This window comes from Wyeomyia smithii, chromosome 1 (genome assembly GCF_029784165.1).
Source record: "Wyeomyia smithii strain HCP4-BCI-WySm-NY-G18 chromosome 1, ASM2978416v1, whole genome shotgun sequence".
Classification (NCBI taxonomy): Eukaryota; Metazoa; Arthropoda; class Insecta; order Diptera; family Culicidae; genus Wyeomyia; species Wyeomyia smithii.
The window spans coordinates 172776713-173751263 of record NC_073694.1 but is presented as its reverse complement, the minus strand read 5'-3'; the positions used below and the strand labels follow the sequence as shown (position 1 = coordinate 173751263).

General features: G+C 39.1%; 11 protein-coding genes and 1 pseudogene across 19 annotated transcripts; 8 read left to right on the top strand and 4 right to left on the bottom strand.

The window, feature by feature from the left end:
• Nucleotides 1–17440: 17440 nt before the first annotated feature.
• LOC129728053 (ecdysteroid-regulated 16 kDa protein) lies at nucleotides 17441–38450 on the top strand. 2 transcript variants are annotated; one of them, XM_055686436.1, is made up of 4 exons: nucleotides 17441–17581; nucleotides 37654–37787; nucleotides 37863–37979; nucleotides 38049–38450. In XM_055686436.1, exons 2-4 carry the CDS (start codon nucleotides 37703–37705, stop codon nucleotides 38330–38332), a joined length of 486 nt encoding a protein of 161 aa, XP_055542411.1. In that variant the 5' UTR covers nucleotides 17441–17581; nucleotides 37654–37702; the 3' UTR covers nucleotides 38333–38450. The 2 variants fall into 2 exon arrangements, with proteins under 2 accessions (XP_055542411.1, XP_055542403.1); XM_055686428.1 differs by lacking the exon at nucleotides 17441–17581 and adding an exon at nucleotides 28545–28859.
• A 59-nt stretch (nucleotides 38451–38509) lies between these two features.
• On the top strand, nucleotides 38510–39339 carry LOC129728045 (uncharacterized). Its single transcript, XM_055686415.1, has one exon. It carries the CDS (start codon nucleotides 38510–38512, stop codon nucleotides 39077–39079), a length of 570 nt encoding a protein of 189 aa, XP_055542390.1. The 3' UTR covers nucleotides 39080–39339.
• Nucleotides 39340–80217: 40878 nt separating this feature from the next.
• Nucleotides 80218–81155, top strand: LOC129728839 (uncharacterized). Its single transcript, XM_055687308.1, has 2 exons — nucleotides 80218–80442; nucleotides 80502–81155. The coding sequence occupies exons 1-2, from the start codon at nucleotides 80221–80223 to the stop codon at nucleotides 80838–80840; spliced, it is 561 nt and encodes a 186-aa protein (XP_055543283.1). The 5' UTR covers nucleotides 80218–80220; the 3' UTR covers nucleotides 80841–81155.
• Nucleotides 81156–83598: 2443 nt separating this feature from the next.
• LOC129728848 (uncharacterized) lies at nucleotides 83599–84297 on the top strand. The gene is made up of 2 exons (XM_055687316.1): nucleotides 83599–83824; nucleotides 83889–84297. Exons 1-2 carry the CDS (start codon nucleotides 83606–83608, stop codon nucleotides 84225–84227), a joined length of 558 nt encoding a protein of 185 aa, XP_055543291.1. The 5' UTR covers nucleotides 83599–83605; the 3' UTR covers nucleotides 84228–84297.
• A 6323-nt stretch (nucleotides 84298–90620) lies between these two features.
• Nucleotides 90621–91254, bottom strand: LOC129728052 (uncharacterized). Its single transcript, XM_055686462.1, has 2 exons — nucleotides 91093–91254; nucleotides 90621–91025 (listed from the first exon to the last, which is right to left on the bottom strand). Exons 1-2 carry the CDS (start codon nucleotides 91243–91245, stop codon nucleotides 90678–90680), a joined length of 501 nt encoding a protein of 166 aa, XP_055542437.1. The 5' UTR covers nucleotides 91246–91254; the 3' UTR covers nucleotides 90621–90677.
• A 5175-nt stretch (nucleotides 91255–96429) lies between these two features.
• Nucleotides 96430–97277, bottom strand: LOC129718542 (uncharacterized). Its single transcript, XM_055669414.1, has 2 exons — nucleotides 97048–97277; nucleotides 96430–96984 (listed from the first exon to the last, which is right to left on the bottom strand). The coding sequence occupies exons 1-2, from the start codon at nucleotides 97264–97266 to the stop codon at nucleotides 96643–96645; spliced, it is 561 nt and encodes a 186-aa protein (XP_055525389.1). The 5' UTR covers nucleotides 97267–97277; the 3' UTR covers nucleotides 96430–96642.
• A 1067-nt stretch (nucleotides 97278–98344) lies between these two features.
• On the top strand, nucleotides 98345–99182 carry LOC129732668 (PBAN-type neuropeptides-like). 2 transcript variants are annotated; one of them, XM_055693744.1, is made up of 2 exons: nucleotides 98345–98492; nucleotides 98553–99182. In XM_055693744.1, the coding sequence occupies exons 1-2, from the start codon at nucleotides 98406–98408 to the stop codon at nucleotides 98970–98972; spliced, it is 507 nt and encodes a 168-aa protein (XP_055549719.1). In that variant the 5' UTR covers nucleotides 98345–98405; the 3' UTR covers nucleotides 98973–99182. The 2 variants fall into 2 exon arrangements, with proteins under 2 accessions (XP_055549719.1, XP_055549729.1); XM_055693754.1 differs by having other exon boundaries at nucleotides 98350–98492; nucleotides 98559–99182.
• An 8488-nt stretch (nucleotides 99183–107670) lies between these two features.
• Nucleotides 107671–123225, top strand: LOC129717744 (intraflagellar transport protein 81 homolog). Its single transcript, XM_055667868.1, has 3 exons — nucleotides 107671–108101; nucleotides 108167–109367; nucleotides 122766–123225. Exons 1-3 carry the CDS (start codon nucleotides 107746–107748, stop codon nucleotides 123219–123221), a joined length of 2013 nt encoding a protein of 670 aa, XP_055523843.1. The 5' UTR covers nucleotides 107671–107745; the 3' UTR covers nucleotides 123222–123225.
• Nucleotides 116567–119194, top strand: LOC129717745 (uncharacterized). Its single transcript, XM_055667869.1, has 2 exons — nucleotides 116567–118783; nucleotides 119064–119194. Exon 1 carries the CDS (start codon nucleotides 116714–116716, stop codon nucleotides 118724–118726), a length of 2013 nt encoding a protein of 670 aa, XP_055523844.1. The 5' UTR covers nucleotides 116567–116713; the 3' UTR covers nucleotides 118727–118783; nucleotides 119064–119194.
• An 8-nt stretch (nucleotides 123226–123233) lies between the features above and the next one.
• On the bottom strand, nucleotides 123234–125612 carry LOC129717743 (protein asunder). Of its 2 annotated transcripts, XM_055667867.1 has the most exons (4): nucleotides 125487–125612; nucleotides 124879–125421; nucleotides 124373–124815; nucleotides 123234–124310 (listed from the first exon to the last, which is right to left on the bottom strand). In XM_055667867.1, the coding sequence occupies exons 2-4, from the start codon at nucleotides 125417–125419 to the stop codon at nucleotides 123291–123293; spliced, it is 2004 nt and encodes a 667-aa protein (XP_055523842.1). In that variant the 5' UTR covers nucleotides 125420–125421; nucleotides 125487–125612; the 3' UTR covers nucleotides 123234–123290. The 2 variants fall into 2 exon arrangements, with proteins under 2 accessions (XP_055523842.1, XP_055523841.1); XM_055667866.1 differs by having other exon boundaries at nucleotides 124879–125570.
• Nucleotides 125613–137265: 11653 nt separating this feature from the next.
• LOC129732015 (translational regulator orb2-like) lies at nucleotides 137266–952584 on the bottom strand. 6 transcript variants are annotated; one of them, XM_055692491.1, is made up of 11 exons: nucleotides 952109–952584; nucleotides 936941–939141; nucleotides 763764–763869; nucleotides 516990–517040; nucleotides 451232–451261; nucleotides 207420–207695; nucleotides 172653–172765; nucleotides 155657–155867; nucleotides 155479–155564; nucleotides 143298–143504; nucleotides 137266–143227 (listed from the first exon to the last, which is right to left on the bottom strand). In XM_055692491.1, exons 2-11 carry the CDS (start codon nucleotides 938564–938566, stop codon nucleotides 143111–143113), a joined length of 2823 nt encoding a protein of 940 aa, XP_055548466.1. In that variant the 5' UTR covers nucleotides 938567–939141; nucleotides 952109–952584; the 3' UTR covers nucleotides 137266–143110. The 6 variants fall into 6 exon arrangements, with proteins under 6 accessions (XP_055548466.1, XP_055548452.1, XP_055548442.1 ...); XM_055692477.1 differs by having other exon boundaries at nucleotides 952135–952584; XM_055692467.1 differs by having other exon boundaries at nucleotides 952185–952584.
• On the top strand, nucleotides 890141–890270 carry LOC129719228 (U4 spliceosomal RNA; annotated as a pseudogene).
• Nucleotides 952585–974551: the final 21967 nt, after the last annotated feature.

The following is a 974551-nucleotide window of genomic DNA, read 5'->3' as shown; positions in this document are numbered from 1 at the left end:
AACCCTCACCACAGGCACAGATACCACTTTCCCCGAGCCCAACACGACGGAGATGCGCGTCAAATCTATAGTGATTGGACATAAGCCGGGACATCACGCAAATGAAATCCCGACCTACATCCAACCCCTTGAACCACGGGTTCGTCGATACTTTGGGGATTATGGAATGTAACCACCTTCCCAATTCCCCTCTGGTCCAAGCATTTTGCCAACTGATGATCGTATTCTGACGTACAAGTGCGAAAAATTCATTAAAAGCAATTGGTCTTTCATAAATATCACCGTTTGTTGCGCCCACCTTAGCCAAAGAGTCCGCTTTCTCATTACCCGGTATCGAGCAGTGAGAAGGGACCCACGCTAAGGTAATCTGAGTAGATTTTTCGGATAAAGCACTCAGATGTTCCCGTATTTTACCCAGGAAATACGGAGAGTGCTTAACATCTTTCATCGATCGGAGAGCCTCAATGGAACTGAGACTGTCCGTAAAGATGAAATAATGGTCCGTGGGCATTTTTTCGATAATCCCTAGGGTGTACTGAATTGCAGCTAATTCTGCGACGTAAACAGAAGCAGGATTATCGAGCTTATGGGAGACGGTTAAATTGTTATTGAAAATACCGAAGCCAGTGGACCCATCAACAAGTGATCCGTCAGTGTAGAACATATTGTTGCAGTTGATGTTTCGATATTTATTGGAAAAAATTTTGGGGATCTGCTGCACGCGTAAATGATCCGGGATTCCACGAGTTTCTTCTATCATGGATGTATCGAAAAAACAGTAGAATCAGAAGTATTTGATAAGTCGACACGATTTGGAATATTCGAAGAAGGGTTAATATTTTGGGACATGTGATGGAAATACAATGTCATAAAACGGGTTTGAGAATTAAGTTCGATTAACCTTTCAAAATTTTCAATCACGGGACGGTTCAAGACCTCACATTTGATAAGAATACGAGAAGACAGGCTCTAAAAGCGGTTTTTCAATGGTAGTACTCCAGCTAAGACCTCCAAACTCATCGTATGGGTCGATTGCATGCAACCTAAGGCGATACGCAAACAACGATATTGTATTCGCTCCAGTTTAATCAGATGTGTGTTTGCTGCGGAGCGGAAGCAGAAACACCCGTATTCAATAACAGACAATATCGTTTTTTGGTAAAGCCTTATAAGGTCTCCTGGATGGGCTCCCCACCATTGTCCGGTTATTGTACGAAGAAAATTCACTCTTTGTTGACATTTTTTCATCAGATACCTAACGTGACAACCCCAGGTGCCTTTAGAGTCGAACCAGACACCAAGATATTTGTGTACCAAAACCTGAGAAATCGTTTTATCCATTAATTGTGTTTGAAGCTGAGCAGGTTCATGCTTCCTAGAAAAAACTACTATCTCAGTCTTCTCCGGAGAGAAGTCGATACCTAGCTGTAAAGTCCAAGCAGACAAATTGTCCAAGGTATCTTGCAATGGTCCTTGCAAATCGGCAGCTTTGGCTCCTGTAACAGAGATTACACTGTCGTCTGCAAGTTGTCTTATCGTGAATGAATTTGCCAGACATTCGTCGATGTCATTTACATAAAAGTTGTAAAGAAGGGGGCTTAAACATGAGCCCTGGGGAAGACCCATGTAGCTAATGCGAAAAGTTGCCAAATCGCCGTGCGTAAAATGCATGTGCTTTTCGGACAACAAATTGTGCAAAAAATTGTTTAAAATTGGAGAAAATCCTTGTCGGTGAAGTTTGCCCGAAAGAATGTCAATAGAAACGGAATCAAAAGCCCCCTTAATGTCCAAGAACGCAGACGCCATTTGTTCTTTGCGAGCATACGCCAGCTAATTATCTGTTGAAAGCAACGCAAGACAATCATTCGTCCCTTTGGCACGGCGGAAGCCAAATTGAGTATCCGATAGTAGGCCATTTGATTCGACCCAATGGTCTAAACGACGGAGTATCATTTTTTCCATCAATTTCCGGATACAGGATAGCATTGCAATCGGCCTATAAGAGTTGTGATCAGAAGCTGGTTTCCCTGGTTTTTAGATAGCGATCACCTTCACTTGCCTGGAGGCCTGCGGTACAATGTTTTGCTCCAGAAACTTATTGAACAAGTTCAACAAGCGCCTCTTGGCATTGCCGGGTAGATTCTTCAACAAGTTAAATTTGATTCTATCTAACCCAGGCGCGTTATTGTTACAGGACAGCAGGGCAACTGAAAATTCTGCCATTGTAAAAGGTGATTCTATCGCGTCGTGGCCCGGAGACGCATCACGAACAATATTTTGCTCAGGAACAGAGTCCGGACATACTTTCCTGGCAAAATCAAATATCCACCTACTTGAAGACTCCTCGCTTTCGTTGACCGTTACGCGATTCCGCATTCTTCGGGCTGTGTTCCAAAGAGTGCTCATCGATGTCTTCCTCGACGTCTCGTTCACGAACCGACGCCAATATCCGCGTTTCTTTGCTTTAGCCAAGCTTTTAAGCTTGGTATCAAGCTCCGAATACCGTAAATAGTCGCCAGGTATATCTCCCTTCTGGTAGGCCAAAAACGCGTCGGATCTTTGCGTGTAGACATCGGAGCACTCTTGGTCCCACCACGGAGTGGGAGGCCGTTCTTTAATCGTTACGCCGGGATATTTCTTCGTTTGGGCTTGCAACGCGGCGTCGAGAATCAAGCCCGCGAGGAGGTTGTATTCTTCAAGTGGTGGATGATGTTGAATCGAATCGACCGCTTTTGAAATCATTTCCTCGTATAACTTCCAATCGACATTCCGTGTGAGGTCATACGGAATGTCAACTGGTCGCATGCGAGTTGACCCGTTATTAATTGAAATAAGAATAGGCAAATGGTCGCTACCGTGAGGATCGAGGATTACCTTCCATGTGCAATCCAACCGTAGCGACGTCGAACATAAGGATAGATCCAAAGCGCTTGGGCGCGCTGGAAGTTTCGGGATACGTGTCATTTCGCCGTTGTTTAAAATAGTCATGTCGAAGTCATTGCAAAGGTTATAGATTAAAGAGGAGCGGTTATCATTGTAAGGGGAACCCCAAGCCACGCCATGAGAGTTGAAGTCTCCCAAAATCAAACGTGGCGAGGGAAGAAGTTCTATTAAATCAAAGAGCAGCCGTTGCCCAACCTGTGCTCTGGAAGGAATATATGTTGAGGCAATACAAAGCTCTTTACCTTGTATTGTCATTTGAAATGCGACAACTTCGATGCCTGGAATCGAGGGGAGGTTAATACTATAGAAGGAATAGCACTTTTTAATCCCTAAAAGTACTCCTCCATATGGGGTGCCTCGATCAAGGCGAATAATATTAAAATCATGGAAGTTGAGATCAATATTTGAAGTAAGCCAAGTTTCACAAAGGGAAAATGCATCGCATTTGTTTTTATTTATCAAAACTTTAAACGAATCAATTTTTGGTAAAATACTTCTACAATTCCACTGTAAGACAGAGATAGAATCCTTCATATACGCAGTTGAATTAGGCATCGAAGGATACAATCGCTGCAAGGAGGGGCCATTGGGCAGTCAACTGCTTCAAAAATGATCTAACTGTTGGGAGAAATGCTGTAAGAAAAATTTTAATTGGATCGGGTACATTGAAAGTTTCAAAAATTCAGTCCACAATGTCAGAAAATTTCACTAATCCAGAGTTTTGACTGGATGTGCAAAAGGAATAACTGGAGTTTTAGATGTTCCTGGCAGTGCTGGGAACTCCTTCTGGGACTTTAAATTTGCAAGCCCAGGAGGAGTTTGCTTCGGTTTTTCCGCAGCACTGTTTGGTTTGCTTGTAACTTTCATTTCACTTTGAGAAATCTTAGGACCTTTTCTGGGAAGTTTAGGAGAGGAAATATTTTTCTCTTTCTAGACTCCCCAGGATTGGCGTAAGATGTTCCCGCTGGTGAATCGTCAGAATCGGTTTCATCAGAGGACAACAGATCATAAGGGTTTGATGTAATGGGAGAAGTGGTAACGGTCTTCTTCAGCATCTCAGCGTAAGAACGCTTCGAACGCTTTTTGAGAGACCTCTTTATTTTATCCCTGCGCTGCATGTACACCGCACATGTCGAGTGCTCATGCTGACTCTCCCCACAGTGAATGCATTTTTCAGCATTTTTACTGCAGGAATCATCCGCATGATTCTCCCCACACTTGCCACAACGTGCCTTATTGCAGCAGTAGGCGGCGGTGTGGCCTAACTGCTTACAATTCAGGCAGTTCATGACGCGAGGCACATATAATCGCACAGGGAGACGAACCCGGTGGATCGAGACGTGGCTTAGTAGCGCTGACCCGGCGAACGTAACTCGAAACGAGTCTGACGGGGTGTATACTGTTTTGCCACCGATGATCGATGCTGACCGCAATTGCTTGAAGTCGAGCACCTTTACATCGGGACAGGTTTTGTTTTTAAAGCACCCTTTGGCACTTGCCAGTATACACTCGACGGACAGACTCGAATCGGTTATGAAACCGTCGATCTCCACGTCTCGTGCGGGTATGTAAACGCGATACTCGCGTGTGAAGAGCTCAGGGCAAGCTATATCGTTGGCCTCTTTCAGGTTACTGACCACGACACGGAGCTTGTTAGGCCGGACCTTGGAAATTTCGGTCACGCCCTTGTACTCCTTCGTCAGGTCTTTAGAAATCTGCAAGAGGTTCAACTGTTTCGATTTCGGTCCCGCCTTTGGCCGAAAATAGACAGTATAGCTGCCCTGGGCTCCGTCTGGGTAAAGCCTGGGGCGAGGGGGGACTGAAGAATGAACAGGGGAGGGGGTAAGAGAAGGGTCAGGGTCAGAGGGGTTCGGGGATGGTGGCGCGGGAGGCGAGGGATCTACATCCATCCCGCTAAGTCTAGCGCACTAGCGCCGACAAGAGCACGTACCTTTTTACTTCTCCCTTCCAGTAAGGTTGGTTGTCCGATCGTTCGAAGTTGCAGCCGTTACAGCCAGCAGCACCAATACAGCAGCACCAAACAGCCACCAGCAGCGAGCCAGGTGTGAGATCACTCCACACAGCGATACAACTCACTGTCACCTGATGGCTTCTTCTTTTTCCTCTTTTGTGTCTCGTCCACTGCTGTAGCACAATTCAGCCAGCAGCCAAATCGGCTTACGCACCAGCTGGTAGTCACGATGCGAAACAGTTGCACAAAGGCGCGACCTCGAACCCGGATTTATTTCACTCGACCAGGCAAACAATGCCAACACTTGTTCACACGTCTTTTGTTTAATATTCTATCGGAGCGATCACCGATCACACGTCCGATACTGATGCGTGTTCGGCACAGAATGTTGAATCTGATGTCTTATTTCTAAATAAACATTTTGTTGTTTCTAAAAAGGCTCATACGTAGATTCAATTGAATATTAGTATTGCATCAATAAATCATATTTTGATATTGAAAAAACTCTTGTATTGTTTCAGACAGTAAGAAAATTACGAGATCAAATATATTATTTGTTAGAATTACAAAAAAATACGGCTGCTTCAACAACAGCAATCAGTTTAAAACTGAAAATAATATTGTTGTTTCAAAAATACTATTTTTTAGCTATAATAAATATAAAGACTTGAAGTAAAAAGGTAGGTTTGTGATTTCTTTTTATTTTGCAAATAAATTAACATGAAATAAATCGCAACGCATTTATTATTTTTATAATATTACATTGCCTTAGATATAGCCTATCGTCTACCTTGTGCAAGTTTATTATGCATATTTCTATATTTTCTATGTTTGAAATGACTATTCTTTTGGATGTTTTATACACTTCAAAAGATTGAAAATGTTCATCAAAGTTACGCGAGTGAATACTGTAGCATATCATAACAAGATGCTCGTCGTTGTCGAGTATTGTATCTTCTAATTCGTAAATACTCGCCATATTATTTTGTCGGATGTAAAATATAGAGCCTTTTGCGAATTCGTAACCATTTTTCTTAAATTTATCAATATATTGTACAGAGTTAATATCAATTTTGTAATTTTTATTTAGAAGGCCACTATGCTCACATTTCAAACTCATGACCGATAGTTTGGACTGGGATAAATCAATTGATGTCGAAACAAAAGAATTATTAAAAACGTTGTAAGCAAACTTTAAACTAGCCTTAATTTCTAGTGATTTGCATAGATTAATCTTATTATTATTTACTCTGCTATATTGTTTGGCTTCCCGATGTTTTGCCTCTCCCCTCATTGTCCATTGATGACGAGGTGTACCTGAGCACATAATAAACGTTGCGTAATGTACAATGTTGTGATGTTTTGGCTTGAGTCTATCGTTGAGCAGGGTTATATATTGCGTGTGATGAATATTTACAAGTTCTTTTAGCAGGGATAAATGTTCTGGTAAAAATTCACGGAGCATTAAAATGTGGCATATTTTGAGTAACACGCAGAAATGTTTCCATACAACATCATCAACAGGCACCAATTTACCTATGATAAAAGGGAGAAACATAATAAGTGTTTTTACTTCACTTGCTGTCATTTTAAATTTGCATTTAGAAATATTGACATCTTTTATATCATCTGGAATGTTAGCTGAGTAGAGCTTTCCGAAAACGAATAAGTTCTTTCGGTAGTTCAAATCATCAAGTGTAAACATTTTTTTTAGTTTTGATAAAATAGTTAAGATAATGACCTAACCCATACACGCACACACCTTCCCAAAGGTCATGCATCAAATCGAAGTAAACATTGAAAGTTACATGAAAAGATGGGATTCGATTGAAAATACTGTTATCTTTTATGCCGCTCATCGATACTTCATCTCGCAAAAGATCTTCCTGGTAATTCTCTACGGTTCTGAAACTATCTTCGTATTCGACTGTATCGTTTTCTCTCTGTTCGTGGTTTCGTTTACACAACCTGCAGTAAAAATTGGCTCGCGCAGATTCTACCATATCTAGCATACCAGACAATCCTAAGTTGTCTCCAGTAATCAAACCTAACATAAAATAAACTGTTCATTCTGTGCCGAACACGCATCAGTATCGGACGTGTGATCGGTGATCGCTCCGATAGAATATAAAACAAAAGACGTGTGAACAAGTGTTGGCATTGTTTGCCTGGTCGAGTGAAATAAATCCGGGTTCGAGGTCGCGCCTTTGTGCAACTGTTTCGCATCGTGACTACCAGCTGGTGCGTAAGCCGATTTGGCTGCTGGCTGAATTGTGCTACAGCAGTGGACGAGACACAAAAGAGGAAAAAGAAGAAGCCATCAGGTGACAGTGAGTTGTATCGCTGTGTGGAGTGATCTCACACCTGGCTCGCTGCTGGTGGCTGTTTGGTGCTGCTGTATTGGTGCTGCTGGCTGTAACGGCTGCAACTTCGAACGATCGGACAACCAACCTTACTGGAAGGGAGAAGTAAAAAGGTACGTGCTCTTGTCGGCGCTAGTGCGCTAGACTTAGCGGGATGGATGTAGATCCCTCGCCTCCCGCGCCACCATCCCCGGACCCCTCTGACCCTGACCCTTCTCTTACCCCCTCCCCTGTTCATTCTTCAGTCCCCCCTCGCCCCAGGCTTTACCCAGACGGAGCCCAGGGCAGCTATACTGTCTATTTTCGGCCAAAGGCGGGACCGAAATCGAAACAGTTGAACCTCTTGCAGATTTCTAAAGACCTGACGAAGGAGTACAAGGGCGTGACCGAAATTTCCAAGGTCCGGCCTAACAAGCTCCGTGTCGTGGTCAGTAACCTGAAAGAGGCCAACGATATAGCTTGCCCTGAGCTCTTCACACGCGAGTATCGCGTTTACATACCCGCACGAGACGTGGAGATCGACGGTGTCATAGCCGATTCGAGTCTGTCCGTCGAGTGTATACTGGCAAGTGCCAAAGGGTGCTTTAAAAACAAAACCTGTCCCGATGTGAAGGTGCTCGACTGCAAGCAATTGCGGTCAGCATCGATCATCGGTGGCAAAACAGTATACACCCCGTCAGACTCGTTTCGAGTTACGTTCGCCGGGTCAGCGCTACCAAGCCACGTCTCGATCCACCGGGTTCGTCTCCCTGTGCGATTATATGTGCCTCGCGTCATGAACTGCCTGAATCGTAAGCAGTTAGGCCACACCGCCGCCTACTGCTGCAATAAGGCACGTTGTGGCAAGTGTGGGAAAATCATGCGTATGATTCCTGCAGTAAAAATGCTGAAAAATGCATTCACTGTGGGGAGAGTCAGCATGAGCACTCGACATGTGCGGTGTACATGCAGCGCAGGGATAAAATAAAGAGGTCTCTCAAAGAGCGTTCGAAGCGTTCTTACACTGAGATGCTGAAGAAGACCGTTACCACTTCTCCCATTACATCAAACCCTTTTGATCTGTTGTCCTCTGATTAAACCGATTCTGACGATTCACCAGCGGGAACATCTTACGCCAATCCTGGGGAGTCTAGAAAGAGAAAAATATTTCCTCTCCTAAACTTCCCAGAAAAGGTCCTAAGATTTCTCAAAGTGAAATGAAAGTTACAAACAAACCAAACAGTGCTGCGGAAAAACCGAAGCAAACTCCTCCTGGGCTTGCAAATTTAAAGTCCCAGAAGGAGTTCCCAGCACTGCCAGGAACATCTAAAACCCCAGTTGTTCCTTTTGCACTCCCAGTTGATGAAACAAACTCTGGATTAGTGAAATTTTCTGACATTGTGGACTGGATTTTTGAAACTTTCAATGTACCCGATCCAATTAAAATTTTTCTTACAGCATTTCTCCCAACAGTTAGATCATTTTTGAAGCAGTTGACTGCCCAATGGCCCCTCCTTGCAGCGATTGTATCCTTCGATGCCTAATTCAACTGCGTATATGAAGGATTCTATCTCTGTCTTACAGTGGAATTGTAGAAGTATTTTACCAAAAATTGATTCGTTTAAAGTTTTGATAAATAAAAACAAATACGCTGCATTTTCCCTTTGTGAAACTTGGCTTACTTCAAATATTGATCTCAACTTCCATGATTTTAATATTATTCGCCTTGATCGAGGCACCCCATATGGAGGAGTACTTTTAGGGATTAAAAAGTGCTATTCTTTCTATAGTATTAACCTCCCCTCGATTCCAGGCATCGAAGTTGTCGCATTTCAAATGACAATACAAGGTAAAGAGCTTTGTATTGCCTCAACATATATTCCTTCCAGAGCACAGGTTGGGCAACGGCTGCTCTTTGATTTAATAGAACTTCTTCCCTCGCCACGTTTGATTTTGGGAGACTTCAACTCTCATGGCGTGGCTTGGGGTTCCCCTTACAATGATAACCGCTCCTCTTTAATCTATAACCTTTGCAATGACTTCGACATGACTATTTTAAACAACGGCGAAATGACACGTATCCCGAAACTTCCAGCGCGCCCAAGCGCTTTGGATCTATCCTTATGTTCGACGTCGCTACGGTTGGATTGCACATGGAAGGTAATCCTCGATCCTCACGGTAGCGACCATTTGCCTATTCTTATTTCAATTAATAACGGGTCAACTCGCATGCGACCAGTTGACATTCCGTATGACCTCACACGGAATGTCGATTGGAAGTTATACGAGGAAATGATTTCAAAAGCGGTCGATTCGATTCAACATCATCCACCACTTGAAGAATACAACCTCCTCGCGGGCTTGATTCTCGACGCCGCGTTGCAAGCCCAAACGAAGAAATATCCCGGCGTAACGATTAAAGAACGGCCTTCCACTCCGTGGTGGGACCAAGAGTGCTCCGATGTCTACACGCAAAGATCCGACGCGTTTTTGGCCTACCAGAAGGGAGGTATACCTGGCGACTATTTACGGTATTCGGAGCTTGATACCAAGTTTAAAAGCTTGGCTAAAGCAAAGAAACGCGGATATTGGCGTCGGTTCGTGAACGAGACGTCGAGGGAGACATCGATGAGCACTCTTTGGAACACAGCCCGAAGAATGCGGAATCGCGTAACGGTCAACGAAAGCGAGGAGTCTTCAAGTAGGTGGATATTTGATTTTGCCAGGAAAGTATGTCCGGACTCTGTTCCTGAGCAAAATATTGTTCGTGATGCGTCTTCGGGCCACGACGCGATAGAATCACTTTTTACAATGGCAGAATTTTCAGTTGCCCTCCTGTCCTGTAACAATAACGCGCCTGGGTTAGATAGAATCAAATTCAACTTGTTGAAGAATCTACCCGGCAATGCCAAGAGGCGCTTGTTGAACTTGTTCAATAAGTTCCTGGAGCAAAACATTGTACCGCAGGATTGGAGGCATGTGAAGGTGATCGCCATCCAAAAACCAGGGAAACCAGCTTCTGATCACAACTCTTATAGGCCGATTGCAATGCTATCCTGTATCCGGAAATTGATGGAAAAAATGATACTCCGTCGTTTAGACCATTGGGTCGAATCGAATGGCCTACTATCGGATACTCAATTTGGCTTCCGCCGTGCCAAAGGGACGAATGATTGTCTTGCGTTGCTTTCAACAGATATTCAGCTGGCGTATGCTCGCAAAGAACAAATGGCGTCTGCGTTTTTGGACATTAAGGGGGCTTTTGATTCCGTTTCTATTGACATTCTTTCGGGTAAACTTCACCGACAAGGATTTTCTCCAATTTTGAACAATTTTTTGCACAATTTGTTGTCCGAAAAGCACATGCATTTTACGCACGGCGATTTGGCAACTTTTCGCATTGGCTACATGGGTCTTCCCCAGGGCTCATGTTTAAGCCCCCTCCTTTACAACTTTTATGTAAATGACATCGACGAATGTCTGGCATATTCATGCACGATAAGACAACTTGCAGACGACAGTTTAATCTCTGTTACAGGAGCCAAAGCTGCCGATTTGCAAGGACCATTGCAAGATACCTTGGACAATTTGTCTGCTTGGGCTTTACAGCTAGGTATCGAATTCTCTCCGGAGAAGACTGAGATAGTAGTTTTTTCTAGGAAGCATGAACCTGCTCAGCTTCAAACACAATTAATGGGTAAAACGATTTCTCAGGTTTTGGTACACAAATATCTTGGTGTCTGCTTCGACTCTAAAGGCACCTGGGGTTATCACGTGAGGTGTCTGATGAAAAAATGTCAACAAAGAGTGAATTTTCTTCGTACAATAACCGGACAATGGTGGGGAGCCCATCCAGGAGACCTTATAAGGCTTTACCAAAAAACGATATTATCTGTTATTGAATACGGGTGTTTCTGCTTCCGCTCCGCAGCAAACACACATCTGATCAAACTGGAGCGAATACAATATCGTTGTTTGCGAATCGCCTTAGGTTGCATGCAATCGACCCATACGATGAGTTTGGAGGTCTTAGCTGGAGTACTACCATTGAAAAACCGCTTTTGGAGCCTGTCTTCTCTTATTCTTATCAAATGTGAGGTCTTGAACCGTCCCGCGATTGAAAATTTTGAAAGGTTAATCGAACTTAATTTTCAAACCCGTTTTATGACATTGTATTTCAATCACATGTCCCAAAATATTAACCCTTCTTCGAATATTCCAAATCGTGTCGACTTATCAAATACTTCTGATTCTACTGTTTTTTTCGATACATCCATGATAGAAGAAACTCGTGGAATCCCGGATCATATACGCGTGCAGCAGATCCCCAAAATTTTTTCCAATAAATATCGAAACATCAACTGCAACAATATGTTCTACACTGACGGATCACTTCTTGATAGGTCCACTGGCTTCGGTATTTTCAATAACAATTTAACCGTCTCCCATAAGCTCGATAATCCTGCTTCTGTTTACGTCGCAGAATTGGCTGAAGCGGACACTTTGGCTAAGGTGGGCGCAGCAAACGGTGATATTTATGAAAGACCAATTGCTTTTAATGAATTTTTCGCACTTGTACGTCAGAATACGATCATCAGTTGGCAAAATGCTTGGACCAGAGGGGAATTGGGAAGGTGGTTACATTCCATAATCCCCAAAGTATCGACGAACCCGTGGTTCAAGTGGTTGGATGTAGGTCGGGATTTCATTTGCGTGATGTCCCGGCTTATGTCCAATCACTATAGATTTGACGCGCATCTCCGTCGTGTTGGGCTCGGGGAAAGTGGTATCTGTGCCTGTGGTGAGGGTTATCACGACATAGAGCATGTGGTTTGCTCATGCCCTGTACACCGTGACGCCAGGTCTAAATTAATAGCTTCCCTGCAGGCCGAAAGTAGGCAGCCGGCTGTTCGTGTTCGTGATGTCTTGGCGAGCCGTGACCTATCCTACATGTCCCTTATATACGTTTTCCTGAAATCCATCCACGCCCCAGTTTAATCCTATTCCCTTCCGCCTACATCCAACCAAACGACAAGAACACGTTAAGACCCCGGATCCGGAAACAGCAACTAGATCAGCACGGTACTCTCAGGTCCCGAGGGAGACAACCCAATATGCCAGTCCGTAATATCTTGGCCCAGCAGCGGAACATATTCAATATGCTGCTTACCTATGGCGATGGAAAACCATCAAACAACAAATCAGTGCTTTTAATGCAAAACATTCTAGCTTTAAGTTAGATTTAGTTTCAGCTCGTAGTCGGCAGCGAGGATAAAAAAATTGCTTTTAGTTATTAAGATACTTTAGAAAGTAAGCTACCAGATATAATTGGCGCCGTTAAACATAAAATTGTATTTGTGCCGTGTCAAATAAATTATAGATGAAGAAAAAAAAAAGACATCAGATTGTTAGAAATAAACTAATATGCTGGTAAGCCGTGAGACTAAAATAAATATTTTTGAATTAATCCAATATCTTTTCATATGTAAAATTTATTTCTCTGCGTGTGCGCATCGATAGCAGACAGATACATGTGCTTGGCAAAAGTAAACAAACATTGTCTCCGGTATTAGAAAGATTATTTCTATAAAATCAAGCATATTACCTGAAATTAGCTGCAACTCGTAAGTAATCAAACACGTAATTTAGTTGGAACAAATTTATTACTGTTTCTGCTTAAAAATCTGATAGGATTCGTTTCTGAAATGAGCTCCGAATCAACAAATCAACGATACCATCTGGAAGGAGACGAAAATGATTCTTCGTGTTTGAACGTAGAGTATTTAAATTCACCTGATGGAAGCATGGACTGCGATCCTCTTTGTGATCTGCTTGGTGGTGCTAAAGAGGTGGACTACGATCTAGATCTGGATTCGGAAAATTCGTGTAAAGAGGCTCCGGTAGCTGGTGGGAGTATTTCGCAAGATAAACTGCCCGATGATCTTTACGGATGCTGGTTGCTTGTTGCTGTTCGAGATTTCAAGGGACACTCTTCTGGGAGGGAAATCGGCAAGTGGGGTGTTGCAGGCAACACACCCGGAGAATTTCTTTATCAGTGCTGGCTGATTGCACAAACATTTCTGAAACGAGAAGTGATATTCAGATGCAACGAAAGGGGTGCGTGGGGTAAGGAAAATCCGCAGGAAAAAGATTTCGGATGATTTGCGTTGTTCTACGATAAAGCAAACCATCGATATTATCCCGTCGAAAAAGTAACAGCCAACATTTTACAGCATTGGGAGAAGAAAGAGATGCATTTATTTTTGCACATTTATTTCCTCTCCGTTAATAACAGAACTGTTTTTAAAACAGTAAAGGATGTTCTTCTGGAGCCTGAATCTAGGGACCGAGCTGGAGCCGCATCGAACAGAATAATGGACGATCTCGCAAAAAAAAACTGCGTAATAAGCATGGGAGCTCTTGGCAGGCTCAAGATATCGCTTGGATGATGTGAGCTAATACCATATACGCTGCCGAACCGTGTCGACGAGAAAGTTTAATCGAAGAGGTGCCTCCGGTACACTTAATTAAACTGTTTTCTGCCAAAGAACAACCGACAATCCGAGCGCTGAAACGAAGTTTTTCCATGGTCCATGGTGTGAACGCCGGTTACCATGACGAGGTTGTCTTCATTCGAGCATTTAGCGAAGTGCAGACAATTTTTCAAACTCTCGACTAAATTGGAGCAACTAAATCGGTGCATTTAAGCATTACAAATGCGCAACACTATGAGTGAATCATTTATTTCTGCAGCAGAGGAAGAGCTCCGTACGGAAGAGACCAGCTTTTCTGATCAGCTTGCAGCTCGTGTTGGAGAACAAGATGACGTTGATCATGGTTAAAATTGATCAATTATGATGTTCCTTTTAGATTGTTGTTTGAGTTTATGAGTATGATAAGTGATGTTGTTTAAACTTAATAAAAATAAAAGTTTTGTAAGCATTATGTGTTCATAATTTTATTCTCTCAAATGTACACTTTTCATCTTTTATCAGATAGTGTGTCGCGTCGTTTTTCCGAATTTTCTTCAAACCCAAGAAACTTTAAATCTCTTTCAATTTCAACAGTAGGGTCGAAACGTCCACCCTGAATATAACCACATTTTCGGAACAAATTTCCCATCGGATAGTCAGAGAATCGTTGCATGTTATCCGCTACACTCAAGGCCAAATCCTGATTTGAGCATTTGATGTAGGGTCTCCTAAGGTGCTGCTTAACGATGCCAAAAACAACCTCTATCGGATTGTAAAATGGACAATAAGCTGGTGAAAAATTGGGATTATACCTAGGGATCGCAGATAGTAAACGATCATGGGGTCGCAGGGTATGCGAGCGCCATTAAGTATCCAAATATAGTAGGTCCCAGGGTATTTTTTCACAGCCGTTGAATTGACAATGCATTTTTTGCAGCATTCAAAAATTTTGCTGCGGTTGAATGTACCTTCTGTGCTGAAGACCTCATGACCAATGAAGCATAGAAGGGATACTCTTGGTTTCCTTATAAACTCTCCTCGACAAATCCATCGTTCTCCTCGTACTCCGTAGCCATGTGTCCTCAATATCCTTTGATTATCACAACTAAACTCGTCAAGGAACACCAAGTTTTGATAATCCCACTTAATGTTTTGAAGCTCCTCGCAAAACCTCAAAACGTCGTCTGTCCGGATCTGAATAGCTCTACGCTCCAAAGCTTTCCAGGAAAGTCCCTCTTGATGCAGGATACGGCACACAGATGATGTTGATATGGGGATGCAAAAAGTTTTTTCGAATTCTTTCTTGACCTAGTCCAAGTAAAGAGTTGGTCCTCGGAGATAAAGTTGGACAAGCCAATGTCGTTTGTCCACTCTAATTTTTTTTGAGTCTCGAGCGTACTGCTTTCGAGAAAAGCACCCGCTTTCTTGGTAGTTGGAAATCCAGTTAGCAATAGTTGAGCTGTGCTTCCGGTAAATTACAGCAAGTTTTGCCTTAGACAAGCCCAAGAAGAAATAGCCGTAAAGAGCGTGGTACACGGTATTATTCGGAGCACGGTGTTTGTTAATTTCTTGAATAATATCCATGCTCAAAATACTTGGGAAATTGTTATCAAATTTATTAGTATTGTAGAATGTAGTTTTACCATATTTACTGAAAAGTCACTATTTGAGTTCAATAGTATTAGTAAGAGCGGAAAGTTAACTGTCATTCGAATTTCTTCTCAACTATCTAAGAATTTCTGCAAGGGAATACAATAAGGGATGTATTTGTTTTAACACGTTTTTCATGTTTTATTGCTAAACAATGAATTTAGAATGCTCCAAAATTGCATTATCACAGTGATTTTACTGGTGGTCACAAACCTTTTGTATGGTCAACAAAATAATGATCAGTTATGGTGAGAGATATAAAATTAAATATAAACATAAAATTTAACACTTTCACGGCTTTTGTGATGCAATGTATTATTCCCCAGAACTTTTACCGTCACCATCAGTAATACGCACCTCCCTGACACCGTAATCTCATTACCTATAGTGTGATAGTACCCCCATTATGGCGAACTCCTCGATGTTGAGCCCCAAACAACAATGGCCGCAAAGGGAAGACATCTGACGTGCTCTTCACTCCCATCCAGTGTTGCCTAATCTATCGATGTCGCTGTTTATAGCAGTGTGAAGCACAGCAGTGTAACATGCCATCTCATTCCCGCGTATACAAAAGAACAGGCTACGAACGTGTCAGTGAGGTGGTTATACAAGTCGAATAAAAAAGTTAGTCAACATTGCGCTTTGAGAAGAGATCTGGCACTTCTGACATGTGAAACCTAGTTGCCAAATTGGCGGTTTTTTCATCGCTTATCTCTTTCTCTCTGAGTATCTCTAGTTGCCATGAAGAAAAGTGATGAGCAGCGATGCCAGATTGGAAAACATGTCTTCAATTGGAAAATATTTAACCTGCAAAGACGACATACTTGTTTGTGAAGACAAATTGAAGACGTTTGAAAATATGTGATTGGGTGCGGGTAAGTGCAGAGGTGGCGACCTTTTTTTGGCTCGAAAATTTCCAATTTTCCATATGAAGACATATTTTTCACGAAACGTGAAAACGCGAATTCTCGTATGCAATTGTCAATTTATGTGTGATAACAAAAGCAAAAATATTTCCCTCCTTCACTTTCGCAAGTAATAACCAAACCAATATCAACAGAGTCGTCAGGGCCAATATAGGATCGCAAATCCTATCCACAGCAACGTCAAGCTTAAGAAACAAAGTAAATCAAACAACACGGCTCGTTTTTTATCGAAAAGTTATAATTTGTTTGGTCAAACAAAACGCACGACTCGCTCAAACATAATAAAGTCAATCAAGAAAATCGATAGAAGTAGATAGATCCTTTTGACATGTTATTTATTATAAAATACATATGTTACAAATTAATCCCAATTTGTAATATAAAGTCAGTTGAACATGTTTGAACGAGTCGTGCGTACATTTACATAGAAAATTTTGATGTTGAATACAACATGTTTAAACCTCCGGAATAGGTTTGAAAAGTTGATCTTTGGTTTGTAATATTTTTGAGGTTTTTTCGCTTTTTTTGAAGTTTTACCTGTTAGAATAAAAGATTGGAGGAAACATTGATAGAATTCATTATTAATAAAGGATCGTTATCAATAACCGTAGGGTTGTAGTATCTCTCTTGACATTACGTTCAAATCCCTAACAAGTCCAGATGATTTTCAACTTGGAAACAGTCCGTTATATTTTCACCAGCTGGTTGTGCTGTCTTTATATAACATCTTAAATCAAAGTCACTCAGAAATCATCATTATGCTGTTGCATTATTGTTGGCAGGAGATTGCAACACCCAGCGGACTTGTTGACCCTGACAAATCACCTGCGCTAAGCAACTCAGCACGAGCAGCTAGTTAGCATTCAGATTGACCCGATCATCATTCGACCGGACTGATCTTGGTGAGAAAAGGCGGTACCACGGAACTGGGCGGTGTGGTGGGTCACCGCTGTCTACTTAATGGACCACTGCTTTGCAGTTCAAAGTCACGGACTGCCGTCAAGCGGCAACGTCGTCACAAACAAAGACTTGTGTGTGCTTTCGAGCCCGAATGAATCCGAAGTTTAATTACTTCACGATGAAATAATTTACACCAATATCGCGGTTCTAGTGATCGATTTTTGCCAGTTCCGCGGGCACGAGCTCGGTCTAGCGTTTCGAACTTGAGCCACTAGACTTTCGTCTAATTTGGAAGTTAAGCAAACGAAACCGGACTGCGGTAGAGTGTTGTGCTGTGTGCGTTCGTTAGTCCGTACAAAGTGTACTGTTCTAGTTGTGAGTATCAGGAAGAAGACATAACGAGTTTGGAGTAATAATCGGTTACGTGTTTGGGATGTTAAGTACCTTCCTCGGTAAAAAAAAATGACCGTTAGGCACTATATCGCTGGGATCGTCGTAGATGGTGATATAAAAAATTAACGCTGCTCACTTAGTTTAGACGTGGACGAGAACAATTCCTGAATTCACGCATTGTGAACTAGTGTATATGATAAGTATGCAGAACGAGATTCAATGGAGAAGCACTTTAACTAACTTCATAGTTTCAAAACAAAATTTCTATATAAGATTCACTGTTTTGACGTCAACCTTTTTCTATTTCAAACGCCACATCCACGTGCAGATAAACAATTCGATTCTCGTGATGTCCATGTCGCACCCATGCACAAGAATGCAGTTCACGCGAGATAAGAATAGTTACCATGACGAAGCTTAGCGTAGTTTTGCATGTACTCAGGCATCACAATATCGATGATTGGTTGAGAAATTAATGTACCTACGTGATATTGTATCTGGCTCACATTGGAAAATATCTTTTATATATTCTTGGCAACTTAAACATGACTGTTTCATCAATACAACAAGTTTACTAGCCATACTTTTGTGCTACAATTAAGAGTAAGCCGGTCATTTTTCTTGCAAAATATTTATTTTTAGCACAGAAGATTGATGTTCGAAAAGAAACTACCTAAAAGAGTTTCAAAAGAGTTCTACTTTCTTATGGATTAGACTAATTCTTGCATAAAGTCTTTAAAATTTGATATCAATGCATTTAATTGATTGAGCTCTTGGTTATAACTAACTTTTAATTGAATTTAGGTATATCGATTTGAGAAAAAGGCTTAAGTAATCCTAGCCTTTTGAAATGTTAGCTTGACTAAACTTTCGAAAAAACAAAGTGTACAAAATTGCTCAGTTGAGTAAGACAAAATTCCATTGAACTTTGAAAAAGTGCTGCCAAAAAATGTCAAATATTTTTCGGAGAATCTATTGTATTGGCAATGTCGCAAATGTCGCGTCGGCTTTGCACACATCCCTTCTGTTATTTTTTGTTATATTCGCAACTTAAAAATTTTTTTTCAACGCGGGCTTACACTAATTCAAAACGCATCCCCCGCGTTTAAAAGCCCTTAGTATATTTGTTAGGCATGTTTTATGGTTATTGATTATGCGGGCACCTCTCCAATTGGAAATGATTTTCTCTTGCTGTGCTTGAAGTTGCCAGCTAAACATGAATAAAAATAGCAACAACTGATCATTCAAATTAATTGGAAAAGCAGCGGCTAGCCAATCATGGGCGCGCTTTCCGTACCCGATGTTTGTTATGACACGTTTAAACAGACTCGACGTTTTTGGTAAGTGACTTCACCTCTTTTAAAATTTTGTTTTGGCGTGTTGGCAACCAGTGAAATTTCATACCCATATCCTTAGAGACGTAGTTCAATGTAAAATGTTAAAAATTTCAAATAGGTATATATCTCGCGAACCTATTTAAAATCGATCATCAACCAACTTTGAAAATTTTTACTCAACATATTGAAAACGAAACGATATTTATTTGAGTGGATGCTCCTGAACAGTCTTTTGTCCAACTATTGTTTTACATTACTGTGATGAAAAGTAAACAAAATTTATTGCCTAGAGAAAAATATTTTAATTTTTTTTCTAACGTATCAATTTACGTTAGAATTACGAAAATAAAAACATCTCCTACCGCACGAAACGAAAGCTTGGAAATGTACCTTGCATACGCTTGCACCAATAAGCATAAAACAGAGATGAGGAGGAGAGTGCATTTTTCTACTATTAGTAAATGCTTCAAATGTAAACTCAATGGGAAACCCAAATAGTTACGTCACTTTTAGCCATTAACTCTGGACAGAGGAAGGCCAGTAGAGGGACGCGTGAAAGTATTAGTAAGTTTCCTCCTCACCTTTATTTTATGTTCATTGCGCTTGCACCATCATTTATGGACAAGTATAATAGCTAAATTAAGGTAACTTGGAGTAATTTGGACTCCCTAAGAAAAACTCCTGTTGTTTCGAAATCGGGGTTTCTATATTAGAAATGTAAAGTATCACAGTTTTGCCCCTTGCATGACTATTTAGATATTTGAGATAATCATTATTTGTCTAATTTCTTATTTCGCTCTGACAAACAGACAGCTTAGTAGTACAGTGGTAATTTTGTTTGGTTCATTGTTTGTTTTGTTTTTGTGAAATCTCTCGCAACATTTAACATATATTTTTGAGAAGGCTTTTATTGGAAATTATGTGAAGATTCATGGTGATTTTCCCGAGGTGCCTGAAAAATAATCTTTCTGTGTGTGTGTGTGTGGGTTTTTTTATATTATTATAGTAAGGAGGTGAAGCTTCAAAAGCCTGGCCAGTAGTTTGTTGTTGTTTCGTGGTTAGCCTGAGTGTACCCTTGTGTTACCCCCTGGCACGGTGTGGTGTCCGCCGAAGCGCTTCCCCACTAAACAGCTCCTTACTCTTCGTTTGCCTCGATTCCCCCGGGACCACTTTGAAGCAACTAGTTCAGGGGGGAGGCTGTGCGCTTGCACTTCTCGTTTGCTCGCATCTCTAGCTTACACCGCTAGCTTGCTGGCGAATTCTCCAGATTTTTCGCAACTCTATCATGATTTGTGATACTACACTGTTGACGACATTCCAAGTATTCTCGTCTTCACACATTTGTGCTACAATATTCTTGACATTGAGTGTTGAGATTTCCGCTCTTTCCGCTTCGAATCTTGGGCATTGAAAAACTACATGCTCCGGAGTTTCTTCAACATCCCCACATACCGCACAAAAAGGAGTCGTTGCATGCCCGAACCGATGCAGGTAGTGCCGGAAGTAAAAGTTCACCTCGCCATGTTTTCTGTTCATCCAGATCGAAAGATCCGGAATGAATCGGTGCGTCCAACGGCCCTTCACCGTCCATTGACTCTGGTCGTAGCATCTTTCGAACTCCTTTGGTGTTTCTTCGGTGGAAGCACTCGCTGTCCTCCGACAGGGTAATACCGATTGGCATCATCCCAGCTATGACACATACTGTCTCCGACGAAATTGTTCGGTACGCACTCGCGACTCGAATGGCCATGAGTCTGACCACACTGCACAGTCTCTTCTGCCCGCTGGGCCACCTTACAGTTGCTGACCAATAGCACCTCCGTTTTGTGATGTGCAATCTTCAGCTTAACTTCCTGCATCCAGTTTTCGTTCATTCCGATTGCCTCGGTAGCCAGCATTTCCACCTCTTCCAAAGACTCGCCTGTCACCGATAGCTCATTATCATCTGCAAAACCCACAAACACCACCCCTTGGGCAGCTTCAGGGTCAGCACTCCATCATATATCACGTTCCAAAGTGTTGGACCGAGAATTGAGCCTTTGCGGAGCTCCAGCTGTGATGTTTGTGATCTTCTGTCCATCGGCAGTATCGTAAACCAAGACCCGGTTCTGGAAGTAGCTACCTATAATTTTACACAGATAGTCTGGTACTCGCATTCTGTGTAGCGACTCGGCGATGGCCTCCCAGCTGGCGCTGTTGAAGGCGTTCTTGACGTCTATTGTAACTACAGCACAATAACGATTACCTCTCCGCTTTTGTTTTGCCCCTTTTTCGGCTATCTCAAGCACTGTACGGATAGCCTAATCCGAATTACATTTCCGACAGGCCTCGTTCGCCTTTTGTATACTGCGTCAGCCTGTTGGGAATAATCCTCTCCAAGGGCTTACCAGCTGTATCCAGCAGACAAATTAGCCTGTACGATGCTGGATCCCCTAGTGGCTTGCCCGGTTTCGGCAACAGCACTAACTTTTGCTTTTTCCATGTGGCCGGAAAGTGACCTTCCTCCAGAGACTTCTGCATTACAGTTCTGAACATGTCCGGAAATGCTTGGATAGCAGCTTTCAAAGCTATACCAGGAATCCAATCTGGATCAGGCGCTTTTTTTTTTTTTTCAGCTTGTTTGCCACATTCAAGAGCTCTTCATTGGAGACTTCCGGCCCATTGGCGTCACTACCATCTTTTTCATCGTAAGGTGTAGTCGGCCGAGTTACCAGGTTATGTGACGGGAAGAGTCCCTTAACGATCGTTTTCAACTTTTCTGGACTTTGGTCCATAGCTGTCATTGGCCCTTTGACCTTCGACATCACGATTCGATACGCTTCACCCCAAGGGTTAGCGTCAGCGTCCCGACATAGTTCCTTCCCAAGCAGCATTTGTAACATCTTCTTGAAAAAAGCAATAAAAAAGAAAGTGGCATTGTGATCTCACTGCAGTTACTGTGAAACATACTAGAATGCAAGAGAGAGAGGGAAAAGTCACATATATGACGCGGAACGACTTTTCAACTCCTCAAGACACAGTATTGTTACATAGTGGTTACCCAAGTAACACACAAAACATGTTAAAAACTAGATTACAACGAAAGTAGTCATATAAGTGTACTACAAGCGCAATTAAAATCTTGTGTTATTATATTGTGTTTGAAGTTGTTTTTCATCAGTAATACAACCGCATTTCGAAAACAAGCTCATTTTTTCTGGTTTTGGAGATGTTTTTAATAACATGAGTTCAAGAATAACAATCACTATCACTTGGTCTTTTCGCAAGACACTACACCATCTAATAACAACATTATGTACCTGTAGAATGCTTTTCCTTAGTACAACAGTCGTAGCATTCAACACTCAACTTAAAAATACTTGATCAAATTAATATTTAAATTATATGAACGATTTCTATATTTATTCGAAGCGGGTCAAAACGTGCCATCAAAAGATAAACAAAACGCTTGCCGTGTAACCAATATCACTTCAGTTTTTTGTTATTGTATATCTAACAACGTTTTCTAGTTTTGTTAGATTTTATATCCAGATAACGTTGAAACTATGCGAAAACAATTTTAAAATTCAAGCAAAAGAAACAACTCTTTTTGAAAGGTTGAATATTATTTTTTGTCATCAATTTATAATCAATTAAAACTTCCACTGATAAGGCTATTGTCGATCTAGTTGCACTGCGCCGACACAACACATTTGCGCATGCGCCGATTAACAGTTGTCATAGCAACAGATTTGCGCATTGCCGTATTAGTACTCGAGATGTATTTTGTCACTTAGTTCTATCAAGTTGGTTTGCTTTCATGCTGTTATCGGTACTTGTTCTATTAGCCTTCATGTTTTGCGCTTTTCTGATGATAGAGATGTCATGGAATAGGTAACGTCTATACCGACGTGTGTTACTTGGGTAGTGTAACTCCGAAGTCGAACAGTATCTTGTATCAATCATCCTTTGTTACAATCATGTTTACATGCAACTGATATGCGGAATAACAGAAAACTTGTCACATTGCCACTAGTCGACGACTTGTATGCAATTAACATATTTTGGAGGTTACATTGCAGATTTTATTCGAAGTTTGCTTGCTTAGCTTACCAAAAACATGGACAGCTCTACTTACCTCCCCCCCCTCCCCGTGGACAACTGCTCATAAATTTTTTTGTATGGACCCTGGTTGTATGGACATTACACATAACCCCCCCCCCACCCCAAACACTGACCACGTGGTATGTGGATGGCCCCTCTTGTGTTGGATGGCCAGTAAACAATTTTTTCACCACCCAGTTTGCCTGCATTGTATTGTACAGACAAAACGGCAGCGCTACTACGTTTCCAAACTCTTCGCGATGAAAACAAAACACAAAAAAACTAAGGGCAAGACGGACCATTGCTCATTCATACATGAAACTATTGATATTTAAACAAAATTAAAAATGCCAGTTAAATTCTAATAATTTCGATGGATTACATATTCAAGAAATGATCGAAATTATTTCACCCTCATAAGAGCAGCAAACTGGTGTAGTTTTCGCCGTGTCGAATTGAGACTATTGCGGCTTTAGATCTCTCAAAAGTTATAATTTTTAATGCTTTTAGAATGGTTTAATTGCTATTATTTCATGGAGAGTATTAGGGAATGTCGTATATTATGAATGTTGTTGGATAAATAATGTGTGTCTTGCCCTTGGTTTCCCTATGCGACCGCTTACAACAAGATGCATGGGCAGAAAAAGTTACTTCGTGACAAAATTTGTCAAGCTATTGTTACAGGATAATAAACTGGCAACATTTGAGATGCCGTTGTTTTAGTGAAACAAATTCGGACGATAAACAAGTGACAAAGAAACATGCTGAAGTTTAATAGTAGTTGTGACAGATAGTTGTAGCCGAATTGTGATTTCCGAATATAAAGTCAAATTTATTCTACTACCAACTGAAAGTTTCTGTACACCTTATCTTAAAAAGTTATGTTTATTTTTAAATTAGAAGACCATTGCAAATATTTGTTGAAAATTCAATTCTATTAAAACTGATATTTGTTATAGCAAAATTGAAGATCTAAGAGTAACATTATTATTTTTTTAAAGCAAAAAGATTTCCATAGAATGTTTTATTAAACATTTCAGTAACAATTCACATTGTAACCTCTTAAAAATGAAAATCCGGGTAAATAAACAAGGTTATTTATAAATGCGCGTTTATCAAAAAATCTGCGCAAAAAACGCGTAATCCGAAAATCCGCGCGAAAAAAGTATTAATTCGAAAACTCGCGTGAAAAATCGCGATAATCAAAAATCCGCGTTAAAAGCACCTGAAAAAACCTGAGAGTTTTCTCTCATTACGCTTCAATTAAATTGACTCGTTACTAGCGCTACTCTCAGATCTTTTGGTTTTCCTTTAATAAATCTGTGTGTTTGGTTCCACGAAAGATGTAGTCACTCTATTGACCGGCAGTATAAATTTGAGTGAGATGATAAAAATGGCGATTATTTTGAGCAAATGAAATAAAATTCTGCTTCATATAGAAATATCCTGCAACAATGTTTCCCAACAATAAAAGAGGGATTATCTAAAAAAATTTTCTGTTAATTACACTTTTAGATATATATGATTTGGTCCGGCATTGAAAAATATTTTAAACGAGCTTGTAGAATGGAGAATAAAAGTCATTGAGTTATTAAATGCCCTAGAATATTCGAGGTGCGTGCTTTTTACGTAAGCAAAATCATCAGTTTCGCCATGGATTTCAATTTACAAGGCAAAATCATGTATAAGCACAAAGAACCACTCACATTTATATGACATGGACATGCAGGTTAAATTTTGAAATATGTGGCGAGTAAAAGCTAGATAAATATGCCTGAGAAATTTGTTGAATCGAAACTTTAAATTGACCAAGAAAAGTTTCATGATATGAATCTGTTTCACTGCGATCGATATGTTACAAATCATGTTACCTAATGGTCGAACAGAAATATCATTAATAACAACTGGACTGGTCGCATATAGACTTCAAATTTGCGCTTTCCAGGTTACATAGTAGTAATGATGTTTGTTGCAGAGGCCGCACAGGATTTTTCTAATTTGTCGCATAATGCTTACTGACACTTAGATGTAATAAAATATGTTGCTTGGGTTGTAGCTGTTCATTTTGCTTAGCTTTATTTCTCGTTTGAATGCAGCCCTTGCCGCCTGGAACGCCCTTTGGCGCTCCTCTCGGTCTGCTGCGATGCTTGCTTCCTGGACGCGTCTCCTAGCCCGGAGACAACAAGCTCGGAGGGTGCTAAGTTGCTCGTTTCACCAATAAACTGGCCGACGTTTATTCCTCGGTTCCTGTTTTCTGGGCATGGCTGCATCATACGCCTTAGCCAATGCTTTCGTCAGCTCATCCGCATTCCTCAACAAAAAGGTCTTTATCAAAAACCTTCGTCTTCCACTTTCGTTCGCAAGATCTTGTCCTCTGTACTGCTACAGGGTTCTGTTAACCGATGCAGTACCGAATCGCCTGGTGATCGCTATGTGTATACCCCTCATACACTCTCCAGTTCATATTTGCCCTCAGCGACGGGTTGCAGAAGGTGACGTCGATAATAGATTCTCGTTCATCCCTACGAAAAGTGCTTACGGTGCCTTCATTACATAGTGAGACTTCTAACTTCGCCAGAGCTTCTAGCAAACTGTACCCTCTAGCGTTGGTACATCTGCTACCCCTTTCCAGGGCCTCAGCGTTGAAGTCTCTGCCGATAAAAACTGGTTTTCGCCCGATAACTTTCTCGGTTAGATCATCCAACATTTATTGGAACTGCTCCAAAGTCCATCTCGGTGGTGCATAGCAGCTACACAGAAGGATGCCGTTAATTTTGGCAATCAAGGAACCTTCATGTGAGCTTGAGATCACTTCTTCGATAGGGAATTTGCGCATAGCGTAAATCGCGGCCATTGCCGCTCTGTCCGCCACCCACTTGCCGTTTTCGCGAGGTACTCGATAAGGCTCTGCAATCATTGCAACATCGCATCCTGTTTCTGCTGCCGGCTGCCACAACAGTTGCTGTGCAGTGTCGCAATGATTGAGATTAATCTGCGTTATCTTCATTACTGCTGGTTTGCCTTTGCTTTCTTATACATAGGGCATTTGAAGCACCCCGTCACATGGCCATTGCCATCTTGCGATTTGCAGAGCAGGCATTTTGCTGGCTTTGAGCAGTCGCTCGCAAAATGCCTGTCCTCGCCACATTTCCTGCACAGTTTAGAGCTGTCAGGGCCTTCGCAGTTTCGAGCATGGCGACCAAAACCCATGCACCTAAAACAACGCTCCATTTTCTTAGTCACCCGGAGGGCGGCTTTAACCCTCTAGTGCCCAGTGCCGCCTTCAGGCGGTCTCCAGTTGAACCTCTAAAAAGCTTCAATCAATACTTCAAAATGTTTATAAAAATTCTTAGTGATTTTTTCGAAGTCTGTCTGAAAATTAACTTGGGCACTAGAGGGTTAAAGGGGCAAACGGACCACCCAACTTTGATCTTACCTTTTTCCAGCAATATATTCGCAGCTGTCCCACCGTACGCCTTTCTCAACCGGATCGCCATCGGATCGTCGGTAAGCAACTTGCATTGTTCCTTAACCGCTACCAACAGCTCGTCTACCGTTGTGATCTCGTCCAGATTTCTGCACTCGATCACAGTCTCCTGGAAAAGCGTCTTACGTTCGCTTCCTCACCAAGGGACTTCTTGATGAGCTGCTTGAAAGCCGAACTCTTCACCGCTGGGTCATTCTTCAGCTCAAAAATCATTTCACCCCTTTGAGTGCGCCTTGTCTTCACCACCTTTTCACCTTACTCCTATAATTCCGGATCCGCTCTCATTTTCCGGAGGAGGTCGGCATAAGTAATTCCTGCCTTCACTTCCACGATCAGAGGGTCGCCCTTGGACCGCTGCCTCATTCGTTTTTTCACTTCTTTTCTTCTTTCTTATTTTCTTCCTTCTTCTTTTCTTCAGTTTTTCCATCAGCTTTTTTTTTCTTCTCTGCCTTCTTCTCTTTTCTGCTCGTGATGGTCTTCCACTCTTTGCTTTCACCTTCCTCATGTCTTTGCTTATCATTGTCTTCTCTTATTTTCTTTGGAATTTCTTCTTTACCGGGCGTATCGCGGTTTTCCAACTCTTTCTTGGCCTTTTCTGCTCTCGTTTTCCAGGTTTGCTGTTCCCGCTCTACAGCTGGCATACCTGTCTTCAACCCAGTCACTAAAGATCTGATTACGTGATGCACATTATATTTCCCCTTGATGAATTCGTAGAGTTCCTCCACTTTACGTTTCATTACCCCTACTCCTGATCTACACTTTTGCATTTGTGTGGGTGTGTGTGTATGTGTGTGTATGTGTGTGTATGTGTGTATGTAAGTGTGTGTGTATGTGTGTGTGGGTGTGTGTGTGTATGTGAGTGAGTGTGTGTATGTGAGTGAGTGTGTGTATGTGAGTGAGTGTGTGTCCACATTATTGTGGTGTTACCTTTCTTTTTCGTTTGGCTCACAAAAGTCACAACATTCTCTCCGCTCATCTCTTTCTCTATTTTTTGCTAGTTTGCTATTATATTGAACCCTCATTAAGTAAAAACAAATTGGAGTGAATTCTGGTAAATTGTGTCAAGAACGGCACCACTGAATAGTTCATAAAATAACTGGTGTAACATTTTTTCAAAAATCTCGGTTCAACCTACGCAATTGAATTTTCGTACACAAAACATTCGAAATTTCGGTATAAATGTGAACAATCGAATTTCGGTACACAGTGTTGCTGATTTCTCTGTAAATTGAGATTAAATCGTGATTGCTTGGTAATGTGCATGCATTACTGTGCTCGAGAAAAATTTTAAGTGTGTGTGTATAATTAATTTAATCTTAGTAAATGGTAGCATGACTTCCCTAAGCAAAAATATCATCATAAAAATGTTATGAATGGAATGATCGTATGAAGCTTGTGATTAGTATGTAAAATAAATTGGAAACGTAATTACTGTGTGGGTTCTCAGAAGATGTACAAAGTGCAAATCATGATAAAGTGCGTTTGCTCCCCAGATTGTGGGCTACCCGCAGAACGCAGCGTTCAGGAAAGACACAAGCTTCGCGATTTTCTGACGTTCGATTCCTGCATTCGACCCAAAAAATATTAGTTTTCCATCCCTTGGAAACGGTCAAATTCCACACCAGGTACGAATAACGTCCGCCCAATATTTCTCGGATTTGATTTATCCCTTCCGCTCGAACAGGTAATCATTGGTGTCCCTTGCGCTATCGGGAATAAATCATTTTCGCAAGGCGAAGTCGGAACAGGCCAGTGTGTCGCATTTCCTTTTCCTCGCTCTTCTGCATCATCCACGTATTCTAAGCTTTTGTTGTAACCATTTTTTTCCCGTTTTTTTTTCTAATCGTCTATAGCAGTTTCCTCTTAGGGTAAGAGCTGCAGCTTAATGTAATGGGAAGATTTTTTTTTCCATTTAGTAATTAAGATTCTATACACGTCGTTTGGTGCGTCAGCAACCTCCGGGACACGTTATAGCCGACTCTACTGTGCACCGATCGCTTCTAGAGCTCGTACTACTTTATAAAAAAACTGCGCTTCGTACCGGCTGAATCGCTGCTAGCCCTAGCTAAGCGATGTTTGTATAAAATGAGCCGCACCCGAGGATCATGACTTCAGTCACCTCACGAATCGTCCAGAAGCTCGGTCGCGCACGTGGCGGAGAGTCCTAGCAGAGTGTGCTAAGCTGCCCCCGAAACCCGCTTGTGTTTGTCGGCAAAAAGTTGCAATTTCCCTCCCGAAGCCGTCGTCGCTGAAAGTGAAAGTTATTTATCAATCGTTTTTGTTTAGTAATTGTGTACTGAACGCTTCTTGCTGTGCAGCTTCCAGAGTGTTGGCAGTTGGTGTTTTCCGAAAGGTGAGAATCTAAATTATAGCGATTAGTCTAGTACTGAAAAAGGGTATAATGGTGGCGTTTAGAAAGTGCGATTGCTACACGAATCAAAGGGCAGTGCTTGCGGTGCGATTGATTTGTTTTCACCAGCGCTTGTTTGTGAAGCAGCGCCACTTGAATGACGACGTAAACCGAAGCTGCCTGCAACAAGTCAGTAATGAATCTCAATGCGGGCAACGCTAGAAACCTGTTTAGTAGTGCGAGAGAGATTGCCTAATTCGGTTTAGAATATTCATGTTTGGTTCCCTAGAATTGATGAAAACCCGGTCAATTGAAATTTCATTTTGCACAAAAGTTGCTTCACAGCTTGTCCGACAGCCAGTGATGATTTTCATGACAGGTTCCAGGCACTGGCGAGCAGACAAAGCCAGTCGTTGGCTGATAAGCAGTGAGTGAACAACACAAATTGATTAATAAGGTAGACACGCAAGCGATAATAATTCGCTCCCGGTAGAGATTCTACAATAGAGATGCTTGTTGCTTTGTGGTTTCCGTATTCGGCAAGCTTTTTATTGTTCGTACGCTAACCTCAAACTAACCGGTCTAGTATCGGATCATATTTTTTATCAGTATCTATCATTGTTAGTTGAAATTTAAAATCTTATCGGATTTATTTAGGGGAACTCGAATAAATATTGGGCTTGCTATTTCTAGAGTATTGCAAACACTTTCCACCGTGTTTCATTCGACTTAATTTAATATTAATTCTGTTGCGCACTGTCCAAAGCAGGACAGCCCTCGGTTCGGACTAAAATATGATGATTACGCCAGCGGTGTCGGTAGCGGTCGTCGCGAAACTTGTTATAATATCGCGATAAAAACTTTATCTGAGCAGCAGCAAAGCAGTTTCAATGATGTGCTTATAGTAGATGAGTAGCTAAATTGCTTATGGCAATTTAACGAGTTTGTTTGCGTTACAGTCAAACAAAGGACTTCAATACATAGTCAGTGCACTAGAGAGAACGTTGAGAAGCAAGACAACAAGCTTTAAATTGAAGTCGAGTGAAAACTTTGGCACCAGAAGTCAGAAGTCAAAAATAACTAATCATATTTATTATTTGAAAAGACTTTAATTTTAAATTACCACTTCACTAAAAGTAAAAAAAAAAAAAGATTAGTTAAAAATAACAAAATAAGGGAATATAGGTTTTTTCCGTTTCTGAATGTATTCCAGTTTTTCTCAATATTGTTATCATTTTCAGTTTATTGCGAACAATTCAATTCATTTTTTCAATGATTGTTGATTATGATATAAACTCATACACACTTAAAATTTATAACCACTGAGTGCTCGGTTAGAAAAATAATGACAGCTGTCACATTTTTTCGTAAATTTCGGTTCACCTAACTGAAGTTTCGGCACAAACTATCCGTTATCTTGGTAGTGATAGCTCGGTAATATTTTAGATTGAACCGAGATTTACGAAAAATATGACAGATGTCATTACTTTTTTACTCAAGCACTCAGTGGTGCCGTTCTCGGCAAAAGTTATCGAGTCCTGGCAATAAATTTTAAGTGTGTAGGGCAATACTAACCAACTAAACATGTTTCCCATGTACACGAACCAGGGTTGCAAATTTCCCCTGTCAAACTACGAATATCAGTTTCAACCAGGCCTTAGACGCGCCAATGCTTTTGCACTGGGTTGTATGTGACTTTTTTGTGATTCCATTCCCATTTCAAACCCACCGTGGTTCCAATATTTTGCTTGTTATTATTCGGTCATAAAAAATGGCGTCTTTTCATAGGCCTGGTTTCAACACGAACGAGCTGAAAGTGATAATTGCTCTCAGCTCCAATCAGTTGACAGTGATAACGCTGACTGATAGCATTCCTGTGATTTCGCACACGCTATGTTTCTCTAGCGATGTTTATGCGGTGTAGGATGGAGATGCTTACCTACCTCATCGACTTCATGCATTGGATTGGCTCAGATCAAATAATTTCATTATTAATAAACACGTATCATGTATTTCACTGACATAATTTTCACTGATAATTGACTCGGGTACACTCAATACCAATTTAAAGAGAGTGAGAGTGAAACTGCTGTTGTATCATTTTCATTTTTCTGTTTTGTTCAATTTGCAGTACGATTCTTTTAGCTTCCGTTTTCGAACTGGTGTAGGAATCCTCCACTGTTACAAAGTTTCGCGCTATGATACCGCATACCGCAGCAAACGAAGACGATTTGAAGGTCTCATATGCCTTGTAGACAAGAAGGGCCATAAAGACGAAGGATCTGAGCTAGTGAAGTTGGACAAAGAACCACCGTAAGATTCCTAATTTGGGATTATTGTACAGGACAATTGCGGGGCTAGCGCTACGATCCTACTGACACCAACAGTCTCTCCCGACCCGGGACTCGAACCTACAACGACTGGCTTATTAGGCCAGTATCGTACCTCAAGACCAGCTGGAAGATTATATCAATTCTGGTCTTTTTTGTATAGATCGATAAAGGTGCCGGCTACGTGCTCATGGTCAGTTGGGTAACAAAAAGAGGAAATGTTATTAATCGTTGTTGCCAGAGATTGAGATTATCTCTGCATCTCTAAAGACTGTTTCGGGAAGGAAGATTCTTCTGCCATCGTTGTATAGGTGACGGATCAACTTTGGTGATCCTCTTTATCGAGATTTGTTGGTTAATCCTGCCAAATATCGGCAATTATGATTATGTTCATTCAACTGTGTGGCATCCTTGACGGTTCACATCAAGCTTAGACGGTAACTATATACGTAAAGAGGCCGCTTCTGAGTTATATTTTAGTTAGCTTTGACGCTAGAGTATGTATTCTTTCACTAGGTTGAAGTGACAACTAAAATGAGCATGTAACATCGAGAGGAAAAGATTTTGATGTGAATATCCTGTATACCCAAAAGACATTTGCCACCAGGTTTTAAATAAAAGCTGAGATTATGCGAATAAAAAAATCTGGCAATAAACTGGCAACCAGACTTCGAAAACAATATCGCACGCTTGCCTGGGGGGCTAATGCGGTCTCGATCAACTAGATTAGTTGAGAGAATTCGTTATCGATATTGTTTTCGGCACATTTTGCATGTTGTAGGATAAGTACAACGATACACCGTGCCCCAGTGCTGAGTCGAGAAAATTTCCAGCTCGAAAAGATCCTCGACCTGATCGGGAATCGAACCCGATATCACAACCGTGTGGAAGAGCTAGCCGACCGACATCGCTAACCACAGAACCACGAGGACCACTAACCAGGCTTCGAAACGGTCAGCCTTTTGATTTGAACTCGCTTCCTTAGCGTGCGTCGCAGTAGATCATTTCATGGTGTCGTCACAAAAAAAGAAACAGAAAATGGTTTGACAGTGGTCGCGGATTTGTTTACGTGGACTTGAAAAAATTTCGGCTCGAGTGAAAATGCGAAGTTTGTTGTTAAAAACTGCTGTACTGCCTGCTAATAATGAAGAGAATTGCCCGATCTTGTTCGTTCCCGTATCAATCATTTTCACTCCTACCACCGAACGGTGAATGCAATATACATTCTTACACCTTGTAAACAAACCCATGAGAAATTTAAAAAAAGTGAGGTTGTTTTTTGCATGCAATGATCTGTAGGCTTTCGCTCGTTAATGTAAAACAACCGTCGCCTCTAAAACAAAGAAAAGGATCAAAGCGTCATCGATCATCGCGTATCAAAGAGATGCACACTGTCATTCATTTGGTGATGTTATTTTGGCCTATTTCTGTCTACTTCGCTCTATTTATGTTGAGAAATATTATTACAAGATCGATGATACAAATAATTTCCAAAATATCTGCACTCAACGTGTGTAATTCTCATTTCTAGAGAAAATACGTTTGAGGAAAAAAAAAACGTCGTGGTGGCGATACTCGTTTGATATGTTTGTTCAAGAACATAGCGTCAAAGGAAGAAGAAGACGATTATCGCAGTGAAAAGTGGTTCTGCCGTGATCATTTTGAAGCCTGCTGGCAACCATTTCTCGTGATAACATTTAATGTGACAAAAATTGCGAATCAAAGTGAAATCTGGTCCAGTGTCAAATATCTAGTGTATTTTGAGGTAAAAGCAAACAACGCCCTTTAGGCTTGCAGCAATACATTTACCAAGAAGTGTGGACTTAATATCAGCTCAGGTAGAGCTAAATAAACTACAACGTCTGGCACAGATAAACTACAATGTCTAGGCACAATGAGCACCCCACTGGGGCATAACGAACATCCACGGGGAATAAAGAGCATCCTTATAAAACATACTTTGAAGGTGTATATAAGTACAGCAAACGTGTCAACTTTTGTCGCGAGATGCCATGGTACTTGACGGCTTGTTTCTAGGATGTTCCGACGCGCCCTATTGTTGGCAATTCTGCCAACAGGACCTTTTTTGACCAATTCAGTCTTAAAGATTTTCTAATATATGCTCGCACCATCACTGTAAACAAACAATGACTATGGGAACAGACAAACTGACAAGTCTACTAAGATGAATTTAGGGCAAGTTTATATGGCACTTAACAAGACAACACATACTCCAGCATCTTCTGGTAGTGCATGAAGTAGTTGTAGATTCGGCCTTTATCTCCCGGAAAGTTCCTTCCGCGCTACGATGGCGAAATAGCGGGATTCGGGCTTATTCAGTAAAATATTGACGCCGCCCGGGAAACCGAGTATTATTCCAATCATTTCAGGATAAAACACACTGCAGACTATAGTTCAACTGTAAATTGAACTCGCAGTATTCTTTGAAAGTGTCGAATATAAGGCAAACTAGGATTTTTTTTTTCTTTCGAAAACCAGAGCATGTGCCATCGAACGGAATAAGTAATAATCGGACGGCGCAATATTTGGGAAGTTAGGCAGAAATGCCCATTTAATCGTTTCTGTGAAGGTTTTAACGACTTCAGCAGCATGCGGCCGAGCGTTGTCATGCAAAAAAAACACTTTTTCGTGTCTCTGCTCGTATTGTGGTCGTTTTTCACGCAGACTTGTCTTAAGGGGGGCCCTACTCTGAAGGTAGAAAATCAGGTGTTTAGGTTTAGAGTAAAGTGAAGTGTTCGGGTATTTTAGCTATTGATAAAGGTTTAGTCGTGGATGAAAATATAGTGAAAATTATGCTGTTGGCAGCGTTTTTCTCGAAACCATGTTTTTTTTCAACTGGTGGTAAGTTTTTCTCTGCATTTACTTAACCGATTTGGCTGAAAATTTTTTTAGAGTGTAAAAACCGATTGATATCAAATTTGTTACATACCCGTTTCTCGAAGCCTGAATTTTTTTAATTTTTCATGATTTTTCATAGTGATTTTTCATAAAAAATATTTGGAAAATTTTTGGAATTTTCATTTTCACATACCAAAAATTTTAGCCAAATCGGTTCATTAGATGCTGCGAAAAACTTACCACCAGTTAGGTACTGATTTTAAGGGGGAATCCACTTTCCAAGCAACAGCGTAATACTTACTATATTTGTATCCATGATGTGCCAAATACATATTCAAATATACCTTAATGACTAAATTACTCTAAACATCCAAAAAAAAAATCACGAAAAAATATTGTTTTTCGACCTTCCAGAGTAGGGTCCCCCCTAAATCGCATTAATTGAAATCGAAACTGTTCCCCAGCGATGGATTCGTTCGGTTCAAACAACTCATAGTAAATCTTCGCAGCGTGTATATTTGGCCGAGCCGACGACGTAGAAGTAAGACCAGGCAGTCCCCTTGACTTTATTTTCTTTGGGCTGCAGTAATAAATCTATTTTTTATCACTCGTCACGATGCGATGAAGAAACCCCTTCCTTTTGGCCGCTAGTGCAATTGTTCAAGGGCTTCTCTCAACGTCCCTTGGCATCAAATCATAAGGAACCCAAGTTCGCTGTTTTAAATCACTTTCAAAGCATGTAATTGTTTGGAAATGGCTTGGCGGGTAACTCCTAATACCGAAGCAAGCATGAATCCCTATCGAAAAATTCCTCGAATTCAGCGTCACCAAAAGTTTTTGGTTTTATTTCACACGGACAGTCTTCAACATCGAAATTCTTCGTAGGTAGAACAACAGCAACCTTGTAACCTGGTTAGGTTTGTGGACACCAATTTTCGGTTTCAAGATGCCATCATGGTTCTGGAAACAAAGTTGCATTTTCAATTTAAGGGTGCTTTCTCGCCGCGTGCCGATAGCTCGCTCTACAAGAACAATTTAGAGAAACGATATTTGACAAACTTGTAGTCCTTAAGTAGTACTACAAGTTTGTCGAATAGTGCAATACTCTAACTCTTATGCCTGAAGCGTGAGAGCCCATATTCCGTCAATGATCGCTGTGAAAATTATTATATTCAGCGCGAATATTGGCCTATTATCCCACTGAACATGGGCTTTCAAAATATGTACTTGTGAAGCGAGTTATCAGCGCGCGGCCAATTGAATTGAATGCACACCCAAAAAATTGAATATGCAACCTTGTCTGGAAACATATTAAAGAGATTAGCAGTGATAAATAATTATTCTCAACTAGAAATTCACGTTTTTTCTTTTTGAAGTTCATTCATTACATTATCAATAACAAATTAGGTTATTTCTCATGCGGCGAAAAAACGAATGCTCGGGCCTTTTCACATGCTGCATCAGATTTTGTAACAGTCGATTTGTCGACCTTCTTAGCTGCCTCATGCCAATTCGCCTTGAATTGCTGCGCGCTCCCGACTACTTTTTTTGATGACCCAGTACTGTTCGATCGGGCAAGGCTCCAGGGTGCTGGGTGGGTACTTATCCTTAGGCACGAATTGGAGGTTGTTGGCCGCATACCACTCCATGACCTTTTTGCCGTAGTGATATGATGTCAAATCCGGCCAAAACAGCAGGAGTCGGTTTTGGAGACACTCGTTGACCGGAACTTTCGTTGATGGTGCTGGTTGCTACAAAAATGCTGGTCTTTTCTTCACACGAGCATATCGCCTGCCAAATCAGATGTATCGGCTAGGGCAAGGGACACCAAAATTCACAGGAATGGTTGAATAGCTATAATCTTTTATTTTTTTTCCAGTTTGAGCTTTTGGAATGCACCTGTGTTGACCACTGTTATGCACTCAAAAACGCAGTGTTGCCGATCCGGCAGGTTTTTTGATATTGTGATAAAAACAAGAGAATAGTTATGCTTGAATATGTGCCTTTCTCAACGCCAGGAAATACATCTGATTATCTGCGTTTTATACTGGTAGTCGTAATACAGTCAGCTTTTTTACGCGCGGGATACGTTCTAAATTTGTGTGCAACCGCGTAAAAAAAACTAAATTGGGTAGAAAAATAACGTAGAAAATCGCCTCAAACCGTTTGAATTTTTCCTTAATATGATAATGGTCAGTATTTACACCAAAACGGAAAACGTGATTGCAACTAAACAGCAACCCGCGTAGAAACCTGACTGTAAATTAATATGAATAAAGGTTCCTGGTATACGACCAAAACACCAATTTTGCACGTAAACAACTGGGTAATTTACTACGACGGTTTGCGGCTACGTTCATTCATGAAAGTGTGATAGATTCATGATTAACAGTGCAATGAATATTGCGTCGCCGTGAATATGTGAACATGGAAGCGTTGTGAAAATTGGTTTGTTTCACAAAATTTAGGATAAATCTAGCTAAGTTGACTGAATTTCCAATGCTGGGCGATTCCATAAGAGCATGTAAGCGTGTTTTGTTTATTTTTTCAATGATTTCGGTAAAATTTGGTATTTAATCTGTGCATTCTTCGTGAATATCGGCTTAATTAGATGAATAATGGAACAAATAGCTTACTATTCCAAATCATCTGCATCAATTTATATGCGTCCCAGTGGCACACGACAAAAATCGTTGAAAAATAACAAGAAACGCAATAGACCTAGGTTGCTACCCTAAGGCGCACCAGGGAAAATTAATAGAACCGTAGGTCTCGGAATCTCTTAGCTTCACAGATCTATTTTTATTAGTAGAAGAACATGGTCAACGCGATCAAATGCTGCCTTGCATTTGTGATCCAAACTCCATACGTTTCAGAAGGAATTCCCCGCTCGTAGAGCAAAAGGTCGCACTGGATAAACAGTATATTTGTGACAACCCTTGAATGAAGTAAATCGACTCTTTGATTTTTTCAAACCGAAGTTTTCTCTATTGATTTCTTCTTCTATTGCGATTTAGGATCCGATCCTTAGAGAAGTCTTATGTGTTTTGATTCAAAGTTGCGGATTTAAACTTAAACGAGTATTAATTTACATTTATTCCACTCTTGCCTGATTTGAAACCATTGCCTTGTACATGTTGAAAATTTGTAACAAATGCAATAAAGAGCGTACTTCGCTTAATATTGTCATAAAGTCTGAATTGTCTAACAAGATAATCAGCATCTAGACGCTTGACGCAACTTACAGCAAAGCATTAGATACAGGATTATATCATACCTAGCCACTTCTAGTCTGAAGTGGGTGCGTAATACAAACATTATATTAATTAACGTGGAAACGCCGCTTATTTGTAAAGAATCATGCTGACTCGGAAACGGCAATTCATACAAGAACCGGTATTTCGATTGTTTACTTGTTCAACCGCTACCCAAAACACTCTCCTGATGTTTTCATAGTAGTTTGGCCGTGACATTGAGTGGTCGATAAAACTGGTATTTCAATTATCAATATTGAAAGTCACGGCTCATGATCCTCCCGAAGAAGCAGCCAGCAGCCTCACGCATAAAGACCGACCCCATAGTAAAGTTCCTCTCATTCATCTCCACAGAATCGTCTCGCATCGAGTCCCGTCCACAACAGCGTCGTTGGATTGAAGCATGAAGTCACTGTTCGTTGTGCTGCTGGCACTAAACTGCCTGTACCTGTATGCCACCGAGGCGACCGACGTGAACGCGTGTCCTTGTGAGTTGCTAAACTGAGCATCGAATCGAAAAGTAAACTAATTGCACTTTGTTGTTTTTCTTCACTCTACCACAGCCACCAAGAGCTTAGTTTCTGTCGCGGACAACACGATCGACATCAGCAACTGCACCAAGCCACCCTGCAAGCTGAAACGCAAAACCAAGGTTTCAATTAATCAAAAATTTACACCGAGTAAGCTTCGAATACACTCAGTCCCAAAACTAATACAGATTAAGTTTCAACATCCCTTACTGCTTACAGCTGAGGACATCAAAACCCTAACCACGACGGTGTACGCCCAGGTCCTGTCGCTGCCGCTGCCATTTGTCGGCGTGGACGGAACGGGTGCATGCGACTTCATCTACGCCGAGGACGGCGAAACCAAGTCCGGCTGTCCGCTGAAGGCTGGCGTCCCGGTTGTGTACAAGCGCGAGTTCCCGGTGCTGGAGATCTATCCGAAGATGAGCCTGGTGGTGCACTGGGAACTGCAGGGTCGTGGTTCCAAATCGATTACCTGTTTCGAGGTGCCCGCGAAAATCGTGTAGTGTCGCGATAAAATAAAGCAGTGAATAGCTAGGAGTAAGTGCGCAGTGCTGAGCCGGCAAGCTGTATTTTTTATGGGTATTAGAAGCTAAGCGAATAAAAATGGTGTGTTTGACATAAGTTTTCACTGATCAAGATGAATTGAATCACGCACGGTGGGTTGACAATTTTATTCAGTCATGAACTTGCTACCGGCGTTCATCAGCGTGTTTGGCGTTCTGCTCCTCTATCACTTTGTCAGCAGGAAACCGCCAGTGGAAATCACATTTGAACAGTTAGAACAATTGCTTGGCAGTGAGGTGATCAATTTCACGCAAGTTCGGTTGTTCCATGTGAACAATACTCTGACAACCCTCAACAGAACGTGGGAATTGCTGGAGGACTTGGATAACCACTGGATTATGACAACCATCCTACGAGATCGTCATGCTATTCAGGGTCCAATTTTGTTTCAATATGTTCGGATTTGTGACTATTTAAATAGTGAACAATACAGGGCTGACTGGAGAAAACTCGGCATGGAGAGCAATCATCCGCAACCTCCTCGCAGTAACGTCAAACTGTGTCCGTTTCCGAAGGGGCACTATCATTTGCGTAATTTACGGTTGAGCAGAAATCTTTATGGGGGGATTTTGGACAAAGGACAATATCAAATGGAAGTTTGTCCCTCCGAGAACGGAATCGTAAAGGTGGCCCTGGTTTTGAGTTTTAGCGTTAGGCAGGTTTCGCGTGGATACAGAATTTTCTAAAATTTTAAGCTTGTTCTTCTGAATAAATATACAAGGGAGTTGTTTCTTGTAACTTAACTATCTCATCACCTTACTATGAATAGTTTATATGGAATAAAAAGCTGTTGATGTTGATAATATAATTTAGACAGGTTGGGTGGTTGTGTGTAAAAGACTGTATGGTAGACTGGATAAAATGTTCTTAAGACTTAAGACTGTACGGTAGACTGGATAAAATGTTTCATAGTTACGGAAAAAAATAATAAACTAAAAATTATTGCCTCTTGACTTTCAATAGAAAAGCAATAATATTAATAGAAAAGCCACATCATTGAGTTAGTTGGCTTACCGCACTCATATTAAGTCAATACTCATACTCATTTTGTTCACTTACTACTCTGGGAAAATCGGGTAAAACCTTAAAATTGGTACTGTGTAAAGTGTATTTTTCATTCCGCGTCGAACACTCGACAGAAACGGACGTGCAAAGTGGTCGTTCTATTACAATCCGGTCCGTGTGTACGAATAGCCAAACAAAAGAGTGTATTATTCGCGCTAAAGGCCAACTAGATTGTGAGTTGTGTCGCTACGTTCTGTACCCGGCTCGCAACTTTGGCTGTATTGGTGCAAAATACCAGCTGCAGTTTTGATCTGTGCACAGTGAATAGATCTTTCGAGTTCAAGGCCATCAGTTGACAGTCGAGTCGTGTCGCTGTGCTGATCTCACACCCGGCTCACTGCTGGTGGCTGTATTGGTGCTGCTGTACTGGTGCTGCTGGCTGCTTTGGGTGCAGCTTCGAACGATCGGACAACCACTGCTGGAAGGAAGAAGTAAGTTCATTCTCCAGTCCCCCCTCGCCCCAGGCTTTACCCGGACGGATCTCAACAGGGCAGCTATACTGTTTATTTTCGTCCAAAGGCAGGAGTGAATTCAAAGCGATTAAACATACTGCAGATTTCTAAAGACCTGACGAAGGGGTACAAGGCCGTGACCGAAATTTCCAAGGTCCGACCTAACAAGCTCCGTGTCGTGGTCAGTGATCTGGCACAGGCCAATGCTATCGCTTGCTCTGAGCTCTTCACACGCGAGTATCGCGTTTACATACCCGCTCGAGACGTGGAGATCGACGGTGTCATAACCGATTCGAGTCTGTCTGTCGAGTGTATCCTAAAAAGCGCAACCGGTTGCTTCAAAAATACTGAAACACAGGCGAAGATTTTGGATTGTAAGCAATTGCGGTCCATGTCTCTCGTCGGCGGTAAAAAAGTTTACACTCCGTCAGACTCGTTTCGCGTTACGTTTGCCGGATCTGCACTCCCTAGCCACGTCTCGATCGATCGGGCTCGTCTGCCTGTGCGATTGTATGTACCCCGTGTTATGAATTGCACCAATTGCAAGCAGTTAGGCCACACAGCCGCCTACTGCTGCAATAAGGCACGATGTAGCAAGTGTGGGGAGACTCATGCGGAAGATTCTTGCAGTGTTAATGCTGAAAAATGTATTCACTGTGGGGAAAACCAGCATGAGCTCTCCACATGCCCGGTGTACATGCAACGCAGAGATAAAATCAAGCGGTCACTTAAGGAGCGTTCAAAGCGTTCTTATGCTGAGATGCTGAAGAAGACCGTGACCACTTCTACCATAACATCGAACCCCTTTGATCTGTTGTCCTCTGATGAAACCGATTCTGACGATTCATCAGCGGGAACATCTTATGCCAATCCTGGGGAGTCTAGGAAGAGGAAAAATGTTTCTTCTCCTAAACTTCCCCGTAAAGGTCCAAAGATTTCCCAAAGTGTAATGAAAAGTACGAACAAACCAAACAGTGCTGCGGAAAAACCGAAGCAAACTCCTCCTGGGCTTGCAAATTTAAAGTCCCAGAAGGAGTTCCCAGCACTGCCAGGAACATCTAAAACCCCAGTTGTTCCTTTTGCACATCCAGTTGATGAAACAAACTCTGGATTAGTGAAATTTTCTGACATTGTGGACTGGATTTTTGAAAATTTCAATGTACCCGATCCAATTAAAATTTTTTTTACAGCATTCCTCCCAACAGTTAGATCATTTTTGAAGCAGTTGACTGCCCAATGGCTTCTCCTTGCAGCGATTGTATCTTTCGATGCCTAATTCAACTGCGTATATGAAGGATTCTATCTCTGTCTTACAGTGGAATTGTAGAAGTATTTTACCAAAAATGGATTCGTTTAAAGTTTTGATAAATAAAAACAAATGCGATGCATTTTCCCTTTGTGAAACTTGGCTTACTTCAAATATTGATCTCAACTTCCATGATTTTAATATTATTCGCCTTGATCGGGACACCCCATATGGAGGAGTACTTTTAGGGATTAAAAAGTGCTATTCTTTCTATCGTATTAACCTCCCCTCGATTCCAGGCATCGAAGTTGTCGCATGTCAAATGACAATACAAGGTAAAGAGCTTTGTATTGCCTCAATATATATTCCTCCCAGAGCACAGGTTGGGCAACGGCTGCTCTTTGATTTAATAGAACTTCTTCCCTCGCCACGTTTGATTTTGGGAGACTTCAACTCTCATGGTGTGGCTTGGGGTTCTCCTTACAATGATAACCGCTCCTCTTTAATCTATAACCTTTGCGATGACTTCGACATGACTATTTTAAACAATGGTGAAATGACACGTTTCCCGAAACCTCCAGCGCGCCCAAGCGCTTTGGATCTATCCTTATGTTCGACGTCGCTACGGTTGGATTGCACATGGAAGGTAATCCTCGATCCTCACGGTAGCGACCATCTGCCTATTCTTATTTCAATTACAAACGGGTCAACTCGCATGCGACCAATTGACATTCCGTATGACCTCACACGGAATGTCGATTGGAAGTTATACGAGGAAATGATTTCAAAAGCGGTCGAGTCGATTCAACATCATCCACCACTTGAAGAATACAACCTCCTCGCGGGCTTGATTCTCGACGCCGCGTTGCAAGCCCAAACGAAGAAATATCCCGGCGTAACGATCAAAGAACGGCCTCCCACTCCGTGGTGGGACCAAGAGTGCTCCGATGTCTACACGCAAAGATCCGACGCGTTTTTGGCCTTCCAGAAGGGAGGTATACCTGGCGACTATTTACGGTATTCGGAGCTTGATACCAAGCCTAAAAGTTTGGCTAAAGCAAAGAAACGCGGATATTGGCGTCGGTTCGTGAACGAGACGTCGAGGGAGACATCGATGAGCACTCTTTGGAACACGTCGGTTCAAGTCGGTTCGTCGTTCGAGTCGGTGGATATTTGATTTTGCCAGGAAAGTATGTCCGGACTCTGTTCCTGAGCAAAACATTGTTCGCGATGCGTCTCCGGGCCACGACGCGATAGAATCACCTTTTACGATGGCAGAATTTTCAGTTGCCCTCCTGTCCTGTAACAATAACGCGCCTGGGTTAGATAGAATCAAATTCAACTTGTTGAAGAATCTACCCGGAAATGCCAAGAGGCGCTTGTTGAACTTGTTCAATTAGTTCCTGGAGCAAAACATTGTGACGCAGGATTGGAGGCAAGTGAAGGTGATCGCCATCCAAAAACCAGGGAAACCAGCTTCTGATCACAACTCTTATAGGCCGATTGCAATGCTATCCTGTATCCGGAAATTGATGGAAAAAATGATACTCCGTCGTTTAGACCATTGGGTCGAATCAAATGGTCTACTATCAGATACTCAATTTGGCTTCCGCCGTGCCAAAGGGACGAATGATTGTCTTTTCGGACGAATGATTGGCTTTTCGGAAAACAAATTGTGCAAAAAATTGTTCAAAATTGGAGAAAATCCTTGTCGGTGAAGTTTACCCGAAAGAATGTCAATAGAAACGGAATCAAAAGCCCCCTTAATGTCCAAGAGCGCAGACGCCATTTGTTCTTTGCGAGCATAGGCCAGCTGAATATCTGTTGAAAGCAACGCAAGACAATCATTCGTCCCTTTGGCACGGCGGAAGCCAAATTGAGTATCTGATAGTAGACCATTTGATTCGACCCAATGGTCTAAACGACGGAGTATCATTTTTTCCATCAATTTCCGGATACAGGATAGCATTGCAATCGGCCTATAAGAGTTGTGATCAGAAGCTGGTTTCCCTGGTTTTTGGATGGCGATCACCTTCACTTGCCTCCAATCCTGCGTCACAATGTTTTGCTCCAGGAACTAATTGAACAAGTTCAACAAGCGCCTCTTGGCATTTCCGGGTAGATTCTTCAACAAGTTGAATTTGATTCTATCTAACCCAGGCGCGTTATTGTTACAGGACAGGAGGGCAACTGAAAATTCTGCCATCGTAAAAGGTGATTCTATCGCGTCGTGGCCCGGAGACGCATCGCGAACAATGTTTTGCTCAGGAACAGAGTCCGGACATACTTTCCTGGCAAAATCAAATATCCACCGACTTGAACGACGAACCGACTTGAACCGACGTGTTCCAAAGAGTGCTCATCGATGTCTCCCTCGACGTCTCGTTCACGAACCGACGCCAATATCCGCGTTTCTTTGCTTTAGCCAAACTTTTAGGCTTGGTATCAAGCTCCGAATACCGTAAATAGTCGCCAGGTATACCTCCCTTCTGGAAGGCCAAAAACGCGTCGGATCTTTGCGTGTAGACATCGGAGCACTCTTGGTCCCACCACGGAGTGGGAGGCCGTTCTTTGATCGTTACGCCGGGATATTTCTTCGTCACGTGAGGTATCTGATGAAAAAATGTCAACAAAGAGTGAATTTTCTTCGTACAATAACCGGACAATGGTGGGGAGCCCACCCAGGAGACCTTATAAGGCTTTACCAAACAACGATATTGTCTGTCATAGAGTACGGGTGTTTCTGCTTCCGCTCCGCAGCAAACACACATTTGATCAAACTGGAGCGAATACAATATCGTTGTTTGCGTATCGCCTTGGGTTGCATGCAATCGACCCATACGATGAGTTTGGAGATCTTAGCTGGAGTACTACCATTGAGAAACCGCTTCTGGAGCCTGTCTTCTCGTATTCTAATCAAATGTGAGGTCTTGAACCGTCCCGTGGTTGAAAATTTTGAAAGGTTAATCGAACTTAATTCTCAAACCCGTTTTATGACATTGTATTTCAATCACATGTCCCAAAACATTAACCCTTCTTCGAATATTCCAAATCGTGTCGACTTATCAAATGCTTCTGATTCTACTGTGTTTTTCGATACATCCATGATTGAAGAAACTCGTGGAATCCCGGATCATTTACGCGTGCAGCAGATCCCTAAAATTTTTTCCAATAAATATCGAAACATCAACTGCGACAATATGTACTACACTGACGGATCACTTCTTGATGGGTCCACTGGCTTCGGTATCTTCAATAACAATTTAACCGTCTCCCATTAGCTCGATAATCCTGCTTCTGTTTACGTCGCAGAATTAGCTGCAATTCAGTACACCCTAGGGTTTATCGAAAAAATGCCCACGGACCATTATTTCATCTTTACGGACAGTCTCAGTTCCATTGAGGCTCTCCGATCGATGAAAGATGTTAAGCACTCTCCGTATTTCCTGGGGAAAATACGGGAACATCTGAGTGCTTTATCCGCAAAATCTACTCAGATTACCTTAGCGTGGGTCCCTTCTCACTGCTCGATACCGGGTAATGAGAAAGCGGACTCTTTGGCTAAGGTAGGCGCAACAAACGGTGATATTTATGAAAGACCAATTGCCTTTAATGAATTTTTCGCATTTGTACGACAGAAACGATCATCAGTTGGCAAAATTCTTGGACCAGAGGGGAATTGGGAAGGTGGTTACATTCCATAATCCCCAAAGTATCGACGAACCCGTGGTTCAAGGGGTTGGATGTAGGTCGGGATTTCATTTGCGTGATGTCCCGGCTTATGTCCAATCACTATAGATTTGACGCGCATCTCCGTCGTGTTGGGCTCGGGGAAAGTGGTATCTGTGCCTGTGGTGAAGGTTATCACGACATAGAGCACGTTGTTTGGTCATGCCCTGTACACCGTGACGCCAGGTCTAGATTAATAGCTTCCCTGCAGGCCGAAGGTAGGCAGCCGGCTGTTCCTGTTCGTGATGTCTTGGCGAGCCGTGACCTATCCTACATGTCCCTTATATACGTTTTCCTGAAATCCATCCACGCCCCAGTTTAGTCCTATCCCCTTCCGCCTACATCCAACCAAACGACAAGAACACGTTAAGACCCCGGATCCGGAAACAGCAATCAGACCCGCACGATACTCTCAAGGCCCGATGGAAACAACCCAATATGCCAGTCCGTAATATCTTGGCCCAGCAGCGGAACAAATTTAATATGCTGCTTACCTATGGCAATGAAAACCATCAAACAGCAAACCTGTACTTTTAATGCAAAATATTCTAGCTTTAAGTTAGATTTAGTTTCAGCTCTTGGTCGGCAGCGAGGATAAAAAATTTGCTTTTAGTTATTAAGATACTTTAGAAAGTAAGCTACCAGATATAATTGGCGCCGTTAAACATTGAATTGTATTTGTGCCGTGTCAAATAAACTATAGATGAAGAAAAAAAAAGTGTATTTTTCAAAATGTAAAAAATCTATTTTGGACACCATCTTGATCTATGAAACAAGAGGCACAGAAAAAAGCCGAAATGAGAAAAAGCTGAGCTATGAGAGAGCAAAAATTAAAACACGGATTCATCCACATAGTGGTATGTTTTGGCCTTTCTCAAAAGAAATATATTTTTGAAGTAGAATACTTCTCTCAGGAAGTTCGGCTACATAGGGATGTGAAATGAAAATCTAAAACCGAAAAAAGTGAAAAATATGTCCAATTTCAAATGCTAATAAATCGGTTAGTATTCGATGGATTTCCTTCGTTTTTGCAGCAATAGATTGGAAAATCTTCTAAGATTCTTCCCAAAATAAGATAATTGTAATTTTATTATTCACACTATTGTACTATTGAAAATAGTCAAGCCTTGTCAAAACGAAATATTCGACCTCTGATTGGTTGTTATATGCTTGCTTCCCAAGCACGGTCGACAGGATCATATACCTTGCAATTGAAAACATGCTATTTGGCCTATATAAGAGCCTGTTTCAGCCGGAGCCGCTCATAATAGTTCTAGACAGCGACAACAGCAGTCGTCCTTCCTTAGCAGCAGCACTAGCCCTGTGGTTGGTCACCACGTCTCAGGAGCAGCGCGGTTTTTCTCAGTGTGTGTCGCAAGACAGCCATTATTCCCCCCGTGTTGGGGCAGCATGATGATTGCCATCAGGAAATCCAATTTCGGAAATCAAAATGCCCTTTTTAAGGCAAATAAACAAGTCATTGAAAGTTAATAATTTTTGTCAACGCAAGCAAGCATTCTGTGTTGCATCCTAGCAATTCAAATTTGTCGCACCCGTCTAATTTACTGAATGTGAAATAGCTTCCACAGTGCATGTTGTCCGTGTATCTCAATTCCCCCGATGTTAGGGCAGCTCAAAGGTTGTAATTAGCAACCGCTTTTGAACCGCAACATGCTTTTTTCAAGGCAAATAAAGAAAAATTGAAGGTTAATAATTTTCTGGCATCAACACAAGCAGACATTCTGTGCGGGATGCAATCAAATTCTGTTGTAGTTGTCTAATTTTCACTTTATTTAGTAAACCCCCCACTGTAGGGGCAGCGCAAAGGCTGCGATCAGCATAACCGTCATTGAATAATTAACTGCCCTGTTAGTACGCATTCACAAAAGCAGTTAGTTCTACTATGCAGAGCTAATATGAAGTCGATTCAAGCAATCAGCATAAACAGAATTTCGTCGTCTCCCAGCTGCCAAGTTGCAACATGATGCAACACGCAACAGCGAGCAAACGAAATCGCTTGATGTTACAAACCGCAATAAGATACGGGTTAAAACCGTTGCGTGTGTGAGAGCACCATCGGTGTTTATTCGCTGGATACACTATCTACTGTCAACTGAACGCAATAATCTGCTTACATGCGACACGGGGACGGGAACATTTTCTTCAACCAAGCTGCACAACACGACACAAAACATGTTATTTTGTTGCTTCAATGAGAGTGCTATCGGTCCGGCTCGACAAGAAATCATTTTTGTGCATCCGTGCTACGAAACTGAGGAAAAACTTTAGAAACTGAAAAAAGAGGTGGAGCTTATCAAATGATCGCTCTGAGCCGGAATGAAGTCACACATATTTTTCAAGTTATATCATTCCACCACGTACGAAAAATAATTCATTCCTATTTTCATCCCTATATAAGAGCCTGTTTTAGTCGAAGCCGCTCATAATAGTTCTGAACAGCGACGACAGCAGTCCTCCCTTAGCAGCAGCGGGAGCGAGCAGTGGGTACCATCGATAGCGGATAGCGGCCACAACTGTGGCATGGCTGCGGATAAGCGTAGCAGTTTCAGCGGATCTCACCATCGATAGCAGCTGGGCCAGCAGATGCAGGTACAGCGGATACCAATGGCGGCCACAACTGTGGCATGGCTACGGATAGCGTTGCAGTTGCTCAGCAGTTGGGCCAGCGTATAGCGGCCACAACTGTGGCATGGCTATGCATAGCGTAGCTGTTGCAGCGGGTATATCAGCATCGATAGTAGCAGGGTCAGCTGATGCAACGACACTCCCTTCACTAAAATACTGTTTCAGTGTGGTAGCGGGAAGCATCAGCAGCAGGCTTGCATGAAGTGAATACATCAGCCAGCAACTTTCTCTAAGGCCTCTGCCATAGTAGACGCGAAAAGCGGCGCGAACCGATTCGCTCGGCCGTAGGTTAATGTACAGCTCTACTGATAGCTGTACATTAACCTACAGCCGAGCGAATCGGTTCGTGTCGCTTTTCGCGTCTATTATGGCAGAGGCCTAATGGGAAAGTTGTATCATTTTGTTCAGAAGAATATTATTGTCGGTAATATTACAGAGATGCGATTGCGTAAATCCGATTTTGAATTGAACAATTGTTCTTTTGAGAACAAATAAAACACTTATTTGAAGAGTTAATAGCTTTTGGTACCAATAGCAGTATAGTGACAGCCTCAGCGGTAGATGCAGATGCAGCCGGTACTTCCCTGAGGCCGATGTAAAGGTAAATGGGAGCAGCACGGCGAAACAGTTCGGGTTATGCTTAGACGCGCGTCATTTTTCGTTGTTGATATTCCCCACATGAAACGACGCGCTTTCGTATGATAGCGGTGGTATTAGCGGTAGATGCATTTGCCAACACTTCCTCCAGTGTAGCCGTGTCTAGTTTTCAATGTGAAAACACCTTTTTCATTGTGTTGACCGTGCGCCTTAGTCCTCACTATCAAGGTAACGCAGAGATGTAAGATAAACACTACATCCTATGATAAATTGAACAATTGTCCTTATAAGGACAACAAATGAATTAATGAAGATTTAATTTTGAATTAGAATACAGTCAGGTTTTTTTTTACGCGGTTTTTTTACGAGGTTTTTTTTACGCGGATTTTTGAATTAACGCGGTTTTTTTTTACGCGGATTTTTGAATTAATGCGGTTTTTTTACGCGGATTTTTGAATTAACGCGATTTTTTTTACGCGATACCGCGCTAATTCAAAAAAATTTTCACGAATTTCCGAATTAACGTGGGTTTGGAACCAGAAACGTTTAAGTGTTTATCTAGTAAAAGACTAAGTCCAAAAAATTCTCTCCGCCCACCGAAAGTTCCGGAATGACCGTCAAAGAGGACAATTAAATACTGTATTAAACACTGGTTCTAGAGTGTCTTGGGCTTTTTTCTAAAGCCCTTCTTGCTGGACTACTTTACGCGGATTTTTAAAAAAACGTGTTTTTTTTACGCGGATTTTTGAATTAACGCGGTTTTTTTTTACGCGGATTTTTGAATTAGCACGTTTTTTTACGCGGATTTTCGAAATAACGCGGTTTTTTTTACGAGGTACGTATCCCCCGCGTAAAAAACCTGACTGTACTTCTACTTATACATATTGGATAGTATCTGGTCATATTAGGCTAGTTTCCAGAAACCAGAAGCTACCATCTCAGCAATCAAAATGGCGTCTTGGGTCGATTTCTGGTTATCATTCCTGTTTCGATTAGGTATTCCACAATAGAATAGACCGAAGCAACCGACCGAACGAAGCGAACAATATCAACAAGACCAACTACGTTGCGAAGTTTAGCATTTTTATATTAGAAATATACAACAGTTGCGCTGTTGGGTGTTTAATAAATATTGTTTTGAGCAAAAAAGGGCTAGAGATTCTCAGACTGTAATTGCTTTTTCTGAAAGTCGAATGTGAGCGTTTTTCTAATTTAACAAAAAAAATAAAAAAAAATCACAAGAAGGTTGTATGCAAAGCCACGACCGCAAGGTTGAAGTAGAATACTTTTAAAAGAAAGATAACCCGGCTGCTTGCGTGTCAGTCATTTTTTATAGTAAATAAACGTTGACCGTTCATGGGCAGTATTGTAATTTCTTTTTGTCTGATATTTTGAATGAAGTTCATTGAATATTTTTAAATTTTGTGCAAATGAGAAGTTGAAGTGCTGCCGCATTGTAATATGCACATTTAAGACGACATCATTAAACGGGAACGGAACAAAGGCTACGGTTATGCAGAACGCGAATGCCGGCGCGATGCGATTCGCCTTAGCGTGGTGAAATGTACAGCTCTTTTTAAAGCGAAGTAGAGCTATACATTTCAACAGATTTCGTCTTGCCGAATCGCATCGCGCCGTTATTTGCGTTCTGCATGATCGTAGCCAAACACTAAGCGACGCAAACACGTAATAATAATCAGAGTATGCATGTAGATGAAGATAATTAACTTTGGATTATAGCGCAAAACGAGAAAATATTAACTCTTCAAATAATCGTTTGTGTTCTTCAAATTTAAGTTGTTCAATTTAATATCCGATGAAATGTTTGTTTATTATCTGATGAAGCTCTTATATAGGCCAAATGATGCATTCCCAATTTACTAGGTCCATAACTCTGCCGACCGTGCTTGGGAAAGCGCGGTATGACGACCAATCAGAGGTCGAATTTTGTGTTTTGACAAGGCTTAAGAGTTTTCAATAGTACAATAGTTCGAATGATAAAATTGCAATTTCATGCATTTGGTAGGAATCTTAGAAGATTTTCTAATCAAATGCTGCAAAAACGAAGGAAATCCATCGAAAACTAACCGATTTATTAGCATTTGAAATTTTTCTCACTTTTTTCAGTCATAGATTTTCATTTCACATCCCTATGTAGCCGAACTTCCAGAGAGAAGTACAGTCAGGTTTTTTACGCGGGGGATACGTACCTCGTAAAAAAAACCGCGTTATTTCGAAAATCCGCGTAAAAAAACGTGCTAATTCAAAAATCCGCGTAAAAAAAAACCGCGTTAATTCAAAAATCCGCGTAAAAAAAACACGTTTTTTTAAAAATCCGCGTAAAGTAGTCCAGCAAGAAGGGCTTTAGAAAAAAGCCCAAGACACTCTAGAACCAGTGTTTAATACAGTATTTAATTGTCCTCTTTGACGGTCATTCCGGAACTTTCGGTGGGCGGAGAGAATTTTTTGGACTAAGTCTTTTACTAGATAAACACTTAAACGTTTCTGGTTCCAAACCCACGTTAATTCGGAAATTCGTGAAAATTTTTTTGAATTAGCGCGGTATCGCGTAAAAAAAATCGCGTTAATTCAAAAATCCGCGTAAAAAAACCGCATTAATTCAAAAATCCGCGTAAAAAAAAACCGCGTTAATTCAAAAATCCGCGTAAAAAAACCTCGTAAAAAAACCGCGTAAAAAAAAACCTGACTGTATTCTAATTCAAAATTAAATCTTCATTAATTCATTTGTTGTCCTTATAAGGACAATTGTTCAATTTATCATAGGATGTAGTGTTTATCTTACATCTCTGCGTTACCTTGATAGTGAGGACTAAGGCGCACGGTCAACACAATGAGAAAGGTGTTTTCACATTGAAAACTAGACACGGCTACACTGGAGGAAGTGTTGGCAAATGCATCTACCGCTAATACCACCGCTATCATACGAAAGCGCGTCGTTTCATGTGGGGAATATCAACAACGAAAAATGACGCGCGTCTAAGCATAACCCGAACTGTTTCGCCGTGCTGCTCCCGTTTACCTTTACATCGGCCTCAGGGAAGTACCGGCTGCATCTGCATCTACCGCTGAGGCTGTCACTATACTGCTATTGGTACCAAAAGCTATTAACTCTTCAAATAAGTGTTTTATTTGTTCTCAAAAGAACAATTGTTCAATTCAAAATCGGATTTACGCAATCGCATCTCTGTAATATTACCGACGATAATATTCTTCTGAACAAAATGATACAACTTTCCCATTAGGCCTCTGCCATAATAGACGCGAAAAGCGACACGAACCGATTCGCTCGGCTGTAGGTTAATGTACAGCCATCAGTAGAGCTGTACATTAACCTACGGCCGAGCGAATCGGTTCGCGCCGCTTTTCGCGTCTACTATGGCATAGGCATTAAAGAAAGTTGCTGGCTGATGTATTCACTTCATGCAAGCCTGCTGCTGATGCTTCCCGCTACCACACTGAAACAGTATTTTAGTGAAGGGAGTGTCGTTGCATCAGCTGACCCTGCTACTATCGATGCTGATATACCCGCTGCAACAGCTACGCTATGCATAGCCATGCCACAGTTGTGGCCGCTATACGCTGGCCCAACTGCTGAGCAACTGCAACGCTATCCGTAGCCATGCCACAGTTGTGGCCGCCATTGGTATCCGCTGTACCTGCATCTGCTGGCCCAGCTGCTATCGATGGTGAGATCCGCTGAAACTGCTACGCTTATCCGCAGCCATGCCACAGTTGTGGCCGCTATCCGCTATCGATGGTACCCACTGCTCGCTCCCGCTGCTGCTAAGGGAGGACTGCTGTCGTCGCTGTTCAGAACTATTATGAGCGGCTTCGACTAAAACAGGCTCTTATATAGGGATGAAAATAGGAATGAATTATTTTTCGTACGTGGTGGAATGATATAACTTGAAAAATATGTGTGACTTCATTCCGGCTCAGAGCGATCATTTGATAAGCTCCACCTCTTTTTTCAGTTTCTAAAGTTTTTCCTCAGTTTCGTAGCACGGACGCACAAAAATGATTTCTTGTCGAGCCGGACCGATAGCACTCTCATTGAAGCAACAAAATAACATGTTTTGTGTCGTGTTGTGCAGCTTGGTTGAAGAAAATGTTCCCGTCCCTGTGTCGCATGTAAGCAGATTATTGCGTTCAGTTGACAGTAGATAGTGTATCCAGCGAATAAACACCGATGGTGCTCTCACACACGCAACGGTTTTAACCCGTATCTTATTGCGGTTTGTAACATCAAGCGATTTCGTTTGCTCGCTGTTGCGTGTTGCATCATGTTGCAACTTGGCAGCTGGGAGACGACGAAATTCTGTTTATGCTGATTGCTTGAATCGACTTCATATTAGCTCTGCATAGTCGAGCTAACTGCTTTTGTGAATGCGTACTAACAGGGCAGTTAATTATTCAATGTCGGTTATGCTGATCGCAGCCTTTGCGCTGCCCCTACAGTGGGGGGTTTACTAAATAAAGTGAAAATTAGACAACTACAACAGAATTTGATTGCATCCCGCACAGAATGTCTGCTTGTGTTGATGCCAGAAAATTATTAACCTTCAATTTTTCTTTATTTGCCTTGAAAAAAGCATGTTGCGGTTCAAAAGCGGTTGCTAATTACAACCTTTGAGCTGCCCTAACATCGGGGGAATTGAGATACACGGACAACATGCACTGTGGAAGCTATTTCACATTCAGTAAATTAGACGGGTGCGACAAATTTGAATTGCTAGGATGCAACACAGAATGCTTGCTTGCGTTGACAAAAATTATTAACTTTCAATGACTTGTTTATTTGCCTTAAAAAGGGCATTTTGATTTCCGAAATTGGATTTCCTGATGGCAATCATCATGCTGCCCCAACACGGGGGGAATAATGGCTGTCTTGCGACACACACTGAGAAAAACCGCGCTGCTCCTGAGACGTGGTGACCAACCACAGGGCTAGTGCTGCTGCTAAGGAAGGACGACTGCTGTTGTCGCTGTCTAGAACTATTATGAGCGGCTCCGGCTGAAACAGGCTCTTATATAGGCCAAATAGCATGTTTTCAATTGCAAGGTATATGATCCTGTCGACCGTGCTTGGGAAGCAAGCATATAACAACCAATCAGAGGTCGAATATTTCGTTTTGACAAGGCTTGACTATTTTCAATAGTACAATAGTGTGAATAATAAAATTACAATTATCTTATTTTGGGAAGAATCTTAGAAGATTTTCCAATCTATTGCTGCAAAAACGAAGGAAATCCATCGAATACTAACCGATTTATTAGCATTTGAAATTGGACATATTTTTCACTTTTTTCGGTTTTAGATTTTCATTTCACATCCCTATGTAGCCGAACTTCCTGAGAGAAGTATTCTACTTCAAAAAGTTATTCACCTTAAACTGATCGAATGTCTGACGAACGGCTCAACATTGAATTTTTCCAGCAACGCTGCTGCAGCATGCTGCTGTTGCAAACTCAACAACGTGATGAGAAACAGTTTCGCGTAGAATTAAGCTTGAAAGCGTGATTTTTTGCTCATAGTATCTTCGGAGAAAATGCTTAGAATATCAATCCCTATATTTTATAGTATTCGTTGTGTGATTCATACCCCTAAAAGTGAGAAATCAGCTTTCTAAACACCCCTACGTAGTGAAAAACATTTTCGTGTGGGATTAAGCTTGAAGGTATGATATTTTGCTCACGTTATCTTCATTATCGGAGAGCTTGCTTAAAATATTAATTATTAAGTTTTAATGTAGATTGATTACTCCCCCTAAAAGAGGGAAGTAAACTTTCTAAACACCCACCTCGTGTGACAACTTGGGTTCTGGTGCCAATTCAATAGATCATACCCTGGTGTCTTTCAGAAAGGAGTTTGGTAGATACATAGCTACAACTTGCGCAGATACATGGCCAGCAGGTCACTACGAACCAATGAGGTATACACAGGTGAGGAAGAAGAAGACATTCGTCTGTTCTAGTAGCGAAAAAAGGTAAACAGAAGCAAAAAAAACTTAAGAAGGCAAAACAACTTGAGAATGCTAAAGTCTTAGTAAAAGCTGATAACATACAGAAAAGCTCTACACTTTCTAACTTTGTAACAAAGGCAACGAAACGATTTTTCGAATTCATGAAAATCTCAACGGACTTTTTTAAAGAAAAACCTGAAAAATGGCAATCAAATAAACAATATCTGGAAGCACAAGAACGCGTGAAGGCAAATGCAGTAGTGAATGATTTTGCAGAAAGGGCCGTGAAGCTTGTCAGCGACTACAACAACAAAATAACAAAAGATCCCGATCAACAGAATTATTTGCTACAAGTTGTCGAATCCCACAGACAACAAAAGCCTCTGAAATATTGAAAGGTGATAACTTTTTTGTTGAATTTTTGTATATGTTTTAATCAATATAAATTGCAATAATTATCAGTAATAAAAAATTAAGTTGGAGCCAAAGATGTTCCCATTTACAAAAGACAGCGGTTTGCAATCAACACGGGGAGCTAAAGAAAAACTTTGAAAACCTACCCTTTTCCAGTTGTTTCGGATCTTTCAGCGGCCCACCTTGGTGTCCGCTCAACCAACATCCCGCCCAAAGATCAATACTCTCTTTTTCTCTTTTTCAATAGACTTCATTTACCGTGGTTCGTAGTGACCTGCTAGCCATGTATCTGCACAAATTGTAGCTATGTATCTACCAAACTCTTTTCTGAAAGACACCAGAGTCACACGACGTGGGTGTTTAGAAAGTTTACTTCCCTCTTCTAAGGGGAGTAATCAATCTACATTAAAACTTTATAATTAATATTTTAAGCAAGCTCTCCGATAATGAAGATAACGTGAGCAAAATATCATCAAGCTTAATCCCACACGAAAATGTTTCTCACTACGTAGGGGTGTTTAGAAAGCTGATTTCTCACTTTTAGGGGTATGAATCACACAACGAATACTATCAAAATATAGGGATTGATATTCTAAGCATTTTCTCCGAAGATACTATGAGCAAAAAATCACGCTTTCAAGCTTAATTCTACGCGAAACTGTTTCTCATCACGTTGTTGAGTTTGCAACAGCAGCATGCTGCAGCAGTGTTGCTGGAAAAATTCAATGTTGAGCCGTTCGTCAGACATTCGATCAGTTTAAGGTGAATAACTTTTTCTACAAAGTTTGTAGCGCCTTACAGTCTTCAGAAGAATTATTTCCAGGAAAATTTCCTACAAATATCATGTATTGGTATATTTTTAGGAGCCAACTGAAAATTTCTAGAGGATAAGTTTTAAAAAGGTGGATTTTCCCATATAAAATCGTATGGAAACTTTAAAAATCGGGCGCAAATCAGGGGTTCCACCGATCGATCTTAAAAGTTACACAGTTGTTACAGGACCCATAAGGAACACGAAAAGTGCATTGGAGCTAGTACTTATTTTTTGTCCCACCCTAATGAACATACTTTACTGCGAAAGTTACTTTTGTCAGTTTTTTTCACCCTAGAATGGAGTTTCAGTTATCGTACAAGCCACAGGAGCATTTTGAAGAACGAGCACAAGGTCTAGATTGAATTTTCGGCACACCAAGAACTTTGGTAAATTGCAATGCGCTTGAAATTATGACAACTTTGGTTCTACTTTTTCGATTCAGATAATAATTGAATTTTTATGAAAACTTTTTTTAAGAGTATCTATTTTCAATGCAAGCTAAATAACTTTTGTTATTCTTGTTTATACAAAATCAAATAAGAATACCGTTTCGTAAACCTCTTACCGTAAATAGCTTCAAAAAGTAATTGTTTTCGTTTGTTTAACCAAAACAGATCAAAGTGGTCCAAATCTTACAAAACACGAGCAATAAATGTAGCGATATGACTATCTACATATTAAAAAGTTAGCGATTAGCGAAAGTTCCGCTAATGTGGGTTTAGCGTTTAGCGATTATCGAGCTAAATTTTCCGGGTAGCGACTTAGCGATTAGCGTCGCTAAATTTTCGGTTAGCGGTGCCCACCACTGGAAACCACAATAATATTGTGCGAAGTTTGCACAACTCTTGATTACGTTTGAAAAAATATATAAATAAAATAAAATTCACCCGAAACGAATCAGATTGGGTGTAAGTTTCTACACCCTTGTCGAGCGATACTGATACAGCGATAGCTTGCAATCCAGTATCTCTCAGTATCTCTCAGTATCCAAAACTCGCTTTTTGATGGCGAACACAGTAGTCGTGTTATTGTGTGGTGATATAAAATTGTTAATTTGCGTGTGAAATAGTGAAGTGATTCACGATAGATATATTCTAACGTGTTTCGGTAGTGAATCCACACAAGGCTAAGTACAAGAACAGTTGCCTTAAGCAGCAAGTTCGCGTTAAAGTTTGATAAAATAAAATCCCCCCCGGCGCTTTCACAGCAGCGGTGGTGGCGATCGTTTTTTTCCTTGCCTCTGTCTCTCTTCTCTGCATGCTTGTTGGTGTAGCGTCCCGCGTTTAACCTGTATTGTGTCATGATTTGCTCCGGCTGTAGTTCGGCAATTGTATTATCAGATTTGCCGTTGAAATGTGTGGGCTTTAACTGTGCACGTTTGTTTCACTACAAGTGCACCGGGCTCACCAAGGCGACGGCAAAGATGATTACAGACAACGATAATCTTTGCTTCAAGTGTGATGAGTGTTTATCAAACCAGTGTTGTGGTGGGCAACATTTGACTCCGGACATGAAGCGTATCGAAGAAGAGATGCAGAAATTATCTTCTCTCTCTGACTCGGTCATTCAAATGCGGGATCAAATTGCGACCCAGATAAACAGCGCGATAAATATCGGTATGGAACAGTTGAGATCAAATGTAAAGGAGTCTCTTGAAAAATTATTATGTGAGAAATTTGAAAAATTGCATCATTCGGTTTTGCAATTGAATACAAATCAGAATATAGCTGCTATTAATAATGCTCGCTCGCGGATTGGGACGATTCCTTCTGAATCGGACCAAATCGGCAAAAAGCGTAGAATCGAATACGAAAATAATGACGATGTTTTTGACGACGGTGCAACTTTTGCGCAAGTTGTTAAAAGTCGCGGTAAAAACAATAAATCTAACTCAAGTAACAAAAGTAATACTAATATCGGATTCAAACCGGTTAAACCTAAGACTCGTCCGGTTATTGTGATTAAACCGAAAGAGTCCAAACAACCTTGCGAGGAAACTCGGAAGTTTTTGAAAACTAACTTAGATCCTAAAACACACAAAGTTAGTAATTTCAGGAACGGTAAAGATGGTTCCATTATTGTCGAATGCGCCGTTGGCGAAAATATTGATTTAGTGAAAAATGGCATTCAAAGCAATCTGGGTGAAAAATACAGTGCTGTTGTTCCCACGTCGGTGCCTAGATTGAAAGTAGTGGGCATGAGTGAGAATCTTTCTCCTGATGTTTTCATTGACTATTTGAAGAGTCAAATGATTGCATCACAATCAATGAGGTAAAAGTAGTTAATATGTACGAAAATCCACGCTTCACCTATAACAAGTATAGCGCGGTAATTGAAGTTGATTTAGAAACGTATAATAGTTTGTTATCTGCTAAGCAAGTAAATGTAGAGTTTGATCGGTGCTTAGTATTGCCCGCGATAAATGTGCTAAGATGCTTCAAATGTGGAGAATTTGGACACAAGAGCATGAATTGCAAAAATTGTGATGCATGCTCTAGGTGTAGCCAAAACCATAAGACATCTGAGTGTACATCTACTGTATTGAAATGCGTCAATTGTGTAAAAACGAATAAAGAGCGTAAAACTAATTTGGACGTCAACCATGCCGCTTTTAGTTCAGAGTGTTTAATTTATAAAAGACTATTCGAGCAAAAGAAAAGCAGCTTGCGTTTCAATAAATAGCAAACAAGTTCCAACGAGAATGTGAATAAGTTTGATTTTTTGTATTTTAATATTGCGGGGTTGACAACAAACTACGTTGCATTACGTCAGATTGTTGAAGATAAACGTCCACTTTTGGTGTTTTTATCAGAGACTCACATTGTCGATGATGAAGCATTTGAACAAAATAGTATTCCGGGATACAATGTTGCTGCTTGTTTATCACATTCTAGGCAAACTGGCGGTGTTGCTATTTATGTCAGAGAATCAGTTCAATTCCAGCTTTGTCACAACGAAGCTAAGGATGGTAACTGGTTCTTGGGCATTACAGTAGTTGGTGGCATGAAGGTGGGCAATTATGGTGTTTTGTATCATTCTCCTAATGCTAGTGACCGCCGTTTTCTTGAAATATTGGAAAACTGGCTTGATGAATTTCTTGATTTGGGTAAAATAAATATAGTGACGGGCGATTTTAATATTAACTGGCGAGATGATGCAAATTCGAATCATTTGAAGCGTTTAGTTGAGTCTTTCAATTTGAAACAAAGTGTAGATGAATATACGCGTATTTCCCAGCGGAGTAGAACTTTGATTGACCATGTTTATTGCAATTTTGATTCGATTCGTTCAGTTACGAATTCTGATATGAAAATAACCGATCATGAGACATTAGTAATTAATGTTCTAGAAAACTTGAATAATAATAATGATTCAATAAAATTGAAATGCTGGAGAAAATATTCGAAACAGGCTGTTTCGAACCTTGTTGAGAGAAGCTTGGGTTTTCCAATCGCGACCGGTAGTTTAGATGAATCTGCAGCTGTTCTTACTAACATTTTGAAGACGTGTACGAATCAATTAGTTGAACATAAATTTGTTTCGCTGAAAAACTCGAACAGCTGGTATAGTTTGGATCTTTTGCGCCTAAAGCGCAAGAGAGATAAACTGTACAAAAAGTTTTGTAGATCAAACAATCAGAATCATTGGATTGAGTACACGTTCGCGCGTAATAAATATTCACAAGCGATTAAAAAGAAGCGTTGTGAATATATCCAGAGAAAGATTGTTCAACATCAAAATAACAGCAAAGAGTTATGGAAAATTTTGAAATTTTTGTTGAAACCTAGTAATTGTAAACCGCGGTCCATAACTTTTGAAGGCACATTAGAACATTCAGAACAAATTATTGCATCTAGATTTAATGATTATTTTGTCAATAGTGTTTCATTGATCAATCAATCCATTGAATTGGTCGAGGAACCCGACGAAATAAAACAGCCGATTAACAGTAGTTGTACATTTGATGGTTTTCACCCAATCACGTTAGAAGAACTGAGAAAAATTTGTTTTTCATTAGGTAAAACGGCTGGAGTAGATAATGTAAATGCTAGAGTTATTCAAGATTGCTTCAATGTCATTGGTCACACTTTGCTGGACCTCATTAATGAATCGTTGCAAACAGGGCACGTGCCTTTGGTGTGGAAAGAATCGTTGGTTGTTCCGATTCAAAAGGTTGCTGGAACGATTAAAGCCGAAGAGTTTCGTCCCATCAACATGTTACACACATTAGAAAAGATATTAGAACTAGTTGTTAAAGGCCAGCTTCTAGAATATTTAAATAGTAACTCGTTGCTAATTCCGGAACAATCAGGCTACCGGGAAGGCCACTCATGTAAAAACCGCGTTAAACTTAGTACTAGCAAAATGGAAAGATAACTTAGAAAATAGAGACACAATATTTGCTGTTTTTTGGATCTAAAACGCGCTTTTGAGACAATTTCTAGGCCCTTATTGTTGAACACAATCAAGCGCTTTGGAATTTCGAGTACTGCATTCAGATGGTTTGAAAGCTACTTGTCTGACAGAACTCAACGGACTGTTTTTAATGATTCTATTTCTAGTCCCGTGGAGAATGATCTTGGAGTTCCACAGGGAAGTGTATTAGGGCCCCTTTTGTCCATTATGTATATAAATGACATGCGACGAGTTTTACGTTTTTGTGATATTAATCTTTTTGCCGATGACACCGTATTATTCATTGCAGCTAAGAACGTAGAAGGAGCCGTTTCACACTTGAACGAAGATTTACGTTCTCTAAGCAGATGGTTGAAGTATAAGCAATTGAAATTGAATATTGATAAAACTAAATTTATGATTTTCTCGCGCACCGTTGTAAATGATGATGTCTCTGTTTTGATTGATGATGAGGCAATTGGTCGCGTTCGGGAGATTAAATATCTTGGCGTGATTATTGATGACAATCTAAAGTTCAACGCTCACATTGACAATGTCATCAAGAAAATTGCCAAAAAGTATGGAATTCTATGCCGTCTGAAAAACGAATTAACGATTAGTAGTAAAATACAGCTATACAAGTCAATCATCTCTCCACATTTGGATTTTTGCCCTACTTTTTTATACTTAGCCAATAACACACAACTATTGAGGTTACAGCGTTTGCAGAATAGAATAATGCGTTTGATTTTAAATTGTGATAGATTAACTTCCTCTGTTTTCATGTTGGACGCTTTGCAATGGCTATCTGTGAAGCAGCGAGTTGTTTATTTGTCTATGGTGTTCATTTTTAAAATAATTAATGGTTTGCTACCTCAATATTTGAGTGATCGAATTGAAAGAGGAAGAGATTTTCATAGATATAACACTAGAACCGCGAATGAAATAAGAACACCTTTCTTTCTAACGAGAGCTTCACAAAATTCATTGTTTTATAAAGGTATAAATTTTCAATTCGATGCCAAGACATGTTAAACGTGCACCAACACTTGCGGAGTTCAAGAGACAATGTATTTCACACGTGAAAGTTTCTATTGTATAGAACGATACTAAGTTTTTCAAAATGATGTAGAGTTCACCTGACGAAGTTTGAACAAACGGATCTTAAATGACGAAGTTTTAACAAACGGATTTATTTTAGATGAACTATTTGTTTTGGTTTCTGTTCATATATTGATTGTTTTATTGAAGCTTGTAAATGACGAAGTTTTATACGAACGGATCTGATTGTGTTGTAAAATTTTATTTATATGTTTATATTAAATTGGACTTTTTTAAATTTATAACAACAAAACTACTGTGTTTGTCACGGTGATGATGATGGATTTTTTTTCTTTTCATTATTGTTGTTGTAGCTTTAAAAATAATAGAAAGAGACTACAAAAGCTTGAGCCTCGCGCGCGGTTTTCAGATATAAATGATTTCTTTTAGCAAATTAAAATTGTTATTTGAATGCTTAGAGAAAATCATGAAATAGTTGTGGTTGGTCTGGCTGAAGGTCATGAAAACCCTGTACTAGTTTTGTGTGCTCTATGAATCAAGTATACAGTTTTTGAAGAAGTTTATATCTGGAGGTAAAATCAGTTCCTTTTTTTTTTGTTTTGTATAACTGATTAAAATGTGATCACATTAATTATCTATAGATAAATCGTCCAGCTCAAACCTTTGTACGGGTATGTGGCGGGACCATCATCATCATCATCATCATCATCTTTACCGGCTGAAAGTTTAAATTCCTAAAACGGCCGGTTCCAGTCTGCAGCAGATCCTCGACAGTGAGAGTCGTCATCGCGCGAGCTAGAATGTACACGCGGTAGTCCAGCGTGAAAAGCTCAATCTGGTTTGCTTGCTTGAGACATGACACCAAAACAGGAAGTTTATTAGGGTGGACTTTGATCATCTCGATCACGGCTGAAAATCGTGTCAGGTCCCTACAAATTTGCATTGTATTCAATGCTTTTAATTTGGACCAGAGCCCCGGATATCCTTCTTGGTACTGCACCCGATGGATAAGGTCTTCTGGATCGGATGGAAAATCTATCGAGATTCCACCTCCAGAATCGGGGGAGTCGGTTTCTCTTTCGTTCATATTGGACGAGGGAATCAAATCCGCAATCCATAACAAAAATTTAAACCGGAGAAATAGAAAACAGAAAAGAAACTACCTTCAAAAGCCGCCTTTCTTCTTAAGAATGGTGCTTCTGCTGCTTATCATGATATCACGAAGACTTCCTCTTTTGCTTCTTCTTATTCAGAACAAGAGACGCGGTGGCTCGTGCTGTTCTGTTTATTTGACACAGACTTTGCAGCCAACTGTTTTAGTGTCCAAAGCGAGAGCATAGCGGGCAGCACCTTCTTGGGGAATTTGGTGTGCGAAATGAACTTCACCTCAAAGCTCACTTTCTTCTTAGCTAAGCTTAGCTTAGTTCTGACTGTACATATCAATGGTTGTTACTCCGTGATATGTCCGAGCCACTCAAGATGTACAATGAATCAACTGAAAGAACGACTAGGAGTGCTAATTCCTTCTCACTGTGCATTATTCAATGACCCGATTTTTTATAGACCAATAACGGCGCCGGTCACGTCCTTACAGTCAGGTGGGGATATCGTCGGTTTCGTGCAACACCGGCACAACTCAAAAGTCTTCCATGTTGCAGTCAAATGTTACCAAATATGATTAAATTTTATTCCACAAAGACTTGTTTCAAAATTCACAAAAAAAAACTGAGTTATAAGTCGATGTGTCTTTGAAAGTTTTTAACTTGCTCGTAGATTTCTTGGAGACGATAAAGGTAATTCTAAACGCCAACTTTTCAATCCCGTTTCTCTGGCGAGTGTCCAGTCGCTTCCAATACCATAATTGAAAATCACATAATGGATTCAAAAATGTTTTCATCCTACATTCCAAGAGGGTTGTGGAAACTACAGCTATTCATGTCAAAGGAGAACGTGTTAGACGAAATTATAGTGTTGCAGTTGAATATTTACGTCAAAGTGAGGCCCAAAGGAATATTTTATTAAATTCGTTACTATTATCAAATAAAACTGTACAGTTTTTGGAGTGATTGTTTCAAATGGTACCAATTGTTTGGTAAGAAATTGTATTGTAGAACTAACAATGCATGAATAAATAAAAGTTTCACACTAGTAGTAGTTGCGAAAATTCTCATAACTCTTATCTTCAAGCATCTATAATTCTGAAAAGAACCGATTCCATAATCTTCAGTATGAAATTCGTGCTACAGAACGCTGATGATCCCACCATCGCACTGTGGGGCAGAACCCAGAAAAGTCGCGACGAAACTAAAAAAACGAAATTTAGTTTTCATGCCTCATTTTATTTTCTACTTGCAGTAGACATATTATCGACTGGAAATCATGATAATTTACTTTGAAAAATAATTTAGAAAATGTGCTATAATATTGTGAAAGTGAGGATTTACAAGGCTTGTAAAATAAAAGAAAACAATTTCACAAATATTTTTTAGTAGGGCATGCAAATACTTAGAAATTAACTAGCTAACTCATATGACTCTCATAAAATAGAGTATAAACTAAAAGGTAATGTGATATTAAGACAGTTTTGTTGAAAATAGGTTCGAAGGAGGCATAGTATGTCAAACAAGTTTTTTTTGTAATTTTTCCTCATTTTCGGCAATATGAAAAACATAAAGTTCTACGTTGTTCTGCTATGACACTATTATTGTACTAAAATACAAGGTATTGTCTAGTACTAAACCAAAAATCAGCTGCTACTAGTTGCGACTTATCGAGTAATTCGAGTTTTCGCAACGATTGTTTTCATGTCAATTAATGTAAAAAATCGTTAATTAGCAGGGTCCGTATCGATGTTTTTCCTACAATAGGCTTTGCTAAATGCCGGTGTATGCAACACGACCATAATCGTGTTCGGGGGTCTTTCAAAACTGACGTCCAGTAGTATAAAGACCCCTCAGAAATAATTAATAGTTCTTGGAAACAGTTTGTTATTGGATGAACAGTGTCTTAAACAAAAGTAAGCGTTTAGTATCTATGCCAAATGGAATAAAATATAACAAAAAGAGCTCTTAGAAAGGGAACATGACCAACTAATCTTTAAATGAACAATGTTCCTATTTGAAAAATTTTGTCACAAACAATAACATTAAAATTATATTTTATATTGTTTCTCAAAAATGATGACACATCATAGGTTGGCAAAAAACTATACAGAGGTAATTACAAACTTCCAATAGTTCATTTCATGATGACTCTGAAATACGAATATATCTGAAATTGTAACATATGTACTTAAGTCCCAGCTATGATTCATTACTGAAATTTTGGGTTTATGAATAATGAAAAAAATTTTATCTCGCTAACGGTCCGTCCTACAGTTGTAATATGTTCGACAACTTTATGTCAATTGATGATATAAACAACTTTCCCGAAGCAACAAAATGGCTAGCACCATTTATTCAGAAGATAGATGTCAGCGCCATCTGTAGAAAAAAATTAATGCTGCCTGAATACATTTTTCAAAAAGATGTTTTTATGGTGAACAACATTGCCGAAGACATGAACACTGTGGAAACAACTGTTAAGGAGTTATGAGGTTTTGTCGCGCCAACGGACCAATTTGCCCCACTGTGCGGTTGCAGCCGTGTTGAGATCGAGGAAGAGGTTAGGGGTACGAATGAGGAACATCATGATCGCCAACTCCCTAAAGGTGAGCAAGGCACCGGGACCGGCTGGAAACCTAAACCTGCCAATCAGGCTGGCGTAAAAACGGCCCCCGTGCTGTTTCGGGCAGTCATGATGCAGAGGTGCCTGGATGACTGCCTCTTCCTGGAGAGGAGGAAGCGGCAGAATTTAGTCTTACTTCCAAAAGGTAGTAAACCGCCATGGGACCCATCGGCATACAGGCCTATCTGTCTGCTGGACACTGTGGGCAAGGTGCTCTAGAGGATATCCTTAACAGACTGATGAGGTAAACGGAGGGTTTAAACCAGGCAAGTACCAGGTTCGGTTTTCCGGGAGGGCACACTGGATGATATCCTATCCGTCACCAAGACGACGGAGGTAGTACTCCAGCACAAGAGAAGGGGCATGCACTTCAGGGGCATAGCGCTTGCGCTCAGGATTATCCTTGTACCGGTGTCAACATTCTGGAAATTCCTTCCAAAACCGAGTACTCGTTTACAACACGGAGGAAGGTCAGAAGTGCGTTCCAATTATCGCAGGTCTATCCTGGGACCGGTGTTGCGGAATGTCATGTATAACTAGGTGTTAAAACTCAATTTCTCTGAAGGAGTTCTACGGCTCAATTTCTCTGTAGCAGGTCTACGACGAGTCGATCGAGGACGAAGCTCACATTTAAGAGTCATGTCAACTATGCTTGCAAGAGGGCTTCAACGGCTATTGCAGCACTATCTCGAATAATGCCGAATAACTCAGAAGTGAATGGCAGCAAGCGTAAACTTCTTGCCAGCGTGGTGTCGCCCAGACTTAGGTATGGGGGCCCAGTGTGGTCCACAGTGCTAGGTATTAACAGTTGTTGTGATAAACTGGAAAGTACCTACAGGCTCATGTGGCTCGTGCGAGTGCGTTTCGAACAGTCTCATACGCTGTGGTGGGTATCGCTAACCTAAGCCTTAGCGGCGCTAATCGCTAACTCGCCAATTTCAAAAGTTAGCTCGCTAAACGATAAACCGACAAACACAATTTAGTGACTATACCGCTAATCACTAATCGCCAAATCACGACTTAAAGAAATACAAACGCTTGAGCCGTGTAGATTGTTCTCAGAGGCTTTTCTTTTTTTTCTAACGAGAATCATATAACTTTACCTGGCTACTAAACTGATGGGTGTGTCTTGCTCACAGGACTTCAGGTTGAAATATATTGACAGATTTATTATGATAATTGCTGCTTGAAAAACTGACCGAAACCGAAAAACAAAATAATTTCAGTTAACTAATGAATTTGTCGATTATCGAATTAGCGGTAAAAGTACACTCGAATTTTAACAAAGCTAACTAGATCGCTAAAAGTAGAAAAAGTTAGCTGAATCGCTAATCAGCTAACACAAGTTTAAATACGCTAGTTAGCGATTAGTGAATTGGCGGAACTGTGCCCACCACTGGTCATACGATGTAATCGGCGTTCTGTCCGGCATGGTGCCTATCAGTATAGCCATTAGGGAGACCAACGTGACACAAGGGGCATACCAGGTATCAGAAGATCATTATCGATGATCAGGAATGGTCCAATTCCACGAGAGGTAGATGGACGCACCGACTTATTGCGGTGGTATTCGGATAGGTCGGGAGGCGTCATGGAGAAGTTACCTTCCACCTGACACAGATCCCGTCAGAGCATGGTTGCTTCAAGCAGTATCTACACAGGTTCGGGCATGCGGGGTCCCCCATGTACCCCGAGTGCGTGGATGCGGGAGTGATTGCTGAGCATATCTTCTTCGTATGTCCTCGTTTTGCGCGTGCGCGGAGCGACATGATGGTAGTGAGCGGGCCAGACAGTACTCCGGACAACCCAGTTCACAGGATTTGGGGCGGTTCGCGCAGCTACCTCTCAAATAGTTCTAGAGTTGCAAAGCAGGGGTGGCATTGCGCGGCTCGATTCGAACGATTTTCGCTTTTTTCGAGTAGGTCACATACTGCCAGTTATGCTTTGAGCTTAAAAAAGGCTGTCATTGTCAATTGTCTTGCGGCTCATCTAACCCGCAAAGTCGAAAAAATAACGAAAAACAAAACATAACGCCCCCCAGCGATCGTTTAATTTTGATCGAGTTGCTCGAAACGAAATGCGCAATGTCACCCCAGGCGACAGGTTGACCACCGACACACCAGTGTTAACTAGTGTTAACTGCCAGTCTCGAAGTTAGTTAGCTTATTAGCTAAGAGACTTAATAGAACTAGGAGGTTGGACAGAGCATAAAAGCCGCTTCCTGAAGCAATACCTTGCGGTCGTCCCAAGGAGTGTTATGGGCTGGAGACTGGAGGGTTTTTAGTAGGTCAAACCTAAGTCAAACTCCACATTATCTGAGGTTGGTCTCTCAGGTGCAAAGCAAGTTGTTCCTCTACCTGAAATAAAAAAGGGCAGGATAGGTCTCGTTGTCTATCACAACCGCCACGTAGCGATTCACCGAGAAAATCGACTTGACCATCGTTATTCAGCCTCTGCTGCTGCGTGATTGCCTACAGCTCCGAGATCAGCGAACGGGACATTACTCAAACCCTCCCCCCCCCCCCCCCCAAAGCCATCCACGTGGTACGTGGATGGCCCCTAACCGAAAAGTAACAAAAATTATGACGGCCACACGCTTGTATGTGTTTCTGCAGGAAAACATACAGCCAAGAACAGCAATGCATGTGTTGGCAAAACTTCACTCGTTGCATTTGTATTTATGCAGCGATCATGTTCATTTCTGTCTCCTTATTCACACATAATAAGCCTCTCGCCCGTCAACCTCAAATGTCTAATCAGAAACACCACTGTTTCGTTCCCCAGTGTTTACTTGAAATGAAAATATCAGCTAGCTGGCATCCCGCCATGTTTCGAGGACTAACTTCTCAGCGTGTGTGTAAACAAGATAGCATATCACCGCCACTTTTCATACGCATAACATAGCATCTGTCAATGGGGCCCGCAAATCGCGGATCCGCTGCGATGTTAGCTGCGATGAAACAAAGCAAATAAGATAGAGATGCCAGCTAGCTGGAAAATATGCATTACTGTGAGCCCAGATTTGCGAATGTTGTTCGGGGTGGGCACGAGTTTTGTATCTTCAAACAGGTCCAGATGAGTTTCTATGAAGCACACATCGCATGTTTTAGATAGCTTGCATAAAGGCAAATGTTTGTGTTTTTCTCCGACGCAGTTTACAAATCGTGATGTGATTCCAAGACGCATTTGAAGTCTTTGAAATCATCAACGTTTGCATACTGTATGACGGGAAAAATGCTGCTTGGCAACTCTTGTCATGTTATTTCTTTATTCCGTATGCGTACAACAAACTAATACACGCACACCGCATGAATTGGAGATAGAAGGAACGGCTTAAGGTGAAATGGGACGGAATCCAAGCATCATTGCATCATTGTTGACACCACTACATCTTCACACTCATATGTGGTTGTATTGGTGTTGCCAGATTATTAGCTAATTTGTTCCCTCATCTACTGACTACTGCTGCTACCACCGAAAGTCAACGGCCGGCTTCGATCAGCTGTGCCGCAACGTTCTGTGGTGCTGCACAGCTTTTGAAAACTCACATTCAAAACAATTGCAAGGATAAAAAGGTAAACAAATGAAAAGGAATTTATCTCACCTTTACATTCGGCAGACTGATCAGAATATACCACATCGTTTGGGATATGTACAGGAACGTTAATAGATGATGAGGTTTCACAATCGTCGGAACTTGTAAGTTTTTGTTTTTTTTTTTTCGATTTATCTAACTGGTTGCTCCACGGATTTTCATATGTCCATGCCAAGGGATTCACAAGATTTCTCTTCATTTTTTTTGCGTTCTCGCGAGCAACCGCTGCTCTTCTTAGTTTAGTTAAACACGGCATGATGATCCAAAAACCACTAAAACCACACTTCACAAATGAGAACACTACTACTTCACATAACTCATTTCAAACTATATGCTCTAAATGCTCGCGCAGTGTGCTGACTTTGCTGCCAACACGGGCGCACAGTTTGACAGGTGCAAACGAGTTGAAAATAGAAAAAAGTAAAAAGGGTAATTTCGCGACGTGCTACACTTTAAAGGCAAGTTTTAGCCCATTTCGGTCGAGTTTTTGTGAAAATTAGATACGATCTCGATGATCATAAGTGTAAAGAGAAAAGTATACGTAGTTTGAGTGATTACGCGACTCGTACGTGCCGGTATTCGTGGAAAACATTCTAGTGGCTACCGGCGTGAGAATATAAACAATACCGGGAAAGAAAAAACAGCGGCGTGAAAAAAATCAAGATTAGAACGTTTTAAGGGTTTCACGCTAAAACCAAATGTGCAAATTTATTGAACTAGGTGCTCCGGTGCTGGGTTAGCATTTCGACAATAAAAATTGCAGGTTAGTCGTATAATTTATGATATTTATTAAGGCACTCTCGAAATGCATTAGTATGCAGGAGGAGGCCATCGCTCCTCCCATGCTTGAATTCGGTCCCCATTCACCTTAAGTTGCGATGACGGATTGTCTTGCCGTGAGTTAATGTACAGCTCTAAGTAGTGCTGGACATTAACCTGTGGCAAGGGGAATCGCCCTCGAAGCGCATGTACAACATATGCGACGGTGTTGTTTCTTGACTGGAGATGGATGGCATTTTTCGACAGAGAAAATTTTGCATGTGGTTTAAACGTCCATTATTAGATAGTCGTACCAAATACATAAGACATACGTAACACTCAGGAAGAAATCTTCCAAAAAAGTAGGTACAAAATAAACTACTCGAACGGTACTACACTCCGAATAAAATCACTGTTTGAGTAGTTTTTGAAGGCAGTGTACCTGCGCAGTCCTGCATTTGTCTCGTTCCTACTCGAAAAATGCTGCATTGATTTTGTAAATCACTTTTCGACAGTTCCTTATGGGATTTTCTTTGGGGCTTGATGAAGCCGATAAAAAGAAAATTCATTTTGTTCATTATTGGTCGAGCAGTTGGTCAGGACGAGGTACGGAGTACTATGGGGCAGGGTGTACCAGAAAAAAAACGCCAGTGTTACGTATGTCTTATGTATGTGGTCGTACTCTCGCAACACGTGCTAAATATGTGACAGTATGTGTTGTTACTTGACTGGAGATGAACTTTATTGCTTTTGAAGTAACAGATGTGTTACCTAAAGAGTCATTTCACGTTATTGCTAATTAAGAAATACGGAAAAACTTTGCGAGTAAATGTTGTAGACACCGGAACAGGCGTATCCGGCGTCCACAAAGTGTCGCACGGTGTCCGTTTTCGACGCGGTGAGGTACCGTTCTTTTAACGCGCACACTTCTGAACAGAGTAATTCACTGTTTTCGCCATCACGGTTAGAGTTCGACTGATAGAGCTGTCAATTTTTTTTCTGATGACTCATGGGTTACTATGATTGATGATTCATGGGTTGTTTCGTCAGTGCATGTGAAGATAAACCCATAGATAATCGGCAATGTTTGTCTATTTTTCAATGCAAACGTTGACATGTATTTATTAGCTCAAACAACACGACATTTCCAACACAGTTGACACTTATGGGCATAAACGATTAGAAACCGTTTACAGCCAAGTGAGGTGAGACATGCATTAACATTCAAAGCCCTCAATATTGGATATGTTTGTTAGCAAAATACAAATGTTGCTCTTCAGCACTGTCAAGAAAACTTAGGTTTTGCAATATTCTTAAACGCAAAAAGGCAATTTTCGTTTTTTTCTGTGCTTACTCCTTGCTAGAAACCAGATTTACAAAGTCTGGCAACGTTACTGCTACATCACTTCATCACTCCTTTTTACGTTGCACATGAAACAGCATTGAACGGCCCCTCCTCGCTTTGTTTACATTGTTTCTTAGCAGTCAGTGGGTGTACGTGTTACTTTTGCAACCGAGTGTTTTTTTCGGAAAAATAGCCTCGATCGTAACGTAATGCTGCAGTTGCCATATTCCGAGCTGGAAAACGGCATAAACACATAGTTCATGAGCTGTTCGATTGCAGATGTTTTGTATACCGTCCAAAAGATACATAGAGACCGGAAGTGTGAAAAAAAGATTTTGAGAGGAATGTCTGCCATGGTGCAGATCGTCAAGGGGCTTCTTAAGCGAAATCCTCAACGTAGTGACACTCAATTAAGATCTTGGTCAGATTCTGAAGGATAAACTTCAGACCAAGTCCTACAAGATCAAAGGGTTCAAGAGCTTCCGATGAGGCAGAAACAAGGAAGATTAGAAAATATTGTGTTTACCGACGTGAAATTCTTCACCGTTCAGCTGTTCAAGAACAAGCAGACCGACAGAGTTTGCGTGCATGCGTTCAAAAACCATCTTCCAAAAAGAAAATTAATTTTGTTTATATCGTTTTCGTTTTCAACACATTCACACGTATGTGTCAAAATAAAAAAAAAATGTGTCAAAATCGATTTGCTTTGATTATTGTTCTTCGCGTGTCAAACATCAGGTTGAGTTTTATTTATTTTATTTTGTTATTTTGTGATTTTTCAGTAAATTGGCAAATTTTTCGTACAGTAGCACAAACGCGATAAAAGACAATGGCGATAATAACCAAAACAAAAGTGACAGCTACCTTTGGTATTACGCACACCATTGCCACTGCTCGGGAACTGTTTTTTTTTTAGCTGCAAAGCGTAGTCCAGGACGGGATAGTCCTGCCGTAAAAACGAATTCGACAATAGTAATTAAGTAAAAAAAAAAATAAACTGTCAAAAGTAGCCACCAATCGGAAGCAACAAACAACTTTTCTCCTCTTATTTCTCAATAAATTCAATTTCATGCATGTCCACGTAAAGTTACAACTTTTATAGCTTATAACTCCAGAATTTATTAATAACTCATCATAACCACTTTGTTGTCAAACATGACACTGGTGATTGCGAATCTTAGAACGAGTGTGAATAACATACGCTACAGAACTCAGATGAAGTGTAGTTCACCACCAACCAACGATGGACATTCAACTGCAATTGGGCTTACTGCTTCTTGTGAGGGCTGTGATCGTGACTAACACTATAAAGCTCGATGTTATGTACGAAAGAATCGAACAGATAAGTGGACAGGATTACGCCGATAATAGTCGTCTGCGAGTTCGCAAATTCAACCGGACAGTTGCTGTTCTGGATGGATCTTTCGATATTTTTCAGCTTTTGGATAACAGTTATCGAGCAAGTTTCCAAGTTTAATTCAGCCTATATTGAGTATCATCTAAGCTTGCCTAATCCTCGCTTTCAGATAAGTCTTACAACAGCTTACAGCAGCCTTGGAAACAACCAGTTTATTCAGTACCCTATGAGGTTAGCCTCGCAAAGAATGTGCGACTTCATCAACACAACTTGGGCAGACTTTCATGTCTTCTATCAGAATAATACTGACTTACCACAGCCCGGCGAATGTCCAATCGCTCCCAAGCGGTACCATATTGAAAATCACATAATGGATTCAAGAATGTTTTCACCCTTCATTCCAAGGGGGTTGTGGAAACTACAGATAACCTTGTCAAAGGGAAATGTGTTTGACGAAAACCCTGTGTTGCAGTTGAATGTTTATGTCAAAGTTGAGCCTAAAGGAATATTTTATTAAGTTCGTTACTATTACCAAATAAAACTAAATATTTTTTGGAATGATCGTTTCAAACGGCACCAATTGTTCGGTAAGGAAGGTTAACTTTGTCGGTATTTTATTGAAATCACTTCTCTAGAAAATTCTCTTTGCTGCATCAATACCTGCAGTAATGGAAACGAAATAAGGTAAATGGCAATCTAAAATGATGCCAACTTATCACTATCATGAGAATAATCAATGCATTTTTTATGCTTCAAATCAGAATTGAAGGAGTAAATATATTTTTTTGTCCCTTATGACAGCAATAACAATTACTTGAACTACTGGGAGTTATTGAAGATATCGTAATTTTTATAAAATAAATGATGTTATATGCTGAAGCTGACCAAGCATGAGTTTTATTCGGTGAATATCAAACATTTTCGATGCCGAGAAGTTCCGCTAGAACCGTTCTGGGCGCCAATTTCAAATAATTTCGTTTAGTTTGCGGTTTGCAATGAAGCTACGAACAAAGGTTTTTCTGGTTCGAATATGTATGAAGAAGATTCGCTAATAAAAAAGAGTTTTATCCATTTATTTAGTATAAATTATTGTTCATATCGCTTTAACGTCTCAGCATTCACAAATGCACTTGAAGCGGAATACGTACCGAGTGGTTAGACACTATTACTGCTGGATGTGATATGTCCTTTGATTAACTGCACTACATCTGCTCGATTTTAATTACTTTTAATCTATCAGTTAAGTTGAAAAAATATTAAATCACTTAAACACTAAACCGAAACTTAAACAACGGGCATCACTTCTGCCTCGCGGAATAAAACTTAAGAGTTAACACCTAAACGAACCGCGGACTATCTATAACGACGTAGGCACCTGCCTCACGAGGGGTATCACTATAACGACTTCGGACTTCCTTGAAGTCCCAGCTTAAGTCTTCGCCGCTACTCCGGTCACTCCGGTTTTTCCCGCGGCGTCGTCTTCTCACGAGAGCGGGCCGCTCTTCCGTCTCTTTCCTCGCGAACGTGCCCGTGCACGGCTGATGCAATCGTTGTTGACTTTTTCGTAAATCCGCTCGGTTGCATGTTTTGATTAAACATCCGCGAATTGGAGTTTTTTGCTGTAAATATAAACTTAAAACATTCGAACTTGCGTTCGATTTAATAACTGAGGTATTGTTTTTGCCTCCATAATCAAAACAATACCTTCTTTGATTATGATCCACTTTTCATATTTTCATAACATGAGTGGTGGATGGAATTTCAAGTTTCAACACTTGCGATGTTGAAACAAATTGACAAGAGAAATGATTTCATCATCTTGTCCATGCATATTAATGACAAGTTTTTCCAAAGATGTTTTTTCCATTTAGGATTTTTCTTAATCCTTCTTTGGAAGAGAATGGAAATTAATTGTAACCGCCTAAAATCAGGTCGGCTCATAAAACCCCCACTGATCGAGTTTTTAATTAATGCAATTCATTAAAAACATGATGAAAGTATTTGGCATGGGTTACAAAAAAAAAAAATTTGAAGGAACCTGATTTTTGGATAATTTGGAAATGAAAGATCTTTTGCCTCTGTACCCTACTACTCTATTCCCTAGCTACTACTGTTCTATCCATACTATTCCGTACTCCTTCTCCTTCTCCTTTCCTGAGAGCCGTCCGCCCCCTTTCGTTCGCTCCTCTATCCACTCCTGTCTATCCTCCTTCCTTGGTATTATCCGTCCCATTAACACGAAGAATATTTGTTGTTTCAGGATCTTTCTTGGTTGACCTAAGTCCTGAATTCTGTTGAGATATATCCTAGATGTTACAGCTTTTAATCTTTATGCTCGGATATAACACCGATCATTTGTTGCACGTAGTCCTAAGACTTGATCTGGTGTTTCTCTACACTTATAATCCTGCCGATAAATTTGGGATTCTTCCTGTTCCCTGAAGACATAAACCCGTTTTCATCGATCCTGCTCTTCAGGTCTATCCCATTGCAAGTGGTGTAAAGTGTGTGTATATAATGACTTATCCGGCTTCTCCTAGCTGATAGAATAGTCTTATCTCCTTAAACATCTTTCTTGATTGATGATGAAAGACTGCTTTTCTCTTCCGTTTTATTCAACTGCTATATTAATTTCTGATTCAGTCAAATATATATTTACTGAATCCGTTCTAGATTCATCTCTCTCCATCCGTCTTTTATCTCCGCCGTCCGTTCGGTGAGTACTGATCCTTTTATCGTTCTCCTACTGTCTGACCCTAGTCTTAGTTCCTAACTTTATATCCCTATCTTTACGCTCTGAATATTTTAAATTGTATGTTACTTTACTTTTAATTTTAGTGTATTTTATTTATATTATAATAATTTTTTTTTTTTTTTTTTTTTTTTTTTTTTTTTTTTTTTTTTTTTTTTTTTTTTTATTCTCTACTCTCTCCTATTTTCAACTTCTTCCCAATTTGATACCTTTTTCATGTTTTCCCATTTAAGCATATATGTCTTTAATATTTATTAATAATGAAAACAATTTTAATTTTAATATTTCCATTTTCTTACTCAAAATATAGAGTCAAGAAAAATATTTTTCTCACAAATATATAATTTTGAGAATTCATGATAATTCACCCCTCTTGTCAATAATTAAGCCAAAAAATCTTATACCAAATTAAAAGTAAAAATATTGGAAATATGAAAGAAAAAAAAAAAAAACAGGTCTACAGCAATGCAAGTATTTAATACCGAAAAGGATAACCCAAAATTACACTTGCATTACCGTATAGCAGCAATCTACACTCACCATACTACCATACCATAGCGATAAAATTTCAGGAAATACTAGCGTTTAAATTCCGTCTACTATTTGTTTGGAAGGAGTATAGAGACACCGTAGTCCAACATCACACGGTCGTGTCTTGGATACGACCGGCCTACTACTTAACACTATAATTTGTTATTCAAAGAAATGTAACATTTTTTATACATTGAAAGAATACAAAAAAATGAAATTTAAATTAAATACGAAAAATAAGCCGATATATTTCAGCAGGTGCTTTGCTTCATAGAACCTAATACAGTCGCCGTTCGATAACTGCAAGACTTTTAACTGCAACGCTTTTTAACTGCAAGACCGATAACTGCAACAACTTTGCAGTTATCGGACCGCAATCCGTCAAATCTGATGTCAAAGTCATATTTGACATTGAAGTGGCAGATCTCGCGGGGGGATTCTAAATGCATTCGAAAATGAAAATTGTTGAATCTCTAGAAACATTTCAAAAGGTTTCTTTCATTTATCTCGATTTTTTTTCGATTTCGTTTACTTGTTGTCTCTTTATTCTAGATGGGAGATCATAGATCTTCACTATTAATCAATGAAGCAAAAGCACCATGTTATGTGGTTCACTTTCCGTAAGTATTATAAGAGGAAAAAAATATCCCTTGTGCATTGTTTGGCTAGCGTTAACTACTCATCGAGGTAGTGCATAGTAGATCACAAACAATACTTTGTGACCTAGCGTTATATAGACCATTTTACGAACTGACAGGTGTCACGGATCCTGCTGACATTGATGGTGCTTTTACTTGCGTTATGTCAGCGGTTCCGAGCTTTCTGTCAAAATTTCATTTATGAATTGAGTTCAGAAACGTCTCGTAAAATTGTCTATTGTAGTGATGAACTTTATCTTCGCCTACATATTGGTACATAACCAAGGCAGTTACTTGAACGCAATTAATTATAATGCGGAAATTTGAATATCAAATTCATTAATCGAACAGCTTGTCTATTTTAGTTTTCTGCTATTTTTTGCCACTATTTCATTAAAAAAAAAAAAAACATATCGACATCATTGAAAACAAAAATGGTGGTGACGGACCCCCCTCTAAATTTTGGCATGTGTCAAGTGTTGCAGTTATCGAACGGCATTCGATAACTGCAATGTAAACATGTTGCAGTTATCGAACGACGACTGTACTATGACATCAGTAGGTATTATTCACTATACTGCGCAGCATTTAGCGCTAACTGCTCCAAGCATAGAGTGACACTTCTAGATGCTATCTCGCCTTGTGCATGTTGTTCGTTATGAGAGCGAAATCATCAGGCGCCAAATGCGATGTAGGTACCTCGAAGAGATCAGGATAACACTTCAAAGTTGGCACGTGGCTGGTTGAGGCTGTCTGCGTGGCAATTGCGTTTTCCGTTCATATAAAAACCATACAAAAATATGTAAGTTACAGTATACAAAAAAAATCTCTCCAGCCCCTCTTCCAATTGACTTTTTTCTGTTGTTTTTCTAGTGAAAATCAGCTTAATATATTGAGCGTTCCTTCATGAGTTATCAATTTATAATAATTTATCATATTGCCATTGAAAATACGGCGTTTATATCTTTTCTTGAGATTTTATGTGATAAATTATGAAAAAGGGTGAAAAAATTACGCAAAAAAAGTTTAACCAGTCCCAAACGGATACTAAGATTCAAGCGTGTCATACAGAGTTTCAGATTCTGCAACTTTCTCGAATGTAAACATTATGTCTAGCTCTGGAAGTTCCAGTGCTCAAAATTCCAGTTTCGTGTTAAAAATTGAATGTTTTATGTTGCAAAATGCCCAAAAAGCACAAATTTCGATCAGCTAGATGCTTTATTACTTTACTTTAACTTTATAAACTTTATTACATGACAAAACTAGCAAAAGCTATTGTAATATTACCGATATTGTCCAGCTTCGGAAAGATCTAGCAACCGTATCTTCGTATCTTAAGCGATCGGAGCGTCCTGCAAAGATAATTGATCTAACCGTGAAGAAAGCGGAGCTGGACCGGGGGCTATCAGCTTCGAAAATTGCGAAACAGATTGAAAGTAAGTTTTCCATTCAGCTGACATCACAATTTGTACAGAATCGCCTTTATAAGACAACCGCCGGGCCGTTTACCTGATTGCCAGGTAAGGGATTCCATCCGGTCCCGGTGCCTTGCTCACCTTTAGGGAATTGGCGATTAAGATGAGTTCCTCATTCGTAACCCTTACCGCTCCCTCGATCTCGACCGCTGTTGTCGCTCATGGATTGAATGTTCAGCAGGTTGGCCGACCATTCTTGGTCTGTGTCAGAGATACTATGTTTTATGCGAGTAACATCGAACGATGTTCTATAATCTTGTTTTTAGAACGATACCTAATTCAGTCTACCTAGCAGTAGGAATGTTAGTTGCGCTAGAGTCAACAGATTTTTCAATTTACAGTAGTTTTCTAATTAAGACAATGAAGAGCATCCGAAAAGCTTACAGGGTGATCAATAAATTCGAATACAACTTTTTATCGTAGTATAGGTACGCACAATGTGCATTAGAGTAGATTGTCCAAAAAAAAACAAGTTTTTTTGTCTTCTATTTGAGGCACCAAACAATCCTAAATTTATTAGAAGTCGATAGATTTTTATGCTGCTTGGCGCATTGCTATCATTGTTTAGCTAATGTTTTGTTATTTTCATACAGAAAGTTTTTGAAAAACAAGCGGTTTTTAATAATTATTTTTTACTTTTTTCATCTTTTGTTAATTAAAAACAATTTAGGGTGTAATTTTTTTTCGGAAAGACACAACTATTATCTTTAACTTTGACGAAGACATCACACCGATCAAACTAACCATTCTGGTTCTAAAAATATTCGTTATCATCAATACCTTTTCTACATAGCTTTTATAAAATGAGTCGTGCTTAAACAAAATAATAATAATAGCACGAAATGTAAACATTCGGGAAAACATGCTGCAAGCGGTTTGATGATATGCTTTCTGCAAAGTATTTTACTGAACCTTGAAGAGATATTTTGGTGTGTAAGATTTGCGTACGAGAATCGGATCACTATCAGCTTTCTGCTTTCGTTATTAATTCTGCACGCTGTTGCTACGGAAGCCAAATCGGAACTAAAACTCATTGTTTAACTGGGGAAGCATTGTGATGAATTGAAAAAAAAAACATAGAACGTTCACATTATATAATTTTCAAGTCTAAAATAGAAATTAACCAGAAGCATAACCTCACCATCGTAAACCTTGCTCATAAAAGAGCTTACACGTCACAATCCCTGAGGCAGATACGGTGGAAACAAGTCAGCGTCAAGCAGCAGATTTTTCACGAAGTACTGCTTCGGCGCTAACGGGCACTCTCCAACCACCGGTAAATTAGTGTAATTCTCAAAGTATGGCTGATATAACCTCCAAGTTGTGTTGAAAAAATCGCACACTTTTTGCTGCGTTATTTTCAGTGGATACTGGGTGAACCTGCCAACAACAACGTGTTTTAGAAACAAGACTTGAGAAAATGTCATATTTTAATTGAATATTACATTTTTAGCTATTTCCATATAAGCGTTTTGCGAGTGATGAGGGATAAATAAAACAAAGATTTTTCACATCAATTCACAATTCATTTTTGTGGTTTTCCTGAGAAGACGATGAACAGCTCACGCCTTGGTTCAACTATTTGGTTTGCAACCATCAGCCACTAGGTAGCCAAATACGTTGGCTATCTAGTCTTCGATAACCGCCTTAATTGTAGTGGGACTACCAAGAACGATCAGTCTCAAGAGGCCAAGAATGTGTTCCCCGAAGACACTGAACTGAAAACGTTAAAATGCAGGCTTGTTACAATATTCTCAAAGACGAACCCAAGTTTAAAGAACTGCAATATTCGACGAGATTCATGAAACGAAAACGGAAGACGATTATCTACGCGATCAAATCTTGTTCGCTTACCTTCAAAGCCCTACTTGCAGCAGAAATTTCTCGATTATACTAAACCATCCTGAAAAATGTAACTGACGTTTGGCTTTAACCATCAAATCCATTAAGTCTTGTGGATAAAAAGTGGTTTGCCAAAGTAATCGCATACTGTACGTAAAGATTATCGAATTTCCATTTGTTGAATATTGAGTGCTTTTCACAACAAGTCTCATGGGAAACTAATAGCATGGGGTATTGAATCATTTACAAGGTGTCTGCGGTTTAAAACAACAAAATATACAACATCAGTGCGGAGAACGCAAAGTTGGTCTATATTAGTTGGTTCTTTTTAGGTTTCGCTGGTTAAATCTAATATAAAGTTGTTACAAAAATAGACCGCTGAAGATGCTCTAACAGGAACAAATGCTGCGTGTGAGTGTTTTTTGTCACAATTCAAATTGACAGATCGATGCCCCGTTATACTAGTTATACCACTTTCATAGGTTGTAAAAGGAGCCAGTTTTTGAATCAATTTTTGTTAGCAGTTCCCACTATGTGCAAACGGTAAGCTGATCTGTTGCAGCCAAGCGTCGGATGAAAACACACGAGATGAGTACCTGCTTGAATAACTTGATGATTTGATGATAATTTTTAACGTACGAGTTGCATGATGTACGGGAATATCGTTCTCCTATTTTTTTTCAATTTCGGTAAGTTCAATCAGTACAGAACCATGTTTAAGATTGAGAGTGCTGATGGATGTTCTTTGGCACTATCTTGTTTAACCAGGAAAATCATTCTAAATCAACTAAAAGTTGACTCCTCAAGCACCTATTCTTGACCTTTTTATAGATCTTTTTTTTTCTCGAATTTGTCATGAAACCCTCTACAAACAGCACCTTACTTTAAAAAGAAATAGTAGAGTTTCTATTTGAAGTATAACGCAAATGTCCACTTCTACATCGCTTTTGGTTCAAGAGTTTCTCAGCTGCTTCGAATGTTTTTTTGCTTTTATACGATTTAAACGTGCCTATAATTATTCCAGGGTGCATTAGAAATGCTTCAGTTGAATTAAAATTGTTCTGTTTTTTTTTTGGAATTTTGAGCAGTTTTATGGATTTTAACAAATCTATTGAAGTTTCAGTAAGGAATTCGAGGAATGCTAGCGGTTTTTAAAATTCTAAGAGCTCTAGGAGTTCTAAAGATCTAGGAAATTCTAAATATTTTTTTATTTTACAATAACATGAGACTTATCCTATTGGCGAAGAGTTAAAAATGTGCCGGAAAGTTGATGTTGTACCACTTGCAGCATGTTATGTAGGTTCAAATTTTAACACGATCTTCGAAGGCTTATCGCAAATTTTACGCAGTAGCAAAAACACGCTCCATTCCCTAGAACGGGAACAGTATTACAGCGCTCAGTGATGGACACTAGTCTGCGTTTGTTGGTTTTACTGGTGACTACGAAGTTTGTGGTGATGGCTTGGATAAAGTTTCCAATCGGTGCTATGTACGAACGAATCGAGCTGATCGACGGAGCAGACTTTCTTGACATCCGACACATTCGCGTACGCAAGTTTAACCGCACGGTTGCCGTTCTAGATGGAACCTTCGATCTTTTGAGGCAACTGGACGATAGATATGAGGCAAGTGTACAAACGGATCGCAACTTGAATGCAATTTCACTCGAGCATATCGTTTCCAGGTGTATGTTAGGGCAGCGTATAGCACCTTGGGCAACAACCAGTTTGTCCAATACCCAATGAGGTTGGCCTCGCAGAAAATATGTGAATTTTTTCGTACAACCTGGGCGGCGTACGAGTCGTATTACGAAGCTTGCTGCGACTTCCCGGCTCCCGACGAATGTCCCATCGTTCCGCAGACGTTCCACGTGAAGAACCATGTTCTCGATTCGGCGATGCTTCCACCGTACGTGCCGCGAGGGCTCTGGCGGTTGAGTATTTTCATGAAGAACACCGGCAACGGAGACATTTTATTGCACATTAATGTGTACGGCAAGATCGAAGCGACTGGTATATTTTGAGTATGCCGAAGAGTTTATTATTCCTATATCTGTCCTAAAATGTGTGCAAGTTGTCAAGCGATTCCATTTACTATATGACTTTGTATGGGTTCTGTTGCAAAAAGTATGCTCGGTGGCGTCACGTTACCTTTTCCGAAAATACCTCTATCTAAAACTGCTTTTTTTGCTGGTGATTGGTTCCGTTACATCCGCCCCCACCTAATCAAGCGAAAATCATCCAGAATCAAAGATTACTTGTGGAAACTACGGATATCGTCATCGAAGGGGAACGTGTATGACGGAACTACTGTGCTTCAGATAAATGCTTACATCAAAGTTGAGCCCAAGGGAATATTCTATTAAGTAAAGAATAAATTCTTTCAATGCATTCACATAGAAAATCAAAGAATCCCAATAACGTGGTTCAAACTTCCAATTGGAACTAATTTATTTGATAGAGAAGCTCGTTATTTACTCGTTCCCCGTTCACATCTTGTCCCCTAAAGGATTCTCTAAACACGAGGCAACAAAATAAGCAAAACTGTATTAGTATGAGAAAAAAAGTGCTAATCTCAATACAGAGCATTTCCAAAAAAATTCTCAGTTTTATGTTTTTTAATTGTTATTTAGATTTTGCTGAAACTTTCAATGAAGTTTCTATTAACAAATGATGCCACTTTGTTCTATTATCATTACTTTTGAAGCATTATTGTTTGAAAAGGGTAATGATGATAATAAATATTGTCAGAGTAAAAATCACAGGAGGGTTGTGTGCAAAGCCACGACCGCAAGGTTTAAGAAGAATACTTTTACAAGAATGATAACCCGGCTGCTTGCGTGTCAGTCATTTTGAAATCGGATTTGTTTCGTATATACCGCTTGTTAAGCACAGTATCAATAAATCGTAATAAACATCACACTGCAATGCATTTGCAGCAGCATCAAACCTCAGTTGTAGTTTATTAATGACCATTCATTATGCTCTTCCAAAAACATTTAGTAGCCTTGAAAAAGGCCGATTGTTGCAATTGCAATTTTCATTCAATTATTGCATAAATGCTTCATGGTCAAATATACTCGCTGCAACTGCTACGCTATTCCTAGCCATGCCACAGTTGTGGCCGCTATACGCTGCCATTGTAGGGATACCATCCGTCCTGATTTAGCAGGACATGTCCTGATTTTGGAGTCCTATTTGGGCGTCCTGATTTATTTTTTATATTATAGCATTTGTCCTGATTTTTTTAAGATATCTAATTTTGTTGTAAGGCAATGAGCAGAATTTTTGAAAATTGCTCAATAAGTGTTTTCGATTCCATGTCGCAACGCTCACTGCGATCGATTTTTTTTCATTGGTTGAAACTCAGTATAGTAATAAGAATTTTCGTTAATGCGTTTACTGTTACCATTGAGCATCTGGCATTTGTTAAGTTTAAGTTGAAACAGTTCACGTGTGTTAAATTTTTAAAGTATCTACTAATGCGTAACAATTCAAAGCGGTTTGATAAAAGTGGAGATACACTCATTTTTTCACTAGGTACTTTTCCACACGGATTTTCTAATAAACGGTTTTTTTTCACGTGGATTTTTAAATGGAAGGAATTTTGAATTACGCGTTTTTCCACGAGGTACATATCCCCGCGTAAATAAAAACTGAGTGTATTTTAAGTAAATAAAAGAGTGTTATATTGTATTTTAAAGGGTAAATCACATATTATGTGTTATATTTGCTCATACTTCGAAGAATAGAATGGCTTAGTCAAATTTGTGCCGAGAAAAGGTGTCCTGATTTCTAACTTCGACCAGATGGTATCCCTATGCCATTGGTATCCGCTGCCCCTGCATCAGCTGGCCCAGCTGCTATCGATGCTGAGATCCGCTGTAACTAGTGCGCTATTCATTGCTACGCCACAGCTGTGGCCGCTATTCGCTATGGCTGGTATCCACTGCTTTGCTACTGCTGCTTCTAAGGGATGACTGCTGTTGTCGCTGTCTAGAACTATTATGAGCAGCTTCGGCATATTTTCAATTGCAAGGTATATGATTCTGTCGACCGTGCTTGGGGAGCAATCATGCAACGACCAAGCAGAGTTCGAATTTTTCGTTTTGACAAGGCTTGACTATTTTCAATAGTACAATAGTTTGAATAATAAAATTACAATTATCTTCATTTGGGACGAATCTTAGAAGATTTTCCAATCTATTGCTGCAAGAACGAAGGAAATCCATCGAATACTAACCGATTTATTAGCATTTGAAATTGGACGTATTTTTCACTTTTTTCGGTTTTAGATTTTTATTTCACATCCCTATGTAGCCGAACTTCCTAAGAGAAGTATTCTACTTCAAAACCAATCGACCTCCGGTAAATTGCGCACTGTTAGGGGCCCCAAATAAAAAACAAAAAACTTGGTTCTGGTTGTGTGTTATGAATTTTATTTTTACATATAACGACCCTCCACTCTAATGCACATACTACGATAAAAAGTTGTATTCGAATTTATCGAACACCCTGTAATCTTTTGGACTGTTCTTTATTCTCCCAATTAGAAAACTACTGTAAATATAATAAATCTGTTGTCTCTAGTGAAACTTATACTGAACTAACTAAACTGAATTGTGTATCGTTGTTCTAAAAACAGAGCTATCGATAATCATTTGTTGTTACTCGCACAAAACATACCTTAGACTGTCGGTGATAAAGTTTATTGCCCGTTCACTAGCTGCATAAAATTACTGGTGGTGTCTTACGTCAAATCAGTTTTAGTGCAGAGATTGAACCAACTATGAACAACCGGCCGAAGTGTACTTTATTAATCCTTCTAGTGGTCACCGCAGCAGTAATTGTCTCTGCCAGCATTGATGTTATGTTCGAAAAAATCGAACAAGTTAATGGTACGCACATTTATGATCTCAGTAAAATCAGAGTGCGCAAGTTTAACCGGACAATTTGGGTGCTGGATGGTACCATGGATTTGCTAGTCGATGGAGACGACCGATATGAGGTCTGCTTCGTAAGTTCTATTGTCTTTCAAACAAACCATTGATCTTTTTCATCATTATTTTTAGATATCTGTCATCGCAGCCTACAGTTCTTTAGGCAACAACCAGTTCAACCAGTATCCGATGAAGATTGCCCCACATAGATTGTGCCAATTCTTCAGTACGACCTGGAGGGAATATTATTCGTACTTTAAGGATTGCACTAACTTCCCGGAAATCGGAGCATGTCCTGTAACCGCAAAGCAGTACTACGCGAAAAATCTTATACTGGATTCCAACATTTTTCCACCCTATCTGCCTCGAGGACTGTGGCGATCAAGTGTGATTATGAAAATGGTCGGCAATGAGGACATCGTAGCTCGCACGGATGTTTATTTCAAAGTTGAACCTAAGGGAGTGTTCTGATGTGTTTACTTGTACTGCTATAGAAGTTGAAAATGAATATTTTAAAACAATTTCTACTGGGAAAAGCATATCCACCTCCAGTAAAAAAATAGTGTTTTTCCAAAAAAAACAGCAGAAAATAAAAAACACGGTTAGTTGTTGTTCAGTTAGTTATTTATTCATATTCATGTGAAAACAAAACCAATTCAAGCGAGTTCAAAATAAAAAACAAATTCTCTTGCATATGAGACATGATGTTAAAAAAAGTTAGAATATAACGCAAAAAAACTAGTAGTCGAGGTGACTTTTACACGCTGAATGTGTGGAACCCTAACCACGTAAAGAACTGTTGTCACTGACAGTACTAATATATAAAATCTACATCCGCATTATCTATAACCCCACGCCCCGATCAGGAGTTGCTGACATCTTAGACCAACCAGGGAGCTATTGGAATTAGACGCTTTACCAGAAGAGACGGTCGTCGGATAGTCAATACCCCATTGACAACCATGGACGCCTATCCACCTTTTCTCATTGATTATGGATACATCCGGGTAAACACGAGGCCATATTACCCGTTCGCGATACTCGGTATTTCGGGCACACTCGCGTTAGATGTCAAGCTACAACGATTTGTGGTTAATATGCTGGTGACCACCTCCAAGAGGAAAATGCAGCATACCTAATGAAAATCAAACGATCGAGACGAAAAATAAAAATACTTCAGAAAAAAAAACCGGATGCAGACAGTGGCTTTAAACGGGACCATCGAGGACTTGGATGAACAAATAAATAATCGAAGAAAAAAGGCGGCGAAAAAGGATCACGGAAATAACGTTCTAAAGGGACTTGTGAACTCCATGCGAAAATCACAGCTCGACGGAGCACTCATCAAGGGAAACATAACACCAGGACAAGCCACACAACACTTAGTCGAAAATGAACAACGTAAAACCAAATTACTACCTACAAAAATCTGAAAAGGGTACTGAAAAAGGTACGCGAACAAGCGAACAACTAGTCCACTCCCAATTGGAACCCCTCTTCTACAAAGAACACACAGCAAGCACATCAAGTGCAAGATCCCCAAGACGCGCGTCGATGTAATGTACAACTCTATGGATTCCGGAGAGAAGATTTTTAGCGGAATTTTAGAAGAAAAGATGGATATCGGCGCAGTGGAAATTTGATAAAAAGTTAAATCTTTGAACCCTACCTTTGATGTATCGAACCTTTCAAATCATCTTCAGCACAGCTATCGCCGAGGTCGTGCAATATGCCCGACAGTTCCGGACCAGTAGCGGGAAATTACCCAGGGGTGGTGAGGGTCAGACACTGTGTTGCAGTTAGAATAAATATAAGTACCGCACACATGAAGCAGAGTAATGAATCACGCAGTAGACGAAGGAACACGCAATATGCAACCAAAAACCGCACTACTTTGAAGCAGTTGAAATTTGACAGCAACCCGCCGACAGTCTGACAGTCTCTCACTAAAGCGACGCTACTAAAAATGCCAAGGAGCAGGCAGCACGGCTTACAAGGAATCAAACGAACTCGAGGAATCAACAAACAGGAGACAGTCGATTCGATCGAGAATTTTGTTCTTTTCATGTGAGAAGTCGTCGGGTGTACATCGCGAACATCGCGAATCAATCGCGGACGGAATTACTTTTGGGTAAGGACAAATTGTAACTTCATATAGCGACGCCATATTAAAGCTATCGTCCTCGTTGCAGAAGAGCCGTGGAACGATCAAGCGCCAGCAACGGACAAAGTCCCGCTAAGGCATTCAAGAGAGAAAACCAAGAAAGTGCACAGGGCTTTTCTTTTTTCCTGTTCCTTTTCTACGGTGTTCCGATTTCGACGGCATCGGGTTCAAATGGACTGTTCGACAGTGGGCCAGCGGAAACGTGCAGGTCGGCACCTAGGACAGGATGTGACAAGAGAAACCAAAAATCACACGAAGTTTCGTCAAAGTGAAAGCCCTCTCTGATTGGTCGATTTTATTTTGCGCACTGTTGAGTTTTATTATCAGTCGGTATGGCCGTGCTACAAAAACTTTCGTCATTTTTGGTTTACACTGTTTCTGCATACCAAGTGGATGAACTGTGTTTCGTTCAACAACTTTTCGAAACATTTTCATACACCGGATCTGTGAAAATTAACATTCGAAATATTAATCATGTTGTTTAAACTACTTATCATGAACGATTGCAGATTCAATTCAAGGAAAGCAAGAGGAATAAGTTGAAATTATGACTAATTCAAATAAATCCAAAATATATCTTCAAATCAATTCAAGATTTATTGAGTAACTATTATCAAGTAACTAACTATAATAACCCAGTAACCCAGAATTGAAAAATACTAGGTATTAAAATTTCCTTTATTAAATATTTTTGACGAAACTGGCAAGCTTCGTGTTGAAAAATTAAAATGTTTTATGAGGGCTATTTTGAACGAAAAGAAGAATAACTGAAAGCCACTTGTCACGTCCTGTCCTAGGTCGGCACGAGAAAAACTGGTGCGGTGGCGGACTGGTGTTGCTGGACGGACGCGGTGACCGCGAAGACTGGGTGGCAATCAAGTGATCTAGATTAAAAAGTTGATAGGGAAAGAAAAGCATAGGAGAGTAGAGCGGGACGGGATGATGAAGGAAGGAAAATACATAGAAGTTGTTTAAGTAGATTTGTGGTCAATTTGCTTCAGTTTTGGGAATAGCCTTTTATGATGTGGATACCATATAAAAATATTCACAACAACTGGGCAGTAGACTCTTCACAAAAGCCACAAGTACCTGGAGGTATCTCCAACGGAGCAAGTAGTGCCGCCCCACCCATCAAAAATGGACTAACCCGCCCATTGGGCCGATGCTAGTAAGGTCCTAATTATGGCTACTGGTAGAGTAGAAAACGGACTTGAATCGGACTTTATTATAATACCACATCTCTTGGCTGGCACCGGCCTCGAGATCCCCTAGTCGTGTCATCCCCTATTTGCTCATAAGGCGCTATGGACCTACCTTAGCCATGACCTCACTGCTTCAAAATAGACTACCATGGGATGACAAAGGCGACTACTCTATTATGGACAAGGATAGCAGGTGGAAGAAGCACCCATTAAACTAAAAATGGATTCGAAGAACAAAAAACAAAGAGGGACTACCAAATCCCTTCGCACGAGGTGGCACCCATCGGTCTCCTCAGGAAAAATCTGATAAGGATGCAGCAAAACCAGATGGCTATCACGCCAGTTTTCACACCGGATACAACGATCGTTGGTCACTTTCTAGTCAAGGTCATCGAAATGAGCAGGGACAAGCGCCCTAGGGTAGCAGCGCTTTCCGAACAGCTCGATCATCAGCGATCACCACACCGGACTTGTGGGTCGGATTAAAGTCTCTGAAAAAGAGGTTCAGACCGATGCCCTCATTCGTCGCGATCTGCTACGGGGCAGGTCGGTGAGCGAGCGAGGCAGTCCCCGGGGGAAGCGGCCCCCGACAACGTGGAGAAGCTGTTGTACGAGCTAGCTTCGCAGGCTCAAAGGCCGGAACATCAACCGGGAAGACAGCGACTACGGGAAACCCATGGGTTACCGTAGTAAGAAAAGGGCACCAGGGAGGTAAATAGCGCCAAGACGGAGCGGCGGCAACGCGTCCACCAAAGGCAAAGAGCAGGTAGACCGCCCTCATACTCAAGACCGACGACTCTAAGTACTCTGAAGCCTTGAAGAAAATGAGAAGCGAATCCAGCTCAAGGATTTTGGGGCCGACGTGCGGATCTTCTTTTGACTTTTGAGCTCCGAAAGAATGCGAAGAACAAGGGCAGCCGAGCAGGTCCCTGGGGGTGCAAGGTTTGGGCACTTACCTCGGAGGTGACTCTCCAGCTTAAAAACCTGCATTAAATCACCGAGGGATGCGATGTTACACAAGCCCACATAGAGACCATAAAACGAAGGATTGCGGGAAGTCTCCCAAGTGCATAGTATGTTCCGGAAAACGAGACGCCACACACTTTATGGGAAACCCCAGGTACCCATGAACCTGAACCACAGCTCTACAGCTCAGCAGCTGCTATACGAAGCAGTCACTGAGTCGCTGTCGGACATCGCCATTGTATCGAACCCCTATCGCATCCCTCCCGATGCGGTAACTAGGTTGCGAATAAGTCTAATTTGGCCGCCGTATGGACGACAAGCAGGTTTCCGGATCAGGAGGTTGTTTCAACCTCAAACAAAGAGTACGCGGTTGCGAAGATGAACGGAATATTCTACTGCAGTTGCTATGCTCCGCCACGTTGATCTACCGAAAGGTTCACCCAGATGGTCAACCAGTTATCCATCGGGCTAAAGGGCCTAACGGCGTTGGTTGTGGCGGGTGACTTCAACGCTTGGGCTGTTGAGTGGGAAAGTCACTCCACGAACCAGAGGAGTCTGATCCTGTCGGAGGCTTTGACAAAGCTCAACTTAGATCTGCCAACGTTGGGATCAAATGTACATATATATATATATATATATATATATATATATATATATATATATATATATATATATATATATATATATATATATATATATATATATATATATATATATATATATATATATATATATATATATATATATATATATATATATATATATATATATTGTAGAAATAGTGCGAAGTCGATCATCGATGTGACGTTCTCCAGCCCAGGACTGATTACGAACGAAAACTAGACGATGGATACACCAATAACGATCACCTGTCAGTTTTGATGCCGAGGTATTCAGTGAGGAAATGAGAAGAGAGCGCGATGGAGGCAGTTGGCTCCGCCCGACTCTTGACCAACTAAACGCCATAATATCGCGGGCGTGCGACGCCACCATGCCTAGGACTCACCAACCTAGGAATGGGAAGGCACCGGTTTACTCGTGGACTGACGGACCTCTGCAATGCGTGCCGACGTGCAAGGAGGATGCAGCGTGCTCGAATAGATGCACAGAGGAGAGAGTGCCGTACATGATTCGGTTCTTCAAGATTGGTGCTAAAGAGTGCGATTAAGGCAAGCAAGAGAATCTGTTCCGATAGGCTATGTGCGTTCCAGTATCTCAGACACAAACCAGAGGTGGTCGGCCAATCTGCTGCACATTCAATCCGCGAGCGACAACAGTCATGTCGAGATCGAGGGAGAGGTATGGGTTACGAATGAGGAACTCATCGTAATCGTCAATTCCCAAAAGGTGAGCAAGGCACCGGGACCGGATGGAATCCCTTACCTGGCAATCAGGCTAGCGATAAAAACGGCCCCCGGGCTGTCTTATGAAGAAGATTCCGTACGACTTGGATATCAGCTGAATGGAAAACTTACTTTCAATCTGTTTCGCAGTCTTCGAAGCAGATAGTCCCCGACCCAGCTCCGCTTCCTCCACGATAGCTCTGTCAATTCGGACAGTTGTCTTTGGAGGACGCCCCGATCGCTTAGCTAGCGATCGCATCTTTTCGAAACTGGACAATAATATTACGGTGGCTTTTGCCAGTGATGTGATGCTCAATAATAACATTTCAGATTGTTTATCGATTGTAACGCTCATTAAATTAACCTGATTTTAACCAGAAAACCATAAAAAATGTCAGTTGCTAAGGGGGCTAGATTTTTGTTAACTGTAATTCACATATAAACCGAACAGAATAAATGCTTCGCAATACATAAGTTGTGACGTAGGCAGCTTCAACCAGCCAAGTGCCAACTTCGAAGTTTTATCGTGATCCCTTTAAGGTACCTACATTGTATTTGGCGCTTGATGATTTCGCTCTCAAAACGAACAACATGCACAAGGCAAGATATCATCTAAACGTGACACTCTATGCTGGGAGCATTAAGCGCAAAATGTTGCGCAGTACAATGAATAATATGGACAATACAGTATTAGGTTTTATGAAGCAAATTACCTGCTGAAATATATTGGCTTACTTCTCGTATTCAATCTAACTTTCAATTCTTTAGGTTCTTTCAAAAAAAGAAAAAAGGTTGAATTTATTTGAATAACATTTTACAGTGCTACATAGTAGGCCGGTGGTGTCCAAGACACGACTGTATGACGTTGAACTACGGTATTTCTATATTCCATCAAAACAAATAGTAGACGGAATTTTAACACTAGTATTTCCCGCAGTTTTATCTCACAGTGCTTTTCTAAATGCTGAGACGTTAAAGTGATATAAACAAAAATTTATACTAAATAAATGGATGAAACTATTTTTTATAAGCGCCTCCTTTTCACACACATTCGAACCAGAAAAACTTTCGAACCAGGAAAACTTATTTTCGTAGGACAGAAAATCCGGTTTTGAGATGCATCAAAGACTACAGTCTTTGATTTTATACTGATACGACTTTACTTATTTCGTTTCCATTGCTGCAGATATTGGTGCAGTATCTTTTAGAGATAACTATACAGTTTTATTTGGTTATAGTAACGAACTTAATAAAACGTTCCTTTGGGCTCAACTTTGACGTAAACATTCAACTGAAACACTGTAATTTCGTCCAACACGTTTCCCTTTGTCAGGGATATCTGTAGTTTCCAAAACCCTCTTGGCATGTAGGGTGAAAACATTCTTGAATCCATTATGTGATTCTCAATAAGGTACTGCTTGGGAGCGATTGGACATTCGCCGGGCTGTGGAAAGTCAGTATTATTCTGATAGAAGGCATGATAGTCTGTCCAGGTTGTATTCAAGAAGTCGCACATTCTTTGCGAGGCTAACCTCATTGGGTACTGAATGAACTGGTTATTTCCAAGGCTGCTGTAAGCTGTTGTAAGGCTTACCTGAAATCGAAGATTATGTTAACTTAGATGATATTCAATATAGGCTATATTAAACATGGCAACTTGCTTTGAAGTTATTATCCAAAGGCTGATGAACATCAAAAGATCCATCCAGAACAGCAACCGTTCGATTGAATTTGCGAACCCGTAGATGACTATAATCGGCATAGTCCTGTCCACTTATCTGTTCGATTCTATCGTACATTACATCGAACTTCATAGTGTTAGTCACGATCACAACCCTTGCAAGAAACAGTAGGCTCAATTGCAGTTGAATGTTCATCGTTGGTTGGCGGTGAACTACATTTAAACTGAGTTTCTGTAACGTGTTTTTTATATATTCTGAGATTCGCAATCACCACTGTCATGTTTGACAACGAAGTGATTATGTTGAGTTGTTAATAAATTGTTAAATCTCAGAATAAACTGGTTGGTGTTAATGCAATGTTTCATTTGAACTTTTCGCAAATAACTGAGCGACCAGATTCTATTAATTCTGATTTGTATGAAACTTCGTTGGTTCAGAAATTATTCCAGATCGAGTGGAAAACCTGTCATCTCTTCTAAACGACTCACACCTAGTTTAGCGGTGGCGGATAAAGCCCTCCTCCGTCTTCTCGTCCGATGTATTATATGACATTTTTTATATGAAATTATTGATTTGGTTAAATTTTGACCTAGGACTACGTCTTTGTTTTCTATACTAGATTACATTTTGTGGAATTGAAAATGAAACTGGCAAATGTTGCGTCAGATTTCAAACGCTTATAGCAAGCGAACTACTTGATGCATCTTAGTCATTTATATGTCGGTAGATAGATAAAATGTAAGACAATTTTCCTTGCTATTCCCTTGCTTTCCGAGCACGAATATCAATAACATGGACGGAATAAATTCCCTTGCCTACATATTCTGACTCAACAAAGTGTTTTGTTCCGTTTCTCTTTCTCGAAACTGCGTGGCCACGCCCTCATGGCAAAAATCTACGCTGAACTCGATACAAAAGACTGCGATAGCAAGTGGAGTATAGCTGTTAGAGGTACGCGACATTGAGAAACGAGAGCTGCATACGAGTCAACTTCCAGGCACTGCGGAACATGTTACCTTTATTTTGCATACGGCAGCAACAGTTACCATCGTACGCTGCAGAATATTTAGCTGGCACAGCTACTGGAGGGCACAGCGGAGAACAATTTATAGATTCAATATTCAATGCTACCGATGCACAGCACAGTGGGGCAAATTGGTCCGTTGGCGCGACAAAACCTCATAACTCCTTAACAGTTGTTTACACAGTGTTCATGTCTTCGGCAATGTTGTTCACCATAAAAACATCTTTTTGAAAAATGTATTCAGGCAGCATCAATTTTTTTCTACAGATGGCGCTGATATCTATCTTCTGAATAAATGGTGCTAGCCATTTTGTTGCTTCGGGAAAGTTGTTTATATCATCAATTGACATAAAGTTGTCGAACATATTACAACTGTAGGACGGACCGTTAGCGAGATAAAATTATTTTCATTATTCATAAACCCAAAATTTCAGTAATGAATCATAGCTGGGACTTAAGTACATATGTTACAATTTCAGATATATTCGAATTTCCGAGTCATCATGAAATGAATTATTGGAAGTTTGTAATTGCCTTTGAATAGTTTTTTGCCAACCTATGATGTGTCATCATTTTTGAGAAACAATATAAAATATAATTTTAATGTTATTGTTTGTGACAAAATTTTTCAAATAAGAACATTGTTCATTTAAAGATTAGTTGGTCATGTTCCCTTTCTAAGAGCTCTTTTTGTTATATTTTATTCCATTTGGCATAGATACTAAACGCTTATATTTGTTTAACCCGTAAAGACCCGGGACGGAACTTGTTTTTTTTTAAAATGCTCGTTCTCAGCACTGGAACGGCCGATTTGGGAAAACTTTGAATTTTATTCAAGGGGAATAATTGCTCTAAGTTTTGGTTAAGGTGACACCCCTCCGGACCCCTCCCCGTTTTTGTGAGACGCAAATATGTCTGTGTTTTTTTTCTAATTTTTGAAACAGATTGAGCAAACACTGGGAATTTTCATACGTATCAATTGCTCCATGTATCAAATCATGTCAGGTAGATGAAATATGGTATTTAAGAGTGAATTTTGGAGTTTCTAAATTATTTCAGTACAAAATCACAAATCTACGTGATTTTATAAAAATTCAAATAACACAACCGTTCTACAAATTTTAAGCTCTACATTTTTGAGTGTTGGCTCTACCCGTCACTTGCTGCCTAGCATTGTTTTCTACACTATAGCAAACCGACTGGTGATCACTGTTGGTGTAGCTTTCGTCTACCCTCCAGTTCGTGATCAGTCCTGGGCTGGAGAACGTCACATCGATGATCGACTTCGCACCATTTTTACTATATGCACATTTGGTCCCAACGTTGGCAGGTCTAAGTTGAGCTTCACCAAAGTCTCCAACTGGATCTGACCCCTCTGGTTCGTAGAGCGACTTCTCTTCTCAACAGCCCAAGCGTTGAATTTACTCGCCACAACCAACGGCGTTAGTAGTCAGTGACTGCTTGATATAGCAGTTGCTGAGCCACGTAGCAGTGGTTCAGGTTCAGTTGCGTTACCCTTATGTCCGTAGTTTCGCAGCCGGTTTACCGGTTAAGTTTAAATAGTAAAAATCAGTTCTTTTGTTGATATATTGTCCAATTAAAAAATTTCTCTAGGCTCTTATTTTGGCCATAGCGTTTCTTAATTGGCCACTCGCGGCTCCTATTTTGGCCAATTCGCGAAAAAGTTGAATTCACACGGATTTATTTTATAATTTGACTTTACCATGTAGATATATTTTATCAACAGAAAATCCTCGTTATTTAACTAACTAAAAGGCCAGCGTATCTTTTAATCAAAATAAATAATAATATTTTGTTCACACTTAGCTAGCAGTGCAAAGTACTTCGAGCTAGAATTTTATTTAAATTGAGTAGGATATTTAATAACACTGCCATCACACCATTGATCTATGTAAATTTTTCTTCTGTCATTTATCTTTATTAATAAGCTTCCGCTCTTTGCTTTTTTTTCACATAGAAACTTATTCGTATTATTTACCAACTATAGTTAATAGTCCGAAGCGTTAGTTTCGGTAGATACAACCGAGGTTACAATTTTGTAAATAATCTGAACAAATAGAGAACGGATATATTATACGGATCGGATGTATTATACGGAACGGATATATTACATCAAGTAGCGGTGCTGTAGTAATACAATCTTTCTTATCCAAAACCAGTTTTGTGTTTTCACGATTCTCATGCGATGTCTTATGACAACCCGAAAAACTTTGTGCATTCATGTTTTGCATCAATGTTTATACGTTACCATGGATTTGTTTACATGTGGCCAATATTAGGATTACGAATTATGGAATTGCTTTGATATGTGGCCAAGAATGGATCATTGATCGTTTTTGGAAGCTTTTGTTATTTTTGAAATTGCAGAGAAAAATCATATCATAATGCCTATTTTTTTATCCATGTGCTGTAATAAGTTATGCCTGATGCTGGTAACAAAATTTGCTATAGAAATATACAAACTTAAACAAGATTATGCTCTATCAAAAATAGCTTGCAAATTACCTAAACGTTAGACTGTACAGTTAACCTGGGAGAGTATAATTAGTTCCTTTATTGAAAGTAAAATACGCATATTTGTTTGCTACAGTAAGTAATGTATTTGTCGAATAATATCAGCAATCTCAATAGAAGACTTTGAAATAGGAGTAATTCAAGATACTTCTTCACAATTCACAATTATCAATTTTATTCTATCATGGCCAAAACCGGTGCTTCTACCCTATTCAAAAACCGGTTCTGAGTTGAAACCTGCAAGAAATCGAAAATACGTTCGATTTGTCAAATATTTGATGGAATAAAGTTTGAAGTGTTTATAAAAATTATTTTCAATTTTGAAAAATCTGTGAATCTGTAATTTTTGATAAAAATTTGTATATCTGTAACGTTACTCGACTCAAAAATCTGTAAAATACAGATAAATCTGTATATGTGGCACTCTTGCCCGCGGTGGCATACAGTTCTGCCGAACATATCCCACCCCAGACGGCAACAACTGGCGAGGCACTTCGTATTTTACTTCCCCCACGAAGGAAGTGAGCGCCAAGGTGAAGTTCACACGCCAAGTTCCCCAAGAAGGTGCTGCTGTGGCTGACAATCAGTGAGAAGGGGATGTCAAAGCCGCTTGGATCTCGCTTCGGACTGGCCGTAAACGGGAAAATTTTTAGTACGAAGTGCCTGCCGGAAGATGCGTCGTTAATTAAGAAATACCATAAGGGTGAAGACGCGGTGTCCTGGCCGGATCTGGTGTCGACCCAGTACTCGAAGCGATCGTTGGAGGAAATGGAGCGGCTGAATATCGATGTGATACTCAAGTCGGCAAACCCGTCCAACATCTACCAGCTGCGTCCCATCGAGATTTTCTGAGCAAAGGTGAAGTGTAAGATCTACTCCAACAATTTCGTCACGAAAACTGAGGCGGAGTTGATATATAAAATAAAGAAGAAACTTAAAAATATACCTACAAGCATGTTTTTGTTCCGGTAAACTGCCGAAAGGCCGCTCGCAAGGGTGTAGATTTTTTTTGCAAGTAGGCGAATATTTTATAAACGAATAATTTATAAAACTCAATTATTTGTCTTAGATTTAATCTGAAAAAAGTTCATTTTTTAATGCGTATGTTGTTCACCATTTCATCAATAATTTGTCCCTAAAAAATCGATTGTTTATCATTTAAGAACCCAACCGAAATTTTTTTGATCAATTGATGCTCAAAACTCGTAAATCTGATAAGAAATAGTTTAGATATAAGAACTTTTAAACTTAACCACGTTTTCGGTGGTTGCAATTTTGGATATTTGTTTTACTCGCATGCCCTCTTGTGTTACATATTCTCACGTCGAAAGCACCACTAAATTGATAAAATGTTATAACACCAAAGCGGCTTGACAGAGTAATAGGGTAACCGCTCCTATATACATCTCAGTAACTATATTCATCTCATCAATTTACCTTTTTGATCAATTTACCGTCAAATTTTACCATATTTTCAACGTAAAACTTTCAACAACTTGACCAAATCGAGAAGTAAATAGATTTACTTTAAAAAAATTGTAGAAATTTGACGGTAAATTGGACAAATGAGAGAAATAAGAAGAATATAGGTGCACCTGGTTGTTGAGATGAATAATGAAGCGATTACTCTATGATTTTGTTTTCAACTAAATTCTAGAGCATTGAGATATGCACTGAAAAATAAATTAGAGTTACAGCTCAACTATCTACAACTTAACCGAAGACATCATTCCAATCAAACTTAAATAAAACGATTTATTAGTGCTATTTTTAAGAAGGTCAAATCAAGAGATTTTGATGCTTAAGTCCTGTTTCCTGTTCTTTCTCAAGCTTCGAATATTTAGGGGCATATTATAAAATTGTTTGTCTGTCCGTTAACACAAACGGAAATCACATAATTGATCGTATTTTTCGTAAATCACCCTTTTAATAATGCTCAAATCGTTGAAGTTCGACAACTACCGAACGTTTCATTGAAAAATTCCTCTATCCGCCACCTTAAACAGTACTTCGACAACCAGCAAAACGGCTCCGGTATCGGTTGTCTGCATCAACAGACTCATCCGCCAAAGACCATGAGGCAAATATTTCGTAAACATTTTCGAATCAAGCACATGATTTTTCACGTACAGCTCCTTCGCCGTTATAGGACACTCTCCGATCTCCGGAAAATTGGTATCATCCTTGAAGTACTGATGGTAATCCCTCCAGGTCGTATTGAAGAACTCGCAAATTTTCTGCGGGGCGATTTTCATCGGGTACTGGTTGAACTGGTTGTTGCCCCGAGAACTGTAGGCCAACTTGACGGCCACCTGTGCAGTACAAAGACGTTAAACTGAGAGCGGTAAGTTTAGCTTAACTTACATCAAACTCACCAGAAACCGATCATCAGCATCCATCAGCAAATCGAAGGTCCCATCCAGCACAGAAACGGTCCGGTTGAATTTGCGTACCCGGATTCGCCGGAAGTCCATATATTCCGTTCCATTGATTTGCTCGATTTTTTCAAACTTTACGTCGAAATTGGCGATGGTGATATGCGTGACCCCTAAAAGGGCTACAACTAGCAGACCAATCTGGGTCCAGGTGGTCATTGCTGTTCAACTGAGGGTAGGTAAATCAAGCTGCGTTCCGAGCTGTTGGGCTTTTTGATTGCCGTGGCTAAATCTTGATAGACGTTATCGGCCTCATTGGACATGTTGCGTGATCGTTCGGATGTTGTAAACATACGGCAGTTCAACAAACTAGGAAGAACATTGTTCCGTGACATTGTTGCAAATGGATTTATGACGTGTAGCGTCAATTAAAAAAATTCTCATAATATATCTAACCTCAGATGGAAACTTGTGGGGAGCTTGTCCAAATATACTAAATTTACACTCGGTGAAAATATTCCACAATGTCAGCAGAAGATTGCAACGAAAGTCAGCAAAATAAATGTACCTGACGTGACATTGACATGTGGCGAAACAATTAAACCCATTTGATTTAGATTTCCCTCAAAGCATAGTGAATAAAACCTTCACAATGATTTTTTTTCGTACAATGCTATGCTTCGTAAAGAACTCATTGTGTAGGGATTTTAAATTTTCTGCAGATCAGACTTCTTCGGAATCAACAAATCGATCCCTAACTATTTCCAACTATCTCGAAAACCATCCAAAGGGGTTCTTTAAAAAGCAAACAACACCTTCTAACCTTTTCGGACTAAGTGTGTGACGTTATCGAATTAGTCGATCGAATCGATTGTTCCTTCAGGCGGCTCCCCGCTGAGTATGAAGGATTTTCCGGAGGAAACGTGTCAAAGCAGTAACGGCAGACGGTACTATTCCGATTCGAGCGTCGCCCTGTCGTCAGTGCGATTTTCACCACCGTAATCCGGCTGTTTATCTTTTCAGCTACTGCCAGGCACGTGTCCGAGTGACAGTGCAGTATTAAATTGAAATTAATGGATGTTTTTTAGTTTTTCCGTACGATTGGTCCACCCGCGAATTGACGGTTCTCGTCGGAATCGATACGGTTGCGTTTGTGTGGCCAGCTGTGAAACGCGTTTAGCATACGCTGCAGGGGCTATTGACGTATGCAGACACATGCGCTGACACCGGTTCGGCTTGATTTGCATATGGAGCCGATTCCGTTGGACAAACGGCACACTATAAAATCAAACGTCTCTCAACCGAAAGAAGAGTTACGATTTCACGCGTCGTTGAGGATAGTAACACTCACTTGTAGGATGTTTAAATTTTATTTCTTCTTCAATGTTGTGTGTATATACTTGGCTATCCGGAGTGCCCTAGCAGTTGAAATACCCGATCCAAATGTAGAAGTTTTTTCTTAGTTGCAAGTGACCAACAAAGTGCTAATTATAGTTACTTCGCAGGAGCAGAAGATGTCGAGTTACTTTTCTGCCGGGAGTCACGATGATGAAGCACCAGGCAAGCGAGCCACAGCTATGTGGTTTGGACCTCGACTAGGAAAACGGACTATCCCTCAGGAATTACAGGGCGATATGATGGATGAGATCGACAGTAATCCATTATTTTACATTGGCGAATCCCCATACCGCTTGGCATCGCAAATCGCTCAAGGATCTCCGTATGTAGTGCTACTGGCAACCAAGCAACCCTTGAGGTCCCAACCGATATACTATTCTCCCACGGCACCTCGTCTGGGACGACGTGACACGGGCGTGAATGAGAACTACTCGAGACCACCGTTTGCCCCCCGGCTAGGACGCAATCTACCAATGTCGCCCCGGTTGGGTCGCTCTTCTTCCGCAGCGGAAGATCTCGGATACTAAAACCTCCTCGCACCCCGTATTTTTACTGATCCTCTGCGTCGCTGCAGTAAGCCGTTCTTATTGGAGTTTTTTTTAAACGGCTGGAATCCGAATAAGGGCGGCCTACTGCGCTGTTGGTTGCTAGGAACCTTCGAGAGAAAGTATGTGACTCAAGCGTTTTAAATGACTGTGCTTAAAAAAATAAATTTGAATAGAAAGACTGACGCTTCACATGTATTTTTTTTATTAAACTGTGGCGAAGGAGTCGAAATCGAGCAAGTGTCAATATTATTTTTTTTAAACCGTTTTTTGCTTCAATATTTAAAAACACCAAAGTATCACAAATGTTCGGTGAAAATGTTGCGTGTTCTCAGGTTGACTGTGAGTGATCAGACTAGAAAATTTTCATTTTATTCGTTCGAGGTGTTTTGAATACTTCTGAAAAGTATATAAGTTATTACGTTAATGTTAAAGTTTTATTGACGCTTTAAATCGATTGATTCAGGATTGAGAGAACACATTTTGAACTATAATGTTGTTGGCGTTCCATGTTTATATTCTTTCATTTTGGGGTTTCTGCAACGGAGGTTTTTCGTCCGAAACATTTATACACCCAACTGATCTCCATTCATCGTTTTCTTAAGATAAAGTGAAACCGTTGGTGTTCGTTCTATGGAATATTTCTCAGTTTCAATAATTTTCAAGCGAAAAACACATGGAAATTATTTGTCAGCTGTTCGGATGAATTTTCGAACTTTTCCTATCATTTTCTGCACAGTACGAGTAGTATATAAACTTATTTGCCATCTTATTCCACCAGTTTTTCGTTTGAACCACAACGATATGGACGATAGATGTGTCCTCAGTTCGTGGTTCATTCGCTCTCTCCACGTTCCTTTTTCACCTCCAGTCTACCGAAGATGGTACGCAACAACTACCTCTTGAAGACCGTAAGGGCGCGTTCCTCCACAAGGATCGTTCATTTTTCTTTGCCGTATAGAACTAATCAGCTTCTTGTAGATGGTCAACTTGGTGCGGCGGCGAATTCTACTCGATCGGAGCGTTCTCCGGAGAATAAAGTATGCGTGATTTCCTGCCATAATGCGCCGATGAATATCTGTGCTGGTATTGTTGATAGGCAATTATCAGTGAGCCTAGCTACACTCTAGGTGGGAGGTTAGCATTACATTTTCTTAAACCTCTTTTTTTCATGTTTCATATGTCTTCTATGCAATAATCGGACTTTGCTTAAGGGCGCAAACACCCATAAATCCCGCCTGGTAGTGCCCTACAAACGGCTTTGCAAATTGTGATAGTCGACGGCAGATTATTCGGGAGAGTATCTCGTAGGCGGCGTTCAGCAGTGTGATTACCCGGTAATTGCTGAACCCCAGCTTGTCACTCTCTGTGTATATGAGACACACAATACCTTTCATCCACTCCTCCAGTACTCGTTTTTTCTCCCAAATCTTGGCAATGACCCAGTGCACGGCTCTAATCAGTGTATTTTAACAGCTTTCTGGTAATTTGGTACACTCCAGTAGTTTTGTTGTTTTTCAGCATCTCTTCCTTCACCTCCAGGAGATCGAAGACTGCAGTGCTACTTTTTAAACGGATATACTTGCTTGGGTTACATACGTTGCACCCACCAACTACTAAAGGGTCATTACACACGGTCTCCAAGAGAAAGCATTCAGCTCTTTCTACGCCTTTGGTTGTGACAGATCCTCGACAAGTTTCGAGAACAGAATTTGCAGACACATCATCTATTTATAGACTTTCAGGCGGCGTACGATACAGTGAAACGCAACGAGCTGTGATAAATTATGCTTGAACATGATTTTCCAACAAAACTTACGGGTGACAACTAAAAATTTTTAGATCAAGAAAAAAAAAACTAAAAATTTGGATTTTTTTTCTACAGCTGTCAAAAGAAATTGGAAGAACTTAAAGAAATACTGTTTAATTTCTCATCAAGATACATTCATTGTGAACTAACGAAAAATATTGTTCATTTGAGAAAGGTCTGTTACCGGCCTCCCGACGAAGTTTTCTTAACAAAAGCGTTATCAAGTCCGTTTTCCGAATGCAGCTCTTGATTCTACCGATCAACTGTTCGCAATTCGTTGATCTCCAGGTATTTTTGCACAGAAGAAACTAAAAATCCCAGAGAAATCTTCTATTGGACGATACTGCGGAGGATTCGTTGGGTTGCGTATTCGGAGTACAAGTGGAGTCGTGTGGTTGTTCAGAAACGTTTGTGTTTTTTTTTTTTTTTGACGTGCTGTGATGGTATTTTCTCTGGCCAAAACACATACTTTTCTTCTGTATTGTGTTTTGGAAGAAATGGAATCATTATGTTGTTCAAACATTCGATCTGGTATATACAGTTGGATCCCTATAAAATGACATTTTTATAACGACAAATCTCGCTATAGCGACATTTTCAAAGACCCCTCAGTTTTATACTAAAATTCTTCGCTTTATAACGACATTACGCTATTACGACCTTCCTCTATAACGGCATACCAAAACTCATATTTGTCATTCTGTATTGCGACAATAGCACAGTCAAATCTATACATATAACGACATTGCTAAATTTCTAACGACATTCTCAACCAATTATATATACGAATATATTATATATACGCGGTATATACGAAGGGGCGGCAGATGAGCGTGGTTGCAAGTGTTACGCAGCAACATTTTTCGCATACTGAGATCGTGACGTCACAACAACCAATTGAACACAGTTTAACATAGGAAAATGTATAGATTTTGTTTGAAATCATATGGAATGCATTATATTGTTGTACTATGATAATATCAGGAACAATATGTATCTCCCAGGTATTGTCATAGATTAACTAAACTAGCCCACCGTTGTTGTTTTTTTTTCTGTATGGACTTCTTCACTGCGACCAGAATCGTAGATCTATTGTGAGATATGCCCGGGTGTCTGCTGTATCCCGCACTTCTGTTAATAGCAATACCTCTATTGAGAAGTAGCATGCTTATTATTATTGTTCATCAGTGCTTGTGTGTTAATGTGATACTCTTCCTTACACGCTTACTGTTCTACTATGCCGATACTCGTTCCTCTTGCCAAATATCACCAATTATAATTCCCTGGAGAAGTTTCGTCGTGCGTCCTTCTGGGCCAGTTTTATTGATAAGAGGGACTTATTTTCTTTGTTAAGAGGAAGTCACGCAAAGGTATTTGTAGATTTCAGCGTAAAGGAAGGGTAACTGGTGGGGAGCGTGAGAATAAACCCATGCTTAAAAGTCCTTTTTGACATCGGATGGCCTGATTCTACTAAGATTCGAACCCACGACCATTCGCTTGACAAAGCGGACTCTGTAACCTTGCGGCTACGCAGCTCCCCCGTTAGAGAGATCTTCAAAATATTTTATCATATCAGTCGTCTTCCGAAGTGTCTTCAATTTCATAGGTGTAAATGCCCATTTCGGGGTTACTTTCCAAAACCGATCGAGCGATATAATTCATGGCGTACTCTACTCCAACTGATTCCTCAAGAGGCCGCTGGCTTGTAGCTCCACATGTCGTTCTCTTAATCACTTGGGGTGAGTTCTTCTGCGATTCCAGGTTTGTTAGAGAGCTCTTTATAATTTTCAAACAAAGCCGAAGGAGTGTATTTTTCAGCTGGTGCATCTGTCTTGTGTTGCCTTAAAAGCTCTGCTCCGTCCGTGATGATGGATTCACCGATAAAAGTGTGGAAATTGTTGGAACGGCTAAAACGTAAACAATTACTTTTGGACAGCTACGAATGATAAATTGATACTTTACTTTCCGATGCTAAAATGCGCCAGGAACCGACCTGGAACCTATGCTCGAAATCCTCCGCGCGAAAATATTGTGAACAAAAATAAAATATTGCGGGAAGATTTGGTACCCGACAGAACAAACGCCAGCGTTTCTCAATATCGGGATTTTTGGGAGGAGCACCGAAACACCACATGATTTACCTCCACACGATTGCATTCGCGTTTTTTGGTAACCGTACAACGTTAGAAACTCTGAAATAAGTACAATTAGTCGAAAATCCGCACTGAATGCCGAACATAAACTATTGTTGTGACGTCATAACTTTAAACCCGCCACCTCTGATAGCATATCGGTAACTTATCTGCCACTCCTTTGTAATAAACCTTATTGATTCTCGACGGGACCTTCTGTTCTACATATACAAAAATACTTCGTGTTATTGTGACAATTCGCTATAACGACAGTCCTTTGCAATGTCGCTATAAAGGGATTCGACCGTATTTTGATTGATAGCTAAACCTCTAGGCTTGGGCCATGATTTGACAAAAAAGAAAAAGTCCTTTTCTGTCCACTACTCTAACCGGTCTTCAACTACCTTCCTGGCGGATTATAGTTGAGGTTCGCAGGAAGCCATATAGAATAAAAACCGGAAGATTTTCGCTTTCAAAATGGTCAAAATTGTTGTGCAGTTCATAGCGAACTGTACAATGCACTTGCGGAATGCTCGTTGTTTGGACGCCATTTGAACTGAACTAACATGCATAAACACAACAAAAAAAAACTGGCACTGGCATAAAGAGGAAAGATAGAGTTTTCATATACACATTCTCATTCCTCTCTGAGCGTGTTTGTTGTGGAGTGAAAGAGCCCCAAAAAAATTCCAGATTTTCAGTCGTCACCCGTTAAATAAACTGACTGACTTGACGGTTTCACAACAAGCGTCAGGACAGCGGGCGAATTTTCGGACACGTTTGTAACGTTAGATGGTCTGATGCAAGATGACGAGGTCCCGAACTCGCTGTTCAACATAGCTTTAGAAGGTGCAATACAAAGGGCAGGTGTGCAAAGGAGCGGCACGGACGGTATTGATATAATTGGTGTTAATCGTAGAGCTGTTAGGGAGTCCTTTTCGGCTCTCAGAAGGTAAGCTGCGAAAATTGGACTCACCATAAACACTGCCAAAACAAAGTACATGGTAGCCAGCAGAGAGCGTGGTAGCCCTGCGGATGTTGATGCCGCGGTTGAAATGGATGGGGTGCCTTCGAATTGAATTTGTTTATCTTGGTACTCTCGTGACAATGAAACGAACCAAGCCGCGAGATGAAGAGACGGATTGCGACAGCGAATAGGGCTTGTTACGGATTTCGTGGCCAGCTCAGATTCCGTAGCCTACAGATCTGTACGAAATTTGTGCTTTATAGGACTCTGATCCTCCTTGTGGTGCTCTACGGATATGAATCGTGGACGTGGAAGGAGCCCGATCGACGAGCGATCTTCGGGTTTTTGAGCGTAGAATCGTACGATCAGTATTCGGAGGCAAACTAGAAAAGGCGCAGGCGCATGAATCACGAGCTGTACAAAGCATACAAATACGCTCCACCTGGTCTAACCACCTTTTTTGCGTTCATCTTAGTCTCAAACCAACCTGATTCGAAGTGAGAACCAATTTTGCAATCTCGTTGTTCGTCGTTCTCGTCATGTGCCCTGCCCAACGTATCCATCCTGATTTGGCCATTTTCTGGATGCTAGGTTCAACGCAGAATTGCGCGAGCTCATGGTTCATTCTTCGTCTCCACACTCCGTTCTCCTGCACACCACCAAAGATCATCGTACCCGTCGTTCGAAAACTCCGAGCACTCGCAGGTCTTCTTCAAGACATTGTCCACGTCTTATTCCCATAGAGAACAATCGGCGATTGGTACAAGATGCACTTTAGGCGGGGACTCAGACGATTCGACCATAGTTTTTTGTAGAGCCCATAGTAGACACGACTCTCGCTGATGATTCGCCTCGTAATAAGCCTCGGCTGTTGTGGTTCTTTGCTTCACATTTTAGTCTGGTGTACTGATCTGCCACCACCCCAAATGTCTTCCGAAAATGTCCATGTCATCCGCAAAACAGATTAATCGACCGGATTTAATGAAAATCGTGCTCCGCGTGTCTGTTCTCGCACGTCTCACAACATCTTCTAGCGCAACTTTGAACAGCAGGCAGGAAAGACTAGCAAACCTTGCCAAAGACCCCTGCGGTATCCGAATGGGTCGGATAGACCACCCGAAATCCTCACACAACACTGAACAAGCTCCATCGTAGCCTTTATCAGTCTGGTAAGCTTCCCGGGGAAGCCGTTCTTGTCGAGTATTCTCCATAGCTCTTCACGAATTATCGTGTCAGAAGCGGCTTTGAAGTCGATGAAAAGATGATGCGTACGGACTCTGTATTGGCAGCATTTTTGGAGGATCTGCCGAGTAAAGATTTAATCCGTTGTGGATCGACCCTCCATGAAGCCGGCCTGGTAACTTCCCACAAATATGTTGGTTAGTGGTGACAATCGCTGGAAAATTATTTGGGACATCACTTTGTAGGTGGCATTCAGGATAGTGATCGATCGATAGTTTTCACAATCTTGCTTGTCGCCTTTCTTGCAGATGAGACAAATAACCCCTTCTACTAGGCATTTGGTTTCCTAAATCTTGACAATCAGCCGATGCAGACAACTGGCCAACTTGTCCGGGCCTTGAGAAGCTCCGCTCTGGTACCATCCTTTCCAGCTACCTTGTTGTTCTTAAGCCATCGGATAGCATAATTAACTTCGCCTAACGATGGGGGTAGCACATCTTCGTTGTTCGCTGCACCGACAGAATCTCCTGCGTTGCTGTTCTGCTCTCCTGTCTGTACGCCATTCAGATGTTCATCGAAGTGCTGTCTCTACCGTTCGATCACCTCACGATCATCTGTCAAGATACCCCAATACTTATCCCTGCACATTTCGGATGGCGGAACAAAGCCTTTGCGGGATGCGTTGAATTTCTAATGGAACTTCGTTCTTTTCATCTAATACCTGCCGACATTTCTCGTCAAACCATTCGTTACGTCGACTCGGTGCTTCGCGCCCCAAGACGATCCCTGCTATACTTAGTAGAACCCAATTACTAGCTTCTGCATCCCACTCATCACTATAAAAGATGTGCCCAGCTCACGTGTGTCACCATATTGTCCGGCGGCTCATCTAACCCGCGAAATCGAAAAAACTACGAAAAAATTAACATAGCGTCCCCCAGCGATCATTTCTACAAAAAGTGCTTTGTCCCCTTGAAGTTGGCGCCTATGTCCATTATTGAAATAATGCCTTACATATGATCGGAACCAGGGTTGTTAATACGATAGATTATCGTCGATAATCGTTATCGCCGATACCAATAACGTCTGCAATCGTTATTGACGATGACTATAGCGTCTTCAAACATTAATGTTATCGGCGATGACGATAGTCACCAGACGTTTTGAGCTCAAAAATATTTGCTGTTGTGCCAGAGCAAGGCTAAATTTTGGTTGCTAAAGCTGGCTCGACAACCATCCAAATAACCGCACCAAGCGTTGTTATTTACTTTTGGAAAACAACAACCCACGAAAGGGAAAATTCTCGGATAGCAACGAGTTCATAAGTTTAGCAATGCAATAACAACGAGCCGCTCCGTTGCTATTGAACCAAAGGCTGCTTTGTTTGTGTTGCTATCCAAGACAGCAGCCGAAGTAAAATCAAATGGGGAATTCGTTTATCAGACTATCGCACGGTGACGTCATGCACCTGAGTTTAACAGCTACTGGTAATTTTGTTTACCTTTGGGTGATGCAGTTTTATTCTCAATTAGAGCAGATCATTTCAATTGTGATCAAAATGCCCTTTAAATGTTGTGCGTGAGGTACCAGTACACTAAGAACAATTATTAATTGAGCAGCATTTCCACGACGCGCACGATAGCACCATCAGAAAAAAGCACAAAGTCCAAAACGTAAGCAAAGTTGCCACTAATTGTCAGAAAAGAAAGGTTAAAGATATTCGGTGAGATAGTCTATGACGCTAATGTCTGAAAACAGTATCGTCATCGGCGTTTACGATAGGTTATCGATTAACAACCTTGATCGGAACAATTTACTATTTTCATTTTATTTAGATTTTCATGTCACATTTGCACCACTAATATCACATAAAATCCTAAACAAATTACGTTTATCGAAACAATCTATCTGTGTATTTCACAGAAATTCATAGTAAATCCAATTTGAATTTATTTAAATATATCGTTCATATAAAATTTGTATCATAATCGGAACAAAAAATGTATCATAATCGAACCAACCATTTTATTTAATAATAAAACTTTAAAGCTTAAACTTTAAAGCTAATGTTCCGCACAAGAAGTGTTTCTATATTAAACTGAGATGTCATAGAAGTATTTACTGAAAAATATACTGAATTTTTCGAATATTTAATTTTATTATCTGCTTGAAAACAGAACATGACAGCAATCGTACGGACGAGTTGTGCTCGAAAATGGATCATTTTTTAAAACAGTTTTACTAATAGTATTACTTAAAAAATTGCAATGAAGCTTTCTGAGCATTATCAGGAGAAGTTTTTCGATGAGACCGATAGATATTTGGAATAACTTTTCGGTATATAGTGAAGCAATCTCGCATATAAGAAAATGGTCTAAGAATGGCACATTTTCGGACAACACGCTATATAATTATGTGTACATATTTGAAATCAGCCAATCTGAGTTTAATATCGATGAATGTATAAACACTATAAACACATAAGCAACAGGTTGCTACGCAACGCATGCGCAAACTCTAGTTAACTCAAGACTGTGTTTTAATAACACCGCTGTTCCCGTTGCTAGGTAACTCTATCGCCAAACAGTGAAAAATCATTTTCTGAATCCACAAATTAAGATTTCTCATAAAGAAAACAATTTTTAACTTGAGCAAAACAAAAAAATGACGGAAGACCTAAAACTGATCGTCGTAGAGGTGAACAAACTGCTCGAAACCGACTACAATCTGATCACGTTCGATTCCTTGGCTGCAGAATCGTTACTGCAGGTACTAGTCGACGTGTTTCATGCCTTCGGTGTCATCGATAAGCTGGACGTGCGCGAAAATGATCCGGAAGACACGAACCTGCTCGTGATGGAGGCACTCCGCAAGATCCAATACCGACCGGCAGGTGAAATCGATGATCCCGGTGCGTTCCGCCGCGGTCTGGTCCGAGGGGAGAAAAAACTGGTCCATCCGATTTTGCGCTGGACATTCGACAACCGAGAGCGAGTGAAAAAGTCATCCTATCTGGCAAAGTATGATAACAACATGATCAATCAAAAATAAAAGATAGTATTGCAGACAATTTTTTTTTCCACAGGTTCTTGATTCCGTTAGACCTACCACCGGAAGCGATGTCCATGCCGGATCTGAGTAATTTGTGGGCACAGTATTTGCAAACTATGGATGATTTCAAGGACGCACATCGTGCGTACGAACAATCTGTGCAGGAGGGTGCCCAAACCCGCGAATTGCGCAGTGACATCGGTGCCATCGAAACCGAAATCGAGAACGTCAAAAAACGCATCGAACGTACCCAAGCTCGGTTGGACAAGGTACCCCAACAGGAGCTGCTACTGGAAGCAGCCAACAGCTTACGTATCGAGAAGGAACGTCAAAAGGAACTGCTTTCACAGATCGAAGAGCAAAAACAGGCTCTACATCGTGCCAACATGATACACGATCGTCTGCAGAAAGATCTTCACAATGCTAAGATGTCCGTTCAGGGAGCGACCGCTCAAAACTTGATGGAAAGCCTCATCGAAGAAACACAAGTTCTTGAGTTTATGGTTCAACAGAAGTTACCGCAGGAACTGGCACAGCGCAGATCGGAAGTGCAAACTCTACAGGAAGTGATCGATGAGCCGCAGATAACACGCAGTGATCTGCTCGAATTGCAGAACAAAGTCGACGAACTAAATCGTGAAATACAGAAACACGTTGAGGTTCGTATGGCCGAATACAATACCCAGAATGACACGCTAGGACCATTCCGACAGCAGGCTGCCATGGTTGCTCGAAACAAAGAAAGCGCAGCAGAGCAACTCGATCAAACGACAAAAGAACTTCGCGAAATTGATTCTCAGCTGCAGGACAAGCAACGCAAATTGCAGGAAACGATTGGGGAAGTGATCCTCCGTGGTGAGGAACTTAAACAGTTCGTGAATACGCTTCGTGCGAAAAGCAACGTCTACAAGCAGCAGCGAGCCGAGCTGGCTTCCGTCAAGGCGGAAGTGGCTGATTTAACGCAAACACTGGAAAATCTCAAATCCCAAGACCCGTCGCTATCGAACACTCTGTCGCAGGTTTCCGATGACGATTCGTCAATTTCGATGGCTGGCAGCCGACCGGATTCCCCGGGTATTGCATCCCGCGGTATGACGGAACTAACGCGGCTGGTAAGCGGCCTCCAACGGGCCGTCACCGCTGCTAGGGAACGTGTCACACCGCTGTCACAACAACTTCGTCCACTGAGGGAGCGAGTGATCGAACTGAAGGACGAAATGGATTCCAAAAAGCAGGTAAGTGTGCAGATCGCAAGTATTGGCACGTTTGTTATCCGGCGGTGTATGGAATGGTAGGCGGAGCACCGAGCTGCAGGAATAATAGCGAAGTAATGGGGAGCAGCAGGCAAGTGACATTTATCGCTGCCTTGCAGAGGGAAGATACACTAAATGCACGATCGTAAACATAATTACCACCTTCAACTGGAAAGCCTTAAAAACGATCATAATGGCGTACCTGCCAAGTTAGGAGAGGTAAAAAGGCTGTTTGTTTTCCCCGCTTGCGGTATTGTCGAAAAAAAAAACAGCAAAAAGGTGATTATTGAATAATGCGAAATTTTCGGCTGTAATTGATTGTTGTTTCACGCTTTCGTTTATGTGGCAACTGAAATACTACCTATCATGAAATGAACGTGCATTCTAATTAGGTGCTTTCTATAATCATGATCAAGCATGGAAATGTTCACTCACTAGCAATATTTCATGCAAATGTGTTCTTTGATTCATCAGGTATCGTCCAAGCCGGTGGCATCGGCCTTGTTTCCTGAAGCCGCCGTGAAAGGTAGTGGCGCTAGTCTCATTTATATTTTTGAAGGTTTGTTCATACAGCAATGTACGCGTTACGAGCGAAGCAGAATCAGCATAATATGTTGTAATATATTGCAGAATTGGATTAAAAAATAGTTTAAATATTTCATGTTATTTAGGGTAGAGCTAAACTAATTTATTAAAATATTTCATACACACAGTGAAAGTATAAATGGCAATGAATTTTAATTACCTGTGAACAAAATAAGCTTTGTAAGTTTTTTTCGTATTGTCGGTTCAAAACCACTGAATTTCCTAGCATGCATTTCAAGTTTTAGTTTTAAATGAAGCTCGATAGTTAGAGTGATTAGTATGTTACGATGGTTCATTAAAGCATAGGTTGATGAATTATATGACTTGACAGTTTTTCGAATATCTCAGTATGGTTCGAAAGTTTATTTAGTACTCTGGTCGTGAAGCTTTTTTAGTAACGTGAAATATTAAAATTTATACTTTGTCCAACCATTGTCCTGAATTCTTTGTCGGCGACTTTTGAAATTAATTGTATATATTTATGAGTAAATCTCTCTGATGTTGAAGTCAATTCAGCAGAACATTCTACACATTTCACCTTTTGTAATAAGTTTTTCTGAATTGTACTTGAATTTCTACCAATGTCACTGAGAATTAAATCATCATCTTCCATGCTCGATATTGTCGGCTGGCTAAATGTTACACTCGTATCTATTGATGCCGACACGTTAGCTTGGCTGCGTAAATTTAGAGTATCAAGTAAAAATTGAGCTTTACTTTCAACGTGTACCATTTTCATTTAATTGAAATCTTGACAGTTAGATACTGCAGAAGAACGGACATCGTTGTTGACTATCAACCTTTTGTAAGCTGCCTTGAACTGTTGAGCAGTGGAATTATTATTGTTTCCACCACGTGATTTCACCGCAGAAAAAAACATTTCTAAATGATCTTGACAAAACCGATAACCGTTTATGTTGTCTGATTCGCCGGTTCCATATACATATTTATCATGTAATGCTCTGAAGCTGTGGATGGCAACTAAGATGCCCAGAAATCCCGTCTTTTTAACTGTGTTTAACACTGGATACCAAATAATTTTTTCAGATTTCTTTTGTTCAATCAGAATCGATTGTATAAGTTTTTCAGCTTTTTCAAATAATTGATTGTATTCAATAAAATTTTCTTTACTCATAGGCTTTTTGAATCCTGTACTGTGAAGACTTTTACTGTTGAATACATCGAATATATCATTAATTATTCTTGTGAACCGTATAGTTTCTTCAGAATCTAGGAGAGTAACGTTATTTTGCCGCAACACATCCAAAGCATTTGCAGTCCTGTTGCTGAACAGCTCTGTTGCTAAATCAACTCTCATTTTTTCATTGGCAAAATTGACATGACGTTGCATAGATCGTTCAACAATGTATAGGCCATGGAGGTTCTGGATTTCATTTAACTTCTCGAAAAACTTCCATTCAATAAGGCCCTGCTTTGATTTGAATACACCTTTAGCACCAAGAGTATTCCTTATAAGCTTGACCATGTGACAAACATCCATGATTATAAATATTGGTTCATCTGTCGTTGGACGAGGCAAAAAGCTTTTAAGGTTATCTCAACTCTTCAGGTTAGCTCCCAATTTGTTCGCGAATGCAATATTAGTCGCAGTCCCATCCAAGGTAAGTGTAATTACTGTGACGATAATATCTGCTAAATAGGTTATTATGTTCGACACAAGTGAAGCCTTCTAATCCAAATCGAGGGAATCAATCAAGAAATATCCAACTGGTGTTTTCCACGATTTGTCAACTCCTGTAACCATGAAGAACAATGCTTCTTTAGCTATCAGATTTTTCTGGGAGATACCCAGCAAACTCGACTGTTCCACTAAATCTTTTCTTGATATCGTCCCATTCAACGTGGCGTCTAATCGCCACTTCATCCATTATCAGACTTACAAAAAAACGTTTTCCACCGATACAGGTTTCTTTAGCCATTGATTGAAGCACGGCCATAGCCTCGGAAGTGATTCCGGGATCACCTTCAATAGACGAATGCCATCTTATAATTGTTCTTTCGTGAGGAAGACGTCTACCAAATGACTGCTTTACAAAATCATACGCTCACGAAGAATAATAATGTAAAGTAACCAAAAAATTTTTTTACTACCTCGCTGTAGTGATGAATTCCTTGAAGATCTCGCATCAAAATGTCTGTATCACCCACCGACTATATATGAAGATTATTTAGTTGCCGTTAACGTTATGATATAATGTGCATACCGAACAAATGTATTTCGCTGCATCATTAGAGAGAACATTTGTTTCACGGGCTTTGTCAAGCACTTAATAATAACTTAGTATTTCAAGATTTTCTCTGTAATCAATTTAGTATAAGTATATTTTTACTGACACATTAACATTAACACTTATTATGTTGAGCATTACTTACGTTTCCGATATGGAAGTTCGATTGAACACGGATGAAATCGCTGCGCCATCAACTAGTGTCTGATTTCCAGCAACACTCAGTTCTTCTGGTCGGAAATGTTTACTGCAAATCCGTGCTTTAAATACTTCATTTTCTTGTATTTTCTGTCCAGTGAATATTTTTATTGAATAGATCCAAAGATGCAGTTGTAACGGATCTTTTGGGAATTTAAATGAGAACCAATTAATAAGACTGAAGAGCAATCTAACATGAAACTGAAAACACCTAGGGCAAGAAACACCACCGCTCGCAATCGGCAACGTTGTCTGCATTCCATAATAATACACCGCATTTTTTATTTCATCAAGTAAAGCCAGCAAAGCACTGTTGTTTATGTACAATCAATAAACCACCCGAAAAAAAAAATCACAGGAGGGTTTTGTGCAAAGCCACGACCGCAAGGTTGAAGTAGAATACTTTTACATAGCTCTACTTACGACTGTACATTAACCTACGGCCGGGCGAATCGGTTCGCGCCGCTTTTCGCGTTTAGCCTGGCAGAGGCCTAATGCGCACGGCCAACACAATAGAAAGGTGTTTTCACATTGAAAATTAGACACGGCTTTACTGGAGTAAGTGTTGGCAAATGCATCAACCGCTAATACCGCCGCTATCGTACGAAAGTCAGCCTGGCAGAGGCCTGAGACGTGGTGACCAACCACAGGGCAAGTGATTTGTTGAATTTGAAGGACGGTCCATCCAGTTCACCTTCCGACTAATGAATGTAGCTAGTTTTCCCAGAAACACTCTTTTATAGCCGAAGGGTGCTACGTAATAGGCCACGCCTTTCAGTTCAGGTTTACCATTTCCATTTGTGCATTTGATTTTTGTATCCAGCGAATAAACACCGATGGAGCTCTCACACACGCAACGGTTTTAACCCGTATCATATTGTTGTTTGTAACATCAAGCGATTTCGTTTGCTCGCTGTTGCGTGTTGCATCATGTTGCAACTTGGCAGCTGGGAGACGATGAAATTCTGTTTATGATGATTGATTGAATCGACTTCATATTAGCTCTGCATAGTCGAACTAACTGCTTTTGTGAATGCGTTCTAACAGGGCAGTTTATTATTCAATGTCGGTTATGCTGATCGCAGCCTTTGCGCTGCCCCTACAGTGGGGAGTTTACTAAATAAAGTGAAAATTAGACAACTACAACAGAATTTGATTGCATCCCGCACAGAATGTCTGCTTGTGTTAATGCCAGAAAATTATTAACCTTCAATTATTTTTTTATTTGCCTTGAAAAAAGCATTTTGCGGTACAAAATCGGTTACTGATTACAACTTTTGAGCTGCCCTAACATTTGGGGAATTAAGATACACGGACAACATGCACTGTGGAAGCTATTTCACATTCAGTAAATTAGACGGGTGCGACAGATTTAAATTGCTAGGATGCAACACAGAATACTTGCTTGCGTTGACAAAAATTATTAACTTTCAATGACTTGTTTATTTACCTTAGAAGGCATTTTGATTTCCAAAATTGGATTTCCTGATGGCAATCTTCATGCTGCCCCAACACGGGGGAATAATGGCAGTCTGGCGACACACGCTGAGAAAAACCGCGCTGCTCCTGAGACGTGGTGACTAACCACAGGGCTAGTGCTGCTGTTAAGGAAGGACAACTGCTGTTGTCGCTGTCTAGAACTATTATGAGCAGCTCCGGCTGAAACAGGCTCTTATATAGGCCAAATAGCATGTTTTCAATTGCAAGGTATATGATCCTGTCGACCGTGCTTGGGAAGCAATCATATAACGACCAATCAGAAATCGAATTTTTCGTTTTGACAAGGCTTGACAATAGTTCAATAGTACAATAGTGTGAATAATATAATTACAAATATCTTTTTTTGGTAAGAATCTTAGAAGATTTTTGGTTTTTTGTTCATCTAGAACGACATTTACTCGAGAATAAGTCTACCGACAAAATGGGACGTTTACTCTATTACACTTGTTTTTGGGCAAACCAACCAAAAAGTGGGTACCAGAAATGCTGGTACCAGAATCAATGAGTGGTAGATGGAAAATGTATGGGGTTTGACAGCCACAAGAGCCCCCTGGTGAAGCCAGCATTAGCTGGATCACTGGATCAGTTTTACATGTAATTTGACAGCTGATTCATCGAAACACGAAAAAAAGCAGTGTTCATACGTGCATACAGTATCAGTGTTCGGTGGCAGTGTGCTTTTGTATTGTTTTCGGGTGATGTATTTATTGCACGAAACGTCGAGTGCTTTGCTGGATGAAACAAAAAAAAAATGCATTGCATTATTTTAGAATGTAAACAACGTTTATTCTTGCCGATTGCGAACGGCGGTGTTTCTTGCAGGCAGCTGACATCGCGCGATGATTTAAGGAATAACATTTCAACGTACGTGTAAATGAGATAGCATATCAGCGCCACTTTCAAACATTTACAAAGCTAAGTTAATTTTTTTTTAAATAATTAAATTGATTCAAGCGCATAACTCTGTGCAATATATATTATGCTTCGCTCGTTGCGCTCACACTGCTGTGTGAACAAACCTTCAAAAACATAAATGAGACTAGCGCCACTGTCTTTCACGGCAGCTTCAGGAAACAAGGCCATTGCCACCGGGTTGCTGAAAGCCGAACAAAAAATATACACTAAAGTCGCTTTTTACGCGGGGGTTACGTGCCGCGTGAAAAACCGCGTAAATTCCGGGATCCGCGTAAAAAAACCGCGTAAATTCCGGAATCCGCGTAAAAAAACGCGTAAATTCCGGAATCCGCGTAAAAAAACCAGCGTTAATTCTGCATTCCGTGTGAAGGGAAACCGAAATCCGCGCAAAAAAAATATCGCGTAAATTCCGGAATCCGCGTAAATTCCGGAATCCGCGTAAAAAAACGACCTTAGTGCATAGAAGAAAATATCGATAAAATATCGATATCGGCGCGCATTATCGATTTTAATATCGATGCCGCTTTTAATATCGATAAAGCAAATATCGATATTCTATTTTTAATATCGACAACCCTACTTCAAGTCCGTCATACAAAGTTGTTCAGAATTTTGCTTATCAATCGAGTTATCGGCTTGCGGGAAAAATGAGCGTGAGCGATAATTTTCATCCTTGATCGCATGATTAAAGTGCTCGTTTTTGGAGTGAAACTAAGGCGGCCACGGAGAGGAAGATGAGAAACATTTTGTTTTCGTTACGTAACACTGATCTTACCTCTTCTCCTCCCCTAAGTAACAATTTGTAACGGTAATCAACAAATGTTTGAGTGCTGTACAATTTTCCAACTCCCAATCGCATGAAATAGATGCGGTTATTGGGCTTGGGCTTGGCTTTACAAATTTCGGAGCTTCATAAATCTACAATAGAATTTATAGAAATTTTGTCATAAAAAAATCGTACACCCGTCGTCGTTGTCTGCTGTTGTTTGCACTGCACTCTCTTTGATCTCCGAGCTGATTTGTGCAAGCTTCCAAACAACCTACACAGAAGAATCACTTCGTTAGAGAAAACATCTGCTCTAGGATTACCTAAATAAAAAGAATTGCTCTTCTACCTGATGCATTAAAAGCGGAAATCAAAGCAAAAATCTACCGAAGAACAATTTGTGAACCTTCAGTATAATTTAAAATTATTTTGTTTCTAGAAGACAAGTTACAACAATTTTGAAAATATCGTAATCTTCGCAATCTTGAACAAACGTAATCGTAAAGACATCGGTTTGTACGTTTTCCTTGAATTGATCACAGGCACCACACACGACACCTCACTATTTTGTCTCTTTTAGACATCCTTTGCCTACGTTCACACAATGACCCACTATGAACCCTAAGGAGAATTCTCAAAAAAAAAAAAAACCCACCCACTACAGTAGAAATTCCTCCGCACCGGCTGCCTCGATCCGTGCAGGAAGCCCAAAAGATAAAGCAAAAGCAACACAAAAAATCCCTTCAAAGCAGGTCGAAAAAGTAAATCCATCGATCTTTCTGCGCTAGCAAAGGAGACAATAAACTTTTCGGCAACATGTGTTTTCCGAAAAGCGACCCTCGCTTCAATACCTACGGTCTACTTTTTTTTCGTGCCACTTTGTGTCCCGTTTTCGGGCGTCCTTTTCGTTTCATCAGGACCCAGCGAGGAGCAGGTCAAAATCGATCTCAGTCAAATCTCTGCCGTCGCACGGTGCAGTTCTGTCAGCACCTGGCCCGTCATCGTGTTTCCCTTCAAAAACTTTACAGTGAAATTGTGTAACATGTGCTAAGTGAACCAAAGAAAGTCAATTTTGATTAAGTTCCTCATCCGCGAGTTAAAAAAAAAAACAAAAAATGAAGATCAAACGTGGTGAATTACCGAAAAAAATCAACCGATCATTGAAACGCATGGCAAAGTTGAACCTGTTGACGGTGCTGAACGAGAATGTCGCCAAACCGATACAAAAGTTCATCCGTAACGAGCTGGTTGAGGTGCACCGCAACAAGATCAAGGCCGAGTATCACTTTTGCTCGAATTACAGCTCCGCCGGGGGTTCGAAAACGCGTCAGAAACGAAAGACGAAGAGGACGATCAAGTGCATTGAGTTCTCCTGTAAGGAATACAGCCCAGACAAGCCAACGCTTCGCGATCAGCTGAAGCAGTTGACGATCAAGCATAACCCATCGGAAGAATTGGTGGGAGATCTGCTGACGATCATGCGGAGGAATGGGCTAGCGGTGCCGGAAAACACGCAAGACCTGCTGCAGAGCCACGACAGCTTCGACATTGTTGCGATGTCCGTCGGACGCTATCTCAACTTCGGTGTGAAACGTTCAATCACAAGCTATCTGCAAAAGTTTGTAGATGAAACCAATCACTGGTTCATGAAGATGCTGTTCATGGACTTGGCCTTCTACGTCGTAAAATCGGAAAAGGTTGAAGGCATCCAGCTGCCACAGTACATGATCATCTTGGGTAAACTCTCTATCCAGCTAGATGAACCGTTCGTCATTGGAATCTATCAGGGAGCCTTTCCAACGCCAACGATTGCGAACGAAATTCTGCGTCCGCTGGTCGACGAACTTAAAACGTTCGAAAACAGTCGCTTTGAGCTGGACGGTCGAACGTATGCACTCACCGTTCGAGCAGTTCTGTGTGATCCAATTGCCAATAGTTTAGTGACCTGCACGTCATTGCCGAACTCCCAGTTTGGCTGTAGTAAATGCAACCAGAAAGGCCAGCTGCAGTTCAACGAGGGCATCACCAGCTTTCCACCAAACGCAAATCTCGCCACTATGCGAACTGATGACGATTTCGTGTATTGTCTTCAAAATGGGCATCATGTGGGTGTACCCATCCTACGTGAGCTTAACCTAGAACTGAAATCACAGTTTGTGATCGACTACAAGTACGTCGTCTGCGAAGGAGTCATGAAGCGTCTTATGAACCTCTGGCTAACAGGGAAACTAGACTATCGACTGAACAAACAATCTGTACGTCGCATATCCGCTGAGCTGCTGTTGATGGGAAGAAGTTGTCCTCGCGAGTTTCGACAAAAACCGAAAGGCCTAGAGGAGCTCAAAGATTGGGATGCGTACGATTGGCGACAGTTTCTGCTGTACTATTCACCGATTGTACTGAAAAACTATTTACCACAAAAGTACTACATCCATTTTCTCTATCTGCATCTGGCTATTCGAATACTGATCAGCTCGGAGCTGTTCGTGGAGTGCACGACGTACGTAGCAGGTCAGCTGCTTAACACTTTTGTCGCTGATTATTCCGTCCTGTACGGATCGCACCTGATCGATTACAACGTTCACAACTTGTTGCACTTCGAAGAGGTTAATATGCGAGCGGGACCAATGTGCCGTATGAATGGATACATGTACGACCGCCAGATGGATGCCATCCTGAAGACGGTCAGTGGCAATTCGAACATTCGTCTGGAGGAGCTCGGAACCATAGTAGAGGACAACACCCGTGTGATTGTGGAAAACCGACTCAACGAATACCGCCAACGGTATCCCCGCCTGGAGCAATCCAACGAAGGGCCCGTCCTACTGATGAACGCAGACATCACTCTGACGACTTGTGAGCCGGATAACTACATTATCACGAAGGAAGGTGTGCTAATGATCGAGCATATCTATCGGAATGAACAGAACTCGGTGGAGGAAATCATGATAGCCGGGCGGCAGTTTAGTGATGTGACTGTCCTCTATCAGGCACCGGTTACGGAGCAGAAGCTGCTGCTTGTGGCCGGCTTGTCATCGGTTCGTGCCCTGCCAGCGAGCGAGGTACAGATGAAGGGTGTTAAAGTGGACACTTCCCGAGGAATATGCATACTGCCGCTGGTAGTGTAGGACGATGTCGGCTGGGGACTCTCTGGCAGATGTCCGATGTCACAGTTTTGTACAATTGTAAATATCTCGTAATTTATGTTTTGTTAAATAAATGTGATTAGCGAAATTTACTTTTGGTAAGCTTTGATTTTTTTTTTTCGTTTGCATCCGAATATATCAACTGCTAAAATCACTAAGTCGATGTTGATAAATTATAAATGATAGTGTAGTTTTGTTCTATGATAATTTTGATTGAATTATATCTTATTATACTTGCCATTTTCAAATCTGCATAGCATATGAATATCCGAAAAACCAATTTTATTTGAATAATCGAATGAATTCACACACTCTACAGGCTTTACCATAATTTATTACAATCCTTTCGTTATGAAAAAAGAAGAAAATCGGAGATGTTTGAGAAAGTCGTTTTTGCGTAATTTACGATTCTTTTTACCAAATATGATTCGGCATATTCTTCTCTCCTGAAAATAAAATAGAATGTATTGCAACTTCTAGCACGTTACTTTCTACTTACGCTGATAAAGTTCATCGTTGGCACTCTAAGATGAATTTCCAGTGGTATAATTTAAAGTTGACAAAACTAATTTTCTTAGACTTGAAGTCCCATTACCTAAGAGGCAAGGCTGGCAATAGGTCAGGAAAATCTGAAAATTATTAATTATCTCTCTTCTGTCCAAATTTTTGCGTTACATATTTTCGGAAACACCTAAAATATAAATTTTACACCTAATTGCGGTTTCAGTCTTGTATCTACGCTAAAGAAATTTGCTAAATAAACTTAAAAAAAGGAACCTGTTTTTTTTATGAAAACGCTACTGAAAGTTGGAAGTGTTGGCTGAAAACATCCACCAACATTTGAAAATATTTCAATATGCACGTCATACAAATGTTGTATCAACCTAATAGAAAATTCAACAGAAAGAGTCGTCAAAAGTCAATATACGTGCTGCGCAGTAGCAGCAGATTGTTTGTTATTGCAAATCCTAAAGAAAATATATTATTTTGGATGAGGAACTATGCCTTTTTCAGCATGTATACGTTCTTCGAGAAATAACTGTTTCACATGCAGTAATATAGAACTCATTACATTTTAACGAAATGGAATATTCCAGGTTATCCCAAAGGTACGAAACCTGCCTTCAATCAACGTGACATGAGAGTGGGTTTTTTTTATAATCCACCGGAAACCAAAACTGCATTGAATAGCAGATTATCCATATTTTTCATCAGCACCTGTGTAACGGAGGCTGAAGAGAAGCTTCTTGTCTGATATTGAAATCAGTAACAAAATTTATAGTTTAGTAAATTTCCCATCAGTCTGTCAATTAAATCGTTCAAAATTTGATCATTTCCTTCATCTGAAGACAGTTTATAGTAGAAGCACTGTACTTAAGACCGGTGACTGTGTTCTAATCTGCGAGTCGTAACGAACAAATATACACGCAGAAGTTGAATGGTGCTAAATCACATCAATATTGTGCGGAATCAGCACAACTGATGATTAAGATTGTATTTTTTAAGATTCTGATTATGTGTAAATAAAGGGGACAGAAATGAACGTGATCGTTGCATCAATACAAATGCAGCGAGTGAAGTCTCGATACACATGCATTGCGATTCTTGGTTGTATGCTCGCCGGCAGAAACACATACGAGCGTGTAGCCGTCATATATTTAGTTACTTTCCGTTTATTACACTTTGTGTATAAGGCGGGGTCATAGAACACAAAAAGTAATAAAATGTTGCTATAAAGTAACTAAATCTTCCTCGTTTCTGTTGGGTGTGTCAATTCAAAAAAAGGACAAAAATTGCCAATTTTTCCTGCGTTCACCTTCACTAACACTAACTAAACTTCTCATGCAGCATTAATCATAGTAATCCGTGAGTCAGCAGAAAAAATTTGACAGCTCTATTAAACTCTAACCGTGATGGCGGAAACAGTGAAGCTCCTCCGTTCCTCGCCGCGTCGAAAACGGACATCGCGCGGCAGTTCGTGAACACCGGATACGTCCGTTTCGGCATCTAAAGCACAGTAAAGTTTCTTATCCATAGATTTCTCACAGGCATCAAGTTCGAAAAAAAGATACAAAGGTCATATCAATTTTAAAAATCAAAAGACAAGATCTGTATATATATAAATGTTTGAGAAGTTACAACCTAGCAGAGCTACATAAAGGTGTGAAACATGCAAATATCTAGAGAGATTGTCGAAGTAATGAATTTGCTAACCCTGAAAATATAATTGTGGAGGCATGAGGATAGCTTTGGCAAAAAGTATAGCTTTAGTTTTCTGTGGAATAATGAATACAAAATTCGTATTCCACCATAACGATTTGTTCAAGTCGTGGTTCATTTCCCTAGCAACATCAGTAATGTCATATTAATGGTTAGTACAAAAGTAAACCTGAACGTCATCTGCGAATAAGTGAATCGAGCAATAATCTAAGCTAGTAGACAAATCATTAATGAAAAACGAAAATAAGAGTGAACCAAGAAGGGATACTTGTGGGACGTTAGATAAAATTGGCCAGATAAAAAGGTAGACAGAACTTGATTACAGAAAACAGCTTAGTATCCCACGGATAAGGTATGACTTAGATAACTTGATTGCTGTAGTACAGAAATCAAATGAAGATGATATTGATTTGAGTTTGTTACGAGAAACACGATCAAACGTTTTGGCGAAATCTTACTAACTTTACTTTTATGACGACAGATCGTTGAGATCCTATGCCGAATCCAGAATACATCTCCACAAAACCCGGTCTTGGGCTGCTCCTCTCCAGTATCCCCTTACACCCGCTGCTCTGGCATTCTCATCGACAGCACACATCCAGCGCGTGCAAGGTCTGCCTCGAAGTCGTCGGCCTCTATCCAGTTCTCTATTAAATATTATCTTTGCCGGTCGCTCATCCGCCATCCGTGCTACGAGGCCAACCTACTGTAACCTGCCATGTTTCATCAGCTTGACAATATCACTTCGTACAGCTCGTGATTCATGCGCCTGCGCCACACTCTATTCTCTAGCTACTTCCGAGTATTGGTCACAAAATTCCACGCTCGAAGACCCCAAGTGCTCGTCGATCGGCCTCCTTCCACGTCTTCGACTCATGTCCGTAGAGCGTCACCGGGAGGATCAGAGTCCTATAGAGCGCAAATTTCGTATGGATCTGTAGGTTACGGGACCTAAGCTGGCTACGCAATCCGTAATAAGCCCTATTCACTGCCGCCTACTACCTCGTTGTCACATATCACGAGAGTACCAGGATAAATAAAATCATCGACCGCTTCGAAAGTGTCCTCATCTATCTCTACCGCAACACCAATACCCACAGAGCTACCACGCTCTTTGCCAGCCACCTTTCGCAGTGTTTATGATGCCGTAGGCCTCCTCAACAGCTTTACGGTTAACATCAATTACATCAACGTCGTCCGCGAAGCCTAGAAGCATGTAGGACTTCGGGATGATGGTGCCGCTCCTCTGCACACCTGTCCTTCGTAGTGCACCTTCTAAAGCTCTGTTGAACAGCAAGTTCGAGAGCCCGTCAGCTTGCTTCAGACTATCTAACGTCACAAACGCGTCCGAAAATTCGCCCGCTGTCCTGACGCATGATGTGAAACCGTCAAGCTTCGCACGTAACAGTTTGATTAGTTTTGTTGGAAAAGCATGTTCAAGAATTATTTGCCACGGTTTGTTGCGTTTCACTGCGTCGTACGCCGCCTTAAAATCAATTAACAGATGCTATGTCTTCAAATTGTGTTCTTGAAACTCATCGATGATCTGCCTCGAAGTAAACTTATGGTCTGTTGTAGATCGTGCCACTCGAAAACCGCAAAGGTATACTCCAACAAAGGCTTCCTGCAACTGCCTCAGTCGCTGGAACAGGATACGGGAGAGAATTTTATAAGCGGAGTTGGGGAGGGGTTATGCCACGATAATTACTACAGTCGAGTTCTTCACGCAAAAATATTCTTAAAAGTGTGAACCAATCATCTGAAATCTAACCCTATTGTTTGACCTTTCCTTTCGTTACAGTCCTACGATGCGCTGATTGCAACACTGAACGCCGAATCGGCCGCCATGCAAAGCAATATAACGGAAGCGGAAAAGGCGATCAAAACCCTCGAACAGCAGTGGCAGGAGCTGCAGCTTGAACACGAACGCTCACAGTTGCTGTTGGAAAAAGCCAACGAAGAAATGGCCAATTTGGAACCATCTGGCGGTGAATCCGGAGTGAAGACACGTGCATCACTAAAAGAGACGCTGGCACAGCAAATCTTCGAGCAGGAAACCATCGGCAAACGACTACAGGAGGACAGGAGTTCCCTCCAGAGTGGTAAAGCACGGCGCCAACGCCAACAGGAAATGTGGAGCGACTTGCGAAAACTATTTGAGGTGAAGATTCGCTGCCTTCATGACAGCAAACAGCGCGGACCGGGCGGAACGCTTTCGGTTACCCGCGGTGGAGCGGAAACTTTCACATTACAATGAATGGTTCGAGTGTTTGTTCATTTAAATAAAATTGATTGGTTTTTCTCTTCATACACTAATTCATTTAACTTACTTCACGTCCGGTTGCCTACCCTGGGCGGCAGTTTCGTCTTTTACGCCGAAATTGGGATATAGTTTGGCCACCTGGCCGGGTGGTGTGCAAAGTCTACCGCTGAAATCAATTCGCTTCTGACTTTGAGCTCGCTCCGTCGAAGTAAGAATATCAAACAGTGACTTGGTTCCGCTGTTTGAAGTTTTCTTCGTCGATGATCGGCTGGAACTGGCAAGCAAACTGGTCACCGCACTATCATTCACCACCGACGACATAGAATGAGGCGGAGACATCGGTGAATCAGTTGTCGCCCGGATAACAGACGCTCTGTGAGCTTCTGCTGCCTCATCCTTGTCCTGTGCATCCAACGGATTCCTACTCCTGCAGTCCCGTATGCATTTGAGAACTGCTTTGTGTCCGGCTGAGATTCCACTATAACTAACAACTAGTTCCAACTCGGCCCACAATAACCGATACTGTTCCTCTCGTTTTGCTCCCTTCAGCCGGTGACCCATATTTGGCAAAGCCAACGATTCTTGTCGGGCTTCCAATGCCGCCAACTGATAGATCGATTTCTGACACTGTAGCACTTCATCTTCCGTCAGGTCCAATTTTTGCGTTAACACCAAGATCGCCTCAACAAACTGGCGTGCATTGTATAGGATCGTACTACCTAAAATCAACGGCCAATAACGGGAGCTTTTCGACAGCTTGGAGCGCATTTTAAGCAAATTTTCATCCGCGGTACGCTCGGGAACCGGTTTTAGTGGCACAATCCGATGCAATTGCATCAGTTGACCAAAATCGTTAATCCGATAGTCGGTAACGCGACCGCCACCACCCTCCGAAATGGACGGTGGATCTTCCAAACAACTACGAGCCGTATTGAGCGAATGAATGAAAATTTCCCCTCCGTGGGCCGATAGCAAATGACTGGTTAGCTTTCCACCGGATTTTTTCGGCATCTCCAGCAGTACCGAGCGGCCATTCAACAGGAAATTAATTAGACATGAGCTTGGCCGGGATGTGACGTCCACCTGAAAAAAAAGCAAGTTTAATTAGCTTGATTAGATCCGCTTTTTCTATATCCGTTGCTAACCGGTGTCACACGGCACTGTGCCAGACAGGGTTGCATTTCAGACGAACCACAACTTCTCGGTGTGCACCATTTTAGCGTGACGGTTTCGTAGTCCGCCCCGTCCTTGACGCTATGCGGCAAAACCAGTTCCGTGCCCAGGAACACCGAGTGGGCTTTACTTCCGTGAAAAATTTCCACGTCGTAGTTGGCACTGGAGCTTGCATTCTGTTCCTCCTTCATCGGAATACCGGTGACAGTCGTGCTGGCCAGATCGAAGTGCGGTAAAATAAGGTGCGTCAGCTTGTTGGAGATTTTATTTGCCTTGTTGGAGTGGATTTCCGATTTAAGGATTGGTGAAATGTCAATGAGACTCCTGTTGTTGACCATTGACTCCATGTTCGATGGAAACAGATTGATTATGACAAGGTGACACTGGTCGATGTTTAGGTACTCCTTGTGGCTGGCTGGAAACCAAAAAAAAAAGTATGCATTACTCAACGCGGAAATAGGGGTACAGAGTATCCAACCTGATATCGTGTTCTGCTGCACTAGTACGGTACGAAAAATATCCTCCAGACTCTTCATACTGGCATCATCCCGAGCGGAAGTGATACAAATCACTCGTCCCAGGTTGAACACCACCTGGTCATTGGTGCTAATTTGTTCCTTTTGAAAGTCGGTTGGCTCGGCAAGTGCCTCAATGGCAGCTCGCAGCCCATGGATAACCGAGTAATCGTTGGCCTGCGTTTGCCGCGGAGGGACGCCAACCATCGACATTGCGTTCATGACATGCGTCAAGCTTTGGGTGCTGATGTTCCATGTATTGACGATGTGGGCCGCCGTATCACTAACGACAAAACGTATCAATTTACCAGTCGGGAACAAGTCCCAGGCAATGCGACAATATTCCACCGATGCCTCGACCGCACACGTCCATAAACTCTTGCTAATGGGCGGAATGGGAATTTTGCTCTTTATAAACTCGCAATCGATCGGCGCTTCACACGAAATACCGAAGTACGGTGTGTGATCCAACACAAATACCGTCTTGTGGTTGAACTCGTTCATCGCTAAGCGGGAGGATATTAGAAATTAGATTGGGATTGAAGATTAGGTCATTAATTCTTCGTCACACCTAGCGTATCTGCAGAAGCGTACAAATTAAAACACAATTTTCTTCTGTTTGTTGATATTCCGATGATTTTATGACAGTTTGATGTTTACTAGCAATACTCAGAGGGAGAGATATGCGAAGATAGTGTTGTGAGCCAAACGAACATGTCAAAATTCGAGCCAAACGAACAAGAAAGGTAAACATTGAAAGGTATTGCAATAAGGTTCTATAATGAATATATTTATATTTACACGTTTTTGATGTTCTATTGCTAAAACATGAATTGAGAATGCTCCAAAGTTGCTTCATCACAGTGATTTTTAACTGGTGGTTCACAAACCCTTTGTATGGTCTACAGAATAACGATGAAAGTATATAAAATTAAACATAAACATAAGATTTAACACCTTCACGGTTTTTTGTGATGCACTTTATTATTCCCCAGGATTCCACCGTCACCATCAGCTATACGAGCCGAGTTTAAAAGTTAGTCAACATTGCGCTTTGAGAAGAGATCTGGCACCTCTGATATGTGAAACCTAGTTGCCCAATCAGCGGTTTTTTTCATCGCTTATCTCTCCCTCTGAGGATCTCTAATGTTTACCGGTGTAAGCCAATGTAAACAATACAAAGGTGCGGAGAAATGTAACAGATACAGGTGTATGACAAGTCGATGATATCTCGGCAGTAGAATACACTGGATCAAAACGTATTTTGTTTTGTAATGGAATAAAAACAATAAGATTACAGTGATCACCCGATTATATCTCACCCTGATGGTTTTTGGCGAGATAAAATAGGGAAAGTGATAAAATCGGGAATAAAATTTTATTTTTTTTATTGAAGATGTTAAATCAATAACTAAATACGTGAAATCAGCGATTTTAATTTTTTTTGGAAAATTTAACTGTACAAACATATGAAAAAAGCTGCAGTTGTTTTTTCATAAATCGATATATCTGAATAATGACAAAAGATAGAGAAAAGTTGTCAAGGGATGAATTTGAGAAAACTGTCTGAGCTTTAATTAAAAATAATTAAAAAATTCAATTTGAGATCCTGTACTGAAAAAAAAATTTTCAAAAACAAAAAGTGACTTTAAAAAAATCGATCATCACTATTTTTTTGAAAACATTTTCTTTAGATAGATAATTCAGTTGCCTAAAACTTTTCTGAACAAACTTAAAGGAATAAAAAAACCTAAAATAAATCGATGTAAAGTTGAAAATAAATTACAATGAAGTTTTTTATTCATTCATGTTTTTGTTTGAATTGGTTTTTGTAGCGCAGTACCATAAGCAAAATATTAGATGTTCTCACAACACTAAACTTTGCCGAAGACAGCATGCTGATATCTCTCACATATTGCAACCAGAAAAATCTTGAAATGTAAATAACGATTTTTAATGCCTTCTCATAGAAAATTTTATGTTGCTTGCAATATGTAAGAGATAGAAACATGATATCTTCTGTAAAGTTTCTTGTTTTGAGATCACCTAATACTTTGCCTAAGACACCAAGCGTCTATCTTTATCTAATGAAAAAGTAAATATTCTATCTCACTTTTAGGAGGATTGATCACCCAGCTTTCTACATCAAAAGATGCGTTTTCAAATATTTTGAAACTTCTCCGAACATATTATACGGTTATAATAAACATTTGTATCACTATTCAATTATTCGCACGATAACAGCAAAACGTAACATTGTGCATCGGTTGAATTTTGAATGTAAACTGCATCCAGAATGATACACAGAATTATGAAAAATATCTTAAATATTGAAGCGTAATAGAAAATCAGTTCACCCTGACATTTTTTTAATGAAATGTTTTATGATGATAAAATCGGGTACAGATATAACCGGGTGATAACTGTATCTTGTATTTCAGAATTTTCTGGCACTTAGAAGCTTTTTTGGTGATTTAGAGCTTAAATTGATATCATAGGGTTCATCCACATACCACGTGGACAGATTTTTAACGATTTTGACCCCCCCCCTCCCCCACCGTGGACAACTGCCATATAAATTCTAAAAAAATTGTATGGACCGTGGACACTATCCAAACCCCCCCCCCCCCCAGGAAGCTATCCACGTGGTATGTGGATGGCCCCATATTGAAAGTTGTTCCTGGTTTCCTGGCCTTTAAAAGCACTTTTCGGCGATTCTGACTTCAATATGGAATCATTTTCTATTTTGGCTATTTAAGACATTTAAAAGGGGGTTTTGGCCATTATAAGCTCATATTGGGACCATTTTCTGCTTAGGACTTTTTTTAAATTTGAAGGGGATTTTTGGCCATTCTGAGCTAAATTTGGATTCATTTTCTATTTTGGCTTTTTAGAACTTTAGAAGGGGTTTTTGGCCATCCTGAGCTCAATTTGCGATCATTGTCTTAATAGGCCTTTTATGGCCTTTAAAAGGCGTTTTCAGCCATTCTGAGTTCAATTTGGGATCAATTTCTCTTTAGGCCTTTTCTAGCCTTTATGAGGGGTTTTCGCCATTCTGAGCTCAATTTGGGATCATTTTCTCCTTAGGCGTTTTATAGCCTTTATAAGGGGTTTTCGCCATTCTACGCTTAATTTGGGATCATGTTCAATTTTGGCATTTTCTGGCCTTTAAAAGAGATTTTCGGCCATTCTGAGCTCAATTTGGGATCATTTTCTATTTTGGCTTTTCTGGCCTTTATAAGAGGTTTTCAGCCATTCTGTGCTTAATTTGGGATCATTTTCTTAATAGGCCTTTTCTGGCCTTTAGAAGGGGTTTTTGGCCATTCTGTGCTTAAATTGAGATCATTTTCTTTTTTAGCCTTTTCAGGACTTTAGAAGGGGTTTTGACCTAAGGGAAGATATCTGACTTCTTACTCTTCTTCCTCACCCACCTCGATGATTCCTGATGTTTTTTCATAAGTGATGCCATTCACTAGGAAAATACTTGAATGTTTTTAATGCTTTTTATCAGCGTTATGCACAATTACCCCTGCAGGCGATAGTTTTACCGTCTGGGGGTTACCGGAGAATCTGCATCTTTAATATCCTTAAAATCAAACGTTTTATCCATCAATGATTATGGTTCATTCATTGACCCATCTGAATTGTACTCTCCGCACAGCACAGGCAATATGCCTGGTATGTTCCAAACTTAAGCCAGAACGGACTTGAAAGTAGAAATAAGCTTACACTACACTATTTACTTCCGGCATTGAGCAGCGGTGCAGTTCTTATGCTTCACGCAAAACCGTAATAACTCCTTGCGCACTTTTAGATCTTTTGGTAATTGATATCAGTGATAATCCAAGTCGGATCACTTACAACACCCGTATTTGTACGCTTTGTACTTTATTTTAAATGCTAACTTAAAAATATTTTAGATTATAACAGGTGACATCATAAAAAACATAAATCAAAACAACGAAACATGTTGTTCAGCAACACTGCCAGCAAGCCTGATGATAAATTTTAACGCACACGGGGTTTTCAATTTCAACCAATCAGCGAGTGGTTTCCAAAGTGGATGCAAAACTATACCCAGTTGTCTCCCCTTAGGTTTTGACCATCCTTAGCTCAATTTAGGATCATTTTCAATTTTGGCCTTTTCCGGCCTTTAGAAGAGGTTTTCGGCCATTCTGAGCTCAATTTGGGATCATTTTCTATTTTGACCTTTTCAGAACTTTAGAAGGGGTTTTTGGCCATCTTGAGCTCAATTTGGGATCATTTTCAATTTTGGCCTTTTCTGGCCTTTGAAAGGTGTTTTCGCCATTCTGAGCTTAATTCGAGGTCATTTTCTATTTTGGTCTTTTCAGAAATTTTGAGGGGGTTTTTGGCCATCCTAAGCTCAATTTGGGATCATTTTCAATCATGGCATTTTCTGGCCTTTAAAAAAGGTTTTCGGCCATTCTGAGCTCAATTTGAGATCATTTTCAATATTGGCCTTTCCAGAACTCTAGAAGGGGTTTTTGGCCATCCTGAGCTCAATTCGGGATCATTTTTTATTTTGGATTTTTCTGGCATTTAGAAAAGCTTTTCAGCCATTCTGAGCTTAACTTGGGATCATTTTCTTTTTAGGCCTTTTCAGAACTTTAAAAGGCGTTTTCGGACATTCTGAGCTCAATTTGGGATCACTTTCTCTTTAGGCCTTTTCTGGCCTTTAGAAGGGGTTTTCTACCATTCTGAGCTCAATTTAGGATCATTTTCTATTTTGGCCTTTTCAGAACTTTAGAAAGGGTTTTTGGCCATCCTATGCTCAATTTGGGATCATTTTCAATTTTGGCCTTTTCTGGCCTTTAAAAGGCGTTTTCGACCATTTTGAGCTCAATTTGGGATCATTTTCTATTTTGGCCTTTTCAGAACTCTAGAAGGGGTTTTTGGCCATCCTGAGCTCAATTTGGGATCATTTTCAATTTTGGCCTTTTCTGGCCTTTAAACGGCGTTTTCGGCCATTTTGAGCTCAATTTGGGATCATTTTCTATTTTGGTCTTTTCTGGTCTTTAGAAGAGCTTTTTAGCCATTCCGAGCTTAATTTGGGACCATAGTCTATTTTGGGCTTTTCAGAACTTTTGAAGGGGTTTTGGCCATCCTGAGCTCAATTTGGGATCATTTTCCATTTTGGCCTTTTCTGGTCTTTAATAGGCCTTTTCGGCCTTTCTGAGCTCAATTTGGGATCATTTTCTATTTTGGCCTTTTCAGAACTCAGAACTCTAAAAAGGGTTTTTGGCCATCCCAACCTCAAATTGGGATCATTTTCAATTTTGGCCTTTCCTAGCCTTTAAAAGGCGTTTTCGGCCATTCTGAGCTCAATTTGGGATCATTTTCTATTTTGGCCTTTTCAGAACTTTAGAAGGGGTTTTTGGCCATCCTGAGCTCAATTTGGGATCATTTTCAATTTTGGTCTTTTCTGGTCTTTAAAGGCCTTTTCTGGCCATTCTAAGCTCAATTTGGGATCATTTTCTATTTTGGCCTTTTCAGAACTCTAGAAGGGGTTTTTGGCCATCCTGAGCTCAATTTGGGATCACGCCACCAAATATCGCAATTATTTGCAATTAATATCAGGATTATACGCGACTCGTCTGCCAACGCACACATCTTTTTTTTCTTTTTCTTTTTTTTTTCGTTCGATTCAAACGGTGATGGCCAAGCAAATAGGCCGTTTTTGAAGCTCTCTTGCTGACCGCTTGCTGAGGGTCTATACATTTACTTTTTTCTTGTTTTTGGTTAATGCATATCTGGTTGCTTCGTAACATTGTGTAGTCAGCTGAGATAAATCAATGAGAGATACGTTTCGGTAGTTGCATAATGACTTCATAAGCATATTTTCGAATATTTGAGTCTGTCTTGATTAGGTTATAGGTCCGGTATCCTCGCGTGCGCATTATTTTTGCGGTGTTACATCATCAACCGGAATGAGTTCGGATCGCGTTATGATTTCCGTAGAAGATATAATGAACTCGTACGCGCAATATTTGTTATTATGAACCCGGTATTAGAACTCAGCGCATCGTTTACCAAAACGAAACCTGCTGCAAACCTTTTGCTGCAAACCCTTTTCTCCAACATCCCAGTGATTTCTCGTGGAAGTGCAGAGGTGTTCTCGGCTTCCAATAAAGCGAGTATCACGTCAACAAATTCCCATACACATTCCTTCTTTGACCTGCATTCGGATGCGGCCGGCGCTGGTATTGCCTAATACAAAGATTAAGGTCACCAGTTTTTACACATTGAGGATGAATGTTAATCCCAAGCGTCATCCATTGGTTCTCTGTGTAATTACAGCTGATCTGGCAATAACGGAGTAGCAACCGCGGGCGGTCAATCATGCTCATGCTCATGCTCATCCTGAGCTCAATTTGGGATCATTTTCAATTTTGGTCTTTTCTGGTCTTTAAAAGGCCTTTTCGGCCATTCTAAGCTCAATTTGGGATCATTTTCTATTTTGGCCTTTTCAGAACTCTAGAAGGGGTTTTTGGCATTCTGAGCTCAATTTGGGATCATTTTCAATTTTGGCCTTTTCTGGTCTTTAATAGGCTTTTTCGGCAATTCTGAGCTCAATTTGAGATCATTTTCTATTTTGGCCTTTTCTGGCTTTTAAAAGGCGTTTTCGGCCATTCTGAGCTCAATTTGGGATCATTTTCTATTTTGGCCTTTTCAGAACTCTAGAAGGGGTTTTTGGCCATCCTGAGCTCAATTTGGGATCATTTTCAATTTTGGCTTTTTCTGGTCTTTAAAAGGCCTTTTCGGTCATTCTAAGCTCAATTTGGGATCATTTTCTATTTTGGCCTTTTCAGAACTCTAGAAGGGGTTTTTGACCATCCTATGCTCAATTTGGGATCATTTTCAATTTTGGCCTTTTCTGGTCTTTAAAAGGCTCAATTTGGGATCATTTTCAATTTTGGCCTTTTCAGAACTTTAGAAGGGGTTTTTGGCCATTCTGAGCTCAATTTGTAATCATTTTCTATTTAGGCCTTTTCTGGCCTTTAAACGGCGTTTTCGGCCATTTTGAGCTCAATTTGGGATCATTTTCAATTTTGGCCCTTTAACCGGCGTTTTCGGCCATTTTGAGCTCAATTTGGGATCATTTTCAATTTTGGCCTTTTCTGGCTTTTAAAAGGCGGTTTCGGCCATTCTGAGCTTAATTTGGGATCATTTTCTATTTTGGCCTTTTCAGAACTCTAGAAGGAGTTTTTGGCCATCCTGAGCTCAATTTAATTTTGGCCTGTAAAAGGCGTTTTCGGCCATTCTGAGCTTAATTTGGGATCATTTTATATTTTGGCCTTTTCTGGCCTTTAGAAGAGCTTTTCAGCTATCCTGAGCTTAATTTGGGATCATTTTCAATCTTGACCTTTTCTGGCTTTTAAAAGGCATTTTCGACCATTCTGAGCTTAATTTGGGATCACATTATTTTTAGGCGTTTTATAGTCTTTATAAGGGATTTTCGGCTATTCTGTGCTTAATTTGAGATTATTTTTTTAATAGGCCTTTTCTGGCCTTTAGAAGGGGTTTGTGGCCATTCTGAGCTCAATTTGGGATCATTTTCTATTTTGGCCTTTTCTGGCCTTTAAAAGGCGTTTTCGGCGATTCTGAGCTCAATTTGGGATCATTTTCAATTTTGGCCTTTTCAGAACTTTAGAAGGAGTTTTCGGCCATCCTGAGCCCAATTTAGGATCATTTTCAATTTGGGCCATTTCTGGCCATTAAAAGGCGTTTTCGGCCATTCTGAGCTTAATTTGGGATCATTTGCTATTTTGACCTTTTCAGAACTCTAGAAGGGGTTTTTGGCCATCCTCAGCTCATTTTCAATTTTGGCCTTTTCTGGCCTTTAAAAGGCGTTTTCGGCCATTCTGAGCTTAATTTGGGATCATTTTCTATTTTGGCCTTTTCTGGTCTTTAAGCGGCGTTTTCGGCTATTCTGAGCTCAATTTGGGATCATTTTCTATTTTGGCCTTTTCAGAACTCTAGAAGGGGTTTTTGGCCATCCTAAGCTCATTTTCAATTTTGGCTTTTTCTGGCCTTTACAAGGCGTTTTCGGCCATTCTTTGCTTAATTTGGGATCATTTTCTATTTTGGCCTTTTCTGGCCTTTAAAAGGCGTTTTCGGCCATTCTGAGCTCAATTTGGGATCATTTGCTATTTTGGCCTTCTCAGAACTCTAGAAGGGGTTTTTGGCCATCCTAAGCTCAATTTAGGATCATTTTCAATTTTAGCCTTTTCTGGTCTTTAAAAGGCGTTTTCAGCCATTCTGAGCTCAATTTGGGATCATTTCCAATTTTGGCCTTTTCTGGTCTTTAAAAGGCGTTTTCGGCTATTCTGAGCTCAATTTTGGATCGCTTTCTCTTTAGGCGTTTTATTGTCTTTATGAGAGGTTTTCGCCATTCTGAGCTCAATTTGGGATCATTTTGTCTTTAGGCGTTGTATAGCCTTTCGGCCATTTTTCGGCCATTCTGTGCTTAAATTGAGATCATTTTCTTTTTTAACCTCTTCTGGACTTAGAAGGGGTTTTGGCCATCCTGAGCTCAATTTGGAATCATTTTCTATTTCGGTCTTTTCTTGCCTTTATAAGAGGGTTTCGACCATTCTAAGCTCAATTTGGGATCATTTTATATTTTGGCCTTTTCTGGCCTTTAAAAGGGGTTTTCGTTCATTCTGAGCTTAATGCGGGTTCATTTTCGTTTTGGGCTTTTTCTGGCCTTTAGAAGCACTTTTCGGCGATTCGAATCCAGAATCTAGAAGATCACATTCCGTGCTTCCATGGAGTAAATTTGAATTTTTTTACTCTACCTGCGGGCACGGAAAATGGTTTTCGTCTTCTTTCCGACGGTGTTGGTGGTTCGGAGTTTAAAAACCGGTTTCTAAATGAATTTTTAAGCAGAAACAGCATGGAATTCATCCAACTGTTATATGTGTTTGATTATCCTCGAGCTGCTGCTGATTTTTGGTAATAGGTTTGATTTTATCGACTGAAACTTTCTAATACCGAAACATAATGCTTGTTTTTTTTCCATAAGCAACTGTCAATCGCGTCAAAGGCAATTGATGTGAAGATTTCGTCTGTGTGAGTAAGGAAAAGGATTAAGAAAAAATCCCTGTGCATGAATTTTATGCTGATATCTAAGAGGGTGTAAATTGAGTTTTAAAAAATAGCTTAATTCCCCGTTCACACTATAGGCACTATATATATAGACCTGCGAACTGAATCGTAGCGAGCCAAAACAACTGTCAAACGAGCGAGCCAAAATGAACATAATGAAAAATGTGTATCAATCAAATAACAACATAGAAAACCAGCGTTGCTAGGGTTGCTGCCTTCCACTCCGCAGGTCTATATATATAGTGTTTATAGTTCACACTACACCGCATATCATCTGATATCAGGCGATTCGTGCTATCAAGGCCATATCACCATCCGTATTACCTGATATCCCGAGCTGTCAACGGATATCACTTCGGCTGCATGCTATCGCGGATATCATGTTCGAAAACCAACAATAACCACATTTCAAGCAGTTGGCAACACGGCCAACAGACATTTGACGCAACCCTACAAATTTCGCACTTGGCGTTGCATGCGAGAAAAAGGGAAGGAAATATTTTTGCTATTTTCATCCCGCACATGTTGACAATTGCATATGAGAGTTCGCGTTGGTGCGAGCCGACTAACTGACATCTCTACCCTAATTCAATTTCTCTTGTTGTCTTGTTTTAGCTTTAACCTGTTTTTGTTTTCTTCTCTTTTCATTTACCAAAGCAAATGTCAAATCATATCAGCTTACTCTAATGTGAACGCTCGAGGTGATATCCGCTTCTTTTGAAGATAGTGATATTCTCACTTTGCAACGGATGAAGCAACGCAGATTTTTTTTCGAAGCAATCATTAATTAAAAATACGTTTTTCTTTATTATTCATTCTTTTTTGATTCCGTAAAAAATAGATAAAAAAATTAAACTACAATATAGGAATACAAGAGTTTTTTTCATTCTCTACGTTGAACTACTTTTGTTTTTTTTATTTATTTTTTCTGCTTTTTATTTCCCTTTTTTATTTGCTCACTTTAAAACTACTCAAAGACCTTTTTGTATGTTGTTTTTTTTTGAATATTTTTCGACATCGTTCCGTCTTACCAATTAAGAGTTGATTATACACTGGTTTTGCTTGCTGCTGCTGCTTGTTCTTTTTTTCTGTTTGCTAATTCCTAAAAAATAGTTCTACAAAATTCGCTACCCAAAATGGTACAAAAACATACTTGTTTTATTTCTTTTTGTCTTGATTTCGCTAATTATATATATTTTTGATATTTCAAAAGTAACAGTTTTACAGAGTGTGTCTGCGCCGGTATGTGTGACGGGGCGGGGTGTGAGTGTGTGTAGTTTCATTTATTTATACGTCAACGATTCACTGGCTTACTTTTCCGCCAGTAGAACGGTAGGGGAAAGGAATAACAACACTCCACGCGAAAAAATCCGACTCTAAAAACATAAACTCAACCGGCAATGAACATCGACAAGGAACATAAGTAATAGAAAAAAAGTATTGGTAACGTAACAGTATTATTATAAGCGTTCACTAAATTTAGCTAGAAAACTACCTGCTTGGACTAATACTATTCAGATTGATAACGACGATGACGACGACGGGGGGCGCGCGCCTCGTCCTTAGATAAACTAATTGTGGCTAATGTATTATCAAAGTGAATGTGTTTTCGGTCACGACATATTCATGTGTGTGTGTGTGTTTTCTGTGTATGTTCTATAAATGGCAGACGTTCGCTCCTCTCCTCTCCTAGATTGAGAGAAGACTCTCTAAGAAAACGAATCATACGATTAAATATATCTATCGCTATTTTTGGGGTGCAGCAGGAGGTCTTCTGCATTATTTTTTTGTTGTTGAGAGTTGGATTTTGGGCTTCAATGTTGCTTTCTTTTATCGTTATGCAAATGTTTAATGGTATAATTTATATTTTTTCATATATAATTTTAATTTTTAGATAATATTCTTGTCTCAAAAATTAGTTTTATTTTCTTTTTTTATTCTTTTTTTTTGCTTGCATATTCACCTCTGATTAAAAAATTCAGCTACTAGTATAAAAACATTCCATTCACCTAAAGTTTATTACTTTACTTTGTTTACTTCACTTTTATTTAAATATTTTTTTCGTCAAAATTTTATTACTTTTTTCTGTGAAAAAATTGTTCTAAAATTATAATAAAAATCTACTAAAAGTATCTCTTTTGTTATTTTTTGTTTTACTTCAGAACATTTTTTATTAATATATATATATACTTACTTCTTATCTATGTTCTCCACTCTTCTCTTCTCTTTCGTCAGCGGCTTTTTTTCTGTCGTTTTTTTTCTTCTGCTCTATGTTTGTCGAATAGCAAGTTGGATTTTGGAGTAGTTTTTGAAATTTTGATTTCCAGTGCTTCGCCGCAAACGCCGCCAATGGTGCAATGGTTCGACGCGCCGTGAAGAGGGAAAAGAGAATCACGGATTTTTTTTCTGGTGGATGTTTGCTGTCATTTTTAAATTTCTTTTTCGTATTAGTTTTTTCTGTTCTTGTTGTCAGCTATACGCTTAAGAAGTGTTCGCGTGTGTCTGTCTGTGAGTGAAATTTCACTAAATTTCAATTTGAATTTATTTTATACATTCAGAATCGATATTGCAGTGTTGGGTTTTTTCTTGTTTTGCCTTATTTGGTTACGTTTTTTTTTCTTACCTAGCTGCCGATATGAGATGCGTAGCTGTAAATTTTTCTTGCTCGTTCTTATAAGTAATTCTTTAACTTGCTATTAAACAGTGTTTTTAGTTATTAGATAACGGCGGTTATACAAAAAATAGAGAAACAATAGCAATAGTTAAACAATGAACGTCTTTTTTATTCGTTTTTTTGTCAGATTTTTCAGTTGGGCTTTAGCTTTACGTTTCAAGCATTACATTCACACGTATATTATTGGAAAATGTCGATTGAGTCTGCTGGTAAGTAGGGCTAAAACATTAAACACAGATGTTCAAACAAATTTCAGAAATATTGAATATACTGTAACGGAAATAAAGTATTCACAGAATTGTTTAACAAACACTTTAAACCTTAAGTTAACTGTTCTGTGTTGTATGCCAGGTCAAGTAATCTAAACAAAAATTAACAGGTTTATTTTTCCTTCTTATCGTGGCTCTCCATCTGAACATAAACTTTATGAATCTAGAAAGGCCCTCTTACCGCGGTCACATTTTTCCTCCAGCATTAAACATTTTCATTTATTTCAAAATGTGAATTCGTATGTGTATGAGAAAGAGGGATAGAAAGAGAGTATGGATTGTTTTATTTTCTGTTGTCTATTGCAAACTTTTACTAAATATCATCTGCGTTGTTCAAAAGTTTATTCTCAAAAACTTCATGTTTTTCATTACCATTTTTCGCTTTTCCATTGATTATGTTTTTGTTTAGAGTTTCGTTCATGTTATTTCCCAGAAAAATTAATGGTTTTAATATGAATATACATAAAAACTCCAAAAAAAAATGAAAAAAGAAATTATCAGTTTTTTTTACGAACGCGGGACTAGCATTGAGAGAAAATCGAAGATATGAAATCAATTGAAGTTTAAATACTGTTTCCAAGTTATAATGATTAGTTTTAGCATTAGTAACGAAATAAGATGCATGTACATTCCCTATTAGAAATATATGTAACTTTTTTCTACGTTGATGGGACATGCAGATCTTTAGAGTGTAACGTATTGAAGAAACAAACTGAAACGAGAACCATACCCTACACGCTACATCGTTTATTTGCTTTGTCTCAATCTTATGGATTACCGTTTATTTTCATTTTTTTTTGGTATATATGTGTGAAAGTTCTCTGCAGAAGTTTCGTTCATTCACGAACATGTTGAAATTTAAAGTGATTCTTTAGGTTGTATTTGTTTTTTTTTTCACACGGTTCCAGTTCACTATTCTAGGCTTCTGCTGCTAGACTGAACCGATTTCCTATAATTTCAGAGTAAAGGTTCGGTTATTTTCCAATGAACTGCTTCTTCTTGTTTTACTCCGTGACACATGCACCTAATCATTATTTTTTTATTATTATTATTTAACTATTTTTATTGATTTCTGTTAGCATGTTTTTTTTTGGTTTATTACGATAGATTTTACATACAAACAGTAGAAAAAAGAGTGTATAACTGTAACTTCCTACATTTTGTTACAAGATTTTTTTTTATTCGATTCCTACTGATCGTGCTTCAGAGAGAATAAATACGCTGTAGTCGCGAACTTTTCTTTCTTCAGTTTTCTTGTCACAAAAAACGACAGTGTACCTCACGAGTGGAACAGAATCGGAAAAACGAACGAACCATTTTTTTCCTCTCTCTTTTGGCTCAAAACTTCGATACCGAAACATAACGAAAATCGGCTGTCGATCTGTCAAAATCGAACCTCGATCGGATGATTTGTTTGGTTTTGTTTTTCTTAGAAAAATATATGCAGTTTGGTTGCCTCTTTCGCGCTCTCAATCCGCTCTCTGCTCAGGTACGAAAGCATTCGTTTTCGTTTGTGTTCGTGGTCTTCTCTTGAACTGCTGTTGTTGTTATTCTTTGTTGTTCGCCGATTTGCCGAAGAGTCGGTTTCGGTAGAAAGTACAAAACAAGCACGGTTAAAAAGTTAGAGGAATTCAATATATCTACTGATAGTGTTTTCATCATACTTTTGTTTTGTACTAGAAGAGTACGGAATACTATGCATTGCTATCTTTTTTTTTCTGGTTTTTAATTTGCTTTCTCGAAATATGCTTATTTTTTACTGTTGAATATGTGTGTGTGAGTCTTTTCCTAGCGTCTGTGGAATTCGAAGATCGATAAAAATATATATTTTTTTAACTCCTTTAACACGTTCGCGTTTGAAATAGCTACTTGGTGATGAACACATATCTAAAAATTCTTTCTAGGTTGGGAAAAATTGCTACCGGTATGTTGGTTTTGGGAAAAATATTACATTGTATTTGCTTGCTGCATTTTTTGTTGATGCTTTCCATGTTTTGTTACATGTGCGACTGTTGCCAGTCGGTCGGTTTGGTACCGAATCGAACCGCGTAATAATCGATAGCAAAACTATACTTTACTCTTTACTTGAGCGAAACCTTGAAACGCGAAACATCTCTTTGAGTTTATGTGCCATGTTTTTTTAGGTCGGAGATTGTGTGGCTGCTTCGGTTATGCTTTGTTCACACTTTAGTCTATATCATGTGATATCTCGTATCTTGATAACAGAACCCATACATTTAGTTTTTACGGAAAATTTGGTGTATGATATTTAATTTCAAGATAGGCGATATCACATGATATTCGCTGTAGCGTGAACGGATATTAGACTGTATTGAACAAGAATGAAATTAAATCAGTCGTTAATATTATTCAAACTATCTTCAAATCGCATAAATTGAACTGCACTTCAGGTTTCTGTTTTTTTCCATCGCCATTTTATTCTATAATCCTTACATTAATGGTTTACTGAAGTAAATACAAAAAAAAAAAAGATTTGTTAATTGGTTCAGCTAGAATCGTGAGGGTGGCATTGTTGTCTGATGTCTTTATTTACGAAGACTGTCTCTACATAAAAAATGAATAAGTCTTTTCTTCATGGAGGGAATTCTAAATAAAATCTTTTTCAGAAACACACTGCGTGAAAATCAGTTCTTCAAGCTCAATATTGAAGATAAAAAAATGCAATTGTCCATAAAACTGTAATAGGTCGGTGTGGAAAAGTTTAATAACCCGTTCAAATGTAAGTATATTGGTCAATTTATGAACTTCTAGTTGATTTTATTGAACACTAGTTAATCGTTAGTCATGCGTTATAATTGGTATAAGCACTGGCAGTTTTAAATCATCATTTACTTTGATGAAATACGTATCGAATCGAAACTGACGTAAACAGTGTCGCTACAAAGTACTAACAGTCATTATAGCGTTATGGTGCATACCAAACTGAGATTTTTCTGACAGCTCATTCTTGTATGCAATAACAGATATGTTATGAAAGCTAGTAGCTCGCTTACAAAACAACAATAAAAAATAATTATAAACTTTAAAACACAGTCCTTTCAAAAATGAACATTCTTCTGTCACTATTTCGATATTTTCCATGATTGTTCTTTCCAGGGAAAGCTTTCTATCCAACTGAATACCAGTTTTGCTCTCTTTATGCTCACCAAGTAGGCAAAAGTACAATGCGTATCCATTCGTTTGAAGCCGCAATTTTCGAAAATGTTACCATGAATTTATAGAATATTTAGTGAATTTTTCCCCTGTTTTAAATGAACTTTAAGTGTGTAAAGGGACCCACAGTATTCTAATGATTTCAAAAGGTTTTCGATTTGGATTCACAGCATACAAAATAGAGGGTCGAATGTGACGGACGCTAACGGAACAATGGATTCCTCACTAGTAACATTTACTAAATTGTACGACTAATTTGCAGCAAACCAAAGCAGACCACAAATGATATATAGAAGATATTATCCGAAGTCGTAAAAGGTCAAAAACTAGGCGTTTCATACTCAAAGTACATGACAGCATCCTCGCACGCGTTTTGTTTATCTGTTTGTTTGTATTTTTTCTTTTAGCTAGTAGTTGGAAGATTACGATTGCAAAATGGTTCCGTGTTTTTTCTTCTTCTTCTTCTGTTTGTTCTCAAATGGATAGAGTACGGTGAAAGCAAATACCAACACAGCTCTCGTTCTCCGTAAGCTAGTGAGCTTGGTTGTTTTGTTTTGAGTTTCCAGCGCGTCTTCTCTAACCGGTTCCGGATTGATATAAAAATAGAAATATTGACTATTCTCGTTAAAACATGCTTGCCTCTCATTTCTTTGTCAGATTTGTTTGTCTCAGTAAGTACGAGATTCGTTTACAATGATTTTATATTTGCATTAGCATTCGTTTATCTTCTCTATATGTTATTGTTAAATTGTTTATCTGATTTTTAGCAATATATATTGTTTGTGTGTGTGTCTATTTTTCTTTGAATATCCATTTATCTATCTAACCATCAACCAATAGAAAATCTACATTAAGCATAGAAAGCTTCTTCGGTTGATTAGTGGAATCTAGCATGTTTTACGCCTCACAATGTCCATTCGGGGATGGTTTAAGTAAAAAACTATGGAATACATTGTTGAACTAGAACTCGTTGGTACTCGCTGCCATCAGCGAGTAGAATTGCTGACGTCAACACGGTGGTTTTTAAAATAGAAAACAAAAACAACGCTAAAACAAAAACCACCCAAAAACCAAAAACAGAATTAGCCACGTGTCTACATTCGTTTTAGGTCCACTAGTCGTGTGATGGAGCCAATGTTTTCCTCTAATATATCGCAGATTTTGGTGGTCTTTGTCTAGTTTTTTTCCCTTTTGGTTTTCACTATCTAAAGTCTGATTTATGCGTATTGTATGGTTTATAACAAGTACTTTTCTATGAAAGAGTTAATCATCTCTCACCAGCCTAGAGTTTGCTGCAGATATCGCACTATCGTTGATAGTTTATTTTGTTAGCTGTCCCTATTTACAGGTGCAATCTATAAATCAAGATCGCTTCTTTAACTCAAAACATCAGTGATTAGTATTCGGTTTAGTAACCCAATCTGAAGGCTAACATTGCACATAATAACAGCGATTTGATACACAGTTAGGTAACAATAAAAAAGAAACAACAAAATTCAGCTAGGCATCTAAGAATTTGCTAATCCTCTCAAACAAAAATCGCATTATTTTGTTTGCTCAAGGGGTCATTCCGTGTATCAGTCGTGGATAAAACTGATTCAATTACATAAGAAGCGTGTTGCTGCAATCGTTACACATATAATATGGTAGGAATAATAATTAAGCGCATTTCTGCTGGGAGCATTTAGTACACGAGTGCAAAAAATACCTATCACAAAAATGGATTTCAATGGCTTGTTTTGATTTAATTTCTTCTTTGGTTCGACAACTGATGCGCGTCGGTTTACTTGTTCTCCCTTTAACTTATTTACAAAATTACAAAATTACCTCGTCTTTTATTTGAATGTTTGGTTGTCGGACTTCCAGTTCAGTAGTGTATTCACAGTACAGTTGTCACAGTGTATGTTGCCTTCAAGCTTTCTCATACCCAGCAGCTCTGTACAGTTTGCCGTAATACATAATCGATATTCTTATTCAATTTCGTACAAAGAGTTAACAAAAAAGCATTTCAATATAAAAAGTGTGAACGAATTATAAACAGTTTTCTCTGCTCCGACTTTAACCGACTTCATATTACACATCGTAGAAGATTGATTATTATCCAATGTTTTGTCAACTTCGAACCCCTCGGTTTCAACTAGTAATATAATACTTCATGTTTTCTCTTTAGCTAATATGATTCGGCGAAAGTTATAGTATCATAAAAAACACACACTTCCCTATCTTGCCTTTCTGCGGCTTTTGGTTTAATTTAACTATCTCTAATCGTCTATAAGTAGAATAGAAAATCGTACTAATTATGGTTACAAAAAATCGTCCCTCGGAAAACACGATCTAGTTCCCGATTGAGGCCCCACCGCCGGTGGCGGTTGCCGTCATCGAGAGGTGTTGTTGTTGCATCTTTCGTTGATGCTGCTTAATAATGTCTTCATGTTTTTTGCTGGCCGCCAGGGCCTGATCAATTGAACTACTGCAGCGAATCGAGGAAGGACTGCTGCTGCCACTGCTGGAGATGAGTCCCATACCACCACCCACGGTTCCGTTACTGTTTCCACAACCTCCCGAGCTGCCAGTGTTGTAGCGTGCTGGCGGAGGAGCGAGAAAACCTCCCGATGTCGAAGATGCACGGCTCAGGTGATGTCTCGGCTTGCTACCAATTCCGAGACCACTGTTGCCAGAGTTGTTGTTTGTCCAGGGAAAAGACGGTGGTGGAGGTACATAGTTAGAGGACCCGGATTGACCGAAACCGTGAAAGCTGGCACCGAGCGTGGAGCCGGTGGCAGTGCTGCCGGTCAACGATTGATGGTGATGGTGTTGGCCACCAGTGTGCTGTTGTTGTTGTTGGTGGTGGTGGTGACTATTGTGACTCGATCTCGTCGACGATGCGTTCCCGAAAGCAGTTTGTGCTGTCCTTCCCGCTGCAGTCGATATCGATCGTGGTGGCTGGCGTTAACACCAGCGGAAGGGCACTGCCCGGGGCCGATCCGCGCCCTCCTTAACGAGGGGCTTGTGATACTCGCGGCCGGAGCGCGAGTGAATATGGGCCCAGCAGTGTTCGCAATAATACTGGATATATAAATTACAAAAAATGTCATAAGAACTTTTACGAAAAAAAAACTCGGTAAACGGCACTCACCTGTAGACAGGTAACGTTGGCGCAAAAGAACGGTGCAAACTTGCCACCGCAACGCTGACCCTGGCACTCGTCACACATCTGATCGTCCAGAACGTAAGGTTTCACCTCAACTCGCTTGTCAATGTCACCATGCTGCAACTGCACGAACCGGGCGGAAATGGCCGCAATGTAGCTTTGCTGGTTCGAGAAAGCAACTCGACCAGCTCCCTATAAGGACACGTAATTATTATTATTATTGCCATTTTTTTTCAATTTTTCAGTACTATTTATGCCGTTTGTTATAAAATAATTATCCAATCATAATCTTGAATTATTTTCCATAATTATTTCAATTTAATCCCGCATTTGAACGTCTGTTTCTTTATTCTGTTAATCTAACAAGTTACCCTTTGTTCTAACAGTTCGGTTAATGTCGTCGCTGAGCTTTTTAAGAGATAACACTAACAGTGTTATTTGATATTAATTTTAGTAAGTGTCAACCTTCGATTGATACATGCTAAAATTCGACAGCCATCGTACGATTGATTTATTACTGGTTTGCGACAGTCCGTCGATGATGGCTGCAACTCGACGAACTTACTCCAAAAGATGGACAAACAGCCAGTCGGGTCAAAAGGTTATCGCGTCTGTATTTTGGGACGTGCACGGACTAACATACATCGACTCGTGAAATGGGAAACATTCAACAGCTTTTACTACATAGTGTTATTGGAGTGATAGAAAACGGTCTGCTGGTTCATCAAGATCACAAATCAATTTTCACTTCAGCTAAGCTGCTTGAAGGGAAATTTGAATTGCTCCTTCAAGGGTTTTCATGTCATCAGACCTAAGATAAGGCAAAGCTGCAAAGGATCAACATGCCGGTACCAATTTTCCGGGTTTTCTATCGATAGATTCGTTAGCGCAGGGACCATAATCCCTTGGTCTTTTTCACCTATATGTTTCCTCGAGGCACACCAGTTGTAGTCAGTAAGTGCTCGATTCCTTCGGGTTCCAGGTGTCCTGGAACGCAAAAGTGGTAAATGCAGCTCCATGGTCAGAGATGTCTGGCTTCTGAAAATGACTGTCTTTCCGTGACAGCAATTTTAAAATTAATCCGGCTCTCATTGTATTTCGTATTATTTCGTATTTATTATGGCATCGGCATAAGAAAAAAGAGAGAAGTGCGAGTCCAATATCATGGAAGACAGCCGCAGTAGATCGGAATGAGCTGTCGTGTGCAACATAAGGCAGCTTCGTCGCCTTGTGTGATCTTTAGTTGTATGTAAGCTCTAATGAATTGCTAATTCATGAGGCTGTTAGAGTAAAAGAGAGGATAGCCATCAGAGTAGTGTCGAACCGCAGTCATTTTCCGAAGCTTGCACTGGATTTCCTAAGATCGCTTTTTGGATAAAGACTGGAACGCGCAAATTTGGTCGACAAAAAATCGTTTCTTTCAGTCAAAATTCGTAATACAAAAATCTTCCTATTCTTATTTTGGTAGTTCAACTCACATATTTAAAGGAAAAAATGTCCGTTTATTATTTTGGTTTGCCAAATCCAAACTGCCGTGCCTTCCGCTTAACCCCTTTCAATAAATTTTGTACAGTGGTCTTATCGACCATATTCGTCTCCAAACGCCAGATAGATTTATTCTGCTGCTCGTTTTCGATAGATTTATTAGTTTTTTTGATATTCCGTTTGACCAAGTCCCAATACTGTTCGATAGGGCGGAAATCTGGGCTGTTAGGAGGGTTGTGGTCTTAGGGTACCACTACCACGTTGTTCGCATCGTACCACTCGATCGCCTTTTTCCCATAGTGGAAGCTTACCAAATCCGACCAGAACAGCACAGGCCTGTTATGTTACTCTAGGAATGGTAGCAGCCGATTTTCCAGGCTCTCCTGGACATAGATCTCTTGATTGACGGTTTCGTAGTGATGTAAATGCCGCTTTTTAGACCACACGTGCATATGGCCTGCCAGACGAGGTATTTTTTCGGGAACTTCGATAGTTTGATGGTTTTGAAAATTTATGCCACCTTTCCTTTTCCTGGTACGGAATAAAATTCCTGTCCCGGAAGCTGCTGGAAATCAACATTCACATAAGTTTCGTAACCCACGGTCGAACTTTGTAAGCAGATTACAGTTTTCCGGACTATCGCTTTGCCGAGGTGTTTTGTTAAAAAATCTGGGTTCGCCACCTTCACCGTCTTAAACGTCGACAACCCGGCTCGTTTCTTGGCCCGCTGCACATAAGTATGGGAGACAATGAGCTTGCCAGTGACGTACATGATGGAAAGGTTAGGATTCCGCATATAATTCGCTGCCACCTTTTTCATCGTCACTGCCACGTCTGAGTTACGATTGCCGTCGCTTCCAGGCTTCCTGGCGATCGACAGACGCTCACCGCACACTTTTAAAATATATGTTACGGTCGATTTGGCCACATCCAGCAATTTTGCCAATTTGAGGTGCGAGGACGTCGGATTCTCTTGCTGCGCGAGCAAAATTTTGACACGCTGTTCCTCTTGCTTGGACGCCATTTTGAAAACTGGGGAGCAACCGGTGAAAACTCATATTAGCAACCATTGTATATGCACTCAACTTTCAAATGCAACATTTCATGGTTTTTTGAATGCATTTTTCACAGAAATACACCAATTTGAAGTCGACCAATTTTTGCGCGTTCCAGTCTTTATCTAACTTCTGCAGGACTTCTTCGGTAAAAGCATCTACAAACGTGAAGAAGTAGCGATACTATTTTTTCGATGCTGTCAATGGTCCAAGATGGTCAACATAAAGGTTGGTTTTCATTGGGGATAGGTTGAAGTAGCCCTTCTTTTTTGCCAGCCTTTCTCGTTGCATGGAAAACAACTTTCTAACAATTCTGTCCAGTTTTGCTTCCAGATTGTCGATTTAATACTTTCGCTGTACGAGTTCTTTCATTTTTCTCGACCCGGAGTACCCCTGCAAAATGGAAAGACAACTTAGAGAATAGAGACACAATATTTGCTGTTTTTTTGGATCTAAAACGCGCTTTTGGACAATTTCTAGGCCCTTATTGTTGAACACAATCAAGCGCTTTGGAATTTCTAGTACTGCATTCAGATGGTTTGAAAGCTACTTGTCTGACAGAACTCAACGGACTGTTTTTAATGATTCGGTATCTAGTCCCGTGGAGAATGATCTTGGACACCGTATTATTCATTGCAGCTAGGAATGTAGAAGAAGCCGTTTCACACTTGAACGAAGATTTACGTTCTCTAAACAGATGGTTGAAGTATAAGCAATTGAAATTAAATATAGATAAAACTAAATATATGATTTTCTCGCGCACCGTTGTAAATGACGATGTCTCTGTTTTGATTGATGATGAGGCAATTGGTCGCGTTCGGGAGATTAAATATCTTAGCATGATTATTGATGACAACCTAAAGTTCAACGCTAACATTGACAATGTCATCAAGAAAATTGCCAAAAAGTATGGAATTCTATGCCGTTTGAAAAACGAATTAACGATTAGTAGTAAAATACAGCTATACAAGTCAATCATCTCTCCACATTTGGATTTTTGCCTTACCTTTTTGTTTTTGGCCAATAACACACAATTATTGAGGTTACAGCGTTTGCAGAATAGAATAATGCGTTTGATTTTAAATTGTGAAAGATTGACTTCCTCTGCTTTTATGTTGGACGCTTTGCAATGGTTATCCGTGAAGCAACGAATTGTTTATTTGTCTATGGTGTTCATTTTCAAAATAATTAATGGTTTGCTACCTCAATATATTTGTGTGATCGAATTGAAAGTGGAAGAGATTTTCATAGATATAACACTAGAAACGCGGATGAAATAAGAACACCTTTCTTTCTAACAAGAGCTTCACAAAATTCATTGTTTTATAAAGGTATAAATTTTTTCAATTCGATGCCAAGACATGTTGAACGTGCACCAACGCTTGCGGAGTTCAAGAGACAATGTATTTCACACGTGAAAGTTTCTGTTGTACAGAACGAAAATTAAAACTTTTATAAAATGACGAGAGTTTATCTGACGAAGTTTAAACAACGGAATTAATTTGGATGAACTATTTATTTTTGGAACCTATCTATTTATTTATTGTTTTATTGAAGCATGTAACTGACGAAGTTTTTACGAACGGATCTGATTGTGTTGTAAAATTTTATTCATATTTTATATTAGATCTTTTTTAATATGTAATGAATTAACAAAAACTACTGTGTTCGTCACGGTGGTGATGATGGATTTTTTCCTTTATATTGTTGTAGCTTTAAAAAATAATAGAGAGTGACTACATAAGTTTGAGCCTCGCGCGCGGAATTCAGATATAAATGGATTCTTTAACAATGCTCAGAGAAAAATCATGAAGTAGTTGTGGTTAGTCTGGCTGAAGGTCATGAAAACCCTGTGCTAGTTTTGTGTAGCTCTATAGCTCTTCACATTTTTACCGATGTGAATCAAGTTAACAGTTTTTGAAGAAGTTTATATCTGGGAGTAAAATCAGTTCGTTTTTTTTGTATAACTGATTTAAATGTGAATATATTAATTATCTATAGATAAATCGTCCAGCTCAAACCTTTGTAGGGGTATGTGGCGGGACCATCATCATCATCATCATCATCATCATCACCCCTATTTGTAAATCTGGCGGATGACAGAGTTTTGCATTACGCCGGGAATATCTCAGAGTTTACCACCCTCATGATGCTTGTACAGGATTTCGTGATCCAGAAAATAGTCACCATATCCACTCTTGCAATCGTTCTTAGTTTTTCGTCCGTTTGCTGATTTGCCTTCACTTACTCAATTACGTTGTTACGCAACAGGTGGATCGCCGGTGCCCGACTCAGCGTATCCAGGTGCTTCAATCGAACTCCAGGACGATGCTCGATAATGTAATCGTATTACACCAGGAGTGCCCATCTAGCGATTCTTGGTGCAATATCCTTCTTCTCCATCGTCATTTTTAATACAAAACAGTCGGTGACGATTTTAATCGGGATTCCCACCAAATAAATTCGGAATTTTGAGCAGCAACAATTGCAAGAACTTTGAGTTCGTAGTTTGGATAATTTTCTGCAGTAGGATCGCTCCGTATCCTGCTTTGCTAGCATCGATGTGAAGCTCTGTAGTAGCCTGGGAATGGTAAAATGCCAGAGCTGGTCGGGAACACACAATGTCTGCTTCAACTGCTCAACCGCACCTGATTCTGATCCTGCCGTAATCTCGTACCTCAAGTACTCGATCTGTCTTTTCAGAAAGTGACACTGTTGCCACTTGATCTTCAACCAGAGGTTATCAGCGGAAGGAGTTGCTGCAGAGTGTACTTGGAAAGTTGATAGATGAATCGGTAAACCAGTTGGAGTGGACCAGAACGAGTAGTGGAAGCACATCAGCGAAACAACGCGAGAAGTGATAGGAATGACAACGGGAACCACGCGTGGTGGGTGGGTTGATGCTGAATATCTAGAGGTGATAGAGGTAGAGATGAAAAGCCGAGCCTACGCCAACACGTTAGTAACAGTTAATCGTGTAACGCGTCAGATGCGGGAAGAATACCGGGAAGCAAGAGCTGAAAAAAAGAGGCTTCACCGTCGTAAGAAACGTGAGAACAACGATCGCGTCCTCATGGAGACGGCGAATTGCTTCACCAGGAACGAGGACACGAGGAGCTCCTATAGAACGGCGTTGGAAGCAACATTTTGCAATGGTGTTGAACGGTGAGGAAAGTAGGAGAGTCGTCGAGGAGAACAGGATAGAAATTGGGGAGGACGGACAAGCTGGGTACCCACCAACATTGGACGAGGTTGAAAATGCTTGCAAAGAGCTTAAAAACCATAAAGCTGCTGGGAAAGACGGCTTACCGGCCGAATTTTTCAAAGTCGGGAGCGAGCGGCTGTGCAGTTCGCCAGATTATTATTATAGTCTGAGGAACAACTACCTACGAACTGGTTGGAAGGACTCATATGCCCTATCTACAAAAAGGCATAACCCTCCTCAATTCCGCTTACAAAATTCTCTCCCGTATCCTGTTCCAGTGGCTGAGGCCGTTGCAGGAAACCTGTGTTGGAGAATACCAATGCGGTTTTCGAGCGGGATGATCTATAACGGACCAGATGTTCATCATGAGACAGATCCTCCATAAGTTTCGAAAACACAACTTGCAAACACGCCATCTTTTTATAGACTTCAAGGTGGCGTACGATAGAGTGGAACGCAACGAGCTGTGGCAAATAATGCTTGAACATGGTTTTCCAACGAAACAAATTAAGCTGTTACGTGCGACGCATGAAGGTTTTACATCAAGCATCAGGACAGTGGCCGAATTTCCGGACGCGTTTGTGACGTTAGATGGTCAGAAGCGAGGTGACGAGCTCTCGAACTTGGTGTTTAACATAGCTTTGAAGGGCAACACAAAGGTCAGGTGTGCAGAGGAGCGGCACTATCATCACGAAGTCTCATATGCCTACGGGCTTTGTGGACAACATTAATATAATTCATGTTAACCAGAGAGCTGTTGAGGAGGCCTTTAATGCTCTCAGAACAGATGCTGCGAGAATTGGACTCACCATAAACACTGCCAAAACGAAGTACATGGTAGCTGACAGAGAGCGTGGTAGTTCTGCGGTGGTGATGGATGGTGATACTTTCGAAGTGGTCGACGAATTTGTTTATCTTGGTATTAGTGACTGGTGACTGGTTGAAGAACTTATCCAAAAAAAATTAGTATCGCTCTAATACTCGTCATTCGAAAGCTTAAGCTGTCCCCTTTAAAATCCTGCCAAAATTGAAGTGTTCTATCGGGGGGTCTATAACAATTTGTTTTCGAACATATATTTGTAATTGAAAAGCTAGTGAAATGGAAATAAATAATATGTTTCAGAAATATAAAAAGTTATCAGGGTTCTCTGATCGTACTGGAATATTTAGGGTTGTATTTATTTATATAACAAAACAAAGCTTTACATAATATCAGATTTTTTGAAAAGCGTTAAGAGGGGTTGAAAAGACCCTCGAAAATTTGGAGTCGAAAATCAATTGAAAACAAATAAAATGTTGCGACTTTGATGACATTGATTTTGATTGATGATTGATTTGACTGATTTATTCAAAAATCGACATGGTAATTCTATCCTATGAAAAATATAAAATGCCGGTTGTTAAAAGTTGCTGTCGTGGTTTCGTTATAGGATATTTGCATTTTTCTTCAAAAAATGGTGATTATTACAGCTCTTTTCTGCTTGTCAACAAAACTGGACTCTTTATTTAAGCTATACGTTTTATAGAGCAAGAGCTTTCATTTGTTGTTATTAAAAAATGCGCCGTTTCAGGAACGACTGAGAAAATTTCATTATTCATACATGTTTTTAATCATTATTTAAACCCATTGTGCCAGGAGCGCAACTCCGTTTTGTATCGATGTCCCCCAATCGAGCTTAAATATCCAGGGTTTGTTCATCCATGCAATAATTTGTACATACATCAATGTCGTTTTCGTTTTCGCGGTGTAGCTACACTTTTTCCGTGCTATACTTTGCAGCTTCAAATAAAACATTTTCAGTGTCATTGCATTGGTATGCTTAATAATGGGATAGCTGTCAATTCGTTTTGTTTTGGTCATTATCGCCATCGTCATTTTGTCTCGTTTCAATTTCATATGTCCATCTCGCAAATGTGCTGAAAAAAAAAATTACCTGACACTTCACCACGTGGAACGAGAACCAAAACAAACCAGTTTTGACACATACGTGTGAATGTGTTGGTAACTTCCTACAGTACACTCTGCTTTTTTCGGGTGTTGTCAGGGACAGAAAAAGGGTAGTCCGAAAAGTCAAATAAAACATTTTCGGTGTCAAAAGTGTCGTTTGAGTGTAGCTACACCGCGAAAACGAAAACGACATAAGGTCGCTTTTTACGCGTTTTTTTTACGCGAGTTTTTTTTACGCGGCTTTTTTTACGCGGATTCCGGAATTTACGCGGTTTTTTTACGCGGGTTCCGGAATTTACGCGGTTTTTTTACGCGGCATGTATCCCTCGCGTAAAAAGCGACTTTAGTGTATAAGTTTTTTTGGGAAAGGAGTTAGTGGGGTGAAATGCAGAGCGGGATTCAAGTGGCCCGGGATAGAAATTTTCGTGGGGCCACTTTTCTCAAAAAAATTAGTTGAAATGATTTAACGCTTCGCTGGAAGGTGACGAGCAAAACAAAAAAAAAGGTCTCCAACCTGTATCCACGTCTGGCCTAAGACCAGGGAGGCCCCTTGTGTCGAAAGACCCGGGACATTTGCCCCCCTTCAATCCGGGCCTGGTGAATTGGCATTCTAAGCTCTAATGTCCAGGTGCTGCTAAAATCATAATGTTACTATAACTTTGAGTAAAATGCATCGATTTTTCTGCAATTCGGTATGCTTATTGTACCATTAGGAATGTTTGAAGTACTGGCTAGTAGAGACGGTCGGGTTTGGCTTTTTTCAAACCCGTACCCGACCTGTACCCGAATTTTTTTCGGTTGAAACCCGAACCCGAAACTTTTTTTTCCGATCAAACCCGAAAATCCCAACTGAAATTGAAACATACGAGGACTGACTTGTAAGACAAGCATCGTACCTCGAAACCAGCTGGGAGGTTATAGACTATAGCCTGCTATAGCCAGCATTTTAAATGTAGGTACAAAATAGAGTTGCGCTCCTTGTGCAACAGGTTCAAATGATGGCCTAAACCTTGTTATGAAAAAATCGATTTTTATAAACGGTGCACTTTTTGAATGCGTCCAATAAAAGTTTTTGAGTTGATTTATAAAAGTTGGTTTATAAAACGTATTGTTCAAATTTAAAACCTAGTTCTTATGACAAAAGAAAAAACATCCAACAATCACCACGTTTTTGAAGAAAAATGTAAATATCTAATTATGTAACCTCGACAGCAACTTTCAATAACCGACATTGTATATTTTTATAGGATAGAATTACCATATCAATTTTCAGAGAAATCGATTGAGCGTACAAAAAGTTATAGCTTTTTTTGTCTTTTCAGCAGTTTTTGGACTCAAAATTTTCGAGTCTTTTTTACCCCACAAATATTGTTTAATTATATGAAAAAAAAAAACAAAACTTGAAGGTTTCAACACTATCTGATCGGGCCCCCCAGCACCTAAATCCCTTGATAAGTATACAAAGTTCCCATTCCATCAGCATTTCAATTACAAAAAAATTTTTGAAAAAAATTGTTCTGGACCCGCCGATAGAACTTTTCAATTTTAGTAGCATATTAAAGAGCTTGAGCTTTCAAATGATGAGTATAAGAGCGACTAGTGATAATATTCAATAGAGAATTGGATAGAGGCAGACCTCGTACGTGCTGGATTTGTGCTGTCGTCGAGCTGAGGAGGCGTACTCTGGATTCGGCATAGAATCTCGACGATCTGTTGCCATAAAACAAAGGAGAAGGTAGCTTGTCGACTATTTTATAGTAATCCTTCTGGCAACCCTGCTCAGATACACAAGCTGTTCTACATGTTAAGTTCATGAAAAGTGTATTGAGAAGGTGGGTATTGGCAAATTTATATCGAAAAAGTGTTTTCATTAAAACTTCAAACCTAGCTTAGTGCATTGTTTATGACAATAGGGCGATAACTGTTATATACGGCGTATCACTATCACATACATCTCATCTTGCATGCATGTTATTCACTAAGTAGGTGTGTAGCCAAGTATGATGACAGTTCTACAAGGTATGCTACATTTTTGTCTATCCACGCACACAAATAAATCTCGTTATGAAAAATTTTGCGTTTTGTATGCAATTCAGAACATTTTTGGAAATTTCTCGTTTCATGTTGTTTTATATATGATTTTTTTTGTTGGAGAGTGAATCTCCAGTTGGAACACACTAGAAATTGATATTATTTAGATTTAGTGTGAAAAATTGCGACGATATGCAGAAATAAAATATATAAAAATGCTATATTTCTAATAGTTGGAGCATAATCTTAGTCATTGTCATAGCTCATGACTTTTATTACTGTATGAAACATAAGCGACTCTATTTAGAAGCGCTATTAGAGTACAAGAAAAAAACGAAAAGTGCAAAAAGGTTACCGGCAAATTGATGAAAAACAGCATATTTTACCTAAACCGCAGCATGTTTATGTATTCCCCGCAAATAAAATATGTTTCAACATTTTTCTATAACTTTTCAGGAAAGTATGTTTCATAAGTTTAGTTTAAAATGCAAAATCATTTCAAATTTTATACAAAATTGGAAAAAGTTCATAACGATCACTAAAACTAAGGCATCGACGTGAATAGCATACCTTTTGGAACTGTCATCTATACTTGGGGTGTGTAGTGATACGTTTGCTGATAATACAACTTACAGAGCGCTCAACTTAAGGCTCAAATACACACACGGCGTAATGACGCCTTCTCCATACAAAATGGAAGGCGGGTTAGCGATGCGTGGTGTGTGCATTTGGGCCTTTAGTAAATGTGATGATGGATACAACTCGTCTGTCATACATTGCGAGGCGCACTTTCCGAATAAAATGTAAACAAAAATTCACTAATTTCAATCGCTTTAACTAGCTTGTAGCAGTGATAACGATACCGGTTGTTTAAAGTTCTCGATGCCTGTCGCTCTGATATCTACGCTACAAGTATTCAGCCTCACAATGGGTCATGTGGTTGTGTGTGCAAGGGCCGATTTGAGATAGGGAAATATTAGAGATGATCAATGTGAATCTGACATACATCAAATCTGGAAATGAATTGATAGCTTCTTTTGTAGAAAACTCGTTGATTTGCCTGTTGTTCGATTATTCTTATTTTGCTCATATTTCTGTTTTGATCATAGACATTCTGGATGATGCCATTTGGAGGCCATTAACTAATAAATTTAGAAAATATACAAATTTTGACCTGAAAGTTAGTGTGCTTCCTATAAAAATACTGTTTCTTTTATTGATTTGGAATTTTTAAGCGCTAACTTCTACGTATTTTGTACCGTTTTTGAGTCATGGAGAAAAGAAACCCGTGTAAAAAAACCGTTATAGTAACCCTTAGTGTATTTCCTTTTTGCACATCCGTGATGTAACGACCCAATGGTTAAATTAATTATTGTATGGATATATAACAATGGTTGCGTAACTCCACAACTTCACTCTAGAGTAGTCCAACGTGGAGAAACGTGACAATCAGTCGGCTGAAAAGGTTATGGCGTATGTGTTCTGGAATGCGCTCGAACCGCCGACTGTCTTGCTATAACTACTAAAATGTCTGAGCAGAAGTCCACATATAAGGAGGTGGAGGAAAGAAACTAACCCCGCAAAGGGAATAGGGATAAATGTTCAAATACTGCCAAATATGTATAGTTTGTTGAACCAGTATTAATCAAATCCATACATTAAGGCCGTTTCACCCTAATGTCCAACGGCATTTTCAATTATAGATGGCGACTTCCGGTTTCAGAAAATCCCTTCCATATACAGGGATAATACCCTTCCATATACAGGGATATATGATCGATTTTTCGTGGATTTCCTGAAACCAGAAGTCGCCATCTATAATTGAAAATGCCGTTGGACATTAAGGCCAAACGGTATTGAATCCACGAATGGCCAAAGCAAAATGACGTTCAGAGACTAAATATTTTCGTGCGATGCCAGTTCTGCATTCAAAATGGTACCTTTCGTTTTTTGCAAAACTAAATAAAATATGGGAAAAAACTCAATATTGAAAAGAATGGAATCGACAATAAGTTTTTATTAGTTTACATGTCTACAAACTGCCAAGTTTATAACAAAACCGCACAAACAATTCTGCACAGTGAAAGCTCACCCAGTCGTTCAAAACCAGAAGCATTACTCAACAAATTGCTTATTGAGAAGTTTTTTTTGTGCAAAATTGTAAATTTACCAGATGCTATGGTTGAAAAGTTTTCATTTCTTTTTAATTTAGCTTTGTAGTCTTCAATCCTCCAGGCTCCCCAGTTTTTCAGTTATTCAAGATCAGAATTCATAAGGATTCCTAGTTTCTGTATTTTTGGTTCATTGCCTACTTTACAAAAACATAAAATGAAATCAAAAATAATTTCGTAAAGCATGTTTCTAGTATCCATCTTCGACTTAGCTACTGTATTGGTTGTAGAGCACTTTACATTAAAGTGCATTAACTGTAGCCTAACTTACCTTCGGATACTTCAACTCCGGGTCGGTGTCGATGCCGGCGTAGCAGACGCCTCCGTACAGACGATCCATAATCGTGGCAAGTTCATCTACAAGCGAGAGAACAAAAAAAAACAAGAAAGAACCATGTTTTAATCCGCTTCCCCACCGCTCTATGTCGCAACAAACGGAGAAAACTTACATGCTTTCAGTGGTCTCGGAACACCACCGACGAAGACGGTTTTGCGCGGGTCCAGTGGCATCGAGGCGTCGAGCACGTAGTCGGCGTCGGCCAGCCGCCAGGGGCGAATCTGCACTGCCTTGTTCTTGATAGTCGGCGAGGACACCGTTATGTAAAGCTTGTCGTCCTCCGGGTGGCACGTTTCGATTAGCTTCTGAACGCCACGCTCTTCCTGCAGGGACGAAACAAAAGAAAAAAAATACCACAACGAATGATTAAAATCCGATACAAGAACCGGTGAACCTGCGGCAAACCGCATTCGTTTGTTTCCCCGACTGTCATGACGGTGACCCAACTCAACATGCAACCAATTTCCTTTTTATTTATTTTTCTTTTCGCAAGCAAGGTGTTGAATGACAAAGTTTACCTCTTCAAAACACCTCTTGGAACGTTTCTGTTAGTTCCGTCTCTCGACACAACTCGCAAGTATTTCGCAAGGGTTTGTGCAGAAATAAGTGAACTTTCGCTTCAAGCTCGACACCCACTGCTGCACTGTGCTCCACACTACTTGTCAGACAATAAGTTCTAATGCAATTGTTATGTATGTGGTGAAAAATTGCATCATCGTTGAGTTTTCCGTTTTTTTTGTCGCGGGTTCTGTCAGTGAGCTAGCAGGTAAGGCATAGCGTACACAACTTTCAACACGACTGTAAGTAGAATAGTTTGCCTACCGTCATAGTTGCTGTAATCAGTGGAAGGAAACTTGCGAAAATGTTCTTTTGCTCGTTCCGTTCACAAGAGAGCAAGCAAAAAAAAAAGAGTTAATACTTGAACAAACCGGCGAAAATAGCGCGTTGCAGGCTGTATTTTTTTACAGGGATGTAAGCAGACCGAAAGTATGAGACAATAATCTTTTGCTGGAATTATTGTTCGCATTTGAACGGGTAATCTGAGAAAGTACCGAATGTTTCACGTACAAAACGATTGTTTTTAGTAATTCGCGTGGAATCGCATGAGAATTGGGTTGTTTAGCTATTCACGGATTTCCGATTTGTATATGTCATCTGAAAGAGTGTAATTTTCTGAGCAAAACGTGATTTATTAAAACTTGATATCATTATCCTACGATTTTTAAATGAAGAATAAAAATACGCTCTAAATCGCTACAATGACAGTTGGTATATGGGCGAACTGTCATTGTAACGATTCGAGTAGATTTCGAGCAGTTTTAGATCGTGATTAAAAATCACAGGAGGGTTGTGTGCAAAGCCACGACCGCGAGGATGAAGTAGAATACTTTTACAAGAAATAAAATCCGGCTGCTTGCGTGTCAGTCATTTTTTAATTTGTTCAATTCAATATCGGATAAGATCTTAGCGTTATCACTGACAGTGCGAATAAAGTATTCCTTGAGGTAAAATAAACAGTGAAAAGCTGATTTAACACTCAAAACTAGACAGCTTATGTGTTGTCAAAATGAGTCAACATTTTTAATTGAATGCATTTACTAGTGCCCGCTATCGCACAGAGACTGCATTTCACTAAAGTGCCTCACTGCATCAGCAGCTATGGATGCTAAACCCGCTGCAACTGCTACGCTATCCGTAGCCATGCCAATGTTTTAGCCGCTATACGCTGCTATTGGTATCCGCTGTCCCTGCATCAGCTGGCCCAGCTGCTATCGAGGCTGAGATCCGCCGAAACTAGTGCACTATCCATTGCTATGTCACAGCTGTGGCCGCTATCCGCCTGGTATCCACTGCACTGCTACTGCTGCTGCTAAGGGAAGACTGCTGTTGTCGCTGTCTAGAACTATTATAAGCAGCTTCGACTGAAACAGGCTCTTATATAGGGATGAAAAACCTATCGATAGTAGTAGGAAATCATCGAAAACTATCGATAGCCATTTCAGTCGATAATTCCCATCCTTACTCTTATACAGACAAATATCAAATTTAAAATGGCAAGGTCTATGATTCTGTCGACCGTGCTTGGGAAGCACTCATATTAACGACTAATCAGATCAGTCGAATTCTGCGCTTCAACAAGGATTGACCATTCTCAGTAATATTGTTGCTCGTCATGATTTGGACTTGATAATTTTTGAATTTCAATTATGCGGAAAATTATTTTTTATGCTGATAATGAAAGCTTTTTGGATGTTGTGCTCATGACTGAAGGAAAAGATAATTCAGCACGTTCTGAGACACGGAGATGAAGCCACATATATCTGTTCCAAATTTCTTGAACGTGTAAATTGATTTGAGAGAAAATATTAACTCTTCAATTAGGTTTTTATTTCATCCTGAAAAGGACAATTTGTTGTTTAATTCAATGTCTGATAAGATGCCGATCACATCTTTGCGTTATCACTGGCAGTGCGAATAAGGTATTCCTTGGGGGAAAATAAACACTGAGAAGCTTTCCAGAACGTTCTTTTCATTGGATGCATTTGCTAAAATGCCGCACTGCATCACCTGGCCCTGCTTATATTGATGCTGCGCTATCCCCGTTGCCACAGTAGTGGACGCTTCCGTTGCCATTGGTATCCGCTGCCCTGCATCACCTGGCCCTGCTATCGATGCTGAGACGCGCTCCGCTATTCATTGCCATACCACAGCTGTGGCCGTTATCCGCTGCATTGCTACTGCTGCTGCTAAGGGAGGACTGCTGTTGTTGCAGTCTAGAATTATAATGAGCGGCTTCGAGTGAAACAGGCTCTTATATAGGCCAAACAGCACATTTCAAATGGCAAGGTCTATGATTCTGTCGACCGTGCTTGGGAAGCAATCATATAACGACCGATCAGAGGCCGAAGTTTTCGTTTTGACAAGGCTTGACTATTTTCAATAGTACAATAGTTTGAAAAATAAATTAACAATTATCTGCATTTGGGAAGAATCTTAGGAGATTTTCCAAGCTATTGCTGCAACAACGAAGGAAATCCATCGAATACTAACCGATTTATTAGCATTTGAAATTGGACATATTTTTCACTTTTTCCGGTTTTAGATTTTCATTTCACATCCCTATGTAGCCGAACTTCCTGAGAGAAGTATTCTACTTCAAAAAAGCGAAGGACAACGATAGATTTTTTTTAAATCACGTTTTACTTAGAAAATTCAGATCTCTCAGATGATATAAAAAGCTGATATAGCTGAACAACCCAATTAAAAATAATCTTCTGCATGGGGTTCGTATGCGTATAGAGTAATCTGTGTGTGAAATGGACTCCCATACACAAGTAGAATTCCGTTCTCGTTTTCGTGCGAAAAACCGTGGAACCGCCAAGCATGTAATCCGATAGAATCATGTACCTCATGATATTATGATGAAAATGATAAAAATCATGAGCTATAAAAAGCACGTTCATGAACGCTACAACCGTTACACATACCTGTCAGTGTGTTTTGTTTGCAGCCGACGCAAAACACTATTCCATCAGAAATAAATTGAAAATGGTTGCAGAAAAGATGAAATGCTTTTTTTAACGGCATTACTTGATGGCTTGATGATCGCCGATTCAGTTCCAGCTGAAGATGATAAGAACAGTTTAAGGTGCAACTCCGTGCTTGAATTTCGTCTGTCTGATTTTTACAAGATAATTTTCTAGAAAATACGTGTGTGAAATTTTGATCGCTTTTTTCACCGCTGACACATGCATAAAGTAGTAATTCGAGTGCAATTTTATTAGGTGGAAGCTGAATTTTTTTTTATCCAAACCGTCAAGGGAAAAGAAACCTAACCGTAAAATTGTATGTAACAAAAAACCATCGAACAGTTTCACCATAAACTCGAAGCGCATTTGATATTACTCATTAGATACAAAAGTTGGTTTTAATTATTATGCAACCGTAACAGACCAAATGCAATCAAAATAATAAAAAAGCAGATCATCTCACAAGGTAGTTCTAGAAGTCGCTACAAAAACGAAAAACAGCATTAAAACCATTTTTGTTTCGGTAGAAGTTAAAAAGAATTATTGCACGCTACCGAAAAACACCATTAATTTCTAAAACAAACCCTTCAACCCTGCTAGCCCCACTTGAAGTCGAAAATAAAAAGAATCAGCCGAAAGGTGTGAAAAGTCTTGAAAACTGGAGTCGATAAATTTAGCTCAAGAACTTACAGGTAGCCAAACACTGGAACAATGGTATGAATTTCCGGCCCATTTGGTTCCACTCGGAGCTTGGGATGGATGACAGTGCTGCAGCTCCACCAGGTTCACAGCCAGAAGACAGGGAAAAACACAAAGCGGAAGTTTTGCCCGATATTAACTCACCGAATGAAAACTTGAACGCAGCGAGCGCTTGATGACTGTTTCACGGCGAGGGCTAGGCCGGTCCGGAGACCCGCAACGCACGTAAATCGCAACAGGAGAACAATAAACCTGCACGGCCTGGCAATTGAACCCGAATCAATCCGTTCGTGTTGCTCTTTTGTCCCAGGCCGTATCCGGCTCGAATACAAAAAGAAGAGCACTTTTATTGTTTTACTTCCCTGTGGGGACCTTCAGGTGAACGAGTGATCCTCCCAATCCGGAATCGAGGGTAGGGGGGAGGGGTGTTGTCTGTCGGAACGTTGCCCTGCAAACAGCGCACGTTTCGCAATAAAGGTTGCCTAGGAGTTGGGCGAATTAATTTAGTCATTTTCTTCGTGCACTTGCAAAATTTGGGCCCTTTATCCATCGGGCTGGTTGCGTAAAAAACGAGTAACAATTGGTACCATGCCAGAGCTAGGTTGGAAACGAAATCGAGCGTAGCCGACAGGTAGAATTAATTTTCTATTGAAGTGTGCACCATTGTTTGGCAAGAAGTAATCTACGATGGATTGTTAATTACTTTTTATAATGGACTGTTAATTTAACTTATCTCTAGCAGCACGTTCCCTCTAATATAAGGCAATATGTGCATTTATTTCTTTTTATAATTGGAAGAAGGTTGAAAGTATCTTGAAACAATCAGTTTTCGCTTAAAATATATATTTTGTCCGAGTTGGTCTCGAGGTACGATGCTGGCCTAACAAGCAAGTCGTCGTAGGTTCGAATCTCGGCTCGGGAGAGACTGTTAGTGTCAGTAGGATCGTAGCGCTAGCCCCGCAATTGTCCTGTACATTTAACAGTCGGTGGCGAAGTCTGTGTATAATAAACAGTTCCGAGTTCCGAATCGGAATGTAGCACCAAACCTTTGCTTATTTATGGTATATGGTATAATACAGTAACATGCGTTCGTTTAGACGCACCATGTTTTTCATAGATTTTTCTTTCAAAACTGTTTGGATTTTGAATGTCATCACTTATTTTTATTTGTTTTCATGATCTAAAACAAACAGCATCATTTCTTTAGAAAAAGAGCACTTGATAGAAATAAAAAAGCGAAAAATTAAAAATCAGCTGATGCATTCGTTTAGGCGCACCTTAAGTAAACGTAGTAAAAGCTTAAATTTTCTGAGTCAATCAATTGGCTAATAGTTTGTAGCTCCTCCCTTATTCCTAATAACTTCAAATACTATTCTGGGCATTGAATTGACAAAGTTATGGAGAGTATTTACAGAGATTTATTGCCAGCATGTACGTGAGCATGGTTTAAGGTCGTTTACTGTGTTGAACTGGCATCCATTGGCGTAAACTCTTGCAGCCAATATACCCCAGAGGCTCTCGATCGGGTTGCAATCCGAATTACATGTTGACCAATCAAATACGGTCATGTCTTTTTTCAGAAAACCATTCCTTGGTTTGTCGGGAAACATGAATAGAAGCGTTGTCTTGCTGAAATACAACAGGTTTTTCCATATGATCTCCTAGTATGAAACCAAAACGTCTTCCAGAAGCTCGCAGTAGTTGCTGGAATGCATTTTGGTGGTGATCCAGCAGATAGGAATCTCTTAGTCATAAGAAAATCCTCCCCATGCCATAACCGTTCCTCCACCAAAATTTCGCTTGGATCGAGTGACATTAAAATCCACCAGATCGTGCCACAGGAGCTACAAACTATTAGCCAATTGATTGACTCAGAAAATTTAAGCTTTTACTACGTTTACTTAAGGTGCGTCTAAACGAATGCATCAGCTTATTTTTAATTTTTCGCTTTTTTAATTCTAACAAGTGCACTTTTTTTAAATAAATGATGCTGTTTGTTTTAGTTCATGATAACAAATAAAAATAAGTGATGACATTCAAAATCCAAATAGTTTTGAAAGAAAAATCTATGAAAAACATGGTGCGTCTAAACGAACGCATGTCACTGTATTAACAGATTTTTTTTTATGGAAATAAAGTAGTAATGTTGTTTAGCCACTGGAATATTTCATCAAACTGCTATTTATAACACAATGTAATAATATGTGTTTTACTTATGTCATTGCCAATACTCAGAGGGAGAGATGGTCCACCTATGAATGTCGTGAACCAAACGAACTGTCAAAATCTGAGCCAAACGAACAAGAAAGATAACACCACATTGAGGGGTATTTCAATCAGGTACGAAAAGAGGACGTTTTAAATTTTATACGATTTTCTTGTTCTATTGCTAAACAATGAATTAATAATGCTCCAAACTTGCATTGTCAAAGTGGGAGGTTCACAAACCTTTTGTATGGTTAAAAACAATGATCTGGCACCTCTGACATGTGACACCCGGTTGCCAAATTGGTGGTTATTTTCATCTATCTCTCTGAGTATTTCTAATGATGACAAATGGGATTTTGACAGTCCAGGAAGGTAACTTTGCGGACTTGGATTTTTTCTCATAATCCCGATGTTTTCGGGATTATTCTTCTGCAATAAATATGTGCTAACAATAACTCGGTTTTCATGCATTTTTTATGAAATGAGTTAACATCTTAGTAAGAACTAAAAATATCGGCTTCCTCCTCCAAATTCTAACACCTTGGAAACAAACCTTCCCGGAACTGTCAAAAAGTGAGGTTAGGCCACCTCAGGCAACGATCTATAAAGCGACGTTGCAAGAAATTATGTAACATTGAAGATAACAGTGTTTGAAATATGTGAATTCATAAACATTTTATTGAAAATTATTATTATTATTATTATTATTATTATTTATCTGACACATGTATGGTCTAAATGATAAAATAAATCTAAGTTACAAACACAATTACACTAAACATCTTAAAATAGTTGTCGTCTACAAGAGAGCCGTCGTTTGAAGGCATCAATCGAAATCCCAAAGTCGAAAAGTTCGTAGACAGCATTGAATTGTGCGGCCATAAATCGAATTGGATTAAACAGCCCATAGTTCACTCTGCTTGGCTCGAGGTACAGGAAGTCTCTTGTGCGGAGTGGTCTCTCGGGTGCGTAAAGGTTCATCTGTTGTAGTATTGCAGGGCAGTCAATTTGTCCGGAAAGGATTTTAGCAACAAAAACGGCTTGACAGTAGCTCGTCGCTGCTCGAGTGTTTCAAGTCCTAGTAGCTTACATCGAGCTTCATACGAGGGTAAGTCTAACGGGTTGTTCCAGGGTAGCATGCGAAGTGCGTATCGAAGAAATTTTTTCTGGACAGACTCGATTCTAGCGATCCAGTTTGCTTGTGATGGGCACCAGACTACCGAGCAAGACTCGAGGATAGAGCGCACTAGCGAACAGTAGAGCGATCGAAGGCAGTAAGGATCCAGAAACTCATTAGCTATCTTAAAAATAAATCCCAGCTGACGATTAGCCTTTGAGATCATTTCATCAAAGTGTGGACGAAATGTTAGCGCACAATCAAGTTTTACACCAAGATCACGAATGTGAGCTACCCGTTGCAATGTATGATTAAGTATGGTGTAATCGAATAAGACTGGATTCAGCTTGCGGTGAAATGTTATTACGTTGCACTTCTGAACACCTAGTGTCAACAGATTCTTCGTGCACCATGCCTCAAATTCGTTGATCAAACGTTGTAGTTCCAGACAGTCGGATAAGGCTTTGATTACCGCGAATATTTTTACATCATCTGCGTAAAATAGGCGACACCTAGGTGGCAGTAAAGAGGATACTTCGTTAATGAACAGAGTGAAAAGCAGGGGACCTAAATTGCTTCCTTGTGGGACGCCGGAAAGATTCGTGAAATATTCTGACTCTTCCGAACCAATTTTCACGCAGAGATCTCGGTCCGTCAGGTATGATTTAAACCATTTTACGAGATCACCAGTAACCCCAAGTTTCTCTATCCTACTCAGTAGAATTCCGTGGTCGACTCGATTGAAAGCAGCTTTCAGGTCTGTGTAAACAGCGTCTACTTGTTCCCCGTCACCCAGACGGCTCAAACAAAAAGAGACAAATGAGTCAAATTCGCCTTCGAACCACCTTCGAACAAGCACAAAGTGACGTGATTCCGCGATAGTTTTCGATATTTCCTTTGTCTCCTTTTTTGTGTACTGGAAACATTATCGATTTCTTCCACATCGTTGGAAATGTTTTCTGCTGAAGGGAAAGATTCAGTATAATAACTAGAGGTCGAATAAGCGCAGCCATGCATTTTTTGAGAACGCAAGAGGGAATCCCGTCAGATCCAGCAGAACACGAATACTTCAGTTTTTTTATAGCTTTTTCAACTAGATGATCGGTCACGTGGAAGATATTCAACTGAAGGAGATCACGTGGAGTGTTTTCGATAGCAGCGTTTATCTGTGCGTCTGAAGCAATGACCGAATTAAACGTATCCTTGAAATGCGCAGCAAAAAGTTCGCATTTTTCGCGCGATGTGTTGGCCTCTTCGTCTTTTAAGAACATGCATACTGGTAAACCTTCCTCTTTTTTCTCAGAAGTCACAAATGACCAGAACAGTTTCGGGTTTTTACGAAGGCTTGCTTGCTTATGCAAGATATATCGTCGGTACAAGAAACGATTGTAGGAGCGGTAATTACTACTAGCCAAGCTGAACTGCTGTTTAGAGAGTGGGCAGCGTAGTCTACTGTAAGCACGTAAAGCAGAAGATCTCAGACGTTTCAAACGTCGCAAATGTGCATTGCCCCAAGGTGGCTTTCGAGGAGGTTGGCGGACAAGTACCGAGTCTGATATCAGTTGTTTCAAAATATGTGTGAAGTGATTGACCGCATCGTCAACATTTTTGAACAACTCTAGACGACGCCAATCGACACGCATAAGTGTCGCACTGAGGGACGCGAAATTAGCTCTACCAAAATCCAGGTTATTTTCGTCCAGAGTCTCAACGAATCAATGGGTGCGGAGGGCTGAACAGTAATTTCAATTGCGGGGTGATCAGCGTCAAGTGAAGTCAATGGCTCAGCAGCTTCCCGAACGCAGCAAACCGGGAACTTACATTCATTGACCAAAACTAAGTCAAGTAGGCGAGAGTTTCTGTTTGTAACATGATTGATCTGCACGAAGCCCTGCTGACTAAAACCATCCAGGAGAGATGCACAAGCAACAGATATACGAGACTTCAAGTTGTCAACTGTTGGTGGCGCATTCATCGGAAAGCTCCAAACTAAACCTGATTGATTATAATCACCAAATAACAATACCAGATCACATAGACTAAGGTTGAAGGTGATTGCTTCTACTGAACGTATGTAGTCCCTGATGCAAATTTGGTCACCTCTGCGGTTGGGAGGCAGATAAATGACGCCAACACTCAGTGATTGATGCGGTAGCTTCACTCTGATCCAAATCTGCTCGAGCTTGCTGACACAGCAATAAGTACGCCGCCGGCACGTGATTTGTTGCTGTTTTGTGAACTCCGGTCACAAAGAAATACTGAAAAATTCCCGCCAAACAATTGCGCTGAGTAGATTTTCTCATCTAGCCATGTTTCAGTCAGTACGATGATGTCGAATTCGGATTCAGCCACACCGATGAACACTTTGCCGATTTTAGTGCGTAATCCACGAACGTTTTGGTAATAAATCGATATACCATCCTTAATCGTACCACGTGCAGATGGCGCAGATGGTGGAAGAGTAACGCAACTGGAAGATGAAGCCTCCACAGAGAGTAAATCAATGTCAACGGTAGAATACTTGCCGGAGCTGGCATCCTGGAAGATCCCACCACTCATTCCGACCGCAGGATCGGGACGGCTATGTTGATCGCTGGCTGCAAGAGGCTCGACTGGGTCGGACGAATGGGGGACTTCCGTAAAGCTTTGCACATTGCGTCCCGATGTTGTAGATGACATCACGTTAAAGATGGTAGTAAGATCGCTGCTGACTCGTTCATGGTTGCTAGAATTCATCGTCAAATCAGGAAACGAAATCAGTTCACACGAATTACAATACTTGCCTGGTGAGGCGGATCGGAAAACCCCGTTCCCCCAACCGATAACAGGACCGAGACGACTAAGATGAGGGCTGGCTGCGATAGGCGCGACTGCATCGGAGGGGGGGGGGGGCGGCTTCCTTAAGGCTGAAAACATTGCGTCTCGGTGGCGGTTGGGCGTGGATTATGTCCTCACAGGGAGCTGTTGACGCGGTGTGCCATGTTCCGAATCCGAACGATTGCGAAATTTTATTGAACCGTAGTCTTCGAATTCACGAAACAATAATCCTTCTGGCCATGTTGACGATTCAAGTGCTTTAGATTTTACTGCGGGATCGATACCAATTTTGAAGGAGACAAAATTCATAGTACTTGTGTCCATTCCCCTGGGGACCAGCTTAACAACTGTAGGTTCGGTTGTGATTTCCAGATTGGCCTTAACCATAGATGTAACAGCATCGACAGAGACATCCGGGCGAATTCGAGATAGTTACAGCCAAAATTTTTGCTTCTCATCAGCGTAACTACTAGTAGGGACAGACACGATGCTCTCCCCTAAAGGTTTAGATCCTACCTGAGAGTCGCTGACGGCCCGGGCTGATCCATCAAGTCCGCGCAGACGCTTATTTGCTCGGCGTATCCCTGGCAAAGGCCAGTTTGGTGTTAATGCGGTTGTTGTTTTGGGGGCAAGCTGTTTACTTTCTTGTCGCAGTTCATCTATTGCACTTGTAAGCGACGAGAGCGGTGAAGTTTCATCGGCTCGACGAGACATCATGCGAAAGTGTGAATTTTCAAAGAGATCTGCGCATTCATCACACAAAAACGCATTCATCACACAAAAGCGATCAAAGTTCGACTTTTACAAATCCGAAAAATCACCCAAAGAATTTTTCCATGTGAACCCAGATCCGTTGTGGTACAGGTATTGAACCAGGGGGGATCTATCCACAAGCATCGTGTAACCAGCATATTTGGCAAGATTGCGTCTGTTTGTTTTTGTTCTTTTTGGTCATTAAGTTGATCGATGTGAAATATTATAGAATTGGAACGTTTTTATCAAAACTCGAGAAATCGCGGGAAACTTCTATGAATAATGCGTTGTGTAGTAATTTTTTTCCCATTATTGTTTATCGTCTTGGACCAACAAACGTCATGAACCAGAGTTGATCTACGATAACGCACACATATATGAAATTTGACAGCAGTGAACCCTAGCGGAGATCGGGTAACTAACCCCCGGTGTAAACTATGATCGTATGCTGACTGGGAAAGGGGTCATACGCGGCTTTGTCCCCATATTAGGGGCGGCGTACAACAGCGTCTGACCCGGAGCGGGCGGCGGAGCGGGCTACACCTAAGATGGCAGCCCCATCAGCAGAATGTAGGTATCGCGACCCTGGTAAGGTAGCATACCGAAACCTTTCATCAACCACGAACAACAAAATTAGAAATACGCAACGGATCAATCGGCAAAGACTTAGGCTACTAACACGGAAAAAGATTAAGGTAAACGATTGGAAAGTGGGTACTTGGAACGTCCGATCTCTCAATGAACCGGCGCGGGCTGGTTTGCTTGCTCGAGAACTACAGCGGCAGGGAGTCGACATCACAGCGATTCAGGAGGTTCGGTGGCCAAATTCCGGATAAAGGGAATTCCGTGCAGTAGACCCCATTGCACACACTTCTTTCAAGTACCACATCTACTACAGTGGCGGCAAAGCAGCGGAACGGATCGTCGGTTTCGTAGTACTGGTAAATCAGAAAACGAGTCATCCGGTGGAGCCCCGTAAATGACCATATATGCGTGTTGAAGATTAAGGGCAAACTCTTCAACTACAGTTTAATCAACACTTACGCACCGAAAACCGACAAATCCGATGAAATCAAAGATGGGTTCTATGACAAGCTTGAGCGAACCTATGACGGATGCCCAAAACACGACGTAAAAGTCGTCATCGGAGACGCAAACGCACAGGGTGGGAAGGAGAAATTCTTCTGTCCGATCATCGGACGGCATTGCTTTGCCTCTACTCGGCCAGAGCAATGGCCATATGTAGCTCCTGTTTCCCATGTTTGAATATTCGAAAACACACCTGGAGGCATCCAAATGGAGAAGCCTGCTTCCAGATCGATCACGTACTGATTGACGGTTGGCACTTTTCGGATGTTACCGATGTTAGGTCTTTGCGGGGACCAAACATTGAATCAGTCCATTATCTCATCGTTTGTAAGATCCGCACACGGTTGTCGAACATGCTGGAATCTCGCACAGGGAGGACGATGCGTTTCATCATACAGCGGTTGAAGGCTGATGGCTTGGCAGCAGAATACGCCAGAGAGCTGGATCAACGGATCTTAGAACAGCAGGAGGAAGGAGTGGAAGACATAAATGAGCTGTGGAGCAGTATCCTTGGCGCCAACGAAACGACTGCGAGAGAGGTGGTAGGTACGACGCGTGGAAGGCAGCGTAACGGCTGGTTTGATGCCGAGTGCCAGAGAGCGACAGATGAGAAGAACCGTACCAGGAGCCGCATGCTCAATGCGGCTACGCGTCTGAGCAGAGAGATATAGGGAGGCAAGAGTTGCCGAAAATAGAGTCCACCGTCGGAAGAAGCACGAGTGCGAGAAGCAGCTGCTGCTCGCCAGCGCAGAGGACAGCTATGCTAGAAACGACGTGCGGAGCTTCTATAGAACAGTCAACAGAGTCAGAAGCAAGAATTTCCTAGTGCCGGTCATGTGTAATGACAAGGGCGGCAACATGCTTATTGATAAAACGACGGTTGCAGCCAGGTAGAAGGATCATTTTCAGGCGCTATTGAACGGTGACGAGCCGGATGAGCAGAGCAGAACAGGATGATGAATGACGAACAAGCTGTGGAGCCACCAACACAGGAGGAGATGAAAAAGGCGATTAGTGAGCTGAGAAAGGCAAGGCCGCTGGGAAGGACGGAATCCCTGCCGAACTTCTGAAAGCGGGAAGCAAGAGGCTGTACTATGCTAACCACTAGATAATACTAAGGATCTGGGCGGATGAACAAATGCCGAACAACTGGTTGGAAGGCCTCATATGCCTTATCTATAGGGGTACTGGGGGTAAGCCCGGCACTGAGGGTAAGACCGTCACCCCTAGGATTTTACTAGAAAACGCTAATGAACTGTGTTTCGGAATATGTGAAGTGTTGTTATTTAATATTTTAGACATTTCAAGATGCATCGAAGCCACCGTGAAACGTCAAATGTCAAAATAATAAACAAAACATACGCTACTGCAGCTAATGCATAAAAGGATGTAATTTTTCGTGAGCGGAACTTCAGCTTTTATTCATTTAAAAAGACTAAAATAATTTTTCGTTGCTCTACAATTTATTGCCTGTATTGTTAGCCATCACAGGAATTCGATCTGAGGTAAATTGAAGCGATAAATTTGTAGAAATACTCTTTTTAAAAAAATGTGTGCTGTCGGGGTAACACCGTCACCCAGTGAGTGGGGTGAGCCCGACATGGTCTGAGGCTAGTTGAATGTTACTGACACATATTTCTCATCTATTACCGATGTCTCGCTGATAAATAAATAAATTAATCGACTAAGAACCATGCACTAAAGCTCTTCTGTGATTTATGAATGATTCCAAGGGTTATTGGAGGTGTCAAATGTACTGAATAAGTCACAAAACTGACGGCTTTACCGGTGGTATTTGAAAAATGCTCCGGTGTGGTCAATGTGATTCTGGCTTCAATGAAACTAGTTTATAATATGATTTAAAGTGCCACATGATAGCCTTGCCGAGTACCAAATTCATTCATTGTTCATACATAATGTTCACCGGAACTTGTTCCGGCAATCTGCCCAGAACCAGCTAACCGACAACAACCAAATTCAACAGTAACATACAGGAATGTAAGATCTCTCATTCGGCGGTTTCCGAATTCGAATTGGTTCAGTTAATTCGAGTTAATTCATGAACAAACTTAGGTGCCGGTGTTACCCCCAAGGGGTGCCGGTTTCACCCGCACTGATTTTTAAACGTCATTTTTACGTTAGTTTTAAAACTTCACTATTCCTTGTAAATTAACAGTTTGAAAGTACTGAAAACCTTCATATCTTGTAGAAAACAATCTGGGCAATGATTCTGTGAAAGAAATATAACAATATTCGCCATCAAGTGCTACTAAAGAATCATTTTCCTTAGGGGGCCGGGCTTACCCCCAGTACCCCTAAGAAGGGTCGTCGATTGAATCGTTGCAATTATCGAGGCATTACCAGGCTTGTTTTCGACAGGGGCGTTCAAATTTTTATCCTGCGACAGATCCTCGATAAGTTTCGGGAGTACAACTTGCAGACTCACCATCTGTTTGTAAATTTCAAGGCGGCATACGACTCAGTGAAAAGAAACGAGCTGTGGCAGATCATGCTGGAACACGGTTTCCCATCGCAACTAATTAAGCAGAGTCGTATGACGCTGGAGGGATCGAAATCATGCGTGCGACTAGCTGGCGAGACATCAGCCGCGTTCGTAACGTTAGATGGACTGAAGCGCTCTCTAATCACTGTTGCACACCGCCCTTGAAGGTGCGGTACGAAGAGCAAACGTGCACGGAATCTCACATGCTCCTTAATTTTGCGGACCACATTGATATCATCGGTATCGACCGTAGGGCCGTGGAGATCTTGGTACGTATGTGACATGTGACAACGATATGAGCCGTGAAGTGGAACGACGAGTTGCAGCTGCAAATAGGGCCTTTCACGGACAACGTAACCAGCTAAGGTCCCGCAGTTTGTAAACTCGCACAAAAATAGCGCTGCTTAGGACACTGTTACTCCCGGTGGCCCTTTACGGACATGATGCATGGACGCTGAAGGAAGCTGCTCGACGAGTGCTCGGAGTTTTCGAGCGTAAAGTTCTGCGATCGATACTTGGCGGTAAATTGGAAGATGGAGTGTGGCGCAAACGCATGAATCACGAGTTGTACCAAGTTTACAAACATGCTAATATAGTGAAGGTAATGCAGCGGGACAGGTTTCAGTGGGCTGGACATGAAACCACCAAAACTATCTTCATTAGAGAACCAGGAAGAGGCCGTCGACTCCGTGGTAGGCCTCGCACGCGGTGGAAGAAGATGCACGATCTGCTGGTGTACGAAGAGACTGGAAAACGGCTGCCCAAGACAGAAGAAGCTGGACATCTCTAATTCGTTCGGCCCTAGACCAGTGAACGGTTCGTTAGCCAACAAAGTAAAAGTAAGTAAGATTTTGAAACATGATTAATTTAGGCTAATTTAGGGATCACTTTAGTAAATAGATCACCTTAGATGGCATGATCTTTCTTCATTTTACGGTATAAGATTTGTGACTGGCGGTTTGGCATTATGGTTCATTATATTGCTGAGCACCTGCCTGCATAAGATTAGTTCTCTATAACTCCATTACCCCCCCCCCCCCCCCCTCTTGATGATAATAGAACAAGTCTGTCGGTAGAAGAACAAATACTCTATTGTGTTTTCATAAGTGGCTTCTAAGAATGTCTTTTTTCCTAATTTCGTTTCTAATTAGGAATAGTGACACTGGGAAATAATAAACTTTGTCAAATTTCACTAATTTTTTGGTAACAAAAGCGTTGAAAATATTAAAAGTTGCGTATTTTACTTATCTTTCTAACAAATGTATATTATTTTTTTATTGCGGGTTTGGGCACTCCTCGTCCCGGCTCTACTCTAAAAAAACCATCGGAATCAAAAATACATAATTAATTGCCAATGAAAATGGCAAAAACCGAATGTAAAGGCGATTTGGCTGTGGAATCTAAAATCATTACAGTCTAAAAAATAACTTCACCTTAACCCTTCGGGACACAGTGATTTAATTGGTATTGAGTAAATGGAAAGATGACTAGAACAAGATTCCTGATTTTTGCTGTTTCCAGCGGGCACGATTGTCGAACTAGCTTGTATACTGATAATTTGATGATGACGGCAAGGTGCCGAAAAGTAGAGGATTTTTTTTCAATATCCTTGTATAGTCCTGCCATCTAGTTTTCAATATCCCTGCACGGTGCAGCCATTTAATTTTGAATATCTTTATATAGTGTTGTTATCTAGTTTTCATTTCTATCTGGCGGATTCTGTACGATAAATCGATTTTGCTAATAACCAGTTTTAGGCACATACAAGTCATCAGATGGCAGCATCAAAGGTGTTGTGGGCAAAATGTATGAAAAAACTGGAAGTTAGGTATCTTGCTCAAGTCATCTTTGGTAAATGAGACGAAGAAGAGAGAGAGAGAGTGCCAAATAATAAAAAGTAGCTTTGTAATTCTTATCTATCTGGTCGCCATGACAGTATGAAATCAATCTGAATTGTATCGTATCAGCGCGTGGTTTGATGTCGGTTTCGCAGGGTAATCGCTCCCATATTCATCTTATCGCTCTCATTTGTCCATTTCATCGTCAAATTTTACTATCCTCTTTCGAAATAAAAGTAATTTTAATTTTAGCTGTTGTTTTTATCGACTGTTTGGCAGTTTAACTTAAAAAAATAGTAAAATTTTACTAATAAGACATATATATATATATATATATATATATATATATATATATATATATATATATATATATATATATATATATATATGTATATATATATATATATATATATATATATATATATATATATATATATATATATATATATATATATATATATATATATATATATATATATATATATATAGGAGCGATTCCTATATAAATCTACCGTTCGTGTTTTATACAAACGCCAGCGGCAGTTCAGACTTACCTGGAAGAGCAGGAATGCGTATCCTTTCGGTGGAAAGTACGACTTGGACTCGGCCTTGTGCGGCCAGTCGACAACGAGAGCCCCGTACTGGTTGAATGACGTGGTGATTTCCTCTGTAAGTGCCAAGAAAACAGAGAAGAAAAAAAGACATCAAAAATCAGTAGTGAGGACACCGGGTCCGAGATTCTATTTCTCAGTATACTGTCCCGATGGTTTTGAAGGACGTGCTTACACTTCCTGACCGGGAAAACAACCCCACTCCCTCCAAGACTTCTTCAAACACCTCAAAAAATAATGTTTTTCCCTGCATGACCCACCGAGAGAGTGCTGGGCGGAAAAAGGCAAAACAAAACGAGGCACAGGAAAATCTCATTTACCGGTGCTTCGAATGCTGCTGATGTTCCGCAAGGGAGACTGGATTGTAGCAGCTTTCGTTTCGTTATAAATAATGTAGATGCACACCGTCATCGGGGAGCGGAGCGGTGGTAGCAGCGAAGGTCCCAGTAGTGCACACGGGGCCAAGAATGAGGACTTTAGCAAGAAGCAACCGAAGCACTTGGCGGTGAAGAACGCAGGACGAAACATCATGGAAGCTTAAGCATTACACGGCTAGGCAGGCAGGCAGGCAGGCAAGCAAACGGAGGCAACAGACGATGATAAAAAATTTAGTCCAATTTAACTAGATTTGCTTCGTGATTTAACCGAGCGTGTTTTACATTCCTTAGCAGACGGGTTGTGTTCCCTGCTCGCGGCTCGAAGTCAGACAGGAGGACGCAAGAAAGAGGGGGAGGAGGTATCTAATGAAAATGATGAAGTCGAAGGGCTTCTCATTTTCTCCACCAGAGACACAGCACCGTACGACGGAGTGTGATAGCGAAAGGAAAGGTGCCTTATTTGGTGTACATGTTGAAACAACATGCGAACACTGGTAGGTATGCATATATGTGTATGTATATATGATGATTCGTCTAATAGGTGTAACGAGCCGAAAGCAATAAATCTGTTGATATAATAATATAAGTCAAACATGATGCTGTTCTCGCTTCGTTGCGGTAAGGCAACGGGTTCTCCTGACCGGATTCCGTTCTACCACAGATAACAGACATCCAAGCAAGCTAATCTTGCTTAATGTGTGAAAAGACGCAACGGCTTTTTAGCATGTCGCAATACGCAGTATGGTGGCGCTGCGAACACTTAGTGGTCAATGATTCGATAAAATCGATAGTTTTCCAGCACTAATCGTAATTATTGCAATAAAAAGGGTTGCCGTTTTTCAATGAAGAAATTTTGAGCAGTCGTAATTTGTACATAATCGACAATTTTATTTAATCCCAGTTTATATTTGCGATAAATTTGTTTGTTTTAGTGTTGATTAAAAAAAATGCACAAACTTCACAAAAACAGTGTTATATTGTTGCAAAAACAGCGACTCTATAATCTGTGAGAATTTTCATGCGCCTGGCAGCTTTGACTACAATCCAGTGCTGCCATCATTAAAGTCGCAAGTTGCAGCAAGATGTCGTTAGCATTCCAAACGAGTATGATTTTGAAATTTTACACGCGATTTCTGGAGTTTTTTGTTCTAGCTTGGATATCTGTTAGCTGTGGTTCTATTATGTGAAGCTTCTCGACTTGTCGGGGGTTTTCTTTGCGAGGAGTTACGCTTACGTCGCTATTTAATATACTTGTTAGTTGGTTAACGTGAATATTATACTCGTTCTTAGTAGTTGTCGATGTTCTGGTAACCGACTGAAGAAACCCAAAAGGTGCTCTCGAGGATCATTGAAGTTTCTACTGAATAAATTTCACGCAAACTCATCTATGGAGTAAAGGCCTAAACACAATGGATACGTTGCGGCTGCGTTTGCGGCAATTTTCCAGATAGCTCATACATTTTCTGTCAAATTAACGTCAACGCAACGCAAACGTATCCATTGTGGTTGGGCCTTAAGCAGCACCTTCACAGCTTTGCGAGACTGTTTAGTTTCTCAATAATAGGCGATTAAAATCAGTGTTCGAGGTACAGCTGGCGCTGTAGTCAAACAGGAAATGATGATTGGTGAGCAGGAATTTGAGCATCAAGATTTTGTTTGATTTTCCAACAGTCCAACATGCCTACCAGCTCCTGAAAGAACATAACCTCAAATTACAAACTAAACGGATCTCTCATATTTCATAATCCATATACATTTTGTCGACAGTAATCATTCGACGAAATGCTGCATAAAATTTCTTAGTACCAGTTGCATTGTTACTGAAGTCGAGAACATTATTTTGAGGCAAATATCGCTAGGGGCTAGACACCTTTATTTTTTATGAAAAATATTACACGATATTGGTTGATATCAGAGATGCCAGATGTTTTTGAAAAATGTCTGCAACTGCTCGAAAACCGGAAAAATGTGCTCGAAATCTGAAAATCATCTATCCGTGATCCGAAAAGATTTCGCTCGCGCAGACAAAAGTCTGTAAAAATCTGCACACATTTAAAAAAAACTGCGCAAATAAAGGGAGACTATAACAAAAATCTGCAGGAACCGTGGAAAACCTGTAAATATCTGCAAATCAATAAATATTTGCACACGGACTCCAAAAATCTGCGTTTTTCAGATAAATCTGCACGTTTGGTATCACTGGTTGATATATTTTGATATTTATCGTTTATTTGTCAATTGACATCTTTCCAATGATAATGTAACATCAATGAGCTATGAAATAGATAGAGAGATACCCAAAAATGAAACGATAAATACTTTGTGATTTTGAATATGGGAAATATTTCGCAATTTTCCGTAAAATGATCATTTTTTTTCACTTTATCGTGAGTATTTATATATGTTACAACTGAAATTACAGGTTTCATATTTTTAAAACCAGTGCTGGCATCCTTAGAACTTGAGAAATTGGTTGTTAAAGCTCTTCGAAAATCTTGAATATTAAAAACATTTTTTTGTCCTTGTTCCAAATTTCCTTATTTGGGGTAACTTTGATCAGTTTCAATTTCGAATAGTTTTGAAACCTTTTTGAACTAAAAATGTTAGATAATGCTTTGATAACATGTTTAGAGACGCTTCCCGGATTGAAATCACGTTCTCCTTCACTGCTTTTATGTACTACGAGGCATTTTCATACCATATGTAACTTTACCTTTCGATGATGAAAAACAAATGTTGGTCGCGAAAGCTGCCAGAAGTATTTTATAAGTCAGCAATCGTTGTAAAATGTTTGTGTTCAGAAGATGTATGTTGATCATATATGCAAGGCCTTTCCAACAACGGAAGTATCAGATGTTGTCTTGACTAGAGCATAAAACTGGACTTTCTTAACAAACAAATTAATTTTAAAATTTGATCATCGAAACAAACAAAAAATCAACCAATGGAATATTGTTCAGACCTCGAATGACATAAGACTAATATGTTATACTTAAAATTTAGCAAAAGTAATCACGGAGCAGTTTTATTTCAATTATTCATGAGAAGGGTAAAAGTAATCAATGTTACCCCGCTGCACAGTGGGGAATCGCTGGCCATCGACCCAAAAATGAAAATGCGAATTTCATTTCAGTTGTATTTTTCCTATAGTTGTATACTATTGAAGTGTCAGAATCCAAATTTTTAGAGCATTACGACAAAATTTGAATTTTCTATGATTTTTCAAAGTGTACTGAGTCAGCGTTTTTTAGCGTTTTTCTTGAAAAAAATGCAATGTTGCGAAATTTGCTGGAGCCTCAAGGGTAACTTGTATCTTGATGACGTCTATGGAAAAGTTGTCTGTGAAATAGTGGAGAATAAATCCACATGATTGGATAATGTATAATCTCATTGAAATACTCAAAAAAATTAAGCAGAATCAAAAAATTACGTATTTTTTTGCATAAAACAGCGTTTTAAGTTTAGACGGCAGGGTTTGACACTATTGCCACTAATTTTAAACGATAGCTTGGAAAAAATGCTTTCAAAAGCATCTAGTCCGATCCTGCGCAGAGTTGCGCAGAGTACCCTTCTTTCGAAGAGAAACAACAAGTGTTCGGTACATATCGGATTTTAAAAATGTAAATTTGAATTGCACACTGCAAACAGTCAACAGAAAAACGAATGGCTCGTATTAGTCTGATAATAACAGCGTTTTCAAACATGTTTCAGTATGATTAATCACACTGTTTTCATATCAACAAGTTTAACCCATCAATATTCCGATATTTAACGCAGTATTAAAAACTAATCATTGTTTATGTTTCGTATCACCAGCACTGAGTACCAAAATCATAATTCAAGTTTGTATCATACCAGTCACATATAAAAACAATCGTGTAAACACAAACCATGACATAATAACTCACCTGCTAATTTCTACAGAACAAATAGTGAATTATTATTTCTACGTTAGAAACTGCATTTTGAAAATTCTCCTTGAAGATATTAAAACTGTATTAAAAATGAACACAAAAATGAAGATAAAGGTGGAAGTGAATAAAAAGAAGAATGCGATAAAAAGACGCAATGTAATATAGTCACTTTGAAAAAAAAAACAAGTCAAAAGTAATTTTCATCACGAAGCATATTTTTCAATTGATATTTTTTCATTTTCTTAATAACTAAATAATATTTTTATGTTTTTTTATGGCATATAAAAGTCTTTCAAGTATCAAGCATTTTGTTCTCCAAAAAATTGAAACTGACGTAAAATTTTCCTCATATAAAATATATATAAAAAACATGAAAATTCCCTGGCGTCAAAAATACACATTTTCATGCAAAAATAACATCAAATTCGGACTCAGCGTCCCAAAATTATATACAAACCATATATTTTCCATGATTTGAAGACATTTTTTTGCTTGGCCAGCATTTGTATGGAGTCGCCCCACTGTGCGCTGATCAATGATACCCCGTTTTACGGATCAATAATGTCTTGCCTCTAGGTCTCCTGTGTGTATCAGCCTTGACTAGAAATTGAATATATCATCATTCTCTAGTTCTAAAGTTGAAATCCAGGAGTCACATGGTCTTCATTAGTTTTGTGGTACACTAATCAAACTAAGCGTAGAGCAAAACAGACTGGATGTTCGACGGAACACCTTCCTGGGCAATAGTGACACCCCTTCAAAATTTCCTAATTCTATGTGCGGATTGCCAACTGCAGATGGCGCGGGATGATTCTCGTTTTATTGTTATTTCAAGCGGCGCTCTCCGCCAATTCCAAAACTTCTGCAGTAAGATACTCCAGCACAGCCGTCAGGTCGACAGGGACTCCAGCACCAACGTGCATAGTTTCCATTATGCAGCAGACGATAAACTCGACCTACCACGAGTCTTTCTCTTGACTTTGTCACTACCAGATAATGCAATTAGTAAATTCGATTGAACGGAACAGTGATGTGACGATCAACAGAGCCGCTACTTGAATGATGAAAAAATTCGTGTGGTAGTTTTGCAACGCAGCGTAGATAATAGAATGAGGAAATATGAAAAAGAGGACGGACTGCACTGCACATTGTTTGGAGGTTTAACGACGTTGTGACGAACGTTGTGCGCGAAAGTACATTAGTTTTTCGTCACTTGTGATCAGCGAACATTTCGTTGAAAGCACAGAAAAACATAACCATAGGTGACAAGAAGAAAAAGAAGCCTCATGCTTAGGAAACCCTGTGCCAGTGCCAGTGAAGTTCAGACTCCTATACCTCTACTGTTGCCTCGAGAGCTAACCAAGTAAGATGTGTCCATCTTGGTGGATTTAAAATAAGGCCCTTGGTTCTTGCGAAAATTAATTTTGTTCTTGTTGCATTGGGTGAAATATTAGTCGACATTTCATACAAATTCTAGGGCTGTATACCTTGTAGTATTCTCGAAGCTAGCAGGTCACCAAATTCACAAAAAAATATCTGAAATCTGAGAGCTTGTTACTAACGCAACGGCTGGGTGAATCAGCGTGAAAACCTTCTGCTAGTAATAAACATGAATGTTTCCTGGAGGTTACCCGTAGGAGACCCGGGAGTGTGAGCACACTTTCGTAATTACAAAGTTCCCGTCGCTGATGAAAGCGGAGTTTTAAATATGAAAATTAATTCCTGCTTGGATGACTCTTCTGAAAAACAGAATACAATTCCACATTCCTCGGTAAACTGCATTCCACGATTTTTCTCGCAACGGGAAATCGAATCGCTTTTAAACAATGGGCTCCCTTCAATGTTTACGTATGCCGACAGGTCGTAAACAACCTAAGGTTCATTACGCAGCTGACCATTGTTTTCCCTTCGGCAGCCAATGGCCGGGTTCAGCCTACTGCTGGGGAACTGCATTCGGTTCGACCATGCATGGAATGTTATCCGAGTAGGGTCTCGGTGCAAACGTTTGCAATCCAACCTTCCGATTCGATACCTAGTCTCAATGAAGGTGATTCCAGTATAGGGAATCTATTAGTTAATTTGTGAAAACAAATAGTAAGCAGATAACTTTCCGCTTACTAGACTAAATCAGAACCGATTCGAAGGACCATAATCAGATCGCTACCAAAGTAGGCAATACGCACTAACAAACCCACCAACGGTGGGCGATATTGGCGACCCAGCTGGAACTCGGCGCATTGTTCTCTGCATAATGAAAATGGATAGCTTTATTAGTCTAGTCTCCGATTGCGAACAAAACTGCGGAAAGGAAAGGCATAACCGAAGTCAGCAGGGTAAACGTACCACCGTACTACTGTTCAACCCCTTCACATTCGGAAGCACGGCAGCCGGAAAATTTGAAAACTTTTCCAACGAGAATGGAGATGGTGCTTATTGGTTCGCAACAAATTTTGTTGCATATGATGTCATCATATCGCATATTATCCCGACATTTCAACTTATTCCCTTTTCAGTGGATATTATGACGTGACAGTGTACCTAGAGCATAGTACTGACCATAATCGTGCGCAAAATTTTCGTTTGGTGTTATTTCTGTTTTATTTTTTTTATTAATTTTACCATGTTAACGGGTGACTACTAAATTTTTTGTTTTTTTTCTACTGACGTCAAAATAAGGTAGATGTGCTTAAAAAATCCGATTTATTTCTGTTGAAGATATGTTCACTCGCAAAAAAAATTTTTTTTTCAAGTTTTTTTCTCTTCATCACTTTAGCCGATGTTTCAATACCTCGCTAATGAATTGTTGTTGAGGTTTGCAGTAAATTATACACAGTCGAATTCGGAAGACTTTCACTTTAAAAATGGTTTACCGTGAATTTTTTGCGGGAGGCTTCTTGTTTCGACGCCATTTTGAACAGTACTGAGTATGCATAAATAAACAAAAAAAAAGTGGCATAAAGAGGAGAGAGAACTAACATATACATACTCTCATTTTTTCTGAGCATGGTTGTTGTGGAGTAAGAGAGCTTCGAAAAAAATCTAAGATCTTATGTCTCCCGTTATAGCTGTGTTACTAACTCTGGTCTCAGCTTCAGTTAAGAAATTGTTTGATCGAATGAATGCTGCACAATTTAGACATTGATCAGCCGTTTCTTGATATTTTTCGTTAATTATCATGCTTTCTCAAGTGCCACTTCACCCTCAAGACCTTGTTGAGATTAAGACGATTCACTGTCTGATTAGTTTAGATTTTTCATCGGAGCTAACATACTTCGATCTTTTTTTGTCTCTCTATTTTGCCTGTCAATTCAGAAACTTTTCTTCAGTGGGCATCCTGATCGCGTTGCTGATGTGAAAGAACACATTTTATTTAATTTCTTTATTTCATTAATTTCTTAAAGTTTCCAAACAATAAAATGACAACTGTATCACACTATGTGCAATGTTTTCAATTGATTTGAAGTGACAGAAACGACTCGATACACCGGAAAAAGGAACCAACCATTTTCAGGTGGATAAACTTTTGCATGTCTACCTTTTTGTGAAAAACGTTTTCAAACGCAAAATAATTTCAAGAAGCAAAGCTGATAAATTGTAAAAACTTCTAACAGAGCACTGTGTAACTTAATGTTTACCCCTGAAAAATGTTGTAGATTTTGCAATGCATTTCAAAACACTGATACACTTCAATTATCTTCTGTTCACTACTCTCCAGTTAAAACCATTTTTCCCATTTCTGTAGGATTTTAAACTCTACAATCCAACTCCGTGCCCACGGCTATGACACCGACTATCCAGATTCCATACAGATTCTAAATCCAGGATTACGGTTGACCGGCTCAAAGCCAGTGCAATCGGCAGTAGTAGGTAGGCACGAAAAAAGAAAGAACTGAAATAATAATAATGATTGCAATGCATTACCTGTCGGCTTGGCCGCGTTAAACCGGAACATCTGCTCTTCTGTCGATATGCAAATCTGCCAACGCTACCTTGTTTCCTTCCACATTGCACGATAGCACAAGACCCTCTCGCGCCCTCATCAGCGTGTGGCAGCAATCCTCCCATCCTGACAGGGAACAAATAAGGTTTTTTTTTGTTTTGCCGCTCGCCTGTAACGAACGGAAATGCACCGTATCTAGGAGCGGTACGGACAGAGCGAACCGCTCTGTTGCATTTCGCCGAAGCAAATTCCAGTTGGTGTCGGCTTTGTCAGTACATTTATTTAGTGCCGCTGATGCAATATCTTAGCAAGCGGTACTTTTTGCCTGACTGTAGCAAAGCGGTTTATGAAACTGCTTGTCTGAACACTACTGACAATTTGCGTTGAGGTACGAGTTCTCGAATCTGTCAACATAGCCGTGCATACGGAGGAAAAGATTTTTTGGTTCTTACAAAATACACTATCGAATCGTGGTGTAAAAACTGAAAGTTCGCTTGAGTTTTGGTACAGTATTCAATGTTTAAATCCCTTCATAAAACGTTTCTTGAGCTACGAGAGAAATTTGAATTTACTCCCTTAAGATCGTTTTTGCCAGAGAGCGAGTTTACTTGTGCATCTCTAACGACTGTGACGGAAAGGAAGGTACTTTTATCTCCATGGTAAGTAGCGAATTTTTATACTTTCAGCCTTCCCTTCACGCCTAATTCTACTACTCTTCTTCATCAAGCATGGTTGATAAATCTTTGCCGTGTATGACTTTTTTTTAATTTATCATCACGGAGGGGTCAAGTGTGGCACTGCACAGTGTTTTATTTTGCCGTTTTCGTGCGATTAATTAAATAGCGTTTCAAATGTTGATTATACCCATAATGTATGTTCGGAGAAGTTTCAAGATATTGAAAAATACATCTTTAGATGTAAGAAGATGAGTGATCAATCTACTTAAAAGTGAGATAGAAAATTTATTTTTTTATCAGATTGAGATAGATGCATGGTGTCTCCGGCAAAATTTTAGGTGATCTCAAAACAATAAACTTTGTCGAAGACACCATGCGTCTATCTCTTATATGTTACGAGCAACAAAAAGTTTTCTATGAAGAGGTCCTGAAAATCACAATTTTCTTTATAACTCTTTTCTCAGATTTTTCCGAATTTTCAAATCTTCTACAAAGTTATCAGCCGTCCCAATATGCATGTTTATGCTGAACATTGTTATTTTTTATCTCCCAAAATGAAAAAGTTATTTGACATATTTCGATATTTTTGGGGATACTTTTACCTCAACCATCTCAAAATTACGCAATTTTACGCACGTGGCAGTTTCATACGATGAAATAACTATCCTTAGACTTTCAATTAAAGGTACACACTTTGGTATGTAAGAGTATGTAAGCAGCCTTTTCGCCTGTTTTTCAAAGCTATTCGGTGCCGATTTTTGTATACAAAAATTTAAAAATAAAGCAGTTTTGAGTTTCGTAAGAGGCCCCGACCGATCCTGAGCTAAACATGCATGCATGTTTGATGAGGTTACAAAGAAAGGAGAAAATGTTAGAAATATATCAACTTAAAATTGAGTTTTTTCTTATAATCAGTTATATACTCAGTATTGTAAGCGTGGATGCAAATAGTAGCATTTTTCAAATTCAATTTATTCTTCTTCCCCGATATCAAAAGGAGCGAGCAAAGATTTCGCGTCTTCCGAAAATGTTTTAAAGTAGATGATGGACGTGGATTTTGGAAAAGAACGTGATGCTTCGAAGCAGCTCTAATTGGAACAAGTGAGGACATGAAAATGCTCGCCTCGGTTTTTGTTCCATCATCATTCTCGAAGGTTTGGTTATACTCCGGATTCCCGGATGGATGGCAGATCCCATATTCCAACGTCATTTCCATATACAGAAACTCTGCATCCGTGAGATTGATTAATTTCCCTTCGTTCACCTCGATGATACGCTCGGATGTTAAGTCAAGTAAATGTTGCAGTTTGAGTTTAATCTCTGTTTCCGATATAACGACAAATTCATCCGCTGAATAGTAACTCTTTCTAGCAATTAGCAATCTATAGTTAGGGGGATAAATATTTGCATTTCGTTTTTTTTGCGCCTTACTGGGTATTGTTGTACTGCTAGACTGACAAATCGCTTTCCACCATGAGTGCCAGAGCTTCCACATCCGTATAGCTATAGATTGGGTGACTCTCTGCTCTACTCCAGGAATCCCTAATTCTGGTTAATCAAGAAGGAGTTGTTTGGGTAGCTTCATTAATCAGCTCAGCCGCATCCGTTTGCTTCGCTTCCCGAAGCTTCATTCCCGTCGCAAATGCCAGCTCATTTGACGGGTAGCGATTTGGAATGTCAATATACATATGCTTACAATACTGAATATATAAGTGAATGTAAGAAAACACTCAATTTTTAGTTAATCTATTTCTAACATTTTCTCCATTTTTTGTAACCTTATTAAAGCATGCATGCATGTTTAGCTCAGGATCGTCTGGGGCCACCTTCGAAACTCAAAACTGCTTTATTTTTTAATTTTTGTATGCAAAAATCGGCACCGAATAGCTTTGAAAAACAGGCGAAAAGGCTGCTTACATACTCTTACATAGCAAAGTGTGTTCCTTTAATTGAAAGTCTAAGGATAGTTATTTCATCGTATGAAACTGCCACGTGCGTAAAATTGCGTAATTTTAAGATGGTTGAGGTGGAAGTATCCCCAAAAATATCGAAATATGTCAAATAACTTTTTCATTTTGGGAGATAAAAAATAACAATGTTCAGCATAAACATGCATATTGGGATGACTGATAACTTTGTAGAAGGTTTGAAAATTCGGAAAAATCTGAGAAAAAAGTTATAAAGAAAATTGTGATTTTCAGGACCTCTTCATAGAAAACTTTATGTTGCTCGTAACATATAAGAGATAGACGCATGGTGTCTTCGACAAAGTTTATTGTTTTGAGATCACCTAAAATTTTGCCGAAGACACCATGCGTCTATCTCAATCTGTTAAAAAACTAAATTTTCTATCTCACTTTTTGGTGGATTGAGCACTCATATTCCTACATTTGAAGATGTATTTTTCAATATCTTGAAACTTCTCCGATCATACATTATGGGTATAATCAACATTTGAAACGCTATTTAATTAATCGCACGAAAACGGCAAAATAAAACATTGTGCACTAGGGGGATTCGAAGTCATGACCATTTGTTTGTCAAAGCAAATAGACCTGGAAATTAGTGAGCTAAAAATTTGGTTTTTGTAACCGGGGGAGGTCCTTATGACGGTTTGAGTACTCTCCCCCTCTCTGAAGGGTACAGAGAGTGTACAAGAAATGATGGTTTGGCAACCCATTCTCCTTTGGCACAGAGAGGTCTCTTACAAACCAAACACAAATTTGCTACATAACAAACGCGAACGGAACTATCATTGAAATTTGAGGATTTTAAAGTACAAAAATGTTTCTATAATAGTTTGACGCGACTCAATCCCCAGGACGGGGGAGGAGGGGAGGAATGTTTCATACGAACAAAAGCCAAATGACTACATAACTCGAGAATTAATGGAACAAATGGAACCAAAATTAAAAAGTGAAGATTTCAGTGTTCAAAGTATGTTTCAATAATGGTTTGACACTCCTCCCTGCTCTGGAAGAGGTTTCTTTCGTGTTGGGTACTTTCGTTACTGCGACCAATTTTTTCAAGTGTTTTGTGACATATTTCCCCTTTTTAATCTTGCTAAGTCAGGATAACGTATCACTATTGGAAGTGGTCGTTACAACCTGACCAATAGCATCAGTCCAGTCCGGTATTACATTTCGTATGAAGCGCACAACTGTACTGGGATTTGTTCTCCAGATTTCGGAGGGTTCCAGTAGCCCTCCCTAGAAGAACTTATGTCTTTTGATAAAAATTGCCGGACATCGGCATAACAGATGTCAGATATCTTCGAAGGTCAAAAATAAAATTCAATCGGTCCCTTACTTAAGTTTATTGAGATTGATATCTAGTTTAGGTCTTCAGTTACTCCAGCAGATGCCGCCTTATTTTAGCATGGTATTACAAAAAAAAAAAAAAAGAAAGGAAAATATGGTTTTCAGTATCGTAATAGCATTGCTATGTTTAACAATGGTTTGGTCACAGACTAACAGACATAACACTTCGAACAAATTTTCAATAAAATCATCGTTTGGATGATTGCAGTACTTTACGTTAGTAACACTAGCACCATCTGCTGTCGTGTTCGCGCTGCGTCATGTATTTCGACATCAGCGCCAGCGTTACTGCATGTGTCAAATGGGGAACTACAAAATATGTATGAGTTTGCATGACAACGCCCCAGACGACGTTTTCGCGCGATGGCTGTTATTCGATTGAAATTTTGAAATGAACGTTTTTTGCGGCGATGGAGCTAGGTTCCAGTGTTACGTCTGTTAGTCTGTGGTTTGGTTTTTGTTTATAATTTAAGGTTATGTTCTTACAGACTCATGGAGTGTTGGAGTTGATTTTTTTAGGTTAACCCCACTGTCTTAACCAAAAATAATAAAATTTGAATTTTCGAACTACACAAACTTATGATAAAGCACTGCAAATGGAATCTTGGGTAGGTAAAATATTTTTAGCAAATCGTCATCATCATTTTTACTGTAGCGCCAGCTGTCAGTCGAACAGTGATTTGTAATACTATATGATGTGGTAAGTTGCACTGAACAGGGGGGATCTATCTGTCAAAAATCGTGTAACCAACATATTCGGCAACATGGTGTTTGTTTTGGTTTTTGTTCCTTTTGGTCATGAAATTGATCGATGTGAAATATTATAGAATTGGAATGTTTTTTATCAAAACTCGAGAAACCGCGGAAAACTTTCATGAATGTTGTTTAGCTATTCACATTTTTCCCCCATTATTGTTCATAGTTACAAACATCATGGACCAACAAACGTCATGGACCAACAAACGTCATGGACCAGAGTTGATCTGCGATAACACACACATATATGAAATTTGACAGCAGTGAATCCCCTCTGGCACTGAAGTTTTATCGAATGACTGAACCGATTCACATTATCTGTTTTTCATTGAACCACCTTCAACCGCGCAGGAATTCCTTTTGATTTTTATTTTATATAAAAGGGGCTCCTTTATTCTTCTCAATGACCCTGAGAAGCAAAGAACACAAAACCAAGTGCACTGTAAAATTTAAGTATCCTTTTACCCAGCTCCTGCGGCAGTCTGAACCTGGAAAGCAAACTGAGCACCCACCTTTCATAAATCTGTTCCACATCGTGTGAGAGAACATCATAAAAACGAGTGCTGGAATCGTCGGCTAGTTGCTGGCTGCTCGGCCGGTTGACAGCCGAGAAAGGTGCCGTGCTTTTTCTCGTGTTCTGTTCCCCCTCTTACCACCCGAACCCGAAGCACACGGGAAAGAGAAAGATTGCCACCGTGTTCAACAACTGGAAGAAAAATTACACCCACTGAAACATTTTTCATCTCGCCTCTCGGTGTTTTCCAACTCCTCTTTAGGCAGAAAAAAAAATCAAGAATAAGCACACAATCAGTTCTCTATGTCTGAAAACCTCGGAAAAGGCAAGGGAAGCGCAAGTAAGTTAGTTTTTAAGTTGCTTGTCTTCTCGAGGACGCCCACCTAGGCGGGAGTCTACCCCACCTCCAATTAGGTTCCAATTTCTTGCGCTGTTCATTTCTTCACTTGAGCACAGCCGGAGTCTGCAGCCGTCCTGAGCCGTGATTACCGCTAAACAATGTGCAAAAATAATAGCACCGACAGCGAGTGACTCCCAGTCAGCGTTGCCACATTTTCATCTGTACTGGGAGCTGTAAAAATCTTTTTCATCTGTACTTTTTTTGGAAAAAATCTGTACCAAAATCTGTACCACTGGTCCACAATTATTATTTTGTAAATTGTTGAAAAAACAACTTCAACGATGTTTGTTCATTATTTCAAAAAAACTGTGACTGCATTGACTCTGTTAATATTAATTTTGAACTACTAGTTCGATTGTCAATAAAACTTTCGCACACTTAAGAATGGTTCTCGATCTTGGTAATGCAACACTACCGATATTTCGGATATTTTGTGCCAAAGTTCCAGTTAGGTTGAACCGAGATTCACGAAATCATGTAACAACTGCCAATTTTTTCAACCGAGTAGTGCCATTTTTACTGAGATTTGACAGTAAATTCTAAGTGTGTGGATTACAAGATCGCATTCATTGTATCGTTGCAGAGTCTATTAAAAAGTGGTGTCTAATCTTTTAAAACATTTAAAACATCTGTACTTATCTGTACTTCTCGAAAATCTGTAATCTGTACGGTACAGAATCTGTACCGAAAAAACCGAGAAAATCTGTACATTTCCAGATAAATCTGTACAGTTGGCAACAGTGCTCCCAATAATCACCGGCGCACTGTCGAACAGTCGGAGCAATCCACCTTCTTCATTAGCGGCAGGTCTTCGGGAGCTTGCTGGAATTGATTTTTTGGTGTTTATTCAAAATCGTGCGCTTAGGGCAGAGTGAAAGTAATTATGTCGTTCTTGGTTTTAGGGTTACCCTAGTGGCTGAATTCTACCTAGGCAACCAGCAAACCGTGAAGTTAGAGTTGGTGAAATTTTGTGTTTAAACATAGATTGTTCTTGGTTTGTGTCTTTTCGTTTGCCGACTTTCCAATATTTTAATTATGTTGCAACTTTACGTTCCAGAATGATTTTTAAAATGTGGTATTTGGTAATGTGGACAATCAACTCCGCAACTATTTCAAGTACCTTCAAACGTTTATCCAGAGTTCAAGCGCTGTAAATCCTCTCTACAGTATGCCCCATTGGATAAGCTCATGCCCGACACCACCTGCTAACAGTGAGTGTGATTATCATCGCAATGTCCTCGTCGTTAGTCGTTAGTTAGAAGCATGTCCAAATCTGGTTCCGGCTTTCTTCCACCGCGGAAACGGAAATGAATCAACCGCCGTCGGTCTGAAAAACTTCCTTTGATCATTAGCTTGGCTGGGAAGCTGTGCTAACAAGTAATTTGTCATCCACACCGTGTCAGGTCTAGCGCCATCGTCTACCAAAAAGTGGCACACCGAGAGCCTTTTGGATGTTTCCGCTATTGCGGCTGTCGATTGCCACCAGCTGGAAAAGGCTACTCGGAACTGTCCGGAAATGAAGCATATTACCAGTGGACATGATCTGGGGGGTGGGGGCCGCTTTCGTATAGTAACTATCGGGAGGACGAATTCTGACCTCGGTAGTGACAATATTGGTCCCAAAAAGGTATGTTTATGGAGCACTTTCTCATGCAGTTCAAAGTTTATTTAAAGAGTTCTATTTGATAGTTCATAGAACTGTACTAAGAAAACAGTTTTAAAATGTATATGAATTCAATCCTGTTAAATAAAGTCAAAGTTTAGAATACAGCAACAACTTTATCGTGCCGGGTCCCTGGCCATCGAGCAATGAACAAATCAGTTCAGATATATTCCACATAATAAGCTCCCTCTGGGCATCCTCAGCCAGACACTGTAAGCGTCCAACTAGGCTGTACAAGTCCAATGGAACAAAAAAACCGCTGACGCCCATAAAATAAAGGCACTTGTCACGAGTGTCGGTAGAGGCTGGTTGAGGGTGAACGAGAATGTCACTCCGTTGCACTGTCACAATTCTCAGTCCCATCTAGAGCAGGTTGGTCAACGATCATTAATTCATATTAGGACTATTCTTCTGCCTTTTGAAAGCTGCCATCTGGGACTTCAACGTCGCATCAGAACATGATAAAAACACGAATTACCTGAACTTTTTCACGCGCATACGGTTTGGTACTGAAAATTACTTATGTTATATTTAATTCTTTTTACGCAATATAATAGTGAGAGGCCCATAAAGCGATATAGAATAGCAGATTATTTGCCTTCTTAATACACTGGTTAGCGTAAAAACAGTTTAAGAGATGATTCACAAAAAAATACGAAAAATGGATCGCTTCCTAATCTTTTTTTACATTTCGTGAAAGGGAAATTGCCGAATGAAAGGAAAAGGCGAATGTTTGTGCGCACTTTTATCTTCATGTATATTTTCAAATTTTGGGTATGTTTTGTAAAGAAAATTCCGGTAGAAGTAATTGAAATCACTAGTGTTAGTATTCGGGACTTCGGGGCCATCCGTTCATCTTCGAAATATTTAAGCTTCTATTGGCGATTTAACGCAAAACTAAAAACGACCGTGCGAATTCTGGATTTGAACTTTCGAGTCAGGAAAATGATGATAGATTCAATTTTTAGCCAAGGCTAGTATACACAGGAGACTGTTTTTCATGCATTGTTTGCAGTGCCTTAGAATATCAATGTTTATTCATGAGTAGATGAGTTGAATTAATCTCAGTGTCAGCACATTTATTCTCTGATGCAACTCAGTAACCCATGTTCATTGCGACGCTGCATGAATATCGTTTCTCATATTCAATGACAGAACAGTGAAATGAATATCAAAGGCCTCGTAATGATATTCAAAGAAGCTTCGGTGATTATCAATCCAAGTAGTGCAAATCTGTTCAGACGCTGTACACTGCCCAGTACGGTATAAATGGTCGAATAAGGTTAATTTTGATTTTCACTATTTTGATATGATTTTCATTTTTGACGATCAAAATATCAACACGAGTGTTAAAGTTTATCTTGTCGGTGTTCATCGGTTGATTCGTATCATGAATATCAACGGTCGCATGGGTAGTATGATTATCAATATAAAGACGGCCTGAAAATCGCTGCTTTTGAATATCATGACAGTGAATATTCTCAGCACTGATTGTTTGTGTAAATCTTGATAGGTAAAACCATAGATAACTAGAACAGGATACCTGAATTCCAGTTTTTTCATACATATACACCTTTACAACAGGTAGTGCTGCCTTCTGATTACTTAAATGCGCATAAAACTGATTATTAGCAAAATCGATTTAACGTGTATAATCCGCCAGATGAAAATGAAAGCTAGATGGCAGCACCGTATAAGGATTTTGAAAATTAGATTGCTCACCATTAAAATTATAATACTACACATAACGGTTGCTTAAGTTCTATTATAATCAAATGAAATGGGAACGTACAGAGCAGCAAAATTTTGAAACCAGGTGTTCAATAATAATTCACCAGTTAACCCTTAATTAGCCCTCTCATCTGATAATATTGATCAAATCGGTTGTGTAGTTTCTGAGATAATGAAGTTTCGTGATTTTCACAATACGGTACATTACAGACGAAGTTACAGTTCAATTACAGTAAAATTCAATAGGGTGTTATGAGGCAGCTAGACCTTTCATTTGACACTAATTTTGTGAAAAGCGGTTCAGCCATCTCTGAGAAAAGTGAGTTAGTTTATGTGTTCTTCTGAATATGTTTCTTTTCATAGCTAGATTTCACATTTTTAAACATAACAGGCAAAGTAATAGTCCGATTGCAAAAAAAAATCAATAGGGTTTTATGGGGTAGTTAGACCTTTCATATGACACTGATTTTGTTGAAATCGGTCCAGCCATTTCTGAGAAACATGAGTGAAATTAAACAGTCTTCAAAAGACGTTTCTTTTCATAACTTTTGAACCACATGTTCAATCTATATAAAATTCAAAAGTTAAGGGTTTTTTAAAATAGCCCGTTCATTTGATACCATTTTATTGAAATCGGTTGTGTGGTTTCTGAGATATGGATGTTTCGTGATTTTTACATTTTTAAACAGAACCTCCAAACTAAAAATCCAATTACAATGAAATTCAATAGGGTCTTATGGGGCAACTAGACCTTTCATTTTCAATTGATTTCATGAAGATCGGTCCAGCCATCTCTGAGAAAATCGAGTGAGATTGGGAGAGATTGGTGGTCCCCGTGGCTCTGTGGTTAGCGATGTCGGTCGGCTAGCTCTCCCACACGGTTGTGATATCGGGTTCGATTCCCGATCGAGTCGAGGATCTTTTCGAGCTGGAAATTTTCTCGACTCAGCACTGGGGCACGGTGTATCGTTGTACTTATCCTACACATACAAAATGTGCCAAAAAACAATATCGATAACGAATTCTCTCTACTAATCTAGTTGATCGAGACCGCTATTAGCCCCAAGGCTAAGCGTGCGATATTGTTGTTGGGAGAGCGTTACATACACACACACTCATACACACACACACATACACACACACACACATACAGAAAATGCTCAGCTCGTCAAACTAAGTCGATTGATATTCGAGATTAGACCCTTTGGAGCACTTTTATACCTTTGGTTTTTCCAGTGATTGCTATACCTTTCTAAGAGAAAGGCAATAAGAGAAAGGCAAAACTTGGTTCTGGCTTTCTGCTATCAAGTTTCGTTTTTTCCATATAACGATTCCCCACCCTAATAGATATTCACACACGTATTCACAAACACTCTATACATACATACGCTGGATGACGTTGGCTTCTCAAACCAACTGGCGGTGCGAGTCTCTTTCAGTTTCGGGTTGTATTTACCCAACGATATCTGAATTGGATTACCGCTGGTGGGGTCCAACTCAGACCGAAGGGAAGCCGAACTGAAAGAGGTAGGAACTGCAGCTAACCACTACCACCATCGCTGTTTCCCGCTGCTGCTTCACGCCGCCTTTGCCCACTGCACTGCCATCGCTGCTTCTGTCCGGTGCTGCTGCCCGCTGCTAGTAAACTGATTTGCTTAAGGTGAAATAGTCTCTTATATAGCCCAAAGGGTGCATTCCCGGCTAACTAGGTACTCCATTCTGTCGTCCTTTAAGGGAAAGGCAGCAAGCGACATTTGCGTTTCGACAATGTTCAATAATTTTCAATAGTAAAATAGTTCGAGCAATCAGATTACAATTTTCTGCATTTAGACGGGTGCTTAAATAAAATCGGTTGGATACTGACTGAGTTTGAAACGTTTGAAATTGGACAATTTTCGTGACGCTCTCGATGTTTCCGGTTTTGAAATTTGATCTCTGTATTGAAGTTGGGTCCCTGTATATGTTGCCGTAAGACGTATTCTACGTCAGAAAATGCTCGATCTTTCCGTCGCAGGTAATTTGATGATGACGATGCCGTCATCATCAAACTACCTGTATACAAATTAGTTCGACTTTGGTTCACGTGCAGCGACACCCGTGTCCGCTGCATACTGCAAGATTCATGTATCTTGTTCTAGTTATTTTTGGTAAAAAGCTGCCTACAAATCATTATCATCATTTTCACTGCAGTGCCAGCTGTCAGTCGAACTGTCATTTTAATGGTCTATTGTTGATGTTTACATGCCTATGGCATTGTCAATCTTATTTAATATGTAGGCGACGCTGCAAATTTTTTGTTCATAGAAAGAGTAGAGATTGATTCACACAGAAAGTTTTGTTCCTTGTAACGATTTTCGGTTCTTTTTATAGAGGGTAACCTAGTTTATTATTCACGGAAAAATGTGTAAATTGACAGAGGAATCGTTCTTATTGATACGATTGCGTCATGTTATTTGATCTTAAGTGACAATGTTATTGTCCGTGGTAGGTAAAGGTGATGTGGCAACGTTTGGTGATAGATGTAATGGACATTTATCTCGACTGTCAGTTTTTTTTTCCTGAAAAGTTTCATACCTCTTCGTTCCATCGAACTATCGTATGACATTTCCCCTCCCTTCCGTCACGCTTACAAAGACCAAACAAACCTCAAGAGACTACAAACCGCTCACTGTCGCTGTTCAAGTTAAATCGAAACGATGAACGACGTATCAGGTTGTTTTTTCGTATACCTGTAGGGCATTGGGACTAAAGCCTGTAGTACACTCTTTGATCAAGCGTCAAATATTTGTCACTTTTTGACAGATAAAAAATTTGGTGAAAGATAATTATTTGTCACTCTCCAATTTTTACATGGGGCAAACACGGGTAAACAACAACCATGATGTCAAATAAATTTGACCATTATGTCAGAAGGTAAAATATTTGACCATTGGTCAAAGAGTGTAATACAGGCTTAAGAGAGCCACTGCAACCATATTGATCATATTGATTTTTTTTGTGGCAGAGTCGCGACGTTGCACAGTGCAACATTCCATAGACAAAAATCGAAAAAGTCAATTTCTCATTAAATCAATTCAATATACAGATGTACTTTATACATATTTGAGACCAACTGTAACGATTTCAACAACCGCGTAAGTCTTGCTACATGGCTATGAAGGGCATTTAATGTGAAGTAGTTTAAACTGTTTAAAAGACGTGTTATTTTTAAAAAAAATCTGTTTAGTTTTCAAATACATTTTTTTATATACTTTGTATGTTTTCAAGTGAATTTTTCAAGTGTAAAAAGAGTTTGACGCTTGAGACATTTTTGCGATTAAGTTTGTAACACTCAACGTTCATGCAAATGGTAGCTCTCATCAGTACTAAAAATAAATTTGTGTCACACCTATATAAGAAAAAAAAACTATAACAGCTGTTTAGTTTTTTGTTCTGCATTCTTATACATTCAACGCACTGTGCGTTGGGTGCCTGATCACCTCTGAACTTTGCATAATCTCTGTAATCAAAGTAACCCTCATGTGCTCTCCTAGCGAGCGAATCGACAGCCGCAGGCGAAAAATATTCCTGAACCTGAGTACTTAGTACAAGATGAGATGCTCATGTGCCGTTTTCCGCCCTGCTCCGTGTCATGCTGCGTCAGGAAGTCGAGAAGGATTCATGCACTCGGCTGCGTCGAAGATATCGGTCACACACACGCCACTCGTGTAATGGTTGGCTGGGCTGGGGATGGGTTATAGCAAAAACATCATATCAAGAAGACTGGGAATTCTGCCTGAAATCGAGTGACAGTTTTGGCAGCGCACTCTATTGATGCATGCGTGCAACTCGTGTGTGTGCTGGCGATGAGAATGCATACAATGTCTTCGTAGCAATGTAATTACCACAACTTTCATAACAAGCTTCCACCTCCACCGCTGTTTGATCGGACGCTTGCTGTTTGTATAGAATCGATCCAGAGATGCCAGTCTTCTTGATATGATGTTTTTGGTTTTAGGCAACATGCTGTGCAGCTTAGAGTGACGGGTGATTTTTTTCGACCCACATTCTACCGTTGCCGACTAGAGCGCTATCCTTTGACGGGTCGCTTCGGTTCTGATGACTATAATGATCTAGAATAGATGCAGCATCTGAACAATTCATTCGCTTTTGATGTGAGAAATATAATGAAAGCTAGTGTAGTGCCTTAGGTGCTGAAATGTTAAACGTCATACAGTCGGCCTTCCTCGGTCGTGTTATTAAACCTTCGTTGGTAAAATTGGTTTTTTTCCATCGCAAACATTAAGCCTTTTTCCTTTTGGTAGGCACTTGCACATATCCGGCTGTAAGCCTATTAGGGCACAACTGGAGAGGCCTTTCCCAGTCAGGGGTCCGTTTCAGTAATTTACCACTTTCTGTTATTGGCTGTGTTGTTATCTAGTGTTGTGCTTGATTGTATGAAATTTGTAGCAAAAAGCAGAGTGAAGCTCAGTTTTCGGTATGGTGTTGCATTATTGCATGCTGTGCTGTAACTTGCATGGTGCAACATCAATACAAATCCTCTTAACAATCATATCGTTGTTATGAGATTTGTAACTAGTTACGGTTGCCAGTCGAGAAATAATAAGCCTAATTGGAAATTTTAATAGCGAAAGGCGTAACAATCTCGGCTTAACTTAATTCCTGAGTATCTGATGAAACGAAATCTCGTTGTATGATTAAAACAGTTTACTCTGCTTGAGTAAAGCCAACTATTTCATCTCTTAACAAACAATAACATTCAGCAAAACCAGGAAAGCAAAGTGATGGGTGAACGATGTTAAGGGGTAGAGAGGGAAGTGCCCAAATTAATTTTTGAACGGACTTCGAAAAAATCACTATGAAGCTTTATAAACATTTATTAAGTTCTTATCGAAGCTTTTTAGAGGTTCAACTGAAGACCGTCTGGCACTGGGCAGAGGGTTAAAGCACAGGCAAAGGTCTGCAAAAATCTAAACATATTTTGAGAAGATCTACGCAAATACAAAGGGACTGAGATAAATATCTGCAGAAACCTAGAAAAACTGCTTCCGACACCTTTTAATTTACCAAACCGACAAAGTGTTGAAGTGAAACGTATGCAAAAATCCCAAACCACCAGCAGCACCAAGCTTACTAGCGGCGTAAAATACCCCGTTCTGGCACTGGGCATGTTGTTTCCAATTTGGGACATTCCGTGTGAGGGAGGATAATTTCCAATTTGTTTCGGGCATCGTTTTTCGCTACCAAATGAACAACCAATCTGACCGACTGGATAGCAGGGCACCCCGAGCACGATATTGAAGGTAGCAGGGAGAGTCTATAATTTAGACAGCAGAACATACAATCGTGCAGTAACGTATTCTGCAACCTAGGGACTCCCTCGAGTGACTACCAGTTTGTGGGTCAGGTCGGTATGTAGTCTCCAGTAATATGCAGATCCTGTAACGGTATCAGGTCCAATAGTCAATGGCATTGTAAACAATTTCCGTCGGTCTCTCCATAAAATTCTTTGGCCGATGAACAATGTACTGAGGGTCTTATCCTGCCGTACAAAACATAGACCAGCATACGTGCCACTTGCTATAGTTGTAAGTGAAAGATTTACTGTGCAGGAATGAAACGAAGTTCTTGTAAACGAAATGATTTGCTTTTACGAGCTGTTTGCTTAATGTATTAGTATCTCCTTGGGTTGTACGAGTGTGTGTATAAGTGGGTAAACGTCCAATGTAGATGTAGATCCCGTACAAAATGTTCATTCCAGCAGCAACCCAATTTAGCAGCCCGCCTTGACTGTTGGTTTCTTCGGACAGAGAAACTAATTTTTCGCAGTGGCAATGGACGGATTGGGAGAAGATTTAATAAGATCTATCGGCTCGCATGGTAAGGCGAGTTTTACAATTTACTGCCGGTTTCTGTTTCTCGTACTCTCGTATTGCTTAGAACAAAGTTATCATTTCCACCACTTATCGAGGTTAGAAGTCGTAACATTTACAATAACATTTTTTAGTGGTTACCATTTCAGTAATGTTTCTTGGTTTTCTAGTGTATATCAGGCTAGCATCGTTCTTATTCATAAGTTGTGCTAGAATTTATTTGTCTATGCTAAAACAAACATTCAAAATTAAATTTGTTCCAACTATGAATTTTCAGATACGACATCCGCATAGAGGCACGTTCTTATAAAAATGCAACTTTTGCGGTTCATCTGACATTGTTTTTATACAGCCCACAGGAAGGTGCTTGCAGGTGGTTTCCTCTATGCTCAAAACACCACCCGTTTGAACCAATTAATTCACCTGAAACAAGAGGCAAACGTTGGTGACCATAACCTGCCAGCCCTCTTGTGTTTGATTCCAAAAGCATCCTCACAGTCAAGTGGGGGGAAAAACCAATCGATATGATAATATTATACAATTGAAAAATATCATATTTCCGTTCCACTTCCCAATCGGCACTTATTGCTATGTGTAAACACCAATGGGCCAAGTGTTATCCAGTGCCGGGAAAAGGTCGAAAAGGCGAGTACCTACTTGTCCGTTTGCTAGAAAACGGAAGTGTCCGAAATGGGCCCATATTTGTACGATCGCACCCCACACACACACATCGAGACACCCATTGTTGAGAAAGCTGGCTAAAAGTCAACAGATGGCGAAGTAAGAACCCGGATGTCCTGCTGCTAGATGTTTTAATTGCTTATGGCAGGGTGGTTGTTTCAAGATTTATTTGGGGTAATTTTCGGAATTCTAAATCGTAAAACAAAAGATTTTTTCACAAGTTTCGAATGTTTTATGCTGAAAATGCTTTCCTGCGCTGTTAAACAATGCGAAATACTGTTTCGAATGGCATTTTCTCGTTGACCGAGATCTACGTCACAACCCAAAAGCACATGTTTTTTGCCTCTTTTTTGCTACTAATACAGACAAATGTCTTCCTTTTTCTTGCCTGTATAATAGACTGAGGTGTCACTATCCGGAAAAAAACTTTATAGCACAGAGCTAGAACCAATTGTTTTGTTCCATTTGGGGCAACAAACAATCCTAAATTATTCGGAAGTCGGTTGGTTTTGTCTCCGCTTGGCGCATTGCATTACAAATTTGTATGAAGATTTTTTGCATTTTCCATTATAGTCATTCTAACTCTTTAAGGTCGTTGGCAAAGTTGTTAGGTATTAAAAAGGATATTTTAACGAAATGTGTATTAACGTCGAACGGGACGGAATCCAAGCATGGGGGACCGATGGCTCCCTCCTGCATTCTACTGCATTTCGGGAATGTATATAATATATCGTTAATATTGTTAATTTTTTGACTAAACTGCAATTATTTATGTTAAACCGCTAAACCAGCATCAGAACCTAATTCAATCAGTTTGCGCGTTTCCCGTGAAACCTTTAAAACGTTTCAATCTTGCTTTTTTCACTTCACTATTTTTTATCTTCCGGTGTTGTTTATATTTCTACGCCGGCAACTACTAGAATATATTCCACAAGTACCGGTAAGTAAGAGTCGTGAAACCACCCAAACTTAGTGTACTTTTCTCTTTATGCTAATGAACATCGCGATCATAACTAATTTTGTGCGAAACGGACCGAAACTTGCCTCTGAAGTGTAGTGCCTCAAAAAATGCCGGTTTTTGTTTTTTCTAATTTCAAGTCAACTGCGTGTTTCAAGTTGAGCGCCAGTGTTGTCATCACTATTAGCAGTAGGCTGCACTAGCATATAAAAATGATCAAATTTATGATTTTGTTTAACTTTATGACAACAAAAAAATAAAAATTTGGTAACTATGCATGCTTGTCACTCTCCTCAGTATGTGGAAAGAGCGGATAAAAAATTCACCGCGCACTTCCCTTCCAGTATGTGCCTGCGTGTAGCAAATGCTTTCACCACACTGCTTCGTTCTCCACTCTAAAGTGTCTCAACCAACTTCAAGAGAGACAAACACACTTCCAGCTCACCCCACATCTGATAGAAACAAGAGGGGTGAATCACTCTTCAGAGAAAATGCAGAAGTACACCACAGTGTCCACTGGCGAGTAGTCTCGAAAGTGAAAAAAACCTACCGGGCAAAAGTGTAGTCCTCGTGTAGCTACACAGCGAAAACGAATTCGATCAGAGTAAACTCGACCGGCACGAGCAACGCAGTCTATTTTTTTTCTCCCAATCTCTTTTCCTCTTCTGTTATGCTCAAGAAACAAACTGTCAAACGCACCGCAGATAGCTCTGCTGTGTAATTATTGTGCGTGATGTCCATACGTGTGAGAAAGTACACCATAGTTCATTGTCTCGCAAAAGAGAGATTTCAGATTTCACCGCGGTGCTTTCAGGAAGCCCACCAGATAAAAATCGTCCGACGTTCTCTTATAGCATGTGCGTTGATTTGCTCTCTAGTGTGAGAGCAGTTGTTTTCGCAGTGCAAGATGTTGTCCTGCACTCTAGAGGATTGCTGAGGAGAAAAGACAAGCATGTAACTATGTACTGTTAACAATGATAAAATAATGCTTGGATTCCGTCCCGTTTAACCTTAACCCTCTAGTGCCCAAATTAATTTCTAAACGGACTTCGATAAAATCACTATAAACCATTATAAACACTTTTTGAGCTTTTCGGAACTTCGACTGAAGCTCGCTAAATGGCGGCATTGGGCACTAGAGGGCTAACAATGCATTACAAAGCATAAGCTCTTCTAGTGATTTTGAATACATGTGTATAAATCAAGCCTCAAACAATCGCTTTAGATTCGCTGACAATATTTCATTAAACCAAAATAATGTAATTTATTCTGTAAAATTTTGCTTAAGTCCGTTAAATCACCGCTGGTGTTTGAATCCTGGAATACTTCTAAATCACTGATTTCAGCTCTTGCTACATTTTATTAAAAACTGAAGTGTCCAATTCTTTCACTTTTTTCCGGATAATATTTGCTATACTATTACGCTGTTACAAATATTTGCTCAAAACGCTGTTTACTTGAACGGTAGCAAAGCCTCTTAGCACATTCAAACTTATTTGAAATTGCTCTCACCATTGATTAAAGAGTAGGATTCCGTGTAAGAATTTAGATTGATGAACTGGAATGTTATTTCATCATTTCCTAGTTTTCTATGGGTTTCAAAATTGTTTGTCAATTTACAGGTATATTTTTTTTATCAATTTAAGAATTCGCTCATTAACTAGCAAAGATCGACATTAGACGAAGCAAATAATCGCCTGATTTTTCGGTTTCTGAATGAAATAGCAAATAATAATAACAAAAAACTGGAGCAATTAACTCAATATTACAAGGCGAACAATTATTGAACGTCATTTCAAGCAAATATTTGCTTCGTGTAATGCCCACTTTACTGCCGTTCTACGCATAGTTGTCCCATGTTACTTTTGATCGATTTTCGTTTTTTATCACCAATCAGTCTATTTTCATTTTTGAAAAACTTTTATAAACAACATTGTTTGTTCCGAAAATCTTGAAAAACTATACCAAGTCTGTTTGTCCCATCGATGATTTTCTACACATATTTGTCTCACTAGATTTTTTTCTATTCTTATTCATCCCACTAACCACTAATTCCCATATTTACAACTTGGGAAGTGCTACAGAGTACTAAAGACTGCCTAACAACGTTTGGCTACATTACGGGTTTCAGAAAGTCGGTACCGAAAATCACTTTGCTTGATTATTTAAATGCGGTACGTTCATATCTTTGTTAGGGATACCTGAACCTTGTTTGCTGGTTTGTAATCTGAATGCTTTTCCTTTTCGAGCATATAGAAGATAAACGCTTCAGATTCATACTAATTGGAAGTTGTAAGAACTGTCTTTTGTGTGTAGCTAAAATGGTAAAAGTCCAACAACGTTGAAATATGATAGGAATGGGCAATCTAAAAAAACAATTCCTCTTTGTGAAGTCATCTGATACTTATTCAACTAACTAAACTTTCATCTCGACTATCATCACTTGCGTATAAAGACAACAAGATTAGCGTGATCATTTTCGTGAAAGATTAAACAGCCTGGTATCCCCAGTACGAACTTTGTATTGGAAAATATCGAATGCACGTGGTGGGACTGATATGCGTATCAATTACCTATTGGAAAGCAAATTTCTCGGCATTATTGCCCCAGTGGGTATTTTTATGGAAAAGAGTGTTAAATCGAAAAACCTTCAACTAGATTTATTGAAAACAGTCTATTGCAAGGTAAAACTGGTTAGAAACCCATAATTGCTTTGGTCACATTTACGCAATGCGTAAAAGTATTGTAAAACTTTAACATCGTTTTTCTCGTTGGCATGATTTGGAACATGGGACAAATATGCGTAGAACGGCAGTTTAGTGCTGCTATACAGTTTGGAGACGTCAGTTTCGTGTTTTGAGAGAGTATTTAGTTTTATTACACTATGCATAGGAAACTATAGTAAACTTTGCGGAATTTTTCAAGGGACTCGGGAATCCCGGGATCCCGGGAATCAATATTTCTGTTCCCGGTATCCGGGAATCCCGGGAAGAGGTATTTCCGGGGAAATCGTTCCCGGGATTGCAAACCCTAGTTGCACCTTGGGACCAACTTCATATAATTATTGAGGGGACAAGAGTCAAAGAATTTTAGAAACATAAAGCAAAGCAAAGCCTTGATGCTACATTCCAAACCGGAACTCGACCTTCTGTCTTACTATACACAGACTTTGCAGTCGACTGTTAAGTGTACAGGACAATTGCGGGGCTAGCGGCAGGATCCTACTGACACTAACAGTCTCTCCCGAGCCGGGACTCGAACATACGACGACTGGCTTGTTAGGCCAACATCGTACCTCGAGATCAGCTGTGAGCTTCTAAAAACATATCGCTAAAATTCCCGGCGAAACGTTTCAGGATTGATCTAAAGTGTGTGGAACGGAATGGCAGCTTTGATAGTAACCAACATAGATCACGATTTTGCACAATGGTGCGAGGTTGTGAAGTTTCAAAATCTATACATATAAAAATGGAGTTCTGTCTGTCTGTTTGTCTGTCTGATCAATATACACATGGAAATGACTGAGCCGATCAGCGTGAAAATTTGTATCCAGGGGTTTATGGAGCCAGAAAAGGTTTTTTTGACAGTTCGAGACCTTTTTTTACTTCTGGAACGGAGGGCTATCATACAAATGGAAAACAAATTCCTGCATAACACGAGAAATAATTAAGCAAATAGAACCGAATTTGACATAGAGATGTTTTAAGGGACCATCCATTAATGATGTTACGCAAAATTTTGGAAAAATTACCTCTCCCTTGTCTCAAATTGTCTCAATTTTCTTGACTCCTCCCCTTAATTACGGCACGTTTTTATACTCCCTTCCGCTTCTTTAATTATGATTGACATGGAAAAAAGAAATTAGATAAATATACATGTTTTTTCTGAATAAGAACGATTTTACTGAAAGAAAAACTGAAACTGAAAGGAAAAGAAGATCATAAAAGATAACTAGAAAAGGCGTTTAATCCTTAGTCCACGGATTCGTTCGATGGAGTCGCATATCGACGACATAGAAAGCAGAGGCAGTAACTGCAGCATCACTGCTGATTTCTGAAAGACCATCCATATTTAGTTCCTCTTCTTTAGTTAATTCGCAATCCAAATCTTCTCCACATGTTACAACAGCCAAGCATTCTTATTTTCTTATTTTCCCGAAAAAATCCAATATGGCGGTCAAATTAAATTTGGCGACCGCCAACTTCAATGCTTTCAAGAGAAAGCCATATCTTTCGTCTTTCCAGTGATGTGTAGGTTTGAGAAATTCTCTAAATAAATTCAGAGTAATTTTGGTGTTACAGTTCTTTATTAATTCAATATGGGCTTTCAAACAAATATAACTAGAATAACTTTCAGCAACTTTAGATAAATAATGAACAATTTTATCACCGCAGCTTTTTTCCCATCTCTCAACGCCCCACGATAAGGAATTACTCCGTCTGGGGATGGCTGAAAGGTAGTAGTAGGCCGAATCGTCACGTAAAATCAAAATTTTTTGCAAGTTGTTCACCGAAAATATCAATTAATATGATACATAACGATTAACGGTGATTACATTGTTTACCTCTTCACACTCATGATAGTTTTTGCAGTTTTTTCATTTAGATTGTTTCACATATATTTTACAATTGAAGTTTTACTTATAGTTTGTACTTTTGGTCGTTTTTTCATATTTGACATTTTTTTACCATGTTTAGCATATTTGGCAAATTTGGAATATTTCACATTGTCTCGTATTTGGCTTATTCGAAATCTATGACATAATTACTGTTTTTTGACATATATGACATATTTTATGTGTTTGACAAATATTTTACATATAAAATTTCATAATTGCGAAATTTAAAACTACTCGATTATCCGGAGTTTTGAAAAACATTTCGCTCCAGATAATCGAATCCTCCGGATAATCGAACCATTTTTAATTTTTTAATTTTTAATATCCCTTATTTAGAACAGCGAGTTTTCTATTATAGTATGTTGTACACATTACATGTGCCGACGAAATAAATTAAAAATGGTCTTTAGACTGTTTGTCGGCGTCTGTTATACATATATGTGTAACAATAAATTATGTTATATTGATTATCTCGAAAATGTAAAAACCAAATAAAATAAATCAAAACTACCATTAGGAAGATAGCTTTTGCTTCGAGAGATTAAAGGAAATATTTTCTAGAAAATATAATAGAATTTGATTTGATTTAGGTATTTATCTGTTTTATTATCTTAAATATTAAAAAGAATTGAGGTGTTGCATATACAGACCCTGTTCGATTTTGACAACACTTATGATTTTTTTTCTATTTTCTAAGTGACCTATAACGATCTAGATGCTCGATATGGCCACTAATGGGTTACTTTGCGGATTTCAAATCGTTATTGATTTCGCTTGATGAGTTTTGGTTCAGTAATCCAGGAGTATCCGGAACACCACCGAAACAGGCCAGCTTGTGGTTCTTAGTACTGCATTGATCATGGCCATTATATTACAGAAATATGTTCCGGTCATAAATTCGAAGCCGATTAACCAATAATGGTTGTCCTAATCGGCCACTTAAAACTATAATACCTTGCTTTTGGAGGTTGTTGTGTAAGAATTGGTTGAGGGAACGACGAGAAAACTGCTAAAAACGAACTACCTAAACAGAACGGGGCATTGTTGTTACAATTTTGAACAACCCCGAAACTCCCAATGACCCGGGAGACAAAAGTTTATTATAGAAATACAGAACAAAAAAAATACTCCGGATAATCGGGCCCCCGGATAATCGAGTCTCCGGATAATCGAGTCCGACCTGTATTTTCGTAAAATTGTTATATCTCGAGATTGACTCATATTACCTCGGGGTGATAAGTGTTTCTTGCTTGAAATTTTCCGAGAAATCCAATGAAATTAATAAATTAAAAAAAAAAATTAATCAAAATATGGCAACACTTCCGGTTGAAACTAATATTTTTTTAGATTTCTTCCTTTTTTCTCAAAAAACCCCTTTCAGTATATTTCTGGCGTCTTACGTCTATAAATTGTAAAACAAATAATTACAAAGTTTACAACTATTTTCGTAAACTGTTATATCTCGAGATTGACTCATTTTAGCTCGGAGTGATGAGTGTTTTTTACGTTAAATTTTCCGAGAAATACTTTTTGACTACATCTGTCTAAAAATGCATGTTTTTAAATACAAAAATAATCTATCTGGTAAAATCTTGCGGTCAACAATACTATTTTTTCTGCATTCCTTGCTTTGTTCTCTTCAAAAATCACCTATCAGTATTTTTGGGCGTCTTACGTCTATGAATTGTAGGAAATATTAAAAAGTAGTTTTGACAAAAAATGCGCTAACAACAAAGAGGGGGTCGTTCATAGGGGGTAACAAAGTAATTATCGCTTCCACTGATATTTTTTCCGAGGGGTAGCGTATCAGTTCAACACACAATGGAAATCGCCATCTTAGAATTTAAAATGGCGTCTTGGGTCGACTTTTCGCTTCTGTGAATCATTACGATTCCGGTAATACCTATCTTAAGTAGCATTTGACCACTTTTGGTATTTTGTATACATATTTATTTTGTATGGGAGCCCTCCTTTTCAGAAGAGAGAAATAGGGAAAGGTGTTGACCGACCATAAAAATATTTTTTGCTCCCAAAACCCTTTACATGCCAAATTTGGTTCAATTTACGTGATTAGTTTCTGAGTCGTGAAATTCGTGTTTCATTTCTTTTCCTTCTGGAAGAGGAATGGGTATCAAATTATCATGAAGATATTTTTTGCCTCCGAAAACTTCCACATGTCATATTTGGTTCCATTCGCTTGATTAGTTCTCGAGTTATGCAAAAAATTGTGTTTCATTTGAATGGTAGCTTTCCCTTCTAGAGGAGGGAGGGTTGTCAATCTACCTCAAAAATATTGTTTGCTCCCGTTAACCACCACACGCCAAATTTGGTTCTATGTGCTTGATTAGTTCTCGAATCATACAAATACAGGTCGGGGTCGATCATTCGGAATTTTAGACTCGATTATCCGGATTTTTTTTGTGTGTTCGTTATTAATTTTTATTCCGAGATTTTACCTTTCCCATCCCTTCTGGCATATTTGTTACCATTCATGTCACTTCCGGCATGTTTGGAGCATGTTCGAATCAAGTGAAAATAATCAATGTCAAATTTATGTTATTTTTGCTTCTCCAGATTTTACTCCTTTTCGCCTTAGCAATAATTTCTGGTTACACCACCGCATCATACAAGTAAAATAACGAAATCAAATATTTATTTAATGTGCGTTAATATTCTCAAATTTGAATATTTTTTCTGTGCTTCGATTATCCCGGAAACTCAATTATCTGGAATGATTTTTTTATATACCGGATAATCGAGTCCGACCTGTATTCGTGTTTCGTTTATTAGAGCAGAGAGGGGTCTCTAACTACCATAGAAATACTTTTTGCTTTTAAAAAAACATCCGCATGCCAAATCTGATTCCATTTGCTGGATAAGATCTCGAATTACACAGATATCTGAGTTTTGTTTGTATGGATGGATCCCTTCTGGAGTAGAGAAGGGTCTCATACTTCCATAGAAATGTTTCTTGCTTTTTGAAACGTCCACATGTCAAATTTGGTTTCATTAACTTGATTAGTTCTTGAGTTATGTAGAAATTCGTGTTTCATGTGCAGAAAAGCACTCCCTTTCAACGAAGGGATTGGTATCGAACCACCATTGAAAAATTTGTTGCTCCACATGCCAAATATGGTTTCATTTGTTTGATTAGTCCTCACGTTATGCAGAAATTTGTATGGACCCCTTCCCCACTTCCAGAGCAGGGCGGGGCGTCATATCATCATGGAAACATTTCTTGCTCCCAAAAACCTTAATCTGCTCAATTGGGGTTCATTTGCTCAGTAAGTTAGTTTCCTTTCGGGACTATGGAGGGGTCTCATACTATCATAGAAATATTTCTTGCTTCTTAAAATATCCACATGCCAAATGTGGTTCAATTTGCTTTAATAATTTTTGAGTTATGCAGATATTTGCGCTTCGTTTCTATGGGAGCCCTTCTTGCTTCTTAGAGACCATCCGTTGATGATGTCACGCATTTCGGATGGGAGGCGATTTCGATTATTGTGACATTTTGTGGCATATAGGGGAGGGGGGAGGGGCTGCTTGAGTGTGACATCACATTTCTACTCAAAACAAAAAAAAAATAAATAAATAAAAAAGCTTTACCACAGAGTTCAACTCAGCACTATTTATGATACTCATCTTTCATTCATAGTTTTACGATCCCTTTTTTTTGCTTAAGACTTGCTTGAGATAAAACAAATGACATTTTTTTACGTTTAAACAGCATAATGTTCGTGAGTTCTATTCCCAAGCAACAAAACTGGTTTTATCGCAGTATCATAGCGCTGTTTCTAACGTATTAGGCGCTATAAAACTTTGATAAAACCGAAATTGTTACCAGGGTTTTATTTAGTTTTTGTTTATGAATGACAGCCCAATTTCATTCATTTTTTAGTCTCACTCAATCCTACAAATATTGTGAAAAAACGCGAATAATCGACCCATATACCTTGATAACTCTTACGCTGTTTGAAAGCTTATGTTTTTTTACATACAATGTGGTGAAATCAGAAACGTAAGTCTAAAACAATAATTATATAAATATTGTTTTTTTTTGCTTATCTTACCTCACTAAAATTCATGGAATATAATTAGAAAGAAAATTAAAGGGTAATATTTTGCCTGTTTGCTAACTTTCATATCATTTTAGAGCAATTCTTAATTTCGTAGTATTTGAAAACACTTTAAAACATAAAATTAAGAATACTCCATGCATTTACACACGCAAAACAAATAATAATATTAATAGCATAAGTTCGCAGAAACATTTTTTTTTACAAAGAAATTGAAGAGCAAGGTTTCAAGAAATGTTCCCATCTATTTAATTTCTCACGCACTGTGAATATTTTTCTGTAATAAGGCCGTAACAAATTTTAATTTCATTTTATGTCACCCCCCCTTCAAAAATCTTGAATATTGGAAGGGGGAGAGAAAAAAGCTTAAACCGTTTTGTTCTTTTCATTGGTTTTCCGACAGCATAAATGCTTAATTTAGCAACAAACAAGTCAGGTGACAGCGAGAGTGTCATCGAAAGGCAAGCGAAATAAATACTAATAATAATAAAGTGTTATTTTTCAACATTTATTTGAATGCAAGTTACAAACGTCATAACTTGCACACAAACTTTGATCAAAGATATTTCTTTTTTTCGTCTCGGTGTTATTTATTTTTTGCCACCCCCTTTGCTAACTTTGATAACCTTGGACATAAAAAGAATGCGAAATTTAAATCAGCCTAACAAGTTAGATCTGACTGTAATAAATACTTTTTCAGCCAACTAGCTTTTGGGAAATGCAAAACAAATATGATTGACAGACTTTATTAAATACAAAATCAAGCAAATGCCTAATTTACGTTGCAGTGCAGTACAACCCTAAGCCATAGGACGGACGAGACGACCGACCACAACGAGGCCCCTAACTGGCAAACTGGAGGAAGCTGGACCGGATGTCTATTTTGATTACTCAATAAATATCGAACCGAGCAGAGGCGGAGATTTGCTTCTAATTTCCTGCTGCACTTGTCAGACTGTCATTCGGAACGGTAATTGCCGACTGCTGTGGGCTTACGTGCACCCCTGCCCTTCGCCGTTCAGCTCAGAAGCCATCTGCAGCCCAAAGAACACGTCTCAATCGTTTTAATATCTTTATACCTACGATTGCTGATGGTAATGTAATTTTCTAATTGTGTCAACGTTTGGATGATAAATTAATAACACACAATAGGGAAAGTCCGATTCAAGGGGTTTGACGTATGTATGTGAAAAATATTCTAAAACCTACCTTCGTCAATATCCGGCGGTAGTCCACCGACGAAAACCTTTCGCGAGAACCGTTCCGTCGACTCTGATCCGTTCGAGTGTGGTGACGAGCGGGCCGGCGATCCGAGACCGCCCAGCTGGTGGTGATGATGATGTTGGTTGTGGAGATGATGATGTTGCTGCTGCTGTTGATGATGGTGGTGGTGATGGTTGTTGGTATTTGCTCCGCCGAAACCACCTCCACCCCCACCAACGTCATCCGAAATGTGCTCGTCCAGTCCAGAAAAGAACGGTTTACCTGAAAATGAGAGGAAAAATAAAAAATCAGTCTTATGATAAAATTATAAAAAGAAATTACGCAAGCAGGAAATTGCACCTTTCGTTTTAGGGATTTTCAATGCTTGGAGGTATTCGACCAAGGAAAGTGTCGGTTGATTACTGACTGACATTTTAACTTGCAGATGAAAAACACGCGTCGTGGAGAAATAGGTTTCACTGTTAGCAAAAGCTACCACGAAATAAAATTTCACTTGGAAGCTCCGGTTTGACATGAAAAAATTTAAAATTCAACGCGTGCTATGATGATAACTCGGTTTCGTTGCCCTACCGTACCAATTTCGGCCGCCGATAGCCGCCGGTTTGCGGATTGATGCGTTGTATACTATCCACCACTAGGTGGCCACTGCTGTTGCTTTAGTTTTTTTTTTATACATGTATACCGAAAATCTGGTTCATTGCGGTACTGTCGGCGGAATTGAAAATTTCACAAGTTTTTTCATGCTTGGTTACACAGAATCATATCCATTCTGTATAGTTTCATATCAGAAAACTTCTTGCAAAAGTTTGATTAAAAAAAATTATTGCAGCGGTATTTTCAATTCTCTTTTCGATCTCCTTTTTGGAAAAACGTTACAAAGACTTTAAATCGAGCTTGAAATGTGCTTTTCATATATTCTTAGTAACCGTTTCACCCACTCAAAGGCATCCAAGAAACTCCAACCACTCACGTATGAAAAACCCGCCCTGCGACATACAAAGTAAGCATACACTTATGCAATGCAGCAGTCATTTGATGTTGATTGAAAAACCTGCGGCCGCCTACTTGCGTGCCGTGGTCCCTTTACCATTTCCGCTAATATAAAAATCACTATTTCACCAGTGCTCACTTCGTTTTAAATTCCATGACTGTGCCAGAAAGGGACCACTTTTCCCCATTAGAAGGCACGCGATTCGTTTTCTTGCAAAATAGTGATGCAGAGCGAACGTTGTTGCCTGCGAAGGTGGAGGTCTTTGTTGTAACCATTTCAATAAATACAAATTACAAGCAATAATTATGAAACCCATTCCGGCGAGGCTCGCCATTTAGCAAATAAATTAACTTTGCCTTCCGTCCTCTAAGTCCCTCCCACGCGGTCCCTTTTTGGTTGGTTTTAGTCTTCCTTATAGGGAGAGAGAGAGGAACGGGAGTTAAATTATCGATTGTGTTAATAGCATTCCACGATCGATTGCGCGGTCGCCACCGCCGCCGGGGGGGTTATTGAATGATTGTAATCACCAATTCCGGGGGGTTCGCTCTCTTACAGGGCTGAGATTTTCGCCGACCAGAGACGATGAGCGCCGGAGGCAATAAACAGTAAAACGATAAATTCGATGGCAAAGGTCTTAATCGGACCGTTAATGGGTCATTTGTCTTCGAACAGGAAGTTTTTGCTTCGGCGAATATCCTTTGAGCAAGCGTTTCGCTTCGATAGACAGTGCTTTGTTTCACTTTGAACCTGTTCTTTCCTTTTAATAACGATTCCGGATTCTTTTTCTTCCTATTGTACCATATATAAACTTTGTTTCAATGCTTTAATTTTCTCAACTAAGGTTAACGGAAATTGTCAGTCAGAAATATCAGTTTAATCTTGATTGTATTTTAAGCTTTATTTTACTTAATTACATTTTTTCGGAGGTTTTGTCCAATCTGGGTGATTTGTAATGTATGTCATGCATTTTGCTTGAAGACGTTTTCCTCTGGCTCTCTAGTTCGATTTTACTAATAACTACTAATGTCAGTGCTTTCAAAACAGCTGAAAAAGCTCAGTTCATGCGGGATAGGCCGTTTGCTGCGAGTGGCGTGTAGAAAGGTAAAAGGTGAAGAACTTTTATTTCATTTTATGCATTTTATGGGTTGAAGGTTCAGATTGTGCCATGAGCCAGAAATGTATTGAAAATAGTTAGCTTATCAGATTATCAGATTACTCAGTTAGTTATTTTCGAAAAAAAAGTTCAGCTCAGTTTAGTGCTGACTGTACATATCAATACGCTACTCCGTAATGGGTCTGAGCCACTGAAAATGCACAATGAAACAACTGAAAGAATGACAGGGAATGATTTCTCTTGGAACTGCATGAAACCAAATATATTAAATACCAATATAGTTCACTTACGTGAAATTATGAAGACAAATTGAAAATGACAGAAGCGTTAGTCACCTTTTCGACCGCTAGGTGCGCCACTTCTGATTTTGTTCTACACGACATGCGAAATAGAGCAACTTTTGACAATAATATTACCCTAATGGGTACACTGAAAAAAATTCACATTTTATTGTGAAGTGGACTCGGCCGAATATTTTATAATAATAAAGTTCGCCTATGCATAAGGCAATCCATGGGTGGTGTTCCACGGTTTGTACGTTTGTCGACCTCCGACAATATTTTGAGTTGTAAAATGGCGACTTCCGGTGACTGGGAATTTGCCGAAAATGACCAAATACCACCTAATATGGGTTATTTTTTCAACTAGAATGACGCTCAGAGGCCAGAAATTGTCTCGAAATGCCAGTTTGAAATCCAAGATTGCGACTTCCGGTTTTTGAAAAATCAGACAAAATTTTGAATCGTAAGATGGCGACTTCCAGTGATTGGAAAAAAGAGGAAAATGACCAAATACCACCAATATGGATGTTTCTTTAACTAGAATGACGCTCAGAGGCCTGAAATTGTCTCTGAATACCATTTTGAAATCCAAGATGGCGACTTCCGGTTTCTGAGAAACAGCGAGATATGACCAAATACCATCCAATATGGGTATTTCCGAAATCGTGATGATGCACTGAAACCACAAATCGACCTCAGACAACATTTTGAGTAGTAAAATGGCGACTTTTGGTGACTGGAAAACTGCCGAAAATGACCCAAAAACAACCAAATATGGGTGTTTCTTTAACCAGAATGATGCTCAGAGGCCAGAAATTGTCTCCAAATGCCATTTTGAAATCCAATATGGCGACTTCCGGTTCCTAAACAACAGTGGCAAAAGACCAAATAACACTCATTATGGGTATTTCCGGGATTGTTATGATGCACTGAAGCTACGAATCGACCTCAGATAACATTATGAATTGTAAAATGACGACTTCCGGTAAATGGGAAACTGCTGAAAATAACCAAATAACACCCAATATGGGTATTTCTTCAACCGGCCGATTTCCATCCAATATGAGATGTTTCGATACCAGAATGATACACAGGAGCTAGAATCGACCACAGACAACATTTTGAATTCTAAGATGGTGACTTCCGGTTTCTGTAGAACAGCCGAAAATGACTAAATAACACCTATCATTGGTGTTTCTTAAACCAGAATGACGCTCAGGGGCCAGAAATTTTCTCCAAAAAAAAATAACCTAAAGGGACCAAATACCACCCAATATGAGTGTTTCTTTAACCAGAATGATGCATGGAGCTAAAAATTGACCTCAGACACCATTTTGAATTGTAAGATGGCAACTTCTGGGAAACAGCCGAATACTACTGCATATGAATATTTCCGCAATCGAAATAATGTATAGAAGCCAAGCATTGACCCTGGACACCATAATGAATTCGAAGATGACCACTTTCAGTTTCTGGAAAACAACGAAAATAACTGAATACCACCTAACATGAGTGTTTTCGGAATATAGGTGATGTACTAAAGGCAAAAGTCGAGGATGTTGTCATTCCGATAAAACCAATAATTTCAAACGATATAAACAAATTGCAAGAAATCAATGAATTTGGAATATTTTTGTGTTTTGGAACACAAAAATAGGCGGGACGAAGTTTGCCGGGTCAGCTAGTAAATACATAAATATGCTGGTTAAAGCAAAGCTGCAAGTGATGAATATGAAGATTAGAACTCGAGAGCAAAAAATTCGGAGGGATGAAAAAAAAACAAAAAATACTTTCAAAACGAAGAAAACTAAACATTGAATAATAGTTTTTGCATAACAGTTGTTATCACTAATTATGTTTGTTTTGTTGAATATCTTTTATATATAATTTAATAAAGCTTTTAAACCAATTACAACATGATATGTATCCATACATGAATTGTAAAATTGATAGAACATTCAAGTGTTATCTAAGCTAAAAGTTGCACAACCACCATATACGACTATTGACAACCATTGTGCGGTTTCTCCTTTTATCTTTTTCACGAGGTAATTGAAATATTCATTTAATTGTACACATCGTGGCCTGATTATTGAGCTTGAGCTTGACGGCCGCACATTTCGTAGTTGCTTCCCTTGATGGATCTGAGCTAGTGAAGTTACACAGGGAACCACGTATATAGCAACTTGGGATTAGTTTACCATTTACACGTCGTGGCCTGATTATTTGAATATTTCTTCTTCGTGCCTCGATAAGCTACATCTATTATATTATCAATATTCAACTCCCGGAATTGCGTTAGTTTTACATACAAACAATATACGCACGAAATTTGCAACATATTTTTTTCTGTGAAAGTATGAAATTGAGTCAACTAAATCTAAAATTGAGTATATTCAGTTTCGTTTGTGAGAATGTCACACGCTCACAGAAATTCAACAACAATGCACAGTGATACAGTAAGGCAATGTAGGCGGACACGAGTTTTTCGATGCGATTTTGTGGTTTTAGAGTAAATTTTTTTTTTAAGAACTTGTTTCTTATATTTAGTCTATTTTTATGTGCAAATGAAAATTAGGGTGGTTCTGAAATCGACTAAATGAAAAAACTCACTTTTTATTTGCATAAATAAATGTATACATTCATCGGCACAGTTGTAGATCAACTAATTTTAAGCAACTTTCGGTATTTCTTTACAATATTTATACAATATTTGTTCTATCAAATGATACCAAAATATATTATTTTTGTTTGCCCTAAACGGAGACATCAATATATCAAAAGGGCCTATTTTTAAAATAGAAATAGTGAAAACTCTTCATCTGTATAATATATCGACAATGTTTTTTCGTCAAAATTGGCGTATTTTTGATTAAAGTTACCGAAGAAAACTTTGTTTTTAAATTTGAATTGAAAAAATAGAGCGAAAAGACTGTTTTTGGAAACCAAATTTCATGTCTACAAAAAAGTTTTTTTACAAAGTTACTTAGAATTAGTTGGTCTACAAGTTTGCCAAAGAATGTTTTATTTCGTTGATTTTAGGACCACCCTAATTTTCATTCGCACATGAATAGAGGACTATGTATAAGAAACAACTTTTTACAAAAACTATGGCTTTAAACCGCAAACTAAAATCGCAACGAAAAGCCTATGTCCGCCTAAATTGCCTTACTGTACCACTGTGCAATGAGTTTAGTTACCTTTTTCACCACAAGAGGGGGTGTTCCCTGTCTGTCTTCACGGGAATATATGGGAAATTCGAGAGTGAACTATATTGTTATTTTAAGATATTTGATGAAACCGACGATATGCATGGAATGTTAGAATGTCTTTGTCTTTGCTTTTTGGAGTTCGAGCAGAACTCTGCCTGGCTACACACGTTTGTCTTTATGTCATGGGCGCAACTACGGGAGGGCTAGGGGGGCTACAGCCAGTTCCCCAGACGTCTCATCACCCGCAAGTCTCTTTCGATCTGGTCGAGCCATCGTGCACGCTGCGCCCCCTAGTCCTGAACAGGGTTGCTGAAGAGAAGTGATTTCACAGGATCATCGTCCGGCATCCTTACGACGCGACCGGCCCACCGCAACCTATTGACTTTCGCCAGGTGTGCAACGGGGTTCTCTCCAAGCAGCGCGTGAAATTCATGGTTCATGCACTGTCGCCATTATTCGTCGTCCGTCCGCAGCACCCTCTGTTCGAAAACTCCAAGAGCGCTGAGGCCAGAAGCGTTGATGTATCGATTCCGTAGAGAAATACCGGTCGTATCAGGTACATCGTCAACTTTTTACTTCGTCGCACTAGACTCGATCGGAGTGGTCATGCCAATAACCCCACCACGATTGGTGCGTACGTTTGTATGTCTGAGAAAAAAAAGACCGTCGATGAGAACATGGTCAATTTAGTTTGTTGTACGTTGGTCGGGTGATCTCCAGGTGGTTTCGTGGATGTCTTTTTGAGGAAAGCAGGTTCTTCGGACTGCCAGTCAGCGGGAGGCTGCGAAGTTGACGAATCCCTGGCCGTTGTCGTTCGTCACGGTGTGCAGGCTGTGCGGGCTAATCACCGGCTTATATATATCTTCCCTACCGACCTGAGTGTTCATGTCCCAAATGACGATCTTGATGTCTCTACGCGAGCAGCTACCGTAGAGTTTCCCCAGCTGTGCGTAGAACGTTTCTTTCTCTGTATCGGGACGTCCTTCGTGAAGGCAGGAAGCATTGCGGATGGTGTAGTTGTAGAACCGGCCTTTTATTCTCAACAAACACAACGTGTCGCTGAACGCCTGCCACTTGATTGCACGACTTTGCATCCTGCCCAGCACTATAAAGCCGGTACCCAGCTCAATGTTTGTGCCACTACTCTGGTAAAATTGTGTCCTGCGGCCACAAATTCGCCATAATCTCACCCTTTGCGGTAAAGCTCCTGGAGCGCAACGATGCCGAACTGGTGGAGTTCTAGCTGATCCAGCAGGATCCGGTCGGCATCAGAGGCGTCAAGCGATCTACTGTTACATGTACCGTGCTTCTAATCGTCGGCCTTATTTCGTCACTAGATCATTGCGGGTAGTTCCGGTTCGTTTTCAATTCTTGATTGTTCGTAGTATGTTTATTTTAGCATGCTGCTTTACTAGGGCTGCGACACCTAGTCTTGCGACGGGGCCGCCGTCTTGTCTGTAGAGGCAAGACACCGCATTTCATAGTTCACCGTCCATTTCGGATCAGTCGCTGTTCGAGCCGCCCTTATCCTGGAAAACAGACGCTCAGACAAGCTGCTCTCTAAGGAGAACAACTACCGATTCCCTGTCAGCGACCAAGTTCGCACCGGTTCCTCAATCTTCTCTTGATTCCTCGTATTCCAGTCGGTTCCACGTGGAGTTAGGAATATGGCATTATGCCTTGGACCACACTGGATCTATTTTATGCCGACTAGCACGGGTGCACTGCTGATACGCACTGCCAAGCCGTTTACCAACCCCAGTTCTCCTCAATATCGAATCAGTGTCAGCTGAAAGAGGTGGTCAAGATATTCAATACCTTTTCGGAGATTTATTCCCGATTGAAGTGATTTTGTCTTCTGTTACGAAACTATTTTATGCGTTTTCAAATAGGCGCATTGTAACTCTTTTCTATTTTTTTAAATGAAATTGTATGAAAACAAGCCCCCCTAGAAATATTCCTTAGTTGCGCCCATGCTTTATGTGTAAGGGAAATGTCAGTTATCTATGTAAACAAGCGTAGAAAGATGAAAAAAAAAGAAACACTAGAAATGATGCAGATATTGCAAACAACACAGCGATATCTACTCATACTGTTAGTGTGGCAGGAGGATTTTCTCGAATGTCAATACAAGTACAAGTTTGAAATAACTTGTACTTAGCTTACTGAATCCATTGAATTCGTTGCATATTCACATAACCACTCCCCCGAAACACTTTACTTTTAGTAAAAAACGGGATGAAGAACAGGAGAGTTTCTGGCAGCACGGCCATTGGTAGGCGCGTTAAAAATTACTTCGTAATATTTTCGCGTAATTCGGGTGTATTCTGCTGGATTTATGGAAAAAGAGTCTGCAGTTTAAATTGACATTACAGTTCAAGTTTGTATTGTGTGAAGTTGGCATGAAAAAAGAACGATATCATGTGAAAATCGTCCGGCAAAATGTGTTTTATTTTTCTGTTTTTTTTTTTTTGTAAGCCAACATCCAACGAAGAAAAAAATGTCAAAATGTTACGTCATACAGTGGCAAGTGCTATAGTTAATGTTGAACGAAGGCGGAAGGAAAAGGGTCGAAGAACCTATGTAAAGCTAAGCATTCTGCTTTTATTCGTTCAATTATTGTTTCATATAACTAGCGCCAGTTCGAAAATATTGTTTCGATAAGAAAGCGCTAGAAAGATAATTCTAATTGGAAAATTTTGCTGTAACACCTGCATTGTTTGTCTGTAGGGATGTGCAAGTTGTTACGTGTTAATCGATATTTCGTCGATATATACACAGAACAAAAAATATTTTAATTTTAAAAGTGAAATAAATCTACAAGCAGTAAGTGTTACGTTTAGTTTTTGCGTTTCATGCGTCTCGGTTGAGCAGTGCACTGACGTCGGCAGTTATACTTCAAACACCCTGCCTGCGTTGTCAATTAGCCGTTTTGAAAATAATTGGACTATTTTTATTTGTTTATATTTTTGGTAGATGCCAATCTGGGTGCATTGCTTTCAATATGTCGAGATTTATTTTAGCGTGGTTTTGAGGAGTCGTTTTATTTGCTAAAGCTCTGCTTGAATAATCAGAATTGCCCCAATAGGTGAGAGCATTAAACCTTTGTACAAGCTGGCTCTCATAACACGGAACTGGTAGCATTAGAATATAATTCAGAAACTTATCGCGGCCTGACCGAACGGTTACAAACATTTGGCCCAGTTTTATACCCTTGTTTTATGATTTTTCTAGCTTTTGAACAAATATTGAAACACATAGACAATTTTTATTAATTATGTGAAAATATTGTTGGTTTAGCAACAAAGTTTTGATTGCGATTGCTTAAGCATTTTATCAATCAACTTAGAATTCTGTCTTGTTCGATATGCATATTGCATTTTTTAAATTTTTGAGCTATGAGTGCATGAAACTTTGCCAGTTTTTATACTCAGTAGGTATCTTAACTTTTTTCCAGTTGGTCTCGAGGTACGATGCTGGCCTAACAAGCCAGTCGTCGTAGGTTCGAGTCTCGGCTCGGGAGAGACTGTTAGTGTCAGTAGGATCGTAGCGCTAGCCCCGCAATTGTCCTGTACATCAAACAGTTGGCTGCGAAGTCTGTGTATAATAAACAGAAGGTCAAGTTCCGAATCGGAACGTAGCACCAAGGCTTTGCTTTGCTTTTAGGTATCTTAACTTAAATACAAAACAAAAGATTATCGGGGCGAAGCACCGTGTCCTCTCGCGTATGCGTCGGTGAGAGGGAATAAAGCGGTCGTACATAATGCTCCTGTGTAAACGTGTCTTCGGCCTTGGTGAGCTTTGCTCATCTAAGGATTATCGGTGTATTGTGATTTCTGGGATGTACCAAATCATTATTTCGGAGACTACGCTCGTCGGTTCTTTTTTAGCACATTACGATTCAGAGTTGGTTTCGTTCGTTCGATAAATATTGTAATTATTCATCGCGACAAAGACAAACCCTGCATGGATGCCAAATCTATTCCTGTTTTGCCGGTTCCCTTTTTTTCCTTTTTTTTTAATAAAGCGAGTGTTTTGGTTTTTTCGTCATACCAGTGGTCGGCACGCTCTTATTTGCTTTCGGAGAAGGCAGTTCAGTTTCGTGCGCGGTGATTTGACTGCGCTCAGTGTGACTATCTTAATACAGTGCTCTATCGGTTATTTGAGCTGGGACCAGTTGTTTTGGTAGTTTGCGTTCGGCGTGCGGTTGTTGCGTTTTACGAAATCCATTCGTTTCTAGGTAAATTTGAATTAAGTTCACGGCATCAAACGCTAAGTTTGGTGTGATACAGACTGTTAACGATTAATAGGTTGTCGAAGATAACTAGATCGTAGCGCAGTTCTATTTATATCTTCTCCTGGTGGCCGGTTGCCCAGAGACCGAGAAGTAACCATATCGTGCGCGAATTTGTGTAGAAAAGATCGCACCATCAACCTCGATGGATCCAGATCAATTCCTTTCCACTAACACTAATTCCTTGCTTTGATACTTGTGGATGATGCAGAGGATTCCTCGGTCTCTAGTAGCAACAAGTGTTAAACTAACACTCCCGATATCCCTTCCTCTATTGATCTGCATTGGGCGTGGCCAGCTTCGTTATTGACCAGTGAAAGAAAGATCACCAGGAATTGTACACTGAGAATGGCTTGCTAATCCTAGGCACCATTTTGACGGTTCTTTGTGCAATTTCAGCTGATTCTGGTCAATCGCGGGCAACACACGGGCGATCAAATATGCTATGCTATGCTATGCTCAAACAGGATGAAGAACACTCTAAATGCAAACTTTTTCACACGCGCACAGCGTTGGCCATGCTGCCAGAGCAATAATTGTTTTGAAGATAATTTATTGAGCCTTAGGCAAACAACTCACCTATGCGGCGTGATGAACAGAAGTCTAGTATTTATATTCTATTCATATTATAATTTTTTTTACATTGGACTGATCAAGCATACTGGTTTGAACAAGACAGAACAGGGGACCTTAAACGTCAATATTTTGCCTACCAATCATCAATTCATCACGACATCAATATTTCATTTCAAATGCTTACAAAACCTTTCTTATTCATTGAAAGTGCACTGAAAACCAATGTTGAGTTCTTGTTTTTTCCATCTAAAACGATATTTATTCGGAAATAAGTTTACCGACAATTTCAGACGTTTACTCTATTTCACTAGTTTTAGGGCAAACCAACCGAAAAGTGGGTACCAGAAACGCTGGTACCAGAGTCAATGAGGTAGATGGAAAATGTATGGAGTTTGACAGCCACACGAGCCCCTTGGGACAGAACAGTTTTTTTCGAGCAGCTTACTGTCTGCCTCGCAGCTCGCTTTTGACGGACTGCCAATTGGCACTTTCACATTGTTGACCAGGGAAACCAGATGTACAGATTTGTCTGCAAAACGCAGATTTTTAGAGTTCGTGTGCATATTTGCACTGATGCGCTGAGATTTGCAGATTTTCAATAGTTTCTGCAGATTTTTGTCAGAGTCTCCTTATATTTACGCAGATTTTCTCAAAATGTGTGCAGATTTTTGCAGACTTTCACCTGCGTAAGCGAAATTTTTTTCGAATCACGGATAGATATTTTTCAGATTTCAAGTAAATTTTTCTCGTTTTTTGAGCAGTTACAGACATTTTTTAAAAACTTCTGGCATCTCTGTTGTTGACTGACAAACACTCGACAGTGCGTGTGCGAAATCACATTTTACTGCGTAAAATGACATCGTGAGGTAATCATTCTTTTCTACAGGAAGAGGCAAGTTCAGCAATACATAATTGTATGTATGTTTGACTCTGGGTAAATAAAAAAATTTTAACCTGTTTTCTCCTCGAGAAAATTCTAAAGTTTGGTAAATCGGGACTTTTGTTTATTCTCGTTCAAGAATTAACAGGGTGACTCGAGAGTTTTCAAAATAAAATTTTCTAATTTTTACTGAAATATAACCTTAGTTTACCTGATATTTTTCAGCATTCAGCACAAAAAAGCGCAACGTAGATGAGCGCAACTCAGAAATTCCAGTAAAAAAGTACTCGATCGGATCGGAACAGTAGATGCTCCGTGTTAGCCTTTTATGCTGAATAACAAATCCATTTTAGCCGTTATGAGCCGTTCAAAAAAGAATTACGACCTGGTTAAATCTTTCTCAGTTGTCATCCTTGATTGCCCCAATCGAAAAATAAATTATCCGATATTCTAGGATTTTTCCAGGTTTATCAAGGTTTCCGCCACCCTGACTAAATAAACAACTTAACAATTCAAATTTGACATTTCTGTATGAAACTTGACATTTTAATTATTTTTGTAAAGTGTGACATTTGTGATATTTGAAGCGTAAGTTATATGTTTGCTGATATTGATATTCGACACTTATTGGCCCTGACACAAGTAAAAGAGATTTTTGAGGCTGTTTGCACCTACGCGAGTTCTCATATGCAATTGTCAATTTTGTGTGGAAAAAAAAGCAAAAATATTTCTTCCTTCACGTTCGCCAGTAAAAACCAAACCAATATCAACAGAGTCGTCAGGGCCAATGACATTGATGAAGAACAGGTAACGAAGTGGCAATGTATTTCCGAGTCAGCAAAAGGATGTCATATCAGAAAACTTTCATTGTATTGTGGTGCCAGCACTAATTTGAAGTCCGAAAGTAGGTTTTCCGACTTCCGAACTGTTTTTCGATTCTACAAACACACATGGAACAATAGACTTTTCATCTACGCTAGTATTAGTGGTCGATATCACTAATACAAGTTTTATTTTTGGTTGCAAATAATCAACACGCTGGTGGTAACAAAAAATTTCCTCCTGGCCCGAGCTTTTATTCAAGCTGTAAGCCGATTTTTAGTTTTATTTCATCTATTTTTCCACTAAAACTAAATTTGTTAAAACAGGTAACACTAATGAACTAGGATTCCTAAGTGAATTATTTTTCGAATCTGAATATCAGCTGATTTTTTGGTTGAAAACAAATCGATTTTATAAGGATACACGACTAAGCGTGTATTGGTGAGATCTGGCGTAGAAAGCTCTATTGCGTGTTCATACAACATGGACTGCGTAGAAGATTTCAATTTTTTTGTTTTTGTCAACACGACTGACAGCACTGTGGCGGCGGAGACAGGGTGCTCTTGTGGCTGTCAAACTCCATACATTTTCCATCTACCACTCATTGATTCTGGTACCAGCGTTTCTGGTACCAACTTTTTGGTTGGTTTGCCCTAAAACAAGTGAAATAGAGTAAACGTCCCATTTTGTTGGTAGACTTATTCTCGAGTAAATGTCGTTATAGATGGAAAAAACAAAAGCTCAACATTTGTTTTTAGTACAATGTGCACATTCAATGAATAAGATAAGTTTTGTAAGCATTTGAAATGAAATAGTACCGTCGTGATGAATTTATGATTGGTAGGCAAAATGTTGACGTTTATAGGCCCCTGGGCGGGGACGGTTGCAGTGTTGCGACAACAACAAAAATGAAAAACCTGGAAGTGAGCATGACTGCCAGTTTATTAGCGACGTTTTAAAAATTTACACAATAAATACACACAGCATAATTAGTTCATGCCATTGTAGGGTAGTTTGGGGTAATTTGTATCCCACCTAACATAAAAATCTCATGATTTGCTGTGATAGGTGCATCACAGTGCCAACAAAGGAAACATCGAAAGTTGATGTTGCTGTAAATTTAACGATCGTGCATGTATGGTTTTTGAAGACTTTCACAATGGTTTCGGTCTATTCAGCTAGGCAGTCGTGTTTGTCTAGTAAAAGGCTACATTTTGATAGAAGATTACGATAAGTTTAATCAAAAATAGTAGGGAAAATTGCGTTTTTGGAGAGGCGTCCTGTTTGGGGTAAAAGTTTTTTTGGGGTGATATGGTCAGGTGAGTTTGAAGTAAGGCTGACACAAATTTTAAATAGTTTTTATGTCCACGGTTGTCAAAGTTAGCTTAGGAAAGGGCAAAACATAAATAACACTGAGAAGAAAAAATTAGAATAACTTTCATAAAAAATTGTGTGCAAGTTACGACGTTTGCAACTTGCATGCAAAAGTGTGTTGAAAAATATCACATTATTATCATTGTTAATCATTTGGCTTGCCTTTCCACTGTCACTGGACTTGTTTTTTTGCTAATTTAAGCATATACGCTGTCGAAAAGTCAATAATATTAACAAAACGGCTTGAATTTTTTTCCTCCTCTCCCGATTTTCAACATTTTTGAAAGGGGAAGGGGTGACATAAAATGAAAATGAAATTTGTGACGGTCTGAATAAAGTAAACGGACAAACAAACGTCAATGTACAAAGGATTAACTGCAAAAAGTATTGTTGGCAATCTGGGATGAATTATCTGTTCACAAAGTATCGAAAGTGTTTTCAATCCCCCGATCCATGGTCCGTTACATAAAGGCCCAGTTATTTATTTCAAAATATCAAAGGGCACACATAATGACACACACACACTGATACACAAACATACACATACTTTGAAGAGGTGGAAATGCTGGCTACCGAGGTGGTCGAGAGATTAGAAAATTGGATGCAGGAAGTGAAGCTGAAGATTGCACATCACCAAACAGAGGTGTTATTGGTCAACAACTGTAAGGCTGTTGGAAAAAAACGGTTGATGGAGCTAAACCCAGAGGCTGGTTCGTCAACTGGCTCACGGTAGAGGATATACGAGAGAGAATACTTGCGAGAAGGGTATACAGGCGTACGAGTAACGGTCCATGCACTACCAGAGTAAACAATAAACGGCAAAAGTGGGACAAGCGTGAAAAACACTCCGACAAACTGCGTAAAGGTAAGGCGCGGAGTAGGGGCGAAGCGCTTATTCTCAAGACTGATGGTCCTAAGTCCGCTGAAGTCTTAAAGGTCATGAGAGGCAGCGCCGGCGGTTGATGTGGGTAGTATGGGTAGTAGTACCCCCTTCGGAAAAAATCCCTGTGGGTACTTACCCACACGGAATTATCGGACAAAACAAAAAAAAAAGTAATGTTTTCTATGTTTGAAACTCGAACTGGAACAAAGAACGGTACCCCGCAATCTACAATATCTTGACACGCAAAAAAGCCTGGTTTCAACGGTCGACGACTCTGAGCAATAAGAAACTCAAAAGGATGCTGAAAAGGGAGACCGAGGGAAAAGTGGCTACATCGCTGCGTGCGCTTGGTTGGGAGGTTGGTGCCCCCGAACGAACTGGAAAAATTACCTGGCGAACATGGATGGCAACGACTGGCAGGGCACGTAGGATGTGAGCCCTGAGCTGCAGTTCATTTGACACACCAAGTGCCCCAAGAAGGTGCTGCTGTAGCTGATAATCAGCGAGAAGAGAATGTCAATGCCGCTCTTCTTTCACTCCGGGCTGACCGTGAGCGAGGAAATTTATAATAATAAGTGCCTGCCAGAAGCTGCGTCGTTCATCAAGAAATACCATTAGGGCGAAACCGCGGTGTACTGGTTGGAACTGCCGTCGGCCCACTACTCGAAGCAATCGTTGGAGGAGATGGTGCGCACCCCAACTGCGCGTAAGATCTACTCCAACAATTTTGTCGCGGAAATAGAAAAATAAAACGTAGAATGAACCCAAAAACATGTCTACACGCATGTTTCCGTCCGCCATGGCGATTGTTCCAGTTAACTGCCCCACTCGGGAAAATAGTGTAATTCCGGCCCTGATAAGAGGTGATGCGAGCTGACTCAAAAACGTCGGCGCGGATGTTAGGGCAATCCGTTGGTCCCGTATCGGTGAGATGATTTTGCAACTCAAAGGAGACATAGGGAGATTACCGAAGAGTGCGACATTACACATGCCTTCGAAAAGCAGTGTTGAGTTGTGGTTACTACCGAGACCATCCGCCTCCGTTAGGGCCCAGCAGGGACCCAGTTAACCACCATAAAGCTTCCACTAGAGGAGGAAAACAACGCCCTTAAGATGGCCAGACTGAAGGTCGGCTGGATGGTATGCCCCTTGGGTACCTTACAACAGCCTGTTGTCTGTTTCAGGTGCTTTGAAAGAGGGTATAGATCTTGGTCATGCAAAGGACCCGACCGATCTAGGTTTTGCAGAAGATGCGGTGGTGCAGGCCATGTAGCCAGAGATTGCAAGAAGCCTCCCAAGTGTTTTATACAGGAAGATAAACACACAACGGGGGCCCCAAGTGTCCGGCAAGCAAGCCGGCCACTATACCGCAGGCGCGCGGGTGATTCAATTAAACCTGAACCACTGCTTTGCAGCACAGCAGCTGCTATACTAAGCAGCATGCGAGCCACAATTTCACATTCCGAAGTGACAAAATCTCCGAAACATTGATCGGTACTTGCGTGACGGATTTAATGGATGCCGTTACTATTCCAACTGCGTCATGCGGTGTAAAGGCCCAAGCACAATTGATCCGTTGTGGCTTTCGTCAACACAACGCAAACGTATCCATTGTGTTTAAGACTTAAGAAAACTATCATCAAATGACGTGATGTGGTACTAATTTCAAATGATACGCTGAAGAAAAGTGGCATGACATGTGTCAGTGTCTCCGTCAGTTGAGACATTTATCAGTTTCATTTGAATGACCCGATGAACACAATACGGGAAAGAAACCCGTAATTAAATCGGTTTCACAGCGAAACTGTTCATCGTGACTCGATGACAGCAGCCGGAAGGAATCGAATGAAAATGGAACTGCTCGAATCGAAACGAATGCTTGAAACATTCAGTTTCGAAAAAGGAGAGCCTTGGTTGCTAGAGAACATAACAAAAACATCTAACATTGTGCAAACTCGTGACATTTTATCCGATTTCAATATTCGTGACAATTTTAGTTGATTTTTGTTATTACTGCCTTTTTAGATTTTAGATTTTTTTTTTGACAAGCGACTGTCGATATTGCTCGCTAAGCTCAATCAACTAGGGATGTCATGTTGCTTGTTACTGTGGCTAAGCTCAAGGTAGCATTTTGTGACCACTACTTTTCTCACTGTTCATAAATGATGTAACTCGTAACGCTGAAGATGTTAAAACCTATTTGCTGATAGAATCCTAAGACAAGACGTGACAGCTGGTCACCGTTACATTCAACCAATTTGAACCGGCTGCTGATTGGCTGAATTCGATAACGCAATCGTCACGTAGAAAATACAACGAGGTTACTTTTCACTGTAAAGCAGTGATGCTGGAGAGTCATAATTTAGCTATTATAATTGTTCATAAATAATGATGCAAAAGTATGCAAGGTACATGATATTACCGAGTAATGTATTTCACATTATAACTTTAAAAATGCATTGATTAATCGTTAATTACTATTTCGGTTGAAGTCCAAGAAACTTAGAAAGAAAAAATTTGGGTACCAAGAAACTTAGGAATAAAAAATTTGATAATAGAAGTATGCTTTATTGAACATAAAATAATAAATAAGAATTGAGTATTATTCGCCTGTATATTGCAATTTTAATGTGTTTTATTTTCATTGACCTGCAGAAGTTGTTAAAAATAATCATTCTGGCATCAACGGTATGAAACGTTCAAAAAAATTTCGACGGGGATGACGGCCGTTACGAAAAGAAAAATAAGAAGCCAGCTGTCGCGTCTTGTCTTAGATAGAATCTATCGTCGACTGCTTGAGACTATGAAGTTACGTAAATTTGTTTGGTCAATAGTGAATATGTCAATTGGCATTTCAAAATGCACTGCTATCGGCTTCAGCTGCAAAAAACAGTCTTTGAATTTTGATATATTTGACATCTTTATCTGTGATTGTCTGTGATCTGTGATTGTGTGTATGTTTGTTTTTCATATTACAGAGCACCTTCCCGCAAAAAATAATAACAATCATCGCTCGATAACACCGCCTGGGGCGCTGTCTTGCAATCTCATACATATTTTATAGTTCCTAATGTGACAGATGGACGCACGCTAGCCCTGATGTCGAAATACAAGACGCAGCGCGAACACGGCAACAGATGGTGCCGTAAAGTACTGGTATCATCCTGAAAGATGATTTTAATGATTTGTTTGAAAAATATGAAAAAAGAACAAGGAAGAATCTTGAGAAAAAAAAAAAAAAAAAAAAAAAAAAAATATATATATATATATATATATATATATATATATATATATATATATATATATATATATATATATATATATATATATATATATATATATATTTATATATATATATATATATATATATATATATATATATATATATATATATATATATATATATATATATATATATATATATATATATATATATATATATATATATATATATATATATATATATATATATATATATATATATATATATATATATCAAAAAGTGAATAGAAAGTCATCACGAAACTATACAAATTCAGAAATCATCCAAAACGGAGAAAACAACTGTAAAATTGACGAGTAATAAAGCAATAATGAAAAAAAAGAAAATATCGAAACTTGGCCGTAGGGAATTGTTTTTTTTTGTTGATTTTTAATTCTGGTACTAATGGTGCGCGTATTCACGTTTGTTGGTATAATCGGAAAAGTGGAAATTTTGTTTGCGTTGAATTTAAGCATACTCGTGAGCGGTGATGTTTGTTTAGCAACAGTGATTATAAATATTGGTGGTAAATGGATTGCATATATTTAGACAATACAACATCGTCCATGAATGATGGCGAGATGAACCCACCGAACGGTCTGCGTATTTTCTGAAGAGTATTATTAACAGTGTGAATTTAAAAAGTAAAATTGGGTCTTCGAGTGGAGTTTCATTCAAACGCTTGATTGTTTGATTTGCGTTGCATGAGTGTATTTTCTGCAAGCTTAATTGTAATTTGTTGATAGAATCGTTCAGGCATAGAACAAAAGACGAAATTCAGATATTTCATAGATTGTTTTTGTTGAGCATTTTCGTTTTATCAAGTTTCTTGAATGTTCAGTAAACCCTGCTTTTTAGCTTTTTCATCAAATTCAATTCAGTCTAAATCTAATCATATTGATATGAGAAAAAAAAATCTAATCATAATTCACTCAAAGCTGTCGAGGATCCCGTAAAACTCGTGCTTCTCGCTCCAGGAATGACATCCAGTCTCATCGTGCTACAATCTCGCTCGTAGACATCTATTTGACGAGCCTAACAATAAGCTCAAAGTTAATAAGAAACACGTGTGATGAGCGGGAAATGATAAAAAAAGTTCTTGACGTATCTTCGGCTAAAGAAGTTCTAAGAAAGTAAACGATGACGTCCCAAAAAACGGATCCATTCTCGGTCCATTGAAATGTATCCAAAGCATGACTGACTGAGTGGCTGCTGTTGCTCGCTGTCTGTTTGATCCGAAGGTAAAAGTTGCTTTCCTTGACGGGCGAAACAGGAGTCGATTTAATTAAAATCCTTTTCGCTTCGCACTACTCTACTGTATAGTGGGGAACCTTTCCCGAGTGTGTTGTCTGGATGGGGCAGTTTTGGCTTCATGTTCTCAGCACCTCATCGAAGGTTCAATCGTCTAGCTCGTAACTTCGGCTAGCCTTAATTAAATCGTTACCTTTCGTCAGAGCGGACGGCACACGTGCGACCACCATTTCACATTTATAGCCCCCAAAAGGTAGACAACCCGACACACACATATTCGCGGTAGCATCATCACCATCATCATGATCATGATCATCACCATCATCAACAAAGTCGTTATAACCAACAGCGGACCGCAGAAACCGCCGCATTTTAGTGCAACGCGTTGCCCTCGCAGCCTCGCGGACCCATGCAGTTGATTAAATTATTCACTTTTCCTTCACCTCGGTTGCGTTGCTCGGTCAAGCTGGAATCCCACCGGTCATAGCAGTAATCGCTTATATTGCCTGTTATTATTACAGTCGGACACGGGAACGCAGAGAAGCGTTGGCTGAGCTTCCAGGACGATTAAGGGTGTAGTACGCGTGCATTCATTGCAGGCGAAAAGTGCGCAAATAAATAATAATAGCGAACGTGTGATTGTGTGTGTGTCAGGACGGGAATGTTAGTGATGAAAGAATGTAAATTTAATTTCCATTTGTTATACGGCTGGAATAGTTTGGTTGGGAATGAGTGCGGGAAAGCGTGCGGTTCTGGAAATGCAATGAATGTGCGCCGCTGGTGATACGTTCTGGGACGGGAATTCGGTCAACCGCAGCCGGCAAGGGTCAACGACGACGTGGCGTGGGCCCGGCTGGACTGCTTTTATTGACTTTTCGACGGTATTATCATAATTCTAAGTGACGTTGATGAGCACCGGGACCGACAGAAGGTGATGATATTCTGTTTCAACCTGCGCGAAAAAAACATCAATCCAATGTTGCGGTGACGAGTTAAATGGCTTACGAGGCCGCGGTTCGCAATTCATTTCGGAGGACGTGGGCAGCTTGACATCGATGTTACGACGGTTGCAGTAATAAATTGAAATTGAAGATATGAGCAAACGCCTCCCACCTTGAGAGGTGTGATAACTGACAGTTCCGAAAGCTACCACTTTTTTCGGACAGGTAGTAATAGAAAAGTTTATTGCTCTTTTTTTCCGGAACTGAAATTTCCTATAGCTGTCAGTTACAACGGATGAGAAAAGGTGTGATAAAAGGGCACCCATGAGTTTTTTCATACAAAGGCTTTAAGGTGAAAAGGGACTGAATCCTTGCATGAGAGCACCGAAAGCTTCCTAATGTACACTGACGCATCTAAGGAATGTTTCGTGAAATTCCGTAAACATTCGCTCAATCTGCAATTTTTCAATACCAAACTGCTAAACCAGCTCCAGAGCAATTAATATTTCCAATTTGCACATTTAGAAATGCTGTGAAACCTTTTCACGCCAGAATGTTTGCCACAAATTCATGTAACTCAAACTCTGTGTACTTTTTTTCACTGATAAATATCGCGATCGTGACTCGTTTCCGCGCAAATTCGATCCAAACGGTCTGAAACTTGCCTCAAAAGTGCAGCGCGTTGTAAAATTACAGTGTTTGCTTTTTTCTAGTGCCAACTCAACTGCGTTTGTCAAACTGTGTGCCAGTGTTGTCAGTGCCACTGCCACTAAGCAGGCGGAAACAAATTCTAACACCTTATAAACAAACCCGTGGGAAGTGTCAGAAAAGTGAGGTTATTTTTTGTGTGCAAGGATCTATACAGAGCAGATTGTTTGCAATTAGATGATGTGTTTTTAGTTGTGGAATAATACGCTTTCAGCGGTTTGATCGATATAATCGGTATAATCAAGAAAGTACAGCGGTTTCTCGCAAGAACGCGGAAGAATCTCAGTATTATTCGGCGCTAAGAAACCCTCTTTTAGAAAGGCAGGTAATCTGAAGAATTTTGGTGATTGATACTACAGAAGATTAATATAACCACAGACTAACAGACATAACTCTTTGAACAAATTTTCAATAAAATTCGGATGATACCAGTATTTAACGTTAGTAACACTAGCACCATCTGCTGTCGTCTATGTGCTGTGTCTTTTTCGACATCAGCGCTAGCGTATGCGTACCTATGTGTCAAATTGGGAACCATAAAATATGTATGAGATTGCATGATAGCGCCTCAGGTGGTGTATTGGCGATTGGAAATTTGAATTGATCGTTTCTTTGTGTGGCGATGGAGTTAGTCCTCAGTGTCTTTTAGTTCGTGATAACTCTATGTTTTAAATTTTTCAATAATTGCTTGTCACATTTTTTTCATTCTGGTTGTCTTCTTATTGTAATAAACACTCATATCTTTTGTTCATTTTCTGACTGTTTTTTAAAACAGAAATTGTTACTTTTTGGCCCTAGTCGTTTGAACTTTCGATCAATTTTGTAATATATATTCACGTCTATCTCAAATTAGAACGTTTTCTGTTCTTTTTTTGCACTTGTACGTCCGATTGTATGGTCACTTTTCTGTTTTTTGGCCAAGTAATAACTTGCAATCATTCAAAGTGTTTCATTTATTGATTTATCATGCTTATATTTTTGCTTATTAAAATAAACTTTTCATTTGAAACCATTGATTTGAAACATTTTTGAAATACTGTTTTGTCCAGTACTGTTATAGTTTCCTTAGTATTTTCTAGCAATCAATTCCCCGAGTGTCATTACTATCGCAATTTATATAAGACTAGAACGTTTCCAGCTGGTCTCGAGGTACGATGCTGGCCTAACAAGCCAGTCATCGTATGTTCGAGTTTCTGTTAGTGTCAGTAGGATCCTAGCGCTAGCCCCGCAACAGTCCTGTACACTTAACAGTCGGCTGCGAGGTCTGTGTATAGTAAAACAGAAGGTCGAGTTCCGATACGGAATGTAGCACCAAGGCTTCACTTTGCTTTTACGTTCCCGGTGTTGCGCGGCTTCCAAGGGTTCAAAATTAGAAATCGTTTCTTATATTTCACAGATTGTCATCAGGGACATGAATGCTCAGATTGGAAGGGAAGAAATGTTCAAACCGGCCTGCACACCGAGACGCAAGACAATGGCCAGAAATGCGTACCTACTTTCCCCGCAAAGACATCCACAAAGCACTTGGAGATCACCTGACCAACGTACAACTAATCAAATTAATCAAGTTCTCATCGACGGCTGGGTTTTCTCAGACATCACCAACGTACACAACAATCGTAGCGCGGATATTGACAAGGCTCCCTACTCAACCTGCTTGCGAATAAAACTGTTATTCGTGTGTCACGCGCAGCTTGGGACTCCCAGGCTTCGGAGGAAACGCGCAACAGCTCGAAAAGTACTAACGAGGACGACTAGTGCAAGTTTTTTACATAGCTCTTAGGGAGACCGCAGCGATGACACTAGAAGTGGAGACATGGATCGGCATAAACAACTGGTATGACCGGGAATGCGAGGCAAAGGTGAATGTCAATCCTCGAACCTGGGTAATATACCCGAGCAAGTCAATGAGGGAGAACAAGGCCAAGTACCTAGGGGCACGGACTGACATGGCCGGGATCCAAAGATGAGAGATGTCGATACCAGCAAGAGGATCGTGAGCAAGAGCAGCTCGAGTAGCTGTCTCGTGCCAGCGATACGCGAAAAGTCTATGAGGAGTCTCGCAGAGGCGGCTGCAAGCCGATACCAGTGAGGTGTTTGACCTTTTAAGTGCGCTGTGTTGGATCATTTACCAAAAGGGTGACAAGCTGGAGTGGCACAACTACCACGGAATCTTGCTTATCAATACCGCCCACAGAATACTCTCTCAGATCTTGTTTCGTAGTGTATCATCTTTAATCAGGAGGTTCGTGGACCAGTACCGTGAATACAGCGTGACCACATATCGCATCTTCATTGACTTCACTGAGGCCTATGATATACTTGAGCGAGAACAGCTATAACAACGGACTCCCGGATAAACTGACGATCTTGGTCCACGTTACCATGGCGTCAGTGGTTGGTGTTTCGAGGATACTCTCGAACCCATTTGAATCTTACAGATGGTTGAAATTAGATGATGGACTTCAGTGATTATCACAAGGTCAATTCAGCATTTCGGTTTCGCAGATGACTCTAGCATCAAAACACGATTGCGATGGTGGAGGTAATCTACGTTCGACTGAAAACCGAAACCAGACGAATCGGATTTGACACATGCACGTACACTAGCGCTGCTGTCACAATACGGGATGCTGCGCGAACACGACAGCAGATGGTGCTAGTATTACTTATGTAAGCTACTGTTGTTATCTGAACGATGAAATAATTGAAAATTTACTCGAAGTGTTATGTCTGTTAATTTGTGATGGTAGGGTGGTATCCGAGACGCGACATGGTCTACGTAGGACTGCAATAGTTTTTTATATTATTTTGAAAACTAAATTGCGTACATTTTGGTTATTTATTTATACCATATTAGATATTAGATACAGCAATTACGTAACGGTTCTAATACAGCTATTCCCCGTTTCAACGTAACTATTTTTTTCAATTCGTTACGATACATCGAATTTACGTTGTATCGGATTTCTTTATCCTAAATTCAACATGAAAGTGACTTTCATTTTTCGTTCAAACATTATTCACTATTTTAGAGTACCGCGCTTTTCATTATTTTCTTGCCTAAATTGATGATTTATTTGTCACAACAGAAATTATACCATAAAGTGTCATAAACCAGGAACATGTTTAATCCGAAAAAAATGTGTAACATGTTTAATCTGCTACCTAATGTTTGCTTTCGATTAGATTTCTGGTCATCCAAGCATTTGTAGATGCTCCGTAGTACAACAGAGATGATTAATACAAGATATTCCACTCTTGCAACGGACAAACAAGTCGCTGCTCGTGAACGAAAGCCGAACTAATTTGTATACTGGTAAATTGATGATGACGGCCAGGCTGCAAAAACGTCATCGAAATTCTTTTGATCCAAAAAACTTGGTTTTAGAGCCGTAGTGCCTTCAGCAATGTTGATCCATTAATTATTCTCCATTTTATTGAAGTTGTAGAAAATGAGCTTGAAACAAACAACTTTAAACTTTATAGAAGTTGTAATTTTTAGGGTTTGAAATCCCGCGAATGATTTCCCGGGAATTGCCTTTTCCCGGGATTCCCGGATCCCGGGAATAGGAATATTGATTCCCGGGATCCCGGGAATCCCGAGCTCCTCGGAAAATTTTACATACAATATTGCAATAAAACTAAATATCGTATCAAAACACGAAACTTACATCGTAGAAGTGTAGAGCAGCTTCATAGTGTGCATTATACGAAGCAAATATTTGTTTGAAACGACGATCAATATTTGCTTGCCGTGTAATATCAAATTATTTGCTTAATTTATTTGTCAAAAATACATGCTGTCTTATTTAGTAAACGATAAATTAAGAAATATTTTCTTCGTCTCATGTCTTTTTTTGCTAGTGAGTTTACTACTAAGCGGATAGTTGCTTGATTTTTTCTTTGTTTATTGTCAAAAAATTTTGAAACCTGTGAATTGATGAAAAAATTGAAACCCGTAAATCAATGCGACTCGAAATAAGTAAATTAATAAAACTAAGTCAGTGTAACTTGGGTCGTGGCCGCGATTTCACATTAATTACGAAGGCATTCAAATGCTCTAAAATCTGGCTGCCAAACACTCAGCTTTATCTTCAACAAACTAAAAGTATTGGACTCTTCAGTTTCTAATGAAATGTAGCAAGAGCTGGAATCGGTGATTAAGAAGTATTTAATGAATCAGACACCAGCGGCGATTCAGCGATCTTAAGCAAAGTTCTACAGAAGGGCACTACATTATTTGGGCCTAACGAAAAATTGTCAGTGGAACTGAGGCGATTGATAGACGATTGTTCATGAATTTCTGGAGTGAACTTGAATAATTTTTGTTTTTCAATTGATAGTTAAATTGTGAACGATTGTTTGAAACTTTTTATTAATAAACTTTATTTGAAATCTCATTTTTGCTAAGGACTTTTTCCATTCCCGGTTCCCGGGAATTCCCGGGAAATGAGATTTTTCATTCCCGTTTCCCGGGAAATCTATTCTCGGGAATATTGCAAACCCTAGTAATTTTGTGATTAATCCACTAAACAATGAGAAGTGAATTTTACTTTTTTCCATTTTTGCATATAAAAATTCACTTTGCTCTGGCAAAGATGTAGCACATTTTATAAGAAACAACTTCGTCAAACACACCATACTTCTATCTACCTACCATACTTCTATCTACCTATTTAAATGGATTTTTGTGGAGTTTTCTACAAATTGCCACTAAAAATCATTTTTTCCATATAACTTTCAGAAGTGATTTTCTAAAATTTTTCAATGTTCTACAATGTTGTTTGTGTGACGTCACACCCGCGCAGAAAATACCTTATGCTCCGTCACGCAGAATTTTGTGATACGGTACATTTTAGCTTAGTCCGAAAGACAGTAAACCTTCCGTTGAAAGAAATGAAAAACAGGTAGAGTGTAGAACCAGGACACGGCCGCCTGCCGTTGTCCCCTAAAACAAGATCATTTGTAAAGAAAGCAGGAAAGATCTTGAAGAAAGACCGCGAACGGTTCTGCTAAGCAAACGTTGGCGAAACATTTGGTTTCCTTGACAGAGGACCGCGTACGGCTCTGTCAACATACTAGGTATCAACAGATTATGCAATAGGCGGCAAAGAACTTCGCGCAGCCTTCTGCTGTGCTACAGGCAAACAAACTCGAATAAAATAAACAAGTTTTGTGTTGTAAACAAAACAGAAGTCGCCGGTTCAACGGTGTTGATGCTCTCGCATGCGTTCTATCGTACATGCGGTACTAGATTATAAGGTAAGAGCTTAAGGTAAATGGTAAACCGAGAGTGGAGAGAGCCTTTCTCTCTGAGTTACCTGTAGGGTACTATTTAAGCTTTTGTGTAAATAAAGTAAGTTTAATCTACCGCTCAAGTCTCGAGTTGTAATTCCGTGCCGACGGCACGTACAGGGTTTTCTGGAGAAAGTCCTGGTAGGCTATACCCAGGATATAGGTATACCTACACATGTGGTGACAGCGAAAGAAAAATAAACGCCAGTTCTGACTGAGTGGATATAAAGACCGGGTGGACTTAAAATTCAATTAGAAAATCGTGAGGGTACCAGTAAATTAAGTGAATGCGCAACTATTTTGTCGATGAGGTGCTGCGCATTGCGCGTTTTGTATTTTCATCATCCAGAACTGAACTAGAAAATCGTGAGGATAGTAGTACACACATTTGGTGACAGGTGGTTCAGGAAAAGAACCCTGCAAGGACATTCGTGGTTAACGCATTTGGTGACAAGAGGTCGTCCCACGCCAGGAACTGATTTTAATAAGTATCAAGTGAGCATTTTCTGTGTTTTGAACGGTTTGTTGAATGCGCATACGGTTTTCGGTTTTGTCGGTTTGATTAAACGGTGAACAATTACAGTGTTTTTGCAAGTAATTAATTCTAACTCCATCTTTCAATAAGTGTTAAAAGAACGGAAAAGACTAAAAGTGCCCTATTGTGTTTTTTATGTCTTAAATGAAGAAGACCAAAGAAAAAAAACCGGAACCAAATCTCGCAATTAGCCAGTTAATGATAACGGCCGGGGAAAAAAAAGAAACACATGCAGTAAGTGACTTATTAACACCTCTACGGCCTCTACATATTGGAATAGCCAGACAACTGTGAATTGTCGTATTAAGAAGGTGCCGAAGTTACGTAGTGGAAATTAAAGTAGAGATGTCCACGACAATGGCCGGCCCTATACCAAGGATATTCGGGTGAGAAGCACACAGTAAGAAAAATTTATGTTTAAATATTGCAGCTGAAATTTTGACGGAAGAGTATTTTTTTTGTATCGTTCGACGCAGTAAAATTTGTGAATTAACATCTATTGAATTTTTTTTTAAACTGATAGAACAAAAAATTACCAAATATAAAACCATTTAGGAGCTATTGACGATAGAAGAGAACGACGGAGAGATACACATTAGGAGACATAAATGACCTTGGAGACTACATTAGGCGAACTACAATCGTAACAATTCTTCAGTGGTTCGTAATAATAACGATTTACAGGTTATCACATCTACTTGGGTCGAGAGGCCAATTTGTATAAACAATCAATTCGCGCCGCTGCTGCGCGGTTGATTTTATTTCTCAAACGGCAAGCAATAAAACTCTCGGCACGACAAGTGCACGCAAACGATTTTCGTTCATTTGCCCAACAAAATAATTAAAGTGGCAGAGCGGGAAGCAAACGGGCGCTAGCAAATCGAATTTAAGAACGCAAACAGATACTCGCAGAGTTGCGCACATGGAACTCACCTTAATTATTCTAAGAGAGAGTTTTAGCACACGGGTGGCTACGTCATCGTTAGCAAATATAAAGGGGCAAAGTCGCATTTCATTAATGTCCAATCAAGAGCGTGAGAGCGGTAACTACGAATTGCGCGCTCACACGTTGCATACAAAAGTTAGTCAGTTGTACTAATTGTCGGGTACGCTGTCTCTGTTTATGAATTTTATTGCGATCAGCTGTGCCAGCCACGGCCAAGGTCGTATTTTGTAAGCATCAATTTTAATGGCCAATGGTAAGAACGTTTTGCTACCATACATGACTTAACAGTAGCGGTGAATTGCTAAGAGGGTAAAAAAATGGATACATCTATAAGCGCAGCTCGCGCAGCGATGGTGACATATCCACCGGTAGAGTAAATAGTAACCGACGGCAGAGATATATAATGTTGGAAGTTTACGTTAAAATATTATTCCATGAATAAGGAATGGCACCTTACGCCATCTTATGTAAACATTTACAATCTTTGATTAATTTAATTACACTAAATAGAAATGATTTTTTTTTTTAATCATCTAATTATTATGAAAACCTAAAGTTATTTATTTAATTAATAAAGATAAATGTTGAACCGTTGACACTAAATGGTTCGAAACTTGGTGTTCAGATTTTTTGATGGCGCGACGAAGAAATTAGAGTCGGTCACGCTACGTTATCACATCTGGTCAACAGACTCGTTAGTGATACCTAGGAAAAAGAGGAAGAAGGCTACATAAGCCTTTTATAGTCTTACAGTATTTATTCCGCAGTACCTTTTATTGTTTTTTAAGCAATATATATAAAATTTTGTATTAATAATGGAGTACACGTTTCCAAAAGCAGATGCCATGCAGTGCATCCCAGAATTTGATGGATCGCTAGACGGACTAGAAGCGTTCGTTTATCCTATCGAGCATTTTGCTCGGGAGATACCAGAAGGAGTATCACACGCTCCACTGGTTTATATTATTCTATTAAAACTGAAAGGCAGAGCTGCTGCCGCAATACATAGAATTAACGCAAATGCTTGGCCACAGGTAAAGCAGAATTTATCAAAGGAATTTGGGGATATTATACGCATCGAGGCAGTTATAAATCAAGTAGAAACATTGAAACAGGAAGCGAATGAGACCTTTCCTGATTATAAAAAGAGGATATTGAAAATTAAGGAGAAAATCGACTCCTACAAAACTAATTGTACGAAGTCATGCATGATAGTTAGTCTTCGATTACATTTTATGGCGGGTTTGTGTGACACCGCATTGAAAGAAGCTGCTCAAGGTAAACGAGCATTTAAGTTAGAAGAGCTGCTAGACGACTTAGAGGAATACTACCATGAGCGTAATCATATCTCGGAAATAGAAAATAGAATTCAGGGCCTAGAATTGGTCGAAAGTCAGCGCGATGCACTTAGACAATTTAATAGTAGCAGAAATATTTTTACAATTAATCACAAAGACGCTGATTATAGCAACAGCCGTCTTGGAAGAAATGAAGATTATAATTACAAAAATAGAGATAGAATAATTTACAAGCAAAACAATTATAACAATATATGTGGATCTAGCGACGATAATCGATCCAAATACAATTATCGCACAGCGCGATCATACCGACGGAGCCAAGGGAACTACGCCCATGGTTGGAAATATAATTATTATGGTCAAAATGGACCAACTGATAGAAGGTACAGGAATTCGTATACCCGGATGCCTCAGAAAATGCTTATGGTAGCCAACATTAATGAAAGAAGTAGTAATTTGCAAAAAGAAGGTATTTTGGATCCTGTTGCACAGGAATATCTTAACGAGGATTTAGCAGAAATTTGCGAAGATGTTGACTGGCGAAGATGTACCGATGAGCCCAGCAATATAGAAATAGGAGGATCGCATGCAATCACATAAGAGACAACAGTGCTTGTGTGGCTAAGCGAGTATATTACGATGTCAGAGGGCACTTAATGTTAACCCTACTGGCTAAGCAGAATGTCAAATTTACGTTGAACCTGATCTTAGATACAGGTGCATGTGCGAATATAATTAATGCACGCATTGTGAATCTTTTGAATGTACCGGTAAATACACAGGATGTAACCACTTTTGGAGTTATCGGCCAAGACATCGTGCGAACCTTCGGAACGGTTATCCTGGATTTAATAGTCGGGAACTTTTTGATTCCGGCAGAGTTTCACCTGATGAACGGTTTACCGGCGGACGGCATAATCGGGGTAGAATTTTTGAAAAAACACACCCTCCAGATAGGGAATAACTTCGACTATATTGTGTTTAAAAAACACGGCAATAGGGGTCCGGATAGTTTGGGCCCATGGAGCGTGCCTAGAGAGGAAGTCCTTAGTCGGCATGTGTTTTTAGCGGCCAGAAATAGAGTCATGGTGCAGAGCCAACTAAGAAACAACATCGTTAATGAGAATGCCACAGCCTGCGTGGAACCTAGAGAGGGTCCCAACATAGGGGGAGAAATACCCCGTACGTATGAGGGGCCGAAGGACACACCTCGTGACAGGGAAAATACGATAATGACCGAGTTAGATCTTAACTCTAGGCTAGATTATGACCTATTAGAACATAAACTAACACCAGAGTCAAAAGGAAATGCAAGAATTGAAAAACTACGGCAAGTGCTGAATTTGGCGCACTTGCCTGATAGAGAATTCAGGACAGTGAAGAATATGGTCGAAAGCTATGCGGATATTTTCTTTTTCGAGGGCGACAAGTTAACTACTACTGACGCCGCCGTACACACGATAGAAACTTCATCGGAGGTGCCTATTAATAAACGGCAATATAGATTTCCGGAGGCCACGAAACGACACATTAATAAAGAAATCGAGGAAATGAGGGTGCAGGGAATTATTAGGCCCAGCACTAGTCCCTGGAATGCACCGGTGTTATGTGTACCAAAAAAACCGGATGCTGACGGTAATAAAAGATACAGAATTGTGGTAGACTTTAGATCATTGAACGAAGTTACCAAGCCGTTTGTATACCCAATACCTCTTATAAATTAGATATTGGATAATGTTGAAGGAGCAAAATATTTCTCCTCAATTGATTTAAAATCGGGGTTCTATCAAGTCCCGATAGACCGCCGAGATGCGGCTAAAACGGCGTTTTCCACTCCCAAAGGCCACTTCGAATTTACACGAATGCCGATGGGGTTAAAGAACAGTTCCTCAACATTCCAAAAACTTATGAATACTGTTCTTTTTGAGATAGGGGACGTGAAAGCATTTGTCTACCTGGATGATATTATAGTTTTCGGTGACACTATCACTGACCATAATGATAGTTTGCGAAAAGTATTACAAGTCTTGCGTAAACATAACTTAAAAATAGAACCGTCTAAGTGTCAGTTTTTGAAAAAGGAACTGGAGTATTTGGGTCAGGTCGTTAATGAAGAAGGCATAAAACCCACCAATGCAAATATTAAGGCCATTCAAAACCTTAAGCCACCCACAAACGTAAAAGGTATAAGGTCATTTCTGGGAACAGTAAATTTTTACGGGAAGTTTGTCCCCAACATCGCGGAGAAGCGCAAGCCGCTGAATGATTTGTTGAAGAAAGACGCTAAATTTGTGTGGGGAAAAGAATGTCAGGAAGCGTTCGAATTGCTTAGAAACGCGCTGATTACAGAGCCAGTTTTAGTCCGGCCAGATTATCAAGACACTTTTGTTTTTACGACAGACGCTAGCAATTATGCTATTGGAGCCGTCCTGTCGAATGAAAAATCCATGCACCGGCCGATCGCATTCGCGAGTCGTGCACTTGTAGGTGCAGAGACCAGATATCATATCATAGAAAAGGAACTATTGGCGATTGTATGGGCCATAGAATATTTCAAACATTACATTTTTGGTCAAAAGTTTATCGTTTACACGGACCACAGACCACTTATAGCGATTTGAAGCTCAAAGAGACATCTCCAACGCTGACAAGATTGAGACTAAAGTTGCAGGGTTTGGAATGCAGCATCAGGTATAAACAGGGTAGCGAAAATATAGTCGCCGATTTTTTGTCACGTTTATCAGATGGGACGTGTCAGGGGCAAGAAAGTTCACCCCACAGGCAGATAGCCATGATTACGCGCCAGCAGAAACGCCTGCTAGAGCAGCAGAAGAACGCTTCGGATGATTTGAACGGCACAATACAAGATTTGAGTGCCATAGACATTGCGGACATCGCTGAGGACGAGGATGAGCAACAACTCGTCAACATTTCATATGATGACTTTTCACAGGCATTATCAAATGACCTGATACCAAGTGAGACGGTGGAAGTCTCGAAGCGAATATTGGACGAGAGGAATATCGAAGCTCGTCTTGTCATTTTGAACAGTCGGACGGCGTACAGAGAACTTCAGACACTGTATCAGCTGTCACAAGGATTGAAAGACTACGTAGAGGATGGTGTACTCAAATTTAAAGACAAGAAGGTAGGCGGTTTCATAGTAGACGGCAGCGAAAGTTCATTGATCGATTGCCGGAAATTTTTTTCACAATTTTTAGATAGCTTCAATAAGAGCCCCACGGCAGTAAAGGCAGCCGGGGTCATTCACCTAATATCATTCAGAAAAATCAAGCAGCAGGAAGTTCTGCAAATGATTCAGTTCCTAGCGGGTAAGCTAGAAAAACAAATAGTATTATATAATGCTAATAGCGAGCGTACAGTAATTGCGCCAGATCAAGTGGAAACAATTTTAAAGGAATTTCACGATGCACCCTTAGGAGGGCACGTAGGAGCGCGACGAATGCGCCAAAGAATTGGCACACTTTTTACGTGGGCTACGATGAAACGGGATATCGAGAACTACGTTCGGCAGTGTGATTCCTGCCAAAAGAACAAATTGGAAGATCAAACAAGATACCGATGCAGATCACCACAACCGCATCGGAGCCATTCGAGAAATTATACATGGATATAGTAGTGTTACCCGAATCCGACTTAGGAAATCGTTATGGTCTGGTCATGCAGGACGACCTAACTAGATATTTAACTGTCGCACCTATGGAAAACCAAGAAAGCCAGACGGTAGCGAGGACTTTTGTAGAGAATTATATTTGCAAATTCGGCGTACCGTTGGAGTTAGTTACAGATAACGGTGCGAATTTTGTAAGCACGCTCATGAAAGATGTGTGCAAAATTTTGAAAATTAAGAAAATAACGACGAGTCCGTACCACCCACAAGCAAATTTGGTGGAAAGATCTAATCGGGAGTTAAAAACTTACCTAAGGCAATTTATTGGCGGAAAACCGCACACGTGGGATAACTTACTCCCATTTTTTACGTTTCAGTATAATACTTCAGTAAACTCATCAACGGGGTACACCCCTTTCGAATTGTTGTATGGACGTACAGCACGCATCCCCACCTCCATTTACAAGCGGAATGGAGTGGACAATTTGACATATGAAACATATACACAAGAGATGAAAAAAATATTTTTTGACCTCCACGCGAACGCGAAGGCCAACCTAAAGGATTCAAAAGAAAAGCGCAAGCAAGTTTATGACAGAAAGGCAAATGAATGGCAGCCCATGTATGGCGATTTAGTTTTAGTGAAATCAGTCCCGACAGGATCAGGTCAAAAGCTCCAGAATATGTGGAGAGGACCTTATGAAGTAGTGGAATTCCCAAGTGAAATGACCACGGTAATCAAAAACGGAAACCGTTTAGAAAAAGTTCATAATAACCGGCTTAAGCGTTATTATGACTGAATATATGAACTTAAACTATGCTTTCAAGGTTAACGGACAGAATATATTTAATGAAATACGATATTGGATGGCATGAGTTATAATAGCAAGCACCTAAAACTGTATGAAAAAGTAAGGTAAAAGTAAAATAAAGGCGTGAAGAAATGGAATAAGTCGCCGAAAAAGATATACAGCCTTTGATGATATTAGTGGCATGGCATGACACAGTTGAAAAAATTCAAATACGAATGAAGGCGTGAGGGACGAGGAACCCCGCCGATAAAGGTTGAATAAACAAAAAGCTTGGGGAATTCAAATTACTAGAATGATCTGGATGGTTGTAATGGATAAAAAGAGTTGAAAAAATTTAGAACAGCATTTGTTTTCTTTTGTAAAATGCAAATGTTAACATGGGAAAGAAATTATAGTGAACAAAAGACCTCATGAAAACGTAGTTTGATAGCTATTGGCTTAATAGGAAAACGAAGAAGAAAATCGATGGATGCTGTATTGGGACATTTTTTTGCGATGGAGACAACAATAGTACTAGGAAAGACATTTGAAAAGAGGGCTGAACTTTCCAGACGTAAAGACTACTGACTTGAAGGGATTCGAACTATTCTTTCATTAGTTAAGGTTGTGTGAGTGTATACATCGGAAGTAATTAACCCGGAATGGTTGAGGTGAACGCTGACTGAAAGAGTAAACAAGGGAGTAATTAACCCAGAATGAGTGAGTGTGCGAGATTTTCCTTTTATTTCCTAACCTTCTTATCTTTCAGGAATCAGAGCGGGCGGTCGCACCTTCGGATGGAAGGGGGAGAGGAAATATGCAGACTACTGCATACCAGGAGAAGTGTAAGTAATGTGAGTATGACAGTAGCAAGAGACGATTCGAAAATTAAATAATTACAGATTCAGAAAGAGGCTCAAAAGATTAAAGAATAAAGCAGAAGAGAAAGTGACGAGACTTTTTAGTGCAAATAGAAAATGATATGAGGTGTTAAGAAGACGCCAGGTATTAGACGAACATTGTATATGAAGACAGAAGAAAACGATGGAAAGAATAATATATCATGTGGAAACAGATCTATTCTAATGAAAATGTTATTATGGAAAGGAAGAAAATATTTGAAGAGGAAGCAAGATGAAGAAAATATGTAACCAAAGCAAAGCTACTTAATAAAATTGATGTAAGTTATTTGAAGAACATTTGATGAAAATAAGTTAATAATGGGCCACAAGACAAGTTAAACTGATATTTTAACGCGGAAAGAAAAGCCTAATACAGATAAATGGAATTGATACGTGACGCAATGATTTTTAATGTAAAAAAAAAAGACATCAAATATCAAAGTTAGAGAGTGCATAATGAAAAAGAAGTAAACAATGCACAATTGAATGTTATATTTGTAAAATCAGATGAATCAAATACTGAAATACCGAATCAAATCTAATACAAATGATGTACAACTTAGTAGGGGGAAAAAACCGAATTATGTAATCCGAACAAGAAGAGAAATACGGACCTAGATTGTAAGTAGAAGCCTAGGGTAGATAATAGAATGTAGAATGTGTAGAATGAAGCCCGTACGCGAATGAACAGTAATTTTAAACAGCAAGTGGAAAAAGTAACAAAACGAAAAAAAGAATTGATGAAATAATGGCAAAAAAAATAATGCACCACTTGCTAAGTAGGGCAGCTAGCATCTAAGAATTGACAACGAGACGAGTTCCCGATCTTCGAAGACGACCGAGGTGATTACAACGGATGCTGAGATGGGGGCATACCATAATGCCCAGTATGACGCGAAAAGGGAAGCAGACGGTTGTGAGGGGAGTTGAACGGCGGGTGTCTATGGTCGAGATGGAGGTAAAGCCAAACGATATTACCAAGAGGAGACGAGCAGTATCCAGTTTTTGAAGAGGCCAGATGTGCAACAGAATTCAATCAATGCGGCTCATGGTCGAGCCAGAATCGAGACTTCAGCGCGAAGAAGAATACAGCAAACTACACAGCAAAGGGCGTAATAATTTGTTTCAAATATATATTACTCATTGAGAGTTATTGACTTCTACAAATGAGGATTCGAGGTCAAAGCCAAACAAGCAAAATGACGCTATAAAATTTTGCTCGTGTTTAATCAACTATGGTCTTTACGCACTACGCTATGAAAATGTGCACACATGCTAGCAGGTAATTGGACACCCCGCGCAGACAGTTAAAGATGATAAACCAAGTGACTGCATTATGCAACAGAGCCAGTGGCAATCGCAAATCTTTTCGCCACACGGCGCGTAACAATACTATTAGCCAAACAAAAAATACAGCCGATCTATGTCAAAGGGACACGGCTAACCCAACATTAAAGTTCAACAACACACTCTGAACAATCGTAAAACAAGCAGCTGAACTGCAGCCTTAAATTAAAGTGCAATGATAACCATTGAACTATTGAAAATAACCCGATGAAGCCTTAAAGATGAGTTCGCGAGGATGACATCACAAACAACCGATGAGAACCTCTACTGCCAGACGCACCCTCCCGTTTCAAACCCCCTGTAACCCGTCGCTTGAATCCGACAGCCAAGCAGCGGATATCTACAAGGCGCAGCGCACCAGGCGAGCGAACATTTGTCAATTTGTTATGAAGAAAATCCATGTCTGAAAACGTTAATTTATGTAGAAATGATATGTATCACTATTGTAATTAATTGAATTTTACGTGCAAAGGAAAGAAGGAATATCATGAAAACGAATATGTATATAGTAGCATAAAAACGCGAAAAATAATTGTTATGAAAAACACACCTAACGGCCGTCAGAACGGACCATGTGACCATCATCTCTTCTAGATAATGGCCAACTAGGCGGGGTGGCAGATGTGACGTCACACCCGCGCAGAAAATACCTTATGCTCCGTCACGCAGAATTTTGTGATACGGTACATTTTAGCTTAGTCCGAAAGACAGTAAACCTTCCGTTGAAAGAAATGAAAAACAGGTAGAGTGTAGAACCAGGACACGGCCGCCTGCCGTTGTCCCCTAAAACAAGATCATTTGTAAAGAAAGCAGGAAAGATCTTGAAGAAAGACCGCGAACGGTTCTGCTAAGCAAACGTTGGCGAAACATTTGGTTTCCTTGACAGAGGACCGCGTACGGCTCTGTCAACATACTAGGTATCAACAGATTATGCAAAAGGGGGCAAAGAACTTCGCGCAGCCTTCTGCTGTGCTACAGGCAAACAAACTCGAATAAAATAAACAAGTTTTGTGTTGTAAACAAAACAGAAGTCGCCGGTTCAACGGTGTTGATGCTCTCGCATGCGTTCTATCGTACATGCGGTACTAGATTATAAGGTAAGAGCTTAAGGTAAATGGTAAACCGAGAGTGGAGAGAGCCTTTCTCTCTGAGTTACCTGTAGGGTACTATTTAAGCTTTTGTGTAAATAAAGTAAGTTTAATCTACCGCTCAAGTCTCGAGTTGTAATTCCGTGCCGACGGCACGTACAGGGTTTTCTGGAGAAAGTCCTGGTAGGCTATACCCAGGATATAGGTATACCTACACATTTGTAATTACAAAACAAATAATTTCATTGAAAAAAGTTTATTTTTATCTCTCATATTTTTTTAAATACAATGCATTACTTTACTGACAGATATCTTCAAAATCTGCAAATATCTGCAGACTAAACCATTTCTATATTAATGTATAATTAAAACATCATTTAACCCAGATATAAGCATTTATCTCTCGCTGTTCCCTGTGTATATAGGTTAATTGCTCCATTATTCATCTCAATAGCTTGGGGCACCAACATTCATCTTATTTCTCTCATATGTCCAATTTACCATCAAATTTCTACAAATTTTTGAAAGTAAATCTATTTGCTTCTCGATTTTCTCAATTGGCTGAGAATTTTACATTGAAAATATGGGGAAATTTGACGATAAATTGATCAAAAAGGCGTGATTAGATGAATATAGGTACCGAGATAAATATAGGAGCGGTTACTCATCTGTAAGTAAATAAGTACATTATTTTAATAAAAATCTTTCCTAACTTTATAAGTATAATAGATAAAAATAAACTTTCTTCAGTAAACTCGTGTATTTTATGATAGTGAACAACTTTGTAGAGCATTGAAAAATTTTAGAAAATCACAATAAAAAGTTAAAATAAAAATTTTTTTCTGGGGTATTCTGAGAAAAACTTCACAATAGTTCATTTAAATTGGCAGATGGAAGTATAGGGTCTTTGACAAAGTATAAAATGTGCTATAACTTTGCCGAACAATGTAAATTTTTGTATGCGAACATGAGGAAAATAAAATTCGTTTCTCACTTTAAGGTAGATTAATCACAAAACTCTAATTTTCATAGAATGAAGAATAATTAACAAAACTACTTTGCTGAGGATATTATGGCTTCAAAATCTTTTTTTTTTGAGTAAAAAGTCATAAGTGTAATAATAATTATTTAAGTAGAAATTGTCAATAACAAAAGATGTGAGATGAAAATAAACTTTCTTTGAAGAAATTGTTTGTTTCATTGTAGCGAACAATATTGTAAAATATTGAAAAATTGTAGAACATCATTATAAAAAATTTAATTGAAAAAAAATAATTTTAGGGGTTATGTACAGAAAACTCCACAAAAGTCCATTTCTTCAACGAAGTTGTTTGTTATAAAATCTTCTATAACTTTGCCGAGCAAAGTGGATTTTCATATACCAAAATGATAAAAGTAAAATTCGTTTCTCACTGTTAAGTGGATTAATCACAAAATTGCAGCTTCTCTAATAAGGAGAATAATTAATGGAACAACTTTACTGAAGACACTGTGGCTCTAAAATCAATTTTTGGGTCAAAATAATTTCGATTACGTTTTTGCAGCTTTGGAAACAGTGTGAGGTGGTGAAAGCTGAAGTAATTTTTGTCTATATTTTTTGTTGTATGATGTATGTATGTGGGCGAAATGTATGAAAAAACTGGAAGTCAGGTATCTTGTTCTAGTCATCTTTGATGTACCAAAGTGTAGAGAACAAGGACGTATTCCAACGTGAAAAATCACTGCCGGAATAAAAATCTATTTTTTTACGGAAAATTAAAAACCTAATTTGCATTTCCGGCAAGCATATTCCATTCGAAAATCGGAAACCATAATTATTTTATTGTTCCGTTTTCAAGACAATCGTTACGCTAGATGAAAAATATTGGTAAATATAAAAGTCCGATCGTTTCCAAACTATAAACTCCGTTCAAGTGAATCACAAAACAAACAAACTGCTGTAAATTGCCCTTATTCGTGCAGTGGCTCGATACGGATTCATTTCCTATTAATTACTGTCAATTGTCAGCCAGTTTTGTACGGGTTAATAGCCGGTATCTCTCGTCGGTATGGAACTGAAACCCAACCAGAATCCTTTATCGGGCTCACGGAGTAGCTCTCGGGAAATAATGGGCTTCGGTTTTCCAGGGGAGATTCGAAATTGTCATCCACTGTGACAGATTTACATTTGAACAGCAGCCATAGCGCCCTATTTTTGGGCTGCCTCCTGGTTTTAGTTATATAACCGGCAAGAACCGACTTCGTACGACACTGCGACCTAATAGATTGATGATTCGAATGCACGTCAATCTGTACCCTGGGTTAGGCTGTTGTTGTTGTCAGGAGGACGTATAGCCAGGCGATCTGAAATGACACCCATTGTTGTAAATGGTTTTTGTCCTGGCCGTCACGAGTATGCCGAAGCATCAGATGTGTTCGGTTTCATGCTGCCGTCAAGAAGGGGGTTAGGAACAGGACCAGAGAGCGTCGGAAAGAATTGTGCCCCAGCTTCTTCAGTAAAGAGGGGCTCTTCAGAGAATAAAAGATGTGTGACAGAAGATAAATCATAACGTCGGTTGGTTCGGGTGCAAATAGACACATGGCTTAGAGTGAGAGATTGAATGGAAAGGACTATTGATTTACACGAGACTTTCGGTGCTTGGAGGAAGGGGGATATGGTTTCTATTGAATTGTGATAGAATGCTACCATGGATGCCAACTTCGTTATATTGATGTCTGTTGACACACTCGGCCTGATACAAACACGCACACACACACCCATACACACATACAAAAACCGGAGAGAAACACCGAGATTATTGTTTCGATAAATGCCAGTCGGATTCAATCGGTCGCTTATTACGTTTGTTCCGAAGGTCTTTGTGTAGGTTGCGGTACTGTCCAGCATCCAGCTATGACCGTAATCCAGTTCGATAAGTCCTGAAATCCCAGTATCCTCTTACACACAGTGTTCTGCTGAGTCCAACCGAGCTAAAAGTCCCACCGCAAGAAACGCAAATAGATTTATCCACACAAAAGGACGAACAGCATGGGACCCACCGACAGGCGCCAATTGCAGTCCCCACTGTGATGATGATGCGGTAAGATGAAGGGATTAAGCAGCGTCGGACGCTGGCAAGGCAGCATGCAGATGGTGAATTTGTGTCGCATGATTGTCCGTAGATAATACCTTGAGTGGACATTCCAGCAAGGCTCTAACTGTGCTGAGTGCGAGCAGGAAGATTTAAATATTCAGCGAAGTTCACTCCATCATCGATGGAAATCCAGTGATAATAACGTCGTTTCGCTGAAAAATTTATGTCTCCAATCGCACTTAGGGGCTCTCATGTCTAACGGTTTGTCCACCCTAACGATGGCAGCGGCTGATCTGGGTACCCGCAACGAAAAACACTTTTGCCTAACCCATTAGCATATCGTAACAGCGGTTAGAGCACCGGAAGATGAACCAAAAGGGCGTCACTTGTTAGCCCAATCACCATCATTATCATCACCATCAACATCGCCATTTGAGTCGACCTCCTTTCGTGCGGCGAAAAGTTTCCCTATCTCGGGGTCTGCAATCATAATTGGCGAACGGGTTTCCATTTTTTTTTCTTACAGGGAGGCTGCAGTTCAAACTGTCAACCATGATCCAATGGTTAATTTAAATTGCTGATTTTGTTGCCACCCATCCAGAGGAGGCAAAAGTGCTGCACTTTCGGGCGAAAAGACTTTTTGCTGGCTGGCCGAAATGTGCTAACAACTCCCCCTCCACCCTTCCCCCATTTACCGTAAGGACGACTACTACCCTCTCGGCCACAGCGTTTGTAAGTGCGTTTGCCCGATTGGACCCAGCGGAAATCTTTTAATTGCCACTACCGGGGGTAAATGCGAAAGTTTCAACTTTATGTGGGGGAGTTTTTTTGTGCGCTGCTCCGAGAGACAACAGTTGCATTTTAAATAATAACGAATCGGTTACGATGGTGGCCTCTCGGATTTAAATTGCGTACAGCTCTAATTACGTTGGGAGAAGTTTACATTTCTTTGCGGAAGTCCGGCGGCTTGCGAGGGCTGGGAAGTGGGGGAACTGAATATAAAATTAAATGTTAGTTTGTAAAACCTGTAATTAAATAGATAACGTCGGGTCGCGAAAGTTTCCGGTTGTACGAAGCAATTTTAATAAACGGAACCCCGATGGGAAGGTACTGGGGGAAGCGATATCGTTTATTTTTTGCCAGTTCTGTAGGAATATCGAAAACTTCAACATTATCGCAGAACTACTGGCCGAGAGTCGCCATATTCGATACATCACATTAATTCCATTACTTTGAAGGATTTCCCCTGCTTCGTACTATGTACTGCGTGATGAAGACTTTGATGTTCGATTCTCAAGTAAAGAGAACAGTTAACCGTAAGTGGTAATGCTCCCGATCAGGGTTGCCACATTTATTTCTGTATTTTTTCCGAAAATATCTGTATATCAGTATCACGGTCCAAAAAATCTGTATTAAAAATCTGTATCGAGCAAACTAAGAATGTTAGATGGAAAAATTTTTCCTTGCTGAAAATATTGAAACAAATCATCAGTGGTGGGCACCATTCTGCTAATTAGCAACGCTAATGTTCACTTAGCGATTTAGCGATTTCGTTTTTTTTGTGCTGGTTAGCGAAGTATGAGCGTCGCTAAAATTTTGGCCTTCGAAACGCTAATCGCTAATTCGCTAACTTTTGAGAGAAGCGGAAATAAAAACAATTCACAAAAACTGTGAGTTTCTGATGGCGTAAATAAAATGCTTCGAATGATTAGTATGTTCACTGCAAAAGTTACTTATGTTTCATTCAGACAACGTCCAATTGTCTTAATTGTCTAGCATTCCTATCTTTACGACACAGCTACAAGTCAATCTTTTTACCCTAGAATGGGGTTCCTGCAGCTACAGAAGCATTCTAAAGAACAAGTTCAATATGGTCTAGATTAAATTTTTTGCACACCAAAAACTTCTGTAAATCGCAATGCACTCGAAATTATGGTAACATCGGTTCCACTTTTTTGATACGGATAATAATTGATATACTAACTTAACTTTTTCCCCGAGGAAGCTACCAATCGGTGTCGAAACGTAGGACAAAATTAAATAGCTGTTTTCAAATTGCAAGACCGCTGAGCCGAAGAAAAAAAACCGATAACAATTGAGTTTTTATAAAAATATTCCTAAAAGTATTTATTTTACTTACAAGCAGAATCACTTTTGTTGCTTCTTTTTTTACAAAATCCTCAAGTATGAACACCGTTTTGTGAATTTTTTTACCTCTTATTGTAAATAGCACTCCAAAATAACCATTTTCGTTTTTTTTTATGAGCAATAAACATAGCCATATGACAATCTACGTATTAATAAGTTAGCGATTAACGAAGGTTCCGCTAATACGAGCTTAGCGTTTAGTGATTATCGAGCTAAATTTTTCAGTTAGCGGATTAGCGATTACCGTCGTTAATTTTTCAAGTAGCGGTGCCCACCACTGCAAATCATCATTCTTTGCTTCAACTTAATTTTTCTTGGTTGCAAATTTATAATTATGCGATAGTCAAATGAATTAACGGCACACGGTACTACCTTTTTTTCACGACGTGATGTTAATACATGTTTTTTTTTTTTTTGTTTTTAAATAGTTTATTTGACACGGCACGATACAATTTATGTTTAACTGAGCCAAGTACATTTTTTTTTAAATTCTAAATTAGCAGAAAAAAGAGGGAGGCCTTTTTTTTATTCTCGCGGCCGACTACGAGCTAGTGGGGATTTAAGGTGAGAGGAGGGGTGTTACAATTTTGTTTTTAACTATACGGAATGTATTCATTTGTACGTGGCTAACCAGTGATGTTCTATTTGAGCAGTTTTGGTCTGAGGTGTCTGCGTAAACATAGAGATGCCGAGTCTTCGTTTTAGTGTCTCCAGCCGGGTGTATCATTCTCTTTCAGTTTGTGACAGAAATTGTATTCTAGCAAATAGATAAAAGAAATCAAATTTTAATGCCAGCATTTTTTATAAACCCGTATAGCTGTGTCATGTACTGGAGATCACCGCTTCCCAGAATGTCTCTAACGGGTACATTCAGTTGTTTTCCTCTGGCCCGAAGGGAATCTATAAGCTCAGACCTAACACCACAGTATTCGGTACACGACCAAACAACATGCTCGATGTCAGGGTAGCCATCGCCACAAACGCAGTGATTACTGTCTACAAGCCCTATACGAAAGAGATGCGTGTTTAACGTATAGTGATTGGACATAGGTCTGGACATCACGCAAATGAAGTCCCGACCTACATCCAACCCCTTGAACCATGCTTTCGTCGATACCTTAGGAAAAATGGAATGTAGCCACCGTCCCAGTTCATCTGAGTTCCATGATGATTGCCAACTGTTGAGTGTTCTCTGACGCAAAATGCTATAAAATTCATCATAAGCAATTGGTCTTACATAAATATCGCCATCAATAGCACCCACCTTAGCTAAAGCGTCAGCATTTTCATTGCCCGGAATGGAACAATGAAAAGGGACCCACGCTAAGGTAACCCGGTAATTTTTATCTGTTAAAGCACTTAAAAACCGCCGTATTTTCCCCAGGAAATACGGGGTGTGCTTCACAGTCTTCATCGATCGCAGAGCCTCAATGGCACTGAGACTGTCTGTGAAGATGAAGTAGTGGTCTATGGGCAGGGTTTCGATGATCCCAAGAGAGTACTGAATGGCAGCCAGCTCTGCGACGTACACGGAAGCAGGAGCATCGAGTTTGTAGGAGGCGGTAAAATTTTCGTGGAAAACACTGAAGCCAGTGGACTCATCTAGATTAGATCCGTCAGTGTAAAACCCTTTATCATAACTAACATGTTTAAACTTATTTGAAAAATTTTTAGGGATCTCTTGGGGTCGCAATTGATCCGGGATACCAGAAATGTCTTGTTTCATGGTGGTGTCGAAGAATATAGCATTATTAGAAGTAGCTAAAAGTGCGACATTGGAGGAATCGTATGAAGAAGGATTAATATCTTGAGCCATATAGTCAAAATATAAAGTCATAAATCTGGATTGAGATTGAAGGTCGACCAACCTCTCGAAATTTTCAATTACTAATGGGTTCATAACTGTGCATCGAATTAGCAACCGGAAAGAGAGATTCCAAAAACGATGTTTCAACGGAAGAATACCCGCTAACACTTCAAGGCTCATCGTATGGGTCGACTGCATGCAACCCAAGGCAATACGCAAACAACGATATTGTATTCTCTCTAATTTTATAATGCGCGTGTTCGCGGCGGAGCGAAAGCAGAAACAGCCGTACTCAAGAACTGACAATATCGTTGTTTGGTATAACCTTAGAAGGTCTCCTGGGTGAGCACCCCACCAGGTTCCGGTAATCGTACGAAGAAAATTAATCCTCTGTTGGCATTTTTGTGTCAGATACCTAATATGACAAGCCCAGGTGCATTTAGAGTCGAACCAGACCCCGAGATATTTAGCGACTAAAACCTGAGAGATCGTTTTACCCGTTAGTAGGAGCTGCAGCTGAGCTGGGTTATGCTTCCTAGAAAAAACGACCAACTCAGTTTTCTCCGGAGAGAATTCGATACCCAGCTTAAGAGCCCATTCAGACAAATTGTCTAAGGTATCTTGCAATGGTCCTTGCAGATCGCTAGCCTCGCTACCAGTAATGGATACAACGCTATCGTCTGCAAGTTGCCTTAGCGTGCATTAATTTGCAAGACATTCATCGATGTCATTGACGTAAAAATTATATAAGAGAGGACTTAAACATGAACCCTGGGGAAGACCCATGTAACTAATTCGGGAAGTTGTCGAATCGCCATGTGAGAAATACATATGCTTTTCTGACAACAAATTGAGCAAAAAGTTATTCAAATTTGGTGAAAGTCCCTGCGAATGAAGTTTCACGCTTAAAACTTCTACAGAGACAGAGTAAAAAGCCCCCTTAATATCCATGAACGCAGAAGCCATTTGCTCTTTTCGAGCAAAGGCTAGTTGAATTTCAGTAGAAAGCAATGCTAGGCAATCGTTCGTCCCTTTGCCCCGGCGAAAGCCAAATTGAGTATCTGAAAGTAACCCGTTTGTTTCGACCCATTTGTCTAACCGTAAGAGGATCATTTTCTCCATTAATTTCCGGAGGCAAGAGAGCATCGCAATCGGCCTATATGAATTGTGATCAGAGGCAGGTTCCCCGGGTTTCCGAATAGCAATGACTTTTACCTCCCTCCAGTCATGCGGAACAATATTTATCTCAAGAAACTTGTTGAACAAATTCAACAAGCGTCTTTTTGCAGAGTCGGGTAGATTCTTCAACAGGTTGAACTTTATTCTATCTAACCCTGGAGCCTCATTTTTGCATGACAGGAGGGCCATTGAAAATTCCAACATCGAAAATGGAGGCTCTTCCGTAGTTACTAATAACGCGTCGCGAACGGTTTTCTGTTCCGGTACAGAGTCAGGACAGACCTTTTTGGCAAAATCGAGTATCCAGCGATCTGAATACTCCTCGCTTTCATTCGAAACGTCACGGTTCCGCATGCGCCTGGCGGTATCCCAAATAGTGCTCATCGCTGTTTCCCTCGACAACGCGTTTACGAACCGCCGCCAGTACCCGCGTTTTTTCGCCTTTACTAAGCTCTTCATCTGCCTGCTCAGTGCCTCGTACTTTCGAAGTAGGTTGACAGTGCCGTACTCCCGGTAGTCCTTATACGCCGCGGACCTTCGCACGTACAGCTCAGAGCACTCTTTGTCCCACCATTTGTTGGGAGGGCGCTGTCTAATCGTTACCCCGGGTATCGGTTTCGTCTGAGCTTGAGTCGCGGCGTCGATTATCAAGCCAGCTAAGAACGCGTATTCTTCCTCCGGAGGAAGTTCCTCGTGAGTCTCGATAGATTGCGCTATAATAGACTCATAACACTTCCAATCAATATTACGTGTAAGATCGTAGGAAATATTGATTGGGTTCGGGGGAGTTGAACCATTAGCAATTGATATAACGATTGGAAGATGATCACTACCGTGGGGATCGTTGATTACTTTCCACTGGCAATCTAACGCTAGTGATGTCGAGCAGAAGGATAGGTCAAGCACGCTTTCACGTGCTGGAGGATTAGGTACGCGTGTCGCTTCCCCAGTATTCAAAACTGTCATATTGAAGTCGTCGATCAAGTTACAGATTAAAGAAGATCGGTTGTCGTCGTACAGCGACCCCCATAGCGAACAGTGAGAGTTAAAATCTCCCAAAATCAAAAAAGGTGCGGGAAGCAATTCTGATATATCAAAGAGCAGGTTTTTGGTGCCCCAGGAAGCGGTGGGTACTCCTGGTTTGATTTGAAATTAAAACCGGGGGGTACTTGCTTCGGTTTTTCTTCACCGCTTCCTTTCTGTGTTGTCTTATTGGTCATTCCGCTAGGGGTTATCTTACGACCTTTGCGAGAAAGATTAGGAGAGTTGAGCATTCTCGTCTTCCTAGATCCCTCTGGCAAGGCATAAGAACACCCTTCGACGGGATCGTCAGATGTACCCTCATCGGTTGGCAAAAAGGAAAAGATGTTTCCTGTCGAGGGTGGCTCACTCTCTTAAGCATTTCTGCAAAAGAGCGCTTTGATCGTTCCTTAAGGGAACGCTTAACTTTTTCCTCGCGCTGTTTGTACGCGGGACACGCCGAAAGGTCATGCCGAGTTCCCTCGCAGTAAAGACACTTTTCAGTATCCTCACTGCAAGCGGTCTCAGCATGATTGCCTCCGCACTTGCTGCAGCGTGCCTTGTTGCAGCAGTAGGTGGCTGTATGACCTAACTGCTTGCAGTTTTGGCAATGCATAACGCGCGGTACAAACAGGCGTACAGGCAGACGAACCCTGTCCAAAGAGATGTAGTTCGGCAGTGCGGATCCGGCGAATGTTACACGGAAGGAATCCGAAGGGTGGAATTTCTTCTTCCCTTCTTCGATGGATACTGAATGTAATTGCTTGACATCCAGTATCTTTACAGCTTGAATCAGGGGGTTCTTGAAGCAGCCAACCCCGTGACGCAAAATGTCATCGACCGTGAGGCTTCCTTCGGTAACCACACCGTCGATCTCCACGTCCTTGACAGGGATGTACACGCGGAACTCCCTTGTAAAGAGCTCGTAGCTAGCAATTTCGTTTGCTTGCTTCAAGCTACTCATGACAACTCGCAGTTTGTTCGGCCTCACCTTCGTAATCTCGGTTACGGCCGAAAACTGTTTTGCCAGGTCCTTGCCTATTTGTATAATGTTAAGAGGCTTCTTCATGGGCCTGAAGTAAACTACGAACGGACCTTTCAAAGCATCTGGGTAAGCTTTCACCCGTGTTGCCGGTACCCTTGGTACGGGGCTAGGTAGCGGGGAAGGTAGAGGGGAATTGATGGGGGAGATCTCAATCTCTTCCCCATTTGTTTCCACATCCAGGAATAGTTGCACCTGCATGTCGTCCATTTTGCGGGAGCGTTACGCTCTACCGCACACAAACGATAAATATTCGAATGTGGGGGGTGGGGAGATCAAGTAGTTGATATTAAATTTTAAAAACAATTTTTCAAACTACAATGGATCAAAATAAAAAAAAGACAGTAATACTAATACTAATAACAATAGTAATAATAGTAATAATAATAATAATTATAACAATAATAATAATAATAACAATATAAATTATAATAATTATAATAATAACAATAATAATAATAATATTAATAATAATGATAAAAATTCTAAAGTGAATACTTCACCGAACGTCTAAGTCACGACCTCACGGCTGATAGTTGGATTAATCGAGTGTCTCCGCAGAACAAACAATGACGATCCAGCTTCGTGTTGTGACACAGTGGCCGTATCTTACACTCGACCTTGTAGATGCTACTTGTAGTTGACTTCCACTCGCTCGATCGTATGATGGTCCGTGCTGCTAGCGGGGTAACAGCGGTGCGGGAGAATTATTCTTGCTGATATATCAGCTGCGTATCAGATCACTGGCGGGGTAGCCTGCCCCTACCAGTGTGCAGAAGATGTTTCTGCCGATATATTGCAGGCTATTGTTATCGCACACAAGAACTAATCGAAAAAAAAAAAACACCCGTACGATAACTCGTGTATTGTTATTTTGCGAATCAAACGGAGATAAACAATTTGCGTCTAATCAAGACTAAAGCAAAACAACGAATCAGTACATGTTTTTGTTAAATTTATCTTTTAAAGTTTTCGTTAATTTAATATTACTAGCGCTTTTTTTGGACGGCAACGTAGCTTTTAGCTTTTAAAATTGAGCTTATTAGCTTAGTGCCCATGCACTTCCTGGCTATATACCTGTTGTAATTATATGTTGAAAATAGGCGTTTTACACAAGCCGAAGAATTTGAAATTATTAAAAATATACTCACGAATGATCTTAGTTAACGAAAATATAAATTCACCATCCCGCCTGGAGGTGTCCAACAACTCAGACTAAGTAATATGTTTCGAAGAAAGTTTGTTTCAAGCATGCGAAATTCGTTTCCAACCCTTGTCGGTCAGTTGGGGAATCGTCGAATCAAATCATTTGAACTTTTTAATTTCACAAATGTTTTAGGAATAATTAAACCTGTCGTTTATACAACAAAATCGGTGAAATCCCGGCAAATATTTCGAAACGTCAGTTTTTCCGCTTCGATACCAACATACGCAGCATCAGGTTTTTTGTCAAAAATTTGAAAATCTTTCAATGGAATTCAACGTTTTAAATTATTTTCAGTTCAATGGAATAACTAAAAAAAATCTGTAAAATCTGTATTTTTGGCAATATTCTGTAATTCTGTAATACAGATTCTGTATTGCTTTTTTAGTTCAAAAATCTGTAAAATACAGATAAATCTGTATATGTGGCATCCCTGCTCCCGATATGTGGTGCTCGCGTCACTGACAAACCAAGCACTGATATCGATAAAAAATCGATATGGCAGCATTTATGCGGTGCAACTGGGGCATCCCAAGACAGATGTCGATAGTGTTTTAACGTATTTTGATTCAAATTTTTACACACGATTTTCAATTTTTCGCGTAGAACTACGTCTCTCAAGAAGTTCGGCTACATACTTAGGGATATAAAATGAAAATCTAAAACCGGAAAAAGTGCAAAATATGTCCAATTTAAAATGTTAATAAATCGGTTACTTTACGAACTATTTCATTTTTGTCATATGACTTACATTTTAAGTTTAGTAAAGCGGGCAATGTATGCAGTTTGCGAGGATGCGAATATGAACGGGAATAGGAGGTGTGACTTTTAGGCTTAGAAAAAATTCACATTACCCGCTTCAATAAATAAATCGGTTAGTTTTTAATGTATTTCCTTCGTTCTTGCAGCAATAGATTGGAAAATCTTCCAAGATTCTTCACAAATGCAGAAAATTGTAATTTTATTATTCAAACTATTGAACTATTGAAAATTGTAAAGCCTTGTCAAAACGAAAAATTCGACCTCTGATTGGTCGTTATAAAATTGCTTCCCAAGCACAGTCGACAGAATTATAGACTTAGTAATTTGCTACTTGGCCTATATAAGAGCCTATTCCAGCCGAAACTGTTTATATTATTTCCAGACAGCGACAACAGCAGTACTTCCTTAGCAGCAACAAAAGTGCAGCGGAAACCAATATCAGCAGATAGCGGCCACAGCTGTGGCATGGCAACGGATAGCACAGCAGTTGCAGCGGATCTCAGCATCGATAGTAGCTGGGCCAGCTGATGCAGTGGGGCACTTCCTTTAGTGAAATGTTGTCTCTGTGCGATAGCGAGGACTAGTGAATGCATCCAATGAAAAGTTGCCTCATTTTGACAACACACCAACGTTCTGGAAAGTCTAATCTAGTTTTGAGTGTTGTGTGCATCAAGATCGGAATTTTATCGGAATTTTATCCGATATTAAATTAAACAGCAAATTGTCCTTTCCAGGATGAAATAAATACCTGAGTTAATATTTACTCCTAAATTAATTTACATCTTCAAATTTGGAACAGTTATAAAATTGACTTCACAACACTCAAACAGCTCTTATTATCTGCATTAAAATTAAGTTATCGCATAATCAAACCTTAACAATTGTAAAGCCCAATATAAGAAGCAACTATATTATTGAAATGGTCAATCCTCGTTGAAACGCAAATTTTGATTGACCTGATTGGCCGTTATATGATTGCTTTCCCAAGCACGGTCGACAGAATTTTATAGACTTAGTAATTAGGAATGTACTATTTGTTCTATGTAAGAGCCTGTTTCAGCCGAAACTGCTCATATTAGTTCTAGACAGCGACTACAACAATCCATAAGCGCAGTATGCAGTTCAAAAAGGAATTCATTTCCCTATCTCAATCCCATGTAAAATTCAGGCACTAAATCAGGCAATGAAATTATTCTAGTAGCTAGTACGCAGCTAAAAAGAAATCATAAGGGTAACTACATATGAAATTTAAAACCATTTTTGTAAAAATGCTATATCTCGAGATTGGCTCATATTACCTCGGGTTGATAGTTGTTTCTTACGTGAAATTTTCCAAGGAACACGATGAAATTATCAGATATAAAATAGAAATGGCTGCATTTGCCGAAAAATGTTAATTTAGTTTTCAAACACAAAAACAATCTATCTGGCAACACTTCCCGTCAAAAATTATACTTTTTTTAGATTCCTTGGTTTATTTTCTTTAAAAACCATCTATCAGTATTTTGCGGACGTCCTACATCTATGAATTGTAAGAAAAAGAAAAACGGAATTTTGAACAAAAATTGCCTGACTTTGTCACAAAGAGGGGGGTCCCACAGAGCGGGAGGTATTCCAATCGACACCAAAATTGGGAGTTTTTCATAGTGAACCTAGATGAATAATTCCCTCAACTGTGAGCCTAATCCGTGATGGTCGTGTCCAAGTTTATTCTTTTCCGTGGTCACTTCGTATGGAATGACCCATAAACAGAAATGGAAAACAAAGTTCACCTGCTGTGAACACTGCTGTCACCTGTTCTTGCACGGAATAATGAGCACTGACATTATTCAGGTACTGAAAGAGGAAAGAGTCAGGCAGTTGGTTGGTCGTCTCACACCCAGCAATGTCAGATTGGAAGACATTTAGCCTAAATTCTAAATATTTTTCACGTCATAGTTACCGGAAAAGTTACGTGAAAACGGCTTTTTTCATATCTGACAGGGAAACCGCAGACAATTGAGATGTTTGCTACGAAGCAAATATATGAGATTTTACAGCGATAGCATAGTCTTGGTTTGCACTCCAAAATTACAGGTTTTTGCGGATGCAGTGAATTATCAAACTTCTCTCAAGTTATTAACAACATTAACTTTGACCTTATTATAATATTAGATTTCAGGTTGCTGCGATGTTCACATAACACTTGTCGTTTATTTTAAGCTCTATCAGACATGCACTTTTCACCATTCTCCGTGTTGTTCTAGTAGGGTAAATTAACATATAGTGGATCCCCTCCCTATAGTGGCCCACCCGCCTGATTAATTCATTTTATGTGAAAACTCGAGTGATTTTTAAAAAAGTTCCATCGGGAAACATCCTGTCCAGCCAGTCTGCATCATAAGGTTAATAAAATAAAGAGATCCACTAAAAGTTAATTTACCCTATTCTTCTTGTTGTTTTGATCTGGTTCATTATGAAGCTATTATAAATCTTTCAAAAAAAAAATCTATTGAATTTTTATTATTCTCTCGAAAACAAAATAAAAATTTTCAGCAATTTATATGAAACATACGTATGCATTCAAAATAAATAAATGAAATCCCTGATCAATTTTAATATGAGGCAACAAACACGAAAAATGAATCCCGAATGCTCTGTACACAGTTATGGATAGATATTTTGAAGAACGATAAAAATGGTCAAATTTTTCATCAATAGATCAGATGAGCGACAGGTGCTACACTGGAATCTAGGAGAACCAATATATCGCCTGGAACTCCGGGCTCAATTATAATCGTTCACATGAACACTCGGTTCTAACCTAACACCGGCCATCATCTCGAGAAACCACCTATGACAATCAGTGCATAAAATGAGCGAAGTACGCGGATATTTTGAAAAAAAAAAAATAGAGTAAAATAAAATGAAATTTAATTTAATTAAATTAAACAAAAAAAAAAAACAAAATCCAGGACCGGTCGGGAACGGGTCGGGTGCCGGCAATTTCGGCGTTTTTTTCTTTCGGGTACGGGTAATTGGTGGAACAACTATTTTTCGGCTTCGGGTCGGGTACGGGTATTTTAAACAAACCAGACTTCGGGTTCGGGTCGGGTACGGGTTTGAAAATTCTCGATGAGTCGGGTACGGGTCGGGTACGGGTAGCAAATTTCCCATACCCGACCATCTCTAATACATAATAGACAGTTTTTCATGCGATATTTGCGTAAAATGGATGTTCTTGGCGTCAAAAAGAATACAGCTGGTTAGAAACTTTCAGCAGCATCTGGTTACCTGCGTTCTGTCAAGAAAATACATATGAAATTGCAATTATATAAGATCCGGTTTTGTTTCTAATTCAAGGTTATGTTTTTACAAGAGGTGGTAGGTACATAGCGTGTTGGAATTACATTCCCTTAGTTTAAATCTACCTTTTAGTGAAAAAATCACAATTTTTGATGTTTCCCGCTTCGTAAACTCGTGATAATTCACTGCAAATAGAATCTTGATATGTTAAAATGCTGCCTACAAATCATCTTCATCAGTTTTACTGCAGCGCCAGCTGTCAGTCGAACAGTCATTTTAATCGCCCATGCAGTTTACGAAGATGACACTACTATACTGCCGTAATATGACATTGTGACCTGAGAGAGAAGCTCCAGCTGGCTTTTTTTTCTCTGTATGCCTGAAGGGCACTGGGTACTGAAGTGCCACTGCGACATTCTTGCTGATTGTCTTTTGTGGCGGGCCCCGATTGCTGTGCACAGGTTACGGATTGCTCGTACTCATTGATGGAGTAGAACTATTTTGTTGTAAACCTGTACCCCAATTAGGTACAACATAGTTGATGAAACTAATGACCTGCTTGGGATTGGAGCTCCATGCTTGGTATGGAGTTAAAAGGTAACTTCCTGAGAAGTTGTACCTAGAGGAAGCAAGAGCTTCGCAAGAGCAAAGCAAATGCTCTGAACTCTCTGGTTCAGATTTGCAGAATCGGCAGGTGTCGTTCAACACTACGCCGATTTTCTTTAAATGATAATAAGCGGGACAGTGTCCGGTGAGGAGTCCCGTGATTATCCGTAGGTCACTACGATTCAGACTAAGTAGCTTTCTGGCGGTTCCAGGGTTCGGATAGATAAACTGTTAAGCTTGTCCACAACCCTGTGCCTGTTGCCATTGGGATACTATTTCTAGCTTTTCCCAAGTTAGTAGTTCGCTTTTGATAGCGGAAATGGACGTACCCAGAAACGGCTCGGGGCCAATAAACCGCTGAGCTGATCCCTGTCTTGCTAGGTAGTCAGCGTGTTCATTGCCTTCGACTCCGCAGTGTCCGGGCACCAAAAACAGAAAAACTGAATTCTGTCGGGAAAGTTCCCGTAGAGTTTCAATGCATTCCCAAACAAGTTTGGAAGCGCATTTGACGGACTTAAGTGCTAGTAGTGCTGCTTGACTGTCCGAGAATATACCGATTTTCGCATGTCTGTAGTTGCGTTGCAGACATATTTTTGCGCAGATATTTATGGCATATACCTTTGCTTGAAAAACGGAGGGCCATTTTCCCAGGGAAAACGTTTCCCTGATACCGGGTCCGTATATACCAGATCCCGTTAGGGATCCCATTTTCGAGCCGTCCGTATAAAAACTGACGATGCCAGGTGGAAGATTAGGCCCTCCATTGTTCCACATAGAGCGGTTTGTTTCAATCACTCTATATGGAATATCCATGTTGGTCCTAACGTCCATCCAGTCGGAGACTGTGGTTAATAGCGGAGTTAGTTTGAACTCCCTAAGTATGCGAAGGTGGCCGATTTGGTCCCCTTCAAGTATGGTTTTCCTCCTTTGCAACCTTAGAGCGCCAAGCTCTGCTTCCTTTTTCACATGAAGATGTAGAGGTAGTAGGCAAAGCATAGCTTCCATGGCTGCAGTTGGAGGTGTTCGCATAGCGCTGGTAACCGAAAGACATGCGAGTCTTTGAACTTTTTTGAGTTTGGCTTGCGCAATCACTTCGTTCACCTTAGGCCACCACACTAGGGCAGCATAGGTGATTCTTGGTAGGGCAATGGTCTTGTAAGACCAGAGTGCCAAGTCTGGTTTCAGTCCCCAGGTCTTACCGAACAGAGTTCTGCAGGCCCAGATCGCTGAGATTGCCTTCTTAGCGGCATGATCCAGTTGTGCAGACCAGTTCAGTTTTCTTGTCCAGAATAATTCCGAGATATTTGACTTCATTGCTGAAGCTCAGTCTAACTCCATTCAGTATTGGAGGAGTGATGGAGATCGTCCTTCGTCTGCCGAATGGAATTAGGACTGTTTTTAAGGGGTTAATGTTTAGACCCTCCTGTAAACACCATGACATGGTGGTATTCAGAGCCGTTTGCATTCGGCTCGACAGAGTTGCGTCATCTTTACCTCTGACGATGAGGACGATGTCATCGGCGTATCCAATGACCTCGTAACCAAGCTGTGAAAGCTTGTTGAGAAGTGCGTCGACAACTAGTGACCATAACAAGGGCGAGAGAACTCCTCCTTGCGGGCATCCCTTGATCACTGACATTGTTACAGACGACTCTCCCAAGGTTGCTGTGATCACTCTGCTAGAGAGCATTGCGTGTATCCAGTTCCTTGAAGTTTGGTCGATTCCCTTATGAGAAAGAGCCGTATCAATTGATGCAAAGGACGTGTTATCGAAGGCCCCTTCAATATCAAGAAAGGCACATAGCGCCGTCTCCTGATAACTCAGGGACTTTTCAATCAACGTCACTAAGCTGTGAAGAGCAGTTTCTGTTGACTTGCCGCTTTGATAGGCATATTGGTTCCTGTTCAGCGGGGAGTCTTTAAGAAACTCATCACGGATATATTTATCCATTATTTTCTCCATCAACTTGAGAAGCGATGAAGTCAGACTTATGGGTCTGAAAGTTTTAGGTAGGGTTTTGTCCTTTCTTCCAACTTTGGGGATAAACACTACCTTCACCTTCAGCCAGTTATCCGGAATATGGCCCAGAATAAAGCTGGCTCTGAAGAGGTTGATGAGTTCGGACATGATAACTGCGGCCGATTTTTGTAGAAAGATGGGTAGTATGCCGTCTGGACCAGGAGACATCATAGGGTCGAATGAGCTTAGAGCCCAACCTATTGAAGCTTCCGTGAACAGTCGACGGGCCAGCAGGATGGACTCCCGAGACGCCATATGTCTCGAATTGTCCTGCCGCGACCCATCACTATTCAGTTCTTCGGTCTCTGTCGATCCAGGAAAGTGGGTGTTTATCAGAACCTCCAGCGTTTCCTTGGTAGTGACAGTGAGGCATCCATCCTCTTTCCTCACCTGTCCTAAACCGTTGGTATGGTCTTTGGACATCGCCTTTTGGAGCCGCGTAGCTTCCGGCAAAGTTTGGATTCTTTCACAGAAACTAACTCTGGATTTCCGTTTAGCCTTGCGTAGCTCGGCGTTGTACTTAGTGAGGGACGCCCTGTAGTCGTCCCAGCCAGCTGGCTTTGTTTTAATGCTCACCAATGTCATCGTGAACCAGGCTAGAAATGTCATTGGGAACCGGTAGGCCTGATGAAATGAAATATGGAGAGTATCGTAGTCGATGTGAATTAATCCAGCATATATTTTTTCAAGATAATTTTTGAAATAAATATTTCTGAAAGATAAATTATTTCTGTTCTTTTTTTTCGTCTTGGTTTATTTGCAGTCTAATTTACTTGTAAATGTGCTCATTTTTTTGCTATGGTGATTTAAGCGTATTTACGAAACCTCGCACTTTATTAAAACCCTGCATATCAATATTTTAACCAACGTCGCTCAACCATAAGTTTAGAATTAAAATACTGTATAGTTTATTTTTAATTTAGGTAAGTAAATATGAACTTTCACTATGTAATCAATATTTACTGTTTTTTTTATTTATTATTTTAAATTGACGGTGAAGTTAATATCTCTCACATATATTGTAAAATATGTTGAAGTTTTCTTTAGTAAAATAATATATAACCATCTCTTAACATGATGTAGAAATTGGAATAAGCCCAAAGTAACAGCAATAATAATAATGACACCCACAGTATAAATGTAAAACTCATATAGGCGGGATCTTACTAGGCAATGATGGCACAGTTGATATCGGAAACAATCTGCTTAAACTTTTATTTTTACCTTGAAGGCACTGCTTAAAAGCTCTTGCATCAACCACCCAAAACAATAACACATTGCTGGTGCCTGTCACTGTGAAATTGAAATTCTTTTGTTCGTAAAATTTTTATGCCTGAAGAGCATTGCGCGGAAGCGACACATCGACTGGATTGGTTATTATTTTGAGCTGGTTAACGTGCGCTGCATACCTTCAATGCATTTGTCCGTTTCCAACCGCCTTTCACGTCGCTGAATTCTATCCACCGCTTTAAAAATAATAGATCAATCGAATGTCGATGAAAAATGTAGACAAATCCCATTGCATTTAATCTTAATTCACAGAAGATTATCAGAACTACTAAATCTTAATTGCACGGACGGAAACTGAATCCATGAATCTACTTTCGCTACATCAATAATATATTGTAATATTCAACCGATATGACAATCATCTCAAGTTTGAACATATTTTTGAATAATATCATCATCGAAACGAGAGACAAATGCGCACGCTGACTTGATTGAAATTATTGTGAGATATTTTTCTTACACAAAAACGAAAACGAAGTAGACGAAAACAAAATTGAGCTGTCATTGAGCTGGCGCTTCTCTCTCAGATTGTGACGTAGACCCAAGTGATCAGTTTTTCAGTAGGCCCAAAACCGAATGAATTTCTCGCCATTTTTGTATGAAATGGGTGTCAACGTCACCTTGTTTTTTTTTTTTTTCATTTTATGCAACGTACGAGTAAGTAACAACGAAAAGGAAGATACCAAAAGATAGTTCTTCAAGCAATGAACAAATTGGCATGAAAACCCATATTCGAAAAAATGGCTTTTCCGTCACTTTGTCATCTCACAGTATAGTTAAATGATGTTTATTGAATCTTTTCTTATACAGGGCCGGCGTTTTATGTGGGTACTATGGATAGTAGTACCCACTGGGAAAATATCCATGTGGGTACTTACCCACACGGAACTATCGGACAAAACCAAAAAAATAATGCAATGTTGCGAGCGACAGATTTTTCAATGGATATCGTTGAGTGAGAGGTAATAAATCTACAGATTTATGTACAGTTGTAAAGTTTCTAAGGGAAAAGGATTATTTTGTTGTTTAATTTACGATAGAGAATTTCATTTACTATAAAGTTCTAAATTTCATTTACGATAGCGTTCTTAAATTTCGTTTACTCGTAAAAATTTCCCATCCCAAATTTGAGCTCAATCGGAATTCGGTTTTTTTGATCGGTTTTTTTGATCGATGAAAGAAATGTTCGAGCTGGGAGTGTCTCTCGTGTGTTCTGGTGTAGCTCGAGTCTCCCAACGCAAAAGTTTCCATGTTCCTGAAATTTATTTTTTTTAACAATTTTTTTATGAAATAACATCAGAGCTCGATATTTCATGCATTTCTAAGAGATTTGCTATAAAAAAAATCGATTTCGGAAACTTCAAGAACTACTCTTGTGCATTTTTAGGTTAGTCAAAAATGTGAAACTTTCACGACTGTAAGTGAAACCTCATCAGAAGTCCGATTAAGCTCAAATTTTGGATGGAGACTTTTTTTGAGAAGACTAAATTGTTGAGCCCATGCGTTTACATTAAAAAATGCTCAACATGCCAATTTTTCATGGGTTTAGCTTCAAACGCACAGACGAAACTACCCATGCAGCATCAATCATAGTAACCCATGAGTCGGCAGAAAAACTCTAACCGTAATGGAGAAAACGCCGGTTCCGGTATCTACAACATCTTTGCACTGTTGGGCTACAATCAGAGCATCGAAAGAAAGACTGGTTCCGTACGGCCGACGACCCTGAGCGACAAGAAGCTTAAAAGAAAGCGGCAGTCCCGTCCATTGGTCTCGGAGCTGCAGGCGATGACCCAGTGTCAGCGGTTGAATAAGATGGTCGAGTCGATTTCCCGGCGAATCGCGACGTGATGGTGGACCTATCTTACCCTGGATGGCAACGACAGACAGGGCACTCCGTATTTTACTTCCCCCCGAAGGAAGTGAGCTCTGGGGTAAAATTCATTTCACACACCAAATTCCCAAAGAAGGTGCTGCCGTGGCTGACAATCAGAGAGAAGCTCCGTACTGGCCGTGAACGAGGAAGTTTATAGTACGAAGTGCCTGCCGGAAGTTGCGTCGTTCATTAAGAAACACCATAGGGGCGAAGACGAAGTGCTCTGGTCGAATCTGGAGTCGACTACTCGATGCAATCGTTGAAGGAGATGAAGCGGCTGAAAATCGATGCGGCACCCAGGTCGGCCAACCCACCCAACATTCCCCAGCTGCGTCCTATCCAGAGTCAAACCAGAAGCGTAAAACTTACTACAACAATTTTGACGTGAAATTCGAGGAGGAATTGATAAATAAAACGAAGCAAGAAATCAAAAACATGCCTACATGCATGTTTTCGTCCACCATGGCAAATGTTCTGGTAAACTCTCGGAAAGCCGCTCGCAAGGGCGTGGAATTGCTTTTGCAAGTGAGTCTATATAATTACCTTCCATCAAAAAAAAAAAAAAAAAAAAAAAAAAAAAAAAAAAAAAAAAAATAAAAAAAAAAAAAAAAAAAAAAAAAAAAAAATTACCTTCCATGAGAAATTCATTAAAATCAATTATCTGTCAGGGTTTTTACGTAGAACTACGTTTTTCTTTAGCTTACCACATAGGGATGTAAATAGGAAAACTATTAACGAAAAGGGGACGAAAAATGTCCCTTTTCAAATGCTTATAAATCGGTTTGTTTTCAACCGATTTCCTTGATTCTTGCAGCAATTGATTGGAAAATTATACACGCATCCACCCAAAAGTAGAAAAGTGTTGATTGATTTGGCGAACTATTGTACTATTGAAAATTGTCAAGCCTTGTTGAAACGAAAATTGCGTCCACTGATTGGTCGCTTGTTGCCTTTCCCTAAAAAGGTCGACAGAATAGTATAACTAGTTAGCCGCATCGTAGCGAATTGCGAAGGTAGCAGCAGCGGGTTGCGCCAGTAAACGAAGCACATTACCTCTCTAAGCAGCAGCGAGGTAGCACCAAACGTCTCGATATGTCAGTTAAGGGCTTTGGCCTTCTTCTCGCCATAAAGTTTTGCTTTATCTTGGCAACAACACATTCTGTGCTGAATCCAAGAAAACACAATCTGTCGCGGCCGTCTGATTTACTGAATGCGAAAACAGCTTTTACAGATTTTGAACAGCAAAATGCCTTTCTCAAGGCAAATTAACAGGTGTTTGAAGGTTAATAACTTTTTGGCCATAACACAAGCATTCGTGCGGGATCCTAGCAATCAAATGCTGTCACGATCAAAAAAATTACTTTATTTATTTACCTAATTCCCTCCCACTGTTGGGGCAGCAAAAAGCTGCGATCAGCATAACCGATTTTGAACAACAAACTGCCCTGTTCTTTTAGAACGCCTTAACAAAGGTGATTAATTCGACTTCACAGGAATAAATTGAAGTCGATTCAATCAATCAACATGAACAGAATTTCGTCGTCTCCCAGCTGCTCAGTTACAAGATGGTGCAACACGCAACAGCGAGCAAACGAAATCGCTTGATGTTACAAACCGCAACACGATACGGGTTAAAATTGTTACGTGTGTGAGAGCACCATCGGTGTTTATTCGCTGTATGCAAAAATAAAATGCGAATTGTGGAATAATTCGTCTAAAGAACATTAGAGAATGGTAAAATTTAACAGAAAGGCGTGGCCTATTTCGTACCGACCTTCGGCTGTAAAAGAGTGTTTCAGGTAAAACCAGCTACATTCATTAGTCGTAAGGTAAGCTGGCTGAACCGTCCACAACGTTGACAGCAGTAGCAGCAGATATCAGCACTCAGCAGTAACAGCGGATTAGAGCGGATAGCAGCGGCTTGCGCCATTGGCTACCCTTAAATAAAACAATTCACTTGCCCTGTGGTTGGCCACCATGTCTCAGGAGCAGCGCGGTTCTTCTCACTTCCCAGCGTGTGTCGTCAGACTGCCGTTATTGCCCCGCTATTGAGGCAGCATAAAGGTTGCCATCAGCAAGTCCAATTCTGAGCAGCAAAATGTCTTTCTCAAGACAAATAAACATGTATTTGAAGGTTGATAATTTTTTGACAACTCAAGCGAGCAATTTGTACTGGGTACTAGCAATTTGAATCTGTAGCGGCCGTTCAATTTACTGAATGTGAAACAGCTTTTACAGCTCGTGTTTTCAGTGTCATTATACCCCCACTGTTGAGGCAGCACAAAGCAAGCATTAGTAGACTTTATGACTCATTAATGAAACACTTACAACAATGCATTTGTTTATAGTCTGCATAGTTCTACGTCAGTTATGCGGTCGTGTCTTGGATACAACCTCCTGCTTTTTTTCCATCACTACGTATTTTGATACAAATTTTTACATACGATTCTCAAGTCTTTTATATGAAGATGGAGTTCCATCCTATCGATTGTGAAATAGTTATCGAAAAGAAGTATAAGTGCCAGAGGTTTATGTTGCTTAAGTATAAAGATCATAATTCTGTGGATTTCTCGTTATACGATCAATTTCCTGGCTAACCATGCACCGGAAATGCTTTTGCTGGGTCATACATCGTCGTAACGATGCACGGAAAATTAAATTAAAAAAGTTTTGCAATATCTCTCTTCAAAAAGTTTTTTTGTGCCCGGGATTCAACTACGCACAGACTTGTTTTTGGTATTCGTCGATACAACAAGCTGTCTTTGTAGGGAAAATATGCATAAAGGCGATTAGGATGATACTTTTGAAGGTATTAAAACAGACGAACAGAAACTATTAGTCGTTAAAAGAAGCTTTCAGAAGCGTGTTGTCCCGGAATAATAGTATCTCCCATCAACGAGCGAATGACACAAATTTCGTCAGCAAAAAAGTCATCCATCAAACGCAGCCAGAGGCCACGTTTCCGTGTTGCCATCACTTCGCGAATAGGTGGATTTTAATTCCACCCTGGCAAGTGATATATTACCCATTGGAAGGCCAGTTGCAATGTGCACTATTTAGTAAATTAAATTTAGCAGTGCAAACCAACACACAACAGGCAATTGGACCGGTCAGTTTCAAAACTAAAACCATAAACAAGTGGAAACGAGTATGTAATAAAACCACGAAAGTGGCTGTGAATGCTGCGGGGAGTAGTCGGATACGAACCCCCCCGAGATAGCAGCTAAAACTGTCAGATGAAATTTAGCGCACCAGGATATAACAAGTTTCGGCTCCCCGGGCTGCGCAGCGCGAATGAAAGTTGTATCCTTTCGGTGGAGTTTTTGCTCGCGCGAAGAGTCGATTTTTCACAACCTATTTCGAGCACACTTACCCCAGCGTTCCCTCGAAAACTCGGAATATTGAAAAACGGAACCGGAAGCGGAATGGCCACGATGATAGTGCTTCTAAGGGGGAATCGTTCGGGAAGCGTGTATAAAATGTCTGTACAATAACCAGATAGAGTAGTGATAACATTTTTCCTCGCTAAAACGCAGTCACTGCTTTGGCCTAAAAGCACACGGAGGCAACGACTCGGCTGGTCATTAGTAATAGCGTGCAGATGGCACTGGTGACCGAGAAGAGTAAAGTGGTTTAATAGGAACAATAAAAATTAAACCTGCCCGTGGTGGCGTTTCCCACCCGAACCGGACAAGATAAATTGGCCGGCCAAATTAGAGAATGTGAGGATGAGAGAAAAAAAAATGTAACTTTAGTTGGGAATTTTAATTGCGGTTTCTGTTTCCTCGGTTGTACATGGAAAGCTTCGCACTGGCTTTAGCAAACTACCAACTTAAATCTGGATACCCCTTTGCTGGGATGGTGTTGAACGGTGTTTATTTGGTAAAAATCTATAACCGAACTGGAAACCCATACACATTTCAGTTAGTATTTGTTCACACGATATGTGTACATCGATGTAATCCGGCGTAAAATAGAACGAAAACAAACTTCTCACACTGCTGGGGTGGAAATTTGCTTTGGACTCTGTTTGAGGTTAAGTTTAAGCTGACCCAACTAGCTGTGTTGTGCTTTTGACTGAGGAAATGAAAATTAATTAGAGCATACATAATATATCTCCCTTCGCTCGATTCGGAAGCGACGACTGACGACGACCTGTTCAAGGTGAGAACCTCAATTGCGTTACGACAATCATTGTCACGATGAACAATCACTGTCAGCTGTCAGGTGTATAAATCAATCGGCTATTCTTCGAAGAAACTCGAACGGAATTTAAAAGTTCGTTTCGTCTGACAGTTGGTAACAGGCCAACAATGGTGCCAGTATAAACGGTGCTCTATGCAGAAATGCGTTTTTGATAGGAATGCGCATTCGCATGGAATGTGTGCTACTACGGTGGAATTTTGCAGGTGGTATGATAAATTAGGAATTCATCTAGACAATTTTTGTCAGGAGCACGAGCGCTACGTTTGTGTTTCTTGCCAGGAGGAAGGAATAATTTATCACTTTAATGACAATCGCGTGTTTAATTACCCCGCTGCAGTGAGAGCGACATTAATTTGGCTCTCTGAATTGGTTATTGAGATAAATTTCCGGCACAAGCTAAGAAGAGAGGACACTCTGACGTTGATCAATGAATATTATGTGGTTGCCGAGAATAATTTTAAAGCCCGGCAATTGGACCTCACACTAACAACGTATGTACTAACATATGGCAATAAATTAGACTCCTATTATTCTCGCATTTCGCCAGGCCCGGAAAAGCTGTGTCTCCCGTATAATGCATCGACAGATTGACATATCGGGCCGCGACGCCGGTGCATTGCACAGGAACATACTCAGTCACACCCAATCCACACGGAAATCCGCGAACGTGACCTAAAATATTTGATTCACACATGCCATCACGCTGAACAACGGAGGGGTGCCAAAGCGCATCGAAATTTCTGTCGCACGTGATGCGCTGCGTGTCCTATTATATTGCTATTATTAATTTTTTCAACGAAAGTTTGCCTCCTCCTCGTTGTATCGATGGCAACCATTGGCACCACGCTACACCCGGTCGGGAAGATGGGCAGCATAGTAATTTAATTAAACTGCGATTGAATTTCTAATTATATTGCGGTGTTCGAAGCACAAACGGAGAGATTTTTCCCGAGCTCTGAGGGACGGAAAGACAAGCAAAATGTCATATAGATTGTACTAATTATAACCTCAAAAACATCACACCGTCGCCGGTGATGGTAGGTATTATAAGCAACACCGTACCTACCGACCTTACGTAGCTGTCGGGTGGTTCGCTAAGGAAATTTTCCTCGCGGCCATTAAAAAAAAACAAAATTATCTGCTCGTAAATTCTCAGAAGTTAAAACTCGTCGATGAACTTTTGCAAAATGCGCTTAATCTCATCGCAGAGTAGTGACTCTAATCACAGACAGGTGGCACAACAAGTATGCGACATCAACCCTATCTCTTTCCGACCGACGTTGCGCTAAGCTTTTTGCCAGTGCCCAACCTCCGCCGACACAGGATAAATGGCAGCATTCATCGTGGACATTCGGCCCGGCGGGAACAGGGATTCAATATCTACCTAGTGTAAATAGTTACTACAGGACGGTCCCTGCCTTCGTTGCTTCCTTTCTAGGACCAACAGTGCCCCAATCCCGGGCACTTTATTTGTGTTTCCATTACATGTAAATTCTAATTAACATTAGCATAATAAACCGATGAGTTAGAGCCGGTGGTCCCCCGGTTGTCTCCGGTGTTCCCCTTAGTGACTACCATGCGGCAACTTTTGAAGCTCCCGGCCCATGGAGGCTCAGAGTTTCGGTCGAAAAGGGAAAGTCGTACAGGCCGTGGAGTAATAAATACTACTGTACTGCGAACCGATATCACCTTAATGTAAAAGCTGTTAAGAGTCACTCTCTTGACCAGAAAATATTTTCCTTGCAGGAGGTATGGACTTTTTCATTGACAGATTTGATTTGACAGACAGGTAGATTTTTGTTCAATGCGCGAAAAGGTAAGCTTTCGTACACATCTTGAGTACTCTTTGGTAGAAAGTTCATTCTATATTTAGGCGTTCTGAGAAACATGGTTAACTTGCAGACTCCGAAGCAGCTTTATTGCAAACTCTTTGTTTGGCTGCCTGGATTTCACAGTTGCCAAACAGAAATGCCACATATAAACTTTTCCTACATCAAAAAGTTTTCGGCAAAAGATTTATCACAGAATAACACTGAAACCTTGCCCCATCACTACGAAAAGCGATCCTTTCAAGTTTCCAGTCGAATAACGGGGCACTGTCATAATCTCATGCATTTTTTGGTTCCCAATTTGACTCATGCACGTACGCAACACAAAAGTAGATAGTACTAATGTTACTTGCGTGAACTACTGTTTTCATCGGTTTGTTAATTAGTGTGACGTCTTCGGCAAAGTTGTTGGTAATAATTTTGCCTCTCGGAAAAAATATGCACCGTGTTTTTTTTATCAAAAATAAGTAAAAAATACTTATAGAAACCTAAATTAATCCACCTAGCGGTCAGACTCAGCCTTTCTCATTCAAACTTAATATTTGTAAAAATAAATTTACATGAATGCTTAAATCAAATAAAGGTATATTCACTCTTTGGGTTCTAAAATAATGATGTTGTTATTGAAGGATAAAATATGAAATTTGACGTAATGTTAGTGCTTAAGAAATAGCGAAATAAGAGAAATGACTCTTAATTTCGAACGATTTTAATCACGAGCGATACCAGGAACGTTCAAATAGTACGATACCACATCTTACTAGCCCGTTCATCTGATATCAATATTGTTCAAATCGGTTGTGTAGTTTCTGAGATACTGATGTTTCGCGATTTTCACATTTCGATACATTACAGACGAAGTTACAGTTCGATTACAACAAAATTCAATAGGGTGTTATGAGGCAGCTAGACCTTTCATTTGACACTAATTTTGTGGAAATCGGGTCAACCATCTCAGAGAAAAGCGAGTGAGTTTATGTAGTCTTCGGAATACGTTTCTTTTCATAGCTGGATTTCACATTTTTAAACATAACAGGCAAAGTAATAATCCGCTTGCAAAAAAAAAATCAATAGAGTCTTATGGGGCAACTAGATCTTCCATATGACACTGATTTTATAAAAATCGGTCCAGCCATCTGAGAAACATAAGTGAGATTAAATAGTCTCCAGAACACGTTTCTTCCCATAACTTCTGGAACACAAGTTCAATCTTCATCAAATTCAAAAGTTAAGGGTTTTTTAGGTAGCCCAATCATTTGAAATTAATTTTGTTCAAATCGGTTGTGTAGTTTCTGAGATATTGATGTTTCGTGATTTTTCCATTTTGAAACATAACCTCTAAACTAAAAATCCGATTACAAAGATACTCAATAAGGTCTTATGGGCCAACTATACCTTTCATTTTCAATTAATTTAATTGAAATCGGTTCTGCCATCTCTGAGAAAATCGAGTGAGATTGGGAGAGCGTTACACACACACATACACACACATACAGAAAATGCTCAGCTCGTCGAACTGAGTCGAGTGATATGTGTGAGTGACATTCGGCCCTTTTTAGGCCCTTTTTACCTTTAGTTTTTGCAGTGATTGCTATACCTTTCTAGGAGAAAGGCAAAAAGAAAGACTTTTAATATCGAACAATTTCATCACGAGCGATACCGGAAACGTTCAAATAGTACGATACCACATTCAAATTATTTTGAGCCCATATATATCGATCAAAGCAGGTATAGTTTTAAATAGTCTTTGAATTTCTTTTCGTTTCATAACTTTTAAACCACATATCAAGTTATAATGAAGTTAGTTATGCGTAACTTTAAGCGATAACTCGTTCGTATGACACTTGTTATGTTAAATAAGTCGTGTAATCTTTGAGATAATAGACTTTCGTTGTTATTACAATCTAATACATAACGGTTGCTTAAGTTCAATTATAATCGAATGAAATGGGAACGTATAAAGCAGCCGAATTATGAAACCACTTATTTAATCATAATTTATCAGTTAACCCTCAACTAGCCCGTTCATATGATATCAATATTGTTCAAATCGGTTGTGTAGTTTCTGAGATAGTGATGTTTCGCGATTTTCACATTTCGATACATTACAGACGAAGTTACAGTTCGATTACAACAAAATTCAATAGGGTGTTATGAGGCAGCTAGACCTTTCATTTGACACTAATTTTGTGGAAATCGGGTCAACCATCTCTGCGAAAAGTGAGCGAGTTTAAGTAGTCTTGAGAAATTTTACTTTTCATAGCAGGATTTCACATTTTTAAACATAACAGGCAAAGTAAAAGTCCGATTGCAAAAAAAAATCAATAGGGTCTTATGGGGCTACTAGACCTTCCATTTGACACCGATTTTATGAAAATCGGTCCAGCCATCTCGTAGAAACATGAGTGAGATTAAACAGTCTCCAGAACACGTTTCTTTCCATAACTTCTGAAACACAAGTTCAATCTTCATCAAATTCAAAAGTTAAGGGTTTTTTAGGTAGCCCGTTCATTTGAAATTAATTTTGTTCAAATCGGCTGCGTAGTTTCTGAGATATTGTTGTTTCGTGATTTTTACATTTTAATACATAACCTCTAAACTAGAAGTTCGATTATAATAAAATTCAATAGGGTCTTGTGGGGCAAATAGACCTTTCATTTGCAATTAGTTTCATTGAAATCGGTCCAGCAATCTCTGAGAAAATCGAGTGAGATTGGGAGAGCGTTACATACACACACACATACACACACACACACACACACACACACACACACATACAGAAAATGCTCAACTCGTCGAACTGAGTCGATTGATATACGAGATTCGACCTTCTGGAGCACTTTCCTACCTTTGGTTTTTGCAGTGATTGCTATACCTTTCTAGGAGAAAGGCAAAAAGGTCACATTTTAAAAATCTATTTTTTCATAAAAAACTGCAAAAAGATTAGCTAAACACTGATGGTTGTACCACAAACAAACAGACGTGCCACCTATCTTGAAATTTTGCTTAGCGGGCAATAATGCCGCCAGTGTCGCTATAAGCAAGCGTGTACCACAGACTAACAGACATAACACTTCGAACAAATTTTCAATAAAATCATCATTTGGATGATTCCAGTACTTTACATTAGTAACACTAGCACCATCTGCTGTCGTGTTCGCGCTGCGTCATGTATTTTGACATCAGCGCCAGCGTTACTGCATGTGTCAAATGGAGAACTGCAAAATATGTATGAGATTGCATGACAGCGCCCCAGACGACGTTTTCGCGCGATGATTGTTGTTCGATTGAAAATTTGAAATGAACGTTTTTTGTGGCGATGGAGCTAGGTTCCAGTGTTACGTCTGTTAGTCTGTGCTATTCTGTACAGTTTATATTTTTCTAGATGCTATAGCCTTAATACAACATTTCCATGGAATGAGTTTTTGCCATAATATTTCCCACAAAAAGTTACAGAACATTTTGACCAAAAATGACCAACTAGCCCCGCTCTACCCTACTGTCTTCAACTTTGTTTTTTTTTTTGCGAAAATTTGAACTTTTCTGTTCTCCATTTCTACCGTACAACCACAGACAAACAGACGTACCTCGAAATTTATTTTCGAGGATCAGAATAACGGTCAATTCAAATGAGTTTCAGTTTTGCGGAGTTTCACAAACAATGAAAGAAGTAACTCATAATTGCATGAAAAAATCGTGTTACTCTTTCAAACCTGACGAGAAGTATATGTTTAAATCTCTCTAATAGTTTGGTTGCGAACTAAATCAAAGACAATACGGATTAAATTGAGAACCGGAGCCAAATTCTAGATTCGCATCTGCAATCACAAGCACAAAACTATAGCTACATTAGTTTTTTTTTCTTTTTTTCGTTGAAAGCTTGCTTCCGCCGAAATTTTCATCAGGTAGAAGGCATTTGGCGATGCATTAGTGTACGTTATAGTTATTTTAGATCAATGTCTCAGCATTTATAGTGTGCAATAAAATATTAATCAAAATGACAATGCAATGGAGATAACTTTTTACCATATATATATATATATATATATATATATATATATATATATATATATATATATATATATATATATATATATATATATATATATATATATATATATATATATATATATATATATATATATATATATATATATATATATATATATGTTTTTTTTTTTTTTTTTTTTTTTCAATAAATGGTTTTACTAAACAATAATAAATGCTGTTTTCGCTTGGATTAAGTTTGCATCACAAAAGCCCTGTTCCTATAGATGAAGAAAAAAAAGCCCTGTTCCTGAAATTGCATTTACTTGGTTACTTGAATTCATTTATGATGTCCATATGACCAACCAGCCCCGCTAGTATGTGACCAACTAGCCCCTCACGTATTAAATATGAAAATTACTTGAAATATATGACAATAAAATTTTGGCAAAAATTTGCTTTATACAACTTAAAACTAACGGAAATGACTTTCATAATACGTTGAGCCATGTTCATTTCCATTTGGCTAACTTTGTTCAGAAAAAAAGTTTCAACTTGAAAACCGAGTAGAATTGATGGCCAATTTGGCACCAACCTGTATTTATTATACGTCTTAATTAAAACTGCACTTCATTCTGTGATTTAGTTTCTCTAGTTATCTACTACGTATCATCCGTATAACCCGATTTTTTTGATACGTAGATTCGAAGATATTCTCATTGACCAACTTACCCCGTAACCAACTAGCCCCGCTCTACCCTACTTTTGTAAAAAAACGCAAATGTATAATTACAAATTAAGGGGTAATATCTACCAAATGCTCAAACAAACAAGGGATTAAGCAACTCTTGGAGAATGGAAAACAAAGTTTATTGCTACTTTTTTTACAAAATGGCGGCTGTGCCGTGAATCGCTTTTTAAAAAAGTCGTGCCCGGCTCAACTTATAACCAAAACAAATTTTTTTTCATAATCTACATAAGTGTCGCTAGTGAAGTACACATGATTATATTTTTAGAACTTTTTTTCGCAAAATGGCAATGGTTTGAAAAAAAAATTCTTTTTCGCCAAAAAAAAATCGACTTTAATTGTTTATAACTTTTGTTGTTGTTAATAAATCGCCAAAATCGTGTGTACTTCACTAGATAATCTAATGAAAAAGTTACAGGTAAAATTTCAAGCCAACCGAATGTAAACTTTTTCAGTTCTACTACTCGCCGATTTTGAAAACATGGGTTTGAGAAAGACCCGTTTAAAGCTATAAATCTTAAAAGTCGCAATAATAAAGCAATAATAATTTTTTAACCTTCAGTCAGCTATCCCTGTGCCGTAATGTTGTCCTTCCTGGGCTTTATCATCCATTTTTTTTATCTGATCTAAGGCTGCGCCTACCCTCTTTCGCGGTATTAGACATGCGACGCTCAGTGACTTTGACGCGGTTGGTGTCTGATCCCACGCAAAACTCAAACTTGTCACTCATATTTAAGTACTTTTGAGTATAACTCACAGTTAAAAAGTATAAAAAAAAACTCAAACAAAGAACGTACACAACGAGAACGGCTGATCGACTAAACAAAGGGAAATTGTGAGTAAACACGTGCTGTAGAGACGCTGTAACGGTCGAAACTTGATGCAGTGACCTCTATACTTCAAATTCGAACACGAATTCAAACACGATCATAGGTAACTTCTACTAGTTTACAAAGCCTCGAAATTAAAATCATAAACGAGCATTGCCAAAATAAACGAAAAATGTTATTTTGGAGCATAAAAGTTGTTCGGTAAAAATTGATTTAAACGAATTTTGAGTTTAGATCAGTACTTGGGCGATGTAGATTTTGATTCTAGGATAGTTTTAGCATGATTTAAGCCAATAAAAAAATGACAAAAAACCAATTTTTTTTGGTGGATATTACCTCTTAAATATCTCAGAAAACACAACTTTGATGAATCGGATTTTTTTATTCGAAAACTGCACATTATAAGCTAACAAAAATATTTTACTGAAATTGGAGAAATTAAATTGAAAAATTAAAATTTGTCAAAATTCCAAAATTTGTTTTCTTAATTTTTCAACAGTGTATTTTTTTTTTTTGAAAGACAAAATTATTATCAACAACTTTGCCAAAGACACGATATTGATTAAATAGGTCGTTTAAAAGCTAAAAATGTTTTTTTTTCATCATTCATTCGCACTCGGCGCAGCGCAGCAGTCTCGACGTTCGACTTATGTCAGCATAAAATCTGGGACATCAAATTTTGGAATTATTTCTCGCAGTAATGTCTACAACTGTGCTGGACACGTTATACCAATCAAACCAAAGGTTCAGGTTTCATATTTTTCATTTTTCTGGAAAATTTTAAATTTTTTGTTTCTCATTTTGCCATGTTCTTACCATCATCGATGTTTAGCTGAGCTTTTGTAGTTTTGAAAAAAAAAAATTGATTTTTAAACCAGCTTATTATTTAACCCTCTAGTGCCCAATGCCGCCATTTGGCGGGCTTCAGTCGAAGTTCTGAAAAGCTTCAATAAATATTTAAAAGTGTTTATAATGGTTCATAGTGATTCTACCGAGACCCTTCTAGAAATTAACTTAGACACTAGTGGGTTAATTCATTTAAATATTTTATTATCAATTTTCAAACTATTCACATTTAAAAAAACTTTTTTCAGAGTATATGCTTTTTACAGAGAGAAAAAATTACCATCGATAATTTCGATAAAGACTTTACACCAATCAAACAAACTGTTTTAGTTGTAGTTAGATTACAAATAAGCAATACCTTTCCACATAGTATAGTATCAAAAACGAGACGTGATTCAAATAAATAACCAATAGCACAGAATGGCATCTTTTGCCCCTTAGAACCAAAGTTACAAACAAATAAAAAATAGTCAATAAAAAGGTTGCCCGTTTCTTGTGGAATTGCTCAGAGGTATGGGCGACTAAGATGACTGTTCGACTGACAGCTGGTGCTGCAGTGAAAATGATGATGATTATTTGTAGGCAGCATTTTAACCTATCAAGATTCTATTTGCAGTGAGTTATCACGAGTTTACGGAGCGGGAAACATTAAAAATTTAGATTTTTTCACTAAACGGTAGATTGAAACTAAGAAAATGCAAATCCAACACGCTATGTACCTACCAACTCCTGTAAAAACATAACCTCAAATTAGAAACAAAACCGGATCTCATACAATTGCATTTTCAAATGTATTTTCTTGACAGTAAGCAGTTTACTAGATGCTGCTGAAAGTTTCTAACCAGCAGTATTCTATTTGACGCCAAGAACATCCATTTTACGTAAATATCGCATGAAAAACACTCTACTATGTACATCAGCCTTGGCTAAAAATTGAATGTATCATCATTTTCTTAGTTCTAAAGTTCAAACCCAGAAGTCGCACGGTCGTTTTCAGTTTTGCGTTAAATCGCCAAATACTGGTACTAATCACAACACTGAATTGGATACATTGCCTTTTTGACCTGTACTACGCCATCTGCACGTGAATATTTACGATTCGTCATTTTTCTGTAAACTGCTGGCAAACGGATTCGACAAAATTATTAAAAAATCGAGGAATATACGGGTGTCCAAAAAGTTCGAATACAATTTTTCGTCGTCGTGTACCATGTACATTCCGGGTATTGGTATTAGTGTCAGTTTCAGCCTAATATAAAGGCTAAGCGACTTGCTGACATTTGTTGTTCGTTTACCGCGCACAATGAAAGAGTACCGCGACATCGTAATAAACTTGTTTGCGGCACGCTGGTGTTTTCTGATGGGAAACTAACAGAAAGTCCATATTATATTCTCTAACAGACGAAACATTGGAGCCTGGCTCCATCGCCACAAAAAACGATCATTTCAAATTTCCAATCGAATATCGTTTGGGATTCAGTCATGCAATCTCACGCATTTTGTGGTTCCCAATATGACACATAAAGCTACGCTAGCGCTGATGTCGAAACAAAAGACGCAGCACGGACCCGACAGCAGATGGTGCTAGTGTTGGTAGCATTCGAACATGATTTTATTACAAATTTGTTCGAAGTATTACGTCTGTTAGTGGTAAAAGTTTGTGTATCAAAAAACGATTGGTCAACGATAACGTTGATAACGGACTTTTAAAATCAATATGAAGAGAATCAATGAACAAAAGATTCAATGGTTAATCAATTAAGTGTTATTTCGGCAAACGTAAACCCGGCAAAGTTCATTTTTTACAAAACACTCTTCTTCTGTTATGACGTGGCAGCGGTGATGCAACATGCAATTCACGTGGAAAAAATTATGAGTGCATAAATTGTGATCAAAAAGTTTTGGGCAATTGCGTCCCAGTGTTGCGTGAGTTTGCCATTTTGGGTTGTAGCTTGTAAGATTTTTACGGTCTCCTAGTTTTAAGCTGATACTACTGTCGCAATCATAAATATGGTGCGAAGACTGCACTACATGGTGCTGGTATTATATTATGTGAAAAAAGAACAAAGGTGAGTCTGAATAACTCTTTTATAAACGATATGTTCCAAGTGTTTCTAGTTAGTTAGTGTATGCAACATTTTTGTGAAACACGGAAGCCACTCGAATAAATTGTGACCAATGGTTATCCCTCCGATATTTATATCCGCTTATTTGCTACTTGCATTCCTGCCCCTTTTAACTTGTTGTCTACTGACAGCAGTGCCACCATCATGTTATTGGTTGTAACCATCGACGCAATGGCCATGTACAAGGCACTTGAAAGTAAAAAAAAAAGACAAAAAACCATGCTGCGGTTTCAGGGACCTGTCTGGTTTTACGTTTCGAGTTTTGAGTTGGTTTTAACACAGACTAACAGACATAACACTTCGAACATATTTCCAATAAAATCATCGTTCGGATGATTCCAGTACTTTAAGTCGGTAACACTAGCACCATCTGCTGCCGTGTTCGCGCTGCGTCATGTATTTCGACATCAGCGCTAGCGTTACTGCATCTGTCAAATGGGGAACTACAAAATATGTATGAGATTGCATGACAGCGCCCCGGGCGGCGTTGTCGCGCGATGACTGTTATTCGATTAGAAATTTGAAATGATCGTTTTTTGTGGCGATGGAGCTAGGTTCCAGTGTTACGTCTGTTAGTCTGTGCTATAGCTTTTAGAATACAATAATGTTCAGCATGCATTTATATATCATCGAATTTCTACACAACTTTGTAGAAGACACAAAAAAGGTATCTTCCATAAAGACCGAATTATTTTTGAATAGCATATCTGGCAATGAAGACACTGAATAGCATTTCCATAGAATAATTGTGGTAATAGTTGGACTGTGCTCTAGGGATGTACAAACAGGATATTTTTTTCACATTTTTTGGAAATACTTCGGTACGTAGACCGTAAGCAACCTTTTTATGTATCCTACCTCTCCATCTGCCTTCTACACGTAACAGTTTTTTTGGATATGAAGAAAAAACTAATTTATGGAATTTGTCTAATGAGAAACATTATGTCTAAAAAACAAGAAAAGTTAGAAGGAAATTGTCTTCAGCAGTTATTTGTGACATCATTATCAAACTTCACCGAAAACAGTATTTCCCCAAAGTGCAAGACTAAAGAGTTAGATTTTGTGGCGCTACTAGCGGTGGATTTCCGGACTAACTTACTGTCATTTTTTAAGGTATTTTATATACTAAATTTCTTCTGAAGATAGTATATCAATACAACTTACGTGGAAACCAATCTAGTCTGTAGTTAGAAATTTCTACTTGTGGCATTGTTAATGACGTAACGTAAACATAAACAGAAATTCACTACCAAGTGATGCTATCGAAAATTAGGTACGATTCTGTAAACAACAGTGTTGCCAAAAAGTTAATTCTTTTGGTTAAAATAAATCGATGACCAGCGTTACTCCACACTGTGCGTCAAGGCAGCTTCCCATTAAGTGGGTAGCTTTATTGATTTTTTTTTACCCAAGCTGATTGTTCAGGCCAAGTGGGCGGCGTAGACCGAATGAGGGGTTAGATTCTCCACTGCTTTAATTAAATCTGCTCGTTAACACAGATTGTGTTGTACTTTGTGGGAAGATATTCCTTCGAAATCCGATTCGGTCAGTAGGGTTGGATAATTTGGCTTTTGTTTGGAGTGAACGAGATCGGTTGCAATTATTGAACGGTTAAGTTGAGCCACTGGAAGCATTTTAATTTGAAAGTTTCACGTTGAAGAGGATGGTTTCTAAGCAACCGATGAAACATGCAATTAATTAATGAGCATTATTCATCCTCGTGAAGCTCCGCTACAGACAGCTGTTCTTGTAAGCACAATATTGATCGAAAATTTCGGGTACTTTTTTGAACAGAAATACGTTTTAAATAACATGTACACTAGCGCCTCATAATGGGTTTATCGTTGCAACAAAATCACAGGTGTATGAGGTTGACGTAGTGTGGTATGAGACTGAACGAAGCAACATATAGTGCAGCCTTTTCACCGCGTCATTGATTTCGAAAAGCAACGCCAGTGTTAGTGCATATGTCAAACTGGAAAACTAAAGGAAAAACCTATAGCACAGAGAACAGACGTTCATCTTGTTTTCAAAAGATGTGTAAAAACATGCAACCGTCATTTAACAGTAAGTGGTAATGCTCCCGCTATGTGGCGCTCGTGTCGCTTAAAAACCAAGCACAGATATCGATAAAATATCGATACAGCGATATTTATGCAGTGCAACTGGGGCACCACAATACAGATGTCGTTAGTGTATTATTGTATTTGTGTTCAAATTTTTACACACGATTTTCAAATTTCTTTTTATGAACATGAATGTCTGTTCTCTGTGCCTATGGCATAACTGCGCTTCGAACGGTGACGATTGTTATTAGAATTGTTTTTTTTTGTGTTTTGTGTAGTGGTATGAGATGTGACCTTGATGCACCTTGCTAAATACTGCGTTCGGTGATTTTTCCTGCGATCCAGAGTTCATAGCGTAAGCATATTTAATCTCGTTAGCGGAAAGTTTACCTACAGTATTTATCACCATGACAGCTCTATCCGAAACCCCTCGAAGCTGACTCCGATGCTAAAAAGTGCATTAATCTACCGAACCGCTATCGGAATTGTACCGATCAATTGCATAATCCACTTTTTCTCCGCTCTGCTCTGTACGGGTGCGGGTGCCCGCACTTCATTGGAAATAGCTCATGTAAAGCGCTTTATCACTACTGTAGTCCAGGCGTACTGCATGTGGGACGATTATAGTCAACAAGATTAATGGTGCTCCGTCGCGCATTGCCCGTGAATGCACACGCACAACAAACCGGTGTGATTCGTAGCGATATCCTTTCACACACACCCAACGACACAAACACATAATAAAGGCGACAACGGGCGCACATTAGAGACACTATATCTATAGAAGTGCGAAGTATATGCTGCCGTAATCTCGCAGATTGACGTAAGCGCCAAAGTGGTCGATTTGTGTTTTTTGTGATTAAACGATAGAACACACCAGATCAGACCTATAGGCACCGAAATTTTATCAAAAGTGTAAAAAAAACGTCATTAATTCACGAAAACGAAATGACGTAACCGCCATTTCTACTCAACGTGACGTAAATCCAACCCAACCATTCAACGACTCAAGTACTCATCAAGAAAATTAAACCAAATTCAGCATGCAGAAGTTTTTGGGAGCAGGAAATCTTTCTATGGTGGTACGACACCTCTCGCTTCTCTGCAAGAGAAGGGTTCCGTGAAGGTAAAACACATATTCGAAACAATTTTTCCGGGAAGCAGCTTAAAATGATCGAAATGATACCCAGGAGTCAAGAATTGCCCTCAGAGACTATTTTGAATTCTAAGATGGTAACTTCTGTTTCTTAATAACGGACCAAAATGGCCCAATACCACCCCATATGAGAATTTCTGGAGCCAGAATGATACCCAGAGGCCAGAAATTAGGCCTTTTTTTGAAATCCAAGATGACGACTTCTGCTCACTGGAAAACATTCCAAAATTATCGAGTACCACTCAATATGGATATTTCCGTAATCATGATGATGCACAAAAGCGTTCAACCGACCTCAGAGACGACCGTGTTAATTTCCGTACACGGATTCAGCATAGCGGTGATGAAATCGAGGTAATTGACAAGTGCGTGCACGTAGGCTAACTGAGTATAATCAAGAATGACATTAGCAGAGAAATTCGTCGAGGTCCTATGGTAGGAAATCGTGCCTTTTTTTGGACTCCGCAGGACGCATTGCTCGAATGAAATTCGCCGCGGCACGAAGTTGACTATTTACAAAACTTTCATCATACTGTAGCTATGTAAATTCATTTCCGAAAAAGCATTCTCGAATCGCGACTATTTGCCTGATTATGAAAAAAAAATTGTTGAGCGACTTGTCGCATACTACGATGGATGTACGTCAATCGATTGTAGAAACAGTGAAAAAAAACGCTGTTTTTACAACAAAATGACGTTGGTAACATAACTTCAGTACTTCAGTACAGTTAATAAACCTCTTTGTACAAATCATACGTTCGGCAATGTTTTGTGATTATACTAATGCATTATGTACAGATCAGATTGTAGAAGTTCGTCCTAACAGTTATTATACAAACGATTTTGGGAAAAGCTTCGTACTGAAAATTTTACTCACTGTCGCATACGTCAGTCTGCGAGATTACGGCAGTATAGCAGCAAAACTGATGCCTTTGCCTGCCGGCGGAGAAATGGAGCTATTCCGTCGGATCATAACTCCTTATGGTATATTCTATTGCTTTTTCCAAGTTTTTTGTAGTCAAAGTTTGATAGCCCTAAATAAAATTGGAGTTTGAATTGGAAGAATGTTGATTATATTCTGACGTTTCACGGCTGCGGTGCCGTAAAACTTTTCATTCTAGCAACACTACACTTTCTGACATGTAGAGTCCACTTTGCAGCGGAAAAAAGTGATGACTCAACTCAATGAGAAATATAAAAGTGCGGAAGACGGAAACGTTCATCAGCAAAACATCAGTAGCTTTAAGCCTTAGACTTACAGACATAACACTTTAAATTTGAACAAATTTCCAATAAAATCATCGATTGCATGAAAACAGTAGCACAGACTAGTCTGTGACAGTAGTTAACGTAAATTCGCGCTGTGTCTTGTATTTCGACAGCAGCACTAGTATACGTGCATGTGTCAAATTGGACACCACAAAAACTGTATGAGATTTAATGATAGTGACACAAACGCTAATATTTGATTGGCAATATGAAATGATCGTTTTTTTTGTGGCGATGGAGTTAGCACAGACTAACAGACGTAACACTGGAACCTAGCTCCACAGACTAACAGACATAACACGTCGAACAAATTTTCAATAAAATCATCGTTTGGATGATTCCAGTACTTTACGTTAGTAACACTAGCACCATCTGCTGTGGTGTTCGCGCTGCGTCATGTATTTCGACATCAGCGCCAACGTTACTGCATGTGTGAAATGGAGAACCACAAAATATGTATGAGATTGCATGACAGCGCCCCAGACGACGTTCGCGATGACTGTTATTCGATTGAAAATTTGAAATGAACGTTTTTTGTGGCGACGGAGCTAGGTTTCAGTGTTACGTCTGTTAGTCTGTGCTAGCTCCATTGCCACAAAAAACGTTCATTTATAATTTTCCATCGAATAACAGTCATCGCGCGAAAACGTCGTCTGAGGCGCTGTCATGCAATCTCATACATATTTTGTAGTTCCCCATTTGTCACATGCAGTAACGTTGGCGCTGATGTCGAAATACATGACGCAGCACGAACACGAACGCAGATGGTGCTAGTGTTACTAACGTAAAGTACTGGAATCATCCAAACGATGATTTTATTGAAAATTTGTCTGACGTATTATGTCTGTTAGTCTGTGGAGTTAGGTTCCAGTGTTTTATTTGTTAGTCTGTGTTTAAGCCTTAAAAAGAAAATGGTTAGAACAACACGATTCGCTCCAAAGACATCGTTAAGGCAAATTTACACTGTTTTATGGAATTCAAGATTCAGTAGTGTCGAATTAAAATTGAAAAAAAGGGTAAAAAGGGTTGGGTAATAAATATGACCAAATTCTCTATTCTGTACCTTTCTACTCTCTCTGATATCAAGCGTTAGTAAATTGTATTCATTGATATCATCTTTAAACGGGCTGATACTAGATGGCAATAAGGAAATACACAAGTCAGGCAAAATAAAAATCACATGATTTATTTTTTAACTGTTCTCCGTCATCCTCTTAATGATCACATGGTTTAGGAGCGATTTCTTTTGTCAGGATTTTTTTGCGATTTCCAATTTCTCATACAAGAAATGTTGACAAAACAAATGTATAAATTTGTGACAAAAATATTTGCAATGTTACATAGCACAATTAATATCCTACAGTTTAAAAAATTGAAAAAATTTGCAAGCACTTCTTCAAGTACCTAGTCGGATAAGTTTGAACAAATTTCAAATAGTGCCAACGATGACAGTTTTGCTGTCATTTACTCCGCACGTCTATACTTAAAGTGTCTACACTGCGCACCTGTCATTGGAGACATGGTGTAGAAGAGCCGAGCAAGCCCAACCGTTGTTGGGCCGTTCAGTTGGTTCAGTTCCGACTGTGCAGGTGACGCAGTTAAGGGGACAAACTGGGATTTTATGAAATTGTTTCATAAATTTTATTTATATTACCCACACTCTTCCCCCCCTGTGCAGGATAACCCTCTTCCGGCCCGGTTCACTGTCTCGAACCCAGCCGGATATATCATCGCTCGAAGCTTAAACCGCGACAACGATCCGTTTGGTGGAAAGATTAATTACATTTACTTTCCAACAATTTAATTACATTGTGTGTTTCGGTATGGGCGTGTGTGTGCACGAGCAATCTGCTGCGCTAGCGTGGCACGGGTTTCTTCCGTTTCCGCTCGTCAGTCATGTTTTTATGAGCGAGTGGCACACTCTTTTCCGTTTTTCCTTCGCAGAATCTGCCGGAGAAAGCCCTAAAGCAAACAACGGGACAAAAGTTTTATTTGAAAATTCTTCACCAGCCAACGCTTCGCGCAGAGAAATTACTTTGCAGACAGCCCATAAATTTACCACCGTTTCTTACACCACGCGCCAAGAATAGTTTGCCCAGAATCTGGGTCGAGTTCGGTCGATTGTACGGCTCTACATAGTTGCACTCGTTCTTGCATACGTACACATACACCTAGGATATAGGTTTCTTAACACCGACCGATCGGCATTCGCCGGAAGTGTAAACAGGAAGTGCCACATGGTAAAGCAATTGACAACGGGCTGCTCCTGCCTGTGCCTGTGTGTACAATCTCACTGCACTTCAGTGAGCAAAGCAAATATGTTCAGCCCACACACACACGCACACATACAGAAACCGGTTCTCAGCTACTACCCCTCGGTAGTAATCCGTTGTTTACCGTTTCCGCTAGTGCTAAGTTCCTTTGGATCGAACTCATAATCGCACCAACGCACTGGCTTGTGACCCGGCCCAACAGTGCACAGCCTAGCATCTCGGTAGTTTTCCTTGTGGAGGTGTTGAGGTGTGAGAGGTAGTGCCACAATTGTTGCTCCACGCTCCAGTGCAGTTTGCAGTGAAACTTGGAACGATGGCGAGCGGAGGAGTAAACCCTTCGGTAACTTTGTTCTTGTTTCTTCTATTACGAAGTTTTTATAACTTTTTTTCTTGAGCTTTGGGGCCGTTTTCCCTTACTGTTTTCTTTTCAGCTGGAATCGATTTGATAATTTTAAAGTAATTATATTTACAAGGGTTAGTTTTTATTCGTATCGTTGTTGTTTACAGAAAATTAAGCTTTAGAAACGTATTCACGCTGTGTTTTGTGATTCGACAGCAGCGCTAGCGTAAGTGCAAATTTTAAATTATGAACTACTAACTGGGATTGGATGACAGCGTCCCAGACAGTGTTGTTGCGCGATCGTTATTTTGTTGCTATGAAGCCATGTCCCAGTGTTATGTTTGACAATATGTGCTTACTCTTTACTGTGCACTCAAAATAATTTTCACAATATAGTTACGTGAAATTTCTTGTACTTATTCATTTTCTGTCATTTTGCATGAATTATGTGACAAACATTACATCTACGTGAAAATCACATGCATACTATGTTTCATTACGAAGCAACGTCAAACCGCATGTCATTAGAAAAAGTACCACGTGAACTCATTGTGCGAAAATATATAGAAATCAAAATGGCGAAGCTGTTGCCTGATTCTGTCTCTGAACATAAAATCGAATTTTTCGATGGCTTGCCAATAAGTGAGCTTTTGAAAAACCATAAAAATTCAAACAGTTCAAAGGTCAAGGAGTTACCTGAATATAAACAGTTGCAGCTAACAGTAACTGTCGTTGGCAAATGTCGTAATATTTATCAGTTTTTATGTCGTTTAATTCATTTGCGAATTGACAATATGCATGACCGTGCGATTTATAATTCGATAATTTCTGAAAACTATGTTCTGTCTATTGAGAATTGGGGAAACCAAATTTAAAAATTATACGTTGTATCAAACGTAGTAGCTATCCATAGTTACCTAAATGCTTTTTATTTCTCCGGTAGTTAAATATTACCAGTGGTGGGCACCATTCCGCTAATTCGCTAATTCGCTAATAAGCGACGCTAAAATTCAGTTAGCGATTTAGCGGTTTCGCTAATTTTTGAGCTGGTTAGCGAAACTGTTAGCGTCGCTAAAATTTTGGCCTTCGAAACGCTAATCGCTAATTCGCTAAATTTTTGTAGAGAAGCGACAATAGAAATATTTAGAAAAACTGTGGATTGCTGATGGCGTACGTACATTGATTCGAAAGATGAACATACTTGACTGCGAAAGTTACTTTTGTCAGTTTTTTTACCCTAGAATGGAGTTCCAGTTATCGTACAAGCTACAGGAGCATTTTGAAGAACAAGCACACGGTCTAGATTGAATTTTCGGCACACCAAGAACTTTGGTAAATTGCAATGCGCATGAAATTATGACAACTTTGGTTCTACTTTTTCGATTCAGATAATATTTGAATTTTTATGAAAACATTCCTAAGAGTATCTATTTTCAATGCAAGCTCAAAAACTTTTGTTATTCTTGTTTTTACAAAATCAAATATGAATACCGTTTCGTGAACCTCTTATTGTAAATACTTAGCTTTAAAAAGTAATTGTTTTCGTTTGTTTAACCAAAAAAGATCAAAGTGGTCCAAATATTACAAAACACGAGGAATAAATATAGCGATATGACTATTTACATATCAAAAAGTTAGCGATTAGCGATTAGCGAATGTTCCGCTAATGTGGATTTAGCGTTTAGCGATTATCGAGCTAAATTTTCCGGTTAGCGGCTTAGCGATTATCGAGCTAAATTTTCCGGTTAGCGGCTTAGCGATTAGCGTCGCTAAATTTTCGTTTAGCGGTGCCCACCACTGAATATTACGTTAAACTCACATGAAATGCATATGTCTGCTGAATAAGATTCACAGGATAAATCATCTCATCAATTCATGATGAACTCAAATGACAATCACGTAAAATCTACGTGAAAATGACAGTGGAAAATATTCACATAATTTTTCCGGTAATCCGGTAAAGGAGTCTTAGAGCCGGGAAAGGTGACTATGTTAGGTCGAGATCCAGGAAGAGAGGGTTCCAATACGAATGAAACTATAAATTTCAGTACAAATCGAGAACCAATCAAGCAAATAGAACCAAATTTCGCATGTGGATGTTTTTTAAGGTAACAAATATATCCATATACACCCTCCCCTCTTTTGTAAGGGAGAGGTCCCGTAAAAATCAAACACAAATTTCTGCACGTCTCGAGAATTTATCAATTAAATAGAACTAAATTTGGCATGTTAAGGATTTTGAAGGCAATATTTTAATAGTGTTTCAATAGTGTCGTCTACGAAGAATTTGTTTGCATATTGTTACCGAGATGTTATAATCGAAAAAATCTGCTACGACGTTGAAGCTAGCTGACATGAACCGAATGGGGTCGTGTTGCCCATATGATGCAGTGCGATGCGATAACGAAAAAAGTTTCTTCGCCTGGAAGACCTTTTCGGAGCATACAGATTCAACTGCTGCAAAATTTCCGGAGCATCGGTTTCACCGGTTAAAATTTTGAAGACAATCGCAGCCTGTGTATTGAAACGTCTTTGCTGCATTGTTCCCACGCTTAACCCGAATCAGCCAAGAATTCCCTGTGAATATTTGACTTTTTTCAACTTTGGATACCTGCTGCGTCGATGTGATTTTCTCTGTCAAGCGGCATCTATTGAGGTTCATAAAAGCACTCCCAAATGATGAAAATGTCAATAAATTTCATTTCAAGTCGAAAAATGTACAATTTGTCAAATGATGTCATATGGCGTCATTGGGTTGATTCGGGTTAAAAGCTGGCAGCGTTTCGAGTACGCCGGTAGCTGCTGCGGGTCTCGCCACGGAAAAAACGTAAAGCATACCGTACAAATTTCCTTCGCACGGATTCAACTATTTCAATCCAGTTTGCGTTGAATGGACACCACACTACAGAGTTTGTTTCGAAACAGAGAGTAGTAAAATGATCGGAGACGGATCATGAAAATCCGAGGCTACCTTGAAAATAAAACCGAGTTGTCGGTTCGCCTTTGCTATGATCTCATTATAATGTGGCCTAAAGACAGAGCTGAAACGTAAATCTCGGACCTGGTTAACCCTTGTCAGAGAATGCCCAAGCACAGTAAAGCTGAACGTTTCCAAAACATTTTTCTTGTGGAACGAAATCACACAGCATTTCTGGATACTAACTGCCAACAGTTACAGTACCACTTTAGAAGAACGTCCACTAGTCGCTGCAGTTCGAGACAGACTGCGATATTTCTTATTGTCTTGAATAACTTGAATCTTCTGCAAAAAAAAAACATTCGACAATTTTCTGGCAACATTAGAGACGCGTCATTCATGTACAACACAAAGAGCAGTGGTCCTAAATTACTGCCCTGCGGAACGCCTGATGCATTTCAAAAATCGGCAGAATGTTGTGATCCAATCTTTACGTAGAGTGTGCGATTTTCCAAATAGGACCTAAGCCATTGCACCCGAGCAGGGACAATTCCAAGATTCTCCATTTTAGCGAGCAGGATTTTGACCGTAAAGTGTAGCGTACGTCCATTTGTCAACATGGAAACTGCATGAGATTACATGACAGCGCCCCAGACGGCTTCGTCACGCGATTGTCAATTAGAAATGATCGTTTTTCGTGAGGATAGAGTAAGGTTAGGTTAGGTTAGTTTTTGTTTTTGAATAATTTATGAGTCGTCACTACGGTGTTAACACATCGATTAATAACAAATATCAACATTTGGTTTTTAAAAAACGAAAACGGTTTCACATTATTTTGAAAAAAAAAGGGTTATGTTACGAAAAGGAGGGAGCTTGACATCCCTGCCATCGGCTGGTCTGGCAGATTTTCGCGGCGCGTTATTTCCGAAATTTCGGTTTTTTCGGTTATTTATATTAGTGGAATTGGTAGCATAGTGTAATGGAAGTTGCATACTAGCCTTACAGTTGGAAATAAGTGAGAAAGTGATCTGGTCTTTCGGATTTCCGCTGAACAACGTTCGAAGGGTTTCTGGCATATTGGTGCTTAATACGGAAGTAACTTCACGGTGGAATATATTTCACTATCACGCTCACTTCACTTTTTGAGACCTATTCTCGATTCCACCTCAAGTGACGTGACAAATAATACCTTCGTGAAGTGAGATTAACAGTGAAGTGAAATTGAGAATAGGGCAAGTGGAATGAGATTGTTCCCCATCTCAAAAATTTCTAAGTCCTTGTTCGGGAAAATGCTTGTTCTTTTCTGCGCAAGCCGCTCCGATGAAGCAGAATACGCGACGCAGAAAATTCGGAATGTTTTATCGAAGCGAGTGATTCGTTCACTGGTTACTTATCAACTGATTTTATTATAATTCGTGAGATCTAGTTTAGTATAGTGGATGTGTATTGAGGATGAGTGTGAGATATGAGATTGAGTTCATTTGAGTGGTTCAAAGTGCTGTGATAACAGGTTGTGTTAATTGTGTACTTAATCTAGTGCAGGTTAATAAGAATTATTTGAGTTAAATTTTGACGACATATGTATTCTAAAACATACTGGCCCCCGTTGAACGCTTCGTTTCAATTGATATCCGATCGTTGTGGCGCATCAAATGTTAAACCTCATCGGGGCTCGTGGGGAGAGCTGCAACTTCCGTGATCGCACGTTTATATTTTCTTATGGTCGTTTTCACCACGACCACTCTGATATGACCATCTCTTCCGGGAATTGTCTCGATGATACGCCCTAAAGGCCATTGAAGCGGTGGAGAGTTCTCTTTCAATAATACTAGTTGTCCCGGCTGCAGATCCGGTTGTGAACTCTTCCATTTGGAGCGCTGGTGTAATTTACTGACGTAATCCAGCGACCAACGCGTGAAATTTGTCCACCGAGAAGGCCCTTTGTCCCATAATACGACGAAAGTGATGTTTAAAGGACTTGATTCCAGCCTCCCAGAATCCGCCAAAATGCGGTGATCGAGCAGGGATAAACCGGAATTTGATTCCATTGTCAATGCAGTGGTGTCGCCATTGGTCTCCCTTCAATTGTTTGATAAGCTCATTTCGCGACTGTTGCTGCTCGCGGTCCGCTCCGACGAATGCGGTCGCGTATCGCAATGTATTTCAGTAATACGGCCACGATGCGCGACAAGACGTTTCACGGCGTTAATGCATGACGCTGAAGGAAAATCGGCAAAGATCGGCGTATTATCTGTGTAGCTGGTTTTGGGTGACACCGGAAGCAAGTAATACATTGACGAACTACCTTGCGCGCCAAATCACGTCCTCTTAACGGTTGACGCATTGTAGCGAGTAGCAATGTTGGGCCACCATGTAATGTTTTGAGGTGTATGGGACGATCCATTAATGATGTCACGCAAAATTTGGAAAAAATTAACTCCCCCCCTCCCCCTTGTCACAAGCTGTCACAACTTCCTTGACCCCCCCCCTTAATTACGTCACGTTTTTAAACCCTCCCACCCCCTTTTTTGGTAATAATTGATTGAAAATCGAGAAATTTGTTAGGAATGCATTTGTTTCTTAATAAAAACGATTTTACTGAAAGAAAAACTGAAACTAAAAGGAAAAGAAGATCATAGAAGATAACTAAAAAAGGTGTTTAGTTCTGAGACCAAGGATGCTGTTGATGGAGTCGCATATCGACGACATAGAAGCACAGAGAACAGACGTTCATCTTCTTTTCAAAAAATGTGTAAAAAATTGCAACCGTCATTTACCACTAAGTGGTAATGCTCCCACTATGTGGCGCTTTTGTCACTTACAAACCAAGCACTGATATCGATAAAATATCGATACAGCAATATTTATGCAGTGCAACTGGGGAACCACAAGACAGATGTCGTTAGTGTATTAAAGTATTTTGATTAAAATTTTTACACACGATTTTCAAATTTCTTTATATGAACATGAATGTCTGTTCTCTGTGATAGAAGGCCGATATAGTAACTGCAGCATCATTGCTGATTTTTGTAAGACCATCAATATTTAGTTCCTCTTCTTCAACCAATTTGCAATCCAAATCTTCTCCACATGTTACAATAGCCAAGTATTTTCATTTACGTTTTGTCACAATTTTGGAACGGATTGGATTGAGAGACACTAAAAATTAATGAAATTGCGCTGTCATTCATAAACGAACATACACGGTAAAACAGAATTAACGAAAATTATGCTTTTTAACGTGAAAAAAAATTGTCATTTATTTTATCTAAAGCAAATCTTAAGCCAAAAACAGAGATCGAACTATAAATGAATAATGCAAATATCATAAATTGTTCTGAGTTGAACTCTGTGATTAGGTATGTGACTTTTTTTTTTTTTTTGAGTTTAAATGTGATGTCACACTCAAGCTAACCCCCCCCTCCCCCTGTCACAAAATGTCACAATAATTGAAACCCCCTCCTCCCCCTAAACGCGTGACATCATTAATGGATGGTCCCTATTGTTCGTGCAATCAACAGGCTGAGTTTGTGTTTGGCTGGTAAGAGGATAGGGAAGCGAGTATCGAATGAAGCATTCGAGTAACGCAGACGACCCTCGATTCTTAATTGTCCAAATTCGTCCAAAAAAAGATTTAGGTTTAGAAGCTATGAGTTTATGCCAGAATTCACGATATTTGCTGATGGTTTATCTATAGTGAATCTTCTAACTTCCGCTGGAAAGGATGAACGCTGAGTGATGCGAATAAGAATTTTTAATGATTAATCAAACTCTTCTGGAGTTAACTGCCCTACCAACCATAGTTCCCTCGAAGCCCTACAGTTTTGTAGAATCTGTAGCAATAAGCAACGAATCTTAGCAACTTGGCGGGTTCGGAATAGCGCTGAAAGAGAATATTTTCATCCTGACTTACATGTAATGACACCACACATTGGGCTTATTCATAAGCTTGAAGGTTTTCTGGAAGTAACATCGGCTGGTCAGGCCAATAATCAATCGTGGAACGCAAAAAGTTGGGTCCATGCCACCATAAATCGTCCTTCACGATGAGGCTCGCCAGAGTGCCTCGGAAAATTCTATCAGCAGGGTTTAATTCGGTTGGGACGTGTTTCCACTCGAGGTCCTTGGTCAATCGTTGAATTTCAGCCACACGATGCGAAACAAAAACCTTCCACTTACTAGATTTCGATTTGATCCAGTGTAGCACGATCGTTGAGTCAGTCCACATGGTTGCAGATTCGGTGAACTGTGTCGTTTGTTTAAGCTTATCCACAAGCTGACTGCCAAGACGAGCTGCATTAAGCTCTAATCGTGGCACTGAATGGTGGTGAAAGGTGAGAAGGTGGCTTTGAGCTGTCGGAACTCTAATCAATACTGTGCTGTCATTGGTGGCCCATTTTTGCAACACGAATTTGGCATTCGCTAGTAGTTCAATCAATTGCTCACAAGTTTGTTGAAGGGTCTTGAAATCATTGTGACCCGTCAGAACATCATCGACGTATGTCCCTTGTCGAATGACAGGCACGGCCAAAGGATAACGTTCTCCATCCTCCAATGCTAATCGACTGAGAACTCGCGTAGCGTGAAACGGTGAGGCCGTATGTCACGGTTTTCAGTTGGTAGACTTGGATTGGCTCTACTGGATTTTACCTCCATAAAATTTGCTGGAACCGACAATCATGTGAATGAACCCAGATTTGTGGGAACATTTTTTCGACGTCAGCAGTCACAACAAAGCGTGGCTTACGGAAATTGATAACGGTCGAGTACAAAACAGGTTGAATTGTTGGACCAGCGACCAGAGCTTCGTTGATCGAGAGGTTGTTTGTTCCCCGGCATGACCTATCAGATACATCCCGAGTCTTCGTGGTTGTACTTTCTGGACGGTGAACAGCATGATGTGGGAGGAAAAACTGTGGACCGTTAACCGCGCACGGAATCACCTCCATATGCCCAAGTTCCTCATACTCCTGCATGAACTGCAAATATTCTTGACGGATGTTTTCATTGGCAGCCAACCTCTTTTCCATAGCGAGAAAACGACGGAGAGCGGGAGATTTTCTCTCAACGGAAGGCGGACTACAAAGCGACCATCATCGTCCCTCGACACGGTTTGACAAAAATTATTTTCGCAGAACTGCTCGTCCGCAGTATATGCCTTGTAGTTATCTAGGTCCTCCATTTCTCAATAACGTTCTAGTTGAGCGTTAAGAACCTCGTCTGAACAAAAAAAGCTCGACTGTACTGAAGTGTCTGTGAATTGCTCTTTTACCTTGCCGCAAACGATGAATCCAAGCACTGTTTTCTGAAGTAGGGGATATCCAGCATCTAAGCGAATTTGATCCTGATGCAGCAGTGAGTAGAACAACTCGGCACCGATTATTACATCAACCCCTTGGCTAACATTAAACTGAGGATCAGCTAATGGAAGGTGACGTGGGATCCGCTAACGGGTCACATCAATGTGTTGATTTGGTAAAGCGACAGTGAGTTTGGGCAAGACCAAACATTCGAGGCTAGACTCGAATCCTCCAAAGCGCGAAGCGATTGACAGCGTTAATCTGTAACGTAAATTAACTGTTGCCTGTCCAATCCCACTAACTGGAGAGTTAAGATTTTTAATCTTTATTTTTGCGTCATTTTTCACCCATGATGCGGGACGATATTAGGAACCGCGGGGTTCTTTGTTCTGAGCACTATAGATTAATTATGCTTTTAGTAACATATTAATAAAACAATGTATTTTCAGGCCGGTAGAAATCACTCGCTTATGCTTGTCAAAACACCATGGGACACTTGGCGCTTTTTAAGTGGCAGTGAAATCGAAATCTCTCCAAGTATTTTGCTCATTTGCCAAGAAAACAGCTATAAGATGCCTTCTTTACATGTTATTCTAACTTTCTAGTACCCAGGGCCGGATTTAGACACTGGGGCCCGAAGCAAATTTGTTTGTGAGGCCCTCTTTTCTTAAAAGATTTAGAGGTATCGTTCTGGAAGGTGACGAGCGAAAAAAAGGTCGCCCTGAGACTAGGGGGGCCCTTCAATCGGCAGGCCCGGGGCGTTTGCCCCCTTGGCCCCCCCTCAAATCCGGGCCTGCTAGTACCACAGACTAACAGACATAACACGTCGAACAAATTTTCAATAAAATCATCGTTTGGATGATTCCAGTACTTTACTTCAGTAACACTAGCACCATCTGTTGTCGTGTTCGCGCTGCATCATGTATTTCGACAACAGCGCCAGCGTTACTGCATGTGTCAAGAGGGCAGTGTTGGGCACGGCTAACCGAAAATTTAGCGACGCTAATCGCTAAGCCGCTAACCGGAAAATTTAGCTCAATAACGGCTAAACGCTAAACACCAAGCTCACATTAGCGGAACTTTCGCTTATCGCTAACTTATCAATATGTGAATAGTCATATCGCTTCACTTATAGCACGTGTTTTGTAAGATTTGGACCACTTTGATATTTTGTGGTAAAACAAACGAGAACAATTGTTTTTTAGAGCTATATCCTCTCAGGTACTTACTTTATAGCTTTCTGAATTTCGGTTGTTTCAAATGTTTTGAGCTCCTTCTTGATTTTTCTATCAAAAAATCGACGTTTGTTGCTCTGTAACCTTTATGGTAGACCGTTCGCTTAGAATTTGCTCAGAAAGTTTCAATAGACTGCAGCTGTTGCACATTTTGAGGATTGTATCCTTTCGGAATAAACCCGATATTGCCTTTGCTACAAATCCGTTAAAGTTGCATTAGCATAGTGTGACAATGCAAGGTCTGGCCAAAAACCTACTCTGTCATTTTTTCGGTACTTATATTCTGAGTTTTAAACCCATTTCATGGAGATACTTTTTAACCGTTTTTAGATCAATTTGATACTTATTGCCCAGCTCACGATATGATTTCACCGACCGACCAGGCGTTTCCGCTCTCAATTTTGCTCGAACACAGCTCTCTTGCAAAGAGCATTTTCGTCCGGAACCAGACTTTCTTTTACAGGTATTTCTATTCTCGAAGTGTTTGACAATAATGTATATAGATGTTTTTTTTTATATCCAAGATCTTTAAAATAGTGGAACACTTCACTTTTAGATGTTTCTTTATTTCGCTCACAGAAATTGAAAATCAATTCACCACGGTTTTCTTCCACGCCTTTTTCTCCACTAAGCGTCAATTGACAGAATCGACTGCTCGTGTTACCAGTTTTATAAAAGTGGATCTTCATTTTGTGGAACAGGATTTTTCGATTTGTGCACCACTTCGAAATCGTAGACCAATTTAAAAGTTGTTCGGATTTATTCCTCACATATTAATTTCAAGCGCATTGCAATTTACAAAAGTTCTTGGTGTGCCGAAAACTCAATCTAGAACTTAAGCTTGTTCTTCAAAATGCTCCTGTGGCTTGTACGATAACTGGAACTCCATTCTAGGGTAAAAAGACTGACAAAAGCAACTTTCGCAGTAAACTATATTCATTTGTGGAAGCAATTTACGTACGACAACAGCAATTCACAGTTTTTCTAAATAGTTCTATTGTCGCTTCTCTACAAAATTAAGCGAATTAGCGATTAGCGTTTCGAAGGACAAAATTTTAGCGACGCTAACAGTTTCGCTAACCAGCTCAAAAATTAGCAAAATCGCTAAACCGCTAACTGAATATAAGCGTCGCTAATTAACGATTAGCGAATTAGCGGAATGGTGCCCACCACTGCAAATGGGGAACTACAAAATATGTATGAGATTGCATGGCAGCGCCCCAGACGACGTTTTCGCGCGATGACTGTTATTCGACTGAAAATTTGATGTGAACGGTTTTTGTGGCGATGGAGCTAGGTTCCAGTGTTACGTCTGTTAATCTGTGCTAGTACCTAATTTCATTAAACGCAATCTATTTTTATTATTGTGTCTTACTACCATTTTTGATTTTTTGATTTTGACAACAGCTAAAAGTTAGGGTGCCAAGCGGAGTTACTAGTAAGTAGTCTTTCGATAAGTTTAAGGATTTTTCAAGCCTCAAATAATATCAATAAAATTTTGTTTTGACTCATTGTTATGAATTTTAAAATTTCCATACGACGATGAACCCCTTTAATACTCATTGCAAAGCAACGACATCTAGTTCTGATGTGAATGCAAAATCGATAGTTTTTACAATTCTTTAAAAGATGGTAATACACAAACAATTGGGTTATTTAGCTATATTAGTTTTTTATATCATCTGAAAGATATGCATTTTCTAAGTAAATGTGATTTGAAAATATTTTCGTTGTCCTTCGCTTTTTAAATCACGATTTAATACTGCTCGAAATCGCTACAATGACAGTTCGTCCATATACCAACTGTCATTGGAGCGATTTAGAGCGAATTTTTATTCTTCATTCAAAAATCGAAGGATAATGATATAAAGTTTTAAAAAATCTTGTTTTGCTCAGAAAATTACACTCTTTCAGATGATATATAAAAATCGGATTAGCTAGACAACCCAATTGCGCTCCTGGTGTAATTTATAAGTAGACATTAGCGGTGGTGTCTTATTGCACTGATCGAAGGCTTGATGAGTTGTAAATAAGAAAATGCTTGTTGGGTTATCAACGAGCTACTAGAGTTACGTTTGGTACTAACGTCAGTGATAACCTAAAGTTGGGGTTCAGAAAATCCGTGGAATCTTTTTGAGTTACACAATAAACTGCCATAGATGAGCATGAATGTCGATTTGTTTCGGGAGTCGTTAAGAAAATTTTCAAAGGAACATCGAAATGACATCGTCGACTGTTCAGCCGAATCTCAAAGAAGTAAGAAGTTGAGGGTTGCTGAATTTCATCGGATAAAACTCCTTAGCATGATTCGAATCTACATCCCGCGCTGCCGCGTAACGAGGAAGAAAGTCAAAAATAGCTGCTTCGTGGAAAGCGCTCCATTTGTTTGGTATTCTTGTAACAGGTATGTATAGAACGATATTTTTTTTTAATGAATTATGTGAACTGGTTTAAATATATTCTTTAATCGTAGCTAGAAATTAAAAGCATTATTGTATAGAATTCTATCAAATTAAAAATTGTTAAAGGTAGCCCCTAGCATAAAACTCAATCAAACTTGATCGAACAAATTTCAAATGCCAAAAATTGATTGAATTTGCTTATAGTGAGCAACCAAATAAACCGAATTGAAATGAGTCTTCACCTGGTGAGCTACAAAGAATAGATTTTAACCTGAAATGTTACTATTTGCGTTTACAAAGTAGCTTTGATTCATATTTTTTAGTTCAAAAATCATAATTCTAACTGAGCCATGTCAAATAGTTGTATCATAAAATGTTTCTACATTTTATCTGCATAACGACAAAGAGAAAATTGCATTATCTGGTGGTTATTAATTTAATGTAATTTTGCCACCCCAGTATAGCAGTAGTATCATTTTTAAACAGTGCTTTTTAGTGCTTTCTTGCGTATCTCTCTATCTCTACATCTCTATCAAAATTAAGATACTAGGTAAACTTGTAACCAATTTAAAATTGATACTTCCGACTAGGAAACTTTAAAATTATCAAACATATTGTACGCAAACTTCGAAAGCAGGTCAAATTCGAACCATGTTTTTTCAAATGTAAAATATCTTTCGGCAGGGCACCAGAAAAAAACAATCCGCAAAAGTAAATATGTTTGAAATTTCAACTTCTGTTTCGAACAGAATGTGCAGAAAAAGAAAACTCATCTGTTGCAGTGTTAAATAACAACTGGTAAGTTTTTCGGGTAAAATGCTAATCACTTCCCCAGGTTGTCAGCAGAACTTATGGTTTCTCCTTACCGTCACGTATGTCGATCAAAATCAGCTGTCGGAAGTTTCCATCGTTCACAGCTTTGGAGTAGTTTTAGCTCGAGTAATCCTCGTGTTTTTTAGTTTTCTATTTTTTTTGCTGCACCCCAAGTCGTTATCAACTTTCGAACGAACCAGCGCTCATGCCACTGACTGCAGCACCATCTGTGTGCGAGAATGAACACCAGTGTCCACGCGGCGGGTTATCCGATGGTTTTACACCATCATCGTTCTTCCGTAGCAGCAGCAGCCGTTGCAGCTTGGAACGGATTCCGTGTCTGGAAATTGGTTTAATAAGTTGTACGTGTCACGGATAATATTGCTGGGTGTTTCGGCCATCGGTGAAAAGTTTTGTATTTCCCTCTACCACCCGCCGGATAAAAAATAAATACGCAAAAAAAAAAAAAAAACAAAACTCTGACGTCTCACTTTTACACTCTCACAAACACAGACACAGACACACAAACAGGGTCGGTCCCGGTTTCCGTATTTCCGACAGACGAGAGAAGGGGTGAAAAAAAAAACTCCGACATACCGGGAAGTTATTTTTTCTGTGGCGAAAAGTTTTACCTTTTCCGTTTGGCTAACCGAACCCGAAGCTGGTTATCACACGGTCTCTCCCGGTTGTGTTTCCTTCGCGCTTCGCGAACGATGTAACGCGATACGTAGGTGGTAGCCAGAGGGGCACGGTTGGGGCGGTTTTTCGAATGATGGAGTGGCAAACTATTTTGGGCTACCGCCGGCGCTGAAGCGTAAAGCGATATTTACTGAGATATAACAGTCACGCGAGATGGAATCGTAAATTATGGATAAACCTTTGGTTCTTGTGCGACCGAAGGACGCTTCGGATTATGGGACCGGCCACCAGGCTAACCAAGAGTAGTTTGTTGTTACGTACCTGGAAAGAAAGGAAGAGAAGGGAAACTCGTTAGTTTGAGTTTGATACTGAATTATGAATATCTTTTAAGTAACTATGCGAGGTGTAAATTCTTTTGCCGTAAGCAATATTTTGATCAAACCATTGCGATTGCTTTCGATGCTGATATTCTCCTTTGTTCTTTTAAACAGCAAAACTTTGCAATCAGTTTTAATAAGATTATTACGAACCTTTTGTGCTACGAAAGCACCCTTCCGCCCAGCAAAAACGGCGCATCGACTGAAAGTGAAAGGCTAATGGCTTCTTCCAACAATGTTGACAGTAACGACAACGACGATGACGACGACGACGTTCGAATCGCCCACAAAAGGGACATCCTCCATCCGACAGACAAGCAGCTCAGGGAATGTGGAACTCATCAAAAAAGATTTAACTTTGCCTGTTTTATGGGCGAATGAAACCAGAGTAATAATCGTCCACAAAAAAAAATCATTTTTTGTACATAATCCTAACAGCACACTCTGCTCCGCCGCAAAACATGAGCCAGGCTGGAGTCGATTGGCTAAAAAGTAGGTCATATTCCGTCCGTTTCTCGATCACCAAGACGGAAATATGTGCAGGATACAAAGCGAAGAAAAAAAAAGAAGTAAAGACATCGGAAACAGACAGTGAAACGTGTGCCGGAATTGCCTTTAATTTGCTGTAGCGATGAGCGGGGCTGAAAAGAGAAAAGTATAAGCCGTATCCTGCGATGAACGTGACTCCGGATGGGAGTGGGTATCGGGAAATCTCGAAAGCGGGCGAGAAATTACAACTCTTCCCGGCGGTGCAGTGTACAGTGAATGGAAGCAATAAACATTTGATCGTTCCCATGATGATGAGCATCGTGCTTGCTTCCTTTTTTTTATTTCATTTAATGAAAATGGGCTGGTTCGCACGCGGCCAAGGTAATGTCGAATAGAAATACACGCTGTGGGGTGGGTGGCGAGAGCAGAACTAAGCCAGGAAGGGTTGATGATTTTTTTTATCGCCGCTCCAGCGAAAAATCGTTTGATATTACGACGGAAAAAATCCGTTTGTTCCATGGGAAGTCACATTAATTGCTCTATGAATGCCAATGAAATAAACATGTTTTACTAGAGATGCGCAGTTAAAGTGTACGAAAAATATTCGTAAATTATTTAATTTGAGCTTGTAAGTGCATTTTTCGGCTAAATGAACGGTCTTCACATGGAAACTTGTTAAAAGCTGAAGGACTTAAAGACAATACACCTTCTCGTAGCGAAAAAGTTAACCAAACTCATTGTTGTTGAAAATGTGTCAGCGTGTAACCGATATTCTTAAAAAGAAAATTGAAACTACTCAATTCTAGACTTAGTTTAGTAAGTGTTCTACTTACGAATTACAGGAACGACATACAGTGTTGGACATAAGTTAAGCAACTGGGTGGTACAACAGATAACTTTTATTCTTACTTGAAGTAGATTTGTGAATCGCGTTGTGAAAAGTTTCTTGGCAGCACTGTTCAAAAATAATAATAAAGTGCTTAAACTCGTACGACATGAATTAAGCAACTGGCAAATTTGGTAAACAAAGTGGTCGATACAGGTTATTACGTGGACAATTACTACTGTTTTACACTTCCTTACTTTGAAACTTGAGTTGATATTGTTTAATTTAGAAGTTTTCATTATTTGCTGAAGTATTGAGCATAGCGATCTATAGAAATGTCACGTAATGTGTACAGTAACGACTTGAAACCAAAAATAATTGAAATTAAAATCCAAATATTTAGCTGACATTGTCACAAAAGTCACCGAGCTCGATCGGTAACCAACTATTAAAAAAATAGTTTAGAACAATTTTGTGTAAATAAAGTTTAACTTTTGCAAACATACACCCCCTCCCCCCTCCCGCCCGTGACTTCAAAATCTTCGGGTAAGATATCCACGTCAGGTGGCAACCCTACTTGTCAGTTTACCTATTTCCAACCCTGGGAAGATAATCTTATTATGGCGTTGAGTTGATGCATGAATTTTAAATCATTTAAACCGCAGGTTTTTGTTTAAAATTTAATAATGATTGATCATTATGGTGTCGATGTGGTAGATGCATAACAATTACTAGAATTCAGTTTTTTGAAAAACCGAGAACAGACTCGCGCTGTTCGAAAAAAAAAGAGAGCAATGTCCCTAAAAGCGAGAAGTAAAATTGATATTGACAAATCAAGAAGACTGGGAACTCTGCCTGAGATCGAGCGACAGTTTTGGCAGCGCAGTCTTTTGAGTAAAAGTGGAACTGACTTGTATGCTGGCGATGCGAATGCAAGCCGAACGCACAGTCTGGATCACCACATACGCACACTCTGTCTTCGCAGTGATGTAATTACCAGCACTTTCATAGCACACTATCACCTTCAAAAGATGGAGTGCGCTGTTTGATTTGACGCTTGTCATTTGTATGGGATCGATCCAGAGCAGTCAATCTTCTTGATATGAAGTTTTTGTTATTAGGAAAATCGATTTATCGTGCATAATCCTCCAGATAAAAATCAAAACTAGATGACAGCACCGTATGAGAATATTGAAAACTAGATGGCAGGACCATATTGAAATAGTAGGAGAGTGGTATCCACCTAGACCATTAAAGCCATAAATGAAAAGATTCCCATCAAAATTCAGCCTAAGGGAGCCGAGAAATACACCAAATAAACAGAGAAGGGGAACGCAAACGCCTTTTTAATTCAGAAGAAATCGAAAGAAATACATATAATCACAAATTATGGCCCATATTACAGAAGACGAGGCTAGCGGCGAGCTACTCATCTGACCAATTTTGGTATCACAGGTCGGCTGGATTTTGGACGAGTAGCTCATCTGTCACTCAGCTGTCATCAGCCAAGTTTCACTCGCGTTCCCTAATACAAAATTTCGCTCGCCTCGTTTTCAGTTATTAGGGGCCAAACGTCAGAAAAAAAAACAATAGGGTAATCGCTCCTAAATTCATCTCAGTATCTGTATTTATCTCATCACGCCTTTTTGATAAATTTATCTTTAAATTCTACCATCAGTGCGTCTTGAACTGTCCTACAGATCAGACGTTTTTTCGGTTGCTTGTGGACTGGTCTTTGACTGCCTATAGCTTCAAAGTTTGTGTTTTGTCAGTGTGTCTTTTAAAGACTACCTGAAAGTTATTTCCCATCAGTCTTTCTCAAGACTACCTACTTTTGAATTTAACATTTGTTTTAACTTTTTTCGTATCACCTGAAATGGCTGGACGGAAAAAGAAACCTCGCATCGCTGCGGGGAGGAAAAGAGAGGCATCTCTTTCTGACACATCGAGTGTTTGTAGTGACAATCCTTTTGATATTTTGCCTGAGCAAGAAGCTGGTGAAATGGAAGTTATTAATAATGAAACTATACAAAATATAAAATCTTTAAAAAAGGAGAAAGTTCCACCTATTGTGGTAACTATTTCTTCTGAATTTAATATATTCAAAAAGGAACTTTCAACGTTTGTTTCTGACGTTAAAGTTACCTATCAAATTGGCCGTAGAGGTGAATGCCGCTTATTAGCCGACTCAGTAAAGGGTCGTGATCGTCTTGTTCAGTATTTAACTGACAAGATGTACAAATTTTTTACATATGACACCAAGAACACCAAGCCGTTCAAGGTTGTCTTGAAAGGTCTCACCAACGATCAAACCGTTGATGAGATCAAACTTACTTTAACAGAATTACTTGGCATAGCCCCTACCCAAGTAATTCTAATGAAACAAAAATCACGAGGTGAAAACAGTCAGAGAACTGGAATTTCCCTTGTTAATTATTTAATTCATTTTAACCGCAATGAGGTTAACAACTTAAAATTTTTTGAAAAAGCACATGCTTTGTATAATGTGCGTGTAAAGTGGGAAATTTATAGGAAGTATGGCGGAGGTGAAAAGCATATCACCCAATGCCGTACTTGCCAACGTTATGGCCATGGTTCCAAATTCTGTAACATGGACCAAAAATGTCTTAATTGTGGAGACTCTTCTCACAAAAAGGACACATGTCCTGTGAAAGAGAGTAAAAATTTTCGCTGTGCGAATTGTAACGGCAACCATATGTCAAATTTTTATCAATGCCCAGTCCGTTTAGCAATAGTTAAGGCAAGGCAAGGTAAACAAAATTCAATTTCTCAATTAAAACCAACTTCAAAACAAAATTCTCCAAGCGTACCAGTGACGCCTAGTTTACCTACTCCTTTGCATACCCGTTTAACTTATGCACAGGTTACAGGTAGTTCGAACATTATACCGCCTAGTGTTGGTAGTTCGAAAATGACCGTTAATATGGGTAAGCAAAACAGGCTAGAAAATAATTGTACACCTATCACTCCAGCTAATATTGCTGCCGAAAATATTTTTTCTAATGTCAACTGCCTGGGGCCTATTACGGCAGGTAAACTTTCTTTTTTGCAACAGGCAATGTTCGATCTTATGAACGCCATGTTGCAGGCAAAATCAATGTTTGAAGCCATTCAAATAGGCACAAATTTTACTATTAAAATTGTTTCTAATTTAAAATTTAGCAATGATTTTAAATAAAACAATTAAAATATTAAATTGGAATGCTCGCTCATTGAAGGCCAATGAGAATGAGCTTTTTAACTTTTTAACAGTAAATAATGTGCATATTGCAATTATTACTGAAACATTTTTGAAACCTAACATAAAATTAAAATATGATCCCAATTACGTGGTTCATAGATATGATAGGATTCAGGGTTCCGGCGGTGGAGTTGCAATTGTTATTCATCGCCGAATCAAACATCGTGCTCTTCCCCATCTTGAGACGAAAGTTATTGAAACTTTGGGAATTGAAGTTCAAACTGAACTTGGGATTTTATTTATTGCCGCAGCATATTTACCATTTCAATGCACACGCGAGCTCAAAAATTATTTTAAAGGTGATTTACAAAAACTCACCAGAAATCGTTCGAAATTTTTCATAATCGGCGATTTTAACGCTAAACATCGTTCATGGAATAATTCTCAAAGTAATTCCAATGGCAAAATTTTATTCAACGATTGTTCTTCGGGATACTATTCTATTTTGTCTCCGAATAGTCCTACATGCTTTTCTTCTGTAAGAAACCCTTCAACAATTGATTTGGTGCTTACAGATCAAAGTCATGTATGTAGTGATTTGATCACACATGCTGACTTTGATTCTGATCATCTTCCAATAACTTTTTCTTTATCACATGAATCAGTTTTAAACCCTATGAGCTCTGTTTTTAATTATAACAAGGCTAATTGGGAAAGATACAAAACTCATATTGAGAGAAATTTCAATAATGAGCTTGATTTGCAAAACGAAGTGAATATTGATTCCGCTTTGGACGCATTAAAATGTGCAATTGTTGATGCCAGGAATTATTCTGTTCCAAAGGCTCAAGTGAAATTTGATTCACCAATAATTGACGAAAATCTTCAACTTCTAATTCGTTTGAAAAATGTCCGCAGACGTCAATATCAACGTTCTCGTGACCCTGTTTTTAAAACTATTTATAAAGATTTACAGAAAGAGATTAAACATAGATTTACTCTTCTGAGAAATCAAAATTTTGAGACTAAAGTTGAAAAATTGAAACCATATTCAAAACCATTTTGGAAGCTGTCGAAGATTCTTAAGAAACCTTCAAAGCCTATTCCAGTTTTAAAAGATGGTGAACGTTTTCTTGTATCCAATGAACAAAAGGCTCAAAGACTTGCTCAGCAGTTTGAGAGTGTTCATAACTCAAATTTGAATTTTGTGAGTCCAATTGAAAATGAAGTCACACGTTAATTTGATTTAATTTCTTCCCAGAATTTTTTACCTGCAGAAATAATTGAAACTAACTTGAATGAGATTAAATCAATTATTAAAAATTTCAAAAATATGAAAGCACCTGGTGACGATGGAATCTTTAATATACTAATCAAACATCTCTCTGAGAGCACAATGGAATTTTTAGTAAAAATTTTCAATTGCTGCTTTAAAATTGCATATTTTCCCAAATTATGGAAAAATGCAAAAATAACTCCCATTTTAAAACCGGATAAGAACCCAGCTGAAGTTTCAAGTTATCGACCAATCAGTTTGCTTTCTTCAATAAGTAAACTGCTTGAGAGAATTATTCTTAACAGAATGATGTCACACATCAACGAAAATTCAATTTTTGCAAATGAACAGTTTGGATTTCGCCATGGGCATTCCACAACTCATCAATTGCTCAGAGTTACTAATATGATACGAGCTAACAAATCTGAAGGTTATTCCACTGGAGCTGCTCTTTTAGACATAGAAAAAGCATTCGACAGTGTTTGGCATAAAGGTTTGATTGCGAAATTGCAAACTTTTAATTTTCCAATTTTCCTAATCAAAATTTTAAAAATTATCTTACTGATCGAACTCTGCAGGTTGTCTATCAGAATTCAAAATCTGATAGATTTCCTGTCAGAGCAGGTGTACCTCAAGGTTCAGTCTTGGGTCCAGTCCTGTACAACATATTCACTTCAGATCTTCCTGATTTGCCTCCAGGATGCACAAAGTCATTGTTCTGCGATGACACAAGCATTTCCGTAAAAGGAAAAAGTCTTTGTGTCATATGCAGTCGATTGCAGAAAAGTTTAGATATTTTTTCTTCCTACTTGCAAAAGTGGAAAATCTCTCCCAATGCTTCTAAAACTCAAATGATAATTTTTCCGCATAAGCCTAGGGCTTCTTTCCTCAAGCCAAACAATAATCACGTTGTCAAGATGAATGGGGTTATTTTAAGTTGGTCCGACAAGGTTAAGTACTTGGGACTAATTTATGATAAAAAACTTATTTTCAAAGAGCACATTGAGAGTATACAAGCCAAGTGCATCAAATATACGAGATGTTTATATCCTCTCATTAACAGGAATTCTAAACTTTGTTTAAAGAACAAACTTTTGATTTACAAACAAATTTTTAGACCAGCAATGCTTTATGCTGTACCGATCTGGTCAAGTTGCTGTTCAACAAGGAAAAAAACGCTTCAAAGGATTCAGAATAAAATTCTGAAAATGATTTTGAAGCGTCCTCCTTGGTTTGGTACACTCGAATTACATAGACTTACTGGTGTTGAACCATTAGAAGCTATGTCAAATAAAATTATTAACAATTTTCGACAAAAATCGTTGCAATCCTCAATTGCTACGATAAGCTCTCTTTATAGCCAATAAGTTAGCAATTAAGTTAGTTGTAAGTTTACTTCCCCTTTTTCTGACAAGTAGGTTTAAATCCCTACGAATGATAAGTCCTAATTGCGAAAGCAAACAAATCCTAACAATTAAAATTACAAATTTCTAACAGTGTTGAGAAGTCACCATTTGTGATTGGACACACATACTCATTATTTACTAATATTTATCATAAATACTTAAGCTACTAACAAATCCCCCCTTTAAAAAAAAAAAAAAAAAAATTCTACCATATTTTCAACGTTAAGCCACATGAGAAAATCGAGAAGCAAATAGATTTACTTTAAAAAATTTGTAGAAATTCGACGGTAAATTGGACAAATGAGAGAAATAAGATGAATATAGGTGCACCAAGCTGTTGAGATGAATGATGGAGCGATTACCCTACAATAGATTTGAACATTCACTCTAAAATGATTTTGATTTCCGAAATAGTTGTAAACTGCTCAACAGCTGTAAACAAATAAGTGACAAGAAACAAAACGGATTCAATATGGCAGAAAGCTGGAACGCAGCATACTGATTGAAAATATTTTACCTAGAAAATTAAAAATATATGATTTGAATTGAGGAAAACAGGTAAATTAAAAAAAAAGGAGAACCCAAACAAATTGAGCTCAAATTCATCTTACGTCAGAAAAAGGCCAAAAACTACTATCAAAAATTATCCAGAATTAACGTCAAAAAATTCCAAAACGTCTCTAGAAACTGGTAAGAAAGCATGCAAAAGCGGGCATTCCACTACTCATCAATTGCTCATAGTTACTAATATGATACGAGCTAACAAATCTGAAGGTTGTTCAACTGGAGTTGCTCTTTTAGACATAGAAAAAGCATTCGACAATGTTTGGCATAAAGGTTTGATTGCGAAATTGCAAAGGGGCCATGTCCACGGTCCTTACAAAAAAAAAAAAGAATTTATATGGGCATTTGTCCACGGCGGGAGGAGGGGGCTAAGAATCGTCAAAACCTGTCCACGTGGTATGTGGATGGCCCCAAACTTTTAATTCTCCAATTTTCCTAATCAAAATTTTAAAAAATTATCTTACTGATCGAACTCTGCAGGTTGTCTATCAGAATTCAAAATCTGATAGATTTCCTGTCAGAGCAGGTGTACCTCAAGGTTCAGTCTTGGGTCCAGCCCTGTACAACATATTCACTCAGGATGCACAAAGTCATGCACAGGATGCCTCCAGGATGCACAAAGTCATTGTTCTGCGATGACACAAGCATTTCCGTAAATAGAAAAAGTCTTCGTGTCATATGCAGTCGATTGCAGAAAAGTTTAGATATTTTTTCTTCCTACTTGCAAAAGTGGAAAATCTCTCCCAATGCTTCTAAAACTCAAATGATAAGTTTTCCGCATAAGCCTAAGGCTTCTTTTCTCAAGCCAAACAATAATCACGTTGTCAAGATGAATGGGGTTATTTTAAGTTGGTCTGACAAGGTTAAGTACTTGGGACTATGCTTTATGCTGTACCGATCTGGTCAAGTTGCAGTTCAACAAGGAAGAAAACGCTCGAAAGGATTCAGAATAAAATTCTGAGAATGATTTTGAAGCGTTCTCCTTGGTTTGGTACACTTGAATTACATAGATTTACTGGCGTTGAACCATTAGAAGCTATGTCAAATCAAATTATTAACAATTTTCGACAAAAAACGTTGCAATCCTCAATTGCTACTATTACATAATTTCATACATATTTAGAGTACTTTGTGATAAGATCGTATGTACAAACGTAAACAAAACGAGTGAGAGTCATATCCCTTGTACTTCACAAGCACAAATAATCTCTCACTCGTCGTTTGATTACGTTCAGACATACGACCTTATCACAAATTACTCTAGACATTCTGTGGTTCCAAACTTTACACATGCACGTACGCTAGCGCTGCAGTCGGAATACAAGACGCAGCGCGAACACGGCAGCAGATGGTGCTAGTGTTACTTACGTAAAGAAGTGGTATCATCCGAATGAATTGGCCCTGACACAAGTAAAAGAGATTTTTAAGGCTGTTCGCACCTACGCGAATTCTCATATGCAATTGTCAATTCATGTGTGAAAACAAAAGCAAAAATATTCCCTTCCTTCACTTTCGCAAGCAAAAACCAAACCAATATCAACAGAGTCGTCAGGGCCAATTCAGTAAAAAATTGTTCAAAGTGTTAGCCTTGGTGCTACATTGCACTATCGAAACTTGATCTTCTGTATATTAGACACAAATTTCACAGCCAACAGGACAATTGCGAGGCTTGGCGTTAAGATCCTACTGACACTAACAGTCTTCCGCAAGCCCCGATTCGAATATATGACGACTGGAGGATCGTACCTCAAGACTAGTTGTGAAGATTTGATAGCATTGATCTGATTAGCCGGTAAATACTCCGAGTTCGCTATTATGCTATTATGGATGTCCTCCGTATGAATATTACAAAAATTCAAGTTGGTCCCGGTTTGGTTTTTTTTTTAATTTTCACTAAAATGACTTCGTGAGGAAAACTCCGCACGTACGACTATAAACACTTTTTTTCTTGAATCAAATCATGATATTCCGAGCAGGGTTGATATTTGTGGACACTCTTGAGTGAAAGTGAAAAAAAGCATCCATAAACGTTATTTTTTTACAATCCTTTCAGAGTTCTTCCTTCCCGCTTTTTGCATGGAAGTGAACTGTCAAAACACCTCATTATATTTCATGCGATGGAAGCAAGACAACAAAATCAGTTTATCAGTTAACGAAGATTGTCAAGGCATCGGTCAGTGTCAGTGAAAAAGTGTATCGGTGAGGTTTATATTGGTTGAGTGGACTGTTTTTGTTTCTTTTTCGCTTTGAAGTGAAGATCATTTGGATGGATTTGTCGTCAAATTTTATTCCGTAACCGTGAACGATGCGCGCGATCTATTTCATCTGAGTATAACAGCACGTTACTAGGACGAAAATCTAGTGTATGTGAAAGAGTGCTGCGATCATTGGAAGTGAAAATTGAAAATGATTGGCTGTAATTTTCGAAGAATTTTGCTGGGGAAAATGACTTTTATCAGCACTGATTCCGAAGGTAATCCTTTTATTTACACTCAATTTCCCAAACAAACTACTAATAACGTTCCCGTGGCTCTATCTTTTTATGATTCCATCGACGCTAATAAGCCAGCTTTCGGATTAAACTGTTATTGCGCAGGACCTCACCATGTGATTCGAATCGGCATGTTCTCCTCCCATGTATTCGTCTTCCGTCTTATTTCCGCTCAGTGAAGCCCGGAAATCTAAGCCACACAACGACCCGCAAGCGGTCCATTAACAAAACTGATCAAATACCTATCAATATTAATTAGTAATCCCATTTGCCGGAGGCAACCCGTAACGAATTAACGCAAACAAAGAGCAATCACCAGCCCCGGAGCGATCGGATGTCGACGGCTTACGGTCGCCGTGTCGGTCATCAACAAAAAAAGGGGGGGAAGGTGTAACAGTACAGCGTGCAGGTCGAGAGAAATAAACCTCTGCAGCAGTCGTCTTAGCTAATGGATGATGCGATGCGGTTCCGATGCGTATGTCTTATGTTTGTTCGCTCGGAATGACATTAATTGCCTCATGAAAGCTACCGGAATGATGGATTGGATTGCGTTCTCCGGATGAAGGACGCGCACCATGACGAAACCGGCTAGCATCGCTTGTCATTGCTAATTACGGATTTTTTTTCCCCTGAGAAACGTTACATCAGTGTCCTTAGCATTCCAATGCCTTTCTTATCGCATTAAAAAAAAAAGCAAATATATTAAAATACCTCATAAAACATCTCCTTCGCATAACAACAACATTTTCGTCCCTCGCCTAACGCACAGCGGAAGTATTTCGTAGTCATAAAAATAAAACTTCAAAATTATGTTCATTTCCATAATACTCGGTGCGGCGTGGAGTTGCACGTTGCATAACTCGCAGGCGATGGTGTGGCGTGTCGCCTTCCGACAGTTCGCGGCACCGGTAGAAGGCAGGCGGAAATATGTTTACCAACATTTCTATGCTAATAAGTTAACTTCCCAAACGGCTGCATCGAGTGCCGCACACGCTCAGCTACGACGCTCGCGAAGTATCACCCACATAATCATATTTTTTATTATGTTCACCTTTTCTTGGTGTGTGATGACGCTACACAGGATTTTCACGCCAGCGATTGCTTCCGAGCGGTCGGTCCGTGGCGTACGTGCTGGTTTATAATCTTCATCGCTAACGTTGTTGACGAGAAAGGCGAACCGTAGACACGTGCTTTCACGGGGGGAACATCGGAGGAAAGTTTGTTATTAAATATTGAAGTAAATAAGCATTCAAAATGGCGTTCATAAGCCGTTGCTCAAATCTGACACACTTGCAGTTCAACGATTTGCATTATGCTTTAAACGTGCATCGTCATCGGATTTTTCGCTTCTGCAGTAGCATTAGGATTAGGAGTATGTAGGAACATTTGCGCTCTCCCCGGTAGTGCCGTAAAATATTTATAAACTCGTAAACTGCTGTTCATAAATCGTCCAGATAGGGGAGCTACGCAGCCAACGGCCATATCTTCTGCAAAGTGTCATTTTATCGTCCACTGAAGAGCACCGCATCCGTTCCGTCTCGCTCCGTTCGGGGCGAATTACTGAAGTTTGGCCATAACCTCCCGGCAATGATGGCCATTCTACTCGAATTTTAAGTCTCTCTTAGACTCCATCAGCTAGGAGACCGTAAACCATTTGGTCCTAATCGGATGCGATGTTCCTGCTAAGCTCGCACAAGGCGCTTGGAGGGACCGAACGCAAACTAAACAATAAATTAACGTAATTAGCAAAAGAGATGCTAGCAAGTCCTGTTTGCTTATGGGAAGCCTCCGGCGGAAGCTAAGAAAGTGATTAGAAGAAGCAAACGCGTGATATTAAAGAAACAGGAGCGGTAGGGGAAGCGTCAGGCAGTTCAGAGTCCCCCGGAAGTGCGAGCGAACGAATGACAGCGAAAACCAACCGGAGAATTATCACATGCGGCGAAAGCTGGTTATGTATGGCTTATGTGCTAGTACGATCCGTGGGGTTTATGTTTCTCGAAGATAAGTATGAAAACGCAATAGTGAAATATAACGATTGCGAACAAAAGAAAGCCAAACTAGTTAGTTATGAAACCAAATCGTTAATATCTATATTTGCATGTGACAAAACGAATGTAAACGCGTGTGAGGTCGAAAATTATGATTACTCCCTTCCGTTGGATTCACAATTGCATCGGAACAACTAACCTTCCCTATCCCTACCTACGTTCACCTCGTTTCATCCATCGAATCTCAGCGGGGCACATCAGTAAATTGGCACAGCATTCTTAATTTACAAATTAATCCGTATTAATTTCCACGGTATGTGACAGACACGGATCTGGCCTACAAACATCCTCCTTTCCAGCCATTATACCGACGCAATTCGTATCACACAACCAGCCATACCCACATGTGTACGAGTTGCCGTTAAGCCGGGAGCTCGGAATATTTTGCATTTAGTAGGAACCGATCGGAGCCGGCCGTCATCGTCGTTCGTCGTCGCAATTCCTCCTCCATTCGCCGGGTAATACAAGTTTATTTAAATTGAATGTATGTATATGAATAAATTTCGGATAAAAACGAAAATATCGCAAATAATGATATGCTCGAGCTGATATAAAGAGGCCATACCAGTCCAATAAAGTCGTTATCCAGTGCGGATGGCAGTAGCAGAGTATTGAAAAAAATGGTTTCCTCCGCCGTTTGGATTCTGCTTCGGGACCACGTACACACGGATGTCACGGATAACGGCATATAAGCCCGGGGGAATTCTATTCCGCGAACCGTTTCAGTTTATTATGCTCATTAAACGGTTCGATAGACGATGCGGGATTGAAAACCGAAGCTCGGTTTGTGGAAACGCTTGGGTATGGACCTTTTCGGGGTGCAACTTGGTCACTAGTTAAATTTTATCACAGATGACTAGTACAAAATACCTGACTTGCAGTATGCAGCGGACACGATTGTCGCTGCGCGTGACCTAAAGTCGAACTAATTTGTATACTGGTAATTTGATGACCATTGTGGGCAACATGTATGAAAAAATGAATGTCAGTTATCTTGTTCTACTCATCTTTGATTTTATGCACGGTCGCCATGTATAATAAATAGTTTGTTTCGAATGGCGGACGAGCGGTTAAAATTAATCAACGAACATAATAATGGATCTCCAGAGATCGCATTGATCGTCATGTTTGCTCTCCTTCAGAAATTATGATAGGATGACGTAACAGCTAAATTCATATCCTTACGCTTCATATCAAAAAGGGCAGCGATAAGCAACAGTTAGCAAAGTATTAAATAATTACCAGTAACATTGTCTCGAAAACAAAACAACCATCGAAGTACTATCCTAATCTATCAGTACCAGACCGAAAATTGTTAGAGACAAGTTATTAGATTATTTTAGAATTTTTAAAAGCAATCGTAGAATTTTCAAGCTATGTCGTGAAATCGGATACACAGTAGGGCTCTTCATTTTAACTTCAATAAAAAATTATCCCAACAATTTTGATACTTCACAACCGACCCAACTGGTCTAGATTCAATTCTAGCCGACACCGGGAGATTTTCTGAGGCGAAAAATCTCTGGGATCACGCCTTCCATCGCATGAGGAAGTAAAGCCGTTGGCGCCGGTCCGTTAATAAACGGGTCGTGAGTTAAGGTCCTGGGTGTGGAGTCGCCTCCCTGGGCGTCGGTGATTGGCCACAACAGTGGCGGAACTAGACCGACGGAAAATAAGCGAGAATAAAAAAAAAAAAATTTGACACTAAACAAATTTATTAAAGCTTTCGTGAATAATCCACCTAGGAGAATTCATTTTTTAGGTCAGTGTCTTATATGGAAAGTTCACTCAAATCAAAAGTTTTATTACTACTTTTTCCAAGATTTTCTACGTATCCTAAAACCGATCGTTGTCTTACTTACACACTCCCCCAGGCACTTACTGGTCTCTGTCCCGACCCACTTAAGCCCCTCCAGTCTCCAGCCCTGGTCTTCCCGGAACTACGGTTAAGTATTACATCGGGGAGTGGCTTTTGTGCGTGATACGCCCTCTTTACTCTTGTAACCTCCTAGCTAACTACCTGGAGACTGGTAGTTAGCTACCACTGGCTTGTTGGTGGTTGACCCGCCACACACGTTGCGGCTCTAGGACAATCTGGGAGGCGGCTGCACAGGCCTCGTTCCAGATGTCCAGGTCGTCACACATTCTCCGGACAAGATTTTCCGGAGTAGTGCCAGGCCACAGCCTCACAGCCATCATGTCGCTCCTCGCTCTTACTAAACGGGGGCATACGAAGAAGACATGCTCAGCAGTCTCCACCTCCTCCACGCACTCGGGACACATGGGGGAACCCGCGTGTCCGAACCTGTGCAGATATTGCCTGAAGCAACCGTGGCCTGACAAGATCTGTGTCAGGTGAAAGTTCACTACACCATGTCGCCTCCCGACCCAGCTGGATATCTCCGGTATAAGTCGGTGCGTCCATCTGCCCTTTGTTGAGTTAGACCATTCCCGCTGTCAGCGGACCATCGAGAATGACCTTCTGGTACCTAATATGCCCCTTATGTCACGTTGGTCGAAACACTCTCTGTCCTCCTTGATGGCGATGCTGATAGGCATCATGCCGGACAAGACACAGACTGCATCGTATGACACCGTACAATACGCACTCGCAACTCTCAGGCACATGAGCCTGTCGGTACTTTCCAATTTACCGCGGTAACTGATAGTACCTAGCGCTTTGGACCACACTGGCCCTCCACACCTAAGTATGGACGAAACCACGCTGGCAAGAAGTCTTCGCTTGCTGCTATAAACCGCTGAGCTATTGCGCTGCAATAACCGATGAGGCCCTCTTACAGGCATAGTCAACGTGACTCCCGAACGTGAGCTTGTCATCCACCATAACCCCCAAGAGCTTCAAAGATTGCTTTTAGGTGATGGTGCAGTCTCCGACTCTGACCACCGCCTGTTGCTCCGATTGACGGTTGTTCACAGCCGTGACCTCCGTCTTATGATACGCGAGCTCCGAATTCCTGGAGCGCATCCAGTCCTCGACCTTGCGTATACAGTGGCGGCAACCAACTCAACCTCCTCGATCGACATGCCTTAGACCTCCAGCGTTATGTCGTTTGCAAAGCCGCAATCACAACCCCTACAGGGAAGAATAACCGTCGTAAAAATTGCAAGTTTTGGGTCCTTTCACTTCACAAGTAACAAGCGAACCCAGATAAACGAATTCATTAACGACTTCAAATCGGACCCTATCAACCTCGACTCCAGCACCGACTACCATGTACTTTGATTTGGCAGAGCTAATACTGAGTCCCATCCTCGCCGCTTTCCTCTCAAAAGGCCTGAAGGCCTGTATCAATGCCGTCGTAATGATTTTAATCTATAAATCCATAAATTCTTAAATTCTCAGATTCTTAAATCCCTCGATTCCCAAATTCTCAAATACTTTGAATCCCAAATCCCCAAATCCTAAGAATCAACATTTTCCTAAATTACAAATTAATGATATCTTGGAATATTCAACTCGTTCTCTAAATTTCTAAAATCATATAATTCTGAAATAAATTTCAAATATACCAGATTGCTTCCTTCAGCAAAGTTGTGGAAAAAATTTAAAGAAGAGCAATTACTGAATACTGCGATGTCCTATCTGTACGTTGGGCACGACGGAATAGAATTTTTTGTGGAGCACCCCTCCTTAAAATCGGTTTTTTTGTCTATAGTTTTGTCATTGCATAATCTTTCTTGCAATTTCGCTTCTTCAAGGAGATTTTCAGCCTTCGGCTGGTTCATCTGAATAAAAATTAGCAATCGAACAAATATATATGAATTTCACTCTTTACCTTAAAAAAGTGTTAAATTGGCTTCTCCAATTCGATAAATCTTCAATCAAGTATAATAATTTCAAAAATGTGTCCCTTAAATAACAGCACGACACACGAAAAAAAAGAATCGTACACATTGTTCACAGGATGTGACCGTGGGAAAAGCATACCTGCATAACAGGTATGGCTGCACTCGTAATTGACTGCCATTTGAAAGCTGACCTGTCGGTATTTTCCATTCGATCCACCCCCGCTCTCGATTGGTGCTTCGTACGGGAACCAGAAGTCGCCCATACGCGTCGTGCTACGGGAGCTGTTGTTAAAGTGTGCAACAGTGCTGAAAGATGCCAAGGGCAACCCCCTTGTGGTACCGGGTGTCACCATGCGACTAGTTTCTCCTTTTTACCCGGTTGACAACCCTATAGCCGGTACTAGGAACCTACTAAAACAACGTTTGACATTTTAAATCCCCAGCTTTGTGAGCTGTTGCGCGCACAGTCCTGGTCAAGGTAGTTTCTCCGAAGCAGTTCGAATCGAATAGTTTGTTGTGATACAACATGAACATTGTTTCACATGCTATTGTATCACACATCTATCGCTTCGTTGCACGTAAGCTCTCTAGTTGTCGTAATAAATTCAAATGTCAATTTATGTCATTTACTGTGTGATCAGTTACGACACAAAGTTCGATACTAAAATCAAATCCACTAGTCTATCTTTCACACTGTTATAATCAACGGAGAAGTACTTAAACAGGGTTGTGCTTCAAACTTGTACGTGAAACGCAATACCTTCATCATTAACTCGAATTGCACATGTCGGCTCAGCCCACTATACTAATACTACTATGTATTACTATTTCAAAGCTAAAGTGTAGTGTGGAAACCAACGGCGAACTGCCTAACGAGCGACGATGGCCTGTTACGGACGGCAAAGCTCATGCAACATTAACTGGGAAATATTTATATTTTAATACACCGTATTATAGTCGAGTTGCCTTTTACTTCCCTCTTCTCGGCTCGAGCCCGGTTCCAGTGGCGAAACAAAAGAAGGATGGTCTCTGGCATTTTCTCTTTTGGTATTATGGCTGGTTTGAAACTACCGACGGACGACTGCACGCTTGGCAGAAATAGAAAGGACACGTAAGAATCGGGAGAAAAATAAAAAGTAAAAACATAGCAGCAGCAAATGGCATTTATAAAGTGAAAGACATATTTTTATTTAGAACATATTTGCCTTTATCTCTCTGTTCGTATCTTCTTTGCGGCGCATTATTCGAAACCGGCCGGAAGCCGTTCATGGAATGGGCCCCCGACGACAGCGGGAGTTGGTTCGGTGGAACTCAACGATAAAGAAGATTACTTCTTGTTGGCTGCCTGGGCCGACTAACCGACCGACCTACCAGTTTTACCGAGCTAGCCGTAGGATGGCGCTGCCGGCGGCATGTAGGGAATGAAAGAAATTCGGGGCAGCACTGGGAGTAAGGTAGGGCTCTGAACTGTAGATGGCTTACTCGACCGACCGACCAACCGACCAAACCGGGGGAGTCTCTTTGGGTTTGTCGGATGGTGTGTTAAGAGATGTTTTGTATTTATTTGTTTGCGGAACGATTTTCGCAATCTTCAGCAGCGATTTGGGTGTTTTTTTTTTCTCAAAGAGGATTAATCGACGGCAACATCGCTGGCCGTTGGTGAAATGGTTTTTGTGCCGAGCAGGTAAATAGTGGTGGGTGGCTTTTGGGAAGCCGATTGGTAATTTCAAATTTATTCAACTAACCGCAACTCGATAAGAATATCAAGCACAGCTCCAATAGCATTAAAAAGCTTTCATTTGAAAATCCTATTAGATTGTATCTACGCATACACAAAGAGGTGATTTGCAACGTCTGTCGGATAGAAAATCGATATAGCGAGTGAAGCGCTGGAAACAAGACAGTGTTAACATTGTCGTTATTATCGCCACGCACTCGTGCTAAATTGTGGTTCATTCATGGCAGCGGTTCTCAACCTTTTTTTGTTCGCGTACTCCTTGGCGATATTTTTCATATCGATTGTTTATGTTTTCTCAGAGTGGGAGAGAGTAGTGGTAGATCATGTTGTGGTAGTCTTGTTTAGGTTTCAAATTGAACTATGGTTTGTTTGATTGCTACAGTCATGTTTTAAGAGCAAGATTGAAAAACAAATGGAGTATTTTAGAGAAAAATTGCTTTGTCCGCCATTACTGATTTTTCTTTCGCGTACCCCCTGAAGGCTTTCGAGTACCCCCTGGGGTACGCGTACCCCAGGTTTAGAACCGCTGACTCATGGTATTCGTTCTGTGATTCATAATCGTGTCCCGATCCGACCGAGTAAAGAGATATAAAGCGGTCGCTTGTATCACCTCGTGATAACGTCGTCGGATGTCGAAACTTCAATGATAATCATAAGTTATCGATAAAATATTCAATTCAATTGAGATTAAAACTCTCCATAGTTCCGTAGCTATTTGTTGGTACAGTCTCAGGATTTTCACTTCTGGTTTACTTATATCAGGTTGTTTTAAGGTTATTAAAGATTTAGGGGTATTTAAGGGTTTGGAAGTTCAAACTGCTCATGATTTTAAGATTTTATTTGATCCTAAGAATATTTTAGAATGTTGGGAATTCGGAATTTGTGATGCTAAGATTTAAGAAATTTAAAAAAAGTTTTCCAGTTAGGGGAATAGCCATTGGCGTCGCTAAATTTTTGATGAGCGATGCCCACCATGGACTGGGGAATGTTGAAATTGTGAGATTTGAAATTTGTATCTTTTTTGGGACTTTGATATCGATTTTCAGGAAGAATTTCAGGATTTATGTAACGAGGAATTTGAAGATTTTAGATGTTTTTCAGAGTAGAGGAATTTCCAGAACTCGGTGTGCAAGGATTTTTAGATTCAGGGTGATGAGTGTTCCAAATATTGAGACGTTAGAACTTTAGAAATTTGATAATTTTTAGATTGTGAATATGGTGGGGTATCGGCACTATTTTCGTCAGGGGGATAAACGATGTCCAAGATCGATAATTTCTTGCATGATTGTTTTTCATAATGCAGAGTACCTCTCTGCAAAATATTAGTTCTCCATGACTTCATTAAACCCCCGGATAATAATAGGTGAAAACTGACGATAATAAAGCCAGTACTCTATATAAAGATGGTAAAATTTCTTAATTTTTGATTTTTGGAATTTAATAATTTTATTATTTCAAGGATTTCAGGATTCTATGATTTCAATATTAGGGTAGTTAATGTTTAGGATTTCAAGATTTTTTGAACTCAGAATTTCAGGATTCAAGAAGATTCAAGATTCAAGAAAGGTATTACAATTCAGGGATTTAAGCATCTTTTGGAATTTTAGCAGCAGGATTTTAAGATTTCTGGATTTCGTGACTTAGGTAATCTAGAATTATGTGTCCTTAGGTTTTAATTTTTTTCTGATTTTTTAATATTCAGGATTTTAAGTCATTTCGGAATTTATGATCTCAACATTTTGGGATTGAAAGATTTTAGTATTTGTTCATTTGTTTATTTGTTCATCGTCTTCGTTCACATCGTACAGACTGGTTTGTCTTATGCTATATTTTAAATTCTATTCTTAAAACTATTTTTGGTCAAGTTAAAGTCAAATAAATCACAGACGTCATTGAATCCTCTCAGGCAGGAACTGAGCGGATTGTTATAACCATAGCTTGTCCTGTGCTCGGGTATGGGGATCATTGTCCAGTATCGCAACTGGCGCTGAGGAACATTTATTTGAATTAGCAGGAGAAGGTCTGAGCAGTCAATATTGTTCGTTAGGACGTCGAAAACAAACAATCGTTGCAGTTTTATTCGTCTTGTTGAGAGCAATTCCAGGTCAATCAAACGACATCGTTGCGAGTAGTCGGGCAGATGTACAGGGTCATTCCACGGTAGGTGATGAAGAGCAAAACGTAGAAACCATTTTTGAACTCGCTCAATGCGAATAACTTGGGAGGTATGGTACGGGGCCCATATGGGAGCAGCGTACTCCATTACATTGCGTACTAAAGCAAAGTATAGTGCCTTAAGCGCGTACACGTCAGTAAATTGTCAAGCATTGTGGCGAATGAATCAGAGGATTGAAAAAGCTATAGCGGTAATGGCGGAAATGTGTTGGTTAAAGCGGAGCTTGGAATCGATAATGACACCCGAGTCGCGGATAGACTACACACGGTATGACAGCGACTAAAAGTGATCACCTTGCATTTGTTGATGTTCACACGCATCATGTTCGCTTTGCACCAACGTGAAAGGATATCGCTGTCTTTTTGTAAGCAAATACAATCCAACAATTACCTAATTATTCGGAAAATTTTCAGGTCATCGACGAAAAGCAACTTTGCAGAAGAAATTCGTTGACACAAGTCGTTAATGAAAAGCACGAAAATCAGCGGTCCCAGTACACTTCCCTGTGGAACTCCAGACGGGATGTCGAACTTTCTAGAGCCGGTAGAGTTCACCTGGACGAATGCGCTTCTACCGGTCAAGTACGACATTAACCAGTCGGATATCCAATCGGGGAAGCCCATATACCTCAGCTTCTCAATTGTGAAGGTGTGCGGAACGGTATCGAATGCTTTTGAGAAGTCGATGTATACCGAGTCCACTTGATTTCGACATTCAATTTCCCGAAATAATACGCTGGTGTAGCATAGCAAGTTAGTTGTTGTGGAGCGACGAGTATTCAAGGATTGTAAGATTTTTGAATTAAGTTTTCTGGGACTCAACAATTTTAGGGTTTCGAAGATTTCAGGATTTCATAATTCTATGACTTCAAGACCAAAGTATGTTTTTATTCTCGCTTATTTTTCGTCGGTCTAGTTCAACCACCATTGTTGTGCCAATAACCGGCGCCCGGAGAGGCGACTCCACCCAGGACCCTAACTTGCGACCCGTTGATTAACGGACCGGCGCACAGTGCAGCGTCTTGTAGACAAAATTGAAAAATTACCTTTTATATTTCTTTATATAAAGCAGGCAGTGCTTATCATTCATGTTTGAAATATACTGCATGTGTATTAAAAGCCTCGTGAGACTACTAATACACCTGAAACAAGCTTATACTGCCAAATAGTTCTGACGCAACATGTGCGCAATGAATTTTCAGAAAAAAAAAATTCAGTTACCCTTGTGTTTCCTCAGTTCGTGGGTATTTTCATTGTGCTAACTAAACTGGGAACTGAAACAGTAAGTCAGTAAAAGGCGTTTGAGGATATAGCTTTGAGATTAATTGTTCTACGTACGGATATAAAAGTGTAATCGAAAGGCGTATTTTGTATTTAAAAAAAACGCATACAAAGTTCAATTGGACATTACAAAAATATGCACTAGATTCTCTTTTTACGCGATTGATACGTGCGCGCAAAAAAAGAATCGCGTAAAAAAACGCGTAATTTCGAACAAATCGCGTAAAAAAATCGCGTAATTTGGAGCATATCGCGTAAAAAAGATCGTTTCGTTACAAAACCTTTCGCCATGTGGTAAGTGTGTGTGTATGTGTGTATGTATGTCTGTGCATGTGTATGTTTGTGTGTGTTATACATATTGGCTCATAAACAATATTTCCCATGTCACACATCGCGTAATTTCGAGAAAATCGCGTAAAAAAAATCGCGTAAAATAAAATCACGTAAAAAAAAGTCGCGTAGAAACAGAATTCAGTGTATATCAAAATACCTGTTCGGACGAAAGATCTCTCACAGCAGTGATTATTATCTCGACAGCTCAAAGCTAAACAAAAATTAAATTTATTTTATAAATGAAGGAAAAGTATAAAGTATCGTACACCCAACGCAAACGGGGAACATTTTATTACTTTAGGGCAATTTTTTATTACTTATTGTGTCTTATGACTGCGCATTATACACAAAGAGTAAAAAACAAAAAGTAATAAAAATTATGACGGCCAAACGCTTGTATGTGTTTCTGGAGGAGAACATACAGCCAAGCACCGCAATGCATGTGTTAGCAAGACTTCTCTCGCTGCTTTTGTATCGATGCAACCAGACTTCCCGTGCACGCGCTTTTTTTTTTTTCAAGCGACGAGAGAAATCTTTCTCTCGCTCGTAGAATTTCCATGCATGTGCGACGAGACGAGACACGTCACATGCAATTTGCAGGTTGCTCTTTCGCTTCTCTTTCGGTTCGGATTGCGATGCGCAAGGCGATGTTTCATCGCACTACGAACTGAGCGAGACGCCCGTACTGTACATACTTGATATAGCTCGTGCGCTACAGCTCGTGAGACTTTCTCGTGTACACAGACTTCCTGTACACGCGCTGAAACGACGAGAGGTTTCTTTTCTTTTTTTATTCGGTAAGAGACTGCGGCGCACCACACGTTGTCTTATCGCTTTACGAACTGAGCGAGACGCCCGTACTGTACCTTAGTGAAACTGTATATTAGAGAAATGACAAAGCACTCACCGTTGAGGAAACTGTCAACATCAAAACGGGCGAGCTGTATAATTTTGCATTGCCGTTATCCGTTTTGATGTTGACAGTCGCCTTAACGGTGAGTGTCTCTGCGTCTCTCTGGTGTATAGGCTGCCTACCGTACCTACATACGATATATGCCGTCAGACCCTTCTGAAGGTGTATTAATCGGAAGAATTCATAAAACTATATTACTACGATCAGATTATCACGAACCTTCAGAACCTGATTTGCAATAGCTATACACTAAGGTCGTTTTTACGCGGTTTTTTTACGTGGAATCCGGAATTTACGCGGTATTTTTTTTCTTGCGGATTTCGGTTCCTCTTCACTCGGATTGCAAAATTTACGCGGTTTTTTTTTTACGCGGATTCCGGAATTTACGCGGCATGTATCCCCCGCATAAAAAGCGACTTTAGTGTACTCAATTCGAAAATTCTATCCAACACAACATGTACTAGAAAATATAAACAATTTCAATGGTTTTACTATTTTTAACTCCCGAAAAACTTATGTTGTAATTTCAAACCACATATTTTATCCTTAGAACTACAAAACAGAGTTCTATCATAAGATAGTCAATGACATCTAAACCGACGAAAGGAACACTTCTGTTAACCAACGTAACACTCTGCATCCGGTGCATTTTCGTACCGTTAGCATAATAAGTATAGTAACAAAACGTTCTTATTTCATGTTAACAAAAGTCGGATGAATTAATCATAGAATTTTGAATTGATAAATGAATGAACTAGGTTCTATCATTGATAATTCTAACGGTGCTTTGATGCATGCTGCTATAACACCGTAAATGAAAAAAACATAAAATCCCCTGCCTGTTTTCTTCTGCGCAAAATCAATTTCCTTCTCGCACCATTAGCGCAAAGCAACATGCGAGGCAAGCTCGCGAGACGAGCTCACGAGAATTTGCACGCAAGCTGTCTCAAGTACGCGACGCCCATGCACCGCACTCGTTAAGTTGAGAGACGAGATATCTTCGTGTACGTCGCAATAAAAATTCCCATGCGACGAGACATGGCTCGTACGAATGGTAAGTTTTCTCGCTCGCACGCTGCACACAGCACGAAGCGACTGAATGAGAAACGAGACTTGTAGCGCAAAGCACACTGTCTCTTCTTTGTGCGAGCGAGATTTCAGGAAGTCTGGATGCAACGATCAGGTTCATTTTTTCCCCTTTATCCACACATAATCAGAATCTAAACCGTCAACCTCAAATGTCTAATTAGAAACACTTTCGTTCCGTCCCCCAGTGTTTACTTGAAATGTAAATATGTAATTCTGTCTGAACAGAGTTGCCGAAGTTGCGAATATTGTTCTGGATGGGCACAAGTTTTGTATTCTCAAACAGGTCCGAATGAGTTTCCATGAACCAATGCGTATGTGTTTTAGATATCTTGCAGGAAAGCGAATGTTTTTGTTTTTCTCTAACGCAGTTTACAGATCGTGATGTCATTTCAAGACGCATTTCAAGTCCATGAAATCATCAACGTTTGCATACTCTATGACGGGGAAAATGCTGCTTGGCAGCTCTTGTCATATTTTTTCTCTACTCCGTATGCGAACTAATACACGCACACCGGATGAATTGGAGATTGAAGAAACTTGTAACATTTGCAACATATGCGACGGTGTGTGATTTTTTTTTTTTGCTTGAAATGGAAAGGGAGCAGTTTTCGACAGAAAAAATCTTACATGTGGTTGAAACGACCATTATTAGATAGTCGTACTCCCGTAACACGTGCTAAATATATGGCAGTATGTGTTGTTACTTGACTGGGGGAGAATTTTATTGCCTTTTGAGTAATAGGTTTGTTACCCAAAAGGCAATTTTGCGCTATTGCTTCTAAAGTAATAAGGAAAAGTTTTGCGTGTACAGTTACATTTGTCTTTCTAGGTATCAAAGATTTTCACTTTTAATTTGCCAAGAAAAAAGGAGGTTATAATAGAACGTTTTACGTTACCGGATGTTTTATCTATAATGACAGTTTCTGTCGCTCAAGGTTGCCATACAGCTGCCGTTGTGTCCTAATCGCAGCATTCTCCTCGCATTCTCAGGGTTGTGCGATTACCATACGAAACCACTATCACTATCCTTGAAACGGCAATAGCGGTTTCAGCTGCCTAAACTTGCATATTAACGTTTTTCTAGATAATGTTTTGACAGTTGAAAATGCACTAAGTTGTGAACAAAGGCATTCAGCATACTTTGATGTGTGACCATGTCTCTGTCAGAAGATACATCTTCTGACATATATTTGTACATGTATTTTCTGAAAATAAAATAAATATACACGCAAAACTTCTCCTTATTACTTTCGAAGCAATAGCGCAAAATTGCCTTTTAGGTAAGAAATCTATTACTAAAAAGGCAATAAAATTCTCCCCCAGTCAAGTAACAACAAAGTCATATATTTAGCACGTGTATCTAAAGTAGATCTAAATAATGTATAATTAAATGTTGTTCCTTATACATTAATTTGAATGATCTGGCGACAGTTTCCGATCAACAACCAACAATAAAGTGACAAATATCATCCAATTCGACTTGGAGAAGCGGTATGATACCCTGTGGCCAGAAATCATCTTCAGACGCCATTTTAAATTTCTAGACAGTAGCTTCCGGTTTCTACCAGTCTAAAAGGGACAAACATTACCCAATGTGAGTTTTTCAGTACCCGGGATGAAGCTCAGGGACCAGGAATCAACTTCATACTTTATTTTGAAATCCGAATTTGTGACACCTGTTTTCTTCAAATAAGTCGTGTAATCTTTGAAAGAAGAGATTTTCAATATTTTGACAATTTAACACATAATGGATAAAATAAAAGTCCGATTGCACTGGTCAACACAAGTGTTGCCCCGGAGGTCAAACTAAGAAAAAATGAAAAATTATAGCTTATCCTGTGAATTTTTTTCTTTCTAGGGCAACTATTATGAGCTTTAGAGCAGCATTTTTTTTTTTGATTTTGTCAACCAGTGTTATATTCAAATTAAATGGGTACCAATAAAGCAACTAAGCCTCCAATTTAAAACTAAGATTGTTGAAATCAGTGCTGCCATCTTTGGCAAAACGAGTGAATTTGAAAGTTTTCTGAACACGTTTCTTTTCATAACCTTCGAACTACATGTTCAATCATCATAAAATTCGTTATTTAGGGGTTTTGAGGACAGCCCGTTCATTTGGTACCTATTTTGTTCAAATCGGGTGTGTAGTTTCTGAGATAATGGAGTTTCATAACTTTTACATTTTGTTACATAACAGACAAAGTTACAGTCCGATTATAATAAAATTCAATAGTGTTTTATGTGGTCCCCGTGGCTCTGTTGTTAGCGATGTCGGTCGGCTAGCTCTCCCACACGGTTGTGATATCGGGTTCGATTCCCGATCGAGTCGAGGATCTTTTCGAGCTGAAAATTTTCTCGGCTCAGCACTGGGGCACGGTGTATCGTTGTACTTATCCTACACATACGAAATGTGCCAGAAACAATATCGATAACGAATTCTCTCAACTAATCTAGTTGATCGAGACCGATATTAGCCCCAAGGCTAAGCGTGCGATATTGTTTTATCAGGCAACTAGACCTTTCAATTGCAACCTATTTTGTGAAAATCGGTCCACCCATCTCTGAGCAACGTGAGTGAGTTTAAACAGTGTTTGAAACACGTTTCTTTGCATAACTTTTGAACTACATGCCCAATCATTATAAAATTATTTCACAAATGGTTCAAAATACAAGCCCGTTCTTTTGATACCAATGTTGTTCAAATCGGTTTTGTAGTTTCTGAGATAATGAAGTTTTGTGATTTTCACATTTTGATACAAAACCGCGAAACTAAAAATCTGATAACAATAAAATTCAATATGGTCCTATGGGGCAACTAGCCTTTCGTTTGCAATTAGTTTCATGAAAATCGGTCCAGCCATCTCTGAGAAAATCGAGTGAGATTGGGAGACCGTTACATATATACACACACACATACCCACACACACACACACACACACACACACACACACACACACACACACACACACACACACACACACATACAGAAAATGTTCAGCTCGTCGAACTAAGTCGATTGATATACGAGATTCGACCCTTTGGAGCACTTTTATACCTTTGGTTTTTTCAGTGATTGCTATACCTTTCTAGAAAGGCAAAAAATTCACACACCGTCGCATATGTATCATTGTCGGTGTATGTATGTTACAAGTTTCTTCAATCTCCAATTCACCCGGTGTGTGTGTATTAGTTCTCTCGTTGTATGCATACGGAGTAGAGAAAAAATATGACAAGAGCTATATTTTCCCAGTCATAGAGTATGCAAACGGTGATGATTTCAAAGACTTGAGATGCGTCTTAAAATGACATCACGATCGGTAAACTGCGTTAGAAAAAAACAAAAACATTCGCTTTCCTGCAAGATATCTAAAACACATACTCATTGGTTCATGGAAACTCATTCGGACCTGTTTGAAAATACAAAACTCGTGCCCATCCAGAATAACATTCGCAACTTCGGCAACTCTGTTCAGACAGAATTACATATTTACATTTCAAGTAAACACTGGGGGACGGAACGAAAGTGTTTCTAATTAGACATTCGAGATTGACGGTTGAGATTCTAATTATGTGTGGATGAAGGGGAAAAAATGAACCTGATCGTTGCATCAATACAAAAGCAGCAAGTGAAGTCTTGCTTACATATGCGGTGCTTGGCTGTATATTTTCCTGCAGAAACACATACAAGCGTGTGGCCGTCATAATTTTTGTTACTTTTTGGTTATTACTCTTTGTGTATAATGCACAGTCATAAGACACAATAGGTAATAAAAAATTGCCCTAAAGTAATAAAATATTTCCCGTTTGCGTTGGGTGTAGGGTAGGGACATATTCTAAGCAGGTTTAGGAACCGCCTGTGTATTCAGACGAAATACTGTTGTGAAATGTGTTGGATGAAATTCAAACAGTAATATATCAATCTGTTCTCTATCGTTTTCTCTGTCAGAACTTGTTTTCATATTGTAAAACTAAGTTAGCAAACTTTAACAACCATCAATTGAAGTTACCAATCGAGGGACACTATTTCAATCGCCCCGAACCTATTTTAAGCAGAATGGCTGCAATACAGGTCGATTTGTTTCGAACGAGTTTGTTCTTTCAAATTTCTTTGTGATTAACGGTATTTCTTATATTCGTAAGACAGCTAGACGATCAAACTTTTCGTTTCTATCATTGAAATTGCTGATATTGATCAAAATGCAGGAGTTTGAGGCCTGTTTTCTTCGACTGATTAAAGTAGGCGCTACTGCTTAAGCCGTTCCTTACCCTACATAACGAAAAAAAAATGTTTCAATTTTTTTTCAATTTTCGTTATAATTGCATTTGAGTCACTTTAATAATTATGAAATTGGAGAGTATATATAAACCGCAGTTTTCATTACTATGGGCATCTTTTACAGAATAACGAACGGTTTTTGGTATTAAATTAGAAAATTGGCTCTTGGAATCTTATAAGACTTTTATGCAAATAGGTTCTAAAGTTGATGAACAATTTTCCCTATCACATCAATGTGATTAGTCGACAAAATCATGTAGTTTTGATTTTTGTCCCGTCATATCATACACTCAACACACTGTGCGGCGCCAACGGCTTTACTTCCTCATGCGATGGAAGGCGTGATCCCAGAGATTTTTGGCCTCAGAAAATCTCCGGGTGTCGGCTAGGATTAAATCTAAACCAGTTTGGTTGGTTGTGAGTGAATGACGCCACCTCACAACCATCGACACCTATGTCCATTGTATGTTGGGATTCGAACCCAGACCACCAACGTGGGAATGTTACCAACTACGATAAGCCCCCCGCCTATAATATCTAAGGATTGTAAGATTTTTGAATTTAAGTTTTTCGGAATTCGACAGTTTTAAGGTTACGAGGATTTCAGGATTTTATAATTCTATGATTTTAAGACCAAAGTATTTGAATTTTATTATTGTAAGATTTTCTAATTTTAAGATGTTAAAATTTTGTCATATATACAAAAGATCTTTTTCCCACGAATTTCCAATAACTTTCCCAAGACCACAGATTAGTAAAGAAATCCACAAGAACCTTTTTCCGATATGTTTCCAAGAGAAACCAAAGCAAAGTATTGCTTTGTTTCCCATACACAAACCTTCTCTAAGATACCAACTAATTACCAAACACCTAAGATTCTCACAAGTCAAGCAAATCTATCCAACAGTTAAGGGGTTATATACCTTTTTAGTTTTCAAAAAACCGGAAAAAATTTTATTACATTATCTTCAAATACAACATGTTGAGAGCATTTCCACAAATTTTCATAAAGATCTGAGCAATAGGAAGAAAGTTAGAGCGATTTGCAACGCGCCTCGCCTCGGCCGCATAAGCTAAACTTGAAACTTTATACGCGATTATCTCGGAATAGTTTTTTCCGGAAAACGACTTTGCCGTGATCCTGATTGCGGGAAAACTACTGAACCGATTTCCTGCATCTTTTTTTTAAAAATTTTCGTTATAAAATTCGCCGGTCCTTGAACGATCGCTTTTTTAAACAACAGTTACAATTTGCCGCAAAAAAATTTTTAATGCAATTTTTTGCGTTCAAAACGTGAATTTTTTGGGAAAAACGTTCCCGTTTGCATAGAAAACAAAATACTCATAAAAGCGATCGTTCAAGGACCCGGCACACTTCTAAACTAGTGAAATAATATGAGTTTATTGAATTCAGTTGACCCGCTGGGTCTCTATCAGGATCACTGCAAGCCTCTGCAAAAAAATTGCGTTTCGGGGAAACGGCCATTACTCCAGTAATAATTGATATATCTCAAAATCAAATGTATTTTCTTGTTGTTGATAAAGTGTACTTTTAGAAAAATACCACTTCGATGCAATGAAAATGGTGCTATGCACTTAAAAATAAATTCAAACTTCCCCCATTTTTCTTGACCAAAAAGGTATATAACCCCTTAAGCTGGATTTGCTCTCAGCTAATAAATTGTTTTGAATTTCATAAGTTGCATAACCGGGCCAATGCACTTTCCAGTTGCATAAACCTGGAAAATGCTTGAGTATCCCATTACCTACACTGTATCCAGAATTATCCCAAGCCTGATGCGATGAGTGCACATGGCTAAAAGTATAAACAAATAAACATACATGCGCTTGTGGCGCACGCCTGCATGTTTGCATGTTATGTATTTTATTTGCCAATCGTGTCAGCGTCATCAAGTTAGCCCACGATTTGATGACGAGTAAATGAGGTAGTTATGCTTTCTCCCACTATTCTGTAGTACTAGAATTGAGAAGTGAAACGTAGCTATAAGAAACTAAATTGTAAACTTGAAGAAAATAATGAAGACACGCTCAATCGAACCACGAAAGTGATTTAGAACAGTTTAAACGGGTTTGAATCTATATAATTTATTGTTTAAAAATTGTGGAATTTGAGGATTTCATGATTTCGGAATAATATAGCTTTGGGGTTTATTATTTAAAGCATTCAATGGAATTAGAAATTTCGATGTTCCAAAATGTAAGAATCCAAAATTTTGAGAACTTTCGAGTTTTAGTATTAGTGAATATCAATGAGTTTATAATTTTAGGGTTTAAAAGATTACTGAATTTTAGATTTTTCGAATTCAATAACTTGAGGATTTCAAGTATTTCAAGACTTTAAGATTCTATGACCAATCTTTTAGATGTATTGAAGTATTTTAAGATCTTAAGGCTAAGGATTTAGGGATTCAAGGAATATGATATTTTAGGACCCCAATTTTAGGACAGAATTTGAAAATATTAAAACTCCGGGATTTTGACATTTTTAAAGATTCCAGGATTTCGGGACTTCGGCATCGTAGGATGTTGTGTCCTTAGATTCACTTTTAGATTATGGGATTTATTTTTTGTTCACAACATTTTTTAGACACGGCATAATACAAATTAATGGAACTTATGAGTTTATGGGATCTTATAATTTTGGGATTTTACAGATTCCTGGATTTTAGGATTTAAATATTTCAAGATGTTTTTTTTGAAGATAATGATTTCAGTTAAGTTATTTGAGATAGAGATAAGCAACTTTTTTCTTGAACAGACGAAGTGCTATATTTCCTCCGATCAACATGGTTTCATGCCTGGCCAATCCGTTTGTACAAACTTACTGGAATTCACGTCAACTTGCATTTCTAACATGGAGCAAAAGGTGCAAGTTGATGATATATACACTGATTTGAGAGCAGTATTTGACCGTATAGTCCACTACTTTTCCGGTGTTCCCCGGGGCAGCAATTTGGGACCTCTGTTGTTCATATTATTCTTCAACGACATCGTCTTACTGTTTGGAGTCGAGTGCAAATTAGTGGATGCTGATGATCTAAAGCTTATGATGATGCTAAGCTCACTTTCAACCACCATCACTCGGCTGTTGTTTCGAAAGCTTCACCTCAACTTGGGGTAATAACAAAAAGAAAGACTTCGGACATCATCTCCGCTTGAAAACGCTTTGTTGCTCGTTGGTAGATAACCAGCACTGGAATTGACTCCCCTAGAACGCTTTCTCTATTGAAATTTCGGGCTTCACACGAAGCGTTCGCCCTACTGGACTGCTGTAACGAAACTTTCATCGAATTACATTTGGGTGCTACGAACACATGACTGCCTGCATCCGTACCTTTTTCTGTTTTGGAATATGTATTTGAATTTGGAGAATCATCATTTATGTTCAAATGAGAACTAAATAATATCTTGCTTTCATAATTTTGACCGCACAATGTAGAATCAGATTTTTGTCAGTTGAATTAAATTAAAGGAATAAATGAATAAATAAAAAAAATTATTGAAATAATAAAATATAATACCACAGATAACAGATATCCAAGCTAGAAAAAAAAACTCCAGAAATCGTGTGTAAGATTTCAAATTCTTACTCGTTTGGAATGCTAACGACATCTTTCTGCAACTTACGACTTGAACCACTTTAGTGATGGCAGCGCTGGATTATAGTCAAAGCTGCCAGACGCATGGAAGTTCTCACAAATAGTAGAGTAGCTGTTTAACGATATAACACTGTTTTTGTGAGCTTTGTGTATTTTTTTCCATATCAACACTAAAACAAACAAATTTATCGCAAATATAAGCTGGGATTGAATAAAATTTCCGATTATGTACAAATTCCGACTGCTCAAAATTGCTACATTGAAAAACGGCAACGCTTCTTATCGCAATACTATCGATAAGAGCTGGAAAACAATCGATTTTATCGAATCATTGACCACTAAGTGCTCTTAGCGCCACCATACTGCGTATTGCGACATGCTAAAAAACCGTTGCGTCTTTTTACACCTGAAGCAAAATTAGCTTGGAGTAGATCGAAGTAAACCACGAACGCGAACGGACGCAATTTTTCGCTGTGTCACAATTTGCTCGTTGAATATACTTAAATTTATTGTTCTCGGATAGTGTTTCATAAATGTAATCGTAAACTGAATCAAATCAAAGGTAAAGTTGCTAGTCGAGCAAAAATCAGCCCGGAAATTGTGAATTCAGACTTCAAGTGACTAATAAGCAACTAACTGTGACAATTCTGGTCTATCAGCACCAGGAAAGAGGAAGAAAATTGTGTATGTTATGTAATGGTGTCGAGTTTAGTGCGCTGGACAAGGGTGCTTTTTGGTGCGGCCTCAATTTCAGCTGCAGTCAGGAGCCAGCTCAATTCAAGTGTTTGTTAGAAGTTGAGATCGGTTGTGAAACTTCCGCCTAATCAACCACAGTGTCGGTTAAATATTGTGTGAGAAAAAGTAAGGACAGGCAACAGCCTAAACTTATTCCCAATCTGATCCGGATGACATAGGTGAGAGCGTTCCTCTTATATTTTATTATATTTTTCTTTAAATGCTGGAGGATTCGATCATGGGATAGTGAACAAGCAGTCTATTCGTGTTCGCGTGCATTTAATATTTAGAAGTAGCCATTTTGGGATAAAATACATGGGGTCGAAACTAAACCACGGTTAGAAGTAGAGTTTAAATACCCGGATTCACGCGTATTGTTCTACACAAAATAGTGTTAGTGATAGAGACCCCCATTGGATCATAATTTGTTAACAGTGACTAAACAAAATAGCTAAAGTTGTTTTGGTAAACATGCACATGGATTATGAGAGTTTGAAATGTAAGTTTTGCTACTAACCAGAATCGATGCTAACTATTTTTCGGTTTTTCTAGCTTTTGAATAGTCGTTTTGAATATTATTTTATAATTATGGCTAGTTTGGCGTTTTGTTCGCAAATTTGAGACTACGTTTTGGCAAATATGTGTACCTGCATTTTTCAAATTATTAGGGCTTTGGATGCATGGAATTTCGCCAATTTTTGTATTTGAAAGGCGACTCTTGCGTAGACAAACAAAAGAAAATCGACGTGAAACGCCGCGTCCATACGCGTCCACATCGGTAGAAAGGAATAGAGCGGTCGTGCATGATGCTTCGGTTCTGCCTTAAAGTCAGGAAATCGCTTTTTTAGGAAAAGACGAATGTCGTTAGTCGACCTGTTAAGCAGAAAGCCATATCTCCGGGTGACCGAATATCTACCGTTATAATTTTCGGTAAAAAGAGGGTCCTTCACGAAGAAACGATAGAAGTGGCGAGACGTTAACGTGGACTCAACTCCAGTAGTTTTCGTAAAATCGTGTAGTCAGCTGAGATAAATCAGTGGGAGATACGTTTCGGTAGTTGTATAAGGACTTCATAAACAGATGTCCGAATGTCACTTCGATACCTTCCATGAGTTCGTGTTTTCTACAGATAGATTATCAACGCGATGTAGTTTTCGGTATAACCTCTTGGAGGAAACAATAGAAGTGTCGAGACGTTAACGTGGATAGAACTTTCGTAGCTCTCGTAACATTGTGTAGTCGGCTGAGATACACCAACGGGAGACTTTCTTCGGTAGTTGCATGATGATTTGTTGAGGGAATGTTCGAATATTTTAGTCTGTATTAATTTAATCGCAGTTCCGGTATTCTCGCGTGCCCTTTTTTCGGTGGTATATCAAACAGAACGAGTTCGAATCGCGTAATAATTTTCGCGGAGGGTAATATGAACTTGTAGGCGCGATATTTGCTATGAACCCGGTACCCGGATTCAGCGCATCGTTTACCAAAACGAAATCTGCTGCAAACCCTACCCTTTTCTCCAACATCCCAGTGATTTCTCGTGGAAGTGCAGAGGTGTTCTCGGCTTCCAATAAAGCGAGTATCATGTCAACATTCCCATACACACTCCTTCTTTGACCTGCATTCGGATGCGGCCGGCGCTGGTATTGCCTAACATAAAGATAAGATCACCAGTTTTTACACATTGAGGATGAATGTTAGTCCCAAACATCACCCATTGGTTCTCTGTGTAATTACAGCTGATCTGGCAATAACGGAGTAGCAACCGCGGGCGGTCAATCATGCTCATGCTCATGCTCATGAAGCAAAATTAGCTTGGATGTCTGTTATCTGTGATAATACTAAGATTTTGAGATTTCAGGTCGGTTATTTTTCCTGAGGATTTTGAGATTCGTATTTCGTATTTTTTCAACACGGATTTTAGTATTGCATGATATATTGCAGTATTTCAAAAATATTACAAAACACCCTGTACCATATTTTTCAATTCGCTTATTAATTGCTTTCCTAACTACATAAACTGTCCGTTCTGTTGAAAATACCTTTTTTCAATTTTCACTTTACAGAAAACTAACAAAAGTTACAAGTCGTTCTGCGACGTTTTGTTTTCTCCAAACACATAAGCTTTAAGCAGTAGTCACCAGCTTCATTCCCCATTCACTCCATGTAGTACCATCCCAGGAGTCCCCCGAGTTCGCGGCATAAAAAAATCAGAGCTCCTTGCTTTTTTCTTCCGCTCCATCGTCCGGCCGGGCGCTTCCATCCAACCACCCCAAACACAAGCGAATGTTTGCAATCGAATAAAAATGAATGTTCGCTTTTTGTCTGTCCGTCCCCTCGGGCACAGACCCTCCCGCAATTCCTTCTGCGCTACTTTACATGTGAAATGTCAACCAACCGGTACGGCATGCTTTGATCTGTGGACAGAAAGGCAGAGAGGGCGCTCTGTTGACTGGGACTACAGCATAAAATAAACAGCAACAGACCGTCGTTATAATGGCCGGATACCCTTCGATTGCCTACGGCAAATTGACCCACGACTCACATTCGTCCCCAAAGACAAACGGTTTCGTGAATTCGCTTCGTTGTTTCTTCCGCTGCCACTTTCTATTGAGATGTTTATTGTGTAGAATCACTTACCCATGCGTGAGTGGTTGTGTGTAACTTCTTTCGAAAACTGTCGAAATGTTAGTAAATTGCTGCACCACACACCACCGGAACTACTCTAATCAAGTGATTTCACGACCGCGGAAGGCCTTTGATCAACATCAAACAAAGCGTGGCTCGCGAGACTTGTCTGTGCTTCCGTGCTGAGGTGGACTCTAAGTTACTTTCTTGTGCAATTTCCGTTCTTATCGTCCGACCTCTTTCCCGTGCCATCATCACGATCTCGCAAGTCATCGCGAAAGTCATTAGAGTTAATACCCGCCTACTGCGCTTCCGCCTGGCAAAAGTCTTTGACAAAGACGACACCAGCATTTCGGTGGGAGGGAGGGGGTCTCATTTGAATAAATCATTTCGTTTGCCGCTTGCGTGTGCCACACTGCTCGGTTTAGGTTTTGTGGGTTCTCTAGTGTGTTTCTGTCTCCAACCGATTTTATTACTCCCAATTTACTGATAATCTACGAGGGGAATCGTTTCGAAGAAGGGAAGGTGTAGCATAGCTTTAGTAAATTACTGCCTGAGTGCACCGTGGCGCAGAACACGAAGTTCATTTCATTGCAAATGGGCGAAATTTCCATCGACTGTAATTGAATTAATTTATTTTCCGCTTTTCTTTTTTGTGGTTGTTTATTTAAAAACTTTTGTGAAGACGAAACCAGAAAATATTATCTGCTAACGGTGCGGGTTGGCTTTACACATATGGCGCTTTCGGCAGTCCTAATTTACATTCGCGTATTTTGTGTATTTTTGCGACAAAACAAGAGTGGAAAAAAGTGAAGGATCATAACAAACTCTCTGTCAACGGTAAAAAATCTCTTTAAGCTTTAACTTCTTTTCATGATTTACCGCTCGTTTTGTGTTTTTTTTTGTCGTTCGCGAAAAAAGGACTTTTCCCAGAACTTCTCCGGAGGGAGACCTGCTTTACTCGGAAACATCCTGCACGGTCGTAAAGCTTGACAGCGAGAGCGTAAAGCCTGTAGTACACTCTTTGTCTAATGGTCAAATATTTGACCTTCTGACATAATGGTCAAATTTATTTGACATCATGGTTGTTGTTTGCCAGTGTTTGCCCCATGTTAAAATTGGAGAGTGACAAATAATTATCTTTGACCAAATTTTTATCTGTCAAAAAGTGACAAATATTTGACGCTCGGTCAAAGAGTGTACTACAGGCTTAATAGTTAAGGTTTGGGTTTGGCATTGGAAATGCGAACCAAGAGAAAGAAAAGACCTTTCGCAGACGGATCGATGAACGGAACCGCACACACATACAAGCACGGTTTGCCGTTCGATGCCGTTTGTTTATTTTATGTTGCCAATCAACTTCCGAAAGTGAATTGATGGTTTTCTGGCGATTGCTGCGTTTACGGTCTGATCCGTTTCACTAGAGATGAAGAGTAATTTGGACCGGGCGCTGGGTACTGGTGCTGGTAAATCACCCCCGGTTGAGGTCAAAAGTGCACGAACTGTGCGTTTTTATGTGAGTTCAGATACAAACGATGGTTCCATTTTCGAGGCTCGGTATCCGGCAACGATGAATCAAATTTTCAGTAGACCAAATCGCAACAAGTTGTAACTTTCAGCGATGAAAAATGTGACCCGCGTAAATCATTCACAGAGTATCAATTACCCGATTTGAAAGTTTGTTTTCAACACCCTCTGGAATTCAGTTAAACACTACTTCGGTAATCGTTTTAGGTTTTATTCCCTTAACTGGCACGCAGCGAGGTTCGAGGTAGAGCGGAACCAGAAAAGCGTGTAAGACGTCCACATCCACCTGACAATCTATCCGTTTGACACTGACGTAGCACGCAACCCGGTAATTAAAGCTAAGCCGATCGCACGCACGCAGCATCCAGTCCAGAGAAGGGACGGAAGGTCACTAGAAGGGTTGTGTTGTTTACAAAACCGTAGTACCTCGTGGTTCCCTCAAGTTAAATTTCTTCTGCAAACGCCTCTGGGTATCTGGCAAGCTGTTACAATAATAAGCACTACGGGAAAGGTTTTTTTTATATCGCAGAGTGTCTCACTTTGTTTCTGTTTTTTTGTTTGTTATTGTTCACCCTCTGCCTTCGTGCCACCCTTTTGAGGCCCGAAGCCCTATGATGGCTGCCATGTACAGTGACGAGCATTAGCTTCATGTTTTCGTAGGGTGACAAGGTGTGAGAAGAGGCCCGGCGAGCGGGTGCAGTCGCGGTACAACAAGTACAGAAGAAAAGTTAGCGTAAGCTTCAGCAAATTGCGTGATCGGTTTCTGCCGCGGGCCGTTGACAAGTTCTCGGGTGGGGTTAAAAACGACGACGACGACGACGATGATGATGATGACGACGGTGTGCCCGTGAATTTTTTATGCCACACAAGAAGGGTACTCGAGCATTCACCTGGTTTGGAGCACGGGTCATGTTAAATCAGGTGAAATGGTGTTATTTATTTAAATGGATTTCTGTTTTGCGTCGTTGTCGGAAAAGGGAACTGTGTTTTAGGAGGCTTGATGATGTGAAAGTATGTACAGCTATATTGTTAACTTTAATTCCGGTTTCTGATGTTAGCTGAGATGTTTCGATGTTTTTGATTTGACGGGAGGATAAAATTTGAGTTGTGGAAAATCAAAAATATTTTGATACTATTATAACCAATATTTTTATGATTGGTGTAATGAATAATTATCATAATCGCCTTAAACTTGTAAGCGGAATTTTCCCTGTAAGAATTATTGCCAGTATTTTTGAAGTCAAACCCAAAATACCCCTTGCATACCTACCCTGCGTCTTTTTAGAGCATTTTTTGTACTGTTTCGGAACCAGTCAGTACAACGAATGTATGTTGTTCATAACGCATTGGGTGCTCTAGCGAATGTTCAATGTATTGGACGGCTCAAAATCAAAACACTTTTGAAGTATAAATCGGTGCTAGTATTGCCATCAGCGTTGCCATGTCAATTTTCCAAAAATCTGGAAAAAGCAAAAATAAAATCTGGAAAAAATTTGGCAGTCTGATTTTTTTCATACACTGAAAATATTTTTTCGTTATTCTCTGCACGCACATTTCGTAAACATGAAATTCGTATATTGTACAGCTTTTTTGCTGGATGTATAGAACATTCGTACTGCAAGTTATCGAATAGAATTGCAACTTACGCATAATTTGTCCAATTCACGAATGTACTTTCGTATGAACGTGGATAACAACGAGTAATTACTTGAAGGTGTTCTGTGATTTTTGATTTCGTATAAACAGAGCTGGTAGCCACATGGTTACAGAGTCCGCTATGATAAGCAGATGGTCGTGAGTTCCACTCCTTCTGTCTCACACTTGGTCCGAATCCGTTGCTTTTCCACGATGAGGTAGAGAATATTTATACGTTTCTGAAACAACTTCACTTTCGCATCGATAGAACCGCCGCGATACATATAACCTCCGCTCAGCTCAGGTTTCGTATTGAAATAAACCTTTCGTTACGTATACGAATATAAATCTGTAACAGTTTTGACAGTTCTGACGAAAGTACCTCCATATTTATTACGCATTGGTTTCGTTGCAGAAAATAATAAAAGGTTTTGTATATAAAACATACGTTTTCGTGGAATAAACTAAAATATATTTTCAGTGTATGCATTCGGTTCCACGTTACTGGCACCAGCGTCAGTGAATTCTGTTGCAACGAGGCTTGCTATTGGCTGTTTCGGTTGCTGACGGTGATTAGGGATGCACGAGCTTTTGATACGCACCAACTCGCGAAAGTAACCAGCGGATTTTTAAGCGCCCCAAAACTGATCGTTTACCCAAAACCGAAGTCTACCGAAACACTATGTTTTTGTGTGTATTATACATATTCTGATTTTGTTCTCTGTCAATGTATTCATTACGCAACTGTCGCGTTATCCTTTTGACACATTTGTTGTGCAAAGCCAGAGCATTTAATGTGCGTTTTGAGAGGACACATCGGTTGATGTAAGCTTGAACTTTTGCCTCTGTTGTGTTCGTTAACCTATTCCCTACTGTTTATAAATTTGGACATAATTATCTATGTTCCCAAATTAAAGAGGGGGTGAAAAATAAGATATTAAAAACTATCATGAAGTTGCACATTCCCATATTATTGGAACCTTTTATCAATCACCGTATTTTTAGCGTAGGACTTTGTCTTACTTTCTAAAAGAAAACACGGCTTTTCAGCTTCAAAGGTTGATCAAAACGCTACTATGTTTTATGTCCGACGTTTCGGCCTTGGAACTGGGCCTTCCTCAGGGGATCCACAAATTTATTAAAATAATTTTTTAAAAACATATGAAACATTTTTGAACCCTAACATTATTCATAGGTCATAGTGATGGCAATTTCGGTCACAGGTTTTTTCGAAACACTTTTTACTATGTCAAAGCCGACGTTTCAAGGATATTTTTCTTCGTCCTCAGGGCAACTATGATTAACAGTTTACAATTTACAAAAAAAAGTAACACGAGTTAAGTTATTACATACACAACTTGCCAACAAAACAAATGAGCTCTCGTCAAAAATTGGTGCATTGGAGGCTGTAAAACATGTAGAATATAAGTTAATTTGTGACTTTTTAAATTTAAAAGACCAACGGATGAGCTACACTTACACAGTATCTTCCAACACACATCACACACTATTAAAGCCGTCGAGAAATGCTGCGTCTAAAACGGAGAGAAATAATGTTGCAAGATAGGGATAGAGTATGCTAGAGACTGTAGTAGTCAGCATCAACTCTGAGAGATCAGTGCATCTTGAACTGTCCTACAGATCTGACGTGTTTTCGGTTGCTTGTGGACTGGTCTTTAACTGCATATAGCTTCAAAGATTGTGTTTTGCCAGTGCGTCTTTTAAAGGCTACCTGAAACTTCAGTCTTTGTCAAGACTACCTACTTTTTAATTTAACATTTGTTTTAACTTTTTTCGTATCCTGAAATGACAGGGCGAAAAAAGATACCACGCATCACCACGAGGAGAGCATTCTCTCTCGGACAACTCGAGTGTCTGCAGTGAAATTCCTTCTGATATTCTGCCTCAGCAAGAAGCTGGTGAAATGGAAGTTATTAGTAATGAAACTATACAAAATGTAAATTCATTCAAAAAGGAGAAAGTTCCACCTATTGTGGTAACTATTTCTTCTGAATTTAATATTTTCAAAAAGGAACTTTCATAGTTTTTTTTTCGAGGGGAGTTGGCAGTGGGCAGATTTACTCCCGTCACAAACAATGCTGATTGGTCGCCGGATTTTAATAATTAAGAATAAGAAGAAAGCTAAGTGTATAAAAGGAGTTGCCTCAACATGATATTTTCATTCAAAGTTAATACGTTGTACTATACATATCGGAATAAAAGTTTAAGATTATTCGCGTCTTTTCCTTCCTACTTAACGCTCCAAGCTGCAATGAATGGTCTTTTACAAGACCTGAAGAGTTTTGTTAATTTTCTGCGGTTAGAGCATTCTTCCTCTACTTAGGTCCACGCTATCGAAGGTAAGCATAAGGTCTAGGAGAGACCAATAATTGTAGGAAAATTGTAAACCTACTTGTCAAGAAAAAAAAGGAATTTAAAATTAAACCTTAATCTAATCTTACACCTATCTCACTGACTATAAAGTGAGCTTATCGTTGTAATTGAGGATTGCAACGTTTTTGTGTCGGAACTTATTGATAATTTGGTTTGACATATTTACTAATGTTTCCACATTAGAAAGCCTATGTAGTTCATTCGTGCTAAACCAGCGAAGGCGCTTCAAAATCATTTTCAGAAGTTTATTCTGAATTCTTTTTGGTTGTACATCAACTTGTCCAGATGGGGACTGCATATAACATTGCTGGTCTAAATATTTGTTTGTAAATTAACAGTTTATTTTTGAGACAAAGTCTAGAATTTCTGTTGATAAGAGGATAAAAACATTTTATATATTTATTGCACTTTGTTTGGATATTCTCAATGTGTTCCTTTAAAGTAAGATTTTTATCATAAATTAACCCTAAGACTTTAACTTGATCAGACCAATTTAGGATTGCACCGTTCATTTTGACAACATGATTATTAGTGGGTTTGAGAAAAGAAACTCTTGGTTTATGAGAAAAAAATAATTAGTTGTGTTTTTGATGCATTAGGAGAAATCTTCCTTTCTGCAAATACGAAGAAAATATATCTAGACTTTTTTGCAGCCTACTGCATATGACACGAAGGCTTTTTCCTTTTACGGATATGCTTGTATCGTCACAAGACAAAGATTTTGTGAAGAAAAAAAAAAAGACAAAGATTTCTCACATTCTGGTTCAAATCAGGAAGATCAGAAGTAAAAATATTATATAAGACTGGGCCCAAGATACTTCCTTGAGGTACACCAGCTCTAACAGGCAATCTATCAGATTTACTATTAAAATAGTTAACCTGAAGAGTGCGGTCTGTCAAGTAACTTTGTATCATTTTTGTGATGTAAAGAGGAAAACGGATATTGGGCATATCAGCTATCAAACCTTTATGCCAAACACTGTCGAATGCTTTTTCTATGTCTAGAAGAGCAGCTCCAGTGGAATTACCTTCAGATTTATTAGTACGAATCATGTTAGTTACTCTAAGTAACTGATGAGTAGTCGAATGCCCATGACGAAATCCAAACTTCTATTAAGAATTATTCTTTCAAAAAGTTTGCTTATAGAAAAGAGTAAACTAATTGGACGATAACTTGATGCTTCGGCTGGATTTTTTTCAGGTTTCTAAATTGGTGTAACTTTGGCATTTTTCCATTTTGAGGGGAAATATGTTAATTCAAAGCATCTGTTAAAAATTCTCACCAAGAAATTTGAAGAGCTTTCGGGAAGTCTTTTGAGGAGGATATAAAAAATCCCATCATCTCCTGGTGCTTTCATGTTTTTAAAGTTCTTGATTATAGTTCGTATTTCATTCAAGTTTGTTTCTAGTACCTCTTCAGGAAGAAATTCTTGAGTGGTCATTCATTTTCAATAGAACTCATTACGTTCAAATTAAAATTATGAATACTCTCGAACTGCTGAGCAGGTTTTTGCGCTTTTTGTTAATTCGTAAGAAATATGTTGTCACCATCTTTGAGGACTGGACTGGGCTGCCAGAAAGGTTTGGAATATGGTTTTAGTTGTTCAACTTCTCTCATGAAATTTTCATTTCCTAAGAGTGTGAATCTATGTTTGATTCCCGTTTGTAAATCTTTAAAAATAACTTTTAAAGCAGGATAACGAGATCTTTGATATTGACGTCTCCGTATGTTCTTCAAACGTGTAAGAAGTTGAAGTTCAGTGTCAATAATTGGTGTATTAAATTTCACTCTAGCCTTAGGAACTGATAAGTTCCGGGCATTGAGAATTAAACTGCAAATCATTTAATGCTCCGTCAATGTCAGCACTGTTTTGTAAAACAATATCACAATTCAAGCTTTCTTCGATCGTGGTACGATATCGATCCCAATTGGCCTTGTGATAATTAAACACAGACCTAGTGGAATTCAAAACAGTTTCGCGGGATATGGGAAAAGTTATAGGAAGATGATCAGAATCAAATTCAGCATGGGTTAATAAATCACTGCATGAATGACTTTGATTTGTTAATACCAAATCAATCGTGGATGGATTCCTGACAGAAGAAAAACATGTAGAGCCATTTGGAAATGAAACTAAGTAAAACCCAGTCGAGCAATCGTTAAACAATATTTTTCCATTGGAATTGCTTTGTGCATAATCCCACGATCGATGTTTTGCATTAAAATCACCAATGATAAAAAAGTTCTTGTAAATCCCCTTTAGAATGATTTTTTCTGCTCACCAGTGCTTAAAAAAAAGGTAAATACACAGCGGCTATAAATAAAATATCCAATACATGTTTCGATTTCAATTCCCAAACTTTCAATAACCTTCGTTCCAAGATGGGGCATAACACGATTTTTTAATCGACGGTGGATAACTATTGCAACTCCACCTTCGGCAACATCAATTCTATCGAACCTGTGAAAGGCTTTAAAAGCGTTCAGTCATAACTGCAATATGCACACCATGGACTGTTAAAAATTAAAAAATTAAAAAATTCACCTTCTTTCGCTTTTAAAAAGCGAGCATTCCAATTTAGAAAATTGACAGCAATATTTAAAGTCATTGCTGAATTTCAAATTTATAACAATATCAGTTGTAAATTAATTTTATATCTACTTGAACAGCGTCGTAGGTCGAGTTACAGTTCAACAGAGTGGACATTAACTGCAGCATGGATTGTTGTAGGTAGTCAATCTTCTCGGGAGTTGGACTACCTAAATCAACACTGGCTGACTTTTCAGTACGAAACATGGTTTGTTGCTGTCTGAATTTAAAATTTTACCTGAAAGGACACTAGCATATAAAATGCCTGGTGGTGCCTGAGCAGGATTAATTGTTTTTAATTTGTTGTTCTCTAAATTTGGAATATTACCTACAGACACACTAGCTACAGAAAATGCTGGTGATGCCTGAACAGTATTGTAAGTTTTTCGATTATCCACATGAATATTATTGACAACAAGTTGTTTTGAATACCTACGCTGTCTGGAAGAAATAATTTTTGACCTAACAGGACAATCGATGAAATTTGATTTGTGTTTACCCCCACAATTTATACATTTGAAACTACCAGTGCCCTCTTTCACAGGGCAGACTTTGTGTGAGAAGAGTCACCATTGCGTGAAATTATGGATGCCTCCATGTCTCTTAAAGTTTTCCTGCTTTATTCGCACATTGAATAAAACACGTGCTTTTTCTAAACATTTCAAATTGGGTACTTACTTTGGTACGGTCCAAATGTACCAAGTAATTTTCCTGGTGTTTTCCAGTATATTTTTAAATTTCGTGTTTGATTTACGTTTCATCAAAATTATTTGGTTGGGGGAAAATCAAGTAATTCCGTCAAACAGTCTTTAATTTCATCAATAGTTTGGTCATTAGAAAAACCTTTTAAAACAGCTTTAAACGGTCTCTCGTTTTTGGCATCATAAGTATAAAATATGTACATCTTTTCAGTCAAATACTGTAATAGCTATTTATGGCCTTCAAAAGATTCGGCCAAAATACGAATTTCGCCTCGGCGGCCAATTTGAAAATCCACTTTCAGATCAGAAAGAAATGATGAAAGTTCTGAACGAAAAGCTTAAAATTTGCAACTATCGCCACAATAGGTGGAACTTTAACTTTTTACATAGCGGCTTATTGAGCAGCTTCAAATTCTTGATCACCTAAAGAAGCAAAAATTTCAAACCTATTGCTTTCTGAATCACTCGGAGGAGAAGTCTGACGTTTTCTTGTAGCTTCATCAAAGCGAGCTTTTTTGGTTCGTCCTAGCATTTCAGGACAAATTCACTGTCACTTCACACAATTTTTGTCAACACAATTTCACACATTAAACACTCGTTAAACGTTAAAAACTGACGCGCTTTCAGTGAATTTACAAATATAAGACCTGTAACCACTGCACAATGGTCCAGAAACCAAATTTGGGGGGAAATTTGGTTCTAGAGCTCTATGGCAATGTTTTAGAGAAAAACTTTCTTCTACACAGTTGTTACACATGATAAAGCGCTTATTGAAAAATTATCAAAAATTAGGGTAACCAAAATTTTCGATTCAATCAGGTATCTAACTTTTTCATCTTTGTAGATAGATGAAAAACTTGTTCTACAATGTTATAGCTCCAATAATTCTAAGTAACTTTGTAAAAAAAGTTTTTCTCCACTTTAAAGACAACCGATTTATATTGAAAAAACACATGTTGTGCTCTAACTTTTTTATTTCAAATTTCACCTTAAAACTCTTTTTGGACGAGTTTTAGAGTTTTCAAGAGAAACAATTTGCAATGCTGACATTGTAAATATTTTAATTGTACTCAAAGTTATTAATGTTTTTCATAAAAAACATGCATTTTTCATTTGTTTGTCATTCTTTTTGGGGCAAACATAAAAAATTTCTCTTGGTCTCATTTTGAAGGGCATACTTAATTCCATAAATGGAGGAGTTTTCAAAAATATGTTAGTTTTTAAATTTGAGTAAATCCAATTTAAAAACATGACAAGAATTTCAATAATTTTATATATTACGGATATAAAAACAAGAAGATTTATTTTTCCTGGTATTTTTCCTTATAACTAGAAATAAGTACCTTCAATTTGATTCAAAAAGATTAAAAATCAACTGGTTCAAAAGTTATGATTTTTTTAAAATTAAATACATCGAACACAGTCGTTTTTTATGCTCACCCTATTTCGAAGTTGGTCACGCAAAGTGATTCAATTGTGCTCAAAATCGCAGGGATGTATCTATGTTGAAAGAAAAACAATCCCATAGTTTTTTGTTGGGTTATTAGGGGGACTAGCTCCGTAACAGGGTGACCATGAAAAACGGCTATATTCGATGTATTTTATTTAAAAAAAATTCATAACTTTTAAAACAGTTGATCAATTTTCGATCTTTCTGAATCAAATTGAATGTGATTTCTTCTAGTTGTAAGAAAAAATAACAGAAAAATTAATCTGCGTGCTTTTCTATGCGTAATATATAAAATTATTGAAATTTTCGTCATGTTTTTAAATTGAATTTACTCAAATTTGAAAAAATAACATATTTTTAAAAATTCCTCCATTTATAGAGTCAAGTATGCCCTTTGAAATGAGTACAAGAAATATTGTTTATGTTTGCCCCAAAAAGCATGACAAACAAATGAAAAACGCATGTTTTTTGATGAAAAACATTGATAACTTCGAGTAGAAATAACATATTTACGATATCAGAATTGTTTCTCTTAAAAAGCTCTAAAAGTCGTCCAAAGACAGTTTTAAGGTGAAACTTGAAATAAAGAAGTTAGAGCGCAAAATGTGTTTTTTTTTAATATAAATTGGTTGTTTTCAAAGATAGAGAAAAACTTTTTTTTCTATTAAGTTACTTAAAATTATTGGAACTGCAACATTGTAGAACAAGTTTTTCGTCTATAGAGCGGGGGCCTAGTGTGGTTGGTAACGTCTCCGCCATCCACGTTCGACGCCTGGGTTCGAATCCCACCGCCGACATAGGTGTCGATGGTTGTGAGGTGGCGTGATCCACTCACAACCAACCCAACTGGTCTAGATTCAATCCTAGCCGACACCGGGAGATTTACTGAGGCGAAAAATCTCTGGGATCACGCCTTCCATCGCATGAGGAAGTAAAGCCGTTGGCGCCGGTCCGTTAATAAACGGGTCATGAGTTAGGGTCCTGGGTGTGGAGTCGCCTCCCTGGGCGTCGGTGATTGGCCACAACAGTGGCGGGACTAGACCGACGGAAAATAAGCGAGAATAAAAAAAAAGTTTTTCATCTATCTACAAAGATAAAAAAGTTAGATACTTGATTGCATCGAAAATTTTGGTCACCCTGATTTTTGATAATTTTGCAATAAGCGCTTTATCATGTGTAATAACTTTGTAGAAGAAAGTTTTTCTCTAAAACATCGCTATAGAGCTCTAGACCCAAATTTCCCCTTAAATTTGGTTTCTGGACCATTGTGCACTTCGACATAGCGATCAAGAGACGCTCACTCACTGAAAGCTAAATTAGGAATGAATTAGTTAGCTAAGCTACAGGCCATTGCTAGTGATCTACATTACAAGTGATATTTTCTGATGCGGAAGCAAACGCAACTAAGGGAATGGAATAAATAACAAACAGGGCGGGGCTTCTCAGTTGCCAGTATGCGGGTACAAAACGAAAAAAGCTTACGCGCGAACAATTATTTCTTTTTGTGAGCTGGATCTGGAAACGTCGTAGCATTGCTATCTGCTGTTAGTGTGACGTCTCATGTTGCTGAGTTTGATCAGGCTTACAACTCTTTATTCAACCTCTAATTTACACTACATAAAGTTTAGCTGCTCCACTGCTACACTAAGTGGCAACAACAATTTCTTTCGAGGTTTGAACTTTTTGAGTTATAAAAGCTAGGGCGAACTGAAGAAATACGTCTGATACTTTTGAGGTTTGAACAGGTAATGAAAATCTTAATTAAACTTTTCAAACAAGTAACTAACCTAGCACCTACGTCGCTATGCTGTCGACTTTGTTGCTCCTCACACTCCTCCTCAACATTGGTCAGTTTGATGTCAATAGCCTCTCGTAATATTTAATTAATTTCTTTATTTTAATTACTTCCAAAGGCTTGGTTAATAGGTCTGCTTCCATCGAGTCCGTCGGGCAGTACTGAATGAATACAATACCATTTTCCACGAGATCCTTAATGAAACAATACTTCGTGTCAATGTGCTTTGATTTTCGGGTGGTCCTATCAGCAACGGTAAGAACAATAAAAATCTTATTATCTTCATTCACTATGATTGGTAACTGCAGCTTCTCGGCAAGATCGTCCATCAGTTTGCGGATCCATTGCAGTTCTTAAAGACATTAAGTGAGGACGATATATTCCGCTTCAATACTTGACAAAGAAACTACAATCTGCTTGCTGCATCTCCAGTTAATAAGTCCACCATGCAGCTTGAAGATGTAACCGGTATTTGATTTTCGGTCACCGACTTCACCAGCCCAATCAGCATCGGCAAAAGCTTCCATTCCTGTCTGCACTGTGCCTCTCAAGTACAGTTCATGATCGATAGATCTTCAGATAACGCAAAACTCTTTTAGCTTCATTCCAGTCGGCTTTAGTAGGTTTGGATGCTCGTCTTCCAAGGATGGAGGTTGCAATGGCCACGTCAGGTCTGGTATTGACAGCGATATATAAAAAAGCTCCTACTAAACTCTGGAACTGCTCATGGTCTTGGAGTGGTTCGCCATCCTCCTCCTTTTGTTGAATAAAGTTAGTTGCCATTGGGACCTTGGATACCTTCGCATTTGCCATTTTGAAACGTGAGAGCACTTTAGTAATGTAATTCTTCTGGTTCAAGACAAATTTTTCTTCGTTTTTTTTTGCACTCGAATTCCCAGGAAGAAACAAAATTCGCCCAGCTCTGTAAACTTGAACTCCGCTCGCATTGGTTTCACAAAATGATAATACTCTGATTCTGTTTTTACAACTACAATGACGTCATCCACATAAACTAGTTGATACATTGTTGAATTCTTTGTGCGACAAACGTATAGGCAAGGATCTGCATTTGACGGTTGAAATCAAAGTTTTTGAAAACATCATTGAATCTGCGATTCCAGACTCTTGCGGCTTGCTTAAGTCCGTAAAGACTGCGTCGCAATCGGCAAACGAAATTCGGGTTGATGTTCGTGAAGCCGGGAGGTTGCTTCATATAGATCTTCTCCTGAAGTTTCTTATATAAGTATGCTGTTTTTATGTCTATGTGATGAACCAGCATACGATCCCTGCTTGCTAAGGTCAAAACAGTCCGGAAAGATGCTTGTTTGACAACTGGAGCGAAGACTAGATCATAATCCGTGCCGAATTTTTGGGAAGATCCTTGTGCCACAAATCTTGCCTTGTATCTGGCCACTTGCCCGTTCTCATCTTCCTTCCGCTTGAAGACCCATTTTCATCCTATCGGCTTATGATTTGAAGGTAGATCGGTGGTTTCCCATGTGCCATTTTCTTTATGTGACGCCATTTCTTCTTCCTTTGCAGTCTTCCATTTGACATGCTCCGAACATGAAATAGCTTCAGCGTACGTCCTTGGCTCAGTTGATAAATCCACCGCAAGACGTATGGGGTCCGTATACCGTTCCGGAGGAACACCAATATTAGATCGAGTTGAACGTCGTGCTGTATCAGAAAATGTTGCATAATATCCCGGGTTTGGATCTCCACAATCACCACCGTCTTCAGCCTCGTAGAACTGCTCATTTTCTTCTTGTTGCTGAACATCTTCCATATCGGAAAAACGAACTGGAACTTCTCCAGAATCGTTCTCTTCCAGATCTTTCTCCATGGGCACATCTGATAATTTCTTGATTTCATCATCTAGTTCCAAGAATCGGACATCACGGCTAATGACTACTTTTCCTGTTTTCGTGTTCACCAATCTATAGGCTTTACTATCTGTTGCATATCCAACAAAGGTTAACTTTATCGCTTTTGGTTCGAACTTCGTGCGTTTTTGGGATGGCATCCAAACGTAAGCACTACAGCCAAATACCTTCAAATGTTTCATATCTGGCTTCCTGTCGAACCAAATTTCGAACGGTGTAACATCTACTGCCTCGGTTGGTGACCTGTTCTGTAAATATGCTGCTATATTTACAGCCTCCGCCCAATCTTGGCAATCCAGCGTCCAGAAGCATACATAGCGCCTTCTCGTTCAAGGTCCTATTCTTCCTTTCGGCTACACCGTTTTGTTACGAAGAATAGCCAGCCGTATATTCTGCCCGTAGAACCTCCGGATACTGCTGCTTGTATATTCTCCACCTCTGTCCGAACTATTGCCTTGGGTTTTTTTTGCCAAACTGGTTTTCCACAAAACGAACATATTCACATACTTTAGCTTCAACTTCGGATTTTTCCTTCAGGAAGTATACAGTGGTATATCTGCTATGGTCATCGATCACGGTTAAGTAGTATCTGCGGCCACCCATAGTCTTCGTCATCGGTCCTCTGACATCGCTGTGAACAATGTCCAGGATCTCCTCTGAAGTTTTCTGCGCCACTGCTGGAAATGCAGGCCGAGCCATTTTTTGCATCGACACAACACTCGCTCGTTAGCAGGATTCGACACTTTTTTATATTCAAGCCAGAAACCAGACTCTTTCGTTCAATTGTTTCAAAAAAATCCAGATCCCTGTTGTCGATTCTGCGGTGCCACACATATTGGTAGTTCAGATTGTGTCGTCGGTCAGCAACTATCAACGTACAAACCATCCATTCGATCACCCGTCGCAATCACTTCATTGTTAAATAGCAAACTGCATCTTTTCGTAACATGAACAGCACGAACTCCTTTCTTAGTAAGCTTAGTCACTGACACAAGATTTCCTTCTAGCTCGGGGGCGTAGTTCACGTCGGTTAAATTTATTTTCACTTGCTCCTCTTGGCCATCGAGACACTGAACCACGCAATCCCCGACACCGGCGATTTGAATCACTTCTCCATCGACCGTTAAAATTACCGGCCGAATGGATTCATCAAACCGTTGGAAATATTTACTATCGTTTGGGAGGTAGGACGTTGCGCCCGAGTCTATTATCCACGAATTCGTGATATCACTTCGATTCCGAACCATGAACGGAAGCTCACGTAGAACTAGAGCAACCTTCATAAGTTCTTTCATTTTGAATCCGGAGCTCTCCAACCTTGCGTAACGCTTCATTATTTCGTCCAGATACGCTTCCAGACTTTCACCAACTCGGTAGTTCTGGTTCGCAACCTGATACAAAAGGGGTTTCTTTTTGACCCAGCGATTTCTTGTTGTGATAATCCTTCAACGCTACCGTTACCGCTACCGCTACCGCTACCGCTAAGTCGTCTTGGCTGTGGCTTTGTCCTGGATGATGCTGTACTGGCTTTCCTCCAAAGTGAGTTGAATCGTTGCCATTGCTTTTTCATCCTCGTTTGTCCAAGTCTCCGTTACAAGATCCGGTGCTGTCCCTGGGTCTAAAAATTTCCAACATTGTTCCTTTCTCAGCAACGCTTGAATTGCAAACGACTAAGTTTTGCTAACAAATCACACCAGTGAGCGCAACTTTTTGTGTATTGCCATCTATTAAAGAATTGCTTAAACTATCGATTTTTTCATCCACACCAGAACTAGATGTCTTTGCTTGGCTAAGAGTATTAAAGCAGTTCATCGTCAGATGGAAATTTTAAAGCTTGATAGCAAAGAGCCAGAATAAAATTTTATTGCTTCCATTTGAGCCCTCAAAAATCCTACACTTATCGGAAGTTAATTACTGGTGACTCCGCTTATCGTATTGCATTTTATATTTGTAAGAAGTAGTTAATTTGCTTTTTGCAACCCCACGGGCTAGTAAGGGTAGTAAGACGCAATGGAGTTGTATAGGAAAACATGTATTTTATTAAAAATAGATTGCGTTTAATGGAAGTAAGTACCAGAAAGTTAGAATAAAATGTATAGAAGACATTTGTATGCTGTATTTTCGGTCAATGAGCAAAATACTCGAAGAAATTTCGATTTTACTACCACTGAAAAAGCGCCATCTCTTGCTATTCGACATTTTTCCAGGTGTCCCATTGGAATTGTTTAGCATCGGAATTCTTCCCCACTCTATTTTAGAAACTGGACAACTTGGCTTCTTGATTATCTGTTTGGTAAATGTCTGAGTTCTGCAATCCGCCTAGTGGTTTTGAACTGCTGGGCCCATAACCTGTTTGAGTTATATTTGAGCGAACTGAAGAAATACGTCTGATACCTTTGAGGTTTTAACAGGTAATGAAAATCTTTATTAAATTTTTTAAACAAGTAACTAACCTAGCACCTACGTCGCTATATTGCTATGTACTGCCGGTAACCGCAAGTCAGTCCCATCTGTAATTTTGCCAATTTTGAGTTAGCACGGATTTTGGCCTATCTTTGAGTGTATTTCCAGATGTACCGATAAAAAATAGTGGTTTGTTCAACAAAAGTTGAAATCAATACCAAGTCGAATTGTTCCTTTATGAAAAGTAACCGGAAGTCAGTCCCAGAGGAAAAATAAACGAAAGTCAGTCCCAATTAAAAAACCTAAATTAATCCACCTAGCGGTCAGACTCAGCCTTTCTCATTCAAACTTATTATTTGTGAAAATAGATTTACATGAGTGCTTAAATCCAATAAAAATACATTTACGCTTTGGTTTCTAAAATATTGATGTTGTAATTAAAGTATAAAATATGAAATTTGACGTAATGTTAGTGCTTAAGAATTAGCGAAATAAAAGAAATGACTCTTAATTTCGAACAATTTAATCACGAGCGATACCGGAAATGTTCAGATAGTACGAAACCACATTTAAATCATGTTGAGGCCATATATATTGATCAAAGCAGGTGAAGTGTTGAATAGTGTTTGAATTTCTTTTCTTTCTAAAACTTTTGAACAGCATATCAAATTGTTATGAAGCTTGCTATTTGTAAGTTTAGGGGAGCTGAGTAGCCGCAAGGTTACAGAGTCCGCTTTGTCAAGCAGATGGTCGTGGGTTCGAATCTCAGTAGAACCAGGCCATCTGATGTCAAAAAGGACTTAAACATGGGTTTATTCTCAGGCTTCCCAACCAGTTACCCTTCCTTTACGCTGAAATCTACAATACCTTTGCGTGACTTCCTCTTAACAAAAAAATAAGCGGTATTGCTATTAACAGAAGTGCGGGATACAGCAGACACCCGGGCATATCTCACAATAGATCTACGATTCTGGTCGCAGTGAGGAAGTTCATACAGAACAAAAAAATTGTAAGTTTGAGAAATGACTCGTTTGTATGACACTAGTTATTTTGAATTCAGTCGTGTAATTCTTGAGATAATAGACTTTCGTTGTTTTACAAATTAAAACATAACGATTGCTTTAGTTTGATTACAATCAAATGAAAAGGTTACGTATAGGGCAGCCAAACTTTGAAACCACGTGTTCAATCATAACTCATCAGTTAACCCTTAACTAGCCCGTTCATCTGCTATCAATATTGTTCAAATCTAAGATAATGAAGTTTCGTGATTTTCACATTTCGATACATTACAGACGAAGTTACCGTCTGATTACAGCAAAATTCAATAGGGTGTTATGAGGCAGCTAGACCTTCCATTTGATACGAATTCTGTGGAAATCGGGTCAACCATCTCTGAGAAAAGTGAGTGAGTCCAAGTAGTCTTCGGAAAATGTTTCTTTTAATAGCTGGATTTCAAATTTTTAAACATAACAGGCAAAGTAACAATCCGTTTGTAAAAAAAAATCATTAGGGTCTTATGGGGCAACAAGACCTTCCGTATTCCATATCAGTTGTGTAGTTTCTGAGATATTGATGTTTCGTGATTTTTACTTTTTGATACATAACCTCTAAACTAGAAATCAGATTACAATAAAATTCAATAGGGTCTTACAGGGCAACAAGACCTTTCATTTGCAATTAATTTCATTGAACTCGGTTCGGTCAGACGGTTCGGTCATCTCTGAGGAAAGTAAGTGCGAAAAAAGGTGCACATACACACGTACACACCCACACACAAACATATACACCTATACATGCTTATATGCAGAAAATGCTCGATTCGTCGAACTGAGTCGAGTAGTATATGACATTCAGCCATTTGGATCACTTTTCAACAGCTTTTAATTAGCCAGTGATCGTTAGGCGAAAGTCAATATGTTTACTTTCATTATGTGATTTCACATTTTTATGAACAACGGACAAAGTTACAATCCGATTGCAATGAAATTCAATAGCAACCTATGGGGCAACTAGACCTTTCATTTGACACTAATTTTGTGAAAATCAGTTCAGCCATCTCAGAGAAAAATGAGTGAGTTTAAAAAACCTCAGGACAACTTTTCTTTACATAACTTTTGAACCATATGTTCAATCATATCGAAATTCCAAAGTTAAGGGTTCTGGAGACAGCCCGATTATTTGAAACCAGTTTTATTGAAATCGCTTGTGTGGTTTCTGAGATATTGATGTTTCGTGATTTTTACATTTCGATACATAACCTCCAAACTAAAAATCCGATTACAATGAAATTCAATAGCAACCTATGGCGCAACTAGACCTTTCATTTGCAATTAATTTTATGAAAATCGGTTCAGCCATCTCTGTGCAAAGTGAGTGAGAAAAAAAAGTTGCACATACACACACACATACACACATACACACATACATACAGAAAATGCTCAGTTCGTCGGAAGGGGTCGAGTGGTATATGACATTCGGCCATTGGTCCACTTTATACCTTTGGTTTTTCCAGTGATTGCTATACCTTTCTAGGAGAAAGGCAAAAAACAAGCATAATACAATAAAATTGACGGGGAGGTGAGAAGAGAAGTTTGATATGACCGTTTATATGAAAAATAGTTATCTAGTAACAATTATCAATTGTTAGGATTATTTTTTAGTAATGAATTTATGTGCAGCAATTTCCTGCTAATACGAATTCAAGTCCATTTTTTTCTTCGTGGATATATCCGGAAAATCTTCAGTATCGAAAAAAACTTCCATCCGCATTCAGGGAATCGTTCTAAGATACCTTCAAATGTGATGCTCGAACCTCAAACGGATTTTGATCATCTTGACGTTTGTTGTCGGCTGAACCAACTGCAGTCCTGGATTCAATTTCTCGGTGATCCGAATCCTCACCGGACGAGCTTTTATCGGTTCCGTACATCATGAGATTTTCCAACGCCGAAATTTTTTGAACTGTTCCAATGGACATACACTTCCGAACTGCGAAGGGTTGGCGGATTTTCACGGCAAGGAATAACAACACGGACTAAAGCATCAACAAGACAATGTGACTGACTTCCGGTAATTTTTTCTCTCCGTTGTAGAATGTAACGGCGAGTCAGACACACTCAAGGTTTTTATCATGAAATCAATGATTTCAGTGGTTTTTACAACGTTATTATTGAAGGCTAGTATGCAAACTATATTTTAGCATGAATTATGTTAAAATAATTCATCTTAAATAAAGCATAACTGAGCGTGAACAAAATATCTTTCGAAGCTGTTTTCTCGATTTCATATTTTTACAGATGGGACTGCCTTGCGGTTACCGGCAGTGTAGCTTCAATGCATAACATCAATGTCGCTTTGATGCCATGCTGTCGACTATGTTGCTCTTCACCATGAAATAGTGAACATTATTTTTACATTCCTTCAGTGGCTGCATCAACTGCAACCCTCTCCAGAAGAGATAATGGGTAAACTGAAGTCAATCGATTTTCCGTGCGTTCATTTCAATTTCATTACTCAAATGCGTTTTGTGGGTTCTACCTCGCTACAACACCACGGTTTGTGTCTACTCATGAAGTCTGTGCCAGGCATGCTCGCACGTGATTGGTTCATCGTTCGTGGGAATTCAAGCTTGAAACTTTTCACCTGAACAAAGAAGTTATAATGATAACTGAAGTATGACAAAATTGTCCATCATTTCATCAATCCAACGACATATTATAAATTTTACCAACATAACAATAAAAATTACAGAATGACAAGAATATCAAAAAGTGCAAAAATGACCAAAATAACAAAGGTAATGAATAAATATTACAAACGATACAAAATTCAAATCAAAAGACGTTTTTTCAAGTTTTACAGCGCGTAATGAATTTCCCTCATTTCTTTCACCGGAATATTGGGAAATTTTTCAAGAAACATTCGCGAATGAGTCAAATATCAGAAATACCTTCAAGTCGTAAAATTAAAAAGTGCTACAACGTGGGTAGAGTCAAACATACTTTTCTTGCATTTAATTCTTCTATATCATAACCTTGTTGAACGAGAATAAAGTCCATTTTCTCACTATTCTTAGATTCTACTAGGACGCTCTTCGAATGACTCATTCAATATCACTCAGAAATGCATAAAACCTGCGTATGATTGTCCGAAAATTTGAAAGCAATTTGCTCCTACACTTCTTTATCGCTTTCGATAAACGAAACATCCATTGATAGCAAATTGTCGAACCGAGTCATTCGGAAGTCCTGGGAAAAATCTGCACCAAGCCAATGTTTTTTTCTGTTTTTTTTTTTCACTTTTCACCGGGAAAAAAGTGATTGATATTCAATCGATACACATCAATCGTCTCTAAAAGGGCCGCTTCTTCTGAGCTGTCAACCATTACAACCATTCAACCAAACACACACACACAGACTCTTGAACACCTACGGTGTTTTTTTCTTTTTTTTTCGGAAGATAGTTTACTGTCGAAAAGAAGGGACTCACACAGCCACAGGACGACGGACGAATCTCGCCGGAGTTGCTCGAGCGTTGCTAACTTTGTTGCCTCGTCAATCGCTGGTGTAATGGGATATTGATTTTCCGGTGGCCCGACGCTGGCTTTGCTCTTCTTCTGATTCTGCCTTTTTACGTTTGTCGATGACGTCGAAAGAAACTCTCGTCAGTAGACCAGGTCCCGGTCGAGACGTCCGCTAGATAGAGGAATAGGAGACCGAAGAAGGCCCCACAGGCGTTGTAGCGGAAAAACCGATGACGAACAAGCTTTTGCACTCGAAGATTGATTGTGTGTGGTTTGGGTGACAGGACAGGTGCTACGGGGGAAAATCGCTTTTCCCATTGTTTTCTGCGTTCCGCTAGAATGAGGCCTGTGCTGGAATTGAGCTTTCTAGTTAAGAATCTATTGGGATAATATCGTAACGCCAATATGCACTGTTATTGCTTGGTTCACTAAAGTCGATCTAATATTCTGTCTACCTTCATTCTAAGCTCCAGGTGTCATATTACGGCCGGCCTCTATTTTGTAGCAAGTAACAAAACATCTTCGAAGTGAAGGTTTTCTGCTAAGTCCGCCCGAAGCGGTTTGGTCTTCCTTGGTGGAGTCGTCATTCATCGGTCAGTCAGTCATTCCATTCGATGCTCCGTTGATGCGACTTATGCAATCGCGTACACATCAGCAGTGGATTATCCCCCAAAGTTGCTGACGCGCGAAAGTTTCCATGCAACTGACCGGATTAGGAGTGTGTCGCGAGCTCTATTCCACCCTTTTTGAGTAACTGCTGAATCGTCACCCTATTGAGGCCATTCTTCACCGCGCTTTTGCCCCGCTCTTCACCTCTAGCACCGGTGTGTCATCCGTTCGGAACGAAAAGTGAAACATTATAACCGAGCAAATATCCTCCGGTCATGTTTTGATTAGAAATGGTTTGCTCTTTGATGGGGCCGGTATCCAGCCACTGTCGTCGCCAGGGTGGGAAAATCATTCACACCCAAAAGCAACGAACTGTTTGCTGCTTGCTAGTGGAGAGGGAGGTGGTGGGAAGCAAGCTATGATTTCACTTCGGTTCAGCGGACACTTTCCTGATGCTGTTGGTGTGTATGCGTGCGTGTGCGTCCGCTAGCATAGGTATGTGAGGAAGGGATTTTCATCTGAAAAGATGAGGTCAAGCTTTGATAACGATAATGGATGTTATGGTCATAATCATCGGAGGACGTAAGATGGGGGTATTATCGTCGCATCTTCGTACTGCCATCCGGTGCTGCCAGCGCGTTCGGTAATACCGAAGATATTGCTGCCACGTATGGACAAGATTGGTCCTAACAATGAAAGCGTAGCGTGTTTGAACATGGCTTCAGGTTTCAAAACGAGAAAAGTTGGTTGGTTTGGTGCATCAACGACTTGACCAATGGAGTAGATTTCATTTTCCCGAGTTCGATTCGGTCTGCTCAGTTAGGAGTCGAAGCATCCTTTGTCATGATAAAATGAAAAAGATTTTTCGACGTTATCCACGAGTGATACCGGGTAAACTTTTATCGGTTGTGAAAATGGCATTTATTATTAGTACGGTTAGATAAACAATTCACGAGAAGCTTTTCACCTTTATCCTAGAAAGGTATAGAAATCCCTGTAAAAACCGAAGTTCTTAATTAGCCTCAGTTTACTCAGCTGTACATTTGCGGTATTCTTAGCATAATACGCTTATCCCGATTGATATTTTTTGTTCGCAGTATAGATTTTCAACAAACATTACTAAAGTTTCTACACGAAAAAAATAATCTTTGTATAACTTTTTATTGCTTAGGTAAACATTCATGAGATTTTGAGTAAAACTTGTTTAGAGTGTAATGTTTACATGTGCAAAATCTCGTCACCATCCTTCAAGTGGTTATCGGGAGTGCTTCCAAGCAAGAAGTGCTACGAGAAGTGCATAGGGTCACTTCTCTGCACGCCAACCCTCCGTATAGCACCCTCCAATGCGATGTTCAACAATAACGTTGACAGCCCGTCACTCTGCTTCAAACAATATAACATCAGGAAAGCTTCCAATATCCAACCGGTTACCTTAACGTACCTTGTGGAACCATCAAGGGTGGTACGAATTAGTTTAATCGGTTTTGTTGGGAAACCATGTTCGAGCATAATCCGCCATAACTCATTTCTCTTAATTGAATCGTACGCTGCTCTGAAGTCTATGAATACATGGCGAGTCCGCAAGGTGGAATCTATGTCCATCGCCACAAGAAACGATCATTTCGGATTTCCAATCGAATCGCTGCCATTGAGCAACAACATCCTCTGGGACGCTATTATGGATTCTCATTCATATTTACTGTAGGGTTTGCAATCCCGGGAACGATTTCCCGGGAATTGCCTTTTCCCGGGATTCCCGGATCCCGGGAATAGGAATATTGATTCCCGGGATCCCGGGATTCCCGAGCTCCTCGGAAAATTTTCCATACAATATTGCAATTAAACTAAATATCATATCAAAACACGAAACTTACGTCGTAGAAGTGTAGAGCAGCTTCATAGTGTGCATTATACGAAGCAAATATTAGCTTGAAACGACGATCAATATTTGCTTGCCGCGTAATATCAAATTATTTGCTTAATTTATTTGTCAAAAATATATGCTGTCTTATTCAGTAAACGAAAAATTAAGATATATTTTCTACGTCTCATGTCTTTTTTTGCTAGTGAGCTTACTACTAAGCGGATAGTTGCTTGATTTTTTCTTTGTTAATTGACAAAAAATTTTGAAACCTGTAAATTGATGAAAAAAATTGAAACCCGTAAATCAATGCGACCAGAAATAAATAAATTAATAAAACTCAGTCAGTGTAACTTGGGTCGTGGCCGCGATTTCACATTAATTACGAAAGGCATTCAAATGCTCTAAAATCTGGCTGCCAAACACTCAGCTTTATCTCCAACAAACTAAAAGTATTGGACTCTTCAGTTTCCAATGAAATGTAGCAAGAGCTGGAATCGGTGATTAAGAAGTATTTTAGGAATCAGACACCAGCGGTGATTCAGCGATCTTAAGCAAAGTTTTACAGAAGAGAACTACATTATCTGGGCCTAACGAAAAATTGTCAGCGGAACTGAGGCGATTGATAGACGATTGTTCATGAATTTCTGGAGTGAACTTGAGCAAATTTTGTTCTTCAATTGATAATTAAATTGTAAACGATTGTTTGAAACTTTTTATTAATAAACTTTATTTGAAATCTCATTTTTGCTAAGGATTTTTTCCTTTCCCGGTTCCCGGGAATTCCCGGGAAATGAGATTTTTTATTCCCGTTTCCCGGGAAATCTATTCTCGGGAATATTGCAAACCCTAATTTACTGGTTCCTAATTTGACACATGCACGAACGCTAGCGCTAATGTTGAAATACAAGACGCAACGCAAACACAGCAGTAGATGGTGCTAGTACTACTAACATACAGTTCTGATATCTATCGAACTATGATTCAGTTGAAAATTTGTATTGAATTAAGAACATTCAAAAGCTGTAATTCATTTCTGTGCCGATTTATTTAATTTTTTGACACTTTCTGTCAATTTTTAAGTGTTTCTATGTCAAATTTTACTTCATATTGATGAAAATGCAAGCTCTATTTGAGAAATTTCCGTAATCTTTTGGTATTACAGTAATCACCCAATTATATCACGCCATGAATTGCGCAATGAACATTGCATTAGAAATATGCACAACTCTCTGTTAAATGACATCATTAGAAAAAATAGATTTTGAATTTTTTAAATTAGAAAATTTATTTTTTTCATTAGATTGACAATGACGCGTAGTGTCTTTAGCAAAGTTCTAGGTGATTTCAAAACAAGAAACTCAGCCGAAGACATCATGTTTTTATGTATTACATATTACGAGCCACATAAAGTGTTCATGAAGAGGCACTTAAAACCGTTCGTTCTAACTTTTTTCCCCTGTTTTTTTCGCATTTTCAAACTTTTTACAAAGTTATCAGCCATCTTAAAATGCATGTTTTTGCTTATTACCCAGTGCAACAAAAACTAACTTTTTTCTGCCTTTTTATTTTTTTTTGTGTATTTTGATGCAAAACCAAATTTCCACGAGTTTGAACATATTTCAACTTAAGGGGCAACAATGGCGCCATTTTGAATTTTTGAGAAATCGGAAATTTTTGATGTTTTTGTTTTTACAATGATGATATTTTTGGTGTGTCTGTTTTGTATTAGTTGTACTAGTTTTTGAAAAAAAAAATGATAACTTTCTATATCTATAAATGCGAATGTCTGTCTGTTCCCTGTAAACACGAAAACTACAGAACTGATTACCGTGAAAATTTGTACATAAAAGTTCCCGAGTACGTGGAGTAATCCTAAAATATTAGTTTTGCTCTATCTCTTAAGCGTAGGCAAGGGGAGGTGAATTTTTGATTCATGAACGTGAAAACTTTCTCCCCGATAACCGTGCAAATTTATGTACAGATGTTTTTGAGTCTTGTAACCTGTGCGGTTGCTATTTCAGCATCGAGTGGAAAATTTACCTAATTATGTGTAACGCTGCAAGAGCGTGTACGCGTAAAAATAACCCTAATTTTGGGTACTGCTGCGGGAGAGTGTATAAGTGAAAATTACCTGCATTAGAACACTCCCGCAGCAGCGTGTACTCCACATGACAACTCTCACCATTTGTGCTGAATATCGTTCGCATAAGTTTGTTTATTTATATTGTCGCGTTAGATAGGTTCGATAATTTTTATGTCATGTTTGTAGATAAATTGTAAGGGTTTTTTTTCCCTGTATGGACTTCCTCACTGCGACCAGAATCGTAGATCTATTGTGAGATATGCCCGGGTGTCTGCTGTATCCCGCACTTCTGTTAATAGCAATACCGCTATTGAGAAGTGGCATGCTTGTTATTATTGTTCATCACAGTGCTTGTGTGTTAATGTGATACTCTTCCTTACACGCTTACTGTTCTACTATACCGATACTCGTTCCTCTTGCCAAATATCACCAATTATAATTCCCTGGAGAAGTTTCGTCGTGTGTCCTTCTGGGCCAGTTTTATTGATAAGAGGGACTTATTTTTTGTTAGGAGGAAGTCACGCAAAGGTATTGTAGATTTCAGCGTAAAGGAAGGGTAAACTGGTGGGGAGCCTGAGAATAACCCATGCTTAAGTCCTTTTTGACATCGGATGGCCTGGTTCTACTAAGATTCGAGCCCACGACCATCCGCTCGACAAAGCGGACTCTGCAACCTTGCGGCTACGCAGCTCCCCCGTAAGGGTTAGATAGGCCGGTATTTCCCTCTAGCTGTGAAAAAGTGGTGCTGAATTAAGTCTCGGCGGGTTTGTTGTGGTCGGCAGCCATCGCGGGATAGTCAGTTGAGCTTCGACCACGGTGAACATCAGACACGACGCGTATTGTTTTTATGCACGTTTACTGTTTATTTATTACAGTTTGTGTCTCGCGAAAAAGCGAAGGTTGTGCCGCTTTGTGTGTGTGGTCCAACGAAGGTTGTCCCGTTGGCTCGTGGATCGTGTGCTGCTGTTGTGTGTTGCTCGCCGGATTGGTAAGCAGTGTTCGCTACCCCGGCTAATCGACAAGGAGCGGAAAACCACCCCGCCGAAGTCTGCTGTAGAAACAGCATCCAACACATCAGCCCTGCCGAAGTTAGCTGCTGGAGCAGCCTGAACACCAACCACTCCAGGAGTGCTGCCACCACCGACAGCTAGAGGAAGAACGCGATGAGTTTTTGTTTTGTTTATTTTTATTGTTTTTCTTTAGTGTTCTAGCAAAAGTCCGAAATTCGATAGAGGTACACGCCGCCCTGTAAAATAGGGTCTGTCGGGCAAATAAAGCAGCTCAAAGAGTAGCCAACTGCCTTCTGCAGTTGGCGATATTAGTGTTTAAGGTACTAATAGTCTAAGATGTATTTTTGCAACGTTACTGTCCGGCTACCTTTCTGTATCTCAAAGGCGTTGTAAGGATGAGGTGGGGGGGGGGGGGACAATATCAAATTTTGATGATTTTAAAACTGCTGAACCGATCAGTATTACATTTAGTATATAGAATCTTAGGTAGCTGATGTATGTCAACGACTTTTAATTTTACCTATTTCATAAGCGTGACAAGGGAGGGGAAGCCAAAATTTGTTATTTGTAATCTCCTAAACACGAAACATGATCACCGTCCCAATTTGTATAAGTGTGTTCTCAAGTATGTTTCTATAGCAATGATTTATCTGTGTCTCAGTGGCATAGTAAGGAGGAGGATGTATTATATTTCATTTTTTGTCAGATGAATTGTTGTCATGTTGTAATCGATTATCATTTAGGGCAATGTATCATGATCGAACCAATTTAGACTATTTTCAAGGTACATCGCTTTTCATGTCACATTTTAACCATTTATATTACATGAAATCCTAAATGAAATACATATATCGGAAAAGTCTATCTGTCTAGTTTACAAAAAAAAACAATTTATTGCAAATCCGACGTAAATTCATTTAAATATATCGTTTTTCCTGATTATAGATTTTGTACCATGATCGGACCAGGGTGAATCATGATCGGACCAAAAAATGTTTCATAATCGGACCAAAAAATGTTTCATAATCGCATGCTGGGCTTTAATTGCATGGTGTTTGGTTTGGGCTTGATAAATTAGATTTTATCAATTTTATTCGTGACTCTTAAACTATTTTTGAACATATTTCATATTATTTCGATTATATTTGAGTTTCAAATACGGCAAGTTTGCCTATTCTATTTCTGGGTGTTTTTTTGGTTCCCGTTTCGTTTTACCGATATCTCACTCCATCAGTACAATTTTGAGAAACGATGTATGACAAACTTGTAGTCCCCAAATAGTACTACAATTTTGCCGAATACTGCAATGCTCCAAGTTTTATGCCTGAAGTGTGAGAGCCCGTATTCAGTGCGATATTCAGCCAATGTTACTTATCACAGGAGTTACTTCTCGGTGGAATATATATCATTTCCACGCTCACTTCACCTATTCCTATTCCCGATTTCATCTTAAGTGTGGTGACAAAAACTAGCTCCGTAAAGTGAGATTGACAGTGAAGTGAAAATGAAATAAGACAAGTGAAATGAGTTTCCCAGCACAAAAATATTTAAGTCTCAGAAAGTGGAGTTTTTCCGATTTTTTTATTCGATATAACACCAGATATATATATTCATTTGGCATACATTGACATTCGCACGGTGCTCCCACAGACCGTTATTATAAAAAAAATGCACCAAAGAATCTGAGTACACCATTCGATTCGTTATGACGTCCAGAATGTCTGGTCAAAATTTCAAAATTATCGTACGGTACATTTTTGAGTAATGCCCTTTTGAAGGTTGTAAAGTACAAAAAAGTGATATAAAAACGACGAAATACTTATTGTGAAGCACGTTTTTCAACCACCATTTTATGAAACAACTTCCAAAATAGTTTCTGCTCATTCCAAGGGTTATATTTCAAGACAATAACAATTGGCGGAAAGATTTATTTGAAAATCCCACAGTGCACAGTGGTCTAAACTCGTAAAATCGTGATCGTTCTAGATTTGACAGTGAAAAATTGATTTCATGTACTCCATGTTTTCAGCAAAATTGTTGATGATGATGATGATGATGGTCCAACCTCATACCCCTACATCGGTTTGAGCTGGTCGATTTATCTAAGTCAGATATTATATAGAGTCATACAATGTAACCAGTTGACAAATAAATAACGGACTGGTTATTAATACAGACCCTTCAAAAGAATACCAATAATTTGAAAATAAAAAAGCGATTTTCCAATAACATTGATCCAAGGCTCATCCAGAACGTTTCCAACCCGAAAATTATCTGGACTTGGTTAGGAATTGAACCTAACATTTAGGAGCGTTAACTAATCAGAATTACTTCTGGATAACGATCCAGAACTACGAGAGAGATCCTATGTTTCTATAATTCTCGATAACGAGCTGTACAGTCCACAGGCAAACCCAAGCCTATTCAATTTTTTCTCCCAACCCTTTGTACTAAATCGTAAAAACAGATAAATGTAGAAAATGAAAATAGCAGCATACATACTATTACAAACCAAAAAGCAACTTATCAACCCGACATGCTTTTTGTTCCAATTTGAGGGATTGAAACCTGATGTATTCAATATCCAGATTGTCTATGTCAGTCTTCGCGCGCGTGGCTCAAACATGTGTAGCCGACACTTTTTTTTAAACTCTACTTTTTAATACTAAATAACTATATTCAAACAAAAATCCATCATCATAAGTAAACATAATAACTAAATGTGCCCAATAAATAGGAAAAAACAAATTTAAATTTTACAATCTTCGTCATTAATTTACAAAAAATTCAATATAATCTGTCTACAAAACAGACTTTATACAAAGCCTTTTAAACTCAGCCATTGTTGCTGAACGTTTAACCTGTCTTGGCATTGTATTGAAAAAGCTAATTCCTTTGTACAACAGAGAGTTCTGTGATCTTCCGATTAAAAAATGTGGTGTTCTAGCGTAAATCGCGTTTCTAGTGTTGTACCTTTGAAAATCCCTTCCTCTATCAATTCGATCACACAAATAGCGAGGCAGCATGTTATTTAAAATTTTATATAGAAACACCATTGTCAAAAAATAAACTCTTTGCTTCACAGAAAGCCATTGCAATGCGTCCAGCATAAAACTCGAGGAAGTGTATCTATTACATCTTAATATTAATCGCATTACTTTATTTTGTAAGCGCTGCAGTCTCAACATTTGTGTATTATTTGCAAGAAATAGTATGGATGAACAAAAATCTATATGTGGTGAATGATTGACTTATAAAGACTAATTTTACTACTAACAGTCAATTCATTTTTCAAACGGCACAAGATACCGTATTTTTTCGCGATTTTCTTGATGACATTATCCATGTGAGACTTAAAAGTTAACTTGTCATCAACAATTACTCCAAGATACTTTATTTCATTCACGCGATCAATCTTCTCACCATCAATTACAATGTTTACGTCTGGTCTGGAGTTGGCAGAAGAAATAATCCAGTACTGTGTTTTACGAATATTTAATTTAAGCTGTTTATATTTTAACCAATTCGCCAGATAATGTAAATCTTGATTCAAAACTGCTACTATATCGTTTGGGTTTTTTGCTGCAATGAACAGAACAGTGTCATCGGCAAATAAATTTATATCGCAAAACCGTAAAACTCGCTTCATGTCATTAATATAAATTATGAACAAAATGGGCCCTAAAACACTTCCTTGTGGTACACCAAGTGTATTAGCCATGGAATCCTATTCAAAATCATTAAAACGACTCTTCTGAGTTCTAGCACACAAATAGCTTTCAAACCATTTGTATGCTGTCCCTAAGATACCAAAGCGCTCCAATGTTTGTAACAATAAGGGCCTAGAAATTGTTTCAAAAGCGCGTTTTAGATCCAAAAATACAGCAAGAATAGTTTCTTTAGCTTCGATTTTTTCTTTCCATTTTGCTAACACCAGATTTAATGCAGACTCACAAGAGTGCTCCTCTCGATAACCTGATTGCTCTGGGATTAGCAAATCATTACTATTTGAATAATCCATCAGCTGGCCTTTTACAACTAGTTCTAAAATTTCCTCTAATGTGTGCAACATATTAATGGGTCGGAACTCTTCGGCTTTATCCGTCCCATTAATCTTGGGGATAGGAACCACAAGCGATTCCTTCCAAACTTCAGGCACATGCCCCGTTCGCAACGATTCATTAATAAGGTCCAGCAGATCGTGTCCAATGACATGAAAGCAATCTTGTATTACTTTTGCGTTGACATTGTCGATACCAGCCGATCTCTCCAAAGAAAAACAAATATCTTTCAGCTCTGCAAAAGTAATTGGATAAAAACCATCAAAGCTACAGTTATTATGGATCGGCTGTATTATTTCGTCAGGCTCATTGACCAAATCAATACTTTGATTGATCGATTGAACACTGTTAACAAAATAACTGTTAAATTTATTTACAATTACTCGCGCCGATTGTTCTTCTAAGACATTAAAAGTAATGGATTGCGGGCAACAATCTTTACTTTTCATTAGTTTTTTTAAAATTTTCCATAACTGTTTGCTGTTATTTTGATGTTGATCAATCTTCCGCTGTAAATATTCACATCGTGCCTTTTCAAGGACCGTGATTACATGTTACGCGCCGCGGTGTACCTATTCCAATCATCAGTACTGTTACTTCTGTAAAACAACTTGTACTTCCTATCTCTTTTTCGTTTTAAACGCAGAAGATCTAAAGAGTACCAGCTGTTTGCATTATGCAAATTACCATGTTTTTCAAAAACTGAACTATTGGTACGTTCCTTCAGCGTGTTGGTAAGAACAGCTGCTTTATTGTCCAAATCACCAGCTATTGGTTGAAAATCCTAGCTTCTCGAAACAAGTCGAGACACTGCTTGCTTCGAACATCTATTCCAGCACTTTATCTTTACTTTATCATCACGGTTTTGGTCATTCTCAATAAAAACACTAATTGTCTCATGATCTGTAATTTTGTAATCGGCCTCTGTAAAAGAATGAACATTATCAAAATTAGAAAACACGTGATCTATTAATGTACGAGAATGTCTGGAAATTCTTGTATATTGACAAACCGTTTGTCTCAAATTGAAAAAATTTGCCAATTGCTTCAATTGATTCGAATTTGGTTCATTAAGCCAGTTGATATTAAAATCACCAGCAATAACGTTTAATTTATTCAAATCTTACACCAGTTATCTAAAAATTCCAAAAACCGCTGGTCACTTGAACTGGGGGAATGGTAAACAATTCCAAAATTTCCCATCGTCATGCCTTTTTCAACTGATATACCCAGGAACCTATTGTTTTCAACACATTCGTTTAACCGAGTGTTGAATTTATTAGATTCCTTGGCGTAAATAGCAACCCCTCCTGTATGTCTGGAGTGTGACAGGCAAAAAGCAACTTTATAACCCGGAATGTTAAATTGATCAAATGCATCAGCTTCAACTATATGAGTTTCAGCTAGCAACACTAACATCGGACGTGTTGTTTTCACAAGATATAATAATTGCGCCGCTGTAGATATAATAAGTCATTATACATAGTGTGCGTAAAGAGACCACTCTCTCAGTTGACAGAAATAAACTTCCACAGGACAGTGTGTGCAGTTTCATCGCGGCGTGCTGAGATGCGGGAACACAATAGTAGAGGGTGATTCGACATTGGTCTTAGGAAGAGTTACCCTTACCCAGTAGTTTAATTGGCCAAAACACCTTGCCGGAGACAACGGAGATTGCGGGTTCGAGTCCCGCCTGGACGAGGGTAATTTTTTTCTAATTCTAGTCACACCTTCTATTCCCGTTCATCTTCGCATTCCCGCGAAAATTGCCCGCTTCACTGTGTTATACTTATTATATTTGAAGCTTGAATTTACAAATTGCGCAATAACTTTGACATCATTAATACCGAGGTCATTATTTTGACTTTTTAACAAGTCAATAAAGACTTCGGGGGAATATTGATCACTCATTCCCACAATTTTCAACTTAGGCTTCGCGTTTGTAGGAATAACAGCATTATATTTTTCACCTAAATTGCTTTCAATATCCTTTTTCACGATCTCAATGTTATCCCCTATTGCACACTCAGCAATTAATCTGCTTTCCCGTTTCTAAAGTTTCTAATTTTATGTATTTTCGGATCTAAATTGTTTTTCAAAAAAATTCTAGTATCTTCACTAGATTGAGAGGACTCGACTGGTTTAATCACAATGACCCACTCGACCCCGCCAAAACGTTGCCGTATGTCAAAGCATTTTCAGAAATAAAAACCTCGTCATTTTGCTTAACCGCATCTTCTATTGGTTCGTCATGCTTATTCGAAATTATTTTTTTCTTGTTGGGAATAGAGTCCGACTCAGAGTGAATCGTTCTCTCAGTTCTAGACCTTTTTCTGCTCATTGCAGCATGTTTATCCCGATCATTATTGTTACCAATTAAATTCATTTTAAAATCATCCAGCTTCTTGGCAACATTGGCTTCAATGTTTGCCATACTCTCACGAAGAGAGTTGCTGATCGATTTTAAAATATTTTCAATTCCATTGGCAATCGCGCTGTTTATCTGAGTTTTGATTCCGCTTTGAGTATCTGTGAGCGACTGAGACAAAGATAACAATACACTCTTGATCTCCGTCAGCTCACTACTCATAGCATCATCTTTCCCGCCGTCTTCTTGGGCCGATAAACATTAAGCACATTTGAATACAATATTTTCATTATCGTTAACGACTTTCGCCGCTATTTTAGTGAGCGGCGTACAAACTCGATGAAATCGAGATTTGCACTTGCCCACACAAACTACGGGATCGTCGCCAACACGAACTAAATTACCACACTTTGCACAGTCCATACTAAACAAACAAACAACCGCCGGCCGGACTCGTCCAGCAGCAACGGCAAAGGCTGAAGGCAACGAACAATGGAAAAATATAACAATGAGTGTTTCAACCAGCAGCCGTAGCGTCTATGTGATATAGACGCGATGATCGGCGCTGACACAAAATAAATCAATAAAAAAACCAATAAATCGAAAGCATGCAAAGACACTTCCACTTATCCGTTAATATTTCCAATTTGGCCGTCGGATCACTAGCACTAGATCACCTAAAGCGTTTGATTTCACACAAAAAAAAGCGTTTTTATATAGACACTAGTGGTACACAAGCTACCATGTTCACCATACACCATTTTGTTTCATAGAACAAGGCCCAATTATTCTATGAAACAAAATTGTTTCATAGAACAAGGCCTTACATTTGGCGTTTTCAGTTTTTCGATCAATCCACCTAATAGTGAGATGAAAAAATTAATTTTTCTAATTTTCAATATATCAGATTACTTCCTTCAGCAAAGTTGTGGAAAATTTTAAAAGAAAAACAATTGCTGAATACTGTGATGTCCTATCTGTACGTTGGACACGACAAAATAGAGTTTTTTGTGGAACACCTCTCCTTAAAATCAGTTTCTTGTCTATAACTTTTTCTATGATTGTCAAAACAATAAATTTTATAAAGTTTTGAGAGAATATCAGTTGAATGAATAAAATCTTAGAACATTTTGCATTGTTTTGACCATTACAGACAAAATTATAGATAAAAAACTGATTTTAAGGAGGGGTGTTCCACAAAAAAAATCTATTTTGTCGTGTCCAACGTACAGATAGGACAACGCAGTATTTAGCAATTGTTTTTCTTTTAAAATTTTCCACAACTTTGCTGAAGGAAGCAATCAGATATATTGAAAATTCAAAAAAATATTTTTTTTATCTCACTGTTAGGTGGATTGATCGGAAAACTAAAAACGCCAAAAGTAAGGCCTTGTTCTATGAAACAATTTTGCTGAAGACATGGAGTACATGAAATCAATTTTTCACAGTCAAATCTAGGACGATCACGGTTTTTCGAGTTTAGACCACTGTGCACTGTGGGATTTTCAAATAAATCTTTCCGCCAATTGTTATTGAAATATAACCCTTGGAATGTGTAGAAACTATTTTGGAAGTTGTTTCATAAAATGGTGGTTGAAAAACGTGCTTCACAATAAGTATTTCGTCGTTTTTATATCACTTGTACTTTACAACCTTCAAAAGGGCATTACTCAAAAATGTACCGTACGATGATTTTGAAATTTTGACCAGACATTCTGGACGTCATAACGAATTGAACGGTGTACTCAGATTTGTTGGTGCATTTTTTTTTATAATAACGGTCTGTGGGAGCACCGTGATTTGGCATACAAAATATTTCGATATCGTACAGTTCATGAACGAAACGTTTAAACCCTACCACTAAACAAAATTCGAAGGTCAATTTTTTCCGTTTCTTGCATTAGCCGCAACTCAAAAATTGAGATGTCTCAAAGAGTCTTGTTACTGAAAAATAAATCCGATGTCTATATTATCATTAAATCACAAATCAATCGATTTTGAAACCTTTCTCATATTCGTGAAACTATTTCACCGTTCAAAATGGTCGTGAAAAAATTCCACGCAAAACGTCACTATTTCCGTTTTCATTTCAATGACATGACACTCATAATAACCTAGATTTCACAGCAGTTGTCACTTTGCGACGTTTTGTTAACCTACGTGAGTCCCATAATAGGATTGTATTCAATTCACTCTGATTTCACCGTGAACTCTCCCGTAATAAGCACCAAGATTCGCGGTGAATGGCATTATACATAATATATGAATTTCACAAACGTTTATTAACATTTAACTAACTCGAGCCAAATTTCCTAACTGAATTGTTAAAATAGTGTATGTTGCTGACATTATTCATTGAAAAATAATTGGTGTCCATTCTGTTAAAGCACTCAGAAGCTTTACTTTGTTTCATTTTTCCTTTGATTTTAAACCAACCGTTCTCTTAAAAACGTTATATTTTCATAACATTTCAATCTCTTCACGAAAGCACTATCTGTCATTTTTTCAAACTGATTTATATTTACCCTGTTTGAAGCATAATGGGCTGTTTGTAGTGATGTTTTAAACGGTTTCACGTTGATTTGCGAACCTTACGACGTTTTTGTGAGGTGTCATTGTATAAAAAATAAATGGTTACATTCTGTTCCAATGAATTAAACAATGAAATCCTTCATTGAGTATAAGCAAAGTTAAACGGTGATGTCTCAGAAGTACTCAGGCTGGTCCGATTATGGTTTAAAGCTGGTCCGATCATGATACAAAACAGGCCTTCGCGTTTCACCAAAAGTTCCAACTTTAAAGTTAATATTTCATATAAAAGTGTTCCTACATTGAATTTGGATGTTGAAGAAACATATTACTGGAAAATATACTGCAATCTTCAAATATTTGAGGCGAATTTTTCGTATTGCAAGTAGAGATCGTTCTCATTTCAATTTATGTAAGGGATTTTAAGCCCAAAAGGTATTTTCTCATGATATATATTGGTTTCCATCGGATTTTGCAACAATCGATTGGGAAATTTGTAATGTTATGACAAGAACTATTGAACTATTGAAAAGTATCGAGACATGTTTTGAGCTCAGATTTCCACCAATTAGAGATGAAAAAGGCCAATATGGGTATTTTCGGAATCAATGTTTTATCTAGAGACGGGAAATCAACCCAAGATATCAAAATGACTTTCTCCGGTTCCTGGAAAACATTCTAAACTAACTCAATACCACCCAATATAAATATTTCTCAAACCAGATGGGTACTAAGACCGGAAATCAAATCTAGACGCCATTTCGAAATCCAATGTGGCGATTTCCGGTTTCAGAAAATTACCAAATACCACCCATTATGGTTATTTGGAAACCAAAATGATACCCAGAGGCCGGAAATCGAGCTTAGACACTATTTTTGAAATCTAAAATGGCGATTTCCGGTTTTCAGCAAACAGCCTGAATTGACCGAATATTACCTAATATGGGTATTTTTGGAATCGAGATTATGCCCAGAGACATAAAATCAACTTTAGACACCTTTTTTAAATCCAAGACTTCCAGTTTCCGAAAATGAGCAAATTTCGTCCGCAGACGCCATTTTGAATTTCGAAGTGGCAACTTCCGGTTGAATTGAATTTACAAATTGCGCCAACCATTTTAAACACCAAAATGATGACTTCCGGTTTCCGAAAAACAACCTGTAATGACCGAACACCACCCAATATGGATATTTCTGTTATTGCAATGATGCCAAGAGATCTGAAATCAACTAAAGACGCAGTTTCGAAATCCAAAATGCTGGTTTCCAGTTTCCAGAAATCACTAAATACCATCCAAAATTGCTTTTTCCGTAATCAAGATAATGCACATAGGCCAAAAATCGATCACAGACGCCATTTTTTTATCCGAAGTAGTAACTTCCGGTTGTGGAAAATAAAACCAAGAATACTCATTTCGGAATCGAGATGATGCCCGGATACCGGAGAATAAATCCAGGTGCCACTTTGAAATCCAAGGTGGCGACTTAAGCCTTTCGGAAAAAAGCCTTCAATGGCCAAACACCACCCAATACGGTGTTTTTGAGACGAAAATGTTGCCCAGAGACCGGAAATCAAATCTTGTGTATTTGAGAGATATGCGGTTGTCGTCGTAAACTTAATGGCGCAGCAACGCGGGCCGTTAATCAGCTAGTTACTTATGATTACGAATTGAAATCATGGTTAAGTAATTTTCTCGAGTCGGATTTATCGGAGAAATCCTAGATTTCGAATCAAAACTAACGCAAAAAATAAAAAATTTCTAGAGCAATATCCTGTTTTGAATGACAGTTTCCAGTTAAACACACAAATAACCTGCGATCCACAAACAATAAAAGCGCTTCGCCATCATTCGCCGTTACAGAACCAGAAAAAAAGAGCCGGTATCGAAGCAGATGCGCCCGATCATCGTACCGTCTGGCCACTGTTTCATTCCCGGCCGCTTAAAACTAATTTGAACATCTCCATTGCGCCCATTTTCGCCCCTCGCGAAAGATAAACACAACACGAACTCAATCGCCGGCCGGATATACAATCACGCTGCCGGCAGCCGAGTTTTTGGCACCGTTCCCAGGTCAGTCACTGGTGGACTATCTTTCGGGGGGAGACCAAAACACATTGGCACAAGTACGACGTATATTAATGGGTCCCGGAGTGGACGCAACTCGGATGTTGGTTTGTACCTGGCTTTTTTTCCTATGCTCAATCCCAAAAATCCAGACCCAGAGATACGTTGCTGCTGGCAACGTTCACCGGGAACGCGGACTCTGCCGCGATGGTGTGAATTTATGTCGATCAAGATAAGTCACAACCGGGCCCGAGTAAAGAGCAAGCAACCTAGAGAGTACAAATCGACTTTTTCACCCGTTTGCTGTTGTTATTAGTATTCAGATCCCTAGTCCGGTCAGCGCTACTCGGACCGATATTTTCCGAACGGGTTGATTGATGATTTTATCTATTAATAAGGGGGCTCAGCGCTTTGACGGGCGAGCGTCCGTGCGGGGCTTGGTCGGCTTTGTCCTGACCGAATTGCTTCCACGGATTAACACACAGAGCCTCCATCAGTGATTGGAAAGTGTCGGATTGATATATAGCTTTCTAATAAACTTGTTTGTAGTGGCAGAAATGCCAACATAGGATTCTGTCGTCTCGCTCCCGGCCGGCCGATTGAAAGGCCAAGGATAAGCCGCTTTTTGCAAGCTGCAGCTCGGGTGAACCAGAAAAAGTCAGCATATTTTTTATATTGCCTTGTTCTTTTTTCTAGTCAGTGTCAGCTCAGGTGGATGACACCAATTTCACTCTTGAATCGGCTTTGGGTCATGGTATGTTATGTTGAAAAGTTATCGTTATTACATTTGTTGTAACTTTTTTCCTCCTACCCGTATAGTGTGAATTATAGGGTGTCTCCGTGAAAGTGATACACATATTTGAGTGCCTCTTTTTGCATCGGGAGTCCTAACCTGTTAATCAGCTGGAAGGAAGCTGCAACATCTAAATTTGAGCAGATTATTCGTGTACAAGACCATCAACAATTCGAGAAAACTGGTACAGTTGTTCCCAAGCATAAACCGGGGCAAAATGGCCACTGCTATTCATCGAAAGTATGAAAATTATTTCTACCTAATTTATTGGTTTGAATCCATTGGACATGCCACGAAAGCTGGGTGAAGTAAAACACATGACTTTGGACACTTTTAAGAAACGTTTGTTGAAAATTTGGAATGAAATGCCGATCGAAGTCGTCTGTGCGGATTGTGACAAGAGAAAGGCGTTCGCAGGCCGGGATCAAATGCAAAGGCGAAAGATTTTAATTTAACGGCTTCAACTGTAACTTTACTACACTACCATGAAAATAAAAAAGAACCAGAGCAGAAACATTCATATGTATCAATTTTATGGCATTGATAAATTGTATCACTTTCACGGTGACACCCTGTATATTTTTGAAAAACGTTAGATATAACACACAAGGATTTCACTGGCATGCTTGGATGCCTTTATACAATTATCGCTTGCATACTACTGTAGCCAAGACTTCCACGCCCGAATTGGGTGCTTCTACCCCAGTATCAAAATAGAAACCCTCTTAAAAATCAAATCAAGAAAGATTATCCTGACAGTGTGGCGTTGAATTTCTCCTGCTTTGTTTGATTTATTTCAGGCCGGTGCGTCGTTTTTTGGCAGGTCATTTTAAATTAGATTTCGCTTGGTTTTTCTTGTTTTTTTTTCTCAGCATAAATCCGCAGCAGCGCAAACGGCAAACGTATTTTTCCCGTCGTCACCAGGCGTGATGATGACTGACCGGTCGGTGGCTGGCACCTAGTGAGCCAGAGGAAAATGGCTCACAAAAAGAAAAAAAAAAGGAAATGCCGCATCAAAAATGTATGCCAGGCTTTTCTGTCAGCTTCCCAGCCCGAAAACGTCTGCAAACTGGGCCGAGGTCTTAGCAATGCTCTATCCTTTATTCAAGTGCTAGTGCGTCATAAGTTTTTGTTTCTCTTCGAGTGTGGCTCAGTAGTATTTTTTTTTTCTTTCGCTTCCTGTCAGGCTGCAAAAAAGCTCCTCAAATTTGCGCGCGGGTAGCCAAGAAAAACAAACCAAGAGAATGAGAAAATCGCTAAACAACAACAGTTGACCGAGTTCTAGTCCGAAGAAAAATAGCACTTTCAACACGCAACGGTTTTGTGTTGTTTTAAGAAATCCCACGCTAACACTCGAACAAACAGAAATACCTACTAGAAGAGCGCAATTTTAACTCTGCTCCAACTCGGTTCCCAGCCCGGACAAGAAAACAGACGCATCGGTCAAATATATTGTGTGGAAAGCCCGTTCGCGAAAATTGTTTCCAATCCGAGCAAATGTCCAAAACACAACACTGCCGGCGGTCTGCCTATATCACAGTTCGATTTAACGGGTTTTGGCAATTTCCGTTTTGTGCGCGTCAGGCAGCGTGTGTTGCAAACGGCAACGAAATAGCCTAGAGCGGCTCGACACCGAACACACCAAGGATTTGCAGCTCGTCGTTTTCATTTCATTCCAATTCACTTAGGAGAAGCTTTGGAGCATCGTTCAGGCTGGCCAACACCGGGCTATGGGTGCTCGCCATTGCCGTGCGTACAGGAGGGGTTTTTGGAAATTGTGAAATAACTATGCAATATAAGAGACAATAATGACAATAAGTACTATTTTAGTACTATAAATTTGAGATAAGTAAAACGCTTCTGATACAGAAATGCGAACAAGAGTGAAAAAATTATTACGTAATAAAAATGTAATTTTATTTAAAAAAAAAAGTTATCTAAAAATCAAATGGAACCAATGCACACAGGTCTGCCTCCAGCTGTAGCATGTGGTATAGACTATTAAAACGGTAGCTATTGGATTCATTAATTTAGGTAGGAGCTTGGCAAAGCAAACTGCAGCGTAGATCCGGACGGACCACAAATTTGTTATACAACTAGCAATTGGACTAATTTAACGAACTCAAATTACACGATTAGCGGCACCATAATAAGCAACACTGCTAATATTAGATCACGCACATGGACCCACGTTCAGTTGAATTTGTGTTCTCAGCACGGAACGATAGTCGCTTTGCAGACTGCGAACTCCCGGCACGGTATTAGGTATTTTGTTCTAACACAAGTGATGACCGTTGGGTGCTTAAAGGGGAAACTGTGTTGAAGCAACAAATGACCGACTTCGAGCCACCATTTCGAACTTTCAAAAACACGAGATCCGGAAATTGTTAATGCCTTCCTTGCGAAAATGCTATTTTATGTTTGCTTCATCACAACACGCCTAAAATAGCGTTTTCACAGGTGACGCATTGACTAAAACTATGTCTTGTGGCCTTTATAATTCGAACTGGTACACAATGCACAGTGGTCCACAAAAGATCAAAATAATGGTCGCAGTGGTCCAAATCTTCCAAATATCGGAAAAATATGCTGAAATGTGCTATATCTTTGTAAGGAAAAATCCTGGAGATGTGTGGCCTCCAACAAAAACGTGTATTTTGTATGCCCAAATGCTTTTTTAGAACTACGTTTTCTTGTAAAATGTCACTGACAGAAGCTAAGTACAAAAAACTAACTTTTAAGTAACTTTTACAGAATATACTCAGTAACTTCGGTCCCAATAAAGATAGAAATTTTGATTGTTCAGTAAAGTTTCATATTTTTGCACGTTCTAAAACTTTGCCGAATAAACCATTCCTCTATCTCTTAACACAAAAAAGTTAGTATTTTTGATATATGAAAACCTACTGTAACATATGCTCGCCATACTCTTATATGGGTAGATTGGGACAAATTGAACCTAGAGGAGTTTATAGTACTTCAGCTTAACTTCAAGGAAAAGTATTGACATCATGATTCCACTTACCCCTTTTTAACCTATACGTTTTTGAAGTTATCGAAAAAATAAGCTAAAATATGATATAACTTTCTAAGAAAAAGTCCTGGAGATATATGGTCTTTGACAAAAATGTGTGTTTTGTGTGCCCTAACAATTCCTCCAAACTACGTTTTCGTGTAAAATGCAACTAAAACAAGTTAAGTACAAAAAACTAACTTTTAAGTAAGGTCCATGTAGTATACTTTATAACTTTGTACCGAAAGAAGATAGGATTTTCATTTGTTCAACAAAGTTTTATATTTTTCAATCTTCTACAACATTGCTGAACAAACTATTATTCTATCTCTTGAAAAAAAGTTATTTTTTTTATTTTTAGTATAGTAAAACTTTCATACTTTTTGACAATTTGCGATTATGCGGGTCATTCATACAAACAATTGTTCCAAGTGCTTAAGTTTGAAGTTTGAAAACTTTGCTGAAGACACTTTGGTTCCATCTCTTGAAAATCGAATTTCTAAAAATTGGAAATTACCATATAACTTCTTTTGGTATGGTTTTCGAGGCTTGTCATATTCTAAACATTTTTTCATATTTAAAAAATACATTATTCTTCCAAACAAACCTTGAGCAAATTTTCAACTTTTTCTTAGGGTTTATGATATTTGTGACAAAATTGCACTTGTTTAAACTAAAATTTCTCGCAAAGCTGCAAAAACAACAAATACACTAAAAAATATGGGTTCGCCACAGAAGGCAGAATCACGAAAGGCAGAATCATGAAAGGCAGAACTCTATTTCCTTACACACAAGACAGAATATTTCAAAAGGCAGAATTTTGAAGGGTACGAAAGGCAGAATCAATGGTAGGAGAACCTGACTCACGATAGCCAAGTGCGTGATGGCAAATTGGTGCGAATCCTGGTCACGGTATCAAAGCTGCTACTCTACATTTATTATTTATTATTATTTGATAACCAGACATAATAACTGGTCACACAGAAATGACCAGTTTTTATGGGAGGTGCAAATCAAGCCTAATTATTAGATTTGAAACGCGCAAACTGGTTTGACTCAGGTCCTTAAGACTCTCACGGCATCGCGGAGAGTAATTTTTCGATGTTAGGTATAACTTACACTAGTCACAACGGCGTGTTGGTTATAATTAATATAAAACAATTCATGCGGCGAAGACGCATAATCGAGCGCAAGGAACCGAGGCGGCACAAAGCATACAAACAACTGATCTACTGGTTTTCTAGGATTATTCAAACAGGTTTTCTTTCCCTTAGTTAAGTCCGAACGAGCGGTAGCGAGTGAGGACAGCATACACTTGGATAATAGAGTCGGCCAAAGGCCGCGAATGTGTGTTGTTAAAAAGAAAACAGGCCATTTTTTGATTCTGCCATTCGTGATCATTGTGATTCTGCCGTTCGTTATTCTGCCTTATGAAATATTCTGCCTTTCGTAATTCTGCTTTTCGTGATTCTGCTTTTCGTGATACTGCCTTTCGTAGGAGACCCCTTTTATTCGCGTCCAATCGGTCAATTTAATAGCTACAAAATTCCCTGTACTTTTATGAATGGTCAAACACGCTGGTCAAGCAGAGCGAACGTAAAGGACCAATTCAGGAAGCTCATTTTAGGGGTCAGTCTCAAACTCGTCATATAGCACAAAAGAGGAGGGGGGGGGAGGGGTGGTTGCTCCAAGCTAATATGTCGTAAAGGTTCTCAATAAATATTACTTCCCTAAAAAATGACTGAAGTATGTCAAGTATATCTTATGTTTTCATTTCTGTAAAACCTTTTTGAAGTGTATTAGAACTTACACTTACCCTGTACTTTTCATAAATCCTTCGTTTTTTGTCAAAACTCACCAAAAATCGTTCTTACTCTTGAGTTTCTCTGCGGAATTACCTAAACCAAAATATCATTAGATAGGGGAAAGATAGAGCTTCTATTTGTAAACTTCAAAGTTGGTGGTCGCCATATTGAATTTTGCTGCCATATTGAGTTTTTTGCAGAAAAATCAATTATTGAGCATTTTGATTTTCTTTTAGCCACTCGAAAGTTTACGTTTTTTACATGAACATGTTATAATTAGAGATGCAGGTAGTCTAAACCCAAAGTTACATGTAAATTAACAAAACTTGTTTTGGTAAATTTTTACCTTACTGAATTCGCATGATATATTCCATATAATATCCTGAACCAACCGATTACAACGAAAAGTTTGGTAATTGTTACATAATTATTATACGGGCAATTTCATACGAAGTGACCACAAAAAAGCACCTAGAGGTAATATGAGCCATTTTTACGAAAATATATTATATATAAATAAAAATATATTATAAATTATTATATCTCGAGATTGGCTCAAATTAGTTTCTTAAGTAAAATTTTCTGTAAAAAACGATTAAACTATCAAATTCAAAATAAAATTAGTCGAATTGGCTGAAAAATGCAAATTTAGTTTTTATATACAAAAATAATCTATCTGGCAACACTTGCGGTCAGAAATAATTTTTTTTCTGGATTTCTTGGTTTATTTTCTTCAAAGGTCACCATTTCCCGGAGGCCTTACGTTTATAAGTTGTAAAAAAATAATTACGAAATATATAACTATTTTCGTAAAAATGTTATATCTCGAGATTGGCTCATATTACCTCGGAGTGATGAGCGTAGTAGATTATTCTTGTTTTTGAAAACTAAATTTGCATTTTTCGATTAATGTGCCCCTTTTTATTCTAAATTTGATAATTTTATCGTATTTCTCGAAAAATTTTACGTAAGAAAAATGTTTCAAATAAAAATGGCTGCATTTGTCGAAAAATGCAAATTTAGGTTTTAAATACAAAAATAATGTAGCTGGCAACACTTTCCGTCAAAAATAATATTTTTTCTGGATTTCTTGCTTTGTTTCCTTCAAGAACTACCTATCAGTATTTTTCGGACGTTTTACGTCTATGAATTGTAGAAAATAGAACAAAAGTGGCTTTGACAAAAAATTCGTTATCTTACAACAAAGAGGGGGTCCCACAGAGCGGGGGGTATTTCAATGGACACCAGAATAGGGATTTTCTAAAGTGACACTAGATGAATAATTCCCCCAACTTAGGCAAAATCTGTGATGGTCGTGTCCAAGTGGCATGTACACTTCGTATAGAATGAGCCATATAAATAAAAATTCTAAATAGTTCATGTTTTAGATGACATACATCTCTAATTTTAACATATAGTATAGGAAAAAGTTAAAGCTTTTGAATAGTGTAAGAGTTTTTTGGGTATGTGAGTAATCATTTGTTCAAAAATTAATTTTTCTAAAAAATTCAATATGGCGACCACTAATTGTGATGTTCGTAAAAGAAGTTCCTATCTTTACCCTCTCTATATTTTGGTTAGAGCAATTCCATTATTCATTTATTTATTTATCTCTTTAACGAGGCTTTAACCATGTGTTGGTCATTCGCCTCGGAGCAATTCTTTCAAGAAATTCAAGGGATAGCGATGTTGACGAAAAACGAAGGGTCCACAAAAAGTAATACTTTCCAGTTACCGAGGGGCACATCAACCTGATTTTCCAAAAAGGTGCGATACCTAGAAATTAATACTAATCAACATGGGCTTTTAAACAATCAAAAATTGAATAATTATTAACAACCTTATGTAGACAGTGGTCCGGTCTCAACGGGAATCATACAATTTTTTTTTATTCTCGCTTATTTTCCGTCGGTCTAGTTCCGCCACTCTTGTGGCCAATCACCGACGCTCAGGGAGGCGACTCCACACCCAGGACCCTAACTCACGACCCGTTTATTAACGGACCGGCGCCAACGGCTTTACTTCCTCATGCGATGGAAGGCGTGATCCCAGAGATTTTTCGCCTCAGAAAATCTCCCGGTGTCGGCTAGGATTGAATCTAGACCAGTTGGGTTGGTTGTGAGTGGATCACGCCACCCCACAACCATCGACACCAATGTCGGCGGTGGGATTCGAACCCAGGCGTCGAGCGTGGTTGGCGGAGACGTTACCAACTACACTAGGCCGCCGCTCAGTTCATTGGATATTCTCATAACACATTGAACTTTGAGAATATTGAAGACAGAGGGTACCTAACCTAAATCAATGACAAATGTCAAAAATGTAAAAATATGTCAAAATTTTAGTGAATTGTTTGTTTTTTTTTACCCTATATTTAGTTTTTTTGACGTAGAATTACGTCTTACGGTAACATATACAGGGGACCAGTTTCATTACAGGGATCCAATTTCAAAAACCAAAAACATCGAGAGTATCTGTTTTCGAAACTGAACAAATTCGTATCGACTACGTTAAGCTATTGCTGCAGATCACTACTGGCTGCTTAGTTCAATTACTTCCATTATTCCATGGGTAGTTGAATGAACACAAAACCGGATCGCAGGTGTTTTGTGTAAAAAAAAAGAACTCTCACCATCAACAAGCAATCCAGCGTGCGAAATATTTTCCACTTTATGTATTCTTTTCCATCTTTAGAAAATGGATATTCGCGCTTGGGTGCACTCTGGGAAGTACAACCGTCAATCACAATCCGCTTAGGCCGTGTAATTTATTCATGAGTTTTCCCGACAGAGCGCAGGCCTGTCTATTGGACGATTGGAATTGTATTGTATGTGTCTGTGCGGGATTTATCAAAACAATTTTCGCCTCGTTTCTCGGGAGCACGTCTCACCGAGTCTATCACCGATCGAATTTGGCACCTTCCCACCACATTCGGAAAATATTTATTTACGGAACGAGTGCGCCAGCAATATGCGCAAAGACCGCTCTGTTCCCCATTCCAGCTCGGTTACGATGTTTTGTAGTGAAAAGTCTCAACCGAAGCCTCGTTGTCGCGTTTGACAAACTAATTCCTCATCGGAAGCTGCCAGAGCACGACAGGTTAGTAAAACTTTTCCCATTCATTATTATCTCCGGTGCGATTTGGACTCTCTGCTGCTGCTGTGGCACGTTTCCTTTGCCCAGAGGATTTGTTGTCTGCTGCTAACTGTGAAAGTGGAAGAGTTATCCTTATTTACGCCAGGATTGCTCCCGCTGTCACTTTTGGTTCGCTTTTCCCCCTTAGCCTTAGGAAGGACTACATCTCTGTTCAGTTTGTGGAAGAGTTCCGAATTCGTGCTTCAGTCTGATTAAATTTGTCTGTCGAGTGCCGAGAAGCGATTGGTCGACTAGGGGCGCATCAGCCGAGCAAACCAATTACCAACTCCACCTCTCCCCCCCCTCCCTTACGAAAACGTATTCTTCCGGTAACTGGGAGAAAATATTCGTGTCGCCGACACCGGCGATTCGGTTTCACCCCTCCTGATGGATTTGCTTTTTAATGTTTTGAGGAAACTAATTTTGGAGATAGTTTATAATAGAATTGGGTTATCCGTCTGAAGACGACGACGGTAGAAAACTAGGAAATGGACGGAACAGATGTCACATCGAATTGGGCAACCTAATTGACAAACAATTAGCCCGTAACGACGGTAAGTTTAATTATTTCGAGCTTAATTTCAGCTGCAGTGCATTTGCCTGTCGTACGACAAAAGCGGTAGAATTATTGGAACCGAGCCGAAAAGCTTGCGTTCATTATACGGCATTCGTTCGCAAATTGCTCCCAGCATATGGAGAGCGAAATTCAATCTTTTGGAGCAAACATCTCCCGGTCGAATCCGCAGCGGAACGCCGTGTGCCATTACTTGCCGCATTAAGCGAAAATTCAATCTGCTCATAATCGTAAAGTGTTATGCGTGCTCTCGATGTACACATTCAGCTCAGCTCTCAATCAGACCGAATTTTCCCCCGAAAATTGTCTATGAAAGATGCTATCGCTGCTCCCGCAACCGTCTAGTAGTAGGAGTCGTTATTTTTTTCACGTTATCCGATTTTCGATCCGGCCGATCATCCTTCCCAGTCGTATTTCCGATCGGAAGGTAGGAGGAAACCGTGCGCGGTGCGGTGCCGTATCAAATGATCCATAAATACACATATATATTCATTCGAGAAGTGTTATCGCAGCCATTCTCTCCGCCCTTGGAGGCCCTCCAGTGTTCGCGTGATGTACCTCCTCCCACTTCCTACCCCAGGCTTCACGTTGAGCCTTCGTTTGCGCCGTACGGTGCTTTAATGCGAAAAACGATTACTGTCAGCAGTTGATGGAGAAATATGGATGCCCGTTATGGTGCGACGTTGTAGTACCTAATTCAATCCCTGGTTCCCATCGCTTCCCCCAGGTTCTATCCCCAGAGAAGCTCTTTCCGGCCGCCTAATGTTATTGCTCCGCTCGGATGTGATGTGAGCAGCGCAGCTCCTGTGGGTGTCCTCCCGGAGGGGGGAAGGGGGGGGGGACTGGTTGGGGTCATCAGGCTATCCGCATGCTGGGCTAAGAATGTTTTTATTTCGCATTTTTTTGCTGGTAGTTTTATCTCAACATGGGCAGGATTTTGATGGCGCTTTGTCATGCTGCCTGCTGCTATTTAAGCTGGTATTGCTTTGTTTGTTGACGATCCGCATCGATGTCCGTACTGGTTTCCTGGGTGTCTTCCTATTCAACATCAATAACGTATATGAAAACAGGGGAGGTTCTGCAGATGACTAGGTCGAATGAGAGGGCCAAGGTAGTGGATTGAAATGGGATCTGTCTGGGATAGGAGGGTGCTAATACAAAGCAAAGCGTAACCTAAGGCGCTCACTGCAATTCACTGTCGCATGCGACCTTTCTGACGATTCAGTCTAACAAGCTGTTAGACCACAACTTACCCCAGGCCACCTGGGTGCCGACACACCAATCGGTAAACAGCGAACTACGAATTTATAAGACAGGGCTATAGGAAAAACGAATTGAATCATTCGCTAGTGTCGTGATACTATCAAAGCTTCAAATGTTTTTTTTCTCAGGGTAAGTTTGTTTCTAAAATTTATTTGATTTTAATACCCCTTCTTTAATCTTATTCCGATCGGTTAGGTCGGTTTTGAGTTATAATTTTCCAAATATAACATCATTTCTAAAAATATCTTTTCGAAAAGTTCCCTCGTTCGGAATGAAACCTTGAGAACTATTGAAAAGCTCAACAAACTTTAATTTCACTTCGAAACAGTCGAGTCCTGCGTTCGCTTTTTAATCTTCAGAATTTCTCTCGGTTAAAGCCCGGTTAAATGCTCAAAAATTCCGAATCGGGAAAAAAAGCAATACAGAACTTTCACCACGTGAATAGAACCAGATTTTATTATTTTCAGCAAGCTTCGATATAGGTCTGCTTCGGCAGTACTTTTCTTTGGCAAGATTTTTTCATTAGGCTGTAGAAAAACATGCCGAAGCCAATCGCTGACAAAGTATTTTGATACCTTACTTATATATTTAATGTCTGTATGTCGAGGCGCTCTTATCTATTTATATAAAAAGCAAGTGTTGTATGTATTGGAAATGGGGAAGCACACCTGATGAAAAAGGAGAGGGTCTAAAATCATGATTTCTTGTGCATAATGAGAACTTTTCGCATGAATTCGATGATTTTCGAGCACTCGATCATGTCTTGAGGTCAGAAGATGCTTTTCGGAGACCGGTACATGATGTTCGGCGCCATTTTCAAATCCAAGAAGGCGACTTGGAACTCAACAAAAATGCATATTTCCGAAATCGGGTGACGTCCAAAGAATAAATATCGATGTCCGACGCTATATTCAAACTCAAGATGATGATTTCCGGTTTTTATGAAAGCTGGGTAATTTTGAAGCTAATTCTCAAATAATCACCAATATTGATATTTCTGGAGCAGACATGACACCAAGAAACAAAAAATTAATGTCTTGCGCCATTTTAAAATTTAATTCACGACTTCCGGTTTGTACCATAAAACCATATTGGTGTACTTAAAACCAGAACTACGCCCAGAAAATGCAACATGATGTAATTTCTAGGTAGGTACCAGAAAAAAAGCTAATATAAATAACAAATAATCCCTAATAATAACATTTTTAACACGACATAACTCCCTAAAAACCAAAATTGGTTTCCTATGATAATTTTTATAAATTAAATTATTCAATTATATATATTGTATGAAGTTTCTACAACTTTCATTATTTAAACACGTATAACGCAAATTTTTAGAAAACCTAACGATGGCAGCAGCCTTCTTACTGAGAGAATGGTGGTAGAGCTCTCCTCAACGACCTTACCGTCCTTAACAAGAGAACATCAACATTCTCTACATTTAAGAACATTTTTACTGTCATACCGAATTTATTTTTCAGGCGAAATGGCATGGCATGACAATCAGGTAAAAATTATGAATTTAATTGGAACACCAACCAGTCCTCAGTAACTTCTGAGCCACCATAACAACAAGAGTTATTATTAAATCCCGAACAAGATCGGGTACTCAGCTAGTGAGTAATATTATATAGGTATAGAGCTCATGTTGAGGCACATCCTTCAAATTTTGGGTCACTAAAAAAAGATATATTTGTGCAGTCACAAAATCAACCTTCGAATATCGTTTAGCGGTAGGGCTTAAAAGTTTCATCTCCTCGAAAAAAGTCCCCATGCAAAATTTCCGCTCGATCGGCATCGGGAACACATGCCTCAAGCGGTCAAAGTTTCACGAAAAATATCGATGGAAAAAAAGCACAGGTAGTAATACATGAAATTGTCGATGTCAAAAATTTTGTTTTCAATGCCATATGTCTTAGAAATGCGTGAAATGTCGAGATTTGGTGTTAACACGAAAAAAAAAAATTCTAAAAAATAAACATTCTGAGTCTTAGAATTTTTTTTGGTGCCAATGGCATATATATGGAAAAATCAACTTTAGAATTTCGTTTAGCGGTGGGGCTCAAAAGTTTCGTCTACCCTGTGCTCATGCCAAATTTTAGCTCGATCGGACATGCTTCAAAGCGGTCAAAGTTTCAACTTTTTCACCATTTTTACAAAATTATCAGACATCAAAAAATGCATGTTTCAGCAAAAAGTTATTATGTTTTATCTTTTAAAATAAACAAGCTGTTTACTATATTTTAATATTTTCAGCGATGATTGCACGTCAACCATCTCCAAATCACGCAATTATTCACAAGTGGCAGTTCCACTGTCAATTAAGATACAAACTTTCGTCTTTTAAAGTCCGAAGACAGCACCCTCGAATTATTTTTAGTAGTACCGTCTCACTTTTTTACGTCTTACGGCATCATATACAGGAGTCCAATTTCAATACAGGGATCCATTTCCGAAAACCGAAAACATCGAGAGCGTCACGAAAATTGTTCAATTTCAAACGTTTTAAACTCAGTCAGTTTCCAACCGATTTTCGTCATTTTTGCAGCAATCCATTCAAAAATCATCTAAACAAATGCAGAAAATTATAATCTGATTGTTCGAACTATTGTACTATTGAATATTTTTGAACCTTGTCGAAACGAAAATGTCGACCTTTGATTGGTAGCTTGCTGCCTTTCTCAAAAAAGGACGACAGAATGGAGTACCTTGTTGGCCGGGAATGCGCTCATTGGGCTATAAAAAGACTGCTTCTCCTCAAGCAAGCTCAGTTTACTAGCAGCGGCAGAGGGCAGTGGGCAAAGGCGGTGTGGAGCAGCAGCGGGCAACAGCGGCGGTGGTAGTGGTTAGCTGCAGTTCCTACCTTTTTCAGTTCGGCTTCCCTTCGATCTGAGTTAGATTCCACCAGCGGTAATCCAATTCTGATACCATTGGGTGAATACAGCCAGAAACTAAATGTTACTCACACTGCCAGGGTGGTTTGAGAAGCCACCATCATCCAGCGTGTATGTATATATAGTAGGGTGCCAGCCAAAATGGTCATCTCGAATTTCAAAAAAAAACCCTATACAAAATGTTCACCTGCTCGAAAAAACACCCTGTGCAAAATTTCAGCTCAATCGGACTTAAAATGGGGTGGCGCAAAGCGATTGAAGTTTTGCTTTTTTGAAAACCGAAAAATCACCCAAGAAATTTCGGTTTTCGGAAAATTTTTTTTGATGCCAAATGACTTAAAAACGCCTGAAACGTCGAGAATTGGTGTCATTTGAAATTTTTTTTTGCAAAAATTTACTCTCTGGGACTTAGTCGTTTTTTCAATTGTGGAAGGCTGAGTTCAAATTGATTAGAATTTATCTTTTGAAATTGATTACTAGTCTCTCGAAATAGCTTGTATAATGATATACACTTTAACTAGCATCGAATACATTATGTTTCATTAGGGTGGTTCATTTATTCGGCATAGGGTGGTTCATAATATTGTGAAAAATGAGTATAAAATAAAAAAGAGCACTTCGGTTCGTTTGATTGGTGTGACGTCTTCGACAAAGTTGTATATAATAATTCGGTCTTTCCAAAAAAATTACACTCAAAAAATTATTCGTTCAAAAGTTAGAAGAAAGATTGAAAATTAATTATTTAAAAGGGGTCATTGTTTAAAAACTTGATTTTTTTTATAAAACCTACGAAAGATTACCAAAACAATGAAACCAGTCCGTTCATATAGAAATCAAGAAAAATGAGTTATTATTTTTTGAAAAAAAAAATATTTTTTGAAAAATAAAATCATTTTCAATTATTTTTTTTAAAAGGCATATTTTTTTTTGGAAGGACAAAATATATTCTACAACTTTGCCGAAGACACTATGCCGTTTCGACTGTAGACATATTATTAATTTCCAATAGAGCACTCTATAAGGAATCAAGAATATTTCTACAGTCAAAACGGTTTATTTGATTGGCATAGTGTATCTGGCAAAGTTGTAAACGATAACTTCGTTCCTCCAAAAAAAATGTACCCTGTGAAAAAAAAAAAATTTAAGTAAAATTATAATTTTTTTCTGATTTCTCCATGGCCGGATTCGTTGTTCAGGAAAACTTTCGTAGTTTTTATAAAAAAAATCAGTTTCTTTAAATGGGCTGTTTTCGATAATTAATTAGTAATTTGTTTTTAGAGTGTTTTTTTTTTGAAAAACAAAACTATTATTTACAACTTTGCCGAAGATGTCACATCGCTCAAACGAACCGTGTAGGCTCTAAAAATTTTTGTAATGATCAATACCTATCCGAAATAGCATTTTCCAATAGCTTTTCAAAAATGAGTTGTGTTTCAATAAATTAAACCAATAGCACAAAATGGCATCTTTTGCCTATAAAAATGTCATTGCAAAGTTTCAGCCAATGGGCACGTTCACGTTCTGATGATGTAAACTTGACAGAAAATGTATGGTCGAACTGTCAAAACGACGCAAACCCAGAAACAACGAGTCAATTTTGTTGCGTATCTGATTGAGATCCCTATACTCTCATTATCACTGAATAACATCGATACAGTCTTTTGTCCTATTATATAAGTTGTGTGTTCAATCAAGTGTTGGCAAAGGACATTATTGTGGTAAATAAAACGAATAAATTGGCTGGTACAACATTTGAAAGACGAGTGCAAGTGTCTTAGAGAGTAGATTTTTCAAACAAAGTAATATAATATTCCATCAGTTTCCACCGTTTCATTTAAAAGTTTAAGACACTTGGAATCGAAAACATTTTTCAAATATTAAAATTCCATGTACCTCCAGTGTGTGATTTTGAAAATGACATGAAAGCATTCAACATTTTCCACGAGACACAATCTTATTTTTGGTTGAGATAATTATTTTTTTCGCACAGAGTAGTTTGATACATTTTGTAAATTTGTTTTGTGATATTTCGCCATTTTACCTATAAGTTTTCCAATTCAACATTGCCAACGACAATGATATAACAAATATTATATTTTCAGGAATTTTTCTATTGGTATTCAGTGAAAAGTGATTTTTTTCATTTTTACACAATATTATGAACCACCCTATGTCGAATAAATGAACCACCCTAATGAAAAATAATGTATTCGATGCAAGTTATAGTATATATCATTATACAAGCTATTTCAAGAGACTAGTGATCAATTTCAAAAGATAAATTCTAAACATTTTGAACTCCGCCTTCCACAGTTAAAAAAACGACTAAGTCCAAGAGAGTAAATTTTTGCAAAAAAAAAAAATAATTTCAAATGACACCAATTCTCGACGTTTCATGCGTTTTTAAGTCATTTGGCCTCAAAATTTTTTTTCGAAAACCGAAATTTCACGTACCCCCTCCCTTGGATGATTTTCGGTTTTCAAAAAAGCAAAACTTCAATCGCTTTGCGCCACCCCATTTTAAGTCCGATTGAGCTGAAATTTCGCACAGAGTGTTTTTTCAAGCAGGTGAACATTTTGCGCGAACATTTTGCGCGTGTGTGGCTCGCTATATAGCGTGCGTGGCTTGCGTGTGCATGTCTATAGCGTGTCTGTGCATATCTATAGCGTACGTGGCTTACCATGCCGTTAGTTGAATTTAATACTGACACAAATCAAAATTCATAGTTTCGAGAAAAACGCGTTTGAAAATTTGCGTAGAAAATTTCTTTTTTCATTTTCGTGAATAATTCGAATATTAAGACTTATTATTTTTATTGAACTTGTTTGAGTCTGTCATGTGCATGTAATAAGCTAGTTATATGGGTTGTAACCTCATTTTTCCGTCCTTTCAGAGATTTTTTAGATTCGTGCAATAAAGGCACATCTACTTATATTTTTGGAGTTTTTGTGAATTTCGAAATGGGGCTTTGTTAGATGAAACTTAACAGTATTTAACATCGTTTGCCATTTAAAACTCAAAACTGCAAAATTTTGAGTTGTACCAGTATTGAATTCAACTGACGATGTAGCGTGTGTGACTTGCTATATAGCGAGCGTGGCTTGTGTGTGCATGTGGCTTGTTATATAGCGTGCATGTCTATAGCGTGTGTGGCTTGCGTGTGCATTAGACTGGGACACGGTTATATGGGAAAAAAGCGATGGTGTTATTTTTTCGCTCCCATGCATTTTTCGTGTTCCTTATGGGTCCTATAACAACTGTGTAACTTTTCAGATCTATCGGTGAAACGCCCGATTTGCGCCCGTTTTTTAAAGGTTCCATACGATTTTATGTGGGAAAAACCACTTTTTCAAAACTTTTTCTATAGAGATGTCCAGTTGGCTTCTACAAATATATCAATACATGATATTTATAGGAAATTTTTCTGGGAAAAACTCTTCTGAAGACCGCAAGGTGCTACCTTGCTTGTGAAAAAAGATATTAACCCCAGACTGATTGAATATGTGACGAACCGCTCACCATTGAATTTTACTAGCAATACTGCTGCAGCTGTAAACATGAGCATTTTTCAAAAGGGGTTCATTAGATTTTTGGAACTGCCACTAAATGGTTCGATTTAAGCCAATTATGAAAGTGTGACTACGTCGACATTCGAAGATAGCAAATTCAAAAGGTTCGCCTTACGCTATTGGACAATAAACAATAAATAAAATTGTAAAAAAAATGGGAACGTATAGGGCAGCAAAACTTTAAAACCACGTGTTCAATCATAATTCATCAGTTAATCCTTAACTTACCCGTTCATCTGATATCAATATTGTTCAAATAGGTAATGTAGATTCTGAGATAATGAAGTTTCGTGATTTTCACATTTTGATACATTACAGACGAAGTTACAGTCCGATTACTGTGAAATTCAATAGGGTGTTACGAGGCAGCTAGATCTCTCATTTTACACTAATTCTGTGGAAATCGGTTCAGCCATCTCTGAAAAAAGTGGGTGAGGTCTAGTAGTCTTCGAAATATGTTCCTGTTTATAGCTGGATTTCACATTTTCAAACATAACAGGCAAAGTAATAGCACAGACTAACAGACATAACACTTCGAACAAATTTTCAATAAAATAATCATTTGGATGATTCCAGAACTTTACGTTAGTAAAACTAACACCATCTGCTGTCGTGTTCGCGCTGCGTCATGAATTTCGACATCAGCGCCAGCGTTACTGCATGCGTCAAATAGGGAACTATAAAATATGTATGGGATTGCACGACAGCGCCCCATACGACGTTTTCGCGCGATGACCGTTATTCGATTGAAAATTTGAAATGAACGTTTTTTGCGGCGATGGAGTTAGGTTCCAGTGTTACGTCTGTTAGTCTGTGGTAACAGTCCGATTGCAAAACAAATAAATAGGGTCTTTTGGGGTAACTAGACCTTCCATTTAACACTGATTTTATGAAAATCGGTTCAGCCATCACTGAGAAACATGAGTAAGAATAAACAGTCCTCAGGACGCGTTTCTTTTGAACCACAAGTTCAATCTTTATAAATATCAAAAGTTAAGGGTATTTAGGGTAGCCCGTTCATTTGAAACCATTTTGATACATAACCTCTAAGCTAAAAATCAGATTGCGATGAAATTTGATAGGGTCTTATGGGGCAACTAGACCTCTCATTTGCAATTAATTTCATGAAAATCGGTTCAGCCATCTTCGAGAAAAGTGAGTGAGAACAAAAATCTGCACATACACACACATACACACACACACACATACAGAAAATGCTCAGCTCGTCAAACTGAGTCGAGTGATATATGCCATGCGGCCCTTTGGAGCACTTTTATATCTTCGGTTTTGCAAGTGATTGCTAAACCTTTCTAGGAGAAAGGTAAAACAAATTTTTCATTTTCAAGCACTATGTGAGTCAAATGAAAAATAATCGAATGCTCTTGCATTGATGTTAACAGCAGGGATGCCACGTATGTAGATTTTTCTATAATTCAACAGAATAATACAGAATCTGTAATACAGAATTACAGAATATTGCCAAAAATGTAATGCCGAATGTAGAATTCGGGAAGCAATTTGCAAAGCAGTTCGATTTCACCGATCCTGTGGTAAAAACGGCAGCTCTAATTAATCCTAAAACGGTCGTGAAATTGAAAAATTCAAATGATTTGGTGATACCATTCCCTAAATTCATAACAGTAACTGACCGACAAGGGCTGGATAACGAATTTCGCACGCCGCACGTGGTTTACTAAGATCATTCATGAAAAATTTTCTAACTCTTCCTTGTTCTTCGGCATGTTTTCAAAAACTAAAAAACTCATTTTTAAAAGCTAAAAGCTACTTAGCAAACTAAGGAATAGCTCCAATAATAAATTAACGGATACTTTGAAACACAAATTTAGGAATAACAGCCGTTACAAATTATATTTTCATTTTATGTTGCCCCCTCCAAAAATGTTGAAATTTGGATGAGGAAGAAAAAAGTTCTAGCAGTTCCGTAATTATTATTGGTTTTACGACAGCGTATATGCAAAGGTTAGCAACAAACAAGTCCATTGACAGCGGAAGTGCCGTCAAAAGGCAAGATGAATGATTAATAATAATCATAAAGGGTTATTTTTTTCAACATCTATTTTTTAGTTAAAGTTACAAACGCTGTAACTTGTATACAAATTTTCATCAAAGTTATTTTTTTTCTTTTCGGTGTTACCTGTTTTTTTCCTTTCCCTTGGCTAACTTGGATCACCTTGAACATAAAAATAGTTCGAAGTTTGTATCAGTTTAGTTATCAATAATTAATTTTCTAATTATATATTTGAAACCAAGAAAAATGAAGCCAAAGCAAAAAAAAAAGGTGATTCGTTTCAATATATTCTGCAAGGAAAAGTTTTTCCGTCCAACGTTTTTAGTTTGCACGATGCAGATTTTTAATATAGATATTTTGGTCCGTGGTACAGGTTTACAGATATTTTCGAAAGAAAAAAATACAGAAATAAATGTGGCAACCCTGGTTGACAGCTGACGGGCATGAAAAGGAAAGAAATGAACTTCAATGGATGCACAAAGCTACTGTGCTGCGATAACACAAGCATTTCCGTAAAAGGAAAAAGCCTCCGTATCATTTGCCAACGGTTGTAGAAAAATTCTAGACAATTTCTATTGCTATTTGTCAAAATACAAAATGTTCCTCAATGCTTCTAAAACTCAATTGATAATTTTTCCTAATAAGCCTCGAGCTTCTTTTCTCAAACCAAACAACAATCACGTTACAAAGATGAATGGTGTTTTTTTTAAATTGGTATTACGAGGTTAAGTACTTGGAACTGATTCAGGATAAAAAAATTATTATCAAAGAGCACATTGAGAGTATTCTCTCAACAATATAAATTGTTAAAACTGTTTAAAAAATAAACATTTAATTTACAAACAAATTTTTAGACCTACAATACTTTATGCTGTACCGATCTGGTCAAGTTGTTGTTTAACAAGGAAGAAAATGCGTCAAAGGATTCAGAATAGAATTCTGAAAATGATTTTGAAGCGTCCTTCTTAATTTGGTACATTCGAACTACATAGACTTACTGGTGTTAGAATTCAACTAAAATTATTACAAATTTTCGACAAACACTAGTTTAATAAAAGAATTTCAATTGACGGCAAAGATTAACAGCGTCACTATCACCTGACGATTGTCGATTGACAAAATTCCATACAGTACTCCAAGCAAATAGAGGAAAGAGGGAGTTAAGAAAACCCCGACGATTAAAAACGTAGGACGCCGATAATAGCTTCACAACCCGATTAGCTACGCGGGGCCAGTGATCAACAGCAAAAAAATCTCATGCTTAGGAAAGTTCAGACATTAAAGCACTTTGAGGTAGATAGTTTTTTTTCTAATAGCTTCGTAGTGCCTTATAGTTTTCAGAAAAACCAGGAAAATTTCCTGCAAATATCATGTATCGATATATTTTTGGGAGCCAAACCGACATTTCTGGAGAACATGAGCTCATACAAGGAAAGTTGTTTTTCTGATCTTAGACTATTGAAATTTAATTCCTTCTTTTTTGAACCGATGCAAAAAGTAAAGATAAATCTCGAGCAAATACAAACCCAAAATTAATATTCAATCCCCATCCTCTCTTAACATGAAAAAATACTTGTTTCGACTATAATGACATCCATGGTAGTTTTATAATGCTTCTAACGATTCTAGCTTACCAGTGAAATTGAGCGGCTTGTCGACAAAATCAACAAACATTGTGACAATTTTTTTTAAATGATAATACATCATCAAAAGCATTTTGTCCAGATAATTGAAAATTTTCGATAGCGGCTTGTTTACCCGGTTCTATTACACACGAATTTAATTAGTGGAAGTAAAGCGGCTTTGACAAGTTTTTTTTGCTGCATCCGAGTACTCGCAACATTGTTTATTGCAGACTATATAAACTGTGCGATAATTAAAATGATCACGAGGTAATATTTTTTTATTCGTTCCGAACTGTTGTTGGTATCAGGACAGATTTGGTTTTTTTTATGCGTGGAACGAAAAAGTACCCGGCCATGTTTTTACCTCCAGCCTCAAAGCTGACCCGGCTTAGTTATTCCCAGCGACGTAAAATATTTCAACCATCAGCCAAGAGACAGAAACAAATTATTCTAGAACAGAAAAAAATCTTTACATTCCCAGACCAACGCTTATTGTTCCTGCGTTCTCCCTGTCACTGCCTCTGCAAATAAAATACACAGCAGCAGGGGATGAATTCGTTTTCCATGAACTTCCCCACTTCAGCCTGTGCTTTCATCCAAGGGTCATCCATTTATCTTCATAACCCCACTGTTTTTGGCCAAAGTCCACAGTTTGTGCAGAGCCTCTAAGCCTAGGGGTTTTTCTCTGCAGTTGAACTTCAAAGTTTTACTAGCCCTACAGGATAGGTCCAGTCCAGTTTTTGAACGGCCCGATTTTTTTTTTTGGTTTTTGTTTGAAGTTTGTCCCGCTCCCGCACCAAGGGGACACAGCAAAGCCAACGATTTATCGCCCAATAATCGCTACCGCCATCATCATGTCCGACAACCGAACCCCCCCCCCCTCACCCCCGCAGAAATGCTTGTAAAACATTTCCGACCAAAAGGAAAAAACCCTTACCTACCCGGTTTTCCTCGAATGCTTTGCTTTTCCGGGCTGGGAAACAGAGTATCGGCATAAATCAGAGCCTACTCATTTGATTATTTATTTACAGTTTATAACCGAGCCGGAAGGCGGTGTGGGAAGCGGTTTTTCGTTTTGTTCCTACATTGAGAAACGAGAAACGGTTAGCACCGGCTCGAAGAAGCAAAAATCACTACCCCCCATAGGCGAGTGTCGGTGTGGATGGAAAAAGTGCTGCAGCGTGTTTTCCGATTGCTAGCGCTCAATCAAATTTATGGAATGTCATTTTTTTTTTCCTCCGTCGATCTGTTGACTCGGCAGAACCGCAGAAGAATCGCGTGCGCAGGAAAAGTGTCGCTTCCGCTCGCGGCACCGCATTCGTGGGAGGAAAAAAATAAAAATGTAATAAAAGCAGAATTCTTCATTGTCGAATGTAATATTTCCGCTAATCAATCATGTATTGGCTCGGTAAGGATGGCAATTTTTGGGCCACGCTGCCACGTCTTCGGTTGATACTGGTTGCCGAAGGCTTCGTCTTTTCCCGGCTGGCAAAAGTGCACGGAAGGCACCAAAAATTCGATGTTATCTGGCACTTTCGGGCCCGGAGCTAGGACAGATTGTTGACGGCTAGCGGGGGCGGGGGAAGCAAAAGGAGGTTTTTTTCCCGTTTTACTACGGGTGTGAGCGGTTTCATTTTGATGCAAATTGGATTGAATTTTAGCCGTAGCTACTGCTGCTCGCTTTGCACAAACCATTATTGCTGGCAACAATGAGATTAGGTTTAGAGGGCGGATGGCTTTTTCTCTCTCTCTCTCTCTCTCTCTCTCTCTCTCTCCATTTGACGACCGGGCGAAATACAATCGGGGATGATGCTTTTTTCGGTTATTAAATCCAGTGCCGATCCTGACTGGCCTCCGGGGCTTTGACGGGGTTTTATAGGAAAGTGGATTATGATTGAGCGGAACGTTTCTTCCCCTTAGCAGCGGGATATGTATGGGTAGACCCAGAAATGCTAATGTTTTTGTATTCCTGTCAGTCTGTCCAAATTAAATGTTCGAATAATGAATGTTGGGATTGTAAACTAGAATTATACCAGCTGAAATGCTTTGGGTTTGTTTATTTGTAGAAATGTTTATATCTTAAATTTTTAATCATGTACTTTATCGTCTGATTATCTGCTATGGCCAACATACATTTTAATACATTTGAAACGGAATGCCTGGGTAAGTACGACCATTACTCCTTATTGTGACTAACAAAGGCAAAATTTGATACTTTATAACGACATAGTCTGATAGGCTGCATACGTGAACGGATTTCCGCATTACGATTGATATTCGATTAAAAATTACTGCTGGAAACTTTGTTGTTTCAATTCTAATACTTAAAGATTCGACTGGTGTGTCAAAAATCGAAAATATATCTTCGTCTCAACAGGTCCACTAATATGTGCTCCCGCGAATCTGGGCAAATTAGCAGCTTTGCAGATCAGTTTACTGATTTACTGCTAGAATCTACATAGAACTGATTGAAGGAAAAGTGCTTATTAAAATGCAATCAATACTCAACTAGCTAAAAGTAAACATTCATGTATTACGAACCACATAAACAACATAAACGGATATTCTCAGGGTGACAAATATCTCTGAAGAGTTTTGAAGTAGAATACTTCTCTCAGGAAGTTCGGCTACATAGGGATGTGAAATGAAAATCTAAAACCGAAAAAAGTGAAAAATATGTCCAATTTCAAATGCTAATAAATCGGTTAGTATTCGATGGATTTCCTTCGTTCTTGCAGCAATAGATTGGAAAATCTTCTAAGATTGCTCCCGAAAGAAGATAATTGTAATTTAATTATTTACACTATTTTACTATTGAAAATAGTCAAGCCCTATCAAAAGGAAAAATTCGACCTCTGATTGGTCGTTATATGATTGCTTCCCAAGCACGGTCGACAGAATCATATACCTTGCAATTGAAAACACGCTATTTGGCCTATATAAGAGCCTGTTTCAGCCGAAGCCGCTCAAAATAGTTCTAGATAGCGACAACAGCAGTTCAAGGCGAATAAACAAGTCATTGAAAGTTAATAATTTTTGACAACGCAAGCTAGCATTCTGTGTTGGATACTAGCAATTTAAGACTGTCGCGCCCGTCTAATTCACTGAATGTGAAATAGCTTCCACAGTGCATGTTGTTCGTGTATCTCAATTCCACCACTATTAGGGCAGCTCAAAATGCCTTTTTCAAGGCAAATAAACGTGTAATTGAAGGTTAATAATTTTCAAATTCTGTTGTAGTTGTCTAATTTTTACTTTATTTAGTAAACCCCCCACTATAAGGGCAGCGCGAAGGCTGCGATCAGCATAACCGACTTTGAATAACAAACTGCCCTGTTAGAACGCATTCACAAAAGCAGTTAGTTCGACTATGCAGAGCTAATATGAAGTCGATTCAATCAATCAGCATGAACAAAATTTCATCGTCTCCCAGCTGCCAAGTTGCAACATGATGCAACACGCAAAAGCGAGCAAACGTAATCGCTTGATATTACAAGCCGCAATACGTTTAGGGGTAAAATCGCTGCGTGTGTGAGAGCACCATCGGTGTTTATTCGCTGGATACAAAAATCAAATGCGAATTGTGGAATAATTCGTCTGAAGAACATTACAAAATGGTAAAACTGAACAGAAACGTTGATAGCAGTAGCAGCAGATATCAGCACTCAGCAGTAACAGAGGATAGCAGCGGGTTGCGCCTGTGGCTGCCTTCAAATTAAACAAATCACTTGCCCTGTAGTTGGTCACCACGTCTCAAGCCTCTGCCAGGCTGAACGCCAACGCGAGCGACCGGGCGAGATTTTTGCCGTACATCAGTTGGAAAAAAAGTTGGATCATTTTGTTCAGAAGAATATTACTGTCGGTAATATTACAGAGATGCGATTGCATTATATCCGATATGGAATTGAATAATTGTTGTTTTGAGGACAAATAAAACACTTAATTTGAAGAGTTAATAGCTTTGGGTACCAGTAGCAGTATGGTAACAGCCTCAGCGGTAGGTGCAGCCGGTACTTCCCTGAGGCCGATGTTATAAGGAGTAAATGGAAGCGGCACGGCGAAACAGTTCGGGTGTGCTTAGACGCGCGTCATTTTTCGTTGTTGATATTATTCCCCACATGAAACGACGCGCTTTCGTACGATAGCGGCGGTATAAGCGGTAGATGCATTTGCCAACCCTCACTACAGTAAAGCCGTGCCTAATTTTCAATGTGAAAACACCTTTCTGTTGTGTTGGCCGTCCGCATTAGCCAGGCTAAACGCGCATCTGCCAGGCTAAACGCGAAAAGCGGCGCGAACCGATTCGCCCGGCCGTAGGTTAATGTACAGTCGTAAGTAGAGCTGTGTAAAAGTATTCTACTTCAACCTTGCGGTCGTGGCTTTGCACACAACCCTCCTTTGATTTTTTAGTTTACATTTACGTAGTCCTACGTAAATAATGCTGTCGTAATTCATTCACAACCCTTTACTTTTTGATAATAATTTCCATGTTTTTTTTATTAAGTAAATAAAAATAATAATTTCGTTCCCTTTTGAATCGTGAAAAAGGCAACTTCTAGTTTTCAATGGGTTGAAAATTTGAAAAAAAGTTGATCGAATGATTAATATATGAAAACTTACTGAAATATATGCTCGCCGTACTCTAAAATGGGTGGATTGGGACAAATGAAACCTAGAGGAGTTTTCAGTACTTCAGCTTAACTTCAAGGACATCATGATTCCACTTGCCCCTCTTTAGCCTATACGTTCTTGAGGTTATCGAAAAAATAAGCTTAAATATGATATAACTTTGTAAGGAAAAGTCCTGGAGATATATGATCTTTGGCAAAAATGTGTGTTTGGTGTGCCCTAAAAATTCCTCCCAACTACACTTTCGTGTAAAATGCAACTAACAAAAGTTAAGTACAAAAAACTAACTTTGAAATAAGTTTTATGTAATATAGCTTATAACTTTGAACCGAAAAATAATAGGATTTTTATTTGTTCAACAAAGTTCCATATTATTGAATCTTCTACAACATTGCTGAATAAACTATTCTTCTATCTCTTAACACAAAAAAGTTATTTTTTTTAATTTTTGGTATAGTAAACTTTTTATATATTTTGACAATTTGCGTCTATTCATAACAACAAATGTTCTGAAGACACTATGAAACTAGGAAGAAGTTGGAAGGTGCTATGGAATTAAGTTCCACTTTTTGCCTTATTGGACCACTGTGCACCGGTAGCATGACTCCCATTAGTCACGTATAAAAGCAGGTATGCAGAAATTTTGACTTTCTTGTCTATCCGATCACTATTGCCAGAGGATGATTTACTGGGAACTGATGGACCAACAGAGGAAATTGGTGGACTGCACCCTGGTGATTGTAGATCACCTTCCACAGTGCTAACCAAAACCAACCGTCATTTTAAGGGAACCACATATTTTCAATTGAAGTAGTTAAAATGAGTTTTCCACATCTCAGGACTACACTGCCGTGAGATGACATTGTAACGTAGATCCATTTGATCAGTTTTTCAGCACGGCCCAAAAACAATGGAATTTATGCAACGTACGAATAAGTAACAGCGAACAGGAAGATGCCAAAAGATAGATCTTCGAATAATTCGAATAATAATTGTGGCAGACATATCACTAGTGATGGAAGTGATCGTCGTTGTCATGTTGCACCCTTTCTCCCCATTTGGCACTGAATTTTGTATGAAATTAATTAGCTCTTTAGGATTTGCAGACCAGACCTCGAAAGGCTCCAATGTTCTTTTTCCAAAGGCTCTTATCTCAAATGGCTCTAACGTCACTTTATCATCTCACGGAAGAACAGTACGCGAAAGTTTACTATCAAGGAACAGGATGCTATTTATTGTTAGGAACTGTTATTGTCATAGTAAGGAAGAACAGCGCTCGTGATTGGTTCGCAGTCATTTTACAAAACGAATAACGAGCAAAACGGCACAAAACTGGCACAACTCATAATTCATCGGGGAACTGCTCCATTATTCATCTCATCAAACCGTTATTCACGAAGCCTGCACGAATTCAACACCAAATTTTCACAAAATCATGGAACAAATAAACTAAATATGCTTACGTGCTCTTATGGAATCGTTCAGCATTGTATATTTAGTAAAACTAGCTAGATTTATCCTGAGTTTTGTAAAACAAACCATTTTTCACAACGCATCCATATCCAACTCAAAACTTGAATCACTGCTCAATTATTCATCTCATGACGCCCCTAGATTCAACACAATCCTAACTAACATGCTGAGAATCCTGAGTGAGAATTCCCAGGATTCCTATAACTCGGTGACGGAATCGTGAGAGGAATCGTTTCTGCGATACGTACATAACCTGTTCGAATCGCATACGAGAAACCTTTTCAAGAATCCTCAAAAATCCAAACAAATCGTGAAAGGAATCGTTTCTGCGATACGGACAGAATCTGTTCGAATTGCTTATGGAAAACCTCAAGAATCCAAATTTAGGAATCTCGGCGACTCGGCGACAGAATCGTGAGAGGAATCGTCCCTGCGATCCAAACAGAATATTTTCACGCGGTTTTTTACAAGGATATTTTTTACGCGGTATTTTGAATGAACGCGTATTATTAGGCGCATTTTTGAATCAACCATGTTTCTTTAACGTGGTTTTATACGAGGTACGTATTTCCAGCGTAAAAAACTGAGTGTATAGCGTAAAGCAGGTATTAGACGAAGCAAATATTTGACTGAGGAAAACGTGTCGTAATGTGCCTATCTCTTTTCCAGATGAAATTGAAGAATCTAACCAACATCATAAAGAATAATATACTCATCACGAGAGACGGTAAACTTGCACCCGTTTTGGATCAAATTGCGTTTCTGAGAAAGTTAGTTATTTCTTTCTCAGAGTGTACTACTTCCCAATTTAATCCTGTAACTTCGTAATTCTACTTCAGAAGCATACAAAACCTATGTCTAGAACTGATATTGACTAAACAATCGTGTAACTGATTGTTAACAAATGAAAATTTATTTCTCAAAAAGATTCTTTTTCAGCAGTCCACATAGGCACTGATGATGGTTATAAGTAATAACCGAAATATGTACTAAATTAAATGGAAACATTGCGTATTCTCAATATCTAGTTCTATTCTACTAAGACGCTCAATGTAAAATTTATTATATTTCAGTCAACCTAGATTCCCCTTCTTTGGCTTCCTCTGATCTAAACCTCAAATGATATGATTCAAAAAGACCAGAAATCAAATATATATAGGTTTCATCAAAGTAAACTGAACACTGCGACTGTACATTGACCTTGCGCGTCCTTCCAGCATCAAGCCGAAATTGTTTCAATCTATTGGAATGCGAACAAACTTCTTCGGATATGCGAAAAGAATTACAAATTTGAACAACTGATTCTAACGAGGACAGACTAATCGACATGACTGACGTCCCGGTTAGAATAAACTCATATATATGTTAGTCGGACCCATAGGTTTCGCATAGATTCCCTAGGATTTCTCACATTGGAATAAAGCGTCCGCGATAAGGAATCCTGACAAAAGAATCCTCAAGAATGCCTTGTATATGGGACTGGGATTCTTGAGTGAAAATCGTGTTATGAGAATTCTTCGGATACGAAACCTTTAACTTTAACCGTTTTGTGCTCGAAATTCCTATATCTGTTGTGATTTTCATTTGATTTCGATGGCACCAAAAGATCCAGTAACCTATCTATTTTCAAATTAGCGTCAGCGGTGCCCAAGAATTCTCTCATTCCCGGAAATCCGATGATCCGAAAACTGACGAATTTCATGACTATTTGGACAAAATCTAACAATTATTGGTTCAAGATACATAAAATTACTTTAACAGGGTATTTTGGTCTCTCCGAAATAGATTCCACTGGCGCTTCTAGTGACCATAGAAACATTAAATAGAACAAGGTCAAACACCATCCAATATTGGTATATTCGGAACCGGAATAACGTTCAGAGACTGTAAACCGACCCCTGATGTCAATTTGAATAGCAAGATGGCGACTTCCGGTTTCTATAAAACAACCTAAAAAAGCTGAATTTCACAGAATATGGGCCTAGACGCCATGTTGGATTCCAAAATAGCGACTTTCGGCTTCTGGAAAATAGGGGGCCGTCCACATTTAACGTGGACAACTTAGGGAAGAGGAAGGGTAGGTGGTACGCAAATTTCCACGGGCTAGAGGTCGGGAGGTAATGATAATAATGATAACCACGTAGACACGCTATTCTTCCCAACAAAATGGGAATCTGACAGAAGAAAATATTGGAATTTCTACTAATTCTCAAAATGTTCGGGTTTCGAAGTCCTTGTGAGCTACATTTGAGATAAATCTTCAGGACATGGAAAGGATCTTCAGACATGTTGAAAACCGCTCAAGAATTTCAAATGAAATAATATACATTTTTTTTCTCTCTCTTTGGCAGTGGTACTTCATAGTTGTTTTTATTTTTGGATAATTTAAAATTATTTTCCATAAACTTTGTTTTAACTCTTTGCTACATTTGCTACTAAACTGTGAGCTAAATTTAATATCAGTTTTGTCTCTAGTCTGATCTATCTATGAAACCAATTTTAGTTAGATTTGGAAACACTTTCCTGCTTTGCCCTTTTCTATCATTCAGAAGCATTTTTCATCAATTGTGCTCAATTTGAATCATTTAGTTTTGGCCTTTTGCTCTTGTTTGAATTCGAATCAAATTTAAGATAATTTGTTCGTTATTTGTTTGTTTTTTTTCTTTCCTGAATTCCAGGATCGTTCTCAAGCATTTTTAGATAATTAGGAATATTTTCAGACCTCATTCGCTTTTGGCGCCCGAATTTTTTGTGTTGCCAAAATTGAATAGTGCCATAAACGAACGGTTCTTTTTCATGATTTATTTTGACTTTTCAAGTGACTTATGCATATTAGACACTAGATATGACCACTAACGGACTGCTTTTTAGATTCCTGGTCTTTGAAGGCTTGTCACTTGATGGTTTTGGTTTAGTAATCTGGGAGTATTCGGAATTCAACCGAGACATCTTCATATCGGGCCAACGACTTACACACTCGATGAGACCACTCGAGTAGTTATAAGAATGCTACGGTTCTGAGCACTGCTTTGTTCATGGTCATAATATTATCGGAACATGTTATACATCCGGAACCGGTTGATCGATTCCTGCCATCCGCATCGGCATAGGTAGACCTTAAGAATACCTTCCTTTAGGTGGGTAAATAAAAAGTGTTGAGCTTAAAGTGATTACACTAGATTCTTTTTTTACGCGATTGGTGCGTTTGCGCAGAAAAAGAATCGCGTGAAAAAAGTCGCGTAATTTTTGAATTTTTTCAGTAAGTTATGTACTTTCAAAATAAGCGTTAGCGGTGCCCCGAAAGAATTTTCTCTGTTCCGGAAATCCGGTTTTCGGGGATATGTTTCGAAGCTAAGGAATTTTATGAATATTTAGACAGAATCTCACAATTATTTGTTCAATGTTTATAAAACTACTGCCACAGGTCATTTGTATGGTTTTGGGTATTTAGGTGATATGCACTCGAAATGGTCCTTCCGGAAAAGATTCCACAGTGACTCCTGGTGGCCATAGAAACAATTAAATAAAACAAGGTTAAATACCATCCAATATTGGTATATTCGGAACCGGGATGATGCTCCTAGACCGCAAAACGACCTCAGACGCCATATTCTGAAAAAGTGACTTTCAGACTCTGAGAAATATAAATATCTGGCCGAATACCTCCCAAAATAAGTATTTCCGAAATCGGAATAATGCCCAGAGACCGTAATTAGATTCCAGGTGACATTTTGGAATTCAAAATGGCGTCTGGGTCGTTCTCCGGTCTCTGGACATCATTACGCATGCGTAAATACTGATTTTGGGAGGTATTCGGCCAGATTTTGTTATTTTTCAGACACCGGAAGTCACCATTCGCGCATCATCCTGGTCCTGAAAATACTCATCTTGAATGATATTCAACCTTGTTTTATTTAATGGTTTCTATCGGCAATAGAAGCCCGTCTGGAATCTATTCCGAAAGGACCATTTTAAAGCCATATTACTTAAACACTCAAGAGCTAGCAAATGGCCTGTGGAAGAAATTTTAAGAACTTTGAACCATTAATTACAAGATTTTGTTCAAATATACATATAATTCCCCAGTTTCGGAATATATCCCTGACAAACCGGATATCCGGCTATGAGAGAATTTCTTTCGGGGCACTGCTAACGCTGATTTGAAAGCAGGTAAGTTACTGAATCTGTTGGTGCTTTAAGTAGCTAATCAAGTATCGAATGAAAATTGCAAAAGTTACAAGTACTTCAATTTGGGGCACCCAAGAACCCCGTCGAGCACATAACGGTTGAAGTGAAAGATTTCGTATCCAAAGAATTCTCCTAACACGATTCTCCTTCATGAATCCTAGCCCCATAGACAGGGCATTCCTGAGAATTCCTTTTCCAGAATTCCTCTTCAAGGATGCTTCACGATTTCAATGTGAGGAATCCTAGGGAATCCATGAGAATCTTATTTGTTCGTCCGGGTATTTTATTATGTTACATTATACGTTGAACGTTGAATTTGTCCTGTTTCTCCACTAGTCTTTTTATTAAGCCTCAATGGGATTCAAACCAATTTCGTTTTGTTTAAAGTTTAAAGAGCCTAATAAACGACAAAGAAAATACTTGGATAAAAAATCAGCATGTTTGATCAATTTACTACATACATAACTTCGATTTAAATGAATCGTAGATGGAATTCTTACATATCAGAAAAACGTTCACAAAAAATAGGATAATATTCTGAGGAACAATGAGGATTTTTTTTTACGTTTAAATATTGGTTTTTATTTAGATAAAATATTTACATAAATAGATTATTCTATTATTTGAAGGTTGAACCTTAGTTCATCTGCATCTATTATTCTACTATTGCAGTTATCAATGAATGAAATGTAACATGTTAATAGCTTTAGGATTATTGTTTTTCTATTTAACGAGAGATTTTCAAGTGTTGGCCTCTGGAGATCTTCACACCGAAAATTACGTCCAGTTTCGGTAGCTGTGTTCAAGTTTTGTTGTAATAATCCAAAGGCATCGCGTACTCTGGGGCAGGAAAAAAATTTGTGTTCGATAGCTTCGGTAACTGCAACAGCGCAGTATATGCATTGCCCGCCATCAGTGCGCCGTATTATGTTCAGCAGCTTTCGATGTGGAACTTTTTGGTTTACCCACATGTAAAGCGCACTACGTTGAGTAGGTAGTAGATCGCGATGGCCAATATTTTTCCACACACGACGCCAGTTGATTTCTGGGTTTTTCGTTTCCACTTTTGGTTTTTCTGTACGCTGAACGAAAAACCGATGGATGAGAGTAGTAGAGGGGGACTCACGGATTTGGAAGGGAAGGCTTGGATAGTTTTCAAGGATTTGCTTGAGGCAGGGGAGGTCCGTGTTTATGTTTTGTTGTGGAGAATTTGTTTGGGAGATATATGAATTATAGAAAGGAAGAGCTTCGATTTCATGTAGGTTGGTATAAACCACACCAAGAATTTTTATGTTGTTATCTGTACGGAGCCACGGCACTGCCAGAGAGTGTCTAATCAGGCCTACATCAATCGCTGTTGTTTTGTTTTCATTCAGGCGCGCTCCTGCTATTCGTTCAAATCGTCTGAACAAATCTCTCATCGAATCGAGTTGTGCAGTGCTAGTAGTAATTACACTGATGTCGTCAGCATAGGCTACAATTAGATCAGTTCCACTCACTTGTTCTAATCGGCATAAGAGAGGGTGCAGGTATAACACAAATAGGTGCATCGATAGTGGGTCTCCTTGACGGACCGATCGCTGGATTGGGAACGTTGTTGAGAGATGACCGTTTATTAGTAGGCGAGAAGAAGAGAGTGATGCGATGCGGGAGAGTAATTCTACCAGAGTAGTATTAAAACCCATCGATCGCATTGTGGTGAAGAGGAAACTTTGGTCTACACGATCAAACGCATGATCGAGGTCAAACGAAACCAACTTGCCTACTTGTCTGTTGGATTTCAGATGCGCTATTCTGTCCTCGATTGCAAGTGTGGCTTGAAAAATGTTCCGTCCGGCGTTGGAGCACTTTTGTGAGCGGGTCAGAATGTTGTGTGCCTGAAATACGTTTTCAAGACGCTGTTTCAGGATTCGCGAGAGGATTTTGTAATCCACGTTCACTAAGCTAATTGGCCTGTATGAGCGTGCTGTTTCTCCCCTATCACGCTTTTTGACCAATACTATCACTCCATCAACGAACTGTGCAGGGAAGTTTAATCTAATGGCATCGTTTTGAATTAGATTCAGTTGACGATGAATGATATCGAAGGTTCGCAAATAAAATTCTTTTGGGAGACTGTCAGGACCTGGGGATTTCCTGGATGCACTAGTGCGGATAGCAGTTAATATTTCGGTAGTTGTGATTTCATTCATGGTAGCTTCGTTCGCAGCATCTAACTCGGGGATGATTCTCTCGGAGTGGAAAGATTCAGTGCCTTTTTCTTGTGGTTGCTCACGAGCGTATAGCTCGGTGAAGTATTGGACCATATGATCGTGAAGAGCGTTGCCTTGAATTTCCTTATTTCTCTCATTTCTCAGCCTTTCGATGACAGTTCTTCGACGTGTTCGCTCACCCAGCTGATAGGTAGAGAGAGGTTCTCCTGCAATGTAGGTTTGGTTGATTTGGATAAACATCTCGGAGAAGCGTCGCTGGTGTGATAGCATCTCATCTTTCAATCGATTGATGGTGGTGAGCATAGCGGGGTTGTTTTGTTAGTTGTCATATGCTCGCCGTAATAGTCCGAAAAGACGTTGCTGTACGCGGTTAAAATTATCAAACGCAGTTTTTGATTTCCATCGAAAGAAGGAGCTTATCTTAGACTTTGCGTATGACAACCACCAATCCATCCACGACTGGTAATGCCGGCGTTGACGAGTCCAGTATTGCCATCGTATCTGAAATTCGGCAATGTTTTCTGCAGTGAGAAGATGGGGCCGAAGGGACCAGACACCTCGTCCATGAGCTCTCTCAGGGAGAGGGAGGCAGATCCTAGCGGTGACTGCTTAATGTTCCGAAAAGCGGCATCGTATTTTTTGGTTGTGCTTCTGTTCGTGTCACACTTGCTGCAGAAGATAACGGAGGCAAGCTAGTGTTTTCTGTTTGTCCAGTTGGTAAAGAGTTTCTGGATGTGTTTGGAATCAGCAGTCTATCTCGCACAGCTGATCGGTTTGGATGAGACTTGTTCAGTGGGGGTCTCGTAGGCACAGATTTATTTACAGATACAGTTTTTCCTTTTGCTACATTTGCGTAGGATTGATCTGCAGCAAGCTTCTGCACCAATAGTTTTTTGTTTTGCACGCATGGGATGCCAATGTGTACAAACTCATGGCAGTGTAGGCAAGTTTGCCTCTGTCCCTTGTAAGCTACCGCAGTTTCTTCGCCCTGAATCGTAACGAGAGAGGGAATGTTCTTCTTAACCACTACACGCGCGATACGAACACCAGTTTTAACACCACCGAAATCACTGTAGCGGTTGTCCCATAACAGGTCGCGAACGTTGATGACGTCACCATATTCTGCAAGGAAGGCGGCAATTTGTTCGTTGGAGACACCTTCGGGAACCTTCCATCGTAATTCGTAGCTTATAGGTCTTGTTGTCGATTACGAATTCGTGCTTGCCATCGTGTTCCTCTACGATCTGCTCTGCGAGGCTCAGAGCGATGACCTTAACGAAAGTACAGCCTAGCCGTTTGCTTGGCTGGAGTTGCAGCACATTTTCGCGCGTAAGACGGAGTTCTTTCGCAATAGATTTATGTATATAATCATGCATTAGATGCTTCGGAAACTGCGAGTATTCAACGCGAAATGTATTTTCGCGACGCGACATCGCACTAATTGTCGTTGTGGCAGCAGCAAAACGCGATACTTGGTTGTACGATTGGAAAAAAACCGATAGTGAACGTAGTAGAAGTAGTATGAAAGCTTCGTATCCCAAAAAAAAAATCAACTGATCAGTTCGGGAGTTCAGCGGTAACTGAGGATCAAAATGATCTAGAATGGCTATAAAATGTTATGAATGCGTAAGAAACTGTAACCATAAAAAACTAGTCCATTTAAATATATTTCAATCTTGAACCATTACTTATGACTCAGGAAAAAATAACGGATAGATGCTCATAATAAATGCTAGAATTGTTTAGAGGGACAAATCTTATTTCAGCAGATCCGTCGTTTTCTTATAAAAGGCCGCTGCTTCCGTGTCAGCGGCCGACTCGGACAGTGAAAACTCTTGTGTCCCGTTCCCAGATGACAGAGCAGTAACAATTAAATTCTTACTGACTTCAAAGCAAGTCTTACACTGAAAAAGCGAAAATCAATAAACTACAAGTTTGATAGTGAAAATTTTTAAAGAAATAAAAAAGAGGATTCTGCCTTCCTTTGGTTTTGTGGAGATTTAGACTCAAGCTTACCCGATAGTTAAACGATTATCCAAATTGATTTCAGTACTCACCTGAAAAGAAGAATAAACCACAATTAGTACGGTATAAAAAAGTAGGAGGGTGGTTATCAAGACACGACCGCATGACGTTGGACTACGGTATTCTTATATTCCATTAAAACAAATAATAGAGAGAATTGCAACTCTAGTATTTGCTGCAATTTTATCTAACAGTGCATTTCTGGATGCTGAGATGTTAAAACGTTATAAATAATAATATATACTAAAAGAATGGATATCTTTTATTTAATCGCTGTCATTTCATACATATTCGAATCAACCCTTTGTTTGCTGCACTACCAAGACGATCATTTAATTGAGCGAATTGGTAAAATTTTCCTATCTAAGCAAAAAGCAAACTTTACGAAACTATCTGAATTGGAGCCCAGAACCGAAAATTTTAAATTTGAAAATTGTTTGACATTTAATCGATAAAACTCATGCTAGGTTAGTTCCAGCCCAGCATATAACTTCATGTATTTGAAAAAAAAAAAAAAACGTTTGGTTCAATAACTCAATATAGCAAGAGCTCAATCACACGTTTTTCGGTAGTTGTTATCAAGGTTTGGGCGAGTGACAGGAAAATATCTTAACTTCTTCAGTTGTGATTTAGAGCATTTCTAATTGTTTTGTTATTTTTCACGATAGCGACAAGTTTGTTTCTTTCTCTGTGTGCGAGAAACAAAATCAAAACCGCGCACCGAGAAACAAAAACGAAAATTTAATGAACGCTCATTGAGAAAACTTGCAACTCTTTTTACCAATAATTTATGATACTCAAAAGAACCCGTTTTGATCTAAATCAAATTTCTAGTAAATAAGTGTTGATCATTCGTAGGTAGTAATTTTTCCTCGATGAATAAAGACTGGCTGAAGAAGTTAAAATCGATGCTGTAAAATCAAATTCACAACTGTGTTCGTTAAGACGTTTTAATATTTTCAATGACAATAATAATCTTCGATAAACACCCGCTATGGTTATTCACACACATGCTATAACTATCTAAACACGCGTTAAAACTATTCATACACACGCTGTAGCTATAGCTATCCATACACACGCTATTCCTTTCCATACATTCGATACAACTATCTATACACACGCATAAGCTATCCAACCATGTGCTATTACTATCCATACATACGCTATAACTAATCATTACACACGCAGCAGCTATCCACACACAAGCTATAACTATCCGTACACACGCTGAAGATATACACGCAATAGCCATAATATGCTACACATGCTAGTGTCTTACACACGCTATAGCTAGCCATACACACGCAACAGCGCCATCCCTATCATCGCAAATGTCATAGCAATACAGATGCACATACGCTATATGTGCACACTGCACACACACCCAACGTTTTCACCCAACGATATCTGAATTGGATTACCGCTGGTGGGGTCCAACTCAGATCGAAGGAGCACCGAACTGAATGAAGAAATGCAGCTTCCCACTACCTCCGCCGCTGCTGCCTGATACCACCGCTCTGGTTCTGCTGCAGCTCAGTTTGGCCGCTGGAATCAGCCACCGCTGCTGATTATACAAGACCGGCCTGGTGGCCTTTCACTTGTTAACTGATGACTGCTATGAGACGACACAGGCTATTATATAGCCCAAAGCAAAAATCCATCCGCGAGCAAACAAGAAGCGAGCTTGTGATTGGTTGAATGTGCACGACTTTTAACACAACTTTTAACTAGTTTAGTATCGAAAACATATTTAAATTATTATATGTCAATCTTGCGCAGTATTTCCCCTATCAATCAAGCCATTGGTGTTTAGAATCTGTTCAGTGGTAATGATAAAAGAAGCATTTTAAAACGGTGTTGAAACACCTGTTGCAGCTACCGAAAGCGAGCTCGTTATTGGTTGAAAGCTGTGAGACTGTTTACAAAGTCAGATCGGTTGTATCCGTTAGTGTCGACTGTGCATGTGAAGAGAGGTGGTGATTGGTTGCTCGGTATGATTTAGACAATCGATGTGATTTATCAATTTTTCAATAGTGTATCTCGAACAATAGGTTATTTTTGTTACATAAATTCAACCGAAGAATTTCTGATCGGTTGATGCCAAAACCTCGAAATTCTGAAAAGAAATGACTGATGTATAAGCGCTCAAAACCTGACCACTTTTCCCTGGTTTTCCCCGGTTGAATTACTAGATTTTCAAATTCAGGTGCCTAACTTCGATATAGACGTTAGTCCAACGTCAAAATAAACCAACGGTAGATTTTTAAATGGATGTCGGAACGATATTTTTCCGATATTCTCAGTAGCAAAAGGGATGGAATTCCACTAAGTAATATTCTGTACAGCAACCAATCAGTTTTTAATTCTGAGAACAACGAGTAATATCTGCAGTTTTGACCCTTCTGAATTCCTGCTTCTAAAAACATGTGATACTCAATCACAGCGGTGGTCAAATGCTTGCGTTTAGTAGATGTGACTGTGTGAGTAAGTTCAGTTCGATTCCTGGGAAGGACAAAATCTGTTCCAATCCCAGCTGCGTAACCTAGCATCACAAATCGAGGCGTGGGTCATCGTCAGGTGACTCGAAATAGCCTGGCAACCAAACACATCCGATTGGGTGGCTTTCCCAGCAGCTTTCGTCGTTCACCTGGGGGCGTTATGCTGTACGCTACAAAGACCAGGCTTTAGCTGGCTAATCTAGATTTGCATTGTCTTGTTCCAGCTGTGCCGGGCCGGAATTTCATCCACTTCCAATAAGTTCAGACAAACGTATCGTGTATGCCTGGGTGATAATCGCTTTGTCGTTTATTGGAGATGTCGGTTGCAAACATTCATTCCAGTAAAACATTGATTGAAAACCAAAATAGAAAACATTTTTTGATTAATTGAATTACATGAGTCTAGAAACCCCATAAGCAGTTTGTTTCACCACTCCGACTGCCAGCATTAGAAGAGATCAATTAGATTCCACGTGAATAGTGAATATTTTTACCCCAAACCGTTTCCCTTGTTCCGTGTTTTCCGATGCTATGGGTTCCGCCTCGATTCAAGGAAGAAACCGCAAACACGCAATCATTTTTTTTTTAATTTCTACAACAGCCGTACAGATAGTGATCGCGTGAGGTGGATAGTACCTAGTTTCCACTCGTTGTTCGAGACTTCATTAAACTTTGGCTTGATTCTGCTGGTGTTAGAATTACTACTTTAAAAATAATTGCAAGCACGAGATGTATATCCACAACAAACGTTTCTTACTGATTTTATTTTCATGATCAATAAACAAGCAAAGGAACTTCACAGTACTTGCGCTATTGAGTAACAAATTACCTTGAAAAGTTGCCTGACAGACTTCCTGGTTCGACTTTTGGACTTCCTGCCAAGGAATGAGAAATTAGGGCTTCGCGTGCTGCACCACTTTGCATAACCGGCTTGGCACTACGATAGGTAGCTAAGGTAGCTACTCTAAATCCTATTTTTCACCGCCTGCAGGCACATCACATCAGAGTGGCGGCACCGGCTGGCAGGGTATTTTCATTCCAATTAATTCTTAATTTGAGCTTGGCATCCTTCCGGCAGGCGCTTCTTCTCGCCTTGTGATGCTCCAATCCGTGTCACTAGCGCCGAAGCACAGCAATCAACTACGCGTTGCTGAATACCAAATTAATATCTGACACACACAGCAGATGACTTCTCGCGAAGCCCCTCCGCCAGTAAAGGGAATCGCTTGCAATGGTTTGGGTCTTCTCCGACAGGTAAGCAGTCTCCGGTCGGGTTTCAATTAAACGAAACTGTCAAATCCGTAACCTTTCGAAACCTGTGACCTTCTAAACACCTACGGACACAAGACGGCTTTCCGTCTGCCGAGGCTTAATTTTGGATGCAATTAGGAGCTCGATTCTTGAACGAAATCATTAAAGTAGAAGGAACAGATTTGACGTAAGAAAATTATTTCTATTTTTATGTAACATTGAGAACATTCAAATACCACGGAATAAGTTATATTGAAAGAGGGAATTTTCATTCCGAATATTTTTTATTTCCTTGAACATAAGATGTCTAACTTTAGAATTTGCACTGAACATTTCAGATTCTGGTATTTGCAATTTCAATTTTGGATCTTAAATTTTGGAATTTAGATTACAAACTTTAGATTTTAATTGTAGGATTTAGCCTTGAGACTCGAGATTTTAGACTTGAAGCTATAGACTTAAGACTTTAAGCTGGGAACTTAAAGTCTTTAGACTTTAGGCTTTAGACTTTAGACTTTGAAGTTTAGGATTTAGACATAACACTTCAGATTTTAGGCTTTGGACTTCATACTTTAAACTTAAACTTTGAAGTTTACACTTTAAGTTTTGAACTTTTGACTTTGGAATTCAGACTTCAGACGTTAGAATTTAGACTTTAGACTTAAGACCTACGGATTATAACTTAAAACTCTAGGGTTTAAACTTTGAACTCTAGAATTATGATTTCAGACATTGAACTTTCGACTGTAGACTTAAAATTTTATATATATTAATTTATTTTTAATAATTCTACTTTATACTTTATACTTTATACTTTATACTTTATACTTCATACTTTATACTTTATACTTTATATTTTATACTTTATACTTTATACTTTATACTTTATACTTTATACTTTATACTTTATACTTTATACTTTATACTTTATACTTTATACTTTATACTTTATACTTTATACTTTATACTTTATACTTTATACTTTATACTTTATACTTTATACTTTATACTTTATACTTTATACTTTATACTTTATACTTTATACTTTATACTTTATACTTTATACTTTATACTTTATACTTTATACTTTAAACTTTATACTTTATACTTTATACTTTATACTTTATACTTTATACTTTATACTTTATACTTTATACTTTATACTTTATACTTTATACTTTATACTTTATACTTTATACTTTATACTTTATACTTTATACTTTATACTTTATACTTTATACTTTATACTTTATACTTTATACTTTATACTTTATACTTTATACTTTATACTTTATACTTTATACTTTATACTTTATACTTTATACTTTATACTTTATACTTTATACTTTATACTTTATACTTTATACTTTATACTTTATACTTTATACTTTATACTTTATACTTTATACTTTATACTTTATACTTTATACTTTATACTTTATACTTTATACTTTATACTTTATACTTTATACTTTATACTTTATACTTTATACTTTATACTTTATACTTTATACTTTATACTTTATACTTTATACTTTATACTTTATACTTTATACATTATACTTTATACTTTATACATTATACTTTATACTTTATACTTTATACTTTATACTTTATACTTTATACTTTATACTTTATACTTTATACTTTATACTTTATACTTTATACTTTATACTTTATACTTTATACTTTATACTTTATACTTTATACTTTATACTTTATACTTTATACTTTATACTTTATACTTTATACTTTATACTTTATACTTTATACTTTATACTTTATACTTTATACTTTATACTTTATACTTTATACTTTATACTTTATACTGTATACTTTATACTTTATACTTTATACTTTATACTTTATACTTTATACTTTATACTTTATACTTTATACTTTATACTTTATACTTTATACTTTATACTTTATACTTTATACTTTATACTTTATACTTTATACTTTATACTTTATACTTTAAACTTTATACTTTATACTTTATACTTTATACTTTATACTTTATACTCTATACTTTATACTTAATACTTTATACTTTATTCTTTAATCTTTATACTTTATACTTTATACTTTATACTTTATACTTTATACTTTATACTTTATACTTTATACTTTATACTTTATACTTTATACTTTATACTTTATACTTTATACTTTATACTTTATACTTTATTCTTTATACTATATACTTTAAACTACATAATTTACACTTTTTACGGTTTATGTTTAATTTTAACTTTTAACTTTCAACCTTTAACTTTTGACTTCTTTATTTTTACTTTTTACTTTTTACCTTTAAATTTTTACTTTTGAGTTTTTAATTTTTCCTTCCATTTTAACTTTTACTTTTTACTTCCAACTTTTAACTTTTAACTTTTAACTTTTAACTTTTAACTTTCAAATTTTAACTTTTTACCTTTCACCTTTTAACTTTTAATTTTTAAATTTTAACTTTTAACTTTTAACTTTTAACTTTGAACTTTTAACTTTTAACTTTTAACTTTTAACTTTCAACTTTCAACTTTTAACTTTTAACTTTAAACTTTTAACTTTTTACTTTTAACTTTTAAATTTTAATTTTAAACTTTTTATTTTTTAATTTTTACTGTTTATCTTTTTTTTACTTTCTACTTTTTACTTTCACTTTTTACTTTTACCTTCTACTTTTTACTTTTCACTTTTGACTTTTGACTTTTGACTTTTCACTTTTTACTCTTTACTTTTTACTTTTTTTTTTTACTTTTTACTTTTTACTGTTTACTTTTTACTTTTTACTTTCACTTTTTACTTTTTACTTTTTACTTTTTACTTTTTACTTTTTACTTTTTACTTTTTACTTTTCACTTTTTACTTTTTACTTTTTACTTTTTACTTTTTACTTTTTACTTTTTACTTTTTACTTTTTACTTTTTACTTTTTACTTTTTACTTTTTACTTTTTACTTTTTACTTTTTACTTTTTACTTTTTACTTTTTACTTTTTTCTTTTTACTTTTTACTTTTTACTTTTTACTTTTTACTTTTTACTTTTTACTTTTTACTTTTTACTTTTTACTTTTTACTTTTTACTTTTTACTTTTTACTTTTTACTTTTTACTTTTTACTTTTTACTTTTTACTTTTTACTTTTTACTTTTTACTTTTTACTTTTTACTTTTTACTTTTTACTTTTTACTTTTTACTTTTTACTTTTTACTTTTTACTTTTTACGTTTTACTTTTTACTTTTTACTTTTTACTTTTTACTTTTTACTTTTTACTTTTTACTTTTTACTTTTTACTTTTTACTTTTTACTTTTTACTTTTTACTTTTTACTTTTTACTTTTTACTTTTTACTTTTTACTTTTTACTTTTTACTTTTTACTTTTAACTTTTTACTTCTTATTTTTTACTATAGAATTTATACTTCCTACTTTCAGATTTTAGATCCTAGATTTTAGATTTTAGATTTTAGATATTAGATTTTAGATTTTAGATTTTAGATTTTAGATTTTAGATTTTAAATTTTAGATTTTAGATTTTAGATTTCAGATTTTAGATTTTAGATTTTAGATTTTAGATTTTAGATTTTAGATATTAGATTTTAGATTTTAGATTTTAGATTTTAGATTTTAGATTTTAGATTTTAGATTTTAGATTTTAGATTTTAGATTTTAGATTTTAGATTTTAGATTTTAGATTTTAGATTTTAGATTTTAGATTTTAGATTTTAGATTTTAGATTTTAGATTTTAGATTTTAGATTTTAGATTTTAGATTTTAGATTTTAGATTTTAGATTTGAGATTTTAGATTTTAGATTTTAGATTTTAGATTTTAGATTTTAGATTTTAGATTTTAGATTTTAGATTTTAGATTTTAGATTTTAGATTTTAGATTTTAGATTTTAGATTTTAGATTTTAGATTTTAGATTTTAGATTTTAGATTTTAGATTTTAGATTTTAGATTTTAGATTTTAGATTTTAGATTTTAGATTTTAGATTTTAGATTTTAGATTTTAGATTTTAGATTTTAGATTTTAGATTTTAGATTTTAGATTTTAGATTTTAGATTTTAGATTTTAGATTTTAGATTTTAGATTTTAGATTTTAGATTTTAGATTTTAGATTTTAGATTTTAGAAGTAAAACTTTAATAGCCAGATACCGTGTCCGCCTCTAGTATCCATGTTTGCAAACCAAATTTCGCATACACACACACACATGCGAAAGCGAAACCGGCTAAATGTTTCAATAGATCGTTTTCGTTGATTGAAAAACTTTACCTCCAAAGTGAGGGGGTGCTGGAGAAATTCGAAACTCTCACTCACATTCGCTTTAGTTCTTCCGCAGTAGCAAAGCCGGTTGTCAGGTAGTGGGACATGAATTTTAAACGTTCGGAGTGTCATTAAAATTCTGAAAATTTCGCCACATCAGCAAAACGGGTCAACGCCGGACTACGGATCAGCAAATGGAAGCTGAGTGAAAATGGTCAACCCGACCCAACCGGTAGAGGAGTGAAAGATGGAGGGTAAAATTATTAATGAACAGTTTGCTTAGAAACGATGCTGAAAGTGGTAGAAAATTTCGAACACTCTGTAGCAAAATAAAATTGAGCCTCGAGTATCAACCTTATTTGGATGGTCATTTTCGGAGCATGGATAAGTGCTTCCTGGGTAGGGGGAGTGGGAGGGCAGACCATCGTACAAGGGAAATCCATCTGCATCATCTCGATTAGTTCCGTTTTAGGAAGTGGGGATGCCCTGTTTTCCAGCCGGCGGAGGTTGCTACCGTGCTGTGGTTGTATTTCGATTGATCCATACTCCATACTAGAGATGCCGTAAAAACGACCCTTTTTACCTAGCCTTTGGCTTTGCTTGCGGCTTCGCTGTTCGACATCCTCTTCAAAGTGAAAGATAAGCCAGTATTAGGAGCAGAATTTATGAGGTGAAAAGGGTCATCTTGTTAAGTACACCGAGTCACCTCTGAACTGAAGATACAGAAAGGGGAGGGTGTACCCAGCATTCGAACTTATCTTCGTTCTGATGAAATTGATTTCTTTTTGATCATTAATTTACATGTCTGTCATATCAATCCGGTTGGACGGATTTCGCGGGGTTCAGTTACAAAACCTCTTTGTTTGGATTCTATTTCGTTATTGAAGTAGAACGAAATGATTTATCATACCGATCATACCAGTAGACATTACTAGTTCGACTGGAGGTTCCACAACCAACCTACTGCAGAAGCGAAAATGGTAACTAAATCGTTCCATCAGCCCGATTGTTCCGAAAATCAATCCAAACAAGCGTTTTCTACAAAAGATTGATTTTTCTAAGCCCAGGCTAACGAAACGTGATAAAGGTTCCATTCAAAATGTGCTCTTTTGTTTGCACTCTTGCTTGAATGTTAAGTGCAGGGGTTCCAGAATAGGTGGAATCTTTTCAATCACTCATCACCGGAATACTCCCACCAAGGCTGGCAGCACTGTTCAGCGGGCTTCCGCTGCGAAATTTCTCCCTTCCGTTCAATTGGAATATTTTATCGTGACGATCATTATCATTAGGACCGAGCGGCACAAAACACACGCTCGCAGCAGCACAATCGTTCTTATCATGCCGCTAACACTTCCACTTCCTCCTCGTCCGCTTGCTTACTACTTGTTTAGGTATAATTTTCGTCCTACCGAAAGGACGACTTCTTTCCCAACAGGAGAAAGAAACATAAGCGATTCTGAATGGAGGCGAAAGTCGTGACGACGGTGATGATGACGATAGTGATGATGATGATTAAGGCCTCTTAGCATTCATTCTCTGGCTCTGGTTATATATTGACATTTGTTTTTGTTTAAGTTTTTCGCTCCGTTCTTGGTTAGTAATTCCGCGGGAGATGTACATTAATGGTAAGTTATCCCGATAGTCATTTCACAACGCTTGGAAACTACCTTCGCAGAGTTTTGTTACGTTGGGGTTGTTTTCATACCGAGAAATGTGTGTCGGACAACGAATTACAGATTAAAAATTGAAAAATGGGAATCAAAAATTAACAATTAATAGTCTCGTTTATCAACAGCAAAGTTTAAATGAGAAACGAATAAGAAAATTGGAAAGTGGAAATGTCAAAATGTCGAAACACTAAAAGCCAAAACAAAACAACTGACACAAATTGCCCTCTTTGATTGGCCGATTTTATTGACCGTACTGTTAAATTTTATTACCAGTGGGTACCAGAGCCTGACAAACTCATTTTCAATTGACAATCGTCGGTGGTAATAACGCTACCAAGAGTAGCGTGCAATCATGACATCATGGTATCTCTTTCTAATGTGATAGTGAAGAATTCTTTCTGCAACCATTACAAGTTAAATGGAATTTTTGCTGGACTTTTTTTGTATCTGTCTGGGGAACAGCGGACCGATGAGATTTGACATTTGATTGAGAAACATTTGTTTCATTGTCGAGCACTTTGTGCATCACATAGAGTTCTCCAGGCGCGTTTGTATTAGTGCGATGTATAGATCATTGCACGATGACGTCACAAAACAAGAAGAAGAAAGAGATTTGACAGTTGTCGCGGGTTTGTTTACATAGAAAAATTTTCGGCTCGAATAGAAAAGCGGAAGTTTCTTGTTAAAAATTGCGTTTCCAAGAATAAACCAAAAGATCACAGTAACGAATCGCATAGGCAGAGAGTTTTCCCATCTTTTTCGTACTCGTATCATTCAGTTTCACTCCGATCACATAAAAAGTGAATAGAACACCTTGTAAACAAACCCGTGGGAGGTGTCAGAAAAGTGAGGTTATTTCTCGTGTGCAATGGTGTATTCGATTTTTCTTTGTTAGCTGTGAGAATTTTCTGCCACCTGTGAGAACTGCCATCTAGAAGAGAGAATAAAGAACTACCGAGTTTGATTAACACTCTCATAAATTTCAATATACAGTGTAAAGTGACCGACACCGTGTCGTAGTGTTCGTGTGTTTTCGCTTGGAGAACTCTATGACAACTGCTCGATTTCTCTTGCATTGATTTTGACAGCCGAATGGCTCGAAAACAAAGACACCAGATGTGCAGAGTTATCTGTGAAACGCAGGTTTTTAGAGTCCGTGTGAAGACTCTTATTGATTTGCAAACTTTTATATTTGCGCAAACTTTTACAAAATGTGTGGTCGATGCGAAGCAAACAAAAAAGCCCTTCGGTGAACGTTCAGTAACTAGTCCTAGAGCAGCAATTCTAATACGGGAAAATTTAGCTTTTATTCCCGTTACTGAATTCATCAGTAATGACGTCGTGGCAATTCAAATGGAGGTTCCAACGACTCGAGGGATAACGGAGATCATCGTCGCTTCTGCCTATTTACCAGGAGATAACGTTGAGATTCCTCCCAAAGAAGTTGCCGCGCTTGTTCAACACTGCAAACTGAAAAACAAACAGCTCATCATAGGATGTGATGCGAATGCCCACCACACTGTCTGGGGTAGCAGTAACATCAATGTTAGAAGTGATTGTTTAATTCACTACTTGATTTCACATAATAAAAACATTTGTAATCAAAGTAATGATCCAACATTTGTTACCAGTATTAGACAAGAAGTTCTTGATCTAACGCTTTGCAGCTCAAAATTATCTGGTATGATTGAGAATTGGCATGTGTCAAAAGAACAATCATTATCGGATCATAAACAAATTTTGTTTAACTCCGTTTCAGGGGAACTGGTGACTGAAAGTTTCAGGGATCCAAGAAAAACAAATTGGAATAGCTATCATTCCACACTTTCAAACAAGAATTCTGTTTCAGTACACAACATCTCTTCCACCGAGCAGCTTGAAACTGTTTCTTCATCTGTTCTAACCAATATAATAGAAGCTTATGAAGAAAGTTGCCCGTTGAAACGGAAAACTTCTAGTAAGGACGTTTCTTGGTGGAACAATAAGCTTGAAAGGCTTAGAGAATCATCCAGAAGGCTTTTCAACAAGGCCAAAACTACCGGCAATTGGACAGAGTGTAAGAGCTGTCTAACAGAACACAATCGAGAGATCCGTAATCAAAGAGAAGGGATTGGAAGCTTACATGTGAGCAAGTTGGAAACCTGCCTGTTGTAGCTAGACTCCATAAGCCCTCTCTAAAGATCACACTAACGGACTTGGCCGCTTAAAGAACGAAAACGGTCAGTTCACAACAGATTCTCAGGAAACACTTAGTATCATGATGGATACACACTTCCCAGGCTCGACCCAATTGACTTCTGTAAACGCACAGGACTTCTATATAGCTCATCCTAGCTCAATTCATGACAAGGTTGAAGCTCAAGAATTAGCCAGTGTAATATTCACGACGTCAAGAGTTGAATGGGCAGTAGATTCCTTAAAGCCCTTTAAATCGCCAGGGCCAGATGGGATTTATCCAGTGCTTTTACAAAAAAGCAAGGATATTTTAGTCCCCTCTCTGGTGGAGATGTTCAGGGCTAGCATGGTACTAAGCTAGTGATGGGAAATATCGCCCAAAACGGACATCGATAACAATCGATAATTCCGGGGCTTCTATCGATATTATCGATAAATATCGATAATTTGACAGCTAACGTTTGCGGTAAAAAAAAAGTTTTCAGATGGTGATGAAAAAAAAACTATGACAGATAGTTGAGTTGGATAAATTTCCCATGGAAGGTTACCATGTTAGCTTCCTCACAAAAAAATATTACGTCCTTGCGTGCAGTCTTCCGGCAGTTAACCGGAACATTCGCCATGGCGGACGAAAACATGCGTGCAGCCATGTTTTTAAGCTCTTTCTTCGTTTTTTTTTATTAATTCCTCCTCCGTTTTCGCGACAAAATTTTTGGAATAGATCTTGCGCTTCAAGTTTGCCCAGAAATTCTCGATGGGAAGCAGGTGGAGGACAATGGGCAGATTCGCCGACTTCGGTACCACATCCTCAAACGATCGCTTCGAGTAGTTGATCGACGTCAAATCTGGCCAGGACACCGTATCTTCGCGTTTATGGTATTTCTTGATGAACGACGCAACTTCTGTCAGGCACTTCGTACTATAAATTTCCCCGTTCACGGCCAGCCCGGAGTGAAAGAAGAGCAACTTTGACATCCCTTTCTCGCTGATTGTCAGCCACAACCGCACCTTCTTGGGGAACTTGGTCTGTGAAATAAACTTTACCTCGGTGCTCACTTCCTTCGTGGGGGAGGTAAAATACGAAGAGCCCTGCTAGTCGTTGCCATCCAGGGTGAGATAGGTCTAGTCGTCCAATACCACTGCCGCGTCGCGATTCGCCGGGAAAATCGACTTGACCATCTTATCCAACCGCTGTCGCTGCGTCATTGCCTGCAGCTCCGAGACCAGTGGACGGGACTGCCGCTTCCTGCATGTATGTCCATGTTCTCCAGATGCTTTTTCACTGTTTTAGAGCATGCACCAACCTCTCGGCCAAGTGCACGCTGCGATTTAGCCACTTTTCCCTCGGTCTTCCTCTTCAGCATCTTTTGAAGCTTCTTGTCGCTCAGGGTCGTTGGCCGTCCGGAACCGGGCTTTCTTTCGATGCTCTGATCGTTGTCCAATAGTGTCAAGATGTTGTAGATGCCAGAACCGGCATACCCGGCGTCCACAAAGTGCCGCACGATGTACGTTTTTGACGCGGCGGGGTACCATTCTATGAACGCGCACACTTCTGAACGGAGTAGCTTCACTTTTTTCGCCATCACAGTTAGAGTTTGACTGATAGAGCTTTCAAATTTTTTTCGCTAACTCATGGGTTACTATGATTGATCATGCATGAGTAGTTTCGTCAGTGCCATCCATGAAAAATTGGCAATTTTTGCCTATTTTTTTACCGCAAACGTTATTCGACAAATGCAATTTTGCTATATAAATTTGTAAAAAACAGAAACAGTGAGGGCCCAAACAGAATGGATACGTTTGCGTTGCGTTGACGTCAATGTGACAGTGAATGTATGAGCTAACTATCAAATTGCCGCAAACGCATCTGCAACGTATCCATTGTGTTAAGGCCTTGAATGACAAATCTTACGATACTACAAATGAAAATTCAAACAACCGGACGAGTTAAACAGTTTGTTTTGGAAAATCTTCGGGTTTTACGCCGGGAATGCTTTCTACGGAGTAGTTTCAAGCCAAAGTTCACTTTGAAGGTTGTATAATAAGGGAAATAATTGAAGCAGGCAAAATTCTGTCAATTTTTAAACGTCCAAAACTTCACGAAAAATGAATCAATTCTGACAAAACAGGTTTCATTTTACTGGAAAACTGCCCTAGTTTCCCAGTAGTACTAGAGAACTGGACGTGACCAAGGGTCACTGGAAATGTTTCGGATTTCCGGAGTGTGTGCCAAAGTGTACATTTTTGCAACGCGTAGAACTTTTTCTGTTTCACTTAGGTTTATATGTTGTCAATAAATCAGAATTTATTTCGGGTTCATTGGTAGCCAAAGATTGAAAATTCGCCAAGGAATCATTGAGGTATGAATTTTTTAAGTATGGGTGTTGATTTTGGCGGCTTTTTCCCTGTTGGGTACTAGTTTTCTTTGAGCTTGCAGCACTCTAGCAGAATTCAATCGAACATTGTGGGTGTGTGGGTCTTATTAAACCAAGCAACTTTGCGAATTTGCGTTTGAAAATTTATCTGGATTAACATTTAAAAAAATCATTCTGTGCCGAACACGCATCAGTATCGGGCGTGTTTGGTGATCGCTCCGATAGAATATAAAACAAAAGACGTGTGAACAAGTGTTCGCATTGTTTGCCTGGTCGAGTGAAATAAATCCGGGTTCAAGGTCGCGCCTTTGTGCAACTGTTTCGCATCGTGACTGCCAGCTGGGGCGTAAGCCGATTTGGCTGCTGGCTGAATTGTGCTACAGCAGTGGACGAGACACAAAAGAGGAAAAAGAAGAAGCCATCAGTTGACAGTTGAGTTGTATCGCTGTGTGGAGTGATCTCACACCTGGCTCGCTGCTGGTGGCTGTTTGGTGCTGCTGTATTGGTGCTGCTGTATTGGTGCTGCTGTATTGGTGCTGCTGGCTGTAACGGCTGCAACTTCGAACGATCGGACAACCAACCTTACTGGAAGGGAGAAGTAAAAAGGTACGTGCTCTTGTCGGCGCTAGTGCGCTAGACTTAGCGGGATTGATGTAGATCCCTCGCCTCCCGCGCCACCATCCCCGAACCCCTCTGACCCTGACCCTTCTGTTACCCCCTCCTGTTCATTCTTCAGTCCCCCCTCGCCACAGGCTTTACCCAGACGGAGCCCAGGGCAGCTATACTGTCTATTTTCGGCCGAAGGCGGGACCGGAATCGAAACATTTGAACCTCTTGCAGATTTCTAAAGACCTGACGAAGGAGTACAAGGGCGTGACCGAAATTTCCAAGGTCCGGCCTAACAAGCTCCGTGTCGTGGTCAGTAACCTGAAAGAGGCCAACGATATAGCTTGCCCTGAGCTCTTCACACGCGAGTATCGCGTTTACATACCCGCACGAGACGTGGAGATCGACGGTGTCTTAACCGATTCGAGTCTGTCCGTCGAGTGTATATTGAAAAGTGCCAAAGGGTGCTTTAAGAACAAAACCTGTCCCGATGTAAAGGTGCTCGACTGCAAGCAATTGCGGTCAGCATCGATCATCGGTGGCAAAACAGTATACACTCCGTCAGACTCGTTTCGAGTTACGTTCGCCGGGTCAGCGCTACCAAGCCACGTCTCGATCCACCGGGTTCGTCTCCCTGTGCGATTATATGTGCCTCGCGTCATGAACTGCCTGAATTGTAAGCAGTTAGGCCACACCGCCGCCTACTGCTGCAATAAGGCACGTTGTGGCAAGTGTGGGGAGAATCATGCGGATGATTCCTGCAGTAGAAATGCTGAAAAATGCATTCACTGTGGGGAGAGTCAGCATGAGCTCTCGACATGTGCGGTGTACATGCAGCGCAGGGATAAAATAAAGAGGTCTCTCAAAGAGCGTTCGAAGCGTTCTTACGCTGAGATGCTGAAGAAGACCGTTACCACTTCTCCCATTACATCAAACCCTTTTGATCTGTTTTCCTCTGATGAAACCGATTCTGACGATTCACCAGCGGGAACATCTTACGCCAATCCTGGGGAGTCTAGAAAGAGGAAAAATATTTCCTCTCCTAAACTTCCCAGAAAAGGTCCTAAGATTTCTCAAAGTGAAATGAAAGTTACAAACAAACCAAACAGTGCTGCGGAAAAACCGAAGCAAACTCCTCCTGGGCTTGCAAATTTAAAGTCCCAGAAGGAGTTCCCAGCACTGCCAGGAACATCTAAAACCCCAGGTGTTCCTTTTGCACTCCCAGTTGATGAAAGAAACTCTGGATTAGTGAAATTTTCTGACATTGTGGACTGGATTTTTGAAACTTTCAATGTACCCGATCCAATTAAAAATTTTTCGTACAGCATTCCTCCCAACAGTTAGATCATTTTTGAAGCAGTTGACTGCCCAATGGCCCCTCCTTGCAGCGATTGTATCCTTCGATGCCTAATTCAACTGCGTATATGAAGGATTCTATCTCTGTCTTACAGTGGAATTGTAGAAGTATTTTACCAAAAATTGATTCGTTTAAAGTTTTGATAAATAAAAACAAATGCGATGCATTTTCTCTTTGTGAAACTTGGCCTACTTCAAATATTGATCTCAACTTCCATGATTTTAATATTATTCGCCTTGATCGAGACACCCCATATGGAGGAGTACTTTTAGGGATTAAAAAGTGCTATTCTTTCTATCGTATTAACCTCCCCTCGATTCCAGGCATCGAAGTTGTCGCATGTCAAATGACAATACAAGGTAAAGAGCTTTGTATTGCCTCAATATATATTCCTCCCAGAGCACAGGTTGGGCAACGGCTGCTCTTTGATTTAATAGAACTTCTTCCCTCGCCACGTTTGATTTTGGGAGACTTCAACTCTCATGGCGTGGCTTGGGGTTCCCCTTACAATGATAACCGCTCCTCTTTAGTCTATAACCTTTGCGATGACTTCGACATGACTATTTTAAACAACGGTGAAATGACACGTATCCCGAAACCTCCAGCGCGCCCAAGCGCTTTGGATCTATCCTTATGTTCGACGTCGCTACGGTTGGATTGCACATGGAAGGTAATCCTTGATCCTCACGGTAGCGACCATTTGCCTATTCTTATTTCAATTAATAACGGGTCAACTCGCATGCGACCAATTGACATTTCGTATGACCTCACACGGAATGTCGATTGGAAGTTATACGAGGAAATGATTTCAAAAGCGGTCGAGTCGATTCAACATCATCCACCACTTGAAGAATACAACCTCCTCGCGGGCTTGATTGTCGACGCCGCGTTGCAAGCCCAAACGCAGAAATATCCCGGCGTAACGATTAAAGAAAGGCCTCCCACTCCGTGGTGGGACCAAGAGTGCTCCGATGTCTACACGCAAAGATCCGACGCGTTTTTGGCCTACCAGAAGAGATGTATACCTGGCGACTATTTACGGTATTCGGAGCTTGATTCTAAGCTTGAAAGCTTGTCTAAAGCAAAGAAACGCGGATATTGGCGTCGGTTCGTGAACGAGACGTCGAGGGAGACATCGATGAGTACTCTTCGCAACACAGCCCGAAGAATGCGGAATCGCGTAACGGTCAACGAAAGCGAGGAGTCTTCAAGTAGGTGGATATTTGATTTTGCCAGGAAAGTATGTCCGGACTCTGTTCCTGAGCAAAACATTGTTCGCGATGCGTCTCCGGGCCACGACGCGATAGAATCACCTTTTACGATGGCAGAATTTTCAGTTGCCCTCTTGTCCTGTAACAATAACGCGCCTGGGTTAGATAGAATCAAATTCAACTTGTTGAAGAATCTACCCGGCAATACCAAGAGGTGCTTGTTGAACTTGTTCAATAAGTTCCTGGAGCAAAACATTGTACCGCGGGATTGGAGGCAAGTGAAGGTGATCGCAATCCAAAAACCAGGGAAACCAGCTTCTGATCACAACTCCTTTAGGCCGATTGCAATGCTATCCTGTATCCGTAAATTGATGGAAAAATGATACTCCGTTGTTTAGACCATTGGGTCGAATCAAATGGCCTACTATCGGATACTCAATTTGGCTTCCGCCGTGCCAAAGGGACGAATGATTGTCTTGCGCTGCTTTCAACAGATATTCAGCTGGCGTATGCTCGCAAAGAACAAATGGCGTCTGCGTTCTTGGACATTAAGGGGGCTTTTGATTCCGTTTCTATTGACATTCTTTCGGGCAAACTTCACCGACAAGGATTTTCTCCAATTTTGAACAATTTTTTGCACAATTTGTTGTCCGAAAAGCACATGCATTTTACGCACGGCGATTTGGAAACTTTTCGCATTAGCTACATGGGTCTTCCCCAGGGCTCATGTTTAAGCCCCCTTCTTTACAACTTTGATGTAAATGACATCGACGAATGTCTGGCAAATTCATGCACGATAAGACAACTTGCAGACGACAGTGTAATCTCTGTTACAGGAGCCAAAGCTGCCGATTTGCAAGGACCATTGCAAGATACCTTGGACAATTTGTCTGCTTGGGCTTTACAGCTAGGTATCGAATTCTCTCCGGAGAAGACTGAGATAGTAGTTTTTTCTAGGAAGCATGAACCTGCTCAGCTTCAAACACAATTAATGGGTAAAACGATTTCTGAGGTTTTGGTACACAAATATCTTGGTGTCTGGTTCGACTCTAAAGGCACCTGGGGTTGTCACGTGAGGTATCTGATGAAAAAATGTCAACAAAGAGTGAATTTTCTTCGTACAATAACCGGACAATGGTGGGGAACCCACCCAGGAGACCTTATAAGGCTTTACCAAACAACGATATTGTCTGTTATTGAATACGGGTGTTTCTGCTTCCGCTCCGCAGCAAACACACATCTGATCAAACTGGAGCGAATACAATATCGTAGTTTGCGTATCGCCTTAGGTTGCATGCAATCGACCCATACGATGAGTTTGGAGGTCTTAGCTGGAGTACTACCATTGAAAAACCGCTTCTGGAGCCTGTCTTCTCGTATTCTTATCAAATGTGAGGTCTTGAACCGTCCCGTGATTGAAAATTTTGAAAGGTTAATCGAACTTAATTCTCAAACCGGTTTTATGACATTGTATTTCAATCACATGTCCCAAAATATTAACCCTTCTTCGAATATTCCAAATCGTGCCGACTTATCAAATACTTCTGATTCTACTGTGTTTTTTGATACATCCATGATAGAAGAAACTCGTGGAATCCCGGATCATTTACGCGTGCAGCAGATCCCCAAATTTTTTTCCAATAAATATCGAAACATCAACTGCAACAATATGTACTACACTGACGGATCACTTCTTGACTGGCTTCGGTATTTTCAATAACAATTTAACCGTCTCCCATAAACTCGATAATCCTGCTTCTGTTTACGTCGCAGAATTAGCTGCAATTCAGTACACCCTAGGGATTATCGAAAAAATGCCCAAGGACCATTATTTCATCTTTACGGACAGTCTCAGTTTCATTGAGGCTCTTCGATCGATGAAAGAGCACTCTCCGTATTTCCTGGGGAAAATACGGGAACATCTGAGTGCTTTATCCGAAAAATCGTTCCAGATTACCTTAGCGTGGGTCCCTTCTCACTGCTCGATACCGGGCAATGAGAAAGCGGACTCTTTGGCTAAGGTGGGCGCAACAAACGGTGATATTTATGAAAGACCAATTGCCTTTAATGAATTTTTCGCACTTGTACGTCAGAATACGATCATCAGTTGGCAAAATGCTTGGACCAGAGGGGGATTGGGAAGGTGGTTACATTCCATAATCCCCAAAGTATCGACGAACCCGTGGTTCAAGGGGTTGGATGTAGGTCGGGATTTCATTTGCGTGATGTCCCGGCTTATGTCCAATCACTATAGATTTGACGCGCTCCTCCGTCGTGTTGGGCTCGGGGAAAGTGGTATCTGTGCCTGTGGTGAAGGTTATCACGACATAGAGCATGTGGTTTGGTCATGCCCTGTACACCGTGACGCCAGGTCTAAATTAATAGCTTCCCTGCAGGCCGAAAGTAGGCAGCCGGCTGTTCCTGTTCGTGATGTCTTGGCGAGCCGTGACCTATCCTACATGTCCCTTATATACGTTTTCCTGAAATCCATCCACGCCCCAGTTTAATCCTATTCCCTTCCGCCTACATCCAACCAAACGACAAGAACACGTTAAGACCCCGGATCCGGAAACAGCAATCAGACCCGCACGATACTCTCAGGTCCCGAGGGAGACAACCCAATATGCCAGTCCGTAATATCTTGGCCCAGCAGCGGAACATATTCAATATGCTGCTTACCTATGGCGATGGAAAACCATCAAACAACAAATCAGTGCTTTTAATGCAAAACATTCTAGCTTTAAGTTAGATTTAGTTTCAGCTCGTAGTCGGCAGCGAGGATAAAAAATTTGCTTTTAGTTATTAAGATACTTTAGAAAGTAAGCTACCAGATATAATTGGCGCCGTTAAACATTAAATTGTATTTGTGCCGTGTCAAATGAATTATAGATGAAGAAAAAAAAAAAACATTTAAAAAGGTCAGATTATTTTCACGCGGATTTTCTCTGAAAGGTTATTTATGCAGATTTTCAAATTAACGTGGTTTTTTACGCGAATTTTTCGAATTAAAGCGGCTTATCAAAAATAACATGGTTTTTTTCACGAGGCATGTATCCCCCGCTTAAGAAAACCTAACTGTATTTGAACCTTTTTCTTATGAATCAATATATCTTAGTAAAAATTATCTGAACTTTCCTTCAAAAATATAAAAAAATGAGTTAAAGATCCTACTCTGAAAAAAATATTATTTCAAAAACCAAAAAAAATATTTTAGAAAATATCGGTGATCTCAGATTTTTTTAAATGAAGTCTTTTAGATAGACAATTTAGTTGCCTAAAACGTTCTATGCGTAGCAAAAATGTACACTTTGACACACACTCTTGAAATCCGAAACACTTTCGGTGTAGGTTGGTCACACCAAGTTCCCAAGTAATACTAATATAACACTGTTTTCCAGTGAAAACAGGGGCGACTATCACTGATACCCATAGTGATGGAACGAACTGACAGTGCATAGGGTAAGGGCCCCTTAATTCGCCCTGACCCCATAATTCGCCCACCCACTATTCAACAAATTGTTTACGTGGTTTGTTATTGGATTATGCCAAAAAATAATTTATTTTCAATCTCAGCTATTTATTTTTTATGTTTAAACACGGTTCTAAGAGTTGACACTATGTTGCGAACAATAAAAAAAAACAGGTGGGCGAATTATGGGTACTCCGATAAAGTCGGCGAATTATGGGGTCGTTACCCTATAAAGTAACGTGGAGTATACCACAATATATCTAACTAATGGTTGCAGTGGTCATAGGCTCCTACAAGAGAAAAAAAAATAAAAAAACGTTCAGTAATCTACTATGTAAGCTACATCGACGACTGGAGCAAATTCACGGTTGCTTATACCATGTGTGTTAAGATATTTCAAGCTGTCAAGTACGGTGTTGGCATTTCGCGATTGGTGTGTGTTTGTTTTTTTAGTAGAAAATCTGTTACCAGACACCTTAGAAGATAACTCAGGATGTGGGGTCTCCAGACCGAATATTATACGTTCCCTGGAACTACTATTAGGTAATACGGTTCAATGATGGCAATTTTGGTCACGGGTTGCTTTAAAACAGGTTTTCGTAAAGTGGTGGGGGATAAATTTTGTCTCTAAATATATAATGAACTACAACAGTACACTAAAGTCGCTTTTTTGCGCAGGGTTTTTTACGCGGTTTTTTTACGCGGCTTTTTTACGCGGATTCCGGAATTCACGCTTTTTTTATGCGGATTCTGGAATGAACGCGGTTTTTTACGCGGGTTCCGAAATTTACGCGGTATTTTTTTTGCTCGGATTTCGGTTTCTCTTCACTCGGATTGCAGAATTAACGCAGGTTTTTTTACGCGGATTCCGGAGTTTACGCGGATTCCGGAAATTACGCTTTTTTTACGCGGATTCCGGAATTTACACGGTTTTTTTAGCGCGGCACGTATCTCCCGCGTAAAAAGCGACTTTAGTGTATCTTCAAACACACATCTTGTTGACAGAGATAATAGCATCCACCGTTAACCTACTCCTGCGGAAACCAAACTGGTTGCTTTCCCGGTCTTTGGCAAAAAGACCTATCTCTGTCGCTTTCACTTATCCGGAAATATGCAATCATCTAAGTATTTCTGCATGTCCGCCCTGAACAACCCGAGGGCTATTTTGATGACCATTTTAATGTCCACCTTCAGGATTCCGTCTAGTCCCGGCGCCTTGCTCACCTTCAACGAGTTTGCAATATCAAAGAGTTCCTCGTGCGCAAACTTTACCGCCTTCTTGACTTCTGCGCGGCTGTCGTCACACACAGTTTGTGGTGATTCAACAACCGGAGGCCAGAGACTTGGATAGTGGCGTGGAAATAGTCCATCAATGATCCTTGCTAACAACGCTGGTGACTGTTCACCCGGTGCCGACCCTCCTATTGTCTTGGCCATTAGGATCCTGTATGCGTCACCCCACGGATTCGTGTTGGCATCGCCTGTCAAAGCAGGCTCGTATGCTTATGCGACGCTCCGCTCTTTGCATGTCGGTACGCGCCCGCTACAATTCTTGCCTCGCACGAAGGCACGTACTGCGGTGGTCTGCTATCGCGTCATCCGTCGAAGCATCCAACAAGAGCGGCCCCTGGGTTCATACCCACTTGACAGCTCAAGCGCTGCAGACGACTGCGACAACCGACGGCGTTTTGCCCGGCAATTCCATTGACGCTTGGTCGACCATCTGGGTGAACCTTTCGATAGACCAACGCGGCGGAGCATAGCAACTGCAGTGGAATACTCCATCCACTATGGCAACTACGTACCCTTCATTCGAGGTAGACACAATTTCCTGCACCGGGAACCTGTCTGTCGTCCATATGACTGTCCTACCAGACTTGTCCGATACCCAGTTAACGTTTCCGTTTCCGATACGATGGCAATGTTAGATTGCGATTCACATGCTGCTGTGCCGCATAACAGTGGTTCAGGTTTAATTGGTTCGCCCTCACATCGGGCTCTTTGCACGACCAGGATCTGTGCCCATTCTCACAGCACCGACCAGCCGACCTTTAGTCTGGTTATCTTCAGGGCTTTGTTTCTCTCCTCTAATCTAAGCTTTTTGGTGGCTACCCGGGTCCCTGCTGGGTCCTTACGGAGGCGGATGGCCTCGGTGGTAACCACTACTCAACACCGCTTTTCGAAGGCTTGTGCAATGTCGCACCCTTCGGTAATCTCGTCAAGGTTCTTAAGCTGGAGAGTCACCTTCTGGCTGGGCGCCCGAATTTGCACGCTCTCGCTAAGCACATTCTGGGCTACCGTTTTATAGGTAGAGCCCTTTCTCTTTGCCTCTTTACGGATTTCCAGGATCATCTTGCCGGTACGGGACCGAAGGATTGCCCTGACATCCGCGCCGAGGTCTTGGAGCTGAGTATCGCCTCTCATGGCCTTTAAGACTTCAGCGTACTAAGATCCATCAGTCACTTTTCCCGCTCCTCGGCCCTCCTCAGCGTTTCAGCGAACTGCCTTATTGCATCGTTGACGTAGCTACATAAGACTCTGTATCAAAGTCTTTCGATATGTTGCTACATTCGTCCGTGAACTCCTCAAGTTAGACAGACTTCAATACCTTGGAGCGTATTCATCAGGCTTTCATCAGAGATACGCTCTTTCTTTGTTGCCATCGCTTGTGCCACGCTAGACTTACTCGTCTTTGCACTAACTTTACCGTCTCCGGTTGGTGTCGCGTTGGGCGTGCCAGCCTTCGCGCCAACTTTCCTTGCACCTAATGGTCTCTCCCCCCCAGTCGTTATCCCTGTCCATAGTGGAGTTGTCGCCTATGTGGCCCCATGGTGGCCTATACCGAAGCAGTGAGGTCATGGACAGAGTAGGTCGCTCATAACGCCTTATGGCACCCCCGACCGGCGTAAATTAGGAAAGGAAATATGGTCCTAAAACCAATTCCCACCATCTGATTCTTCACCTACCTGCTTTCTACCAGGCAATGAACGCGGAACGTACTGGAAAGCCTGATAGGTTTTACGGGACAAAGACCTCCGCTACCGTTTGCCACCACGCCGTTTCAAACCATTTCCACACGACTTTACAGAGAAAGCACGGTGCAGGTGCGAGCCCTACATCGCGGTATAGAACGTGCACCGACTCATATCCTTAACACGGCGACCAGTTGCCATAATTGGAGTCTTACTGGTATTGAATCCAATGGGCGGGCTAGTGCATTTGGGTGATGGGACAGTGTACGATACCCTATCACGCCCAAGACGTGCTCCCGCAGCCGGTCCGAGACTGTTTGATTGCTACCGGTGGACTCACACTAGGCATGCATGCCCTCGGTGGTCGCCAAGCGCCAACTCTTGGAGGTATGCAGCTCTGCCAACGCACCTGCACAAAACAGTGTGTCCGAGCGAATGAACCACACCCTGGAGGAAAGGGCCGGGGCTATGCTGTTTGCGTCAGGAGTGGACAGCAAGCTTTGATGTGAGGCCGTAGAAACTGCAGCAAACTATCTTGCGAGCAGTAGCAAGCCGAGTGCGATCATCGGAGGTACGACACGCTATGAATTTTTGGAGGGTAAAAACCTGATGTTTCGGTGATGAGAGCCTGGAGTAAATATATACCCCAAAAGCACCGGGAGAAGCTAGACAAGAAGGCATGGAAAGTAATTTTTCTAGGGTATCATTGCAATAGCTACTGAGTTTGGGACTCAAAGCGTGGCGGAATCATTGGCGCCAGAGATGTCATCGTCGACGTCTTTTCAAAAGGAGCAGCGAAAGACGTGATATGCATAAGGCTTTCAGTAAAGTCCGATAATAAATCGGATAAAGAGCAAGTGGAGGAATCGGCCGACTCCGAAGCAGGAGTTGAATCGTGGCAAAGACGGGGGAACTATGAAATGAACGATTCCATCGACAAATTCATGGATTGTGAAAAAAGCGTTAATGAATTTGACAGATTCACAGTGGTTAACCAATACATCGAAGACGAAGTATATGAGAAGAAGGGGTTCACGAGAAGACAGTGCTAACCTCCCACTTTGAGATCAAGTAGGTGGTGATGAAATCGAGGTGGTTGATGAGTTCGTGTATCTGGGCTCATTGGTAGCTGCTGACAACGATACCAGCAGAGAAATTTAACGGCGCATTATGGAAGGAAGTCGTGCATACTTTGGTCTCCGGAGGAAGCTCTGATCAAGTAATATTCGTCGCCGCATCAAGTTAGCCATCTACAAGACGTGGATCAGACCGGTAGTCCTGTACGGGCATGAGACATGGACTATGCTTCTGGTGTTGCGTACCATCTTCGGTGGACTGCAGATGAAGAACGGAGTGTGGAAAATGAAACACGAACCGCAGGAGCTACTTGGGGAGCTATCTATCGTCCACACCGCTAAGATTGGCAGGTTGCGGTGGGCTGGGCATGTTGTAAGGATTTCGGACGACAGCCCGTTAAAGATGGTTCTTGAAACCAATCCGTCAGGGGCGAGACGGAGAGGTGCATAGCGGGCAAGGTGGAACGATCAGGTGGAAGACGACCTGCGGACCCTACGCAGACTGCAGAGCATACCGTACTGGAAATAGAGGGCAGCGTTCGGAAGCGTGGCTTGGCAGAGAGACTACGAGATGGACTATGCTGCGTGGACTTCGAGCGCTATCAGCTACGTGGAGAACTATCCAGATTCACTAGTGGAGTTGCGAAAGCGTGTGGACTAGGACGAGAGTTGCCCGCAAGAAGAAAGCCCATGGGCAAATGGATCTTCAAAGTAAAAAGGGTGAAAGGGCCTGATGGTAATAAGGTCAGGTTTGTGGCCCGCGGCTTTACTCAGCGCGACGGTTACGACTGCGCTAATACGTATGTCCCAGTTACCAAAATGGACGGTGTAGCAAACCAGGTGCTTCTCAGCTCGAAGTGAAATGAACACTTCAAAAGAAGATTTTTATGGTTCCGAAAGTCTGACCTTAGTATCGAAGAACCTTGTGTGCCATCTCAACCGTTCCATGTACAGACAGAAGCAAACTTCGCGCACGTGGAACGAACGATGCCACCGGTTCGTACCAAACTGGGTTTCAAGAATGTTCCTAGTCCTCTGCTTTTATGACATTCTCATCGTTAAACGTGATGTGAAAGCGATCCCCGTGATCAAGAGCTGCTTCAAGAAGGAATTTGCCATTGCGGATCCTAAAGAGGAGAGCTACTTCCTTGGTATGCGTATCGAGTGAGACATCGAGAGGCGGTTCATGAGGATTTCGCATCGAGAATATTTGCATGGAGGATTGCGAACCAGTCTCCACAGTGTCCACACCAGTCGAGGTCCACCCGAAACTAAAGAAAGGAACTGGAGCGGAGAGAACTAATTAACACTGACGAATAAACACTGGGGCTACTTAAATCGCATCCTTCGCTATGTAAAGAAAACTCTTGATGTCAGTCTGGAGTTCCAAGGTAGCGAAGATAAAGCCAAGGTGGTTTTCTTGGATGTCGATTGAGGTGGTGAGTGATTACAATCTGCGAGTTTTTAAAAGCACAATGGCTTGGATAACGCGGAAGCAGCAAAAAGTCGCTTTGTCTTCGACTGGGGCCGAATTTGTGACGCTGTGCACAATCGCCTGAGGGAGGCATATGAATGCGAAGATTGTTAGGGGATCTCGGAGTTGTCATTGAACGATCCGTGCCATATTATGAAGACAACCGTTCCTGTATGTTAATGGCAGAAAAGCCAAGAGATAGTCGCCGCATGAAACACGTCGATACCAAATTTTACTTTAACTGGTGCAACGAAATGGTATCGTCATCGAGTATATCTCTTCAGAAAGACAGTCGGCGGATGCTATGTCGAAGGGGTTACCGTCAGTGGCCTTCAAGCGTCTCTTGAATTGGCGTTCAGGGTGAAACTGGAGGTTTAACCTTTTTTGACGCGTATTGTTGCGTTGCTCAATCCGAACAAACACGTTCAATACTTGTGCGTTATAATTTCCGTGTAATTGCTCTCTGGGTACTTACTAAAATCAGGCCATTCGATGTCAAAGCCTGGGTTAGCATGGGGCCACCAGTTATCCTTTCCTTACGCTGGAGTCTATATTACCTTTGCGTACCCAGCTAACAATTTGGTCCGTATATTTCAGTTGTTGTTGAAATATAAGTATCTTTGTACAATCTGATAAAGTTGTATAAAACTTTTTCTCACCCGTATTATGATTCTACTAAGATACTATACGAACTAAAATGCAGCAATGTAGCATGTACTGCGAATAAATTTTGCATTATATACAATCTAAAGTTACCACATAATAAAAAAACGTAAAATTGAGTAGCAACAATATATCTTTTTTTTTTTCAATGAGAAGTGCGCATACCATTTACTTATAATACAGTTCTTGGTATATATTAATAATTATTGGTTGGATGCGGCATTTTCCTTCATTCTATTTTACAAAGCTTCGTTGAGCCTCGAACTCCCAACGTTCCGATTACTGATCCTATTCCCTATCCTCAGAGTCATTTTACGATGCTGCGTGTCAACAAACTTAATCTAGTACTGTTGAACGCTTGAAATCGTATGAACCTGTGAATCGTATATAATGTCTCTTATTGTCTTCAATGTTGACCCAAATCTATTTATAGACACGGATATCAATACGTAACTCAATATTGCCTTATATAACAACAACAATATCGCACGCTAGCCTGGGGGGCTAATGCGGTCTCGATCAACTAGATTAGTTGAGAGAATTCGTTATCGATATTGTTTTCGGCACATTTTGCATGTTGCAGGATAAGTACAACGATACACCGTGCCCCAGTGCTGAGTCGAGAAAATTTCCAGCTCGAAAAGATCCTCGACCTGATCGGGAATCGAACCCGATATCACAACCGTGTGGGAGAGCTAGCCGACCGACATCGCTTACCACAGAACCACGAGGACCACATTGCCTTATTTACGAAGGAAAAATAACATGCGATGTGCATTGACCTTCTTTTCAACCGTTAAGCGATTCAAGCTACTGCAGTCAACAAACATTAAACAATTTCAAGGTGTTGCCCGTGTTTTTGTTAAAGTCGACTGTATGTGTCACTTTTTTGGTGATTTTTCTTTTAGTCAAAACTGCGTTCAAATTTAATACCCAATTCTATAAATCTTTCAGGAGCTAGATTTTAAAAAGTAGAGTTGCTGGAATAAAATTTTTGGATTGACTTTGACATAAAAATGGTATCCTTTGCTATTCAACGATTGCATGTTCCATAATAGACGATTTTGACTGTCACGAAAAAGTAAATTGTATGAAATTTATTATGCAATCCTTTTACAACTGTTACAGAAGTTTTCAAGGAATATCAATATTAACGTGGATCACACAAATTAGAAATCGTACAATTTTGCCCTGCAATTAAGTTTAGCACTGTAGACAATTCTACTGCGATGAAACGTAATTTTTTCTGTGCATTTAAACGAGGAACAATATGCAGTCATATATCACGGACAGCACGACCCATATATGACGAAAAATAACTTGAACTGGTTATAACATGAACTTTATACAATTTCAATTAAAGCGATTATACGATTTTATATTGCCATTTTTATACGATTTCTGGTTATCTGGGATAACTTCCTCTTAACAAAAATAAGTCCCTCTTATCAATAAAACTAACCAGAAGGACGCACGACGGAATTATAATTGGCGATATTTGGCAGGAAGAAGGAGGCTAAGTATAGTAGAGCCAATAGCGTGTAAAAGAAATGGTGAAATCACATTACACACAAGCACGGATAAACCAATAATAATAAGCATGCCACTTCTCAATAGCGGTATTGCTTATAATATAATTGCGGGATACAGCAGAAACACGGGCATATCTCACAATAGATCAACAATTCTGGTCGCAGTGAGGAAGTCCATATAGGAAAAATTCTTATCATTTTCCGTGTGAATGGCATCACTGCGAAAAATACAACAGTTATCGCCTCTGAGTGCGTCACTATCGCCTGTCGATTTTTAATTAAAAATGACTTTGTTGGCTTCGTTGATGGAATGTCAAACTGTCACCTTGTTAAACTGGAAATAATGTTAATCTTTTAACATGTCAGACTATTGAAATGTCAAACTGTTGAAATATTGAACTGTTAAAATAAAAAACTGATAAATAGTCAAACTTGTAAGCTAGCCTGAAATTTATAATATCTAGCCTGAAATTTATAATATCTATACATCTATCTAGAGACAAGTTTTTTTTTCTACAAAATCATTTAACTTTGCATACTCTAAATGCTGTACAGTAGGTAATACTCAATCCGTAATGTCGTATATTTGATAAATAAAATGAATTTCTAAACAACGACGATAATTGCGCTAATTTTAATATTTAAAGCTCAAGCTTGATAACATTTAAGAACAACATAAAACATAACTAACCAGCCTCACTTCTCATGCACATGTTGTGGGTTAATGTTGCTTGGAGCATGTTTACAAAATTACACATAACAACAGTACTGATAGTTTTATCAACCTGCTTCAATTTTTAATTCTGCATATATAATCTCTCAAATATGTTCAGTTGTTAATTTTGCGTTCAAACATCTATCCAAAAGATAAATTCCATTTAGATTTTTTGTGTAACCTTTCCGTTTCGGTGATAAATGGCGTCATTAGGGGCTTATTGTTTCACAAAAATACTCTTAATAGAAGGGTCGGCATAGACAAATGACCAGGAATATGTAACTTCCGCGAAGCTTTCGCGCATGCAATTACGATGATGAATGATAAATTAAATTAAATTCCTATCAAACTTTCTAAACACCACCACGACGTTCAGAAAAATAAAGAAAAAGTAATTAAGGTTTCCATAACGATCCATTAACTTTTGCATGTTGTTTTTTTTTTTTGGTTGTCGTAATTCGAAACCGGGTGGCGCTCTCACTGCAGACGCCTCGCTGACATACTAATTCCCCGAGGATGCTATGCAAAATGTGACGGAATTTGGCGCTCTTCGAATATTACCCTACGGGCAATAATTATCACAATCGGTTAGCACAGGAGAAGGAGGATCCTCCGACAGAGGCCAAGGAAGACAGTGCGATTATTCACGCTCCATCAATCAAACTCTGGGAATTTCGACGAGGCTCCGGCTTCTGCGGAGGAGAATTCACCCAGCACAGACGAGGAACGTTTTCCGATGATTACTCGGTTGGATTCGTTTGGATTGAATACAGAAGGACGATGAAGTCTTCGCTGTGAAATCGCATAGACTGCTCATTAAGCTTTTGAATTTTGGAATTCTCTGCATAGGTCGAAACAAGGAGAAGGACGTTGTTTCCGCCGCCGTCGTAAACGGGTGGGTAATTAATCAGTCGATAAAGCGCTGCTATCTGCTTGACGCTGGTGGATTTGATTGGGCGGTTCCGGGAGGAGTTTTCTTGATTGCCCGATCGAATGAAGATTGGCTAATTATCATTCGGTGCTGTTTTGATTTTCAAACGGGCGTTGATTTATTTTTAGTTATTCCAGTTGCGCGTCATTAAGTGTCGATTATGGTGCCAATTTTAGTTTTTTTTTGTGAGCTAGTAATACCTACGCAATTCAATCCTTCTCAAAGTTGCCTAATTGCTATCAGACGCAGTTGACGTTTGAACAACGCCGACGCAGCGTGAATTTTAAATTTAAAATTAACTCAGTCGTCTTTTTATTCGCCTTCCCCGAATTAAGAGCGTATCACAAAATTCACACGCGTTTGAAGTTCATCAAAGAATGAACACCTCCCCCCTTCATCTTGAATGGCTTTCACAGTTTCTCTCGACTGTGCTAAAGCCAACATTTCCGCAGGGTAGTGCCCTTATCACTCCATCAGGTGAAAGACGATCCATGTCGGTTTCACTTTCATCCCTTCATGCAAAAAAATAGAATATAAATTTTAGAAATCACACATTGCTCCACTTCACCTTCACTATAAATTATTCATATGTCAACCGGCGAAATGTCCTCTCTCCCTACTACCCCATCTTCAGCGGTTGCAGGTTCGATAAGAGCTGAACCATATTTATGTTGTGTATTGTTGTGTACACAACTTCTACCCACATCGACACGAGTCCCACTGACTTCTCGCCTCGCTCTATCGAGCATCTCCGAGGCAAAATGTTACGTTAAATATTTTACGGAGCACATACACATTTGCACACTCTTCTTTTGCAATCACTAAAGAAGCATCGTCATCATCCTCATCAACCCGGTGTTTTCTCAACTTTCAACCACCCACGTAAACAATGAATCTCCAAAAAACGTCTTCCGACAGGATGCGGTTGAGACGCGTAAACATATCTAGAAACACACATTTTTCACCAGCCGCTCAAGAACACCATCACCTCCCCCCTCTACTCCCCAGTTTCCGAAACCCACCGTTTCCTCAACAGTGCGATGCCAATTTCTTGATCGACAGTCGCCTTTTTTCCCGAATTCCCTGGTCTGGCCACAAACACCCACCCACTCACCTACACACGTCACACCGAGAATGGCAACTAAGCCTGCTCTTGTCTCTAGTAGGGAAAAGATTTTCATCCGACCGAAAGCGTTTCGAAGTTTATAGCTCTTTTCTATTGCTGCTGAGAGACTCCCAACAACAACAAAAAAAGGAGGAAACAATCGGGCTCTCCCACCGGCTAGCAATACCCACCCACAGCTGCCGATATCTTGCCGAAAGGCATTTCGAGAAATTACATTTGAGCAATCATAATTCCTTTCGACGGCGAAAGGGAAGACCGCTTGGAATTCGTATGTGAGCTCGGTGCTTGCAGATGGGTCGAATCAAAAGTGTCATCTCGAGGAAACTGAAAAGAAGGATGGTTCCGCGGGGTGGAGGGGAGGTTTCTCATGAATAGTCAAAGAATGGGGATTTCGTTCCCTTTTCCCTCTACTATTTGAATAATTGCTCTCGAACGCTCTCGACACGTAATCCCGGTGAATTGCGCTGCTTTCGACGACGGGTAGTTCTGTGACAGTCTTGCTGGGAAAATTGCTCGAAACAATGCGCGCGCGTTAGGGTGGAAATTTGTTTTGTTTTATTAGTGTGTCTGTCGGAATCCGACAACGTCAATTTAATTTGCCGCCTTTTTGGGGGGAAAAATTGCGTCTCCTGTTTGTTTAGCGGTATATACACAGTTAGATTCGCATTCGCAATTGTGATGCCTAATTACAGTTCTGGCAGCACTAATAGGCTTTGGTTCGCAACGGAATGTAATTAAAAGGACGCGTTCTCGGAAAATTATCGCTTTGATGTGTTCAATTTAATTTACAGCTACCCCGATGAAATTATGTGTAGCACCAAGTGCGGTGATTAGCGGGCTGAGATTGCGGTTGTTTAGAGTGAATATTTGGTACCCAAATCCAAAATCTTCAAATTTTATCACGAAGCATTAACTTACTTAAGTATTTGTAAAAAATAGCCATTAAGCTGCATTTGAATTGATTTTTGCTAATTGAAGTTTTATTATCAGTTTTTCTAATGCTAACGAGAATATTTGCATAGTTTAAACAACTGTGGCTAGGAACCGAACAGGGTTGAATGAATACATAATTATCTTGAAGGGTTTCTATGGAGAAAAATAAGTGCAGCGAAAGCGAAAAATAGTCCATCATCCAGTTTCTTGAGTTCTTGCTTTTCAGTTCAGCATTTTAACTGTTACAGTTTTACTATGCTGCTATGTAACTATTTTTACACTATTTATACAAATTACAAGAGTTTAAAAGCAGAAATGACTATATTTACAAAATCATAGAAATGAAAAAAAAAAAATTATCAAAAAAGGATATATGATAAAAATGACAAAAATTTTAAAAGTAAGCAGGACAGCTTGATTCGCTTTACTGCTATTGATTCACTTTGAAACTCAATATAATTTATCTTGCATTAAACATTGTTCTTCGCGTTTTTTTACTCTGCGAATGCGAATTGCAAATGCGAACTGCGAATACTTACCACAATAGATCAAAAAATGGTCGCAGTGGTTCAGTCTTCTACAAGGGAAAAAAACATTTTGACTCCAAACACATTTTTATCATTTATAAGCACTTGACTCAGGAAAAACCTTTAAAGTTAGATTTCTAGTTAGCACAGAAAAAAATTCTGACATATTAGTCAAATTTACTGAGCCGGGTGATTCGAAAAATGTTACCTATGACATATTTTGTCTAGAGTGCTTGTTTATAAGAGTGCGACACTGTCAAAAATGTAATGAGAATTGTCAGTGTCATTCCTGTTTAACTCGCGTGGAGGAAACAGGGGATATGTTCAGTGTAAGGCCTAAATCTAAGATGACATGTCTCACTCTTATGAACAGGCACTCTACTACAACCCATAGCAACATCTGTGCCAAGGTTCAACCAGATCAAAAATGGTCAATTAAAATGGTTGTCAGTTACTTAATGGAATTGCACAAATGACAAATGTAGGCAAAATAGAAAGAATCGGAATAAATTAAAACGCCAAAGAAGAAAAACTTCGATAGTCAGTGCCCAATTAAGCAATAAAAAACTGATGTTTATTGCTATTGCATTTGCATCTTTTGCGGTGGAAACAGCAGCACTGTTTGCCCACTCAGCCATGCAAACAAGTTTTCATGCAAGCCTTCGTTTTTTTAACTTATTTTAAAATGTAGAAAAGTACAATTTTTGAAGTTACAAAATCACAATTAACATGATAGATGTGACATACAGACATACATAACAGAGACAATCCACGCTACTTCGCAAATCGTTGCGATGCTGAAACATTGCACAACTGTTCCTTTTATAAAGAGATGTTTCAAGTATCAGTTCTTCATGTTGAGTTCATGTTTGAGTGCTGTATCAAGCCCGTTTGAAACACGCAAGGGACTGGTTTCTCCTGCCTCCTGTTCAACATTATGCTTGAAGAGTGTTATGAAACGTGCAGCAAGGTACGATATTCAATAAATCCAGCCAATTGATCTGCTTCGCCGACGACATAGACCTTGTCGGAAGGACGTTCCAGGCGGTTGCTGACAGTACACCAAGCTGAAAGGTGAAGCAGAACCGGTTGGATTGAAGGTGAATGCGCCGAAGACCATATATCTGCTAGCAGAAGGAACCGTTTCAGTTATAAATTGAATACTTATCTGGTCTGCATGCTCGTCTTTTCTCCTCAGAAAACCTCTAGAGTGCAGGAGAACATCTTGCACTGCGGAAACAACTGCCGTCACACTAAAGAGCAAATCAACACTCATGCTAGAAGAGAGCTACAAACGATTTTCATCTGTTGAGCTACCTGAACGCACTGCGGTGAAATCTGAAATCTCTCTCTTGCGAGACAATGAACTATGGTGTACTTTCTCACACGTGTGGACATCACGCACAATAATTACACTGCAGAGTTATCTGCGGTGCGTTTCACAGTTGGTTTCTTGAGCATGGCAAAAGAGGGAAAGAGATTGGGAGAAAAAAAAATAGACTGCGTTGCTCGTGCCGCTCGTGCCGGTCGAATTTACTCTGGTGGAATTCGTTTTCGCAGTGTAGCTACACGAGGACTACATTTTTGGCCGGTAGGCTTTTTTTCACCTTCCGGACTACTCGCCTGTGGACACTGTTGTGTACTTCTGCGTTTTTTCTGTAGAGTGATTCACCCCTCTTGTTTCTATCAGAGGTGGGGTGAGCTGGAAGTGTGTTTGTCTCTCAGTAAGCTGGTTGAGACTGGAGTGGAGAAAGAAGCAGTGTGGTGAAAGCATTTGCTACACGCAGGCACAAACTGGAAGGGAAGTGCGCGGTGATTTTTTTCTCCTCTCCTTTCACGTACTGAGGAGAATGACAAGTCTGAATATTTTTCTGCTACAGTTTAAAATGAAACCCCTGATAAATTGATGATTAATTTCTGCCGAAATCCGTTGGTCAAACTGAAGATTCGAACTTTGAAACCACTGGTAGGAGTCTAAAGCTTTGAAATTCATTAACCTTCGAAATTAAAATCGAAAAAATCTAAAGTGCAGAGAATTAGACAAAAATTTCCAATTTTCCATGGGTTTACCTTCACACGCACTAACGAAACTTCCCATGCAGCATCAATCATAGTAACCCATGAGTCAGCAGAAGAAAATCGACAGCTCTGTCAGTCGAGCTCTAATCGTGATGACGAAAACAGTGAAGCTACTCCGTTCAGAAGTATGCGCACTCCAAGAACGTTACCACGCCGCGTCGCAAACGGACATCGTGCGGTAGTTTGTGGACATCGGATACGCCTATTCCGGCATCTATAACAACTTGGCACTAATGGACAACAATCAGAGCATCGATAAAAAGCCCGATTTCGGACGGCTGACGACCCCGAGCGACAAGAAGCTCTAAAGGATGCTAAAGATGCGATGGACAAGTGCGTGCGCTTGACCGGGAGGTCGGTGCAACCAGTCAAACAATGAAAAAGTACTTGGCGAACATGGACTTACATGTCAGTGAGCGACAGTCCCGCCGAATGGTTCGGAGCTGCAAACAATGACGCAGCGGCAGCGACTGAAGAAGATGGTCAAGTCGCTTTTTCCGCCGAATCACGACGTGGCGGTGGTGATAGACGACGAGACCTATCTCACCCTGGATGGCAACGACTGGCAGGGCACTTCGTATTTTACTTTCACTACGAAGGAAGTGAGCCCCAAGGTGCAGTTCATTTTACACAACCAAGTTTCCCAAGAAAGTGCTGCTGTGGCCGACAGTTAGCGAGAAGGGGATGTCAAAGACGCTCTTTTTTCGCCCCAGGCTAGCCGTGAAATTTATAGTACGAAGGGCCTGTCGGGAGTTGCGTCGTTCATGAAGAGATACCATAAGGGCGAAGACGTGAGGTTCTGGCCTGATCTGGTCTGCACATTGCTCGAATTTCTGGGCAAACCTAAAGCGTAAGATCTACTACAACAATTTCGTCGCGAAAACTGAGAAGGAATTGATAAATAAAACGAAGTTTAAACGAAGTTCCAGTTCGGTACGGTGAATGTTTCGGTTAACGGCCGGAAGGCCACTCGCAAGGGCGCAGATTTATCAAAAAAAATTATAAAACTCAATTGGTGATTTAATGCAAAACTAACAACCGATATACACAGGAGGCTGTTTTTTGCGATATTTGCGTAAAATGAATGTTCTCGACTTCAATAACAATGCAGCTGGTTAGAAATTCTATGCAGCATCTAGTAAACTGATTACTGTCAGTAAAATATATAGGGAATACTAAATACATATACGAGCTCCGGTCTTGTTTTCAATTTGAGATTATGTTCTCACAGGTGCTGGAAGGTTCAATATCGCGAAGTGAGTTTTTTCAGGAATTTTGTTATGTTGTTTGTGCTGCCAAACTTTTACTTGATGTGTATCGTAGTGCCGTGAAGATTATTCAATGAAATAGCTGAATTAGCATATGGGATTGGCACCACGGTCGTTTGCAGCGGGTTTTTCTTAGTTTACTGCATCCGAAGTTGTCGCGTTTTGTCGTGATTTATAATACGTGGATGGTGTAATTCGTGTTGCAGTCATAGTTGAGAAGCCTTCGTTCAGAGTCCAGTGTGTTTAAAGGGTATTACGAATGAAAGGATTGATGAACACTGCTTTGAGAAGTGTAGAGTCAATCATGTATCGGCTCGTAAAAAAAAACTAATTTTAGTGGTGCAATTGAGAAACCGAATCCCGTGTGATAGAGGAAGTAAACATCAAAACGATGCGGCTAAAGATAAGTATAGTGAACATGCAGGAGGTAGTTTAAAAGTGATATTTTTGTTACTTTCAAAATTATTGTGGCATAGAAAGTGACAATTGGAACGAGCGTCGCTTGCTTTCCACATTAAGACTTGCATGAAAGCGTGTGTGCAGGTCCGAGTGGACAGACAGTGCTGCTGTTTCCACCGTAAATGGAGCAAATGTATTGCAAATAAATGTGTTTTTTGCTTATATTTTTTAATTTATGATTATTATTTTAAGTTCAGTTTTCCTATTATAGCAATTGCGTAGGCGACCGATTGACACATTATTTATTACAAGTTTAGCAATTTGTCATCAGATTTTAAGTAATATATTGGTACATACATAGGTTATACTTTGGTACGTATATATGGTAAGATTTATTCATTTTACTATTTAGCACTCCTCTTGTAAAATAAACACCTTCTAGAACCCGAAACTAAGAACACACACACACGCACACACACACGCACACACACACACAGACACACACATACACAGACACACACACGCACACACACATACACACACACGCACACACACATACACACACACGCACACACACACGCACACACACACGCACACACACACACACACACACACACACACACACACACACACTGGAGCTGGAAGGTATAAAGCGTGGGGGAATTGTATTGAAACCTACTGTCTGGTGAAAAAAATCTGAATCAGTAAGGTTGCACGCAACGCAAATTCGTGTTAACTCACTGCAAAAAGAAATAGGTAAAATGCTGTTGTAGTTTTTTTGACACCGTCCGAAAAAAAGTTCTTTTTTTAATGCAAACGTTGGATGAGCCCCACAAAATTTTATATCCAGTCTCCGGAGTGCCCGGCAAACGGAAATTCAAATCTCACAAAGCTTAAAATGCTAATCCTGCAGAAAAAAACCTAAATTAATCCACCTAGCGGTCAGACTCAGCCTTTCTCATTCAAACTTATTACTTGTAAAAATAGATTTACATGAATGCTTAAATCCAATAAATGTTTATCCACTCTTTGGGTTCTAAAATATTGATGTTGTAATTAAAGTATAAAATATGAAATTTGACGTTATGTTAGTAATTAAGAAATAGCGAAATAAAAGCAATGACTCTTAATTTCGAACAATTTAATCACGATCGATGCCGGGAACGTTCAGATAGTACGATACCACATTTAAATCATGTTGAGCCCATATATATTGATCGAAGCAGGTAAAGTGTTGAATAGTCTTTGAATTTCTTTTCTTTCTAAAACTTTTAAACAGCATATCAAATTGTTATGAAGTTTGTTATTTGTAAGTTTGAGAAATGACTCATTTGTATGACACTAGTTATGTTCAAATAAGTCGTGTAATACTTGAGATAGTAGACTTTCGTTGTTTTACAAATTAAAACATAACGCTTGCTTAAGTTTGATTACAATCAAATGAAAAGGTAACGTATGGGGCAGCCAAACTTTGAAACCACGTGTTCAATCATAATTCATCAGTTAACCCTTAACTAGCTCGTTCCTCTGATATCAATATTGTTCAAATCGGTTGTGTAGTTTCTAAGATAATGAAGTTTCTGATTTTCACATTTCGATACATTACAGACGAAGTTACAGTCCGATTACTGCAAAATTCAATAGGGTGTTATGAGGTAGGTAGACCTTTTATTCGATACTAATTCTGTGGAAATCGGGTCAACCATCTCTGAGAAATATGAGTGAGTCCAAGTAAGTTGTCTTGGAATATGTTTCTTTTCATAGCTGGATTTCACATTTTTGAATATAACAGGCAAAGTAATAATCCGTTTGTAAAAAAAAATCATTAGGGTCTTATGGGGCAACAAGACCTTTCATATGACACTAATTTTATAAAAATCGGGCCAGCCATCTCTGAGAAACATGAGTGAGATTAAACACTCTCCAGAACACGTTTCTTTCCATAACTTCTGAACCACATGTTCAATCTTCATAAAATTCAAAAGTTAAGGGTTTTTAGGTAGCCCGTTCATTTGAAACTAATTTTCAAATCAGATGTGTGGTTTCTGAGATATTGATGTTTCGTGATTTTTACACTTTGATACATAACCTCTAAACTAGAAATCAGATTACAATAAAATTCAATAGGGTCTTATTATTATTAACTAGACCTTTCATTTGCAATTAATTTCATTTAAATCTGTTCGGTCAGACCATCTCTGAGAATAGTGAGTGCGAAAAAAGGTGCACATACACACGTACACACCCACACACAAACATATACACCTATACATGCTTATATGCAGAAAATGCTCGATTCGTCTAACTGAGTCGAGTAGTATATGACATTCGGCCATTTGTATCACTTTTCTACCTTTTAATTAGCCAGTGATCGTTAGGAGATGGTCAATATTTTTACTTTCATTTTGTGATTTCACATTTTTATGAACAACGGACAAAGTTACAATCCGATTGCAATGAAATTCAATAACAACCTATGGGGCAACTAGACCTTTCATTTGACACTATTTTTGTGAAAATCGGTCCAGCCATCTCTGAGAAAAATGAGTGAGTTTAAACAATCTCAGGTTAACTTTTCTTTACATAACTTTTGAACCATATGTTCAATCATAACGAAATTTGAAAGTTAAGGGTTCTGGAGACAGCCCGATCATTTGAAACCAATTTTATTAAAATCGGTTGTGTGGTTTCTGAGATATTGATGTTTCGTGATTTTTACATTTTGATACATAACCTCTAAACTAAACATCCGATTACAATGAAATTCAATAGCAACCTATGGCGCAACTAGAGAAAAAAAAGTTGCACATACATACACACACACACATACACACACACACACACACACACACACACACACACACACACATACACACATACATACAGAAAATGCTCAGTTCGTCGAAAGGGGTCGAGTGGTATATGACATTCGGCCATTGGGACCACTTTTATAACTTTGGTTTTTCCAGTGATTGCTATCCCTTTCTAGGAGAAAGGCAAAACTGTGATTTCAATTGTAGTATACAAGAGAAGAGGAACCGAAAATAAATCCTATTCACATCAGAAACATCGATGCAAGTAGTCAGAATTACAAACAAAGAAACCAAAAATCAACATCCTCAACAACAATTGTATCAAAAAGATAGAGCGCCGAGAAATTTTACGAGAAGCTTAAGTTTTGAAAAATAATGAAAGGGCATCTTTTCGATGGGATTTTTCAATCGACTCTTTTTCATTTTTATTTTACACTCATTAGTTTAAGGAGTTTCGTAGCCTACTTCAACGCAACTCTTCTCGACGCACTTTTACACGCTAATCTAAAACCTTACTTTCCGCCCTAGTTGTGATGTAGGCGTCGTTTGAAAAGTTTTGCGCTATACGACGAAGCATCAACAGCACAAACTATTCGTGGTCACACGTCCTGAGTGCCTCTGTTCCAGTTGTGATAAAATAGTTTTGATTTTCTGCAATGGCAGTCGGAAACCGCCCGAAAGTCTGTACAGAAGAATGCACAGTGTGGCGCAAAAATGTTTGTACAGTTCAGAATTACCATTCCGTTGTTTCAAATTTTTTGATACGGACTAACATCGTCAATCTTTATCAGTATTTTATCAGGAGACTTAATAGAAAAGTTTCTTTTCACAATTCTTTAAAATATACTGTAGTTAAAACAGCGCGTGTAGGTGACCGCCAGACGACTTTTACGTAAACATCCGGCAGTTCTCCGCCCGAGCATTCTTTCAGCTCGCTTTTACTGTTCAGGCAGCAGAAAAAAAAAATTGAATTTACGACATTTAATGAACGCCATTGAGAAACAGCTAGCAAAAGACCATTCATTTCCGTCCGTACCTTGCTCACAAAACGCGGTGCACATTTTCCGCAAGCGGAATGAAAAGTTTGCCGGCATTCTCTCGCCAGAAGATACTGTCGCATAACCTACCGGAGCCGAATCTGTGCAGTCACAGGAAGAAGGCTGCCATAGAAATCCAGCTTTATAGAAATCACATGTGAGTTTATGAAGATGACATGGTGCCCGGAAAAAGGTCACACCAGAGACAATGGAAAACAGTTCCGTGGACCGAAAGTTTAATCATTAACAACTTGCTGCTAATTATAGTTTGATGAGTGCACGAGCTGCAGCCGGAAGCATTGTAGGCGATAGGAACGGTATCCTAAGCAGGTCCCACTGTCTCACTCGACCCGGTATTAGACGGTAAACTTACGCTCTGCCTACCAATGAGCTTGCCACGTTAAGCCGGAAGCCTTCTTCGGGAAATTTTTATTGGAATAGTTTTGTTATGAAGTGACACAAACTGGTTCTGCCTGACAATGAAAACCATGATGGCGAAAGTTTAGCTCTTGAGCGATAATTTGTATGACGCTCGTTAGTTAATTTGATCTACGGTAAAAAACTAATAACGAAACTGGCACTAAACTATGGCTTTTCTACTCGAACGACAACTTTTTAGCAAACAACACATCGGCAGAGTGCACAATCGAGAATGTGCGTTCCTTTAGTCAACATATTAGAGCGATAAGAGAGAGCTTTTTTGCTTCATCACAAACTCGTCGCTGTTTGCTTTCACGTTGGAAAAAGTCGTCACAATCAACGTTGACGTGAAATATTGACGCCATGCTCCTCCCAAGCCAAAACCAAAATTGCAATTGATGTGACAGGCGATGTCTGTCAGCATTTTCCTATTCTCTTTCTGTCGACGCTGATAACCCGGGCATCCTGGGTATGGCGTCTTTGGTGGACTTCTCAGGTACATCGCAATCAAGGCGAGCTGCTCTCTTCGCAGGTGTTTCGGTTTGCGATGTCACCTTCATTACTGCAAAGTTCACATTTATGTACCAATATATGAGGTAACAAGATATATAACTGAAGAGTAGAAATGTAAAAAAAAAAAAATAGTAGGAGGGTGGTATCCAAGACACGACCGCATAGTTGACGTAGGACTACAATAATTTTATATTTTTATTTTGAAGCTATGTTTGATTTTAAGCTCGTTTTACTTTTGTAGTTTGCTTGATTTATTTTAATCAATTTAAGCTCAACATCTTCCAAAAGGAAGATATTTTTGGTTCGGGTGGTAATATCAAGTATCTAGGTCGTCAGTCCAAATTCATCAAGAGACACCTCAAACGCCTTGGAACTAAAACTAGTTTATTGTTGACCATTTCTACGGTTAAGGTTGTCTTTCCCATTCAAATAGTCAAAAAAGTCATGAAAAAAGAACCGTTCATTATTGACATGGTTCGATCTTGGCAACAGAAAAAATTCTGGCGTGTTGCCAAAATCTAACGGGGTCTGTATTTTGATTATTTCTTTACAGCACTCTATCTTAGAAGAAAAAATATTCTGTTTAACATTCATAATGGTCCAGAAACCAAATTTCGGGGGAAATTTGGGTCTAGAGCTCTAAAGCAATGTTTTAGAGAAAAATTTTTTTTTACAAAGTTGCTTAAAATTATTGGAGCTATAAAATTGTAGAACAGGGATTTCTATCTACAAAAATAAAAAAGTTAGATAGTTGATAGCATCAAAAATTTTGGTCACCCTAATTTTTTATACTTTTTCAATTAGCGCTTTATCATATGTAACAACTTTGTACAAGAAAGTTTTTCTCTAAAATATTGCTATAGAGCTCTAGATCCAAATTTTCCCCCTAAATTTGGTTTCTTTTGGAAGAAGAAGAAGAAGAAGAAGAAGAAGACAATTCAAACGGCAATTCGATTGTGTTCCACGCCCCACTGTGTGTCAACAGCGGCAATGTAGTTTTCAATTGGCTTGACTGCACAAAAATGAATTTCGAGTTTTTCTGCACTGCTAGACGACAAGTAACCAGCGCTCTGTTCGTCATTGCTCGGCGCAGTACTGTTGCCTGTGCCATCATATTCTCCTTCAAGACATCAGTTTTATTATCATTAACCTATTCATTAACAGCAAAACGTAATACTGTCTGATAGTGGAGGTGGTTACGAACTTTCCGAAAAAGCTTCACCTTCAAGACATCAAAATAGTCTAGGCTCATGGAAGCTAACATTAATTGACCTATTGGGACGGGGAGATTCTGTCAAATGTTTTTTTTTGCCACTGCTATACAGGATATCACAGCAGGCAGTTGGTGTCTATTCATGAAGTCTGTGCCAGGCGTGCTCGCATATGATTGGTACATTGTTGGTGAAAATTCGACCTTGAAACTTTTATTCAATTTTCACTGTTTAACAATGAAGTGATAATGAAAATTGAAGAATCACAAAATTGTCCATCATTTTATCAATCCAACGACATATTGATTATTGTGATCCATCATGTGGTTACATCAGTATTAACGTTTGAAATCTTTCATTCCGACGTTACACCTTGGGTTTTATTTTTCGCAGAATGCATCTCGATATAGTGCGGTTAGACGTAGTCCTACGTCAAAAAATGCTACGCTAATTTGCCTTCTCCGGTCGGGTAGGTAACATCCGACTAACACTTACCGGGTATGAATTCGTGGAAATCGAGCTTTCCTGAAAGTGGAAAAAGAGAAAAAGAAAGACAATTAGAGGTGTGCTGGTTTCGTGGAATTGCTTAGTAGCGTTAGCGGGAATACAAGTTTCAGGTGATTCTTAATGTTTACTTCAAAAATTTAAGCTTAGGTTTTTGCTACAAGGGCTGGGTACCGCTAATCAAAAAATATGTAGTAGAAATATTCACACATCACTTCACATAGTCTACAAACTATTTGCTCTGAATGCTCGCGCACTATGCTGCTAACAGTATTGACAACACTGGTGCACAACCTGACACGCGCAGTCAAGCTGAAACTAGAAAACAAATGCAAAAACCACACACACTACACTTTATAGACAACTTTCAACCTTTTTCGACCGATTTTTTTTTTTGTGAAAACGAATCACGATTGCGAGGCTTATTAGTGTAAATATAGGAGCATACAAAATTTTAGCAATTAGGTGACACAGAAGTATTGATATTTGAGAGAAATATCTTAGTGGTCATCCATGTAAACTTCATTCGTTGTTTTGCTTCCGTCTTGATTAGACGCAAATTGTTTATCTCCGTTTGATTGATTCGCAAAATAACAATACACGAGTTATCGTACGGGTGTTTTTTTTTTCGATTGGTTCTTGTGTGCGATAACAATAGCCTGCAATATATCGGCAGAAACATCTTCTGCACACTGGTAGGGGCAGGCTACCCCGCCAGTGATCTGATACGCAGCTGATATATCAGCAAGAATAATTCTCCCGCACCGCTGTTACCCCGCTAGCAGCACGGACCATTATACGATCGAGCGAGTGGAAGTCAACTACAAGTGGCATCTACAAGGTCGAGTGTAAGATACGGCCACTGTGTCACAACACGAAGCTGGATCGTCATTGTTTGTTCTGCGGAGACACTCGATTAATCCAACTATCAGCCGTGAGGTCGTGACTTAGACGTTCGGTGAAGTATTCACTTTAGAATTTTTATCATTATTATTAATATTATTATTATTATTGTTATTATTATAATTATTATTATTATTATTGTTATAATTATTATTATTGTTATAATTATAATTATTATTATTACTATTATTACTATTGTTATTAGTATTAGTATTACTGTCTTTTTTTATTTTGATCCATTGTAGTTTGAAAAATTGTTTTTAAAATTTAATATCAGCTACTTGATCCCCCCACCCCCCCACATTCGAATATTTATCGTTTGTGTGCGGTAGAGCGTAACGCTCCCGCAAAATGGACGACATGCAGGTGCAACTATTCCTGGATGTGGAAACAAATGGGGAAGAGATTGAGATCTCCCCCATCAATTCCCCTCTACCTTCCCCGCGACCTAGTCCCGTACCAAGGGTACCGGCAACACGGGTGAAAGCTTACCCAGATGCTTCGAAAGGTCCGTTCGTAGTTTACTTTAGGCCCATAAAGAAGCCTCTTAAAATTATCCAAATAGGCAAGGACCTGGCAAAACAGTTTTCGGCCGTAACCGAGATTACGAAGGTGAGGCCGAACAAACTGCGAGTTGTCATGAGTAGTTTGAAGCAAGCAAACGAAATTGCTAGCTACGAGCTCTTTACAAGGGAGTACCGCGTGTACATCCCTTCCAAGGACGTGGAGATCGACGGTGTGGTTACCGAAGGAAGCCTCACGGTCGATGACATTTTGCGTCACGGGGTTGGCTGCTTCAAGAACCCCCTGATTCAAGATGTAAAGATACTGGATGTCAAGCAATTGCATTCAGTATCCATCGAAGAAAGGAAGAAGAAAATCCTCCCTTCGGATTCCTTCCGTGTAACATTCGCCGGATCCGCACTGCCGAACTACATCTCTTTGGACAGGGTTCGTCTGCCTGTACGCCTGTTTGTACCGCGGGTCATGCATTGCCAAAACTGCAAGCAGTGCGGAGGCAATCATGCTGAGACCGCTTGAAGTGAGGATACTGAAAAGTGTCTTTACTGCGAGGGAACTCGGCATGACCATTCGGCGTGTCCCGCGTACAAACAGGGCGAGGAAAAAATTAAGCGTTCCCTTAAGGAACGATCAAAGCGCTCTTTTGCAGAAATGCTTAAGAGGGCTGAGCCACCCTCGACAGGGTGTTCTTATGCCTTGCCAGAGGGATCTAGGAAGAGGAGAATGCTCAACTCTCCTAATCTTTCTCGCAAAGGTCGTAAAATAACCCCTAGCGGAATGACCAATAAGCCAACACAAAAAGGAAGCGGTGAAGAAAAACCGAAGCAAGTACCCCCCGGTTTTAATTTCAAATCAAACCAGGAGTACCCACCGCTTCCTGGGGCACCAAAAACCCCTCGTGCACCCATTTCTCGATCAGAAGACATAAAAGAAACAGGGTTCATAAAATTCTCTGATATTGTGGACTGGATATTTAAAACATTCAACATACCAGATCCCCTTCAAAACATTCTTCTTGCCCTTCTCCCTACAGTGAAAACCTATTTGAAGCAACTCACAGCAACTTGGCCCCTCATTACAGCTATCGTATCTTTCGATGACTAAAACGTCGAAAGAGGTTAGGAATTTTGTCACTGTGTTACAGTGGAACTGCAGAAGTATGATCCCCAAATTCGATTTATTTTCACATTTGATAAGCACATATAATTGTGATGCGTTCGCGCTCTGTGAAACTTTGCTCAATCCAAATGACCAACTTAATTTCCACGATTTTTAACATCATTCGTCGAGATCGAGACTCACACGGTGGAGGGGTACTTTTAGGGATCAAAAAGTGCTATTCTTTTTTCAGAATCGACCTCCCCTCGATCTCGAAAATTGAAGTTGTTGCAATTCAAACGAATATGAAAGGAAAAGACCTTTGCCTGGTTCGTTATATATTCCCCCATCCGCGCGGATTGAACAGAAGCTACTCCTTGATATAGCAGAATTGCTTCCCGCACCTTTTTCGATTTTGGGAGATTTAACTCTCACTGTTCGCTATGAGGTCGCTGTACGACGACAACCGATCTTCTTTAATCTGTAACTTGATCGACGACATGGGTGTTCAATATGACAGTTTTGAATGCTGGGGAAGCGACACGCGTACCTAATCCTCGAGCACGTGAAAGCGTGCTTGACCTATCCCTCTGCTCGACATCACTGGCGTTAGATTGCCAGTGGAAAGTAATCAACGATCCCCACGGTAGTGATCATCTTCCAATCGTTATATCAATTGCTAATGGTTCAACTCCCCCGAACCCAATCAATATTTCCTACGACCTTACACGTAATATTGATTGGAAGTGTTATGAGTCTATTATAGCGGAATCCATCGAGACTCACGAGGAACTTCCTCCGGAGGAAGAATACGCGTTCTTAGCTGGCTTGATAATCGACGCCGCGACTCAAGCTCAGACAAAACCGATACCCGGGGAAACGATTAGACAGCGCCCTCCCAACAAATGGTGGGACAAAGAGTGCTCTGAGCTGTACGCGCGAAGGTCCGCGGCGTATAAGGACTACCGGGAGTACGGCACTGTCAACCTGCTTCGAAAGTACGAGGCACTGGGCAGGCAGATGAAGAGCTTAGTAAAGGCGGGTACTGGCGGCGGTTCGTAAACGCGTTGTCGAGGGAAACAGCGATGAGCACTCTTTGGGATACCGCCAGGCGCATGCGAAACCGTGACGTTTCGAATGAAAGCGAGGAGTATTCAGATCGCTGGATACTCGATTTTGCCAAAAAGGTCTGGCCGGACTCTGTACCGGAACAGAAAACCTTTCGCGACGCGTTATTAGTAACTACGGAAGAGCCTCCATTTTCGATGTTGGAATTTTCAATGGCTCTCCTGTCGTGCAACAATAAGGCTCCAGGGTTAGATAGAATAAAATTCAACCTGTTGAAGAATCTACCCGACTCTGCTAAAAGACGCTTGTTGAATTTGTTCAACAAGTTTCTTGAGCTAAATATTGTTCCGCATGACTGGAGGGAGGGAAAAGTCATTGCTATTCGGAAACCCGGGAAACCTGCCTCTGATCACAATTCATATAGGCCGATTGCGATGCTCTCTTGCCTCCGGAAATTAATGGAGAAAATGATCCTCTTACGATTAGACAAATGGGTCGAAACAAACGGGTTACTTTCAGATACTCAATTTGGCTTTCGCCGGGGCAAAGGGACGAACGATTGCCTAGCGTTGCTTTCTACTGAAATTCAACTCGCCTTTGCTCGAAAAGAGGCTAGCGATCTGCAAGGACCATTGCAAGATACCTTAGACAATTTGTCTGAATGGGCTCTTAAGCTGGGTATCGAATTCTCTTCGGAGAAAACTGAGCTGGTCGTTTTTTCTAGGAAGCATAACCCAGCTCAGCTGCAGCTCCTACTAACGGGTAAAACGATCTCTCAGGTTTTAGTCGCTAAATATCTCGGGGTCTGGTTCGACTCTAAATGCACCTGGGCTTGTCATATTAGGTATCTGACACGAAAATGCCAACAGAGGATTAATTTTCTTCGTACGATTACCGGAACCTGGTGGGGAGCCCACCCAGGAGACCTTCTAAGGCTTTACCAAACAACGATATTGTCTGTAATTGAGTACGGGTGTTTCTGCTTCCGCTCCGCAGCAAACACACATTTGATCAAACTTGAACGAATACAGTATCGTTGTTTGCGTATTGCCTTGGGTTGCGTGCAGTCGACCCATACGATGAGACTTGAAGTGTTAGCGGGTATTCTTCCGTTGAAACATCGTTTTTGGAATCTCTCTTACCGGTTGCTAATTCGATGCACAGTTATGAACCCATTAGTAATTGAAAATTTCGAGAGGTTGGTCGACCTTCAATCTCAATCCAGATTTATGACTTTATATTTTGACTATATGGCTCAAGATATTAATCCTTCTTCATATGATTCCTCCAATGTCGCACTTTTAGATACTTCTTATAATGCTATATTCTTCGACACCACCATGAAACAAGACATTTCTGGTATCCCGGATCAATTGCGACCCCAAGAGATCCCTAAAATTTTTTCCAATAAGTTTAAACATGTTAGTTATGATAAAAGGTTTTACACTGACGGATCTAATCTAGATGAGTCTACTGGCTTCGGTGTTTTCCATGAAAATTTTACCGCCTCCTACAAATTCGATGCTCCTGCTTCCATGTACGTTGCAGAGCTTGCTGCCATTCAGTACTCTCTTGGGATCATCGAAACCCTGCCCATAGACCACTACTTCATCTTCACAGACAGTCTCAGTGCCATTGAAGCTCTGCGATCGATGAAGACTGTGAAGCACACCCCGTATTTCCTGGGGAAAATACGGCGGTTTTTAAGTGCTTTAACAGATAAAAATTACCGGGTTACCTTAGCGTGGGTCCCTTCTCATTGCTCCATTCCGGGCAATGAAAAGGCTGACGCTTTAGCTAAGGTGGGTGCTATTGATGGCGATATTTATGTAAGACCAATTGCTTATGATGAATTTTATAGCATTTTGCGTCAGAGAACACTCAACAGTTGGCAATCATCATGGAACTCAGATGAACTGGGACGGTGGCTACATTCCATTTTTCCTAAGGTATCGACGAAAGCATGGTTCAAGGGGTTGGATGTAGGTCGGGACTTCATTCGCGTGATGTCCAGACTTATGTCCAATCACTATACGTTAAACACGCATCTCTTTCGTATAGGGCTTGTAGACAGTAATCACTGCGTTTGTGGCGATGGCTACCATGACATCGAGCATGTTGTTTGGTCGTGTACCGAATACTGTGGTGTTAGGTCCGAGCTTATAGATTCCCTTCGGGCCCGAGGAAAACAACCGAACGTACCCGTTAGAGACATTCTGGGAAGCGGTGATCTCCAGTACATGACACAGCTATACGGGTTTATAAAAAATGCTGGCATTAAAATTTGATTTCTTTTATCTATTTGCTAGAATACAATTTCTGTCACAAACTGAAAGAGAATGATACACCCGGCTGGAGACACTAAAACGAAGACTCGACATCTCTATGTTTACGCAGACACCTCAGACCAAAACTGCTCAAATAGAACATCACTGGTTAGCCACGTACAAATGAATACATTCTGTATAGTTAAAAACAAAATTGTAACACCCCTCCTCTCACCTTAAATCCCCACTAGCTCGTAGTCGGCCGCGAGAATAAAAAAAAGGCCTCCCTCTTTTCCCTGCTAATTTAGAATTTAAAAAAAAAATGTACTTGGCTCAGTTAAACATAAATTGTATCGTGCCGTGTCAAATAAACTATTTAAAAAAAAACATGTAAACTTGTAATTGTAGTGTGAAAACTAAAAACTTAGTGGAGTTTTCGAGGCTTTGCGGTGAATTCAAAAATGCAATTTGATAATATGAGATACTTCAATGCTGTAGTAGCAGTGTTTTAGTAAATAATTGCAGGTAAGTCCAAAAATATTTCATTAAAAGCACTCCCGAAATATTTTAGTATGCGTAAGAAAACCATAATTTATCTAGATTTCGTTTATTTCGTAATGGTCTACTGGTTATCTGGTAAGAGATACCGAATACTTAAGGCAAATACTTTTTCAAACTATACTCTGGCATTCAATGCCGGATGAAGGGTGATTGAGTTGCTGCATTTTTTTCAATTCAGCGTCGCCTGATAGGGGTGCCTGGAGTAAAATACATCAGCTAACAAAGTCAGAGTTTATTCTTGTTAAAGCTTAGACACACAACCAATGTTATATACTGATCATAATATCAAAACCCTCATTTATTCGTTCAAACTCGCATCAGATACTAGAATATTCTAGAAAATGTATGACACAAATTTTTTAATTGAGTGTAATAATTTGGAAAAGTCACCAATCGTAGCAAAATGCACTCTTTCTAAAATGAAATGCGCCGCGACAAAGGGACAAGAGGACAATGAGATAACATAAACCACATCAAAGGGGCAGTATAAACTAAAATATTTGGATGGTAGAGGTCATTTTGTCATCTTATGGCAAATCGTAGCTATTCAACGGTCCATGACCGCCGATTGGGCTTCCGGACGTTGCTGGAAACGAAATGAAATGTAAGCAAAAAGTTTGTTTACAGAGTCTTTTTGCCCCGAGCTACGGGAAGCGCTATGCCCCGAACTTAACAACAGAATGTTTCTGGTAACTTAACGTCAATGCACACTAAAACTCACTAATATTTCATCAGAAATAGGTTGCTCGTCATTCATTCGATGCAATAACACTTTTCGCTGGTTCAAACAACAATTGGAGAGCTAGGAAAACCTAATTAAGCAGAGAAAAAACCTGACATTGCAGTGCTGCCAAATTCACAAATTATTATTCTATTATTAAAATGTTTCTCCATTGTAAATTGGGTACATGTTGTCTCAACGGTGCTTATTACCCCAGGTACCTCTATTTCGTGATGAACACAACTACGTCAAAGCAAGCGAGCGAGTGTGTAAAATGTCATAACACAGTATTCGTGTGCGTGTGTGCAAACTTTAAGGGTAAACAAATGTTATGAGTTAATAAAATTTGTTTCATCCAGAAGAAATAAAATCAATTAGTGCGAGTAGCTTGGATGCTACTGATTTCTCTGATTTCCGGAATAATGGAAGAGTTTCGTGGATCGTTTTTTTAGCATGAGCTTTATTAAAAGCATTGCAGCTCAGAATTCGTTAGTTATACACAAAAATTGACTGAGAATGAATGACAGGAAACTCATTATGCTTTACAAAATAAATTTACAAAAAAATTGTTCAACAGAAAAATATTAAAAATAAACACAGCATTTCAATTTACAAACAATATTCTGTTTCTTTTTTTTTTGTTCAAAGTAAGTAGTTGATACAAAGTGCAGGATAGAGAAATAATTTTTTTTTTTTTTTTTTTTTTTTTCTGGCAACCTTGCCCGTTTGTTATTGTGCTTATTTATTTTGACCGTGTTTTTTTTTGTTATTTCGATTGTTTTAAAGTTTTGATACTTGTACTAATCAGTCCGTGGTTTGTTGCAATATCGCTTTCTGGGAAGATAGTGGAGTCTAGTGCATTACCAGTATTCTGAGTGAACTTGATCGAAGTGAAAAGTGCTTTTGATCTGCATATACATCAGTTCTACCCTCCCCGCGCATTTCGTTTCCTCCTGAAGCGCCATCTGTGAACAAGCATACTAAGCTCAACAGATCCTCTGTATACATTCATTGCAAGCTACGTAACCCGCTAATAATTCGCCATCACTTATGCAATCTGCCGTACAAAAAGCTACTTCTGAGATGGAAAAAAGTTGCTACAAATGCTGTGAACCAATAAAGAATCTAAATATGATCAAGTGCTATTTGTGTGACTGTATTGCACACACAAAATGTATTGGTTGGATTCGAGCGAATCTGGATTTCGTCAATGGACAAACGAATTTGCTTTGGCTATGTAATGACTGTATGCATTCTGTAGAGAATTTGAAGGCTAATCATTCTTCTGACGCTGCCGTTGCTGCTATAACATCTGTTGCTGAGTCGATCACTTGTTGTATGAATGATGTTAAAAACGAACTTGGTCAAATTAACACATTCATCGGGTCGATTTCGGATAAACTGTTGGCGAATGTAGCACCGGCAATTCCGCTTTCCGTTCGCAGAAATAAACGCCCAAGGGTTGTCTCACCGAATGAAACTCCTAGAAGACCGAAAGTTTTATCAGATTTGATGGGTGGAACGAAATCGGTAGAAAATTGTTCCAACCTGGTGGCTATTGTTCCGCAACCAACAGAAAAATGTTGGATTTATCTCTCGCGCATTGCCCCTCATGTCACTGAGGATGAAATAACGGCGCTTATTAAAGAATGTGTGCCAGAGGCTCAGCCAGTAGTACGCAAGCTCGTGAAAAAAGATGCTGATATTAGGTCATTTGCGTTCATCTCCTTTAAAGTAGGCATTGAAATTGGGCTTAAAGACGCTGCGTTGGACGCAAAGAATTGGCCTAAAGGAATATATTTCCGCCTGTTTGAGGAACGTAACAGTTCGAAGGATTTTTGGGGACCAAATGCACCGAAATTTCCTCGCACGGTACATGGAATGCAACCGCCTGCTTCGAACAGTGCACACGCTACACCTCTGGCCTAATTGTGAGATCATCGTTGCATGCTTGTGCCCAGACAACGGTTATTCCAGCTAAATCATCGCTTGAAGACGTTTCGACTACAATCGACTTGACGGATTATACTGACGACCAATCTGTACTTTCTGGATCCTGCCCGGGACGCACCGAATTATGCAACTTGGAAGCCTCCGACCCGCTCAACACAGTCGCGCCACTGCAGCCTGCGCTCATCAGTCGTCCCGGTCCTGTGTTTGAGTATGGAGAAGGGGTCTTCCAGCTTGCTAGTGTTGGCAAGTATTCTACTGTATATAACAATTCAACACCTGATATCCCCGCACCTTCTAGACATTCACCGAGAAATCATTCCGACATCGTGACTAATCCTGGCCTACGGATATTCTACCAGAACGTCCGCGGTCTCCGGACAAAAATAGATGACTTTTTTGTGGCCGTTACCGATTGTGAGTACGACATAGTTGTATTGACTGAAACGTGGCTAGACGATCAGATTCATTCAGTACAGCTTTTTGGCAGCGCTTTCACCGTGTATCGATGCGATCGCAATCAGAGCAATAGTTCTAAGACGCGTGGTGGAGGAGTTTTGATTGCTGTGTCTAACCGTTTTAGTAGCTATTCTGACCCCGCTCCCGTTTGTAATACTCTCGAACAGTTGTGGGTATTAGTTACAATGCCGCTTTACAAAATCAGTGTCGGCGTTATCTATTTGCCTCCTGATCGCAGAGCCGATGTCACTGCTATTGAAAATCATGTCCAATCCATCGGATCTGTTTTGTCTCGTTTGAACCGGGACGATCCCGCATTGATATTTGGTGACTACAACCAGTCTGGTTTGATTTGGAGTTGTAGAAATGATAATATGCCAGTTATCGACTATATCCAGTCGCAGATCTCAGCTGGGAGCTCAGCCTTGTTAGATGGTTTCAGCCTAAACCATCTGTCTCAAATAAACTACGTGACTAATAGTAATGACCGTCTCCTTGATTTGGCCCTGACTAATAATGAAACATTGTGTGCACTTTCTGAGGCAGATGAGCCGCTAGTACCTCTAGACTTCAACCACCCTGCGCTGGCAATCACGGTCCAGCAATTAGTGCCCGTTGAATTTGAGAATTGTCCAACCGAACAAAATTTAGATTTTCGCAGAACTGACTTCGACCATTTGAGCTATTTAATTTCTCAAATCGACTGGCAATTTTTGGAAAGTGGAACCTCCCTCGATGATGCAATTGGGTATTTTAATGACACCATCAAGACTACACTTGTTCAGTGTGCTCCTGTTCGCCGGCCAGCACCTAAGCCTCCATGGTCTAACACTCGCTTGCGTCAACTGAAACGACAGCGGTCTTTGGCGCTACGCAAATATTGCAGAACACGTAACCCGTTAACGAAACAAACATTCAATCATGCTAGTAACTCCTATCGGATTTATAATCGCTACCTGTACAAACGGTATGCTCTTCGGATGCAGAGTTGTATCAGACGAAACCCCCGACGTTTTTGGTTGTTTGTTAACAGCAAAAGGAAAGAAGAAGGTCTACCGAAGAACATGTTTTTGAACAATCGTCAAGGAAACACGACATTCGAAAAGTGTGCTTTATTTGCTCAACATTTTCAGCAGATCTTCCGCTGCTCTACTGCTACAACTACAGAAATAGATTCAGCTTTAGATGGTATCCCCAGAGACGTCATTGACTTCAGCTCATTCACGGTTACCGACCGCCAAGTGGAAACTGCAATCGACAAAATGAATTCCTCTTTCGCTCCTGGGCCTGATGGCATTCCATCTTGCGTCCTGAAAAAATGTAAAGCTGTTTTCGTACGCCCACTATGCTTGCTATTTAACTTGTCGCTTCGACGATGTGTTTTTCCAACCAGTTGGAAAATATCGACCATGTTTCCGGTGCACAAAAAAGGTGACAAACGCAACGTGCAGAATTACAGAGGCATAACCTCTCTTTGCGCTTGTTCAAAAGTTTTTGAAATCGTTTTTTATGATGCACTTTTCGCTAGTTGTAAACACTATATCTCGATCGATCAGCATGGTTTTTATCCAAAACGCTCTACCGCTACTAACCTCGTTCAATTCACTGCAACGTGCCTGCAGAATATGACCGAAGGAGCCCAAATTGATGCGGTTTATACTGATTTGAAAGCTGCATTTGACTGCGTCGACCATGGTATCCTGCTCGCTAAGATGGAGAAACTTGGAATGGCCCCCGCTCTGGTACAATGGCTGAGGTCCTATTTGGTAAATCGTACACTCTACGTGAAGATTGGATCGCAACATTCTGCTCATTTTTCAAATGTATCAGGCGTTCCGCAGGGCAGTAATTTAGGACCACTGCTCTTTGCCTTGTACATAAACGATGTATCGTTAGTGTTGCCAGAAAATTGCCGAATGTTTTTTGCAGACGATGTAAAGTTGTTCAAGACAATAAGAAATATTTCAGACTGTCTCGAACTTCAGCGACTAGTCGACGTTTTTTTAAAGTGGTGCTCCATTAACCTGTTGACAGTTAGTATCCTGAAATGCTGTGTGATTTCGTTCCATAGGAAAAATGTTCCGGAAATGTTCAGCTATACTATGCTTGGTCAAACTCTGACAAGGGTTAACCAGGTCCGAGATTTGGGTGTTACGTTGGATTCAGCCCTGTCCTTCAGGCCACACTATAATGAGATCATAGCAAAGGCGAACCGACAACTCGGTTTTATTTTCAGGGTAGCCTCGGATTTTCATGATCCACTGTGCCTCCGATCATTATTCTACTCTCTGGTGCGATCTGTCCTTGAAACAAACTCCGTAGTGTGATGTCCATTCAACGCAAACTGGATTGCAAGAATTGAATCCGTGCAAAGGAAATTTGTACGGTACGATTTACGTTTTCTTCCGTGGCAAGACCCGCAGCAGCTACCGGCGTACTCGGATCGCTGCCAGCTTTTGGGCATGGAAACACTGCAGCAAAGACGTTTCGATACACAGGCTGTGTTTGTCTTCAAAATTTTAACCGGTGAAATCGACGCCCCGAAAATTCTGCAGCAGTTAAATTTGTATGCTCCGGAAAGGTCTTTAAGGCGGAGAAACTTTCTATCGCTACCGCATCGCACTGCATCATATGGGCAACACGACCCCGTTCGTTTCATGTCAGCTAGCTTCAACGTCGTAGCAGATTCATTCGATTTTAACATCTCAGTAACCACATTCAAACAAATTCTTCGTAGACGACAGGTTTAATTGTTTTTGAAGCGTGTTTCAATTGTTTTAAAAGTGTTTCTTATCGTTTGTTAATATTAATTAGCATTTAGTGAGTAATATATATTATCATTAAGACCACCAATGTGTCAGATGATTTAACAATAAATAACAAATAACAAATAAAAAGACAAAATTTGCATTACAGGTTATTAACCTTAATGAGTCGCAGACAGACGTCCGAGCTGATTTTCAAACATGTGCAAACATTTAAGTACTAGCAATTCGTAACCAGATAGCGTTACCAGTGACGCCAGCCTCGTTCACCAGTGAGAAATTTTTTATTGTAGCAATAAGGCGCTAGTGTACAAGTGAACGCAATTCTCTTTGAAAGTTTACACGGAATTTTCGATCAATATTGTTCCTGCTTGGACGTCTGTCTTTGGTTAAGTTTAAATGTTATTTTAATTTCAACATTTTTCAAAATATTTGTACAACAATCATTTTGAACGATTTAGAAAAACCATTTCAAATCAAAAAGTCCATAATGATTCATTTTCTTAATGCATCCGTTTTCAAATTATTCTTAATTTGGGTATTGAACATTAGAAAATAAATACTTTGGGTGTTGGGAGGCCCGGTGCAGATGCAGATATTTTCGTGAGGTTCTCTTTCCTTAAAACATTAGGAAGTACGAAAATTTAAAATTGTGACATTACTTAAAGATGGAAGTTGATGGGCAGAAAAAGGTCTTCCCATCTGTCCTGTCTGGCCCAGGATTAGGAGGGCCCCTCGAATCGGGGGCTCGGGACATTTGCCCCCGTTGAGCCCGCTCCCCTTAAATCAAGGCCTGTTAATAATACAATTAGATTGAATAGAATTTGATTTATTAACTTCAATTGAGTTATGGAGTAAAGCGGTAAATTTCGCTTCTAATTTTTTTCTTGGTTCTCTTTTTTTTTTTTTTAATGATTGTTAGCCTTTAAGAGAAACGTTGTTCAATTGCTTGAAGTCATTCGAAAATAAAGTGTAGGTAGAGTACCCACTTCAGCGTGGGTGGAACTAAATCCTAGTCGATTAATATATTATGTTAAGTTTAAATTTTATTTAGAATTTTAACTACAGATTTATGTAATTGTCCTTAAAAGGACGGTTCGTTTTAGTTCGAATTATGTCTTTTTTCCGATTTCTTCGGGAGCAGACTAGCTTTGATGTTCTGCAAAACACTTCCGTAGTGTTGCCGGATAAAAGCCCATTTAGTTAATCGTCATCGTGAATTATCAACAGCGGATGATTCTCGTTCTATTATTATCTCTTGGCAGTGTCCAATTCCAAAACATAGCCGCCAGATCGACAGATTTTCAAAACCAACGTGCAGAGTTCCCATAATTCCCTTTGATTTTGCCTCATTTGCCACGATCAGAAAATGTAACTAGCAAATTTTATTGGACCGAACAGCGATGTGACGAATGAACAACATTGCCACCTGTATGATGAGAAACTCCACGGCGTAGATGATAGAATGAGGAAATTGGAAAAATAGGACGGACTGCGTGAAGTACATTACTTTTTGTCATCTATATTCTAAAAGTAATGTTGAATTTTCTTACCTCACAAATTATCAAACGTATAACCCCAGTTCTACAATTATTTCAAGCAGTAAAAAGGTGGCGCACGGTGCTCCCACAGACCGTTAATATAAAACAAAAAGCACCAAAGAATCTGAGTACACCATTCGATACGCTATGACGTCCAGAATCTCTGGTCAAAATTTCAAAATCATCGTAAGGTTGGCTGCAATCGAATGAGCGGATGTTGCAACAATAACTATACAAACATATTATATTCTATATCACCGCCATCCTATTGAAAAAGTGATCGCATGGACAACGAAGACTCGATTTGTGCCTGCTGGCTTTTATACGTGACTACTGAGAGTTATACCTCCGGTGGGCGTGTCGTTGTGCACTTTAGCGAGCAAAACAACAACTCCGTCACAAAGTCAAACCGTTTGGATACTTCACTGTCGGCTGTAGTAATTGGTTGTTTAGTTTGATTTAGGCTGAGATTACGAGTTCGCCTGATATTTAAGTTCAACTTTGCTCTACATTTCTCAACAATAGTTAGCGTCACAAAATCTTAATTTTCCGCATTTTGGAAACTGACTGAGCTTTCAGTATTTGAAAGTGGACAATTTTCATGACACTCTCGGTGTTTTCGGTATTTCAATTTGCACCATTATGACGTAATTCTACCAACGTGCAGAGTTCCCATAATTCCCTTTGATTTTGCCTCATTTGCCACGTAATTCTACGTCAAAAGTTTAGGATGTAGAAGACGTAATTCTACATCAAAAACTTAGGACTTTAAAGTCAGTTTTAGTGTTTTTTTCATTTCAGCTTTTAAAAGAATAATCTAATTTCGAAGATACGACATGATTTTATTGGAAATTTCAAATCGTAAGGATCTTCGCGACTCTCTATCTAAATCCCTTCGTTTTTGAGATTTTTCCTCATTAAACACACAAACAAGCAAAATAAAATGTTACAATTTCGATCAAATTTGAACAATAGTTTCGTTTTGAAAAATTTCAGGCAACCTAAACTTAGGTTCTATTTCGTTTTGATTCATTACGACTCTTAAAAAATTTCAACGTGTAAAGCCTTATAAGGCATTTGACGATACGTGTTAGCAGGGCTGATAAAAATCATTTTCACGACCGAAATTCTGTAGAAATTACAACCCATCTGTTTCAATTTTCACTTCCAATGAACTCAGCGCCCTTTCAAACACACTAGAAATTCATCCTTGAAACCAGCTGTCACACCCCGATGAAATAATTCACGCGCATCGTTCACGGTCACGTAGTAAAATTTTCTGAAAATCTAAACAAATGATACTCAACATTCCTTTGGTTAAACGAAAATTACTTTATAAACGTGACGCTTGCTGTCGTTATCATAATGAAACGTTTAAATTTCTCTCGTGGCAGCACTTTTCTTATCCATCACTAGTCGCGTAATGCTACTATACAGTAGACAAACCCGTTTTTACTACATTACAGTACACAAAATGAAACTCAGAATAATAAATTTTCAGAAAATTGAAACAGTGAATATCGAACGAATACGCTTTCACTGCGCCTGACGAACGACTTGGCTCTCATTTTTTTACGAATACTAAAAAAAACGGAGGAAGAGAGAATGAATATTGCACGAAAGCAAAATAATTCTTTTGTGATGGTAGAAAAAAGCACTGACGTTTATGGTTGCTTCATTTCACTTTTGCTGACGCGCTGACTGTAACACTTATGAAGCCATTGCAGGACGTTTCCTGATTTTGAAGTCCTATTTGGGCGTCTTGATTTATTTTTTATAATTTATCATTTGTTCTGATTTCCTCAGATATTTAATTTTGTTGTGTGGCAATCAGCAGAATTTTCGAACATTGCTCAATAAGTGTTTCCGATTCCAGGTCGCAACGCTCACTGCGATCGAATTTTTTCCATTGATTGAATCTCAGTAGAGTAAGAAGAAGAATTTTTCACGCGTTGACCGTTATCATTGAAAAAATAAAAGTAAATAAAAGAGTATTATATTGTATTTTAAACGTGTTATATTTGCTCATACTTTGAAGACTTGAATGACTTAGTCAAATTTGTACCGAGATCTCAATTTCGAACTTCGACCAAATGGTATCCCTACGATTGATTTGCTTGAATATTATTTTTCTCATAAGGTTGGTACAAGCGGACAACCCCAAAGATGTTTGATTTGCACCGCCATCTCGGTGTCAGCCGAGAGTCGAGTAGTCTTAGCACGAATTTTAAGTAAGAGTTAATATTGTTACAATTAACCAACATTCTTGGCTGTGTAACTTTGAATGATCTTTTTTATCAAACGGTAGTGTCGCCTGGATGTCAGTAGAATTCCCATCAGGAATCTTTTCGCCAAATTTGACAACATTTCTTCTAGTCGGATAAAAATAACTTTTGTCACGGTACTGTGAAGTATAATATCAAGGGGTGAATCTCCCCTTTTCAACCCTCTGGTGCTGGTGTGTAATTTCCAGCTTGATCTAGCTTTGTAGGGTGCCGATAACAGAAAGAAGATATCGTACACACATTTCTTCACCACCCGCATTCCCTCTCCCGCTGAGAGCAATGTCATTAGTAAAGGTTTGCTGGCACTGTCGGCCGATTTCCATTTCCATCCTGTGTTAGAATGTGTCACACCGGGTTGATATTCGCAATATAGGTACTTGTTCACCCTTGGTATTTTAGAATGTCACAGTTGAGGGTAAAGAACTTGTGATGGGAAAAATTCTACGACGATGTCTGTTCTAATTTTGCTTCCAGTGGAAAAGATTACTGGAAAGCTTTTCACTCGCAGGTGCTCCAATCAGTCCTAATAGCCACCTCAGCTGACAATCGAACCTTTCCTATTTCAAACCAACCAAGTCCCTGTGCCAACAGCATCCTCACGGCGAAGTAAAACAGTAATAACATCGATCAATGTAGAGGATTTTACACAAAATTGAACTGAGATGACATAATCCAACTTCCAACACTCATGTTTATGGTCGACAAAATAAAACCAAACCTCAGAATCGTCTTATAACCCCCTCCACCTACTTGACCACCTACGCCGGAGAGTGCGAGAATGTGGACAGAAACATTGTAGCGACAACCTGACAGGGCTGACGGTGGGTTGAGAAACGAATTATCATCGAAATGAGGTAATCGATTGAATTTTACATCCTCGATGACCGTCCAGGAGTTGGTCCCAGCCAACGCGTCATTCTCTCAGTGGTAGTTTCTTCACTCCTGCTCCTTGACCGTCGTTTTTTTGATTGGTAGTGAAATACAGTCGTTAAAGTTTATTGCCACCACCTTCGTTCTCTCACTCTATTCGAACGGAATCTTATAACGGAAATAAATAATATTTATTGCTGTGTTAAATTGTTGTAGGCCGTTATCAGGAAGTGGCCAAGCGTCTGTCGTCGGTGTGACATAACCTCACTCCCCTACTCCGGCATGCCGGAGGAACAGCAATAGAAGTACTTTGTCGGAAAAATAATGGCCCTAAATCCCTGCTGTCTTGAAGGGATCGTAAAAAATGCTGGCGTTGAGAAGCGATTCTGTTGGAATCTTTTGCCAATCTACAACTATTCCCGATTGAAATGGTCGAACTGTTCCACTGTTGATTACAACGTACATCGCTAATGAAACATAACATCGACAGCAATACGTACCAACCTAATCCTGTGGATCGGAAAACTTCATCGCGGTCGTTTTTGTGCTCAAAAATAAATGCAAAATCTGTTGAAATAAATTAAAACTGACAACTGAACGATAAATCCCCACTCGAATTCAACTGTCAAAATGTTCAACCTCTCGTCCCTTTTCCCATTTTCCCATCCCATTGTTCCGCTCGTTACAATAGACAGGTGAATTCCTGGCCCACGGCACTAGGATCTTTTCCCTTTTCCCAGCTTAAATGTGGTTCCCCTGGACGAATAAACAATCTGAACTTCGCTTCCCATCGAAAATTTAAATTGTCAGTCAGCTTCACGAACATTTGCGAATTCGACTGAAGGGTGAACTCGTCTGTGCACACATACGCACGCACACATACACTTCCAGGCGGAATTCGGCTGTGCTAACGTTGCTGGTTTATTCGCGAGCAACGGGTGGAAAATAATTGAACGACTAGCGCTTCGTGATCCACGGTTGCTTCTGAATTTCGTTCGAGAACTAACGATTGCGTGCACACTCAGCTACAGATCGGTTTCGAACTGAGGCATCCGCCCCCCCACCAAGCGAGTTGATCGAAATGATAAGGGATCATCTCCCTGCTTTCGCGCCCTCGTTCAAATCACGTGCATTCCAGTGTTTGAAATCCGGGCTAAATAGACCAGGGGATAACAGAAGTCACCCACCTTCAGTAACTCGATTCCGTCGGTAATGATCCCTTCTCGTCGTCCTGCCAATCCCCGACTGCGGAAGCGGAGTCTGCTGGCAACTGGTGACGATTCAGTGTGAGAGATAAAATGAGATTTTACAATTATCGAGTGGGGTAAAACCGGGATGAAGGGAAACCCGTCAGCTGCTGGAAAAATAACAATCGTTTGGGCACGTATCGAAAACTGGCGAAACAACCAACCGAATCAGGTTCATCATTCACTTCGTCCCATCCTGGCGCGTGTGGCTAGAGCGGCTACTACTTACCACGAATGAATTCGGTGCCGTTCGGTGGGTCGTTCGATTTCGTTTCAATAGGAAACCAACGAGCGTCCAGGTGCATATTGAATTCTAATTTCGAGTACGAAGTACATAGTGGCTGGCAGAGAACGTGATAGTCCTACGGGCGTTGCACAGTGGTCCAATAAGACAAAAAATGGAACTTTAAGCGCCTTCCTTCTTCATCCTAGCTTAATCTTTAATATGCTATAACTTTGTAAGGAAAAGTACTGGAGATGTGTGATGTCTATGTGATGTACTAACTCTATCGTACGGCACCGTAAACCATAAATCAACAAAATCTAAATTAAATCATTAACCCGCGCAAATAAGTTCCGTTACACACCCAGCAGTGTTCAACTGAACGCCTTTTGGCTAAGCGTTACAGCACACTCGCTACCAGGCCTTGATAAGTATGCTGCAACGCTTAGTGCCCGATTTATACAGCACGAAAAATGCAGCGTTGCAATTTCTTCTATAACTTCCCTGAATAAACCTTAAACAATGAGTCTTAACACAAAAAAGTTATTTTTTGAATTTTTGGATTGATAAACTTTTACTAATTTTTGACAATTAGCGATTGTGCGGGTCATTCATGAAAGCAATTGTTCCGGAGTCACTATTAAGCTAAGATGAATGTGAACGGTGCTATGGAATTAAGTTCCACTTTTTGCCTAGACCACTGTACGGTGCACAGTGGTCGGAGGCCGGAAAAAACCTCGATTTTTCATGTCAATATTTTTGATGTTTTGCATTTTTTCGAAGATTCTCAAACTATGAATTACCTTTTCCCAAAGTTTCATGACAATCGGTCGAGATATTGATTTTTGGTCGCACTTTAATTGTTGGTATATGAGGTAATTTCGTTGATTTTCATGTTCGAAAATCACAATTTTTAGCCAAACTGCAAACACCTGTAACTCTCTTAGTCTCGATCCGATTTTGATTTTGTTATCAAAAGACCACGAAAGACTACGCAGGGGGGTGGAACGGTTAACGTGGTCTTTTCCTGGCTTATAATTTATTGTTGCCACCAAGTCAAGAATGAAGTTTTTTTTATATTTGTCTCCGAAATCTAGAATGTACTGAAGTTTTAATAATAAAAATGTAAACATTTAAGTGGGTTTATGGAAAAGACCACGTGGTTAAAGTCGCAAAGGGGGCGGGGGGAGGGGGGTATGAAAAGTGATCAAAATATGACCACGTAGTTTGGGAACGGCCCTTTAAAGGAGATCCCTGAGAAACTAAACACTAAAAAAAGCAGTTCCCCTATTAGAATTTTAAGCATGTTCGGAGCAAAAAAAAATTGATCATGAGAAAGGCTTTACGGCACTTTAGGTGCGCGAATTGCTATTTTCAACACATTTCTGACATCAGAAATGAGTTTATCGTTATCGTCAGCCTTTTGAGTATGATGTCATTTAAATGCTGTAGCGTATTCGACAAAGTTTTGCAGATCTTGAGATGCCCCTTATCTTTTGATGTAAATAAATTTTTGATCAATTCATCCAAAAGTTCGATAAAAATTTTATTTTTTTATTTACTTATCAAATAAAAACGAAGTCTTCAGTAAAGGTGTACCCAATTTTATGTAGAAAAACTCTGATAAAGACACTTTGGTTCTATCTCTTGAAAATCGACCACATACATGTAGTTTTATACACGGACATTTTTGAAGGTTCTAAAGATCGTAAAAAACCAAATAACTTTCTCTGATGTGACTTAAGAGGCCTACTAGACATTCATTCACATTCAAAAAATACATCATTCTGCCCAACATACCTTGGGCGAATTTTTAATTTTTTCACAGGGTTTGGGACATTTTAGATAAAAAAATGTACTTTTAAAACAAAATTTCTCGAAAAGCGGCTAAAAACTGCAAAAACAAAAATCTTTACTCGAAAGATGGGGACTAGTACTAGCTTCCTCAGGTGGTTTCAATAGTTTCTTGCAGTTTTTATAGGACTTGGGCGTGGATAAAAAAAAATTAATTGATTTTTCGGCGTTTTTGACGTAGGACTACGTCTAACCGCACTATATCGAGATACAAACTAAAACCAAAATGTAACGCCGCGAAAACTAAAACCAAAATGTAACGCCGGAATGAAAGATTTCAAACGGTTATACTGATGTTGTTCGATATCGACGAGTTCTCCGCCTGCACATCCCAATGTCCATCCGTTATCAAATCATCTTCGGCAAGCAACGAATTGCTATCGGCACTCAAGGGCACGATTAACACTCACTACGAGTTATCGGGTGCATAATCAAATGATATACGCTCGTAGCATGCGAGCCACGATCATCTTGAGTTAGTTGCTAATTGGATACGATTCGATACACTGGCACACAGCCCAGTCACCCAACACTCCCGCATCGGTCGAAAATGTATCTCGGTTTAAACTTTTAACGTAATTTCTGTTAGAGTAAGCCAAAACGAATAAATTTAAGTATGTGTTAAGTAAGTCTAAATAAAGTAGTTTGTGCATGCATATTTGCGGTCGAGTTCAAAGTAAAAGAAAATCCATTGGTAAATCCTTCCGTGCACGACAAATTCAGCGTGACGAGAGCCACGGGGCCCACGGGCACTGGATTAAAATTTAAGGCGCAGCAAGAAGCAAGATCGTTACTGTTCTCCCGAGTTCGAAACATGGTCCTTCGAACCGGATAGATGTCGAAAATTCCATCTATCTAAATCTGAGCCACGCTGCTTTGCGCCATTCGGCTTATCATGAAGAATTCGCCATTGCAATAGTGCAACACAAAGCTTATGGACGCCATTGCTTTTCTATCGCATATGCATTGAGCGGGATCGTCATTGACTTTGCTATTAAAAACGTATCATACAAAGCATTCAGAACGCCTCATCGACATTATTTCATCAATTCGGCATCGTTATTGCGTTTGGAAGATCGACTATTTGTAACAAGGAGAGATTTTACGCTATTGTGATCAACGTTGTGTGACATCAAGCAGTGCAGTACTGCGCCGATTCTCGACGGATTTCTGGACCAACGAAGCTGATTTTAATTATTAAAGGCAATACACTTGCCTTTAGCAGGTGATTAGTTTTCCTATTTTTTATATTTGTTTCGTCCGGTCTGCGCGGTCTGTCGTTTCTAGATCACTCGCAATGACGTCAACGTTGGAACGGAAGCTTCGTGGATTCAAGATCCGCAAGCGCAGCGCCATCACTTCATTTTCCACTATCACGAGCTTCGTCACTAACTTTGAAGAGGAGCGAGATGCTGTCGAAATTCCCGTACGATTGGAGAACCTCAACGCCCTCTGGATGGAGTTCAATAAAGTCCAAGCCGAGTTGGAGCTGCTAGTGAACGACGAAGAAGAACAGGAAAATTTGCTGAAAGAGCGAACTGAGGTGGAAAAGGCTTACTACCGCGCGAAAGGTATGCTGATGTTTCATAACCGGTCGCCAACCAACTCACAAGTAAATCAACCCCGATCTCAAGAGCCATCGCACCAAGCGCCGCAGGTCAAATTACCCGATATTAAGTTACCCATTTTCAGTGGAGAGTTTGAGAGCTGGCTCAACTTCCATGATTTGTTTGTGTCTCTTGTGCATACCTCAACGCACCTAACGACAATCCAGAAATTTTATTATTTACGCTCTTCGTTAGGCGGTGAGGCTCTTAAATTAATTCAAACAATACCCAGTCGCATGGAAAATGTTGATGGATCATTTTTCGAATCCGCGACGCTTCCAGCGAATTTATATCCAATCGCTTTTTGAATTCCCCTGCATGAAACGCGAGTCTGCCACTGAATTACACTCATTAATTGAACGCTTTGAGGCTAACGTTATAATTTTAAAGCAATTGGGGGAACATACCGAGCATTGGGACGCATTACTAATTCATCTGCTCAGCGCGCGTCTGGACCCAGTTACCAAGCGGGATTGGGAGGAACACTCGGAAGCAAACAAAAGCACCAAATTTCACCAGTTGACTGAATTCTTGCAAGCTCGAGTTAATGTCCTGCAGTCGGTCGTTAGCAAATCAGAACCCCAGTCACAAACTTCGTTTCCGAAAAAATATAGTAGGTTGCGAGCAGGAAATCATGGCGCGATACAAAAGGGTCCAAGGGGGTGTCTTGCTTGTTCTGGTCCACATTCTTTACATCAATGTGAAAGATTCCCGAAGATGCCTATCGAAGCAAAGGAAAACATAGTTCGCAGCAAACAACTCTGTAGAAACTGTTTGCGACAGGGCCATATGGCACGAAATTGTTCGTCGGAAAGCACCTGCCGTAATTGTCGGGGTCATCATCACACGTTAATTTGTACCAGTACAAGCCAACAATCGTTTCAAGGCAATGTTTTACACACTACTGGTTCACTGTCTCGTCCGCGTAATCCATCTAGCCAACGAAACGAAGAGTATGTGTCATCAGCGTCTGCGGTACAGCCTGGTACAACGAACAGTAGTATCCAAGAGGCATCTAGAAACAAAATTCTTCTAGCTACAGCTGTTATTCTACTAGTCGACGGCAGCGGAGGTGAATATCCAGTTCGAGCGTTATTGGACTCAGGAAGCGAGTGCAGTTTCATCACTGAAAGGGCAACCCAACGCATGAGCATCCGCCGCGAAAGGGTTAGCATTGCAATTGCGGGTATTGGACAATCCTCTACGCGAGTTCTGCATAAGATTCGTTCCACAATAAAATCACGTATAACGGATTTCGCCACCGCAATCGAACTACTCGTTCTCCCAAAAGTCACTGTGGATTTACCGTCCATGTCAGTTGATGTGACGTCATGGTCCCTTCCAACGAGAATACAGTTAGCCGATCCATCCTTTTATGATCCCGGCTCCATCGATGTAGTACTCGGAGCAGAAGTGTTTTTTGACCTATTCAAGGCTTCAGATCGAATTTCACTCGGAGATACTCTGCCTACGCTTGTTAATTCGGTGTTCGGATGGATCGTGTCCGGAAAAGTAAGCGAAGGCGCTCCTCGAAGTGCGTTTGTTTGTAACGTTGCAAGTACGGCGGATCTGCATAACGATATGAAACGTTTTTGGGCAATTGAAGACGAACCAACTACAGCGTACTCTCCAGAAGAGGCACTCTGTGAGAAAATTTTCTCCGAAACCGTCACTCGGGACTCTGACGGTCGCTATGTTGTACGATTATTTGGGTGATAATAGGCGTTCCGCCCTACATCGCTATCGACTTATCGAAAATCGTCTAGGTCGTGATCCTGGTTTAGCGACGGAGTATAGAAAATTCATGAACGAGTATTTTCAGCTTGGCCACATGGAGAGAATCGATGAAAACAACGCCTCCTCTCAACCCTTCTTCCTTCCTCATCATCCAGTGATTCGAGCGGAGAGCAGTACGACGAAGGTTCGCGTCGTATTTGATGCCTCCTGTAAGAGCGCAACAGGCCGGTCTCTAAATGACGTCATGCTTGTAGGGCCCACCGTGCAACAGGATTTGAGGTCCATAATCATTCGGTCTCGTTTACACCCAATAATGCTTATCGCCGACATTACCAAGATGTATCGGCAGATTCGTCTACACCCAGGAGACACACATCTGCAAAGGATCTTCTGGCGATCGACTCCGGACGAACCTATTGGTGTATACGAGCTCAAAACGGTTACCTACGGTACCGCTTCGGCACCATACTTGGCGACTCGAGTTATTTCGCAGCTGGCAACGGATGAAAAGTGCCACTATCCTTTGGCAGCAGAGGTGGCGTGCAAAGACTTTTATGTCGATGACCTTTTCACTGGTGCAAAAACGGTCAACGAAGCAATTGAGTTACGTAAACAAATGGAAGCAATGTTCAACTCGGCAGGCATGGAGTTACGAAAATGGGCAAGCAATGTTCCAGCTTCTCTTCAAGACGTTCCAGAGGAAAACCGTGCGATCAAGGATCTAGTGGACTTCGATAAGGATCAGTCAATAAAAACGTTGGGCTTACATTGGGAGCCTCAAACTGATCGGCTAAAGTATGTCATCCCGAACATAACGATCGACCGAGAATCTGCAGTTACCAAACGGAACACACTCTCTTCTATCGCCAAATTGTTCGATCCCTTGGGCCTAGTCGGTCCGGTCGTGTTGATAGCGAAGGTTTTCATGCAGGCGTTGTGGGGTCTTAAGAACAGCAACGACACACCCTACGATTGGGATCAAGAGTTACCTGAAACAATGAAGCAGCGTTGGTTTGCGTACGTATCCAAATTACCAAGCCTCAATGATCTGCGAATCAACCGGTTCGTCATTCTCTCGAACACTACTGCAATCGAGCTTCATTTTTTCTCGGATGCTTCCGAGACGGTATATGGAACCTGCGTTTACGTCAAATCAACGAATTCGTCGGGACAAACGAAAACTGCGTTACTCACTTCGCGTTCCAAGGTTGCTCCTCCAAAGCAAATAAGCATCCCTCGCCTCGAGCTTTGCGGTGCTCGTTTGGCAGCCGAGTTATATAGTAAGGTGTCCGATTCGCTTCGTATTGATGCTAGAATCCACTTCTGGGTTGATTCAACAATAGTACTGAGTTGGCTTCAGGCAAGACCGTTAACATGGACTACGTTTGTAGCAAACAGAGTGGCTACAATCCAGCGCTTAACTCAAAATTGTGAGTGGTATTTCGTTCCTGGGGTAGAAAATCCTGCAGACATCATATCCAGAGGGCTTCCTGCAGACGAACTAGCTTCCTGTAAGGTCTGGTGGGAAGGACCCACATGGCTTCGACAATCATCGGAGTTCTGGCCCACTTCGCCGTTGGAGACACCATCCAATCCCGAATGTTCGAGGGAAGTTCGAAAGACTGCTCATATAGCTACATCACAACCAGATTCTTCATTTATCGACGAGTATGTCGCTCTTTTCTCCAGTTATAGGCGCTTGGTGCGAACGACAGCGTATTGGAGACGACTTTTCACCGTCTTACGAACTCCAAGAGCTGAACGTAAAATGTTTGAACCACTTACGTTAAGTGAGCTGCAAGGTGCTGAATTTGCTCTCATTCGATGTGTGCAGCAGGCCGCCTTTCCAGAGGAATGGAGAACACTACATAAAAATGGAGTAATATCCACATCATCTCGTCTTCGCTGGTTCAACCCACATCTCGGAAAAGGTGATGTCATTCGCATCGGCGGTCGCCTTAGTCGGTCCGCGCAGTCATACGATTCGCAGCATCAAATTTTACTGCCACATTCGCACCTATTTTCAAAACTCGCTGTACGCAGCTATCATGAACGCCTTCTTCACGCAGCTGTTCAATTACTTACCAACACCATTCGGTTGCGATTCTGGATTTTGGGTGGCCGCAGTTTAGCTCGTCAAATAGTACAAACGTGCATTGTGTGCTTTCGGGCAAAACCAAAGTTGGTCGAGCAATTCATGGCGGAGTTACCTTCTGCGAGAGTAACAGCATCCAGGCCATTCTCCATAGTCGGGATTGATTTTTGGGGACCGATCTATCTCAAGCCTCGCCATCGTCGCGATTCTCCTCCTAAAGCCTACGTAGCAGTATTCATCTGTTTCGCTACCAAAGCGGTGCACTTGGAGTTAGTGGCAGACTTGAGCACGGTTAAATTCATGCATTTTCGTCGCTTTGTCTCTCGTCGGGGTTTATGTTCAGATGTTCATACCGACAACGGAAAAAACTTCGTAGGTGCCGCCAATGACCTACGACGTCTAATGCGATCTAATGAGTTCAAGCAAAGCATGGCTGATGAGTGTTCCAGCAACGGTATTCGATGGCACTTTAATCCACCAAGAGGCTCACATTTCGGTGGCTTGTGGGAAGCTGCCATACGTTCAGCTCAAAAACATTTTGTACGCGTCTTGGGTGAGCATAAACTGGCGTACGACGACATGCAAACGCTCCTAGCACAGATCGAGTGTTGCCTAAACTCGCGTCCACTTATCCAACTGACGGACGACCCATCGGACTTGCAGACACTAACGCCGGGTCACTTTTTAGTGGAGACGGCACTGAAAGCTGTTCCTGATTCAAATTATGAAAGTATTGCGTTCAATCGTCTACATATGTGGCAGCAGGTCCAAAAAATGTTGCAGCAAATTTGGAAACGCTGGCACATTGAATATTTGCATACGCTTCAGCCTCGAACAAGATGGTGTCGACCCCCGGTACAACTCCAAAAGAACCAACTAGTTATAATTCTTGATGAAAATCAACCTCCTCTGCGCTGGCCCACAGCGCGTATCCACGAGTTACACCCACGAGCGGATGGAGTAGTGCGAGTTGTCACGCTACAAACAGCCAACGGATTCGTCACTCGCCCCGTAGCGAAAATTTGCCTACTTCCAATACCAGCCAGGGAAGAATCATCATCCGAAACAAAACCAACTTCGTCAGCATTGCCACAGTAAGCATGAAGGCAGCATGGCTAAGGTTTCTCAGCGGAGATCAACCGAATCATCGCATCAGCAAAGGAGCGCGGTTCTCGCAGTGACGAGTCAACTAGTGCAAGATGTCACTCTACACTACAGATGGAAAAATTGAATACAAGGCCCTTAACCGACAGGGTCCAGGTGAGGACCTGTCCATTAACTTTTATTGTATGAAACCCTCTACCGGGTCTAAAATTTCTTTTCATGTCCATGAGCCGTACTTTGGAAGAGTTCATGCTACACGACTTCAAGACAGACTTCTTCGTCACGACTAGGATGGATTCAATAGCGACAGGATAACCAACGTAGAGCAACAGGGTCTAAGTTCCAGAAATGGTTATTTCTGCGGGCGCCAGGATGTTCGATATCGACGAGTTCTCCGCCTGCACATCCCAATGTCGGCAAGCAACGAATTGCTATCGGCACTCAAGGGCACGATTAACACTCACTACGAGTTATCGGGTGCATAATCAAATGATATACGCTCGTAGCATGCGAGCCACGATCATCTTGAGTTAGTTGCTAATTGGATACGATTCGATACACTGGCACACAGCCCAGTCACCCAACACTCCCGCATCGGTCGAAAATGTATCTCGGTTTTAACTGTTAACGTAATTTCTGTTAGAGTAAGCCAAAACGAATAAATTTAAGTATGTGTTAACGTGACGAGAGCCACGGGGCCCACGGGCACTGGATTAAAATTTAAGGCGCAGCAAGAAGCAAGATCGTTACTGTTCTCCCGAGTTCGAAACAGATGTAACCACATGATGGATCACAATAGTCAATATGTCGTTGGATTGATAAAATGATGGACAATTTTGTGATTCTTCAATCACTTCATTGTTAAACTTAAAATTGAATAAAAGTTTCAAGGGCGAATTTTCACCAACAATGTACCAATCATATGCGAGCATGCCTGGCACAGACTTCAAGAGTAGACACCAACTGCCTGCTGTAATATCCTGTATAGCAGTGGCAAAAATTTGACAGAATCTCCCCGTCCCAATAGGTCAACTAATGTTAGCTTCCATGAGCCTAGACTATGGTGAAGCTTTTTCGGAAAGTTCGTAACCACCTCCACCATCAGACAGTATTACGTTCTGTTGTTAATGAATATGTTAATGTTGATAAAACTGTTGTCTTGAAGGCGAATATGATGGCACAGGCAACAGTACTGCACCGAGCAATGTATGGACAGAGCGCTGGTTACTCGTCGTCTATCAGTGTAGGAAAAACTCGATATTCATTTGTGCAGTCAAGCCAAGTGAAAACTACATTGCCGCTGTTGACGCACAGTGGGCCGTGGAACACAATTGAATTGCCGTTTATATTGTCTTCTTCTTCTTCTTGTTTCGTATAGCAGCAAATATCAGAATTCCATATGATTTTTCGGGTGCCGCAAAATACGCTGCGCCGCCGGGACAACAAAATGCGTTGTTTATTTTTGAACTCTACAAACTGCTTTTCTCAGGTTCATTTAAATAGGGTAAATTACCAATTCTCGTCAGTCTATGTCGTTTGTTATGTTTTAAACTGTCATCCTTCTCTAGTAAGCTGCCTAATTTCATCTATTATATTTCTAGCATACTTTCCTACTTTTTATCTTATTGGAAAAAATAAGAAAAGACACAAAAAGTTCAACGGAGCTTCTAAATTTAACTGTAAAAAAGCCACTCTTACAGTTCCTTTTTGGAACTGTAAGAGTGGCTTTTCAGAATTTGGTTTAGTTCGTCAGTAGCAGAGAGAGAAAGAAAGCTTGTAAAACTATATTCGTTTCATTTAGTTTCATTGCTATGAATTGCAAATAAACGTTCTTCGTTATTCCGCCATTCAAAGTATAAGTAGAATTCTGACACCATAAGTTGTATGTGCAAATTAATAGTAGTGATGTCATATTTGTATTTTTGTATATGTATTTGCTGCGCTTGTGTACACACGATTGTCGAGGGATTGATATATGTTGTCGTTTACTGTTTGAGAACATAAGGGATCCAGATATTTGCGCAGTGCGCAACGTGTGCAGTGGCTCCATATTTACCGCAAAATATGTTTGTACTCTAAATCTGATTACTATATCTATTTGATTTATAAAGTAGTTTCTTTGTGTAGGAATATGCAGATAGCAATAAGAGTTTTTGCAACTCAATAAACATCAAAACATGGTTCCAGCAACATGCCGTGCTGTCTGCTGACGAAGTAAACCAACCAGTTGGATGTGTTGGATAAATTGAAGTTTTATTCATCCCGTGTCCTCCATTAATCGTAAGTGTTCGGAGTGCATGAGTTATTTGCTTTCGCGAGTGCGACGGAATTAAGGTTATTTGAGGGTGAACGAGTGTATATTTCTCGAGAAAATCGTAACCCAATATCGCTAGCGGCGAAGATGCGATTCTCCAATTTCATAATGATTAAATATACGGTTCAAAAGTTATGTAAAGAAATGTTTTCCAGAGGCTGTTTAAAGTCGTTTTTCTCAGAAATGGCTGAACTGATTTTCACAAAATTAGTCTCGAACGAAAGGTCTAGTTGTCTCATAGGTTGCTATTGATTTTCATTGTAATCGGCTGGTAACTTTGTCCGTTATTTATAGAAATGTGAAACTCACATTATAAAAGCAAATCTCATACCAAAGCTTGCCGAAACTCACTCACTTTTCTCAGAGATGGTTAGACCGATTTTCACGAAATCAGCTGCAAATGAAAGGTCAATGAATCTAACACCCCTTTGAATCTCATTGTAATCGGATTTTTAGTTTGGGCACCGTGTATCAAAATATGAATATAACGAAACTCCATTGTCTTATAAACTACCCAAACAATTTAAACAAAACTGGTGTCAAATGAACGGGCAGTCTGAAAGACTCTCGATTAAATATTAAACATGTGGTGCAAAAGGTTTTGAAAGAAACGTGTTCCGGAGGCTATAACTTTATCCGTTATGTATAAAAGAAGGAAATCACCTTTTGAAAAAAATAACATATTCCAAAGACTGCTTGAACTCACGAATTTCTTCAGAATGGTTGGACCGAATTTTAGAAATTAGTCCCTACTTAAAGTATTACTGTATATATATAACATCAATATTCTAGAACCCAAAGAGTGGATATACCTTCATTGGATTGTACTTGACAATTTAAGGATTTTTTTTCAGAAACCGAAAGCTGTAAAATTGGGTTTCAAAGTGGAGTATAGAGTACATTCCAACTTCCGAGCATTATCCCGGTTCCTGAGAAACATTGGGTAATGTTTATCCCTTTTAGGTTGTTTTCCATAAGTCGGAAGCTACTATCTAGAAATTTAAAATTGCGTTCCAAGTTGATTTCTGACCTCTGGGTATAACGTTCCCGCAATACTGATAATGGATGATATTTGGTCAGCCAACAGCACAACTTTACCGAAAATTTGAAACATAACATTTATAGACATATGAGCATACGTTAACACATATACATGCAAATACCATGAAATAGATATGTTTTAAAAGCATCACGCGAAAAATCCAGATGACTACTCCTGGTTACCGGAATACATCCTAAATGGCCAAGTTCTGCCTAATCTGGGTATTTCGATGGTGAAGATGCCGACTTTCAGTTTCTGGAAAACATCCAAAATTAACTAAATACCATCGCATATAAGAATGATGCCAAGAGACCTGAATACGACACCAGACGAACCAGAAGTCACCATCTAGAATTAGTAAACGGCGTCTGAAGTCGATTTCCGGTCTCATGGCGTCATTTGATTTTAAGATATACACATACCGGGGGGTACTCGACCATTCTGGGTTGTTTCCTAGAAACCGGAAGTCGACATCTTGGGATCCAAAATGACATCTGGGGTCGTTATCCAGTCTCTGGACATCATCTCGATTACGGAAATACACATATTGGAGGGTATTCGACCTTCTTAGGTTGCTTTCTAGAAATTGGAAGTCGCCATCTTAAAATTCAAAATGACGTCTGGCTTCTAGAAGCCCCTATCTATTGCGGAAGGACCATTTTGAAAGCATATCAACAAAACTATTAAAATGGTTGTAAGATTCCATTTACAAAATTATGAAACCATAACATTCCTCAGTTTAGGAGCACAACCGCATATCACTAGTTATTTTTGAGTAATTTCTGTACAAAAACATTGCTATTAAACACATTTTTTCATTACGGTTAATGGCACTTAGTGCGACCCGCGGTTTATGCGTACTTTTGCCCCACAATGAGTTTTCCAACTGGTTTGAGTTTTATGACAAACATCAAAATATTTCCGGCAAAACAAATTCACCCTACAAATCAATTTTACAGGAGTTTTTTGGGCTCTGTTGTTTTCGAGATCACAGTTCCCAAAACTAAGAAAGTTAGATCAAACGGCTCAATACACAACTTTTCTCATAGCTTCACCCCATTTAAACGGAATCTTATGTGTTTACTTGTGTGACTAACTGACGTTATAATACTGCATATTCATACAATGTTGCCAGTTTATTTTGCTCGTATGCTTCAAAAAGGCCAATGCGTACTTTTGCCCCTCACTACTCTATACAAACACAATAAGGTACAGTGGACTGGCGAGGTAGCATCGGATAGAGACTGACGACTTTTAGGCAGATTTCGCACTCGTAGGATATGTGCTGTCGACGAGGATGCCCATGTAGCGGGTGTAAGGACTGGAGAGGAGCAGCGTAGCACCGAATTTTTTGAAGACGTATTCTAGATTCAGTAATAAGGCTACCCAACCTAAACACTGCTCCTAAATAGGTAATGAGAATAGCTTATAGAATATGTATTAGAATGCTTTCAGTTGGGTTTAAAATGGTTTTAACAGTAATTCTAAAGCGATTATCGGAATAATTTTTTTTTGACTAGAAAAACTGTTAAAAGAATGCAATAAAATACTTAAATTGTTACTTGAGTTTGTTCACATGGTAAACATGGATTATTCTGCACGTCAAGAGAAAAACACTTCAACAGGATCAAAATGGAGTTTTAAATAATCATCCTACAGAACCAGCGATGATTATTTTTCACACATGCAGTGCCGGCTGCGGCCATTAAAGGCACCCTATCTTGACACCATAACGATTGCGACTCGGAAGGTTCGACAACGTAGAGGCATACATTTAACCTTTCCTGCTGGCACCGGGCGGGCAAACGAAGCTACCGAACTGAGTGAGGCTAATGATATGCTGCCCGTCACGGGAAAGCCTGTAGTAATTCCGTTCCTACGGATGTCACATTTGACATATTTCTCGCTGGCAGGCAGCCCACCCGTGGCTCTTCTAACGAAGTCGGCAGATAGTTTGTGCTATCCTTTCGCTGCTCGGTGCTTCTCTCCACGGGAGCGTGTAGCAACCTACGAGAGGACGCTGCGCGATGATTAATGTCCTCGTTCGTTTTGTGCCGCCAGTTTTGAACTGGTTTTGTTGGAGAAAGAAAAATCCACAATTACCATAAGTATTACACGTTTCCAGGATGTTCGTGGCGATCACATCTTTGCATTTATCACTGTTCCACTTCCCTTCCCAGCGGTTCCATTTATTTTCTTTCCACAAACAGAAAGCTCGAATCCATCAGCAAACTGTCGAAGAAGCCGATAGGTGACATCGGCGTGTACTTGCAACATTGCGTTTACCCCAGGGACGCCTTAGCCAGCAACCAATAACCCACGAATCATGGCCTTAAGTGATAGCCACCGCTCGGAACGAGACGCATATGAATTCTCCTGTCAACGCTGGCAAGAGAGTCCGGTCCCTTTACACCCACACGCGTCGTGACGCAGGAATAAAAATAAAGAGAAAACCAAAACAAGTCAGCACCAGTGGCACATTCGCGCAAATGTGGACATAAATTTCAATTGATTTATCACTCACCCCGCAATGAACCGCGACGCCGAATCACGACCAGAGGACCCACCGGGTCTGGAACTGTCGACGCCAGATTCCTAAATCATGTCAAATTATAACACTGTTTCGTGGTCTTTCTACCGGCGCTGCGTTGCGTGGGGACTGGTCTGTTGTGTTGGCACTTTTCCCGATCCTTCCGTCTGCTTTGCTGTGTCCTTTGCTTTTTCTTTCTTCGATCCAATGGGGGCGATGCGTGACACAAAAAGTAGCTTTGTGAGTTTTCAGCTGCCGGTGTCACGATGAATGGGTAAAGTTGGGCCCTCTCACAGTCTAATGGCAATCATACATACACACACACACACACACACCCACACTCCAGCCACCTTTCCCCTCGGGGGGACATCTGTTGCTGTCGGGAGGGATTTTCCCTGTTTGCACGCTGATTTTCTTCGGCGGCCGTCGTAGCCGTCGAACACAGCCTCAAATCAGATAACGTGCTTCCGCATTTCGGATGGTTTTCGTGGTGTCGGTTTCAAATTCGCTTCCGCTTATCAGTGGCAGGCATTGCTACTGCCATCCGGGGCAGTTTCACACTAGTTTGCGTTTACAGGTTTCACGGGCTCTTAATTCGCACCCTTTTGTTGCCGGGTGACATCGCGAACGGTAGCGCGTCTGTCGGAATTCTCAGATTGTAATCTCGGAGGAAAACGACCGAAATGACAACGGGCCCCGATAAACAAAGGGACGGTCGTTTGAATAAAACTTTTGGGCGAATGTCTTCTTCTAATGCTTTGCCGATGGTGGAAAATAACGGGAAAAGGCAAAAATAGGGCACGATCGACGCTTATAGGGGTTGATTTCGCTCGAAGGATTTTACTGAAGTTTACAGAAAATTTATTGAATACTGTAAATTTGGTAAAAACGGCGGGCGATCACATCTAAGTGAAGAGTAATCTGCATTGTACATGTGATGATCATAGTTGGGATTTAACTTTGAACAGCTTAAAATTGTAGAGATTGGCTAAAATCGAAATTGGATGCCCTATGTCGTTTACGAATCTATAATATTAGACCGAATTTTAGGAAAATCATTTTGTCAAACATTCGAATTGGAATATTGAAGGTTCTTTCAGCATTAATTAACCCTCTAGTGCCCAAATTAGTTTTTAAATAGACTTAACAACATTTAAACGGACTTGAATCACTATGAACCTTTATAAACATTTCTCAAATATTTATTGAAGCTTTTCAGAGGTTTAACCGAAGACCGTCTAGAGGCGGCACTAGGCACTAGAAGGTTAAGATTTGCTTGCTGCTTTTGTATGCGTTTCATTTTATTTTAGATTTGTTCAGTAGTACTAATATGTCCCTAACTATTCAACGAATAATAAACGGAATTTTTTTTTCGGGCCACTTAAGCCTTCACCAAATCCCTTAAGAAACTGTTAAATGAATGTTTACAACATTCATGCAGCGTGTTTCGAGTGAGCATGAAATAGCATTCAGTGCAGGGCCACGCAAGTACACCGATCTCATGAACTACTTACTCACTCATACTCTACGCCAGTAATTTTGTTTGTCATTTGAAATAAACCGATGAACACCAGACAGAAAAAAATCCGAGTGTTTGCGACAAAACGATTCTTGATTTAGTCGCCCGCTACCGGTCAGACGCTGTCATGAGCCGCCCCTAGCCTGGGAAACAGATGCTAAGAAAGGTTAGGCTTTCCTCTGAGGAGGTCTGCCCTCCATCTTTTTTCTCGGTCACCATTTACTTGGTGGCTGGGAAGGATGGTATGACCTACAATAGGATTTATGTTTTACCTGAAGTACATGAACTACTGATGGTACGCTTAGCCCAGTTATTTCCCAACCATACATCTCAAGTAACGCGTTTAATAAATGTTGGAGATTGAAAGAAAAAGAAACACGATCAACGGAATGTTTTTCTAAACATATTTGCACGAAAGTCTAAAAACTGCTGCAGCCAGCAATATGACCTCGCGATATTCGAAAAAAGGCTACCAGTCAGAGGTAGAAACATAGGCCATAGTCTTGGATCTGCAAATATCAATATTGGGGAGTATGTCAGCCTTTCTGCTACTGGTTCTGAAAACATCAACATCATAGAATATTTAGGAGTTTTTTCTTTTCAATTTCATCCAGCTTTAAGGCAAGCTCGCTATCTAGAACAAAAAAAAGCGTCGGATATTAATCTGGATGTCATTCCAATTTCGAAAATACCTAACCTGTTTTCTAAAGCCGGGTCTTCAGTCATGACAGATGGCTCATCTCTAGACTACTTTATCAATTAAGACACCCTTTCCTTCCAGGGATGTTCCTTTTCCCTAAAAGAACGTCTTTGGCCACTTCCTTTGTTTGAGTAACTTTCTTTTTTCAAATAGTGATGCCCATGTTTGCCAATCTTGGGTAGCCGTTCTCCAGTCTTTGCGAAAGCCAGCAACCTTCGTGTACGGGGTCTGTCCCGGAGTCTACGGCCCCTTCCTTGTTCTCTGCAAATTATAGTTTTGGCGGCTCTAACGTCAGGCAATTTGGCTACATGTTCAGCTAGCTGGCACCTGCCTCGTTTTATCACACTTACTATGTCAGAGTATTTGTAACACACTTAGTACAGCTCGGGATTCTTGTTGTTCGAAAACACGGAGCCCTAATCGATCAGCTGATTTAGCGTCAAAGACTCATGACCGTACAGGACAACCGGGAGGATCAGCGTTCTATAAAGCGCTAAGTTTGTGCGAGTCTGCAGACTACGGGACCTCAGTTGGCTGTATTGTCCGTAGACAGTTTTTTTTTTGCAGCTGCAGCTCGTCGTTTGACGCCATTTCTTTCCACGTTTGTTCTTCGTACTGCACCTTCAGGGGCCTTGTTGAACAAATGATTTGAAAACGCGTCCCCTTGGTTCAGTCATGAAAGTGACTAAATTCGTACACTCGATGTTGATTTCTCCAACGACATTCGAATCCGTTTCGTTGAAAAAAAAAAAAACGATTTCTAGCATTATCTGCCACAGCTCGTTTCGCTTGACTGAGACGTACGCTGCCTTGAAATTCACAAACAGCTGGTAAGTCTGCAGGTAATTTTCCCAAAAATTATCTAGGATCTGTCGCAGGGTAAAGATTGGATTTCTCGTGGAGCATCCTTCTCGAAAACCAGCTTGGTATGCACCGACAAAAAAAAATCATGCATAATGTTCACAGTAAATCTATGGTTTTCACACTCTCCCCCTGTTTTCTTGCGATCTATTGATCCAGTTCTCTAGCGAACTCAGATACGCCATCCGCTTTCGCATCGTCCTCTCTGTGCGAGATTTTAGCACGGCCATTACTCCGGCACAAAATTCATCAGCCCAGGGCCGACTGATGGAGACTGTGTTTACCAATGATTGGTCGAAAGAAGTCTTCTTTTCCGACTTGTGTATTTGCATCGCTAATAACGATCGCTCGAGCTTATCATAGAAGTCGTCCTCGACGTCATCGGGTTTTTTGTTAGTTGGTGCGTAATTGTTGATTAGGCTGTAGTTATACGGTCATCTACGGGCCTCCACGGGATGACTCTTTTCTTCTAGTTACTCAGCATTTCGAAACCGTGTGAATGAGTGAAACGTATGCCAAATTCGTAATCTATCTGACAATAAATGTCTTAAGAAATAATTGTGTTCTTGAGTTTCATCAGATTTTAATCACAGTTTGGAGCCTATTCATAAAATATCGGGTCGGTTCGTCGAACTCAAAGCGGTCTTCAACATCAGTGAAGATACGAATACACGCTGTAGAAGATTCATTATTTCGAAACGTGCCACGGTAGCAGATTGGTTGCAGCAACATCTTGATTTGAAGAGGTCCGCTCTGGATATGAAAATTGACCATTTGGAGCAGTCCGAGGTATCAATTTCTCCGTCTAAAAGTTTATCGGTATACACTTCAAGGTAAATTCCATTAGGTTTGTCGTAACCGTCAACCCAAGCATAAAGCCGTGTTGGGCAATTGCAATGTAGCTTTTGGTGACATCGAAAATAATTTTACCAATTACTATTATTTAAACATATCCGAAGCAGCTGCGAGGCTCGTAATTTCCGGATAGTTTAACCCGTAAAGACCCGGAACGGAACTTGTTTTTTGAAAATGCCCGTTCTCAGCACTGGAACGGCAGATTTGGGAAAACTTGGAATTTTGTTCAAGGGGAATAGTAGTTCTAAGTTTTGGTAAAAGTGCCACCCCTCTGGACCCCTCCCCGTTTTTGTGAGACGCAAATATGTCTGTGTTTTTTTTTCTAATTTTTCAAACAGATTGAGCAAACACTGGGAATTTTCATACGTATAAATTGCTCCATGTATCAAATCATGTCAGGTGGATGAAATATGGTATGTTAGAGTGAATTTTGGAGTTTCCAAATTATTTCAGTACAAAATCAAATTAATTTCTGTGTGGAATTTATTTTAAATTACCTAGCTTTTATTAATTATTCGATGATTTTTTTAACAGTAAAAAGCTTGAAAAACAGTAGCAAGTATTTATTATATGAGTTGAAGAAAACAGTACAACCATATTCAGGAAAAACATTTGGTGGGACGGATATGCGATTATTTTTAAGATGGGACAATTTGACCTCACTTTTTTTTTGACTTTTTCAAACAAAACATACTTTTTTGCTTCCTTATTCGATAATTGAGCAAGAAATAGATACAATCTGACATTCAACTCAAAAACGACGAAAATCCATATGGGACTGGCATGCGATTATAGGTAGTATAAACCTTTTCCAAATTGTATGTCAGTTGTATCATCTATTGCATTGTTCTAATAATTAAATAATATTTTCATGTATTAATTTAGCTAAAATAAATGAATAAAAAATATAAAGGTGAAAAATCATCCCCATCTGAATTAGCGTTATCCTCCTGATTAATATCCAGCCTATATTTTGCATCACCACAGAGCTCATTGGGTGGCTTGTCTCGCAAACTGCTGAAAACGGTGTAGTAAATTAACATTCAAAGCTGTTCTAGAAAACTTTTTCGTTTATGACAAATTCGCCCTGCAATCGCACTATGAACTGTCTGTTCGAATTTCATTTCAGGCAATGAAGATACTAAAAAGGACAAACGATCAAAGTGATTTCGTAGAGTGATTATGATTATATTTCATTCTATGCAGGTTTCGTCTGCTAGTTTTTGCTTTTTTGTGTTCTTGGTGTGTATTAAAATTAATGATTTTTTAACATTTTTTGGCAATAACTCGGTTTGTGTGGAAGCTATCTATTTTGTGTCTTCTACAAAGTTGTGTGTTTTAATGATATAAAACTACATGCCGAACATTGTTACCTTCTAAATATTACAGATTTTTGTATATTTGAAAAAAAAAAACAATTGAAAAAAAGTCTAATAAGAAACGTTATATATGCAAAACAAGAACTTTATAAGAACTTCATCTATAACTTTGCTGAAGACTCCATTTCACTAAAGTGTAAGGCTAAAAAATAAGATTTTGCAGCGCCACTAGCGGTTGTGTTTGGAAATTAAATTTTTTTGTCATGATTTGTGCCTTTTTTTATACTAAATATCTTCGGAAGATAGTATGTCAAGAAAACCATTATTTGGATAGCAAATGAATTAAGCTCACGTTTTTGAGCTCTCGTACCACTGTGCGCTGCCTGGTTTTCCCGAATCTTTTTGAGGTCTTGTCATCCGATGAGTCTGATTCTGAGTTTCCGGCACTTCCAGGAACATCAAAAAACCCAACTTTTTCTTCTTTCTCGTCCAAGATTCAGCCAGAATCTGGACTGCTGAAGTTTTCAGATATTGTGGTCTGGATTTTTGAAAATTTCAACATAACTGAACCTCTTAAAAGTCTTCTGCTGGCATTTCTAACAACAGTTAAAACGTTTTTGAAGCAGTTGACTGCTAAATGGCCCCTGCTTGCAGCGATCGTATCCTTCGATGGCTAAATCATCGGCTGAGATGAAGGATTCTATCTCTATTTTACAGTGGAATTGTAGAAGTATCATCCCCAAAATTGATTCATTTAAAGTGTTGCTTAATAAGCATAAATGCGATGCATTTTCCCTCACTTCAAATGTAGATCTTAACTTCCATGATTTTAATATAATCCGCCTTGACCGAGACACCCCTTACGGAGGAGTACTTCCAGGGATTAAAAAGTGCTATTCCTTCTATCGTATTAACCTCCCCTCGATTCCTAGGTAAAGAGCTTTGTATTGCCTCAATATATATATTTCCCCCAGAGCCAGGTTGGGCAACGGCTGCTCTTTGATTTAATAGAACTTCTTCCCTCGCCACGTTTGATTTTGGGAGACTTCAACTCTCATGGTGTGGCTTGGGGTTCCCCTTACAATGATAACCGCTCCTCTTTAATCTATAACCTTTGCGATGACTTCGACATGACAATATTAAACAACGGAGATATGACACGCGTTCCGAAACCTCCAGCGCGCCCCAGTGCTTTAGATTTATCTTTATGATCAACATCGCTATGGTTGGATTGCTTATGGAAGGTAGTCCTTGATCCCCACGGTAGCGATCATCTGCCTATTCCGATTTCAATTGATAATTGTTCAACTCGCACGTGATCAGTTGATATTCCGTATGACCTCACACGGAATATAGATTGGAAGTTATACGAGGAAATGATTTCAGAAGTTGTCGAGTCGATTCAACATCACCCACCACTTGAAGAATACAACCTCGAATACGTCTCCGGGTCACGACGCGATAGAATCACCTTTTACGATGGCAGAATTTTCAGTTGCCCTCTTGTCCTGTAACAATAACGCGCCTGGTTTTTTTTCCCCTTGTAGAAGACTGAACCACTGCGACCATTGTTTGATCTATTGTGGTATACTACGCGCCTGGGTTAGATAGAATTAAATTCAACTTGTTGAAGAATCTACCCGGCAATGCCAAGAGGCGCTTGTTGAACTTGTTCAATAAGTTCATGGAGCAAAACATTGTACCGCAGGATTGGAGGCAAGTGAAGATGATCGCCATCCAAAAATCAGGGAAACCAGCTTCTGATCACAACTCTAATAAAAACTGGAACGCGCAAAAATTGGTCGACAAAAAAATCGTTTCTTTCAGTCAAAACTCATTATACAAAAAACTTCATATGTTTATTTTGGTAGTTCAACTCACATATTTAAAGAAAAAAAAGTACGTTTATTATTTTTTGTTGTCAAATCCAAACTACCGTGCCTTCCGCTTAACCCCTTTCATTAAATTTTGCACAGTGGTCTTATCGACCTTATTCGTCGCCAAACGCCAGCTAGATTTTCTCTGCTGCTCATTTTCGGTGGATTTATATATTTTTTTTTTTTATTTCGTGTGACCAATTCTCAATACTGTTCGAAAGGGTGGAAATCTGGGGAACCACAACCACGTTGTTCGATTCGTACCACTCGATCGCCTTTTTCCCAGAGTGGCAGCTTGCTAAGTCCGACCAGAACAGCACAAGAATGTTATATTGCTCTAGGAATGGTAGCAGCCGATTTTCCAGGCACTTCTGGATGTAGATCTCATGATTGACGGTTTCGTAGTGATGGAAATGTCGCTTTTTAGACCACACGTGCATGTGGCCTGCCAGATGAAGAATTTTTTCGGGAATTTCGATAATTTGATGGTTTTGAAAATTTGGGCCACCTTCCCTTTTCCTGATACGTTATAAAATTCCTGTCCTGGAAGCTGCTCGAAATCAACCTTCACATAAGTTTCGTAACCCACGGTCGAACTTTATTAGCAGATTGCAGTTTTCCGGACCACCGCTTTGCCGAGGTGTTTTGATCGTAATCTGGGTTCGCCACCTTCACCGCGTTAAACGTCGACAACCCTGTTCGTTTCTTGGCCCGCTGCACATTAAAATGGGAGACAATGACCTTGCCAGTGACGTACTTCATAGAGAGGTTAGGATTCCGCCTATAATTCGCTTCCACCTTCTTCATCGTCACTGTCACGTCCGAATTACGATTGCCGCCGCTTCTAGGCTTCCAAACGGTCGACAGACGCTCCCTGAACATTTTGAAATATATTTTTTTTTTCAATCAAATTTTGAAATATATGTTATGGTCGATTTGGCCACATCCAGCAGTTTTGCCAATTTGGCGTGCGAGAGCGTCGGATTCTCTTGCTGTGCGAGCAAAATTTTGATACGCTGTTTCTCTTGCTTGGACGCCATTTTGAAAACTGGAGAGCAACCGGTGAAAAAACATTTCGTATTAGCTACATGGGTCTTCCCCTGGGCTTATTCTTAAGCCCCCTTCTTTACAATTTTGATGTGAATGACATTGACGCATGTATGGCAAATTTATGCACGATAAGACAACTTACAGACGACAGTGTGGTCTCTGTTACAGGAGCCAATGCTACCGATTTGCAAGGACCATTGCAAGATACCTTGGACAATTTGTCTGCTTGGGCTTTACAGCTAGGTATCGAATTCTCTCCGGAGAAGACTGAGATAGTAGTTTTTTCTAGGAGCGCGAGCCTGCTCAGCTCCACTTACAGTTAATGAGTGAAAAGATTTCTCAGGTTTTGGCATATAAATATCTTGGTGTCTGGTTCGACTGTAAAGGCACCTGGGGTGTCACTTCACTCTTTGTTGGCATTTTTTCATCAGATACCTAACTGATGAAAAAATGCCAACAAAGAGTGAATTTTCTTCGTACAATAACCGGATCATGGTTGCATGCAGTCAATTCATACGATAAGTTTGGAGGTCTTAGCTGGAGTTCTACCATTGAAACTTCGCTTCTGGAGCCTGTCTTTTCGTCTTTTATTAAATGTGAGGTCTTGAGCCGTCCTCCCAGCCAACAATTTGGTCCGTATATTTCAGTTGTTGTTGAGATATAAGCACCCTTGTACAATCTGATAAGGTTGTATATAACGTTCTATATGAGCTTATAAGTACCAAAGTGGAGGCAATAAACGTACCAAAATGGTTCACGCAGTTAAAGATATACAACTTTTTATTTCATTTTTTACAGTTCTATAACAATTACCTTTTGCATAAAATCTTAGGCATGAACAACTCTGTTTGCTACTTAGTACAATTTTCTATTGCCATAATTTAAGCGTACATACAATTCCGTTTCACCGGTATTATGATTCTACTACACCCAACAGAAACGGGGAAGATTTTGTTACTTCCGAGCAACATCTTATTACTTTGTGTGTTCTATGACCGCGCCTTAGACACAAGGTGTAATAACCAAAAAGTAACAAAATATATGACGGCTCACGCTTGTATGTGTTTCTGCCGGAGAACATACAACCAAGAACACAGCAATGCATGTGTATCGAGACTTCACTCGCTGCATTTGTATTGATGCAATTTTCAGGTTCATTTCTGTCTCCTTATTCACATATAATCAGAATCTCAACTGTCAACCTCAAATATCTAATTAGAAACACCACTTTTTCGTTCCCCAGTGTTTACTTGGAATGGAAATATGTAATACCATGTGATCAGAGTTGCCGGAGTTGCGAATGTTATTCTAGACGGGCACGAGTTTGTATCTTCAAACAAGTCCAAATGAGTTTCATGAACCAATGAGTGTGTGTTTTAAATAGCTTGCAAGAGAATGAAAGTTTGTGTTTTTCTCTATCGCAGTTTACAGATCATGATGTGATTTCAAGACGCATTTGAAGTCTTTGAAATCATCAACGTTTGCATACTGTATGTAAAATGCTGCTTGACAGCGCTTGTCATTTTTTTCTCTACTCCGTATGCATACACCGAGCGAACTAATACACGCATACCGGATGAGTTGGAGATAGATGAAAGTAAGATATAGACGGAAGTAAGAGAAGAAACATGTGCAACATATGCGACGGTGTGTGATTTTTCTTGACTTGAGATGGAGAGGGAGCATTTTTCGACAGAGAAAATTTTGCATGTGGTTGAAACGACCATTATTATATAGTCGTACTCTCGTAACACATGCGTAACACATTGTTACTTGCCTGGGGAAGAACTTCATTGCCTTTTTGAGTAATAGGTTTGTTACCTAAAGGGTAATTTTGCGCTATTGCTTTTGAAGTAATAAGGAAAAGTTTTGCGTGTACGATGCAGCAGCAGTGTATTACCTGTACTGCGAATAAGTTTTGTATTATATACAACCTAAATTTTCCAAACAATAAAAAACAAAAAATTGTGTAGCAGAAATTTCATTTGTATTTCTTTTTCAATGACAAGTACGCGTATCATTTGTTTAGTACAGTCTTTGGTATGTATTCATTATTACAGTTAGATGCGGCATTTTTCATTATTATATTTTACAAGGCTGTGCTCAGCCTCGAATCCCCAACGTTACGATCACTGCTCCTATTCTCTATCCTCAGAGTCATTTTACGATGCTACGTGTCATCGAATTTTATCTAGTACGGTTGAACGCCCTAAATCGTATGAGCCTGTAAATCGTATATAATGTCAGTTATTGTCTTCAATGTTGACCCAAATCTATTTATAGATTCTGGTGCAACATGTAACTCAATATTGCCTCATATACAAAGGAATAAGAACATGCGATCTGCATTGACCTTCTTTTCAACTGATAAGCGATTCAAGCAATTGCAATCAATAAACATTAAAAAATCTCAAGGCTCAAAAAGTCATCATGGTGTTGCCCATGTTTTGTTCAACCCAACTGTATGTGCCATTTTTTTTTTTTTTTTTTGATTAATTTTCATTCAGTCAAAACTGCGTTCGTGTTTAATACCTAATTCTTAAAACTTAGATTCTTCCTTTCCGGAACTAGATTTTAAAAACCAGAGTTGCTGAAAGGAACTTTTTAATTTGGATTTAATTTGCCATAAAAATGGTATCATTCTTCACTACTCAACGATTTCGTGTTTCATAATAGACGATTTTAACTGTCACGAAAAAGTAAATTGTATGATATTTATTATGCAATCCTCTTACAACTGCTATAGGAGCTTTCAAGGAATATCAATGTCAAGGTGGATCACATAAATTAGAGCTCATACGATTTTGCACTGCAAATAAACTTAGCATTGTAGACAACCCTACTGCGATGAAACCTGATTTTTTGTGTGCATTTATCCGAGGAACAATATGCAGTCATATATCACGGACTGTACGACCCAAATATGATGAAAAATGACTTGAACTGATTATAACATGAACTTTATACAATTTCAATTATAACTGGATGTTTATACTGGATGTGGATGTTTTGTATTGCCATTTATATACGATTTCTGGTTATCTGGACTGTAATTGAAAATTTTAAAAGGTTAATCGAACTTAATTCTCAAACCCGTTTTATGACATTGTATTTCAATCACTTGTCACAAAATATTAACCCTTCTTCGAATATTCCAAATCGTGTCAACATCAACTGCGACAATACGTTCTACACTGACGGATCACTTCTCGATGGGTCCACTGGCTTAAGTATCTTCAATAACAATTTAACCGTCTCCCATAAGCTCGATAATCCTGCTTCTGTTTACGTCGCAGAATTAGCTGCAATTCAGTACACCCTAGGGATTATCGAAAAAAAGCCCACGGACCATTATTTCATCATTACGGAAAGTCTCAGTTTCATTGAGGCTCTCCGATCGATGAAAGATGATAAGCACACTCCGTATTTCCTAGGGAAAATACGGGAACATCTGAGTGCTTTATCCGAAAAAACTTTTTAGATTACCTTAGTGTGGGTCCCTTCTCACTGTTCGATACCGGGCAAATTTGTACGTCAGTTGGCAAAATTCATGGACTAGAGGGGAACTAGGAAGGTGATTACATTCCATTATCCCCAAGGTATCGACGAACCCGTGATTCAAGGGACTGAATGTAGGTCGGGATTTCATTTGCGGCTTATGTCCAATCACTATAGATTTGACGCGCATCTCCGTCGTGTTGGGCTCGGGGAAAGTGATATTTGTGCCTGTGGTGAGGGTTATCACGACATAGAGCACGTTGTTTCCCACGTTGTTTACATGTCCCTTATATACGTTTTCCTGAAATCCATCCACGCCCCAGTTTAGTCCTATTCCCTGCCGCCTACATCCAACCAAACGACAAGAACACGTTGAGACGCCGGATCCGGAAACAGAAAACAGACCCGCACGATACTCTCAGGGCCCGAGGGAGACAACCCAACATGCCAATCCGTAATATCTTGGCTCTGCAGCGGAACATATTCAATATGCTGCTTACCTATGGCGATGGTAAACCATCAAACAACAAACATATGCTTTTAATGCAAAACATCCTAGCTTTAGGTTAGATTTAGTTTCAGCTCGTTGTCGGCTACGCGGATAAAAAATTTGCTTTTAGTTATTAAGATACTTTAGGAAGTAAGCTACCAGATATAATTGGTGCCGTTAAACATTAAGGCGACATCCATAAATTACGTAACGCAAAAAACTAAATTTTTGGACCCCCAGCCCCCCATATGTAACGAAACGTAACGCCAACACCCTACCCCCCTCCCCCCCCTATGAAAATTACGTAACGCTGTAGGGGGATTTGCTTGATGAAAATACTCGTTTTTGGAGAGTCTCTCCAGACATTTTTTGTCACGTAACGCTGAACTTACCTCCCCCCCTCCCATGTGTAACAAATCGTAACGCTCAAGGATACTCCCTCTCCCCCCTATGAGCGTTACGTAATTTATGGATGTCGTCTAATTTGTATTTGTGCCGTGTCAAATAAATTATAGATGAAAAAAAAATTATTTTCTTTAGCTCTTGTCGGTTTATTGTGTTGTATGAGGCTTTGAAATCGACGAAAACATGGTGTGTAGGTATTCTAAACTCGCGACACTTTTAGAGGATCTGTCGCAGTGAAGCCGGCCTGGTAACTTCCTACAAATCTGCTGGCTAATCGGAATAGGTATTGGAAGATGACCTGAAAAAATCCTGTGTAGGCGGTATTCAGGACTGTGAACGCCCGATAGTTCTCGCAGTCTAGTTTGTTGGCCTTCTTGTAGATGCACTATACTTTTTATCGACTGTTAGTTTACTCAGGGGAGTTTCTTTCGGCTTCGCAGTCTTTAAAATGTGAAAAGAAAACGATATTTTTCTCTTACACCGACGTTTCGAATAATATATATTCTTTATCAAGGCTCTACAAGTAAATTAAGATCAAAACGATTTTTAGAAACAAATACATAAATTATGCACATAACATCATTACCGAGAGGACCATTTTCCTGTGAAGTGGTTCTTCGGCTAGAGCATTAATTGTCAAAACAGAAAGTAATCATCCTAACAGAACATCCAAAAATACATTAAATTAGCTAAACATGATATCAAATACAATTCATGCTTCTTACATTATGCAAATTAAAAAAAAAAACAAATTAAAAGCTGTACACTTTAACGAAGCGGAACTCGTAGCACTCTCAATCATACTAAACCATTTTTTCCGTAACCAGCAACCTTGCATGCAAACTCTATTGCGCACAAGTTATGCTGTGTGACACTCGGTGGAAGCTGTCAGCGACCGTTGACGTTTGCTGTTGTTTATTTCTGTACTCCGCTTGACGTGTTGCATGATTGCTGTATATGTTGTGCTTAAGCCTTCAACATCACTGCGTTTGTTTACCGTATGATCGTTCGTGATAATGTGGCACATTTCCAACACGTTCAACGCTGTTTTTCACCTATGTTCATCCAGGATACACACCTCATTCAACTTGAATGAATGGTTCTCGTCGATGCTGTGTTGGAGTAAAGCAGTTTTTTCCCTCAGGTGATGTATTTTGGCAATAGTAGATGGGCTGGTGGCATGTTCGTTTGACTTGAGCTCATCCAGTTTTTTAATGTTTGACCGGTGGTTGCTGATTCTTGTTTTGAGATGCTGTGTAGTGAGTCCAACATAGCACGCATCGCAGTTGGCACAGGGAATTTTGTAAATGACGTTGCTACGATCTAATGTTGCGATCCTATCTTTGGTGTTCGTGAACAAATGGTTTATGGTGTGCTCATTACGTGTAGCGAGGGTAATTTCTGGGAAATCTATACGCAGTGATTTCTTTATGCGCGCCGTTAATCTGTCGATGTAGGGCATAGGTTTGTATGTTGTTGGCAATGTTTCTGCTGGGGCATCTTGTACGTTCTTCCTCATTAGTCTGTTCTTCAATCTATTTCGCAGCGATAAAGGATAGTGGTTGACCTTAAGATGTTCGTCTATGATGTCGTTGATCGCTTTTGGGGGGAGGTTTGTGCTGAGTTTTCGTACTCTCATGATAAAGTTGGCAACCACATTCATTTTCATATGCAACGGGTGACAAGAGAAAAAGTCCAGGAATCTACCCGAGGCCATGGGTTTGGAATACCATTCCGTTTTGATGGACTGGTCTGCTTTGCGGACTAGCACCATGTCGAGATATGGAATTCTACCTTTCTCTTCTCTTTCACACGTAAACTGTAGGTTGCTGTCATAGCTATTAAAAACATCTAGAACTTCTTCGACTTTGTCTGCGGGCACAGCAAGGATTAAGTCATCTACATATTTTTTCAAAAGTGGGAGCGGGAAATTCAACCGTTCTACCACTTCTTCAAGCAATAATTCCATAACTAAATCAGCTGCAGTTGGCGAGAAGGGATTCCCCATGGCGGTTCCAGAGATCTGTTTGAAGTACTGTCCACGAAATGAGAAGTAGCTACATTCCATGCAGAAATTTACAATTTCAATGAAAAAATCAAGGTTGATTTTCGTGTGTCGTTTGATTCTATCCCATTTGGTTATTATTGTGTGTATTACTAGACTCCTGGGTATGCAAGTGAATAGAGATACCACATCCAACGAAATAAGAATGTAGCTTGGTGGCAGTCGTACCGTATTAATGTACTCGCAGAAACTGAAAGAGTCTGTTACATTATACTCACACTCAATCGATGCTCGCACGATGCGTCGGTAATGATGTTATGTGCATAATTTATGTATTTGTTTCTAAAAATCGTTTTGATCTTAATTTACTTGTAGAGCCTTGATAAAGAATATATATTATTCGAAACGTCGGTGTAAGAGAAAAATATCGTTTTCTTTTCACATTTTAAAGACTGAGAAGCCGAAAGAAACTCCCCTTCTTGTAGATGGGGCAGATAACTGCTTCTTTCCACTTCTCCGGTAGGTGTTCTGTCTCCAGATCTAAATGATCAATTGGACGGGGCTCGTTTTTCTAAGTTCCTGTTTTAAGGGCTTCTTCAGGCTCACCCTCTTCTGGAAGCGCAGCCTCGAGGGATGACACGTACTGTGCTGTGACGTCGTTTTGCTTCAGTCGCGCGAGCTTATACCGTGGCGGGCGACAGTACCAGTACCAGTACCATCACTAGGTAGCGTTTCGAATCGATGTTAACACCTCGATGTGCTTTCACGTTGATAATTGTACAATCTGATGATTTTGTATATAACGTTCTATATGAGCTTATAAGTACCAAAGTGGAGGCAATATACGTACCAAAATGGTTCGCGCAGTTAAAGATATACAACTTTTTATTTCATTTTTAACAATTCTATAACAATTTCCTTTTGCATAAAATCTAATGTACGAACTACTCTTTTTGCTACTTTTTTACAATTTTCTATTGCCATAGTTTAAACATTAATACATTTTTTCGCCCGTATTATGATTTAGCTACGATGCTATACGAACGTAAAAGCAGCAATGTGTGTGTAACATGCACTGCGAATAATTTTTGCATTATATACATCCTCAAGTTTACAAATAATGAAAAACCTTAAATTGAGTAGCAAAACAATATCATTTATATTTTTTTTTTTAATTAGAAGTACACGCGTACAATTTTTTATTAATACAGTCATTGGTATAGGTATTAATTATTAGTTGGATGCGGCTTATTTCCTTAATATATTTTACAAAGCTTTGTTCAGCCTCGAACCCCCAACGTTCCGATCTCTGCTCCTATTCTCTATCCTCAGAGTCATTTTACGATGCTGCGTGTCAACGAGTTTGATCTAGTACTGTTGAACGCTTAAAATCGTATGAACCTGTTAATCGTATATAATGCCACTTATTGTCGTCAATGTTGACCCAAATCTATTTATAGACACTGTCGTCAATATGTTACTCAATATTGCCTTATATACGAAGGAATAATAACATGAGATTTGCATTGACATTCTTTTTAACTGTTAGGTGAATCAAGCAACTTTGAAAAATCTTTCAAGGCGTTGCCCGCGTTTTTGTGAAAGCCGACTGTATGTTCCACCTTTTTTTGACGATTTTTCTTTTAGTCAAAACTGTGTTCATGTTTAATATCCAACTCTTTTAATTAACAGGAAAAAGATTTTAAATACAAGAGTTGCTGAAAGGAAAATTTTGGGATTGAATTTGACATAAAAAGGATACCATTCTTCACTACTCAACAATTTCATTTTTCATAATAGACGATTTTGACTGTCACGAAAAAGTAAATCGTATAAAATTAATTATGCAATCTTCCCACAACTGTTACAGGAGTTTTCAAGGATTATGTCAACGTGGATCACGCGAACTAGGAATCCTACAATTTTGCACTGCAATTAAGCTTAGCACTGTAGAAAACTGTACTGCGATGAAACCTAATTTTTTCTGTGCATTTATACGAGGAATAACATGCAGTCATATATCACGGACTGTACGACCAGTATATGATAGAAAATAACTTGAACTTTATACAATTTCAATTAAAACTGGATGTTTATACGATTTCATATTTCCATTTTCATACGATTACTGGTTATCTGGGGACCATCAAAGGGTCATTGTTTAAAGTCCCGGGCACTATCAGGACTTCTGATTACCGCTTCCGTTTGTATTGATTCCAATAAACTCCCTTATGCGACCAACAGCTCCCTCGAGATCAAAAGGTACATGAAGACATCCTCTTTCGAGTACCGTAGAAGATCTATCCTGAACCAGAATCCAGAAAAAGAGGAAACGTTTAGTTCAGAAACTTGCCACCGATCTAAATATATCTGTTGAATCTGATGAAAAACTATTGTGGCTACACAATGCACAAAATGGTCGATTGTGGACAGTAGCGAGAGATATTATTTCGGAGTAACAAAAGAGTGTTCCTCGATTCCAGAGTGCAGTGATGACTTGGGGGGCAGTTTCACCGACAGGAACGTCAAAGCCAATGCTATTTAGGTATAAAACAGGGGTTAAGGAAAAAGTCAACGAAAACTCTTCAGAGATTAACACCTTGCGTTCCAGCAAGGTGGCGCACCAGCGTATATGACAAACTTGGTTCAAGACTGGGGTAGGACCAATTTGAAGGATTTTCTAGATAAAACTGAATGGCCGCCTAGCTCCAAGGATCTGAGTCCAATGGATTTTTTGTCTGACATAATGTTGACCTTTGCTGATTACAAGATCTGCAACTTGGAACAGTTCACGGTGATTATCCAGAAAATCTGGAATGGAATATACGTTTGAAGTTGGTAAAACTAACCAAGAACATCTGCTGTAGATGTTCACTATGGAAAGCAGTATAAAAAGTACTTTCAGTAATTAGTCCTGATGAATAAAATGTGTAATATTTATTTGTTATTATATAATTTGAAAGTTGTATCCAAATTTATTAAATACGCTGTAGAAAACGCGCGCCTCTGTTGTTTTTAAAGCAACTTAACACCGAATTCAAATGGAGACAAACATGAAACACAATCAGTCTTAAATTAAATTTAAATTAAGTTGTTAATCAAATAATCGAGGCTAATGAACTAACGTGCTTTCTTTTTTTTCTTAACCTGAGCCTTCTTTTTGTAAACAAAAATTTCAGGTTGAAATGTAATCAAACCAAATTATCCTTGGTTTTTGAATGCTCGTTTGGGACTCTGCTGGAGGAAAAAAAACGAGACTCATCAGCCTTATTTTTTAGCTCCCTGTCCGAAACAAGTTGACTTCCAACGCGCTAGTGAGGGCTTCCGCATAGGCATACGATGACACGTACAAAAACACACATCAACAAAGGGATTCCGTTGCCCCGTCGTTGTAGGGAGTTTCCACAAGTAATCATTGGCTGCTATTGTTCGCAACCATCGAACCGTGATTATTTCCACCTGAGGGAAGCAGAGAGATAGAGAGAGAGAGCCTTTTTTTCGGCCCTTTCCTTGTGTTTGAAAATTGATGCCACTGGCGTCATCGACCAGCGACCAGATCCAGCGGAACGCCGTGCGTGCCGTGAATCATTCCGAGCACGTGGTCGCAATAACAATTGAACATTGTCATCGGGTTGAGCTCTGCGGCGGCTCTTCTGTCTGATTTTCCCCAGCCCATGCTGGCGATGCTGGGTCGTCATCTTACCGGATGATATTCAGCGGCGTAGGACGACAGCCGGGTAAAGTGGTCGTAAATAAAGCTGACTTCGTATTAAGCGTAAATTTATTCTTAGTTCGTTATTTTTCATCTTGAGCTCCCGCAGGGCAAACTGCCATCATCGTTTCGTCCAGCTGGAGCCTGACTTTTTCCCGAGATAAAGATGTGAAGAGAAACCTTGAGCCTGATAAGTTTCAGAACTTTAGTAAACATCTTGAAATTTTGCAATATAACACAATGTTTATTTTAATTTTTTTAAGTGCTGTTTCCGCATTTCATTTTATTTGCTTGTAAATATAATTTATTTGGGCCCTGCACAGTTTTTTCAATTCCGTCACCAAAAGCTTTTATTTCTTCTGTTTTTGGGAGGCTTTAATACCTCTACTCTCCGTTTCATCGCGTTCTGAGCACGTCAGTCTGATGGAGTAGTACTCACATGCGTACACCGCTAAAATCACGGTGGTCAAACCTTCGCAGCACACCCAAACAATGGCGGAGCGCGTAAGGCACTGGGGAATAAAATTTACGATATTATCGTTCGTCGGTCGTTGGTGCCTGTTGAAAAAAAAAAAAAAAAACACCGGGAATATTAAGGAAGGCAGACTCGGCAAAGGATTGAATTCAGAAGAGCAAATTTCATTTGCGTGCCCCGAGTCGCTCCGACAAAAAGGTAGCAGCAACGCAAAAAAAAGGTCGATGGTTGAAAACCGATGCGAATGCGATCGCCTCATGCGTGAACACTACAAGCCGCACATGCAGATGGGAGTGAAACGAGCGCTCGGTCCTTTTGCCAGCCCCATCAACGCAAGAGGCAGGCAGTAAAAAGTGGAAACATACCGTACAGAGAAAAGAACACTTTTCCGGCTCCCATTCGGGTTGGGTCCGAAGTCCCATTTGGCAGGTGCTTAACCTCAGCGGGAGGATGGGCTTCGTAAATGGTAGTTTTTACAAGCGAACCTCTTTCTACCAGTTCGAGAGAATTGAAACAACAAACAGGAATGGGGTCGTAAAATATTTGAAAAAGGGTACACGCTTGAGCTGGTTAAAATTGATCTTTTGAAGGGGAACTAGAGCTCGAGGCGGGTGAAAAATAGCAATTGGATGAATTGTGCACGAAAATTGCTCGTTTCGGTAGCAATTAATTCTCGCCCCCAACGGTGCACGCAGATATTTAGTGCCGTAGTAACTCAGAGCCCCGTTGATGACCGCCCCATCTGTGGCGGACTGATAAATTGCCTTGACACACGCGTGTCCGTCATTTAGCATCCCACGCGAAGGGATCCACAATCATCACCCCGTCTTCCTTCCAAATCGACGAACACTTCATCATAAGCACACGGAACGTCACGACGTGTGTCACTCGGGCAAGCGAGGTGGAAGGCAATCATTTCCGATGTCAGGCTGGTTTTTGCTCTGTTTTACGTTTTTCTTCAGCTATATTCGTTGTTGGTCAACCCTTGTCATTTGTGGTCGACAGCAGATTTTACATAAATTGTGGAACCTTCAAATGATGGCTAAAATGCTGGGATGCGTAGAGGAATATCAAATGGGACTTTCAGAGGTTTCACATTCTTCGTCTTCTAATCAGCCCAATTTAGTTAGTCTTTTGTACGACTGTTTGCGATGCAGTCTGATCAAGCTTGCTAATACGAGATGAGCGAAAACCCAATCAGCGGGTAACACAAAAAACAGATCGAACCTCGTTCGGCAAGAGTTCACCCACCGGTCGATTCACTGCAGACCCCAATCATCGTCGGCCCGATGAAATCGTGTTTTTTTTCCTTTCTTTGTTCACTTCTTTAGAGTTACAAATCCAACTGCTGCCAGCTTCGAACAAGCTACGCAGTAATCGGGAGCAATCAGCAGCAGAAGCAGCGAGCGGCGAATTAATTTTTTCCATCCCATTAGGCGACCCGCGAGACGAAAATACGTAGCTCGAAAGGCCCGCCCACCGGGTGCGCAGGGAAAAGTCGCTCAGAACGCCATCATTATGCTTGAGTGAGAGATAGGTGGAAGAAAAGCAAATTTGCTCCACTGGGTGGAAGGAAGAAACCTTTGACATGGAAAACAAAATTGAATCGAATAAGCGCTTTCGGCCGTGACTATTTTGTGCTATAATAAGAATCAAAATTGCTTTGCAGAAGTAACGCGCATGTTCATTTGATATTCACTGTTTCAAATTTTCTGAAAATTTATTATGCTGAGTTTCATTGTGTGAACTGTAATGTAATAAACTGGGTTTGTGTACTGTACAATAGCACTACGCGACTAGTGATGGATAAGAAAAATGCTGCCCCGAACAAAAACTATATCGTTTCATTACGATAATGACAGCAAGTGTCACGTTGATAACGTCATTTTCGTTTTACCAAAGAAACGGTGAGCATGATTTGTTTGGATTTTCAGAAGATTTTATTGCGTGACGGTGAAGGATGCGCGCGAATTGTTTCATCGGAGTGTGACAGCTGGTTTCAAGGATGAAATTCTAGTGTGTTTGAAATTCATTGGAAGTGAACATTTTGACAGAATTCTGGTCGTGAAAATGATTTTTATCAACACCATGGTTACAGTAGATCGGCTCCAGTTAATTCAACCGTAAAGCATTGGGTTGTCATCATGAAACAATCAACGTAATCATACATTGTTGGATTAATTAGATGTTGATATCGAGGAAAAATGGCCGCATATGGCAAAAAAAAAATACTACAAGGTAAACAGCCCTAGGGTTGTATGAAATGGTGACGTTACAAAGGTTAAAGACTTCGTTTGTTCAGTGACTTACGTACTTTCATCGCAGCCTCTTCTTGAAAATTTTCAAAAATATATTTTACAACACTAGGAAGAATTTCGTTTACACTTGGCGATATCGTGCCCGAAGTATTTTTTCTATTTATTGGACAAGGCACAAGCGTATCGTTGTTGTTGAAGAAGCACTAAGATATTTAGTTTCATTACGAGATTAACTCTATTTCCACTAATCCAACAATACTTACGTTATCGTTTTGAATGGTTTTGTCTCATTTAACCCTGATTAAATTAGGTTTATTATATGAATCTTACTTTGGAAATAATTTTGAAGCTGTTACAACCCAGCAAACCAGAAATCGTATCAGGATGTTAATTCTAAGTCGCTCGAACATGCATGTCAAGTTCGAAATTACATAAGATGCAAAATTAAATTTATTTATATCATATGAAATTTAAATCCTATAAAACGCTATATTAGGTTATACATAAAACAAATTAGAGTGTCATATAACATTGTAAAATGCGTCATTTCAAAAAAATTAAATGAGGTCTTTTAAGATAGGCTGCGAAGCCATACAAAATCGCAAAAAAAATTTTTTACAATGTACGTATATGACCTCTAGATTTTACGAATTTATTTATTTATTTATTTTTCGTTTCGTCAATCAGAAGTAGACAATATACAATATTCTAATAGTCTAATACAATGTTACCGACAAACTATCTTTTTATTCAATAAGCGTTACGATTGCGTATTGAGCTAAAAAGTGTTTAAGTTCATGCCGAGACGTTATAAAGTCAATGGTTTCGCAGAATCGATTGTAAGTGGCCATCATACAATTCAAAAATCCGAATTTTGCATAATTTGTGCACATAGGCAATATTTCATGCATCTTATATGGTTATTTTGTATCAAATAAGGATTCACTTGACAGAGTTGAGTGCGAGTTATATAAACTGCTGGGTTGGTTCACTAATAGGGAAAAATAAGAGGATATGTTGAACAAAATTATCAAAAAGTCCCAACGAAAAATCGTAGCAATCAACAATTACAACAAAGTTGAAGTTTAAAAACATTCAGTTATGTTTTTTTGCTCGATAAGTGTTTTTTTTTTCATTTGCTAACCTGTTATTACATTCACAGTATTACGAAGACAGCTAATATACGTATATTATATTATATTATATTATATTATATTATATTATATTATATTATATTATATTATATTATATTATATTATATGAAAAAAAAAATCACAAGCATTCGCCGGCTTTACTCTTCTATACATTTGTATTGTAAGGAATTTACTCTTTCTATATTATTCCGGTCACGATTATTTAGTGAATATTGAGATTGAATGAAATAAAAATAACTTATAACTTATAATCGTTGCCAAACTGTTAAATTCTTGTTGTAATTTATGGTTTTAATGGTAACAATATTTATGAGATAAACTTTCAATCACTACCAGCAGCAGCATTTTCCTTGATTTCACGTAAATATCAGTCGTGTACCGCTGCAATGATAGACGACGAGAGTCCAGCGGTGCTCTGCTCCACATATCGTCAGTTGAATTCAATACTGGCACGACTCTAAATTTTGCAGTTTTGAGTTATTGATGGCAAACGATGCAAAATACTATAAAGTATCCTATCATAAAGACCCGTTTCAAAATTCACAATGATTCTAGAAATATTAGTAAATGTGCCTTTATTGCACAAATCTAAAATATCCCTATAATGACGGAAAAATGAGGTTACAACTCTTATAACTTGCTTATTTCATGCACATGATAGAGAGAATGATAATTCTTAACATTGGAATTTTGTTTCTCCGATGGTTGGTTATAATTTCGGCTGAGCAGTCTTGAATAAGTAGAACGATCTGGTTTTTTACTGTCCGACGTTTCGTCACTGATCAGTGACATCTTCAGGGGAAACTGTTGGTGTTTATTAGCGATTAGCGTCTGTTTTAATTCTTAAATTTGTTAACAATTGATAAGAGTTTATCTAGTTGTCTGTGGTTGAGTTGTCTGTGACTTACATAATTCTTGTTCGTTCCTTGTCTGGATGCTTTTTAGAGCTTATCGTCAACATTAATTGGGGCGATTTGGGGTACATTCTACAATATTGGTGTTCATAAAAGTCTATGGTACAATTTTTCTCTTATAAATATTTTAAACAAACTTACAAATCTCTTTGCTGTGGACCTATTGCGATGGCGGATGGTAACGTTATGGGGAGTAGATGGGATTCGTGGGGGTAGGAAATCTGTGTTACTTGTGATGAGATTCGAATGACAGGGACAGAGAAGGAACTAGTTGGCTGGTGCATTGGTATTCGGTATTGTAGAATGTACCCCGAATCGCCCCAATTAATGTTAACGATAAGCTCTAAAAAGCATCCAGACAAGGAACGAACAAGAATTATGTAAGTCACAGACAACTCAACCACAGACAACTAGATAAACTCTTATCAATTGTTAACAAATTTAAGAATTAAAACAGACACCAATCACCAATAAACACCAACAGTTTCCCCTGAAGATGTCACTGATCAGTGACGAAACGTCGGACAGTAAACAACCAGATCGTTCTACTTATTCAAGACTGCTCAGCCGAAATTATAACCAACCATCGTACAATTCCCAACAGTCGAACTCTTATACAACAATCGTGTTTTTCTCGTAACTATGAATTTTGAGTTGTACCAGTATTGAATTCAACTGACGATATGCTGTACGGTACTGTTGCTTCTACAAGCATGTTTTCTTTCAAGACATCAGTTTTTATTACACTCTAACAGCAATATTGCAAATTGTTAAAGAAGAAGGGTTGTTTCACACTTTCCGAAAAACCTTTACCTTCGAGACATCAAACTAGTCTAAGTTCATGGAAACAAACATAAATTGACCTATTGGGACAGGGAGACTCGTCATTTTTTTTTTTTGATATTGTTACAAGGAATATCACTGAATAGTTGGTGTCTATTCGTGTCGCCTGTGCTTAGAATGCTCGCATGTGATTGGTTCATTGTTCGCGTAAATTTTTTACCACTTAGTAATTAAATAATAGTGATGACTAGCGTGTTGCAAAATTGTCCAACATTTTATCTGTCCAACCGGGGACCTGAAGACAAGTGATTTTACCGTAACACAATATGGCGTCGTTTGTTTATATTAGTTAGGGGAGGTTGACCCTCTATTGTGATGTGGGAAATTCTAGAATATTATTAAATTAAATTAACTTCAAATTAAGATTTGGATACGGTAATAAATAAATTATTACCGGTATTCGAACCGGTGATGTCTTCGTCATCGAGCACATCAGACTCGGTGATGCCTGCAATCATCAAACTCGGAACTGCACTCGGCAATAATTTACGCTTGCCGTTCACTAAAAAAATCTTGTTCGCAGAGGTGCGAGAACAAATCCTTGCGCTTGTTTTACTCCCAGTAGCAGGCAGATTTGACAGTCCGGAAATGGAGAGGATTCGACTCCAAAGATGATTTCTCTTATGATCAGTTGGAAACCTTGAATGTCAATCTATTAGTAAGGCTTACATGTGATACAAGCTGTACTATTCACCTGTGTGTTGAAACTCCATGCAAAACGCATGTTACTATCACAGGATAATAATGAATAATGCACTTCATCTTTCACAACATCACACGATAAGCGGTACAATAACGGTATATTCGATAGAAAATTGCAACAAAATTAGCTTAAGAACCCGAAACATGAATAAACAAACTCGGAAATATGAAAATATAACCACGGTTACCAGTCTCCCCTACTCGTGAATGCGCGTGAAAAGAAACGTCAAGGAACTATTGGTTGGTTCAGTATGGCGGCGGTTCTTGTTACGCTCGCTTTATATGTAATCTGACAGCCACTTCTAGCCCCTGGTCCAACAACATACTGGCAATTGTTATCCATCATGTGGCAATGCTTTTATTATCGTTTGAAATCCGACGGATCAATTGCCCAGCTCTATTTCCAATTTTACAGAATACATCCCGATATAGAAAACAAAGACGTAGTCCCACGTCGAAAAATACTCTTCCACCAAGACACCGCTCCGGCTCATTCTACTCGCAATACGATCGACAATTTAAAGGAATTGAGCCTTTCCTTTACCTCTGTATTCGCCAGATTCAGCCCCAAGTGAATATTTCCTGTTTCCCCGGTAAAACATGTTATGCTCTGGCAAGTAAAATTTGTAAATAGTCGCAAAAAAAACTTTGAAGTATCTTTAACAGTGTGTCAAAACTTGGAATTATCAAAACAACAAAATACTTCAATGCATTTTAATATTGATGCGAAAGTTGTTTCAACTGTCAAAATTGTCAACATGTTCCCAAAATTATAACATAATGACTGTTGAAACTGTCGCAAGATGAAAGCAAAATTGTGAACAATCATCACGATTTGTCATAAAATTGTTATTGAATGGTCACAAAAAATGTAACATTATCATCATTAAAATGGTCACAAAACTTTTACAAATTGCAAATGTCATAAAACTGTAACAAAAATGTCCCAAATTGGACTAAATTACAAAACTGTTTCAAAAAAAAAAATGTCTTACAAATCGTCGCGTAACCGATTTTGGCCGAACAAATGGCCTTAATTGTATAGGAATGAAAGGATTGCAACACTAGTTTTGTAGTAGCTCTAATGCAGCTCAAACAGCAATGTATTTATTTTTTTATATTTTTTTATATTTATATATATGTATATATATTTTAATGTTTCTAACAGTGTATAATATGTTACCTACAGTTTAATAGTTTTCCTTATGTCAACAATCAATGACCGAATGAGCTTCCGCTACTCCAGACCGGCGCCTCATAGTTGAAGTTTCTGATCGGGCGTGTGGCGTACAGTCTAACCCCAGTGGTGTGATCATTAATCGTTATATTTATTGTGACAAATGAATATAAAGTAAAAAATATTTAAAAATATTTCTCCCCAATATATGTACGAAATTGTAGGCTGTCATTAAATTGTAACGAAAATGTCTGGAATTTTAACAAGTTTGTTACAGAATTGTCCCGAGCTTCCAAAAAATTTCCACGAAATTCTGAGAAAAATATCACGAAATTGATAACAATATTGTTTTTAAATTTTCACCAAACAGTTAAAAAACTATACCAAATTGTAAAAAATTGTCGCAAATGAACTTTTTCACAAAATTCTCACCAATTGTCAAAAAGTGCTCATTTACCAAGACAACGCTCCTGCTCATTTTGCTTGCGGTATGACAGATAAATCGAAGGAATTGGGCAACGATTTGGTTCCCGATCTTCCATATTGACCAGGTATAGCTTCGAGTGAATATTTCCTGTTTTCCGGTCCCAAACTGTTGGCAAGCAAATGAAAAAGTGGAGTAAGAAACAAACGTTTGCTTTGATGGATTTGACGCGCAACAAAACTGTCACAACTGTCACGAAGTTGTCGCAAAATTGCACAGAGGAGCAAGAAATTGTCTGAAAAACGTCATAAAACTATCTCAAATTATCACGAAATTGTTATGGAATCGTTGAAAAACTGATATAAAGTTTTCTCGCGAAAATGTCTAAAAATGTCCCAAAATTATTACAAAACTTTAACAAGTTATAAATTGTCATACAGTAATACCTCGATATAAGGCAATTTTATTTTTATTTTCGTTGCGTTATATCGAGTTACGTTATATCGAAGCAAAAAAAATTTTTTTTCAATTTATGCAAGAATGTTAATGGTCACTCAAATATGCGCGAAAACCTATTTTCCATAACCTATCAGTATTTTTAAACCTTTCTTATGCCCATTTAGAAATATTTTCAGAAGCAAAAAAATTTTTTTTCAATTGATACAAGAGGTCTTTCAAAGATGCGTGAAAACCTATTTCCCATCACCTATCAGTATTTTTAGACCATTCTCATGCCCATTTAGAACAATTTTCAACAAGCAAAACATTCTTCTTTAATTGATGCAAGACTGTTGGTGGTTACTCACAGATGCGCGAAAACCTTTTTCCCATCACCTATCAGTATTTTTAAACCTTTCTTATGCCCATTTAGAGAAAATTTCAACAAGAAAAAAAAATTCTTTTAAATTGATGCAAGAATGTGAATTGTTACTGAAGGATGCATAAAAATCTATTTCTTATCACCTATTAGTATTTTTAAACCTTCCTTATCCCCATTTTGGACAATTTTCGCATTGGTTTCATTGTTTTCAAAACTTACTACAAACATATTTTGAAGCAATTTGTGGCCCAAAAACAGTTGCTGTATCATTTATTTGCAATTTCGATACATTTTTAAAAGTTACGTTGTATCGAGGTAAAAGTTACGTTATATGCAGTTACGTTACATCGAGGTTACCTTATATCGAGGTTGCCTTATATCGAGGTATGACTGCATAACAAAACGACACAAATTGTCACGCTTTTTACACAAAATTGTCAGGAAATGATTGGAAAATTGTCAAAATCCTTACATTGTAGCAAAACTATACTAACTATTCGAAAGAATATCGAAATTATCACGAACTCGATACAGAAATCACACATAAATGTCACTAATTGTCACCAAACGGTTATGAAATTGTCAGAAAATTGCCTCAAAAATAGTCATGAAACCAAAAATTCACCATAGTCATAACATTTATTAATTATCACAGAATTATCGAGAAGTTGTCATTTGCAAATGTAAGTCTCACTCATAAACAGCATGCAACACCTCATGTTAGGTCCTCGTTGCTACCGATGTCACACACTGGAGTATTCTGCATTCGAGCTCGTTCTTTTTCGCTGTCTTCCACAAACGCGCGCATACTCTCTTACACGCGTGTACACCCCTACTCGGGATTACAACCAGTCGAAGACAATCGTCTCAAGGCGCATTGTGGATGCGAAGGGACAAGAAAAATTTAAATAGAGTAACGGACTACTTCGGTAGCGGTTTGATTCGACTGATTTTGAATTAGACTGCTGTAAAAGAAACTTACCAAAGCAGTCCGATACCCTACCCGTTCCAGTATGCGATACTTTACAGATTCTTCGTCTACTTTCGGCTATCGGTGCTGTCGGTGCACGAAGCAAAACCGGGTAAAGAAGAATCATTCTCGTTTTCAACCAAGTTTCTTCAAGCACTTCTTCTAGCCGAGCAATTTTAGGCGAGTACTCCTACTCGCAAGCACGAAGTTTACAGTCGCTGAGTAGCAAAACAGGAGAGTTTTTGCGTGCCAATGCAGCAACAGAAACTACTCAAGCGGGTACATTGAGAAGAAAGAGTGTCACGGAAGCGTGTGCGCAAAAGAGTTGAGAAGCGTAACATATGTCTCGTTCTTAAGCAGAAAGGAGGAGAAAGGTTTGTGACAAAACTACCACAATCCTAAATATTCTTAGAAAAATGTCTCAAATTATTACAAAATTGTTACAGAATTGTCACGAGTTTCCAAGCTTGTAATAAAACTCTAACAAAGACGTCACGAAGTCGATACAGGATCATCATGAAATTGTCACGGCATTGACGTAACAGTGAAACAAAATGGTCACAAAATTTTTATTGATTTTTTACATAATGGTTCAAAAGTGTCAAAAAACTGTTAAAAAATTGTACCACATTGTAAAAATTATCAATTTTTTCAGATGACAGTATCGCCACGAAGAAAAACGCACTTTTACCAAGACAACGCTCCAGCTCATTCTGCCTGCGGTACAATCGATAATTTAAAATATATCATTATGAATTCGTTGGAAAATTGACATGATTTTTTTTTTATGAAAGGGTCCAAACATTTTACGAAACTTTTACAACTTGTAAATCGACATAGAACTGGGATAAAAACGCAAAGAATTGTCATGAAAATAACATAGAATTATCACAAATATATCACAAAATTATTATAAAATTGTGAAACCTAAAAAAAATGGTTAATATTGTTGAAAATTATAAAAAATTATCAACAGTAAAAGATATCACAAATATGTAACAGAATTGTAGCATAGATGTCACGAATTGTCAAAAAATTGCTCCAAAATTGTCCCGAAATTTGAAAGTAAAATTTTTAATGCAATTTTATTTGTCAGTTAATTGTTACATAGTTATTAAGCAATTGTCACAAAATTGTCATTGAATTTCACACAACAATTCGACAATACTACAACAAAATTGTCAGAAAAGTTTAAAAAGGGTACAAAATTGTCGCAAACTTTTTCCACAAATTTGTACGGAAGCTGCAACAAAATTCTTAGAAAAATATCTCCAAATATTGTTTCCAAATTGTCACAGCATTGTCCAAGTTTTCAAAAAAACTATAACAGAACTCTAACAAAAATAATACAGAATTGGTTAAACATTTTCACAAATAATTACAAAATTTAAATCAAATCAAATTTTCACAGATTAATTTAAAAGTATTATAAAAATTGTCGAAATTTTTTTGCGCAAAATATTGACGACATTACAATAGCAAAATTTTCACAAAATTATCGAATTTGTTACGAAATAATCAACAGCCGCATATGACGAAGAAAAGTGCTCTTTCACCAAGTCAACGCTCCAGCTACAGTGACTACAAACTCTGATAATTTAAAGGAAATGGTGATGACATGTCAAAATATAGCACATATAAGTCACAAATATTATACATATTATAAGTTGTCATGTCTTGATGAAAACTACAAAAGATTACCTGGTTCTTGTTTCAATTTACAATATTGTAGACTCTGTACTAATTCATCAAATATCGACAAATCAAAAAAAAAATATTCACAATCAATTCAATTTCTAAAACGATTAAACAATATAGGCTTTTTTGTTAGAAAACTGTTCGATTTTGATAAAATATAATGACGCATAGCTTACACAACTAAAATAGTTCAATGTTGTTCAAACTTATCAAAGATAGGGTAAGGGAGGGTATTTTCGGCAGTGATTAAAATAGAATCTCAGCGGTTAGAAACAACCTACAAACCTAATTTTTTGCAGTTTGGTACATTAAGATGAGAAGAAGCATTATGCGAAAAATCAGCTACGTAGGTTGCTTCCAACTACTGAGATTCTATTTTATTCACTGCCAGAAATATTCTCTCCTACTTTATTAAAATTTAGAATGAATTTTGTAAAAATCCACATTTTCAAAAATATAACTGTACAGAACATGTAATCCAGAGCCCACAGCACAGCACATAAAAAAACAAAGTTTCTCACAACGAAATTTTGACGTAAGACTACGTCTCTCAGGAAGTTCCGCTACATAGGGGTGGAAAATGAAAATCTAAATACGGGAAAATGGGAAAAATACGTCCATTTTCAAATCCGTATGAGTCGCTTAGTTTTCAACGGAATTCCTTCGTTCTTGCAGCAATCGATTAGAAAATTATCGCTGCACCCGCCCAAATGCAGATAATGGTAATTTGATTACTATTAAAACTATTAAAACTATTAAAACTATTACCATTAAAAGTTGTCAAGCCGTTTTGAAACGCAAACTTCGACTACTGATTGGTGGCTTGATGCTTGTTTTCCCTAACACGATCGATAGAATATTACACCTAGTAAGATGGAAATGCACTCTTTGGACTATATGAGCCCCTATTTCTGATCAAACCAATCATTTTACTACTTGATGGTGGGAAGGACGGTCCCAACTTAGTAGCAGCTGGCATCAGTAGCAGGTAGCAACAACGGTGGGTTGTGGGTTCCATGCAAAGCCACGGCCGAAAGGTTGACTACATAAAGCTGTTTGTTACTATTAAACAATTAGAGCAAATTGCATTGAATTTCTTATGTCTTATTAGGGACAACAACAAAAAATAATATAATGGAAAAGTACACAATAATCCCCATTTTTACTAGTGCCAAAAGTGTGAGTGTTAGAGGAACCACAGTTTTTAGTATTATTTACAGGTCAGTTACCATTGAAAGCTTATATTAAATTAATGAATCATTAAATGTTGGACAGAGCTACAGATAATCCAACAGTTTTTCAAGTATTTTACTTATTATGGCGCACTTTTTCAGATAATAACTGTAGGAGAGGTCGGTTTATATGAAAGAGATGTTGAAATTCATCTTTTAGGCCGCGTGTGTGAGTATTTTCAAGAAATTAATAACATGGGACATCTTATCTCGCTGGTTTAATTTCAACTTGAGGCATTCTGTCCAAGTCAAAGCCCACTTCGTGATGAAATTCTGTCGGTCAATGAACGTAGCCAATCTCTTCGAATCGATACATTTTTTGTAATTTACGAAAGAAAAATTTAAATGCCACACTGCCTACTTAAATGATGAAATAAATAGTTTACAATGAACACTCATGATGCACGGTGGAAAAATTTTAAAAATGAAAAGAAATCGTCCGATCCAAGAAAATTTCGAAAAAGTTACTCTTCAAGTTTGTTGAATTTTTTTCTTATTTTTCGTTTTCTTCCTTTCCAACAATGTAGGTATTCTTCCCGCCACAGTTGTAGGTTCAAGTTGCCAACAGATTTCGAGTGGGTTCGGACGAGTGAAGCGGAACAGATTCGATAAAGACTTGTAAATAGGATAACACCAGCCCTCCCTGCTCCTTCTTCTTCTTCTCACTTTCCCCCCATCCAAGTCGAACAAACTTTCGCTCGGTTAACCCAAATCAAAGCCCGAAACGGTCTGGCGGAGGGTGCAACGTCATCGGCATCACTTTCAAAGGGTTCCCGGAGCAAGCGAGCAAAGCAGTTATTGCCATTTTGAAGTGCTGGCCAATTTGTTTGAAAGCACAACGCTGGAAGACGTGAGCCGAGTCTGAACCGAGGCGCCCCAAAAAAGGTAGTTAATATGCTAGCACAATAAAGATGCTTTTCCGGCATCAGAGCGTTGATTGGTCGGACGATATTCGACGATCGACGAACGAAGGGCAAAGTTTGTAAAAACAAGCAGAGAAAGGTTGCTTGAATTCGATGCACTTAGTCGGTTATTGGCGGCCTCAATCTGATTATGGTTTAACCCTTTCCTCGTGCACAGAAAGCCAAGAGAGGGGGCTGTGAGTTTAAGTCCTTGGTTTGAAAAAAAAGCCATTAAATTAGTCGGGGTTATGAATAAATTACCCGTCGCTTTCGATAGAGAGTTGCCCTTTCAAGCCACAAATTTGAGCTGAAAGTTTCAAAATCAAAACTGCTACCCACACACTCGATTACGTTCGGTATCTCCATTTACTGTGGTTCGTTAATTCGGCTGATCTCTAGTCAAAAAACAATTTAACTTGTTCAACATCCGCAAAATACGGACAGTGCGCAGTATCAGCATGCCCATTTATGCTTGATCATTATTTTTATCGTTACTGTTATGAGACCAGTTTTGCCCTTATCCCTTATCGCCCGGACCAATCGAGCGCTTTTCGGATCGGTGACTCCTCCGAAGGGAACGCTAAATTATAATATCTCAAAACCGACAGAGTTTTTCATGTTTCACCACGGCACAGGTGAGGCAGAGAACTTTTCCGCACCGTTGTTGTTGTTGTTGTTGGGAGTGCTAGTCCCACCGGCAATGGGGTGTAGTTTTTTATTGTTATGTTTATTGAAATCGACCGAGCGCCATTTCTACATGTCGCTATCGTCGCAGGTGCGATATTCAGCGGAAAAAAGAGCTTGCACAAAGGCTCTTGTGGTGAAAGGCGAACCAACAAAAACAACAAGAATACAGTTTGATTAAAATGGACAAACATCACAATGTGAAAATCGAATGTTTAGTGACTTTGCGATAAAACCACTCACCCCCAAATAAAATTTAAGCGCCATGACGATGATGATGATTGGAAGCAGAAAATCCACACCACACGAACAGGAGCAATACATTTACGAACTTTGCGGAACTTCGATTCCGGGCCGGTGGCAACGGATGGAAACGATTATTTCATCTCTTGAGGATAATATAACAAAAAAAAAAGAAAAAAAAAACAACTAACTCACTTACCGTGCAGCTGGGCTAGCGATTGAAGGGTGTTTGTGTTGCAGTTGAGAAATCCTGAAATAAAGCGGGAGAGAGAGAGAGAAAAACAAATTGAGCATTGGCTTATCTGTAGGGGTTTTCTTTTTGGTCGGTTGAATGGCTGCGAAGGGGTGCAATTTGGTTGTGGCAGTCAATTTTTTAGGATTGCGGGTGTAGCTTCTTGGGAATAATAAACTTGCAAACAGTTGAATCCGTTAAGCTGCATCAAAATGACGTGACAGAATGAACTCGAGAATTGCTACTGTAATACTATACTTATTGTAGATATGAATCCTTTCGGTTTCGGTAAAACTGTTTGCGTTAGGAAATGTATAACGATATTAAACGTTGAAACTTATTATATCATGAAGATCTTATACATTTTTACTCTCCAACTTATATTGTGCAGTGTGACATTTGAAACCTTTCTCTACTCAACTTACAGAATGTACTCCAGTTCAAGAAAGACGTAGCTCTACGTCAAAATGTAATGACTTAAGATCGGGCTTGTAAACGACCAACACTTTCATTTGATTTCGCTTCCTTAGTGTGTATAGCCATAGGCGTAAATTCAGAAAAACCGTCGTCTTTCACACAAAGGACAGGTAGCATTCTCGCTACCTTATTCATGTGGACTGGTGAAGTGCGTAGCGGAAGCCATTAGCCAGTTACATATGTTAAATAATGTTTTTCACTTTTTAGTATAAATTTTATAAACAAACAAAAGGAATACCTATGGGAAATCCGCTTTCTCGATTCCTACGTTAGTTTTTTTTTTCATGGTAAGGGAACATACTTAAATGACGTAGCTTATTTTCATGATTTTTGAGCCCCTCCTCCCCCCTCGTAGCATTTGGTCACAAAACCTAAGCCCTCCCCTGAAAAAAAAAAACGTAGCATTTGAATAAACCGCCCCCCCCCCCTACTCACCGCTTCTGAAAAAAACGTATAGAAATACTTGCAGTCAGGTGGGCGGTTTTCTATACGCGGAATTTTTTACGAGGTTTTTTCACGCGGATTTTTCAATTAACGCGGATTTTTGAATTAACGCGCTTTTTTTACGCGATACCGCACTAATTCAAAAACTTTTTCGCGAATTTTCGAATTAAAATTTTTCGCGAATTTTCTAAACGTTTAAGTGTTTATCTAGTAGAAGACTTAGTCCAAAAAAACACCCACCACCCTCCAAAAGATCCGGAATGACCGTCAAAGAGGACAATTTTAAATACTGGTTCTAGAGCGTCTCGGGTTTTTTTCTAAGCCCTTCTTGCTGGTTCACTTTACGCGGATTTTTGAATAACGCGGTTTTTTCGCAGATTTTCGAATTAAAGCAGTTTTTTTTACGAGGTACGTAATAAAAACCTAACTGTAGTAACATACATACAAAAATTACTTGAAAATAAAAACCGTGTCTGATTCAATTTATTTTGTGCAATGTTTTAGTATATTTTAAGAACACATTTTTCCTGCAAAAAAATTAGTCTTTAAAAAAAATGCTACGTCGATTTTACTACAACCCCCCCTCCCCCCTTGTCACAGCTTGTCATAAAATGATGATATCCTCCCTCCCCCCATAAATGCTACGTCATTTAAGTATGGTCCCTAAGCATATTCTGTTTTATGAAGGTGCACTCCTTCAAACTGTTTTTCATGTTTCTTAGTATGACCGTTACAAATTTTATTATTGTTTTATGTCACAAGGAATTGATAAGGTATTGCTCTCCTCAGATCTCTATTATGCGTAAAATATTTCATCTCGCACCTTGTTTTGCAAACACAGACATCAGCGGGAGCTTTTACTGGAGATAAAAAATGTAAGGCCGATCCACAATAAACCACTTTTAAACTTTAAGAAAGCGTACGATTTAGTTACACGCATTTATTTTTAATTGATGATTTTTCAAATATTTTTTTGTGTTGAACGGGATTTTAAATATACGTGAAACGTCGATATAGATAAAAATCCGGAAATTTGAGGCCCGTTTTCTGTATCTGAATAAAATAGGCGCCACTGCTTAAGCCACTTCTTACCCTAGTTATCCTCAAACTTGTCTCACTTTCATTTTTTGGAACGGGACCGTTCGGTTTTGAACTCTTGTTAGGATATAGAAATATAAATACAGCTGGGAATAATTAGGTGTATTCTTCGCTTGTGTTTGTTCGGTTCGGTACCTTTGGTGTGCTCTATCAAGTTTATCCGGCCATTTACCGTACCGTACCGCTGATCTTTTTGTTCTACCTTTTATTGACCAACCGACAGCCATTTAGGTAGAACATTATTTCTAGCGCTTTGGAGGAGATAAAAACAAGCAAAAAAAAAGTTTCTACTCTCAGTCCAGCGTCGCGCTCGATTCAATTGTCGTTAACAGACGGAAAACCCAAGTGCGCGTTGGTGTCTTTTTTTTTCGCTATTCTTCCGATAAAAAGCTCCAGCAGCAGGGGACAGAGAAAACGCAATCCGTATAATTATCAGCAGCTTTTTGTCTGCAACTGTCGTAGAGAGTATCTTTTATCTGGTCTGCTTGCGCGCTTATGGGAGTTTTGGTTTAATCCGACTTATGCTAATGGCCATTCATTAAGTTCGACTTCGTTTCTATCTGTAAAGGAGAAAGAAAAAGGCGAGAAGAGAGGGAAAACTTCGAAGCGGAGAAAGCTGGGATTGCACATGCTAGCTCATAATTAGGCTCTCCGGGGACTGGGGAGCGGCGAGGCCGCTCGACTTCTGGAAAGTTCATAAAAGTGATAAAAGTTTATCGGCTGTACCATCGGACCTGATCGGGAGCGCGCGCGCTTCTTCGGACAACGAAAGCACGCAGAATGTCAAATAACAACTCGAATGAGCACCCGAGGGAGAAAATGATGATGGACAGATTGGAAAACACTGGAAGGGGAAGCAAAGTCCAACTGCGTGGGACAAGAAAAGTTCTGCACCTGTGATAAAACAATCGGAGAGTACAATCGGTTTTGTGCTTTCCCCGGGGAGAAAGATTCGAGTTTTGAAAACGTATCAAGAACGGCGTCGGAAGACTGGGAACGAATTTTGTTGGAGAACTTAAACAGGGAAGTAATCAACAAACTTTTAGCAACGTTTCGATACTTGAATTGTCCCGGGTGGAATGCGACGTTCGAATCGAGTTCTAGCCTCGGTTGAATAGCCAATCTGGGCTTTTGTTCCGTTGAAGCTTTATTGAAATTGAAGATGTACACTGCAATCATGTTATATTATTCGAAAAAAATCACTGAATAAAATTCACTATAAATAGAAAATTTCGAATTTGTTACAAACAATATTCGATTCCTACGAAAATAATACATAAAACTCACCTTAACCACTGTCCACAATAGTTGAAATTTTCAGTAGTTCAGATGATGGTTGAATACTGAACGAAAAAGAAAAAAAAGTAGGCCTTTTTGATATTGCTGGAAGCTCCTTACTAGAATTCAGTTTAGACAATCCCAGAGGAGTTTGCTTCGGATTTTCCACAGCACTTTATGCTATCAGTCAATCAGATGAGACCTCTTTTGTACTTCTCTAGAAGTATAGGGGAAGGGAGTCTTTTTTTTCTTCCTAGAATTTTCGGGTTCAACAAAAGATTCCCGAACTTATAGGTCAGAAACATTTCAGACTCAGAGCCCGCTTGATCATCTCTTGCCGCTACTTGTACGCGGGGTATACGGACATTTCATGCGGAGTCTGCCCGCAATACGGGCACTTTTCAGCAGTTTCATCACAGGCGTCTTCCGCATTTACAGTAACCTTCTTTTTTGCCGCAGAACGCTTGCACTTGAGGCAATCCATTACCCATGGCACAAATAAGCGCACGGGTAAACGACCGCGTAGCTCGGCAGAGTAGACCCGGCGAAAGTCACGCGGAAAGAGTCTGATTGGGTGAAGCTCTTCAAACCTTGTCGAGCGACACTGAATGCAATCTCTTGCAATCCAGTATCCTCACCGGTTGATGGCTGGAATATTCGAAACGGCCTGTTCTAACTTTCAACAGGTCCTCGACTCGTTGAATACGCCGTCGATCTCAACTACGCGAGCTGGACAGGCTCGTAGCTACTGCGGGGAAAGGGGTCTAGTGGCTAAAATCGAACTTTAAAAATTTCAGTCTGATCGGACATATCGGACTCTACCCGATCCGATATCAAACATTAATCAAATAATTTTAATCTTTTGATCAAATTCCAAATTTAAGTTGACGGTTGAATCGCTCCATTCTCTAAGTTTTTCATTGACAAAAGAATTGCTTGATACATAAGCTCGATTTGGAACGCTGTTATTCATTCAAAGCATTTGTTGTTTCAGTGTAGAATTTTTAAAACAGTCTTCTGTACTCAGTTCCATTGTATTCCATTACTCGACCTTGCATTATTTCTGTTGCTGGTTTGATGATTTGCAAGTAATTTATTTAATACATTTTTACTGAATAATAAATCGCTCAAAACGCTTCGCGGATAGAAGATAATAAAGGACTTTTGCAAATACAGCACTTCTACTTTATCTGTCACTCAACAGTTTGCTATTTTTTTTTCTGACAGGAAATTTAAAAATAAGCCTGTGAAAAATAATGCATTTAGATCTAATACAAAAAAAAAACCTTTGCGAATAGCGTGAATGCTTTTACTGTTCGCCCTCTTCCGATAAGATATTGTATATTTTAACTACAATTAACTGATTACTTTAGGAAAAAATGTTCCAATTAATAAATTTTATCCACCCCTCCACGCAAAGTGAAGATTCTGAAGCTGAAATGTATACGTCAAAGCTAGTTTTGGTTGGGCCAGTTTACAATGATACATTTGTTATCACGACAGACGCTAACTAATATGCTGTTGGAGCCGTCTTGTCGAATAAAAAGTCGATGCACCGGCCGATCGCTATGCGAGTGTGGGAGCAGAAAAACGCCACCACAGTATAGAGAAAGAACTACTCTCGATTGTATGGGCCGTATTACGTTGCAGAGGACGAGGATGAACAGCGCCTCGTTAATATTTCGGTAGAGACAATTTTGAAACAATTTCACCCTTCACCCCCTTTGGAGTGCCAAAGATTTGGAACATTATTTACGTGAAACTCGATATCAGAAATTATGCGAAGCAGTGTGATTTCCACCAATAGATAAGATCGGAAAATCCAACAGGATTCCAATGCAGATCACCCCTACTGCGTCGGAACCTTCTAAAAAAAATTTTTTTTATTCTCGCTTATTTTCTGTCGGTCTAGTTCCGCCACTGTTGTTGTGCCAATCACCGACGCCCGGGGAGGCGACTCCACCCAGGACCCTAACCTACGACCCGTTGATTAACGGACCGGCGCCAATGGCTTTACTTCCTCATGCGATGGATGGCATGATCCCAGAAATTTTTCGCCTCAGAAAATCTCCCGGTGTCGGCTAGGATTAAATCTAGACCAGTTTGGGTTAGTTGTGAGTGGATCACGCCACCCCACAACCATCGACACCTATTTCGGCGTTGGGATTCGAACCCAGGCGTCGAGCGTGGTTAGCGGGGACATTACCAACCACGCTATACCCCGCCCCTTTTTGAAAAATTATATATGGACATAGTAGTTTTACCCGGATCCGACAGCGAGAACAAAAATAAACTAGTCCTGCAAGATGACTTGACTAGATAGATTAGTGCCGCACTAATGTCGAATCAAGAGAGCTACACAGTAGCTGAAACTTTTGTTGAAAACTATATATGTAAGTCTGGGGCACTGTTAGAATTAGTAACAAATAATATTACAAATTATGTGAGCCTACTCATGAGAGACGTCTGCAAGATTTTGAAAGCTAAAGAAATTACCACTAGCCCGCATCACCTACTAGCTAACCTGGTAGAGAGATCAAACTGCGAGTTCAAAACTTGCTTAAGATAATTCATTTGTGGTCAAACCGCACATGTGGGATAAATTACTTCCATATTGAACGTTTAAGTAAAATACTGCGGTTAACTCATCCGCGTGGTACATCGCTATCGAATTGTTGTACGGACGTACAGCACGCATTCCCACCTCCATTTACAATGGGAAGCAAAAACGCAAGCAAGAGTATGACAAAAAAGCAAATAACTGGCAGCCCATATGGGGTGTTTTAGTCTTAGTAAAATCAACCTCTAAAAAAAATGGGAACAGTTCAAAAAAATTTAATAAAAATCGACTCAAGCATAATTATTGCTAATTATATGAATATGAACTTTTCTAAGAGCAAGCCCACTAGTGGCTAAATTGAAGTTTCTAAAGCTAGTTTGGCAACTCCCCCCATAACGCGGCAACCGCACCGGGCGTTGTTATGTTGGTTTTTTCAATCTTCAAAAACAACCTAAGATGCGTTCGAAAGCGGCTTTGGAAATGGTCATTGGTATAGACCGTTGTTAAAACGCTGGATGGCACCTTCCTCCGTATGGCGGTCAATATTTGGCTATTTACTAGGCTGAGAGTCGCCCCGAATCTTTCCAAAAACCATTTTCTTAATCGCGTATAAGGAAATTTGTTTTGCGAAATCACTTTCTTCATCACCAGAATCAATCAAATAATCGAAAACAATTTACGCGGAACCGAGACAGCATGAAATACAGAATACAACTAATGACAGTTCGCCAGCTTTCATTAGAACAGTCATTTAAGTGCTACGTTCCATAGACAAAAATCAAAAAAGTTGATTTCTTATTGAACCGATTCTATATGCTGATATGTTTTATACATGTTTGAGACGTACTGTAATGATATTATTAACCTCGTAAGTTCATCCATACGATTATGAAACGCATCTACTGTGAAGTGGTTTCAACTATTCAAAAGATACGTTATTTATGAAAAATTCTCATAGTTTTCAAATTAATTTAATAAACTCTATATCTTTTCAAGTTAAAACCAATATGCCAACGGTAGAGGCATGTAACTACTACATTATACATGTTACTATTGAGACAAAACGTAGCGCATTTGGAAGTTAAAGGCTTCTTGGTCATGCTCCCTTATGCTTGAAGAAAAAAGACACTTTCGATTTAAAATCGATCGTCAAAAAAATACCCCAAAGCACCTCTCTGAATTTCACCTTTTCCCCTTATTTGGGATATCCTTCAAACTTTGGAAGTGATTCCCATTGCTCAAGTTTGCTCTTTCAACCGGAATTCGCGTTTTCGAATGATACCTCTGGAACCAAGAGTGGGCAGTTTATCGTACATATGTTTCTTATTTTTATATTTAAAACGTAATTTATGTGTAAAACACATAAAAGGTTCCTGGCTTAATGATGTCTGAATGTTTTGCAACAGTAAACCGTATATAAACATAATCAAAAGGGTATTAAATAAAAATAATAATAAAAACTAATTGAGATGGCGTTTAGGTCACATTTTCATCGCCTTAAAATTATTTGAATATGCTTTTCAAGCCTTTTATCTCGTAATGGATAATATTCTTGGAGAATTATCATTTTATGCCTATTTACAAAAAATGGCATTTGAGACATTTTTGCGATTACGTTTTTGACATTCGCCAATTATGCAAATAGTAGCTTCATCAGTACTAAACATTTTTCGTGTCACACCAATTGAAAAAAAACTAGAATAGCTGTTTTGATTTTTGTCCCGCGTTCCCATACATTCAACGCACTGTGCAACGTTGCGGGACGTGCCCAGTTTTACGGAATTACTTTAAATAAACATATAAGGATGAAAAAAATTTATGTACGCATAGGGATACCATCCGGTCAGAGGTAAAAATCAGGACATCTATTTTTTCGGCACAAATTTGATCCAAATTATTTTTATTCTGGTTCAAACTGGTGGTATGTGATTTGCACTTCAAAATGCTATTCGGTTGTTAATTTATTCAACATGTATCTCGAACGATCCAATTTTATCAAGCAACTTTGAAGTTTTAGGAATTTGTATGTCCCCAAGGAATTCAGCACACGCAAGCTGTTTAAAATTAAATATAAAAATTGTCAAATGTTTAACACTATTCACTTTACTCAGGCTTAACCAAAGAAATAATTTACGCAGTGAGCGTTGTGTGGTCAGGTATCGAAATTTATCAGAATTATTCACATTATTGAACATGTATCAAGATAGACAGGTTTGATATCTGATCTCCCAGATATTTCAATTCTGCATTATAGATTTTTCCAGATTTTGGGACCGATTACAAGAAACGAGGCGAGCAATTTGCCTCGCATAGAGTCACTGACGAGCAAAATGTTGTATTAGGAAACGCGACTGAAACTTGGCTGGTGACAGCTGAGTGGAGCAGTTTCGCAGACGAGCTACTCGTCCGAGATCCAGCCGACTCACCATCTGTTATATCTAAATTGGCCAGGCGAGTAACTCGCTGCTCACCTCGTCGACTGTAATAGGCCCCTTATTTCTTTAGCCCGCAAAACGGTCATCACTTCAAATTTTACAATTTTACCTCATCAAATGTTACTTTAAGAATATTATCGGAGAAAAATGTCCTTTTGGTTTTATTTTTACCAGCGACGAATTCGAACTGGCAACCAGAAATGAAAAACAAAAAATATTGGGCAATCTCTAACAATTTCTAATCTCAGGCAACATTCACGTTTCTGTTAAAAACTCACCGACTTGTGCCTTGAAATATGAGCTTGGTGATTGTAGATAATTGCATGTCCTATGAAAATCAGGAAAAATGCTAGAATATGAAAAATAAATCAGGACGCCCAAATATGATCTCAAAATCAGGACATGTCCTGCTAAATCAGGACGGATGGTATCCCTATGTACGCACAAGTAAAAAAATCTGCAAAAGAATTATGTTATCGATAACTTTGGAGAACGGAAACAAAGTTAAAACAAAGTTACGGGAAATGGAGGGAACATTTTATAAAGTAGAAAGAACGTAGATCATTCCGGAACAATTGACTGACGGATAAGTTGGTTATTACTAGATTCGCAAAAAATATGCGAAATACATCACAAACAAACATTTTGCCAACGCTGGCTAGTGACGGTCTTCAGAAATTGGCAACTGCCGGTGTGAAAAAGAAATAGTGGAATTGGTAATCCCCATTAGCAACGACCGGTACGAAAATCGGTTGCTATCCAAAATAGCAACTCAAATGGCAACTCATCGGTGCGCTTGCTCTAAGCAAGTTAACGGCAGAATATATTTGATGAACGCAAAAGCAGGATGGTGCGAAACCACAAACAATGTGTTTTATTAGCACATCTCCTGTACTATTTTGAAACCAGTACAACGGATGAGTGTTGTGCATAACGTTCAGTGTATTGGACGACTCAAAAGCATTACACTTTTGAAGTATTAACCGGTGCACAGTGTTTTAATTTGCTGATTTCGTGCGCAAAATTAAGAGCTTCTTCAAATTAGATATTAGTGACATAATTTATTCGGAACAGTTTCTATGTATTTTATTGTGCTTCTTTTAAAATGAACGATTTAGTGATTAATTCATCTAGAAGTGATTCGGAAAATTTATTTTTTCAGGACAGTGAGATAGACAGCTAGTGTCTTCAAAAGAGTTGTGGCAAGTGGTTGCTAGGCTTTGTCGAAGATGTCGAATTTCTATCTCTTATTTAAAGAAGATATAAAAAGTTTTAGTCCTCCCAGATGGTCTCGAGGTACGATACTGGCCTAACAAGCCAGCCGTCGTAGGTTCGAGTCTCGTCTCGGGAGAGACTGTTAGTGTCAGTAGGATCGTAGCGCTAGCCCCGCAACTGTCCTGTTCACTAAATAGTCGGCTGCGAAGTCTGTGTATAAATAAACAGAAGGTCAAGTTCCGAATCGAATGTAGCACCAAGGCTTTGCTTTGCCTCATAAAAAGTTTTATATGCAAAGTTCACTCAAATCATAATTTTAAATATAACTTTTTTCCTGGATTTTCTACATATTTTATACCTTCTGCAAAATTATTAGCCGAACAGAAATACACATTTTTGCTGAACATTTGATCTAGCTATGATTCAAAATAAAAAAGTTATTCAACCATTAACGGTTTTTCAAGGGTTAGTTTAATTTCAAATTACTCAGCCGTACGCAAAAACACACAGATAACTTTTTGATGTTCTGAAAGCACGTCTATTTTACTTTCAAAAGAATATAAAATCATTTGTCTAATAGAGTCTTTTCGATTGTTTCAATGAAAAAATTCTTTGCATGATAAATATAGCGTTTTACAATCTTCAGCAAAAATATAAATCCAATAAAAACGCATAATTTTTTTGAAGGTCATAAAAATATAGAAAATCATGGGAAAGAGATACAATGAAAAAAATGAATGTTTGGTCAAAGTTCAACACATTACGTCATCTAAAATCAATCAAAAATCGTATTAAAAACATATACGAAATATAAGAGTAGAAAAAGAAAATAACTGATTTTATCTCTTCTTAATGATGTGAAGCGATTCTGCTAAGACACTCGATTTTTTTTCCAATTTTTCCTAGTTATTTAAACTTTTTTTGTTTTATTTCTCCCGCGACTCATCCGAGAATTTTTGAAAATTATCAACAGTTTATTTATACCTTCGTTACAACAGCCGCTCATGTGGATTCCAGAAGCTTCATAAACTCTACAAGGAAATTTGAAACAACCGATGAAGAATACAGCAAAGATGACAATTAACTGTGACTAAAAAATCATATTTTTCATTATAACTTTTTCCCATGATTTTCTAAATTTTTTTGATCTTCTAAAAAATTACGCGATTTTATTGGATTTATATTTTTGCTGAAGATTGTAAAACGCTATATATAGAAATAACAAAGTTATTTGATAAAGTTAGAATTTTCATGCAAAAGATTTTTTTCGTTGAAACAATCGAAAAGGCTCTATTAGACAAATGATTTTATATTCTTTTGAAAGTAAAATAGACGTGCTTTCAGAACATCAAAAAGTTATCTGCGTATTTTTGCGTACAGCTGAGTAATTTGAAGTTAAACTAACCCTTGAAAAACCGTTAATGGTTGAATAACTTTTTTATTTTGAACCATAGCTAGATCAAATGTTCAGCAAAAATGTGTATTTCTGTTCGGCTAATAATTTTGTAGAAGGTATAAAATATGCAGAAGATCCAGGAAAAAAGTTATATTTAAAACTAAGATTTGAGTGAACTTTGCATATAAAACTTTTTATATTATTTTTTTAACATAAGAGATAAAAATCCGACACCCTCGACAAAGTTGCTAGTAAAACCATTTGCCACAACTTTTTCGAAGACATTAGTTGTCTATCTCACTGTCCTGAAAAAAATAAATTTTCCATATCACTTTAAGGTGAATTCATCACTAAATCGTACTTTCTTAAAAAAGCACAATAAAATACATAGAAACTTTTCCGAATAAAGTATATCACTAAAATCTAACTTGAAGAAGCTATTAACTTTGCGCACGAAATCAGCAAAATAAAACTCTGTGCGGTGCTAGTATTGCCATAATGATTTGAACTGGTATTGCTTACATTTTTCAGAATGCTGCCATCGTTAAGGCAGTGCAAGCAGTAATCAATACTTTCAATTATAATACTAATTACGGTGCTGAGTAGGGTAATGCAAATATGAACTGATCGATTCACTATCATGAATCCGGTCATTCAAGAACATCATCGAATCAAAAACAATTAAAAAGACATTGGGTTTGTTCAAAACATTTTGAACTGAACGGCAACTCTGGTTTCGTTCATATGTATTCGGTTCCATGTTACTGGCACCAGCGTCAGTAAATTCTGTTGCAAGTTACAACAAGGCTCGCTATTGGCTGTTTCGGTTGCTGACGGTGATTAGGAATGCACGAGCCTTTGATACGCACCGACTCGCGAAAGTAACCAGCGGTTTTTCGAGCGCCCCAGAACTGATCGTTTGCCCGAGACAGAAGTCTACCAAAACATCACGATTTTGTGTGTATTAAACATTCTGATTTCGATGTCTGTCAATGTATTCATTGCGCAACTGTTGCGTAATGATTTTGAACCATTTGTTGTGCAAAACCAGAGCATTTAATGTGCGTTTTGAGAGGATAAATTGGTTGATTAAAGCTTGAACTTTTGCGTGTAATCGATGATATTAGACGACATAAGTTATAATAGCATAAGCACATAAGAACCACCCGAGGAAGCGGAAAGAAACGCTTTCAAAAAGGAAAAAAGTATTGTCCAAGGAAAAGGCCACCAATAAATGAGCTGTCGTCGCAGTGAAGATGTTCAGACCAGAGCTCTACATTTTCGAGATAAAATAATAAAACTGAATATCTCGTACTGTCATTTCGATTCGAACAGTTTCGTTTTAACTTGATTCCATTCGGCTACTGTCATCGAATCACTTCTTTCTCTCTTTCCCGTCTGTTGTTCATCGGATCAAATGAAACCGATGACTATTCCAATAGACGGAGAGAGTGACGGAGGGAGATATTCTTTCCTTTTCTTCAGCGTCTCAATAAGGCAATTCACGGGTGACGTTTCACTGCTTGTACGTTTGTTATTGTTGCTGTTTGTCAAGCTACAAAACCAAAAACATGACCTTAACCGAAATCTTTTAATGTCGGCAATAATATCAAAAGTGATTTTTTATTGTTTCATTTAGGTTTGGCACAGCTGCCGATCAGATAACATTTGTTTTTCACGCTTTTGGATCCGGATTGCATCCAAGTTGCTACCGATCTAACATACATGAAGCTGTCATAAGTTGAAAACAAACTGAAATCAGCTGTTCGCAATTGTCGCGTGGATTGCCTTAATGAAATTAGCACCGCATCGCGTCGTTTGATGATAGTTTTCTAATGACGCAACCCGTAGTCAGAACGGCAATGGTAACCAATAAATACGTCACGCAAGTTCCGATCAATATTTACTCCTTCTTTCCTATATATGCGTGTTCTGTATGAAAGCCTCCTGTTTCCGCCAGCGGTCATCGTCATTTTCAATTGAGAGTGATGGCGAACATCTCCGCTTTCAATTGAAAAGCATTTGCATCAATTTCAAGCCCTTCAGTTGTCAAAATCAAAGCAAGAGCTTTTCGATTGGGTGTCATGTGAATCACGAAGTGCTCGAAAATGATACAAAAGCTTTTCAATTGAAAGCGACAGGTTAAAACGTCGCTGAAACGTGATAATTGTCAATTGAAAATGACTTTATGAGGCCCTGTTCAGACTACTATTTGGGAAAAAATGTCGTATTTTGTCAACAGATGGCAACAATTAAACATATCTTGTGTTATACTTATCGCGTCGGCTATTTAGAGACGACAATCTGTGCTACAAGTGTCGTTTTGACAGTGTTGTGATCATACGTTTCGCTTTCAAGTTATAGCGCGCCAAAGACGGAGTCCACCAAGCAAGAAATTCGTCATGTTTTACGTTTTTACTACCTGAGAGGTAAAAATGCAACGGAGGCGGTCAAAAAAATTTGTGAAGTTTATGGGCCCGATACCGTAACGATTCGCACAACACAGTGTTGGTTTGATCGATTTCGTTCTGGTGTAGTGGCTTCGAAGATACACCCCGTACTGATAGGCCAATCGTCATAGAAACCGATGAGATTGTAGAAATCATCCAAGTAGACCGGCATGTTAGCATTCGTTCGATTGGCCAGAAACTGGGTATAGACCATTAAACTGTTCGGAACCATTTGCAGAAGATTGGATTCCAAAATAAGCAGGATGTTTGGGTGCCACACGAATTGACGCAAAAAACCCTTTTCGACCGAATCAACGCCTGCGATGCACTGCTGGAACGGAACGAACTCGACCCATTTTTGCAGCGGAAGGTGACTGGTGATGAAAAGTGGATCACTTACGACAGCCTCAAGCGAAAAAAATCGTGGTCGAAGTGCGATGAACAGGCCCAAACCATCGCCAAGCCCGGATTAACGGCCAGGAAGGTTTTGCTGTGTGTTTGGTGGAATAGGAAGGAAATCATCCACTATGAGCTGCTCAACTATGGCCAGACCCTCAATTCGGTTCTCTATCGTGCGCAGCTCGACCGTTTGAAGCAAACGATTGACCATAAGCGGCCAAAATTGATCAACAGGAATGGTTTTGTTTTCCACCAGGACAACGCTCGGCCTCACACATCTTTGATGACCAGCCTGAAGCTACCGGAGCTCGGATGGGATGTCCTATCGCATCCACCGTATAGTCCGGAGCTGGCACTGAGTGATTACCATCTAATCCGGTCCACGCAAAACGCTCTTGGTGATACTAAGTTGGCCTCAAAAGAGGCTTGCGAAAGCAGGCTGTCTGAGTTTTTTGCAAATGAGGAGGGGGCTAATGAAATGGCCTTCTAAATGGCAACAAGTTTGCGAACAAAATGGCGCATATTGGACGTCAAAATTCGATCAGAAACACGACATTTTTCCCCAACCCAATATATCACGAGAATTATTTAAACACAAAATCCTGTGACGAAAAACCTACATGTGGACAAAAAATATTTTCCAGCTGAAGATAATTAGCATCACTTTAGAATAGCATTAACAGGAGCCGAATGTTGGCTAACAGAAAATGGATCGGATGCAATAAAAAGTAAAATAAGGGCGGAAAGAAGTACGGAAAGTCACCGTGAAAGATCTTTCAATGACAGGAGTCAAAAGGCGTGGCAGAGTTAAAAAAATGAAATAGCATGAAGAAAGTTGAATAGGTCGCCGAAAAAAATAAACAGCTTTTTAGTAACAAGCGTCAAAAGATGTGAGAGAATTAAAAAAATTGAAATGTTTGACGGAATGAGTCGAGAAGTTATGCAGCCTTCGGGACAATAGTCAAAAGGCTGTACACCCAAATAAAATACAAATAGGGTAGAAGCACCGGATTTCGCCATGATAGAATAAAATTGATAATTGTGAAAAACTATCTTATATTACTCCTAATTCGAAGTCTCCTATTGAACCTGCTGATACTATTCAACAAAACAATTACAAACTTGAGCAAATAAATATGCGCATTTTAGTTTTAATAAAGGAACTAACTATGCTAACTAACTATACGTTGTCTGCAACCAGAAGTACTCAGTTCAGTGGCAACAAAGCATGCACTCATAAATGAAACGAACGCGTTGATTGTCCCGTACCATGGTGAGTGACTCACGTATGAGAATCTTTTTTTCTCTTCGCACCATCTTCGCTTCGGACCCGATCAGATCAGTAGGGAAGACAGAAGTTTTTTTTTTCGTGGTAATCTCATCACTCAGAATATTCAGATGATTCGCATCATTCACTTCATTTGCATCGTTCGCACCGTTCGTACGATTTGCATCAGTCATATTCTTCAAGTCTTTTTTTTTTTTTGGGTGAACCGAAGCGATTAGCTTTCTTCAGCCAACAGTGCTGCGTAGTTGTAGTTTTTAAAAATAAAAAGAGTCTAGCAATGATGAACTGCCGCGCGTTAAAAACAAAGATTAAGGATGTTGTGGAGGAGAAGGCTGCTGCCACAGGGGCAATAAAATATTGATGCCTTATCGATGCTTTCAGTTTTGTTAAATTCAATTAAATTGCAGAAACCTTTAATCAGTTGACTTTAAGAAACATAAAAATAAAAACATACATTGAAAGAATGTCATTTTTCCTTTTCAAACATCTCGAACAATACGTGTGAACATCTAAACTAATTCCTTACACTATATTCCGCAATATTTATTCTGTCAAGAATACATCCCTTCTCAGATGTATCGAACACCCTATTCGATAAACAGAGAATTCGCTTGCCCACCCTAAGCGGCGACGTTTGTTTGGGTCTTGTACGAATCTATTCTTACCAAAACCGAAGGTGTTTTTTTCCTTTGTAAACGTCATTGGTCTTTCCCGACGCTTCGTTCGCTTCGTTAGATTCGTTCGCTTCAGCTGTAAGTCGAATTGATGGTGAGTAACTTTTTTTCGGGTGGCCGAATGTGGTAACTCAGTGAGATGCAATAGCAGGAAAAGAAGTAAAGGATAGAATACACCCAAACAGTTCATTAAGCACTGTTATACGCAATTAATGATGCGATAGGCTGCAGCTCTAGTACCAAGTCACTAGTGAGCAGCGACGATGATGAATCATGAATTATTGTGATAATCAGCAACTTTGGTTACCAGCATCAGGCACAACTTACTACAGCACATGGATAAAAAAAAGTAGACATTTTGGTGTGATTTTTCTCGGCAATATCAAAATTACCTACAGCTTCCAAAAACGTGCATTGATCCATTCTTGGCCACATATTAATGCAATTCCATGAATCATAATCCTGATATTGGCCATATGTAAACAAACGTATTGATGTTTATGCAAAACGTGAAATGTATGCAGTTTTTCGGGCTGATATTTTAATCGCATGAGATATGTGAAACTACAAAACTGGTTTGGGATTAGAAAGTCTCCGTTTGTTCAGTTTATTTACAAATCTGTAACTTCATTTGTATTTACCAAAACTAACGCTTCGGATTCTCAACTTTAACCTGACTATAATAAATGGCACTTGAGATACCGAAGTTGATGTTAGCAAATAATACGAAAATGTTTCTATGTGAAAAAAGAAAGAGCGGAAGCTTTTTATTGTAGATCAATGACAGACGAAAAATTAATATAAGTCAATGATGTGATGTCAGTGTTATTAAACATCCTACTAAGTGCAAACAAATTCTAACTGGAAGAACTTTGCCCTGCTAGCTATGTGTGAATATAATATCATTATTTAGTTTGATTATTATATATACTGGCCCTTTGGTTAGTTCAAAATTTCTGCTGGTAAAATATATCTATATGATAAAGTCAAAATATAAAATGAATTCGCGTGACTTCAACTTTTTTGCGAATTAGCCACAATAGGAAACTCAAGTGGCCAATTTAGAAATGCTAAGGCCAAAACAGGAGCCTAGAGAAGTTTTTTGATTGGAAAATTTGTAAACTCAAGTACAAAGGTATGTCAGTAGCAAACGATGGCTCAAAGATTAAAAGACTACATATTGAAATTTAGATTGAAAAAATTCAAAATTAAAACAGACAAGAGAGTAAAAAGAGTTTTGTTTTAGCAAATTAAGAAGCGAAAAACACGAACGCACAAATTATTGATATTTTTGTAAGTCAGATATAAATATACTCACAAAAAGTATTGTATGCTTTATTGAGGGAAGATATTCCAAACTGTGAGCTAAGCCAAAATATAAACGGGCATAGATTTAAGTAGAAGCATAGGACAGATAAAACAATATAAGTGAGCATCATTCCGCGTGAAAAGCTCACAAGCAGCTCGTTTGCCTGGTTGGACACCGAAACACCCGGCTGAAAACCGTCTCAGATCCCTACAAATTTGCATTGTGTTCAATGCCTTCGCTTTGGGCCGAAAAAACACAACCCCAGTCCCCGGTTTACGCTCTGCCTACTGCTTCACCCGATGGGTTGATTCCTGCGAGGCTCGATTTTTGACACTTGGAACCCTGTGTCCGGGGAGGCTAGACGGTGGAACGAGCGGGTTCGTCGGCGGTCATGCCCTCAACATCCATTTAGGATGCGTGAGCCACACACGCAGTATGTCGATCACGAACCGGTAGAAAATAAAACAAGAAAAACCGCTCGCCTTCACAATCAGTACACGAGTGCAGTGATGCCAATCACAGTCTCAAAGACTACCTATTTATTTTAAAACTGTTTTTGGACGACTTTTACTGCCCATAAATGCATAACAGCCCCATGTGAATTTTCATAACTTTTGATATAAACCTCAGAAACTTCTTTACACTACGTGTACTCTCGAAAAATCACAAGAAAAAGCTTTGTTTGTTGCTAAAAATGATGAAAGAAATATATATTTTGGTCAGTCCCATGTTACAAATAAACGCAAAACAGGCTAAGAGCTGAAAATAATTATAAGAAAATTATAGTAACTTTCATTTTAAGACCCATTGAAGGATTCTAATCGGAACAACAATAACCTTCTTGCATATAAAAGTATTCTCTCATATATATTTACCTCAGATGAATGCATGTTTTTAATATTTGTTTTTTTTTTTATTGAATCAATAGAAAGGAAAAAAATCAGTGCTTTACCTGGGTCTACTGCGTTTTACTCAGTTGTAAGTTTTTGGCAGTGTGACTCTTATGCGTTTATGGGCATGCGTTTATGGCTGACATCGTGACTATCTCAGTTCTACTCAAAGTTATTAACGTTTTTCATAAAAAATATGCGTTTTTCTTTGCTTTGTCATTCTTTTTGGGGCAAACAAAAAATATTTTTTGGTTTCAATTTAATGGGCTGGGACTTTTGGTTTCAATTAAATGGGACTCTATAAATTGAGAAATTTTTAGAAATATATTATTTTTTAAATTTGAGTAAATTTTATTTAAAAACATGACAAAAATTTCAATATTTTCATATATTATGCATATAAAAGCACACAGGTTTTTTTTTGGTATTTTTTCTTAAAACTAAAAGTAATTAAAGCAAAGCAAAGCAAAGCCTTGGTGCTACATTCCGTATCGGAACTCGACCTTCTGTTTATTATACACAGACTTCGCAGCCAGCTGTTGAGTGTACAGGACAATTGCGGGGCTAGCGCTACGATCCTACTGACACTAACAGTCTCTCCCGAGCCGAGGCTCGAACCTACGACGACTGGCTTGTTAGGCCAGCATCGTACCTCGAGACCAGCTGGGAGTAATTACTAAAAGTAATTACCTGGTTCAAAAGTTATGAATTTTTGAAAATAAAAAATATTGAATAAAGCCGTTTTTATTGTCACCCTATTTTGGAGCTAGTCCCCCTAACGTCCCAAAGAAAAAATGCGGGTTTGATTATTTTCAACGTAGATCCATCCCTGCAATTTTGGGCACAATTAAAGAACTTTGCGTGACCAATTCCGAAATAGGGTGACCATAAAAAATTACTGTATTATTTTCAAAAATTCATAACTTTTGAACCAGTTGATCGATTTTTTATCTTTTTTGATCAAATTAAAGGTAAATACTTCTAGTTTAAGAAAAACTACCAAAACAATAAAACTACGTGCTTTTATATGCACAATATATGAAAATATTGAAATTTTTGTCCTATTTTAAAATTGAATTTACTCAAATTTAATAAAGTAACATAATTCTAAAAGTTGTTGCGTATGATTTTGACAGCTCTGCTCTATGACACAGATGCTGCGCCTGGTGCTCAATAAAATGAGGAAAAAACCCATTTGCATTACATAAATTTATTTTGCCACCATCGGCCCATTGTTTTGACTGACAAGATCAATTTAAGGCTTTACCTTGCTCAGGCTCATAACCTGACGTACGACGACACCGGGTAGATTCCTCTCGTTTTCCTCATTCGCATTTCTGAGTTATGACGACCAAACTACTGTCCTGTTGGGCCAGCAACTTCCGCTGACTCCGCTTGCCGGCGATCTGCACCGTATCCGCTTTCCGAGCTTAGTTGTCGTCGATCCCACGTCGCCGCGCTGGGGTGCACCGAATGCCAGCAATTCCTTCCGCCTCTAATCTAGGTAATCACTGCTGTCGTTGAGCCGCCTCTGTGATCCTGCGATGTCTGGTTGCACCGATTCAGTGGGTACTTCCTCTGGTCGGTGGGCACCGTTTGTCAGTGCCCTACCTTCGTTGTCGAAAATCTCAGCGACCGTCTGTTTGTTGTCACACCTATGCCACCGGAACAGTTTCTGCTCTCCGCGTGTCCGTCTTCTGCCGTCGTGATTCTGTGTCGTCACCAACGTGCCAAAGTATCCGCTAAGCGATCTTTCCGTGAGCCTATTGTCACTTCCCCGACAACGCTTCTGCCGAAACCACGCGATGCTTTTCAGCGGGTGCACCAAATGAAGTCCGTGTGAGAAACAAAAGCCTTCACGTGGAAAGCTTTTCGATCTCAAGCTTGACGAAATGCTGCTCTTCTGGTGCTACTGATTTCTCCTATCGTGCATCAAGTTGTTGAATGCTGCATGTCAAACAATCATCGCACGTGTCTTCATTTTTACCTGTGACTCGGGCAATCACTGAATCCTTCCACTTCAACGTGGTTTGGTGATCGAGTAATCACACTTCGTTTCCAGTGCCGTGGGCAAAACTCACTATTAATGGGGAGAGACTTTTGATGGATCTACTGGTCCTTATTTGACCAAACTAGCAGAAATTATTCGGCGACTTTTACGAACACGACACTCTCGCTCACTGTTACTCGACGTAATGATCAAACGGAAGTGCGTTAAGCGTGAGCAGCAGACACGAATGGTGGTGTAGTGGCAAGAAAATTTCAGCGTCGGTGCTCATCTGCCAGCAAGTCATCGTCGCTGACTTCGTTTCTTTGCTCTTGCCTGTTGTGCACGTTTAACTATTTGAACTCGAAACGTAGATGTTGAGCTGACTTTTTCTGCTGCATGATCTGTCGAGGGGCTTAATAGATGGCGATGGCAAATAATAGTTGCCCGTCTCTGGTAATGCTTGTTTGCACTTACAAATGTGCGTAATTTTTTGTAACACAATAAACAAAATAATACTGAACGTAACAAAGTTTCTCCTTTTATAGAGTCAAATGTGCTCTTTAAATTGAAACCAAAAGATATTTTTTTATATTTGCCCCAAAAACAATGACAAACCAAAGAAAAACGCATATTTTTTAATAACTTTGAGTAGAAATGAGATATTAACGATGTCAGTATGACAAACTGTTTCACTTAAAAAGCCCTGAAAGTCGTTCAAAAACAGTTTCAAAATAAAAATTAAAATTAAAAAGTATGAGCGCAAAATGTGTTTTTCTATATAAATCGGATGTTTCCAAAGATAGAGATGTTTTTTTACAAAGTTACTTAAATTAACGGAGCTATACATTGTAGAACAACTTTTCCTTCTATCTTCAAAGATAATTTTCCCCGTAAATTTGGTTTCTGGGCCATTGTGCAATAGCCAATCTTTCACGAAGCTGTCGAAATTCTGCGGAATTTTGGAAATCCTCCACGAATTTGAAGTTATTTAAAATTGTCCAGTTTTGTTGAAAACTTTCCTTTATTTGACAAGTAGGTTTAAATCCCTACCAATGATAAGTCCTAATTGTGAAGCAAACATCTCCTAACAATTAAAATTACAAATTTCTAACAGTGTTGAGAAGTCACCATTTGTGATAGGACACACATACTCATTATTTAACTATATTCAATAACAAACCCCTTCTTAAAAAAAATAGTTCCAAATATCAAATCTGTTCGAAGTGGAAAAAAATTGAAACTCATTACTTCTCGAACTAAATTTCTATTTTTAACAACGGATTATACCCGTTAACACGCAAATTCACTAAGCAGACAGTATGTGAAAAGTAGGGAGAGCGAACAATAAGCGGACTGGAAATATGATACAGATTTGGAAAAATATACCGCATCCCGACGGGACTTGAACCCGCAATCTCCCTGTCTTCGGCATGGTGTTTTGACCAATTAAACTACAGGGGACGGTGGTACGGTTCCACAATCTATATCGTATCACATTCCACTGCCGACTTATTCTATTGCTCATCCCTAACTACACACACTGCTGTGCAAGCGTTATTTATAGACTGAAAGGAATGTCTCATCACACACAGAAGAGTCAGCTGGAGCTGAATAACTCTTATAGACCTGTGTGATCGAGACCAAAGTCAGCCTGTGTCGTGCTTGCAAGCAATGTTGCCAGTATGCCAGATAAATCTGGATTTTGCCAGATTTCTGTTTGCGCGCCAGACAAACAGATAAACCTCAGAATATGCCAGATATTTGAAAATGAGTCAGATTTTTGCCAGATTCAATCCGCGTCGTCTCGCAAAAAGGTCATCATTGCGAGATGGGCCGTGGTGGCCTTTACCTACCTACACTCGGCGAGCAAAAAAAAGGTCTACACTTTCAATTTTGTCGGGAGTTTGCTTTGAAACTGAGTGCCAGATTTTTACCAGACTTTTTATTTTCGTTTTGCCAGATTTTATTCAAAACTTAGTGGCAACGCTGCTTACAAGTGCGACACAACAACGGAAGGTACTCCGTACGGCTAAATTTTTCGAACTAAATTTCTATTTTTAACAACGGCTTTTAACCGGTGACACGCAAATTCAGTAAGCAGACAGTATGTGAACTTCATAACTTCTCCTCAAAAATTTTCCATGACAGTGCATCACACCCTAGGCCACTCAAAACCGTGTAAAAATCAATTGAAAGTACATTATCGAAAATTACCCCGATCCATAATCAAGCTAATAGAGAACCAATTAAAAACAGGCCACCAGATTATCGGCAAATCGTTACACTCCCTCGAGCCGGATGATATACACTAATAATGTTCGCTAATTATACTTCACAACCGGTGGCCCGGTGGAAAACTGATCCACTCTGGTGTGACCATCGGTCACCAAGCATCGAACGACCGGACCGAAGATCTTATCGGGACCGTGTTAGCTCATAAAATATTTAACCAACATCATCCAGTGCACCTGATGGGGCACTTTACACCATTTCCCGCCCATCGCGCTCGCCCAATTGCAGCGCATTCCACACCACACCGCGCATAATCAATTGGCAACTTCAACGATTCACTGAGTTGGAAAAAAAGTGCATTCTTTACTGTTCTGATTCCGACGTTGGTCATTGGCGATGGAATAAAATTAATTAATTACAGATTGTTTATTTGCCAAACAGTGACTGTTATTTGCAATATTTTACGCCACGTCAATTAAAGGTTGCATAACATTGGTTACTGCCCTGGAAGTGAGGGTGTATGTGCTTGGCGATGGAGAAAAATCAAAAGCAAACTTTACCCTACTTTCCGAACTTGACCGGTCGAGTAACGAATTGGGTAATGATTCGGTGTTTTTTTTTTTTCGTGGGTCAGAACAGGTAATCCAGAGATCAAGATTAATGAACCAGTCGTGATTACGCGCCTGTATTGTTTGGTTACCCCACAAGCTGAGTGTTAATTATTTGAGCACAAAAGCATCAATTTTCTCCGAAAAAGTGTGAGAAAAAAACCTCCACTAACCGATGTTCAACGTGTGAGGTAACCGCATGAAAGCAAACCCACTGGAAAATAGTTGACTTAGCATAATTATTTCTCAATTAATCGAATAGTTGGGGCACACAAATCACACCCAAAAGTATTATTCGATAAAAAATAGTCATTTGAATAAATTAAACCTAAATTGCTAGCATAAAGAGAAACGTAACCCTCGAGAGCATACACTTAATGAGGTTTATCGAGTGTTCCGCCGTTCAGCCGAATGCAAGGACGACACATTAACGAGCAGTATGTCAACATAACTAACTCGCGAAACATGCTCGGTAAGTAAAGCATAGCTTTTGGAACAAATTTACTAAAACCATTTGGTCCGGGTCTGAGAGCACGCGGAAAGCACAGCCAACCCAAAATATGGTAGCCATATTCAAGCCTTCAGACACGGAACGGATACACCCCATTTAACCTCTAGGTTCATGAATAGACTCCGGGACACATACCTACAGACACACATACACACGCACACAGACAAAACACAAACCAAACAAATCGAGCCGAGCCGCCTTCCGGCGGAGCTTCACCAACTTTCGTCGCATCGTGACTATATCATTCGGAGAAGTTTATGCATAAATAATTTATGGGAGTATTTTATATATATTCTATGTTTAATTTATGAGTTTAATTAAATTTTTAATCACCCAGACTAGCCGGTCGGTAGTAACGTGGATGCAGACTACGGAGCGGCAGCGACTGACCGGAAGGTGCCGTAAAACATTTTGCCGATATGAAATTCTCATTTTGCTATGTGGGGTTGGGACTCATGGAAGTTAAGTTGCTGCAATCATTCCGTGTCCGTCGTGTTCGGATGTTATGTACAAACGTGGCAAACAATGACCATTCGTCTGAGAATGGTTCGGTGCTGGGCTGGTGGTTTGGCTGGAGTCTTTTTGCCTAGAACGATTGACTTCATTTTATCTTCTCCAAACAAAGCCTCATCACGCACACATACAACAAATTAAAAATTATTTAGATAATGATCTTCAGATTGCTTTCTCTCTTGGGTAGCGTCGGGGAGCGGGAGGGAATAATTTTCGTCACTATCGCCACAGTTGATAACGGCCCCGACTCCAGTGTCAGTCGTTCGCTTCAGCCACAGAATGGATGACCCCAAAGAGTCATGGTTTCTTTTGAATGGGAAAAAGTAAGCCACCACAGACTGCTGCTGCTGCCGCCGCTGTATCGGAACGTTTGCGGGTGTTTATCACGACGATGACAACTAACTATTCCCATTAAGGATGGCAATCAGCAAATTGAAATCTTGGTTTGTCTATTTTGTAGCTTTGGTTCTGCCCCTAGCTGCTGGGTGAAAACAAACGGAGCGACTGGCGGCGGTTGTTTGCAGGGTATATAGAAGCGCATTTAAAGTTTGTGACGTTCCTAATTGAGACACGTTACGCTATAAGAGGCAAAAAACCACAATCGTATTCATGTTTCTTCTGTTAGATATTGATTTAGTTTTTTTTTTTTTAAAAAAAAAAAGTTACTCTTCTACACGATTTTGAAACGAAAAGATAAATCCTAATCAGATTAAGTCTGGTGTAATAAATTGCCGTGATTAGTTATTGATATCAAAACGAAAAGGTAATTTATCAATTAATTAATTTGACTTTATCATGAAATCTGTAAAAATAGGGCTCCTGATTGTCGCCTTATTGCATTCAATTGCTATTCTCATTCCCGAATCGCATAGAAGTATAACAACATTGCTGGGAGCGAATTGTACGCAAGGTTTCGAAAACGCGAGTGTAGTTTCATTTTCAAATCGTTATTTCAAAGGAAGTGACTAACATGACCATCAATACCAAAAATCGACGTAAAATACACGTGTCTTATAGTTTCCTTACAATATATATTGAATTTGTGCATTGATGGCTAAAATCTGCGCTTTTCTTCTAACCCTTATCAAATGAGCCTTGAAGCATTCTTACAACGAGACTCGCCCACCTTTCTTCCGCCTTGTTTTTATTTTTTCTTCAGTTGCGCCCCTTCAAATGCGCCTTTATTTTGAGAACAATGTTAATCCGCCCTTTACTGTCGCCTGTTTACGAAATATTTTGCAAATAAGCCCGTTATAAGCGGCTTAGTTCCAACGTATCTTTTGTTTTGGGTAAACTGTTTTTTCGCCCCTCACAAAAACTTGATTTAAATAATTTTATTGATTTATACAAAAGAAAGGATTCTTGCCATGAATTGTGTGAGTCTTTTAGAAACCAATGGGGTAATTAAGCGATTTGTTTACATTTTGTTAGTTGCGCCCTTATAAGTAAAAAAAAATAAAAACAAGGCGAAAGAAAGATGGGCGAATCTCGTTGTCAGAATGCTTTAAGGCTCATTTGAAAAGGGTTAGAAGAAAAGCGCAGATTTGAGCCATAAATGCACAAATTTAATGTAGTTTTGTTAGGAAACTATAAGACTGGTTAAATTCACATCGATTTTCGGTATTAATGTTAATGTTAGTCACTTCCTTTGCAATTACGATTCAAAAATGTACTAAATGTATGAAATGTTGCGTCAGATTTCAAACGATAATAGTAAGCGAACGACTTAATGCATCATAGTCATTTATATGTCGGTGGATAGATAAAATGTGTAACAATTGTTCGAAATAATGTTCAATATGTTGCTTTACTGCTTAATGGTGGAAAAAGGTGAACAGTTCCAAGGTCAAGCTTTCCCATACATTTCCCTCGTTATTGGCTTGCTTCCCGAGCACAGATAACAAAAACATGGACGAAATGAATTCCACTGCTTACATACTTTGTTTGTTTGTCTTTCTCTAAGCTGCGTGGCCACGCCCTAATGGCAAAAATCTACCCTGAACTCGATACAAAAGACTGCGTGAAGAAAATTCTGCTACAGTTTAGTTTGTTACACAATAGCGAGTGCAGTGCAGCTGTTAAAGGTACGCGACATTGAGAAACGAGAGCTGCATACGAGTCAACTTCCAGGCACTGCGGAACATGTTACGGCATACGGCAGCAACAGTTACCATCGTTCGCTGCAGGATATTTTGCTGGCACAGCTACTGGAGGGCACAGTGGAGAGCAAATTTTATTGTCCGCGGCCAAGAAAAATATTCAAAGCTACCTTTGGGTGATCATCGGCGTTCTGTTCGTTCTGCTGTTGTTCTGCACACGTGAAGATTATGGAATCGGTTCGGTTTCATTTTGCTCACGGCACGACAGGCGCATGATATTTTGAGGGAAACAGCGGAGAGTAAATTTTATGCGCGGTCAACAAAATATTCAATGCTATGCTATCATCAGAATTCTGTAGCACACATTTCGAGCTGAAGATTATGGAATCGGTTCTTTTCAGAACTATAAATACTTGAAGATGAGAGTTATGAAAATTTTCACAGCTTCTACTAGTGTGAAATGTTCATCTATTTCTCAATAATCATTTTTACAATAACGACCAGGGCGCACCAAAGATAAACAGTAGTGTTGCCTATGAACAGTTTATCACAACAAGGTAACAACAATATCGCACGCTTAGCCTCGGGGCTAATAGCGGTCTCGATCAACTAGATTAGTTGAGAGAATTCGTTATAGATATTGTTTTTGACACATTTTGCATGTGTAGGATAAGTACAACGATACACCGTGCCCCAGTGCTGAGTCGAGAAAATTTCCAGCTCGAAAAGATCCTCGACTCGATCGGGAATCGAACCCGATATCACAACCGTGTGGGAGAGCTAGCCGACCGACATCGCTAACCACAGAGCCACGGGGACCACAACAAGGTATAACCCTCATTTCAAGAATTTTCACTGCTAAATTGAGTGATTTTCCGATTCAATTGTATGTTTGTGCCCACTCGAACACCGTTATCAGTCAAACATTAGAAACGAAAATTAGTTAATCTAAGAACCAAAGTGATTTTCGCATCGAAAAGCAAAAACTTTGTTTTGATGCTTATGAAAATCACTCAGTAGTATCGAAGGTGTTTTGGTTTGTTTGTCTTTCTCCAAGCTGCGTGGCCACGCCCTAATGGCAAAAATCTACTCTGAACTCGATACAAAAGACTGCGTGTGAAAAAATTAGCTTCAGTTTAGTTTGTTACACAATAGCGAGTGCAGTGCAGCTGTTAAAGGTCTATGTATTGTTATTGTTATTGTTATTGTTATTGTTATTGTTATTGTTATTGTTATTGTTATTGTTATTGTTATTGTTATTGTTATTGTTATTGTTATTGTTATTGTTATTGTTATTGTTATTGTTATTGTTATTGTTATTGTTATTGTTATTGTTATTGTTATTGTTATTGTTATTGTTATTGTTATTGTTATTGTTATTGTTATTGTTATTGTTATTGTTATTGTTATTGTTATTGTTATTGTTATTGTTATTGTTATTGTTATTGTTATTGTTATTGTTATTGTTATTGTTATTGTTATTGTTATTGTTATTGTTATTGTTATTGTTATTGTTATTGTTATTGTTATTGTTATTGTTATTGTTATTGTTATTGTTATTGTTATTGTTATTGTTATTGTTATTGTTATTGTTATTGTTATTGTTATTGTTATTGTTATTGTTATTGTTATTGTTATTGTTATTGTTATTGTTATTGTTATTGTTATTGTTATTGTTATTGTTATTGTTATTGTTATTGTTATTGTTATTGTTATTGTTATTGTTATTGTTATTGTTATTGTTATTGTTATTGTTATTGTTATTGTTATTGTTATTGTTATTGTTATTGTTATTGTTATTGTTATTGTTATTGTTATTATTATTGTTATTGTTATTGTTATTGTTATTGTTATTGTTATTGTTATTGTTATTGTTATTGTTATTGTTATTGTTATTGTTATTGTTATTGTTATTGTTATTGTTATTGTTATTGTTATTGTTATTGTTATTGTTATTGTTATTGTTATTGTTATTGTTATTGTTATTGTTATTGTTATTAAGCGCCATGTTTTGTACATCAGATATTTGATTGTTTTATGTGCTTTTGAAATAAACTCATTTGATTTATTTTTTAATTTCACTGTACTGTTCTGCTTTGGTGTGTTGTCACTACTCAAAATATTTATTTATTTATTTCGTCAATCATATATGTAGACTAGTTACATTAATTTCTAAACTATACACAAACCTAAAAGAAATTAATCTTGTGTCCTCATCCTCAAGGACTTGAAATACTGTTTTAGTTTATACCGGGACATCGTAAAGCCAATGGCTTCGAAGTGTTGATTATAAGAATTCATCATACTAATTATAGGTCCATTTTTTGCGTATTCCGTACGATGATGGTTAAGAGCAAATAATCCACGGTGTCGAAGTTGGCGAATGGGTACATAAAAGTTCAATTTAAAAAAGTAGTACTGCTGAGATAACGTTCTGCCAAACGATATCGTTTACAAATTGAGCCATCGCGTACTCTCGCCGTTCTTTTAATGTTTGAATGTCAATCAACATGCAGCGAGCTTCGATGTGAGGTCCAACCTAGCTTACGGATAGCATATAGTAGAAATTGCTTTTGTACTTATTTTTTCATTGACAATTGCCTCAAAGAGTTTAGGAATGCAAGAGATAATAGCGACTCCACGATAATTACGTATGTCAGATTCCCGCCCAGATTTGAAAATAGGCACCAAAAATGAGCTTTTCCATATATTTGGGAAGACTCCAGTTTTCAACGACATATTGAACAACCAGAACAAAGGAAATGTAATGTTTGTGCTGTTTACTATCTGTTGCTGTTTGTTTCTGTGTTTGTCTATTGCATGCAAGATGCCAGCGAATGTAGCATTTAGTCCGTCTACGTCGGTACCAGGAATGGAAAAAAATCGTATCGCATAACAATCATTCGGGTATCATTTCTGAACTTGCTATTCATAAGCTTTTAATCCCAGCAGACCTTCGCTATTAAAAGTTACACATTCTCACGCATGCAGGAGACAACTTATAGCAAAAAATATATGGTAGCTTTCTTTGATGATTTTGTTCCAGTATTGCCTGATTTAGGTGGAGCGAGCAACATATAGCGAGTGTTTTACGAAAGAATCGTATACGATTGCACTCGAGCGATCGCAGCGATTCTTTCAAATGTAGGTTGCTTGCAGGCGTAATTCGGTTACTCCACGTCGTGCTTTCACCGTGATATACCGCGATGATTCTTAGTGATTTCAAATATCACATGCTAATGCACCATGCTACCATTTCCGTAAGCATTGATGATACCTATTTGCTCCGGCAAGCAAACAGTTAAACGCAATCTAACGTTCATTTGGATTCATAATTTTATATCACTGGCGATAATATCTCAAAGATTCTCGCGATACCGTTGAATACAAGTGAACTTGGATACCATTAATACTATTGTGTTTGAATCATTCAGTCTTCTTCTATAGTATTCGGAACTTTTAGAAGCAAAAAATTTCTATGGAAAACTTGTACGCGAGTGAAGATAATTGAACGATAGCTGATGAATCAAAGAACACATTTGCATGAAATATTGCTAGTGAGTGAAAATTCCCATGCTTGGTCGGTACGTTTGTTGACTGTGGATGTGTCGTTGTTAATCCATATCATCTCGAGCAAGCTCAGAGATGATTTACTGTTTGTGAAGTTCAATATTTTGGTTTCGGTAAGGTTGAACCGATGACACTCGTCGATACAGTGGGAGATGAGTGCTGTTTTCTCTCTGAGAGAACGTATTGCGGGATCGGTGTATGGAAGTCCTGAGTTCAACAGCTGATCGAGTTTGTTTATGTTGCTTGGTGGTTGGAGAGTCTGCTAGTTTGCATTCCTAGACCACGACACACACGTTGTAGCTCCAGGACTATCTGAGAGGCGGGTGCACAAAACGCACTCTAGTTGTCCTGCTCTTCGCACATCTTCTGAACTAAGTTGTCCGGAGTAGTGTCTGGACCGCTCACTGTCATCACGTCCCTCATCGCACTTACAAAACGAGGGCATATGAAGAAGACAGGCTTAACGGTCCCCTTCAAATCCACGCACTCGGAACACATGGGGGACCTCGCATGCCCGAACCTGTGTAGATATTGCCTGAAGCAGCCATGGCTTGATAAGATCTGTGTCAGGAGAAATTTCACTTTTCCATGGCGCCTCCTGATCCATCCGGATACCTCACGGATGAGTCGGTGCGTTCATCTACCCTTTGCCTATTTGGATCATTCCCGCTGTCTTTGATAATCGAGAATGACCTTCTGGTACCTTGTATGCCCCTTGTGCACGTTGATCGAAGCAGTCTGCGTAATGGCGATGCTGATAGGTATCATGTCGGACAAGACGCAAAATTGCGTTTTACGACACTGTACAATACGCACTCGCAACCCTCATGCACATGACCCTATAGGTGCTTTCTAGTTTACCATAACTATTAGTACCTAGTTCTTTGGAACTGATCAACCATACTTGAGTATGGACGAAACCACGCTACCATTCACTACTGAGCTATTCGACCTCATTCGAGATACTGCTGAAATGGCCGTTGAGGCCCTTTTGCTGAAATAGTTGACGTGGCTCTCGAACGTAAAACTTGTCGTCAACCATAACTCCAAAGAGTTTCAAAGATCACTTTGAGGTAATGGCGCAATCTCCGACTCTGACCACCGCCTGTTGCTCTGATATACGGTTAATCACAACCGTGACCTTCTTCTTATGGTGCGCTAGCTCCAGTTTTCTGGAGTGCAGTGCAGTATGCAGTGCGCAGGCGTAAACTCGACCTCCCCAATCAACGGTCTACGGTGAGACCTCCAGTGTTATGTCGTACGCAAAGATCCCTACAGAGAACCTAAGCTTCAACAGTCCGTCGTGCATGATATACCACAACAACAGACCCAGGATGAAACCTTGTGGCACTTCTGTGGTGATTGAGACGCACTTCTGACCCATGTTGTTAATTAGTACTCGATTCCGGAAGTAACTTTGATTTCGCAATAGCAAATGCCCCTTTCGTGGGCTGGACTGCTATCTCCGTCGTCTTGCTGACGGATCCAGCGTGGTTCTATATTTTCGAAAGCCCAGCAAACAGATGGGTCTGTATGCTGTTGGGTGCCCTGGCGGTTTCCAAGCCCTCGACCGATTCTTGTCAAACATTCAGACAATGAGATATAACCCATTAGTGAGCCTTTGTAATATTTATTTCATTCTACTTCAATACCATAATCGTACGCTCGCACCTTATGCCTAACTCCACTCATTGAAAGTTACTGTTTCTTCACTTTCTCCGAAACATCAAAGTTGTGCTGAACAGTGGAGAACAGTACTGCCGTGATATAACATTATGACGTACCTAATTGGGGTACAGGTTTACAACAAACAGTTCTACACCATCAATAAATACCAGCAATCCGTAACCTGTGCACAGCAATCGGGGCCAGCCATAAAAGACAATCAGAAAGACTGCCGCAGTGGCATTTCAGCACCCAGTGCCCTTCAGGCATACATTGGATAAAAAAAATGACGTACATCCATTTGATCAGGTTTTCAATACGGCCCAAAAACAAACGGGTTACTTGTCACTTTTGTATTAAAATGGTGCATACGTCATTTTGTTTTCTTGATTTTATGCAACGTACGAATAAGTAACAACTAAAAGAAAGATACCAAAAGATGGGTCTTCGAATAACGAATAAATTAGCATAAGAATCCCATATTTGAAAAAACTGCACTTTCGTATGTAGATGGTCTCTCCCGGTCCTTGGCTCTCCGAACGAAAGCCTTAGACAGATTCATCTTTTTGGCCACATCCGTGACCGAAACATTGCGCTTAAGCGCATCCACGACACGATGTTTGTGATCGTGATCACTAATAGAACATCCATTCTGACCGCATTTCTTCTTCCGTTTGATGCTCAGACTTGTGTAGAAACATTTAATCACACGAATCATCGTTAATTGTAAGATTCTGAGTTGTTTTCGATGTCCCAATGAAAGAGCTGGCGATTTTCCAGGTACTTACGCGAAGTCAATTTACGGTATTTATTTTTTTTGGCGATATTTCAATGCAAGAGTCTTGGGTTTACTTTGGTTGCCCGTAAAACCTGCCAGCAGACTTGTTATTCTGCTCAATATGTGGAAAAATCAGAGTGAATATTCACCACTCGCTTCTTGCCCAGCTGATCGCTGCGTATACCAATTTTTTGCGCCAAGCTTTTTCATTCTGTTTTGTGCTGTGTTTCTGCCGCTCACAGTTACGCTCAGTTGTTACTTACACCACCGCTGAGCTTACTCTAATTCCACGCCGGGTTCTCGACGTGGATTTGCAGATTTTTTTTCTTATTTCGTCTTCCATTTAGCATAAAGTTCTTTAAAGATGAAACCTTCAACACTAAGAGGTGAATAGTTTCCAAACAGAATTCAGATTTCGATTAATGCAACCTTCATCACGCATTTCGTTATTTTTTAGGGAACCAACCCTTTTCGTAGGTATGTGATACACGTGAACGGCACTGGCTGTTAGAAACATAAGTTAATGAACGGTAATTTCAATTCCAAATGCATGATTAGTTTGCACTGTTTATAATTGAGTAATACAATCCAAAAAAACAGTACTGAAACGGCATTTGGAGGAACCTGTTTTACATTCGTAATCTAATTTTCCTAAACATAATTTCCAACCAGTGAACCGTTTACTACTCATTTCGGCTACTCGTGCGCGATTGATTGCACCGTGAATTATCAGAAGCTGCAGGAAATAATAGCAATCCGTATATCAAATTGAATAATTTCCGCCTCCTCTCCCCGTGATGGGATATCGTGCGAATTTTGCGAAATGTTGTTTTCAGTCTTTTTTTCGTTGTTGGCTTGCATATTGCTTTCATTCATCCATCGGAGGCGAATTAGCTCGCTGAAATCAATTTCCATTTATTTGTTCGTTACTAGTACAACGTTTGGGCGGAAGTGCCGCTAATCGGTGGAATAATATTTTCCCGGATTTTTTTTTTTGGCTTTTTGCATAGCAACGTGTCTGCCAAGTTTGCAATTGGTTCCATTCTGCCGCTAATTAGTGCCTTCCGGTAACAAACAACGCTCGACTGGGCCGCCGATTCCAATGAAGGATTTCCCGAAACTGTTCGTTCGTAGTCGTAAATCTAGCCTGCAGAAGCAATTACCGCGAGCTAGCGTTGAAAATTATACCTCCTTCTTGCTCTGTTATTTTTGTTGTTACTCTGAAAGACACGAACCGTGCGTAACGCTGCTTGCGCTGCACGGAGGAGCTTTTAAAGTCGGAAGTTTTTAATGTGTTCCTTGGGAAATTCTCATTTTCAGGCATTCATTAACGCAGTGTAGCACTTTAGAAGCTTCGGTAGGATGGTACAGACTGCGAAGCAAGTTTGCACCAAAGTGGAAACATCTTCTTGATTTTTTGCCTTGAGAGCAGGCCTTCCTAACCCGAATATTTGCTAACAACTTTCCGTCGAGTCTAAACATAACCACCGTATTAAACTACTTGAATAAATTAAATCAGGTTGAATACAGAAGCACCCTCGTAAAACTTTTCTGTAACATCCTACGAGCGATCTGATAATTATCGTAGCATCACAACCACCCGCGCGGCAAAACTCATAATATCGAAAATGCCATCATCGGGCGAATGACGCAAATCCTTCAATTTGTTATGTCATAACATCATTAAAACAGCCAACCAATTCGAGAGTGTAAAAAGCCAAGTCTGTGAAAGTACGACAGTTCGACAATTGGAAGACCGGCACGAAAAACCAATTAGTTAACTTTCCCGTTTTCCTTGCCCACTAATAGTGCAACAGTCAATAATTTCAGCTAGGGTAAGAATTCAATCACAAATCTGCCCGTCTTCCGTTTACACCCCACAGCATGCACAGCCGACCCCGTCAGCAGCCAATTAGGCCAAGTCCAGCTTGGGAGAAGCGGAGATTTTTCCTTTGCTTCAGGTGGAAAAGACTTTGACTGCTGAACCGTACACACGACAGTAGTCCAACTTCCCACTTCTGAGCCCGACATTGGGAGTGATTAATTACCGTTTCACCCTTACTATTCGCTGCTGCCATAGTACTGTCAAGCTAGGAGGAGCAGGCAAAATAGAAGAGGGGAGGGAAAAACTTCACAAAACTAGAGAAACATTTCAAAAGGTCCTATCTGACATTGATGCTAATCAGAGAAAAATGAACTTGAAGTTTTGTAAATCTTTTTTAATTACCAATTCTAACAGAAACAAAATTTAATTACGTATATGATCTTTATTGTAGTGAAAGACCGTCGTCTTCACCTCCAGTGCCTTTTTTAACGTTTTTAACCTTTTTTTCAGGTTTTATTGATGTTTTTGTTACATAGGTCCTATGTTGTTTTCATTATCACATAGGACCTATCTAATAGGTCTTGTAGTTAAAATTGGTAACATATTGGACCTTTGATTCAATGACTACAAAGGCTCGACAAAAACCATTTTATTATTATGATCAACAATAATACGAAATGATTGTCATAGGATATTCGAATTCTAGATACATTTCCATAAAAATACTATCAATATTTTTTCATGGAGGTTTAATTTTTTAACGAGCATTATTCTTACATCAAATTCTTTTGTGTATCAAAATAGGAATCCATTAGCCACATGATGGCAGGTGATGTGAGTTTAGTCGTCGCTGAAAAGACCGTAGAAGATGAAGTAGGGGTCAAGAAGGAAAATGATAAATGGAAGCTCATACAAGAGGATTAGAGATGTATAAATATTTGAAATAGTTAAATGATTAAAAAAAAACAAAGAAACGGTAACAAAACAGTGAATGTTATATTTATTTATTAATATGAAATATCGTGAGAGAAAAAACAACGATGACGGCGAGAGATCAGTGCGTAGTTTCCAATGCCAAATTTCCATCTAAAATCATATTAAAAGTAATAATGTACTATCTAGTATATAACAATAAACAAGAATAAACTAGATTTACCAAATTCGTCTAGGTGTTGCGTAATTTACTATACTCGTGACTATATGAACAATCACAAGAACCAATCTTATGGAGGCAAGAAGGTGAACAGTTATATGTCCCTATACCGTCGTGCGGACAACCTCCATTAGTAGGACGGTAGTGACATGGCCGAGGTTGATACTGAGCCTCGAATGACGATTCACAATCTGAAATCGTATAGTTAGTTTCAATTTATAACTTTACATAAATTATGATATGTATTAAACTTTACCTTCCAAATCAGTTGATTGCATGGAGAGATCACATACTCTCATACTAAAACCGCGATAAAAAATTTTCATGCGATTTCTGGTCTTTGGACTTCGAAGACGCAAATCAATTCTCTCGGCGACATCTAGCAAAACAAAGTATCACAAATAACTTAAGTAATTCCGAAATAATTCTCCAACTTACCGAGCAACGACTGAAGCTTAGACGAAGATAACTTCATTTTTTCTCTTCTGCACTTCATTTCACTGATAAAGAATTTTAACAGGTTTTGCAACAGTTTAAAATGCGAGGTCCAATCTGTATCTGTCAAAGTTTTTGTTCGAATAACAGATTGGCCTACTAGTAGGTAAAAAGGTCCAAACAGAAAGCTGTGCGATATTGTGTTGCTTTTCAAATTGGACTTTTTTTCGGATACTATAATTTTTTTTTATAAAAATCAAAAACAATTTTTTTTTCACTAAGCTTAAAGACAAGAAGCTCTTCTAAATGAATACGCATAAATTGGGTTTTGTTTACAAATGTCAGATAGGACCTTTTGAAATGTTCCTCGAGAAAAGTGTCGCAAGTTTGCTGCTCGAAACAACGTCACAACGACCAACCGGTTTGGGTTGACAAAGATTGAAGCAGGTGTTCATTTGTTGTTTCGACCCTACTACCTGCCCACTACTGCTGACGGTTTCACGATGCGGAAACGGACGTTGAGAAATGGATTTTTGCTTCGTTTCGTTTCGTTCTACGGTGGAGTTGGTTCAAGAGCTTTTTTTTTTTTTTTTATAAGGGGGGATTTGTTAGTAGCTTAAGTATTTATGATAAATATTAGTAAATAATGAGTATGTGTGTCCAATCACAAATGGTGACTTCTCAACACTGTTAGAAATTTGTAATTTTAATTGTTAGGATTTGTTTGCTTTCGCAATTAGGACTTATCGTTCGTAGGGATTAAAACCTACTTGTCAGGAAAGGGGAAGTAAACTTACAACTAACTTAATTGCTAACTTATTGGCTATAAAGAGAGCTTATCGTAGCAATTGAGGATTGCAACGATTTTTGTCGAAAATTGTTAATAATTTTATTTGACATAGCTTCTAATGGTTCAACACCAGTAAGTCTATGTAATTCGAGTGTACCAAACCAAGGAGGACGCTTCAAAATCATTTTCAGAATATTATTCTGAATCCTTTGGAGCGTTTTCTTCCTTGTTGAACAGCAACTTGACCAGATCGGTACAGCATAAAGCATTGCTGGTCTAAAAATTTGTTTGTAAATCAAAAGTTTGTTCTTTAAACAAAGTTTAGAATTCCTGTTAATGAGAGGATATAAACATCTCGTATATTTGATGCACTTGGCTTGTACACTCTCAATGTGCTCTTTGAAAATAAGTTTTTTATCATAAATTAGTCCCAAGTACTTAACCTTGTCGGACCAACCTAAAATAACCCCATTCATCTTGACAACGTGATTATTGTTTGGCTTGAGGAAAGAAGCCCTAGGCTTATGCGGAAAAATTATCATTTGAGTTTTAGAAGCATTGGGAGAGATTTTCCACTTTTGCAAGTAGGAAGAAAAAATATCTAAACTTTTCTGCAATCGACTGCATATGACACGAAGACTTTTTCCTTTTACGGAAATGCTTGTGTCATCGCAGAACAATGACTTTGTGCATCCTGGAGGCAAATCAGGAAGATCTGAAGTGAATATGTTGTACAGGACTGGACCCAAGACTGAACCTTGAGGTACACCTGCTCTGACAGGAAATCTATCAGATTTTGAATTCTGATAGACAACCTGCAGAGTTCGATCAGTAAGATAATTTTTTAAAATTTTGATTAGGAAAATTGGGAAATTAAAAGTTTGCAATTTCGCAATGAAACCTTTATGCCAAACACTGTCGAATGCTTTTTCTATGTCTAAAAGAGCAGCTCCAGTGGAAAAACCTTCAGATTTGTTAGCTCGTATCATATTAGTAACTCTGAGCAATTGATGAGTTGTGGAATGCCCATGGCGAAATCCAAACTGTTCATTTGCAAAAATTGAATTTTCGTTGATGTGTGACATCATTCTGTTAAGAATAACTCTCTCAAACAGTTTACTTATTGAAGAAAGCAAACTGATTGGTCGATAACTTGAAACTTCAGCTGGGTTCTTATCCGGTTTTAAAATGGGAGTAATTTTTGCATTTTTCCATAATTTGGGAAAATATGCAATTTTGAAGCAGCAATTGAAAATTTTCACTAAAAAATCCATTGTGCTCTCAGGGAGATGTTTGATTAGTATATTAAAGATTCCATCGTCACCAGGTGCTTTCATATTTTTGAAATTTTTAATAATTGATTTAATCTCATTCAAGTTAGTTTCAATTATTTCTGCAGGTAAAAAATTCTGGGAAGAAATTAAATCGAATTGACGTGTGACTTCATTTTCAATTGGACTCACAAAATTCAAATTTGAGTTATGAACACTCTCAAACTGCTGAGCAAGTCTTTGAGCCTTTTGTTCATTGGATACAAGAAAACGTTCACCATCTTTTAAAACTGGAATAGGCTTTGAAGGTTTCTTAAGAATCTTCGACAGCTTCCAAAATGGTTTTGAATATGGTTTCAATTTTTCAACTTTGGTCTCAAAATTTTGATTTCTCAGAAGAGTAAATCTATGTTTAATCTCTTTCTGTAAATCTTTATAAATAGTTTTAAAAACAGGGTCACGAGAACGTTGATATTGACGTCTGCGGACATTTTTCAAACGAATTAGAAGTTGAAGATTTTCGTCAATTATTGGTGAATCAAATTTCACTTGAGCCTTTGGAACAGAATAATTCCTGGCATCAACAATTGCACATTTTAATGCTTCCAAAGCGGAATCAATATTCACTTCGTTTTGCAAATCAAGCTCATTATTGAAATTTCTCTCAATATAATTTTTGTATCTTTCCCAATTAGCTTTGTTATAATTAAAAACAGAGCTCATAGGGTTTAAAACTGATTCATGTGATAAAGAAAAAGTTATTGGAAGATGGTCAGAATCAAAGTCAGCATGTGTGATCAAATCACTACATACATGACTTTGATCTGTCAGCACCAAATCAATTGTTGAAGGGTTTCTTACAGAAGAAAAGCATGTAGGACTATTCGGAGACAAAATAGAATAGTATCCTGAAGAACAATCGTTGAATAAAATTTTGCCATTGGAATTGCTTTGAGAATTATTCCATGAACGATGTTTAGCGTTAAAATCGCCGATTATGAAAAATTTCGAACGATTTCTGGTGAGTTTTTGTAAATCACCTTTAAAATAATTTTTGAGCTCGCGTGTGCATTGAAATGGTAAATATGCTGCGGCAATAAATAAAATCCCAAGTTCAGTTTGAACTTCAATTCCCAAAGTTTCAATAACTTTCGTCTCAAGATGGGGAAGAGCACGATGTTTGATTCGGCGATGAATAACAATTGCAACTCCACCGCCGGAACCCTGAATCCTATCATATCTATGAACCACGTAATTGGGATCATATTTAAATTTTATGTTAGGTTTCAAAAATGTTTCAGTAATAATTGCAATATGCACATTATTTACTGTTAAAAAATTAAAAAGCTCATTCTCATTGGCCTTCAATGAGCGAGCATTCCAATTTAATATTTTAATTGTTTTATTTAAAATCATTGCTAAATTTTAAATTAGAAACAATTTTAATAGTAAAATTTGTGCCTATTTGAATGGCTTCAAACATTGATTTTGCCTGCAACATGGCGTTCATAAGATCGAATATTGCCTGTTGCAAAAAAGAAAGTTTACCTGCCATAATAGGCCCCAGGCAGTTGACATTAGAAAAAATATTTTCGGCAGCAATATTAGCTGGAGTAATAGGTGTACAATTATTTTCTAGCGTGTTTTGCTTACCCATATTAACGGTCATTTTCGAACTACCAACACTAGGCGGTATAATGTTCGAACTACCTGTAACCTGTGCATAAGTTAAACGGGTATGCAAAGGAGTAGGTAAACTATGCGTCACTGGTACGCTTGGAGAATTTTGTTTTGAAGTTGGTTTTAATTGAGAAATTGAATTTTGTTTACCTTGCCTTGCCTTAACAATTGCTAAACGGACTGGGCATTGATAAAAATTTGACATATGGTTGCCGTTACAATTCGCACAGCGAAAATTTTTACTCTCTTTCACAGGACATGTGTCCTTTTTGTGAGAAGAGTCTCCACAATTAAGACATTTTTGGTCCATGTTACAGAATTTGGAACCATGGCCATAACGTTGGCAAGTACGGCATTGGGTGATATGCTTTTCACCTCCGCCATACTTCCTATAAGTTTCCCACTTTACACGCACATTATACAAAGCATGTGCTTTTTCAAAAAATTTTAAGTTGTTAACCTCATTGCGGTTAAAATGAATTAAATAATTAACAAGGGAAATTCCAGTTCTCTGACTGTTTTCGCCTCGTGATTTTTGTTTCATTAGAATTACTTGGGTAGGGGCTATGCCAAGTAATTCTGTTAAAGTAAGTTTGATCTCATCAACGGTTTGATCGTTGGTGAGACCTTTCAAGACAACCTTGAACGGCTTGGCGTTCTTGGTGTCATATGTAAAAAATTTGTACATCTTGTCAGTTAAATACTGAACAAGACGATCACGACCCTTTACTGAGTCGGCTAATAAGCGGCATTCACCTCTACGGCCAATTTAATAGGTAACTTTAACGTCAGAAACAAACGTTGAAAGTTCCTTTTTGAATATATTAAATTCAGAAGAAATTGTTACCACAATAGGTGGAACTTTCTCCTTTTTTAAAGATTTTATATTTTGTATAGTTTCATTATTGGTAACTTCCATTTCACCAGCTTCTTGCTCAGGCAAAATATCAAAATGATTGTCACTACAGACACTCGATGTGTCAGAAAGAGATGCCTCTCTTTTCCTCCCCGCAGCGATGCGAGGTTTCTTTTTCCGTCCAGCCATTTCAGGTGATACGAAAAAAGTTAAAACAAATGTTAAATTCAAAAGTAGGTAGTCTTGAGAAAGACTGATGGGAAATAACTTTCAGGTAGTCTTTAAAAGACACACTGACAAAACACAAACTTTGAAGCTATAGGCAGTCAAAGACCAGTCCACAAGCAACCGAAAAAACGTCTGATCTGTAGGACAGTTCAAGACGCACTGTGGTTCAAGAGCTTGTTTTCGTTCCAAGAAGGGGTTGCGAAATTATGCAGCCAAAGTCTCTTTCTTTCTTTTTGTTTGATTAATTTTAAAGTCTCCATATAATGGGTTGCTTAGATCATTTTACTTCATTGATGGAAAGCTTATTCAACTATTGTTATCGTTTAGTTGAGACTATCGAGAAATGTAGAAAACAAACATATTTTACCTATTAGACAGTTCAAACAATATGAACTGATATGTGCCAAACTTGGGAACATTTTAAAATCTGTACAATTTATAATACAGTAATCACCCGATGATAACAGTACCCGATTTTGTCTGCCCCTGATTTTATCACCTTTTTCACCCGATTTTATCATCATTAACGTTTCATCCAAAAAATGTCTGTTAGAACTAATTTTCTATTTAGATTCAATATTTAAGTACTTTTGCACAACTCTGTGTAGAACAACATCATTCTGGATAAAGTTTTCATTGAAAACTCAACCATTACACAGTGTTTTATTTTGGTGTTTTTTCTATTAATTTTAATTGAATAGTGATTCAAATGTTAACTATAGCCATAACGTATATTTATAGATTTTTAAGCTAATCAACAACGCATCTTTTGATATAGAAAAATGGGTGATCAATTTACATAAAAGTTATATAGAATATTTACTTCTTCATTTCATTGAGATAGACGCATAGTGTCTTCAGCAAATTTCTTACATATTACGAACCATGTGAAGTTTTCTTTCAAAAGGCACTAAAAATCCAAATTTTCGTTCTAACTTTTTCCCAAATTTTTCCGAATTTTCGAACTTATTACAAAGTTATCAGCCATCAAAAAATGCATGTTTTTGCAAAAAAAAAAAAAAACATTGCGTATCATCTATTAAAATAACAAGCTATTTGCCATATTTTAATATTTTCAGGGTTAATTGCTAGTCCACCATTCGCAATTCTCGCAATTTTCCACAAGTGGCAGTTCCACTGTCAATTAAGATACAAACTTTCGTCTTTTAAAGTCAGTAGACAGCATCCTCGATTAATTTTTCAGTGCCAGTGCGACCAGAAACACCATCGCTATCCGGGAAACACACAAACCCAACAAACTTCAAAATTTTATTCCGGACATAACCTGAAAAGATGGCTACATCGTTTGGGGATGAAGAGAAGTGTTTGTATTGCGCCAAGAAGGAGGACGAATCGGAGGATGTAAATTGGGTCCAGTGCAGAGAATGTAAGTTATGGGCTCATTTCTCTTGTGCTGGTGTCGACCAGAAGATAGCCAAGGTCGATTGGTACTGCCCGCTGCGTGCACCGACCGGCAACCAGCTGAAAGTTCCGGAGACAAAAAAGAAATTTTCGAAGAAATCCGGATCAAACTTTTCTGGCTCAAATCACTCTTGGTCCGTCTCCGATTTGACCGAACAGCAGTCGGACGAAGAACAGAAGATGAGGAATGTTTTCGCGAAGCTGATGGAAGACCAGAAAAAACAACTTGTGAGGAAAAAGGCGTTGTTTCAGGAACAGTTGCTGCTAGAGCGCGAGATGCGTGAGGAGGAACTTCAATTCCAACGTAAAGTGGAAAAGTATGAACAGCAGAAGCTGGACGATCAACTCGCCGCCGAACGGAAATAACTGAAGAAGCGAGACGAAATCTGGAAACAAAGGGAGCAAAGTGCCCGATACGTCAACGCGCTGAAGGAGCAGGACGGCGTAGTCGGTGGTATTTCGGATGAACACGTCAGGCAAAATGTGAGACAATTACATGAGAGAGATACTTCGGGACTGACAAATGACTTTTGGGGAGCGTTTTCAAAAGGAAATTCGATGGAGGAGAATCGGGAAAAAAAGGTTCCCAGTCAGTTGAAGACGACGAGCATGTTAGTGTTGGAAGGGACAATGGAGAAGAAGCACACAGTGTACGCTCGTATAGAACCGCAAACTCTATGAATTTGGAAGAAGAAGGCGGACCGAGGCGCAGCATTGGACGGCTATCAAGTGACCAATTGGCAGCCCGGAAAGCAGTGTCACAGAGTCTTCCGAAATTCCGAGGAGAACCAGAGGTTTGGCCACTGTTCATCAGCAGTTCCGAGTTCACGACAGAAGCCTGCGGATACTCGAATCTCGAAAACCTAAAGCAGCTTCAAGACTGTCTGATGGGAGACGCGCTGGAAGCGGTAAGGATTCGGCTCGTGATACCGGATTCGGTTACGGATGTAATCATGGATCTTCGGAATCTGTTCGGCAAACCGGAGAAGCTGCTTAAGAAATTGCTGTCAAAAGTGAGGAGCGCACCATCACCGAAAGCGGACCGTTTGCCTTCATACACTTTGGGATAACGGTGAAGCAGTTGTGCGATCATTTGGAGGCCGCTCATCTGAACGACCAGCTGAACAACCCGATGTTGGTGCAGGAGCTAGTAGACAAGCTGCCTCCAAGCTATAAGCTGGATTGGGTTCGTTTCAAGCGAAACAAGGTGGACAGTCCTCCGAGGATGTTCACTAATTTCACCAACGAGATTGTATCTGATGTGTCCGAAGTAACAGAGTTCGATGCGTTGTCGATGAACGAACCAGTGCGATATGGGAAAGGTAACCCAAAAAAGAAGGAGTTCGTCCATGTTCATGATTCGGAGCCGAAGCGGAATGAAGGACTGCGATGCGAGAAAACTGGCAAGGCGTGCTGGATTTGTACGCGTTCGGGTCATCTCATCAAGTTCTGTGAAGAGTTTAGACGAATGAACGTTGCTGAGCGGTTAAGGGAGATCGGCAGGCAGAAACTATGCGAACTCTGCCCGAACAAGCACGGTAACGGGCGATGTTTTTCGAAGATCCGATGTTCGATCCGGAACTGTCGAGGAAACCATCATCCGCTGCTGCATCGTGTGGAAGAATCGGTCCAATTACAGAAAGCAAAGTGCGACGTAGTAAAAGACACGGGTTTTTCAGTGATCTTTCGCATGATGCAGGTGACGCTTCGCGTGGGCAATCGGCAGTACGATACTGTGGCGTTTTTAGACGAAGGGTCGTCCGCTACTCGGGTGGATGAAGAGGTCGCCAAGCGGCTGAGAGCAGAGGGCAATTTGGAGCCCCTGATCGTCACATGGACCGGAGATATCAATCGTTTCGAGAACGGTTCGAGAAAGGTGGAGCTGTTGATTTCGGAAAAGGGATCTCGGGAGAAGTTTCCGCTGCATAACACTAGAACGGTGTCGAAACTACAGCTCCAAAGACAGAATGTACGAGTTGCGGAGGTAGCGAAGCGGCAACAACACCTGGCTGGAGTTCCAGTGAAAGATCCAAAAGGGTTGCCAACAATTCTCCTCGGTTTAGACAACCTGTATCTGTTCGCGCCATTGGAGTCACGGGTTGGAAAGTCCAGCGATCCGATTGCAGTTCGTTCGAGACTCGGCTGGTTGATTTACGGCCCGGAGAGGCGTAAGACGCCTATCCATACCTACCTGAATTTGCACTCTGTATCAGCAGTGAGTAACCAGGAGTTACACGACATGATTCGAAAGCATTACGTGATGGACGAAGCGACGACGAAAAGAGTAGGCGATTGTTTTGAACCGGGACTGACGTGGCGAAACGACGAACGGAGCTTTCCCGACAGCTAGCTCGGGCAGTACGAAGGATGAAAGCCCTCGATCGAAAACTGGATAGAAATCCGGCCATGAAGCGGAATGTGTGCAAGCAGATTGAGGAGTACCAGCTTAAAGGCTACGCACATAAGATAACAACAGCAGAAGTCGTAGAAACACCAAGCTCGGCGGTGTGGTATTTGCCGATCAACATGGTGGTTAATCCAAAGAAGCCCGATAAAGTGCGTCTGGTTTGGGATGCAGCTGCTTCGGGTTAAGGCGTATCGCTGAACTCAGAGCTATTGAAGGGGCCCGATATGTTGGTGCCGCTCCCGAGAGTCGTCTGCGGTTTCCGGGAACGTCCGGTGGCGTTCGGAGGGGATATCCAGGAAATGTTTCACCAGATGGAAATTCGAAACCTGGATAAACAAGCACTTCGATTTACGTTCGGGACTGATAAAACCGGTGCACCACAAGTGTACGTTATGGACGTAGCCACTTTCGGTGCTACGTGTTCTCCGTATTCTGCGCAGTTCGTCAAGAAATTGAACGCTGAGAAATTCGCGGGAGAGTTGCCGGAAGCTTCGATGGCGATTATTATTACTACGTAGACGACTACTACGAGATTGTAGACACTGTTGAGCAGGCGATCCAGAGAGCTCTGGAGGTGAGATACATCCACTCACGTGGTGGTTTCCACATACGTAACTGGGTGTCGAATTCGACGAAGTTTTTGGAGGCACTAGGCGAGTGCAGTACAGACGAAGCAGTCCATTTTTCTCGGGATAAGGGAACAGAATACGAACGTGTCCTGGGGATCGTCTGGGAGCCGGTTGAAGACGTTTTCCGTTTCGCTACCGCGTCGAAGACAGAGTTCCAGATAGTTCTCGATAACGCAGTGTATCCAACGAAGCGAACAGTCCTCAGCTTTGTGATGGCACAACTCGACCCCATGGGTTTTCTCACTCCGATCACCGTGTGCGGCGAGATGCTCATGCAAGATCTCTGGCGTACCGGATGTGACTGGGATGCCAAAATTGATGAGATGTCGTTCAAGAGATGGCAGCGGTGGGTGCAGATGATGCGAAGTATCGAGTCGTTCAAGCTGCGTCGTAGTTATTTCGGGGAAGCCGGGTCAGATGAGCTTTCGAATTTGCAGGTACATGTGTTCGCTGATGCTAGCTAGACAGCGTACGGCTACGTAGCGTATTTTCGCGCTATCGTACGAGGAGAGGAGAAATGTGCGCTGGTTATGAGCCGGTCAAGAGTGGCTCCGTTGAAGCAACTGTCAATCCTGCGCCTGGAGCTTCTAGCTGCTGTCCTCAGAGCGCGACTAGCACAGACGATTATCGCGAGTCACAGCTTTAAGATTGAGCAAGTGGTTTATTGGCTCGACGAAAGTGTTGTACTGTCATGGATTCGTTCCGATCAGCGCCGATATAAGCAGTTCGTTGGGTTTCGGATTGGTGAAATACTGAGCCGAACGAAGATAACGGATTGGCGCTGGGTACCGACGCGATTCAACGTGGCCGATCAATTCACGAAGTGGGCCAAGGATACGAACATGCAGCCGAACAAGGACCTGCATTCTTATACAAGAGCGAGAGGGAGTGGCCTGTTTAAGAACTGCCACCGGCGCACACGACCGAGGAGCTACGCGTACATTTTTTGCTGCATGATGTGACGATACTAGACACTATAGTGGACGAATAGAGGTTTTCAAAATGGACGGTTCTTGTGCGCACGATGGCTTGCGTATTTCGCTTTGTGTCGAACTGCAAGAGAAAGGTTCAAGGGTTGGCGATCGGAGCGCTGCGAGCAACGGACGGACAGGCGGAGCGATAAAGGCAAGTTGCAGCGGTCCGTGCACCACTGCGGCAAAGTGAATATGAAAAAGCGGAACTGTTCCTGATGAAGATGGCGCTAGCAGATAGGTTCATCGACGAGCTGTCCGTGCTTAAGAAGAACAAAGACCGTCCGCCATGTCAATGGATGGCTATCGAGAAGTCCAGTCCGTTGTACAATCTGACGCCGTTGGTTGATGAAAATGGACTGATTCGAATGGAAGGTCGGGTCGAGAGGGCAGAGTTCCTTCTCTTTGATCTGCGATTTCCAGTGATCCTGCCAAGCGATCATAGGGTTACCAGGATGATTGTGCAACACTATCATGAGAGAAGCGGGCACGGCTATCGTCAAGAAATGAAGAGCGAGCTGAGGCAGCTGTATTACATTCCGCTCGTAGATGCGATTGTTCAAAAGGTGTCGTCGCTATGCGTGTAGTGCTGTGTCGCTGTCGTCCGCAAGTCCCACGAATGGTTCCACTGTTGGTGAAGAGACTCACGCCGTGTCTTCGGCCATTCAGCTACGTCGGCGTCGACTATCTGGGACCGTTCGATGTAACTGTAGGCCGCAGAACAGAAAAACGTTGGATCGCGCTGTTTACATGCCAGGTGACACGCGTAGTCCACTTAGAAGTGGCACATGGACTAACAACTCAGTCATGCTTGATGGCAATTCACCGATTCATCGGTCGCCGGGGCTGGCCATTCGAGTTTTTTTTCGATAACGGAACTAATCTGCGAGAAGCCAGCAAAGAAATTGTGGAAACTGTTCGGTGTATCGGAGACGACTGTGTAGATCAGCTGACGAATGCAAGGACGAAGTGGATATTTAACCCTCCGGCGGCACCGCACATGGGAGCTGTATAGGAGCGTCTCGTGCGTTCCGTGAAGGAAGTGTTGGTCGCTTTAGACGATAGAAGGCGGCTCACGGTAAGATTCTGCAAACTGCGACTATCAAGGCGGAGGATATAGTGAACTCACGGCCGCTCACCTATGTATCGCAGCAATCAAACGAAGGAGAGGCACTCACCCCGAACCATTTCCTGAAAGGTGCTTCACCGAATCAGCCTTGTGGAAGTTCACCGACGCCGCATCCTGCCGTGGCCCTTAGGGACGCTTTTCAGCGAAGCTTAGGCTTGTTTTAATATTATGTAAATTGCTTATATGTTGGCAGATATTTATACCTACAAACTACCAGTGAAATCTGAGAGACTAAAACCAATAACTGGTCGAGTGTGTATAAATTTCCTAAGGATATCGGCCATTTTACAATAAAATGAACATAACTCAAAAATGCCACCAACGATTTTTTCAAAGATTTACCCAGAGATGCAAAACATGATAACGAACAAACTGGAGTTCACCGTTTTGATGGCATTTTTGCCGTAGCTCAAAAACATCGCAGCAAAGTTCGTCAAGCTAGGCCCGAATAGGTTGGCTTTCTGTCTGAACCAGCTGATAGTCAGGATCTGATATACATAATAGTACCGTAGGAGTGTGAGAGTTTACAAAGTGCTCTCCCAGATCATCTTACGCCGTCTTTCGCCACTAGTAGGTTTGTGGGAAGTTATCAGGCCAGTTTAGTGGATGGACAATCGAAGACGGTCCAATTCTTTACGATGCGGCAAATCCTCCAAAGGCACCACTTATTCATCGATTTTAAGGCCGCTAACGATACTATCGACCGTATAGAGCTTTTAAAATTATGGACGAAAATGGTTTCCCCACGAAACTAAAAAGACTGATTAAAGGCTACGATGGATGATGTACAGTGCTGTATAATTATTTCGGTTATCAAGCCCGTTTGAAATACGCAAGCTACTTCGGCCAGGCGATGGTCTATATCATATGGGTCATGATCTTCCATAAATCCAGCCAGCTCATCAGCCTCGCTGACGATGTGAACCTTGTCGGAAGGTTGTTCCAGGCGGTTGCTGAACAGTACACCAAGCTATGTGAAGCCTTGGAACATTCTTCAGACGTGTTCTAATTGAAGTCGTGCCAACTGCTGACTCCATAACACCTTGAGGTCTGGTAAACTTCGCCGTCGTACCAACGCTTATAAGACTTGAAGTCCTCTATGGGCACAGGACACGAGCAACGCTCGAGGAGGACTCACATGCACTGGCCGTTCTTGAACGACGTGTGCTCAGGACCATCTTTGGCGGAGTATGTGAGGACGGCGTATGGAGGCGAACTATAATCCACGAGGTGGTGCAACTCTCCGGCGAACTCAGTATCCCGAAATAGCATAGCATAGCATAAACAGCTGCACAACTTTGTAGTTGGTGTTAGAAACAATACTCTGTTTACGAGAACAAATTACCTGCGTTCCTAAGCAACAACATGAAATTTGGGATCTAATTAAATGTTACTAAACAAAGTTCAGATGTCTCCAAGGAACTGTTACCGCCCTGGCCACGTCCTTGCAACTGTTAGGGAACGGAAAAGTAATGTTAGTCCAACATTTACTTAAGAGAACCGTAGAGAACTCCATGCTTGTCTTTTCCCCTCAGAAAACCTCTAGAGTGCAGGAGAACATCTTGCAATGCGGAAACTACTGCCGTCACACTAAAGAGCAAATCAATACGCTCATGCTAGAAGAGAGCGACAAACGATTTTTATCTGCTGAGCTACCTGAACCACTGCGGTAAAATCTGAAATCTCTCTCTTGCGAGACAATGAACTATGGTGTACTTTCTCACACGTGTGGACATCACGCACAATAATTACACTGCAGAGCTATCTACGGTGCGTTTCACTGTTGGTTTCTTGAGCATGGCAGAAGAGGAAAAGAGATTGGGAGAAAAAAAAAAGACTGCGTTGCTCGTGCCGGTCTAATTTACTCTGGTGGAATTCGTTTTCGCAGTGTAGCTACACGAGGACTACACTTTTGCCCGGTAGGTTTTTTTCACCTTCCGGACTACTCGCCAGTGGACACTGTTGTATACTTCTGCGTTTTCTCTGTAGAGTGATTCACCCCTCCTGTTTCCATCAGAAGTGGGGTGAGCTGGAAGTGTGTTTGTCTCTCTGTAAGCTGGTTGAGACACTTTGGAGTGGAGAAAGAAGCAGTGCGGTGAAAGCATTTGCTACACGCAGGCACATACTGTAAGGGAAGTGCGCGGTGAATTTTTTCTCCTCTCCTTTCACATACTGAGGAGAATGACAAGCATGGAGAACTCTACGTGCTCTCATAAATGTTACATGAGATGGGAAATTTTAATAGGAAAGGAAGACCCTGGGATACATCTGTTAAATGTTACGGGTCGATAGTTGATTATATTATAGATACCTATGAATTTTAAGATCTAATAAGAGCTGAGGCTTTTGCGATTTACCAATTTAGTTTAAATTGTATTTTATCAGTTGAATTTTCAGATTATTTATAAAGCAATTTTACTAAATTATGTTTTGAGGTTAGGGGTGAATGTATACATAGATAGTTTAGTCATACGCCTATTATTATCCACCGATTTGACATAATTGTCATTAGTAGCAAATAATCTTAAGACAGCCAGTCTAAAGGGGTTTTTCCACATCATATATTTCCATTACATCTAAACTGATAGTCGAATATTGTCAAATAAAACCCACGCGAACAAAGTCCAATGTTCTCCGAAATATAAACCTCTAAAAATTTCTGTTAAGTGACACATTCGTATGAACAAGAAATCCTCTGTATATTCACAAACATTCTAGTAAAAAATTAGTTTGTTTTCCTTCTACTCTCAACCGAAAATACATACAAAACAGATCTGTATGAATCTACCTCTACACATAGATCATCAAAGCAAAAAAAAATGCAACGCCGCCTACATGTCAAAAAACAATTATATAGTATGTCAACACAAACAACAAAAACAGAAAAAAAAATCTAAAAAAAACATCACTTTTCTCGCACAAAATCATATCGCACATATTCTATAGGAAGTATGGCGGAGGTGAAAAGCATATCACTCAATGCCGTACCTGCCAACGTTATGGCCATGGTTCCAAATTCTGTAACATGGACCAAAAATGTCTTAATTGTGGAGACTCTTCTCACAAAAAGGACACATGTCCTGTGAAAGAGAGTAAAAATTTTCGCTGTGCGAATTGTAACGGCAACCATATGTCAAATTTTTATCAATGCCCAGTCCGTTTAGCAATTGTTAAGGCAAGGCAAGGTAAACAAAATTCAATTTCTCAATTAAAACCAACTTCAAAACAAAATTCTCCAAGCGTACCAGTGACGCATAGTTTACCTACTCCTTTGCATACCCGTTTAACTTATGCACAGGTTACAGGTAGTTCGAACATTATACCGCCTAGTGTTGGTAGTTCGAAAATGACCGTTAATATGGGTAAGCAAAACACGCTAGAAAATAATTGTACACCTATCACTCCAGCTAATATTGCTACCGAAAATATTTTTTCTAATATCAACTGCCTGGGGCCTATTACGGCAGGTAAACTTTCTTTTTTGCAACAGGCAATGTTCGATCTTATGAACGCCATGTTGCAGGCAAAATCAATGTTTGAAGCCATTCAAATAGGCACAAATTTTACTATTAAAATTGTTTCTAATTTAAAATTTAGCAATGATTTTAAATAAAACAATTAAAATATTAAATTGGAATGCTCGCTCATTGAAGGCCAATGAGAATGAGCTTTTTAATTTTTTAAGAGTAAATAATGTGCATATTGCAATTATTACTGAAACATTTTTGAAACCTAACATAAAATTAAAATATGATCCCAAATACGTGGTTCATAGATATGATAGGATTCAGGGTTCCGGCGGTGGAGTTGCAATTGTTATTCATCGCCGAATCAAACATCGTGCTCTTCCCCATCTTGAGACGGAAGTTATTGAAACTTTGGGAATTGAAGTTCAAACTGAACTTGGGATTTTATTTATTGCCGCAGCATATTTACCATTTCAATGCACACGCGAGCTCAAAAATTATTTTAAAGGTGATTTACAAAAACTCACCAGAAATCGTTCGAAATTTTTCATAATCGGCGATTTTAACGCTAAACATCGTTCATGGAATAATTCTCAAAGTAATTCCAATGGCAAAATTTTATTCAATGATTGTTTTTCAGGATACTATTCTATTTTGTCTCCGAATAGTCCTACATGCTTTTCTTCTGTAAGAAACCCTTCAACAATTGATTTGGTGCTAACAGATCAAAGTCATGTATGTAGTGATTTGATCACACATGCTGACTTTGATTCTGACCATCTTCCAATAACTTTTTCTTTATCACATGAATCAGTTTTAAACCCTATGAGCTCTGTTTTTAATTATAACAAGGCTAATTGGGAAAGATACAAAACTCATATTGAGAGAAATTTCAATAATGAGCTTGATTTGCAAAACGAAGTGAATATTGATTCCGCTTTGGAAGCATTAAAATGTGCAATTGTTGATGCCAGGAATTATTCTGTTCCAAAGGCTCAAGTGAAATTTGATTCATCAATAATTGACGAAAATCTTCAACTTCTAATTCGTTTGAAAAATGTCCGCAGACGTCAATATCAACGTTCTCGTGACCCTGTTTTTAAAACTATTTATAAAGATTTACAGAAAGAGATTAAGCATAGATTTACTCTTCTGAGAAATCAAAATTTTGAGACTAAAGTTGAAAAATTGAAACCATATTCAAAACCATTTTGGAAGCTGTCGAAGATTCTTAAGAAACCTTCAAAGCCTATTCCAGTTTTAAAAGATGGTGAACGTTTTCTTGTATCCAATGAACAAAAGGCTCAAAGACTTGCTCAGCAGTTTGAGAGTGTTCATAACTCAAATTTGAATTTTGTGAGTCCAATTGAAAATGAAGTCACACGTCAATTTAATTTAATTTCTTCCCAGAATTTTTTACCTGCAGAAATAATTGAAACTAACTTGAATGAGATTAAATCAATTATTAAAAATTTCAAAAATATGAAAGCACCTGGTGACGATGGAATCTTTAATATACTAAATTTAAAATTTTCGCTGTGCGAATTGTAACGGCAACCATATGTCAAATTTTTATCAATGCCCAGTCCGTTTAGCAATTGTTAAGGCAAGGCAAGGTAAACAAAATTCAATTTCTCAATTAAAACCAACTTCAAAACAAAATTCTCCAAGCGTACCAGTGACGCATAGTTTACCTACTCCTTTGCATACCCGTTTAACTTATGCACAGGTTACAGGTAGTTCGAACATTATACCGCCTAGTGTTGGTAGTTCGAAAATGACCGTTAATATGGGTAAGCAAAACACGCTAGAAAATAATTGTACACCTATCACTCCAGCTAATATTGCTACCGAAAATATTTTTTCTAATATCAACTGCCTGGGGCCTATTACGGCAGGTAAACTTTCTTTTTTGCAACAGGCAATGTTCGATCTTATGAACGCCATGTTGCAGGCAAAATCAATGTTTGAAGCCATTCAAATAGGCACAAATTTTACTATTAAAATTGTTTCTAATTTAAAATTTAGCAATGATTTTAAATAAAACAATTAAAATATTAAATTGGAATGCTCGCTCATTGAAGGCCAATGAGAATGAGCTTTTTAATTTTTTAAGAGTAAATAATGTGCATATTGCAATTATTACTGAAACATTTTTGAAACCTAACATAAAATTAAAATATGATCCCAAATACGTGGTTCATAGATATGATAGGATTCAGGGTTCCGGCGGTGGAGTTGCAATTGTTATTCATCGCCGAATCAAACATCGTGCTCTTCCCCATCTTGAGACGGAAGTTATTGAAACTTTGGGAATTGAAGTTCAAACTGAACTTGGGATTTTATTTATTGCCGCAGCATATTTACCATTTCAATGCACACGCGAGCTCAAAAATTATTTTAAAGGTGATTTACAAAAACTCACCAGAAATCGTTCGAAATTTTTCATAATCGGCGATTTTAACGCTAAACATCGTTCATGGAATAATTCTCAAAGTAATTCCAATGGCAAAATTTTATTCAATGATTGTTTTTCAGGATACTATTCTATTTTGTCTCCGAATAGTCCTACATGCTTTTCTTCTGTAAGAAACCCTTCAACAATTGATTTGGTGCTAACAGATCAAAGTCATGTATGTAGTGATTTGATCACACATGCTGACTTTGATTCTGACCATCTTCCAATAACTTTTTCTTTATCACATGAATCAGTTTTAAACCCTATGAGCTCTGTTTTTAATTATAACAAGGCTAATTGGGAAAGATACAAAACTCATATTGAGAGAAATTTCAATAATGAGCTTGATTTGCAAAACGAAGTGAATATTGATTCCGCTTTGGAAGCATTAAAATGTGCAATTGTTGATGCCAGGAATTATTCTGTTCCAAAGGCTCAAGTGAAATTTGATTCATCAATAATTGACGAAAATCTTCAACTTCTAATTCGTTTGAAAAATGTCCGCAGACGTCAATATCAACGTTCTCGTGACCCTGTTTTTAAAACTATTTATAAAGATTTACAGAAAGAGATTAAGCATAGATTTACTCTTCTGAGAAATCAAAATTTTGAGACTAAAGTTGAAAAATTGAAACCATATTCAAAACCATTTTGGAAGCTGTCGAAGATTCTTAAGAAACCTTCAAAGCCTATTCCAGTTTTAAAAGATGGTGAACGTTTTCTTGTATCCAATGAACAAAAGGCTCAAAGACTTGCTCAGCAGTTTGAGAGTGTTCATAACTCAAATTTGAATTTTGTGAGTCCAATTGAAAATGAAGTCACACGTCAATTTAATTTAATTTCTTCCCAGAATTTTTTACCTGCAGAAATAATTGAAACTAACTTGAATGAGATTAAATCAATTATTAAAAATTTCAAAAATATGAAAGCACCTGGTGACGATGGAATCTTTAATATACTAATCAAACATCTCCCTGAGAGCACAATGGAATTTTTAGTGAAAATTTTCAATTGCTGCTTCAAAATTGCATATTTTCCCAAATTATGGAAAAATGCAAAAATTACTCCCATTTTAAAACCGGATAAGAACCCAGCTGAAGTTTCAAGTTTTCGACCAATCAGTTTGCTTTCTTCAATAAGTAAACTGTTTGAGAGAGTTATTCTTAACAGAATGATGTCACACATCAACGAAAATTCAATTTTTGCAAATGAACAGTTTGGATTTCGCCATGGGCATTCCACAACTCATCAATTGCTCAGAGTTACTAATATGATACGAGCTAACAAATCTGAAGGTTTTTCCACTGGAGCTGCTCTTTTAGACATAGAAAAAGCATTCGACAGTGTTTGGCATAAAGGTTTGATTGCGAAATTGCAAACTTTTAATTTTCCAATTTTCCTAATCAAAATTTTTAAAAATTATCTTACTGATCGAACTCTGCAGGTTGTCTATCAGAATTCAAAATCTGATAGATTTCCTGTCAGAGCAGGTGTACCTCAAGGTTCAGTCTTGGGTCCAGTCCTGTACAACATATTCACTTCAGATCTTCCTGATTTGCCTCCAGGATGCACAAAGTCATTGTTCTGCGATGACACAAGCATTTCCGTAAAAGGAAAAAGTCTTCGTGTCATATGCAGTCGATTGCAGAAAAGTTTAGATATTTTTTCTTCCTACTTGCAAAAGTGGAAAATCTCTCCCAATGCTTCTAAAACTCAAATGATAATTTTTCCGCATAAGCCTAGGGCTTCTTTCCTCAAGCCAAACAATAATCACGTTGTCAAGATGAATGGGGTTATTTTAAGTTGGTCCGACAAGGTTAAGTACTTGGGACTAATTTATGATAAAAAACTTATTTTCAAAGAGCACATTGAGAGTATACAAGCCAAGTGCATCAAATATACGAGATGTTTATATCCTCTCATTAACAGGAATTCTAAACTTTGTTTAAAGAACAAACTTTTGATTTACAAACAAATTTTTAGACCAGCAATGCTTTATGCTGTACCGATCTGGTCAAGTTGCTGTTCAACAAGGAAGAAAACGCTCCAAAGGATTCAGAATAAAATTCTGAAAATGATTTTGAAGCGTCCTCCTTGGTTTGGTACACTCGAATTACATAGACTTACTGGTGTTGAACCATTAGAAGCTATGTCAAATAAAATTATTAACAATTTTCGACAAAAATCGTTGCAATCCTCAATTGCTACGATAAGCTCTCTTTATAGCCAATAAGTTAGCAATTAAGTTAGTTGTAGGTTTACTTCCCCTTTCCTGACAAGTAGGTTTAAATCCCTACGAATGATAAGTCCTAATTGCGAAAGCAAACAAATCCTAACAATCAAAATTACAAATTTCTAACAGTGTTGAGAAGTCAGCATTCCGATAGTTCTGTTGTTTGGAACACCAACACTAGTAATTTTAGTAGATTTCACTATTTGTTTTCTCGCAAAACACACTTTAAAAGAAGAAATTACGTGGAGATGAAAGCGCGCACAAACAATCGGCCTAGTTGCCAGTTTCTCCTTTCCCGGCGAACTCAGTATCCCGAAATTCCTACAAGAAAGCAAGGGTACAGTCCCGCAAAATGGAGTTCGTCTTCGAGTCCTACCAGTACAAGACATAGAGGCGCACAACAAGCTAGAAGTTTGTGCCAAGTGGAGAAAGTGTAGGATGCTTAGTAAACAGGAGAACGCTGCTTTGGACCGAGTGCTTTGGCGTAACATTGTAACGCAGGTGAAATCCTGAGGGATGTTTCACCAGAAAGGCAGGTAAGTGAGTACGTCGATACTGGCACGGGACTAACGATTTGAAGTTATGACGTAGAGGAGAAGAGGAGACACTCGGAGGGTTCTCGGAAGTAGATTGAGATGCAAACGAATGTGTGGTTTTATCTTCGACAGAAGCTACGGCGTCTATTCGACGGCTTTGAAGAGTGGATCTCACAGTCGGTAGAGAATTTAGAAGACAACCAAAGTTGCCAGATGTTTCTCCAGAATAATGACAACACCCAGCATTTCAAGCATGTGAACACATTATGTTTGACATTTGACGAAGAAAGACGGAAGATATGTAAGCTGATATGCTGGCCAAACCACTAAGCCGGGTGAAGCTGGAGGATTAACGATTAAGAATTAGACTGACCACATACTGAGAATTGATCAGACCATCATATGTGATAAGCATCAAACAGACATACACCATTAGTTTTTCAACCATCATCAAGAGTAGACGTTTAACGTGAGTGCTTGATTTTTCAAACCTGTTATAAGCTTATAACATATTATTTTACAGTTTAGTGTTGCCATCTTCAAAGTTGAACTGTAACTCCAAAAGCTTGCTATCTATCGTAAGCCCCAGATGAAACTGCTTCATAAATATTGCACACTCAAGTGGAAACTTTCCAGAGACTTAACTTTCCAAGGAAAAAAAGAAACATAATCCCTGTTAAATCCATTAATAGGAAACCGGATCGAACGCTACGGATCAAGGCCAAACGCAATTTTCGCGCTGTAATAATGAAGCGCGCAAGCAGCCCCCGCTCTCTCCGAAGACCAAAACCGCACGCCGTTCGTTTATCCTGTAACGTTGCAGAATTTTAATCAAGTTTAATGACATCACTTTATCATTCAACTTTCGACAAACGGGAGGCTTCCAACCCGTCCCACTGCAGTTGACTTGCGAACGTCAGCACCAACCCCTCGTTTTCAACATGGTGTCTCGTGTAAGAGGAGAAAATTGAATCCCCAACCGCCCGACACCACCCAACATCGTCATTAGCGACAACCTTGCAGTAGATGCCAGTGGCGTTGCCACTGGTACTGGTAGCAGCGTTCCTCCCATCTCCGTCATTAAAGATTCATTTAATAATTGAAATTTAAGCATTAAACATCTATTTATTTATATTCAATTAGTCTTCTCTCTTGACACCGGAGTAACAAGATGTTCGTTAACTGGTGCTGGTGGTGGTAAAGGGTATGTGTGTTTATGTGCTGTGGGTTGAATAAACGCGACCCAGAAACGCGCGATTAGTAATGTGTCACCTGTCATTTACAGTTTACCAGTCCGCAATAAACCGAGTGAACGGACTTGATTCCGTTTGGAGGAAAATGTTAGGTGGAAAATTCCTGTGGTTGGAACAAACGAACTTGACGACAAAGTTGATGCCAGATTGACAGATGTGGTTTTACCGGTTAGCGATAGAAGTTTACAAGTTCGCAAGGCGGTCCTGTGATACTTGTCTGTCCGGCTCCGGCAGGGTTCCAGTCTGCTAAACAGACGCATGTTCTTCCCTACGTCACCGTTGTGTTGCTAAAATTGCTATCTCTCCGTCTTTGAATTCTGGCCTGAAAGTGAGCTGCTACAAATGGCTGCTACTTTATCATTGCATGGCGAGTAGCCGTTAGGCTTTCTGGTTCGGTCATTAATTAGCGTTGATTTATACCGCCCGCACCGATGAACTTACTATTTCCACAGTCTATTGGCTTCCATTAGTGCTACGAATGGTTGGCAATGATTAGAACAAGGATCGAATCTATCTCTAGCAGCGCAGACCTCCTGACACCGAACGGGATTTGTTTACAACGGGCCGTGTCGATCAACTTATTCCTTCGTCGTCCTCGACGACGTCATTGCAAAAGATAGAACACGGATACGGCAAATCTCGGTCATTTCCAAAACACGAAAAGCAGAAGGCGAAGGCAAAGTTTCCCAGGACCGGGCAAAGACAATACGCTGGCTGGCCGACCTCCTCCCACCCGCTTCTAATAGCAAACACAAAAAGGGCAAAGAAAATTATCCACAATCAATCAATTCAATAGGGGGTGTGTTGGGGAGGGCGGCCAATACAGGCGGGGCACAGTGGAATTCCCAATTTCGCTCGACTAGATGGTGGATCTGCAGAACCCAGCGAAATATCTTGGTCGTTTTACGTACAAAAATTGTTCCTGAGTAGACTTTAAAATATTGATTGGTAATATTTTAAAACTTTCAAATCCGTCAAAAACTTTTAGCTGACAACGAATTATTTAGTTCAGATTTGGAAAGAAAAAACATTACCAAAAAATTGCTCAGTGCAGGGATCGAATCCAGTCGCAGATCGAGCGACGACCGTCCTCGGGATGCGGTGATTTAATTTGCTTCTTTGTCGAATCTTTCCGATCGGCTGGGTTACGTGGCAGCGGGGAGAAAAGTCTGCTGCCGTTCGCAAATACCAGCGATCCCGACAGTTGTTCTCCGACCGTTCCGAGCTATTGTGTCCGTCCACGGGGACAAACGTCGTCGTTTGAGCTGAAGAAGGGGCGCTCGATGGAGCGTTAAAGAACAGGGGGACTAAGTAGGGCGTGGCGGGAATTCCATGGGGAGCGTCTTGCGACTGTGTCGGGATCTCAATGGCTCTTTTTCGATAAATTGAAGCATTAATGATTCACCAGTGCAGCTTGTCTGCCGGAAAGTTCGAGCACGAGCCAGCGGCAAACGACTTTGGCAGGCTGGCCACAATGGAGTGAGTGGGAAAAATATCTGCACAGATTACCAATCGTTTCGGATTATCTGTCCGTAGACCATTGCTCATTGTGAGAATAAGCGATTTTTTGTGGAGAAAAAGTTACTGTACGCAATGTACGGATCAGTAACTAAAGAAGTAAATTAAAGCCTTTGATCGCCCCGTTCACTCACTAACAATAACGCAACCTGAACCAAAGCAAATGGTTCGAACGAGATGTGAGACGATATTTTCGTTTGTTTTATCGACCAATTTCGGCTCGCTACTCAGCAACTGTCGCCATTATGAATTGGCATTCGTTCGTTTTTTTTTTCGTTGGTGAGAAATATCCATCAAAACCAAAAAAAAGTTCTTCTCAAATATAATGATTGACATAGGAGACAAAATGCAAGCCCGGGTTTTGGATTGATCATTTCCAATTGCAATTCGGAACGAAATTCTCCTGATAATTTTCTATTCTTCTCAGTATGGAAAATCGGATTTCAACCTATTAAACTTGCCGTTTTCATGTTCACTATACTGCCGGTACCCGCATAACTGTCCCATACTGATTTTTGTCACTTTTGAGTTATTATCGAGAATCGACTTAGTTGTTATCATATTTTCCGGAAAAAATCTGAAATTGATACTTTTGTATGGAGAAACATGGAAAAAATACCAAGTTGTTTTTGTCCCATATTGAAAGTACCCGCATTACAGTCCCACTGCATAGTGGTACATACTGAGAACATATAATCTTGCTCTAGATTAGTGTATATCGGATAACTTTAGGCATATAGAAAAATGTCATTCAATTAACTAGACTAATGTTGTTTTTCTGTAGTACAATCTACGTTGCCGGTGATACTGCCGGTTGCTGGTTGAATTTATATGGGATGGGACAAAATATACGAGTACTTTTGAAACGTACCCGCATATTTTGTCCCTTATTGTTTTTTTTTTTTCAGGTTATATAACGTAAAGCTAATTCCACCCACGATTTTTTGTTCTCAACGTTAAACTTGTGGTGCCATGAAACTGTGCTGGTCATTGGTTTTGGATGTAATAGCTGGAAAACAAAAAATTTACGGATAATATTAAATCGCCGTTTTCTCAACATGTTGTTTTTCGTTATGGGACAATTATCCGGGTACCGGCAGTATACTGCCCTTCCAATACATAAGGTTTGTGTAAAACATAGGACTACTATGATTGTAACGGCAGTATACAAATCGCTACCAAAATTTGTGAAAAACTATAGAGAACAATCAGAGCATTTACTTCCGTTGCGATATAAAGCAAACGCGCATCGCCTCGCTATAGTTTTATAAATTCAAGAGAAATAACAATAGGAGAATTGCGGATAAAATTACAAGGATGGTAAAATTAACACCGGTTTGAATCTCGACTACTTCGTTGAAAAATAGTACAAACTTCAATAGCGCCCTAAAAGCGTTAGAAATTGTTTAAGATAAACCTTTAAGCGCAGTATGCAGTTCAAAAGGGAATTCTTTTTCCTATCTCAATCCCATGTAAAATTCAGGCACTGAATCAGGCAATGAAATTTCTTCTGGTAGCTAGTACGCAGCTAAAAAGAAATCATAAACTGAAAGGGAAAACAAAGATCACTTGCTATGAACACTGCTGTGAAGCGAAATGTCACTTGTTCTTGCACGGAATAACGAGCACTAACAAAATACTGAGGTACTGGAAGAGTCAGACAGTTGGTTGGCTGTCTCACACCCAGCGATGCCAGATTGGAAGACATTTAGCCTACATTCAAAATATTTTTCATGTTATACTTACCGAAAAAGTTACGTGAATATTTCCCACTATCGTTTTCTAGTAGATTCTACGTGATTGTCATTTGAGTTCATCATGACCTGATGAGATGAATTATTCTTTGAAACTTATTCAGTAGATGCATGCATTTCATGTGAGTTTCACGTAGAATTCATCTACTGGTAAACGACGAATTTGCATACCTGAGTGATTTATTAAGCAACATATTTTGATAATTTCTAAAACCCACTTCCTAGCTCATAAAAATTAGAGAAATAAATAAAAATTGTACATTTTGTAAAACGTGATTGCTATCAGATATCACTTAGGTATGCAAATTCGTCAATTCATAAATGAATAAAACAACATAAAAAATGATAAATATTACGACATTCGCCGGCGATTGTTATCGTTCGCTGCAGCTGTTTTTGTTCAGGTAACTCTTCCACCTTTGAACTGAAGCTGTGTGAAACCTGTAAGCGCAAGTCTCGAGTTTATTAGGGTTTTTCGGAAATTCACTCATTAGCAAGCCATCCAGGAATTCTGTTTTATGTTCAGAATCAGACAACAGCTTCGCCATTTTGATTTCTGGTTATTTCCGTACAGATAATTCACGCGATACATCCAGTTTGAAGTTGTCAAGTTCACGCAGATGGTCCGTGATTAACCATGGTATGCATGAAATTTTCACGTAGATGTTATGTTTGTCACATAAATCATCCAAAATGACAGAAAATGAACAAGTATAGGAACTTTCACGTAACAATAACTTAAAAAATATTTTGAGTGTACGATGAGAACATTTTTGTGACGACAACGTGAAGACATTGGAAAAAACATTTAAAGACATTGAAAAATATGTGAACGACCCGAATTTTGCATTAGTGCATTAGTGGTGACCTTTTTTTTTGCTCGACAGTTTTCGATTTGCCGGAAAAGTTGTTCAACCTTCGGGCTTCAGGTGAGAAGACATATTTTCGCGAACCATGAAGACTTTTGAAAAAATATTTCCTGGCATCCCTGCTCTCACACCAGATCGCGGTAAACAAGTGTGTTCAAATGTACTACAAAAATAGCAAAAATCATGCGCTCACTGACGTCAGATATCGTTACTGTGAAGCATTCTCAGCTGTCAGAATTCCGTTTGGTAAAAAGGGCAAAATTTTGTGAACCTCCTTTCTTTTCAACTGCATACCAAGCTTTAGCCATGAAACAGTCAAACATCGAAAGTAATAAACAAAAACAAAAGCGACGTGCACGTTAGTGGTGGTGATGTTATTTTTGGCCTACAAGAAATAGCGTTTGTTTAAGTGCCACACAGTTTCTATAGGGGTTTTTGTGCAACTATGTACTCAGACTGCTTTGAATTGTTATTGTAACTATTTGAATGATTTTCTAAATTAATTAGGTAGCTGTCTCGGCAAACTTCGTTCCGCCCATTTTTTTCCTAATTTAAATGATTTCAAACACTCTAAATTGAATTCACCTACATTCAAAATTTTCAGGAACCGGAAGTCGCCATCTTAGAGTTCAATATAGTATCTGAGGTTGATTTTTGGCTTCTGTGCATCATCGCAATCACGGAAATACCCATAGTTGCCGGTATTTGGTCACTTTCAGCTGGTTTTTGGACCCCTCTCCCCCTTCTTCCAAAGTAGGTGGGGGTGTCGAACCATAATAGAAACATTTTTCACCCCCAAAAATTTTCACATGCCAAATTTAATTCCATTTACACGATTAGCTCTCGAGTTGTGCAGAAATGTGTGTTTCATTTGTGTGATATCCCTGTCTTTCTGAAGAGGGAGGGATGTCGGACTATCATGAAAATAATTTTCGCACCCCGATAACTTCTCATGCCAAATTTGGTTTCATTTACTCGATTAATCCTGGAGTCGTGTTTCATTTGTATGGAAATCTTCCTTTTCAAAGAAGGAAGGGGTGTCAAATCAACATCGAAAAACTTCTTACCCCCAAAACCTCTACATGCCAGATTTAGTTGCATTTACCTGATTAGTTTATGAGTTATACAGCAATTTGTGTGTACTTCTGCTGCAAAGGGAGGACTGCTGTTGTCGCTGTCTAGAACTAATATGAGCGGTTTCGGCTGAAACAGGCTCTTATATAGACCAAACAGCACATTTCAAACTACTAGGTCTATAATTCTGTCGACCGTGCTTGGGAAGCAATCATATAACGACCAATCAGACGTCGAATTTTCCGTTTTGACAAGGCTTGACAATTTTCAATAGTACAATAGTTCCTTTAATAAAATGACAACTTTCTGCGTTTAGGAGGATTCTTAAAAGATTTTCCAATCTATTTAGCAAGAACGAAGAAAATCCATCGAAAACCAACCGCTTTATTAGCATTTGAAATTGGTCATATTTTCCAATTATTCCGGTTTTAGATTTTCATTTTGCATCCCTATGTAGTCGAATATGTAGCCGAACTTCCTGAGAGACGTACTGCCCATAAAAGCATAACAGTCCCGTATGGCTTCTAGGCAAATTTAAGTTCATGCTATCAATGTATCTAATTTTGTTTAAATTTTCGTTTTCCTTGAAAAAATTTGAAGGTTTGTTCTTGAAAATGCTGGAAAAATACCTTGCTTGTTCCATATTGAAAAATAAAGACATACGAGTCCCATCCTAAGTATATTATCAATTATCTTTTAAAAAACAACAATTCACATGTTTTATCATTTGAAGAAAAGTGTTTACATAAAAAAATCATTGACTTAAATTAATTAAGACACAGTTCATGTTTGCATGGTTCAATTGAAAATACACTAGAGACATTAAAACTTATGTACACGTTCGAAGAAAATCGAAAGTTGAAAGGATGTTTTATTTGGAAACTGTTACCAGAAATCCCTCTTAGCATCTGGGATGAGTGGAATTGGAGTTTTCAGGAGTGTAACCTTAGGGTCTGCATCAATTCTTCGTGGACTCTTTAGAAATTTCATCGTAGACTCTATGTCGAACGAGCTGTGGTTTCTCAGCTGGAGTTGCTCTTTGGTAAATAACATGCACCGCAATCCGTTGAAACCAAATCGCTACATTGCAATTCGTATGGTTCAAAAATTTGGGATGACAGACACGATAAGAAATAATAATGATTGCCTTGGCCGTCTTAGGATGCGTGAAGACTGATATGGTTTGTATATAGTGAAAAAATAAAGGCAAATGAGCCTCATAGTTTATTTTCAAGCCTGGAATTCATACAAAAGTTCATAAAATCCATGAGAATATATAATGTTCCACCTCATTTTAGTTAAATCATAGTAATTTTCCTTAAATTCAAGATTAGACTTCATTTGCAATTTTCTCAGTTGTGTGAATTTCCATATGGGACTCTCATGCTTTTATGGACAGCATAGTTTTACGCCAAAAATGCTCATCGTTATTCTACGATTTTTAAATGAAGAATAAAAAACAGCTCGAAATGTTGTAAATGACAGTTGGCCGTGGCCGAATTTTCATTTAACACATACCAATCAGTTTTGTATTCTTCAATTAAAAATCGAAGCATAATGATAAACATTTTTTTAAAATCACGTTTTGCTCAGAAAATGTCCATCTTTCAGCTGATATATGAAAATTAGAAAACCGTGTAAAATTTTAGTACCCAATTGGCAAAGACTTGGCAAAACAGTTTTCGGATGTAACCGAAATTGCAAATTGCAAAGGTTAGACCGAACAAACTGCGAGTTTTTTTTAAAAGTTCCTCCGCGGCGAGCAGTAGAAGTCGTGCGCAAAGCCACCTATAACCAAAACAATTTTTTTTTCTCATTATCTACATAAGTGTCGCCAGTGAAGTACACATGATTATATTTTCAGAATTTTTCTTCGTAATATGGCAACGGTCAAAAAATTAATTTTCTACAAAAAATCGGCTTTAATTGTTTATAACTTTTGTTGTTGTTAATCAATCGCTTAAATCGTGTGTACTTCACTAGATAATCGAATGAAGGAGCTACAGTTCAAATTTCAAGTCAATCGGATGTAAACTTTTTAAGTTCTACTGTTCGCCGATTTTGAAAACATGGTTTTGAGAAAAACGCGATCAAAATTTCAAAATGCTATAAATCTTAGGAATCGCAATAATAAAGCCCCTTAATAATTTTTTTACCTTCAGTCAGCTATTCCTGCGCCGTAAAATTGTCATTCCTGGGCTTTATTTTCCTCTTATTCCTTTTTGTTATCTGATGTAAGGCTGCGCCTAGCCTCTTTCGCGATATCAAACATGCGATGCTCAGCGACTTTGACGCGGTTGGCGTCCGATCTCACGCAAAACTCAAACTTATCACTCACATTTAAGCACTTTTGAATAAAACTCACAGTTAAAACGTATAGAAAAACTCAAACAAAGAACGTACACAACGAGAATGGCTGATCGACTAAACAAAGGGAAATTGTGAGTAAACACGTGCTGTAGAGACGCTATAACGGTCGAAGCTTGATGCAGCGCCCTTTATACTTCAAATTTAAATCACTATAACGATCATGGGTAACTTCTGTTAGTTTACAAAGCCTCGAAATAAAAAGAAAAACGAACATCCTTAAAATAAAAATTGGTTTAAATGAATTTTGAGTATAGATCAGTACTTGGGCGATGTAGATTTTGTTCTAGGGTAGTTTTAGCATGATTTAAGCCAATGAAAAAAATGACAAGAAAAAAAAAATTTTTGGTAGATATTACCCCTTAATAGCCTAAAGCGGTTGCTTACTGCAAGTTCTTCACGAAAGACTATCGCGTGTAGTGATCTATCAAAGATGTGGAGATCGACGGTGTGGTTACCGTAGGGAACCTCACAGTAGGTATTATTTTGCGTCACGGGGTTGGCTGTTTTGAGAACTCCTTGATGCAAAATATAAAGATACTGGAATTAGGAAAGAAGAAAATCGAAGGCTGTGGAAAGTGAACCGAACAACGAATTCGGCTCTGCTTAAACGTTGCCGAGAAAGGATGAACGTGATTCGAAAGGATCAGAGTAAACGTTGTAGGGGAGCATACGATCCGCAGCTGAGCTGACAAGTTTGAGAGCAATCAAGGTAAGCCTCGGATTAGGATGTCACCATAACATATGATACTGATAACTAGGGATGGGCGATACTATCATCGATACCAGCGGTATTGATACTAGAGGTCGCGGTATCAAGTATTTTGGCATCGATACTTACCGCGAGAGATGAGTATCGGTATCGATACTTTCTAAATGATGATTTTGATTTTTGAAAAAAAAATTGCAGTTCCGATACCGATACTATCAAAGCATCGATAATCGATACTCCCTCAACCGTTACTTCGATACCTGGTATCGAAGTTCATTGAAGTATCGCGATACCAAAGTATCGATACTTTCGTCAGTATCGCCCATCCCTACTGATAACGATAGTACAGTCCATCTATGAAAAAGCTACCGTTATTACGTGCCTGTAAGCAACCTAACGGGACTCCAAAGCGAACCTAGACGCTAAAAGAAGGCGCTCGAAAGTTGTACGAAAAGGTCCTGACGAAGTACAAAGAAGGCTTGCTTATGGACGACGAAGTCCTCATCACTCGACTATTCTGAGAAACGACTGATTTCTTCATTCGTTTTTTTTTTTCAACTGACTCGACATTTCAACGAAATAAAAAAAATCGTTCGGAATAGGGTTAAAAATAACTCTACGATTGTAAATCACAAAATTGTAATGAGCTATGGAATGTCATATCCATGTAAATCGCGCTCCAATATGACGGGCCAAAAACGACCTAGTCTAACCGAAAAGTCCCAAAATCAGATATCACTACTCCCTTACTAACACGCAGAGAATCCTGAGTAAGAATCCCCAGAATACCTTTAACTCGGTGACGAAATCGTGAAAGGAATCGCAAACACGATCCGGAGGATTCGGAGGATGCTTATTCAAGAATCCTAGAGCCATATACAGGGCATTCCTGAGGATTCTTCTTTCAGGAATTCTTTTCAAGGACGCTAACGAATCCAATGTGAGAAATCCTAGAGAATCTATGCGAATCGTATGTGTTCGTCCGGGCTACCATCTAGCGGAAAACAACTGGAGGTATTTTTTTCGATGCCTCAACACTCAGACAACAAAGTAAGGGAATTTCAACCAAACTCTATAATCGGTTTTGGGAAAATTCATTATAAAAAAAAATTGGATCAAAAACTACTCCAACGTAGATCTACGGTTAGCATGTTCCGTAGTCAAACCAAATTCGAGATATTCCGGGCTCAAAGTGAAACAAGCTTCAGGCATTTTTGTAACAGAACATAAATACATCATCGGTTTGTCGACCACTATCGAGATAGGTTACGAAAGCACCAGCAAGTTTCCTCTAGTTGTTTCAAACTATTTTCGGCTGGATTTATCAATGGATCGCCTCGGATAGAAGAAGCTGTACAACCGAGCTCACCGTTGCAGCGTCAAAATATTTGACGTTTCATGAACCCTGGAGATCCAGCACGGGAAGTTGTTGCTACAGGAGCACCCAGGCAATGCTACTTGGAAAGCTGGAGACTAGAGAGTGATAGTGACCATCGGGTTGCAGTATGCTCTCATCACGCTTACAACGAAAGAAGGGTGGAAAAAAATCAAAATCATCATGAGAAGATAGCTCAATATTGAACAGCATTTCTTCATCATAGAATTGTTTGAATCTCGGTCAGAAGTCGGAGGATAAGAGTATTCCGATCCGACTTGAACACTGCTGTAAGAATCATGATCTACCTACATGTACTACCTCTATTCAGAGCTTTCCTATGGGACCAACTGCTCAAAGAAAAAGCAGACTACACTGAACCAAATTGCTTGTACATGAATATATAATTATTACTGTACTTTAGCTCCATAATAAAAAGCAAAGCAAAGTCTTGGTGCTATATTCCGATTCGGAACTCGACCTTCTGTTTATTATACACAGACTTCGCAGCCAACTGTTAAGTGTACAGAAAATTTGCGGGGCTAGCGCTACGATGCTACTGACACTAACAGTCTCTTCCGAGCCGAGACTCGAATCTAGAACAACTGGCTTGTTAGGCCAACATCGTACCTCGAGACCAGCTGGGAGGTAAAAAAAACCTCATATCTATTGTGCGTTATTTTAGAACTGATTGCACTGGTCAACACAGCTGCACACCAAAGGTCAAACCGGAAAAAATGAAAGATTATAGCTATTCAATTATTCCTGTTAATTTGATGTCCCTAGCCTTAAATGAGTTCATCGTTAACCTACGATTTTAATCTGAAGAATAAAAAAACTGCTCGAAATGTGTTAATTGGTCGTGGGCGAATTGTCGTTTAGCACATTTCGATCAGTTTTGTATTGTTCAATTAGAAATCGAAGGATATTGATGATAAATATTTTGTTTTAAATCACGTTTTGCTCAGAAAATTACACTCTTTGAGCTGGTACATAAAAATTAGAAAACCAAATAAAATTTCAGAACCCAATTGGCAAAGACTTAACAAAACAGTTTTCGGAATAGTTACCGTTAATACCCTGGAGCAAGCAAACGAGGTTACTTGCAGCGCGTTCTTCAATTTCACAGTAGGTGACATTTTGCGTCACGAGGTTGGCTGTTTTGAGAACTCCTTAATGCGAAATGTAAAGATACTGGATTGCAAGCAATTGCACTCAATATCCATAGAAGAAGAAAAAAAAAGTTAATCGAAAGCTGCGAAAAGTAAAACCAAACAACGAGGTCGGCTCTGCAGGTACTATTTAAGGATTCAGGATTGCAGACTGCGATTATTTGGTGCGTTGGCATTAAAGGTCGATATCTAGGTCGCAACGTGATTTAATATTTGTATATCATTAAAACACAGAACTTTGTAGAAGGCACAGAAAAAATAGCCTCTACACAGACCAAGTAATTGCCAAAAAATATGAACCGGTCTCCAAAACAAAAGAAGTTAGAAGAAAAATACCTTCAGCAAAGTTTTTCTTGACAACATAATCTTCAACTTTGCCATTTATTCTAAAGAGGAACCTAAAAGTTAGATTTTGCAGCGCCACTAGCGATAGAGTTTTGAATACTTCTTCTAAAGATGGTATGACAATAAAACCATTATTTGGAAATAAAAAAAAACTGCACGGTTTCGAGCTCTCGTACCAAACAAAACAATATCGCACGCTAGCCTGGGGGCTAATGCAGTCTCGATCAACTAGATTAGTTGAGAGAATTCGTTATCGATTTTGTTTTCGGCACATTTTGCTTGTTGTAGGATAAGTACAACGATACACCGTGCCCCAGTGCTGAGTCGAGAAAATTTCCAGCTCGAAAAGTTCCTCGACCTGATCGGGAATCGAACCCGATATCACAACCGTGTGGGAGAGCTAGCCGACCGACATCGCTAACCACAGAACTACGGGAACCACAGCTCTCGTACCAATGTGTACTGTTCAATGAAGAAATTGAAGGTTCGATTTTAATCCAATTGAATAACCACTACACCTTTTGTACGACTTTAAGTTTGTGAAAATTGGTCCAGCCTTCTTTGAGAAAAATGAGCGAGATTGGAGAGTGTTACATATCCACAACCGCGGTAACACACAGACAATAACATATGCTATGTGCTAAACAATTCTCACAACCTTAAAAAAGTAGCCCCAACTTGGCCACAATTCGACCATTCTAATTCCTGTAACCCTGTCAAACGGCGAGCCATCCGACAGTTGTACAACACAGACAGAGTGAAAGAGGCTAAAAGGTGGCCTCACTACGATAAGGGGTGTAAATTTTCATCAAATTCATTTACATAAGTTACGATGACGACGACGAGTGATTGCGCTCCGTCAGTCACGACCACGTCGACGGTGACAGCAACGACGACGCCGACGCCGCCGCGGACGGATTGCCGGCGGTCTCTGAAATTCATAATGCTATTAAATTTGTTTGGCTTGTTGCTTGATGGGTTGGTAACCGGTCGTGGGGATCCTGAGTGTAATAAAATAAATAAATATGCTAGTGCATTTGGGATCCCTTGCGTTATTTTTTTTTTTTTGCTTCTTTCCTTGGGTAACCTTCAAGCAGCTGGAGGGTGCTTTCGGTTTGAATTGGAAGCAAGCGGTAGAACGAACGATGGCTGGCTCGTTTTCAACATTTTTATGTAGATTTTTTCACTGAATTTATTTGATCCCTTGCGGAGCAATAGTCGAGTGACATATATTTTAGGCGACTTTTTTTTCGTGGAGTAAGTTAGCGTTGCTTCAGTATATAAGCGGATCAAAGCATGATTTATGTGTGTAATGTATTGAAGTGATTCTTGGTATAATGTTGTCAGCGTTACATGTAGAGCGATTTTTACTGACTGATATTTTTCGTTGAACATCAAAGCTTTCAAGTTCAAATTTGTTATGCAAACGAATCACTAGAGGAGATATGATACCTGCTAACTCTGAGCCATGAATTTGGAATTCGACTGGTTGAAACGAAAAGAAAAAACAGATTTTATTTCATCATAGTTCATTTCGAGAAAAATAACAAACGTGCATAAAACGAACAGAAAAACAACCGGCGAAACGGCATTGGATCGAGAAAACCTTGACTGAGAATACGCGTAACAGTTGTGATATCATTTACAGACGCCGGCATCAAGTATCGTTACCGACACGGCAGGGTCGCCATTTGATCGGCGGCTTCCACCCGCTGCGTGTATGTTAAGTGGCAGATATGCGATTCTTCCTCAACTGGACGGATTATTCGCGCGTACACAATGCTAATGAAACAGACATCATAAATCACACCGCGTACTGTTGCAAAACGAGATGGTTTCGGAAAGGTCGCCTCCCTCACAGTACTCAGCTCAGCTCAACTCGGCTTTCCAGTGATGTCGCACAACGCCAGGAAAAATTATGCAACCGGAACCGCACAATTATTCAGACATTATCTGCGACATTTCCACTTTCCGCCCAGATAGACTTGCACTCACACGTGTGCAAACACACACTCACACACATTAGACCGGTATCAGCTCTAATCGGCAAATGCCGAGAAGCAGCCCAGGTAAGACTTAATGTGCCAGCCTGGCAACGGCTGCTGTCATTAGAGTAACATTAGAGTCTTGACGGGATTATTCGATCCGGCAGTAAACCGTACACACGCTCTAATGATGCTGCTTTCGTTTTGCTCCGGAGCGTGGGTTGGAAGGCTGTTGAGGGATTTCACGTCCACTCGTCGCCGGTGGAGTTACTAATTTTTCCCCATATACGGCAATGCGCTTGGTATTGACTTGAAACTTTAAGTCAATCCTGTCCAGGAGCTACAGGCTGCGAAATACTCAGTAATTTTGTGAATTTAATGAAGAAAAGTGCTCAAAAATAATTTAAAGAATCAATTTAAGAACAAAAAACTTATATAACTCTTCATTTTATTTTTTATTAACTAAATATTAAGAACTTGTTGCTTGAAAATGTGACATGATGCTGTGATACTTATTTTATCAAAATATCAGCAATGTCTCACATTCCCTTCTCTGATAAATACCGTTTTATTCTTTTATACTGTGACCTCTATTCTGATTTCGATGATGAAAGCTCCCTTTTTTTTAAAATTCATTGTTTTGGAACCAGTTGATCAATTTTTGGATCTAATTTAAGGTGATTATTTCTAGTAAAAAAATACCGAGGAATCAAATATGTGTACTTTTAAAAGCAAAAATCATAAAATTATGATAATTTTTATTCTGTTTTCAAATTTAATTTACTAAAATAAAAAAAAACTTATTTTTAGAGACAGTAGTATGTGCCCTTCAAAATGAGACCAAGAGATTTATTTTCTGTATGAACTTTCTCACTGTGACCTGAATCGTTGATCGATTGTGAAATATGCTCGGGAGTCTGCTGTATTCCGCTCTTTTATTATTAGCAATACCGCTATTGAGTAGTGGCATGTTTATTTATCATCCGTACTTGTGTGTAACATAATTTTACCCATCCTTTCACATGTTTACTGTTCTACTATACCGAGGCTCGTTCTTCCTGCTAAATATTACCACTCATAAGTTACCTGGAGAAGTTTTCGTCGTGCGTCCTTCTGATCAGTTTTATTTCTAAAAGGGATTTTTTCTGCACCACCAAACGACAAGCAAATGAAAAGGGTTCAATTTTCATGAAAAACATCGAAAACTTTGAATAGAATAGAGATATTTATGAATTCAGCAATGTCAGTACAAATATTAAGAAGCTCTAAAGTCTAAGTCAAGCCAACTGTTCAAGGACAGTTTTGGACAGCGGACAGCGGTAGACTTTCCGTGTCGGTTTTCGGCTCAAATCATTTTATCATCAAATGATTGGACGGACGGTTCCTCCGTATTTTAAGTGTGAATATTTTTTTTCCCTGTGTGGGCTCATCACTGCGACCAGAGATTAGATCTATTGTGATATCGCCCAAGTGTTTTCTGAACTCCGCACTTCTTATTATTGGCAGTATCACTATTGAAGTAAGTGATATCATTCATATCCGTGCTTGTGTGTAAGTTTTACCTTTCCGTTTCAAGCTTACTACTCTACTATACCGAGCCTCTGTCCCTCCTAACAATATCGCCTAATTGAAATTCCCTGGAGAGAACTTTCATACGTTGCTCACACCAGTTTTATTATAACAGGGACTTATATTTTTGTTAGAAGGAGAGTCAACAGAGGTACTGTAGAATTCAGATTGAAGGAAAGGTACTCGGTGGGAAGCCTAAGAATAAACCCATGCTAAAGTCCTTTGGAAACCACCAAATGGCCTGATTCTACTTAGATTCGAGCCCACGACCATCCGCTTACCAAGCGGACTCTGTAACCTTGCGGCTACGAAGCTCCCGAAGTGTAAATATTAGAAGAGCTGTGTACAGAGCTATGTCCGCAAGCCTAACGTAGAACTACACAGAGCTGTTTTTTGGAATACTTGCATTGTTGCAATCGAAGTGATCGCGAATTTAGTGAATGAAATACGCTAAGATTACGATAAACTATCTTCTTAATGTTAATAACTTTTATCCAACACTATTTAGTAGTGTAAATCTCTGGAATTAATATGATGGCACTGAAAAGATTCAAAATTATCAAAAATATGATCATCATCCTGGGTCCCACAATACTCATATAAGCTGATATTTGGCCATCTTTGGCTATGTTTAAAAAGGATTATTTCAAGAGAGTTATTTTAACAATTGGGATTGATCACTCTCGAATACAACAACGCAGTTCTACGTCATCCTTGCGCTTGTGGTTTCATGCCTTGTTCAGACTACCCCGGAAATCACCTAATATCGCCAGATGATATCGGATATCACCTCGAGCCATCACATTAGAGTGAGCTGATATGATTCGACATTTGCTTTGGTAATTAAAAATAAAAGAAAACAAAAACAGGTCAAAACTAAAACAAGACAACAAGAGCAATGGGATTAGGATAGAGATGTCAGCTAGTTGGCTCGCACCAACGCGAACTCTCATATGCAATTGTCAAAATGTGCGGTATGAAAATAGCAAAAATATTGCCTTCCTTTCTTTTCTCGCATGCAACGCGAATTGCGAAATTCGTAGGGTTGCGTCAAATGTCTGTTGGCCGTTTTGCCAACTGCTGGAAATGTGGTTATTATTGGTTTTCGAACATGATATCCGCGATAGCATGTAGCCGTGGTGATATCCGTTGACAGCTCGATGATCCCATACCATCAGGTAATATGGAACCATTCCTCTATTTCTTAACACAAAAAAGTTCGTATTTTTGATATATGAAAATTAACTGTAATATATGTTCGCCGTACTCTAATATGGGAGGACTGAGACGAATGGAACCTAAAGGAGTTTATATTTCTTCAGCCTTGAAGGAAAAGTATTGACATCATGATTCCACTTGCCTCTTTTTAACCTATACGTTCTTGAAGTAATCGAAAAAATAAGCTTAAATATGATATAACTTTGTAAGGAAAGTCCTGGAGATGTATGATCTTTGGCAAAAATGTGTGTTTTGTGTGCCCTAACAATTCCTCCGAATTACACTTTCGTGTAAAATGTAACTAACAAAAGTTAAGTACAAAAAACTAACTTTTAAAAAAGTTCCATGTAATATACTTTATAACTATGTTACTTTTAGTACAGTAAACTTTTCATATTTTTTGACAATTTGCGATTATGCGGGTCATTCATACAAACAAGTGCTCCGATGACACTATTAAGCTAGGATGAAGTTGAAAGGCGCTATGGAATTAAGTTCCACTTTTTGCCTCATTGGACCACTGTGCATTGTTTTGATCTTTTGTGGTTTACCTAAACCCAGGACTAACTTATCGTTTGATATTTTCGCATTGAGAAGGCTTCTCTCAATGGAGACGCATGGTGGCCATGGTGGATATTGAAGAACAAAAGAAAATTATCTCCAAAATAAAAAATACACTTCCGTTAGAATTTGATATTGGATTTTCTGACGAATCCAAAACGATGTCAAACGAGGAAGGTGCACTAATTATCTTCACCTCGATGTCAGAGGACCCAAAATTGGAGGAATGGCTAAAAGTTAAAAGTTATCAAAAAGTCGAACTAAAGAACAACCCAACATATAATTTTAAGGATTTTTCTTCCTATAAAAAAATCCAATTATATTTTCTTTTTTTTTGCAACAGTGTTACTATTTTGTCTCTCAGTTATTTCCTAACAATTAAATTCATTACAGTAGCTTCATATTTTGAGAGATCATCGGAATAAAGAAGTGTCGCAATAAAACAAAGAATTTTTATGTTTATGAAACAGAAGGGACCACTGAGAAAGTGGCAATAGAGAAATTTGTCATTTTGAAAAAGTCGTTATAGAGCAAAATCATTTCAAATCGCCTGGAAATACGCGAAAATTTAATCGGCCATTTTTGATTTGAATGAAACTTTGCACACGTATTTGGCTTAGCAAACTGAGCATTTTTCACGGGTGGAGAGATTTTTTACGAATCAAAAATGCATCATAACAAAAATATACACTGTACAAAAAAAATTTTTTTTGACCAAAAAAATTAAAAATAAACATTATGAAATTTAACAATCGTTTTGTTGTCAAAGAATGAATTGTATATTTTTGATCAAGCATTCCAATGAACGTATGGTTTTTGCTGGAGAACCATGGACAAATTAAGAAAAACGTGTATTTTCTGTGTGCAAAGCTATGTCCTAATTATAATTTTTCGAGCTTAAATTAGAAATAACTTGAAAACCAATGCCTTTAGAATGTTTACTACCAAGAGCTTTTTGATTCAAAATGACTCTGTGCATCTTTTTAAATCATCAGAATACAAATATTTTGAAAAATGTTTGAATTAGAATTTTCATAAAATAATTAATCTACCATAAAAAATTATTTTTTAATTTTCCATCCTGGCCTTTCTTTTAAAAGTTGCGTATTAAGTCAAGTTTTTCTAAAAAACCAAATCAACTCTTTTTTTTTAATTGAAATTAAATTTTAATTTTTTATTTTTTTTGATAAAAAAAAATTTTTTTTTGTACAGTGTATATTTTTTTATGGTCCATTCTTAATTCCCTACAACTCATTCTCAGACAATTTTTCTATTCAACCAACGGTTTCTGGGCTACAATGCATCGAATAAAACCTATGTCAAAAGGCATACGCCCTTTTAGAATGTAACTCATGGGTGTAAAAAATCTCTCCATCTGTGAAAAATGTTCAGTTCACATCAAAAATGGTCGATATTCGACCATAGGTCATTTCGCGCGATCTTGCGCTATAGAGAGATTCAACTGTATATTATTTCCCAACATTTAATAACAATTAATTTTTCGCTCTCTTCATTGCATTTTTGTCGCTTCTATGTTTTAAATTATTTTATTCTACGGTAGTATCAAATTGAAAATAATTTTTTTCGATTTCTTCGTCATAATAGAAAGAACAAATATGAGAAGTAAACTAACAAAAAACATACGACGAGGAGGTTGATCTGGCAGCCCTGCTGCAAAAAAGGAAACATATTTTTGGCTTCGATAACAATCAAAACAATCTTAAAAATCATTTGTGTTGCAGTTCAGACATGCAAAATAAAAAAAGGTAAGAGTGAAAATGTCAAAATACACAAACGTTCATAACTTGTTTGTTTTTCACTTTACCATCACCAAATTTTGAGAGATAATAGATAGAAATTAGTTTTTTAAAGAAGATATGGTAGGAGGGTGGTATTCAAGACACGACCGCATGACGTTGACTACCGGTACGGTTTAGTAATGAAACTGATGGGGTGAAATGTTCGAACGGTACCTTTTATACCAAGCCTTCGTCAGTTAGTTGGAAAGAAGAAGGGGCTAAGTAGAAAATGGAATGACAAGGAACGTAAATAAGCATCGGAAACAGAAAGTGACAACAACAATTACAACAAAGACAGATCGATTGTATCCGTTAGTGTCGACTGTGCTTGGGAAGAGAGGTAGTGATTGGCTGTGCGGTATGATTTAGACAATCGATATTAATTACCAATTTTTCAATAGTGTATCTCAAATAAAAGTGTTTTTTGTTACATTTTACATTTTTGGATTTTTCAAAGTGAACCTTGATGAACAATTCCCTCAACTTTGAATCAAATCCGTGATGGTAAACTTTTTGTAAAATTGAATGGTTTTTAAACAGTATCCTAGAATAATTTTGTAGATTCGGTTGTTATTGAATAAATTTGGAGACGTCCAAATTTTATTTTTTCAGATTTCCAGTATGGCTGGGTGAACTGGCATGAAATCGCTCCATTGCTACTAGTGGCTTTGCTCTTCGGTGACACCTTCGTTTCCGGTTTTTTAGCTCCGCTAACGATGGCGTCCCGCACGCCACGAGAACGAATCGTATCTCGTTACCGCAATAAAACATGTGCAGGGTCGATTCAATTACTTGTGGGTAACCTGGTGCGCTACCTGGCGGTAAACTTTTTCAAAATTTATAAAGAAGATAAATTGAGGCTTATTGAAAGCGAGGGAAGAATATTGTTCGCTTAGAATGGTAATGTTGACAATGGTTTTCTGCAACACTGACACAGAGGAAGTATATTCTGCATGATGAATGAATTTATTGGACAAAATTCCATGCTGGAGAGTTCGGAGATTGCGGGTTCGAGTCCCGTCTGGATGAGGAAAGTTTTCTCTAAGTCTGAGCCACACCTTCTGTTTTCATTCATTTTCGTCATACTCGTTAAAAACGCATACATTGCCCGCTTTAAAAAAGCCTAAAATATAATCATAATAAAACAAGTGGATTTAATCCGTAAAGTGGTTTGTAGACTAAAAAGTCGGCTGCTAAGGCTGTGTATAAATAAACAGAAGGTCAAGTTCCGAATCGGAATGTAGCACCAAGGCTACCGCGAGTTATACTGTTGTTGTACACTTGAGCGATCCAAACAACAATAACAATCATTTTCTAAGTCAAAATGTCGGCTGTGCTGTGGAAGAAGTTTAGTTTGATTTAGACTAACTATTGGATTCTAAAGATCACGTTTATGCCTAATAAACTTTTCCTTCGCTAATAATGCAAAACGGATGAAGGTTTGGACGAAAAGTTATGCAAAATTTGATCTGCTGACATACTCCCAAATAAAATGGGAAATCAAGTTTTAAACTGGGAAAATTACCCAGTTTACCGGTTATCGCGTATCGCCCGGGAATCAAAAAATTACTAGTCCCGGGTGAACCTCTCCTTATTCGGTAATAATTATCAACAATTCTTTTCATCACGCTTGAATCTTGGTTTTCATTTCACAAAAAACTAATTGTCAGAAAAAAAAACATCGTTAGAACTTTGCGCGGGTGACAGCAGGAGGGCAGGAAGCTAGAAAGCTTCGAACAACATCGGACACTTTCAAATTACGTGGGTATATCTTACAAATAATTGTTCTGAAGGCATCGTTAAACTAGGATGAAGGCAAAAGATGCTAAGGAATCAAGTTCCAGTGTTTGCCCTTCTAGACCACAGTGCACTGCAGTGGAGCGGTCGCACCTCCAGCGATTTGCTGCTACAATTCTCATCGCGCATCATGTGCGCTGCTCACGAGCTCCTACACTACACTAGGCGATGCCGTTTGCTGGGAAATGCTGAACGGTGTCGGATAAAATTGATATCAACATGAATTTGAATATACGCTCGTCGTCGGTTATGCAGTTCCCCGCGCGTTCGAGGGGGGGAATGAAGATGTTAGCAGATAGACAGACGGACAGACAGACAGGCAAGCAGTTAGGTAAACTTCAACGGCTTCCGTCATGTGTGGCCGTCGATGTCACATCGCGTGCCGTCGACGCGAACGACAAAAGCGGATTCCGTGATGATGAAATTCCTACATGTAGGGTGGCTAGTCCTCCGTTTCCCGAAAGGTTGCATAGGGTGTGAGTGATTGGATTACTGCAGATATGTTTTTAGAATTAGTTTGCGAATGTTGCGAACTCCACTCGACTGGGCGCTCCATGTGTAATACTAAGTGGAGAAAAAGTTGTGTTTTTTTTTTGTTGTGGTTAAAAATATAAATTCCGAGGGTTGGGTTTTGTTTGTAGGCGAGCTCACAAAAGCTGGCGATTACATACTATGCTGTCAAATAAACCGCATTGTCTCTGCGAGCACTAACACCAGCTGGACGGGGATTTGATTCTTCGAGATAAAAGCCGTGCGTATCTAGTCGGCATACCGACAGTTACGTAGACATCAGACTCACTGTCGATGATTTTGGTGACGCAAGCTTTCTTGTGACAGCGCTGGGCTTTGTGGCGTGCGATGACAAACTAACAGAACGGCGTTTAGCGGTCATGTTCGCACACATGTGTTACTGTAACCTCCTCGTTTTCCCAAGGACCATTACCAGAAAGCTGAGTGAAGCAGAACAAAAGAGGAAAAATCTAAACATATAAAATGCAGCTCTGTCTGTCTGTCTGATTCATATAGGCTTGGAAACTACCGAACCGATCGGCGTGAAATTTTGTATATAGGGGTTTTAGGGGACGGGAAAGGTGACTAAGATAGTTCGAGACCCCTCCTCCTTCTGCAAAGGAGGGGTCCCATACAAATGAAACACAAATTTCTGCACATCTCGAAAACTAACCAAGCAAATGGAACCAAATTTGGCAAGTAGATGTTTTAAGGAGTAACAAATATGTCCATGTTGGTTCGACACCCTTCCCACCTCTGGAAGGGTGGGGTCCCATACAAATGAAACACAAATTTCTGCATATCTCGAGAACTAACCGAATAAATAGAACCAAATTTGGTAGGTAGATGTTTTTAGGGGTAACAAATATATCCATAATGGTTGGACACCCCTCCCTCTTCTACAAGGGAGGGGTCCCATACAAATGAAATACGAATTTCGCACAGCTCGAGAACCAATCAACCAAATACAACCAAATTTGGTATGTGAATGTTTTTAGAGGTAACAAGTATGTCCATAGTGGTTCGACTCCCCTCCCTTTTCTGTGGGGGAGGGGTTCATAACAAATGAAACACAAATTTCTGCTTATCTCGAGAACTAACCAACTAAATGTAACCAAATTTGGCAGGTGATGGTTTATAGGGGTAACAAACATAATGGTTTGACCCCTTTTCTTCTATAAGGGAGGAGTCCCACACAAATGAAACTCAAATTACGCACAGCTCGAGAACCAATCAAGCAAATATAACCAAATTTGGTGAATGTTTTTAGGTGTAGTAAACATGTCCATAATGTTTCGACACCCTTCCTTCTTCTGGCATGCCTCCAAATACCATTTCGAAATCCAAGATGGCGACTTCCGGTTTCTGAAAAACAGCGGCAAATGACCTTATACCACCCAACATGGGTATTTCCGGGATTGTTATGATGCACTGAAGCCACAAATCGACCTTAGACAACATTTTGAATTGTAAGGTGGTGACTTCCGGTGTCTGGAAAACAGCCGAAAATGACCAAATAACACCCAATATGAGTGTTTCTTCAACCGGATTGACGCTCATAGGCCAAAAATTGTCTTCTAATGCTAATGTGAAATCCAAGATGGCGACTTCCGGTTTCTGAAAATCAGCGGCAAATGACCAAATACCACCCAATACGGGTGTTTCCGGGATTGTTATGATGCACTGAAGCCACCAATCGACCTTAGACAACATTTCGAATTGTAAGATGGCGACTTCCGGTGTCTGGAAAACAGCCGAAAATGACCAAATAACACGCAATATGAGTGTTTCTTCAACCGGATTGACGTACGGAAGCCCGAAATTGTTTTGAAATCCAAGATGGCGTCTTCCGGTGTCCGGAAAACAGCCTAAAGTGACCAAATACCACCCAATATGAGTATCTCTGGAACGAGGATGAAGCTGAAAATTGCCCTCAGACACCATTATGAATTGTAAGATGGCAACTTCCGGTTTCTAAAAAACAGCCAAAAATGGCCGATTTCCATACAAAATGAGCATCTTCGGAACCAGAATGATACACAGGAGCTAGCATCGACCACAGACACCATTTTGAATTCGAAGATGGTGACATCCGGTTTCTGTAAAACAGTCGAAAATGACCAAATAACACGCAATATGGGTGTTTCTTAAACCAGAATGACGCTCAGGGGCCGGAAATTGTCTCCAAATGCCTTTTTAAATCCAAGATGGCGACCTACGGTTCCGGATCACCGGATCCAGAATGATGCAAGGAGCTATAAATTGACCTTAGACAACAGTTTAAATTGAAAAATGGCAACTTTTGGAAAACAGCCGAAAATAACGGAATACTACTACATATGGATAAGTCCGTAATCGAAATGATGTAAAGAAGCCAAGCATTGACCCTGGACATCATTTTGAATTAGAAGATGACCACTTTTAGTTCAGTTTCTGGAAAACAACGAAAATAACTGAAATGCACCCAATATATATCCGGAATAGAGGTCATGTACAAAAGCCAAAAGTTGAGGATGTTGCCATTCCGATAAAACCAATTATTTTTAAACGATATAATCCAATCGCAAGGAATCAATAAATTTGAAAAATTCAAAACTATTAAATTAAACACTAAAATACCCAAGTAACACACAAAACATGTTAGAAAATAATTCTCAATAACAGTAGTCGTATAAGAATACTATAAGCACATTCGGAAACTTGTGTTGTTATTTTCTTGCTCTGGAGATATTATTTAATATCATGAGTGTATTTCATAGATTAATAATCATAAACTGCCTTTGCTTGTCTTTGAGTTGTGTTCATGATGTTATCAAAACAGTACAGAAAACAACTTAAAATAGAACATTTGTGAGAAGTTGTTCTTCATCAGTAATTCAACCACACTTCGAAAACAAGCTCGTTTTTCTGGTTTTGGAGATGTTTTTCAATAACATGAGTTCACCAAACAAAAACTATGACATAAATGGCACTTGTCTTCAAGATGTTTTCCAGATGTTTTCGCTATTATAACAACTGTGTAAAAATGTCCAGCCGAGGCAGCCGCGCCAGATCAATATTACACGCCCAATAATAATATACGTACCTGTAAAGTGCTTTTCCTTTGGTTGGTCTTAGTATTCAGCAGCCAATGACTTGATCATATTGTAATCAAAATTATTTAAACGATTTTATTCAAACTCTTTGAGTTGGATCGAAATGCGCCATGAAAATGTAAACAAAACGTTTGCAGTGCAACCAATGTCACGCCAAATTTTGTTACCGTATATCTAACAATGTTTTCTAGTTTTGCTATATTTTATGTCTAGATAACGTTAAAACTATACGAAAACAATTTTAATACTTAAGCGACAGAAACAATTCATTTTGAAAGGTTGAACATTGTTTTTATCATCAATTTATAATTAATTAAAAGTGCCGCTGACGAACACAATTTCTTCGATCTAGCTGCACTGCGCGTAACAATACATTTGCGCAGGCGCTAGGTATGTAAATGTTGTCATAGCAACACAATTGCGCATGCGCGCTGGTATGGCGAATTCTGACCCACGAATGAGCGAGTTTTTTTATTCCACTAGGTCAGTGCAGATCAACCCAAGAAAAAAGAAACGACATTGCGATTTACTAGGCAAGTAAGAAAGAGATGCCAGATAGTTGTTTATGAGCTAAGCTAATGCGGTGTTGGGCTAAATTGAGACCCTTCGCAATTAAATGAATCAGCAACCATTCTGTAATGAATAATCTATTTTCCACTGATTTACAAACAGAAAACCGTATCCAATGAATGGCGCATGATTTTTTCAGAAGTAAAATGCAATGTTTCACCATGGAATTTGACGCGCACGTAGAACTTTGTATTAAAAGCGTCAAATAGTTGGTCTAATATTATTGTTTATTTTTCGGTGATTATTCGAAACGCCATATTCACTATTTTTTCCTTTGTAGTTTCTAATATCAAGAAGCGTTGTTCTACAAAATTTCTATTTTGAAGTTTTATGCTTGCGTCAACGATGTTTTTATTAGTTAGTAATTACAACTTGAAAATAACTTGCTTTCCATGTTTTTTTACCGCATTGGTACTCGAGATGTTTTTTTGCAGCTTCAGTCTAGCGAGTTGGCTTGCTTTCATGAAGTTATATAATACTTCATATAACACCAGTACTTGTTATAGTAGCCTTCGATTTTTGCGCTTTTCTGGTGATAGAGATGTCATGAAAAAGGTAATGTCAACTGAAATCTATAACCGAAGGTTGTGTTGGAGGAGTTATCTTAACTGTTCTATAACAACGTGTGTTACTTGGGTAGGCGGGACGAAGTTTGCCGGGTCAGCTAGTGACGGAATAAATCTCCCATTGATGCGATAAGAACTTGCCTGTTTGATGTCTTTGTTCCGCCAACTATTTCAATCCGAATAAGACAACAAACTCTTTCTCGTTGATGGTCATATTATCAACAAGGAATGTGAAGACGCAAATTCTTTCCCAATTCAGACCACTGTTTTAAATCTACCACATACCAAGAGTACCCCGCTTTTCACGTTCGTAAAATTAATGATAACGTGGGTGAAGTTAGTATTTTACGTAAGTTTTGACAATTCCAATATAAGTCACGTCCTCACGAGATTGATTAACGATTTTCAAATCCCGACTCGATGTAGCTTTCGTTCCAAAAATGTATTCACGTTTTGAATTCTACGATCAGAGAAATAAAATACATTACTCGATTGCTAATTATGATAATGTAATTTATGGATTCTTTCATTTTCTTGCAAGAAGTTTATTTCAACTATGTTCGTACCAATTTATGCTCTAATCGAAATGGCTCAATTGCACACGACAAATATTACTTATTCAGAGTAAAAATAATACGTTGGCACCTGGTGGTTTTCGTTAAGCACTCTCTTCATCTGCATTCAGTTCTAAACCGATGTTTTCTTCTGTTGTTTTTTGGTTATAGTACAACTTCCTGCCGAAAAACACGAAACATATTTGAAATGGAAAGTGTATTCCAAGCACTTCACCATATGACACCGGGTGCACGAATATTTCAACTCAAATAAATGCTGAAATCTTTTGAAAATTCACCAACAGATGCCACCGTTACGGGCCACAGAAAGGTAGCAAAGAACGAATTATCTTCTATCTGAAATTAAAATCTCAAACGATTCGAGGGCCCGATTTCTTCCGCAGCTGCTTCCCGCGAACTGAGGAGGGAAATGGGAAAGCGTTTTTTTACATAATTATCGCCCTCCCGAAGCGGGAGCGGCCCATTCGAACAACGACTCAGTCGCTAAATGCCTCCCACTTTAGGCAGCCAAATTACCATCGACATTAATTTTCGACACTGCTCCGGAATCGGAACCGAAACGAAGGGATTAGAAGGCATTCGGGATTGTGAAAGCACCGGTTTTTGCGAAACCTCAAACAGAAGATAATTCCGGCATAATTTAATTGTTCTACTGCTGTATCTGTGGCTTTGTCTGCATGCAGAGGGCTTAACAGTATTAAAGACTTGCAGCTTCTTCGTCCGTGCTACACTGTCAATCCTTTGATTCACGATTACACTGTTCGCTTGAGTAACACCAATCGCGGAGACAACACTCTGCTTCGTGGTTCGCTGGCTGCAATGGCAACGGCGGCGTCAAGGGTGCTAAGGTGTTAAGTGTTACGAAGTAATTAGCACCGGGGCAAAACCGGCGTCGGTCACTGAAGCAGATGATCGGTTTTAAACTTCTTTGTGACACGGCTGTTTCAGGGTGTTAGATTAATGAATAATGAATTGTGCTATTTCAAACCGAAGCATGAGTCGTTTTCTTTGATCTTTAGAAAAAATTCCATTCACCACTTTCTGTGTTAAATCTCATTAGCAAGAGAATCGCAATCTATTAGAAATTGTAAGTCGAGACTTGATTTGATTAATTTATTCAGAAGCTTCAGAGTGCAGCAAGCAGTTGGATCATACGACAACGAATGTCAAAATGATCAACATCCGTTTGAGGCTCGAGCATCGAAGATATCTTGGAACAATTCCCTAGGGAGGAAATCCAGCTGGATTCTGAAGGAAGTATTTTCGATATTGAAGGTTTTCCGGATAGAACCACGAGGAAGCGAACCTAGAAACAAATCCAATTAGAAGACTCTGCCAAGAGGAGGCGCCTGTTACATGCCATAAAGGCAATCAACTGTGATAAACGTCGACTAGAATGCGTGGACAAGTTCGGGAAGGATGACAGGATTCAGATCCATGGTCGATTCTGGAACTTGGACGCTTCTGGTCAAGCCGCATTTCTCCGAGAAACAGTAAATTTGGTTCCATTTACTTGGCGTGTCTAAGACCAATTAATTTTAAAGGAATCTGAAAAGCGGAAGAAGAACATATTCCACCTAATGGCCAATAAAATCAATCGGTGCCGGAAGTTCAGTCATATCAAACTTCATGCTTTTTTTTAATTGGGACTGACTTTCAGTTATTTTTTCTGTGGGACTGGCTTGCGGTTACTTTTCATAATGGAACAATTTGGCATGGTATTGATTTCCACTTATATTATATAAACCTTTATTTTTTAGCAGCACATCTGAGAATACACTCGAAGATAGGTCAAAATCCGATGCTAACTCAAAATTAACAAAATTATAGATGGGACTGACTTGCGGTTACTGGCAGTCTAGATTTGTTGACAATCGTTGTACTCTATTGGCCAAGTTTTTTTTTGCGACATTGATTCTTTGATGTAGAGGATGTTGCGAGTTGAAGTTTAGAAATCTTCCACTTGCGATGGGTTTCTTGTACCATTCAGTTCTTATCTGTTGATCTTTAGTTCAGATTAGTCGTAAATCAAGGAAAAGAACGCGCGTCAGTGATTTGTATGTGTGTATTGTGGTTATTGAAAGCGTCCAGAACATGCTGTATTTGTCGCCAGGGTCGACATCAATTGATCGTCGACATATCTTAGCGTGAAAGGGGGTGTGAAGTCCAGTGTTGGTAGAACGGAATCGAGCAGATTTTCCATCACTTAATCTGCTAGTGCTGGAAATAGTGGGTTGCCCATGTCTGTTCGAAAAATTTGTTGGAATAACTGATTGGAAAAAACTAGAGTTCACAAATTTTTGAACAGCCATGGGCAACCCAGTGTCTCCAGCACTTGCGGATTTAGTGATGGAAAATTTGCTCGATTACTTTCTACGAACATTGGACTTCAAACCCCCCTTAACGCTAAAAAACTTATAACTGAATTTATAAAATTTTTTGCTGGAAATTTCTTTTTCTTTGGAAAGGAAAGGAAAAGTGGCTAATTAACGCAATGCTAACACAAACCAAATAACGTCAAAAAGATGGAAAATTTTATGGAGATGAACTCTGTCAAAGACCGTATGACATTGAAAAACGTGATTTCAAGTTATTTGTGATTTACTGTGGCATAATAAGTTGCACTGCATGGGTGGAAACAGTTTAAACGTGATTTTTTATAAAGGAGGTTCATGTAGAGCTTCAAAAGCATGACCTAGGGGACAAACAATGATGCTGTTTTCACCGTGGAAGGTGCGAATGCAATGGAAATAGTTATCATTTTTTTCGATTTCATCATGGTCAAAAAAACATTTTCCCGTGAATCCAACCCCAAGCAACATACGTTGTTAAAGAATAGTTGACGTTACCTACTCCATGACAACACTATCACCAGAATAGCGCAAAAATTTAAGGCTACTAGAACAAGTACCAGTATCTGATGGAATGAAGTGGCAAAATACATTTCGAGTACTAATACGGCGCTGCGAAAAACTGTTGCTATGACAACTGATAACCAGCGCATGCGCAAATGTGTTGTTATGCGCAGTACAACTAGTTTGACAAACGTGGCAGTTTTAATTTTTTATACATTGATAATGGAAAAAAATATTCAATATTTCAAAATTAGTTGTTTCATTCGCTTGAATATTAAAATTGTTTTCGCATAGTTTCAACGTTATCTAAACATGAAATTTAACAAAACGAGAAAAAGTTGTTAAATATACGATGACAAAAATATGAGTGATTACAAAGCAAGCGTTACGTTTATCTTCTCGTAGCGCAGCGCATTTCGACCCGCCTTGAATATAGAAATCGTTCAAATAATTTAAATATTATTTGTTCAAGTAATTTAACGTTCAAGTAATTTAACGTTGACTTTTGTCCACAGGAATAGAACTTTACAGATACGTAGGATTGTTATTAAATAGCGTAATGTCTTACGAAAAGACATAGTTCTTGTTTGTTGAACTCATGTTATAAAAAAACATCTCCAAAACCAGAAAGACGAACTTGTTTTCGAATTGCAGTTGTGTTACTGAAGAAAACTACTTCAAACTCAATATTACACCACACGTTTTCAATTGCGCTTGTAGTACACTTATATGACTACTTTCATCGTGACTTTTTCTAACATGTTTTGTGTGTTACTTGGGACGAAGCTGTGGACTTGGTGAAATGATAGATTTTAGTATTTTTGATCAGATTTCACTGCTATGTTATTTCCTCCGTTATTTCCTCGAATCCAAAGTTTCGATTGATTTACCGGAAAATGTTTTTTTTTTGAAATTTCACTGTACCGCTATTGAGAAGTGGCATGCAACTTATCAACCCGATATGCCTTTTGTTTCAATTTCAGGGGTTTAACTCTGATGTACTCAGTATCCAGATTACCTATGTCAGTCTACGCACGCGTGGCTCAAACATGTGTAGTCAACTCATTTTTTAACTCTACTTTTTATTATAATTAACTACTTCCAAACAAAAATCCATCATCATCAATGATAACTTAGTGTACCTACCAAATAAATTTTAAAAAATACTTTAATATTACAATCTTTTTCACTAATTTACAGAAAATTCGTTGAAAAATAATTTAATTTTATTGAGGAACACCATTGTCAAAAAATATACTCGCTGCTTCACAGAAAGCCATTGCAACGCGTCCAGCATGAAACTTGAGGAAGTGTATCTATTACATCTTAATATTAATCGCATTACTTTATTTTGTAACCGCTGTAATCTCAATATTTGTATATTATATGCAAGGAATAAGATGGATGAGCAAAAGTCTATGTGTGGTGTAATGATTGATTTATACAACAAAATTTTACTACTAACAGTCAATTCATTTTTTTAAAGGCACAGAATACCGTATTTTTTGGCCATTTTTCTGATGACGTTATCAATGTGAGACTTTAAAGTTAACTTGTTATCATTGATTACTCCAAGATATTTTAATTCATTCACACGATCAATCGTCTCACCATTAATTGCAATATTTACGTCTGGTCTGGAGTTGGCAGAAGAAATAATCGAATATTTTGTTTTGCTAGTGTTGAGTTTAAGCTGTTTAAAATTAAACCAATTCGCCAAATAACGTAAATCTTGGTTTAAAAGGGTTTCAACATCATTTGGATTAAACAAAATATAAATTTACATCGCAAAACCGTAAAACTCGCTTCATGTCATTAATATAAATGGGCCCCAAAACACTTCCTTGCGGTACTCCCAGTGTATTAGCAATGGAAACAGATTCAGAATCATAAAAACGAGTCTTCTGAGTTCTAGCACACAAATGGCCTTCAAACCATTTGTATGCTGTCCCTACGATACCAAAGCGCTTCAATGTTTGCAACAATAAGGGCCTAGAAATTGTTTCAAAAGCGCGTTATAGATCCAGAAACACCGCAAAAATAGTTTCTCTAGCCTCGATTTCCTTTTTCCATTTTGCTAACACAAATTCAATGCAGACTCACAAGAGTGTCCCTCTCGATAACCTAATTGTTCTGGGATTAGCAAATCATTACTGGTCAAATAATGCATTAGCTGGCCTTTAACAATTAGTCCCAAAATTTTCTCTAATATGTGCAGTAAATTATTGGGGCGGAACTCTTCGGCTTTATCCGTCCCAGTAATTTGCCCTGTTTGTAGAGATTTGTTAACAATGTCCAGCAGGTCGTGTCCAATTACATGAAAGCAATCTTGTATTACTTTTGCGTTGATATCGTCGATACTAGCCGACCTCTCCCGAGAAAAACAAATATATCATTCAACTCTGCAAAAGTGATAGGATGAAAACCATCAAATCTACAGTTATTATGGATCGGCTGTATTATCTCGTCAGGTTCATTGACCACATCAATACTTTGATTGATCGATTGAACACTTTCAACGAAATAACTGTTAAATTTATTTGCAATTACTCGCGCGGAGTTTTTCTCAATATCATTTAAAGTTATGGACTGTGATAATGTATTATTACTTTTCATTATTTTTTTTTTTAATTTTCCATAACTCTTTGCTGTTATTTTGATGTTGATCGAACTTCCGTTGTATATATGCACATCTAACCTTTTTCAAGGTGCGTGAATATATGTTTCGCGCCGCGGTGTACCTGTTTCAATCATCGTTATCATTATTTCTACGAAATTCAAACGCACAAGATCTAAAGAGTACCAGCTGTTCGAATTTTGTAACTCAACAAATTTTTCAGAAACTAGATTCTTGGTAAACTCTCCCAGCGTTCTGGTTAGAACAGCGGCTTTATTTTCCAAATTTCCAGTTATTGGTAGAACATTCAAACTTCTTGAAAAAAGCTGAGACATGGCTTGTTTCGAATAACTTTTCCGGCACTTAATTTTTACTTTATCCTCTCGGTTTTGATCGTTTTCGTTTGAAATACAAATTGTCTCACGATCTGTTATTTTATAGTCGGCCTCTCTAAAGGAATGAACATTATCAAAATTTGAGAACCCATGATCAATCAAGGTCAGAGGGTGTCTGGAAATTCTTGTTAATTGAAAAAATGTTTGTCTTCAATTGAAAAAAAAAACGACAAATTGCTTTAATTGATTCGAATTCGATCCACCAATCCAATCAATATTGAAATCACCGCAATTACGTTTGATTTATTTAAATCAACAAAATTTTCCCACCAGTTATCTAAAATTTTCAAAAAACGCTTGTCACTTGAACTGGGGGAATGGTAGACTATTCCAACAGATTTGATAGCATGTTGAACTTTACCGATTCCTTGGCGTAAATAGCAACCCTTCTAGTATGTCTGGAATGTCAAAGGCAAAAAGTAACTTTATATCCCGGAATGCTATATTGATCAAATGCATCAGCTTCCACTATGTGAGTTTCAGCCAGCAATACTAACATTGGTCGTTTTGTTTCCACAAGATGCCGCAAAGCAACATAAATTGTGGATTAACCAGCAATATTAAGATAAACTATTTCTAATTTTCTCTCACATTGCATTTTTTTCAGCTGCTATTTTTTTTACTTGACATTTAACTGGATGTTTCGCGTCCAAGTTTATTTTTAACTTATTATTATGTTTCAAACAATTTACGCAATTATAATTAGTAGAAGCGCATTCCGATGATTGTGCTTTTGAGCATGTCTCAGGATTAACACACTCTGTGCTTTTAAGACCAAATTCGCCACATTTAAAGCAACGCAATATATTTATGGCCTCTCGTACAAAACACTTGTCCCACCCAATGCTTTCTTTTCCAGCATTCATTAGGCAGTTATAAGTGTCTTAATCAACTTCTATTATCACATTATACTTGTTATATTTGAGCGTGAATTTTCATATTCGGCAATAACCTTTACTTTTTTAAAGCCGATGCTATCATTCTGACTTTTAACAAGTCTATGAATTCATCGGAGAACTCTTACGGCGATAACTCATTCCCACAATTTTTAACTTAGGCTTCGCGATTGTGGGAACAACAGCATCATATCGTTCACCCAGGTTGCTTTAACTGTCTTTTTAATAACCTCAACATTATCCCCTATAATTATCGAGCCATTCTTACCGTTTCTAAAATTCCTAATTTTGTGGATTTTTGGATCTAAAGTTTTTTTCAAAAAAACATCTAGTATCTTCACTAGATTGAGAAGTCTCGACCAGTTTAATCACAGTGACCAGCCGAGCCAAATGTATTTTTTACTAGGTGGTTACAAGAGTACATTTGTAATGAAGTTTATATTGATGTCGTTGAAAAAATGCTTATATTTATTTACCTATTTGACATCTTAGATTTGATGTACCACAGAAATGGGCCAATTAGTTTTCGCGAGGCTGTTGGCAATAACATGCAAGATATATTTCTACGGTAGTTTGACACCCCCCTGCTCTATGAGGAATGTTTGTCATACAAATGAAACACGAATATCAGCATAGCTCGAGACCTAATCAAGCAAATGAAACTAAAATTGGCATGCTGGTGTTTTCGGGAGCTAGAAATATTTTTATGGTAGACAGACGCCCCCCTTATCTGGAAGGGAGGGCTCTCAAACAAATGAAGCACAAATTTATAAATTAATCGAGAGCTAATCAAGCAAATGGAAACAAATTTAGCATGTGAATGTTTCCGAAGGGCAAGAAATGTTATTATGATAATTCGACACTCATCCCTTTTCTGGAAGGGAGGGCTCCTATACAAATGAAACACTAATTTCTACGTAACTCGAGAAGTAATAAAGCAAATTAAACCATATTTGAAGAGTGAAAATATTAAAGTATAAGAAAAGTTCCTATTATGATTTGAAAACCTCCCTTCCATGGAGAGGTCGCACATAAATAAATCATATATTTCAATTCATTTTCCCGGAAAGCAGCTCAAAATGAACGGAATGAAGCCTGAAATCCAGCCCGGACACCATTTTGATTTCCAAAATGGCAACTTTCGGTTTCTGGAAAACAGCCCAAAATTACCGAATGTCACCTAATATCGATATTTTCAAAGCCAGAATGTTTCCAAGAGGCCCGAAATTATTTCAACATGCCATTTTGAATTCCAAGATGACGGCTTCCGGTTTCTGGGAAACACCCCCAAATGACCGAATACCGAGAAGACTGGCAACAAGGCCCGCTGAGTGTTGTGCGAGTTTTATCTCTACTTGAAGTTTTACTAATTTATGCTCTTTTCCCTCCAATATAATTAGTATATTCAGTGAGTTTCACAGTTACATAGTTGCTGGTTACCGGAACAGTGGAAAAAGAAGTGACTAGGAAATTTTAAGCAAGCTAAGTAACATTTTTTTCTCGAAATTTGTTGTTTGTTTTGGAGTCGGTTAATCGAGACGCACAAAAAACGACGACGACGAATAAAGTACGCTCGCAGTGCCGTCTGTTAGCGGATAGAAAAGCGAGACCGTAGAGGTGTACATAAAAAAGTTGCGCATACAATTCACTCATATTTTGCTTATAATTTTCACTCATATTATTGCGGGCGCGGCAATCCCATTTTACCACTTTACGAACGACTAAGGTAGGATACACGGTATTTGCTGTTCCATATTTTCTGTGAAAATATTATTCACGAATTGTAATCTGAGACGTCTCGTAAAATGGTTTCTGTTTCGCTCAACCTTTAAATTGTCGCATCACGATGCTCCGATTTATCCACTTTTTGCCGATAACGTTCGTGGTTGTGGTAGATGCGCGTCACGTTTTTATAATCCCCTCCCCTTTTTTGGTATTAATTGATTGAAAATTGAAAAATTTGTTGTGAACGCATTTTTTCTAAATAAAAACGATTCTACAAGATACCTGGCACACTTCTAAACTAATGAAATAATATGATTTTTTTTATTTCAGTTGATCTGCTGCGTCTCTATCGTAAACCTCTGCTAATAAAAGCGTTTCGGGAGAACGGACATTACTCGCCAAATAATTGGTATTTCTTATGAACAAACGTGTTTTGTTGTTGTTGAATAACTGAACTTTCTGGAAATTACTACTTTTATGCAATAGGAAGGGTGTGTGCTTTAAAAAATCCAAACTTTGCTCCTTTTCGTCGAGCAAAAAGGTATATAACCCCTTGAACTATATCTGATTGAGCTAAATTTTACACAGGGCATATTTATGGACCAATAAACAAAATGTGCATGATTGGTTCTTTGGATTCGATGATAAACTGTATTCCATACAGCCATTGTCACTTTAATATAGATGTATCAAATGAACTGAAAATCTGAAAATAATTATAAAGTTTATAAGATTCTCATATTGATTTAAGGCGAGGAATTACCACAATAATGGTCAAAAAATGGTCGCAGTGGTTCAGTCTTCTATAAAGGAAAAAAAGGCGAGAAAAAAATCTCATTGATGTTCGCAATTGTATTTTTTTTTTCGAAGTAGGATAAACTCGAAATTGCTTTTGGAAATGTCACAAATGTTGTAGAAAATCTCCCACTTGACAGTCGAATTCTGCTATCGTACTCGCCAAATTGCGCTCGTAATTGCAGCAACCCATTATCTGCGTTCTAGCAGACATCACTCCGAAACCGCGTTCCCATAATTCCAGGCAATTCGTTTTACCACGCTCGCCCACGAAATCAGTTCCAATTTTCCCCGGGCTCGAAACTAATTAGTGCAAAGCGTGGCTAACCAAACCAAAACAAAACTTCTCCAACATTTCCCCCAGCTTGTATGCTACCAACCAGTTAACACATAAACATCGATTATTGCGTACTGGTGCCCCCCACTGTATCCTCCCCTCTTTTTCTTTGATTCTAAACTATCTGTGGAGTTATCATACGAAATCCACCCACCTTTAGTCACCGTATCAGCGGCACTACTGTAGTTGTGGCAGTTGTTGCTGTTGTTACTGTTACTATTCGTTGGCCGCTCCGAGCGGAAGAACCGTGCATTCGCGAACAAACTGGTCAGCTCGGTAGCTGCCGGATCCGGTGGCAACGGTTTCTCGTATCCACCGTCCGCTGACCAATGCTGCCGATAACCCTCGTCATCGTCACAGGCGGCGGCAGGCTCAAATAACGCTCCCATGCGTTCACTTTGGTTGCTCCAGTCCGGACTGCGAAGCGGCTTACCGAAGCGTGAACCGCCGACAATATCCGCCGCCGGCGGCGTGAGCGGTGACGAACACTCGCTCGGCGGCAAAGAACCGTACGCGCGAAACATTTCCCCCTGATAAGGAACTTTAGGTTTGTCGGTTGACACACTTCACACTTTTGCCACTCTGCGGGGGAAAGGGGTTGCTTCAGTTGTGGTGTTTTACGAAATATATATATGTATATTGAAACAACTTTTGGATGGGTTGAAGTGGCGGCTGCGGTGTTATCTGCTGGAAGCTCAACTCTGGCAGTGATGCGCATAAATGCAGAACAGCACTAGCTTACTTACTCATTCATTCACTCGCTCACTAACTCACTCACTCTGAGCACGCTTACTCAGGTGTTTTCTGATAAGAGCAGCGTGCCACTACTGCGGTATGACACACTTTGCTATCGGAGACTTTACTGCACACCTGTAGTGAACCTTCAGACGATTGTCGGTCGGAGTCGCGCCATTTAAACCACTAGCATATTAAAATTGTGCCTAGATGTGATTACATATATCAGTGCGAACCTCGACCGATAATTTACTTCCGAGAGGAAGACTCCTCTTCTCGTTCACTGGCTGGTTTAACCGACGACGACGGCTGACTCGTTTCGCAACACGCGGTATTTACACACTCGATCAGACTCTTACTGGTGAGATCTGCCGGTACACCACCTGGAACGCTACTAGTTTTTAGACTAAATTGTCCCCGCGCTTTAGGCAAATCGTGAACTAAATAGTATGGAATTGCAAACACACCCATACAACGACGTAAATACTCACACGGCGGCCCGACCGATATGCGTGTCCGATTGCGCTGGCAAACAGAGTACTGCACTGCTCGACGCGACCAGGCAGCAAAACCCCATCCGATATCGCAGGGGCATCCGTCAGCCGGCCGCGTTTCAATTGTCAAGCAACGAACGACGGGTGCATCATATGATGATGATGGCGTTGGTGACGACGAAGACGACAGCGACAACGACGACGGCGCGGCGGCGGTGGCGGCAGCGATAATCGAGTGACACACACCGGAGAGCGGATCTGCAACTGGGACGTCACTTTATCGCTTCATTCACTGCTGCTGGCATTGTGGAGCGATGTTGTTGTGTCAGCGTCATCAAGCCTTGGGATCGCCGGTGTTCACCGATAGATCGCTGATAGAATGTTTACAGATTCCCGCTGCTAGTGGAAGGTTTGATTGATTTCCGTGCTACCCTACTGTCCGAGTGGCACGATCTTGGTTCCGTTCCAGTGAGTTGAAAGCATTAGGCGTATGAGGGGTCGGTTCTACATTACGTGCTCTTCGTTTATTACGTAAACATTTTTATCTTCTTTTATTACACAAACATTTATATCTACATTAACGAATCTATGAAGCAATGCTAAATCATCAACTTCGCTCTATATAATAATGCAATGCTAAATCATCAACTTCGCTCTATATAATAATTTCTTTATGCAAAGTTTCAGCCCCGTATGTCTTTTGTTTAGCACTGCATCTCTCTTCGCTTTCTGTGTTGGAGTTATCTTAGAAATCACTTTGAGAAATCATTGCTTTTGAACCGCTGCACACTGGGAAAAAATGGAACCAAATTTCCACTCATTAGAAGTCGCTGGGTTGGCAACCTGAAATATAGCTTTTTTATGTAAAATTGATCGATAAATCGATTGATGATATATTTATTTTGTACAGGGCACGGGAAAGGGTCTATATTACCAAAAATACGCAAAATTAGGGTGAAAAGGAGCAAAATAGACCATTTCCCTGCCCTACACAAAATAAAACTATCATCAATCGATTTGTTGACCAATTTTACATAAGAAGTCAAGTTACTAGTCAAGCGGCGATTATTTGGTGGAAAAACCGGAACCCACATTTCCATTAAATAATCGCAGCTGGGCTAACAACCTGAAACATAGCACTCTCTTATGTAAAATTGGTCAACAAATCGAATGGTGATGATTTCATTTCGAACAGGGCACGAAAAATGGTTTATTTTGCCCCTTTTCACCATATTTTTGCGTATTTTTGGAAATATAGACCCTTTCCCGTGCTCTGTACAAAATGAAAACATCATCAATCGATTTATCGACCAATTTTAGATAAGAAATGCAATTTTCCAGGTTGTCAGCTAAGCGGCTTCTAATTATTGGGAATTTGGGTTCATTTTTTCGTATTGTGCGCTGGACTGATTTCTAAATTTTGATATCAAATGAGAAACACTTATAATGAAATTTCTCGAAAGCCTCAAATGTGATTATATTGGTGCAACATGATTAAACAATACGTAATTGTCAGATTTTTTGCAGTTTCACTCGATTCTAATTCCTTATATTATTGAGTAAAAGCTAATTGATTGAAGCTTTCTGCTGAAGGAAATTACATTACATTTTTCTACACACAGGGTAAGAATATTACGGTTACTCCAATCATTAAAAGCATCAGGCAACTTTTGTAGTTTCAGAAAGTCTCCAAGGCAGGTTATAATCAAAAAGATTTGCTCATCGTCCGCGAATAAGAGCCGTGTTTAAATAGTGTAATAAATAGTGAGAGAAAAAGTGGACCAAGATTGCTTCCTTGCGGCACTTCAGAACAAATTGTAAATGGCTCAGAATGTAACGACCCAAGACTGACACATACAACTCTGTTAGTCAGGTATATCAGGTAATAAAACCATCTCACGAGCTCTCTTCGATTCGGAACTCGACCTTCTGTTTATTATACAAAGACTTCGCTACCAACTGTTAGATGAATAGGACAATTGCGATTCTACTGACACTAACAGTCTCTCCCGGAGCCGAGACTCGAACCTACGGCGATTGACTTTTAAGGCCAGTATCGTACCTCGAGACCAACTGGGAATAATATTTGAAAAAATACACCAAATGGTTTGATTCATATTTAAGTTTTGAAATGAACCCAAATTTTTGAAAACATAACCAAGAGAAAACCAGAAAATTTACGTTCAAACCGGAAAAATGAAAGATTATAGATATTCAACCATTCCTATGAATTTTGGGTCCACCAGCCATTACCAAACCGCGTCAACTTACGTGAGAGATCGCATTGTTGCGTGCCGGGTTCGGCTCTTTTTATTGTTATGTTCACGAGAAAACTCGTTCAAGTCTCTGAAAAAACGTTTGTGGCTAGGGACGCCAAAATTCACAGGAATAGTTGAATACCTATAATCTTTCATTTTTTCCGGTTTGAGCTTCTGAAGTGCACCTATGTTGACCAGTGTAATCAATTGCCGAAGTACGCGATTTATTTTTTCGAATGCAATAATAACATATCTGGCAAAACTATCGCCCAAAAAATGCAATTTTTTTTTTTTAAACCCAAAAAGAACATACTTGGCAACAGCTTTCGTATCATCCTCAAGCTCTCAGTGAGTCACATGAAAACTACTCGGAAGCTCTTGCTTTGATTTTGACAGTTGAAGGGCTAGAAACTGATACAAAAGCGTTTCAATTGAAAGTTGAGATTATCACCGTCACTCTCACATGACGATTCTCAATCGAAAATGACAATGAGGCCAACGGAGACAGGACGAAATATATGGACGAGGGAGAAAAGAAAACCGTGACGATATGAAACGGAGAACACCAAAACCAGTTTCCCAATCCGACGTGGTTACACAGCGCCAGTGATCAACAGCGAAAAAAATTCCAAAATATTGATCGGAATTTGCGTGACGTATTTATTGGATGCCATGGCCGTTTTAACTGCGACTTGCGGTATTAAAAAACTATCATCAAACGAAGCGATGCGTTGCTAGTTTCATTTGAGACGCTGAAATGAAAAAGACTCTCTTTCCGTCACTCTCTCTGTCAGTTGAAATATTCATCAGTTTCCTTCAAAACGATCCGGTGAACAACAGGCGGGAACGAGAGAAAGAAGTGTTTCGATGACAGTAGCCGGAAGGAATCAAGTGAAAATGAAACTGTTCGAATCGAAATGACAGCGCGGAATAATCAGTTTCATTGTTTTGTTTCGATGTTGATGTTGAACCCTGGTTGACAGTTGCCTTAACGGACAATGACATGTCATTTTTCTATGTGGAAAGAGCAGAGAGAATATTCAGCGCTCCCTCTGTTTTGTATTGTAATAAGAGTGTCTTGAATCACTCTAGTGAGAATTCACAGAAGTGCACCGCGGTGTGCACTGCTGAGATAAATTTGAAGAGCAACCCCACGTGACGGGCGGCTGGCTTTATTTTTTTTTCAGTTTCGAGATGCAAAGCAAACAACGTAATCTACCTTCCCTACCTGGATACTCCCTCCATTTTATATATTCTTAAGAGACACATGGTAAAAGCACCGCGGTGAGTTCTGTTGCGTAGTTATTGTAAAACTGCCTATAGTGGACCACTTAGTAGTATAGCTGAATATTTTGCAAGAATAAGTGTAAATATTTCTACTGAATTAAGTATTTCATTATGTATAAACATGAAGTAACATGTTTTCTATCTTTACTGCATGAAAAACAAAAAGATAATACCTCTATTTCCTTATTGTGAAACAAATAAATCATCACTGCAGTTTCCTTTAATGGGCCACCATTTCCTAATTTGGACCGCAACAATTTCCTAATTTGGGCCAGGTTTACTTGAAAAATTTTCCAATCCACTGTGTAACAGGTATTTCAGTTGTGAACAATTGCACCATGCCGCAGATTGCTTCGTATTATAAAGGACCATCTTTAGACCATGTGACCATTTTTTCCTCACTTCGTAGTCAATCCCCCAAATTATTTCTGAATATTTCGTCCGAACCTTGTAAGACGAAGATTTTTTAAGATGAATCATGCAGCTGTAGACTGTCACTGCCGCTCTTTCGAAATTGGGAATCCTTTACAATGCAGCTGGTTTTCCGTTTTCCTTTTCGTGGAAGTTCCTGCTTGCACGGAACATTACGGTGGATCGTGGAACCTTCCCTAATCGAAACACCACTTTTGATTGCTTGGAGACACTCAGTAACAGCTGCTTCAGTATATTTTTCACCAATTTTTTGGCGTTTTTCGCATTTTAGCTGCAACTTGTTACGATAACACGATCATAAGGTAAAATTACCCTAGATGGACCACGTCCTTTAGTAGACCATCGGTCAAAATAACTGAATTTTTGCGAAAACTTTAAGGGTTTCCTGAAAACTTCCATCGAGAAACATCTTATCCAGCTAATCTGCATCACAATCACGAGGAACTTTTGTACAATTCAATTTATATCAAAAAAATAAACAGTTTTTCGTCAAAGTGGTCCACCCAAGGTAGTTCTACCCTAACACATCTATGGTAACTATGATTCGCTGTGTTACTTTTTTACCATTAATTGGACCACTATTTTTTTTTCAAATTTTGAGGGTTTTTTTCTAGTGAAATTGATTTTTTATCTTTTAAAGACACTATTATTCTACCCGTTCATCAAAAATCTGGTAATTTTCGCTCGAAAAGTGTGATGTCAGTACAGTTTTTGGTAAAGCCATTTCTTATGGAAACGTTAACGAACCATGGCAAATCAGGCAGCTGTTATTAAAAGATATTTTTTACAGCTTTATTTACCCTCTAGTGCCCAAATTAATTTTTAGACGGACTTAGAAAAAATCACTATAAAGCCTTATAAACATTTTTAAGTCCTTATTGAAGCTTTTTAGAGGTTTGACTGAAGACCGTCTAAAGGCGGCACTGGGCACTAGAGGGTTAAGAATATTAAAGTAAACGTCTGTTGCAACATTTCTGGTGAATAACATTATTGACATTGTCAAAGGACCTATCAAAATAAGAATATTTCTCATGTGTAATTTGGTGTAAGAAGTTCAGGTGCACCACTAAAGGAAGTGGTCTATATTAGGCAGATCTACCCTATTTAGCGTAATGTACTTTCGTGTGAGAGCTCACTCATAGCATCTCTGCCTTTTTTTGAAAATTCATCTGTACTAACATACGAATAGGGTTGGAATTTTTTAACAAATCGATATATCTGAATAAAACCAACAGATAGAGAAAAGTTGTCAAGAGATGACTTTAACATAAGTATCTGAACTCTCATAGAAAAGTATTTGAAAAATGAATTAAAGATCCTACACCAAAAATATCGTTTTAAAAACAAAAAGTGATTTCATTACTACAAGGTATACAGCCCTAGGGTTGTATGAAATGGTGGCGTGGCACTAAACACTGTTATTACTGTAATTACAGTTGGAATTAATTCGTTTGTCCAGTGATTACCGTATTTTAATTCTTAGCTTCCCCTTCATATTTTCAGGAATATGTTTAATAACGCCCGAAAGAACTTTATTCACACTTGGTGATATTGTGCCTGTAATGTTTATTTTATGTGTAAACAACTTTTAACAAATACAATAAAGTTAAAGTTTTGCTTCACAAGCTTGTTTCATTTGCCAACAATTACATACACTGTATTACGAAGACAGCTAATATAAGTATATCATATAATTTGTAAAGTTGATACAAGCTGCGCTCTGGACCACATACACACTACGGTACTGTTGCTTTTACCAGCATGTTTCCTTTCAAGACATCAGTTTTTATTACGCTCTAACAGCAGGTTTAGAAATTGTTCAAGAAAAAGGGTTGTTTCAAACTTTTAGAAAACCCTTTACCTTCGAGACATCAAATTAGTCTAGGTTCATGGAAGCAAACCTAGATCGACCTATTGGGGCGGGGAGACTCTGCCGATTTTTTTTTATATTGATGCAGAGAATATCAGGTTGGGTCTATTCATGTCGTTTGTTGACACTGTTTATCGATTTTTACCGCTTCGCAACGAAAAAATAATGATAACTAGCGTATTACAAATTTGTTGAACATTTTATCTATCCAACAACATATTGGTTATTGTTATCCATCATGTGGTTAGGGGCCATCCACATACCACGTGGACAGATTTTTAACGATTATCTTTTATTCCCGGAAATCCGGGTTTCCGTGGCTTTGCTTCAAAAATTAGCAAGTTTAAAGTTTTATGATTTTTTTAAACAGAATCCTGGATCAAAGCTCAAAAAAATAGTTCTAAAGACCAATTTAAATATGCTTTAAAATGTTTCTTTCGGATTGCCCTAGAGCTTCTAGTGTCCATAGAAACAATGAAGAAAACACAAGGTCAAGTACGCCGAAAATACCATCATTTAATATAGTAGGTGTTCTGCCAACCTGGAGGATGCCCAGAAATCGGTAAATGGCCAAGACGCCGTTCCAAAATGGCGACTTTCGGTTCCTAGAAAACAACCTAACATGGTTATATACCTTCCAATATGTGTATTTTCATAATCGAGATCATGTCCAATGACTGGAAAACTTCCCCAGACACAATTTTAGATTCCAGAAGGCGACTTCCGGTTTCTCAAGTCCCCATCTTGAAGTTCAAAATGGCGTTAGGGATCGTTTTTAGATTGATTTTTGATCTCAGCATCAATTCGATTCCGAAAATATCCATATTCGGTGGTATTCGACAACTTTTCGAAAAACCTTTACCTTCGAGACATCAAATTAGTCTAGGTTCATGGAAGCAAATATAAATTGATCTGTTGGGACGGGGAAACTTTGTCTTTTTTTTCGATATTGATACAGAGAATATCACAGGGAATGGTTGGTGTCTATTCATGTTGTCTGTGCTAGGAATGCTCGCGTGTGATTGGGTCAGTGTTCGCGTAAATTTGTCCTTGACACTTTTCCTCGATTTTTACCGCTTTGTAATGAAAAATAATGATAACAAGCATATTACTCAATTGTAAAACATTTTATCTATCCAACAGTATACTGGTTATTGTTATACATCATGTGATTATGCTGTTATTATCGTTCGAAATCTGACGCAACATTTGGAAATGAAACTTTCCAATTTCACAGAATGCATACCAGTATAGAAAACAAAGACGTATTTCCACGTCATAATCAGTCCGACCTGAATTTTCCTAAAAAATATATGCAAAGTTGCTTAGGATGATAAGGATTACACACTCACAAAGTTTTTATCGAATTTCGAGAGGGTGCTGCCAGCCCTTCAGTTGAGTTGGTGCGAAATCTATATAGTCTTTCTAAAGCTAAGCTTTTCTTATTTTTTTACAACAATTCTTCCTATTCTTCAGTCGTTTTGTAGCATAAACAATTTTTTCATCTGCTTTTGGTTTTCCATTTGAGAAGCTTAAAAACTTAAAAATGAAATTTGTAGTTATACAAAATTATTAGGATGTCTTTTTCTATTTTTTCGCGGTGACAGGACAGGTGCAAAACCGTATTTTTAGTTTTCTAAATACAGAAGTGTTTGGCACTTGAATCCTAAAACCATGAAGAAAATAAAAACTTGAAAAAATTGTTTAATAAACTAAATTCCTTCTTACCAAATTTTCAATTTCTTTTTTTTTAATGGCCCACCACTACTCCCACACCAAAAAGCTCAAGTTGAGCCCCCTGGCAGTGGACTCATTCTAAAGTACAAACAAAGAAAAATGAAAATGAATGAAAAGAACAATAACGAATATTATATTAAAAGATCTATTGGTGTGTGTATTATACTGCCGTGAGATGACATTGTGACGTAGATCCAAGTGATCAGTTTTTCAGTACGGTCCAAAAACGAAAGAATTCTTCGTCACTTTTGTATGGAAATGTGTGCCAACGTCACTTTGTTTTTTTTTTGATTTTATGCAACGTACGAATAAGTAACAACGAAAAGGAAGATACCAAAAGATAGATCTTCGAATAATGAACAAATTGGCATGAAAAACTCATATTCGAGAAAGTGGCACTTACGTCACTTTGTCATCTCACGGCAGTATAGTGGTGAACTTTAGACAAAAAAATAACTGTAACAAAAACTAGAGATAACCAGTGGAACTGCGTTTCTTTAAAGGGATCCCTCGAATACATAGAAAAAATCAAGTTTATCTATATTATTTAATTTATACATTTATAGAGCACAATTTAAACAATGCTTCTGGCAGTTGATACGGCTGTTGATATTAAAAACGTACTGATTTTAGATTTGCAGTTTTGTCAAATATTGCAGATGTGAATGAATGCATCCATAATAAGATTTGAGGAGTGCATTACGAAGAACAAACGATTTTTACACGGTACATTAAGCCACAAAGTCGAGAAACTTTGCACTGCACGTGTTCTATGTGATCATTCCAAGATAGTGTAGAGTCTAATACCAGGCCCAAATATTTATAGCTTGTAACATTCTCGATATTGGTTTGTCCTACAGACGGATTCGTTTGTTGTGTGATTTTTTTCCTCGGGTGATGGAATGGCATATATTTGGTTATTCCCAAATTCAAAGATATAAGATTGATATCAAAGTATCGTATGAGAGTTGTCAAGTCATAATTTATGCTTGATATAATATCTGGAACATTCTTGTTAGGGTAGAAGATTGCTGTATCATCAGCAAACAACCTAGGTATTCCTAAAAGAGGCAGATTTCCTAGGTCGTTCGTGTAAATAATAAATAAAAGTGGGCCAATATTGCTACCTTGAGGAACACCAATATTAACCGTTTTTGTCGAACTTCGAGTGTCCTCAATAGCTACGAATTGTTGTCTGTTTGTTAGATAGCTTTTTATAATGTTGTTCGCCAGTCCACGGATTCCATATTACTCCAATTTTCGCAGAAGAAAATCGTGGTTCAGCGTATGTAAAACTTTCTTAAGGTCAATGAAGAGACCTCCGACAACGCATTTGTTTCCCAATTTTACCAATTGAAAAATCTACTAGTTCTACAATCGCTGTTGAGGTACTGCACCCTTTTCTAAAACCGTACTGAAATTTATATAAAATATCATGTTGATTTATGAAGTTTACTAGTCTATTCACTAGCATTTTTTCAAATATTTTGCTAAATATAGAAAGTATAGAAATAATATAAATACTTAAAAAATATGTCAAGTTATTCCTTGAATTTTTTGTCCGGCAACTAGAAGTTATTACATAACTTTTGGTAACAGTAGTTTTTGAGCTTTTTTCAAATTTCATCTTTTTCCTAAGAATAACCGTAATACAATGATATAAATTTTTTTCGACAGCATCTATTTCAGGGATATTTCAATTTTAGGTTTAGAAAAATTATTCCCTAAAATGCGCACTCTACGTTATTCATGATTTACAAGCAATAACTGTAGGTTCATCAACATGTGTGATTTATATTCCCCATTTGACAGCAAGAAAATTGAGTGAAATTTATAAGTAAAAAAAATATTTCATGGAAGCATTATAATTTGAAAAGAAAGAATTCAGTGTACAGCATAGTGTATATACCATCTGCTATCAGGATCGTATCATGATAACATTGATTTATAGACGAAGAAAAAACATCCAAAATTTTGGTAAATTCCGACTCAAAATCTAAATCTCGTGGTTTAGGAACGATCCCCTTAGTAGACTAGCAAGCGACAATATCGATTATACTACCCCCCGTGCACTAGCGGTGGACGATATAGTGCTTGCTACGTTTCGCTGTTTGTATTATTTTTTAGTGCGTTGTGATTTAATATTATTTTTACATTCTCGATCTGTGGTTTCTGTACTGTAGCGCTGATGCTACGAAGAGGAAGGATGGAGATAGGAAGCTACACTCTATCTATGCGCCACTCGGATGGGGCACGGTGTGAATTTCATTTGCCTGATTGTTTACCGATTACAGCAAAGCACGCAATTGAGCCGTCGTTTGACGATATAATTTGTTAAATGAGTTTTTGCAGGGTGGACGAGTTGCAATTATACTGTTTATATTGTTCGTTACCGCCGAAAGCCGGGCTTTAATTTTATTAAATTTGTCGTTGTCATTAATCGTCGGACTTGTAGCTACATCCTAACTAAGATCTGTTTCGATTTAAAATTTAATTTAAATATATTCAATGTCCAACAAGCTGCTTGAATTTGCAGTCTCTAAACATTTTATTTTCTTTCGATTTACTGAAACAACACACACTTCAAACGTAGTGAAAATTGACTGGAAAGCATCAGATTGTAAAAACACAGAAGCGTCAACTTTTCTCTGAATGCAAGGGTTTTCATTAGTAAAAAAGTTCACAACCAAGCTGAGCTGTTAATATCGTAGTTCTAGTAACATGATTATCTTAGTGATTTTAAGCTAATTGAAGTGATTTTAATATCACATGTCCTAAGTTGAATAAATTCCGCAGAGGTATTTGGTTCCAATAGAAATCAATGTTAATGTCCTCTTAATTTTCCACAGAATGTATCTCTGTAAAAGGAAAAGACACAGCCTCACGTAGAAAAAACTCTCGTATAAATTAAATTGCTACAAATGAAAATTGATTTAAATTTAAAAAAAAAATATCCCAACGACAGAAAACAAAAACAGCATGGTAAGCACAAAACAAAAACTATCGAAATCGCCAATCTGATAGCACACCGCTGATAAAATATGTAACAACTCCATCAAAATTAAAGAACTGTGCAAACAGTTTGGAATGGCTCGGATATTATATTTGTTTCTGGGAGTATGGCACAAATTAGAATACTTCACTAACGTTTAACTCCAGCCCGACATCGCTTGGTTTAATTCTGGTTAAAACATGGAACGAGATTTTATCGTTTGATTCCTGAAACTTGAACAAAATTTAAAAAATATGCGACTTGGTTCACAATTTCTGAAACCGCCCATATTAAAACTGTTACTCCCAAGCTCCTGGAACTTTCCACCGCGCGCTGACCGTATTTTTGTGCGATAACTTGAATTCACACCCGAACGCTAAACGAAAGAGCTCACAACGCCGTGGTGGTTTAGTGGTGTGACGTGAATACCTCAGAATCTGTTGCAAATCTGCGTCACCGCTGGCTACCATGCGAAGCCGGCGGCGGAGGCGCACATTGCACACAATTCCTCTCGTCATTTGTAAGCCTTAGAATGAGAAATGAGATCAAGGCTCCGGCTGGTGGGGGGGAGCTTAGTTTCTTTCCTGGATATTAGGATTGCGGTGGAATCGTTGCTGTAGGGTTTCCGTCGATTGTCGTACGAGGCGAGGGTGTCGAAGCGCACGTGACGATAACAAACCGTCGTCGCTACGCAGCCAGACTGGGAGCTGACGATGCACCCAAAGCTGGGGTGAACGTTTGGGATTTGTTTAAATGTGTTACATATTATCCGTAGAAATTTTCAAAAAATTATAGCGTTTGTAGTTGAAAAAAGTTTCACACGTTATTATTCGTTTGAAATACCTTATAGATAAAAAACGTCACTTATTCTGGGTGTACGAAAAGAGCAATGTAGTAGACAACAGCAAGCACAGACAAAAAAACCTAAATTAATCCACCTAGCGGTCAGACCCAGCCTTTCTCATTCAATTTTTTATTTGTAAAAATAGATTCACATGAACGCTTCAATCCAATAAATGTATATTCACTCTTTAGGTTCTAAAATATTGATGTTGTAATCTTTACATATAAAAATGCAGTCAAGTCTGTATGTCTGTCTGATTCATATAGGCCCGAAAACTACGGAACCGATCGACGTGAAAATTTGTATGTAGGGGTTTTTGGTGCCGATAAAGGTTCCTATGATAGTTTGAGACCCCTCCCTCTTCTGGAAGGGAGGGGTCCCATACAAATGAAACATAAATTTCTGCACAACTCAAGAACAAACCAAGCAAATGAAACCGAATTTGACATGTGGATGTTTTAAGGGGTAACTAATATGTCCATAATAGTTGGATGAAACACAAGTTTGTGCACATCTCGAGAACTAATCAACCAAATGGAACAAAATTTGGCAGGTAAATGTTTTTAGTGGTAACAAATATGTACAAAATGGTTTGAAACCCGACCATGGAAATGAAACACAAATTTCGCAAAGCTCAAGAACCAATCAAGAAAATACAACCAAATTTGGTATGTGAATATTTTTAGAGGTAACAAATATGTCCATAATCGACTTCAGACAACATTTTGGATTGTAAGATGGCGACTTCCGGTTTCTGAAAACAGCAGAAAATGGCCAAATACCACCCAATATGAGTTTTTCTTTAACCAGTATCCTAAATACCATTTTGAAATCCAAGATGGCGACTACCGGTTTGTGAAAAACAGCCTAAAATAAACAAAAACTATCCAATATGAGTATCTCTGGAACTAGAATGATGCAAGGAGCTAACAATTGACCTCAGGCACCATTTTGAATTGCTAAATGGCAACTTATAGGCAACAGTCGGAAATGACCGAATAATACTCAATATGGATATTTCCGTAAACGTGATGATGCATAGAATCCAAACATTGACCCTGGACACTATTTTAAATTAGAAGACGACCACTTTTAGTTTCTGGAAAACAATTAAAAATACCTACCAATATGGGTATTTCCGGTGTCAGATTGATGCCAGAAAGTCTGCTGATAATGACAGAATACCACCCAATATGAATATATTCAGAATTAAGGCGATGTACAGAAGCCAAAAGACGAGGATGTTGTCATTTCGATAAAACCAATCAAACGATTTGTTATTTGACTTTGCTCATATCCTATGGCCGATTCGTCGTGCATTTGCAGACTTCAAACAAACCGCAAGGAATCAATGAATTTGGAACGTTCAAATAGTACGATACCACATTTAAATTATGTTGAGGCCACATACATATATCGATCAAAGCAGGTATAGTTTTAAATAGTCTTTGAATATCTCTTCTTTCCATAACTTTTGAGCCACATATCAAATTGTTATGAAGTTTGTTATTTGTAAGTTTGAGAGATGACTCGTTCGTATGACACTAGTTATGTTCAAATAAGTCATGTAATCTTTGAGATAATAGACTTTCGTTGCTTAATTACAATTTAATACATAACGGTTGCTTAAGTTCGATTATAATCTAATGAAATGGGAACGTGTAGGGCAGCCAAACTTTGAAACCACGTGATCAATCATAATTCATCAGTAAACCCTCAACTAGCCCGCTCATCTGATAATAATAATCAAATCGGTTGTGTAGTTTCTGAGATAATGAAGTTTCGTAATTTTCACAAGTCGGCACATTACAAATGAAGTTACAGTTCGATTACAGTAAAATTCAATAGGGTCTTCTGAGGCAGCTAGACCATTCATTTGACACTAATTTTGTGGAAGTCGGGTCGGCCATCTATGAGAAAAGTGAGTGAGTCCAAGTAGTCTTCGGAATATGTTCCTTTGCATAGCTGGATTTCACAAGTTTGAACATAACAGGCAAAGTAATAGTCCGACTGCAAAACAAATCAATAGGGTCTTATGGGGCAATTAGACCTTCCATTTGACACTGATTTTATAAAAATCGGTACAGCCATCTCTGAGAAACATGAGTGAGATTAAACAGTCTTCAGAACACGTTTCTTTTCATGACTTTTGAACCACAAGTTCAATCTTTATGAAATTCAAAAGTTAAGGGTATTTTAGGTAGCCAGTTCATTTGAAATCAATTTTGTTCAAATCGGTTGTGTAGTTTTCGAGATAATGATGTTTCATGATTTTTACATTTTGATACATAACCTCTAAACTAAAAATCCGATTACAATGAAATTTGATAGGGTCCCATGTCCCAACGAGACCTTTCATTTGCAATTAATTTAATGGAAATCGGTCCAGCCATCTCTGAGAAAAGTGAGTGAGAATAAAAATCTGCACATACACACACACACACACACACACACACACACACACACACACACACACACACACACACACATGCACACACACACATACAGAAAATGCTCAGCTCGTCGAGCTGAGTCGAGTGACATATGCCATTCGGCCCTTTGGAGCACTTTTATACTTTCGGTTTTGCAAGTGATTGCTATACCTTTCTAGGAGAAAGGCAAAACATGGTCGTTTGTATTGGTAGGTAGGTACCTAAAAGTTATCGTAATTTAAACTAAATACTGAAACTACAGTGGCGCTTACTTAGTTGCGTTTGTTTTCACCTTGAAATTGGGTCTTATTGCCATGATAGGTCCGATAGTTTGTGTTGGTTGCTGTTCCGTTTGAAATAATCTGACTTACTGGAGAACTCACCTGCAAGTAAAAAAGAAACAAATGAAGCAAAATGTTAGTATACAGGTTTGGGCACCGCATAATCGATGAGTGGCTATCACTAAACAAAGCTTAGTGTATTTTATTGCTAATGTATGCAATCGAAAATAACATGAACCTAACATTTTACCTATTCATGATGAATGCGGTGTCTCGTCAACTACACTCAAGACAGCAGCCCCGCCACGAGACTAGCCATCGCCACCCTAGTAAGGTGGCATGGCAAAAAACACTTTTCTACGAATATTCAAGAAGAAGAAAGGAATCGGCAAGGACCTAGGCGACGAATAAAGGACTCCGATTTAAAGCTCGTGACAATAAACTGTAGATCGCTAAACATTCCGGATGGCGACAGGATCCTACCCCCATCACTTCAGTATCGTAGCGCTGCAGGAACTTTGCCAGAAAGGAGAAAAATGTACGGAGCATGTGTTGCTGCAGAACCCAGTACTACCTAAGGCGGCTTTATTGTATTGGTCAGGATGCAAAGTTGTGTGATAAAGTGGCAGACGATCAACGACCTGTGTATTGAGAATTACGCACAGCTGGAAGGCGGTTACGACAGCTGCACGCAGCGGGACATCAAGATCGTCATCGGGAATATAAACGCTCAACTCGGATGGGAAGACCTGTATAAACCGGTGATCGAACACGAAAGTCTGCCCACCGAGATGAACAACAACGGCCAAAGATGTGTAAACTTTGCAGCTTCCCGAGAATTGGTAATCCGAAGTACATTTCCCCTCGCAAGGTCATCCGCAAAGTCACTTGGAGATCGCCTGACCAACGAAAAACAACCCAAATTGATCATGAACCATGGATGGTTTTACTCGGACGTCCTACGGACCTACTCGGTTTATATGCGCTTAAAACTGTCGACTGTCTATCAGTCACACGGAGTCGATTCCCGCGGCTCAACATCAAACAGTTACCCGCAAGTCTACACACAACAGCTTGAAGCGGCACTGCTTCTTTTGAGGATGGCTGGATCATGATCCGCACAGCCATCAGGGAATCCGCGACGACGACACTAGCTATAAAGGCGCCGAGTGACAGAAACGACTGGAGAAAAGCCGGACCTGGGTAAATTACCTGAGGGTAAGGACGGGAGAGAACCTGGTCAAGTACAGAAAGGCAAGGAACGACATGACCACGATCCTGGGACGTAAAAAGCGCCAGCAGGAGGATCGTTACCATGAAAAGCTAGAAGAGCTATTCACTGCCAATGATACGCGAAAGTTCTGCGAAAAGATTTACCAATTCCGTAAAAGCTATGTGCCGCGAGCCGACGATGTGTAAGATCATCTCATCAATGACGATAGCGAGATGGTCAACAGGTGGAAGCAGCACTTTGATGAACACCTGAATGGCGATTTAACGAACAGAAGCGAAACTGGGACGAATTTGGAAGTGCCCGCAGTGGATAACCGAGTATCAGCCCCCGACCTCTACGACATTCAGTAGGAGATTGAGAGGCTGAAGAACAACAAAGCCGGTAGAGAAACACTTGCTAGAGCACTGCACTGGGTCATTTTTAGGACCTGGGAAGAGAACAAATTACCGGAAGAGTGGAAGGAGGGAGTTGTCTGCCCCATCTATAAAAAAGACGACGAAGCTTTGCGACGGTGGAGGAAACCTACACCAGGGTAAAAGTGGAAGCTAAGCGTACTGGACTGCTGATCAATGCGTCAAATACAAAGTATATGGAGGGAAGTGGCTCCGAAGACAACAATTTTAGCCTCCCACCCCGAATCATCCTAGACGGCGATGAGCTTGAGGTGGTAGATGAGCTCGTGTACTCAGAATCGCTGGTGACCGCTGACAACAACACCAGCAAGGAGATTCGGGGACGCATTCAAGCGGTAAATCGTGCCTATTTTGCACTTCTTAAGACGCTGAAATCTGTAGCTGTACAAAACACTAGTTAGATTGGTGGTCCTCTATGCGCTAGAGACGACAACACTGTTCTCTGGGGACACCGCGCCCTTGGAGTTCTTCGAACCATCTACGGTGGAGTACAAACTGAAAACGGAGAATGGCGTAGACGCTGCTAGGAGAGACACACCTGGTTAAAGTTAACAGATTGCGATGGGCCAGACACGTCGCAAGGATGCCGGCTGACAAACCAGTTAAAACTATTCGTTTCAGTAACCCCTTCGGCACCAGAAACAGAGGATCAGAGCGTGCACGATGGCTTGATTGGATTGAAAGTGGCCTACGAGTGATAAGACGCCTGGGGGCATGACGTAATAGAGCCCAGTAGCGAGTGGAATGGAGACAACTTCTTGATACAACACGAGCCACCCCTAGTATCACAAACTAGATTTTCATTAGGGTGGTTCATTTATTTTGCACTAGGGTGGTTCCGGAAACAATTAAAATGAAATTTTATTATTATTCAATAGAAAGCAACCAAAGTAGGAAACTTAGATCATTAACATTGCGTTACTCGCGCTATGCCTAGCAATATTTCAATATTAGGAAATTACAAATTGTTTTATGCAAAGGTTAGGTTTCTCTTTTCCTTTAAATATCATAAAATTCCATGATTATCTCAGTTGCCACCACCCTCACGGAAAATAGTTAGCCCATCTTAGTGGTAGATCAAGTATAACATGTCGAAAAGATGAATGAATATAAGCATTTTTCCTTCTAAACGGCTTCAAACTAAATTTTTAGTTTTCTTGGAACCACCCTAGTACAAAATAAATTAACCACCCTAATGAAAACCAAGCTTGAGATACCTGATGAATATTCAAATATTTACATCTGCTTTGGAACGAGTAGTGTGTCATTTTAACAGCCAGTTCTAGAATATTTTGATATTCAGCCTTTTGTTGTCTAGAAAACGGCTAAGTCCCAGAAAGTCTATTTCCGGTCAGAATTTTTTTTCGAGATAACATCAGATACCGACGTTTTATGCATTTTCAAAACATTCGGCATCCCAATTTCATGTACTCCCCCCTTGGTAGATTTTTGAGGGTCGAAAAATCACAACTTTGAGCGCTTTGAGGATCCCCTAAATCATGTCCGATTGAGCTGAAATTTTGCCTAGATGATTTTTTTTTGGGCCAATGAACAAAATACACATGTCAGGAAGCGGCAGTCCCTTTTACCACTTTCGAAGCTACAGGCAATGACACAGCGGCAGCGGTTGAATAAGATGGTCAAGTCGATTATTTGAGATCGTTTCGTAACTGTGATGTTTGCTTAAAATTGCAAATTCGGAGGGGGGACAGGTTGTCCAGCGTTACGTAATTTTAGGGGGGGGAGTCATATCGAACGTTACTTATCGTTACATAGGGGGGGATGGGGTCTGAAATCTAGGTTTTTAACGTTACGTAATTTGTATACGACGCCTAACTAGCAAAAAGCAGTCAATACTACCCTGAAGGTGGTCAGCTAAGGAGCACGCTTTAGCCAAGTTGCGTCTATCCTCCAACAGTTCTAACCTAAACAGCAAGCAACGACTTTCATAACAGAGTAAGTGGCGTGGATTTGCCCACCTGAGATGGCGCAAAGCGAAGCGGACGAATCTGCATTGAACAGCCTTAACGCGGATCTTCCCATCCTGATTATAGGGTGCTTAAACCACAGATGCATATTCCAATTACGGCCGAACAATTGCGCAATATATTGCTTTCAGGCAGTAAATGTTTTTAAACTTCTTGGCAAAGCGAAACAAGAATCCTGGCTGCGACGAGGCTTTCGAAACGATGTATGCAACATTATTAACAGTTCAGTTTGGTATCGAGCAAAATTCCCAGGTCTTCCACGGTCGATTCGCGCTTTAACTGTACACCTGCCTAAGCGTAGTTGAAATTAATGTTGGAGCTTCTGCGACTTCAAGTCATCGGCGTAGGAGAGTTTAGAGCACTTGAGTGTAAGGATGACATCGTTCATGTACAGCAAAAAAAGAAATGTTCCAAGAAGATTTCCCTGAGGAACACCGGACCAAACGGGAAAAGGTGAGGAAATGTGGTCACCGATTTTGACGGACATATTTCTTCCGGTTAGATACGACTCGAGCCATACAAGCAAATTATCATTCATGCCAAGTTTGTCAAATTTGGCTATGGCAATCTGGATATTCATTTTATCAAACGCCGCAGATAAATCGGTGTAGATAGCATCGACTTGCTGGCCATTTTCTAATTGACGAATTACAAACGATGTGAAGCAGGTTAAGTTAGTCGTTGTGGAACGTTTAGACATAAAAGCGTGCTGATCCGGTGATATACACTGCACATATCTCTGAGTCAGCATGCGCAGCACTGTCAACTCAAACAGCTTAGAGGTGGCACTCAACGCGGCTATTCCGCGATAATTCGAGTAGTGAGTAAAAGTTTTGCAAGTAATTGTAACGGTTATTATTAGATACTCGTGATCTAGCAGCATGTGCAAATTACATGACAGTAAGGGTTGTTACTCATCAGGAGAAGAATTTTATTATTTGCAAAGTAATAGATTTGTTACACGAAGGAAAACATTTTTTATTACTCTCCAAGTAATAAGTTAAAGTTCATTGAGCAGACAATGTGTGCAGTAAGGTAAGCGAAAAATAAGCGAACTGGAAATATTATACAGATTTGGAAAAATATACCGCATCCAGACGCGACTTGAACTCGCAATCCCCGGGTTCAATTTGGGAGATTGCCGGTTAAAGTCCCGTCGGGATGCGGTATATTTTTCCAAATCTGTATCATATTTCCAGTTCGCTTATTTTTCGCTTTCCCTACAGTACACATTGTCTGCTTAATGAACTTAAATGTTAACGGGTAAAAGGCGTTGTTAAAAATATAAATTCAGTTCGAATAATAAGTTAAACGTTTGCGTGGAGTTAAAGCATCTATTTGGCTGAGAAATAATACAGGTAGGTAGGATAGCATGGCAGGTATAATCGATTATATAGTTAATTTTACCAGAAAAACTACGCGTTGGTTTTATATCATGCTCTTAGCGATAATTTATAACAATAACCGAAAAAATCCTCAAAAATAAGTTCTGAGTGAAAATGATGAAATATTCTAACGTTTATAACTTTTTGTTTTTCATTTTACAATCACCAAATTTTGACAAATAGTAGTACCTAAATGTTGTCGTCTTTGATGTGAAAAAAAATCAATTTTGAAGTAGAATACTTCACTCAGGAAGGCTACATAGGGATGTGAAATGAAAATCTAAAACCAAAAAAAGTGGAAAATATGTCCAATTTCAAATGCTAATAAATCGGTTAGTATTCGATGGATTTCCTTCGTTCTTGCAGCAATAGATTGGGAAATCTTCTAAGATTCTTCCCAAAAGAAGATAATTGTAATTTTATTATTCACACTATTGTACTATTGAAAATAGTCAAGCCTTGTCAAAACGATTGATTGGTCGTTATATGATTGCTTCCCAAGCACGATCGACAGAATCATATACCATGCAATTTGAAACATGCTATTTGGCCTATATAAGAGCTAGTTTCAGCCGAAGCCGCTCGTAATAGTTCTAGACAGCGACAACAGCAGTCGTCCTCCCTTAGCAGCAGCACTAGCAGTGCAGTGGATACCAGCGATGGCAGAAAGCGGCCACAGCTGTGGCGTAGCAATGGATAGCGAACTAGTTGCAGCGGATTTCAGCATTGATAGCGGCTGATGCAGTGAAGCACTTTAGTGAAATGCAGTCTCTGTGCACTAGTAAATGCATTCAATAAAAATTGACTCATTTTGACAACACATGAGCCGTCTAGTTTTGAGTGTTATATCAGCAATTCATTGTTTACTTTATCACAAGGAATATTTTATTCGCCCTGTCAGTGATAACGCAAAGATGTGATCGGCATCTTATCCGATACTAAAATGAACAACAAATTGTCTTTATCAGGATGAAATAAAAACTTGATTGAAGAGTTAATATTTTCTAATGAGTTAAATCACATTTTTGAATTTGTAAAAGTTATAAATTTTACTTCATCTCCGTGTTTAAAAACCTAATGAACTATCTTTTCCTTCAGTCATGAGCACGACATCCGAAAAAATTTCATCTCAAAATTAAAAAATTGTCAAACCCCAACCATGATAAGTAACTTACTATATTATTGGAAATGGTCAATCCTTGTTGAAGCGCAAAATTCGATTTATCTGATTAGTCAACGTTTATTTACTAGAAAAAATGACTGACACGCAAGCAGCCGGGTTATCTTTCTTGTAAAAGTCTACTTCAACCGTGCGGTCGTGGCTTTGCACACAACCCTCCTGTTATTTAAAAAAAATTACTTTATAAGATACCGTCTGCCGGGGTGAGATTAAGCCACGGGGGTGAGATTGAGCCAAAACGGGAAATGTTTGTATGTTAAATTACTTGAGATTTCTAGAACCTAATACCTCAAATTCAATACTTTATTGAAAACGTGACATATTTATTCAGAACTTCAAATAAAATATAGATAGTATCAGTGAACTGTTTCACTTAAATAATGTTTCAAAGTACAGGGTGAAAAACATGCGCAAATAACGTTATCCAAAAATGTCCAAGGCAAACCAACCCGTTCAAGAAATCTCATCAACTTACTGCTCAGTCGGTACGTTAGGATGTCGTCTTGAATGTGTTGAGGAAATGTTATGCATTAAATCTGTGTTGGCTCAGAAAATAATGTTTTTCCAAACTGTACACTTTTCGAGCCCTTTTGGGGTGAGATTGTGCCAAGCTATGATGAACGGTACAACGTACGGAATTCATATTTACGACAAAATTATATCAGTATCAGTAAAACACTTGCATTGTTTACATAGGGTGTGTTGTCTAGCCAAGGTATTATTTGAAAGAAAGACTAAAAGCTTGAGAACAGTAAGCTAACAACTGTTAAATGGAAATTTACACTGACTGATATTACTTATGGAATGTAACAAAATTTTGTACACCGATTCTGTATTAACTGATGACTTTTTCAGCGAGAAAGGAGGGTTGTGGGTACGTTTCCAGCGGTTTTGAGATCTCCAATGGAATATACAGTGGTCAGTGACATATAATAATTGAAACGAAAAGTCTTCTCAGGCCTTATGTCCTAACGTTTGCTTAGAAAACTACCTGTAGACACCACTATGTGTATAGAGACTGTCTATAAGCCACGTTCTCATAATTGGTTACTCCAGATATTGATTTGATCCAGTCATACATTTTTCTACAATTCATGTGAAACGTAGTTTCTAGTCAACCCCCTACAGCCCCTTAATAGTCCACGTTGTTTATGGTAGACCCTATATTTATTGTTTTATCATGTTATTCATGTGAATTATTCGTTGATACACTACTGTTCATTTTTCAGGTATTAAAGTCAACTTTTTGTTTTTGGCACAATCTCACCCCATAAAAGGGGTGAGATTAGGCCAAAGTTCATTTAATTTTAGCTAAATTATAGTTTATTGTGACTTAACCATATTTGCAGCAGTCGTTAACTAAACATTTAAGTGTGCATTGAGGTGATTTGGATCAAACTTATTGCCTAAATGTGTACATTAAAAGCAAAGGAACAAAAATGTATCCTTATTTGGCACAATCTCACCCCGGCAGACGGTATTTTAGATTTTGTGACAATTTGGAATGTTTGGCCCAGCAAAAAAAAATTACGGTGATAATTTTTTTTGAATCGCAATTTTATTACAACTTACAACTTTGCTGAAGACACCATTTCAATCAAACAAGTCGTTTTTCTGATACACAATATTTCATTAATCAGTCACATTTTCGGATAGGCCCTTCTGAAACAGCAGTCGTGAGTCTACACGAAGAACTGATAGTGTAGAATGACCTTTTTATCAACTGGGAACAACTGTGCAAAGTTTCAGCGAAATCGGAAGGGACATCCTAAAATAATATTTATTTTTATTTATTTTCCTTGGAATGCCTCAAATACTGAAGACATGCACAAGAATCTGCGAGACGCACAGCTCTGAGTTGAGTAGATAGATGATCCCTGCTCGCATGGAACTGCCATACTCTGATGAAATATTTCATAAGCATTGTTCGGGGTCACGCAATAAAACTTGCCAAAAATCCAACTAAGTGAACATCATCGTTCCTTTGGTAAGGCGAAGATGGAAATCAAACAGCAAGCGTTATCAATATGAATCGCCCCAGAATAAATCCCAGAGCAAACTTACAGAAGACCATTTTTTTCAGGATAGTAATTCACTAGTAGCGTAACGCCACTGTCCAGTACACAGACAGAATTTACAAATATACAGCTCACACAATAAAGCACAGAGTAATGACTTAAAAGAAAATTTAGAACGGTAAAAATCAAAAAAATATTATTTCTTTATTTACGAATGTTGAAAGGACAACGGGAGAGAGGATGAACTAGCGTTCATGTTGGTTTTTTATCACTTTCATGCAAAAGCGCTGAAAAATATCAAACCTGGTGTGCTTCCAGTGAACCTAAACTGTATGTAATAAACACAAGCCGTGTATTCGACTAAATAAGGGCAAATTCCCAGTTCTGTAGCTCTATAGTGTTTCAAATCTCAGTAAAATACTACAAGGTATACAGTCCTAGGGTTGTATGAAATGGTGACTTGGGACTAAACCCTGTAATTAGAAGGATTTAGAAGGATTTTTAGTTGTTCTGTGATTTAGTATTATTTTATATGCAGACTCCCCATGAATTTCCCTTTTAGAAACATATTGAACAATACTCGAAAGAACTTCGATTACACTTAACGATATTGTGTAGTGTTTCTTTGTGCGAACAACATTTCTTTAACAAGGCACAAACGTTCCGTTGTTATTGAAGAAGCACCAAGAATTTCTCGCGATGCGTCTGAATCAGAATTAACTCTATTTCCTCATAAACCAAATATATTTACGTTATCATAATACATGATTTTGTCTTATTAAACTCTGATCAAATTAAATTTATCATACCAATCTTATTATAAAAATAATGTACTCAAGTCGGGCTTTTCAATCGCGGATATTTTAACAGTGTTTTGAGTGTGTCAATTAAAGAGAATTATTAAAAATTGGCTGCAAGTGATTAAAACTAATATATTGCAGCATCTTGTGTTAAGGTGTTTTTAAAATAGTTGCAGAAATGTGAGAGTTTTGAGTGAAAATAGTCTTTTAGAAGTGGTAGCCATGACGCGTAGCCCCAGCCCCAGCAAATGAAGGGAGTAACATGCAGCAGCTAAAGTAGTAGTTGTGATATATGCTTGAAACTAAATACCGCTGCTTGCTTCGGGATGATGGTCTGTTCGTCAGAATGTTTGCTTTTGGTGTTATGCTTTTGGTGTCAAGTCTATCGTATCGGAACAATTTTTCAATTCCCCCTCTTTGAGTTATCCAATTTTGAGTGAAGAGGCATTAGTGTTTGTGCAAAAAAGGCAAAAATATATGGAATTTTGGTTCAAGTTTGGTGTTAATGTTGTCTTGTGTTGGTGCCATAAAATGGTAATGAAACTGTTTACGGGACAATGAACTGTCGTTGCCACGGTGCATAGTGCAAATAGCTCGAACAGCAACGGTGGAAGTCGGTTGTAAGTCGGCAAATTGTCGTGTTAGTGAAATGTTGGTGTGTAGTAACGATCCTACCGGTGTTTAATCCTCCTTATATTAGTCCGTGCGACGCAGTGCGAATCGATACCGCGGTTCAAAGCAAAAGCGGTAATTTGAAGATAAGTATCGGTGGTGATGTTGGTGTTATTTTGTGTAAACATTATTGGAGAGCTGGTTTTTTACGTACAACTTGATGTTACAAATATAAATACCAGGCGATTATTATGGGTCTCTGTGTTGATCGCCTGCGGTAGTTGAGTTGTTGGTAGGATGCCTAATATGTTGCTCAAAGTTTGTTAAGTTTACGAAACAGGCGAAGTCGAAATGTTGTGTTGTGGAGTTGTGCTTTTTTGATTTTTCGAGCTTTTGAGCAGATGTTTTATATATTTATATACTATATCCTGATTATGACTAGTTTGGTATTAAAGCACCAAATTTGCGTTTATATTCTGGCGTCGTGCACATAGAATCGCGGTGATGGACAAGGAGAAAGTACTTTGTGAGCAAATTTAATGGTTTATGTTGATACACAAAAAATGTGCTATTTTGGCGGAGTTTTACCTGAGCGGCCTCATTTTTGTTTAACTAGGAGAGGTTTGTTTTCGGATCTTGAATAGTTTTTTTATATCTTTGGCTGAAATAATTAAATAAATTGAAAAATTATTCAATAAAAAAAAGCTAGTTTCCTAGAATCCTATGTTGTTATTATATTTTTACGATTCAAATAACTAAAACTTAGACATAGTTGTGTAGGTATTTTGTCAAGCTTCATTTCATGATTTTTAGGTTTTTAAGCAGATATTGATTTTCAAGTGACTGTTGAGTTTGACTTTCGATGATTGTTTAGTCAGCCTGAAATAATCATGATTGGTTTGTCTTGTAATTAATTTTAAGACTTTTGATTATTATGTACATCTACACCTGATGTTTGCACTTAATGTTTTAGATGCACCAAGCTTTGCCATTTTTCTATCTTTCCAAGTGCATCACATCCATTATAAGGTAATGAATAACTCAACTTAGTAATGAGCCAACATAACGCATAGTATACCTCGAATCCGTCATCTACCGCGGTTTTGCACGGTCAGGCTTCAAGTAGGGTTCTATCAGCCAAACATGTTCTCACCTTGAGAGCAATGATGTGGTTTGTGGAAGCTGGGAGTATGGTGCAGTGATAATACATGTAATCTTATGTTTCGCTTTTTCGATTTTTCTAGCTTTTGGGCTGTTTATGTTTTGTATACTATGTTCCAACAAGGACTAGGTCGGCATTTTGTTAACAAACTTAAGACTATATATTGGTCAATATGGAAATTTGCATTTTTAAATTATTTGTATGGCTTTGTATGCACGAAACTTTGCCAATTTTTCTATTTAATAGGCAACATTCGCATCGACAACTAAGAGAGAATCGGCGTGAAATGTCGTGTCCCCGAGTGTCTGCGTCGGTAGGAGGAAATAGAGAGGTCCTGCATAGTGCTTCGATGTAAACCGCGTTTTCGGCTCGGAAAAATTCTACTTATATGAACGTTTTCGGAATATAATGATTTCGACTGGTATAGCCAGATACTTGTTCATGTCTCACTGTGACTGTTTAACCGAAGATTTGGTCCGGCCGATAAATATCGCGATTAACGAAAACGCGATGTATACCTTCCAAAGAATCGCGTCGGCCGTCGGCGCTACATCGCGTGCGTAGTACGAAGAGGATCGCGACGTTTGGCAAGAAAAATAGTCATGATTAGTTTTCGTAATAAGCGCGCAACATTGTTATATTCTGTTTTTCAGGTGTGTTTTTCACGGGATCCTATCGTTTTTTTAGAGCAGACAAAGTGTGAACGAGAAACGTCGTTGATTGATCTGTTAGGAAGATAATGTCCGGTTGACCGAACGCCTAGAGACTCCACGTCGATATCTTCATGAGGTCGATAGGTCAACAACGCGCAATTGATTTCGGTGTAAAGAGGATCACCTTACGAGGAGATATCATATCATTTGAAATTGTTCCATTTGATCAAAGGTCCAGTACTCTTGCGTACGATTTATTGTTGCGGTGTTACATTGTCAAACTTGATAGGTTCGAATCGCATTATGAATACAGGGGCGGATATAATGAACCTGTTCGCGCGATACTTGTTCTAAAGAACCCGACACTCGAAACCAGCGCATCGTTTACCAAAATGAACCCTGCTGTGTACCTTGCCCTTTTTCCAACATCCCAGTGATTTCTTGTGGAAGTGCAGAGGTGTTCTCGGCTTCCAATAAGCGAGTATCACGTCAACATTTTCCTATACCAATTCCTTCTTTGACCTGCACTCGGACGCGGCCGGCGCTGGTATTGCCTATTATAAAGATTAAGGTCACCAGTTTTTACACATTGAGGATGCATGTTGGTCCCAAGCATCATCTTTTGGTTCTCTGTGTAATTACAGCTGATCTGGCAATAACGGAGTAGCAACCGCGGGCGGTCAATCATGCTCATGCTCATGCTCATGCTCAAATCTTATTATAAAAATAATTTCGAAGCCGTTACATAGGTTCACTCATAGGGAAACATAGGAAGATAAGTTGAACAAAATTATCAACAAGTTCTAGCGAAAAATCATAACAATCAACAATTACAAGGAAGTTAAAGTTCGAAATGATTAATTTCTGTTTTTTTGTTTAAAAGGTTCTTTTCATTTGCCAACAATTACATTCACTGCATTACGAAGACAGCTAATATACGTAAGAATATTATTTGTTAAGTTGAAAAAAAATTGATCATCTAACAATGTTTAAATGTGAAAAAAGATTCTGAATAGATCCTAGTGAATATACAAAATATTCAGAAGCATTCGCTGGCTCTTAAGCTTATATGAATTTGTTTCAGAAATCTATTCTTTCGATCACGGACATTTAGTGAATATCGAAGATAAAATGCAAAAAAAATCTTATGACCGTTGCAAAAATGCTCAATTCTTGTTGAGTAGTTTATATTTTTTAAGGTAATCATACTAATGAGATAACCTTTTAATCACTATCAATGCAGCAGCATTGCAGTTTTTCCTTGATTTCACGGAATAGAAGTCGTGTACCACTGCAATGATAGACGATGAGAGACCAGCGGTGCTCTGCTCCACATAATATGTATATTATACTGTACGGTATTTTTGCTTTTACCAGCATGTTTTCTTTCGAGACATCAGTTTTTATTATACTTTGACAGCAGGTTTAGAAATTGTTCAAGTAAAAGGCTTGTTTCAAAACTTTCCGAAAGATCTTTACCTTCGAGACTTCAAATAAGTCTAAGTTCATGGAAGCAAACTTAAATTGACCTGTTGGGACGGGGAACCTCTGTCCATTTTTTTTTATATTGATACAGAGCATATCACAGGGAATGGCTGGTGTCCATTCACATCGTCTGTGCTAGGAATGCTCGTGTGTGATTGGTCAATTGTTCGCGTGAATTTCCTTGTAACTTTTTATCAATTTTCACCGTTGAGCAGTGAAATAATAATAACGACTAGCGTATTATAAAATTGTTACACATTTTATCTATCCAACAATATATTGGTTATTGTTATCCATCATGTAGTTATGCTGTTATTACCGTTTGAAATCTGACGTAACATTTGCCAGTTGCGTTTCCTATTTTACAGAATGCATCCTGTATAGAAAACAAAGACGTAGTCCCACGTCAAAAACAATATATTGTCTATTGTTTCATATCATGAGAATTAATTTTAATAACTTTTCATCGGACCATTAAACCGACGGTTTCAATTATTGTTCTTTTTAGAATCCTCGTCAACGCTTAACATCGCTTCACAGATGCGTTCATGTTAGCTAAAAAAAAAACAAATCGCAAAACCTTTATGCGTTCCCCATTTTTTGCTATATACGCTTCATTTGAGATAAATTCAACAACCAATAATAAAAAAATGAATTAATGGAACGGCTTTACACGGCAATAATGAAATATAAAATAAATACTATTACAGACAACCACAAACGTTTCTAATATTATTTATTAGTCATCTACTTTGACAGGGATTGTCTTCGTCGTATATTTTGCATCACAATTAAGCAAAAATTATGATGAAGAAAGCCACTGAAATGGTGTAATACCACATTCTACTAAAGAGCTCGGTAAAAATGAAAAAAAAACGAAACTAATTCTGCCGGTATATAAGGCACGTACTCATTAGAATATCCCCATGAAAAGTTTGAACAAAAAAAAAACTGAAGACGTTCCTTGCCTCTTGTAAAAATCTTCGGTGTGGTCAAGCTTTAAACTTGATTTTCCAGAGCTTCTTTTATCCACAAACACTTGTGGTTTGCACATCAATTGATGAACCAATTTGTTCGATTACTTAGAAACTTGTGGTGTAGTTCCAAGCTGCAATTTCTATCACGGATTTATGTTTGCACCTCTCGTAAAAAGATTATTGAATTGTGCTCAACTAAATTTTGCGTCTGATGAGTTACTGCCAAAATGAAACATGTTCATCATTCGAAGCACTTCAAGCTGTTTATCAGCGATTCTCAGATTTAGTTGATCATTTTTCCCCTTTATAAATAAGCAATTACCGCTGCAAAGGCCAAACTGTACCGAAGCTCATCCACTAACTGAAAATTAGCGTCGCTAAACAGCAAACTAGCCACATGATCCCCACTATAGTAAGCTGCCACAATGGCAGCAAAATCGATGCGAAGGAAAACGGATTTACCCCTTGTTAATTGACCATTAACTGCACGCTAAGTAGGCTTCAAAGTTGTTAACAATGTAAAGTCCGGCTTTAAAAGTTCAACCGAACTCACTGCAGTGGCGAGCGTGAACCCCTGTCAACATGAAGGCAGAAATGTATCATTTTGCTTGCGAACTGGCGAAAAGCTGCCCAGCTTGACTAGCCAGCGCAGCGGAAAACTTTTCCATTGTACATTTTTTGCCCTATCGACTAACCAACCGAAGTGCGTGTCCTTTCCTCTCGGTCCTCGTTTGGAAAAAGGACACCCACAAACAATTGAAAAATACTCTGCCCGTCAGGCAGGCCCTTAAAACCGTAACCCCATCCGATGGGAAGCTCTACGGAAAATTGAACTAACCTAGCTTAGATCCAAGGCTGTCAGCTTGCTCCCGTGCAAATACCGCCCAGAACGGATCCCCCAGTTCTCTCGAAACGGGACGGCCAATGCATGAAAGCATCAAAGTAACCACATAGTTTCGAGTACGTGTATCTATCTCCATGTGTTTTTGTGTGTATGTGGGCCACACCGCGCCGACAGCGGCCAAAGGCAAAAATAGGAGGACTCTTGAGCTACTCTAAGTGTGCCCGGGGTATTCGGGGGAAAATGAAACAACGTGTTCGGATATTCGCAGCAAATTTTCTGCCTCAGCAAGAACAAAAGCACCACGATGAAGTGCAGCTCGGCTGCAAACGTTTGACATCCACAACGGTGCACGGTGCATAATGTGAGTACAGTAAAAGACGGAACAAGGGACCGAAACTACAAATTTCGAGATTCATGTGGGTCTGCATTTTGGCGGTTACAAACAATGGTGTTTTGTGGTGCTCTACGCCTTTGGCTAGTCGGAGGTATCCTAGAGCGCTCGCTAGCTGTCAGCCAGTAGGGTCAGTGAAATGTGTCCTCCCACGAACGTTTGGCTGGAACAATAATATTCACCATCAGCATCATTAAATTAAATGGGAGTGAACTAGCAGCTGTTAACCCTATTTCGGAACGAGACACACCAGCAACGTTGATGATTGCTGAAACCTTCTGCTGCCTTGTCCAGGTTGTAGAACTAACTGGCATCCTTCCATATTATGCCCAGTCTAAGCGGTCATTATAAAAATATTGACTTTAATTATTAGTCCTGGGTTATGGCAATTGTTTTACTTTGGGAAGACCATTAATCCCTTTAGCAAGTTAGTGCCAAGCCGGTATGTTCTTCGGACGAAACACGTGTACTTCCGTTGCGGTGCAGTACTGCGGTCAAGACATTGCAATGGGCACTCGCCTTGAACATGGACGCACATGCACACGCACGTGTATTTACTGCATTGGTATACAGTAGAGAGAGGGAGCCATATATTACTGAACTGAAGAAACATGATGAAGCTCAACCGCTCGGGTTACAGCTTACTGTTATAGCTGGTAACGTCGTCGACGGCGACCAGGACGACGTTGGAAACTATGGTTCAGTCTGGTCCTGCTAACAAACAGCCCAGGTGTGGGTAATAGAGTAAGCGAACGAACCGCACCCGGGGTAAGCAGTTCCAGAGAGGTGCGAATGGGTTACGTCAGCTATGCAGTGGTAAATTGTACAATATATTATATACACATTTCGAGAGCACAGAAGATGATGAAATATTCCACCACAGAGAGTAGAGATACTGTCCTAGCTAACTGTTTAGGAACAAGAAAAAAGGTTATGTCTGTTTTTTGAGTTTAAACTAGTGCGCCGTCTTTCAATTTAGCCTTTACTCAAAAAGTTAGGCTTACGTTTTGCAATTCAGATTATTGCTATCACTGGTTGTTATTCTATCTCAAAAATCATGCCCTACTGAAAAAAAGTTGCTTCACATAACTGGTAGAGCAGAGTAATTTGAGTTAGAATTAAATTCAAACTCAACAAATATTTTGTTGGACTGACAAAAAAATTTCGAACTCTTTTTCAACATCAACCTCGGAAACTTTGAAACATTGTAGACAAAAATTACACCTGATTTTTTATTACATGTCCTGTTGCAATCGATAATCGATCGTGCTGTAAGTAAACTGGGTGAAGTTTGGTTAGTTTTCTTGATGATGATACAATTACCATACTTACTCGATGAAATTAACAATGATTTTGTCGAGTAATGTTACAAGCTCAAATAGAAGCACACTAGATTCGTTTTTCACGCAGTTTTTACGCAGATATCCCAGAAAAGTTTGTGACAGATATTAATCCGAGTGACTCACAAGGAGTTAAAGTTATCTTCAATGAAACTGCAAATATCAATTCGTTGAAAAACTTCCAGCGCAGTCGAAGAACGGGCCTGCCGAGTAACCTTCTGCCAACGATTATCCCCTTTAACAGCTCACCCCGGTATGATACGTGGCTGTCACTCCCAAAAACAACAGCCAGCACAATCAACTGGAAAGGCAAGCCATCAGATCCAATCGGATGATAACATCAATTATGGTTCCTCCCGCAGCTGCTGGAACATTAATTACTCTTGCTAATTACGCGCGTCGAGTAAATTGTCCACCCACTCCATCCTTACCGCTGGAGCGAATTGTTGCACCACTACCAACACCACAGCAGCAAATGCATTTCCGTTCCGGCATCCCAGTACGTGAGCCTGCCATCCATCAGGCAAATGAGCGGCAAAGGCACTCCAGCAGTTGAGTGAATAATTACCTAAAACAGGTGGGAACTGTCAGAAGCGGAAAAAAATAAACACCGAATCCCCTCCCACAATCTATCGTACGCTCTCGGAGGAAATCAGCAAAAAGCTCTCTCGGGTGACATACTTTTCCGCCTGAATCCTCATCCGATTCAGTGAAAAAAGTTTCACGGATTTTTTTTTTTCGAAACTCTCCACGAATTGCATCAAACGCTGCTGGCCACGTGCAAGACACCCAAACCACTGAAAATTTATGCCGAACGTCATCTTCTCGCTTGCCTATCCTTGTACCAGTTCGACGCATGTGGGTGCCTGCTGCTGGGGTTAACGGTAACGGGGGCAGTTGGAGTGTAACCACCGAAGCCGGAGGGCTGTGTCATAATCATTGCATCAAGCCTTACCGAGACCCGCTATTGAATAGCAGCCGTCGACCGTGAGATGAGAAATCTTCATCCGCAGATAGAAAGGTACTTTTTAACTGACGACGACGACGGTTGGCTGCAGATGAGTGTGTCGGGAAGCTTAGCCTCGAATGCCATGAATGGCCACCTGAATGAATGTTGTGAAAGGAATAATGGCAACCGTGATGGCAGTAATTAAGGGTACCGGAAGAGAAAGATTCTCTTGAAGAAAGGGATGCATTTCAATGTTGGAGCAAGGATCGAGGATCGGGTGGATTCTATCGCCCTGTTACAAATGAAGCATTCTGCGGAAAACAAATTGTCAAGCTGGATTTCTTAATTGAAACTTTGTGCCCGGTTGCAATGCCGATTCGATGATATTAAATAGCCATGAGGACAGCACAGGAAGGACATCAATGACAAGCCTTTGAAGGATAGTCAAACAAATAGTTGATTGAATTAGTTTAAGTTTGTTTTGATCCATTTGTTCGATTTTGCCGCATTGGTATGAACCTCTCAAAGCTGGTCGTAGATTTCTCCATCAATTCTACTAGCATGGTTTCAACGAAAGATGTTCCGATAACATTCATGAAATGATTTGAAATTCCATTCCTGGAACCTAGATTGGAATATACCCTCAATCGAATTTTCAGTTGCTAATGAATTGGAGTTTATGGATTTGTAAGTGCACTCGGTATATACAGTCAAAATAATGAATTTACCAACAGAGGAAAACTAAATTATTGCAATCATTTGCAAATAACGTGAACTGAGAAGCACTATCTTTCTCTTTTCTCAAGCTCAAAACATGTTTACCATATAGGGTACGCAACCGACGAACTTTGTTTTCCCTGTAAATAGTAGTTTTCACAAAGCTGACAGATGACGATATGCAGATCACCAAATTCATGGTACTCAAATGATAGAGAAATGTTTATTCATTGGTCGATGCCATCCGTACCAGAAGAGTACCACGCATTCGATGTCTGCGATGGGGGGAGAGTTGTTTTCCTCACTAAGGTGCACCTGACCCAGAGCAGTTTAAACTTGCTTTACTTGTTTGGTTTTTTATCTCTTTTCTTTGTTGTAATCTAATTTCCTATATACTATATCCTATTTCTTATTTCCTTTTTTTCGTTTCCTATCTTCTATTTTTAATTTTCAATCTACAATATTAAATTTTTAATTTTCAAGTTTAAATTTTCAATGTTCAATTATCGAATTTCAGTTCTCTTTTTTGTATTTTTTATTTTATATTTTATATTTTCTATTTTCTATTTTCTATTTTCCATTTTCCATTTTCTATTTTCTCTTTTCTATTTTCTATTTTATATTTTCTATTTTCTATTTTCTATTTTCTATTTTTTCTATTTTTCTATTTTTTATTTTCTAATTTCTATTTTCTATTTTCTATTTTCTATTTTCTATTTTTTCTTTTCTATTTCCTATTTTCTATTTTCTATTTTCTATTTTCTATTTTATATTTTCTATTTTCTATTTTATAATTTCTATTTCTATTTTGTATTTTATATTTTATATTTTATATTTTATATTTTATATTTTATATTTTATATTTTCTATTTTCTATTTTCTATTTTCCATTTTCCATTTTCTATTTTCTATTTTCTATTTTCTATTTTATATTTTCTATTTTTTCTTTTCTATTTTCTATTTTCTATTTTCTATTTTCTATTTTTTATTTTCTATTTTCTATTTTCTATTTTCTATTTTCTATTTTCTATTTTCTATTTTCTATTTTCTATTTTCTATTTTCTATTTTCTATTTTCTATTTTCTATTTTCTATTTTCTATTTTTTATTTTTTATTTTCTATTTTCTATTTTCTATTTTTTTCTATTTTTCTATTTTTTATTTTCTATTTTCTATTTTCTATTTTCTATTTTTTCTTTTCTATTTTCTATTTTCTATTTTCTATTTTCTATTTTCTATTTTATATTTTCTATTTTCTATTTTCTATTTTCTATTTTCTATTTTCTATTTTCTATTTTCTATTTTCTATTTTCTATTTTCTATTTTCTAATTTCTATTTTTTATTTTCTATTTTCTATTTTCTATTTTCTATTTTCTATTTTCAATTTTCAATTTTCAATTTTCAATTTTCAATTTTCTTTTTTCTTTTTTCTATTTTCTATTTTCTATTTTCTATTTTCTATTTTCTATTTTCTATTTTCTATTTTCTTTTTTCTATTTTCTATTTTCTATTTTCTATTTTCTATTTTCTATTTTCTATTTTCTATTTTCTATTTTCTATTTTCTATTTTCTATTTTCTATTTTCTATTTTCTATTTTCTATTTTCTATTTTCTATCTTCTATTTTCCATTTTCTATTTTCTATTTTCTATTTTCTATTTTCTATTTTCTATTTTCTATTTTCTATTTTCTATTTTCTATTTCCTATTTTCTATTTTCTATTTTCTATTTTCTATTTTCTATTTTCTATTTTCTCTTTTCTCTTTTCTCTTTTCTCTTTTCTCTTTTCTATTTTCTATTTTCTATTTTCTATTTTCTATTTTCTATTTTCTATTTTCTATTTTCTATTTTCTATTTTCTATTTTCTATTTTCTATTTTCTATTTTCTATTTTCTATTTTCTATTTTCTATTTTCTATTTTCTATTTTCTAATTTCTATTTTCTATTTTCTATTTTCTATTTTCTATTTTCTATTTTCTATTTTCTATTTTCTATTTTCTATTTTCTATTTTCTATTTTCTATTTTCTATTTTCTATTTTCTATTTTCTATTTTCTATTTTCTATTTTCTATTTTCTATTTTCTATTTTCTATTTTCTTTTTTTTATTTTCTATTTTCTATTTTCTATTTTCTATTTTCTATTTTCTATTTTCTATTTTCTATTTTCTATTTTCTATTTTCTATTTTCTATTTTCTATTTTCTATTTTCTATTTTCTATTTTCTATTTTCTATTTTCTATTTTCTATTTTCTATTTTCTATTTTCTATTTTCTATTTTCTATTTTCTATTTTCTATTTTCTATTTTCTATTTTCTATTTTCTTTTTTCTATTTTCTATTTTCTATTTTCTATTTTCTATTTTCTATTTTCTATTTTCTATTTTCTATTTTTATTTTCTATTTTTTTATTTTCTATTTTCTATTTTCTTTTTGCTATTTTTTATTTTCTATTTTCTATTTTCTATTTTCAATTTTCTATTTTCTTTAGTTTTTACTTTTTTTTTAACTCTTCAGTTTTTACTTTTTATTTTTTACTTTTTACTTTTTAATTTTTACATTTTACTTTTTACTCTTTTCATTTTACTTTTACTTTTTACTTGTTACTTTTTACTTTTTACTTTTTACTTTTTACTTTTTACTTTTTACTTTTTACTTTTTACTTTTTACTTTTTACTTTTTACTTTTTACTTTTTACTTTTTACTTTTTACTTTTTACTTTTTACTTTTTACTTTTTACTTTTTACTTTTTACTTTTTACTTTTTACTTTTTACTTTTTACTTTTTACTTTTTACTTTTTACTTTTTACTTTTTACTTTTTACTTTTTACTTGTTACTTTTTACTTCTCACTTTTTACTTTTTACTTTTTACATTTTACTTTTAACTTTTTACTTTTCACTTTTTCCTTTTTACTTTTTACTCTTTACTTTTTACTTTTTACTCTTTACTTTTTACTTTTTACTTTTTACTTTTTACTTTTTACTTTTTACTTTTTACTTTTTACTTTTTACTTTTTACTTTTTACTTTTTACTTTTTACTTTTTACTTTTTACTTTTTACTTTTTACTTTTTACTTTTTACTTTTTACTTTTTACTTTTTACTTTTTACTTTTTACTTTTTACTTTTTACTTTTTACTTTTTACTTTTTACTTTTTACTTTTTACTTTTTACTTTTTACTTTTTACTTTTTACTTTTTACTTTTTACTTTTTACTTTTTACTTTTTACTTTTTACTTTTTACTTTTTACTTTTTACTTTTTACTTTTTACTTTTTACTCTTTACTTTTTACTTTTTACTTTTTACTTTTTACTTTTTACTTTTTACTTTTTACTTTTTACTTTTTACTTTTTACTTTTTACTTTTTACTCTTTACTTTTTACTTTTTACTTTATACTCTTTACTTTTAAACTTATTATTTTTTACTCTTTACTTTTTAGTTTCCTTAATTTTTTCTTTTTACTCTCTAATTTTCGCTTTTTACTTTTAATTTTCAGCCTTTTACTGTCTACCTTCTACCTGCTATAAGCCAGTTTCTACTATTTGTTACTTTTTACCTACTTTTTCAATATTTGCACTATGCAAAATAAATCTAGACTGTGCCAAACAAATGGAAATTGTTAAAAACTTCCTAATGTTCGTTCGATGACGTCTCATAAATTTAGCAACATTTTGCAACTGTTTCTGGTATATTTCCAGAATTACATCCGGAAGTTCGATACCTTTCGGCACTAAAAATTATTGCAAGACGCCAACTCAAAAAAAAAATTAACTGATAGTTGATGGATAATTTGATTCACTTACTTTTGATCGACTTGACGTGCTAAATAATCATCTTATAGGTTAGATGTTTAAAAAAATCATTGGCACATGGAAAGGTTGAATTTTTGCGTAGTTTCCCCTTAACATAAACTATGAATTCCAGACGATCGGGTTATGTTTCGTAATATTTTCGTTATCTAGCTTACCGATACTTTACACGAAGCACTCTCATGGGTTGGTATGCAGTATCAGCAATTCAAACAAACAAACAAACATCATCTAGCATCATCTAGTACACATACACACACACACCACTTGAAGGTCGTCAACAGAGGCTACCGTTCTACCTCAGCGCCAGGTAGTGAAGTTGAGCAACAATGTTATTTTTCAATTTCAACCGTCCTCCACAGTTGTATATTTCACCGATCGGTGTGCTTCTGTCAGAAGCGCTACGAGAGCTCTCTTATCCTGTTCAGTTTTCCACAGAATGAAATTTTCATTCAGATAACGTACATTCGCACAAACTGGAGCACCGAATTTAGCTGTTGCTTTTCGTTTTATCACGCCTCCTCTCCATCGGTTTTACAACTGGCGGAGGAGCCCAGAGGAATGCTGCTGCTGCTTCTCCCAAACTGGCGAACATTTTGTCCGTGCATATTTTCTCCACTAGGTCCATTGTACTTTTTATTTCGGGACTCGATTTGTTTTCTATCTATCTGCAGAGGACGAAAGAATTTTCCTACCCTTGCGAGGCTGGCCAGAACAGCAGCGACAGTGCTTTCGGTGTTATTTGGGTTCAAAAGAAAAGCTTTTTGCGAGCCAGGAAAAAAACAGCAGAATCATTATTCTAATGACTATAACGTTCATGTGGAATCGGTGCGAGATAAACAAAAAAATGTTGGGCTGAGGGACGAAACGTTCCACATCAAAAACGACTCCGATGTTTACCCAGTTTCGAATTTCCGCGAGAAGTGCTACACTTCTCCAATGGGACATCAATCGGATGATAGTCGAAATATGACATCCTTTCACGTGAATTGAAATGCTTTTCCAACAGTATTACGTTACGCTCAAACAAAATCGAAGAGTGAAACCGACTGGTGGAATTCACTAGGAGCCCTTAAAAATATTTTCCTAGCAGTTCCCAACACGAGAACACCCGAAACTGCACAACGATTGAGGTTGAGAAAATGTTTCAATAAATTCGCATAGCATGAAATTGGCTTTCAACTATGTTCTGGCTGCCGCAGAAACCCTCGTCACCGGGCTGGAGGCCCTGGATGGGTTCAGCAGATGGCGAGAATTCATTATCGAATTACCGTCACGTATCTCGACTGACCCACGGCTGCTCCCCGTAGGCTACGCTAGAGTTGGCTCGACAAACCAAGCAAATTCGTTTGACAGTTTTGCAAAAGTCCGTTAAATTGACTTCTGCCCTCCTGCTTGTTATGAATTCCCACAGGCCATACGCACAACCCTCCTCGCCTCTTGGACGGAACATTTGTCACCGTGTGCTGACAGGGGGAGATTTTTTTACTTTATCATTGCCACGCAAGGGTTCGACAGATATATCATATGCAGCGGAAGTGGCAATTTCCTGTCTGAGCTCAGGAGGAAAAGTAGAGGACTGGAGAAAAATGGCACTCTTTTCTTCTAACCATCTTAGGAAGAAGTGGAAATCGATAGGTTACTTCGTTACTACTAGTGATTGCATCCGTTGTACTTCATATAATGTAACACGGATACTGTGATTAGTCGTACCTTGTTCATTTGAAAAATTAAAATGGCGAGAGAGAGAGTTATCAGAAGTGAGTTCCAACTGCAAAAAAGTATCCAAAACAAAACAAGTTAAAGACATCAAAAGTTTAACAAAATAATAACAAACTGATGTCGTATGAAACACTAGTGGTGAATACATTGCACTAATTCGTGATTTAGCGACGCTAATGTTCAGTAAGTGGTTTGGCGATTTCAATAACTTACTGTTTTGCATAACTAAGATTTTAAACATTTCAACCATTTTTTAAAACTTGTTTACCTTGTTTACATTTGCAGTATTTTTTTAATTTGAATTTACAAACTTTCATCATTTATAGTACTTTTCATGTATTTATATTAATACTTTTTGTGAAGCATTTCTGAAATTTTCAGATTTTCGGCCTTGTCTCCTTTTTGGCAATACTAGCATACATATTGTCGATATCAAAGCAGAGAACAGTAGACGGTTAGAAAGGCTGGGGTACGTTCTTTAAAGATCACCCGTAAGTTTGGTTATAGTTTAGTTCATTTGGTTTTTCACCTCATTACGCCTTGGTGATTTTTCTAGCCAGCTGAACAAGGAAGTCAACAAATGTCAATCTACGTGGATGACAGTTCGAAAATTCGATGATGAACGACGATGAAATTTCGATGATAGTGTATTCGTATGCGAGCATCATAGCCCCTTCAGAAATTACCATTTCTGATAACTATTGATTGCTGTTCTCGTGGTGACAGACGTTGGCGGATGACGTTTCACTCCTCCCGATGTTTGTTATTTTTGTCGTGCAATAGAACGTGGTTTCGCCAGGTGGTACGCAATGCATCGAGATGAAAGCAGCGATGAAGTTGGTTGTTTTTTTTTGGTTCGGCATTCGGGCGACTTGCGGTTGGTGTAGATGTCTTGTTGGGCGGTGCGATTGGTAGCTGACAAATTTTGCTTACAAGACGAGTGTAGCTACCTTAAGCGGTGCGAAAATCACCTCCCGTGTTATTCCATTGGCTATTGGATGTATATTTTCAATCCTTGCGGTGTCGATCCTTCGTCCATTAGAAGAACCAGTTAACCTATTTGTATCGTAATAAGCTGGTCGCATCACTTCGTTCTCGGTTGTAAAGCGACAGAACATTCTAGATGCAATCGCTTCCATATGAACGGAAATTTCTTCTGTACTTGTTGCCATTTAGTGAAGGGATCTTCGAGTCAGCATCGGGAATAGATTCCAGTGCGGACTCGACCAAAAAATTACCGAGAGTAAGGACCTCGTTTTCAGTTCAATCGTCGTTTAAAAGCACAAGAGGACGTTAATTTAAGGTGAAATCTCATTGAATCCAAAAATGGCCGACTCCGAGTCACCACCTTGAATTTTCAAAAGCACAAGACTGGAAATACTCATCGCGTTCCCTATGAAAATTATATTTTATGTTTGCTTAAGGTGAAACGGGATTGTGGCCTTTTCCTATGCAATTTTGAGGTTAGAGTTCTTTTTACTCCTGTATTTTGATCGTAAAAAACTCGGCTTCCACTAAATAAACAGCACTCAAATTGCTACTTCAGGCATGCAACAGTTGTGAAAACAATTAATCAAAGTTTCATGTACGTAGTCTTCATAAATCCAGAAAAAATTAGATTGCGAAATTCGAGTTGATCGCGACCACGTCCCGTTTCACCTTAACCACAGCAAACATAAAATCGCATTTTCACAGGGAACACATTAACTATTTCTGAGACTTGTGCTTTCGAAAATTCGAAGTGGTGACTCGAAGTCGGTCATTTTTGGATTCAATGAGGTTTCACCCTAAACAGCATTCAATCTGCGACAGGAGTGTTTTCATGTCATCGAGAACAAGTTGAGGGGTACCGAGAAACCTAACAAAATGATTCTGCGCAGATTGAATGGCTGTCTTTGCTGGGTATAGTCACATAAAAATAAAATTTGGCCTTTCGTGATTCGGCCGATTAAAATTTCGGCCTTTCGTTAGTATTGATATAATTCGGCCGTTTGAGATTCGGCCGTTTGTGTTTCGGCCGTTTGTGTTTCGGCCGTTGGGAGTTATTTCCCAACGTCCACTGTGACAGCAATAGCAATCACAGCACTAGAAATAAGAAGAAGAATGGCTACCTCTCACAGGCCTTGGGTTGCAGATCCATCACTTGTTGTTGGCGGTGCATTTGGCGGCATTTGGCTCTGCTACTGAAGGGGGGCACGCGAGATTTTGCTGTTAGTTGCACCACTTTGATAGTGCCGTAAACGTCGACAGAGCGAAAATAGCAACTTGCCCCGTACGTACGTACGAAGACCGCCAGCGCTCGTTGATGGCCGTTGGTAATTCATTGTCCCAGCCCCACGTCTCACCAGCGTCATTTTTTAATGTCCACAGCTCTTGCATGTTTTATAGTCGACATTACTAGTCCAACTTGCCCAATTGGTTCGACAAGTCGAACAATTTTGGAAATAAAGTTTCTTTTGGTGCTAGCAATTTCTGCAGAATCGGGTGTTAGAGAGATACGGACCGGTAATAGTCAGTGGCAGGTACCCAATTTAGCCCAAGTGTCCTAATAATGCATTGGTCAGGAGAAAGATCCACTGACGGTCATAGAACCAGCTTATCAGGGAACACCTCACGAAAAACTGCAGATTCTTACTTTACTTTTTACTTTTATGGCGACAGATCGTTAAGATCCTATGTCGAATCCAGAATACGTCTCCACAAAACTCGGTCTTGGGCTGCTACTCTCCAGTCTCCCCTCACACCGCTGCTCTGGCATCCTCGTCGACAGCACACATCCAGCGTGTGCGCGGTCTGCCTCGAAGTCGTCGGCATCCGGTTCTCTGCTAAATATGATTTTTGCCGGTCGCTCATCCGCCATCCGTGCTACATGGCCAACCCACTGTAAACTGCCGTATTTCATCTGCTTGACAATATCACTTCGTACAGCTCGTGACTCATGCGCCTGCGCCACACCCCGTTCTCTAGTTTGCCTCCGAGCATTGATCGCAGGATTCTACGCTCGAAGACCCCAAGCGCTCGTCGATCGGCCTCCTTCCACATCCACGATTCATGTCCGTAGAGCGCCACCAGGAGGATCAGAGTCCTATAGAGCGCAAATTTCGTACGGATCTGTAGGCTACGGAACCTAAGCTGGCTACGCAATCCGTAATAAGCCCTATTCGCCGCCGCAATCCACCTCTTCACCTCGCGTTTTGGCAGTATTTATGGTGAGTCCAATTCTCGCAGCTTCCCTTTTGAGAGCCGTAAAGGCCTCCTCAACTGCTCTACGGTTAGCACTAATTATATCAATGTCGTCCGCAAAGCCCAAAAGCATGTGAGACTTAGTAATGATGGTGTCACTCCTCTGCATACCATCCAACGTCACAAACGCGTCCGAAAATTCGCCCGCTGTCCTGACGCATGATGTGAAACCGTCAAGGGTCGCACGTAACAGTTTAATTAGTTTTGTTGGGAGAGCATGTTATTCGCCAAAGCTCGTTGCGTTTCATTGTGTCGTACGCCGCCTCAAAATCTATGAACAGATCTGCAAGTTGTGTTCTCGAAACCTGTTGAGAATCTGGAAAACTGGTATTCTCCATTGGTATTCTCCAACAAAGGCTTCCTGCAACGGCCTCAGTCGCTGGAATAGGATACGGGAGAGAATTTTGTAAGCAGAATTGAGGAGGGTTATCCCTCTATAATTACTACAGTCGAGCCTATGTCCCTTCTGGTAGATAGGACATATAAGTTTTTCCAACCAGTCCGTAGGTAGTTGTTCCTCAGATCATACCCTTAGGATAATCTGATGAATTGCACCACACAGCCGCTCGCTGCCAACTTTGAAAAGTCCGGTCGGTAAGCCGTTCTTCCCAGCGGCTTTGTGGTTCTTTTGCTCTTTGCAAGCATTCTTCACCTCGTCCAATGTTGGTGGGTCCACAGCTTGTCCGTCCTCCCCAATTTCTATCCTGTTCCCCTCGACGACTCTCCTACCTTCCTCACTGTTCAACACCACTTCAAAATGTTGCTTCCAACGCCTGACCACCTGCGATTTATCGGTAATCAGGTTCCCCTCCCTGTCATTGCATATGGCAGGTACTGACACGGTTTGGTTCCTGATTCCATTGATCGTTCTATAGAAGCTCCTCGTGTCGTGCCTGGTGAAGCAATTCTCCGCCTCCACGAGGGCGCGATCGTAGTGCTCACGTTTCTTACGGCGATGAAGCCTTTTTTCGACAGCTCTTGTCTCCCGGTATTTCTCCCGCATCTGACGCGTTACACGATTAGCTGCTACTAACGTGTTGGCGTAGGCTCGGTTCTTCTCCTCCGTCACCTCTAGGCACTCAGCATCTAACCACCCACTACGCGTGGTTCCGGTTGTCATGCCTATCCCTGCAGGTTCATTGGAGCCAATTTACGTAGGACGAAACCTCCTCTGCTCCGGAAAATAGGTCATCCACATAGAAATCTTTGCGCTGGACGTGAGCAGCTTCAGAAAAATCGTGTTGTTCGTCGTCGGTCAGTTGTATTAGAACTCTTGTAGCCTGGAAAGGTGCGCAGGCTATGGGACAGCCTAGTAACCGTGTTCAGTTCGTACGTGTCCAGTGGTAAATCAGGTGAGTTTCTTCACAGAATTCCCAGCAATGCGGTGTCGCAGTCATCAACCAAGACCTGACGGAGCATCTGCTTGCATCAGCAACTAGCATGACACGATGAGCTCTGCTCCGAATGATAATGAACCTCATATCGTCTTGGACGGTAGGCCCATAAGTGCATCGTTCAGGTAAGGGCCTTCGCTTGTTTTCCACGACGCGAACTTTGGTGGTCGTGCTTTCTTCCCGGATGACAGCCTGACGCGGACGGTTCTAAATAAGCCGGAGATTCATAGTCGTCGACCGTTCTCATGTGTCCCAAGATGGCGTATTCGGTCATGAAGTCTAGATATTGTTTACGAAGGTGCGTATTTTGAGCCATTCGAGTTTCCATGTTTAGGAACATTTGGAATGCGGCGCGACGGTTGACGCCAAACCAGGCCATGATCCCAGGTTTTACGGGTAAGCGAACGGTGTATCGTCCTGGCTCGTTACGAGAGACGATTTTTCAGCAGTGAACTTCACAGGCGGTTTCCTCGACACAGTTGCATGAAGACGGGTTTTCCTCTTCAAAGGTCCAAAATCGTTCCATTACTTTGCGAATCTACAAGCTGGATCCCGGGCGGAATATTACAATAGGGTAAGTCTAATGTCAAACCGGATCCGGGATCCTAACGAACCACGTACCTAGGTGTCATGCTTAACCATAAGCTTAACTGGAACGACCATCTGGAGTACGCAATCTCAAAAGCCAACAATGCTCTTTGGGCTTGCAGCAATACATTTGGTAAGAAGTGGGGACTCAAAACAAGGATGATTCATTGGATTTACTTGGCTATAGTAAGACGCAGAGTAACATAGCTACACCGTCTGGTATGCTTATCAACTGGAGCGATGGCCAGCGACCTCTTTTATATTCTCTACCCTTGCATCAAAAAAGGTGCTGTCAGGCTCGAACGCCGTAAACTTTTAAGGTAGGGGATCTAATAAAACAATAATGTATGAAGATTGGATGGAATCCAAGACTAACTTTAATATTCTCTTCAAAGTGATAGAATCCTCTCGCAGCGAATGGGACGATTATTGGTGATAGGTGCCAACTGGAGAGCTTCCTCCAAAGCAAGACAATCTAAACTATTCGTTACACCTTGTAATAGAATCACCCGCAACCTGCTCAGTACGAATAAAGCTGATCTGAGTACGTTGAATAGTCTACTGACTGGACACTGTCCGAGTAGGTGCCACCTAAAAAAATAGGTTAACTGACAGATGACATATGTTGTTTCTGTGATTTTGAAGTTGAAACTTCGGAACACCTACTGTGCCAATGCGGCGAATTATTTCAGCCAAGACAGAGTTTTTTTTTTGGAAAAGGTGTTCCTACGCCTAACGAGGTGTGGTATGCTTAACTCACAAAGGTAATGAACTTTATCAAAGAGAAATGCAAGACCTAGGACGACTGTCACTGATACCCATAGTGATGGAACGAACTGACAGCGCATATATATCAACCAAGAGTATGCCACAATATACCTAACTAATGGTAGCAGTGGTCATAAGCTCCTACAAGAAAAAAAAATTCAGGCGGGACAGAACCAAGCATTCAACGATAGTGGACTAATTACAGACTCGTGATCGGATTTGTGGGAGAAGTGCAAACTTAGCGTTGACGGTAGCTTGGCCGATATGGGCAGAAGATAAGGACGGAAACCTATTTGCGATTGATTTTCACAGTTTTGAGAAATCTTTCCGACACAAAACAACACTCACTGCAAGAATCGAGTAGGGAGAAGTATACTAGTAAGTTTAGTTTAGGTAGCGGTGTAGCTGAGAATATCGTTAACAGTCGATGCTGCTGATGCTCGTGATTGGGTTTCGGAAGTGAGATTTACTGTTGACTTCGATGACGTTGTATGATATTGGCTCGCAGGTTCCGTGGAACGAAGTTGAGTATGGTTTACGGTTTTTACATTTGCGACACGACATGCAATTTTATGCAAATAAAATTCGTACCTAAAATAGCAAATATTTGCTTCGTCTAATGCATGCTTAACAGTTACAGGCGACGTGTGAGGCAGTTTCTACGTAGTTGTAGACGACAAATCTCTATTTCTTTTTTGCCTTTCTCCTAGAAAGGTATAGCAATCACTGGGAAAACCAAAGGTATAAAAGTGGTCCCAATGGCCAAATGTCATATACCACTCGATCTCTTTCGACGAACTGAGCATTTTCTGTATGTATGTATGTATGTGTGTATGTGTGTGTGTATGTGCAACTATTCTTTCTCACTCACTTTTCTCAGAGATGGCTCGACCGATTTTCATAAAGTTAATTGCAAATGAAAGGTCTAGTTGCGCCATAGGTTGCTATTGAATTTCATTGCAACCGGATTTTTAGTTTAGAGGTTATGTATCAAAATGTAAAAATCATGAAACATTGATATCTCAGAAACCACATAACCGATTTCAATAAAACTGGTTTCAAATGATCGGGCTGTCTCTAGAACTCTTAACTTTTAATTTCGTTATGATTGAACATATGGTTCAAAAGTTATGTAAATAAAAGTTATCCTTAGGTTGTTTATACTCACTCATTTTTCTCAGAGATGACTGAACCGATTTTTACAAAATTAGTGTCAAATGAAAGATCTAATTGCCCTATATGTTGCTATTGAATTTCATTGCAATCGGACTGTAACTTTGTCCGTTGTTCATAAAAATGTGAAATCACATAATGAAAGTAAACATATTGACTTTCGCCTAACGATCACTGGCTAATTAAGAGGTAGAAAAGTGATCCAAATGGCCGAATGGCATATACTACTTGACTCAATTCAACGAATCGAGCTTTTTCTGCATGTATGCATGTAAAGGTGTATGTGTTTGTGTGTGGGTGTGTACGTGTGTATGTGCACCTTTTATTCGCACTCACTTTTCTCAGAAATGGTCTGACCGATTCTTTCTACCTTGGTGTTAAATGAAGGGTCCGTTTAGGTTGCTATTGAATTTCATTGTAATTAAACTTTTAGTTTTGGCGCTGCGTCAGAATGTAAAAATCGCTCTTATATCTCAGAAGCTATGAACATGAAAATCACGAAACTTCAATATCTCAGAAACTACACAACCGATTTGAACAAAATTGGTTTCAAATGAACGGGCTACCTAAAAAACTCTTAACTTTTAAATTTTATGAAGATTAAACTTGTGGTTCAGAAGTTATGGAAAGAAACGTGTTCTGGAGACTATTTAATCTCACTCATGTTTCTCAGAGACGGCTGGACCGATTTTTATAAAATCAGAGTCATATGGAAGGTCTTGTCGCCCCATAAGACTCTAATGATTTTTTGACGTGGGATACGTCTTTGTTTACTATACTGGGATGCATTCTGTAAAATTGGGAATGAAACTGGCAAATGTTGCGTCAGATTTCAAACGTTAATATCAGCATACAGGATTACAATAACCAACATGTTGTTGGATAGATAAAATGTGTAACAATTTTTTAATATGAAAGTTATTACTCTAATTTCATTGTTAAGCGGTAAAATTGATAAAAAGTTTCAATGACAAATTTACGCGAATAATGAACCAATTACATGCGATCATTCCTAGCACAGACGTCGTGAATGGACACCATCCGTTCCCTGTTATATTCTCTGTATCAATATCGAAAAAAAATCTACAGAGTCTCCCCGTCCCACTAGGTCAATTTATTTTTGCTTCCATGTGCTTAGACTAATGTGATGTCTCGAAGGTAAAAGTTTTCCTAAAAGTTTGAAACAACCCCCATCCTTGAACATTTTCTAAACCTGCTTTCATCTACTATATAAAAATGGAATTCCGTAACGCTTGATCTTATTGATATTATTCCCTCTGTCTCTGTGGTGTACAGTAATCATCATGATTTAAAATCGTTCTAAATCAGAAAAATAAGCGGTGACATGAAGGTTTTTAAACCGGAAAATGTTCGCTGATGTTCAGGAAAGACATTTGGAGAAAAATAATTAGTATCTGATTACTACAATTTGAGATATTATTCACAAAACCATGTGAAACATGCAAAACTATGACTTTTTAAGCTGAATTTGCCTCTAAATCAAAATTCAAAGCGATGACATGTGATTCTTTTTCATTAAAATGTTTGTTACGTTCAGGAAAGACATTCGAGGAAAAATAGTTAGTATCTGATTACTAAAACTTGAGATATAATTCACAAAACTACGTAAAACATGCAAAATTGTAACTTTTTGTGCTAAATTTACCTCTAAACCAAAATTCAAAGCGATGACATGAGATCCTTTTTTCATCAAAATGTTTGTTAATGTTCAGGAAAGACATTTGAGAAAAAATAACACGTATCTTATTGCTAAAAGTTGAAATATTACTCAAAAAACTACATATGTTCGAAGCATTTTTGAAGATGATTTTCTGCATGCAAAGAAACACCTTAAAATACTCTCTTTGATTTTTTTTTTTGAAAAACATATAATACATGCAAAACTTTGACTTTTTAAGCATAAGCTCAAATCGCATCTAAATCAAAATTCAAAACGATGGCATGTGATTTTTCTTTCAATAGAATTTTCGTTGTTCCTTTAACACTTCCAAACATTTTTTTTGCAGATAAATCCATGTTTTGAATCAGTGCGAGTCGAGCATAAAAAATTTACATTTCTGATGTATTCGTAGATTTGTAAATAGTAACGCCTTACGGGATTCGATTTACTTTTCTACCTTTACCCAAACTAGATCTCGGAACATTTAGCTGGAGGAAAGGTCCCATTTCATTGGTTTGAACATAGATTAAGAGGCGACTTAAGCATTGAAAGTCATTTTTTTATTTTTTACATAGTTTTGTGGATTAAAGCACAATTGTTAGTTATAAGAAAACCTTCACTACTTCTCTACTACGTGTTCCTTGGACACCAACAAACATTTTCGTTTTGAAAAAAATCACAAGCATCTCTTTAGATTCCATTATAGAGGATAAATAAGCATGAATGGTCATGCTCAATTCTTCTTACTTACTTTAATTTCCTAAAAAGAGGTTTTACTGTAAACGATTGTCAAATAGCCCGAATATCACCCAGTATAGGTATATTGGAAACTGGGATGACTCCACACAACATTTTCCAAAAGGGCGGCTTCCGGCTTCAGAAAAATAACCAAAAGTGGTATTTGGCCAACCATTTCAATAATTCCGAAAGTGGAACTCCATACGTCGTTTGGAAATCCGATATGGCGACTTCCAGTTGATGTGTGTTCTGTTCTCAAAATTTTAAAGTATTTAAAGTGATGATGAACATATAGGATGTGAAATATTGTTCAAGTAAGTTGTGCTAAAGCAGTAATGAATTATAAAAAATGATTTTTAAATTTGAAACCTTTGATCCCGAGCATCGCCGGGAACGCCTAATAAAAACCCTAATAAAAACTGATGTCTTGAAAGAAAAAATGCTGGTAAAAGCAACAGTACCAGTAAAGTAATGAACCGCAGGTCTCTCGTCGTCTATGATTGCAGCCGTACTCTTCTATTCGTACATTTCAGCGGTACATTTCTACGCGTACTGCAGCGGTACTATTCGTATTGCAGTGGTACACTTTTCTTCATATATTTCTATTCGTGTGCAATCGAGGAAAAAACGCAATGCTGCTGATAATGGTTATCGAAACTTTATCTAATAAATATGATCACCATGAATTACTCAACAAGAATTGTAAATTTTTGCAACGGATATTTATTTAAATTTATCTTCGATATTCACTAAATAATCGTGACCGGATAGTATCGAAAGAGTATATTCCCAAATATACACATTTATAGAAATGATTGATTTAATCGGAGATAAATGAGACAAAACCAACGTGAGTATTATCCCGATCAGGTAACAAATCTTGATATTTTGTTACAAACTTTTTGCATCAACTTGTGCTCCAAACTTGGTCTCGTTAATAGTTAAAATATCAAAATTCCTATCAAAGTTACTTACTGATTATTATAAATTATAGCAAGTTCTGTAAGGTTTTCGGCAGAAAAGATTGGAAGTAGTTAGAATGTACAATATTTTGTCAATTGAATAACAAAATTTGTTTTAGATATGCTTTAAAAAATACACTTTCAAACATTCAAGTATATGATAACAGAATTTGATATAATTTTGTGCTTTTTATCATTCTGCCATATCAAGAATATTACAGGCTTTATTATTTCTATTAAATTCAGATATATTTGTGTTACCCGTTTGCTATAATCGTTTGATCGGGTATTTTGTTAATTGAATATCAAATTTTCTTATAAATATGCTTATAAAAAACACTCTTTTAAACATTAAAGTTCAAGTGTATGATAACAGAATTTGATATAATTCTGTATTTATCATCATTCTGGTATATCAAGAATATTACAGGCTTTGTTATTTCTATCAAGTTCAGATATATTTGCGAAGGCTGTTTGTTATAATCGTTTGATCGGAATTGGATTTGGTTTTTGAGAATATAGATTCAATTTTAACTTTGACGCATTACGAGAAATTCTCCGTGCTTCTTCTACAAGCACGATATGCTTGTGCCTTGTCAAATACATGTTGTTTGCACAAAAAAAACACTGCAGGCATAATATCGCCAAATATTAACGTTATTCTTTCGAGTGTTGTTGAATATATTTCAAAAATTGATTTCCAGGGAGGCGTACGTACAGTCACTGAGCAAACACATTGTTTCTGTCTGCGGATTCTGTATATTTTGTAACAAAAAATCCCCTAATTACAGTGTTTAGTCCCACGATACCATTTCATACAACCCTAGGGCTGTATACCTTGTAGTATTTTGCAAACGGATTATTACTTTGCCTGTTGTGTTTAAAAATGTGAAATCCAGCTATGAAAAGAAACATATTCCGAAGACTACTTGGACTCACTCACTTTTCTCAGAGATGGTTGACCCGATTTCCATAGAATTAGTATCAAATGAAAGGTCTAGCTGCCTCATAACACCCTATTGAATTTTGCTGTAATCGGACTGTAACTTCGTCTGTAATGTATCGAAATGTGAAAATCACGAAACTTCATTATCTTAGAAAACTACACAACCGATTTGAACAATCAAACTTAATCAAACTTAAGCAACCGTTATGTTTTAATTTGTAAAACAACGAAAGTCCATTATCTCAAGTATTACACGACTTATTTGAACATAACTAGTAACCTACAAACGAGTCATCTCTCAAACTTACAAATAACAAACTTCATAACAATTTGATATGCTGTTCAAAAGTTTTGGAAAGAAAAGAATTTCAAAGACTATTCAACACTATACTTGCTTTGATCAATATAAATGGTCTCAACATGATTTAAATGTGGTATCGTACTAACTGAACGTTCCCGGTATCGCTCGTGATTAAATTGTTCGAAATTAAGAGTCATTTCTTTTATTTCGCTATTTCTTAAACACTAACATTACGTCAAATTACATATTTTATACTCTAATTACAACATCAATATTTTAGAACCCAAAGAGTGAATATACCCCTATATTGGATTTCAGTTTGAATGAGAAAGGCTGAGTCCGACCGCTAGGTGGGTTAATTTAGATTTTCTTTCAACGGTCATTTTCGAAAAAGTAGGACACATGTAGAGCGGATGGTGGAGAACTGACTTACAATGTGGCAAGCAGCCGATACATACACACGCCATTTTCTTCAAGTGTCTGAAGAACGGTTACTCTCGTCTGACTACAGTTTGTTAGATCTTTGGACGAGTCACCGTCCTCTGACGATGAATATTCCTCCCAATCACGACGGATTATGACATGAACATTAGAATAAGAATCAGATAGCAAAACTCTGTTTTCTCTCCAAGTTACTGTAGCACCTTCACGTGTGACTCTAATTTTTCTACCTAGGCATGTAAATCTGCTGTCATCTCACGACTGTTTCAACCGTCGCTTGTTCTTATAATGCTCGTCCAGTAGATTCCATGCAACGGGATAGTTCAATGCTGTGATGGAAATCGTTGGAAACAGTTTGAGAACATCGCCGAAGAGCGAAGAGCGGAGATAATAAAATTTCTAAATATTAGAGAGCACCATAGAATGTTTAAACTTCGTAGAAACACCTCGCTAACTGCCATATGGCTCTGCTAGGCAAACTTCATCCATTCCCTTGATTTCTGTTCACATTTTTCCTCTACCTTTGAAACGCCTGGGAGAACTAGACTTTCTCTCACATAGAGTTAGCAACTAACTACATTGATCGTAGAGCATTTCAGTCACAGGGTTCATTTTCACACACAACCATAGCTTGCGAGGACTGAACAAATGTGTTCTCTCTCAGTTTAAGAGGGAGCAGTTTTCATTAGCTTCTCTGTTACTAAATGAGAAGTTGACCAAAGAACAAAACATGTAGATTTACATTGAAGCCAGATCCTAACAGACTTTAGGTTTCAGAACTCACCATGGGTGAGTATTCTGCAGAGCGTTCGATTTTATATCGTTTTTGCTGTACCCCAGAGCGATGAGAATCGTAACGCAATTCTGAGATGTTCACTGAGTAATACTTTTCACTTATCTTGCGTGTGCAGTTGATCTATTGACAAGAGTTTCACTGGGGGTTTCGTCAAACTAAGAGCGTTCAATCGCCAGAGAAAATATTACTCTGCAGCACTCTCTCTACAGTAGGTAGTGTGATGCACATAAAATGTAAGCTCACAGTTGTTAAGAGGGAAAAAAATTGTTTTCGTTTTAGGATCAAGATGAGCAAACGAAGCTTTATTGTTTTAACTATAACTTTTTTAGTGTTACAGTTGCGGAGACGATCGATTAACACTTTATTTATGGTTTTACCAGTTTTTATATATCATTTGAAAAAGCCGCCTTTTATGAGCAAAAGGTGATATTTAAAATCTGTTTATCGTTTTCCTTCGATATTTAAATGAAAAATGAAAAACTGCTCGAAAGGTCTTAGATGACGTTTCGCCCATGTACGGTATATGATAGAACTGTCATTTAAGGCATTTTGAGCAGTTTTTTATTGTTCATTTAAAAATAGAAGAAAAACGATAAACATTTTTTTAAATCACGTTTTGCTCAGTAAAATGCACTCTTCCAGCTGATATATAAAAATCAGAAAACCGTTTGAAACTTTAGGACCCCATTACACTTAGGATGTGTGCAAGTACACTCTGTGCTCCCCTATCATGAATTTGCTATCAATCAATGTCTAAAGCATCTTTTCTCGATGAACGAAAGAAATCTATATTATTTCCTGTTTTCAAAAAAGGTGATCGTGGGAACGAACCCAATTACCGTGGATTACATCCTCGTGTGTAGGTTCTAAGATTCTTGAACCTCTTGTCAACAAAGTTTTATTTAATGAGCTAAAAATCACATTTCGTGCGACCAACATGGATTTTTTGCTGGGAGCTCAACAGTTACTAACCTCACGGAATTAACGTCATTCTGATTAAGAAATGTGGAGAATGGAGCCCAAATAAACACCATATTCACAGATTTTAAAGCCGCGTTCGATAGCGTTGATCATAATTTGCTTCTTGCAAAGATTGAACGGATGGGAGTTGCGCCTAATTTCGTTAACTGGGTTGAATCACACTTGATAGACCGCCGATAGTCTGTAAAGATCGGAGTCGCTCAGTCTAACTATTGTACAAATCTCTCTGGTGTTCCACAGGGCAGCAACCTTGTTCCACTGCTTCTCTCTGTACTTCGACTTCAAAACCTTGTTGACATTTTCACTGAATGGTGTGGAATTAACGAGCTGGTCATCAGTACGAACAAATGCTCTGTAATCTCATTCACTCGTAGAAAAAAATTATTAGCTGGAGCTACGACATTGGAGGCGAGCAGGTAGAGAGTGTGTCTGTGATCAAAGATCTTGGAGTGCATCTCGATACGACGCTTTCTTTTAGAGAGCACTATTCCGCTGTGGTAGCAGAGGCTAATCTAGGGTTTAAAATCAGGATCTCAAAAGAATTTACAGGCCCCTATTCATTGTCTTCGTGCGCGGTATGCTGCTGTGGTATGGAGTCCGTATACTGATGTCTGGACATCACGGATTGAGGCAGTTCAATCACGTTTTGTACGTTATGCACTTAGGTTTCTTCCATGGAGCAAACCCAATGAACTGCCTCCCTATAAAAATCGTTGCCGTCTTCTGGGAATGGACACATTGAAAAGAAGGCGTGAACTAGAACGAGTATTATTCTTACAAAAACTGCAAACTGACAGTATTGGTTCAGATCGTATTCTAGCGCATGTTAATGTTAATGCTCCACCGCGTAATCTGAGAAGACGCACCGCATATGGTCAGAATGAACCTTTACGTCTAATGTGTTCTTTGTTTAACAATGTGTACACCTCATTTGACTTCTCTCTGAGTACAAATAGTTTTAGACAACGATTGTTGCGCACAAACGTATTTGTTTAGTTTAAGTCGTACTCATGTAGAGCCTGATATCAGCTGAATGTAAATAATAAATAATAATAATAATAATTTATTTATTACAAGATTGACACTTCGTCAACGAATGTTGAGCCCACAGTCTACAAGGCTGAAAATATACCTACGAAGAAATTAAGGAGGAAAAATTTTGGTAGGTCACTCTGAGGCTTCAGCGCAAACCAAGTAGCTCGACATGGAAGGAGAACTGACGAAAATGGCTCTTGAGATGGTGGATGTAAAGTGTTTTTTTTTTTTAAGCCCAAACAGTTCGGTGAAAACATGAATAAGTAGTCTGTTTGGAGACCGGCTAAGTAAGCAGTTGACGCCAGTACTGTTGTTATGAAGCCGGTTGAAGACTGAGTTACAGGGAGTCTTCAGTAAGCATTTGTACGAAACAGGTGTCTTTTAATTCAATAGTTGTTCGTTTTCATAGTTCTACTCAGAGTACGTGCGAGATTGAACATAAACCCTAAACCTTAGAAACTAAGTTAAAAAGTACTCCAGCGGGGTCAGATACTTGTGGAAACCATTGAATATTCAACCAAAGACGCGCGTTTTTCTTTTCTCCCTGCTAATCCATCTTTGGACAATCAAGGAACTCTTAATTCATTAGTTTATTGACTGTCGTCTAAATTGAAATAGGTAAGCTCAAACTCGTCAATCTAAGCTTATTTCAATGCAGGAAAACTAGCAACTAGAAAAAATTGATACGATAACAGCAGTAAACTTTGCCTCTGAGTTCTAGCTACCATGTAGAAAATAATCCAAAAACTATTATACACATCTAAGTTTTTGTATTCAAATCACTAGTCTGGATCTTTAGCATCCAAAATTCAATTTGAAATGATTTGTATCCACTGTTTCCCCGGAAAAAGTTCCACGGGAGCCTCCGAATGACTCTTGAAGATCGTTCGAATCCCGGTCGAAACTCGAACATCGCAAGACGGGAATGTTCAAACGTTTCGCATCGATGTATGCCGGAACAGTGCAACCAGTTGCTGGCTTCCACCTACCGAAACCAAAACCGAGAAGATAAAACCTTCGATTCCGGCGGCTGCCAGGATGTTCCTGCCAGTCGAGCAAATATCAGTGTATGGCCCTTCACTCCGGCTTACCGGCAGCCTGTTTCAGAATCCGTAATGCAAACGCGGCGCCACCAGCATCAGTTTCAAAACGAAACGCGAAACACCGAAAGCGAAAACCCGTGAGCTGAGCAAACACTGGTATTGGCAGTACCGTGGGTCCGTGACTAGAATAGGGTGGGGAAAAAGTGCTATTCCACTTTTTTTACCGGCACAACGGCAGGATTAGTTGTTCCATATGCGGCACTGACAGAGAGAGGTAGAGAGCACACAAAAAAAACAGTACGCTACAAGCACTTTCGAGTTGACAGTTTTTTTACCACCCCTTGAAAACCAAAAACCTCCAAGTCGACACAGCTGGAGTCTGGAACTCTTGCATCCTCCGGTGTCGCCTTCCCTTGCTCGCCTTGGTCAATGGATTCGTGTTTCCTTTAGTTTAGTAGGGTAGAACAAATATAGAGTGGACTCATTTTCGGAACAGAAACACTCTTATTCTAGTGGTTTGGAACTAGTTTTTTTTTGTGTGCGAATTCTTTGATATTTCAACAGAGCTTTCATGCAGGCCGCTGTTTGCTTAACCCGGTGCTAATGGACGTTTCTAATCGAAGTTGTAGTTTTAATGTAGAAGATGAAATTCGGGCCAAGATGAATCGAATAAAAACATTTTTCACGGGCCTGCTATGGAAGATCAATGCAGTCTATTAAAAACATACTATTTCATTTGATTCGATGCGCGTAAACTCTCGGGTTCATTAACACATGCTTCGAATCGTTGTCATAAAAATTGTAGTGTTTTTAATTACCCGCTCAAATATACTTACTCGGCTGACCAACGAGCGCGAGGCCGGAAAAGTTCTAGAAAAAAAAATCGACCACGAGTTCGCCCCTCGTTAGCGTTCTCGTTGCAGGTCCAGTTACGTACCAGCCTTCCCAGCGTGCGGCGGGTTTATAATGAACCCTGGATTGGCTGGTATCGCGTACCGAGATCGGTCAACGTGACCGAGAAAAAATCAGATCAAACCAATCCGCTTCTCCGCTCCCACTGCAACATCCCCAGGCAACAGCGGGACATTCGGCTCGAAAATGGAACATGAAAACCTCCACAACAACCGAAATCAATCACATCGGGCTCGGAAAAATTAATTTATTCATTAGCTGCATTTGTCGCATAACTGCTCGCGCAGCCCCTCGTGTAGTCCCCTCGCCCACCCATCGAAGAACGTAAAATAAGAGCGAAAACGAGGTTCTTTGGCAACCTTCAACGGACCGATTGGAATAAATTGAATGATTTCGAATTGAAATACGGGGTGCATTGCTGAACCTAACGGAGCAACGGTGTTTATTATTGGATTTTTATTTGTTTCTTTTCTTTATCAGGCAAATGTAGACTATAAATAATATTTCATTACAAGGTTTGTAGTGCAGAATTGTTGTCCATTCGCGATACTTCGACGCAGACTTATTATACTCTAAGAAAATATTTCATGCAAGAGATGGACAAATTGTTGTGAATAAAATATTTGATATTTCCTCACCGATTATTTTTCAACTCATAGCACATAAAACAAAAAATATTATAACTACCGATGATAATTTTCATAATGCCATCAACACAAATTGTCATCTGACACGGGCCATTATCCTAGCGCTTTGGTATAAATCCTGCCCCGGATCAACATCCGTTGATATTTATGTCTTTGTCACGCTCGTTAACACGCTAATATGATTTAATTTTATGAATTTCCGCTGCTACGAGATGAAGAAAACGGACGCCGAGAATCGTACATTCCGTAGCAGCATTCAATCGAAATGAGCTCTGGGAATCCGCTGACTTCCACGCTAACAACAATCAATACTAAGCTGAATTTATGTTCGAAAATCTCGACCGAACTATGTACTGGCAATCAACAAGGATCCTTTTTTCTGCGGGAAAAAAGAGAGGTCAGAGTTTACATTTCTCAGACAACACCCGGCAACGAGTCAATAAAGATCTTCCCCTCGCCAGCCCTGCGGTCGCATCAAGCTAATTCCGGTCGATCACTGAGAATGACCAGCACGGAATTTACAATTGTGGCAGCAGCCCATCCTCCAGCCGGACCCGGATGGAACGATCTGCTTATCACGGTAACCGAAAAAGTGAACCAACCCGGTCACGACAGCCACAGGAAATCACGTTCGGCAAACAGACGGGATCAACTTGTAGTAGCAGCTGCAGCAGTGCGGACCTTCCCCTGTCGGATTGCGTCGGTTAATTTCTCTCGGTATTGCGAAAAGTTCGGACGATATGATCCGGGTGGTTCATCAATTTTCATTAACCGTCTCGTTCGTGTTACTTGACATCTGTTGATTGTCGGTATCGAGGTCGGAAGGGTGCTGGAATGTTATCAGTCATTCCCAGCCTCAGTCACACAAAAGAATACCGGTGTCGAGAAACACGTTTAGCGTTTCGGTTTTTCGCTCACTCCTACCTACGATTACTAAATTAAATTAGACAGTAGATTTATTTTCCCGAGGATACGGTTTGAATCGTTGTCAGAGGTAAAAATCATATAGACGGTGCCAAATCAAATCATTCTGGGTTGGGACTGCGCATCCAGTGGGTAGATAATTATAACTCTCCGTTTCTCAGTGTGGGAAGTATTATCACTGTTACGCATCAATCCGATGTTCGACCCGACTTGATTCGGTTAGTCTCAATAGCCCCACAAAGGTAATCGAATTTACCGAAAATCAAATTACTGTCGCCGAACCGACAGTCGGTCGACGGTTGCGCCATCTTTCATTCACCCTCCTCGAGCAATCCATCTGTCCATCCGTTCGTCCGACCGGTACGTAACGGTCCATCCGATCTGTGCTTCTCAGCCCGAATGATATCGTGCGACACACGCACTCAAATGTGTTCCAGCTTACGTATATTATTTGTCCGTTTTGTGTCAACCCAAAGAGAACGGAAAAGATGACGACAGGCTCAGGCCCTAGCGGCGTCGCTCGTGCTAATATTGATTTTATGATAATTGAAATTCAACGTCAGCACTTGGCACTTGCTGACTGCTTCAACTGCTGGCTGCTACACCTTCCCCCTCCCCGACCAATCCAAGCAAATATGTTCGCACGGCGGAAACAAGTAGGAAACGTGTCTTCCGGTTATCTCGTTCGTACTCACCTTTTGCCTTAATCTAAGAACACTTCAACGAGCAAGCCAGCTTCTTGAGCGATTATCGCACCTTTCGAATCTGGCTGGAGAGTGTGGGAAGCCTTTGTCTGTCGGCATTTCGCCCGATGCTGACTTCTTGATAGGAGTAAGTGATTAACATGCACACTTAACCACGCCGTCAGCCAGCGGAATGGCCGGCAACCGGCCGGCCGGGAGAAATGGGGGCCGGTAGGAACAGTGGTTAATTGAACTTAATCCAGTGTCAATCTAGTGAACGATGGATGGGCTGCCATGGTGCAAAGTGAGCAATATCGGGCCGCTCGATAGGCACCAAGTGGTTAGGCTTTTAAGGTTAGCGACAGCGTTTGACTATCGTGATCAAGAATGCTAGTTCTCGGCGATATTTCACCATTTTGATTTTCTTGTGCTTGTGGTTTCTGTTTTCAAAATTTTAGATTTTTCACTGGTACGATTTTTCCATTTTCCAATTTCTAAATGTTTCAATCTAGAGCATTTTGAATTAGTTCTTCATGTTGGCTCAAAAGGGCATATCCAATCTATAATACTAATGAATAAAATATTCTACATATGAAAACTGATTGGAATGGTGTCTTCAGCAAAATTATATTAGCAAAGATAATGAAGTTATGGTTCCAGAAAAAAATTTACACATTGTAATTTTTTTCTTTTCTGTGCCAAAGTTTCCAAATTATCACAACATTTAAAATATCTCAGAGCGCACATTTATTTTTTTAAATTTTGAAGTTGAGGCTAAGTTATAAAAAACTGTTTGGGTTTTCTCATTTGTGTTATGTTTTCAGTAAAGTTGAAGATAATATGTTAGTCTTTCCAGAAAAAAGGCACACCGTAATAAAAAAAAAACACACTATTCTTGAAAAAAAGCTAAGAGAATAATAATTATTGAATCATCCCACGATTCCACTTGTAAAGATCTGAATTTATTCACAAATATCTATATTATCTTTCCAATATATTACGGAATCTCACCATAATAATGTAAAAAGATTCGATTTTTATAAAAAGCCAAACTTCATTTAAAATCCTATATATCTCTGTTTTCTATTTTCCTTTTTCTGTTTTCGGTTTTTTATTTTTCGTGTTTTTTTTTTTGTTTTCTGTTTTCTGCATAAAATTTAAATTTTTTTAATTTTTGTGTTTTTAGTTTTGTTGATCTTTTTTCATTTTTTTAATATTTTAGTTTTTAGGTTTTTGTTGTTTTTCTGTTTTTTTTTTTTCTTTTTTTATTTTTCTATTTCCTGTTTTCTTCTCTATTTTCTCTTTTATGTTTCCTCTTCTCCTTTCTGTCTTTTTTATTATCTATATTCTGTTTTCTAATCTCTGTTCCCTGCTTCTTTTTGTTTCTGTTTTTCTGTTCATTTGTTGATTTGTTTTTCTGCTTTTTTTGTTTTTCTTATTTTCTGTCCCCCTGTTTATTTTTGATTTTTTGGTTTATCAAATTTTTTGGTTGTTCTGTTTTTTTTTTGTTTTCTGTTATTCTCTTGGTTTTTTGATTTTCAGTTCACCTATTTCTTGTTTTTTTTTTCTGATAGATGTTTCCTCTTTTCTATTTTTACTACTTTTTTTTCTCTTTTCTCCTTTTTATTTCCTCTTTCCTAATTTCTCTTTCCTCTCTCCTCTTTCCTCTTTTCTCTTTTTTCTTTTTTCTTTTCTCTTTCCGTACTCCTCTTTCCTCTTTCCTCTTTCCTCTTTCCTCTTTCCTCTTTCCTCTTTCCTCTTTCCTCTTTCCTCTTTTCTCTTTCCTCTTTCCGCTTTCTTTTTTTCTACTGTCTGATTTCTGTTTTCAGTTATTTTTGTTGTTTGTTTTTATGTTTTTTGTTTATCCAATTTTCTGTTTCTGTTTTTGTGATTTATTTGGTTTTTTTTTTGTCCTGCATTTCTGTTTCTTTTTCTTGGTTTTCCGTTTTTTATTTCTTCTGTTTTAAGTGTTTCTTATATTCTTTTTCCAGTTTTCATTCTTCTTTTCATTCTCTTTTCTTATTTCTTTTTTTTTCTTATTTCTCTTTTCTCTTTTCTCTTTTCTCTTTTCCTTTATTCTATTTCTCTTTTCTCTTTTCTAATTTCTCATTTCTTCTTTCTCTTTTCGCTTTTTATTTTCACTTATCTCTTTACTTATTTGTCTTTTTTTCTGCACTTTGTTTTTTTTTTGCTTTCCTTTTTTTGTGTTTTTCTCTTTTTCTGGATTTCCATATCTCCGTTCTACTGTTCTTATGTTCTCTTTTCTTGTTTTTCTGATTTTCTGATTTTCTGTTTTACTGTTTTTTTTGTTTTTCTGTTCAACTTTTTATTGTCTTCTATTTTCCCTCTTCTTCCATCTTTCTTTTCTATTTTCTGTCTTCAGGTATCTGTTTTCTGTTTTTTTGTTTATCTAAATTTCTGTTTGTCTGTTTTTGCTGTTTTCCCATTTTACTTTCTCTTTACTCATTACTTTTTTCTCCTTTCTGTCATATGTTCTTTTCTTGGTTTTCCATTTTACTGTTTTTCTGTTTCCTGTTTTCTTTTGACTATTTTTTGTTTACTCTTTTCTGTTTTTTATTTTCTCTTTTCTCTTTCATCATTTCTCTCATATCTCATCTCTTTTCATTTCTCTTTTTTCCTCTATTGGGTTTTTCTGTTTCCTGTTATCTTTACTCTCTTTTTTCTGTTTCCTCTTGTTTCATCTCTTCTTTTTATTTTCTGTTTTCTGTTCACTTCATCTCACATTTGTTTCTGTTGACTTTTCTCTTTTCTCTTTTTTCTTTCTCTTTTCTATTTTCTCTTTTCTCTTTTCTCTTTTCTCTTTTTTTCTCTCTTTTCTCTTTTTTCTTTTCTCGTTTCTCTTTTCTCTTTTCTCTTTTCTCTTTTCTTTTTCCTCTTTTCTCTTTTCTCTTTTCTCTTTTCTCTTTTCTCTTGTATCTTTTGTCATTTCTCTGTTCCCTTTTTACTTTCTCTTTACTCATTACTTTTTTCTCCTTTCTGTCATATGTTTTTTCTTATTTTTCTGTTTGATTTTTTGTTTTTCTGGATTTATATTTTTCTGTTTAACTGTTCTTATGTTTCTGTTCTGTTTTATAGTTTTACTGTTTTTTGTTCCTTTTTTTATTTAATTTTTTCTTCTTTCTGTTCTTTGTTTTTCATTTTTTTTTTTTGCTTTCCGTTTTTCTGTTTATCTATTCCATCAATTTTTTGTTTTTCAAATTTTCCGTTTTTTCATGTCTTTATTTAGTTTTCCTATTGCTCCTTTTTTTGTTGTTATGTTTTTTTTTTTGTTTTTCTGTTCTTCTGTTTTCTTAATTTTAGTTTCCTGTTTTCGTGTTTTTCAGATTTTCTGTTAATGTTTTTTGTTTCCTTTTTCTTTTTTCTCTTTTCTCTTTTCTCTGTTCTCTTTTCTCTTTCTCTTTACTCATTACTCTTTGCTCTTTCTGTTCTTTTTTTATTGCTTTTTGCTTTTTTGTGTTTAATTTTTTTACTGGATGTTTATCTTTCTATTTCACTGTTCTTATGTCGTAGTTCTGTTTTTATTTTGTTTACTGTTTGTTTTTTCTGTTTCCTGTTTTATTTTCTATTTTTTCAATTTTTTTCTTTTTTCTGTTTCCTGTTTTTTTGTTTTCTTATTTTTCTGTGTCCCGTTTTTCTGTTTATTTATTTTATAAATTTTTTGTTTTTCCTATTTTCTGTTTTTTTTATTTGGTTTCCCCATTTTCCTTTTTTTTTTGTTGTTCTGTTTTTCTTTTGTTTTCTTGTTTTTCTGTTTTTTTTTATTTTGGTTTCCTGTTTTTCTCTCTTTCAGTTTTTCTGTTTTTGTTTCCTGTTTTCTTTTCCCTATTTTCTCTTTTCTCTTTACTCTTTTCTATTTCCTCTTTACCCTTTTGTCTTTTCTCTTTTCTACTGTCTGCTCTTTTTTTGTTTTATGTTTTTCCATTTCTCTTTTAATTTTTCGTTTTTCTAATTATCTGTTTCTCTGTTTTCTTTTTTTTGTTTTATTGTATTTTTGTTGTTCTGTATTTCTTGTTTTTTTCTTATTATTTTTGTTATTTAATTTTGGTTTTCTGTTTTCCTGATTTTCAGTTTTTCTGTTTCCTGTTTCCTTTTTTTTATTTTCTTCTTTTATTTCTCTCTCAGCTTTTTACTCTTTTCTCTTTTATTTTTTCTGTTCTCTGTTGTTCTTATTTTCCTGTTATCCTCTTTTGTGTTTTTCCGTTTTTCTGTTATTCTAGATTCTTTTTTTCAGTTTCTATTTTCCTATTTTTGTGTTTTTCTGTTTTTTTTTTGTTTTTTCTCTTTTCCTGTTTATCCGTTTCTGTGTTTCTATTTTGTCTATATTTCTGTTTCTCTGTTTTTCTGTTTTTCTATTTTTCTGTTTCTCTGTTTTTCTGTTTTTGTGTTTAATGTTTTTTTTGTTTTTTTGTTTTTCTGTTTTTGTGTTTTATGTTTATTTTGTTTTTCTGTTTTTCTAATTTTATAATTTTCTGTTTTCTGTTTTCGTGTTTTTTTGTTTTTCTGTTTTTCTGTTTTATGTTTCTTGTTTCCTGTTTTCTGTTTTCTGTTTTCTGTTTTCTGTTTTCTGTTTTCTGTTTTCTGTTTTCTGTTTTCTGTTTTCTGTTTTCTGTTTTCTGTTTTCTGTTTTCTGTTTTCTGTTTTCTGTTTTCTGTTTTCTGTTTTCTGTTTTCTGTTTTCTGTTTTCTGTTTTCTGTTTTCTGTTTTCTGTTTTCTGTTTTCTGTTTTCTGTTTTCTGTTTTCTGTTTTCTGTTTTCTGTTTTCTGTTTTCTGTTTTCTGTTTTCTGTTTTCTGTTTTCTGTTTTCTGTTTTCTGTTTTCTGTTTTCTGTTTTCTGTTTTCTGTTTTCTGTTTTCTGTATTCTGGTTCTTGCTAAACAAACAAAATACTGCTTCGTGATTTTGTATTTTGACCATAGAAACCAGAAATTAGAGAGCCATATTATTTTGACAGAAATCGGAACCAGTCGGAAGCAAATTTTCGAAAAAGAACACAAAACAAAATGAAGAAGAAGAAAAAAGGATGAAATATCAGGACCATGAAAAATAAATATAAACAGAAGTGAAAAAAATGAAAAAAATTTAAAAAAAAGTCAGATTTGGAGATTTGAAAATAAAATTATTCAAAAATATTCAAATTCTAAACATGAATAAGAAAGTGTTATTAAATAAATTAAAATATGAAAATTACTCTTCCTAACCGAAAAATAAAATTATAGAAAAAGAGAAAATTATTGCTTTAAACAATTCAACAAGAGAATCGTGAAATAGGGAGAAACAGAAAAAAAAAGATCGAAAATTAAAAGAATGAAAAAAAATAGAATAATTTAGAAAAGGGATATTTAAAAAACGAATATAAAAAAAACAAAATGTAGGATATAATAGAAATTGGAAATAGAAAAACAGAAAAATGAGAAAAACAGTAAAACCTAGTAAAACATTACTCCACAAAAAAGAAGACAAGAAAAATGGAATAATTTAAAATTGTAAAATGAAAACAAGAGAAAATGGAAGAAAAGAATATGAAAAATCTATTAATAGACAAAACAAGAAATAAAAAAAACCAAACGAAAAAGAAAAACTTAAAAACGTTTAAAAAATCTTGAAAACTAAAAAACCTTTTAAATTATTAGAAAAATTGGAATATTACAGAACAACATAAATAAATGACATTACCTTGTGCTCTCGGGTTCTATTCCCTTAGGGTTTTTGACTTCTCGGCGGTGCATCTTTTTCATTTACTGACTTCATTAATATCGAAATCTTGAACAGTTAGACTCTTTGATTTTTCAAAGTTTAGATTCAAATTTCCGATGTTGCGAGTTGATATATATATATTTTTTGAAGCCACATCGTTGTTTTTTATTTTTCTGATTTTCGTTTTCTACATCATTTTTCTGTATTTTATTTGTTTCTTATTTGAGGCTTTCTGTTTCCGCCTTTGTTTTCTGGTCAAAACTTATTTTGTGTTTTGACTGGAAAACAGAAAAAGAAAGCAGAAAAAAAATTTAAAAGAATTGAAATGACACAGAAAACTTCGTGGTTTTCAAAGAAAAACAGAAATCAAATTGAGAAGGAATTAGGACCACGTAAACGCAAATTTTGAAAAGCCTAAATATGCATGATTAGATTATAAAAAAAAAAAAAAAACAAAAAACATAAAATAAAAGTTATAAGTGAGAATTACAAAATTTAGGAATATTTTTTTTAAACAATGGGTCAGAAATAACAAATTCAGAAACATAAGAAAAAAAACGAAATGAGCAAATAATAATTCAAAATATTTCAACAGAAGAATCAATATGGTGAAATGACAAATGGCAAAATATAACAAATAAACATTAGAATTATAGTGAACATAAAAAGTGATATGAAAAAAATATTTCAACAATAACCTACGAAACGAAAAAATTATGAATAGAAAATAAGAGAGATGAAAGAAAACGAGAATGAGAAAATACGAAAAATAGAATAATACGAAAGTAGAAAAAATTGCAAAACGAAAAGACGGAAATGAAACGTAGAGAATGAGAGACAGAAAAAGGGAACAATATAATATTGCAAATTGAATTAATTTTAATATGTCAAATATATAAATAGCAAAAACAATAAATAAACAAAATTCAAAAAACATGAATAATGCAAAGTAATTATATGACAAGTAGGAAAACAATAAAACGGAAGCCAACAAAAGGAACAAAAAGATTTGAGTATGAAAATAAAATATGGCAATATACAGATGAAAAAAATATTAAAATATTAAAATAGCATGGAATTATGAAAATATCCAAAATAACCAAAAAGAGTAATAATTAATAAATGAATAAAAAACAGAAAAAAATATAGATCAAATTTAATAAAGGCAGCGAAACAGACATATAGAATAATGGAAAACAAGATCAGTAAGAAAAATTTAAAATAAATTGATGAATAAAAGAAGAATGAAAAAATAAGAATAGGAAAAAATACAAATACGAAAAAGTTCAATATTAGAAAACAATTAGATAATTCAAACAACAACAATAAAAAAATGGTAAACATCAAAAAATGAAAAAAAAAAGAACATAGATATGTACAAAAACTAAAAAAATAAAAATAAATGAGATTAGTAAATTACAAATGACGGGAAAATAAAAAAACATACAGGAAGAGGTAAAAAAGTTGCACGATACAGCAAAATAGAGTATTAAAAAATTTAACAGTAAAAAATTAGAAACACAGAAAAATTCAAGTGAACTAGAAAAAAAATTTGCAAAAAATCGTATATTTTTTATTACAGAATAACAGGAAAACCTTCCTGCTTTAAGGTACTTATATATCTTGCTTTTCACTACGAATTCTTCAAACGATTCTTGCATAAGAGAAGTGGCAAAAACTACGCAATACAAATCTGAAAATGATGTTATTCTATTAACATTCGAAATTGGTCTCCACAGATTTTTTTACCAATACCTTCTTCGTTGGCCAGAAAAACAAATTATTAACTGGAATCATTTCGTTGCAGGAGAGCGAAGAAAACAAATCAAAATTCGCATATCATGCACTTTATTCGCCGGGATTGCCACGATTATACGAGAGTCGTCGCTTGCAACACGAATGAATGAGATTTTAATGGAAACATTCCAGAACGGAAATCGATTGCCTCTTCCCAGGGCGGGAAACTTGGAATAGTTGAGTCCCATGCATTACAAATTTTACAGTGTGCTGTGTAAGGTAATTGAAAAAAAAAACGAAACAGTCAAACAATCTGGAAACATACCAGCTTGGTGATAAATTATTTGAACATGGCACGGCTCCGATAGGGTGGTTTTTGGGATAGGCAGCATTAATGTAGGTTGTTAAATACAAACATACTTTACCTTTTTTTTTAAATCCAAAATTTCGCTCGCTAGATGTGCTTACCTGAAATGAAAAAAAAAATGCAAATAATCGTTAGAATTGTCGGAATCCCTAGAGCGTAGGGCTCTGTTTACAACAGATGAAAATAAAAAAAGAAACAAAAACAGAACAAATTCAGTAACGGTTTCGCTGCTGTTGGAAGCCAGCTGCCAGTGGCAACAGCTGCGTGAATCACCACCAATCGGAACAGAGCACCGCAAAAAGTACCTATCAAAATCGCAATAAATCTCAACCATTTAAATTGGCTGCGGCCCACGCTGCTCTGTCCCACACGACCACAAATAGGTCATCAAACGGATACGCAGCCAGAGCTTACCAAATTCCAAATAATATTAAGCAAACCTCAGCCTTCCTTCCATCTGCTTCGGAAGGATTCAGCTGAACAATTCTCAAATAATAAATCGCGACGCCATCGTCACCAAGCGCACCGTCGTCATCGGCGTCGGTGTTGTCGAAAAGGATTTGCTCGCTGCAGTCGAAGAACAAAGGCGGACAAATTTAATCCCTCTTAAGATGATTAAATCATATTGGAACCGGGGAGCGCTTCCGCACACAGTAGGTGAAATTCGCCGGATGCGCAACGGTTAGAAGGGTCCGGAAGACGCTAATGCAAAGGAAATTTCAAGGGAAAACTGTTTGCTTTTGGCAGCAGGTGAGCAACGGTATGGGTATCCACGTCACCGCGTCGCCTTAGCGCTTGCGAGTTATAAGTTCTCGGCACGTTCAAGTCGGATATGAAAATCGCCCCGCAGGAGTTCGGGTTCTCGGTGCAGCCGTGAGAAATGGGTATTGGAAAATTAATTAGCGAGTAATTTGTATATAATAAAGTGCTTTATCGAACATTCTCCTTTGTTTGAAAGTTTCGCGAGTGGACTGCTGCAGAGTAGAGTAGAAATTAGGAATCTCTGCGATAAGCAAACATTCAACCAACCAAATTCAAACAAATGGGCCTATAAAGGAAGTAAGTCTGGACAGGTTCAATTCTTTGGACCGCACAAAATTAGGCCAGCTTGGGTGGAAAGTTTTCCTTGGGATAGCGAGTTTTGTTGTGTAGTGCGAGTGTTTTTTCCTTGGATCCCAGTGCACCAAATGTCTGTCCGTGTGTCTGTTTGTGAAAATGCTAGCCAAGCAGGATAAAAGACAGCTGTGTTGTTTCTATGGGAAGTACCACTTTTTAGTTCTCCCCTACTCTATTTTTCACACACACACACACCCCCTTTTCGTCTAGCGATATTTGGACCAACAGGCTGCTTCATACAACTCATCACCATGATACGTGTGTGCATTCATCGTCGCTTAACAGCAGCATCTCAAGGTTTGCTTTCCCACATCAGGTAGAAGGTACTCGTGCTGGAAATTAAACGGGTCACAAAGCACTTTGGAAAATTAAAACTGCAACGAAGTGTGCTAGTGATAGTTGAATGTACGAGAAGGAAGAGGGGAGGTGTAGCAGGAAGGTGTATTGTCGTTTTTTCGGTTTGAGATAAATGTGTTTTCTGCTCTACTAGAATGAAAGTAGAATGCTTCCCGAGCTTTGAGACAATTTTTCGGCTTGCAGCACTCACTATCTGCTCCAATAACATGAATCTAAAGCTCAAATATTGCAATCCTTTAGTCCAATTCATTCGTACATTCCGCAATTCTCCCATAGGTAAGCCACTTCCCGCGGGCAAATACTCTAAATTGATATCCATATCAAAGCTGGCACACATTCGTCTTCCATGCAGCAGCTTGAGCTGTTTTGCTCTCGACTCGAGCTGCCTTCGGTGCCGCTAACGAGCGTAGTAACCAATCGTATCATATAGAAAATACTCGAGCAGTTCGCTGCCTGCCATACTAGCAACCATCGGAAGCAACAACTGGCAGAGGGTGAAAAAAAAAGCGTCCGGAACATTCCGGAAATCGAAACACTAATCTCGTTTCGATATCTTTTTCCATCTTCGTAGTCACTGTGTGCACGTAGTGTACGCGAGACGGCGTTTCCGACTCGAGTGCCTACTATTTCCTGTAACCCTACCTACTACGGCAGAAGAAAGTAAAGAACGAGGCACCGAAGTTTATTGAGATTTATAGGAAATTGAATCGCTACTAGCCGTAGCGTGTGCCAGCAATGCCGCCCTGCAGACCATTGATGACCTTCATCACATCGTACCGTGCGGGATTGATTGAGTGATCAGCCTTCAGCTGGTTGGCCGGTTATTGGCTTACACTTCCGAGAGGTTTTTTTTCTTCTTGTTGCCCTCCCTCGTTTTTTTTCACATATCTTTCCGATCAACCTGTTCCACTTGCCGAAATGCGACCAGGCTCGAGTTGAATAGACTGAACTGAACTGATGCATGCTGAAATTGACCGTGAGATCTCCGTTTTGATGCTTCGTTTTGCGTTTTGGTACCGTCTCGGAAGCGATGCCAACCGTTGGTTGAGTGATTGGATGTTACTTAGAAAAGTCCTTGGTGCCGCACAGTGGGACGAAATCTAAAATAGTCGGACCTTGGTTTTTGTGACGAAACGCATGGTTTAAGCGTTTCGATGTCTTCTAGAAAGTTTCTCAGTTTTATGAGTACTTTATGTTGGCGGTAAATTTTGAAGTAGAATACTTCTCTCAGGAAGTTCGGCTACATAGGGATGTGAAATGAAAATCTAAAACCGAAAAATCGGTTAGTATTCGATGGATTTCCTTCGTTCTTGCAGCAATAGATTGGAAAATCTTCTAAGATTCTTCCCAAAATAGGATAATTGTAATTTTATTATTCACACTATTGTACTCTGATTGGTCGTTATATGCTTGCTTCCCAAGCACGGTCGACAGGATCATATACCTTGCAATTGAAAACATGCTATTTGGCCTATATAAGAGCCTGTTTCAGCCGGAGCCGCTCATAATAGTTCTAGACAGCGACAAGTCGTCCTTCCTTAGCAGCAGCACTAGCCCTGTGGTTGGTCACCACGTCTCAGGAGCAGCGCGGTTTTTCTCAGCGTGTGTCGCCAGACAGCCATTATTCCCCCCGTGTTGGGTCAGCATGGAGATTGCCATCAGGAAATCCAATTTTGGAAATCAAAATGCCTTTTTGAAGGCAAATAAACAAGTCATTGAAAGTTAATAATTTTTGTCAACGCAAGCAAGCATTCTATGTTGCATCCTAACAATTAAAATTTGTCGCACCCGTCTAATTTACTGAATGTGAAATAGCTTCCACAGTGCATGTTGTCCGTGTATCTTAATTCTCCCAATGTTAGGGCAGCTCAAAGGTTGTAATTAGCAACCGATTTTGAACCGCAACATGCTTTTTTCAAGGCAAATAAAAAAAAATTGAAGGTTAATAATTTTCTGGCATCAACACAAGCAGACATTCTGTGCGGGATGCAATCAAATTCTGTTGTAGTTGTCTAATTTTCACTTCATTTAGTAAACCCCCCCACTGTAGGGGCAGCGCAAAGGCTGCGATCAGCATAACCGACATTGAATAATAAACTGCCCTGTTAGTACGCATTCACAAAAGCAGTTAGTTCGACTATGCAGAGCTAATAAGAAGTCGATTCAATCAATCAGCATAAACAGAATTTCGTCGTCTCCCAGCTGCCAAGTTGCAACATGATGCAACATGATGCAACACGCAACAGCGAGCAAACGAAATCGCTTGATGTTACAAACCGCAATAAGATAGGGGTTAAAACCGTTGCGTGTGTGAGAGCACCATCGGTGTTTATTCGCTGGATACACTATCTACTGTCTACTGAACGCAATAATCTGCTTACATGCGACATGGGGACGGGAACATTTTCTTCAACCAAGCTACACAACACGACACAAAACATGTTAGGGGGATTCATGTCGAGCTCGTAAACAAATACCCAGCCGTAAAAATACTCACCTCCATTGACGAGTAATGGAAGATACGCAGTTTACGGCTCGGTATTCGTATACGAGCTCGATGTGAAGACCCCTGTTATTTTGTTGCCTCAATGAGAGTGCTATCGGTCCGGCTCGACAAGAAATCATTTTTGTGCATCCGAGCTACGAAACTGAGGAAAAACTTTAGAAACTGAAAAAAGAGGTGGAGCTTATCAAATGATCGCTCTGAACCAGAATGAAGTCACACATATTTTTCAAGTTATATCATTCCACCACGTACGTAAAATAATTCATTCCTATTTTCATCCCTATATAAGAGCCTGTTTTAGTCGAAGCCGCTCATAGTAGTTCTGAACAGCGACGACAGCAGTCCTCCCTTAGCAGCAGCGGGAGCGAGCAGTGGGTACCATCGATAGCGGATAGCGGCCACAACTGTGGCATGGCTGTGAATAAGCGTAGCAGTTTCAGCGGATCTCACCATCGATAGCAGCAGGGCCAGCAGATGCAGGTACAGCGGATACCAATGGCGGCCACAACTGTGGCATGGCTATGCATAGCGTAGCTGTTGCAGCGGGTATATCAGCATCGATAGTAGCAGGTTCAGCTGATGCAACGACACTCCCTTCACTAAAATGCTGTTTCAGTGTGGTAGCGGGAAGCACCAGCAGCAGGCTTGCATGAAGTGAATACATCAGCCAGCAACTTTCTCTAAGGCCTCTGCCATAGTAGACGCAAAAAGCGGCGCGAACCGATTCGCTCGGCCGTAGGTTGATGTACAGCTCTACTGATGACTGTACATTAACCTACAGCTGAGCGAATCGGTTCGCGTCTATTATGGCAGAGGCCTAATGGGACAGTTGTATCAGTTTGTTCAGAAGAATATTATTGTCGGTTATATTACAGAGATTCGATCGCGTAAATCCGATTTTTAATTGAACAATTGTTCTTTTAAGAACAAATGAAACACTTATTTGAAGAGTTAATAGCTTTTGGTACCAATAGCAGTATAGTGACAGCCTCAGCGGTAGATGCAGATGCAGCCGGTACTTCCCTGAGGCCGATGTAAAGGTAAATGGGAGCAGCACGGCGAAACAGTTCGGGTTATGCTGAGACGCGCGTCATTTTTCGTTGTTGATATTCCCCACATGAAACGACGCGCTTTCGTATGATATCGGTGGTATTAGCGGTAGATGCATTTGCCAACACTTCCTCCAGTAAAGCCGTGTCTAGTTTTCAATGTGAAACACCTTTCTCATTGTGTTGACCGTGCGCCTTAGTCCTCACTATCAAGGTAACACAGAGATGTAAGATAAAAACTACATCCTATGATAAATTGAACAATTGTCCATATAAGGACAACAAATGAATAAATGAAGATTTAATTTTGAATTAGAATACTTCTCTCAGGAAGTTCGACTACATAGGGATGTAAAATGAAAATCTAAAACTGAAAAAAGTGAGAAAAATTTCAAATGCTAATAAATCCGTTAGTTTTCGATGGATTTCCTTCGTTTTTGCAGCAATCGATTAGAAAATCTTCTAAGATTCCTACCAAATGCATGAAATTGCAATTTTATCATTCGAACTATTGTACTATTGAGAACTCTTAAGCCTTGTCAAAACAAAATTCGACCTCTGATTGGTCGTTATACCGCGCTTTCCCAAGCACGGTCGGCAGAGTTATGGACCTAGTAAATTGGGAATGCATCATTTGGCCTATATAAGAGCTTCATCAGATAATAAACAAACATTTCATCGGATATTAAATTGAACAACTGAAATTTGAAGAACACAAATGATTATTTGAAGGGTTAATATTTTCTCGTTTTGCGCTTTAATCCAAAGTTAATTATCTTCATCTACATGCATACTCTGACTATTATTACGTGTCTGCGTCGCTTAGTCTTTGGCTACGGTCATGCAGAACGCAAATAACGGCGCGATGCGATTCGGCAAGACGAAATCTGTTGAAATGTATAGCTCTACTGCGCCTTAAAAAGAGCTGTACATTTCACCACGGTAGGGCGAATCGCATCGCGCCGGCATTCGCGTTCTGCATAACCGAAGCCTTTGTTCCGTTCCCGTTTAATGATGTCGTATTAAATGTACATATTACAATTCGGCAGCACTTCAACTTCTCATTTGCACAAAATTTAAAAATATCCAATGAACTTCATTCAAAATATCAGACAAAAAGAAACTACAATACTGCCATTGAACGGTCAACGTTTATTTACTAGAAAAAATGACTGACACGCAAGCAGCCAGGTTATCTTTCTTGTAAAAGTATTCTACTTCAACCTTGCGGTCGTGGCTTTGCATACAACCTTCTTGTGATTTTTTTTTTGATTAAGGGGGTGTGTACACCAAAATAAAAAAAATAACTTTTTTATTTCTCGATGAACTTGGTAACTTGATTCCGACACATTGTAGAACTAGCTATTACGAGCAAGTTTGTTGAGCATTGGAAAATTCTATCTCTCAAACTGACAAATTTATAAGGTATTAAAGTAAAACACCCCCTTAAAATATGTTTTTTCGTGATAACGCTCTTATCTTAATTTTGCCATTGTTCAAGTGTTCTACAAAATTTAAACTAAGATTAATTGTTACATTTTTCAGAAGAAAGTGTATCGTTATCTCTTAATTTGGAGGAGTTATGTATGTTTTTGTACTTTTATGACACATTTTTTAAGAGAACATATCTTGCGGAAAGGCAGATGTTGGCAGCTACTTTCAGCTTCATTTTATTTGGATACTTATTCCCTCTAATTTTGTATATATATCGTACTGGAATCGAGGGGGATTGATAGTAATTTTTCTGAAATTGGGTTGCAACTTTTTTGGATTTTCATTGTTTTTCAATCAACTTTTTTTTTTAAATCGGGCAACCAGTGCCCGTAAATGAGTAAGCCATGGACGTTTTATGATTTGACAGGTTCTCGAAAATTTTAGCGAAGTGTTTAAATGTGTAATTTTAAAAAATCCGAATTGTTTGACGTTTGGTTTAAGTCAGATTCACTAGTGCAAAACGGAAATGTAATGAATTTTAATTTTTCATTAAAGATATTTCAAAGTTACACATTTCAACACTTCGCTAAAATTTCCGAGCACCTGTTAAATCATCAAACGTCCATGGATTACTCATTTACGGGCACTGGTTATCCGATTTTTAAAAAAAGTTGATTAAAAAATAATCGAAATCCAGAAAAGTGGCAACTTAATTTCTGAAAAATTACTATCAATCCCCTTCGATTCCAGTACGATATATATACACAATTGGAAGGAATAAGTATCCAAATAAAACGAAGCTGAAAGTAGCTGCCAACATCTGCCTTTCTGCAAGATATGTTCTCTTGAAAATTGTGTCATAAAAGTGCATAACTCCTCCAAATTAAGAGATAACGATACACTTTCTTCTAAAAAAATGTGACAATTAATCTTAGTTTTAAGTTTGTAGAACACTTGAACAATGGCAAAATTCAGATAAGAGCGTTATCACGAAAAAATATATTTTAAGGGGGTGGTTTACTTTAATACCTTATAAATTTGTCAATTCAAGAGCTAGAATTTTCCAGTGCTCTACAAACTTGCTCGTAATAGCTAGTTCTACAATGTGTCGGAATCAAGTTACCAAGTTCATCGAGAAATAAAAAAGTTATTTTTTTTTATTTTGATGTACACCCTCCTTAATCAAAAAAATGTCCTACTATTTTTGATTTCGTCCCACTGTGTGCCGTAGAAAAAAACACCTTATAATTGGCTATGTGTCGTCGTAACTAGCATAAAATCACTCCAAATCAAACCAATTAAAAAAACTAGAAAGAGCAATTTACAAGTGTGATAGACTTTGCCGACCAATTGAGGAAGAGATTTCAGAAATTTCATTTTAATTTTATAATTCAAGTCAATTTTTTTTCTTGGTTCTCTTCTTCGTACATCTATCCGCAAAATCTTGAGTATCGAAATAACTTCCATCAGAATCCAGGGAATCGTTCCAAGAAATCTCCAAAGGTGATGCTCGAACCTCAAATGGATTTGGATCATCTTGACATTTGTTGTCTGATGAACCAACTGCAGTCCCGGCTTCAGTTTCTTCTTCCGAGTCCTCACCGGATAAGCTTTCATCGGTTCCGTACATCATGAGATTTTCCAACGTCGACATTTCTTAAAAGGTTCTCATGGACACACACTTCCTAACAGCGAAGGATTGACAGTTTTCCACGGCAACGAATAACAACACGCACTATAGTTTCAACATGGCAATGTGACTAACTTGCGGTTACTTTTCTCTTCGGTGTAGAATATAACGGCAAGTCAGTCACACTCAAGGTTTTTATCATAAAATCAATTATATCAATGGTTTTTACAACGTAATTAGTGCAGGCTAGTATGCAAACTATTTTCTAGCATGAATATTGTCAAAATAATTCATCTTAAATAAGTGATAACTGAGCGTGAATGAAATATCTTTCGAAGCTGTTTTCTCGTTTTAACATTTTTACAGATGGGACTGACTTTCGGTTACCGGCAGTATAGTGAGGTAAAATGTTCGGAAAATATGCAACTCTGTAGAAAATACCGTACTGCATCAAATTTCAAACACTTAAGGTATGATGTAACCTTTGCGCTAAAAATCAACGAAAAATTTTCGAAAAAAATTTCGAACGAACTAATTCTCTCATCGATCGTAAAGGTTTAGCATGTTGTTTGTTTTAATTTTGTTGCAATTAAGTGCTATTAATATAGATACCCTCCCAGCTGGTCTCGAGGTATGATGTTGGCCTAACAAGCCAGTTGTCGTGGGTTCGAGTCTCGGCTCGGGAGAGACTGTTACTGTCAGTAGGATCGTAGCGCAGGCCCCGCAATTGTCCTGTACACTTAACAGTTCGCTGCGAAGTCTGTGTATGATAAACAAAAGGTCGAGTTCCGAATCAAAATGTTGCACCAAGGCTTTTTTTGCTTTTCTTAAATATAGATTTAAATAGATTTTGTATCTGAAAATAACGAGAATATGGAATTCGGCTTGGATTCAAATTCTGAGCATTTTAACGTAATCGCTAAGAGATAGATAGGCAAACCATCTGCATACTGACTGTCACTTTTTCCAACGCCTGCTTATTCCTTGGAAGTGACCCTATCCAGCTTTTTACGCACCATAATGGCGGGTGCTATAATGCGCGTTCGTATTTTGTGAACCTCTCGGCTTACGTCAGATTTGTGATTTCTGCAGTTTTGGCAACATTAATGTTGCCAGATTTATTGTTTTTCGTACGAAATACTTGAAGAGTCTAACTGACGTAAGCAGAGTTGTCAAAAGGGTAGGTAACATATTACGAATTGTTCATTATAGCGTCCGCCATTATGGCGCGTAAAAAGCTGGATAGTCAATGATGGTGATCGGCGACAAAATCGGCGATAAACATTCGATATTTTTCAGCGTGAGAGTCAAGTTCGTCTCTCAGTCGGTTCTAACATTTATCGTACGATATGCCAGTCCGAGTGAACCAATTCGGAGATTTGCTGAGATAATTCATTCTCTCTCAGAGATGGAATTTCTTATAGCTCTACAAACCGATGATTCACTCTTCGCTTATAGAATCCAAGTGTCAAAACAAAAGAGAAGAATCGCGAGACGATAATTATCGGAAAAGAGAGATTGCGATCGCTTGAACAATTATCCCCCTTTCTTTCTGGGTCGCAAGTGTTGACAGTAAAATAGATTTTTCATCGTTTAACAAAATGTTGCTTGCTGTTGTCATTGTCAACTCAATGTTACTTTTTTTTTTTTTTTCTTCACATAACATTTATTTGACACGGCACAAATACAATTTAATGTTTAACGGCGCCAATTATATCTGATGACTTAAAAACTAAAGCAAATTTTTTATCCTCGCTGCCGACTACGAGCTGAAATTAAGTCTAACTTAAAACTAGCATGGGATTTCCAATCAGTGTTTTGTTGTTCAATGGTCGTCTGATAATCGTCGAATGGCATGTATGGATTCGTTCTGCTGAGCCACGATGTCGTGAGTTGGGACAGAGGCTCGTAGTCCTTGGGTCCTGGTTCTATTGTGCGGGGTCTGGTTGCTGGTTTTGTGATTAAGGTTCAAACGTGTTCTTGTCGTTTTGTTGGGTGTAGACGGAGGGGAACGGGACTAGACTGGGGCGTGGATGGATTTCAGGAAAACGTATATAAGGGACATGTAGGATAGGTCACGGCTCGCCAAGACATCACGAACAGGAACAGCCGGCTGTCTACCCTCGGCCTGCAGGGAAGCTATTAATTTAGACCTGGCGTCACGGTGTACAGGGCATGACCAAACCACATGCTCTATGTCGTGATAACCTTCACCACAGGCACAGATACCACTTTCCCCGAGCCCAACACGACGGAGGAGCGCGTCAAATCTATAGTGATTGGACATAAGCCGGGACATCACGCAAATGAAATCCCGACCTACATCCAACCCCTTGAACCACGGGTTCGTCGATACTTTGGGGATTATGGAATGTAACCACCTTCCCAATTCCCCTCTGGTCCAAGCATTTTGCCAACTGATGATCGTATTCTGACGTACAAGTGCGAAAAATTCATTAAAGGCAATTGGTCTTTCATAAATATCACCGTTTGTTGCGCCCACCTTAGCCAAAGAGTCCGCTTTCTCATTACCCGGTATCGAGCAGTGAGAAGGGACCCACGCTAAGGTAATCTGAGTAGATTTTTCGGATAAAGCACTCAGATGTTCCCGTGTTTTCCCCAGGAAATACGGAGAGTGCTTAACATCTTTCATCGTTTGGAGAGCCTCAATGGAACTGAGACTGTCCGTAAAGATGAAATAATGGTCCGTGGGCATTTTTTCGATAATCCCTAGGGTGTACTGAATTGCAGCTAATTCTGCGACGTAAACAGAAGCAGGATTATCGAGCTTATGGGAGACGGTTAAATTGTTATTGAAGATACCGAAGCCAGTGGACCCATCAAGAAGTGATCCGTCAGTGTAGTACATATTGTCGCAGTTGATGTTTCGATATTTATTGGAAAAAATTTTAGGGATCTGCTGCACGCGTAAATAACCCGGGATTCCACGAGTTTCTTCTATCATGGATGTATCGAAAAACACAGTAGAATCAGAAGTATTTGATAAGTCGACACGATTTGGAATATTCGAAGAAGGGTTAATATTTTGGGACATGTGATTGAAATACAATGTCATAAAACGGGTTTGAGAATTAAGTTCGATTAACCTTTCAAAATTTTCAATCACGGGACGGTTCAAGACCTCACATTTGATTAGAATACGAGAAGACAGGCTCCAGAAGCGGTTTTTCAATGGTAGTACTCCAGCTAAAACCTCCAAACTCATCGTATGGGTCGACTGCATGCAACCTAAGGCGATACGCAAACAACGATATTGTATTCGCTCCAGTTTGATCAAATGTGTGTTTGCTGCGGAGCGGAAGCAGAAACACCCGTATTCAATAACAGACAATATCGTTGTTTGGTAAAGCCTTATAAGGTCTCCTGGATGGGCTCCCCACCATTGTCCGGTTATTGTACGAAGAAAATTCACTCTTTGTTGACATTTTTTCATCAGATACCTAACGTGACAACCCCAGGTGCCTTTAGAGTCGAACCAGACACCAAGATATTTGTGTACCAAAACCTGAGAAATCGTTTTACCCATTAATTGTGTTTGAAGCTGAGCAGGTTCATGCTTCCTAGAAAAAACTACTATCTCAGTCTTCTCCGGAGAGAATTCGATACCTAGCTGTAAAGCCCAAGCAGACAAATTGTCCAAGGTATCTTGCAATGGTCCTTGCAAATCGGCAGCTTTGGCTCCTGTAACAGAGATTACACTGTCGTCTGCAAGTTGTCTTATCGTGCATGAATTTGCCAGACATTCGTCGATGTCATTTACATAAAAGTTGTAAAGAAGGGGGCTTAAACATGAGCCCTGGGGAAGACCCATGTAGCTAATGCGAAAAGTTGCCAAATCGCCATGCGTAAAATGCATGTGCTTTTCGGACAACAAGTTGTGCAAAAAATTGTTCAAAATTGGAGAAAATCCTTGTCGGTGAAGTTTACCCGAAAGAATGTCAATAGAAACGGAATCAAAAGCCCCCTTAATGTCCAAGAACGCAGACGCCATTTGTTCTTTACGAGCATACGCCAGCTGAATATCTGTTGAAAGCAACGCAAGACAATCATTCGTCCCTTTGGCACGGCGGAAGCCAAATTGAGTTTCTGATAGTAGACCATTTGATTCGACCCAGTGGTCTAAACGACGGAGTATCATTTTTTCCATCAATTTCCGGATACAGGATAGCATTGCAATCGGCCTATAAGAGTTGTGATTAGAAGCTGGTTTCCCTGGTTTTTGGATGGCGATCACCTTCACTTGCCTCCAATCCTGCGGTACAATGTTTTGCTCCAGGAACTTATTGAACAAGTTCAACAAGCGCCTCTTGGCATTGCCGGGTAGATTCTTCAACAAGTTGAATTTGATTCTATCTAATCCAGGCGCGTTATTGTTACAGGACAGGAGGGCAACTGAAAGTTCTGCCATCGTAAAAGGTGATTCTATCGCGTCGTGGCCCGGAGACGCATCGCGAACAATATTTTGCTCAGGAACAGAGTCCGGACATACTTTCCTGGCAAAATCAAATATCCACCTACTTGAAGACTCCTCGCTTTCGTTGACCGTTACGCGATTCCGCATTCTTCGGGCTGTGTTCCAAAGAGTGCTCATCGATGTCTCCCTCGACGTCTCGTTCACGAACCGACGCCAATATCCACGTTTCTTTGCTTTAGCCAAGCTTTTAAGCTTGGTATCAAGCTCCGAATACCGTAAATAGTCGCCAGGTATACCTCCCGTCTGGTAGGCCTTAAACGCGTCGGATCTTTGCGTGTAGACATCGGAGCACTCTTGGTCCCACCACGGAGTGGGAGGCCGTTCTTTGATCGTTACGCCGGGATATTTCTTCGTTTGGGCTTGCAACGCGGCGTCGAGAATCAAGCCCGCGAGGAGGTTGTATTCTTCAAGTGGTGAATGATGTTGAATCGACTCGACCGCTTTTGAAATCATTTCCTCGTATAACTTCCAATCGACATTTCGTGTGAGGTCATACGGAATGTCAATTGGTCGCATGCGAGTTGACCCGTTAGTAATTGAAATAAGAATAGGCAGATGGTCGCTACCGTGAGGATCGAGGATTACCTTCCATGTGCAATCCAACCGTAGCGACGTCGAACATAAGGATAGATCCAAAGCGCTTGGGCGCGCTGGAGGTTTCGGGATACGTGTCATTTCACCGTTGTTTAAAATAGTCATGTCGAAGTCATCGCAAAGGTTATAGATTAAAGAGGAGCGGTTATCATTGTATGGGGAACCCCAAGCCACGCCATGAGAGTTGAAGTCTCCCAAAATCAAACGTGGCGAGGGAAGAAGTTCTATTAAATCAAAGAGCAGCCGTTGCCCAACCTGTGCTCTGGGGGGAATATATATTGAGGCAATACAAAGCTCTTTACCTTGTATTGTCATTTGACATGCGACAACTTCGATGCCTGGAATCGAGGGGAGGTTAATACGATAGAAAGAATAGCACTTTTTAATCCCTAAAAGTACTCCTCCATATGGGGTGTCTCGATCAAGGCGAATAATATTAAAATCATGGAAGTTGAGATCAATATTTGAAGTAAGCCAAGTTTCACAAAGGGAAAATGCATCGCATTTGTTTTTATTTATCAAAACTTTAAACGAATCAATTTTTGGTAAAATACTTCTACAATTCCACTGTAAGACAGAGATAGAATCCTTCATATACGCAGTTGAATTAGGCATCGAAGGATACAATCGCTGCAAGGAGAGGCCATTGGGCAGTCAACTGCTTCAAAAATGATCTAACTGTTGGGAGGAATGCTGTAAGAAAAATTTTAATTGGATCGGGTACATTGAAAGTTTCAAAAATCCAGTCCACAATGTCAGAAAATTTCACTAATCCAGAGTTTGTTTCATCAACTGGGAGTGTAAAAGGAGCAACTGGGGTTTTAGATGTTCCTGGCAGTGCTGGGAACTCCTTCTGGGACTTTAAATTTGCCAGCCCAGGAGGAGTTTGCTTCGGTTTTTCCGCAGCACTGTTTGGTTTGTTTGTAACCTTCATTTCACTTTGAGAAATCTTAGGACCTTTTCTGGGAAGTTTAGGAGAGGAAACACTTTTCCTCTTTCTAGACTCCCCAGGATTGGCGTAAGATGCTCCCGCTGGTGAATCGTCAGAATCGGTTTCCTCAGAGGGCAACAGATCGAAGGGGTTCGAAGTAACGGGAGAAGTGGTAACGGTCTTCTTCAGCATGTCAGCGTAGGAACGCTTTGAACGCTCTTTGAGAGACCGTTTTATTTTATCCCTGCGCTGCATGTACACCGCACATGTCGAGAGCTCATGCAGATTTTCTCCGCAGTGAATACACTTTTCAGCGTTAACACTGCAAGAATCTTCCGCATGAGACTCCCCACACTTGCCACAACGTGCCTTATTGCAGCAGTAGGCGGCTGTATGGCCTAACTGCTTGCAATTCAGGCAGTTCATGACGCGGGGCACGTAGAGCCTCACAGGGAGACGAACCCGGTGGATCGAGACGTGGCTTGGTAGTGCAGACCCGGCGAACGTAACTCGAAACGAGTCTGACGGAGTGTATACTGTTTTGCCACCGATGATCGATGCTGACCGCAATTGCTTGCAGTCGAGCACCTTTACTTCGGGACACGTTTTGTTCTTAAAGCACCCTTTGGCACTTTGCAGTATACACTCGACGGACAGACTCGAATCGGTTATGACACCGTCGATCTCCACGTCTCGTGCGGGTATGTAAACGCGATACTCGCGTGTGAAGAGCTCAGAGCAAGCTATATCGTTGGCCTCTTTCAGGTTACCGACCACGACACGGAGCTTGTTAGGCCGGACCTTGGAAATTTCGGTCACGCCCTTGTACTCCTTCGTCAGGTCTTTAGAAATCTGCAAGAGGTTCAACTTTTTCGATTTCGGTCCTGCCTTTGGCCGAAAATAAACAGTATAGCTGCCCTGGGCTCCGTCTGGGTAAAGCCTGGGGCGAGGGGGGACTGAAGAATGAACAGGGGAGGGGGTAACAGAAGGGTCAGGGTCAGAGGGGTTCGGGGATGGTGGCGCGGGAGGCGAGGGATCTACATCCATCGCGCTATGTTTAGCGCACTAGCGCTGACAAGAACACGTACCTTTTTATTTCTCCCTTCCAGTAAGGTTGGTTGTCCGATCGTTCGAAGTAGCAGCCGTTACAGCCAGCAGCACCAATACAGCAGCACCAAACAGCCACCAGCAGCGAGCCAGGTGTGAGATCACTCCACACAGCGATACGACTCGCTGACACTGATGGCTTCTTCTTTTTCCTCGTTTGTGTCTCGTCCACTGCTGTAGCACAATCCAGCCAGCAGCCAAATCGGCTTACGCACCAGCTGGCAGTCACGATGCGAAACAGTTGCACAAAGGAACGACCTTGAACCCGGATTTATTTCACTCGACCAGGCAAACAATGCCAACACTTGTTCACACGTCTTTTGTTTTATACTCTATCGGACCGATCACCAAACACGTCCAGTACTGATGCGTGTTCGGCACAGAATGGACTCAATGTTACTTTGTTCGTCGGTTTTATTTGCATCGAAGGTTTGTTCACTGATGTATGTTGACCGATATCGAAGTTTTTTTAAACAAGCAAAAACCTGCACACATTTTGGAAAAAATTCCGCAAATATAAATAGATTCGAAAAAGTTTGCAAGCTATGCAAAATATAACAACAAATATTTGCCATTTGAAAAAGACAAAATCGGCCACGGACTCTGAAAATCTGCATTTCACAGACAATTCTGTAAGTCTTGTTTTGTGCTGCCTTTAAGTTGGTCTAACGCTTGCAGTTTTTTCCCTTTCTGAGTTTCTGCGATACAATTTTACCATTATCGGGACACTCTCACTCACAAGGTGATTCAACCCAAAGATTTTCGTTCCACGGCTCGATCGGATCGGGAGACGATAATGAATTACCAATTGGAGCAAATGAAACAATCGAAACGAGCGACGATAATCTCGCATACAGTTAACAGGTTATGGAGTTCACGGAGTATTCTTTCGGCAATTTATTTGTCACATAGGTTTTCTTCTCGAGAGACGATACAAAACATCGCGTATTCTGCTTGGCCAGAATCCAATAGGATTCTCTCATGATAATTCTCTGATACATTACTGGGTGAAGGAAATACCAAGAAACAAAATGGTGTATAATAGGTTTGCGGTAAAAAAAAAGCACAAAAACTGCTGATTTTTCATGGGTTTACCTTCACACGCCCTGACGAAACTACCCATGCACCACCAATCATAGTCGAACTCTAAGCGTGATGGCGGAAACAGTGATACAGTGATCACCCGATTATATCTCACCCTGATGATTTTTGGCGTGATAAAATAGGGAAAGTGACAAGATCGGGAAAGTGATAAGATCGGGACATTTTTTTAAATTTTATTTTTTTTTATTGATGATGTTAAATCAATAACTAAAAACGTAAAATCAGCGATTTCAATTTTTTTAGAAAATGTATCTGTACAAACATATGAAAAAAGCTGCAGTTGTTTTTTCATAAATCGATATATCTGAATAATGACAAAAGATAGAGAAAATTTGTCAAGGGATAAATTTGAGAAAAACTGTCTGAGCTTTTATAAAAAATATTTAAAAAATTGAATTTGAGATCCTGTACTGAAAAAAAAATTTCAAAAACAAAAAGTGACAATAAAAAATCGATCATCACTATTTTTTTAAAACATTTTTTTAGATAGATAATTCAGTTGCCCAAAACTTTTCTGAAAAACCTAAAAATTTAAAAAAACCTGAAAAAATCGTTGTAAAGTTGCAAATAAATTACAATTGAGTTTTTCATTCGTTCAAGTTTTTGTTTGACTTGGTAAAATGAATTACTTGCTTTTTTGTAGCGCAGTACCATAAGCAAAATATTAGATGTTCTCACAACACTAAACTTTGTCGAAGACAGCATGCTGATATCTCTCACGAATTGCAACCAGAAAAATCTTAAAATGTAAATAACGATTTTTGATGCTTTCTCATAGAAAACTTTATGTTGCTTGCAATATGTAAGAGATAGAAACATGATGTCTTCTGTAAAGTTTCTTGTTTTGAGATCACCTAATACTTTGCCTAAGACACCAAGCGTCTATCTTTCATCACCCAGCTTTCTACATCAAAAGATGCGTTTTCAAATATTTTGAAACTCCTTCGAACATATTATACGGTTATAATAAACATTTGTATCACTATTCAATTATTCGCACGATAACAGCAAAATGTAACATTGTGCATCGGTTGAATTTTTAATGTAAACTGCATCCAGAATGATACACAGAATTATGAAAAATATCTTAAATATTGAAGCGTAATAGAAAATCAGTTCACCCTGACATTTTTTTAATGAAATGTTTTATGATGATAAAATCGGGTGAAAAATGTGATAAAATCGGGTACAAATATAATCGGGTGATTACTGTACAAACATAAGTACAAACAATAAACAGTGAACAGCTACTCTGTTCATAAATGTGCGTACCGAAAACGCCCGTTCCGGCATCTACAACATCTTGGCACTATTGGACAACAATTAGAGCATCCGACCGTGGGTAAAGAGGCTACATCGCTGCGGGCGTCTGGTGAACATGGGCATACATGTCAGAAAGCACAGAAGGCACTGGTTTCGGAGCTGCGGTAGCGCCTAAATAAGATGGTCTAGTCAATTTTCCCGGTAAATCGTGACGTGGCGATGGTGGAAGACGAAGCCTGTCTCACCCTGGGTGGTAACGACTGGCAGGGCACTTCGTATTTTACCTTCCCCATTAAGGAAGTGAGCACCGATATGAAGCTCATTTCACACACCAAGTTCCCCAAGAAGGCTGCTGTGGCTGACAATCAGCGAGAAGGAAATATCAAAGCCGCTCTTCTTTCGCTCCGGAGTGGCCGTGAACGGGGAAATTTATAGTACGAAGTGCCTGCCGGAAGTTACGTCGTTCATTAAGAAGTACCATCAGGCCGAAGATGCGGTGTTTTGGCCAGATCTGGCGTTGACCCACTACTCGAAGCGTTCGTTGGAGGAGATGGAGCGGCTGAATACGGTTGAGCTACCCAAGTTAGTGAACCCGCCCAAGTTAACATAATGACCATCCACGGGAAATTTATCAAACTCAGTTATCTGTCTTAGTTATTTTTTACCACTATCCGAAAAAGTCCATTTTTTATCGCAAACGGTATTACACTAGCTGCAATAATTTACTTTTTATTCCAAAGTGTTTGGAGTTTGAATCAACCGGTATAAGGTGTAAAAAAAAAATCCTGAAACAAAATTATGTTGAAAATTATAATTTGAGTGAATCTTTCGTGTAGAACTTTTATATATTTTCAAAATATGAGAGATAGAAATTTGTCATTTTCCAAAAAATTGCTAGCAAAAGCATCTGCTACACCTTTCTTAAGAACACTGACTGTTTATCTCACTATAAAAAAAAAAGTTATTCATATCTCTTTTGGTGGATTAATTGCTTTTAAAATACCTAAATAAAGGAATGAATTTTTAACTTCCTCGTTGATCATAATGACGCGAGACTGCAGAACGTCATCGATTAACGTGGTTGTATTTTCGAGCAGCTTTCTTTCAAACAAAGGCAGAGATGAGTCGAACCAGTCAAAAGCTGAAAGCCGCTCTTATAAATAAAATAAAATACAGAATGTAGTAACTGGTGTGGTATTACGTAGCCCTGTATAACACTCAAAGTACTTTGCAAAGTGATTTTATAACAGGATCCAGGAGTAAATCGACGCTTCACTCCAACGGCAATAAGCCGGATTCCGTACCGGACGATCATTACAATGCTTCGGTTAATACGTGAGCAACTCTACTAATTCCAGGACTTTCTTTTGCTGCTATTCGTTGGTTTAGAAAAAGTATTAGACGTTTGGATCGCACTCAGGCGAAGATGAGTCCCAGAGTAATTAGTCCATCTCGGCAGATTTCAGAGCATTCTCTTATCCGATCCTTTTTGCGTTATTACAGAGCAAGCCTGATTACTTCGTTCAGATCTTCAAGGCAGCAAATCTTAAAGTCTGCGTCGGAAGAACCAGATCAATGAAGATAAATACAAACATAAAGCAAAGCAAAGCCTTGGTGCTACATTCCGATTTGGAAGTCGACCTTCTGTTTATTATACACAGACTTCGCAGCCAACTGTTTGATGTACAGGACAATTGTGGGGCTAGCGCTACGATCCTACTGACACTAACAGTCTCTCCCGAGCCGAGACTCGAACCTACGACGACTGGCTTGTTAGGCCAGCATCGTACCTCGACATCAACTGAAAGATCCAAATGCGAACATACAAAGTACAAATCTTTCAATAATTAAGTACCCAGATAACGGTGGACTGAGATACCAAGAGTGAAACGCAGAGATTTCTTTGTGGGCCTAAGGAACATTTGGCGGTCAATTCAAATCTCTCTACAAACGAAAACTTGAATCTTCACCTCAAACGTCAAGTCCGTGTTATTGTACAGCTATGTAACGTGGTAAACATCTACATCATCCACACTTGGTGACTTAAAAACTGGATTTCTAACACGAAATGTAATCACCGTTACCATCAAAGGGCAATTGGCATTGAAATTCGGGATCGTTAGTTTATAAGCACACGACTGGAATCCACGAAGACAACGAAGAGAAATAGGCCCAGAGCCTCGTGGCGACGAAGCCTAGTAGTAGCTGAGGGAAATTTGAGTTTATTTTTTATGAAAACACATCTTTTTTGTGAGTTATTGGTGGTTCTCCAACGACAAGCATTGATTCATTGAAATTTATGATCAATATAACACAACTCGTTCTTTGGATGCAACAACGCCCTTTCAATATAAAAAAGCGTTCTCAATCTGGATTGAAAATCAACCTGAGCAATCACATCACACAATTCATGAATGTCGGCTGTTCATTCCAAAAACCAAAATTTTTATAGCTAGCTCATTCACGCGATAAATTTGAATTGTTTGAAGTTGATTAAAATCTGTTGGAATCCGCGTTAAACTCGATTACAAAATACCTCCTATTAATACAACGAATATTGCCAGGTCAGTAAAAAAAAGTACAAGTCTTAATCGGATCAACACAAAAAAACCTCTCCGATCCCCGTCTCTTCGTTTCGCGGAATTTCACAACCCCCTGCAGTGAGGTTCGCCATGTCGACGTCATAAACTCGAACCCGCCGACCCAAAACCCGCGTTTCCCCGCCCAGTGCGACAATTTAGAACCATTCTCATCGCGGTTAGCCATTTCTGTAGCTTTTCGCTCGACCGACCGAGATTTGTGGGACGTAAAAAAATCCACCCAGAAAAAATCCACCAGATCCACACTTTCGCTGCTACCACCTGTTTATTTTCCGATTTACGACTCTGTCTGTGCCTGGCCGAAACCCGGTACGGATGCTTTTTACTGTGGCGTTATTGTTTTATTTCCGCTGGTCTGTGCTGTTCTGAAATGAAGTCGAGTTTTGGCTTTATTTGTGCTGCCTAGTCGAGTGGGGCTTAAGAATTAAAATGGAGGAAATATGCAGCGAATCATCCCTAATACCCCTCACATGCAGGGAAGGCAGAAGCACCAATATTGTAATGTTTTAATCCGAACTGATTAATTTTCCTGGCACGAGCGAAAGTAGATAAATAAAATCAAATCAAGGTCATTTGGGAAAAGGCTAACCTGTCAACTTCCATGCCGCCTGATTCGCTCGAAATCTAACACTGTTTCAATGTCAATAATTGATTCTCTTCCATTATTAACGATGCCTCCGAAGCTGCTACCGAGCAGGACTGGCTTTCAGCCAATAGATCCGCTCGGCGAAAGCCAAGCCAATCCCTCCAACAGACGAACAGTCGGGTCCATTTTTTGCTCTTTCTATCTCTCTCTCTCTCTATCAAAGCCCCCCCCCCCCCCCATCGTTATCATCAAAGGAACAAACCAGAGCAAATTGAATGATCACTTTTCGTCACGAAGCTGCTGTCTCCAACGACGACGACAGGCCAAGTGAGTTCTGCAGTTAGCTAGATAACGAAAGAGACAAACAGTGCAGGCAGCGAAAAACGAGAGTGTGAAAAGCAAACAGAAAACCGGTCCTCGCCATGCTTTCTTCTTAGAATAACCTAAAAAAAAAAAACAACCTAAAAAAAAAGTTGAGTTCCACTTCGAACCGGAAAAAGTGGAAAAGTGGGAGAGGAAGAAAATGGGAGCAAAAGGGCCCATCGGGCGAAGCGTATGATTGGAAGGATATTTTCATGATTTAATAAATGACAACGACGAAGATGATGACGACGACGACAGCGAGATTACGGGAGACGGGGGAGCTCACCGCTCACTCGTACCCCATTTGTAACCATGACATGAGCACACAGCACTGAAGCCGGAAGTGCGGAATTGTAAAAGGAAATTTTTCCATGAATAAGTAAAAAACACCCCGGTCCCAGGGAAGCTGGAGCTTTTGCACAGTGTGCCCGGATAGCAGACGAGAACGTCCCGTACGCTGTCATCGTCGAAAGGATGTGTATGCAGATCTGAATGGAATCGATGGAGCTGCCAGAGCGAACGGAGTTGATGATGTGTTTTTATTTTATTTTATTTCTTTACCTTTCCTCTGGAAGGGTATAGCAGTCACTGTGAAATCGATGTTGGGTCGAGAACTGTATGACACTCGACTCAGTTCGACAAGTTGAACCATTCACTAGAAGTGAATGGGGAAATCTCATAATAACTCATTCCTAGGCTGCCAGAATCACTAAACAAAATAAATTGAATTGTTATAGAATTCTCTTGGAAAAAGTTCTAATATTGTTTGAATATAAAATCATTGACTTTTCCATGACAGATCTTCTTATTAGAGAAAAGTTAAAAATTATAGGTTTGAATGCTTACATTCATATTCACCGTAATCCGGAAACACCTGAATCGATTTCCACCAAAATCATCTGACGTGTTCCTCAAACAACGGCGGTTGTCATAAACGTATTGGAAGGGAGAGGTGTCTTGTTTGGTAAAGAAGTTACACTTTTTTGTGTATTACGAAACATTTTCGAATGAAGTAGATGAGCATGGGTGATCTTGGGTCCTCTGTCTTGTCTGTAGGTCGAGAATTTGTATCCAGAGATATTCGATTTTTTTTTTGACGTAGGACTACGTCTTACCGCACTATATCGAGATACATTCTGCGGAAAACTAAAACCAAGTTGTGACGCTGTAATGGAAGATTTCAAACGGTAATACTGGTGTAACCAGTGCCTTAGAATATCAATGTTTATTCATGAGTAGATGAATTGAATTAATCTCAATGACAGCACATTTATTCTTTGATGCAACTCAGTAACCTATGTTCATTGCGACGATGCATGAATATCGTTTCTCATATTCAATGACAGAACAGTGGAATGAATATCAACGGCCTCGTAATGATATTCAAAGAAGCTTCGGTGATTATCAATCCAAGTAGTGCAAATCTGTTCAGACGCTGTACACTGCCCAGTACAGTATAAATGGACGAATAAGGCTAATTTTGATTTTCACTATTTTGATGATTTTCATTTTTGACGATCAAAATATCAACACGAGTGGTAAAGTTTATCTTGTCGGTGTTCATCGGTTGTTTGGTATCATGAATATCAACGGTCGCATGGGTAGTATGATTATTAATATGAAGACGGCTGAAAATCGCTGCTTTTGAATATCATGACAGTGAATATTCTCAGCACTGGGTGTAACCACATGATGGATCACAATAATCAATATGTCGTTGGATTGATAAAATGATGGACAATTTTGTGATTCTTCAGTCATCATTATTGCTTCATTGTTAAACAGTGAAAATTGATGAAAAGTTTAAAGGTGAAATTTTCACGAGCAATGTACCAATCACATACGAGCACGCCTGACACAGACTTCATGAGTTGACACCAGCTGTCTGCTATGACAATCTCTATATCAGTGGCAAATAAAAACTGACAGGATCTCCCCGTCCCAATAGGTCAACTAATATTTTCTTCTATGATGTCTTGAAAATAAAGCTTTTTCGGAAAGTTCGTAACAACCTCCTCTATCAGACAATTAAACGATCTGCTGTTGGAATGTTATCAAAACTGATGTCTGGAAGGAAAACATGTTGGCACAAGCAACAGTACTGCACCGAGCCATGGTCGCAAGTCGTCAGTGCATTAGAACTCGATTTACATTTGTGTGCAGCCAACCCAAGTGAAAACTACATTGCCACTATCGACGTACAGTGGTGCGTGTTAGGCTAACGCGTAAATGTCGTGTTGTGATCTGGAAGACAATCGAATTGCCTTCTTCTTTTCTGTTGTATAGAAGCAAACATCAGAACGTTTCGTACACCACGCTGTACATGTACCACGATATTGGATGTTGCATCCAGTATGTGATTATAACTGAATGGATTTTGACCACCAATGTTTTGATCAAATGATGAAGGTTGCTGAAACTTGTGATATAATAGTTGACACATCATTGAGTAGTAAATTAGTAAAAAGTTTAGTTGAAACCAACTTTTTCCGGTTAAGTTTGGCAGCTTTTAACCAATCACAAGCTCGCTTTGTGTAGCAGCAACAGATGTTTTCTCATCGGTTTGAAGTGCTTATTGCATTATTAACCCGGAACAGATTTCAAACACCGATGTCTTGATCGACAGGTAAAATATTGCGAAAGATTGTAATATAATAATTAAAATATCTTTTCAACAAAAGTTGTGTTAGAAATCGTGCATATTCAACCAGCTTGCTTCCCCGTTGCTCATTTCGTTTTGGTTGTCGTGACGAGTAGATAGCATTTGATCTGCAACCGTTGTGATTTTCATATCCATGTTGTAAAGATAAAGACATCTTTCAAATTCTTGAAATTTGAAGCTGTGTTGGGTTGCTGCCTTGTTCAGATAAAATTCGTTGTTTATTTTTGAATTATACACTCTGTTTTTCTCAGATTTAGCCTATCTGAAAGACAATAGACGGTACTAAGTACTGCTTTAATCATGACTGTTACATTACCGAAACATGTTCCGGTCATATATCTAGAACCGTTTTACCGATTCCGGTCATTAATTTCGGCAACATAATGAACAAAATTCCTTTCTTTTGGCGGTCTTGAATTGGTTAAAAGAAAAAAAAACGTGGCCAAATCAACAGAGTCTGTCTGTCTGTCAGAGTCAGAGTCTCAAAATGATATATAAAACTTCGTAGTCCTAAGTCAACTATGCGGTAGTGTCTTGGACACCACCCTCTTACTTTTTTAATTCAAGATGGCAACTGCAGGCTCCAATATTGGTATTGGATAACACTGAAAAACCGAAAATTGATGAACAACCTCTTTTTAGCAGTTGCGCCTGCATGGACAGTCAATAACAAAAATCACATCGAAAACGGCTTCAATTCTACAAAAATGGCGATCTACGTCGACGTAGAAGCAATGGAAAAAATCGAGATAAAACCATCGCAGAAGCTCTCTACTGACAGCAAATGATGCGTTTGAACCAAGCGTTAAAAGGAGAATGGCCACAATACAAGAGAAGATACGGCAAAGTGAGTTTTCTGCACGAAAACGCTCGACCACATGTTGCTAACGTCTTCAAAACGTATCTAAAAATGCTGGAACCTGAGGGCCTACCTCACCCACTGTATTCTTCAGACATCGCTCTTTCTGATTACCTTCTCGATCAAGACAGATAATTTCGTTCTCTCAAGAAGATAACAAATTTAGTTTATTCATACATAGCGTCAGAAAACAAACAGTTTTTTTTCCGACACGGAACTTATGAGTCGCCAAAACGATGGGAGAAGAAAAATGTAACTATTTTTCCATAGTGAATTCCCGAATTATAAAAAACGACGGTGTTTAGTTTGTACACCTGACATTATTTCCAAATTCAAAAGGACGTCTTGCGGGTTCTGAAAATCTGCGAGAAAAGGTTTTTCAACCTACATGGATATTTACAAAATCATGATGATGGTACTTATTACGGGAGTCATTTCACGGTGAAATCAGAGTGAAGTGAAGTGAATACTGCAGTGTTCAGTTATGCAATTTCACACCGTTCATAACGCATAATACAGAATCGTTTTAAATCATGTAAATTTGTAGGTTAAGTAATATAAACTTAAAGCTTTGAATATAAATATGAATGCAAATTAACAATTGCATGTGGAAAAAAAGGCCACACGGAATATTACTTGGTTTTCAATACTCCATTTATGTGCATTTAAACAAATGTAATGTTTTTTTACTGTGTAGGTAGCACATGATTATAATATTAGAGATATGCTTGTAGGCATTGTGCTTTCAAAAGTTCTCAGCAGTAATACTCGTTCCCAAATAACCCGACCACCGAAATCTCACATACAAGCTCTTATTGGGCGATACCGTAGAATCGATATCTGAAAATCGATAACCTTGTCTCGTTTTTAAGGATGTGTAACGTTCGATGTCTTGGTTGTTAAATGGCTGGGAACGTGAGGCCCTATTGTGGTCATCCAGCTATGTCCAGTAACTCCTATCCTAACTTCCACGTGGAGCCGACCGAGATACGAGTAACCTTAGAGGAGGTCGGATAACCAACCTCCGGTGGAAACTATGGTCTTATGCTGACTGCGAAGGGGGATCGTGCGCGACTGTATCCCTACGTTAAGGGCGGCGTACAACAGCGTCTGCCTCGGAATGGGCGGCTGAATCACGAAACACGGTGTCTCGCCAGCTATATCTAAGAAGGCAACTCCCTTTCCGAAACTAGGCATCGCAGCGTGTTGAGAAATAAGGGCAAATTGTTCAACTACAGCCTAACAAATGTGTACACACCGACCAACGATAAACCCGATTAAGAGAAGGAGGTGTTCTATGAGCTTTTGAAAGACGTATAAGGAGTACCCGGGGCACTATATCAAGATCGTCATCGAGGATGCCAATGCGCAGGTCGGGAAGGAGAACTTCTTCCCTCCTTGATTGGTAGAGAAAGCCTCCACTCTACTACAAGCGACAACGGCCTGAAGCTTGTCAATTTCGCTGCAACCAGAGGTAGAGCCTGAATATACGTAAGCACACCTGGATGTACCCAAATGGAGAGGGCTGCTCTTAGATCGACCATGTTAGGATTTATGGTCGGCACTTTTCAGACGTTACAGACGTGAGGTCGTTTAGAGGACCAAACGTTGACTCGGATCATTATCTCGTGGTATCCGAGATTCGCGCCCGGTTGTCCAACGAGTAAATCCAGGACGACAAGGAGGAGATACAATTGAACATCCAGTCAATTGGAGAAGTGGCTACAGAGTACCTGAAGAAGGTTGATGAGCGGATCGAGGTTCACGTTGGAGGTAACCTGAATAAACAGTGAAAGCATATTCACTGTACATTCAGTACCAGGGCTCTACATTTTAGAAACAAAACAATGAAACTGATATACTCGCGCTGTCATTTCGATTCGAACAGTTTCATTTTCACTTGATTCCTTTCGCCTACTGTTAACGAATCACTTCTTTCCCCTTTTTCCCTCTTGCTTCTTTCGGATCATTTCAAATGAAACTAATGACTATTTCAATCGACGGAGAGAGTGACGGAGAGAAGACTCTTTCCTTTCCTTCAGCGTCTCAATCGAAATTAGTACCGCATCGCGTCGTTTGATGGTAGTTTTCTAATACCGCAAGCCGTAGTTAGAACGGCAATGGCATCAAATAAATACGTTACGCAAGTTCCGATCAATATATCCTTCCTCTTTCCTACATATATATATACTCTGTGTAAACGCCTTCTGTCTCCGTCAGCGCTCATTGTCATTTTTAATTGAGAATCGTCATTTGAGAGTGATGGTGATAATCTCCGCTTTCAATTGAAAAGTGTTTGTATCAATTTCAAGCCCTTCAGTTGTCAGAATCACAGCAAGAGATTTCGACTGGGTGTCATGTGACTCACGAAGTGCTCGAAAATGATACAAAAGCTTTTCAATTGAAAGCGACGGGTCAAAGCGTCACTATAACCTGATAATTGTCAATTGAAAATGACTTTGTCAGGCTCTGATCCGCACCACAGCAGGAGAAGTGTTGGGTACATCTGCAACAGTCACGTCCCATGAGTGGTTTGACACTGAGTGCCAGCGAGCGACAGAGGCTGTGACTCGTCAGAGTGTATGAAGATACCGGGAAGCTAGAGCCGCTGGAAAAAAGACGACATCGCCGGAAGAAACGACTGCGTTGGGAGCGTGTTCTTGCGGAGGCGGAAGATTGCTGCTCCAGGTACGATACGAGGAGCTTCTACAGAAAGATTAATGGAATCAGGAACCGAAACGTGTCAGCCTCTGTGATGTGCAACGATATGGAGGGGAACCTGATTACCGATAGAACGAAGGTGGCCAAGCGTTGGAAGGAACACTTTAGTGCGCTGTTGAATGGTGAAGCAAACAGCGAAAGGAGCAGGATGGTGATTGAGGATGATGGCGAAGCTGTGGACCCATCATCCAGAGACGAGGTAAATTAAACAGTGAAAGAGCTGAAGAACTGCAAGACAGCTGGTAAGGGCGGCATTCCAGTCGAACTTTTCAAAGCCGGAAGCGAACAGCTGTATCGTGCTTTACAGTCGCTTATGGCCAATCGCCTGCTTCAAACGGTCGAGCTGCTCACTATAGAGAACTGAATTGAGGGTCTGGTCATAGTTGAGCAGCTCATAGTGGATGATTCCCTTCCATTCCCACCAAACACACAGCAAAACCTTCCTGGCCGTCAATCCGGGCTTGGTGATGGCTTGGGCCGGTTCACCGCACTTCGACCACGATTTTTTTCACTTGACGTTGTCGTACGTGATCCACTTTTCATCACCAGTCACCATCTGCTTCAAAAATGGGTCGAGTTCGTTCTGCTTCAGCAATGCATCGCAGGCGTTGATTCGGTCTAAGAGATATTTTTGCGTCAACTCGTGTGACACCCAAACATCCGGCTTTTTTTTGGAATCCAATCTCCTGCAAATGATTCCAAACAGTTTTATGGTCTACACCCAGTTCCTGGCCAATCGAGCGAAGTTCTACTTGGATGATTTCCACAGTCAGGTAGTAAAAACGTAAAACATGACGCCTTTCTTGACATTTCTTGCTTGATGGCCTCCATTTTTGGCGCACTGTAACTTGAGACTGGAACGTACGACCACAACACTGTCAAAATGTCACTTGTAGCACAGATTGTTGTCTCTAAATAGCCGTATAGTATGACCCGATGCGATAAGTATAACACAAGATATGTTTAAGTGTTGCCATCTATTGACGTAATACGACATTTTTTTTTCCCCAACCCAAAATGTTAGACTTGGGCCGTTTCAGGATACCTTTATTGGCGAATACCAATGTGGTTTTCGAGAGAAACGCTCCAGTATGGATCAAATCTTCATCCTGCGACAGGTCCTCGATAAATTTCAAGAATTCAACTTGCAGACTCACCATCTGTTCATTGACTTTAGGGCAGCAAACGGTATTGTTAAGAGAAAGGTGTTATGGCGAATTATGCTTGAACATGGTTGCACAACAAAACAAATTGCGTCATGCGTCAGGATAGCCGGTGTCAGGATAGCCATCATGCGTCAGGATAGCCGGTGAGATATCAGACTCCTTCGTGACGTGAGAATGTTCAGGCAGGGAGACAGGCTGTCATCGCATTGGAGGATGCTATTCGGAAGGCTGGCGTGCAAAGAAGCGGCACCATCATTACGCAGTCTCACATGCTTCTAGGTTTTGCGGACGATATCGACATCCATGGTATCAACCGTAGAGCAGTGAAGAGGACCTCTCAAGAGGCCAAATACAAATCGGTGGATATAGTCAAGCGAATAAAACACGGTACGTTGCAGGGGGCTGGGCATGTAGCTAGAATGCCGGAAGAACGACCAGCGAAGACTATATTTAGCAGAATTCCCGACAGAGGCCGTCGACTTCGAGGTAGGCTCCGCAAGACTGAGTGACATGGCGACGTATTCTGGATTCGGTATACGCCAGAGGTAAACTTCGTTGATTCGGAAACCTATTTCGATGGTGTAGTAACTGTGAAGAACACAAAGTTGAAAACCTCCACAGAGTGAAAACAAAAATGTTAAGAAGAGTCGACGCAAGGCCAAGAGGCTCTTCATGACAGACAATTTACTTAGGGTTTGCAATATTCCCGAGAATAGATTTCCCGGGCAACGGGAATGAAAAATCTCATTTCTCGGGAATTCCCGGGAACCGGGAAAGGAAAAAAATCCTTAGCAAAAATGAGATTTCAAATAAAGTTTATCAATAAAAAGTTTCAAACAATCGTTTACAATTTAATTATCAATAGAGGAACAAAATTTATTCAAGTTCACTCCAGGAATTCTTGAACAATCGTTTATCAATCGCTTCAGTTCCGCTGACAATTTTTCGTTAGGCCCAAATAATGTAGTTCCCTTTTGTAAAAATTTGCTTAAGATCGCTGAATCACCGCTGGTGTCTGATTTCTAAAATACTTCTAAATCACCGATTCCAGCTCTTGCTACATTTCATTAGAAACTGAAGGGTCCATTACTTTTAGTTTGTTGAAGATAAAGCTGAGTGTTTGGCAGCCAGATTTTAGAGCATTCGAATGCCTTCGTAATTAATGTGAAATCGTGGACACGACCCAAGTTTCACTGATTGAGTTCTATTAATTTATTCATTTCTAGTCGCATTGATTTACGGGTTTCCATTTTTTTCATCAATTTACAGGTTTCAAAATTTTTTGTCAATAAACAAAGAAAAAATCAAGCAACTATCCGCTTAGTAGTAAGCTCACTAGCAAAAAAAGACATGAGACGAAGAAAATATTCCTTAATTTATCGTTCACTGAATAAGACAGATATTTGAAAAATAAATTAAGCAAATAATTTGATATTACACGGCAAGCAAATATTGATCGTTGTTTCAAGCAAATATTTTATTCGTATAATGCACACTATGAAGCTGCTCTACACTTCTACGACGTAAGTTTCGTGTTTTGATACGATATTTAGTTTTATTGCAATATTGGATGGAAAATTTTCCGAGGAGCTCGGGAATCCCGGGATCCCGGGAATCAATATTCCCGGGATTGCAAACCCTATATGCCACATTCCTGCAACCACTCCGAAGGAGCCAGTAAAAAGGCGGATGGAGGCGATCAAAGAGTAAAACCACTGGAATTGAAAACAATGCACAGCTAGAGCGCCTAGTGATATCCTTAGCCAGCTCAAAGATGGACTAATGCATAATGAAGTATCCCAAGTTAGGGTTTTCAAGGACCATGATGGAACCTCAAAGAGTCTATTCTAACCAAAGTCACTTATGAAACGAAGAAATGGTTTGAGCCCAGATTCAATAACTGCAGGTTCAAATCCTGGTTTATGGTAATAGAGTGCCACAACAAGGAAACTGCAGAATTATTGACAGGAGTAGTTGCAAGTATCAAACCGTGGAAAACAACTATATTGGCTCTGTCTGACTGAGAGTCATATCGACATTGCTACAGATGCTTGTAGGGTACTAAAGCGCAGGTCCATCAAAATTCAGTTTTGGCTTATCCTATCAGTAGAAGAAGCGTCAACGAAACAAATCGCTGTCTGGAAGTACAAACTGAGCTACAAATTCGGAATAACATATCCGCAAAAAATAGGACGGGTAAAATTTACCAAGTGCCATGTCCAAATCCATGGAAAATGTTGTAATTTATTTAGCTTCACAACCGAGTGATTTCAAAAATCAACGGAGACAGCCTGTTCAACTGAGGGCGAGCAAGAGGAACGATCGTGCAATGTGGGAGCTAATGAAGTCCTCGGGATCAAAATTAATCTCAAATAAATGACAAAAACATTGACACATCGTCCAAGTGGACTAGCATCATACAAAAGGGGATAGTGGAATCTTTTGTCGCAGGTTCACCGAAGAAAAAATCAATAAGGCTATTGTCTAAGAGCCATAGGTGAACAAAAATGAAGTCTTGGGATTTTCAATGATTGCGGTTAAGCTCCATCAAGATAATTCTGTGCTAGCACCAAGAGCAGCTATTTTGGTAAGTAGTAGCATTAACTTTATGGCAACTACAGAGTTCATTAGACGGGATATAGGTAGTTGCTGTACAGATGGAACGGTGTGGTCCTCGTGGTTCTGTGGTTAGCGATGTCGGTCGGCTAGCTCTCCTACACGGTTGTGTGATATCGGGTTCGATTCCCGATCGAGTCGAGGATCTTTTCGAGCTGGAAATTTTCTCGACTCAGCACTGGGGCACGGTGTATCGTTGTACTTATCCTACACATACAAAATGTGCCAGAAACAATATCGATACGAATTCTTTCAACTTATTCTAGTTGACCGAGACCGCTATAAGCCCAAAGCTAAGCGTGCGATATTGCTGTACAAGTGAAACGGTTTAACGACACGTGGAAAGCGGAAGAAATAGGAACTAGAGGAACCCCCTCCTAGGGAGGTACAAGAGTTCATAGCAAGTTGCAAGAGACAGCTTAAGCAGTTCATCGTCAGGTGTGACGCAAACGCTCCTCACACAATATGGGGAAGAACAACCTACCACAAAAAATCAGAATAAAATAATAATTGAAATCCTAAAAAAATCTCAAATTTTACTCATAACCAGAGATTCAAAAAATTATTTTCCATTGACAATTATCAGGTTATACTGCCGTTCTAAGCATAGTTGTCCCATGTTACTTTTGGTCGATTTTCGTTTTTTATCACCAATGAGTCTATTTTCATATAAATTTTTGGAAAACTCTCAAAAATAATATTGTTTGTTCCGAAAATCTTGAAACCTAGTCTGTTTGTCCCATCGATGATTTGCTACACATATTTGTCCCACTAGATTTTTTCTATTCTAATCCAACACACTAACTATTAATTCCCATATTTACAACTTGGGAAGTGCTACAGAGCACTTAAAACTTCTCCTTAGAACGTTTGGCTACATCACGGGTTTAAGGAATTCGGTACCGAAAATCTCTTTGCTTGATTATAAAAATGCGGTAGGAATACCTAAACCTTGTGTGCTAGTTTGTAATCTGAATGCCTTTCCTTTTCATAACAAGATAAACGCATGAGATTCATACTAATTGAAAGTTGTAAGAACTTCTTTTTTTGTGTATCCAAAATGTTGAAAGCCTAGTAACGTTCAAATATGATTGGAATGGGCAATCTAGAAAAACAATTCCACTTTGTAATTGTAAGACATCTGATACTTATTTAACCTCCATCTGGACTATCATGACTTGCGTATAAAGACAACACGATTATCGTGATCGTTTTCGTGAAAAATTAAACAGCCGTGTATCCCCTGTACGAACTTTGTATTGGAAAACATCGAATGCACGTGGTGGGACTGATATGCGTAGTAATTAGCTATTTGAAGCCAAATTTCTCGGCATTATTGTCCCAGTGGGTATTTTTATGGAAAGGAATGTTAAGTCGCAAAACATTCAACTAGATTTATTCAAAACAGTTTATTGCAAGGTCAAACTGGTTAGAAGCCCATAATTGCATTTGTCACATTAACGCAATGCTTAAAAGTATTGTAAAACTTTAACATCGTTTATCTCGTTTGCAAGATTTCGACCATGGGACGAAAATGCATAGAACGGCAGTATAGTGACGCTGTAACCCGTCGTTTTCAATTGAAAAACATTTGTTTTATTTTCGAGCACTTTGTGAATCAAATGAAAACTACCGTAAACTGGGGTGACTTTGCTCACTTTTTTGATTGTATCTCAAATATTTTCAGAATATACTGAAAACAATATTCTTTGATATTTTTAAAATAAGTAATGGCATGCATTGAAAAAGATTCAGTCAATACTTCAAAAGTTTAGCAACAATGTTGCTGTTTTTAAATATGCTCTAAAAATTTTACACCAATAATCATTCCGGGGTGACTTTGATCACTTCATTGTTTTGATGAATTTGGAGTAACACTTTGCTACTTTCACTAAATTGAACAGCCTTAAACGACTTAAACGAGTTTATAAATATGGAATGCAATTTGGGGGCCATTCACATTCTACGTGAATTCACATTCTACGTGGAGAATGTCCAAGATTCATACAAAATTTTTAGAATATATATGAATGATTGTTCACTGAGAGAGAAGGTGGTCTAAAATCGTCAAAAACTAGTCCACGAGGAATATGACTTATGAAATTGTCCAAATTTGCATGTTACTTCACGTCTTGGGTTTTTGTTAAGAAGAAATATGTAATATGCTGTGGAAAAAATTGGAACTCAACATTGCTTTCGAGAAAAACTTGCAAAAATAACAATAAAATGTATTGTTATAATATTTGTTCATCTTAAGAACTAATCTGGGAACAAAATAAAAACACTTTACGTATTGCAACTTGTTGTTTTGAATCTGCTTGAACCGATTGTTTGTATGCAACAAAAATCGCCAAAAATACACTTTATTTTAAAATAATATTTCAGCATGAAAAACACTCTTTGAATAGCAGGAAATGCATGAATAGTAGTAATGCGAACATATATCCACACAATCAGTGGAGATTACGACAAATCCCAAGTACTACGAGCGCTTTTTTACCACATTTTCAGAAAAGAGGTATAGTGATCAAAGTCACCCGGTGATCAAAGTCACCCCAGTTTACGGTACTCGAAACCTTTACCTTTGATTTTGACAACTGAAAGGCATGAAAAAGAATCAAAGGAATGAAATGAAATTGAAACTGTTCGAATCGTAATGCCTGCTTGTAAAATTCGGTTTCAATGTTGTGTTTCGAAAATGTAGAGTCTTGCTCTGGATCGTAGCGCTAGCTCCGCAATTGTCTTGTACACTTAACAGTCGGCTGCGAAGTCTGTGTAGAATAAACAGAAGGTCGAATTCCGAATCGGAATGTAGCACCAAGGCTTTGCTTTGCTTTGCTATGCAGGTTTACCTAGGTTTTATTCAGAGCAGTGTAACTCAGAAAGTTTTGGTTGTTTAGAAAAACTACCTGTGAATCAATTATAGGGAACGTATGGCACCTTGTTAAATATTACTTTTTATATTAAATTTGTATTATTCCAAAACTATTGGTGAGGAGATTTGGATTGAGATATGTAAGGATTTTTTCAGTTAGAGGTTATGTTTTATTTTACTTTATGAAGAGCATGCAGCAAATCCAATGGCAATTCAATTGTAGACGAATTGCGCATCGATTGATGTTAAAAACTTCCAATCTGATATAAATGCCTAAGATATACAGCGCTCAAAACCAAACCATTCCTTCCGTGGTTGTATTTTTAATTTCAATTATACTCTCGTTTCTTGCTGCGGGAAATAAAATATATAGAAAAAACTTGTTTCGACAGATGTGAACGAAATTAGCATCAAAATTATTAGCCCAACCCTCAACTGATGAACTTTATAATGATTCAAAAGCTGTTGAAAGCAAGAAAGCAAAGCTATGGTGCCTTAGTGTATCACCAAGGCTATTGAGAAAGGCCACATCACACCGCCAGGTGCATTAAATCATGTTTTTTTTATTCAGTGAGAAATCTACTTCAGTTTCCGATTCTCATTTCTATGTAGTGTGAAGCAGCTGCCCAAGGACAACCCCAAGTGGATCAGCACAATAAAAAAAACAATCCACAAAGTGTTTCGTTGAATTGATTTTCCGTTAATGGATCCGCCGTGAGCAGCAAAAATCAGCTGTTGTTCCTGATGAAATAAACGTCCTTGCTCAAGCCCGAGTTATATCGGTCGGGAGAAAAAAAAATCTGTGAAAATCGTGACAAAGACCACTAGAAAATGCAAATTAACAAGCTCTCATCCAAAATATTTATGCCAGTGACACCGTGCAGCAAAAGCAGTGCGCGGAGAATTTCAAACGCTATTTGCGAGTAGATTTTTTTTGTTAAAAAAAAAACAAAATTGATGCATTTCATTGCTTGCTCCATTCCGCGCGGGAGCGATCATTTATGCAAATGTCCGAAACAAGAGGCCTGCACTTGCCGGCTAAACGAAAATGTCCACTGCTATGTGTAGTCTTTTCAACCCGCTAAATCGGCGTTTGGTCGAAAAAGAAAAACAATGGTCTGTCATTCGGTGCGGAAGCATCATCCACAACCCGAGCGAACCTTCAACGGCAGTGGATTCGAGTGGAAAAGAAAGAAAATAATGGAAAAAAGCACTCATCTTTATCCAAGGTCGCGCACTTGCAACACGCTCAAGACCCGTATGCTAGAATCAGGCAGAGCCGCAGCATGAAGCATTGATAATTACGAACAAGTGTTCATCGTAGATTTTAAAAGTAGAATGGTGCTCCGGTGGATTTCGAACGTTAGCACTAACCTTCTGATGAAAGCTGTGTTGAAGAAAGTTTCCATCTAGAAGCACGCTCGTAATGGAAGAACATGAGAACCCGATGGGAACACTTTTGCCATAATTAGTTTAGAGTCATTTTGCTAGAGACGAAGCTTTCAATATGTCTGTAGGTTTAGCATGTAGACCTTACGAGTACAAAAACATTTCTGCAACTACCCAAGTCAATAAGAAACGGTTTTTTTACTAATTAGTTACACAATTGTTCATCGACAAAAGCATTCTGACATTTCTACATTTTTAACATTATTGACATTTTTTATCTTTTTTTTCTATTAACCTCTCCCTTGTCAATATTTTGCGCCAATGTAACTCATGGTGCTTGGCTCTCAAAATACCCCTTAAAAACATTCTCAAATCAGCGAAACGTGAAGGCAATATGATTCTCCTACATAACTTTGAGCATCTAGTTGGTTAACCAACCATTGATCGTTTTAAAAAATGTACAATAGAACAACTCAAAAGAATGGAATAAATTTTCCAACTCATCGTATCGATTCAATTAACAATCATCCACTGCTGAATGTACGGCGAATTTATTCCCCACAAAAGTTTATTCCTACGCCCCGTAAATCAACTTCGACTTATGTAAAATATATATTGCTTTGCTGATTTGTTTGCAGTCCGAAGACACCACCGGAAAAGAAAGCTGGGCTAAACTTTTGTGGCCCGTTCCATTCCATCTGCCGGTGAATGTATGTGTGCGTGTGCATGTGTGGTAGCAAACTTTGCATCCACCTGATTTTACCAGCGTTGTGGCGTTGGGAAAATAAAACACAATTTCCGTTTTCCTCCGTTGCTCACGATTAATCTACTCAACAGTTCGCCGTACACAAAAAAAAAAACACTCCATCAAGCAGCCAGGATGGGAGCGGAGTGGACGAGCGAATCGGGTGAAACTTTGTGAAGCATCCCAAACTGGATCAGGTACGAACTTGGGATAACGTGCTAACAGGGTCAGGAATTAGTTCTGCGCCGCTTGGCGCCGGAAGCAGGACGTACGCTTCTCAGTTGACTGGTGGATTAGAGTGAACAAGAGGAGTTGAGTCTGACTGAAAAAGTATGCAGTGCAAAAAAAAAGTTGTATAATTCGTTCGCATTGATGCGATTAATGGAAATATTTTCTGTCGGTTTTCAACAACGTTTAGGGTTACTTGGCAAGTCAGCACACATATCCATGCGCACAGACGAAGACGAATGATTACTTAGGCGCTCGATGCATGTTAGTAGCAGGTACTAAATAGCTACCGTTTGGTAGAAGTTAGTCAGCTGTTAGTCCTGAGATGCAGATGATTCGTCATCGAAATTCAAAAAACTCAGCACCACCCAGATTATGAACGGCTTCGCTTCGAGAATGATTATATACCGAGATGAAGTGAGAAATTAGTAACCTCCCACTTGTGGTTCGGAACGTGCAAAAGCACCGAGCGATGACGTTCATCAGTCATCGGCGGAATAGGAAATGTTGGCCAGGTAGAGAAGTTTATGGCTGCTGCACAAGCCGACGTTTTTTTTCTGCCTCGCATTCTCTCACCGCTCGTGACTCGGAAATGGCGCAGGGAAGACACTCTCAGATAAGTTAGTTTTACGAATTTGTCGGCACGTGATCGCGGTGTTAATGAAATGCTTTGCTTGCAGTGCGCGCGGAGTGTGGGCAAGCAGGCGTGACGGAATTCAACAGTCGGTTTCTGATGACTTCGTTTCGCAGGTTAGAATAACGCCGAAAAGTTAGTCTTCCGGAGAAAACCACCCGACATTCTTCCGGTTTGTTTTACCACTTACAGAGAACAGTACCGAAGCTTATATACAAAATATTTCAGCAAGTTCGAGTAAAAGATAAAAACCAATTCTTCTTCCAAAAGATAAATGGAAGTCACACCGAAATGTTTGAAAATAATCTTGGAAAATAATTATATCAAAGTATTGAAGTCTTTTGGGGGCAGCAATGAAACTAGCAACACTGCACCGGTTTGACAGGTCATTAAGTCAGCCGATCGAACGGAGTTTTGTTTGTAATTTAGATCACGCACATCGGAGAAATGGAGTAAGTTTAACTTTTTGTGGAGTTCTCGTGTTTTTGTTTTTCATAAATCGTTCCAAGCGGCAATGGTACTCGTTCATTTGCTTCCTTCTTTTGAACGCTTTTGTAGAGCTAATATTAGTGACCAACAGATCGGTCGCGTTTACGGTTGTGCTTGTTTTACTTTGTGAACTTGTTTCGTATTCTTTCGTAACTAATTGTCAAGATAACAAGGTTGAAAATTGTTTTTTTTTCTCTATAAGGTGAAAAATCCTTTATCTGGGCAAATCTATCCTTCCGTCGGCAGGATATTTTAGGAGAAATGGAAAAACTCGGCTTAAATCATAAATTCAGACAAAAAGCACGAAGTCCTTTTTGTCCATTATTTTGGCCTGTATTTCACTGGAAATTATCGTTATGGCTAGCCTAACGAGCCAGTCGTCGTAGGTTCGAGTCTTGGGCCGGGAGAGACTGTTAGTGTCAGTAGGATCGTAGCGCAAGCCCCACAATTGTCCTGTACACTAAACAGTTGGCTGGGTGTATAACAAGCAGAAGATCAAGTTCCGAATCGGAATGTAGCACCAAGGCTGCTATTTTTACTCATGTCTGCCACCAGTTGACCTCAGCGCGAACAAAATTTTCCTCCAGTCGCACATCGGTAATATGCAACACGCAACTCTTGCACTCCTGGTTACTGCTTTCATTCGACACGAGAACAATTTGATTGTCGTCCTTCCAAGCTGCATAATGGCATGATTCGCGTTATAACAGAATCGAAGTTGATTGTTCTACTGGAGTCAAGACCTTGCAACGCGTTGCTTCTATCCGAGATCTTGAAGTCGTCGTTCATAGTAAACTCAAGTTTGACGAGCACATATCTATCACAACCGCTAAGGCATTTGCAGCACTGGGATGTATTCGACGTACCACCAAAGACTTCAACGACATTAGTACCCTCGAGGCGCTGTTTTGCTCACTGGTTCTGAGCATCTTCGAGTATGCATGTGGTCGCCAGTTCATACAACGCATATTATTCGATTAGATAGAGTCCAGCGGTGCTTTATCCAATTTTCCCTTCGCCACTTGCCTTAGTCAGACACAGCCAACCTACTCAATTCTTAATGCCGCTGGCTGTAAACTTATCACCTTGGAGACGTTTAATTACAGACGTACTTATTTGTAGAGGTTTTTTGCGTTTGATCTGATTCAAGGGGAATCTTGACAGTACTTCATTATTATATAATGTGTAGTTTTATGTTCCTACTCGACAATTTCTCAAACGGTTTTGAAAAAAGTTGAATTCTGAGGAATTCTTGATCTTTTTATTGATCTATTTCTCTTGAATTTGTTATTGAACTCCCTACAACTAGCACGTCATTCTAAAGAGGAATGACAGAGCTTTCATTTGAAGTAGAACCAAATTGGCCACCGTCTTGGATCTCGCCGCCATCTTGAATTTTATCAGAAAAATGTGTTTTTAAGCAAGTTCGCAACCACCGATTTTAAATTTGACACCACCATTGGAAAGCTGAGAAAAAAATGTATGAGATACATTTAAAAAATTAGGTGAGCATTGAGTTTACCTTACCATTCAGATCACTTTTTGAAATCGAGCTTTAAACAGGTCAACGCATAATGCGTGGCCAATTTCATATCAACGCAATATGCTAAGCCGGTGATGTGTCTCTGTGTGTAGGGTATATTACTCAGTTGTTTGATTGTTGCCACTAACTTTCATTTCTATAAATAAAAAATTTTCACACTCCCCCGCTCCCCATTGCGCGTTACGTAGTTTGTGGGCAAGCTCTTCGACTACTTTGTTGCTAAAATAAAGTTTGGTTCCCTGTACGGAGGACAGTTTTCGCGTGTTTAGAAATGAAACAAATTAACGGAATATGTTGTTTTGTTTATTATTGTTATATACTCTTGTTTTCATTAAATTACTATCAACAAAGTTAGGAAATATATCCCAAGGTATGGTATGATAAAAGTTTATCCCGAGAAACCTGGACAAAGTTTGCTTCACTTGTATGCCAGCGTAAATTGAATGAGAGTTCAATCATCACTTTTTTGATTCCTAACTAATTTTCATCGACGGAAAGTGTACGTTTGCTACCAGCCGAAATTGAGCCAAATAATTAGAGTACATTCAGAAATAACGGTGCGTAAGTGCACTTACTACCCGTAAACTGGGAATACTGACAGCCCATATCATACGCATCAATCGCTTTGTGCCCAAGGAATCCATCAAATTGAACTTACCAAAGTGGTTTTCTTATTTTTCACTACTTTTAATAATTTAGACACCAAAATATCCTTTTCAAAGACCTGATGTAACCGGTGGGACGGTTTCAACGAGAAGTACTTAAAGGTTAGACCGAACAAACTGCGAGTTGTCGTGAATAGCTTAAAGCAAGCAAACACGATTGCTGGCTGCGAACTCTTTACGAGAGAGTATCGCGTGTGCATTCCTGCCAAGGATGTAAGATCGACGTTGTGGATACTATCAATAACATTTTGCGTCATGGGTGGGCTGTTTTAGGAACCTCGTGATGCAAAATGTAAAGATATTGGATTGCAAACAATTTCATTCAGTGTCGAACTAAGCGGGGAAGAATAAATTATCCCCCCCCCCCCAGATTCCTTTCGGGTAACCTTTTCTCGGACTGCATTGCAGAACTACGTCCTTTTAAACAGGGTTCGTCTGCCTATACGCCACTGCCAGAACTGTTAGCAGTTGGGTCATACAGCAACCTACTGCAGCAACAAGGCACACTGCAGTAAGTGCGAAAACAATCATGCTGAGGCCGCCTGCAACGAAGACACTGAAAAGTTTTTTTTATTACAGGGGCCCTCGGCATGTCCCGCGTACAAACAGCGCGAGGAGAAAATAAAGCGTTCCCTCACCGATGAGGGTACATCTGATGATCCCGTCGAAGGGGGTTCTTATGCCTGGCCAGAAGGATCTAGAAAGAGGAGAATGGTGAACTCTCCTAATCTTTCTCGCAAAGGTCGTAAGGTAACCCCTAGCGAAATGATGAAAAAAAGCCACATAAGAAGGAAGTGGTAAAGAAAAACCGAACCAGGTACCCCCCGGTTTTAATTTCAAATCAAACCAGGAGTACCTACCGCTTTTGGAGGCACCAAAAAAAGAAACAGGGTTTATAAAGTTCCCTGATATTGTGGACTGGATATTCAAAACTTTCAACATCCCCTCCCAAATATTCTTCTTGCCATTCTCCATACAGTGAAAACCTTTTCGAAGCAACTCGCACCCACATGGCTCCTCATTCCAGCTATCATATCTTCTGATGACTAATACGTTGAAAGAGGTTAGAAATTTTGTCACTGTATTACAAAGGAATTGCAGAAGTATCATCCCCATTTTCACATTCGATGAGCGCATACGATTGTGATGCGTTTGCGCTCTGTGAGACTTTTCTCAATTAAAATGACCAACTCAGGTTTCACGATTACAACATAATTCGTCGAGACCAAAACTCACACGGTGGAGGGGTACTCTTGAGTGTTACGAATCGTTACATAGGGGAGAAGTGCAGGTGAGATTAGCGTTACGTAGCAAAATACTACAAGGTATATAACTCTAGGGGTTGTATGAAATGGTGACGTGGGACTAAATGTATATATTATATGCTGCGATAAACTGTTCATAGGCAACACTACCATGGTCGTTATTGTAAAACTAAAGATATATGAATACATGAAAATTTTACACTAGTAGTAGTTGCGAAAATTCCATAATCTTCAGTTAGAAATTCGTGTTACGCAACGCTGATGATCGCAGCATCGGTAGCATTGAATATTTTGCTTGGCCGCGCATAATAAATTATGGTCCCCGCTGTGCCCTGCAGTAGCTGTGCCAGCTAAATATTCTGCTCTCGTTTCTCAATGTCGCGTACCTCTAACAGCTATACTCCACTCGCTATTGTGTGACAAACTAGACTGAAGCTAAATTTTCTACACGCATTCTTTTGCATCGAGTTCAACGTAGACTTTTGCCATTAGAGCGTGGCCACGCAGCTAAGAGAAAGAGAAACAAACCAAAATACTCTGTTGAGTCAAAATATGTAGTCCATGTTATTGTTATCCGTGCTCGGGAAGCAAGCCAAAAGCGAGAGAAATGAATGGGAAAGCTTGATCTTGGAACTTTCCACCTTTTTTCACCATTAGGCGTAGAAGCAACAATGTTAAACATTGTATCAAACGATTGTTACACATTTTATCTATCCACTGACATATGAATCACTAAGATGCATTAAGTCGTTCGCATGCTATAATCGTTTGAAATCTGCCGCAACATTTGCCAGTTTCATTTTCAATTTCACAAAATGTAATCTAGTATAGAAAACAAAGACGTATTCCTATGTCAAAATCTCTAGGGGCGCTATAATTTTACTTCAAGAACGAGCATTTTTAAAGCAAATACTTCTACTGCGTTACGCAATTTTCATGAGGGGGTAGGTGGTGGCTTTACGTTTTGTTACATATGGAAAGTGGGGGCAAACAATAGTTTTTTCGCGTTACATTATTAATGCCTTTGACATTTCATTAGTCATTAATAGCAAAATTGATCACAACGGCTGCAGGTAGTTCTTCATGGGCCTCCGTAGATTGATAAAATAGGAGAGTGGCCAAATGTTCACGTTTCATAAAATTTTTATGTTGTGATCAGTCCTTATCAAAAAAGCGATACCCTCTTGCATAAGGGGGAGGATCATGTGAAGTCAAATAGTAATTGTATCTTTCAGTACCGCTTATTTTCTTGATATTACATTCAACAAATTAATCAGTATTGTTGGAAAATTTGGGAAAAATTGACATGCTGCTGACATTTTACTTGGATTATAGTTTGACTACCACACATAGATATTAGCCAATCCATTAATGCTGTACCCATGATCAGGGCCGGATTTAGGTGCTGGGAGGCCCGGGGCAGATATTTTCGTGGGACCCTCTCTTTTCGTAAAAAAATTAAAGGTAAGAAAGAAAAATTTTAAATTTTGAAATGACTTACCGCTTCACGAAGGTGGCGAGCAAAAAAAGGTCTCCACTCTGTCTTCACGTCTGGCCCAGGACTACGGGGCCCCTTGTGTCGAAAAGCCCGGAACATTTTCCCCCTTTGCCTTCCCTCAAATATAATCACCCTTTGCTATATAATCACCGTTTTGAGCTCAGCTTTTATCCGATTCAAGTTCCGTTTTTTTAAAGACGAGTAAGAAGCTATTATATGGACAAACTCTTAAAATTATGATACTTGGCTTTGAAACAAAATGGCGTTGAAGAAACATTAAAAATATCCGATTACTCCAAAATTCAAAATGGCGCCATTGTTGTCCCTTAAAGTGAAGTGTGACGAAACTCGGAGAAATGTGTTTTTGCAGCAAAATACACAAACAAAAAGAATTGTTACACTTTGTAATCGAAGGCAATGTGTTTGCAGATTGTAGTTAAAAGAATTTATGAAGGACATTTTTTTGCAATTTTGATTTTTTAAGATGTTTATTACTCTACCCTTGTTTTCCTCGAGTCAAAAATTATTCACAATAGTTTCAGATAGAGAGTATACCAATCACCAATTCTACAAGCCTGTTTGTCCCAACCCTTGTAATTAGCCACGAGTTCATTGAAAGGTGGAAACCAGATAATAATATTCCTAAACAAGACAGTTTACAACTAAAAATAAGCATTTACAGGTTTTGAACCTGGTAGCTTTAATTTTTTTTTTACCAACGAATAGGATAGCCTGTAGAACTTGAAGACTAAACTCGGTTGATTAAATGAATAATTTAACGTTCTGATGATATACTTTTATTTTTTACCTCATTTCTCTAACGATACTTCTCATACCCCCACAATCTATTCTATTAGACCAAATTTTTGGTACTTTTTTATTAATACTATAGAATAACGGGCTTAACTATATGTCACCTAACATTCACAGCTGAAGGTCGTTTCAATTGTTCCACAGCGAAATGTGTTACTAGGGTAATTGTATTCTTACCCTAGGCAAAACGACCTTAACTAACTTCCCACGACGGGGGATGCCGCATAAATCCCCCTCGCGGCAGCCGAAAAAATAATCGAAATTTATCTTCCCATCAGCGTTGAGTGAATACCATCAGAGCAGCAAAAAAATACAGAACGGTGCAATACTATTTTTTCATCTCCCGCTCGGTTGTAATTCACCATTCACCGCGATTGCCTAAATTAAAGAATGTGCCGGTAAAGTAAATTTTAACAAATGGGATGCGTTTCATTTTCAAAATGGAAGCCCATCTCCGTGTTGTGCTGTTGGTGACGGAGACAGGTGAATAGACATTTGTCCTCGTCCTCGTCCTCGTCGTCGTCGTCGTCATCATCATCGTCGTTAAACTGATTGATGTTCCCTCCAGTGCCCGCTTTACTCACAACCCAGCTGGCCACCGTTGCTGAAGGACCGACGCGGGAGGCAGTTCAGGATTAGGGGCGTGAAGCGTGACATGATCATCATCATCATATTGTGTGGCACAGATGCCAAGGGGATAAGAAAATGGATTCCATTCCGGAAGGGGCTTATCAGTCTAGCAGGAGATTTGATAATCAATTTTGATGACAGTCCGCTGGCAGGGGAGAAATAGACAAATATATTGTTTGTCCTTCCACGCTCTTGCGAAAGGGCCTTGTTTGCAATTACGGGGATTTCCCGGAGAAGTCTCAAGAATCACCTGAAAAAATTCGGAATCAAGACTAGAATTGTATTCCATGGAAACTTTTCCTGGAACGACTTTCGACAAAATCTAATGTTCCAATGATCCGCTTGCAGTGTGCCCACCTAACTTTAACTTTATCATCCACGGTATAGCCGCCATCGGCTTGATGGCCGCTCGAAGTGGAAAACTTCTTCGCCGCACGCAATTTTGATAGCTGAATACGATTATTATCTTTGTCGCGTTTTTTTCTGCTTGGAGTTTTTAAAAGCCGATAAAAATCCCTCCCCTGTTCTGGTTCAACATTTTCTCCACCCTCCGAGCGTATCCGGAGCCGCATCGGGGGAAGGAACATATTGGAAGGAAAAAAAGTTGTGGAACGACTCATAGGCACCGGTCGGAATGAGTTCGAAAATTGAGTGGAGCGAAGCGCTGTCTGCTACCAATGATTGACTTTGGCAGAACTTTTATTAGCTTGGCTAGCCCGGGAAATGTGGCGCTGGTTGTTTGAAATGCTCCTCCGTGGGTGGACGAGGAAGCTGGAAATCAAAATGTTGACCAACCGGGTGCGATCGATTGGTGCATTTCATTTGGTGCTTGTTTTACAAAATCGAAACTTTTATACGGCAAGTTTTTACGCGCAAAATGGGAAGAAATGCAAATTCTTCTGAAACTTGGTTACGATACCACAATCGATTTTCATCATCAAATCAGTGTTATCTTAACCCTGGAAAGATAATCTTATGCTGGCTTTGAATTGATGCAAAAATGTCATATTATTTAAAATGCAGGCATTTTTCGAAATTTAATAAAGATTAAATATCAGAATTCAATTTTTTCGATAGAAAGAAAACGTTTTCGTAACGTCACTAACAGCGAGGAGTCAAATTGACGCAGACTATCTTTCGAGGGTTAATGCTATCAGGACCTTAAGAATGTTGATTCTGTTCGTTATATTTGAAACTCCTGCTTAATGTGAATGAATATGAATTTGCAATATTTATACCTCAGAACAAAAGAATGCTTTCGGAAACAAAATGTGTTTCCTGTTCTGGATATACCTAATCATTGCTAAAATGTGTTTCATTCGAAGTGCGGAGTAGTTCATTTCACGAACGGGTTGGGTAATTTTATTATAGTTGAATAGTTTATTACAGCTGCATCCTCTGACAAAGTCATAGCTTCAGTTTTTCGGGATGCGCGTGGGATAACTGTTTTTTTATCTATAACGAAACACAAATCGATCACAATACGAAACTAGACATGACATACCACTGCGCAAACTAAAACTAAACATCAGTAGATGAAAAACTAACATGATTTTTTTTTTTTTTTTTTTTTTTTGTTAGGGAATTAGGATTACGTTGTCCATTGATGTGAACTTTTGTAATATATCCCAGTCAATTGCTATACGTGTCCCTTTGCAAAATACAATGACCACTATTGTTGTGAGTGATCAGGCACCTGCACCGACACGCTCCCAGTCAGGTAAAATATGGTTTATGAAGCCAATCACCTTTCCAGGATTCAAAGACCAAATCTCTTTGGGCTGTAAGAAGCCACTGCCAAGAAGCCTTGATCTGCGTTTAAATAATGCACCACAACTGCAAAGCAGATGTTCCGATGTCTGGCGTTCCGTATTACAAAAGCGACAGATATCATCCTGAACCCGGCCAATGTTCTCTAAATGATATCTACTCGAACAGTGCCCCCTTACTAGGCCGACATATGTACAAAGAGCTCTTTTGTTGAGCTCTAGGAGCTTTTTTGAATGGTTTTCGTTTGGTGTTATAAATCTTTTGGATTGGGAACACTTTTTGACATCCAACCAATTAGTTGTCACTTTTTTTTCCTCCCAGCGTTTAAGCTCCATTTTCACTGCGCAGTTTGATATACCACAGAAAGGTTCTGGGCCGATAAACTGTGAGTGAGATCCTTGTTTTACAAGTTCGTCTGCCCTTTCATTCCCACCAATGCCACAATGTCCTGGAATCCAATACAAATTTACTGAGTTTGTTTGACACAGCTGTCGCAATGTGTGAATACATTCCCAGACAATCTTCGATGTGCATTTACAAGCATCAAGTGCTTTCAGCGCTGCTTGACTGTCAGAAAAAATACAAATATTTGCATGTTTGTATTTTCTAGTCAGACAAACATACGCACATTCAAGGATTGCAAAAATCTCTGCTTGAAACACTGTTGGCCAGTGTCCCATTGCCACTGAAATATTAATTCCAGGGCCAAAGATTCCTGCACCAGTTTTTGTACCTATTTTTGAGCCATCTGTGAAAAATATCGTTGAACCGGGACGGACATCAGAACCTCCGACTTCCCAGTCTGTACGCGACGTTTCGCATACCTTGTAGAGAATATCATGGTTATCCTGAGGTGCCATCCAGTCTCCATTCATGACATGATGGTGATCGACCGAGAAGTAAAATTAGATACCCTCGCAGTGCCGCCGTCATTCGCCGGCGGATAGACGAATTAGCCAATAAAGCTACCCTTGAAAAAGATGAGCAGATTCGAAGTGGTGTGCGACTGATAGACAAAAATTTGCGTAGAGCTAGAATAAGATGTCTTCATTTTTTCAAAAGGATATTTAATTACTCTTGGTCAAGAATGGGAAACGTTTTTAAAAAGAAGCCAATATCTTATACCGTTATTGATTAATGGAGAGAATAATTCCGCGTAAAAAAGTCTGTATACTCTTGAAAATATTTCTTCGAATATTCCTCAAAATATGTCTTTGAATTACATTACTATATCATGTAGCAAACAGAGATCCTTTGCATACTGCCTTTCCTACTAACACAATACAATTAATCCTGTAACATCTATGAAGTTAGTACGGGTACCCTGCACTTTTTAAGTATGTGCTCTCTTCCCTGGCGATTGTAGAGACGCAGCCAAATTTCCAATGAAAGACTGATTTTGCAGATCACCTGATGTGGAAGAAAGATACCAGTCCCAAGTTTCTTTCATGTGACAACAGATGATGTGTTCGTGACATTACTGTTATAGTATTTTTTCTAAGCTGATGGCACTCGGTATGAGAAGTAAGTGTTTTAAAAAGGAAGGGTGAAATTATATTACACAAAACCACGGATTAATAATAAGCATGCCACTTCTCAATAGCGGTATTGCTAACAATAAAAATGCGGGACACAGCAGACACCCGGGCATATTTCACAATAGATCAATAATTTGAGTTGCAGTGAGCTAGTCCATGCCAAAAATATGCGAAAGAATTCTACTTGTGAAGCATGGTTAAACCATTGCACAATGGTCCAGAAACCAAATTTAGGGGGAAATTTGGGTTTAGAGCTCTATAGCAACATTTTAGAGAAAAACTTTCTTTTACAAAGTTGTTACATATACTGAAGCGCTCATTGAAAAATTATCAAAAATCAGAGTGACCAACATTTTCGATGCAATCAAGTATCTAACTTTTTTATCTTTGTAGATAAAAGAAAAATTTGTTCTACAATGTTAAAGCTCCATTAATTTTAAGTAACTTTGTAAAAAAAAATTTTTCTCTATCTTTGAAAACAACCGATTTATATTGAAAAACATATTTTACGCTCTAACTTTTTTATTTCAAGTTTCCTCTCAAAACTGTCTTTGAACGACTTTTAGAGCTTTTTAAGAGAAACAATTTGCAATGCTGACATCGTAAATATCTCAATTTTACTCAAAGTTATTAATATTTTTCATCAAAAAATATGCGTTTTTCATTTGTATGTCATAATTTTTGGGGCGAACATAAAAAATATCTCTTGATCTCATTTTGAAGGGCATACTTGACTATATAAATGGAGGAAATTGTTATTTTTAAAATTTGAGTATATTCAATTTAAAAACAAGCCGAAAATTTCAATAATTTTATACATTATGCATATAAAAGCACCCAGATTTATTTTTTGGTATTTTTTCTTATAACTAGACGTAGTTACCTTTAATTTGACCCAAAAAGATCGAAACTCGATCAACTGGTTCAAGAGTTATGAATTTTTTTAAAATTAAATACATCGAACACAGTCGTTTTTTATGGTCACCCTATTTCGAAGTTGGTCACGCAAAGTGCTTCAATTGTGCTCAAAATCGCAGGGATGCATCTATGTTGAAAATAATCAAACCCTTATTGTTCCGTTGGGTTTTTAAGGGGACCAGCTCTGAAATAGGGTGACCATAAAAAACGGCTATATTCGATGTATTTTATTTAAAAAAAATTCATAACTTTTGAACCAGTTGATCGATTTTCGATCTTTTGGGTCAAATTAAAGGTAATTACGTCTAGTTATAAGAAAAAATACCAAAAAGTTAATCTGGGTGCTTATATATGCATAATGTATAAAATTATTGAAATTTTCGTCTTGTTTTTAAATTGAATTTACTCAAATTTAAACAATAACATATTTCTAAAAGTTCCTCCATTTATAGAGTCAAGTATGCCCTTCAAAATGAGACCAAGAGATATTTTTTATGTTTGCCCCAAAATGAATGACATACAAATGAAAAACGCATATCCTTTGATGAAAAATATTAACAACTTTGAGTAAAATTGAGATATTTACGATGTCAGCGTTGCAAATTGTTTTTCTTAAAAAGCTCTAAAAGTCGTTCGAAGACTGTTTTAAAATGAAACTTGAAATAAAAAGGTTAGAGCGTAATATATGTTTTTTCAATAAAAATCGGTTGTTTTCAAAGATAGAGAAAAACTTTTTTTACAAAGTTACTTAAAATGAATGGAGCTATAATATTTTAGAACAAATTTTTCTTCTATCTACAAAGATAAAAAAGTTAGATACTTGATTGCATCGAAAATGTTGGTCACTCTAATTTTTGATAATTTTTCAATGAGCGCTTCATCATATGTAACAACTTTGTAGAAGAAAGTTTTTCTCTAAAATGTTGCTATAGAGCTCTAGACCCAAATTTCCCCCTAAATTCGGTTTCTGGACCATTGTGCATTGCATCGTAATTCACTAATAAGTCGAGAGTTCCTCAAGGAAGTAACATGGGGCCCTTATTATTCGCTATGTTTTTGAAGGACGTGAAGCTGCTATTAGGAAGTGATGTTTGCAAAGAGGCGGCTTCAAATTTATTTCTATACTTCAAAACTAAACTTACGTTTTCGGTAAATGTAGCCATATCAATTGTGAATTTGATAATTTCATCGTATTTCTTACAAAATTTACGAAATAAGAAAAGCACACAAAACTAAATTACAACATAAGCGTACTGTTGCTACGTATGTTTCGACGTGTGACTTCGTCTTTGTTTTCTACACTGGGATGCATTCTGTAAAAATTTTTGAAAATTGAACTGGCAAATGTTTCGTGAAATTTCAAACGATGATGGATACCAATAACCAATATGTTGTTGGAAGTTGTGGGACAATTTTGTGATACGCTGATTATCATTATTATTTCATTACTGATAAAAAGTTACACGGACAAATTTACTGGAACAATGGACCAATCACATGCGCGCATTCCTAGCACAGACGACATGAATAGACACCAACCATTCCCCGTGATGTTCTCTGTATCAATATCAAAAAAAAAAAAAATATTGAAAGAGTCTCCCCTTCCCAACAGGTCGATTTATGTTTGCTTCCATGAACTAAGACTAATTTGATGTCTCAAAGGTAAAGGTTTTTCGAAAAGCTTGAAACAACCCTCTTTCTTGAACAATTTCTAAACCTGTTGTTAGAGCGTAATAAAAGCTGATGTCTCAAAATAAAACATGCTGGTGCAGAGCGCCGCTGGTTTTTCGTCGTCTATCATTGCAGCGGTACATACACGACTTTTACTCGCGTGCAATCAAGGAAAAACTGCAATGCTGCTGCCGACAGTGAATGAAAGTTTATCACATTAATATGGTTACCATAGAAACCATAAATTACTCAACAAGAATTGAACATTTTGTTATAATATATAAAATATTTTTATTCCATGTTATCTTCGGAAAAATCGTGACCGGCAGAGTACTGAAAAGGTATTCCTAAACATACAAATTTAAGGAAAGTAAGAGCCGACGAATTCTTGTGAATTTTTCGTCCATTTACTAAGATTTTTTCGGAATCTTTTTATACATCTTAACATTGTTATGAAGATATTTTTTTTATTTTACTTTACAAATAATATACGTCTTTTTAATACAGTGAACGACAGCAATTGCAAATGCAAAAATCTTGTATGGCAGAAAACAAAAAATGAATCTTTTTAAACTTAAACTTCGTTGCAATTATTGACTACTACGATTTTGCTGGAACTTGTTGATAATTTTGTTTAATAGGGTAATCGCTCCATTATACATCTCAACAGCTTGGTGCACCTTTATTCATCTTATTTCTCTCATTTGTTCAATTTACCGTCAAATTTCTACAAATTTTAGAAGGTAAATCTGTTTGCTTCTCGATTTTCTTAAGTGTCTGAAAGTTTTACGTTGAAAATATGGTAAAAATTGACGATAAATTGATCAAAAAGGCGTGATGAGATGAATATAGGTACTGAGATGAATATAGGAGCGGTTACCCCATGCCTTTTATTTCTCTATTAGTGAACCTATGTAATGGCTTTGAAATTATATCAGAGTAAGATTTAGGGGAACTGCTCCTTTATTCATCTCAACAGCCAGCTGCACCTATATTCATCTTATTTCTCTCATTTGTCCAATTTACCGTCAAATTTCTACAAATGTTTGAAAGTAAATCAATTTGCTTCTCGATTTTGACAAGTGGTTGAAAGTTGTACGTTGAAAATATGGTAAAATTTGACGATAAATTGATCCAAAAGGCGTGATGAGATAAATATAGGTACTGAGATGAATATAGGAGCGGTTACCCTATTTATTCTTTATTCTTAATTCTGATTTAGACGCATTACGAGAAATTCTTGGTGCTTTGTCAATAGCTTGTGCCGTGTCAAATAAATGTTGTTGCAGAAAGAAACACTACAGGCACGATATCGCCCGGTGTAAACGAAATTCTTCCGAGTGTTTAAATATATTACTAAAAATATTTTAAGGGGAGGCTGAGGATCAAAATACGTAAGTCGCTGAACAAACGAATTGAGTCTGTCTGTTAGGGATAGGCGATACTGACAAAAGTATCGATACTTCGGCATCGCGATACTTCAATGAACTTTGATACCAAGTATCGGAGAATCGGTTGAAGAAGTGTCGATATTCGATGCTTCGAAAGTATCGGTATCAGACATATTTTTTTTTTTAAAAGCATCCTCTAGAAAGTATCGTGTGTCGATGCCAAAATAGTCGATACCGCGACTCCTAGTATCGATACCGTTGGTATCGATGCTAGTATCGCCCATCCCTACTGTCTGTAACCTTTGCATCTAAAAATCCCTCCATCTACAGTATTTAGTCCAACGTCACGATTTCATACAACCCTAGGGCTGTATATCCTACAGTATTTTTTTATTTTATTTTCATATTGAAAACAAAAAAGAATTGGTTTCAATTAGATCTCACCGTAGAATAAAACGATAAAGAAACAAAATACCGATGAAAGTGCAACGAAAAGAGAGAAAGCAAAGCAAAGAAAAGGAAGAGAATTAAACCCATAGCCTTTGATTGAAAAATATAATTGTTGAGAAATAATTGAGAGCAACAGAATGGCAACGCTGCTGCGAAAAAGATAAAATTTATTTGGATTCCTTGATAGGCAGAAAATCATAGAAAATTGTTTATTCAGTTGATCTTTGGGTTAGAAAGTTAACAGTTTTTTTTCTAAAAAATGTGATTGTTTGATATAAAATGGAGAAAAAACAGATTTCGTAAAAATATATCTCGAGTTGCCGAAGTGATAGTTGTTCATTACGGTGAAACTATCTATTTAAAAATAAAAATGGCTTCATACGTCGAAAAATGTGAATTTAGTTTTGAAATACAAAAATAATTTAGCTCACAACACTCTCGGTCAAAAGTTTTATTTTTATTTTCGGTCTATTTTTTCTCCAATTCTCTTTCAGTACTATTTCGACATCTTTCGTCTACGAAATGTAACGAAAAGAATAAAAAAGTTGCAGTTCGAGCGGGGAGTAATCCTTTCGACACCGGAATTCGGAATTTTTTGAAGTGAACCTAGATAAATAATTCCCCTAACTTTGAGCAAAACCCATGATGGTCGATACAAAGTTTGTGCTTTTGCGTGGTCACTTAGTATGGAATGATCCGTAATTATTCTTGGTTTAAAGCAAATATACCGAAGACTAAATATGTACCAGGTTTTCAAATTTTATTTCAATAAAACATTAAAGAAAACATATTTCTAACAGTTTCTCTAGTATATAGTAAAATGTACCCTTCACAATGAGGCCAAAAGATAATATTCTAAGTTTGCTAAAAAAAACGACAAACAAATGAAAAGGGTGTGTATTTTGATAAATAAAAGATATTTACGACTGCTGTGCTGCAAAAAATGTTTGTCTCAAAAAGCTCTACAAGTTGTCTGAAGACAGTTTTGATATTAGAATAAGAGCGTTTTCTTTTTCCTGTAGGTGACTGAACCACTGCGACCATTGGTAGTAGATCTATTGTGGTATGCTCCGCCTTAATCTAGGTGCATTCAATTTCGGCGCATAACTATTATTGAGTTGATGTCCAATTTTGATTTGCACGTGTTTCCCAGTCAGGTATCACAATTCGAATGAAGTGTAATATCTGAGAAGGGCTTTCGTTCCAGATTTCGGAAGGACTTAGGAATCCTTTACGGAGAATACGCTGTCCGCTGCGGAACTAGTTAGACCTCAACTGCTAGGTATTACTTCTCCACTCAGGATTCGTATATTAAAATTAGTCAATAATTATATATCTTACATCAACGAACATAACGATGAGATTGATATTCAAAATTTAGAATTTTTTTCGGATACCGAAGCTTAATCATGAATTCATTTAAATTAGTGTTATAATTTTCTTGACCAATAAACCGCATTTTTACAAAAAAAAAATTCAGTATACACAAAAAAAAATACTATGCATTCGCAAAGTAGGTGTTCAGAGGTTTCATTCTCAAGTCCGCAGAAGCGGCATTTCTCGTCATTGAGTTTGCCCAACTTCTTCAGATTGTACTTACTCGGACAGGGACCAGTGAAAAGTCCTGTTATCGTACTTAAGTCTTTTTTATTGAGCCTAAGTAGCGTCACGGTTTTTGCGTAGTTTGGTTTTATTCATTTTTTTGATTGCCGTAAACCAGATACAGCATTCCAATTTTTACTTATGACCATCCTCTTCCACTCATCTAGTTCTATTTTTAAAGCTCTTGATGAGACGCCACAGAAGGGTTCTGGTACTATAAAAATTTCAGAAGAGCCTTGTCTTGCTAGTGCGTCGGCTTTTTCATTGCCTTCAATCCCGCAGTGTCCTGGTACCCAGTATAGTAAAACCTGTTTTTTTTTGTGCTAGCTGCCGAAATGAAAGAATGCATTCCCACACTAGTTTTGATTTGCAAATGGGTGCTCTAAGCGCTTTGAGTGCTGCCCGACTGTCGGAGAAGATACAGATATTTGCATGTCTGTAATTTCTCTTTAGATAGATGTTTGCACATTCCATGATTGCGTATATTTCAGCTTGAAAAACTGTTCGCCAGTTTCCCATAGAGATATATTCATTTATTCCTGGCCCGGTGATGCCAGCTCCGGTGGCTTTATTCATTTTTGAACCATCGGTGTAAAAGATTATTAAGCCCTGTCGAACTGCTGCACCTCCTGTTTCCCAAGATTCGAAACTTGGCTTATTTTCCAGCCAGTCTTCGTTTCTCACTATAAGTTCGTTTATATGAAAATTTTTCAGTATTTTGATGTGACCTGTTAGATTTTCGTCTAGAAAGTTTTTGTGACGGTTGTGTTCAGCCTTAGGGCACTCTTTACCGCCTCCAGTTGCACCGTTTGATGAAGTGGAAGGAAATGACAAATTGCTTCCAAAGATTTCGTCGAAGTACTTCTCATATCTCCGCAAATTGATACGCAAGCTAGTCTTTGTAGTTTGCCTAATTTTTTTTTGAGCGGCCGTTTCATTAGTTTTTGGCCACCACACTAGCGAGGCATAGGTGAGTCTTGGTAAAATTATTTTTTGATAAAACCAGTGTATCATCCTGGGTTTTAAACCCCAGTTTTTGCCAATGGTTCTGCTACACACCCACAGAGCGCTAGTTGCCTTCTTGATTGCATTTTCAATGTGTGTGTTCCAGTTTAATTTATGATCAAACCATATTCCTAGAAACTTAGTTTCAGTAGATGTGTTCAGATCAGTGCCATCGAGCCGTAATTTCTTTATTGTGTATTTTCTCCTTCGTGTGAAGGGAATAACCGTTGTTTTCGAAGGATTTATAGATAAACCCTCTGTCCTGCACCATTTCAGTGCGAAATTTAAGGCCGATTGCATACGGTTGGATATAACGCAATCGAATTTTCCTCTGACAATAATTACTATATCGTCAGCAAAACCGATCACCTCAAAGCCTCTTTCAGTGAGGTTTATCAAAAGGTCGTCAACAACTAATGACCAAAGCAAAGATGAGAGAATACCCCCTTGCGGACATCCTTTAGTTGTTTTTCTCTTTTGGCATACACCCCCTAAGTGGGCGATGATTTCGCGATGTTTAAGCATAGCATGAATCCAATTTACTAAAATGTCATCGATGCCGTGCTTGCTCATAGCTTTTCGCATTGAGAGATGGGAGGCATTATCAAATGCTCCTTCGATGTCAAGAAATGTAGCCAGTGCAATTTCTTTTGTTTCGATAGTCTTCTCGATTTTGCTAACCAGCAAATGTAACGCGTCTATGGTAGATTTGTTGTTTTGATAAGCAAATTGAAGTTTATTCAAGGGATTAACCGTCAAGTGAACGGTTTTCATTTGATAATCAATCAGTTTTTCCATAATTTTCAAGAATATGGATGTTAAACTGATTGGTCTGAAGGCTTTTGGAAGTGTTTTATCGCGTCTTCCAGCCTTTGGAATAAATATAACTTTGGTTTGCCTCCAGCTCGTAGGTATGTAATTTAGTGTTAGACTAGCGCGACAAATCTCGGAAGTTAGTGGAATAGTTAGGGGTTTACTCTTTTGAAGCATAAGAGAGATAGAGCAAAGAGGTGGTTTTTTTCAATTCAAATCGGTTATTTTGAAAAATAGATTACAAAACTTTTCTCACTATCTACAAAGATAAGAAGGTTAGATTTCTGTTTTCGTTCACAAATTTTGGTCACCTTATTTTTTGATAACGTGAGAAAAGGCGCTTCATCATTATATAACAACATTGTAGAAGAATCTTTTCTCAGTTTCTCTTGCGTTTCAAGAGCATCGTTGATAACCGTTTAAATAATGCGCTCATCAATATTAAAACATTTGTTTACGTGGGCAACCCCATGCGGAAACCCAAAAGGAAGAACCCTCTACTAAGTTGACATTCAAACGTTACTTTATTTTTGGTAACTTTGGTGAGTTAAATTATAGAAAGTTATAAATAAACTTTCAAAATTGTTGATGAAATGCTACTTCGATATTTGAGAGAAAAAGAAAAATTTGAGCACCATCTTTTAAACTCTGGCGTGCCTCAAGGAAGTAATTTGGGTCCACTGCTGTTTATACTATTTTTCGATGATGTGAAGATACTTCAACGTATCTTGCGACAGTTTTAGGCAACACTTGCGCTCTGTATCTGCATTTTGGGTCAATTATAAGAATACTTCATTGAAACCACGATGTCAGATGAGATTGATAAATAAATGTTGAATGTTAAAAAAAACTAGATTTGAACAAAATTGGAATCGAATATAGGAGCTGCTATACCGATCGTAAACTAATCAGTTTCGCAGTGATTTCAAAATTGGAAAGAATGTCATTTTTCAATATACGTTATTTTCGGGGAACAGAAATCTGTCTGTTTGCACAGGAAAAGTACTGAAATATGTTTCAAACATATCCAAAATTGTTTAATCTTAAAGATCTCATCGAAAGTTATTTGAAACTTTATGAAAACGCACCCTGACATCACTAAACTAAGGATTTTTAACCTCACGGACAAAAAATTTCACGAAATAATGTTTTGAAATGTACAGAAACACAATTGTTGTGCCAATCACCAACACCCAGGGAACCGACTCCACCCAGGATCCTAACTCACGACCCGTTGATTAATGGATCGCCGCCAACGGCTTTACTTTCTCAGACAGTGGAAGTCGTAGTTCTTGAGATTTTCACCTCAGACAATCTCCCGGTGTCGGCTAGGATTGAATCTGGACCAATTTGGTTGGTTGTGATACATTTGGTTTGTGGTCTGTTTACTTTTTGTAAACAAAAAATCTACGCAAATATAAAACGACTTGAAAACAAATAAGATGACTGCTAATAAAACTGCAAATATACTTTAAAGACGCTGCCATTTAAGGAAGGCTGCGTTCGTTTGTTTATATTAGTATTGTTTTTTTTTCTCAAGCAACCGCAGTGAAATGTGAAGACTTTCACTGGAATGTCACGAAAATGTTGTGCACAACTGATGTTCTGGAGTTCAGTTGAGCATGAGCATGAGCATGATTGACCGCCCGCGGTTGCTACTCCGTTATTGCCAGATCACCTGTAATTACACAGAGAACCAACGGATGATGCTTGGGACTAACATGCATCCTCAATGTGTAAAAACTGGTGACCTTAATCTTTATATAAGGCAATACCAGCGCCGGCCGCATCCGAATGCAGGTCAAAGAAGGAGAGTGTATAGGAATATGTTGACGTGATACTCGCTTTATTGGAAGCCGAGAACACCTCTGCACTTCCACGAGAAATCACTGGGATGTTGGAGAAAAGGGCAGGGTTTGCAGCAGGTTTCGTTTTGGTAAACGATGCGCTTAGCTCGGTGTGCGGGTTTATCATAACAAATATCGCGCCTACGAGTTCTTTATATTCACGGCGAAAATCATAACGTGATCCGAAATCATTTTGTTTAATGATGTAATACCGCAAAAAAGCACACGCTAGAATACCAGACCTTTAACTAAATTTGAGCATATTCAAATCCCCGGATACTTCCTTATGAAGTCGAAGCGTAGCTCCCATTGATTTATTTTAAACAACTGTTTCGAAAGCTTCGAAGATTGTATTGATATTTAACGCTTCGCCACTCATATCGCTTTCTCGTAAAGTGACCTGACACCGAAACCTATGACGCCTTGATAATCTATCTGTAGGAAATGCGATGGTGTCAACGCGGAGTCTCCAAATATTATGTCACCGGGACATTTGATTCTATGCCTAGCAGATCGACTAACGATGTTTCCCGTATACTGGTTGTATGTTGTTAAGAGACTATCTGATTTGAGACCGATTTAAACTAAATATAAAATGCTATGGGAGCCAGGCACTATGTGCGGTATAACCCAGTGTAATGCAACATATTATACCACACGACGCGTATTCGATTTAACCCACACATTAACAATAACTACCCATAAAAGAGTCTGTGGTTTGCTTGACGAAAATACAAAAGTTATTATACTTTAAAAAATGGAACCGAGTTAAACCAACAAATAATGTTGGAGCCGCGCACGAATGTATGGTTTGCCAAGTAATATTCAAAAGTGTGTAAAACTCAACGATTTGAAATGAAATTTGAATTGAAACCGATTTAAACCAACAGTAAAGGTACTGTTGGGTCCACGTACACGAGTGCGTGGTTTGTATTATAAATTATGCAATTCCTATATATCGCCTTAGCAAGTCTATTTATAGATGAGTAACCTAATACACCTATTGAATATAAAAACTGGCAGAGTTCCATGCGTTCAAAGCATAAAATTTGAAGAAAATGCAAATATGCATATTAAACAAAGTACAAACAGAATTTACTTACAAAAGGCCAAACCAATCAAAATCTGAATATAATAGACATAAACTCGTGCTATGTCTACTTCCAAGATTTAAACAATATCAATTGAAAAATGTTAATATATTACAATATTTGCCGAATTCCATAATTTTTCAAGTTTATTTTTCAAAAGCTAGAAAAATCATAAAATGAAATGAAAACAAAATGCCCAAAACCTGACAGAAATCTCTACACGCACTTGTGTAGTTTGCGTATTGCAGACGTAACCACAGTCCACACATCCAGTAAGCGGTTGCTGTTTGCAACAACACATGTGAAAAGTTCTCAATCTCGCGCACTTGAACACAGTAAAATGCATAGGAATGTCTAGAGCAAATGCTCAATAGAACACTGTCAGCTGGTAATTTTTATAAAAGAAACATATAAACCTATGCAATACCCCACACACGAATCCCGCCTCAGTATTAGTGGTGCTGCACACGTGACCATGGCAACAAGTTTCTAAATTCCTATTAGAAATAATGAAATCAGTCATTTAAACGAAGCTTTCATCGACGTAAAGCTCAGGTTATAAATTTACGTCCATGAAGGTCACAAAGCCCTCAAATTGTACTTGTTATGTTACATAATTTTGAATTGAATTGAAAATAGACTGGACTGGACTGAATTTGTAGGCCTCTCCACGGATTATGTTTTTGAATCCGAACGCAAGTAGGTATATATGATTCACATTACGGTGCAACATTAGCAGATTCCATCACTTGACTACCGATAAAGCAGCAGAAGTAAAAACTGCATTAAGTGTGCGTGACTGCTTTATCAGAACGCTCTATGCTTGCGTTCTCGCAAGTATACGACAGCATGTAATACATTTAATGCGAAAAAGAGCAGAGATACTTAGCTTGTGTTGTCTCTTTCGCGTTTCCTTCTTCCTCTCGCTAGCAACGTCGTTCTTGTCGAACCAGAATAAAGCGCTCTTCGCATGCTTCTACTACGAACGGAATTGTGTTATCCTGCTCACACTGACACTTTAGACACAATTTGTATGAACATTTTCAATATGCGTTTTTATTGATATTTCACTGAAAGATGCACTTTAACTTACTTGCTTTTATCACTTACGTATACAACACGCACAAATTTACTTTTTCTAAGAACTTGTATGGTTTATGCTTTAATAATACCACTAAATAAATGAAAATAAACGTAGAGCAAGAATGGACTGCGTGCTTGTTGTGGGCAGTGCAGCCAGCTTCACTGATGTTCTGGAGTTCAGTTGATAAAAAATTCCAAAAGTAGAAGGGGTAAGCATCAAAACAGTTCGTGCTACAATCCGCATTTTTGGTGGGGAGAACTCTTCCGAGGATCTCCCAAAACATAGAAATCCACGGGAAGATCAAAGAAACATTTAATCGCAAAAGTTCTATATCTGTACGTGCTGGAGCAAAAAAAACGTTGTGCGTGCTATGAAAGTTTAAAGAAATACTAGAAGCAACGTATGTCGAAAAGAAGCCCGAAACAAGCAGCATCCGTTAAACCGGAAGCTAGGAAGTTGCTTAGCGATTTATTTTTTGCAAAACTGACTCCTGTATAACAACGTATGATGGCACTTATGTCAAACTTGATTATGAAACTATACCCTGCATATTAAAGATTGATATGTTCTTTAACCGTATTCAAAAGTTTCAACGTTTAAAATTGAGTTAAAGTGATTTGTATAAAATAATAATGCACTGAGCATCAATTTTCACCTTATTCAAAATGTTAGAATGCTAGAAGAGCAAAATATATATTTTCTACCGATTTAAACCTCTTCAAACTACTTATTCCTACAAACCTCCGCCCTACGTCGAAAATTCGGCTCCATCTTAAACACCCACTCCCAAATTACGCGATATCTTTCTGCATCTCATGCAAAATTCAACTAAACCACCTCGAGAGGAAAATCCCTGCAATCAATAAGCAGAGCTCCGTCCGTCGCGCTCCCCTCGACATCGAAACTGAGCACCGTAATTTTTATCGTATCCCTCCAAAACGGGCGGCAATTATCCGCGATGCGCCAAGAAACCCATTTGTCGAATCCGATGGGGGCGTTGAAATTAAGTAAGCCGGATTCAATAACCGTTTGCGTTACTCGGTCTGCTAAGAGTTGGATTTGCTACAGCAAGCGGAAAACCTTTTCCTTTCGTCTTTTTAACAAAATATCTAAATAACGACTAAGCAGTAAGCTCCAGTAAGTGCCAGTGAAACGGAAACTGAAAATGGGGTATGATGTGGAGTTATAGGATTTTTTTTTTCTTTCGTCTGTCTCCCTCAGCACGGTTATCACCAGCTCACAGTTGCGAACACAGAATGAACTTGAGCTCTGCTCTCGTGCGGGCGTTGCTCTCTATTGGAAACAGCCACACAGTGTTTAGTTCCGTCGCTGCACATCCTTTAGCCGAGAGACAACGACGACGCAGCTCTTTCACCACGAATGATTTACGATGCTTCAGTTGGTTATTCGACCAGACCTACAAGCTAGGAACTGGCGAGCAAGGGAAATGAACATCCGCGGGAACACGCCGGGCTGCGCCTTCATAACCCCGGTGATAGATGTTTCTTCGACCAACCGACACGGGTAGACTTCCCGGGGGGTCATCACAATGCATGTTGCCTGCTGCGTGACCTAGAAAGGGTCTTTTCCCGGAATTTTGGAGCGACGTTGAAGCTATTTTGGGTTAAACCAATCCCACTAATGTGCCCAAACTCTGGTTACACATTATTTATAGTATTTTATGGCTTACTTGTCTGCAGACGACAACTAGGGAATGCTTAGTGTTCCGCCTCGAAAGTGTCATCAATATTCGACTGTTAACTGTTGAGGTAATACCTTCAGTAGTTTTCCCGCAATCAGGATCACGGCAAAGTCACGTTTTGAGGAACACCATTCCGAGATAAACGCGTATAAAGTTTCAAGTTTAGCTTATGCGGCTGTGGCGAGGCGCGCTCCAAATCGCTCTAACTTTCTCCTTATCACTCAGATCTTCATCAAAATTTCTGAAAATGTTCTCAAGATGTTGTACTTCAAGATAATGCAATAGAAAAAAATTCGATTTTTTGGAAACTAAAAAGTTATATAACCCCTTAAAGTGCTGTATCATGATCGGACCAATTTTTCATACGCGAGATTACTCCACTATAGTATGAAACATTTCACTCAATACTTACAAGAATCATCGAACAATTTCTTCTGATTATGTTCAGAAAGTTTGATTTAGATTTTTCAAATGATACTTGTTATGAGGAAGAAAATTGAAAATATGTTCGATTTCCGAGCACAATTTACTTTGCATCAGATCAGCAATAATGGACACAAGTATTTCAAGTATTCTTGCTCTATTTTGTATCATGATTAAACCCGCTTACTTCTGGGACTTCACCGCATTGCTTTCCCTGTGCTTCATATAGTGATGAATCTTACGGTACATGCATTGTTATTTAACCCTCTAGCGCCCAAATTAGTTTTTAGACAGACTTCGAAAAAATCACTATGAATCTTTATAAACATTTTTTAAGTATTTATTGAAGTTTTTTAAAGGTTCACCTGAAGACCGTCTAAAGGCGGCACTGGGTACTAAAGGGTTAAAATGAATATTGTAGTTTATCTCGTATTTAAATGCTACATTCCGTAGCGCAGTTAACATTATTGATATTGTTCCCTTCGTATCTAAAGCATTTGACTATTAAATGACCGAATACCTTATTATTGGGAACAGGATGTTGCCCAAAGATCGGAAATCAACTCTAGACGCCATTTTGATACCAATAATGGCGACTTGCGGTTTCTGGAAAGCTGTTTAAAATGAGCAAATACCATCCAATGTTAAATAAGAAAGTCTGAAGCCTCAAAGTTATTCAAAAAATTCCAGTAACAGGTAGGCTATTTTCTCCTCCTTAGATGATCAAGAATTTGAAGCTTCTCATTCTGAGCATTATGCCGTTATGATGAAGACTAAAATTTCACCTACTGTAGGTAGGGTCGCTTTTCATGTCTCATTTTCACAATTAATATTACATGTAATCATAAATAAAATACATACAATAATCATTTAAATAAATCGTAGCATGATCGGACCAGTGTACTTCTGAGACTTCAAGTGATTTTCCGCTTTACGTGCTGGGCTTTACTTGCATGGTGTTTGATTTTGGCTTGACCAATTAGATATTTTTGAATATGTTTTCGTGATTTCAAAAATATTTTCGAACATTTTTCATATTTTTTCGGCAACGTTGTGAATTATGTTTGAGTTTTAAATACGGTCAGTTTGCTTATACAATTTTTAGGTGTTTTTTCGGTTGCCGTTTCGTTTTGCCGATTGCTTACTCCACAAGTACAATTTTGTAACTCCTAAGTAGTACTACAAGTTTCCGACTTTTATGCCTGTGGAGTGAGAACCCATATTCAGTGCGATTTTCACCCAATAAAGTTCTATAAAGAATCCGAAATCACTTATTGTGTTGCAGCGGCACAGGAAGTGACCGCTGCAAGAATTCCTTTACACTACCCAATTTCTGTGGTACAAATTTTACAGTGAATCAAGAGAAGTGAGGAACAATTCTGCACACGTTCCGTCACCAATACTCGAGCTCGGAAATTTTACCAACATGTTTTGACGAAGTACCAAGGATGCCCGCTCATCGACGATGGAACCTACGTCAACATACTATAGAACCTACGTCAACATGGATTTTGGACATCTTCCTGGCCAAAAAATCTACATGGCCACGGCACGAGGAGATATTCCTGCGACGTTTAGGTTTGCTTTTATGGACAAATTTGCCGAGAAAAAACTGATGATCTGGCAAGGGATATGCAGCTGCGGAGCAAAGACCAAAGTGTTCGTGACGAATAAGACGATGGACCCGATGCTGTCAAGGAAGAATGCCTCAGAAATCACGTACTACCTTTCATTAAAGCTTATTAGGGTCCCGTGAAGCTTTGGCCAGAGCAATTTTACCTAGGGTGGCTCTTGAAAAACGGTTTTTTCACTCTACTTTGTTTAATTCAATTTTTTCAGTAAAATTATGTTCAGACGACTTTTAGAGCTTTAAAAGACGCAACTTTTGGTGGCTAAACATTAACGATATCTTTTATGGGTGAAAAGCTATTAAGCTGTTAATTTTTAAAATACGCCCTTTTCAAATGTTGATATCTCTGAATGGGGCAGATGAAAAAAATATCTTCTGGTTTCATTTGAAAAAGCAACTTTTGTACTTTATCATAAAAAAAAATTGGAGATAAGTTATTTCTTAAAATCGAATAAAATAAGTTTGAATATGATCATTTTCAGTCGAAAAAGTAAGGTTTTTACAGCCTAGTTTTTTTATTTGATAAAACTGATGTACATATTCTTCGGTAAAATTGAAGATAAGCTAATTTTCGAAACTTTTTACGTAGAATTACGTCTCATTTGATTTTCAATAAAATTTGTATACGTATCTTCAATTAAAAAAATTTCAAAATATTAAAATTTATATACGACACATTTCATTTTGAACACCACATTTCCACTTAGGCGTCGTTCACAAATTACGTAACGCAAAAAATATAGATTTCAGACCCCCTCCCCCCCTATGTAACGATAAGTAACGTTCGATATGACTCCGCCCCGTCAAATTACGTAACGCTGAACAACCTGACCCCCCTCAAAATTTTCAATTTCGAGCCAACATCGTAGTTACGTAACTGGCCCTACTACACCCCCCCCTCCCTCTTATGTAACAATAAGTCACGCAGACTCAACACCCCTCCCCCCCCCCCCTTCATGCGTTACGTAATTTGTGTGCGACGCCTTAGCCACGTTGAATTTACGGTGAGAAAAAGATTCTTCGAACGATTACATTTTTTTCACAATTTCCAGAACATTAAACTAAAAAGTCTTCACTTTTTACGTGAGGCGGCATTATCCGTATCGACACTGGGAAACCGTTGACTAACGAAATCAATCAAATCACTAAGTTTTCTTCCTTCAATAAGAAGGTTCGCTGAATCGCTTCGTGGAACTTCCATCTTAAAAAGTCGTATTGCAATGATTGTTCCTCAGAAACAAGCAGGTTCCCAGGCAACACACGTTGTTAAGGAACAACACAATTTGCGCATGCGCAAATGTGTTGCTACGCCTGCGTGAATGTGAACTGTGGTGTTAGGTTGTACTAGTAGTGAACGCGAGTATGAGAACGTTGTCTGAAAGTGAACATGTTGCTATTTCAGGATTTTTAATGAAAACCAAGTATATCCTGCACTGTATTGACGAAAATTCACCAACACATCTTTACTTCAAAATGTACATCTTCAGAAGTTTTGAAAACAATATATAGAGAATTTTGCCGAAAAATTAGACGCGGGGTTAAGCGTAAAAAACTAGTTACATGAAAAATCGTTAATTTATCAGATATGGTAATGCTACTATCTATCAGTCAGTTCAAGAGATACAATTTTTTTTAATGCAAAGTTATCTTAAATTGATTCACTTTCAACTTTACCGAAGCATATGTACATCAGTTTTATCAAATAAAAAAACTAGGCTGTAAACCTTACTTTTTCGACTGAAAATGATCATATTCAAACTTATTTTATTCGATTTTAAGAAATAACTTATCTCCAATTTTTTTTAGGATAAAGTACAAAAGTTGCTCTTTCAAATGAAACCAGAAGATATTTTTTTCATCTGCCCCATTCAGAGATATCAACAGTTGAAAAGGGCGTATTTTAAAAATTAAAAGCTATATAGCTTTTCACCCATAAAAGATATCGTTAAAGTATAGCCACCAAAAGTTGCGTCTTTTAAAGCTCTAAAAGTCGTCTATACATAATTTAACTGAGAAAATTGAATTAAACAAAGTAGAGCGAAAAAACCGTTTTTTAAGAGCCACCCTAGGCAAAATTGCTCTAATTCAGTCAATTTAAGAGCTACAAGAAAGTAGTCTTCAACAAAGCTGCTTGAAATCAAGTGATCTACAACTTTACTGAGAATAAAATTACATTTGTCAACAAATAAAAATTTTAGTTGGTTTATTTCGTTGGTTCTAGGACCACCCTAACTTTCACCTCAGTTTAAATGTAGACCAAAATTAATAAGCAACTTCGCAATATAAAGTATGGCTCTAAAATCACAAAAATGTATCGAGAACTCCATTTCCGCCTAAATTGTCGTTCTGTACCACAGTGCAATGTATGCCAGCCAAAACACATAAATGGGACAATGTGTTTTGGCTGGCACACAATTGTTTGTCCTGTGTGACGCACTGGCCATGTGCGTTTTTGTTTCACATCGTAAAAGGATTGAAATAATGTTCGTTTGATTTTTTTCTACGCGAGTGCCCAATGCCGCCTCTAGGCGGTCTTAACATTTTTTTAAACAAGTAAGTATTTTTCAAAAAAGGAGTTTTCTTATTATCAGACATGTGTTACGGAGCACAAATAAAGCGGCTAGAATTTTTTCAAGCGAAAAAAAACTTTGGGCATCAGAGGGTTTAGAAAAGGGGAACAACGGCTCGGAACGCGACTCAGATGACCAAAGTATGGCACAAATGTGCAGAATAAGTTGATTCCGGAGGTGTGTATCGTTTAAAGTACAGTTAATGACCTTTGTTTTGATGTATTAATCTTATTTGTACGCAATCCGTTACAAAGGTACAGATGATTTTATTATTCCGGATTCTAAATGGACATAGCTTTATTCGCAGTGAATAGCATAATATTTACCGCGAATATTGGCTGAATATCGCACTGACCATGGCCTCTCACATTTCAAACATCAGGGTTAGAGGATTGCACTATTCGACAAACTTGTAGTATTTTGACGTAGGACTACGTCTAACCGCACTATATCGAGATACATTCTGCGAAAACTAAAACCAAGATGTAACGTCGGAATGAAAGATTTCGAACGTTAATACTGATGTAACCACTTGATGGATCACGATAATCAATATGGCGTTAGATTGATAAAATAATGGACAATTTTGTGATTCTTCAGTTATCATTATCATTTCATTTTTAAACAGTAAAAATTTCATAAAAGTTTCAAGGTCGAATTTTCCCGAACAATGTACCAATCACATGCGAGCACGCATGGCACAGACTTCATGAGTAGACACGAATTGCCTGCTGTGATATACTGTATAGCAGTGGCAAAAAAAAATTGACAGAATCACCCCATCCCAATAGGTCAACTAATGTTTGCTTCCATGAGCCTAGACTATTTTGATGTCTTGAAGGTGAAGCTTTTTCGGAGAATTCGTAACAACCTCTTTTGTCGAACATTCTAACGATCTGCTGTTAGAATGTTATTAAAACTGATGTCTTGAAGGAAAACATGCCGACACAGGCAACAATACTGTACCGAGCAATGTATGAATAGAGCGCTGGCTACTCGTCGTCTATCAGTGCAGAAGAAATACGCCGCAGGGGATCACAAAATATAAAAAAAAATGGGTGCATTGTACAGATGAGATGCGTTGTTTGTTTTTGAACTCAACGCTCTATTTTTCTCAAATTTATTAAAAGAACTAGATATAGGGTATTCAAAAGACAATAGAAATCCAAAATGCTCCGTAAAGATCTTTGAATAGGTAGTTAAACAAGCTGTGCTGATGATTATATTTTGATAGCTAAATGAATTCAATATGACAATCCTAGTTGCATCCCGCGGTGGCGGTATAGAGGAAAATTGGTTAGCTATATAGCGTGAGCATGTCTAGCGTGTCTGTGCATGTCTATAGCATGTGTGGCTTGCTATATAGTGTGTGTGGCTAGCAGTATAATCCTTTTTAGAGATTCTCTGCAGAGATTTTTTGTTCCGTAGCGCTGGTCTTACCCCCCTCCCCTGTGTAGCGGGTCGGGGCGCTCAGAGATACTCCCCCTACCTCTTGTGAGCGTTGCGTGATTTATGGATGCTGCCTAAGCTAAACTATTTTTATTAGGTTACATATGATATTGACTCCAATACAATAAATATAAGATGCTATTAGATACGGGTCAATTTTTTTGATACAAATGTATCAAACGAATTGAAAGTCTGAAAATAATAATAAAATCTGTAAGATTCTAATATTATTTTGAGGCGGGGCTTACCGATTGGAAAATTACTCCGGAATATACTGCAAGTACTCAGTCATTCTGTAAAGGGTCTTTGAAAGATCGGTAGAGCTAACACCTTCTAGAACCCGAAACTAAGATAGTTGCAGAAATGAAAGATAATTGCAACTGTCTTTTTTTCACTATATCACTGCCAGACAGTGGGTTCTAGAAAGGTTCCACACAAACACACACACAATTCTAGAAGAAGCTACACAATAGTTCGTTTAAATTGGCAAATAGAAATATGGTGTCTTCGACAAAATTGTTTCTTATAAAATATGTCAAAACTTTACTCAGCAAACTGGATTTTAAATGCAAAACTGAGGAAAAAAATTCGTTTCTCTCTTTTGGGTAGAATAATCACAAAACTCTAACTTTCATAAAATGACGAATAATAAACAAAACAACTTTGCTGAAGACACTATGGCTCCAAAATAATTTTTTTGAATAAAAAGTAATTAGTGTGAATTTGTGCATTATTAATGTAGAAATCGTCAATAACTAAAAAAATATGTGAGATAAAAATAAACTTTCTTCGACAAAATTATTTGTTTTGTTATAGGAAACTATATTATAGAACAAATTGTAGAAAATAACTACTAAAAGTTATATTATATATATCATTTTTGGTGGCAATCTGTAGAAAACTCCACACAAGTCCATGAAAATAAGCAGATAGGAGTATGGTGTCTTTGACAAAGTTGTTTCTTATTAAATGTGATACACCTTTGTGGAACACCATGAATTTTTATATGCAAAAATGAAAAAAGTATAATTCGCTTTTCACAGTTAAGTAGATTGATCACAAAACTGTAACTTCTATAACATGGAAAATAATTAATGGAACAACTTTACTGAAGACATTATGGCTCTAAATTTAAGTTTTTTGAGTCAAAATAATTTCGATCACGTTTTTGCAGCTTTGGAAACAGTGTGCACCGGTAGCATCGAATAATTCGCTTGGCCGCACATAATAAATTTGCTCTCCGCTCTGCCCTCCAGTAGCTGTGCCAGCAAAATATCCTGCAGCATACAATGGTACAAGTTGCTGTCGTATGCAAAATAAAGGTAAGGCCTAAAAGTTGACTCGAACGCAGCTCTCGTGTCCTAATGCCGCGTACCTCTAACTCCACTCGCTACCGTGTGACGAACAAGAGGGAAGCTAAATTTTCTACACGCAGTCTTTTTTATCGAGTTGAGCGTAGATTTTTGCGTTGAAGACGTGGCCACGCAGTCTCGAGAAAGCGAAACGAAACAAAACACTTTGTTGAGTCAGAACATGTAGGCAGTGGGAGTTATTTCGTCCATGTTATTGTTATCCGTTCTCCGGAAGCAAGCCTATAGCGAGGGAAATGTATGGGAAAGCTTGACCTTGGCACTTTTCACCTATTTTCACCGTTAGGCAGTAAAGCAACAATGTTAAACATGACATAAATGACTAAGATGCATTTTATTTTCAATTTCACAAATGTAATCTAGTATAGAAAACAAAGACGTAGTCCTGCGTCAAAAAATAAAACTATTTTCGTAAAAATGTTATATCATAGTATTTCGGGGTGATAATTGTTTTTACGTAAAATTTTCTGAGAAACACGATGAAAATATCAAATTTGAAATAAAACTTGTAGTATTTGCTAAAAATTTAAATTTAGTTTTTAAGTTACCAAAGTAAACAATATGGCGGTCAAAAATAATATTTTTCTACATGTAAAAATGTTGTAACTTGAAATTGGCTCATATTACCTAGAGGTGATAAGTGTTTCTTACGTAAAATTTTCCAAGGAAAACAATGAAACTATTAAGCCTAAAATGAAGTAAGCTGCATTTGCCAAAAACTGCCAGTTTAGTTTTAAAATACAAAAATTATTTTTCTGGCAACTCTTTCGGTTAAATATAATTTTTTTTCTGGATTTCTTGGTTTATTTCCTTAAAAAAACCTTCAAGTTTTTTTCCGCTGTTTTACGTCTATAAATTGCAAGAAAAAATAATAAAGAAATTTTAAACTATTTTGGTAAAACTGTCAAACTGTAAACTCCCTTCGAACTTCGTATTATTACCTCGAGGTGATAAGTTCATTTGTCATATTTTTTTTAAGAAACGCGATGAACTATCAAATTCATAATTAACTTGGTTGCGTGGAAATTTAATTTTTAAATAGAAAAATCATCTATCTGGCAACACTTCCGATCAAAAATAATATTTTTTATCAGAATTCCTTGGCTTATTTTCTTCAAAAGTCACCTATCAGTATTTTTCGGACGTCCTACGTCTACGTTAAAAAAGAGAACAAAGAGGTTTTGACCAAAAATGCGTTCTTTTGCAACAGAGAGGGAGTTACACTAGATGAATAATTCTTCTTACTTTGAGCAAAATCTGTGATGGTCGTGTCCAAGTGGTATGAACACTTCATATGACTCATATACTTTAAATTTTATTGGTGCTAACTCGGTCTGTGCAGAAGCTATCGTTTTGGGTTTCCAAAAGCTGTGTGTTTGGATGATATACAAATATACGCGGAACATACTTGCCTTCTTAATATTACTGTTTTTGAGATATTCAAAAAATCTAATTTAAATCGGGTAGCTTCTAAACAAAAGTAGTTACAAAAAAACTGGGTTTTCAGGAAATGAAAAAAGTTCACGATTTTGAGATCATTTTTGGGGCAATAACTAATAGAAGCTATCTGTTTTGTGTCTTCTACATAGTTGTGTGTTTCAAAGATAAACAAATATAAATATTACCTTCAAAATGCTACAGTTCTTTGGATATTCAAAAAAAATCCAAGGACTGCTCTGATATGAAACGGTGTATCTCTAAAACGAGAGTAGCTAGAAGAAAATTATCTTCAGTAAAGTTTTTTGCGACAACATTATCAACAACTTTGCTGAAGATACCATTTATCTAAAGTGTAAGGCAGAAACGTTAGGTTTTACAGCGTTTTTAACAGCGGAGTTTAAAAGTAAAACTTGTTGTTATTCGTTCAGGCTCTTCATATGCCAATTTTTTTCTGAAGATAGTATGTCAAGAAAACTAATTTTTGGAGAGTAAATTTAAAGAAAGCTGACGATTTTGAACACAGCTGGTAATAGTTCAGTCTGTGTAAAAGCTATCTATTTTGATTCTTTATATGTTTGTTGTATGTTTTGATGATATACAATAAAATTCTGAACATTGTAGACTTCCAAATGCTACAGTTCTTTGGATATTCAATATTCAAAATAAAACAAATTTTAGAGATTTGTTTGATATGGAATGTCATATCTCCAAAACGAGAAAGGTTAGAAGCAATTGTCTTCAGTAAAGTTTTTTATGACAATATGATCTACACCTTTGCTAAAGACAGCAATTCTCTAAAGTGTAAGACTGAAAGGTTTGATTTTGCAGCACCTCAACCGGCAGAGTTTCCAACTTATATCCGTTGTTATTTATTGAAGCTTTTTATGTACTTATTAGCTTCTGAAAATGATATGTTATTTTCGAAGATTGTCCTATGGGGTCAAAAATTATTGCATCCAAATAACGTAGGCATTCAAAACCACCTGTTGTTAATACTAATCAAGTCGGTAATCAGAAGACTTTCAATGCTGTTCAGGCATTTCCTATAGATATTTCCTATAGGTGGTGTAATATTTTAAATTCAGATAACAACAAATTGCAGACAATTATACTTGTTCAGACATCGCCAGGTTGTTCATATGCCAGTGTATTTTCAGATAACATTTCAAATTTAGAACAAACATTTCGTGTTTGGTGCAGAAAAGTAAGTCTGTTGTAATTTGGGTAGTCACACTCCTGAAAAGATGGACTACCTGAACAAGCTATGCTGTCTGCTTTATAGAACTGCAACTCGATGTACGAGGCTGTTCAAGTAGGTATGAAATTTACGGTTGAAATTGTTCTTAAAATTGAGACTTAAAATTATGTTGTCAGTTTCTTCTGTTTTTAAACGAGAGAAGATGACTTTTTCATTTATTTTTTTCACAGCCCTTGACGTGCACGTGACGGTAACGCTGCTAAAACCAAATACTAAACTCAAATGGAATCCAAATCACATATATGGTTCATAGGTATCGGAAATAAACTTCAGTTGCCATTTCTTTAATCCAAGATGACAACTTTAGGTTTCGGGGAAGCAGCCGAAAAAGGTCAAATGTCAACCAATATATGTGCTTCCGGTACCGGGATGAGACCCAAAGTCAGAAAATACGGGGTCGAGTGTCCCAGTTGGACTGGAGGTACGATGCTGGCCCAGCAAACCAGTCGTCGTATGGTCGAGTCCCGGCTCGAGAGAGACTGTTAGTGTCAGTAGGATCGCAACGCCAGCCTCGAAATTGTCCTATACACTTAACAGTTGGCTGCGAAGTCTGTGTATAATAAACAGATGGTCGAGTTCCGAATCGGAATGTAACACAAAAGCTTTGCTTAATTCTGGAGAAAAATATTATACTCGGCAACTTTTGTTACATTTTACGACAAACTGAATGAATTTAAAATGATTTTTATTGCGTTTTAAGTAACAAATTTTTTACAAAAAAAAAACAAATTTTTCGTTATTGCTTTTTAACTAACTTTTAAGATACAGTACAAATACCTACAAAGCAGATTTTTTACTGAGCCCTTATCCCAAAGGCCTGTGTATTACATTCAAACGAGTAGTTTGACTAATATATCGGGAAACAGGAAGATTTAAATTTAACAAAAAAAACTGGTTATTAAAACCCTCCAAGCCTCGACTTTCTATTAAAAATATGACCCTCGAGAATGATCTTGTACTTTCGAAAATATTCCAAAGCTCGCACGACAACTTTGAACGGAAGAAAATGAATGATAATTAGTATTTTTTGTTGTGTAGTCAAGGGACGATAAAAGTCCATACTTCAGCCGCAGGCTTCAGCGTATCACTTAGTACGTGCCGCCGTGATCCCCATTGGGATCTATTTATATATTTGTCGTAGCCTCGGCGCGTTGCTGTCAGGAAATTAACCCATCAAAAACACAAAACGGAAAAGCACAGCACTTTTCGACCTTTTGCCATCCCATTGTACTGAACCGCGCGGACACTGCTAACTATGCTACCTCCAGTTCCAGCTCCTAACCCTAGCTCTGGTTTGGACTGACGGAACAGCCAATTTATCGCCACATCATTAATTCATTCCACCACAGCGGACATCAACTGCGAACTGACAGCCAAAACACAGATACCAACCAAACACACACATACAACCCTATTCTGCCACTCGGCCCCGTACTAGGCCGCTTTTGTGAACAACCGTACGAACAACACAACAGAAAAAGAAAAAACTGTAAAAAGTCAACACAGGCATATCACCCGAAGTTCATCAATAGGAAAAACTCTCACTGCCATCAGCAGAAAGGGACGAAAATAATAGAAACAAAAAAAAAGGATCAGAAAAAAGCACGAGTGACGAGATCCGGGATATTTCGATCACAGCCAGCGTTCTGACGTAGGCAAACACTATCATTAATCATCGGAATCCGGTTTGGGAGTTTCTCCCGGGTTCTACCCGGGTCGGTGAATGTGGAGAGCAGGTGGCAAAATAACAAACGATATCGCGCTGGTCAGCGCGCGTTGCAGTACCACCCAGTGTTGACAATCATTGCCGTGGGCCAATGTAGTTTAGTTTAGTTGAAATTCAACAAATTCGGTTCGATAACCTAAAAAAAATACCAATATGATGGCGCATGGTATGGTACGTTTACGCTCGTGGTTCAAAATTATATTGCGCCTCCATTAACATTCGAGCCAAATGCACGTCGAGAAATCCTTAAATAAATAATTTATCTAAACAATTTTCGAAACAGCCTCACACCTCATAAGTTGCTAATCTCGAAGATCAAGTATCTACATTAGCTTTGAAAAGGTTCCCCACTCCTGGACCCGACCGGCTGGAGCATATTTCACAGTACTTTCGTTTGGTGTTCGGTTCGGAATCAATGTAGCCATCGCCATCGCAGTGTGAGAGAAATCATCTCCTTTTACTTCCCTTCTGGTTTCGATGGAAGAAATCCCACTCCACCACTAATGAATTACTTTTTATGATCCAACCGACAGGTCAATCGAAGAAGATTTCAGCCCCTCGCCCGCGTCAGAGCGTGGCAGCACCACCCACACACCACCCGAACGTTACTTAATAGCCTAACAACTTTAGAATTTTAATTAAATCCTATACCCAACAATGTCTGTGTTTGCTGCAAAACACAGTGGCATTCGCCGGGGACCCTTTTGTGTATTGGCCGGGCGGGTGCCGGAGGAAAACTTTTTCATGACCTGCTGACGATGGTTTAGCGATCGGAATTGTTGCCCTCTTAGACTTTCAACCGGTCGATCTCGTATCGGGTCCGGAAAAGGTTGATTAGCTGCCACTGCTGCCGAGGTTGATTCGATTTGTTTGCTCGTCGTTGGTCGATATGACCCAGCAGGAGGCAATTGAAGCATCCTGTTTGGGGAAGATTAAACTGTCATGTAATCTAATTACTGCCGCAACTGGTGGTTCAGTGTTGCGGCCTGCCAAGGTTTTTCCTTTGAAAAGTTCTCTCGAAACAATACAAAAGTTGATCGAAAATGTTAGGAAGTTATACGAGACTCTCTCTTCATCGCACTACGGGGATTTGAATTAAATCGAGAGTTATGGAACGAAACACAACGTGCCCATCGTGTTTATTGTTTTTAGTACCTGTCCTTTCTTCATCCTCGATAAGCTCAGTTCATGCGTTCGACACGTGCAAATCGTTCGCCAATGGTTCGAAGCACGTCCGGTTCTCGCTGTGTGTGTGTGGCTTGATCGGCAACAAGTAATTCACTCCCGACGTCCTACACAAACAAGTGCAATTGTGCGCTGCAGTTATCCTTGGGATTGGATAGCGAGCGGAGTTGCAGTGGGTACCGAAATGCACTCCTGTTTCGGTTTTCCGGTTTGTCCGATTGACTTGTCGCAGTAAGACAAAACCCGCTCGCTGTAACACGTTCCGAAGAAATCGATTGTAAGTGAGTTTCGCTTTGCTTGTAAAATTGTGTGCCGCTGCTTGCCAGTGCCACACGTCAGTTATGGGTATGGACTTCTTCCGGGAACGTGGTTTACCTTTCGGGTGGACGGACAAGTTGGAAAACCATTGTCATTTGATTGATTGGGCGTCGAAAATAATTTATTTCGAGGTAGTTTCATTGTGATTTTGAAAGTTTTACGTTTAAAAAGAAAAAAGTCTGATGTTTTATTTTGTTAAATAAAATTGTAAATAATCAGATTGTGATTGTGAAATTTATTACTTGAATTTTATATTTCGGAGCGGCAAAAAAAACTACGAAACCAGAAAAAATTAAACAAATAAAAAACCGGTATAAATTAGATATATACTTAACATTTAAAAAAAACACACAAATAAAATGATACACAGAAACTGGTATCGAAAATTTGCAAAAAAAAACAGTATTTTTACGATTAGTTCGAATATTTGTGGAGGCGCAATTGAATTTTGAACTATGACCATAGCCGTACCATACCATGCGTCTCCATCTTGGCAAAATTGAAAAGCGAAACTAAAAAAAATCGAGAACGTCGGAATTAAAATTTAAAACGAAATACTGAAACCGAAGAATCGAGAACTAAATATTCGAAGGCCAAAAACTTTAACGAGAAAAAAATTCCAAAATAGGAACAACAGTGATTACCAACTAAACAACATAAAAAGCGTCACGTGAGAAATATATAAAACTAGCTGACCCGGCAAACTTTGTCCCGCCCAAATTTTTTTTTATAATGAAAATAATTTCGAACATTCCGAATTATTTTGAATTTGTATATGGGCTGCAAACTCATGACCAATCGGATATTGGATACAATAATCGGAATGAGAACATCCTCGCCTTTTGGATTATGTACATCACCTCGATTCTAAAATATCCATATTATATGGTATTCGATCATTTTCAGCTGTTTTCCAGAAACCGAAAGTCGTCGTCTTTTAATTAAAAATGATGTTCAATTCTTTACTTCTATGCATCATCCTGATTACGGAAATATCCGTATTGTGCGGTATTCGGCTGTTTCCCAGAAACCGGAAGTCGCCATCTTAGAATTCAAAATGGTGTCAGAAGTCGATTTTTGGCTTCTGTGCATCATCACTTTTAAGGAAATACCCATATTGGGTGATATTCGGTCACTTTAGGCTGTCTTCCAGAAACCGGAAGGCGTCATCTTAGATTTCAAAATGGCATGTAAAGTCAATTTCTGGGCGTCATTCTGGTTCCGAAAATACCCATATTGGGTGGTATTTGGTCACTTTCGACTGTTTTCCAAAAACCGGAAGTCGCCTCATTGAATTTCAAAACGGTATTTGGAGCCAGTTTCTGGCCTTGGAGCGTCTTTCTGAGAAAACACCCATGTTGGGTGGTATTCGATCATGTTTGGTTGCTTTCCAAAAACCGGAAATTTCCATCTTAAATTTAAAAATGGTGTGTCAAACCGATTTTAGGCTTCTGTGCATCATCCCGATGATTTTAGACTGTTTTTGGGAAATTTTGGTTGAAATATCTTTTTAATTTGTAAGGGAGACCTTCCCCCTCCCCTCCCCATTCCACATGCCAAATTTGATTCCCTTTGCTTGTTTAGTTCCTGATTTATACAAAAATTCATGTTTGATTTTTATAAGAACCCTCCTTTCCAGAAAAGAGAGGGGTGTGAAATCACCATGAAAAAATTTCTCGCTCCCAACAACCACCACATGCCAAATTTGGTTCCATTTACTTCATTAGTTCTTGAATAAGGATGAAATTTGTTTTTTATTTGTATATGAGCCCTCCTTTCCAGAAGAGGGAGGGGTGTCGAACCACCATGAGAATTTTCCTTGCTACCAAAATCCTTACCATGCCAATTTCGGTTCCATTTGCCTGATTAAGAAAAGGGAGGGGTGTCGAACTACTATGAAAATGGTTTTTGCCTTTCGAAACCTTAACATGCCAAATTTGGTTCCATTTGCTTGATTAGATCTCGAGATGTGTAAAAATTTGTGTTTCATTTGTATGGAACCCCTCCCTTTCAGAAGTGGGAGGGGTATAGAGCCACCATAGAAATATCTTTTATTTTTCAAAACATTCACGTGCCAAATTTGGTTACATTTACTCAACCTGTTCTTGAAATGTGCGGAAACTTGTGATTTGTTCGTATATGACCCCTCCCTTACGGAAGAGAGAGGAGTCTTGAACCACCATGGATATATTTGTTATCTCTAAAAACATACCAAATTTGTTTCTATTTGCTAGATTGATTCTCGAGTTGTGCTGAAATTGGAGTTAAGAATAGGAAGGGAACTCGAAATATATTAGTCTCCTTTTCCTGCCCCTAAAATCTCCATATACAAAAATTCACGTGGATCGGTTCATTAGTTTCCAAGCCTATAGGAACACGATAAAAAAAGTAAAAGAGGTTGTATAAGATACACGCCCGCAAGGTTAACGTAGAACAACGATACCCTGACTTATAGCAATATGTTTCTTGCAATAAGTTAGAAAACACACTCAAATGGAATTCATCAATTTAATGGACTGAAGCGGTAAATTTTAGCAAACATTCATTTTTAACTCTCTCTAACACTAAGACTACAATAGACTATCTTGTATTTGGCCAAGCTGCTGGCCTCCACGAGTCAACGCTTGGCGACGGCCACCCGTAAGCAGCTTCGACGGAGCGTGTAGTGCCGCTCCCATCACCCAAATGCACTAACCCGCCTATTGGGACCGATACCAGTAAGGTTACAATTATGGTATACTGGTCGCTGTGTTTTAGGATTTTGAGATGGAATATGGTTTTATACCACGACGTTTATAACCACTTTGGTTAGTTCATATCGATGGACCCCTCGGGCACAAATCGATTAAACGGTTTTAACATAAACTGAGTCTGTTCAGCTTAACCGACCGACAAACGTACTAGAGGATCTCCGGGGGAAGCGGCCCCAGGAAAGTTTAACGAGGGCGGTTGTTCGAAGACAACCCGCAGGCTGGCCCGTCAGCTCATCCAGGTAGGGAACCGACGAACTGTGAAGCCACGGGCGCAGGTGAATGGACCATCGTGGTGGACAAAAAGCGGCAAAAGCGGGAATGACTCGCGAATTGCGGCGCAAAAACCGCAGGATTCGAACAGAAGGAACAAGGGCGACGCGCTCATTTTTAAGACGGATGCGTCTAAATACGCTGTAGTCTTAAAGGCCATGAGATGCGAGCCCAAGCACAAAAACCTCGGCGCGGGTGTCAGGTCAATTCGTCGGTCCCGTACCGGCGAGATGATCTTTGAACTCCGCAAAGAGGCGAAAGGCAAGGGTTGTGCCTATAAAAAGGGCGGCCCAAGAAGTGTTAGGCGAGAATGCTCAAATCCGAGCTCTTACCCCAGAAGTGACTCTACAGCTCAAAAACCTGGATGAGATTACCGAAGGGTGCGACAAAGCACAAGCTTAGAAGCGGAAGTGTGGAGTGGTGGTGAGCGCGGAGGTAGTACATCTCCGTAGGGGCCCGGCAGGGACCCAGGTTGCTACCATAAAGCTTCCGCTAGCCCTGAAGAAGGCCACGTTGAAGGTGGGTTGGGCATCCTGACCAGAAACGGTAACTGGGTATCGGACAAGTCGAAAGACAGGTCCCCGGTTCAGGAGCTTGTGTCAACCTCCAGCGTGATAGCCAAGGTGGATGCAGTATTCTACTGCAGTTGCTATGCTCCGCCAAGTTGGTCTACCGAAACGTTCGCACAGATGGTCGACCAAGCAACCGTGAAACTGACGATACTAGGGCCGTTGGTGGTTGCGGGTGACTTTAACGCTTGGGCTGTTGAGCGGGGAACCACACCCGGGTGCGGATCATCTAAATTTGGGGTCGTCATGGGCGTGCAAGGCCACGATGCCTAAGTCTCGTCGGCCTAGGGAGGGTAGACCACCGACATATTGGTGGAGCGAAACGATAGCTGGCTTACGTAGTGCATGCCTCCGCGCAAGACGGAGGATGCAACGCGCGCGTTCCGATGAGCAAAGAGAGGAACGCGGTGCCGCATTCTGATCCGCTTAGGCAACGCTCAAAAGCGCAATCAGAGCCAGTAAACGAGCCTGTTTCGAACGACTATGCGCCAGTGCCAATTCGAACCCGTGGGGTGACGCCTACAGGATCGTTATGACCAAGTCTAGAGGTGCGCTAGCCCCGGCTGAACAATCACCAGCGATGCTAGAAACGATCATTCAGGACCTCTTTCCAAGCCACGAACTGGCAGAGGCAGATGGAAGCGGAAGGAAGGTGGAAGCGCCAGAGGCTGGTGCTGTTGCCGAAGGCCCATCGGCATACGGTGGATGCAATTCTCTCCGTCACCAGAACGGGGTTGCAATCCAACGTAAGAAGAGGGGCATTCGTTATTGTGTGATCATCACGCTTGACGTGAAGAACGCGTTTAACAGTGCCAGCTGGGACTCCATAGCCTTAGCGCTACAGAGCCTCAGAGTGCCGGCGCCGTTGTACAAGATTCTGGGTAACTCCTTTCAGAATCGAGTGCTAGTGTACAACACAAACGAAGGTCAGAAAAGCGTCCCAGTCACCGCAGATGTACCGCAAGGTTCCATCCTGGGGCCGGTATTGTGGAATGCCATGTATGGCGACGTGTGAAAACTTACTGGTTGTGAGCTTCGCCGACGATATAACTCTCGAGGTCTATGGCGAGTCAATTAGAGAGGTAGAGTTAAAGGCCGCGCTATCCATACGCGTAGTGAAAGATTGGATGCACTCCAGAAAACTGGCGCTAGCTCCAGTCCATAAGACAGAGGTTATCGTTGTAAATAATAGGAATTTGGAACAGGAAGCATCGATCAGTGCTGGGGCATGCACTATCGCCTCAAAACGTTCCTTGAAGCTTCTGGGGGTTATGATCGATGGACAAGCTCACGTTCGGGAGTTACATCGATTATACCTGCAAGAAAGCTTCCCTGGCTGTAGCGGCATTATCCCGCCTGATGGCAAACAGCTCAGCGGTCCGTGACAGCAGGCGCAAAGTCCTTGCTAGCGTGACTACGTCTAAACTCGTGTGGTCCAAGGTTTTGGGTACCTCGTACCATCGCGGAACACTCGAGAGTACGTACAGGCTTATGTGCCTAAGGGTCGCATGTGCATACCGAACAGTGTCGTACGAGGCGGTTTGTGTATTGGCTGGCATGATGCCCATCAGCATCATCGTCAGAGAGGATGTAGAGTGCTTCAACCAACGTGACACGAGGGGTATACGCAACACCATACGGTCATCTTCAATGGCTAGGTGGCAGCGGGAGTGGTCCAACACTACAAAAGGTAGATGGACACACCGACTCCTTCCAGAGTTAGCATGCTGGATTAATAGGCGCCATGGGGAAGTAACCTTCAATCTGACACAAATCCTGTCAGGCCATGGCTGGTTTGGGAAGTACCTGCATAGGTTCGGGTATGCGGAGTCCTCTACGTGTCCCGCAGAGCATGTGTTCTTCACATGTCCGCGTTTCGAGCGGATAAGGCACGAAATGCTGGCAATAAGTGGAACGGACACCACGCCAGAGAATATTGTGCGAAGGATGTGCGAGAATAGGGAACTCTGGAGTGCGGTCATCAAGGCTGCATCACAGATCGTAAATGTTTTGCAAGGCACCAATCGACGGGAAACCATCGACATGCCCCAGTCAATAGCTCAATAACTAACTAGCTAACTAGCTAACAAGCTAACTGACTGGCCTGAATAGGTTTCTCTGCTACCCAGAGAGGCCCTCTCCTTGAAGTAATGCCTAACGGTGGTCCCGGGGAGACCAAGGGCTGTTGCTGTCCAGCTTAAGGTTGCTCAGCATGGGTAAAAGCAGACTATCTTGTGTGTACAAAGGTGCACTTCGAAAGTTAAAACCGGAAAAAAATTAAAGATTATAGCTATTCAACCAATTTTGACAGTTCAATTGAAGATACTACCACTCCAATATCATTTGTTTTGGGTCAAAATAATTTCGACCACGTTTTTGCAGCTTTGGAAATAACCTTTGGAAGCACCACCTTAAACTTTAAAATAACGTCTTGAGTTGATTGCCAGTCTCCAGGCATGATTTTAGCTCCGAAAACATCCATATTGGGTGGTATTTGGCCATTTTAGGTTGTTTTCTGTAAACCAGAAGCTGCAACCAACTTGAATTGCAAAATGGCGTCTGAACTCATCATCACATAATCTCGAATCCGAAAAATTTTGTGCTATTCAGACATTTTCTGGACGTTTTTAAGAAACCGGAAGTCCCTATCTTGAACTTCAAAATGGCACCCGAAGTTGATTTTCGGTCTTTGGGTATCATATTCTGGTTTCAAATATATCCATATTGAAGGGGGTGGGATTTGTTCAATAATTTTATACTGTTTCCTAGGAATCGGATGCTGCAGCCATGGATTTATAAATGAAGTTTGAGGTAATTTTTGATCTCTGATTATCATCTCGGTTTCTCAAATACCCATATTGGATAGTATAAAACCTCATTTCCGGCTCTAAAAACAGCATAAAAACTAAATTATTATAGCTAGTAGAATAAAAAGGATAATTAATAAATACCATTTCGTTTCTTGGAATGTTCTTTACTCAGTGATGTATAGCTCTTTACTGTAGGGCCACTTCCGGGAAATTAGCTGTGATAGTCAGTATTTAGACGGTTTGCCTATCTATGAAATATTTGAGCTTAAAACCGTATTCCGAGTTCTAGTTTTACGACTACCAGCTACGTTTTGGTGAGTAGTAGAAAAATATCTGCTACTTCAATTATATGATTTGCGGGCGCTAAACAGTGCCATCAATATTTCATAAAAATGACACAGGCAAGTTGAATCATATCTAATCATATCTAATTGTCATTGACCTTTGATCAGGGATGATTCTAATTCCCTTGTTATTTATTCACACACACTGCAAGCAGCCAAACAACACATATTACAAGTAAACACAAGCTGCCAGCACACGCAAAACCAACTGTTAGCAGTGGGCAAACGGCTGCAAGCGAACGCACCACATCCAGGCAAAAACACTAACATGTGCGGACATGTTCAGCAGTACTGTGCAGTGAGGCCCGTCGGTTTATTCTGTTGATCCGTCCTCTATGGAAGGCTGCGAAAGAATTAGCGGGATTTAAGACAAAAAACAAACAAATATTCATATTTGAAAACGCCGTCTACTAAATTCCGACTTACTGGCTGGTCGGTCCAGTTTCCAGCAAATCATTCTCTTGCCACAGTGATCGGATAAACAATGAAGTCTTAATTCCTGCATGTTAGCTTTTACACGTGACTACTGAGAGTTATTCTTCTGGTGGGCGTATCATTCGAGTGAGCAAAACAACAACAAATCGTTTACAAATCGCTCGTAAACTTTAGTGTTGGCTGGGTTTGATTTAGACAATCGATGCTATTTATCAATTTCTCAATAGTGTATCTCAATCAATCGATTGTTTCTGTTACAGGAACTCTACCAGAAAAGAATTTCTGATTGGTTGATTCCAAAACTCGAGAATCTGATAAGAAATGACGGAAATATAGGCGCTCCATGCTAGATTCTCAAATTGCGCCCCCAGTTTCAAGACAAAAGTAGTCCTACGTCAAAAAAACGAAAACAAGATATAAAATATTACCAGCAAAATGAGAAAGAAGAATAGAAAGAGCATGCAAATTGCTCCACGAAAATATAACTTAAAGATAAATGAAAATTATTTTCATAAAAAATGAAAAATTCAAAATGGAAAAGTTATCTTGTACCTTCAGATGAAAATCAGGTATGAGAAATGAATATTTAAATTAGGAAAAAAAAAACTATGAAGAGCACATTTATACAAATAAAGTAATCAAACATCTCCAATCCAGTTATTACATGTCTAATTCAGAAACTTGTTGTAAAAACAACAGTCAAATTTCAAAATAGCTGAAAACCTAAGCGCAAACAACTAGAACTTGTAACAAGAAATTTAAGTTTGGAATCTAAGACCAGAAAAAAATTAAGATATAAAATCGGAATTTCCTTTATAGTAAAATCGGAATTTTCTTTATAGTTATATAAAAGAGAAGTTTTGTATGTATGTATGTATGTATGTATGTATGTATGTATGTATGTATGTTCCAGCATAACTCTCGAAGGCCTGAGCCGATTTCTACCAAACTTGGCATACGTGTTCTTTGTACAAAGGAAGTGGTCATAGAAATATTGGATAGGGGGAGGGGTCACCCTTGAAGAAGGAGGGGGCTAAAAGTAAAAAAATTTCATACATAATGGAAACCTTGCATTGAAATTTGATGATTTTCAGGTTCTTGGTCATATTTGGAGGCCGGAAGTTGATGTCCAGAGACCGAAACATGATGTTCGATGCCATTTCCAATCCAAGATGCCGACTTCCGGTTTTTGGGAAGCCATTTAAAACTGTGGAAAACGCTCACAAACCTCCCATTGTTGGTATTTTCGGAGCAAAAATGACTCTTAAGAACCGGTTATCGGTGTCTGACGATACCTTGAAACTTGGGTTGCCGACTTCCGGTTTCTGGAAATCTGCGAAAATTAATAATTGTGTTGTATACTTGGCAATATGGGTATTTTCGGAATCGGAATGACGTCGTCATACGAAAATCGATCATATATTTCCAAATATTGGCCTTTTTTGAAACGTAGTGACGTTTGTTTGCAGCCGAAAATCGGTTTTCGTGCAAATGTTTCTAGAGAAGTGTTTCAAAGCATCCAACCTGCTTTAACCCGTATTTGGAACGATTTCTTGGCATATTTCTTGCATAATTTAATAACGGAGAGTCCAATCTAGCGTTTTGGATAATAAATATGTTTGGAACAGTTGCTGAAGCTCAACTATTACCGAATAAAAATTTGGTTGAGAGCATCGATCAAATAAGATAAGAGCTTCTAAAATCCAGCTATTTATTTAAAAAAAAGTTTTGTATGCATGTATGTATGTATATTCCAACATAACTCTCGAATGACTGTACCGAATTTGACCAAACTTGGCATACGTGTTCTTTGTACAAAGGAAGTGGTCATAGAAATAAACTAAGGTCGCTTTCTACGCGGGTTATTTTTACGTGGATTCCGGAATTTACGCGGTTTTTTACGCGGCACGTATCCCCCGCGAAAATAGCGACTTTGGTGTATTGGGAAAAGGAAGGAGCAACCCCTAAAGGAAGAGGGGGTCTTAATTGGTTAGAAAATCAAGTTTTTTCATGCATTATTGGAACTTTCTGAATGAATACGATAGTTTTTAGCTCGGACCGGAATATGATGTCCGATGTTTTCCTAAAACAAAGATGGCGACTTTTGGTTTCTGGGAAGCTGTATATAACTGTAGAAAACGTTAACAAACCTCCAAACATTGGTATTTCCGGAAACAGGATAACCTTTAGAAAGCAGAAATAAAAGTCCAACGACATTTTCTAAATTCAATATAGCGACATCCGGTTTCAGAATTTTATGAAAAACGAATATATGCTCTGCAATATGTATATTTTCGATATCAAGATGAGGTCCAGAATCCAATTATTCCTGTCCGGCGCAAATTTTTAAATCGTGCATGGCGGATTACATTTTCTGGAAAGGTTACTAGAATACAGAAGAAGGCTTCGACGTAATATTGAAACGTTGTTTTGAAATCAATTCCGTGATTTCTGCTTTCTGTCAAGCTGTGTAAAACTGAGTAAAATGGTTAACTAATGTCAATATTTCTAGAAAAAGAACTTTGTTTAGAAAACGGGCGTCCAACTCTATTTTCAAATCCAAGAAGAAAAATATCCAAATACTCCCTGATATTAGGTTCATAGGTCAGAGCTGACTCCCCAAAACCGAAAATTGGTGTCCGAACGTTTGGTATAGTGAGGGTTGTTTTTCTGCATTAGAAGTTATTCAAAACTTGAGGAAAAAGTGGAGATAGTCCCCGTATCTCCAAATTTTTAATTAATTCATAAAGACTGATGTTCAACTATAAGGATGATATTGATATTGTTTACACAAAAAAGTAAAGAGAGAAGACATAGCAAGCAATAATTTTAACTATCAGAGGTGAGCTTAGGCTATTGTTTTTTTATTTCAGTGTAATTTGAGTTTATTGTAAGTTAATCGATACCGTCGAAGATGCTGATGAGGCAATCCATTTTCCAACGGAATTTTTGAACTCACTCGACCCAGCTGAAATGCCTCCGCATCGATTGTTAATCAACGAAAAAGGTGGTATATAAGGAAGTTTCTAACTAAAATAGAAATATTATTTGAAATGATGGGTTGGTAAAAATATATCGAAATATAGGAAATTATAGAAAAAACAGAAATTTTTACACGAGCAAGACCGGGTACATTCTGCTAGTCAAAATGATAACTGCATGGATATCGATAACGCAGGTTTTCCCCTAGAACTCAAACTGGAAAATATGAAAGATTATAGCTTTTTAACCATTCCTGGGAATTTTGATGCTTTAGCTCTAGTTAGCTCGAAGTGCGCCAATAGGCCGCAAAGTTTTTGTTCAACAGGTTCGTCGTTTCTTGTTTTTTTGTGTGTATTGCTACGGAAAAATTTGGTTTAAGCCTCTGTAGACTTTACACATTTCCAACTTGCCTAGGAGCACCAAAATTTACAGGAACGGTTAGAAGACTGTATCTTGTTTTTTTTTACGGTTTGAGCTCCAGGAAAAACCTTTGTAGCCAGTTGATTCGACAAAAAGGAAGACACTAGATGTAAGTTATTTCACTGATTGGAGACTCTATTTTCCTTCCTCTTCTTTTAGAATGAGCTGCCATATAAACAAAACACGCATTTCTGATTAACTTGAAAACTAATCTAGCATATGGAATCAAATTCGGCATGTGGAGGTTTTTGGAAGTAAAAATATTTCTATGGTGGTTTAATACCCCTTCTTTCTCAGGAAAGAAGGGTCCCTTTCTGCATACCTCAAGAACCAATAAAGCAAATGACACCAAAATTGTCAAGTACAAGTTTTTGGGAGCATGAAATATTTCTATGGTGGTACGACACTCTTCTCTCCGCTTGAAATGAGGGGTTTCAGACAAATGACAATGCGTAGAGTCTTTTGAGCCTCCAAAGAAATTTTGAAGTAGAATACTTCTCTCAGGAAGTTCGGCTACATAGGGATGTGGAATGAAAATCTAAAACCGAAAAAAGTGAAATATATGTCCAATTTCAAATGCTAATAAATCGGTTAGTATTTGATGGATTTCTTTAGTTCTTGCAGCAATAGATTGGAAAATCTTCTAAGATTCTTCCCAAAAGAAGATAATTATGAATATTGAAAATAGTCAAGCCTTGTCAAAACGAAAAATTCGACCTCTGATTGGTCGTTATATGATTGCTTCCCAATCACGTGACAGAATCATATACCTTGCAATTGAAAACATGCTATTTGGCTTATGTGAGAGCCTGTTTCAGCCGAAGCCGCTTATAATAGTTCCAGACAACGACAACAGCAGTCGTCCTCCCTTAGTAGCAGCACTAGCAGTGCAGTAAATACCAGCGATGGCGTAAAGCGGCCACAGCTGTGGCGTAGCAATGGATAGCGCACTAGTTGCAGCGGATCTCAGCATCGATAGCGGCTGATGCAGTGAGGCACTTTAGTGAAATGCAGTCTCTGTGCGATAGTGGGCACTAGTAAATGCATTCAATGAAAAGTTGACTCATTTTGACAACACGTGAGCCGTCTAGTTTTAAGTGTTATATCAGCATTTCACTGTTTACTTTATCACAACGAACACTTTGTTCGCTCTGTCAGTGATAATGCAAAGATGTAATCGGCATCTTATCCGATACTAAATTAAACAACAAATTGTCCTTTACAGGATGAAATAAAAACCTGATGATTAAAGCGTTAATGTTTCCTCTTGAGTTAATTTACATTTTTAAACTTGTAAAAGTTATAAATTTTACTTTATTTCCGTGTGTCAGAACGTACTGAATTATCTTTACCTTCAGTCAGAAGCACGACATCCGAAAAAATTTCATCTCAAAATTTAAAAATTGTCGAGCCCCAACCATGACAAGCAGCTTACTATGTTATTGAAAATGTTCAATCCTCGTTAAAGCGTAAAATTCGATTGATCTGATTAGTCAACGTTTATTTACTAGAAAAATGACTGACACGCAAGCAGCCGGGTTAACTTTCTTGTAAAAGTATTCTACTTCAACCTTGCGGTCGTGGCTTTGCACACAACCCTCCTGTTATTTGCCGTAAGCAAACTGGAAGCGACGAACACGGCGAGCATTGACTCTTTGGCCTTTTGACGCACTTCCAAGCCGGCTAGCTTGAGAATAAGCTAATAGGCTGTATTCCATTTTTTTTCTTTCGGTTTTGTCGACCAGTAATTAGTTACCGAATACAAACTGATAAAAAATTAAATAAAAAAAAAAATAGACGGAATCATGCAAGGACAAATATTTCGTACCCGAACATACACAAAAGGGAAAGAAAAAAATAATAGTTCGAGTCAAATTGGTAACTTTAACTTAAGAAATGTTAATTTGGGAAATCAAAAAGTGTTTTATAACAAATATCCGTTAGCAGACAAAAATCGACAATTCAGAACAAAATTCTGAAATAGGGTATCGAAAAAATTCGAGGGAAGAGAGCCAGAACTAGAAAACGATCACAAAAAAAGCTCTAGAAAAATTGATGAAAAAAATTTATTAATAGGTTTTTTTAGGTCATGGAGACGAATGGTCATTTTGTACCATGAGTATTGCTAGGAACTACCATCCGCCCCCATTTTGATCTCAAGAACTCGTTAATAAGTTTTTAAATTAGTTTATTCAGATGACATAACCAAGATTAAAGCAAATGACGCCAATCCTAAATCAAAATATCTAAAAACAAGAACAAAGAATACTGAAGTTAGGGACCAAAGAATTTGAAACATTCTATTTGAGACGAAAGATTTTTTGAAGTTGCTTTCCAAGTTTGTTTTTCTCAAATAAAAGCTTTTTTACTTTTTATATGTTGGATAATCGACAGTTTTCAGTGAAAACTAGAATCAAAAGGCAAATATTTCCAAACGTTTCGATCACTTCATTATATTTCTTTAGGTCATCTTCAGCGGATTTTATCGAGCTGCTTAACTGCCCGGTATAACCTAGAGTTTGTAGCAAAACCCGCTGAAGATGACCGGAAACATATATAATAAAGTAGGTCAAAAAGCTCGGAAATATTTGCCTTTTGAGTTTATTTTAACATATATAAAATCAAGCGGTGATGGTCTCAACCAGACTTCCTGAAATCTCGCTCGCACAAAGAAGAGACAGTGTGCTTTGCGCTACAAGTCTCGTTTCTCATTCAGTCGCTTCGTGCTGTGTGCAGCGTGCGAGCGAGAAAACTTACCATTCGTACGAGCCATGTCTCGTCGCATGGGAATTTTTATTGCGACGTACACGAAGATATCTCGTCTCTCAACTTAACGAGTGCGGTGCATGGGCGTCGCGTACTTGAGACAGCTTGCGTGCAAATTCTCGTGAGCTCGTCTCGCGAGCTTGCCTCGCATGTTGCTTTGTGCTAATGGTGCGAGAAGGAAATTGATTTTGCGCAGAAGGAAACAGGCAGGGCATTTTATGTTTTTTTCATTTACGGTGTTATAGCAGCATGCATCAAAACACCGTTAGAATTATCAATGATATAACCTAGTTCATTCATTTATCAATTCAAAATTCTATGATTAATTCATCCGACTTTTGTTAACATGAAATAAGAACGTTTTGTTACTATACTTATTATGCTAACGGTACGAAAATGCACCGGATGCAGAGTGTTACGTTGGTTAACAGAAGTGTTCCTTTCGTCGGTTTAGATGTCATTGACTATATTATGATAGAACTCTGTTTTGTAGTTCTAAGGATAAAAAATGTGGTTTGAAATTACAACATAAGTTTTTCGGGAGTTAAAAATAGTAAAACCATTGAAATTGTTCATATTTTCTAGTACATGTTGATGTTGGATAGAATTTTCGAATTGAGTACACTAAAGTCGCTTTTTATGCGGGGGATACATGCCGCGTAAAAAACCGCGTAAATTCCGGAATCCGCGTAAAAAAAAACCCGCGTAAATTCTGCAATCCGAGTGAAGAGGAACCGAAATCTGCAAGAAAAAAAAATACCGCGTAAATTCCGGAATCCACGTAAAAAAACCGCGTAAAAGCGACCTTAGTGTATAGCTATTGCAAATCAGGTTCTGAAGGTTCGTGATAATCTGATCGTAGTAATATAGTTTTATGAATTCTTCCGATTAATACACCTTCAGAAGGGTCTGACGGCATATATCGTATGTAGGTACGTTAGGCAGCCTATACACCAGAGAGACGCAGAGACACTCACCGTTAAGGCAACTGTCAACATCAAAACGGATAACGGCAATGCAAAATTATACAGCTCGCCCGTTTTGATATTGACAGTTTCCTCAACGGTGAGTGCTTTGTCATTTCTCTAATATACAGTTTCACTAAGGTACAGTACGGGCGTCTCGCTCAGTTCGTAAAGCGATAAGACAACGTGTGGTGCGCCGCAGTCTCTTACCGAAGAAAAAAAAAGAAAAGAAACCTCTCGTCGTTTCAGCGCGTGTACAGGAAGTCTGTGTACACGAGAAAGTCTCACGAGCTGTAGCGCACGAGCTGTATCAAGTATGTACAGTACGGGCGTCTCGCTCAGTTCGTAGTGCGATGAAATTATGCTATAATATATGCTATAATGAGTCTTCAGAAAAAAAAATTGTAAAGAATGTTGTGAAAAATACACATTCTATACCATATACCATCTGACACTCACCTTTCAAATGATCCGGCTGGGAGGCTTCACCTGCGTTCCGCATGATGTCACTGAGGCAGTGCTCCAGCGAACGCATGTCTAATCCATTGTTTATTCCGGTGCGATCCTGCAAAAAAACGAAGAAGGAGAAGAGAGGCGGAATTAAGATTTCGGTTGTAATTAATGTCGGTTCTGTTGTCCCAGCGCCAGTAGGTACGAGTAGCGACGAAAGTCGTAACGCACCGTCGAATTTTCCACCACCACCACCCGACCACCAACGCCGCCGACAACGAAAATGGAATCGGTAAAACTTTCCGGTGAGAGCGATTAAGTGCAAAGTTTTTCACTTGATTCGCGAGCCGGCGGTGCTGTGGTCAGGGAAGGAGGGGAAGAGGATGTACAGTTATGTGAGTGTTCGGTGGTAAGCCGAATGACAGTTGTTTAAAATTTCCAAGGCGGAAAAGTAGTGGCTCGAGGCTTGAAATTCGTAATTCGGCGAGACGCCAGCAGGCAACAGAGTTTAGACGGTGCTCTTTGGACTTATAAAACAGCGAAAAGTAGGTTTTTTGTAATCACAGTTAAATGCGTCCGCAAGTAATCATTGAAGATTTGTGACATTCTTTTTCAGAGTACGCAGATCGAGGAATGTATCGGGAAAAATAAACGTTGGTATTTGCAGAATTCACTCATTTCTTCCTTTAATTGGCAAGAGACTCTGTCTGCAGACATAATAAAAATCAAGCAGCCTAAGCTTCTACTCAACCGAAATAGAAAATTTACTTCCAACCACAAGTGATTTCTCGGGGTAAGGTTTTATTTACGGTTCTTTGCCAAAGACCCAAACTTCGCCCAGCCTTGCTTGCTTCTTCTCATTCGCTGCCAGCACCGATAACTAAACTCGAAAAAGCCAAATTAGTAGTCCCCATAATTGGCTTCCTGTTTGTCTTCACAACTTTTGCTCTCTCTCTCTTTCTCGTTCCATATCTAAAAGCCACCAAAGTCGATGTCGATTGGCCAAGGTTGGAGGATACGCATAAACTTAATGCTTTCACCTTTTGTTTCGCTTTTTCAGATGTCCTGGCTTTGACTCCTGGGGACGTCTGAAAAGAAACCTAACTCTAGTGTAATGTACCGATTTCTAAGCCTCAGGGTTCTGCTTTCTCCTTCTCCCTGCTGTCGTCACCAGTAGGAGGAGGAAAAATCTAAACCAAATTGCAATGTTGGCGTCAGCCCGAAGGCATTCGCGAACTGTGTTTCATTAGTTTAGCCATAAATTACAACTGGATAGATCATCAGAAGATATTATCCACATTTCAAAGGGTGAACAACTGCGTAGAGCGGAACAGTTAGAAGAAATCGTTCATGTTTGCATTGCCAAATGGAAAGACTATTGGTTAACAAGATTGAAAATTTTGTCTCTGAAAAATGATGAAGGGCACAGATTTGAAAGTTTTCAATTTACAATTAGATTTAAATTACTTTTCTCGCGATTCTCTTTTTTTTTCAATTATTTTCAGTTGTTTGCACATGTCCACATGGGAATGTTTACGACTGCCGGCAGTCGTAAACTTGCTTGGGCCGGGATTCGGTTTCGCGTTAATCGCCAGGTAAAACTACTTACCGAATAACCAAATGGCACATGCCACGGTTTACTGCTCGATCTCGAGTTATTTTAGACACTGCGTCACCTACTGTTAACGGCAGCTGCTGTTGTTTACTCTTCTACGGAAGTGCATTTTTAATGATTTTAAGCCCAACACCGCTCCGTGTTATATATTGACAAAGCAGCTACGAACCGTGCTAAGCCCCGTGAGTCATTAAAAATGCCAGACGTTTTACTGATCGTTATAAAATGTTATGGAGTACATTTTAGTTTATATGATTAATTCACCAATACGAGCACGCTACGTTGGGTTTGTTTTTTTTCCTGTGGTTTTACCATTTTTAATTCTAATTTGTACTTAAAGCAGAAAGAGCCGAATAATTTTGACATTTTATAGGCGGTGGGTTAGATGATTATTGGTATTTGGGGTATAAGTAAAGTCGAGGAGTTTTTCAGGAACGTTTGTGTTTTTTGGCGTATTGTGCTCTATCTGACCCAAACACATATCGTTCTACGGTGTTTGTGAAGAAATGAAATCAATTTTGTATTCAAATATTCATCCTTTTACACATCTTGATTGGTAGCTAAAACACGATTCAGACAAAGAGTTTGAAGTTTTTTTTTTTGTTCATTAGTTTGTCCGGTCTTCCACCACCTTCGTGGCGAACTAATGTTCAGGTTTGCAGGAAATTATACACAGGCGAAACCGCAAGATTTTCGCTTTTGAAATGGTTTGCCTTGATTTTTTTTTTTTGCAGTTCAGTTGAAACTCTACAAGGCGCTTGCACAATGCTTCCTGTTTCTTTCGACGCCATTAGAAACAGAACTGAACATGTACAAACAAAACATAAAGAGAAAAGACAGCTCATACTCTCATTTCTCCCGAGCACGTTTGTTGTAGGTAGAGTAAGAGAGCCTGAGAAAAAATTTCAAAATTTTAGTTGTCACCCGTTGAAAAAACACTTTTTACCAATTATCTTGTTACTTTTGTAATTTTTTTGAGAATCTAAATTCAGGTTCACTTAAAATATCTCATTAGTAGCTGATAAAGTTCTGAAAATATAATATATATAATGAAGAGAAAAAAGTTTCGTAGCACCCTAAAATCATCAGATTCTTCATGCAGTAGGCAAAATGTTTCTGCCGCTCGCCAAAACATTGCGGTTAGTGGTAAAACTCAATTTTTTCCAGGGTACTACAAAAGGATATAATTTCTTCGCATGTATTGAATTTTTGTTTTAATCTGCAATCGTGCTGTATTTTCGAAGTAAAATACTTCTCTCAGGAAGTACGGCTACATAGGGATGTGAAATGAAAATTTAAAACCGAAAAAAGTGAAAAATATGTCCAATTTCAGATGCTAATAAATCGGTTAGTATTCGATGGATTTCCTTCGTTCTTGCAGCAATAGATTGGAAAATCTGCTAAGATTCTTCCCAAATAAAGATAATTGTGATTTTATTATCCAAACTATTGTACTATTGAAAATAGTCAAGCCTTGTCAAAACATAAAATTCGACCTCTGATTGGTCGTTATATGCTTGCATCCCAAGCACGGTCGACAGAATCAAATACCTTGCAATTTAAAATATGCTATTTGGCCTATATATGAGCCTGTTTCAGCTGAAGCCGCTCATAATAGTTCAAGACAGCGACAACAGCAGTCATCCCTTAGCAGCAGTAGTAGCAGTGCAGTGGATACCAGCGATAGCAGATAGCGGCCACAACTGTGGCATAGCAATGGGTAGCGCACTAGTTGCAGCGGATCTCAGCATCGATAGCCGCTGATGAAGGGGGCACGGATACCAATGGCAGCGTATAGCGGTCACAACTGTGGCATGGTTACGGATAGCGTAGCAGTTTCAGCGGGTATATCTGACCATGAAGAATTTATGCAATAATTGAATGAAAATTGCAATTGCAGCAATCGCTCTTTTTTAAGGCTACTAATTGTATTTGAAAGAGCATAATGAATGGTAATTAATAAACTGAGGTTTGATGCTGCTGCAAATGCACAGTAGTGTGATGTTTATTACGATTTGTTGATACTGTGCTTAACAAGCGGTATATACGAAACAAATCCGATTTCAAACGGAAAAGTTCGGCACGTTCTGCTCACGATGCTGAATCTGTTTTAGAAAATTCACAACACTTCATTAACAAGGATGTAACGTCTTGAAGAAGACGGTTATAGTTTGACATCACAGCAGAACGGTTATAGTTTGACATCACAGACTCCAGACTCATGAAAATAAAGTATTTCTGGAATCGAGATGATGCTGAGAGACTAAAAATCAACTGCAGACGCCATTTTGAGAATCATGACGGTGTCTTCCGATTTTCGAAATATAGCTTAAATGGTCTAATACCGCCCATTTTGAAGCAAACGGCTGTGCGGCGCGTACCAGCAATACATACCGTACTAGTTTTAATTTTAATTTCAATTTCAACAAACAGATCATCATTCTATAGTACTCAATCACTTGGACAACTCTGCTGAAGACATGAATGATCTATGTCCTAAGATTAGAGAGCTACAATGCATCCTTCATGCTCACACTGTACATGTACCACTTTTGCTCTCAACGTTTTTTGGTTGTCATTATTTTTCCTATAGAACAAAAGTGGTTCATGTTTTTCTATTGAAGTTTGGGTAAGTTTTTAACCAGATCTCGTTATGCTTTCATGTACTGTCTTTTTAAACCTTTCCAGCAATGATTTAGTGCAGTTATGTAGAAAAACATTGTTCAAAATAATTTACTATTTGAGTGTTTTCGTTTACCGCGTCTCCTGAAAAATTTACTTAATGGCACATGTACCATATTTGCTCTCAACGGCTCAAATGGCCGTACGTCCTAGGACATGGTCTGCACAATATAATTCCGCCAACTTGATCGGTCCATGGCTGCCCCCCTCCAATTCCGCGGGCATTCCGTACTTGCCAGATCATGCTCCACCTAATCCAACCACCTTGCTCTTTGCGCTTCTCTTCGTCTCGTACCAACCGGATTCGAGGTGAGAATCAATTTTGCAGGAGAATTGTCCGTTGTTCTCGCCACGTGCCCTGCCCAACGTATACGTCCAGTTTTGGCCACTTTCTGGATGCTGGGTTCACCGTAGAGTTCCACGAACTCGTGGTTTATTCTCCGTCTCCACACTCCGTGTTCCTGTATACCGCCAAAGATGGTTCTTAGCACCCGTCGTTCAAAAACTCCGAGCGCACGCAGGTCCTCTTCAAGCATTGTCCACGTCTCATGCCCATAGAGAACAACCGGTCTAATAAGCGTTTTGTACAAAGTGCACTTTGCGCGGGAAGTTGGACGATTCGACCGTAATTTTTTGTTGAGCCCATAGTAGGCATGACTCCCGCTGATTGTTTGCCTTACGGCTGGTATCGTTGTTTTCAGTTACCATTAAGCCAAGGTACACGAACTCGCCGACTACCTCAAACTCATCACCGTCGATTATCACAACACTAACTAGGCGTGCCCTGTTGCGTCCAACACCACCCGCTAGCATGTACTACGTTTTAGACGTATTTATCTTCAGACCAATCTTCTATGTTTCACATTCTAGTCTGATGTACTGATCTACCACCGCCTCAAATGTTCTGCCGACAGCAGATTAATTGACCGGATTAACGAAAACCATCGAAAGACCATCACCTTGTCGAAGTCCCCTGCGGGATCCAAATGGATCGGATAGACCACTGCACATCCTTCTTCGTAGCCTTTATCAGTCTGGTAAGCTTTCCGGGGAAGTCGTTTTCGTCGAGTACTCTCCATAGCTCTTCATGATTAATCGTGTCATAATATCATAAGCGGCTTTGAATTCGATGAAGAGATGATGCGTAGGGACTCTGTATTCGCGGCGTTTTTGCAGGATCTTCCGCAGAGTAAATATCTGGTCCGTTGTGGACCGACCCTCAATGAAGCCTGCCTGGTAACTTCCCACGAATTTGTTGGTTAGTGTTGACAGTCGCTTGAAAATTATTTGGGATATCACTTTGTAGATGGCATTCAGGATAGTGATCACTCGGTAGTTTTCACAGTCTAGCTTGTCGCCTTTCTTGTAAATGGGGCAAATAACCCCATCTTTCCACTCCTCCGGTTGGTATTCCGTTTCCCAAATATTAACAATTAGCCTATGCAGATTTTCATCGAAGTGCTGTCTCCACCTTTCGATCACCTCACGATCATCCGTCAAGATATACCCCTTCTTATCCCTGCGAATTTCGGCTCGCGGAACAAAGTCTTTGCGAGTTGCGTTCTTCGCACTCCACCTCCTCCTGGCGGCGCTTTTTCCCTGGAAGAGTTGGGTTTGCTGTCTCCGTTTCTATTTGTACCGCTCCACGTTCTGACGGGTGGCTCTCCGCAGTATGACTGCCCGCGCTGCGTTCTTTTCATTAAATATCTGCCGACATTCCCGTCAAACCATTTGTTACGCTGACTCGGTACTTCGCGACCGAGGTACTTCGTAGGAAATTGAGAGAACGGCAGTTCCATGTTCTGAGTATCCAACCGATTATTCTGGTTCGAATTTACTGTTATAGCGTTCGTTGCTTTTGATTTTCGCGGTGCAGGCTTGCAAGGCCCACGACCAACCCCACTTTCTCGCAGGAGAACTGACGTAGTGCTCCTTTTTTTAAGTCCCGAACACAACCAGGACTAGGACATAACGCTTGTGGGTGCGTCACTTAGGGCGCTTGTGGTGGTGTTACCTGTCCAAGAAACTTCCTTCCGAGGAAGGAAGTCAAGCATATGGCTGATAGTCCCACCGGGGTTGGTTACCCGATTTTCTTACTAGTTACTCGTATCCCGGTTGGCACCAACGAGGAGGTAGGGGTTCGGTAGCTGGGAGGCTAATGGTTCGCATATGGGAACAGTATTGCGCTTTTGGTCCAATCATTCGCCAACCAAGGCAAGGCTAGGTATCGCCGAAAAATTCATCAAGAAGTAAATACGAACCGGAACAATCGGCAACAACCCAAATGACGAAATGAGGGTGACGATTGAAAGCTCGGTACGTGGAACTGCTGTGGCGACCGGATCCTGCTGGATCAACTAGAACCCCGTCACGTCGGTATCGTTGCACTCCATGGGCTTTTCCGGAAAGAAGAAAAAGTAAGGAGGTTTTGTGGCCGCGAGTCTCAGTACTACTGACTGGGTACCGGCTTTATAGTGCTGGGCAGGATGCACAATGGTGTGGTCAAGTAACAGGCAATCAACAACAGGTTGTGGTTAGAAATAAAAGTCTGGTTCTAAAACAACACCATCCTCAACGTGCACTGCCCTTACGAAGGAAGATGCGATGCAAAGAAAGCAACGTTTCACGCGCCACTGAAGGACCTCACATCGAGACATCAAAATCATCATCGGGGACGTAAATGCTCAGATCGGAAGGGACGAAATTGCACGAACCGTTGATCGGCCTTCATAACCTGCACACCGAGACAAACGACAATGGCCGAAGTTGCGTTTTCTTTGCAGCTTCTAGAGAAGTTCGAAGTACCTTCTATCTCCGTAAAGACATCCCCGAAGCCCCTTGGAGATCACCTGACCAACGTACAGCAAACCATATTGACCATGCTCCCATCGACAACCGGTTTTTTGCAGATATCACCAACGTACGCACCAATCGACTTTTTAGTTTTGGTATGCTTGCGCTCGAGACCGTAGACCGTGTATCACGTACGACATAGCCAAACTACGTAGTTTAAAATCAAGCAGCTCTCCGACTCCCAGGCTGCATAGGAATATGCGCTACAGCTCGAGCTCGAATCGACAAGGCAGGACAAAGGCTTTTACAAACAGGCACGGAACGACATGAGTATGATGCTCAAACGAAAGAAGTGCCAGAGCGCATCACCTCTCGAGGATGGCTGGTGCAGTAATTGTGTCCATTAGGAACTGGAGCAGCTGTCTCGCGCCAGCGATTTGTTGACGTTCTATGAGAAAATAAACTATGTAGCCTCGCAGAGGCTATGTACCGCAAGTCGGCATGTGCTACGGCGAGGGTGGAAACCTTCTCACGGGTGTCAGCGAGGTGGCGACAAGTGGAGGAAGTACTTTAATGGACACTTTCAAGGCGATATAGCAAGCAGAAATGGAACAGAAACTGACCTAAGAGCACCAGCAGTAGATGACCGAGTACCAGTCCCGGATGTGAGATCAGGAAGCCGCAGATCAACAAAGCCGCCGGTAAAGATGAACGACGGAGTAAATTTTTGAAGAATAGTAGAGATGCGATGGTTAGCGCGCTGCACTGGGTCATTTTCTAGAATTGGATTCTGTCAGGCGAGTGGATGGAGCTAGTCGTGCCCCATCTACAATAAGGGCGGCAAGCTGAAGTGCCGCAACAACTCATCAATGTCGGCAACAAAATACTCTCGCAGATTCTTTCCCGTCGTCTATCACCTTCAATCAGGAGGTTCGCGGGCCAGTACCAGGAGGGCTACATGGAAAACCGCACCACCACAGACTATATGTTTTCAATTTGATTTCATCTCATCTTCATTGACTTCACGGCGATCTGTTCGAGAATAACCGGATAAACTGGTGCGATTGAGGAAGGCCACCATGGCACAAGTGATGTGCTACGTGCGGGTTTCGGAGATACTCTCGAACCCCTTTTTGGGCTTTGCGGATGACTTTAACATGCGAGCGAGAGGAAAACAGCCATTCCTACTCAAGTTTCTGTAGACGGCGATGAGCTCAAGGAGGTCGAAGAGTTGGTGTATCTGGGGTCACTGGTGACCGCCGACAATGACAACAAAGAGATCCAAAAACGTACCCAGGCTGAAAATCGTGCCGAATTTTCACTTCGGAACGCACTTGTATGGAATCGAGTGCGCCGATGTCCGAAGTTGTCGCTATACAAAATTTTGTTGAGACCGCTAGATATCTACGGAATCGAGACAACAACGCTTCTGGTGGAGGATTTGAACGCCCGTGGGGTTTTCGAAAGAAAGGTGCAGCGAGTTATCTACGGTGGAGTACAGACGGAAGAAGGAGAATGGCGGAAGCACATAAACCATGAGCTACGCGCGCTGCTTGTCAATAGGAAACGGTGAGGATGACGAACGACAATCCTGTTGAATCGCTTCTCTTCAGTAACCCAACCGACACCTAATATAATGGAGCGCAGTGTGCTTGACAGCTCGAACACATCAAAGGGGACTTGAGGGTGATGAAACCCTCGACATACTCTTGACACAGCACGAGCAACCATGTCCCTCGTTTGATTGGTAAGGTAGGTATGGACATACCCGGAACCAGAATGATGCACAGAAACCCTATATCAACTCTATACCCCATATTTTCGAGATGGCGACTTCCGGTTTCTGGAAAACAGGCTCATTTTGGCGTTACTATATCAAATTTATTAAAAACCGGGGCTCAGCATGTAAGCTAAGTGCTTCCGAGTAGGAAAAAAGTGATCAGAGATGTAGGTTCTTCATTTTCCGGCTTGGAGTGCTGAAGAAGAAACGTCAAGACGAGATAGGTTATTAAAGGGTCAATTACGCATCTCATCTATCGCGGTGGCACCATTTTCGATACTCTTGATTTTTGTTCGCCAGTAGGAAACAATAATCAAAGTCATGAAAACGCATGGCGAAACTTGAAATATTTCTTGAAAGCAGTCTCTTTTCAGATTAGTGATTCATCAACTGTCTCTAGAGCTCGGGAGAGTGTCGGTAGAGGGGAAACCAGAAGAGAGTTTTTAAGTATTTAGTTTGAACTTTAAAGATTTTAACTGATCGAAATGTTAATTTCAATCTTGGCTCATGTAAATGAATAGCGGTGGTTTAAAACGCAACTATGTTCTACGTCCGACGTTTCGGCCTTTGGATCTCCCTGAGGAAGACCAAGTCCAAAGGCCGAAACGTCGGTCATGACATAAAACATGGTAGCGTTTTGTTCCACCGTTAAGACTGAAAAACCCATATTTTCCATAGAATCAAATGAATAGTTATAGAGTTTTCCATATGACTCTGATTTGAATGGAAGTTTGCACACGCATTAGGCTTAGAAAAATGACCATTTTTCAGGGGAGAAGATTTATGTTTAGACTCAAAAATTATATATCAAAAAAACTCGCAATTACTTAAATTGAAAACTCCCGGAACTCGACTTACTCTGTTACCTATCCAGCTTCGATAAACGGGATTGCGATCTCATCTCATTTTCTTTAGTTGACTTTGGTTTGCAACAGCTGTCACGGTAGCGTGGAGCTTTCACGCGATTAGCCTTGCAGCTTTTCCTCTCCGAGGATGCAACTGCATTATAAATAGAACTGGCTCTTCTTCCTAAGGGTAAAAAAGTAGACAATCCGAAAAAACTACCAACGATGTTCAATGCCTCCGTGTATTTCTAATCCGGCCGTACGGCTAACGCCACGGAAACGGTGAAGACGACGACGACGACGAATGCTTTCAGGAGCGTATTTTCGATATATTTCATTCAAAATCCAATAAGAAAATATTTATACGACCTGATTCCTTCTTGCCTCGATCCCGTTGCCCTGTAAGGCACACCACTAGGTTCCACCCAGCTCACCAGCGTGTGTGGATTCGATTTTCGGATTTTTGCAGTCAGTCAGACGGAAGAGGTATACTTTATGGGTAAGCTGGAATAAGATAAACCAACCGTTATGCTCGCTGTTCGGCGTTAGGTGGTGCGATTTAGCTTGCGGTTTAGAAGCGGTGGTTAGCAGTTTTGCCAACATTCGGAACCCGGCAACAGCTGGCGGTTTCGTCGTTGGGAAGAGATAGATTGAGGTTGGTTTGCACATTTCTGCTCGGATGAGTTGTTACTCCAGTGAAGAAAAGAAAAACATTCTTTTAACCGGGCTGTACGAGTACAATAGACGGTTTCCAATCTATGTCTGATTGTGTGCGCGCTTGAGTACGTGTGCCCGTTTGTGAATGTGTCCGTGTGTCGGTGTCTTCGATTTTCTTTTTGTTTTGTTAGAAAGCTTGCTTCTATTATTCTCAATTTTTCAATTTTGGCATGCCAAAGAAAAATCGGGTAGCGTGCCGGGAAAATAAATGATGTGAAAACACAAACCTGTACCACCTTGTACATATGTTGACGTTATTGGAAACAGACCAATAATAGCATTTTGTTGTGTTCGTCGGAAAGGTTTCCAACTGCTAATTCACCAGTCAATATAAAACTGCCTAAATTCGGCACACGCAACCTCGCGCTGCTATCCTTTCGCAACGAATTTGTTTGTATCAATCACAGAGAGTCCATCCATCAATCAGACATAATCAATACTGTGGGGACAATAACTTCCACGAGATGGCAAAGTCCAGCACGCTAACACACAACAACAGGCTGCCTAAATCAGATTTGAAACAAACAATGCCCTCTAATGCTATTTTCGTGACATTGGCACTGTCACCCACGAGCACAAACGATTCTGACTAGTTGAAATGTCCGTAAATAATCTGCCAGTCTCATTCTGGACTCAGCCAGAAACAGCAGCTCCGAGCGTTCACATCCTTCGGTTCCTTAGCGACGTGCCCCAATTGCAGTTCTGTCGATGCTGTGACTAGGCTGTGTGATCGACCCGAGCAGCAGCAGCAACAGCAGCAGACGTCTTTCGGCTTTATAAATTATGGACGTTTCAATTCGCTGTTCAATCCAATTGGCCCCCACACAACTTTTCATGTCGAAAAGCCACCGGGGAAAGCTTTTCCGGGTCTTGCGAGAAAAAATCATGAAGTCCATTAAAATTCCATAATCAATTCAATCACAGCTGGAACGGTTCGGCCCGTGCGCAGTGTTTATTGAGGCTTAGAGCTTTTGCACTAAGTGGGCGGTAGATAGTTTTATTCGAATCGATTGACAGCCTTCGGTGGCATGACAATCCCACAGCTAGACGGTCGGTCTGCAAGTATTTTGAAGCTATTTTTATTGCACACCGCTGGGATTTCTGCAGATTTCAAAACCCCAGCACATTTAACATTTGCACTTCGAAACAAGTTTCTGTCTTTTTCAACAAGCCGGTTTTTTGTACCGAAAAACTACGATCTTTCTAGGGCAACTTTTTTTTCTTTTGTCGATCAGTGTAATTTTTCGAAAAAGTGTTTAAGAAAACAACCTCTAAACTATCTTTATGGTAGTTAAATCTGTTGTGCCAGTAGCACATTACATAAATGAATTTTCGAAAATTTTTGAATTTGAATATAATCTGGACCTTATAGGAGGAACTGGCAGCACGACCAACAATAAGCACGCAGTTCTGCTTGCTTCATGTTAATCTTCGAATTATTAGTGTTTTTTATAAGTTCAAACAGCATAAGTTCTCAAAAACGTTAAACTGGTGCGCGTTTTGTACGGAAGTGCAAAAGTGATTAGGTTCGAGTGCATCGTTTAGTGAAAAATCATTAAGATGAACATTGAAAATATCCGGTCGTGTAAAATGTGTCTGAAGTGTGAGCAGGATGACACAAGTTATCGTTCATTGAAAAAGCTCGCGAAGAACGTTTTCTTTTGGTTTGACACGGACAACGCGGTCAAACTAGAGAAAAAATTAATGCGAAAGAGACAACACCAGCTAAGTATCCCTACTCATTTACAGTTCGTGTGATGTATTCTCGAAAGTGACGATGCCAGTCACGCACACTAAACGTAAAGTGTTTGCTTTATATATGACTTGCTTTCACCACTGCTGTGTAAATCATATAGGGTTGGTGGAGCTGATAACAAAGCAAACTTAGTGCTGTGCGCGTACTGCTTCGATGTAAAATGTTAGTCTTCCCACGAAATAAAATGGTGTAAGGGACGATCCATTAATGATGTCACGCAAAATTTGAAAAAAATTACCTCCCCCCCCCCTCGTCTCAAGCTGTCACAACTTCCTTGACCCCCTCCCTTCTTAATTACGTCACGTTTTTATACCCCCTCCCTCTTTTTTGGTAATAATTGATTGAAAATCGAGAAATTTGTAAGGAATGCATTTTTTCTTAATAAGAAAAATTTTACTGTAAGAAAAACTGAAATTAAGATTATAGAAGATAACTAGTTCTTAGTCCAAGGATGCTGTTGATGGAGTCGCATATCGACGACATAGAAAGCCGAGACAGTAACTGCAGCATCATTGCTGATTTTCGAAAGACCGTCAATATTTAGTTCCTTTTCTTCAATCCAAATCTTCTCCACATGTTACAATAGCCAAGCATTTTTATTTACGTTTTGTCACAAATTTTGTATTGATTGGATTGAGAGACACTAAAAATTAATGAAATAGCGCTGTCCATCATAAATGAACATGCACGGTAAAACATAATTAACGAATATTATGCTTTTTTAACGAGAAAAAAAAATGTCATTTATTTTATCTAAAGCAAATCTTAAGCAAAAAAAGGGATTGTAGAACTATAAATGAATGATGCAAATATCATGAATAGCTCTGAGTTGAACTCTGTGGTTAGGTATGTGACTTTTTTATTTATTTTTTTTTTCTTGAGTTGAAATGTGATATCACACTCAAGCTAACCCCCCCTTCCCCCATATGTCACAATAATTGAAACCCCCCCCCCTCGCCTTAACGCGTGACATCATTAATGGATGGTCCCTAATTGGTGAAATAGCAAAGTTCGGCTTCTCCTGTCAATTCTGAATGAACTCGCTCTTGGCAGGATAAGTACCGTTATATTTTGCAGCTTTTTGTTAGTTTTGAGATCAGCTGAACCCGACATAAAAAAAACACCAACCGTGAAGTTTAATTTTCCACGCTCGCAGCGCCACCGTCGGTCACTGGCGGGTAGGCAAACTTACCAATAAAGCTGCCCATGAAATAGATGGGGAGATGCATTCGAACAAAATAAAATCTGTTAGTAGGATAATCCGTTTCGCTTATATAGAGAAAGTTTATATATATATTTGCTTCCTATATTATTACAATTCATGATTTCTCAAGCTTTTGAACAATTGTTAAATATTCACATTTTTTCATTTGATCATGTTGAATCTTATAAGTGGACTTGACACGAGTTCTACTATATATTCGGACTTCGATTGGATTGGCTTTTTGTAAATAAACTTTGTTTGTACAGTAAGGTCCTTTTTTACACGGTTTCATTTTACACGTTTTTGCCTTTCTCCTAGAAAGGTATAGCAATCACTTGCAAAACCGAAAGTATAAAAGTGCTCCAAAGGGCCGAATGGCATATATCACTCGACTCAGCTCGACGAACTGAGCATTTTCTGTATGTGTGTGTGTGTGTGTATGTGTATGTGTGTGTGTGTATGTGCAGATTTTTATTCTCACTCACTTTTCTCAGAGATGGCTGAACCGATTTTCATGAAATTAATTGCAAATGAAAGGTCTTGCTGTCCCATAAGACCCTATAACATTTTATTGTAATCGGATTTTTAGTTTAGAGGTTATGTATCAAAATGTTAAAATCACGAAACATCATTATCTCAAAAACTACACAACCGATTTGAACAAAATTGATTTTAAATGAACGAGCTACCTTAAAAACCCCTAACTTTTGAATTTTAAGAAAATTGAACATGTGGTTTCAAAGTTATGAAAAGAAACGTGTTCTGAAGACTTTTTAATCTCACTCATGTTTCTCAGAGATGGCTGGACCTATTTTCATAAAATCAGTGTCAAATGGAAGGTCTAGTTGCCCCATAAGACCCTATTGATTTGTTTTGCAATCGGACTATTACTTTGCCTGTTATGTTTAAAAATGTGAAATCAGGCTATGAAAAGGAACATATTCCGAAGACTACTTGGACTCACTCACTTTTCTCAAAAATGGCTGACCCGATTTCCACAATATTAGTGTCAAATGAAATGTATAGCTGCCTCATAATACCCTATTGAATTTTACTGCAAGCGGACTGTAACTTCATCTGTAATGTATCGAAATGTGAAAATCACGAAACTTCATTATCTCAGAAACTACACAACCGATTTGAACAATATCGATATGAAATGAACGAGCTAGTTAAGGGGTAACTGATGAATTATGATTGAACACGTGGTTTCAAATTTTGGCTGCCCTATACGTTCCCATTTCATTTAATTATAATCGAACTTAAGCAACCGTTATGTATTAAATTGTTAAAAAAAACAACGGAAGTCTATTATCTCAAAGATTACATGACTTATTTGAACATAACTAGTGTCATACGAACGAGTCATCTCTCGAACTTACAAATAACAAACTTCATAACAATTTGATATGTGGCTCAAAATTAAATTAAAAAGTTATGGAAAGCGAAGAAATTCAAAGACTATTTGAAACTATACCTGCTTTGATCGATATATGTGGGCTCAACATAATTTAAATGTGGTATCGTACTATTTGAACGTTCCAATTTAATTGATTCCTTGCGATGTGTTAAAAGTCTGCAAATGCACGACGAATCGGCCAAAGGATAAGATCAAAGTCAAATAACAAATCGTTTGAAATGATTGGGTTTATCGAAATGACAATATCCTCGACTTTTGGCTTCTGTACATCGCCTTAGGTCTGAATATATTCATATTGGGTGGTATTCGGTCATTTTTAGCAGATTTTCTGGCATCAATCTGACACCGGAAATACCCATATTGGGAGGTATTTAGTTGTTTTGGTTGTTTTCCAGAAACTAAAAGTGGTCATCTTTAAATTCAAAATGGTATCCAGGGTCAATGTTTGGTTTCTATGCATCATCTCGATTACAGAAATATTCATATTGAGTATTATTCGGTCATTTTCAACTTTTTCCTAAAAGTTGCCATTTAGCAATTCAAAATGGTGCCTAAGGTCAATTGTTAGCTCATTGCATCATTCTAGTTCCAGATATACTCATATTGGATGGTATTTGGTTATTTTAGGCTGTTTTTGACAAATCGGAAGTCGCCATCTTGGATTTCAAAATGGTATTTGAGATAATTTCTAGCCTCTGAGCGTCATTCTGGTTGAAGAAACACCCATATTGGGTGTTATTCGATCATTTTCGGCTGTTTCCCAGGAACCGGAAGTCGCCAACCTAGAATCCAAAATGGGATGTGTGGTCGATTTCAGCTGCTGTGTATCATTCTAGATCCGGAGATACTCATGTCAGACGGAAATCGGCCATTTTTGGCTGTTTTCCAGAAACCAAATGTGCCATCCTACAATTCATAGTGGTGTTCTTGCAACATTCTGGCTCCGGAGATACTCATATTGGGTGGTATTTGGTCACTTTGGGCTGTTTTTCAGAAACCGGAAGTCGTCATTTTGAACTTTGAAATTGCCTGTGAAATCAATATCTGTCATCTGAGCGTAATTCTGGTTTCGAAAACATTCATATTTCCGGCTGTTTGCCAGACACCGGAAGTCACCATCTTAAAATTCAAGATTGTGTCTGTGATCAATTTTTAGCTTCTGTGCATCTTTCTGGTTCCGGAGATACTCATATTTAATGGGAATCGTCCATTTCAGGCTGATTTCCAGAAACCGGAAGTTGCCATTTTACAATCCAAAATGTTGCGTGAGATCGATTATGGAACATATTCTTTGCCACTAGAACATTCACCTGCCAAATTTGGTTCCATTTAGTTGGTTAGCTCTCGAGATGTGCAGAAATTTGTGTTTAATTTGTATGGCATCCCTCCCTTACAAAAGAAGGAGGGGTGTCAAAACATTATGGACATATTTTTTACCCCTTATAACATCTACATGCCAAATTCGGTTTCATTTGCTTGGTTTGTTCTTGAGTTGTGCAGAAATTTATGTTTCATTTGTATGGGAACCCTCTCTTCCAGAAAAGGGAGGGGTCTCAAACTATCATGGGAACCTTTATCGGCACCAAAAACCCCTACATACAAATTTTCACGCCGATCGGTTTGGTAATTTCCGAGCCTGTATGGATCAGACAGACAGACAGACCGGATTGCATTTTTATATGTATAGATTACAACATCAATATTTTTTAATAGTGAATATACATTTATTGGATTGAAACGTTCATGTAAATCTATTTTTACAAATAAAAGTTTGAATGAGAAAGGCTGGGTCTGACCGCTAGGTGGGTTAATTTAGGTTTTACGACGGTTCTTCAAATACCGCGGCTTTTCTTTCCGCGTCGTTTTTTTTTTTAATAATGCGGTTTTCTTACACGTTTTTTGTGAGGTTTTTAGTCCTCACGTAAAACCGTGACAGTAACGGTAGATGCTATCGTTACTGTCACTGTTTTACGCGAGGACTAAAAACCTCACAAAAAACGTGTATACAAACCGCATTATATAAAAAAACGTCGCGGAAAAAACAGTGACAGTGACGGTAGATGCTATCGTTTGTCAGGTGATCTTGTGGGTCACCTGACTATACTGGACTTTTTCAAAAGAGGGCCAGTGATGAGTATGAATGGAGACTGGATGGCACCTCAGGATAACCACGCGAAACGTCGCGTACAGTCTGGGAAGTCGGAGTTCCTGATGTCTGTCCCGGTTCAACGATATTTTCACAGATGGCTCAAAAATAGGTACAAAAACTGGTGCAGGAATCTTTGGCCCTGGAATTAATATTTCAGTGGCAATGGGATACTGGCCAAAAAAGTTTCAAGCAGAGATTTTTGCAATTCTTGAATATGAGTAAGTTTATCTGACTAAAAAATACAAACATGCAAATATTTGTATTTTCTCTGACAGTCAAGCAGCGCTGAAAGCACTTGATGCTTATAAATGTACATCCAAGATTGTCTGGGAATGTATTCTCACATTGCGACAGCTGTGTCAAACAAACTCAGTAAATTTGTATTGGGTTCCAGGACATTGTGACATTGGTGGGAATGAAAGGGCAGACGAACTTGCAAAACAAGGATCTAACTCACAGTTCATCGGCCCAGAACCTTTCTGCGGTATATCAAACTGTGCAGTGAAAATGGAGCTTGAACGCTGGGAGAAACAAAAAGTGATAACCAATTGGTTGGATGTCAAAAAGTGTTCCCAATCTGAAAGATTTATATTACCAAATGAAAACCATTCAAAAAAGCTCCTAGAGCTAAACAAAAGAGCTATTTGTGCATATGTCGGCCTAGTAACGGGGCACTGTCCGAGTGGATATCATTTAAAGAACATTGGCCGGGTTCAGAATGATATCTGTCGCTTTTGTAATACGGAACGCGAGACATCGGAACATCTGCTTTGCAGTTGTGGTGCATTATTTAAACGCAGATCAAGGCTTCTTGGCAGTGGCTTCTTACAGCCCAAAGAGATTTGGTCTTTGAATCCTGGAAAGGTGATTAGCTTCATAAACCATATTTTACCTGACTGGGAGCGTGTCGGTGCAGGTGCCTGATCACTCACAACAATAGTGGTCATTGTATTTTGCAAAGGGACACGTATAGCAATTGACTGGGATATATTACAAAAGTTCACATCAATGGACAACGTAATCCTAACTCCCTAACAAAGAAAAAAAAAAAGATGCTATCGTAAAGTGTTTTTACACAGTTACATCTTTACACGATTTTTATGACGTTTTTTTTTTTTTTTTTTCAAATAACGCGTTTTGTTGCACGTTGCAGGGATAGGTACCCTCGTGTAACAAAACACTTTACTGTAATTTGTTAAATATGCATATTTGCATTTTCTTCAGTTTTTAGGCTTTGAATGCATGGAATTCTGCCAATTTTTTTATTAAATAGGTGTCTTAGGGTACTCAACATATTAACGCACTCGTTCAAATTATATATAGAAACTAGTTGGCCCGTAGTAGCTAGCCACTTTCAAATGCATGTTGGACTATTAAAAGTTGGTATTTAATCTAAAATGATAAAACATTTTGTTGAAATATCGAGTTGAAGTTCAAGATGTAACTATGACACTATCGACAATTCGGTGCAGATGGCCAGCGCTGTTTTAAAGCTTAATTAATTATCTAAACTGCGATAAATCCTTCGTTCAATAGATCATGAAAACGCGTGTATTGATTGCTTACTCGATTGCTTATGTTATATTCAAACTAAACTTACAAAATAACTAAAAATTAATGTGATTGAAAATAAAACAATTTACAAAACCCATTGCCCATGAAAAAATGCAGGATTGCTCAAAAAAATATTCACACATGCAAAAGTATGTCTCTGCAATTTGTTATTAACAATAGCAAAGCTTGGAATAACGATGTACTGTTTTTTTTAATCATTGATAGGTAGTTCAAATCCCTCTCTAATACTCCGACATAACTTCACACATGATTAATGACGCGCATGAAACATCTGTCATCTGTCAACAATCCTCATCCCATCACCAAAATTGCACATTTTATGTCGATATTCCAAAATATCTTGAATCAAAATAGTTGATCAGATTTTACATAATGTTCAAAAATAATAACCAACAGCTTAACCCGATCCCGGCGGAGAGAAATCAGTTTTTACCTCGAAAAATGAACTTCAAACTCTTATTACTCATCAACTATATACACAATTAACACAAATCAATCTGTACTCTAAACTTACTGAATAATTTCATCGTGAAAATGTTCAAGTATAATTGTTGAACTTGAATCAAAGTTTGAATGTCACCCGTCGGGAATGGGTTTCTCTTATACTCTAATTTTTTTTTAAACAGCTGAAATTTTCACGTATCGGCAAAATAATTATCCCTTTCTCCGTACATCTTGAACTTAGTAGTATACTTAAAGAATTAATTTGGGGTACAATATGTGCAGCATGTCTTGTGTAGGTCAAATGTCTTTTCTATTATTAAAAATCTCGAAAAAAATTTTATTGCTCTATCTTCAAGTACAACTTCTTGAGAACATTTTTGTAAATTTTGTTAGAGCTTTGAGTAATAGGGAGAAAGTTAAATAGATTTCAAGTGCGGGTTGTTACGCGCCATAAGCTGAACTTGAAACTCGATATGGTGTTTTGCATAAAATGGCTTTGCTGAGTTACAGCCGGTTTTTTTTAAATTTTTTATAAATGTTCGTTAATAACGTTTTAATAAACAAATAACTTTTTGCCATCGAAGACCTGTTCTATTGAAAAATTACAATTTCAATGCATATAAAAATTGCTACACATTTAACAAAAATCCAAACTGCTTGTTTTCTCGTGCAAAAAAGTTTATAATCCCCATCATGTTCTTGACTTTTTCATAGTCTATCCTCAATAAATTACAACTGGTACAGCCTTATTCCATCACTTGACAACCTAATTTTGATAGCAATGCCATGACATTACAGAGCTTATTGGACATGTAACTATGAATCAATCATAATTTCATAATCAACTGCCAGTGGTTTGGCTAACTTCAGATTTCATTTACATGCTTGATATCTTTGATACTATGTATTTCTTACATCTTAAAATTGCCTTCCGCCCTTTATTACTTTTTTGGCGGTTTTTGCCGATGCACCTGCATCAGAGTCTATAGCCATGTGCCAATTTAACACGTGTGCCGAATATTAGTTAAGACGCAGTTAGCTTTGATTTCCTTACGACTGGCTTCATACCAGGCGAGAGGAGGTGAGTGGAGGACTAAAAGCAAAGGTAACTTGTAGTCAGAACAGGAATGTTAGCGTTGCTACACACACAAAAATAACAAACCTTAGTGTACCTCAGGCTCAGAGTTTGCTTGGGAAAAAGGCGATTTGAATAAATTTTGTTTGTCGTGCGCGTGACTGAAAGACAAGCAAACTATATATATTCCGATTCAACTTTACTCATAACTTCCGTATTTCTTTCGAGTAAATCACACACATTTGCGAGTGGCCTAAACCCTATCGGTCTAAATCGTCCACATCGTGTAGTACAATATTTTGCACACACACACACTCACATGTGCGTGGCACGACATTCTAAAGTCTTTCTGCTCTAAATAGGTCTCAAATAAAATAAAATCGTTTTTAAGAACAGACGAACAGCATACGAAAAGCGTCGACTTGTTGAAAATAGAACCAGATATTCGGGTTGGAGACATCGCATCGATACCTTCCATAAGGTCGTATTTTCTACAGAAAGATTTTCAACGCGGTATAGTTTTAATGTGGATACAACTTTCGTAGCTCTCGTAACATTGTGTAGCCGGCCGAAATAAATCAATTGGAGATACGTTTCGGTAATTGCATAATGAGTTCCTTCATAAGGAGGTGTCCGAATATTTTAGTCTGTCTTAATGAGTCGTAGGTCCGGTATCCTTGCGTGCGCTTTAGTTTTTATGGTGTTACATTCTCAAAAAGAATGGATAATGTATAAGATGTAATGAACTCGTAGCGCGATATTTGTTATAATAAACCAGGTACTCAAACTCAGCGCATCGTTTACCAAAATGAACCCTGCTGCAAACCCTGCCCTTTTCTCCTACATCCCGGTGATTTCTCGTGGAAGTGCAGAGGTGTTCTCGGCTTCCAGTAAAGCGAGTATCACGTCAACATATTCCTATACAAACTCCTCAATTGACCTGCATTCGGATGCGGCCGGCGCTGGTATTGCCTAATGAAAAGATTAAGGTCACCAGTTTTTACACATTGGGGATGAATGTTAGTCCCAAACATCATGATGATGATGATGATGGTCCCACCTCATACCCCTACATCGGTTTGAGCTGGTCGATTTATCTAAGAACGATATTATTTAAAGACATACAATGTAACCAGTAGGCAAACGAATAACGGACTGGTTAATAATACAGACATAGTAACCCTTCAAAAGAATACCAATAATTTGAAAATTTAAAAAAAAAACGATTTTCCAATAACATCATTGATCCAAGGCTCATCCAAAACGTTTCCAACCCGAAAATTATCTGGATTTGGTTAGGAATCAAACCTAACATTTAGGAGCTTTAACTAATCAGAATTGGTTCTGGATAACGATCCAAAACTACGAGAGAGATCCTATGATACTATATATCCGTTGGTTCTCTGTGTAATTACAGCTGATCTGGCAATAACGGAGTAGCAACCGCGGGCGGTCAATCATGCTCATGCTCATGCTCATGCTTGAATACAATCTGGACCTTATAAGCTACCCTGCAAAATTACAATAAATAGCTTTACCCAAAGCTAACCCTCTAGTGCCCAAGCTAATTTCTAGACGGGCTTCGGTAAAGTCACTATGAACCATTATAAACACTTTTTAAGTATTTATTGAAGCTTTTCAGAACTTCGACTTAGGCCCGCCAAATGGCGGCATTGGGAACTAGAGGGTAAATTCAACTAAAAACCAGAATGAATAAAATATTTATTCAACGTTTTTGTTTTTGTAAACTTTGTGCTCGTGAACTACTGCGTGCCTACATACTTCACGCACACAGTGATTTGAAGTTTGCGAAAATGATTCTCATATATTTTTCACTATTTAAAGCTAGAGTTTTGTGGCTAAAAGATCAAAGTATTCTTAGAGCAGTGAATGGTTAAGGCGGCGAGTGGTTCGCTATTGAACGAAAAACTTTGATCGGTTATCGAACGAACCTATTCCTAGGCATTATGAAATAAATCATCAAAATTGTAAAATCTCTCAAATTATGGGAAAGCATTAGTTGAAAATATGTTCAGAATATTCCAAGGTCAAAAATATTCAGTTCTAGTACAGCTTCTAATGTCAATCAAATTTGATTCAATTTGGAGTTAACTAATTTGTGCTGTCGACCAGGGTTATCCCCAATTGCCACTTATCTATCATAATCATAATTTTTAAATTCAGGAATATAAAATAGGTGCATAACATATTGAATTGATGAGGCAAACTGAAATTCGGTGAGTGTGCATTTCGCTCAAAAACTAAACTGACCTTATGAATTTCATCATTTTTTGTAGTGCCCTCGAGCCGTTCAGCATCTCCGGTCTTCCTTTATTTAATTTTTATATACGCTTCCCAAATTTATTATACCCGACTCTACATCCTCCACCCTTAAGCTCATATAGTTTTTATTTTATGTTGCCTGATGCCGAAATATGTTCGGATCATCCCACCGGCTATGATTTAGTTTGACTTTGCAGAAAATTTGCACCGCCAGCTCTAACTCAAGCTAGCTAGTGTTCTGTTTTCCTCCTAGCTGCGAGCGCAGGTCTCAATCGAACGGCAAAACCTGGCAACGTTTCGCTTCCCTACCGTATCCAATAATGGTGCGCCATAAATAACAGCAGATGTGGTGCAAATTAAAAATCAATAAATTCAATGTCTACTTCCAAGCGGTTAGTGGCTAGAACGCCGGAGAATGGCAGCAGAATGATCACGTACGGCATACGAAAGGATGCAGAGCTAGCATTCGCAGCGAACCGGAATTTGCAACTCTAGCCTAGGCAGGAAGATTTGGTTCCCGCTTCTGAAATGGGTTACGATGAGATTGGATCGGAGAGGGATTATAATTATAGACTTCTAAGTTGTATAACACTCGTTTATGCTCTTTCAGCATCCTTTTTTTTTGTTTTTCTTCTGGAACAGAACAGCTTTGGCAACTAGTCGACATGGAGCATCATTAAACTCACTGGAAACTGCAGAACTTAACCGTCACTCGTACAACGGTGCAAGTTCAACCGCGTGCTCACTTCATCTACCACCTCAGGACTGACTGGTGTCTCGAGAAGTACATCCTCCTCCAAAAACACAAAGTGAAGTCACGTGCCGCGACGCTTTCACAGTACGACGGCAGCGACGGAAGCCGGCGGGCGCGCTTCCACCGCTTTTTAATATTTGACTCTTGAAGCCATGACAGGCAGGAAACATACTTTCCAACCTCCAACCTACCGCCTCGCCAAGCTCATCTGAAATACATTCCGTTTCATAAAAATTTATGTACTTGCGGGCAGGTGGTGGGAGTATAGTTTCTAGTGCAAGCGTAGCGTCGCATAGATTCATTCTTCGGGGGCGTGAGCTTTTATGACACGGCAAGGGTGCCATTCCGGTTTAAGGTGCAATGCAAGTGTGTGTGTGTGTTAAGGCGGCTCGAGTAAGTCGAGTTTATTTTTCAACCGAGCCAAACCGGGATCGGATTGTAGAAAAGCTGCACAAAACAATTGCACAAACTCTGCCGGTTACAGGGCTTCTCGCCGTGCTAAATTTGGATTCTGGCATAAACCCCGCTCGGAATGCTAATAATGCTAGATTAACACCATCCATGTGGAGTGAAAAATTGTAATTCAATAACTCTTCAGGTGTTCCGTGGGGTGCATAGAATTGTAATGGAGTTACTGTAGCGTACGGAACATCATCTCCTATCAAAAATTTATCATTCATATAATTATTTTTTCTATAAAACATGTCATTCAGTTACAAAAAAAGTGTACAAACAATAAAGGCACTGGTTCTCTGATGTGGTGCAACACGCTAAAACAGTACATGGTTGCCAGATTTTGTTCCATGGAATTGAACAGGTTTACCAAATTAAACATGAGAAAAATGAAAATTTTGCGGTGACCGATCATGTTTCTTTATGGCACCCACTCTTGACCAAAAAGACTTCAACAATTATACGAGGATTACTTGCACGCGAAATAATAATAAGTAGAAACTGGATATTTCTTTAAATTGTTCTTCAAAATTTCACCTAAGAGGGTGATATTGTTCGCTGTCAATTTCATGAGTACTGTATTGCTTATCTGTCAAAAAAACTATATGTGAATGTATCGGTTCACATGCTAAGCATTTCAGAAAAATGATTATTATGACCACTCGAAGTTTGCTTCGAAATACAATTCTTTGCGCTCGCTGCTGCTGTCAGTGCTGACAACACTGACGCGCAGCGTGACACACACAGTTAAGCTGTCACTAGAGAAAAAAGCAAAAACCATTATACCGCGACGCGCTGCACTTTTGAGACAAATTTCATTCTGTTTTGAGCAATTTTTCGCGGGAACTACTCACAATCGCGGTATTTATTAGTGCAAAACGAAAAGTTTTCAGAGTTTGAATTGTTACGGGACTAGTGAGTACTGGTTTTGACGAGAAATATTCCAGTAGTCACCGGCATTGAATTGTAAATAATAGCTGGAGGAAAAAAATCAGTGGAATAAAAATAGAGTTTTGAAAGCTTCGCAGTAAGTTCAAATGTGTAGTGTACTGTTGTAGCGGTTTGGTAATAGATTGTTGCAGGCTATCAAACAATTCACAATATTTCATAAACTATTTTTCCCGAAATTATGAATTGCATTCCCAAGTTATCGTGATCTGTTTCTATTTTTTCCCATGAAATTATTTTCTGTTCACCGGAAGTAAAAATGTGTATCCTCTATGTATGATATAAAAAAGTGAAATCGATAATCGTAGACGTATTAGAAAAAAAGAGGGCCAAAACCTTAAAGAAAAGTGGGTTTTGATGATAGCTTTCTGAATATATTTGATGAATTTCAGGCCGTTTCTTCATGTTAAGAGGTAGGAAGCTGTTGTCCTAAAACCGGAACATGGTAATCGACGTCATTTTTAATCCAAAATGGTGACTTCAATCAATTCGAAAGAACTAAACAACATGTTGATTTGTACACATAAATCTCTGACACAAATCCCAGTTAATGAATCTAATCAAAAGAAAGAAACATTGCCGAACGTGAAGGAAATGATCCCAAACTTTTTTTGTAAGGTGTGAACCACTGCGACCATTGTTTCGATCTTTTGTGATATCCTAAACTTGGAGTTGTCCGAAAAAAAGAATTTCATTTCATACCATTCCATTACATTATTCTTCTAAAGGGGGATGGTGTGGTATGACTTAAGAACCCATATCAAGTCTTATTAAACAAACCAAACTATATAAGCTTTTAAAGCAAAATTTGAAAATAAATAAAAACAAAACAAGTTTTATCAAGAGACAGAGTAGATATATAAGCGTAATTATGTTTTAAGGGGTTATATACCTTTTTGGTCGAGAAAAATGAGGGAAGTTTCAATTTATTTTGAAGTGCATAGCACCATTTTCATTGCATCAAAGTGGTATTTTTCTGAAAGTACAGTTTATCAACAACAAGAAAATACGTTCGATTTTGAGAAATACCAGTTATTACTGGAGTAATGGCCGTTTACCCGAAAGGCTTGCGGTGATCCTGAAAGAGACTCAGCGGATCAACCGAAATCAAAAAACTCATATTATTTCATTAGCTTAGAAGTGTGCCGGGTCCTTGAACGATCGCTTTTATGAGTATTTTGTTTTCAGTGCAAACGGGAACGTTTTTCCCAAAAAATGCACGTTTTGAGCGCAAAAAATTGCATTAAAAAAATTTTTTTGCGGCAAAATGTAACTGTATGTTTAAAAAAGATCGTTCAAGGACCAGCGAATTTTTTAACGAAAATTTATAAAAAAAGATGAAGGAAATCGGTTCAGTAGTTTTCCCGCAATCAGGATCACGGCAAAGTCATTTTCCGGAAAAAAACTATTCCGAGATCATCGCGTGTAAAGTTTCAAGTTTAGCTTATGCGGCCGTGGCGAGGCGCGTTGCAAATCGCTCTAACTTTCTTCCTATTGCTCAGATCTTTATGAAAATTTGTGGAAATGTTCTCGAGATGTTTTATTTGAAGATAATGTAATAAAAAAATTTCCAGTTTTTTGAAAACTAAAAAGGTATATAACCCCTTAAAATATGAAGTTTTGTTTAAAAACGAATTTGTTACTCACGGCTATGCGATTTCGAAAATCTATAAACAGACAGTCTCGCTTCAGGCGCATCAAACCACTCATTATTAGTTCTAAATCGCTTCGTCGTAACGATTGGCTTTGACAGGCAGTGACAGCCTGTGCCTAACGAGAATTTTGTTACCGAACCGCCCAGCGGCAAACAACAGAGACGCAAAAATCAGCGAATCATTCCTGACGTCAACGTAACAACAATCATCATCCTCACCGGACGGGGGCAGCTGCCTGCCTTCGCCGCGAGACCCCGCGCCGTAGGCACTCCGAGAACGACTGCTCGAGAATAACGTCATCGCGGCAACGACTTTCGAACGATGGGCATCATTTAAAATTGCCGGAAAACGGAAGCGGCGGAACTGCGAGCACTCTCGCTCCAGTATAGAGCCGGATGAAAAGCACCGCGCCATGACTGTCGCAGCTGTTTTGCAGCGTAAAGTGCGCGTTCAGCGCCACTGGAAACTACGATGATGTAAACAATATTTCTCCGATTGCAAATGACGAAAACAAAAAAAAGTGGGTCAGCAGGCAAGCGTGCATTTTGCTTGATTTTAAAACTGCAGCACAGTTCAGGAAGCTCTTGCATACATTCAAAGGCCATAGTCTGTCTCGATTTCAGAGATTTCAGAATCATCAGGAGGCACACGATCCTGCAACATCTAGATAATTAACTGACAGATTAATAAACGGTAGGACCGTGCAGACTCGAGTTACCACAGCGCTGTTTATTTGCGGAGCTAGGATTACCCACATTTGCCCCAAAACGTAGTTCTTTCAACATCGAGCAAAAAAACGCTCACTTTCTCGATCAACAAACCAAAACGAATTTCTAGTTCCATGTTATATTTCCGCTTATGAAAAAAAAACAATGCAAACTGCACGCCCGCTGCTGCGCCACCCAATTTTAATCCGGTGAATGCAGCAAGATAAAAGGAAGCATTTCGTCCTACGTATGAACCTATTGCCCAACACTACACGGCTCGCTGACCCTGCTGCGCCTCCACCTCTGTTCATTTCGCTTCGCCGTCGTGGCTAATCCAAGTGAAGTGCGAGTGTGAACATTTTCCCGTCGAGAAGAATTTTCCACAGTTGCACGTTCCACGCTTCCGAATGGTGCGCGTTCCTGCGGCAAGGGGGGCCCAGTATGAGTGTGTGTGTGTGTGTGTATGTAGGTGGGTGCCAACAGACAAATGGCAAAGAAGGTGGTTTAACCCTTACCGTTGTACACAGTTGCATCGGGCGGTTGGTAGTGGAAGCTGCGGGAGACGAAGCAGCAGCAGCTCATCCAGAAAACCGCTGCACTAATGGCGTCTGTCCCTCTTCGTTAGATACCTTTTGGTGGCACACATGTACGAAGCTTAGCGCACAGACACACACACACGAGCAGGTGTTGCGTTGGAGCCCTGGCCGGTACTTACTAAGCCGTCACTGTTTGCTTTTCTGACATAACAGGGAAGCTCTACGACATACATTGTTTCGGTTAGCGATATGCTTGAAATGTTTCCTCAAAGTGCTATGCGTCTTTTTTTTTTTGTTTTACTGGCCAAACTCATAACTTGTGAAATGTTTTACGACACCTGTTAAGGCTCAATTGGCACTGGTTGGGGTTATTGCACGGTTCATATGCAATCTTCTCAACCATTGTCACAGCGAGTTTGTTAGTCGATTTTAAATTTTATGGTCGTGAGCTACGTGATCATATTTTCGTCAGTTTATATTTTAAATAGACAGGCATTACTACAATATCCAGAATTTGAGAAACCGTTTATAATTAGTAGCGTTATTTCAAATATAGCTTGAATAATAAAATGACTTATAACACAGTGCAACAAAAAAGGACTTTTTCTCTGCCTTAGTTTTTTCTATATAATTTTTTGTGTATTTTGATGCAAAACCAAATGGCAATGGCGCCATTTTGAACTTTCGAGAAATCTGAAATTTTCGATGTTTTTTCGACGCCATTTTGTTTTAAGACCAAATATCAAAATTCTAAGAGTTTGTCCACATATTACCATCTTCTTACCCATCTTAAAAAAACAGATCTTAAATCGGACAAAAACTGAGCTCAAAACGGTGATTCTACGAAACCGGTTTTGGCATGGTTTTAGTATATTTCACAAAGCGAAATTTTATCGAGTATATATGAGCATCAATGGTAATGCGCTAATATGTAAAAGTGGAAGTCAAATTATGTCTTATATGGAGTAAAAAAGTCTCAGGAATCGATTGGTTGGTGTCTGATCGACGTGAAATGTCAGCAACATATCAACTTTGCCCCAATTCCCCTACAATACTAAAATAGGTTCTCTCGACGTTAGATTAACTTATTTGAAATCTGTTCAATGTAATATCAAGAGTGTAAGCGATATACAAAGATACAATAACAATTTGTCTTCACATGATCCTCCCCTTTTTGCGGGTAAGAGGTTGCATTTTTGGCCAGAACTGGTCAAAACAAAAACCTCGCTTCAGCTATGAGACAGAATCACCGCGTCTTCGATAAAGTTGAATGAGACCCCCTCCCCGCAAAAGGGGAGGAATATGTAAAGACAAATTGTTATTGTATCTTTAAGAATTTCTAAGACTTTTTTACTCAATATAAGATATAATTTGAGTACCATTTTCAGATATTTGCGCATTACCATAATACTCAGACATAAAAAAATAATTGTAAAACACAATATACTAAAACCATGCCAAAACCGGTTTCGTAGAATCACCGTTTTGAGCTTAGTTTTTGTCCGATTTAGGATCTGTTTTTCGTTCAATGGGTAAGAAGATGCTATTATGTTGTTAAACTCTTAGAACTTTGATATTTAGTCTTGAAACAAAATGGCGTCGAAAAAACATCGAAATTTTCCGGTTTCTCAAAAATTCAAAATGGCGCCATTGTTGCCCCTTAAATTGAAATATTTTCAAACTCGGGGAAATTTATTTTCGCATCGAACTTCATCGAAAAAACATGCATAGAAGCCAAGGCAAAAAAAAATACACTGTGTCATAGACTGACAAGGAAATTAACTTCGAGACATGATCAAATACCAAATATAAGAAGCGACCAAGATGGCTTCCGGTTGTCGAAAATGTCCAAACACCATCCAATGTGATTTATGGATGTGTAATGATACCCAAAAGGCCGTAAATCCACTCCAGACACCGTTTTGAAATCTAAGATGTTAACTTCTGAATAGTTCCACAAAAAATGTCCCAGTTTTAATATTTTTTTAAATTGTCATTTTTGATGTTGCTGGAACTTTGCGTAGACGTTTCTGTATGCCAAAGATGCCGTTTTGTGCTGTTGGTTTTAATTTTTAAAACCGGTGAAATCATGGTGAAATCAGGAAAAAAGTTATGATTTTTTGAAAAAAATTTTGATATTTATTCACATGGTACATTTTATTAATGGAAGGACAAAATTATTATCTACAATCTACAGTGTCTTTGCCGAAGACACTATGCCAATCAAACGAACCGTTTTGACTATACAAATATTTTTAGTTTCCCATAGGCGGCATCCATAAGTCACGTAACGCTTATAGGGGAAAGGGGGGTATGCTTAAGCGTTACGATTTGTTACATAGAGGAGGGGGGAGGTAAGATCAACGTTATGTAACAAAAAATCTCTGGAGTGGCTCTCCAAAAAACGAGCATTTTATCAAACAAATTCTTCTTCAACGTTACATAATTTTTATGGAGGAATTTGTGTTACCGTTACGTTTCGTTACATATGGGGGAGTGGGGGTCCAAAAATTAGGTTTCTTGCGTTACGTAACTTATGGGTGTTACCATAGAGATCTCTATTGGAACTTAAAAATATTTTTACAGCCAAAACGGTTTGTTTGATTGGCATAGTGTCTTCGGCAAAGTTGTAGAGAATAATTTTGCCCTTCCAAAAACAATATTCTCCTCGAAAGAAAAATTTTTTTTTTCCAAAAATTATTCTTTTTTTTTCCTTTATCTACGGTTTCATTGATTAGGTAATCTTTTGTAGTTTGTATACGAACGAATCAGATTTTTGAAAAATTAGCTGTTTTAGATAAAAAATTTCATTTTTCTTTAAATTTCTTTTCAAAAAAAATTTTTTTTAAATTATTATCTACAACTTTGCCGAAGACATTATACTACTAAAACAAACCGCTTTGGCTCTAAAAATATTTGTAATCATCAATACCTCCCAAAATATCATTTTTCAAAAGCTTCTCAAAAATGAGTCGTGTTCCAAAAAATTAAACCAATCGCACAAAACGGCATCTTTTGCCTATAGAAACGTCTATGCAAAGTTTCAGCTAAATCAAAAATGGTCGATTAAATTGGTTGCCCGTTTTTTTTTGTGGAACTGCCCTTCTGGTTTCAGGAAAACAGCCAAAAATGGCCAAATACTACTTAACATGGATATTTTCGGAACTAGAATGAGGGCGAGAGTCCATAATTCGATACCAGGCGTCATTTTGAAATACAAGGTGGAAACATCCCAGTACCACCTCATATGAATATATCCGGAACCAGGATGATATCCATTAATGTAAAAAGGAAAGCAATGTCTTTTTCATCGTTGGATTCAGTTAGAAAAGATAAAAAATATATATAGATAACTCAACAGGAGAATGACATTAATAAAATAATTTTTATTCATACCATTCCATTACATCATTCTTCCAAAGAGGGAAGATGTATATAAATATTTATCAATAATCAATGAAAATCGCTAAAATTAAGTGAAAAAAGAAAGGCAATGTTTAACGCAGCGTTTAATTCAATAAATGAAGATAACAGGACCAGTCTTCGTTGTTGTACGTCGAAGAAAGTGTGCGAGAAAAACACGTTTTCGCTGTGCCTCTGATTCTCATACAAACATACATCTCCCGCGCTGTATGTTTGCACAAATTTGTGAACATTGTTCTAGGTCATCTTTCTTCTGAGCAGGGCTGTCATTCGCACACTCATTGCGCTCAGTGTGTTAATTTTACGTCAAGCCACAACGAGAACCGTACCTACACATTTTGACAACCAACAGGCACAAAGAGAAAGAGCGAAATAAAATGTTCGTTGATGTTTAACAAATGAAATGACTATGAAAGATATCACCAAGTGAGAACAAAACAACACTTTGTGCTGCTTTTTGTGACACATTGTGTGAGAACCAAGAGCTTCAGTTTGAGCAGTTTGCGTTGCGTTTGCGGGTAGAAAAAATAGCAGAGAAAAAGAACCAAGAAAGGACCATATACATTTTTCAGAATTATTTATTTAGAATAGAATTAATTAGGATATATAACGCAACTTCAGACATGTTTCTATCCCGGTATTCATATACAATCGCTACATGCATTCACTACTGATACTGTTCATTAGGGTGGTGATGACTTGTATGGAAAAAAATTATCCTTCGTCGCATTTAGAAGTTCGTTTAGTCGAAAAGTGAAACTTTAACCGGTTTTTTAATTTTTTGTTTTTGGATAACATCAGATCTCGATGTTTCATGCATTTTTAAGACATTTGGCATCAGAATTTTTTGATATTCAGAAATTTCTGAACTACCTGTGCATTTTTTTTTTCATTTGTCACAAAATAATGCTTTCGTGTTCGCAAAGTCAGATTAAGCTTAGGTTCAGAATGGGAACTTTTTTCGAGACGAAACTATTGAGCCCTATTTCTAAACGAAATTCGAAAAGTCGATTTTTATTGCCACCCTACTGTTTATGTACGAGACATATTGCGGCTATCTCCGGGAAGAAACCTTTTTTAGTTTTGAAACAAAAACCATTGAGCAGCACTGAAAATTAGTTTCTAAATCATTTCAGTAGGAGTCAAATGAAGTGCAAAAATCAAAAAAAACTATAATCGTTCGCTTGTCAAATCCGATAATCATTGCCCCTAGCAACACACAAAGTAAGACACAATAAGTCGTATGAATAAAAGAAGTTACTCTGCTTCTCCCGTAAGATTTGCACGGGATGAGTGAAGCAAACGCTTTTATTCATACGGCTTAATGTGTGGTGTCGCACATTTTGGAAAACAGTTTTGATAATTTTTGATATCACATCCCTTTTACATCAGGTCGGCGTGGAGCCTACCCGAACTAAGACCGAAAACATTATTTCAAGTAAAGCGTTTAAAATTTAACCACTCCGTACCTATGTTTTCTGGAAGCTGCTACTGAGAATTTATGTTATTATATCATTATGAACTGTTCAAATGATTTCCTTTTTCTTGAAAGATAGCTTATCAATTTTGATTTCCGCCAGGGTAAATATCTCAATTTTTGCCGGCGGAAAGAAATCAATTTTCACCACAAAAAATGAACTCCAAACTCTTATTAGTCATCAACTATATGCACAATTGACACAAACTGGATTGCAATTCAAAGATCAATCTCTTCTCTAACCATACTGAATAGTTTCTTCGTGAAAATTTTCAAGTATAATTGTTAAACTCAAATCAAAGTTTGGATGTCAGGTAACGCCATATGGCATCACCCGCCGGGAATGGGTTGAAAAATGGCGCTTGGTTCGGTCTGGTCGCACGGCGATCATCTCAAAATCACCTTCCATCGTTCTTTGTCTTCAACGCAAAGGATATTTTCGGCGGTTTTTGTCGATGCAACTGGAACAGAATCTTCAGCCGCATGGTAACGTGTTACGTGTGCCAAAACAGTGAAGACATAGTACACTGTGATTTCCTTACAGTCCGATGGCTTCATATCAGGCGAGACGTACGATGCAACGAAAAACAAGCACCTACCAATTTAGCACCGACAGGCACCGTTCTGTTTCACAAATTTTAAAACCTATGTGTACAAATTTTTGAACATCGTGTTCAGAACGCATGTCATCTCAACATGTTTATGTGTATCTTATATTCGGGCATGTTAGCAGGAAACGGTGAATTACGATGGAAATCGCGCGCTCGTTCAACAAAAACGTAGGATTTTTACACGGCGTGCACATGTGGGCATGTTTTGCAGAAGACTGAACAGGGCAATGACAACAATCAAATAATTTTATTTCGAACCATTGCATTACACCATTCTTCCAAAAAGGGGAAGATGTTGGATGATGTGAAAACCACTGTCAAGTCATATCGAACAAACCAAACTAATAGAAAGCCTGAATATAGGAAAACATGAAATGATGCAATTGAAATCATGCACGCAAAACTTTTCCTTATTACTTTAGAAGCAATAGCACAAAAATACCTTTTGGGTAACAAACCTATTACTTAAAAGGCAACAAAATCCTTCCCCAGTCAAGTAACAACACATACTGCCATATATTTAGCACGTGTTACGGGAGTACGACTATCTAATAATGGTCGTTTCAACCACATGCAAGATTTTTTTTTTGTCGAAAACTGCTCCTTTTCCATCTCCAGCAAAAAAAATCACACATCGTCGCATATTTTGCACATGTTACAAGTTTCTTCAACCTCCAATTCATCCGGTGTGCGTGTATTAGTTCGCATACGGAGTAAAGAAAATATATGACAAGAGCTGCCAAGCAGCATTTTCCCCGTCATAGAGTATGCAAACGTTGATGATTTCATGGACTTGAAATGCGTCTTGAAATGACATCACGATCTGTAAACTGCGTTAGAGAAAAACAAAAACATTCGCTTTCCTGCGAGATATCTAAAACACTTACTCATTGGTTCATGGAAACTCATTTGCACCTGTTTGAAATACAATACTCGTGCCTATCCAGACAATATTCGCAACTTCGGCAACTCTGGTCAGACAGTATTACATATTTCCATTTCAAGTAAACACTGGGGGACGAAACGAAAGTGTTTCTAATTAGACATTTGAGGTTGACGGTTGAGATTCTGATTATGTGTGGATGAAGGGGACAAAAATGAACCCGATCGTTGCATCAATACAAATGCAGCGAGTGAAGTCTTGCTAACATTGCATTGCGGAGCTTGGCTGTATGTTCTCCTCCAGAAACACATACATGCGTGTGGCCGTCATAATTGTTATAACTTTTTGTTTGTAACTCTTTGTGTATAATGCGCAGTCATAAGACACAATAAGTAATAAAAAATTGCCCTAAAGTAATAAAATGTTCCCCGTTTGCGTTGGGTGTATGTGTCAATTGCCTCACAATAAACAGCAATGTGGAAATTATTTTTATTATTTTTTTATTTTTACTACCAAACATATCTGACTTTAAAGAAACCTTCAATTGGTTCCATAAAAATCTTCCATGACAACGTCTCAAACGGGGGCCAAATCGATAAACGGACGACGAAGTTATTTTTTAAGTCTGATGTTATCCGGAAGAAACGACAGCATTGGGAGCGTATACTTGCGGAGGCGGAAGGTTGCTTCTCCAGGCACGATGCGAGGAGCTTCTACAAGAAGGTCAACGGAATCAGGAATCGAAACGTGTCAGCCCCTGTCATGTGCAACGATAGGGAGGGGAACCTGATAACCGATAAAACAGAGGTGGCCAGGCGTTGGAAGTAACACTTCAGTGTGCTGTTGAACGGTGAGGGAAACAGTGGAGTCGAAAGGAGCAGGATGACTATTGAGGATGATGGTCAAGCTGTGGATCCACCATCCATGGACGAGGTGAAGAAAGCAGTGGAAGAGCTGAGAAACTGCAAGGAAGCTGGGAAGGACGGCATTCCCGCCGAACTCTTCAAAGTCGGGAGCGAACAGCTGTATCGTGCCATCCATCGGATCATGCTGAGGGTGTGGTCTGATGAGGAATTGCCCTCGGACTGGTTGGAGGGTCTCATATGCCCGAATACAAAAAAATCTACATCGCCTGGAATGTAGCAATTATCGGGGTTATGCCCTTCTCAATACCGTGTACAAAATTCTCTCCCGCATCCTGTTCCACAGACTGAAGCCGTTGTAGGAGACCTTCGTTGGCCAGTACCAATGCGGTTGTCGAGGGGGACGCTCCACGACGGACCAAATGTTTACCTTGCGACAAATCCTCGATAAATTTCGAGAATACAACTTGCAGATGCACCATCTGTTCATAGACTTTAGGGCAGCGTACGATTCAGTCAAGAGAAATGAGTTATTGCAGATTATGATTGAACATGGCTTCCCAACAAAGCTGTTTAGGCTGATACGTGCCACCCTTGAAGGTTCTACATCAAGCGTCAGGATAGCCGGTGAGATATCGGACTCGTTCGTGACGTTAGATGGTTTGAAGCAGGGTGACTGGCTGTCGAACTTATTGTTCAACATCGCATTGGAAGGTGCTATACGGAGAGCTGGTGTGCAGAGAAGCGGCACCATCATTACGAAGTAGCAGATGCTTCTCGGTTTTGCGGACGATATCGACACCATTGGTATCAACCGTAGAGCTGTGGAAGAGGCCTTCAAACCTCTCAGGAGGGAAGCTGCGAGATTAGGGCTTGTCATAAACTCTGCCAAAACGAAATACATGGTGGCTCGCAGAGTGCGTGGTAGTCCGTCGGAGGTTGGTACTGCGGTGGTGCTAGATGGGGAAACATTTGAAGTAGTCGACAAATTTATTTACCTGGGAACATCAGTGACATGTGACAACGAGGTTAGCCGTGAGATAAAGAGGCGGATAGTAGCCGCAAACAGGGCCTTTTACGGACTACGTAACCAGCTGAGGTCCCGCAGTCTGCAAATCCGTACTAAACTTGCACTCTATAACACTTTGATTTTTCCGGTGGCTCTCTACGGCCATGAATCATGGACGCTGAAAGAGGCTGATCGGCGAGCTCTTGGTGTTTTTGAGCGTAGGATTTTGCGTTCAATCCTTGGCGGCAAACTAGAAAATTGTGTTTGGCGCAGACGCATGAACCTTGAAGTGTACCAGGCATACAAATCGGCGGATATAGTCAAGCGGATAAACACGGCAGGCTTCAGTGGGATGGGCATATAGCGAGAATGCCGGATGAGCGTCAAGCGAAGGCTATATTTAGCAGGAATCCCGATAGAGGTCGTCGACTTCGGGGTAGACCCCGCTCTCGTTGGATGTGTGCTGTCGACGAGGATGCACGCGAAATAGGTGTTAGAGGCGATTGGAGGATAGCAGCCCAAGACCGAGGGACATGGCGACGTATTCTGGATTCGGCACTGGTTCGATAATCGGTCTGTCGCCTTAAAAGTAAGTAAAGTAAAGTAAGTAAGATGTTATCCATATTTTCTAGGAAGTTGCTTCGTTTACTACTGCCCTTCATACGCTTCAAAGGAATTAGTTTCAATTTTCACCATGTAGAGGGCGCCACACCTAACTTTTGAACGAGGCTTGCTAGATGAAAAATTTCGTCCCCGAAGTTGTGTAGGATTTTATTACAAAACTGTTTGCAGAATACTTTAAAACTCTATAAATTGAGCTTACGGAGATACAAGACTTTCTAAAAAGGCTTTTCAAAAGCAGTTTTACATTAATGTATTCAACTCTAATGCTTAAGCCATGGCTGTTTAAACTTTAGAACCACGGGGTGAATCAAGATCAAAAAATTGTAAAGTTATAATAAATATCAGTGATATATTGTATATAACATGAATATATACAATACCCATGAATTTTTAGAGGCTTTTTAAATGGAACTGTAGCATCCGATAAAGTGAATTTCTGACTAACAGAAACACACAAAACTACACCCAAATGGGTTATTAGTTGTTTCAAAGATATGGCCAACTGAGGTTTTCGATTTTTACTTGCATTTGTGCGCTCTTTTTAGCACAAAGGGCGGTGCGTACAGCACGTTTCTGTTTCTATGCCAAACAAACAGACATCACACTGTTCACAACTCGAGAAACAGACGAAGACATAAAATTTGCAAGCCCAATGTTATCAATATCTTCTAGAAAGTTGTTTTGGTTACTGTTTATTCTTCATATGCTTCAACAGAATTAGTTTTATTTTCACCATATAAAAAGCACCACACCAAATTTTTTAACGAGACGAATAGTTTATTCTGCAAAGTTTGATAGAATTTTATTACAACACTGTTTGCGGAATACATCGAACCTCTTAAAATTGTTATTTTGGAGATACAGCACTTTTTATTAAAAAAAAAAAAACTTTTTAAAATAGATTTCCATTCATATGATAAACTCTAATACCTTTTTTAAAAACACGTTTGTTCATTTTTATTCAAGGATACTGTATATAAAAGCCAATTTATCACTAGAAATTGTTCATCTTGATTCACCTAAATTTTAAACACACATGTTTTAAGCATTAAAGTTGAATACGTCGATGAAGAACTATTTTTAGAAAGCCTTTTTAACAAAAAGTCTTGTATCTCTGATATCTCAATTTATAGAGGTTTGAAGCACTAGCAAACAATTGTGTGATAAAGTTCTACTCAATTTTGCTGAAAAAACTATTCGCCTAGCAAGTCACGTAAGGAAGTTAACTGTGGTGCCCTTTATAGGGAGAAAATTAAAACTGATTCCATTAAAGCATACGAAGGACAGCAATAAATGAAGCAAATTCCTAGAAGATATAGATAACATAGGACTTGACAAACTGCTCCCCCACACCAAAGCAGCACAGGCCTGCGGCTCGCGTTCATTTCCAATCTGGTTTCTGAAACAGAAGCATCATCAGCAGCTCATACAAATATGCAACTTTTTCAAGTTCCGTCATTCTCGCTTCTACGTTTACGATGCTGCATGTGAAACACATGCAACTGAACAACAAGTGAGAAAAGAAAAAGTGAGCATATAAATTCAATTGCTATGTTCGTGGGTGAACATAGTCTCAAGATTAAAGTAAAGAGACGCGTCGTGCGTTCATTTCCAATCTGGCTTCTAGCACTAGCAGCAGCAGAGAATGAAAAGGAGCAAAAAGTAGCAGCAGATGCGGACGTTGGTAACAGGCGGCAGGGAAAGCGGGCGGTACAAAATAGCTCGCACACGGACCGTGGTGGAGATGGTGGAAGCAGATGATGGAAGTAGATGGCAAGAGAAGCGAAACGCAACCGGATCCGATTGTGCGTGATCCGATTCATTTCTTGTGCGGCAAAAGACAGTTTCCGACTGCAGAATGAACAATGTGAATGGAAGCTGCTGTGAAGGCAGCAGAAAAAAAGCAAATTAACTACTAACCGAAACCGAATTCAGTTTTTTTTTAATGACTAGAGGTTATTGCTCCAATGCAAACACTGTCCTTATCAGGACAAACGAATCTACACTTGAATAGTTATTGATATTTCTTTTTATAAATGCATATAAAAGTGGGCAGTTGGTTCCTTGTTGAGAGTTTTTCAGGATCTGATAAAGGCCCACATTTGATGAAAAACTCTTCTACGCATATGTTCTAACGTTAATCTACTCAGAGTTATTCAACATTTGAGTTTCCTGAATACTCTTCCATAAAGTGGCTATAACTTTGAATTTATACCGTTTAATGCAATTGAACTGATTTCAATTGAAAGCTGAGGAAATTTTCTACTAGATACAGCTTTTACATATCTGAATGAGTGTGAAAAATAACGTTCTTAAAAAGTTCAAGAAGAATACGTTTTTAAACGTATTTCGATGTTTTCTACTGTTTTTTAGCCAAATGTTTTTAAGCACTACACAGTTCTTTGACACCGACTCTCTCTCTCTGCTTTAGTTTTCGAGAAATTTCAATTTTAATGCAACATGTTTGATGGTATGATTACCAATTTTAGGTTGATGTAGGTTCCACCAAACGTCTCAAAAACTAAAGCAGATAGAGAGTACGTGTCAAAGACGTTCAATTTAAGTTTTGCTTCGAGAATGCTTTTCTTTACATCCATTCAGACACTTAAATGCTGTATCTTATTGAAAATTTTGAACCAATAAAATTGCTCTAAGTGCACACTTTAAACTCATTGCCAAGTCTCGGTAATTTTTGCCGAGAACGGCACCACTGATAGCTCGATTCAAAAAAGAATGACAGCTGTCACATTTTTTCGTCAATCTCGATTTAACCTAACTGAATTATCAGCATAAAGTATCACTGAGCTATCACTAGCGAGATCACGAATATTTTGTGCCGAAATTTTAGTTCGGTGAACCGTGATTTACAAAAGAAAGTGATAGCTGTCATTATTTTTTAACCAAGCACTCAGTGGTGCCGTTCTCGGCAAAAACTACCGAGACCCGGCAATAAATTTTATGTGTTTGGTTTACACTTGAAGTTACAGCCACTTTATGGAAGAGTATTCAAGAAATTCAAAAGTTGAGAAACTTCGAGTAGATTAACGTTAGGGCATATGCGTAGAAGTGTTTTTTTTTTTTTTTCATCAAATGTGGGACTCTACCAGATCTTGAAACACTCCCAACAAGGAACCAATTACCCTGTTTAAAGTCAAATGTGTCCTTCAAATTGAGACCAAAAGATATTCTTTATATTTGCCCCTAAAAAAACGACAGACAAATGAAAAGACATAATTTTGCACGTAGAACTGATATATTGGGTTCGATAATTTTTAAATACGCGCTTCGTCATCAAACTTTCTCTCGCAACTCAAAACTTTTTCTCTAGAATTTTATTATCGAGCTCTAGATCTAAAACAGCCTCTATATTCGGTTTTTTTTCCTTACAAAAACCCGTAGAAGAATTTCTGATCGAATGAAGTTATAAACTTGTGAGTCTGATGAGAAATGACTGAGATATAAGTGTTTTAAACCTTACATATAGGTATATTATTATAATTAGAGTACTAAGAGTTTCTATACAAAAACAAGTTTCTGATGCCCCAATATCGGAACGCAGACCAACCTATTGTATTTTCTGGTACAATTACAATAAATAAAACTAGAAGCACATGTTACAGTTTAATTTCACGACCAGTTCAGCACACTCAACTGATCCAGAGAATTAGTGCCTTGCCCCCGTTCACAGTACCGTAAAAAATCAATAGAGCTGCACAGCATTACCTACCTAGCCAACGAAAAAAAAAAAAAAACAAGAAAACTTCAAGACCGCATCAAAAACGTTGAATCTCCAATCCCCGATCCGTTCCACTCCCGTCGGTTTTTATTGTCGCAGTCTTTAGTCGCGTTTCCCCCATTACGAAGTCATCACACCACCGTGTGGCATCCCTCGAAGGACAACGAGCAGAACGGAACACGCGTCCTACTAGCAGTTGTAGACAGAAGCGAAGGAAAAAATCAATTCTTGAGAACGACTGCGTCTTCCATCTGATCATCATCCGGTTGTTTTCTATGGTAATGCGTCCTCGCAGGCTGCGTCGTATCTGCAGCCAGCCGGCAAAGGGACTCCTATCTCGGCCCAGGATTTCTGCACGAGGGAAGTTTATCGATGGATGGCAACTCTCCGGGCGCACTCAAGAGAAACGTTTTAATTAAATCGACAAGAATCATCGAATTTGTGATTCGTGCTTTTTCTCCCTCGGAGGGAACTGGAGTCGCTGTGGAACGACGACGGTGTCCGGAAGAAGCTAGATGGGAGTTCTTGTGGAAAACTAACTTTGTAGGTTGATTAACAGTGAGAGAGAAAAAAATCCAACGGGAATATATTAAACCGAAACAAATTACCCTCAAGTGCTTGTGAAGTATTTTTCTATAGGAGAGCGGGTAATGGAAGAACTTTCTTAATAAATGAATGTAGATATAGGTTGCATGGTGACTTATGATAATTATTGCTACGTAACAACATGATTGCTACTAGAGCTAGAAATCAATTGAACGCTGACTGCTGCAGTTCTATTCTGGCGTATGGTTTACTGTTGATGAAATAGTAGTGTTGGTAATATTCTACTTCTAAGTTTTTCGTTAGATTTGAACGGTCCAAAAGATCAGTCGAAAGGGAAGATCTTTATTCTTTCTACCTTCTTCATGCTTGTGACCAGGGATGCCACATTTCTAGCTGTTTTTGGAATTTTAAAAAATCTTCTGAAGATTTTCAGTGTAAAAATCTATAAATTTTGTTGAAAAAACCTTTAAGAATCTGTAGTGCATCGTAGCCCGTTTGAACAACGATGTCCCAGTATGAATATGCAATTATAATCATTCTCAAGTCAGTCGTTTTTTTTGGTTTTTCGGTGCAGTAGCCTGTCGTTCGAGCTACGAGGTTCACAGTTATTGGTTGTCTGGTGGTTTGTTTTGCGTTATTTAATAGAATCGTGTTGTTTATTAGAGTCTATACTCGAATAGTTTGAATTGTACTGTTTGTCTAAATAAGCAGGGTGCTAAAATTCATTGAACTCTCACCAGACAAAGGTGCTTTCCCGAAGCTGCTCAGGATTCGCTATAGACAAATATTTCAATACTTGTTATGCTTCGGACGGTGGAAGGTTTTATTATACGATATCGTCATTTATCACGACGACACAACCTTTCCTTTCAGTCGCAGTCGTGGGGATGCAGAGGTAAACTAGGCCTCCGACAACAATGACTGTTCCAATCCTTCCTTGTATCCTAGTTTTTAACCCTAGCAACCGTAAGGACGGATCCGCCGTTATCTATAAAAAGCGGTCGTTACTGAATTGTTGTACATTAATTATGGTAAACTAGTCCCAAGAAGCCATACACGTGCTTTTTTGTGCACCTACACTAGCTCAGATCTATAACAGGGAAGCAACTACGAAAAGTGCGGCTAAGCTAAAGAAATATTTTTTCTTCAAAAGTGCCTATATCGAAATGTCTAGAAGTGTTCATCGTTGTCTTTTAACTATTCAGCAGCACTATTTTCAGGTAGGAACTGAACATCGTGATTTTTTATGAGCCAACAGATTTCACTGTATTTGTACCCTTTATCAACGTTTCACATGCTTGTTTCAACCGTTTTGGCCCACTGTAGTGTAATACGAGCAATAAAAAGTCGGTTGTGGAAAGCCGAAAAAGAATTTTTTTATCATTTTTTCTCGATCTTGATGAATAATACAGGCTCGCATCATGAAAATTACGTTGGAGAAAAAATACGATCTAGATCCGGCTCATAACAGATTAACTAAGCCTAAGCCTAACATTAAAACAAAGTCTGCCTTTTTGTCCTGTTGGGTACATTTTTCACTACAACCAGTTATTTGATCTATTGTGGCAAGCCCCGATTTAATGTAAACTTCATGTAATGTCATCCAAACATCTAATGATTGTAATAAATATTGTTACAAGGGATTGATATTTCGGTTTACAGTCTAATAAATTGCGTTAATTTTTGTCTGCTCATCACTGACGTTTCGGTCTTTCTTTGTGACCATCATCAGGTCCTATAATATATTTAACATTTTACAGTCTTACCTTCATAACACAATATTTTCCCACTCAAACTGCCTAAATCTAACATAAATAAAGAACAAGAAGGGATATACTGTGTAGACGAGTCTAAATGCTCTGATTGGTGTTGCAATCATCTGTTTCGTTAGTGTTGGTTGTAATAAGCTTTTATTCAAAAATTACTTCCTCTTTTAAAAGAGTGCTCATAGTCACAAAGTGAATGTTTTGAAATATTAGTTACAGAAGCAACAGACGTCATCTTGCAATTTACCTAGCTAATTCAAACAATATTTACTTGAGCAGTGGCCCGTAACGAGGCCACTGAAAGTACAAAGGTCTTTTCTGGAGATATTAAGTAATCGCTGAATTACTGTTTTGTTGGGTGATATATTTTTCGATCATTGGCATTGTTTTTCCAAGCGTTATCTATCGTTGATTTTTACCACTTCCCAAAGTCCATTTTGAAGAAGTTATTCTCCATGGTCGCCATTTAATTTGTTGATGGAAGAGTAAGCATATCTATCGCTTCACATTTTAACATTTATTTTGTTTTACATTATAACACTTTCCTATTTCAACAGTTTCACATTTCTACAAAGTTTAAACCAAATCAAGGCGAGCTCCTCAGATACACATGATTCGCTGCTCTCTTCAAGTGAGCAAGCTTAGAAAAATGACTGGAGAGCGACACTATACTGACGACTTTTCTCTCTTTTCGCTCTAACAGCCTCATGCATGCTATTCATGAGAGCTCATATACAGCTACAGCTTACACAAGGCAACGAAACTGTCTTGTGTTGCGTACGACAGCTCATTCTTGCGCATGTATTTTGTTCGTTCGGACATGACAGCCTAGTTTGCTCATTTTGAGGATGCCCTGTTGCTGTTGACAGCCTGCTGATCGACTGCGGCTGTCATCGACTCGCATTTTTTTGTTTCTCCTTTTTCACAGGCCGGTGGCATATTGAATACAAAGCAAACCGTTTCATCGGCCTTACTGTCGTGAATCATAATCACCTGACATCCCGCTCGGTTTCGTGCTGAAGGATGTCGGAAGATTATAGGCTGTCATTTGCGATAGCTTGGAAAAATCAACAGACATAAGGAGATGAAAAATAACAGCCCATTTGGAGTTGCATGTGTGCTGTCGTCAGTTGCTGTCGAACTGTTTACCGAACGTGTGGGGAGCAGAGAGAGCTGTGCAATACAATGAGAGCCAGATCAGTTGAAAATTTGCTGTCATTGTCTTGCAGTCATTTTCATAACAAGCGAGTGCGTCGCTTTGCCCCCCAGTATGAGAGCAGTTGTTTACGCAATGGCAGATTTTTTCTTACACGTTAGTGATTCTCTGAGGAGAAACGACAAGTGGAGGTAACCATTACTTTCGGTGGTGGAGCGCATTTCTCCGCGAGTGCTTACCATAAATTCGTGTGAATGAAGCGCGAGTTTAAGAAGATTTTTGCCTGTGCGACGCTTCTCGCAATAACAACATGGGTCGGAGGAGAGGCGGGGATCAAAAGAAAAGTATTAGAGTTGGTGACATTCTACTTGTGAGTCTTTCGTTTGATTCGAATGACCTAAAAGATTAGTCGAATGAAAAGTTCTTTATACTACTATCTTTCGAGCTTGTGACCAGAGATGCCACATCTATTTAAATCTATAATGTGCATATTATGAGCAAGTTGTACGAATTAAAACCTAATTTTTCTTTCTATATTTTTCGGAATATTTTAGATTTTAACTATACTGCCGCTATTCATATAATAGTCCTATGTAAAATTTTAGTGTTTTCTCTTTTTTGCGATAATGGATGGGTTCATTTTGGCTTACTTTTCAATAATAGCCATTCCCACAACCTCGATTTTAATGGTTGTTCTTGATTAGCATGCCAAAAAGGACACATTCCCGCAAAAAAAAAAAAAAAAAAAAAAAAAAAACATAAAACTTTAATATAGGACTGTTATGCGAATAGCGACAGTATTAGGGTTTGCAATCCCGGGAACGATTTCCTGGGAATTGCTTTTTCCCGGGATTCCCGGATCCCGGGAAAAGGAATATTGATTCTCGGGATCCCGGGATTCCAGAGCTCCTCGGAAAATTTTCCATACAATTGCAATAAAACTAAATATCGTATCAAAACACTAAACTTACGTCGTAGAAGTGTAGAGCAGCTTCATAGTGTGCATTATACAAAGCAAATATTTACTTGAAACGACGATCAACATTTGCTTGCCGTGTAATGTCAAATTATTTGCTTAATTTATTTGTTAAAAATATATGCTGTCTCCCTAGCTGGTCTCGAGGTACGATGCTGGCCTAACAAGCCAGTCGTCGTAGGTTCGAGTCTTGTCTCGGGAGAGACTGTTGGTGTCAGTAGGATCGTAGCGCTAGCCCCGCAATTGTCCTGTACACTTAACGGTTGGCTGCGAAGTCTGTGTATAGTAAACAGAAGGTCAAGTTCCGAATAGGAATGTATCACCAAGGCTTTGCTTTGCTTATATGCTGTCTTATTCAGTAAACGATAAATTAAGAAATATTTTCTTCGTCTCATGTCTATTTTTACTAGTGAGTTTACTACTAAGCGGATAGTTGCTTGATTTTTTCTTTGTTTATTGACGAAAAAAATTGAAACCTGTAAATTGACAAAAAAAATTGAAACCCGTTAATCAATGCGACCAGAAATAAATAAATTAATAAAACTCAGTCAGTTTACACTGACTTGGGTCGTGACCGCGATTTCACATTAATTACGAAGGCATTCATATGCTCTAAAATCTGACTGCCAAACACTCAGCTTTATCTTCAACAAACTTAAAGTATTGGACTCTTCAGTTTTTTAATGTAATGTAGCAAGAGCTGAAATCGGTGATTTAGAAGTATTTTAGAAATCAGACACCAGCGGTGATTCAGCGATCTTAAGCAAAGTTTTACAGAAGGGAACTACATTATTTGGGCCTAACGAAAAATTGTCAGCGGATCTGAGGCGATTGATAGACGATTGTTCATGAATTTCTGGAGTGAACTTGAATAAATTTTGTTCTTCAATTGATTATTAAATTGTAAACGATAGTTTGAAACTTTTTATTAATAAACTTTATTAGAAATCTCATTTTTGCTGAGGATTTTTTCCTTTCCCGATTCCCGGGAATTCCCGGGAAATGAGATTTTTCATTCCCGTTTCCCGGGAAATCTATTCTCGGGAATATTGCAAACCCTAGACAGTATAAAGGCACATTTACTTATAACTTTGAGTTTTGTGTGAATATTGGAACTGGTCTTCGTGGGGTGAAACGTTGTAGTATTTGGCGTCGTTTGCCATTTGCCGAAATTCGAACTGCAAATTTTTAGATGAACCAGTATTGAACTCAACTGACGATATGTGGCATCCCTTCGTGTAACCGCAGCTTCGGGGGCTGGTTTTGAAATTCTTCCACTCGTCCGCTGACAATACGTGCTGAGGAATTGGAGGGCACAAACTATGTGTTGTGTTTTTTTTTTTTTTGCTTCTCTTTCTCTTTACAATCATATGTTCTGCAGTCTGAATTAACGGCAATGCCTTGTTAAGCGCATTCCGTGATTATTATTTTTTGAATATTTCTTGCAATCGTATAACCCAAAACAAGTTAAATTGTAACTACTATTGATTAACCGTGTACCGCTGCCTGATTGAACAACAATGTCCCACTTGAATCCCAAAATAGGAAATAGAAACATAGTTTTTTTTTTTGGTATAATGGCTTGGTTGTCTGATTTTGATTTGTTTTGCTTTATTTGATATAGTCGTATTGTTTATTGGAGTCTATATTCGAGTAGATAGAATTGTACTGTTTGTAAAAATAAGTAGCGTGTCATAAATCTTTGAACACGCTAACACTCCCCAGACAGATGTGCTTTCTCGCAGCTACTCGGAATTGGCTATAGACAAATATTTAAATACTTTAGATGCTTCGATGGTTTTATTGTTCGAATGCATCATTTACCATGGTTACATAACCTTTCGTTTCCGTCGCAGTCGTGGAGGTGCAAAGGTAAACTCGGCCTCCGACAACGATGACTGTTACAGCTCCTTGCTTGCGGCCTTCTTCCTAACCCTAACGACCGTAAAGACGAAGCCGGCGCCGTTATCGATCTTATACTAGAAGCAGAAGCTACTTAGTTATTGTACATTGATGATGGTAAACTAATTTGAAATAGCCATACACGTGGTTCTTTGTGCAACATCTCTAGCTCAGAAACATCACAAAGTAGTAACTACGAAATGTGCTCAAGCTCAAGATTTGTTTTCCTTAACATTGCTCATATTGAAATGTTCAGAAGAGTTTTGTACAACTGAATTTTCTATCAAAGAAACCATTTTTTCGATATCTTGACTTTTCTTCAACAACACCATTTTCAGATGGAAACAAAAACTGAACCTTAATTAATTAATATGTTAACAGATGACATTGTGTTTTTTGACGTGGGACTACGTTTTTCTTCACTATACTAAGGTACATTCTAGGAAAACTGGATTGAACATGTAACGTTTTTGGTTGGCGGAATGAAAGATTTTAGATGTTAATAGCGCTCAAACAACTGTTCCGATTTCAATAGTTAATATATTGTTGGAAAGGTAAAACATACAAGATTTGTAGAACATGATAATTTCAGTTACCATTTTCTTATTACTCCGTGAAAATTGCGAGAAAGTTTGAAGGTCGAATATCCACATACATTTTTTATACGATTAGTATATTTCCCTAACGCAGACTTCAAAAACATAGACGAAATGCTTTAACGCATTCAGTCATTGGCTAGTAATGCCAGCCTGTTGGCATCGCATTCATCACGTAAACGACGATGAAAGAAAGCAGAGATACTTCCACGTGATTGGTTCTTCCCCCAATCACCCAAGTTCCCCACACTGAGTGACACTATAAAAAGACATTTCGTGTTGAGAGAAGCTCATTCCCTGGTCGACCGTCGAAACGAACAGTTCGGCTTCCCTTCGATCTGAGTTGGACCCCACCAGTGGTAATCTAATTCAGATATCGTTGTTGGAATACAGCCCGAAACTGGACGTGATCGGCACTGAGGACCAGCGAAGGAAAAAAACCACCTCTAGCGATTAATGAATACACATAAAACGAGCCTAAGATGCGTTGAAATCGTCGTCAGTATGCAAAAAAACAAAGTATCGGTGCTGGTGCACTCTCTTTGCTTTCCTCTTTACGATATATTTCTATTCATTAGTGTACACCACTACACGTGGTTCTCAATGTGCACAACTCGGTATATGAAGTTATTCGTCTCTGTTACACAGAGGGATCAGAACTTGTTATATCCTTATTCATTTGACTCATGAATATGATTTTTTGTCGGAAAAAGAAAGAAAATGACAGTGTATGCCCTCCTACTCTCGCTTAAACTCAACCGCTGCCGAAGTAGTCCCTTCCCCCACACATTCCCTCTAACCGCACCACACCTCTGCTGCTGTTCAGGCGACATGATATTCTACTGTTGCTATCCTTTCTTCCCCTAACTACCGGCCTATGGAGAGACAAACGCAACGATCGAATCGCTTCTCAGAGCTGATGTAGTCTACTCATGTGTTTGTTTTCTCCCAGAAACCTATGCACCCTATCATCATTTCATTATGGGTTGAGAGGATTCGAGTTTAGTCCCGGCCTGTAACACTTCATGATGTGTACATGTGATGAATAAACGACGATTGCATCATATTCGTTTCGTTTCCATCACTGCTGAGGACCAGGGATGTTACGGATGTGGTTTTTCAGACATCTGCAGATGCGGATGCGGATATGTGATTACGGATGCAGATGTTGATGCAGATGTCAATTTTCATACGGATGCGGATGCGGATGCGTATGTCCCGCATCCCTTGTGTTATATTTTGCTTTTTTCACATAACCATGCCCCTCCCCAGTGCAAAAGTTATTTGGGCGAGCAGTAAATGCACCAAGGAAAATTTTTCTGCAATATTTTATGAAGCGATATTTTTTTCAATGTCCGCATAGTATGATGCGGATGCGGATGCGGATATGTGATTACGGATGCAGATGTTGATGCGGATGTCAATTTTCATGCGGATGTTCCGCATTTGCCTACTGGGGACCATTGGAAGCCGTTGGAAGGGACCATTGGAAGACTTGGAAGCCGTTTGGATGCTGCCGATAGTAATTTGTGTCGGTATAGTGTGTCGTATACCAAGTGTATGTGTCTGAGTAGCGTTGGCGTGTGTATGTGTGTGTGTGAGTAGCGTTAGCGTGTGTATGTGTGTGTGTATGTGTGTGTGAAAGTGTGTCTGAATGTGTGTGTGAAAGTGTGTGTGAATGTGTGTGTGTGTGTTAATGTGTGTGTGTCAATGTTTGTGTGTGTGTGTCAATGTTTGTGTGTGTGTGTGTCAATGTTTGTGTGAGTGACATGTGTGTATGTGTGAGTGGCGTGTGTGTGTTTGTGTGTAAGTGGCGTGTGTGCGTGTTTGTGTGTAAGTAGCGTGTGTATGTAAGTGGTGTGTGTATGTGTGTAAGTAGCGTGGGTATGTCTGAGGAGCGTGTGCTTGTGAGTAGTATGTGTATATAGCGTGTGTGTGTATAACGGGTATGTGTGGCAAAAATGCATTCATCCGAGGTAAATTTATTCATGACAGAATACTTTTATAGGCAACAAGTTAATTATTTTTCCTATTAGGCGTCGTACACAAATTACGTAACGCTAAAAACATAGATTTCAGACCGCCTCCCCCCCCATATGTAACGATAAGTAACCTTCGATATGCCTCCCCTTCCCCCCTAAAATTACGTAACGCTGGATAACCTGTCCCCACCCTTCAAATTTGCAATTTTGAGCAAGCATCACAGTTACGTAACGATCTCAACTACCCCTTCCCCCTATGTAACAATAAGTAACGCAGACTTTAACCCCCTCCCCCCCCCCCCCTTAATGCGTTACGTAATTTGTGTACGACGCCTTAGTTTGTATGCTATGGTTTATGACAGGTGTATGTGTTTTTTTTGTGAAGTGTTCATGGATTGTTGTGTTTGGTTTTTGTACGTTTGGTGTGTGTTATATACTATGGCTATGGCAGAATTAAATCTTTACACCCACAATAGTCCCACGTCAAGCCTACGTTTGTGCACTCAAGCACATACCCTTTAACTTTTTACCATTAATCGATGGTTTGCAAGCATTTTATCCACACTTGGGCCCAATGTAATGTAAAACGAACAATAAAAGCTCGTTTGTATTAAGCCGAAATTTTTTTTAACGTCTTTATTTTTTTGACTGGAACAATACAAGCGTTATAAAAATCAAAAAGGAGAAAATCAGGATCTAGGTCTGGTCCATAATTGTTTAACTGAACCTTGTAGCAGAAACGTAAAATCTACTCACTTCCTCACTGGTTTTGTCCTGTTGGGTACATTTTCCACTGGGACCAGTTAATTGATCCATCGTGGCGAGCTCCAATTAAATGTAAACCTTATCAATATATCGTACCTTTTTGAAGTAGAATACTTCTCTCAGGAAGTTCGGCTACATAGGGATGTGAAATGAAAATCTAAAACTGAAAAAAGTGAGAAATATGTCCAATTTCAAATGCTAATAAATCGGTTAGTTTTGGATGGATTTCCTTCGTTTTTGCAGCAATCGATTAGAAAATCTTCTAAGATTCCTACCAAATGCATGAAATTGCAATTTTATCATTCGAACTATTGTACTATTGAAAATTCTTAAGCCTTGTCAAAACACAAAATTCGACCCCTCCAGCGGTAATCCAATTCAGATATCGTTGGGTGAAAACAGCCAAAAACTGAATGAGACTCGCACCGCCAGGTGGTTTGAGAAGCCACCATCATCCAGCGTGTATGTATATAAATTTGTATGGGTGTGTGCACAAATATAACGTGTGTGAATATCTATAGCGTGGGTCGCTAGCGTAGCGCGTGAATGTGTCTAGCATGTGTGGCTTGGTATATAGCGTGCGTGGCTTGCGTGTGCATGTCTATAGCGTGTCTGTGCATGTCTGTAGCGAGTGTGGCTAGCAGTATAGCGATTAAAATTATCATATATAGTTGCAAATAAATCACCTCACGTTGATTTTTACTATCACAGTAAATCATTCAGAACTAAATAAAAAATTGCAATGTTGAAAAAACAATATTCAGTTGTCAGTAAATGGCATTCACAAACTTTATTAACCTCTTTTGACTTCAGCTAAGCCTCAAAGTTTACTGAGTGTATTTTAACATTCATTTGAAGAATGTTTGGGCCGGTGAGCCTGAATCACATAATTTTTCGCTCAAGTCCTACTCTTTGCAGCAATCAGTTGTAAAATTATCTACGCTACCACGAACTGCAGAAAATTGTTCGTATTAAACCTATTTAACCGGGAATGCGCCATTGGCCCTCGTCTATAACTTCTTCGTAGCCACTGCCTAAATTAAGCTATCTCAGTGCAACTTGATACAAAAGACTGCCTCAAAACAGTTCAATTTCATTCTTGTTTTGGATACGGCAGCAAGTGAAACTGCACAGCTGCACATAGCTTCTGCTGTTGTTCTTCTGTTGTTGTTGCTGTTGTCGTTACCGGTGCCGTCTGTAAAGGTAAATGACATCTGGAGCAGAGAGATCATAAAATTGATTAACTTCATTGAGTGTATTCCCAAACCTATTGCAAGAAAAACATTGACTTAAGACAGGCTGACAGGCTATTCTACGTTAACTATGCGGTCATGTCTTATAAACAACCTCTTCAACTATTTGGAGATATTGAGTAACTCATCAATTGTTGATCTGATTTATTGATTTTACAAACATTATTTTTTACACTTCAAGCTACATTTTGTGGAACTCATTACTTATGGTCGCCATTTAATTTGTTGAGGCAAGAGTAACATTTTTACATTTTCCTATTTCAACATTTTCACATTTCTACAAAATTTAAACCAAATCGAGGCCCTGTTCCTAATCAGAGCAGCCCCGTCTCGGGTGGTTGCAAAAGTAAGGAAAATATGAGTTGGGAAAATTGAATCGAGCTGCAGCGGACAAGAGTCCGGGCTGGCGAAATGTGGGTGTGAGAAAAAGCAGTTGACTGCAACCCACAAGCAAACCGTCCCAGGGAGCCCCAGAACGGGTAGAAAAAGCCGCCACCAAGAAAGCAGCAAAGAGCGTCTCGCTCGCTAGTAAAAATATTTCCATTTGGGGAATTTCCATATCGGAACACAATATGCAAATTTGGTGAATGAATTTAGCTGCACGGACGATCTGTTTGGTTCCAGTGGTCTGTAACATTGCCACCGGAGTCGTGGCAGTGGTGCCAGCGATGGTTAGAAAATAACGACGATGTTAAAACTTTAGCTGTATTACGAAGTTTGTTTGAAATTGTAGAAATCGATAGCCCTGCAACTTGCTCGAAAGTCAGGGTGTGAATGTTAACATTTGAACATTGCAGTAGGAACTCTTGATCTCGAGACCCGGTGGCAAACCAGAAGTGAGTCTTTCCGACAATCAAAAAATATCTCCATTGTTTTTTGGTATCGCTGGCCTCTGGGGTATCCTAAATGCTGCTCTAACGTACACACGCAGACACTCAGACAGCAGCAGATGAAGTCGGTTGAACAGGAGAGAAAGCCGTTATATTTCTATATTCATGCTCGGACCCTGTGGCCATCGTTTTTCACTTCCCTCCCCCCAAATTTTCTGCTAGTGTTTGTATGAAAAGATGAGGTAGAACCACTCGAAAAACCGCATTTGTTTGCTGCTGCACTATCGGTTTGCCAGTGGTGTGAAACTATCAACTTCATTTCGATTCTCGACTCGACGGACTCGGATTCGTTTGTGGCTTTCGCGGTAGTTGCTGGTCCCGGGAAGGGGTTACAGAATACGCTAGAGACACTGGCAGTGGCAACAAAAGACTACCTGCAGCAGAATACTAGCCAAAATGTAGAGTGTCTCCCGAAAAACATATTCGAATGTCTGCGAAAGGTGGCCACCTCCCTCGACCCACTGTCCTTCGCCTTCGCCAGTCAAAAAGAAACGGCACACGACCCCGAAAGAAAGTGTTGGCACTACTGGCGCAGAGTGTAACCGAGAGTGTAGCCTGTGGGAAAAAGAACTGATGGGAAGAGAGCTGCCAACAGTGCCAGTCAACAGCTACTGTTCAGTGGGCCAAATACCGGAATGGAGGTATTCGCGGTTTTTTTTTTTTTTTTTTTTTGTTTGGTTGTTCGATGCTTCCCAAAGCGAAAGTGTTTACCTGCTTCTGAACCGAAAGGCCAGTCTCCCCGGAATGAAAGATTTATTGACATGATTCGATATGTTTGGATCGGGTGCTGGCGAGGCAGCACGGTGCTCCTGAATCTGAATAGCAATTAAAATTCAGTAGAAATAGAAGCCCTGCACCGTAACAGTTGAGTTGATTCATTTTTATCCCCGCAAGTTTTTGAAACTACATTTAACAGAAAACGTTTTCAAACTGGAAATAATTCGATTAGTTTAGCTTATAATTTTCGAAAATGAAACGCAACAACTTACCGAGGCGAAAAACCAACCGCACAAAAACCAGCACGAACAAAGCTTCCATCCCTGCGGAAACTAGGCAAAACTCGCTCGAAATTCGCAATCAAACAGACACAACAATACCGATTCATCATCATTTTCGTCCTCGTGGCTGCCAGCGTCGCACCACCGAAACAGAGTTCTGCGCACTGCACCGTCCGCCGTCACAGCCAATTAGGCTCCGCAAAAGTTTCCGTCCAACTCGAACGGTACTGCAGTTCCAAAACTTAGTCGCTGCCTCTACGCCAAACCCGGTGAACAAAAACTGGTAAATTATAGTTTTCTCTAGCAACTTGCGAGAGAGCAAAAAAAACAGACGGGGGCAAAACAAACTGAAATATTTAGAACCGAAGAAATTCATAAGTCTGCCGTTTCGCCCAGGATCCGAAAAGTTTAAAACAGGCGGAAAACGGTAAATAGCGAAGCGTCTTTTTATAACTCCGGCTTTGAGGTTTGTTCCTCTTCCGAACTGGGACATTCCAGCACGGAGTCCGTTTCCTACTGGGGTTCAACGGTTCAATACACTCTGAAATCGGGCTCCTGCAGTCAAACAAAGAAAAAAACGAACTAATGAAGTAATTTCCCATCATCGCTCGTGTCATTTTCGTGCTCAATTTGTTTGCATACGATAATGCCCGGAAGAAGCAGCGACCGATTCCAGGGCATAACCAATCGACACACAGACTAAGCATCAATTTCAATTCGTGCGGTACACCGGCTCGGGAGCGGTAAGAGCACTGCCGACGGAAATATACGACCCACTTGGGACGAATATCCTTTCGCCAGTTTTGCCCAATTCGATATCGACATTCAGAGAATGGAAAGAAAGAGAAAAAAAAAACGGCGAGAAACATACATGATTAGTTTCAGCAGCCAATCAATGTTTCAGCGCGCGCGGGCGGTAATTCAACAGGCGGCCCTCCCAGAGACGGGTGAAATATGCACTGAAGTTGGGATGGGTTTGAACACGGGTAGGAATTTATCAGGCAATCAATAGATCCATTTGTTAGCTTCACTTCAGCACTCACACTGTTTGATTACATCGCAGTCAAATTCGATAGTCAACCAAGCTAAAAAGTAATTATATAAGTAAAGTTGACTATTTCACGTTGTTTTCCAGCAACTGAAAATTGCCATCTTAGATTTTAAAATAGCTTCTGAAGTCGATCTTTGGTCTCTAGGCATCGTTTTGGTAATTGACCGAAACCAATTAACCGGATTTGGTTTTGGTAATTAACCAATAAAACTTGTTTTCCAGAAACTGGATATCACCGTCTTAGTTTTTCAAAAAGGCTTGGATGATAATTGCCAGTTTAGGCTGTTTTTCAGATACCGAAAGTGGCCATAGTTTCCGGCTTTTGCGCATCATTCCAATTCCAAAAACATTTATATTGGATATTATTGCGTCATTTCGATTAGCTCTGAGTGGTCGAAATCTGCGTTCAACGTGCTTCGACATTTTTCAATTATTAAATAGTTAGCATCATAAATTTCAATTCCCCGAATTTCGTTGAACGCGTAGTTTATTTTCTAATCGGTTACTGCCGGAACGAAGGGAATCCGTTGAAACTTTACCGAGTTATGAGTATTTGAGATTGAACAAATATTATTTCATGTTCCGAATTCTGCTTCCCCAAAGACGTAGTTCTACGTCAAAAAAAAAAAAATAAAAAATATAAGTTACTTGTATCACACAAAATAACCAATAGACTTTTTTCTCCACTATTTCAGGTGGTAGCGAATTTTAGATTTAAATATTCACTGAATACACTAAAATAAGTTTAGGTATAATAATAAAAATTTTTATAGAACAAAATTTGGTGAAATTTGAATAATTACTAAATCATTAAATCGTTCTCCAAATTTTAAAAAAATTGGTTGAGTTTTCATCCAATATATTTTTTTTAAATGTAGCTCCAAGGTTATGGACGAGGTTATCAAGTTTTATTCGAAAATTTATTAACAAAACTTATTAGCACCTAAATTTAACATGAATGTTTAAACTTATTAAACAATTCTATGTCGGTTTGTTGATGAAATAAAACTCATTATAAATTGTGCAATTCCACGGAAAATCATCATAAAATATTAAAATTATCAGCTTTTTCACTAAAATTAAAATCATTTTTCTTGTTTTCCAAAAGCGTGTATACACACTAAATTCTCATTGCTGGAAACCAGCAAAATTTTACTGATATACTACATGCTGAAAAATCAGTTAGGAAGTTAGCAAACTTTCGCGCTGAAGCGATCAGCAATTCTTAACGTCAATTTTTGAAACCATTTTGCTGAAAAATCAGTTTCTTGAATAGAATGGCTGCTTGTTCAACACTTGAGCACACACAGAATTTTCTTTAATTTTTTGTTATTTTATTGAAACAAATGCTTTTCCTGTATTCTATTTTTTATAAAACATTGTAATTATTGTTTTTAACCGCATGCAACGCTTTTTTGAATTCTTCATATAAAATAATACCCTTAAAAGCTCCTTTTCATCACTCTATAGTTTTGGTAGTTTTTCACGCATAAAATGGCTATTGTTCTGACAGTTTGACTGATGGAGTTGCCAGATATTTAGCAAATACCAGCAATTCGCTGATTCCGGGCAAACAGGATTCTGATCAGTATATTTTTTTTCTGAATATTCTTTACAGATTTTGGTGTGTATGTTTTAACAATATTTAACAGTCGGATTACAGGCTGCAATACTAAAGCGCGAAACCAGGCTTTTTTGAGCCGAAATCAAACCCTTATAAAGTCTCCTCAGTCCTCAGCAACACTCCCAAGAACGGGAAGACTGCTGCTTCTACTACCTACTACTAAGATGTGACCGTCCGTCGGACCGCGTACAAGTAAAATGATTTATTTGAGTCGAAGCAGGCTGTTAGCCCGAAGCCCAAAGATTGCATTCCCGATTTATTAGGTATAGTATTCGGTTGACCGTGCTAGGGAAAGCATTACTAGGGAAAGCAATTACAAATTACAATATTCTGGATTTTGGTGGATGCTTTAACGTTTCGAGCTGCAAGAACGACGGAATTCCATTGAAAATTAATCATGGGATTTAGACTTTCCGACGTAATTCTACGTCGAAAATGTATCAAGAAAATTTTAATTTTAATCAAAACATTGTCTATGGGCGAGATGTAGAAAGTATGTAGACTTCAAACGGATAAGATTTCGTTACTTTTAGGCAACATTTCATTACTTTTTATGTCTCATGGCCGCGCATTATACATAAAAGTAACAAACTAAAAGTTATAAATTGGAAGACAGCTGGAAATGAAATGGTGTTATACCTTGTGACCAGAGCTGCCAAAGAAACGAACATGCGTTTCCTAGACTGGCACGAGTTTTGTATTCTCAAAAAACAATTTCAAAAGAGTTTTTTTTTGCGATGACGTGTGTGTTTTCAACATGGCCAACATCCGCTTGCAAAAAAGCAAATGTTTGTGTTTTTTTCTAAAGCAGTGCAGAGATCGTGCTTTGATTTTAAAAAAGCTAAAAAGGGTTCTAAAATCATCAGCATTCGCGTACTGTATAACAAAGAAAATTAAGATATCTGAAAGCTCTAGTCATTAAACAGACAATGTGGGCAGTAGGGAAAGCGAAAAATAAGCGAACTGGAAATATGATACTGATTTGGAAAAATATACCGCATCCCGACGGGACTTGAACCCGCAATCTCCCTGTCTCCGGCATGGTGTTTTGACCAATTACACTACGGAGGACGGTGGTACTGTTCCACAATCTATATGCGTATCACATTCCACTGTCGACTTATTCTATTGCTCATCCCGGGATGCGGTGGAGGCGAACATTGCACACAATTCCACTCGTCATTTGTACGCCTCAGAATGAGAAATGAGATCAAGACACCGGCTGGAGGGGGAGCTTAGTTTCTTTCCTGGATATTAGGATTGCGGTGGAATCGTTACTGTAGGGTTTCCGTCGATTGTCGTACGAGGCGAGGGTGTCGAAGCGCACGTGACGACAACAAACCGTCGTCGCTGGGAGACTGGGAGCTGACGATGCACTCAAAGTTGGGGTGAACGTTTGGGATTTGTTTAAATGTGTTACATATTATCCGTAGAAATTTTCAAAAAATTATAGCATTAATACTCGTTTAAAATACCTTATAGATATAAAAAAGCCTCACTTATTCTGGGTGTATGAAAAGAACAAGGTAGTGGACACGGACAACAGCAAGCACAGAAAAAAAACATTGTCGTTTGCATTGGTTGGTAGCTCAAAAATTGTTGTAATTTAAACTAAATACTGAAACTATAGTGGCGCTTACTTAGTGGCGTTTGTTTTCACCTTAAATTTGGGTCTCATTGCCATGATAGGTCCAATAGATAGTTTGTGCTGATTGCTGTTCCGTTTGAAATAATCCGACTCAGTGGAGAACTCACCTGCAAGAAAAAAAGAAACAAATGAAGTAAAATGAAGTAAAATGTACAGTATTGGGCACCGCTAATCGATTATTGGTTATCACTAAACAAAGCTTAGTGTATTTTATTGCTAATGTATGCAAACAAAAATAACATAAACTTAACATTTTACCTATTCATGATGAATTTTATATATGAAGGTTTGTTTTTACTAGCAAATCACTATTTTAATTAAGAATCAAATAACCATCAATTGAAAAAGAGCTCGGTGCTTTTGAAATTTTTTTCACATTTTGGCTAATCCTATTTAAGTGAGCTAGGGAATGCGGTATATTTTTCCAAATCTGTATCATATTTCCAGTTCGCTTATTTTTCGCTTTCCCTACTGCATACACTGTCTGCTTAATGAACTTGAATGTTAACGGGTAAAAGCCGTTGATAAAAATAGAAATTTAGTTCGAAAAATTTAGCCCTACGGAGCACCTTCCGTCGTTGTGTCGCACTTGCAAGCACGACATAGACTGACTTTGGACTCGATCACACAGGTTTATAAGAGTTATCAGCATCAGCTGATTCTTTTGTGTGTGATGAGGCCAGTGTTGCGAAATTTCGACACAGAAAAATGAAAGTGATCCAACAGCAGTTTCACTCTCGCTCGCTTCAAACTGATATTGAGTGTCACCCAAGTCAACTATCAGTCAATAATCATGTCAGTCATATAAATCATATATCTTAATTAATATCGAAATTATTTTATCTGAGCCAATCTATTGCATGAAGTCAATGGAGTAGGTAGGCACCTTCATCCTACACCGCATAAACATCGCTAGAGCAACATAGCGTGTGCGAAATCACAGTAATGCTGCTAGTCAGCATTACCACTGTCAACTGATTGGCGCTGCAAGCAATTATCACTGTCAGCTCGTTCGTGTTGATACTGATATTCGTGGTATTTAGTTTTAACTGAGAATCTATCACTGACAGTGAAAATTTGCAACCTAGATGAGACATTCCTTTCAGTCTATAAATAACGCTTGCACAGCAGTGTGTGTAGTTAGGGGTGAGCAATAGAATAAGTCGGCAGTGGAATGTGATACGCAAATAGATTGTGGAACAGTACCACCGTCCCCGTAGTTTAATTGTTCAAAACACCATGCCGGAGACAGGGAGATTGCGGGTTCAAGTCCCGTCGGGATGCGATATATTTTTCCAAATCTGTATCATATTTCCAGTGTCCTTATTTTTCACTTTCCCTACTGCACACATTGTCTGCTTAATGAACTTGAATGTTAACGGGTAAAATCCGTTGTTATAAATAGAAACTTAGTTCGTAAAGCTCTAGTCATGTTTTTTTCTTTACTAGATATGCGTACGACGAACAAACTAACGCACGTACATTGGATAAAAAAAGAATGAAAAAAAAATAGTAACATGTTGTAACCTGTGCGGTTGCGACTTTAGCATTGAGTGGAAAATTCTCCTAATTTTGGATCCTGCTGCGAGAGCATTTACAAGTAAAAATAACCCTGATTTGGGTACTTCTACAAGAGAGTGTACACAACACAACAAAATTCGTTCATATTTTCGTTTGTGAACAATATCGTCGCGTTAGTTATGTTCGGTAATTTTTTGTTTTTCGAATTCCCCTTTAGCTTTAAAAGAGTGATGTGCTGAATGCTGACTTCGACGTCTCGGCGAGTTTGTTTTGGTCTGCAGCGGAGGCGGCCATCGCGAGATATTCAGTTTAGCCTCAACCACGGTGAATTTTTCTAATTTGCGCTGATTTGAGCGAAGATTCTTTTGCGTTTGTAAGACCAACGAAGGTTTTCCCGTTACCCGTGAATTGAGTGCTGTGTTACGTGTTTGTTCGACGGAAAGGGTGAGCAAAGCTATTAGGGCTCGTCCACATTCCAAGTAGACAACTTAAAGGGGGGGTAAGAATAAGTATGCAAATGTCCGCGCTTGTCCACGGTTGTGGGGGAGGGTGTAATGATGTTTATTTCTTTGATTTTTATTTTTTCTTTGAAATCCAGGATCGATCTGAAGCATTTTAAATTATTTCGGAAAACCTTGTTGGCTTTTTTTTCCAAACATATTTAAAATGATTTTTTTATGATTTGTTTCTTCTTAACCTAAAGGCATTTTATCTTTTCAAAGCGTCCTAAACCATAATTTCCATTGCTGGTTTTTTTTCAGTCTTCAGAGATTTTGATCAGCCTTCAACCATTTTTACCTGAATTTATAGTTCTTCTTTTTATTTGGAAGAAGTGTTCTCAGATGTTTCAAGCTACATTTATCAGAGTTTTTGTGCATTTCAAGTTAAAATTGATAAAGTTTTTCTAAAATTGATATTTTTTCTGGTTTAAAGTTGATTTTTTTAAGTTATTAGATGCTAACGTAAGATCAATTTTCAAGCTGTTTTTTTGGTTTATAGGCATTTTTATCATGGTGGTCTGAATTTTTATCATGTGATTCTATGACCGTGCTATTTTTTGAAAGTTAGAGATATGTTCACGTCAAATGCCGTGAGCTACAGGACAACAACCACTTTTGGGAGTGCTGCCACCACAAAAACAAAGAGTAAAATCAGATATAAACCGATAAGTTTCTGTTTATATTGCTGGTTTTTCTTCTCTAGTGTTTAACAAAAAATTCGAAAGTTCGCTAGAGGTACTTTGCAGCCCTGTAATGATTTTACCGGACAAATTTAAGTGTGTGAATGGTGACCTCCTGTTACAATGTAAAAGATTATTGTTATTTGCAGTAAAGTAGGCAATGTATGTAATTCTTCGAGGGTGCAAAAATGAACAAGAACCAAAGGTGTGACTTAGATTCAAAAAAAAAACTTCCGGGAGCCATTTGGGTGAGGAAAATTCTTGAAATGAATGGTACTGCTTTTAAAGTAACAAATTTGTTACCCGAAGCAGAATTTTTCATTGCTGCTTTTGAAGTAACGAGTAAAAATTGTGCAAGTAGTTGCAAGGGCCATTATTAAATAATCGTGATCTCATAACGTGTGCAAAATATATGACAATATCTGGTGTTACTTGACTAGAGACGAATTTTAAAGTAACAATTTTGCTACAAAAAGGAGAAATCACTACTTTTGAAGTTACAAGCGAAAATTTTGGGTGTATACGCACTGAAAATATGAGTTATCAAAAAATATTTTAGCATGATATTGGAAATCAAATTCATTTTTAAAACTTTCATGGTTCTGATAACACAGTACAGAAAAAAACATATAGAAAAGGCATACGTAAAATAGAATAAAAATAAAGAAATGGAATGTTTTTTATAATATATCAAAAACCGCTGAGCTTAATGATGTGTTCACCAAGAACAGTTTTGATTTCAGGTACATCAAAAATTCCTATGTGTGATTAAAATATATAGTTTACGAACAAAATCGTATAAGTACTGGAAAGAGACAGGAAAAATTATTGTCAATTTTGAAATGGACATCCCATTAAAAAAATGATTCAATTTTGACGACTAGTTCAATTTTACTGGAAAAGTTTCCTATTATATTTTTTTTTCACCGGTCTGAGGCCGAACGAATTAGAGATGTCCAGCTTCTTCTGTACTGGGCAGCCGTTCTCCAGTCTCCTCGTACACAAGCAGATCGTGCATCTTCTCCTACCGCGTGCGAGGCCTACCACGGAGTCGACGGCCTCTTCCTGGTTATCCACTGAAGATAGTTTTGGCGGCTCTCTCGTCAGGTATTCAGGCTACATATCCAGCCCACTGAAGCTTGCCCCGCTGTATTACTCTCATGCGTCTGCGCCACACTCCATCTTCCAATTTACCGCCAAGTATCGATGGCAAAACCTTACGCTCAAAAACTCCGAGCACTCGTCGATCAGCTTCCTCCAGCGTCCATACTTCATGTCCGTTAAGGGCCACCGGGGGTATCAGCGTCCTATACAGCGCTAGTCTTCTGCGAGTTTGCAAACTACAGGATCTTAGTTGGTTACGTAGTCCATAGAAGGCCCTGTTCGCAGCTGCAACTCGTCGTTTCACTTCATGGTTTCCTGTTTTCCTAATTATTATATTTGCAAACTAGAGACGGATACCGGAAATGTTCCAAATTCTATGAGTCTGTGTCAAAATATAAACTTTCGCATTTTTTCTTTCTCACATCTCGTTTCATTTAAGTTTATTTAACGTTTGCGGTTAAAAAATTGACAAAAATTGCCGATTTTCATAGGTTTACCTTCGCACGCACTGACGAACCCACCCATGCAGCAACAATCATAGTAACCCATGAGTCAGCAGCAAAAATTTGATAGCTCTATAAGTCGAACTCTTACCGTGATGGCGAAAACAGTGAAGCTACTCCGTTCAGAAGTGTACGCGGTCAAAGAACGGTACCCCATCGGGTCGAAAACGGACATCATGCGGCAGCTCCTGGACACCGGATACGCACGTTCATCTACAACATCTTGGCAATATTGGACAACTATCAGAACATCGGAAGAAAGCCCTTTTCCGGACGGCCGACGACCCTGAGCGACAAAAAACTCCAGAGAATGCTGGAGAGGAAGACTGAGGAAAAATGGCTACATCGCTGCGTGCGCTTGGCCGGGACAACCGGCCAAACAGTGAAAAAGTACCTAGCATACATGTCAGAAAGCGACAATTCGGTCCTCTGGTCTCGGAGCTGCAGGCAATTATTTGAATCAATAATTAATGAAAAAATCATTCAGCAAGTAAAACAACCAGATTACAACTCAACAACACGGCTTTTATAAAGGCCGATCAACTACCACAAATCTTTTGGAATTCATAACTTTCGCGTTGACTGTAATGGACAACGGCAACCACGTAGAAGCTCTTATACGGACTTTAGCAAGGCAATCGACAGAATCGACATACCTTTATTGCTCTTCAAGCTCGAAAAATACGGAATGGAAACATTTTGGACATTTTTGGAATGGTTGCAGTCATACTTAACAAAACGAACACAAATAGTCCTTTCAAAATTCCTTTTCAAACCCAATAGAAGTAACTTCCGGGGTTCCTCAAGGTCCTCACCTGGGCCCTCTTCTTTTTATATTATACGTGAATGACATTTCCTTTCTTCTTAAATCAATACATGTGCTTGTATATGCTGAAGCTCTTTATAGAAATAATCAATGCAGGAGACTTCGAAATATTCCAGAATGAAATTAATACATTCTACACTTGATGCAACAAAAGTCTATTGCAACTCAACATTAAAAAATGTGATTCAATAGCTTTTATCAGAAAAACAGTAACACCACCAACAGACATTTTACTAGGAAACCAACCAGTAGAAAAATGGCCTTCGGCCATAATTTCCAAGACCCATGAACAATCAAACTATTATATATTACATACGTCCGACCAATTCTGGAATATTGTAGCATTGTATGGAATCCCAATATTGTAACACATAAAGAACGCATTGAATCTGTCCAAAAATAATTTCTTTTGTACGCGCTTCGCAAGCTCAATTGGACAGCATTTCCCTTACCATCATATGAAGCACGTTGCATGCTTATAGACATACAAGCACTTGAAAAACGCCGCGAACTTTCAATGCTTTACTTTATCAATGACATTATTTCTCAGCGCGTGCAATTTTCTAAATTATTATCACAAATAAATTTTTATGCACCCAGTCGTCAATTAAGAAATCGTAAAATATTTTCGGAAAGCCCTCACAGAACTAACTACTCAAAAAATGGCCCAATAAATCGCATGATGCGTCACTATAATCAGCACTGCGAAAATTTCGACATCACTATGGGCAGAAATCAAATCAAAAAACGACTAACTACTGGAAATAATGTATTGAATATAAGAAAACATTGTATTGCTATAACTGTAGTCTACATTTGCAGCGACTGAATAAAATAATTCAGTCGACTGGCAGGGCACTTCGTATTTTACTTTCCCCACGAAGGATGTGAGGACCGAGGTGAAGTGCATTGCTTACACCAAGTTACCCAAGTAGATGCTACTGTGGCTGACAATCAGCGAGAAGGGGATGTCATAGCCGCTCTTATTTCACTCCGGAATGGTTCAAAGTGCCTGCCGAACGCAATTTTTGACCGGATCTGGCGTAGGCCCATAACGGGAAGCGATCGTGGGAGAAGATACAGCGGCTGAATATCGATGTGGTACTCAAGTTGGCGAGCCCGCCCAATGTCCCCAAGTTGCGTCCCATCGAGGATGTCTGGGCAAACCTGAAGCGTAAGATCTACTCCAACAATTTTGTCGCAAAAACTGAGAGGGAATTGATAACTAAAACGAAAGAACTATAAAACATGTTCCCGCGCATGTTTTCATCCAGACGAATTTTCTGGTTAATTGCCGGAAGGCCGCTCGCAAGGACGTAGCCTTTTTGTTTTTGAAAGTAAGCTAACATAATTACGTTCCATGAGAAATTTATCGAACCCAATAATGTGTCTTAGTTATTTTTATTATGTCTTAGTTATCCGCAAAAAAGTCCATTTTTTACCACAAACGTTGAACTACAATTCATTCCGAGTTCATTGGTAACCAAAGATCGAAAATCTGTCAAAGAACCATCGAGATATGTATTATTCAAATATGGGTATTGTTTTTGGCAAGTTGTTTTTTGCTGAAAGGACGATCCAAGAGTACAAGAAAAGTTGCTAATGATGTCATCAACGTGCATTGAGTCCGATGTTACTTGAGCATAAGCTCCAATGCTTGGAAATATTTTTTAATCGAATGAATTGAACACTATTCTATTTATTTACGTACGTTTTTCAGAAAATAATAAATTTACTTATCCTCCAATAACCAACCGAGAGTCAATAAAAAAAAAACAAATCTATATGAATCTTCCTTGACATTTCGATAAACAAAACAAACAAAAGCGCCGACTGCGTGTCAAATAAATTAGATTATAACTATAGTCTGTTGTACGTTAGATTGCCTATTCTGAGAGTCCTGTAGTACGGAACACTAACTACTATTAACTACTACTACTAGTCAAATAATATCACTATTATTTTCTCTGCAAAACACAATCCAAATATAAGAGTTAACTTGGAATAGAAAACGGAAATTAACAACCGGCATCGTTGCCAGTTAAACTCCTTTGACTCAAATTGCCCACAGTTGGCGGAAGCCATCAAAATTTTCTAAATTTGATTGCCTTCAAATCAAAGAAATTAAGATTTAGCTTGAAGCTGTAATATATATAAAATAAATAAAACATCCTCCAAGGAGCAGTGCTATAGAAATGAATGCATAATGTGTTCCAAATAGCTATATTTTAGGATATTTGCATCCTAATTTGGATTTCTTTTAGTTAGCGATGGCTGGCTGGGAAAACCCAGTCAGGTCGCAATAAACAGACTCTTTTGAGTGGTCGATGGGCCAATTGGACTAGGTCCGAAAGCGTCGAGCTCTTAAGTCAGGATGATTTATTATCGGTAATTACATGGGTTTTTATACATATTTAGATTTCGTAACTTATATGTGCCAGAAAGGGTGCTGTAGAGAATAAAAGAGACATGAGACGGCTGGAGTGACCAATACCCGAAATTGCTTATTCTTACTTTATTGACCGTATGTTAAGCGCCTGAGTTTGTTATTTGATGCCCCCGCGTTGCATGCTATCGGCCCTAGCGCGTCGCAAGTAGGTGGAAACGAAGGCGATAGATCGATGCAACTTGGTGACGAGTGTTTTCCAGTTGTGTTGTTTATTATTGCATACCTATGCGTTTTGTGTTTTGGTCGTTGCTTCGGTGCTGGTCGAGTAAATTAGTTTGTTTTCATTGGATTTATATTTTTATGGCACTACTCTTTTTATGGTATGCTACACCATCCCCCTTTGGGAGAATAATGTAATGGAATGAAATTATTCTGAGAAAAATAGTCTTTCTCCAGTTGTCTCTTACAGAATTTTGATGTTGTATTTTATGTTTGTTACAGTGGTTTACTTATACTCTCTTTTTTTTTTCATTTTATTTGTACCAATACATAGGTTTTTTGTGTGTGGTAATTATATGAATTGTTGCTCAGGTTATTATTCTATTCATATGGACTGTCATTGTTTTTCCTGTGGTTATATTTGTTATCTTGCAATTTGGCTCTTCTATTGCCGTTATTGTGTATGGTTCTAAATAGTATGCATCTAATTTTTTTCTTGCTTCGTTTTTCACATATACTTTGTCGTTTATTGTTAGTTGAATTGGATATATAGTTGTATCAAAATTTTCTTTTCGTTTTTCTTTTTGCCAAATTAATTTTTGTCTTGCTGATTGGTGGGATGTTTTGAGTTTATATTGTAATTCGTTCTTGTAAGAGTCGAAGTTGTAGATTGGTCCGTTGTTAGTTTCAAGTAAATCTTGTGGTAGATTGGCTAGTTTTCCGAAGATTAACTCGAATGGTGTGTATTTATGGTCCGTATGTGGTGTCGTGTTATATGTGAATTCGTAGTATTTTGTCCAGTCATCCCAATCGGTTTGGTGCTCGTTGGTGAAAGATCTCAGATATTCGTTAAGACATCTGTGGTTTCTCTCCAGGGCTCCAATCGATTGTGGGTGATATGGTGTTGAAAATGTTTGTTTTATTTTTAGTAGTTTGCAGATTTGTTCAAGCACCTCATTGTTATATTCAGTACCTTGATCAGATCGCAAACCTATGAAATTTCCGTAGATCAGAATAAATTTTTCTATTAATGCCTTTGCTATTGTTTTTGCTTCCTTGTTTTCAATTGGAATCAAGGATATGTATTTTGTTAAATCGCACTGAATGGTAATGCAGTATCGATTGTTGTTAATTGTTCTGGGTAAGGGTCCTACTGTGTCTATGGAAATGATTTCGAAAGCAGTGGACGGTGTCGTTGTTATTGTCATCGGTTGCTTTGTGTGTCTTATTACTTTATTTTTCTTGCACAATTTGCACGCGTTCACGAATTGGGCAATAGTTTGTTTCATTTTATACCATCTATATTTCTCTCGGAGTCTAAGGTACAGGCGATGTTGTCCTATATGACCTCCTGTTGGTGTATTATGATGGTTGTATAAAATGGTTTGGATATCTTCCGTATTGTTTATAAGGATTGGTTCTTTGTATATAATTATTTTTAGTTTCTTTAATGTTTCGTTCGCAATCTTTTTGAATAGATTGACTGGTATCAGTTTGAAAATTATATCGTCTTCTGATATTGCTACTTTATTTGCGCATATTCCTTTTACTTTTGCTTCGATTTCTGGAAGAGCAAGCTTTAATGCCTGACTTCCATTTTTAACCTCTTGTTGCACTAATGCCGGAAGGGTATTGTTCATTGTATCATTTTTCGATTTTTCTTCTTTGTTTGCGCTACTTTGTTTTGATTTGCTTTCAATTCCTAGAAGAGCAAGCTCTGATGCTTGACTTCCATTTCTAACCTCTTGTTGCACTAATGCATGAAGGGTTTTGTTCATTATATTATTTTTTGCGCTGTTTTCTTTTGGTTTGTTTTCAATTTCTGGAAGAGCAAGCTCTAATGCTTGACTTCCATTTCTAACCTCTTGGTGCACAAATGCATGAAGGGTTCTGTTTCTGTTTGAAATTATGTATTTAATTATGTGTTTCTCTACGGCTGTCGACAGTTTCATTACCTTTTTTATTTCCGTAGGATTATTTGTTTCGTAGCACAAGAGTTGAACAGGCGCTTTAATTTCCTTTATTTCTTCATTGTTGTGCTTCTTGATGTTTATTTTATTTTTTGTCATTGACCTAGTGTTAACTAGAAACATATTTTTATTTTTTAATTCTTCCGATGTAGTAACTATACGCGATAGTGCGTCGGCTGCTACATTTTCCTTACCTTTAATATATACAACATCGTAATCGAACTCTTCTAAGTCGATACGAACTCTTGTTAACTTAGAAGTGGGATTTTTCATCCCGAAAAGGTAAACTAACGGTCTATGATCCGTTCTTACCGTGAATTTCTTACCGTATAAGTATGCTTTAAAATAATTCATTGCCCAGTGTATGGCTAATAATTCTTTCAGGATTGTAGGTTTGTTTTTTTCTGCTTGGGTAAAAGTTCTACTTGCGAATGCTATTGCTTTATCCTCGTTGTTGCTAATTTGTGACAACACTGCGCCACATCCGACGTCAGATGCGTCAGTGGTAAGTGTGAATTCTTTTGTGAAGTCAGGGTATTGTAAGATTTGTGGTGACATCAGTTGATGTCTTAAGGTGTCAAAAGCAATTTGACGTTCTGCTGTCCATTCGAAGGTTATATTTTTTTTCATTAATTGATTTAAGGGATTGGCAATTTGAGCAAAATCTTTAATAAATTTGCGATAGTAGTTGCAAAATGCAACAAATCTGCGCACGTCGTCAGCGTTTTTAGGAACAGGGTAATTTCTAATGGTTTCGAATTTTGAATCATCAGGCAATATTCCTTTATCCGTTATTTTGTGACCTAGGTAAGTCACTTCGGTTTTAAAAAATTTACATTTTGCGAGATTTAGTTTTAGCTCGTATTGTCTCAAGCGGTCGAATACTACTTTTAAATTTTGCAAGTGGTGCCTCTCAGAGCATCCGATTACGACTATGTCGTCGATATAAATGAAAGCACGCTCTGGCGTGAGTCCAGCCATTGCGATTGTCATCATCCTTTGGAAACTGTTTGGGCTAGTATTTAGTCCGAATGGCAGTCTTTTAAATTGGTAATGCCCTGAATTTGTTGAAAATGCTGTACATCGTCTGGAATCCTTATCTAATGGGATTTGGTGAAAGCCAGACATTAAATCTAGTGTACTAAAATATTTAGCTCTACCGAGTTGATCCAAAATGCTGTCTATTCTCGGCAAAGGGAATTTATCTGGCAAAATTTTTTTGTTTAGTTGGCGAAAATCAATAACCAGACGCCATTTCTTGTCTGAATCCTCCGATTTCTTTGGTACTAAAAGTATCGGTGAATTGTATGACGAAACTGAGGGTTCTATTATTTCCTCTTTTAGCAAGTTTTTCATTTGTTTTTCGATTTCCTCTCCTTGCGCGTGTATTGTTTTGTAGTTTGGTATGTATACAGGAACTTTATCATTTACATTGATGTCCTGTGTGTAAAAATTATTAGTTGACAATCTGTCTCCCGGTAAGCAAAAAATGTCTTCGTAGTCAATTATTAGTTTTTCGAGTTCGTTTCTCGTGTTTCCGGGAATTGGTCCGGATTGAAGTTCGCTCAGTATTGTTTTTCTTCTTTTTTGTTTATTGGTTGCTTGTTTCTTTGTATTCAGGGGTTCGAAATCTTTAAGTGGTTTTAATTCGGGTTTGAAATTTGAATATGCAATGTATACTTCTTTGTTGGTGGTGTTGATAAATTGAAAAATAGGCTGTTTTGCTGATATAATTGTACTTCCGCAGAAAATTCCTGGTTGAATTTCCTGTGATAGTGCCACCATGTCTTCTGTTAAATTTATGCTCGGGATGTAGCGTACTACTTCGTGTCGGGGTGGGAGAAAAATGTTTTGTTGGAAATTATCTTCTATTGGGATTTCAACATCATGATTATTTATTGAAAACGTGAGCAACCATGGCTCATAATCTATTTTGCATCTATGTGTCGCTAGAAAATCTCTTCCTATAATTCCGTCGGTTGGGATCGGGAATTCGTTACCGACGATGTGAAATTTTTGCTGAATCTGGTTCTTGTTTACTAATATATTGGAAAAAGTGCTCCCGTGCGAATATACTTTATTATGTCCTATCCCTGAGATGCTGCATTTCTCCTCTGGGTAGTAAATTTGTGAAGGTTTAACTTTGTTTGATTTAATAATAGATATATCTGATCCAGTATCTACGATAAAAGTACAAGGTGCATCTGACATGTCAACCTTTAGCTGTATAAAATTTGAGATGGACGCATTTATTGTGTATGCGGTCCATCTCTGTTTCCTAAAAAATCACTCGTTTGTGTGTATTGCTGTTCTGGCTGGTTTCGTGGTGTTTCGCTCATTTGGAAGGTGGATTGCTGTGGGTCGTTATTGAAACTTTCTGGGTAGTGCTGGGTTTGAAAAAATGTTCTGAAGTCAGGTGTATTTTGATGGGACCCTCTGTGGTATGGATAGCGCTGATATCCGGTAGGATATCGCTGATATCCTCTCCCTCTGTTTGTATTTCCCCGATATTGGTAGTTTGTTGGTTGTTGTTGCGGTAGGAATCTTGGTTGGTTTTGGAAACCTCTATATCTTTCGTGTTGTTCTGGCGGGAACCTCATTTGGTTTTGGAAACCTCTGTTTCCGCGAGCATTACCCCGGTACTGTTGGTATGTTCCACGGGAGTGTTGATAAAATATTTTCGCGTCTGTGTTGGGACTTGTTGTGGTCGAAATTTCCTGCAATTTTTGTATTGCAGCGTGTATGTTTGAAAAATTTCCCGCTTTGAGTATGATTTTGTTTTCGTTATTGTAAATAGAATTTATAAGTGTTTCCACCCCGCTTTTAGTAGCCATTTGGTTAGCTTTTTCGGTTGGGATTTTCTCTTCTATATATTTTGTGGCGAGTTGTAGAGTGAGTTTCTCTACCTCGTCACACAGGTCGCTTATTGTGCCTGTTTGTTTAAGGGCTTTCAATTTGCCTCCTATTTGGTCGGATGTCACTTTAGAGGAACAATGTTCCGTTATTTTGGTAATGAGTTGAGTGATATTCTCGACTCCTGTAATCGTCTGTCGGGCTTTGCCTGTCAATCTTGTTTTAATAAATTTTAAAATTGTTTCGTGTGCTGTGGTTTTTTGTGCCGTGGTTGCTTCACTAAAATCTTCGTCAACAGTGTCTATGAAGATACTTACTGCGTCGAGAAAAGCGTTTAAGTTATCTGGGGTCCCGTCGTAAATTTGAATGAGGGATGTCCCCAGTTTGATATCGACCTTAGGTGCCATTTTTGTGACGATTCGTGTGCTTATTGTAGATTTTTCTTTTGAAATGTTTATATCGCTATTCGCACTGTGAATGCGGGTTGGTATTTTTAATAAAAAGGTTTTCCTGGGAATATCAGGTTCACTGTCGTATTCCCTATAAATAATTTGTGTGTTATTCAAAATGACTATACATTTGTTAAAGATTTCTTTTAGGTTTGCGTAGTGTTCGCACTCTTCGTTCCATTTAGCCGTTCCTATTCTGTTTTCTAAGGAATTTATTATTCTCTTATATTCCCTGAATAGTTCTTGTAATTGAGAGGTTTTGAATTCTATACCTTGTAGGGTTCTTGCTCTCGATCTACTTTTGTTCAAGTTTATGTATTCCTTTTTTATAAATGACTCTATTTGCTTTAGACGTTCCATCCGTCGATTTATAGTAATAGTTATAAGTCGATTCCTTTCTTGTCGAGTTAGTCATTTAAAGTCATAAAAGGCTCTTCTTTAATAGTCCCCTGAATATAATAAGCTGAGAGTGTGTATGTAGATCGTAAACACCGTTTTCAGTCGTGTAGGAACAGTATATTTTTCATCATGAAAATATTTTGATCGTAAAAGACTTTCAATTTTAAAAGTAAATATTTGAAGGCTATAACTAATTCGTCTTCGGTTTGGCTAGAGAACTTTTACTCACTTTATCAGGATTTTGCGTTTCTTCTTTTTGGTGGTTACTCTTCTAGTTGCTGCTACTATGTTTTTGTGGCTGTTGATGCTGTCGTTATGTTTTTTTTTTGTAGTTTCGGCGGCAGTGGTGTTGTTGTTGTTGCTGGTTTGTAACTGCCTCTGCTGTTTGCGCTGCTTCTCTTGTCGATTCTCGTGAAGCGAATTTTTCTTGCTGGTTCGCCGACGGGTTTTTTCAGCTGACTTGCTAATATCCGTACGAGGTCCGCGTCGAACACACGTCGTATTCCCCACTGGTGTTGGTTTTGTTGATTAACCGAGGTGCTTGCCTGCTGCCTGGCTGGTTCAGGTGGTGTCGATTTCCTTCGCTGGGTGATTTGGCTGCTTTTTGCCGCGTTTTGCCACCTGTGTATAGCCGCGAGTCTCCTCAAGTTTAATGACTCTAATAGCGGTCCGTGCTTGGTGTCCGTTATGCTGATCCGTTGTTTTGTCATTGGTGTGGCTCGATTGATGTGCCACGCGGTTGCTCTCGCTGTTTGTATACTAGTTGCTTTTGTTGTCGGTGGTGTATTTCAAACTACGTCCAGTTTGTCCATGCTTCTAGCTAACTTGAATGCGCGCTTGCGTTCCCTCCTTTTTAGCATCGAGTATAGTGTAAGCATAAGTTGTATAATTACCGTAGCTGTAATGATGTATATCAGAATTTCGTGGTTCTCGAGTAATTCACTATGGTATCCTTGCGTGTTTACTATGCTTATCTGTGGGTCTCCGTTATGTGAGACTGACGATTTAGAGTTCTTTGTTCCCATTTTGTTACTGGGTTTAGTAAGCTATGCCTATGATTTGTCCGCCTATTTGGTTTTTGTTTGCTTCATGGTGGGTCATAATCCCCATCCTAGTGAAGATTATTAAGTGACCGGTTATTGTTGGTAACAATACTGCTGCCCACTTTGTCAGTTCATTATTTTTAGTAGATATTGTTTCCATGAACGCACTAAAGTTCGTCGCACTTTTGTTGACTTGCACTAAGTTTTCGTGTTTTTCTTGCACTAGGTGTTCTTCTTGTAGTGTTTTAATAAGTTTTTTCACATGCACATTGTCTTCTAATTTTACGAGGGTGCCCGTTTGGCGAGCCTCTTCCAATTTGATTAGCGTATTCTTCACTAATACAGCCATCTTGGGTTATCCATGGTAATGGTGTTGCTGCGAGGCACTGATTCTGGTATCCATTCTGCTTAGTTTGTAGCACTATCAAAGTTTACTTACACAGATTTCTGATTTTCGTTTCACTTCTTGATGGCCCACTCTTTTTTGGTGTTTCCATTCCATACAGGAATTTACACTGTTCACGCGTTTCGCGAACTTCTCTGCAATCCGGTGATTTGCAGGTTTTTAACCGACGGTCGCCATTTAGGATATTTGCATCCTAATTTGGATTTCTTTTAGTTAGCGATGGCTGGCTGGGAAAACCCAGTCAGGTCGCAATAAACAGACTCTTTTGAGTGGTCGATGGGCCAATTGGACTAGGTCCGAAAGCGTCGAGCTCTTAAGTCAGGATGATTTATTATCGGTAATTACATGGGTTTTTATACATATTTAGATTTCGTAACTTATATGTGCCAGAAAGGGTGCTGTAGAGAATAAAAGAGACATGAGACGGCTGGAGTGACCAATACCCGAAATTGCTTATTCTTACTTTATTGACCGTATGTTAAGCGCCTGAGTTTGTTATTTGATGCCCCCGCGTTGCATGCTATCGGCCCTAGCGCGTCGCAAGTAGGTGGAAACGAAGGCGATAGATCGATGCAACTTGGTGACGAGTGTTTTCCAGTTGTGTTGTTTATTATTGCATACCTATGCGTTTTGTGTTTTGGTCGTTGCTTCGGTGCTGGTCGAGTAAATTAGTTTGTTTTCATTGGATTTATATTTTTATGGCACTACTCTTTTTATGGTATGCTACAATATCACTTGAAAAAAAACCCGATTTATAACGGATAGACGGATCGGAATAAATCGAACGGAAATACCGCAACTCTTATCAATAACATTTTCTTTATTGAAAAATATATTCCAAACACAGTGAGAAGCGTATAACAATGTGTTAAATTATAAAACACACGACTCGGTAAAGCATTTTCTAAGAGACGTATGTCTCCTATCGTTGCCCTTTTTGCTCATCATACATGCGGAGTCTTAGCGTATGCAAGCTCCCCGAAGATCGATTAAATTATCAATTTATCTATCTACTGATGTCCCACGATATGAAATAAATCTAATACACCAACTATCCAGGTCAATATAGAGTTGAAAAATTTGGCAACATATTTTCCGCTTCCGAAATAGAACTGTTCCGCAAAACAACGCTGCTAGGCACACACACACACACCACACGACCAAACACACACACACACATACACCGAAACCCCAAATGAATAGCTCGTTTTTCCAAACCGCTACCGGAACACAGTTTATCATGCTAATTTATTGGACCACACACACGGTTTTCGTTTCCATCCAATTTTCCACCTCCCCCCACATTCGGCTCTGGCTCGCCTCCCGGTTCAAACAAGTGTGGAAAAGATTGTACCCAGGGTGAAATTTACCGCTGATTTCACTGTTTCGGGCTCTCACCAAAAGACCGGCAAACCTCGACTACGTGTAAGGGGGAGAGAAAAAAAAACTACAGATGGGGGAATACGAAACGGGCCAGAACCGTCCTGGACACCGATCACCCACAAAGGTACGAGACTGTGTCGGTTTAACGCAAAAGTGCACGAAAAATCAATAGGTTACCAGGGCTCGTACCAACCAACCACGGCGGAGGGTTAGTCAGCAGCCCACTCTACGGCACTCGCTCATAAAGTCAGCAGGTTACCTTGTAAATGCACATCAAAGATTTGCTTCGCTAAACCATCTTCATTATTATGTTTTGCGTTTGTCGCCTGGCGCGATTTGCAGAGATGGTTTACCACAGACGATTCAAAGGGATGTTATATCTCGGCGGTGAGAAGTTTTTTTTTCAGTCTTCGACACTTTTTTCTCCATGTCAGTTTTGTCTGTCTTTTCTTGCGACTTGTTTCAGGAATGTAACAGTCGGTGGTTCTTGGTGATTGTTTCAGGAATGTAACAGCTGGTGGAAAATTTTAACACTGAGAACAAAATAAAGAAATTCTTTAAATCATATTAGCGGAGTGGATAATTTATGACGAGCTACATCCACGCAACTTCGAAGTCGTAGCGCTGCAGGAACTTTGTTGGACAGGACAGAAGGTAAGGAAAAGCGGGCACCGGGCGGCTACTTTCTACCAAAGTTGTAGTACCACCAGCGAGCTGGGAACCGGCTTCATAGTAGTGGGTAAAATGCGCCAACGCGCAATAGGGTGGCAGCCGATCCACGCAAGGATGTGCAAGTTGAGGATAAAGGGCCCGTTCTTCAACTACAGCATCATCAACGTGCACTGCCCACATGCAGGAAGACCCGACGACGAGAAGCAAGCGTTCTACGCGCAGCTGGAGCAGGTCTACGATAGCTGCCCGCGACGGGACATGAAGATCGTTATTGGGGACTTGAATGCTAAGGTAGGACGGGAGGCAATGTACAGACCGGTAATCGGACCAGATAGTCTGCATGCCGTGTCTAATGATAACGGCCATCAGTGCGTAAACTTTGCGGCCTCCCGTGGTATGGTAGTTCGAAGTACCTTCTTCCCTCGCAAAGGTATCCACAAATCCACCTGGAGATCACCCGACCAACAGACAGAGAACCAAATCGACCACGTTTTAATCGACGGCAGGTTTTTCTCCGACATCATCAACGTTCGCACTTACCGCAGTGCGAATATAGATTCGGACCACTACCTAGTAGCTGTGTGCATGCGCTCAAAACTATCGACGGTGTATAACACCCGCCGAAGTCAAACGCCGCGACCAAATATTGAGCAACTGCGGGACGCGGAGGCTGCACAGGAATACGCGCAGCAGCTGGAGGCAGTGCTACCTACGGATGAGCAGCTTGGCGCAGCTACCCTTGAAGATGGCTGGAAAAGCATCCGATCCGCCATAGGTAGCACTACAGTAGCGCTACTAGGTACAAGGGCCCCGAATCATAGAAATGACTGGTTTGACGGCGAATGCAAACGGTTAATCGAGGAGAAGAATGCAGCACGGGCGAGAATGCTGCAACACCGTACGAGAGCAAACGTGGAACGATACCGACAGGCACGGAACAGCCAAAACTCAGTCCTCCGAAGGAAGAAGCGCCTGCTCGAGGACCGAGATCGCGTAGCGATGGAAGAGCTGTACCAAGCTAACGACACTCGGAAGTTCTACGAGAAGCTGAACAGCTCCCGCAAAGGCTTTGTGCCGCAAGCCGATATGTGCAGGAGCTTGAACGGCAACCTCCTAACAGACGAGTGTGAGGTGATCGAAAGGTGGAGGCAGCACTTCGACGAGCATCTAAACGGCGATGCAGTAGAGCGCGAGGACGGTATGGCAATTGATCTTGGTGCACGAGCAGAAGACATCAGAATTCCAGCCCCCGATCTTCTGGAGGTGGAGGAGGAGATTGGTCGGCTGAAAAACAATAAAGCTGCTGGACTGGACCAACTTCCCAGCGAGCTATTGAAATACGGTGGAGAAACACTAGCTAGAGCCGTGAACTGGGTCATTGTCAAGGTTTGGGAGGAAGAACGAGTACCGGAGGGGTGGATGGTGGGTATTGTGTGTCCCATCTACAAAAAGGGCGACAAACTGGAGTGCTGCAATTACCGGGCAATCACTCTGTTGAACGCCGCCTACAAGGTACTCTCCCAAATACTTTGCCGTCGACTATCACCATTTGCATGCAGTTCGTGGGGCACTACCAGGCGGGTTTTATGGGTGCCCGCGCCACCACGGATCAGATATTCGCGGTTCGGCAGGTTATGCAGAAATGCCGCGAATATAACATGCCCACACATCATTTGTTCATCGATTTTAAATCGGCGTACGACACAATCGACCGGGACAAGCTATGGCAAATTATGCACGACTACGGATTTCCGGACAAACTGACGCGGTTGGTCAAAGCGACGATGGATCGAGTGATGTGTGTAGTTAGAGTTTCGGGGGCACTCTCGAGCCCCTTCGAAACCCGAAGAGGTCTAAAGCAAGGTGATGGTCTCTCGTGCCTACTGTTTAACATTGCCCTGGAAGGTGTCATTAGAAGAGCGGGGATTAACACGAGTGGCACGATATTCCAAAAGTCGGTTTAACTGTTTGGTTTCGCCGACGATATTGACATTGTGGCTCGGACCTTTGTGAAGATGGCGGATACGTACATCGGACTAAAGGCTGAAGCCAAACGGATTGGACTGGTCATCGATGCATCGAAGACGAAGTACATGAAGGGAAGGGGTTCACGAGAGGACAGTGCTAACCTCCCACCTCGAGTTCAAATTGGTGGTGATGAAATCGAGGTGGTTGATGAGTTCGTGTATCTGGGCTCACTGGTAACTGCCGACAACGATACCAGCAGAGAAATTCAACGGCGCATTATGGCAGGAAATCGTGCATACTTTGGTCTCCGGAGGACGCTCCGATCGAGTAGAATTCGTCGCCGCACTAAGTTAACCATCTACAAGACGCTGATCAGACCGGTAGTACTCTACGGGCATGAGACATGGACTTTGCTTGTGGAGGATCAACGCGCCCTTGCGGTCTTCGAGCGGAAGGTGTTGCGTACCATCTTCGGTGGACTGCAGATGGAAAACGGAGTGTGGAGAAGGCGAATGAACCACGAACTGCAGGAGCTGCTTGGGGAGCCGTCTATCGTTCACACCGCTAAGATAGGCAGGTTGCGGTGGGCTGGGCATGTTGTAAGGATGTCAGACGACAGCCCGGTAAAAATGGTGAAACCAATCCGTCAGGGACGAGACAGAGAGGTGCACAGCGGGCAAGGTGGATCGATCAGGTGGAAGACTACCTTCGGACCCTACGCAGACTGCAGAGCTGGCGAACTGCAGCCATGGACCGAGTGGAATGGAGACGACTCTTACGTACAGCAAAAGCCACACCACGGCTTGGGACTGTTTGGTAAGGTAAGGTATATTAGCGGAGTCAGTAGTTGGGAATTATTAAAATTTATGTATTCGCTAGTACATAGTAAAAAATTCAAATAATACATGGCACTGAGAAAATTTTGAAAAGATTCTAAATAAAGATTAAACAATCGAAAATAAAAAAAATCTAAGATTAACGGTTAAAAACTATTAAAGTTTTCATTAAAATAATTATATCAGAATATAATCCATGCTTTTTCAATCTGTTTCATTTCTTTTAATAACAATCAATTTTACTTTTAAAACGGGTGATTTTCATAGCAATGAAACACAGTTCATTAACAAAGTGAATTCATTTCAATGCATTTTTGTCTTGAAGTTATCTTAGGTTCTATGATCATTTTCTCGAATCAATGCTCGGGAAAATAAAAATATATGTGATTATTCTGTGTATAATATAAATAAAAATTTTCCTATTCACTGGAATAAAAAAAAGTTTGAGGAAAGTCAGCAGTTTTTAAGTTGTTTATTGAATGCCCGCTAAAATCAGGCCAAAATTTTTTGCCTCAGAAAATCTCCTGGTGTCGGCTAGGAGAGAATCTAGACCAGTTGGGTTGGTTGTGAGTGGATCACGCCACCTCACAACCATCGACACCTATGTCGGCGGTGGGATTCGAACCCAGGCGTCGAGCGTGGTTGGCGGAGACGTTACCAACCACACTACGCCCCCGCCCCTTGAATGGTTGATTGACAGGAAAACGTTTCCGGAACGAAACTTAAAAGTGCGCAAACCATTCACATGACGAAGGAGACGCCATCTGCTACGAAAATCGTTCCATCATATACTCAAGAAAGCGCTTGTTCCAAATTGTTTTAGAGCGCATAACTTTGAGTTATTTTTCAAAGGCATAGAAGCAATATGACACATTATTTCATGTGTTTTTTTCAACTATTTTTTTCCTTGTGCATATCAGCATAATTATTTATATATTTATTATTTATATATTTCTTCAACTTGTTCTAATTGTGGTCGCCATATTGTACTCTATCTATTGGACAAATCATCGATCATGTTCGCAACCACTGCACATCTAGACAGGAATAAAATATATTTTTGCCTTTCTCCTAGAAAGGTATAGCAATCACTTGCAAAACCGAAAGTAAAAAAGTGCTCCAAAGGGCCGAATGGCATATATCACTCGACTCAGCTCGACGAGCTGAGCATTTTCTGTATGTATGTATGTGTGTGTGTATGTGTGTGTGTGTATGTGCAGATTTTTATTCTCACTCACTTTTCTCAGAGATGGCTGGACCAATTTCCATGAAATTTATTGCAAATGAAGGGTCTTGTTGTCCCATAAGACCCTATTCAATTTCATTGTAATCGGATTTTTAGTTTAGAGGTTATGTATCAAAATGTAAAAATCATGAAACATCAGTATCTCGAAAACTACACAACCGATTTGAACAAAATTGATTTCAAATGAACAGGCTACCTTAAAAACCCTGTTAAAAAAAGACTGTTCAATCTCACTCATGTTTCTCAGAGATGGCTGGACCGATATTCATAAAATCAGTGTCAAATGGAAGGTCTAGTTGCCCCATAAGACCCTATTGATTTGTTTTGCAATCGTACTATTACTTTGCCTGTTATGTTTAAAAATCTGAAAACCAGCTATGAAAAGAAACGTATTCCGAAGACTACTTGAACTCACTCACTTTTCTCAGAGATGGCTGACCCGATTTCCACAAAATTAGTGTCAAATAATAAGTCTAGCTGCCTCATAACACCCTAATGAATTTAACTGTAATCGAACTGTAACTTCGTCTGTAATGTACCGAAATGTGAAAATCACGAAACTTCATTATCTCAGAAACTACACCACCGAATTGATCAATATTATTATTGGATGAGCGGGCTAGTTAAGGGTTACCTGATGAATTATGATTGAACACGTGGTTTAAAAGTTTGGCTGCCCTATACGTTCCCATTTCATTTGATTATAATCGAACTTAAGCAACCGTTATGTATTAAATTGTTCATAAAATAACGAAAGTCTATTATCTCAAAGATTACATGACTTATTTGAACATTACTAGTGTCATACGAACGAGTCATCTCTCAAATTTACAAATAACAAACTTCATAACAATTTGATATGTGGCTCAAAAGTTATGGAAAGAATAGAAATTCAAAGACTATTTAAAACTATACCTACTTTGATCGCCTTTGTGCAGAAATTTGTGTTTCATTTGTATGGGACCCCACCCTTCCAGAAGAGAGAGGGGTCTCAAACTATCATAGGAACCTTTATCGGCACCAAAAACTTTTACATACAAATTTTCACGTCGATCAGTTCGGTAGTTTTCGAGCCTATATGGATCAGACAGACAGACAGACAGACCGGACTGCATTTTTATATGTATAGATTACAACATCAATATTTTAGAACCTAAAGAGTGAATATACAATTATTGAATTGAAGCGTTCATGTAAATCTATTTAAACAAATAAAAGTTTGAATGAGAAAGGCTGGGTCTGACCGCTAGGTGGATTAATTTAGGTTTTTTAGTTTTTTTTTTTACTTAGTTTTATAGTTAATGAAATTCAACTCAAAAGAGATAAATTCAGCAAAGACTGAGTTATTGCCAAAAATGAGCTCGAAATCGTGACCTGTTTTCGTTCACTTTCCAAATACTGGTTTTATTGGCATACTATTTTCAAAAGGAATTTAGCATGAAAAAGTCACTTCAGAGAAATGGTATCTTCAGCAAAGTTGTAGATAATATTATCACGAAAAACTTTTCTCGAGGCGCTTCTTTTCTAACTCTTCTTATTTCGAAGATATAACGTTTAATTTTGGACTGGTTCTTGAAAATAGATTTTTTTAAATATCTAGGACAGTGTAGTATTTAAAAGTCAGCAAATATTTGTATATTATCCAAATACACAACTTTGTAGAAGACAAAAAAAGAAAGCTTCTTTGCAGACCGATTTCGAAATGAGACTATGCAGAACATGGTTAATAAACTTTTGCTTTTTTGACTTTTGATCAGGTTTTTACTTGATTTACTCCTATGTGCGCAGATCGGTTCAGTAGTTTCCATGTTTCTAAGAATCAGACAGACAGGCAGACAGAACTGCATTTTTATATGTTGAGATTTTCCATCCAAACTACTGGAAATCGCCTGAAAGGGAACATTCATAAATGATGTAGCATTTGAGGGGGGAAGGAGTGCACAGCAAAGTAATTCCATGTAAAATAAATTAAAAAACTTTTTTACCATGTCATTTTCGATTTTGCTGAAACTTTGTATAGTTGTTTCTTTTTGATGAAGAGGCCATACTATAGAATCATTTCTTGATGTAGACTCACGACTGCTGTTTCAAAAGGGCCTATCCAAAAATGTGACTGATAAATAAAATATTTTATGTCAGAAAAACGGCTAGTTTGATTGAAATGATGTCTTCAGCAAAGTTGTAGGTAATAAAGTTACGGTTCTAAAGAAAAAAAAATATACAGTGAAAAAAAAACATTTTTTGTTCTGGACTATATTTTTCAATTTGTCACAAACTATTAAACATCTCAAAAAGTACCCTTTTAAAAATAAATTTAAAAAAAAATCACACATTTACATAACAATATTTGCTTCAATTTATGGTAGAAAAACGAGAAATAAAAAAGCTAGGAACTGAAAAAAATGTTTTTGAGCTAAAATGGTTTGTTTGATTCGTTATATATCTTCAGCAAAGTTGCAGATAGCATTTTTATCATGCCAGAAAAAAAAATTAATATAAACTATTTATTTAATATTTTATTACAATTTGGAAAATTCGAACAGTCTTAAACTTCGAACACTTCACAATAGCTAGTGACCATATACCATTTCATTCCTTGGAATGTCCTACACTCAGTGATACATAGCTCTTCACTGTAGGGCCACTTCCAGGAAAACAGCAGGCGTTGAAAAAAGTGACAGTCAGCATGAAGTGTTCGGAATTTGAATTAAAGCCGCTTCCTAGATTTTTTTCGTTTTCATGTACAAAACGTGTTTAAATCTATAAAAATAGCACTTAATTGCAGCAGCAACAAAATAACCAACATGCTAAACCCTTACGATCGATGAGAAAGTTCATTTTTTGTTGATTTTTTAGTGCAAGAAGTTACATCATAGCTTAGGTGTTCGAAATTTAATGCAGTACGGTATTCGTAGGACTGCTAGTTAATCAGAGTTTTAGTCCTCATCATTAAAATTGTCGATATTGATCTAGATTAAAAAGATTGAGGTCCGTTTATTTCGACTGATCAAAATAGGCACCACTGTTTAAGCCGTTCCTTACCCTATATGTTTTTTTTAAACCGCAAATTTATTACCTATATAACTTTGCTGAAGACACGATTTCAATCAAACAACCCGTTTTTTTCTAAATCAGAATAAAGTAGGTAGTACTATTTGTTTTTTAATTTTTTTTGTACCTAATTTTAAAAGCTGTGGTGCGACGTACAATTTATCAAAAACAAATTGGTATGTAAAGTTATGCAAAAACCAAAGAACTTCCGGCTTAGATTTCTCACCAATACAATAAAATGCAATAAGTTATAGGCAAAATTTGATTCATTGACCATTTCGCAAAACAACGCTCAAGAATCTGGCAGATTTTGTTATTTGTGTGACTTCAAATCACGACGCGTAATGGTGAATTTGGCAAAATTCAAATTTACCCAGTGTGATGGCAACTTTGGTTGTGTGTACAAGCTAAAAAGCTCTGCCGTAGAATGTTCTCGCGAGAGCAATTCAACCATTTTGACCGCTCGAATTTTGAAACTGTGTCAATTGGGTTGTTTAGCTATATCAGTTTTTTTATTTCATCTAAAAGATCTGCATTTTCTAAGTAAAACGTGATTCAAAAATTTTTTCTATCGTTGCCTTTCGCTTTTTAAATCACGCTTTAAAACTGCACGAAATCTGCTCGAAATCGCTACAATGACAGTTCGCCCATATAGCAACTGTCATTGTGGCGATTTAGAGTGAATTCTTATTCTTCCTTTAAAAAATCGAAGGACAATGATATAAAGTTTTAAAAAATCACGTTTTGCTCAGACAATTACACTCTTTCAGTTGATATATAAAAATCGGAAATCCGTGAATAGCTAAACAACCCAATTACCTACTCTGTTTGTATCGGACCGAAGAAATAAAGAAGTTATATGTTTGTTTTGTGGTGAAAGTAATTAAAAAGTACACGTTTTCCAAAATCATAATCGATTGATGTCGGCAATTTTGGCGTTACAAGTAAGGCAGCGGTATTTTTATCCGGGGAATAAACAGCTTCGTTGACGACAAAGAGATTTTTAGCGACAAGTTAAGTACCTACTCCTTTTTTATTTTTATTACGAGTGGTGCTCGTAAATGTAAATCGTTAATGGGCCTTTTATGACCAACAAATTGTTCAATTTGGGCAATTCGGAATGTGTTTTACTGCCTGATTTTACACTTGATTGTGTAATTTGCCTTTCGCTCTGCTAAATCGACTTTCGATCTCGAGTATCATAGGATTGGGAGCAGGCTTGTAAACGGTCACCATTTTCATTTGATCTCGTGCTCCTTAGCGTGCGTCACAGCCGGCTTTCGCTCGTAAATGTAAAATAACCAAACCATCGCCGCTCAGCTCACAGAAAGAAAAGGATAGTCAAACGACACTCGCGTATCAAAGAGATGCACACTGTCAATCGTTCAGCGATGTTATTTCGGCCTATTTCTGTCTACTTCTTTCATTTATGTTGAGAAATATTATTGCAAGATCAATGATATTAATAATTTCCAGAATACACGCACTCAACGTGCGTAATTCTCATTTCTAGAAAAAATGTCAAAATACGTTTGAGGAAAATAACGTCGTGATGGCGATACTCATTTGACAGCGAGCCTTGGTAGCGTCAGAGGAAGAAGAAGATGATTATTGCAGTGAAAAGTGGTTCTACCATGACCATTTCGAAACCTGATTGGGAGCAAGTGATAACTTTTGGCAGAGTTTCTTTTCGAACAACTCGGTGTTGATTTTTCATGAAACATAATTTATTCAGAATGAAAGCTGTATATGCCCAAGGGAACCCCTATGGCTATGAGTGAAAATTTATATCGTTCACTTTATGAAATTAATTCTCGGAATTCTCGAGGAGTAAAAGTGATTACGTATGAAATCCATGCATTTGGAATGTGCTTTTAAACGACAAAAAAATCAGTTCAACCATTTGCTATGTACAATAATTGAACTGATTTTTATTGTGATTTCGTGGTAAATCATCAGTACTGTTTACATTGACGGTTTAATATCTTTCTTGCTTTTATCATAACTTCAAGTTCATTGGGTTTAAACCAAAAAAAAATTTCTGGTTCAACGTTAACGTTATTTACTCTAAATTCAGTTTACTTGAAGTAAATCCAATGATATTTTAAAATTTGGCAATTTTTTCGATCAAGTGCAATGAGGCCTTGAAAGTTGAAAAAAATTCAAGAAAGTATATAAAGTTTTCCCAGGCATTCCAGGTTTAACTTTGACAGGTACGCGGATCTAGTACGTTTTGTATTTTAAGACACATAAACATAAACATAAGAATCAAGCAATTTGTTCAGTGACTCAGGCTTCCCGTAAATCCTTTCGTTATGATACATTCTGGAACAACCGGATGAATTCTATTTACACTTTTCGATATTGTGACTGTCGTAGTTGTGGCGAAATTAGAATACTGGAAGACGGCACAAAAAAACGAAGGCAAAAAAAGGCAAACAAACAATGTCTCAGAGGTGCTCCACGCTCCATGCAATCATAGAAAAGGCCCTAGAAAAAAATATTCGCTGTGTGGTGCTGTCCGTTGCGTGCCAATCCCAAGACGAGTATCAAGCACCGAGTGCATGTAAGATAAGAAGCAAGAGCTACAGGACTCCGCCGACAGTTCTGTGCGTGCTTTATCAAGTCTACTCTTGCCTGAAAACGTTGATGACAGTTTTAATACCATTTCTACAGTACATTAGTAAATTGTCTACTAATTACCAACTTTTAAGAAATGCTTCTCCTGTGAGACATTAAATTAATCCAGACTCATGGAAGCAAACGGGGGATTCTGTCAAAAAATATTTTGGCACTGATATAGAGAACTTGAAACTTTCTGTCAATTTTCGTAGCTGTGCAATGCAGTAATAATGATAACTGACAGGTCACAGCTTGGTTTTAGTTTTCGCATAATGTACCCCAATATTGTGCGGTAAAACGGTAAGACGTCAAAACAGCGTAAACAGCAAAAAGCCTCAGGTTTATGCCTTGTGGAACACCCCATGAGGATGGGAGAGAGTACACGGTGTCCCAAGGATTGGGTAGCGGCAGCTAATAACCGAGTGAATTGGAGAAACTTTGTAAATCAGGCCATGTCATTATGACGGAATGGCAAATAAATAAATTAATAAATAACTCACAAATATTAATTTCTCTGATCAACACATAAAATCTTCTATGCATTCATCCGCTTATTCGAAGGTAAAACTCCATGTGAGTAAACCAACGTGAACCCCGAGCATGGCTTTATTACAACCGTTTCGCGCCGCTTTGCCACTTTCACCAAGCTTTCCGATCGAAAGTTTGACATCCTAGTCAAGCAGAATCTTGCATATTTAACCATCTTGGTGAACCACATGTGCTAAAGTTGGTTGGAGTCTGTTCCAAAATTATCCCCCAGGGGCTTCGAACTAATCCTGTTACGTTGCACAGCTTGTCACTTTGTGCTCCTCCATTAGGCTGAAAGTCCCTCGTCGCTGCCCTCGAGAGTAACTTTGACTGTCAATGATTATCCTGAAATATTAAACAGCTCGCTGTCGGTCTTGCAAGTTTGCCAGCAGTTTTAGGCGATAGCAGCGGAAATGCATTTATATTTACACATCCCCATCCTGACACGACCAGCTCTGCTCTCGCTCTGCGATAGTACAAAGCATCATCCGAGGCATGGTGTGATAAGTTTGTTCTAGACGGTCCTCGAGGACAAATACCCGCCCGACCGAGATGCAAAAGTTAAACATTGGCGAACGAATTCCATCTGTCTGTCTGGCGGGTGGCGGAAAACAACCAAAACCGAGTAAAGTGTGGATTCCGAACTCCCCCCCCGAACGACGACGCGCCAAGCGGCAACACAACACTTGCGGAACGCCGGAGGTATGCCCGTCTCATGTTCGCATACCGTAACATTCGAGTGTCAGCAGAACGCAATTCGACGGCATTCCTCCGCTCAGAACTTTGCGACATGCTTTAGTTGAAACTTTAACGAAGTTTAACTTTCGGTTGCTGCTTGCATTATGTCACAACGCTAGGAAGATCTTTGCAACTCATAGGACGTCAACCCGTTGGTCAAATCGAAACCACGTCCACTTGATGTGATTCCAATAATACCCGCTTACCTTCAATTTCCGACAAATCTTGTACGACCCTTCGAATCCATTTTTTTCACTTTTTTTCCAAAACTAAAAGAAAATATATTCGATTCCCGTGCACGAATTCGATCGGACTGAACTCGATAATAACCTTATTTCCTTCAACATTCCCCCGTTTTTTTATCTCCCTGCGCCCAATCACAGTTCGACACTGAAAAACCCAATCTGCTACAATCCAGTGTCCCAGATTCTTCCGGATGAACAACGACGACGACGAAGACGAAGGGACGCAACTTGTACACGTGAAAAGAAGCACTATTGTCGCGCTGCGCGTCGACGACAATAAACCTGTCGGACACCACAACAGACAACCCCGCCAAGGAAAAAGTCAAAGAATTATCCCCAATTTGCGACCGTTTTTTTTTTCTTTTCTCTGATGCTACTGCCGGCTGCTCGTTGATCTTTGGTCTATCTCTCTCCCACCGGTGTTTAGATGTTATTTACAAAGGATTCTTTTTTCTGTGTGTGGCTACAGAACCACCTCCGACCGTCGTTCGTTCGTACGTGTTTGACAACGAGTTTCTTCTAGTGGGAGGTATTTGAGCATGGAAAAGTATCCACTCCTACGCGGTATGGGTGCAAACTGTGCGGAAGCGATTGGGTTTCGATTTTGTCGTATCGAAAGCCACTGGCTATTTAGAGTTTTTTTTCTTATTTTACTTGCTACGTGATCATGGTTGAATGAAATCTGCTGGAAGCTTACGGTACGAGTTCAGAAGATGATTCCGGTGAACAGTGCACTGGAAGAACGCAACTGTCGTACTTTTGATTAAGTGGAAATTGTTACAGTTTAACTGTAAGCACAGTTTGAAAATATCCATCTGAGCGTAAACCACTTCCAGGTCAATTTCGAACTAACTAACAATAAGTCGATTTACGTAGAAACATCAAAGTTATTCCAATTCCAATTCGAATCTGCGTAAATTATAAACCGATTTGGATAAAAAATGAAATTTGATACAATTTCAACCATGAGAGCTGCAGGGACGGACAATACCAAGGCCACTGCCTATCGAAATCTTCAATTATGCCTACGGTTAATTTGAATTATACCTACGTGACACCTAGTGGCGAGCATGCAAACTATTATAACCAACTGTCATACATTCTCCTAACCTCTGAGAAAAGTCATTCCGATCCTGACAAACCGCGCATTCGTGAAAGTTGAGGAAGATTCGGAAGAGGGGCTAAAGCCAACTTCGAGTTTTACCCGATTTTATAATAATAATCATTTTCTCACTGTAGGAAGTCTCGTTTCGAAGCGTTTTAATGCATTTTATAATGGCAACTACCCAGAAAGAGTACTTGATCGGAAATATCAGATATAATTTCAAACAATATGAGTCGGAACTATCCCATCACAACATGGCCGAGCGAATTGAAACCCCACAGAGGATCGCAGCCGTTCTTGGAAACCCAGAAACTTTTATTTCAAATGCTCTCTTTGGCTCAAAGCCTTGTATAGCAGCTAAACGTCTCCGAAAATCCACAGCTAAAGATGAAGATCACTCCAAACAGTTCTCCATTCAAGGTAACATCGAGGATTAAATAAGCTTAGATTCCCAGAAAAAATTAAAAACAGTTTGCTGAACAACCACTTGTTGGTGGTAGTACAAGGAAAATTCTCCTTCCTATGCAAGCATCTCCCAACTCGACTGGAATTCGCTGGGTTGAGTATAAAAATGAAAGAAAACTGCAAAGGGGTCATTCCATCTCATTTCAGCGGTCGTCTCAGATTGGGCTCAAAATTTGGAGTATTGTGTTATAAAGTGACTATGCAAAAATCTCAACTCTGTCGTCGATCGGATCACCCCTCACTCCGAGGAACCTTAATCTTTTATAATAAAAGTGCTATTTTGCATCAAAACTCTTATATATTTCATTATTTATGGCTACAAAATGTCAAGCAGTATCAATTTTAGGGGGCAATGTTCATATTGCAGTTGAAAAATTATTTTATATTTTTCGGCAAATTTTGATTTCACGTTCTATAAGTTATAAGTTCAATAAGTATAAAAGTAAAATTTTCTCTAGTTTTATATGTTATAGAAATTTAAGAAATTTTTGTTTTGTGAAAAAATAGTTAAGGAATTCAACAAAAAAATCTATTTGCAGGAACAGTGTTGCCAGATATGCTGTTTTTGCATTTGAAAATTTGAATTGTGCTTTTCGGCAAATGATTAGTTCCTGATTTCAAATTTAAAATTTCATCATGTTTCTGACAAAATTTTTCATTAAAAATACATATCAGTCATTAGCAGTGGCATAACGCTGGAGAGAGGGGGGAGGATTAGGTTTTGATATCGAAAGATTCATGCTTTTTTTCATGGGTCAGTGAAGCTTTGACCGGCTTCTGGAAGTGCGATTGCGAAGACTTAGTTGATCTTTTAGACTTTTACCAGGGACTTGTAATACATACAGTGACTGAAAAAATAATAGGTGTGAGCATTGCTTCTGAAGTCATTTGCATTTTAACCTATTATACATGACAGCAATGCTCACACATATAATTTTTTTACACCACTGTGATTCCCCGTAAGTTTGGAGAAAATAAAGATCGCTCCGGTGCAAGTCTATTGCTACATTGAATTTATTAAACAAATTCTACTGGAACCTAAATTACTAACACCCCGGAGAGAAACAATTTTTCTCACTGTCCTTTCTTAGCATTTTGATTCTTAGTTTTGAAAACTTAATCGCTATTCCTTTTTTTAAGTCACCTACTCATTTCACTGCCATGTGGTCGACGTTGTTTCTCCGATGGGAAACAAGGTGTCTAGTATCAGCTTTATTCTAGTGAAGTCGAAGAATGTGTCGGATGTCGGTAAAATAAACTAATAGAATGTCTGTCTGTGGGAAAAGAATTTTAAGACTATACACTAAGGACGCTTTCTACGCAGTTTTTCTAAGCGGATTTTTTACGTGGGTTTGTTACGCGGATTCCGGAATTTACGGGGATTCCGGAGTTTCCGGAACTTTTTTCGAGAAGAAAAAACTTGACCGCTAAACGAAATTAGAAAAGTCGATTCCCCCTTGCATGAACAACAATTCGCATCTTGTTCTCGAATCAACCGTTTACTAAACTATGCAATTGGTTTACTTCAACAGCAAGTGCGTTGCACGGTAAGCGGTATCGCTAATGATAGCAGGAAAACACTTCACCTTTAAGTTATTCTCTCCTATTCTCTCTTCAATATTCGTCCGCGCTCATAACTTTACTGCAACGTAACCCGTATTGGAAGAGGGGTGAGCGCGTCAAACGATTGTTCTCAATCTGTCTTTCTTCAATAGTCTCCAAATTCACATTTTTGTTTGAGTCTTAAGTATTTCAGTAGAGGTACCGAAATTCTAAGATTTTTTTACCGAATCTAGGAAATTTGAGACAGTTGTCTGACAAAGTTGAATCTAATGTAAAAATAGATTGAGGTGTGAGAATCAATAAAAAAAACTTTCACTGTTTTTATATATATATCCGAACAACTGGCAACATGGAAATCTTTATCTAATTTCATTCAAATTACATCTTACAGAGTGTCCATAATCAAAAAAGTTCCAAAGTTAACAGCAAAATAGGAATCTAAGATAAATTAACGTACAATGGACCCCTTTCCTACAATTGACCACTCGCCAAATTAACTAAATTTATGCGAAAATTTGAGGGATTTTCAGAAAACTTCCACCAGGAAACATCTTATCAAGTCAATCTGCATCACAAACATTTTTAAATTTCGATTTATGTTAAGAGAAATTGTTGAGAAATTCTTTTGACGAGTGGTCCACTATTGGTTAAAAAAGCAAAGGTGTCCGCAATAGGATGATTTATCCTATTTTCTAAATTCCTTGGCTCATTTCATTCGAATTGCGTCATTCTGGGTGTTTTTAATCAAAAGAGTCCAGAAATAGGATAAAGTTAGTGTGGATGGACCACGACCTTTACTGGACTACCTGTCAGATTAACTCAATTCATATAAAAGTTCCAATTTAAGGATAAATTAGGAGGACCACTGGCCAAGTCAATCTTAGGTAATTTATTAGAAAACTCGAGATTTTTTGAAAATCTTCATTGGGAAACAGCCTATCCAACGGATCGGGATCAGGGTGGTTCACTGTTGGGATAGGCGAACGGCTCACGAACCGTTCATATGAACCGGTTCTTCGAAAAGAGCGAAAGAACGAACGGTTCACGAAAAAGAGCCACGATTCTTTGAGCACACCAGAACTGATGGGTTCGCGCGAACCCGAAGTTCACCAGGACAACACGAACTGTCAACGCTCGTAAAACATAGTGAACCATAAGCCAGTTCATATGAGTCGGTTCGGAACGGTGAGTGAGCAGATCAGAGCCGCTCTTGCAAAAGAACCGTTTCGCCCACCCCTAGTTCCCTGACGGAAGTGTTCCATCTAAGGTGGGGTAATTAACCTAAAGTGACCCCCTCTCTTGTAGTGGACCACTCGTCAGATTACCTCAATTTCTCTTAACATTTCATGGGAATTAATAAATGTTTTTTTTTCGTGATTCCGATGATTTCTCATTTCTCATTTCTCATTTCTCATGTCTTATGTCTTATGTCTTATGTCTTATGTCTTATGTCTTATGTCTTATGTCTTATGTCTCATGTCTCATGTCTCATGTCTCATGTTTCATGTCTCATGTCTCATGTCTCATGTCTCATGCCTCATGCCTCATGTCTCATGTCTCATGTCTCATGTCTCATGTCTCATGTCTCATGTCTCATGTCTCATGTCTCATGTCTCATTTCTCATTTCTCATTTCTTATTTCTCATTTCTCATTTCTCATGCCTCATTTCTCATTTGTCATTTCTCATTTCTCATTTCTCATTTCTCATTTCTCATTTCTCATTTCTCATTTCCTATTTTTTATTTCTTATTTCTCATTTCTCATTTCTCATTTCTCATTTCTCATTTCTCATTTCTCATTTCTCATTTCTCATTTCTCATTTCTCTTTTCTCTTTTCTCATTTCTCATTTCTCATTTCTCATTTCTCATCTCTCATTTCTCATTTCTCATTTCTCAATTCTCATTTCTCATTTCTCATTTCTCATTTCTCATTTCTCATTTCTCATTTCTCATTTCTCATTTCTCATATCTCATTTCTCATTTCTCATTTCTCATTTCTCATTTCTCATTTCTCATTCCTCATTTCTCTTTTCTTATTTCTCTTTTTTCCATTTTTTTCTCATTTTTTGCTGCTCATTCCTCGTTTCTGTTCATGTAATTTCAAATTCTTGGCATTTTGGGCAATTTGAAAAACCTAACCAATTCAACCAGTTTTGACTAGGAAGAATTATAAGTGAAATTTTGAGGTGTATTTTTTCAATTCAAAGTTTTGAACTGACGGCAATCCAACTCAATTCACAAGACCTAAGCCTTTTAGGGACAATATCTAACACTCAACCTAAATTCGAAAATCTTTCTCTTCATAGATCACCTGGCACCGCGCTCAATATATTCGAAAATTAGTTTGTCTTTTCCGTTCCTTTCTTTTATTATATAAAGTTATTAGTAAGATTTTTTACTCTATGCTCTAAGGGCATCTTCAGCGGTGGTCCAAATCGTTGTTTTGTTCTATTTTTTTTGGAACAAACTCAAATTCACTGCTGCACCGGTGGTGTAAATTTTGTTTTATACCAGATCTAAATTGAAAAAAATTTGAAACTGGTATACGTTTTGGTCTATTTTTGTCACTTTTTGGAACAAGAAATAGATCGTTCTAAAACCCTTTGTACGCTGCCAATAGGTGGGTAAAATGTCATATTTTTATTGAATACCTCAATTTTAGCTATTTCCATATAAGCGTTTTGCTAGTGTTGGGGAATAAACAAAACAAAGATTTTTCATGACAATGCACAATTCATTTTTGTGGCTTTTCTGAAGAAGAATATGAACAGGTTTGTCGTCTTCAAGGAAACCGACCAGCAAAAGGGGGAATTCTGAAAGACCATAACCGTAGGTTCAACTACTTGGTTTGCAACCATCAGCCACCAGAATGACAAATATGTTGGCTATTTGTTAATCGCCTTAATTATAGTGGGACTAGAGGAGACCTTGAGAGGCCAGAAAAATGTTCCTCGAAGACACTGAACTGAAAACGTTCAAAATACTGGGATGACATTGCGCATTTCGTTTCGAGCAACTCGAACAAACTAAATGATCGCTGGGGGGCGTTATGTTTCGTTTTTCGTATTTTTTTGACTTTGCGGGTTAGATGAGCTGCAGGACAAATGACAATGACAGCTCCTTTTAGCTTGAAGCATATCTGGCAGTATGTGACCTACTCGAAAATAGCGAAAATCGTTCGAATCGAGCTGCGCAACGCCACCCAATATCCCCAAAACCCAACCCAAGTTTGAAGAACTGCAAGATTTTGAAGGATTGATGAGACGAAAACGGAAGATGAACATCTACGCGATCAAATATTTTTCGCTATCCTCCGAAGCCCTACTTGTAGCAGAAATTTTTCGATCATACCAATCCATCCTGAGAAATGTCACTGACGCTCGGGTCAAATCGTCAAATCCATAAAGTCTTGTGGATATAAAGTGTCTTGCCAAAGTAATCGTTTAATGTGCGAAAATAAAAGCGAATTTCCGTTTGTTATATATTAAGTGCTTTTTATTATAACAAGTCTCATTAACTGATAGCATGGGGTATTGAATTGTTGTTAGTGTGACAGATGTCAGCGGTTTAAAACAACAAGATATACAACACCGGTGCGGAGAACGAAAAGTTGGTCTATATTAGCTGGTTTTATTCAGGTTTCGCTGGTGTAAATCTAGTATAAAGTTGTTTCAAAAATAAACCACCGCTGAAGATGCCCTAAGCTCCCCAGATCTGAACTCTAGCGTACTAAATTCGTGAAGCTTTATTCCAAAATATCTGCTGACGATATTCACTAAAGAAAGTTGAAAGTACTGAAACCATTATTGAATTTTGAGATTGGAACCGAATATATTGAACACGGTGTAAATGATGAATATCCGAATATTCTAAGGAATTCGCGAAAATCAGTTTGTAGATATTGTTCTCAATTCGTTCACCCAACCGTTTGAGTTTAAAATTATTTCACTCCATTCGCTGCGGTTTTCCAGCGTCAAAATAAACTTTACTTCTGCCTGAATAGAAGTTGACTGCATCAAAATAAACTCGACCAAAAGTAACCGAATAAAGCTTTAGTAGAACCTTAATCGAGAAAATCCTACTCAACAGAACGGTCGCGAATGCTAATAACAGCGGCGGCTTGCAATTGCGAAACCTAAAAAAAAGGACAAGACACAGCGAAACAAAACTGACTTACGGCGGCAGTTGGTTGGCTGTTGGCCAGGCCAGGGATTATCGACCTCTTCGCTCAATTCGTTAACAGTAAGTGGGTTATTTTTATTTTTACTCCGCTATTTGGCCTTAGAACGCACTTAGCGCGAAGATGATGCGAATTACAAGGGATTTTCCGCCACGACGCGGCGATGATTGCCGTGACAAGCGGGAGAGGTAATTGAGTCTGAACTGGAGTATAGCCGTAAAGTTCTGTGATCTACTTACAAAAATTGAAGGGCCTCCGAAAATCCACAGCTAAAGATGAAGATCACTCCAAACAGTTCTCCATTCAAGGTAACATCGAGGATTAAATAAGCTTAGATTCCCAGAAAAAATTAAAAACAGTTTGCTGAACAACCACTTGTTGGTGGTAGTACAAGGAAAATTCTCCTTCCTATGCAAGCATCTCCCAACTCGACTGGAATTCGCTGGGTTGAGTATAAAAATGAAAGAAAACTGCAAAGGGGTCATTCCATCTCATTTCAGCGGTCGTCTCAGATTGGGCTCAAAATTTGGAGTATTGTGTTATAAAGTGACTATGCAAAAATCTCAACTCTGTCGTCGATCGGATCACCCCTCACTCCGAGGAACCTTAATCTTTTATAATAAAAGTGCTATTTTGCATCAAAACTCTTATATATTTCATTATTTATGGCTACAAAATGTCAAGCAGTATCAATTTTAGGGGGCAATGTTCATATTGCAGTTGAAAAATTATTTTATATTTTTCGGCAAATTTTGATTTCACGTTCTATAAGTTATAAGTTCAATAAGTATAAAAGTAAAATTTTCTCTAGTTTTATATGTTATAGAAATTTAAGAAATTTTTGTTTTGTGAAAAAATAGTTAAGGAATTCAACAAAAAAATCTATTTGCAGGAACAGTGTTGCCAGATATGCTGTTTTTGCATTTGAAAATTTGAATTGTGCTTTTCGGCAAATGATTAGTTCCTGATTTCAAATTTAAAATTTCATCATGTTTCTGACAAAATTTTTCATTAAAAATACATATCAGTCATTAGCAGTGGCATAACGCTGGAGAGAGGGGGGAGGATTAGGTTTTGATATCGAAAGATTCATGCTTTTTTTCATGGGTCAGTGAAGCTTTGACCGGCTTCTGGAAGTGCGATTGCGAAGACTTAGTTGATCTTTTAGACTTTTACCAGGGACTTGTAATACATACAGTGACTGAAAAAATAATAGGTGTGAGCATTGCTTCTGAAGTCATTTGCATTTTAACCTATTATACATGACAGCAATGCTCACACATATAATTTTTTTACACCACTGTGATTCCCCGTAAGTTTGGAGAAAATAAAGATCGCTCCGGTGCAAGTCTATTGCTACATTGAATTTATTAAACAAATTCTACTGGAACCTAAATTACTAACACCCCGGAGAGAAACAATTTTTCTCACTGTCCTTTCTTAGCATTTTGATTCTTAGTTTTGAAAACTTAATCGCTATTCCTTTTTTTAAGTCACCTACTCATTTCACTGCCATGTGGTCGACGTTGTTTCTCCGATGGGAAACAAGGTGTCTAGTATCAGCTTTATTCTAGTGAAGTCGAAGAATGTGTCGGATGTCGGTAAAATAAACTAATAGAATGTCTGTCTGTGGGAAAAGAATTTTAAGACTATACACTAAGGACGCTTTCTACGCAGTTTTTCTAAGCGGATTTTTTACGTGGGTTTGTTACGCGGATTCCGGAATTTACGGGGATTCCGGAGTTTCCGGAACTTTTTTCGAGAAGAAAAAACTTGACCGCTAAACGAAATTAGAAAAGTCGATTCCCCCTTGCATGAACAACAATTCGCATCTTGTTCTCGAATCAACCGTTTACTAAACTATGCAATTGGTTTACTTCAACAGCAAGTGCGTTGCACGGTAAGCGGTATCGCTAATGATAGCAGGAAAACACTTCACCTTTAAGTTATTCTCTCCTATTCTCTCTTCAATATTCGTCCGCGCTCATAACTTTACTGCAACGTAACCCGTATTGGAAGAGGGGTGAGCGCGTCAAACGATTGTTCTCAATCTGTCTTTCTTCAATAGTCTCCAAATTCACATTTTTGTTTGAGTCTTAAGTATTTCAGTAGAGGTACCGAAATTCTAAGATTTTTTTACCGAATCTAGGAAATTTGAGACAGTTGTCTGACAAAGTTGAATCTAATGTAAAAATAGATTGAGGTGTGAGAATCAATAAAAAAAACTTTCACTGTTTTTATATATATATCCGAACAACTGGCAACATGGAAATCTTTATCTAATTTCATTCAAATTACATCTTACAGAGTGTCCATAATCAAAAAAGTTCCAAAGTTAACAGCAAAATAGGAATCTAAGATAAATTAACGTACAATGGACCCCTTTCCTACAATTGACCACTCGCCAAATTAACTAAATTTATGCGAAAATTTGAGGGATTTTCAGAAAACTTCCACCAGGAAACATCTTATCAAGTCAATCTGCATCACAAACATTTTTAAATTTCGATTTATGTTAAGAGAAATTGTTGAGAAATTCTTTTGACGAGTGGTCCACTATTGGTTAAAAAAGCAAAGGTGTCCGCAATAGGATGATTTATCCTATTTTCTAAATTCCTTGGCTCATTTCATTCGAATTGCGTCATTCTGGGTGTTTTTAATCAAAAGAGTCCAGAAATAGGATAAAGTTAGTGTGGATGGACCACGACCTTTACTGGACTACCTGTCAGATTAACTCAATTCATATAAAAGTTCCAATTTAAGGATAAATTAGGAGGACCACTGGCCAAGTCAATCTTAGGTAATTTATTAGAAAACTCGAGATTTTTTGAAAATCTTCATTGGGAAACAGCCTATCCAACGGATCGGGATCAGGGTGGTTCACTGTTGGGATAGGCGAACGGCTCACGAACCGTTCATATGAACCGGTTCTTCGAAAAGAGCGAAAGAACGAACGGTTCACGAAAAAGAGCCACGATTCTTTGAGCACACCAGAACTGATGGGTTCGCGCGAACCCGAAGTTCACCAGGACAACACGAACTGTCAACGCTCGTAAAACATAGTGAACCATAAGCCAGTTCATATGAGTCGGTTCGGAACGGTGAGTGAGCAGATCAGAGCCGCTCTTGCAAAAGAACCGTTTCGCCCACCCCTAGTTCCCTGACGGAAGTGTTCCATCTAAGGTGGGGTAATTAACCTAAAGTGACCCCCTCTCTTGTAGTGGACCACTCGTCAGATTACCTCAATTTCTCTTAACATTTCATGGGAATTAATAAATGTTTTTTTTTCGTGATTCCGATGATTTCTCATTTCTCATTTCTCATTTCTCATGTCTTATGTCTTATGTCTTATGTCTTATGTCTTATGTCTTATGTCTTATGTCTTATGTCTCATGTCTCATGTCTCATGTCTCATGTTTCATGTCTCATGTCTCATGTCTCATGTCTCATGCCTCATGCCTCATGTCTCATGTCTCATGTCTCATGTCTCATGTCTCATGTCTCATGTCTCATGTCTCATGTCTCATGTCTCATTTCTCATTTCTCATTTCTTATTTCTCATTTCTCATTTCTCATGCCTCATTTCTCATTTGTCATTTCTCATTTCTCATTTCTCATTTCTCATTTCTCATTTCTCATTTCTCATTTCCTATTTTTTATTTCTTATTTCTCATTTCTCATTTCTCATTTCTCATTTCTCATTTCTCATTTCTCATTTCTCATTTCTCATTTCTCATTTCTCTTTTCTCTTTTCTCATTTCTCATTTCTCATTTCTCATTTCTCATCTCTCATTTCTCATTTCTCATTTCTCAATTCTCATTTCTCATTTCTCATTTCTCATTTCTCATTTCTCATTTCTCATTTCTCATTTCTCATTTCTCATATCTCATTTCTCATTTCTCATTTCTCATTTCTCATTTCTCATTTCTCATTCCTCATTTCTCTTTTCTTATTTCTCTTTTTTCCATTTTTTTCTCATTTTTTGCTGCTCATTCCTCGTTTCTGTTCATGTAATTTCAAATTCTTGGCATTTTGGGCAATTTGAAAAACCTAACCAATTCAACCAGTTTTGACTAGGAAGAATTATAAGTGAAATTTTGAGGTGTATTTTTTCAATTCAAAGTTTTGAACTGACGGCAATCCAACTCAATTCACAAGACCTAAGCCTTTTAGGGACAATATCTAACACTCAACCTAAATTCGAAAATCTTTCTCTTCATAGATCACCTGGCACCGCGCTCAATATATTCGAAAATTAGTTTGTCTTTTCCGTTCCTTTCTTTTATTATATAAAGTTATTAGTAAGATTTTTTACTCTATGCTCTAAGGGCATCTTCAGCGGTGGTCCAAATCGTTGTTTTGTTCTATTTTTTTTGGAACAAACTCAAATTCACTGCTGCACCGGTGGTGTAAATTTTGTTTTATACCAGATCTAAATTGAAAAAAATTTGAAACTGGTATACGTTTTGGTCTATTTTTGTCACTTTTTGGAACAAGAAATAGATCGTTCTAAAACCCTTTGTACGCTGCCAATAGGTGGGTAAAATGTCATATTTTTATTGAATACCTCAATTTTAGCTATTTCCATATAAGCGTTTTGCTAGTGTTGGGGAATAAACAAAACAAAGATTTTTCATGACAATGCACAATTCATTTTTGTGGCTTTTCTGAAGAAGAATATGAACAGGTTTGTCGTCTTCAAGGAAACCGACCAGCAAAAGGGGGAATTCTGAAAGACCATAACCGTAGGTTCAACTACTTGGTTTGCAACCATCAGCCACCAGAATGACAAATATGTTGGCTATTTGTTAATCGCCTTAATTATAGTGGGACTAGAGGAGACCTTGAGAGGCCAGAAAAATGTTCCTCGAAGACACTGAACTGAAAACGTTCAAAATACTGGGATGACATTGCGCATTTCGTTTCGAGCAACTCGAACAAACTAAATGATCGCTGGGGGGCGTTATGTTTCGTTTTTCGTATTTTTTTGACTTTGCGGGTTAGATGAGCTGCAGGACAAATGACAATGACAGCTCCTTTTAGCTTGAAGCATATCTGGCAGTATGTGACCTACTCGAAAATAGCGAAAATCGTTCGAATCGAGCTGCGCAACGCCACCCAATATCCCCAAAACCCAACCCAAGTTTGAAGAACTGCAAGATTTTGAAGGATTGATGAGACGAAAACGGAAGATGAACATCTACGCGATCAAATATTTTTCGCTATCCTCCGAAGCCCTACTTGTAGCAGAAATTTTTCGATCATACCAATCCATCCTGAGAAATGTCACTGACGCTCGGGTCAAATCGTCAAATCCATAAAGTCTTGTGGATATAAAGTGTCTTGCCAAAGTAATCGTTTAATGTGCGAAAATAAAAGCGAATTTCCGTTTGTTATATATTAAGTGCTTTTTATTATAACAAGTCTCATTAACTGATAGCATGGGGTATTGAATTGTTGTTAGTGTGACAGATGTCAGCGGTTTAAAACAACAAGATATACAACACCGGTGCGGAGAACGAAAAGTTGGTCTATATTAGCTGGTTTTATTCAGGTTTCGCTGGTGTAAATCTAGTATAAAGTTGTTTCAAAAATAAACCACCGCTGAAGATGCCCTAAGCTCCCCAGATCTGAACTCTAGCGTACTAAATTCGTGAAGCTTTATTCCAAAATATCTGCTGACGATATTCACTAAAGAAAGTTGAAAGTACTGAAACCATTATTGAATTTTGAGATTGGAACCGAATATATTGAACACGGTGTAAATGATGAATATCCGAATATTCTAAGGAATTCGCGAAAATCAGTTTGTAGATATTGTTCTCAATTCGTTCACCCAACCGTTTGAGTTTAAAATTATTTCACTCCATTCGCTGCGGTTTTCCAGCGTCAAAATAAACTTTACTTCTGCCTGAATAGAAGTTGACTGCATCAAAATAAACTCGACCAAAAGTAACCGAATAAAGCTTTAGTAGAACCTTAATCGAGAAAATCCTACTCAACAGAACGGTCGCGAATGCTAATAACAGCGGCGGCTTGCAATTGCGAAACCTAAAAAAAAGGACAAGACACAGCGAAACAAAACTGACTTACGGCGGCAGTTGGTTGGCTGTTGGCCAGGCCAGGGATTATCGACCTCTTCGCTCAATTCGTTAACAGTAAGTGGGTTATTTTTATTTTTACTCCGCTATTTGGCCTTAGAACGCACTTAGCGCGAAGATGATGCGAATTACAAGGGATTTTCCGCCACGACGCGGCGATGATTGCCGTGACAAGCGGGAGAGGTAATTGAGTCTGAACTGGAGTATAGCCGTAAAGTTCTGTGATCTACTTACAAAAATTGAAGGGCCTTGAATGGTTTTTTAACGCTTCCACCGAAAACTCACCTGCAAAAGAGAGATAAAAATTTTCATTAACGAAGGAAAATTATTGAAAGCAATATATAAAAGTTGAAAAATACATGCGCAATGTAGGTTGTTACTAGTCATTTTTTTTTCATACTTTCACTGCACTAACAGTAAATCGTGCCGGTTCACTGCAGTTTTCACATTCCGCCATTAATTTCCGCTTCTGGCAGACGACCAATGTGTGGGGGATGCAAATTATTCGTCATAAAATTTTTAGCCGAATCTTTATCCCCACCATCCTTCGATACCCTTTCGCTGGCCGAATACCGGATGGACCGGATGGACGCCAGCTCAACGGAGGGCCATTGTGCATTTTCGATTAGATTGGAATTTAATATTTAACCGACCCAGCGTTTGCCCCCTCCGGGAGCCGGTGGATCAATTAAGGAATTCCGTCATGGCCTGTGGCCCAACCCGGGGGAGACCTGTCTTTGGATGAAACTAAATGTTCGCTACATCAAATTTATTGATTTTTTCTGTTTTCAATAGACCAGATTCGGATGAAATATTCTGCTGGATCATGGAGAAACCAACGCGGAGGAGGAATGGTTGATGATCAGAATGCGCGGTTGAGAAAAATTTTGTGTTCGACACGGTGTAAGGAGAGACATGAAAGAACGTTTTCCGGTGGTAAAAATTCCCATCGCAACGTTACTCTACTGAAAAGATTTTGGAAAGGAGCTCGACCCAACGATTACTAGCTTGTTGGTTTTCATTATACCCTCATCATTATCCGTTGTTGTTATTTGTTCTTGAGAAAAGCGGATTTTGTTTAAAGAAAAATATCAACGATTGGCTAAAATTTCATTAATTTGAAGCTCATTAAAACGATCTAGTATTTCGTAAAATAATTAAGCCAAGAAATGTGGTTTGTAACAAATTTGTATTCAACCCGCTCAAAATATACATCATTCGCAGTCGGTTTCCATGTGGCCCAACTGTGCCGTCTCCCTCATCCAGAGAGAAGAACGCACCGTGTCCATAAACAAATCCAACGTCACCAGAAGAGGCCGAGGGATAATTTGTGTGATTTGATAAATGCTTCTCGTGTTGCTGCCATATTTAGTGCTTTCAGCCGGGAACCAGCAGCCATTCGAGAGGACCCTTTGTCCGAACAAACAACGTATACGCATCATGAGCACCAGTAATCAATTAGAGTCCTACGACTGCCGCAGAAGTGACCACTAATTTCGATACAGCCCGCCTGGCCGATCGAAACGGGGAAAACACGCCTGGTGCGAAAAAACATTATTGGAAGGGTGCTTCTCGGCCTGCTAATGCCAATCTAATAAAGTATCATATTGTAAGCACAGTAACATAAATAGGGGTCGAGCTTTCGATTACAATATGAAATATGCCCCAGTAACAGCAATTTATGATTGTGATCGTATGAATGCCGGTTTTTTCTCGTTCGTGTTGTTTTAATAACAAAACTGATTAAATCCTGGGATGAATGGTTCCTTATTCAGTAAATAATCGGATAAAAAGAACCGGAGCCATCATCAAACCCAAACAACGGAAATAATTAACTGTCACAAACCTAGAAAAAGTTTGTTGGTACATTGTTACCTGCAATGTTATTGAATAATTACTTTTATGTATTTGCTCTGTGATTTTCTGCGATAAACCTAAATTCCTGCGTGGCACCTGGAGGCTGTCACAATGTCACAATGTACATTTTTACAACAGTGAAAACCAAACTTTCGGTATATTTTCGTATGCAAATTTGAGGGTCTGATTCAAAAACAAACTAACCTGGTAACTGTATTAAATTTACTACACTGGTCGACAAAGGCGGAAGAATCGCTCGGGAACTCAAACATAGAAATATTGAAGATTACACGGGACTGCAAATGAGAAATAAATGCAAAAATTTCTTATGTGACCTAGCACAGACTGTAGGTCTTGTTGAGTGTAACATTCGCTCATAATAGAATTTTTTTCCCGACTTGAGCTACAACCTGTACTAGCTCATATCAGAAGTTTTTACTTTTTGCTTATTTGAAGCACCGTAAAATAATTGAGCAGTAAGTTTTTCCTAAAATAAATATTACTGAGCCAAATATCGCCGATTTTCATAAAAAAAACTTCTATTTTATACGTGATTAAATATACTTTCAAAGTACTAGAGTATTTGAAGGACTTTTCAAGCCGAAAATTTGTTAAAATTGACAAGGGCTCAAATAACTCCAAAAACTCCGGTGAAGTTTGTACAAACCTGTATATATTTTGAAAGCTTGACAAGGCTTACAACCTACACTAGGTTACATCAGAAGTTTTCAATGTAGTAGCGTGTTATAGCCCTTCGATGCCCCTAGTGAACACGGCAGGCCGCAGAGTAATTGCTCGCCGGGTTCGTCGCTTCTACGTTTGTTCACGGGAAAACTTGATTCGTGTCTCTGAGATATTACGCGCTTCCGAGAACCAAAATTCACAGGAACGGTTAGAAAGCCATAATCTTTCATTTTTTCCCAGCTTGAGCTCGAGATTGAGTCGACTATTTCTCAGCACAGGTTTGCCCTAGAGCTCAAACTGAAATTAAATTAAAGATTATAGACTTTTAACCATTTTTGTGAAGTTTGGTGTCCTTACCCAACTCGATAGCGAGAAGTCTTCAGAGATTTAAATAAATTGTTTGGTAGAGATCGACTGTAAAGAGAACCAATAAATTGGTTTCGGCTTAGCAGTCTTAAAACTCTAGATTCAACACGAATTTGTTCTTATTCGTACCAACGTTTCAGCATTTGTTAGTGTCTTCATCAGGGTGAAAATAATTGTACTGTTCTACGTCAGATGAGTTTCATCACTACAACTATGATTAACAATTTTCGAATCGACCGATCTAAAGTCAATTTTTTTCAAAAATAAACACTTTTTTCTCAGTGTGAATATTTTTTTTTTGTTTTTTGAAGGACAGAACTATGGTCTATAGTTTCTATCCCCTTTATGCTTTAGCCATTCTATGGCCATTTTCTCGATGTCCTCTAGTAACTAGAAGGGCTAAGAGCGCTATTAATAATTAATGCTCTCGATCTTTGAACTCACCTAGGGGTCATTCCATACGTAGTGTACCACTTGGACAGGAACATCACAGATTTTGCTCAAAGTTGGGGGAATTACTCATCTACTGTCTCTTTGGAAAAATCCCAATTTTGGTGTCGATTGGAATACCCCCGTTCCGTATGACCCCCCTCTTTATTGTAAAGTCCCGCAATTTTTGTCAAAAATCTCTTTTTTCTTTTTCTTACAATTCAACACGTGAGAAGTCGGAAAAATACAGATAGACGATTTTCGAAGAATATAAACCAAGGAATCCAGAGAATACATAACTTTTGACCAGAATTGATACCCGATAAATTCTTGTTGTATCTAAAATCTAAATTTGCATTTTACGGCAAATGCAGCCATTTTTATTTTAAATTTGATAATTTCATCGTGTTCCTTGGAAAATTTCACATAAGAAACAACTATCATCCCAAGGTAATATGAGCCAATCTCGAGATATAACAATTTAACGAAAAAAGTTGTAAACTTCGTAAATATTTTTTTTACAATTTATAGACGTACAACACCCGAAAAATAGTGATAAGTAAATTTTGAAGAAAATAAACCAAGAAATCCAGAAAAAAAATTATTTTTGACCGGAAGTGTTGCCAGATGGATTATTTTTGTATTTGTATATACGAAAATAGTTTTAAATTTCGTAATTTTTTTTCGTAAAAATGTTATATCTCGAGATTGGCTCATATTACCACGGGGTGATAAGTGTTTCTTACGTAAAATTTTCCGAGAAATACGATGAAACCATCAAATTTAAAATTTAATCAGCTGCATTTGCCGAAAAATGCCAATTTAAATTTAAAATACAAAAATAATCCATCTGGCAACACTTCCGGTCAAAAATAATATTTTTCTGGATTTCTTGGTTTATTTTCTTCAAAATTTACTTATCACTATTTTTCGGGTGTTGTACGTCTATAAATTGTAAAAAAAAAATATTTACGAAGTTTACAACTTTTTTCGTTAAATTGTTATATCTCGAGATTGGCTCATATTACCTTGGGATGATAGTTGTTTCTTATGTGAAATTTTCCAAGGAACACGATGAAATTATCAAGTTCAGAATAAAAATGGCTGCTTTTGCTGGAAAATGCAAATTTAGTTTTCGAATACAAAAATAATTTATCTGGCAACACGGTCAAAATTTATATTTTTTCTGGATTTCTTAGTTCATTTTCTTCAAAAATCATCTATCAGTATTTTTCGGACATCTTATGTCTATGAATTTTAAGAAAAAGACAAAAGAGATTTTGAATGAAAATGCGTGACTTTGCAATAAAGAGGGGGGTCTCACAGAACGGAGGGTATTCCAGTCGACACCAAATTTGGGATTTTTCCATAGTGACAGTAGATGATTAATACTTCCAACTTTGAACAAAATCTGTCATGGTCGTGTCCAAGTTTGTGCTCTTTCGTGGTCACTTCGTATGAATCTTGGAAATTCACCAACATAATCTGTTCAGAATGTAGAAAGTAAATGGCCCTCGAATTGCTTCTTATTTTTATGAACTCACTAGCTGACCCGGCAAACTTCGTCCCGCCTATTTTAGTGTTTAATTTAATAATTTTACACATTTCAAATTCATTGATTCCTTGCGATTGGATTATATCGTTTAAAAATGATTGGTTTTATCGGAATGACAACATCCTCGACTTTTGGCTTTTGTACATGACCTCTATTCCGGATATATATTTCATTTTCGTTGTTTTCCAGAAACTGAAAGTGGTCATCTTCTATCAATATGGTGTCCAGGGTCAATGCTTGGCTTCTCTACATCATTTCGATTACAGACATATCCATATGTAGTAGTATTCGGTTATTTTCGGCTGTTTCCCAGAAGTTGCCATTTTTTAATTTAAACTGTTGTCTAAGGTCAATGTATAGCTCCTTGCATCATTATGGATCCGGTGATACTCATATTGGCTGGTATTTGGTCACTTTAGGCTGTTTTCCGGACACCGGAAGTCGCCATCTTACAATTCAAAATGTTGTCTGAGGTCGATTTGTGGCTTCAGTGCATCATAACAATTCCGGAAATACCCATGTTGGGTCGTTTGGAGACATGCCAGAAGAAGGAATCGTGTCGAAACATTATTGACATGTTTTTTTTTTTTTTTTTTCTTCACATAACATTTATTTGACACGGCACAAATACAATTTAATGTTTAACGGCGCCAATTATATCTGATGACTTAAAAACTAAAGCAAATTTTTTATCCTCGCTGCCGACTACGAGCTGAAATTAAGTCTAACTTAAAACTAGCATGGGATTTCCAATCAGTGTTTTGTTGTTCAATGGTCGTCTGATAATCGTCGAATGGCATGTATGGATTCGTTCTGCTGAGCCACGATGTCGTGAGTTGGGACAGAGGCTCGTAGTCCTTGGGTCCTGGTTCTATTGTGCGGGGTCTGGTTGCTGGTTTTGTGCTTAAGGTTCAAACGTGTTCTTGTCGTTTTGTTGGGTGTAGACGGAGGGGAACGGGACTAGACTGGGGCGTGGATGGATTTCAGGAAAACGTATATAAGGGACATGTAGGATAGGTCACGGCTCGCCAAGACATCACGAACAGGAACAGCCGGCTGTCTACCCTCGGCCTGCAGGGAAGCTATTAATTTAGACCTGGCGTCACGGTGTACAGGGCATGACCAAACCACATGCTCTATGTCGTGATAACCTTCACCACAGGCACAGATACCACTTTCCCCGAGCCCAACACGACGGAGGAGCGCGTCAAATCTATAGTGATTGGACATAAGCCGGGACATCACGCAAATGAAATCCCGACCTACATCCAACCCCTTGAACCACGGGTTCGTCGATACTTTGGGGATTATGGAATGTAACCACCTTCCCAATTCCCCTCTGGTCCAAGCATTTTGCCAACTGATGATTATTGACATGTTTGTCACACCCAAAAACAATCACCTGCCAAATTTGGTTCCATTTAGTTGGTTAGTTCTCGAGATAAGCAGAAATTTGTGTTTCATTTGTTTGGAACCTCTCTCACACATAAGAGGGAGGGGTGTCGAACCATTATGGACATATTTGTTACCTCTAAAAACATTTACATGTGAAATTCGGTTCTATTTGGTTGATTCATTCTCGAGCTGTGCAAAATTAGTTTTTCATTATGGATATATTTGTTACCCCTAAAAACATCCACCTGCCAAATTTAGTTCCATTTATTTGGTTAGTTCTTGAGATGTGCAAAAATTTATGTTTCATTTGTATGGAACCCCTCCCTTCCAGAAAAGGGAAGGGTGTCGAACTAATATGAACATATTTGCTACCCCTAAAAACATCCACATGCCAAATTTGGTTCCCTTTGCTTGGTTAGTTTTCGAGATGTACATGAATTTGTGTTTCATTTGTATGGGACCCCTCCCTTTCTGAAGAGGGAGGGGTCTAGAACTATCTTAGTCACCTTTCTCGGCCCCTAAAACCCCTATATACGAAATTTCACGCCGATCGGTTCAGTAGTTTCCAAGCCTATATGGATTAGACAGACAGACAGACAGAGCTGCATTTTTATATGTTTAGATTCCTTGGCAAAGTTGTAGAACTATTGATTTCATGAAACTTTGCCGAAGACACAAAATTCGTAGGTCTTTTCTCTGAAGAGATATAACTGTTTTTCTTAAAAAACTACCTTAAAACTAGTTTTTTCACTTAAATCATATCTCAACTACTTCTGATCAACTTGAGATGTTCTAGAAAGTTTTAGATAATAACCAAATACATTTTTTCTAAAAAAAGAAGTTAGTTCTGTTGAGCCAAATCCAAGATATATAGTTATGGAAAGACACACTACTACTTTTCACTACTTTTACATATATATTTCACTTGCAGTTACAATCCTGATTGCCACTAATTTCAATGACCGAAATCACCGAAACTCGGACCCCTCAATCACTTACCTTTCCTTTGCTAAATTTTTTAGTACCTAGGTGTAAGCGTGTAAAAAGAACGGTAAACTCGTATTACACACAAGCACGGTTGATAAATAAGCATGTCACTTCTCAATAGGGGTATTGCTTATACTAGAAGTGCGGGATACAGCCGGGCATATGCCGCAATAGATCATCGATCCTGGTCGCAGTGAGGAAGTCCATACAGAAAAAAAAAATTGTAAAAGCATAACTATTCATTAACGAAGATTAATAATAATTATCACATTTTCTGTGTGAACTCGTTACTGCGACCAGAGACATTTGATCTATTGTGATATTGCTCAGGTGTGTTATGTACTCCGCTCTTCATATTATTGGCAGTATCACTATTGAAGTAAATGATACGCTTATCATGCATATCCGTGATTGCGTGTAAGTTTTTTATCTTTCCGTTTCAACCTTACTGCTCTACTATACCGAGCCTCTGTTCATCCTAACAATATCGCCAAATTACAATACCCTGGAGTGAGACTACATCTAACGTTCCTCCCTGGCCAGGTGATTGCTAAGAGGGATCAAAGGGAGTCTTATCGAAGTCTCGTTCCAATATCGCCAATAACGATTCCCTGGAGAGTATAAATATTCTTCAGATCAGTTTTATCATAAGAAGGACTTTTTTTAGTCAAGAGGAAGGAGTATTATCGAAACCTAGTTCTTCCTACCAACACCGCGTCACAATCACAATTCCCTGAAGAGGTACTCAATGCTTCACCTCTGGTCAGTTTTATTATAAGTAGGACTTATATTTTGTCAAGAGGAAGGAGTCTTATCGAAACCTCGTTCCTACAGCCAAGACCGCGCCATAATTACAATACGTTACTCAGACCAGTGGTATTATTAGAGGGAATTATTTTTCTTAGGATGAAAGTCAGTAGGAGTACTATAGAAATCAGCTGAAAGAAATGGTATATGTGAAATGGTAGTGTAGAGCCTGAGAATAAACCCCCTTATAAAAGTCCTTTGACAACCAAATTGCCTGATTCTACTAATATTTGAACCCCCAATCACCCGCTTATCAAAGCGGACTCTGTAACCTTGAGGCTACGAAGCTTCCTACCACACATTATTACAATCATCTTCGTTATCCCGCCACAATTTCCGCCTGATATTGCATTATTTACCAACATATTTCATTACACTTCATCGAACTTAATCAAATCTCGTCTTGCAAACCGAACTTCCAGAATCGAAAACAGAAGAAGTAACTAAAACGATCAAATTGCGAAGACGTGCTCTGATGGATAGCAGACATCTTCGACGTAAATTGTGTTGTCGCAAGTAATCCGTAAACCGCAATACAAAAATTACTGCAATATTTCAAAATAGTGTAAAGCTGAACATCGTTTACTTTGGTCGTTGACAAAACTTTCCACCGTGACAAGTTATAATATGTTCCAGACTTTCAGAAATTTTTTCAATAAGTTATAATCTGATATAGTAGAACTTCTAAATATGAGGGCATTATAGATTCATCATACTCTGTTACACCTCAACGCTTTCCACACCCTATCATTCATGAACAAACATAGAAAAACTGCTACGTGAGCAGTAGTAGTGTAGTACTTCACACTTCAACACATTCCGTAATTATTCACGTAACAATTAGCCAAAATAATCTCATACCTCAGAACGCCACTGATTTGAAACAAAAAAAATAACAAAGAAAACTAATTCACAACTTTTGTTACTGAACTGTGGTAGGGGTGCAGACATTACGGGTACTATCCCGGCCCAAAAATATTCCTGGACATTCTTTCGGCCTGTTTTACCGCACTGCTGTGCAGCCTAGTGAATTTCGCCCCAAATGTGATTTAGTACTTGCATCCTTCTGTTGCGAATGTTTGCAACCTTCCGCTAACCATCCTGCTGCTACCGTGTCCAATGCGAACGTACCACCCTAATCGTTCGTTTATGGTAATTTTCGAGAGGATCCTAGTGTATGTTATTTTTTCCGCTTCTGTCCGGATCAGTACACCAGGCAATTTATACCAGTTGACAATTCGTCCAGAGTGGGCATGTGTCATACCGTGAACACAAAACAGGCTCTTGAAGTGTGTACGTTTCAGAGCTAACTAACCATGTCACGTGGCAGCTGGGATGAAATTAGGTTATCTCGAAACAGAAGGAGAGGGCGAGTTGTACGGAATTCGGAAGCGCTAGATCTGCTGGCAATGTTTGCTCAGATCATAAAAGCTATCCCGTTTTATATGGACCCATTCGGCAAGGTGGCAAAAACCTGCATCAGAAAGGTAGTTGGTAGTAGATTAAATTTCCCCTTAACATAACAATTAGTTTGATTACGGTCCGGGGCGACTTGTGGCTGTCGTTTCACGACGCCTTAAAGCAGCCTGTAATTGCAAAACGAGATGGAAGAAACGTGCCGTTGTCGCTTCGAACGAAGGCAGGCCACGATATGATGATCCGCTCTAGTACAACACCCGGCAGAAGTGGGACGAAAAGTTTAATTGACCTACCCCCGCCGGGCAGCCCGTCATAGTTATCGGAAACTTTTCGGATAAAAGGAATTGTGAAGCGACCGACGATGGACGGCCCGCATAAAAGACCCGTCGTGCACCTTAGATACTGACATGAAAACTGAAAGGAGAGAGTTTTTCCCTCCACTGCAAGTGGGAGATCGAGATTGCTCATACCGCGGGGAAGGTCTTTGTTACGTTCAATGGTTTGAATTCATGTGACATTCTAGCCTGTGGTGATGAAAGTCTAATACGGCTAGGCAACAATCATCTGCCATTAAAATACTTAGACTTGTAGTGGAAAACTACAATTACGGACTCGATAATCTCAAATCGAAGTAAAATTAGGTTTATTTTCGGTATACAGCGAGACGAGGTGCAAGGCGCCTCCATCGATTTAAAAAAAAAAGTGGACGCATGGTCATTTATTTACGACAATTGAGAATTCAATTTCTGAGATTTTGGGAGTTTACCAATTTCTGGATTCTTATAATGAATCTAATCAAATAGACGTCAAAATTGTAGATTTTTGTTTTTTAGACGATGAATACAATAAAATAGATCCTTTTTTTAATTACAAATTTTTTACAAATATATGAATATTCATCACACTCAGCATATAACTTCTTAGTAATCTTGTAAAACAAAAATCAATAAAAAAAGATCCACTTTACCATTATTCTCTCCGGCATTCCCAGTTCACCTATTATTCACTCGAATTCAGTAGCTTTCGGTCTCGAATCCAGCCATAATTCGCCAATCATTGCTCCGAATCCCATCGCATCGAAACGATTTTTTTCGTTTTCCACGAACCATCCCAACTCGTCCCGGTATCCAAATCCGTCCACGACAATCAAGCACGCCACAAAGTGGTCAATTTATTTCCCCGCCAAATATCCAGCAAATGGCGATTTGTTCCGCACTAAATCAAGACCCCTCGGAGCAGCTACAGCTAGGGGGGAGAAAGAAAAAAGCACCAAGAACCAAAACCCGCTTGGCAGCTCCGCCAACTCCGGTTCTCTTACATTCAAAAGGCAAACCAACGACTACGACGATTACCGGTGATATTGCATTGGAAAATGAAGATTCATGGTTAATTCGGTACGTTGTTACACAGTACCATGTGTATCCGTGCGTGTTTTTGTGTGCGACGCAAAAGTCAATCCATTCGAACCACACTTCCGTCCCCGTCCTGTAAGCCATCTAAGTGGTGAAATTTATTTCAAATGTAAATACGAAATTGCGAGTCCCACCAGCCTGCCTCTCTTCAAACGTCGTCGTCGAGAAAAGTACGGAGGGCGAACGCAAATGATACGAGAACAATTTTAGTCGAGGAGTTCATGGCGTCTACGGAGGAATGCATCAACAGACCGATCTAACCGAGTCAAACAGACCATCCGACCGACCGACAGAGTCTTGAAGAGCTTTTAAGTCGTGCTGTAACAATATATATTCCTAATGATTGTGTGACTTTACACCGTGCGCTTACACATACACACACATACAAACATAGTCACACACACACATACAACATGCTCACTTTGCCAACACAATTTGCCTTTCTGATGGAGGTTTCTAGCACTTTACGCCGATCCTGCGCAACGACGAAGGAAGGGCTGCCGGGGATGCTATTTGAGGAAAGGGATAAGGTTCCCGTTGAAGAACACAGACGAGATGGCGGCGACCGACTAAAGCCGTTTCGGTTACATTTTCCAGCTGCAAGTAAGAAATTGGATTGCAAACAAAACTTTACCGTTCTTTGGCATCTGCTGACACACTACGATACTCTCACTCATACTGTCAGCTCGCACATGGCAGCCCACGGTACAAGTGTTTCCCCACGCTCTAATAAATAATGCGGCGATAAAAGTTTTACAAGTTTTTGCGTTCGACTCCGGATTGTCGAATGTGTGACACCAAGGGAAGGAGAATTGAAATTTACATTTCATAATTCTAGCTTTGCACTTGTCACCTAAAACTTCGCCCCAACCGGGTATCCTCGAAAGCCGGAGACATTGCCAGTGATTGGGATCCACTGTGAAGGATTAGGTTAAATTTAGGTGACGAGCTAAACGTTTACCAGTCGGTGCCTTTCCTGTTGCATCGAACCGACATTGAATGGGAGAAGTTTCCATATTTGCCTTACTTTTGGATTTTCGGAAAATGGTCCGATTGAGAATGTAAATATAATTCGATCAGTAATCGGTTTGCAATAGTGTGATGCAGAAATGCAAAGCAATAAAAATTTGAAAATGTTTGAAATCAATATTTTGCTGATTTGAGTTTGTCTGCGATTGCGATTCTGGCACCAGCGTTGACTAGTTATGTAAGAAAAAACATCGCTAATGGCTGTTTTGACTGCAGACCATGTTTTTAGGGATGGCCGGTGAAAAAAAAATGACGGTGGGTTGGAATTTTCAAAACTGAGATTCCAGAGAATTTCAAATAACGCTGGTTTCCTGTTGTTTACAAGATATTTGCAATATTTACAAAACTTCGAAAATATGAATTTTAACAAGCAGTTCTTACGTCGGCAAATAAGAATAAAAGCGAATAGGTTAAAAAGGAACAAATAAGTTAACAATTTCGCTCACAATCCGTGTTCAGAAACAATTTTCTTTGAATAAAAAATAATTTGCATGCGATGAAATGAAAGCCATCCGAATAGCGCATGGCAGCCAATTGAAAACAACAATATCGCACGCTTAGCCTTGGGGCTAATAACGGTCTCGATCAACTATGATTAGTTGAGAGAATTCGTTTTCGAAAATGTTTTCGGCACATTATGCATGTGTAGGATAAGTACAACGATACTCCGTGTCCCAGTGCTGAGTTGAGAAAATTTCCAGCTCGAAAAATTCCTCGACTCGATGAGGAATCGAACCCGATATCACAACCGTGTGGGAGAGCTAGCCAACCGACATCGATAACCACAGAGCCACGGGGACCAATTCACCAACAGTTTATGCACTGTTCTAATTGTGCCCAGTATAATTATTGTATATTTATTAACTATCTATCAATTACGCCAAAAGTTTTTCAAATTTGTCTCTTAGAGATTTCTACTTGTTACTTCGCAAATATAATTGTCAATCGCAATTCTAGTTACTTCTATAGGGAAAAAGTTATCAGACTTCGCGCGCGCTATAATGATTGTGCCCGGTATGATTATTTTAATACAATACCTCAGACATCCAACTACCACGCGATGTGCCTATGATATGTTTTAGTGTGTCAGGATGATCTTGCGATGCCTTTATTTTACGTATTTTCCATCATCTCACGAGAAAAAAACTCCTTCGAATTTTTATTGACGTAGGACTACCTCCTACTTTAGTAAGGTGGCATGCTGTAACGAATATGTGCCTGCTCAAAATGCATATTATATTACCCCAAGTCTAACGAATGAACAAAAATCTCAAAAACTTGCTCAGCAGTTTGAGAGTGTTCATAACTCCAATTTGAACGTAGTAAGTTCTATTGAAAATGAAGTAAACCAAAAATATGATCAAATCACCACCCAAGAATTTCTTTCTGAAGAGGTATTGGAAACAAACTTGAATGAGGTGCGAACTATTCTCAAAAAATTCAAAAACATGAAAGCACCAGGAGATGATGGGATTTGCTATATCCTCATCAAAAGACTTCCCGAAAACTCTTTAAATTTCTTGCTAAAAATTTTTAACAGATGCTTTGCACTAGCACATTTTTCTACGAAATGGAAAAATGCCAAAGTCACTCCAATGTTAAAACCCAAAAAGAATCCAGCTGAGGCATCAAGTTATCGACCAATTAGTTTACTTTCCTCTATTAGCAAATTTTTTGGAAGAATAATTCTTAATAGAATGATTACACATATTTATGAGAACTCATTTTTTGCAAATGAGCAGTTCGGTTTTCGCAAGGGCATTCCAATACTCATCAGTTACTTAGAGTAACAAAACAAATGAAAATAGCTCGTGTGGTCCCAATCTTCAAACATGGCGAACCGAAAGACCTCAACAACTACCGCCCAATATCGTGCCTATCCGTGCTTAACAAAATTATTGAAAAAATGCTTGTTAAAAGGATCAATGATTACATTCATCGCTACAAATTGCTATATACCTATCAGTACGGGTTCCGTGAAGGCTCTAGCACACTTAGTGCCACCTGCGATCTTGTGGAAGATTTATACGATTGATTGGATAACAGGAACATAGCAGGCACCCTGTTCATTGATCTTAAAAAAGCTTTCGATACCATTGACCATAGACTGTTGATCCAAAAATTAGAACTTCTTTAGAACTTCTGTTGAGCAGTTATCTCAGTAATCGTCAACAGTACGTTACAATTGGTGAACACCGAAGTGAATTGTGTCCAATATCTACTGGAGTACCACAAGGCAGTAACCTGGGACCTGTGCTATTCTTGTTGTTCATAAACGATATATCTATCCTGCCGTTGATAGGGAAGCTTCGTCATTTTGCTGACGACACGTCTGTGTCTTATCTAGGATCATCAGTCGACGCAGTGCAGGAACAAATTAAGCATGATCTTCTTCTGCTACAAGACGATTTCAAAGCCAACCTGCTTTCGTTGAACTTAAGCAAAACGAAAAACATGCTATTCCACTCACCATACCGACAAATACCACCCCACCCTACTCTGGAGATCCATGGTGAAACCATAGAGGAAGCGGCTGAGTATACCTTTTTGGGACTTACTCTGGACTCAACGTTAAGCTGGTCAGCACACATCAACCAACTTAAAAGCAAACTGTGCTCATTCTGTGGGTTGCTGCGTAAAATTTCTGCGTTTATTCCAAGTAAATGGCTGGTGAAGTTATATGTCGCACTGATCCACTCTAGACTGCAGTATCTAATAGCAATTTGGGGCCAAGCCAACAAAACCCGACTGAAAGAGCTTCAAGTTATACAAAACCGCTGCCTCAAAGTAGTGTTCAGGAAACCGTTTTTATATCCGACTGAGTCGCTTTATACGGACCCCAGTAACCCAATCCTGCCGATAAGGGCTATGCATGTGATGCAGGTTGTAATTTTTATGCATCAACTACTATCATCGCCAGCTACCCATCACAACATACAAATTAGGAGAGTCCACTCTGAACGTGCCTCACGACAAGTCGGAAATCTAGCCCAAGCCAGATGTAGAACCCAAATGGGAACAAGAAAGTTCACTTACATCGCCAGTAAAATGTACAATGCCCTGCCTACTGCAATAAGGACCTCCAGAAGCCACAAAAACTTCAAATTTCAGATGAAACGTTTCAACAAACAACAAATTCGCCGATTCCTCACATAACCACACTGATACGCCTTTTTTTTCTGCTTTTTCTCCGTCTCCGCCCAGGTCCGCCACCACACTCCGTCCGCCGCCCGCCGCCCATCGCACCTCAACCACCTTAATTCATCGATAATCACAACCATCATCATCACTAATATGTGTTCGAAAATCCAGTGAAAATTATTTTATAAAATGTTACGTTCTAAGCATACTTCCTTAAAAGAGCATTACTTGCTCACTGAGAGATGCTACTGTAATTGTAATTATTATATAAATAAAATTACGGGTTTTTATGCCTATTGAAGAAGTTACTCGAAAGGAGTAACACTTCAACAGGCTTTTCCCTTAAGAAGAAGGAAAAAAATAAATATGTTTCGTACTAATAAATCTGAAGGCTATTCGACTGGAGCTTCTCTTCTAGATATAGAAAAGGCATTCGACAGTGTTTGGCATAAAGGTTTAATAGCTAAAATGTCAAATTTCAGTTTTCCGCTTTACCTCACAAAAATGATACAAAGTTATTTAACTGACCGCACTCTCCAGGTTAACTATCTAAATGGTAAATCTAATAGATTACCTGTTAGAGCTGGTGTGCCTCAGGGGAGTATCTTGGGCCCAATCTTATATAACATTTTTACTTCTGATCCTCCTGATTTACCAGCAGATTGTGAGAAATCTCTGTTTTGTGACGATACAAGCATTTCCGCAAAAGTAAAAAGCCTTCGTGTTATATGCAGTCGGCTACAAAAATGTTTAGATGTATTTTCTTCATACTTGCAGAAACGGAAGATTTCCCCTAATGCTTCTAAAACACATTTGGTAATTTTTCCTCATAAGCCAAGAGTTTCATTTCTCAAACCCACCCATAACCACGTTATTAAGATGAACGGTGTGGTCTTAAATTGGTCTGATCAAGCTAAATACTTTGGGCTTATTTATGATAAGAATCTTACTTTCAAGGAGCACATTGAAAATATCCAGTCAAAGTGTAATAAGTGTATCAAATGTTTATATCCTCTTATCAACAGGAATTCTAGACTTTGTCTCAAGAATAAACTGTTAATTTACAAACAAATTTTTAGGCCAGCAAGTTATATGCAGTTCCCATTTGGACAAGCTGTTGTGCAACCAGGAAGAAGACACTTCAAAAGATTCAGAATAAACTTTTGAAAATGATTTTGAAGCGTCCTCCCTGATTTAGCACAAACGAGCTACATAGGCTCACTAATGTAGAAACATTAGAAAATATGTCAAGCCAAATTATCAACAAATTACGACAAAAATCGTTGCAATCCTCAATTGCAACGGTTAGCTCACTTTATAGTCAGTAAGATAACTCTAAGTTTATTTTAAGTTTCGTTTTATTTCATTTTTTTTTCTCCTTGACAAGTAGGTTTAATAATTTTCCTACAATTACATTAACTTAACTGCGAAAGCTAATAACATTCAATAATATAAAAAAGCGTACAAATATTTTATATAATAGTGTTAAAATATCACCATTTGTGGCAGAACACACAATAATAATTCTGAATAGATATTTTAGTACATAAATAAATCATTACGAACTCCCCTCCCCCTATAAAAAAAAAGTTACCCCAGACAAACAGACGAGAAAAATAACGATTATTTTGAAATTTTGCTTAGTGGGCAATAATGCCGCTAGAGTTGCCATAAGCAAGCGTGTACATCCATCATCACAGACAAAAACCGTCAGTAATGCCGCTAGTGTTGATTTGAACAAGCGTGCACACCCGTTAGCAAAGACAAAAACCGTTTTACGAGAATAAGTTAGTAGGCAATAACCTCACATGGTGGCGCATGAGTGTAACGTTTCGAATAAGGACAAAGATTTTTCAGAATTTTTCTTCGAAGAGGCACGTCTGTTTGTCTGAAAGATTTCAAACACTACTGTGTTGATCGAAAGGTTGCCCCAACCTTGAAAACAAAAAATCAATCATTTTAGGTAGTTTCGCAGTATTCAACCAATCAGCAGCTCGCTTCTTTAGCTGAGAACAGGAGAGTATAGATCTTGAACACAAATTTTTCAATCCAGAGGTGCTGTTGTCCTCTATCTTTTAGTCTAAATAAGTGCCCTAGAAAGAATATTTTTACTTCTTCAATTCTTGACCGATTTTCGATCTTGACGCGTCAAAAGAATGGATTTTTTTTTATTTTCAGTCTACGGGACCCAAAGAGCCGTTGGTCCCCATATGGTTCCCGTAAATTCAAATTTTCGGAATCATGTTCAAGACCGAGAATCTGCTCCGGCCATTTTGGACAACCTATCAGATGGACTCAAAATGAATGAAAATCACCTCCTGGAGTGATTTCATAAATTTTGAAACCAATGTTGTTCGGTTTTATGGACAATTGTACTAATTGGTCTCATCGGAACATGCCCTCGAAGATACGGATTCACAGATGTAGTCACAGGTTTATGTCGGCCCAGAATTCTAAAAGTAGACAGATTTTCCAATCTTTTGACAGGCCAAGATCGAAAATCGGTCAAGAAATGAAAAAGCAAGAAGCATTTTATTCTGTGGGTATCCCGGTACCCTGCCGAGTACATAACGGTTAACGTTATGTTTACGAGAAACCTCATTTGAGTCTCTAAAAAAGTTTTCTGTTCTAGGGGCCAGGCTTGTCTTTTCTCCTCAGAAAATCTCTAGAGTGAAGAAAAACAACTGCTCTCACACTAGAGAGCAAATCAACACACATGCTAGAAGAGAACGACTGACAATTTGAATCTGGCGAGCTTCCAGAAAGCACCGTGGTGAAATCTGAAATCTCTCTCTTGCGAGACAATGAACTATGGTGTACTTTCTCACACGTATGGACATAACGCACCATAATTACACAGCAGAGCTATCTGCGGCAGCGAAGGAAAAAAATCACCTCTAGCGATTAATGAATACATATAAAACAAGCCTAGGATGCGTTGACATCGTCGTCAGTATGCGAAAAACAAAGTATCAGTGCTGGTGCACTCTTTCTGCTTTCCCCTTTACGATATATTTCTATTCATTAGTGTATACCACAATACGTGGTTCTCAATGTGCACAACTCGGTATATGAAGTTATTCGTCTCTGTTACAGAGAGCGATCAGAACTTGTTATATCCTTATTTTTTTGACTCATGAATATGATTTTTTGTCAGAAAAAGAAAGAAAATGACAGTGTATGCTCTCCTACTCTCGCTTAAACTCAACCGCTGCCGAAGTAGTTCCTTCCCCCACACATTCCTCTCACCGCACCACACCTCTGATGCTGTTCAGGCGACATGATTTTCTCCTGTTGCTATCCTTTATTCCCGTAACTACCGGCCTATGGAGAGATAAACGCAACGATCGAATCGCTTCTCAGAGCTGATGTAGTCTAGTCATGTGTTTGTTTTCTCCCAGAAACCTATGCACCCTATCATCATTTCATTATAGGTTGAGAGGATTCGAGTTTGGTCCCGGCCTGTACACATCGTGAAGTGCACATATGATGAATAAACGACGATTGCATCATATTTGTTTCGTTTCCATCACTGATCTGCGGTGCGTTTACAGTTTATTTCTTGAGCATGGCAGAAGAGGAAAAGAGATTGGGAGAAAAAAAAGACTGCGTTGCTCGTGCCGATAGAGTTTACTTATATCGAAATCGTTTTCGCGGTGTAGCTACACGAGGATTACACTTTTCCCGGTAGTTTTTTTTTTTTTCACTTTAAAGACTGCTCGCCAGTGTGCACTATGGTGTACTTCTGCGTTTTCTCTTTCGAGTGATTCACCCTATGTTTCTATCAGAAGTGGGGTGAGCCGGAAGTGTGTTTGTCTCGCTGTAAGTGACTGCGACACTTTGAAGTGCAGAAAGAAGCAGTGTGGTGAAAGTATTGCTACACGCAGGCACATACACGCTCTTTTCACATACTGAGGAGAATGATAAGCATGCTAGGGGCATCAAAAATCACAGGAATGGTTCAAAAGCTACAAACCTTTTTTTTTTTCAGTTCAAGCTCCAGGGTCAAAGATGTGTTTACCAGCATATCAGCATATATTAGCATATCTTTTCAATTGCAAACCAGTGAAGAATTTAACTTAAAATTAACAGAAAAAACAGCGGCTAACCAATAACGAGCACGCTTTCTGTTCGCGATGTTCATTCTAGACCAATGTTGTAAGAAGCTCCTCCTTTTTTCATGTTCTGCCATTTCACCAACTCTCAGTCACAAAACAAAAGGAAATGTGGTATCGCGTTGCGTTTTCTCGTGTCGGATACAGATAATAAGAGTTGCGTGTTGCATATTGCAGCTATGCGGCTGGGACAAAACATAATTGTGCACGTTGACTAGCATCAGACATGAAAATGGAGTTAGAAATGCTGCTGTGAAGTCGAAGCACTCGTCTTCCTTCAGACGTTCCATGTATTTTCTAAAACGATTTCAGCGTTTTCAGCAGAACACACCGAACTTTTATTTGAAATCGAATTAGTTTTGTATATATCTTTACTGTACTGCTGTTTATGACGTTTAGGTAGCGAATTTTGATCACAGTTGCAATTTGATGAAAATCATTCACTAACGTCTTCTAAATGTGTGCAAAAACCTTGAAAAAGACCAATTGACTCATTCGCAAATTCAGTTCACCACATAAATGTGCCATGATCAAACCACGTACGATATCCACAATGACACAATTTCATATTTTGTCCAGTCTGGTTTTCGTTTTAAAGAGATTTCAACCCTAATATCATCCCTTTTTGTGTTGTGTGTTTAAGACCAATGTTGTAAATGGCCCAGCTTTAATCTCTGTCATTTTCTCAGTTTCGCAAGCCGCACAGAGATTTTATTTCGTATGAAACATGGATATACGAAACATGAATTTCATTTCGCGTTGGCAAACAGAAATAATTTGTGTACGACGCCTTGCAACAAAAGCCTTAACCAACGAAATACTACAAGGTATACAGCCCTATGGTTGTATAAAATGGTGACGTGGGACTAAACACTATAATCAGGGTATTTTTTGTTGCTAAATATACAGAGTCCGCAGATAGAATCAATGTGTTTGCTCGATGACTTACGTACTTTTATTTTCAGCCTTCCCTGGAAATCTATTTTTAGAAATATATTCAACAACACTCGTAAAATATTCTGTATATTTGGCGATATTATGCCTGTAGAATTTTTTGTGCAAACAACATGTATTTGACAAAGCACAAGCTTATCGTTCTTTTTGAAGAAGCACCAAGAATTTCTCGTGATACGTCAAAGTCAGAATTAACTCTATATTCTTAAAAACCTAATTCAATAACACAGTGCAACAATTCTTTTGTCTTGGCTTCTATGTATGATTTTCTGATGAAGTTTGATGCGAAAACAAATTTCCCCGAGTTTGAACATATTTCAACTTAAGGGGCAATAATGGCGTCATTTTGGATTTTTTAGAAATCGGAAATTTTCGAAGTTTTTTCGACGCCATTTTATTATAAGATCAAATATCAAAACTCTATGAGTTTGTCCACATATTAGCATCTTCTTACCCATCTTTAAAAAAAAACAGATCTCAAATCGGACAAAAACTGAGCTCAAAACGGTGATTCTAGGAAACCGGTTTTGGCATGGTTTTAGTATATTTCACAAAGCAAAATAATATCGATTATGTATGAGCATTAATGGTAATGCGCTAATATCCAAAAGTGGTAGTCAAATTATATCTTATATGGAGTAGAAAAGTCTCAGAAACCGATTACCAGGTGTCTACGTAAAATGTCAGCAACATGTCGATTTTGCCCCGATTCCCCTACAATACTAAATTAGGTTTATCTCGACGTTGAATTAACTTATTTGAAATCTGTTTAATGTAATATCAAGAGTGTAAGCGATACTCAAAGATACAATAAAAATTTGGCATCACATGATCCTCGCCTTTTTGCGGGGAAGGGGTCGCATTCGACTTTATCAAGGACGCGATGATTCCGTCTCATAGCTGAAGCGAAATTTTTATGTTTTGACCGGTCCTGGCCAAAAATGCAACCCCCCCTCCCCCAAAGGGGGGGGGGGGGATCATGTGATGCCAGATTGTTATTGTATCTGTGAGTATCGCTTACACTCTTGAAATTACATTAAACAGATTTAAAATAAGTTAATTTAACGTCGAGATAAACCTAATTCAATATTGTAGGGGTATCGGGGCAAAATCGACATGTTGCTGACATTTTACGTAATTCAGATACCTGCCAATCGATTTTTGAGACTTTTCTACTCAATATAAGATATAATTTGACTACCAATTTTAGATATTAACGCATTACCATTAATGCTCATACATACTCGATATTATTTTGCTCTGTGAAATATACTTACATCATGCCAAAACCGGTTTCGTAGAATCACCGTTTTGAGCTCAGTTTTTGTCCGATTTGAGATCTGTTTTTTTTTTAAGATGGGTAAAAGGATGCTAATATGTGGACAAACTCATGGAATTTCGATATTTGGTCTTAAAACAAAATGGCGTCTAAAAAATCTCAAAAATTTTCGATTTCGTGAAAATTCAAAATGGCGCTGTTGTTGCCCCTTAAGTTGAAATATGTTCAAACTCGGGGATATTTGGTTTTGCATCAAAATACACAAAAAAAATTATATATAGAAGTCAAGGCAGAAAGAAAGCCAATTTTTGTTGCATTGGGTAATACTTACGTTTTCTTAATGAATGGTTTTGTCTTATTTAACACTGATTAAATTAAATTTATAATATGGATCTTACTTTCAAACTAATATGGGACCTCTTACGAAAGTTCATTAATTGGCAAACATAAGAAGATATGTTAAACAAAATTATCAACAAGTCTCAGCAAAAAATCATAGCAATCAACACTTCCATTTTTGTTTTTTGCTTGACAATTGTTTTCATTTGCCTACAATTACATTCGCTGTATTACGAAGACAGCAAATAAAAGTTTATTATGGAAAAGTTTAAAATAATAAAAGATGATAACAATTTTGAAACATAAGAAAAAATCGGAATGTTCCTTAATAAATGGACCAAAAATTCACAAGCATTCACCGGCTCTTACTCTTCTATAAATTTGTATATTTGGGAATTCAATCTTTCGATACTATCCGGTCACGATTATTTAGTGAATATCGAATATAAAATAAATAAATATAACTTATAACCGTTGCAAAAATGTACAATCTTGTTGAGTAATTTATGGTAATCATATTTATGCGATAAACTTTCAATCATGCTTGTCTTTTTTCCTCAGAAAACCTCTAGAGTGTAGAAGAACATCTTGCACTGCGAAAACAACTGCTCTCACACTAAAGAGCAAATCAACGCACATGCTAGAAGAGAACGACGGACGATTTTTATCTGGTGAGCTTCCTGAAAGCACCGCGGTGAAATCTGAAATCTGTCTCTTGCGAGACAATGAACTATGGTGTACTTTCTCACACATATCGACATCACGCACAATAATTACACAGCAGAGCTATCTGCGGTGCGTTTACAGTTTGTTTCTTGAGCATGGCAGAAGAGGAAAAGAGATTGGGAAAAAAAAAGATTGCATGGTTCGTGCCGGTCGAGTTTGCTCTGGTCGAATTCGTTTTCGTGGTATAGCTACACGAGGATTACACTTTTTCCCGGTAATTTTTTTCACTTTCGGGACTACTCGCTAGTGGACATTGTGGTGTACTTCTGCGTTTTCTCTGTAGAGTGATTCACCCCTCTTGTTTCTATCAGATGGGGTGAGCTGTAAGGGTGCTTGTCTCTCTGTAAGTTGGTTGAGACACTTTGGAGTGGAGAAAGAAGCAGTGTGGTGAAAGCATTTGATACACGCAGGCACATACTGAAAGGAAAGTGCGCGGAAAATTTTTTCTCCGCTCTTTCCACATACTGAGGAGAATGACAAGCATGCTTACAATCAACATTAGCAGCAGCATTGCAGTTTTGCCTCGATTACAAGCGAATAGAAATATACAGAAGTGTACCACTGCAATACGAATTGTACCGCGCGCTGCAGTACGAATGGAAGTGTACCACTGAAATGTACGAATAGAAGAGTACCGCTGCAATAATAGACGACGAGAGACCTGCGGCTTTCTGCTTCACTGGCACTGTTGCTTATACCAGCATGTTTTTTTTCCAAGACATCAGTTTTTACTACGTTCTGTCAGCAGGTTTAGGAATTGTTCAAGAATGGGAATTGTTTCAAACTTTTCGGAAAACTTTTACCTTCGAGACATCATATTAGTCTAAGCTCATCGAAGCAAAAATAAATTGACCTATCGGAACGGGGAGACTCTGTCAATTTTTTTCGATATTGATACAGAGAATATCACAGGGAACGGTTGGTGTCCATTCACGTCGTCTAGGAATACTTGCATGTAATTGGTTAATTGTTCGCGTAAATTTGCCATTGAACTTTTTATCAATTTTACCATTTAGCAATTAAATTAGAGTGATAACTAGCATATTACAAAATTGTTCTACATTCTATCTATCCAATTTTTATCCATCATCAACTTTTTTTAAATAACTTTAGTGAAATGGTTGCGTAATCTATCTCTGTGACGAGTGTTATTTTGTATAAATGAGACCGTTAAAGGTACCGCAATTTTGTATTGCTCGATAAGATTTTTTCTCATGTCCAAACTTAACTGTTTTTACCTCGAGGACTACGCTTGAGTCAGTTTAAATGAAGAATCACTGCTTTTATTACAACAGTGCTCGTGGTTCAATATTTGGAATCGTTTATTAGAGCAATTCTCGCTGAAACTAGGCCACTAGGTGCACAAGATCTTTCAAATTTGATATAAATGCACATAGTTATTAGAAATAGAGGAAAAATTATAATGCCATTTTTGTTTGATCGAATTTGTTGACCCCTTGGTCACCAAGTGGCGAAACAGTTTTCAGAAAAGTTGAAATTTTAGGAACTCTTGATGTATTATTTGAGCTATATCTCTAAAATTCGTTATGTAAAGTACTACAAGTAGCACTTTTCTGTAAAGAGGAATGATAGAGCTTTCATTTGAAGTGATCAGAATTTAGGCCGCCATCTTGAATTTGGCCGCCATCTTGGATTATATCAGAAAAATGCAATTTTGACCCTGTTTGCAACTACCGATCTGAGACCAGCATTGAAAAGCTGAGAAAAAATGCTATAAGATGCAAGAAAAAAATTTGGTGAGCATCAGTGTTAACCCATCAATTGAAGCTATTTTCCAAGCTGAGTTTCAAAATATTCATCGTACATCGCGCGATCAACGTAGTAACCTGTCTACTGAGACCAAGTGGATGCACATGTTATTTATCCGTACAGATGTGTACGACATACATAGCGTGTTGGTTTTGCTAACCTTCGTACTACCATCCCATACAATGTTGTGCTTCATCTACTTCGTTTATATTTCAGCTTAGTTTCATAAAAAAAAAAAATCTAAATTTTGTCTGTCTCTATGATTTTCAATACTGCAAAACAAAGGTTCATGACCGCCGTTCCTAGCAAATCGATCCACTGTAGGTGAAACGTACAGAAAAGCTGTTAGAATCGAATGCAATACTATGACTGCTTGAGAACACACGCATCGCAATGCATTACACGATGGTGACCCCTCGCTCTGCGTTCTTCACCCGCTGAAGTAAGTGAACCGGACGGAACACATCGACCGTACAGCAGTTTTTCGAGCAGCAGTAGCAAAAAGTTTTAATTAAATTTCTAGTTGCGTGGTACGCCGTACAATGCCGAGATATGCTGTTGCTCCCTATATGGGGAGGCCGTTTCACGGAAGGCCAAGAAGTGCCCGGGGAAGGATTGGTCGGAAATTCGGTTGCAAACAATATGTAACAGTTCGAAAGTATTTGTAATTGTGTGGGGGTCTGAACTGCACCGAAGACCTGACGCACGGAAAAGAAGTTTAATTTATGTTTACACGATGGATGGTACTTGTTACCATAAAGCGCATTTATTAGATTCCAGCAAAGTTTCTCTGTGATAAACGTTGAACATCGGTGGGGGTTTCTGGGAAATGAGTTTTGTCGTGCTTGGATTAAGTATCACAGTTTTTGTTTTCATATTAGTTACAGGAATTCTTACAGCAGCATATTTTGGCTGTTGACTTTCCTGTATTGTTTTCGGAACATTTTATTCCACTTACCGGCTCTAAATAGGAACAAAGGCCCATCATTAGGCTCACTTTTCGCGGTAAGTAAAACGGTTGCCGGCGTAATTTGAATTTTCAGATAATTTTCCACCATCGCGTTTTTTTTTTTTTTTTTGGAATGGATCCCAATGGCTTTCGACGAAATGCCGTAGCTAGGGTAAAATTGCACCACTCATTCTCGACTGCCTATTCACCACCATGGCTCTAGCGCAAGCAAATCAGCATTTAAAATAGAGCAAGAAAAATGCACCACCAGTCGCATTTCAAGAGGTGAAAAAATGAATTGCCTTATAGCATCCTTTAGAGCGGTTCCTCCAACAACTCATCGCGCTCTTCCGGCGCTCCCAGGCCCCATGCACAGTTTCTCGAACATATGAATGCATCGACCGGCAAGAGGCACATGAAGTGCCTTTGTGCAGTGCCGGAACTTTCCCATCATCATCATCATCATCACCATGATTATCGTCATCAGCATAGCCGTCATCGTCCCTTCCTAGACGGGCAAAGACGACCGCCGAGTTTCTTCTGGTTACGGATCGCTCCATTGTGTCGCGCACACTCATGCACACACACCCAGGAACAGGACAAGTAGGTCCACCGAAGAGACGTGCAACGCAGAAGAGGTTGGAAAGTGTGTCATGTAAGTCTACTCTTTTTTTCTCACTTCATTCTTCAACACTTCTAGGTTTCCCCCTAGTCTGAACTCCACTAGATTTAGATCCACTAGGACTAGACTAGTCCGGAAAATTGCGAAATTCGTCGTCGAAAAGTCGACACACTTTTTTTCGGGTTTGGATTGGAACTTATGCTGTAACGATTCTCTGACTCGTTTCAAATTATATTAAAATGCGCTCATTTGCCGATTTCCTTTGGGAAAGTAACATCGAAACGAAGCTTTTTGCTCCAAAACGGAAGAGCCAATCTTCCCCTATAGTGGGCCAGTCCCCGAGCCGGGATCGTGCTCACATACTGTACCCGTTGTTGATATCACTTTAGGGGTTCTGAAATCTGAATGGCTTCTTCCAACGGCACTGCTGGTACTGCTGCTTCAGCACGATATATGTACCTTTTAAATTGCTGTAAGGACAAACATGCGAACCGGAAGGGGGCGGCAACCGGCGGGTTTGATTGTTGTTCTGTGATAGTTGCATTAAAGTAATCGCTTGCACTTGTCTTCGAAGTATGAAATTTTTATTATTATGCTAGCTGCTTGACTCTTCTGGTGGGCCGAACTGGCAGCGCCGTAGACACGGAAGGGATCTTCCCGGAGCGCAACCTGACAGACCGTGATGCAGTGCACTCTAGGGTTAAAAATAGTTGCTCCTGCTTCCGGCGGACAGCCGAAGTGTCGTTTGTTGTTGCCATGCCGTTGCCATTGCATTGTGCAGTTCATTTGACAGTGACAGATTTTGTTGTTGTTTTTTTTTGTGTCGAAAAGAGTGCATATCGTTCGGTGGATTAGTGTAAGTTTAGACAGCCACATCCCGGGTGATCGATATCATTAGTGAAATTGGACGAACCTGACAGCTATGGGAAACGAATTTTTGTAATGTTATACCATAAGTTTTAGAGAGTGCCGTACGTTGAGTGACTTCAAACAAATGTTTCTATCATGCTTTCAAACAACGTACAATGGTCCAGAAACCGATTTCAGGGGGAAAGCTCGATATCCATATTATAGAGTTTTTTTTTTCTTAAAAGTTATTATATATTAGCTATCGCGGCAAACTTTGTTCCGCCCATTTTTTTTTATTTAAATAATTTCAAACACTCTAAATTGATTTCACCTGCATCTAAAGTTTTAACATTCGATTTGTTTATAGTCTGCATAACAACCCGGACTTTGCATACGTTCAAACTGAAAGGAAATTGTTTGAAATGGTTGGTTCAGCTTTTGTACATCACCTCGATTCTAAAAATACCCATATTGGATAACATTCGGTCAGTTGCACTGCCAATTTTGCAGCAGATTTCCAGAAAAAGAAGTCCAGGCCCTCTCCTTCCAAAGTAGGGAGGAGTGTCAAACCATCATAGAAACATTTTTTATCCCCAAAAACATTCATATGCCAAATTTGATTCCATTTGCTCCATTAGTTCTCGAGTTGTGCAGAAATTTGTGTTTCATATGCATGGTATCTCTCTCTTTCTAAAAGAGAAGGGATGTCGAACCACCATGAAAGTATTTTTTGGCCTCAGAAATTTTCTCACGCCAAATTTAGTTTTATTCGCTTGATTAGCTCTTGAGTTGTGCAGAACTTGTATGGTACCCCTCCCTTCCAGAAGAGGGAAGGGTGTCGAACCACCATAAAAATATTTTTTGCTCTTAAAAATTCTCACATGTCAAATTTGGTTCCACTTGCTTGATTAATTCTGGAGTCATGCAAAAATTTGTATTTCATTTGTATGGGGTAAGTTGCTTTTAGCTTTGCGCAGTGGCGATATCGTAACCAATGAGGTACAACCGAGGTGCGATTATTGCTAGTTGAAAACTAATTTGTATGGGGCCCCCTTTCCAGAGACAGGAGGGGTGTCAAGCCACCATAGAAATATTTTTCACATCCGGAAACCTATAAATGTTAAATTTGGTTCCATTTACTTGATTAGCTCAAGAGTTATGCAAAAATTTGTGTTTTATATGTATAGGAGACCCCTCTTCTAGAAAACGGGAGAGTGACAGAAATATTTCTTGCTCTTGTGAATCACCAGAGGCCAAATTTTGTTCTATTTCCTCGAGTAAATCTCGAGTTATACAGATATTTGTGTTTCGTTTGTATAGGAGTAGCAGTGGGGGCTTAAAACTACCACAGAAATATTTCTTGCTTCTTAATACATTAACGTGCCAAGTTTGACTTCATTTCCTCGATTAGGTCCCGAGTTATACCAAAATTTGTATTTCATTTGTATCGGAGCCTCCGTTCCAGAAGAGGGAAGGTGTCGACTTACCCTGGAAATATTTTTTGGCTTTAAAAACTTTTACATGCCAAATTTGGTTCCATTTATTTGGTTAGTTCTCGGGATGTACAGAATTCCCGTATGGAAGAGGGAAGGGTGTTAAACAACCATGGTCATATTTGTTACGCCTTAAAACATACACCTGTCAAATTTGGTTGTATTTGCTTGAGTTGTGCGAAATTTGTGTTTCATTTGTGTGGGACCCCTCCCTTCCAGAAATCTCGAACTATCTTAGTAACCTTTCCCGGCCCCTGAAACCCTATGTACAAAATATCATCTGATCGGTTCAGTAGTTTCCGAGCCTATATGGATCAGACAGACAGATGTTTAGATGATGATGCGCTTTTTTGAAAATTATACAGTGCAACATTTTTCAGTGATTTTTGGTGTATTTTGATGCAAAAAAAAATTTCCCCGAGTTTGGGCCTATTTCACCTTTTAAATTTTTGAAAAATCGACAATTTTCAATGTTTTTTCAACGTCATTTTTTAAGGCAAATATAAAAATTCTAACAGTTTGTCCACATAATTGCAATTTCTTCCTCATCTTTAAAAAAAACAATTCTTAAAACGATGATTCTGCGAAAATAGTTTTGGCATAGTTTTAATATATTTTACATGATTTTCTTTTCGTTGGGTTACTCTAATGAACCCATTTTTCATCATCATTCACGATGCGATGAAGCAAACTTTTTCGCTAGTAGCTGTTGTTAAGAGACGAAAAAATGACATTTAACGTCCCTTGGCATCATATCGTAAGGACCTAACGTACCTTGTTTTTAAATTATTCCCAAAGCATGCAAACGTTTGGGATTTGCTTTGCAAGTAACTTCTAATACTGTAGCAAGCTGTAGCCCACATTTGCCATGAATCCTTATCGAGCAATTCCTCCAATTCAGCACCTTCGCAGATTTTTTGCCTTCCTTCACGCAGACAGTCCACAACGTTCGGAAAATTAGGAATTGCGACCAAAATTAATTTTTGATCTCAATATGTTAGTTTTCTATCGTAGATTATTTTATCGCAGCGGTTCTCAACCTTTTTTGTCCGCGTACCCCTTGTCGATATTTTCAAAATCAATCGTACCCCCTGGCTTGGAATGTTCTCACTGAGTGGGCAAGCAAGCGAACGACTTAATGCATGTTAGTCATTTATAGGTCAGTGGATAAATAAAATGTGTAACAATTGTTTGATATAATGTTCAACATTGTTGCGTTACTGCTTAATGGTGAATAAAGGTGAAAAGTTCCAAGGTCAAGCTTTCCCATACATTTCCCTCGCTATTGGCTTGCTTCCCGAGCACGGATAACAAAAATATGGACGGAATAAATTCCACTGCCTACATATTTCGACTCAACAAAGTGTTTTGGTTTGTTTCTCTTTCTCTAAGCTGCGTGGCCACGCCCTAATGGCAAAAATCTACTCTGAACTCGATACAAAAGACTGCGTGTAGAAAATTTAGCTTCAATCTAGTTCGACACACAATAGCGAGTGGAGTATAGCTGTTTGAGGTACGTATTTTGCTGGCACAGCTACTGGAGGGCACAGCGAAGAGCAAATTTTATTATGCGCGGCCAAGAAAAATGTTCAAAGCTACCGTTGGTGCGATCATCAGCGTTCTGTAGCACATATTTTGAGCTGAAGATTATGGAATCGGTTCTTTTCAGAACTATACATGCTTGATGATAGTTATGAGAATTTTCCCAACTACTACTAGTGTGAAATGTTCATCTATTTCTCAATAATTATTTTTACAATAACGACCATGGCGCACCAAAGATAAACGGTAGTGTTGCCTATGAATAGTTCATCACAACAAGATATAACCCTCATTTCAAGAATTTTCACTGCTAAATTGGGGAATTTTCGGTTTAATTGTTTGTTTGTGCCCAAACGAACACCGTTATTAGTCAAATGTCAGTAACGAAAATTAGTTAACCTAAGAACCAGAGTGATTTTCGCATCGGGAAAGCAAAAACTTTCTTTTGATGCTTATGAAAATCACTAAGTAGTATCGAAGGTGTTTTGGTTTATTTCTCTTTCTCTAAGCTGCGTGGCCACGCCCTTATGACAAAAATATACGTTGAACTCGATACAAAAAACTGCGTGTAGAAAATTCAGCTTCAGTCTAGTTTGTCACACAATAGCGAGTGGAGTATAATAGCTGTTAGAGATACGTGACTTTGAGAAATGAGAGCTGCATACGAGTCAACTTTCAGGCACTGCGGAACATGTTACCTAATTTTGCATACGGCAGCAACAGTTACCATCGTATGCTGCAGAATATTTAGCTGGCACAGCTACTGGAGGGAGCAAGCGGAGAGCAAACTTTATTATGTGCGGTCAAGCGAAATATTCAATGCTACCGATCATCAGCGTTCTGTAGCACGAATTTCTAACTGAAAATTATAGAATCGTTTTTTTCAGAACTATTGATGCTTGAGGATAAAAGTTATGAGGATTTTCGCAACTACTACTAGTGTAAAATTTTCATGTGTTCATGCATCGTTAGTTTTACAATAACGAGCATCAAATATAAACGGTAGAGTTGCCTATGAACAGTTTATCGCAGCATATAATGTACACTGGATTCTCTTTTTACGCGATTGATACGTGCGCGCAAAAAAAGAATCGCGTAAAAAAAATCGCGCAACTTCGAACAAATCGCGTAAAAAAAGATCGCGTCGTTACAAAACCTTTCGCTATGTGGTAAGTGTGTGTGTGTATGTGTGTATGTATGTCTATGTATGTGTATGTGTGTATGTTTGTGTGTGTGTTACATATTGGCTCATAAACAATATTTCCCATGCACACATCGCGTAATTTCAAGAAAATCGCGTAAAAAAAATCGCGTCATTTCGAGAACATCGCGTAAAAAAAATCGCGTAAAATAAAATCACGTAAAAAAAATCGCGTAAAAACAGAATTCAGTGTATACATTTATTCCTACGTCACCATTTCATACAACTCCTAGGGCTATATTCCTTGTAGTATTTCTTTCGCGTACCCCCTGAAGGCTTTCGCGTACCCCTAGGGGTACGTGTACCCCAGGTTGAGAACCGCTGTTTCATCATGTAAGAAAACTATTGTAGTGACAAAGGGCTGTCCATAAACCACGTGAATTGAGGCAAATCTATTTTTTCTTCGAACCAATAAAAATCATTATTGTTTACAAACAAAAAAATGATCTAATCTTACGTTTTTCTATCGCGGTTTGGACCAAATTGGTATATTATACAATATCGTTGATAAATTACCTAAAAATTCAAGATTCAAAAATTTGCCTAAAAATTCAAAATTCAAAAAATGGCATATCGTTGATAAATTACCTAAATATTTAAAACTATGTTTAAATTTTAAAACTTATAGAAAAATGGAAAGTTTTCGATCATCTTTTTCCACAATAAAACGCAAGTTACGCAAAGGGCACAAGTAGGACTCTCAAATACACTATTGGGATCTATACTTACACGTGCTTACATTAGGTGTTTTTGAAGGTCAAAATTACGAAAAATTCTTATATTTTCTATGTGGTCTGTAAGGTTAAAACCAATTACTCTTCCAGTTTTAGCTTATTTAATAGGCTTCTAAATTTATGCAACATAACAGCTTTAGTGGGACTGTATATATTCCAACATAATCAAAAAACCAGTTTTACTCTCGGGGCTAGCCACCTTTATTTTCATGAAAAATATTTCGATAATATTACACACGCTCGTTCAATTTAACTCTAAACTGAGTTAAATATCACTCTGTTTCGTTAAAAGTGGACGAACTCTGAATAGAGTATTTGTGCTATTATTCACTTTTGGGTAACATGTCTATCTGTCAGAAACTGAGCAAATTTAACTCTGTTGCTATTTATCACAAATCAACGAAACTGAGTTAAACACAAATCATCAATTGTTTATTCATAAATGATAAGAAAGTAGTCCAATGATCTTAGTTCAAACAACTTCAACATCTTCTGCCTTGGCGGCTTCTTTTAAAACAGCAGCGATACGGTTAACAGTTGCTCGGGAAGAGATGCCAGGTACTTTTTAAAATCTTCGACGCCGTTAGTGGTTAGGGCTCGAACCAATTTACAACTTTGAGTAACACTCTAGAAATAACTGATAAAACGCCGAATATTAGCTTCAGAATATACACTGCTTTTACTACTTGAAAATTTTCAACATTCGCTCATATTACGCAAAAATGGGTAATTACATCACAGGAGGGTTGTGTGCAAAGCCACGACCGCAAGGATGAAGTAGAATACTTTTACAAGAAAGAAAACCCGGCTGCTTGCGTATCAGTCATTTTTTAATCTGTTGTTCAATTCAATAACGGATAAGATACCGATCACATCTTAGCGTTATCACTGACAGTGCGAATAAAGTATTCCTTGTGATAAAATAAACAGTCAAAAGCTGATTTAACACTCAAAAGTAAACGGCTTATGTGTTGTCAAAATGAGTCAACATTTTTAATTGAATGCATTTACTAGTGCCCGCTATCGCACAGAGCCTGCATTTCACTAAAGTGCCTCACTGCATCAGCTGCTATCGATGCTATACCCGCTGCAACTGCTACGCTATCCGTAGCCATGTCAATGGCTATACGCTGCTATTGGTATCCGCTGTCCCTGCATCAGCTGGCCCAGCTGCTATCGAAGCTGAGATCCGCTGCAACTAGTGCACTATCCATTGATATGCTACAGCTGTGGCCGCTATCCGCCTGGTATCCACTGCACTGCTACTGCTGCTGCTAAGGGAAGACTGCTGTTGTCGCTGTCTAGAATTATTATGAGTCATAATTTGGACTTGGTAATTTTTGAATTTTGATTATGCGAAAAATTAATTTTTATGCTGATAATGAAATCTTTTCGGGTGTTGTGCTCATGACTGAAGGAAAAGATAATTCAGTACGTTCTGAGACACGGAGATGAAGCCAAATATATATCTGTTACAAATTTCATGAAAGTGTAAATTGATTTAAGAGAAAATATTAACTCTTCAATTTGGTTTTTATTTTATCCTGAAAAGGACAATTTGTTGTTTAATTCAATGTTTGATAAGATGCCGATCACATCTTTGCGTTATCACTGGCAGTCCGAATAAAGTATTCCTTGGGGGAAAATAAACACTGAAAAGCTTTCCAGAACGTTCTTTCCATTGGATGCATTTGCTAGTGTGCCTGCTATCGCTCAAAGACAGCATTTCACTAAAATGCCACACTGCATCAGCTGGCCCTGCTTATATTGATGCTGAGACCAGCGTCAACTGCTGCGCTATCTCCGTTGCCACAGTAGTGGACGCTTCCGTTGCCATTGGTATCCGCTGCCCTGCATCACCTGGTCCTGCTATCGATGCTGAGACGCGCTCCGCTATCCGTTGCCATACCACAGCTGTGGCCGTTATCCACTGCACTGCTACTGCTAAGGGAGGACTGCTGTTGTCGCAGTCTAGAATTATAATGAGCGGCTTCAAGTGAACAAGTTCGGCTTCAGGCCAAATAGCACATTTCAAATGGCAAGGTCTATGATTCTGTCGACCGTGCTTGGGAAGTAATCATATAACGACCAATCAGAGGCCGAAGTTTTCGTTTTGACAATGCTTGACTATTTTCAGTAGTACAATAGTTTGAAAAATAAAATTACAATTATCTGCATTTGGGAAGAATCTTAAAAGATTTTCCAAGCTATTGCTGCAAGAACGAAGGAAATCCATCGAATACTAACCGATTTATTAGCATTTGAAATTGGACATATTTTTCTCTTTTTTCATTTTTAGATTTTCATTTCACATCCCTATGTAGCCCAATTTCCTGAGAGAAGTATTCTACTTCAAAAAATATAAAACAGAGTAGATGTTATTCAGTTTAGGGTAAAATTGAAGGAGCGTGCACTATATTAGTTGATATATTTTGATATTTCGATATTTTGATCTGTCAATTGACATCTCTCCAACGATAATTTGACATTAATAAGCTATGATTTAGATAGAGGTGTACCCAAAAATGCAACGATAAATACTTTGTAATATTAAATATTGGAAATATTTCGCAATATAATAATAGTGTCTTGCCCCAAGGTTTTACTTCATTTCTGAAAGAGGTATCCTTCGAGGCGTTTTTCAACATGAACCGTTTAATGCATTAGGATTTCATCAAAAATTATAAAAATATAGATCAATTTCTACAAAATCATGTGTGCAAAACATCTTAAATATGAAATTCTTATTTTGGTAATTTTGACCGCTCCTCTATCGTCTTACGTGCAGTCGTCAGCATGGAAATAACCGTCTTCAAAGCGACGGAACCAATTACGTAGATTGTCTCAGTTAGAACACCATTTCCGTAAACTTTTTTTCAACTCCCGATCCACTTCAGCTGCCGTTTTCTCAAAATAAAATAAGTAGAGTAACACTTTCCCCAAATGACGACTATTTGGCACTAAAACCGACATTTTCACACAACCAAAAGTATGAGACAATAATAAATAATTATCTCTACTCAAGAACATGCGATAGAATCATCTAAAATTACTGAAGAGAATAGATTCTTCTCTCAGTTTTTAAACATCAAATGGTTTTGGCTCTGATCATTCAAAATTCATTATTTAGAAGTATGTCTTTATTACAAAATATAAAATTTGTTTCGAAACCCGTACACAACTGTACGTGTCAGCAGACGGCTAGGGATGGGCGATACTGACAAAAGTATCGATACTTTGGTATCGCGATATTCAATAGGGCAATCCGGTTGGGAGATTCTCGATACTCGATACCTTGATAGTATCGATATCGGACTTACCATTTTTTCCAAAAACTGCAAATACCTGCAAGTCAACAAAAATCTGCACACAAACTCCGCGCAATAAAAATCCGCGTTTGGCAGACAAATCTGCACATCTGGTATCCCTGGAGAGAGGTGGTTGATGGTAAAAAAAATATCTAGTGATGCTGCAAGTGTCGTTTAAAAAGTAAAGTCGATACCGGTACTCCTCTCTCGCGGTGAGTATCGAAGCCAAAATACTCGATACCGCAACTCCTGGTATCGATACTGTTGGTATCGATGCTAGTATCGCCCATCCCTAGCAGACATGCGATAGAATCACCTATCGCATCGCACCTATCGCCCAAACTAGCCAACTGCCGAAATTTTCATAATTTTAAGTTGCTTTGCACCTTCGCACAGTAGTACGAGTGCTCAGAATCGTGAACTATTTCCATTTATTCTTCAAATACCGCTTTTATTGACGCACTATTTTTAGGAGACATCGTCTTCAACAAATAACAAATAAAAAGTTATTTTTCAAAATAAAGCACTGTCCGTATGTCACGATTAACCCTGTAGTGCCCAGTGCTGCCTTCAGACGGTCTTCAGTTAAACCTCTAAAAAGCTTCAATCATTACTTGAAAAATGATTATAAAGTTTCAAAGTGTTTTTTTTCGAAGTCCATCTGAAACTTAATTTGGGCACTAGAGGGTTAAACTCAATAATGGATCAGCGTGATCGACGTGAAAATTTGTGTGTATAGATTTTTAGAGCCGAGAATGGTTTTTATACTTGTTTCAATGAAACTCAAATGAAACTCAAATTTCTGCATAACACAAGAACTGATAAAGCAAATGGAACCAAATTTGGCAAATTAAGAATTTTGGTAGCAAAAATATTTCTATGGTGGTTTGACACCCCTCCCTTGCCTGGGAAGGAGGTACGACACCCCTCCCACCTCTCGAAGGAAAAGACTATCATACAAATGAAACACAAATTTGTATATAACTCGAGAACTAACCAAGGAAAATAAAACCAAATATAGAATATAGACGTTTTTGTCGGCTGGAATTATTTCTTTGGTGATTCGACATCCCTCACTCTTCTGGAAGGTGGGGGTCCCATACACATGAAACACAAGTTTCTGCATAACACAAGCAAATGAAACCTAATTTGACAGGTTTTTGGCAATAAGAAATACTGAATACTAAATGATGGAACGGCTCCCGTCCCTTTTCTGAGAGCGAGGGGTCCCATGCGAATTAAACAAAAATTTCTGCCTAAAGCATGTATTAGACGACGCAAATATTTGCTATTTTTAGTACGATTTTCATTTGCTCAAAATAAAATCTGTATTAAAAAATAGCAAATATTTGCTTCGTCTAATACCTGCTTAACTTAAGAACTAAAGACAAATTAACGAATGGGTCATTCCATACGAAGTGTACATGCCACTTGGACACGACCATCACAGATTTTGCTCAAGATTGGGGGAATTATTCATCTACAGTCTTTTTGGAAAAAAAGACAATTTTGGTTTCGATTGGAATACCGCCCGCTCTGTAGGGCCCTGATCTTATTTCTTTTTCTTACAATTCATAGACGTGAGATGTTGGAAAAATACTGAAATTAACCAAGGAATCCGGAAAAAAATATAACTTAAGACCAGAAGTGTTGCCAGATAAATTTTTTTTGTATTTGAAAACTAAATTTACATTTTTCGGCAAATGCAGCCATTTTTATTTTAAATTTGATAATTTCATCGTGTTCCTCCGAAAATTTTACGTACGAAACAACTATCATCCCGAGGTAATATGAGCCAATCTCGAGATATAACATTTTTACGAAAATAGTTGTAAATTTCGTAATTAATTTATTTTATAATTTATAGACGTGAGATACCCGAAAATAGTGATAGGTGAATTTTGAAGAAAATAAACCAAGGAATCCGGAAAAAATATTGTATTTGATCGGAAGTGTTGCGAGATTATTTTTGTATTTTAAAACTAAATTTGCCTTTTTCGGCCAATGCAGCCAATTTTATGTCAAGTTTGATAGTTTCATCGTATTTTTCGGAAAATTTAACGTAAGAAGCACTTATTACCCCGTGGTAATATGAGCCAATCTAGAGATATAACATTTTTACGAAAAACTATTTACGAAATTTAAAAATATTATAAATATATTTATTTGAATATTTTAGACATTTTTTTTTTGCTATCTAGGCTATGAAAGTGGGAGAGTCTGGGCGGCTTGAAAATTCGAAAAATGGGACGGCAGAATACTAATAAAAGGCTCTACAAGTAATACATTTCACAATTATGAAAATTTTGAAAAATTTTTCAAAATTTAAATTTATTTTTGAAACTCTGAATATGCAAATTACAGACTTCATTATATAAAAATTAAAATATATTTATAACAAATCAAAACAAAACCTACATTATTTTCGTTTTTACAAGCTTCACAGAATAGAAAGATTTTAGGAAACGTGAAGATGAGAGATAAAAAAGGGTCATCGGTTTTTTGGTTTTTCATTGTCAGAGAAAAAAAATTCGAACATTTTTTGCACTCATTTTGCAACGCATATCCCAGAAAACCGAAGCCATGACCTTGGAACTGTTTCCGTCTTCTGTGGATGCGGTTATTCTCATTTAGTCGTTTCGTTTATTCTTTCGTTTTGAGTGTAGAGTGGAGGGCTAGAATTGCATCCCTAGATATGAATCGAGGCAGTTGAACACTTAAGTCAAAATTTTGATTATACAGAAAGAAACTATTTTCCGGAAGTATTATCGACTCGTATTCGAAGTGCGCGCGCATAGCGTGGCAGTATTCTAACATTATAAATAACATTAACTCATCACATATGTATGACACTCTCACGAAACATGACTCCAACAATAAGTCAAAACACAAACACATAAGATTAACCCAGATTAATGTGTCGCATCTAGGGATAAATGAATATCCATTTATCAAAGCTTTTAAGCAAAATTGGCCAGTAAATCATGAGAACGTCATTTTACCCTCTCTATACGTATGTCTAAAACAAATTAGCAGACTGATTGGATCAAACAAAATACCGACCCACAACCGGGTTTCCAACTGTGAATCAAAATAACGATTCCGATCGGAACAAATTTAGCTCCAAGCATGGATGGAGGAGGATTTAATTGTTTTTCTCGAAACTGCCTCCCGTTCCCGAGCTGGCAGCAGCTATCATACCGCCGCAATCTAGCAGCAGCAGCAGCACTCACCGGCGCTGGCGTACCAGGTGCCACTTACGAGCAGAGTTAGCTACAAATAATGACCTTTTCCACCAACGCCGACACAGCGGACGACCTCACACTGAGCGAGGAATGATGATGAGGTTGACTTCTTTCACCTGAACACTCGGGCCTCAACATCCTGTAACGAACGTAGTCCTGGTTGCGCAACCCACAGTATCCCAGAATAACCGACTCGATTCGAGAATCTAGCGTAGCATGAAAATAAAAACAAGCAAAGTGTGGAACCGACTGCACAGAGTAACGGATGCAACACACAGCTAACCGAACGAAACGGATTGAAAGGTTGGAGGTGCACACAGTGACAGGTTTCCACTTGGCAACCTGTGATATGCCCTTCTGAAGATTTTCAACACCTTCATCAGGGCGAGAAGGTGTTTTGTTGTCAACAAGGTTAGCAGTGCAACGTCTGTCAACCAGTGCGTTCTTGCCCCTGGGACCTATTTCCTTTTGTCTCAAACTTCCAGTTTTTCGGATTTGCCGTTAGTGGTAACGGCGGCGTAGTAATCAATCACTGTTATCTTCACTAGGCTCCCTACCGTAAACAATACGCTCTGTGCAAGAACACAGTGCACTAAGCAGAAGGAAACTGATGAGCTCCACATAAACTCACAGACACATGTTTGAGATGGGAACACGGTACAGCCCCTCCGGCAGTTGTTACAACAGAAATCTTGAAGCGAACTTGTACCGTTTGACCACTACTCGCTCGCCTGAGTACAGAACGTGAAACGAAAAACTTTTCTTCGGTTTAGATTGCCACCCTCTCAGCCTTCAGTACAGGGAACCAGGACAACGAATTGCAACTGCGTTCTGGCTCTCATGGTTCACCGGTTTGGCAGATTATTTCGGAGCGCACAATCCAAATAGCAATCCTGCGGTCGATTTATTCACTCCGATAACCGCGGCACTGCTACTAAGATCATGCATCGATGGTAAAAACCTAAATTCCTTGTAAAAGGACGCTGGTAAATTGAAGCAAAACCCCTTTTTTCCGGCGAAGATTTGTCTCTCAATTTACGTCGGTTCGATTGCGCAGTTACATGCGAATGTAAGAACGAGGACTTTCACCTATGGAGCAATACAGTAGGATGTAGTTTTTTACCGCTTTAATTCATACGACAAAAAGCAGTTAATTTACTCCAAAGCTCGAACGTTTGGATTGCAACTTTCGATTGGCCTAGATTAACTTGCCGGAAGCCGAGAAAACAATAATTGCTTTGGTGGTCCCACTGAAGGGCAATCGAGCGGATTTTCGCCACAATTTAGGGTATAGTCTGCTTCCTTTTTTGTTTTTTTTTCTGTAAATATGTGTGAAACGCATGTCGTTGCAAATCGTTCCAAATTTGAATCAAGTGAATTAAATATTAGTGGCGAAAGTTTAGATTATTCCTCATATTATCCTCAACTAAAGCTAGCTGTAAGCATTCTTCAACTTATTTGGAGGTTCTAAACTCTTTTGAGTAACCCCGCCAACGGAAATCCCGCAAACCGCTGCGCTCGACTGGGGGAATAAACCAAAACCCGGTGACAGCGAACCCACAAAACATCAGTCGTGCTTGAAGTTTCACAAACGCACTTCAATTACATTGTCGCAAGAGCAAACATTTCGATGCTAAATTGACGGAAGACCAGAGCGCCACCGCCGCGGTACTCCGCAGTGGTTCGTAAACAGAACTTAATTGACTTCAGAGTAGTCAAAATGTTTATTCTACTCTTATTTTTGCACTTCTTACTTCGCATCGCTTGCGGTTGTGTCGTTACTACGTACCCCACGATTCCCGAAGAAAGAGATGCGAACGAACAACGGAAACATGATGGATGCCAATTGTAAACACTATTACTTAATTCGAATTGCAAACGACGGGTGTGGTGATTTTCTCGGGGAAAGCGGTGGTCCAGGGAAATTGACAGCATTCAGTAGAAATAACGTTCGATTCTTGCTTTCTGCTATGCTTTTCGGTAAGTAGCTTTTTGGGGTTAATCGACTGGCAACAAGGCCAACAAAGTGCTGAGCGCGTTCTGCGCCTACGTTTAAACAGGCAGTTCCCCGCGAAATAAAAGTGGTGTAATTAGTGAAATCGCAAAGTTTGTGTTCCCCTGTTATCTAGAATAGTGAAAAAGAGAATCAATGGACCGCACTGAGCAGAATAAGTATCGTTTTATTTTCGAAGTCTTTTATTTGTTTTTGACCAAGCACAAAATTATCCACGACCGAGAAGTAAAATTAGATACGCTCGCAGCGCCGTTTTCGATCGCTGGCGGGTAGACGAATTAGCGAATAAAGCTGGCCTAAAATGGACACCCACCTATAATCAAATACAAAACACAAACGACACGTGGTGGGAAGCTTTGTTGACGCTGATTAATAATAATTTGTGGTTGGAGAAAACCATTAACATTTTGCAATTTCTAATTTAACTATTCATTTTTACCCGAGAAACACCGCTTCCCCACCTGTCTTATTTCGCCCGCAAAGGCTTAGCTTACTTAACTCATTAAACTCGCCCCATTTACGTTACCCTGGCCAAACTGGCCAGGTATTGTCTTCCGCACAATCAACGGCACACCACAAGCTTCCAACAAAACTGGCAGCTGCTGTTGCCTGCGAGAAAAGTTCGGCTTATTTTGTTGCATGAAAAGTTTCAATACATGCTCCCGAGCAACAAGTTTGCACACCCAGCCGGAACCAGGTTCCTGCCTGCCGCTGCTGTTTCTTGCCCCTAACCTGACCATGGTAAGGGGCTTCAGCAATTGTGCGAGAATTTTGTAGTACGGTGCAGCCGTTTTTCAGCTCAGCGGAGCAAAAGGGAAATTATGCTGCATCATGTACGCGGGCGCACTCGGCAGGGGTGCTTCATTGGAAAAGATATATTTTTTGCCCAGCAGCACGGAAATGATGGAAGTAACAGTGAGACGCGCTGTAAATCGGATTCCGAAAATCTGACAGAGCAATCATAAACGAAATGTAACTAAGTTGAGTATGGTTCAATACAACCGCTCTTGTCATATGTTTGAATGTTCCGAAAGCAGAGAACCATTTTTTGGTTATTACTTTATATTGCTACTCACCACATATTTCGATTTATGGTAGATTGGGATCGACCAGCGATAGTCTTACCTAAAAAATATAAGAAACATAATATTAGTATATTTTCCAGGTTAACAGCATCTATTTCTTCAAGTCTGCCTAAAAATGCTCTGCTGATCGATACTAGTCTACAATGGAGAAACAAATTCTCATCGTTGTGCTGCAAACGTCACACTTTTTCAATCTTGCTCTCCGGCGGAAGGGTCGAATGACCATGCGATATTTCGTTTATGTAAAATGCCCCCTCCCCAACCCGCTGTATTCTCCTGACAGCCTTTTCCCACCCGTCCGACTCCAATTTGTTCCCAAGGCCTGCCAGTTTGGTATCAGCGCCAGTTTTTATCTCTTATCCTTGCTTCCACCCACACAGACACACACCGGTTTACTTTCAGTGAATTTTATTTTTTTATTTCAATTTTTCCCTTCGGTTTTCGTTTGCTCGTTATATTCCAAGTTCTGAGAGCTGCTGCCTGCCGCTAGGACTATGCTTTCGCCTGTCATGCTGACCGACCGACCGAGCGACCGGCTTTCCCTTGTCAGCTCCAGCCCGCCGGCCACTGGATCGAATGTGTTAACCGCTCCAGAGCGCCCCCCATCCCAGCCCCTGCGTCGACTTCGGCCGAGAGATGATGCTATTAATATTATCCCACCATCCATCAGAAAAGCTCCGCCGCGCCGTATCCCCAAGACTGACCCCTTCCAACATGGGCAAGCACTGTGTCTGCACTTTTTTATCTGCGTTTCCTCTCATTTTCCACTATTTTTCTCGATGAGTCACGTTTGAGTAATTGTTCGCTTTACTGAAGACCGGTCGGTTCCTTCTTAGCTCCGGCCGAGAAAAGCCATTCTCACGCTAGCCAACACGACGAAAACTCCAAATAGCTGTGAAATTCCTCCGTCATCAACCACAAACTAGCGAAGGGAAGAAAGCAGAAAAAAAACTCATCCTACGTTCCTCCGTTTCCGCTCTAAATTGACCAATCAGCAGCTGGACATGTGATTGGCGGCTGTGTGCGTGTACATATAGTGTGCTAATGAGTCGTTAGGTCTGGAAAAATGTGCGTCGCAAATTGCGACAATAGACGACGTCATAAAGCTCGGTAAAATTCGACAATTACCTTTTTCTTCATGTCAGCATGACGGCTTACAGCCTTTTCCATACCTTTTTGCAATGATGCGATATCTAAATGCATCGATTTTCAACTCGCTTGAGGAGTTGGTGGCACCCTCTCAGAATCCAACGAAACTTTTATTGCATATTTTTATTATAATAGATATATTTAAGATAGAGAAAAATTTTCAGGAGATGAATTTTAGGAAATTGTCTAATTTTACTTTTGTTAAAATCTTATTTAAAACTCTACACGGTCTTTTCAGTTTTTATTCAAATTTTATTGAGAAAATTTAGTTACCTAAAACCCTTCTGTACAGTCTAAAATGGGCACACTTAAGGTGAAACTGTGTTGAAGCCACAAATGGCCGACTTCCAGTAACCACTTCGAATTTTCAAAGGCACAAGGCTTGGAAATAGTTGATAAGGACTGTATCGAAAAGTAATTAGCAACATCTATTTGTGAATTATATATGACAGGGATTGGCAATTCTTTTCATGTTTTCAGTTTATTGAAGTTTGGTTCAGTTTCAACCAATTTATGGCTTACGTAAATCAAAAACTTATCTTCTGATACCTGAACCATATAGTTCTTACGTTTCCGGTAAAAACGTTATTTTATGTTTGCTGCGGTGAAACATACAGGGGATAGTCAAAATAGGTAGGATAGGCAAAATTTTTATAAAATTTGAAATGCTGTAGCTGTACCAAATATTATTCGATTTTAATAATTCGAACACTATTAAACTGGAAAACTTTCGAAGTTTCATTTTCTGACCACAAATGTGGCCTAGGTGACCGGATGTAGGAAATATTCTTGAGTTCCGGTAGGCATGTCAAACCAGCTAATTTTTAGATGGATTTGGTAATGGGTTACCTGATAAAAATGCTCATTTGCATCATCGGCATAGGTGACAAAACCATTTTTGGAGCAAATGGTTCATCAAGATTCGGAATCGACCAAGAACTCATCGAGAAATGGCTATTTTTCATCTATAAGTCCCCAGAGGAGCCTGTAGTAAGGGACATTTACATTTTTGCATTAAATATAGCGTGCGACACCTCTATCTTCTGGATATTTTATCTGGAATCTTTTAAAAGACATATTTCCTAACATAGGCTGTATTGGCCACAAGTTTTCCAATTTAATGGTGTTCGAATTATTAAAATCGAATAATATCCTACATATTTTGACTATCCCCTTATATAAAATAGTGTTTTCACAGGGAACGCATCAACTATTTTTAAGTCTTGTGCTTTCGAAAATTCGAGGTCGTGGCTCGAAGTCGGCCATTTTTGCTTCAACATCGTTTCACCTGAAGGAAAAAAAAATCTTACAAAAATCCAAGTCATGTCATTAGACATTTTGACGTGTTGGGTAGGGGAAAGTTTCTCCCTAACGGAGCCTTGTTGGCAAAGTTATAGCCAACTAAATTTTCTATCTTAAAACCCAAATATAAAAAAAATTAGATGACCGTTTTTTTATATAACGTTATGTTTTTAATATCACTCTTTGTTTTTTTTTTTTTTTCAATATTGTTTGAAAGTTCAGACAATCCTTCAAACATCATTCTTTGACACCTTGACAACATTTTTTATTTTCCGTACGTCTCATGAGCGCTCAGAAGCAAATACCTTGAAAAATAGTAGAAATAAAAAAGTTATCGTTACACTGGAGTCTTTTTTTACGTGGGTTATTTTTATGCGGTTTTTTTATACGCGACTATTTTTACGCGATTTTTTAATAACGCGGATTATTTTTACGCGTTTTTTTTTAAATAACGCAGATTACTTTTACGCGATTGGGAAGATTATTTTTACGCGGTATTAAATAAGTTTAGTATAAGTAAATCCAATGATGTAAAAATTAATCGTATGGTTCATGACAATAAGATATTCTGTTTCATTAATCTAAATAACGCATATTTTCAATAAATCTGCTGTTATTATCAAAAAATAGGCAATTTCCGTTGATTCGGGAAGAAGGAACAAAACTACATTAATAATGGTATAACGATACGAGTCAGGGTCGTGGCGATTAGCTTCCGATTAAGGAACGAAAGCTTAAACATATGGCAAAATTATTATATAAATGTTATTGTCATGTTCTACGATAAATTTTCATTTTAGAAGCACTATAAACTCATTTTGTGTGTTTCGTTGCCATTTTTATATCATTTTTCAAGTTTATATTTACTTACGTGCCATTATTTTCAATCGGATCTTTTCATTGAATGGAGTTTTTTACGCGAGTTTTTAAAATTACGCGGTTTTTTTATACGCGAATTTTTTCAACGCGGTACAACCAACCGCGTAAAAAAAAACCAGTGTAGATAAACTTTTTTTTAAGAGTGTCTAATATATTTTTTTCAGAAGAGTAATAGGCCTATTTCCGGATTAATCTCTCCCAGCTGGTCTCGAGGTACGATGCTGGCCTAACATGCCTGCTGCGTAGGTTCGAGTCTCGGCTCGGGAGAGACTGTTAGTGTCAGTAGGATCGTAGCGCTAGCCCCGCAATTGTCCTGTACACTAAACAATTGGCTGCGAAGCCTGTGTATAATAAACAGAAGGTCGAGTTCTGATACGGAATGTAGCACCAAGGCTTTGCTTATAGGCTAGTTTGAACAAAAAAAATCAATCACTATTTGTTTCTAAAATCAATTTTTTTCAGTGTAGGACCTCTTTTCCTACAAGTCATACTTGACAACCTTTTCTCTATCTCTTGTCATTGTTTCAAGTGAATAATGACAAAAGATAAAAATGTCAATCCTTTTCAAATGTTATTCTGAAGCAATTCCACGAAAAAGTAAAAGGTTATATCAGACACACAACCGCATTATTGACGTAGGACAACGAGGAGCTATCAGTCATTAACACACAACACAGTGAGCAAGAGAGTAGAAAACTAAAATTACCACGTTCTTAATTGTTACTTGCCAAAGTCTTTGAATTTAATATTATCAGATCTCGTTGTAATGACAAATTCAGCATATTCTCTCGATCCCCTCACGGCGAACGGATATTGACAACGTTCATTCTGTAGAGTAGAGGACAAACAGTTTGCCAATATTTGAACTATCACCACCAGATATGTGCAGACATTTCTGCATGTTGGCTAAAACGACATATATCATAAAATTTGCTCTGAGAGGACAGTGCACAGTGGTCCAATAAGGCAAAAAGTGGAACTTAATTCCATAGCGCCTTTCACTCCGTCCTAGCCTAAAAGTGGCTTCGAAACAATTGCTTGTATGAATGACCCGCATAATCGCAAGTTGTCAAAAAATATGAAATGTTTACTAAACTAAAAATAAAAAACCTAAATTAATCCACCTAGCGGTCAGACCCAGCCTTTCTCATTTAAACTTATTATTTGTAGAAATAGATTTACATGAACGCTGCAATCCAATAAAGGAATATTCACTCTTTGGGTACTAAAATATTGATGTTGTAACTAAAGTATAAAATTTGAAATTTGAATTAAATTCAATCATCAGCAATATCAGAAACGTTTAAATTGAACGATAACATATTTAAATTATGTTGAGGTCACATATATTGATCAAAGCAGGTATAGTTTTGAATAGTCTCTTAATTTCTTTACTTTTCATAACTTCTGAACCACATATCAAATTGTTATGAAGTTTATCATTTGTAAGTTTGAGAGATGACTCGTTCGTATGACACAAGTTATGTTCCAATAAGTCATGTAATCTTTGAGATAATAGACTTTCGTTGTTTTATTAACAATTTAATACATAACGGTTGCTTAAGTTCGATTATAATCAAATGAAAAGGGAACGTATAAAGCAGCCAAACTTTGAAACCACGTGTTCAATCATTATTTATCAGTTAACCCTTAACTAGCCCGTTCATCTGATATCAATATTGTTCAAATCGGTTGTGTAGTTTCTAAGATAATGAAGTTTCGTGATTTTCACATTTCGATACATTACAGACGAAGTTACAATCCGATTACAGCAAAATGCAATAGGGTGTTATGAGGCAGCTAGACCTTTCATTTGATACTAATTCTGTGGGAATCGGGTCAACCATCTCTGAGAAAAGTGAGTGAGTCCAGGTAGTCTTCGGAATATGTTTCTTTCAATAGCTAGATTTCACATTTTTAAACATAACAGGCAAAGTAATAATCCGTTTGCAAAAAAAAATCATTAGGGTCTTATGGGGCAACAAGACCTTCCATATGACACTGATTTTATGCAAATCTGTCCAGCCATCTCTGAGAAACATGAGTGAGATTAAATAGTATCCAGAACACGTTTCTTTCCATAACTTCTGAACCACACGTTCAATCTTCATAAAATTCAAAAGTTAAGGGTTTTTCAGGTAACCCGTTCATTTGAAACCATTTTGTAGTTTCTGAGATATTGATGTTTCGTGATTTTTACATTTTGATACATAACCTCTAAACTAGAAATCTGATTACAATAAAATTCAATAGAATCTTATAGGGCAACTAGACCTTTCATTTGCAATTAATTTCATTGAAATCGGTTCAGCCATCGCTGAGAAAAGTGAGTGAGAAAAAAAGTTTCTAGTGATCGTTAGGAGAAAGTCAATATGTTTACTTTCATTATGTGATTTCACATTTTTATGAACAACGGACAAAGTTACTATCCGATTGCAATAAAATTCAATAGCAACCTATGGGGCAACTAGACCTTTCATTTGACACTAATTTTGTGAAAATCGGTTCAACTATCTCTGAGAAAAATGAGTGAGTTTAAACAACCTTAGGATAACTTTTCTTTACATAACTTTTGAACCATATGTTCAACCATAACGAAATTTGAAAGTTAAGGATTCTGGAGACAGCCCGATCATTTGAAACCAGTTTCATTGAAATCGGTTGTGTGGTTTCTGAGATATTGATGTTTCGTGATTTTTACATTTTGATACATAACCTCTAAACTAAAAATCCGATTACAATGAAATTCAATAGCAACCTATGGCGCAACTAGACCTCTCATTTGCAATAATTTCATGAAAATCGGTCCAGCCATCTCTGAGAAAAGTGAGTGAGAAAAAAAAGTTGCACATACATACACACACACATACACACATACATACATACATACAGAAAATGCTCAGTTCGTCGAAAGGGGTCGAGTGGTATATGACATTCGGCCATTGGGACCACTTTTATACCTTTGGTTTTTCCAGTGATTGCTATACCTTTCTAGGAGAAAGGCAAAAATTAACTTTTTTGTGTTGAGAGATAGAAGAATAGTGTATTCACAAAGTTGAAGAAAATTCAAAAAAATGAAACTTTGTCAAACAAATGAAAATCCTATCTTTTTTCGGTTCAAAGTTATAAAGTATATTACATGAAAATTATTTCAATGTTAGTTTTTTTTTACTTAACTTTTGTTAGTTGCATTTTACACGAAAGTGTTTTTCGGAAGAATTGTTAGGGCACACAAAACACACATTTTTGCCAAAGGCCATATATCTCCAGGACTTTTCCTTACAAAGTTATATCATATTTTAGCTTTTTTTTCGATAAATTCAAGAACGTATAGGTTAAAAAGGGGCAAGTGGAATCATGATGTTTATACTTTTCCTTGAAGTTAAACTGAAGTACTATAAACTTCTTTAGGTTCCATTTGTCCCAATTCACCCATATTGAAGTACGGCGAGCATATGTTACAGTAGGTTTTCATATATCAAAAACTACTAACTTTTTTGTGCTAAGAGATAGAGGAATGGTTTATTTGGAAAAATTTTAGAACGTGCAAAAATATGAAACTTTGTTGAACAAACAAAATTCCTATCTTCATTGGGTACAGAGTTCCAGAGTATATTCTATGAAAGTTACTTAAAAGTTAGTTTTTTGTACTTAACTTTTGTAAGTTACATTTTACAAGAAAACGTTGTTTTTGTTGAAGGCCAAACATCTCCAGGACTTTTCCTTACAAAGTTATAGCAGGTTTAAGCTTATTTTTTCGATAACTTCAAGAACGTATAAAGTAAAAAGGGGCAAGTAGAATTATGATGTCAATACTTTTTCTCGAAGTTAAGCTCGAGTGCTCAAAACTGTTATAAGTTCCATCCGTCCCAATCGACCTAATCTTTATACTATACGTTGTTAAAGTTATCTAAAAAATAAGCTAAAACATGTTATAACTTTGTAAGTAAAAGTCGTTAAGTTGTGTGGCCTTCAACAAAAACGTGTGCTCTGTGCTTCTTCAGAACAGCGTTTTCTTTTAAAATGTAACTAACAAAGGTTAAGTGCAAAAACTTAACTTTTAAGTAACTTGTGCAGAAAATACTCGGTAACTCTGTACCCAATGAAGATTGGAATTTTGTTTGTTCAGCAAAGTTCCATAATTTTTAACGTTCTAAAACATTCTGTGCCGAACACGCATCAGTATCGGACGTGTTTGGTGATCGCTCCGATAGAATATAAAACAAAAGATGTGTGAACAAGATTTGGCATTGTTTGCCTGGTCGAGTGAAATAAATCCGGGTTCAAGGTCGCGCCTTTGTGCAACTGTTTTGCATTGTGACTGCCAGCTGGTGCGTAAGCCGATTTGGCTGCTGGCTGAATTGTGCTACAGCAGTGGACAAGACACAAAAGAGGGAAAAGAAGAAGCCATCAGTTGACAGTGAGTTGTATCGCTGTGTGGAGTGATCTCACACCTGGCTCGCTGCTGGTGGCTGTTTGGTGCTGCTGTATTGGTGCTGCTGGCTGTAACGGCTGCTACTTCGAACGATCGGACAACCAACCTTACTGGAAGGGAGAAATAAAAAGGTACGTGTTCTTGTCAGCGCTAGTGCGCTAGACTTAGCGCGATGGATGTAGATCCCTCGCCTCCCGCGCCACCATCCCCGAACCCCTCTGACCCTGACCCTTCTGTTACCCCCTCCCCTGTTTATTTTTCAGTCCCCCCTCGCCCCAGGCTTTACCCAGACGGAGCCCAGGGCAGCTATACTGTCTACTTTCGGCCAAAGGCGGGACCGAAATCGAAACAGGTGAACCTCTTGCAGATTTCTAAAGACCTGACGAAGGAGTACAAGGGCGTGACCGAAATTTCCAAGGTCCGGCCTAACAAGCTCCGTGTCGTGGTCAAGAACCTGAAAGAGGCCAACGATATAGCTTGCTCTGAGATCGACGGTGTCATAACCGATTCGAGTCTGTCCGTCGAGTGCATATTGGAAAGTGCCAAAGGGTGCTTTAAGAACAACACATGTCCCGATTTAATGGTGCTCGACTGCAAGCAACTGCGGTCAGCATCGATCATCGGTGGCAAAACAGTATACACTCCGTCAGACTCGTTTCGAGTTACGTCCGCCGGCTCAGTACTACCAAGCCACGTCTCGATCCACCGGGTTCGTCTCCCTGGCGATTATATGTGCCTCGCGTCATGAATTGCCTGAATTGTAAGCAGTTAGGCCACACCGCCGCCTACTGCTGCAATAAGGCACGTTGTGGCAAGTGTGGGGAGAATCATGCGGATGATTCCTGCAGTAAAAATGCTGAAAAATTCACTGTGGGGAGAGTCAGCATGAGCTCTCGACATGCGCGGTGTACATGCAGCGCAGGGATAAAATAAAGAGGTCTCTCAAAGAGCGTTCGAAGCGTTCTTACGCTGAGATGCTGAAGAAGATCGTTACCACTTCACCCATTACATCAAACCCTTTTGATCTGTTGTCCTCTAATGAAACCGATTCTGACGATTCACCAGCGGGAACATCTTACGCCAATCCTGGGGAGTCTAGAAAGAGGAAAAATATTTCCTCTCCTAAACTTCCCAGAAAAGGTCCTAAGATTTCTCAAAGTGAAATGAAAGTTACAAACAAACCAAACAGTGCTGCGGAAAAACCGAAGTAAACTCCTCCTGGGCTTGCAAATTTAAAGTCCCAGAAGGAGTTCCCAGCACTGCCAGGAACATCTAAAACCCCAGTTGTTCCTTTTGCATTCCCAGTTGATGAAACAAACTCTGGATTAGTGAAATTTTCTGACATTGTAGACTGGATTTTTGAAACTTTCAATGTACCCGATCCAATTAAAATTTTTCTTACAGCATTCCTCCCAACAGTTAGATCATTTTTGATGCAGTTGACTACCCAATAGCCCCTCCTTGCAGCGATTGTATCCTTCGATGCCTAATTCAACTGCGTATATGAAGGATTCTATCTCTGTCTTACAGTGGAATTGTAGAAGTATTTTACCAAAAATTGATTCGTTTAAAGTTTTAATAAATAGAAACAAATGCGATGCATTTTCCCGTTGTGAAACTTGGCTTACTTCAAATATTGATCTTAACTTCCATGATTTTAATATTATTCGCCTTGATCGAGACACCCCATATGGAGGAGTACTTCTAGGGATTAAAAAGTGCTATTCTTTCTATCGTATTAACCTTACCTCGATTCCAGGCATCGAAGTTGTCGCATGTCAAATGACAATACAAGGTAAAGAGCTTTGTATTGCCTCAATATATATTCCTCCCAGAGCACAGGTTGGGCAACGGCTGCTCTTTGATTTAATAGAACTTCTTCCCTCGCCACGTTTGATTTTGGGAGACTTCAACTCTCATGGCGTGGCTTGGGGTTCCCCTTACAATGATAACCGCTCCTCTTCAATCTATAACCTTTGCGATGACTTCGACATGACTATTTTAAACAACGGCGAAATGACACGTATCCCGAAACCTCCAGCGCGCCCAAGCGCTTTGGATCTATCCTTATGTTCGACGAGGTAATCCTCGATCCTCACGGTAGCGACCATTTGCCTATTCTTATTTCAATTATTAACGGGTCAACTCGCATGCGACCAGTTGACATTCCGTATGACCTCACACGGAATGTCGATTGGAAGTTATACGAGAAAATGATTTCAAAAGCGGTCGATACGATTCAACATCATCCACCACTTGACGAATACAACCTCCTCGCGGGCTCGATTCTCGACGCCGCGTTGCAAGCCCAAACGAAGAAATATCCCGGCGTAACGATTAAAGAACGGCCTCCCAGTCCGTGGTGGGACCAAGAGTGCTCCGATGTCTACACGCAAAGATCCGACGCGTTTTTGGCCTACCAGAAGGGAGGTATACCTGGCGACTATTCACGGTATTCGGAGCTTGATACCAAGCTTAAAAGCTTGGCTAAAGCAAAGAAACGCGGATATTGGCGTCGGTTCGTGAACGAGACGTCGAGGGAGACATCGATGAGCACTCTTTGGAACACAGCCCGAAGCATGCGGAATCGCGTAACGGTCAACGAAAGCGAGGAGTCTTCAAGTAGGTGGATATTTGATTTCGCCAGGAAAGTATGTCCGGACTCTGTTCCTGAGCAAAATATTGTTCGCGATGAGTCTACGGGCCACGACGCGATAGAATCACCTTTCACGATGGCAGAATTTTCAGTTGCCCTCCTGTCCTGTAACAATAACGCGCCTGAGTTAGATAGAATCAAATTCAACTTGTTGAAGAATCTACCCGGCAATGCCAAGAGGCGCTTGTTGAACTTGTTCAATAAGTTCCTGGAGCAAAACATTGTACCGCAGGATTGGAGGCAAGTGAAGGTGATCGCCATCCAAAAACCAGGAAAACCAGCTTCTGATCACAACTCTTATAGGCCGATTGCAATGCTATCCTGTATCCGGAAATTGATGGAAAAAATGATACTCCGTCGTTTAGACCACTGGGTCGAATCAAATGGTCTACTATCAGAAACTCAATTTGGCTTTCGCCGTGCCAACGGGACGAATGATTGTCTTGCGTTGCTTTCAACAGATATTCAGCTGGCGTATGCTTGCAAAGAACAAATGGCGTCTGCGTTCTTGGACATTAACGGGGCTTTTGAATTTGATTCTATTGACATTCTTTCGGGAAAACTTCACCGACAAGGATTTTCTCCAATTCTAAACAATTTTTTACACAATTTGTTGTCCGAAAAGCACATGCATTTTACGCACGGCGATTTGGCAACTTTTCGCATTAGCTACATGGGTCTTCCCCAGGGCTCATGTTTAAGCCCCCTTCTTTACAACTTTTATGTGAATGACATCGACAAATGTCTGGCAAATTCATGCACGATAAGACAACTTGCAGACGACAGTGTAATCTCTGTTACAGGAGCCAAAGCTGCCGATTTGCAAGGACCATTGCAAGATACCTTGGACAATTTGTCTGCTTGGGCTTTACAGCTAGGTATCGAATTCTCTCCGGAGAAAACTGAGATAGAAGTTTTTTCTAGGAAGCATGAACCTGCTCAGCTTCAAACACAATTAATGGGTAAAACGATTTCTCAGGTTTTGGTACACAAATATCTTGGTATCTGGTTCGACTCTAAAGGCACCTGGGGTTGTCACGTGAGGTATCTGATGAAAAAATGTCAACAAAGAGTGAATTTTCTTCGTACAATAACCGGACAATGGTGGGGAGCCCACCCAGGAGACCTTATAAGGCTTTACCAAACAACGATATTGTCTGTTATTGAATACGGGTGTTTCTGCTTCCGCTTCGCAGCAAACACACATTTGATCAAACTGGAGCGAATACAATATCGTTGTTTGCGTATCGCCTTAGGTTGCATGCAATCGACCCATACGATGAGTTTGGAGGTCTTAGCTGGAGTACTACCATTGAAAAACCGCTTCTGAAGCCTGTCTTCTCGTATTCTTATCAAATGTGAGGTTTTGAACCGTCCTGTGATTGAAAATTTTGAAAGGTTAATCGAACTTAATTCTCAAACCCGTTTTATGACATTGTATTTCAATCACATGTCCCAAAATATCAACCCTTCTTCGAATATTCCAAATCGTGTCGACTTATCAAATACTTCTGATTCTACTGTGTTTTTCGATACATCCATGATAGAAGAAACTCGAAACATCAACTGCAACAATATGTACTACACTGACGGATCACTTCTTGATGGGTCCACTGGCTTCGGTATCTTCAATAACAATTTAACCGTCTCCCATAAGCTCGATAATCCTGCTTCTGTTTACGTCGCAGAATTGGCTGCAATTCAGTACACCCTAGGGATTATCGAAAAAATGCCCACGGACCATTATTTCATCTTTACGGACAGTCTCAGTTCCATTGAGGCTCTCCGATCGATGAAAGATGTTAAACACTCTCCGTATTTCCTGGGGAAAATACGAGAACATCTGAGTGCTTTATCCGAAAAATTGTATCAGATTACCTTAGCGTGGGTCCCTTCTCACTGCGCGATACTGGGCAATGAGAAAGCGGACTCTTTGGCTAAGGTGGGCGCAACAAACGGTGATATTTATGAAAGACCAATTGCCTTTAATGAATTTTTCGCACTTGTACGTCAGAATACGATCATCAGTTGGCAAAATGCTTGGACCAGAGGGGAATTGGGAAGGTGGTTACATTCCATAATCCCCAAGGTATCGACGAACCCGTGGTTCAAGGGGTTGGATGTAGGTCGGGATTTCATTTGCGTGATGTCCCGGCTTATGTCCAATCACTATAGATTTGACGCGCATCTCCGTCGTGTTGGGCTCGAGGAAAGTGGTATCTGTGCCTGTGGTGAAGGTTATCACGACATAGAGCATGTGGTTTGGTCATGCCCTGTACACCGTGACGCCAGGTCTAAATTAATAGCTTCCCTGCAGGCCGAAAGTAGGCAGCCGGCTGTTCCTGTTCGTGATGTCTTGGCGAGCCGTGACCTATCCTACATGTCCCTTATATACGTTTTCCTGAAATCCATCCACGCCCCAGTTTAATCCTATTTCCTTCCGCCTACATCCAACCAAACGACAAGAGCACGTTAAGACCCCGGATCCGGAAACAGCAACTAGACCCGCACGATACTCTAAGGCCCCGAGGGAGACAACCCAATATGCCAGTCCGTAATATCTTGGCCCAGCAGCGCAACAAATTCAATATGCTGCTTACCTATAGCGATGGAAAACCATCAAACAACAAATCAGTGCTTTTAATGCAAAACATTCTTGCTTTAAGTTAGATTTAGTTTCAGTTCGTAGTCGGCAGCGAGGTTAAAAAATTTGCTTTTAGTTATTAAGATACTTTAGAAAGTAAGCTACCAGATATAATTGGCGCCGTTAAACATTAAAATGTATTTGTGCCGTGTCAAATAAATTATAGATGAAGAAAAAAACGTTCTAAAACATTGCCGAATAAACCATACCTCTATCTCTTAACACAAAAAAGTTAGTATTTTTTGATATATGAAAACCTACTGTAACATATGCTCGCCGTGCTCAAATATGGGTGGATTGGGACAAATGGAACCTAAAGAAGTTTATAGTACCTCAGCTTAACTTCAAGGAAAAATATTGACATCATGATTCCACTTGCCATTTTTTAACCTCTACGTTCTCAGTAGATTTTTGTAGGTAGAATTGTGCTGTTTGTCCTTATAAGTGGGATATTATGAATCTTTAAACATGCTCGTGACAAATATCAGATCGCATCGCCTACCATGGAAAGTCTTGTTACGGACATTTTACCCAAATATATCCTGTTGTGTTATATTTTTCTTAGCTTTTGGAGAAATTTTGCTGCCCACGAACAAATTTTATTCAACTATATTGGAATCTTGCTGGTCGGCGTGACAATAACAACTAGAATTTTATTGCGATTGTTTTGATATTTTTGTAAATAAACTTAGAACTGTTTTGCTTGATATGCATATTTGCATTTTTCTAAATTTTCTGGATACGAATGCATGGAACTTTGTCTGTTTTTGTACTCAGTTGAATACAAAAATGAGTTAACATCGCGCGCAACATTGTTCCATTCACCACATACCACGGTGACCAAACCCTAACTTTTCGTCGCGGTCGTGGAGATGCAGAGGTAAACTCGGCCTCCGACAACAACGACTGTGACACCTCCTTTCTTACCTTCTCCTTCTTTACCCTTTACCCGAACGATCGTACGGACGTGACCGGCACCGTTATGGATCTATACAAAGCGGAAGCTGCTGATTTGTTGTACATTGAAGATGGTAAACTAATCCCAAGTTGCCACATACGTGGTCCATCACAAACTCAAGCTCCAGCGCAAGCTTTCACAGCAGCCACCATCCACTTTGTCTATTCTATAGTCGGATACTGTCTTTTGCCGCACAAGACTTGAACGGAAAAAAATCAGGCACGATCCGATCCGGTTACCTTCTGCTTCTCCCGCCTTCCGCTAACTTTTTCTTTTCTCAATTGAAATTTTGGTGGGAAACATAGTCCCATAGTCAGTACAAATATGCGGCACGCTTGCATTTCTAATCTGGCTTCTGAAGCAGAAACACCAGCAGTGGTTCTTTAATATCTTCCTAGAGATGAAGCATATGGAGCACATAAAACTATACAACTTTTTCAAGTTCGGTCATTCTCGCTTCTGCGTTTACGGTGCTGCATATGAAGCACATACAATTGTACAACTTTTTCAAGTTTCGTCAATCTCGCTTCTGCGTTTACTAGTCGTTTCATTGTCTCAGAGAAAAAACGACCAGCTTAATAAACGCAGAACTAAGAATGACGGAACTTGAAAAAGATGTACAATTGTATGTGCTTCATATGCAGCACCGTAAACGAAGAAGCGAGAATGACCGAACTTGAAAAAGTTGTATAGTTGTATGTACTCCATATGCATCATCTTTAGGAAGATATTTAAAAACTGCTGCTGGTGTTTTTGCTTCAGAAGCCAGATTAGAAATGCACGCGTGCCGCATGTCTGTACTGCTTTTTTTCATGAAAAGAATCTTGAGACTATGTTTATGTCTTTATTTTATTTTATTTTTTGAACATATATTTGTTTTCAATTTTTTTTTGTTTTTTTTTTTTTATTTCTTTTTATTCCATGAATCATTTAGGGAACATTTATTAATTACGCTGCACAAAAATAACTATTTTCTACACCCTCTCCTTTGTATAGATCTTGAAAATTTTCCGCATGGGCTGCAACGCTTTGTCAGAGTTCCCTTTTCCCTTCTCCTAAGGCGTTATGTTACATAAATTAGTTATATATAGTCTAAATTTATATAATCGTATAATTGAGCCTATATCAAATGGAATCTATATATAATCAAGTCCACCCTGTAGCACAAAATGCCATCTTCAGCCCGTAGGAACACTTGTACAAAGGTTCAGCCATATAAAAATCTGGCGATAAACACACACATCTGTAAACTTAGTAAGGTAATGGATTTCAAAGGGATTCTGTTCCAACATTTAAAGATGTACGAAGATGAAAACGCATTAAAATGTGAACATCTTCTGTATAAAAAAAAGTATTTCTGTTTGTCTATCTGTTTGTTTCTAATAGACTTGGCAATTCGCGTGAAAATTTATATGATTGTATCATTGAGATCGGGAATGGTTTCTATGGTGCTTCGACATCTCCCACCCCTCTAGAAGAGAGGGGTCCCACACAAATGAAACACAAATAACTGCATAACTGCATGAGCAAATAGAATCAAATTTGGCATATGGAAGTTTTTGGGGACAAGATATGCTTCCGTATTCTAGGGTTCATAGAAACTAAACCCAAGTTGATGCAAAACTCGGGAACTAACCATCGCGCGGGGCATTTTTTAACATTTTTTTCAAAATTTGAAAAATTAAATATTAATTTAATTCTCGTTGTAGTAAATGGAGTTCAAAAAGTTTTCTTATATTTATGCAACATTCATTAAATTGTTTATTTGAAATAATTGAGTAATCAAAAGAAGGTTATGAGCGGTCAAGAGATGTTTTTTTTTTTTTGATTCCGGCTGGAGGCTGCTATTGACAGTAAAATTCTGTATTAAAATGCATGGCCTAATATGGAATAAAAATAAGGAAAAAGGAACAATTTTTCGGTGAAATTACCGACTTACCAAAATTAATGGCCAGCAAAACAAAAGTAAACAAATATGTAAAGTTTAAAATTTATTTCTGTAAAAAAACATGATAAAACGGAAGTGCCTTGAGAAACAAGCACAACGGTTTGAGAATTATTTTTATCATGGTTTCACACCCCTGCCTCCTATGAATAGCCTTAAAATCTAAATTTGATACATTTGCATTTATAAATACCGAAGAGGCCCTATAAAAGCTAGTGTATTTTCATAGCTTTTTTTATTTTTTCCGTTCCACTGGTGATTACCGGTTATTATGTTCATCACTGAGAAACTGTGTTCCTTTCAAATTATGTGTATGCGTAGGAAGAAGATATTTTTGATCTCTGTAAAATTGAAACCCTTTCTCTAGATCACTATACACATTTGTATACAGAAGTTTTTTTTTTAATAGAGCGAATATTTGTATACAGGAGTTTTTTTTTTAATACAGCGCCCCAGCTGGCCGACTAAGATACGTCATTTTGAAAAGCTGTTTTCTTTGGCGAATGCGCTTACTGGTCGCAATTACTTTTTTTTTTCATTAGGTGATCGAAAATTGGCCCACTGGTGCGCTGCTTTATCAAATCCAACCAGAGTTAGAGAGTTAAATTCGGTTGCGGACGGTCGCCTGGTATGCATGGAGCGGAAACGAAGAAAAATGTGTCGTACGTGTGGGGATTATGAAAATGTTGTTGATGTTGTTGCTGCCACCCCGCGCCAGGCGTCACGTTCGGTACGCGGTGTGCAAAGGGACCGAAACCAAATGCAATGATTTTCGATTTCCAAACTGCTGGCTCCATCGAGGAATGGTAATCAAATGACTTGTCCTGGGAAGCTTGCTCTGCTGGTAAATCCTTTTGCAAATCGACGGGAAAGCGGAAATTTCCTTTCTCGAATTCATAGCTTCCAACCCAGAGGTAGTGAAAGGGGGGGGGGGACAAAATGGTAGCAAATTCATATGAGAAGAAAAGCAAACGGTCGCAAGGATTTACCATCTGCGGGTTGCAAGCACCGTATCTAAATCTTTATCAGCCTGCCTCTGTAGGTTCAGGGTGTGATGCATGGGTGGACCGTGTTTTGAAATGCACACGATTCCTTTTTTTTGCTCGCATTTCAATCGCAGCCGCTTGGTTTGGCAAAGGATATTTCTTTGGTGTGGGATTTTACCGGATTAAAGACAAGAACGTGTTCCGGTAGATGGCAAAATCAAAAGAATGATTTTTCCGCTTTCACATTCCAATCGACAAGGAGGACAACGTCATCGTCGACTTCCTGGCGGAAAAATGGAAGCAATCATTTGCCACTGACTTCTTTTTCAATTTCGGCACTGCATGTTCGAGATTGCTAGAATATTGCATTCCTAATGCGGCTTATCTGGTATAAGTACCTACCTAACTTCAATGTGTTTTGCAAGGGTCCTTGCAGAAAAATATCGCCGCAAACGGTGACATTTCATGCGAACTTTCACCCTTAAAAGCTCACCGTAGAAACGATGGTAATTTGTTTGGCTTCTGTGTTCTGCTCTACGAGCACAACGAAAAACTCTGTTTTGACGCGCTAATTTGGCGCGAATCGCATGTTTCTCAATCGTCCGCGTGTTATATTTAGCCGCACGCGCCGCTCATCTGTTGGCAGCCTTTTTAGACTACCGCCGATACGCTGAAGGGCAGGAAGGACACAAACACGGAAATCGTAGGTCAAATTAGTGCACCTCTCCCGCACTACGGAACGCAGCTAGACGAAAGGGTGGTAAAATCGTGACTGGTATCAGCAAAGTTCTGACAGTTTAACTTTCGCTGAAAACAAAAAAAGTTCGAAAGAAGAACATAGCATTTGTAGGTCACGTTAATCGATCGAATCGTGTGTAAGAAAAAATGTGCTAACTTTCAAAGTTACATTAAACCGGGTGATCCGCAAAATTACACAAAATATCACCCAGCAATAAATCAAATTGTCAATAGATACTCTAATAGTACTGTTGCACAGTCTAAGCCAAAAATAACAGAGTGAGAGTTTAGCAAAAAACCTAAATTAATCCACCTAGCGGTCAGACTCAGCCTTTCTCATTCAAACTTATTATTTGTAAAAATAGATTTAGTTGAATGCTTAAATCCAATAAAAGTATATTTACTCTTTGGGTTCTAAAATATTGACGTTGTAATTGAAGTATGAAATAAGAAATTTGACGTAATGTTAGTGCTTAAGAAATAGCGAAATAAAATGACTCTTAATTTCGAACAATTTCATCACGAGCGATACCGGGAACGTTCAAATAGTACGATACCACATTTAAATCGTGTTGAGGCCACATATATTGTTCAAAGCAGGTATAGTGTTGAATAGTCTTTGAATTTCTTTTCTTTCCAAAACTTTTGAACAGCATATCAAATTGTTATGAAGTTTATTATTTGTAAGTTTGAGAGATGACTCGTTTGTATGACACTAGTTATGCTCAAATAAGTCGTGTAATACTTGAGATAATAGACTTTCGTTGTTTTAACAATTTAATACATAACGGTTGCTTAAGTTTGATTACAATCAAATGAAAAGGGAACGTATAGGACAGCCAAACTTTGACACCACGTGTTCAATCATAATTCATCAGTTAACCCTTAACTAGCCCGTCCATCTGATATCAATATTGTTCAAGTCGGTTGTGTAGTTTCTAAGATAATGAAATAAAATTCAATAGGGTGTTATGAGGCAACTAGACCTTTCATTGACATTAATTTTGTGGAAATCGGTTCAACCATCTTTGAGGAAAGTGAGTGAGTTCAAGTAGTCTTCGGAATATGTTTCTTTTCATGGCTGGATTTCACATTTTTAAACATAACAGGCAAAATAATAATCCGTTTGCAAAAAAAATCAATAGGGTCTTATGGGGCAAAAAGACGTTCCATATGACACTGATTTCATGAAAATCGGTCCAGCCATCTCTGAGAAACATGAGTGAGATTAAATAGTCTACAGAACATGTTTCTTTCCATAACTTCTGAACCACTTGTTCAATCTTCATAAAATTCAAAAGTTAAGGGTTTTTTAGGTAGCCCGTTAATTTGAAACCAATTTTGTTAAAATCGGTTGTGTAGTTCTTGAGATATTGATGTTTCGTGATTTTTTCATTTTGATACATAACCTCTAAACTAGAAATCAGATTACAATGAAATTCAATAGGGTCTTATAGGGCAACTAGACCTTTCATTAATTTCATTGAAATCAGCTCAGCCATCTCTGAGAAAATCGAGTGAGATTGGGAGAGCGTTCACACACACACACACACACACACACACACACACACACACACACACACACACACACACACACACACACACACACACACACACACACACACACACACACACACACACACACAAACACACATATATATACAGAAAATGCTCAGCTCGTCGAACTGAGTCGAGTGATATACGACATTCGGCCCTTTTGAGCCTTTTATACCTTTTATACCTTTTATACCCTTTTATACCTTTAGTTTTTGCAGTGATTACTATACCTTTCTAGGAGAAAGGCAATAGGAGAAAGGCAAAAAGTGAAGCGATAGAAATGACTTTTTATTTCAACTTCAATCCTGAGCAAGGCCGCAAACATTGAAATAGCACAATATCAAATTTAAATGATGTTAAGGCCACATATTTTGATCACAGCTATAGTTTTGAACAGTCTGCGGGTTACGTTTCTTTCTATTTATAACTTCCAAACCATATGTTTAAACTTTATAAAATTGATTGTTCAAGGGTTTAAAAGCCCATTAATTTGAATACAACTTTGTTCATAGCTTCTGAGACATTTTCACATTCTGACGCAGCGCCAAAACTAAAAGTTTGATTACAATGAAATTCAATAGCAACCTTAGCGGCAAATAGACCCTTCATTTGACACCAAGATAGAAAGAATCAGTCAGACCATCTCTGAGAAAAGTGAGTGCGAAAAAAAGGTGCACATACACACGTACACACCCACACACAAACATATACACCTATACATGCATATATGCAGAAAATGCTCGATTCGTCGAACTGAGTCGAGTAGTATAAGACATTTGGTCATTTGGATCACTTTTCTACCTTTAAATTAGCCAGTGATCGTTAGGAGAAAGTCAATATGTTTTCTTTCATCATGTGATTTCACATTTTTATAAACAACCGACAAAGTTACAATCCGATTGCAATGAAATTCAATAGCAACCTATGGGGCAACTAGACCTTTCATTTGACACCAATTTTGTGAAAATTGGTTCAGCCATCTCTGAGAAAAATGAGTGAGTTTAAACAACCTCAGGATAACTTTTCTTCACATAACTTTTGAACCATATGTTCAATCATCACGAAATTTGAAAGTAAAGGGTTCTGAAGACAGCCCGATAATTTACAACCAGTTTTATTGAAATCGGTTGTGTGGTTTCTGAGATATTGATGTTTCGTGATTTTTACATTTTGATACATAACCTCTGAACTAAAAATCCGATTACAATGAAATTCAATAGCAACCTATGGCGCAACTAGACCTTTCATTTGCAATTAATTTCATGAAAATCGGTCCAGCCATCTCTGAGAAAAGTGAGTGAGAAAAAAAAGTTGCGCATACACACACACACACACACACACACACACACACACATACACACACACATACATACATACAGAAAATGCTCAGTTCGTCGAAAGGAGTCGAGTGGTATATGACATTCGGCCATTGGGACCACTTTTATACCTTTGGTTTTTCCAGTGATTGCTATACCTTTCTAGGAGAAAGGCAAAAATATATAAACCTCAAAATAAAGCATATTTTGAGTTCGATAAGACAAAATTATATACAGGTAAGTTCCGCTTTTGGTACGTTCCGATTTTGGCACACAATATATGACACATTTTTGGCCAACTCGACTGAGACAACATTCTTTCAGAATTTAATGAACATTTGTGAGCATATAGGCCTTACCACACTAGGTAACTTTGCATATTTTTTTCATTGAAAATTCATCTAGACTAACATTTGAAAAGGTCTAAAGTTTGAACCTCTCTTCCATATATCGATATATCTAAATGAAGACGAGAGATAAAAGACGAGAGAAAATGATTTGAAAAAAAAGGTCATCTCAGATTTTTTCAACACTCGTTTTGAGATAGACAATTTACACTCTTAAGGAGAAAAGGTTTTTTTAAAAAAAATGTATGCAATTTTGTGCGAATAAAAAAAAATCCCATGTTTTCTTCTTGTTTATATGTATAATGAAAATTTTGTCTCGAACTTTAGAAACATATTTCACTTAACAAAATGTGAAACAAGACAAAGAAGATACTGTTCTCCGGTATATTATTAATTGATAAAGTAAGCTATAAAATATTTGTTACAATCAAATTTCCACAATTCCGATTGAAGTGAAGGACTTCCAAAAAAAGCAACTTTGATGCGTTTAAGGATTCTAGCAGCACCATACATCAGCTGTTTCTTGTTTCCTCTTCACTAGTGCATTGAACAAAACCTTGTGCATTTGATTCGAAATAGAGCGTATCTTTACGAAAATACAAAGATTGTTTTCTTCACATTTTATTTGGTAAATAATATTTCTTAGATGGAGAAAATCGAATAGCTTGACTAAAAAAATTTAAAACAAATTATCAATGATGGCTTTTCGAGCGATTTTTCTCAAACGTAATTGAATACAACACTCAATAATACCCAAAAACTCTTCAGCAATAGGACAAGAAGAAGAAAATTATATGAGGCTAATCCTTTGTTGCGCCTTAAGTGACCAGTTGCATTCTTACTCGTAAGACAAAATTGAAGATACTTTAGAGTGAATGCAATGTCCAATTATTATTTAAATGTTGTTTACCAATATTCAAAATGACAAAAAACAAAAAATTCTCAGAAAAAAACTGTTCCGTTTTTTGCACTGTTCCATATTTGGCAACTGAAAATCGAGGAGCGTGTTCCCAGAAACGGAACTTACCTGTATAATGGAAGACTTCGAGGTTGTCAATTGCCCCAACAAAAAACTGTTTTCGAAACGGTTTTCTCTTTCTTACCACCGTTTCTAAGAATATTACAGTCAGTGATGGATTAAGGATTGTGGGGAGGAGTATGTCATTTAAAAATATAAGTTAAAGGAAGGTTGTATATCGTTTGTGTTAGTTTTATTGAAATTTCAGTTATTTCAAATTTTCATGAATTTTTTCGGACTTTTCATTAGTCGTAGGTCATGACAAGTGATCTTTTGTGGGGAGCCCCCAAAGTGTGAACTTTGAATAGCCCCTTGACCCCCCTTTTCTTTACGCCTAACCCTGCTTCTCTTCTTCACAGAGCTTCATTAGTTATACTGCTACCAATTATGGGCAATTTTTATTACCTGGAGAGGTGTATTCATTGAACTGTGCGTCAAGTCTGATTTTTTTTCTGAGCAAAAAGTTATTAAAAAAAAATATATCGTTCTTTATCGTTTTTGCCTTTCTCCTAGGAAGATATAGCAATCACTTGCAAAACCGAAGATATAAAAGTGCTCCAAAGGGTCGAATGGCATATATCACTCGAATCAGCTCGAGGAGCTGAGCATTTTCTGTATGTGTGTGTGTGTGTATGTGTGTGTGTGGGTGCAGATTTTTATTTTCACTCACTTTTCTCAGAGATGGCTGGACCGATTTTCATGAAATTAATTGCAAATGAAAGGTCTTGCCGTCCCATAAGACCCGGATTAATAGTTTAGAGGTTATGTATCAAAATGTAAAAATCATGAAACATCATTATCTCTAAAACCACACCACCGATTTGAACAAAATTAGTTTCAAATGAACGGGCTACCTAAAAACCCTTAACTTTTGAATTTTATAAAGATTGAATTCGTGGTTCAAAAGTTATGAAAAGAAACGTGTTCTGAAGACTGTTTAATCTCACTCATGTTACTCAGAGATGGCTGAACCAATTTTCATAAAATCAGTGCCAAATGTAAGGTCTAGTTGCCCCATAAGACCCTATTGATTTGTTTTGCTTTGCCTGTTATGTTCAAAAATGTGAAATCCAGCTATGAAAAGGAACATATTCCGAAGATTACTTGGACTCACTCATTTTTCTCAGAGATGGCTGACCCGATTTCCACAAAATTGGTTTCAAATGAAAGGTCTAGCTGCCTCATAACACCCTATTGAATTCTACTCTAATCGAACTGTAACTTCGTCTGTAATATACCGAAATGTGAAAATCACGAAACTTTATTATCTCAGAAACTACACAACCGAATTGATCAGTATCATTATCAGATGAGCGGGCTAGTTAAGGATTAACTGATGAATTATGATTGAACACTTGGTTTCAAAGTTTGGCTGCCCTATACGTTTCCATTCCGTTTGATTGTAATCGAACTTTAGCAACCGTTATGTATGAAATTGTTAATAAAATAACGAAAGTCTATTATCACAAAGATTACATGACTTATTCGAACATAACTAGTGTCATACGAGCGAGTCATCTCTCAAACTCACAAATAACAAACTTCATAATAATTTGATATGTGGCTCAAAAGTTATGGAAAGAAAAGAAATTCAATGACTATTGAAAGCTATACCTATAATTTAAATGTAGTATCGTAATATATGAACGTTCCAAACTCATTGATTCCTTGCGATGTGTTTAAAGTCTCTAAATGCACGACGAATCGGCCATAGGATATGATCAAAATCGAATAACAAATCGTTTAAAATAATTGGTTTTATCGAAATAACAACATCCTCGACTTTTGGCTTCTGTACATCGCCTTAATTCTAAATATATTCATATTGGGAGGTATTTAGTTATTTTGGTTGTTTTCCAGGAACTAAAAGTGGTCGTCTTTAAATACAAAATGGTGTCCAGGGTCAGTGTTTGGTTTCTATGCATCATCTTGATTACGGAAATATCCATATTGAGCATTATTCGGTCATTTTCGACTGTTTCCTAGAAGTTGCCATTTAGCAATTTAAAATGGTGTCTGAGGTCAATTGTTAGCTCATTGCATCATTCTGGTTCCAGAGATACTCATATTGGATAGTATTTGTTTTTTTTTTTTTTTATTTAGGCTGTTTTCACAAACCGGTACTCGGCTTCTTGGATTTCAAAATGGTATTTAAGATAATTTCTGGCATCTGAGCGTCATTCTGGTTAAAGAAAAACCCATATTGGGTGTTATTCGATCATTTTCGGCTGTTTCCCTGGAACCGGCTGCCGCTGTATATCATTCTAGATCCGGAGATACTCATATTGGGTGGTATTTGGTCACTTTGGGCTGTTTTTCAGAAACCGAAAGTCGTCATTTTGGATTTTAAAATTGCCTGTGAAATCAATTCCTGTCATCTGGTCGTAACACTGGTTCCGAAAACATCCATATTGAATGGTGTTTGGTCATTTCCGGCTGTTTGCCAGATACTGGAAGTCACAATCTTAATATTAAAGATTGTGCCTGTGATCAATTTTAAGCTTCTGTCCACCATTCTGGTTCCGGAGATACTCATATTTGATGGGAATTGTCTATTTCAGGCCGTTTTCCAGAAACCGGAAGTTGCCATCTTACAATTCAAAATGTTGTCTGAAGTCAATTTGTGGCTCCAGTGCATCATTACGGTTCCGGAAATACCCATATTGGGTGGTATTTGGTCGTTTGCAGCTGTTTTTCCGAAACCGGAAGTCGCCATTTTCGATTTAAAAATGGCATTTGAAGACAATTTCGATCGATTTTAACTCCTGTGTATCATTCTAGATCCGGATATTATTATATTGGGTGGAAATCGGCCATTTTTGGCTGTTTTCCATAAACCGGAAGTTGCCATCTTACAATCCAAAATTTTGCCTGAGGTCGATTATGAAACAAATTTGTTGCCACTAAAAACATTCACATGCTAAATTTGGTTCCATTTACTCGGTTAGTTCTCAAGATGTGCAGAAGTTTGTGTTTCATTTGTATGACACCCCTCCCTTCCAAAAGAAGGAGAGGTGTCAAAATGTTATGGACATATTTTTTTACCACTAAAAACATTTACCTGCCAAATTTGGTTCCATTTAGTTGATTGGTTCTCGAGATGTGCAGAAATGTGTGTTTCATTTGTATGGAACCCCTCCCTTTCAGAAAAGGGAGGGGCGTCCAACTAGTATTGACATATTTGTTACCCCTTAAAACATCCACATGCCAATTTTGGTTTCATTTACTTGGTTTGTTCTTGAGTTGTGCAGAAATTTATGTTTCATTTGTATGGAACCCCTCACTTCTAGAAGAGGGAGGGGTCTCAAACTATCATAGAAACCTTTATCGGCACCAAAAACCCCTTAATACAAATTTTCACTTCGATCGGTTCGGTAGTTTTCGAGCCTATATGGATCAGATAAACAGACAGACCGGCTTGACTTTTTATATGTATAGATTACACCTTCAATATTTTAGAACCTAAAGAGTGAATATACATTTATTGGATTGAAGCGTTCATGTAAATCTATTTAAACAAATAAAAGTTTGAATGTGAAAGGCTGGGTCTGACCGCTAGGTCGATTGATTTAGGTTTTTTTTTAAAGATGAATACAAATTTCTCGGAATTCATTGAATGACAGTTGTCTCCCATTCAATGGGTTCCGAGCAGTTTTATTTCATGATTTAAAAAATCGCACGATATATTTCTCTAGAAAATCACGTTTCTCTTAGAAAACGCAGCTTTCTTAGATTTCATATGAAGACTAATATAGCTAAGCAATCCTTTTCTCGCTGAAACCAATCAGTAGTGATACGAGGTCTTAAAAAATTAGTTTTACTCAAAAAACAATAATCGCACCTTGATTCACCAAGAGGTCAAAAAGTTTTTAGAAAAGTGAAGATCTAATAATTTTATCGAACTACATCTCAAAATTATACTCCAAAACCCTCTACAAACAGCGCGTCATTATACAGGAAACATCTAGCGCTTCCATGTAAATTGTTCAACATTTGAACCGCCATCTTAAATTTAATCAGTAAAACGCGTTTCTAAACAAGTTGGCTGCCATCGATAATAATTTTAAGACCGGATTTTGTAAGCTGAGAGAAAATCCTACAAGTTACATTCTTAAATTAGGTGTGTCGCTTAAAAAACATGACCATCGAGCCAGTTTTCTGTAACGAGCATCAGAACACGGGGGGTCCACTAACTAACACCAAAAATTGCTTTTTTAAGACCTCGTGTCACTGTTGACCTGGTTTCAGCCTGAGCCTGAGCTTCTTACTCTTACCACCACGATGAGCCCAGTTGTATTTTTCGGAAAATACTTCAATGTTTTTAATGCTTTTTAATAACATTATGCACAATAGCACAATCCCTCCTGAAGGCGATAGACTGTAAAATAGGAAACGAAACTGGCAAATGTTACGTCAGATGTCAAACAATAATAACAGCATAACCACATGATGGATAATAATAACCAATATATTGTTGGATAGATAAAATGTGTAACAATTTTATAATACGCTAGTCATCATTATTATTCCACTGATTAACGGTGAAAATTGATAAAAATGTTCATGAAAATTTACGCGAACAATGAACCAATCACACGCGAGCATTTCTGGCACAGATGATGTGAATGGACACCAACCATACCCTGTGATATTTTCAGTTTCAATATCAAAAAATGGGCAGAGTTCCCCCGTCCCAACAGGTCAATTCAAGTTTGCTTCCATGAACTTAGACTAATTTGAAGTCTCGAAGGTAAAGATCTTTCGAAAAGTTTTGAAACAAGCCTTTTACTTGAACAATTTCTAAACCTGCTGTCAGGGCATAATAAAAACTGATGTATTGAAAGAAAACATGCTGGTAAAAGCAACAATACCGTACAGTATAATTTACATATTATGTGGAGCAGAGCGCCGCTGGTCTCTCGTCGTCTATCATTGCAGCGGTACACGACTTCTGTTTCCGTGAAATCAAGGAAAAAAAGCAATGCTGCTGCATTGATAGTGATTAAAAGTTTATCTCATGAATATGGTTACCTTAGAAAAAAAAACTACTCAACAAGAATTGAGCATTTTTGCAACGGTCATAAGATTTTATTTGCATTTTATCTTCCATATTCACTAAATGATCATGATCGGAAGAGTAGATTTCTGAAAATACAAATTTCTAGAAGCTTAAGAGCCAGCGAATGCTTCTGAATATTTTGTCGATTCACTAGGATCTATTCAGAATATTTCTTCACATTTCAACATTGTTAGATGATATATTTTTGTTTTCAACTTAACAAATAATATTCTTACGTATATTTGCTGTCTTCGTAATACAGTGAATGTAATTGTTGGCAAATGAAAAATAGTTAAAGAAGTTGTTTATAAGACACGACCGCAAAGTTAACGTAGAATTACGACAGCCTGTCTTATGTCAATATATTTTTTGCAATAAGTTTGAAAATACACTCGATTGGGATGCATTCTGTAAATGGTGTGAAGCGGTATATTTTTTTCGTATATTTTTTTTCTTATATTATTTTTGCCTCAAAATTAAACGAAATCCGTTGGAAACTGACTGAGTTTGAAACATCTGAAAGTGGGCAGTTTTCGTACCACTCTCGATGTTTTCGTGTTTACAATTTGTAGCCCTATATATGTTGCAGTAAGACGTAAATCTACGTCAGCAGCGCACTAATCGATGTGATTAAATTGATTCTGTTGAAAGAAAAATTAAAAATGAAGTTATTTTATTTTTTCCATAAATGCTTCATGATCACCTGCGATATCCGCTCTGACATAATGGATTTCGTTTTATATTGGTTTAAAGCTATCTTCTGAATAGCCCCGCCTTAATTTCAAGTTTCCACAGTTTGTCCACGTTTCGTAATACAGATGCACAAAAAATGTGGACATTCTGTCGAGCCGGTTAAAGACTCTCTAATGAAAATCAAATCAAATCAAATCTGTCGAGCCGGACCGATAGAGCTCTCATGAAGGCAACAAAATAACATTGTATCGTGTCGTGTTGCGGTATGAGAGGAGACAGTGTTCCCGTCTCCGTGACGAATGGCAACAGATTGATGCGTGTTTGCTATTGCTGATGGTAGACATGAGTATGAAGGTCGAAAATCTGCTGTGATGACAAAATATAACCACAGACTAACAGACGTAACACTGGAACCTAGCTCCATCGCCACAAAAAACGTTCATTTCAAATCTTCAATCGAATAACAGTCATCGCGCGAAAACGTCGTCCGGGGCGCATACATATTTTGTAGTTCCCCATTTGACACATGCAGTAACGCTGGCGCTGATGTCGAAATACATAACGCAGCGCGAACACGTCAGCAGATGGTGCTAGTGTTACTAACGTAAAGTACTGGAATCATCCAAACGATGATTTTATTGAAAATTTGTTCGATGTGTTATGTCTGTTAGTCTGTGCTATAACCATCTTCTTCAAAACGTTACATCCTTGGTAAGGCGTCGTACACAAATTACGTAACGCATGAAGGGGGGGAGGGGGGTTGAGTCCGCGTTACTTATTGTTACATAGAGGAGAGGGGGGGGGTAGTTGAGACCGTTACGTAACTGTGATGTTTGCTCAAAATTGCGAATTTGGAAGGGGGGGCAGGATGTCCAGCGTTACGTAATTTCAGGGGGGGTCATATCGAACGTTACCTATCGTTACATAGGGGGGGGGGGGCGAGGGGGTCTGAAATCTAGGTTTTTAGCGTTACGTAATTTGTGTACGACGCCTAATGGAATTTTGTGGATTTTCTGAAACGGACTCAGTACTGTGAGCCGAACGAAATCCGATTTGTTTCGTATCTACCGCCGTTATGCACAATATAAAGGAATCGTAATAAACCTCACACTTTTGTGCATTTGCAGCAGCATCAAACCAAAGTTGCAGTTTAATAATAACCATTTATTAACCCTTAAATGCGCAATGTTGTTTTAAAACAACACTACTAAAAACGTTTTAAAATGTACGTATTTTAGTATTTTTTAGAAATTTAATTCATTAGAACAGCTTTCTAGACTCTAACGAAGAAAACTTAACAGCTGGAAGTACTGTATTTGAATGTTTTGTTTTTACTTTTGCTGTCAAAATCTCGGAAACGAAAAAAAACATGACGTGATTCTCAACTGGTGCTGACTGTCTTTGAAAAAAAAAAAATTAAATGAGGTTAGTGGTATACTAACAAAAGGTCAATTTCAAAGTTACTGTTAACACATGTAATTGTTTAGACTTTATTCTGCGATAAAGTCACAGTATTGTTTAAAAACAACATGGTAATATTCGCACATTAAAAAGTAAAACTTTCAATTTTTTTATGCATATTGGTTAGTTTTAGAGCAGTAAACCTGTTAACAAAGACATGTTTTTAGATGATTTCTTAACGTCGAGCGCATTTAAGGGTTAAGCTCTTCCAATTACATGTAGTAGCCTTGAAAAAGGCCGATTACTGCAATTGCAATTTTCATTCAATTATCGCATAAATGCTTCATGGTCAGATCGCGTGCGATATCCGCTTTGACATAATAATTTCGAACGTTGGAGAATGATATGAATGAAAATAGAGGCGTGACTACTTTATTTCCAGTTATACCATTCTCCAACGTTCAAAAAAAATTTCTTCCGTATGTCGCAATACTAATGTAAAATATAATTCTCATTTTATTCTGGTTTAGAGCTATCTACTAAATAGCCCGCATTAGTTTCAAGCTTCCACAGTTTTTTTATTCATCTATGGTTCTTCCACAGTTTGTCTCAGTTTCGTAATACGGATGCACTAAAAATGATTTCTTGAGGACATTCTTTCGAGCCGGACCGATAGAACTCACATAAAGGCAACAAAATAACATTTTATCGTGTCGTGTTGCGGCTTCAAAGGAGACAATATTCCCGTTTCCTTGTCGAATGGAAGCAGGTTATTGCGTGTTTAATATTGCCTATGGTAGACATGAGTAAAAAAGAGCAAAGCCTTGGTGCTATCTTCCGATTCGCAACACGACCTTCTGCTTATTGTACACAGAGTTCGCAGCCAACTGTTTAGTGTACAGTACAATTGAGGGGCTAGCGCTACGATCCTACTGACACTAACAATCTCTTCCGAGCTGAGACTCGAACCTACGACGACTGTCTTGTTAGGCCAGCATCGTACCTCGAGATTATGTGGTAGACATTAGTTTGAAAATCGAATTTTTTCTGTGATGTCATTTGTTTTAAGACGCAATAGCGTAAGTGCTGAATTTCTGTTATCTGCTGCCATCCAACACGAGAACAAGTATAAATTACAACCGGCCCTTCTCAGGGCCACCGACACGTTCGCAATGTTGAATTTTTCTTGCCTTTTAAATGCTGAAATTTGCAGTTTTACGTTTGTTACACATGATGAAAAATGTTAACTACTTCAATTACATAATTATAGCGCATCAAAAGGTGCTATTATATTTCAAAACAGTAACAACACTGGCAAGTTTGTTCAATTATCATCATTTCGGATAACCATTCGTCGATAATTGTAGTTCTCCGGTCTTCTCTAGTAGAATTGCCTGCTATTACCAATAATTATGCAGCTACCGAAAACTCCGTTACACCCGCCAGATAAACATACAGCGCGCATTCCTAGTCAACTAGGTACATTCTGTCGACCTTGTTAGGGAAAGAAGCATTAAGCGACCAATCAGAGGTCGACATTTGCATTTCAAGGAGGCTTGACAATTTTCAATAGTTCGAACAATCAGATTACAATTTTCTGCATTTGGACGGGTGCCTAGATGATTTTCCAATCGATTGCTGCAAAAATGACGGAAATCGGTTGGAAACTGACTGAGTTTGAAACGTTTGAAATTGGACAATTTTCGTGACGCTCTCGATGTTTCCGGTTTCCGGAATTGGATCCCTGCATTGAAGTTGGACCCCTGTATATGTTGCCGTAAGACGTAATTCTACGTCAAAAATTGTCAAAAAAAAACAGAAATTAATCATTTCGAACTTTAACTTCCTTGTAATTGTTGATTGTTATGATTTTTCGCTGGAACTTGTTGATTATTTTGTTCAACATATCTTCCTATGTTTCCCTATGAGTGAACCTATGTAACGGCTTCGAAATTATTTCCATAATAAGATTTATGTAATAAATTTAATTTGATCAGAGTTAAATAAGACAAAATGTATTATGATAACGTAGGTATTGTTGGATTTGGTTTATGAGGAAATAGAGTTAATTCTGATTCAGACGCATTGCGAGAAATTCTTGGTGCTTCTACAATAACAACGACACGCCTGTGCCTTGTTAAATAAATGTTGTCCGCACAAAAAAAAACACTACACAATATCGTTAAGTGTAATCGAAGTTCTTTCGAGTGTTGCTCAATATATTTCTAAAAAGAAAATTTTTGGGGAGGCTGCGTATAAAAAATACTTAAGCCACAGAACAAACGAATTGTTGCTGTCTGCAGATTCTGTAACCTTTATAACTAAAAATCCTTTTAATTACAGTGTTTAGTCCCACGTCACCATTTCAAACAACTCTAGGGCTGTATATCTTGTAGTATTTCCCAGGAGTTCCAAGGCTAGGTCCCTGTTTTAATTCAAGTTTCAGGTGTCTACTAACAATTTCAAAATAGTTTAGTTGCGATTATCTACGACCAACCGATAAAACTTTTTTGGCAAGTGATCAACCTCTGCTTTTTGGAGCAAAACTGAAGCACATTAGGAAAAACGTTTTTTTTTTGCTTATATTTAACTCTAGGACGCCTTGATCGATATTCGCCAAACTTGACACACATGTTTCTTACACATTGGAAAGTTGTCAAAAGCCTATTGGAAATGGTGGGGCAGCCACTGAAAGGGAAAAGTGCTGGATTCCGAACGAATTCATGTTTATTTCCTCTTTTTATAACAAAAAATACTCCCCTCTATCAAAATTTGACCGTAATATAGTCACAAATGATCCTAAGTAACTTGTTTTGTTCATAACAAGTAGAAAAAATACCCGAAGTGTAGAAAAAATGATGAAAATATCTTTGTCCGCCTGCTTGTATGAAAACGTCTCATAGTGCAATGTGTTCAGTGGAAAATTTTACATAAGAATCACCTATCTACAAAATGTAATATGTGCCGTTGTGGAGATATTCAACTTTCAATATAACGAGTTCGTTAAATTCCACACAACAAATGTGACCAAATGTTGAAACGCACTCGAAACAAAAGCACTATTTCACATCTTAAGTCACGACAGTGGAAAAATGGTGTGTTCAATAGGTTTGAGTTTAAAAAGTAAGGATGCTCGCATGTGATTGGTTCATTGTTCGCGTAAATTTATCCTTGACACTTTTTGTCGATTTTTACCCCTTTGCATTAAAAAAATGATAACCAGCGTATTACAAAATTGTTCTACATTTTATTTATCCAACAACATATTGGTTTTTGTTATTCATCATGTGGTTATACTGTTATTATCGTTTGAAATCTGACGCAACATTTGCCAGTTTCATTTCCAATTTTACAGAATGCGTACCAGTATAGAAAACAAAGACGTAGTCCCACGTCAAAAAAATGTTTTTTAAATTAAGCAGCTTGAAACAAGCTGAACTGAAAGATGTTTTAACGAAGAGCCTTTCTGATTTGAATGACATTGAAAGTCGTTCTTTGCAGTTAAACTGTACAATTCACATTCAAAATTTTTAAAAGAATTTCAAACAAGCAAAATAATGCTTTTCTAAGAAAGTCAATAATATTTTTCATAAATTTTTGACAAGTGTTGAAAACTTCCGATAAAACATAAACAGAATTAACAGAAGTTTAGAAGATCATTTTTTGATAATTTTTTTTCTTGAAGTATATCCCAAAACATTGAAAACCTAAACTTCTAATACAAATAGTTCCTTTCGTGAAGTAACGCTTGAGTAAAAAGGGGTCCAAACAAATGTGAAAAAGTGATGTTCCTAAATTACATTCGATTATTGAATAGACCAACAATTATTGGTAGCGTGAATTAAAATCACCATTTTGTCCCACATTGCAATCCCACAGTGACGAAACATTGTCAAGCAAAACAAAATGAAAACAATGCCAAAACATCGAACATCGTACCGCCGCCCCCGCGTCTAAGTCCGACAAGCGTGCTAAACGCGCGCGCTCAATTTAGCCCAACACAAAGACGAATCTCTCCGCTAGTACTAGCTAACAAGCAAGCAAACAGGACGCTACTCACCTGATACGATGACAGGAACGGATCCTGGGAGTCGTCCAGCGAAACGACATCGAGCGGGCCGCCGGCGCCGAAGCCACCACCGCCGTTGCCACTTCCATTACCGCTGCTGTTACCACCTGCAATAACACCACCGCCACCACCACCTCCGATGCAATTGGGCATTCCGGGTTTACCCGGGTAGGAAGTGCTGCGGCGGTACTTGGAGGGTGAGTTAATCAGGTTCGAGGCAATGTTAAGAGATTGCTGAAGATGGGGTTGCTGCTGCTGCTGCTGCTGTTGCTGTTGTTGCTGGTGGAGATGGTTTGCGTAGGGAGACAACGCTTGGGAATGGGAATTGGGATTGTGCTGTTTGCGGGAATGGAGAACTCCGCCTGATAGTCCACTAGCGAGATTCATATTGGGAACAGAGCGGCCACGATTCCACGAGTTCATCGGATTCTGTTGCTGTTGCTGCTGCTGTTGGGACTGTGGCTGCTGTTGAGGCTGCTGCTGCTGCTGCTGCTGTTGCTGGGACCATGGACCAGATGGGGCAGGATTGGACCAGGTAGGATAGGAATTTTTGAACTGACTTTGCTGCGGTTGATTCTGATGTTGAAGCAAATGGTTTGGAGCGACAGCGCTGCAATTCGGTGAGAGACCATGATGTGGGAATCCACCGTGAGAAGCTGTGATTGCTCGACGCTGCTGTTGCTGAGCGGCAAATGCAGCCGCGGCAGCAGTGGCAGCAGCTCCATTGTACAGGTGGTTGTTTGAGAAATTTTGAAACCCGCCTAATCCATTGATCGATAGGTGCGAGCTGGTTGCTTCGTCCAAGCTGGTAGACCAGGGACTACCGTGATCCGATGGGTTTCCAAAGTTCAACCCGTTCGGGGGAAGAACCATGTGTGACGAGGAGCCACCGTTCATCAGGCTGGAGGTGACACCGAGGCAGCTCAAGTCTGCTCCTTTCAGACTTAGTTCTTCAGCCGCACTGGGAAGATGCAGGTCGGAGTTCTCGATCAGTAGGTTGTTGTTGGTGACGTTCGAACTGTTATTGTTGTTACTGCTGCTACTGTTACCACTGTGGTTGTGACTGCTTAGCGATGCGAGCGGGGAAGCAATCGAGCCTCCGGCACCGTTCAGCAGAGACGAGGTGGACGCATCGTCGTCGGATTGCGGTGTGGTAAGTTGTAGGGATAAAGTATTCACGTTCGATGGAGTTAGAGCGCACTCGGGTGAGATAGCCGTTGTGATAGTTGGAATGGTTGCTGCTGAGTTGCTGGAGTTGGTAATCAGCAGTCCTGACTCGTCGGTTACTGGACCTCCAGCGTTGCTCGTTGCGGGCATGCTCGCTTTATGGCAGGATTTCAGTGTCCCGCCGCCAATGAGGCTGCTGCTGCTGTTGTTGTTATCGACAACTACGAGTGAGTCTGCTATCAGGGAAGACGATCCAGGGCTCACAATCACCGACGGTTCCGAAGCCGAAGGACTAAGTCCACCACCACCACCAACGGCACCGTTGCCGGATCCGTTTGTCAGGTGCTTGATGTTCAGCAGATTGTTGATGCTCAACGTGTCGAGCAGCGACTGGCTGGACACGCACGAATCATTCGTTAATACCGAACCACCGTACAAAAAATCACCCATTTAGAAACGTTCGAGTTCACCACGCGGTCGATTGAGTTGACTAACTTTACTATGTATTTAATTTTCGATTACTCGAAGCTGCAAATTAACTTCCGGTTTTTTTCGTCAAATTATGGTACAAACGATTTATGGTACAAACACGATCTGTGTATTTTTAGTTGCTCGTAGGTAGAAAAATAAACACTTTCATATACTAGTTTAAAACACGTGCACTACACATCAACATCAACGGCAGGGATTTTTTTTTGTAATTGCCTTACGGACTAGTCGACGATCATAGAAAACTAAACTCTATAGCAAATCACAAGACGCGTTTGCAAATCTCACTTGTAATGGCGTACACACTGGTAAAAAAGTTACAAAAAACGACGATCAAACAAACTCTTCTGATTTAGGATAAACTTAAAGCCTGTCGATTACTATTTGGCTAACACTTTGGATTTATTTATTCTTTACTTCCACTCCTCTGCAACGCACGCAAAAACGGTTTGTGCAGTTCCGTTCAACTCGAAGCCCTTTCCGGCGACTTTAAGGGCTCACTTTCAGCACCCGCAGTTTACACTGCTGCAAAACACCTGTAAAATTTGTACAACACACTCTGTGAGGGATTTTTCGCTTGCTTTGTTGTTGTTGTTGTTACTGTAATTGCCGCTTGCCGTTTTTGCTCTGTTTCCCTTTCCGGTGACCTTCGAAATCCGGCAGCAGTCGCGTCACGTCGTCGTAAATGGGATAAAAGCGATAATTTTCCGTTCTTAACGCGCCAGAGGTGCGTTTTGCTTTGACCGAATTAAAGAGAAGGGTTATGCTGAGTCTTGGCCGAGAGCGCGTTACTAGGCTCTGCTACACACAAACACGGTTTCTTTGGTTCTGATGTTACGTTGACCGCCCGGAGTGAAGCTTTGCTACGTTATGGCAGCTGCATTCGGTGGCTGGCAGCTCGCATAGCAATCCAGCACACTCGAAAGGACGAATGCTGCTATCACTTCGTGCAGCACGGCGGAGAATGAGTTCCCTTCGAGTTGGCCGATCTCTTCGGTAGTGTTGTGACGTCATCGCGCAGCTGGCAGCAGCAACGCACGAGTGTCACGCAATCCGTAGCCCAGTGCCACCATAGCCTAGTTGTGAAAGCGCAAACACACACACACACTAACATTCACATGGTCTCTTCGAAGTCACGAAGAAACATCCTCACGAACGGTGGAGCGAATCCCAAACGAAGCACCGCCGCCACAAAGGGGGAAAAAGTTCTTCGGTCAGACATGCGCACCGGGAACACGCTCACATTCTCTCTTCCACCCGATCCCCTGCACTCACGCTCCCACAACTAAAAGAACTCTAGTGATAATTCTTTAGGCCTGCTCCTTCGACTGAAAGAATAATTAACTTTGCTGCCAAAAAATTCAAGCACGATGACGATGTATTTCGAGCAGTTTCCCGACAGACATTCTATTGACCAAAAAGAAGAAAAAAAAACACCACTGACACAGAAAATTAGTCGCGTCCCCTTCCACCTCCTAGCCTCCGTCCACCCCCAGACTGCACCGAAACCGTGCGAAACAGGTCGAATCGTTTCCGGCTTCCGCTTCGACCGAGCACGACAGCATCATCAACCGGAGACACTGGAATTGCGTCTACGTGTGTCTGTGTGTCTGAGTGCGCCAGGAAGGCAAGCTGCCGGCTTTTTCCAAATATCCGGTGCAGGGATTCAAGAGGTATACCCTTGAAAAACTGTGGAACCCCATTTTCGGCCTCGACCTCCCGACGGACGGTTCGCCGTCGTCATTACCTACCGAAGCAACACAACACACAGATCCCTTCCCACCCTGCCGGTTTTCCTTCCTCGCCGGAGGAAAATGATTCGAACAACTTGGAAATAGGTCTCCCTGCGAGACGACCGATGTTAGGCCACCGAAAACAGTGGAAAGAGATTATCGATAATTTATTGCAATTTATTAGGCAAATTTGGTTCCCCTGGTGGAATCGACAGACGAGTTTCAGCGCACTAACTTTCCCGGTTAAAAGAAGTATCACAGGCTAGCTCTAGATCCTTGTTTCCAATGCTGTCAATCGGAACGGAACCGTGATGCGATTAATCAAAGAACGAAAGAAATTTATTCACCTGGAACAGAACCAATGTCAATGGATCGCTTGCAGTGAAGTTATGACTGTTTCTAACACCTTCACCGAATAGGTCGCAGCTGCTGGAAAACCTTCTAGGGCTAGCTTCTTTGGAAATTATTTGTTATGCTTGTTTAAAATTTATAATTTAGTACCTAACTTCTTTGAGAAAAAAGGGAAATTTCTCGATTAGATCAATCAATTGATTTCAGATTTAAGATTTTTACGGCTCTCGATCCTAAACTTTCAGATTTCCAACTTCTTGGACCTTTCCACAAATCTGTGATTTGATTTTTAATTTAAGCGTTGGGACTGATCAACATGTAAGAGTTTTTGGAGATGAACATTGAATAGCTAATCTCAAGCAAAAATTATTAAATTCGAGGTACAATTCCAATCGACTCGGGTCAATAACGAACGTGAACGTGACAACTGGTAGTAGTCAATTAAGCTCGAGCTCTTAAGCTAACCTTCTTGATTTTTTGTTTGTTGCTATTTACACTGTTTAGTTATTGATATTTTAACTTTGTACCATTTCCTCTTTTAGCTTTCCTCAAAACTAACTCGCTTTTGACGGTCTGATTTATTGGATTCCTGACTTACTGATTTTGTTCTCTTCTCCTATTTTTTCCTTTGTGACTATTTGACTTTCTGATTTTCGTATTACAGTTAGTCTTTTGAACTTTTTGACTTCATGCATTTTTTATTCTTTAACTTCTTTGACTGGAATTGAGCATTTTCTTACTCTTGTAATTACTTTACGAACTAATTTCCTTTTTTGTCCCATGTAAACTAACCAAATCAGATGGTTATAGTTTCAACGCGTCTTAATTCTGCGATGATCAGTGTGTTAATTTACATATTTTTACAAAACAATGGTTCTTTTTAGTGCGCAACTAGGCCTTCGCTGTTTTTTTTTTTTTTTAATAAAAATGCAAGTTTGATTAAAAAATATGTAGTTAATAGCTGGTGGGTAACTTCTCGTAGCAAAGCAAGCTGTTCCTACGTTTGACACGAATTACCATCGAGCAATACCCATAATGCAGTGTCTTCGAAGGTTTGAAGCTTTCCTTCAAGCAAATGGTAGTCAACATCGAAGCTAGGAACCAATCACGTCATGTTGTTTCCTAGAACATTTCCATAAACTTTTTCAACTCTCGATGCGCTTCAGTCATCGAAGGATGGAACCAATCATACCACGTACTTTTCCAATTCTCGATGCACTTCAGAATAAAATGAGAAAAGTAACACTTCCCACCAATGACGATTTTTTGGCACAAAATCAAAAACTAAAACTAACTTGAAGCTGAAATTATACGGCACCACAATAAAATCACTAACGAGTCAAAGCGGTTTTTTTACCATATGTGTCAGTTTGGTTTATCATGTTCTAAGTCGACCAACACTTACTGCTAGCGCGCCAACTATTAACGAATAGCGAGAACCTAATCGCGCACCCAATATCAAATATTTCAGTAATGAAGTGCGCATTTTGATTTTCTGATTTTTTAACTGCTTTAGGTCTCGCTAACTGTTCAACATTTCGAATTTTCGGCTATGACATTTTATGTTTTTTTCAATTTTGTAATGCTATAGTTTTTGGTCTTTTGACATTTTGAATTTGTGACTTTTAATTTTTGGGTATGTTCTCATTTTTACGTTCTGATTCAATGAATTTCTGACTTGATAATTTTTTTGGTTTTTATCTAATTTTCACTTTGTAATTATTTAATTTTTTTTTAATTTTACACTTTTCAGCCCTTAATTCGTTGACTCTTTGACTTGGTGACTCATTGTCACTTTGACGCTTGGACTGTGGTTCTTGAAATCTTAAACATTTGGATTCTTCTTGGATTCTTGGACTCTTATGTCTCTTGGACTCTTCGACTTTTGGACTGTTGGACTCTTGGACTCATGGACATTTATTTATTTATTTATTTATTTATTTATTTTCGAACTCTAGAACTCTTAGACTTTTAAGCTTTTGGACTATTGGAATCTTGAACTGTTGGACTCTTGGACATTTGGATTCTTCTTGAAATCTCGGATTTTTGGATTCTGGGACTCTTGGTCTTTTGAGCTTTGAGGCTTTCGGACTTTTGGAATCTTGGACTGTTAGACTCTTGGACTATTGGACTCTCGATCTCTTGGACTATTGGACACTTAAATATTTGGACACTTGAACTTTTGGACACTTGAACTCTTGAACTCTCGAACTCTTGAACTCTTGAACTCTTGGATTCTTGGTCTCTTAGACTCTTGGACTTGAAGATTCTTGAACTTTTGCACTCTTGGGCATTTGGATTCTTCTTGGGATCTTGGATTCTTGGACTCTTGGTCTTTTGAGCTTTGAGGCTTTTGGACTATTGGACTCTTAGACTATTGGACTCTCGGACTATTGTACTCTCGGACTCTTGAATTCTTGAACTCTTGAACTCTTGAACTCTTGGACTCTTGGACTCTTGAACTCTTGAACACTTGAACTCTTGAACTCTTGAACTCTTGGATTCTTGAACTCTTGAACTCTTGAACTCTTGAGCTCTTGGATTCTTGGTCTCTTAGACTCTTGGACTCTTGGACTCTTGAACTGTTGGACTCTTGGATTCATGGACTCTTGGATTCATGGACGCTTGGATTGTTGGACTACTGGATTTTTGGACTGTTGGACTCTCGGCCTTTCGTACTTTAGAACTCTTGGTCTCTTTGACTTTTGGACTCTTGGACTCTTGTGCTTTTGGACCCTAGGACTCTCGGACTCTTGGATTCTTGGACTATTGTTTTTTTTTTTGACTCTTGGACTCTTAAACTTTTGGATTCTTGGAGTTTTAGACTCTTGAACTTTCATACTTTTGAACTTTTGAAAGTCCAGGAGTCACGTTTGGGTTTTGGACTCTTGGGCTCTTAGACTTTTGAACTTTTGGACTCTTGGATTCTTGGATTCTTGGATTTTCGGACTCTTGGACTCATGGTCTTCTGGATTCTTGGATTCTTAAACTTGTGAATTTTTGGACTCTTGGACTGTTGGAATTTTGGATTCTTAGACTCTTGGACTCTTGGATTTCTGGACTCATGGACTTTTGTTCTTTTGGACTCTGCTATTTGAGCTCTTGGTCCCTTGGAATTTTAGTTCTTTGATTTGTTGTAAAATGTTTAAAGTACTCCTAGAGCCAGAACGGTTAGTTTGATCGGTGTGGCGTCTGCGGCGAAGTTCTAGGTGATAGCTTTGCCTTTTAAAGAAAATGTGCGGCTCAAAAAAACTTAATTCAGTAAATTGTAAAAAGAAGATTTAAATTATTTTCTCAGAGAGCTCTTGTCTCCTAGTTTTTACTATGTCTTGGGTAAAGTTGAAGACAGTGATTTTGTCCTTCCAGACAGAAAAAATTGTAAGAAAATTACCCAAATACATTGATGTATCGATTTTGTCACGGTTCGTTTTTTGACGTTTTTTTATCACTCTCGAATTTATCACGCAAACCATTTCGTTTTTATCACGTTTTTGAGAGATATGATAAGTATTACAAAAATACGAATTAATCCACCTAACGGTGTCAACTAGCAGCGGAAAATTGTCAGCATGTTTTCAGGCAATCGTTACTTTTACGGAAGAGTTCTTTAATTAACTGATGAATCAATTTCCGATCAAATTTACAACTGGAAAGTTACGGCCTGCAGCTAATTTGTTAAGAAGGTCGAGGGCTTTTTATTGATAAACAGTTCATTGCGGAATTCTGCGCCACGTGCCTTTAGTGTGAACGCAACTCTTCATATTTTGACCTTAACTTATCCCGTCTTCAGCGAAGTTGTTCAGAAGGTCAAGGACTTCTGGATGGTGGAAAGTTAAGCACGGAATTCTACCACTATGTGGTGCTAGTGTGCACGCAATTCTTCGTATCTTGTTTCTGATACTACTGTACTACGATTCTATCCTACTAGAAAACTATGATCTTCAGCAAAGTTTTCCAAATGACCTTCTGAACTAATTTTCTCTTTTTCAAAATTTTCAAAGCTACATGCATACAAGCGCCGCGTTGTGGTCAAATTTGAAAATAAACTGCGTATCAAATAAAATCGCTTGACCCTCTGAACAACTTTGCTGAAGACGACAACTTTCTAAATGGTCGGAATCACGAGGTGAATGAGGTTCAAAATACTCAAACCTACATGAACACTGGCGCCACGTTGCAGTCAAATTTCGAACAAACTGTGCACCACACAAAAGGCCTTCAGTTCCTGAACAACTTTTCTGAAAACTGCAACTCTCTAGATTGTTGGTATCCGGGATAAAGTTATATAAATTTGCCCATATTAGGTGATGATAAACTTTTCGGGGTGCTGTAATATTCAGTCTGGGTGCTGCAAAGTTCAGTGAAGCGATTCCAAACTTATATCGGGTAGTGTATATAAATTATTATCGTAAAATAGTCATGAAAAAGTCACCTAATCAACAGTTCTTCAAATATATTTTTGAGTTGTCATATATTGCATTAAACTTCGATTGATCATTGATAAACAGTTGACAATATGCATGTTGAACTTAGAGTATCGTTTTATTTGATTGTATTCTGTACAACCTCTATCCTCTATCAAAAAATTTGTTTCAAATATGTATATCAGGCGAAAAACATTAAAACAAAACTATTAAAAATCAGATTTTTTTCTTTTTTTCTACGAACACTACACTATTGACTAAACAGTGATAGTTGATTGAATTTAAAGAAATAAAACAGGAAAAAAGAAATCTTTTGAAAAACATATAATTTTCCACACTTTCTTTTTTCTTGAGGACAAAATAACTATCCACCAAAATACCGATGACTTTATACCGAGCAAACAATCCGTTCCGGCTTGAAATTTTTAATATTTAATGATTTACACATTGTGACTAGTTTAAATATTATTCCTGTAACCATTGGTTTTAGAACTCCTTTACATTTTGATTTGTTAACTTTATGAAATTTTGACTTATTATCTTTTCTGAGACTTTCTGACGGTTTTACGCTTTGGTTTTCTGAACTATCGACTTTTTGCGCTTTGAAATCGCTGAGCTATTGATTTTTTGAGTTTTTGATTTATCTTTTCAACTTTATGAGTTTGTGACTTTTTGTTTTTAATAATTTTGGACGATTGGACAATTGACTTCTCCATTCTGTGACGTTTCGACGAACGAGTATAGTGTATATTTTCCATTTTTCGATGTTTTATTTTTTTAACTCTTCGTCAATTTGACTGTTTAACTTTTTAGTTCTTCGAATTTTTGCCTGATGAAACTAATAGACTATATACTATAACTAGGTTTCTGAAACTTGAAAACATTGAAATTTACGCACCTGTCAAATTTTACTAATTAACAATATCTAATTCTGTAGTTAGTTGACGAAACTTATACTGGTAGACAGAAGCGAAAAAAAAATTGCCCAAAAAAATAGCGTTTTAACCATTTCAATAATGTCCCTAGTGAAAGCAGATGTGCGTCCAAAAGTAGCAAAGTAATTGCTGCTTGGACTGGTCAAAAAGCTATAACCCATTCATTTTTCCAGTTTGAGCTCTAGGGTAAAATCTTTGTTTACCATTTTAATTTTTAAATATTTTCAAGTTTTTCTAATATCTCACAGTAAACTTATTCTTATCAGAATAAATAAACATTAAAGTACTCGCTATTTGTCAATAGATGGCACCAGTAGTAAAAGCTGGTCGAACTTGACATATCTTAAAAATAATGAACCAGGCTGACACATACGGTAAACAAACTGCTTTGACCCGTTATTGATATTATTGTGGTGTCATATGTTTTAGATCTTTGAAAATGTTTGATTTTGTGCCAAACAAACGTCATTTGCGGAAATGTAACATTCGTAGTTATATTAAAAAAAAAACGGCGACTAAAGCGCATCGATAGTTAAAAAACGAGACGTCATTTCCGATATTGACGACTGTCCGCGTGAAGGAAGACCAAAAACTGTCAAAGACACTACATTGAAGGAATCGCTCGTTGGGGATCCTTTGGTGAACGCAGGAACAGCTTGCTTCGATATCAGAGGTTACGAGGCGTCCGTTTTCCACGTAGAAAACTCGAGGAGAGGTCCGGGAGTACACAAATATCCACGCTTGGCCACGACGGAGGGAGGGGGTAGTAATAATGTCCATGTGAAGATGATTTTTTCCAGAAAAATGGAAATCAGATATTCTGGTTTTAGAATCGGATGTTCTGGTTTTAGAGTCGTTGTCAGCTCTATCTGAGATAAATTTTAAAGCATATGTTTTATGCCCTCTTCGTTTAGTTTTTGTTTTGGATTTTTTACATTTTTTAGGCTAGTTTAAAATTGTTTTCACAGACTTTCGTTTTACTCTTTGAAATTTGGAATCTTTTTTTCCATTCGACCATCTAATCAATTTCTGTTATGGCCCTTTCTTTTATTCAGATGCGTACTCCTACCATTAGACTAAATTTGAACCATTTTCTGTCTGGCACGATTTTCCTGTCTACAAGAAATGTGGACGGCGTGGTTCCCAGCCATTTCTAACGATCGCATGCTTTTGAAAGGATTCAAAAACAAGGAGCTTGGGTTCCTTATGATTTGAAGCCAAGGGTCCAAAAATTGACCATTGTTTGCTGCTTGAAATAATTACAGGATTGGGTTCCTCTCAGAAATTTACCGCCTGGTTAAGCTCCTATCTGTGCGGGAGATGACTTCGCGTAAAAGTTAAAACTTGCTGTTCATCTTGGTTTATTCCGGTGTCCCACAAGGAAGCAATATGGGCCCTCTACTATTTACATTGTTTTTTATTGATGTGGCCTGGGGTAAAACTGATATACAGTAAAGTTCTTTTTCACACGATTCTACGTACCGTGTAAAAAACGCGTGATTTATAAAAACATCGTAAAAAAACGTGAAGACGAAAAATCGTGCAAAAAACCGTGTTAAAAAGCCGCGTTATGTGAGAAACGACGAGAAGAAATCGCGTTATTTGGAAAACCGTCGTAAAAAACGTGTGATACTTTACTGTATCCTGACGACCTGAAATTATACCTCGAAATTCGTACTGTTGATGATTGTCGCCGCTTGCAAAAGCTCTTGGACATATTTGTAGGCTGGTGCCGTAAAAACTGGTTATTTCTGAGTGTCTTTAAATGCCGCGTTATAACTTTTCATCGTAAGTTGAATCCAATACTCTTTGAATTTCATATCGATGATTAGAGTCTTGAGAGAGTAGATCATATTAACAACTTTGGAGTTTTATTGAATTTTTTTTTTATAATTTGCATCGCTCGAACATCATTGCTAAAGCCACACGACAGCTTGGCTTCATCTCTAAAATTGCTCGTGATTTCAACGACCCTTACTGCTTAAAAGCATTGTATTGCTCGTTGGTACGGCCCATACTCGAATACGCAAGCATGGTTTGGTATCCTAATTAACTGGTTTGGACCATTCGTATCGAACGTATGCAGAAGAGGATCATCCGTTTTGCATTGAGAAACCTGCCTTGGCGGGACCCGATTAACCTATCTTCTTATTTTGATCGCTGTCGTCTGCTTGGACTCGACACTCTTGATCGATGCAGGAAAATTGATCAAGCGCTTTGTGTAGCTAAAGCTTTCTCACTGCTAAACATTCGTGGTTCGCAACGCAGCTTACGATCTACTGGATTGCTACAACCTAGTTTTCATCGCACTACGTTTGGATGCAACGTACGTGCGTTCCTTCAGGTGGAATACCTTCACAATTTTGGTGTGCCGTCATAAAAGTTTGGACAACAACATGTTTTTCGAACTAAATTTCTATTTTAAACAACGACTTTCACCCGATAACACGCATGTTCATTAAGCAGACAGTATGTGAAGTAGGGAAGGGGAGAAATAAGCGAACTGGAAATATGATACAGATTTTGGAAAAATATACCGCATCCCGTCGTACTTCACATAATGTCTGCCTAATGAGCAACTTGTTAAGTGTAGATTTTTTTTGAAACGATTGTGATTATCATTCACGTAAACCTAGGTTAGATGAATCATATGCAAATACAAATACAAATAGAGAAACGGCCAAAATACTAGCAGAGGCATAAAAAAGTGATTTTACTACATGACAACACTCGGCCTCATACTTTCGAAGTCATCCATTCCATTCGATGGCACATAGTCTGGCTGATCAGCAGTTCTGCTCAAATGAAAACATCGATTTTCAAGCTGGAAATTTTCTCGACTTGACGTTGGGGCACGATGTATCGTTGTGTTTATCCTACAACATGCAAAATGTGCCAAAAACAATATCGATTACGGATTCTCTCAACTAATCTAGCTGATCGAGACCGCTGTTAGATTTCAGGCTTTACGTGAGATATTGATTGAGAACTAAGTTACGCACCAAGCGTACTGTTTTAATGTTTTTAATGTGATGAAAAATACGTGTTTTTTAATTGTACTGGGCGCGATGTATGAATTCTGAGACGACGGGAGTTGTTTCAGTTTTCAAAATCCTTATTTTTGGTTGCTTTATGATACAAATATCATTCGACATTGTATTTCCACCGTAGCCAAATAATTGGAAGTGCATAATTATCAGCGCGAATAAAGTATTAAATTCTGAGCTTCGCTTCAATTTTGGTTCAATTTACCACTGAAATAAAGCATTTCAAATAAACATTTTATGCCGCCAGTATCCGGCGCCTGCCGTACAGGCCAAAACTGGAGTGTGAAGTCGCATCCTCTTTAAGCCCTACCCGACTAAAATCGATCGAACCCTACGTAGTGCCATGGCATGGTTGAATCCGGTGCGCGACTTGATGCAAAACTGAAAGCATCAACAAAACCAGCAACGGCACCGGAAAATGTTTACCTCCTCCATCCCGTTTCCCCCCGCTTTGTCCGGGCCAGTTCACCCAGTCCCAGCCCCAGCGATACGGCTTTTCCAGAAAGCCCATGCGAGCGAAGTTGAGGAAGCAGAAAAAAAATATATGAACATCCGACAGAGTGGCGAAAGGCATCCAACCCCTCGGAAAGCGAACGAGCGATGCGAAAAAGTTGGCTCATTGTCAATAAATTCCATCATCTCAATTTAAAATAATGAATGGTTTACCGCACCCGCCGGCTGCTCCTCACACCCGTCTCCATTCCGATGAACTATAGGCTGTTCCGAAGCTCCGAGACATCGATGTCTTGGTCCTGGTCGTCTAGACGATGGAGGTTCCAATTTTTCGAGGTTCTGGTTTATTGAATCAATAGCAGTAGCAGCAGCAAGCCACTGCGGAATAGAGGGTGAAGAAATTATGTTTTTTTTTTTTATTTCGCAATCATTCGCGAGAGATTTCTCGGTCGAAAAACAGATGAGCTCATGTATGCATGCGTTTTCCCGAAAGACACACTAAAGCCAGAGCAGGAGTCCAGCGGAGAAGTTCAGCATGTGCGATTGCGTGCGTGCATTGACGTCAGCACCGTCGGAATGTGTTTGCTTGGTTTCTTCTTCACGTATATTCGTTTGTCATTGGAGGGATAAATAGGGCCGAACAGAATTAGATGCAACCTTCCTTTTTAAACGCCTCATAGAAAGGAGCTAGAGTTCTTGTTCGCTAGACAATTTAATTGCTATTCTTATCATTCAAAATAGACACTCTCAAGAAAAATGAGTTTTTTTAACAAAAACCATGAATTGTACCTCAGTGAAATTAATCATTAGATCAAGCACAGGCGAACTGGAGCGGTGAAGTCTGTTCCGATCATGATTCAAAATGGGCCTTCATATTCCACCAATAATTCCACCTTTAAAGCAAAGATTTCGCACAAAAAGTGTTCCTGCATGAAATTTAGATGTCATAGAAACATTTTACTGAAAAATATACTGTATTTTTCGAATATTTGATTTCATTTTCAATGCTCGAATGCAAAGCATGATAGCAATCGTCAATAACAACAATACAAGGAGCTCCTAAGATGAGCATGGAAATAACTGGAAGCTTTATCTTTTTTCTTGGGTACAGAGACACCAAATTTCAGTGCACTTTTCTCTTCATACCGAATAATCATCCTGCCAATAAACGGCTGGGAGCAATTGTGCTGTGCACCGAAGCAGCGCGCTTATTTATGGCAAAGTGTTTCTAATTTCGCCGACATGAGAGTCTTTCGTGCTACCACCTATCTACATGACGTCCGAAGCCCACATGGGTTGAAATGCATCAAAGTGAAGATCTCTCCTGCCAACCCAGCCAGCAGTGCAACAGTAATAAGAGCCACTTGAATTCCAGTGAATTTCACCGTATCTGCCAACCTGCCGAACCTTTCAACCTCATGCGCCCCGCGCAGGCACTCTTCTTAATGGTGCATTTTCTCTAATTTAATCCGTCCCCATACTCATATAAAGTGTACACCACACTTCCCGGCACTTACCCCAAGCGCACGGTACGGAGAAACTAATCAAATCTCCCCCGGGGTGCAGTGAAAACGGTTCGACTGACACCACTGCTTGCAGTTTCTCTCCGGCTGACTGTGCGACACGGTTTGATTACGAGGGTGGCAGCAACGCGGTGGTGACTGGTGTCAAAGTTTTCCCAAATTGTCAAAATCTGTAAACATAAATACGATCCTAGCCGTCCAGCAGCACATCAACACAAGCGCAGCTAACGGAACTACTCAAAGCGAGCAGGTGTTTGTGATAGAGAGTCGGCAAGCGAGACAGCCCGTTATAGAGAGCATCGAATGTGTATTTTCCGAGGAAAGCTTAACCCCTTCATCCGTCACCTCTTCGCATGCCTCGCATGTTTCGAGGCAGCAAGCGGATAAGTATACAAACACCAGCGCTGCCAACAAGACGACGAGAAAAAAATCAATCGTGAAAATCATATATTTTTTGCTGCTTACGCTTTCCACACAGTTCGCTGTGAGTGCGCGTGAATGTTTGCGTGCAATTTTTCACTCCACCCTGCTCGATTCCGGCTCCCGTTTTCCCCCATCCTTGCTTGGCACAGGTTGTCGGGAACTGTTTCGTCTCGACGAGCAACGCTTAGCCGTGCGACTCATTCTTCTCTAAATATAGATGAAAAATTGCTGTCGTTTTGTCGCTAACCTATTTCGTAATCAATCGGATTACATCCGATTGCGGGGACTGTGCCGTGAAATATCCAAACGTCAAAAAAACAACAAACCTCAACCAGGCGGAAAATGACACGGCAACCCCGAAAAGACACTTGCTTATTATCCTGTCTTGTGGTCGGCGTGCATGAACGCGCCTATGTGTGCGTATCCGTCGATGCACGCATTTGTCCGTCATCACGTTGGGTGGATAACGTCGTGCAACCCCCTTAGGCCTGTGACGTAAAAACACACATTTGCATAAGTCCACTGCGTGACGAATTTCGCGATTGGTCACAACAACAATCGACAGCACCAACAACAACAAGAACAACAACAACACAGGAGGATTAATGACGCACTGATAAGATCGGATATTTTTCCGTACACTGCAATCTACGGGCTGTAGTACACAGGAAGCCCCTGGAAATCTCTTACGTGACAACTCCAGAACGTCAGCAACAATCTCACACATACACAAACGCACACCCACCGAGTTGTTCGAGGATTGCCTGTTTGGGGCTCCCCCTGTGCCTATAGCAACTGGCGAGAAAACTTCCACCAGAGCCAGACAGTGGCAGCAATCCTTCTTGATGTATCCGCAAATGGCTTTCGAAACAACCGAACGAACGCGTACTGTAGTGAAACTTGCACTTGAACTTCCGGGCCACTGCGCTAGGTACCGATAATCTGCGGCAAGACGGAACAACGCACGATTTTTCTGCAGTTTCGAACTACGCGACCACTGCTAATTTCCGATACAGTAGCAGGCTGGCGAGGGCAACAAAACTCGACCGACCGGATAGAAATTTTTGCTCCTCTGCTATGATTACCGATAGCAAACACACGGACACACTCTTGAACTCGTACGGGGCTTTTCCACGAACATGCGAGAACAAGAGAACCATCCACCCGCAGAGAGTACCAGCATAGCGTAGTCCGTTTTGGTTTCGAGTTTTCTTTTCGTAGCATAGGAGGACCGGTGCGAAGCATTGAGTTTTCCGAGTACCAGCGCTGGCAACAACAACCTGCTTCTGAGTGCCGCCCGTTCTAACGTCGCGCGAGAATGAGTGCCGCCGTTGTGGCGCGCGCGCATGGCAAACAGCTGTTCTTATCAGCGGAACGGTCACTCATTGCCGCACAATTATGTGGCTGGGTGACAAAAGTGGATAGCAACACCACTCACCACAGCCAACAATCTCGCGCACTAACCGTCAGGTTCAAGTTCGGACATTCGAAGCGGGCGGCTGGCAAAACTTCTTCAGCCGCCGGCTAAACGGCGACCAGCCGTACGAAACTGTCAGATGCGGTGCATTGCACGCTCTCCTGGTTTTACCGAGCTTTGGTTTGTATTCGTGGCAGCAAAGAAGTGTCGGTGCACTAGTCCAAGGACCCGATCACAAAGCTAGAGCAAACAAATTTCAAACATGAACGGTTGATACTTTTTCGCAGAATTTATATCGTTTACACTAACATATAAACAAGAACGCAGAAATGTTCATTCATGATCAGATAAAACCAGAGTTCAAGTCGCTTTACTTTTACTTGAAGTCGATTTCCATTTTTTTACCAAGCATTCATGTATATTTTTGAAAAAAGTCTATTATTTCCTATTCAAATTCGCTTCACTATTAAACTAATGCTCATATTAACAATATCAAAAGTCCTACGGGAGACAATAGAGCAATTCCACAAATAATGTCCTAGTTTTCGATTTTTATCTCATTTGCCTGGATGTTTCAATGGGCAAAAGATGCCATTTTGTGCTATCACTTTTTTTTCAAATCACGAGTCATTTTTGAGTCGCTATTTACAGGGTGTCACCGTGAAAGTGATACACATATTCAAGTGCCTCATTTCACATCGGAAGGCCTACCTCGTTAATCAGATGTGTTTGCGTTGGGACACCTGTTTAAAGTTCACTTGTAAGTGAAAAAGACAGTGTTTGTCAGAGAAAAATTTCAATGAATTCAAGTACAAAATCTTGATTTCTTTTAGTAATTCCCCTACAGTAATAAGGGCAAAATCGACATGCGGCTAATATTTTACGTAGATCAGACACCTACCAATCGATTTCTGACTTTTTTTACTCAATAGAGGACATAATTTTACTAGGTACCAGTTTAAAATATTAGCGCATTACCATTAATGTTCTACATACTCGATATTTTTTTGCTTTGTGAAATATACTAAAACCATGCCAAAACCGTTTTTGTAGAATCACCGTTTTGAGCTCAGTTTTTGTCCGATTCAAGATCTGTTTTTTAAATGGGTAAGAAGATGCTGATATGAGGACAAACTTGATAAAATTTTGATAATTGGCCTTGAAACGAAATGGCGTTAAAACACATCGAAAATTTCCGATTCCTCAAAATTCATAATGTATATTTTCGGGCTCCGATCACCGTGTGGTTTATTTTATCGAGTTTTAATTGAATTTCGGTGGGTTTTCCTTACTATTTAAAACAAAATTGTTTACGTTTCAGTCTACTTGTCCTTTGTTTCGACCATCTTCAAAAAAAAAAATTCTATTGTGATCTCTTCGTTTTCTTATTAAGAAAACCCACCGAAAGTCAAAAGATGATCGAGTTTAGTAGGGAACACACACATTTCATAATTTACAAGGAAGGAAAATTTAACATTACTTCAAGATGGTGTTTGGGGGTTGTGAGAAAGTTACAGAAAGAAGAAAACAGTTTTCTTTGAGCAACTGTTTTACGTAACAGCAGGTAGCAGCTGTGTTCATCGTTACTTCGCTATTTCGCTCAATCGAAATTACTAATCGTGGCAGAGACGAAGTCCCGTTTAGCTCTTGTTCTTGTCAGATTTATCGTCTGCAGCGTAATGGAAATTATGCGCGTTGAAAGAAGGCATAATATGTACGACTAGTTACCAGCTTTAAAAAAACTTAAACCAACCGTTCTTTTAAGAACTATCACATATCTTAAATTGAATAATAGAAAAATTGAGTCTTTGTCTCTTTATTAAAATTTCAAACTTGACAAAATATTTTCATCGACAACATTCAGTTTCACCCACGCTCTTTTGTTTTGCCAGTGAAGTGGTATTTTACCAACAACTGTGTTCCTACGACATTTCTTTTTCGAATGACTTTAAGTCAATTAAACAACTTATCTCCAAAAGGTTACCAATCATTTAATAAAAAAGAGAGTTAAAAGAGAATCGGGTATTCTCGAGTTGATTGCAAGAAATATATTGTCATAAAACATGCTGTTGTAATACTACACGCAAAAGCTGGAATATGCGTAACCAGACCATTTAAGAGCGAAATTAGCGCATTTACTGATTAAGGTTGGAACCAGTACAACAATTGTGTGCTGGGCATACCGCATTTGATGCTCTAGCGTTTTTTGAATGTATTTAGCACCTCCGAATCACTATACTCCGGAAGTTTCAACCGGTGTTGGTATAGTCATGATGAATTGTAATGGTATTGGTAATGTTCTATGAAAGGCTGCTATCGTTGAAGCAGTGCAACCAACAACAAGTACTGATGACTTTGGTCATGAATGAATTGATGACAACATTAACTGATCGTTTTACTTTCATGAATCCGGTCATTTAATAACACCATCAAATCAATGACAAACAAGAAGACATTGGGTTTGTTCAAAACATTTTGAATTTAACCGTGATTCAGGTTTTATTCATTCGGTTCATTCGGCATTCGTTTGCTGACAGTGATTAGGGATGCAGTAGCCTATAATACGCACCGGCTCGCGAAAGTAAGCGACGGTTTTTTGAGCGCTCCCGAAAGAGATCGTTAGCCCGAAACCGAAGTTTACCAAAACATCACGATTTTGTGTGTATGATACATATTCTGATTCCGATCTCTGTCCATGTACTCATCATACAAGTGATGCGTTATGCATTTCACACACTTTTTGTGCGAAATCGCTCTGATCATTGTGCGTTTTGAAAGGACACATTGGATAATTAAAGCTTGAAATTTTGCGTGTACGTTAGTGTTGCGGTCGTGTCCTATAAACAACCCATTCAACTCTTTTCATTAATGTACCTTTTTTTTCTCTGTGTGGACTCATCACTGCGACCAGAGACATTTTAATCTATTGTGATATTGCCCAGGTGTTTTCTGTACTCCGCACTTCATATGATTGGCAGTATCACTATTGAAGTGAATGATACGCTTTTTTTTATATCCGTGCTTGTGTGTGAGAGTTTACCCTTTCATTTCAAGCTTACTGCTCTACTATGCCGAGCCTCGTTTCTATCCTACCAATATCGCCAAATTACAATTCCCTGAACTGAGGCTACACCTAACGTTCCTCTCTGGCCAGGTTTATTCTAAGAGGGACTTATTATGTCAAGAGGAAGGAGTCTTATCGAACCTCGTTCCTCCTACCGCGGTGTTGGTAGGAGGAACGAGGTTCGATAAGACTCCTTCCTCTTGACTCCTGACTTGACTCCTTCCGTCACAATCACAATTCCCTGAAGAGGTACTCATGCTTCACCTCTGGTCAGGTTTTTTATAAGTAGGACTTATATTTTTGTCAAGAGGAAGGAGTCGTATCGGAACCTCGTTCCTCCAGCCAAGACCGCGTCATAATTACAATTCCCTGAAGAGAACTATTGTACGTTACTCAGAACAGTTTTATTATAAGAGGGACTTTTTTGTTAGGATGAAAGTCAGCAAGGGTACTATAGAATTCAGCTTGAAGGAAGGGTATGTAGTAGAGAGCCTGAGAATGAACCCATGTTAAAGTCCTTTGACAACCAAATGGCCTGATTCTACTAAGATTCGAACCCACGACCACTCGCTTATCAAAGCGGACTCTGTAACCTTGCGGCTACGAAACTCTCTCATTAATGTACCTTATGTGATCTTTGTTATATTTATGATTTTTGTCAGGTTTGTTATTTTTTCATTTTTTCGTCCTTTAGATAAGTTTTTTCATGTTTTTTTTCTCTGTTATTTTAGTAATTTTTTGATTTTATTGTTGCCATTTTTATTATTGTTTGTCATTTTTCCCATACTAGTAACTTCTGCAATTATAATTGTTTTGTTTTGTCATTTTTGACGTAATTCTTTTCAATGATCCACATCTAATATCAATTTTTGTATTTTTTGTTGTTCGTGCCATGTTTGTAAAATTGCACTTTTTTGACATTGTTGTTCTTCTGTAATTTTGAGCGAGTGAATGACCACTATGAGTGAAAAGATGATTTTCATTAAACATTCATGTTTCTCGACTGCCATACAGTGAACACAATCTTGCGTTAGCTTTGTCCTACGCTGGTCAACCAGTCGCTGAATAAAAAATGCAGATAAACATCGTCCCAACCGAATGCTCTTTCAAATTCAAATCCAACTCCACGATACAATGCTACTTGCTGAGTTCATCGTATCCCGCCGGTACCCAGGCTGGTCAAAGTAAACCCCCGGACTAGTCAGCCTTCGTGCTGTCTTGGCTTGACCAAAAATCCCAAATCAAGCGAAGACCATCAGCGTGCATTTATTATGCATAAAAGAGTAATCCCCGAATAGAAAAAGATGCTCGCCGCGATTCGGTACCCTTCACAGCCCTTCTGGTCCCAAACATGGGGTAAGAATGTGGCGTTTGGCTTTCTCGTTCCTACGATACAACCCAGCACAGAGCGTTCCGACGCTTGGTGGTGTGGTGAAACTATTCTGCCCACTATTGGCAATCTAGTGGAGCTGCTCGTACGTGTAGGTTTCGGAGTGGAAAATCTGATCCGCTGCATTGTTATATCGACTGGAACGTGCTGCTGCCACTTACGACGGTGGCTCGATTCAGCTGCCAGGTCCTGTCGTTCGCCATTTCGGGAGACCTAGGGCGACAGAATGTAGTTCACTCTTGATTGCCACCGATGCGACGTGCTATAGTATAACCGAAAGTAACGTACAAGGAGATAGCAAAGCGACACGAGAAGAGGAGTTTGAAACCCACTTTAGCATCCCCAACAATGCAGTGACAGGGAGCCCCAGCAAATCGTGCACTATTTTGGCGGGGAACTGACCAAGTGATGGATAGATAGAAGGGAGAAGAAAACTGTCCTGCTAGGACAAACTTCATTCCCGGGACTCGCACTGTTGGCGGTGATGATGATGGTATCTGACTGTCTTTGGCTTGTTTTCGGGTTCCCACATAGTCAAGTCCTCCAACCGTCACTCCCCCTCTAGCCCTTGCACCGGTAGAACAAATTCGCTTTTTATGCTGTGTCAAAAACTCATTTGTGACGGAGATGCTCAATCATTCGGTTCTGGTTTCATTCCTGGCTCTAATGAGGAGGAAAATTGCAACCCAAGATCCCAGCCACACGTACCTACATGAATACTGGCACCCAAGTGCACATTGTGGCTGCGATTCAACTGACGATGAATGGCTTTCTCCGAAATGAAGCGAAGAAGTGTTTGAGTAGCATCGGGTGTCACATCATGGGTGGATCGACCCTCGGCAGAGAACACATACTTGATCGATTATTGTTTTTTCTCTCACTCTCTCCCTGTCTCTCTCCTTCTTCTACGTACAGTTTAGTTCGATGTTTGCACTAACTGAAAGGACAACCTTTGGTTGTGGGGAATATAGACGTAGCTATCAATTTCGCTAGTGGTGCTATGAAGTAGAAAAAAAAAATCACAATCATTATTAGGGCTTTTATTTATAGCAACTAACTGTTCTAAGCGACAAAGATTAATGTTCACCAGTGACACTCTGTTCGTTCATTTCGTAATTTTTGAACACTATTAGACCATCTTTTTTCTTTCTCGCAAACATGCGTTTACTAATCGGAATGCGTCACACGATTTATGAGCATACATTATTGTACAATTATGCAAATTGTTTGTGTTCGCTTCGCCCGGAAGGAGGAACGTTGGGCTGCCTTCGCTTCTGCCTATGCCAGTGCAGCCAGATGACGCGGTTCTAATGGCATAACTCGCATCGCATCGAAGGACTGGGTGCTGCACAGCCAAGGAATCGCGCTGCAGCTTCTGCCGGTTGACGCTGGCATGGTGTACCGTCACACGAGCTTGAAAGATTAATTGCCACGCGTGGAATGTTGGACTGCTATCAATTAATAATAGAAAAGCGATTTGCCTCCGGTGGCGAAATACGGTAACCATTCCCGCCAGATGGAGCTTCTGTTATCGGTCGCGCATAACCAGAAAATGTATCTCGCCCGGCAAGACATCGGTGGAGTTCTTAAGTATAACGAAAAAAAAGGAAAAACATCAACCCAAGCATGCTGTCGTCGATGGTATCGCGTTAATTCCTTCGGCCTTCGACCGGGGGAAGCGGTGCTGCAATAGCAACCAAAAAGGATGCGAAGTGAAATGTGTTTCTCTAATCCTTCCCTGCGGTGAAAGTTGCGGCATTCGTATTGTCTGTGAAATCTGTCAAACTCCTTCATCCTCTACGTTTCGTCCTCGAAATTGCTCACGGTGGTTGTGGAAATGATGGCGTCAATACATCATCGTTTCCAGTGGTAAGTATCCTGTGGTGCGCTTTGAAGACTGCTTTTCAGAAGAGAGTAATCGTTTGACCTGGATAGCAGCGAAGATTGAAAGTGGAATGATTGATAACGACAAAGAACAGTGTTGGTATATAAAGAACTTTCACACTTTCGAACGTGCCTGGGGCTCAAAGTGGTCGGCATGTTTTCAGTTGTACAAAATAAAGTAACTAAGATAATTTCATCAAAAGCCTTCAATATGAAGCCGAAGTTGAATGTTTTATATAAAAAATGGTGAGGCTATTCCGTTTACGAAATACTGCCATTGTTATTACTTCAACATATATAATAAATTTTGAAAACAAAATCTTTTTATTTATCGGGCTTGATACCGGGAATCAACTCCGGAATGGTAATTCGTAATTCATATGGACTCAAAATGAATAAAAATAAACTCCTGGAGTGATTTATTAACAATTGTACTAATTTTAGCTCACCAGAACACGGTCCTAAAAATTCGGATTTACAGGTTCCTATGGGTCCCGGATGCTAAAAATGGAGGATTTTTTCAATCTTTTGATGACCCTATATCCAAAATAGGTCAAGAAACGAAATAGTTGAAGAGACTGTTTATATGGTATTTTGGTCACGCCAAGGATAACCGCAAGGTTATCGATATGTTCTTATGTTGACCCTGTTGAAAGATGAAAAGAAAACGTGTTCAATATTGTGAAGTCATTTGATTGGGAAGAAATTAAGATTTTTCTTCCACTCGCTCGTAGTGTTGTAGCTCGTAGTTCTGTTGTCTATCTGCTGGCTGATATGGACAATTTAGTAGCTGATGACGTTCCGAAAATGTTAGAAAATGCTACCAAGGTGATAACAGAACGAGAGTCATCCCACATGTCATGCAAATGGTAATGAAGCGAAATTAGTTTTTAGCACCCCAAAATCATTTTATTATGTGAGCATTAATTAGGTAGAATTTTCGAAGCTTGCTGTTGGTCGATCCAGTTCGCAATAAATCAAACTCTCGCGACTGCTGCTGCTACCCACTGCTACTTACTTAGAAATACTTAGGACCGTCCTAGTGACCATGCGCTAGTAAACTGATTAGTTTGAGGGAAAGCAAGTTCTTATATAGTCCAAAGAGTGCATTCCCGGTTAATTCGATGTATTATTCTGTTGACTGCGATAGTGAAAGCAAGCATTGAGCGATCAACCAGTGGTCGGTTTTTCAATAAGACTAGACAATTTTCAATAGTACAATAGTTCGAATAATCAAACTACAATTTTTAGCATTTGGGCGGGTGCTTAGATGCAGGCTTCGAAATGGTCACGGTAGAACCACTTTTCACTGCGATAATCGTCTTCTTCTTCCTCTGACGCTACCAAGGCTCGCTGTCTGAATACATTCGTAAACAAACATGTCAAATGAGTATCGCCATCACGACGTTATTTTCCTCAAACGTATTGTGACATTTTTTCTAGTAATGAGAATTACGCACGTTGAGTGCGTGTATTCTGTAAATTATTTATATCATTGATCTTGTAATAATATTTCTCAACATAAATGAACGAAGTAGACAGAAATAGGCCTAAATAACATCGCTAAACGATTGACAGTGTGCATCTCTATGATACGCGAGTGTCGTTTGACTATCCTGTTCTTGCTGTCAGCTGTGCGGCGATGGTTTAGTTGTTTTATTTTTACGTGCGAAAGCCGACGCACGCTAAGGAAGCGAGATCAAATGAAAATGGTGACCGTTTACAAGCCTGTGACCGTTTACAAGACTGTGTGGTTCGGAGAGAAAGCGGTTCAAAAAGTTGCTTGAAGATGGGCACGCAATTTCTCGCAATTAACCCTTCAACAATGAACTCAAATCGAACAGCTAAGAGACCGAGGCAAATTGACTCCTCCAATTGCAGTGAAAGCAATCCTCGTCCAAAAAGGAAGAAGGAATGCCAAATTCCTGCAACCACTCGGAAGGAGTCAGTAAACAGGCGGATGGAGGTGATTAGAGGAAATGCCACTGGGACTGAAAACAGCTCGGCCGGCAAACCTAAAGCGCCTCCCACCTACTGTGAGGTCCATAGCCAGTTTAAAGTCGGACTAATGCCTAAGGACTATCCCACGTCTGTGCTCTCGACGACTATGATGGAACTAATCGAAGAGTCCATCCTAGCCAAAGTCGTTGAACGAAGGAAGGAAAAGTTCAAGCCCAAATTCACTAACTGCAGGTTTAAGTCCGGGTTTATGGTAATCGAGTGCCAAAACGAGGATACTGCAGAATGGTTGAAAGGGATTGCTCCGAAAATTAAGCCATGGGAAACGGCTGATCTGATGGTTGTTGATAGTAAATCTATCCCGAGACCAGAAATTTTGGCTGTCTTTTTTCCAAAGAGTGGCAAGAACGATAACGAAACCATATTAGCTCTAATCGAGGGCCATAACGATATTCCTACTGATTCTTGGAGGGTGCTAAAGCGCAAGCCCATCAAGAATCATGTCCAGCTCATCCTATCAGTGGACGAAACGTCAGCGAAAAAAATCGCTGATTGGAAGTACAAGCTGAGCTACAAGTTCGGAGTAATCTATCCGCGGAAAATCAGGGCTGGTCGAAACTTCACAAGGGCCAAGTCCGAATCCATGGGAATTGCGGATGTTTTGGCTTCACAACCGAGTGGTAGTAAAAACCAACCGAAACAGCCTGTTCAAGGGGCAATGACTGAGGGCGAACAACACGAGCACCCAAAAACACCCATGAACAACCATCGGGCAAAGGGGGAGCGAAAGAAGCTCCCAGGAACAAAATTAGTCCGAAATGAACGACAAGAACATTAAGTTCATCCAAGTGAACCTGCATCACGCAAAAGGGGCTAGTGGAATCCTTTGCCGCAGGTTCACCAAAGAAAACTTCAACGTGGCTATTGTGCAAGAGCCATGGGTGAACAAAAATAAAGTCTTGGGACTTTTAACAAATACGGGTAAGCTCCTTTATGATGATTCTGCGCTAGCACCAAGGGCAGCGCTTTTGGTAAGTAGTAGCACTAACTTTACGCCAATTACAGAATTTATTAGACAGGATATAGTTGCTGTACAAGTGGAACTGCCAACGACACAAGGAAAAGCTGAAGTAATGGTGGCCTCCGCCTACTTTCCGGGGGAACAAGAAGAAGCCCCTCCTAGGGAAGTTCAGGAGCTTATAGCGCACTGCAAGAGGCTGAAAAAACAGTTCATCGTTGGGTGTGACGCAAACGCCCATCATACCATATGGGGAAGTACAGACACAAACAAAAGAGGTGAGTGCCTTTTTGACTATATACTATCTAACAATGTTGATATATGTAATCGAGGTAATAATCCAACTTTTGTAAATACGATTCGACAAGAAGTACTTGATCTTACCTTATCAAGTGCTAAACTATCGGAAAAAATTACTGATTGGCATGTATCTGATGAGATTTCTCTATCAGACCACAAGCAAATTATATTCGAATATAACGCAGGGGACTTAGTTACGGAAGTTTACAGGAACCCTAGAAAAAAAACTGGGAACTTTTTTATTCTAAAATACTTTGCGATGAATCGACCTTTGAAGGCCGAATACAGACAGTACAAGGTCTGGAAGAATCATCGCAGGTATTTACAAATAAAATAATATCCCTTTATAACGAAAGCAGTCCACTCCAAACGCGCGTATCTAGCAAAGACGCGCCTTGGTGGAACAAAAATCTAGAAAAACTAAGGAAGGTAACTAGAAGGTTGTTCAACAGAGCCAAGCTAACCTGAATCTGGGATGCTTACAGACAGTCCCTTACAAAATACAATAGGGAAATCAGGAAATCACGCATGAGGGGATGGAAATTGCTGTGTGAACAAATTTTTTTTTCTCCATCTATAGTTTATTTGACACGGCACGAATACAATCCTATGTTTAACGGCGCCAATTATATCTGGTAGCTTACTTTCTAAAGTATCTTAATAACCAAAAGCAAATTTTTTATCCTCGCTGCCGACTACGAGCTGAAACTAAATCTAACTTAAAGCTAGAATATTTTGCATTAAAAGCACAGGTTTGCTGTTTGATGGTTTTCATTGCCATAGGTAAGCAGCATATTAAATTTGTTCCGCTGCTGGGCCAAGATATTACGGACTGGCATAGGGTAACGGGGGTATTTTGGCCCACATACATATTTTAGCCCACCCGGTAACATTTTGCGCATTTTATCTGATAGATTCAATGAATATTAGAAAACTACGCATGCAACATTGAATAACACACCTAAGAATCATACTACACTATAATTTTCGGCGAAACACTGGCTCTAGGTAGTGTTATTTTGGAATTAGTTCATACATATTCAAAATCATGGCTGAGTCAACCCAAAGTCAAGAGGAAGTGGTAATATACAAGTCAACGTCCGGGAGCTATTGTAACAAATATGTATGCTTTTGAAACAATTCGTTGTTGTAGAAACATCAACAAAATGTCATAGAAACAGTTTGTATACTCTAACATGTTGGAAAAAGTTGAAAAAGTGGGTAAACGCATGGCCGTAATATGTTGCCTCTTTCTGAAGCAAACATATTTTGGCCATGCCAAGTTTTGACATCTCTTTGATTACCGTTCGGCCGATGCACGTGAACAAAGACGCAGCTTGTGACAATTTACAGGTAATTACTTCTTAATTTATCACATTTAACGATATGAAATTTGATGAAAATGCCTGTCAAACCGCTATAAGCCAAATCGCATGCGAGTTGACCCGTTAGTAATTGAAATAAGAATAGGCAGATGGTCGCTACCGTGAGGATCGAGGATTACCTTCCATGTGCAATCCAACCGTAGCGACGTCGAACATAAGGATAGATCCAAAGCGCTTGGGCGCGCTGGAGGTTTCGGGATACGTGTCATTTCACCGTTGTTTAAAATAGTCATGTCGAAGTCATCGCAAAGGTTATAGATAACCCCAAGCCACACCATGAGAGTTGAAGTCTCCCAAAATCAAACGTGGCGAGGGAAGAAGTTCTATTAAATCAAAGAGCAGCCGTTGCCCAACCTGTGCTCTGGGAGGAATATATATTGAGGCAATACAAAGCTCTTTACCTTGTATTGTCATTTGACATGCGACAACTTCGATGCCTGGAATTGAGGGGAGGTTAATACGATAGAAAGAATAGCACTTTTTAATCCCTAAAAGTACACCTCCATATGGGGTGTCTCGATCAAGGCGAATAATATTAAAATCATGGAAGTTGAGATCAATATTTCAAGTAAGCCAAGTTTCACAAAGGGAAAATGCATCGCATTTGTTTTTATTTATCAAAACTTTAAACGAATAAATTTTTGGTAGAAAACTTCTACAATTCCACTGTAAGACAGAGATAGAATCCTTCATATACGCAGTTGAATTAGGCATCGAAGGATACAATCGCTACAAGGAGGGGCCATTGGGCAGTCAACTGCTTCAAAAATGATCTAACTGTTGGGAGGAATGCTGTAAGAAAAATTTTAACTGGATCGGGTACATAGAAATTTTCAAAAATCCAGTCCACAATGTCAGAAAATTTCACTAATCCAGAGTTTGTTTCATCAACTGGATGTGCAAAAGGAACAACTGGGGTTTTAGATGTTCCTGGCAGTGCTGGGAACTCCTTCTGGGACTTTAAATTTGCAAGCCCAGGAGGAGTTTGCTTCGGTTTTTCCGCAGCACTGTTTTGTTTGTTCGTGCTTTTCATTACACTTTGGGAAATCTTGACGAGGAAGTTTAGGAGAAGAAACATTTTTCCTCTTCCTAGACTCCCCAGGATTGGCATAAGATGTTCCCGCTGATGAATCGTCAGAATCGGTTTCATCAGAGGATCAAAAGGGTTTGATGTAATAGGAGAAGTGGTAACGGTCTTCTTCAGCATCTCAGCGTAAGAACGCTTCGAACGCTCTTTGAGAGACCTCTTTATTTTATCCCTGCGCTGCATGTACACCGCGCATGTCGAGAGCTCATGCTGACTCTCCCCACAGTGAATGCATTTTTCAGCATTTTTACTGCAGGAATCATCCGCATGATTCTCCCCACACTTGCCACAACGTGCCTTATTGCAGCAGTAGGCGGCGGTGTGGCCTAACTGCTTACAATTCAGGCAGTTCATGACGCGAGGCACATATAATCGCACAGGGAAACGAACCCGGTGGATCGAGACGTGGCTTGGTAGCGCTGACCCGGCGAACGTAACTCGAAACGAGTCTGACGGAGTGTATACTGTTTTGCCACCGATGATCGATGCTGACCGCAATTGCTTGCAGTCGAGCACCTTTACATCGGGACAGGTTTTGTTCTTAAAGCACCCTTTGGCACTTTTCAATATACACTCGACGGACAGACTCGAATCGGTTAAGACACCGTCGATCTCCACGTCTCGTGCGGGTATGTAAACGCGATACTCGCGTGTGAAGAGCTCAGAGCAGGCTATATCGTTGGCCTCTTTCAGGTAACTGACCACGACACGGAGCTTGTTAGGCCGGACCTTGGAAATTTCGGTCACGCCCTTGTACTCCTTCGTCAGGTCTTTAGAAATCTGCAAGAGGTTCAACTGTTTCGATTTCGGTCCCGCCTTTGGCCGAAAATAGACAGTATAGCTGCCCTGGGCTCCGTCTGGGTAAAGCCTGGGGCGAGGGGGGACTGAAGAATGAACAGGGGAGGGGGTAACAGAAGGGTCAGGGTCAGAGGGGTTCGGGGATGGTGGCGCGGGAGGCGAGGGATCTACATCCATCCCGCTAAGCCTAGCGCACTAGCGCCGACAAGAGCACGTACCTTTTTACTTCTCCCTTCCAGTAAGGTTGGTTGTCCGATCGTTCGAAGTTGCAGCCGTTACAGCCAGCAGCACCAAACAGCCACCAGCAGCGAGCCAGGTGTGAGATCACTCCACACAGCGATACAACTCAACTGTCAACTGATGGCTTCTTCTTTTTCCTCTTTTGTGTCTCGTCCACTGCTGTAGCACAATTCAGCCAGCAGCCAAATCGGCTTACGCACCAGCTGGCAGTCACAATGCGAAACAGTTGCACAAAGGCGCGACCTTGAACCCGGATTTATTTCACTCGACCAGGCAAACAATGCCAACACTTGTTCACACGTCTTTTGTTTTATATTCTATCGGAGCGATCACCAAACACGTCCGATACTGATGCGTGTTCGGTACACAGTTATGATATCGGGTTCAATTCCCGATCAGGTCGAGGATCTTTTCGAGCTGGAAATTTTCTCGACTCAGCAATGGGGCACGGTGTATCGTTGTACCTATCCTACAACATGCAAAATGTGCCGAAAACATTATCGAAAACGAATTCTCTCAACTAATCTAGTTGATCGAGACCGCATCAGCCCTCCAGGTTAGCGTGCGATATTGTTTATGAGAAAGGCCAGAATAAGTTCACGATTTAAGTTTATTATGTGTATACGTTATTTTGAAAAATATGTAACATCACGTTATTATAAAAATATCATTTTAAGAAACAAAGTTGATTTAATAATTAGCACTTCATTCAAACGAAATCGATCGATCCGTGAAATTAAACTCAATTTTATTCCATTCGATTTCGGTTAGATTCAATAAGTTAGTGTATCTCAAACATTGAAAAATGTGTTTTTCTTACCAGGAACAGCTGGCAATGAAATAACAACTCGATTACAAAAACTTGTTTATCCCACAGAAGCACATTCAGCGATGGTACCCAAACTGAGCACATTAGTCAGAACACATAAAAATTAGTCGCTCGGAAAGGATGAACTTCCGAACCACACTGCAATGGTTGTATAAAACCAGTAGAAAAAAAAACCGGCCACAGTTCAATCACATACTCAATACATTTTATTACTTTCGAACGTTGGGCAGATTGCATGAATTCAGTGCAAGTAAACCGAGTGGAATGCAAAACAACCGCGGTTACCCTCAGCCACCCTCTTCCGTAATTTTTATCCAGCGAGTTCAGCTCGAAAACAATCGTGGCCGGCTGATCACAAGTAAACAACTAATGCATTTTCTAATATGAATAGATTGCATGGAAAAAAATAAAGACATATTTTTCTGAAAACATCATCGAAATTTCAGCATTTTTCTTCGGAAATTTTCTTGGTCATTGATGAAAAAGGCTCACACTTTATCTTACTGTTCAAAATGTTTTTTTTTTTTTTGTTTCAAAATTTTGTTGTCGTGTAATATTATTCAATTTGTATAAAATAGACACATTAGGTATGAAAAATACTAGGATTGAGTTTTGAGAATAAAAATAGATATTTCAATGAAAACTCATACAATAAAATCGTCTTAAAACTACGATGTAAGCTTAATGCTTACGTTCCGTTACTTTTCACTTTTATTCGTTTTCATTGTGCGTAATTACTCCAATCACCATTAAATCCTACTTGGGAAAACGCTTTCCCACTTGTGCTTGAATTCTGCACACAAAACAAAAACTTCAATACCATAGTATCACTGCAAAGTTGAAAACAAGCTGAAACAATCAATGCCACATCAGAACTATGACCAGGAATGGCGGATCGCAACGCGGGAAACGGTTTTGCCCTTTCGCCGTCACTCAACGAACACAGATGGGTCGTAAGTACAACGCGAAACATTAAATTCCTCATTTAATGCTATCATTTTGCACCGCTCTTTTATTACAACCTGACTCGTTATGATTATTGCTGGTATTGTTGCCTGCTTTGCTTTTACTGGTTAAGAAGTGATAACAGGTCTACTGGGGGCTACCCTCCGTTGGCCCAGGTTTTAAAGACCTCCAGCGCAATTGTACTCTAACCCCAGCCGAAACCATAATTAATTAAACACTTCGCGGGTTCGATATTTGCGCTTGGTTGAGGGGGACTTTTTGACTTTAGTGCGATGTTCTGCTCGAATTCGATTGCAATAATCAGCAGTAAGTGCTTCAATGTAAATATAAACAAACATTGCAGTAAATCGTAAAAACTAATAGTACAAAGGCTGTATAAGGAGACATAAAAGGCGAAAGCGGAGAAATATTTTAATAATCATTTTAGACGAATTGCTGAAAAGTGCATCGTGTGATTTTTGGTGCCCCTATCCATTACCAAAACGCGTCAACTTACGTGAGAGTACGCACAGTAATTCCTCGCCGGGCTCGTCGCTTCAACGTTATGTTTACGAGAAAACTTATTTAAGTCTCCGAAAAATTGTTGGTGGCTGGTGGCACCGAAATTCACAGGAATTGCTAAAAACCTACAATCTTTCATTTTCTTCTAGTTCGAACTTTAGGGCCACACCTATCCAGACCAGGGTTGATATTTGTTGACACTCTTGAGTGATAGTGAAGTGATCCTTTTAGAGTTCTCCTTTCCCGCTTTTTGCATGGAAGTGAACTGTCAAAACACCTCATTATATTTCATGCGATGAAAGCAAGACAACAAAATCAGTTTATCAGTTAACGAAGATTGTCAAGGCATCGGTCAGTGTCAGTGAAAAAGTGTTTCGGTGAGGTTCATTTTGGTTGAGTGGACTTTTTTTTGCTTTTTCGCTTTGAAGTGAAGATCATTTGGTTGGATTGTCGTCAAATTTTATTCTGTAACCGTGAACGATGCGCGCGATCTATTTCATCTGAGTATAACAGCACGTTACTAGGACGAAAATCTAGTGTATCTGAAAGAGTGCTGCGATCATTGGAAGTGAAAATTGAAAATGATCGGCTGTAATTTTCGAAGAATTTTGCTGGGGAGAATTACTTTTATCAGCACTGATCCAGACCAGTGTAATGTGCTATTTTTCAACATTAATTTGCATGCAAGTGCAAAGTCGTAGCTTGCATACCAATTTAAATGAAATATTTTTCTTTTTTATACTTGGTGTTATCTATTTTTTGCCCTCCCCTTGGTTAACTTTGATAACCTTGGACATAGAAACTATTCAAAATTTGTATCGGTCTTATTACAATCTCGAAGAATAATAACTGTTGTAAGTATCACAACTATGAAAATTATTCTCTTCATTCAATATTTTTAATAAGTCCATACAAATGATATTTTTTTAAGTTTGAGGGGTGTTTATTTAAGACACTTATTTTTCAAGCCTGTAATCTTTTTGGTAAGACAATATGGGTTTAAGATGATTTTATGGGCGGACTTTCGAGGTAAATTTTTCTTAAATATAAGTTCCATAAAACTTTGGCAAAACTCCTACCAGGTTAGGCTTGAAATTAAGGATTCGAACATGATCGGCTACTCAATTAGTAAGTTTTTACACATCAACGAAAAGCCACGTGAATAATTTTCATTAAATTGCACAAAGTTTTCCTTTGGCCAGCTGCAAATTCCAGCCCAAACGACAATCCCCGTCATCGGTCATATTTCACACTTAACAAATAATTATCCCTCACTGGTCTCTCCTTGTTTCTGGTTTAGCACAAAACAAATGGCTTTTGTTTGGCGGTCGTTCACGCGTTACGCCTGCCATTATGCACCTCATCACAACACTCTGGCTGCCGGAAGGGGTTTGACGCTGGAGAAATCGGTCCCGGAGCACAAACTCGCAACCACCCTTTCCGCCACACACCCCCTCCCCCAAAAACGCACGCATCTCGTGAGACGACACCTTGCTCTTATATTTGGAACTGACCCTTCAGAAATATGTCCAACTGATACAAATGTGCTGCTGCTGATTAATATCACACGCTAGCGCAATCAGGCACACATATATGTACACAGAGTTATGCTCGTAACTCACTTCACAAACGGCGAAACAACAAGCCACATTCATTGGCGGGTGTTTTGTTTGTCAGCGTCTATCTCCCTCACTCACCCGCTCTCTCTCTCTCTCTCTCTCTTTCACTTTCGTGTTGGTCAGGACACCCGTTGGTAGGCTGCTGATGGGCACGCGGGGGCTTTTCATATGGTTCTGACTTTGATTTATAGATTCCCACGCGTGCTCTATTGCTCCAATGTGTGGAAGCAACTCACCGGCCATTCACAGCGCTGCTAAGTGCATAATAATTGATTCTATGATACCGCAATGACTAGAATAACCATTTCAGAGCCTAGAGGGGATGCGGCAACAATAGTGGGGGGAGGAGAGTTTATGCTAACAAATGCCCTCACATGGGACTTTTTTTTCTGAGGGCGCGCAATATGATGGAATGAGTCGAAGTCGTAGCATAAATAACTGAACGGTAGATGACCTAGTGAGGGCGGCAATTCCAATGATTTGCGGAAGCCGTCGACACACAAACATAGCGATCGATCAAAATTCCGCTACTGCGCTAGGTTTAGATGAGATGGGAAATTACTATCATGTTGTTATAGTTGTCTATTGCACGCTATACTGATTATTTGGGAGAATTTTAATTGGAAACAGTACTGGTCGTGATATTCCATAAATATACTGATAAGGGGCTATATCAAGGCCACGTTTGATTTTGGTCCTTTCTTCATTGCCTCTCTCAATCTCGTGATTCTTTCGTTTTTAAACATAAGGATCGATTAAGAGCAACCATCTTTGGAGTTGCAAAGCAGGATTTTGTTAAATCACAAAACTGTATTGAAAAAAAAATCAGGCTGGTCCCATTCGGGTTGGCCAATTCATTAAGCAATTGTACACCTTCGGCTCGAGAGAAATTTGAAAAGATGATTTTTTTTAATTTTTTTTATTACACTGAACCTAAAATTTCGTGATAGTACACTTACCTCTACACTGCCGTTATTCGCATAACAGTCCTACGTAAAATTTGGGTGTTTTCTTGTTTTTTTTTTTTATACGTTGACTAACGTCTATATCGAAGTTAGGCCCCTGAATTTGAAAATCTAGTAATTCAACCAGGGAAAACCAGAGAAAAGTGGTCAGGTTTTGAGCGCTTATTTTGCAGTCATCTATAATCAGGTTTTCGAGGTTTTGGCATCAATCGATCAGAAATTCTTTTACGGTTAAATTTATGTAACAAAAACAACCTATTGTTTGAGATACACTATTGAAAAATTGGTAATTAATATCGATTGTCTAAATCATACAGCGCAGCCAATCACTACCTCTCTTCCCAAGCACAGTCGACACTAACGGATACAATCGATCTGACTTTGTTGTTATTGTTGTTGTCACTTTCTGTTTCCGATGCTTATGCTGCTGCTAGCGGAAAAAACCCTGCAAATATGCATCTTTTTGTTGGTGTTAATTTTACGACAGCGGCCGGCGCCCCATCATTCTGATTCCAAAACCGCACCAGTGACATGCGGACGCTAGGTGATAGCAGCTGAAAGGAGGAAATACAAAATAGTACCGGTCATCTCGTGCCGGTTTCACCCGTAATGCTGGTGGCTGTTAGTAGTAAATGGCTACTGCAAAACACTTAAATGGCTGGAATTCTGGACGGACTAACCAGGAAACTATAATCGGCAACTGGCACCTTTTGGTGCCTCGAAATTTTGGTACAGAAGCGGCTAATTGAATTTTCTGTTTTACCAAATGCTGCTACTAGCAGAAAAAAACCTTGCAAAAATGCATGTTTGTGTTGGTGTTAATATTACGACCGCGGCCGGCGCAGCTTTCAAGAAACATTTGTCTCTACCATTCCATCATCTATGTAGCCCCTCCCTTTTTCTAATTATCTGACGAAGCCTTGGTATAAAACGTATCGTTCGAACATTTCACCCCATCAGTTTCATTATTAAACCGTACCGGGTACATACGGACGCTCGGTGTTAGCAGCTAAAAGGAGGAAAAACAAAATAGTACCGGTCATCTCGTGCCGGTTTGACCCGTGATGCTGGTGGCTACTGCAAAATACTAAAATGGCTGGAATTCTGGACGGAAACCAGTAAACAAGAAATCGGCAACTGGCACCTTTTGGTGCCTAGCAGTTTTATAATAGAAGCGGTTAGTTGAATTTTATGTTTTACAATTGCTGTTGCTAGCGGAAAAAACCTTGCATAAATGCATGTTTATGTTGATGTTAATTTCACGACAGCGCTAGGTGTTAGCAGCTGAAAGGAGGAAAGACAAAATAGTACCGGTCATCTCGTGCCGGTTTCACCCGTTATGCTGGTGGCTTTTAGTAGATTAACCAGAAAACAACAATGCAATCGGCAACTGGCACCTTTTGGTGCCTCGAAATTTTGTTACAGAAGCGGCAAATTGAATTTTCTGTTTTACCAAATGCTGCTGCTAGCGGAAAAAACCTTGCAAAAATGCATGTTTGTGTTGGTGTTAATATTATGAGAGTGGCCGGCGCAGCTTTCAAGAAACATTTGTCTCTACCATTCCATCATCTATGTAGCCCCTCCCTCTTTCTAATTATCTGACGAAGCCTTGGTATAAAACGTATCGTTCGAACATTTCACCCCATCAGTTTCATTATTAAACCGTACCGGGTACATACGGACGCTCGGTGTTAGCAGCTAAAAGGAGGAAAAACAAAGTAGTACCGGTTATCTCGTGCCGGTTTGACCCGTGATGCTGGTGGCTAAACAAGTAAACAAGAAATCGGCAACTGGCACCTTTTGGTGCCTCGCAGTTTTATAATAGAAGCGGTTAGTTGAATTTTATGTTTTACAATTGCTGTTGCTAGCGGAAAAAACCTTGCAAAAATGCATGTTTATGTTGATGTTAATTTCACGACAGCGCTAGGTGTTAGCAGCTGAAAGGAGGAAAGACAAAATAGTACCGGTCATCTCGTGCCGGTTTCACCCGTTATGCTGGTGGCTGTTAGTAATAAATGGCTACTGCAAAATACTAAAATGGCTGGAATTCTGGACGAGAATAATCGGAAACTGGTACCTTTTGGAGCCTCGAAATTTTGTTACAGAAGTTTTGTAAAAGAAGCGTTGCAATTCCCTCTACTATTTGCTTCAATGGAATATTTTTTTTTTTAAGAATACGGTAGTCAACGTCATGCGGTCGTGTCTTGAATACCACCCTCCTACTTTTTTTTGCGGGAATGAGTCCATTTTGGCATGCTCTCCAAGAATAGCCATTAAAAAAGTAAGGTTTGATTCCCACAACCTCGATTTCAATGGCTATTCTTGAAAAGCATGCCAAAAAGGACCCATTTCCGTAAAAAAAAACAACAAAACACAAAATTTTACATAGGACTGGTATGCGAATAGTGGCAGTACAGGATGAATACTAGTACAAAGTTTAACCCCAAAAGCATATAAACTATTTTTCGGCATAGTATGTCGATGGTGTTTTTGTTGCTAGAACAAAATGCTACTTTTTTGTTGCAAAATATCCCGTATACTTTATTTTTTCTTAACATATGAAGCCACCGTTTGATGTTTACTGAATTGCAAAATTAAATATTGGTGTTTTTATATTCCTTTACAAAAGATCATGTAGTAAATCAAATAGATATTGCAATCAGTCGCAATCTTGTCGCAGGTATGAATCGTTCTCGCATTGCAAACGAAAACGTGTATCAAGTCCTCGATAATCATGTATACAAACGCGCCTCTTATCTACAGAGATGACATCACTAGTGTTAATTGGCTCTGGAGCATGCGGAACTGCTGGCGTCAGGATTCCAAGTTTATTTCAAACGGCGGTGTGATAGAGTGCGTTTTCCTTCAATTCATCGTAATAAAAGTAGATGAAACAAGTATAGTATTACAAGCTTTCTATCTGTCTTCTAAGGCCATCCTTAACAGTGCGCTACTATTTAAGTTGTTATGGCGACTGTGTACAGCGCGGCTAGTTTACGCACTCACCCGTTTTCCCACCGGTCGTTGCCATCGTCTCTGTCTGATGTTTCATCCAGTATTAACCTTTAGCAGCGCTGTTACCGGGCTGCCAAATTTGAGAGCGCGATGCTTCCCGGAGGCCCGGCTACTATTTCTCTAGCGCGTTTAGCAGCGACCGGTACGATATGAAGTGATGATAGAGCGCTGCCAAACGGGGTATAGAAGCGCACTGTTAAGGATGCCCTAAGAAAATATTGCCGATTATGTAAGGTGACTACAATGCTAACTGGGCCAGGAATAGAATCTAGCGGAACGAAATTATTAGCGCTCTCAGGGTTTGACAAATCGGTTTCCTGGTATAGTTAGGGCTTCATTTTGAATGTTTGCAATAGTTCGGAATTCAGCCGCAAATGTGACGTTCCGATGCCAACTTCTTTCCCTTACACGCCAGAGCTTTGCGGTTTTCGACAAAATTATAGATCTCTAAATTTTATGATACTTTACAGAATATACAAAATTTCTAACTCTTCAAGTTTCAGAGATCTACGAGTTTTTATAAAATTTGTCTGAATTTCACGTTTTATTGTGATAATTTTATGAGATCACTCGAATTGATTCCGAACAACTTTTTTGTCGATAGGAATTGAATAATTACG

Coding starts and splice junctions, on each gene's coding strand:
- LOC129728053 (XM_055686436.1), top strand. CDS start 37,703: ATGAAGTCACTGTTCGTTGTGCTGCTGGCACTAAACTGCCTGTACCTG. Junction 37,788..37,862: donor CGACGTGAACGCGTGTCCTT/GTGAGTTGCTAA, acceptor ACTCTACCACAG/CCACCAAGAGCTTAGTTTCT. Junction 37,980..38,048: donor TAATCAAAAATTTACACCGA/GTAAGCTTCGAA, acceptor TACTGCTTACAG/CTGAGGACATCAAAACCCTA.
- LOC129717744 (XM_055667868.1), top strand. CDS start 107,746: ATGACGGAAGACCTAAAACTGATCGTCGTAGAGGTGAACAAACTGCTC. Junction 108,102..108,166: donor AAGTCATCCTATCTGGCAAA/GTATGATAACAA, acceptor TTTTTTCCACAG/GTTCTTGATTCCGTTAGACC. Junction 109,368..122,765: donor AAATGGATTCCAAAAAGCAG/GTAAGTGTGCAG, acceptor CTTTCGTTACAG/TCCTACGATGCGCTGATTGC.
- LOC129728848 (XM_055687316.1), top strand. CDS start 83,606: ATGAACAACCGGCCGAAGTGTACTTTATTAATCCTTCTAGTGGTCACC. Junction 83,825..83,888: donor ATGGAGACGACCGATATGAG/GTCTGCTTCGTA, acceptor CATTATTTTTAG/ATATCTGTCATCGCAGCCTA.
- LOC129717745 (XM_055667869.1), top strand. CDS start 116,714: ATGAAGATCAAACGTGGTGAATTACCGAAAAAAATCAACCGATCATTG.
- LOC129718542 (XM_055669414.1), bottom strand. CDS start 97,266: ATGACCACCTGGACCCAGATTGGTCTGCTAGTTGTAGCCCTTTTAGGG. Junction 96,985..97,047: donor ATGCTGATGATCGGTTTCTG/GTGAGTTTGATG, acceptor TGTACTGCACAG/GTGGCCGTCAAGTTGGCCTA.
- LOC129728839 (XM_055687308.1), top strand. CDS start 80,221: ATGGACACTAGTCTGCGTTTGTTGGTTTTACTGGTGACTACGAAGTTT. Junction 80,443..80,501: donor AACTGGACGATAGATATGAG/GCAAGTGTACAA, acceptor TATCGTTTCCAG/GTGTATGTTAGGGCAGCGTA.
- LOC129732015 (XM_055692491.1), bottom strand. CDS start 938,566: ATGGGTGATTTTTTGTACGGTGGTTCGGTATTAACGAATGATTCGTGC. Junction 517,041..763,763: donor CCAGCCGGATCATTTGAAAG/GTGAGTGTCAGA, acceptor GCTTTATTTCAG/GATTTCTCAACTGCAACACA. Junction 207,696..451,231: donor TTTCCACGAATTCATACCCG/GTAAGTGTTAGT, acceptor TCTCATTTTCAG/GTAAACCGTTCTTTTCTGGA.
- LOC129732668 (XM_055693744.1), top strand. CDS start 98,406: ATGTTTAAATTTTATTTCTTCTTCAATGTTGTGTGTATATACTTGGCT. Junction 98,493..98,552: donor TTGAAATACCCGATCCAAAT/GTAGAAGTTTTT, acceptor GTTACTTCGCAG/GAGCAGAAGATGTCGAGTTA.
- LOC129728045 (XM_055686415.1), top strand. CDS start 38,510: ATGAACTTGCTACCGGCGTTCATCAGCGTGTTTGGCGTTCTGCTCCTC.
- LOC129728052 (XM_055686462.1), bottom strand. CDS start 91,245: ATGAAGTTCGATGTAATGTACGATAGAATCGAACAGATAAGTGGACAG. Junction 91,026..91,092: donor CTTTGGATAATAACTTCAAA/GCAAGTTGCCAT, acceptor CTTCGATTTCAG/GTAAGCCTTACAACAGCTTA.
- LOC129717743 (XM_055667867.1), bottom strand. CDS start 125,419: ATGAACGAGTTCAACCACAAGACGGTATTTGTGTTGGATCACACACCG. Junction 124,816..124,878: donor GCAGCAGAACACGATATCAG/GTTGGATACTCT, acceptor TTTGGTTTCCAG/CCAGCCACAAGGAGTACCTA. Junction 124,311..124,372: donor CACAGTGCCGTGTGACACCG/GTTAGCAACGGA, acceptor CTTTTTTTTCAG/GTGGACGTCACATCCCGGCC.